A 1,153,433-nucleotide genomic window follows, 5' to 3' on the forward strand; every position below is an offset into this window, starting at 1 on the left:
CATACAATATTAATATTTAAGACATACTCTACTGGCTCGACAGTAATTTTAAACTCATCTTGAATTTCCTTTAGAAAAACTTCAATATCCTTCTTCTTACTTGCAGATATTAATCCATCATCAATATACAGAACTACCATCAACTTGTCATTGCAGTTTTCTTGATAGAACAAATGCGGATTTGCCTTACTTTCCAAAAGCTCAAGATTTATTAAGAAGTCCTTGAACCGTTGGTTCCAGCACCTTGGAGTTTCTTTTAGTCCACATAAACTTTTATGAAGTTTGCATATCCGATCAGTTCCATCTCTAAATCCCTCAGGCTGCTCCATATATATCTCTTCTTTTAAGAAGCTATTCAAAAGAGCAGATGTTACATCGAATTGTGCCAACTGAAGTTGCTCACTAGCACAAACACTCCAAATTGCTCTAATTGTATCATATCTAGCAACAGGACTGAACGTTTCATTATAGTCAATACCTTTTTGTTGACAAAATCCACGAACGACTGGTCTTGCTTTATAGCAATCAATTTTGCCATCAGCCTTAAGGTTAATTCTATAAACCCATCGGTTTGTAATGGGCTTACGGTCTGGTGGCAGAGGTTCCAAAGTCCACGTAACATTTTCTTTCAATGAAGTCATTTCTTCCTCCATTGCTCTTCTCCAGTGTTCACGGTCTACAGAATTAATAGCCTCTGTATAATTCTTTGGCTCATTTATTTCAACCAGCATTATTTCAATAAGGCGCTCTGGTTTCTTCAGTTGTTGCCTATTTCTTAATTCTCTAGAACTTTCTTTTGTAGGTTCCTTAAACACACTTGCATCTTCACGACCGTTCAGTTCTTCACTGCCTGTTTCACTTGGGAGTAACGCCATTGTCCTACTAGTTTTCTCAGATTCAAAACCAACATCCTTACTCCAAATAATCCGTTTTTCTGATCCAATCCACACCTGAAAGCCATCAATGCCATCAGAATAACCAACAAAGATTCCTGGTTTTCCTTTTGGATCCCATTTCTTTTGCTTTTCCTTCGGAATATGAAAGAAACACTTCACCCCAAAAATATGAAGTTTATTTAACTGTATCGTCTTTCCAGTGAATACCTCATAAGGTGTTTTGCCATTCACACGACTTGTGCCAGTTATGTTTAACACGTAAACAGCTGTGTTTACTGCTTCTGCCCACAAAAACTTAGGCAGGCTCTGAGCTAGCAACATGGTTCGAGCTAGTTCCACAACTGTTCTGTTAGTGCACTCAGCACATTTATTCTGCTCTGGAGTATAAGGATTTGTGATGACGAGTTGTAAGCCATTTAATTTCATCAAATCTTTAACTTCAGTATTATCAAATTCTCGTCCACTATCACATTGAAATGGTTTTGGTAGTTGACCACAAAAATTCTTCACAATGGTCACCATTTCTGCAATCTTCTCTGCAGCCTCAGACTTCTGCTTGAGAAAATATATCAAGCGTAATCTTTAAAAGTCACAAGTGAAGCAAAGAAAATATTCTGCTCCTCCCAGCAATTTACACTTCATAGATACACACAGATCAGCATGAATCACTTCCCCAGGTTGTATGGCACACTGCTGTTGTAACTGAAAATTGCTGCGATGCTGCTTCCGCTTAACACATGCCTCACAAAATTCTTTGCCGAAATCTTCAACTTAACACCACGTTGCTTCCAGAATTGTTGGACATGACGTTTGTTTTGATGACCTAAGCGTTCATGCCAAATTTGCAGAGAGTCCTTTGATGCAAGATTTACCTCAGGATCACAAGGCTGAATTTCTTTTGTCACTCGAATCAACATCTTCAGTAAGTTGCCTCTACGTATGCCACACGCTTTTACAACGCCATTGTTTCGGAACTCACACTTGTCTTTCGATGAATAAGTCTAATCCCTTGTGTAAATAGCAGATGATGCAGAAAAGAGATTTCTCCGGCCTTTTGGAGTATACAAAGCATTATCCATATGGCATAACTTCCATTTTCCATCGACAAAATCTTCAAAATAAATAGTCCCTTTTCCTAGAGCGTGCATAGTCGAATCATTTCTCATTCATATCTGCAGAGGTTTTGGAAACTTAGTAAATGATGTCTATCACACAATTTTCTTAGCCATGTGATTCATCGTTCCACAATCAGCGATCCACGAGTCCTCGTCCAATTCTACACTTATTACTTCACCAATGAAAACCTGGTCAGGCAAATCACTTTTAGTTTGGTTGTGGACGGTTTTTTGTTTGTGTTCCTCATTTGGACATATTTTTTTACTATGGCCAAATCCACCACAACCGAAATATTTGAGCTTCTTTTTGTTTGTAGACTTTTCGTACTTGACGAAGAAACATACTTCATAGTGGTGCCGTCGGTATTTTTAATGTTTGCTTTGGTAGCGAAAATTGCAACAACCTCGTCTCATTTCTCCCTTCGACAAGGACGACGACTGACATCAGAAATTAACACGTCCATTAAATGTTTGTTAATGTTTGTTGATCTTCAGATATTGCCCACCACGACTGTTGCATACTTTCATAACTGTCTGGCAGTGTGTCAAGTAGTCGCACCATTAACGATGATTGATCAGGTTTCACATTGAGTTGCTGCATTCGAAGAACCAAGTTTTCAAAACGAGTTAGATGTGTCACCATGTCATCGCCTGAACTCATGTAAAAATTGAAGAATTCTGACTGAAAAGAATGTGCAGCTTGCTTTGTTTTCTCTTCAAACAAGGCATGTAGCTTGCACCACATATCTCGTGCACTCTCACATGCAACCAACAACGCCATGACTTTTGCTTCTACAGTTCTAACAATAATCTGACTCGCTGCACGATCAGCTTTGTCCCATGTTTTTAACGCAGCATTAAGCACATCTATTTATGTACATTAAGCCAAAACGCTGCTTTGTGTAGCAGTTGTTATTGTTGTGACTTTATTTTCATTGGCTGTATGCCTATGTTGACTCGAAAGCCATTTTCAAGCACTCTGCATCATATAGTACGGTATTTAGATCATGTATCTATGAGTTTACGTAATAAATAATTATTTTGTACATTTGGCGTAAGACTTATTTCCATATTATGTCGTTGATGCTCTTGCTGGCAGATGTCTTACTTGGTGCGTTTATAAGCAAAGCATAAACGAAATTTTAAATTACTTGCTAAGTAATGTCACAGCAGTGGAATTTTTATTTGTTGGCCAGGATCATTATGATCTTGTTAACATTTTGTAAGTGCATTCGTACACTGGCGTTTACAAAATTAATTCTAATGACTGCAGAAAATTTTATATAGGCCAAACGGGCAGAAATATCCAAATTAGATACCAAGAACATACCAGAAACAGTGACACAAACCTATCAACATTATTTAACCATGTGAAAACTGAAAATCACAACGTAGACCAGACTGAAAAGTCGATGCAAATTCTGCACGTAACACCAAAAGGCCCAACATTGAACTTTCTGGAAGAGATATGATGTAATTTTAGTTTCTTACGATAAAATAACACACGTAAAGTTAAAAAATATTACATGGTTTTTATTAAACTGAAAGGCGTAACACAACTACTGAACATAAACGCATGGTACAGCACTTAATGAAAGTCACACAGAGAATCATTAAAATTGTAATCTTAACACCCCTCCTCAATTTACATTTAACGCTAACAAAAACTAAAATAAACCCAACAAGCTCCTCAAAGCAATGAATCTAGGAGCTCGTAAGCCTTTGGTAAAAATATCTGCAATCTGGTCCTCCGAACGTGCATGCTCGGCCGTGATGATCCTGCGGTGGTGAAGTTGACACACACGTCAATGTTCCCTTGTTTTCAGTAACCGTATACAGGACTGATTATCCTCAAATATACAAATTGGTACCTGGAGTGAAATTTGAATATCATCCAGAAAATATTTCACCCAGAGTAACACAGCTGCAGCTGTCGCCAGAGCTACATATTCTGCCTCTGTAGAAAACAGAGCAACACTATTCTGTTTCTTTGTCGCTCAACAAACGGTGTTTCCAAAACATTTTAATAGATAACCAGAGGTAGATCTTGCGTCTTCTTTTCTATTCCAGTTTGCATCAGCATAGGCCAGAAGAACTTCTTGATTCCACTTTTGATAATGTAGTCTCATATTGACGGTTCCTTATATATATCTCAAAACTTTTTTTAAGCTTTTCCAGATTTGTTCCGATGGATTGTTTTGGTATCTGCTCAAGAAGTTGACCACAGCACACAAATCAGGTCTTGTTGTTGTCATTGCATACATGAAACATCCAATCAACTCTCTGCAGGGCTTATTGATCATTTTTCCTTCCTTCATTTCCAGTTTAACTTCCATAGGCGTCTTGACTGGATTACAATCTTGCATGTTGAATCATTGTAGCAAATTGTTCACATACATTTGGTTCTGATACATTTCTCCGTTGTTCATAGAAGTCTCGATTCCCAAGTATGATTGTGGTTCTCCCAGTTCCTTTATTTTGATCTTCTGCTTGAACTTAAATTTCACTCTGTCCATTTCCTCTCTGTTATTTCCTGCCATCAAAATGTCATCAACATAGAGCACAATATAAATGACAACTTCCTTTAAAATCATACAGTAAAGATATTTATATGCTTCTGACTGAGTGAATCATACAGACATAAGAAAGGTATGAATAGAGTGATTCAGTGCTAGTGGTGCTTCATAAAGTTTCTGTAACCTGCAAACCAAATCAGTTCTGTCTTTCAGTTCTTCTGGAATACCCAATCCTTCAGGAATAGTCATGTATATTTCCTCCTTGAGTAATCCATGAAGAAAAGCGTTGGCGACATCAAATTGCTCCAGAACCAGTCCTAGGTGGATTGCAATAACTAGCATTATTCTAACAGTTACAAGTTGAGCCACTGGTGCATATGTCTCATCGTAGTCAAATCTCCTTATCTGTGAACATTCTTTGCCACAAGTCTAGCCTTGTGTCTTATATTTCCATCCTTGTCCTTTTTTAATTTGAACACCCACTTACTGCCAATAGTCTTCCTTCCAGGCGGTAATTTAACAAAGATCCACGTCTTGTTTTCATTTATAGAGTCAGTTTCATTCTGTACAGCTTTATACCAGTATTCCTTATCTTCATGGTTTACAATTTCCTTGTAACATTTCGGTACATCATCCACAAATGAATCAGCATTGAGTGCAAGAACAGCGTAGTCTTTCAAATATTTAGGAGGGTTCCTCTTGCTGGTAGAACCTCGAACAGTTTTCTTTTCTGATAAATTTTCAGCTTCCTCTTTGTCACTCTTCAGTTCTGGTATGGGAATTCTTTCATGACCCCGATCACTTGGTTTGGCACCTTCTTCGGCGATGTCTTCTTCATTATCATTCTTCTCGGATGATTTCTATACAGATTCTGGGCTCCAGTCCTCAGCTGGTTTACTTTCAAAGTCAAATATTCCTTCGTAGACAGCAATGTCCGGTGACTATTTTTTCTTCCTCTGGACACCAAAGCCTGTGCTGAGCGCACTAACAGAACAGTTGTGGAACTAGCTCGAACCATGTTGCTAGCTCAGAGCTTGCCTGAGTTTTTGTGGGCAGAAGCAGTAAACACAGCTGTTTACGTGTTAAACATAACTGGTACAAGTCGTGTGGATGGCAAAACACCTTATGAGGTATTCAGTGGAAAGACGATACAGCTAAATAAACTTCATATATTTGGGGTGAAGTGTTTTTTTCATATTCCGAAGGAAAAGCGAAAGAAATGGGATCCAAAAGGAAAACCAGGAATCTTTGTTGGTTATTCTGATGGCATTGATGGCTTTCGAGTGTGGATTGGATCAGAAAAACGGATTATTTGGAGTAAGGATGTTGGTTTTGAATCTGAGAAAACTAGTAGGACAATGGCGTTACTCCCAAGTGAAACAGGCAGTGAAGAACTGAACGGTCGTGAAGATGCAAGTGTGTTTAAGGAACCTACAAAAGAAAGTTCTAGAGAATTAAGAAATAGGCAACAACTGAAGAAACCAGAGCGCCTTATTGAAATAATGCTGGTTGAAATAAATGAGCCAAAGAATTATACAGAGGCTATTAATTCTGTAGACCGTGAACACTGGAGAAGAGCAATGGAGGAAGAAATGACTTCATTGAAAGAAAATGTTACGTGGACTTTGGAACCTCTGCCAACAGACCATAAGCCCATTACAAACCGATGGGTTTATAGAATTAACCTTAAGGCTGATGGCAAAATTGATTGCTATAAAGCAAGACCAGTCGTTCGTGGATTTTGTCAACAAAAAGGTATTGACTATAATGAAACGCTCAGTCCTGTTGCTAGATATGATACAATTAGAGCAATTTGGAATGTTTGTGCTAGTGAGCAACTTCAGTTGGCACAATTCGATGTAACATCTGCTCTTTTGAATAGCTTCTTAAAAGAAGAGATATATATGGAGCAGCCTGAGGGATTTAGAGATGGAACTGATCGGATATGCAAACTTCATAAAAGTTTATGTGGACTAAAAGAATCTCCAAGGTGCTGGAACCAAAGGTGCAAGGACTTATTAATAAATCCCTCTCTGCATAGTATTTTCTTGTCTCTTTTGTACATTTTATAACTTATTTGTTGAAAGGGGGACTGGATTTTGTCAGCTTATCCTAACATTAGGATTAATCCAGACGACAGGTTTCCCTGCTTAACGAGTATCTCCAGTAGTTTAAAAAATACTGCAACAATCACTCACAAAACAGATTTTAACACTTCAAATATCACGCATATCAGAGTTCACAAAGAAAAACAAATCATTGGAAAAAGTAACAATCCTCCATCAAAACATGCAATCAATAAGAAATAAAATACAACTTTTAGAAGTTGAGCTCCAATCTCTGAACTCCACAGTAGTTTGTATTACTGAACACTGGTGAAGAGACACAGAAATCCAACATGTAGTATTACCATTTTATGAAAGGGCACTCTCTTATTGCAGAACTACTTCAGGGTGTGGAGGATCATGCATTTGCATCAGAAAAGGAACATAGTTCAAATCAAGACATGACCTTAGTACAGTAAGTGAAGACAAACACCTGGAAATATCAGCTATTGAATTAACAGGACTTGATATCACCAAGAAATTAATCATTTTGTGTATGTATACATCTCCCAGTGGTAGTGTGAACACTTTTTTCAATGAATTAACAGAAGTTCTAGATAAAGGCTCAAGAAAAAGGTCTACATAATTCTGTGTGGGGACATTAACATCAACACTACTATCATAAATGAATCCAGCAGCACATTCATAAACATCCTCCAACGTTTTGGCATGTCCCTATTGGTCAATAGTGTAACAAGGGTTGCTACAATGACTGCAACAGTAATTGACCATGTGGCCTCAAATATGGACAAGGAAAAATGTGATGTAGCTGTAAAAGATCTCAGACTATCAGACCATCTCTGTCAAATAACAACAGTAAAATCAGGCACCGAACCATTCCCTCAACTACAAGTCTACAAACGACATCTATCAGAAATCAAAATAAAAGATCTTTCAAAAGAACTAGAAAAACAAAGCTGGGATGAAGTATATAACGAAACCAATGTGAATATGAAATTTTCCACAGTGTTTAAATTGAGCTTTGAAAGGGCATTACCAAAAGTATATATGTATGTATCAACATCTCACAAAAACAGATGGATAACAGTAGGTATAAAAAATCATCACAAACACTTAAACACCTCAGTTTCATGAAGAAGATCCAGAATTCTTAAATTTATATCTTAGATACAAAAAGATCTATAGGAAAGTGCTGACTGCTGTAAAAAAGTGATTTAATGACAAAATAATATATAATGCAGAGAATAAAACAAAGCAGTCTGAGATGTTATAAAAAAGGAACCGGGGAGAGGCAAACAAACACAGAATAACATACTGCTAGGGGAGGGGGATAAAGTAATAAATGATCCACAACACCTAGCAAACTATGTAAACGAGCATTTTTCAAGTACTGCAGAGAAACTACAGATAAATTCTCCAAAACAAATATAACACCTGTAAATAATGTTGCACTAAATACAATGATGTTGCTTTGAACCACAGAGAATGAAGTCAATAAAACTGTTCAAAAACTAAAAAATAAAAAGTCACTAGGCTTAGATGAAGTACCAATGTGTGTACTGAACCAATGGATAAGGATTATACAGGGGCCCTTAAAAATATAATAAATTAATCCTTCCCATCGGGGACATTTCCAGAGCAGTTAAAACAGGCAATAGTTGCACCTTTGCTTAAGAAAGATAATGCAGAAGACACAGAAATTACCAGCCCATTTCCTTGCTGTCAGTATTCTCAAAAATAATAGAAGCAATTATGAAAGACAGATTAATTAATTACCTGAATTAATACAATCTTTTAAGCGAATCACAATTTGGTTTTGGAAGTGGCAAAAATACAGAGTCAGCCATAGTAGTATTCACAAAAGTTGTACTTGATACTCTTGATAAAGATGAGTGTATTACAGGGATATTTTTGGATCTTTCTAAGGCGTTTGATACAGTCGACCACAAGATTCTATTAAACAAATTAGAAGCATTAGGAATAAGAGGAGTAGCTAATGATTGGTTTTGATCATACCTAGCAGATAGGGTACGAAGTGTAAAGTTAACACATAGTCAAATAGATCTAAACATTCAGTAAAACACTTACCAGAACCAAAATACATTAATGTAGGGGTTCCACAAGGTAGCATATTAGCACCAATACTATTCCTGATATACCCAATAACTTTCCCAGAAGTGTTACTCATGGTGAAAAATTCTCTTTGCTGATGAGAGCAATATTGTAGTCACTGAGAAAGCAAGCCAACTCCTTGCTGAGAAAGCAAATGTACTCTCAAGGAAGTTTATGATTGGTCAATAAGCAATAAAGTGACATTGAACATAAAGAAAACTAATGCCACGAATTTCAGTTTGAAGAGGAAAAATGGCAATGTTAAATTAAATGTAGATGGCACCTCTACAGACTGTGTAACAAATGCAAAATTTCTAGGAATGAATATTGATTCTCAGTTGAAGTGGTGTGAACACACAAAGGTAGTTGCAAACAGAATGTCATCAGCATGTTATGCCCTTTGAATCCTATCATCAGTGTGTAATATGCAGTGTATTTTAGTTATATATTATTCATATGTACACTCAATTCTTAGTTATGACAGTCTTTTTTGGGTAACAAACACACAAAATATTAATACAGTTTTCAAACTCTGGAAAAGAGCCATAATAATAATAACCAAAAATACTAGTCAAGCTCATTGTAAAGATCTGTTCAAAACACTCGGGATTTTAACTGCTCCATGTGAATACATTTAACATTCAGTTGTACACATCAAAAATAACATTGGTAAATTACTGCACAAACAGCTCTGTCCATGACCATGCAACAAGAGATAAACTCAACTTACATTTACCAAGAAAAAATAAACATAAAACTCAAAACAGCATTTTCTACCAAGGAATAAAACTGTACAATAAATTACCAAAAGAGATTAAAGAAATTGCAAAAGTATGCTTATTTAAAAAGGCAGCTAAAAAGTACCTGTTATGGAATGCATTTTATACATTGAAGTATTACTTAGGTAAAACAGAGTAGGGGTGTGACAAAAAAATGTTAAACAAATAAATAATAATAATGACTATAAAACATCCAACATTCCACATAATACCTTCACTTTGTTTTTTTCCTTCTTTTTTCCTTTCTAGAAATACTTACTCTCAAGCTATGCCTAGCACAATACTAATACCACTTTCTGAGCCCAACATCTCACTCATTATGGAGGACTGCTGACTCAGTTTTTCAGGATAGCAAATGAAAAGCTGCGGTACTGAAAATGGCCCAGAGGTCACCAGTGTGTGTGTGTGTGTGTGTGTGTGTGTGTGTGTGTGTGTGTGTGTGTGTGTGTGTGTGTGTGTGTTTGTGTGTGTAGTGACTGGAGTGTTATGAAACAATGTGTGTATAGTGAGTGCAGAGACGGATAGTGAGATATGACTGAACAGTGTGGCATTATATTACTTTGTAAGAAATGTATTGTTTACCAGGAGTAAATCTGATGGTTGTCTCTGACTAGAAGTCTGTAAACATATGTGTATATGAATTAGCTTATTTTAAATTGGTCTAAACTTATAAATACTTTGATATGTCCTACATCCTTGTAAAGAGAGATCTATGGATGAATAAAGCTACTACTACTACTACTACTACTACTACTATCGTATCCATAGAATAAGGTTAGGAAACAGGTAGTTTATCACATGACAATTTACATATGTAATGAGAATAACATACTCCTACTGGGGGACATATAAGTGCCAGGGCGACTTCAGTAGCGTTAAAATAGTCATTGCGCAAATTATCACTTGCTCTTCCAGGGGACACCGCCTTATTGTAGGCACCTTCAGTGCCAGGCGGGAGGGTTTGCGCCCTCTGACGAACTAGAGAGCTGTGCCGGCGGTAGTGTAGCTACTGACAGGGTCACCCAAGCCAGATTGGTCTCGATGGAGGAGTCAGACAAATTGTGTCCCACAACGTAGGGCAGGTGGGGCTCTAGAGGCGTAGGGAAGTCAACCCTCCTAGGGGAGTAAACCCTAAAAAAAAATCCAGGTCCTCCAAGTCGGGGGTTAGGCGTGAGGCTAACAACCCCACCCAGGAAAAAGTGCTGTTGCAGATACTATACACCTGCCTCAGAACGGAAAGGATTGCCTGTCGACGACCCAGCGAGATAAACGGTTAAAGAGAAGGAACATGGATATTTGGATAGCCACCTTGAATGTGAGGACACTCAAGAGGCCTGGCAAGCTACAAGAAATTGGGAATGATCTAGATTCGAATCAAGTGAAAATAGCAGGAATACAAGAAACTAGATGGAAAGGGTAAGGAATGATAGCATCAGGGGAACATTTAATGATGTATAGCGGTGGAGATACAGGCCTTTATGGCACTGGTTTCCTTCTACATAGGTCTATGAAGGCTAATGTAATTGGTTTTACAGCAATAAGTGACATAATGTGTTCTCTAAGGATAAGGGCAAAATTATTTAATGTTACAATAGTGAATGTCTACGCCCCTATGGAGGAGGCAGATGAAAATGCAAAGGATATATTTTATGCCAAATTGGAACAAGAAACTAATAAAGTTCAAAGACACAATGTGAAAATAATACTTGGAGACCTAAATGCAAAAACAGGGAAAGAAGAGGTATATAGAAGTATAATAGGAAAGGAAAGCCTACTCAATGATAGTAATGACAATGGGCTCAGACTGATAGACTTCGCCAGTGGGAAGAACGTGACAATAAAAAGAACCTATAACCCAAGGAAAGATAGTAATAAATGTACATGCGTATCACCAGATGGAAACACAAGAAACCAAATAGATCACGTACTTGTAGACAAACGGCATGCATCAGATATTATGGAAGTTAGCAGCAGCAAAGGGCACATGGAGGCACAGACCACTACTTAGTATGAATTAGATATAGGCAGAAGATAGATTTGGTAAGAAACCAAAGGAATCAGATAAGAATGAAACACAATATACAAAGACTCCAAACGAGCGAAACACAGGAAGAATATAGGAAGAAACTAGAAGAGATATTGAAAGCAGGAAGAAACCAAGGGAATGAAGATAATGTGGAAACTAAATGGAAGTCGTTGAAAACTGCCATTAGCGTAGCTGCAGAAGAGATACTGGGGAGAGAACAACGCTAAAGGGTGGTTAAGTGGTTTGACGAGGAATGCTAAACGGTAATACACGAGAGAAATGAAGCGAAATGGAGAATGTTGCAAAGGAGCACGAGGTTAGCAGCAGAAGAATACAGAGAAAAGAGGAAAAGAGCAGATAAGCTTTGTAGGGTAAAGAAAAGGCAGCATGAAAGGAGAAGGATAGAGCAGCTGGACGAAATGGGAGACAATAAAGAGTTCAGAAGGTTCTATGAAAGAACAAGAGATTTGAAGAAAGGTTTCCAACCATGAGCATTTTTCTATAAGGATAAGTACAGAAATCTAATTGGCGATAAAAGCAAAGTCCTAGAAAGGTTACAAAAGTATTTTACCGAACTGCTTGATGGAAAAGAAGGCGATAAAGGAGGAGGAACCATGACTGAGAATGAAAGGGAACAGGACTCAGAATTGGAATCAGAGTTATATATAGAGGATCGGGAAGACGAAGTAGTACTTGAGCAGAGGAAGTGAAGAATGCTATGAAGAGCAGCAGCAGAAGACGGAATAGAGGCCGAATTATTAAAACATGGGGGAAAGAAAATGGAGGAGGCAGTCCATGAATTAATAAAGGAAATATGGATAAAGGAGGTAATGCCTAAGGATTGGAATATAGGAATTACCTGCCCATTAAATAAAAAAGGCGACAAATCAGAATATAGCAAATATTGTGGAATCACTCTCTTGGATGTAACGTATAAGATATTTAGTAAAATTTTAGCCTCCAGAGTTGAAGGGATGATAGAAGGGATATTGGAGACTATCAGGCTGGATTTAGGAGGAACAGATCCACGATGGATCAGATATTTTTATTAAGACAAGTAATAGAGAAGTTTTATGAGTATGACAAGCAACTAAATCAGTTGTACATTGATTTTAAGTAAGTGTACGACAGCCTACACAGGAAGAAAATTATACAGATCATGAAAGAATTTAGAATCCCACTAAAACTGGTCAATTTAAAAGAAATGACAACGAAAGCAACAGTGTGTAAAGTAAGAATAGAGCAAGAACTGTCTGGTGAATTCCAAGTATGGAGGGGGCTACAACAGGGAGATGTCATCTCTACAATGCTATTTAATTTAGTTTTAGAAAAGGTGATGCGGCAAATGCCGATAATCCCAGGAAGAACAATACTTAACTGGGAAGTTCATGTGGTAGCATATGCGGATGATGTAGCATTAATGGCAAGAAATGTAAGGGCACTAATGGGGAACAACAATGCGTTAGAGAAAGCAGCAAGAGAAGTAGGTTTAGAAGTAGACATACACAAAACAAAGTATATGGTGATGGGGAGAGCCCAATATAAACTGACAATAGAATTGAATAGTAATGAATGGGAAAGAATATGAAAAAGTGATAACATTTAAATATTTAGGTTCTGTAATAATGGGGGACAATAAAGTAGCAGTAGAAATTCAAGAAAGGATAGTGAGTGGAAATCGTTGCTATTTTGCCTTGCAGAATGTATTTAATTCCAGGAATGTTAGTGGGAATACAAAAATCAAAATATACACTACTATATTAAGACCTATAGTAATATATGGATCAGAAGGCTGGGTATTGACATTAAAGGAGGAGAATCGGTTATTGAGAGGGGAAAGAAAGATACTGAGAAGGATTTTTAGAGCAGTGAGAGAGGACAATGGCTGGAAAGTAAGGACAAATGTAGAACTACAAACATTTTTTAGATAGATGGATATTGTTGTTAAAATTAAGCAGGGAAGAATAAAATGGGTAGAACATGTACAGAGAATGCCAGAAACTCTGAGTGTCAAGAAAGTTTTCATGGGAAAACCTGATTGGAGAAGAAGAGGTAGACCCAGGAAAAGGCGGCTGGACGATATGGAAGAAGATCTAAAGCCGATGGGAATCAAAAATTGGAGAAAGAAGGCGATGGACAGAGAAGAATGGAGGCAGGTGATACTGGAGGCTAAGGTTCTTCAGGGACTATAGAGCCAACCAAGAAGAAGAGGAAGAAGAAGAAATTATCACTTTTACGTACTCATGGTAAGTCTCCGCCATCAATAGCCAGTAGAAGAAGTGGAGGTACGTTAGATATGGCTGACCCTGCAAGGATGAGTTTCTTTGAATCCTGAGGAACAGTCAGCAAAATTTGTAGATGTAGCAATTTAAAACCCAAGTGTGAATAAAATATATACAGATTAATTGTGATTTCAGGTTGGTTGAATAATTTATGCATACATGCGTAGAGTCAAGCGTTTTATTATAGATAATGTAATAATATTTGCATCTGTTGCCGCTGTTGAATGTCTGCTCGCTGGCTTCAGTGTCTTACACAAATTTGTTAGAGTTACTGCCGCGCTTGAGCGTTTGCTCGCTGGCTATAGTAGTTAAGGAGTGTTTTATATATGAGGGTAATCCCAAAAGTAAGGTCTCCTATTTTTTTATAAGTACAGAACTCTGTTTGTGTGGCAGTTGGTCACACTGTTATGAAGAGTGCTTCACGCGCTGTGTGTAAACATGTAGAGCCGCGCTGAGGCGCTCAGTATTGGCTTGGCAACCGTTGAGAATGGAGCTGCTATTGGATGTTATCGCCAAGTGCGAATTGCGCTCAGTTATTCGGTTTTTGAACGCAAACGGCACTGCGCCGATTAAAATCCATCGCCAATTGACGGACGTGTAGGTGAGTCGTGCATGGATGTCAGAAATGTTCGTAAGTGGTGTAGAAAGTTTGCAGCTGGTCGAACCGAAATTCACGACGAACAAAGGAGCGGGAAACGGTCAGTTTCTGAGGAGACAGTGTTGAAGATTGAGCAAAGCATGCGTGAAGATCGGCGGATCTCTCTGGATGATGTCTGCACTTTGGTTCCTGAGTTTTCCCGAAGCACCGCTCACAGAATTTTAACGGAAACATTGAACTAATGGAAGGTGTGCGCAAGATGGATGCCACACATGCTGACTGAGGACCATATGCGGTAACGTGTTGATGCATCCCGCGCATTTCTTCACCGCCTTGCAGCCGAACAGGTCAACTTTCTGAACTCAATTGTCACGGGTGACGAAACCTGGGCATACCACATTGCACCTGAGACCAAGCAACAATCACGCCAGTGGTGGCATCCTTCTTCGCCACAGCCGCGGAAATTCAAACAAACACAGTCTGCCGGTAAAGTCATGACAACCGCTTTTTGGGATCCCAAAGGGGTATCGTTGGTTGACTTTATGCCCACTGGGACCACAATTAACGCTGACATGTACTGTGAGATTCTGAAAAAACTCAAACGGGCAATTCAGAACCGGAGAAGAGGAATGCTGAGCAAGCGCGTACACATTCTCCATGACAACGCTCCCCCACACATCGCTCGGCAAACCGTTGCTCTCCTACAACAGTTTCAGTGGAACGTAATCATCCACCTGCTCTGTAGTCCTGACTTGGCTCCCAGTGACTATCACTTGTTCTCTACGTTAAAAGAACATTTGGCCAGAAAGCGATTCAGCTCCGACGACGAGGTGAAAGAAGAGGTTCATAACTTTCTGAACGGCATGGCGACGGCTGGTATGACATGGGCATACAAAAACTGCCACAGCGTCTACAAAAATGCATGGACAGAAATGGTGATTATGTCGAAAAATAGCTAAATGTACAACCCGTAAACTGATGTAAACCACTGTAGAAATAAACAGGTCTATCTACTTAAAAAAAAAATACGAGACCTTACTTTTGGGATTATCCTCGTATGTGTTTGTACATATCACTGCTCAAGCACGACGTTGTCTTAGAAAAATTAAGTGATTATTAAATTATTTTCTTGTATGTGTGCTAGTGACAATTTAATAATTATTTGTGTGAGGGAAATTTGCACGTGAGGGATAATATCGAGTAACCCTACTCCTCATGCTAACGAGAGCTAAAGAACGTTTAGAGAAACAAGCAAGTACTGTAGACAGGATTAATAGTAAAATGGCGGAAGCACATAGGAGTAACGAAAATCTGTGGAACGATACAGAATTGAGAATGCTAGGTGCGCAGGGAACCGATGAGATAAACGCGGATCACAGAGAATTTCTGGAGGTAGGTAGATAAAGCCAAGCCACGGGAGGAGAATCTGATAACGAGGAGCCGCACGGAGTGGCCGCGCGGTTAGATGCGTCATGTCACGGACTGCACGGTCCCTCCCGCCGTAGGTTCGAGTCCTCCCTCGGGACTGGGTGTGTGTGTTGTTCTTAGCATAAGTTATCTTAAGTAGGAACCGATGACCTCAGCATTTGGTCCCATAGGAATTCACACACACTTTAACATTTTGATATCGAGGAAGAAACTCGGGAACACGTGGATGCAGTAATAAACATCAGAAACTACGGTGTAGTTAACCCATGTGGACACAAAAGCTCCAGTAATTGCTACATCCGACCACGATCGAATGCGTCGGCACGCATTAATGCCTCAGGTTATAGTAGACACGAAGAGATTGATAGAACAAAATACCGGTATGTCCCCGCTTGTTCAGAACCAATTGCGTCAAATAACGTGCAAGTTGCTGAAGCGACAGGAATGGCAAATATACTCGCGTTTCCCAAAGAAACTAGAAAAGCGATAGACGACGGCAATAAAAAGGTTCACAACATGATGGACAAAGTTAGTATGGATATTTAAAAAATTAAGACAGAAACAAAAGACGTCAAAGACGAGATAGTTACATTGCAAGCCAAATTGGTACGCGAAAAAATGGTTCAAATGTCTCTAAGCACTATGGGACTTAACATCTTAGGTCATCAGTCCCCTAGAACTTAGAATTACTTAAACTCAACTAACCTAAGGACATCACACACATCCATGCCCGAGGCAGGATTAGAACCTGCGACCGTAGCGGTCGCGCCGTTCCAGATTGAAGCGCCTAGAACCACTCGTCCATAACGGCCGGCGGTACGCGAAGTAGCAGAGATAAAAAGAACTGCTAATGAAGCTAAATTAATAGCAAGAAACGCGAAACGTATTGCTCATGTTACTGAGGAGGAGACACTACAAACAGCAAAAGTAGTAAAAAGGGCCATTTATAAATTGCAGAGTAGGATAAGGCGCAGCGAAGAGACGTAACTGCGTGCGAAAAAGACACCGCCGAATGAAGTATCTAATGCGGAATTAGAGCAACTCCGAATAAGCATGAAAATGGAAATGAAACAACTAGCCGAAGAAATACAGTCTCAATATAAAAGTTCAGAAAATACGGAAATCCAGAGTAATAGTAGTGTAAGAACAGCGAGAACGATAGGAACCAGACCAAATTCGGTACAGCACAATCCTGTACAAACAGAAAGTAGAGTGTCCGACAGTAGTGTGATACACAGCGTAAAGACAGTAAAGGAATATGGCGTGGCCAACAATGGCATGGAATATATACCCACACAAAATCAAACAGCCTCGCATGCCGCAAACCATGCGAATAATAACGCCATATTCGACATGGACAACTGCAGCCAGTTAATTCGTACTACCGCACACTTGTCGAATAATACCGGCAATGATTGCGCTGTAGAAATGAGGAGTGAACACAGCCGGGACAGTGGACCTGAGGAAGCGCGCGATAGACGCGAAATCTCACTAATGAGAGAGTAGTTAAAAACTCCGAAGAAAATTTTGACTCCAAGCACTTCATTTCAGTCAGAAGGTTCCAACACTATAAAGATGACGGAAATATATACATCCCAAGACATTTATAGAACAATTTGATCTGAGTTTACCACCCCATTGGCCTTTCAGATACCACTTAGATTTTGTCTGCTCGCATATGGAAGGTGCAACCGCCGAATGGATGACAAACATAGCAAGAACTTGTAAAACATATGAAGAGTTCCGCACAGCGTTTCTCAATAAGTACTGGTCTAGAGAAACACAAGACCGAATTAAGCAAGAGACGATGATGAGCAGGAATTTCGAAAATTCGAGGTTCTGCAGTCCGGTCAAGTTTTTTGAAAACATGACGAAAAAGAACCAATATTTAGATGAACCATGCAGTCAAGCAGAAATTAATCTGCTATGTTACGTGAAGTTACCAATAACATAACTGCAAACGCAAGCCGGTAGGTGCGGTGACAATATGGAGTTGTCTAAAGGCACGCTCAGAGAATTAGAATTTGCCTTTGACAAGCAGCAGAACAGGGACAAAAGGAATAAAAGAGAAACCCAGAATCCGAATCGGGATAATCAAAACAGAATCAATGAGGCCAGGATTGGAATAATGACGGGTACAGACAACGCAACAAAATTTCCAACGAAAGAATCAAGCCAGGAGCAATCCCACTTGGAAAAATAATAGTCAGTAGACAGCCACAGAACTGAGAGGGAACATTTGGGTGGTCGCGTCGAGAATGGGCAAGGAGTCGACATTCGTCCACCAAATCCTGGACGTATACAGGTGGCAGAAGTAGGAAACGATGACTGACAAGGCCAGAGATCGGGAAAGACAAGAAACAGCCCGAAAACAGCATCGGATACAGTCAGGTGAATATTTTAGAATATGAACATGAAGGAAAACTGCTGTTAGAAGAGAAGGAGGCAAAATGTAGAGCGGAAATTTGCCCTATGGTCAGGATAAAAATAGGCAACATGAACTGCACTGCGATAGTAGATAGTGGGAGTGAACTGTCGGCGATATCAGACTCACTCTATAACAAATGTAGAGACTCTGTGTATCCACCAACACTAGCAGTACAGAAGTCGAAGGTGAGAGGCGCACTAATGAAGAAGAGCACAGAGTTTTCACAATAGACATAAATCGAATTTGAATGCCAAGAACATAAACTTACGGCAAATCTGCTTGTTACACCAAAATTAACAGCAGACATAATTGTTGGAGTTGACTTTCTCTCTGCTTGTCGTTGTTGTTGTCTTTGAGGTCTTCAGTCCTGAGACTGATTTGATGCAGCTCTCCATGCTACTCTATCCTCTGCAAGCCTCTTCATCTCCCAGTACCTACTGCAGCATACATCCTTCTGAATCTGTATATTGTATTCATCTCCAGTACTAAATTGGTGATCCCATGATGCCTCAGAACATGTCCTACCAACCGATCCCTTCTTCTAGTCAAGTTGTGCCACAAACTCCTCTTCTCCCCAATTCTGTTCAATACCTCTTCAATAGTTACGTGATCTACCCATCTAATCTTCAGTATTCTTCTGTAGCACCACATTTCCAAAGCTTCTATTCTCTTCTTGTCCAAACTATTTATCGTCCATGTTTCACTTCCATACATGGCTACACTCCATACAAATACTTTCAGAAACGACTTCCTGACACTTAAATCTATACTCGATGTTAACAAATTTCCTCCTTTCAAGACACTGTCCATTCCGTTCAACTGCTCTTCCAAGTCCTTTGCTGTCTCTGACAGAATTACAATGTCATCGGCGAACCTCAAAGCTTTAATTTATTCACCATGGATTTTAATACCTACTTCGAACTTTTCTTTCATTTCCTTTACTACTAGCTCAATATACAGATTCAATAGCATTGGGGAGAGGCTACAACCCTGTCTCACTCCCTTCCCAACCACTGCTTCCCTTTCATGTCCCTCGACTCTTATTAATGCCATCTGCTTTCTGTACAAATTGTAAATAGCCTTTCGCTCCCTGTATTTTACCCCTGCCACCTCCAGAATTTGAAAGAGAGTATTCCAGTCAACATTGTCAAAAGCTTTCTCTAAGTCTGCAAATGCTAGAAACGTAGGTTTGTCTTTCTCTCTGCTTAAAAGGCGATAATAGATCTGGGAAGGGGTGAATTAATAATGGGAGAAAATGACAAAATCACGATCAGGTTTTATGAAGAAATCATAAAGGCACAAATACAGTTAAACTGCCTAAAATTACAGTTTACGAACCAGCAGACAGGGAAGGACAATGTCCACCGTGAAAAGAAAGCTTTTAGGGAACCTTGTATGACAGAGAGGGAGCAATTACGTGAAATTCATGAGCAAATCAAGTAAAAGCACTAAAGAATGTACACGCAACGAATACGCAGGGGTTAGAATTGACACTGCACAATAATGCAGAAGTCTTCTTACCTACAACAGGGGCAGTAAAGGGATACGAATACCGATTTAATGTGAGGAAACATAGACCTTTTCGTGTTCCGCACAATGTCATTCCATGGTCATACCGGGATAGAGTTTTATTAGAATTACAGAAAATGATTGACGACGGCGTCATTGAACCGGCAACATCCGAATACAACAGTCCTATAAGAGGAGTTGAGAAGAAGGATGGTGGAATTTGACTTGTTTTAGGCTCGCGTCAAATGAATACAATTATTCTGCCGGAAACAGATCGCCCTGAGAGGTTAGAGGAACTGCTCCAGAAATTCCATGGGATTATGGTTTTTACCTCATTGGATATGAGATCTAGCTTTTGGCAGACAGAACTCGATCCTGCGTGACGAAAATATACTGCATTTATTGCATTTGTACAGTGCTTCCTATTCCGAAGTTCGCCATTTGGATTAAGTACTTCATCTGCAGTATTCATCAGAGGTTTTAGTAGCATATTAAGTTCTAACCTGAAAGAAAGAATCACATGTTACGTCGACGACGTACTTATAGCTGAGAGCACGCGAGAAAGACATAATTCACTACTGGGAGAAATGCTGGGGAGGCTAAAACAACAGGGTGTAACTGCAAATATTAGTAAATCGTGTTTTGGGAGCAGTCAGGCGCACCTTCTTGGTTATGTCATAACTACTGAAGGGACCTCTCCTGATCTAGAAAGCATGACAGCTATTCCAGAATTTGCAACTCCCAGAACTAGAAAACAACAAAGGGGCTTCTTAGGAGTAACCAATTTACATTAAAAAAATCATTTATGTCACTTCTTTGGCTACACCCCACCTCTGTCAGTTGACAAGCAAAAAGACGCCCTGGGTATGGGATGAGTGTGCAGACTGTGAGTTTCATCCTCTCAAGTCAGCACTTGTTGCTGCTCCTATACTGTCACACTTGGATTAGTCTCAGAACTTTTGCATGGCGACGGATAGTGCAAAGAAGGGATTAGGGGTGATGATTTTCCAGGAGTATGACCAAGACGGAAAGAGAATACATAAAACTACCGCGTTCGGGAGCAGAGTTCTGACGAAGAGCGAAATAAATTATTCTGTAACGGAATTCGAGGCATTAGCCATAGTTTGAGTCTTTCAAAAATTTAGGTATTTCCTCTTCGGTAGGAAAACGAAAGTTTATACCAATCATAAGGCCCTTGAATTCCTGCTGACCGCCAAACTCACTTATGGAAGACTATCGCGCTCGGTTACTGCACTACAAGCGTATGAATTCACAACCGTGCACGTGCAAGGGTCCACTAACGACAATGCCGATGCACAGTCGCGTTCACCCATAGACATAACAGAGCGGGAAGCAGAAGAATTAGAACACGAACATTTTTTTTGTTCTACCTCTGAAAGGTGGCGTTCGAAAACTTCATCACTACCATGATGCAAAATATAAGGACAGAGCAGGACAAAGATCCCAACTTACTGGAGATAAATAGAAAATGGAGGGATCGTGCCCAGGCAAATATACGCCAACATTACCTGCTTTGAAAGGGAATTTTTTACAGAACAAACGTGGACGAGTCATTGTGGGTGGTCTGTGTGCCAGAAGAAGTTATTAATAAACTCATTTGGTATATACACTTCAGCTATGCACACTTTGATGCTCGTAAATGTCTTTTGAAACTGAGCGGGATATGTTATTTCAAGAACATGGAAGGGAGGATAAGAAAAGTATTGGCCATCTGCAAAATTTGCCAAAAGGTAAAGATGACAACTGTAGCATCGCAAGCCCCGATGTATCCTATAGTACCCAAGAAATTGCGTCACATCGCGCCACAGATTTAATGGGTCCTTTGACGACAACGCCAAGGGGATATAAGTACATTCTAGTAGTGTTGTAACTCACATCTAAGTTTGTGACGCGACGCCACTTCGGAGAGCCATGGGTCTCACAGTAAGCAAAGCATTCTGCAAAGACTTCCTAACTCAGGTGGGACCGGTCGATATGGTTCTCTCAGATAATGGACCCCAATATAAATCAGAGGTTTGGAAGAGAACATTAAGGAGACATAAGATCAAACCTGTCTTCATCTACAGATTTAGGACCAGTTCGAATCCTTTGGAGAGAACGACCTACGGAACCTTTGCCGTCTGTACTGTGGCAAAAGGCATACGATGTCTTCCTGAAAGATTTTCAGGATGTCATCAATGAACTCCCTCATAGTACCACTTTGATACCGCCAATCTCTGTACCAAAGAACAGACTGGATCCAGATAGAATCAGGGAACTAGTCGATTTCCCGCCAAGGAAACGACAACAGCATAGAGCCCTCGTAGCAGAGGCGCTACGTAACATTCATGTGACAGGAGAGAAGCGCAAGACGCGTGTAGATACCAAAGCAAATGAGCGTGAATTTGTTATTGGCCACCGAGTGTTGGTAAAATCCCACCGTCTGTCCAATAAACAAAAGAGGTTACGCCACAAATTCTTCGCTGCCGATAACAGACCTGTACGGATTAGGCGATTAGCACACGCGAACGCAGTGGTACTGGAGACCATTAAAAAGGGGAAGTCACTTGGTTTACATCGCATAAGCCATATAAAAAACTTCGTGGAATAAAAACAAGAGACGGTAAACCAGCAAATGAAGAATGGGATGTCCATTGTATAAATCATTTATAAGTTTAGAGATTAAGTAGATGTAGTAATCTGGTATAAAATGATTAGAATTAAGCTGTGGTGGAAAGAATAATAGTTAAACTGAGAGACACCAACAAGTACAAAACCATTTAGTGATTCCAAATTATCTGTGCTTGGAAAAGACAAAACAATCCCACTTAGTTTATTTAAGAAAAGCTATCTCTCTTTAACTGTGTACACAGTGATGTCAGTGCGCAAAAGGGATTGACCTGTACAAATGGAATGACAGTTTTCGGAACGACAAACTATAAAGAAATATTTAATTTGCGTGTGTACAGGATGTCACCAGTGTGTGATTTGATAGGCATTATTTACGAAGACAAATGTGTCTGCCTCCCGTGTCATTTAGAAGTGTTGATGTTAATACAATTTAGTGGCCTGCTCAGCATAAAGTACATAAGAGCGCACCGTGAAAATGTAGAGTGAAACTCTTAATTGTGGTTATTGAGACGAGAGATTAATAATGGTGGCCTTATCTGCACGATGGCATATGAACGCACTAAAATCTGAAAAGTTTGTGGGAACTTGACATAAGAATGTTAAGTATAGTTACTTGATCACGTAAGATTAAATACAGATAACTAACACGACAACTATAGCCACAAGAAGTTCCCAAAATTGTCGCTTGAGAGAATGTACTACACTACTGGCCATTAAAATTGCTACACCAAGAAGAAATACAGATGATAAACGGGTATTCATTGGACAAATATATCATACTAGAACTGACATGCAATTACATTTTCACGCAATTTGGGTGCATAAATCCTGAGAAATCAGTACCCAGATCAACCACATCTCGCCATAATAAAGGCCTTGATACGCCTTGGCATTGAGTCAAACAGAGCTTGGATGGCGTGTACAGGTACAGCTGCCCATGCAGCTTCAACGCGATACCACAGTTCATCAAGAGTAGTGATTGGCGTATTGTGACGAGCCAGTTGCTCGGTCACCATTCACCAGACGTTTTCAGTTTGTGAGAGATCTGGAGAATGTGCTGGCCAGGGCAGCAGTCGAGCATTTTCTGTATCCAGAAAGGCCCATACAGGACCTACAACATGCGTTCGTGCAATTTCCAGCTGAAATGTAGGGTTTCACAGGGATTGAATGAAGGGTAAAGCCATGGGTCGTAACACATCTGAAATGTAACGTCCACTGTTCAGAGTGCCGTCAATGCAAACAAAAGGTGACTGAGACGTGTATCCAATGGCACCCCATACCATCACGCCGGGTGATACATCAGTATGGCGATGACGAATACACGCTTCAAATGTGCGTTCACCGCGGTGTCGCCAAACACGGATGCGACCATCATGATGCTGTAAACAGAACCGGGATTCATCCGAAAAAATTACGTTTTACCATTCGTGCACCCAGGTTCATCGTTGAGTACACCATCGCAGGCGCTCCTGTCTGTGATGCAAAGTCAAGGGTAACCACGGCCATGGTCTCCGAGCTGATAGTCCATGGTGCTACAGACGTCATCGAACTATTCGTGCACATGGTTGTTGTCTTGCAAACGTCCCCATCTGTTGACTCAGGGATCGAGACGTGGCTGCACGATCCGTTACAGCCATGCGGAGAAGATGCCTGTAATCTCGACTGCTAGTGATACGGGGCCATTGGGATCCAGCACGGCGTTCTGTATTACCCTCCTGAACCCACAAATTCCATATTCTGCTAACCATCATTGGATCTCGACCAATGCGAGCAGAAATGTCGAGATACGATAAACCGCAATCGCGATAGGCTACAATCCGACCTTTATCAAAGTTGGAAACGTGATGGTACGCGTTTCTCCTCCTTACACGTGGCAACAACGTCTCACCAGGCAACACCGGTCAACTGCTGTTTGTGTATGAGAAATCGGCATCACGTTGTAGGTGTCGCCACCGGCGCCAACCTTGTGTGAATGCTCTGAAAAGCTAATCATTTGCATATCACAGCATCTTCTTCCTGTCGGTTAAATTTCGCGTCTGTAGCACGTCATCTTCGTGGTGTAGCAGTTTTAATGGCCAGTAGTGTAATAATAAGACCTCACTGCGGTAGCTGCGATACTGAGCAGTGATCACAGTATCACGCAAAAGATTCATCTGTCTCCAGGTACCGAACAAAGACACAGTTGAGGGCGATCGCCGCAAGAAAGAGCTGGATTACCAACTGAGAATATATAACTAACCGTAATCTATGGGCCGTTGTGCATTCTGTTCTTATGTTCGCAGGGAAACCTACACAACTTTCACAACCAGAGCACCATGGCGCGAAAGAATGCTTCTGAGATTATAGAAACAAAAAAGGGAGTTTCGTAGAGTAAGAGTAGAGTAGACACGCTGGCCAGCGCGTTTTTTTCTTTGTGTTTGTTGTTTGTTTAATTTTAACAAGTAGCGTAGACAGATATTTACCATATGTCATGGGCCTTGGTGTTGGAATATACTGTATGTCCTAATGAAAATATTTCCCCCACATAAAATAGGTGCAGTGGAAAGAAGAGCTACATAAAGTACATGTTCTTAAAAAATTAAAACTAAAGTTAAACGCAGGCAATGTCACACAACTGATGCATCCTGACAGAGCATCAGGAAAAAAATGGTCAAATGACCTGCAGCAACTCCCCCCCCCCCACTCTCTAGAATGCATCATCAGTCTACCATTAAATTGTACCTCGTTACAACTCCATCTCAACCGACCACTCCATCCATTCTATGTCATCCTTTAATGCAGATACAAGTAAGTTTTGAGGTTCTCAGTCTTTTTGAAAAGCGCGAAATACAGTAGTCAACTTGAGTTTATCACTGTTACCTTAATAGACATATAGTAGAATGCTGCCTCGACGGAAAAAAGTGACTGTTTCCCTGGTTCCCTTCGCTTCCATGTAGACGTTTTCTCGGATTCCTCTTGCTGTCGCACAGTTGTTCTCATGTGCAAGAATACTTCTGCTCCAACCAGAAGACACACAAGCACTTCCTCAATTTCACCGCATTTCGGTGTATATTCTCTCAATTTATACGAATTTTCCACAATTCTATCGATTTTATATGTCAATTCTACCCATGTGATCATGACATAACCTCTCATTCCATCTTCTAAAATTGCTTTTAAATGTAGTACAGCTACTAACACATAGCACAAATGCACTGATTCGGAGGCATAGTGTAGCACTGTACTCGAGTGCATCAAATCGACTTCACCCCGCATATTCCACATTTGCAGAGCATCTGCTCTGTTTTATGTATGTCTGTGTGCGTGTCCAAAATAATGTATAATACATATGAATAAATTTTACTACTTTAGGAATACAAATCGCCTAGTTAGGAAACTCTTGATGTCATGTGAGAAAGTTAAGGTGCAAACTATTGGTGTCCACCCTGTATTGTATACCATCATTCCATGTAATTTGTGGGGCTTATCGTTAGTGGACTTTTATAGTCAACTGCCTAGAGGACGAGGAGTCATTACATAAGTATTTCTGGTGTTGCAAAGCTGCGCAAAACTAATAAAACTACACCCATTAAGGAAGGCAATTTATCATGATATTATAATGAAACTAAGAGATCATTTCGAACATGTGGGTAAACCAAAACATTTCCTGTCGGATAATGGAACACAATTTTTAGCCATGCAGCTTAAAGAATTCTTGGCATGGGAAAGTGTGAACCATATATTAATTTTTAAATATCATCCACAAAGTAACGTAGCAGTGAAGGTCATGCATGAGTTCAGCAGGCTTTGTCAGACTTACTGCATGGGTAGACATTCAAAATATACATATACAGTGAGATAATTTGAAAAGGTACTAAATTAGTTGCCACGTTCTGTTACAAAAGGTGGCTCAATGGAAGTAGTAGGGGAAGAAAAAGAAAGATAGTCCCAAAGTGGATTGAGTAGCCACAGGAGGATGTAGGTATACAGGTGTTGCGTGACAATAATGTGAATGATCTGCTAATGAGAGAGACTGATAGAAGGAAAAAGAGATGGGACAAGATAAACCCACACAGTACAAGAGGGTCGAGTTGGTTTTAGCCAGTAGTCACAAAAAGAGTGAAAAATGTGAAAAATTTAACCATATTTCACCCTTTACATGAGGGGCCATTCTTAATAACCAAAATGCTACATCCAAAAACAGTCATTTTAACTGACCCATAGATAGGGAATGATAAGCTATATGCAGTATTCAAGACTTAAAACCACTCAGCAGTGAATAAGAGAAGGATAATAACAATTCAAATGGTCTCAAAGTTGTCTAGGGTAATTAATAGATTGTATAACCTCAGAAGTTTGTTAATGATAGAAAAATGTATTCAGTGTTTAGCTGAGTCCGTAAACTATGGGAAAGAAGATGTAGCTTGAATAATTATTATAGATAAAGGCATTATACCTTGTGATTTTATTTAAATGAAATGCTATGTGTTGTATAAGTTTTTTTTGGTAAGAGAAGTTGTACTTTGTTGTTACGTCGAGTCCATACCCTTCCTACAGGAGTGAGCAATTGTCTCTGAAACCTTTGAATAAGCAAGTGTATGATTTAATACAACACTCACAAGTTTTATTCTTCTCTCATTTCTCTGTGGAAATCGAACAAGGTAATTGCACTATGCTTTCCCTTGGCATTCCATAGGAGGGGGTAGGGACCACTTTTTGGGATCTGGGGTGGTGAAGCTGGTGGTGTTCATTCTGTAGAATCGATGAACACCACTATTCTCTGGCCCACCAGCGAAGAACTTCCCACAGGAGGATAGTCCGTGGTGGGGTGTGGGAGTGGTTGGGAATGGTACCAGTCTTTGGGGTCCGTCTTCTGTCCTTCTTTGGGCATTAAACACCTAGTTCCTGCTTTTCGTTTCTTTCTTCCCCTATTGGGGTCAGTTTCTGTCCTCCCTCTATCCACATACAATCATTCCATTGCTTGAACCCTTCTTTATAACCAGTCTATAAAGCTTTTTTTAACAAGATTAACCCAAGGTAGGGCAGCCCTAGAGGTTTTCAGACCCCAGTAGTGAGAATGTTAGTTGGTAACTATTGGGTATACTCAGCACTGTAATAAGATTTAAATGACATATTTTCATGAATTGTGTACAATGATGAATTTGACCAGTATATTACCAAACATTACAGTATATGTAACTGTCATGTTTTATGGGCAAAATAAGCAATCTGCTCTGTTTTATTAATTACACACCTGCTATCAACATCTGATGGTAGATGGACTTACAGACTGATATACATATAGTTGTATGTGGAGCAAATATACTAAAAAAAGGATTACGTGAAAACATTTGTTCATTTATAAGGGGCAGCAGGTGCGAGGATAAGAGATTTTCCAGATATTTTGTAGCCAATCTTTGGAAATAAATAATTTCGTTGAGTGGAAGTGAAATCTCATACTAATTTTGAATGTAAATGAACAAGCTTTAATAGTAATATTATATGTTTATTTGTTATCCAGGATAATCATTCAGAATATATAGTTTTAATTATTATGTAAGAAGGTTTATTTGGCTACAAGTCCTGTTTTGTCGCATTTTATGAGGTATTCCAATTGGTCTCCATGCCAATACAAGAGAGGTAAAGGTGTCTTTGGAGTCTTGATTGGCAAAGTAGTCAAAGATGACGAAGAGTCTCCTGTGTCAGTCATGCTGTCAAGGAATACCAATGACCAGAATCCTACATCAATAATGTAAATATGTATGTATTGATAAAAAAAAGCTTGTTATTTGTTACCCAGAAGGTCTCCTGTAATAAGATGAAATGGAAATGAAATGAAGTCCCATGCTTCTTTACAGAGCGTAGGGAAACGATGCGGGAGACCCGCACCGCCTTACTAGGCAAGGTCCTAATGGATGTGGTTTGCCGTTGCCTTCCTCCGACCGTAATGGGGATGAATGATGATGATGAAGACGACACAACAACACCCAGTCATCTCAAGGCAGGAAAAATCCCTGACCCCGCCGGGAATCAAACCCGGGACCCCATGCTCGGGAAGCGAGAACGCTACCGCGAGACCACGAGGGGCGAACTACGTACCATCTAATATGTGTGTATTTAAGAGCGCAATAAAAGCCTTGAAAATCTACTCTGAGCTGAACATCACAAGGAGGTAACTTAAAACACAAACGAACCCTCGCAATATGCCCACAGCGAAATTAAAGAAAACTCACTCAAGTTATGAATACCTGGGCATAAAATTATTCAATACTTCACCTTTACAGGTGTATCATGTCTTACTTAATGATTTTAAAAGAAAAACTGAAACATGATCGAAAGAAACATCTTTCTACAATATTTCAGAATTTCAAAACTATTCTAAGAATGACCTGAGGTACTAAATGATTTCTAACTCTAAACTATTTTGTATTTACCTTAGTATGTCAACAGTTTATTTGTTACTTCTTTCTGTTGTGTTCTATGAACTGTAAAATTAACCCTTTCATGACCTGCAGAACATATCTGTCCCACTTCACTTTTTCGTGCATCACGACCAAGGGGACAATAGAAACCCACATCTGTAGTGTACTGCCATCTACTGGAAATCTTCCTACTTCTTGAAATCATTACAGACATCTTCCCGCCAAACAGTTGCATTCTGCTGGAAGTTGATCGATGCAGTGCACTTGTTTGATAGCTTCTTGTGAAAGTTTTTTCATATTTTTCAACTTTCCTTTTGTAAATAAGCAAGGTAAGCGTAATAACCGTATTGATTGTGTCTCTTATCATTTATTTGTAAATATTACGTGGAATTTCAGTATAAAATATATTTCTGCGACTTGGTAAATAGTTTTTAGTTTTTGACTGCATGAAATATCAATCACATGCCCGATGGGACATATTTGTCCCGCATATTATTTATAATTTCGTTATACATTCGACATTTTGGCTTTATTTCTTTCTCTGTGTGATGCTACATCACTTGGCTTAGTAAAGTATTCATACAATAATAATAAAAATAATAACAACAATAATATTAATAATAATAATTATTATTATTAGTTGCACAATACAATGTGCTAGCCCAATTGCAGACCTTATTTCCGTTTTCTTTTTAGAAATGTCACATCTGAAAGATGAAGAACTTCTTAAGTATTACTTTTCGCTTCCTGATAATGAAGAATTTTCGGAAGAAGAAGGTGATGATTAAGCTGCAGATGAACTCACCTGTCTTGATGCATCCAAAAGTACATCTACTGATACTACACCGACTAGGACATTGGCTGAGCCACCTAGCTATGGTCGTCACAACAATGGTGACAGTGCTGGAATGGAGGTGGCAGAAAATGATGGTATTGTGTGTGCAGTAAAAGAAAATGTCGCCGAAATTACCTGACACTGCAAATGACGTTGTTGTGTGTGCAGAACAAGAGAATGGGACCAAACATGCCAATGAAACTGAAACAGAGTGGACTGACAATGTAACTTATTTTGAAAACTTATCAGCATCTCTTGATGGAAGTGCTGATATAAAGTTCGATTTAGGAAAAAACGATAAAGAAAAAGATTATTTTTGTACAATTTTTACTGATGATTGTTTGAGGAAGATCAAAGATGTAACCTCCACACAACTCAAACATGTGACAAAATTACTAGAGTTAAACGGGTAAGACAGGCCACCTACAATTGGAAAGACTCTGAAATTAAAGAAATAAAATATTTTATTGCCATTCACATTCTAATGTTAATACATAGGCTGCCTGAACTGAGTCACTTTTCGTCCACCGACCCACTTTTAGGTGTAAGTGCAATTTCTCAACTAATGAGTAAAACCAGGTTCAAAAAACTGACTGAAAACATTCATTGGAATGACAATGCTACAGGAGTACCAAAAGACGAAGCTGGATATGATCGACTACACAAATTATGCCCAATAATTGACGCTATCAATAACAATTTGAAAGAAGTATAGACTCCATCAAGTATCAAGGCTGTTAATGAAAGTATGGTCCCATTCAAAGGGTGTTCTTCTATAAAGCAGTACCTTTCAATGAAGCCTGTAAAACGAGGTTACTAAATTTGGTGTCTTGCCGATTCAAAAACAGGTTTTATAACCCAGTTTGAGGTGTATACTGGAAAGGACACCCAAGACTCATCGTTCACTTTAGGAGAAAATGTTGTGCTCCATCTTACTGAGTCATACATGTAGTTTCACTGACTAATTGTGTTCGATAACTTCTTCGCATCATACAATCTGATGAAGTCACTAAAGTGAAAGAGGACTTTTTGGAGTTGGAACATTGAGGACAAACAGGAAGGGACTTCCAGGTATGATGAAGAAACAAGACAAATTACAAAGGGGGCGGTTTATGTTCAAAACAAAGGGATGTGTCTCAGCAATAAAATGGTGAGACAACAAGACTGTGACAATACTAAGTACTTATCATAGCTCAAAAGATGTAACCTTTGTCAACAGGAAAAACAGAGATGGTACTTCATCAGAGGTCTTCTGTCCTAAAGCAGTTTCATAGTATAATACATTTATGGGAGGTGTGGATCGCTTTGATCAGATGTGTGAGAGATATGCAATTGGAAGGCGATCTCTAAGGTGGTGCCATCGTCTTTTCTTTTTCGTAACTGACCTGGCAATTGTTAACAGTTTCATAATGTGGAACTGTAAGCATGAGGGAGGACACAACCGGTTATCCTTTCGCCTTTCAGTTATCAGACAACTAACAGCAGTCATGAAATCAAAAGAAGAGGAAGACCAAATTTTCTAAGAAGAAACAAGCCGGATGTCAAGAGTGTATCAGACGAAGTTCGCCATCAAGCTGTAAAACATTTCCCAGTAAAAGACACAAGTAAACGCTGCAGGTTCTGCAGCACAAGCAGAAGGAAGTACGGACCAACATGATGTGCATACACTGTGAAGTTCCTCTATGTGCACATCCCTGCTTCGAAAATTCATAGATAATAAATGTTTCTGATATCTGCATTGGTAGAATCAACATGAAACATCATTTGCAATATAACCCTTGTATTTCTGTAAATTGGTCACAAAAATTAATTATTTTTGCAAAAGTTGCAGCTGAAATTAAATATTCTCTCTTATGCTCTGTTTTTATTCAAACCTATGCAATGCTCCCAGCTAATGACCAACAGGACATATAAAATACTTAAAAAAAACTGGTCGTAGCAATCATACACTTTTTATACATATCACCTTAGAAGCTATTCTTTAAGCAAAATAAAAAACAAAAATTTAAAGAACTGAGCAAAAACTAAGTCGGTCATGAAAGGGTTAAGAAATTGTTCTCCAGTTTATATTTAACATGCCTTGTGTTATCATTAGTATGTGAATTGTAACTACATCATCAAATGTATTTGTACAATATATGATGCACAAAAACTCTGAAAGGGGGGTACAAAATAAATAAATAAAACGTTCATGTAAGAGGTTCTTACAAACTTCACACTAAACAAAAGATATACAATACAATGAGGTCTATTTGATAATTCTTAGGCTGTCGCAGCCAAATTACTGCACTGAAGATGTACTGGAGTCCAATCCCACGAAAATTCGTTACTCTACGTTATTATTGATATATTCAGTGGAGTAGGACTTGGCCAACAATATCTCCTCTGAGTTTATCTGAAACTGAAATGTACTGGAAACTAAATTTTTTTCTGCTGTTAGTGGATATGGATAAGGGACGCATTTCTCGAGTATAGGAAAACCAATCCAGACCTTGTAGTCCCATCAACAAAAGAAAATTAGGGGAAAAACTCCTGTAGACAGAAATCTTTGTACAGTGATAGGTGAGGGTGACATGAATGGCGTACTAAAAATCCCCTCCTGAGAGGTGCGAGTGTTTGGGTGGGGGACATTTAAAGGTTTTTCCCGAATAACTCGAAAACTGTGGCTTCCGTCGAAAATGTTTCCCAGTACAAAACTAAACTACGTTATATTTCCTGCAAGAATTATCCCATTCGTTTTGTTTTCTAGAACTAATAGTTTCTGCATTACAGTGGATGGGAAAATTGCAAGTGTTTTAATGGTATAAATTTAATAATTAATGCCCACTGAACTTATAAATCACAGAAATTTTACCTTAGTTACTATAAAACAACGTCATATCTTTAGTGGGTACATTTCATAAATCAACAATTGTATTATTATCATCACCATTATCATCATCCTGCAGATCGAGTAACAGTACAGTATTCGTACACATGATGCCATGTGCCACCACCAATGGAACATGTAACGTCAGCTTTTCAGCATCTACATCGTGTGCGGAATACAATGCGGTTCCCATTATTTTCTCTCATTCATTCCTCAACTTTCTACATACGAGGTAATGATTCGGAAACTCGTTCCAACAACTCGTCTGAAGTGAACTGGCAATCGTCATTTCCCTCTATGCACTCGAATATTTCCTCCACTGATGCAGTAATTCCTTTGACTTCTAGGTGTCCCGTTTTCTACATTTAGAAAAAGAATAGATATCTTTCATCTGCAGCGTGTAGATTCCCAACATAGAGGACACGTGTTCAGATGGTCTCCTTAAGTCGCCCTTCGGCTCCTCTAGACGAACTGTAATTGTATTATTGTAACGGAACGATCGGACACTGTAAATCTTTCGCCGTAGTTTTAGGGTTTTTTTCTTCTGTTTGTCAAAAAATTCGCTATCAGTAGCTTATACGAAGAGTCACCTAATTTTAAAGTCAAATTTCGCTTCAGTTGAATGCAGAAGTTTGACTCCAGCTGACATTGAAGGCTGTTCCTCTGAAACAGCCTCTCTTAGAAATCCCTTAATTGACTTAAGATGTGGTGTACTCTTTTCCGCAAGGTGCGTTAACGACAACACGTTTCTTGTTCCTGAAACTTATCACCTTTCCCACCTTATTTCAAATAACCGGCAATTACCAATCCACATACTCCTTTCTCACGAACATTGCATGGGTCACTGACAATATCACTCACACAGACTAAACACTTATCATGCATTGTTTTTAGGAACATATATAAAAAGTCTTTTAACTACGGCAAACAAGTACTCGCTTAATAAACTGAAAGTCACTCCACTAAACACGAGCATAGTGAAGTTATTTTGTCCTCTCACACAAGAGAACCGGACAGGAAATGCTGGGGATGGTGTTGTCAATTATCCAGTGTGTGTACTGAAGGGTGAGCAGTTCTCTTGGGGGGGGGGGGGGAGGGGGGGAGTGTACTGACCTTTGCCAGAAGAAAGCCACAACGGTTATACACGATAACTAACAATCAGTTACCCTACCAACAATGCAAGGCGTGCGGACGGATTTAAGTAGATTCTCTTCGTATGAGTAGATATATTAGTAACTAATACCTATATCGCATTTAGCGTTAACGTGTTTTATGAAAAACTTCTCAGACGTGTCTGTGCACAATGCATTTTATGGAAAACACGCACTCTTCCAGATGTGTCTGATCATTGCTTCACCAGTGCTTTACGAGGTGTGCCGCAGAAGGGTCGGTATGATTGTGAAACGTCTACAGTTGTCTGCTGCGATGTAGTGGCGTAGAGAGACTGGAGACTCACTTGCTCGCACTTCGTTTTGAAGGCGCACAAAATGGGAAGTAAGGCGACCTGCCTTCCCCCACAGTTCTACCCTCCACCTCCGCTTCTCCCGCGGCCATCAGCCACATCCCCAGAACACAATTTATTCCTTAATATGGCTTTACTATACGTAGACATGGTCTGTCGCTTAATGTTTAGTTTTTATCAACTTCATTTAGCAACAAACATTATTTTTATACCATTGAAACACTATTTTTAATCACTTTTTTCGTTCTCTATAATGCATAAACTATTGTTTACAGAGAAAAATTAACTAGACCTTTTTTTTTAATGCAGACTAATTTTGTACTGGGAAACATTTTATCTAGAAGCCTCTGTTTTCGAGTTATTCAAGAGAAAAGGTGACCTTGAAACGCCCCCCCCCCCCACCCCCCAATCACAGCTCACAGGTGGGGATTTTTTAGTGTATCGTTCGTGGGACTCACCATTAACACTTTACAAAATTTGCGACTACACGAATTTTTTCCTCTATTCACCCTTTCGTTGGTCTCCGTTGAGTGAACTATTGAGACTGCAAACAAAGCATGAACCACCTTTACGACTACAAGTCGTCACTTAATTCGTTACGCATTACAAGGCTCATACAGGAAGCTCAGTAAATACAATGGATATCGGCAACAACGAAGTCACAGTGGCGGAATACTAAAATTTCTTACAATGATGCCAGTCGATGTTTTCCAACGTATTGCGAAAATTTACGCTGTCAACATGACGGTGCTCTATTACGAGTTATCAAAGAATCTAACTGCACAAACAGTACAAGATAACAACAAACTATTTGTTGAAATACGTCTTTTGCTCACAGTTTTTATTATCCCGCGCTATAGTTATTGTCGATCTTTATTCACTGTCTGTAAACAATCGATCAGTTTGATCCCATAATTTCGGGCGACTATATTGGTCGACCATGTCCGATTCAGTCATTTCGAGTGTAAAACACAGTACATGAAAACATAACAGTAAACAGTCACACGGTAGTACTGTGTCAGTAGTGTCATGTGGAAACATGGGAAGTAAACTATAATGAAAATGAATTTTCTGAAACGACATGAGGTATAGCAGAACATTCTCATACTGAACATACGTACGATATTTAGATGTAGCCGACCGGCTTAAATAGGTGATGCCAAAAATTACAGCAGACTTAATGAAGTGAAGTGGTGGGTGGTAGTGAAATAGACGTCATTTATTGAGGACATGACGTGGTTTTATTAAAATTAAAAAAAAAAAAAACCGCAAGCACGAAGAAGAAGCATTAGGTTTAATTTACAGCGTTATTGACTGACATACAAATAAAGATATCCTTTATTGGAGTTATACTGTTTGGAAAGCAAGATTTTCTTAGTGTTGTGTGATGCTGGACCACCTCTGAAATCGCATAAAAGTAAGGTTAACTTACTTCGTCAGAATATTAGAGGAATAAGGTAGAAGGGCTTCTGGTCTGTTTTGAAAATTTAGAGCTCACTGGAAAGATACACCTCATGCCTATCTGAGCACCACATAACCAGAGTTAGAGAAATTAAATGTAAAAAATTACACTCTAGCAACCTACTCATGTAGGACTAATATTGGAAAAGTAGTCTCACACATAAAAAAACACACATAAAATTAAATTAAATTGGGATAAGTAGATTTTGTAGAGATTATTACATAGAAGTGTGTGTGTGTGTGTGTGTGTGTGTGTGTGTGTGTGTGTGTGTGTGTGTGAATAAATGCTGAAAAATAGTTGAGTTTCAATTGTAACTGTATATAGCACTCCACAGGGGAATCTTGAACTGTTTATTAGGACTTTGGATTCCTTACTATGTTATGTCTGACAGCAGCAAGTAGTTAATGGCGTGTAGTGCTTTCATTGTAGATTTTTCTAAAGGATTCTGATACGAAAAGTGATCTGGAAACCTTATTTGCGTCATGTAGTTTGCCCTTAATTATTAACTTCCTAACACAGGTGGATCAAGGCAGCAGGATTGATAGTTATCTTCAATGAAGCTCAAACCAAGGAAATGTCTGCATTCCCAGTGACAAATGCTAACTCTGATCATATTGCACAGTTAGTTAGAATAAATAAGATACTGCCTAGTTATAGATACTCCTCAGTAGTTAATGATTCCAGAACAAACATTTTTAAGAATAATTTACAAATGATCACCTGGGGTGAAATTTTTAATGAACTGAAAGCTGACATAAAATTTAATCTGTTCCATGATAAATTTATTTCAGCATTTGAAAATAACTTTCCACATAAATTACTGGAATAGACAATAACGCATTGACTGCCATGGGCCAGCTAGTGGCCACAGCAGAGCCGCACATCTTATATTGTGTGGTGCCAGCAGGCACAGCGCAGCTTCTGACATAACTGTGTGTGTCTGGTGTGGCCTAGTGATGAAAGATCCCTCACTAACTGTGTGGCAGTCAACATAAACAGCCATGGATCACTAGTGGGATTAAAGTGTCTTGTGCAAGGAAAAGGGAATTGTATCGGGTCAACAGAAGCGGCCGATCCCACGCGGCGGCTTTGACCCGTGACGTAAGGGTGTTGTCATGTGTGACGTCATGACGGCGCGGGGTTTGGTTTGAGTGTGGCTGTCTCCAGTTCTGTTTCATCTTATTTTATTTACTTTTCTGATCTGTTCGTTCTATCTCGTGAGATTCTTTTTTTTTTTTTTTTTTTTTTTTTTTTTTTTTTTTTTTTTTTTTTTTTTTAAATTTAAGAACACTTATTACTTATTTTAATTATCTGTTTCCTCCAATTTCTGTTTTAGTTTATTATATTTATCTTTCTGATCTGTTCGTTCTATCCTGTGAGATTTTTTTTAAAAAAAAGACAAAAAACACTAATCAGCTACTGAAGCATCTTTATCTTCTGTGGGTTGCAGGGGTTACGACCCCTGGGGCGTTGGGTGGGTATTCATGCATGGCTGTCTTCACTTACACGTTGTAGCTACGCAAGGCATCTAAATTTGTTTATATTTAGTTTGCCCCCCACCCAAAACACCCCATTTCCAGTGCTTGTCCCGTTAGTGTCATTAGGCTTCTTGTGGAAAGTGTGTGTGTTTGTTTTTGTTTCCGCCATATTTGTGACGTCATGGATCAAAGCAGACGGGCGGGATCGGACGCTTCCGTATTTCCATTGTATCTGCTGGCAAGAACAAGTGAAGATCCTGCAGTAGTTGCACACTACAGAAACTACTCAAAATTACTTAGAAAAGTTATTAAAAATTGAAGGACATGCGTACTTTCAAAATTCTGTAATTCCAACAACAGACTTAATATTTTATGGAATCTTATAAAATGAGAGACAGGACAAGAACTCATAGAACAGAATAACATCACTATTAATTTAAATTGAAAGGCTATAAATAGTTATGATTAGCATATATATTTAATAATCATGTCTGAAATGTAGTAGTAAATATGGAGATGAACATTTCAAGACAGCAGTCAAGAGTATGTTGAACAAACAACATGCACAGAATTCAGTCATGTGGATGTCTTGTCCATTTCTCTTTCTGAAATTAAGAAAATTGATATTCTGTCAAAAATAAGTCATCTAGATTTAGTGGTCTTTCCACCAGAGTACTAAAGACTTGTTCCTATATATGAGCCTAGCTTTTCTAACATATGTAATGCACCACTAACTCAAGGCATGTTTCTAGAGAGATTGGAATATGCCGTTCTAAACCTCTTATAAGATAGTTTACACGAGCAAAATAAATAACTACCAACCCTTTTCACAACCAACACTGATTGCCAAAATTTCTTAAAATGTCATGTTTTCAAGAACAGTATCCCCCCCCCCCCCCACAGCAACAATAATATTCTCAGTAAATCACCGTTCGTATTTCAGGAGAGCTGCTCAACTGAGAATGCTATTTACACAGTCCACCAGATTTTGCAAGCACTAACTAACTAATCTATATCCATACTCTGTAAACCACTGAGAGGTGTATGGCAGAGGGTATGTCCCATTGCAATAATTATTACGGTTTCTTCCTGTTCCATTCACTCATGGGGTGCGGGAAGAATGATTGAATGCCTCTGTGTGTTCTGTTGGTATTTCCTGTAACCTAGCTCAGGAACTTGACTATGTAAACCACACTGTTCTCCTGGATAAACAGATTTTATGGAGTTGATTGTATAGGCAACCAGTGATAATGTAATGTCTGACTAAAATAATGCAAAAAGTTGTACTTAATAATACAACCAATGTAAACAGGGGAGATTCTTTTGACTGTGAGAAATCGCTCAGTTTCAGAAAGGTGTGACATTCAGTTCTGTGCATATAGAGTCATGACACCAATGATATGTGTAGCACATCATGAGGAAATAATATCTAGGCGGAACTTAAAAAAAAATTAGGTGTCAATAAGGATGAGAATTTAAACTGGAAAAAAAAATTTTGGAACTCCTCAAACAACTCAATTCAAGCCACATTTGCTCTTCAAATCATTGCAAATCTTGGGGAGAGAGAAATTAGTAAGCTGACATATTTTCATTCGGCAATGTTCTGGGGTAACTTGACTATAAAAAAGGACGTGCTCCTTGCTCAAAAATTTTCCATAAGAATAATGTTATTCACCTATACCAAGCGAGGTGGCGCAGTGGTTAGACACTGGACTCGCATTCGGGAGGACGACGGTTCAATCCCGCGTCCGGCCATCCTGATTTAGATTTTCCGTGATTTCCCTAAATCGCTCCAGGCAAATGCCGGGATGGTTCCTTTGAAAGGGCATGGCCGACTTCCTTCCCCGTCCTTCCCCAATCCGATGAGACCAATGACCTCGATGTCTGGTCTCCTTCCCCAAAGAACCCAACCCCATGATGTTCACCCACACTCATCAGATTGACATCTGTTTAAGGCGTTAGGGACTACTGCCTCAGTATATTTATTCCCTCGTGAAGTTTATTGCAAATAATACACTGCAGTTCAAAACGAACAACAATGTACTTAATTACAATACCAGAAGAAAAACAGACATTCATTGCTTCACATTAAGGTTTTCTATAACACAAAATGGGATGCTCAATGCTGCCACCAAAATTTTTGGTCACTTCCCCAATGATACAAAATGTCTGACAGGCAGCAAAGTTAAATTTGAAAACAAACTGGAAGTTTCTCCTTGACAACACCTTTTATTCCACAGAAGAATTTCTATTTTTACAATGTGGGAAGGGGTGAAAGGTGGCGGATAAGAATTACTAACTCATAACAGTACTACAAAAATAAAAATAAATGTTAATAATGGTCAGCATCTAGCCATATTTACACATGAAATGTTATCATGAATGTGAAATGACTAATTTCACATCATTAGAGTTAATTGTAAAAATCATCAATGGAATATGAAATTAACTAGCTAGCTAACTAAATTCCTTGTATGAGAAAGTATATGGTCAGCTCATCACCCATTATAATACATCTGGTAACAGCTATGAAACTTACTGTTGAGGCATCACTTGTTTGATAATTTTTAGAAAATTTTTTTCTTTGCTCCTGACTTGACTAAAAAAAAATTGCTGGTAGGTATTCCAAGTAAAGCTGTTTGCTATATAGCTACAGCCAACTTGCTTTTGTATTTTACATTGCATTAATCATATTCCATGGATCCCACAGCGAATGGTCTCTGTGATGTGGAGAGAAGTCAGGAATGTACATTTAAGAGCAATACAGTGAAACAACACTGCTTGTTTGTATTACAGTGCTAATTCTGACTGTACATTAAATTTAACAGTTTCTGTAAAGATACACTTAGATTGGAGTTCTTGGATATAAATTTCTTTTGATTAAATGTTTAAGCTCCACTACATTATCTACATGGCATTTACTGTGCTCTGGTAGGTTGCACCTACTTAACTTTCTCCTTTCTGTACTAATGGCAATCACTTAAACTTGTTTTTGGTCCTAGTGTTATGTTCTTACTTTTCTGTTTTTGTGTGTGTGTGTGTGTGTGTGTGTGTGTGTGTGTGTGTGTGTGTGTGTGTGTGTGTGTGTGAAGAGAGAAATAATGGTTATTACAAAGGACTTTAAGAAGTATAATTTGCTATGTGGAATATTTGTGAAAATACCAAGTTTTTTAAGAGAGTTATTCAGAATGGTCTTTACTTAACAACAGATTTCACTGTGAAAAACCTCACATGTTGACAACTTGTTTTTACTGGTATACAGAACCTTACCAAAAACAATTTGTAACTAGAATTCAGAAAACTGCAGGTTTGGAGATGAAATAAAGAGCATCTTTCCAACAGTCTGTATTCCCATTTGGTTGAATTGTTGGCCTCAAAAGACCCACTTTGTAAGTTTGAGGATTTGTGATTGAACATGTCAAAAAACGAAGCTTTAACATTTCAAAAGACATTATTTTGTATTAAATCTACATTGTACTTTGGAAAGTGCCTACAGAAGAGACTGTGTTAGACTTTTTTAAGGCAGCTCCCTCCTCTGGACTAGTCAGTGCTCATATGACAAGTGTCACTAGAATTGTTAACAAGATAGGCTTATTTTTGAAATATGATTAAATCCTTACAGATGCAATAGGAAGATGTCGTATTTCCCAAGTTCATGCAGCTCTGCTGTATGGGTTAATGATGATGATGATGATATCCTCTTGGGGTAAAATATTCCAGCAGTAAAATAGCTCCTCCCCCACTCTGATCTCCATGTGGGATGTACTCAAGAGGGTGTTGTCCGAAGGTAAAGTAAAACTGGCATTCTACAAGTCGGAGGGTGGATCAGATCGGAGGGTTAGAGAATTTAAATACAGAAATGGACAGTAATTGTTTTGAAGAGACACAATTCAGTTGTACCAACAATTTATTCAATACACAACTGTTTCCAGGAAATTCAGATTCCAACTTCAGGTATATAAGCAATTGTAACACACAGAAGAAGAAAAACCAGAACAGACTAATGAAACGAGATGACTCATTTATTGTACTTGGTAATGCATAACATACAGGTGGGCCAGCCAATTTAAAGGCTCCAAGCCACTGCATCTTACGCAAAACTAGAAAAAAGAGGAGAGGGTCTAATAATAAAACAGACTTAAAGCATAACGTTTGGACAGTAGGATGAAGGAAAAAGGAACCAGAAAACAAATGATGTACTCCCACTGCCCACCCTTAGGCAGATACACACTATGGACACCAATAAGCACTGAGCAACAGCCTGTGCCAGAGGAACAGAAGTGTGAAGTGATATAGGTGCACATGATGTGTGTGTCTTGTTTTTCCAGACATATTAAATTATATTTCCACCCTCCTGAAAATGGTGGTGAATTGAATAACTCATTAGTACAGCTGAAGCAAACCTCTTTAATTGAATCAATTATGCTTTTCAGTTGCAGATGGTCCTACAAACCAAATTTTGTGGAAATAAATAGATTGAAGTTAGATATAGTGAGTGTTAGTGAAGTACTGTGGCAGCAAGAATAGAACTTTGGTTAAGTCAGTACAGTGAGATCAGCGCAAAATCAAGTAGGGATAATATAGGAGTATGTCTGATAACAAACAACAAAATAGGAATTCCTACCAGCTTTGCGAGATAAAGGAAATTATTCAAATAGTGAGACTTCCTTACTTGGATTTAGTCCCTCCAACACTAAGCAACATATAAAGCAACAAGGTTCTTCCACTGAACTCTTATCTGTTAGACTATTAGCTTCCTCTTATCTGCCAGACTGTTAGCTTCCTCTCAATACATGTCCATGCATTGAAAATCCTTTGCAAAAGTTCATTTTGAGGTATTAGAGATGTTCCTCTACTTCTGTATCCATCCATTGGTTTTCACAACAGTACTGATTTGGGGATTCTTTCGTGCATAGAACATGCCCCACAAGTTCAGTCTTCTTTCAGCAATGATTTTGTGCGGGTGGGATAGACTACTACTTCTCTGCACTTCATCATCTGAACTGTGGTCGTGATAACTGATCTTCAGGAGTCACTTCAAGCATCATTAGTCAGAAACATTATGCTTGGTTGCTGATTTTACTTATATTTTCCAGGTCTCACCTGTGTTTATGGTGCATAAGGATGACAGAGGATTACAGCTGAAACTTTGTGACAAACTTAACAGTCCAGCTGCCACATGGATCCCTTTCGTTTGCAGATTGCAGAAACTTTCCCGATTCTGCTTCTGATATCTGCAGCTACATCTCCATTACTACAGATAAGGCTGCCAAGGCTTTCCTGTTGCAAAGGAAATTTGGTCAGAAGAGCTTAGATGATGCTCCATGCAGTGGTCAGCCTAGGTGTGTCAGTCCTCCAGAAATGATTGCAAAAGTGCACAAAATTGTCATGGAGGATTGCCGATTGAAAGTGTGTGAAATTGCTCATATCAGTCAACATCTTGTAGAACTTTCTGGTGCACTAGAATTTGAGTAAGCACATTTCTACTTTTTATGCACTTTGTGTTATCACCATTTATGAGGGTGGTTTGAAAAGTTCTCAGAAACACCAGGTCAGCACTAGCACAATGAGTTGTTCACGTGATATTCATTGGACTGTTGCCTGTAAACATGTGCCATGTCAATGCTCTTGGAAGAGACTTGTGGTGGTGATGTGGCTCTGTTGTTCCTGCACAGTGATTTGCAAAGATGGAAAAAAAAATCAAGATTCGAGCAGTGATTAAGTACTTCATAAAGAAAAGTATGAAAGCAAAGGACATTCATGGTCATTTCCAGAATACACTGAGCTCCTTCCTGTTGCAAAGGGAACAAATGAATTTAAATTTGGTCAGAAGAGCTTAGATGATGCTCCATGCAGTGGTCAGCCTAGATGTGTCAGTCCTCCAGAAATGATTGCAAAAGTGCACAAAATTGTCATTGAGGATCGCCGATTGAAAGTGTGTGAAATTGCTCATGCTTGCCAGATGTCATCTGAAAGGGTATATCACATTTTAACAAAAGAAATAGAAATGAAAAAAATTATCTGCAAGATGGGTGCCGCGACTCTTGACACTGGATCAAAAACCCATGAGAATGGACATATGAGAACAATTTTTGGCCTGTTTTTGGAGAAATGAACAAGATTTTTTGCACCTGTTTGTGACCACAGATGAAACTTGGGTGCATTACTATACCCCAGAGACAAAACAACAGTCAAAGCATTGGAAACATGCTGATTCTCCGCCACCAACCTAAGTGGGAAAGGGCATGGCATCAGTGTTCTGGGATGCAAAAAGGATTCTGTTTGTAGATTATCTCCACCCTGGGCAAGTAATTAGTGGAGAATACTATGCTAACCTCCTGGACAAATTTCAACAAAAGATATGTGAAAAAAGGCCAGGTTTAGCAAGGAAGAAAGTCATCTTTCTTCAAGACAATATCCACACACATGTGCCATTTCCATGGCAAAATCACACGAACTAAGACATGAATTGTTGCCACAAACACCGTATTCAACTGATATGGCTCTGTCTCTTCCCAAAACTGAAAATTTTTCTTGGTGTGCGAAGATTCACTTCAAACGAAGGATTGATAGCCAGAGTTGATAACTATTTTGCAGGCCTGGAGGAAACTCATTTTCGAGATGGGATCAAGGCACTGGAACATCGTTGGACCAATTGCATTAATCTACAAGGCGACTACATTCAAAAATAAAAAAGGTTTCAGTGATGTAAGTATTTTTTTCTGTTCTGTTCTGAGAACTTTTCAAACCACCCTCGTATTTTTACTCATAGAGAACCGGTCATTCCATCCAACTTTGTGTTTCTGCCAGAAAAAAAATATGGCTTGTTCTCATAGCTGACTAACTGGTGTTTCTTGAATCCTTTTTAGAACAACAAGACAAACATTACCTTGTCCTGAGAGAATGGTGATAACTCTCCAATTTTTACATTTGGTTAAATATCCTTGCTTATGCGTCCTTCAGGGAGATCACAACTCTTTCATGAGTAAATGCGTAGCAAGCATGGGGTCACAGGCTATTGCAGCACCTCCTTCCTTTCCTGTGCTGTAATGTCAACGGTTCCTAATGGAAGGGACCGTCCACTGTATGCAGTCACTGTAAAGAAACTTCTAAAGAAACAGAGACTAGTGCATAGTAGGTGTAAAACAAAGCATAGTGTTATATATTGAGAGTTCTGAATGAAATGCATTTGGCTGTCAAGGCAGCAATGTGTGAAATCTTCAGTGGCTGCCATAGAAGAATATTGTCAACCGATCTTTCAAGAAAACCAAAGAAATTGTGGTTGTATGCACCGGTTGTTAGTGGCACAAAAGTTTGTGTCAAGTCACTCATGAATGGGACAGGAACTGAAATCGAGGGTAGCAAAGCAAAAGCTGAAGTACTAAACTCCATTTTCAAATGTTCCTTTGAAAAGGAAAACCAGGAGAATTGCCCCAATGTAATCCTCATACCACTGAAAAGATGAGTGAGACAAGTATTGAGAAACAGCTGTGAAATCATTAAAACGAAATAGAGCTCCAGGGTCCAATGAGATCCGTACTAGATTCTATACCGAAGTTGCTGTAATTTATCATAGATCTTTCGAACAAAAACAGTGACCCCGTAGTTGGAAGAAAACAAGAAAGGTAGCAGAAGTGATCCACAAAACTACTGTCCAGTATCTTTGATGTAGATTTGTTTTAGAATCTTATAACATCTCCTGATTTCAAACATTATGAAGTATATCAAACAGAATGACCTGCTCCACGCCAAGCAGCGTGGATTCCAAAAACATCGATAATGCAAAACCCAACCCGCTCTTTTCTCACGTGACATGCTGAAAGTTTTGGATCAAAGCAGTCAGGTAAATGCAGTATTTCTTGATTTCCAAAAAGTGTTTGACTCTGTACCATATCTATGCTTGTTGTCAAAAATCCGATCTTATGGGGTATCAAAGCTTGTGACTAGATTTGAGTGATGCAGCATATTATCGTGGGTGGAGAGTCATCATCAAATGTAGAAGTAATTCCCAGGGAAGTGTATTGGGATCCTTGCTGCTCATGTCGTATATTAATGACTCACAGACAGTATTAATAGTAACCTCAGATTTTCCGTAGTGGTTCAGGTATCTATAACGACACACTGTCTGAAAGAAGTGGCATAAATATTCAGTCAGATCTTGACAAGATTCCAAAGTAGTGCAAAATTTGGCATATTGCTTTAAATGTTCAGGAGTGTAAAACTGTGCATCGACAAAAGGAAAAAAAAAAGTTTAGTAGCCTGTGACTATAATATCAATGAGCCACATTTGGAAGTAGCCAACTCCTACAAATATATGGGTGTAGCATTTTGTAGGGATTTGAAATGGAATGTGATCGCATATGCTCAGTCATGATTTGTTAGTAGATTACTGGGAAAATGCAAATCAATCTACAAAGGAGATTGCTTACAGGTCACTTATGTGTCCTGTTCTGGAATTCTGCTGAAATTTGTGAGACCCGTACCAGATAGGACCAACATGAATACTGAATGTACACAGAGGAGGACAAGGACAGCACAAATGATTACAGGTTTGTTTGACCCATTGGAGAATGCCACAGAGATGCTGAAGAAACAGAACTGGCAGACTCTTGAAGATATAAATAATCTATCCTGAGAAAGCCTACTTACAAAGTTTCAAGAACCAGCTTTAAAAGATGACTCTAGTAATAGACTACAACTCCCTACTTATCACTCACATAAGGATTGTGAGGACAAGATTAGATTAATTACAGCACACACAGAGGCATTTAATCAGTCATTCTTCCCATGCTCCATACATGAATGGAATGGGAAGAAACTTTAATAACAGGTATGGTGGGATGTACTTTCTGCCAAGCACTTCATAGTGGTGAACAGAGTATAGATATAGTTGTAGATATCTGACTATCCTTCCTTCCATTGCTCTGTTTCTCATGGTGGCAGCCTTTATGTTGATCCAGCTCTTCCCTAGATTCTGCCTTCCTTTCTTGGAATATTCTTTCGTTCACCACCTTTTGGCTAAAGTAATTTGTGGTCTCCTTCTGGGTTTGACCATCACTTCCAAATGTTTCTGTAGTGTGGACTTAATGTGTAATAGCACCTAATGCATCCATTGTTAAAGGTCATCTGTGCGCAATGCCTGTGTAGGCTCTTATTTGAGCTTCAAAGCCAACATGGTAACCAATTTAATGGGGTGGGATGTACCATTTTGGTTGAGCCCACTGACAACACAGAAACACCACAGCTGAGCCTGAGATGCTAGACTGCCATGCATGCGAAGGAGTACAGGCCGTTGTTCCTAGGGCATCAGGACTCCCTGCAACAACCATCATGCCACAGGGTCTTTGCTCTGTGTAGGAAGCATCCATGGGGAGAGCTCTTGATTAGAGTAAGTGGCATCAGAGTGGATGTTTTGCACATGAAACATATTAAATTACATCAGAACAATGGCCATTCTGATCTGGCCACCCCATCAGACAGGTACAGAAATTTCATTTTTCATTCCAGATAGCTGTAACCATACTGATTCCCCCTACCCTGGCCACCCGATTGGAAGAGGGACATGCCAGACCTCTAGGAGCTAAAAAAATTATCCAAAACTTAGTATGTACTCTAATTGATGGGGATACCTTTACTGCAATTGAGCATTTATTTTTTGGTGGAACATATTAAAGATAAATTTTGAAAACTTGAGTTGTTGGTCTGAAAGTACTATGGACCACAACTGATTAAAGCCGTCTGCTGCACAGTCTACAGCTCTTCAAGCATATGAACATTTGGTGACATACCAGTGACCATTGGCCTATACAAGACTTTGAATTTGGTCTAACGCATCATCTTCCACAGAGACATTACTCTTCTAACAGACGAGAAGCTAGGGCTAATTGTGAGTGCAGAGGCATGCATTCTGTCCGGAACATCTGAAAAGGTCTCGGGGATAATAGAATAGATTCAGGCACCTTTATCCTAGCCTCTGAAGGTAAATGTCATACCAGAAAAAGTTAGTCATGATGTACAGGTGTGATGTGGAATCTTACGTCCCACTGCCCATGAGGTGCTTCCAATGCTTGCGCTTTTGTCGTATGTCATCCTGCTGCAAGGCAGACCCAAGTTGTGGTAACTGCAGCCAATCACTCCACGAGGTGATCCTTGTGAACACCCACATTTGAGTGTCAATTTCACAAATGACCATCTTCCAAGTTCATTGGTTTTCCCAGTCTTCAAGAAATTAAGTAAAACACAGGGATATAAACCTATTCATACTTATATACTGAGGCATGTAAAAGGGATGAACACCTACATCCTGGTGATTTGATGTCCAATTATACAAAATTTGCAGCCATCACTCTTGCATCCCAATTTTTTCAAAACCAGTCTCACACCACCCTCCTTTCTTGTGAGTCTTACAGCACCACTTCCCTCACCCAGCTGCTGGAGCAGCATCCTCCTCCAGCATCTTCCTGTGATAGGGCTCTTTCTCAGGACCCCTGTCCCCAGAAACCCACAGAACAGAGGCCAAACACCAGCCATTGGCTGAAGGAGTCTCAGGGCTGCATGCTGTTCATCCACCCCATGCTTGTGGGGCCATGAAAGGCTGCGGAGGAGGAGAAGAAGAAGAAGAAGAAGAAGAAACAATACAAGGCTACCCTAGAGGCACCAGGTATCCCCATGCAGTAGGATTCTGAACCAACATACATTTATGTGGTTCCACCTGCAACAGTACCAAGCAGTGGTCATGGGTTGTGTCCTCTTCGTGCCTACTGTGCACACCTGCAATCTGATAGTTCAGTGGAACTGTAATGGATATTAACATTACATGCTGGGACTGCAACGCTTTATTTCCTCCTCTTCTGCAATTTACATTGCTCTGCAAGAAATATCTTTGACTGATAACGATTCACCACACTCCCTGGTCATCATGCATTCTGTTGGAACCAAGCTGGCCCTGTGAGGGTATCTGGTTCACACTAATGCAGTCAGTGATTGAACTCCCCTTCATATCATGTTGGAAGCAATAATGTTGGGAGTACGAATAACCTCAGCAGTCATCATTTGCAGTGTTTTCAGATCTCCAGGTAGGCCACTTACTTAGAAGAACTGACCATCTGAATCCAACAATTCCCCCCCCCCCCCCCCCCCTCCGGCCCCTTTGGGACCTTCTACTTGACCAGCATCATACGAACAGTGATCTGTGTCTCTGCTGTGCAACACTTCCTGTGGGGGAGCATCACAGTGTCTGGTGAGGCCTTCTATATGGCCAACATCTTACCGACCATGATCTTTGTCACCTTAGTGATGGTACTCTTACACACTTCAGTGCTGTCCATGGATCCGTCTCAGCTATCTACTCAACAATCTTTTCCCACCAGTTTCGTGACTTCACTGCATTGGTCACTACATTACAATCTTTGTGACAGTGACCACTTACCAGAGATCTTGTCACTTTGTTTCCACCGCCAGATGGACTGACTACCACATTGGGTGTTTAGAAAAATCAACTGGCAATTTTATACCTCTGATGCTTGCCTCCCTTCCACCTCCCCCTTCAGTCTCATTAACAGGATTGTGCAAGATGTCTCCCAAAGCGATCACCCATGTTTCTGGAACTGCTTTTTGCCTTACTAAAGGTCTATTCCACCACCAGCTGGTGCCATGGTGGAACAAAGATATTTTAGTAGCTGTTCAGGATCGCCAAAGAGCCCTGGAACATTTCAAGTGATATCCTTCCTTCAAGCTGTTGCCTCATCTCATAGTAAGGCCCCAGGCCCTGACTCAGTTCGTATCCAGATGATCCAACACCTGAATGTTACTGAAAGACTACATTAGTAGGGGTCTTCAACCATATGTGACTTTAAGCTGGGCAAAAACCCTATGTCTCTCAACACCTACTGCTCAATTAGCCTCACCATCATGCTCTGCAAACTGCTTGTCAGGATGGTGCCTGCAGAGTTCTTGAGTATCTTGGCCGTTTGTCCCCCTGTCTGTGTCGTTTTTTGGAGGGGTGATAAACAAATGACCATCTAGTCCAGTGAAAACAGCAATGTAAGAGACCATTTCTAAACATCAGCATCTCACTGCAGTCTTTTCTGACCTACATAAGGTGTATGACACTGCTTGTGCCATCACATTTTATTTACCTTCCATGATTGAGGCTTTTGAGGCTCCCTACCAATTTGTATTTGTCAGCTTTACAGGTTCTTGCTGGTGCTTCACTATTCTCTCCACAGGTCCAAGAGAATGGCATCCCACAGGTCTGTGTCCCGAGTGTTGCCATCAAAGGGCTAGTGACCTCTGACAGGCCATAGGTCAGCCCTGCACTGTATGTCATCAACTTTTTCGTCTGGTACAGCCACCACTCTGTAGCCTTGGCTCAACACCAGTTCCAAGATGCCATCTGACAATCCTCAGAGTAGATCCTTCCTCATCGTTTCCAATCCTCTCCTGCAAAATCGTATGATGGTCCATTATGACCTAGAATTCTACTTGGGTATCCAGCACATGGAACTTGTTGCACAGTCCCATTTTTTGGGCCTTCTTTGTGATAAAACCTGACTTAACTGCCCGTGAATTGTGCAGGTGGGAACTTTCCCTGCAGTACAATCTATGTTCCCGTAACCCTCCTGGCCTCAACCTTCGTTAGTCACTGTCCTCACCTATCCAGCCCCCTCCCTGTTCCCATTCCAGCACTACAAAGCCGTCATTTCACCACCACAACCAGTCTTTTAATTTCTTTTATTTCTCTCCTTTCTGCTACTTACCCCCTCCCCCCTCTGCACCTTCTCTCCTGCCATCTGTCTAAACTGCAACACTTGACTGTCCGCCACTCCCACCATACTATCCCTCCCCCTCCCCGCCTCAGCCTTCTCCTTACCCCCACCCAGTCACCACTCCCATCGTGCACTGGTGCTGCTGTTCGCAGTGTGGTCTCAGGTCTCTGAGACTGCAGACGTGTGTGCAAGTTGTGTGCGTGTATTGTGACTTAACTGCCCATATTCATCAACTAAAGACTAGTTGCATGCAGAAACTTAACACTCATTGCTTCCTTGCACACATCTCTTGGAGTGCGGATTGTAGTACTCTTCTCTGTATTTACCAGGTCCTGGTTCCATTCTGACTGGACTATTGTGGATAGGTGTAGTGCTGAGCTGTCTGTCCGTCTTTGACATTCTTAGACCCAGTCCATCATCGTGGAGTTCGTGTGGCCACTGACACCTTGCGGACTAATCCCATAGACAGTGCCTGTCGAAGCAGGGATCTTACATCCTAAATTCCAATGGAACCAACTTGATGTATCTCATTCTCTTTGCACACAAGAGGTGTTGACCCGCTGATACCTTGCCCTTGGGTGAGACTATCAGTTGGAATGCGCCTTGTAGCCTTCTGCCAGAACCTCTGCCTCTCCTCCATTGAGTGTGCTCCCCATGTTTTCTCGTGACACCCATCCCCATGATACCCAGGCCACGAATTAGGACCAATCTACAGGGTGTCCCACTCAAACAGCCCTGATTTCAAGGACCAGTAGAGAAAAACCACAGTAGATATGACAATGAAGTATGCACCACGTTGTAGAGCATCTCAAAGAATTTATATTCCCACATCAGAAGTGCCAAGTATCATCGACAGAGTGCAGCATAGTCACATGAAATGAAAATGGCGACTCTACAGCAGCGCGTGCAAGCAGTAGTGTGATTTTCAGAAACAATTACTGTGCAGAGAAATTATCGTCATGTGTATGAATGTGATCCACCTGATGTGAAAACAATTATGGAATGGCATAGGAAGTTTCTGGCAACAGGAAGTGTTCTGAAACATTCTGGTGGTGCATGTTATGGAGTTTCAGAAGAGACAGTGCAGGACATCAGACAAGAGTTTCTCAGAAGCCCATGTAAGTCAATTCGTCAAGCATCTAGGCAACTTGATGTACCTCGATCAACATTGCATCATGTAGTTCACCAGCGTCTTCGTATATGTGCTTACAAAGTCCAAATTTTGCAACATCTGACACCGAATCAAAAACCACGCCAGCAACAATTGGCTGTGGATATACTGCAGCATATTGATATGGATGCCAGCTTTCTGGAAAGATCTTTATTCTCAGATGAGACAAACTTTCATCTATCAGGAAGGGTTAATAGGCACAATGTTCAGCTTTGGGGTTCGCAAAATTACACATTGTCGTTGAACATGTTCGTGATAGCCCTAAACTAAACGTCTGGTGCGGGCTAATCCATGACAGGATTGTTGGAATGTTCTTCTTTGCGGAACAAACAGTGAATGGGTCAGTGTATCTAGACATATTGGAGCAGTTTGTGTACCCTAAGATATAAGACTTGCAACCCAACATCATTTTTCAATAAGATGGAGCTCCGCCACATTGGTCAACGGCTGTTCCCAAGTTCCAGGATAGGAAATTTCCCAGTCGTAGGATCGAATGTGAAGGACCCATTGCCTGGCCACCACGTTCACCCGACATTGCGCCACTTGATTTCTTCATATGGAGATTTGTGAAGGACTGTGTGTATGTGACCAAAGTGGACGATATTCCTATGTTGCGACATCGTACCACCAATGCGATTGCAACAATAATGGACAAAATGGTACAAAGAACTTGGCAAAAAATTGAATGTAGACTCGATATTCTTCGTGCTACAAATGGTTCACATGTAGAGGTGTATTGATGATAAATAAATAAATTCTTTGAGATGCTCTACAATGAGGTGCATTTTTCATTGTTGTATATGCTGTGGTCAGAGAGGTTTGAGTGGGACACCCTGTATTTCAAGATCCGAAAGTCTGTCACCCCCATAACCTTTCATATTTGTTATGTTCAATTCTTCAGGAGTTTCAGTGTGCTACCAACTTTTGCACTGACAGATCTAAAACTGTTGATAAGGTGAGAGATGCTGTTACATTCCCTGTTAGTCAGAAACTCCATTTGTTGCCAGAAACATGTAATGTGTTTACAGCAGACCTGACTGCCATTGATTTTGCACTTCACTTTATTAAATGAGCTGCCCTTCACTGTGTTTTAATATGTATAGCCTCAGTGAGCAGTCTTCAGGCCACTGACTGATGTTACTCTTGACACACCATGGTTTCTGCTATTTGGCCCTTCTCACCGAATCTAGTCATGCTGTCTGCTCAGTTGTCTTTCTCTAGGTCCCAAGCCATATGGGTATCAATGAACTGGCCAACTATTTGGATAGAGGAACAGTTACTTTTCTTCCATTCACTTGGCCAATTCCAGGTGTGGCTTTGCAGCAGCAAATAAGATCTTTGCTCACTCTAAGATCGGATGACATCTGTTTGGCTACTGCTCCCTGCAATAAACTCCTTGCTATCGAGGGGACTACTGCTGCATGCACTCTTACTTCTTTTCTTCCTGAAAGGAACCTACCATCCTATGTCACCTCCACATTGGTGATACCATACTAACCCATAATTTGTTTTATGTAACAAGCTACCCCCACAATGTTGTTGTGGATGCATATAGATTATAACTCATATCTTGGTGGAATTCCCACTTCATCTATCCCTCTATGCTAAGTAAGCCTTCCTAATTCTTTGTATTTACTCTCAGATGATTCGTGAATGGTTGAACTGGTGCCCTACTTTCTCCGTGGAAGTGGTTTTTATTTTCAGATATAAGATTTGAGCTACATACAGGGCAGGGATGAGATGGTTGGAGTTGTGTATTCCCCACTGCATGCTGTGTCTGAAGGACCCCTGACCCTACCTCTTTGACCAGCTTACTCTTTCATCCATCTCCTACTCTGCTTGCTTTTATATGTGATTTGTCTCCTTTTCTGCTGCACCCTATTTTCTATTTTAGAGGTAGCACTTCGTTGAATTGTAGCTGCTCTTTAGTACCGTGACTAAATCAAGCAGAGGTGAGACAGCTGTGGGTGGGATGACTCCTATCACATGCAGAGCCACAGGGACATCCCACCTGCTGCCTTACCTATTTCTCTCCTCTTGTTTCTGCTGTTGCTGGTCTAACTAATGCCCATTACATTTTTAGCTTTCTCACTTTTAATGTTCCGAATCTGCCAACTAGAAGACATTCACTGCTCTGTAACAGTCTTCACCCTCGACCGGGTTGGCGGAGTTTAGATATAATATGGGGCATTTCTCCCAATTATGTACCAGCTCAGCTCTGGCATCAGTATTGCCTTCAGTGTCTGTCTTTCTGCTCCTATGTACTTTCATTAGAACATGTACTTCACAGGCATTGCTAATTCTGGATGAACTGCTGCTAGATTGAGGAACTGATGACCTCATTGATTAATCCCTTAGTCTCCAATCAACCAACCAACCATCCTTACTTAGTAGTTCAGCAATGATGTCACACCTTCAATCTTTTGGGACTCACCTTGTTTGCCAACAGGTATGGCAAAGTGTAGTAAGGTAATTAATTAAGTCAACATCTACATAATTCACCATTTTTTATGAGATTTTATTCACAATAGCTGCTTTATTGTTTTTAAGTGTTGTGATTGCAGCGAGCACCTCTACTTCTTTATCACCTGCTCTTACCATTATCTCCTGCCTTTTTGCCCCATTTCCAAAGCTGTGAGCATTAAGTGAATTCGCTTGTTTAATATTTCTGTGAAGTACTCAATTCATTGGGCAGCTTGTTCATGTTTTAGGATCAGAAGTTTGCCATTTTTATCCTTTATAGAGTCATTTCAAAAACCATAAGTTGCAGTAGATTCTCGAACAATATGGTGTCATGTTCTGGTGTCATTTTTAAAGTCTTATCTTTTTGTTCAAACCACTCTGTAGCTTTAGAACTGCTTTTGATGGTGGTCTCTAACTTGCCAATTATTTTTTTCTTTAGCTACTTGGCACTCTTCTTAATCTTTAGCTTGTTGGTGCTGTTTGTTTTGCCATTTTTCCTTCATTTGTCAGATCCAAGTTTGATCTTGAATCCATCATTCTTTCTTCAGCACGTGGACTCACCAAGTACTTGAAATTAAACAATTGCATTTCAGTGTCATTAGATAGATATCTATACACCTGTAATTGATTTTTACAGCTGATTACAAATAAAATTTCTACTTTCTTGTTTTTTAGCTTTGCCAATCTAACAGTCACTTAGGTTGTCTGTACTGCTGCGATCTGAACTTCACTTACAAGTCCACTCACACAAAGAAAAAGCCTGGCCCAACAGATGTAGATAGGTTTGTGTTTCTTGCTAAGATGGCTTCCATTGACTGTTTGTGCAATTATCAGTTTGATTTAGAGCATTTCCATAAGATGAATGCCATTTCTTGTGTATCATTTTATGTTGAAAGAAACTATTGCCTACATTGATCTGTGAATGCTACATAATAATCTGAAACACTCACCATTCTCATTTGTGCATTGTGCTTCTGGAAAGGGTCCAACAACATGCTGAAAGGCATTGCTAAATAACCCATTCATATCACCTATTAGAAGCATTTAAGCATGACTGGTAATTTCATCAAATACACTGTGAAACTGCTCATAAAAAAACTTCCTTGTCTTCACATTTAAATCTTTAGTTGGTATGTACACCTAAACCATCATTGTCCTGGTGTGAGAAGAATGAAAATGTGCAGTGAGGATTTGATCATCTACATCTACATACATATTCCGTAAGCCACTGTACAGTGCATGGCAGAGGGTACCATGTGCCACGAAGTCATTTCCTTTTCTATTGCACACCGATAGAGCGAGGGAAGAAAACAACTGTCTATAAGCCTCCACATGAGCCCTAATTTCTCTTATCTTCGTGACCCATAGGTGAAATGTGTCAGCAGCAGAAGAATCGTTCTGCAGTTGGCCTCAAGTGCTGGTTCTCTAAATTTCTTTAATAGTGCCTCATGAAAAGAATCGTCTTCCTTCCAGGGATTCCCTTTTAGGTTCATGAAGCATCGCTACGATACTTGCATTGTGCTTGAATCTACTGGTAACAAATCTAGCAGCATGCCTCTGATCTGATTGGATGTCTTCCTTTAATCCAACTGGATCCCAAACACTTGAGCAGTACTCAAGAATGGGTCACACTGGTGTTCTATATGCTACCTTCTTTATAGATGAGCCATGCTTTCCCAAAATTCTCCCAATAAAACAAAGTGAAGCATTTGTCTTTGCTATTACCAACCAGACATGCTTGTTCCCTTTCATTTCGCTCTGCAGTGTTAAGCCTCAGTTATTTAATATATGTGCCAATGTTGAGAAGCAAACTACTAATACTGCATTCACACATCACAGGTTTGTTTCTCTTACTTCCCTGCATTGACTTACATTTTTCTACATTTAGAGCAATCTGCTGTTTGTCTCACTAACAAGAAATTGTAAGTCATCTTGTATCCTTCTATGGTCACTCGAGGGGAACACCTTCCTGCACACCACAGGATCATCAGTAAATAGCCTTAGATTGTGGTCCATCCTGTCAGTCAGATAATTTATGTGCGTAGAGAGTAGGAGTGGTCCTATCACACTTCCGTGGGGCCCTCCTGACAATATCCATGTCTCTGATGAACACTCACCATCAAGAACAATGTACTGGCTTCTGTTACTTAAGAAGTCTTTGAGCCAGTTGCATACCAGGGAACCTAGGTCATATGCTCTGGCCTTCATTAACATTCTGCAGTGGGGCACCATGTCAAACACTTCCTGCAAATCTAGGAACATGGAATCTGCCTGTTGCTCTTCACCCATCTTTCAAAGAATGTCTTGTGAGACAAGAGCAAGCCGAGTTTAGCATGGACGTTGCTTTTGAAGTACATACTGGTTTGTGAGCAGAAGCTTCTCTGTCTCAAGAAAATTCATTATACACGGATTATGGCTTGAAGGAACCCTAACAGCAATGCCACCATGTTGAAGAATGCTTTTCGTGCAGCCACAGGATGTTGTATTACGACTCAAACTATGCGTGATGGGCTGCATGTTGTGCAACTTTACTCCCGATGTCCATGGCAAGGTCCATCTTTGCAACCACGACACCATGCAGCGTAGTACAGATGGGCCCAACAACATGCCGAATGGACTGCTCAGGATTGGCATCACATTCTCTTCATCGATATACCTTCAACCAGACAATCTTCGGAGACGTGTGTGAAGGCAACCCAGTCAGACTGAACGCCTTAGACGCACTATCCAGCGAGTGCAGCAAGGTGGAGGTTCCCTGATGTTTTGGGGTGGCCTTATGTGGGATCGATGTATGCCACTGGTGGTCATGGAAGGCGCCATAATGGCTGTACAATACGTGAATTTCATCCTTCAGCTGATAATACAACATTATCGGTAGCATATTGGTGAGGCATTCGTCTTCATGGATGACAATTCACACTCCCATCGTGCACATCTTGTGAATGACTGCCTTCAGGATAAAGACATCACTTGACTAGAGTGCCCAGCATGTTCTCCAGACATGAACCCTATTGTACATGCCTGGGATAGATTGAGAAGGGCTGTTTATGGACGAAGTGACCACCAACCACTCTGAGGGATCTATGCCAAATCACTGAGGAGTGGGACAGTCTGGACCAACAGTGCTTTGATAAACTTGTGGTCAGTATGCCACGACGAATACAGGCATGCATCAATGCAAGAGGACGTGTTACTGGGTATTGGAGGTACCGACGTATAGAGCAATCTGGACCACCACCCCCCTGAAGAGCTCACTGTATGGTGGAACAACATGCAATGTGTGGTTTTAATGAGCAATAAAAAGGGTGGAAATGATATTTTTGTTGATCTCTATTACAATTTAACTTTTTTTGATGTGTGTATTTGCACTGAGAATATGTTAAAGAACTCTGCAGCAGACTGATGTTGAGGATATTGGTCTTCAATATTGTGTGTCCATTTCTTTACGCTTCTTATATACAGGAGCCTTCTGCCCTTTTTTGCAGTCACTTGGCTCTTTGAGCTGGATGAGAGATTCATGATAAACGCAAGCTAAGTAAAGGACCAATGCCATAGAGTACTCTCTGTAAAAGCAAATTGGGATTCCATCCAGGGCTGGTTGGTTAGTTATTTTCAACTTATTCAGATGCTTCTCTATGCCAGGGATGCCTACTTTATGTCCTCCATACCAGGGTCTGTGCGACAAATGATAGTATGTTTGTATGATCTTCCCATGTGAATTATTTCTTAAATGTGAAATTTGAAACTTCTGCTTTCCTTTTAGTGTCCTCTATTGGCACCACAGACTGATAATTGAGTAACTGGATAGAAGCCTTTGACCCAATTAGAGATTTTATATATGACCAAAATTATCTTGGGTTCTCAGCTAGATCTTTCGCTGAGGTATGAGAGTGGAAGTTGTATACTTCATGCACCCGTCTTCATACAGACACATGAATTTCCACAAACTTTTGTCTGGCAACATTTGTGCATTCTTATTTGAAACAAGAGTGCAACAATCTCTGCTTCCTCACCCTTTTCTGAATTATATTATTAAACCATGTTGGGTCTTTTCCATCCATAAACCACTTATTTGGCATACACTTCTCCAGAGTATGATTTACAATCAGTTTAAACATTGCCCATAATTCCTCTACATGCGTCACTTGGGAATTAAATTACGTCCATTCATTGTCTAAGTGGAATGCTGGTAACTGCTTATGTGCTTTTCCTAGCATAAATTCTCTCCTAGGCTTCTTGATGGATTTATTAATTTTAGTAACAGTTGCTTTATAATGACGGCATGATCGCTAATCTCTGTCTCACACTGACACTGTTGGTAAAGTCTGGCTTGTTTGTAGGTACAAGGTCTAAAATATTTCCCTAGTATATTGATTGTCTAACGAGTTGTTGAAGTCACTTTTCGGAAAACCTGTTCAAAAGTACTTAACAAGACTATTGGTACCATCTGTAATGAATCCATAGATGTCTCAGTCTATACTTGGTAGATTAAAGTCAATTCAACTAATATTGCTTGATCTGGGTATTTCCACACTACTGAGTGTAGACTTTCTTTGAATGATTCTACAACTGTTATGGTGGAATAAGGTGGCTGGTAAAAACATCTGATAATTAACTTGAGTTCACTTAGGCCTCACACTTGTGTCCAGATAACTTCACAGTCACACTCAATTTTGACCTCGACAGGCACAATATTTTTGTCAACAGCAGTAGACATTCCCTGGCTTATGCCATCTAGTCTGTCTTTCTGATATATGTTCCATTCCTCACTAAGCATTAGGGAGCTTTCTATATTGGGTTCCATCCAGCTCTCCATTCCAAAAAGTAATCTGAGCACAACTACTTTACTGGAGGACAGTAAGTTCAAGAACTTCATTATGAATACTTAGGTAGTTTGCTGTTAAAATTTTGACAGTAAAAGTGTCTTTACTTTGTATGCAATATGATTTTGCTCTCTGAATATCAACTGGTGTTTGTCAGAGGACCCCAAACTCTTGCATAGCCTAAAAAAGATGCATGTGCACTCTGCGCACTGTGCAAGTACTCTCCTATCTGAGTAGCTGTTCCTTTGTGTAGTGCACCCCTGACCTGCCAATGAGAGTCTTGCCATTCTCCACTCCTGTCATAGAGTTGACAGAGCCTTTGGTTGAGGCCCTCCACAGGTGCTGCAGATTGTGAGCTCTGCTTGCACCCCATCAGCGAGGCCAACAGCCTTCACCACTTCTGCCAGCTGTCCATAGCAAATGAGGATAGCCTCAGATGTCACTGGTCCCAACATCAGCAACAACATGCAATCTACTGCACCACAGGCAAGGCATTCCCCATATCTCAGGTGATGTGCCACAGCAGACATACCAAGTGCACATTTCTTTCCAGCCCTTGATGCTATTTCCTTAAGGGGCTCCTTAACACACCTGATAACTGATAAGCCTCTCCTCCCAAGTGCCTGCTCGGACAGTGCTAAAGGAACAGCCAACTGCCCACTCATAGGGTAAATGGATGAGGGCAGCCAGCCAGCCTCTGCAATGACACTCTTCCTCAAGTGACGCGAACATGTAACAACCCACCACTCAGACTGCAATGAGTACAGACCTCTGCATCTAGTATGCTGGTAGGTGCCTCGACAGCAGAGCCCGCGGGCAAAAAAAAGCAACATCACACCAGTTTCTCTGCTGCCGCCACACCCCAAAGTAACACCCTACAGACAGCTGATCATGGCCGTAAGCATCTTAACCTGGTTACAAACTGTGGTCAGCTACTCCTGTGTCAGCACAGCATGCACACACCCTATCCATCCTACTATCACTAACTCAAGAATAAAACTAATAAAACAAACTGAAAAAGCTAAGTATGTGACTTGCTAGTCTCCAGATCACTAATGGAGGCTGACTGTGCTGACTGAGACGTGGTCAGCGATCACTGGCTATCCGAAAAAAGCAATCAAACAACAACTGCAGTGGAGACCCTGTGAAAGTACATGTTACTGCTACTAAAAAGTGATACTACACCTCTCAAATACAAAAATACTCAAAGAATTTGAGAATTAAGACAATGTAAGCAACCAGAAACATGCAAAGAATTTAAGAATTAAACTATGAAAACTAACGGAAAAGCCAAATACGCGAATTGCGAGTCTCCTGCTGCTTCACCAACAGAGGCTGACAGCTGATCATTAACTGCCAGAGCCTTAGTTGTTTTTTGACTGAGTACTAGGCCAGCACTATTCACAATTTGTTATTTCCTGAGTAAAGTACTGTTTTACTATTATGTTAGATCCCTGTCCACTCAATGACCTTGACAAACACCCAGTTTGTAGAGTTTATACAGATTAAATTCTTGGAGTGATTATTCAAACCTGTCTGTCTGGTACAAAAATTGCACATCCCAGGTTCCAATCTGGGTTATATTTTTGCAGTAACCATTGAATCCTTCATTATAGGTGGCTGGATACCCAGTCATGTCATTCTTGGATAAGTAAAGTCTTTGTCATGTCCATGCCAAGATACTGACACACCTTCAGGTTCAAAACTGTCAGGTTTGGGTTGCTAAATTTTTCTTATTTCTGTTAACAGTAATTGGTTTGTTGACCTGATTCCTTGTCCTGTACCTTTCCCATCTGGATTTAGCCAGTTATGGCGAGGTTCATAATTAATAAATTGTGATAAGATTCCACATTGCCTCTGGAAGTGTCTTACAGCTTAAAATCTGGTTTCAAAATCTCCGTTAAGAATAAAAAAAATTTAATTGTGAAGGGTGATAGGAACTCAACGGTAGGAAAAGGAAGAGAAAATAGACTGGAGGGAAGGAATGATAGAGGATGCCACCTGGTAGAACTTTGTGCAGATCATAATTTAATCATTGCTAACACTTGTTTGAAGAATCATGGAAGAAGATCGTATATGTTGAACAGGCCTGGGGAGCAGTGGAAGGTTTCAGATTGATTAACTAATGGTAAGACAACCATTTGAAACCAGATTTTAAACTGTAAGTCATTTCCAAGCACAGATGTAGACTCTGACTATAATTTATTGGTTATGATTTTCAGGATGAAACTAAAGAAATTGGAGAAAAGCTAGGAAAAAAAGGAGATGGAACTTGAATAAGTTGAAAGAACTAGATGCTTATTAGAGTTTCAGAGGAAGCATCAGGCACTGTTGGACTAAAACGATGGGGAATGGTGCTACAGAAGATAAATGGATAGCTTTGAGTGATAAAATAGGGAAGGCAGCACAGGATCACATTGTTTGCAGATAAAGCAAGGCCTAGTAGAAATACTTCGATAATGGAGAAAAATACAAAAAATGCAGCAAATGAAGCAGGTGAAAGGAAAAACAGGTGTCTAAAACAATGAGACTGACAGACAGTGCAAAATGACTAAGCAGGAGCCACTAGAGGACAAATGCAAAGCTATAGAAGCATGAAAAACTAGAGGAAAGATTTATGCTACCTGCAGGAAAATTAGGGAAACATTTCAAGGAAAGAGAAACAGTTGTGTCAATATTAAGAGCACAGGTCGCAACCTGGTACCAAGCAAAGAAGGGAAAGGTGAGGTCTGACGAGAAGGGGAAGTAGATGAAAATGAAATGGGAGATATGATATTGTGAGAAGAATGCGAGCATTAGTTGAAAGACTGAAATGGAAATAAGACCCGTGGAATAGACAGCATTCCCTGAGAATTATTTAAATCCTTGGGAGCACCAGTCATAACAAAATTATTCTCCATGGTGTGAGAGATATGAGACAGGAGAAATATCCTCAGAGTTCAGGGGAAATATAATAATTCTAATTCCAAAGAAAGCAGCTGCTGACAGGTGTGAATACTACTGAATCATAAATTTAATAATATTGACTTGAATTATCTGCAGAAGAACGAAAAAACTGGTGGAAGCCAATCTCGAGGAAAATCAGTTTAGATTCCAGAAGAATGTAGGAACATGTGAGGCCACACTGATCATATGACTTACACTAGAAGGTAGGTTAAAAAAAGGCGAATCTTTGTTAGGAAGCTTTTGACAGTATTGATTGGACTTCACTATTTGAAATTTTGAAAGTATTAGGGATAAAATACAAGTAGCTAATTGTTATTTGTAACTTATACAGGAACCAGACTGCAGTTGAGTCAAAGGACGTGATAGGATAGGGAAGGAAGTGAGACAGGGTTGTAGCCTATCCCAGCCTAAATTGAGCAAGTAGTAAATGATACCAAGGAGAAATTTGGAGAGGGAACTAAAGTAGAGGGAGAAGAAGTGAACATTAATGACTGAAGTAGAGAAGATATCATATGTAGACTGACAGTGGTAGGGCAAGCATTTATGAAGAAAAGAAATTTGTTAAAATCTAATATAAATATAAGGGAATCTTGTCTGAAGATGTTTTACTGGAGTGTAGCCTTGTATTTACGTGAAATGTGAATTTTAAGCAGTTCAGATAAGAAGAGAATAGAATCTTTTGAAATGTGGTGCTATTGAAGAATGCTGAGTATCAGATAAGTTGATCAAATAATAGATGATGAGATACTGAATCAAAGTGGGACATAAAGAATTTTATGGAAAAATTTGGTGTAAAGAAGAGACTAGTTGATAGGACATATCCTGCATCACAATGAATTGTCAGTATTGTAATAATAGGAAATGTCTTGATAGTGGGTGGCCAGATGCCTTTCCTGATGCCATGACTAATTCTGGTTTGCAATCTGTATACCTCATCCATCTGTACCTAACATAAATTTCATGTTCAACTGTGAGAACCAGCAGTCGGCCAATGGTGTAAACGCCCAGAAGATGACCCCTACGTCGGGTTGAAACCGGTTGGCGGTATAATAATAATAATAATAATAAGACTGTTTTTGGATAATAGAAGATAAAGAGATAGAAACATTGTATGAGGTTATTCAATGGGTAATTCAGTATGTAAAGGGAAATGAAAAATCATGGTGATCCGGAACACTGTAGTAGGGATGAGAATAGAAGACAAAGTTACAGGAGAATGTAGGCTCTGTAGTAGGAATAAGAGGGAAGGAAAATGAATAGTGTTCTGCAATAAATTTCAGCTAATAGCAGCAAATACACTGTTTAAAAATTGTAATAGCAGGAAGTATACTTGGAAATATCCTGCGGACTGTGGAAGATTTTAGCTGGATGACATCACGTTGAGACAGAGCTTCCAAAATCAGATAGTGGATTGTAAGGCTTACCAAGGTACAGATAGTTTCAGATTAAAATTTAGTAATAATGGAGAGTAGGCTGAAGTTCAAGAGAATCATCTATAAGAATCAAAGTGGAAAGAGGCAGGATACCGAAATACCGAGGGATGTTGAGATAGGAAGTTCTCTAAAGCTGTAGATGCTGAGATAATTGAAAATGCAGTAGGCAGTTCAGATGAAGAGGCATGAACATCTCTAAAAAGGGCAGTCTCAGGAACTGGACAGCCAAATATAGGTACAAAGAAGGTAAACACATTGACATCTAGGGTAACAGAAGTAGTACTGCAACTGACTGACGAAAGAAGGAAGTAAAGAAATGTTCAGGGAAAGGTGGGAATACAGTAATATAAGTCACATAGTAATTAATAGGAACTGTGCAGTTGCAGGAAAAATGTGAAAAAATTAAAAAAAAAAGGTAATGGCCATCATAAGACCTGGCTCAGCATGTAGAAAAAGTCAAAACATCTTTGAAGAAATTAAAAACAGAGGCATCAACATTAAAAACTGCAACAGGAATTCCACTGTTAAACACGTAGGATAGAGTGGGTTGTAGGTAGGTGGAAAAAGTACACTGAAGGCCCCTGTGAGGGAGAAAGCTGTCTGATGACATGATAGAAGAAGAAATGGGAGGTGATATATAATATATAGGGGATCCAGTATTAGAGTCAGAATTGAACAGAGCTTTGGGAACTTTGGATAAAGTAAGTCAGAAGGCATAGACACCTTCCCTTTGGAATTTCTAAAATCATTGTGGGAAATGGCAACAAGAAAACTATTCAAGTTGGTTTGCAAAATCTATGAGACTGAAGATACCATCAATCTTTCAAAAAAATATCTGCACAGTCCTGAAGATAGCAACAGCAGATAAGTGTGAAAACTGCTGTACAATCAGCTTAATAGCTCATGCATCAATATTCCCAGTATACAGAAGAAAGGAAAAGATAACTGAGGATCAGTTTGGCTTTAGGAAAAGACACCGGAGAAGTAATACTTATGTTGTGGCCAATTATGGAAGCAAGACAAGAAACATCAAGACATGTTAATAGGATGTTCAAAATTCTGAGATAAATGGGTGTAACCTGTTGGGAAGGACAGATAATGTACTGTGTGTAGAAAAACTAAGAGGGAATGATAAGAATCGAAGACCAAGAATGAAGTGCTCAGATTAAAAAAGACGTGTGACAGGAATACAGTTGTTTGCCACTACTCAACTGGAATTAAAATTCAGGGTGAAAAGATATCAACAAGATTTATGAATGACATTGCTATGCTCAGTGAAAGTGAAGAAGAATTACGGGACCTGTTGAACAGAATGAACAATATGTGGACTGAGAATAAACAGTAGAAAGATGAATGTAATGAGAAGTAGCAGAAATTAGATTAGTGACTAATTTAACATCAGAATTAGGGACCAAGAAGTAGACTGAAAAAATTCTGCTGTTTTGGAAGCAAAATAACACATGATGAACAAAGCAAGGACGACATAAAAAGTAGATTAGCAGAGGGGAAGAGGGCATCCCTGGCCAAAAGAAGTCTACTGGTATCAAATATCAGCCTTAATTTGAGGAAGCGATTTCTGAGAATATTTGTTTCAGGCATGGCATTGTATGTAAGTGAATCATGAAATGTGTGGAAACTAGTGCAGAGTAGAATCAAAGTCTTTGAGATGTGGTGCTGTAGAAGAGTGTTGAAAGTTTGTTGGATGGATAGGACAAGAAATGGGTATGTTTTCCATAGAGGAAAGGAACGTATGGACAACACCTGCAAGGATGTGGGATATTGGTGAAGACATCAGGGAATAACTTCGATGGCACTAGAGCGAGCTACAGAGAGTAAAAACTATAGGGGAAGACAGAGATTGGAATATATCCAACAAATATTTGAGACACACTTGGTTTAAGAATCATGAAAGAAGGTTGTGTTCATGGAGGAGATGTGGAGACATGGGATGGTTTTAGAATTAATATGTAATGGTAAGACAAAGAATTTTCAACCAGATTTTAAACACTAGGACATTTCCAGGGGCAGATGTGGACTCTGACCACAATTTATTGGTTACTAACTGTAGATTAAAACTTAAGAAATTGCGAAAAGGTAGGAAATTAAGATGAAAGAACTAGAGACTCTTGAGAGTTTCAGAGGGATCATTGTTGTCTAGAAGAGGGAAAAGGAATGCAGTAGAAGATGAGTGGGTAGTTTTAAGAGATGAAATAGTGAATGCAGCAGAAGATCAAATACATAAAAAGACAAGGCCTAATAGAAATCCTTGGATAACACTGGAGATATTGAATTAAACCAATGAAAGGGGAAAGTATAAAAATGTAGCAGATGAAGCAGGTGAAAGGGAATAAAAATGTCTAAAAAATGAGATTGACGGGAAGTGCAAAATATCTAAGTGGGAATAGTTAGAGGACAAATGTTAGGATTTAGAAGTATAGTTCAGTAGGGGAAAGACAGATACCACCTACAGGAAAATTAAAGTGACTTTTGGAGAAAAGAGAAGCATCTGTATGAATATCAAGAGCTCAGATGAAAAACCAGACCTAAGCAAAGAAGTGAAAGTTGGAAGATGGAGAGAGTATATAGAGGGTCTATACAAGGGACATGAACTTGAAGGCAATATTATAGAAAGGGAAGTGGATGTAGATGAAGATGACATGTGAGATATGATACTGTGAGAAGACTTTGATAGAGTTCTGAAAGATCCAAGTTGAAACAAGGTCCTGGGAGTAGACAATATTCTGTCAGAACTACTGATAGCCTTAGTAGAGCTAGCCATGACAAAATTCCTCTGTGCAAATGTATGAGACAGGCGAAATGCACTTAAATTTCAAGAATAATTCAATAATTCCAATTTCTAAGAAAGCAGTTGCTGACACGTGTGATAATTACTGAACTATCAGTTTGATAAGTCATGGTTGCAAAATACTGACACAAATTCTTTACAGAAGGATGGAAAAAAACTGTTTGAAGCTGATCTCTGGGAAGATTAGTTTGGATTCTGGAGAAATGTCGGAACATGTGAGGCAATACTGACCCTATAACATATTTTAGAAGATAGGGGAAGGAAGGATAAACCTATGTTTATAGCATTTGTATACTTGGGGAAAGCTTTTGACAATGATGACTGGAGTACTCTCTTTGAAATTCTAAATATAGCAGAGGTAAAATACAGGGACTGAAAGGGTATTTATAACATTTATGGAAACCAGATGACAGTTATAAGAATTGAGGGGCATGAAAGGGAAGCAGTGGCTGAGAAGGTAGTGAGATGGTATTGTAATCTGTCACCAATGTTATTCAGTCTATACACTGGGCAAGCAGTAAAGGAAACCAAAGAAAAACTAGGAGTAGGAATTAAAGTTCAGGGAGAAGAAATAAAGGCTTTGAGATTTGCTAATGGCATTCAGTTGTTTCAGAGACAGCAAAGGACTTGGAAGAGCAGTTGAACGGAATAGACAGTGTCTTGAAAGAAGGGTGTAAGATGAACATCAGCATAAGCAAATCAAAGATAATGGAATGTAGTCACATTAAATCAGCTGATGCTGTGGAATTAGGTTAGGAAATGAGACACTTGATGCAGTAAATGAGACAACTGCTCATGATAAGTGGGAAGTACAAGTTCAAGTCCCAGTCCAGCACAGATTTTAATTTGTCACTAACAGTTGACGTCAACCCAGATTCTCTTGGTAAAACTCAGTGAAGATCAGCTTAACTCAGACAATGCTATCATTTCTGCTTGTAGCTCATGTAGTATTATAATGTTCCAATGCTGTGAGCTAGAATCGCTTAACACAAGCAATAAGACCCCTCCACATGCTTATTCCAGAGCTTACTCATATAACCAACCACACAAGTCAAGATTATTACTTTCCCTGGGCCACCTAATCAAAATAATATGCTTTACATTGATGTTGTGTATATTTAAACCATGCTCCACATCTAAATATCTATGTTTTATCCTTCTAATATAGTATTTTACATTTGTTCTGAGAGGAAGCCACAGAACCTAGTCAAGTGCATGTTGGTATTTCACGTATTGTTGTGGTACTATGTGACCCAAAGCGAATTTCTTAATTCATACAAACTTAACAAAGTCTAAAATGGAAAATCTAGGATGGAATGTAACAATATCATGAAAAGGGTAGTTGCTACTCACAATATAGTGGAGATGCTGCTCCTGCTCACAGTCTGACCTCAGCAGCCAGAGACTGTGTGTGTGTGTGTGTGTGTGTGTGTGTGTGTGTGTGTGTGTGTGTGTGTGTGTGTGTTTGGGGGGGAGGGGAGTTCACTTTCTGACAGTCACTATGCTGTGCCTATCTGTGACTCAGCACCTGCGCCTATGTAGTGAGTGGCAACTATCCTTTTCTTGACAAATTCTATTTACATGAATTATTACATTGTAGTCTCTGTTGCAGTGTCAACATGCTCAATCTAAATGATAGTGTACATGTTCCGGATTCTTTGTTTTATTACAGCTGAATGAAATATAATAAATAATTTGTTTAACAATTTAGTTTCATATATATTGCACAACAGACGCTGCTCATCGTGTAGCTGAAGTCTTGATCTATTCATAGGTGTGCTATATGTATTAATAATGTGCAAGTGGTTTTTACTTTATAATGAATAAACATTTAAACTTTTACAAATTCCAAACAAGATGTCATAAAAATATGACAGTTCTAGTGCTTTCACAAAATTCAAAGATGTCCTTATATTTTCTGTAGCTCAGTTGCAGGCAGTTTTCATCATTTCAGTGAATATTCAATGCTTTCAATGTAGCACTTCCAGTAGCCAGGCTACCTTGGAATTTGCCACCTTCACACCTGGCATCTTATCCTGGACATTCCCCAGTGCTGCCCTCTATCCACAGACCAGCTAGTTCTCGTCCACCTCACCAAAAAACCAAAATGCTTAATTCTATCTTCAAATATTTGTTCACAAAAGCAAGTCAAGGAATATTACTACAATTCAGTTGTACCACTGCAGAGATTGTCAACAGTAATTTTTATTCTCTTTTCCTCTACAGACAAATAAAAGATTTGTTTTGGTTTGTGTACATATGTAATAATTTGTGTCATAACTTTGTGGAAAAAATTACAAAAAGTGTAATTTATTTTAATTTCTAATAAATAGCATGGTACGAATGAAAATAATCTTCTGCTCTGATAGGAATTCTTTAACACTATAAAATCACATATTAGTAGGATACTCCTTCAATATCACTTCAAAGCACTTTCTTTTAACCTTCTTTAAATTTAATTCCTTGGAAGCTTAAAAGATGAATTAAAACAATTGTGTGTGTCATTCACTTTCGTTTTCAATGCATTTTGAGAGAGTGTACCCTTATTTCCAGGTAGATCAGTGAATTACCTGATGATATACTTTTCCTAATGTAGCCACTTGTCTACCTTAAGCTTTGTTTCACTACAAACTAATCATTGTGTTTGTTACAATAACACGGGACTGAAGTCACATATTATAAAAGATCACAAGCCTCCTACAAGATGTTCCAGTAAAAAGCACACCGAAACACAAGATGTGAGGCATGGATACACAAGTGAAAAATATATGCATTTGCTCTTAATTCAAACCAATTATTCAAAATGACAGTCACAATCAGTTTGTTTAGGACGCATTCTGAGATCAAGCGATTGTGACTGTAATTTTGAATAATTGATTATAAGTAAACCAGTCGCTGCTATCTCCACTTAACTCAAAGCCTGTGACATTATCCTCAGTGCATAAACATATTTTCTTAATGTTTGGCCTAAAAGATCAATGTGATATGCCTAAGAGGTATGTCTCTTAAACATTACGCTAAGGTATCATTCAGTTTTATTTTTGTACTGTTATTGTTTTGTTGTTGTGGTCTTCAATCATTCATTAGACTGGTTTGATGCAGCTCTCCATGGCACTCTATCTAGTGCAAGCCTCTTCATTTCCAAACAACTACTGCAATCTACATCCTTCTGAATCTGCTTACTGTATTCGTCTCTATGATTTTTACCCCCTCCTCCACCTCCCTCCAGTACTAAACTAGTGATCTCTTGATCTCAGAATGTGTCCTACAAACTGATCCCTTCTACTAGTCAGGTTGCATCCCAAATTTTTTTTCTCCCCAATTCTGTTCAGTACCTCTTCCATTTAAACTTCAACTTTGTTCTGTAGCTTCTATTCTCTTCTTCTCATAAGTGTTTACCATCCATGTTTCAGTTCCATATATGGCTACACTCCATACAGATACTTTCAGAAAAGACTTGCTTGCACTTAAATCTAAATTTGATGTTAACACATTTCTCTTCTTCAGAAACATTTTTCTTGCCATTGCCAACCTACATTTTATATCTTCTCTACTTCAGCCCTCATTGGTTATTTTGCTGCCCAAATAGCAAAACTCATCTATTACTTTTAGTTTCTTGTTTCCTAATCTAATTCCCTCAGCATCACCTGACATAATTAGAGTACATTCCATGATCTTTGTTTTCGTTTTGTTGATCTTCATTTTTTATCCTCCTTTCAAGACACTGTCCATTCCATTCAACTGCTCTTCCATGTCCTTTCCTGTGTCTGACAAGATTATAATGTCACCCGCAAACCTTAAAGTTTTTATTTCATCTCCTGAACTTTAATTTCTAATACAAATTTTTCTTTGGTTTCCTCTACTGCTTGCTCAGTGTACAGACAGAATAACATCAGGAACAGGATACAACCTTGTCTCACTTTCTTCTCAACCACTGCTTGCCTTTCATGCCCCTAGACTCTTATAACTGCTGTCTGGTTTCTGTACAAGTTACAAATAGCCTTTTTCTCCCTGTATTTTACTCCTGCTACCTTCAGAATTACAAAGACTGTAGTCCAGTCAACATTGTCAAAAGCTTTCTCTAAGTTTACAAATGCTGTAAATGTACATTTGCCTTTCCTTAACCTGTCTTCTAAGATAAGTTGTTGGGTCAGTACCATTATCAGCCACTAAATTGTGTTCCATCAGATTCATAATTTAGTTAAAAGTAAATTAGACTTGTTTTACTAAAGTTTAATCTAAGATGCTTACTTCTGGAGTAATTCCTCAAGACATGTAAGAAACCAGAACAATTCATCACCAAATCATTCTGATTGGGTTCCTAGCTATTGTCTTATCTGCCTAGTTATAAATATCTAACTTTTGTGCACTGTGAGCAGGTTGTTAATACATAGAAGATTGATAATACATGGTACATTGTTAATATATAACATTAAGATCCCATAACAGATCCTTCAGCACACTGCAATTTGCAACAGCTGGACAGAGCTATGCTTGTTAATAATGTTAACCTCTTCGTGTTTGATTTCTGTAACCTGTCATACTTCACCGTAAGAGATTTTTAACTGTTACTCTGATTACTACTATTGGTGTGGAAGACCAGCAGAAACTATTGAATCTCAAAGCCTGACATAAAAGTACAGAATTTGCAGCTGAATTAGTAGCACTCTTCACTGTAATATATTGAAGATTTCAGTGAGCAGACAATTGTTCTTTGTGATTGGAAAAGAGCAGAACTGATCCCTAGAAGTATCACCTATATTTGTTGAAAAATTCTTGCAACATATTCTATATTTAAACATAACACTCTCTGGAACAAAATTACCTTCTATCTGAAAACTACTTTAGATGACAAAAATATTCAACATGCACAATTGTACTTTCACTTGACAGGTAGAACACATCTTATTCTGGATGAAGAGTCAAGAAAAAGTGTAAGTTATATCTGGCATGCCCTAGTGTAGTATGATTGGACCACCACTTCTTATTATATATAATAACAATTTAGAGAAATTATAGTTATTTGCAATCAGACTTTTTGGAGGAGAGACAGTTCTATGTGCGAACATTTTTACTGATAAACATTGTAGTAAAAAACAGTAAGATATGCATAAAATATCAGTCTGATAAAAACACTGGAAACTTGCTATTAATGTGGTGATGTGAAATTGTGTTAAACGTAAATAAGTGGTAGCCTGTGGCTACCCAATTAATGAGTTACATTTACAGTTAGTTATGAGAGCAAATACCGGGAAGCAATAGTGAATTGAGTTATTATGTGGAATGATCATCTAAGCCAAGCTGTGGGCAAGACAAATGGCAGGCTTTGTTTTATTGGTAGATTACTGGTAAACTCACAATATAGTAGAGATGCTGCTCCTGCTCACAGTATGACCTCAGCAGCCAGAGACTGTGTGTGTGTGTGTGTGTGTGTGTGTGTGTGTGTGTGTGTGTGTGATCACTTACAAAGCATAAGTACACCTCATACAAGAATAATGCTCAGGTGTGCTGGATTTGTATCAGGTCAGTCTAAGAAGTTTTGATAAATCAGAAATCACAAAAAGCATTAGGTCACTGAAGATCAGTGACTCTTCTGGCTAGGACAGTATTTTAATGAAAATACTATTATCATGTACTGACTGTGTAGTGCTGTTAAGGTGTATTTACTGAAAGTCTGAAGAATGCAGCAGTAACACTCTTTAATGAAAATGAAGATAAGAAAGTGACTTAATTATGGTCCCATATCCCGTTTTCCAATGTTCTCACACTTTTTTTTAGAAAGTAACTGAAAAATTTTTCTGAGAATAACTGCTTGTCTACAGCTCATTTTGACATATGTAATGACTACTCTGTCGAGAAAACAGAATATGATATGATCTCACAAACTCAGATATGGTAAAACTAAGCAAGAAAAGTAACACTGTCTGTCTGTGGTTTTGCCAAGGGCTTTGTGTCAATCATAAAATTCTATAAGTTAAAATAAAATGGCATGGCATATTAAGACACACTACCCCTGCATGAATAGAGTCTTCTCTTAACAACAGAAAACAATGTGTCATATTAACAAGTTATACTACAGGTAGTAAGTTCAGAGTGGGGAAATATTATGTACGTTGTCCTGCAAGGTTTAGTGCTGCCCTTCTTGTGTATTTGACCTAAATGATTTATTTGGAACATTGGAGGATTCTTCAAAAACTGTGATGTTTGACAGCGTAATCCTTACTGCAAAAGAGACTCATAATTATACAATTCAAAAGAAATAAAATTATTTACAGGTACCAGAAGTAGGGATCAATGGTGACAACTGGGTGATCCTCTGCATGTGAAATTTCTACATATCAGCATTGCAATTAGGAATTATCTCATTGTGTTGACTTACAGGAAGGATTGTTGCCAAACCTTGCATACTTTCTCCCAATACTGTCAGAATGCGTAATCTTTTGGGGGAGTGAAGCTAAAGTAGGAAAAGAACATTATGGAAAGTTGATACTGGAATATCTAATCTGAATCCTCTTCAGTGATCTTTGGATTTGTACAGATATGTGACATACACGTATTTCCTAATAGTATTTGTGGTTATTAATAAGAGTGAATTCAGGACAAACTGTGCAATTCACAACCATAGTACTAGAAGTAAAAATGATTTCCATGTAGAGATTCAAAACCAGTTTAAAATAATCCTTCATTATTTGCTCCTCCTACATGCAATATTTGGGTTTGTATGTAAATTCTAACGTGTTATGTTTGATACAAACAGATCTTGACTTTGTCACTATATAGACAACAGATAGTGGTATGTGTAAAGTTACATCAGTGCTTTATTTGAAGTATTAGAAAAAAAAAACCAGCAGTTGGGTGATATAACAATAGGAGCAGTGGGTTTTCCAAAGCAGATATTTTCATCTTATCATACCTGAATATATGTAAAGTAATATGATAGTAATTCCCATGATTATTAATATGAGTAGGTTAGCACTAATCATAATTTGTTGCTAGTATATGTTACAGAATTAGCCACCAGTGGCATTTTCTGCCTGTTAATGCATATATAGACTCAGAATATCTCTGAAGGCTGTCTTTCCTTATGAAGTTTACAAAACATTATTTATGAAATTAGCTTATCCTACTAGCAAGAAAGAGTAACAGAAATGTGGGATACTTGACAACTGACTGACACTTAAAGGCACATCCTGTATATCTTATGAAAATTAGTCCAGAAAATTCCAAGAAACTGTTTTTGGGTTAGAAACTGCGAATATTCTTCACAACCATGTATTGATCACATGGAGCTCATGAAGCTGAAATTAGACTAACAACACCACATTCATACCATTCTTCATCTGTGAATGGAATAGTAAGAGACCTTAATATATGGCACAGCTTATTCGCAATACACTGTGTATGAGTATGACAAATATCAAAATTAATATTAGTGCTGTACTTAATACACTAACAGCTAACTATAACTTTATTATGATAGTGATGAACAAATTATTGTTGTTTACGTGTTAGGTTCAGCCTTGTGTGTGAAAAGAAATAATGGTATCACACCCTTCAGACAGGTGTTATTTCATCAGCTGTCGAACATGGTTGGTGGTTGTGTTATTTTCATCACGTACCTCTCTCAAATATACAATAAGAAAGCTAAATTAATGTCACATCTTTATTAATATCCTCTATAACAGAAGTGGTGTGCCAGATGATAGGCTGTGAAGCCTAAAATATGTTAAATAATTTATAAAGGAACACGTGACATGTAATGTTTTAACAATTTCCTTATACAATGATAACAACAAAGGCTCAACATAGCCATTGTTATCTGCAGTGCTTTAACACATTAAAGCTATGTATATGAATGTCATTACACCTGATGTCTTTCCTAGGAGTGTCAGGGACAATGTCTCTCTGATTTCTACAGATATTTGTCATATTATGAGAAGGAAAGTTGCAACTCACTATATAGCGGAGATGCTGAGTCCCAGATAGGCACAAGAAAAAGATTTTCACACTTAAAGCTTTCATCCAATGGCCTTGACAATACACACACACACACACACACACACACACACACACACACACACCTGCAGTCTCAGGCAACTGTGGCATGATTTTTCAGTAAGATCTTTGCAGAACATCATTGCCATTCTGATTCGTATGAGAGGTGATTGCCTATCTTTGTAAAACCAAGGAAAGTCTGGTTCCCTCAGATTAGATTATCTCAAAAGCTTTATAAGAAAGATTCTTGAACACATGAATGACTGCACCTATCGAGGACTGTAAAAACCAGAGCCTGTTTTGGAAATGTTGGTCCCATATTTTGAAGAGTGAACAAGTTTCTTCCACACTAGCCACATATATTACAGGATTTTTTTTTTTTTTTTTTTTTAATCTGGAGAAATTGTGTATCATGGTCGCTATAATTGCTATGCCCAGCAATCATCTCATAAGTCTCCATTATTACTTCATTTTATTGATGTATCTTGTATCACATCTACAAGCTTTGTATGATTCATGATCAAATGGAAGAGTTAAATTAAATGAAACCATACCAACTTCTAGAACGGTGATTTTTGCTGGTGTCTTCCCTTTACTCTTTGATTATTACTGGCAAAATGGCGCATCAGTATCTGAATAGGCATACTGGAAATATGGTGAACTCTTATTTGGGAGTACAGTGGTTCAAAAATCCCACCTGGCCATTAAGATTTAAGTTGTCTGTGCTTTTCCTAAATCAGCTATTAACACCATTTCTTCCATAATATGGTGCTCTGTTTAGTACTTATTATTTTTTATGATGTGTCTGTTCTGTTTTTCCTGTAACCTTTCAAACACTGTTTGATAGGTCGGATGCTGGAAGTGCTGGCTGACAAGACCTGTCTCAAGTTTTACGTAGAAAGAAATGCTTTAATGTATAGTAACTATTTCCTTTGTGCTTTTAATCTACAGTAACTTTTAAAGGAAAGCAGGCAGTGGAGATTGGGTAATTAGATAACATTTGAAGCTTTAGAATGTTATGGAAGTTTAAGATATTCGTGTATAATGATAACTAGCTGCCAGTGTATCTGAAACGGGTAGCCATAAAGTCTCACATAAAAAAATAACTAAATAAAAATAAAGGACACAATTAATTTTCTGTTGTTTGGAGGCACATGCCTGCGACCCTGGTACACATTAAAATACCCGCATGATGATATCCGAGAACACGTTTAGAGAAGCCAAAAACAAAATGGTAAAGTAGAGATAGATTGCACCATTTTGTTTTGGCACCTCTAGTGGAATTATATCGTACTGTGGTATGGGGATTTCAATGTGTATCAAGGCTGCAAACATTTGCCTGCAAACAAACAAAGAATGAAATAAAGTTATTTTTTTGAGGTGTTTATTGAAACTTTGACTACCACTCATATGTTGTTTGTAGTCATCTTCATAAGTACTTAATATTTTGAATTGTCTTAGTGACAAAAACTGGGATGCAAACTGAGCCTATCTGCTGTAGTTTATTTGAAGGTGATTTTTTTATTGGTCCTGTTGTCTACGTAGCAGCTTATGCATAAGACACTGGACAAGTCAAGTTATAAATATACAGGCTGAAAGTGTTTTCAAGGCATACATATTTAAGGTTACAATAATACACTTTACACGTAAGTATTTATATAACACATTTCATAAATTTAAATATTCTTCAATGGAATAAAAGCAGTGATGCTGTAAATATGACTTTACAGTTATTCCAAATCTATTGACCTCTGTGATAGCTTTTATGTTTTTAGGAAGTTTGTTATAAAGCTTAACTCCCATGTGAAAAGTACCTTTTTGGCACAGTGCTGTGCTGATTCGAGTCATATGTAAGTTTCTGTTTTGTCTGGTAAAGTGATCATGTATATCACAGTTTTTTTGCAGTCTCCAGTCCTTACCTATTACATTTAATTTAAAGAACAAAAGGGTTTCCATAATGTATACACATGGTAATGGAGGAATACCAGATTTCTTAAACAGGGGCTTACAAGAGTCTCTAGGCTGCACCCAAACAAGATTCTAGTGACCCTTTTTTTGTAGTTTAAAACTGCTATTAGCTGTTTTAGAGTTTCCCCAGAAGGTGACCCCATATCTAAGACGAGAATGAAAGTACACATGATATGCATTCAATACTGTTTTCTCACTACAGCATGATTTTAATGAACAGAGAAGGTAACATGTTTTGCTCAGTTCTGCATTGAGATATTCAATATGCTTATTCCGTCTGATGTTATTCTGCAGCCAAAGTCCTAAGAATTTGGTTTCAGTATTGTAACCAACTGGTTGATAGAGACTGATGGGATAAACATCTCCTTGTTAGGAACTTTGTGGAATTTTAGAGGTCTTGTTTGGATGCTAGCTGACCGAGTTGTACAATTAACTTGTTGGCTAGCCCTCCTTAGAGTAACCATATTGTCTCTCAGGACCAGTACAGTCTAAACAAACCTGCCTAAAAGGAATCACTGAATGATAATATTTTATTATAGAAATTACAGAATGAAAATAATATTTTACAAAATGCGGACAGGTACCACTTGGAGGCTTGGGGTGAGTGAGGCATAGGCACAGTTAAAACGGCACATAATGGTTTGCTTTTATCCTTTGTCTAACTGGTGTGTGTGTGTGTGTGTGTGTGTGTGTGTGTGTGTGTGTGTGTGTGTGTGTGTGAGTGAGAGAGAGAGAGAGATTTCCTGCCTTGTTTTTCTCCATCTGACCTTACGTGTTGCCTGTAATTATGATATTAAGACATTAAATTCTAATTTACTTACCTTGATTTCAGACTGAAAATACTGTTGCTATATTTATGTGCACTAGTCTGATGATATCGGAAGCACGTGGTCTCGCAGTAGCATTCTCACTTCCTGAGCACGGGGTCCCAAGTTTGATTCCCGGCAGTGTCAGGGATTTTCATCTGCCCCGAGATGACTGGGTGTTGTTGTCATCTTCATCATCATCATCATTCATTCCCATTACGGTCGGAGAAAGGCAATGGCAAACCACCTCCATTAGGACCCTGCCTAGTACAGCGGTGCAGGTTTCCCGCATCGTTCCCCTATGCTCTGTCAAGAAGCATGGGGCTTCATTTCCAGTCTAATGACAGTGCCATAAATTACCAGCAGCGGGATTATGATAACCTTTATTCATTGAATGCCAATAGACATCTAGGAAAAAACATATCTTTATTTATAATTTTTGAATCGAACCTAGCTAGCACCTGTATTCTACATAAAAGTAGCAACTCTATGGACAGTAAGCATATGACACCTGGTTAGTTACAGTCTTTCCTGATTTCATCACGATTGCTTCACAACAGCACAGCTGTTGAACAATATTATGTTTTGCATAACACACAGATTTATGTTGATGAGTAACAACATTCAAGTACAGCACCACCTATTGAGGGTTTAAACTGTAATGCACAACAATCTCATGTTGCATTTGTGCCTAGAAAATGGGAGTGTCTTTGCACAACGAACTAGCAGCAGTAGTTGGGATGTTAAACAACTGGATTCCCAGATGTTGTTTGAATGGTCTTAATCTGTCAAGCAGATGTTCAAAAAATTATGATAAATCTTCATAGATATTAAGCATAACTAATGGGGTTTTTCATAAATTTTTCCACTAAACTCATGCACTCATTAATTAATTGTATTCCACAAATTCTATCATAGAAGAACCCTCATGGATGTGGAACAAATTAAGAGTTATGTTATTAGAGAGGAGTGCAAGTTACAAACTAATTCTACATTTTATATTCACAGTAAACTATAATTACTGTGCTCTATCACACTGTAGGGGTACATGCTGGACCTATTAATGGAACAATTTTTGTCTCCTTTGCCTTCTAAAGAATTCAGTATTGTATTATGTCATTAATAATACTGACCATGATAAGCCGTCACACTATTCAAACTGTGTTGTTCATCTACTTTCTTGGTAGCAAGGTGGACTCAACACTTTTTTTTTCAAACAGTGGAAAATTTGCTAATACAGTCTTCTTCGATACTTTAAGAAGTTGACTTAAGCTGGTAGAGTGCTTAACTTCGTAAATTAATATCAACAGGAAAACTCTATCATTTACTGTATTACTTTTATTTCCACAGCAGTAGTTGAGCTAAAAGAGGTTAAATATACATCAATAACAAGTGAAACATTTCAAGTCTTGAATATAAATATTTGTGAATATAGAATGAGTGCTACTTGTATATTGCTAATGGTGGAAAAAAAATGTAAACATAGCCTTAACAATAGCTTAAAACAAGTCTCCAAGGAAAGTATTTATTCATAAAAGGTCTTGCAGGGTTACGGTCAAATAGTTTTAAGTCCTCATATTTACTTCCAAGTACCGTTACTACTTTATGATGTTTGTTGCTAGATATTAAAATAGCTTTTGGTTGAATTTTGGTGTACACAACCACTAACAACCCTAAGTAGCTGCTTAATGGTCCATGTTGATCATCTGAAGATTCAATCTTAATTTCATCAGCAGGACTTGGTCCTCCCAGTATTGGTGGTTCTGCCATTGCCTTGATGGTGCAGTAAAAGTTTACAAAAGCTCTGCACACCCACTTGTCTCAGGGCCTTGAAACACAAGACATTTGGACAGTGATGAGAGAGTTAGGTCTGCTCAGAATTGGATGGGACAGTGACATGGTACACTTACCCCACAAAAACATGGTGTTCGTACCAACAGAACCTTGCACTTTACCCTAGGCAATCTGGTTGATATTCCTTGCCACTTCTGTCTGCTTCCCAGATAACTGTCATCCCCAGATAGAAATCTGGCATACACTCTGTCCATTAGGTCAGGCTTCTGTACATACGAGGTGTGTTCAAAAAGTAAGGTGACTTTATATTTTTATGAAAAAATATTTATTTATTCATCAATATTCATGTTATCTCCTTCAAAGTAATCCTCCTCGGATACACTACACTTGTGCCAATGCTTCTTCCAACTATCAAAGCACTTCGCACAAGCACTTTTCGGTACAGCCTTGAGTGCTTCCAGCGATGCAGTTTTTATTTCCTCAATTGTTGAAAATCTTTGTCCTTTCATAGGCCTCTTCAGTTTCAGGAACAGAAAAAAGTCGCAGGGGGCCAAAACCAGTGAATATTGTGACCGAGGTATGATCGTCATGTTGTTTTTGTCCAAACAATCTCTCACAAGCAATGATGAATGAGCAGGTGCATTGTTGTGATGCAAAAGCCATGAATTGTTTTTCCACAATTCCTGATGTTTTTTGCGTATTGCTTCTCGCAAATGGCACGTAATGTCAAGGTAATACTCCTTATTGACTGTATGACCTTGAGGCAAAAATTCATGATGCACTAGCCACAGTAATTGAAAAAAAAAAAAAAAAACAGTGAACAAAATTTCGATATTGATCAAACTTGGCGTACTTTATTCGGTCTTGGATCTCCGGGATGTGTCCATTAGGAAGATTGGACTTTGGTTTCAACGTCATAACCGAAAACCCATATTTGTCACCTGTTGTGACCCTTTTGAGCAAATCAGGATCATCATTGATGTCATTCAAGAGCTCCTGAGTGATGCTCATACAGCGGTTCTTATGATCAAAATTGAGGAGTTATAGAACAAACTTCGCTGATACATATCTCATGCCCAAAACATGCAAAAAAAAAAATTGGATAACATGAGCTGAGCAATATGCCAACATCCTCAGCAACTTCTCTTATGGTAATTCGACAATTTTCCAAAACAGTTTTTTTCACAGCTTTGATGCTATCATCTGTTCTTGATGTGCTGGGGCATCCAGAGTGAGGTTCATCATTGACATCTTCATGGCCACCTTGGAAGAGCTTGTACCACTTGTAACATTTTTTTAAGTTCGAGCACACTCACCTAATGCCACTGACAACATTTCAAGTTTTTTAGTGCTCTTGATTCAATTTTTCACACAATATTTGACGCAAATTCTTTGCTCCATTTTTTGTAATAATTGAAAATTGCCAAGCACACTAAAAAAGTCTAACCTTTCTGTATGTCAAAAACAAATGAAGTATGCTGTACACTTGAAACTGTGAACATATGTTTGGGACATGTGTAGCAGCATAATCAAAAAAAGATCAATAATTGAATGTACGTTGCCAGTGCAATTTGAAAAGTCACTTTACTTTTTGAACAGCTTTCATATGTGGACACACATCTGAACACTTCACATCTTAATGAGGAACAACTGTGAACTTTTCTTGCCTTCACCTAATAATGAATCCACATTTCTGCCTTTCATGATTTATTTGGTTGTGGCGTGAATTAGCATGGAAATGTGTGGTCTCCTGAATGTGAACACTCTGCAATAGTTCTAGCAGCAGACATGATTCATGAGGAAGATTTCCTGCCTGTCTGATGCAGCAGTTGGGACGTAATCAATCACTTTCTGACCACTGATAAGCTTGGAGCACCTGTAAAATCAGCAATGATTTTGTCAATAATTAGAATAAATGCAAATTAACTGTACTATGTATCAATGTTGTTCTCAGCGTAGTCTTACGGACATATCAGGATCAGCAGAAGATCATAGTGATGATCACATCACATAATACTTAAAAACAGCCAAAGGAGATTGTCCAAAGAGGGGGGGAAATGTATTATGTAAATAATCATTTAGTCTATATCATTAAATAGTAATTACCTAAAGTCAAGTTCTATGGTATTTTAATTATATTACCCTAATGGGCTCTTGCCAGTGTGGCTAGAAAAAAAAGGGAAAATTCCTCTCATTGAGTAGCTGCTATGTGGATTTACTTGATTTCAGCAGAGAACGGAAATGTAGGAAATAAAGTCTTGCCTGGAGTGCACTCACTTACACATGTAATTCAAGGCAAGGGGTTTCAAATCCCAGTCCTGATATCCCAGTTTCCTGTGGTTTTCATAAATCATATCTAGAGTGTTAAGGGTCCACAAATGGACTACAGCTGATGTTATGCTCTGTTTTTCCCTTTCTGATTATGATGACATTAAGAAGAAGTTAAATTCTAATTTATTTTCCATGTTTTCAAACTGAAACTAATGCTCCTATGTTTATGTGCAACTTTCTACACTAGACTCATGGAAGTGCCATATGTTGCCAGCCGCAGGATTATGATAACCCTTACTCAGTGCCAATAGGTGTCTAGGAAAAAAGATCTGTGTTTATAATTTTTGGATCAAATCTAGTTAGCATGTATATTCTACATGAAAATAGCATGTGACGCGTTTAGTTAGTCTCTCCTGATTTCATCATCCTTGGTTCATAACAGCACAAGCAATGAACAATGTTATGCTTTGCACAAGACATAAATTTATGTTGTAGAGTAACAACATGAAAGCTCCTGCCTGTCCATTCTGGTTTAGATTTCCTGTGGTTTCCCTAAACTATATTTAGAGTAATGGTTCTTTCAATGAGCTAAGCAAAGTTGTATCGTGATTGAGACACCTGACTCAGGAGCAGAATTCAAATCCTTTTCCAGCCAACCTGATATACATAGATCACATTTTTCCTATATCACTTCATGTGACTGGTGTGAGAGATTATATTATAAACACTAACATTTTAATTTGAGTGGACATGTAATTACATTGTGAAGAATGAGGTTCTGAATAGCTTGGACGGACGTTGCAAGTGACACTAACGGTCGGGGGACTTACAGAGTGTGGGTTTCAGTGTGTTACTGAATACTGGCAAGGGATGCTGAATATAGAGCACTTAAGAGCGCCCATTTTAAGCTGCAAACCTGCAGCCCAGCTTAGAAAACTAGTGGTACTTCCCTCAAAAATGCTGCAGGGCAGGACGTGTTTGTGTGTAAATGGGACTGCAGTTTACCAAGATTCGAAAAGTTGAAAGAGGTACTGTTGTTCCCAACATGCTGTGATACACCATTTAGAGTAATCAAGGTGGTTAATGGCTGAAGCAAGTACTCTGATAGCTAAGCTGGCTGACCCACAGGGCTTAACCAGCAGGTATCGATGTGTCTTTACATGGAACTCTTGTCACGAGTGAAAGAGGTAGAAATTTCACCAAATCATACTTCAGACATACAAGCACACAACACAGCTGCAAAAATAGATCACATTATTCCTAATCTTTAGCATCCTTACTTAATATATTGAAAATATGAAGATTATTTATGTTTTGGATTAGCAATAAAATATTAATGTTAGCTCAATATATTATGAGCAGATATTCATTTCAAATATATAGTGTTTGATGTCATTCTAGTAAGCATACAAGCATGATGTACTAAGGAACTGTCTTTATTAATGTTGGCTGATTGGCCCAAAAGTTTTATTAAATTGTAATATAATGCACATCACTAGAACAGAGTGGCTTTGTAGAGAAAAGATGATAGTAGCAATAGGAAGCAAGCTAAAAGGAGTAGTTGAAATAAATGATAGAAAGCTAGTCTACATCTACATCTACATGGCTACTCAGCGAACCACACTTAAGTGCCTGGCAGTGGGTTCATCGAACCACCTTCACAATAATTCTCTATTATTCCAATCTCGAACAGTGTGCAGAAAAAATGAACACCTATATCTTTCTGTGATTTCCCTTATTTCATTATGATGATTGTTTCTCCCTATATAGGTCAGCATCAACAAAATATTTTCGCATTTGGAGGAGAAAGCTAGTGACTGAAATTTCGTAAGAAGATTCCACCGCAACGAAAAATACCTTTGTTTTAATGGTGTCCACCTCAAATCCAGTATCATTTCAGTGACGCTCGCTCCCCTATTTCACCATAATACAAAATGTGCTGCTCTTCTTTGAACTTTATCTCGATGTACTCCATTATCTTACCTGATACAGATCCCAGATTGCACAGCAGTACTCCAAAAGATGACAAATAAGCATTGTGCAGGCAGTCTCTTTAGTTGATCTGTTATGTTTTCTAAGTCTTCTGCCAATAAAATGCAGCCTTTGGTTTGCCTTCCCCAAGCATTTTCTATGTGCTCTTTCCAATTTAAATTGTTTGTAATTGTAATTCCCAGGTATTTAGTTGAATTTACGGCCTTTAGATTTGACCAATTTATCGTGTAACCAAAGTTTAATGGATTCTTGGGTGTTGAGACATAAAGGGACTGTGTTTCTAGACTCAAACGGGTGAGTAACTCTGTCTCGAGGATGCAGATTTGTAAAGTTTATGTATTTTAATTTCTGGGCAGCATAATGCAATGTTGGGATTGATGTTTTTGCAAGTTCAGTCCACAATGTGACTTAGAACTTTTTTGTGAGTGAGATCATACACCAACTTCAAAGTTTTCATAGGGGTGTGTGTTGACGTGTGTTATGGAATTAACAGTTTGTTAAATTATTCGTGAATAGTGAATGAACCTTTGAGTCTGGTTTTTGTGAATTTGGCTGTCTGCTAGAGTCGCTGAGACAACTAGTGCCACTGCAACTGAGTCATTTTTAATGAATAAACTATCGAATTACAAAGGCATTCTCTGTGTCATCTAACTCATCTGATATAATCAACTCCAGCTACATTCTTTGAATTATGGTAGTTAACTAGTCTGCAAAGAACTTATAAGCTCAGAATTTTTTTCAATTGGAACTGTTTTCCAGCAGTGTCTTTGTAAGACAACACTGATAGTCCAAAATCAATGTAGGTAAATACAATGTGCATTTATCTTCCTCCCCCAAGATATGTTTGTCATCTCAGTATGGTAGCTAGCAGGTGGAATAGTATTTTACAATGGCGTAACTGAATTCCTATCCTGTGTCATCCAGCTGAGCAAATGATCTAACTATAAGCACAGTAGTTTAATGGTGTTCTAAATTCTAACCTTCCTCTCTTCCTTTGTCATCTCAATCAAGCTGCAGTCGATTTCGTGTCCCAGCGTTGTGTAATGTTGTTATTTCTCTTTTAATGATATTGATGTTGATGAGGTGTAAAACTTGGGATGCTCTTCCGCTGTCTTTAAAATCCTCTGTTGTCTGTAAGTTAATCAGAAATACAGGTTAAACAGCTCAAGTGATTAAAGACATAATGAAAAATGGTGCTCCCAAAGTCGTAGCTCGAATGTCGAACATTTGTCATTATGTGATGCAATATGATGTCAGACCTGTTTCTAATATAACATAGTTAGTATAAAAAAGTTAACTTTTCTTTGTTTTAGTCACTGATGGGTCTAAGCAGGAGCTCCTATTTCACTATTCCATTGTTCTTTCATCTTTGTCTAATTAAGCTCTGGATTTTACCTTCCCAGAAAAATGTGAGAGTCATATTTTGAACATGATGTGCCCCTCAAGGCAATAATGTGGCTGAGAAGTGATCATACCAAGAAATTCTTCACCTGTTCCAGTTCTGTAGTACAATTCAATTCATCCACTAACTTTATGTAGCTAATAAGGTAGTTGAAGGTATCTGTATTATCCTAACATTCATATAAAAGGAGCAGAAGGAAGTATTTGCTTGCTAGCTACTTGGACAATGGGGCATCAAGTCATAAGTTAGGTTGGTGCTGCAGCTGAGGAATGTATCTCATTGTTCAACTGTGGCTCAAGTTTAAAATAATGATTGATGAAGCACTGGATGGGTATACCAGTGTGTCCCAAAAATGTGATGAACTTCTGGATGAAGGTAGAGCACAACATAAGGATTAAGAATTGCATAGCAACCCTTGGCTATAAACATTGTTGTGTGCCTCAAGATGGCGCTGTACACCAGAGCACAGGAGAGGAACACTGCTATGTGGTGCTGTACACGACAGTACTGGAGTGGGGCATGAGGATTTCCTCATTCGAGCATAAGGGAGCATGGAATGGTATACGAATGGTGAGCCTGCAGACGTGTGCTAATGTATGGAATAGCTGCATGCAATGGATGAGCCACTGGATGCATTTATTGAGAACACTTCCCAGTCACACATCAAACACACCACTGTTTGTTTGCACATCTGCATTGAAATTTGTACAAGCATGGGTGATTAAGAAGTGGCAGGGCTAATGAGAGCAGCCCATGATCAGTGCATTCAGTTGTTATTGGAGAAGTGCGTTATATTCATGGGGAGTAATCCAAGCACAGCATATAAGTCATTGTCTTGATCTTAAGAATGTCTCATATCAGTGTCTAGCACGTTTTAAACGCTGAGTCCTTCCACTACTTTCATCTCCAAATGGTGCAGCTATTGCATCCCGATGATCGTCCTGCTTGTGTGCATTTTGCTCAGTTGTTTCTGCAACACAGTGGGCGAGATGTGCATTTCCCTGCTTCTGTGTTGTTCACTGACAAGGCCACATCACATTCAGTAGGATGGCGTTTTCAATCACCTCAGTGAGCATTTGGGGCAGCAGAAAACCTCCATGGTGTGTGGCATCAAGTGGTACAATGTCAATTGACAGTTAATATGTGGGTAGAGAGAATATGAAGCACAGCTTGTGGTTCCAACATGATGGGGACCTGCTCATTCTGAACTGGTTATTCATAGGCATTTCTACAGGTCATTCCGACATTGATTGATTGCATGTGGTGGACCAGTTCCCTGGCTCTCACACTCACCAAATTAATTGAGCCCTGATTCCTTTCTGTGAGGAGCCATATATCATGATCTTGTGGAGCCTGAAATGGATCTCACTGCAAGAATCATCTGTGTAACTGCTGCAATCAAAGAAACGCTCAGTGTGTTTGAGCATGTCTGGCAGCCAATGCTCTATCCCTGTCATGCATGCATGGCTTCCAGTGGTGCAAAATTTGAGCACCTGTTGTAACATGAGAGCAGTATTCATGATGTACACCATGTGTAGTCCTTATGTCCAATAAATCTTTCAAATGAATCACTCTCTTGTTTCCTTTCCGATCTTCAATCTCTTCCACCACTTGCCCCTAATGTTTTTGGCCATAATTGCTTTGCAATTCTCAATCCTTATGACATGCTCCGTCTCCCCCAAAGAGTTTGTTACAACTTTTCTGTGACACCCTGTATACCTAGTAGAAGAGTTTATCGGAGGGATCTCACGCAAAACCCAGAGGAATTCTCATCATTGGTCATACATAAGCGGAACCAAAGTTTATGAATAGACACTTGTGGATGACACAAGAAACAAAATTTACAAACCAAAAGCAGAAATGTAGAATCTCATTTTGGATTACAGAAGTAAGTTCCAAGTTTTAATTCAGGCACCACTCAAAAGATAAGTGATACAGACATTATTGCTGGTGGCACTGAGAAACAGCTTAAATTGTTAAATTGAATAAGTCTCCAGGGTCTGATCAGATTCTTGTCAGACTCTATACAGAATTTTCATCTGAGTTAGCTCATATTTTAACCATAATATACCATAGATCAATTGGACAAAAAGAACTGCTCCTCTGATTTTAAGAAGGGAAACCACAGCCGCTTACTAGAAGGATAGCAGAAGTGATTCACAAAACTATTATTCACTTCTCTTACTGCACTTTCTGAACTCCATGAATATAAAACAATGGCAAATCCAGGATGGACTGTAACAATATAATGAAAAGGATAGCTGCTACTCACCATACAGTGGAGATGTTGAGTTGCAGATAGGCACAAAAAAAAAAAAAAAGTCAGGAAGTTAACTTTCGGCCAACAAGACCTTTATCAAAAATAGACAAAACACACACACACACACACACACACACACACACACAAATGCAGCTCCAACACATATATGATCATAGTTTGACACCTGGAGCCATACTGTGAGCAGCTGTGCATTATGGGAGAGACAGCTGGGTGGGGGTAAGGAGGAGGCTGGGGTGGGGAGGGGAAGGGTTAGTAGGTTAGGGGTGGGGGATGTTAAAGTGCTGCTGGGAGCGTGCAGAGATGAGGTGGGGAGTAGGGCAACTTGGTGCTGTCAGAAAGTTAGACGGAGGGCGGGGCAGAGAAAGGGGGGGGGGGGGGGGGGGGGAGGGGAGGAGAGGTAGCGGAAAATGAGACAAATAAAAAGACAGAATGTGTTAGTGGAATAAAGGGCTGTGTAGTGCTGGAATGGGAACATTGAAGGGGGTAGATGGTTAAAGACAATGACTAACAAATATTGAGGCAAGGAGGGTTATGGGAATGAAGGGTGTATTGCAGGGAGAGTTCCCATCTGCACAATTCAGGATAGCTGGTGTTGGTGGGAAGGATCCAGATGGCATAGGCTCTGAAGCAGTCATTGAAATGAAGGGCATTGTGTTGGGCAGCGTGCTCAGCAACAGGGTGGTGAAGTTGTTTCTTGGCCACAGTTTATTGGTGGCTGTTCATGCGGACAGACAGCTTGTTGGTTGTCATGGCCACGTGGAATGCAGCACAATGGTTGCAGCTTAGCTTGTAGACCGCATGACTGGTTTCACAGGTAGTCCTGAGTTTGACGGGACAGGTGATATTTGTGACCAGACTGGAAGGATGGCTGGTGGTTGGAGGATGCATGGGACATATCTTGCACCTATATCTATTGCAGGGATATGAGGCAAGGGGTTTGGAGCAGGTGTGATGTAGGGATGGACGAGGATGTTGTGTAGGTTCAGTCGGCGGCAAAATACCACTGTGGGAGGGGTGCAAAGAATAGTGGGTAGGACATTTCTCACTTCAGGGCAAGGCGAGAGGTGGTCTGAACCCTGGCAGAGAATCTAATTCAGTTGCTCTAGTCCTGTGTGGTACTGAGTCACGAGCTGAATGCTCCTCTGTGACTGGACCAGTGGGAGTTTGGGAACTGTTGGGGGACTGGAAAGATAAGGCCTGGGAGATCTGTTTTTGTACACAGACAGGAGGGTAATTACAATCTGTAAGGCATCAGTTAGACCCTTGGTATATTTCAAGACGGACCACTCATCACTACAAATGTGAGGGGCACAGGTGGCTATGCTGTATGGGGGGGTCTTTTGGTATGGAGTAGGTGGCAGCTGTCGAAGTGGAGGTACTGCTAGTGGTGGGTAGGTTTGATATGGACAGAGGTACTGAGGTGGAGGTCAACATCAAGGAAGGTGGCTTGATAGATTAAGTAGGACCAGCTGAAGTGAATGGGGGAGAAGTGTTGAGGTTCTGGGAGAATGTGGATAGGGTGTCCTCACCCTCAATCCAGATCATGAAAATGTCATAAATGAATCTGAACCAAGTGACAATGAATCTGAACCAGGCGAGGGCTTTGGGATTCTGTGTGTTTAGGAAGGATTCCTCCAGATGGCACACAAATAGGTTAGCATAGGATGGTGCATGTGTGTGCCCGTAGCCATATCCTCCGATTTGTCTGTAGGTAATGCCTTCAAAGGAGAAGTGATTGTGGGTGAGAATATAGATGATCATGTCAACTAGGACGGAGGTGGTTGGTTTGGAATCCATTGGGTGTTGGGAAAGGTAGCATTCAAATAGCAGTAAGGCCATGAGCATTAGGGACGTTAAGTGTAAAGAGAGATGGCATCCGTAGCAATGAACAGAGCACTGTGTGGTAAAGGAACAAGAACTGTGGAGAGTCACTGGAGGAAATGGTTGCTATATTTTATATTGGAGGGTAGGTTGCAGGTAACAGGCTAAAGGTGTTGGTCTATGAGAGCAGAGATTCTCTCAGTGTTTCACTGAGAACAGTTCTGTGATAGCGTTGTTGTTATCAGAATCAACAGCAAACCAACACTGACAACCATAGTTCAGGTATACATACCAACGTCGCAAGCTGAAGGTGGAGAAAGAGTAGAAGAAAAGGTTACAGGAGGATATGGGCGAGGGACAAGGAATGAGAGAGTGGAAACGGCTAATTGAGTTTTGTAATAAATTTCAGCTCATAATAATGAATACTCTGCTCAAGAATCACGAGAGGAGGAGGTATACTTGGAAAATGCCAAGTGATATGGGAAGATTTCAATTAGATTACATCGTGGTCAGACAGAGATTCCAAAACTAGATACTGGTTTGTAAGGTGTATCCAGGAGCAGATATAGACTTCGATCACAATGTAGTAGCAATGAAGAGTGTGCTGAAATTTAAGAGATTATTCAGGAAGAATCAATATGCAAAGAAGTAGGATACGAAAGTAACAAGGAAAGATGAGATATGCTTGAAGTTCTCTAAGGGTATAGATGCAGCAATAAGGATTAGCTCAGTAGGCAGTACAGCTGAAGGGGAAAGGACACCTTTAAAAAGGGCAATCACAGAAGTTGGAAAGAAAAACGTGGGTACAAAGAAATTACTGTGAAGAAACCATGGTAACAAAAGAAATACTTCAGCTGATTAATGAAAGAAGGAAGTACAAAAATGTTCAGGGAAATTCAGGAATACAGAAATACAAGTCGCTGAGGAACAAAATAAATAGGAAGTGCAGGGAAGCTAAGATGAAATGACTGCATGAAAAATGTCAAGAAATTGAAAGAGGGATGATTGTCGGAAGGACTGACTGTGCGTATAGGAAGTTCAAAGCAATCTTTAGTGAAATTAAAAGCAAAGCTGGTAACATTAAGAGTGCAATGGGAATTTCACTGTTAAATGCAGAGGAGATAGCAGATAGGTAGAAAGAGTACATTGAAGACCTCTATGAGGGGGAAGATGTGATAGAAGAAGAAACAGGAGTCAATTTAGAAGTGATAGGGGATCCAGTATTAGAATCAGGATTTGAGAGAGCTTTGGAGGTCCTAAGATCAAAAAAGGCAGAAGCAATGGATAACATTCGATCAGAATTTCTAAAATCATTGGGGGGGGGGGGGGGGGGGGGGGGGGAGTGGCTACAAAGTGACTACTCATGTTGGTGTGTAGAATGTATGAGTTTGGTGACATACATCTGACTTTTGGAAAAATATCATTCACAAAATTCCAAAGACTGAAAGAGCCAACAAGTGTGAGAATTATTGCACAATCAACTTAACAGAGCATGCATTCAAGTTGTTGACAAAAATAATGTACAGAAGAATGGAAAAGAAAATTGAGGACGTGATAGATGACGATCAGTCTGGCTTTAGGAAAGAGAAAGGCACCAGAGAAGCAATTCTGACCTTGTGGTTGATAATGGAAACCAGATTAAAGAAAAATCAAGATACATTCATAGGATTTGTTGACTTGGAAAAAGTGTTCGACAATGTCAAATAATGCAAGATGCTAGAAATTCTGAGTAAAATAGGAATAAGCTACAGGAAGAGATGGGTAAAATACAAAATGTACAAGCCAAGAGCAAATAATAAGAAAGGATGACTAAGAACGAAGTGCTTTGATTAAAAAGGGTGTTAGACAGGAATATAGTCTTTCATCCCTACTATTCAATCTGTACATCAAAGAAGCAATGATGGAAATAAAAGAAAGGTTCAGGAGTGGAATTAAAGTTCAAGGTGAAAGGATATCAATGATATGATTTTCATTAATGGCATTGCTATACTGAGTGAAAGTCAAGAAGAATTACATCATGGGGCTAAATGGAATGAACAGTCTAATGAATACATAATATGGACTGAGAGTAAATCAAAGAAAGACAAAAATAATGAGAGGTAGCAGAAATGAGAACAGCAAGAAACTTAACATCAGGATTGATGATCATTAAGTAGATGAAGCTAAGGAATTGTGCTAACTAGGCAGAAAAATAATCCATGATGGACGGAGCAAGGAGGACATCAAAAGCAGACTAGCACTGGCAAAAAGGGCATTCCTGGGCAAAAGAAGTCTACTAGTATCAAACATAGGCCTTAATTTGAGGAAGAATTTCAGAGAATATACATTTGGACCACAGCATTGTATGGTACCGAAACAAGGACTGTGGGAAAACTGGAACAGAAAAGAATCAAAGCATTTGAGATGTGGTGCTACCGACGACTGTTGAAAATTAAGTGGACTGACAAGGTTAGGAATGAGGAGGTTCTGCGCAGAATTGGAGAGGAAAGGAATATGTAGAAAACACTGACAAGGACAGAACAAGATGATAGGACACCTGTTAAGACATCAGGGAATGACTTCCATGCTGCTAGATGGAGCTGTAGAGGGCACGAATTGTAGAGGAAGACAGAGATTGGAATATGTCCAGCAGGTAATTGAGGACATAGTTTGCAAGTGCTACTCTGAGATGGAGGTTGGCACAGGAGACGAATTTGTGAAGGCCCACATCAAACAAGTCGGATGACTAATAACTCAAAAGCCAGCCAACAAAATTTGGAGAACTACTATCAAGTGAGAAATCTAGGAATAAATCTCAATCCCCTAGGTAATGCTCCTGCAGGGACCACAAAAGCAAGATTAGACTAATTACATTGCATGTTTAAGCAGTCATTCTTGCATCACTCCTTGTGTAAATGGTACAGAATTTAAGAGAGGGCAGTTTTGAATCAGTGGGTACTTCAAGGTGATGGATATAAAGAACAGTAAGATCTGATCTTCAAAAACAATCTATATGCCCATCGTATATCTCTTATGGTCACTGATACAAATGAAATAATGCTTACTTGGAATCAGCTGGGACATTGATGTATGGCAAGAAGCTTCCTCTTATGAGAAAAGTATCAATTAGTATTAATGCCAATGAAAAATTGATGTCAGTTTTCTCACTTTTTAGTGTGTGTTTTATTTACAATGAAAACTGCAACCATATTATTTATTCTTAGCAGATACTGCCATAAATTTATGCACTGCAGTTTTTTGAGATGAATGTATTGTTTAAGAGATTATTAGGTTAAAGATTCTAATGCATTACCACAGTTACTATTTCATCCAATGTTACGTTATTTGGTCTTCAGCTATATATTTCTGTATGTGTTGAGTCCTAGAAAAAAAAATTCATGTGAAATGAGAAGAGTTAACCAGAACAAAGAACTGTGTGCTTTATTCAGACTGACTGTTGCCTTTCCATATGCCACTTCTTTCTCAGGGCCTATACACAATAATTTTTCATGCAAAAATTAATCATAAAGATTTGATCCACCCACATGCAATCACTTAGCAAGGTTTCAAAAATTAGGAATACTGCCTGTCTCCTGAATATCCATTTTAGAGTCAATTTAATTAGTTAGGAAGAATTTTCATCTCTCTTAAATAAATAATGTTACACCTTTACTACTGGAAACATTCATCTGACACATAAATACCATCACAGTGTGCATCACAGACACAGCATACTTAATAATAAATTGCTTTACTCAATAAAATGATAACTACTCCAGGAAGAAAGTCGTTAGTATGCTTCTCCAACATTGTTTTTATTCAGCTGCTGAATTTATGGAGACCAATTGATGTCAAATGTAACCTTCAGTTTGCTTACACATTATAATCTTTAATGCAGTGGTGCTTGATGTACAATTCATTCTTATGAAGAAATGTGTGTGAAAAAAAATGCTGTAAAATGAACATATATTTGTTTTTGATTATTGAATAATATGTACCCCTTATTATGAACATGATTTTGTGGATAAATAAATAAAATAATGTTTATTTTGTAGTGTTTTAAGTTGGTTCACTCTTCTTTTTATTGTTGTTTTAGGATGTGTTATAGCACTAAACCAATATTTAATGTTTTACATAGTGGGTGGTTTTGCTAAAGATTAATCATAGAAAAAAATATAAAAAATAAAAACAAATTATGTTGTTTGTAAGAAACATGTTAAGAATATTGTCATACTTAATAACTATTATTTCTTTTAATTTTTTAGTTGGGGCACTGACAACCTTGTGCTATTTGAAATTAAAATTGGCTTTATGTGGAATGATATTGTTGAAATTAGTACTTGTTATGTTACAGAATATTTTCCCTAGTGAGATTTCCTAAGCAGAAGATGGAAATAGAAAAAGAAAATTGGAATTTGAAGAAACCATTTAAAGTGGCTGTTGAGGGAAACATAGGCTCTGGAAAATCCAAACTACTGGAGTATTTCTCGAGATTTCCTGCTGTTGAAACTTATAATGTAAGTCCCATGTTTCAAAAAAATTGTAGTTATCACTAATTTCTATTGGAATAAAATTTAAGCACACTTTCTTTGAATACTGTAAATATTACTCTTGTAGTGTTAATACTTTGACTGGTGCCCACAGAATCTATATACACCTTTAAAATCCACCAGACTTTACTCTTTGTTCGGAAAACAGAGCCCAAGTAACTGACTACAGAGAGGAAGAAAATCAGATGATGGAACAAGAATGTCAAGTAGGTTGCTAATGAGCAATTGTGAAACCAGGAGAAAATTTTCTGTCGTTGTTTGAACATTGAAACATTCCATGTTAAGTTCACCTCCTTTGTGCTATTTCCTCCATTTTGCTATTTTGGCTAACTGAATGTATAGGATTGACTTCTGATCAAGGTATTTATCATTGCCTCTATTATTTTTTTGCGTACATTCTCATTCGAAAAGATATACTTAGAAAAAACACAGTTCTGAAAGTTTTCTGTGGGCACAACACCCCAGATAACAATTTTACAAACAAAAAACAACTCAACTGTTTCTCACTTTTTCCTTGCCATATTAATGTGTAATCAATAATGGATTGAAAGTACATTAAAAGGCTAACCACAAAATTGACACAATAATGATTTTCCAACATTTTTTCTCTTTAGCTTTTATATGAAAGTTCCTGCTATGAAGAGTTCCTGCTGTAACCTGTTAACACTAGCTATCAGAGTGCCTTTTGGCCAGCTGCAGTAACTGCAACCATTGTGTTGCTTTGCAGAGGTGAAACATTCTTTTTTTAGATATTATTTTTTCCAGCACATTTTGGAAATTTACTTGTGCCATTACAATCTCTCAAACAACAACAATCACAGTCCTTTCAGACTTAATATAAAAACTAAAACTAAACTCCACCCGAAGAGGCCATGAAGGCCCAGCAGTACTGAATGGCTGCTGGGTCATCCTCAGCCCATAGGCATCACTGGATGCGGATATGGAGGGACATGTGGTCAGCACACCAATCTCCCAGTTGTATGTTAGTTTACGAGACCAGAGCCACTACTTCTCAACCAAGTAGCTCCTCAGTTTGCCTCACAAGGGCTGAGTGTACCCTGCTTGCCAACAGCACTTGGCAGACCAGATGGTCACCCATCCAAGTGCCAGCCCAGCCTGACCACACTTAATTTCCATGATCTGCCGGAAACCAGGGTTACCACTGTGGCAAGGCCATTTGTTCAAACTTAATATGCCAACTCATATTCCTTCCAATCATCCTACACATTCATATCTTTTAAATACATGCTCAGTAATAAGGACAATAAGCCTTTAAAGGAAGATGGTTATTATTTTTTTTATTTTTTTATTGCTGACATTTATTATTATGCACAATCTTAAATACCTGAAAACAAACTGTACTTAAAACTTTGTAATGTTGCTATCAGATAACTTACAGTTATGATGCAGTTATCTAAAGAGATTGCATGTACAGTAGCTAATAAGAACATTTTGTGGTGTAAAGCTCCTCATATATAGCTTAAACCTGATCTGTGGATACTCAGACCTCGTCTTACATAGTCTACAGTATGGCCAAGAGACGAAGCTTCACCTACCTGTCAAAGACTGTGTAAGACAGCGTTACAAAAACAACTTGTACATTCTAACCAGCCATAAATTAATGAGCATCTTCATACAGTGTGTTCTGTTACTTTATACATTATTACCACATACATGCCTTCTACATCTTCAGGCCTTTATCTAATGTGTTAGTGTGGATTCCTAGTAATAAGTACTAAATGTTATGAAACATAATTAATATAACCACTGTGAACAAAACAGCAGTCACATCCAAAATTCAGAATAAACACGCATTTCCCATTAGAAACTAAGGACACGTACAGTAATATCACAGCAGGTAGTCACTTTTGTGAACTGCTCATATAGCTGAACACATAGCAGGCTAGTTTTTCAGATAGGGAAGCAAACTAGATCTAGAAAGTATTTGTACACTTCATTAATGGTTACTCTTCTGGTGCAAAAGCCAACATGAGCATGTTTTTAGGCAGTCTCTTACATTTGTGCAGGACGCAGAACGACTGAAAAGACAGACCACATCATGTTTCGCACTTCAGGGTTCATCTGTTGTAGTTGTACCATCACCTTACGATCTGTCAACATTTTGACGTTGAATGGAGATCGGAGTTCTTGATGTTTTTGCACAGTACTGTTTCAGTTCTGACCCATAATTCATGTCAGTATACGGGTCAGTACACAGGTCATAAAGGAAAGAGCACTGTTGCTAATTCTAGGTACGGCCATATACATAACACACAACTCAACTGGCATGGCACATAGGTATATGAATAGTGATCAAAAAGTAATGGGAATTTTTGTTTTTCTTAAAGAATCTTTATTTATTCATCATTGACAACTTGGTCCCCTTCAATGGAATCCCCCTCAGATATAACACGCTTGTGCCAGTGCTTTTTCTAATCCTGGAAGCACTTCTGGCACTCACTTTTCATTATGGTGTTCAGTCTTTCAGAGATTCTGTGTTTATCTCATCAGTGGTGGAAAAACAATGTTCTTTCATGATTCTCTTCTGCCACAGGAATAAACAGAAGTCACAGAGGACTGTCTCTGTGAATATTGTGGCTGAGGCAACATAATGGTTTTGTTTTTGCCAAAAATCATGAACAAGCATTGAGGTGTGAGTGGGAGCACTATCGTGATGCAATTTTCACCAGTGGTTTTGCCAGAATTGTGGTTGTTTTCTTCAGATTGCTTCACCCAAATGTGACATAAGTTCCAGGTAGCATTCCTGATTGACTGTTTGACCATAAGGCAGGAACTCATGATGCATTATCCCATTGTAGTCAAAGAAAATAGTGAGAAGGATGGTCACATATGAGTGAACTTTGTGAAATTTTTTTTGGTCTTGGCGCTTCAGGCAGTTTCTATTGGGATGACTGGGCCTTGGTTTCAACATCATACCCATATACCCATGTTTCATCACCTGTAATGACCTTCTTTCAAAGTTCTGGGTCGTTGACAGCTTCACCCAGCAATTCCTGGGTGATGACCATGCAAAATTGTTTTTGGTCAAAATTCAGCAATTTTTGAACAAACTTTGCTGCTGATGTTTCATGCCACACAAAAAAAAATGCTTGGCATGAGCCAATGGACATGCCAACATCATTGGCAATCTTACTGATGGTAATTCAGCACTTTCGAAGAACCAGTTTCTTTACTATTTCTTCATTGCCATCAATAAGTGAGGTGCTAGGGGGACAAGGGTGGTTATCATCTTCAACTTCTTCTCAACCCTCTTTGAAAAATTTACAGCACTTGTAAACTATTGTCTTACTCATAGTAGATTTGCCAAAAGCCACAGTCAACGTTTCAGATTCAGTGCCGCACTTTATTCCATTTTTCAAGTAAAATTTAATGCAAATTCTTGATCAATCTTTTTCAAAAGTAAAAATTTATCAAGCACTGGAAAACACTTTCAATCTTTTCGACTGTCAATTAAACTAAATACCCAAAACAGCTGAAAATACAAACAAAAGCCAGGATTTTACGCACCAACTAAGATTTAAAAAATGAAAATTGGATGTATAACGCCCACAAAATTAAAAAAATCCCATTATTTTTATCTTACCTTGTATTGCAGTAAGAAATAAAAACAATATGATTTTGTAGAAAATATGAAATTGTGAGCAAGAAATGGATAATGTTTGTAGTACTGATCTTCTCACATAGGACCTGGGAGTAACTGGGCCTACAATTAGTGAGGCAGCTGTTAACTAGACTCACAGGCAAGTTGAATACCTCCTGCACAGCCTGTACCAGTTGAACCCTCCAGTCACATGCAATAGAACTACCACTGTATGTCCCATCTCCAACAAAAATTCAGCTACCATCCCAGGATGCAGTTCACAGGCAGGGTCTAGTAGATGTCATGTGAGAACTCAGAGAGCTACTGACTAGATACTTACGATGTCTCAGTTATACCACAGTCATAATATATACAATTTCAACTCCATCACAGAGATACATCTACCTCAAACTGCAGGTCTTAGTGCACAGCTACTCTGTCCACAGGTTTGACCAACCTGGTTGGCATAGTGGGAATATGGACATCCTTATTCTTCCAGGGTAGCAAACAAAGGGAGGGAAAACTGTTACAGCCATAATTCCCATATTCCACCCACCAAAGTGCCAAAAAGGTGCGCAGAACCGTCGGGCATTAAGAGCACATGAAGGGATGAATTTATAGCAGGCTACTTGTACTCTATATGTGGTAAGGGGGTTGAAATGTGGACAAAGGCAGCAGGCAGATACTGAGGCAGTTTGTTGAAAATTATCTCTTCCTGAGAGTAATAACTCTGAGGATCTAACTCGCAACTGTAGCCACACTTGAAACAGGCCAGATAGCCATGGTATCTCCTTGTCAAAGTAACAGCATACTACAGCTGCAAGCTGCCAATAGCTACCCATTTATCCTTGATTATGTCAGTGCCAAAGACATGAACATGAGGATGCCAAAAGAAACATAGATAAGTCATAGAGATAAGGCTTTTATAAGACATCATTTGAAGAAAATGTTACTCATGTGGAACAAAAGAGAAGTGATTCACCAGTCAGATATCTAACAAAGATCTTACAGACATGTGCTCATGCAAGCATTACAAGGCTAACCATCTGACTTGATGGTAGAGCTCTGCCACTATGCCCCCCCCCCTCCCCCACCCACACATCAACACCAGACATCTAGAGCTCGATAGTCACCAAGTGTCACTTACAGAGCGAGTGTCAATATTTTCATAATCCTAGCAACCATTAACTACTTAGGCAGCTGGAAAACTAGAGAAAACAAAAATTATTAGTATGAGAAACTTAAGCAGGTAGTGACAACATGAATGACATATGGAAAATACGGCCAGAGGGCTGCTCTGTGGATTGACAGACAAAGCAGAAGTGCTGGCAATTTCATTGGAGCTACAGTTCCAAACTCACACCATCAAAAATGATTGTGAAAAGCAGGGGATGATATATATTTCATAGGTGGCTCAAGTGAGAGAATTATTTCAAAGATATACAGTAGTTATCAGAGATGTCTAGGCAATAGAAAGTTCCTTGGTCTTAACAGTATCCATGCTCAAACCTAAAACACCTACCTCTTCCTGCAATCGCATACTTTACCACCATATACCACCAATGCTTGTCTGCAACACACTGCACAAAAGCCTCAGTTACAGCTAAGGTAATGATAATAATAATAATAATACCACCTAAACCTAATCATAAATTATCCCGCACATAAAACTACACTGAAGAGGCAAAGAAACTGGTACACATGCCTAATACCGTGTAGGGCCCCCGCAAGCAAGCAGAAGTGCCACAACACAACATGGCATGGGCTCAATTAATGTCTGAAGTAGTGCTGGAGAGAACTGACACCATGAATCCTGCAGGGCTGTCCATAAATCCATAAGACTATGAGAGGACGGAGATCTCTCCTGACTACTAAGTTGCAAGGCATTCCAGATATGCTCAATAATGTTCATGTCTGGAGAGTTTGGTGGCCAGCAGAAGTGTTTAAACTCAGAATAGTGTTCCTGGGGCCACTCTATAGCAATTCTGGACATGTGGGGTTTCGCACTCACCTGCTGGAATTGCCCAAGTCCATCGGAATGCCCAGTAGACGTGGGGACGTGAATGGATGTAGGTGATCAGACAGGATGCTTGCGTGTGTGTCACCTGTCAGAGTCATATCTAGACAAGTCAGGGGTCCTGTATCACTCCAGCTGCACATGCCCCATATCATCACAGAGCGTCCACGAGCTTGAACAGTCCCCTGCTGAAGTGCATGGTCCATGGATTCATGAGGTTGTCTCCATACCCGTACACGTCCATCCACTCAATATAATTTTGAAACGAGACCCGTCCAACCAGGCAACATGTTTTCAGTCATCAACAGTCCAATATCATGTTGACGGTCCCAGGCGAGGCATAAAGACTTTTGGCGTGCAGTCACCAAAGGTACACGAGTGGGCCTTCAGTTCTGAAAGCCTGTATCAGTGATGTTTTGTTGAATGGTTCGTACACTGACACTTTTTGATGGCCTAGCACTGAAATCTGCACCAATTTGCGGAATGGTTGCACTTCTGTCACGTTGAATGACTGTCTTCAGTAGCTGTAGGTCCCGTTCTTGCAGGATGTTTTTCTGGCTGCAGCTATTTCTGAGATTTGATGTTTTACTGGAGTCCTGATATTCACAGTACACTCAGAAATGGTCTTATGGGAAAATCCCCACTTCATTGCTTCCTAGGAGATGCTGTGTCTCATTGCTCGTGCGCCGACTATAATACTACATTCAGACTCACTTAAATCTTGATAATCTGCTATTGTAGCAGCAGTAACTAACTGATCTAATAACTGCACCAGACACTTGTTGTCTTTTAAAGGCATTGCTGATCACAGCACCGTATTCTGGCTGTTTACATATCTCTGTATGTGAATATGGACACCTATATCAGTTTCTTTGGCACTTCAGTGTATTATCTCATTTCAATATCGATATTTCAGAGGAAACTTCTGGAGCAGCTTGTCTTGTATGCACTCACCTAATTCCTTAAGGACCACACCATAATCACCCTAAGCATATCGGCTTCCTCTCTGCACTAGTACTGTACGTTAATTCTCATGTCTTGTCAAGCACATACTGAGACAGAAGTCAGGAAGTCTTTTCCTCAATGAAGTTTTTGGTAAGGTCTGACATTACTGTTTGATCTACAAATTGTTGCAGTTATACATTAAAGGACATGTTATCCACATGATTGATTCATTCCTAATGAAGAGGAATTTCTCTGTGAATTACGAATTGTGGTTTATTAGTCTCATAACATACATAATCTAAATCATTTGCTTCAGGTACAGGAAGCACGTCAAAATTGTGGTAAAATTTTACCAGAAACATAGAACAAGTGATGTTAACAAACAGCACATCATCATCATCATCATATATTTTCGTTGTATACACATACAATAAAAAAACCTAGCACTAATTATTCTTTGCTCAAATTATCATTCCATCCTCTATGAATTCTTCTACTGAATAGTAGCATTTCTCCAACAAAATCTGCTGTAGACTTGTTTTTAGAATCTCTGGCTTCATATTAAATATATTAACTTGCTATATATTGTCATCCCCACATACTGTTGTGTCTGTACATATAATTTAAATTGCAGGTAGCATAAAATTGTTTTTATTTCTCATGTTATATGTGTGGTTAAAATGATTCTCCTCAAATAATTTTTTTCTGCTGTGTAGGAAGATTACACGAGGGCTATTTCAGAAAGTGGGGAACGTTTCGGTATTAAAAAAAAACCTAAGTACAAGAAATAAATTTTATTATATACATCTGAAAGAGCGACTGACATACTACTTTTCCACATAGTCACCAAACACATTGAGGCACTTATCATAGTGGTGGACAAGCTTTGAAAGACCTTCGTTGTAAAATTCTGCCGTCTGAGACTTCAGTCAGTGAGTCACGGCCACCTGGAGTTCCACGTCGTCATCGAAGCACTGCATTGCAAGCCAGTTCTTCATCTTGGAAAACAAGTGGAAGTCGCTTGGTGCAAGATCAGGGCTGCAGGGCAGATGAGGGAAAATTTCCCATTTGAATGAATTAAGGATTTCTTTAGTGCGGTTTGCCGTGTGAGGTCGGGCATTGTTGTGCAGAAACAAAATTTTGGACATCAGCTTTCCTCAGCATTTGTTTTGAACTGCTCTTCTAAGGCTGTGTAAAGTTTGACAGTACCGGGCAGAAATTACGGTTGCTCCACGTTTGAGAAAATCAATAAGAAGCACACCTTGCCTATACCAAAACACTGTCACCATCAACTTCCTTGCTGACAAGGTTTGCAAACATTTTCTTGGTTTTTGGGGGGAGCTTATGTGTCCCCACTCCCTGGACTGTAATTTTGTCTCACAATTGACGTGTTTCACCCAAGTCTTGTCACCGGTTATGATTCAGTCCAGTAATGAATCACCATGTTTGTGGTAGGCCTCCAAAAATGTCAACGTTGTCCCCATTTGCTGTTCTTATGGTGCTCTGTAAGCATTTTGGGCACCCATTGTGCACAAAATTTGTGGTAGTCTAGCTTTTGAGTGACAATTTCTAACAACAAAGTCTGTGAACTTGTGGAAAAGAAAGCGAAAGCTCCGTTATTGTGAAGCGACAGTTTTCACGAATCGTTTCATGAACTTTAGCAACAAGATCATCAGTCACAATGCTCAAGTATCCACTCTTCTCTTCATCATGAACATTGGTTTGGCCATTTTTAATCCGAGTGCACCATTTCTGGAAGGAACATTCACTCATTACATTGTTTCCATACACTTTGCACAGTTCACTATAAATTTCTGTAGGTTTTAGGTTTTTTCCCAATAAAAACCACAACAAAGACTACAACTCACAACTGGCAGGATCTTCGATTGCAGTGCACATTTTAAATTCAAATATTGAAAGAACCAGATGCACAGAGATGTTCCCGCTGTCATGGATGCCGACTGAGCTGCCGAGCATGCGCATACCAAAATATACGCGATCGGCGTGTGCCTAGCGGGATCAGACAGAAAAATTCCCTACTTTCTGAATAGCTTTCGTAATTTCATAAATATGTATGGGGGGAACAGTTAGGATTTGCAGTTTTATTTGGCGGACTTTTTGGCACAATCAGGAATGATATGTTTGGTGTCACAAAAGGCTTAGTGTTAAGGTCTGTATTCTATGTGCTGTGTAAAGAGTTGGTAGGTGGGAAGAAACCCTGTAGACTGCAAACACAGTGGCACTTAAAGGCAACTGTAACCATTATTTCAATACTAGGAAATCTCAGTAATATCTAGACACTGCTGCTAACTGGGGTAAACCCTGTTATATCAAAATGACCCCTATAAGAACTACAGAATGCATGGAGTAATTTCAATCAAACTTGTTTAACATGTGACTTGCTAATTGTGAAAAACTATGTATTATTTTATCAGTTTGGTTCATGGCAAAACCACAGAAAAATGTCACACATATAAAATATAAAGTTAAAACATAAAACAGACATATGAAAATATTATCAAACAAGTATAAAATTATTACAAGTAACATTCAGAGTGGCTGTTAATATCATATGTCTCCAGTGCTATATGTCCAGGAAACTTAAACATACAATAATCACTGGAGATGCCATTAAGGGGGCAGCCCACATTGAATGTATAGAAAAATAGGTGGGTTTCGTGATCCCCCCCCCCCCCCCCCCCCCCCCAAGTCAAATAAAAAGTAATGCTAAATCTGTGTCCACATCAGATGCATAACAAAATAATTTTGTACAACTCATTTTCAGTATATTTTCTATCAGAATATGTGGGATAACTGAAAAAATTAAGTCCTACAAAAATGGTGATGTGTTGAAATAAATGTCATTTTCTTCACCCACAAAACTGAGATAAAAGGGTGCACAGAAAATAGACTTTTGAAGATATCACAAATCAACTATGTAGACTGATAAGAGTATTCAATTTAGAATGCTGGCATCAAATTCTGATCAAAATGATATGTACCATTCTCAAGTTATGTTTCCTGCCAATTTGAAAACTACAGTTTCAAGAAAAATGCATTTAAAGTGTTGGGTTACTTTGTTTCAGTTAAATTAGCCTACTTTTAGTCAGTGATCCCTGTACCATGCAGCAATCCCTCCAGACACAAAAGGAGAGCCTCCTCCATCTTTGTGACCATGGTAGTCCAGCTTCTGTCTTCCATTGCTCTTTCCACTCGATATGCTTTTCATCTGCTTTTGTGTAGAAGTAGTAACAGTCTGGTCCGATCTCAAGTTTGAGAAGGTTCATAATTTCCATAAAGCCTGCTAGGCTGTCATTGAAAATACATGTCAGTTTTTTTTTCTTATTCTGTATGGTTTTTGGAGACACTTTTTCACAAATCGACTTATAATTTGATAACAGAGTTTCTGGGAAAATTGGGATGAGCACTACAATGAAGCAGACATCCCAGAGAACATTTTAAGCCATAAAAGATTGATTTTTTGAAATTTTCAAGTAGGGATACCTCTTTATGAATGTTGATCTAGTCTCCTTGAAATCCTGTTATTGGGCATTCACTAATAACTTACATAGTCTAATGTTTCAAACAATGCAAACTCCAGGTAGGAATATCAACAATGTAGTAAAAGACAGATTGCTACGTACCGTAAAGAAGAGAGACACGCTTAGAGGACACTCACATGTAGCTTTCAGCCACAGCCTTTGTCATTAAAGACAAACACACACACACACACACACACACACACACACACGACTGCCAACACCAGCCTCTAGGGCTGGAATGCATCATGTAGGATGCAAGTAGAAATCTGGAGGGGGTGGGGAAGGGGAAGGGACAGTAGTGTATAGTCTGTCTGTAAACTCAAGAGCGAGCAGCACTTTAGGTGGGGGAAGTGGCCTTTCCTGGAAGAACGCTACCACCGGCCTACAGGGGCACCCAAAATCTGTTGCCAGTTATCTGTCTAGCAGTGCAGATCAACGTGCAGTGATATACGTCATTTCTGTTCGTGGGATCTTAGTTGCCCGTGTCAGTGAGTAAACTTCGTATACTTACTGATGTACTTCAATATCTGGAAGTGATGGATAATCGTCTAGCATTGCAAGAAAATGTGCAGAATACGAAGAAGAGGAGGTATTTGGGGAGTAACGAGCGTTCGATCGTCTCTAATGTTATTACAGCGTGTATTAAACAGGCTACCCAAAAAGAACTGTTGGCTAATATTACCAGTCCCAATCAAAGGGCTGCAATTTATGCGAACATCAGCCTTACCTAATAGGATGCAGAAGTAAGGAATGGAAAAATAAGCTGCATGGTTTACTAGAATCGCCAAGAAGGAAAACTAATAATTTTGGGAGGAAACCCATCGTTACAGATAGTTTCAAAATCACGTAAAACATTTGATGCTTATGGAACACTAAATCTCTCTCTCGGTCACTGTTCATCTGATTCTAAGACATATTGCTTAAAACATGTGTGCAATAGCTATTCTAAACACTGCTGAAATTTCCTTCGAAACATGTACACTGATTCTGGACTTCTAAGCAAAAAGCTTGACATACGAGGTGTGTTCACATATTAATTTTTATTTTTTGGTCAGAACTTTATTTGTTAATCTACAGCAATGTTATCCTCTTCAAAATATTCCCAATTACATACTATACACATATGCCAGTGCTTTTTCCAATTCCCGAAACACTTTAGGAACTGTTTCTTTGGGATAGTTTATAGGTCTCTTAACTGTGCATTTTTAATCTCATCCATGCTTGTAACACCGCTGTCCCTTAAGGCCTGCTCTGAAATGTTTATACCGCTTGTCTGCCCTTGGTTTACTCATAACAGGCTCACCAAAAGCAACCTTACCATTTCTAAAAAATTCACACGCTTCATTCCATTCTTATAACAAAATTTAATAGAGATTCTCTAATTTATTTTTATTTGTTGATACTACCAAAACACATACTTTTGAGGCATATTTACGAAGACAGTGACAAAAAGTAGTGCAAATCGGACTAATACAACACACAAAATTATAAATTTCTGCTTACTTTTTAAACACTCTTTGTGTTGCAAGAATTGTTAAGTTTCAACGCAGTCCTTCAAAGAAAACTTCTGCCTTTTAGTAGAAACACAAAAAAAGAACAAGCCTTAAATTCTAAAGACTGGTTGCAGTATATGGGGTTCGTTTTACGAATAACAATAGAGGAACATACACATTCACTTGAACAGGCATTTGGTTCTATATTTGTAGTAGAATCCTGACTTCCATTCTTATGTTAATATTATTTACTCTATAATGTTGTGTTTTGGAAGAAGCTATCATTTTCAGTATTCCTTATGGTCTTAATGCATTTGTCTAAAAATGAACACAGCCAAGACGTATCTGTACACAGCTTCACCATAGATTTAAAGAGCGCCTCGCGGCAGGGCCGGCACTGCGTTGTGAAACAGCCTGTAGAGGCACCTTGTGATGTAGCTGGGTTGGCAGGTTGGGGACTCGCTCGCTCGCTCTTCAGTTTACCGACAGACTATACAGGTGGGGAGAGAGATGAATGCTATCTGGTGGAGTGTGCAGGGATTAGACTGCCAGCAGGCACAGCATCACACGAGGTTGTGGGGCAGGGACGTGGAGAAAGAAGGAACAAAAAAGGAGAGGAGTGGGTAAAGATGGGTGGATGTATTGGCAGAGGGCTGCAAATAAACAGGGTGGGAGACAAGATTGGGGAGGAGATTATAGGACACTGGGGGTGGAAACTGTTGGGTGGAAGGTGTGAGGGCAGTATATTATTATAGGTTGAGACCGGGATAATTACGGGAGCAGAGAATGTGTTATAAGGACAACTCTCATCTGCCCAGTTAAGAAATGTTGCTGTTGGAGGGAAGGATCCAGATGGTTGGGAGAGTGAAGCAGTCATTGAAATCAAATGTATTATGTTCAGCTGCATGTGGTACCACAAGGTGGTCTACTTTGCTCTTGGAAAAAGTTTGGTGGTGGCCATTCATACTGGTGGACAGCTGATTGGTAGTCATACACCCAAATTTAGCTATGCTGGACTTGTCAAAGACCTACCCTCCTTCTTCTGATCCCTGTAATGGAAGCACTTCTTTACCACCAATCCCTCAAAAAGAGAGAGAGAGAGAGAGAGAGAGAGAGAGAGAGAGAGAGAGAGAGAGACCATAATTCCAACACTGAACACTGCCTCTTCCAGTTCATACAACCATCCAACCATGATCCTCTCCCCTCCCATGTAACCACCCACTGGTCACCTTCTGGGAATTCCTTACCTTCAACTTAGCCTCACTATCCTTCCCCTAGTACCTTCCTTAGAACACCAACCTTTTGGTAGAAGAAAGAACAGCCATACAGAACCTCAACAAATCCTGACATAATCATCCCACCTGTAAACAAAGGCTCCACTGTTGTAATGAATCACAGTGACTACTGGGCAGAAGGCCTCCACCAATTATCTGACTCCTCCACCTACAAACTCTGCCAGAGTGATCCCATCCCAGAAGTCCTGCACAAACTCCAATCCTTTCTTAACGCCTTAGGCCCCTCCCAGAACATCTCCCCTGAATCCAGTTCCCTCCTTAACCCTATGACACTCCACACACACACTTTCTACATGGCTCCCAAAATCTGCAAACCCAACAATCCTTGATGCCCCATGAGGCTGGTTATTGTGCCCCCGCAGAAAGAATTTCGGCACTCATTGACCAACACCTCCAACCAATTGCCCATAATATAGCCTCCCATGTCAAAGACACCAACCACTTCCTTCACTGACTCTCCACCATCCCCACCATTTTACGTCCTGGATCCCTACTCATCACTGTTGATGCCATCTCCCTATATGACGACGTCCCTCATGCCTGTGGTCTTACCACTATTGAACACTAGCGTTCCCAGCACCCTTTAGACTCCAAACCTACTACATCATCCCTCATACACCTTACTAACTTTTTCCTAACCTACAACTACAACTCATTTGAAGGGAAGGTTTATAAACAAATACGCGGCACTGTCCGGGCACCCACATGGCACCTTCCTATGCCAACCTTTTTATGGGCCATCTAGAGGAGACCTTCCTAGCCTCCCAAAACACCAAACTCCAATTCTGGTTCAGGTTCACTCATGATATCTTCGTGATCTGGGCCCAGGGTCAAGACATCCTAGCGACGTTCCTTCACAACTTCAACACCTTCTCTCCCATCCATTTTGTGTGGTCCTCCTCAATCCACTGTGCCATCTTCCTAAATATTGACCTCTCCCTGTCTAATAGCTCCATCTTCACCTCTGCCCACATTAAACCTGCCAACCACAAAGAGTACCTGAAGTTTGACAGATGTCATCCCTTTCACACCAAAAAATTCCTCCCATATAGCCTGGCTACCCAGTGTAGTAGCAACTTCTGACACTGAATGTAACAGCAACACGAAATGTAGCGGGAAGAGGTAGAAGGCACTGTATTAAGACTCCTCTGAGCTTTCCAAATGATTTATTGTTTCCAACTACAGTGCCGCATTCCCCTTGGTCTAGCGTCATCGGGTCCCGCAATGCTGACGACGCCACCTTAGCGACCCGTCAAGCGCTCTGCTAATGTGTCGGCCCTGTACGGCCGTGGTGATACGACGATGTCAGGGCTGCACCGGCAGCCAACTCGACAGCCTTCTCCCTGCCACCCACTGACAACTGCAAGGTGGCCTGTGTCATGTGTCCGTGCTGGTGTGGCTGGGTCGTGGTGACAACAAGCGTCCACAGCCCAGCAACTGAATCTACAGCCCTCGCCCTGTATGTCTCTGGTGTGAGTTGGGAGCCAAGACGCCTGCGGTAGCGAGCCTTGGAGTGGCACACTGTTGGCTGGTTACGGACCTCACGTCGGCCACAGAGGGTCGAACCAGCGACCCGCTGTGGTCTGGAATGCTGGCGCCCCATCTGCTCGTGTGTGTAGCCGGTGGTGTGTGACACCCCGCCATCCAGGAAAGCTGCCACACTTGAATTCTTTGTTAGTGAATTGGCTACTATTTATATGAAGCTGTGCACCTCTGTTTTGCTAAACGCACCACTCCACGTCATGTACTCATAACACTTAGGTTGACCAGCGGGCCCCTTCTGCCTGTGACTTGTGCCATGCAAACCACTGCATGTACTTTTTCTGGTGGTTCCACGCCCCTGTGGCCTCTATTTTACTTCGCAACTGCTGGTGAGCATAACTCACTGTAAACAGGCTCACACCTGGCTGTAACTTGTGCGCTCAGAAATATTGCACCAAAACTGAATTTTCCTATCCCAAATGGTAGTGCTGCTACACCAGGGATGGCATATATGCAGTGACAAAAACTCCCTTGCTCAGTATGCTGAGGGTCTCACCAAGGTCTTTACAGACAGGCACTATCCCTCACACCTAGCCTGCAAATAGATATCCCATGCCATTTTGCTTCACAACCCCAATCCTCCCACCACTCCCAAAAATCAGCCACAGTGGAGTGTCCCCTTCGTCGCCCAGCACCAACCCGGACTGTAACAACTAAACCACATTCTTTGCCAGGGCTTTGATTACCTATCATTGTTACCTGAAATAAGGGACATCTTACCTGAGATACTTCCCACCCCTCCTAAAAGGTGTTCCATTGACCAACCGACCTCCACAACATCCTAGTCCATCCATATGCCACTCACAATCCCAACTCCTTGCCACAAGAATCACATCCCTGTGGAAGACACGGTGCAAAACCTGCCCAATCCACCCACCCAGCACTTCTATTCCAGACCTGTCAAAGGTTTATCCTACCACATCAGGGTCAGGGACATTTGTGAAAGCAGCCATGTCAGTTAACCATCTCTGCTGCAATCATTACACAGCATTTTATATTGATATGACTACTAATCAGCTACCACCAAACTGTGGCCAAAAGCAGAGTAGAGCACCTTGTGGCACAACATGCAGCTGAACACAACACACTTGATTTCAATGGCTGCCTCACTACCCAAGCCATCTGTATCCTTCCCTCCACCACCAGCTTTTCTGAACTGCACAGATGGGAGTTATCCTTACAACACATTCTCCGCTCCTTTAATTATTCTGGCTTCAACCTACAATAACGTACTGTCACCACACCTTCCACCCAATAGTTTCCACCTCTTCTGTCCTTTCATCTCCTCCCCATTTTCATCTCCCACCCTATTTATTTGCAGCCCTCTGACAATGCATCCACTCAGCTTTGCCCAGTCCTCTACTTTTTTTTCTTCTTTCCTCACATTACTGCCCCACAACCTCCTAATGCTGTGCCTGTTGGCAGTCTGGTCCCCGCTCACTCCACCACATAGCATTCATCTCTCTCCCCATCAATACACTACTGTCCCTTCCCCTTCCCCTTCCCCTTCCCCTCCAGATTGCTGCCTGCTTCCCATGTGATGTTGCATTCTGGCCCAAGATTCTGGTGTTAACGGACGTGTGTGTGTGTGTGTGTGTGTGTGTGTGTGTGTGTGTGTGTGTGTGTGTGTGTGATGCAGTAGTGGCAGCTTGAAATTTTCCTTGGCAGCTGCACAATAGTATGCAATGTGATCTAGTAAGTGTGGTTCTCTAATTCTTGTTCAAAAACAGTGTTCAGGTAAGTAACACAGACATAGGAAAACAAATACTGCAGGCAATAAAATGAGACTCGGAAATTTACACGGAAAGAAAAAATGCAAAATCTGAACTTCACTCATAACCATTTGTAAGCTAGGTCTCTTTTACAGTGACTGGCAACAGGTACACCAATCCTAAGACAAGTGCCTAAAGTTACTCCCTTTAGGTAGCCCACCACATTAAAAACCATAAATCAACGTCATCAGACAAGTTTTAAGATCATCTGTAGGTAGTATAAGTTCGTGTTTATCATATTTTTCTTTCATGAGAAATATGTGGGATCAATTGGGAAACCTGTGAATCATTTCCATGGTTTATTATAAAACTATCATTTTACAATGGTATTCATAGCATCTCTGGGACGACCATACAAAAACTGCAAAACATATAGAAAACACACACATCAGTGGATAGACCATCTCTCCACATTCTTAACTAACATTGCAGGACACCATTTGTGACATGGCAAATGTCAAAACAATAGTGAAACTCTTGCCATATAAGCCCCAACAGGTCATGGTTGAAATCAGAAACCACATTAGTTATCTGACCTTGCAATTCTTCCACATCAAGTAGCAGCAGACAGAGGAAGATATTATCTTTGACATACAAGGTGTGATTGGAAAATTTTAAGAATGAGCTTGTGCAGTGGTGGTACTTACATGCTACTGTGATGCATCTCCTTCAAAGTAGTCCCCTTCTGACTGAACACACTGACTCCAATGGTCTTTCCACTTTTGGAAACATTCCTGGAAATTTTTTTTTCCTGAAATATGTTAAGGATGCTCTCTGTATTTGCCTGGATGTTTTCAATCAAGTCAAATCGCTTCCCTTTCAAAGAAAATTTCAGTTTAGGAAACAGGTAGAAGTCTACAGGGGCCAAATCAGGGGAATATGGCAGTTGTGGAACCACAGGAATTTTGAATTTGGTCAAAAATTCAACGATGGAGAAGGCACGATGAGCCAGAGCATTGTCATGGTGTAGCACCCAACTCCTGTCTTCCCACAATGCAGGCTTTTTCTTCTGCACCTTTTCACGCAAATGCTCAAGGACACATTTGTAGAATTCCTGGTTAATTGTCTGTCCTCCAGAGGTAAATTCATGATGCACAATACTGGTAGAATTGATTTTTGTCTTCACCTTCGACCGACTTTGCCATGCTTTTTTCATTCGTAGTGAACCTGGAGTCTTCCACTGTGAAGACTGCACTTTGGTTTCAGGATCATATCCATATACTCATGATTCATCACCTGTAATTACCCTGTTTAACAAATCTGGGTCATTTTTAGTCCAATTAATCAATTCTTGGCACCCCTCAAGTTGGTATTGTCTCTGGTCATTTGACAATACTTTTGGAATGAATTTTGCAGATACTCGACACACGTTCAGATCTTCAGATAAAATTGACTGAACTGCATAGAAACTTGAATTAAGTTCATCAGCCATCTCCCTAACTGTAATTCTATGATCAGAGCATACTAAGTCATGAACTTTCACAACATTTTCATTCATTTTTGAGGTGGAGGGACAGCTGGACCGTGGTTCATCTTCAAATGATTCTTGGCCATTTTTAAAGCTGTTCAACCAGACAAAAATATTTGACTGGCTCATAAAATTTATCTCCAAAAGCCGTTTTTAATAGTTCATAAGTCTCAGAAGCTGATTTCTCAGTTTTAAAACAAAATTTCACACAAACTCATTGCTCTGTTTTTACGTCAGTTTTCACACAGACAGAATCTGGCAACAAGCCCTAACAAACCCACACTCAACCAGCTGCCACAACAGACTGAATAAAGGAAACACAGTTTCCTGTCAGAGGGCGTGTACCTGCCCAACAAACCAGTAAGCAGTTGCGGATCCATTCTTAAAACTTTCCAATCACACCTCGTAATCCAATACGAAGAAATCATTAAGTTAAAACTGGGTTCATAGGGGCCACCAAAGAAGAGGAAAGTCATGATGGAAAGCATATCCAATCCAACACTGTCTTGCTGTAATAATGGCAAAAGCCATTGCTGCAGCATGTCCAGACACACAAAAACAGTCACAGTTCTCTCTGAAAAGAAGTGGTCTATAACCTTCTGAAGGGCACATGGCACGAAACACTTTAAATTTAGGTGAATTATGAATGTGTTCCACAATCCATGTGAATGTTCTGCACCAAAACCACACACGTTTTGACAGCTCACCTATCCAGGAGCACAAAATGTGGCTTTGTCACTTGAAACCAACTTCTGTTAATATCTGTCTTCCTTCAGTAGCCACTGCAAAAGTCAGAATGAAGCTCTTTGTCCTGAGTATACAGCACATGTAACATCTGGAATTGATATGGTTTTACACACAGACGTTTGCATAGAATGCACCAGGCAGTTCACTGCAGTACCTGCAGTTCTCTGCTCACATGTGTTGTCAGTTGGATTGTGACAGATGAGGCCTGCACATGCTCCACCTTCTCTGCAGACCATCCCAGCCAGCCTGTTTTCTTCATACCACATAGCCAACCAGTCTCATGGAATATGTTGTGCTACCCATGAATTGTTTTTTCTGGTGGAACTTTCATCTGATATTGTGTGAAAGCGTCACTGAATTTAATGAATTCAGGGACATAAAATATATACATTGCTCCATTATATACATGCTTGCCCTGTAGTAGTGTGCTCTGCACCTACACTAGAGCATTTATTACAAATTGAAATTTGAGAGATGCTCTATCCACTGATTTGTGTAATTTTTCTGTATATCTTGTAGTTCTTGCACAGTCATCTTCTGAAACCTCAGAGGTACTTACAAATAAACTGTATAGTCCCCAAGCTTATTGTCGTAACACACTTCCCAATCAAATGTATGCTGAACATCTTGTGTGACTCCTAGGGAACATAATTTGAAGTACACTAAAGGGTCAAATTTCTTATCTGTAGATGGATGTCAGATATGCAGCCAACTTCCAAGATAGTACACTCTAGGTGACATAATGCTACAACGGAATGGCCAGAAGTGTATAAAGATGATGGACTAATTAGATATTGTGTCTCTCCTGGACAGAGAAATCTTTGGAAACACACAAATTATAAATGTTCTTCTGTCAATCCAATGATAAATGTCAGATGCAAAATATAAAACTTGGCAATGAAGGAATGAGTAAAGACATACTGTTGGAGTAAAACATTCCACCACCATTAGGTGTGAAGGTGTTAATGTGGAAGAGGTTACTCATAAAACTGAGTAAATCTCTGGAATTCCTGGAGAAATTTCAAGCCATCTTTGTACATGCATGACTTATCATCTGGAAAAAATACTGTGGAGGTAACACACCTATAGCTGTGTAGATAGGGATGTAATGGGACCTCTAGAACCATTAGAGTAACTTCACACAAACTTGGTATGCATATGAGTTAGTAATTTGGATCATATCTTCATGATCTGAACTCAGGACCAGGACACCCTACTGTTATTCCTTCACAACCTCAACACCTTCTCTCTCATCCACTTTACCTGGTCCTCCTCAACCCAAGATGCCATTTTCCTGGACATTGATCTCCTCCTCAGTGATTGCTCCAAGCACCCCGATTCCCAAATTAAACCCACCAATCACCAACATTACCTGCATTTAAATAGCTGTCATCCCTTCCGCACCAAAAAGTATCTCCCATACAGCCAGGCCACCCAGGGATGGTGTATGCAGTGACAAGAATTCCCTCACCCTGTACGTTCCCCTTTCCTGCCCATTCCTTATCCCCACCTACCTCCTTGCCCCAAAGCCTCTGACCAATGCAGCACCTGTTGGCACACCTCCTTATAACCCTGCACACTCTTCCAGACGGTGGTCCTCTCTCCCCTCACCACCACCCGTACTGTGCTATCCCTTCCCCTTCCCTACCTGCTACAGATTGCTGCTTCCATTCAACATGACACTTGCACTGCTTTGCATTCCAGTCCAAGTTGCTGCAGATGGAGGTCATGTATGCGTGAAGTGAGCTTGCTTCTGTGAAAGAATGTGTGTGTGTTTCCTTTTCTGAAGAAGGCGTTGGACAAATAACTAATTGTGTAAAAATCTTTTCATTGTGCCTGTCTGCAACTCAACCTGTCATCTTTACAGTGAGCAGCAGTGTACTTTTTCCTTATATTGTTAAGTCTTTTCATTGTGCCTGTCTGTAACTCAACATGTCATCTTTATGGTGAGCAGCAGTGTACTTTTTCCTTATATTGTTGGTATTCCAATCTGGAGTTTCCATTGTTTAATTTGGAAGATAAATAAATGAAATAAAAATACATTGTTTGTAAGACACCACAGGATGTGATTTTGAATCCATGGTTTTTAGGATTGCTAGGCTGGTTGGTAACATTCCCCTTTTAAGTCAAAGTTTTAAATGATACTGCTACATCCTAAATGGATTACAAGCAATGGAAGGAGTATAAGATAACCATTCATCACATAGCTGAAGCACTGAGCAATTGACAGGCACAGAGGAAAAGGAGGAGTTATTACACACATTAAGATAGAATGCAAGTTCAGAAACATTGAGACAAGTAGATTTCACAGTGATCAGGACTATAAGAGTGTGCTTGTGAATTAATGCTGAAAAATAGTTCACTTTTAATTCTAACTGTATATACATCCCCACTGGAAAATTTTGAACTATTTATGGGGAATGTGGATTCTTACTGTGCTATCTGATAGACAGTCTGTGGTGATTTTGATGTAGATTTTCTAAAGGACTGTGATAGGAAAAATTATCTGGAAACCTTACTTGGATCCTATAATTTGGTCTCAGTTATTAACTTTCCAAAACGGATGGATAAAGACAGTAGGACACCAATTGATAATGTTTTCTTTGATGAAGCTCAAAGTAAGAAAATAACTTTTTACCCAGTAACAATTGCTCTCTCTGATCGTGATGCACAGTTAGTCAGGATAAATAACATAGCGCCTTATGCTATGGATACTCTTCAGTGGAAATCAGTTAGAATAACTGATGACTCTAGGAAAAATGTATTTAGGAGTAGTTTACAGTAGATGACATGGAATGTAATTTGTAATTAACCAAATGCTAACATAAAATTTAATCTATTTCGATAAATTCATATCACTATTTGAAAATAGATTTCTCATCTTTTGGCAAGAACAAGTAGTAATCCTGCAGTAGTTGCACACTACAAAAATACTCAAAATTGATAAGAAAGTTTATTAAAAAATCAAATCACATGCACATAACATCAGAAATCAGTACTTCTGACAACAGACTTAAAGTAGTATGGAATATAGTGAAGTGATTGACAGGGTAATAAGCCACAGAACAGCACAACAGCACTACTGAACTGAATGGAAGGTCTATAAATGATGACTCACAGGTAGCAAATGCAGTTAATCAGAATCACAGCAGTATGTTGAATGTATCACCAAATTCTCTTCCTGAAATTAAGAAAATTATACATTCTCTCAAAAATAAAAGCTCATCTGGTTTTGATGGTGTTTCCAATAGAGTACTAAAATTTGTTTCTGTATAATAATTCTGGTCTTATCTGAAATATGGAATGAAACATTAACTCATGGCATTTTTGCAGAGAGGCTGTACTATGCCTTTGTTAAACCAGTTTTTAAGAAAGGTGATAAGAGAGATGTCAATAATTACTGACCAGCTTCACTGCTGACATCATTCTCCAAAAATTTTAGAGAGGGTGATGTATTCTAGAATAGTTTCTCACCTTAGCAACAATAGTGTCCTTAGCAAATCACAATCTTAGTAATTCAAGCAAAATAGTCCAGGGACGTAATTCTGACTGGGGAGAAATCATGTATGGGGTCCCCCAAGGTTCAGTCTTAGGTCCACTACTGTTCCTCATGTATGTAAATGATCTTCTGTCTAGTATACAACAGTCAGAATTATTTCTTTTTGCAGTTGAGAATAGTACTGTAATCAATTCAAGCATACATACAGAAACAGAAGAAATGGTAAACAAAGTTCTTAAAAGCATCATTGACTGGTTTTCTGAAAATGATCTCACCCTCAATTTTAAAGAGACCCAACATATTCATTTCTGCACATTTAGAGGTACTACAGCAATGATAAGTGTAACACATAGTGAGGAAATAATAAATAGGATGGAAACTTCAAAATTCTTAGGGGTCCATATAATTAGAATTTAAATGTGAAAAAACACATTTTGGAATTCTTAAAACAACTTAGTTCAGCCACATTTGTGCTTAGACTCATTGCAGATCATGGAGAAAGACACATCAGTAAGTTGACATATTCTGCATATTTTCATTCAATGATGTCATATGGGATAATGTTCTAGGGTAACTCATCTTTAAGAAAGAAAGTCTACATTGTTAAAAATGTGCTGTGAGAATAATATGTGGTGTTAACCCACAATAATGTTGTAGGTATCTGTCTGAGTTGGGCATATTGTATATTTATTCCCTCATGACGTTTATTGTAAATAATCCACTGCAGATCAAGAGGAACAATGAAGCACATAATTACACTACTAGAAGGAAAAATGACATTCATTACTCCGCATTAATGTTGTCTTTAGCACAAAAAGGGATGCACAATGCTCCAACAAAAATTTTTGATCACTGACCCAGTGATATAAAATGTCTGACAGACACCAAAGTAAAATTTGATAACAAACTGAGAAAGTTTCTTCTGGACAGCTTCTTCTATTCTGTTGAAGAATTTCTATTACTGCAATATGTAGCAGATGGTGAGTAGGAATTACTCACTCACATCTTTATATCCTTTTTTCTTTTCATATAAAAAATAAATAAATAGAAATATTCAGAATGTAACCGTATGTACAAATTAATTTACAGTGTGAATGTATAACGACGCATTCCACATCATTATGATCTATTGTGCAAAATGATCCATGAAACATATTACTAACTAACTAGTGGATACAAGACCACATTACTGATCTATTGGAGAACGTCCTCTTTCAAAGCAACAAGAAACACTCTCAATGTATAAAGGGAAGTCAAACAAAAACAAAGTCAGATAGAAAAAAAAGTAAGCATACTGTTTATTATTTCAAAAGTAATTGCCATAACGTTTAACTCATTTATCCTACTGTGAGACAAAATGGTTGACATCTTCATGGAAAAATGTTCGAAGTTGCCTATGGAACCATGATTGCATCTTTGTTGGAAGCAAATTGACAGCCACAAATGTCCTTCTTCAGTGCTCCAAAAATAGGAAATTGCATGGGGAGAGAGGAGAGATGGGGACAGCATGCAGAATGTGTAAGGACTTCCCAGTGCAACTTCTGTAGTGTAGTCAAAATGATATTGGTGAAATGTGTGCCCACCCAAATGTTACCAGGATTGTTTTGTCCACACTGCAGAAGTTCTGCACATCCTCCATACAGTCATAATTTCTCCCCATGCAATTCTGACCAGCCAAATGCTCACAAATAATTGCAACTAAATATTAATTTAATTCTCTTTCTGGGTTTCCTCTTTTCTCAACTGATGATCCTGGTTGGTAGATACCATTGGTAGTTACTTTTTTTTGTAATTCCATGTATACTACACTGACTTATAGGATATTTTCTCTCTTGTTTCAGTAAATTTATACATCTGAAAATGGGAATATAATTTTCCCAAATCAATGCTGTTCTTACCAAGGTCATAACTGAAGCTCAGTTCTGGATGTTCTGTAAACAAAAGCCTATAAAATACAATTGTTTGAAAAGGCAGCTAAAATGTTCTTCATAAGTAATATATGCTACATAATTAATGCTTTCTAGTGGACTTAGAGCATGGCTAGTAATGAAAGGGGATAACTACAATACTTCGTCATATTTCAGTACATGATCTTGGTTTACTGCTTTTGCAAGGAAATCATATTTCAAGGTGCAAAATAAATTATAGTAATGTCTCTGGCTCAGTTTTTCAGGTGGACTGAGGAGCATTTAATATGTGTGGGAATGGAGCCTAGAGTTGGGGCAAGGGGCACAGCAGCATCTTCACAGTCCAGTAGCTATGAGCAGCTGTCCTTAGTGTGTGCAGCAATGAAGAACAGAGCTATGTTTTATATTACATATTACCTGCAACAAATTGCACATAAATGAAGGAACACTGTACAATAGGGACTAACCAAATGGGGCAGAGTAGCTGTTTAGACACTGCAGTAACCTCGTATTGAGGATGGAGTTGTTCTGCTTGGCCACCCTGATTTGGGTTTCTCGTGGTTTTCCTAAATCACTTACACAAATTCTGGGATAGTTTCTTAACGTAAGGCCATGGCTGACCATCTGTCCTATCCTTGTAAAGCATGGTATATACACTGTGTGTACTGATTTGCATTTTATTACCTTAACCAATCCTATATCATTGTGAGATGATACTTGTGACTTATCTAATGAAAGCGCTGGCAGGTTGATAGACACACAAACAAACACAAACTTACACACAAATGTCTGCTTGTGTCTGTGTATGTGCGGATGGATATGTATGTGTGTGCGAGTGTATACCTGTCCTACTTTCCCCCTAAGGTAAGTCTTTCCGCTCCTGGGATTGGAATGACTCCTTGCCCTCTCCCTTAAAAAACACAGCCTTTTGTCTTTCCCTCTCCTTCCCTCTTTCCTGATGAAGCAACCGTTGGTTGCGACAGCTTGAATTTTGTGTGTATGTTTGTGTGTCTATCAACCTGCCAGCGCTTTCGTTTGGTAAGTCACATCATCTTTGTTTTTAGATATATTTTTCCCATGTGGAATGTTTCCCTCTATTATGTTCATGAGATGATACTTGGATGATAAAGATAGATAAATAAACTTTGTAAGGAGAGGAAGCAATACCACATGATTTGTGCCATCAGCCATGGCGTAGCAGTCTTTGCTGCCTGCTGACGTGCAACATGCAACACACTAGTTTGATTCTTGCCTTAGCTTTGATTTAACATTTCTGAATTCTGGAATTTTCTGAGACTGACTGACTTATCAATCAAAAGTTATTTGTTAGAAAACACTGTGCGTGAAAACATAGGGGCATTCTGTATTGAGGCAAACAATTCAGCTCTGTATGTCGTTTTGTGTGTGGTCAATAAATGTGTGTTCAATATAAAGTGTTACTTACTGATGACTCTACTCTTGTAACTGGTTCTTGATTCATGTTTCTGCTTGACAATATTTTTGCCATCTTTGGTCTAGATATTATATAAATTGCTAAGCTATGAGTCATTGCTTTCAATTAGGGAACAAGAAAAAGTTTCTCTGTAAGCTTTTAAGGGTCAGCTTTAGAAACATTTGCAGTAGACCTTATATTCAAGAGTTTATCACAAGACAATGAATTTTCTTCAGTACTGGCACATGCAACTTTTTAAACTATATTTTTTTTCTTTATATCTTGTACTTATAATAGTATCACACTCATATATTGGCCAACTTAGCAGACTATTGGCTTATAGTCTGTTTGTCTTCCATAGGAACCCATTGACGTCTGGCGTAATGTGCGTAGTCATAATCTGTTGGGGCTTCTATATGAAGATCTGAAACGATGGAACTTTATGTTTCAAAACTATGTACAGTTGACACGATTATCTATACAAACTCAAGAAAGTGCCAAACCTATTCAAATGTTTGAAAGATCTGTTCAAAATAACAGGTGAGATTTAATGCAACAAAAGACAGAATAAAGATACATGGCCAAGATCTGTGTTTATGAAACATACTGATTTTTGTAACCCTGCAGGTACTGTTTTGTAGAGATGGCACATCAACAGGGTCTTCTTGAAGATCCTGAATATGATGTTCTTTGTGAGGGTTATGACTGGATTAAGAGGAACATGGATATTCAGCTAGATCTGACAGGTTAGTATATTGTAACATAAGCCAAGATCATGTGTGTATTTTAATTCTTTATTTATTTAATCATTCATTCCTCATCAGTTACCCCCATATATCTTAGAACCATTGGATTAGTGACTCAGTTGGCTTTGAGTCAAATTATTGATCATTGTTACTTCCATTTTCCATTTGACTGATCAGTAATATGAAATTCTGTCTTTTTTATTCTCTTTTTGATGTAAATTATTTGAAAAATATGTAGAAAAAAATGTTTATATGCTTTTCATTGTGCAGGCTTTCCTCCTCTTATACAGAATGGCCCATTGGATAGAGTACATTGTCAGTTAGCCACCCTGCTAAGATATATGCCTGCTTGTGCCATCTGCCACTTCTGATTGGACCCACATAGTATTCCATTAAGCTTGGTGTGGGACATATTGAGCCAGAGGAGGAGTTCTGTTGTGTGTAGAGTCTTGCAGCTGTCTTAAGCACAATGTCCTGTGGAAGAGATGGTCATTTCTGTGTTCTAGAAAGAAGGGCAATACCCAAGTGGATTAAACAATGGTGTGAGACAGATGATGTAACTAATGTGCAACATGAGGGACCTGAAATGACAGTCCGAATGCTGGAAAATATCCAAAGAGTTCATGCAGTTTTGCATTGAGGCTCACAGCGATCTGTCCATTGTCAGTCCTCAGAATTCCTCGCATGTCTTTGCAGAGGATCATGAAACAGATTTACAGTTTCATCCTTATAGTCTGTAGGTGGCAGTTATGGCCGGGAGATAAAGTGCGTAGGCACAATGTCTGCACAACATTACTGGACAAAATTGACCAGGATGAGGCATTTATGACAGATCTTGTGACGTCTGATAAGGCAAACTTTCATTTGAATGGATTTGTTGGTAAACAAAACTTCTAATGTTACTCGGGCACAAGCCACAGGTCACTCACGAAAAGGGCCAGGGTTGTCCAAAGTTGTTATTTGCTGTGCTTTTGGTTGGTCCATTGGTATTGCTGGACCAGTTTTTATTTTTATTTATTTATATATTTTTAAAAGAAAAGATGACAGTGGAAATCCAGTGTCCGTTCTGAGAGGTATGCAGCCATTTTAATAATATCTTCATTCCTCAGCTTCAGGGACATTGCTATTTAAATGCAGTTTGCTTTTAGCAAGATGAGGCTGCATCCCATATTGCCTATAATTCAGTGATTACACTGAGGCACCAGTTTCCACATTGATTACTCCCATGATTAGGTGATGTCCCATGGCTGGTAAGAGCACTTGATCTTTCAGCCACACATTTTTTTCTGTGGGTGTTATCTCAGGAAGAAAGTTTTTTTGTGACCATTCCACAATACTGATGACTTGAAGGCTGCAGTCCAGGAAGGGAAAGAGACCATTCCTTAAGAAATGATTGAGAACATAATGGAGAACTTCTGTGAACATCTTCAGCAATGCATTGGCAATGTTGGAAACCATTTGAGTGATGGACTTCTTAAGAAATAAAGTTGTGTTTGGCTTTTTAGTAATGGCAGTGTGTGTTGAACAATTATTTGTCAGTTACATTGGTGTAAATATATGAGGTCTGTTCAAAAAATTCTGGAACTTTGTCCACAAAACTTTTCTATGCTTACATTATACTTATTGTGCATGTTCTCTTTCGAAATACTCTCCACCACAATTGATAAACCTAACTGAACACCATTTCCACTTCTGGAAGCAGTCTTGGTATGCCTCTTGCTGGATCACGTGAAGCACCACCTGTGAATTTTCTTTTATCTCATCTATTGTTGCAAATCTTCATCCTCTCAACGGGATTTTAAACAATGGAAATAAAAAAAAGTCCACAGGGGCCAGGTCTGGAGAGTATGGAGGCTGGGGCATCACAGTGATTTCACTCATCAGCGGGGATGAATATGTAGGTGCATTATCATGATGCAAGAGCCATGGAATGTCTCGCCACATTTGAAGCCATTTCCTTCTCACATTTTTTTTGCAAGTGTTGCAACATGTCCCGATCATACCATCAGTTAACGGTGTGCCCCTGTGACATGAATTGATGATGAACTAATCCTTCAAAGCCAAAGAAAACTATCACCAAGGTTTGACATTTTACCTGACCTGACAAGCTCTTTTTGGTCTTGGAGAACCTTTTCTGACCCATTGTGAAGACTGAACCTTGGTCTCAGCATCATAACAGTAGACCCATGTCTCATCACCAGTTATGATTATCTTAAAGAACATCTCATTCTCATTTGTGAGATCCAAAAGCTCTTCACAGATTGTAAGAAAAAGGTCTTTCTAATCTTGACTCATGAGCCATCGGACAAATTTGGCAGCAGCACAATGCATTCCAAAATGCTGTGTCAGGATTTCACGACATGATCGAACTGCACTGTTACATTATTCAGCAATCTCTCTGACAGTCTTTTTATTGGCAAGCACACTTTTATTGATGTTCCTGACAGAGTGTCATTGGTAGATGTCCTGAATGAGGGTCATCTTCAATTTCCATCTGGCTATTTTTAAACCATGTGAACAATTCGTAACACCAAGTACCACATAATCACTTATCACCATAGACTTCCTGCATCATTTGGTGTATCTCTGTACAGGTTTTCTTGAGTTTCACACATAATTTAATGCAGATGTGTTGCTCCTCTAACTCTGCGTTCGCAAACTGGGTGACACGACGTTGTGCTCAATATATCAATGAACAATAACTAACAGACATACAACAGTGAAACTTCTGGCACTTACACATTAAACATAGGCGTGTGCAGGGATGTCAACTGCATTTCGCTCCAACACACGATTGGTGTGAAATTATGAATGTTCCAGAATTTTTTGAACTGACCTCATATACTAAGCCTCATAATAACCAAATGCAAATGTACTACTTTCCATGGTGCTCCCTGTAGTGCAATGAATTAAAATAAAAGTTCCATAGCTATGTAACAGTAGCAGTATTTAAAATATATGTATAGAACTTTCACTGGAGTTTACAGCTTTGTATTGAATATATTAGCAAGTTTAGTATACTGTATTTTGATTCACTAAAGAAATTGGTCATTATATTTAGGGAGAAGCAGCTATTAGTTTTGATGGGGTTTTGGAATTTGATTGTAAGGGAGAGCAAGGGCTGGCTGAAAGTAATGAAAATGGAAGCTGCCTGATTGTATTTTGCACAGAGCACAATTTAATCATTGTTAATATCTGATTTAAAAACCATGAAAGGAGGCTGAGAATGTGGAAGAATCTGGAGACACAAGAAGGATTCAGTTGAATCGTATAGTGGTAAGGCAGATATGTAGAACATACCTTTTAAACTGAAAAATATTTCCAGGAACAGATCTGGAATTTGACTGTAATTTATTAGTTATGAAATGGAGAGTAAATCTGAAGACTTTGCAAAAAGAGAGATGACATAATGAAGGGGCAAATAGACATATAGGCAAGGTTCAGTAGGAATTCTTGAATAACTCGTGAGATATTAAATTTAAATAATGGAAAGTAAGACTTTGGTGAAAGCTCATGGTGGAACAGTCTTTTCATTGAGCCTGTATGCAACTCATCATAGATATTAAATTTAATTGATGGAAGGACACAATATAAAAATTTACCAAATTAACCAGGGGAAAAAATGAGATTGACAGAAAGTGCTAAATAGTAAAGCTGGAAAGCGTACAGGAGAAATGATAAGCTGTAGAAGCATTAATACCTATAGGAAAAATATATACTGTGTATAGCAAAATTAAAGAAACTTTTGGAGATTGCTCCTTGATGGAGTCTTTAAAGGAAGAAAAAGACCATAAATGTAAAGTAAAAGAGAAATCATGGACCAACAATGCACTTGTATGTTGGTAGAGAAGTGAAGGAGTGGAACAAATTACCAGCAGTTATCCACAGACAGTGATCTCTGGAGATCACTGCCCACAGATCATTCCTAGAAAGTGCCAAGAAAGATTCATACCTGGACCAACAGTGGCAAAACACCAAAGATTATGGACAAAAGGAAAGGAAAGGGTAAAAGGTAAGAGAATGGTAAGGGATACAATGTTATATGTACTAACGTAATTATGCGATGTAAAACTGATATCCTTACTACCTTGGCAACAGACATATTTGTGAGCAAATAAAAATTATCTAGTTATTTGTCTTACCAAAAGTGAGACAGCAGTATGAACATGAAGAGCTCAGTTAAGAAATAAGGGAAGGGTACCAAGTGGAAGGCTATCTAAGGGGAAGAAACTTGAAGATAATATTATGGTGAACAGAAAGTGGATAAAGATCAGATGAGGGACTTTGTGCAGCAAGATATTAAATTTAAATAATGGAAAGTTTGGTAGAAAGCTCACTGCAGAACAGTCTTTTCATTGTACAACTTGTACAGAAACGGAACGGCAGTTTGAAGAGTTGAGGGGCATGGAAGGGAGGCAGTGGTTGAAAAGAGAGTGAGGCAGGGTTGTAGCCTATCCCCGATGTTATTGAGTATGTACAATGAACATTTGTGGAGAGAATGCAGGTATGCATGGGCGTTCTCGTATCCACACGTTGCCTCATTGCGCAAGCAGACTGTTATGAATCCCCTTCTTTGCTTGGGAGCTTGTGTTGCGGTATTGTGATGAGAAGGTGACATTTGACGAAAATGCAAAAGCCACCGTAAGTAAAGAAGCATACAAACTACAGAGGTACAAGAAATACAAAGTGATCACATTTTATTACAAATTTCAGGAACCGCTCACAATGAGATTTTAGATTTTCTGCTTGGGAAACTGCAGTGATAAGCCTGGCAATAACATTTTGTTAGTTAGCAACTTGCGACTTATATACTCGTTTGAATTACTCATTCCTCATTTCAAAACAAAGCATTTCAATCTGTATCAAATTTGTAACTTTTAATGTGAAATAATTGTAATTTATTATTTTTTAACGTACAAAATGCCCAAACTTCGCATCTATAATTACTGTTCTCATGCATAATTATGACCGCTGCAGCACAGTCTAACATATACAGTCATGACACTCACTCCTCTGAAAATTGTTACCAGCTGTCAGTTGTGCGACACTAGGTCCCCAAGCGGCGAGAAAGCAGCCGTAAAATTAAAGTTTGTTTTTAATTTATTTTTCTAGTTTATTAGCGAAATGGTTATTACGCTTTTGCGTTCCAAGTATTAGTAAATTATCAAGAAACATGAATGTTCACGAAATATGCATAAAAACATCCGAATCTCCCTGATTGAGGGACATAAGCTACAACTTAATGATGAAGAAATACTTTCGACCATATATATAACTTTATCTTTTTTCGCTGAAAACAAAAGAATATAAACACACATTTGATGCATGAAAAGAATATATTTCTTTTGTTGTGTTCTTATTATGACATGTACTTTCTTTCACACTTAACTACCTTGTAAGGAGCTGAATGTTTCGCACAGTCGTACACTTCACTCGGCTTTCTAATACATAAATATTTTTGCAAATGTAATTACTTTTGTTTCAAAAGCGAATGTGTTGAAGATTCTTGCCGTTTGTGGCACAGATGCAGCAAGAACTGTGGAAGTAGTTCCTTCTGTATTGGGGAACAGTTTTATTGCTTTTGTTCTTTTGTTAAGCGACTGTGTGGTTTTTTCCTTCAGCTGATGTTGTGGTAGCGTATCTGCTACGTTAAATACCACACTATTTCCTACATTCCACATTCACTGATTTGATCAGAAGTGTAGTGAAGAAAACTTCACGTTTTTGACTAGATATAGGATACCTTTCAGCAAAAGGTCAGTCTTCTGCTGTTTACTGTGTTTTTTCCCCTTAAAGAACACGATATTCTCCAGTAAAATATATCTGTAGGTTACGAAAAAATGGCAAATAAAATATTCTGTAATGTAGGTGTTCACATCACCTATGGTCGTTAGGAAACCTTAAAAAAGACAAATGTGGTTTCTTCTTCTCGTTGTTGCTGCAATTTATTGCGCCACAGACGCTCCCGTTTGTAAAAGCAGTTCTACAGACGAATATAAACAAGCACGATTCGCTTTCGTTTTCACAAGATCTCGCCAAATTCATATGTTAGACAGTGGCTTCACCCTCACATTTAAACCTCACTGTTCCAGTTTAGGTTTAAACACGTAATTTGCGAACGGAAATCGCTTATTCCGCCAGTGCAAATCTACACGAAAAACTGTTACCTTGCATCTTGTATAAAGCCTGAATGGAGAGCGCTGGACTCTTAGTATTTAGCAGAGAAGTTTTTATTCTCTTCCAGTGTAGAGACGTCATCAGTATGGCAACAATAACGTTCAAGAATCATTGTTTCACTAACAGGCTTCTGAAAATGTTTTTCAAATAATAATTGCAGAAATGAAACTACATTTATATCTATATGCCGTAAATCACTGTGAAGCGCATGGCAGAGGGTACGTCACAGTGTACCAGTTCATGGATTTCTTCGCGTTCCAGTCATGTATGGATCGCAGGAAGAATGATTATTTAAACGCCTATGTGCGTGCTGTAATCTGTCCAATCTTTTCCACAAGATCCATATGTTAGCGGCACGTATGAGGTCGTACTTTATTCCTAGAATCATAAATGAAAATGTCCTCAAGATCCATATGCGAGAAAAATCTTTTCCTCAGGATCCCTATTGAGCGATACGTAGGGAGTTCGAAATATATTCCTAGAAACATAAATCGAAATAATCAGAAACCAGTTACATAAAAGAAATTTAATTTTTTAACCGATTTCGGGTACTTAGTGCCCATACTGAGGCGGTTTTACCTATCGAATCTGTTCTGGCATAATTTTTGTTCTTGCTGTTTCGCTATTTTATACCATTTTCCTGCACGCACTGTGAATCACATGACCACGGCATTTTGCTGTATGCGTCTTATTGTTGACAGTCGCAAATAATGCAATAGGCATAACCTTCTGAAGAATGCACTAAGTGTCCGAAACTGAAAGAAATTTGTTTTATACAACTGGCTGCTGATTATTTCGATTTATACAACTATAGTTGCTGAGAATGGATAAAATATTATCCTAGAATCATCATTTAAAGTCGTTTCTGGAAACTTTGTAAGTAGGCTTCCTCTGGATGGTTTACGTCTGTCTTCAAGTGTGTGCCAGTTCAGTTTCTTCAGCATCTCAGTGATGCAATTCCACCGGTCTAACAAACCTTTGACAATTCGTGGTGCCCCTTTATATACGTTCAGCATCCTCCTTTTGGTCCTATTTGGCATTGGTCCCACACACTTGAGCAACATTCCAGAGTGGGTCGCAGGAATGATTTGAAAACTGTCTCCTTTATAGGCTGATTTCATTTCCCCAGTATTCTGCCAACAATACGAAGTCTACCACCTGCCTTTCCCACGACTGAGCGTATGTGTTCATTCCATTTCATATCCCTACAAAGGGTTACGGTACATATAGGTATTTGTAGGAGTTGGCCGGTTGCAACGTTTTTTCGTTTTGTGAAGTGCACAGTTTCATATTTCTGAAGCTTTAAAGCAAGTTCCCAATATTTGCACCAGTTTGAAACCTTATCAAGATCTGACTGAATATTTATGCAGCTTCATTCAGTCAGTACGGTACTTCATTATAGATACTGCATCATCTGCAAAAAGTCTGAGGTTAACGTTTAGTATTGTTTTCGAGGTTATTAATATACAACATGAACAGTAAGGGTCCCATCACACTTCGATGGGGCTTACCCGAAGTTAGTTCTACACCTGACGATGATTTTCCGTGCAAAATAATATGCTGCGTTCTCCCTAACAAAAAACCCTCAATCCAGTCACAAATTTCACTTGATACCCTATATGATCGTACTTTTTACAATAAGCATAGATGTGATACTCAGACAAATGCTTATTGCAAATCAAGAAATACTTTAATAACCTGACTGTCTTGATCCAAACCATACAGTATGTCATGTGAGAAAAGCGTGAATTGGGTTTACGTGATCGATGTTATCGGAATCCATGCTGGCTGGCATGGAGCAGGTTGTTCTGTTCGATGTATCTCGTTATGTTTGAGCTCAGAATATGCACATAAGATTGTACAAGAAGTCGATGTTAAGGATACTGGACGATAGTAGTGGACCAAAGCTGCCCTAAGTGCATTTTATTAGTGTGTGTTGCCTACCTCAGGGGCAGGTTTGCACTCAGGGTCAAACCTATTGTTCTCCTTTGATTGACAGGTACTTAACCTATTGTTCTCCTTTGACTGACAGGTACTTATCTATTATTCTCGTTTGATTGACAGGTTCTTAACCTATTGTTCCCTCACCCCCTCCCACTCCCCTCCCCTTTAAGTATACCTCCAATCCTCCCATTCCCCTGTTGCTACAGGTACACTTTCAGGTATGAGTTATTGGAATAGCCCCTCTCACACTTGTCAGTTTGGTTGAATACTTAATTAAATTGATCAATTAATTAACCTCTCCCACTCTGGTAAAGTCCCCTCCCCTCTCACCCCCCACCCGGAAAAGGACACTGCTAATCGGTTATTTGGAGGGAAATGGATTGCTGTGTATGGAATATTGTTTAAACAATTTTGACAATGTGTGGAATATTGTTTATTTAAACAATTTAGGGGATTCAAGGCAGTGTATGGAATATATGGAAATTGGTGGCTCTATGTTGGAGAGAAAGGATCTCATATCAGGAAATTCAAGGGTATATTGTTTATTTATAAAAAATTTTGTTTGTGGGGGTTGGATTCTCTTGCTCATCATTCTCTGCTTTTTGGAAACATGTAGCTCTTGTAAGAAGAAATTACATGGGCAAACACGTTGCATAACCTAATGTTCGGCACTGTGCTCTGGGTGTCTTAACCTAAAGTTTGGCCCTTTGTCGGCATTTAACCTATTGTTCTGGTAAGTGGTTTTCCATGTCACCCCCATTTCCTTAAACTATTGTACCGCCTCTGATACTAAATTAAGTAATTAGCTATGTTGCCGGCCGCGGTGGCCGTGCGGTTCTGGCGCTTCAGTCCGGAACCGCGAGGCTGCTACGGTCGCAGGTTCGAATCCTGCCTCGGGCATGGGTGTGTGTGATGTCCTTAGGTTAGTTAGGTTTAAGTAGTTCTAAGTTCTAGGGGACTTATGACCTAAGATGTTGAGTCCCATAGTGCTCAGAGCCATTTGAATTAGCTATGTTCTCCCACCATTTCCTGTAACACTTCTCGAATTTCACATGATTTTGAACGCCATTTCTGCCGCATTTTTCCTTGTCACCCACCCCCTTAAACTACTATAAGGCATTTTACATAAAAATTATGCAGATTAACCTAGTTTTCTGCACTTAACTGGCTGTTCTACTCTTAACCTGCTGTTCTGCTCCATGTCACCCTCTCACGCACACCCTCCCCTTAACTATTGTAGTGCTAACACCATGTTGATATAGAAAATGTATGCAAATTAATTAATTTGATATTCTTCACATGTATAGGGAAGTTTTTATAATTCGTAAAATCCTATTGGTCGGTGAACTCGATGGAGTATAAAATAATAATAACACATCTCACCACTCGATGCCCAATGCCGACGTCGCTGACTCTGCACACATCCCCAGGAGTCGGGGTGCACTGTTGGCCCCCGCTAAGTGACCACTTGGCCATCAGCTGCCGGATCACGCACAGGTGTCCGTTTGGGTCCCACAAGCATGAGACGGTGTCATCCATTTCATACTTTACACCTGAGGAAATCCTGTCAAAACACATGTTCACCTAGGCACCATTGTTGGCACGATGACGCATAGTTGCAGTGCGGGTCCAGCGCCGAGATATGTTTGCGTAGCAGCTAAAAGGTCCTCAGTGTTATACCGATGTCACATGTCTATGTACATAACAGCCAAGTCCCCCTCTAGATGCACTATAACAATCTGTTACAATGCTTCCCAGGATAACACAGGTTGCATTCTTCCTAGCAATCCTAATGGGACAGCCTGTTTGTCGCTGAATTTAACCGTGAAACTGCTGATGCTGCTGGTGTGGGAGCATTGTCAGCCATTCTTTTCTGCAGACAAGACTTTCAGTGGCAAAAAACTATTTTTTACAGATTGCCAGAGTGCACTCACAGTTAAACCCTGCAAAAGTGGCATACAGATGGTCAAATATGGAAAGACTCAAACTCAACTACACTGCCCTTTCACTGAGGATGGAAGCCTGAGTATTAGAGCGTGAAACCGATCTCGTACTTGCCAATATATCACCGCATGCTGTGTCGATGTAGTAAACATACAATTCCTATCCTGAGCCATACAAAATCGCCCCTTTTGCATCATTCATATAGCTATTGTTCTCCAGACGCTCATACATATGCCACGAAGACAGACAGCACCATATATACTCCTCACAGCACTAGATATTCCCCCGCAGCTGATGGTCACAAGTCACCTGCTTCCAACGCATGATCTCAGTGGACCAAAGCCACTCTCAGAACTGTTGTACAAAGACGGGCTCATTTCTACACCAATCTCCAGACTCTGGGGATTACAAGAACACATGTATTTTCACATGTGGTATGCCAGAATATTATATCGTTTCACGATACGTCTCAGTATCAAGCACATGGTAATATTGTTTGCATAGAAGTATCGATCTTGCAATATAATTCCGAAGATATAGACTGGAAATTATTTCTCTAGAAACCCAAACTTTAGCTAGGTGTAACATGCTGTAAACCATTGAGTAACTAGAAACTAATCCCGTCCGAGAAGACTTACGTGTGAAAAATCGAAAAAATAGGGGAAACTGATATTTCCATTCGCGAATACTGATGTTGGTGATGTAGTAGACACAATTGATGTTCTCTCAACTAAATAAAGACAGGAAATGTGAAGACATAATCAGTCGGTCAGTTTACATGGGATGGAATAATGGTCCAACACAAACACATGTCCATATTGAATCTTCTCAGTTTTCCACACGATCACGTAAGCTGTCCAACACATACTAAGTGTTACTTCGCTATTCGACCGTCTAGAGGACGACATGGTTAAGTCATTTACGTTCCTGCATCCCAACAGGCCTCTCCATTCAGACAGCCTCTACCGTTAGCCGAAAAAATGGATCATTCGCGCCAGAGGCCACTGCCGACGCGCCACGCACACCTAGACAGAACTGGCCTAGGGATATTTGATCGCTATACTTACAGTTAAATGTTATGATTGTCGTCTCAGTTGAACGACATCCTACAGTGAGCGAAGTATAGGAAATACACCCTGCTAACGGCTGTGGCTCTGGAAATAGAAATATCTGTACCATTCTGATGACTTGATATACTCTTCCCATTGCCGTCACCATATTCCACATCAAATTCATACCTTCCTTACGACTGGACATAGTCATTTCCTTTGCACGTGTTGGAACACAAAGACATACTTTATAAGCCTGATGCTCAAGACGAACCTATCACGCACCTCCTACTACTAAGTGTAATACTCAGCCAATAACCAATTGCTGGTGATACAAAATAATACTGAGAGAAAATCAGCGTTGGGCGGACATGTTTCTTAAGTTTTTCTTGCGAGTGGTATTACTCTGTCTTAGAAAGAGAGACGTAATCGTCTTACAAACCGCCAGATGTTGAAAAACTTGACCATATTACTATCACAAGCAGTCACGGCTCTACAGGTGGACACAAGTATCCATGTTGAAAACTATACTGGCTTTATAAGTTGAGGTATGGCATTACCCGCAAATGAAGTGGCTTTTACCAGACAAATGCCGGCCGGAGTGGCCTTGCGGTTCTAGGCGCTGCAGTCTGGAACCGAGCGACCGCTACGGTCGCAGGTTCGAATCCTGCCTCGGGCATGGATGTGTGTGATGTCCTTAGGTTAGTTAGGTTTAAGTAGTTCTAAGTTCTAGGCGACTGATGACCTCAGAAGTTAAGTCGCATAGTGCTCAGAGCCATTTGAACCATTTTGAACCAGACAAATAACGCGACACAATATAGATAGTGATCGCTGGAATGTGTATTATCAGACAAGCAGTGTGGTTATGCATAGCCGATGATCCACTCTCGTGATAAAATCACTGAATTTAGAAAGTGATTCGGCTAAGGAACGTGTTCTGAAACCGCTATTTGCAACTCTCTTATGCCACTGCTAGATATTTCTCCAGTATTTGTAACGTATTCTGTCTCAGTACCATGTCAGAGGTTCTGCGATATATCCACTGGATTATAGGCAGTGGTTGAATCAGAAGGATCACAAACAGTAGATGGTGTTGGCAGCTGTACTACATTTACAAGCAGTTTTACAACACGGAACGAGAGGTTATGTCATAATCGCATGGGTAGAAATGACATATAAAATCAGTAGAATTGCGAAATGTGTTGGAAAATGCGTTTAAATCGAGGGAAATTGAGGATGTACTTGCGTGTCTTCTGGTTGGTGCGGAAGAATTCTTCTATTTGGCAATGAGTATGTGACAAAGACGAATATGAGGAAATGTCGACATGGAAGCATCGGGAAACAGGAAAACTGTCATTTTTTTCCGTCGAGGCAGCATTCTACTGTATGTCTGTTGAGGTAATAGTGATACACATGAGTTGGCTGGTCTTTGATGCTTTCCAAGAAAAACAGAGAACCATCTGCCTCTAAACTTACTTGCATCTGCGTTAAAGTATAACAGAGAGTGGACAGAATTGTCGGTTGAGATGGAGTTGTAACGAGGTACGATTTAATGGTAGACTGATAATGCAGTCTAGAGAGAGGGAGGGACATGTTGGTGCAGGTTATTTTATCATTTTTTCCGCTGTTCTCTCAATTGTGTGACATGGCCTGCATTTGGCTCGTATACAACTGTGTGTTCTGTATTTCACTCAGAACATTGTCTGCTTGAGATCGTTAACAGTAAACCCCCCCCCCGGTCATCAGAGGACTTGCATCTCATGTGTGATGAAATGTGACACATTTCTCTAAACGAACGAACATTTATCCAATGTATTCCATTCCCTTGTCGCATCTTGGGTATACAGTTGAGACTTCAATTTCATATCTCAGTTAGTGATAGGTGTTTGTGAGACACTGCAATCCCCATGTGTACATCTGCTTGGCAGATGTCCTGTTTACAGAGTTAGTGGCGGCATGACGTGTCGTTTCACATGCGTTTATCTGTTTCATTGTAAGAGGTATTCTCCATTACTAACGATCATTTTATATAGGACTGATGTGAGCATAGTATGATTTCTGAACCTTGATCGGATGTGAACAGTGGACGCTATACATCTTTGGAAAGCTACATTGTGCATGTGTCACACAGAATTGATATTTTAAGGAAGGAGTACTGATCCCAGACACTAGAACAATACTTCAAAATTGATAGCATAGTTGATTTATGCAAAATGCTTCGAACTCCAACCATCTGGAGCTCCATCAAGCGTAAAAATCACCCATTTCTTGTTCTTCTTAGCCGTCTGCTATTACATCACAGCACTTTCGAATCTGCTACTATACACCGATAAGGGGTGATGACCTGCTCGATATGGGTGCATCTGGAGAAATCTTGTGCACTTGGATGGGCGAGGATTCGGCAATCTGCATTCATTTACAAGACATGGAATGTAGCAGTCTACTTCTGGTCAGCAGCAGATTAAATTGGTAATGGTGCTGCAGGGTGGGTTGGTCAAAGAAAGTGCGAGGGGGTCTTTCAGTCTCTAATTTTATCCTAAGACTGTGAGAATGCTCTGTGACTTCCATCCACATAGAGATAGAACGTAAATTAAGCACTATGTTCGAGGTGCTAGAAATATGTGGAGCATTGTCTGGTATACTTTGATGATGTATGTGTCCAAGAATTAACGATGAATTGATTTCTGCAGGGTAATCTATCTACATTCACAGTGATACTCGCAAAGTAGAGAAGAGGCGGTTTAGCTGTGATACTGAAATTGGGAAACATTGGTTGGTGTTGAAATTACTGTAAAATTGCTAAAATTGTTAGGACTATCAACTGTGATGCTTATTATTACAGCACATCGATGGCATCTTTTCCATCCCATCCGTCCACTGGTACACTGTTGCTTACCTCATGATTGGCTGACATTGCTTGTTTGATTTGGAGAAAGAGTTTTGGTGGAGCGGGCAACACCTTCTGGGGGAGTGGCTAGTACATGATTGCAATATGAGGAATCAGGCAAAACGGAACGCAGAGCCATCAACTATTCCGTCACTGTGACAGTTGAGTGTAAATGTAGAGGTGATCAATCACCTTGGGACAGCAGTTTGGAAACTCTCCACAACGCCACTAAACCCATCCAGTTTCCTTATATTGTAACTGTCTTTTTATTTAAAATCATCCAGTGTGTGTGGTGTGTTATGGTAGCAGCAGTAACAACATGACTTATACCAAGCGACATCTAGTTTTCTGTGGGAAGCAATGGATCAGAACATGTGAATGTCAGTTTAGAAACTGACACAGACGTCAAAGTCATGGTGGAAAAAATAAAATATATGACAGTGTACAATTAGCGTTACAGCAGATAAAAAAAATGTTTCAAACAATGACACAGGGTCTCAGGGACGGTCTCTTTGATTTATAGTATAGTTTGTGGGATATGGTCATCCTCCTACAGTACAAGCGATGCAACTTTACACTGGTCCGTGCAATGGATCAATAGCTGTATACTAATAGGATTGTCACATGTGTTCGATGCCAGCACGCAGAAGGTATTTGTTTTCGATATATGGGAGGAGAGAGATGTGGTAAAAATCTTATTGAGTTTTCTGTCGGGTGAAGTTAGTGGAGCTTTTATAGTTCGTAATTTTTCTCTGTTGGATGGTACAGAATACCTAAGATAGCCTGTTGGGCTGATAGACGTGAATGAACTCTGAGGGACATGGATCTGTAGTACCTGTTTCTAGTTTGGGGGTACACCACATTGCAGTTGCAAAATCCTCATCCTACCCCCAGTTCCCATACTGTCTTTTATACTACCTCATGTTGCAGGAGCAAGCTTCGTTTGGCACTGACCTTACACTTCGTACATTGTTGGCTGAGCTACGATATGTTCCCATTTCCACCGAATGGTCAAAACATGGTCCTGTCGCACTAACTCAGGTCACTCTCTGTCTCTACATGGGTTGCAGAAGTTGGTAGATACAGCTCTCTCCAACTTCTGCTCAGTTCCTACTTAAACTGAAACAATCCCATGCACAAAACTGCAGAAATGGCAGTATTCACAAGATGCTTAGGGCTACCTAAAACCAAATTGGAATTTTATTGTTGCAGACAGGTTCAAGAAAGGTGACTCTCTTCGAGTTACGAGAGTGCCAGAAATATGATCCACTAGTAGCTATAATCATTAGAGGACTTCTCCATAGGATCCAACGCAGGCATGTGGTTGAATGGAAAGACCTGATTCCGAATCCCAGACAGCATTTCTACTGGAGAGCGTAACACTAGAGATCGGAAAAGCTAGTATACATATCTTACGAACTCAATCAGCACACCATCAACTGTTTGTGATCCTTCTCATTCAACCATCATCCTGTGGATATATTGCAGAATCTCTGACGTGGTATCAAGACAGAATACGTTACAAATACTGGAGAAATATCTGGCGGCGGCATGAGAGAGTTGCAAATAGCGGTTTCATAACATGTTCCTTAGCCGAACCACTTTCTAAATTCAATTATTTTATCAAGAGGTTGGATCGTCGGCTATGTCTGATAGTACACACTCCAGCGATCATTGTCTATATTCAGTGTCGTGGTATTTGTCTGAAAAAAGCCACTTCATTTGGAGGTAATGCCATACCTTGATGATTTATAAAGCAAGTATAGCTTTTAACACGGATACTTGTGTGCACCTACGAACCATGACCGCTTGTGATAGCAATATGGTCGTGTTTTTCAACATCTGGCGGTTTGTAAGACGATTACGTCACTCTTTCTAAGACAGAGTGATACCACTCGCAAGAAAAACTTGTGAGACATGTCCGCCCATCGCTGCTTTTCTCTTAGTATTATTTTGTACTGCCAGCAATCGGTTACCGGCTGAGTATTATACTTAGTATTAGGGGGTGTATGATAGGTTCGTCTTGAGCATCAGGCTTATAAAGTATATCTTTGTGTTCCGACATGTCCAGAGGAAATGACTATGTCCAGTCGTAAGGAAGGTATGAATATGACGTGGAATACGGTGATAGCAATGGGAAGAGTATGTTAAGTCATAAGAATGGTACAGACGCTTCTATTTCCAGAGCAACAACCGTCAGCAGGGTGTATTTCCGATACTACATCCATTCTCAGATGTTCAATTGAGACCACAATCGTAACATTTAATTGTAAGTATAGCGGTCAAATATTACTAGGCCGGTTCTGTCTAGGTGTGCATGGCGCGCCGGCAGTGGCCTGTGGCGGGAATGATCCATGTTTTCGGCTAACAGTACAAGCTGTCCGAATGGAGAGGCCTGTTGAGATGCCGGAGTGTAGCTGATTAACTGTGTCGTCCTCTAGACGGCCGAATAGCGAACTGATACTTAGTATGTGTTGGACATCTTTCGTGATTGTGTGAAAATCTGATGAGATTCAATATGGATGTGTGTTTTGCATATTTCGCACCTATATTTAGTTGAGAGAACATTGGTGGCCAGGGTGGCCGAGCAGTTCTAGGCGCTACAGTCTGGAACCGCGCGACCGCCATGGTCGCAGGTTCGAATCCTTCTTCAGGTATGGATGTGTGTGATGTCCTTAGGTTAGTTAGGTTTAAGTAGTTCTTAGTTCTAGGGGACTGATGACCTTAGAAGTTAAGTCCCATAGTGCTCAGAGCCATTTGAACCATTTGAGAGAACACTGACTGTGGTTTGCGCGTCTAGCAGGTGAAAGACGGGTGGAAGACAAGTTTGCTAGTTCTCTAGACATGAGAAACATTTCAGTTGACTTTGCAAATGATAGGGATGATTTGGAATCTGTTACATCACTGTCATCAGTATTCGTGAGTGAAAATATCAGTTTCCTCTTTTTTTTTCGAGTTTTCACATAAAGATCTTCGCAGACAGGATAAGTTTCTAGTTACTCAGTGGTTTACAGCACACTCCACCTCGCTAAAGTTTATGTTTCTAGAGAAATAATTTCCAGTCTGTATCTTCGGAATTATATTGTGTGGGCGATACTGCTATGCAAATGATATTGCCATGTGCCTGATATTGAGAAGTACACGAAAATGATATAATATTCTGGCAAACCATGTGTGAAAATACATGTGTTCTTGTAATCCCCAGCGTCTGGAGATTGGTGTAGAAACGAGCCCGTCTTTGTTCAACAGTTCTGAGAGTGACTTTGCTCAACTGAGGTCACTCTGGTCATACGTGGGAAGGAGGTGACTTGTGACCATCAGCTGCAGAGAAATGTCTAGTGCTGCAAGGAGTATATACAGTGCTGTTCATCTTAGCTGTATATGTATGAGTGTCTGGCAGTCGATTGCTATATGAATGATGCAAAAGGGGCGATTTTGTATGGCACAGGATAGGAATTGTATGTTTACTACATCGACACAGTACACAGTGATATATTGCAGGGTAGGAGATCAGTTTCAGACTCTAATATTCAAGCTTCCATCCTCAGTGGCAGAGGAGTGCAATTGAGTGCAGAGGAGTGCAATTGAGTATGAGTCTTTCCATATTTGACGATCTGTATGCCACTTTTGCATGGTTTAACTGTGAGTGCAGTATGGCGATCTGTAAAAAATTGATTTTTGCTGCTGAAAGTCTCATCTGTGAAAACAACGGTGGAAAGTGCTCCCACACAGGCAGCAGCAGCGGTTTGACAGGTAAATTCAGCGACAAATGGGGTGTTCCATTAGGATTGCTAGGAAGAGTGCAACCTGTGTCATTCTGGGAAGCATTGCAACAGATTTCTATAGCACATCTAGAGGGGGACTTGGCTGTTATGTACATAGACATGTTATGTTGATATAGCATTGAGGACCTTTTAGCTGCTGTGCAAACGTCTCTCATCACTGGGCCCACGCCGCAGCTATGCATCATCGCACCACCAATGAACACGTATTTTGACAGGAATTTCTGAGGTGTAATGTATGAGATGGTTGCTGCCACCTCTTGCTTGCAGGAACCGAACAGACACCTGTGTATGACCCGGCAGCTGACGGCTGCGTCGTCACTTCGCGAGGGACAACAATGCTCCCCGACTCCTGGGGATGTGTGCAGAGTCGACGATGTGGGCATTGGGAGCGAGTGGCAGGATGTGTTTTTGTTTATTTCATTCTCCATCGATTTCACTGACCAATAGCATGTTGCGAATTTAAAAAAACTCCATCATACACGTGAAGAATATCGAATTAATTAATTTGCATAAATTTTTTATAACAAAATGGTGTTAGCCGTACAATAGTTAAGGGGAGGGTATGCGTGAGTGGGTGACATGGAGCAGAACAGCAGGTTAAGTGTAGAACAGCCAGTTAAGTACAAAACACTAGGTTAATCTGCATAACTTTTACATAAAACGCCTTACAATAGTTTAAGGGAGCGGGTGACAAGGAAGAATGCGGCAGAAATGGCGTTCAAAATCATGTGGAATTCGAAAAGTGTACCAGAAGATGGTGGGAGGACATAACTAATTACTTAATTTGGTATCAAAGGCGGTACAGTAGTTTAAGGAAATGGGGGTGATATGGAAAACCACTTAACAGAACAATAAGTTAAGTGCTGACAAAGGGCCGAACATTAGGTTAAGACACCCACAGTACAGTGTCAAGCATTAGGTTATGCAACATGTGTGCCCCATATAATTACTTCTTACAAGAGCTACATGTTTCCAAACAGCAGAGAATGATGAGCAAGAGAAATCCAACCCCCACAAACTGATTTTTTTATAAATAAACAATATACCCTTGAATTTCCTGTTATGAGATCCTTCCTCTCCATCATTGTGCCACCAATTTCCATATATTCCATACATCGTCTTGAATCCCCTAAATTGTTTAAATAAACAATATTCCATACACAGCAATCGATTTCCCTCCAAATGACCGATCAACTGTGCCTTTTTCCCGCCAATTTCTGGGAGGGAGGGTGGAAAGGATGGGGGTTTTACCATAGGGGGGGGAGAAGTTAATTAATTGATCAATTTATTTAAGTATTCAATCAAACTGATAAGAGTGAGAGGGGCTATTCCAATAACTCAGACCTGAAAGTGTACCTGTAGCAGCGAGGGGGAGGGGGTGGATTGGACGTTTCCTGAGGGGCGAAGGGAGTGGGAGGGGGTGGAGCAACAATAGGTTAAGTGCCTGTCAATCAAAAGGAAGGATCCTTTTAATGAAACAAAAGGTTAGGTACCTGTCAGTCAAAGGAGAACAATAGGTTAAGTACCAGTCAATCAAAGAAGAACAATAGGTTAAGTACCTGTTAGTCAAAGGAGAACAATAGGTTTGTCCCTGAGTGCATACTTGCCCCTGATGTAGGCAACCTGCAATAAAAAATGCACTGGTGGGTGCTTTGGTCCACTACTGACGATAGTTTTGTGGATTACTTCTGCTACACTTCATGTAAATGGGTGTGACCTGTTCTATCTGTAACAGTTCTCATTCTTCATGTACAGTATCTGAAACTCCGTTCTCAACTTATTGCATTCTGCGAAGGGATATATATATATATATATATATATATGTATATGTATATGTGTATGTGTGTGTGTGTGTGTATATATATATATATATATATATATATATATATATATATATATATATATACAGGAGCTTGCACTTGGGAATCAAATCAGTTATGCTGCCTTGGATATACTGTATGGCTCTTTTGATATGTTCTGTACTATGTTGAACAGTCAGTAGGTCAGGTGCTGTTAATGGAGTGTACAATATATCATATGGCATAATGTGACTGAATGTATAAAACCAAAACTGAAATGCTGGATGCCGAGATGGAAACTCAATTTTCTCCAGAAATTCAACAAGTAACACACTTTTTTCTACTTAGCATGCACTTATTTAAAATACCATCTGTAATTGGCAACAAGAAAGGTTTTATGTTCGCTGAGGAGGATTGTAAAAAAACACTAAGATTTCACTAAGGTCAGCAAAAAATTCTAACACTCGTATTCTAACTTGTTCCTTGGGCTGAAACCACATTCATTTAATTGTAAAAAAGCGAACAAAATAATCATGTTTAAAATATTCATTCAGAAGACCGACGACCGCTCATAACAGCTGTTCCGTAGTTGCTCTGATAAATATCGCGATCTGAATTATATTCAGTATCCAGTAAAATTTCTGTAAGCGATTCTGCTGACCTTTTGGCATGATATTTACTGGGAGTGAGGGAAGCCCAAAACCTTTCTACAGATTTGCCCTCAGACAAAATCTATTGGGTTGGTGCGTAAGTTCATAGCGTTTGTCGGTAAGTGTAATAAACACAACAGGTACACATTAGAGAGACTTTAATCATCAATAATATATTCTCCTTTACTATTTACAACAATGTGCCAACTTTGGGGTAACTTTTCGATTCCGCGACTATAGAAATCGCGTGGTTTTGAGTCAAAGAACTCGTCCAGCCATGTTCAGTGTGCATTCGGTAAGTAAGTTCCTTGAAAGCTGTTCGGTAGGGAGCGGAGAAGGTGAAAATCGGAGTGCACAAGATCAGATAAATAAGGTGGGTGCGGAATGATTCCCTAGCCCAACACCTGTAGTGTTCTCTGCCAGTCTAGCAGAATGCGGCGGGTGAAGTAGCATCACTTCACGCAGTCTTCCTGACCGTTGTTCTTAGATTGCGTCTGCAAGACATGCCAATTGTTGACAATAAATGTCAGCAGTGACGGTTACATATCGGGCAAGCAATTCGCAGTACGCCACACCGTCGCTGTACCACCAGATACGTAAGATTATCTTTTTGGATGCCGGCTGGTCTTTGTACGGGGAGCTGCTGCTTTGTTTGGGCTCAACCGTTCCTGTCTTTTCCGTATGTTAGCATAAAGAAGACCATTTCCCGTCACCAATAACGATGCAGGATAGGAATGGTCGGTAATGTTCACTAGCCGTTTGATGACGAGCAAGCAGAAATACATACACGACCACCTGTTGACTTTTGTGATTATGGCTTAGACCTTGAGGTACACATACACCTGATTTTGAACCTTCCCCGTTGCATGCAAGTGTCTCACGATGGTGGAATGATCACAGTTCATCATATTTACCAGTTCTCGAGTACACTGACGTGGGTCATTGTGAATTAATGCGTTTAAACGATGTTAATCAAATCCGGAAGGTCATTAATGTCAAAACGAGAAAACCGCTGTCCAATGGCATTATCTTCGTACACGCGGTAAATGTTTCTGGCTGCCTCCGCTGCTGTCAGCCTTCTATTGAACTCAACCAGAAGAATATGTCGTTGGTTGATTTGGGTAAGGGGACCAAATAGCGAGGTCATCGGCCCGTCGGATTAGGGAAGGATGGGGAAGCCATATGTCGTAAATGTTCCGATTTCTCCTCTTGGCTCTCCATTTTATAGCTTTAAAAGCTCCACTCACTATCTCCAAATGACAAAACGACAATATGTACACTGAAATAGCAGCAATGAACTACAAATAAAAAGTGACAATCGATAAATAAACTCAAAGGAACCGGAACACCAACACGCAAAACCTAAACGCTACGAAGTTATGCACCAGCCTGATATATGATAACAACGGCAAACTGCGAAATTGTTGAAATACAATTTGTCTCATCTGCAAAAACTGATACAAATTTAGTGACAGCAATTTTCTTTCTTACACAGTCATGACAAACCTCCAGCGTACAAGAAAGTAAATAATTCTGAATATGTTTCGAAGTGCCTCTGAACACAGCAACTTTCGAAACATGATCACTTGGCGCAACATCACGTTTAGCAACGACATGTCCACAGCTCATAGTCTAGTGGATAGCGTCGCTGCCTCTCTCGGGGTCCTGGGTTCGGTTCCTGGCCGGGTCAGAGAGTTGCGTAGCTCGGGTACTAAGTGTTTGTGTGACCCTAATCATTCCATCTCATCTTCATTGACTCGCAAGTCTCCGAAGTGGCGTCCAATACAAAAACTTGCACCACACGGACGAACTACACCAGACGAGGTCTCCTGGTCAATAATGCCATACGATCATTTCGTTTCAGTGGAGAAAGTTATTAGACCGCGGAAAATTCCTGGATTCGAATCACTGCATTCGCCATATGCGCAAAATGCGACTTTAAAATAACCACACAGTTTAATACAATCCAGAATTTTAGAGAGTATATAACGATTTTTGCGAATGCGGTCACTGTGTCTGTCAATTGACTGCCTACAACCACTGTCCAGTTGTCTAATATCGTTTTTCCCTAAAAGATTTTGCTCTAGCAGAGCAGTCATATGTAATTTATACCATGCGTGCTTCTTTAGTTTCTCTGATAAATGCCCGAGTTCCTCAACATTTCGTAGCGTCCAAGTAGTTTTACAGCCAACATTTTCTTTTGCAAACAATAAACACGGACAACAGTACCATTTGCCCATGATACTATAGTCACATGTCCAGTCTACTTTTCTGTAATGTAAAATGTGAAAATTCTTGAAATTCCTTTACTTTTATTTTTAGTTTTGTGACTAATTTGATTTCTTATGTCGATTTCCGTAGGTCGTTGATACAGAGCTTATCTTCAAGCGAGTTGGAAGATAAATTAGTTTCCCTAAGCCACTGAACTGAAATGTAACACGCGTTGACTCCTTACTGTACACACTGCACACCTGAGAACTCAACGTCTTCAGACTCACAACTGCATATCGAATCCTCCCACGTGGTAGACAGCAAAAGTTGGTCTCAGATTGGGAAATTAATTGCAAAAAAAAAGGGAGAACTTCTGCCTGTCATTGCTGACTAGACTCTTGTTGTTATTGCAGTTTCAGAAATATAATAAATCACATGGGTCAATGACACAACAGATATAAGTTACAGAATAGTGTAGATATGAATTACGTTAGAAAAATGCTATTTATGCGTCATGTTAATGGAACAAGTGGTGAGGAAGAGGTACTGCACTTTGCCAAGGTTCAGCAGCAGGAGGGAAGCTAGAGGTTCTGCCAGATACACACCTGAGCACAACTCCAGTGCTCAGTATGGTAGACACCCTCTCCTCCACTCCCTTCTCCACCCCTCGCCGAAGAACTCAGAAGATGAAATGTGGTCACTGGAGGTGCCAAACTGGATTTTGCACGTGGATCAAGCCGAGCATGTAAGACCTGAACACCAGTTCCAAACAGGATTGCTGACATTGGTGCGGAGGTTTATATAATTATTTGGTTTGGGGGATTTAAAGGGACCAGGCTGCTACGGTCATCGGTCCTATATAATTATTTATTAACCTGAGTTGATTGGGGCCATCAGGCCACATCTTACATTGGACTAGGGTTTCATGCATACAGTACCTTTTTTACATCACAGTTTCCTGAAAAATGACGATTTCAGTGTGACAAATAGTATTAAAATGATTTGAGTGTCTAAAGTGGCAGTTTGAGTAACTAAAACTGACTATGAACTTATAAAGTTAATCCTGCCCATACTTATTTGAGAGGAAATTGGAAAATAATAGCAATAATTTTATTACCAAAAAGTTTAAAAGGTAACAAAACAAAAAATCACAAATGAACGTACAGCTTTTATGTACTTTTCTACATGGTCACCAATGAATGTACTCAACAAATTTCTCCCATCGTGGTACCAGTTTCGATATGCCCTGTTCATAGAAGTCCATTTGGTTGGAGTGTGGGCACCTGCGGACTGCTGATTTCTCTTCCGCATCTGTTGCAAAGTGCTTGCCGGTCAGAATTTTTTTCAATAAAGCAATAAAGTCCGATGATGCAAGATCCATACTTGAAGGTGGATGTTGGAGCACCTCCCACCCAAATTTGGTGATTTTCTCACTAGCAGGAGCAGCACCATGGGACGACTGTTGTCATGAAGAAGTTTGAAACTGTCAGCATTAATGTTGCCCTGGACCAAACTTTTAATGTAGACTGCAGCATTCAGAATGGCCATGGGTTCATCAAAGTTGACCAATAACAGACCATGCATATCCCAGAACAGTATCACAACCACTTTCCTAGCATATTGAGCCACTTTGAATTTTTTTCGTACTGGGGAAACCACCATGTTTCCATTCCATAGAGGTCTCCTTGGTTTCAGGCGTGCAGTGGTACACCCATGACTCATCAGCAGTAACGATTCTTTTCAGCCTGTCATACCCTTCTACAGCTTAACGAGCTGGCCTTTGTGGTTGTTTGTCAGGCTCTTAGGCACGCAGCGAGTTCTAACATTACGAAATTTCAGTATGTCATGAACATTGGAAATGTTGCACTGGTGCGATCAGGTTCGCAGTTGGACACGCCGGTCGTTTAAAATTGCTACCTCAGTGACTCCGACATTCTGCGGCCTTACGGCTGTTAACATTCTACGGGACTGCAGCTGTTGCCGGCCGCCCAGTGTGTTGCGAATAACTGAGGTTCACACTGCCCGTCTGGAAGGTCGCACACCACCTGGAGACATTGCTACGGTCCCTACTGTCGTCCCCATAGACGCCACACATGTCCCTGCGTATTTCATTCGGTTTATGCCTTTTAGCCAACAAATATCAAACTACATTGCGCTGCTCCTCACAAGTTGACCGCAGTAACATGCACACCATATTTGTCTCGTAATTCAAGTTTCTCTCGCTAGAGAAGCACATGAAAACAATATACCAAACCCCTACCACGCCCTAGTGACGAAGTGAGGCAACTGCTCACAAACTGAAGACTCTAACCCAGTGATCGTCAAAGCTTTTTGCTCGAGAGCCAGTATTAACATTGAGGGACGACACATCGGGTCGCATATGTACCAATCTCATTATTAATTGGTAAGCTATACAAATCGGTAAGTTGCAAGCGTCCAGTAGAGTAGTAGTGATAAGGTCGCGATAAGTTGGCAGCTGTCCCCCATGTAGTGGTCGTTAAAAATCGGTACCATTCAGACCACTTCGTGTCAGCTGTTCTCTATTACAGATCGTTGCACCCACAGCGACCCCAAAGTCGTAGCACACCTTTGCCTAAGTCTTGTGTTGTCTGTGTGAACGGATGGTTAATTGGTTAATAAAAGTAACTGTACATATGTTTCAAAGCATTATTCAATATGAGACACTACGACATATGATTTGACTGTCAGTTTTCTTCTACTGATTACACTGTGGTATAAGATCTTTCATGTAATGTTCCTCGCTGCAAGTAAGTATCACATTTGAAGATAACCGTCTCTGTTAACACTCATTCACAAATCCATGTTACTTCCGTCTCAAAATTCATACCCTAGCAGCTGATCGCTACGAGACGCTCGCACACGTGAGTTATCGGCACTGGAAGACAAAACAATAAACGTTTCCCGCTGTAACACAGGAGTGGCCGCGCTACTTGCCCCTATACCCCTGAGGTAAGCGGCCAACTTTACTTAGCTCATGGACGAGTTGATCAACGTCGATTAAAATTAAGCACATCTTAAAATCGTAACTGGCTGTGTAAGTATTTTTTGTTACTAAGCAGGAAAACTGCAGCTCTTAACGTTAGTTGACGTTTTGGATGTGGCTGTTAGTTGTCAGACGCATATTGTTATAAAATACGGCTGAGAATCGCGGGACACACGAATACTTGATTCCGGCCGCATGCCGCAGTTTGAGGACCACTGCTCTAACCCCTGCCGTTTTCAGGGACGAATGTAACTGTAGACCTAGTAATTTCGAGGATGTAGCAATGTAAAACAAAGGCGTGTTGGCTTCACAACTGTCACTGAGTAACCAAATTTGTTTTAAAAGTATTGTCATACGAAGTAAGTTTCTTAATATTCTCTATTACATTTACGACAAAAGATGCGAAGTTACAAACACTTGTTTAAAGTTGGGAGCCTAAATGCGACAAGCTTCGATTCATGGTATTTGCATTAAACTTATGAGGTGCTACAGAGAGAGACATTATTTTACGATTCACAATATTTTTCCTCATTCAGTTCCTGTTTAACTTTTCGTGACGTGTTGGTTTTTTGCGCATATTCTTATATGGTACGATTATGTCTGCCTTCCTTTTCACACTTTGTCGTATGTTTCCTTCAGTTTGCGTGAACTTGAATAGTTGTGAGCTCCATTATAAATTTACCTGGGCATTTCAGTCTCACACTAGTTACTAAGGGGGATTCCATTTCAAAGGGATTGTGTATGCAACATTTTGATAGATATTTGACATGTAGTACATGCAAACCCACCAGACAATACAAGTCAAGTGTCTAAATGCTGTAAGTTTTGAAACTATCTCTGCAACATACTTTTATATGTTCTTTTCAATCCAAATGTACATTATCTACCTAATTATTCAGATAGCTCCACTTTGTATTAATTTGGATAAGAGCTATGTATCTCTCTCCACCCCCCCCCCCCCCCCCCTTGAATTTTTCGTAGCACAAGTACAAATATGTACATCATATGCACTAAAATACTAGTCACAATTTTTGTCTGCAATGCAATATAGCATACCTGTATATACCTTGCAGTTCTAGTGTTTTTTTACAGCAATAAGTGCTCTAGATATATGGCAGTGACAGACATCAGGCTACATTATAGATCAATTATACCACAACCTTTATTTAGCATTTATTACCTTCTCACCTAACTTAGACCTCAGATAACATTACAAATCAGTCAGTCACCACAATCAAGATTTCAGTGGAGAAGAGGCATTACCAAAGTCAAGCTATTAATCTGTGTGGTTAAGTTTACGCAATTGCTCTAATTTTATCCACATTCAAAAGAAAATAACAAAGAAAAATAATTACTACTGTGTTCACTGCTATTATTTACACACAAAGTGAAAAGTAGGAGCTTAAACGGTACAAGAAAACACATGTTTTCAAAGTTTAAACAGTTTATTTTTAACAAATTCAAAAATGGTTCTGAGCACTATGGGACTTAACATCTGAGGTCATCAGTCGCCTAGAACTTAGAACTGCTTAAACCTAACTAACCCAAGGACATCACACACATCCATGCCCGATGCAGGATTCGAACCTGCGACCGTAGCAGTCGCTCGGTTCCAAACTGCAGCGCCTAGAACCGCCTAGGCCTGTAACAAATTCACTTCTTATGTGTTACATACATCACTGATTCGAAACATAATCGATTTTGATAGTGTCTGCATAATTATTTTCCTGTACAAATTGGGATTGCATGTATTTGCTCTGTCATGACAACCAATTTTAATATACTGATTTACTAAACTTTTATAATAATGTAGACATTATTCTCAGGGAAGACATTTTCAATTAAGTGCTCTTTCAATTCTGGAAATAAATCTCAATCACTATTCGCACAACATTTAACATTATGTCATTGACCACACTGCCCCACGGAGATACATTACTATATGACAGAATTCGCAACCACATTAGCTTCTCCGCCCCTCTACACAGAGTAACAACAATGGTTGATGGCGTTGTAAAGCCACCATTATTTTTTCTTCTTAACAAATCTGAGTACTGCACAGCTTCTATACTAAATAAAGTATATATGCAAGTGTTTTAATTTAACGTGTTTGCAATATGTTTGACAACAAATCCTGTAATATAAACAAAGTACATTCTATTAGGTTCTGGGATGATATGACATAATCATGATCAGACAGAGCCTTCACATTTCCTTCTGTATGGTTGTATCTTCTGTTATTACAAAACTCAACTGGATCATGTCAAATAGATTTTTTCCCCAGGCCAAGGCAGGAGACATGTTATCTTGAACCTGACTATTAGCACTTGCTTTATGTTTAACCTCGTTTGGAAGAAGATTTCTGTTGGCTGCTGTGAACTGGAAATAAGATGCGTTGTTATTCCAACCTAATCTAGACCTAAGTAAAGAAAACAACACTTCCAGATGATCCTGGCTAAACTTGTACCTTAGCAAATATTTCATCTTTTTTGTTTTTATTGCCTCATTGTAGAATCCTGTAGCAGTTTCAAAATGTGCTAAAATCCACAGTACTACTGTCTTCCTGTTACCTGTGCACAAAAGCTTCCCATTTGTATCCTTGAGAGATGTTAAATCACATGCTACCCCCTCAAGAAAAGGTCCCCATGTACTTTTATTGGTATCACGTATAAGTGATTTGTATCCCTTAACCAATGGATTTTTGGAGTTATGGAGACCAAATAATTGTTCAAAAATAAGACAAAAGTCTGGGTTCCTTCAGCTCCCTGAAATTCTTGTAATTTCAAGTCACAGCCTAAGTATTGTAGGGCACTGCTAACTGAAACATTTAAAACTTGAACAGGTAGCTTTACTTTGTCTCCTGCTGATCAAAATTAAGATTAATAATTTGAATTCATTTGCAAGGCGAAGCCCCACCCCCTTTTTTCATTTCATAGAATGAAGCTTTTCAATGTACTCCAAAGATACTTTTCTTCCACTCCTATCAACTAAATGTACCAAACATGTTTCGAATTGACTTTATCATATGGAATGGATAATATATATATAAGGGTGTTACAAAAATGTACGGCCAAACTTTCAGGAAACATTCCTCACATACAAATAAAGAAAAGATGTTATGTGGACATGTGTCCGGAAACGCTTAATTTCCATGGTAGAGCTCATTTTAGTTTCGTCAGTATGTACTGTACTTTCTCGATTCACCGCCAGTTGGCCCAATTGAAGGAAGGTAATGTTGACTTCGGTGCTTGTATTGACATGCGACTCATTGCTCTACAGTACTAGCATCAAGCACATCAGTACGCAGCATCAACAGGTTAGTGTTCATCAAGAACGTGGTTTTGCAGTCAGTGAAATGTTTACAAATGCGGAGTTGGCAGATGCCCATTTGATGTATGGATTAGCACGGGGCAATATCCGTGGCGCGGTACGTTTGTATCGAGACAGATTTCCAGAACGAAGGTGTCCCGACAGGAAGACGTTCGAAGCAATTGATCGGCGTCTTAGGGAGCACGGAACATTCCAGCCCATGACTCGCGACTGGGGAAGACCTAGAACGACGAGGACACCTGCAATGGACGAGGCAATTCTTCATGCAGTTGACGATAACCCTAATGTCAGCGTCAGAGAAGTTGCTGCTGTACAAGGTAACGTTGACCACGTCACTGTATGGAGAGTGCTACGGGAGAACCAGTTGTTTCCGTACCATGTGCAGCTTGTGCAGGCAGTATCAGCAGCTGATTGGCCTCCACAGGTACACTTCTGCGAATGGTTCATCCAACAATGTGTCAATCCTCATTTCAGTGCAAATGTTCTCTTTACGGATGAGGCTTCATTCCAACGTGATCAAATTGTAAATTTTCACAGTCAACATGTGTGGGCTGACGAGAATCCGCACGCCATTGTGCAATCACGTCATCAACACAGATTTTGTGTGAACGTTTGGGCAGGCATTGTTGGTGATGTCTTGATTGGGCCCCATGTTCTTCCACCAACGCTCAATGGAGCACGTTATCATGATTTCGTACGGGATACTCTAACTGTGCTGCTAGAACATGTGCTTTTACAAGTACGACACAACATGTGGTTCTTGCACGATGGAGCTCCTGCACATTTCAGTCGTAGTGTTCGTACGCTTCTCAACAATAGGTTCGGCGACCGATGGTTTGGTAGAGGCGGACCAATTCCATGGCCTCCACGCTCTCCTGATCTCAACTCTCTTGACTTTCATTTATGGGGGCATTTGAAAGCTCTTGTCTACGCAACCCCGGTACCAAATGTAGAGACTCTTCGTGCTCGTATTGTGGACGGCTGTGATACAATACGCCATTCTCCAGGGCTGCATCAGCGCATCAGGGATTCCATGCAACGGAGGGTGGATGCATGTATCCTCGCTAACGAAGGACTTTTGAACATTTCCTGTGACAGAGTGTCTGAAGTCACGCTGGTACGTTCTGTTGCTGTGTGTTTCCATTCCATGATTAATGTGATTTGAAGAGAAGTAATAAAATGAGCTCCAACATGGAAAATAAGCGTTTCCGAACACATGTCCACATAACATATTTTCTTTCTTTGTGTGTGAGGAATGTTTCCTGAAAGTTTGGCCGTACCTTTTTGTAACACCCTAATATATGAAACAGGACGAAGGAAATAGGGCTCCATGTTATCAACTGCAATAGTTGCACCTAACTCCCTGGCCATTACAATATTTGTTGAAAGGCCATCACAAGCGACAGCTAATACAGTTAGATCTACGAGTGCATCATGAAACTTCCTAATGGCCATTTCAGCGATGGGCTTCTTCTCGCAGACAGACACACCGTCAGTGAACAAGTATGCTATAGGGGTCTTCCAGTAGTCATTGACTTCTACTGCCATAATAACCAAAGCCTCTTTACATTCAACCCCATCAATTCTTGATGTAGTAGGAACACACCCAAAATTAACACAGCCCACGAATCCATTCCCATGCCACTCAGTGGACTTCTTCATTGACGTTTCATCAAACACTAACGCACAAAATACATCATGGGATGATTCTGCAACTCTTGCTTCTATAATTTCGAACTTTCTGCTGTAAATCTCAACAAACCTTCAATGCAGTTGTACCATTTACGTAATGTACTTTCATGTGGCAATGATTAATTAAATGTAATGCGAACTTACCTATAAGCAGCTAGAGAATAAAAAGATTAAAGTTATAGCAAACGCTTCTAACGCCTCAGAATACTGTTGTGCTTTGTTTTTTGCTATGATCTGATATTTCCAACAACATGTCACTATGAGTGACGTTAATTAGAGCGATTATTTTATCGTGAACTAAGTTTTTCGCCTTCAGTTCTTGTAAAATATTTGCCAACTGACGTATCTTCTGTGTCTGTCTTTTGCACTTGTCACTCACTGTCTTTAACTTATTCCTATAATGTACAATTTGTCTACCTTCCTTTCCAGAATTCGATTGCACTCTTCCTTCAATTACTTTGGAGTTGACATAAATGAATAATTATGGTCTTCAGTGTAAACAGAAACAGGAATTTGGTCTTCACACACGGTCAGAACAGCCTCGACTTCATTGCTTGACTTTTTTGGGTTCCTTTCCTTAGTAGCCTAGGAAAGATACATGTTCACACTTACAGATACTAATTACATTTTTTCTGCAATGCAATACGTATTTCTGCATATATTACGCGACCTCTAGGATACTGCATCTTATTCAGATGAGGTGGAAAGTCAGATATTGTGTGTATAGCACCGTACTTTAGTTGCCTTCTGTTCACACAATTTTCAGGGTAGCGACTCTCTTCAAAATGATCAGAGCACAGTAAATGATTTTCTGTGGGTTTAATGTTCACTCTACGAATCGCAACTACCCATTTCTGATTGAGCAAATAATCATAATGAGGAAATCTAAGGAAAGACAAGCATTTATATTGTATCAACTGTCTAAAGAAGAATTATTACTTTTCAGAAAAGTTTTATACGAAATTAGTGTTAGAAAGGAAAATAACCAGGAATGCTAACCTGTAGAATGCAACATTCTTTCCATTTTTGTTTTTGCTTCCACTGTATTTACTGTAATTCAAAGCAGCACACAAACGAACCATGTTGAACAAACTGTTGCCCCGCCAATGGCGGCTCCCTTCCTACTCAGTGTGGGACCCTACACTAGTAAATCTATGCAGAATAGCCTGTGTATCGCAAATTTCAGATATATCGTCGTGAAATTTCAACATTCCAGGTGCAATACCAGTGGAGAAAAAATTATTATTTGCTACTTTCCTATCCTCTCTCGTAATACTGCAGCTGCTACCGCTAATAATAATAATAATAATAATAATAATAATAATAATAATAATAATAATAATAATAATAGAGGAAATGGTACAAATATGGAATTTCGTTCATAAATTTCTCAGTTTTTCACATTAAGTAAACAAAATATCTGTAGCACATACTTTGAGATATGTCTTAATTCTTTCCATATTTTTGGATACATACTACATTAGGAACTTTTCTAAATTACGCGTAGTACAAGGTTTGACATTTGTGACACTTCAGATTATGGGGTACAAATATGAAATACTCCATTCCTTTCAAGTCTGTTGTATTGAAAACAACTAATGAAAGATCTAATAATTCGTCGTCAAAGAAAACATTATAAAACATAATAACAAAATAGAAAAACAAACAAAATATACCATTTTCAGTTATTAAATTCCTTATTCTTAGTAATTTCGCTTGCAGAAGTCACACACATATCGTTCTTTACAGTAACGGCCACATTCAATTTGCGCCCACATTGCGCACATTCTCCCCCTGCCTCGTTCTCCGAAAATTTACCTGAGGAAAAGAGACTATTGCCGTCTTCATTAGTGGATACACGTCGTCCAGAACACTGCTAAGGCTGCACGAATCATCTCTCTCACTAAAAATGGTTCAAATCGTTCTAAGCATTATGGGACTTAGCATCTGAGGTCGTCAGTCCCCTAAACTTATAACCACTTAAACCTAACTAACCTAAGGACATCACACACATCCATGCCATGCCCGAGGCAGGATTCGAACCTGCGACCGTAGCAGCCGCGTGGTTCCTGACTGAAGCGCCTAGAACCGCTCGGCCACAAAGGCCGGCCTCACACGAAAAACAGCGCCCTCATGACCAGGTGTGTCTCTGTTCCTAGACGGTGGCCTCTGCTTCTTTGTCTCCGGTTTGCTTGTCGCTGTCGTCGATACTTCTAGAGATCTCTTGTATGGGGACAAGATTAGGACTGCTGAATGACCTTCTTTTCTTCCTTTCATTCCTGGCCTCTTCTTTATTTGTGCAGTGGGTGAGATTTGCCAAGCTGTAATTACAGATGTCACAGCAGATGTTCCTCAATCGACTTCAACATTAGCCTTTCCACTTTTAGATGCCACAGCTCCTGCAGATGGTTCATTGACTGGATCATTAGGTAAATCCGTAATTATTCCTTTATTGATGGCAATGAAGTCTGCATCCATGAAAATATGAGGGTTTAAGGGGTATATTCCTGAGGCCGTAAACCCATTGACTACTATCTCCCCTGTCTGGCACTTGTAGATTTCCCATTCAGTTCGGTGATGTCCATGTTTGTTACTGGACCTGCATTTTTCCTCATCCATATATGTACCAGGTCAGAATAATAGGCTTTCAAAGGACTCATGGAAGCGACTGCATGTTGTGGGAGGCATGAGGAGGCAGACACAAGGTTTTGACACGGTTTCGCGCGTGAGATTTATAACATCCAGATTTCTGGAGTGGCCCACTTTCCTCTAACATTTTTAATTGCTGTTTGCTTAGCAGACTCGTCCCAACGCTTTCGAGCTAGTGAATTCATTTGTGAATCAATTCCTATAAGTTAAACAGATTGTGAAAGCATGGTACAAATATGAAATACTAGTATTCTGTATTAGTGACACAGACATTATGAAATTCAAAAACACAAAAAAATCGAAAATTAAATTGAAATAGCCAACAAACATGCCATTTCACGGCTTAATATATCAGCTAAACCTCTGTTTACGAAGTATATTAATAACGTGTGTGTTATGACAAGAATGAAACTGAAAACCAGCAACCTGCAACAATTACGCCTCCTAGTGAATTTGTTAAAGTGGCTTCACTCACTCGCAATGGCTGCCAGCTGTAATATGAATGCATCCCGAAGTAGTCTACAGTTTATGAAAGTAGTTTTTAAGCAGCTAACCCAATTACAGCACTTACTAGGCAAGAAATCATAGTATTCCATGTTACTATCACTATCCCACATTTTTATCTCTTCCTTTTACAACAACAACAACAACAACAATAATAATAATAATAATAATAATAATAATAATGGTATATACTCGTGTTACTAAATAATTATGTCACAGAGGTAGGGAAATGGATTATTTTAAGTTTATAATCTTTATACACCGTAACTTTTTCTCAGGCGCGAATATTTCTAAGGGGATTCATTGCTCCATTGTGGCGTAGGGCGAACCACTATTGCTGTATATGCAGACATAACATGCTTATGAAGATGTCAGTGTATCCCTACTGGCAGAGATGATGAGAAAAATTAATGTGCCAGGTTCATTTATAACAAATGTTCAAGCCCTATTTGTGGATATAAAGCCACTTATGAAATATTTTATGGAGGCATTGTAAAACTTCAGTTAATGTTAAGAACTGCATGCTGCAATACACAGCTATAATGGTATGTTTTATTTGAGACAATCGATTCAGTCTAGAATTTGACAATCTTAGCGATTCATTTGTTTAATTGGAATAACAATTGTCAGTTATCAGCTAATATCAGTGGTGGAACAATGTACATCTGCTAACTGTTATTCCATGTGCAAATCCTTAGCTGAGATGGTTTTTGGACCTGATGATGGCCTGATCCTACGCTGAACTCGATTGTGTCTAATATATATACCGGTACAGCTGTGTATTGCATAATGGTATTCTTAACACTATGAATGTTAAAAATAACTTAATAGGCCCCAGAAGAACAAGTAAGGGTCTACCTCAAGGGTCATTATTGCCTCCCACTCTCGTTAAAATACTGTATTTGCAATAAATATGCACAGTATTTTTATCCCAGATGTTAAGATAGTACAATGTGTCGACCTGTGCATTTAAGCATACGAGCGACGACTTAGTTGTAGGAAAAATGGGAATGGATTGAGCATTAACGAATTTAGCAACTGACTATGTGTAAACAGTTTGGACATATCACCAAGTACATCATCCATTGTATTTACACAAAACACAGTTCTTATAAGTTCCCTAATACATAGCTGATGCGATATCTGTGTTCCTATACTGACAGAGAATAAACTGGGCTCCACATAGTGGTAGATAGTACAATTAGTAAGTAAATGTTTGAAAACGACCAGTGTAACACCGGAAACAACTGGCATTAAATGGGGAACAGATCAAAATACATGTCTGAACATCTATCAAAATTCTTGATAATCTGGCAACATGTGATGGGGAAGAAAACCATCGTTAAGTATTGGTGAATGACTGCCTATAAAAGTATAAATGCCTAGATAGAAATGAATGGAATACAGAATGGGCAGACTGGCATTATGCTAGTATATCAACAGGAATATCAAGCAACCCTTCATACATGAAGAGCTGCTAAAGCAGAAAATTTGAATCCACAGTAACACCAGTGATGCACATTTCAGACACATCCACACCACACTCATTCTTCTGAGTCACTGCTTTGTAAAATTGGAATCATGCAGGATGTGAACAAATTGTTCTTTGGATGTGGCAAAAAGGCAGTTATCCGTAATATTGCTTTGGCATCTGGTGGCGTTAAAAAATTTATCTTCTAAACTCTGTGCTGATGGTCCTGGCAACAAGAGACTACAGGCTATACAAGGAACTCTTTATTTCTGTGTGTGAAGATAAATTGAGTATGTAATGTTAGTTATTCGCAGTTAGTCAGACACTGTTAAAATTAGATGTAAGAAACTAGCCAATTGAATCTGCCAATAATTTACATAAGTTAATACTTAAAACTACTACTGACTCATCGGCCTATGCAGCATGTGTATCAACAGTACTTCTGTCACTAATGTAAATCTGTTAATTATCTAGGTGTGTAGTGTATACCTTCCATTACTGTTTTATCTCTCTCTATTTGACTCCCTCTTTTTTATCAACCTAACACACTACCATATATTGTGTAATTAAGATCTTCACTCTTGCTTTTTATAGCTCTCCATGTTCTTAAGCAATATGTTGTACCTGACTTACCTAAACCATTTGAAAGCATTGCTAAGAAATTTTAAGAATTAAGTAATAAAGATTAGAAACTGTATGTTGATGACTATGTGGGCACAGACCTAAAAGACAGCTAAAAGAACTGAAAATTCTGAGGGACGCTGGTTATAAAAAACCAGTAATCTTGATTTGTGTCTTGCTTCATTACAAGTTTTAAATTGTTCGTAAGTATATGAAACTCTCTAAATCAGGGCTGCACAACTCAAAAGTAGTTTGGGGCCAAAGCAAAACTAGAATCTAAAATGTGGCCCACAGTAAACTTTTTGGTCAATTGTGTTGAATACAGTCTTTAAAATTAATAAAAATCAACCATTATTCCAATATTTAATTATTATTTTAATATATATTTCCGTTGAACTGTGGCACAAAAATAGATGGTGTACTGTACAGATGTAGACTACATAATGTAAGCAACAATCAAAAATATTATTTGGTGAAAGTATACAAAGTTTATTTTTGAACTCTTAAATAAATACATTTCTTACAAAATACTGGACACGTTTATTGACGGTGAGGAATGACAGTTGTAGTAGCATACTAATGTGACAAACTGTTACTTATGTAAACAGTATAAAAGGATAATAAACGGAAACGAAGCTTTAATGTGAGACATTGCCTCTCATGTCAGCCACAAGTTTTTCAGAGTCCGGAGTCATATTTGATATTGGTGTATTTAGTAAGTATTCTAAATGTTCGTCAGTTTAACAAGAGTAAAATTTGCTTTTATTTAAGTTCAGGACAGAAAATGTTTGTTCACATATGTAAGCGCTGCCAAACATGGTGAATGATTTTATTGCTGCGTCTCTTAGGTTATTAAATTTATTTTTGTGTAAGATTTTATAGAAATCAAGACTACCACATTCTCTGTGCTTCATTTTATAGTTTGGAGAACACTGAATTTTTGTGATCTCCAGCTGTAAGTCCACAGGTATCTCTTCTGGGATCTTCAACCACCTTGAACATTATTTTTTCCCCTTTTGACAACGTAAACGTTTTGTCGAATTCTTCAATTTATTTATCAAAGTCGCGAGAAAATTTCCCTCCAGGAACAGCGTGTTTATATGAGGTAATTATTTTGCAAGTAGGAAACGGGGTCATGTCTCCTTTCAACAACTGGTTTTTGAAGAGACGAGTTCCATTTTGAAAGCACGTACTGTTGCTAACAGACAGTAAATAAAAGCTGACTTTCTCTGTAGTTTTTAGTTCAGCTCGCTTAAGTGAGTCGTCATATCACTGAGAAAACATCAGTCATTGATCTAGGCCTTACTTTTCAATACAGGATCCTGTGTATCGTTTTCCATAAAATCGACTATTTCCTCTCTTAGTGCAAAAACGCGCTGCAATACTTTTCGCCGAATTAGCCAAGTAACGTCCATATGATACTGCAATAAATCCCACTGTTTCTTCAAGAAATCCACGAAATAATCGGTGTTTAAGCCCTTCTCCTCGGTTGTGGTTGATAACAGAAACCACAGTTGACATGATATGGCCATATCCCAGAACTTTGCTGCATAACATTTGTGTATGAACAATCCTCGTATAGTGGAATTTGCTTTTTGTTTTCGTGGCGTATTATGCCAGTAATGATAGGCCTACTGCTCCCATCTTCTTTGCATACACAGAAGGTGATCCATCGGCGCAAATGACTACAATATTTTCAAAAGTCAAACCTATTTTCTTCGTGACAAATCTTTTCACTTCGTTAGAGATGTCTCCATTGGATGTTCACCCTTTCATGCAACACGATCCTGCCAGTTCTTCCGTTGTATTTAAATTGTTATCAACACCATGGATGAAAACTAAAAATTGAAATCCTCTATCTTACAGATCGATTTCGGTCACAGACCATCTCCAGTGTAAATTATTCGAACCTTGTAGGCCCATATCCTAATAACACAACATTTTCTATGAGATGTAATATGTACTATGATGATTACCGTACTTCACTTGTACTGCATACAATTTTTTGGTTACGGAAGGGCTCATCCTATGACCTTAGCAATTGCTGATGCAAAAGTAGATAAATAAATAAATAAAATTATTGTATGCAGTACAACTGAAGATATGTGTAGGAAGTAATCATCATCGTACATGTCATACCTCATAGAAAATGTTGTGTTGTTTGACACGGGCCTACAAGGTTCGAATAGTTTGCACTGATAATGGTCACACAGTGACCGAAATCGATTTGTAAAACAAAGGCTTTCAATCTTTACTACCAATGCTGCATTTATCAAAATACAGTATATTGACAATAATACAGTCGTGGTTCCCAATTACATCATGAAAACTAAAAGCCGTGCAGTATCATTTTTGTCAATATTGTGAACTATGGAAAATGAATAGTACTTGAATTCTTTAGCTTTCTTTCTTATCTGGCCATGAAGGTTAGTAGAGATATCGTGCACTCTTCTTTGAACTGTCATTCTGGACAAGCTCTCAGAAATTTGATTTTTTTCTGGACATATTTCTGATACAGCGATCATTATGCATTTTTTAAAGAAATCATCTTCCATGAAAGATTTCTCAGCAGCAGTAATTTCATTAAAATTTGAGAAGCTTACATTTGTAGCCACTTCAATCTCTGTATTTGCTTTCTTGAAAAATTGCTGATATTAGACAAAGATTTTAGCAAATTTGACGCCTTGATTTTCCTCTCGTTATCACCCAACTTCGCCAAATCTGCATGTTTTGATTCAGAATGATGTCTGATATTATATTCTTTTACAACTGCAATTGATTAGCTGCAAACCAGATACAGTACTCGACCGTTGTACGGTACAAGAAGTACTCATTTGTCCACTGCGTGTTAAATACACTGCATTCAGACACACTTTTGCTTGCTGTTTTTGTCACCCATTTTTTCTGGCTACCTTAAAGTGAACATCAATAATTAAAACTCGTACTTTATCGTACACACACATATGTAAACGCAGGGCGCTCATGATAACTGGCGCAAGTTGTAAGTAAAGTGATATTTTCGTCTCAATTTGAACTTTTTACTGAGGACAATAATTTTCTTCTTTAATCAAAGCTATGTCAGTAACATTAATTTACAAGAGTACAACAAATACAATGGCGTATGTATGAATCAATTCTAATGATATAAACATTTACCAGGGGACAAAGGCACTGCAGTACAGTAGCTTGACAGTTTTCCCTCTTTCAACAGTCTTTAAGTATTAGAAACACTTCCCACGTCGCTTGAAGGCGCAACAGTCATATACATTGCCTATGCAGCATTTGCCGTAGCTTATACCCATGACTTTGCACTTTGGTTAGCAGCCGATCAAGCAGCTTCCGCCACCACCTGTACGCCACTAGGCAGATGCGCGTACTACCTGTTCAATGCAGCGCATTAGCAGTACATCTTTGTTCCGAGCGCTGCTTACTGATAACGCCACTGGACACAAATCCAGAACAGTCATTTTTTGCAAGCACTTCCATTACTTACAAGTTTAATAATGTAAACCTATTTTAACCTAGCTGTCACAGAGACAGCCATTGCTAATAAGTCAAAGAACTTTTAAATGATATAGAGATTTACCATCGTAGTAGATTCAGCTGAAAAAATCATAGAATTATATCAAAAAATATGTAACTGATCAATCTTCAAAGGTTCCCCCGCGGGCCATAGCGAGAGACGTAACGGGCCGCATGTGTCCCACAGGCTTTATGTTGTGCACCCCTGCTCTAAAAGAATGCACTTTTTTAAGCTTTCTGTATTCAGTATATACTTATTACTTTTCTCGTTTTACATATTTGTTATTTGGCTTTCCAGTGTACCTGAAGTGTCCACCAGAGATTGCCTATGAGCGAGTAGTGCAACGAAGTCGTCCTGAAGAGAAAACAGCTGTTTCACTTGGCTATTTGACAGATCTGCACCACGCGCATGAGCAGTGGCTAGTACAAAATCCTCCAGCACATATAGTCACATTGGATGCAAGTGTAGGTCTGCCTGCAATGGAGCAGCAGTATGAAAAAGTGAGAACTGTTGTGCTGAACAGAATTGCTGAAATGACGAGACTGTGAAAGAATCATGGCAGTTGCATTATACAGGTTGTGTCTCTTAGGAGTTCGTCAGGCGCATTTTCTCTGGTGTTTCGACAGATATCTGCTATTTCGTGTCAGCAATATGAAGCTGTAGTCAGCCCAAACAAACTCCACTCAGCACATCCTTCATGCAATGCCCAATGTCGACGGAAAGCGTCGGTTTGTTACCCATTACAAAGTAAATGATTTCTGAAGCAGATTTTAAGCGCCCATTCGATCGCTGCTGCGTAGTTGTAGGAGCCAGCGTGGGCCAGAGCAGCGCTGTCGCTAGTACTGGTTATTCTTTGTGCTTTACTACCCCTGTTAATACGTATCGATGAAATGAATATCGCAATAGGCTAATTTCGGACTGCTATCGAATGGACACGAAAAATTCCGCCTTGAAAATCATTTTGTTTGTAACAGAAAACAAATCAATGCTTTTCATTGACAATGGATATTGCCTTAAAGAGGTGATGGTCAGTATTCGATTGGATAGACTCCCACTGCACACTGCAAAAGGGAAACTGCAGAAACAAAAGAGATAAAGTTCTGGCGACTCTTAGGAGAGACACGCAGTATATATTTTTGTTGTTAGTAATTCCCATTCCTTGTACGATACACTTGTCAGGCTTCCGCCCTCCACTGTCCTTCCTACCTACCAACCATTTAAACTGTTCACAGCTCCGAATTTATTTGACAATTACGCTGAATGTAGCTTTTGAATTAAGTTCATGGGAATTAACAGTGGAGGGCTGTATGATTCATGTAGCTCATAACTAAACCCCTGAGATAACTGTTGATATTTGAAGATGTTTTGAGAAAAAAATAGAGCTCTGCTCTTAGTCTCAGTACTGATTTGCCGTGGAAAACCAGTTATTCTCTCCATTCTTCTTAATCCGTTCATGACTTGTCCAGAATATTCTTGTCCCTCATTGACGAACAGATTTCTCTTAGCATAGTATTAGTTGGAAGCCCTCTGTTTTCCTTCCATTCACTAACCAGTTCAGTATACATCTGAAAACTTTTTCTTGGTACATCACTTTAATGTACCAACGTCTTTTAAGTTGCTTGTGTTCAATAAAATCAGTAATACTTCATTGAGTTTTCTTTTTCCTTGATTGTTTCATTTCATATTTTTCCTTCTCTTGGTATTATTGTTGAATGTTTACAGAAATTCCTCTCTGTTGCTAATAACTTTGATTCAGTTGGCGTTTCATCGTCAAACTTCTAAACGGTGTGCAATAATGCTTGTAGCTGTTGTTCTATGTATTGTGGTGTAGTTGTTATTCTTGTGTGTTTACTCCACGGAATTGAATTTAACAAAAAATTGTAGATTTCTTGTCCAAATTCACTGTCTAGTTTTCCCTCATTTGTCACTTTCACCCCTGGGTATTTTTACCCTTTAGTAGGTGTTATTGTACTCACCCCTTCTTCCAGGGCTACATTTTCGTTTATTACAACAATTCTCGTACTTTTACGCATTTTGTGTAAATATGTAGTGTTTTCTGAGAATATTGTATATAATATGGATGAAATACAATACACCTTTTGTAATATTTTTGTAAATTGGAATTTACATATTTTAATTTTTGATATTGACATTTTGTGTATTTTTCTTGTTGATATAAGGATTTCAATAGAATGGCTAAATGTGCACCCTTAGGAACACTAAATGAGCAGGTTGTATTTGAACTCTTTTGTTCCAATTTCTTTATGGGCAAAAATGTGATCTGTGCAGTTTACTTCATCTTATTCAGTCTTTATATTCTTGTTTAAAATGTTTAACAATTTGCCATAAAATCTGCTTAAATTGCTGTCTGTTGTTATACCATTAAAATTTGTACAGTTACAATGTCTTTATTTTGTATGTGTTACCAAAATATACAGTACTTTGCAGTCACTTAGTATATACTGTGTGTTTAAAAGATTCAGATATCTCTTAACAGCTTTGTTTTATACAAGTGTTGCACTATATGAGTGACAGTACTTTTTTGTCATAAATGTTCTGTCTCATTTTAGGAATATATTCCTACACTTGGTGATAAAATTCATGTGTGAATATTTTACCACTGTCTTTTTTTCGTATTCTGTACACTGAAGCTAATAATAAATTTCCATTATATCTAGCAATGTTAAGTAAAAGAAAAGTCATCACAATATCAGAACACATTTGTTGTTGTGTTGGAGTGTTTATAAAGGCTTTTATATAAACTATATGTATGTATTGTATAAGTGATATACGATGTTAAAATACCTGTTTATGGTAAGATTCATGAGCAACTCTTTCACATCATAGCTTTTAGTCTTCATGTAACTGTCTCAGTCTTTACACATTTTTACATTCTTTCTAACAGTTAGAAGTGTGTATTGAAGAAAGATGTACAATAGATTTAGTTGAAATCAGATCATGAAATTTTAAATATGACCTCAGTGAAGAGTTCTTAATAATTCTAGTGTTTAGTCTTTTTGAAGCAGCTGCCCGTACTCTCAGTCCTTCTATATTTTTTGTGTAGGCACTCATCAGCGACAATATTGAAAAAGATCTGATTTTACTTAATTTTTTATCCAAAAATAATTTCAGTGTATCTTTGTACTTGATAATTATAGGTCAGTTTTTGTTGTAGGAGTTTCTGTAGAACTTTTATTAAAAATATGTTAAGAAACTTTTCTGTTATAATTAAAAAGATTGATAATACTAAGAATTCTTATTTCTGCCAAAATATTTTGTTATATACCTCTATTGCTTATACTTTGAACAGCTACAATTTTTGTTTCAGTATACTGTGCTTATTAGAAATGTATTGCATGAGAGAAACGATATTTTCATCTATAAGACGGCCAAACACAAAAATAAGTGTGTCTTGCAGAAGACAGAATGTCCAAAATCACTTCTTCTGCATCTACATCTATACTCTATAAGATGGATTCTTTGTGTACTGCTGTTAAATGCCCATTTTTTTCCATTCCAGTAGCAGACGGTCTGTGGGTAGAAGGAGACGGTCTGTGGGAGGAATGATTGTTGGTAAACCTACAAGTGAGTTCAGATCTCTTGTACACTCTTTATGTGAGGTATGCATAGGAGGAAGCAACATATTGGTTGACTGTTTTGGCTACATACAGTCCCAAAATTTTAATAATAATCCACATAGTAAAGCAGAACACCTGTCTTTTAGCGTCTGCCACTGAAGTTGAACAAGTATCTTCATGAACTTTTGCACTTACTGAATTAACTTGTTGTGAAACATGCTGCTTTCCTGTGGATCTCCTTTGTTCCCTCTTTTAAACTTACCTGGTATTTATTCCAAACTGACAAACAATATTCAAGAATTAATCAAACGAACTTTTGTAAATTACATCATACTACCCTCCGAATTCTTCCAATGAATCTGTCGTATCTGCCTTACTCATGATTAGCTTTATAAGGTCATTCCACTTCAGATCGTTTCTTACGCATACTCAAAGATAATTAATAAATGTTACTGCTTCCAGTGATTATTCTGCAATCATTTAATCACCACAATACTGGTCTTTCTGCCCTCTGATACGCAATGCATTACTTTTCTATATGTTGAGGGTCAACTGCCAATCTCAGCACGAACTGTCATTCCTCTTCAGGAGTTCCTACATTCTTCTACAATTTTCTAGCAATATGACTTCAACAGCATCCTCCGCCACGTATTTATTTATGTATATTGCTTAAAGTAATGGTCTTCTGACACGCGAATGGGGTACACCAGCAGTTACTTTTATGTCTGAAGATTTGTTTCCATTAAGAATGATGTGCTGTGTTCATTTTGCTAGAAACTTGTCAGTTCAGCCATCCAGTTGGTCTGATATTCCAGGAACTCGTGTTTTGTACATTAGGGGGCTCTGTAGAATGGTATCGAATGGCTTCTGGGTGTGAAGGAACATGGCATCAACCTGATCGCTGGTGGCTACTACTTTCTGAGTCTCGTGGATGAAGAGAGCAACTGGGTTTCACACGATCGTGTGTGGAATCTATGTAGACTCATACAGAGGAGATATTTTGTCTCCAGTAATCTCACAGTATGCGGGCAGATAAGCATTTTTCAAAGTTCTACAACAAACTAACTTCGGTGATGTACCCCTATAGTTTTGCGTTTCTGTCTAATGACCCTTCCCAAAAACAGGAACGACCTGCTCGTTTTTCCAATTACTAAGTGCACTTAATTCTTCCGGAGTCCTACTATTCACGGTTTCTAGAAAAGGATCAAGTTCTTTTGCATACTCTCTGTAGAGCCATACAGGGTCGTCAGAAACAGCCTAAATAGCTTGTAAGGATGTTGCGGGTTAGGTTGTGCGGAGAAAGAATTTTTATGAAAATAATTGGACACTTTGCGCTGTAATTAGTATTGAAGTTAGCCAATCAGGCCGTTGCATGTGCAGAGTCAAGCGGACCACTGGAGACGGTGTCGACAGATTAACGATACAAAAATGTGACGTGAGACAGTAGTAAGGACGGAGTCCGAGCCAAAGGCTGAGTAATCTTGTGCGCTGTCACCTTCGCTACGAGAACAACTGGTACTAATTGTGTCTGGCGGGCCCCTTCAACCTATGCGCGCAATGACTTGATTTGTTAACTTTAATAATAGTTAACTCGGAAACGGCGCACCGTATCGAATTTTTTTTCCTAACAATTATTTCTCAGCAAAACAGACCCAGTAACATCCTTAGAAGCCTTTCCGACTGTGCTTAACAACAATGTGTAGGTATCCCATCAGATCCAGTGGCCTTTACTCTGGTGTGCAACTTTAGTTGATTTTCTGACCCGTGGTTACTTATTGTGACGTTTGTAATTTGGACGTTAGGGTGATGATTTATATTTATAGATGATGTACAGCAGTGCGATCTTCCTCAGAGAAACAGCTTTGAAAAAGGAGATTCGTATTTCGGCCTTGTGTCATCTTCTGTTTTGATGCCATTATGGTCACAAAATATGTGGACAGATTGCTTTGATCCATGTAATATTTAACGTAAGACCAAAACTTCTTAGGATTTTCTGTCAGATTGGTATCGCATATAGACTTTCACTTTGTAATTTGTTCAATACTAATTTCGGCTTCGTCCCATCCGTCACAATGGTGTTCTGGTTCTCAATAGATATGGACAGTCATGGAACAATTCTGAACAAAATTTTGATAATTTTCATGAGATCCATGGTCTAAGCGAAACATTTTTAAGAAGAGCGCATGAATAACAATACTTTTTTAGATTTGCAAGTAAATGGGTAGAAGTAGCCAAGAACTCTACCAAAATTACGTGAAGGTGCGATTCCAAGAGTTTTACCCAATCTACTGCACTATTTAAAGACGCCAACTGCGTCTTAATGAAAGAATACGGAAGAGAGAGCAAGATCTTCATAAGAGAAAAGAAGTTTGGCTTCCAGAAAATGTGATTAAGAGGCTTACCATCTTGTATGAAAATGTACGTAAGACTGAAAGAAGTTACAAGTCGAACAACAGAGTAATAAACGATTCATTCTTATCTACAGGATATCAGTGGAAGGAATTCCAAAACTTCAAGCTAGTGTAAGGATTGGGAGTTTTACAATTATTACTTTCGTACACTTTTCAACTGAAAATAAGTCAAATAAAACCTATATTGAAGATCTCATACTTCGTTCTCACAGCTGTATCTTATTCTAATTTTTACCTGTTGGTTTTTCTAATTAAGAAACTGTGGCGATAAAATAGCATAAAGCGAAGTATATATCAATTTCAAACACCGCCACAGAAAACCTTATCCAATCACAAAACGTTTAAAAACGTTACGTAAATGGAAGCGATGTTCAAATTGACTTTCCGTAATTTTTTTATTTCCCTTTGAGTAACTGATTCCGGATATACAAACACCGGGAATGAATCTACCGAAATAGCTCATCAGAAAGGTGTTCTTTGTCAAACCAGACATCTCACTACGTCGTACTGTTTACCCTGATAAAAATGATGATTGAATTCCTTCGAATTTAGCAATTGTATAACAATGTTACAAAGCATTTTGTAACTTTACACTCAATACAACAACTTCTCATTATCTTTTACATTTTTTCCCGTGGAGAAATTGTTTTTATTTTGTTATGTATGTGCATATCATACTTGATACTTCGCAGCAGCACAATGTTTAATTCTCATCGATCGCAATATACGTCATTTGTTAAAATTCCATTCTCGCCCATCTAAATGGGAATAGTATCACTGATTCATTCTTGTGCCCATGTGTTAATCGTATCGTTACGTTTAAGTATGAGAAAATGACACGTCCTGTTACAGTTGATACTTTTTTCTGCACTGTGCACAATGCTCTATTTTCGTGTTTCATAATTTTCTACACTTGTTATAATAACATCTGAGGAAATTTAACTGGGGAGATGTCGGTGATTCGTTCATTTGTGCATATGTTAAGAGCAAATTAGCCTTTATTAAGAGACTAAAACAACTTTGTTTTTTAATCATGCAGTGAGACGTCCAGTCTGCGAGTCCGGCCGTTTGACAGCTGCACAGCGTTCTCATATTAATGACTTCGACTCGTGTATATTAGGCTATGACACTTCCATGTTATTACACTGCTAGCCGGGAACCCAGTGCCAGTTGCAGATTGCCTGTCTAACGGCTTCCAAGACATCAGAAATTTGATTTTCAATATTTCGTATAATTATTGAGCGAATTTAAAAATGTAAAATGCTGTCATAATGTACTCATTAACAGGTTAGGCACAGTGTGTCTTGAGAGCGTAACTGACAGCGCACAAATATGTGGACTATATTTACCCAGTGTTTGATAATGAGAGCACTTTAGACTTCCAACGCAATTTAAAAATAATTTCAAACCTTGACAAAACTTTTTCTCTGTGACACCTTCCACAAAAAGAAGAAGGAAAAACAGTTTATCGCTTAATGCGTTTTCGCTGTCCATGCAGTTAAACTTCATGTTTATCACTTCTTTACTAATGACTCAATTCGCAACAGTGTTTGCAGACGGTATCCACATATACCACAGAGAGTACCTGCAAAATTATATCATTGTACGATTCAGGAGATATGACGTCATAAACATTGAGAAGCGTGCGAAAATAGCTTTTGCTTCAAATGGAATGCAAACTACTCAGACTATATTTATCCATTGTTTCGTAATGAGAGTACTTCGTGACTTCAACAAACTTTAAGCATAATTCCACACCTTTCCTAAGTTTTTTCTCGCTTACATGCTTCAAGTCAAATATTTGACAAATTACCCTCCAGTCTCTGGACTGAAGACAACAACAACAACAACAACAACAACAACCCTTTTTTAATCAGTTATTTGAAGTTGTTTTATATATCGGAGTTTTATTCTTTAAAGAATAGGGGATTTGCTGGCATTCGTCGAAGGCATATTTTTTTATACCCTTAAGCTTTGCCTATTTATACCCAACATTCGAGTTTCCGAGGTGAATCGAGGTGAATGTTTCATGTTGACTGTTCAGGTAATCTGAAATCTGCTTCATGCCACGCTTGCCAAGCTGAAATGTCTTGCTACCTTTCTTTACATTCCTACTTAAAGCTGTATTAAGTGGTACTGTAACGGCCTTATGATAACTGATTCTCTGTTCTATTCTTGATCATGATGAGCTCCACAGCTGGTTGATATTGATATTAATGATTAGTGAGAACCATCACAGCTTCATTGATCACATTTATTGCATCATGACCTGTTTCCTCGTTAGAACATAATCAGGTTGCCGAGCTGCGTCCGTATCATGATTTAAAGATAACGTTGAGGTATACCTATTCGACAACTATACTTAATTCCCTTGTTTCATATAATCTATTTCTCCCCCATACAATTTAACGGCAACGGCGCCGTTTCGGATCCGTTCGAGGGAGAGCCTAGACTTACTACAGGTGGCCAATTAAGATCCAAAGCCACGAGTGGAGTAGGGCATCCCCCTGGCTACCAGAGAGGCCCAGATTACTCTGAGAATCGACTGCTTACTGGAAGAATTGTATCACAGACTATTTTCTAAAGTCAAATTCAACGAGATTTTACATCGCCAAGTAGGAAGTATTCATCAGTTTTTCTGTCGTTTTCCCCGACACTGTCCTCATGATAGGGCTCTCAGAGCAGTTTTCAGTTTTTTACGCGTTGTTCGCTCCCTTGAGAGTACTGGAGCAAATGAGATGGCGTCATGACAAGAAAATCATCATCTGCTCAGATTCTTAAATTTCCGTTCTTGCTATTGGTCAGATGTAACCAGCAGATCGAATGGAGCAAGAAGTGCAGGACGCTCTTCTTCTCTTGCAAATGCAGCACAAGGAAATACTTATGTGCCGGGTTCCAGGACACGTAGGGATTCGCGGAAACGAACTCGCGGATGGAGGCTGCCAAGCAGGCTAGCTCCCTTCCCGCTCCTGCTTGCTCTTCAGTCCCTTTGCAGGCTGTCACCTCTTGACCAAGAAGATGACGTGTTGGTTGGAGGCTCAGTGGCTGGAAGTGAGTAAATAATAAACTACATTCCGTAAAATCTTCAGGGCGAGCGTGGCTAACGTCCTTCCGACGGCGACGAGCTGAATATATAACCCTTATACAGCTTAGAGTGTGACATTGCCCATCTCTCACATCGCGAGGAGCCCCCAGTGTGTCACAGATGTGGGAAGCAGCCACCGATACGACATATTTTAATTGCGTTTTATACCACTATCTGAGGGTTAACCTGGGTCTCGCACAGGACTTGCCCTGTATTTTAACTGGTAATGAGGTGAGTGTGGTTTGTGTTTCAATATTTGTGTGATACGCGGAATTCTTCCCAAAATATTGGGTGTCAGATTTTAATGTCTCACAAAGTGTCTCGGTGGCTCATTATTTGTAAGTAGTCATCAAGCTACAATCATAAGTCCTCTCTTTAACTGTGTAGGTACTGCTATTTAATCGACTTTATCTCGTTATTCAGCTGTTTCGTCGGAATTTTACTACGGGCTTTCCTGCTGCTCACGTTTCGGGGTTGCCTTTCAATTCTAGTGGAAAAATGCATTTTGGTTTCCGAATATAATGTTATTTTTAATAGAGTTTCGCCACGCTCGTCTATAAAGGGTGGTCCATTGATCGTGATCGGGCCAAATATCTCACGAAATAAGCATCAAACGAAAAAACTACAAAGAACGAAACTCGTCTAGCTTGAAGGGGGAAACCAGATGGCGCAATGGTTGGCCCACTAGATGGCGCTGCCATAGGTCAAACGGATATCAACTGCGTTTTTTAAAATAGGAACACCCATTTTTCATTACATATTCGTGTAGTACGTAAAGAAATATGAATGTTTTAGTTGGACCACTTTTTTCGCTTTGTGATAGATGGCGCTGTAATAGCCACAAACATATGGCTCACAATTTTAGAAGATCTGTTGGTAACAGGTAGGATTTTTAAATTAAAATACAGAACGTAGGTTCGTCTGAACATTTTATTTCGGTTGTTCCAATGTGATACATGTACCTTTGTGAACTTATCATTTCTGAGAACACATGGCCGGCCGGAGCGGCCGTGCGGTTCTGGGCGCTACAGTCTGGAACCGAGCGACCGCTACGGTCGCAGGTTCGAATCCTGCCTCGGGCATGGAAGTGTGCGATGTGCTTAGGTTGGTTGGTTTAATTAGTTCTAAGTTCTAGGCGACTGATGACCTCAGCAGTTAAGTCGCATAGTGCTCAGAGCCATTTGAACCATTTTTGAGAACGCATGCTGTTACAGCGTGATTACCTGTAAATACCACATTAATGCAATAAATGATCAAAATGATGTCCTTCAATCTCAATGCATTTGGCAATACGTGTAACGACAATCCTCTCAACAGCGAGTGTTGTGGCTTGGCAAGACAGCCAAGCCACTATGAAAGGAAGCCGAAAGGCACGCGTTTAAGCTCACTCAGGCTGCCGTGAGGTCTGGAACAGTTAAAGGAATAGAGACCAGCAAAAAAGGTACGTAGCTTCTGGAATACTTAACTTTAATCCATAATTGGCGAACATCGGTCTGACGGTACATGCATCACAAAATAAATAGCAAATGATAATGGCGCCTTGCTAGGTCGTAGCAAATGACGCAGCTGAAGGCTATGCTAACTATCGTCTCGGCAAATGAGAGCGTAATTTGTCAGTGAACCATCGCTAGCAAAGTCGGCTGTACAACTGGGGCGAGTACTAGGAAGTCTCTCTAGACCTGCCGTGTGGCGGCGCTCGGTCTGCAATCACTGACAGTGGCGACACGCGGGTCCGACGTATACTAACGGACCGCGGCCGATTTAAAGGCTACCACCTAGCAAGTGTGGCGTCTGGCGGTGACACCACAGCGAGTAGTTCGCCTTCCGTAATGTTCGCACATGCAATGACAATGCGCTGACGCATGTTGTCAGGCGTTGTCGGTGGATCACGATAGCAAATATCCCTCAACTTTTCCCACAGAAAGAAATCCGGGGCCGACAGATCCGGTGAACGTGCAGATCATGGTATGGTGCTTCGACGACCAATCCACCTGTCATGAAATGTGCTATTCAATACCACATCAACCGTACGCGAGCTATGTGCCGGACATCCATCATGTTGGAAGTACATCGCCATTCTGTCATGCAGTGAAACATCTTGTAGTAACATCGGTAGAACATTACGTAGTAAATCAGCATACATTGCACCATTTAGATTGCCATCGATAAAATGGGGGCCAATTATCCTTCCTCTCATAATGCCGCACCATACATTAACCCACCAAGGTCGCTGATGTTCCACTTGTCGCAGCCATCGTGGATTTTCCGTTGCCCAATAGTGCATATTATGCCGGTTTACCTTACCGTTGTTGGTGAATGACGCTTCGTCGCTAAATACAACGCGTGCAAAAAATCTGTCATCGTCCCGTAATTTCTCTTGTGCCCAGTGGCAGAACTGTACACGACGTTCAAAGTCGTCGCCATGCAATTCCTGGTGCATAGAAATATGGTACTGGTGCAATCGATGTTGATATAGCATTCTCAACACCTACGTTTTTGAGATTCCAGATTCTCGTGCAATTTGTCTGCTACTGATGTGCGGATTAACCGCGACAGCAGCTAAAACATCTACTTGGGCATCATCATTTGTTGCAGATCGTGGTTGACTTTTCACATGTGGCTGAACACTTCCTGTTCCCTTAAATAACGTAACTATCCGGAGAACGCTCCCGACACTTGGATGATGTCGTCCAGGATACCGAGCAGCATACATAGCACACGCCCGCTGGGCATTTTGTTCACAATAGCCATACATCAACACGATATCGACCTTTTCCGCAATTGGTAAACGGTCCATTTTAACACGGGTAATGTATCACGAAGCAAGTACCGTCCGCAGTGGCGGAATGTTACGTGACACCACGTACTTTTAGGTTTGTGACTATTACAGCGCCATCTATCACAAAGCGAAAAAAGTGGTCCAACTGAAACATTTATATTTCTTTACGTACTACACGAATATATAATAAACAATGGGGGTTCCTATTTTAAAAAAAACTCAGTTGATATTCGTTTGATCTATGGCAGTGCCATCTAGCGGGCCAACCATAGCGCCATCTGGTTTCCCCCTTCAAGCTAGACGAGTTTCGTTCTTTGTAGTTTTTTTGTTTGATGCTTATTTCGTGAGATATTTGGCCTGGTCACTACCAATGGACCACCCTGTATATCATTCGTGCAAGGGCACTGACGACTTTGCTGTTTAGTGCTCTCACCCATAAATGAACATCATCATCATTATCCAATTTACAGCAAAGATTATGGGTACCACCAGTGCTGCTATTGATAACATTCAGATTGCAAAGACATTCTATAAATACTCAATATTAAACCACAAGGCTAATAAATGAAACAGACTGGAGTACTTTAAGATGTATATGATATTGCAGCGCCTATGTTGTTCAGGAGTACGATGCAAAGTTCCTTTGGAAATGCATGTGTGTCCAAAAGATTAGGCACTGCAGCAACTACAGCTGCTTTGAATGACATGAAATGTATTCGCAGTTGCGAATGTTGATAACCATCAGCTGTGCGACGGAATCACGACAGTGAAAATTTGTGCCGTACTGGGACTCGAACTCGCCTGCTTACCGCGAGTGGTCTCCTTACCATAAGGCTGTCCATGCACGCTTCACGGCTCTACCCTAACTTCCATATGTCGTCAACCACGTGTCTACAAACTTGGAGCAAGATGGCCGCCGTGTCGATAGTGGGTTAATGTCCGCTCCGTTCTTATTACGCATTTGCACTGGAAAATAGAATCCACTAACATTCGCGTTCGGTTAGCGAGTGCATGTAATGGCATCAATTCCGCTGTGGTTGACTGTAATCCGTGCGGACGTGACTGTGATAATAAAGATACAAGTACTCTTTGTGTGTAATAGTCTTTTATTTATTTATTTATTTATTTTTACGAGAAACAAAGGTCAGGTTTAAAGCAAATCCACGGGAGATGCTAACAGTAAATTATGTGCTGGAGGTAAATCCAGAAGTCAGAACACAAATGATTACACAGAAAGGACTATATATTGGATTTCGTGGATTTCGATCAACGACTGTCAAGGACTACGTTGCGGTCACCAAACACTATAACTGTCACGACAATGGGCACATTGTAAGGTACTGTAAGAAAAACAAGCCGACTTGCTCCCACTGTGGAGTGTGTGACCACCTAAAAAAAAAGAACTGTAGAAATACCAAGCGAGCTCCATTGTGCAGTCTACATTTACATCTACATGGTTACTCTGCAATTCACACTTAAGTGCCTGGCAGAGGCTTCATCGAACCATTTTCATACTACTACTCTACCAATCCACTCTTGAACGGCGCGTCGGAAAAAGGAACACCTAAATCTTTCCGTTCGAGCTCTGATTTCTCTTATTTTATTACGATGATCATTTCTCCTTACGTAGGTGGGTCTGAACACAATATTTTCGCGTTCGGAAGAGAAAGTTGGTGATTGAAATTTCGTAAATAGATCTCGCCGCAAAGAAAACCGCCTTTGTTTCAGTGACTGCCATAACAACTCGCGTATCATATCAGTGACACTCTCACCCCTATTGCGCGATAACACGAAACGAGCTGCCCTTCTTTGCACTTTTTCGATGTCCTCCGTCAATCCTACCTGGTAACGATCCCACACCGCGCAGCAATATTCCAGCAGAGGACGGTCAAGTGTAATGTAGGCTGTCTCTTTAGTGGGTTTGTCGCTTCTTCTAAGTGTTCTGCCAACAAAGCGCAGTCTCTGTTTCGCCTTCCCACAATAATCTACGTGGTCTTTCCTATTTAAGTTGCTCGTATTTGTAATTCCTAGGTATTTAGTCGAATTGACAGCTCTTAGATTTGTGCGATTTATCGTGTACCCAAAATTTATCGGATTTCTTTTAGTACCCATATGGATGACCTCGCACTTTTCTTTGTTTAGTGCCAATTGCCACTTTTCGCACCATACAGAAATTCTCTCTAGATCATTTTGTAATTGGAATTGATCGTATGATGATTTTACTAGACGGTAAATTACAGCGTCGTCTTAAACAATCTAAGGGGGCTGCTCATATTATCACCTAGATCATTTATGTAAATCAGGAACAGCAGAGGGCCTATGACACTGCCTTGCGGAACGCCAGATATCACTTCTGCTCTACTCGATGATTTACAGTCTATAACTACGAACTGTGACCTCTCTGAGAGGGAAGCACGAATCCAGTCAAACAACTGAGACGTGCGAAAAGGAAGAAATCACGCGGCCCACGAGGTAAAGACTGTGCGACACACCAAACTTCTTCGAGCGGGAAATTCAAAGAGCAGAATATGTATTCTGAACCATTGTGTAATCTACTGGCGAGAATCACAGGAAACCAAAGAGTAAATACAAACGCAGCAAATATTAGATCGATAGTCGAAGAAGACGAAATTCTGTCCAGGAAGAAAACTATTAAACATGAGCCAAGTGGCCAAATTGATTATAAAAATACGTGTCATCTTTGTAAGAAACTGAAACCCCCGTCGAAAGCAAAGCGAGATGCAGAAAGAGCCAAAATATTATGATACGCTGTGAAGGGTAGAACGAGAAGAGATATAGCGACACAAACTGAAAACGTGATTGACTTTATAGACATGAGCGATAACGAGACGAACAATAAAAAGGCCAGTAATAAGTATAATGGAGAGATGGAGTCGAGCTTCTGGAGGTGGCTAAGAAAAAAGTAAAGCAAGGAACGGACAGTTTGCCCACCTTCAAGGAAGGCTTAAAGAAGGACATACTCTCAAATTCCAAGTTGACAATTCAGTGAATGCAAGGTAAATGAGAGTACGCAACACGTTATAGTAGCGGAATATGCTAGCACACAACAGCTTACGGCAAGCCCGAAAAGAGAGGGAGGGAGAGGTAGCGGGAGGGTGATATATACGTGCATGTGATCAACTCCTTCCCTCGAAAATTTCTCTTCTTCATACCTACTCTGTGTTACCACAGACGACGTGTCACTGATCTCATTTGTACTGAGATTCTAGTACACGCGAGGTGCTTATTTGCTTTCATCGCCCTGAACGGAATGCGTTAAGTTTCAACCAACGTTCACCAACATGCAGTCTTCTATAGTTGTTGTCCTCGGCACAGAAAACAGCACGTAGGTCGTGAATCAGTCATCTTTAGGCTGTAATACACTCATAAACTCTCAGCGAGGAACTTATATTTTACAAATAATTAAATTTCCGATTGGTTTGTTTATACGGGATGCCACTCGCTTTTTATTAGCAGAATACGAGAAACTGTACAGTTATATTCCACTTTATGAGTCACAAATAATCTCTAATCCTCACACTTTCATAAAAACAAGAATCAATGAACTATGTATTTAGGAAAGCGAATTGGAAACTTTTAAAAGCAGAATTCATGATACAAGCAGTGCAAGGAAGCGGATTTGATGTTAACGTCACAGTGGACTAACTTGTGTGAGCGTTTCAGACGTCACAATACAAAGCACTCCCAATAATTGTTGTTGTTGTTGTTGTGGTCTTCAGTCCTGAGACTGGTTTGATGCAACTCTCCATGCTACCCTATCTTGTGTAAGCTTCTTCATCTCCCAGTACTTACTGCAACTTATATCCTTCTGAATCTGCTTAGTGCATTCATCTCTTGGTCTCCCTCTACGATTTTTACCCTCCACGCAGCCCTCCAGTGCTAAATTTGTCATCCCTTGATGCCTCAGAACATGTCTTACCAACCGATCCCTCCTTCTTGTCAAGCTGTGCCACAAACTCCTCTTCTCGCCAATTCTATTCAATACCTCCTCATTAGTTATGTGATCTACCCATCTAATCTTCAGCATTCTTCTGTAGCACCACATTTCGAAAGCTTCTATTCTCTTCTTGTCTAAACTATTTATCGTCCATGTTTCACTTCCATACATGGCTACACTCCATACAAATACTTTCAGAAACGACTTCCTGACACTTAAATCTATACTCGATGTCAACAAATTTCTCTTCTTCAGAAACGCTTTCCTTGCCATTGCCAGCCTACATTTTATATCTTCTCTACTTCGACCATCATCAGTTATTTTGCACCCCAAATAGCAAAACTCCTTTACTACTTTAAGTGCCTCATTTCCGAATCTAATTCCCTCAGCATCACCCGACTTAATTCGACTACATTCCATTATCCTCGTTTTGCTTTTGTTGATGTTCATCTTATATCTTCCTTTCAAGACACTGTCCATTCCGTTCAACAGCTCTTCCAAGTCCTTTGCTGTCTCTGACAGAATTACAATGTCATCGGCGAACCTCAACGTTTTTATTTCTTCTCCATGGACTTTAATACCTACTCCGAATTTTTCTTTTGTTTCCTTTACTGCTTGCTCAATATACAGATTGAATAACATCGGGGACAGGCTACAACCCTGTCTCACTCCCTTCCCAACCGCTGCTTCCCTTTCATGCCCCTCGACTCTTATAACTGCCATCTGGCTTCTGTACAAATTGTAAATAGCTTTTCGCTCCCTGTATTTTATCCCTGCCACCTTTAGAATTTGAAAGAGAGTATTCCATTCAACATTGTCAAAAGCTTTCTCTAAGTCTACAAATGTCAGAAATGTAGGTTTGCCTTTCCTTAATCTAGCTTCTAAGATAAGTCGTAGGGTCAGTATTGCCTCACGTGTTTCAACATTTCTGCGGAATCCAAACTGATCTTCGCCGAGGTCGGCTTCTACCAGTTTTTCCATTCGTCTGTAAAGAATTCGCGTTAATATTTTGCAGCTGTGACTTATTAAACTGATAGTTCGGTAATTTTCACATCTGTCAGCACCTGCTTTCTTTGGGATTGGAATTATTATATTTTTCTTGAAGTCTGAGGGTATTTCGCCTGTCTCATACATCTTGCTCACCAGATGGTAGAGTTTTGTCAGGACTGGCTCTCCCAAGGCCGTCAGTAGTTCTAATGGAATGTTGTCTACTCCCGAGGCCTTGTTTCGACTCAGGTCTTCCAGTGCTCTGTCAAACTCTTCACGCAGTATCGTATCTTCCATTTCGTCTTCATCTACATTGTCTTCCATTTCCATAATATTGTCCTCAAGTACATCGCCGTTGTACAGACCCTCTATATATTCCTTCCACCTTTCTGCTTTCCCTTCTTTGCTTAGAACGGGTTTCCATCTGAGCTCTTGATTTTCATACAAGTGGCTCTCTTTTCTCCAAAGATCTCTTTAATTTTCCTGTAGGCAGTATCTATCTTACCCCTAGTGAGATAAGCCTCTACATCCTTACATTTGTTCTCTAGCCATCCCTGCTTAGCCATTTTGCTCTTCCTGTCGATCTCATTTTTGAGACGTTTGTATTCCTTTTTGTCTGCTTCATTTACTGCATTTTTATATTTTCTCCTTTCATCAATTAAATTTAATATTTCTTCTGTTACCCAAGGAATTCCACTAGCCCTCGTCTTTTTACCAACTTGATCCTCTGCTGCCTTCACTGCTTCATCCCTCAGAGCTACCCATTCTTCTTCTACTGCATTTCTTTCCTCCATTCCTGTCAATTGTTCCCTTATGCTCTTCTTGAAACTCTGTACAACCTCTGGTTTAGTCATTTTATCTAGGTCCCATCTCCTTAAATTCCCACCTTTTTGCAGTTTCTTCAGTTTTAATCTACAGTTCATAACCAATAGAGTGTGGTCAGAGTCCACATCTGCCCCTGGAAATGTCTTACAATTTAAAACCTGGTTCCTAAACCTCTGTCTTACCAGTATATAATCTATCTGATACCTTTTAGTATATCCAGGATTCTTCCATGTATACAACCTTCTTATTTGATTCTTCAACCAAGTGTTAGCTATGATTAAGTTATGCTCTGTGCAAAATTCTACCAAACGACTTCCTTTTTCTTACCCCCAATCCATATTCACCTACTATGTTTCGTTCTCTCCCTTTTCCTATTCTCGAATTCCAGTCACCCATGACTATTAAATTTTCGTCTCGCTTCACTACCTGAATAACTTCTTTTATCTCATCATACATTTCATCAATCTCTTTATTACCTGCAAAGCTAGTTGGCATGTGAACTTGTACTACTGTAGCAGGCATGGGCTTCGTGTCTATCTTGGCCTCAATAATGCGTTCACTATGCTCTTTGTAGTAGCTTACCCGCACTCCTATTTTTTTATTCATTATTAAATCTACTCCTGCATTACTCCTATTTGATTTTGGATTTATAGCCCTGTATTCACCTGACCAAAAGTCTTGTTCCTCCTGCCATCGAACTTCAATAATTCCCACTATATCTAACTTTAACCTATCCATTTCCCTTTTTAAATTTTGTAACCTACCTGCCCGATTAAGGGATCTGACATTCCACACTCCGATCCATAGAATGCCAGTTTTCTTTCTCCTGATAACGACGTCCTCTTGAGTAGTCCTCGCCCGGAGATCCGAATGGGGGACTATTTTACCTCCGGAATATTTTACCCAAGAGGACGCCATCATCATTTAACCATACAGTAAATCTGCATGCCCTCGGGAAAAATTACGGCCGTAGTTTCCCCTTGCTTTCAGCCGTTCGCAGTACCAGCACAGCAAGGCCGTTTTGGTTAGTGTTACAAGGCCAGATCAGTCAATCACCCAGACTGTTGGCCCTACAACTACCGAAAAGGCTGCTGCCCCTCTTCAGGAACCACACGTTTGTCTGGCCTCTCAACAGATACCCCTCCATTGTGGCTGCACCTACGGTACGGCCATCTGTATCGCTGAGGCACTCAAGCCTCCCCACCAACGGCAAGGTCGATGGTTCATGCGGGGGGAATACTTGTTGGGAAGTCAAAAAGAGTTTAAATTTCCTGGAGTCCATCCGTATAGTCCTTAAGAGGCAGAGCAAGGCAGGAAAGGAAATACTACCAAAGATCCTTAGGGGAAACAGAGCGATAAAGAAGGCTGAGTTTGTGTAGAACAGTCAAACAATAATGTAAAGAACTACTACACCAACCAAGAGTAGAAAAAGGGGAGGCGTACAGTAAGGACCAAATGGTTACAGATGTTTCGGGTTTTCCATACAGACTTGCAACACACAAGATTCGATCACCCCCTGTATTATCAACCCTGAGACGATCCGATGGCACGGCGACGACAGACTGGGAGACACTAGTGCAGTACCCACTCAGAACTTTTTTGCCGGGCGATACAACGATTGGAGGCGCAGAGAACCATCTGCATCTTCGCTTCGAATTACTACAGCAGCGTGTGAATAACAGTGTTGTGCTTCCATTATCCCAGGAGGAAGTGAGGCGGGCGATAACGATGTTAAATAAGAAGAAAGCAGCGGGGCCTGATAGAATAACGGTGAAAGTGTTGCATCAGCTAATGGACCAAACTGTACTACATGTATAACAGTGTTATTATCTTGTATGGTCGGGTACCCAGAATCTGGAAAATCTTGAATAACATTATACTACAAAAAGGGAAAGACAAAGACCCAACAGAACCGAAATCTTACAGGCCGATTTTTTTGGTAAATTCTCTAGCCAGAGTACATGAAAAGCTTCTCTGCCGCCTCCTGAACGACCACAAACAAGTAGTAGGCATGAGGCCCCTGCAGTACGGTTTCAGGAAAGGGAAATCCACCGAGGACGCAATAAATCGCGCAATCAATAATGTGAACGTCTCAGGCGACGTGTATGTTATAGCATAATGATTGATATTGCTGGGGCGTTTGATAATTTGTGGTGCCTGTCCTGATCTGTAACATCTTGTCTAATGCCCTGTTTAAAAGACCGAAACAAATGGACTGTTCCAGCTCTCTCTATAACAGTCTACTAAATTATTGCACAGGGAGGCACAACTACAGCGTCCTGGAGAGAAAATTATGAAAGACACCACCAAAGTCTTCCCATGGGGCTCTGTTTGTGGTCCAGAGTTCTGGGATCTTGGCATAGAAGCATTATCGAACCAGCTTCAGAATGTAACAAACACTACAGGCTGCATCGCCTATGCAGACAATCTGCTAATTATAGTATCTGCGAACACAAGAGCTAAATTAGAGGAAAATAGTTGGGTAGTTCTTGAAAGACTAAGTAACGGGTGCATAGCAGACAAACTACCAATACCAGAACATAAAACAGTTCATATGTTACTAAGAGAGACATTACCAAGAAGGAGAAATCCCACAATCAGAATAAATGATCAATCTGTGAAAAAAAAGTGAGGTATATAGGTACCTTCGAATTAAGATCGACGAAAAACGAAACTATCATACAAATGTAAAAATCGTCTGCCAGAGAGGCACTGAAGTCCTAAATGAAATAGCAACAACTGGCCAAAGAAGTTCTCAGCTGTGACTAAGTCCAATAAGAACGTACCACACAGGACTAGCATCCGGGAGAACGACGGTTAAAACCCGCATCCGACCATCGTGATTAAGGATCACTGTGATTTCCCTAAATCGCTTCAAGGAAATCCCGGGATGGTTCCTTTGTAAGGGCACGGCCGACTTCGTTCCCCATTCTTCCCTAATCCGATGGGACCGATGGCCACTCTGTTTCGTTCCCTCCCCCGAATCAACCAACCAAGAACGTACATCAATGCAATCTTATTCCCTGTTGTGGGCCATGGGTCGAGCGTTTGGACGCATAGAGCCAGAAAGGAACGGACTGCACAGGCTCTATGACGAGTACAGGGAAGAGTACCGAGAAAGAGAGGTGCACAATATTGGCTCAAAGTGCGCAAATTTGATAAGGTAAAAGAGCTACTGGGCACAAGAACTGTATCGAATAAGTAAATAAAGGCGTGCACTGTTAGAGAATGGCAGCAAATCTGGGACAGGGCAGAAACAGCGAGGAGAACCAACCAGTTCCTTCCTAACGTAAAAGAAAGAACAAGAATGATATACTTTCCCCGAACAAGGTAGCTATAAGCTACCTGTCGGGACATAGTCCATATCACAGCTAGTTACCAAAAATACGACAAGACACCACAGACATCTGTGAATGTGGAGCAGTCGGCAACCCGCATTACATAATCTGGGAATCATCTACATCTACCTCTTCGTGATTACTCTGCTATTCACAATACAGTGCCTGGTAGAGGGTTCAATGAACCACCTTCAAGCTCTCTCTCTCTACCGTTCCACTCTCGAACGGCGCGCGGGAAAAAACGTGCACTTAAATTTTTCTGTGCGAGTCCTGATTTCTCTTATTTTATCGTGATGATCATTTCTCCCTGTGTAGGTGTGTGCCATCAGAATGTTTTTGCAATCGGAGGAGAAAACTGGTGATTGAAATGTCATGAGCAGATCCCGTCGCAACGAAAAACGCCTTTGTTTTAATGATTGGCACTCCAATTCACGTATCATGTCTGCAGCACTATCTCCCCTATTTCGCGATAATACAAAACGAGTTGCCGTACTTAGTACTTTTTCGATGTCATCCGTCAGTCCCATCTGTTGCGGATTCCACACCGCACAGCAGTACTCCAGAATAGGGCGGACAAGCGTGGTGTAAACAGTCTCTTTAGTAGACATGTTGCACCTTCTATGTGTTATACCAATGAATCGCAGTCTTTGGTTTGCTCTACCCACAACATTATCTATGTGATCGTTCCAATTTAGGGTATTTGTAATTGTAAACCCTAAGTATTTAGTTGAATTTACAACCTTAAGATTTGTGTTCGAAATTTAGCTGATTTCTGTTAGTACGCATGTGAATAACTTCACACTTTTCTTTATTCAGGGTCAATTGCCACTTTTCGCACTATACAGATATCTTATCCAAATCATTTTGCAATTCGTTTTGGTCATCTGATGATTTCACAAGACGGTAAAAGACAACATCATCTGAAAACAATCATAAGCGGCTACTCAGATTGTCTCCTATGTCGTTAATATAGTTTAGGAACAATAGAGGGCCTATAACACTTACTTGGGGAACGCCGGCTATTACTACCGTTTTACTCCATGATTTTTCGTCTGTTACTAAGAACTGTTACCTTTCTGACAGGAAATCACGAATCCAGTCGCACAACTGAGGCGATATTCCATAAGCACGCAGTTTGGTTAGAAGACGATTGTGAGGAGCGGTGATGAAAGCCTTCTGGAAATCCAAAAATCTGGAATCAGTTTGACATCCCCTGTCGATAGCACTCATTAATTCATGAGTATAAAGAGCTACTTGTGTTTCGCAACGATATTTTCTGAATCCGTGCTGACTAAGTGTCATTAGACAAGATGTTACGGCCCATGACAGGAACAAGAGCCCATGCATCATGATAACGGAACACACTATGGCTGTACATCATCTGCCTACAACAATCTTCTGGAAGCAGTGAGGAGATGAGCCTCGGAGAAGACCAGAAAGGAATTCCTGACACCCATCCCCCACTCTCTACACCTTGGTGGCACAGCAGCGCAGCCCCTTTGAATCCTGATTTGCACCGAGGCGCAAATGAGAAATTCAGCTTGATTCTGATACCAAGTGCAGTAATGTAGTGTAGCGTTGTGTAGTGTAGTGCTGTTTAGTTTAGTGTTGTGTAGTAGTGTAGTCCAGAATTATAAATTACAAAATTTGTGATGCTGCATAGTGTAACAGACAAATAACGTGTGCCTTCTGGATTTCGATTGAACAGATATCTGTGCACCAGATGGCCAAATAGTAATATGTAGGCTTTGTTTTTTAATTATTATTATTATTCTTTTTATGTAGATATTCTGTGCAGATTCCACCCCCCCCCCCCCCCCCCCCCTTAAACAGCATGACGCTTAGTTCTTACTAACACATTGAAATGTTAAAATATTATGTGTTATATTCATGCCGATTCATGTGCAACACTCGGTTTGTTCTTTTGTATAGATAACAGACTAAGAGAAAATAGCAAATAAATAAGTAAATAATGATGTCTACAACGTGTACTCATAAATCCATTATGTATATTCCCATACAGGGGAGACATTTCAATTGGAAGTCGCTTGGTTGGTGTTGGCGGATAAATGTGATATTGCAGAGCCTGTGTTGTTCAGAAGTAGGATGCGAAGTTCCTTCGGACATGCATGCACGTCTGAAGGAACAGGTACTGCGACATCTACAGCCGTTATGAAATACATGAAATGTATTCGCATTTGCATATATGGACAATCGTCAGCTGTATAATAGAATGACGACAATGAAAATTTTGCCAGACTGGGACTCGAACCTGGATCTCCTGCTTATCGCGAGCAGTCGCCTAGCCTATCGACTATCCATGCACGCTTCACGGTCAGACCCAGACTTCCGTATATCGTTAACCACGTGTCTATTCGGGAGACTTTTTTATTGAAAGTCACTCGCCCAGTGTCGACGGAGAAATACAACAAGGGTAATCCCAAAAGTAAGGTCTCCTATTTTTTATAAAGACAGAACTCTGATTGTGTGGCAGTTGGTCACACTGTTATGAAGAGTGCTTCACGCGCTGTGTGTAAACAAGCGCACCCCGCGCTGAGGCGCTCAGTCTTGGCTTGGCAGCCGTTGAGAATGGAGCTCCTGTTGGATGTTACCGCCAAGTGCGAATTGCGCGCAGTTATTCGGTTTTTGAACGCAAAGGGCACTGCACCGATTGAAATCCATCGCCAATTGACGGAAGTGTATGGTGAGTCGTGCATGGATGTCAAAAATGTTCGCAAGTCGTGTAGAGAGTTTGCAGCTAGTCGGACCGAAATTCACGACGAACAAAGGAGCGGGAGACCGTCAATTTCTGAGAAGACAGTATTGAAGGTTGAGCAAAGCATGCGTGAAGATCGGCGGATCACCGTGGATGATCTCTGCACGTTGGTTCCTAAGTTTTCCCGAAGCACCGTTCACAGAATTTTAACGGAAACATTGAACTACCGGAGGGTGTGCAACAGATGGATGCCACGCATGCTGACTGAGGACCACATGGGGCAACGAGTTGATGCTTCCCGCGCATTTCTTCACCGCCTTACAGCCGAACAGGACATCTTTCTGGACTCGATTGTCACGGGTGACGAAACCTGGGCATACCGCTTTACACCTGAGACCAAGCAACAATCACGCCAGTGGCGGCATCCTTCTTCGCCAAAGCCGCGGAAATTCAAACAAACACAGTCTGCCGGTAAAGACACGACAACCGTTTTTTGGGATCGGAAAGGGGTATTATTGGTCGACTTTATGCCCACTGGGACCACAATTAACGCTGACAGGTAGTGTGAGACTCTGAAAAAACTCAAACGGGCAATTCAGAACCGGAGAAGAGGAATGTTGAGCAAGGGCGTACACATTCTCCTTGACAACGCTCGCCCACACATCGCTCGGCAAACCGTTGCTCTCCTGCAACAGTTTCAGAGGAACATAATCACCCACACACTCTATAGTCCTGACTTAGCACCCAGTGGCTATCACCTGTTCCCTAAGTTAAAAGAACATTTGGCCGAAGCGATTCAACTCCGACGACGAGGTGAAAGAAGAGGTTCAAAACTTTCTGAACAGCATGGCGGCGAGCTGTTATGAAATGGAGATTCAAAAACTGCCACAGCGTCTACAAAAATGCATCGACAGAAATTGTGATAACGTCGAAAAATAGCTAAATGCTCAAGCTGTAAACAGATGTAAACCATTGTAGAAATAAGCAGGTCTATGTGCTTATACAAAAATACTCCTTACCTTTGGGATTACCCTCGTATGTTGCTGTGCCTGTGTTGTTCAGAAGTACGATGCAGAGTTCCCTCTATAATGAATCATTTAAGTGTATGACGCCTGTTGTAGGCGTATGTTTAAAATTATGAAATTCGGCATAAAAATGCTAAAAGATACCAAATGAGAAACAAAAACTAACAATATTTTAATCTTTACTTTTACAGAATATAAAATTCGCTGTGCCTTGAGTGTAAACTTTCCATGTCTAAGAATAAATATTGTTAAGGCAATGTATTACATTGTAAATGCTTTCGCATTAAAGACTTGTTATCAGATGAAGTCTTTTGAATTCTGTATTACAATATTTGAACTATTTTCGCGAGAAATAGTGAGGTTTCTACACCAAAAGTCATTTCCAAATGATAAACAAAAGCTATTGTATCACGGAAATGATAAAGCTGTCAACTGTAATGTATCTTCGCTGTACTTACAGGAAGAATACAGATGCAAATGAAAGAAAATTAAGTTTGGTCCTTCTCATTAAGCAGTGATGAGAAGAGAAGTTCATTATTTCATATTCTAGGTGACACAATCAAGAAAGAAGAGATACAGCATATTGGCTATAAAAAGACGTCAGAAGAATTTTCCGCATCGCGTGAGCAGGATCATTGTGCTAGAGTTCGGTAAGAAAATGCAAGAAACTTTACACACCATTAATCAAATAAACGGGTTCCAAAATTGCTCAGGACTCAATTCTAAAGATTTTTTGTATGTTCCCCGACTGGTACGTCGGGAAACAAACTGCAGACATCAAAAGATACTAATTTAGAACTATGTGAGATAGAGAGATAGATCTTTTATCTTATTTACAAGGTCCACTGAGTTTGAAATACCGTGCATTGATTTCAACTTAGTCTTGCTTTTAATTGTTGTTGTTGTTGTTGTGGTCTTCAGTCCTGAGACTGGTTTGATGCAGCTCTCCATGCTACTCTATCCTGTGCAAGCTTTTTCATCTCCCAGTACTTACTGCAACCTACATCCTTCTGAATCTGCTTAGTGTATTCATCTCTTGGTCTCCCCCTACGATTTTTACCCTCCACGCTGCCAGCCAATACTAAATTGGTGATCCCTTGATGCCTCAGAACATGTCCTACCAACCGATCCCTTCTTCTGGTCAAGTTGTGCCACAAACTTCTCTTCTCCCCAATCCTATTCAATACCTCCTCATTAGTTATGTGATCTACCCATCTAATCTTCAGCATTCTTCTGTAGCACCACATTTCGAAAGCTTCTATTCTCTTCTTGTCCAAACTATTTATCGTCCATGTTTCACTTCCATACATGGCTACACTCCATACGAATACTTTCAGAAATGACTTCCTGACACTTAAATCAATACTGGATGTTAACAAATTTCTCTTCTTCAGAAACGCTTTCCTCGCCATTGCCAGCCTACATTTTATATCCCCTCTACTTCGACCATCATCAGTTATTTTGCTCCCCAAATAGCAAAACTCCTTTACTACTTTAAGTGCCTCATTTCCTAATCTAATTCCCTCAGCATCACCCGACTTAATTAGACTACATTCCATTATCCTTGTTTTGCTTTTGTTGATGTTCATCTTATATCCTCCTTTCAAGACACTGTCCATTCCATTCAACTGCTCTTCCAAGTCCTTTGCTGTCTCTGACAGAATTACAATGTCATCGGCGAACCTCAAAGTTTTTATTTCTTCTCCATGAATTTTAATACCCACTCCGAATTTTTCTTTTGTTTCCTTTACTGCTTGCTCAATATACAGATTGAACAACATCGGGGACAGGCTACAACCCTGTCTTACTCCCTTCCCAACCACTGCTTCCCTTTCATGTCCCTCGACTCTTATAACTGCCATCTGGTTTCTGTACAAATTGTAAATAGCCTTTCGCTCCCTGTATTTTACCCCTGCCACCTTTAGAATTTGAAAGAGAGTATTCCAGTCAACATTGTCAAAAGCTTTCTCTAAGTCTACAAATGCTAGAAACGTAGGTTTGCCTTTCCTTAATCTTTCTTCTAAGATAAGTCGTAAGGTCAGTATTGCCTCACGTGTTCCAGTGTTTCTACGGAATCCAAACTGATCTTCCCCGAGGTTGGCTTCTACTAGTTTTTCCATTCGTCTGTAAAGAATTCGTGTTAGTATTTTGCAGCTGTGACTTATTAAGCTGATAGTTCGGTAATTTTCACATCTGTCAACACCTGCTTTCTTTGGGATTGGAATTATTATATTCTTCTTGAAGTCTGAGGGTATTTCGCCTGTTTCATACATCTTGCTCACCAGATGGTAGAGTTTTGTCAGGACTGGATCTCCCACGGCCGTCAGTAGTTCCAATGGAATATTGTCTACTCCGGGGGCCTTGTTTCGACTCAGGTCTTTCATTGCTCTGTCAAACTCTTCACGCAGTATCATATCTCCCATTTCATCTTCATCTACATCCTCTTCCATTTCCATAATATTGTCCTCAAGTACATCGCCCTTGTATAGACCCTCTATATACTCCTTCCACCTTTCTGCTTTCCCTTCTTTGCTCAGAACTGGGTTTCCATCTGAGCTCTTGATATTCATACAAGTCGTTCTCTTATCTCCAAAGGTCTCTTTAATTTTCCTGTAGGCGGTATCTATCTTACCCCTAGTGAGATAGGCCTCTACATCCTTACATTTGTCCTCTAGCCATCCCTGCTTAGCCATTTTGCACTTCCTGTCGATATCATTTTTGAGACGTTTGTATTCCTTTTTGCCTGTTTCACTTACTGCATTTTTATATTTTCTCCTTTCATCAATTAAATTCAATATTTCTTCTGTTACCCAAGGATTTCTACTAGCCCTCGTCTTTTTACCTACTTGATCCCCTGCTGCCTTCACTACTTCATCCCTCAAAGTTACCCATTCTTCTTCTACTTTATTTATTTCCCCCATTCCTGTCAATTGCTCCCTTATGCTCTCCCTGAATCTCTGTACAACCTCTGGTTCTTTTAGTTTATCCAGGTCCCATCTCCTTAAATTCCCACCTTTTTGCAGTTTCTTCAGTTTTAATCTACAGTTCATAACCAATAGAGTGTGGTCAGAGTCCACATCTGCCCCTGGAAATGTCTTACAATTTAAAACCTGGTTCCTAAATCTCTGTCTTACCATTATATAATCTATCTGATACCTTTTAGTATCTCCAGGGTTCTTCCATGTATACAACCTTCTTTCATGATTCTTAAACCAAGTGTTAGTTATGATTATGTTGTGCTCTGTGCAAAATTCTACCAGGCGGCTTCCTCTTTCATTTCTGTCCCCCAATCCATATTCACCTACTATGTTTCCTTCTCTCCCTTTTCCTACACTCGAATTCCAGTCACCCATGACTATTAAATTTTCGTCTCCCTTCACAATCTGAATAATTTCTTTTATTTCATCATACATTTCTTCAATTTCTTCGTCATCTGCAGAGCTAGTTGGCATATAAACTTGTACTACTGTAGTAGGTGTGGGCTTCGTATCTATCTTGGCCACAATAATGCGTTCACTATGCTGTTTGTAGTAGCTTACCCGCATTCCTATTTTCCTATTCATTATTAAACCTACTCCTGCATTACCCCTATTTGATTTTGTATTTATAACCCTGTAGTCACCTGACCAGAAGTCTTGTTCCTCCTGCCACCGAACTTCACTAATTCCCACTATATCTAACTTCAACCTATCCATTTCCCTTTTTAAATTTTCTAACCTACCTGCCCGATTAAGGGATCTGACATTCCACGCTCCGATCTGTAGAACGCCAGTTTTCTTTCTCCTGATAACGACATCCTCTTGAGTAGTCCCCGCCCGGAGATCCGAATGGGGGACTATTTTACCTCCGGAATATTTTACCCAAGAGGACGCCATCATCATGTAATCATACAGTAAAGCTGCATGCCCTCGGGAAAAATTACGGCTGTAGTTTCCCCTTGCTTTCAGCCGTTCGCAGTACCAGCACAGCAAGGCCGTTTTGGTTATTGTTACAAGGCCAGATCAGTCAATCATCCAGACTGTTACCCTTGCAACTACTGAAAAGGCTGCTGCCCCTCTTCAGGAACCACACGTTTGTCTGGCCTCTCAACAGATACCCCTCCGTTGTGGTTGCACCTACGGTACGGCTATCTGTATCGCTGAGGCACGCAAGCCTCCCCACCAACGGCAAGGTCCATGGTTCATGGGGGGGGGGGGGTGCTTTTAATTAAGGTCTTCAATTCGCTGGACAGTTTGTAATGTGGAACAGTGAATGATGATACAACTGGACGGATGGGTACATCTTGTGTATGTAGCTTCAGACCCATACAGTCTACGAGGCACTGGGTTCAGGTTAGTTAGTAGCTTTGATTCAAAATCAGAAAATTGCCTTTGGGTGAACTGATTCCACATCTAATACCATCTTTGAATAATTTAGTAGTCTTTAAGAAGGACCTAAAAGTATGTGGGACTCAGGAAATCTTCGACTTTTTCCAAATAATCACACTTTTTCAAACGTACAATATTTTTACATTTACATTTACATTTATACTCCGCAAGCCACCCAACGGTGTGTGGCGGAGGGCACTTTACGTGCCACTGTCATTACCTCCCTTTCCTGTTCCAGTCGCGTATGGTTCGCGGGAAGAACGACTGTCTGAAAGCCTCCGTGCGCGCTCTAATCTCTCTAATTTTACATTCGTGATCTCCTCGGGAGGTATAAGTAGGGGGAAGCAATATATTCGATACCTCATCCAGAAACGCACCCTCTCGAAACCTGGCGAGCAAGCTACACCGCGATGCAGAGCGCCTCTCTTGCAGAGTCTGCCACTTGAGTTTATTAAACATCTCCGTAACGCTATCACGGTTACCAAATAACACTGTGACGAAACGCGCCGCTCTTCTTTGGATCTTCTCTATCTCCTCCGTCAGACCGATCTGGTACGGATCCCACACTGATGAGCAATACTCAAGTATAGGTCGAACGAGTGTTTTGTAAGCCACCTCCTTTGTTGATGGACTACATTTTCTAAGCACTCTCCCAATGAATCTCAACGTGGTACCCGCCTTACCAACAATTAACTTTATATGATCATTCCACTTCAAATCGTTCCGCACGCACACTCCCAGATATTTTACAGAAGTAACTGCTACCAGTGTTTGTTCCGCTATCATATAATCATACAAGAAAGGATCCTTCTTTCTATGTATTCGCAATACATTACATTTGTCTATGTTAAGGGTCAGTTGCCACTCCCTGCACCAAGTGCCTTTATCTGATTTTGTGGCAATGACATCTTGCTGATGTAATTTCTTTTTAAAGATGTGCAGGGTATGAAAATCGTTAGCCTGTGGGATGTGAAACTCAAATGCTGGAGAAGACTTGAATCATCCAGGAATCGATTGGGATCATTGCAGGTGAGTAAGTGGTGGGCATGATAACACACGTTGTGAAACAATAGTAAGTGCTTTCTTTGGAAACTACATAGAATAAATAATTTGGAAGCCCTCTCAAGGCAGAAATATTTTAGGTCCAACGTCAAAAAATAGATGTGATCTCTTTGAGGATGTGCACATTGGCTCTCGTATAAGTGACGAAGAGGCTACATTTGCAACCATCAAAGTGCTTACATGTTTACACTGTTGGCTCCCCTCCTGGTGTGTTTAGAGGACAAGTTACAATACGATGTACGCAATTACATACGAAGATAGTTCGATTTGTTATTGAGTTTCGTAGTGTTTTGCTATTTCTGTTTGTTCTTTCTTTCCGAACAGATCATCTGATGATGACTCGGTAAGAAGACGACACTGATTAAGATACCATTTGTGTGACCTGATGCTGAAGTATTCATAGCCTCACAAAAAAGTGAAGAACACAGAAGGTGAGGAGGAAACAACACGAAACTTCACGGTTTGATAAGGTATGTGGTGTTATTTCAATGACTGAATAATAGAGTCGAATTTATAAATACCTTGACAATACGAGCCTACTTATCATATGAGGTTGCACTTATTCTGTCCTGGATGCACGCACTGATCCAGGTGGGAAGTGCGTCATTAAAACACTGTATCTTCTCCTGAGGCAAGTTGGTCCACAAATTTTGTGGTTGATATAAGTGTAGGGAAGTCGTTTCTGAAAGCATTTGTGTGGAGTGTAGCCATATACGGAAGTGAAACATGGACGATAAATAGTTTGGACAAGAAGAAAATAGAAACTTTCGAAATGTGGTGCTACAGAAGAATGCTGAAGATTAGATGGGTAGATCACATAACTAATGAGGAGGTATTGAATAGAATTGGGGTGAAGAGGAGTTTGTGGTACAACTTGACAAGAAAAAGGGATCGGATGGTAGGACATGTTCTGAGGCATCAAGGGGTCACAAATTTAGCATTGGAGGGCAGCGTGGAGGGTAAAAATCGTAGAGGGAGACCAAGAGATGAATACACTAAGCAGATTCAGGAGGACGTAGGTTGCAGTAAGTACTGGGAGATGAAGAAGCTTGCACAGAATAGAGTAGCATGGAGAGCTGCATCAAACCAGTCTCAGGACTGAAGACCGCCGGCCGTGGTGGCCGAGCGGTTCTAGGCGCTCCAGTCCGGAACCGCGCTGCTGCTATGGTCGCAGGTTCGAATCCTGCCTAGGGCATAGTTGTTTGTGATGTCCTTAGGTTTAAGTAGTTCTAAGTCTAGGGGACTGATGACCGCCGGCCGCTGGTGGCCGAGCGGTTCTGGCGCTACAGTCTGGAACCGCGCGACCGCTACGGTCGCAGGTTTGAATCCTGCCTCGGGCATGGATGTGTGTGTTGTCCTTAGGTTAGTTAGGTTTAAGTAGTTCTAAGTTCTAGGGGATTTATGACCTCAGCAGTTGAGTCCCATAGTGCTCAGAGCCATTTGAAACATTTTTTGACTGATGACCTCAGAAGTTGAGTCCCATAGTGCTCAGAGCCATTTGACTGAAGACCACAACATCCTGGATACTGGCATTGGGACGGAGTTGTTGTTCGAGCTGGTCCCACACATGTTCCATCATGGGCAGATCTAGGGATCTTGCTGTCCGTGGGAGTACCTCAGAATTATGCAGACAGTTCATAGAGACATGTGCCGTGTGTGGACGAACTTCGTCCTGTTGATTAATGGTACTACAATACTGTCGCATGAGAGGTAACACATGAGGGCAAAGGAAGTCTGTGACGTCCCGTCGTGCTATCAGAAAATCCTTCAGCCACTACCAGTTATGATCTGAAGCCACACCCGGTGACTTCCCACACCATGACGTCAAGAGAAACACTGTTGTACCTCTCCAAAACATTGGAAGAATGGTTGGCCGCTATAATCGCTGACGATGGTCATCCAGGATAGTGAAGAACCGCAATTCATCGTTGAACACAATGCGAGTGCCGTTCATCATCAGTCCAGTCCTCCTGCCGCAGTAGCACTCTAAATGCAGACGTCTGCGTTGTGGTGTTAACAACAGCCTACACATGCCACAGTTATTTCCTTGCTCTACTGCTGCTAGTCTCCAACCAATGGTGTGTATTGGCAAAGAATGTTGCAAGGAATCCATTACGTGTTCTCGGCTAGCAAGTGTAAAAGGGGCGGGGCGTTCAATAAGTAATACATCACATTTTTTTCTGAAAGCAGGTTGGTTTTACTCAGGATTCCGATACACCCTATTATTCCTCATTCCTTTGGCTACAAAAAACTATTTTCAACATAATATCTGTTCAATGCGTTGGCCGTACGCCATCTTACTGAGGGCCTGCATGCCCGCATGGCTCCACTGTACTGGTCGACGTCGGAGCCAACGTCTTGCTGCATCAGTAACGTCCCCATCATCCACATACTGCTTCCCGTGGAGTGCATCCTTCATTGGTCCAAACAGATGGAAGTAGGAAAGTGCGAGATCCGCTCTCTGTAGGATTATTGAGGAAAAACAGTCCAATGAAGTTTTTTCAGCTCCTGTCGGGAGCGCAGACTTGTGTGAGGCTTTGCATTGGATGAAGAGAAATTCGTTTGCTTTTTTGTCGCGACGAGCACGCTAAAGCCGTTTCTTCAGTTTCCTCAGGGTAGCACTATACACCTAAGAGTTGGCTGTTGCGCCATGAGGTAGGACATCGAGCACAATAACTTCTTCAGAGCACCAGAAGATTGTCGCCATGATTTTACCGGCTGAGGATGCGGCTTTGACCTCTTTCTTCGGAGAAGAGATGGTGTGGCACCACTCAATGGATTGCCGTTTTGTTTCCGGTTCGAAGTGATGAATCCATTGACCTAAACGTTTTCTGATTACCATGCCACGTAAAATGTAAAAGACTATAGTGATGAATCCACGATCTGTGACGACGTTCGACAAAAAATTGACACGATCTGTCTCGTAATGCGCAAGCAGTTTCGCACAGATGGTCCTTCGTTGCTCTTTACGGTCTGTGGTAAGTGGCGAGGAACCCGTCGGGCACCACATCTTTGAGTATCCCAACTGGTGGACGAATGTGTCAGCACTGCGAACAGAGGCGTCCAGTTGAGCAGCGAGGTGTTTGATTCTGTGTCGATCAACTCGGATAAGAGTGTTCGCACGTTCCAACGCTGCAGAAGTCACTGCTGTGTGTGGCCATCCGGCACGCAAGGGATCGGACAGTTTTTCACGATCTTGTTGCCGTGATGACATATGCCTCGCCCAACGACCCAGGTGCTTTTGTTCACAGCCAGGTCTCCGTAGATATTGTGCAGCCAAAAGAAACTCAATTACATCTCTCTGCTTGGAAAACACTTCTATTACAGAACCCATTTTGAAGGCTACATATAATGCCGCATGTATCGGACCGTCATGAAACTATAGGAGCTACAGCGGGAATATTCCACGATGTCCCATAACAAATTTCCCATTGTTTAACCGAAATTGGACGAGAAAATAATGTTGCATTACATGTTGAACGCGTTTCATAGATGAGAGGGGGTTACTATGTGACTGGTGCATAATACAGCGATATTCCCTTGTGGTGGTCAGATGTGATCAGCCAGAACCTTGACAACAAGTGTACCTACTCTCAAGTTCCTATACGGTCAACATTGGGCCACTGTCACATCTGAATGCCTCAAATATCTGGATATTGCACGATTCGGCCAGCCGGCCAAATGGGGACCCACAATGAGGCCCCATTCAGACTCTGTCAGGTACTGATAAAGCTGTCTCATACTAGTACGCGGCATCTCCGCGTCCTTCACAGTGATCACTCAACACCTGACGCTGTTCACACCTCTTATATAACCTGTCAGGCTTGGTAACAACGCCGGCCGCTGTGGCCGAGCGGTTCTAGGCGCTTCAGTCCGGAACCGCGCTGCTGCTACGGTCGCAGTTTAGAATCCTTCCTCAGGCATGGATGTGTGTGATGTCCTTAGGTTAGTTAGGTTTAAGTAGTTCTAAGTCTAGGGGACTAATCACCTCAGATGTTAAGTCCCATAGTACTTACAGCCATTTGAACCTCGTAACAACGCTAAACACGAAGAACACTAATGTACTCTTGTGGCCATTCTCACTGCCACCGATTATTGAAGATCTAAATATTTACAAACCCACCGATGGTGCGTACAGGTGCGAAGTTACACTGACATTCAAGAATATTTATTGGATGTTTCACATATTTTGTCAGGCAGTGTGTAATAGAAAAGTATTACGAATTGCTCATTGTGTAATTAATTACTATTAATTTTCATCCATTCTAAAATTAATTAAATTCATAATTGTATTGAAATCAAGATTTTGACACAATTCAGAAGAGTTTTTCCAATTACCAGTATTGGATATTGATATACCGGATGCTTCAAAAAGAATGACCTGATTTCAAAACTCCATATTTGTTGATAAAAAATACTACGAACATGGGTTGAATTGCAAAACGCCCACAAAATCTTAAAGTTTTAGCTATGCTGTTACGAATACTCTGTGTGTCCACCAGCAGCAGCACGAACAACATCTAGACGACAGCTAAATTCGTCATAAACTACACATAATGTGACTGCTTTTACATAAGTTATGGCGGCTGTTATTTTGTTCTTCACTTCTTTTCTGTCACGAGGTCAAGGGCAGATGAACACACTTTCCTTCACATACCCCCACAAGAAAAATTGCTTGAGGTCATGTCTGGTGATCTTGCAGGCGAAGAGTGCAGACCGGTGTCTCGGGGTCCCGTCCGCCCTATCCAGCTTTGAGGCAGAGTGTCATGAGGAACTGACGTACGCTGTTGTGCCAGAGGGGTGGGCTCCATCCTGTTGGAAATTGAAGTCATCGGAGTACTCCTGAAGTGGTGGAAAAAATCAGTCCTCCAGCATCTGATGAGAGCTCATTTCAGTTGTTGTGTTTTCCTCAGAAAAGAAGGGACCGTATACTTTTTCGCGAACACTGGCACAAGGAATGTTCATTTTAGGTGAGTCTCAGTAATGACATGAGGGATCTGGACGCGCCATAAGCGCACGTTATGTCGGTTCACTTTGCCACTAATATGAAATGTTGCTTCATCACTGAAATTTAACTGTGGTAAAAATGTATCGTCTTCCATGTTCTCTAGCAGAGCACTGCTGCAATCAACCTGTTGCTTCTTATCAACAACCCGAAGAGTTTGCACTATCTGTATGTAGACTGCATAGTTTATAGACCAAACGATGCCTTCACTCACCAGACAATCGTATGAGGCACTGCCAGTTCTCTGCTTGCGCGGTGAGTAGACTTTCGTGGACTCCGCTCAAACGCTTGTCGAATTTTTTACGCCATGTCATTAGAAGTGCGAGGACGCTTACTTTCGCACGAGCATCCTGTCTCTTCAGATTGGCGATATCAGTGACGAATGTTTTAGGGAGCAGGCGGATCAATGCCAAACCGTCGACGAAAAGTACGCTGGACCAAAATCATTGACTCACTCTTTCTGTACTGAAGCACACAAAAGTCTTCTGTTGAGCAGACATCATCATACTCCTGATTGACTGCAAACAAACTGAGAAGACGCATTTACTGATATATAACGGAGATGGTCTTTTGCCTCTTCCACAAGAAGAGTCCCTTCTGCAGTAACTAGTTTTGCGTATCTGTTGCTCATCTTCAGTTTCCTAGGCCAGACAACACACATTTCATTCCCTTCACTTCTCATGTTTCGTTATTACCGTCCAAAATGGAGTCATTCTTTTTGAAACACCCTGTATAATATTGTCAACTATTTTTTCACAGTAAAAATGTGATAAACGCACATCTCACATTTCTCAGAAACATGGAAGTGATGGTCTTTTGCCTCTCCGACAAGAAAAGCCCCAATTGCAGCAACTAGTTTTGCGTATCTGTTGCTCATCTTCAGTTTCCTATACATCAGTTCGTAACAAGTTTGTTGGTGAATCCATTTTTCGCAGCAAGTATATAAATATTCACTTTATAAATGGTTCAAATGGCTCTGAGCACTATGAGACTTAACATCTGAGGTCTTCAGTCCCCTAGAACTTAGAACTACGTAAATCTAACTAACCTAAGGACATCACACACATCCATGCCCGAGGCAGGATTCGAACCTGCGACCGTAGCGGCCGCGCGGTTCCAGACGAAGCACCTAGAACCGCTCGACCACATCGGCCGGCTCACTTTTTCTTAGTGCAAACTTTGTTTATTTATTTAGGTTACGATTCTATCCGGACTAACAAATGGCTGTGAATTATAATATATTAATATAAAATTATAGTGTGAACTATAAGTGATGGCTTATGAAAAAAAATGTATCGTTCCGAATTATATCCACTCAGGATGCCGCAATGTAAACGGTGAAAGGCATCTGGAGCACAGAGGAATATAGATTGCTACAACAAAAAATCGATTCAGTTTATACAACGAATACTCCAGTTGTTTTTCCTTTGGGGCCGACAACAACTGATAAACAGTAGCGATTTTCTCCAAATCCTGCATTAGAACTTGGTCAAACATCACTCACTGCAGGAAATGACCACACTTAACAACCGAGACGAACTGTGACGGATAAACTGCCGGAAGTCTTGTGTCGGAGTGTAGTGTGATGGCGCCCTAGCGTCGCGTGAGAAGGAAGTCGTATCGACTCCTCGCTGGAGGCTGGCACGGCTCAGTACGGCACGAGGGCGGCGTGCGCTGCAGGCGGCTTCTCACCCAACTCCCAAAGCCAGGGAATTGCAGAATAATTACAAACACCTTATTTGCGGGGCTTGTCATCTGATTTGCCTCTGATGTACGTCCTCTTCTGATTTCACCTCGTACGACAACATCCATTCTCGGTAATGTCCGAGACGCCAGTATGCTTGGGACCATTCGGTGCTTCATAGGTCTACAATCAAGTCGAGTCTTAATGAGAACTCAAACGAAGGTAAATCAGACATATCTACTTAGTTTCTGCACCCGTGACAAAATACGCAAACTTACCAGCATACAGAGGTGGTAAGTAAAATTCTACTGCTAAATAAAATAGTGTAAGAAACACTTGTGGAGAGAGGAAGACTCTTACCTTTAGTACTATGACCACAGCAACGAAAACAACTGTTGAGTTTAAGATGTGTCAAGAGGAGACATTATCGACGAAAACAACACAAGAGAAACGCGCAAACAATACCTTCATTACACAATTACTGTTGCCAAATATCTCGTAAACCAGTGTTGTAAAGAGCACATAACGGCTACTGTTGGTGAATAGAAATGTGTAATAAAGTCCCGCAACTGTTCTGTTATCTTTTTATCCATCACAGGATCTGTTTGTGTATGCAAATGTGAAGTAAGAAAGCTGTAAATATGAAAAGTAGCGAAGTACTGGTAACATTGATAGAACGCAACACATAATGAATTAACAAGTACAATTATTTTCTTCATTGTAATCACCGACAAAATATGTGTCTAGTGACTATTTTTACAACAAAATAATATTTCAAAGCACTATTTTCCTCATTTAGCCGGCCGGAGTGGCCGATCGGTTCTAGGCGCTACAGTCTGGAATCGCGCGACCGCTACGGTCGCAGGTTCGAATCCTGCCTCGGGCATGGATGTGTGTGACGTCCTTAGGTTAGTCAGGTTTAATTAGTTCTAAGTTCTGGGGGACTGATGACCTCAGCATTTAAGTCCCATAGTGCTCAGAGCCATTTTTCCCTCATTTATGGTCAAATGGGAATCTGCTACAAAGCATAAAAAATTAACAGACGGTGTGAAAAACTTTATATGGAGGCTTAAAAGTAAAATATAACACCGCTGATGATGAGCCTGCTCTGGATAGTGGTCCGGTAAATTAAAAAGTCAGCAACTTTAGTTTTATAATGGTTACCTGACGTTGTCAGCAGGAGAGATATATCTGAATTTGAGCAATGTAATCATCTTACTAGAGAAATTTATTTTTCCATATCGCAATAAATGACAGGGTGTCACGGTCAGTGGCCGAGCGGTTCTAGGCGCTACAGTCTGGAACCGCGCGACCGCTACGGTCGCAGGTTCGAATCCTGCCTCGGGCATGGATGTGTGTGATGTCCTTAGGTTAGTTAGGTTTAAGTAGTTCTAAGTTCTAGGGAACTGATGACCTCAGAAGTTAAGTCCCATAGTGCTCAGAGCCATTTGAACAATTTAACCATTTGTCACGCTCAGACCTCCCTGATTTCTAAGACCCAGGAAAACAGAAGACCACATTAGATACGACAATGAAAAATGCACCACATTGTAGAGCATCTCAAAGAATTTATTTATTTATCATCAGTACACCTCTACATGTGAACCATTTGTAGCACAAAGAATATCGAGTCTATATTCAATTTCTTACCAAGTTCTTTGTAACATTTCCTCTATTATCGTCGCAATCGCATTAGTGATACGATGTCGCAACGTAGGAATTTCGTCCACTTTAGTCGCATACATGCGGTCCTTCACGAATCCCCAAATGAAGAAACCAAGTGGCGTAATGTCGGGTGAACGTGGTGGCCAGGCAATGGGTCCTCCGCTTCCGATCCAACGACTGGGAAATTTCCTATCCAGGAACTTGCGAACAGTCGTTGACCAATGCGGCGGTGCTCCATCTTGTTGAAAAATGATGTTGGGTTGCACGACTTGTATCTGAGGAAACACAAATAGCACCAACATGCCCAGCTACACTGACCCATTCACTGTTTGTTCCGCAAAGAAGAACGGATCAACAATCCTGTCGTGCATTAGCCTGCACCAGACGTTTAGTTTAGGGCTGTCACGAACATGTTCAATGACAACGTGCCGATTTAGCGAACCCCAAATCCGAACATTATGCCTATTAACCCTTCCTGATAGATGAACATTATGCCTATTAACCCTTCCTGACAGATGAAAGGTTGCCTCATCTGAGATTAAACATCTTTCCAAGAATCTGACGTCCATATCAATATGCTGCAGCATATCCATAGCAAATTGTTGTCGGCATGGTTTGTCGTTCGGCGTCAGATGTTGCAAAATTTGCACTTTGTAAGCACACATACGAAGACGCTGGTGAACTACACGATGCAATGTTGATCGAGGTACATCAAGTTGCCTAGATACTTGACAAATTGACTTACGTGGTCTTCTGAGAAACGTTTGTCTGACATCCTCCATTGTCTCTTTTGATATTCCGTAACGTGCACCGCCAGAATGTTTCAGAACACTTCCTGTTGCCAGAAACTTCCTATACCATTCCTTAATTGTTTTCACATCATGTGGATCACATTCATACACACGACGATAATTTATTTGCGCAGTAATCGGCGATTTTGTTTCTGCAAACCACACTACTGCTTGCGCGCACTGATGTAGAGTCGCCATTTTCACTTCATGCGACCATGCTGCACTCTGGCGACGATACTTGGCACTTCTGACGTGGGAATATAAATTCTTTGAGATGCTCTACAATGTGGTGCATTTTTCATTGTCGTATCTACTGTGGTTTTTCTCTCCTGGGTCCTTGAAATCAGGGAGGTGTGAATGGGACACCCTGTATATATAGTTTTGGAATGTCAAATTGCCATCTCCAGATCATCTTCATACATAGACCATTGTGCAAAATAAGCTCACCGGAAAAAAATTAGTCACCCCTAGAGAAATAATTTACTACCGAGGAATTCCACCTCTGGACTTGATAAACACCTGGATTCGGTTAGGAAGTAAGTCTACAAGATATGTTGCATCCAGGCTAAGCCACTCGCTGTGGATTTGATCTCTCATTCCACCAAATTGCGAGGTTGCTGATGTCGGCAGTATACCTGCAGTTCTAACATGTCACACATATTTTCTATGAGGTTCGAGTCAGGTGACATTTCAGGCCAATCAAGAATGCGCAGAATGCCGTGGCTGGTAGATGCACAGACGACAGGGCATGCATGGCGACAGCGATTGTGGTGGGGGTTACGGACAGCCCCTTCACGTCCACTACGGCATGGTGACCACTCAAAAAGATCTACTGTCATCTCTGCTTTCGTTAGTATCTAAAAATAACTCCGCCGAAAATGCAGCGATTATTTTCGCCAGGCTTGTTAACCATTTGTAACTTTCAGAGAAGCGTCACAAGTGGCGAATTTTGAGTAAAACCTACACGTTTCTCTGGTTGCCAGGTTAAAAATTGCTTCTTTTGCCAACACAACAGAGTTTACAGTGTCACCTCACTAACATGTTGTGCAGACACAATTGCGAGAGAATTCTGAAACAGTGGTTTATTAAGTGAGGAACTTGTAAGGTGCCAGGACATGGGCACTTACACGTTAGCTTACCAACATTAGCATTAATAATAAAGGGACTGGCAAGGGCATCAGATCATGACTCTATTGAATTATGATAAATTTGAGGCACTCTCGAGCAGTACTCCCTGCATGTCTGCATGATTGAGCCACTAACTTAAAGCGTTGGTGAAAAGCGTCGGAAGTTGAGAATTGTGGAATGTAAAGTCTGCAGATGGACGTTGCTCGCCGGGCCGCCGTGGGCGGCAGGTAGCGGTCACCGGAAACGCGGGACAATACGGCGCTTTTGGGGGTAGCCCGGCATTCGGAGCCACCTGTGCTGGGCAACATGTGGCGAAGACGGGAGTTTCGTTTGCCTAGGGGCGTTATGACCTACTCGATCATTGGGTGGATCTCAGTGGAGGGATTTCGGCGATGATAGAGCGTTCGACATTGGTCGAAACTGAGTATTCTTCCGCCGCGTTTTCGTACGCGCGTGAGACGGGAGAATTGTGGAGAGAGAAGACTTCGCCTTCAGACATCGAGCGGTACGGACTTGGAGACTGCGTCTTGGTCATCGTCTTCGAAGGGAGATATACGGTCTGTATCGCAGCACTGCACCAACGCGTGTTCCGTGCAGAGTTCTGCGGTTAGAGCTCTTTGTGGGCTCAGAAGCGAGATTTTCACCAACGCTTAACGCAATTTACCTAATATTCTTGATCTGGTAGTTATCCTTGCGAGGTGCCGAGTATTTATCAACGCAGCTGCCGGTAATAGGGGCGCGTAATTGCAAATTGTTAATGTGCCATTCTCAGGAGTGTGTGGGTGGACAAAGAAATTAACTTTTTTTTTTGTAAACTTTGTCAGTTGTGAGGGATATCAAATTAAAATGTCAATATTACAATCGAACTATCGACTTCATTGTAGCTAACGTTTACCCAGTCTCAGTAAGCTTTACATGTACTCTAGTTACTGCACAGCTTGCCCAGACGGGAAGGAAAGAAGGTTTGCGGTCTTTTATGTCAGCGACGGACAAATAAGCTTACAAACTTAGGAAAAGTAAGGTCAGTACTTCATGAAAAACCACAGTTTTGGTACAAAAAAGGGTGTAATGTCTTCACATATGTTGTTTGAAAATCCACAGTTCTCATTTCATAAGCTATCGATGGCTCTTAAAAATTACATTCATTCATCGAAAAAGTCTCTAGTTATTGGAATAACACGGTAGATAATGAAGTTTTGCATAAAAAGAATGTGGTAAAATACTCTCCTCTTTGCGTGATATCGTTTGCCAAAATCTTATTTCGATATCTGAGACCGTTTATGAAATCTGTGGAATTATGTGGATATTTCACCCTGGCTTTATCGCTGGCGCGGCGCGATCGCAAATGAGTGTGCTCTGTCAGATCAATTTTCTCGACACTGGTGACAACACCGACCTCTACCCAAGTCTAAAGAAAGATTCAATACGTTAGCTAAATTAGCTGAATTTCATATGTAGCAACATATTATGTAATATGCACCAAACGCAAAATTATATCTAGTTTTCATTGCACACTTCTCCGATTTTCTCGCAGTGTCTTACTTCAACATAAATATCACAATATCTATGGGCATTAACGAAATTATGAGCACATCATCATGAACCTGACATATAACGCTATAAGTAAAGACAAAATGATTTTTTTTTTTTACTGAATGGTTCTGTAAAATAGTTTGAGAAAGATTGCAGGCCGACGCGCCAAGGTTCTGTTATCGCTGACCGGCCACATGGTGGAAAACACTTACCGGCCTCCCCTTCCGAACAAACAAATGAATTCGCCCAGCGCTTTGGACGAAACCTGGTCACCGCGCATCGGCCATCGTATCCTGCACAAGCTATAATAGGGAGGGGGAGTATTCAGAAAACTAGTCACATATTCTTCCAGCCCGATGAACTCTGTTGTTGTCATCTTGAAAAATAGGGATATCAATAGCATACTCATCATGCAGAAGTTGACTGAAAGGCAACATCTGATTATTCAGAATGTTTAAATAAACATGGTTTATGTTAGTGGTTATCTCAGTGAGCAGCCCCAATTCATGATAAATAAAACACCCCCTCCCCCACCGCCAAAAATCAGAGACACTCCTCCAGTTCGAAGCTGCCCTTGCGCAAATTCAGTATGAAGTGGTTCATTTGGCCTTCGGAACACTCAACGACATGCGTCACTTGAATAGAGGCAAAAACCTGATTCGTCAGACCACATCACGCTCCAAGTCAGCAACTGTCCATATCCGATGATTTATAGCCCACTGAAAAAGCGCAGCTTTGTGTGCTTGTGTGAGTAATGGCCCCTTGGTAAGTGACCGAATCCAAATATTCATTGTAAGCAGTTCCCGTCGCAATGTTCTCCCGCTGACTGGTGGGTTCAAATGGCTCCAAGCAGTATGGGGCTTAACATCTGAGGTCATCAGTTCCCTAGAACTTAGAACTACTTAAACCTAACTAACCTAAGGACATCACACACATCAATGCCCGAGGCAGGATTCGAACCTGCGACCGTAGCAGCTGCACGGTTCCGATCTGAAGCGCCTAAAACCGCTCGGTCACAGCGGCCGGCTGACAGGTGGGGATGGACGTTCATTCACTGCCTGCAAGCAATTTCTGTCAGGTTTGGAAGCAATTTTGATTTACAAACCATGAAACGCTTCTCTGATCTCTCTTGGTCATGATTTATTTCCGACCATAATTCTCACGTCTTGTCTCGTGGCCACGTGCATTACACCACTGCTTGCAAACACGTTGAAGAGTCCGCCGCGAAACACCAACAAATCCAACAACTTCGCACAGTGTATGGCCATGGGCACGGCGAAATACCATTGCACCTTTCTGGCACTCTCATTTTTAGGTACAATGTCTGTTTGAACCACAAATGACTTACTGATCCCTACTTCCATGTAAAGATAGTGCGTGAGCGGCTGGCCATGTGACTCGATAGCTGCACCATATGTAAAGGCTTAGAGATTCATCTGTGCGTGCGCACTGTGGTGACTATCTTTTTTTTATTTGCCCAGTAAGTTTATATACAAATAATAATGTCGCTAGCGGCAGCCGATATCCACATCTAACAATACTTCTAAAACTTCCTGGTAGATTAAAGCTGTGTTGCGGATTGGAACTTTAACCTGGGACCTTTGCCTTTCGCGTGTAAGCATTGTACCGATTGAACTGTCCAAGCACGACTCTCGACTTGCCCTCACAGCCTTGCTTCCATCAGTGCCTCATCTCCTAGCTTCCAAACTTCACAGAAGTTTTGCTGCATACCATACGGAACTAGCACTTCTGAAAGGAAGAATATTACAGAGACATGGCTTGGCCACAGTGTGGAGGATTCTTTCCAGAATTATAGTGACAATAAATCTGAGGTAAAATAGTCCCCCATTCTGATATCCGGGCGGGGACTACTCAGGAGGACGTCAGTATCAGGAGAAAGAAAACTGGCGTTCTACAGGTCGGAGCGTGGAATGTCAGATTCCTTAATCGGGCAGGTAAGCTAGAAAACTTAAAAAAGCAAATGGATAGGTTAAAGGTGGGAATTAGTGACGTTCGGTGGCAGGAGGAACAAGACTTATGGTCAGGTGAATACAAGGTTATAAATACAAAATCTTGAGGGCAATGTTATGGAAATGGAAGAGGACGTAAGTGAAGATGAAATGAGAGATGTGATACTGTGTGAAGAATTTGACAGAGCACTGAAAGACCTAAGTCGAAACAAGACCCCGGGAGTAGACAACATTCCATTAGAACTACTGATAGCCTTGGGAGAGCCAGTTATGACAAAACTCTACCATCTGGTGAGCAAGATGTATGAGGCAGGCGAAATATCCTCAGACTTCAAGAAAAATTTAATAATTCCAATCCCAAAGAAAGCAGGTGTTGACAGGTCTGAAAACTACCGAACTCGTAAGTCACGGCTGCAAAATCAATTCTTTACAGACGAATGGAAAAACTGGTACAAGCTGACCTTGGTGAAGATCAGTTCGGATTCCGTAGAAATGTTGGAACACGTGAGGTAATACTGACCCTACGACTTATGTTAGAAGTTAGATTAAGGAAAAGCAAACCTACTTTCCTAGCATTTGTAGACTAGGAGTAAGCTTTTGACAGTGTTGAATGGAGTACTCTCTTTCAAATTCTGAAGGTGACAGGGGCAAAATACAGGGAGCGAAAAGCTATTTACAATTTGTAGAGGAACCAGATGGCAAGTATAAGAGTCGAGGGGCACGAAAGGGAAGCAATGATTGAAAAGGGAGTGAGACAGCGTTGTAGCCTATCCCCGATGTTATTCAATATGTATATTGAGCAAGCAGTAAATGAAACGAAAGAAAAATTTGGAGTAGGAATTAAAATCCATAGAGAAGATATAAAAACTTTGAGGTTTGCCGATGACATTGCAGTTCTGTCAGAGACAGCAAAGGACCTGGAAGAGCAGTTGAACGGAATGGACAGTGTCTTGAAAGGAGGATATAAGATGAACATCAACAAAAGCAAAACGAGGATAATGGAACGTAGTCAAATTAAATCAGGTGATGCTGAGGGAATAAGATTAGGAAATGAGACACTTAAGGTACTAGATGAGTTTTTCTATTTGGGAAGTAAGATAACTGATGATGGTCGAAATAGAGAGGATATAAAAGGTAGACTGGCACTGGCAAGGAAGGCGTTTCTGAAGAAGAGAAATTTTTTAACATCAAGTATAGATTTAAGTGTCAGGAAATCTTTTCTGAAAGTATTTCTATGAAATGTGGCCGTGTATGGAAGCGAAACATGGACGATGAATAGTTTAGACAACAAGAGAATAGAAGCTTTCGAAATGTGGTCCTACAGAAGAATGCTGAGGATTAGATGGGTAGATCATGTAACTAATGAGGAGGTGCTGAATAGAATTGGGGAGAAAAGGAATTTGTGGCATAACCTGATTAAATGAAGGGATCGGTTGGTAGGGCACGTTCTGAGGCATCAAGGGATCACAAATTTAATATTGGAGGGAAGCGTGGAGGGTAAAAATAGTAGAGGGAGACCAAGAGATGCATACACTAAGCAGATTGAGAAGGATGTAGGTTGCAGCAGTTACTCGGAGATGAAGAAGCTTGCACAGGGTGGAGTAGATGGAGATCTGCATCAAACTAGTCTGTGAGCTAAAGACCACAACATCAACAAAATCTACGTCTAAATCTATACTTTTATACCCGGCAACTTACGTTACGATGCATTGTAGAGGTACTTGGTTTACCTTTGCCACTTCCCCTTCCTTTCCACACGCGAATGGTGTGCGGGAGAACGAATGTAGCTGAGCCTCTATCTGAACTCGTATCTCTGTTCATGGTATTTTGGCGAGATATGTGTAGGAGAAAGCAATATATTGGGTGACTCTTCTACGAACGAATGCGCCACACCGTGTTCCACAACTACTGTCTTGTAGCAACCGCCAGTGGAACTGGATGAGCATTTCCGCGACACTTCCGCGCTTACTGAACGAAATCGTCACAAAACGCTCTGCTCTTTTTTGAATCTCCCATACTTCCTCTGTTAAGCCTACGTGGGAGGGTTTGGACCCTGACAAACAATATTCCAGTATCGGTCGAACGAAAATTTAGTAAACAACGTAATTCCTGCGTGGACTACGTTTCCTGAGGGTTCTTTAAATGAATCCGTCTGCCATCTTCTTTTGCTACGATTAGCTTCGTGTTGTGGTTCCGCTTTCAGCCACTCTGTAAGCATACACGCAGATATTTCATGGACGTGGCTGTTTCCAGTGAGGGTTCGGCAATCGTCTAATGAATCAATAACGGGGCTTTCCGCCTGTTTGTGCGCAATAAGTTACTTACTTTTATGTTGAAGTTCGGTTGCAAACCTCTGCACCAACAGCCGATATTACGCATTATTGCTATTTCTCTATGCAGATCAGCAACATTTGCGAAAAGTGAGACTCGAGAAATTTCGGCAATGTGTTTGAGACGAAACGTATAAGGGACAATCAAATGAAAACGAGGCAGATGGGAAAAAAGTAAGTAAACTTTGTTATTTCTAAAGTAATTGCCATAAATTTTAACACATTTATCCCACTGACAATATTCCTTCATCCACTGAAACAGCCCTAAGAGCCCAAGTCAATTTTGCAGATACGAAAAAAATAGTATTAAAATTTGTTACTGATGCCAAGTGGTTACTGCTACTGAATGGGCAGCAGAAGCAGTGACTGGAAGAATACAGCCGGCTTTGAGTGCTGTTGGTTAATTAAATAAATGCTCGAAATGAAGCTTTTAATATGTATGAAACTGAACGCTAACACACAATTCGTACTAACAGATTTGATCCATGACAGTGAGACGTCATCTTTTAATACGAAGACAATTCAGAGTTCGAGGGTGGCTCATCGACTAATGAAGAGATATATATACAGGGTGTTTCGGTAAGAGCGTGCAAAAATTTAACACGACATACAGAGGATGCTCAACACTTTGAGTCAGGGAACCTGGGGTCGGAGAAGCCAACTACACAGAAAAGTAAATTCAGTTTTCAGATTTTGAACGTTCGCGAACAGTTTCGTCACTAGAAAGAGTGAAAAAAGGAGATATCAAAAATAAAAGCAGCCATTCAACAAATTATTAAATTCCAAATTCGGCATATGTTTGTGTGTCTTTTGGCCATGTTTTGATTCTTCTTGCTGCGGTAGATGGTATACGGTTTCTCGTCTTCTGTTTATGTTGTTTTACTTTTCGTTTTTGATCACACAGCGGTACATCAGGGTATAATCAGGGGCAGAATCCGTGAGACTCCTCGCCATTTCGCTACGCTGAACTGTAGGGCTTCGCTGGCTGTTACCTGCCACAACCAACTAACTAACTAACTAACTAAACCGCGCGGCCGCTACGGTCGCAGGTTCGAATCCTGCCTCGGGCATGGATGTGTGTTGTGTCCTTATGTTAGTTAGGTTTAAGTAGTTCTAAGTTCTAGGGGACTGATGACATCAGCAGTTAAGTCCCACAGTGCTCAGAGCCATTTTTGAACTAACTAACTGGCTAACAACAAGGAGACTTTGCAACCTGCAGCCAGCTCAGTTGTGACCCTAGTATACCTTGCAGAAAACAAAAAGTGAGATGCAACCGGACCAAAGGTAAGAGTTAACGAAAACTGAATACTGACAGTACACAGTTTAACAAAACAGTCAGTTTTCTTGTGGAGTAACACGTGAAAGTAAAATGGTATCTACCACAATGGTTCCCAATATGGAGTTAAATACCATCTGACAGTTCAAATGAAAATTTCTGAGGGGTAAAAACACAATGTGTTCCACGGACATTTAGTGAACACTTTAATTTGTTAAAAATGCTCTCTAGTATAAAAATTTCGTTAGACATTAATAGATAACACATCATGATCATCATTTGATACCCACTGCCTCTTCTATATATTTCAATGCATTCCGATCTTTGCGATATGAATCAAAGTTGGTCCTGCATTCGCTCTAATTTCATCTACCTATCTTCTATAAGTTTATTTTCTCAGTCTGTATTTCTTGGAATCCAGAAAGGAACTTCCTTTGCCCATCTATCATCCGTCTTCCAGGGTACTGTTCGGCCCACGTACCATATTTTTTTCTTCTCCAGTTGCCTCACCCTCTCAGTAATTTGTAACATACAGAGTGTTTCCATAAAAGCGTCCAAAAATGTGACAGGACATATAGTATTCTCCACTGAACAATTTGAGATAGGTAACCTAGGGTAGGAGAATCCAGCATAAGGAAGTATGGAAGTAAACTTGTCTACAGCTTTGTCTACCATTACTGTTTTCCAGCTTATTTACAACTAACATGCATACAAGTTTACACGCACTACGCTGTTTATTTACGTGTACATTCTTTATTTCCCGCAAGGAAACAAGGAGGACGAGCCTGATTACCAGTAAGTCATGATGCAGATTTTGTTTTCTTTACTTGTCGATAAGGTGGCTCTATTGTATCGTGTTTACGTTGTTCCACGTCCGAACATGCTATGAATCAACAGCAGACCCATATATTACTCAGTGTTATTCAGAGACGTGCAGTATAGTACGATGGAGCAGTACCGGTACAGTATTTCCTAGTCGTTGGACTGTAGGGGAGGTCCCATTCTATGGCCTGCGCGGTCACCTGACCCGAATCCCCTTGATTATTTCCTTTGAGGATATCTAAAGTCCCTTGTGTATGAGACCCCAGTGGTTACGATGATGGAATTCGTTGCCAGAACTGTAGCTGCCTGTGATGTGATTCGAAACACACCAGGGAAATTTCTCAGGGTAAGGAGAATTTTGTTCGCCGATGTCATGCTTGCATTGAGGTTGACGGCCCTCAGTTTCAGAACATTCTGTAAGATACAGTACAAATGGTACGTTCATTGTGTCAATGATGGTGTTTGCAGTTAACTAATGTAAATAAAAAAGTACGCAATAATGTGATTTTATCCTTATGATAGCAAAAACGCAGTGGAAGTTCTTCCGAGTTCTATTACTGAAAGATGGGCTGGGTTCGATTTACGAGTTGGCGCAGTGATAAGACACTAGGCTTGAATTCCGGAGAGCGGTGGTTCAAATCACCGTTTCGCTGTTCGTATTTAGGTCTTCCGCGATTTTACAAAATTTATTAAGGCAAATGCTGAGAAGGTCCCTTTTAAGGGGCGCAACCGATTTCCATCCCCATCCTTTCTCAACCCGTTGTGTTCACCTCTAACGTCCTCCTCGCCGAAGGATTGTAAAACACTAATATTCCTTTTTTTAAGTACACTACTGGCCATTAAAATTGCTACACGAAGAATAAATGCAGATGATAAACGGGTATTCATTGGACAAATATATTATACTAGAACTGACATGTGATTACATTTTCACGCAGTTTGGGTGCATAGATCCTGAGAAATCAGTACCCAGAACAACCACGTCTGGCCGTAATAACGGCCTTGATACGCCTGGGCATTGAGTCAAGCAGAGCTTTGATGGCGCGTACAGGTACAATTGCCCATGCAGCTTCAACACGATACCACAGGTCATCAAGAGTAATGACTGGCGTATTGTGACGAGCCAGTTGCTGGGCCACCATTGACCAGACGTTTTCAATTGGTGAGAGATCTGGAGAATGTGCTGGCCAGGGCAGCAGTCGAACATTTTCTGTATCCAGAAAGGCCCGTACAGGACCTGCAACATGCGGTCGTGCATTATCCTGCTGAAATGTAGGGTTTCGTAGGGATCGAATGAAGAGTAGAGCCACGGGTCGTATCACATCTGAAATGTAACGTCCACTGTTCAAAGTGCCGTCAATGTGAACAAGAGGTGACTGAGACGTGTCACCAATCGCACCCCATACCATGACGCCGGGCTATGACGAATAGACGCTTCCAATGTGTGTTCACCGCGATGTCGCCAAACACGGATGCGACCATCATGATGCTGCAAACAGAACCTGGATTCATCCGAAAAAATGACGTTTTGCAACTCGTGCACCCAGGTTCGCCGTTGAGTACACCATAGCAGGGTCTCCTGTCTGTGACGCAGCGTCAAGTGTAACCGCAGCTATGGTCTCCGAGCTGATAGTCCATGCTGCTGCAAAAGTCGTCGAACTGTTCGTGCAGATGGTTGTCGTCTTGCAAACGTCCCTACCTGTTGACTCATGGATGGAGACGTGGCTGCACGATCCGTTACAGCCATGCAGATAAAATGCCTGTCATTTCGACTGCTAGTGATACGAGGCCGTTGGGATCCAGCACGGCGTTCCGTATTATGCTCCTGAACCCAACGATTCCATATTCTGCTAACAGTCATTGGATCTCGATCAACGCGAGCAGCAATGTCGCGATACGATAAACCGCAATCGCGATAGGCGATCCGACCTTTATCAGAGTCGGAAACGTGATGGTACGCATTTCTCCTCCTTAGACAAGGCATCACAACAACGTTTCGCCAGGCAACGGCGGTCAACTGCTGTTTGTGTATGAAAAATCGGTTGGAAACTTTCCTCATGTCAGTACGTTGTAGGTGTCGCCACCGGCGCCAACCTAGTGTGAATGCTCTGAAAAGCTAATCATTTGCATATCACAGCATCTTCTTCCTGTCGATTAAATTTCGCGTCTGTAGCACGTCATCTTCGTGGTGTAGAAATTTTAATGGCCAGTAGTGTAGATTTGTTTCCTACCGTATTCGATTTGGCTAACAGAAGGACTATCGAACAAACTAGTTCATTTTTAGGGTTGCATACCTTAGACGATAAAAATCGAAACCCTTATAGGATCACCTTGTTGCACGCCTGTCTGACTGTCTTTCTATTAAGACCTCTTTTTGTTAGGAACGGGTAGAGGTACCAAGATGAAATTTACGAGGAACATTTAATAATCAAATAGATAAATTGACGTAGAAATGAAACAGTTTATGGGGGAGTTTTGTACCTTCAAGTCTAGGTTCGCATCACAGAGATGAGCAGGAAACAGCTGACTGATAAACATTGTTTTGTCTATAACCTCACCATTAAATTTAACGACGATACATCCGCTTGTAGTTTCCACGTTAGTTGAACACCATTCAGCGATCCATGTTTTGCTTTCTGAAGGTGAAAAATCGCCTAAAATCTTTTCTTGAGCGCTTTTACAGAATGGTGAAAGCTGTATGTGCTGTACTGTGTTGTGATGCCTGGGTTCTAAGGAAAAAAGCAGAGAGAGAGGGGGGACTCTGGCGGCGGTACTCGGCATATCTGGTGCCAACCTATGAATTTGGAAGTGACGCATCTGTCGTGGTGGCTTTGGCGAGTGACACCACTGTATGAACAGCAGAAATTTTTATAAGTGGGTAGAACAGTCCAAAAACGGTCGAATGTCAGTGACTGACGAGCAACATATTTTCCGCCAGTTGAAATGTCAGCTTCTTCCTCTGAAATCCACATTCACGAAATTGTTCGTGAAGACCTGTGTGTTACAGTTGAACGTACAGCAAAAGCAGTTGCAATAAGTATTGGCACAATTCATGACGTTATAAGAGCAGGTTCAAGTACAGCAAAAAAAGTGCAAGGCGGTTCCCGAAAGAGTTAATGCAGTAACAGAAGGAAACAAGCCTCAAAGTGTGCACAGTCGTGCAAGAAAGCTATGAGAGAGAAGGAGACCCTTTTCTAAACAACATTTTAGCGTGTGGCGAAACTTGGGATCACCATTTTGAACGTGTCCAAAAGATAAATCATGGAATGGAAGCGCACCAGATAACCTGTGCGAAAGAAACGCAGAATGGAAGGACCAGTGGGAAAAGTCATGTTGATCATCTTTTGGGATGCCTATGGTGTTGTCGTTTGTGATTATTTGGAAGATCAGCGTACAATAAACTGTGCCTACTACTCAGATGTGCTGATAAAATAAAGCCAGCATTCAGGAAAAAGCGTCGCGTATTTCAAAGGAAAAGGCATAATATTGCTACACGACAATGCTCACCCTCACACCGCCGAACTGACCCAAACAACCACTGAAGAAATGGGGTGGGAGATACTAGCTTATCCACCCTACAGTTCAGATTTGGATTTTCATTTCTTTGGTCCATTCCAGGAGGTATACTCGGAAAGAAGTTCATTAAGAACGAGGAGATCAAAGAATTTTTGGAACAATGGCTCAAGCAACGAGACAAAGACCTCTTTGCATCAGGTACAAATAAAACTAGTTTGTAGTTGGGACAAGTGTATTAATTTGGGTGAAGATTATGTTGATAAATAGTAGAAGTCTTATTTTGCAAAAATACACAGTTTTCTCTGGATCAATTTGTCTCTTTAATTATTAAATATTCCTTGAATGCCAAATACGAAGGCCTACGGTCTAAGTCAATGCACTCAAAAGATACGGCTATTTACGACACGTATTTTACCACTCGAAAATTCACTCATCAAAACCTTTAGATGACTGATCTGACTGCACAACTAATTTTGTACGGAATTCTCAGAGCGTGAGTCTTACCGACACTTGTCTGGTTTTTCATTCCACTCCTCCTCTGTCAATATTTAGACTGGCGTAATTTTTCAGGCCTAAGAACGTCTTGTTTGAAAATCAAAGTCGTTCCACTTCTTGACAAAATAAAATTGTATTTTTGCAATATCGTATATTTTATACGTTTAATGAAAAGCAGGAAAAGGAGGATTAAATCTCCCATCTATAAAGCAGTAATTGGAAAGAGAGCACAATCTAAGATTTGGAAAAGAAATTGACCATAACCTTGGAAGAAACCATCATGATATTCTTCTTAAGCCGTCTACATAACCACAGAACACGTAAATCAAAATGACGAGGTTGGTGTTGACATTCAGTCGTCTCGGACGCTAGTCTGTTGTCTTAACCATTCTGCAACATCATTTTGTCACTTAAGTTAGCTTTTTTGCCCATAAAGCTATTTGAAATATGGTCAGTTCCTTTCTGATAAACGACGCACATTCGTTATCAGCAAGTGTGATGTTGACACGATACCTATCAACATTCCTCTCGGACCATGTTTCCACATCAAAATTCCCCCTAAAGTAGTTTCCATGTTTCCATTGTGTAATCAAAATGTCAATATAAATTCTCAGTTCATAAACTCTAAAGATTTTGCTTCTTTTAGATGTCACGTTTACATTATCGTATTTTTTGTAATTCAGACAGGATAAATAAATCGAAAAAGTCACAACTTTTTGTAATTTCCTGAAAAATATAACCTAGATTCGTCGTACGGAAACTGAAAGTAATTCCACTCCTTTAAAACACGTGAGAAATAATGCAATCTGAGAGGGATGGGGAAATTATTACTTACCGACAGCTAGTTGTTTTGATCTTATACTTCAGATCTTAACTTGCACTGCACTCTAATAGCTGAGTCGCGGATGGGAGTTCAGCGCTTGAGTTGCTGTCTCTTAAAAATAGCTTGTTTCTTTTTGCGTGGACAGCTGCCAGTGTTTAGGTGTGCCGTCCTGTGTGGAGACGGAACCAAGGCAACGTTGACTCGCTGTGGACGTCCGTACTTTCCGAACTTTATAGCACAGATGCGCTGTGGTACGAACATACTGTCCCTACGGAAAAACTAATGGCGTATTACTACTTGAAAGTGACACTTTAATAATTGGAGGTTTCATTTTCATACGATTCATAAATTTGTTCACTATTAATTAAAACTGCACTCCAAATCTTATCTTTCAGATAAATGAATTGGACTGTTCCTTACGGCAAACTGGTCTTCTTTTTATTAAGATATTTGGTTCTCGACGTTATGCCTAAAAATGATAATGAAAGCAGCAAGCCACAAATCAAAAAAAGTACAAGGTCGTGCAGAAAAGTAATGCAACCGAATCTTTTATTTGCTAATTCTTAACACTTTTTAAATAAAACAAACGTTATTGACGTAATACGTGTTTATTCTTTATGTCTACATGTCTGTTTCGTAATCGCCCTGGCGACGAACACATTTCACCTAATGAGAGACCAGTTTCTTGATACCGTCGCTGTAGAACGTCTGATTTTGTTGACGGAACCACAACCTCATTTCTGCTTGCACCGCTTCATCACAATCAAAGTAAAGTCCTCGAAGGTGTTCTTTAATATCTGGAAACAGATGAAAATCGGATGGGGCCCAGTCGGGACTGTACTGAGGATGATCGATGACAATGAACCCAAGGTGTCGGCTTGTTGCAGATGTAGTGCTAGTATGTGGCCTGGCATTGTCATTCTGAAGGAGAGGGTGTTCCATGTGTGGACAAACTCTTCGAATTCGAAACGCGATTATAGCGTGCAGTTTTTCACTCAGCGACATAGTTATGATACACACCACCGTGTTACAAGGCATAATTCGGAGCCCTCTAGTGGCAGAGAGCGGCAAATACGTACAAAAAAAAATGGTTCAAATGACTCTGAGTACTATGGGACTTAACATCTGAGGTCATCAGTCCGCAATCTAGAACGTTTATAACATTTGTTTCATTTTAAAAGCATGAAGAGTTTTAATATAAAACATTCGAAGGCACTGCATTTCAGCAAGCCCTCCTAAATGAGATTTTACGAAGTTCTTTACTGCTTTTAGAAAAGTGAAGCTATAGGAAGAAATTAACCCTTTTTTATTGACTACACACTGACGAGCCAAGACATTATGACCACCTGCATAATAGCTTGTTTATTCGTCTTTGGGTCGAAATACTTTTTTATTGACTACACACTGACGAGCCAAGACATTATGACCACCTGCATAATAGCTTGTTTATTCGTCTTTGGGTCGAAATACATCACTGAATCTGCGTATCACAGGTCCAACAGTTTGTTGATAGACTGAGATTTTCACTTTGCAGCGGAGTGTGCGCTGATATGAAACTTTCTGGCAGATTAAAACTGTGTACCGGACCGAGACTCGAACTCGGGACCTTTGCCTTTCACAGGCATCTGCTCTACCAACTGAGCCACCCAAGCACGACTCACGCCCCGCCCTCACAGCTTTACTTTTGCCAGTACCTCGTCTCTACCTTCCAAACTTTACAGAAGCTCTTCTGCGAACCTAGCAGAACTAGCACTCCTGAAAGAAAGGATATTGCGGAGACATGGCTTAGCCACAGCATAGAGGATGTTTCCAGAATGAGATTTTCACTCTGCAGTAGAAGGAAAGCTGTGAGGGCGGGGCGTGAGTCGTGCTTGGGTGGCTCAGTTGGTAGAGCACATGCCCGCGAAAAGTATAGGTCCCGAGTTCGAGTCTCGGTCCAGCACACATTTTTAAAATGCCAGGAAGTTTCATATCAGCGCACACTCCGCTGCAGAGTGAAAATCTCACTCTGGAAACATCCCCCAGGCTGTGGCTAAGCCATGTCTCCGCAATATCCTCTCTCTCAGGAGAGCTAGTTCTGCAAGGTTCGCAGAAGAGCTTCTGTAAAGTTTGTAAGGTAGGAGACGAGGTACTGGCAAAAGTAAAGCTGTGAGGGCAGGGCGTGAGTCGTGCTTGGGTGGCTCAGTTGGTAGAGCACATGCCTGCGAAAGGCATAGGTCCTGAGTTCGAGTCTCGGTCCGGCACACAGTTTTAATCTGCCAGGAAGTTTCAGTTTGTTGATAGGTTTGTGGAGGTATGTGGCACTAAACGTCTACGCACAGGTCATGTAATTCGCGTAAATAACGGATCGCTGATTTGTGTACGTGACGATGGACGATGACGCCAGTTAGCGACCCAGGTGGGTTCTATAGTATATATATCAGGCGAATTGTGTTCACCATAATGCTCCTCAAACCACTGTAGAAGGATTCTGGCTCCAAGACACGGACAAATATACTGCTGAAAGAAGACATCACCGTCGGGGAAGGCATCAAGGATTAAGGGAAGCATGTGGTTCGCCGCTGTCAGCGTGTCTTCGATTACAACCACAGGTCACATGCGAGCGCAGGAAAATGTCTCCCGCAGCATAATACTGCTCCCACCAGCCTGCGTAACTGGCGTGCTGCACGTTACGAGCCGCCGTTCACCTCGATGACGGCGTTTGTGAAGACGACCATCGACCAAGTGCAGCAAAAATGTGATTCGTCCGAAGATCCGACAGGTTTCCATTGGTCTAAGTTCGAATCTCGATTGTCTAGCGTCCACTGAAATCGTAATAGACGATGCCATTGAATCAAAGTGTGAACACGTAGAGGTGATCTGGTGCGAAGTTCCATGTTCAATAATCTACGAGGAACGGTATGCACCAGCAATGTGCTCTTTCACCAGATATGCCACAGATCACCATCTATCCTACTTTACAGAGCAGACAAGCCTCCGAACCCCAAGTTTTGTGAAGAGTCGTGGACGTTCAACGGTTTAGCGCCTAGTGGTAGTTTCTATGTCCGTCTAACTCTTTCCGTGGATGCTCATGACTGTAGCACGTGAACATGCGACCATCACCGCCATTGTCGAGGTACTCGTTCACAGTCTTTGCGTAATAATAATCCGTCCTTCGACAAAGTAATTTACCTCAGAGGATTTCCCCATTTCAGTACATATCTTCGCTAGGGTGATCCCCATCCGTCTCTACTGTGTTTATATATATTTCATATTGAGTCACGAGCCCGCAACGTCACCAGGTGGCACCCAGCTTCGCGGGGGCCAGTGGTCATAATGTTTACCAATGCAATTCGCCTTCAGTTGTTTATTACACTGCCGTCTAAAATTTGTTATTTAATTTAGCAATAGAACTTCGAAACGCAACTGAACACTCATCAGCCATTGTCTCATCATACGTTTACGTCGTATCTTCGAAGTACATGTAGACTACTGAAGCAACCAAAAAGGGTATGAAGATCTTGAAAATGTGAAGCAAAGATCAATTCGTTCACTCTTAGGAGGGTGTTTGCAGCGGTGATCTTTAAGTGGAAAGTTACATTTTGTTCCAGACTGCGATTTGAATCCGTATCCTTGCCTTTTATAACCGATTAGTCCATCCGAAAACGTCATCCGGTCCGACTCAAATCTTCAATTTGTCACGGTGTCCTCCGTCCCGTATACAGTTTTAACTTGTCATTTGCAATCATTGCACCAAACTCTCTGCTTAGGGCCAAGGAATCAACCCCCAGTGCGAGACCTGTGGTTTGAGTAATCTCGATTCTTTATTGCACCTTTCTCTTGGAGTCGCACAGCAGCGGGGGAAAACTTGTTGAAAAATATGACCAGTTGAAAAATGCTCCTGTCGAAGCACAAGAAAGGTGAATATGCTCTTCTTTAAAAGACTCCAGCAGAAAAGCGGGGAACTAGATGCCTGTCGTCATTCCGCCTTCCTGACCAAATATTTCGGCATGTGAGCATATCTGCACACTTTTAACACAGAACACTCAAAATCCTTTTATTCAGTCTCTCTTTCTAGTGAAGCGTTCATACTCAGCATCTCCCTCTCACTGCCACTCCTTTTAAAGAGCAGCATACTCGCCTTTTTTGTGTGCTTCGACAGGGGAACTGTTCGAAGTTTCCCTTCTTCCCCCGATTACAGCAGGGTGTGTTGCTTATATAAAACAAATTCTGCACGTCAGTAAAGTTTTGACATATTATTTACATACTTCAACGCATTTACATACTTTTAACATATGTAAACAACAAATAAGTACAAATAATGTAAGGTTAACACAAAATCTTCTCCCATCCATTGCAAGCTCCTTATCCCCCCTTTGGCTCTTTGTCCTGTCTGTCTCTCCCAGTGTCACTGTCTTCACCCCATTCTCTCTGTCTTCCTCACCAGGGCCTCATTCTCCGCTGCTTTCGGAGTCAGTCTGTCCCACTGCTATTCTCTTTATCCGATTCCTTTTCTTTCCTGTTACCAATGTCTCTTTCTTTCCCGCTTACAGTGTGCTGTCTTTCTCTCCAGCCACCACTGTCTCCTCTCCACACATGTCCTTGGGGATGGTTTGCTCGGGGTTTTGACCCCTAGACTGGGAACCTTTGACACGTGGGTAAAGGTTAGGGGGAAAAGGGCAAATTTTTTTTTTGTTAACGTTCATCGGAATGGCGGGGGGGGGGGGGGGGGCAGAGAGGGAGGGTAATGTTCAATTCTCCCAAGCCTACAGTATGTGTAGTCTCCACTGATCTCTCTTTTTCGTTTACGCTGTCTCCTCTCTCTTTTGCTCGCATTGCTACTATCTCCATCCATGTCTCTCTCCCTTTTACTGCCCCTGTTTCTCACCACCGTCACTGTCTCCTCTCTCTTTGGCTCCCATTGCTATTGTGTTTATCATCTCTCTTTCTCTTTAACTGTCAGTTGCTCTCTCCCACCAAGTCTGTCTACTCTCTCTTTCTCTCCCACAGGCACTGTCTATTCTCTCTTTCACTGCCTCTCTGCTACTCTTTTTCAGCACAAAAAGCGCGAATATGTTCACATATCAAATTTTTTTGTGAAGAAGGGGTAGTGAACGGTCGTGGTCCCCAAGACCTCCAGCCAAAAGGATGGACATACAAAAACCTTATCTCTGTGATAAACTATTATGGCGGAAAATCAGCGCCGGTACGTCAGTTGGGAACGACAAAGAAAAGAAGGCTGTGAGAAGAAGTCAGCCAATCGCACGCTGACCGACCCCCTTCCAGGACGACAACGCGACAGCCCTGGCCCCTAGATGAAGAGGACATACGCGCCGCGCCCGACTGCTGACGGCCACTTCCATAGCAGCGTCAACGTTAGTGACTTTGTTAGGAATCTCTATGCACCGCAGTCTTGTATTTGTCTATTCTGAAGAAGACTGATTATTTTGTATGTCGCCCGTTGCTTGCGACACATTTCAAAGTTAAGTATTGTAACTGTTTTTGTCGTAATAAAACTCATCAATGCGAGTTATTTGATTGCTTGTCTAGCGAACACAGGATGCAGGATTCCTAGACACAACATCAAAAGTACCCGACATATGGTCCCCTGAAAACAGTATTTCTGCATGCAGCTTTCAGGAACATATTGCTACAATGCACTGTCTTGCACGGACCGATACCTAAAGAACAAGATATTGTATAAATTATTTGTTTTGTTCTGGTAAGAGTCACGGTAATTACTCATTTCTTGTTATATTATATTGTAAGCGTTTCGAGCATATTTTTTGCTCGTCAACAGGCGATTTTATAGTATGCATAAGAAAACAAAAGTTACTGAAATATTCCCCAAAATTAACTATTTGATAATTTATAATGTTCAATGAAACTGCGTCAAGATTATATTTAACATAGTTTGCAGTTTATCGAACGATTAATTTGGGATATTATTTCATTACGTGGTATTGTCTTAAGTAAGTAATAAAATCGCCTGATGATTGTCAACACGTGCTCGAAATGCGGCGGAATAATATATTATGTTAAGAAATAAATAAATAATGTGACGGGTAACGGAGTGCGGCATTGCAGTTTCAGTATTTGTGTTGTTTCTGTAAATCACTACAGATGACAAGAGCACGGCCAAATTCCTCTCCCACCCTTCCCCAATCTGTCGGTAATGACTTCATAGACGATGGGACGTTAACGTTTAATCTCCACCCTTCCTTCATTAAATCTTCATTGATGTTCTCTACATACGAGGGTGAATCAAAAAGTAATGCCTCCTATTTCAGAAAAATTTTAATAATGATCACATAAAAGCATAGTGTAGGTCATAGCCTGAACTGCCCTGTACACAACGTTCAAGATAGTCGCCACGCATTTGTACACTTTTTGTGGAATACAGGCATCAGAGCCCGTTTGAAAGAATGCTACATTTTGCTTCTTGATCCACGATTTTAAAGCTGTTTTAACCCCACTCAAGAAGAAAGTGCGTGGGGACGCTGTAATGGACATCAGAAACGTGCGCCTTTGGGTGAAGAAGTTTGGTAATGGAGAAATGGGTGGCAGACAAACTGCGTAGCGACCAGGCGACAGCATCTGTAACAGTCGAGGACGTGCTAATGAAGTGGTTCGAGGATACAGACGCATTAGAGTCCATTCTCAACAGCAAAACCTGGATTTTTAAAATCATGTGTGAAGAAGTGAAACCCTGCATTTTTCCAAACGGGCTCTGGCGCCTGGGTTGAACATGGTGCAAAAGTGTACAAATGCATGGGTACTCTATTGAACGGGTACTGTTGTGTAGAGGGCAGTTACGGTTATGATCTGTACTAATTCCGCCGTTATATGTTTACTACGTTTTGATCCACCCTCTTACATAAACGATTTATCAGATAAGAAAGGTGACACTATGTGATTGTTCGCCCATAGTGTTGCCTGTAGGAAGAATCGTCAGGAAATGCGAAAAGACTTTAACAAAATTTTCTCTTGATGTAGTGAATCGCAGCCCTCTTAAAAGTGGATAACCGTAAGATAGTCCCTGTAACAAAGTGAAAGAACCCGATAGTAACTGATTAAGAGATCAGTGGCAAACATCTTGAGTGTACCAGTTCTTGTAAGTATTTAGGGGTAATACTAAGAAGTGATATGAAATGGGACGAAAACATTAAGCCTGTTTAGGGAAGGCGAATGGAGGCTTAGATATGTTGGAAGGATTCTGGGAAAGTGTAGAGCGTCTGTAAAGCAAGTGGCACACAAGGCGATAATGCGAGAAGCTCTAGAGTATTGTTCCAGTGTTTAGAATCCTTATCAGGTAGGCATGACAACAAACAACGACAAATTCAGAGACACTCCGTATGGATCATAACTGGTCGATGTAACACTTATGAAAGGGCAATTAAAAGGTTCGAGGAAATTAAATGGGAATCCTTAGAAGAGGGACGACGTAATTTCCGCGAAAACTTGTTAAGCAAATTTAGAGAAAATGAATTCTGCGAAGAGTGTGAGAGCATTAATGCTGCCACTATCGGGTATCTCACATAGCAGTCATGTATATAAGATATGAGAGATTAGACAGATATTTTCCCATCGCTCAATAGATGCAAGTAACAGGACAGAAAATCGATGATATTGGTACGCACTCTGCTGTGGCTTACAGAGTATACATGTAAATTAAACCAAAGCAGAGGCGCTTTCAAACTGAGAACCGCCTTTCACAAGAATAAAGTTGCTCGTTTCTTAACTTTGAGCATCAGGAGGCTATAAACAATTTTCCAGTAACCGGGCATACGACTGCGAAATTCATCAGCAAGGATGACATCCTAACAAATGTTACACAAGATGGCCGTAACCGGTAGCACGACTAACACGGGGATCGCGCCCACTCGTCATCACCGATTTCATTGCACAAAGGTTTATAATGACGCTAGCCGCATTTGGACACTGAAATGAATCAATCGTAAGAGGAAAAAACTTGTGCCGGATAGGGAATCGAACCCGAATTTTCCGCTTAATGCGAGCGGTACCTTAACCGCCACGGTATATTATCATTTAAGTACTGTCGCCGCAAGGAGGTGCGGATATTGTGGATTGTTTCGAGGTGTGTGGCTGGCGGATACTTTCACCAGCAGCAGTTCACTCGTCTCTCGCTTCAGTTACCACTGAAACAGTCTAAATTGATTAACGCATTAATTCTCCTTTGAGCAGAGCGATATTTACCTCTTCTTTCTGGAAGAAAAGGAAGCACTGTCCATCACCGTGCTCAAGAATGCAGCATAATACAATAATAAATAATGTCGCCGTTGTATCCGACGATCGCAGGCTGCGGTGCATCCAGGTTTCATTTAGAAATGAAAGAAACTGCCTCCCTTTCCAGAAGATATATTGTAAAAAAAAACTTTAAGCAAATACACATAGCTGTCCGCCACACACGCAACCCTTCCACCCAGAATCACGGACAGGAAGAGACATAGTTTGAAAAGTGAAAAATTTGATATCGGCTTAAGGAAACATTAGAATATAGATATATGTCAATTTCTCCTTTCACATATATCTCGTTCTTGGCGCTGGCGTGTTTATATTGCATCTTTACCCCACACGGTGTTTCGATACTTATTAAATGACTTATGCGTTATGGCTGAACCAAATTGAGATCTGTCACATCGGCCAACCAAGCACATTTCCCAGCCTGTTTACCACTACTGACGCTGTGTCAGATACCCATGAACCGGCCGGCCGGGGTGGCCGTGCAGTTCTAGGCGCTACAGTCTGGAACCGCGAGACCGCTACGGTCGCAGGTTCGAATCCTGCCTCGGACATGGTTGTGTGTGATGTCCTTAGGTTAGTTAGGTTTAAGTAGTTCTAAGTTCTAGGGGACTGATGACCTTAGAAGTTAAGTCCCATAGAGCTCAGAGCCACTTGAACCCATGAACCGCTTACTCACGGTTCATGTTTCCCGCAAGAGATCGTGCATGATGTGCATTTGCACTGAAATAAAGGATCTTTGGCTGTCGTCACCTTACATACTATGTATCCCACCTAGTCCTGCCATCTCATACATTTCCTAAACGAAACAAAATGTGAAAAATGCAACTGGCCAGGGATTCAGTTATGTCCGTCGCTCACAAAATGGGCAGAAATGTGCAATCGATAAATATAAACAAACATCACTTTCAAAACAAAGTTACGTTGTTTTGTGGCACATGTTTGTTTTTTCTAGGGAGATGAAAACTAGAGGTCAGTTAGTGATGGCAGACTTGTTTCGCTGTTCCAAATCTCATATCTTCTCAAATACGTAGACTTTAAAGGATGACAATGGCATCTCAGTTTCTACATATAATTAAGCCGAAAAAGGCCAGTGCAGGCAACCAGCATTAAAGCAGGAACTGTGGTACCGTTTCCATTATTTAAAGTATTTCAGTGAAACCAAGTCTGCTATAACTAATTGTACCTCTAGTTTTCATTTTGGTAGAAAAAACACACATATGCCACTTAAAAAACCGCAACTATGTTTCGAAAGTGATGTTTTTTTACATGTTCACTCCCGCTCATCGTGTGAGCCACTGATATAGGTGCATCCCGGGCCAATTGCATTTTTCACATTGAAAATAAATGAGGTGACAAAATTAGGTGAGACACCCTGTACATTTCACCGATTTCGTACAAATTTATGGTATATGCAGTGCTTGACTGGAAGTGAAAGCGTCGGTAATGGGAGCTCGAGATGACCAAGCGTCAGAAAAAAATAGCCAATAGCGGGATGGAAACTACGCTAACATAAATGGTTCATGCCTCATCCGACACACGTCAAAAAGCTAATTTTTCTAAATATGTGGCCATTCGGACGAAATCGGTGATGAGTGGGCGCGGTCACGTAGCAAGCTGAAAAACTCGCGCTGCAGAGATTCTTTGCATCACGTCACCAAATTTCTTCGGTCGATAGAGCATTGATATTAACTTAAAACCCACAATACAACTGCGTGGTGATTCCCCAAGTTCTGGAACACCACGTCCGCAGTTTCCCATACAGACTCCGCTGGGGGTGACCAAAGTGAAACAACAAACATGTCTATATATTTACTGGCAGCGCATCCACGTAGCTTTTGCTGGGTCATTCAAAAATTCTGTGGAATTGGTGGTAGTAGATTCAATCTCCAATATTTTATACATCATAAGATTGAAGACAACCACCACCAATGTCATGATTCGAATTCTAGCTAAAATTCTATCCAGTGAAGGCGTGACACAGACTTTTTTGTCATGGGTAATGGGGCATAATTCATGGCCAAGAAATTCGGGAAATTTTGTGGAAGAAGTGGCCTCAAACACGTAACGTCTCCACATTTCCACATGGAAAGTTATGAGGGAGCATAGTGGATACTACAGACATTTTAATGACAAATGATCAGAACAAAGGGAAAAAGTCACAACGAGGACACCACTGAATCAATTCTTCAGTACATTTCGAAACTCATCAGTAAAAGATAAAAGTTGCACTAGGATATTCCTTGGAAAATGAAGACGAACTTTACTGCAGCTCCTATATCTAAGCCCTCGCCATGATACGTGCGCACATTATACCTCATTTTCACCAGGCAGTCTGGTGTGTCTACGAACATTTGAGAGATCACGATTATTATGTAAGGGTTGGTGGTCTTGCAGTCAAGTGCGTGGGTGAAATCTGAAAGTTCGCGGGATCGAACACTTGTGAGACCACGGATTTTTTTCACTCTGCCTTTAACCTAGCCTTCACCTTTCATTGACGGGACGATTCGCTGGAAAAGACAAGCGCAAATGGCTCGGATTCTACGTTAAACTGTAGGTCCTCTTTTCCCAGTTGGATAACTGGAGTAGGTTAGGGACAGGTAATTCGCCGAAGTGGCGTCGAATTGAAAGACATGCACTAGGCCATTGAGCCAAGTGAAATTATTAGTATTATCAATATTAGGTGGAGGCCACGCACAGACAGATGATATAAACTGCGACAACCAAGGAAGGCGTTACCAAAATCAACTTGTGGCCTCTTAAACAACATTCAAGGCCAGTCTAGGGGAGCGACATCGGAAACAGAAGATCCAGTCGCAGACAGTGGAGGGTAGCAAGCCTTGGTACAAACTTCAATTAGGGACATTCTACATTATCTACATTATACCCCCCCCCCCCCTTACAATTGCCAGACACAAGTGGTAAGGGTTGGTGACGGGAGAAGTTTTTTGGCAGTCATAGGATTTCACTCCTCTGGCGCTACCCCAACTGTCATCTATCTACACGACACCTTCATCGAGGTAGACGCCGCTATCCAGAATAGCGCACCGGAAGGTGAATCATCATCAGCTTCGCTGGACAGAAGTACCCCCACACCATAGCACCCACGGACTCGGAGCTACACGGTACAATCCCAGCACTATGCATCTCTCGAAGGTGGGCGAGTTTTGGCGTTTGGCATAAAATATCGACAAGGACAATTCACAAGATGTATTGCTGTTTATGGAGACAGTTTGTATTGAGAGGGAACTGCAGTGGAATCAATAATAAGCACCAACTACGGTAGGTCGTGAATCTCGATCACTCTGACTTTCGGAGCAAGTGATGGGCAACTACCGCTAATCAGTTTCTGTTAGCTTATGCTGTGGACATCGAGTATCTCATGGGTAAATGTCCTGGTTCACAACACATGTTACCACTGAGCCTGAAACGGAGTTCTACTGGAATTGATGATGTACTGTCAGATTACTTACTTTGCCTCAGCTCAGTTCAAGTACTTAATCTTGACTTCATCATTTCTGCTTGCACACTGTGTATGATGACAAGCTATGTATTAGTTTTTCCGACAGAGAAATGACGTTTAGTTTCACTCATGTGCCATTATGTTTAAATACGTAGCATTGCATCTCATTATAGAGTTCAGCATTCACTACTTCATCAGTTTCAGCCCATTTCTAGGAAATGCTTATGTTTTGTCCAGGATCACTCTTATAAGATTCTCAGTCTCTTACAACCATGTAATTCTTGATGGGTTTTTCTTTGTGGCATAGAGACTTCTGTACACTGAAATGACGTGTGGCTAGGGCCTCCCATCGGGTAGGCCGGTCGCCTGGTGCAATTCTTTTTAGCTGACGCCACTTCAGCGACTTGCATATCGACGAGGATGAAATGATGATGAAGACGATACATTAAAATAACATGTGTGTGTAGGGCTCTTCCTTGCTTTAATATATTGAAGATATGACCCGAGCCCAGGTAGAAGATATAAAATTCCTCTACCAGGCTTTATAAGATGTGTATAAAGGCTGAACCTACTTTTAGATTCCAAAAGAAACTGAAGAATGCACTAGAATGTCAAAAAGGTTCTAAAAATAACACACACAAAAAACCGCAATAAAAAAAAAAAAACAAAAAAAAGCTCAGCAGCATAAATCCTCAGAAGCTGAGCAAAATGTATAAGGACAATAACTCCCTGAGACCAACTGTCAATTTCAAAAATACTCTCACATGTACCATTGCAAAGTTTGCACACTAATACTTAGCTGAACATTACAAACTAGGGAACAACAGAAATATATAAAGTTCCTTATCATCAATCTGCCAATAGCAAAACTCTCTTTTTTGCGTTGAATATACATATACTTTCACTCAGTGAGACATTCAGTACCATAAAAGAACAGCTGCCAGGAAGCCTAGAAATCCCAAATACTACTACAGAGGAGTTGATACAAACTACAGAAGTGATCACAAAGCGAAACTACATTCAATTTAACAATTCATCTATTTATAAAGGAAGGCATCCCAACGGAAGGCCATACTCGTGCATACCAGCAAATATCTTAGTTAATAACATTGAAAACAGAATGTTTGCAGAATCAGTTAAAATAAAAAAGCTACAAAATCTTATACTGACACAAGTATATAGCTGATGTCACATGCCTCTCTGACGAACCACAAAAAAGTATAAAAAATTTATGCCTGCAGATATGTAAAACACTCCATGACATTCACTTCACTATGAAAATGGAAACCAAAGAATCAATGCGCTACCTTGACCTTACAAAACTACAGATACATCTTCAATGTATTAAGAAAATAAACAGCTACAGACACGATAATACACAGCAAGTCAATCCACCTACATTCTCAGACAGTAGGTATCATCACACATATGTTATACAGACAAGGGATAACACCTCTAAGGAAAACTAATTATTAAGCTGAACTAAACGTGATCATCTCCATAGCACAGAAGAATAGATACAACAACAATATAATACGTAAGCTACACAACACAATTAAAATAAAACTCATACAGAAGACAGAGAAACTAAGACCAGTTCAGATGTACTAACACAAAACTGTAACACAAAATGCACAGTCACACCAGAAAATGCGTCCCAAAACACGAACGCAATATGGCACGGCATAACAACCAGTTCACAAACAAAATCAGTAACATCTATAAAAAATTGTGCAATTTATTTTTGAATGGGACGTCCTCCTCAATTCAACAGTTTTACTATTCACCTTAAGCTACTCTTATTTAGTGAAACCACAGGAAACCTAAATCACAATAGCCAGACAGGGATTTGAACCATCGTTCTGTTGTATGTGAGTCCAGAACCAACTCATTTGCTAGGCAGAGGAGAAGCAAGGAACTAAACACAAGACATTTGCTAGATGCTAAATATCATTGCATCAACAACAAAGATGGGGTTTCAGTCTGCATAAAATAAGAGAAAATAGTAAAAGACGCTCACCTATTTGCTGTAAGAATATGATACCTAGTGAACAAGTTATTGTGTAAATTATTTATTTTATTCAAAGGGTATTGTACATTTTGTACAAATAATATTTATATTTATTATTGTAGTGGGTTGTTATGTATTTTGAGTATGTCTTGCCTTCATCAGGCGATTTCATTGCATTTCTAATACAATAATCTCTGTAACTGACTATTTGACGATTTATAACATTCAATATGGCTGCATCAATATTAAAAAAAGTTCATAAATTATGAAACAGTTAATTCTAGATTATTTTTCACATATGTAATAATATGCCCTAATGATGAGCAAAACATCTTCAAGACATGTAGCAGTTATTAAATTAACGAATAAATAAATAATATGTCTGTTAGCAGTAAAAAACAATATTTTATTCATAACATTCACGGAATCAGCAGTTAGCCATCCAGAAGCTACTGCAGTGTCGGGACAACCTAACATTATGCTAGGCTGGATCCTGCTGGAGGTCCTCAAAACACTGCCGTTTATCGTCTGAAACCTACTCTCTGAGCCATTAGCTCACATTAAAGACTCTGTGTTGCGGTATGGGGTTACTTTTAGTCGAAGGAATGATCTGTTTGGAATTCGAGAGAACCATGCACCTGTAGTTTGCTCGAAGAAAACCAAATTAAGAAGCCATTGGAGCTAGACTAAAGAATCTTGTTTCTCCTATATCTCCTTAATATTTACCGAAAATTTTTAATTTTTAATTTTTTGTAAAACTAATGTTAGAAAAGCAGGTAATACCTAAGTTTGAAAGCTTTAATGAAGATTCCACTACAGCATTTTTATATCATTACTCATTTTTATTATGAATTACTGGGGCACAGGCACTAACTTCTCTGATCTCTTACAATATTCCCTGCAAATGTCCCCCACATTTTCTCCACCGCAGCATTTTAGTTTATAATGTAGCATTTAGCGTCTATTATTAACTTGTATAACATTTTAATGTACAAATTATTGTTTAGTTGATTGATGACATTCAAACAAACTAAAAGAATAGACATTATATAGGAGTACATGTGGTGTCTGTTCTTTCGGACATGTCCGGAAAAACAGACATCGTTTTGATCTAGGAGCCACTAAGAATTAAGACTCAAAGGAATTACACCCAGCAGTGTCAGGGATTTTCACCTGCCTCGAGTTGACTGGTTGTTTTTGTTGTCCTCATCATTTCATCATCATTCCTGAAAGTGGCGAGATTGGACTGAGTAAAGGTTGGGAATTTGTACGGGCACTGATAACCGCGCAGTTGAGCGCCCCACAAACCATACATCATCATCATCATCATCATCATCATCATCATCATCATAGGAATTACAGACACTGGCTGCGAGTGGGCTTTGATTTAAATCAATGGGGGAAGTTGGATATTTGTGCCAGATCAGGATTCAAACCTATGTCTTCTGCTGACTAGTCAGATGCGCAGACTGTTGCACCATCTGGACACAGTGGTCATTGCAACTTGTATGGACCACCGTAGCACGCCTCCTGTCAGACCCAAATTCTCAAATTATCCACAACTACAAATGCAGTAACAAATGCCCATTATCCTCTTTCCTTGCGGCATTTCGCCAATTCCCACAAGAGTTTGAGTCCAGTGTGCATCTGCACTGAAAAGGTCATTGATTGTCTTCACCTTAATTATGTATGTATGGTGTCCAAAAGAATAGACGCTACATGTGTATAATTAAGGCGATGACGCCAATGATCTCTTTAGTGTAGATGTACATAATTACTAGCTGTCGATATAGACTTGCTTCTTGATGTAAAGTATCGTACACAGTTGTTATTGCGAGAAATTTTTACGTACTATGGTGGGCTTAAAAAGAGCAAATTACTTTTATTCAAATTACGGTGTAACGTTCATGTCGTTTATGCCAGCTAAGCTTGATAATGGCCATTGACTGAAACTAGAATCGAACTGTGCAAAATAAATTACTGCTGAAGGTTTCATCATCAATTTTAGCAGTTATTTGGAGGCTGATTATCCCCACCTTCAAACAAACATTCATTTCAAACTGCTCGAATTTCGTTCACCATTCTTTTAAAAGTATTAATTGTGTGTCGTCAGTCATTCGACCACACCGCCGCCTGAGTGATCGATCCGCCGGATGCGATTCCCTCGATAAACGGAACAGAACAACGGCTGTGTTAGCCTAAGAGTACACAGCCAGTCGCAGTACTTATGCTCGCCGCGAGGCGCCGCTAGGCTACTTCATGTGCAGCAGAAGAGTAGTGCAGTTGTGCCAGTCTACAGTTCGTAGTCAGCGCCGATGTTAATCATCGTCTTCAGCTCAGCCACTGCTGCCGTCAAGTCTTTGTAGCTCCGTTCCAAGTTAATCTTCAAATTCACCAGATTCGACATTCAAGATTACGAGAGATTAATTCGTCACTGCAAGATTTGTGACTTGTAAATTATGTCATTCTACAGACGCTTAGTCTAGCCGCGTCTTCTCTAATTGTCAACCAACTGATCATGGACTACAGCAAAGTTAAGTAATAAATACTTTCTTATTTTGTACTCCTGCTAATTAATTGTTTTCCTGTTGTAGCTACCAAGCACTCCTGGCATAGTAGAACCCACGTTTCCACCTCCTTGGCTACCTCATCTATTCCACCTCATGTTGATGGACTCGATTATGGTGGAAGATCGAGAGCCATCAAATGGCGACCAGCCTGGCTCTGAAGTTGGTCCTTCTTGTATGGCTTTGAGATGCTTCCTATTATATGGAATCAAGCCATATTACAAATGCCAAGGTTTCCCAGCCAATGTTTTTATGTGTGCCAAAAATATTTTCTGAACGTTTCCAGTTTATTCGTGCTTGGGTTCTGTTCCTGTGTCTTTTGGTTGACTGTGACTTTATGAAAGTGCCTTGTATACATCACTTCGTATACATTTGAGCAAGTGTGTTTTCGGTCTTTCCAGTCATATTCAGTGTTTGCTTGTGTTCTGGTGTTCTATTTTTTTTGCCACTTTTGTATATTTAGTATGCGTTGTTTCCTGTTACCACGGATGCTATGGAGGCAATGCCAAATGTGCCGCTTGCCACTCATGTGGCTCCGCAGCACATAGTTGATTTAGGCCAATTCTGTCAGCTTCAGCTGGAGCAGATGACTCAGCTGACGCAAACCATATCGGAGTTGGTGCGCGCAGCGACCACGGCCCCGCAAGCCGCCGGGCCAACCGCTGCCCCTGTCGCCGACGCCCTGCCTGCATCAGTTCCACCGTTCCCGGCGATCGACGAGCGGCGCGAACAGTGAGGTGAGTGGCGTTCCCAGTATACCGCCCATACAGCCTCATACGGAATATAAGGCACAGTGATCGCCAACTATTTTCTAGCGATGGCAGGTACGGAAGTGTTTCGCGTCGTCGCGAGGCTCTTCCCTACCACTACGCCGGATAAAGTCCCTTACATTTTGCAGGTCCTTGTCGCCTATTATGCTGCCCGCATACATGTTAATGCAGCTCGGTTTAAATTTTTTCGCTATGGCAAAGCATCCAGTCAGACTTTAAAACAGTGGATCGCCGAGCTCCAGGGATTGACACGGGAGTGCAATTTTCGGTGCTCGTGTGGAGAATATTACAATGATAGCATGATTCGTGACGCCGTCACGCAAAACATTCAAAGTGCGAAACTTCGCGACCAAATTCTGTCACCCCGACCCTACGTTAATGCAAGTTGTGCAGATTCTTGAGGCACAAGATTCCGCAGATTTGGCGAATGATAATTTCGCACCGCACGGTGTTTGCGCAGTCGGCGATGTTTCCAATTCCGCTGCTGCTACCACCAGGAAACAACCTCAGCGCAAGGACCGGCGTATTTCCTCAGCCACCGCGCCCAGATGTAAACGGCTCTCACGTGCTACGGAGATCCGCTCGCCTCGGTCAGCCGGCGATTTCAGTTCCCACAGTAGGAACAAAAATAAGTCTTGTCCTCGTTGCTTTAATGCTCATTCTCACACTAATTGTCCTTGTCGCAATGAGACTTGCTTTACATGTGGCAAACTTGGCCATGTTGCCACGGTCTGCTCGCAGGCTTCTAGGTCGCCGCCCCGTGCTCACATTCCCTGTAAGAACACATCTAAGTCGTGTAACCAGATTAACATTATAACAGGTACCGACACCTTTGCACGGTGCACAGACTACAGTGTTTGTGCGAACTGTGAACGTGGTTCCCGAGCACAGGAGCCCACTAATGTTCAAGGCCGACCAAGACGTAGACGTCGAGCTACCGCTCGCTCCCAAGACACACCGCACAGTGTTTCAGACTCCGGTAACGTGTCCACACGCACACAGGACACTGACGTTACGTTGCCACTCATTTTCAGTGTCCCTGCAGTGTGCCGTAGTCCTAGAAAATCGTACATTTGCCTAACTGTTTGTGATAGAGCTGTTCAGCTTCAGCTGGACACAGGCGCTACCGTCTCACTGCTCAATTATTCTACATATCTATACTTAGGTTGTCCTAAGTTAGAGAAATCTGACAGTGCTGACTATCTACAATCGAGACGGGATTAAAACTTTTGGTTCTTGTGTTTGGCCTGCTACGTATCTCAATGTGACGAAGTCTGTTGTGTTTCATGTTGTCCGTTCTTAGTCGTGTGCAAACATTTTTGGTATGGACTTATTTAATATTTTCAATCTGTCTATCTACAATCAGATTTTGCAAGTGAACCCAGTGAATTTTGAAGATAGTGTTACGTGGTTGTGTGACGAATTTGAGATTTGTTTAGTGAAAGTTTAGGTCTGGCCAATAATATCGTTGCACCTGTCACATTGAAGGAAAATGCTCAACCACGATTTTTCCGTGCCCGCAATGTGCCGTACGCACGGCGTGACCAAGTAGCAGATGAGTTAAAACTTTGGCAAGCAAATGGCCTGTTAGCTCCCATTTCTGCTTCCCAGTGGGCTTCACCGTCAGTTGTCGTGAAGAAACCGACGGGTAAATTGCGTTTATGTGCAGATATCAAGGCAACAGTAAATCCACAGACTGTGATACACTTACCCGTTGCCACTACCGGAAGAACTTTTGGACAAGTTAGGTACTGGTCGCAATTTTTCCAAAATCGACTTACGCGATGCCTACTTGCAAATTCCGTTGGATAACGTGTCTCAACAGGTACTCGTGCTTAATACACACATGGGTTTGTTTAAATTTTCGAGGCTAACATTCGGTAGTGCATCTTCTCCTGCAATATTTCAACGATACCTTGAATAGCTTACAGCTACAGTTCCGTGTTGTGCCAACTATCTCGACGATGTCGTGGTGTCGGGTCGTACCACCGTGTAATGTGCTGTGAATACATAGATAGATCCCTTATCATTTAGCTACAAAATAGGTCAGCAACTGGAAGCAGTTAATTCCATAAATTATCTGGGAGTACGCATTAGGAGTGATTTAAAATGTAATGATCATATAAAGTTGATCGTTGGTAAAGCAGATGCCAGACTGAGATTCATTGGAAGAATCCTAAGGAAATGCAATCCGAAAACAAAGGAAGTAGGTTACAGTACGCTTGTTGGCCCATTGCTTGAATACTGCTCAGCAGTGTGGGATCCGTACCAGATAGAGTTGATAGAAGAGATAGAAAAGATCTAACGGAGAGCAGCGCGCTTCGTTACAGGATCATTTAGTAATCGCGAAAGCGTTAGGGAGATGATAGATAAACTTCACTGGAAGATTCTGCAGGAGAGACCTTCAGTAGCTCGGTACGGGCTTTTGTCGAAGTTTCGAGAACATACCTTCACCGAAGAGTCAAGCAGTATATTGCTCCCTCCTACGTATATCTCGCGAAGAGACCATGAGGATAAAATCAGAGAGATTAAAGCCCACACAGAAGCATACCGACAATCCTTCTTTCCACGAACAATACGAGACTGGAATAGAAGGGAGAACCGATAGAGGAACTCAAGGTACCCTCCGCCACACACCATCAGGTAGCTTGCGTAGTATGGATGTAGATGTAGAACATTTGTCTAATCTTGGCGCCCTGTTTAAAGTGTTTTTACAAGCTGGCCTTAAGTGTAATAAGGACAAGTGTGTATTTTTCAAGACTGAACTTGAGTACTTACGCCATGTCATTAACTGTCAAGGTGTTCACCCGTTGCAGTCTCATTTCCAAGCTATCAGTCAGCTTAAAACGTCCACAAATGTGTCCGAACTTCATTCGGTACTTTCAAAGATAACATATTATATCAAATTTATTCCAAACGCAGCTCAAGTCGCAGCTCCCTTGCATCGACTTCGCCGAAAGAATGTGCCTTTCGTGTGGTCTTCCGATTGTGAGATTGCTTTCCGCAAGTTAAAAGACGCTCTGCTGAGTGATCGATGTTTAATGCCGTTCGACGCGTCCAAGCCAGTTGTCTTAGTCACAGACGCGTCCTCGTTTGGATTGGGTGCGGTCTCTCCCATCGGATTGGCAATGCAGATAGACAGATTGCTTTCGCCTCCAAACTCCTGACGAAGACACAGTGTAATTACTCTACCATTGAGAAAGAGACTCTTGCAATTATTTATGGAATTACGAAGTTCCACCAATACATCTATGGACGGAAGTTTTACTTGGTTACAGATCACAAGCCTTTACAGTCATTATTCCATCCGGCCAAGGCTATCCCTAACCGCTCCGCTCCGAAACTTCAACGTTGAGCTCTGCTCTTCTTTAATTATCAGTACGAGATAATCTACAGGCCGACATCAAAGCATGTCAACGCAGACACGCTTTCCCGTCTTCCTTTGGGTCCTGATTCTGGTTTTGATTCGTCTGAAGCTTTCTGTTGCTATATTGTCGTTCCGGATACCGACGCGCTCGAACAGTTTCCACTGGATCACAGAAGGATCGCGCCGATTTTGTCTCGGTACGTTCGTACTGGTTGTCCTCGTACCTTAAAGCAGATAGTCAGCCATGTTGTTCGTCGTTACTTCGTCCGTCGCGATGATGTTTCAGTTCAACGTGGCGTTATTTTACTTCGAACTGATACAGACACTTCCCGTGTGGCGATTCCACAGGTTCTTCAACAGCACGTATTAAAGCTACTTCATCAGGGCCATTGGGGTGGTGTTCGCACCAAGCAACTCGCTCTTAGACATTGTACTTGGATCGGTTTAGACAGAGACATTGAACAGATGACCTCCAAGAGTAGAGTTTGTGCTGAACATCAATCTAGTCCCCGTCACGACTTCAAGATTGGCCAAAAGCCTCGGGCCCTTGGCCACGTGTCCGTCTTGACTTTGCTGGACTTTTCTGGAATACAAGATGGTTAATCGTCGTAGATGCGTACAGCAAGTTCCCGTTTGTCATTTCTATGCCGTCCACGACGACTAGATGGACGCTTCGGACTCTTCAGTCCATCTTTTGCCTTGAAGGTCACCCAGAACTGTTAGTTAGTGACAATGGTCCACAGTTCGTTTCGCAGGAGTTCGAAGACTTCTGTCGCGCCAATGGCATCCGTCACCTCACGAGCGCTCCTTTCCATCCCCAGTCTAATGAAGAAGTGGAACGCTTCGTCCGTACCTTCAAAGAACACATGGCTCGTTTACGTCCTCACCGCACCTGCGAACAAGCGCTCTTGCTGTTCCTGTCAAGGTACCGCTCTCAACCGCGAGATGGTCCATCGCCAGCTGAGCTTCTGCACGGTCGTCGCCACTGTACCCTTCTGCAGCTGCTGCATCTCCCTACGCCTTCGCTTCCTGCACAGCCTCGTTTCTGCGCAGGTGACGTTGTTTTCTTTAGAAACTACTCTGGTTCACGGCGTTTGGGCGAAGGTTGTATCATCCGGCCGTTGAGGTCTGTCATGTTCCTTCGCCGGGACCCCAAGGCCGTCGCTTCAAATGTCATTGGTCTCAGCTGCGCCCTTTTCCTGTGCCTTCTCCTGCCGCTGCTCGTCTGTTCGCCGCGTCGCAGGACATCCGCTCTCACGTGACGCGCCTTATCACTCTGGGTCCGCCGACCTTGAAACCATGGATTGGGTACGACCGACGCGCCACCGCCAGTCGTCGGGCCGCCGCCGCTGGAGCCGCCGCCGCCTACGTCTCCCGATGTCGCTACCCCAACGGGTGTGATGAATTCACTGCTGCCCGCGGACAGCCCGATGGCGCTCGCACCTGTTGTGGACGCCGCGGTTTTGGGTGGTCCGTTACCTTCTTCCACACACTTTCCCTCGTTTATGTGTGGAGCGCAGGGCACCGGCCTGGAGGCGGACTGGGGAAGAGTGGAGGGCCAGAGCACCCCTCGGTCCCATCACTAACGATCTCACCGACACCTTCTCCCCGTCGTCGTCGTAGTCATCGTAACACAGTATTCGACGGCGGTGCGTTGTTTTAAAGGAGAGGGGTGTGATGTCGTCAGTCATACGACCACACCACCGCCTGAGAGATCGATCCGCCGGATGCGATTCGCTTACGGAAAGCAATCTCACATTCGGAAGACCACACGAAAGGCACATTCTTTCGGCGAAGTCGATGCAAGGGAGCTGCGACTTGAGCTGCGTTTGGAATAAATTTGATATAATATGTTATCCTTGAAAGTACCGAATGAAGTTCGGACACATTTGTGGACGTTTTAAGCTGACTGATAGCTTGGAAATGAGACTGCAACGGAACAAAAGAACGGCTGTGTTAGCCTAAGAGTTTTCTGTTATTTACTGTCACTTAAATGTATGTTAAACCAAGGTGACTACTAATTACATATAATAAACTGTATTAAATGCCGTTGATCGCCGCTGGGGGTGTTGTCGTCTATTCACGTGATCTCAGTACGCTATTTAAGCCCTTACAAAGAGTTAGTCTCGTATAGTTTCCTGCCGTTATGTAGACATGAGTGACACCACCAGCAGTCGACCAATGGGTAACATATTTTAAATTTATGTAATTTTAGCTGTTGTATAATAGTCTTCCTGCGGATATCTATAATTTCACAGTGTAAACGCCCAGATGACCCCTACGTCGGGTTGAAACCGGTTGGCAGTATAATAACAATAATAAATGAGATTAAGACTGTTTTTGAATAACGCTGCTTCATCTCCACAACCATGTTGTCCAAAAATCTAAGAGTATACAGCCAGTCGCAGTACTTATGCTGGCTGCGAGGCGCCGCTAGGCCACTTCATGTGCAGCAGGAGAGTAGTGCAATTCTGCCAGTCTACAGTTCGTAGCCGCGCTCAGTGGTCAGCCAGCGCCGATGTTAGTCATCGTCTGCAGCTCAGTCATTGCTGCCATCAAGTCTTTGTAGCTCCGTTTCAAGTTAGTCGTCAGATTCACCAGATTCGACATTCAAGATTACGAGAGATTAATTCGTCACTGCAACATCTGTGACTTGTAAATTGTCATTCTACAGACGCTTAGTCTAGTCGCGTCTTCTATAATTGTCAAGCAACTTATCATGGGCTACAGTAAAGTTAAATAATAAATACTTTCTTATTTTGTACTCCAGCTAATTAATTGTTTTTCTGTTGTAGCTACCAAGCAGTCTTGGCATAGTAGAACCCACGTTTCCACCTCTTGGGCTGCCTCATCTTTGCCACCTTATGTTGATGGACTCCATTGATGGAAGATCGAGAGCCATCATTAATAGTTTTGTCAACTGAAGTAGAACACGTTTCACCTGTGCACTGGGAATGTGGCGCAAGGGAGGAAAAAGTTTGAAAGGTGGATGCTGAGTTAATGCATAAGAGCCATCCACTGAAAAACATTAGCCAAATAAGCTCAAACAAATAATTCCGTGTATTGTAGAAATGGAATCGTGTAACATCTTGGGCAGCTGCCCAATTTATTCTTCTCGATCAAAGACCATATTGCAGTAAAGATTTACAGCAGGGGGGGTAAAGCGTGAATCACCTTAAACTTGCATTGCAAATACTGCGGAAATGTAAAGTGCAATTGATGTGCGGTTTTAACAGAATGGATTGGTAGTCAGGAGCTCACTTTGGTTGCCAACAAACAGATTGTAATAATACTTAGAAAGTGTATCTCTTGTGCAAACATATACTTTTTAAATTGATCAAAGCCTATTGACATTAACAAACTGAAAGTGTAATGAATTAGAATGTCAGTGGTGTTTGTTGCAGGATTCTAGTGCGAGTCGTTTACGAGACATCGTATTTTGGAAAGTTCCCATACCGATACTTGCACACTGCCTGTGGTAGCACACACCAAAGAACAACAGAAATGCATACACTAGTTATATGGATTCTGACCAGTAACGAGACAATTGGCCATCAAAAGTTGTGTTGTGGCACGATTGCTACACACGTGCTAGCATTTCAGCGTAGATGTCCAAGCAGGCTGCAGTAATACGTCGTTACATATCGCCGGGTACAGTTGGTATGTCCTTGTAGATAGTGTCTTTCAGATTTCCCCACAGAAGAAGTTTGCAGGCGTCAAATCTGGGGAACGGGCTGGCCAAGGTATAGGTCATCTGCGTCCAATCCAACGATTTGAAAACAATTCATGAAACATGCTGTTGTACTTCATGTACTATGCTCTGGGCAGCCATCATGTTGGAACCACAGGTTTCTCTTAGTCTGCAGAGGAACGTCTTGTAGCTTACGTGGAAGATGGTCTGTCAGGAGGCTGCAATACTTATGCGCGCTAAGTGTTCCATCTATGAAAAACAGGCCTACGACCAGATGATTCACTGTTCCAAAACACACGTTTACACTCAATGGACGCTGGTGTTCCACTTGACAAAGCCAATGGGGATTGTCGACAGACCAATAGTGCATGTTTCGGCGGTTTATCTGGCCATAATTGGTAAATGTGGCTTCATCACTAAACAAAAACGATACATCCTGTCTTAGTACCATGTACCAAAGTTAACACGATTTTCATAATCGTTTCCATGCAGGTCTTGATTGAGAGAGATGTGATAGGAATGGAAACTATGTTGATAAAGAATGCGTAGGACATTTGCCTGACTCGTGTCACTTCCTCCTACGATTGCATGGGAGCTAACATGCGGATTAACTGCTACAGCAACGATAACATTAATTCTGTAAGTTGGCTGCTTCTGTATTGGCACCGCTGTGTAGCGCTTTGCATTGGATCTCTGACTGCGCTTTCTTAAGAGACTCTGTGGCTGGTTGGACTCGTTGGAAGTTAATCGCCAGTAGTGTTGGGCAGTTGGAATTTAGTCGCCAGCAGTGATGGAAGTTCTGTTGTGCAGTTGGACGTGAACAGCCAGCTGTGGTGGATGTTAGATGTGAGTTGTTAGCATTGATGAAGGGTAGCGGTCTGAAGTGTTAGCGTAAGCTAACGATCTGTGCATGCTCGACTTGGAGAATGAGTATTATTCATGATTATATACCTTTGTACAAGATGTCAATGACGATTTATGTTTGTAGTATATGGAAATGGTGTCTATTCTTTCGGACATGTTCGAAAGAACAGACACCATAGCCACGAAGTATACAGTTCTGGCAAAACCAGCCATCACTTTCCTCTTCTGTGCGGATGCGCACATATTACCCGAACTCTTACGGGACTTGGTAAGAATGTCTTGAACGAGTCATGAGTTTGTTGGGTTAGGACACTACGAATGTAGTGTGTGGACATATAAGGTGAGAATGTGGGTCTCGCGGGAGGCATGCGCGAGATAGTCCCTGCAGTTTCACTATCCTCTGTGCCCTCGGTGGCTCAGACGCCGGCGCGGTAGCTCAGCGTGTTCGGTCAAAGGGTTAGCTACCCTCTGTAATAAAAATCTGAGTGTACGGATCAACGAAGAACTTGAACGGGTGTCATCGGACGTCCGCCCCTAACGAATTCAATGAACAGTATAGAACAAAATAAGACCAAAAAAAGATGGATTGGGCGTCTGTCACGTAAGCAGGAGATCCCGGGTTCGAGTCCCGATCGGGGCACACATTTTCACCTGTCCCCATTTATCTATATCAACGCCTGCACAGCAGCTGAAGGTATTATTGTTGTTGTTGTTGTTGTTGTTGTTGTCTTCAGTCCTGAGACTGGTTTGATGCAGCTCTCCATGCTACTCTATCCTGTGCAAGCTTCTTCATCTCCCAGTACCTACTGCAACCTACATCCTTCTGAATCTGTTTAGCGTATTCATCTCTTGGTCTCCCTCTACGATTTTTACCCTCCACGCTGCCCTCCAATAGCGTAGGCTAACGATCTGTGCATGTTCGACTCGGAGATTGAGTATTATTCGTGATTATATACCATTGTACTAGATGTCAATGACGATTTATGTTTGTAGTATATGGAAATGGTGTCTGTTCTTTCGGACATGTTCAAAAGAACAGACACCATAGCCATATAGTATATGGTTCTGGCAAAACAAGCCATCACTTTCCTCTTCTGTGCGGATGCACACATATTACCCGAACTCTTACGGGACTTGGTCCGCCGTGACCAGCCGCACAGTCCATGAAGCAGCGACTGACACCGCTCGGCTAATCCCGCGCGGCTAAACTGGTATAGGCATGCGCATTCAAATAGAGATATGTAAACAGGTAGAATACGGAGCTGCGGTCGGCAAGGTCTATATAACATTACTGATGTGTGGTACAGTTGTTATATCTGTTACTGCTGCTATAAAGGCAGGTTATCAAGAGTTAAGTGAGTCTGAACGTGGTATTATAGTCGGCGCACGAGCGATGGTGCACAGCATTTTATTATTATATAATTCTAATTTATGTTTGTGTCTGAACTGGATGTCACATTATTAATGTAAAAAATTACATTATTTGATTTGCAAAAAATCTTTCCTTGCTAACCACATGCCTATTAGTAGTTAGTAGCTTTGGTAGTTAGAATCTTTTATTTAGCTAGCAGTATTGACGCTCACTGTATTGCAGTAGTTCGCGTAAAGAAGATTTTTGTGTGGTAAGTGCTTAATGAAATGTATAGGTTATTGTTAAGATTTCTTTTTAGTCAGGGCCATTCTTTTGAATTAATTATTTGGCGTCACATTATCCCTTTTTGAGCAGTCAGACTGCGTTGCGCTAGAATATTGTGGGTCAGTGTAACGTGATAAGAATAAGTAAAGAGAAAATAGGTTCACTTGCATTCAATTTCACTCTGCAGTTTAAGTAAAATATTTATCAAAAGAGTTTGTTTCCCCCTCTTTTGTCGTCACTTGTTTCCTTCTGTTACGTTGTCTAGGTGTCACACTAGCGCTTTCACGTAACTAGTTGAAGAGATTGATAAATAACTGCCGAAATGACTGACGTCTGTTGGGATATCTCGTCGCATACACCATTCAAGAACGAAATAGTCTTCCTACATACTCCCTACACCATGAGCAAATGGGCTTTCTCTGTACTGGTAAATCTCGGTGCCTACTCACGACCTACTGCTTGGACCGTCACACAGTAATTGACTAGCAAGTCGCAGTACACTCAAGGAGCATACAAGCATACTGTAAGCAAACATAACAACATTGTACTTAGTAACTACATAGGCTGAATCGCACAAACATGTGTAAGTATGGAAACTTTACAAAACGAGTCGCACCAAAGTCCTGCAACAAACACCGCTGAATTCTAATCTGCTCTACGTTTAGTTTGTTAGTGTCAATAGGCATTGTTCCATTTTAAAAGTATATATTAACACAAAAAATACATTCCAAAAATTATTTTTTTCTACCAATACGAGCCATCTGACTGCCAAATGATTCTGCGAAAACTGTAAATGAATAGTACCTTCCATTCCCACAAAATTTGTCGTGCAAGATTTAGATGATTGACATTGCATATACACTAAAGCGCCAAAGAAACTGGCATAGGCAAAAATGTTCAAACGTGTGTGAAATCTTATGGGACTTAACTGCTAAGGTCATCAGTCCCTAAGCTTACACACTACTTAACCTAAATTATCCTAAGGACAAACGTACACACCCATGCCCGAGGGAGGACTCGAACCTCCGCCGGGAACAGCTGCACAGTCCATGAAGCAGCGACTTAGACCGCTGGGCTAATCCCGCGCGGCTAAACTGGTATAGGCATGCGCATTCAAATAGAGATATGTAAACAGGTAGAATACGAAGCTGCGGTCGGCAACGCCTATATAAGATTACTGATGTGTGGTACAGTTGTTATATCGGTAACTGCTGCTATAAAGGCAGGTTATCAAGCTTTGAGTGAGTTTGAACGTGGTGTTGTAGTCGGCGCACGAGCGATGGGACAGAGCATTTCCGAGGTAGCGATGATGTGGGGATTTTCCCGTAAGACCATTTCACGAGTGTACCGCGAATATCAGAAATCTGGTAAAACGTCAAATCTCCGACGTCGCTGCGGCCGGAAAAAGATCCAGCAAGGATGGGACCAACAACGAATGAAGAGAATCGTTCAACGTGACATACGAGCAACTCTTCCGCAAACTGCTGCAGATTTCAATACTGGACCCATCAAGAAGTGTCAGCGTGTGAACCATTCAACGAAACATCGTCGATAGGGGCTTCCAGAGCCGAGACCCCTCATGCACCCTTGATGACTGCACGACACAAAGCCTTACGCGTCGCCTGGGCCCGTCAACACCGACATTGGACTGTTGAAGACTGGAAGCTAGTTGCCTGGTCGGAAGAATCTCTTTTCCAGTTTCCTCGAGCGGAAGGACGTGTACGGGTATGGAGACAATCTCATGAATCCATGGAACCTGCATGTCAGCTGGGGACTGTTCAAGCTGGTGGAGACACTGTAATGGTGTGGGGTGTGTGCAGTTGGGGTGATATGGGACTCCTGATACGTCTAGATACGACTCTGACAGGTGACACGTACGTAAGCATCCTGTCTGATGACCTGCATCCATTCATGTCCATTGTACATTCCGACGCACTTGGTCAGTTCCAGCAGGATAATGTGACACCCCACACATTCAAAGTTGCTACAGAGTGGCTCCAGGAACACTTTCCTGAGTTTAAACACTTCCGCTGGCCACCAAACTCCCCAGACATGAACATTACTGAGCATATCTGGGATGCCTTGCAATGTACTGTTCAGAAGAGCACTCCTTCGTACTCTTACGGATTTATGGACAGCCCTGCAGGATTCATGGTGTCATTTCCCTCTGGTATTACTTCCAACATTAGTTGAGTCCGTGCCATGTCATGTTGCGGCGCTTCTGTGTGCTCGCGGAGTACTACGCGATATTAGGTGTACCAGTTTCATTGTCTCTTAAGGATATATGTAGCTGTTCAATAAAAAATAAATTGAAAATCAGTTTAAAGTGTTACATGATGCCGTTTCCACAATTTATGAAAGCTGCATAATACAATCAACAAATAATTATCTCTAAATTTTTTACGATCATATGAGTGTCTTTACCACAGTATTAAATTCAATTTTGGCGCCAGAATGTGAACCCAACAATGATGGAGGAAGAAACTTTTCAAAGGTCGGGATGAAGCATCCCTTATTTCATCTGGATGTGGATTGAGAGATTTTTTGGTGACTGAAATGGAGCAGTGGACCACTGGTGCAACGTCCCCGAACTAATTATACATTTTTAATGTTTGGTACGACGGTGTGGTCGCTACTGGAGTGGGGGATCTTGGCCGAGGTTGATGCAGTAAGGCACGAACCTCAACAAGCTATCGTCGGCAGGACCTGGGAAGCAGCATGCATAGGCAAGATGCCCTGCTGATGTGAGCAGGACGCAGTAGCCACTCTGTGGCCAATGAATGCAGCCATGTTCTGGCTACCTGTCTGCCCCAAGCAGTGGAGTACAACAGAGGGAAGTGTAGTACTAAAAATTGCAGTTCCCACCATAGTCAACCCTGAAGGCATCTGCCTGCCCTGGGTGGTGGTCAGCGATAAAGTGTTCCACGAGGACCAGAGTACAGTGACAGGGTAGGCCCACTGCTGCAAGTCCTGATCTGAGTACACATCCCATGAGGGAGGTGGACACCCTAAGAAGGTAGTCACCCAATAGGTGACTCGTTAGTGTTAAGATGCCAAGCAGCTCGCATGCAAGTTTTTTATCGTATGGATGCCTGTAGCTTCTGGATTCTAAGTCAAGAGTAGGTGTCTGGCTGTATCACCATGTACTGTAAGTGGTGTTTCTCTCAAAGTTAAATGCTGGAGCTGGTGGCATACCTTGGCATCATGGGCACACCTGGATACTGTCTGAGGATATCTGAGCTCACTGAGAGGAAAAGCCTGATTCAAGTACTGTTTATACGAACCAGTTTGGTAGTGTTTTCCTCTCGCCAGCGCTTTAGCGTGGAAACCAAAACAAGTTAGTATGAAACTTTCCTGGCATATTAAAACTATGTGCCGGACCGAGACTCGAACTTGGGACCTTTTCCTTTCACGGGCAAGTGCTCTACCATCTGAACTACCCAAGCACGACTCAGGCCCTGTCCTCACAGCTGTACTTCCGCCAGTACCACGTCTCCTACCTTCCAAACTTCACAGAAGCTCTTCTGCGAACCTTGTAGAACTAGCACTCCTGGAAGAAATGATATTGTGGAGAGATCCTTTCTTCCAGGAGTGCTAGTTCTGCAAGGTTCGCAGAAGAGCTTCTTCTAACTAAAATTAAATATTATTACGATTACCGCAACAGTCTGACACCGATCAAGGTACACGTAATTTCTGCTCTTGACGCTTGTGCTTCTGGAATGAATCTTAGTATCTATAGCGCACATAATTTTCCACATAAAAAATCTCTCTTACCCTCGCGGTTATCGATGTGCTGAATCTATACGTACCTCACGATAGAACACAGTCATCCTCTCTAGTCATGCCACAACATAAAGCATAGTAACTTTACACTGCAATATACACACTTTCGTCACAACGTAAGCCACAGTAACAATACACAAACAGTGCAGTTACCTTTCGTATCTGTACAGCACCCGAAAGAATTATAGTATGACTACACTCACATCAGCTATATGTCACAATGCTCCTCAGTCCTAGGGAAGCACCGACAGCCTTTTCTTTGTTTCTACAGACATGTCATTCAGTGGCAATAAACTATTTTACACTGATCACAATATTGGACTGACAACTAAACCTCGGAAAGTGCCTTACATATCATCATATACGGAAACACTCTTACTCAATTACACTGCTCTCCCACTGAGGATACGAGATTGAATATTAGAGCGTGAAACCCATATCCAATCCAGCGATATATCACCGCACACCGTGTCGATGTAGTATACATACAATTCATATCCTCCGCCATACAGAATCATCCATTTTACATCAGAGCACCCTCAGCGGACTGAAGTTGCTCTCAGAACAGTTCCACAAATTCGAGATCGTTTCCCCTCGGCACAAATGCGTTACTTTTTCTGTTCCGAACCTGCTTCCTTGCTCGCTCGCCTTTCTACGCACATCTCCAGACTCGGGGGTTACAAGAACACACGTATTTTCACATCGTTCGCCGTAATATTAGACCATTTTCGTGGTACTTCTCGATATCAAGCACTAGGCAGTGTCCTACCAATCGCTAGCGCAACATAATTCCCAAGATACATGCTGGAAATTGTTTCTCTACAAACCCCAAACTTTAGCGAGGTGCAGTGTGCGGTAAACCACTGAGTAACTAGAAACTTAGGTTAGTGGAGGTAGTCCAAGTGTCCTTTCTTTCGCGCCATTTTCTTAGGGTAGCAGAGGTAGCCCAATTGACCTATCTCCCCGCCAAAATTCAAACTTCCTGCTGGAGGGGGGGGGGGGGGGTGGGTGGGTGGCATTTGCTTCATCAACTGACGTCACGGTCGCCATCTTGAATGATGTCATGCACTGTGCACATTAGTACACGTTAGTACATGTTAGCCCGCCAACATGGGTTGGTAGGGGGACGTGGCGGTCGGTTGAGGATCGTAGTGGTGACTTTAACTATTTCCTTTAAAGTCCAGGTGGGTGTGGCACTCGCAAAAATACGACAAAATTTGAATTTCCCGCCGCCGCCATCTTGGAATTGGGGTGGGAACCCTATCAGTGTCTTAGACATCACAGGTCTAATGGTACTTGCGTCATCACCTGACGTCTTGGGCGACAGCGCTCTCTGATGGTGGGGCTATGTACTAAATCAGTTTGTTCCGGACCTCTTGGTGAAAACAGTTTCCCGCCATCTTGGATTACGTCACAGATGAGAGTACCCTCTGGTGGTGGTGCTGTGTACTAAGTCAGCTGGAGTCTGGACCTTGTGGTGAACACACTGGATGGCCGTACTGCATGAAATTGATTAAATAAAGCCTTATGTCCAAGTCCTTCTCCCACGAATCCTTAGGAGGAGGTGGCAGTTGGGTGACTGAGGTTAGTCCAAGTGTTCTTTCTTTTGCACTATTTTCTTAGCTTAGTAAAGATACGCGAATTGACCTTTCTTTACCACCAATATTCAAACTTGGCGCCAGTTCATAGGAAGAAGTGGCAGTCGGATGAATTATGTTAATGAGGATAGCCCAAGTCACCTATCTTCCCGTGATTTTCTTAGCTTAGTGGAGATAACCGTGGTGTGATGCATTATCCTGTTGGAAATTTGAACTTCCCACCCTTTTTCTAGCGGGGGAGGGGCATGGCATTTTCCCACCAAAATTCAAACTTCCCGCCAAAAGCTGCCATCTTGGATGACGTCATCACCGCCATCTTGGATACATCTGGCAACAGTGCAGAGTCGGCTCGTACACAGGTTGCTCCAAAACTAGCCAGTATAAGAGCGGTGTTGCTGCATCGGATCTCAACGTCCTTATGCACAGACCCTGGACGACAGGTCAGATTGCTTTCTTTGGTCGAATCAGGCGACATTCCCACACGTAAATAAGCTTAGTGTAAGAAAGAAAGAGTTCATAACATTTTGATGCTGAGAAATATAACAGCAGGGATATGTCGCGGATTCTATGGTCTGAAATCGTTAACCTTGTAATTTTTTCATTTTTAAATGCCATTAGGCCACAAAAAAGCTTCTTTCTTACTTTAAGTTCTGCTATCTTTCTTATTACATCTTTTAAATGTACTTGATCATCAGTTTCATGCTCAACTGCCCAAATTGACAAACTATCAAGACGATTTTCTATAGACGAACGTAAAAAGTTTTTAATTAATTTTAACTTAGAGAAACTTCTTTCACCAAGAAACTCCTTTTAAACCTACAACAGTTATTGGTGTTGCTGGATATATTCTTAATGGACAATTAAGGTAATGGGACAAAATTTAACTTTGAAATTAAACTCAGTACATTGCTTAAGCTTTCTTTTTTCTTTTTTTCTTCGAAAGTGTAGAAACTGATGAAATTTCCTCTGCTACCTCATTTACGACAACAGAATCACGATCCGTTACAATACTAAAAACAAATGTTCGTCCGAACAGGCCATGAAGGCCCAACGGTACCAACCGGCCACTGTGTCATCCTCAGCCCTTAGGCGTCACTGGATGCAGATATGGAGGGTCATGTGATCAGCACACCGCTCTCTAGGCCGTTTTGTCAGTTTACGGGACCAGAGCCGCTACTTCTCAATCAAATACCTCCTCAGTTTGCCTCACAAGGGCTGAGTGCACTCCACTTGCCAACAGGGCTTGGCAGACAGCATAGTCACCCATCCAAGTGTTAGCCCAGCCCAGCAGCGCTTGCCGGCCGTGGTGGCCGTGCAGTTCTAGGTGCTTCAGTCTGGAACCGTGTGACCGTTACGGTCGCAGGTTCGAATCCTGCCTCGGGCATGGATGTGTGTGATGTGCTTAGGTTAGTTAAGTTTAAGTAGTTCTAAGTGGGGACTGATGACCTCAGATGTTAAGTCACATAGTGCTCAGAGCCATTTGAACCATTTTTGAACCCAGCAGCACTGAACTTCGGTGATCTGGTGATCTGATGGGAACGAGTGTTACCACTGCGGCAAGGCCATTGGCCATGTTATATAACACATTGCCAGAAAAATTATTAGTACATACTTTTAGAGGTTTCGAATTCACTCCAGCTTTGTTGTTGCAACACAGCACATGAAGTACATGAAATTATTACATTTACAGATCAATGGAACAAGCGGTTCTGAGGTAGCCATGCTGAAACACCCAAATCAATAGGTGGTGTAGCCTCCACAGACGGAATACAGGCGCTGACTCTGGCCTCCAGTCGATCGTAAAGAGGGCGAATACCGTCCTGGGATTCGTTATGCCACGACTGCTCGACCTGTTCACGTAGTTCTGCAAGAATTGTTGGCTGACGAGCTGCGCAAGTCACATTTCGTCGCATCATATCCCACACATGCTCGATTGGAGACAAGTCCGAAGATCGTGTAGGACATGGAAGTTGCTGGACTTCTTGCAGAGCACGTTGAGTTTCAGAGGCAATGTGTGGGTGAGCATTATCCTGTTGGAAAAATGCAGAACATTACCATGTCTCATACAGTGTAGGAAAACCGTTGACATTCAATGCAGTTTCCAGTCGTCTCGGAATGGATAAATGTAGGTCCTGTATGGGTGTTTAGGGAATCTGATACAAATCTTCCTGCAAAATACTGGCAGGTTAGGTAACAATGATGGAAGTGGAAAGCGATCACGCTCCTATCTCTCCAAAGTAGACCAGCAAAGGATCAACAATGTTGAGATGTGGTGCGTGTGGTGGCCAGAGTAGGTGCGACGATGCATCCGTGTGGTCAAAACACCAATCCTGGACGATGCAAGCAACGTGAAAAGTCATCTTGGAATGGAGCATCACCACTGAGAAACACACATTTAAGCATGGCATGGACCTGATAAGCCAAAATGGCCATATCATCCTTGACAGTTACGCGATCTTGCAGACTAACCGTGGGTTCTATTGAATACTACAATATGACTGTGGTCAAATTATCACCGAGCCCCTACCATGTTTCAGTCCTCAGAAAAAGTGTGAAACAAGACTCATCCGACCAAATGACTTTCTTTCATTGCTCCACAGTCCGCATTTTATGGCTTCGGTACCACGTTTTCCTGTTACGAGCATTTTGATCACTGATGACTGGTTTTGCAATTCCACCTCGCTTTGCAATTCCCTGATTCTAGAGCCCTTGAAAGGGTCCTGTAGCCACCTTTCATTAGTCCGGTAGCCCATGTTCATTACCATTTCTCTTCCTTTTCCTCGTTTCTCTATTCTCTTTACTCTCATAGTAGTGTGATTGAATGAATGTGGTTGTGTGTCACGTTGCTAGACGGTGGCGTAGTCTGCTGCAGAAAGTCTGCGATAGTTGTACAGATTCAGCAGGAGTTGTACAGAATAGCCAACTCTCGTAGTGGTCAAGTAGGCAAAGAGGTTTTCGCTACTTGTGAGAAATCCACCTGCGTTAGGTTGGTGGCGGAAATGGCATCTTTGGGTTTTCCGGGCCATGCGGAGCGTGGAAGAGGCTGGAGGAGCGGAAGGCAGTCTGCCGCCGGTACGGGAAGCGTCCACAGCTGTGCTCCAGTCGAAGAAGGGTGAGTTAGACTGACCGCGTGGCGCGTTGTTACTTTAGCCTATGGTCTCGCTTTTCAAATCTGGAAGATTGCTTTGCCTTGTCGCAGGAAGGAATGCAAAACTTTGGCAGATTTTTCTTTTAGCAAATTTCTGTAGCAGACTTGGATCCGCCGGAAGAGCGGCACACAAAGGTGTCGATAAGAAGTGAGCACTCGCTTCTGTATGAATGTCTGTTTGCCTTCAGCTATGCCTGCACAAGCTTTCACCTTTCTAAATATTTAGAGCCTTGCCTTATCGTAAATTTTCCTTGCTTTATGTGTCTTTCGTCCGTGGGGAGCCAACCACGTGGTAGAACATTATAGTTGTTGGGCTACCGGCATCACTCACTGTCCGATCGCCTGTTTGTTTTAGATAATGTTAACATGACTGTGTGATGTGATATTGTTGCAACTTGCCCACGATACCTCACGAATAGTTACACATGGCTTACCCTGCTCACGGATTTCAGTAAACCAGAGATCTTCTGATGCGCAGTGAGGATTAGTTATTTTCGGTTGGATGTGCTAATTGGTATATTGTCTTTCTGTGATACAGAATTTATGTGAATTTATGATATAGGTGTGCATTTTCTTACATGTTTTATCTTGTATACGTATTACTGTATAGACATTGTGATTTAGTATTCAATTGTGTTACAAGTGTGGGTTGATTCTTGTCCTGTGGCGTGTATCGGTGTCATATAGTAAATCTTGGGTGCTTTGTGGGGACTGTGAGTCCATTAGGAGACTTTGGCATTATTCTTGTTGTATTTTGGGGCACGGAGTAACTATCCTTATGATGGAGACGCGTAGCTGTTCAGGGAGCCACGATCGGAAAACCTTGCCAGGCAATAACCCTGAATAAGGACGAGGTCAAAACGTCGAGTCCGACCAGGAACGAAACGCGGAAAACGCAAGTACAAGTGTTGTCCATCCTGAGCCCGCTGTAGTGATTTCGAATCATTCGAGAGATGCAAATTCATTACAGACTATGCTACGACAATTACTAGACAGTAATAGGAGACATATCGAGGAAGTGAATAAAAAACAAGCGGAAGAAAATAGGAGACATAGCGAGGAAGTGAATAAAAAACAAGCGGAAGAAAACAGGAGACATATCGAGGAAGTGAATAAAAAAGCAGAAGAAAATAGGAGGCATATCGAGGAAGCAAATAAAAGATTGACTAGTGAAATAGTACAGGGTGTTGGGGAGAAACTGGCGATCATTGACCAACACATCTCCGCCTTAGAAGAGGGGCAGCAAGTCATTAGCAAGCAGGTGATGGAGCAAGAAGAAAGGTTCGCTGGGAATATACGTATACTAGCAGAACTATGCCAGAGTGAACAAGCGGCTTTAGAGTCCCGAGTAGGACAAAATTCCGCCAGGGATCTCCGCGCTTTAGCAGAACAATGCCAGAGTGACCACGCGGCTCTTGTGTCCCGAATAGAGGACACTGCGGCTAAGTGCCCGGTCCACCTTACTGCGCAGGTAGAAACCCTCAGCCAGGCGATAATAGCTGTCGAGCGAGAGCAAGGGCTTATGCAAACACAACAAGACACGGCCCACCGAGAGATGCGAAAAGAAATAGCCAGGATCTCAGACGCAGTGGCGCGTAAGTCTGACAATAATAGGTAAAGGATTACCTCGTCATCAGCGGATGCAGACGAAATACGGCCGATAACGAAATGTCCGCATGGACAGTGTGAAATAAATATTAAACAAAGACGGGTTACCGAGGGACTACGTGAACGCATGGCCCGTTTAGAACTTCACCTAAAAGGGTTAACGGCCCATGAAGTTGAAAGAAATGAACGAAAGGGCCATTATTCCGACGATGATTCCGGGAACGATGGCGAATTTGATCATCGTCACGATCACGGATCTCGTACCAGGTGGGAACGGCGCGGATATCCTCAGGACCGTTCGCCAAGGGAAACTCACGATTTTGACTTTAAACATTTTCTGACGGTGAGGAAGTTTGAAGTCTTCCGTAACTCGGCTACAGGGATTCACCCGCGGGCCTGGTTACAGCAGTTCGAGTTCTCCCTTCCTCCTACGTGGCCCACTGCGCACAAGATAGAGTATATGTGCGGCTACCTCGAAGGTGAGCCAGCGGCGCGGATGAGGTCAATTGCACGCAATTGCTACACTGTTGGAGAGTTTCGACAACACTTCCTGTCGATCTATTGGTCAGTGGCAGCGCAAAGTCGTGTAAAACACGGACTCATTATGCTACCAGAGTTAAACAGGTCAAAATTCTCCAGCCCTGTGCAGATGTTCGAGCACATGCTGCAGGCGAATGAACATCTTGACGATGCTTATGAACCTGCGGAAATTATTCGTATTTGCCTGGGAAAGTTTCCAATGCAGTTGCGGCACGTTATCCTTGCAGGACGATGTAAGGATGACGTAGTGGGGTTTCGCAATTTCCTTTTAGAGCTTGAGTGCGATGCGAATGGCTCCACGCAGAATTACGGTCATTGCGCCTACGAGCAGCGGCCGCGCAAGCGAAGCCGCAGCCGTAGAGACAGATGGCAATACAGACGTAATGGGTCGTCTGAGAGCTACAGAATGCGCGAGCGTTGGCAGCGTCGCGACTCCTCACGGAATGCGGGCAGAACAAACGATGCCAATGGTCATCATTCGCCGAGAGGAAATCAAAGACACCCCAGAGAGTTTAGAAGATATGGTAGTGAGCAGAGATTTAGGCGCAGTTACAGCGGACCTAGGAACGGTAGTCGTGATCGACCACAGAATAATTATCGAACAAGCAACAACAGGGGTGCCGTAAACAGTACAGGTGGTCCGCCAGTGGGTGTTGAAATTCGTCCCGCAAACCCGCGGCACAATCCGACAAATGCCTCTAATCAAAGGGATCAATGACTGTTGGCTGGCTCGGTTGGCGTCAACTTAATGAGGACCGGTGCTATTGATGATATTGATGTGCATTTGATAGAGTAAGACGTTATTATGGAAGATTTGTTGAGGGAGGGCCACAGTATTGGTGTGCCCGCGGTAAACCCAGTCGCTTCTGTTTCGTAAAATTGCAGTGCATATTTTCCAATGTTTTGATTCACTCTGGTGTGATTAAAATTAACGTGCATATTTTCTATGAATTGTAAAGGGTCCCCCAATATGTGTGTAATTATTTCTTCTTGTCAGCAGAAAGGAGTAGTGTTGTGCAGCTTCAAAACATCTGAATGTGAATGATTATGAGGCTCATATGAAGCGTTTCCTATTACAGTAAGATGGCTTTCGTTCTTTGATGACTAAAAAGGTATCGGGTGTGTTGGCGTGGCGAGTCAATGGTCGTAAGGTAATTCTTGATGATAAATTACAGTTTTAGTGTTCTTATTCCCCTTAGGTGAGCATGATTCGGTGAGATTTTGCAACTGTACTGCGATGTTGATGAAGCGACTTGATGACTTGTAGGTGAAGGATTTGTGTATGAAGGGAGATCAATAGTTTTTGATTTTCAGAGTTGCCACCTTATTAGAGGTTTGGAAAGTGCAACTTGCCACCACATACTACTAGGTACGGTTGAGGGTACCAGAATGTGAAACCTCTGAAGACGTATATGGAAACAGCTTATAAACTCAAGCAGCTTGATATTTAATAGAGAATCAATGCGACTACCTCCAAGCTGAAATAACATGACGGTAGGTGAGGACCCCTGGGGACATGTGGTGAGTAATTGTGTAATCATTATGAGTATCTTATGACAGCAGTAAGTTGGGTACTCATGGCCCTCGACAATGGATTTCTTTTGACAGTATTTTTTTATGTACTTATAGGACGAAGTGTTTGTGTTTGCTAATAGGATAGGATGATTTTTTATTTCCATTTTTATGCCCACTGACCTTTTGCATTAGTCTGATGAATAGATGTTGAAACATTTACCATTCCAGATGTGACTTGAATGAACCTTCTGTGTCTCATTAATCACAACTTTTATTATGCAATGTCCATAGAAAAGAAGTCTCGGAAATTTTTCACAGATCAGCAAACATGTTCTGTAAACCTTGGAGGAGCAGTCAATGAACAACGATATGAGTATTGGTGCTGAAAGGAATATTTTGTTTATATGTGGGAATTGTAGTCGGGCTATATGGTGATGATGACTAGTACGAGCTGTGTAGATTGTGTGTGAGAGCGTAGTCAGGAGTAGGTAGAGTTTTGTGTCTGTAGTTAGCAGCGGCGCCAAATCCTATCCAAATCCTGACCAAAACTTGTACAAGATCTACCTTGAATGATTGACAGCAGAGGTAATGCTGGAACTATATTTTATAAAAAGGATTTTTTGTTTGTTTGAATATTGGTTATTTAATTTTCCTAATTGTTTTTTTATTAGTAATGTTAAGAAGGCCCTTTTTGTCAAGTTAATTTTGGGCACTATTCCATGAATTGATCAGGAGTGAGAAACTCCGAAGATTTTGTGGTAATCTGTACACATGATATTTTGTAACGATCTCTGTGAGCGCAGTTCTTAAGTGGGTGCAAGGCCGCCTAGGGAGCCTCCGCATCAGAAAGCACAGGGCTTGGTCCACCGACAGGCGTTGCAGAACCCTGGTATCAACGGCGAAGCAGTGGTGCGGCGAGCGGTCACAGCTGTTTCCCCATCAGAGGGGAGGGGATGCTGGTCTTCCCCCAGGCCCAGGCTCACACCGGAGCCCGCAGGCGTGTCACCACGGCAGCGCCAGCTGATGGCCGGCGTTCCACCCCATGCGCTAGTCATCTGACAAGCGAAAGGGAAAGTATGACGCACGCCAGGCGAGGCCGCCGATCCCTGAGCGCCGCTAGTTCAGACGGCCGCTGCGGTGAGGTAAAGCCCACTGCCCGGAGGGACACGGGTCCCACCACTGACGCAGCAGCTGAGACGGTGCAAAGAGGTGATAAGCTGGTCTCAAGCCCGACACCCGCACGAGTTTGCGTCGACCTCGATGCGACGCAGAAGAGCGCGTGTCTCCCCATTGACAAGACAGGAGACGGGGGCGTGTGTCGGTAAAACACATTCCTCCACAACACATGGACGACGACCGCCAAGCCGCCTTCTCGATGATGAGGCAGGGCCCACCAGTGGCGATGTCCTGCAAATCTGCAACGCCGAACCATCCCACAGTATGGGCGCAGAGAGAGGAAACGGGCACGAGGCAACGTCGCGGGGTGCTGTCTAGGATGAACAACCGGGGTTACGTTACAATCAACGCCGCTGCGAACTCCCCAGTTCAGTGTTGTGGCCCCCTAGTAGCTTATCCTCCAAGTCGCCTTTAGAAGAGACGCCCACCCCAGCACCTAAAGAGAATACCCAGTGAAAATACCATGTGACGAAACTGCAAAATGAAAGCGTGTCAACGAGCTGGTTTCTGGGTGTGTTTTTGTACTCATGTCTTATTTTCCATAGGTGGTTATTTACCAGCTGTCATTCCATTGGCTTCATTAATGATTTTGTATCACTGTATTTGTTGTGAAAATTGTATTTTGCACTTTCACTTACATGTTTTTATTTATGTCAGCACCAGCTGATACTACTTTGGTTCGTGATAATGATTTTGCATCATTGAATTTGTATATATATATACATATTTTGTGTACCTGTTCATCTACACTCCTGCAAATGGAAAAAAGAACACATTGACACCGGTGTGTCAGACCCACCATACTTGCTCCGGACACTGCGAGAGGGCTGTACAAGCAATGATCACACGCACGGCACACCGGACACACCAGCAACCGCGGTGTTGGCCGTCGAATGGCGCTAGCTGCGCAGCATTTGTGCACCGCCGCCGTCAGTGTTAGCCAGTCTGCCGTGGCATACGGAGCTCCATCGCAGTCTTTAACACTGGTAGCATGCCGCGACAGCGTGGACGTGAACCGTATGTGCAGTTGACGGACTTTGAGCGAGGGCATATAGTGGGCATGCGGAAGGCCGGGTGGACGTACCGCCGAATTGCTCAACACGTGGGGCGTGAGGTCTCCACAGTACATCGATGTTGTCGCCAGTGGTCGGCGGAAGGTGCACGTGCCCGTCGACCTGGGACCGGACCGCAGCGACGCACGGATGCACGCCAAGACCGTAGGATCCTACGCAGTGCCGTAGGGGACCGCACCGCCACTTCCCAGCAAATTAGGGACACTGTTGCTCCTGGGGTATCGGCGAGGACCATTCGCAACCGTCTCCATGAAGCTGGGCTACGGTCCCGCACACCGTTAGGCCGTCTTCCGCTCACGCCCCAACATCGTGCAGCCCGCCTCCAGTGGTGTCGCGACAGGCGTGAATGGAGGGACGAATGGAGACGTGTCGTCTTCAGCTATGAGAGTCGCTTCTGCCTTGGTGCCAATGATGGTCGTATGCGTGTTTGGCGCCGTGCAGGTGAGCGCCACAATCAGGACTGCATACGACCGAGGCACACAGGGCCAACACCCGGCATCATGGTGTGGGGAGCGATCTCCTACACTGGCCGTACACCACTGGTGATCGTCGAGGGGACACTGAATAGTGCACGGTACATCCAAACCGTCATCGAACCCATCGTTCTACCATTCCTAGACCGGAAAGGGAACTTGCTGTTCCAACAGGACAATGCACGTCCGCATGTATCCCGTGCCACCCAACGTGCTCTAGAAGGTGTAAGTCAACTACCCTGGCCAGCAAGATCTCCGGATCTGTCCCTCATTGAGCATGTTTGGGACTGGATGAAGCGTCGTCTCACGCGGTCTGCACGTCCAGCACGAACGCTGGTCCAACTGAGGCGCCAGGTGGAAATGGCATGGCAAGCCGTTCCACAGGACTACATCCAGCACCTCTACGATCGTCTCCATGGGAGAATAGCAGCCTGCATTGCTGCGAAAGGTGGTTATACACTGTACTAGTGCCGACATTGTGCATGCTCTGTTGCCTGTGTCTATGTGCCTGTGGTTCTGTCAGTGTGATCATGTGATGTATCTGACCCCAGGAATGTGTCAATAAAGTTTCCCCTTCCTGGGACAATGAATTCACGGTGTTCTTATTTCAGTTTCCAGGAGTGTATGTCTCTATGTTAACTTTTGATAATAGGTTTAAGCATGTTTGTTGTCGTAGTAGGTCAGATGACATGATGTTAGCGTACAGTATCACACTTAATTTAATTTGTTTTGTTAGCCTTGCGGACCGTATGAGGTCACAATTATTGACTAAGGTCAGATAAAACTCATTTGGATCTAAGAGATCAATCAATTCTTTTGTGCTGCTGTTTGCCTGTTGCAATTGTTGCTCGTTAGGGTATGTTTGTTTCGAAGACTGCTGGCGAATCTCCTAGCATGGCGAGAAAATTTGCGGCACAGTCTTCTCCGGGACGTTTGGGGTGATGAATGGGTCCTGTAGCCACCTTTCATTAGTCCGGTAGCCCATGTTCATTACTATTTCTCTTTCTTTTCCTCATTTCTCTATTCTCTTTACTCTCATAGTAGTGTGATTGAATGAATGTGGTTGTGTGTCACGTTGCTAGACGGTGGCGTAGTCTGCTGCAGAAAGTCTGCGATAGTTGTACAGATTCAGCAGGAGTTGTACAGAATAGCCAACTCTCGTAGTGGTCAAGTAGGCAAAGAGGTTTTCGCTACTTGTGAGAAATCCACCTGCGTTAGGTTGGTGGCGGAAATGGCATCTTTGGGTTTTCCGGGCCATGCGGAGCGTGGAAGAGGCTGGAGGAGCGGAAGGCAGTCTGCCGCCGGTACGGGAAGCGTCTACAGCTGTGCTCCAGTCGAAGAACGGTGAGTTAGACTGACCGCGTGGCATGTTGTTACTTTAGCCTATGGTCTCGCTTTTCAAATCTGGAAGATTGCTTTGCCTTGTCGCAGGAAGGAATGCAAAACTTTGGCAGATTTTTCTTTTAGCAAATTTCTGTAGCAGACTTGGATCCGCCGGAAGAGCGGCACACAAAGGTGTCGATAAGAAGTGAGCACTCGCTTCTGTATGAATGTCTGTTTGCCTTCAGCTGTGCCTGCATAAGCTTTCACCTTTCTAAATATTTAGAGCCTTGCCTTATCGTAAATTTTCCTTGCTTTATGTGCCTTTCGTCCGTGGGGAGCCAATCACGTGGTAGAACATTATAGTTGTTGGGCTACCGGCATCACTCACTGTCCGATCGCCTGTTTGTTTTAGATAATGTTAACATGATTGTGAAATGTGATATTGTTGGAATTTGGCACTATAACTAGAAATTGTGTCTCCACAAACCACGTATTATCAGGAATTGTGTACATGTCTCACATCCTTATCTTAGGAATAAATGATTTTATCTACAATTTTCTCTTGTGTTCCGAGATTACGTTTTTGCGCCCAAGCCACTCACCTCGTAGCTTTCCCGTTAGCACATCCAATGCATTCCCTTATGCACAGGTCCAGTGATTAGTCTCCCCTTGTATTTTATAACAAATGCTGTAGATTAAGTCTTATTTTCAGGTGTGTTGCTGGGAGCTGATCTTCTGCACAGTGTTCTTGCATGTGCTATTTGATTTTAAATGTTTGATTGTCGTGAACAGTGCACGGGGAACACTATTAAATACATCGTATCCCCTATGAGCGACATAACAACGTATGCAAGTTTGTGAGTTTTTGGTCTGTGATCAAATTAATTTATTTTCCGACTCGACCAAATCTTTGATTAGTTGTATGGTTTGAGTCGGTGGCGACCTTATTCTTCTCACGTTGATTTCATAAGCAATAAGTATTTCCATTCCCAATAATAAGGAATAACCCGCAGTAACCGGTTAGTTACACCCTTCTGTGTTATTTTGCTGCTGAGTGCGACATTCAGTTATACAGTGACTTTTCCAGCTATCGTCTTCTTATTTTTCGTCACAATCCTCTTCAGTGACCGCCTGCCACAATCACTCAACACATACTTTCATCTGCGTTGTGACTTAACGGATGATGTTTTTCCACTTGCCCTGTGTCGGTATAAATCTTCGATACGATGCCTCCTCAAACACCAAACACTTCGGCTCCCTTGTTACAGAAGTACCCACCATACGAGAACCAACATTTTACCCGCATTCTAACGTAGCCCCCACATAAAACACTCACAAATACATAGAACACTGTTCTGACTACGACTGACACTCGCAGTGTATTGTGCCCATTGCACAGACGCTATTCGTGCTGAAATACGCCAGCGCAACCTGCAGGGTTGGCTAGCCTCTGCATTTACAGGGTGTTTCAAAAATGACCGGTATATTTGGAACGGCAATAAAAACTAAACGAGCAGCGATAGAAATACACCGTTTGTTGCAATATGCTTGGGACAACAGTACATTTTCAGGCGGACAAACTTTCGAAATTACAGTAGTTACAATTTTCAACAACAGATGGCGCTGCAAGTGATGTGAAAGATATAGAAGACAACGCAGTCTGTGGGTGCGCCAGTCTGTACGTCGTCTTTCTGCTGTAAGCGTGTGCTGTTCACAACGTGCAAGTGTGCTGTAGACAACATGGTTTATTCCTTAGAACAGAGGATTTTTCTGGTGTTGGAATTCCACCGCCTTGAACACAGTGTTGTTGCAACAAGACGAAGTTTTCAACGGATGTTTAATGTAACCAAAGGACCGAAAAGCGATACAATAAAGGATCTGTTTGAAAAATTTCAACGGACTGGGAACGTGACAGATGAACGTGCTGGAAAGGTAGGGCGATCGCGTACGGCAACCACAGAGGGCAACGCGCAGCTAGTGCAGCAGGTGATCCAACAGCGGCCTCGGGTTTCCTTCGCCGTGTTGCAGCTGCGGTCCAAATGACGCCAACGTCCATGTATCGTCTCATGCGCCAGAGTTTACACCTCTATCCATACAAAATTCAAACGCGGCAACCCCTCAGCGCCGCTACCATTGCTGCACGAGAGACATTCGCTAACGATATAGTGCACAGGATTGATGACGGCGATATGCATGTGGGCAGCATTTGGTTTACTGACGAAGCTTATTTTTACCTGGACGGCTTCGTCAATAAACAGAACTGGCGCATATGGGGAACCGAAAAGCCCCATGTTGCAGTCCCAGCGTCCCTGCATCCTCAAAAAGTACTGGTCTGGGCCGCCATTTCTTCCAAAGGAATCATTGGCCCATTTTTCAGATCCGAAACGATTACTGCATCACGCTATCTGGACATTCTTCGTGAATTTGTGGCGGTACAAACTGCCTTTGACGACACTGCGAACACCTCGTGGTTTATGCAAGATGGTGCCCGGCCACATCGCACAGCCGACTTCTTTAATTTCCTGAATGAATATTTCGATGATCGTGTGATTGCTTTGGGCTATCCGAAACATACAGGAGGCGGCGTGGATTGGCCTCCCTATTCGCCAGACATGAACCCCTGTGACTTCTTTCTGTGGGGACACTTGAAAGACCAGATGTACCGCCAGAATCCAGAAACAATTGAACAGCTGAAGCAGTACATCTCATCTGCATGTAAAGCCATTCCGCCAGACACGTTGTCAAAGATTTCGGGTAATTTCATTCAGAGACTACGCCATATTATTGCTACGCATGGTGGATATGTGGAAAATATCGTACTATAGAGTTTCCCAGACCGCAGCGCCATCTGTTGTTGAAAATTGTAACTACTGTAATTTCGAAAGTTAGTTTGCCTGAAAATGTACTGTTGTCCCAAGCATATTGCAACAAACGGTGTATTTCTATCGCTGCTCGTTTAGTTTTTATTGCCGTTTCAAATATACCGGTCATTTTTGAAACACCCTTTATGATCAAACATGCATTTCCAGCGGTATATCCATATTTCGAGACCAACCCTCGTAACTGTCGCTTAATGCGGCCCCGGTCGAGAACATTCCCGACGTTGCAGGAAGAAACCCTAAAACAACCGCCCACGTGCGATCTAATCGCAGGCAGGAAGCAGAGGGTCACGTGGGCGGCTGCTGAGATGCGGTAGCCGCATCGCTTACTTGGGGGATGCCCCGGACGAACGCTGATAAACTGCACGTTGTGCTGCGTGCGCAGCTGATACCGCGCTGGGGCGCGCAGCTGTGGCGACCGGGTAGGCTGTGGACTTGGGCCAACGGTCGGAATCGCTACGGCACAAACCTGCGCTCCTAAAGAGACGCAAAATGAGGAACTGCAGTGTCGTCACTCTGTAGGCTGTTAGCAGCACGGTATCATTATATGAGTGGCGTTCAAAAAGTAGGGCAACATATTTTTTTCTGAAATCAGGCTGGTTTTATTCACGATTCCACCACACTATATTATTCCCCACTCTTTTGGCTAAAAAACCCTGTTTTTAAATACAATGACCGTTCAATGCGACAGCCTTAGAGAGAGAGCCTGTGTGCCTGCACGCTACCATTCTACAGGTAGACGTCGGAACCAACGTCTGTCATCCATTTACAGCTTCCCATGGAGTGCATCCTCGATTGGGTCAAACAGACGGAAGTCGGATGGTGAGAGATCGGGTATGGTAGGGTGGATGAGAAGAACAGTCCAGTGAAGCTTCTCTCGGATGCACAGACTTGACTGAGGCCTTGCGTTGTCATGAAGAAGGAGAAGTTCGCTTGCATTTTTGTAACGACAAACACGCAGAAGTTGTTTCTTCATTTCCTGACGGTAGCACAATTCAATACAGAGTTGGTCGTTCCATCACGAGGGACGACACAGAATAACACCTTCAGAGTCCCAGAACACCGTCACCATGACTTTATCAGCTGAGGATGCGGCTCTGAACTTTTTCTTCAGAGGAGAAGTGGTGTACAGCCATTCCATAGATTGTCGTTTAGTTTCCGATTCGAAGTGATGAACCCATGTTTCATCGCCTGGGATGATGTTAGACAAAAAATTGTCACAACAGCTTCGTAACGTGCTAGAAGCTCTGTACAGATGGTTTTTCGTTTCTTTTTATCGGCTTCTGATAATCGGCGAGGAACCGTCGGACACTTAACTTAGAGTACCCCCACTGATGGACCAGTGAGTCAGTATATGAAGACAGTAACTGTTCTCGAAAGAACAGATACTGTTGATGACCGTGCAGCTTTTGCCTGGAATAAATGATGACTAACTGAAACCCTCAGCTGCCGACAGGTGTTGTTGATATACCTCGATGTGGACAGCTGAAAATGTGTGCCCCGACTGGGACTCGAACCTGGGATCTCCTGCTTACATGGCAGACGCTCTGTCCATCTGAGCCACCGAGGACACAGATGAATAGCGCGACTGCAGGGACTTATCCCTTGTACGCCTCCCAACCGTCCACAATTCTACATATGTAATGTTCCTTACAGACATTTGCCCATCCACTCATTACTCGCGCACGCTTTAGCGATTCCCTTAAGAGTTTTGGGCAACCTGTGCGCATTCGCACAGACGAAGGTCAATGGCTGGGTTGCCTTTAACTATATATATGAAGACAGTAACTGTTCTCGAAAGTATCTGTTCTTTGACGCCTTTGAATTATGCTGGAAATCGTGTACAGCAAATATCCTCTAGTACGCTTTAAAATTTTCAGATTCCAAGTTAAACATTGGATTTTAAATTCTCAATCGGCCCCTAATATGCTTTATGTGATTTCGAACATCACATAAAGGCGTGTCAAATGTTTTTCTAATCTAGTTCTTTTCATACTTTGAGAAAAATCATTTCTCAAAGCATATGACCATTTTTCAACTTTTTGAGAAAATTTTCAGACGTATTGTACCAGATGCAAATAATAACAATTAACAAATCTTTATGTACACTTATTTCCTATTTTTACAGTGAAATTTCATATAACATTGTCAGAGTAAAAAAAATTACAAGATTTACATATTGTGGTTGTAAATAATTAGAGTAGTTCAACTAAAGACATTGAAGTGGTGAAGACTATGACAATATATTAGATGTAATAGCGTAGTAGCTGCTACCAGCTGCTCCGCTCACGTATAAGTAGTTTTGTTATGACTGATAGTGAGTAAGCAAGCTAGGGCCGGCCGGTGTGGCCGTGCGGTTCTAGGCGCTTCAGTCTGCAACTGCGTGACCGCTACGGTCGCAGGATCGAATCCTGCCTCGGGCGTGGATGTGTGTGATGTCCTTAGGTTAGATAGGTTTAAGTAGTTCTCAGTTCTAGGGGACTGATGACCACAGATGTTAAGTCCCATAGTGCTCAGAGCCATTTAAGCAAGCTAGTAATTTCACGGTAGTGGTAAGTTCCTATGGGACCAAACTGCTGATTTCATCGGTCCCTAGGCTTACACACTACTTAATCTAACCTAAACTAACTTACACTAAGGACAACACACAAACCGATGCCCGAGGGAGGACTCGAACCTCCAACGGTGGGAACCACACGAGCCGTGGCAAGGCGCGGCAATAATTTCACATGTCTGTGTGTATACAGTGTGTTAAAAAAGTATCTAACATTTTGAGAGATGGTAATACTTATCGAAACAAGAAAAATAAGTCGAATAAACATCGGTTCGGAAACGCATACTTTCCGAGATAAACACGTGTTTATAGGAAGGACGCCAACGGCCTTGCCGCAATGGTAACACCGATTCCCGTCAGATCACCGAAGTCAAGCACTGTCGGGCTGGGCTAGCACTTGAATGGGTGACCATCCGGTCTGCCGAGCGCTGTTGGCAAGTGGGGTGCACTCAGCATTTGTGAGGCAAACTGAGGAGCTACTTGACTGAGAAGTAGTGGCTCCGGTCTTGTAAACTGACATACGGCCGTGAGAGCGGTGTGCTGACCACATGGCCCTCCATATCCGCATCCAGTGACGCCTGTGGGCTGAGGATGACACGGCGGTCAGTCGGTACTGTTGGGCCTTCCAAGTTCTGTTGAGACGGAGTTATAGGAAGGACTGTGCGACGCTTTGTTGCGTATGTTAGCCCAGTCGTTCCATTGGTGCTCCGTCAAATGTGTCGGCAAGGTATTATGATGTCTTACTCACAGAACTCTAAATACCATTAGGTGGTCTACAACCAGTAGTGTGGTTCGAGTCGCGTTGTAGGCTACTTTAATTTTCGTCGTGTTTGTGTGCCTTATTGTGCAGTACTGTCAACCCTGGGTACGTATCATGGTGTTTTACCTTCTTCCAAACCCGGATTCACTTACGTGTTTACTGTTATTGCGCTGTTTGTACGCACAAATGGTGTAGTACAGTGGTTCCCAACAGGTGGTCCGCGGACCCCCAGGGGTCCGCGAGCTATGCCAGAGGGGTCCGCAAGATGCTACCAGAATAAAAAATATATTAAATATATTTCGTATGATAACACTTTTTTTGTTTTGGCCGCTTCCTGCATGAGCAGAGCTTTAGCGAACGCTAACTTCTGCGTCCAGCGTCTTCCTAGAGCCAACTGACACTAGCACACTCTGGTGCAAAACTAGAATTAGATAGAGGCAAATAGTTCTGCTGTATGCCTTATTTTTCACACATGTCTATTCAATGCAATCTCAAGTGTAGTACACTTGAAAGACCAATACACTCAATTTTAATTTTTTCTGTCATTTTCAGTTCATACTCAATTTTTATTTTTTTAAGGGGATTGTTATACTAAACACCCAGATTTGAAGACAAAGATTTTGAGCAATAATCAAAAATTTAACAATAACAATGATGGCTAAATTGAAAAAGTTTTAATCTCAATATTTTTTCAATAATGAATAAGTCAATGTTTTTTCTAAGTACGAAAAATAGAAAACGTATAAAAAGACTCTTAATTTGGCTTTTTTAGGTACTTGATGCTGTGATATGACAAGGTACCAATCATATTCGATGAGGGGGTCCTCGAGAAAATGTTGTTGGGAAGCCCTGGTGTAGTACATTAACATCTTTTCTCTTCCACCAATCGTTAGCAATGGAAGTCTACTACTTGACATGTGAAATGGCGTAAATGATATTCTGCTATGGTTTAGAAAATGGACGTTGCCTGCAAGCCCGTGCCCTTTATGCTGAAAAATATCCACAGAGCAGAGTGCCCTCTGATAAGCTGTTCGGCAGATTTTTCCAGCTTCTGAGGGACACAGGTAGCCTTGCTCCTCGGAGGACTGACAGTGGAGGCCCCTCACAGTTCGCTCGCCTGACAGAGGAGCGTCTGCTACGTTCGGTGGCAGAAATCATTGAGACCAACGTGCGACGACTAGCAGCAGCAGAAGGCGTGTCTCTGCTCTTATCTGGGGGGTACTTGATGAACAATGGCTTTACGGCGCGTTCAGGCCCTAAGGGCACAGGCTCAGCATGGCAGACGGCGGTTCTGTCAATGGTTGTTGCTGAAGTGTGCCGCAGATCCACTTATGTGGCAGGGTTCACAAGAGATGGTGTTGTAAATTTCCATAACCAGCATATGTGGGCAGATGTAAACCTCCAAGCAATTCAGGAGAGAGGGCATCAACACCGATTCTCAATCAACCACCATGGACAGGCGTACTTTGCAATAGATTAATAGAGCCATACGTGCTACCACAAAGGTTAACTGGGTCGCATTATCTGGACTTTCTCATTAATGCATTGCTTACCCTGCTGGAGGCTGTGCCATTGCAGCATGCAGCAACGAATACAAATAAGGTTCATGAATGATGGCGCACCAGCACGCTTTCGTCACAATGTACGCGGACGTCTGACGCAAACAGTTCAGTACCATAGGATTTGTCGGAGGAGAGGTGGGGGAGGGGGGGGGGGGAGGAGAGGAGGGCACACCTTAGCCTGCTCGTTCGCCAGACCTCAGCCCCCTACACTTTCGGTCATGGGGACCATTGAAAGAATTGGTTTAGGCCACGCCGATTAACGATGTGCAGACACTACAGGGTTACGTCCTCAATGCGTGCCAGCAGATACAACAACAGTGTGTACTTCAAAGGGTGCGTCGTTTCTTACGCCGGAGGGCAGAAGGATCCATTGTAATGAATGGCCAGCACGTTGAACACCTCCTCCTGTAAATATGTGTTTAACGCAGAAAGTATGCATTTCTGGACCCATGTTTATTAGACTTTTCACAGAACGTATTTAGTTCTGGACCCATGTTTATTGGACTTATATTTCTTGTTTCGATGAGTACTATCACCTCTGAAAGTATTCGACACTTTTTGGAATGAATGCAGGTGATCAGACAGGACGCTTACGTACGAGTCACCTGTCAGAGTCGTATCTAAAGGTATCATGGGTCCCATATCACTTCAACTGCACACGCCCCAAGCTATTACAGAGCCTCCACCAGCTTGAACAGTCCCCTTCTGACATGCAGACTCCATGGATTCATGAGGTTGTCTCCATACCCGTACACGTCCATCCGCTCGATAAAGTTTGAAACGATAATCGTCCGACCAGATGTGCATTCGGACCGACTTGGGAAATTCCAGCAGGAACCCCACACGTCCAGAATTGCTACAGGATGGCTCCAGGAATCTCTCAGTATCTAATACAAGGAAAGAATAATCAGTGTAATACCTACATTTTCGTAGAGGCTTATCTCACTAGGGGTAAGATAGATACTGCCTACAGGAAAATTATAGAGACCTTTGGAGAAAAGAGAACAACTTGTATGAATATCAAGAGCTCAGATGGAAACCCAGTTCTAGGCAAAGAAGGAAAAGCAGAAAGGTGGAAGGAGTATATAGAGGGTCTATACAAGGGCGATGTACTTGAGGACAATATTATGGAAATGGAAGAGGATGAAGATGAAATGGGAGATACGATACTGCGTGAAGAGTTTGACAGAGCACTGAATGACCTGAGTCGAAACAAGGCCCCCGGAGTAGACAACATTCCATTAGAACTACTGATGGCCTTGGGAGAGCCAGTCCTGACAACTCTACCATCTGGCGAGCAAGATGTATGAGACAGGCGAAATACCCTCAGACTTCAAGAAGAATATAATAATTCCAATCCCAAAGAAAGCAGGTGTTGACACATGTGAAAATTACCGAACTATCAGTTTAATAAGTCACAGCTGCAAAATACTAACGCGAATTCTTTACAGACGAATGGAGAAACTGGTAGAGGCCGACCTCGGGGAAGATCAGATTGGATTCCGTAGAAATATTGGAATACGTGAGGCAATACTGACATTACGACTTATCTTAGAAGAAAGATTAAGGAAAGGCAAACCTACGTTTCTAGCATTTGTAGACTTAGAGAAAGCTTTTGACAATGTTGACTGGAATACTCTCTTTTAAATTCTAAAGGTGGCAGGGGTAAAATACAGGGAGCGAAAGGCTATTTACAATTTGTACAGAAACCAGATGTCAATTATAAGAGTCGAGGGGTATGAAAGGGAAGCAGTGGTTGGGAAGGGACTGAGACGGGGTTGTAGCCTCTCCCCAATGTTATTCAATCTGTATATTGAGCAAGCAGTGAAGGAAACAAAAGAAAAATTCGGTGTAGCTATTAAAATCCATGGGGAAGAAATAAAAACTTTGAGGTTCGCCGATGACATTGTAATTCTATCAGAGACAGCAAAGGACTTGGAAGAGCAGTTGAACGGAATGGACAGTGTCTTGAAAATAGGGTATAAGATGAACATCAACAAAAGCAAAACGAGGCTAATGGAATGTAGTCGAATTAAGTCGGGTGATTCTGAGAGAATTACACTCCTAGAAATTGAAATAAGAACACCGTGAATTCATTGTCCCAGGAAGGGGAAACTTTATTGACACATTCCTGGGGTCTGATACATCACATGATCACACTGACAGAACCACAGGCACATAGACACAGGCAACAGAGCATGCACAATGTCGGCACTAGTACAGTGTATATCCACCTTTCGCAGCAATGCAGGCTGCTATTCTCCCATGGAGACGATCGTAGAGATCCTGGATGTAGTCCTGTGGAACGGCTTGCCATGCCATTTCCACCTGGCGCCTCAGTTGGACCAGCGTTCGTGCTGGACGTGCAGACCGCGTGAGACGACGCTTCATCCAGTCCCAAACATGCTCAATGGGGGACAGATCTTGCTGGCCAGGGTAGTTGACTTACACCTTCTAGAGCACGTTGGGTGGCACGGGATACATGAAGACGTGCATTGTCCTGTTGGAACAGCAAGTTCCCTTGCCGGTATAGGAACGGTAGAACGATGGGTTCGATGACGGTTTGGATGTACCGTGCACTATTCAGTGTCCCCTCGACGATCACCAGTGGTGTACGGCCAGTGTAGGAGATCGCTCCCCACACCATGATGCCGGGTGTTGGCCCTGTGTGCCTCGGTCGTATGCAGTCCTGATTGTGGCGCTCACCTGCACGGCGCCAAACACGCATACGACCATCATTGGCACCAAGGCAGAAGCGACTCTCATCGCTGAAGACGACACGTCTCCATTCGTCCCTCCATTCACGCCTGTCGCGACACCACTGGAGGCGGGCTGCACGATGTTGGGGCGTGAGCGGAAGACGGCCTAACGGTGTGCGGGACCGTAGCCCAGCTTCATGGAGACGGTTGCGAATGGTCCTCGCCGATACCCCAGGAGCAACAGTGTCCCTAATTTGCTGGGAAGTGGCGGTGCGGTCCCCTACGGCACTGCGTAGGATCCTACGGTCTTGGCGTGCATCCGTGCGTCGCTGCGGTCCGGTCCCAGGTCGACGGGCACGTGCACCTTCCGCCGACCACTGGCGACAACATCGATGTACTGTGGAGACCTCACGCCCCACGTGTTGAGCAATTCGGCAGTACGTGCACCCGGCCTCCCGCATGCCCACTATACGCCCTCGCTCAAAGTCCGTCAACTGCACGTACGGTTCACGTCCACGCTGTCGCGGCATGCTACCAGTGTTAAAGACTGCGATGGAGCTCCGTATGCCACGGCAAAGTGGCTGACACTGACGGCGGCGGTGCACAAATGCTGCGCAGCTAGCGCCATTCGACGGCCAACACCGCGGTTGCTGGTGTGTCCGCTGTGCCGTGCGTGTGATCATTGCTTGTACAGCCCTCTCGCAGTGTCCGGAGCAAGTATGGTGGGTCTGACACACCGGTGTCAATGTGTTCTTTTTTCCATTTCCAGGAGTGTAGATTAGGAAATGAGACACTTACAGTAGTAAAGGAATTTTGCTATTTGGGGAGCAAAATAACTGATGACGGTCGAAGTAGAGAGGATATAAAATGTAGACTGGCAATAGCAAGGAAAGCGTTTCTGAAGAAGAGAAATTTGTTAACATCGAGTATAGATTTAAGTGTCAGGAAGTCGTTTGTGAAAGTATTTATATGGAGTGTAGCCATGTATGGAAGTGAAACATGGACGATAAATAGTTTAGACAAGAAGAGAATAGAAGCTTTCGAAATGTGGTGCTACAGAAGAATGCTGAAGATTAGATGTGTAGATCACGTAACTAATGAGGAGTTATTGAATAGAATTAGGGAGAAGAGGAGTATGTGGCACAATTTGACAAAAAGAAGGGACCGGTTGGTAGGACATGTTCTGAGGCATGAAGGGATCACAAATTTAGCATTGTAGGGCACCGTGGTGGGTAAAAATCGTAGAGGAAGACCAAGAGATGAATACACTAAGCAGATTCAGAAGGATGTGGGTTGCAGTAAGTACTGGGAGATGAAGAAGCTTGCACAGGATAGGGTAGTATGAAGAGCTGCATCAAACCAGTCTCAGGACTGAAGACCACAACAACAACAGCCTACATTTTCATGTTTGTTTGCTTTGAAGGTAAATTATTGCTCTGCTCCTTTCTAACAAAAAAAAAAGATACAAAATCTAGTGCCTCTTGATTCCATTTCCACCTGATATGAGCAAGTAATGAGTATGCCAACCTTCCCACGTCCACAGTTGGACATTTGAGGGCTTCGTCAATTTTCTACCAAGCGAGCGCCCAAGTGCCGAGCCTGCAATCCGAAAGACCGACAGAGAGAGGGAAAACTAGCGAACAACTGTGAATGTGAAACGAACAGGACCAAATTCTGTTTGCTGCCGTTATATCAAGGAAAATCTGTGTGACGATTATTATCGCCAAAATACAAAAGCACAGCAGGGTTAGCACGCTTCGCTCGTTCACTAGTTGTCTCTTCCACTCATTACAGTGCAAATGCTTGTTGTCAGATACAAGTGGACGGTAACGAACACTGGCGAATTGTCAGCGAAAGCTCGTTTGTTTGTATTCACTTACTTTAGCTCCAATGTAAACGAGGCTTAATAAGCAACCACAGGGTGTTTCAAAAATGACCGGTATATTTGAAACGGCAATAAAAACTAAACGAGCAGCGATAGAAATACACCGTTTGTTGCAATATGCTTGGGACAACAGTACATTTTCAGGCAAACTAACTTTCGAAATTACAGTAGTTACAATTTTCAACAACAGATGGCGCTGCGGTCTGGGAAACTCTATAGTACGATATTTTCCACATATCCACCATGCGTAGCAATAATATGGCGTAGTCTCTGAATGAAATTACCCGAAACCTTTGACAACGTGTCTGGCGGAATGGCTTCAAATGCAGATGAGATGTACTGCTTCAGCTGTTCAATTGTTTCTGGATTCTGGCGGTACACCTGGTCTTTCAAGTGTCCCCACAGAAAGAAGTTACAGGGGTTCATGACTGGCGAATAGGGAGGCCAATCCACGCCGCCTCCTGTATGTTTCGGATAGCCCAAAGCAATCACACGATCATCGAAATATTCATTCAGGAAATTAAAGACGTCGGCCGCACGATGTGGCCGGGCACCATCTTGCATAAACCACGAGGTGTTCGCAGTGTCGTCTAAGGCAGTTTGTACCGCCACAAATTCACGAAGAATGTCCAGATAGCGTGATGCAGTAATCGTTTCGGATCTGAAAAATGGGCCAATGATTCCTTTGGAAGAAATGGCGGCCCAGACCAGTACTTTTTGAGGATGCAGGGACGATGGGACTGCAACATGGGGCTTTTCGGTTCCCCATATGCGCCAGTTCTGTTTATTGACGAAGCCGTCCGTAAAAATAAGCTTCATCAGTAAACCAAATGCTGCCCACATGCATATCGCCGTCATCAGTCCTGTGCACTATATCGTTAGCGAATGTCTCTCGTGCAGCAATGGTAGCGGCGCTGAGGGGTTGCCGCGTTTGAATTTTGTATGGATAGAGGTGTAAACTCTGGCGCATGAGACGATACATGGACGTTGGCGTCATTTGGACCACAGCTGCAACACAACGAACGGAAACCCGAAGCCGCTGTTGGATCACCTGCTGCACTAGCTGCGCGTTGCCCTCTGTGGTTGCCGTACGCGGTCGCCCTACCTTTCCAGCATGTTCATCTGTCACGTTCCCAGTCCGTTGAAATTTTTCAAACAGATCCTTTATTGTATCGCTTTTCGATCCTTTGGTTACATTAAACCTCCGTTGAAAACTTCGTCTTGTTGCAACAACACTGTGTTCTAGGCGGTGGAATTCCAACACCAGAAAAATCCTCTGTTCTAAGGAATAAACCATGTTGTCTACAGCACACTTGCATGTTGTGAACATCACACGCTTACAGCAGAAAGACGACGTACAGAATGGCGCACCTACAGACTGCGTTGTCTTCTATATCTTTCACATCACTTGCAGCGCCATCTGTTGTTGAAAATTGTAACTACTGTAATTTCGAAAGTTTGTCCGCCTGAAAATGTACTGTTGTCCAAAGCATATTGCAACAAACGGTGTATTTCTATCGCTGCTCGTTTAGTTTTTATTGCCGTTTCAAATGTACCGGTCATTTTTGAAACACCCTGTAGCAAACACAGCATTGCTTCCCAATTGCTAAATATGTGTGGGAATGGGATATACGTTCTAATCTCCCTAACCTCCGCCCCCTTCCCCCCGTTCCTCTGTGCATCGTTTCTTCCCCCTCTGTCATATCTTTCTTCCCCATCCCCTTCCTCCATCTCCTCCCCTCCCCTTCCTGCCCATGTCCTGTTCCCCCTCTCTGTCCAGCTCCTCTTGCTCTCTCTCACTGACCTTGAGCACTGTTTATTATTATTGCAAATGGGGAATTCGTTGAATCAGTTGAGATCATTGGTATGGGGGTATGAGAGAGGCCTCCCCAGCAACTGGGTCCATAAGGAAACACTCTAACCATAAGTCGATAAGCCACAAATACGAGTACAACTTTTCCAATAAACAAGTTTTGCGTTACAACTGACAGCAGGAAAGAAAATAAAACAGCTTATAGTTCTATATATAATTTTTGTTTCAAATTATGTTTAGGTCTACTGACGTATAGCCTACGGAGGAACAATATAGAGGGGAGAAACAATGTCTTATGATTTAAATGCTCTGCCAACGTAGTTAAAACCGGCAGCTAGAAAGAAAACGAAACCTCACCTTTTCACAGTACAGACAGCGTTTTTTTTCTCGGAGGCGGTTTTAACAGAAAACCCTTACATCGTCGTTTTAAAAAATATATAGCTTATGTTCATCTGAATTTTTATTGGAGTGTCGTGTAAAAATTTAAAGTAAATCGGTCAAGAACCTTTCGATATTTTTGGAAACAACGTTAAACAGGATTTCGGTAAATCGGTCAAGAACTTCTCGAATGGCTCTAAACACTATGGGACTTAACATCAGAGGTCATCAGTCCCCTAGACTTAGAACTACGTAAACCGAACTAACATAAGGACATGACACACATCCATGCTCGAGGCAGGATTCGAACCTGCGACCGTAGCAGCCGCGTGGTTCCGGACTAAAGCGCCTAGAACCGCTCGGTCACAACGGCCGGCTGAACTTCTCGAGATTTTTGGAAACAGCCTTAAACAACGTCTTGCCTTTGTATAGTAATATAGATATAGGGCAATTCAGAATGAATGTCGCAATTACGAAAGACTATAACTACGGTATTTAATGCGTAGCGATACAACAATAATACAAAGAATGTAGAAGGACGTCCAAGAATAATGTCACATACTTTATAGGTGTTCCACATGACTCCCCTAAGCGCTAATCCATTTCGCACAATATATTCTGAAGCATATATGGAGTCGTCTACGCTAGCGCGTTAGAAAGGCACAATTTGAGATCTGCGATTGTTTTCGGCAGAGGTGGCATATACACACATAACCTCACAAGAAAATCGGTGGGTGTCGTATCAGGAGATCTAGAAGGCCAAGAGCAAGACACAGCGTCGTCATGTCCAGTATGATCGATCCACCGGTTGGGAAGATGTCTATTTAAAAATATACGAAACACCATACCCCATTATAGGAATTACCTACTTGCTATGGCATCAGTCATGACTCAAACATATTCACGTAATATTTTTGCAAACATTTACAGAATTTTCAGTTACTGCTTGGCAAAACGTGACAATAACGTTAATCCTAATTCTCTGCAAACTTATTTATTTTTTAAAGAATTTATAGATCACTTATTTTTCAGTCCCAGTTGCACAATTTCTTGCAGTACAACTAGCTTCGATCTCCCTGGCCATTTTCAGAACTGTATAGCTGCATGAGCTACCCGTTGTGTCTGTATCGGAAATAAACATCAGAATGTTGTAAAGTGCTGTACATAATTTTTTTTATATCAATACGGTTGCTGAATTCTTTCGCGAAGAATCTGTCGGCTGCAGTGAATCATTTATTTAGTCGCGAAATGGCTACCAGCTTCTCAGATCAGCGTCAGATGACAACTACGTCTCGCAAACACAGATAAAATGATGTGCAACATACAGAGATATAATACAGAAGTTACAAATAATTATGACATACAGAGAGTATGTATACTACACTATGTCGCACAGAAATAGTTGCTTTTAACTAAAAATGGAAAATAAAACTTTTATGTAGATATCGTTACTTTTAACACCATATGAAATAAAATTGTAATCTAAAATTGGTCTAACTCAAAATTAGTTTAACAGAAGGGAGAAAGGAAACTGAGTTTGGTCATTTAAATCAAAGGTGCCATTCTGGGTCCTGTGTTTAATGATTTCAAGTATTTCCAGTAGGCTCATATCTCTGCTTTCCTTGACAGTAGGCAAATCTTCACAGGCTACATCATATGAGTAGCCTGCCGTTAAGAGATGCTCCGCAAAGGTTGAATCTTTCTTTCCCAATCACCAGCTTCTCTCATGTCACTATAAGGTAATCGCTACGGATCTCCCTGGCTGACCAACATACACTTTTCCACAGTGCTCACAAGCGATTTTATACACACCAAACGTTGCAGTCTGTCTTAACTATTGATTAAAAATTTCAGTTTGTTGTTATTATTGTAACATGAAGTTCTGCAGTTGCGTGATTTTAACTTTTTTGCGAGGTTATCCGAAATGTTGCCAACATATGGGCGGTGCACTACTTTTTTTAACTACTGCCTGGCCTGGTGGCCAGTGTACAGAAACGTATAGTTTTTCACATTTTTTTTTTTTTAGTGTATTATCGATCATGATAGAGCTACAGCCATTAAGGGAAGCGATAAGATTGATAATTTATAATGCGGTTTCCAAGGCAGATCCAGATGAAACTGAAATACTTAGCTCAACGAAGAAAAAAAATGTTGTAAAAAAGAATGTCATATTTTCTGAAATGAATTGTCTAGAAGTAAAAAGAAACAGATTAGAGAAACGTGGCAAGTGCCTTTGAATGGTGCTTCAAATTACGTACATTAAATGAAGTGCGTCCAACGTTTCTCTGATAGGGTGAACCTTACATTAAAGATTGTAAATGAGAAAGCAAAACAAATATTCAATGTAGAAATTGTGTATTTTACTTGTAAGAGACCAATACATTGCTCTAATAACCCATGGCAAAGAACATTAAAAAATGAAAAACTGTTGAAGCTATAAAATGTAGTCAACAAAGTGGGTATGCTACCTAAATTCTTTATAGCATACCTAATTCTGTTACACTATGTACTTAACTTCATGATAATGTGCTTAATTCCGTGATAATTTTCTTTTGCATTGTTAAAGTTCGCTTAACGCACTTTTCATTCATTTTCAGCGTCAGTGTCGATGTCATTAACATTTCCACAAATATTATACATAAATACTTAAGCATTAGGCGAACGGATGGACTGACAACTTTCCCGGAACCATCGCAGACAAAAATAACACTGAATTCGAGCACTTTCATTTTTTCCACAGCTCTAGCTCTTTTTGCAAGTGGTGCAGATATCATCATTTCTATTGTTCTTTGACTTCCGTTTCGCCTTAGACACCAATTTCACTCATTAATGGATTATTCTGTTATGGTTCATGTGAGCCTATTTCCTGCATTTGCATTATGAAATTAACAAATTTAACTTCCAGACCACTCGTAAGTGTAAACAGTGTACCCATTTCCAATGGTCCCATTGTCTTTGCCACCACCATTACCATCTACATATTATTTTAAAGTACTCCATGGAATGGAGAAATGTTTGGCAGCCTTGTATATCGACCACTTTTCTTCCAAAGCATTTTAAAGTGCTCCGCAAAAGTCATCAGCCGAATAGAATTGTCTTCAATTTTTCATTGATTGTCTTCTCTTGCTCACATAACCCATTTTTGGAATGTCTTTCTTCCCGAATTTGCTTAGAAATTGAGCCCTTGTTGTTGAAATGGACAAAAAAGTTAAGGAGTTGTTGTCGTTTCTCTGAGCGAATGATTCAGTAATAAGGCATTTAAATCCAACTACGATAACTAAGATTATAAATATGTGCCATTGGTAACACAACTACATATAAGTGTCTGGCTAATTACTTGAACAACTTACCTTAATGAATTTCTATTGCAGGAACAGTGTGGCAAACGACATGTTTCCCTCCATACGGCAAACAATGAACTACGTGTTTCGCACACAGCGTTTATTCCGCCCAGAATGTCTTTCCCATGTGAGGACATTCCTGCCATTTGTTAAGCACGATTGGAACTATGTGCTGAAGGCCTACCTTACTTAAAGGACAAAGAGAGTATCTACTACCATGAAGTAAAGTATGTCAGAGAGTTAGGTAGGTTTACCCTATATTTCATTTCTTACTTTTAGACAAATCCTTTCTCAACACATTTGACCGTTTTTTCAGTTTTTATTTAATTTTCAAGCTTTGTTCAAAAAGCATGAAATATACTATATTTAAATATCGATCTGTATTCTGTTATCATTAAGAGTAGTCTATATACTGTCTCGTCCGAAAGTCCTGTCACATCCCTCTTTTTGATCACGATGTGTCTTTATTTATTTATTTATTTCGAGCATGTCGTAGCAGATGTGTGACAAACGTTGATACATTACGTTCCAGCTTGTTCCGTCCTCCAGAACATCATTGTGGGCACCATCATTGACGCGGCACAAAATGATGCACGCCAGGTCCTGTGTGAAATTTTCTGAAGCGCAGGTCGTTTCGCGACTTGCTGTTTTATTATTCCTCACAGAGAATTGTCGCATGGTGTCGCATCTGGAGGCCACTCGATCGGCTCTGGCAGATGCACTGATCCTCTCCCTATTCACCTCTGGAGTGACTCCTAATTCAAGAATCCTCGAACTCGGAGAGCGTAGTGGACATGACTTTCATCTTGTCTAAGCCAACTGTCATCAAGAACGCACAGTCTCAGCAGCTCTGGACTAAACTATTCACGCCACGTTCACAAGTACGAATGTCGATTCACTGCACCGTCAAAAACTTACAGTCCTGTTAGGTGCTTACTGTACACTGCAGCCCAGATGATGAACATGGGATGAACTATTCTCTAACGTTTCATAATAATATAGGTTTTCCCTGCTCCAGAAAAAATAACCATATTCCGAAAAGATCGATAAACTGCGCATTCGTCTGAGTAGAAAACTTTTCCCCGCTGTGGGAGCGTCACAAACAAATCGAGCAATTTTGAACAAGTTTCATGTCTTCGCCGCATGTCCCCATCACTCAACTCATTTACGAATGTTGGCCTAAAAGATTTTAATTCCTGATCTTTTTTCGTGTGTGTCAGCATAGTCGTTTTTAGAATTCCAAGTTCAGCAGATCGTTTCTACAATGATCTTATGAGAGATTTGGCCACAGAATCCGTCACTGCTGCATATGTTTGCTGTCGTCGACCTGTCCTCTTTCCATCCGTAATGAATGCGGTTCTGAAGAGTTTCTGTTGCCATCGAATTATCGTTCGCTTTGGTGGAGCTTCTTATGGAATCGTGCCGCAAAATTCCGTTGTACATCTCTCACTGTTTCCCCCGGGTGTGCCCATGCACTCGCCAGGACACGTTCTTCCAATGTAGGTACTTATGTCCGCCATCTGATAAGAAAGAAAAGACTTGTGGAGTATAAATATATATCATGACCAAGAGAGGTGGGGGAGGAGGAGGTGACAGGATTTTCGGATCAAGAGAAATCAGAGAGGTTTCAGCTTACGCTGTAATTTGATATTCAACACGAAAAAATGAATTACACAGTTTCTACACGAATGTAAGTTCCGTGCACAAAATAACTAGGCCTTGAAGAGATGAACTTTTTGACGCGGCAGTTGTTCGTGAATGATTTCACTTTTCCCACAAATCACTTATTAAGATTTTCATAACTACGCTGATTAGTTTCAAGCAAAACTAGACTCTATGTTAGTCAATTTAACGCTTAACTATGAAAATTCAGACAAAAATCCATTGTGAAATTTCTACGGAGTCTTGTTTTCGCTCCGCCCAACATTTGATCAAAAAATTGAGGGTACAGTTTTTGTACTGATATCGCATGTCCCAGTTTCCGATTCACTGCGCTCGCGCAGCGATAGAAATAAATGAACTCTTTTTACGTTGTCTGTCGTGGCGTCCCCGCACTCCAACCGCGTGCTGATACTGTCGACGCCGTAGAGCTGCTACTGCCACAGCTCTCGCAGTGGAGTTGAGACACGATGCGCGATGACGTAGGTCCCCGTCGGTGAGCGGGAGACAGAAATGCGAACTCGTACGATGGAGGCTTCTTCTGATTTAAGATTGAATGATTCATTGCCCGGATATGCAGTAGTTGTTATATCTTATCTCATCCGCATCGTACACACCACCAATTGCGAGGAAACATTGTAATTATCAGTCTTCTCGTACGTTGCTGGCTCGTTGCTATGAAGTTGTTGAACCTGTATGAAGCAAGATCCACAGATACTCTTTGATCACGTTTGAGTGAACCTATGCCGTAATGTTAAAAAAATGTTCAAAAGTTCTCTTTTCAATTAATGAAGTAGGTATTTTGATATTCAGATTAAATTGTCCCAGCTGAGCAATCGTTGGTTAACTATCATTGATTAAATCACTTAATAATGTAGTCCACGCTTGATATTTCACTTGGAACGAACAGTTTATTGTTCCTTGGCCACTAAATACTTTACAACTTTCGCACCACACGCACACGCAATTAGTTGGTTAAGTCAGTTCTATTAAAATTAAGTTCTTGACCATTACGACAACTTGACTCTTCAGCGTAATTGTACGAGGGCGGTTCAGAAAGTAACCTCCGATTGGTCACAGTGCGGGTTGTGGGGGGTGTAGCGACGCCATCTGTGCGTTCACGCACTCAACAGGTCAGTCGGCATCAAGCCGTGGTCGAGTGAACGTCGTACCTGCGCTAGTTTAGTTTTTGTGGCAGTTTGAAATGTGTGCTGCAATTGAAAACCCCGCCAAATGTGAAGTGCGTGCTGTCATAAGGTTTTTTACAGCCAAAGGATATTCTGCAGCAGCTATTCATCGTGAGCTTTGTGCCGTGTATGGACCAAGAGTTATGAGTGAAGGAGTTGTCCGTGAATGGGTACGTTTATTTAAAAGTGGTCGAGAAAACGTTCATGATGAAGAGAGGAGTGGTAGACCATCATTGGTGACTGACGAACTCGTTCAGACAGTTGATGCAAAAGTTCGTGAAAATCGACGTTTCTCAATGTCGGAGTTGTCTACTGGTTTTCCACAGATTTCTAAGACTCTCTTGTACGAGATAGTGACGGCAAGATTGGGTTACCGTAAGTTCTGTGCACGATGGGTGCCCAAAATTCTTACCGACCACCACAAAACTCAAAGAATGGCCTCTGCATTAGACTTTCTGTCACGTTATGAGGACGAAGGAGAACCATTGTTAAACAGAATCGTGACTGGTGACGAAACCTGGATTAAGTACGTGAACCCTGAGACAAAAGAACAATCAAAGATGTGGACACATTCAAATTCGCCTACCAAACCAAGAAAAGCCTTGCAAGATTTTTCTGCCAGAAAACTGATGGCAACGGTGTTTTGGGATGCCAAAGGGGTGTTGTTGGTTGAATTCATGGAACGTGGTACGACCATTAATCAAGACGTGTACTGTGAAACAATAAAAAAGTTACGATGGGCTATACAGAACAAACGCCGTGGTATGCTGACTTCCAGTGTCGTTTTTTTGCGCGATAACGCCCGTCCTCACTCTGCTCGCAGAACAAGGGCCCTTCTTGAGTCCTTCAAGTGGGACGTTATCAACCATCCACCTTACAGCCCAGACCTGGCGCCAAGTGATTATCACCTCTTCATGCATTTGAAGAAATGGCTCGGGCCACAGCGGTTTGATGACGACGAAGAGCTCAAAGATGCGGTCACAGGCTGGCTCCAGGCACAAATGGGTGATTTTTTATGCAGAAGGAATTTCAAAGCTTGTGAAGAGATACGATAAGTGCCTCAATCGCTATGGAGACTATGTAGAAAAATAGTGCAAAGATGTAGTTGTAAGATGTATATATTAAAATATTTTTATTTAACTTGGTGTATTTTTTTAAATCAACCGGAGGTTACTTTCTGAACGGCCCTCGTATTATCTTCGTGAAGTCGTGTAATTGTGTCCTACTCGAGACTAATTGAGTGTAGTCCTTTGATATACTACCCACTTTTATTTTAGTTCCAACTATTTGAAAGTCAAGTCCAGTATTCACTAGTTTCGTCAATAAAGTTCAATTAGCCCGTTATGCACGGTTAAACGCGTCTATCAGATCCTATCTCTGCTTAGAAAATCAGTTTCCAAAGTTCGTGAATCACGTCACGCAAGAAACACTTCTGAACGCAAAACAATCTCGTCGCGTTCCGTACTCTAAATAACTAAGACAAGAATTGTTCTCGCACGTCTTTACAGCACGAGAGCCAGCAAGCGACTTCTGTGAAAGAGTAATGTAGGCGCATTGAATTTCTTCGTTGCGCTTACAACTCTCTTCCACATTAAAGTTATCTCTGACTAACATCACCTTGGACTTAGCTTTCAAGATATTATTTGCAATTATCACTTGGATATTTGCCCATTAATTAAATCTGAGGTTTCTTCCTCCTCTTTTCATAACAAAAACTCTCAGTGATGTATAATATTGTTGTTATCAAAACTTCTTGGTGTTAGCTTATCGGCAAAGATGTCGTATTTGCCAAGATAACGCTTCCCTACTTCATATTATGATATTCTGTCTTAATTGACTTTAAGGGGTCGTTGGGGTGTTATACTGTACTTCTTATTAGTGTACCGCTGAGTATCAACTACACTGATTGGGGCAGTTTTTAATAGCTTTTTTAATTCTGAAGTGATCTGTACTGTGCACTTTGCGAGCAAATCGAGACTAAACGGATGTGTCTTGTACAATACTGGTAGTAATGCGGGGGAGTGGGGACAGGGAGGGGTTGTTTACGCGGAAGGACAGGCGCCGCTTGCGGCAGCCTGCAGCTGGGGGGCGTGGCCGCGAGCTGCAACTGTCCGCCGAAGGCCGCGCGGCGCTCCCGTCGGTTTCCGCAGAGCGCTGAGGTGGCTATGGTCAGTACGCGGCCGACTGTCGTCGCGGAAGGAGGGAGAGGGAGTTACGGCAAGCCGTCCGCCGCGGCGTGTGCGAAGCGTGTCCACTGCGGCAGCCAACAGGTAGGGAGCTCCTCCCGCGTCCACGTGCTCGCCGCAAATAGCCTCACGCTTCCGTTCTCGGTTCTTCATCCTGTAGCACGTCCGGCAGCGCCGACTGAACACTCTGAAACGGTGTCACAACAATGCCACTCATCCTTCAGAGTGCGTCTTTCCGGAGAACGTCTTGTCACTCAGTGTGATACCGACTTCTGTTTATCGGATGCGAGAAGTACTACAGTATTCTCCACGTGGGAAAGCATTTACGTGGATTCGTTAACCTAAGAAATCTTCTGCTTTACACGCATCATCTCAGAAAAAAATAGTATTGCATCGTGTTTTGACTGGACGTTGTTTAAATGTCGCGCTGTAAACTACTTATTTCTTTAAGTATTCTTAGGGAACTAAGAAGTTAAATAATGAGATGGATACTCAGCGAAGTCAGTGAAGTGCGTCTTCTAAATCTGCCAGTTGACTACTAAGGACGTACCTATCCATCTCAGAAAAGAAAAATTTTCGCAAATCGAATCTCGCATTCTGCCCCGCCAGGTACACCTGTATCGATTTAGTATCACTTTGAAGAGAAATAAAAACTGTTATGGATACTGACTACTAATAAGTCTACTCCGAGGCAACTGTCGTGTGATCTCAAAACTGCACCTCACCCTTCTCACGTCTTGGATACGATCTTTCCGACAACCATGTTCCTCCTGCAGCTGACTTCATTCTACCTCACAAACACCACGAATTCGTCGTTTATTTTCTTTACATTCTCTGCAAAGTATTTCATTCAAATTCCCACAAAACAATTATTTTTCTTGGTCTGCCAGTTATATGCCGTTCAATATCGTTCTAATTTTCTCCAGTAAACTGCGAAATACGATTACCAGCTATGCTGCCTCTCCTTGCATTACTTTGACGTTCGCCGCTAAAAATATTCGGAGGACCATGAGACTTCACGTAGTACTCAAAAGGCCTCCGCTCCCAGACGATCATCATGGAACATGAATTATAATTTCCGATACCGTAGCGCCATTCGGTATCCACGTTAAACTGTAGCGCTCCCATTCGGTCTTGGATAAATGACTGTTTCTAATATGAGGGCGTGCTGACAAGTAAACCCCCCATTTTTTTGTGAAACTCTTAAAGCTTTTTAAATCAAAAAATGTTATAAACATTATACATCTTTATTCTTCATGTATGCATATTTGCAACCCTGTGCCGCTAGAACTGTAGAGCGAAACATGGCAGTGTGTAGCGTAACTATGTCGGTGCACGAGAAACAGCGTGCTGTAATCGAGTTTCTAACCGCAGAAGAATTCGTCCACAACACAACGACAGACCACACACATGCGCTGCGACACCTGCAACAATCCGACGCCTTGGGTTCTCTGTCGTCGATCATCTTCCACACAGTCCCAACTTTCCCCATCCGATTTTCCTGTCTCCAGAACTTAAAGAACACCACTTTGACAGTTACGAAGCGGCGCAAGCAGAGGTGAGGTGTTGTGGCTCAGACAACAAAGTCACAATTACAGTATCAATAAACTGATCTCTCGCTGGGTGAAACGTATTCGTCACCAGGTCACCGTATTGAGAAATAAATACACAGACGTGAAAAATGAAGATGCAGAATGTTAATAAAGTTTGTCTGATTTAAAAAGCGTGAAAAATTGTCAGATAAAAAATTCGGTGACATTACTCTGCAGCATGTCCTCATAGTTCCCATAACCTTTTCTTACGTGTCAGTGGCCGTGATTACAAAGGATCGTGTTCTCATTTTTTTCCATTACTTGTTTTACGGTGCTAGACAGAACTACTTCTGTCCCAACCTTTTCTTCCGACGCGTCTGTCTAGCCTGAGGATACTAGTCGCCCTTGTGTTCTGTTAGGAGCCTACCTCCAAACGACGAGGCTTTCTCAGTTTCTTATTAAAATCACACAATGTAACCAAGTAACTCCTGTCTTAAGATATTGTGGAATTTCAAATAAACCTTTCTCTAAGTGGAGCAGCAACTTCTTGGTATTTCTGTATAATCTCTTGTTTGAAAGGAACAACATAAAACATTAAAAATCAGTAATTATTGTATCTGATCAGGTTAAGTAAATAAAAGAAAAAATATAGCGCATATGGCTGTCCAAAGCAAATCAATTCGACAGTATGTGAGAAATGTAAGCGTTCAATATTTTACTAATTTAATACTTGTACTGAAGCACATCAGAATAATATGTCCTAGAGTTTCTAACCAATAATAGTGTTATTTTATTAAGTAACACCATTATTAGTTACAAAGTCTGCGACTTCTTATTCCAATGTTCTTCAGCACAAGGATTGATTTACTAAAAGACTGAATGTGTACATTTGTCACATATTATTGAATTGATTTGGTGGGCCTATACACACTAAATTTTTTGCTTTAGTTATTTATTGTAATCAGATATAATAATTTTACGTAATTGTAACCATGCGTATCTGCTGCCTACTACAAATATTGACGCAATAAACCCCGTTGAAGCACGTCCTGAAACCAGAATTCGAAACGAGTCACAGCGGTTTCCAGTAAAATTGGAAAGAAAACACGAATTGTGGTTGTGTTTTTGCAAATACAGAAATTACATGGATACTTTGGTGCTGAAAACGGTTTTCTTCAGCAGCGAACTAAAAATGCATAATTAAAATGCCTCTCTCGGCACCATACTGATTTTAAGTTTCGTGCTGGGCACCAAACCTATCAAAATGTTTGTAATTTTGTGACAAACTGCCTGTCCTTTCATTTTTTTACCGTTCTTTCCTTTCATCTCAGCGTGAATTTTTGCTGCTTGTAATTGATCAGAAACATGGGACAAAATTCCTGATATAACTTTATTGTTCCAAAATAGTATAGCTTCGCGTGAAGCCGGTTTCCTTTGTTAACTACTGCGAACCAGAAGGCACTATATAGAGGAAGGTTGAGCAGTAATTCTTCATTTCCAGTACTCACCTGTTAGCTTCCACATCGTCGCCTACGGGAATGGAAACAAATATCCTAACAGATGTTCAATCACTAGTGATGATTTGGCGTCACTACCGTATTTCTATATATGCCAATTTATAAATACCCTGTAAATGCCAAGTCCCATTTCGGACATAATACGGCTGAAGTTGTTACCGAAGTCATAGAAAACCTGTATCAGGATGGCGGATGGGGGCTTGACGTCTACTCCTGCAGAATACGCATCCTGTATCTTAACCGCCGCTCCACCTAGCTCAGGACGTCAGTCGAGTGTCGTGTCCATCTTCACATCATTTGCAGTTCGGTCTGTGTAAAGCAAACATGCAGCTAAAACAGAAAGCGCCTGCGCACGCAACATCCGCAGACCGAAAGGAGCCCTCTGTCTTCGTTGGCAGGCTTGCTTGTATGGCCATGAATCAACTAGGAGCTTTCGTTCATAATATGCCTACAAGTAATTCGCGCCGACACTTAAGGCTAGGTAGTACGAAATACTACACTGAAGCGCCAAAGAAACTGGTATAGGAATGCGTATTCAAATACAGAGATATGTAAACAGGCAGAATACGCCGTTGCAGTCGGCAACTCCTATCAAAGGCAACAAGTGTCTGGCGCAGTTATATCGGTTACTGCCTCTACAGTGGCAGATTATCAAGACTTAAGTGCCGGCCGTGTGGCCGAGCGGTTCTGGGCGCTATAGTCTGGAACCGCGCGACCGCTACGGTCGCAGGTTCGAATCCTGCCTCGGGCATGGATGTGTGTGATGTCCTTAGGTTAGTTAGGTTTAAGTAGTTCTAAGTTCTAGGGGACTGATGTTAAGTCCCATAGTGCTCAGAGCCATTTGAACCATTTTCAAGACTTAAGTGAGTTTGAACGTGGTGTTATAGTCGGCGCACGAATGATGGGGCACAGCATCTGCGAGGTTGCGATGAAGTGCGGATTTTCCCGTACGACCATTTCACGAGTGTACCATGAATATCAGGAATCCGATAAAACATCAAACCTCCGACGTCGCTGCTGCAGGAAAAAGATCCTGCAAGATCGAGACCAACAATGACTGAAGAGAATCGTTCAACGTGACAGAAGTGCAACCCTTACGCAAATTGCTGCAGATTTCAATCCTGGGCCATCAAGTGTCAGCGTGTGAACCATTCAACGAAACATCATCGGTATGGGCTGTTGGAGCCGAAGGTCCACTCGTGTACCCTTTATGACTGCACGATACAAAGCTTTAAGCCTCGTCTGGGCCTGTCAACACCGACACTGGACTGTTGATGATTGGAAACATGTTGCATAGTCGGACGAGTATCGTTTCAGACTGTATCGAGCGGATGTACATGTACGGGTATGGAGACAACCTCATGAATCCATGGACCCCGCATGTCGGCAGGAGACTGTTCAAGCTGGTGGAGGCTATGTAATGGTGTGGGGTGTGTGCAATTGGGGTGATATGGGACCCCTGGTACGTCTAGATACGACTCTGACAGGTGACACGAACGTAAGCATCCTGTCTGGTCACCTGCCTCCATTCATGCCCGTTGTGCATTCCGACGGACTTTAGCAATTCCAGTAGGACAAGGCGACACCCCACACGTCCAGAATTGCTACAGTGGTTCCGGGAACACTCTTCTGCGTTTAAACACTTCCGCTGGCCAGACATGAACATTATTGAGCATATCTCGGATGCTTTGCGACGTGCTATCCAGAAGAGATCTTCACCTCCTCGTACTCTTAGGATTTATGGACAGCTCTGCAGGATTCATGGTGGCAATGCCCTCCAGTACTAATTTAGATATTAGTCGAGTCCACGTGTTGCGGTACTTCTACGTGCTCGCGGGGCTCTACATATTGGGCAGGTGTACCAGTGTATTTGCGGAAATTTTTCTGTACCTGCTTGTTTTGATTTATTCTGTACGACTCTCCGCTTCCCTTCTCCATACGCGGAGATTGTGAAGCTGAAACGGATGCCGTCTGACTAACGATAGAATAGTACAAAACGTTTGCAATTTCATAGGCAGTAACTAATAAACCTAAAGCAATAAAAGCAGGATTGATAGACGCTTGCACACTCAGGGTAGGGGGAGAGAGGGACTGTCATTCTCTTAATGTACTCGTTGTGCTATCCTTGTTTCAGTATAGAGGGAATCCAATGAGGAAACTCACTGTTGTCCAATAGTAACAACCGAATATTAGGAAAGTTGTAAATGGGTATCTAAAGGGCATCGGCTTCTGCACTGATTCAGATGATTTTAATTTAAGCATGCTTTCTCACTGAGATGGAGATTTTCTAGTCATCATCTTGTAACTGTTTTTTTTTTTTAAATACAGTTTTCGCTAGAAAATATGACTCAAAAAACGCTAATTTGAATTCATAGAATCAATCTGTGTTATGGAAATCCTGAACCTCTTGTGTATCGTACAGGAATTTCGACATGATTTGGACTCGGCAGCTAATGTAAAAAGTGATGGTAAAGGGTAGGGTGTTTCAAAAAGATGCCATCCATTTCATTTAAGTAGAAGGTACAATATAGCGAAATTGCACGAAGGCTTTTGAAACATAATATAAAATTACACTATGTGATCAAAAGTATCCGGACACCCGCAAAAAACATAAGATTTCGATATTAGGTGAATTGTGCTGCCACCTACTGCCAGGTACTCCATATCAGCGACTTCAGTAGTAATTAGACAACGTGAGAGAGCAGAATGAGGCACTCTGTGGAACTCACGGACTTGGAACGTGGTCAGGTGATTGGGTGTCACTTGTGTCATACGTCTGTACGTGAGATTTCCACACTCCTAAACAACTCTAGGTCCACTGTTTCAGATGTGACAGTGAAGTGGAAACGTGAAGGGACACGTACAACACAAAAGGGTACAAGCCGACCTCGTCTGTTGACTCGGACAGCGCCGACATTTGAAGAGGGTCGTAATGTGTAATAGGCAGACATCTATCCAGACAATTACACAGGAATTCCAAACTGCATCGGGATCCACTACAAGTACTATAGCCGTTAGGCGGGGGATGAGAAAAATTGGATTTCATGGTCGAGAGGCTGCTCATAAATCACACCGGTAAATACCAAACGACGCCTCGCTTGGTGTAAGGAGCATAAACACTGGACGATTGAACAGTGGAAAAACGTTGTGTGGAGTGACGAATCACGGTAACCAATGTGGCGATCCGATGGCAGCGTGTGGGTATGGAGAATGCCCGGTAAACGACATCTGCCAGCGTATGTAGTGCCAACAGTAAAATTCTGAGGCGGTGGTGTTATGGTTTGGTCGCATCTGCCAGCGTATGTAGTGCCAACAGTAAAATTCTGAGGCGGTGGTGTTATGGTGTGGTCGTGTTTTTCATGGAAGGGGCTTGCACTCCTTGTTGTTTTGCGTGGAGCTATCTCAAAACACCGGTTCCCTCCAGATCACCGACGTAAAGCGCTGTCGGACGTGGCCGGCACTTGGATGGGTGACCATCCGGGCCACCATCCGCTGTTGCCATTTTTCGGGGTGCATTCAGCCTCTTGATGTCAGGCCTGGCAAAAAATGTGGAGCACCCACAAGATATAGTCAACTGTCAATGTAAAGTCGTACACGCAAACACCAATGCCGAATATGTACGATGACGTGCTGAAAAGTAATTCCTCCAAATTTTTTATGTGAAAACTCTTAAAGCTTTTTAAATAATGCAAACTTTATTAACATTCTACATCTTTATTCTTCATGTCTACATATCTATTTCTCTACATAGTCACCCTGGGGATGCACGCACTTCTCCCGACGACTGACCAGTTTGTTGATACCGTCGCTGTAGAATGTCTTTCTTGACGAAGCCACAACCTCACCTCTGCTTGCATCGCTTCATCACTACAAAAGTGAAGTCCTCGAAGGCGTTCTTTAAGTTTTGGAAACAAATGAAAATCAGCTGCGGCCAAGTCGGGAGTTTATGAAAAAGATCGGTGACAGTGAGGCCAAAGCATCGGATTGTGCAGATGTTGCAACACTCGTGTGTAGTCTGGCATTGTCATGTTGAAGCACAGGGTGCTCCGTGTGTGGACGAGCTCTTCAAATTCGAAATTCCATTATAGGACGCTGTTTCTCACGCACCGACATGGCTACGTTACGCACTGCCATGTTACACCCTACAATCCGGAACTCTCAAGAGGCAGAGGGCTGCAAATACGTGGACATGAAAAATAAAGATGTAGAACGTTTGTTTTATTTAAAAAGCTTGAGTTTACATAAAAAACTCAGAGGCTTTACTTGATACCACGCCTTCATAAATAATTAAAACTGCAATTATCTGTGACAAGTAGAGCGAGCACTAGAGTTAGTGTTGTTCTTGTTTAATGTTATACTCCGATTAAAATTGGATTTTCGTTAGCCCCTACCACTCGCCTCGCTGAAACGTCAATCACGAAGTAAGAAACTTCCTGGCAGATTAAAACTGTGTGCCGGACCGAGACTCGAACTGGGTCCCGAGTTCGAGTCTCGGTCCGGCACACAGTTTTAATCTGCCAGGAAGTTTCGTATCAGCGCACACTCCGCTGCAGAGTGATAATCTCATTCTGGAATCACGAAGTTCAAAAATGGCTATGAGCACTATGGGACTTAACATCTGAGGTCATCAGTCCCCTAGACTTAGAACTACTTAAACCTAACTAACCTAAGGACATCACACACATCCGTGCCCGATGCAGGATTCGAACCTGCGACCGTAGCAGTTACGCGGTTCCGGACTGAAGCGCCTAGTACCGCTCGGCCACCGCGGCCGGCGGAATCACGACGTAATTTTAATCGGAGTGTATCAAACTTTCTAGAATATATATGGGGCGTGAAGACCGTCAGATGTTGGGTGATCACTGTGAATGACACAGAGGCGCCGCGCACTCGTGTGAAACAGCGTCATCAGCACCTTACAGATCTGGAAAGGGGCCACATTGTGGATCTCCGTTTGACCAGCTGATCGAATCGTGCAGATTTGTGGGACGTTCGGATGTGACATTTGTTCGATTTTGCATCGCGTAGGAACACGAGGGCAGGCATACTTTTCGTCAGGGTTCTGGTCGCCCACGTCTGAGCATCACAAAGGCGGATCGCTTTATTTTGCGCCAGGCACATCATAAACCCTTCACATCTGCACCTCCCAACCGACAAGAAGTAATGGACTTCTTGCAACATTCTGTGCCGTCCCGCACCATTAGTAGGAGACAAACAGCAACTACACTACGGAATTGCTGCCACATGCGTATGCTGACGTTAACACAGCACGGGCGGCCGTGTTCAGAGTGGTGCCTCGTCCGGGAAGCGTGACTGCTGAATGAAGGGCGTCGCATCTTGTTCAGTGACAAACTGCGCGTCTGAACTGTGAAGTCATCCATACGAGTGCTAGAATGAATTCAGTAAATTTCAGTTACACTATAAATGACGCAGATCTAGAGGATGAAAATTCAGCTAAATAGTTAGCGATTACAATACGAGTAATTTACGAGGCGTGTTTTTTAAGTTAGCACGTTTTTTTTTAAATTTCAAAACGGTACTAAGATACCCCAATAATTTTATTTTTACATGAAAGCCTGTACCTTAATCTACGCACTGACGACATTACAATCTGATTCTTCCTTGTTTACGTTGTGTACTGAGTGTTTAAGGTGCCTCCGATAATCGTGAGTCCCGCCGACTGTGAAGTACGAGCTGTTATAAGATTTCTTAGTGCTAAAGGCCTAAAAGCGATCGATATTCATTTTTAGATCTGTGCAGTTTACGGAGAAAACATTATGAGTGATGGAATGGTAAGAAAAAGAGTGAGAGCATTTAAAGATGGCCGCACAAATGTGCATGATGAACAACGGAGTGGGCGTCCTTCGGTCGTTAATGAAAGTTTGCTGCAGGAAGTGGACAATAAGGTGAGAGAAAACAGACGCTTTACGGTTTCCTCCTTGCGGGATGACTTTCCTAATGTTTCTCGTAGTGTTTTGTATGGCATTGTGACCGAACACTTGAATTACTGAAAATTGTGTACACGCTGGGTACCGAAAATGTTGACGGATGCGCACAAAACCAAACGTTTAGACAGTGCACTGACTTTCCTTGAGCGGTACCACAACGACGGTGATGATTTCTTAAGCCAAATTGTTACGGGCGATGAAACATGGGTGGCCTACGTCACAGCAGAATCAAAGAAACAGTCCATGGAAGTTGAGCAAGCGCATCGTTTTGTTGCAAGACAATGCCCGTCCGCATGTGGCGAATCAGACCGAAGATCTCATCACATCTTTTCGATGGGAAACTCTAGATCATCTTCCGTACAGCCCCGATCTTGCGCCCAGTGACTACCATCTGTTCCTGCACTTAAAGAAACACCTGGGCGGTTAGCGTCTTCAAGACAATGACGACGTCAAAACAGTGGTGATGCAGTGGTTAACAAGTCAGGCGGCAGACTTCTATGAGGAGGGTATTCAAAAACTGGTACAATGTAATGACAAGTGCCTCAATATTGACGGAAATTATGTAGAAAAGTAGATTAAGGTACAGGCTTTCATGTAAAAATATAATTATTGAGATATCTTATCACGTCTTTTAATTTCAAAACGGTACTTACTTAAAAAACACGTCTCGTATATTGGTACGATCACATAGGTAATGTTGTGGGGAAAGCGAACCAAAGACTGCGATCTACTGGCAGAAAGCTTAGAAGATGCAACAGGTCTGCCTTGCCCGTCCTCTTCTGGAGTACTGCTGCGCGGTATGGAGGCCGCATCAGATAGAATTGACAGAGGATATCGAACAAATTCAACTGAGGGCAGCGCGTTTTGTATTATCTCGAAATAAGAGTGAGAGTGTCACAAATATGGTACGCGAGGTGGGAGGCAACCATTAAAACAAAGGCGATTTTCGTTCAACAGGACCTTTTCACGAAATTTAAATCGACAACTTTTCCTCAGAATGCGAAAATACTTTGTTGCTGCCCGCCTACGTAAGGAGACATAGTCATTGTCATAAAACGAGAGAAATCAGAGCGCACACGTGAAGATTTAAGCGTTCGTTTTTCCCTCGCGCTGTTCAAGAGTGGAATGGTAGAGATATAGCTTCAAGGTGGTTTGATGAAACCTCTGCCAGGCAGTTTATCGCGAATTACAGAGCGGTCATGTATATGTAGATGTATCTCGGGTGACAATCGTCGGCGATTATAGCGGCGACCTGGGGAGAAGCACTATTCCTCCAGTACGAAACTGCAGTGCCCATATCGTGAAGAAATGCGACGCAATGCTCCTTCGGACATACATGCATGTCCGAATGAACAGGCACTGTGGCGACTGCAGAGGCTGTGAAAGATATGAAATGTATCGCAGTTGCGAATATGAACCACCTTCAGCTATATTACGGAACTACGACAATGCAGATCCGTGCCGGATCGGGACTCTAACCCGGATTTCCCTCTTTAAGCGAGCGTTTGCCTTAACACCTCGACTATCCTAACACGACTCACAGCCAGACACAAAGTTCCACATGTCGACGTCCACGTGTCAAACCTGTACTCGTACACTCCGTTAATGTTACTCCCGTACAGGGGCGACATTTTATTTGTAAAACGCAGTCACGGTATCGAAATTGCTGTTCATAAAATAACATCACAAAGAGTTTCTTTTCGTTTCCTACTTCTGTGTGTTTCACTTTTTTGTGTCGAGCAGTGTGTATGATTGTACCTCAGTATTTTATATGCGGTGTCAGAAGATCTGGTTATTTGTGACAATCATCTCACATAAAGAAACCTGAACTACAATTTTTGTTCTTGAATAGTTTGAATTTAAATAATTTTATAGTAGTTTTCATCAAATACAAGCCAAAGTTTCTTAAATTTAATATTAGCAGCAAGCAAGGTAAAATTCACAATATATTTCCGTTTACAGTACTCGGCGATCTCTTGATGCTGAAGACGCGTTGTTATGACCTACTTGATACGAACATGTGTTGTTTTACTATTAAAGATGGGATAAGCAAATGGAACCGTTGTACATCATCGGTTTCCTTACAAGTTTAGTAGTGCTACTCGTTCGACATAAAGCGAGGACAGATGACATATGCTGATTGGATTAAATGTGTCCCAGAATACCAGGTTTGTCTCTGAAGAGTCGTCAGGAAGATACTTTCATTTATTTTGTTGATGTTTATAGTTGGCAAGCAGTTTAAACAAAGCCTGCTCGACACAAGATGCTCAGTATGAACGGGAAACGTCGTTTAGATTCTCATTACCTACCTAATGATGTTCAGACTGTCTTATTGGGATACGATATTGCACAGCCTGTTTTTTAAGAAGAATGATGCAATGTTTCTTTGAACATGCGTGCGTGACGCATGAACAACGACGTGTACTGATCAGCCAGAACATTACGACCACCGACCTAATGTCGATATAAACCCGTCCAGGCGATAGCAGCGTCACCTGGCGATGAGTGACTGCTAGACACTCACACTGTGCTTGTAGTATCAGTGAGCCTGCTGTCCTTGTGTAGAATGGAGAAGACGCGCCATCTATCTGTGGTTGACCGAGGGCACATTGTCATGGCCCGGAGGCTCGGCACGACCATTTCGGAAACCGCACGACTTGTCGGGTGTTCGAGGAGACCTGTGGTGAGTGTCTTCAACACTTGGCGAAACCAAGGTGTGAAATCACGTCCATTCGTCGCGGGGTTGGGCGGCCACCCCTCATTACAGATGTCGGACGTCGTAGGCTGGGTAGACTGGTAAAACAAGAGTGCCGGCGACCTTTGGCGGAACTAACATCAGACTTTAATGCTGGGCAAAGCACAAGTGTATCTGAACTCAGTGCAGCGAACACTGCTAAAGATGAGCCTCCGCAGCCGACGACCCATGCATGTGCCAAAGTTAACATCACGACATCGGCAACCATGACTGAAATGGGCACGTGACCATCGTCACTGGACGTTGGCGCAGTGGCTAAGCTTTGCACGGTCTGATAAATCCCAAAACCTTCTTATCGTGACGATGGGAGGGTGCGAATCCATCGTCTTCAAAGGAAACAGCTCCTTGGCACCTGTACTGCGGGACGGAGACAAGCTGGTGGCGTCTCCATTGTGTTTTGGGAACATTCATGTGGGCATTCATAGGTCCAATGGCGCAAGGGACCATGGCCACGGAGTATCGTACACTGGTTGTAGATCACGTACAACCCTTCATGACGATAGTGTTTCGCGACGACAGTGGCATTTTCAACAATGTAATGCGCCACGTCACAAGGCCAGGAGTGTGATGGAGTGGTTCGAGGAACACAATGGCGAGTTCCAATTGATGTACTGCCCTGCCGACTCCCTTGATCTGAACCTGGTCGAACACATCTGGGATATGATTGAACGTCGCGTCAGAGCTAATTACTCCCCTCCCCGAATTTACGGGATTTACGTGACTTGTGTGTGCAGGTGTGATGCCAGCTCTCTCCAGTGACCTACCAAGGCCTCATTGCTTCCATGCAACTAAGCGTCGCCGCTGTTATCAGTGAAGAAGGTGGACATACCGGCTGTTAGATAGGTGGTCATAATGTCCTGGCTAGTCAGTGTATGTAAGCCCCGCAAGAAACATTTTATTAAAAGCTTTTCTACTGTTAAGTGTATCAGTTTTCAAATTCCTCGGCTAACTTTCAAAGAATAAATCAGCATTAAACGAAAATGGGAGAGTTTTAGAAAATTGGAGGCTTATGTTTAATATAGAATAGTTTTTATTTTCTTACTTACGTGGGTAGGCATGCGTCCTGACTGCCTGCGCGGAACATTCCAACCAGGTAAACGCGACCTTGTTATAGGCTGACCACTCTTGCTGCCGACAGGAAAACCAACACCATTCCTGAGTCTACGTGTGACTTATGATAATTCTTCTCTAGTCTGCAGCCAGATCATGCAATCACCTGAAGCCAATATTTCCGCGGCCACCTGGCCGACACCTTCATGTAATAACGTTGTTAGCTAATTTCACAGGAACTCACAGATAACGTGAACGCCGGCGTCCCTTTTATACACAGCGGAAGGCCGACGGCGCGTGCGCCAGACATCGTCGCTGCTGACCCCTAGCGTAGATGACCGTAGAGTGCCCCAGTGGTGATTGCATGCAAAAAACTATGAAACGCTATCGAGTATATTCTGCTTGCCGTTCCAACGACTCGTACAATACAATGGAAAAGTCTGCGTAGTCGCATACGTGGAACTAAAGCTGTCCTCTCGCAGGACGTGAAAACGCACGTGGTCGAGGAGGTGGTGACGTTGCAGCGTGGAATTCCACGTTCCACTACACTGCAGAGCGTGGTATAGAGAATCTCGTATGTCAGATTTTGCCTCATGGAGAGGAGTGTAGGCAGTGAGATGTGACTTCGTTGTACCTCACAAGCAGAACACAGGGGCTGCCATATCCTATGACGTTAAACAACGTATTTGATGGGTTCTCTTTTTCTAGAGTACGTGTATGAACATAAGCCGTTTCAGAGCATCAGTAAATTGAGGATCTCTCGAAAACGCGTCGTCTTATCTACTATTTGTTATAATAAAATGACAGGAAACTACATATCAGTAAGTGAAGGCTGCCTGAGGTTGTTTTTAGTGTTTTAACTTGCGTCCGACGAAAGTATACCGTTTCAGTGCTACAGCGCAATGATGATCCAGCAAAAGCGCCTCTTTTTGGTACAATTTGCATATTAAATATCAAATATTGTAGATACAGTATTAAGACAGCGTATAACATACACGGAGTGTCGATTCGTATGTCGGAGCTATTAGCGCAGCTGATGGTGTCGTGGTCTCGAAGTTGTGAAGAATGGGGTGGAAGTTTCGTGTCCACGTCCTTAAAATTTTTTTGACCTTTTCTTTTCTTAAAGATTCTGAGTGTCCCTTAATCACTTAACAGAAGATTATCCCAAAATCAGATGTTATTTATTATAAATAATTTATATGCTGCAATTCTTTTCGCAAAAGGCCAACGACTAGAATGTTCCCCCAGTGATCAAAACTCTTACCGTGACTGCCAGTCTACGTTCGAAAGTAAACATAAGTTACACTCTGGAAGCTTATGCTATTATGAAACTTTCTGTAAAGTATATATACCTATCATTGGGTTGTCCGCCGCTTGTCTCGCGGTAGCGTTCTCTCTTCCCGAGCACGGGGTCCCGGATTCGATTCCCGGCGGGGTCAGGGATTTTCACCTGCCTCGAGATGATTGGGTGTTGTTGTGTCGTCTTCATCATCATGATTCATCCCCATTACGGTCGGAGAAAGGCAATGGCAAACCACCTCCACTAGGACTTTACCTAGTACGGCGGTGCGGGTCTCCTGCATCGTTCCCCTATGCTCTGTGAAGGAGTCTGGGACTTCATCATCATCATTGGGTTTATGGACTGGCTCGTGTTTTTATTGTGGCGGTAAATATCTTTCTCAATGATGTTGAGCAGCTGCGAAAAAATCTCCTCTTCCATTCGAATGAAATTACGAAACGAATCTCGATCGTGAAATCTACGTGACGTTATTTGAGAGTGTTGGTAGTCAATGCAACATCGAGAATATAGATACTATGCATGCGCAGACTGACACTGGACGCTATTCCTTAACCACATTCAACTTAAAACCGAAAATGCATGAAAATTCAATTGAGTTATGGAATAACCTGTACAAGTATGTATCTCAGATCGTTGAACAGCATTATGTCGTGTTCCTCCACCAGCAGTTCGCTGTTCAAGCCATCGACGAGCCCAGAAGCTTCTTCGCCAATTTCTCCGCTCTTCTTCGACAGTCGCTAACAGAGTTAAAGGAACCTGACTTAGGCGCGTCCATTTTCGTAAATAAACGGTGTGGTTTACGAGCCGAATAAAGCCGACAATAGTTGCTGGTGAGCGCTAGGACGGCTTGAGGCCCAACTGTACTCAATTTTATGACCCCATTGGGGGAGTAGTGCTTCCACGAGAATTCGTCATCTACCTTTGTCTTTGACCATCACCCTCAATTCCGACCAGGCCTTGCCAGTTCTCATAGCTTTCCCATCCACCGTCCTCTTCCATATAAGGGATGGTTATAATTAAACTTTCGCTACTTGAGCCATTGTAGACGGGATACAATTTACCGTATGGATACCAAACTATATGGGAGTGGTGTTCAGACTGTGCACTGCAGAATTTGATGTGTTGGTAGTGTTAGTGTCATGACTTTTCGTTAGGCGTCGGTATTGGTACGACTTCATATGGTTGAAACACAAACACCAGTATACATTACAATTACAGACTCTCAATTTAGGTTCGAACAAGGTGAACAGGGCTTTATTCGTAAAACTGTTTTAACACAACAGCAGCAATAGCGCTGCTGCTCTTTGGGGTATTGATGCTTTAAATGAATACAGGGAGGTATTCTTTCCGCACTGGGGCTGAACATGATTCTCAAGTTCTAATTAACTGGTAATTTTCAAATTGCTCCTGAGAGAGGCTGACGTCCAATTGCGCTAAAACTCGTTGAGGAGTTCTTGTTGGCGTGGATGAGGATACTAGATCCAAAATGCGATCTTCATGCAGTGCAAGAGCTGTGTCACGACAGCTGAACATTGCGCGATGTACTGTTCGAAACGTGCTCCGAACAGTTGGGAAACGATACCTCTAGCGCGGTTCTAAGGCTGTCGTGGATGCACATGGTCGTCACACCGAGCAACGTTTGTAAACTGGGAGATAACATGGCACGGAATTAACAAATCTTACCCTCTCATGTGAAAATTAAAGTGTGGTTTTTCCTTTTTTTAAACAAATTATCCGTTATTTCTCAGTCGCATGTCCTTACAAAAGTTTCCGAAAAGGCCCTCTCAAGTAGCGAAAGTTTAATTATAACTACCTTGTACCACTGCTCGAATGCTTTTCAAATGCTGAAGATCTCTGAATTCGAATATCTTGGATGTTACATTAGAGAGATGCATTGAGCAGTGATGTAAGCAAAATATTACCTTTAACTAGTAACTATTGGTTGTCCTTCTTGACCTGACTGCAGTTTAATTAAAGAGAATTACACCAAACGCGTTTCGCTTTTATTTATAAAGAATCTTCCGTGGCTATTGGTGTTTCTTTACATATTCTGCTTCTTCCCTCCCTGCTGGCAGCGGTTGACGTCGAAAGACTCCGATTCACATACGCAATTGGCAGTTTTTGCCATGCTGCAGTATTTATTGCGCTGCATAATTTACGCTTCACTTTTGTAAAATGTTTCTCACTCTGCACAGTACAAACGTATTACATTAAAACATTTCATACACTTGACATTATACAATGTGTGGACAGAAGGCATCGGCTACCTGCTAATATCGTGTCGGAGCTCCTTTTGCTTGGCGTTGTACAGCAACTCGACTTGGCATCGACTCGAGTTTCCCGCAGAAATAATGAGCCATGCTGCCTCTTTTTTTTTCTAAGAAATTTCTGCCTCAAATTAAGGCCAGTGCTAGTCTGCTTTTGATGTCCTCCTTGCTCCGTCCGCCATTGGTTGTTTTGTTGTCTATGTAGCAGAATCCCTTAAGTTCATCTGCTTCGTGGTCATCAGTCGTGACGTTAAGTTTCTCGCTGTTCTCATTTCTGCTACTTCTCATTACTATCGTCTTTCTTCGATTTACGTTAAGTCTGTATTCAATAGACTTTTCATTTCCTTCAGCAGATCCTGTAATTCTTCTTCACTTTGACTCAGTATAGCAATGTCATCAGCGAATGGTAAGATTGATATCCTTTCACCATGAATTTTTATTCTACTCCTGAACCTTTCTTTTATTTCCCTCATAGCTTCTTCGATGTACAGGTTGAACAGCAGGGGCGAAAGACTACATCCCTGTCTTACATCCTTTTTAATCCGAGCACTTTGTTCTTTGTCTTCCACTCTTATTGTTCCCTCTTGGCTCCGGTACATATTGTATATTACCCGTCATTAGCTATATCTTACCACTGTTTTCCTCAGAATATCGAACATCTTGCACTATTTTACATGGTCGAACGATTTTTCCAGGTCGACAAATCCTTTAGTTTTGGTTCCATTATCAACCGCAACGTCAGAACTACCACTCTGGTGCCTTTGCGTTTCCTGAAACCAAACTGATCGTCATATAATGCCTTTGTAGCTGCCTCCACAGCCATCCATAATTGCGAAAGCGTTGCCGGCGCAGGATTTTGCGCATGAACCGACCTCTCGATTATGTCCCATAAATGTTCTATGGGATTCATGTCGGGCGATCTGGGTGGGCAAGTCATTCGCTCCAATTGTCCAGAGTGTTCTTCAAACCAATCGTGAACATTTCTGCCCAGTGATATGGCACATTGTCGTCCATAAAAATTCCATTGTTGTCTGGGAACATGAAGTCCATGAATGGCTGCAAATGGTCTGCAAATGGCTTGCGCCACACTCGAACCCTCAGTTCCTAACAACTGAATTGGGGACTCATCTGACTAGGCCGCGCTTTGCCTGTCCAACCGATATGGTCGCGAGCCCAGGAGTGTGTGCTGTTAGCAAAGGCATTCGTCTGGGTCGTCACTGTAATAGTCCAATAACGCCGAATTGCGCAGCACTATCACAAAGGAGTCCCACATCGATTTCTGCGATTATTTTGATTCAATTTGCTTGTCTGTCAGTACTGACAACTCTACGCAAACGTCGCTGCTCTCGGTCGTTAAGTGAAGGCCGTCGGCCACTGCGTTGCCCATGGTAAGAGGTAATGCCTAAAATTTCGTTGTTACGTCAGTGTTTATTTTATTGTCATCATAGGCATCTGTTGCACGTTAAAAGTGGAGTGAACGTAAATTAGTTCCGCCACAGAACTCAGTCGTGGTTCTGTGCTTTGTCTAGAATCGCTCTCCTTTGTAGGTGCGTTCCAGTTTCCGGGAAGTCTCTCGTGTTGTCGCCCAGTGCAGTGTTTGATGGAGGCTCGGTAGGAGGATGAAGGACCCGTCAAGGGCACGCTGGCGAGTCTGCTTCCTTCGGCGGCAGCTCGGTGCGAGTGCTGGCGCTTCCTTTGTCGGCAGCCGCGGCCGACCCTCTCGCATTGGCTAATTGGCACTGGACTCGCCTGATAATATAACGGTCTCATTAACAGACGGGCCGGCTGCATCAGCCGGGCGCTGCGTACTACAGCTGCCTTGCTGCTTTTACGTACTTGTCGCTCCCCCTAAAATCGCCTTCCTTTTGCTTGTCGGCGTGTTGTGTACTGTTAAGCCGCTCCCACGCGTGGCGAGGCAGCTGACGTCGACGTGGGCGCAGTAAGACCGGCCGCAAAGTGACAGCGTTCGCATTACAATGGACGCGCGGTTAACGTGATTTGCGACTGCAGCCCTGTCAAGCGCCAGCATCTAGAGAGCCTGTGTACAGAGGGAATGGCCATAGGTGAAGTTGCCCGTGACTGGCTTATTAGCTTTGGCGCCATTTTTCTGCCAAACGTCTCTTGCGCTTCCTATGTTCGCCGTGCTTTTAAGTTGAATTGAAGTTCAGAGGACTTTTGGAAACGATTAAAAGGTATTTGAATTATTGTGAGACTTGTTATGCGTTGTGCACGCATGTTCGATTTAGTTGTATATCGGTTTTAGTACGTAATTAGCGTTTGCGTGCATACTTGTAGCATCACAAGCTTTTCTGAAGCCGATATCTGACAGTCCTTGCTGGAAACGGAAAGTTCCCGTAATTGTTGTGCCATGCTCATTCGACTTTATAGCGTCAAACTTTATTTCGTTCCGAATCAGAACACAAGGCATTATTTCGGTTTCAGTATTATTGCCTGACTGTTGACGCAGGCAAGTTGTAAGCATGTTTTCCGCAGTTGTCGTGGTTGCTGAAACATTATCCGTAGAAAATAGTTGTAGGTACTCTTGAAGACAGTTTTTAATAGGCGTACTTACTGTGGGGTAGAAGGGATACGGTAATTTTCTTGTTACATTTGGTCGTTATTACAGTAGCCTACATTTAACATTACCTGATTTTTGTAATCTTTTTAGTTTATCTACGAGTGGTATTCTATATATATGAAAGAAAATCGTAAGCAGTTGTTTACTTGTGACATGCAAAAAGTTTGAAGACGTGACAAGAAGTACTAATACGTCTCACACTTTTTGCATGTCACAAGTTAACAACTGCTTACGAGTTTCATTCATCTGACGTAATACAGGTACGTTAAATCTTCAGCGTTATGCACTTCCGATACAAAACAAATGCTATACACTATATTTTTTTTAAATTTACGTTGCTTTCATTAGAATATGTCTAGTAAACGAACTTTAAAGGAGATAAATGCAAGCAGCGAATAATGTTTACAGCCACTGTATCAAATTTTCCTGTGCTGTACGTAGTAGGCTACTATGAGTATATTATAGCTGTAAAGAAAGGCATTTAACGAATGATTTCGCCATATCTTGTGCTTTTGATTCGGTGAGTGTGTACTCCACTACTGGCCATTCAAAAGTACCGCCCGCAGTTTGGCAGAAAAATGCCCGCCGTATCGTCCGGTTGGCCACTCCCTCCCTATACAGGCTCTCTACCAGCATCTTGCTCTCAGATAACAGACTTTATTTACAAAAATGGACGACCTGCAAATTCCTACGTTAGGTCTGTCAAAACCCACATTTCCTCCCTTGTCCGTACGCTAGTCATATTTTTCTGTCTGTAGTATATATACCTCGTAATAAGAAATTCATGAACGTGTTGTAAGCGAATAAGGTAAGTTCTATGTCCAGTCAGAAAGGACTGCAGCTTACAAAACATTAATGATGCATATAAGCACATTGAAGTGAGGAATGAAAATGTTTGACAAGGCCGAGATTCGAAGCCGGGTCTCTTGCTTACTAAGCAGATGCAGTAACTACTACGCCACACTGGCACAGTGCCTTTGCGCGAATGCAGGGACTACCCTAGCATATCTCCCTCCTCAGTCCAAATTCCCATTCACATCTTGGCCGACATGGTGCTCCTACTAAACTCAAACTACATTGCTGAGGCTCTCCACCTGTATTGGAACAGCACCTCAGCAACGCATGAAACGGGGAAGCCAATCTGAAATCCTGGTATAGTTGCTTTAATCAAATGAAACTATCTGGTTCCAGAGCCATTTTCAAGTCTCAAACATCTATGATGTATATATGCGGACTGAAACGACGAATGAAAATCTGTATAAAGACCAGGATTCGAAAACTAGGCAGATGCGCTGACCATAACTGCACGGACTACCCTATCACATCTCCCTCCTCAACCCAAGTTGCCAGTTTCACGCCTCAGCCTACTTGGAATGCCCTCTAAACTCGATCAGCATTGCAGAAGGTCTCCAACTTGAAAATTCTTTGTTTGTCTACTGAAATAACTGAGTGGGTGAAACTTTTTAGTTTGCACTGAAACTGCTGAATGCAACTGAACCTACTGTCTCGCTAATTATTTTTATCAAAAATGGTTCAAATGGCTCTGAACACTATGGGACTTAACTTCTGAGATCACCAGTCCCCTAGAACTTAGAACTAGTTAAGCCTAACTAACCTAAGGACATCACACACATCCATGCCCGAGGCAGGATTCGAACCTGCGACCGTAGCGGTCGCGCGGTTCCAGACTGCAGCGCCTAGAATCGCTCGGCCACTCCGGCCGGCCTTATTTTTATCATTACAACTCTGACCTACAGAGTTTTCGCTGACAAGGACGACTCAAACTTAATGTTGTGTCGGTAGCTGGGCCGACACCGTGAAGTTGAGATGGCTGAAAAGGCAAGCTAGACTAACGCAGACGGGCGTGAAGTACTGGAACAGGATACGTAATTAATGTTAGGAAGAAAAGTACGGAGCAGGTTTAATACTTAACTTTACTCAATCATTGTGGTACATCGATCTTGACGATACACAGGAGACTTTAAGTACAATCACTGTATGGCTAATGGCGCCTTGCTAGTTCGTAGCCATTAACTTAGCTGATGGCTATTCTGTCTCTCGGCTAATGAGAGAGAAAGGCTTCGTACATCTGGTCGGTAGCTAGGTTCTCGTACAACTGGGGCGAGTGCTCTCTCGTATCACGAGACCTGCCTTGGTGGTGGCGCTAGGTCTGCGATTACACAGTGGCGACACGCGGGTCCGACATGTACTAAATGGACCGCGGCCGATTTAAGCTACCACCTAGCAAGTGTGGTGTCTGGCGGTGACACCACACTTAACCTATTCATTTGTTATCCCCCAATATACAAGAGCAACGCAATCAAATAATTAACACAAAAGAATGGCCATAAATTGGAAGAAATCCTAACAATAACCCATATTTCTTCATAAGTCACTAAGCTCACAAAAAATCTTCATAAGACGAACTACATCAATTACAGCAAGGAGCAACTGCAGTCGGCTGAATAAAAAGAGCCTAACTACTATAGGCTCTAACTACTAGTAGGCATATGTTTAGCAAAAGAAAGATTTTGTTGAGAGCAAACAATGTATTCAGCGCATTTTACCTTAATCATATGACAACCAGTTCCAAAATTATATAAGTGTCAATAATTCCACTACCCAAACATTAGCAAATACATCAATCATCATTTTACAATGTATGTCCTACCAACACTGACTCTCCATGAAGGACACACATCCATACCGTCCGCTCGCTAACTACCAACTGCAAGTCCGTCCAACCACAGAGCCTCCTACCGAGGGCGCAGAGCACTATCAGCGATATTAATACAGTCTACAGCGCTGCCAACATACGAACAGGCCACTTACAAACTGTCTTGGAATAACACCTCAGCGCTGAACTAAACGAAGGATCCTGCCTGAAAGGCAGTTGTGCAAAGCCCCTGTGGCAGGGTGGTGTAGTGGTTAGAGCATGCGCCTAGTGAGCAAGAGAACAGGGTGCCAATTCTGGCATTGGTACAAATTTTCAGTCATTGATTCAGTCTACATATATACGTCGTACGTGTTTGAGACTTGAAAAGGTATCAGCAACCATAGAGTTTTCATTGTTTCATAAAACAACCATTACAAATAATGTGTTACAAAATCACGAAAATCTGCGATGTAAGACAAAAAATAAATCATCAATCCAAACTTTTAGAAAAATCGATAGGTCACTTTTTCTTGATCACTTTTTCTATTCAATAGCAGAATTTTTAGAATATATTGTGAATTACAGGAATTGAAACAAGAAAGTGCAAAATATCATACTGCAAGTAGTGCTCGTTCTCTTGTAGATAAAGCCAAAAAGTCTTGTGTGCATGCATAGAAAGAAATCCTGCAAGCTGTTGGTTCACGTTCCGTGGTATGTTTACGAAATCGAACAAACTCATTCCTGAGTGAGAGTGCACTTGCATTCGTATCTACATAACATGAAATATCACCGAACAGACTTCTGTTAAATTAATATGAAAGTTCCAGAACCTTTTAGAAAACGGGAAGGTGAATAAAGAAATTGAAAATAGCAAGACGCCAACCAGCTACACATTACTTCATTGCTTCAAGCCTGTATACTTTGCACTGAACTTCTGTAACGTTCCGCTATGTTTTTCATGTTACTCTGTCCTGAAGTCTTCTGTTATTAACTGACATTTGATTATAACAAATAGTACCTAGGACGAGTTTTTTTATGAATATCCAATATGCATTGAAACGGTATACTTTCATAACACGTGAATTATTATAAAAAATTGCCAAATATGAACATTCTTTAACCACCAATATGACGTTTCTCATCATTTTATTGCAACAAATAGTACCAAGAACGACCCGTTTTCCAGAGATGTTAAATGTGCTGCGGCATTGAAATGGCAAATATTCATAGGACGTAAGTTACAATATCAAACCCACCAAATATGGTTTTGAACTGAAAGCAATGTAATCCAGTATGACGTGTCCAACGTTCTGATTGTGGCTTAGGAAGCGTTCTTGGTCCTTATTGGTCAAACGTTTCGTTGCACGTTGTCGAAATATTGCAGAACTTATTTCGTGTTTCAAGTGCGGCAATACTTCCTCAGCATGAAATAACAGAAAGTGACGTCACAGACCTGCCTCACGTCCAAATCTGCTTCTATAATTCCTATGGGGACGGCTTTATTGATCGCCTTCACACGTGACGTGGCATCGAACGTGCAACGCGCTGTCGCGTACTCCAACACGCTGCTGAATGCTCAGAAACGATCCGGCTTGTTCGTACGATAAGTGTACCACATGTGATCATTTGCGGTCCCATCGCTCTCCATCGGCAAATAACAGCTACAGCCGGTGTGCGACAACAAAGTTCTCGAAATTGAGCAGCACGCTAGCTTTTCAGTTTGTCAAACGTACGAGATAGAGTCTGCCGCGACAACAGTGATCGACGTTGTACAGCCACTTGTCTTTTTTAAATGCATGTACAATTTTTCCCGTGTTCAAGCTATATGCTCTCTGTATCGAAACGAGAAGGGACTTGCATGTGAAATAGGTTCCGTTCTTCCATTTCATTGGACCACGTTCGAATGCGCATTCAGAATGTCTGACATGGTTAATACTGCTCCGTTCATCCGGAAAGACTCTGCAACCCGCGTTTTCCACCGTCTGACGTCAGAAACGCGTCACGGAGCTCAATGGCGTTCAAATTCACGGCACTTGTGAGAATGGCTTTGCAGTCAACATATTAATATATGAAGAAAATTTCTCTACCTGTCAGAATGACATTAACATCAATGAAAATTTCTGTCTGGTCAATCGGCACGATACGAGGAATTAAACCATTTCTATCTCCACGTGAACTGCGTCATTCGTGAGCATATTAGTCTATTATTTCGTCCCAATTGGCCAGTTTCTGCTTCGTGATCATTTTAAGTTAGGCCTACAAAGTATGCAATACATATAGCTTGGCGAAGCGAACCGTGGACCTGGATATAGAAGGAACTCATTCGATCGGCTGACTAGGTACCGCCTCATTTCGCGCGGTACAGATTAGTGCGCGTTGTTACATACCTCGCGGTGCAAATGCGAATCGATCACGCAAGATGTCTTCGTGGGCAGCAGTAACGGGTTGCTGTTAATGTCACTACAGGCTATCTGATCAAGAGTACCGTAACACCAGTTAGTGGACGTTATTATGGGTTGTGTCAGGCCTTTGAGTCTATAACGGTTTGAACTCTGCAGGGAACACTTTCAGTGAGGTTTCAATGTCTGTAGAGGAATGACAGCCCATTCTGCCTCAAAAGCCGAAACCAAAGAAGGTAATCGTACGCTGAAAGTCGGAATTTCGGGTAAGGTATTCCATTTCAGAAATGTAACCGTCCACAGGCCGTTGCCTCACAACGCTGCTTTTTGACAGAGTGACTGCATACTGATACAAGCTGTCATCGTCCCGGATCTGCTCCTCTACTCTATGCAGTACGCAATGCTATAAAATGTGTTCGTGTCGTTCCGCATTTACCGTTTTCTTAAGCGCAGTGAGAGGAAGGCGATCGCTCGCGATAAGTGGGAACTCCACGCTCGAGTCCCGGCCCGGCAAAAATCTTTACATATCGTTACAGAACGATTTTTCCTGCAACCCTCCCCTGCACTTGTTAATAACCCATTCAATTCATTAAGACGGTTAAGTTAAAGCTAATCACAAGTAGCTCATAAGAGTATGTACATAAAGTAACTACCATTAATGTTTCCCACTATTGTATCTTAACTATTTACTATACCTTCGGTATTATATTGCAAGCATTTGATAACAGCCGAGACGGAAATTGGCCAGTAATGTAATTTATATGCATGGTGCATTAAAGAAATAAAACTACATTATTATTTATTTATCTGTTGTTTATTTCATTAACGGTACAGAGTAAGACAACGCCTTAAAATGTAAGGTGGATCGGATGTTTCTAAATCTAACAGCAATGACTTCTTATTGTTAGTCTAATTGACATCGACTTGTTAATACTGTTTTAAATAGTATAAAGAACGTAACACATAAAAGTTTTTCTAAGATTACAGAGAATTTAGTGCTTTACAAATGGTTCCATGTAATTTGTTTCTGCCTAGTTGAGGATAATATAATTTAAATAATGCAAATATCAAAAGAAAAAGAAGTAACACAGTAAGTGTGGTGAAAATAAGTTTCAATATGTGGAGGGAAGTGATCTACTATATTTGGATGTGAAATACAGTATAATTAGCTTGTTGGTTGATAATAGCCTATTTCTACCTATTCTCATCTGAAATGGTGTGTGTTTGTGTGTGTTTGTTGTGTTTTTGTGTACTGATATATGACTTGCAATGATGCATGTCAGAACACTACATGATATTCGGTAGTTCTTTGTTTGTCTAATTGTTGGAAGTTGTGGCAAATTCTTCGTGATATCTTAGACACTATACATCTGGTGTTATACAGATTATATACTGATTCAGCATTTGATACATGGAATACATCAATTTTAACTTGACATGAAGAATACACTTATGATTGTAAATTTATTAATAGAAATAGAATGTAGTTCATTCCTACCTGAGTGCGGTATGCCTTATATAATTTAATCCAATACATTTTTAGTTTTATATGTAGTTTATACAGAAAATACATTTGATATATAAAGTACATTAACTGTAGCTTTACACGAAGAAGATAATATACTTTTTGAGGTGTTAGGTCAGAGGGGTGTTCTGAACACAATTTCGACACAAAGCAGCTCAATAGGCTGTGGAGTGGAAGGGGTAGGCTAACAATAGAACAGCGCATCACCATTGACTAGACACTCATTTATTGAACACATAAGTCAGGTATTACCCAAAAGGAACAACCAGTACAAATTACAAAATAATATTCTTTTCCTTTACGTCACTCAAACATTTAAACAGGCAAATAGCAATCATTTAACTGAAAGCCTTTTAAGAAAGCAAGACTAGAAAATTTGAATGATGAGTTAAAATCATATTTAAATAAGCTCTGACCGAGCACATATTTTAAAACGAAATACTTCCTTTAAGGAACCAGCGATCAAAATTAATTACATAATCCTCAACAACCATATTACATCTAAGACATTTAAGATTAAACAGTAATATATAACGTCAGAGAGCTGCAGTCCCAAGTTTTAAGCAGCACGTTTCAGATGGACTGCACTGCAACAGTACAATACAAGTCCCTCGGAGGGTTCCCCACACAGGAAGTTATTGCCGCAATCGACAAAATATCATCATTCCATGTACAGACCTAAAACAAACTAAAAGCTCTCTTAAGTTTGGTACAGTTAATTCCCTTTCAACATAACATACATCACAAGTCTAGCCCTAGGACGGTACCGAAAAACGCGAAAAACTACAGCGATGCACTCGTCACGTATGCTTACAAAATCCAAGAACAGAGAGGCGGCTCCCCAATAGCGGAACATTTAACCACGCGCAGCGTGTGGGTTTGCGGGATGCTGATCTCGCCCTTAACCTCAACACCAGTTCAAATACTAGTCAGTCTACAATATTGAACCATCATACACGTTCCTTCAGTTACTGCATAGAAAGCCAATGTGATAGGCAAACAGACCAGCATATGATAAAGGCTTAAGCAATTTCCTTACTAGACAACCCTTATGAATTGTAGCCGTATTTTTTTTTTTTAACGTGAGCACAACCACAATCAAAAGACAAACAACGCGAGTCATAAGGACAGTAGCACATAAGCAAGTAGCAATGGTAACTTCTGCTTAGATTGGCTACAAATCAGCGCGTGCTTTAACACACCAGAGAACAGTCTTTACAACATAACCATCAATACAATAGCAAATTACTCACACGTGTACTCCCCCACGTTTTCGATTCGCAAAGCCATAGACAAAACGTGGAGAACGTATCACTTAGACCAACATAATGGTGCTCCCTCAGTTACCCCAAATAACTGACTCCCTTAGTTGCACATCAAAGAACCAGACCTAATGAAACAACCACAGTTTTCGCCTCTAAATTGTCACAGTACAAGTGAGACTCAATCACAAATGTAATTTTACATCACCAGTTCCCGTATAGCCAATACAAGCGACTGATTTTCACCCGTTTACAACGGCAGGCAGCAACATCGTACGGAAAAGAGCGTAGACACAAGCCCTTACCAATTCTCTTCTCCGAAAGCAGCCACCGCAACTCTCGGGAACCACTGGGACATCTAATGCAAAAATCGTTACTCCTTCACACAAATTACAGGACTCCTGCTTCCCGCTGCTTGCTACGGCGCCTTCCGTTCAGAGCCAACTTGTATATCTCGCTGCGTCAACCCGACAACCGTCTTCCACCACGTCCCGGAGCACACCCCCCACAGGACCTCGCCTCGTTACTCCTCGCGTAGGCCCCAGAGGGCGCTGCTTACCGCCCTCACCGTGGCAGTAAAGATAAACTACCAGAGTGGCACTACCGATATGAGCCGCCACGGCTCACTTCTGTCTACACATAATAAGACGAGTAATACGTTAGTGCTCGTGTACAGCATACATAGTGTAAACAATATGCAGTCGGTCGTTGGGGAGGAGCAGCCTCGTAATTAAAAGTTCTTCGAGGCTTCTGCTCCCAGGCGGCGTTATCTTATTACTAGAGTCTTAGTATGTGACGTCACTGCTTTGTTTGTTTTATGATTGTTACTGTCTTGTGTGTTGTTTGCGCTGTGTTACTGCATCCAGTGTCATGTGTTGTTGGCTCGGGTCCCTTATGAGTTGATCCATTCTGAGTCATGTTCACTTAGTGTGTTGGTTCCTCATCGTTTTCGGAATCTGTAGTCGTGCTTGTGTCCTCTCATGTGATTTGTTGTGTTGTTTGTACTTGTCTACGCCTCCTTCCATGTGGGGGTGGGTTGTTTGGGGGAAGAGGCCAAACAGCGAGATCATCGGTCTCATCGGATTATGTAAGGATGGGGAAGGAAGTCGGCCGTGCCATTTCAAAGGAACCATCTCGGGATTTACCTGGAGCGATTTAGGGAAATCACGTAAAACCTAAATCAAGATGGCCGGACGCGGGATTGAACCGTCGTCCTCCCGAATGCGAGTCAAGTGTGCTAACTACTGCGCCACCTCGCTCCCTTCCATGTGGGTTTTGGCTCTTGTTTTCTTCTTACAGTTCGTTTGACACAATATCGGCTAAGGCTATTTATTGTGTTCCAAACATTGGGATTGCATATTATTCTGGCGATGTCACTATCTTTTTGTAAAGGTAACTAACTGGCCACGTATGGTGGTTAAACACCAGTGGTTGCAAAAATAGCTCGTTCTTCTTAGCCATCTTTTTCTGTGCCGATGGGAAAAGTGTAATTTTTCTGTCGAGCTGAGTTCGCTTGCTGGCTGTGGGAATACGGGGGCTGCAGGAGGAGAACGACAAGCCCATCATAAACATGTTAGCATTGAAAACCAGGGCCCCTCGCAGGAATGCTCTTGGCCGGCCCCGCTGTTTTGGTCGGCTTTCGGCGCCACGGTGTCGCGAACAGCGGGAGACCAGGGGCCCAACTCTGCGGGTTGTAAGACTGCATTCAGGAAAGCAGTTGAAGGGAGCGTGAAGGACCAAAGCCTCCCGTAGACAGGTTGGCTTGGCAGGTAGCAGGGCCGATGCCTCCCGAACAAGTCTGTGATAGTCGGCGGCTCAAGGTTACTGTTTACAGCGGGAATGTCCAACCTTTCAGCGTACCTGGGCCACATTAGGAAATGACGAGTATAACTGGACCGCCGGATGTCTCCCCAACTGAGAACATTTGGTGCGTTATAGACTGAGCCCTCCAACCATCTCGGGATTCTGACGAGCTAACACGCCAACTGGACAGAATTTGGCACGATAAACCTCATGAGCATATTCAACGGCTCTATCAATCAATGCCGAGCCGAATAACTGCTTGCATAAAGGCCAGAGGTGGACCAAACGCTTTATTGACTTGCTCAGTTTGTAAAGCTCTTTCTCTTGAATAAATCAACAAAGTTTTCTGAAATTTTAATCATTTATTTGTCTGCGCATGTACATCAAGTCTTCCGGTTTTCGACCCATTGGATAATTCCTTCGTGGTGCATCTTTTTTGAGTATGTGCCTTAATGTGTATCTGGTTTATGCCAGCGATGCCTGTGTGTGAGAAACTACAAACGTTCTGCGACTTAGTGGATACTTATACTGACAAAACGAACTCTTTCCTCCAACCACCTGGGCAGAACTAAGTTACAATAGACAGAAACTACTTTTGTTTGCGAAAGTTTCCACAGCAAGTACAATAGTCATTTCTACTCCTGCAGTCATGATATATACAGATCTCTTGAGGTACTGAAGCAATTTCAGCTCGACACCAAAACTACAATCAAATCCTCAAAAACCAGAAAGAAGAAATGATTTTGTGCTCATAAGCCACACACCAGGCCGGAAAATGCCAATAGTGAAAAACGTTGTCTGGAGTGACGAGTCACGGTACACAATGTGGTGATCCGATGGCAGGGTGTCGATACGGCGAATGTCTTGTGAACGTCATCTGCCAGTGTGTGTAGTGCCAACAGTAAAATTTGGAGGCGGTGGCGTTATGGTATGGTCGTGTTTTTCATAGAGGGGGCTTGCACCCCTTGTTGTTTTCCTTGTCACTCTCACAGGACAGGTCTACATCGGTGTTATAAGCACCTTCTTGCTTCTCACTATTGAAGAGCAATTCGGGGACGGTGATTGCATCTTTCAACACGATCGAGCACCTGTGCACAATGCACGGCCTGTGGCGGAGTGGGTACACGACAGTAACAACATCCCTGTAATGGACGGGCCTGCACAGAGTTCTGACCTGAATCCTGTAGAACACCTTTGGGATGTTTTGGAACGCCGACTTCGTGCCAGGCCTCACCGACAGACATCGATACCTCTAATCAGTACAACGCTCCGTGAAGAATGGCCTAATCATTCCCTAAGAATCCTTTCAGTGCCTTATTGAACGTAGGGTGGCTCAACACCATATTGAATTCCAGCATTACCAATGGAGGGAGCCACGAACTTGTAAGCCATTTTCAGCCAGGTGTCCGTATACTTTTGATCACATAGTATATAGTTGTGAGATATGATACCCATATTTCATGTGCGATTGTGCCACGCTGTTTAACTTCAAATGTCTCATATAATTATTCGTTGTGCAGCTTTTATTTAATAATTCACATGATCTTATGGAGAGCTCTTCTCTACGAAGGTCATTGGGTTCGGGTCTTAATAACATTACAGCAGCAGGCTTAAAGCTCAACTGTAACCTCACAATTTGCAAGGCCACCTCGGATTCTTAAACCTGCCAATCACACTATTGTATCAACTTCCGTTATTGTAGTTAAAGGGAAAAAATTATCTAAAAATAACTTTTAAAGTGTTCTCCGTTCTTGAGTAATGCTTAGTTTCTTTATATTTGCGAATTCCGTGTCGTGTGGGATATTAAATTTCCTTGTCCTCAGACTCATCCATTGTGAATTGAACCTGTAGATGGAACAATTGAGCTGTCCCTTCCCATTCTACTTCCCTACAGTGATTTCGAAACACCAGCCCGATCCGCAGTATCTGGTGAGATGCTGTCTCACGTGTTTCTGGGCCTCTATTACAGACACAAATGTACCTCATTTGTAATCATCTCTTTGCCAACGGGCTGTTAAGCCCTAACCTTCAGCGTCTTTCATTCAGTGACACAGATTTTTCACTTAATCACAACATGTGAACTGATAGCTAAGCACCGAATCCTCTGCTCTTCCATGCCACCCGTTAATCACGAAGCCGTACTGAAAGCTAGCATACCGTTCTTCAACTAACAGAAACGAACCACATATGAAGGACACGAGTAACGAATAAGAAGTGGCACTACGTGTCAATTTCTTTTCAAAAACTCATGCTTCGGGGGGCAAAAAAATTGTCAGCTTCGTTTGAAAGGGAAAGATGTTTCAACAATAAGAGAGTCCACAGTTAGATCACTTTCGATATGTCACATTGGCAACCCATAGACATCTGGCGCGTTAACTGGAGAGACCTGTTTGTTTCTAGAACGGAATTGCAGGCAGCCAAATGTCGAGCGAAACTGCCAGATCAGAACGAAAGCTCTAGGGAAGTAGGAGATAAACTAAGGTCAGCATTCCGTCTTAGTCTTGGATGAGTGGCAAGCAATGCACAAAAAACAAGTTAGTGAGAAAGTTATCAAAGAAAGGGCGTTAGCAAAAGATATTACATCAAATGTAGCGTGGATATATCCGAATCTCACAAAGTAAGCAGTAAAAAACGTTGTTGAGATTTGTCTTGCTTTCTAGATGCCGTCACCGTTTGGTCTGGTATTTCTGCATGCAATATAGAGAATCAGTTTCAGATGTGCGTCAATCTTGTTCGATGTGCTAACTTCAGATCGTTTTTGAAAAAATTTAGTCACAGATGTAAGCTGTTCCAAATACTGATACCGTACCAGCGGCAAATTTTATCAATTTCGGGAAATTAAGATCAGGCGAGCTGCCGTAAAATTGAACAAGTTTGCTTTCTCTCCGCTACTCTTTCAACAAGGCATTTGCTTGCAAATCAATTGGTTGTTGTACTGGCACATCATCAAGATTACAATCAAACGGATTCTGGAACAGGAGAACGTCACTCTCAATTCTCCGAAGATCTGAAAATTCTCGAAAAATGCAAGTCACGAATTATTTTTTTTCGGAAAATCGAGGTTGAAGTCTTCTGGGGTTGTAGCACAGAGCATTTTTGGATGAAAATGAGAAAAGTTTTCTCCTTCCTGTTGTGCTTGAAACAGTAACAGCTTTGTCCAACATCTTTTGATGATTCTGTAGAGATCACACACGGGGTTACGAGGTTGTCATTTCCCTGAAGTTTCAAGTTAAGTTCGTTCAGGTGGGATGTGATGTTGATAAAAAATGACAACCTTGACAGCCTGGCAGGATCTGACACCTGTGGATCAGCTCCATTTTTCAGTGAGAACAAAATCTACTTCGTTTCGGAGTTTGTGAAACGGAAACAGGAGCTGAGCCACCTCACTGCTGTGTGATAAGGCAGGACGCAGAATATTGAGGCAATTTCTTCAAGAAAAGCTTAGTACTGACAGTTACTGAATGCATGCCGCCGAATGAATTTCATGAAGGACAATACGGAACAAGGGCCCTTGTCCGATGTTTGTGATGGTGCTTTGGCGGATATCCGGCTCCGTGATATAGGGACTCGAGCAACTGGTGAAATTTACAGATGCAACTCTTGAACGAAGATTCTCGTGTCGAGTTGCTTTAAAAGTTTCGGAAGGAGTCTTGAGAGATGCAACACACACGAATTCTGCTGCAGAAGCTCCAGTGTCCGGTCTAACGCCTGCACGTAATCCTAGTAATACGATGGATATGACAGTTACGTCCCGTTTACCACAAGTTTTATTGACCAAATTCAAGTCCAGTCGGCGGCCGGAAGAACTAACGTCGCGTGCTGGATCCGGCCCGCGGGCAATAGTTTGGTGACTCCTGATACAGAAGGTAATGAGGACAGGTGCTTTTTCAAGGCGATGTAGATACGAATGTGGTGGTCCCGTTAAACCCCGAGCAAGATACATCCCGCATGCGGCTGACTCGCTTCGAGTGTCGTCGGCGGCGCAGCCATGGCACAAAGCGCGCATACTCTGCGCCGAGTTGCTGAAGGTCGAGGCTTCCCCAATCTGCACCGCCTTCTCCAAGTTCCTCTGAAGCGCGTTGTGTTACGTCTCCTCACCCCCTCTTCCTTCGTTCTTCGCGTGCGATGGCGCGCTCCATATATCTTACCAGTATGCCTTTGGTTTTTTTCTTTATATTGGGAACATAACAAACACGTCGCAATTGTACAATCCTTGTAATCATGAAATTGTTCTACAGGCAGGGTTACATATAATTTACACACTTATTTAAGTAATAGACTCACGGCAGGTAGTTTGTTTTGCGTAAGTTGCTGCAGGTTATCAAAATTTAAGTACTGCAATTCGATTTATAAGTTGTAGATTGTACTTTCAGATTGCGTTATTCAAGCTCTACTCATCTCGACCGGACCATCGGAAATGCTCTTTCATAGGGGCACCACATGTTGATCGAAATTACTTTTCACGCATCTGGAGTAAAATTTTATTGCGTAACTAGAGGAGAAACCCGTCGTTGCCAAGGTATTTGTTTACAACTGTGCGTCCACTCCCGTACCGCGCAGCGTCTGGCTTTATGCTTAATGTTTATGACGTCATATCTCCTGAACTAAGTGTCGTGCAATGACATAATTTTGTAGGTACATTCATTAGCATGTGTGGATACTGTCTGCGAAGCTTATTGTGAATGGAGGTAGTAGCAAAGTAGTAAAATGTTTAAACGGCATGCATGATGCGGTAGTTTTTCACGCATCTCGTTGTTTATGACGTCATATCTCCTGAATTAAGAGTCGTACAATGCTATAATTTTACACTTACATTCAGTGGTGTATCTGCTTAGTGTCTGCAAAATAAAAACGAAATTGGTAATAAAGAAGTAATAAATAATAGCGTCATGCCTTCTATTGTACTTCTAGTGTATGAACACGGGAAGATAGTAAGCGATGAACGTTTCTCCTTTCATCATTCTGTAGGGTTTGTCAACGAGAAAAAGTTTCGTAAAGGTTTGGAATTATGTGTAAAGTTTGTTGCACGTCGCTGTGTGCTCTCACTCTCAAATACTGGATGAATAAAGTCTGGAAATTCACGCGCCGCGGGCTACCCTTCTCTTTGAACTCCAACCCTTCGATAGTAGGGTGGTTCTCAACTCCACAGCGATTGCTGCCTGACAGAAAGTACATTTGTGCGAAATTTGGTTGAAATCGGTCTAGTGGTTTAGAAGGAGCTATGGGAAACACACACATACACAAACATATCCATTTCTATTACGCGTATGGATATCTTAGGGAGGTATAACTTGACAAGTTCTCAAGAACTATTTGGCGCCTTAATATGTCAAATGAATACGCCTGCACAAGGATGTATGGGTGTCATAATGGGGACAGTGTTGAGGTCACATATAGTTATTCTCGTGGGATGAGTCAAAGAAGACTGACTAGTTTGAAACATTCAGAAGGTCTGCAGAAATTCATTTAGACCCTGTTTACAGGTTCCTTACGTTCCATGCACTGAGGTTACAAAAGTCATGAGCTATCTCCTAATATCGTGTCGGACCTCCTTTTTGCCCGGCGTAGTATAGAGCAATTCGACGTGGCATTGACTCAACGCGTCTTTATAAGTCTCATGCAGAAATATTGAGTCATGCTGCCTCTATAACTGTCCATAATTGTTGCCGGTGCAGGATTTTGTGCGCGAACTGACCTGTCGATTACGTCCCATATATATACGATGGGATTCATGTCGGTCCGTCTAAGCGGCCAAATCATTTGCTCGAATCGCCCAGAATGTTCTTCAAACCAATAGCCAATGTCGAGATAATAATTAAACGTTTATGACCACATCTTTTACTGTCCGCCCCCGGTAGCTGAGTGGTTAGGGCGACAGAATGTCAATCCTAAGGGCCCGGGTTCGATTCCTGGCTGGGTTTCTCAGATGATGCATTTATGTGAAATGCAGTTTCTTGAAAGTTACTCTGAAGTGATGTACTGAACACTGATGCAAACAAATTATAAAGAAAGCTTAATATAGTAACAACAACACGTTTTTATTATTTTTGAAATTCAGGGAATCTGTGACTCGTTAAAACTGAGATGGACGGCAAGCTACAATCGAATGAGGGATGGGGAGGGGGGGGGGGAGGCAAAATAAACCGTCGCACATCCCCTGCCCTCCCCCTTCTCCCCGCCCCAGGACTGAACACTTGATCCCCGCCTAACGAGTGTAGACACCTACTGAACGTACGACAGTGTCTTGGCATTAGTTTCATCATGGTTACAAGATTGATGTTATCGTTTTAACGCTCATGGACCATCAACTTTAAGACTACAAGTGTTTAATCTGTAAGTCTTCCAGCGGATTTAATGTTGCCTGAATTACGTCACTCCGCGGTTTTAGCAACACTCCGTACAGTAGATGCTAAAAATTAAGAATCTGTACGCGATGACAAGCGTAAGAGATGTAAACATAGACTTATTCTCTGAATATTTTGTTGGTGTTTGACAGAACATGGAGGTAATTTAAACAGAAAACACTTTCGGCTTCGTAGGCAATCGTCTGGTCACAAGTGATTGTTTCCGTTTTTCTTTGGGCTAATGTGTACATTAAAGACCAAGAGATTTATAGAATAGCCTCCCAGCTCTGTTGTGGACTCGAATTTATTGGGTGGGGATTTTAAATGTAAGAGTTTGTTTAATTGTCTACTTGTATAAGTCCACAAACCTCATCCAGGATTAAATTTTGCAGCTCAGTGGATCTTTCTGTAAGAAAATTTGTTCAAAACTGTCAACGAAAAATTCAGATAGTACTGGACGAATAGGAGAACCCACAACTAGGTCATCAGATTATATATGAAAAGTGTTCTCAAACTGGAAATAATTCTGTTTTACATATTTGTAAGTCGGGACGATTATGTTATACACGTTATATAATATACTGGGTTCATTTAATATTTGCACAAAAAGACCTGTTAGTATATTTATACATTCGGCCGCTGTGGCCGAGCAGTTCTAGGCACTTCAGTCCGGAACCGCACGACTGCTACGGTCGCAGATTCGAATCCTGCCTCGGGCATGGATGTGTGTGATGTCCTTAGGTTAGTTAAGTTTAAGTAGTTCTAAGTTCTAGGGGACTGATGACCTCAGATGTTAAGTCCCATAGTGCTCAGAGCCATTTGAACCATTTGTTTGTAATCCAGATCTCTTGGTAGTAAGTAATAAGGAGCGGAGAAGGATGACATTAATGGGCTTGTTAGAGTGATTAGAATGTAGTCGTTGACAATTTGACAAAAGGTGACGAGTTGTGTTTCGACGAAGCACTAATTTGACAGGTATATGAGAGAGAAGCATGTTGCTGGTTGATGAGACAGATGAATTACAACCGAGATTACGCATTCTGCATTTAGGACTGCATGTAAGGACTATGCCATTGCGAGAACATCGCAATTACACGGGCCAGACAAAACACAAACTGAAGAGAAACGAGAAGCGATAACGTTCTAATTCTGTCATATGTAGGTGGAGTATTAGTATTTTTTTACTTTTGTTTCTTTTAGGCTCTTTCTCAGCACTAATTTATATCAGAAGCTGTTTACAGTAGTGATAGTACCGAAAGCGGTACTATCGCGAGAGGAAGACTTTGAATTAGGTCATACGGGTTGTACTGCGAATATGGCTCCCCGAGGTTGCACATACCATTTTTATTTTAAAGGACTACGCTACGAACAGGTTTTTATAATGGATTTCCACTGAAGTACCCACTGCTTTTTGACCATTTATAAGCCTCGCTGAAGTCAATGCCAGCCGGTGTGGCCGTGCGGTTCTAAGCGCGTCAGTTTGGAACCGCGTGACCGCTACGGTCGCAGGTTCGAATCCTGCCTCGGGCGTGGATGTGTGTGATGTCCTTAGGTTAGTTAGGTTTAAGTAGTTCTAAGTTCTAGGGGACTGATGACCTCAGTAGTTAAGTCCCATAGTGCTCAGAGCCATTTGAACCATTTGAAGTCAATGATCCTCATTAAATTTCATGAACCTCCTCACTTCTTCGTGTCAACAGTAGGTGGCAGCTTGGTGGAACCAAGAAACGGGCCGGTGACGGTTGCACAGGAAGAGGACACCGTGCCCCAGTACGACTCTGTTGACTCCCAGTCCCGGATGTGGCTCACGCATTTCCGGAACGCGATACCGGCGATACCGACCTAATCACTCTGCCTCACAGAGAAGAATGAAGGCGTCTGGTCGCTGCTGGTAAACCGCGGTGGATAAGATATAACAAGCAGATGTGACTTCCAGACAGACGAGATTCGAGGTGCGATTAAGGAAGTGAAGCAATCACGAAATTCCAAGTACGACAGCAGGAATGCCGAGAGAGGGGGAGGAAACCTGTCGCTGTGTCACTCCGACAGCTGTACGTATTCTCATCAACATGCAGAGTGAGTGTAACGAGGTAACAGTGAATTCACGCAACTAGCTGACGAGTTTACAGCAGTTGGGGGCAACGGCTCGGGTGGTAATTCTGATAAGATTACAATGGTTTATAACGAAGAGGGCACATTATGAATATAAATTTATAAAACTAAAACAAATCGAAAAATAACCTACTGTTTCCACCACCGGAAACAGTAAGCCATCTGTTGATTTGTATTAGTTTTGTAAAGATATATTTACAGTGTGCCCGCTTTGTAATATACTATTTAAATCTTACCAGGACCAGAAATAACCCAAATCTGGGAAAATAATCGATGTCTACTGTCAAAGCACCTAAACATAGGTCCTCAGGGCTCGAAATGCAACGTGCATTGGAATAAAATCACGATTGTGACTGAAGACGGTTGTTGTTTAGTTTACCGAAGTAATACTGTCACGGAAGAAACACAGAGAAATGGACGAAATTGTAAAAGAAAGAAAGACGACAGTTAAAGTAGCCTGAACTGAATTCCGTTAACTAAAGTTTTCAACTCTAAGGCTACAATGAGAGAAAGTTTTTCCAATTGAACGAGGTTGCGCAGTAGTAAGACGCTGGACTAACGTTCGGTTCAGACCTCCTTCCGGCAAGTTACATTTATACAGGGTGATTCAAAAAGAATACCACAACTTTAGGAATTTAAAACTCTGCAACGACAAAAGGCAGAGCTAAGCACTATCTGTCGGCGAATTAAGGGAGCTATAAAGTTTCATTTGGTTGTACATTTGTTCGCTTGAGGCGCTGTTGACTAGGCGTCAGCGTCAGTTGATGCTAAGATGGCAACCTCTTAACAGAAAGCTTTTTGTGTTATTGAGTACGGCAGAAGTGAATCGACGACAGTTGTTCAGCGTGCATTTCGAACGAAGTATGGTGTTAAACCTCGTGATAGGTGGTGTATTAAACGTTGGTATAAACAGTTTACGTGAACGTCAACTACCCGAGGCGATGGATCGGCCGCCAGGCAGCCCGTGACAGAGCACTTCATCACTGGCCTCCAAGAAGCCCTGATCTTAACCCCTGCGATTTTTTCTTATGGGGGTATGTTAAGGATATGGTGTTTCGGCCACCTCTCCCAGCCACCATTGATGATTTGAAACGAGAAATAACAGCAGCTATCCAAACTGTTACGCCTGATATGCTACAGAGAGTGTGGAACGAGTTGGAGTATCGGGTTGATATTGCTCGAGTGTCTGGAGGGGGCCATATTGAACATCTCTGAATTTGTTTTTGAGTGGAAAAAATCCTTTTTAAATACTCTTTGTAATGATGTATAACAGAAGGTTATATTATGTTTCTTTCATTAAATACACATTTTTAAAGTTGTGGTATTCTTTTTGAATCACCCTGTATTTCCCGTGGTCACTCCAAACTGCTCACTGTAAATGGCGGGGTGGTGCCTTCGAAAAGGACATGGAACGTTGCTTTAAGCAGCATGTATTACCATTTACAATACAACGGCTGGACACGGACTTTTTAATGCGAAAATGATACAGATCTGAGCATTATTCAGCGAACTATACAAAGATGCACGCTGCGAGTTGCTAGGCGGGACAGGAAAACAAACACATGGGAAAGATAAACGTGAAGAGTGATTACGATTAAAATGAAATGAAGGGGCCAGGCTATGTAGTCAGACGAACGGATCGAAGGTGGTCTAAAGCCCCTTCACACGACCTACTTTCTTGTCTCGACTGACTGTTCAGACAAGCGAGTGTACTGCTGCCCTGGCGTTTTATTCCCGTAACTGAGTCTCGTCTGTGTCGCTTGGTCATTTTCGTTTACGCGTCAGCACTTAAATTACGTGTCTTGTGAGAGCTGTTTGCTGTGAAAGAGAGGGTATGAGGACAATCCTCCTCACGAAAAAATCTAAATATAGCAACAAAATGTACGAACGAGCAATGATAATAGAGCTTATTAATGACCAAAGCAGTATTCATAGTGGAAGTTCTTGTCAAGGTCGTGTGGTAAATTCCTTATGCTCCTGAGATGTGAAAGAATAGGAAAAATGTTAGCCAAACATTTCAGAACAAAAACATTTATTTGCTCGAGAAAATATATACCGCCGCGTAAGCGTAGGGACCGATGACCTCAGCAGTTTGGTCCCATAAGACCTTACGACAATTTTCCAATTTTTCCAAAATATATACTTAAAACACATGAAACAGTACCTAAAAGGTATCGTTTTGTGTCCTGTTTTCTTGCTAAGTGCCAAATAACATAGAAAATTATTATTCCCGCCAAATAATTCTGACATTTTCATTGTTGAATTAATTTTGATTAAAACACGTTTACCTATTTACGTTTTTATTTAAGCATAGTGTAGGGTTTTCTCTGTAAAACATAAATACGTTTTTGCTTTCAGATTTTCATGTGTTGTAGGAGAACACTAGTAGGAAATAAATACACTGAAGTGCCAAAGAATCAGGTACAGGTATGCGTATTCAAATGTAGAGATCTGTAAACAGGGAGAATACGGCGCTGCGGTCGACAACGCCTTTGTAAAACAAGTGTCTGACACAGTTTAGATCGGTTTCTGCCGCTACTATGGCAGGTTATCAAGATTTAAGTGACTGAACGTGGTGTTATAGTCGGCGCACGAGCGGTGGGACACAGCATCTCCGAGGCAGCGATGAAGTGGGGATTTTCCTGTACGACCATTTCACGAGTGTACCGTGAATATCAGGAATCCGGTTAAACATCAAATCTCCGACATCACTGCGGCCAGAAAAAGATACTGCAAGAACGGGGCCAACGACGGCTAAAGAGCATCGTTCAACGTGGCAGAAGTGCAGCCCTTTCGCAAATTGCTGCAGATTTCAATGCTGGGCTACCAATAAGTGTCAGCGTGCAAACCATTCAACGAAACATCATCGATATGAGCTTTCGGAGACGAAGGCCCACTCGTGTACTCTTGATGACTGCACGACACAAAGCTTTACGCCACGCCTGGGCTTATCAACACCAACATTGGACTGTTGATGAAGCGAAACATGTTTCTGGTCGGACGAATCTCGTTTTAAATTGTATCGAGCGGATGGACGTGTATTGGTGTGGAGACAACCTGATGAATCCATGGACCCTGCATGCCAGCAGGGGACTGTTGAAGCTGATGGAGGCTCTGTAATGGTGTGGGGCGTGTGCTGTTGAAGTAATATGAGACCCCTGATATGCCTAGATACGACTCTGACAGACGGCACGGACGTAAGCATCCTGTCTGATCACATGCATCCATTCACGTCCATTGTGCATTCCGACGGACTGGTTCAGTTCCAGCAGGAGAAGGCGACGCCCCACACGTCCTGAATTGCTACGGAATGGCTCCACGAACACTCTTCTGAGCTTAAACACTTCCGCTGGCCACCAAACTCCCCAGACATGAACATTATTGAGCGTATCTGGGATGCCTTGCAACGTGCTGTTCAGTAGAGATCTCCACCCCTCGCAATCTTGCGGATTTATGGACAGCCCTGCAGGATTCACTGCGTCAGTTGCCTCCATAACTACTTCAGCCATTAGTTGAATCCATGGCACGTCGTGTTGCGACACTTTTGTGTGCTCGTGGGAGCCCAACACGATATCATGGAGGTGTACCAGTTTCTTTTTCTTTTCAGGGCACTAGGACTTTGTGCAACTTTTCAGTATGTGACGGAAAGAAAGCAAAAAGCACAATAAAGATTAAACAGATCCTACAGCATAATATCCATTTCTATAGTAGGAATGAGCTCTGCCAGAATAGCTTAGCTTCGCATATTAGCAGACCTCACCATACTCCCTTGTTTCCGCGCATTCTTAGTGTGCAGCCAACTGGGAAATTTAGAACTCCGAACACGGCACAAGCTATAGATCACTGACGTCATAGACACACTCTCATCGTGGTTGCTTGTTTACACTCAGGTACCAAAGGCGCACGAACTTCGAGTAGTCGATTTTGACCCAATTTGTCGCTCGTGTAAAACGGGCTTAATGTGGTTCGCTGTCAGACACCAAGAGGGAAAAAAATGATTGATAAGACGACGTAATCGATGTAGAGTAGATTAAAAAGTGTAAAGCGACATTTGCTATCCGATCAAAAGTATCCAGACACCCCTGTTTAATTTAGAATTCACCACTAGATGTGATGAGAGGCGAACCCGCCAGTACAAAAGGAAGTGGGGAATATTGTGTTGTCAGCTGACAAACAGTCACAGCAGAATGGGTCGGAGAGGAGAGCTCAGTGACTTCGAAAGTGAAATAGTCATAGGAAATCGCCTGAGTAACAAATCCATCAGGGGCATTTCAGCCTTTCTAAAGCCGCCCATGTCGACTGTTGGTGATATGGTTGTGAAATGGAAAAGCGAAGGAACAACCGAAGGCCGCGCGGGATTAGCCGAGCGGTCTGACGGCACGGTAACTCAGCGTGTTCGGTCAGGGGGTTCGCTGCCCTCTGTATTAAAAAAAAAACTTAGTTAATGGATCAACTACGAACTGAAACGGGCGTTTTGCAACGTCCGCCACGAGCAATTGTCCTTAGGATAATTTAGGTTAAGTAGTGTGTAAGCTTAGGGACTGATGACCTTAGCAGTTAAGTCCCATAAGATTTCCCATCCATTTGAACTTTTTTTTAATTTTTTGAACAACCGAAGCTAAAGTGCGTTTCCGAGGCACGACAGCGGTTTGCGGCAGCGCCCCCGTGCCAAAGGGGTTGCCTGCTCGCTCAGGTCAGCTGCGTTTCGACGCGGCCGGTTTCGTCCGCTGTCGCGGCTGTTTCTCAAGCCGCGAACCAGGCGTGGCCGCGGCACCTGCGGGGCAGTCGGCAACGGGAAGGAGATACGCATGGCGGAATTGGATTTGACTTTGATCTACTTAGAGATTTTACTATAAGAAGAAGACGATCATACAGTAATATCAACGTCACTTCTCAACAGAAGGAAGAAAAAGGAAATTAATACTATTTTGTTGCTGATGATGATGTAGGTTGTCATAACATTTTGATTAACAGGAACCTTTAAAATACGACTCAAAATTCAGACTTTATTTTAGGTTATTTTGCGCATATTTTGCAACTTATAGAAAAACTTGCAGCCTGTTCAAGAAATCCAAGAATACATGTGAAATCTCGCAGTGACGCTAATTTTCTTTTCTAATCCACAAATTTTTGGCTAAAATTATTAAAATAAAAATTTTCTCTTTGTCATAATTGTAATGGTTTAATAACTCGTAACGTTTTTACACATCATGGAACGTTCAGTAATTCCTAATTAATTATTAAGAGCGAATGTTTTCAGATGGTAATTGAAACCCTTCCTGTTACATCCTGTCATATTTCTTGTTCGAGGTGAAGACAGTGAAACGTTTGGAAGGTATCTATTTATTGACACTTTTGCAAAATGGTTCAAATGGCTCTGAGCACTATGGCACTTAACATCTCAGTCCCCTAGAACTTAGAACTACTTAAACCTAACTAACCGAAGGACATCACACACAACCATGCCCGAGGCAGGATTCGAACCTGCTACCGTAGCGGTCGCGCAGTTCCAGACTGAAGCGCCTAGAACCGCTCGGCCACAACGGCCAGCGGCACTTTTGCATGTTACTTACGTAATAACTTCTGTATAGTACTGAATCTCTGTGATAAATGTCCTTATTGACTCTGATCAACTCGAAAGTGTGGAACAGCAACTGCTGTACAATAGTTATGATTATGAAGAAATTTATACAACTGTAGCCACTACCAGTATATCAATATTAGTAATAACAGCGTAACAATGACGCCCGATCTAATTTTGCAATACATCAAATGAATTCACATATCTGAGGAGTGTGCTAGCATCTAAGGGCTCAAGTATGTGGTGCGAGTTTACAAGCTACAAGCCGGCTGCTAAGAAGTCGGCGAGTGCGCTAGTTGTCGAGACACACAAAACGTACCACTCGCTCAGTAGCCAAGTAGGTGGCGTGCAGAAATCATGTGGTGTACGCTCCGACATCTTCAAGACCAATGCTACTTGCCGGTTGTGCACAAGCAACTGGGAGCACACTTGGCTAGTTTACAAGCTAGCTCGCTCCAAAGCCGACAAGTGGCGTGTAAAGTCGACGGCAGAGTTAACTTTTTCAAGAGCTTTTTTAATAATAGCTAGTGGAGCTAGTGCGTCGAGTACACTGGGCAAGTTTACAAGCTTCATGTAAAAAAGCAGGCTTGCAGCTTGAAACTCGCCCTGAGTACTTGAGCCTTTAAGGATATGATGCCAACTGCCAAACGAACGAAGATCACCGTCTGCCTCAGTGTGCTACCATCTAGTCGGATAGACTTAAACCTGTAGTTGAGTGCTAAGGGGTAGCTGTGCACTTCGCAAACGGTGCACATTGTTAGTCAAATCCGTGTGTATTGTACTCATAAGGCAATTACGTCATGCCAGCTGCGCACACACGGAAGCTCCTTAAAACGTGCACAACTGAACTGAATCTGTGCTCGCAACCTTGTTGCCAATTTTCACTGAGTCTAGAGGAGCAGTAGCGCGGTAGATTTAATGTTCAAATGGCTCTGAGCACTATGGGACTTAACATCTGAGATCATCAGTCCCCTAGAACTTAGAACTACTTAAACCTAACCAACCTAAGGAAATCACACACATCCATGTCCGAGGCAGGATTCGAACCAGCAACCGTAGCGGTCGCGCGGTTCCAGACTGAAGCGCCTAGAACCGCTTGGCCACTGCAGCCGGTTAGATTAAAAGGCCGTATATTTCAGATTACCTCTTCTCTGTTACGTTTAACAGCATTCAAAGAAACATAGCCAATAAATCCGACAGGGGTCAAAAGTTAGGGTGCTCAAGTGCTCTGACACAGCAGCCACCACTATCTCCCACCATCGATAGGTTTACAACAACGAAGAGAGAGGGAATTTAATATAAACAGTATTCATTAAAACAGCTAGCTGCTTTTAAGAAACTTACAAAAACAACGCTTTAATTTTACATTAAAAGGAAATACATGATGCCCCAGGCCCTTAACATCACTAGTCTCAAATTATATCAGTCTGTTCCGACATAATCTTAAACTTCTCATTTTTTATTGTATATCCGTCACGTAATTCCTAAATTTCATATGCTTCCTGACTCAACTAAAATGATAGGCTGGGGTATCATCACAGCCATAGCCACGTTCGGTAGGAGGAAATTTACATCATCTTCCTTCACAGGTGCCTCTAGTTAGTTTACTTTGAATGCTGCGGATCCTTTCTCCCTTTCAGTCTGTCTTTTTTTCGAGCAGAAGCTTCATCATGTCCTCAACTTTCATCTTCTTCCTCTTACGTAAATTTATGCCGCTGGGATCTGGAACTTTGTTTACTGCACGGAAGTTATATGTTCATCCCTGGCACTTAATGGAGCTTGTATTTCCGTCTCATCTCAGGCTCTTTCAAGTTAAGTGATATGGATTCAACTTCTATTTTGTCTCTGGAATCAGTCACAATGTTTGAAACAACATTGTTGGCCTTTTCTTCCGACTGAAAGAGTCAAATATTGGAGACAGAACAGCAATAAAAATTTCTTATTATACCGGGTGATCAAAAAGTCAGTATAAATTTGAAAACTTAATATGTAGATAGAGAGGTAAAAATTGACACACATGATTGGAATGACATGGGGCTTTATTGGAACCAAAAACAAAACAAAGTATTGCTAGACGCGTGAAAGATCTCTTGCGCGCGTCGTTTGGTGATGATCGTGTGCTCAGCCGCCACTTTCGTCATGCTTGGCCTCCCAGGTCCCCAGACCTTAGTCCGTGCGATTATTGGCTTTGGGGTTACCTGAAGTCGCAAGTGTATCGTGATCGACCGACATCTCTAAGGATGCTGAAAAACAACATCCGACGCCAATGCCTCACCATAACTCCGGACATGCTTTACAGAGCTGTTCACAACATTATTCGTCGACTACAGCTATTATTGAGGAATGATGGTGGACATATTGAGCATTTCCTGTAAACAATATCATCTTTGCTTTGTCTTTCTTTGTTATGCTAATTGTTGCTATTCTGATCAGATGAAGCGCCACCTGTCGGGCATTTTTTGAACGTTTGTATTTTTTTGGTTCTAATAAAACCCCATGTCATTCGAAGCATGTGTGTCAAGTTGTACCTCACTATCTACATTATTCCGTCATTTATTCAGTTTTCAAATTTATACTGACTTTTTGATCACCCGGTAGCTCGTCAAATGTATCAATACAGTGCTTACAGAAAGTTTACGGACACATCTAAATTTCGCAGAATCAACATGTGTCCCTTAAGTAATAAATTTCAGTCAGTGTTTTACATGATGTTGTCAGAGATCTGAATCACGAGTTTATAGTTAAAATTTCACTGCTCTGGTTCTAATACTTTCAGGATTTAATATTTTTCGGTTTTGTAAATAGAGCTAAAACAATCGTATTTTTACGACTAAAATGTTTTCTGTCTCCAGTTCTACGTCTATGAAATTTTCAGTGTCACTGCATTACAACCTAGCAATCACAAAAATAATAATACAAATTGAGAAACAAATTTCTATTGATTTCGACACCTCTCAAACAAACTAATATTTCCCGAATAAATTCGGTGGCAATGTTGGCCAGTTTCGTTCCGCGATAACTACCGATTGACAACAATTGGGCGAATTCTGATTGTGAGGTTGTTTTCTCCGTGTCTTGCTTGTGACGGATCCGTAGTCAAAACAGGTCTAAATGTTGCCAATAGAGAGTTATCGCGGAATGAAGCTGAACAATTCTGCCACCTCATTTATCGCATAAAAATTTTGTGTGGGAGACGACAAAATGAACAGAAATTCTTTTCCTACGTTGTGTTAGTATTTGTATGATTTCTATGCTGTAATGAAACAGCAGTAAAAAATTCATAGCCGTAGGAGTAGCAGTTATCGAGAAAGGAAACATGTTACTCAGAAAACAGAAGTTTTTAGATATGTTTACAAAACGGAAGAACGTTCCATCCTCTAAGATAATAGAGGTAGTAACGGGACATCCTCCTCTAGCATTACTTTTCCTCAGCATTAGTTGTCGATACCAGTATTATTTTTCGAATTTTGGACAAGTCAGTTTTATCTCAGTTGCTTTTCTGAAAACTGTCATATAATTTTATACACGGTATGTTATATTTCAAGCTAAGATTTATGAAAAGGAATTACTTTACATAATATTTTAGTTTCGATATTATAATCGATGGTTCTGAATGTATAGTTAAAATTAATTTTTTTAGAAACATTTGAAATTACTAATTATTTGCACTCTTAAGATTTATATTATTAACTAAACAATCCTGTACTGTTTACTATGTTTATTTCTGGATTCATTTATGAAATAATAATCGAAATTATTAATGTAACGAAAACGAGTAGGAATTCATTGGCTAAGAAAAATTGTAGACCCTTTGGAATGTTGTTATTTTCGCCGCGTGTGAGAGTCGTAAGGTTGCCTCTGATGTGATCGGGCTTATTTTTGTTCAGTGGGCGCGAACAATATAATTTCGGCTTTGTTAATGCTTCTTATCAGATTTCGTGATTTTAGGTCAACGGGAAGTACCATATAGGTTTTGATTGATATTGCGGTTATCAAAATATGTGACATAAATAGCCGTATATTTTGACTGCATTCACTTAGAAGCTTCGATGCTTTATACCGCCAAGAGTCCGTAGAGCTTAGTAGGTTACCTAAATTTCAACTTTATATGTCCACCCCTTCCTGAGAAAAAGTGTTTTGAACAGTCGGACAGACAAACAGGCTGACAACAACGTGATTCTGTACGCGTTACGTTTTAACCGACTGCGGTACAGAAACCTAAAAAATAATTTTGAGGGATTCCTTTTAACACCTAGAAATGAAGACGTAGTGTAACAATTAATCGAAGAATCGGTTGTTAAAATAGAGCTAATCGCTAAGAGCAAGGTACTCCCCCTCAGTCACACAACAACATACACTCCTGGAAATTGAAATAAGAACACCGTGAATTCATTGTCCCAGGAAGGGGAAACTTTATTGACACATTCCTGGGGTCAGATACATCACATGATCACACTGACAGAACCACAGGCACATAGACACAGGCAACAGAGCATGCACAATGTCGGCACTAGTACAGTGTATATCCACCTTTCGCAGCAATGCAGGCTGCTATTCTCCCATGGAGACGATCGTAGAGATGCTGGATGTAGTCCTGTGGAACGGCTTGCCATGCCATTTCCACCTGGCGCCTCAGTTGGACCAGCGTTCGTGCTGGACGTGCAGACCGCGTGAGACGACGCTTCATCCAGTCCCAAACATGCTCAATGGGGGACAGATCCGGAGATCTTGCTGGCCAGGGTAGTTGACTTACACCTTCTAGAGCACGTTGGGTGGCACGGGATACATGCGGACGTGCATTGTCCTGTTGGAACAGCAAGTTCCCTTGCCGGTCTAGGAATGGTAGAACGATGGGTTCGATGACGGTTTGGATGTACCGTGCACTATTCAGTGTCCCCTCGACGATCACCAGTGGTGTACGGCCAGTGTAGGAGATCGCTCCCCACACCATGATGCCGGGTGTTGGCCCTGTGTGCCTGGGTCGTATGCAGTCCTGATTGTGGCGCTCACCTGCACGGCGCCAAACACGCATACGACCATCATTGGCACCAAGGCAGAAGCGACTCTCATCGCTGAAGACGACACGTCTCCATTCGTCCCTCCATTCACGCCTGTCGCGACACCACTGAAAGTGGGCTGCACGATGTTGGGGCGTGAGCGGAAGACGGCCTAACGGTGTGCGGGACCGTAGCCCAGCTTCATGGAGACGGTTGCGAATGGTCCTCGCCGATACCCCAGGAGCAACAGTGTCCCTAATTTGCTGGGAAGTGGCGGTGCGGTCCCCTACGGCACTGCGTAGGATCCTACGGTCTTGGCGTGCATCCGTGCGTCGCTGCGGTCCGGTCCCAGGTCGACGGGCACGTGCACCTTCCGCCGACCACTGGCGACAACATCGATGTACTGTGGAGACCTCACGCCCCACGTGTTGAGCAATTCGGCGGTACGTCCACCCGGCCTCCCGCATCCCCACTATACGCCCTCGCTCAAAGTCCGTCAACTGCACATACGGTTCACGTCCACGCTGTCGCGGCATGCTACCAGTGTTAAAGACTGCGATGGAGCTCCGTATGCCACGGCAAACTGGCTGACACTGACGGCGGCGGTGCACAAATGCTGCGCAGCTAGCGCCATTCGACGGCCAACACCGCGGTTCCTGGTGTGTCCGCTGTGCCGTGCGTGTGATCATTGCTTGTACAGCCCTCTCGCAGTGTCCGGAGCAAGTATGGTGGGTCTGACACACCGGTGTCAATGTGTTCTTTTTTCCATTTCCAGGAGTGTATATTCCAGAAAAGCCACACACACACAGGTACATGATTCAATAAAATGACACAAAAGTAGAACAGTTGAGGTAGACATGTATCTCACAAAGAATCTTTCCAAAAAAATCGTTGCGTCATGGTGGTAATATGTGCTCTTAATCGTCCCGGGGCAGCACAGAAATAAATAGTATGCGTGGCACGTTAGCATGTGATAGCTTGGTGTATGTACAACAGTCAATGCTGGCAGTGGACTGGATGTGCCGGTTGTGGCCATCGTGTACGTTTGACACACAAAATTCCAGTCGTATAGCTGCTTGGCACAGTAACACATTTGGACGACATTACACATAGCTGGGTGATTGCCAGTCAGCGCGACGTGCACAGAGAGTTGAGTGTTCCCCACCGAGCAATTTCCAGGAAGTAGGAAACGTGTTGTGGCAGTGCAGGCAAGCTCCAACCCGTGCCACACCCAAGCGCTAGGGTTGTTAGAAGGCTATAGTTTGTAGTTGTGACATCCGGCAACCGAAAGCGCGATTGACTAAATGCTGGGTTATGCAGCTACTGTGATAAGGATCTGTTCCTGCTGTACTGAAACTAATGACTCACGAAAGTTCCACCCATCACCTTCTGCAGTAACCGGTAGCTGTTCTTCGACTTCGCCTGCTTTTTGTGTCTGCATCTTTTGAACAAGAGCATTAAACTTGCAAACTGCAGTTGCTACTGCCAAGAAATCTTGAAAACGGAACCGCATAAAGCAACGATCTAGAATTGTGCACAGTGCCAGCAGTTTGGTCGACACGAAATATTCCGACTTGTGCCGGGTTACACGAGGAGTACTTGGGGACAGTCGGTCTTGTTTCTGTAATCAGGCTGTAGGCAGCAATCTAATACCCAACAGACTTTAAAACAACAAGAAAAAACTGAAATAATTAATTGTAAAGATAATCGATTATATGAAATTAATTGTCTTGTACGAAATATCGTTATTTCCGTAATCATCTACCAGAATAATTACGACTATTCGATTAATTTCAATTAATCGCCCGTCTCTAGCAGCGAGTGTTGTGCAGTGAGTCGCTGTGTGGACGCGTGTAGCAGGCCATGCTGATCCGACAAGTCTATTTGAGTACTATAATTCGCATAGGGCTTATCTACGTTAATGGTACATGGTCATTTAAGAAATTGCTGTCGCAATGAATCTTTTGTGTAACTGATAAAATAAATGCACTGTTTGTTCCGTATTTGTGTTAAATTGCGACCTGTGCATACATCTTCTGAGTGTTGCAGTACACGAATCTACCAATAAAACCTGTGAGCTCGTTCCCTATGCAGTTCGCACGTTAGGAACTAGGAAGAGGACCAGAATAATAGCCAGCGAGCAGATAATAGGGGACCTTTACTGACAGACATGTACGTACGTCCATACCTGAAATGTTGAGTAGTATCTGATATGGGTGTGGTTCAAATGGCTCTAAGCACTGTGGGACTTAACATCTGAGGTCATCAGTCCCATAGACTTAGAACTACTTAAACCTAACTAACCTAAGGACATCACACACACCCATGCCCGAGGCAGGATTCGAACCTGCGACCGTAGCAGCAGCGCGGCTCCGGACTGAAGCGCCTAGAATCGCTCGGCCACAGCGGCCGGCGATATAGGTATTACGGACACGACAAGCCTTTTACAGGACATGGCCACAAGATCTTTGGAGAGAGAGAGAGAGAGAGAGAGAGAGAGAGAGTGAATGAGTCTACTCGAGGAGATTATCTCTGGTCTGTTCCTATTAACCGACGAAACGAACTGAATATAGAGTGTGGCACCAGTAATGTGTTTTGCGTCCGAGAAACAGACAGCAACTCGTAAGCACCCATATTTCTACAATCAACAGAGCGCAGTCACGAGCTAAACTTTTAGCAGCAATTAAACGGTGATCGGCTCTTTTGTGCGACAATATTTCTCACATACTAAAACTGTACCAGCATTTATTGCTAGCGGAACACGTATAGATCCTCGTTTTATCCAAAGTTCTAGTTCCTTTGATATTTTTATCGAACAAACTTAGTACAGAATACTCCCTTTGTAATAATGCTTTATCATTCACAGATGATTACTAGTATAGATGTATAGAGTTAACGACAGACAGAGTTTAGCTGATAGAGTAGGAACATCTACGGAACGAGCATAGCGTACTGCGCAGGTTGCCAGTGTCAAACCGGGATGGTCACCTGACCAGTTTGCTTTACATCCCACGCTAAGACACACTTCCATGTAAAAAGTGCTTGTCCTGTCTTTTTACAAATCTTTACTAGTAGATAGTAATGGTGAAAAATCGTTAGTACTCCCTCAGGGGAGTACGACTTTCTATGCCTTCTCCGTCGACAATGGCAGTCGTCATCGTCACTGAACAGAATAACTGTAGTAGAAAATCGTCGTTCGATTTTCTTAGTTTGTGTGTGTGTGTGTGTGTGTGTGTGTGTGTGTGTGTGTGTGTGTGTGCGCGCGCGCGCGCGCGCGCGCGCGCGCGCGCGCGCATCTTCTTAGGACATTTTATTTTAGTACGGGCCCTAAAGATCTCTTCGTCATGCGTGCACACCAAAATATCATCATCATCGTTCATCAAGAAAGGTAGAAAAATAGGGGTGTAGACGGAGACGCAGCACATGCTAGGACTGGAAGTGGAGACTTCAGTTCTTTGGCGGGATGCAGGGAAATTTCAGTCTACAACGGAGACTGCTTACACAACACTCGTGCGTATCGTCATTTATTCATTCATCGTGCTCCGTGGATCTCATTAAGAAGGAGAACCTTAAAAGACATGGAAACGAGTCAAGGTATACATAACGCAAGACAGAGACATAGAAATCCAACCTACAGGGCTACTACAAATGAGTCATTCGTTTCCGAAGTTCAACATTTTTCAAAATATTATATTTACAAATATGACTGATGCATGACTAGAACAGCGGATTACCGAGTTTGCATTGTGCTCACTAGTTGGCATTACGAGTGCAGGGCCTTAACAAAATGACGACAAAGCGAGAAAAGAGCTTTTGTGTATTGTAATATGCACGAAGTTTATCTGTTACAACAGTGCAGCGTGCATTCAGAAGGAATTACATGAAAAACGACATAAACAGAGTGTTGCGTGTTGCTATCGACAAGTAGGGATACTGGCAGTCTCTCTGAACCGAGTAATGCCAGTCGACCAAGTGTGCTCGATGCAACCGTTAAGAGGGTGTGGGAAACTTTCGTATGCAGTCGAAAAATGAATGATCCGCGCAAGCTACGAACTTGGAGTACCGCAGCAAACTATGTGGAAGATTTCTTGGCGGCCGTAACATATCAAACCGCACCGACTGCAGCTGTTGCACCAATGACAGCCGGAAGATCATGGCCGAGGCCTTAAATTTTACGTCGCAATGGATATTCAGCGACGAAGCAACCTTATATTTATTTGGAAATCTGGGGCTGTGGCGTACTGAAAATCCTCATGAAATTGTGGTGCATGAACAATGTTTGTCGAAGGTGCAATGTCACAGACGAAGCTCTATGGGTCTTTTTTTTTCTTGAGAAGTCAGTCTGTGGGGGGTACATCTTACCTGGATATGTCGCAGTTGTGGTTGTTTGCACATCTTGATGCTGATTCCTAGAATTTCTTCTTCCTATCAGACGCTCCCCCCCCCCCCCTCCCTCCCTCCATTGGAACATAGATGTTGGTCGCTACCTGAACGACAAACTTCTGCATCGCTGGATTGGTCGTAAGAGTTAAGATGTAGTCGTTGTGTTCCCTTGGACCCACAGGCCGCCTGACTTAACACCTTTGTCACTTTTTCCTTTGGGGATACACTAAGCACCGTCTTTACATACCCCCACTTACGGAACAGCTCGGAGAATGCATCATTGCTGCTGTGATGACTATTGTGATGTTACGATTGAACTTGAAGCACATCCCTATAATGCTGTTAACATCTGAACCTGGTGACCTTTACGGTGAACAGATAGCTCCCCCGCAAAGATATAATAGGTAGGATTTCATCTAGCATTGGAAAAAAAAACAAGACTCTTATTTATTACTAAAATGTATCAACTTCGTTTCTGAACACAGAATGGGCGAAACAATTTAGTATTAGGTTCATGGCGTTGTGCATCAACGTACAGAATAACATATTGGCGAAGGAACGTAAACTTGGAATGGAAGTGGTAATAAGAAGGGAAATTAACTATGTGCACGTAGAACGTCAGTGATTGCTGAATTAATTATAAGAATGAAGGATCAAACGCTGAAAAGTACATACATCGTTTCGCTTTGCTAGGCGCAAGTTGAGTTGGCCTTGTGTGTGAATGTGTGGGAAATCTTGTGGGACTTAACAGCTAAGGTCATCAGTCCCTAAGCTTTCACACTACTTAACCTAAATTATCCTAAGGACAAACACGCACACCCATGCCCGAGGGAGGATTCGAACTTCCGCCGGGACCAGCCGTACAGTCCATGATTGCAGCGCCTTAGACCGGAGTTGGCCTGGCGAGTGCGTGAATGAATTTAGAATACCATTACGTAATTCAAACAAATGGACATCGCGGCTGCCTCGAAACATCGTTCATCAATGATGCAGATGCTTACTATTCTCCGCACAATCGGAAGCAGAGCATGACCGTGATGTTAGTTGAAAATCTGAGTGCTGCTGATCATCTGTGAACACGACATTGAAGACTTGGAACCAAGTGTTCTCTCCCTAAGAAGAAGTCCTTCCTCTCGCCGCTCCTGGCTAGAGCATCTGTTTTCTGCTCGTATTCAACCTTTTCATCTGAGCATGATTCAGATTACCAAATGACAGCAGCCCTTGCGAGCGCTGTCCAATTGGATCTGTTCTAGTGAGTTATCCTCGTCCCTTCCATACACTATTTATTTATCGTTAACCAATTGACCGCTGGAGCTGAGAAGCAGCAAGAAAATTACTGCCACACCTTGCCCCTTTTCGTGTCTCCGCCAATGACACTTCCTTCTCATAGGTACAAGTGATTGTTATTTTGGTGAACGAATCATATAAAATTTTAGGCACTAACTAATGCCTGGAGGGACCTTGACTCAAAAGTGATCTTCTCGGAGCATGGCGTATCGTCTCCTCCCTTGGCAGATGTTATCTTTTGGAAAGCGTCCCTCTGACTGTTTTTTGTGAATGCAGTTTTACAACCCCCAGAGATGGACCCCTGGTCTCCCGCTGTTCGGGACACCGTGGCGCCGAACGCCGACCCAAACAGCGGGCAGAGCCCAGACCATTTCTGCCAGGGGCCCTGGCTTTCAGTGCCGACACTTTTATAACGCGCTTGCCGCTCTTCCGCTGCGGCCCTTCCTGGTCCCACAGTCAGCAAACGAACTCCACTTGACAGGAAAATTACAGGTACACATTTCCCCTCGCCACAGAACTAACAAGTACTAGTTATTTTTGCTACTACTGCTATTTACTTCAAATACAGTCAGTTCCACAAAAAAACAGTACGTCGTCTTTTGTATGAAATAAAAGACACTATTATAAATATATGTTTACATGGAAATACATATAGTTACTAATTGCACAATTACCTAATAGTTGGGTGTGAAATCTTACAGGACTTAATTGCTAAGGTCATCAGTCCCTAAGCTTACACACTACTTAACCTAAATTATCCTAAGGACCAACACACACACACCCATGCCCGAGGGAGGACTCGAACCTCCGCCGGGACCAGCCGCACAGTCCATGACTGCAGCGCCTTAGACCGCTCAGCTAATACCGCGCGGCACCTAATAGTTAATCGAATCACAACCATGATCGATTATAGCCTGGCACTTTAGCCCTCTCTCTGGTAAGTCATCCACGTTTTCAACCTCTTATCCACTTCGCAACGAACGTCTTTGACTTTTTAAGAATTTTAGCAGCAGCTCCATATGAAAGCTTTGGTCCCTTTGGATGATTTACAAGGAACACTGCATCGTGACGATTCAGATGTTTTGCACTCGTTTTAAACTGCAACCGTCAAAACAAAACATTCAACTCTCACACTGTTTATCTATAACTGTACAGGAGTGAACTGGTTACAAATTCGAGACCACTACCAGAAATGTCGCTGCTGACGTTAGGTTTAAAATTATGGAGTACACTTTCTTGTGGAACTGTCTGTGTTTGCATACTGTCCTGCATTAGCTTTACTTTAATCATCTCATTCTATTGAATGGGTTATTAATTAGGGTCTTTGAAAAAAAAACCGTTCCGTAACATCATTGACACGAAGTTGGTACATAAGGTACCGAACGAACGTGACTATCGCTTCGACACGTGTCATGTGAGCAGAGGGGGACTCATAGAACATTTGGAGAGTGCAAACTGCTATCTTTGTGAGTTTATAGTCCAGTTAACGCATGAACAACATCATGAACCACATTTGTACAGGTAACAGGTACAGGAAAATAAAGGGCTTTGAAAACGAGTGAACCATTTATAGTAGCCCTGTATACTGCGTGAACCTAAGTTCCCTTTAGTCACTTTAAGGATAGGTTCCTTACATTAAAACAAGAAATAAAATCTAGTCAACATGCGCTCTAAAATGCTTGCCGGAAGAGCTATGGGCACTTTTTCAGCAGAAAAGATGTTAGCGAAGACGAACAAGTGCTCATAGCTCTTCCAGCAAGCATTTTAGAGCGCATGTTGACTAGATTTTATTTCTTGTTTTAGTGCAAGGAACCTATCCTCAAAGTCTGTAAAGGGAATTCAGTGATACCCTATATATTGCATTAACAATAAACTATCATTACGGTACTTAATGCTATTCACACCTATGCAATCTACATTTACTCTAATAAATTAGCAATTAAGTTACTACCTAGAAGAAAGCTGCAGGCTCCTGTTTCACTATATAGCTGCTGTTTACCTGCTGTTAGTAGCTTGATACTTACTTGACTACAATGGTATTATTCAAATTAAGTATTTGTTACATCCAAAAGTACTGAGTCCTGTTCGTAATACAATATTACTTGTGGTACACCTTTATAACAAACATCGCTATTGGCCATTTAGCTAACAGAACCTTTCAATCCTAGAATACAGAGACTGAGATAATTTGTGTTATTGCTCAAGTGCGTGGACACTTACCAAACAAGACTAGCAGAGAATCTTGAACTATACGAAGAACGGCAGCACGAATGGTCTCAGGTTTGTTCTACTCACCTGACAGCGCAACGTAAACGTCGAAAATCCTGAAAGACGCCACTGTACTGTGAAAAGCTATTTGCAAAGTTTCCAAAATTGGCATTAAATATGAACATTGTTCAGCCCCCTACGTATCGCTCCCATATTGACTACGGAGGCAAGTGGCTAATTACAGTGTGCACAGAGGCATTTAAGAAGTCATTCGTCCTGCTCTCCACACGCGATTGGAACGGACCGTCTAATATGTGGTGTAATACTACGTAAGTATTCTCTGCCATGCACCTAACAATGGATTGAAGCTTATATAAACTGCCGTAAAAAAAACACAACCTCGAGGGCTGTGTTCAGTGGCACCAGGGTAGAATATGTAAGTACTGAAGGATTGTTGTGTTGGTGATCCATTTGACACAGTCATCGGCGATCAGATGGCGCTCAACAGGCCTGTCCGTCCAACCTCTGTTTTCACTCAGCAGGCCGTAACTGCGCTGAGTTTAGAGGTGAACGGTGTTTGCAACATTCATTTTAGGATACAACCATGCCCCACCGACAAGTACGTACTCCTGTTGAAGAGCTTCAGCCATCTGGAAGGGGCAACACTGTGGGTCTGCGAGAAGCTAGATGGATGTATTGAGGGATTGCTGCACATGCTGGGCACATATCGGTGGTGTGTCGCTGCTGTCAACAGCGGTCTCTGAAATATTACCATACCTGTAGACCTCATTATGGACGTCCGTATGGTACAGACGCACGTCAAGATCGACACCTTATACACTAGCAGTGGTCGACCGAACATCATCCAGGCAGGAATTCTAGGCACATGCTCATGCTGTCGTCTGGGACCAGTGGGACTCATTTGCTTGCAGCAGGGTGAAGATCACGTGTGCCACAGACCAGGCTGCCACTGACACCACGACACTGTCAAGTATGGCTACTCTGGTGTCGTGAAAGACTCGACTGGAGAGTGGAAAGGCGCTCTGTTGTCTTCAGTGATGAGAGTAGGATCCAGGTTTCGATTCCAGTAGTGGGTCATAACTTGTTAATCTCTCTCTCTCTCTCTCTCTCTCTCTCTCTCTCTCTCTCTCTCTCCCCCCCCCCCCCTCAAATATATATTGTGTAAAACTGGGATTCTGTATGGGCGCTGATGACCGCGCACTTGAGCGCCTCACAAACCGAACGACATTATCTCAAACATATGTTATCGTCACTCTCATTTTTGACGTGCCACAGATGCCTGCTACTTACGATTTTAATGTTGTTGTTGTGGTCTTCAGTCCTGAGACTGGTTTGATGCAGCTCTCCATGCTACTCTATCCTGTGCAAGCTTTTTCATCTCCCAGTACCTACTGCAACCTACATCCTTCTGAATCTGCTTAGTGTATTCATCTCTTGGTCTCCCTCTACGATTTTTACCCTCCACGCTGCCCTCCAATACTAAATTGGTGATCCCTTGATGCCTCAGAACATGTCCTACCAACCGATCCCTTCTTCTGGTCAAGTTGTGCCACAAACTTCTCTTCTCCCCAATCCTATTCAATACTTCCTCATTAGTTATGTGATCTACCCATCTAATCTTCAGCATTCTTCTGTAGCACCACATTTCAAAAGCTTCTATTCTCTTCTTGTCCAAACTATTTATCGTCCATGTTTCACTTCCATACATGGCTACACTCCATACGAATACTTTCAGAAATGACTTCCTGACACTTAAATCAATACTGGATGTTAACAAATTTCTCTTCTTCAGAAACGCTTTCCTTGCCATTGCCAGCCTACATTTTATATCCTCTCTACTTCGACCATCATCAGTTATTTTGCTCCCCAAATAGTAAAACTCCTTTACTACTTTAAGTGCCTCATTTCCTACTCTAATTCCCTCAGCATCACCCGACTTAATTAGACTACATTCCATTATCCTTGTTTTGCTTTTGTTGATGTTCATCTTATATCCTCCTTTCAAGACACTGTCCATTCCATTCAACTGCTCTTCCAAGTCCTTTGCTGTCTCTGACAGAATTACAATGTCATCGGCGAACCTCAAAGTTTTTATTTCTTCTCCATGAATTTTAATACCCACTCCGAATTTTTCTTTTGTTTCCTTTACTGCTTGCTCAATATACAGATTGAACAACATCGGGGAGAGGCTACAACCCTGTCTTACTCCCTTCCCAACCACTGCTTCCCTTTCATGTCCCTCGACTCTTATAACTGCCATCTGGTTTCTGTACAAATTGTAAATAGCCTTTCGCTCCCTGTATTTTACCCCTGCCACCTTTAGAATTTGAAAGGGAGTATTCCAGTCAACATTGTCAAAAGCTTTCTCTAAGTCTACAAATGCTAGAAACGTAGGTTTGCCTTTCCTTAATCTTTCTTCTAAGATAAGTCGTAAGGTCAGTATTGCCTCACGTGTTCCAGTGTTTCTACGTAATCCAAACTGATCTTCCCCGAGGTTGGCTTCTACTAGTTTTTCCATTCGTCTGTAAAGAATTCGTGTTAGTATTTTGCAGCTGTGACTTATTAAGCTGATAGTTCGGTAATTTTCACATCTGTCAACACCTGCTTTCTTTGGGATTGGAATTATTATATTATTCTTGAAGTCTGAGGGTATTTCGCCTGTTTCATACATCTTGCTCACCAGATGGTAGAGTTTTGTCAGGACTGGCTCTCCCACGGCCGTAAGTAGTTCCAATGGAATATTGTCTACTCCGGGGGCCTTGTTTCGACTCAGGTCTCTCAGTGCTCTGTCAAACTCTTCATGCAGTATCTTATCTCCCATTTCATCTTCATCTACATCCTCTTCCATTTCCATAATATTATCCTCAAGTACATCGCCCTTGTATAGACCCTCTATATACTCCTTCCACCTTTCTGCTTTCCCTTCTTTGCTTAGAACTGGGTTTCCATCTGAGCTCTTGATATTCATACAAGTCGTTCTCTTATCTCCAAAGGTCTCTTTAATTTTCCTGTAGGCGGTATCTATCTTACCCCGAGTGAGATAGGCCTCTACATCCTTACATTTGTCCTCAAGCCATCCCTGCTTAGCCATTTTGCACTTCCTGTCGATCTCATTTTTGAGACGTTTGTATTCCTTTTTGCCTGTTTCACTTACTGCATTTTTATATTTTCTCCTTTCATCAATTAAATTCAATATTTCTTCTGTTACCCAAGGATTTCTACTAGCCCTCGTCTTTTTACCTACTTGATCCTCTGCTGCCTTCACTACTTCATCCCTCAAAGCTACCCATTCTTCTTCTACTGTATTTATTTCCCTCATTCCTGTCAATTGCTCCCTTATGCTCTCCCTGAATCTCTGTACAACCTCTGGTTCTTTTAGTTTATCCAGGTCCCATCTCCTTAAATTCCCACCTTTTTGCAGTTTCTTCAGTTTTAATCTACAGGTCATAACCAATAGATTGTGGTCAGAGTCCACATCTGCCCCTGGAAATGTCTTACAATATAAAACCTGGTTCCTAAATCTCTGTCTTACCATTATATAATCTATCTGATACCTTTTAGTATCTCCAGGGTTCTTCCATGTATACAACCTTCTTTCATGATTCTTAAACCAAGTGTTAGTTATGATTATGTTGTGCTCTGTGCAAAATTCTACCAGGCGGCTTCCTCTTTCATTTCTGTCCCCCAATCCATATTCACCTACTATGTTCCCTTCTCTCCCTTTTCCTACACTCGAATTCCAGTCACCCATGACTATTAAATTTTCGTCTCCCTTCACAATCTGAATAATTTCTTTTATTTCATCATACATTTCTTCAATTTCTTCGTCATCTGCAGAGCTAGTTGGCTTATAAACTTGTACTACTGTAGTAGGTGTGGGCTTCGTATCTATCTTGGCCACAATAATGCGTTCACTATGCTGTTTGTAGTAGCTTACCCGCATTCCTATTTTCCTATTCATTATTACACCTACTCCTGCATTACCCCTATTTGATTTTGTGTTTATAACCCTGTAGTCACCTGACCAGAAGTCTTGTTCCTCCTGCCACCGAACTTCACTAATTCCCACTATATCTAACTTCAACCTATCCATTTCCCTTTTTAAATTTTCTAACCTACCTGCCCGATTAAGGGATTTGACATTCCACGCTCCGATCCGTAGAACGCCAGTTTTCTTTCTCCTGATAACGACATCCTCTTGAGTAGTCCCCGCCCGGAGATCCGAATGGGGGACTATTTTACCTCCGGAATATTTTACCCAAGAGGACGCCATCATCATGTAATCATACAGTAAAGCTGCATGCCCTCGGGAAAAATTACGGCTGTAGTTTCCCCTTGCTTTCAGCCGTTCGCAGTACCAGCACAGCAAGGCCGTTTTGGTTATTGTTACAAGGCCAGATCAGTCAATCATCCAGACTGTTGCCCTTGCAACTACTGAAAAGGCTGCTGCCCCTCTTCAGGAACCACACGTTAATCTGGCCTCTCAACAGATACCCCTCCGTTGTGGTTGCACCTACGGTACGGCTATCTGTATCGCTGAGGCACGCAAGCCTCCCCACCAACGGCAAGGTCCATGGTTCATGGGGGGGGGGGGGGGGGGGGACTATACACACTGTAAAATAGAAATTGGTACTCTCAAATGCAGTATTTCACTAAGCACTTAGAGAGTACCCAGACGCCTGCCCACTATGATTATGCGAACGTCTGTACCGGGGAAACAATGTTCATTTCAGTCGTTTCAGCCTACGATCAGGAAGTAAGTTATTCCATTCCCAGAACGAATGTTCACCCCGTAGCAAAGTGTGCGCTGATTTGAAACTTCCTGACAGATTTAAAATGGTTCCCGTCTGGACTTCAACCTTGGGGCTGCTGGAACGTGCCCATGTAGTGGATCGTTTTCCTAATTAGCCTGATTTGTTCTCTCAGCGCTGGCAGCTACTTCACAGAGAATATCTGATGGCCTTATGCCAGCGAGTTGGTAGAGTTTAACAAGTGGCGTAGGTTTCAAACAAACTGTAATAGGCCGACGCGTTACGTTTAGCGCCTTGTCCATATGTTTGCATAGGTGGATTTCAGGGTTTGTGCTCGACAACCCCAAGTGGTACTAGTGATTTGCTTATTTTATTTATTTACACGTCAAGTTAAGTAGAACCAAATTGAGGAGCACATCTCCAAGGTCACGGAACGTGTGAGTACATGAATCTACAACATAAAAGTAATAACAGATAAAAATAAATGTTTATGATCCCGAAAAAAGTCTGTCCGTAAGTTTAAGTAAACGCAATCAACGATACAATAAGAATCAGCTTAATTTTTCAAGGAACTCCTCGACAGAATAGAAGGAGTGACCCATTAGGAAACCCTTCAGTTTCGATTTGAAAGTGCATGGGCTACTGCTAAGATTTTTGAATTTGAGTGGCAGCTTATTGAAAATGGATGCAGCAGTATACTGCACACCCTTTTGCACAAGAGTTAAGGAAGTCCGATCCAAATGCAGGTTTGAATTCTGCCGAGTATTGACCGAGTGAAAGCTGCTTATTCTTGATAATAAGCTAATATTGTTAACAAGAAATGACAGTAACCAATATATATATATATATTGTGAGGCCAATGACAAAATATCCAGACTCGTGAACAGGGATCGACAAGAGGTTCGTGAACCTTCACCACTTATTGCCCGAACCGCCGTTTCTGAGCCAAAAATATCCTTTTAGAATGGGAAGTGTTACCCCAAAATATAATACCATAAGACATAAGCGAAGGAAAAAAGCAAAGTAGACTAATTTTCGTGTCGAACGATCACTCACTTCTGATACCGTTCGAATACTAAAAATTGCAGTATTAAGTCTTTGAACAACATCCTGAACGTGGGCATTCCACGACAGCTTACTATCTATCTGAACACCTAGAAATTTAAACTGTTCAGTTTCACTAATCATATACCCGTTCAGTGAAATTAAAACGTCAGGTTTTGTTAAAGTGTGTGTTAGAAACTGTAAAAACTGAATCTTACTGTGATTAGCGTTAGTTTATTTTCTACAAGCCGTGAACTAAGGGTCATGTACTGCACTATTTGAAACCGAGCCAATGTTGCACACAACATCCTTTACTACCAAGCTAGTGTCATCAGCAAACAGAAATATTTTAGAGTTACTCGTAATACTAGAGGGCATATTATTTATATATAAAGGAACAGGAGTGGCCCCAACACTGATCCCTGGGGCACCCCCCCCCCCCCCCCCCCCCACTTGACAGTACCCCACTCAAGACCCCACGTCACAGCCGTTATCAACATTGCAAAGGATAATATTTCTGGCTTCCACTTTCGTTCTCGTATTCCCGCAGTGCTGCTTGTCGCTGAGGGTACTATCCTGATATTCTGAATGGCTGGATTTGCCACTGACGGCAGGTACGCTCAACCTGTGAATGTACGCCGTAAGCTAACTGGAACGTTGGCGGTCAGGCCGCAAGCCAACCTGCGTAGGCAAGCCCTTAGACAAGCAACTGAAAAGTATCCCCTAGCTTCTAATTGCGCAGAACTCCTCCCTATGTCGTTATCTCTCACTTGTGTAGTATTTCAGTACTCCAAACGGTAGCAATTAAACTTCGAATCTTGCCTACATGACCAAGTAATCACACCTGGAAAAGAGCGTATTAGAAATGTCACTTTTAATAGCGCAATCAAATTTTCCCTGACTCCACTTTTGAAACTAAGGTCACGACCGCCATCTTATATGAAACACCGGTAACCGCTGAAACATCTACAATCTTAGTCAAATCGGTTCTGCTACATACACAGTGTGATTCCACGAGAGCGGATCTCTACTACTGCAAGCTCTGAGGAGGTAGTATGGAACAAAACAAGGAAAAAAGTGTCCAGTAAACATGGGCTCTATAACGCGTACCTTAAGAGCTATCAGTACTTGTTCAGTAGAAAAGATGCATTTCACAACAGCAAAGATGAAAAAGTACTCATAGCTCTTAAAGTATACACTTTAGAGCGCATGTTTACGGACTTTTTTTTCTTCTTTCGATCCATAGTACCACCTCTCAAAATATGGAATGCAGAGAGCTTGCAGTAGAAGAGATCTGTCAGATGTATGAGAACGATTTTCATTTATAACTTTCGAAACGGTCTTTTCCGGGCCATGGTCCCTTATTTGAAACTGATACATGTGACCATCTCCATCATCCCTGTAAACTTGTAACATCATTACAGAGACACCCTAGCTCAGCTTGGCAGTATGGCACAGTTCAGCAAATACTGCTGTCAGTTACTAATAACCGCACTAACTGCTAAGTGTTCTGTGGCTGCTACACTGATAAATAACCGCATCCGCGGTAACTTATACCAGATGGGGAGAGATACTGTTGGTGCATTTGGTAGTACGAATATACCATTTGGCAGTTATTTATAACCGCTATAACTCTTACCGAAAAAACCGCTATAACTGGTAAAGGACTTCCGGGAAGCGTTTGTCTCGGTGCCCCACTGCAGACTCCTAAGGACGAGCACATGGGATTGGTTCCCAAATATGTGAGTGGCTCGAAGACTTCTTAAGTAATAAAACCCAGTACGTTGTCCTCGATGGTGAGTGTTCATCGGAGGTGAGGGTATCATCTGGAGTGCCCCAGGGAAGTGTGGTAGGTCCGCTGTTGTTTTCTATCTACATAAATGATCTTTTGGATAGGGTAGATAGCAATGTGCGGCTGTTTGCTGATGATGCTGTGGTGTACGGGAAGGTGTCGTCGTTGAGTGACTGTAGAAGGATACAAGATGACTTGGACAGTATTTGTGATTGGTGTAAAGAATGGCAGCTAACTCTAAATATAAATAAATGAAAATTAATGCAGATGAATAGGAATAAGAATCCCGTAATGTTTGAATACTCCATTAGTAGTGTAGCGTTTGACACAGTCACGTCGATTAAATATTTGGGCGTAACACTGCAGAGCGATATGAAGTGGGACAAGCATTTAATGGCAGTTGTGGGGAAGGCGGATAGTCGCCTTCGGTTCATTGGTAGAATTTTGGTAAGATGTGGTTCATCTGTAAAGGAGACCGCTTATAAAACACTAATACGACCTATTCTTGAGTACTGCTCGAGCGTTTGGGATCCCTATCAGGTCGGATTGAGGGAGGACATAGAAGCAATTCAGAAGCGGGTTGCTAGATTTGTTACTGGTAGGTTTGATCATCACGCGAGTGTTACGGAAATGCTTCAGGAACTCGGGTGGGGGTCTGTAGAGGAAAGGAGGAGTTCTTTTCGTGAATCGCTACTGAAGAAATTTAGAGAACCAGCATTTGAGGCTGACTGCAGTACAATTTTACTGCCGCCGACTTACATTTCGCGGAAAGACCACAAAGATAAGATAAGAGAGATCAGGGCTCGCACAGAGGCATATAGGCATTTTTCCCTCGTTCTGTTTGGGAGTGGAACAGGGAGAGAAGGTGCTAGTTGTGGTACGAGGTACCCTGCGCAACGCACCGTATGGCGGATTGCGGGGTATGTATGTATATGTAGATGTAGATGCAGGAATCTGATTAGCCCGTCCCTACAGCGCACTGGAAACACTGCTGCCAAACGTTGGCGAAAGGAAAGCGACGAGATAAGAATGGCCTCTTCTGCCAGGTTGGCCGCTGCGTTTCGGAACGAATGCAGTCCTGAACGGCTTCCCCTGCAAGCAAGGCCAGCGCAGGTCTGCTCGCGTGTTTCGGCCACCTGGCATTCGCGGCGGTCGCTCGCACCTGCGGAAGGGACCAGTAGCAGGCGAACGTCGGCGACCTTGAGACGTGAGGCAGCAGGCAGCAGACAGGTGGGTCACGGCCGTGCTACGCTATGCCGCACCGCCTCCGCGTATCCGTCCAGGCGGGAAGCGAGCGGGCGCCTTCTCCAACACCGCCGATGAGGTTACATGGGCTTCCAAATCCGGTTTTCCGTAAACTGGTTTCCCAGTACAGCTCCAGGTTGGTCATGTAAACACTCAAACATCGATGCTGGAAATCCGAGTTTGGCTACCGTATTTCAACTCCCACAATCGGTTTTCGCTCCACGGAAAATAGTTCTAGCCGTCATTTTTTAATTTGCAATAGCTGTGAGTAATTTCATATACACAGGATGAGTCACCTAACATTACCGCTGTATATATTTCGTGAACCACATCAAATACTGACGAATCGATTCCACAGACCGAACGTGAGGAGAGGGGCTAGTGTAATTGGTTAATACAAACCATAAAAAAATGCACGGAAGTATGTTTTTAACACAAACCTACGTTTTTTTTAAATGGAACCCCGTTAGTTTTGTTAGCACATCTGAACATATAAACAAATACGTAATCAGTGGCGTTTGTTGCATTGTAAAATGTTAATTACATCCGGAGATATTGTCACCTAAAGTTGACGCTTAAGTACCACTCCTCCGCTGTTCGATCGTGTGTATCGGAGAGCACCGAATTACGTAGGGATCCAAAGGGAACGGTGATGGACCTTAGGTACAGAAGAGACTGGAACAGCACATTGCGTCCACATGCTAACACCTTTTTATTGGTCTTTTTCACTGACGCACATGTACATTACCATGAGAGGTGAGGTACACGTACACACGTGGTTTCCGTTTTCAATTACGGAGTGGAATAGAGTGTGTCCCGAAATGTCAGGCCAATAGATGTTCAATGTGGTGGCCATCATTTGCTGCACACAATTGCAATCTCTGGCGTAATGAATGTCGTACATGCCGCAGTATATCTGGTGTAATGTCGCCGCAGGCTGCCACAATACGCTGTTCCATATCCTCTGGGGTTGTAGGCACATCACGGTACACATTCTCCTTTAACGTACCCCACAGAAAGAAGTCCAGAGGTGTAAGATCAGGAGAACGGGCCGGCCAATTTATGCGTCCTCCACGTCCTATGAAACGCCCGTCGAACATCCTGTCAAGGGTCAGCCTAGTGTTAATTGCGGAATGTGCAGGTGCACCATCATGCTGATACCACATACGTCGACGCGTTTCTAGTGGGACATTTTCGAGCAACGTTGGCAGATCATTCTGTAGAAACGCGATGTATGTTGCAGCTGTTTGGGCCCCTGCAATGAAGTGAGGACCAATGAGGTGGTCGCCAATGATTCCGCACCATACATTTACAGTCCACGGTCGCTGTCGCTCTACCTGTCTGAGCCAGCGAGGATTGTCCACGGACCAGTAATGCATGTTCCGTAGATTCACTGCCCCGTGGTTTGTGAAACCCGCTTCATCGGTAAACAGGTTGAACTGCAACGCATTCTCTGTTAATGCCCATTGACAGAATTGCACTCGATTATTAAAGTCATCACCATGTAATTGCTGATGTAGCAACACATGAAACGGGTGAAAGCGGTGACGATGCAGTATGCGCATGACACTACTTTGACTCAGTCCACCGGCTCTCGCAATGTCCCGTGTACTATTGTGTGGGTTCATGGCAACAGCAGCTAACACACCAACTGCACCCGCTTCTCCTGTGACGGGCCTGTTACGGACCCGTTTGCGTGCTACGACCACACCTGTTGCATACAGTTGACGGTAGATGTTTTGCAATGTGCGGCACGTTGGATGCTCTCTGTCCGGGTACCGTTCTGCATACACCCTGCAGGCTTCAGCTGCATTTCGTCGACACTCGCCATAGATGAGTATCATCTCCGCCTTTTCAGAGTTCGAATACACCATGGTCACAGTTCCTACACCACTACACTATCACAGACGTTTGGTAACACGGTGTACTACAGTCGGTCTGCGTGCGGAGACGAATGCAGAATAATAATAGCAGCAAGCGCTACATGCGGACACTGCGACAGCTAGACCAAACCACAACAGTGCACTACAGCCACACTCGTAAACACGGTCGTCATCGTAAACATGTTCCTGCAGATGCTGCTCGCCGACCGTGGCCCGTGTTTGTTACAACACGCAACTGAACGTCGGAGGTTTCAAGCGTCAACTTTAGGTTACAATATCTACTGATGTAATTAACATTTTACAATGCAACAAATGGCACTGATTACGTATTTGTTTGTATGTTCGGATGTGCTAACAAAACTAACGTGGTTCCATTTAAAAAAACGTAGGTTTGTGTTAAAAAACATACTTCCGTGCATTTTTGTATGGTTTGTATTAAACAATTACACTAGCCCCTCTCCTCACGTTCGGTCTGTGGAATCGGTTCGTCAGTATTTGATGTGGTTTACGAAATATATCCAGCGGTAACGTTAGGTGACTCACCCTGTATAACAACATTGTTCTTCCTAGATCTACGCTCCCCGACAAAAATGTGGGAAAAAAGAAAAAAAAAAACAAGAAAAATCATAATGTGTATCACGAAATGTCGCAGTCTAAAATAGCTTTTTAAATTTCTATTTATGCAACACCCTTGCACTTACTGTGGCTAAGTTCTTTTCTGTATGAGCAATATCTTTACATCTGCTACATCTAAGTTCTTTGACCACAGCCCACATGTTTGTCTGTAAACATGGTGTATTTCACGTGTGGACATCATAATAGTGTAATATGAAGCTATACTTGGTAAAACTGAAATATGGACGTGAAAATGACCATAAGTGTGTAACTAAGTGGCAAAACCATCACCACAGCATAGCTGTAATAATGGTGCTTCATCTTTATGTAAGTACAGATATATTTTCGTCAAATGCTGCATTACTACTTACAATTGTTCCACTTGTATCTCTATAGTCACCAGCAAATATTTTTTTTGTATTTATACAGTGATCTCCAAAAGTACAAACATGTACATGAATGTATAAACACCTGAAGATGGGCGCAAGCCCGAAACCGGTCGTGTGAAAATAAATAACCTTTTATTGTGACTGGTAGCAGATAATTTTCTACACCACATTCTATTGAATTTCAGTCGTGAATCTGTTGACAGGTTGTTATTTGCTTTTAAAAATGTCGCTTAATGTGGACGAAGTGATGTCGTCTGGAGTCAAGAAGAAGGAGGAGGACTGGACTGACCAGGAAGTTATTCATTTCCTTCGTTTAACTGAATAGAATCAAATTGCATTATTAGTCTTTGGGAAGAGATACGTAAATGCTTATACAGGGTGTTACAAAAAGGTACGGTCAGACTTTCAGGAAACATTTGTTGAATTAGCGAGAGCTAACAGCTTGGCAACGATCGGGTATACTGCAGTGTTCAGTTAACTTTTTAGTGGCAAAGCAGCTGGTGACAAAACATGAGTAAATATCACGCACCAGGAACAGGAATGCATCTTTCTCAGTTTTACCCGTTTTTTGTTATTATTTTAGCCTTTCTGTCTCTAAAATCTTGCAACGCAGTAATGTCTTAAAAGTGACAATTTTGCACTTTTTTCTACAACTACCGTGTTCTATGTGGTTGTAATGCGAAACTTTTGCACGCGTTAGTTGTTGTGGATAAAATGTTTAAGGGCCTTTCCTCGTAGCGTCTGCTCATCCACCTTAAAAGTTTACTGATATCTACAAGCGCCATTCCATAAGTCAAGACAATTATTGTATATCTTTCGATAATGCGACAACATGGGAATTCCACGATGTGCATTGAACAGGTAAGGTAGTGTGTATCTAAACGCCAACATAAAATACGGTTCCAGCACAGTAGGTCTTCGTAAAGATTGACATGAAACACACCTATTGGAACCCTACGTAAATTTATTGTACAGGAGAGCAAATAGAACAAAAATGAATCAAAGTCTACTACTGTCCTAAATAGTCCACCAGCGCATCCACACAGCGTTGCCAATGATGGAGGGGCGGTTCAAAGGTTCAAATGTGTGAAATCTTATGGGACTTAACTGCTAAGGTCATCAGTCCCTAAGCTTACTCACTGCTTAACCTAAATTATCCTAAGGACAAACACACACACCCATGCCCGAGGGAGGACTCGAACCTCCGCCGGGACCAGCCGCACAGTCCATGATTGCTGCGCCTAAGACCGCACGGCTAATCCCGAGCGGCACGGTTCGTTGCCAATGATTGTGGAGCGATTGAATGCCATTGGCATTGTCATCAATGTATATCACTTGTCACCGAAATTCCGTGAGGATGCCTTCATTTTTTGCAAAGCGCCTCCCATGCAATGATTTATTCAGCTGTGTAATGAGGTCGAAGTCGCGTGGACCGAGATCGGGTGATTGGGGTGGGTGGGTGGGGGAGGATTTCCCACCCTCACCGCTGTACACAATTGTTGATGACTTCTGCATTGTGGGTTGCAGCCTTATCGTGGAGCACGACTGCATTATCCAGCAGTGGCGGTCGTTTTCGCCTATGTACATCATAAATGGTACACCAGAAAGTTGCGCTAGTATTGGGTACTGACAGTGGGGCCGTCTCTAACAGGGCGACACTCCAGAATACCGTAGCTATCATAAGCCAGAGTGAGGATACCTTCGTGGGTGATCCCTTGTCACCCACAGCAGGTCCTAGTGCTGCATGACATTAGCATTTCTGCCAGCGAGAAAGGCCATTTTCACTTACGGTGGCTGTTCCATTCTGCTTGTAGTACGGCCAGGCTCACACTAAAGTTTCAGGCGCTGGTACTGAGCCAGCCTCGCATGCGGTCGCAATCTGTCTGTTGATTTCGATACTGTTTGCCGAGGGCTTTCGAATGTATTCACTGCGATTACAGTGATGCTACAAGTTCGCACGATTTACCACAGCTAACATGACTTACGGAGCGGCCTTCATATAAAATCTTACTTTCTCGTAAACATGTCACGGAGGTGGTGATATCCTCAATTTATGGTGCTGACGAAATCAGAATAGCTGATTTATAGACACCGATCGTGGAGAACACCGGAAGCTGGGATAACGAATATCTGATCTCACCTAGCGAGGCGGCGCAGTGGTAACACAAAATCCGCAGGAAGGGTTTCAAATCGGCGCGGAGTTCGGGTTTAACTTTTTCGCAGTTTCCCTACATCACATAAGGCGAATTCCGGGGTGGTTCCTTAAAGGGCCAGCCGATTTCTTCCCCAACCTTTCCCGATCCAAGCATGTGCTCCATATCTAATGACCTCGTCGCCGACGTGGTGTTAGATCTTAATTTTATCAAGTCAGAAAAACCGATTCAGTTCTAACGTACAGCCACGACAACCGCTTACCAAAGTTCAACTTTCGCCGTCCACACGTTGTTTTACCAGCAAAAAAAAAAAAAAAAAAAAAAAGAAATGTGACAGCACAGGCAAGCAAACAAGGAGTCGCCGGCCGATGTGGCTGAGCGGTTCTAGGTACTTCAGTCCCGAACCGCGCTGCTGCTACGGTCGCAGGTTCGATTGCTGCCTCAGGCATGGATGTGTGTGATGCTATTAAGTTAGTTAGGTTTAACTAGTTCTAAGTCTATGGGACTGATGACCTTAGATGTTAAGTCCCATAGTGCTTAGAGCCATTTTTGAAATAAGGAATCGGTCTGGTACAGACATCACGCAGATATCAATGACATTTTCTAATTTTTTGACACGTTGGGGCATGTTGCGCAATAGCGTAAGTCACGTGTAAGCTTCATCTGTGAAATTGTTTTGTTTATACGGTTACTGAACGTAGTTGTGTTATATGCACTTCGCATAAAAGGGTAAATCGTCTCGTCACGTAATTATTTGTTTTGGGAGTTTTGTCACTCTTGGGTATTTACGGAAACTCAGTATAATTTAATAAGAAATCTGCTCCTTTATTCTCAAGAGTTCAAAAATGGGCGGTTAAATCAAATCAGGCAGTGCTTCTCTCGTAGACGATCCATGAGAATGACGTTCCCAAACTATTGTCATAGTCCGAAAATATCGAGAATGATTGGCACAATTGGCAGGTCAGAAGAAAGGGTAATAACCATTTTACTTTACAGAGCTAACCACGAAAAATCTCTGTGCTCAATGTGTTGCGTAATTGCTGAATGTTGACCAAAAGCAAAAATGTTTTACTCGGAAGTGTTTATACAGATTTAAAAAGGATCCATTCGATTTTAGTTGTCGATTCTTTACTATGAATGAGACGTGCGTATACCGTTTGACACCAAAAATGAAACAGCAAAGTGGTGGATTGAAGCTGGAGATTCTAAATCAAAAGAAAAGGCTTTCTTCGCTCATAAGACTACGGCCTCCGTTCTCTGGAGATGCAAATATTGTTACTTACAGGTACCCGGATAACATCAGCGGCATACACATTTCCTGCTCACGCTGGTGCAGTCTGTTGAAGTTATACTGCTGAGCGAGGTGGCGCAGTGGTTAGCATAGTGGACTCGCATTCGGGAGGACGACGGTTCAATACCGCGTCCGGCCATCCTGATTTAGGTTTTCCGTTATTTCCCTAATTCGCTTCAGGTAAATGCCGGGATGGTTCCTTTGAAAGGGCGCGACCGTCTTCCCTTCCCATCCTTCTCAAATCCGACGAGACCAATGACCTCACTATTTAGTCTCCTCCCCCAAACAACCCCCCCCCCCCCCCCAAGTTACACTGGAGCGCACAACAAGGACGAAAGTACCTATCACATGATTTGTTACTGCCAAGTAATATCGATCGACGGAACTTGGACCATATATAGAAGCAACTGCAGTACGTCACCGCGACGCATCCCGCACGTGCTCGATGGGATTTAAGTCTGGAGACAGGCATGTCAGTCCATTTACCGAATATTCTCACTTTCTGAGAGCTTCTCTACCTGCGCTGTTGTATGCGGTCGTGCGTTGTCATCCATAAAAATAAAGTCTGGCCCAAAGCACCCCTGAAAAGACGCACTGGATAAGTAGTACACTGAGGTGACAACAGTCATGGGATACCTCTCCATAACGTGTCGGACATCCTTTTGCCCTGTCGGAAGTCCTCTCCGGAAGTATTGACCCATGCTACCTCTATAGCCGTCCATAACTGCGATAGTGTTGCTAGTGGAAGATGTTGTGCCCGAACTGACCTCTCCATTATGTCCTATAAATGTCCGGTGGGATTCAAGCCGGGCGATCTGGTTGGCCATATAATTTGCTCGAATGAAGAAGAATCAGTTGTGGCCCATTAAAGTTGCGCACTGTCGTTCATAAAAATGTAGTCGCTGTACGGGAACATAAAGCTGACGAGTGGCTGCAAATGGTCTCCAGATAACCGAACATAATTATTTACAGCCAATGATCGATATAGTTGGATCAGAGGACCCAGTTCATTCGCCCGCATCTCGTGGTCGTGCGGTAGCGTTCTCGCTTCCCACGCCCGGGTTCCCGGGTTCGATTCCCGGCGGGGTCAGGGATTTTCTCTGCCTCGTGATGGCTGGGTGTTGTGTGCTGTCCTTAGGTTAGTTCGGTTTAAGTAGTTCTAAGTTCTAGGGGACTGATGACCGTAGCAGTTAAGTCCCATAGTGCTCAGAGCCATTTGAACCATTTTTTGAACCCAGTTCATTCCATGTAAACACAGCCTACACCATTATGGAGCCACCACCAACTTGCACAGTGCCTTATTGGATCCATGGCTTCGTGGGGTCTGCGCCACATCCGAGCCCTACCATCAGCTCTTACCAATCGAAATCAAGGCAGTCATCCAGTAGTCTAGTGTCCACCCGGTATGGTCAAGAACCGAGGAGAGGCGCTGCAAGCGATGTGTTGTTAGCAAAGGTACTCGCGTCGGTCGTCTGCTGCCATAGACCATTAACAACAAATTTTGCCACACTGTCCAAACGGATACGTTCTTCGTACGTCCCACATTGATTTCTGTGGTTGTTTCAGGCAGTGTTGCTTGTCTATTAGCAGTGACAACTCTACGCAAACGTCACTGCTCTTGGTCGCTACGTAAAGACCATCGGTCACTGCGTTGTCGGCGGTGATGCTGGGGATCCAGGAATATTGAATTCCCTAACTATTTCCGAAATCGAATGTCCCATGCGTCTAACTCCAACTACCATCCCGCGTTCAATGTCTATTAATTTCCGTTGTGTTGCCATAATCACTGCGGAAACCTTTTCACATGAATCACCTGTGTACAAATCACAGCTCCGCCAATGCACAGCTCTCTTAGAACTTGTGTACGCGATACTACCGCATTCTATATATGTGCATAACGCTACCGCATGACTTTTGGCACTTCAGTGTACTATGTCACAATAAAGTGGCCAGTGAAGACAACCGTACAGCTCCTTCAGGTGTGTCGTACTTGTTTACAGTTATAGCTTTTGTTTGAACTGTTTTTTAAAGCACAGAAGTATCTGCAAAACAATCTCAATGCTACGCTCTGCTCCCTTGTTCCGGTATGAAACGGGTTGTCGAAATGGTGAATAGACATACACTTCAATTCATACAGAACTGTACAGCTAACTTGCACATCTGTGCAAGCTGTTATCTGAGACGCAAAAGCGTAACTTGGAAGAGCACGTTCTGGGAATGAATAATCGTACTGCTTCTCCGTGAGCGTGTGTGTTTCCTTGTTTACAGACCACAGCGCGCAGCAACTCGTTTGACTACTAGGCCATAAATCCGTCTCGCCAGTTTTAACATCTCATCCATCTCCTCGTACTGATCCCGTGTTAATGTTATCTTCACACTTTTCAATGTTTTTCGCTATCTATTCATTCGCAATTTGAGAATTAATAGGAGAGGAAGGAAGGCATCAGACTGGAGTAGAAGACGAAAGTATAAGTGAAATGAAGTAAAGTAGAGGGAGGGAGGGGGGGATGATGAGTGGGATTTAACTGCTTAGGTCATCGCTCCCTAGACTTACACACTACTTAAACTAACTTATGCTAAGAACTACACACACATCCATGCCTGAGGGAGGACTCGAACCTCCGGCGGGAGGGGCCGCGCAGTCCGTGACATGACGCCTCAAACCGCGCGGCCATTCCGCGCGGCTACCGAAGTTCATTGGTTCAAATGGTTCAAATGGCTCTGAGCACTATGGGACTTAACATCTGAGGTCATCAGTCCCCTAGAACTTAGAACTACTTAAACCTAACTAACGTAAGGACATCACACACATCCATGCCCGAGGCAGGATTCGAACCTGCGACCGTAGCGGTCGCGCGTTTCCGGACTGAAGGCCTAGAACCGCTCGGCCAAACGGCCGGCGGAAGTTCATTGCTGGATTCAAGGAGATAAGATCTAACAGAAGGTGACTACATGCCGCTGAAAAACACGTAAGAGTAATGTGGATGATATAGCTGAAGATCAGAATGCATACAAAAGACTGGAAAGGCCTTTATCCAACAATATATTTAAATTGATGGTGATTTATCCACAATCTGATCAGAAATATACGGACACTTATTAGTGTACGTTAATGTCTAGAACTCTGTTGCCACTTTCAGTGAGGCGTCTGAATGTCTGTGGAGGAATGGCAGCTCATTCTTCCTCAACAGTCGAAACCAGAGATGGTATTGATGTTGAACGGTGACGTTTGGAGCGAAGCCTACGTAGTAACTGGTCCCAAAGGCGTTGTGTCGACAGCTTGTGGTCTAGTGGCTAGCGTTGCTACCTCTGGATTACAGGATCCCGGGTTCGTTTCCCGGCCGGGTTGGGGATTTTCTCTGCCTGGGGCTGGGTGCTTGTGTTGTCCTCATAATGTCATCATCATCCTCATCATTCGTGACAGCGGCTAGATTGGACTGTGGAAAAAATTGGACTGAGAAAAAATTGGGACTTTGAGCGGGTGCTGATGAACGCGCAGTTGAGGACCCCACAAAGCAAACATCATCATCCAAAGGCGTTCTATTGGGTTCAGGCTAGTCCATTTCAGGAATATTATTGTCCACAAACCACGGCCTCACAGATCCAGCTTTTTGACAGGGTATGTTGTCATGCCGATAGAATCAATCATCGTTTCCAAACTGCTCCTGTAGTCTACACAGTACACAGCGCTGTATAATGTCTTCAACTCCTTTTCCTGTACGACACAAACTGCACTATTACACACTGAAGAACCAAAGAAACTGGTACTCTTGGCTTATATCGTATAGGTCTCCGCGAGCACGCAAAATGCCGCAACACGACGTGGCATGGACTCGACTAATGTCTGAAGTAGTGCTGGAGGGAAGTGACACCATGAATCGTGCAGGGCTGTCCGTAAACCCGTAAGAGTACTACGGGGTGGAGATATTTTCTGAACAGCATGTTGCAAGGCATCCCAGATATGCTCAATAATTTTCATGTCTGGGGAGTTTGGTGGCCAGCGGAAGTGTTTAAACGGTGTTCCCGGAGCCACTCTGTGGCAATTCTGGACGTGTGGGGTGTCGCCTCGTCTTGCTGGACTTGCTGAAGTCCGTCGGAATGCACAATGGTCACGAATGGATGCAGATGATTAGACAGGATCCTCACGTACGTGTTACCATTCAGACTCGTATCTAGACATATCAAGGGTCCCGTATGACAAACTGCACACGCCCCACACCATTACAGAGCCTCCACCAGCTTGAACAGTCCCCTTCTGACATGCAGGTTCCATGGATTCATGAGGTTGTCTCCATAGCCGTACACGTCCATCCGCTCGATGCTGTTAGAAACAAGACACGTGAGACCAGGCAACATGTTTCCAGTCATCAACAGTTCAATGTCGATGTTCACGGCCCCAGGGGAAGCATAAAGCTTTGTGTCGTGCAGTCATCAAGGGTACACAAGTTGGCCTTCGGCTTAGAAAGCCCATATCAATGGTGTTTAGTTGAATGGTTCGCACACAGATACTTGTTGATGGCCCAGTATTAAAATCTGCAGCAATATGGGGAAGGGTTGCACTTCTGTCACATTGAATGATTCTCTTCAGTCGTCGTTGGCCCCGTTCTTGCCGGACCTTTTTCCGGCCGCAGCGATGTCGGAGATTTGATGTTTTGCCGGATTTCTGATATTCTGAACGTGCGTTTGAACGTTTCAGCTGAAGCCCATATGTACATATGCCGTTTCTGAGCACCAGCAAACTGAGGATCTGACGAAAACCCGTCGGTAGTTGTATGATTCGCTGTAATGAAATGACGAGAATTGTCATGAACTGCACATGCTGTGTTATTTCTTACGTTCCATTTCTCATGAAGTAGCACGAAATTGTCATTGCATATGACATGTCTTGGAGTATTCGAAAATGTTACGAATTTTGCTTTACTGCCAAATGCACTATTAGAAATTATTGCGAATGCAAATTACTTTTCCTTCAGTGCTACACACATGCTGTTGTCATGCTGAAGAGATATCGCTTCTTTCCCCTGGAGAATGAATTAGTTTTGCACCGGGTTTTAAGCGTATACGTGCTAACGTCGATTTAATTCTAATAATATGTTCTTCAGACCCGTGTCCAACATCCAGGAATGCCAGCTACTTGAGCAGACAACACAGGGTGCGAACGCACATGTTGTAACCGACGTGTGTCGGCCCAAAGACACACGTACAGTCACGTTGTGGGTGTAAGAATTTTGGCCCCGATTTCGAAGCGGGCACCACTCCCAGACCGATGACACACAAACTTCTTCAAAGGAAACGGCGGTATCCGCTGACCTCGCTGACTGGCCGCTGGGCGCAACAACGATGACGCATGACCGTGGAGAAACCAAGAACTATCGCGGCGCGAAGGACTTTCTGTGTTCGGCGAGAAAGCTAATGAATCTGGTTTGCGAAAGAAACAGAAGGCATACAACAGGGGTACCTGTTAACTCCTCGGATAATTAACTGACAAACACTGGTACAGGGTACACGGTATTTTCTATACCTTGAATTAAACGAAACAGTTTTAAGAGTAAGCCGGCCGTTATAGCCGAGCGGTTCTAGGCGCTTCAGTCTGGAACCGCGCGACCACTACGGTCGCAGGTTCGAATCCTGCCTCGGGCGTGGATGTGTGTGCTGTCCTTAGGTTAGTTAGGTTTAAGTAGTTCTAAGTTCTAGAGGACTGATGACCTAAGCAGTTAAGTCCCATAGTGCTCAGAGCCATTTGAACCATTTTTTTTGAAGAGTAAATCTGTTTGCCAGCCTGAGAGGAGAAAGGTTCTGAAAGAGTAGGAGGTGTAGATTTAGTTTCTGAACTTCGTGACCGTCAAGGTGGCGGCGAAGCAGTTTCCAGTTTTCTTTTTATTACATTGTTTTGGAGTGCTACAGCATTCTGCCTTTACTCATGAGGCACTTACGTACCACCTACAGCCGTATCGGATATTTATCGACCATGATTGTAAAACTGATAAAACACCTTTTGACAGCCACAATCAGTCCTTATTAATTAATTTATTTTGTTATTATTACGATACGGTTCGAACCTGAGGCCTCTCCTGAAACGCTTACTAGCAAATAATATTTTTATATAAATGAGTTTCTTTCAACTAACGTAATAAAGGCCTGGTTACAAAGCTTGCATAGTACATACATTTTGTAGACCATACAAAATGCTGGGGCCTCTGGCGTCAGGTTGAGTAACTTACATTTCCGCCGCCAGAAAGCAACACGGATTTCACAAAGCCGATGCGCATTGTTGTGCACTTCACTTTTTGCGTCCACAGTTGACCCACAAACTTTTGCTTGTGTTGTAGATCGCCCACAAGCAGAGTATCAACCTTTTTCAGTCACTGTTTTGCTTAAGGGACTAAATTTATGTAACATATGTTACATGAATAATAAGATTAATTGTGCCCTTCTTCGATTTTGCTTTACGGCTATTCCATCTCCGATGGCTGTTTACCGATGTCTTCTAAGCCTTTCTACACTTTCTCCTACATTAACTAATCTTAATTTTGTAAGTGGGGTACTATCCACTTCGCTGGAAGAGCTGTTATTTGATAAAATTTGACTCTTGATTCTTGTCTCGCCTTTTCTTTCCGTTTTTTATGTTACAATAACGGCACATAGGACACATTCTGAGACATCAAATGGTCACCAGTTTATTATTTGAAGGGAAGTGTGGGGAGTAAAAATCGTAGAGGGAGACCAGGAGATGAATACAGCAAGCAGATTAGTTAATTCGGAGAGGAAGAGTCTTGCACAAGACAGAGTAGCACGAAGATCAGCATCAAACTAGTCTTCGGACTGAAGACCACAACCACAACAACAGCACATATAGCTATCCGACTTTATGTGTAGTTTCGTATTGTCTAAGTAAGTTCACAGCTCCAGTAGTATAAGAATATTATTTGCTTCATAATTATTGCATTTATAGAGATGTTTCAGTTTGCACCGTATGTTGTCACCACAAGACCTTGACTTTTTAGAAATCTCGTGTTTTGTTCACATGCAGTGACTATCATTAATATTCTAGTTACTTCACCATTTCTAATACTATGTGTTTTATTTTCAAATATGCATTTAACGAACAAGTGAAAACTCACTAAATGAAAAATGAATTCCCTTAATAAATGTAAACCATTGCGTCTAATTTCTGAAGTAACGTTATAGGACAAAATTTTGTAAAAAAATATTTTACCAGCTTAACACTATAGTGTCTTTAACATTTAGTCACAACATAATTGTTCTTGATTACGAGAATAACCTTTCGTGTGGTATCTCTTCTTCTTTATAGCCGCTTTCAAAAGTTCTTGCACTTTACCGACGATTCTTTTTAGTCCTTATTCTTTTTCATCTTTTTTTTCAGACCTTTTGGCTTCGCTGTAGTTCTCCTGGGTTTTCTATAGAGTTCATTCCATTAATTCTTTTTGGGGTTAAGGTCTGGGGATTAGGGTGGTGTCTGAAGGACTTTGGGGCAGTCACAAAGAAGCCATTCTTTTAAAAAGTATAACGTATGCTAAATGCTGATGTATTCCCCAACTTTTCTGCATTTATGTGCAAATTGTACTTCAGGATGTTGAACTATTTCTCCTTGTTTAACGTGCTGTCAATGAAAGAAATTTCATCTATGCCAGATGATGACATTTTTGTGGGCGTTTCATGTGTAATCACTCAATTGACATCGAAAACAACTGAATAAAGTGCCTGACCACCTCTATAGATAACTCACTTGGTGAAGTGCTAGTTGTGCATTTACTTGCATTACGAAGGTATCACCTGTATAGACCAAAAATTTTAAAACTTTTTCCAATAATTTACACCTTTTAAAATTAAAAACAATCGCATCCCTTTATTCAGATACTTTAATCTTTGTTTTACCTCCATTTATTACTCTCTTCGATTCCTTTTATAGTTTGTTACCGAGTTTACTAATTTTTTGATATTTTCCACATACTTTCCATTATAATGCAAACTTTATAACTGTTTGCATTATAAAATGTTTTACAAAGTCAGCAGAAGTGATGTACATTAGTAAGGCAATTTCCAATCTTTATTACTTGGTGTACAATAAATAAATTTTCTGCAACTGATCGTCTCTTTTTTAAATCTACCCTGTCTTCCTCAGCGAGAGTTTGTGAAATTATTTTAAGCTATTTGTTCATTACGTTATCGATAACACCCCAAATCTAATAAGGAAGTAAATTTGCGATAAATATTAAAGATGATAATGCTATAATAATTTAAAGACGGTAGGTGATATGTAACTGTATAAATTAACACCCAAAAGTGTGCGTACTCGTACTTCGGAGTCGAACTACTCGACCGTTTGAATCCGGCATCTCACCTTACGGAGTATCGTAAGTTAACCGGCAACGCCTGGTTATCTATGACGCGTTACGCGGCTTTGGCTTTAAAGTGCGTCTGAAATGGTGTGGTACTTGGTACAGCAGTAGCTACACGGAAATGTCAAAAGGTCATGCGATAGCCGCATGCAGATAGACTAGCAGCGCTGGCGTCGTTGAAATGGTATACAGAAGACGGGAGACTCGTCAATACCAGCACTTTTAGGATTGCTTTAATGCTGACTGGTAGCTGGGCCGAGCCAGATGAGACAGCACTTCTCACAAGTACTGCAGTTTGGAAGCAGATACGGTGCTGTCCTCCGAATCAGGACTGTATGCTGATGCATTTTCGAAAGGATCCTCTTGCAACACCGATAGCGCAGAGACCGATGATTTCTGCTTATAACATTAACATAGTAAACATCAGCATAAATTTTCACCAACACGCGCCGCATCAGTTAATAGTTTGTGTAAGATAGACGAAAATTTTCAAAAACTAGAAAAAGTGTGCCTTTGCCAATAAACGTTTTCATGCTAAAAAAATACACATTTTTAATATATTTCTTGACAATCAGCATCACACTGCAGACCATATTTTTGGTATTATTACAGTTTTTTACTCTTCCTTATTATGACACTCTAATGTAATTGATGTCTGAGGACGATTACTGCTTCACCCAATAGTTGAGTTCATATTTCACAAACAACGAAATAGTTAATTATTCCGAGCTGCATTTATTAAATTTTCCTCTTCGATAAGGATGCTTTACGATGGCCAAGGGAGTGACTAAATTATTGTAGAGCATATTTTAATTCTTTCGAAAGCGCGTAATGCAACACAAAGAAACATATTTCCCTCGTTATTTTTCCTATTCTCGGAAGCAATAACATTTACACTCAAGACTCCGCAAACACTGTTCACTGTCGGATTGAGGGCATTTCATTAATACACTCACCTTTTCCATTCGCAAGTAACAGAGAAACAATTATTTTTAAGACTGCCTTCATGCATGATCTGATTTGCCGTGTCGCATGTGCATAGTTCTTAAACGGAAGGTATAAGAACTCAGTAAAATCGAGTAAGACTCTATCTCGAACTTAGAATAATGAATTTTTACCGCTCCCCTTTCGCGAGAAGAATACCATCTACAATTAGCGTTTGTTATAAAGGTCCACCGACATTACACGTCAGGTATTCATACCGGCTGCCCCAGTCAGTTATAAATGTAATAGCTCATCTTACAATTGCTTCGGCCTCGTTGTTTAAACAGATTTCGAAGACACAGCAAACATTGAACCAGTATTCAATAATGGAATTTGAGAAAGATTTTATAGAATCGCGATGCACCGAATGATGTCTGGTAGAGAAATTCATTAGACTTACATGTTGCAAACTCATCATAGAAAGAAACCATTCTAGGAAACTTAACAGGCTTGCCGAGAAGAAAAGCGTTGGAAACTACTATCAGCAATCTGTCACGTCTTAGGCTTTTGTTTCGCCAAAACATTGCCCATTGACCGATGTGAGAGGAAGACATTGTAAGTAGGCTGCTTCTATGTTGGCAGCGCTGTGTGGCGCTTTGCATTGGATCTCTGACTGCGCTTTCTTAAGAGACTCTGTGGCTGGTTGGACTCGTTGTTGGAACTTAATCGCTAGTAGTGTTGGGCAGTTGAAAGTTAGTCGCCAGCAGTGATGAAAGTACAATCGGGCAGTTGGAGATGAACAGCCAGCAGTGATGGATATTAAATATACTCGTAAGTTAGCATTGATGGAGCATAGAGGTCTGAAGTGTTAGCGTAGGCTAACGATCTTGAAGTATCCGACTAGGAGATTGAAAATTACACTACTGGCCATTAAAATTGCTACACCACGAAGATGACGTGCTACAGACGCGAAATTTAACCGACAGGAAGAAGATGCTGCGATATGCAAATGATTAGCTTTTCAGAGCATTCACACAAGGTTGGCGCCGGTGGCGACACCTACAACGTGCTGACATGAGGAAAGTTTCCAACCGATTTCTCATACACAAACGGCAGTTTACCCGCGTTGCCTGGTGAAACGTCGTTGTGATACCTCGTGTAAGGAGGAGAAATGCGTACCATCACGTTTCCGACTTTGATAAAGGTCGGATTGTAGCCTATAGCGACTGCGGTTTATCGTATCGCGACATTGCTGCTCGCGTTGGTCGAGATCCAATGACTGTTAGCAGAATATGGAATCGGTGGGTTCAGGAGGGTAATACGGAACGCCGTGCTGGACCCCAACGGCCTCGTATCACTAGCATTCGAGATGACAGGCATCTTATCCGCATGGCTGTAACAGATCGTGCAGCCACGGCTTGATCCCTGAGTCAACTGATGGGGACGTTTGCAAGACAACAACCATCTGCACGAACAGTTCGACGACGTTTGCAACAGCATGGACTGTCAGTTCGGAGACCATGGCTGTGGTTACCCTTGATGCTGCATCACAGACAGGAGCGCCTGCGATGGTGTACTCATCGACGAACCTGGGTGCACGAATGACAAAACTTCATTTCTTCGGATGAATCCAGGTTCTGTTTACAGCATCATGATGGTCGCATCCGTGCTTGGCGACATCGCGGTGAACGCACATTGGAAGCGTGTATTCGTCATCGCCATACTGGCGTATCACCCGGTGTCATGGTATGGGGTGCCATTGGTTACACGTCTCGGTCACCTCTTGTTGGCATTGACGGCACTTTGAACAGTGGACGTTACAATTCAGATGTGTTACGACCCGTGGTTCTACCCTTCATTCGATCTCTGAGAAACCCCACATTTCAGCAGAATAATGCACGACCGTATGTTGCAGGTCCTGTACTGGCCTTTCTGGATACAGAAAATGTTCGACTGCTGCCCTGGCCAGCATATTCTCCAGATCTCTCACCAATTAAAAACGTCTGGTCAATGGTGGCCGAGCAACTGGCTCGTCACAATACGCCAGTGACTACTCTTGATGAACTGCGGCATCGTGTTGAAGCTGCATGGGCAGCTGTACGTGTACACACCATCCAAGCTCCGTGTGACTCAAAGCCCAGGCGTATAAAGGCCGTTATTACGGCCAGCGGCGGTTGTTGTTGTTCTGGATACTGATTTCTCAGGATCTGTGCACCCAAATTGCGTGAAAATGTAATCACTTGTCAGTTCTAGTATAATATATATGCCCAATGAATATCCGTTTATCATCTGCATTTCTTCGTTGTGTAGCAATTTTAATGGCCACTAGTGTATTCATGATTATATATCTTTGTACTGGATGTGAATGGCGATTTATATTCCTGTTTGAACTGGATGTCACATTACTAAGGTAAAAAATACATTATCTGGTTTGCAACAAAATCTTTCCTTTGCTAACCAGATGCCTATTAGTATTTAGTAGTTAGAATCTTTTATTTAGCTGGCAGTATTGACGCTAGGTGTATTGGAGTAGATCGCGTAATGAAGATTTTTGTGAGGTAAGTGCTTAATGAAATGTATAGGTTATTGTCAGGATTGCTTCTTATTCAGGGCCATTCTTTTGTATTAATTATTTGAAGTGAGAGTAATTTTTTTTTTGAGCAGTCAGATTGCGTTGCGCTAGAATATTGTGGGTCAGTGTTAACATAAGTAAAAGTAAAGAGAAAGTAGGCTCAGTAGGTTCAGTTTTAATCAGCTGTTTCAGAATCGAGTAACGTAGAAGTTTCATTTCCTCAGTTATTCAGCAATTTAAGACAGATTCACACATTGAAACAAAGAAGTTTCAACTTGCCTGATCAATACGATATCACGGAGGTTATCTGGGCAGGAGAGGAACATGACTAGGAAAATGATGACTGCAAAGCGAATACATTAGAGTTTATTCGAACTGTAATACACCCTCTCTCAACCCGAGGTGTCTTCACAACGAAATGTCAAATCTAAAACCAGAGATAGTGACAAGTCACCACTGCTCCTTCTGTAAATCTTCCATTCTTCCTTCTTCCACCTGTAAAGTCGTAGTCAATCACAAAATTGATTTGAATGTCACAGTGCTTTGCTAGAAATGGTACTATTGGAGGAGGTATGTCTTAGCCTTCCTCCGACCTTTGAAATGACTCATCCGGCCAGTTTATAGGCAGGACCTACATTTTAGCGTGGACACCGAACGACGGAGCATTTTTCACATTAGCAAACATTGCCAGAGGAGGAAGAAGTGCTAAGTGCTCAGAATAAAATTAAGCCCATCTGAACACCAGAACAGCAGAAAACGGTTGAGTACCTGGGAAATGTTGCTGTCAGGACACTGTCTCCCAGAATTCTGTCTGAAAACATAAGAATTGATACGGCGGCCACTCTTTCCACGACTCTGTCCTCCGCATTTGATGCCGTATCGCAAAACCTTGTCTACCTTGTGGAGGGGAAAAAAACGATTCTTTCTACTGGCGGTAACGACGTATTTCCACCTACGTTTCCGTCTTACCTCTTTACCCCGTGCGCTCTTTGTTTTCCTGGGAAGTGCTACTTCAGTCATTTTGAAGGATGTAGAATGCATGATTTTACTACCTGGTTAGTGCTCTGCCTTCCGGATAGTGTAAGCAGTTACTAGTCATCTGTTTTGATAGTTCACAAAACACAGGGAGATTTAAAATCCTTATTTCATGTTAGAGCGGTTGTCTCATGGTCATCACATAGAGTACGTGTACGCACTGTATGATCAATTTATTCCTGTCTTATGTTTTGGCAGTTGGCCCCAAACTGTCGTAATTAGAGGACGTGTAACCATTACTGTAAGGATTTATTTGTCTGCTTTATGTTTGACAATTATTCGTCAATTGCAAGAAAACAATGTGAAGCCAATAACTATTTCAGGACTGCTTTTAGAAATAAAGCATTGAGCTCCTTATGTTTTCTACAGGCCTTACCACTGACGTTGCGCTTAAGACCCCCAGCTTGCCTCTCAAAGATTAACGTTATGTTAATTTTCCAGAAACTTGCTTTTCATCCGCGAATACTAAAAAACTACCACGTCCTTAATGACTTAGTTCTTCGCCTGTATAGTACTGGCATATTGTAAGTAACCTGCAAAGAGAGTTATTTTTAAATCTCAATAAGTGTTCAGATGTTCACAGTTTCTCCATAATCATAATGGAAAGGGTTTCTCGCCTCCGACTGCGATATTAGCGATGACTTTCATAACCAGTGCAATAAAAGGTACGTTCCCCTTTTTTCTTACACTCAGTTTCTTTATCATGTCATGGTCTTAAGAGAGGCGACGAGTTACGGAAATATATGTGGCATTTTTATCCTACGATGGTTGTTCTAACCTGACCCACGACCCTCTGCGGTGAACGTAAACACACTTCGATTACGTATTCTAACAACCCTATCACAACGAAGGTCAAAATTTAATGATGATTGTGGTTTTGCTCGCGCTGCTAAATACTGCATTTTCGGACAACAACAAAGTTATTATGTGGCAGGTGTCATTATAGCACAGTCATTTCATGTAATAATAAATAAACTAGGCACTCATCTTTTCGTGTTTCCCACGCTGGTCTCGTTGTAAAATCATGGCTCAATCGTCGAAAATCTAGGTGGTGATGATGATTCCAAGCTCGGATGCAAAGAGGCCTAGGTTTTATTCTGCTATATTAAAAAGTTTTGTAGATGCACTTCACAAACCATTCTTGAAGGATAAACCTTTGAAAGTTAGCACAATGGTGATGAAAAAAAAAAAAATAATAATCAGCACTCCGAATTTAAGTTACACTACCTTTTTATTGCTTTTGTTGCAATATCACGTAACACACAAAACATCGCTTCACAATACAAAACATACTTGAAAAACATCTTCCTCACTGTTAAAGTTCACATTTTATAAGCTGACTACAATATGCGTCTTTTCAACATGGCGTCCAAGACTTGACTCTCTCCAGGTCCGACTCTCTAACTAACTAACTAATTAACTAACTAATAACCGCTTACGCGCCCAAAAATCAGAGTCACAAGAACGTCAAAGATCATAGTGACAAAAGAGAGAATTCACATAAGAATAATATCATTGCAATATAAACATATCGATGTATCAAAGTACCTCTACATTAATGAAATCAAATCTGAATGTTGTCTCAGAAATATGTTAACTACTTCACAGAAACACAGTAGAATATAGCTGGTATCGAGAGGTTCAGATGAGGTGCCGTAATGGTTACGCAATTCAAGTACCATTACAGTATGGACTATCCGGCACCTTTCTTTTTGGACAGACGGTGTATAAATATGTTTCTCCTGACCCTTGCCCTGTCATTCGAATATAACGATGCCGACTAACGCATTTACCATCTCTCGGCACGTGGTTAATGAGAAACGGAACGTGTAAAAACACAAGATGTGGACTGGTAAAAGTGAACTGCCAAAGCACCGGGTCTCGTAGGCTGGGCACGCGTGACAACGGTGGGGAACAGCCGACGTGTCGACAGCTGCCGCGTGCGCACACGTGCTCTCAGGACTTAATGCCACGCTGAAGTCGAGGTCGCGTCTTTACTGCTGCTACACAAAAACTCATTCAGTAAGAGCTCGACGGCCGGTATAGAATAAGGAGCTGCAGCGGCATACGATTTTAGGATAGCTCGTTGCGTCACGTTTTTGTGCGATTAGACAGCTTCGTAGCTTCGCGTCTGCGTTTCTTGCTGTCGCCGTACGCCAGTTTAAAACGCAAGTGCTTTTATTTCCTGGCACTATATGCCTTTTAATGATCTTGTATGTTTGTCTGGTGGTTGTTGTTGTTGTTGTTGTTGTTGTTGTGGTCTTCAGTCCTGAAACTGGTATGATGCAGCTCTCCATGCTACACTATCTTGTGCAAGCTTCTTCGTCTCCCAGTACGTACTGCTGCCTACATCCTTCTGAATCTGCTTAGTGTATTCATCTCTTGGTCTCCCTCTACGATTTTTTACCCTCCACGCTGCCCTCCAATACTAAATTGGTGATCCCTTGATGCCTCAGAACATGTCCTACCAAACGATCCCTTCTTCTAGTCAAGTTGTGCCACAAACTCCTCCTCAATTCTATTCAATACCTCATCGTTGGTTATGTGATCTACCCATCAAAGCTTTGTCTGGTTAAATGTGCGGAATTCATCGAAAGCTTCGTGGGGGAGCAGTAACAGTGGAACAACGTCACGTAATATGATGAGGCAAGAGACTGCCTCGTCCAAATTGTCGGATGTGAGGTCGGTCAGTTATGCAAAACACCGTTTTTCTCAGTACCCAAACATGTTGCGGCACCACTGTACCTTCACCAGTGGGTTTTCGTTTTTATTTATTCTGCAATGTGAACCTTTTTGTTAAATGATTATAAAATTATGTTCATTTTTAGCTCAAACAACAGATCGATTCTTTTTGTAAATACCTTCACATTTGGTGTGCATGCATTTTCTGGATCACTTGAGTGTTAGTTACTACAGGTAGCTTGTCATTTGCAACCAAACGAAGTTGATAAGAGAGTATTTTGCTGGGAGTAAGCCTATCTTCTAGAATGTAATTTAGTTTTTCGCGATGTTTTCGTGCCTATGTTCGTTTTTACTTACGTTTTCGTGTGGCAAGCACCTCCATTCTCCGCATCATGCTGAGGTGTTGTGATGCACATGTAACTATAACAAGTATTTTCCACGAATAACGTAGTAAAACACTTCACTTCACCAGAACACAGTGTGATTGTGGTTTGCTATGTGTCCCAGCCCAGTCAGAGTTCATTTGTTCACCAGAGAGTTCGGCGCCAAATTTGAATTTTGTTTGCATTTTATCTTTGTGTGTCCTTTGAGTGTCCTTTGGTCCAGCTGAACTGATCATTGACTGGAAACAGTTACGTTCGGCTACTTGGAGATCGTTTGCAGCCATTCATGGACCTCAAGGACCCAAACAACGATGAACTTTTTATGGATGACAATACGCCATATCACCGGGCCTCAATTCTTTGCGTTTGTCTTTAAGAACATTCTGGACAATTCGAGCATATGATTTGGCCACCCATATCTCCCGACATGGATCTCATCGAACATTTATGCGACATAATCAAGACGTTATTTCGTGCACAAAATCCTCCACCGTCAACACTTTTGTAATTATGAAAGGCTATAGAGGCAGCATGGCTCAATATTACTGCAGGAGACCATGCCACGTCGAGTTGGTGCACTACGTGAAACAAAAGAAATTCCGACACAATACTTACAGGTACCCCATGACTTTTAAGTATATTTCTCCGTTGAGTGTTAACTGAATCATATGCACTTTTTACTCCTGCATTACATACAGAACTACGACACCACGGTCGTTAGCGCACATATTCATTTATGATACTATTGATATTTTTAAAATCACTGAGGTCTGCACAATTCGATGTTGTGTACTTGGGCAACGTCAATTTATAACACAGGAGACTTGCCATCAGGTTGGGTCAAGATGTTAGGTTGGCTCTGGAAAATAGAACACCCAACACTTGATAACCAAGACTGCTAATTTAGTGGCGAGAATAATAAGAATAAAACACGCCTGGTGCAAAGTAAGGACCTAATGCCTAAGGATTAAGTCGTGAATGTTTACGTCACTTTCTCATGTGTGCGGTAAGTACAGCAAACAGGTCATTATCTGTGAATCCTTTGCGTTTCTCAGCTTGAGGCAAACTAATTTGTGTGTGAAGGTGGAAAGCAGTGTTCTCCGCAGTTACGTAGTAATACATCTGTTACACAATCTGTTTAATAATGGGGTGAAGCTGAGTCTGATACGAGATTTTAATTCGCGCGAAGATTGTAGTAATCCTCCTCGAATCCCAGTAAATACTGCAATGAAGCAAGGCATTCGAGTGACGGGAGGACGACGGTTCAATCCCGCCTCCGGCCATCCTGATTTAGGTTTTCCGTGATTTTCCTAAATCGCTTCAGGCAAATGCCGGGATGGTTTCTTTGAAAGGGCACGGCCGATTTCCTTCCCCATCCTTCCCTCACCCGAGCTTGCGCTCCGTCTCTAATGACCTCGTTGTCGACGGGACGTTAACCACTAATCTCCTAATCTCCTCCTCGAGTGACGGGCGTAACAGTAAACTAATACATGTCTTAATGAGAGAGCACTCTACCCTTAACTAAAGCTTGCTGCTCCATAACAAATAGAGCAAACTATGTAATCACACTTCATTATACCTTTAAATAGCTGCTCCCGGCAATATTCTGACGAACATATGTCCCCCCTCCATGACCGAATCGAAGGTGAAATTCGGGAACGAATTATTTCAGCGAAACATTATAAGCGCACGAATCACCATAAATATTATTGAGAAAAAAGGTTCCCAAGTGCACGTAACGATGCTGCAGTAATTCAATAAGCACCCTGAGAACCTGCACTAATCATTAATGTGCTGTATGTACTTAGGGGTCTACGAAGCACCAGCGCTCCGTTCAAAAAATTATGTGAATGGAATGGTATGTGTTCCGCCTTCCGAGGCTTCAGACGGCAGCTGCTCCTCGCTGCGGACGTGAGTCCTCTCAGGGCCTGGCTTACCTCAGCCATTTCGGTGTTTCTCCGTATCTTATCAGCAAGCATCTGGTTTCGCGCTACATGTGACGCGATGAGCTTTCTCCGAGACCCAGAGAATACAACATTCAGACGACCGACAGAATGCCTGCTGCTCACCCTTCCTCTGCGAGTAAGTGGACAGCTGAACCAGGATACAAATACGAGACATTAGCAGAGCATTTGGCTAAGCAGACTCGGCGCTTGTCACAAGGTCTGGGCTACACACTTTTTTTTCCTATACTTAGCGTACAACCATCTTCTGTGTACATGTTTACATGAAATTAACGTCGTCAATAACAAGGTATTCCATTAAGCAAATTAGTAATTACACCTCGAAGTGTGATGAAAGTTGAAAGAAACACACAGCTATCGTTCTGAAGTTATGAAGAAAACATTTGAACGTTACAAGTTATTGCGGCTGCACTATTAAAGCTAATTTTAAGTGGAATGTGTGTGTCATCTGGTGCTGAAAGTGTACCACGACTTGAATTTCTGCTCTCAGGGCAAGAAGAAAAGTAATTAACGTATTGAACAGGTCAAGTAATAACAAAGAACATTTAACTTCCAGTTTTTCGATAGTAAGGTAATAAAGATGCCAAACATGTATCCTGTCATGTTATTAACAGAGCAATAGCAAATTTGTACAAGGTAATTTCATTCGTTATTTTCTGTATAATTTGCTGTACATGTCTTCAGTTATTTATTTTGAAGATACACTAAACGTTTAAATTACTTTTGTGGAGGCATTTTATCGCTAGACTGAATCACTAATGGGCATGCAATTTGACCTGTTCCGCTACTTCTATTCCCATTTACGGTAAAAAAAAATGCACAGCGTAGAGCGCCGGCCACGGCGTGTCGAACTCCAAGCCGGCCGTGTGTGTGGGCTGTGTGCGGACCACGACTCGGCCTCTCTCGGTATTGTTCGTTTCTTCCCGGAAGCACGCGGCGCAGCACGACATTTTATTTAGTATTGCGATTTGGTATTTTTCGGTCAGCACAGCTCTCTTCAGTTTGGTAGAATTGTGGTGTCAGCGCTCTTTACCGTTCGCTGCTTGCTCGTGGTATAAGGACGTCCGGAGATCTATCGTCACAAGCCTTCAAAGATTACTGGGAATGACAGAAAAGAGGGATGAGAATTCTCGACATCTATTTATGCAGTCGCATAAGCAACGAGTACTGATAATTTGCTATGAAACTATATTAAATTACAATACCGCGCGTAAATAATTTGAAGATTTAGTTGACAATGAAAGGGCAAAAAATTACAACGATCGACAAACAGGTTTCATGTTCAGTTCACCAAGGAGCACTTTATGTTATATATGCAGGCATGCAGCATCTGAAGAAATGAGTGATACGAATATTAACAAATCTGAAATAGTACGCTTTATTCCATTGTTATATTAGTTATCAGTGGAATTGAACAAAAATTATGGAGACTGTATATATTACCGCAGAATACGTTGGTTAAGTCAAAATGCATGCTGGAACGATTTTCCGATTTAATTTCGTTGAATTTATGAAGGAGAGAGGAGCGCAGGAATGAATATTAGAAAATCCTCAATGGTTTGCAGACCTCGCATTTTAAATGAGTTAGACTGCCCTCTGCCCACAATAAGATACTGCAAAAAGAGAAGCAACGTCTTTTTTTCTTGAGGATGCATTTAAAAAGAAAATCACGTTTCCTTTTCTTCCCTCAGACTGACGCATCTAGAGCCGCTCGGCCACACTGGCCAGCTGTCAAGGCACGGCCTACGGGTCGAAATCATGGCCAGCCCTCGTACAGTATACTCTTAAATACATCAACAATAGCAACAGATAGGAGGGAGTGTCAAGAGATGTGTAAATAGGGTGAGCCATGCCATGTGAACACTTCAGTAATCGAAACAAGGATTTCAACAACACACAACTTGCAGAGAGACGGCACTATGGTAAATACCCGTTGCTTTTAACCTACTGAGATACCGTGTATACAAGTAGCTGTGATGTTGGAGCAATACCTTTTCTTAACATCTTTAGAAGAAGACTGTGCTCTGTCACGGGCCTAGAGAGAGGCAGAACGGCACTACACTGGGTGTCACGCACGTGATTGTTTGCAGTTTGTGGTTTTGCGATGGTTTTGTATTGATAACACCAAATCTCGCCACCCATGATGATTCTTGCTAGAAAGTAATTGTCCGCATTTTGCACTTCGATCAACTAGCGCCTCTGTGTCCACACGTCATTGTTCCTGTTCGAGACTGAAGATGCGCGGGACAAACTTTGCACACACTTTTCTCTTTTTCAAAATATTTTAGAGTGTCTTGAACAGTTGATTTAGAAGTGTTGCTCCATTGCGACAGAACAGTGTAGGCACACTACGACCACACGGTCCATTGCTTAACTCTGCCTGCTCACAACTGACTAGACGGACGCACATCTGTTGTTTATGGTTGTTAATTCAAATTGCCACCGTAGACACTGCGCTGACGTCGCTTATACATTGGAAATAAAATCAGTATCGGAACTTTCTCGGACAGATAGTGAAAGCTAAAGAAGTAAATTTGAAACTGGTTGGAACAGTAGTGGAACAAAGTTGGAGAGTAACAAACATCATCGATAAGTATAACACAGTATCGAGGATGCTAAGCGTTACAGACATAGGAAAGTCATCGGATTAGACGAAGGACTCATCAGATAAACTAATGGCAAGTTATTTTTACTGTTTTTAATAGTTAAATAACTTCTAAACTAAAACATTGCTTTCATCTGTTATCCTTTTCACCGGCGTTTCTGTACTCCTTTCCTGTCGTATACACATGCCGGCAGCTCTCCTGTTTCCGGGTGGACTATAGGCCACACAAAACGGCCACCACGGACACGTTGGGTCCTGACGCAGCTCGGGACCAGGGGTGCGTATTTTAGGGCTTCTTCCCGTCACCCGATCCCCGCGAATCCCAGCCCTCGCCAAATCTAGCGTTCCTTCTTGAATGCAGTTCTCCTGTTCGTTTTACAAAACTGTAATGGGTGTGCAGTCCGCGCAGTTTCCATTAAAGGTATTATTCAGAATTTTGTTTTTGTTTCCTCCTTTGCATCTGTTTTTCCATAGTGTATTTGCCAGCAAATCTAAAAATTCATTACGAAAAGTGTACCGACATGCCTGCATTTAGTACTAGCTAACAACATGAAATTCCTCCGAACGTGATTTCCAAAAGATAGGAATTTCATTTAGGGAATGTGTACTTTTGTAACAAATCATCTGAATTTTAGCATTTATATTACCGTCTTGTTCGTTGCAACTAGTTTCGTGACGCAGGATACGGAAGAAATGGGCACTGAAAGATAGGATATAATAAGCGGGTAGCACAGTTATTGATGCGAGGAAGAAAAACTGAGATCTGAAAAAAAAAAAAAAAAAATCAGTGCTGCCAGAATGTTCGAGTCGTCTGTAATAGTAATGGGCATTTGTGCTTCATTCTTGGCGTGAAATTCAGTTATCCAATAATCCGTTTTATGAGAGACTGAAATTACTACAGCAGCTTGCGAGCTAATGAAATTGCGGCAGTGTTAATGGGCTGTAACACCTGATATCAACACTGAAATTCAAAGGGAGCTCAAAACGTTTTGCACTGTGGTCTCGAATTTTTTTATTTTTCGCAGGAGGAAAATGAAATATTTTGGAAACATAATTGGAACATTTAGCTATATATTGAGCCTACTCAGTGTAGCCTCCATCAGCTGTGACGCATCTGGCTCAACGTTCTTTCCATGATGTATATGCATTTTGGCAAAATTCAGGTGACTGACTTTTACACCATCGCTTGACGCAGGGTCAAAAATGGCTCTGAGCACTATGGGACTTAACATCAGAGGTCATCAGTCCCCTAGACTTAGAACTACTTAAACCTAACTAATCTAAGGACATCACACACATCCATGCCCGAGGCAGGATTCTAACCTGCGACCGTAGCAGTCGCGTGGTTCCCGACTGAAGCGCCTAGAACTGCTCGGCCACAGCGGCCGGCCTTTGGCTTGACACAAGAAATAAGATCTTTCTCACTATGAAACTTTTACCGCGTAGGTGGGCCTTCAGACGACCAAAGAGCTAAAAATCAGATGGAGCCAAGTCCGGACTGTAGATAGGATGAGGAACAATTTTCCAACCCATTTTCCTGATTTTTTCCTGCGTCTTAAGAGCTGTAAGGAATTTGGCATTGTCATGGTGTAGTCTGATGAGCTGACCCTGAATCTGTGGTCTGTGGGTCTTAATGGCACGTCGCAACTTGTCCAATGACAAACAGTAACGGTCCCGGTTAATTGTGGAGCCAGGTCCCAACAATTGAATGAAATTGACACCACATTGATCTCACAAGAAGGAGGCCATCGCCTTTCAGCCTTCTTTTCGTGAAAGTCTTAATTTCTTCTTCCGAGGGGAACCCGAATGACGCCATCCCATGGATTGGATTTTGCTCTCAGGTTCGGTCAAAAACAATCATGATTCATCCTGGGTAATGACGCCGTCAAAACACTGTTTCCACTCTTCAGTAAATGTCTTCTTGAGACCCTCGCACACATTCTTCCTCATCGTTTTCATTTCTCTTGTCAGTAACCTAGGAACACAACGTGCACAGATTTTTCTGTACCCTAGTGACTATAGTGATATCACACTACCCAATGACAAACGAGTAATTTCAGCAAGCTGTCATGTCGCCACACATCTGTCATTTTGGATGATTTGATCAATGGTCTCCTTAATGAGATTTTCACTCTGCAGCGGAGTGTGTGCTGATATGAAACTTCATGGCAGATTAAAACTGTATGCCGGACCGAGACTCGAACTCGGGACCTTTGCCTTTCGCGGGCAAGTGCTCTACCATCTGAGCTACTCAAGCACGACTCACGCCCCGTCCTCACAGCTTTACTTCTGCCAGTACCTCGCCTCCTACCGTTCTTAATGGTCTCCTTATTCAAATAACTCACTACCGTTGGTGGTCTACCGCATCGTGGATTGTCCAGTAGAGAGGAATCACCTTCTTTAGACCTCTGCAACCACCGCTGGATACTGCAACGACCCATTGTGTCCTCCCCATGAACCGGGATCAACTTCCTGTGAATCGATGTGGCAGAGTCATCGCCGGTTTTGAAGAACATCACAGACTGTTGTCGCAACCTGACATCTTCTTCACGGTGCATTATGGCTCACCTGTAAATAAAGAAAATAATTTTATACACCAACTTATAGCTAAATGTTCCAAGTATGTTCACAAAAAATTTCATTCTCCTCCTGCAAAAAATAAAATTAGAGACAACTGTGCAAAACTTTTTGAACGCCCTTTGTACCTATGCTACCTATTGCACTGTAATAAGATTAACGAACTGTTGGGTTAATCGCAGGCAGGCACGACTGCTGTCCACATCACACAGTCAGTTGCGAGCTGGCACTATTAAGTAGTAGATGTGGCCGTAATGCGTCAACGTTGTTATTTAACAAATCTCAATGGAGCCACATCGCTAAATCGCCGCGGCTTGATAGACAAGCAAAATGGGTACAGTTCCTTTCTGGGAGAAAATCACCCCGGGTGATGAGACCTGCTGTTATCAATACGAACCTACCACAAAAAGGCCAAGTGTAGAAGTTCACGTAAGAGGTCAACGCTTTGACGGCATAACCGGCATTCAAGCCAGTGTGATGAACGAGTTGAACAACATCCCAGTTTGACATGGTTGTATGAACGTTCAGTGTGTTGTACTCCAGTGGGAGGGTGGATGTGGAGATTACGTAGAACACATTAAGCATCTAAACGACAGATATTTATTTCGTACGAGAAAATACGTGTATACTGGAAATATGAATACCTTATAAAAGCTTATATATAATATTTCTATTTCATATTGAAGCTGACATTCCGGTAACTTAAAATGCAAGATATGTTGTTTTCAGTCCGTTCATAACGTCATCTGCGGCACTGAGTACCTTCAAATCTCCTCCTTCGACACTCTATAGCCACCTGCTGGATGGTCTGTGGCGCACTGCTACAATCGCAGTATTGGTTTTCAGCTTCTTCCCACTTGCGAAACCATAATTTACGTCTTCCATAATTAGACATTTAGATTACTTTGCGTTAGGGAAAACTAAGAATTAAGATCCAACAAAGTATGCCATTTTCTTTGATAGCAAGTTACAGGTACCATAATTATTATTTGCCTTCTGTGTGGCTTGATAGCTCAGAGAGCAACAGACTATAAATCATTGGTCTGTGGTTCGTTTCCCAGGTGGTTCTAAGACTTTTTTGGCAATCAATGTGGCTCTCACTTGCGAAACAGGTTCTTGTTTATGAGAAGCCGCAGTCTGCATTAGATTCAATGGTAAACTATAGGTCATCTAGTAATTTGCCGAATAAGTTCACAGACAGAAATAAAACGTCCCAACGTCTCTGATAGAGCGGTCCATAATAAAGCACTATGACTGTGAAGCAAAACTTGGAATAGATGGCCACTTTATGTTTTACAGAGTGTAGTGCGGAATTTATCCTTCCGGGCTAATGTTGTAACAATAGCAGCGCCGTATTCGAGTGAGAAAATATATCCCAATATATTGATGAGGTAGATAATTTTTTTCTAATATAAATAGTACGTTTGACTTCCAATCAGAGAGATTGATATAAATCAGGAAAAACAATCCTAGTTCCATCAGATTGTGGCCCACCTCTGAAACTGATTACGGGAGGAAACAGGAATCACTGCTGGTCAAGTAATTCTGTCTTGGATGTTGTGTGGTTTCCTTGGACCACTTTAGCACAATCCGATTATCTCTTCACCCAGCCCACTGTAGATCCTGCCAGAATATCGTCAATAGCGAGCTAATGCTGTGAGTATAATACAGTTGCCACCGGCAGAATAAAAAACTGAGGAATTATTCCGTCAGTTGGGATATCGCAACACGCCGATTTTCCTCGAATTTTTTATCAGTAACTGTACCAGTTCATTGCTGCTGATTACAGAAGGTCAGCCACTTCTCTTACGATCAGCTGCATTCGTCCTTCCACTTTTAAACAAACGCCACTTGTAAACAAACGAAATCGTTGATGCACAACATATTCAGTCATCATCACAGTCTGTTCATATAAAGCACAAATTTTGCTATGATCATATAAGATTTTTTTCTCTTACAACCATATTACAGAACGGATTCTGCATTTTTTTTCTAATTTAGCGCGATTTTCAATTGCAATCCTCATTCTGAACTGTTACTGTGGGCAAACGAAAAATTCGTGTTTTTTTTTTTTTTCTATCGCAGCTCCTAGCACACTGACCTGCTACATGACTTAGTTTACCGACCGTTCAATTGCTATGATGCTTTCCATGGTACATGAAAAGTGAGGTAACTTTCCAGACAACCCTGGTGGAAATCAAAACTAATGTATGCTGTGAGCAGAGTTAGAGTTTAATGTATACTAATGAAATCCTGTTATGAATGTAGAGGCCTCGTTTCGTAATGTCTGTGTACTAGCAAGTTTCCAAAACCCGTGGCGGAGACTTACGGCATCAACCACCACTTCGATCTTGTATCACGTACCCCTTATCCACTGTGTTTAGGCAGCGGAGTTGGAAAGACTATTTATTTATTTAACTTGATCTGATTATGGCTTTCAGGCCCTCTCTTACATCGGACCTGGGTTTCACACGTACAGTATTTTTTTTACATCATAGTTACCTAAGAAATAATAATTTTTAATGTTACAAACAGTAATAAAATAGCATAATAGAATTAAAAATGATCTGAATATATGTAGAGAGAATGTGGATAAATAATGCCGACTAAGAACGGATAAAGTTAATAGTGGTAGTACTTCTATTACTGCTGCTGCTGCCACTAATAATAATAATAATAATAATGGTGATAGTGGAAGAAGAAAAGTATTTACAGTCGTACAATACTGATATTTTGTGGTATAGTTAAGTCTGAAGGAAGGAAATTAAAAGGGACTGCATCAGCTAACAGCACTGGGAAATGAAGAAATTAGTTCGAATGAACTATGTAATGGGGTAACGAGCGCCTACAAGGAATGAGGACATTATTGTTGCTTTAGTAGATATGTCATTACCGTATTTTGAAATGGAGATGTTTTTTTCAGTTCTTTGTTGTAATGAGGGGTGTTATTTCAGGGTTAGGCTCCTGCTACTGAAAAGGACTTAAAGAGAACGGCAGAGTGATGGAGTGGGACAGAAAGAATTTTGCTCTGTCGGGAACGAGTCTTTCTGCCATTTTATTCAGAGAGCAACATTGGTTGAGGAGAGATATGAGGAACAGTGTGCGTAGAAAAGACAGCAGAGGAGACAGAGGGTGTGGAAATCTCCGCACTTGTTTGCACATAGCCAGCATAGCTGGACATATTTTGGTGAAATACGATGAAAGGGTTGAAAGTCACAGATATATCGAACACAGGTATTCATGACCAGTTTCCTGACGCCATGAGCTTTCGGGAGAATGACGTCGCAGGTCAACATTACTGTGCTCAATAATTGTCCAAGTTTCTTTTTCAGGTGTTTTTGTAGGACGTGAGAGATGCTGATGACTTCTTGCACACTGCAGATGTGTGCTCAGCCTAATTTAGGTATTCACCTGTAATCACTCGTAGACTCTCCGCCCCCGGTAGCTGAGTGGACACACTACGTGAGCAAAAAAAAAAAAAAAAAAAAAAAAAAAAAAAAAAAAAAAAAAAAAAAAAAAAAAAAAAAAAATGCCGGCACGCGGCATGGTAGCTCAGCGTGTTCGGTCAGAGAGCTGGTTGGCCTCTGTAATAAAAAAACTGAGTGAAAGGATCAACAATGAACTTCAACGGATGTTACGTGACGTCCGCAACGACCAAACACAACGATCAACAACGAAAAGAAAAAAAAAAAGGTGGTCAGCGCGACAGAATGTCAATCCCGAGGGCCCGGGTTCGACTCCCGGCTGGGCCGGAGATTTTCTTCGGTCAGGGACTTGGCGTTGTTTTGTCCTAATCATCATCATTTCATCTCCATCGACGCGCAAGTCGCCTAAGTGGCGTCAAATCGAAAGACTTGCACCCGACGAACGGTCTACCCGACGGGACGCCCTAGTCACGCGACATAACTCGTAGACTCTCTGTTGATTGAGAGAAGTTTCTATTTGTCCCATTTAGGATAAAATATGGTAGGGACTCCCGATGTTTCGAACTACTGAGCCTAGAATGACCAGTCAGGAACCCGTGGGTTTTGGTTTGTTTTAGCTTTAATCCTACATTCCGTGACCATTTTCGCCATTGAAATGCTCTTTAGCTATCTTCAAGTTCACTGGTTTTAGACTTAGATACATCTGTAGGCCATCAGCATACACGTGGTATTTATTGCACGACAAAACTGATGTCACATCGTTGACATGCAATGAAAAGGTTGTAGCACCTAGTACAGAACCCTGGGGAATCCCTGATACTTCCTGTCTTTACTGTGGCTTCACACTGAGGTGACAAAAGTCATAGGATCGCGATGTACACACATACACATGGCGGTAGTATCACATACACAAGGTACAAAAGAGCAGTAAATTGGCGGACCACTCATTTGTACTCAGGTGATTTTCGTGAAACGGCGTGCGACGTGATGTCCGACGTTGTTATGAGCGTACGACGAGAATTAACAGACGCGGAATGCTAGGTGGAGATAGACGCATGAGACATTCCATTTCGGAAATCGTTAGGGAGTTCAATATTCCGAGATCCACAGTCTGAAGGGTGTGCTGAGAATACCAAATTTCAGACATTACCTCTCACCACGGACAACGCAGTGACCGCCGACCTTCACGTAACGACCGAAAGCAGCGGCATTAGCGTAGAGTTATCACAGCTAACCGACAACCAACAAACACTACATGAAATAACCACAGAAATAAAAGTGGAACGTACGACGAATGTATCCGTCAGTACAGTGCGGCAAAACTTCACATTCAAGGGCTACGACAGCAGACGACGGACGCGAGTGCATATGCTAACAGTATATCACCTGCAGTGCCTCTCCTGGCCTCCTAACCATATCGGTTGGACCCTAGACGACAGGAAAACTGTGACCTGGTCAGATGAGTTCCGCTTTCATTAGGTAACTGCTGATGGTAAGGTTCGAGTTCGGTGCAGACCCCGCGAAACTATACACATCAAAAAAAGTTTTGCATCATCCCGGTTCCCAGAACTCCTGAAGATAGAAGTTCACTGTGGATATTGTATCGTATCACAAACAGTGACTATTTGACGGTACAGAGATGTCACTAAACCCACTAAAAATGTAAACAACCATGCTTGAGCAGCGCCTATTAGACGGAGGGGATTCGAGAGACGATCAGTTCCAGTCATTCCACCAGGAAGGAGGTACACGGCTCGTGTTGTCTAGTTCAACCATGCCTAGACGGCCAATACCGCGGTTCGATCGCGCCCACATTGTCACTTTGTGCCAGGAAGGGCTCTCAACAAGGGAAGTCCAGGCGTCTCGGAGTGAACCAAAGCAGTGTTGTTCGGACATGGAGGATATGCAGAGAGACAGGAACTGTCTATGACATGCCTCGCTCAGGCAGCCCAAGGGCTACTACTGCAGTGGATGACCGGTACCTACGGATTATGGCTCGGAGGAACCCTGACAGTAACGCCACCATATTGAATAATGCTTTTCGTGCACCCATAGGACGTCGTGTTACGTCTCAACCTGTGCCGAATAGGCTGCTTGATGCGCAACTTCACTTCCGACGTCCATGGCGAGGTCCATCTTTGCAACCACGACATCATGCAGCGCGGTGCAGATAGCCCCAACAACATGCCGATTAGACCGCTCAGGTTTGGCATCACGTTCTCTTCACCGATGAGTGTCGCATATGCCTTCAACCAGACAATCGTCGGAGACGTGTTTGAAGGCAACCCTGTCAGGCTGGACGCCTTAGACACACTGTCCAGCGAGTGTAGCAAGGTGGAGATTCCCTGCTGTTTTGGGGTGGCATTATGTGGGCCAACGTACGCCATTGGTGGTCATGGAAGGCGCCGTAACGGCTGTACGATACGTGAATGCCATCCTCCGACCGATAGTGCAACAATATTGGCAGTATATTGGCTAGGTATTCCTCTTCATGGACGACAATTCGGCCCCCATCGTGCCCATCTTGTGAATGACTTCCTTCAGGATAACGACAGCACTCGACTAGAGTGGGCAGCATGTTCTCCAGACATGAACGCTTTCGAGCATGCCTGGGATAGATTGAAAAGGGCTGTTAATGGGCGACATGACCCACCAGCCACTCTGAGTGATCTACGCCGTATCGCCGTTGAAGAGTGGGACAATCTGGACCATCAGTGCCTTGATGAACTTATGGATAGTATGTCACGACGAATACAGGCATGCATCAATGCAAGAGGAGGTATTAGCGGTACCGGTGTGTATAGCAATCTGGACCACCACCTCTGAAAGTCTTGCTGTATAGTGGTACAACATGCAATGTGTGGCTTTCATGAGCAATAAAAAGGGCGGAAATGATGTTTATATGGACCTCTATTCCAATTTTCTGTACAGATTCTGAAACTCTCGGAACCGAGGTGATGAAAAACTTTTTTTGATGTGTGTGTGAACCCAAGTTGTCAACAAGACACTGTGCAATCCGGCGTTTTACATGTAATGGACTGAGCCCTCTGGTTCAGCTGGACCTATCATTGACTGGAAATATTTATGTTAAGGCTACTTGGATATCATTTGCAACCATCATAGACTTCATGTTTCCAAATAACGATAGAATATTTATGAATGGCAATGTGCTCTCTCTCTGGGTCACAACTGTTCGCGATTGGTTTGAAGAAGATTCAGCACAATTCGAGCATAATCGAGAAGTCAGTTAGTGCAGAAAATCATGCACCAGCACACTTTGGTAATTATGACGGCTGTAAAGGCAGCACGGCTCAATAATTCTGCAGGAGACTCCCAGAGACTAGTAAGTCCATGCCATATTCATACCATTTCGAGTTGCTGCTCTGCGCCGAGCAAAACGAGGTCCAACACGCTTGTAGGAGGTATCCCAAGACTTTTGTCACCTCATTGTATGTTGACGGACATGACGCATTGGTCGAGAGACATACGTGAAGTCATTGCACTGCACTTAGCGAGAAATTTAGGCTGCTAGTTCGCAACTAAAATGTCGAAGTCGACGGTCTCTTCGCTGAAGTCTTAAGAATAACATGATAGTCATCTATTCAGGGGAAGCTTCAAGTCGACTGTTACCTTTATGAAGGCACATGCTGTTTACATATTCCCGATTGGCATTCGTCTAGTAGGTTGTTTGTAATTAAGAAGTTGGTTAGCTGGTTGGAGATTATAATTCTAAAGTATTGGACAATGCCGGAAGATTACAAATAGGTCGGTAATCGGAGGATGCTGTGGCAACGTCCTTTTTAGGAACTATCTTAGCTAGTTCCTGTTTCCAAGCCTCAGGGAAAGGACTTGTGGTTGAGGAGCAGTTGAAAATATCTGTTACAGTGGACAATAGTGGGTCAATAATAAGCTTCATCATTCATCATCTGATACGCATGATGGCTTTTTTGACGGTACTCCAAGTAATATGTTTAGACAAAATTTTTCTGGGTTACCGTCGTTTATCCACTTGAAGTAATGAATAAATTTGTTTGCCTGTGATTCGGTTGTGGTTGTAGGTACCGTGAAGCACTGGCTAAGTTCTTTGACTGGTTCATTGAATCAGCTGCAGGTTTTAATTTGCCTATATCAAGACCACACAGGTTTTTCCACAGGACATTGGTCTGTATCTGTTAATGTATGTTCATGCCTAAGCTGAGTATTTCTCACAGCTTGACTGACTTTTCTGCTTTTGCTTGTGAGCAATATGTTTTACAGGAGTAGTACGTAGTTTGTACGCCCAACGTGCAATGTCTCTGAGATTCATGATCTGTTTTCGTTTATCATTGAGCCAAGGTACAGGTTTCCTTCTTACTTTTTCGGTCTTTGGGGGGGGGGGGGGGGGGTGTCATGTAGTTGAGTAAGTCTGTAAGAAAATCCATGAAGTTTTTCGTTTATATCCGAGAAGGGAAAAGAAGTCGTCCTCCAAGCGATATCTTGCGCCTCGGCAGCAAGTTCAGATAAATTAAGGCTTTTGAAATCCCATATGTAGTCAGTTTTGGTTGCATTCTAGGACATTCTTGCGAGTACGTCATGAAAATTGTGTCATGGGCAGACATTCCAGGTGCTAATACTTGAGAGGTACGAATTGCTCTGTTTGCGGATTTCCTTACAAATATATCTATGATAGTTGACTACTGATTGTCTGATGGTAGGTGCAAGGTGAAGTAGCGTGAAATTTGAAGAAGAAAGCATACGCTTAAATTTGACAATGTTTCTGTGTATATAGACATAAATATATAAATAGATATAAATGTATCTATATAAATAGAAAATTTATATTAGTGTCATAAGTGATAATGATGTGCTCGTATGTCGATTCGAGACTTGAGAGGGCTGTTTCGGAACAGGCCAACCTGCGTACTTTCGGAAATTTGTAGAGGACACGTATTAAGCACTTTCTGTTTAGGGATTTGATCTATGTGAATATATATTCCACCTGTTTTTCTCATTATTGTTGAACGTGTGTAACCGGTAGACGATAAATCAGAGCATATGTACAGCCTGTTTCATCTCCTCGTGTGTTCCATTTGTCGAGTCCTAGAAAGACATAGCGGTGTAGATTTATGGAACTGGTGGAAAAGACTGACCGTTTGAGCCAGGTCTCCAACAGAAGTGTTAGATGGATGTCTACTGTTTGAGATAAATAACGGAGCCCATCAAGATGAGATGGCAGAGATTCGACATTTGAGTGTGCGACGTGGAGCATGTTACGTTCAGGTGCAGCACGTGGGACGATACTGCTGACGGATACTTCCGACTCTGGGTCTGCGCCCGAAAGGAACAATAAGGAATGTGGGGCGGTGGGGGAGCGCAGGTCCCGGGAAGGGAAAGCTGGGCAGGTAGTTTCAGGTAGAAGGGAGATTTTGTGACCGAGGTCAGCAGAGTTTGCAGCAGTAGTGGAGTAACGGAATGGTGACAGAAATAAGAATCTCGCTAAGCAGACCTATAGATAGAATAATCAGTGCACAGTAGTATTAAAAGCGAGGTCTTCTTCTTCGGTTATCAACCCACAGGTTGGTTGGCAGCAGCACGCCATTCCGTTCTTTTGTCAACTTTCTTCTTCATATCTGCATAGGTCTGGCATCCGATGTCATTTATTACTTGTTGAATGTAGCTTAATCTAGGTCGTCCTCGGCGAGTTCTTCCTTCAATGATTCCTTCTAATATTCTCTTAATGAAATTGTTATGCCGTAAAATGTGACCTATGAAGGTTATTCTTCTTTTCTGTATATTTCGCCAAAGAGATCTGTTTTCTTTCACTCTTCTGAGGACATCTTCGTTTGTAGCCTTGTCTCGCCAGCTGATTTTTTCCATTCTCCGGTAGCACCACATTTCGAATGCCTCTAATCTTCTCTTTTCTTCTTTTCCACTAGTCCAAGTTTCACATCCGTAAAGGGCTGTACTCCACACATAGGTTTTCATGACTCTCTTTCTTACGTCTAAACTAACATTTCTACTCGTCAGTAAGTTTCTTTTTCCATTGAATGCTATTTTGGCAAGTTGTATTCTGTTTTTAATGTCACTTTTGCTCCTTCCATCTGCTGTTATTTTGCTACCTAAGTAGTTAAATTCTGTAACCTGCCCTAGTTTCTCTCCCTTTATTGTTATTCGTATGGGTTCATTGTAGTTCAGGGCGCCACTCACCATCACTTTAGTCTTTTTCTTATTTATTTTCATTCCATACTGTTCTTTTAAGGTGTTTTCCATTTCATTGAGTGCGGCTTCTAAATCTTCTTTCCTTTCTGTAATTATGGCGATATCATCTGCATATCGCAACATATCTATTTTCATTCCGTTAAGTTTTATTCCTACTTCAATATTCTCTCTTATTTTGTCTATTGCTTCTTGGATATATGCGTTGAAAATTACTGGAGATAGTGGGCATCCCTGTCTCACTCCTTTCCTTATTCTTGCTGTTTCTTCTTTGTTTTCCTTCTTAACTAAGGCTGTTTCATTTTGGTATATTTTAAAGATTATCCTTCTATCATTATATTTCAGACCAGCCTTCTTCAGAATTCTAAACATTTCTGGCCATACAACATTGTCAAATGCCTTTTCGAGGTCTACGAAGGCTATAAATACTTGTTTGTTTTTGGAAATTTGTTTCTCAATTATTAGTCTTAAAGATAAGATTGCTTCCCTCGTCCCTACACCGCTTCTAAAACCGAATTGGTCTTCACTTAGAGTGCTATTCAATTGGTTTTCAACTCTTTTCAAAATTATTCTTATTAGAATTTTTGATGCGTGTGAAAGAAGACTGAGTGTTCGATGGTTTTCACAGTCCATAGTAGATGCTTTCTTAGGTATGGGGAATATGATGCATTTCTGATAGTCTTCAGGAACTTCACCTGTTTTGTATATTTTCTGTATGAGTTGCAGTAATGTAGCTTTCATTTTGTCTCCTGATTTCTTAATTAGTTCAGAAGGTATATCATCAACACCTGCCGCTTTCTTATCTGGTAGTTCTTTTAGTGCTTTTTCAAATTCATCTTTCAGAATTGTGTCCCCTAGTTCTTCTTTCTCTACTTCTTCGCTTAATTCTATCATATTATCTGTTAGAGGGTCTCCTTGATATAGCTCTTCAATGTATTCTTGCCATCTCTTCAGCGTGTCATATCCAAATAGTACCTTGCCCTCTTTGTTCTTTATAGTTCCTGAAGATTTTACTTTCCGTTTAGCAAAGTTTTGTTTTATTGTTCTGTAGGCCAAGTCAGTTTTTCCTTTAACCATGTTTTCCTCCACCTCTTTACAAATGCTGTTGAGGTAATTTTCTTTTGCTTTCCTAGATTCTCTGTTTATTTGGTTTCTAAGCTTTCTATATTTGTTTTCGCTTTGCTCGTCAGAGGCATTTTTGTATAGTCTTCTTTCTTCCATTAGACAAATTATTTCAGGTGTTATCCACTCTTTCCTGTTTACAGGTTTGGCTTTCCCAATAAATTCTTCTGCTGCTTTATGTATGCCTTCTTTGATTTGTTTCCACTCCTCGTTAGTACTCCCGGGAATAATGTTTGATGCCATCTCATCAGTTTTCCGTGCATAAGGGATCACTAGTTCTTCAGACTTTAGGTTATCTCTGTTCCATACTTTGTTCGTTTTTCTCTCTAATCGCTTGAGTTTGAGTAAGCATTTCATCATTACAAGGTTGTGATCACTATTAATATCCGCAGACGGGTAGCTTCTGCAATCCTTGATTTGGTTTTTAAAACGCGATTTTACTAATATATAGTCGATTTGGTGTCTTCTAGTATCTCCTGGGGCTTTCCACGTGTACCTTCTTCTTTTATGGTGGTTGAAAAGGGAGTTCGCTATGACCAACTTGTTTTTGGCACAAAATTCAATTAGCCGGCTTCCTCTTTCGTTTCTATCTCCTAGACCATATTTCCCTACAATTCCGTCAACTTTCTCTTCTCCAACACTAGCATTCCAATCTCCCATTATAATTAAGTTCTCTTCACCTTTAACATAATTTATAACTTTGTTGATGTCTTCATACACTGTTTCTATTACATCGTCTTCTTCTGCCGATGTCGGCATATAGACTTGTACTATTACCGTGTTCTTTGGTTTGGTTCCAATTTTGACTAGTATTATCCTAGAGTTAAATTGCACATATCCTGTGACTAGATTCCCGAGTTTTCCTTTTAGAATTATTCCAACTCCACCGATTCCAGTTGTTCCTTGGTTAGTACCTGTATGAATGATACGATAATTTCCTGATCTGAAGTCTCCTGGTTCAGGCCATCGCATCTCAGATATTCCTATTATGTCTGTTCCCATTCTGTCCATCTCTAGTTTGAGGTTCTCTAATTTCCCGCATTGGAGGAGTGTTCTTACATTCCATGTTGCTATTTTTAGTGTATTCTTCAACTTTGCCTGACCTTCCATTGTCCCCACCCGGAGATCCGATTGGGGGACTATTACTCCGGATTTATGTTTAACAGAAGATTCTGGCATGGTGCGCTACTGATTCTTGGGATATCTTGAGTGATCAGAGGTAATCAGAATGAAAGCAGAGTGTACTGTTAATGTCGTTAATGATGTCTGGCAACAAAAATATGAAAATAAATTGCTAAATAAAAATGAATGTAAGATCAAGTTAGTAGTGTGAATAAGAAACAGTAAAAAAGGTATTAGTAATCAGGTAAAGCAAAACAGTTTACACGTTAGTTATGGCTAACTACAATCTACAGTAACAGTATAGACATACAAACCAGTAGCATCAGGACTTGGCATGTTCTTAGCTCGTAAAGCACAGGCTATCGAGTAAAATTTGCTTTACAAACTGACATTTTTCCATTTTCCATCTTCAACATTCTCGAGCCGTTATGTGTCCACAGGTTTTGTGCCCATATCTCGAAATAGCGTCGCTCAAAATTTTTCGTCTTTCAGTGGTAGGATCCTCGCATGTAATGAGACCTGACTTCGCAAGTTCCTTCTTCGCTCTGAAGATTTTAGATCTTTTCCTGTAAGACACAAACTGCACTATTACAGACTGAAGAGCCAAAGAAACTGGCACTGCTGCCTAATATCATGTAGGTCTTCGCGAGCACGGAGAAGTGCCGCATGGACTAGACTAATGTCTGAAGTAGTGCTGGAGGGAATTGACACCATGATTCCTGCAGGGCCGTCCGTAAACCCGTAAGAGTACGAGGGGGTGGAGATCTTTTCTGAACAGAATGTTGCAAGGCATCCCAGACATGCTCAATAACATTCATTTCTGGGGAGTTTGATGACCACCGGAAGTGCTTAAACTCAGCAGAGTGTTCCTGGAGCCAGTCTGTATCAATTCTGGACGTGTGGGGTGTCGCATTATCCTGTTGGAATTACCTGAGTCAGTCGGAATGCACAGTGGACATGAATGGATGCAGGTGATCAGACAGAATGCTTACGTACGTGTCACCTGTCACAGTCATATCTAGACGTATCAGGGGTCCCATATGACTCCAATTGCACACGCCCCACTCCATTACAGAGCCTCCACCAGCTTGAACAGTCCCCTGCTGACATGCAAGGTCCATGGATTCATGAGGTTGTCTCCATACCCGAACACGTCCATCCGCTCGATAAAATCTGAAATGAGACTCGTCCGACCAGGCAACATGTTTCCAGTCAACAATAGTCCAATGTCTATGTTGACGGGCCCAGGCGAGGCGTTAAGCTTTGCGTCGCGCAGTCATCAAGGATACACATGTGGGCCTTCGGCTCCGAAAACGCATATCGATGATGTTTCGTTGAATGTTTCACACGCTGACACTTGTTGATGGTCCAGCATTGAAATCTGGAGAAATTTGCGGAAGGGTTGCACTTCTGCCACGTTGACCGATTCTCTTCAGTCGTCGTTGGTCCTGTTCTTGCAGGACCTTTTTCCGGCAGCAGCAATGTAGGAGATTTGATGTTTTACCGGATTCCTGATATTCACGGTACACTCGTGAAATGGTCGTACGGGAAAACTCCCACTTCATCGCTACCTCGGAGATGCTGTGTCCCGTTGCCTGTTCGCCGACTATAACACCACCTTCAGACTCAAATCTTGATAACCTGTCCGTCGCTTGTTCGCCGATTATAACACCACCTTCAGAATCACTTAAATCTTGATAACCTGCCATTGTAGCAGCAGTAACCAGTCTTAACAACTGCACCAACGCTTGTTGTCTTGTATAGACATTGCCGACCGCAACGCCGTATTCTGCCTGTTTACATACCTCTGTACTTGAATACGCATGCCTATACCAGTTTGTCTGGCGCTTCAGTGTAGGTCTAGGTATCGTAGATCCTGGCGACTTACGTCCCACTGTATGACTTCTGTCAATGCCATTCACTGTCACCTACAGGTCTAGCTGCTTCTGGAGCAGATTCGCCACTACTTAGTTCGTCTTTCGCTTGGTACCCCTGTAATATTAACGACATGTGGATTTCGTCCTGCTGCACATTGTCCCGGCGTGGTGAAGAGACATGTCATTATAAATTTTTATCTTTCAAAAGGCATCAACAACTCTGCTCAGAGCGCGTAGATTACGACATACCTGATGTTGGTGACATTTTTAGGCTTTAAATGTTATAGTTCATTGGTATAGAGGCCACACTTCCTTGGGAAACGTACGTGCAATATTACTTTGTTCAGTGCCACATTAGTGTAGAGGGAGCAAGTAAGGTTAGTAGCTTTTGTGGATATCTTCATTATTAAGCATGTGTCGTAGCGTTTATTCCATCGAGCAGGGTCCAGCGTTTTACATGATTTGACAAATCTATTGTAACGCTCTGGGCGGATTCCGTTTCTGTGGCCATTGTCATCAGTTAACCTAGAGCTGTCGATACACGGACCATGCTTTGAGCGTTCCGAGTTCGACGTGTTGCTGAACGCTCAGGAACAATACGTCTTGGGCATACGATAGTGTGTCTCGGTGTGGTATACGCGATCGCAGCGCGCTCCAGCGGCAGTTGTCGGCTGTGTCTGACTCGTAAACCACATTGTTTACGAAATGGACGGAAGTAAAATTCCTAACGTTAGCTCTATTACAATGCACATTTCCACCGTTGTCCATATGCTAGTGATGTTGTTCTGTGTGTAGTATGAATAAATAACTGGAGTAATTAACGTTTCGGCCACGCTAACAGTGGCTTTCTTTTGGATCTAGTAATCATCAGTAGACCCACATGAAGGCCACTGTAACCGTGGCCGAAACGTTTGTTACTACAGGATAGGTTCTTTATTCATTTTTTTAAAAATTATGAAGCGGTAAGATACTCAAAAAACTTATGTCAACAGACTCAGGCCGGGAACGCATACGCAGTTATACCCATGAACATGCTATAAGGGGAAAAGGAATACCATCACCTTACGAAGGTTCCAGTACAATCAGTACGACATAAATTTACAATAATTTTCTAAGATAAAAATTACTTCATCATTCTCGCTTTTTAGTAAACCAAAAGGTAATTCTTACTTGATCACTGTTCCTATTCAGTAGCAAAATATCTTGTGAAATACGTAACTTAAAACAAGAAACTGCAATATTTCTTACTGAAAGTAGTGCAAGCTGTCTTGTAGATTAAGCCTATCGAACTAACTCACTCCTCAGAAAGACCGCACTTATATTTACGTAATATCGAATATTATAAACTGTTATTATACTAACAAAGTATCAAAACCCATAAGAAAACACGACAATAAGTAAATAAAAAAAATTGTTTCGATGCAGTAAGACGCGAACCAGCAATATATCGCCCGTTATCTTAGAAGTGAAATCTGTCCATACGCTGCATCGACCATAAGACATTTGCGCCAATATTTCGCATATTACCATCTCGTGAAAGCTTTAATCGTACATGTGTTATTAACTGACATTTAATTATAGCAAACTGCACCAAAATACGTATTTGATGCATACTCTGTGTGGTTGCCTTCAAACGACATACTTCCGTAATACTCGAGTTACAATAATTCTTTTACCACCAATATGACGTTCCCACCTTTTGATTACAACAGATCATACAATTAACGACGAGCTCCTGGAGATTCTCAGTTTTCTGGTGCTTTGAAACGGCATACATACATGTGGGCTTCAACAGAAAGTCAGTATGGCGTCTCGCGGCTCTGTACTGAAGAGAGATGGTGTGTATGTGACGCAGGTGGCGTTCTCCATGTCACTGGTCTATGTTCAAACGCACGTTCAGAATATTTGACATGTTAGCTTTTGCTCTGAATGTTGGGAAAGACTCCCGAATGCGCTGTTTCCGCCGGCCGGTGTGGCCGAGCGGTTCTAGGCGCTTCAGCCTGGAACCGCACGATGGCTACGGTCTCAGGTTCGAATCCTGCCTCGGGCATGGATGTGTGTGATGTCCTTATGTCAGTTAGGTTTAAGTAGTTCTAAGTTCTAGGGGACTGATGACCTCAGATGTTAAGTCCCATAGTGCTCAGAGCCATTTGAACAAATTTTTATTTTTCGCTGTTTCCACGCTGTAACGTCAAAACTCGGCACGCTGAAGGTTCAACGTTCAAACGCACGGTCTGTGTGCCGACGGCTTAGGGAACGAAGAGGTGTGCCCTACCTGTCTGTGAATCGTTTAATTTTGTTGAGTGTGTTGTATTTGTGCATCTGTTGTATATCGTGCTTTCTGAGGCGGAGATTGGAGTACAGTCTATCATTTCTTAAACAAGTGTGCAAAACTGCCGAAAAGCCACACTCAGGCTGTCCGGTGGACCAAAGTACCGGCCCGAATCGACCCGTGTCCAGCTCGCCTTCCTGTCCCGTAACCCATCGCGTTCATGCCGCCATCATCACACAGCTGGCGACAAGCTTCTACCTTCGTTGGTCGTTTGCCTTCGCTCTCTCACACGGAGCACGATGGACACTGAGGTGCTGTCGTAACAGAATCCGTGCAGTGTGTGGAGCCGAGCGCCGCTTGTAACGGGAGTTCCGTCGCCACTCTGACAACTTTCTCGCTTAGTCTTCTCCAGGGAAGCAAGAAGAAGCTGCATACTCGTGTCCTTGATTTGAGTTTCTATATGCTGCCGCTTATGAACGGATCATTAATTCACTTCCATTCCTCTGCTCTACTTCTCCCGATGTTCCAAGACGTATTACGTTAATTTTTCGTCGCTGTAAACATGTAGAACTCTTAGAGTATGTCTTTTGGTGTATTCAGTGTGTCACATCTAGCTAAAATACCTATAAGAACTGTATTAATTTTGATGTGATAACAAAACGGTTCATAGAAAATTTATTTGTTGTCAGAAGCACGGTCTTAATTCTCTCTCTCTCTCTTTCTCTCTCTCTTTCTCTCTTTCTTTCTCTCTCTCTTTCTCTCTCTCTTTCTCTCTCTCTTTCTCTCTCTCTTTCTCTCTCTCTTTCTCTCTCTCTTTCTCTCTCTCTCCCTTTTTCTTCTTCATCAGTTTTCTGACTGATGCGATGCGGCCCGCCACCGATTCCTCTCCTGCGCCAACCTCTTCATTTCAGCGCATCACACGTCCTCATTTATTTGGTGGATGTATTCCAGTCTATGTCTTCCCTTGCAGTTTTTACCCTCTGCAGCTCCCACTAATACCGTGGAAGTTATTTCCTGATGTCGTAACACATGTCCTATCATTCTGCACCTTCTTATTATCAGTGTTTCCCATATTTCCCTTTCTTCGCGGATTCTGCGGAGTCTCTCCTCATTCCTTAGCCTATAAGTCCACCTAACTATCAACTTAGATTAACGAAAACTAACGAAAACCCACTTGAATGGCATATTCTTTAACAAAGAAAAAAGGTCACTGTTCCGTTGATGACAGACGCCTCGCCTAACGACTGACCGTGCTTTTGTTCACGTCCAGGTTTCCGTAGATACTCTGCAAGCGCCTGCAAATATATGTGATGCTGTTGTTTATCGCCAAAAGGAACTCAATGACAGCTCTCCGCTTGGAACGCACCTCCGTTAAAGGCGCCATTTTGAAGGATACGCCACCTACCTGAACTTCATGAAACTATAGGCGCAGAAGCGGGAGTATTCCACGACGTCCCACAACAAATTCTGCACTTTTTAAACCGAAACTGACAGAGAAAAAAAGTGTTGCATTATTTATTGAACGCCCCTCGCACATCTGCTTGCTAATTACGATCATTTTACTTGGTTAGCGTAGTTGACACACACTGCACCAGCACTTTTACACTGAATAGCCAAAGAAACTAGTACACCTGCCTAATATCGTGTAGGGCAACCGCGAGCACACAGAAGTCCCGCAGCACGACGTGGCATGGACTCTACTAATGTCTGAAGTAGTGCTGGAGGGAATTGACAGAATAAATCCTGCAGGGCTGTGAATAAATCCTGCAGGGCTGTCCATAAATCAGTAAGAGTACGGGGGGTGGGATGGGGAGTGGAGATCTCATTTGAACAGCAGCACATTGCAAGGCATTCCGGATTGCTCAATAATGTTCATGTCTGGGGAGTTTGGTGGCCGTCGGAAGTCTTTAAACTCAGGAGAGTGTTCCTGGAGCCACTCTGGCAATTCTGGACGTGTAGGGTGTTGCATTCTCCTGATGGAATTGCCCCAGTCCGTCGGAATACACAATGGACATGAATGGATGCAGGTGATCAGACAGACAGCAAGCTTACGTACTTGTCACCTGTCAGAGTCGTATCTAGAAGTATCAGGGTTCAGTATCACTCTAACTGCACACGTCCGACACCATTACAGAGCCTCCACCAGCTTTAACAGTGCCCCACTGACATGCGAGCTCGATGGATCCACCCGCCCCATACAACTTGAAACTTGACTCGTCGGACCAGTCAACATGTTTCCAGTCACCAACAGTGCACTGTCGGTGTTGACGTGCCCAGGCGAGGCGTTTGTTGTGGTCTTCAGTCCTGAGACTGGTTTGATGCAGCTCTCCATGCTACTCTATCCTGTGCAAGCTTCTTCATCTCCCAGTACCTACTGCAACCTACGTCCTTCAGAATCTGCTTAGTGTATTCATCTCTTCGTCTCCCTCTACGATTTTTTCCCTCCACGATGCCCTCCAATACTAAAGTGGTGATCCCTTGATGCCTGAGAACGTGTCCTACCAATTGATCCCTTCTTCTAGTCAAGTTGTGCCACAAACTTCTCCCCAATCCTATTCAATACCTCCTCATTAGTTATGTGATCTATCCATCTAATCTTCTGCATTCTTCTGTAGCACCACATTTCAGAAGCTTCTATTCTCTTCATGTCCAAACTATTTATATGTTTCACTTCCATAGATGGCTACACTCCATACAAATACTTTCAGAAACGATTTCTTGACACTTAAATCTGTACTCGATGTTAACAAATTTCTCTTCTTCAGAAACGCTTTCCTTGACAATTGCCAGTCTACATTTTATATCCTCTCTACTTCGACCATCATCAGTTATTTTGCTCCCCAAATAGCAAAACTCTCTTACTACTTTAAGTGTCTCATTTCCTAATCTAATTCCCTCAGCATCACCCAATTTAATTCGACTACATTCCATTATTCTCGTTTTGCTTTTGTTGATGTTCATCTTATATCCTCCTTTAAAGACACTGTCCATTCCATTCAATTGCTCTTCCAAGTCCTTTGCTGTCTCTGACAGAATTACAGTGGCATCGGCGAACCTCAAAGTTTTTATTTCTTCTCCATGGACTTTAATACCTACTCCGAATTTTTCTCTTGTTTCCTTTACTGCTTGCTCAATATACAGATTGAATAACATCGAGGAAGGGCTACAACCCTGTCTCACTCCCTTCCCAACCACTGCTTCCCGTTCATACCCCTCGACTCATAACTGCCATCTGGTTTCTGTACAAATTGTAAGTAGCCTTTCGCTCCCTATATTTTACCCCTGCCACCTTCAGAATTTGAAAGAGTATTCCAGTCAACATTGTCAGAAGCTTTCTCTAAGTCTACAAATGCTAGAAACGTAGGTTTGCCTTTCCTTAATCTAGCTTCTAAGATAAGTCGTAGGGTCAGTATTGCCTCACGTGTTCCGAGATTTCTATGGAATCCAAAATGATCTTCCCCGAGGTCGGCTTCTACTAGTTTTTCCGTTCGTCTGTAAAGAATTCGCGTTAGTATTTTGCAGCCGTGACTTATTAAACTGATAGTTCGGTAATTTTGACATTGACTTTCACACTGAATTTTCACATTGAATGGTTCACGACTGTGCGGCTGGCCCCGGTGGAGGTTCAAGTCCTCCCTCGGGCATGGGTGTGTGTGTTTGTCCTTAGGATAATTTAGGTTAAGTAGTGTGTAAGCGTAGGGACTGATGACTTTAGCAGTTAAGTCCCATGAGATTTCACCCACATTTGAACATTTGAATGGTTCACACGCTGACATTTGTTGATGGCTCAGGGTTGAAATCTGCAGCAATTTGTGGAAGGGTTGAACTTCTGCCACGTTGAACGATTCTCTTCAGTTGCCGTTGGTCCTGTCTTGCAGGATCTTTTCCCAGCCGCAGTGACGTCGGAGATTTGATGTTTTACCGGATTCCTGCTATTGACGGTATAACTGTGAAACGGTCGTACGGGAAAATCCCCACTTCATCGCTACCTCGGAGATGCTGTGTACCATCGCTCGTGCGCCGACTATAACACTTTGTTCAAAGATACTTAAATCTTGATAACCTGCGACTGTAGCAGCAGTAACCGATCTAACAACTGCGCCAGACACTTGTTGTCTTATATAGGCGTTGCCGACCGCAGCGCCGTATTGCGCCCGTTTACATATCTCTGTATTTGAATATGCACGCCTATACCAGTTTCTTTGGCGCTTCAGTGTAAAAGACACAGGAATGATCGAGCAGGTCTCGAAGCCGCGACGTGGGCTTCGGGAGTCAGCTAGGCTACGCAGAGACCAACGTAGGGCGCAGACCAGACGCTAGCTGAGCTGAGCTCTGTTCGGCGCGTTTTGTCGCGCCACGCCACGCCCGCCTCTGCTCGAACACCGGGAAGTCACGAGGGCAGTTAGCGTGTTGGCGAAGGGCGCGGCGCCGTCCAGGCCTTCTGCATCATTCATGCGTTTCCACAGCAGCGAGGACGCAATGTGATTTGATACCGGTCGTATAGTAATAATAGTCCCGTCCAGAATATCGTGCTGAATATAAATTTAAATATTATGAATGTACAAGTATAACAGGGTCAATGATAGACAAACTAATGTTATAATTACAATTATGGCAGTGTATAGGGACATGAGGTAAAAGAATTAATGTTTAAATTACGTCCATCTTTTTTCCACCGGTGTTTCGTATGTGTCCACAAGTTTACTCTTAACTATAACAGTTGGTGCAGACGTGATAAAATTAAAAATGAGATAAAGAAGCGTTTGGGTATGTAACTATCGTTTCATAGCGGACCGCCCAAATAAGATGAATTTTATAAGAAACAAGAACTAGGCTACTGAAAATTTGTACGACAATGAATAATGTTTGAAACGGTAATGTTTTAATAAATACATTATTTTTTCGGTCAAATATACTCGAGATCCTCTTACATACCAGGGTAAGCAATCTGCCCATTCAGTTCACAAGAAGTTTATAACCTCGGTTTTCTTGGTGTTTTGTCTCTCCTTCGGCATAATAGCGAAGGATTTGATTATTAGAAAACAGTCTTGAACGCAAATTTCTTTTAATCGGAGTGACCGGTTTCAATCCTTAAGGATCATCTTCAGACTCTGAAATAACACAAGTACAGATAGAGGGATCCTTACAGTAACGCATATACACTGAAATAAGATTACAAACTACGTACACCCAGAACGGCAGGTGGACTTCCATGGAGCAGACTGCGCCGATCCACGACGCTGAACTGACTGCTAAATGGGTAGGCAGGGAGTGGTCTTAAATAGCACTAGTCCCACTCACCGTCCTGTGTATAATATCATCAGACAGTACGGTGAGTGGGACTAGTGCTATTTAAGACCACTCCCACTCACCGTCCTGTGTATGACATCAGGAGACAGTACGGTGAGTGGGAGAGGTCTTAAATAGCACTAGTCCCACTCACCGTACTGTCTGATGATGTCATACACAGGACGGTGAGTGGGACTAGTGCTATTTAAGACCACTCCCTGCCTACCCATTTAGCAGTCAGTTCAGCGTCGTGGATCGGCGCAGCCTGCTCCATGGAAGTCCACCTGCCGTTCTGGGTGTACGTAGTTTGTAATCTTATTTCAGTGTATATGCGTTACTGTAAGGATCCCTCTATCTGTACTTGTGTTATTTCAGAGTCTGAAGATGATCCTTAAGGACTGAAACCGGTCACTCCGATTAAAAGAATTTTCGATCAAGGCTGATTATTAATTATCATATTAATGTAAGATCGCTGATAATGTTTTCAAAAATTTTAAGCTAAGGATTTTCTTGTGTAACTTTTCGTCTATCATCTTGGGCTTCCGCACAAAATTAATCCAAGGGAAGCCAAGATTCTGGATTTGCCTTTTTTTTTAATTCTGGTAACTGATTAGATAGGTTAGAAATCGTGTCGCGCCCGAAGAACTACATTTCACAAGAAATCTGCAAAACTTATTGTGGTGAAAACAACAGTCGAGATCCCAGTAATATTTGTTTATTATGACCATTTTCGCCCTATGTTAAAGCTATCCTCACATTTTTTTGGTCCCCCTATGCCTGGCGGCTCCTCGGATTTACACGTGATACCGCGATCATACACTGCTCTGTGTTTAAATTTATGAAACCTTATTGTATCTCAAACAACTGATAGTTGTCCGCTTAGTATTTTTAAGGTATCTTACTTTGATAGCTAAACTGTAATCATACTTGAATAGTATATGCAAAGCACATATTTTCATAAAATATAAAACAAAACACCTTCAATCACAAATCGAGACTTTTAAGTGCAGGATGTGTTTTGAGGCTTGTGGGCTCATCTTCAGGTGTCTAATCAGTCTAAACTATCACTCCTATGTAGGCTACGAGAACTGAAGGAGGAGGCGGATGACGGAAACATCACATAATAGTACAGCATACTCAGTCACAATAAAAGAACTGCAAGTTGTTTTAAAAAGTGTGAAAAACAGGAAAGCATATGGACTAGATGGTAGTAATATGGAAGTTTTAAAATGTGCTGGTCGGTTTTGTGACTTTAGATTATTACATTTATTTAATGAGTGATGGCACTGGTGTAAAATTCCACCTCCTAAACTCAGCCTATAAAATATTTGCAAAAATAATCAATACTCTTAACAATCATAACAGAGACTCTCCTATTAGAACAACAATGTGGATTCCAGAAAGGCCGTTTCTGCTGTGATATGCTTACCATAAAAAGAAGTTTAAAGAAACGAAGAGAATCAATTTAGAAATGCATATAGCTTTTATTGACTTCAACAAAGCATTTCACCGTGTGAACAGAAAAGAAACGATGGAACACGAATGACTAAAGCTAGATATCATAGACATCTTACTGAAGCTCTAAAAAAACTTATACATGGACACAAAAATAACAATAAAAGTTGGTAATAATAAAACTGAAGAAATTACCAGCGAAAATAAGGCTGTAACCTGTCGCCAGCCTTATTTAATGCATATATACACACCAAAAAAGTTTTGCATCACCCCAGTTCTCAGAACTCTTGAAGATAGACGTTGACTGTAGATATTGTATCACAGACACAGTCCCTATGACTGTTCAGATATGTCACTAAACCCGCCCAAAGATGTAAACAACCGTGCATGAGCAGCGCCTATTAGACGGAGGGGGTCCGAGGGCCGGTCAGTTCCAGACATTCCACCAGGAAGGAGGTACACGGCTCGTGTTGTCTGTAATTCAAACACACCTAGACGGTCAATACCGCGGTTCGATCGCGTCCGCATTGTTATTTTGTGCCAGGAAGGGCTCTCAACAAGGGAAGTGTCCGACGTCTCGCAGTGAACCAAAGCGATGTTGTTCGGACATGGAGGATATGCAGAGAGACAGGAACTGTCTATGACATGCCTCGCTCAGGCCGCCCAAGGGCTACTACTGCAGTGGATGACCTCTACCTACGGATTATGGCTCAGAGGAACCTTGACAATAACGCCACCATATTGAATAATGCTTTTCGCGCACCCATAGGACGTCGTGTCACGACTCAACCTGTGCACAATAGGCTGCATGATGCGCAACTTCACTCCCGACGTCCATGGCGAGGTCCATCTTTGCAACCGTGACACCATGTAGCGCGGTACAGATGGGCCCGACAACATGCCTAATGGACCGCTCAGAACTGGCATCACATTCTCTTCACCGATGAGTGTCGCATATACCGTCAACCAGACAATCGTCGGAGACGTGTTTGGAGGCAACCCGGTCAGGCTGAACGCCTTAGACACACTGTCCAGCGAGTGTAGCAAGGTGGATATTCCCTGCTGTTTTGGGGTGGCATTATGTGACGCCGACTTAGGCCGCTGGTGGTCATGGAAGTCGGCGTAACGGCTGTACGATACGTGAATGCCATACTCTGATCGATAGTGAAACCATATCGGCAGCATACTGGCGAGGCATTCGTCTTCATGGACGACAATTCGCGCCCCCATCGTGCACATCTTGTGAATGACTTCCTTCAGGATATCGACATCGCTCAACCAGAGTGGCCAGCATGTTTTCCAGACACGAACCATATCGAACATGCGTGGGATAGATTGAAAAGGGCTGTTTAAAGACGACGTGATCCACCAATCACTCTTGAGGGACCTACACCGAATCGCCCCTGAGAAGTGGGACAATCTGGACCATCAGTGCCTTGAAAAACTTGTGGATAGTATGCCACGATGAATTCAGGAATGCATCAGTGCAAGAGGACGTGCTACTGAGTATTAGAGGTACCGGTGAGTAGAGCAATCTGGACCACCATCTCTGAAGGTCTCGCTGTATGGTAGTACAACATGCAGTATGTGGCTTTCATGAGCAATAAAAAGGACGGAAATATTTTTTATGTTGATCCCTATTCCAATTTTCTGTACAGGTTCCGAAACTCTCGGAACCGAGGTGATGAAAACCTTATTTTGATGTTTGTATATATAAACGATTTGATTAAAAACTGGGGACAGGAAGCAAATCAGGGTATACAGATTAATATAAATAAATGTTAATACCCTTTGTACGCAGATGATGTAACCATTTTGGAAGAATGTGAAGATCAATTATAAAAAGCATTCTATTAATTACATTAATTAGGGAAAACAATATAACTTTAGAATTTCAACAAAGAAGACTAAAGACATGATCATCATGGGAAACACCCTACATGCTCAAAAATAAGAATATATAATACTCCACTTCAGCCGGTCTCCAACTTTTTAGCGTGCGATGTAAGTTATGACATGAACAAGGACTAAGATTAACAGATATCAATCATTATGCAGAATGATGAACAATACAGTCCAGTACCAAGTACGGACGAAAACTAAATTAAAATTTTATGAAACAATGGTTACACCTGTATCGCTATATGGAAAAGAATCATGGATCCCCAAAATGGGCGATAAAAGCAAACTACATGCAGTAGATAAGAGATTTCTTAGGAAAATGAGAGGTATTACCAAGGAAAACCGTATACGAAATGAAAATATTAGTAATGAACTATATATTTATAATATTAATGAAAAGGGTGAACAAAATAAAACGTTATGGAAACATCACCTACAAAGAACGAGTGCAGAGAGAATCCCACGTCTGGCCATGCTGTACCAGCCAAGAGGAAGAAGGGAGAAGAAAACTAGTCATAGTAATAATACGTAAGTATATTACTAAGTGGCACATTGTTAACTACAATTTTTGCGAAACAGTCAACATAAAAAAAACCGAACACAGAAGAATTACTGTTTCCAATAGTGATTACATGGCATTTGATCAACACACACACACAAAAATTTTATATATATATATATATATATATATATATATATATAATATATGTGTGTGTGTGTGTGTGTGTGTGTGTGTGTGTGTGTGTGTGTGTGTGTGTGTGCGCGCGCGCGCGCGCGCGCTCTATTACTTATTTATGTACATGTATGGTATTGAGAAATACCTGCCGTCATACTAGAAAGAGATGAAGACAGTAAAAACTGTAGGGGAAGACGGAGAATGGAATACATAGAACAAATAATTATGGGCGTTGGTGTGAGTACTATTCTGAGATGAGAAGGTTCGTACTGGAGAGGAATCCCTGGCGAGCAGCATCAGACCATTCAAGTGACTGATGATCTAAAAACAAACAAAAAAAATCTGATCGGTACTGATTGCTATCCGTCCGACACCTATCGCTCTTAACCCGTGGTAGGAATCAAGCAGCAAAAGTGTGAACGGCTTCGTTGATATTCTTAATTCTTCTGTTCCGTCGATGATACATCACGTTATTCAAAGTAAAAGTTCATGGTAACATAAAAATACGATAACTTACACGTGACAACTGATGTAATCAGAAATTAGTCGATATCATGTGTATGAGAAATTAGCGCATTCAGATATCTCCCCGTCGACACCTTCTTCCTTAGACCAGACTTATTCGCCTGTTTCTCTTTATTTAAAATAATGTGTAACTTTTTGTCCTTATACTTCCTATCTCTAACACCAGAGAAAGCAGTGAGCTGCGAGATACTGACCAGTGAGTCTTTCGTTCTGATACTTCAACATCTTGTCATACTTTAAGAAATCTGTACTGCATCTTCAGCAGTTACGATTGTGTGTCGGTGTTTAAAAACTTTCGCCTCATAACAAGAGTATCACAGAGCAAGTCTCTTCTGCGCTCTGCGGTGGAGAGAGTAAGTAGCACACGGCGAGTCGTTTGAGATACGGAGCGCAGTACACAGCCGTATCTAGACGTTTTCACAATAGTTTATGAGTTTCTAGAGTGGTTCTCGTGGCCAAGACGGCGTCACCAGGCGCCGTCTCGCAGACGTCAAGCGGGCGCAAATCTACGAAACGATAAATCCCACGTTGACGACTGGGGATCCGTGATCGAAGAGCAAACAGCAAGCGACATTTCAGCGTCTGCTGCCCTGTTACGGCCCAGTCTGTGGAAACACTGGCATCGTTCCGAACCCCCCCTTCCACCATCTCGCTCCCCCCCCCCCTCTTCCAACCGAAAAGCCTTAAGTGGCAGCTTCATTCACCAAACAGCTCGTTTCGGTTACGGTCTTCACGTAGCCTTGGTTTCACATTCATTGAATTGGTAGTGTTAAGACATCAGTTTTGGTGTTCGTGAGGCAGTTGCAGTCTACGCCCCACATATATATAAGCGTACTCTGAAGTCTGGTTTACAAAAGCGACGTTTTCTGGATCGACTACTCGCGTTACGTGCGCGTAACATGGTAGCGTGTAAATCATTCGCCAACCACTTGGCGGGTTATTCGGTGAAGCAGATTATTAACTGATTACGGCGTCTGCGGGGTTCTAAAATCAGTAATAAGCGGAAGATTGCGAACTCGCTACAATGGCAATAGGAATTCCCACCTGCACCAACCTTTTAACTTTTCACTCAGGTTTCTGTCCTTCAGCATAAGATGAGTGGTTGCTTTTGTTGTTCGAGTTAACAGAACTTGCCTACTGAGCCTTCAAGAACTATCATTGGAATTTTCTAACACGTCATGTGAAAGCGGCAGCGAGGAACCCGAAAACGTCTACTGGAAGTAGCCACCGGAGAAAGAAAAGTATAATTTCTCACACTATGGTCGTACTACGGACCAGAACGAAAAAAAGTACAGAGATAGAAGAAAGGGTCCTCCTCTGGTGGTCTGTACCATTCGGAAGTATGACCGTTTTCCGTCAAGCGTTATCACCAAGTTTAGGAACTACACTCACGCTCATAAATTAAGGATAATGCTGATACATGGTGAAACAACGCTCTGGTGGGCGGATTGCGGGTTTAAATCACCTCGGGGTATGACCACGCGGTGCATTTGACCTGCGGTCGTCGCACAGTGGCGCTGGCAGCAGTCCACATACGCAGAGGTGTGTTGGTACATGTCAGAGTACGGTGCACCGAGTAAGTGTGCAGATGTTTTCAGACGTGTTAATGGTGACTGTGTGTTGAAAATGGAAGAACACATATTGATGACGTTATGAGGGGTAGAATACTAGAGCGACTGGAGGCTGGTGAAACACAGCAGGTCGTAGCACGGGCCCTCCGTGTGCCACAAAGTGTGATCTCAAGACTATGGCAACGATTCCAGCAGACAGGAAACGTGTCCAGGCGCTACAGTGCGGGACGTCCACAGTGTATAACACCACAAGAAGACCGATTTCTCACCATCAGTGCCCGCAGACGGCCACGGACTACTGCAGGTAGCCTTGCTCGGGACCTTAGCGCAGCCACTGGAATACTTGTCTCCAGACACACAGTCTACTGACGACTGAACAGATGCAGTGAGTCCCACCTTCCTCCTGATGGATGATACCGCACGGCCCCACCGAGCTGCCATCGTGGAGGAGTACCTTGAAACAGAAGATATCAGGCGAATGGGGTAGCCGGCCTGTTCTCCAGACCTAAACCCGATCGAGCACGTCTGGGATGCTCTCGGTAGTAGTATCGCTGCACGTCTTCAAACCCCTAAGACACTTCAGGAGCTCCGACACGCACTGGTGCAAGAATGGGAAGCTATACCCTAGCAGCTGCTCCACCACCTGATCCAGAGTATGCCAACCCGTTGTGCAACCTGTGTACGTGTGCATAGTGATCATGTCCCATATTGATGTCGGGGTGGCCGGCCGATGTGGCCGTGCGGTTAAAGGCGCTTCAGTCTGGAACCGCGTGACCGCTACGGTCGCAGGTTAGAATCCTGCCTCGGGCATGGATGTGTGTGATGTCCTTAGGTTAGTTAGGTTTAATTAGTTCTAAGTTCTAGGCGACTGATGACCTCAGCAGTTAAGTCGCATAGTGCTCAGAACCATTTGATGTCGGGGTACATGCGCAGGAAACATTGGCGTTTTGTAGCATATGCGTTTCGGGATGGTCTTCTCAACTTATCACCAATACCGTGGACTTAGAGATCTGTGTCGTGTGTGTGTCCCCTATGTGCCTATGCTATTAGCGCCAGTTTTGTGTTGTGCCACGTTGTGTGGCACCACATTCTTCAGTCATCCTTAATTTATGAGCATGAGTGTAGCTACGGTCCTGTGGCCTGTATTAGTTGGCTAACGAATATACGATGTATTCTCTAACCACCTTCCTGTCTTTGTAACCAGAGAGCTGTTGTTACTTCAGTAGCATCGTTCAAAACTACTAGTATGAGGGCGTGCTGGAAAGTAAACCTACGATTTTTTATGCCAAAAGTATTAAAGCTCTTTCAATAGAACTAATGTTATTAACATTCAACGTCTTCGCTCATAATATCTACATATTTCTCAACATAGTCACCCTGGCAACGTACGTATTTCTCCCAACGAGAGACCAGTTTGTTGATACCGTCACTGTAGAATGTTTGACTTCATTGACGGAGCCGCAACCTCTGCTTGCACCGCTTCATCATTGTCAGAGTGAAGTCTTTGAAGGAGTTCCTTAAGTTTTGGATACAGATGAAAATCGGATACAGCCAAATCTGGACTGTATGAGGGATGGTGGATGACCGCGAACCAAAGGTATCGGATATCGCAGCGCTGGTGTGTGGTGTGGCATTGTCAAACGGAAGGAGAGGGTGCTCAATGTGTGGACGAACTTTTCGAAATCGACATTCCATTGCAGCACGCTGTTTCTCACGCACCGAAAGAGCTACTTTACACGCCAACACGTTCAACGGTTAAATTCGGAGCCCTCTAGCGACAGAGAGTTGCAAATATGTGGAAATGAAAAAGAAAGATGTATCACGTTAATAATCTCTGTTTTATTTAAACAGTGTTAAGAGTTTTCACATGAAAAATTCGGAAGCACTACTGTCAGCGCTACAATCTGTTCTCATCCGAGAATTGCCTGTTGGTGGAGAGTAGTTCGGCAATTGGTGCTGGGGGGGGGGGCAGGAGCAGGGGGGTGAATATATATATATATATATATATATATATATATATATGTGTGTGTGTGTGTGTGTGTGTGTGTGTGTGTGTGTGTGTGTGTGTGTGTGTGTGTGTGTGTGAGAGAGAGAGAGAGAGAGAGAGAGAGAGAGAGAGAGAGAGAGAGAGAGAGAATATCAGTGGAAGGCAACTTACTGTCGGGCTCCTTGGACTTCGGGTGACGTAATTGGTTTGTCAAGCGGAGTATTCGGCTTCGTGTACATTCTATGACGATGTAGATTTTAAATGTGTTATAACTGTATGTGTTCTCTGTACCTGCATGCTTTGAATGTATATTGAGGCCTGTAAATGAAATAAGGACGGAAATACTTAGAGCTATTAAAATTAATGGGCTTCCCATATAGGAGGCGTGTTTTTTAAGTAAGTACCGTTTTGAAATTTAAAAAAAGACGTGCTAAGATATCTCAATAATTTTATTTTTACATGAAAGCCTGTGCCTTAATCTACGCACTGATGCAATTACAGTCCGATTCTTCCTTGTTTACATTGTGTGCTGAATGTTTAAGATGCCTCCGATAATCGTGAGTCCCGCCGACTGTGAATTACCGACTGTTAAGATTTCTTAGTGCTAAGGGCCTAAAAGCGATCGATATTCATCGTGAGATCTGTGCAGTTTACGGAGAAAACATTATGAGTGATGTAATGGTAAGAAAGTGGGTGAGAGCATTTAAAGATGGCCGCACAAATGTGCATGATGAACAACGAAGTGGTCGTCCTTCGGTCGTTAATAAAACTTTGCTGCAGGAAGTGGACAATAAGGTGGGAGAAAACAGAAGCTTTACGATTTCCTCCTTGCGGGATGACTTTCTTAACGTTTCTCGTAGTGTTTTGTATGGCATTGTGACCGAGCACTTGAATTACCGAAAATTGTGCGCTCGTTGGGTACCGAAAATGTTGACGGATGTCCACAAAACCAAACGTTTACACTGTGTATTGACTTTCCTTGAGCGGTACCACAACGACGGTGATGATTTCATAAGCCAAACTGTTACGGGCCATGAAACATGGGTGGCCTACGTCACACCAGAATAAAAACAACAGTCCATGGAAGTTGACCAAAGGCATCGTTTTGCTGCAAGACAATGCCCGTCCCCATCTAGCGAATCAGACCAAAGATCTCATCACATCTTTTCGATGGGAAGCTCTAGATCATCCTCCGTACAGCCCCGATCTTGCGCCCAGTGACTACATCTGTTCCTGCACTTGAAGAAACACCTGGGCGGTCAGCGTCTTCAAGACGATGGCAAAGTCAAAACAGTGGTGATGCAGTGGTTAACAAGTCAGGCGGCAGACTTCTATGAGGAGGGTATTCAAAAACTGGTACAACGTTATGACAAGTGCTTCAATATTGACGGAAATTATATAGAAAAGTAGATTAAGGTACAGGCTTTCATGTAAAAATAAAATTATTGAGATATCTTAGCACGTCTTTTTTTAATTTCGAAACGGTACTTTCTTAAAAAAAAAACACGCCTCGTAATATGTGCTTTAAGAAGCGACCGCCATTTCCTGAGGATTAGCAAACTGGCTGTATCACTGACAGGCAGAATGCCAATTCAATAATAACAACAAGACAGCGAACCATGGCTCTCGCTCGTAGTGGAGGGCTTGGTGCGTAAATGAGCCACAAATATTGTAGATTCAACCAGATAGTAAGGGAATCTGTGGAAAACCAGACTAATAATATTGGTTTTGAAGAGGGTTAACAGCACAGTCAGTCGTTGCAGGGGTAACGATCTGATTTTTTGCAGGGTAACGATCTGGTTGGTTGAATGGGGACATTATGAAGCATCAAGGCATCAGTTTGGTAGTGGAAGGAAGTGTAGGGGTAAAATTTGCAGAGAGAGGCCAAAACTTGAAAACAATAAGCAGATTGTAGCAGTTATGTAGAGATGAAGAGACCCGCACAGGATAGGCTGGCGTGGAGAGCGGAATAAAACGAATCTGTGTACTAAAGGCCACAACAGCATTTTTTTTCGTTTGGTTGATCATATGGGAAACAAATTCAGCTGAAATTACTGCAAGGGTGACAGAGTTAGGCTTTATGTGCAACTCATTCGAACCGCCACCCCAATTCCAAGAGGCTAAACATAGCTAGGTCTGTCACCAATCAAGCTAAAATCACGAAAACTATGGATTCGACTGGAGAAAGTTCGTTTTTGATTGTTCTAACACATCACTCCCTACACAGTCGCACTCCTAGAGGTGCTTCATCAGAACCGTACATTTTCCATGTAGTAAGAGTCATGTGAGTGCCAAGTATATTTGTTCTATCGCAACTGTACATTTTCAATAGAGAAAGTCATATGTGTACGAAGTATAGTTGAAATTACTGCAGAAGTTCCAGACTTACTATTAAAGAAATATGCTACTAATGATGTCTTATCCCACGTTAATTACTTCTTGGTACTAACAAGGGAAACTCCCCATCACATACCCCTCAGATTTAATGATAAGATGGTCCAGTGGATAGGCTGCCAAAAACTGAACACAGATCAAGCATGGAAACAGGAAGAAGGTGTACTCAACTGGGGAAAAAAAGCAAAATAAAAACAGTGAACGGTCCAAGCTTAACAAGTGCAATATCGAGTGGATTTGAGTAGCTGCGGCGTCGTCGTTAAGTGGTCACGATGTTGGACTGTAAACCGGAACAACCGTATTCAGAAAATTTATTTTTTCACAACGTTATGAAGTGTCCGTCCAGTCATTGAAGTGTTTGTTCTCATTCTATAGTCTTGGCTGTTGTCATACTATACATTGGTTATAGAATATGATTCACGTGGTAGGAATACGTTACCGACGCAAGTAAATGTGATGAGTAGTGAGAGCAGACGAGATACCACATAGACGTCTCGCAGAAATGAAAAATAGGTGCGAATTGTGTTACAACAAAGGAATTCAAGAGTGAAAACTTCCAAAGCGGAACGCCACTTCTAAAACGTTGAAAATGTGGTATGTTTTGACAGAGAACACAGAAACTGTGTGATTGTGAAACTACACAGAAACTGTGTGATTGTGAAACCATTGCGTTCATTTGTTGCACGTTATGTGACCAACCATTATGTTTTCATCATTTTTCTGTGAGTGATCACATTCACATTCATACGAATACCTAAATCGGACAAGGCGGCGTATCTCACTCACTTTCCAGCCGTACAAATTAGGTTCGTCGATAAGAGATTCCTATCATATAACACACGTTCTGTCACTAATGCCGTGTATGACACAGCAGGCGTGTTTTCCAGTTGGAAGATTCGATTGACTTGTCGCCTTGCCATCAAACGTTTGCGGTTCCCATTCGAAAGCCACTTGCTTTCGGCTCCTAGTGGAGTAGATGTGCAGAATCAACTGTCGTTATAGGTCCCTATCTTACACCTCGCCGTTGCAGACGGACGTTACACCACGACACAGACACAAATTTGAATACAGCGAATAGCGAAAAAAAAAAAAAAAGTTGGTACGAGGGTGGTTTGAACACGGCTCGACCGCTAGGTAGTCCAACACCGGGACTACTTTTTTTAAAAATCTCATTTTGTTCGTTGCATTTGCTCAGGGCGGACGTCTCATGACACCTTTTCAAGTAAATCGTTGATTCAGTCAGTTTTTTTATTACAGAGGGCTGCTAACTTTTTTTCCGTTATAGGTCGTTGTATTTGTTAGGGCGGACGTCCCATCACTCTCGTTCAAGTTCATCGCTGATTTGTTAACTCAGTTCTTTTATTACAGAGGGCACCTAACCCTCTGACCTAACACGCAGAGCTACCGTACCGGCACTTAACCACGACCCCATTGCTCTTTCAGGCTACTCTATATTGCTGCATTGCACTTGTCCTTGAACCAATCACTATTTCTATTTTGCTTTTTTTCAGTATAGCTTCTCCCTGTTTTCATGCTTCATCTGTGTTCAGTTTTTGACAGGCTGTGCACTGGCCCTCTTACCACTAAATCTGAGGTGGGTACTACGCGGAGTTTCCCTTGTAAGTTACATGTGTACCAAGTTTGGTTAAAGTTACTACAGGGGTTACAGGCTTGTTTTTACACAAATAGGGTACTAATGATGTCTTATCCCAGGTTAACTGCTTCCTGATACTAAGTTAATACAGGCATTCTCTCCGCGGATGCATAAACCCGTTTTTATAGATTTAGATAAACACTGTCAAAAAAATTGCAAAACCCGACTCGGTGATGTTGGAGTTGGTGCCTAAAGTTTTCGCTTAAGACAGTGTCAGACAGTTCGCCGGCCGTGAGTACGTCCGGTCGCCTTCGCTGCCGGACGGAAGAAGATCGACGGCTCGCCCGCCACAGCCCGTGTCTCAGTTTCTGTGCCTCTCCGGTAATTCAGTCATTTGTCCTGCAGACGGAATCTTGTGCTTCTTCAGTGCTTTAAATTCCGCTCTCTCCGTTCGTGTCCTTTCTCGTTTCTTCTCACATATCTTGTTCTTAATCATTTGTTGTTTACAGTCATTCAGTTACAATTTCATTATTCCTCCCAAGTAAGCAAGTACATGAACATATAGCAATTAAACATCTGTCTCATTCAGTCACTGAGCTACCACTAATTTCAAGAATAAACATCACTTCCACCAAGACGTTAATTTAAATGAGTGTTTTACGAAGCATTACTTTAATCCGCATGTAAAGCAAGTTGCCATTCGACGCACCATATAGACAATTCGCCCAAGCCAAACTGAATTCTTTTGAAGTCTCTCGACGATCACTCTCACCCCACACACAACAGCGTCATCAGCAAACATGGAAAACAGGCGCGTCCTATTAAATTACGTTTTGGCACCCATGACGATACATTTGGCTCTGATGGAGAAAATCTGAGCAGCCGTCTTAGGTTGTTTGCAGATGATGCTGCCATTTATTGACTAATAAAGTCATCATAAGATCAAAACGTATTGCAAAACGATTTAGAAAAGATGTCTGTATGGTGAAAAAATTGGCAATTGACCGTACATAAAGAAAAGTGAGAGATCATCCACATGAGTGCTAAAAAGAATCAGTTAAACTTCGATTACACGATAAATCAGTCAAATATGAAGGCCGTAAATTCAACTAAATATCTAGGAATTACAATTACGAACAACTTAAACCGAAAGGAACACATAGAAAATGTTGTGGAGAAGGCTAACAAAGACTGCGTTTTATTGGCAGGATACTTAGAAAATGTAACAGATGTACTAAAGAGACAGCCTACACTACGCTTGTCCGTCCTTTACAATACTGCTGCGCAATGTGGGATCCTTACCAGATGGACTGACGGAGAAGTCGAGAAAGTTCAAAGGAGGGCAGCAGGTTTTGTATTATCGCGAAATAAGGGAGAGAGTGCCACTGAAATGATACAAGATTTGGGGTGGACATCGTTAAAACAAAGGCGTTTTTCGTTGCGGCGGAATATTCTCACGAAATTCCATTCACCAACTTTCTCCTCCGAATGCGAAAATATTTTGTTGACGCCGACCTACATAGGGAGAAAAAACGATCATCATTATAAAATAAGGGAATTCAGAGCTGCACGGAAAGATAAGTGTTTTTTTTCCGCGCGCTGTAAGAGATTGGAATAATAGAGACTTATTGTGAAGGTTGTTCGATGGACTATCTGCTAGGCACTTTAATGTGATTTGCAGAGTATCCATATAGTTGTAGATGTAGATGAACACTCTGCATCCAGGACAACGTACTGTGTATTATTACTCCAAATGCCTTTGATTTATTCATTGGCAACTTCATGGAGTGTTCTCTGCACCACGACCAAAATGTGGGATAGAATTGAAAGGAGAATCAGCACTGGTCGCTTTTTTTTTTTTTTTTTTTTTTAATCATGCGCAAAATCGATTTTCGGTCACTTAGTGACCATCCTCAGTACTAGAAGTTAAAAATTTGACATAACGATCAGAGAGTATAAAACAGAAAAATCACAACTACCCCTGCGTATGAACATACCTGTAATATACAATTAAAATTGGTAGGCACTGGTATCAGCAAGCTTAGAGCGATCACGTAAACTGAGGCCGCTGTTTACATGCACCTGTTCAGCAGACCTCGGTGTTATAGGGCTTGGAACGCCCCCTATGTGACATGTGTCACGTGAAGACTTAATATTACTCGTTTTGCAAGATATTATCACAAAATAACTCTTGTGCATTTGTGAATCATGAAGTAATTCAAATTTAAAATGTACGTAAAACACATAGCAGACGAAGGGGGAAGGAAACATATAAAATACATTGGCGTATTGTTTTTAAAAAAACCAACTTACAAAACATAAAACAGATCGATAATAAGTTGTCAGAGTGCAGGACAAGTAAAAGAGAAAAAGACAATGAAAAAGAATAATATATGAGTAACATGGTATGAGGTATAACACAGTTTTTTAAAAAACATAATACCCACCATCTGGCGTGGGAAGATAGAAGTAAAACGTTCGTGATTTACGTAAAATGTTACGTTAAGACTAATGAGTCTAATATATAAAAAATAGTAATAGTACGAAAATGCCATTACGTAATAATTAAAATGCCGTGAAACACAATGTTCATCACAAAAAAGTTTGTAGGTGTGGATAAACAATTTTGCTATCGTATTTAACCGACATGATGATGTACCTCTCGTTTGTCCCTTTGGACAAGCTAGCATTACTACAACAATGGTTATACGCTTCCGCATAAGCACTGGGTCAGAACCCATACATACATGACATCAAATATACACGGTTGCTTACTGTAGAACATAGCATTTTGCGTGGGAAGTTAGAAGTATATCGTTCTTGATTTACGTAAATATTACGTTAAAACTGAGAAGTCAAATATATAAAAATAGTAATAGTACAAAAAATGCCACTAAGTAACAATTCAAATGCCATTAAACAATATTCATTACAACAACAAAAGAGGTTTGAGGCTGTAGACCCAGTGCTTACGTGGAAGCGTACAACCAGTGTTATAAAAAATGATAGCCTGTCCAAATGGGACGAATGATATGTACATTATCGCATCGTTAAACATGATAACAAAATTGTTATGTTTTATACTCTCTGATCATTATGTGAAATTTTTAACTTCTAGCACTGAGGATGGTCACTAAGTGACCGAAAATCGATTTTGCGGATAATAAAACAAAAAAATACGACCAATGCTGATTCTCCTTTCAATTCTAGCCTTTGAGCTAGTTACGTATTTGAAAACCTATTCGTACCTGCGCAACTTTGTTAACAGCCTATGGTGTGGTACAGAGCCTAGTTCTTTCCAGAGTAGCAGAATGTCACAGGTCGCCTGTTATGCGATTTAGTTCCTACGTATGAAGGGATACAATGAGAGAAGGGCTTCTTGGCCAAGAATTCGACCTTCACAGGCAGCCGCAGCAGCAGCTCGCCGGCTAGCTGTTGTGTCGCTTCCGCCGCTTCCTTCTCTTTGAGCCGCTCCTTTGTGCTCTCTCCCCCCTTGGACGAGCCAGCTTTTGAGTTCGCTTTCCTTCGAAGTAAAGCTGTTGCCATCCGATATTCTTCACGTTGTCCGTCTAAACGTGAAACCCGCAGAGTAGGGCACAGCACTAGCCATCTGCTGCGAACAGCGTCTTCTGCGTCACTCGCTACGCGGCCTACCATTCTTGCTACCATGAAGCCTCCACATTCAAAGAACAGCGTCCTACATACCTACCATACAGTGAAGCGTGAGTCCCTTTTATACCGTAGGGAACACGAGCGAATGTGCAAAAGCGAACGAGAATTCTCTCTGATGTAAACGCAAGCTGTGCGTGAGCAGATGGCACTCTATCGTGTTCAGTTCGCATTCTCTTCTGTTCCCACGTGTTCCTCTAGTTGTCAGTCTTCTGGCGAACCATCACGTCCTTTCGGCGTTGGCCCTAGGATTGCAGAAACTTCTCACCTCCGAAGAGACTGTAATGCCGTTGAGAGAAGAATATAGATAATACGTGCTTCTGGGATCAAAGAGATCCACAGCGCAAGTGCCGAAGGGAAAGAAATATGACTGGAAGAAAATTGCCGAGGCTCTCAAAAGGTCGAAAGACGACAAATTCGTTAGATTCTTCCATCAGCCGGGAATGGCGTGATTAAACACATCTTCGTAACTCTTTGTATTAGAAAAGGAGAAGCGAAATAAATTTCTTTGACAGTAAATAAGAGCTGGTGTGTATCTATGATATAATTAAAAATATACACTACTGGCGTTTTCACTCTTGGTTGATTGTATTTTATTCGCCCGCCTCCGTAGTCGAGGTCGATAAGGTCTGTGCGGTGCCGCTCGATTCGCAACTAAGCCTGTTCGAATCCTGCTGGTCGATGATTGTTTCGCTGCCGGTATTTGGCCAGCAAGGGGAGGAGAGATGGAGGCGTAAAATTTCTGATCACCAGCATTTGCGGCAATGTCCCCCATTAAAATCCAATACTCTAGGCAGTGTCTCATGACGTGAGGGCAGGAGACACTGTTGACGGTGATCCGTCCGTCGGATGGTGACATTCAGCTCGGCGGCCTGTCGGGTGCTCTTTGAGAGGAGTAGGCTATGTACAGGCACCGGGTCTCACCAACATCGACTCAAAGGGAGGCCTCGGCGCTTGTTGGTGGCGTCACGTCAGCTAGGCACGGCGAACGCCAGGTCTGTTGCAGGCAGAAACGCATGGGCGTGCTTATCACTATAAATCTCTTATTTTTGGACAAAATGTTTGGTATTGTTTTGGATTCTGCAGTTTTATTTAGATGAAAGTTACAAATGAAGATCATAGTTCTGTATTACTGAATCCTGTCGAAACAAACGTAGATCAATATGAGAAGACGCTTTGCCCCACTGCAAGCTTCGGAAATTTTACATTCAAGTAACTATATTTACTTGATCCATTTTGTTATCGAAACGTACCCCAAATCCCTTACAATGAAATCGTTTCTTTTATTTATTTATTTATTTTCGTTTGACATCGTCACTGGGAATGTGAATTAATTTACATGTGTAAATGTCCAACTGTTGCCAGTCATTAGATTACAGTCGTTTTCAACGAAAGGAATTCTAAACAGGAAACAAAATAGCTTCATACATCGAAAATACTGCTGAGCTTAAACTTTTTGAAACATGCACATTAGAAAAGATAAATATTCCCCTCTTGCAACTGAAAGGAGAAACTTTATAAGATAAAAAAATTTTATTTGATAAAACAAGTATCTCTCTTTTGCCTCTTCTTCTGTCCCTCGCCCCCTCACCCCCTCCCCCAACGTGTACAATCGCAAGATATTTCATTTACATTCAGTGCTCCTCACTCCATAGTCAACCAAGATACCTAAAGAAGAGCACTAATATGTTCACAGTTTCTTGTAAAAGCAACCCAGTACAAACGTAACTTCCTCAGATTTACAAATAAGGTAAAGAAGCACGAATTCTGTTGCTGCTGGACCGTGCGATTGTTTTTGTATGTCAATCCTTAAAACAGGTGGAAATTTATATTCAGTAGTACACTATTTGTTAAGAAGTGTAATGAGTTGCACAATTAATTGTTTAGAGAAATCTCTCAGAACAATGTGTGTTGGTCAACTACCACCAATAGTTTCACATTTTCCTGTGTCAGGGAGGGAGACACCACCATTACGAGTATGCTTGCAACAGATCTGGCGTTCGCCGTGCCTAGCTGACGTGACGTCACCAACAAGCTCTGAAGCCTTCCTTTGAGTCGGTGTTGGTTTCACCCTCTCCCTTCTCTCAACATCTCCTATACACACACACACACACACACACACACACACTTACACACACACTACAGTCACCTTCACTTAACACATACACTTCCACACATAACTCTCATATTTTGCGTAGGAAAAGTGCCTGTGGGCGGGGAGGACAGGAAATACCTTTCCCATTAGGCGGCTGAACCGGCTCTTCGGGACCTCCCAGCCATTCATGCCCTACGACTTTGCATTACTACTCATATTTTATTCACATTGTCTTCCTTATACGTGCTTTAATAAAATCGTTTAAGTGCTTCGTATATCTCACTGTAGACATTGGAAACTAAAATAGAGCAGCCATAGAACACGAAGTATTCACAACCGCAAACGTTTCAGGAAATTCACGACACGTGGCTGGTTTAGATCTGTTTATTTACTAACGGTTTCGGTCCAAGACCATCGTTTGGTGCCTGTATCAACGTTAACGAGACGAAAGTGACTACATAACCTCAAAATACGAAAGTCATGTAGGTAATGATAATATAAAAGTTTTACTTACGAAGGCCAATGCAAATCACATGTGACTCATGTAGAAACTTAAAATCACATTGACTATCAAGCTCATGACAAATGATTCTGAAATATAATTAAAGCATTTTTGCCAGTAGCGTTATTATATACAGTTTTTGAGTGCAGTAGATTGTACAATTCAAAAACTCATAGCGTAGTGGACAAGGATCCAGAAACGAGGAATATGTGAGTAAATGGCTAAAACTGAGGTTCCAAGTATATTACTAATATGATTTATGATCATAGGTACAAGAAAAACTAAACAGCGTTGATAATAAAAAGTACACATTGTGAAAAAAACTCAATGACTTACTGTAGAGAACCGCAAGGGTAGTACGCAGAAGCGCTGTAAATACAAGTATTTCATGTTTATTGTGAACTTGAAATAATCTAGCATACAATATCCAATATCATAGTAACCGGGAATAATACGGAAATACATCTCGCAGATTCAAATGTTTCAAATGGCTCTAAGCAATATGGGACTTAACATCTGAGGTCATCAGTCCCCTAGACTTAGAAACTACTTAAACCTAACTAACCTAAGGACATCACACACATCCATGCCCGAGGCAGGATCCGAACCTGTGACCGTAGCAGCAGCGCGGTTCCGGACTGAAGCGCCTAGAACCGCTCGGCCACAGCGGCCGGCATCTCGCAGAAGAGTCGATACACAACAAAATGTGTCGTACTTAAAGGTGCTTGACTAACTACTAGTGAGCTTTTGATAGTCAAATGGAGGTGAAGCATGTAACAAATAAATGAAAAAATAAAGAATTAGATTTAGGGAAATAACTGGAAATGAAGCAAATAAAAAATAATTAGCAGCTATAACCAATTATTAATGACCTTAAGTAAAATATCTATTAGAACAGTAATAAGAGAATATCATCAGGGCAGGAATATACACATAGAAACACTGACAAGCTATACAACCATCACAAGCGGTAATCCTATTAAATATGTATACTGCAAAACTTATTGTTTTATGAGCGGGAGGGTGGCAGAAGGTAGAATGTGATTCATCGATGAAAAATCATGTATAATGGTACAAATGTAATACATAACAATAAAATTTACAGAAGGTACATATGCAAATATTTCATGTCTAACATATAAAAAGAGGGGGAACTATTGTCAATTGTTATCAAAAATAGATAATCCAATATGTCAGCATCTATCGGTTTTCTAATCTGAAGACATACATGATAACAACAAGCTTGGATGCCAACTTACAAGAAAGCAGAGTAGTGATTTAATATGCTAATAAAAGGTCAAAATATCTTAACATAAATAACAAACAAGTGAAACATATAAAGACAAAGGTCAAACTGACAAGTTTAAAATTCAGCTCCTCATTATTGGGAAGCGGGGGGGGGGGGGGGGGGGGGAGGGGGTGACGAAAATGGCCTATTATTCCTGTTGACTATACTTGCATTCACAGCACTTCTGCGTACTGTCGTAATTAATTTGGTATCTTATTATTCTACTTTGGTGCAAAAGTTACTTATGACTTTAGTGTAACGGTTGTTTTTATCTTAAAATTACCCGTGAGTGCCACTGCTCATATCGACTAGACATCTTTGTGGCTTTACCTTTGATGTTACGAGTACCGTTGTTACTCAGTTCACGTCCTGACTACGTATGTTCAGTTGTTTGCTTTTTTGCATGACGATAATAACTGATGCGGGAAAATCATTATCTACCTTGCCACTGTTCATGAGCTTGATGGTTAATGTGATTTTATGTTTCTACGCGAGTGACATGTGATTTGTATTGGCTAGTTTTCGTAAGTAATGCTTTTATATTATCCTTATCCACATGAAGTTTTGTAGGCTTCTGTAGTCACTTTCGCCTTCTTAATGATGGCCTTGGTCCGAAACCTGTAGTAAATAAATAGTTCTAATGCAGCCTTGTATTATGAGTTTCCTGAAACATTGAGAAGCTTCTAATAAAAATCTGAAGAAACTATTTGCAACGTAAATATCTCTAGTTGGTAATAACCAAAACGTGAATGTTCTTCATGTTGTATTGATAGTCGGTAATTAGCGTTCTGCTTTTAAATGTCCTCAATTGTTGTGAGAAGCCAGCGAAAAACATCAACAGCCAGATGTGCAAATTTTGGACGTATGCTCAGGAAAATTGGAGCTCGAATTCAGTGCTAAATGCACTACCTCCACACATTGTCGTTTACGCACAAATTGAGAAAGCAAAATTCTTCTTTTCCTGCGTCAAGTTGTACTTTTGTGTTTTATCGTGACTATAACCGCAACTTCATCGCGACGGCGTTAGTGCCAAAAAACAACAAAAAGCATATGCTTTGCTGTTCTTTCCCTCCTCGTCCGTTCGCTCCTGTGCAATGATGTACTCTTGTCAACGATGCTGCGCAGTAGCGAATCCATGGGCTCCATTTGCGAATGCACATTCAATTGTGTTCTCTTCATTGTACAGGGGGCTTGACCACGTGTGACCAGGTTCTCTTTACTTGTGTATGTTCTCTGACATTAAAAGCGAGCTTACGGCAGATGACGAGGACATTTCAAAGAGCGTGCGCTAACTTGTCTCACTGGAGGCAGAGAAACTGGCATGCGCTAGTCAACAGCCGAGGTAGAAAGGCTTGGGCGTACTGGAGCGGCGGAGATAAGCTAGTACTGGTACATGCTAACTTCCCTAATATTCAGCCGCACATTTTGTCAAAACACGTACCATAAATTTTCCTAATAATATCGAGTGTGTAGATTGCGAAACAGTGGGAATACAGGGGTTGGACGAAAATAAGAAAATTCTAAGAACACAAGACATTACCATGCCTAATACAGTGGAAGAACGCCGTTGGCAATCAAAAGATCTTCCAGTGGTTCCGGAATGGATAAATACAAGTCCTGTACGATTTTTAGGGGAATGTTATACCATTCTTTCTGTGAAACAGTCGATAGTACAGGTAACGATGATAGAGGTGGATAGCGATAATGCACCTCTCTCCAAAGTAGACCAGACAGACTCACTAATATTGAGATATGTTGACTCTGGTCCCATAGTGCTTGGAGCCATATGGATGATTTGCAGAACACTGTTCTCTCCATGACTGACGCTTGTAACACAAAGAGTAGATTGCCTTTCTTGCGCAACCTGCAGAGTACATTCAAACATGCGTTTCTCGTTGTTTTTCCATATTTTTGTTCAATCCTTGTAGTTTTCTCCTTGCAATATTTACAAAAAAAAACCTTATTGTCCTTAGCGGAAATAGCGGACAGAAGTATAGGTGCTGCTCAATTTTTTAGTTTTTAGGGACGGAACTGTAGTCACCAGTTGACAATCAGAACTTAAGATTCGGAACAGTAAAAGTGTGGGACAGCGGGATTTACTAAATGTACTATAACATCCAATATCAATAGCTGCTATTATTAATATTAATGTCATCCATGTTTTTTGCTACATCGAGAGATCGCTGGAAAGCCGTGGGAGCAACTTGCTCGTTTAGCGCAACGTGCAGTGTGCTGGTTTATGAACAGAGAAGTGATCAGACACACATCAAGTCTGCGGGGTGGATTAACGACCGTGGCTGGAATGCCGGCATGCCTGAGTGTGGTTTAGGCGGTTTTCCATACTCGTTTAGGTAATTGCTGGGTTGTCCCTGAGAATACGATACACAAACAATTAAAATACGATTATGCATAGAACAAAAATTTACACAGTTCACACAGATACCGCACGCGACTTCCGTTGTGTAGGTTAACTTGACGACTGTGGCGTCGGAAAGGGTATATAGTCACAAAGTTTAATAAAATTAGCAAATGTTGAAAAAGCAGACCCCGTGCTAGACGGCTAAACGCTAGAGTGAAGGAGGAAAGTAGAACTACATGGGAGCACTGTTGAACCCAAATAGGTTTAAAAACAATCAATATTTCTTTGTCATACACAACCTTCTGATACTTTCCAGGCCATAAAGTTCTACTGTTGGCTCTGTGGCGCATACGTTCCCCTTATTAGGACATAATTCCACCATTTCTAGCATAAGAACTGCTAGTCGGTGGAACCGGATCAATTCTCTGCGTTTTTTTATTATTTTTTTTATTTAGCCTTGCATTTATCTAGCAATACCTGCATTTTACACTTTCTGCCAATCTCATTTTTAGACAACTTTTATTCCCTTTCTACTGCTTCATTTGTTGCATTTTTATGTTTCCTCCATCCAAATTTCAATTCAGTGTTAACTGCGTTTCTAAGTATTTCTACAAGGTCGTGTCGTTTTACCTAATTGATGATTTGCTGCCTTCGCTGTTTCATCTCTCAACGCTATCCATTTGTCTTCTATTGTATTATTTTCCCCACTTTCAGTTTAATGTTGCCTAAAGCTCTCTCTGAAACTCTTACGTCCGGATCCTTCATTTTATCCAAGTTCCATGTCCTTAATCTGCTTCCTCTTTGCGTCTTCTTCAGTTTTAATTAACAATTCTCAACCATGATCAGAGTCTTCAACTGTCCCTGGAAATGTTGAGTCATCACCAGTCTTCTTGCTGTTTTGGTGCTGCCTACCACGAATTCCTCTCCTGTGCCAACCTCTTCATCTCAGAGTAGCACTTGCAACATACGTTCTCAATTATCTGCTGGATGTATTCCAATCTTTGTCTTGTTCTGCGGTTTTTACCTTCTACAGCTCTCTCGAGTATCGTGGAAGTTATTTCCTGATACCTTAATAAAAGTCCTATCGTCTTGTCCCTTCTTGTCAGTGTTTCCTACATATTTTTTTCCTTGACGACTCAGCAGAGAACATCCTCATTTCTTACCTTGTCAGTCCACTTAATTTGCAACATTCGTCTATAGCACCACATCTCAAATGCTTCGATTCTCTTCTGTTCTGGTTTTCCCACAGTCCATGTTTCACTACCATACAGTGCTGTGCACCAAACGTACATTCTCAGAAATTTCTTCCCCAGGTTAAGACCTATGTGTGATAATAGCAGACTGCTCTTTGCCAGGAATGCGCTCTTTGACAGTACTAATCTCCTTTTTATGTCCTCCATGCGCCGTCCGTCATGGGTTATTTTGCTGCCTAGGTCGCAGAATTCCTTAACTTCGTCTACTTTGTGATCCCCAATTCTGATGTTACTGTTTCCCCCCTGTCGTCATTTTTGTGTTTTTCGTTACTTTCGTCTTTCGTCGATTTACTCTCACTCTATATTGGATGCTCAGTAGACCGTTCATTCCATTCAAGACATCCTGTAATTCTTCTTCGCTTTCGCTGAGGGTAGCAGTGTCCTCAGCGAATCTTATCATTGATATCCTCACATGGAAATGTATTACAGTTTAAAATATGGTTTTGAAATCTCTGTCTTACCATTAAACATTCAATCTGCAACCTTCCAGTTTTTCCAGACCTCTTCCGTGTATACAACCTTTTTACGTGATTGTTTTACCGAGTGTTATCAATAAATTATGTTCTGTTTAAAATTCTGTCAAGCCGTTTCGCCTTTAATTTTTTCCCCTCACTACATGTTCTCGTACTATTTTTCATTCTCTTTCTTTCTCTACCATCAAATTTCACTCTAGCATTACAATTAAATTTTTTCTTCCTTAACTATCTGAATAATCTCTTTCATCTCATCATACCCACATTTCTAATTTCTTATTCACTGTATTACTCCAGTTTTATTTTTTGTGTTTAACCCGGTACACACCTGACCAGAAGTCCTGTTTTTTCTGCCAGCACATTTAACTAACTCACAATATATCTAACCGCAACGAATTCATTTCCCATTTTAAACTTTTTAGCCTGCCTACCCGATTAAGAGATCAATCATTTCATGCTCCGGCCCGTAGAATGCCAGTTCTGGTTCTACTAATTCCAACATCCTCTTGCATACCGAGCGAGGTGGCGCAGTGGTTAGCACACTGGACTCGCATTCGGGAGGACGACGGTTCAATCCCGTCTCCGGCCATCCTGATTTAGGTTTTCCGTGATTTCCCTAAATCGCTTCAGGCAAATGCCGGGATGGTTCCTTTGAAAGGGCACGGCCGATTTCCTTCCCCATCCTTCCCTCACCCGAGCTTGCGCTCCGTCTCTAATGACCTCGTTGTCGACGGGACGTTAAACACTAATATCCTCCTCCTCCTCTTGCATAGTCCCCGTCCCGAGATCAAATCGAGCACTATTTTACCTCTAGAATATTTTACTCAAGAGTATGCCATCGTGATAAAAACATGCAATAGAGCTGCATTCACCGAACTGTAGTTTCCCCATGCTTTCCCCATGCTTTGAGCTGTTCACAGTGTTAACATTGCAAGGCCATGTCGACTGATATTACAAGTCCAGTTCAGTAAATCATCCTCACTAGCTCTCCTGCAACTACGCAAAAGACTGCTGTCCCTCTTTTGGTACCGCAGGTTTGTCAGGCCACAGAAACCATCTCTCTCCCCTCCCTCCCCCCCCCCCCCTCCAGTCCCATCCGATTTGATTTCACCAACGGTTCGGATATCCTTATCGTTGGAGGCATGCAAGGCACCCCATCTCGGCAAGTTCCATGACTTAAAGGGGGCGGGAGAGGTAGTTTCCATAGTGAAGGCTATTCTTATTCCTTGTGTTATAGTTACAATGTCACTAATACTTTAAAACTGTGCGCGATTCTTGACAACAAATTTCACAAGATAGTAAACATACAGTGGGGCTGTTGGTAGTAGAATATGTTATTTTTCTTCGTTTGTGAAAGATTGTTTTTCGAAAGTAATCAGCAGGCTATACACAAGAACTACGTCCCCTTCTGATACCGGTATCATGGCAGTACAACAGTCGATTTCCTCCCTATCCCGCGTGGTTTATATCCTTATTTCGGTATGAAGTGGAGAAGTTCCACGAAAGACAGCGATCTGTTTGATACTTAAAAAAATCAATCCAAATTTGTACATACTGTAATTTCTCCGAAACTCCTAACTTTATTGTAGGAAATGAAACGCGGTTGAATTCGTATCGTTGCGGTCTACGACTCTAGCAGCAGAAATTACCGTAGTTCCATTCGAAAAAGTGAACTTGATGCCGATTTCTGTAACTAACGTAGGTATGTCAAGAGACTATATATCTCTTTTGAATGCATTATGGGAACAGCAGTGTTCAATGTCTTGTAAATAATTACTATTAAAAACAGTCTTGATCACGATTTATTTTACAGGTGACCGGTTTCGACCACTACTGTGGTCATCTTCAGACCAATGGGTTGGAACGCCTTTCTGTTGGAGAATCATTCTCCAACAGAAAGGCGTTCCAACCCATTGGTCTGAAGAATCATTCTCCAACAGAAAGGCGTTCCAACCCATTGGTCTGAAGATGACCACAGTAGTGGTCGAAACCGGTCACCTGTAAAATAAATCGTGATCAAGACTGTTTTTAATAGTGACTATATATCTATTACTGAAGGCTTTTTTACTATTCATCTGAGTGGTAACAAAATCACGAAAACGCTTGTGGAGTTTATTCTTACTAAACATTGCCATAGCAAGGCTACGCAACATCAGCACGCGCGACCACTTAACCTCCCAGCGGAATGTGGATTATTTACATGTTCTTGACGTCGTACATCTGCTTCATTTGCAGTCAAGCCTTGCAGAAAATGTTACTTAACGTCTCCTTGTGTGACAATTCGTAAGACATGCAGCTGTTGATCGTAAACTTTGAGCGGCATTTTTAATGTCGTAGATTATTATTTTGCTATCGATTATTGCTGCATCTCGTTAACTGATGACTTGGTGCAGGGAAGCCTCTGTTAGACAGTCTTTTTAAAACTTGTTTAATGGAGTAGCTTTTGAGTTACACTAGGGGTGTGAAGGCACCTAGCTGCACAATCGCGGACAAATCTGACTTAGTAACTGGGAATCGAACAGCGGACGATTGCGTTAGTAACAGGGGACACCATCTCTCACACCGTGGATATGTTCGACAACAAATTTACAAATTATCACTCAAGCTTGTATATTACGCGAGGCGTATTTGGAGCTGCACTTGCAAAAGAACTATGCTACTGACATTGGTGTCGAATTCATTCGGAGTCCGCAGTAGCAAAGTTCTTTAGCGGACACACCGATGCGGTATGAAAAGCCTCGCGTTCTCAGAACGCGCTCTGCAGAATTCAGCTCTCATTAGCCGGGCAGTGTATCGTGCGTGTCTGATGCGGCTCACTGATGTGGACATTGTCTGCCGGCTTTGCTTCCGTGTTGTCGTTCTGCCGGAACTGAATCGATTCCCCCCGGCGGTCAAATAATTCCACTACTGTATGTTTCTCAAGCCGACGGAATTTACTTCTCACGTTGTTTTTGCTAACGCAAATTGACTGATTTGCTTTTTTACTCGTCATTTCATTGGGAATTACACTAATAATAGCATATCTATACAACTTCTCTGCAATTGCATGTGCCAAATACATTAGGCAGACGGGTATAGTTATATGAGCATGAAAAATGCAATGTTCAAAATTTCTCCGAAGAAGTTCTTCATTCCTTTAGCTTTACATCCTTGAAGATTTCAATACAAAATCTCTATGGATTACAGAGTTACAGAGGAATATACAGGGTGAATCATCTAAAACTTACACCGCAAATACTGCGTAAATGGAAAGTGCTAGTGATGTGCGGTCTTCACAGGATGGATTGGTAGTGAGGGGTTCGTATTCTTCGCCAGTCAACAGATCGCAATAATACTTGAAAAAGTGTATTTTTGTGCAAATATGCACTTTTTTAAATGGAACAATGCCTATTGACATTAACAAACTAAAAGTAGGGTAAATTAGAATGTCAGTAGTGTTTGTTGTAGGATTCTAGTACAAGTAGTTTACGAGCTATCGTATTTTGAAAAGTTGCCAGACCGACACTTGGTTGTGGTATTCAGCCTGCGTAGCAGCTAGGTACGACGTTGTTATATTTGCTTACAGTGTGTTTGTGTGTTCCTTGAATGCAATGCGACTTACTAGTCAGTGTGTGACAGCAGTTATTGTGTCCAAGCAGTAGGTCGTGAGTGCACAGTGCTGTTTAGTAATGCAGGAAAAGCCGACATGCTCATGGTGCGTGGAGGTTCAAAAATGGTTCAAATGGCTCTGAGCACTATGGGACTCAACTGCTGAGGTCATTAGTCCCCTAGAACTTAGAATTAGTTAAACCTAACTAACCTAAGGACATCACAAACATCCATGCCCGAGGCAGGATTCGAACCTGCGACCGTAGCGGTCTTGCGGTTCCAGACTGCAGCGCCTTTAACCGCACGGCCACTTCGGCCGGCAATGCGTGGAGGATATAGCAAGAATGCAGTTCGTGCTTGTACGGTGTATGCGGCAAGATATCCCAATACACGCCACCCATCATGGCAATTACTTATCAAGCTCTTCAACCAGTTACGTGAAAGTGGTATTGTAACACTTAGACAACGTAACAGAAAGAAACAAACAAGTGGCGGCAGAAGAGGTAGAAATAAATATTCTTGGTGCTGTTGAAGTTGGTCCGTACGTTAGCTTCCGCGCGATCGCACGAGAAACTGGCATGAGTCAGGTAAGTGTCCTATTCATTCTCCATCGTCATAGGTTCCATTACTATCATATCTCTCTCTATCAAGAGGCGCATGGAAACAGTTACGAGATTCGTGTCAACTACTGTACATGGGCATTAAGACAGGATACTCCGGACGTATCATGTACTCTGTTTAGTGGTGAAGCCACATTTACTAATCATGGTCAGGTGAACCGCCGAAACATGCACCATTGGTCTGTTGACAATCCCCGTTGGCTTCGCCAGATGGAACATCAGCGTCCATGGAGAGTAAACGTGTGGTGTGGGATAATGAACCATGATCTCACAGGCCCGTTTTTCATAGACGGTACACTGAATGCGTACAAGTATCACAGCCTCCTAAAAGATCATTTTCCACGGATGCTAGAAGACGTTTCTCTGCAGACGAGGAGGAACCTCTGGTATCAACATGATGGCTGTCCATACCATAATTCACGAAGTACTACAGTATGTCTTTACGGATTGTTTCCAAATCGTTGGGTTGGAAGCAGAGGACCTATTACCTTGGCCGGCCCACTACTCGGATTTGACGCCTATAGACTTTTTTCTGCGGGAAAAGTTGAAAGACGCTATCTATAAGGACATACCAACTACAGCCGATGATATGCAACGACGAATTACAGCAGCCCGATCGGATGTCTCCGCTGAAATGTTAGCACGTGTGCAGCAGTCGATCCATACCGGACTAGAAGCGTGTATTGTCGCTGCCGGTGGTCATTTTAGAACACAACCTGTGATGGTCAATTGTCTCGTTACTGGTCAGAATCTACATAACTAGTTTATGCATTTGTGTTGTTCTTCAGTGTGTGCTACAACAGGTATTGTACAAGTGTCGGTGCTTGAGCTTTTCAAAATACAATAACTCGTAAACGACTCGCACTAGAATTCTGCAACAAACACCACTGACATTTTAATTTACCCTGCTTTTAGTTTATTAATCTCAATAGACATTGTTCCAATTAAAAAGTTTGTACAGAAAATACACTTTGTAAGTATTATTACACTCTGTTGATTGGCTAAGAATACGAGCCCCTGACTATCAATCCATTCTGTGAAAACCGCACCTCAATAGCATTTTCCATTTCCGCAATATTTGCAGTGCAAGTTTTAGGTGATTACTCTGTACATGTTGGTGCGCTTGTGCCATATGAACATCCCACACCCACTTCATCCATTAGTTCCTAACTGTTACTTTTTCTGACTGTCAGTTTTACGTTGACACGTATTTCTCATGTGTCGCAGAACGGCACTATAAATTTCCCATACTTGTCTGGCACACTTCAGTCCTTGAAAATTGTTCGATTTACAACAATTTTTTGCTTGAGCTGCGTTGTGTTATTCAGTTACCCACTACTTTCTGTTTTTGTTCTAGTGACATTTCCCAGTGATTCCTTTTGACTTTGAAATGGGAAACTCCAAGCATGTTATAAACGTAAAATGCGTGCTTTCGTGGACACAGACATAGTGATTCGCAGGCAATGCTAATGGTCGCAACCACACACCAAGTTCTTCGATAAAAAAGTGAAAACCATATCAGTCTTACGGAATATAGAGCAAATAGTGTATATATGCTTTGTAATACTGATTTAATTTCTAAGTTAATAAAAAAAGTGTATGTGTGGATTAACCCAACATGCTATTGAGACATTTCATTTCAAAATTAAAAGATGTGTCCAAAGACTGGCTTTTTTTTGGAAGAATAGTGTAAATTAAGAGTTGTGATGTCATTATTTATACTGATGGAGTGGATGGCAGGTTAAAAGTTACTAAGAGACTTAAAACATCTGTGGTGAAAAATATCATAAAACGAAACTTCCTGGCAGATTAAAACTGTGTGCCCGACCGAGACTCGAACTCGGGACCTTTGCCTTTCGCGGGCAAGTGCTCTACCATCTGAGCTACCGAAGCACGACTCACGCCCGGTACTCACAGCTTTACTTCTGCCAGTACCTCGACTCCTACCTTCCAAACTTTACAGAAGCTCTCCTGCGAACCTTGCAGAACTAGCACTCCTGAAAGAAAGGATATTGCGGAGACATGGCTTAGCCACAGCCTGGGGGATGTTTCCAGAATGAGATTTTCACTCTGCAGCGGAGTGTGCGCTGATATGAAACTTCCTGGCAGATTAAAACTGTGTGCCCGACCGAGACTCGAACTCGGGACCTTTGCCTTTCGCGGGCAAGTGCTTGCCCGCGAAAGGCAAAGGTCCCGAGTTCGAGTCTCGGTCGGGCACACAGTTTTAATCTGCCAGGAAGTTTCATATCAGCGCACACTCCGCTGCAGAGTGAAAATCTCATTCTGGAAATATCATAAAACGTTGGAAAAATAAAGACATGCAGAGCAGAAATTCTTCCAAAAAAAAAGAAAGAAAGCAAAAAAGGCACAATAATCCAGCAAGGAAAGTAGGAAAAAGGGCTAAAACTACAAAATGAAGCGAGAAAGATAGAAGGGCAAGGATTATGCTATTGAACTGGACAGTTTTAGTTTACATAAGTCTTCCTAAGGTACAGTAAAGTAGTTTTCAAACTTATAATCTGATTACCTCAGTTCGTATACTTACAAAATGGTTTCCCATGTAACTTATTCTCTAATGAATGAACAATTTTCGGAGGATGCCCTGCTTATCACGGTCTGCAACATACACTAGAATTTCTGCGAAAGACTGAAAAATTTTCTATATATGAGTTTTTAGTGGAAGTAAAAGTGATTCAAAAAGTGGTTAATAATCTCAGTTAGTTGTATAACATTTTCCACAAGGAGTGACTTGATGATCCTAGTGAATGTTCTACCTATGGATTATAGCAATAAAGTCCAATATGTGTAAATGGAAAATGATTATTACTTGTTGTGTTGTGAGGGATAGCACGAAACTAAACATTGTTCGAGGCTCAAATTCTACAGTAAGGCAACATATGAATAGTCAGATGCATTGTTCCTTCCGACATGCAAGCATGTCCAAATGAACATCGTATCGAACTAGACTGACACTGCAAAATACAGACACTGCCCTGCTGTATTTCATGCCGAAGCAAGGTAATCTGACGAGCAAAACAGTGTCTCTCCCTGTGCAGGAATCATATGATTTGTATGCTAGCACTATGAGACTTAGACACAAGGGCATATGGAAGTTTGGATAGGTCCTGGAGGCGTGATCAGAGAGCCGAGGCGATTAAGGCAGCGCGCGCGTGAAGCGGAAAATGCGGGTTCGTGTCCCGATCTGGCACAAATTTTCATACGCCAGTAGTAAATCTTATAGAAATTGTAAAATCGTATTTGCAAATTGCGAATACATATCATAATGGCTTAAATTTTAATTAAAGTATTTGAAAGCTAATTATTTATCCAAGTATCTGTCCATCTAGTGGCCTGTATGCATGGGTTATCTTCTATATTTTTTTGACACATAATTTAGTATACGTCTTAATTTTACTATACTATAACTGTATCCAGCCCCTTAACAAACTACCTAAGAAATACTTTATAATAGTAAACTGCTGACGTTATTTCCTATATGAATATCTCACGCTACAGCGCACTGCATCCTGTTATGAATTTACATGGTTGAATAAAGCCGTATGCCATACCAGCACTCGAATCAGGAACCGAGCTATCCAGGTACAGCTCAACGCTTTTCATAAGGGCTTTCCACAACCTTCCTGGGGAGCTACTAGGGAAGAGGTACTGCCCGGATGTGCTCAATAACTGTGTAATGTATAGTTATTTTAATTTTGACATGCCGATGCATGAGTCTTCTAGTTATTGTAATAACCAGTCCATTAGATAGAATAAAGGTTATTACAAGCGATATTGGTAAAAAAGTTTCTTTCCTAAGTTATCAGTGTTCTTTTTGTTGTTGTTGTTGATATCAGACTGAAGACCGGTTTAATGTAGCTCTCCATGCTTGTCTATCTCGTGCAAGTATTTTCAAACCTGAATACCTGCTGCACCCTATGTCCATCTCAATCTTTTTGCTGAATGACTGCAGTCAAACCTCTAGGCCTTATATATTATATATTTTATTAACCTCGCTTCCCAAACTTATTTTCCATTACTAAATTAACTATCACTTGATATCTCAGGAGGATTGCCACCAGATTATTCTTTCGATTAAGTTTCTCTTCTGCCCGCTGTTTGTGGTGTAGTGGTTAGGGTCGCTGTCTCTAGATCGCGGGGTCCTGGGTGCGGTTTCCAGTCGGGTTGGAGATTTCCTTCGCTCGAAGACATGGTGTTTGTGTTGTGCTAATCATTTCATTTCATCTTCATCGAGCTCCAAACCGCCGTAAGTGGCCTCAAATGGAAAAACTTCCACCAGGTAGCCGCACAACTCCCGACGTCTATTTGACAAGGATATCCATCTACGCATCTAACCTTCAGGATTCATCCGTAGCTTCGCTCTTGGAAAGCTTCTAATTTCTTCTTGTCTGTACTGTTTATCGTCCACGTTCTACTTCAATATACCCTACCTGATCAAAAGTGTACGGACATCCATAAGTAATGAGAAATTGACCACTAGGTATCCCGAGAGGTGGGCTCGCCACTACAAAATGAGGCGTGGAGTATTGTGGTATCATCAGAGAAGCAGGAACAGAAGAATGGGTCGCTCAGAGCAGATCAGTGACTTTGAACGCGCAATTGGACAAGGACATTCTGCTGTCAGGGCACCGATTCTCAGCAGCTTTGGCCTACCTCTCGATTTGCTCTTAACTCATTTTTTTTCAGTGTATTATTTCTTGCTGCACTTTTATGAGGGGTCTTCTTCTAGTGATGTTTGTACGTCAATGACCGGCCCCGTACGATACACAAGTACGTAGGTTTGCCTGTTTTTCGGATGAGAAATACACTGAAAGGCGAAAGAAACCGGTATAGCCATGCGTATTCAAATACAAAAATATGCAGACAGGCAGAATACGGCGTTGCGGTCGGCGACGCCTATATAAGACAACAAGTGTCTGGCGCAGTTGTTAGATCGATTACTGCTGCTACAATGGCAGGTTATCAAGATTTAAGTGAGTTTCAAAATGGTGTTATAGTTGGTACACGAGCAATGGGACACAGTATCTCCGAAGTAACGATGAAGAGAGGATTTTCCCGTACGACCATTTCACGGATGTACCTTGAATATCAGGAATCCGGTAAAACATCAAATCTCCGACATCGCTGCGGCCGGAAAAAGATCTTGCAAGAAAGGAACCAACGACGACTGATGAGAATCGTTCACCGTGATAGAAGTTTAATGCTTCACCAAATTTCTGCAGATTTAAATGCTGGGCCATCAACAAGTGTCAGAGTGCAAACCACTCAACGAAAGATCATCGATATTGGCTTTCGGAGCCGAAGCCACTTGTGTACCCTTGATGACTGCACGACACAAAGCTTTACAAAAAAATGGTTCAAATGGCTCTGAGCACTTTGGGACTCAACTGCTGTGGTCATCAGTCCCCTAGAACTTAGAACTAATTAAACCTAACTAACCTAAAGACATCACACACATCCATGCCCGAGGCAGGATTCGAACCTGCGACCGTAGCAGCAGCGCGGCTCCGGACTGGAGCGTCTAGAACCGCACGACCACCACGGCCGGCCTTTACACCTCGCCTGGGAGCGTCATAACCGATATTGGACCGTCGATGAATGGAAACATGTAGACTGGTCGAACGAGTCTTGTTTCAAATTGTATCGAGCGGATGGACGTGTACGGGTATAGAGACAACCCCATGAATCCATGGAGCCTGAAAGTCAGCAGAGGACTGTTCAAGCTGGTGGAGGCTCTGCAATGGTGTGGGGAGTGTGCAGTTGGAGTGATGTGGGACCCCTGATACGTCTAGATAAGACTCTGACAGATGACACTTACGTAAGCATCCTGTCTAATCACCTGCATCCATTCATGTCCAGTGTGCATTTAGACGGATTTGGGCAATTCCAGCAGTACACTGCAACACCCCACAATTCCAGAGTTGCTACAGAGTGGCTCCAGGAACACTCTTCGGAGTTTAAACACTTCCTCTGTCCACCAAACTCCCCAGACATGAACATTATTGAGTATATCTGGGATGCCTTGCAACGTGCTGTTGAGATCTCCAACCCCTCGTACTGTTACGGATTTAAGGACAGCCCCGCAGTATTTCTCCAACACTCCTTCAGACATTAGTCGAATCTATACCACGTCGTCTTGCTGCACTTCTGCGTGCTCGCTGGGTCCTACACGATATTAAGCAGGTGTACCAGTTTCTTTGGCTCTTCATTGTAATTGGAAATGAATGTTTCAGGCGGTACGAGTTTTCAGTAAGCAATGCATCTGAGGTACATTGGGTTTCTGCATCGACTTTGGTGGGCACCTCGGAAAAAATATATTTGTCTGTGGAGTGTTCATGGTGGATATTTTTCCTACGGCTTTATATGAAATCCTTTGTATGAGACAGCCCAGTGGAAGCTGAAGACGAAGTGGTTGTCAGAACCGTAGCTGCCTGTCCCATTAAAAAACCGGACAATTGCCAGTAGGACTCGCCGTCTGAGGGTCCCGTACAAACGTAATTTTTTATGTAGATTGTTCATCTATAGTTTTCGATGAGCTGAGTTTGCGAGTGTCAAAATATGTGGCATAAATGGCCGAATTTTTTGGTTGCATTTACTTAGAAGCCTAAACTTCTTACACCGCCAAGAGACCACAGACATTGGTATTTGACATAAGTTTCAACTTGGTGGCTTAACAGACAAATGGACAGACGGACAAAAAAGCGCTCCTGCATCTATTGAGATACGGAACGCTTAAAAGAGAAATATTCGTGGCAGTGCAGCAAACTTTTATGTGCCGTTGTACTGCAAGCATTGACCCACCAGGTTATTTTATTTATTTATTGCCAAATTCTAGACCTGTTATCTGATGTTTAAAACAGGTCGTACAACTTACAATTTTTGTCCTTCATCTTTTTAGAGTTTTCTTTTCTTTTGTTTTACCTACAACATTTACAAAGAATGATACTTTTCAAAATGACAATAATTTAAAGTTGAGATATAAATAAAATTTTGTTGTTGTTTTTTTTTAAGAAGAATATAAAAAGATAGGATAGAGGAGAGATTTGTTCACACACGGTTATTAGTAGAGAAATAATCCTATTTATTACTAATCCTATGTATTAACTACTTTAGATGCCCATCCATGTACAGCATTTGGCGTTTTCTTGGCTAGACCGCCAGCACCTTACGCTTATTTACTGTCACATCTCAGATTCCTCCTCCTGTTCCTCCTCATTGTCACTATTTTCGCTGTCACTTTGGGTATCGCTGTCCATTCTCTGGAGATTGTTGTTACGCTGCACATAGGCATATCTGTAATGTCGTGTCCGCATGTACTCCTCATGTGTTGTTTTTGAAATACTGTTTGTCAGTGCGTTTAATTGTGCCCATTGTTCTTCGACTCTTATTGCTGTGTATATATCTATGTCTGTGTCTGTGTAGTCTAAGGATAGTGTATGTCTATTGTTCGCGTATTGACCGCAGAAAAAGACAGAGTGTTCTGGGGAACCTTCTTCCCCGCATGTGCATGTAGGTGTCTGCCTCAGACTCAGGTGGTTTAAGTGCGTGGGATAAGATCCGTGTCCGGTTAAGAAATGTACCATACCGCGGCTGGGATCGATATGACTCATTCTCAACCGCTCCCTTATGTCAGCGAGGAAGTCGTGCAGTCTACGTCCCTTATCACATCTCACTCACCTTGCCAGGTTAGCCGAGAGCGCTAATGCGCTGCTTCCTGGACTCGGGTAGGCGCGCCGGCCCCGGATCGAAACCGCCCGGCGGCTTAACGACGGAGGCCGGTGTGCCAGCCAGTCTGGATGTGATTTTTAGGCGGTTTTCCACATCCCGCTAGGAGAATACCGGGCTGGTCCCCACGTCCCGCCTACACGGCTCGCAGACATCTGAACACATTCGCACTTTTCCATGGATTACCCTAGACACAGACAGTTGGGGTACACTAATTCCGTCCCAGGGGGTACGGGGTGGCAGCAGGAAGGGCGTCCGGCCACCCCTTAATCTAACATTGCCAAATCCGATTAACCATGCCGACCCTGCGTCATTGCGGGAACAAGGCACAAGCAAAAGAAAGTACTGTAAGCATTTATGCCTGTGGTCATCACTTAGAACATTTACCACGAGTCCAAGTTGTTGTCGAGAGGCGTAAATTGTTTTTGTCGAAGAAAAAAATTCAGTATTCAAACCCAGCTGTTAGTTCCTTATGTGAAAGCACTGAGCTCAGGATTCGCTGTCACTGAGGCTAAGCTTGTGCGACTACGGGTGAAGCGCAGCTAAGCGCTCGCGCCCCGACCCTCTGGTCCTGGAGTTTACACAGGGCGGAGCTGCCGCTCCAGCTGAGCGAGGCGGTACATATCGCGTGTCTTTCGCGGAATTACGCGGCCGGCGTACTTACGGTAAGTGCGTTTAGCGCAGGGCAGGCACGCCGAATCGATTCTGCCTGCTGGCCCACTAATGTCAGCACTGTGTTGCGTGGTTTCCGTGGCAGCCGAAACACGCAACACCGGAAGTTTTCAAACAAGGGCGTGAGACGCTCCCGACACATTCCTAGACATATGACGTCATATGACACAGCTGACTACCGACGTTTTACTTACTTTTTAATAAAGCGCGTATTTAGTGGAGTGTTTCAGCACTGGGCGGGTAAACGATTAAAGGGGGGGGGGGGGGGTATGTAAAATTGGTCAAACGGTTGAATATTTTTTTGCCACTAGATAGCTCTGTAACATGTTAGAAGTATTGTTTCCAGTTTTCATAGTTTCATTCGTGCTACAAATAATGGAAATGGCATCTCGTTTCAACTGACGTGCAGTGCCACGCTTCGTTTTCTACGCAACTCTGTCCTTGTTTGCGTATTTTATTATTTCCTGCCATCAGAGTGTACCTCTGTCGCGTACAGGACGCTGTGAGCCAATTTACGATGCGATAAATTACGATTTATTAAAGAAATGCACACGTGGTGGAACAAAACCTCGGAAGTAAGTTTTAATAACTTCATTTCTTTAGAAGCAATCCCAAAGAAAGCAGGTGTTGACAGATGTGAAAATTACCGAACTATCAGTTTGAAAAGCCACGGCTGCAAAATATTAACACGAATTCTTTACAGACGAATGGAAAAACTGGTAGAAGCTGACCTCAGGGATGATCAGTTTGGATTCCGTAGAAATGTTGGAACACGTGAGGCAGTACTGACCCTACGACTTATCTTAGAAAATAGATTAAGGAAAGGCAAACCTACATATCTAGCATTTGTAGACTTAGAGAAAGCTTTTGACAATGTTGACTGGAATACTCTCTTTCAAATTCTAAAGGTGGCAGGGGTAAAATACAGGGAGCGAAAGACGAAAAGCTATTTACGATTTGTACAAAAACCAGATGGCAGTTATAAGAGTCGAGGGGCATGAAAGGGAAGCAGTGGTTGGGAAGGGAGTGAGACAGGGTTGTAGCCTATCCCCGATGTTATTCAATCTGTATACTGAGCATCCAGTAAAGGAAACAAAAGAAAAGTTTGCAGTAGGAATTAAAATCAATGGAGAAGAAATAAAAACCTTGAGGTTCGCCGATGATATTGTAATTCTGTCAGAGACAGAACAGGACCTGGAAGAGCAGCTGAACGGAATGGACAGTGTCTTGAAAGGAGGATATAAGATGAATATCAACAAAAGCAAAACGAGGATAAAGGAATGTAGTCCAATTACATCAGGTGATGCTGCGGGAGTTAGATTAGGAAATGAGATGCTTAAAGTAGTAAAGGAGTTTTGCTATTTGGGGAGCAAAATAACTGATGATGGTCGAAGTAGAGAGGATATAAAATGTAGACTGGCAATGGCAAGGAAACTGTTTCTGAAGAAGAAGAGAAATTTGTTAACATCGAGTATAGATTTAAGAGTCAGGAAGTCTTTCCTGAAAGTATTTGTATGGAGTGTAGCCATGTATGGAAGTGAAACGTGGACGATAAATAGTTTAGACAAGAAGAGAATAGAAGCTTTCGAAATGTGGTTCTACAGAAGAACGCTGAAGATTAGATTGGTAGATCACATAACTAATGAGGAGGTATTGAAAAGAATTGGAGAGAAGAGAAATTTGTGTCACGACTTGACTAGAAGAAGGGATAGGTTGGTAGGGCATATTCTGAGGCATCAAGGGATCACCAATTTAGTATTGGAGGGCAGCGTGGAGGGTAAAAATCGTAGAGGGAGACGAAGAGATGAATACACTAAAGGATGTCGGTTGCAGTAGGTACTGGGAGATGAAGAAGCTTGCACAGGATAGAGTAGCATGGGAAACTGCATCAAACTAGTCTCTGAACTGAGGACCACAACAACAACATTCTTTAGAAGAGATCCCCAGAGAAAACATTTTGCTCATCTACTCGTAATGTTTTTAAAATTTCCCCATAAGATGCTTTGCTGGCGTTCGGTGACGATAACACTGGAAGAATCAGGGCTCTTATGTGGCTAGGATTTGATGCAGGGTGCTTCATTGAAAACCTATTCAAAGAGATTGATGATGTGTTTATTGCTAGTCCTGAAATGTCAGTGAAGTATATTCTCAAATGGCATGCCAGAAAGGTCAGACTAGAAGTAAAGAAGTACAGGAAGACCAAAAAGAGAAACATATGGTTACGACCAACATTAAGGTTCAAATGGTTCAAATGGCTCTGAGCACTATGGGACTTAACATCTGTGGTCATCAGTCCCCTAGAACTTAGAACTACTTAAACCTAACTAACCTAAGGACATCACACACATCCATGCCCGAGGCAGGATTCGAACCTGGGACCGTAGCAGTCTCGCGGTTCCGGACTGAGCGCCTAGAACCGTGAGACCACCGCGGCCAGCCCAACATTAAGGTTCTTACATCTGGCATAAATGCTAATAAAAGTTTTTTTCTGCATTTCCCGCAACTTTCATTTTTCAACGTGTAGGGAATATTTTATACCGAATGATTGTAGATAAAAAGGTGAAATTTGCTACGGACTTTGTACGTACTATAACACAACTTCCTACGGCACAAAATTTTTGAAAGTGCGTTTATGTCGCAATTATTTAACTTCTGTCTAAGACATAAAAATTGCTCTACATCGTATAAGTAAATTTAAATTGTTTTGCAAGTGTTCTGGGACTAACATTAAGAAACTGGTATTCATGCTTGTTCATCTGATTACTAAGAATAACGAATCACATTATGAAACTGATAATTGAAGTAACCTTTTAGACAATGTTCCTCATAACATAGTACCAGTTCTAAAAATATCCAGTAACGTCCTGATCAAAGTATCCGACAAACACAAATTGAAGAAATCCAGGTTATAGACAATAGCATCAAGACAACACGTGCTAAATTTGGTTCAATTATCTCAAATGTTCAAATGTGTGTGAAATCTTACGAGACTTAACTGCTAAGGTCATCAGTCCCTAAGCTTACACACTACTTAATCTAAATTATCATAAGGACAAACACACACACACCCATGCCCGAGGGAGGACTCGAACCTCCGCCGGGACCAGCCGCACAGTTCATGACTGCAGCGCCTTAAACCGCTCGGCTAATCCCGCGCGGCGGTTCAATTATCTCTTAAACAGTACAAGTTACATGCATCCGTGTATTTTCTCATACGTCTCCGCTTAAAATGTCATTCTGCGTAGTTCACGTACAGAAATCTTTTATTCCAAATGACCGTGTACTAAAACTGCTGTCTCGTGCGGCTCAGTAGAAATCGCACGTATCAGCCAGTCAATGCCCGCTCGTGTCCATTTAGCATGCAGCGAGTACGTCACGTCGCGACCTCGCCGCTTCTTGTTAACGTTCTGTTACCAGGTTTGCAGCATTCGTGCACTATCATTTCCACGGACAGCTGCAGCCGAAGGAGCACTGTTTTGACTGCCACTTGCTCTTCTCACGAGCGGACTTCAAAAAATAAGTAACATATTATTGTAACTTCTACTGGACGCTGCAGTACACTTCAATGTGACACAGATACACGGCACTGTTTTCCAGCATAGCCAACAAGTCTCAATAAACAACGGCCGATACGTTCTAGCAATCGTTCAGCTCCTGAACGATAGAAATCCGCTCCTCGGTCACGGAGGCATTCAAGAAGTGCTATGTGAATGTGCCCATCGTTGGAAAATTTCTTTCCCATATGTATTTTCAGCTTGACGAAAAGTTGGAAATCGCTTGGTACAAGGTCTGTAGCTCACGATCAGCATCACCTACGTTTGTGCAGCCGTGATCAAATTGTTGGCAGCATATCTCTACGGCTGGGCGCGACGTTGTGTTTAGTCCACATACTGCCAGAATTTCACGGTCAATCGGAGTGCGATTTAGACGTTTTTCCCACAAGAATCGCACTGGCCCGCGTACTTTAACTTAACCGCACATTTCCAGTTGCCGCACCATTTCAGTCGCACACCTCGATGCGCCTTTTGTCGGTACTGCTGTAGAGCTAGCTATATGTAGGGGAAACACGAAACATGCGCTCTCTTCTGCGGTACTGTCTTAGCGTGCGACGAAATTTGTAACTTACATGCTGAAATCCCTAAGTTCAAAATAGGTATAAAATACTTCATCTTAACCCACCACTCTTTCTCATTAGTCACAAAGCTGTCAGCATCGAACGAAGAGGTAAATTGAAGTTTCCTGCGAAAAAGCCTATAGTCTTAGAAGCCAAACAATATGAACGTCTCCCGAGGGATTTCTGGTTTACAGGTATTTCGGTTCCTTGGTTTCATAGTACCGTTTCAGTTCTTGTTAAAATTAATTAATCAGCTGAAACAAGTTAGAGAAATTTTGTGTATCTAGGGGTCACACTTGTCAAGTTTATCCACAGTAAGAAGCAGTATTCAGAAATCTAATTTAAGGAAGAAAACTGGTGCTTAAATTTCGCAGTGGTTAAGACTCGGTGCTTAAATCCCTGTCCAGTCAGCCTGGTTTAAGCTTTCCTTGATTTCCTTCATTGGTTAACATGAATGCCAGAGTGGATTCTTAAGCAACCATTGCCGATTCTCCAACCCATCCCTGTCCCACCTACGCTTACACTTAGTCGTCACCATTAATGATTTCGATGTCGACAGGCAGTGAAATTACTGTACAGATTTGTGATAATGGGAAGTTCGACGGTCTTTTAGAGTGAGCCTTAACTCTGCTGCAAAGTGTAGGCTGTTTATAAACTTCCTGACATGTTAAAACTGTGTTCCGGACCCTGATTCGAACCTAGAATCTTGCCTTTCGCGGTAGTCCTCTTACCGTATGGGCTATGAATAAACGATTTCCCCCCCCCCCCCCCTCTCCCTTCCGTTATAACTTCATTTCCATTAGCACTTCTCTCTTACTTTCCAAATTTCACCTACTGCATAAATTGCGGGGCTAGGACTCATGGAAGAAAGGATATTGTGGAGAAATAACCACAGCCTAGCTTACTGGATAGTGTCTTGGCTTTGCCAGCGAAAGGCGAGGTACGTGATTCGAATCTCTGTTCAGTACACATTTTTAATGTGTCAGGAAGTTTCTTACACGATTTCTTTTTACGGGGCTGTAACTCGACGATCATCTTGTAAGTACACTGCCTGACAGCTTCTAAAGAACACAGTCAACGTTGGACACGAATATCACAGGGAGTGATGGATGACATGAAATTTGGTACATACGTAATAGAGATGGTGTGGTGTGTCTACAACGAAAAATGGTATAGATTTCTCCACATGGGAAAGCAGGATAACACACACACGAATGTTTGACACTTGTCAAGCCCGCCGGTGTGGCCGAGCGGTTGTAGGCGCTACAGTCTGGAACCACGCGACCGCTGCGGTCGCAGGTTCGAATCCTGCCTTAGGCATGGATGTGTGTGATGATGTCCTTAGGTTAGTTAGGTTTAAGTAGTTCTAAGTTCTAGGGGAATGTTGACCTTAGAAGTTAAGTCCCATAGTGCTCAGAGCCATTTGAACCATTTTGACACTTATCAGACTCCCAACATGAAGGTAGATAGTGACTCTCAGTACGGAATATGCCCTCCTCGCTGCTGGCTACCAAACTGTTGAGGAGTCGTTGGGGATACTGTCTCGCTCCTCTCTGAAGCCGGTATTCTGCTCTTGCCCTGTTCTTCAAGAGGGTATCCGTTGAGAAACACATCTGCCAAGAGCATCCCAGGCATGCTTTATAGTGCTTAGGTCCGGAGAGTATACAGGCCATTCCATAAGTTCAGTATCTTCACTTTCCAGTGTGTCCGACACCTCAGTGTGTGGCAGCGCAATGTCGTCCATAAACAGAAGATTGAGACCTACCGCACTCTTAAACGAACAGTCATGATTCGCAACAATCTCCCTGCAATACAGCGGTGCTGTAACGGTACCTCGAGCAAAGACAGGCAGCGGTGTTTGGCCATTGTGCATAAGTCCTGATCACACGATACAGCCTAGACCACGCCGATGACTTTCCTCAACATTATGTCATGTCTAACGTGTTGCCTCACTAACTGGAGGCCAAAATCACTTGCCACACAGTGATGCGTGATTCGTCGGAAAACATCATTGTGGACAGCTGTTGCTTATCCCAACTAACAAACTCTCTACGCCAATGAACTCTTTCTCGACGATGGGGTGGTTGAAGTGGAATGTATTTAATAGGCTTCCGAGAATATACACCAGCGTGATTTAATGCCGCGAAATGGTTCTGGCAGAGACACATGTAACGGAAGTGGTTACAAGGTCCACTGGGATCTGCATAGGAGTGAGAGGTCCGCCCCTTTTCGCCACTAGGCCTACGAATCATTCCTTTTACGACCACGGGCATGCTTTTGCAAAACACTTCCACCTACAGCGACTATAAATCGCGAAATGACACTTGAGTAGACACCCATTACTGTGGATACCGTAGTGACACTTTCATCGTCTTCGAGCCGTCCAATTGCTCGTCCACAATCTTAAGCACTCAAATGATATCTTGCACACATGTTCCCATTTCATACGGAATGTTGTACTAATCGGTCCCACCGTATTGCGTGAACTGTCCAATGCATACAGAACGTTCGTGCACAGGTTTCACTGCAGTTAACACGTATCGCCCTCTATATTTCTTTTACTATCATTGGCCTGGTGTTCGTTAGCAACTGTTTGTGGATCCGTAGCAATTGGCAGTTGTTCCATAGAAAGCGTAAGTTGTTCCTTACCAATTACGAAGGAGTCTAGTTTATGATGTGTTAAGTGATAAGTTAAAGACAGAAATAGAGAGAAAACAATTAAAAATGGCTGTTAGCAATAACGATGCTTTTTAATGTGCTTTCACCTTCGAGATACTTATCGCAGCATTTGTGTCCTTTGTATACCCCAATCCTACACGTTTCTCATACGTGCCCATATAGAGTATTGCGTAGCGCGCTTGTTTGCGGTACAGGATGCTGAGCCAGACCCGTACTGGATCCACGCGGTGCATTAAGAACGTGGCTGCTGCTCCAGCCAGCCAAAGAGTGATTCTTAGGCGGTTTTCCACGCTGGTTTAGGCAAATGCTGCTGTGGTTCCCTCTTTCCGCCCTAAACAATGTAATACGCAAACAGTTAAAATACGACCACACACAGAACAAACAGATGAAGCACACGACTTCCCTCGGTTAGCTAAGTGACGACTTCCGCGAAAGGAGGGGCATCCGGCAGCAGAGTTAAATACGACTGCCAAAACTTGAGTACAGCGGAGCCCGAATCTAACACGCGGTAAACGCTAGCGAAAAGAAGAAATAATCCCAGAAATATTCATTTTGTGACGATAATAACGTACTGAATGACTTTTTTTACTTATAATCGTGGAAGTGCGAGTGTAACGCCCGTGAAACTTTCGGCGGTTAGGACTCATAACGTCGTATCTGCCAAATTCACCATTTTGACATGTCTGCTTCACCACTGTCTTCATGTAAATCTGGGAAATCGTTGAATGAATGTAAACACACTCTAAGTACTGTGAGTTATCTCGATTATCAGCAACATGAACTTAGCTGGTAACTGTGAGAGTGTTTCTATTGAATGTTGGGCTCCATAAGGTTCCCTTTCTGTGCAGCGACCGTGGAATATAAAATTATAAAGAATGTAGCAACCAGTCGCAGAAACATAATTTATTTATCTTGTTGCAAATCGATTTCGACTGATCAGTCATCATCGGTACAATTTTCTAACCGATACGTGCATTAAGTAGAAGTACTGTCATTGGCAGATTTCTATCACGAAATGACATATTAGTGGAAATCGATTTGCAACTAGATAAATAAATTATGTTTCTGCGACTGGTTGTTACATTCTTTATAACTTTAAATGTTTCCATTGTTGCAAAACTTCTTTTTCCTTTATTACTAAACATGCATTGTGTAGATAATGTCGTTATGACTATAAATTCCTGCGTTGTTCCTCATAATTGGCACGTCAACCATCTGTACCGCTGAGTCGCGGTACATGTCACGTTTATTAAGCACATTACGCAAGTCACACGGAACACAAGTACAATACTCGAAGCCAATTTCAGGCGTAGTCGACTGTGAGCTGCAGTTGTGCATCCATCCGGCACTGTAAACAGCTCAACGTCCAAGTCCGTCGCCGTGGTCATTGCATAAACAGCTGGATCACAGGATCTGACCACCGAGTTGCCATAACACGCAAGTAGTCCTCCGCTAGGCCTGTAAACGCCCTTTTTCTGAGTCGGGACAAGCTGATTTGCGCCATGTGATTCCACGTGTTATTTGGGAGGAGGGCGGGGGCGTGTTTCCGGCTTTTAGCACAGCTCGCGGTGTAAACGCGGAGACTTGGGCGCCGCTCCGCTGGTCGTGGACTGCTAAATCCTGATCGTTTGTATTGATATCCGAATCGCTGGATATAGCGTCTGCCAATCCCTCAGACGCTTTTGACAGTCATTCGCGCCGCTCCTCATTTCGAAATTTGTTAAGTACTGAACTGAGTATGGTTTACTAATTCACCTATTGCATCGTTGATGTAAACTTCACACATCTGGATGGTAAAGCTCTACCCTGATGTGTTCCGTGACTCCATAAACGCACCCCTCCATGGCTTTCACGTGCAGCGGACTCTTCTGATATGTTCTCCGTTGTGTTACAAAAAGCAGCATCAAAGAACAATCATTGTTGCCATATTCATCAATGGAAAGTATTTTCCTGATAATCTATCGTAGCTTTGAAATAACTGCACTGCCCTTCCCTGTCCTGTCCACGAACTACAGTGGCATACTGGAAAATATTTGATGATATTAGAAACCTTCAGGGATACTAGAGAAGGATAAATCTATCAATTTGAGTTAACGATCCCTGGTCCGGAAACGACCGAGTCGGAAATCGATACCTTGATAGCTGGGTACATGTAGTGGTACTGTTGTTATTGAAACTGTAGGGTAAGCAACTTTCTGAGGTGGTAGTAAGCACCAAAACAAGAAAAGGCATACTATAAGAGTTACGGCACTTCTACATCTTCACTACCGTGAAACACATCTCTTCTACTGGACAAGTGCTCATATCTCTTAAGGTATGCGTTTTAGATCCCATTTTTACTGGACTTTTTTTTCCTTTTTGGACCATACTGCCTCGTCCGGGAATATGTAAACCAAAGAGCTTGCAGTAAAAAAAGATTTGTTTCACATAATCTAAGATGAAGAAGTGTTCATAGCTCTTAAGACATGTATTATACAGTCCATGTTTACTAGATATTTTTTTCTTGTTTTCTTCCCTAGTATCATCTCTGAAACTTGCCTAACCTACAATCTTAGCAATAATAGTAGTGGTCTATTTCAGAGGAGTCAGAACGATTTTCGCTTATAATCTTCGACTCTGTCGTTTCTGGACGAAGGTCCCTTACCTTAAATTGATATATTTACGCTCCTCTGTCATCCCTAAAAGCTTGTAACGTTATCTCTCTACAATTCGATGTTAGCCGGCCGGAGTGGCCGGCGGTTCTAGGCGCTACAGTCTGGAGCCGCGCGACCGCTACGGTCGCAGGTTCGAATCCTGCCTCGGGCATGGATGTGTGTGATGTCCTTAGGCTAGATCTCGGAATACTGAATTCTCCAACGATTTCCGAAAGCGAGTGTACCAAACGTCTACCTACAACTACCATTTTGTGTTCAAAGTCTGTTAATTCCCGTCGTGCGGCCATAGTCACGTTGAAATCTTTCCTCGTGAATCACCTGAGTGCCTATGGGACTTAACATCTGTGGTCATCAGTCCCCTAGAACTGAGAACTACTTAAACCTAACCAACCTGCGACCGTAGCAGTCCCCCGGTTCCGGACTGAGCGCCTAGAGATGTCCTTAGGTTAGTTAGGTTTAAGTAGTTCTAAGTTCTAGGGGACTGATGACCTCAGAAGTTAAGTCCCATAGTGCTCAGAGCCATTTGAACCAATTCGATGTTATTTATCAACACATATGGGTTGCGAATAAATATTCTGCAAAAAGCTATGGAGACACAAACTTAACGGGGGAAATGTACCTTATTTTTTGCGACACGGATGAAAAGTGCTTTCAGCATGTTGTGTAGAAGCATGTTGCTCTTAGTTATAACATAGTTGTAACTTATAACATAGTTATAACTCACTGGGCAAAACAGTAGGTACCTCTTGAAAGAGCAGAATGGTCGCTTTGGAACGCTGTAGATGCTGCAGAATTCAAACACGACAGGAGTTGCTGCTGTCAGTGAACGATGGTCCATTATAACCAGTTTCCGAGATAACGTTTTGAAACGAACTGCATGCAATGGACATTTGGTGTCGTATACCTCGCAAAAGGCCTTTGCACACAGCGACACATACACCTGCGCATCGTCAATGGCCTAAACAACACGTATGTGGACCGCAGCTGCCTGGAGCATGTAGTGTGTTTGGTCTGATGAGTTGCGATTTTGCCTCTTTTTCAAATGATGCGAAACGCTGAGGCCGCCGATGATCCTAAGAGACGTTTAACTCACATTTTGTGGAGGATGTGGTTCTGGTCGAAGGTGGCCCTGAGGGTTTTTTTTTGGGGGGGGGGGGGATGAGTTGACATAGATCCAAAATATTCACTCATTCAGGCTACCGTGAACATGAACCGAGACAATTATTTCAGTATTCTCAGCGCCCAAATGCTCCAGCTTCTTCATGATGAATAAGCTGCGATCACTCCTATCTTCCAAGATGACAACAGCCATATCACAGGGTTGCACGCATACTTCCCTGATTTAACAAACACTCAAGCTACCCTAAGTTACCTAAACTGGGCCTATAAAACACTCTATCTTACTCCACGGAAAATGTCTGGGAGTATTTGCAACGGTGAGTAGTAGTTAGTAATAAACATAGCTGCAGTTTAATAGCTTTAGGGGATCTGATCACTGATGAGTGGCCACAGATGGATAAGCAATACCTATAGAAACTTGTGTACTGTCTTCCTTGCCATCCCTGAAGTCATTATCAAGGCTGAAGGAGTTGTTACACGATATCATCGTGATATCTTCTCAGATTGAGTAATTTTTTGTCCGGCTCGCTTGTATCTACCATAAATAATTCAAGTGTGACCCGCTGGCTAATTGCACGAAAGTCGGACTAAAAATTTAAAGGTTCGGGATTCAGTCCTCATTTGGCCCCATATTACCCGAGTAAATCATTTCAATAGTCTGTGGACTCAAGGGCAGATCAGCTGTAATAGGTCCACCACGTACAGCAGTCTGGTAATGAAATTGTTGTTGGGGTTGAGATGGAGGACAACTTCAACTACTTCATATTGCTCAAAATAAGGTCAGCCACCATCTATGATCTCATTTTCGTCGAAGTACGTATTGAATGTTCCGTTTCTATAAACCTGGACGTCTGAATGTCGCACTTCCTTCCTGCCAAAGTTTATCACTGACTGCCCGGGACGGGGCGGCGAATGGGATTTGGTTCAAATGGCTCTGAGCACTATGCGACTTAACTTCTGAGGTCATCGGTCGCCTAGAACTTAGAGCTCATTAAACCTAACTAACCTAAGGACATCACACACATCCATGCCCGAGGCAGGATTCTAACCTGCGACCGGAGCGGTCGCTCGGCTCAAGACTGTAGCGCCTAGAACCGCACGGCCACTCCGGCCGGCCAATGGGATTGTGGGAGGGGGGGGGGGAAGAGGCGCCGTTGTCAGCTTCTTATTTATACTTCTTCTGAATGAAACGTATTTATACAGGATGTATCATAATTAATGGTGTAAGTTGACAGTACACGATCCTAGAAGCAAAAAGGGTCAGTGAACACGGCCTCTAAAATGCATACCTTACGAGCTATGCGCGCTTGCTTCAGTAGAAGAGATGTATTTCGAAGAAGGGAAGATGAATAAGCGCTCATATCTCTTAAGGTATGTATTCTAGAGTCCATGTCTATTAGAATTTTTTCCCCTCTATTATAGTGTAGCTTCATCTGTATGCAGTTACCAAATATTTAAATGTGTGTGAAAACCTAAGGGACAAACTGCCGAGGTCATCGGTCCCTAGTCTCACACACTACTTAAACTAACTTTAACTGTCTTACGCTAAGAACAACACACACACTCGTGCCCGAGGGAGGACTCGAAACTCCGGCGGGAGCGGCCGCCCAATCCGCGACATGGCGCCTCAAACCACGCGGCCACTCCGCGCGGCTATGCAGTTACCCATTAATTATGATAAACCATGTACAATCGCAAATACGAGAACAACTCTAATGGAGCAATTTTATACACTAAAAATCTTCATCCAAGTGTTAACGGGTTGTGAACACGCATTCTATGATCGAAGTGAAACGTCCCCTTTGAACAATTTATACACGACTGTCCTTAACCTGACACACAATATTTTTAGCCCTACTAAAGAATGGCCCTGACAAACATTAAACTATACCTTTCACAAATCACTTACCTCACAAAAATCTTCGCTGCTCAAGCTACTGCAATACAGCTAGCGCCACTACTGCCAGCTAAATAAAAGATTCAAACTACTGAAGGCACTAACTACTGATAGGGGTAGTTAGCAAATGAAAGATATTAATAGAGAGCAAACAATGTATTTACCTTAATATCATCACAAGTCATAATATATATATCAGTTCATGACAAATTACAAAACTTCGCCATCTCTCTCCCCACATCCACCACTGCTGGCGGCTCACCTCCAACTGCGCAACGCTACGCGCTGTTCACATCCAGCTGCCGCTGCCCAACACTACAATGGCAGACAACAATGCAAAGCAGCCACAGACTGCCCACAGCACAGCCAGTGATTGTCATACAGAGGTGGCGTTACCAATAAAAAACCTAAACAGCCTACTTACATAGGGCGTTACCAATGAAAAAACCTAAACAGCCTACTTACATAGCCCCCATGCTCCCCACAAAAATTTTTTACAAATGGTGTTGGGCACTGGCCAATACAGATTTGACAAAATTTTTTCACAATTACAGTAACAAAGATATAAAATGCACACACTTATTGATACAACGTTGGTCAAAAGCTCAAATTTTCTCACCGTCCCTAAAGACAGTCCTAATCGTACATAACAGGAGAATAGCAGTGTTTGTCTCAAAGTCTGAGCAGTAAAAGAAAATGCACACGGAAGTAGTGGATTTCCATGCAGTCTTGAAGAAGTAGTGTTGTCCTTCCAATGGAAAGACAGTGCTGACTCTCGACATGCTGACAGGTAATGGGCCACAACAGAGCAAACCCACAGCAGAGTCATTCGAAGTTTGGAAGAATATTGGTAGGTAGGTCATCACAGAGCAGACCCACTGGAGTCCTGGTAGAGATTGTGGTATTGGTGGGCCACCAGAGGTGCAGACCCACTGCAGTCCTTGTAGAAATAATGGTGTTGGTGGGTCATCATAGATGCAGACCCACTGTAGTCCTTGCAGAGATAATGGTATTGGTGGGCCACCAGAGGTGCAGACCCACTGTAGTCCTTGTAGAGATGACCAGCAGCCATCTGTTGCGATTGTGCAGGTGCACATTCACCATCGAAGAGTCTTGCGGAGAATATAGCAAGTCCATAAACCACCACTTGTGCACTCACAAAGTTTTTGGAATTGTCCTTAGAACGAGCAATGCTGTTATCCAGTCCCTTGCTGAATCATTAACACACATGCAAACACTATCAGTCCCTACTTCTCACATATTGTCCATATACTATGACCAACAGAAACGTGTGCAGTGAAATGTAACTTAATTGGAAGAACTGGTAACAATTACAATTTGATAACATGAAAATACAATAACAAAGGTACAAAATACATCATTAAAAACATAATAATACAGATAACATCTGTAGTACAGGCTTTACAAAAGAATCGAACTAACATATACATCAGTGGAATTATGACATGAGTACATACATAAAAGATCACAATAATTTTTGAAACATCAACTTCACACATGAGCATTAAACAGAATAAATAATGTGTAAGCATATTTATAAGGTAAATAACATATTATTAATGCCAATTGTATTTGAGGATAAAAGTATTCCTCATCATAGTGAATGTAGCTTAATATTAAAAGAAGAAAAAATTCTATGAAACTACACAGAGACAGGAAGAAAACAAATACACAAGGGTACACAAACATATAGTGGGATAACACCAATAGGAAAGGACAGGGTTCGTTTTCAGTGTAACATGTGGTACTGCAGTCCAACCCAAAACTTCATATATCTTTCCTCTTATTTCATCCTTTGTTTCCACCAAAAAAAATTCTAACTAAGCATGCTTTCTGTGTTTATATGTTCACACATTTCTTACCTCATTTTTATTTTCCATTATCTTACCTCATCATTTATTTCCAAGAAAATCCTACCTAAACCTGTTTTCTCAATGCATTTCTTCCAATTCATCGCAACTCATTCTCTTAGAGGCTACCCCCTCTTAAGCTAACTTAAATCTACTGAGCTCAGATGCTAAACTAAGGAACGAGGCAATGCAGCAGCACAAAACATGTAACACAAACAGCAATGACCAAAAAAATGCAGAGTGCAAAGCAAGCAGCAGTAAATCTAATTTACAGATAAAATGCAAAATTACAACTAATATGAGCCAATGTGCAGCAACATGAAAAATCAATGAGTGGTAAAATTGGCTTAGCAGAGTAATGTAATGTGAAATTTAGTAGCACTATGCCTGGCAAACAGCAACAGCAAATGCAATAACTTATATCTAAACATGACATAGCTCAAGCAGAAAAAATATTACAGTAAAAACAACAATGCAGATAAGGGAAATGTATAGTCACATCTTAATGTCTAAGTAATTAAAGTGGTGCACCACAACAACTGATTGTAAAAAGAAATATTACCATGTACTTGAAAAGAAAATTATAGATGCAGTTACTGGTATTAGTCCCTTCTTATTGTTCTTTCCTTTCCAAGTGCTTCTTTTTTAAAGAATGTGGATCATAAAATAATTATTTAATAGATCTGTTGACAGAAAGTGTTCACATTAGCAAATGCATTTCATTTTATAAAAGCAATGCTGCAACACAGCTGGAAACCAGATATCAAATGAAATAAGCAACTATGAAAAGCAAAGCATAAAAATATCATTCAATAGTCATGTGACATTTCATAAGTTAGTAGCTCTCAACTCTCGTAGAAAGACGCTTGTCGTAACCAGGTGTGCAGATGTACGAATATTTCCCATCAATTCATAAGCATTTCAGTAATTAGCACAAAGTGCGAGTAATCATATGTTTTCAAGTAACGAGGGTGTCGCATTAGCGATGAAAGGCACACCCTAATGGCTTGTTCTCCAGGTGTTTGACACGTCCCACGTCCCCTTTTTTTTTCTACCTGTGCCGCTGAAAAGGGCTCGCAATAATGGCTTTTTCTCCAGGCGTCTGACACAGCTGGGTGCCCGCGACGCATTACGTGCAGGTGGTCACTTTGGTTTCCAACATCCTGTTTCACAAGTCAAGAGTCCCTACCCACTATTCATTACTCCTTACCTTATTACACATATACGTATCCATCGACACTCGTCAATATTTCGTCATTATAAATATGAAGCATAATCAAATAACTCATATAGCCTCAGCCTATTAATCATAAACATACCTCAGCAGCATAATACACATCGTCGTCGTAAAAATAACATCATAACACTTCAGTCAAATCTCAAAATCGTCGTAGCTTCCTCCAATAATTAAAAAATTCTCTGCTCATGTCAAAAGTGTCATCTGCCTCAAACGTACTTTAAAAATCATAATCCCTTTACCAAATACATCATTCAAAGCTCTCATAGTATCACAATGGTTCCAAAAAACTATGAAGAGTTCACACAGTACAGACAAAATACAATTTCGTAAGTGTGAAGTAATCCAACTCTGTAATTGCGTAAACATATGTCACTGATGCAGTAAAATAAATGTTTGTCTCTCTCAGTTAAATAATCAGATAGCTGTGTAATTCTGTGTTAGAGAAATATGGTACCGATGTGTAAAGTTGTATAAGCAAATACCATATTAGCTAGGGTTCCTTGTGGTTGCCACACACATGGTACACAAAGTAAGTGTGTACCCCCCTGAGGATTAATGTAATTATACTCCCAGGTGTTACAAATTACCGCAATGGAATGAAATGTATCACGGAAAACTTTCTTTGTAATTAAAAAAAAATCTTTCAAAATAAGTGTTTTAAGTATAAGATTAATCACTCAAATGCGTGTACTGTAGCGCTAAACTGTGCATCTTGTCGCAACATAATTTCTGTGGAAGTGTCGTAGTTATCGTCCTCCGAAAGCTAAGTTCTGCAGGAGTCAATGTACTTACCACATGATAAACAAAAGTGAAATGCTTTGCGTATAGATGTCGTAGTTATTATGCTTATTGGCGTGATGAAGAAAGTACTGTACAGTAACGTAATGTTGTGCCACGAAAAAGGCTGTCTCATTGTTGCTATACCACAAAAGTTACTACTAAAACATGTTTTTCTTTCCAGAAGAATTCAGAAAACTGTGCAGATATAAAACAGATACACCGCAAAAGCAACATTGTAAATTGTCACTCATTAGTAGCGTCGTGATAAAAATCGTGTAGCTGTCACATAAACTAACCTCTGTGTCATCTGGTATCTCTCAGAAAGCACTTTAAATTCAGAATGTATTTTCAAATAAACCAAAATGTTGCATTAAAATCTCATTAGCAGTACTGGTAAATGTTCTAAGTATGTAAGCCTTATAGTCGTTCCATAATCGTGCAACAAACAAGCAAGAATGTACACACAATAACACTGTGACGTCTGTTCACTATAACAATGCATTCGTCATTTCTGTTTAAATAAGTTCTCTTGGTTCTTGATTGGATATTTAACTTCAAACATTGTTGTATGTTGACAGATTCTAAGTCTGACAAAGCATATTAGTAATGTGAAGCGAAAAATTTTATGACAAAGACTAAGTTAAAAAGCAGATTATCTTTCAATAAACGGTTTTACATGTGAAATGTGGTGTAAACCTTTACTCTTCCTAGTACGCAGAGTTTCAACTTGAATGCAATTGTCATGCGGTATACGTCGGTAAAGAATACTGGAATTTTTCTCAAGGTTAGCGTCTATGTTATTTTTCTCTGAGCCAGCCGGCGCACGCGGCTGCCTGCGGTGCGAGTCATTGTCTGTCTCTTTGTTGCCGCGCGTCGTTACTGGGATTAGGAGACCTAACTTCCACAAATTCGCCTTGCCGAGAGGGCCCAGCTCTGTTTAAAGCTCGCCAGTTCTGATGGAATTCAGGTCTGTCGTTATGTCGGTAGTTTACATAGTTTCTTGTTTGTCGGTCATGTGGTGGAGAATTTCTCCCTGAATCGTAACTCTGCGCCGAACTGTTGCGTCTGAAATTATTCTGCCTCCCTTGATAATAATTGTTTTGGTTACCATATTGTCTATTTCTATGGTTATCTCTGTCATATTCATTACTACGGAAATGCGATCTTTCTCTGTAACTATTACTCTGCCAATGGTTGTCATATGGGTGGTGTCTGTTTTGGTCACGATATGTGTTGTGAGAATAGCCTTGTCGTGTCCAGTTATTATTTCTTTCATCGTGGAATTGTGACAGATGTGACCTGTAATTGTTGTGCTCCTGTTTCCGCGTTCCCCGATTGTCAGTGTCAATTTCCAATTCTTGTAACAGACCCTGAAATGCTTCAATGTCATCTTTGCAACGTCCTGCCAAAATAATATGTCGTAAATGTTCAGGTAATTTGATTAAGCAAATGCGGATGAGTTCTGAGGGGCTGTATGGGTTTGACAGGTACTGATTCTTGTGCAACATGTCTTCAAAATATTTCATAAGACTGGAGAATTCAGATTGATCGAAATGTTTCATCAATATGATACCATGTTTTACCCGGTCTTGTGTGGCTTGAGACCAATATGCTGAGAGGAAGGCATGGTAAAATTCTCCTTCACTGTGGCAATCGTGAATGACCGACCGCATTCTTACAGCTGGTTCATTCTCTAAGTAGCCACACATAAATTCTAATCTGTGCTCTAATGACCAGTTGGGAGGAAAACAATGAGAGAATTGATGGAGCCATGCTTGTGGATGAATGTCGTTCCCAGAATTCTTAAATGTTTTGAATTTACGTGTAGTAATGAACAGCTTATAGTCAAAATCATCATGTCGGCGAGTCGCATATCGGTCATTGTTAGGTCGTGTCGGCCGTTCCATCTCAAAATTCGGTGCACATTCCCAATTTCTTTCATTACTTCCGAAATGCCCTGTGTTATTATTTTGCAGCTTTTCCGTGTTTCTAAGTCCCTCTTCCCGTGTTGGAGCGCGAGTGTCCTCTGAAATACGTAATTCTTGTATTACCTGTGTCAGCTGATCTTGTACTTCCCGGATTTCTCTTTGGTGTTGTGTATTAATTCGATTCTGATTTTGTTTGAATTTCCTAATTTGTTCATACTCTTCTGTGTCAGTGAAGGCTACAGGTGTTGTGTCATTCAGATCATCATCTACCTTTGTAGATAAGTTAGTGAACTGATCCGAAAGTTCGGCTACTTTCACCGATAGTGAACACATTTCCTCAGTGTGTTTTTCTGAACCAAGTTTCAGAGTGTCCATTTGTGTTGAAATCGTATCTACTGTGTCCTTTAAGTTTTCCTGAGTTATTGCAAGTTGCGTAACCGAATCGGTAGATGCAACTGAGTCAATTTTAGCCCACAAGGTCTCATGATTTTCATGAACAATGGCTTGCAGTTCTTTTATGGCTGCTTCGTGATTCTGTAATGCATTTTCATGCCGCGAAAAAATAGGTTGAAAATGCTAACAAATTTGTGTTTTTACGTCATTACAGACTTTTTGACATTTCGATTCAATGTTATGTAACTCAGTAGTTAAATCTTCACGTGTTTGTTCAAGCGTGGTGTGAAGATTTTGTTCCATTGCGTCTAACTGTTGCTGTGTTTGTCTCTGGTGTTGTTCCATTGTGTCTAACTTTTGAAGATTTTGTTCCACTGTGTCTAACTTTTGCTGTGTTTGTCTCTGATTTTGTTCCATTGTGTCTAACTTTTGAAGCTTTTGCTGTGTTTGTCCCATTTGTTGTATTAATTGTAATAACAATGCATTGGTGTCTGAAACATGTTCCTCAGTGCTTTTCGTTAGTGAATTTACACCGGAAACATTCACATTTTGACAAGCAGAAAATGTGTCTTGACTTATTTGAGAAAACGGTGAGGATCCAAAACCTGAATCTACAGTATTTGCGAGATCGTGTCGTGTCATTTCGGCTTCCTGAGGCGAGCTATTGCCGACCGATCGATCGATAATGCTTCCCTCTTCACTAATTGTTTCACTGTCCACGCCATTGTTTGACGCCCGCTCCATTTCCCTGTGCACAGTTACCAAATTACTACTTTGAACATTAGTAAATTCATTACTCGGCGGCGCTGATAAGCTACGCTCGTCATCACTATTATTTCTCAGTTTAGTTTGGAGCCTAGTGTTACGTTTTTCACACGCCATTATTGTCACAGTATTTCACACGATAACAAAGAAAAGCACAATTTGAAGATCAAAAATAAGAGAACACATTAAAATAGCACTGAAAATAATATCTAGTTAATTGCAGCTGCGAAATACTTGGTGCAAATCTACATGCATGCCAAAACTGTTTTACTGTACAACAATGAAAGACTGCAACTACAAAGGAGATTTTCTCTACAATTACGCGCTAGCAATAAACAAAATCTACACTAATTACACAAACTACAAGAAAAATTCAGAAGATTCCAGTGAGGTATCCTAGGCTAAGGGTCGACATATGAAACGTCCCCTTTGAACAATTTATACACGACTGTCCTTAACCTGACACACAATATTTTTAGCTCAACGCAATCTGACTTTCAAAATTCCCTACTAAAGAATGGCCCTGACAAACATTAAACTATACCTTTCACAAATCACTTACCTCACAAAAATCTTCGCTGCTCAAGCTACTGCAATACAGCGAGCGCCACTACTGCCAGCTAAATAAAAGATTCAAACTACTGAAGGCACTAACTACTGATAGGGGTAGTTAGCAAATGAAAGATATTAATAGAGAGCAAACAATGTATTTACCTTAATATCATCACAAGTCATAATATATATATCAGTTCATGACAAATTACAAAACTTCGCCATCTCTCTCCCCACATCCACCACTGCTGGCGGCTCACCTCCAACTGCGCAACGCTACGCGCTGTTCACATCCAGCTGCCGCTGCCCAACACTACAATGGCAGACAACAATGCAAAGCAGCCACAGACTGCCCACAGCACAGCCAGTGATTGTCATACAGAGGTGGCGTTACCAATAAAAAACCTAAACAGCCTACTTACATAGGGCGTTACCAATGAAAAAACCTAAACAGCCTACTTACAGAAGTATCCTCGCAGAGTTGCCTTTTCGGTATCAAGACCTTGGAGGGTCCCACGATGAGCACAAGCAGTCAGTGAATCATCTTCTCCAGTCAGCCCCTCTATCGAACGGACCCCTTGTGAATAGAGACCGGGGGGGGGGGGGTCGGCTATAAAAGATGTAATATTCACTATTGGCCATTAAAATTGCTAGACCAAGAAGAAATGCGCATGATAAACGGGTATTCATTGGACAAATATATTATACTAGAACTGACATGTGATTGCTGCATTTTCACGCAATTTGGGTGCATAGATCCTGAGAAATCAGTACCCAGAACAACCACCTCTGGCCGTAATAACGGCCTTGATACGCCTGGGCATTGACTCAAACAGACCTTGGATGGTGTGTACACGTACAGCTGCCCATGCATCTTCAACACGATACTACAGTTCATCAAGAGTAGTGACTGGCGTATTGTGACGAGCCAGTTGCTCGGCCACCACTGACCAGACGTTTTCAATTGGTGAGAGATCTGGAGAATGTGCTGGCCAGGGCAGCAGTCGAACATTTTCTGTATCCAGAAAGGCCCGTACAGGACCTGTAACATGCGGCCGTGAATTATCCTGCTGAAATGTAGGGTTTCGCGGGATCGAATGAAGGGTAGAGCCACGGGTCGTAACGCATCTGAAATGTAACGTCCACTGTTCAAAGTACCGTCAATGCCAACAACAGGTGACCAAGACGTGTAACCAATGGCTACCCATATCATCACGCCGGGTGATATGCCAGTATGGCAGCCATGACCTCCGACCTGATAGTCCATGCTGCTGCAAACGTGTCGAACCCTTCGTGCAGATGGTTGTTGTCTTGCAAACGTCCCCATATGTTGACTCAGGGATCGAGACGTGGCTGCACGATCCGTTACAGCCATGCGGATAGGATGCCTGTCATCTCGACTGCTAGTGATACAAAGCCGTTGGGATCCAGCATGGCGTTCCGTATTACCCTCCTGAACCCACCGATTCCATATTCTGCTAACAGTCATTGGACCTCGACCAACGACAGCAGCAGTGTCGCGATACGATAAACCGCAATCGCGATATGCTTCAATACGACCTTTATCAAAGTCGGAAATGTGATGGTACGCATTTCTCCTCCTTACACGAGGCGTCACAACAACGTTTCACCAGGCAACGGCGGTCAACTGCTGTTTGTGTATGAGAAAACGGTTGGAACTTTCCTCATATCAGCACGTTGTAGGTGTCGCCACCGGCGCAACCTTGTGTGAATGCTCTGAAAAGCTAATCATTTGCATATCACAGCATCTTCTTCCTGTCGGTTAAATTTCGCGTCTTAGCACGTCATCTTCGTGGTGTAGCAATTTTAATGGCCAGTAGTGCATATATTTAAAACTAAAAAAAAATTTGCTGCTTCAGTAATTATTGAAATAAATTGGAAGGTACACTCATCCTGAGTGAACTTTAACTGGCACTAATACACTCCTGGAAATGGAAAAAAGAACACATTGACACCGGTGTGTCAGACCCACCATACTTGCTCCGGACACTGCAAGAGGGCTGTACAAGCAATGATCACACGCACGGCACAGCGGACACACCAGGAACCGCGGTGTTGGCCGTCGAATGGCGCTAGCTGCGCAGCATTTGTGCACCGCCGCCGTCAGTGTCAGCCAGTTTGCCGTGGCATACGGAGCTCCATCGCAGTCTTTTAACACTGGTAGCATGCCGCGACAGCGTGGACGTGAACCGTATGTGCAGTTGACGGACTTTGAGCGAGGGCGTATAGTGGGCATGCGGGAGGCCGGGTGGACGTACCGCCGAATTGCTCAACACGTGGGGCGTGAGGTCTCCACAGTACATCGATGTTGTCGCCAGTGCTCGGCGGAAGGTGCACGTGCCCGTCGACCTGGGACCGGACCGCAGCGACGCACGGATGCACGCCAAGACCGTAGGATCCTACGCAGTGCCGTAGGGGACCGCACCGCCACTTCCCAGCAAATTAGGGACACTGTTGCTCCTGGGGTATCGGCGAGGACCATTCGCAACCGTCTCCATGAAGCTGGGCTACCGTTAGGCCGTCTTCCGCTCACGCCCCAACATCGTGCAGCCCGCCTCCAGTGGTGTCGCGACAGGCGTGAATGGAGGGACGAATGGAGACGTATCGTCTTCAGCGATGAGAGTCGCTTCTGTCTTGGTGCCAATGATGGTCGTATGCGTGTTTGGCGCCGTGCAGGTGAGCGCCACAATCAGGACTGCATACGACCGAGGCACACAGGGCCAACACCCGGCATCATGGTGTGGGGAGCGATCTCCTACACTGGCCGTACACCACTGGTGATCGTCGAGGGGACACTGAATAGTGCACGGTACCTCCAAACCGTCATCGAACCCATCGTTCTACCATTCCTAGACCGGCAAGGGAACTTGCTGTTCCAACAGGACAATGCACGTCCGCATGTATCCCGTGCCACCCAACGTGCTCTAGAAGGTGTAAGTCAACTACCCTGGCCAGCAAGATCTCCGGACCTGTCCCCCATTGAGCATGTTTGGGACTGGATGAAGCGTCGTCTCACGCGGTCTGCACGTCCAGTACGAACGCTGGTCCAACTGAGGCGCCAGGTGGAAATGGCATGGCAAGCCGTTCCACAGGACTACATCCAGCATCTCTACGATCGTCTCCATGGGAGAATAGCAGCCTGCATTGCTGCGAAAGGTGGATATACACTGTACTAGTGCCGACATTGTGCATGCTCTGTTGCCTGTGTCTATGTGCCTGTGGTTCTGTCAGTGTGACCATGTGATGTATCTGACCCCAGGAATGTGTCAATAAAGTTTCCCCTTCCTGGGACAATGAATTCACGGTGTTCTTATTTCAATTTCCAGGAGTGTATAAACAGACCTACAGGATTCAATACATTTATTCAAATTTAAATTTACTTACTTCTTTTTCTTGTTACAGCCACTGTGAATAGAGTTTGGTATGACAGTACTGCTTCCGGATCGCCTCTCTTCTGCTCCCGCAAATTAATCTTGTCTGCTTCGATGCTCTTGATGCAGGATTCTTGGCACGTCGCGAAGAGATGAACAGACGGGTATCGTCGCCGGGAATGTACGGATAAACTCTGTTATCTCGATAACTTTCTTTAATACTTCCTATTGCACAATTTGAATACACACTTCTGAACAATACCACTGCTGTGGAACTCGTCACACGTCGACCCGCTACCACTTATAGACCCAGACAGACTAATATAAAGCAATTTAAGAATCTCTCTACCTCTTTTGTTTCCATGCCAATGTTATCTATGATACAAAATTATTTTTATTCCGTATATAGAAAAGAACGAAGGAGAAAAGAAAAGAAAGAAATAATAATAATATGTTACATTGTACTTGCCAGCACGCAATTAAGCAGAAAAAGAAGAGGTCATGAAATTCGAACATTAGTGTCCTCTTTCGTTTACCATTAACTAGACAACACTGAACATGAAGAAAGAGAGCTATTTCTTACCAAGAGAGTTAACTGAACTGTATTTTGTTCCGTTCATTACGTCCACGGCCGTGGTTGCAGACGTGTCCTTGTCCGATGGTACACGATCCACTTTTGTCACTGACGTTCGAGTGAGAACAGCAGAAGAGAGAATGTCGCTCAATTCCCGATCGCCACACTGTGTGCCGTTATTTTTGCTAAGCCTCACGACCGTGCCGTGTTGCCGTGTCTCGGATCGCGAGAATACACGTTACTGCAGGCTGTGATCGGCTAGACGGCTGTGGTCGTTAAGCCCGGCTGTACTGTTCGTGAGCGGCGAGGGTCGACTACGCCTCCTGATGACACTTTCTATGTATCTCAGTGTAACACCTGCCTTTTCTACGAATAAAGTAATTGCTCCAGGAGGTATTCAACAACCATTGTGGGAAACCACAGTCGAAACTGAGTGACTACAGAAATTTCGAGGCAGTTTGAAAAGAATAACATTCTACAGAGTTGTTCGTAAGTACACTACTGGTCATTAAAATTGCTACTTCACGATGACGTGCTACAGACGTGAAATTTAACCGACAGGAAGAGGATGCTGTGATATAGAAATGAGTAGCTTTTCAGAGCATTCACACAAGGTTGGCACCGGTGGCGACACCTACAACGTACTGACGTGAGGAACGTTTCCAACCAATTTCTTATACACAAACAGCAGTTGACCTGCGTTGCCTGGTGAAACGTTGTTGTGATGCCTCGTGTAAGAAGGAGAAATGAGTACCATCACGTTTCCGACTTTGATAAAGGTCGGATTGTAGCCTATCACGTTTGTGGTTTATCGTATCGCGACATTGCTGCTCGCGTTAGTCGAGATCCAATGACTGTTAGCAGAATATGGAATCGGTGGGTTCCGGAGGGTAATACGGAACGCCGTGCTGGATCCCAACGGCCTCGTATCACTAGCAGTCGAGATGACAGGCATCTTATCCGCATGGCTGTAACGGATCGTGCAGCCACGTCTCGATCCCTGAGTCAACACATGGGGACGTTTGCAAGACAACAACCATCTACACGAACAGTTCGACAACGTTTGCAGCAGCATGGACTATCAACTCGGAGACCATGGCTGCGGTTGCCCTCGACGCTGCATCACAGCCAGGAGCACATGCGATGGTGTACTCAACGACGAACCTGGGTGCACGAATGGCAAAACGTCATTTTTTCGGATCAATCCAGGTTCTGTTTACAGCATCATGATGGTAGCATCCGTGTTTGACGACATCACGGTGAACGCACATTGGAAGCGTGTATTCGTCATCGCCATACTGGCGTATCACCCGACGTGATGATATGGGTAGCCATTGGTTACACGTCTCGGTCACCTGTTGTTGGCATTGACGGTACTTTGAACAGTGGACGTTACATTTCAGATGCGTTACGACCCGTGGCTCTACCCTTCATTCGATCCCTGCGAAACCCTACATTTCAGCAGGGTAATGCACGACCGCGTGTTGCAGCATCTGTAAGGGCTTCTCTGGATACAGAAAATGTTCGACTGCTGCCCTGGCCAGCACATTCTCCAGATCTCTCACCAACTGAAAACGTCTGGTCAATGGTGGCCGAGCAACTGGCCCGTCACAATACGCCAGCCACTACTCTTGATGAACTGTGGTATCGTGTTGAAGCTGTATGGGCAGCTGTACCTCTACACACCATTCAAGCTCTGTTTGACTCAATGCCCAGTTGGTTGTTCTGGGTAGTGATTTCTCAGGATCTATCCACCCAAACTGCGTGAAAATGTAATCAAATGTCAGTTCTAGTATAATATACGAGGGTTATTCCAAAAGTAAGGTCCGGTTATAAAAAAAAATCAAAACTAAAATGTTTTTTCAAAACAATTGTTTTATTTACATTCCTTACATCTTTATCTATTTTTCTACATAACTTCCATACTTATTTAAACATTTGTCACATCGTTCAACAAGCTTTTGAATGCCCATGTTATAGAAATCGGCCGCCTGTGACGATAACCAGTCCTTAACTGCTTCTTTCACTTCATCATCTGTGTCGAAGCGCTTGCCGCCGAGAAACTCCTTTAAGTAACGGAACAGGTGGAAATCACTTGGCGCCAGGTCCGGACTGTAAGAAGGATGGTCCATCTGTTCCCATCCAAATTTCTTGATCAGAGCTTGCGTTTCATTTGCAGTGTGGGGTCTGGCATTGTCATGCAACAACAAGATTCCAGACGACAAAAGACCACGTCGCTTATTCTGGATTGCACGTCGAAGTTTAGTCAGGGTAGCGCAGTAGGCGGCTTTATTAATCGTTGTTCCTCTCTCCATAAAGTCGACTAACAATACTCCACGTCTATCCCAGAACACAGTCGCCATAACCTTACGTGTTGAGATTGTCTGCTTTGCCTTGACCTTGACTGGCGATGACGTGTGACGCCATTGCATTGACTGACGTTTAGACTTTGGAGTGATGTGAGAAACCCATGTCTCATCCCCTGTGACAACATTGTCTAAAAGGCTGTCACCTTCCTTATGATATCGCTCCAAAAAATCAAGAGCAAAAGCCATTCTTTTCATTCGTTGGGGCTCAGTAAGCAGCCTGGGAACCCAACGGGCACACAATTTGTGAAACTTCAAATGTTCAGACACAATTCTGTACAAAGTTGTTCTACTCACATTCGGAAAATGCATGTCTACGTCTGTAATAGTGAATCGGCGATCTTCACGAATTTTTTTGTCAACCGCATTGACCAAATCGTCTGAAATCACTGATGGTCGGCCACACCGTGGTTCATCGTGCACATTATCCCGTCCTTCATTAAAAGCTCGCACCCACTTGCGCACTTTACTGTCGCTCATTATGTTAGGACCGTACACTTCAGTAATCTGCCGATGGATTTCCGCCGCTGAATTGTTTCTTGCAGACAAAAACCGTATCACTGCCCTTACTTCACAATCGGCGGGCTGATCAATTGTCTTAAACATTGTAAAGTGACACTGTGAACTACACTCAGCAACAGTAACAAAGCGAATGGCGACGTTTGACGCGCAAGGCTTGCCGGGAGTCGGCGCGCATGCGTGTTTTGTCATTGGCGCCAAATTTCAATAGTTACGGCGAATCGGACCTTACTTTTGGAATAACCCTCGTATTTGTCCAATGAATACCCGTTTATCACCTGCATTTCTTCTTGGTGTAGCAATTTTAATGGCCAGTAGTGTATCTCTGTGGTTTCAGAAGACTGAACAAGACGTACAGAAAGATGACTCATATCCTATGAATAGACCATCTCTCTAAGTTTCGCTTCGTAATACGCAGTGTGGTGTAGTTACAGAGCGCATCACTAGGGAGCGCGCATGTCAGGAAAAACAGACAAATCATACACTCCATAGTGGCGCACCGAATTAGTTCGCACCAGCAGACAGACAACCCACCAAATAGATTTCCAAAGCAGGATGCTGTCGTTGCACCTTCCCGGGCAGTAGCAGCAATGACTTCAATGGATTTCCTGCGCACATCGGAACGCTAACAGCATGCTTACGAGTATGAACCAAAACACCGCACATAAAAACGAGATTTTTCCGGGGTTCGTACCTCGGATACAGAAAGGTAGGGTCAAGTGTTTTGAACATCCCTTAGGCTAGGGACCATTTGTATGCTCAACAGAAGAATCAACTCAGTATCACTATCCTCCAGTACAGGGTCAAAGTCCTCCAGCTTAGGCAAATGGAGCAAAACGTTTGGTTCTTTTTGCATTTGATGTGGTCTACGGTGGGCGTTAGGGTGCTTATGGGGGTATTATTAGTTCACAGGGGATTCCTTAGAACAGGCTGTTCCAGCTCGTCGGCTCCGTTGTGAGCCGCGGAGCGCTCCCTGCTCCAGGGAGCCGTGTCGCTCGCTTTGAACATTCAAGTGAGCCGGCACGCGGCACGGCTGGCTGAGGCAGGCGGCAAGGCAAGCGTTTTGATGTGCCAGCTGCGTCTTACAAAATCGACAACCTCATACTCTTAGCCGCTAAGACGTGGAGACATGCTACACCAGAAAATACGATGTTTAGGAAATAAATAAGAAACAACTGTTTCACAAGAAATTGCATACTAAATTTATTGGACCTCTGTAGCTTGACATTTTCTTTTAATCCCAAGATCGGAAATATCAGGCGTCAAAGTGTTCGCAGCTTTAGTGCGGAGGATAGCCTTCATTGTTGCATCCTGAAGAAACGATCGTTCCTTACTTTTTACTCTTTTTCTTGCTGAGAAAAGCTTCTCACAACAATACGTAGATCCAAACATGCACGTGATCTGAGCGGTATTGCTGTGAAGCTTTGGAAACGTTTTTTGCTGTAATGAACGATACCATCGTGATAAATCCAACGTGTTGTAGTACCTCTCTTTCAACAAAGTTGAATTTTGCAAATCAATAATTTCCAATTGAAGTGACGATGACAAGTCATCATGTTATCAATGGAGAGACGTCTACAGACGTTAAAGTAACCTCTGGCGTGCCACAGGGGAGTGTTACGGGACCATTGCTTTTCACAATATATATAAATGACCTAGTAGATAGTGTCGGAAGTTCCATGCGGCTTTTCGCGGATGATGCTGTAGTATACAGAGAAGTTGCAGCATTAGAAAATTGTAGCGAAATGCAGGAAGGTCTGCAGCGGATAGGCACTTGGTGCAGGGAGTGGCAACTGTCCCTTAACATAGACAAATGTAATGTATTGCGAATACATAGAAAGAAGGATCCTTTATTGTATGATTATATGATAGCGGAACAAACACTGGTAGCAGTTACTTCTGTAAAATATCTGGGAGTATGTGTGCGGAACGATTTGAAGTGGAATGATCATATAAAATTAATTGTTGGTAAGGCGGGTACCAGGTTGAGATTCATTGGGAGAGTGCTTAGAAAATGTAGTCCATCAACAAAGGAGGTGGCTTACAAAACTCTCGTTCGACCTATACTTGAGTATTGCTCAACAGTGTGGGATCCGTATCAGATCGATTTGACGGAGGAGATAGAGAAGATCCAAAGAAGAGCGGCGCGTTTCGTCACAGGGTTATTTGGTAACCGTGATAGCGTTACGGAGATGTTTAATAAACTCAAGTGGCAGACTCTACAAGAGAGGCGCTCTGCATCGCGGTGTAGATTGCTCGCCAGGTTTCGAGAGGGTGCGTTTCTGGATGAGGTATCGAATATATTGCTTCCCCCTACTTATACCTGCCGAGGAGATCACGAATGTAAAATTAGAGATTAGAGCGCGCACGGAGGCTTTCAGACAGTCGTTCTTCCCGCGAACCATACGCGACTGGAACAGGAAAGGGAGGTAATGACAGTGGCACGTAAAATGCCCTCCGCCACACACCTTTGGGTGGCTTGCGGAGTATAAATGTAGATGTAGATGTAGACATGGGAAACTGAAAAAGGAGTGCTGAACACATTGTCTGCTTCGACAGGCAAACCCCTTCAATTGCCTGCACCTCCCTTGGAAACAAACATTCTGCAACTGCTACCATGCACGATTTTACGAGTGGTCCCACCGAAAACGGCTTGCCACTCGTCGCAATGATGTGAGCGACCCTGTAACTTGCCTGAATTGCAGATTCTGTAGCGTTTTCTCCGCTCTCATTCACCTGCAAATAATAAACGCATTACAGAACACGAACTATGTTGCATGTTTTGATACCCTCCGTATTACGAAACCTTTTTTAAACTTACGTCTCCTAGTATGTCGTTCTTAAGCCTGACTACCAGTTCTCTGCGTGCAACACCTTCCACCTGATAGTAGTGCGCTGCGAGAAGACGTGTATAAAGTCGTTGTATATTGTACCTCTTCGCAGAATTAAATACTTTATGACATACAAGACACCGCGGACGACCATCCCTCTCAATGAATAGAAAGGTATCCTCCAATAGAGGTACAGGGCTCCCGCAGCTAGTCATAGCTGTCATTGAACACGGATTATTGCGTCAGTTGCGGCTGCATGCGGCCAGGGGGCAGTGAGTTCGCTTTCCCCCTCCACGCGGGCTCCGAGCTGCAGCAGTGAGCGCTCCGGAGCGCACCGGATCCCTGGAGCTCGGTTGGAACAGCCTGCCTTAGAGTATGTGAAAAAAGTGTGTTTTCACCTTTTTCGTGAAAAACAAACGAGTTGCAGATCCCAAGACGGCTTTGTATATAAAATGTCTGAAATCCTTACGATGTATTCCTAACGTCCCAATCTCGAGCAACCTTGAAAATTTTATTGATATCTTTATCCGTTTCCAAGATACAGTGGTTCGGAGTTACCTCACTTCTACACGTAAAACACGAGACATTAAATTATGTGTGAGGTGAAAACGTAGTTTATAAAGTGATATAGCGCTGAGAATTATGCTGTACAGTGTCTCCCTTATCATCAGAAGAATTATGGGAACCGTACGTTGTAGTACTGCAGCACATCCAAATTTTGTTGCAGTTAAAGTACAATCTGAGGTGTAAAATTAGTTTTGCGTTAATTCAGTTTCGCATAATAAATTATCAAAATTTAACTGACCAATACATTTTTTCCATATGAGTGGCATGCCCAGCTGCAGTAGGGAAAAGAAGGGAACCCGGAGAAATTGAGAATGTGTTCCCATTTATTTGGCTGGCTCTGAGCACTATGGGAGTTAACATCTGAGGTCATCAATCCCCTAGAACTTAGAACTACTTAAACCTAACTCACCAAAGGACATCACACACATCCATGCCCGAGGCAGGATTCGAACCTGCGACCATAGCGGTCGCGCGGTTCCAAGACTGAAGCACCTAGAACCGCTCGGCCACAACGGCCGGCTCCCATTTATTTATAAGACTATCTGAAAAGAGGGGTGCCAGCCATCTCATTCTACCTTCTTCAGCCTCTTTAAAAACTTTCTCAAATATTCTGGAATGTGAACATATTCGTGTTTTTTTATGCTCAGAGAAGACACAGCGGCTGTGGAAAAGAGATGGAAGAATAACAAATACTGAAAGACAGCAGACAGTGGTTATGGTATAGAAAAGTGAGATGGAGACAGAGACATTGCGAGAGAAAGAGAAGGAGACAGTGGCAGTGGAACATAGTTGACAGCGACAGAACACTGCTAGGAAAAGTGCGAAGGAGCCAGTGTGCGAACGGGGAGGGGGGAGAAGGGGAGAAAGAGAAGAGAGAGGTGAAAAGTGGGACGTGGTTAAGAGCCAATGATAATAAGCGACAGAGTCCGTCACAGTGAAACGAGGATGAGAGAGATAATGACAGTAAGAAGCGATAACGCCAATGGAAAGGAGTGAATGCGATACTAGCAGTAAGAGAGAGCAGAAGGAGGTAGTGATAGAAGACGAGACTGCAGCAGTCGGACAGAGCGAAGGAGGGTGTGGCTGTGCGACAGGAGACAGTGACAGAAAGACACAGAGAGATAGTTCAGCTGAATGAGTGAGTGAGAATGGGCAAATGGGAGAGGATCGGTGTGAGCGACTAAACAGCGATGCCCTAATGGGTGTGAGGAAGTTACAGTTAGAGGAACTTGTGGATGTAGAAGTGAGTTGCATGTTAACTCTTTCCAGACGGAGGCTAGTCTCACAGGCATGAGTGTTTTAATTTATTACTTATTTACTACTAAATCTATTCGCACCAAATTTTGCACACTGGTGAATATTCTTACAAAATAATAACATTGTACGACACATAGTTCAGGAGACATAGCTTCTACTGCATTGGGCCAGAGCACGAGTTAGGTTGGGGACCGCCTCGAAAGTGTTAAAGAGAGCACGGCAAATTTTCTGGGAAAAATTTGATAGATGGTGAGGAAGGTAGGATGAGGCGGTATGAGGCATCTGGTACTCTGCTTTTCAGTCAGGGACTTTTAAATAAGCAGGAACATTTTAGCTTTTTTTGTGGAACGTTTTTCCGCTGGTTAACATTTGCATTGTAACAAAAACGGTGGCCATATCGAGCACTTGCAATTTGAGTTATGATCTTGGAGAGGCGCTCAGTTCTCTGATACGTGTCTATCTACTGTATGTCTTGTAGCTCTCGTCCAGTCATCTTCTGAAATCCCAGAAGTGTGCCGTAGAATACTGTTCTTGTGACTATCTTCGCTTAGTTGATTACTGTGTTATTGACAAATTCTTGCTCTTGAAATTTTAAGAAAACGGTATCATGTAAGTTGCAGACAAATAATGATAATATTAATAATAATAGTAGTAGTAGCAGTAGTAGTAGTAGCAGCAGCAGCAATAAGAGTAATAATGATAATAATAATAATACAGGGTGATTCAAAAAGAATACCACAACTTTAGGAATTTAAAACTCTGCAACGACAAAAGGCAGAGCTAAGCACTATCTGTCGGCGAATTAAGGGAGCTATAAAGTTTCATTTAGTTGTACATTTGTTCGCTTGAGGCGCTGTTGACTAGGCGTCAACGTCAGTTGATGCTAAGATGGCGACCGCTCAATAGAAAGTTTTTTGTGTTATTGAGTACGGCAGAAGTGAATCGACGACAGTTGTTCAGCGTGCATTTCGAACGAAGTATGGTGTTAAACCTCCTGATAGATGGTGTATTAAACGTTGGTATAAACAGTTTACAGAGAATGGGTGTTTGTGCAAAGGGAAAAGTTCTGGACGGCCGAGAACGAGTGTTGAAAATGTAGCACGTATCCAGCAAGCATTTGTTCGCAGCCCAGGAAAATCGACTCGCAGAGCTAGCAGAGAGCTGCAAATTCCACAATCAACTGTATGGAGAGTCCTACGAAAAAAGTTACCTGAACGTCAACTACCCGAGGCGATGGATGGGCCGCCAGGCAGCCCGTGACAGAGCACTTCATCACTGGCCTCCAAGAAGCCCTGATCTTACCCCCTGCGATTTTTTCTTATGGGGGTATGTTAAGGATGTGGTGTTTTGGCCACCTCTCCTAGCCACCATTGATGATTTCAAACGAGAAATAACAGCAGCTATCCAAACTGTTACGCCTGATATGCTACAGAGAGTGTGGAACGAGTTGGAGCATCGGGTTGATATTGCTCGTGTGTCTGGAGGGGGCCATATTGAACATCTCTGAACTTGTTTTTGAGTGAAAAAAAACCTTTTTGAATACTCTTTGTAATGATGTATAACAGAAGGTTATATTATGTTTCTTTCATTAAATACACATTTTTAAAGTTGTGGTATTCTTTTTGAATCACCCTGTAATACGAGGGCAAGTCACAAAGTATCAGCACAATATTCTTCTAATTTCTTATAACAGTAATACACAATTTACAGTGACAACTGTTTTTCATCTTAGTCACTCTGATTTTGAGTGGACTTGGCCCATCGTTGCTCAAGCTTTTTAGTACCGTCATAAAGAAAGTTTTTCGATTAATAGAAAGCCATGTGTGCACCACTACCTTCACATGCGAAAAGGGAACGCCGTTTGACAGTAGACATAGGACTTTCTTTCCAATTGCGGGCTTCAGTTTTCTGCAAAACGTTTCATTGTGACGTTGACTATTTACCTTCGACCCGTTTTCCAGCTAATGTTGCAGAAACAGGTTTTGCTTGTCCTGCGCTTCTGCGAGTATTACTTTTCCTGCAGAAGGGTGACTCTTGAATATTATTTTAGCGGAGATCCTGTATATTTCCTTTACATGTTCTGGCCTTTGCAACGTAGTTTAAAGTGACAGACACATGACTTATTTGCAGTGATGATTCTCCTGGAAAACATATCACCTCCATTAGTCCGACGTTGCAGTTCCTGCTGGCAGATTCTCACACGATTGTGCTTGTGCTCTTCATTGAACTATTTTGGGAGCCATCTTGTACAAACATTACGAAAGTTCAGCTCGTTTCGCTACTTCAACAAGAGGCACCCCCTCGGTAACACAAAATCAGGTGACGAATTTGCTCAATGTTGGCATCAGCAGTTGGTGTAACTGGACATCCTGCCCTCTCCTCGCCCAGAGCGCTTTTTTTTTTTTTTCATTTGTTGTCATTTCCATTCCCCATCAGGGGCGGGCTAGCAGCAGCATCAGCGCTGCTCTTTAGCCAAAAGACATAAATAGACAGGAAGACATTCAAAAATAATTCTATCGCTTGCGCCTTTGTCCCGCATTTTGCACAGTGTTGGCGTGGTTAAATCGGATTTGGCATGTTAAGTTGAAGGGGTGGCCGGATGCCCTTCCTGCCAACACCCCGTACCCCCCGGGGCGGAATCAGAGTATCCCATCTGTCTGTGTCTAGTATAAATCATGGAAAAGTGCGGATGTGTGTCAAATGTCTGTGAGTCATGTAACTGTGGTGGAACATGGGGACCAGCCCAGTATTCACCTAGAGGGATGTGGAAAACAGCCTAAAAACCACATCCAGGCTGGCCGGCACACCAGCCCTCGTCGTTAACTGGTGGACGGATTCGATACGGGTCCGGCGCGCCTACCCGGAGTCCAGGAAGCAGCGCTTTAGTGCTCTCAGCTAACCTGGTGGGTCTGAAGACATTTAAAAATAATATAAAGGAGATAACATGGCGGAATTTAGAAACAAAAAAGGCGGAACAGAAGCAAATCAGACATACAAAGTGGTGACTGTAAATCGGAGATAAAAATCTAAAAAAAGTATGTTACCCAAAAATTATCCAAACACTGCATTTAAAGGCATCAGGCAAAGTACAGCCGGATCATAGACGTCCGTGATGATGATGGTGATGATGAATTCCCATACTCCATGACGGAGCAAAGGGGAACGTTGCAGGAGACCCGCACCACCATACTAGGGAAGGTCCTAGTGGAAGTGGTCTGCCATTGCCTTCCTCCGACCGTAATGTTGATGAATGATGATGATGAAGACGACACAACAACACCTAGTCATCTCGAGGCAGTAGAACAAGTAAAACAGTCACATGACGGGCGGCGTAGCAAGGAATTGTCACAGACAATAAACAGGTCGAGCACACAATTAAAACCCACATCACTAGATGACACTGTAGAACGGCACCGAAACACAACACTAGCGTAGCACACTGATACCGAATAAAAACCTGTGAGGATCTGCATGGGTGGGGGGGGGGGGGGGGGATAAGTTAAATGTAAGAAGGGGAAGGAGGCTAGGAGGATGGGAGAGAAAGGGGGATGAGGTGGGGGGCGCGCCAAAGGAGGGCTGGGAAGGGAAGGGACGGGAGAGGAAAACAGCCGAGGAGGGGGTGCAGAGACTCAGGGAGGGAAGGAGGAAAATCCGCCCTGGGAGAAGGAGGGGTGAGGAAAAAGATGGCCCTGGTGACGGGGGGGGGGGAGGGGGGGGAGCAAGGCCAGGTTATAGTTGGAAGGAAGGCTTTATGTCACGACGAATTTCATCACCCGGGAGGGGGGGGGGGGCGCTGGAAATCCCAGCGCGCTTGTTCGGCCGCTTTTCTATTGTTCACTCTTGGAAAGTCTTCGCCGAGGTAAAACTTCGCCACTGTACTCTGCTGAAAGTCTTCTATGAATTCCAGCTCCTTGTATACCGCAAGACCACAAATAAAAAAAGTTAATTAAAAAAATTGTAGAACGACGTTCTTCATTGATCGAAACTGACATGCTTACATGTTTATTTCTTAACCTACCACAAGCGAAGAGACTGGGGTCATCTAGCGGCTCGGGAACGTACTAAGCTATACTGCCAACCTAACGACGATTACAATGAAAGTGTAGATACTTACTGAATTTCAGTACTACTACTACTAACAATAATAGTAATAATTAATAATAATAGTTGTAGTAAAATCATTATTATTTTATAATAACTAGCGATAAACTTGTCGTCTCCAGCTTGGTATCTGACCTTATTCCTAGTATCTGATGCGTATATAATTCATCAAATCGTGTAACGGAGAAATGGAACAGCGCTTAGAACGAGTGGTAAACGAGTGCGGCATTTAACGCCCTGAAGACCCGTAAAGCGATGTGAATGCGAGCAAGAAGCGGCGAGAAACAGCGCGACCGGCGTTGGGTGACCTCAGTGAGACGTCACGCCGCAAGTGGCGCGGATGCCTCGCCTTAATGCCCCCTAATGAAGGCTCGTCCACTTAGACGGCGGCCCGCCGCTGTGTACGCCTGCTACTGCGTATCGCTCCGCGGCTAGCAAGTAACCATTTCTGCTCCTTTTATTCTCCTTCTACACAAACGAACTCACCATTTCCAAACGACTGGAATGTTAATTAAAACGACCAAAAGATTTTCCAGTTTTTTTAAATTATGAACAAAATAACACACACACAAAAAAAAAAATGTTTGGGCAAGCACTTATTGACAAGTACTAAGTTTGCATTTCGTGAATACAGAAAAAAGGGACTTTAAATTTTAGTTTCCCGTTGACAACGAGGTGGAGGAGGAGGATATTAGTGTTTAACGTCCCGTCGACAACGAGGTCATTAGAGACGGAGCGCAAGCTCAGGTGAGGGAAGGATGGGGAAGGAAATCGGCCGTGCCCTTTCAAAGGAACCATCCCGGCATTTGCCTGAAGCGATTTAGGGAAATCACGGAAAACCTAAATCAGGATGGCCGGAGACGGGATTGAACCGTCGTCCTCCCGAATGCGAGTCCAGAGTGCTAACCACTGCGCCACCTCGCTCGGTGAGACAACGAGGTCATTAGCGTCACATCTATACACGGTGATTCATCTGCCCCTACCCACGCACCCCGCAACGCTTTCAAAACCACCCGCATAATTTTCAAATTCTCTCGCTCGCTACGTGCAAACTCTAGGCCGTGTGCTACGTGGGCGACGGAAGGCACCGACAGCGAGCGACTTCTGGATACGCGACGCTCCAGCAGCAAGCAGCAGCATCGGGCGAAAAGCTCGGGTGTCCTGCGTGTGAGAGACTGTGTCACGCAGCTGTTTCTATAAAACGGAGTCCCTAACCTGTAGAAAACTGTAACTGGAGAGTAAGGCTACAAAATTAGATTTACTTAAAAAAAAAAGCGAAAAGGAATGCTGTGCATGAAATTTACAAAGGGGGAACCTCCACGAAGAATTTCATAAATATCATCAACGACGAAGGTCACCAGACAAATTCTTCGGATACACTTGAATTAGCAGAGGAGCATTCGACTATCTCATCGATAAATTAAATACGAATGTTTTTTTTTACAGGATCAAGAACTTATCACAGCCAATAAATGCGGAAGAATGACTACTACATGACTAACTGCACTAAATAGAAACATAAGTGCACAGATAGATGCGGGGGTATAACTGCTAACTGTGGTGTAGTGGTGGCGCCACAGTTCGTAATTACATGTTACGAAAATGTCATGGGATCGATTCTGGACTGTTTTTACAGTTTTACTGACGCAGTTATAATTCTGTATACTAAGTTTTATGTATACTGTTACACTGCATCCCTAAGTTCTCGTATATTTTTAAGGTCTTGCCAAAGAAATTGATCTTCACACCTATCCCAGTGTATCACACAAATTTAATTCCTAATAAATTACAATGAACCATGAAATTTTATAGATATTTGATGTTGCGAACGTAATTCATCAGCAGTCATTGTTAAGGCCAAAGGTTTCAATTAATCTAAATAGTCCATAAAAGTACAGCATAAAATGTGTAATGATTTGTATAAAAGTATGAAATAAAAAATATTAGGGCACGTTTGGTGCACCTCATTTTTCGTTCATGTTTTCGAAAGTCATTCAAAGGCACGTAGAACGTTTCTTTGATCTACTTATTTCTTTTACACAGATCATTTCATATAATATTTGACTTATTTCTTTCATTTTTTAATTTCAAGTTTTATTCAGAAAGCATGATCTGACTCCTCATTTGCCTTCCTAACGTACTTGATTCGAAGTAAGCCTGTTTGACATATAAATACCGCACCAATGTATCTTTTTATGCGCAAAATAGCTAGGTCTTGAACAGATGAAAATTTTGAGACTTGATTTACAAAGCTTGGCAGCAGCTTTTCGTGAAATACTTCAATTTCTCCTCAGTTTATTAATTAAGTTTTCGTTAATTACCCTGATTACTTTCAAGCAGTTAAATATTTTCGTGCCAAACTAGAACTCATGCTGGTCACTTTGATACCCCGTTTACCTGTTTCTCTCCCTTTGTTTGGCTATGAAAATTTGGACAAAATCTTATGGTGTAATTTATAGGGAGTATTGTTTTCGCTCTGCACACCCGTTTACAACAACATATCGAGTGTTAATCATATGATAAAATAGTCCTTTCTGCGTGTTGTCATTTCCAAGAATCGTCGTTTCGATATCTTGAACCATTCATTAGATACGACGATTTTTACGACCACTTGATTCCCGAAGCGCAGAAAGGTTCGGACGCGCCGCGAACGACCTGTCCGTGGATGTAACAACCAATATCTCAAGAATCAAAAGAGATATCACTCCGATCTCAACTCTAAATACAATTCAGATATATTGGTTACATTTCATACGCAATAATGTATGGTCTTAAATGAACTATATGGAAAGGCTACGCATTGTGATTTTATCTCTGCAAATTCTTGAAAATTTCCTGCAGCCATGTACTCAATTTCGTGCAGCACAGTAACTATGACGAATAACGAAAATAAATTCAGACATTTATCGTTTAAAGATATCACGCTAAAAGATGCGGAAGAACCAAATTTTTTCACCCAATAGGTTTCCTAAAATCAGATGTTAAGTATTTGTAGCTGCTGTCGCGTCCGCTCCACTGCTTTACCGAGAAGAAACGTGGCTGTCGCTCTCTGTCGCCCGTGCCGCAGCGACAAGATTCAAACACGTTTGAATTCAAACGTCGCCAGTTGCAGTGGGAGACAGACAGCGACACAGACGTCGCTCAAGTAGGACACTTCCGTAGCTATACCTGCGGTTGTGTTTTGTCACCTGAAGCTGTCGGCCGCTTCTGTCGCTCACGTAGGACACGGCCTGGAGTGTGAGAAAGTAAGCAAAATGTTTATAGGCGTAAATTATAACTTCAAAAAATAATTTGTTCATGTGAAAAGGGTGGCGTTCCTTATGCTGATAGTTACTGTAGTGGATCTTGTTTGGGTTGTGGTAGGCTGGCATTATCTGTCTACAAATTATTATTTACTGCTTGCTGTTGTTTTAATGCCAGTAGGGTGGTGATTCTGTTACATGAAGTGGTTGAGAAATGTGGTGTACGCCACGTATTTCCACTTTTCAGTGTTTCAGGTGTTCAGAGTATCTTATGCTAAACTGTATGCTCGTCTGTTACACGTATGATGAATGACAGTTATTGAAGCTTAATTGACGTAAGTCTGCACAACTATAAATAAATACAGCTAACAGTGTTTGTAACTTCCTTTTCGAGGTCACCACGAGTCACGTAGGGTATGTAACAGAACATTTCTCCCCTCATCTCGTATATTCATAAAACTTGTCTGGTTGTTCTCGTAACTGAGGACAGAGTGTACAGTACTCACCTGTTATTTTCCAGACGGATATAGCCCATTCACATACATTCGGCGTCTTTTTAATAGTAAAAGCCGCACCGCAGCAATATCTCCAGGGACAATTGCTACAGCTTTTCGTTAGTTTCAGTGGCTGAATGGTTTAATTAAAGGCACATAGAATTTACCTGCGCCTACTGCTCTTCTCACTTCACCTGTATTTTTTGGTACACAAAGTGCAAATAACGTCTAAAAATTAGAGCATTACTGCTAACCTATCGATAGGAGAGTGCTGCCGCCTATGGATATTACACACTAAATAAAAACTCGCTCTTTTCAAATATTCATGGTAAAGATATGAAACTGTCACGATAGTTACAGGAAAAAAATCAGTTTCAATCTTTGTTGAGCAGCCCACGTAGCTCTTAAGGTATTCATATTAGGTTCCATTTTTACTAGACTTTATTGCTTCGAATGATCGTTCCTGTCATATCCCTGAATATTGGCCATCCCTGCTGGGACACCCTGGACATTCTATACACAAGGATAGGTTACGCAGCGAGTTCCACATTCAGATAAAGCAATTGAATGTAGTTTGTTCGAGAGACTGTGGATTTACGCATCTTGCAAGAAGTGGAATTATTTACCAACACGTGAGGGAACTCGACAGCGACAAGATCGTGGCCTATCGTGGTTTATCGTACAGCAACGCTGCTAGTTCTGTTGGTCAGCCTCAGACGACTGTCATGCGAAATGGAATCTAATAGTTTTCAGAAGCGTCTTACTCTACGCATGCTGATCTCAACGGTCCCATGTGGCTATCACGCGATAGGGCAGACATTGTTTACTCGGTTGTACTGGATAATGCAATCACGTCACGTTCCTCGACTCAGGAAGCCGACTTGGTTGCATCAAATCCAGTATCCATACGGACAGTGCGACGACGTTTGGACTGTCAGCATGGCAACCACTGGTGCAGATTGCCTTGGTGTGGCAATAAAGAGAGAGAACTGAGTACAGGAGTGGTACCACGTCGTCTTTTCAGACATACAGCACCACAGTGGATGAATCCGTGTGTGGAGGTTCCTGGGAGAACTAACGTTGTCAGACAACATTCGTCGTCGTCATACCGGCCCAGCACCTAGCATGATGCTAATGGGCGCCATGGATATGAAACATAATCATTTCTGGTTCGCACAGCCAGTAATGAAGACAGCTGGTCTTACATTCCTGATTAATGAAGTGTTCGAGACGTTGACTTTCAACAAGATAGCACAAGAACGCATGTTACCCGTGCTGTCTTCACCTGCCTATACTTGAGTCTGCGTAAGTTGATCCCTGACAGATGCAGTGGGCTGGGCGCAGCAGCCTTGCGGGCCTACCTCAACCAATAACGTAACGCGGTTTTGCCAACGTCTCTATGGCAACACCACCGTGTTGTCACAGCTTATAGGCGGCTACTGTTTTCGCCTTCAACTGTTGGCGCCTCATAGTTGAAAGCTGGCAACAGCGCTCCGAGCTGTCAGGGAACTTCTCACGCCGTCTCGACTACAGATACAGTGGGTGCTGGACTGTTGCCCAGGGCAATGTGTTGCACATCTCTCACTCACTGAAGACAAACTTCAAATTTGTGTCTTCGCCTTGAGTCTTCAATTTCTTCTTGTGTCTTCACTTCTTCTGGATGATGATCTCTTCTTCGGTTAGTCTCTTGGAGTTCAGCTACAGTTTCCTTTTTTCCTCTTTCCTCTTCTTTTCGCGTCATATCGCAAAGGAAGCCACGAGTACAGTGTAAATGGTCCCTACTGAATATGAGAAGTTAATGAAGCGCATCTTTTATGGTATCTCCATCGTGTACTGTCCCTTAACCACCACAACTGCCTCTGATACTTGGTACTATATCCTTATTACGACTCACTCTCCCTTTCAGATTAATAAATTTTAACTTGGGCTTCTAATGGGCTTTCGAGTCGTAGCCTACGCCGTAACTGTAGATGTACCAGACTTCTATTTTTCATAAAGTAATTCCTATGACTGTCATCAATTTCTTCAATATCTTCGAGTTTGTCTCATTTGAAGAAGAATAAGGTAAATAGATGAAGACTCTACTCTACGACCGGTTTCAAAAATCGTCGGAATATTGAATTACAGTTTCTCTTCGTGCCCAGACAACCAGCGACACTGAACAGAACTGGATAAAATCAGAGACTCGTCGTTTTTTGTACTAGTAATTACATTTGAAAATGATATTTTTCAACATAGCTATTCCATAAAAGTAATCCGCATATAATTTGACTGCATACTTTTCATCAACGCATAGTTTCTTGCTCTTTCGTGTCCTCGAAAATCAGTATATAGCACCATAGACATACAGTACTTTTCGCTCTTGAATTGGAAATTTGTGGTAAGATCTTATGGGACCAAACTGCTGAGGTCATCGGTCCCTAAGCCTATACACTACTTAGTCTAACTTAAAATAACTTACGCTATGGACAACGCACGCACCCATGCCCGAAGGAGGACTCGAACCTCCGACGGGGCAAGCCGCACGGACAGTCACAACGCGCCCTACCCCACGCGGCTACCCCGCGCGGCACTTCTCGCTCTTAGTAAGTCTCAGAATTAATTAACTTCTTCGTATAAATTTTACAAGTTCATTAAATTCCATAATAAATATGACTTAAATTATCTTCTTCTTTGGTAAATAAGGGGGTATGTGTTATGCAATGAATATTCGTTTTCTCCATGATACATTTCAGGCTTGACTCGGTTTACTCACTTAACGATATGCAGAGGGTGGACCCGTAATAAAATATTTTAACTCGTGTTATAAAAGTGTACTTCTTTCGGGAGTAGCCAAGAGAAGACACACTACATATGTAATGCGAGTTTTCAGGCATAAAATCAAAACTTTTGACGTTTTACAAAACAAGTCCTACAATATTCTTCACTCGCTCTTGCTCAAAATGATATATAACTTATCTTTGAGCGTCGTTTAGAAGTATTTTATTTTCAATTTCATTGTATTACCTGCGTATCTCCGAAATCAACAGTCGAACATGCGTGTCTTTATACGCGTTTCTCAAGCGGGTAAGTGTGTAGCTGAATTAAATCTACACGAAAATGTGAGGTAAAGAAACTGGAATGCATCTGACACGCACAGAAGTGGGTGGGCACACGTCATAGAAAATTAAAACAAACTCTTCACACCACCAGATTGTCGGGAGCCGAGCCACTGAGTGATCGACAGACGGATAAAATGAACTTCATCAGTATTATGGATGCCCATCAGGAATAATGGAAATGCTTTAGAAAGTATCAAGAAAGCAGTCTTTGGCGTCGCAATTCCACAAACTCTCAACTGACAGAAAACCGATACATTCACTTTGCTTACTAGTACTTGACTTATGGTGTAAATTCCGGACGGCTGAAATTTCTGGAGTGTATTTTGAACACAAGAACTCTATTTCTGAAGCGGTTATGGGTGCCATCAAGCGAATTTATAGGAAACTAGTTTATCCAGACCTCCCCCGAAAGTGTCCACATGGGCAGACTCAGGATCACAGTGAGCCTCTCAGTAATATTGTCTGGATAAGATAGCCCAAAAATTTGTATGTAGGGTTAAATAGATTGAAACGGGAAGCTATTAATGCTACATTAACACTTAATGATGGATGCATGGGGACAATACAAGTTCCTGCCCATCTTAACATCATCCCAGGCTGTCATAATATAAAGAGGTTGAAATTATTACACAAGTCGAGACATGCCGAGGCACAGCGTGCAGCCGAGTTCACCACCAAAGAAGCAAGGTGAGACTCGAGGAAGACGCTTTTAGAGAAGGAGGCTGGCAGAAAAGATGATGCTGACTATGCTGCTGGGTGCTTTTGAGACTTAATTTAGAAATACACTACTGGCCGTTAAAATTTGCTACACCACGAAGATGACGTGCTACAGACGCGAAATTTAACAGACAGGAAGAAGATGCTGTGATATGCAAATAATTAGCTTTACAGAGCATTCACACAAGGTTGGCGCCGGTACCTACAGCGTGCTGACATGGGGAAAGTTTCCAATCGATTTCTCATACATAAACAGCAGTTGACCGGCGTTGCCTGGTGAAACGTTGTTGTGATGCCTCGTGTAAGGAGGAGAAATGCGTACCATCGCGAATGCGGTTTAATGTATCGCGACATTGCTGCTCGCATCGGTCGAGATTCAATGACTGTTAGCACAGGAATCGGTAGGTTCAGGAGGGTAATACGGAACGCCCTGCCGGATCCCAATGGCCTCGTATCACTAGCAGTCGAGATGACAGGCATCTTATCCGCATGGCTGTAACGGATCGTGCAGCCACGTCTCGATCCCTGCGTCAATAGATGGAGACGTTTGCAAGACAACAATCATCTGCACGAACAGTTCGACGATGTTTGCAGCAGCATGGACTATCAACTCGGAGACCATGGCTGCGGTTGCTCTCGACGCTGCATCACAGCCAGGAGCACATGCGATGGTGTACTCAACGACGAACCTGCGTGCACGAATGGCAAAACGTCATTTCTTCGGATGAATCCAGGTTCTGTTTACAGCATCATGATGGTCGCATCCGTGTTTGGCGACATCGCGGTGAACGCACATTGGAAGCGTGTATTCGTCATCGCCATACTGGCGTATCACCCGGCGGGATGGTATGGGGTGCCATTGGTTACACGTCTCGGTCACCTCTTGTTCGCATTGACGGCACTTAGAACAGTGGATGCTACATTTCAGATGTGTTACGACCCGTGGCTCTACCCTTCATTCGATCCCTGCGAAACCCTACATTTCAGCAGGATAATGCACGACCGCATGTTGTAGGTCCTGTACGGGCCTTTCTGGATGTAGAAAATGTTCGACTGCTGCTCTGAGCAGCACATTCTGCAGAACTCTTCAACAACTGAAAACGTCTGGTCAATGATCGACGAGCAACTGGCTCGTCACAATACGCCAGTCACTACTCTTGATGAATTGGAGCTGCATGGGCAGCTATACATGAACACGCCATCCAAGCTCTGTTTGACTCAATGCCCAGGCGTATCAAGGCCGTTATTACGGCCAGATGTGGTTGTTCTGGGTACTGATTTCTCAGGATCTATGCACCCAAATTGCGTGAAAATGTAGTCACATGTCAGTTCTAGTATAATATATTTGTCCAATGAATACCCGTTTATCATCTGCGTTTCTCCTTGGTATAGCAATTTTAATAGCCGGTAGTGTATGAGTGACCTTTTATTGTTTTAAACTTAAAACACGATTTTCTCAAAATGACTTTTATTACACCTACACCTACGTGGATACTCTGCAAATCACACTTAAATGCGTGGTAGAGGGTTTATCGAACCACCTTCACAGTAATTATCTATTATTCTACTCCTAAACAGCGCGCGGAAGAAACGATCACCTACATCTTTCCGAGAGAACTCTTAGTTCCCTTATTTTATTATGTAGGTCGGCGTCAAATGCCTGACAGGAAATCACAAATCCGGTCGCATAACTGAGATGATATTTCATAAGCACGCAATTTGATTACAAGCCGCTTGTGGGTTACAGTACGTTATGCACCTATGTATGAAACTCTACTTGTGATAGTTGCATGAAACTTTTTGACTTGTCTTATAACATTCTGTACCTAAAGAAGCACAATAATGGTAGTGATTTGTATGGGTATGAATCAAGGGGCTTATTATATGTACAAATATTGACAATGAAAAATGCTGCACTTAAAAAAATTATATCTCTAGTTCTTTTGCATCGTATCGCCGCATGAGTTGCGGTACGGCTTCAGGCTCCTTGTTGCGCTGCACGGCCATCGACGTGATAAACTCTCTCCGCGCCAAATACGGCCCGTCAGCGCTCGCCAGATATCCGCGATGTGAATGTAACTAGGAAAACAAACAAAATGCTTCGTAGTTAACAGCAAATAAAAATATCTTTGTGGTTAACTCATTAGATTAGCTTGATACAGTACCAGACGTCGTGTAGGTGGCAAAATTCTGTATGATACCGTGCAACGTAGTTGTAACTTCAAGACGTAGATGTTTGGGTGTGCGCTGCATCTGTATCACACCCTTCGTAACTGATTCATTACAGGTCGTCTGGGCCGACGGGATGCGCCATCCTACCGACAGGGAATTACCTGTGTATTCATCCTGAGAACTTTGTTGTACGTTTCACTTGGATTTTTAATGTCTGAAATAAAATAACAGAATGCTTCAACAAGTGAATAACGTTTCATTTCCCTCCCTCTTCCTAGAAACGTACCTCAGTTTAATCTGTATACAAATAAATATGCACAACTGGTTTCTCATCCAGACACTGCCACAGTAGTTTTGTGTATCTGTGTGTACGTGCGTTCGTGCGATGTATGTAGTCCTATATCTTCCACTGTGCGTAAGGGAGTTTCATGCATGTGAGTTGTAACGTGCAAACTAAGAGACTGAGACTGAGTTTGAAGTCACAGTTATCTTCTTCCTTCCTACAGAATTTAAATGGTGGGAGCATATTTTTCGATGAGAAATACACTCCTGGAAATGGAAAAAAGAACACATTGACACCGGTGTGTCAGACCCACCATACTTGCTCCGGACACTGCGAGAGGGCTGTACAAGCAATGATCACACGCACGGCACAGCGGACACACCAGGAACCGCGGTGTCGGCCGTCGAATGGCGCTAGCTGCGCAGCATTTGTGCACCGCCGCCGTCAGTGTCAGCCAGTTTGCCGTGGCATACGGAGCTCCATCGCAGTCTTTAACACTGGTAGCATGCCGCGACAGCGTGGACGTGAACCGTATGTGCAGTTGACGGACTTTGAGCGAGGGCGTATAGTGGGCATGCGGGAGGCCGGGTGGACGTACCGCCGAATTGCTCAACAAGTGGGGCGTGAGGTCTCCACAGTACATCGATGTTGTCGCCAGTGGTCGGCGGAAGGTGCACGTGCCCGTCGACCTGGGACCGGACCGCAGCGACGCACGGATGCACGCCAAGACCGTAGGATCCTACGCAGTGCCGTAGGGGACCGCACCGCCACTTCCCAGCAAATTAGGGACACTGTTGCTCCTGGGGTATCGGCGAGGACCATTCGCAACCGTCTCCATGAAGCTGGGCTACGGTCCCGCACACCGTTAGGCCGCCTTCCACTCACGCCCCAACATCGTGCAGCCCGCCTCCAGTGGTGTCGCGACAGGCGTGAATGGAGGGACGAATGGAGACGTGTCGTCTTCAGCGATGAGAGTCGCTTCTGCCTTGGTGCCAATGATGGTCGTATGCGTGTTTGGCGCCGTGCAGGTGAGCGCCACAATCAGGACTGCATACGACCGAGGCACACAGGGCCAACACCCGGCATCATGGTGTGGGGAGCGATCTCCTACACTGGCCGTACACCACTGGTGATCGTCGAGGGGACACTGAATAGTGCACGGTACATCCAAACCGTCATCGAACCCATTGTTCTACCATTCCTAGACCGGCAAGGGAACTTGCTGTTCCAACAGGACAATGCACGTCCGCATGTATCCCGTGCCACCCAACGTGCTCTAGAAGGTGTAAGTCAACTACCCTGGCCAGCAAGATCTCCGGATCTGTCCCCCATTGAGCATGTTTGGGACTGGATGAAGCGTCGTCTCACGCGGTCTGCACGTCCAGCACGAACGCTGGTCCAACTGAGGCGCCAGGTGGAAATGGCATGGCAAGCCGTTCCACAGGACTACATCCAGCATCTCTACGATCGTCTCCATGGGAGAATAGCAGCCTGCATTGCTGCGAAAGGTGGATATACACTGTACTAGTGTCGACATTGTGCATGCTCTGTTGCCTGTGTCTATGTGCCTGTGGTTCTGTCAATGTGATCATGTGATGTATCTGACCCCAGGAATGTGTCAATAAAGTTTCCCCTTCCTGGGACAATGAATTCACGGTGTTCCTATTTCAATTTCCAGGAGTGTATATTGACGTGATCTAATTCTATTCGGAAACCTTCCGTAAATTTCAAGAATGCTTTCGAAATGTTCTAGAAAGTCTAAGAATGTTTTCGAATGTTCTAGAATCGAAAATATTATGTTTTAAAATTATTTCTAATTTTCTTGAATAGCCGGCCGCGGTGGTCTAGCGGTTCTAGGCGCTCAGTCCGGAACCATGCGACTGCTACGGTCGCAGATTCAAATCCTGCCTCGAGCATGGATGTGTGTGATGTCCTTAGGTTAGTTAGGTTTAAGTAGTTCTAAGTTCTAGGGGACTGATGACCACAGATATTAAGTCCCATAGTGCTCAGAGCCATTTGAACCATTTTTTCCTGAATGATTTAGAATATTCTGGAATTGGAAATATTAGGTGCATTTGTAAGGTGAATTTCGGCCCAATTACAGCAATAAAAATTAAATTAAAAGGGAATATTTTCGTGAGCACTTCAATGAGTCATTTTCAGTGGTCAGTCCGCAAACGTAAGCCTGTAAGAGAGAACTTCCCATTATCGAACGAAGGCACAAAGTGACAAGTTTGCAAGTAGAAACGAAACACTAGAAGAACAGTAAAGACAATTTGCTTCAGAACATGAACATTATCAGCTACCGACAGCAAGTTTAAGGTATAAATAATGTGTGTCAAAAAGAGTTTAGATACATCCTTTTCCCCAATTGACAAAAATGCCTCAAAAAATACAATTTTCTATCTAGGCAAAACAATACTGTTATTTTGTGAATGCTCTCTTTCCATACGACACAAAATGGAAGAAATATTCGAAAAAAACTGAACTAATGGAGCGGTACAGCGCCAACTAGATGATAAACCATGACTAAAGGCACCCAGATCGTTACATATTAAAAAGTGTCCGCAAGTGCCCAGCATCGATTGTCTGTTTACAAAAGTTCCAGCTGGTATAGCAACCGCTCAAAAAATGGTTCAGATGGCTCTGAGCACTATGGGACTTAACATCTGAGGTCATCAGTCCCCTAGAACTTAGAACTACTTAAACCTAACTAACCTAAGGACATCACACACAACCATGCCCGAGGCAGGATTCGAACCTGCACGATTCCAGAATGAAGCGCCTAGAACCTCTCGCCCACACCGGCCGGCTGCAACCGCTCACATCAATTTTTCAGACGTAGCGATTACGAGCCGTTAACAGACACGCTAGGAAGCTATTACGGTCGAAGCTTAGATATGACTAAGCATCGATTCCTATAAAAAGCAGAACGAAGCGAAGTATATGAAACTTGGTCTTCATTTTCACAGAACTGACTCACTAAACAGCGAAGAACAAATTCTGATGTGTACAGAACGTGTAAAATAGAGCAGTAGTTTCTTTAATTGTTCCTAACCACTTTAATCCTCAAAATTGGCCTTGAGCGTCAGTTCAGTTGACAAAAAAAGCGTATGCAGGCTCGATATACACGCAACACGTAAGTTAATATCAAAAAATTAAAAATCTATAAATATTCGTACTGGTTGTGGCGAATACATACAGGCGGTGGACTAAAATATGGAAATAACAAAATCACACCACATCAACATGCCTATTACTGTGTAGGGAAACCATAGCCGCGCTTGATTAGCCGAGCGGTCTGAGGCGCTGCAATCATGGACTGTGCGGCTGGTCCCGACGGAGGTTCGAGTCCTCCCTCGGGCATGGGTATGTGTGTTTGTCCTTAGGATAATTTAGGTTAAATAGTGTGTAAGCTTAGGGACTGATGACCTTAGCAGTTAAGTCCCACAAGATCTCACACACATTTGAACATTTTTTTGGAGACCATAGGCATTCAAAACAACTTCCAGTCGTCTCGGAATGGCTAAATAAAGATCCTGTTTGGTTTTCGTGGGAATCTTCCTGCAAAATAGTGTCAAGTTCATGTAACGATGACGATGGTGCATAGTGATCGCACACCCTTCTCTTCAAAATAGTCCACAAAGGCATGAGATCTGGTGAGTGTGAAACGCAGCATCACCATTAGGGAACAAACATTTTACCATGGGATTTACTCGATGAGCCAGAATGTTTACATACCCCTTGGCAAATAATGCGACGTTGCAGAGTAACGGTGGTGCTCGTGAAATATCACGAAATTGCTGTCCAAATCTTCCCCGAACCCCCTCCATGTTTCATTCGTGAGCCGTAAATTCCGTCAGAAGTTGGAAACAGTGTGAAAGAAGACTCGTTGGCCCAAATGACTTTCTTCAAATGGTTCAAATGGCTCTGAGCACAATGGGACTTAACATCTGAGGTCAGCAGTCCCCTAGAACTTAGAACTACTTAAACTTAACTAACCCAAGGACATCACACACTTCCAAGCCCGAGGCAGGATTCGAACCTGCGACCGTAGCGGTCGCGCGGTTGCAGAATGAAGCGTCTAGAACCGCTCGTCCACCACGGCCGGTTGACTTTCTTCCACTACCCGTAGTCCAGATTTTATGGCGTCGGCACCACGTTTTCCTGCTATGGGCATTTGTATCACTTACGACTGATGTGAAATTCCAGCTCGACCTGCAAATTCTTGCTCCTGGAGCTCCCTTCACGTTGTTTTGGTGCTGACAGGGTGCACGAGTGCGACATTCAGTTCTCCAGTGTCTTTTGCAGCTGTCGTCCTCTTTATTTTTCGTCACAATCCTGTTCAGTGACTGTCCGTCACGATCACTCAACTCGCATCTTTGTCCACCGTGTGACTTAAAGTTGATGTTTTTGCACTTTTCCTGTATGCGGTATATACCTTCGATACGGTGCATCTTGAAACACCACACATTTCGGCTCCCTCGGCTACGGAAGCACTCATATACATAGGAGCATCAACAATTTGCACACGTTCGAAGTCACTTAGCTGCGACATAATGCACACACAACTACACAGAACACCGTTCTTACCACGACCGACACTTGCAACGTATTGGGGACGTTGCACAGGTGCCATTCACAGTCAAATACAATAGCTCAACCTGCGGGCCTGGCTAGCGCCTGCGTTTTCCCAGCCCTTCATTTCTCGCCGTGTTTCCATATTTTTGTGCAACCCTGTACATATGACTGTTGTCATTAATGGCAAATGAGAGAAAAAGTATGCTAGAGAGAAATTCGATTTCTCTTCACGAACAACCAAAAACAAGACTGAGGTTTGAAGCGACCGGGAGACATTTGGAGAACTTGAAGTTTTCTACTGTCGTATCTCCTCAGGTATAGGCAAGATTATACCTGAAACATATGAAGCAATTTATAAAGTTCTACAAAGGAATCACTTGCACGTAAGAAAATGCCCATATAATCGTACTTCAATGTTATAATGTATTGCATAATTACAAAAAAATGTGAATTACGGCAAATCATTATATGAAGACAAAAATCTGGAGAATATATTACTGTCTCTTTGCTGCTGTTCGTTATGTCAATAGGCTTGGTTTAAATTATGGTGAGAGCTTTCTGAACATACTGAGGTTGTCTGGTCTGGTGATTGCCATGGGGGAAGTTGTGGTGGATTGGGAACTGCTCGAGCTTGGAGAAGCATAACAGACATAGCGGTAAAGATGTGAGGGAGCCGTAGAAATGATGAGTGGTTGCGAGGAAACACTTGGCGAACAAATGAATAGCTTCCATCTGAATTGTCACCAAACAACACATCATTAATGCATTTCTCCGCCAGCCGGATTTGGCCGTCATCTAAAGCGTGGAGTTTGAGGACTGCCTACTTGTCGTCTCATCCCATCCCATACATTCCGGCGCGCCAGCGCTCTCTGCACTTCGGTCGGATGGGCAAACAAGTTTTGGTTTCTTCAAATGGCTCTGAGCACTATGGGACTTAACTTCTGAGGTCATCAGTCCCCTAGGACTTAGAACTACTTAAACCGAACTAACCTAAGGACATCAAACACATCCATGCCCGAGGCGGGATTCGAACCTGCGACCGTGGTGGTCGCGCGGTTCCAGACAGTAGCGCCTAGAACCGCTCCGCCACTCCCGCCGGCTTGGTTTCTTCTCCCAGCGCCGAATCAGATGGGCTGCAAAGACCAGCCGGACCCTATACACTTTCCAGTGGCCGGTCTTCCACCGAACTGTTGTGAGCTGCTAGGTTTACCGGAGTATGTGTGAGACGCTTTAGGCGAGACTACACATTGATGCTAATCAGAAAAAGTTAAATGTTATATCAAGTCCTATTTTTGATGATCAACATATTTACGTGCATGGGAATTCCTAAAATGTCTTAAAGAGCTTATAAATGATCAACAAAACACAATAGATCTACACTCGCACCCTCTCAAGCCAATCAACTATCCCTGCACAACTATGATCACTCGAATGACGTTATGCAACCATCCACAAAGTTACGAGACTCGATTAGTAAATAACAGAGAAAAACGAAGATGGTGATTTTAACACTTTCGTGGTTGATGGGATACATATGTTCCACCAAAGTAAGATGCAGTTTTGAGCATTGGGACGTCTCGTATTTGTCTAGTGCTAGCGTGAAGCGAGATGTTTTGCAGGCTTTGACCGATCAAATGGGACGTCATGTGTTTACAGGCGCGTTTGTTTCACCGGATCAAATTACCATCTCCTCCACTCGACGAATGTCAGAAGTAACTAGTTTTCTGTTCTTGTACATGACAAACATTGTTTTGAAAAGTTTTTACATACCTCAGTAATTCTGCTAGTTTATATATAATGTGTAGGGCTATACAGTGGGACGTATATGCCCTAGATAGAAAGCATCGTTTTGTGCTATGTCAAAGCGATTTTCAAATGTTATGTTGAAAACTTGTATGCGATACTTCATGTTTATCGCTATCAGGAGATTAAATATGTTTTGGTACTGACTTCCTATACTTTTTTCCATCCTGATAAAATCGTTCAACAATTAAAAATTTAACTCTTGAAAATTCTAGATTCACATGAAAGCATGCGTCTCACTTCACCGATTTTCAGAAACAGTCAGCTTAAATTTTTTGGTAGTGAAAGTGTATTATTTATCATGAGAGAACAGTTTTTGACGTTTTATTTTTCACATACATGCAAAACAAATATTAATCATGAAATAGTTAATACCTAAGGCGTTCTACTTGGTCTCCCTTCACTTCAGTACATCGCACAGAAGGTCCATACAACCACTTGCAATTGCCAAAAAACTTCTGTGGGATGTTCTTCAACTCGCACATCACATCCTATATTCTTCGGTCTTGGCGAACCACCATTCTGCACTTTGTAGTTCTGTGGTAGGTTCGTATTGATGACACCGAGTCTCGTCAGCCGGGATTATTTTTTCCACAATAAAATCGCCCGCGTTTTAAATTTCAATCAAGTCGCGGCAGGCGTCCATGTGTTACTCTTTTCGTTCGGTAGTCAAGGAGTGCGGAACAAACTTTGCACACACTTTACTCTTCTTCACAACATTCTGGAGAAGGTCTTTAACACTTAATGCAGAGATCAGTTCGTTGCCCCAGTCTTATACGTTAGACAGCACTTGGTGACGCACTAAAGCACTGTCTACTCACAACTGACTGGTTGAAAGCACATCTCTTGTTTACAGTTGTTACTTCATGCGTAGTTACTGCGCTGGCCGCGCGGGATTAGCCGAGCGGTCTGGGGCGCTGCAGTCATGGAGTGTGCGGCTGATCCCGGCGGAGGTTCGAGTCCTCCCTCGGGCATGGGTGTATGTGTGTTTGTCCTTAGGATAATTTAGATGAAGTACTGTGTAAACTTAGGGACTGATGACCTTAGCAGTTAAGTCCTATAAGATTTCACATACAACATACAGTTACTACGCTGACATCGGTTCTACGACGGGAATAAAATCTGCCTCCGAACGGTTTGGACGGCCCCTGTATGTAGTAATACAGTATTACAGCCGGTTGCTTCCGCCTGACATCTTCTCCTGTTGTCGCAACCTACGGAGTGAGAGCAGTCACTCTCTGTGGTCACGTGAGATGCGAGAGTGCCTTCGCGTGCCCAACCTCGACACGATGTCTGTGGCTGACCTCCACCGGCAGCTTCGTGCAGAACGACCGCCAACATCGGGCTATAGTTGGCAGAATCGATGGCTGATGACGCAGATGCCCGTATTTCGGTTCCTGGAGAACAACTCCAGATTTTATGGACTGGGAAGTTCTGAAACGAGATCTTCTCAGTCTAGTGGAGCCAAACTAGAATCAGCGTGGATAACTAATCAGCATTAAGTCGTGCTCTCCAATACGAAACGCTGTTAGGCCCGAAAGCTGACACCACACCGAGAGACACTGTTTTTAGTGTATCATACAACCAATTAAGAATTTGAATCTGTTTTTTACCAAACAATATCAAATACGAGTGAAAGAGGACTTTGTAATCTTAGTGTAAACAGAAATTTTAAGTAAATAGCTTTAAAAAATTCAGATGCAAAAAACTGTAGGCCTCGTGGCGGCCGTTGACAACAAGTACCCCTCTTTTTATTAAATTAAAAATTTTTAAAGTAAAGACGTTTTAATGCCTAGATCGCAATTTTCCCATTACAATTACATGTAAGAAAGCGGTAAATATGTATTGTAAATCATGAGAGGCTGTAGTCGTGCAATGACATGCATTCGCAAATTCAAGACAATGACAGTACGTAGTTTAAAAACATCACCGTGAGCAAGCCAAGACATAGACCTTAATCTCGCAGGATGACGTAATAAAAGAAAATGGCCAGTTTCATGAGTACAAATTGCCATTTTCTTTTGATACTGTCATCCTGTGGGATTACGGCCTACAACATGGCTTGCTCAGGGTGATGTTTTTAAACTACGTTCTGCCATTGTCTTGGCATTTATGAATGTGTGTCATTGCATGCTTACAGTTAAGGTTGTTTCCAATGTACACTACTGGCCATTAAAATTGCTACAGAACGATGATGTGCTACAGACGTGAAATTTAACCGATAGGAACAAAATGCTGTGATACGCAAATGATTAGCTTTTTAGAGCATTCACACAAGGTTGGCGCTGGTGGCGACATCTACAACGTGCTGACGTGAGGAAAGTTTCCAACCGATTTCTCATACACAAACAGCAGTTGGCGGCGTTGCCTGGTGAAACATTGTTGTGGTGCCTCGTGTAAGGAGGAGAAATGAGTACCATCACATTTCCGACTTTGATAAAGGTCGTATTGAAGCATATCGCGATTGCGGTTTATCGTATCGCGACACTGCTGCTGTCGTTGGTCGAGGTCCAATGACTGTTATCAGAATATGGAATCGGTGGGTTCAGGAGGGTAATACGGAACGCCGTGCTAGATCCCAACGGCCTCGTATCACTAGCAGTCGAGATGACAGGCATCTTATCCGCATGGCTGTAACGGATCGAGCAGCCACGTCTCGATCCCTGAGTCAACAGATGGGGACGTTTGCAAGACGACAACCATCTGCACGAACAGTTCGACGACGTTTGCAGCAGCATGGACTATCAGCTCGGAGACTATGGCTGCAGTTACCCTTGACGCTGCATCACAGACACGAGCGCCTGCGATGGTGTACTCAACGACGAACCTGGGTGCACGAATTGCAAAACGTCATTTTTTCGGATGAATCCAGGTTCTGTTTACAGCATCATGATGGTCGCATCCGTGCTTGGCGACATCGCGGTGAACGCACATTGGAAGCGTGTATTCGTCATCGCCATACTGGCGTATCACTCGGCGTGATGGTATGGGGTGCTATTGGTTACACGTCTCGGTCACCTCTTGTTCGCACTGACGGCACTTTGAACAGTGGACGTTACATTTCAGATGTGTTACGACCCGAGGCTCTACCCTTCATTCGATCCCTGAGAAACCCCACATTTCAGCAGAGTAATGCACGACCGCATGTTGCAGGTCCTACACGGGCCTTTCTGGATACAGAAAATATTCAACTGCTGCTCTGGCCAGCATATTCTCCAGATCTCTCACCATTTGAAAACGTCTGGTCAATGGTGGCCGAGCAACTGGCTCGTCACAATACACCAGGCACTACTCTTTATGAGCTGTGGTACCGTGTTGAAGCTGCATGGGCAGTTGTGCCTATGTACGCCATCCAAGCTCTGTTTGACTCAATGCCCAGGCGTATCAAGGCCGTTATTACGGCCAGAGGTGGTTGTTCTGGGTACTGATTTCTCAGAATCTATGCATCTAAATTGCGTGAAAATGTAATCACATGTCAATTCTAGGTTCGCAGGAGAGCTTCTGTAAAGTTTGGAAGGTAGGAGATGAGGTACTGGCAGAAGTAAAGCTGTGAGTACCGGGCGTGAGTCGTGCTTCGGTAGCTCAGTTGGTAGAGCATTTGCCCGCGAAAGGCAAAGGTCCCGAGTTCGAGTCTCGGTCGGGCACACAGTTTTAATCTGCCAGGAAGTTTCATATCAGCGCACACTCCGCTGCAGAGTGAAAATCTCATTCTGGAAACATCCCCCAGGCTGTGGCTAAGCCATGTCTCCGCAATATCCTTTCTTTCAGGAGTGCCAGTTCTGCAAGGTTCGCAGGAGACCTTCTGTAAAGTTTGGAAGGTAGGAGATGAGGTACTGGCAGAAGTAAAGCTGTGAGTACCGGGCGTGAGTCGTGCTTCGGTAGCTCAGGTGGTAGAGCACTTGCCCGCGAAAGGCAATGGTCCCGAGTTCGAGTCTCGGTCGGACACACAGTTTTAATCTGCCAGGAAGTTTCAATTCTAGTATAATATATTTGTTCAATGAATACCCGTTTATCATCTACATTTCTTTTTGGTGCAGTAATTTTAATGGCCAGTTGTGTACATTTACGGCTTTTTTACAGTTTGAACGATCTGAAGATGATTGCAGATAGCAATGGAAACTAGTAATTGTACTTTGACTCTTATAAGGAAATTTCGGTCTTGACATTAATAGTTCTGTTTTAGTTTCAAACATTTTTATTTATTAAAACACATTAATACCGCCGTCTCCTTTCTGACAATGTCAGGTATCACTGCCTCACTATTCTTGCAGACTATTCTGATTCGACTTTTCGTTCTGATTCCTTCTTCTAAGAACTCGCTGCTCACTGTAGCGCACTAGATTTTCCCCCTCAATTTTCGTTTAAACCCCCCCCCCTCCCCCTCAAATGGGATGGCTGGGTGAAAGGAGGGGGATTTATAATATAACAAATATGATTCGTTTTAACAGATACCTAAAAAATGGAAGCTGGTGACTTTGACCCATGAGCAAGTCCCAGTGGATGCTGTGTGGATAGACAGGTAGGGAGGATGGAGGGATGAGAGGACAATACAGGTAAGTGCGTCGTTATGTCTGGGAGTGGGAGGGTAACGTAGAGCGGGGAAGTGGGGCGTATACGTAGAGGCAGAGATCGAAGGTTTTCAACAGCACCCAAAGTGAGCAGTAGTTCACACTTGCTTACTTTATGGCCCTTCTTGAAAAAGGCAACAAGCGTTTCCACGGTCTGCTTTCGGGACCAGGTGAACTAGCTAGTTTAGGTGACATGCTGTAGCAGTATACCTGAACGCTGAAGCGACGGACGTTTAGAGGTGGCTGCTGTTTTCAACGAGCAAAATGTGTAAATATCTTGTTACTCGTCCGTTGTGGCGACTTTGTTATCGTGTATTACAATGATAGCTCGGAAGCACGACCGCAACCGAGCCACGGAATCATCCATGCAACAGCTCAGGTAATGTTAAAAGTTGAGCTGAGCTGTAGCACCATTGGACATAATATCCCTCCCCGTTCCCGTCGCCCTCTTCCTCCCCTTCTCCCCCCCCCATATCTCACCCCCTCTCCCCCATCCCCACTCCCATGCCTCCCCTTCTTCCTTATCGACTCTTCACCTCACTCCTCCCAACGTCACCTTCTCCCCTCTCTGTTCCCCTCTCCCCGGTCTTCGTCCTCCTCTCCTTTCCCCCTCTCCCTCCCCACTCGCTGCCTTCTCTCCTCTCTCCATCCCTCCCCCATTCACCTCTCTCCAACTCCCTCTCTCTCTCTCCCTCTCTCTCTCGTACATTCCAGGATTTATTGTGTGTGATTTTCATCTATTGACCGAGCTGTGACTGCCGATATAATAGCCTGTACAAGTTGAACAGTTAACGTACACTTTTATCGTCATTTAATTGCTATTATTTCAATTAATTAATTGTGCTTCTTGTATCTGTGCCTAATGTTTCTATTCAATACATCAGTTTCTTTGAGCCTGTCTACATTTCATTTAGGTAGGTTTGTAATCTCCCAAATACTCGGGTTTAACAATTTGTAGAAATACGAAATGGAACAACCACATAGTCTGAATCTCAGGTAAAGCAGATGGGAGACTGCAGTTCTAGGGAAATGCAGTGAGTATTCAAGGGAGATTGCTTACAAATCACTCGTGCGATCCATTTTAGAATATTGGACGATTATGTGGGACTAGTACCAAATAGGACTAACGGGAAAAATGGAAATGAGCGTACGGCATTGTAGACCGGGAGTCCACCATTCGCCGGCCAGTGGGGCCGAGCGGTTCTAGGCACTTCAGTTTGGAACCGCGCGACCGCTACGGTCGCAGGTTCGAATCCTGCCTCAGGCATGGATGTGTGTGATGTCCTTAGGTTAGTTAGGTTTAAGTAGTTCTAAGTTCTAGGGGACTGATGACCTCAGATGTTAAGTCCCATAGTACTCAGAGCCATTTGAGCCAAGTCCCCCACTCGGTGAAGTTCGGCCGCCGAGGGCAAGTACTTATTACATTCGACGCCACATTGGGCGATTTGCGCGTCGGAGATGGTGATGAAATGATGATGAGGACAATACAACAGCCAGTCGCTGAGCGGAGAAAATCTACTGCCTCAGCCGCGAATCGAATCCGGGTCCCTTGCCGTGGCATTCCGCCGCGCTGACCACTCAGGTAACAGGGGTGGGCAGGACTAACGGGAAGTATTGAAGAATACGTAGAAGGCCAACAGGACCGATCAAGGGTATGTTTGACCCTTGGGAAAATGTCACGAAGATGTTGAAAGAAATGAACTGGGAGACATTTGAAAACAAACGTACACTATCCTGTGAAATAATACTTTGAAAGTTCGTAGTTCCAACAAATTCACACACTTGCTTGGAATGGCATGCGGTTTAATTAGAACCAAAAAATACAAAAGTTCGAAACATGTTCGAGAGATGGCGCTTCATCTGATCAGAATAGCAATAATTAGCATAACAAAGTAAGACAAAGCAAAGATGATGTTCTTTACAGGAAATGCTCAATATGTCCACCATCATTCCTCAACAATAGCTGTAGGCGAGGAATAATGTTGTGAACAGCACTGTAAAGTGCCGGCCGCGGTGGTCTAGCGGTTCAGGCGCTCAGTCCGGAACCGCACGATTGCTACGGTCGCAGGTTCGAATCCTGCCTCGGGCATGGATGTGTGTGATGTCCTTAGGTTAGTTAGGTTTAAGTAGTTCTAAGTTCTAGGGGACTGATGACCTCAGATGTTAAGTCCCATAGTGCTCAGAGCCATTTGAACCATTTTTAGCACTGTAAAGCATGTCCGGAGTTATGGTGAGGCATTGGCGTCGGATGTTGTCTTTCAGCGTCCCTAGAGATGTCGGTCGATCACGATACACTTGCGACTTCAGGTAACCCCAAAGCCAATAATCGCACGGACTGGGGTCTGGGGACCTGGGAGGCCAAGCATGACGAAAGTGGCGGCTGAGCACACGATCATCACCAAACGACGCGCGCAAGAGATCTTTCACGCGTCTAGCAATATGGGGTGGAGCGCCATCTTGCATAAACATCGTACGTTACAGCAAGTGTTTATCAGCCAGGCTGGGGATGATGCGATTCTGTAACATATCGGCGTACCTTTCACCCGTCACGGTAGCAGTTACAAAACCAGAATCACGCATTTCCTCGAAGAAAAAAGGCCCGATAACGGTAGGTGTGGTAAATGCAATCCATACCGTGACTTTCTCGTCGTGCAGTAGAGTTTCCACGACAGTTCTAGGATTTTCGGTAGCCCAAATTCTGCAGTTGTGGGCGTTGAGAGACCCTCGGAGCGTGAAATGAGCTTCGTCGGTCCACAACACGATACTCGACCAATCGTCATCTTCCACCATCTTTTGAAACGCCCACACCGCAAATGCCCTCCGCTTCTCTAAATCGCCAGGTAACAGTTCATGATGCCGATGGATTTTGTACGGATAGCATCGGAGGGTACGCCTCAGTGCCAACCAAACAGTAGTGTATGGAATGCCGGTGCGGCGTGCGACTGCACGAGCGTTAACTTCCCCGTGCATTGACGAACCCGCTACAGTCTCCATTCTTCCTGAACTGTCTCAGCAGCATTACGCCTTGTGCTCGGTCGGCCACTACGGGGTCTATCGTCCAAACAACTCGTGGCTTCGAACTTCGAAATCATTCTCGCCACAGCTGCATTTGTCAACGGACCTTTACCCGTTCGAATCCCCTTCCTATGGCGATAGGGTCGTAACGCTGAACTAACACATTCCCCATTCTGATAATACAGCTTCACTAAAAGCGCCTTTTCAGGTAACGTCACTGGTGGCGCATCTGATTCTCTCTCTCATTGCAGCTCCTTTTACACACGATTGTCATGCACAGTCACTGACTTTTGCTGTCCAGCGCCATCTGTCGGACATTTTGTGAACTTTTCTTTTTTGTTCTAATAAAACCCCATGTCATTCCAAGCATGTGTGTCAATTTTTACGTCTCTATCTACATTATTCCGTGGTTTATTAAGTTTTCAAATTTATACTGACCTTTTGATCACCCTGTATTTAAGCAATCATTCTTCCCGATTCCATACGTGAATGGAACGGGAAAAAGCCCTGATCACTGTACAATGAGACGTACCCTCTGCCATGCACTTCACAGTGGTTTGCAGAATATAGATATAGATGTAGAAAAAAAGGTCTTTGAACCAGTACGTGGAAAGGTGTTCCTGGTGCTACACAGATGCCTGGTGTTTCTACCGTCGCACCGCATTACTAGCATTCCCTTCGCAGCGTACGGTCTGCAAATTGGTGTGGACAGAACGCCGCAGGTAGTGACGTCAGGCGCTACGCGGAGAGAGACTCCGAGAAAGCGCTGTAGCCGCGAGCGGCAGGTACAAACATCGGCTGTGCCAGGGCCGCCGATACGGTCTGCGCTACAGGTCGGCGGAAACACGCGGCGCCAAGGACACGCGTACCAGAGCGGCGGCCAGCTGCCGCGTTACGTGTGCTACCTGACGAGGACCTCAGCAGGCACGGATCCAAGTGCAGGGTCAGTGCGGTCATGACCGACACTAGAAAACTATTTACTATTTTTTTTCAATTTCGAAAGTTTGCTAGTCAACTAGTGGAGGATAATATAGTAGGAAATTTGATGCTCATCGTAATGGCGAGGAATTCCACATTACAGTCATTTGCCTGAGGGCTGGGCCACGTAGATCACCATTCGGCTGACAAGCAGCAGAAAACATTTCAGCCAACTCTGGCAGTGCCGCCCGCATCTCGTGGTCGTGCGGTAGCGTTCTCGCTTCCCACGCCCGGGTTCCCGGGTTCGATTCCCGGCGGGGTCAGGGATTTTCTCTGCCTCGTGATGGCTGGGTGTTGTGTGCTGTCCTTAGATTAGTTAGGTTTAAGTAGTTCTAAGTTCTAGGGGACTTATGACCAGAGCAGTTGAGTCCCATAGTGCTCAGAGCCATTTGAACCGTCTGGCAGTGCCATAATTTACATAACAGAAAATCGAAGTGTGTACATACCATATCGGATTCTAATTCGCGCTACGATTCTGAAGTTGTAGCCACGGAAGCGCGTAAACAGGGAGAATGCTTTTTATTTTCCATTCACTTTCGGGAAAGGTCATTCTTTCTGTTATTACACTACTGGCCATTAAAAATGCAACACCAAGAAGAAATGGCCGGCCGAAGTGGCCGAGCGGTTCTAGGCGCTACAGTCTGGAACCGCGCGACCGCTACGGTCGCAGGTTCGAATCCTGCCTCGAGCATGGATGTGTGTGATGTCCTTAGGTTAGTTAGGCTTAAGTAGTTCTAAGTTCTAGGGGACTGATGACCTCAGAAGTTAAGTCCCATAGTGCTCAGAGCCATTTGAACCAAGAAGAAATGCAGATGATAAACGGTTATTCATTGGACAAATATATTATACTAGAACTGACATGTGATTACATTTTCACACAATTTCGGTGCATAGATCCTGAGAAATCAGTACCCAGCACAACCACCTCTGGCCGTAATAACGGCCTCGATACGCCTGGGCATTGAGTCAAACAGAGCTTGGATGGCGCGTGCAGGTACCTTCAACACGATACCACAGTTCATCAAGAGTAGTGACTGGCGTATTGTGACGAGCCAGTTGCTCGGCCACCATTGACCAGACGCTTTCAATTGGTGAGAGATATGGAGAATGTGCTGGCCAGGACAGCAGTCGAACATTCTCTGTATCCAGAAAGGCCCATACAGGACCTGCAACATGCGGTCGTGCATTATTCTGCTGAAATATAGGGTTTCGCAGGGATCGAATGAAGGGTAGAGGCCGGCCGCGGTCGCCGTGCGGTTCCGGCGCTGCAGTCCGGAACCGCGGGACTGCTATGGTCGCAGGTTCGAATCCTGCCTCGGGCATGGGTGTGTGTGATGTCCTTAGGTTAGTTAGGTTTAGGTAGTTCTAAGTTCTAGGGGACTTATGACCTAAGATGTTGAGTCCCATAGTGCTCAGAGCCATTTGAACCATTCGAAGGGTAGAGCCACGGATCGTAACATATCTGAAATGTAACGTCCACTGTTCAAAGTGCCGTCAGTGCGAACAAGAGGTGACCGAGACGTGTAACCAATAGCACCCCATACCATCACGCCGGGTGATACGTCAGTAAGGCGATGACGAATACACGCTTCCAATGTGCGTTCGCCGCGATGTCGCCAAACACGGATGGGACCATCATGATGCTGTAAACAGAATCTGGATTCACCCGAAAAAATGACGTTTTGTCATTCGTGCACCCAGGTTCGTCGTTGAGTACACCATCGCAGGCGCTCGTGTCTGTGACGCAGCGTCAAGGGTAACCGCAGCCACGGTCTCCCAGCTGATAGTCCATGCTGCTGCAAACGTCTTCGAACTGTTTGTGCAGACGGTTGTTGTCGTGTAAACGTCCTCTTCTATTGACTCAGGGATCGAGACGTGGCTGCACGATCCGTTACAGCCGTGCGGATAAGATGCCTGTCATCTCGACTGGTAGTGATACGAGGCCGTTGGGATCCAGCACGGCGTTCGGTATTACCCTCCTGAACCCACCGATTCCATATTCTGGTAACAAGCATCTTATTCCTGTCGGTTAAATTTCGCGTCTGTAGCACGTCATCTTCGTGATGTAACAATTTTAATGGCCAGTAGTGTATTTTTTCTCTGGAAGATCCTTCTCCCCAGTTTAATGACATATGTACGAGGGGCGTTCAATAAGTAACGCAACATGTCTTTTTTTTTCTCGGGAAATTTCGGTTGAGAAATGCGGAATTAGTTGTGGACATCGTGGAATATTCCCGTGGAATCACTCGCTGTAACGGAGAAGCGTTGGAAGCAGAGAACCGTCATGAATTTGTTTTGGCGGAAACTAGAGCATCGCAGATATTCACAGGCGCTTGCGGAACATCTACGGAAACCTGGCAGCGAACAAAAGCGAGGTGAGTCGTTGAGCGAGACGTCTCTCATCATCGCAACAAGGTTGCGTAAGCCTGTTCAGTTTCTTGCGTGTCGGCCAGCCGCACACAGCCGTGACGCCTGCAATGTTGGAACGTGCGGACACTCTCATCGGAGCTGATCTGCGGATCCCAATCAGACACCTCGCGGCACAGCTGGACGTCTCTGTTGGTAGAGCTCACACATTCTTCCACCAGCTAGGATACTCAAAGGTGTGTGCCTGCTAGGTTCCTCGCCGCCTAACAGTAGACCATAAAGAGCAACGAAGGACCATCTGCACGGAACTGCTGATCGTGACAATTTTTGTCGAAAATAGTGACCGGCGATAAAACATGGGTTCATCACTTCGACCCGGAAACAAATCAACAATCCGTGCAGTGGCACCACATCACCTCTCCTCTGGAAAAAAAAAGAAGAGAAAAGGCTTTCAAAGCCGCAACCTCAGCCGATAAACTCATTGCGACGGTCTCCTGGGAGTCTGAAAAGATTATTCTGTTTCATGTCCTCCCTCATGGTGCAACGATCACTCTGAAGTGTATTGCGGCTACCCTCATGAAACAGAAGAAACGACATCAACGTGTTCGTCGCCAGAAGGCATCTATGTCATTTTTACACTTACGATAATGGCCAGTTGTATTTCTCCCGAAAGGAGGGCGGGGCAAACAGTAACTACGGACGTGAATCACCTACAATTAGGCTAGGTACTAAGCAGCAGCAAATAGCCCTATCTGCCCTCCTCCCAGCATAGACGCCAAAAATTAAATATACTTTGACAATACCCGTAAATTAGGAACGAACTGTGAACACCACCAGAACTGAACCTTCGACCTGCGCCTGCCTCACAGCCTGGTAGCTCACACTGACAGGTCGCCTCCCCTCAGGGAAAGGTGTCTGCACATTGTTGTCTCTTTCACACTGTGATCTGAAAATTACCTATTACTTACCTATATGCGCAACTTCTCGGTCTTCTCCCAAGAAGTGCGTATACATTTAGACGGTACATCGTTAAGAGAAAATTCACTCTTCTATCTTCAAGTATGACACGAATGGTCAGACGTTTACACATATTTACGATGTTTCCAAATTATCGGAGGGAGAAAATTTGGGATATGTCTTTCTCTGTCTGCAAATACAAATGTCCAAGATGTTCCAATTGCCGAAAGAAACTTTGTTTTTTACTATAGAAGCTGTTCCGGTACTAGAAGCCTTATGATTCTTAAAGTTCTTTCAGTTTTCCACGGTCCTTATTCTGTTAGATTCGACAACATTTTTACAGCGTCTAAGGCAATTCCAAAAGGAGGAAACTCATATTACTTATCACTTGACAGAACATCCAGTGTAAAATCCAGAATGAGACGATAGAATTTCTGTGGGTTAAATCGCACTGTGGTGTCATATATAATGAAGAAGCTACAAAATTCGGAACTGAAATCAACAGCAAATTTTCACCTTCTTAATCTAGCCCGCAAAATGCCTTCCAGAAAGGGCAAGAGGACTAGAATATACCTCAGTTATTCAGAGGATGACGTTAAGGTTGTATCCAGCCTTCTATTCCATGTTCACCTGAGTTTCACAACGTTCACCTACCAAGAGAGTTGCTATCCTGTATCTGCCGCATGAGATTCAAGCACGGAAGTCTTCCGATACGCCTTCACCTTGTTGGGATTAATCCAACTCCGTTCTCTGACTGCACTAAAACAACAGAACGTGGCAATCATATACTCTCGGCATGTGCAAAATGAGAGAGGAACAGACAATCGTTCTTGCAACAATTACGTCGCCTGAAAGTGGAGTTTCACACAAGACTCGTCATTCTACTTTCTCTGAGTAAACCCAAACATAATAAAGAGCTTTTTAATTTTTTACAGACTGTAAGATATGTTTGTAGGAATGATTCACCTCTAGGAGCTATGATAAGTCATTTAATATTGACGGTACTTTATACGTACAGTTATTTCAACTTAAGCATCGAAAATTTGTATCGCTTTTGTTCCTCTTCCTTCAAATTTCATTTTTTATATTTGTAGTAGCACGATAACTTTTCTTGTCAAGCCACCATGTCAAATTTTCCACAGCATGTCAAATACCTATTTTAACGTATGTTTGTATATTTATATTTGTGTCGCAATACCATTTTTATACGTTAATCGTGTTATTTTGTTCCATATTTTCCTTTAGATTAACTACACATATCGTTCAGTGTGCTACATAAATGTCAATTAACAGTAGGCTTTAAAGGCCCTTTCTTCATCTTGTATCAGTGAGTTCTCATATTATGCAATAACTCATATTATCCAATAAATTTATATTTTGTACTGTGTGTCATCTATTTTTTAGCTGGCCAAACGGCCGTTCTGTTGCGTTGGATAAACAAATAAAAGATTTCGTTCAACAGCTTTCAAAAACATTTCTCCGAAATCGCAAGACTGATTGAGTATGCAGATACACCAAAGTGCCAAAAAAACTGGTCTAAGCTTGCATATTCAAAATGTTTGTAAACAGGCAGAATAGGTCGCTGCGATAGGCAACGCCTATATAAGACAGCAAGTGTGTGGCGCAGTTGTTACATCGGTTACTCATCCTACAATGGCAGGTTATCAAGCTTTAAATGAGTTTGAGCGTGGTGTTATGATCGGCGAACGAGCGACGGGACACAGCATCTCCGTGGTAGCGATGAAGTGGGAACTTCCCCGTACGACCATTTCACGAGTGTACCGTGAATATCAGGAATCTGGTAAAACATCAAACCTGCGACATCACTGCGATCGGAAAAATATCCTGCAAGAACGGCACCAACGACGACTTGAAGAGAATCGTTCAACGTGACAGAAGTGCAACCCTTCCGCAAATTTCTCCAGATTTCATTGCTGGGCCATCAACAAGTGTCAGCGTGTGAACCATTCAACGAAACATCATCGATATGGGCTTTCGGAGCCGAAGGCTAACTCGTATACGCTTGATGACTGCACGGCACAAAACTTTAGGCCTTACCTGGGCCCGTCAACACCGACTGTTTATGACTGGAACCATATTGCCTGCTCGGACGAGTCTCGTTTCAAATTGTACCGAGTGAGTGGACATGTACGAGTATGGAGACAACCTCGTGAATGCATGGACTCTGCATGTCAGCAGGGGACTGTTCAAGCTGGTGGAGGCTCTGTAATGGTGTGGGGAGTGTGAAGTTGAAGTGATGTGGGACCCCTGATACGTCTATATATGACTCTGACAGGCGACACATACGTAAGCATCCTGTCTGATCACCTGCAGCCGTTCATGTACGTCGTGCATTCCGACGGACTTGACCATTTCCAGCAGTACAATGCGGCACCAACACAACCATAATTGCTTATATTAGTGATCTCGTCTGAGACTAGTCCCTGCTGAAGATAAACCATTATCTTCAAAACGATGAATAATGACTCATAATATACGAAGACGTCCTGAAAAGTTCCTCCTTTTGCACAGGGAGAGTAGCGATAGAGTTTTTACAGCAACATTTATTCCACTTTTCTCCCTCTTCCCTTTCCCTCCCTCTCCCCATCCGTCTCCCTGTACCTCAGTGCCTGGACCGATGCACTTGTTATATCGTTGTTGCAGATTCTGTAGTCTACTCAAGACATCATGTGAGGGGGATTGTCTAACCAGTTGTCAGCGGCGTGTTTGAAGTCTTCAGTGTTGCGAAAACGATGCCAATTCAGCTTATAAAAGAAGTGGTAATCAGAAGAAGCCAGAACAGGGGGATAGGGAAGATGGTGGATTAAATGGAAACGCTGTCAACTTGGAACGTGTGCGAAGATGCATTGTTCTGCAACAAGAGGATCTCTTTGGTCCTTTTCACGGTGTTTCGCCTTCATTGCCACCTTAAGCTCCACCAAGAGGTTGGCGTAATACTCTCCGTTTATACTGCAGCTGTGATGTGTAGTCCAACAACAGGACACCAAAAAATGGTTCAAATGGCTCTGAGCACAATGGGACTCAACTGCTGAGGTCATTAGTCCCCTAGAACTTAGAACTAGTTAAACCTAACTAACCTAAGGACATGACAAACATCCATGCCCGAGGCAGGATTCGAACCTGCGACCGTAGCGGTCTTGCGGTTCCAGACTGCAGCGCCTTTAACCGCACGGCCACTTCGGCCGGCAACAGGACACCGTTTTGTTCTTAAAAAAGAACATCATGACATTTCTGGTCGATTTATGGATGTGCGAATACTTCGTGGGGATCCATCGAGACGCCATTTCTTTGATCTTCCTTGGTCTACGGATCACAATGAGGAGCCAGGTTTCATCCTCAGTCACTAACCTAGTTAGAAAGTTCTTTGTAGCATAGACATTGGCAAAAACAGCTCAGGCTTTTTCGACTCGTACCTTCTTCAGTTGACAGCTCATATATTTCGACACTTACTTCGCTGAAAATGTCCTATCTAGGCTGCTGTTAACAAGGAAACGAGCACGCAAGTGATGTCCAAGATCTGGGCTACTCTTCTGGCGGATACTTTCTGGTACTCAAGAATTAGCTGTTGCCGGGTCTGCCGCTGTTGGCGGCCTTCCACAGTGGGGTTCATCTTCAGCTCTGAAATGCCTAGGCTGGAAACGAGACACCTAGGTTCTGACACTCCCCCGACCTCTTTATGTTATTTGTGACATATCAGTGTGCATATCTCTTGCTGTCGTTTCTTGGAAAAATAAAAACTTCATGGCCCCATACCTCCACAGGTATGAAACTTGTGCGTGAGCCATCTCACATTCAACCTGGAATTAAAATTAGTTATAAGGATAGGAAAATTTTGATATTTGCATAATTATGTAACAAGATATCAAATATTCTTCGTCTTGTCCTCCCTCCTCAGCGTTTGTCCCGCAATTTAGCGTCTTACTCTCTTCAGATTCTGGCTCCACTTGCCGTGATCTTGTATTTGTATTTGGGCAGGCTGGAGACCCAATGTCTCGAGGCTTATATGGCGAGTATCTAATCAACGTTGCCTTAGTCTCCTGACATGTCGTTTTCCAATGACTTTAACAAACACCCACGTTTTGCTATTGTATCTCGGCCTGCTCGAGGTACGCATTCATACCACCGTAGAAGGCTTTCCCTCATCTTCTCGATGAGAGGTGCCACTTCGCACTTCGCACCGTCTGCGAATTTTATTTTAGGTTACCTGATCCTAAACTACCAGGCCAGATGTCCACGGAAGCATTTTGGTTCCCATTCCCGTTGTCTGATTCTATTGTTGAAGTCCAACGTTGTGTACCGTACTTGGGAAGTGGGTGGATGCAGCGCGGTATATTTTCAGTTTAGATCCGTACTGACCGACAACCGACCGTCTTTGTTTCAAAAATATAAAATAGTTTTCAGAGACCGCTACCAGTCACAAAATATTTTGACTTAAATGATTTAATGACACAACATGTTTCGAGGTACAGGCCTCATCTTAAGACTACAATAACAATACAAAACTGTTCAACAAAAGTTTACATAGATACCTGTATTAAAGTTGTTCTTTACAATGTTGGTCGTCCTGCTGACAAAGAAGGGTAACGTAACCTGCAACATTGACTTAGTTTTTTACTCTACTGTTCACATATCTTTTACATATAAACAATCCCTCACTTTTTCGTGCGAAGTTAGTGTCTTCCTGTGCAGTGTTCAGTTCCTCGGTGTTGTGGCTCCTTGAATTTTGTAAAGGACGCTTGAAATATGACATCACAATCAACTTTACTCTGCAGTAGAAACAAGATAGCGGTCAAAACAAAGCATGTTTCTTTTTAGCTACCGATGTTTTGACCAGTCAGCTGCAATGTCTTCTGCACTTTTTACTTTCGTAGCATATCCGATGTCGGTTGACGAAACATATTACAGTAAGAGAGACGATCACAATTAGATGTTAAAAGGTAGAGCATGAAAATTATTTTAAAGACCTACAAAGATATTGTTACGGGAACACATTCATTTAAATTCTTAATAGTTACGTATTTTCTACATTGGCAATACTTTAGTTATTTATTTATTTAATCGTATGGCTAGGGTCCCCCGTCGGGCAGAACCGGTCTTTCATTTTGACGCCACATCGGTGACCCGCAGTCGATGAGGATGGTAGGATGATGATGAGGACAGCACAACACCCAGTCCGTGGGCGGAGAAAATTCCCCGACCCAGCCGGGAATCGAACCCGGCCCCTAGAGGATTGACAACCTGTCACGCTGACTTTTTTTTTTATTGTTCGTTGCGTTTGGTCTGGGCGGACGTCAGAAGGTCATAAGACGTTCAAGTTGATCGTTGATTCCTTTACGCAGTTTTTTTATTCCAGAAGGCGAGCAACCCTCTGACCGAACACGCTGAGCTACCGTGCCGGCAAAAGAGATTAGAATTATATTAATACTTACAGCTGCTGACGGGCGTTGATATATATATCAATGGGGACATGTAAAAATGTGTGCCCCGACAGGGACTCGAACCCGGGACCTCCTGCTTACATGATAATTCAGCTACCGGAGGCGGACATTAACAATACTGAATTGCACCTGGTAAAGAAATGACTTCTTGAAAACTGTAATTTCGCGTAGGATCATATTTTTCCTTTTTTTTTTTTTCATTGACGAATATTTCCACTTTCCGGCTGGTGGCGCCCTGTGAAAACCTTTTCGTATTCGGTATATTTTTAATTTGATTCGGTCCAGGATCTTCCTATCACAAAACATACCAGTTATATAAGCCATGCACCACTGAAGCGGTTTATTATTTGGGGGACGAGTGAACCATCGGCAGCGATTTTTGAGCCAAGATACTTGAAGATTCTTGGAGATACTTGTATTTGGCAAATCTACACCACCGAGCTCAATGGTGTAAGTATTAGTTGCATCTGTTGACATTTCAGACTGTTTAAGGTGGTACTTCCAGCTTGGACTTGTCATTGAAGGTCGTTCTTGTCTTCACGAGCCAGAAGAACGTCATCAGCATAATAAAGCAGTGGCCAAGGTCCTAATTTCTAAAGATCCCTGGAGACAGTGTCCATTATTCTGGCGATAAGCAAAAAGCCACCCTAATGGACATCCACCGAAACAGTAAAATGATCTGATACTCCAAGAGCAGATAGTACTTGAGTTTTAGGATTGTGGTGCAGCAGCCGGACCCCTTCAACTATTTCTTCAGGTACTTCATGCTCGCGGAGGCCGAATTAGTGCTGATACTGAAACCCTTGATGTCATACAATTCCGAAATCATTTTTCAGTTCCAACTGGAATGGGCCAAAGCCAGTGAGGCGTAGCGCCGTATAACGATCCTGCCTTGGAGGCGGGTAAGTGGGAGATGTGTCTCAGAGCTGGATAGTGACAGATGGTGACGCGAGACTGGACGCGCACGTAGTTTATGTATCAGCCGATAGAGGACAATATTGGATAGGGGGACTGTGATTTTAGTTTCGATTGTGCCCACTAGAGTGCACTAAAGTAACACAATGTTTTTCATAAACTGTTCTAGTATTTTCATAAAGTGTTATTATGTCTTTTTGTGTATTTAAAATGTTATAAATGTGTTTTAGCAGTATGAATGATGCGTGAATGTGGTTTAAGGTTAATATGAAGATAATTGTTTAACGAGTTATGTAGTGGGATTTAGTGTGGGAACATTTCGAAGAAGTATGGATATGGACAAAGGGGATTTTTGTAGAATAGATTTGTAAAGTAAGTTTATGGTAAAGGGAAAGTTAATTAAGGTATAAATAAACAATAGGAAATAACTTTATGCACAAACGAAACTTCAGCATATTAGATAATTACGTCGGTAAAAAGTGCAGTCGTTAGGTTTACTATTTTGCGATTGGTTATTGATAAATAGCGTATTGACACAGGAGAATGTTGTTTTGCTATTGGCTGTTGAGTAAACTGATCAATGGTAAAGCAGTATTCTTCGCGCGCCTTTCTCTGCTGGTAGAGAAGACTTAGAGTGTTCTAGAGAGGAGTGGGAGCCTAGCCATGAAACAGTTCGGACGTGCGTAGTAGTAGTAGTTCCGATGGAAACGATAAGTTACCGGATCCAGCAGTGTTTCATACATCAAAAGTGTGGTAAAGTGACGGCGTAATTATTCCGACGGGGATGTAGAAATTTCTGAATTTTTAAGGTATTGAGCAGGTCGGTGCTAAAAACTGTGACTGCATTAGGTACCGACAGACTTAATACTTGGCGAGCATTGTCAATCAAAAACAATCAGTATTTTTGTAGCTATTTCGGGAAATGCAACACCATAAACGTGCTAACGTGAGTGAAAGGGATTGTGAGTGACTGTGTTAAGACTAGCACGGAATTGGCAGTGATACTAGTTCACCTAAGTTTCAGAATATATTAATTGAGGATAAAATTTCCAACCTTTCATTTGTGTGAAAACTTTCTCCCGAAACGTAGATTAGTGACTTAAATTGCAGCCTGGTTCACGCCGAAGTACAGTAGGTTTCACTCGGCTTTCCTACTGATCTGCTGAGACAGTGTTCACAGGTAGGCGCAGGTCCGTCGTAAAGGGACGGAAAGAACAGCGCCGCCGCACCAGCAACTCTTGGTGTGCCCGTAGCCTATTCAGGAAAAGAGTTATTCGATCGTGATTTGGAGAGCGAGGAGATGAAAGGAGCAGAGCGGGCGCATAAGACTGCGGGCAGCAGTGCGAGCCTGAGTGCGGCCGCCCCCGCGCGAGGCAGCGCCAAGGCCGGACCACTTGCGGCTTCCTGCGCCTCCTGGCTCTGCTCCGTGGCTGCGGCTGCGGCTGCGACGTTTCGCCAGCCAGACAGCCAGCCAGCATCCTCACTCACTCCGCCCTAACTCCCCAGGGAGCAGTCATCAGACAGGCGCCCACTGCCGGCTTTCTGAGATCAAGCGCACTGCAAACAATTGTTTTTATTTTTTCGTTATACAGGGTGGTCCATTCATAGTGACCGAGCCAAATATCTCACGAAATAAGCAACAAACGAAAAAATTACAAAGAACGAAACTCATCCAGCTTGAAGGGGGAAACCAGATGGCGCTGTGGTTGTCCCGCTAGATGGCGCTGCCATAGGTCAAACGGGTTCAAATGCGTTTTTTAAAATACGAACCCCCATTTTTTATTACATATTCGTGTAGTACGTAAAAAAACAACAATGTTTTAGTTGGACCACTTTTTTCGCTTTGTGATAGATGGCGCTGTAATAGTCACAAACGTAGAAGTACGCGGTATCACGTAACATTACGCCAGTGCGGACGGTATTTGCTTCGTGATACATTGTTGTTGTTGTGGTCCTCAGTCCCGAGACTGGTTTGATGCAGATCTCCATGCTACTCTATCCTGTGCAAGCTTCTTCATCTCCCAGTACCTACTGCAACCTACGTCCTTCTGAATCTGCTTAGTGTATTCATCTCTTGGTCTCCCTCTACGATTTTTACCCTCCACGCTGCCCTCCAATGCTAAATTTGTGATCCCTTGATGCCTCAAAACATGTCCTACCAACCGATCCCTTCTTCTAGTCAAGTTGTGCCACAAACTTCTCTTCTCCCCAATCCTATTCAATACCTCCTCATTAGTTACGTGATCTACCCACCTTATCTTCAGCATTCTTCTGTAGCACCACATTTCGAAAGCTTCTATTCTCTTATTGTCCAAACTGGTTATCGTCCATGTTTCACTTCCATACATGGCTACACTCCATACAAATACGAGGGCAGTTCAATAAGTAATGCAACACATTTTTTTTCTCGGCCAATTTTGGTTGAAAAAACCGGAAATTTCTTGTGAAATATTTTCAAACATTCCCGCTTCGTATCGTATAGTTTCATTGACTTCCGACAGGTGGCAGCGCTGTACGGAGCTGTTAAAATGGCGTCTGTAACGGATATGCGTTGCAAACAACGGGCAGTGATCGAGTTTCTTTTGGCGGAAAACCAGGGCATCTCAGATATTCATAGGCGCTTGCAGAATGTCTACGGTGATCTGGCAGTGGACAAAAGCACGGTGAGTCGTTGGGCAAAGCGTGTGTCATCATCGCCGCAAGGTCAAGCAAGACTGTCTGATCTCCCGCGTGCGGGCCGGCCGTGCACAGCTGTGACTCCTGCAATGGCGGAGCGTGCGAACACACTCGTTCGAGATGATCGACGGATCACCATCAAACAACTCAGTGCTCAACTTGACATCATTGTTGGTAGTGCTGTCATAATTGTTCACCAGTTGGGATATTCCAAGGTTTGTTCCCGCTGGGTCCCTCGTTGTCTAACCGAACACCATAAAGAGCAAAGGAGAATCATCTGTGCGGAATTGCTTGCTCGTCATGTGGCTGAGGGTGACAATTTCTTGTCAAAGATTGTTTCAGTCGATGAAACATGGGTTCATCACTTCGAACCTGAAACAAAACGGCAATCAATGGAGTGGCGCCACACCCACTCCCCTACCAAGAAAAAGTTTAAAGCCATACCCTCAGCCGGTAAAGTCATGGTTACAGTCTTCTGGGACGCTGAAGGGGTTATTCTGTTCGATGTCCTTCCCCATGGTGAAACGATCAACTCTGAAGTGTATTGTGCTACTCTTCAGAAATTGAAGAAACGACTTCAGCATGTTCGTAGGCACAAAAATCTGAACGAACTTCTCCTTCTTCATGACAACGCAAGGCCTCACACAAGTCTTCGCACCCGAGAGGAGCTCACAAAACTTCAGTGGACTGTTCATCCTCATGCACCCTACAGCCCCGATCTCGCACCGTCGGATTTCCATATATTTGGCCCAATGAAGGACGCAATCCGTGGGAGGCACTATGCGGATTATGAAGAAGTTATTGATGCAGTACGACGTTGGCTCCGACATCGACCAGTGGAATGGTACCGTGCAGGCATACAGGCCCTCATTTCAAGGTGGCGTAAGGCCGTAGCATTGAATGGGGATTACGTTGAAAAATAGTGTTGTGTAGCTAAAAGATTGGGGAATAACCTGGTGTATTTCAATGCCGAATAAAACAACCCCTGTTTCCGAAAAAAATGTGTTGCATTACTTATTGAACTGCCCTCGTACTTTCAGAAACGACTTCCTGACACTTAAATGTATACTCGATGTTAACAAATTTCTTTCCTTTGAAACGCTTTCCTTGCCATTGCCAGTCTACATTTTATATCCTCTCTACTTCGACCATCATCAGTTATTTTGCTCCTCAAATAGCAAAACTCCTTTACTACTTTAAGTGTCTCATTTCCTAATCTAATTCCCTCAGCATCACCCGACTTAGTTCGACTACATTCCATTATCCTCGTTTTGCTTTTGTTGATGTCCATCTTATATCCTCCTTTCAAGACACTATCCATTCCGTTCAACATCTCTTCTAAGTCCTTTGCTCTGTCTGGCAGAATTACAATGTTATCGGCGAACCTGAAAGTTTTTATTTCTTCAAAATGGCTCTGAGCATTGTGGGACTTAACTGCTGTGGTCATCAGTCCCCTAGAACTTAGAACTACTTAAACCTAACCAACCTAAGGACATCACACACATCCATGTCCGAAGCTTTATTTCTTCTCCATGGATTTTAATACCTACTCCGTGGTAGGTTTAATACCTACCCGTGTTAAAATGGACCGTTTACCAATTGCGGAAAAGGTCGATATCGCGTTGATGTATGGCTGTTGTCATCAAAATGCCCAACGGGCGTGTGCTATGTGTGCTGCTCGGTATCCTGGACGACATCATCCAAGTGTCCAGACAGTTCGCCGGATACTTACGTTATTTAAGAAAACGGCAAGTGTACAGCCACATATGAAACGTCAACCACGACCTGCAACAAATGATGATGCCCAAGTAGGTGTTTTAGCTGCTGTCGCGGCTAATCCGCACATCAGTAGCAGACAAATTGCGCGAGAATCGGGAATCTCAAAAACGTCGGTGTTGAGAGTGCTACATGAACATCGATTGCTCCCGAACCATATTTCTATGCACCACGAATTGCATGGCGACGACTTTGAACGTCGTGTACAGTTCTGCCACTGGGCACAAGAGAAATTACGGGACGATGACAGATTTTTTGCAAGTGTTCTATTTAGCGACGAAGCGTCATTCACCAACAGCGGTAAGGTAAACCGGCATAATATGCACTATTGGCCAACGGAAAATCCACGATGGCTGCGACAAGTGGAACATCAGCGACCTTGGCGGGTTAATGTATGGTGCGGCATTATGGTAGGAAGGATAATTCGCCCCCATTTTATCGATGGCAACCTAAATGGTGCAATTTATGCTGATTTCCAACGTAATGTTCTACCGATGTTGCTACAAGACGTTTCACTGCATGACAGAATGGCGATGTACTTCCAACATGATGATGGATGTCCGGCACGTACCTCGCGTGCGGTTGAAGCGGTATCGAATAGCATATTTCATGAGAGGTAGGTTGATCGTCGAAGCACCAAAGCCTGGACCGCACGTTCACCGGATCTGACGTCTCTGGATTTCTTTTTGTGGGGAAAGTTGAAGGATATTTGCTATCGTGATCCACCGACAACGCCTGACAACATGCGTCGGCGCATTGTCAATGCATGTGCGAACATTACGGAAGGCGAACTACTCGCCGTTGAGAGGAATGTCGTTACACGTACTGCCAAATGCAATAAGGTTGACGGACATCATTTTGAGCATTTATTGCATTAATGTGGTATTTACAGGTAATCACGCTGTAACAGAAGGCGTTCTCAGAAATGATAAGATCACAAAGGTACATGTATCACATTGGAACAACCGAAATAAAATGTTCAAACGTACCTACGTTCTGTATTTTAATTTTAAAAAACCTACCTGTTACCAACTATTCGTCTAAAATTGTGAGCTATATGTTTGTGACTATCACAGCGCCATCTATGAGAAAGCGAAAAATGCGGTCCAACTAAAACATTCATATTTCTTTACGTACTACACGAATATGTAATAAAAATGGAGGTTCCTATTTAAAAAAACACAGTTGATATCCGTTTGACCTATGGCAGCGCCATCTAGCGGGCCAACCATAGCGCCATCTGGTTTCCCCCTTCAAGCTATACAAGTTTCGTTCTTTGTAGTTTTTTCGTTTGACGCTTATTTCGTGAGATATTTGGCCTGGTCGCGATCAATGGACCACCCTGTATAAGGGCTATTCAAAAAGAAACATCACATTTTAATTGTTTATTACAAACATTAAAATACAGAAACTTATTGCGCCTGTCACTGTGTATTGTATTGTGTATTAAACCGGGGAGCTAGAAACGACGGGCCGGCCGTGGTGGCCGAGCGGTTCTAGGCTCTTCAGCCTGGAACCGCGCGACCGATACGGTCGCAGGTTCGAATCCTGCCTCGGGCATGGATGTGTTGTAAGTAGGCTGTTTAGGTTTTCTTATTGGTAACGCCACCTCTGTATGAAAATCACTGGCTGTGCTGTGTGCAGTCTGTGGCTGCTTTGCATTGTTGTAATACTCGCCATTGTAGTGTTAGGCAGCTGGATGTGAACAGCGCGTAGCGTTGCGCAGTTGGAGGTGAGCCGCCAACAGTGGTCGATGTGGGGAGAGAGATGGCGGAGTTTTGTAATTTGTCATGAACGGCTATATATATTATGACTATTAAGGTAAATACAGTGTTTGTTCTCTATTAATATCTTTCATTTGCTAACCATCCCTATCAGTAGTTAGTGCCTTCCACAGTTTGAATCTTTGAATCTTTTATTTAGCTGGCAGTAGTGGCGCCTGCTGTATTGCAGTAGTTCGAGTAATCAAGATTTTTGTGAGGTAAGCGATTTGTGAAATGCATAGGTTAATGTTAGTCAGGGCCATTCTTTTGTAGGGATTTTTGAAAGTCAGATTGCGTTGCGCTAAAAATATTGTGTGTCTGGTTAAGCACAGTCAGGTATAATTGATCAAAGGGGACGTTTCATATGTCGACCATTAGCCAAGGATACTTCACTGGAATCTTCTGATTTTTTCTTGTAGTTTGTGTAATTAGTGTAGCTTTTGTTTATTGCTAGCGCGTAATTGTAGAGAGAATCTCCTTTGTAGTTGCAGTCTTTCATTGTTGTACAGTAAAACAGTTGTGGCATGCATGTAGATTTGCACCAAGTATTTCGCAGCTGCGCTTGCAATTAACTACATATTATTTTCAGTGCTATGTTAATGTGTTCTCTTATTTTTGCTCTTCAAATTGTGCTTTTCTGTGTTATCGTGTGAAATATTGTGACAATAATGGCGTGTGAAAAACGTAACACTAGGCTCCAAAGTAAACTGAGAAATAATAGTGACGACGAGCGTAGCTTGCCAGCACCACTGTGTAATGAATTAACAGACGTTCAAAGTAGTAATTTGGTAACTGTGCATAGGGAAATGGAGCGGGCTGCAAACAATCGCGTAGACAGTGAAACAGGTAGTGAACAGGGAAGCATTATCGATCGATCGCTCGGCAACAGCTCGCCTCAGGAATCCGAAATGACAGGACACAATTTTGCAAATACTGTAGATTCAGGTTTTGCGTCCTCACCGTTTTCTCAAATGAGTCAAGACACATTTTCCGCTTGTCAAAATGTAAATGTTGCCGGTGGAAATGCAGTGCCGAAAAGCATAGAGAAACCGATTCCAGACACTAACACATTATTATTGCAATTAATGCAGCAAATGAAACAAAATCAGAGACAAACACAGCAACAGTTAGACACAATGGAACAAAATCTTCAAAAGTTAGACACAATGGAACAAAATCAGAGACAAACACAACAAAGGCTTCAAAAGTTAGACACAATGGAACAAAATCTTAAAAAGTTAGACACAATGGAACAAAACCTTCAAAAGTTAGACACCACGCTTGAACAAACACGTGAAGATTTAACTACTGAGTTACATAACATCGAATCGAAATGTCAAAAAGTCTGTAATGACGTAAAGACACAAATTTGTGAGCATTTCCAACCTATTTTTTCGCGTCATGAAAATGCATTACAGAATCACAAAGCAGCCACAGACTGCACACAGCACAGCCAGTGATTTTCATACAGAGGTGGCGTTAGCAATAAGAAAACCTAAACAGCCTACTTACAGTGTGTGATGTCCTTAGGTTAGTTAGGCTTAAGTAGTTCCAAGTTCTAGGGGACTGATGACCTCAGCAGTTAAGTCCCACAGTGCTCAGAGCCATTTGAACCATTTTTAGAAACGACGAAGAGGCTTCATCCCGCCGTAGCCCTCAGTGGTACACAACCCAACAACAGGTCACAGCACTCCATCCACCCCACCGCCGCCCCACACCGAACCCAGGGTTATTATGCGGTTCGGCCCCCAGTGGACAAGGTTCAAATGGCTCTGAGCACCGTGGGACTTAACAACTGAGGTCATCAGTCGCCTAGAACTTATAACTACTTAAACTTAACTAACCTAAGGACATCACACACATCCATGCCCGAGGCAGGATTCGAACCTGCGACCGTAAGGGTCGCGCGGTTCCAGACTGAAGCGCCTAGAACCTCTCGGCCACTCCGGCCGGCCCCAGCAGACACCGCCCGGGAACGTCTCACACCAGACGAGTGTAACCCCAAATGTTTACGTGGTAGAGTAATTATGGTGTACGCGTACGTGCAGACAGTGTTTGCGCAGCAATCGCCGACATAGTGTAACTGAGGTGGAATAAGGGGAACCAGCCCGCGTTCGCCGAGGTAGATGAAATACCGCCTTCAAAACCATCCACAGGCTGGCCAGCACACCGGACCTCGCCACTAATCCGCCGGGCGTATTCGTGCCGGGGACCGGCACGCCTTCCCGCTCGGGAAGCAGCGTGTTAGACCGCACGACTAGCCGTGCAGACTGCCCATGTCACTGGATAGAGGAAGGTTCAAAGTTTTGAAACAGCTGCCCTGTTGTTTGTAGCAACATGGAGACTACACCACAAGAGCAACAAGATTTTCTGTGTTGTAATTGCTGAAGTCAATCCATTGTTCAAGTGCAACGTGCAGTCCTCCGTCGATTCAGCAAGACGCTGGCAGATTTATGACTAGTGGACAAAATTGTTTCTGGAAGTTGGTTGTATAAGCAAAGGGAATATGGTCTGGTGGAAAGGAGTGAAAGAGGAAGCAGCCTGGTAGAATTTTGGGCAGAACATAAATTAATCATAGTTTACACTTGGTTTAACAATGATGAAGAGACTTTGAGACACTGAAAGGTTTCAGATTGAGTATATAATGATACTACAAACATTTCCGTACCAGATTTTAATCGTAAGGCCTTTGAGATGTCGACTCTGACTGCAGTTTATTGATTATGAACTGTATTTTAAAACTGAAGAAATTGCAAAAAAGTAGGAAATGAAGGAGATTCAAACCAGATAAGTTGCAAGAATAAGAGGTTGATGACAGTTTTAGACGGAGCATTAGGCAGCGGTTGACTAGAACAGGGGAGAGTAATACAATAGAAAATGAATTGATAGCTTTAAGGTATGAAATAATGAAGGCAGCAGAGGATCAAATAGGTAAAAAGACAAGGCCTAGTAGAAACCCTTGGATAATACAGAATATCCTGAATTTTACTGATGAAAGGAGAAAATATAAAAATGAAGCAGGCGAAAGGAAATCTCAACGTGTAAAAAATGAGATTGACAGGAAGTGTAAATGGCTAAGCAAGAATGGTTAGATGACAAAAAAATAAGAATTTAGAAGTGTGTTTCACTACGGGAATGATAGATACCATGTACAGGATAATTAAAGAGACCTTTGGAGAAACGAGAAGCAGCTCTATGAATACCAAGAGCTCTAATAGAAAGCCAGTCCTAATCAAAGAAGGGAAAGCCGAAAACTGGAAGATGTATATAGAGAGTCTATACAAGGGTGATAAATTTGAAAGAAATATTATAGAAATTGAAGAGGACGGAGATGAAGATGAGGTGGGAGATATATCGCTTGAGAGAAGAATTTGATAGAGCACTGAAAGACGTGAGTGGAAACAAATCCCGGGAATAGAAGTCATTCCGTCAGAAATACTGATAGACTTGGGAGAGCCAGCTAAGACAAAACTCTTCCACCTGTGTGCAAGATGTATGAGACAGGCGAAATGCCCTCAGACTACGGGAAGAATATAATAATTCCGATCGCAAAGACAGCAGGTGGTGACAGGTGTGAAAATTACAGAACTATAAGTTTAATAAGTCACGGCTGCAAAATACTAACGCGAATTCCTTATAGACGAATTGAAAAACTGGTAGAAGCTGACCTCGGGGAAGATCATTTTGGATTCCGTAGAAATGTTGGAACACGCGAGGCAATCCTGACCCTAGACTCACCTTAGAAGATTGGTTAAGGAAAGCCAAACCTACGTATCTAGCATTTGTAGACTTAGAGAAAGCTTTTGGCAATGTTGACTGGAACACTCTCTCTTAAAATTCTGAAAGTAGCATGGGTAAAATACAGGGAGTGAAGGGCTGTTTACAAATTGTATAGAAACCAGGCAGCAGTTATAAGAGTCGAGGGACATGAAAGGGGAGCAGTAGCTGAGAGGGGAGGGACACGGGGTTGTAGCCTACAGCGATGTTATTCAATTTGTACACTGAGAAAGCAATAAAAGAAGCCAAAGAAAAATTTGGAGTAGGAGTTAAAGTTTTGCGAGAGAAATAAACACTTTGAGGTTTGCCGTTGACATTGTAATTCTGTCAGAGACAGCAAAGAACTTGAAGAGCGGTTGAACGGAATGGACAATGCCTTGAAAGGAGGATATAAGATGAACATCATCAAAAGTAAAACGAGGATAATGGAATGTAGTCGAATCAAATCAGATGGTGCTGAGGGGATTAGATTAGGAAACGAGACACTTAAAGTAGTAAAGGAGTTTGGCTATTTGAGCGGCAAAATAGCAAATGATTGCCGAAGCAGAGAGGATATAAAACAGACTGGCAACGGCAAGAAAACGTGTCTGAAGAACAGAAGTTTATTAACATTTTAAGTAGACTTAAGTGTTAGGAGGTCTCTCCTGAAGGTATTTGTCTGGAGTGTAGCCGCGTTTGGAAGTGAAACATTGACGATAAACAATTTAGAAGGGAAGAGAAGCTTTTGAAATGTGGTGCTACACAAAAACACTTACAAGGGAACCTCCCCATCGCACCCCCCTCAGATTTAATTATAAGTTGGCACAGTGGATAGGCCTTGAAAAACTGAACACAGATCAATCGAGAAAACAGGAAGAAGTTGTGTGGAACAAATAAGCAAAATATACAAACTGAGTAGTCCATGCATAGGATAAGCAACTTTAAGGTTAATGTGAGCTTAGGAGCGCCGTGGTCCCGTGGTTAGCGTGAATAGCTGCTGAACGAAAGGTCCTTGGTTCAAGTCTTCCCTCGATTGAAAAGTTTAGTCTTTTATTTTCGCAAAGTTATGATCTGTCCGTTCGGTCATTGACGTTTCTGTTCACTGTAATAAGTTTAGTGTCTGTGTTTTGCGACCGCACCGCAAAACCGTGCGATTAGTAGACGAAAGGACGTCTCTCCAATGGGAACCGAAAACGTTGCATCGCAAGGTCATAGGTCAACCAATTCCTCCACAGGAATACACGTCTGATATATTCTATACGACACTGATGACGGCATGTGAGTCACATTACAGGAATATGTTGTCGACCCACCTAACTTGTACACTTCGCGAATGGGTAAAAAGATTCTTCTACCTTGCCCGATTTAGGTTTTCTTGTGGATGTGATAATCACTCCCAAAAAAGTGATGAAAACATAAGAGTTTGTGACATAAACTGCAGCAAATGAATGCAACAGTTGCAGAGTCGCGCAGTTTTCCCTGTGCTCTGTCAAAACATATGTTTTTAACGTTTTCAAATTTTTACGTTTAGGTGTAGCGTTCCCACACTACGGCGCAGTTACCTCGAATCTGACGGACGGACGGACAGATAATAATTGTCTGAAAATAAAAAATTAAAATTTTCACTCGAGGGAAGACTTGAACCAAGGACTTCTCATTGCGCAGCTGTTCACGCTAACCACGGGACCACGGCGCTCCTGGGCTCAAACTATCCTTGATGTTGCCTATCTTGCGCATGGACTACTCAGTTTGTATATTTTGCTTATTTTTTTCATAGTTCCATACAACTTCTTCCTGTTTTTTCGATTGATCTGTGTTCAGTTTTTCAAGGCCTATCCACTGTGCCAACTTATAACTAAATCTGAGGGGGGTGCGATGGGGAGGTTCCCTTGTTAGATTAGATGGGTAGATCATGTCAGTAAGGAGGAGGTTTAGAATAGAATTGTGGAGAAAATAAATTTGTGGCACAACCTGGCTAGAAGAATGGTTCGGCTAATAGGAAACGTTCTGAGACATCAAGGGATCACCAATTTAGAAGTGGATGCAAGCGTGTGCGCGGGGGGGTGGAAGGGGGGGGGGGGTGTGGGAGGCAGGGAAAATCATAGAGGGAGACCAAGAGATGAATACAGTAAGCAGATTCAGCAGTATATAGGCTGCAGTAGTTATTCAGCCATGAAGAGGCTTGCACGGAATAGAGTAGTGTGGAGAGATGCATCAAAACAATCTTCGGACTGAAGACCACAACAACAACAACAACAACCTACAAAGTAATTTACATACAAACAACACTTATACACGGATCGGATGATATGAATCTCGTACATATTCATTGCATAAATTTGTTATTTGGTGCTCATAAGGGGAGGGGAATGATAAAACAGGTAAATGTCGTCAAATTTGCAAGTAGTATGTAGATACGGAATATGATGCTTCTGTTTATGTGCATTATTTTGCTGGAGTGATTCGTGAAAATTTATAATGCAAAATTCTCACATTCTTATGTAATTGTTGCGTGTGTGGGAATAAGAAATTGTATGTAACCATGAAGTCTTTTGCGACGAACTTGTTGTACTGCGTGTTTATCCATTTTACACAAGTTATCTAATTTGTATTTTTATAATCATCAAGTACACGTATAAGAAAGGGAGTGGTAGAAGCTTTTCTGAAAGTGTAGTCTGCTCTCAGTGTAACTCTATGAAACAGATTGATACAACTTGGGTCTCTTGCTGTTCTCAATAAATCACCCTACGGCGTGTTTCTTGTGGTACACAGCAAAAAGATAAACAGATGGTTGATGTCATGAATTGCATATGCCAGGCGGCAGTCGAGCGGTGCTATCTACGACAGGGGAAGGCTGATGGCGTCGCGGAGTTAAAACAACTATAAGTTTTAGTCGCACGGTAAAAAGTGGTGTCAGTAGAGTGACGTGACTGGAGTTTGAGTGTTTCCACATGCAACTCTGTCGACAGCACCAGAGTGCCGTCACTTTAGTTGCATGTGCAAACCTTGCTTTAATCTTCCTTCTTATATTTTGTTCCCGCAGCGATCAGGGGACCCGTCAATCTGACATCTTGTTTAGCAGACAGGTACTACCTGTTCCATCGGCAAGTTCATTAGACACGGAGTGCGGGTTGGGGGAAAGGTGTGTAAGGAACCACCCTGACATTTGTTTCAAGCGATTTGGGGGAACAATGGAAAGCCTAAACCTGTACGGCGGTGGGAATCTGAACCACCGTAATTCCGAACAGGAGACCAGTCTGCTTCTCTTGCCAAGTCTATGTTGAGGACTGCAACGATTTGTGAGGCATCTCGGACCAGGCGATCACGTCTACGAATCGCAGAACGGAAGTAGCAGTCCTTTCTGCTCAGGTTAGAACATTGAGAATATTCATTCTGACTGTGGGTGCGTGGGGCTTGGGGAGAGGGGAGGTAGACTGTAGTTTCTACAGTAGGCGAAGCGGGAGGGATCCGGAGAAACTGACTTGAACGGCGTCATTACTGCGATATGAAAGGCAACGAGATACCATCTCACACCATACGCCGTTCTCTGCGAAAAATATCATGACGGCTTCCTTTCGCACAATACCAAAGGTGAAATAATCCGCTGTTCGGATCACCGTAGAATGAAAGAAATGGAGGGTGGGGGGCAGCAATCAGAGAAAAAGAAAATCCTAATTTGGCTGGGCACTTGGACTGTTAGAACGGTAAGGCTGTGTGACACAGTTGAAAATACAAAGATAGGTGTTAAAGAATGCTGATAGTCTCTTAAGAATCGATCAGAAATGATGACGGGAAAAATAGAAAATTTAAAATGCTTCTCTTACGATTATTCGTAAGGGGTTAGGTAATGGTAGCATAGGCATAATAACAAGAAAACTTGCAATAGTCTAAGGAGTTATCTACAGCAAACAGAAACAACTTTGATAGCGAAATTGAATGCATATCCAACAGACATCGTAACCACACAAGTGTATAGATCAACTACATTTCCAGATGAGAAAAAAACTGGTGTTAATGAACTCGTGAAATATGTCAAAGAGGGCGTTAATTTCATCATAATGGGGGACATGAATGCAGTCGTTGCTGAAGGTGGAGAAGAGACAATAACGTGACACACAGATCTGGGCAAGCGAAATTAAAGAGGAGAAAAATAAATAGAACTGTATTATGACAGGCACGAGTATGTTGCTACGAAGGCACTTACGAGAACCGTCTGACAATGAAGTATACATGGAATACACTTTGGTAAGACAAAGATTCGGAAATGAAAGTAAGGGCAACAAGAACTATCCAAGTTCTGGCATCGGCAGGTGACCATAACCTTGTACTAATGAAATCCCAGTTTAAATTCAAGAAATTAAAGAGAAAGCAGCTGACATGTTAGGACCTACACAAGTTGAAGGAACTAAATACACAAACTGCTTTAGAAGATGTGGCACTAAAAAAGTATCGCTTCGAGGATTTACGGTTGTGGAATACCGATGTCATGCCAATAATAGAAATGTAGTAAACGTCACAGAAACACTACTACCATAGAAGAAGGCATAAAAGAGGCAGCCACTGGTAACAAATTAGTTACTGTTATTAATTAATAAACGGCAACAATGCAGAAATGTAAGTGAATAGCAACATTATAGCTCACTCGTAGAAAAGCTCAGGAATAGTGGATAGAGGAAAGATATAAAACCGCAAGAGAGATGATGCGTAGCCGGCCGCGGTGGTCTCGCAGTTCTAGGCGCTCAGTCCGGAGCCGCGCAACTGCTACGGTCGCAGGTTCGAATCCTGCCTCGGGCATGGATGTGTGTGATGTCCTTAGGTTAGTTAGGTTTAAGTAGTTCTAAGTTCTAGGGGACAGATGACCACAGATGTTAAGTCCCATAGTGCTCAAAGCCATTTGATGATGCACTTCGACTAATAAACTATCACTTTGGAGAACACAGAATAAGTAGCACTGTTATTACAGGTGGAAATGGGTAACTGAGTAAAGAAAACAGGAAATAAGGTGAAAAGTTGGAAACAATACTTAGGGAAACCTTATAGTTGCTAAGGAGAAATTAAGTTAGTTGAAAATGAGGACACGGCGCAAGAGGATAATAAGGCAGATATAATACTCATCTGAATTCCAAAGCAATGCATAAACTTTCAAGAAACAAATTTCCAGATGTTTATGAAACACCAGCGGAACTCCTTCTGGCATCAGGCCAATGTGTGAAGCAAGGTCTGTACAAGGCGAATAAAGTTTATGTAACTGGGGAAGTACATATTCTAGAATTCTTGAAAAGAATGTCACTATACACTTTCGAAGGGATCAAGAGCGGATCAATGTGAGAAAATTTCCGCATAATCCGAGCATCAGAAATCACGAGCATCAAAAATACTCACACGCGTTCTTTATCGAAGAATGTAAGGGAAACTACAAAGTAGGTAGAGAGAGGACCAGCTTGTTTTTTGAAGTAGGAGAGTTACTAGATGAGCAGTTTTAGCACTGTGGCAGATTTAGGAAGAACAAGGAAACATTCATTACGTTCGTAGGTTTGTAGAAGGCTTTTGATAAAATGGGATAGAGTATTTTTTATTATTAAAGGGTAGTGTCAACTACAATGATAGAGGGTTAATTCAGTCTCTTTAAGGCCGTTCTTTCGCGCAAGCTATCTGACCTTGCAACCTATGTGTCCGCACCACAAAATAAAAATAAAAGTCTTTGTTTTAATACTGATCTGCGCATAATATTGTAAACGTAAAGAACGGAGACGAAATTCAGCTAATTTTTCAGTGGCAGGCTGATATGAATTAAATCAACATCCACCACTCAAACCTCTCAATGACAATCGATCAAACGTGTGGTACTTCATTGGCAAAACCTCTAAAACGTAAAAGAACGATTAGCGAAATTCTGGAAATTTGAAATCAGTTCAATTTCGCAGAAAGTTGTTTTCTTCTATACCTCGTTTCTTCGAAAACAAGATCCACAAAGATAGACTGTTTTCCTAATATCGAAATTGCTCTAAAAATCTTTTTACCACTTGAACAGTGAGAAACCAGTAGGAAGTGATCATTTTCAGACTTGAAATTGGTTAAGGAAAAACTTAGAATCTCCATGTGAGAAGACAGGCTCAACATTTTGGCTTCACTCAGTATTCAAAATGAAGCCATGAAGAGACTATAAATAGCTTCATTAATATCAAGTGTAGTCAGGTATTAATGTATTAGCCAATAAGATTATTTAAAACATTCATTTTAAAACATTATTTGGGGAATTGTTGTACTTGAAATAATCATAAGCATTATTTGATTGATTGATACTTTCCTTTTCTTTTCTTGCCTAACAAACTTGCTTGCATTCGTTTATTTTTGAAATTTAGATTGTGAATTCAGCATGGAAGTGAATCAGAACTTTTTACAAAAATAGGTGTTCATAGCCATGTTAGTAATGCTACGTAGCCAGTCTATCCTGAAACTGTCCCACCAACATATTTTAGAATATTTTATGCTCATTTCCCTTGATCAAATAGTCGATTACTGAAGATGCATGTAACAATTGTAATCGAAATTCAGTACTACCAGTGACTGTTCCTTTTATTGGCTTCTGCTGGGTTCTCTTTTTAGTACCGTCGAGAGACCGCTGGGGGCTGGCTTGCGACAGATAAGGATCCTTTTAAGAGGGGTTGACTACCATAAAAATGTTCCAAAGCCGAGGCGAAGTGGCAGTCACATGTAGACGAACATGCATTCAGTTTCCTCACTCCAAGCTCCCCAGCAGGCAAGATTTGGGACGGTCGCCTTCTGTCGAAAAACATAAAATTCTTCGCAGAAGCCTTTTAGCAAGATAAGAGATCTGTAGCCAGGTGTTGCTTCCCGGAACCGTGATGAGTTTCGTTACGATGCCTCGAAGTAACGTTCGTTTTAAACTTTAACAACCAGCGTTACTGTATTTTTTCGTAGGGTACGCAGCTTCTCGCCTGTGCCTACGTACCAGGCTTTTGAAAGGTGATTTTGAATATTGTGCCTTGTAGTGGGAGAAATTTTCCCACCTCAGAGCACTCATCATCATCATCATCATCACCACCGTTATCATATTATGAACAGTTTCCAGCCCTAGGCTGGGTCTGCTTAGAATATAAGCCTCGGCATCTGTTCCTGTTTTCCCACCATCTGTCTTCATTTTGGTCCACCTCGCCTCTTTTTTTTTCAGCTCATTTCTCCACACCCCTGAGCCATCTATCCCTTGGTCTTCTTCATGGTTGTTTCGTTAGCATCTCCTTTTCATGTATATCCTTGGCAATCCTCTTGTTTTCTATTCTCTTCAAATGCCCATACCATCTTAGCCTCGATGTTTCTACCCTGTTCTGGAAGGGTCCCACATTCACTATTTCTCTTACCCTTTCATCCCTCATCCTATCTCTCCTTCTTATTCCGAGCATTGTTTATTGAAATTGTAAAAATTCGCAAGAGTAGGAGACTGTTTAACATCTTCACTTAAATTTTATTGGGCGGAACTTGAAGTCTTTGCCATTATTGGCCGACTAGTTCTTTCTCTGGCGAAAAAGCAGCCAAGTTACAGAGCGTCCTAAAAGAACACACCTCATGCTAGGCTTTTGCAGAGTAAACGCTTCACGCTAGGTGACGAGAGAAAACTTTTGCCGCCGGGAGACATGGAGTAAAGATTCGTCGATGAACGACTGATATGGTCGCGCAGAAAGGTGTTGCCACTAGCGTAGAGAGACCTGAACTGAGGGCCTCCAGCCACAACTGTCGCAGCCTTTCTCACTACGCTACGAGTATGGTAAGATGCGTCATAGTTGCAATCGGCAATTCTGTAGCGACGCGATATTAGTTAACTCCCTTTAGGAGCCAGTTATTCTTTTTTAATATTTTGCAGGCAGCTAGTTACCTTTTATTATGCGCTGTGGTGATGTCACTGGTGTTCCGTCTTATTTTTCCGTGTTCTCCCTGCAATCACAGTAACTGGTCGTATTTGCGCGGTATCCGCATAACTTTGTATTTACCGTGCCCACCCACCTGTTCCAAGGTTACAGTTCAGCATTAGAACCCCTTGTCCAAGTATTTAATGTTCAGTTGTTTATATCAGCGGGTTACTCATGTGCTTCATTTTACAATGTTAAATATAACTGTTATAACGACCATTTGTTTTGTTATATACTATATGATCCCTCCTCTTATTAATATGTCTAAATGCATGGTGTGGTACCCATATTTTCATGTTTGCTTGGGCCACCCTTATTAATTTCCACCCAGTAAAGCATTTCCGTTGCGCGACAGTATTACTTCCTTTAACTAACATGCAAGATGCTATGAGGTGCTTGCCTTCTCTGTAGTTCACCAGAGGTCGGACTTAAGCGTCATAGGGGTACGCAAAAGACACAACCCACCCCGCACAATGAGTCGTTTTGAATAATTTAATGATTTAATTCCTTTTCGTTTTTATTACTAATCGATTCTTTAAATTGTAGTTTGTATACTAAAATTATATACAATTAGTAATGAACCTAAGAGCTGCGTTATAGGCTTTTCAGCTACGGTCGTAGGTTCGAATCCTGCCTCGGGCATGGATGTGTGTGATGTCCTCAGGTTAGTTAGGTTACGTAGTTCTAAGTCTAGGGGACTGATGACCTCAGATGTTAAGTCCCATAGTGCTTAGAGCCATTTGAGTCATAGGGTTTTCAATCGTAAATTGCACTAAAATGCAAAGGTTAGTTATCACAATTCCTCTGGTAGGAACGGCATCACAGGTGCAGTTAGGGATCTATAGCTCCTAAATACGACTCAGATTCGCTTTTTACAAATCAGACAGGGGTAGACAGCATTGTTGGAATAACACAAGAGGCCAAAATCAGGAAAAGTTGTAAAGCGCGGTCGCTGCTATTTAATTTTTGTATCGATCAAGCAATGAGCAGAGAAGAGGACCATGCCGACGTGGTTTGTCACAGACGGAAATAATCACAGTACCATTCACTGAGGGCATAGCAGAAACCCCACAAAAGTGAAGAACTGAGTCGAATGCTTAATGATGTGGAGCGAGCGCTAGTCGATCGCTACACCACGCTCACAAACAAAAAGAAAAGCGAGGTGGCGGTATGCGTTGCAGGTGAACATAGTTGTCACTTCTTCTTCTTCTTCTTTCGATTTCGGCCATCTTTGGACCACGTTCAACAATTCACTTGCCCGGCTTTTTGATCTTTTTTTCTCTCTTCCCAATATTTCCTCATCATTTTCGAGTGGTTCCTCCTCCGCTCTTCCGACCATTTCCTGTTATTATTCTTTAGTTTCGTTTCTTCTGGAAAATTTCGTTCACTATTTGTCTAAACTTTTCCCTGTCCCTGATTGACTCACGGGTGACATTAAAATAGGCCAAATCCTTTTTCACCATCTGTATCCATTTATTGTTGGTTTTTTCGTTCCTGTTACTATGTTCAAACACTTTTCTTGTTAGTCTGTTTCCATCCATCCTCGACAGGTGACCATAAAACGTTAGTCTGCGTTTACGCATTGCCTCACTCACTTTCTCAATAGTTTTGTATATTTCCTTATTACTCTTTAGCTTGTACTCTTCTCCAATCTTTCTCGGTCCTAATATTTTTCTCAAAATTTTCCTTTCTTTCTTTTCCATGTTTTCTATTTCCCCCTTTTTGTTAAGAGTTAGGCACTCCGATGCATACAGGCATTCTGGTCTAATGACAGTTTTATAATGTCTTAATTTAGCTTGAATCGAAATGTTTTTTTTGTTATATATGTCTTTGGTTTTTTGAAAAGCAAATTCCATTTTCCTTGCTCTCGCCTGGTTTGCACTCTTGTCTAAACCATTCACTTGAATTATTTCACCTAAATACTTAAATTTTTCTACTCTCTTAATATTGCCGTATTTAGTAATAAGATTTTTCTTGTTATTTCTATGATTAGACATATACACGGTTTTTTCAAATGAAATCTGCAGTCCAGCTCTGGCCGAAACTTCTTGTAGTTTCTCCAGGTAGTTCTGAGCTATTTCTTCGTTTTCTGTAATTATTGCCAGATCGTCTGCAAAAGCTAAACAGTCCACTTCTATTTTTTCTTTTTTTGTTCCAATTCTGATGTCATTCTTGGTGCCTTTGAGTTCTTCTTTCCATATTCTCAATATCTTTTCCAGTACGCAGTTGAAGAGGATTGGGGATAAACCATCACCTTGTCTAACACCTGTTTTAATTTCGAACTTCCTTGAAATTTCACCCATAAATTTAACTTTGGCCTTACTGTTTGTTAGCGTCTGTTTGATAATTTGAATTGTTTTCGTATCGACCCCAAATTCTTCCAATACTTTCAGTAATGTTTCTCTATCTACCGAGTCGTATGCTTTTTTGAAATCTACAAATACTATTGCAAATCTCTGGCCTCTTGAGATTCTGTAACGAATTAGTGTTTTCAGGTTAAATATTTGTTCAACACAGGATCTACCTTGTCTAAAACCTGCTTGATATTCACCTATTTTTTTATCCAGAACTGGCTCCACGATTTGAAGTAATTTCCTTGACAAAATTTTGTATCCTACTGGTAGTAGCGAGATGCCTCTATAATTATTAACATTCATCTTATCCCCCTTTTTGTGTAGTGGGTGTATCAGGGCACACTGCCAGTCTTCAGGAATTCTTTCTTCGTCCCAGATCTTCTTAAACATATGTTCCAAAACTTGTGGGAGGTTGGTATCCATTACTTTTAGGATTTCTGGTACTATGGAGTCTTCACCTGGGGCTTTATTGTTTTTTAGACTGTGTATTATGTGTTTTATTTCTTCAGCGTCTGGAGGTTTTGACTCGGTATTAGTATTTCGGTGGTTTTCAAAACTCATTTTATCTTTGGGTGGTTCACAATTTAGTAGATTCTCGAAATATTTTGCTAATATTTCACAATTAGTCTTGTTTGTCAAACCTAGCTTGTTCTCTTCATCTTTAAAACATAAATTTGGGGATTGGTATTTGGTTAGCTGTTTTCTAAAAGTTTTGTAGAAATCTCTAGAATTATTTCTTTTAAAGTCTTCCTCAATCTGTTCTAGGTTATCCTGAAATTGTCTTCTTTTTTTATTACGGAAAAGCTTAGCTGTTTCTCTTCTCTGGATTTTAAAATTGTCAAGATCTTGAGGATCTTTTGTGGAGTTCCATTTCTGCCACAATTTCTGTCTCTTCTCCAGGTTCTCATCACATTCATTGTCCCACCATGGATGTCTTCTTACTCTTTTCACGAGACAATTTTCTTTTGCTATTTCAACTATTTCGTTTTTGATCTCCTCCCATCCCGCTTCCTTGTTTATTGTGGATATGCCATCGCTATCTTTGTGCAATGCTCTTTGAAACCGTTGTTTAATTTCTTCATTTTTTAACGTTTCTGTGTTATATTTTGGAATTTTGTAAAAGTTTTTCTTCTCTTTTCGAAATGGGAGTGGTCTGAATTTAATCGTAGTCAAATAGTGGTCTGAATCAACATCAAGGTTTTTCAGCACTTTAGTGTTTTGAATTTCTTCTTGACAATGAAGTGAGATAGCCACATGGTCAATTTGGAATTCTCCGAGAAGTGGATTTGGTGATCTCCATGTTTTAGTTTTTCGGCTCAGCTTTTTGAAATGTGTTGTCATTATTTTCAAGTTGAAATGCCTACATACCTCTATAAGCCTTTCTCCATTTTTTGAAGTTCTTTTGTGACCAGGGAAGAGGCCTACTGTTCCATGGTATTTTTTCTCCCTTCCTATTTGTGCGTTAAAATCGCCTACTAACATTTTTATGTTCTTCTTTGAGCATCTATCCAGTTCCATTTCAAGTATCTCCCAAAATTCTTCAACTTTCTCCGGGTTATTTTTGTTGTCCTGGTTTATGGGTGCATGGCAGTTGATTATAGAGTATCCTTTGTTTTTACATTTAATCTCAAGAATGGATAGTCTCTCAGAACTCGAGTAGAAGTTAGTAACTGAATCTAAAATTGAGTGATGTACCAGAAATGCTGTTCCCAGGTATGGCATTTGTTTCATTAAGATTTTTACCTGGTTTTCCTTTAAATAAACGATAGTTTTCAAAATCTAAAGCAGTTTCATCTAAAAACCTTGTTTCTTGTAACGCACATATTAAAATTTCTTTCTGGTTCAGCTTTTCAATCAATAATTTCAATTTTCCTACTTTAATTAGAGAGTTTACATTTAGGGTTGCAAACATAGTTGCTTTCTTAAATTTCAGTGTTGAGGGCTGCATACATGTTGGTTGGGGTCCTCCAAAATCCTTTGACCCCTTTGCATTGTTTCTACGAACAACGGAGGATTTGCCATTCGGTCTACCTCTTGGAGTAGTGTCTATCTTTGACGACGTTCCCATCATGCTTTGCAGTAATTGTTGGATAATAAATTGGGGGATCGGGTTGCCCCGAATCCGAAATTAAAACCAAGGTAGTAAGCCCTGGAGTTAGCTCTTCCGCTCTCTCTGCCGTTGGGAAATTGTTCCTCTTCCGCCATTGAGACCGTTGGCTGGGTTTCACCTAGTAACCCTAGGCAGGGGCCCTATGACAGGGTGCTACCATCTGGAGCCGGACGGACCCTGGTTTTTTTACGAGGTTGTTACTCCTCCCCCTCCACACTTCCCCATCCTCTTGTTTTTAGATGGGCCCGGGCTTGGGACCGGCTTGCGGCGGTGTTAGTTGTCACTTCCTTGTAAATTCCTATTCAAATGTGTGACCGCCAGGTCTTCTTGCCCTCCCCTCCCCCCCCCCCACCCCCATCCTGCGGCACCGCCAATCTGTGCTAAATTAAATGGCAAGTAAGTGTAGTTAAACAGCATCGGAATCTATTCAATTCGCGAGGAGGGGCAGGGGGGAGGGTAGAACTCACAGGTAAACATGGGACGCTTCAGAGCTGTGTCCGTGTGTCTAGTATTCGTGCGATGTTCCCGCACAGTTCAATCACTGCAGCGTTATCATTATCGGTGCACTTTTTGTGGGGGGAGGGGGGGGGACACTGGAGGACGTGTACCCCTAAACTCTTCCGTCTGCAAACTAACTTCTTTAGGATGTTGGAGAAATTAGAGGTTTCCCAAAGAGCTCAGAGCCATTTGAACCATTTTGAACCATGGATGATAAACAGTTTAGACAAACAGAGAATAGAAGCTTTCGAAATGTGGTGCTATAAAATAATGTTGGAGATTAGATGGGTCGATCACGTAGCTAATGAGGAGGTACTGAATGGAATTGGGCAGAAAAGAAATTTTTGGCTCTTATTGTCCAAAAGAAAGAATCGATTGACAGGATACATTCTGAGACATGAAGGTATCACCTGTTTTGAGTTGGGGGGGGGGGGGGGGAGAAGTATGGGAGTAAAAATCGTAGAGGGAGACCAAGATATGAATACAGTAAGCAGATTCAGAAGGGTGTAGGTTGCAGCAGTTACTCGGAGATGAAGAGGTTCGCACAGGATAGAGTAGTATGGAGAGCTGCATCAAACCAGTCTTCGGATTGAAGACCACAACAACAACATTACATAATTTGTAATCTACGAAAAACCTAAAATAAATACGAAAAACCGTGAAGCTCGGTCATTTTTAGCGTGCGTTACCCATACCAAACACAAACGGCCAGTAAAATTTTAAATAAGGCATAAATGGCTGGTCTTGTGGGACCGGAATTTTTTTAAGTGGGATGTCGTCAAAGTGTTAAGTTTTGAACGAGATTCAAACGCTCCGTGATTTAAGAAGTTCATCACACTTTCTCACACGTAACATAATTTCTCTTGTGTAAAAGGATTTACTTCGAAAGTAACGCTTCTCAAATCACCATTCGCAATATTTTCCCGCCACTAGAAATGTTGTGACGTCACTCTCATCGACAGCAGTTTTTTGTTACGAAGTTTTGCTTAGTCTTCGTCCTAAAGCCTTCGACACATTGTGCTCTCGGCAGGCGCTTGTGTGTGCACTGTTTTTTGTTGTTGTAAAAGGGGCACTTCTTTGCAACTTAAGTTTTATTTTGATGTTATTCTCTCGTTTATGTTTTTCTAGCTTAGCGCCCGCTGCTTCACTCGCATAGACTGTATGGCCTGCAGAGCATTTTTTTTATTATTATTTAATCGAATTTTTATGTTGTTCACAAACTGCAACACCTTCTAAGCTTTTCACGCTCATGAAGACCATATAAGCATGGTCTTCCCGGACTATATTTCTGACCTAAAAGCGATTCTGGTAGCTGGAGTCCAAAGTTTTTGTTAACCATGCCTTTGCGTTGTTGTGGAGATATTTCCATTGAAGCTTTCATTCCCTAACAAATATTTGTTTGTACCTAACTGAGAAGTGAAACACCATTTTTTTCATAAATGTAGCTTTAAAATTTTTTAAATGTAGTGATACATTTTAAAACAATTTGATCCCATATTGTACTTCATTAGTGGCTGAATTTCCAGGAACACTGAAATGCGTATTTTTTTTATTTCTAATCGAGAAGTAAAATACCAACTGTAATAGTTATACCCTTAAAATCCTCTAGTAGTTCTTTAGTAATCATTCATTTTCAAAATATTTTGATCCACCATTTTACCCCCTTAGTTGTTGAGTTTCCAAAAATACTGAAACAGGTATTTTTTACTTTCTGACTGAAAAAGCAAATAACTATTTTCGTAGTTCTACCTTCAAAATTCCCCTAATAGCGACTTACATTCAAAAAGACTTTCATCCCTTATGTCACCCCCTTAGGAGTGGAATTGCGTACAATCCCTTCTTAGACGATGCCTACAGTATCAATCCACACCATCTCCAAACTTCAAGTTTCTATCTTTGGCGGTTTTTGCTGGACGATGATGAATCAGTGAATCAGTCTGAACCTATTTCATCTCCTCAGGGATTGAATTTACAAAAACAATGACATGCTTATGTTTTATTTCTAACTGAGATGCAAAATACAAATTGACATAGATTTAGCTTCAAAAATGGTTGCACCATAAAATATTTCGATGAAAACTTCCATCTGACTGAGAAGCCAAATTTAAATTTTCATACATTTAGCTTTAAAAGTGATTTCAAAATAAAATATTTTCATAAAAAATTCCATTCCCTATTTCTTTCCTTTAGGAGTTCAGTTTCCAAAAACACTGCAACATATTTTTTTATTTGTAACCGAGAAGTCAAATACCAGTGTTCATAGCTGTAGCTCTAAAAATACTTGTGCAGTTATTTAACAATGATGTATTTTCGAAAAAAGCTTTCACCCACTATTTCACCCCCACAGGGTTAAATTTCCAAAAATGCTGAAACAGATATTTCTTCATTTCTGACCAAGAAACCAAATACCAATTTTCGGAAGTCTAGCTTCAAAATTGCCCTAATAGCGACATTTTTTTTAAAAAAAACCTCACCGCCTATTTCACTCCCGTAGAGTTAGAATTTCGAAATATCCCTTCTTAAAGTGTAAGATCCAAATCTTCTCCAAATGTCACTAATCTATCCTTAGCTATTTGGTCCGGGCGATGATGAGTGAGTGAATCAGTCAGCCTGTCAGTCAGGACACTGCTTTTTATATGTGAAGATTGCTGCAGTATTATTCTGCAGTATCTGGCTGAAGTAAAATTCTTTGTTAGAGTATCAGTTCTTACCAGTTAAAATTACGAAAATTTAACTGAAAAATTAAAACAGTGAAAAATTCCCGGAATTCTAAAAAAATTACACGGTGTTTCCCGGATATTTCCCGATAGAAAAAATTCACGCGTTTTTCCTGGATTGCTGGTTGTCCTGGTGAGTATACATCCTAATGTTGTAAACTTGGTAGTTGATGGTTGGAAACACAACATCGTTGCTCCAGTCTACGGACATCAGTTCACAGATGTTGGCCACTGATGGAATAGTGTATGCTACTGGAGTTAACCCAGTCTGCTTCAGTTCAGGCCAGATGGTGGTGTAGTGAATCGCCGAAACTGGTAGCCATATAATAAATACCATCGAAAGGACGGATGTAGATGTTCCATTTTATTACATTCATAATATTTGTTCTCGGAGTACACGCTAGGTTCACGAAACAGACTGACGTCAGCAATATTTTTGCAAAAATTGACATATTATCTTCTGTGGAGAAAATGAGCAATCAGTGGTTGTGCAACACATTTTATTGATCATCTAGAGAGCATATATTTTTGAACTTGTAACGCAGTTCTTTTGGATCGAACCATCTTGAATTCTGATGGCTCTGAGCACTATGGGACTTAACATCTCTGGTCATCAGTCCCCTAGAACTTAGAACTACTTAAACCTAACTAACCTAAGGACATCATACACATCCATGCCCGAGGCAGGATTCGAACCTGCGACCGTAGCGGTCACGCGGTTCCAAACTGAAGCGCCTAGAACCGCACGGCCACACCGGCCAGCTTGAATTCTGAATCTCAGCTACAAGAGTAACCCCTTTAAATTCTATAAGCAATATGCATGATACGTCGCAGATTTACAAAATCAACAACTTGCGTTCTACATCGTAAATCACTGGGACGGAGCATGCATATTGCTTATAGAATTTGACGAATTGCTTTTGTAGCCGACGTATTGAGAACTGAAGAACAGGAACCAAAATGTGTTATAAGTTTAAAAATATGTGTTATATAGACGGACAATTAAAAGCGTTGCCAGTGCTACTGTTGTGTAATTCTGTGCATCCATTCTTTTACTTAGTCTGTAGCGAGGAGTGAGATGCAGTCCATTCTAGTCGTACACTGTTATTCGCTGCTCGTTATTATCTAGCTCTAGCAAGATGTGCAATGTGATCGGCATATGATAAACCAATTTTAATACATCGTATATACAAAATTCGTTTGTTGTCTTGTTGCACTGGCGCTTATTTTTCGAACTAGTGTTTCCTTTGTTAAATGTATACTTTTTCCCCTCCTATGATTCGTCATCACGGAAACAAATTGAATAAGTCTTGACGGCAATGTTGGTGTTCGAATAAACACTTGTTAGTAGCTACAGCTGAAAAGTGTTACGCCGTGTAGTACCAGTCCTCTTTTTATGAAATTCTGTGGAGACATTCATCACATAACAGGTATTAAATGATCAAGCTTTCATTCCATTTGAACTGATGTCCGTCATTAGCATCGGTAAGAAGTGTGACCCTCACGGGCGAGAATACACTCTTGTATTTTTTGTGGCACAGAAGCAGTACATTTTGAAAAATTTAATGCCACATATTGGCTGATTGCTCTTTCATAATTACCAAATCAGTCCTATTGTCCCACAACACGATGTCAGGAGTTGGTGTGGTATGGATCTCGAGAATTTCTCTTCCCCCTTATTTTTCACTAGATCTTGTTGTCTCTGGTATAGTCTCAGCAGTATATGACGCATCCGTCTTCCAGTAACCTGTTTCCGACGGTTCGTGGTGTTACTCGGCGTAACCTCTGCCCCGATTTAAGCTGTTATCGTCGATCCTTTCCTCAGAGCCAGTAGACCATTCCTATAACCTTCTCGTGGCCTAGGGCTTCTAGAAGCACCCGTGTCTATTGTTCTCGCCTCACTGCAGTCCTGAGTGCTTCTCATCCCCACTAGTCCTGTCGTTGCCAACAACCAATTGCCTGTGCGATCGGTCGGCATGAAGCTCCCATGTCCGTCACGCCCATTGTTCAACCTTTTCCAAAGATTCTGCACGTCCTATCGACATGCTGTGTTGCGCTCCTCAACTGAAAAGTTCTAGTAACGTTACACACTCTTAACAATCATCATGTAATCACAACATTCTTCATCTGTAGAGATGGTATTTTTTTGTCTTCTGAAAAATATTGAAAATAAGCTCGCGTAGAGATGAAATTTTAACAATGTGTGGAGAAATAACGAAATTTGAACAGTGTGTGGAGAAATAGCTTGAAAGCGGTTCGATGAAGCCTCTGCTAATGTGTGGAGGAATAGTGTGAAAGTGGTTCGATGGACCCTCTGCTAGGCACTTAAATGTGAACTACTTTGTGGTCATGTAGATATAGATGAAATGTATCCCACGGGCATGGAACTATCTGGGCAACGGTTTAGTAGCGTTTGGTCAATGTTTTGGTGGTGTAATTCCATTTCCGTCAGGGTAGTAGCGGCCGCTCTGTGAGGTCAACCCGGCTGGATGCAGGAGCCGCAGCAGGTGCGCCTTCCCATGCGTGACGTCACGTGGAAAAGGCGAGACGAGACCTGCTCTGCGCTCCATCAGCAGCTGCAGCCGCAACGCAATGCGAGCTGCGTACGCGTGGGCAGCCCGCGCCTGCGTGCTCACGTTGCGCTAGCGCCACGCACGCAGTTCGCCCTTATCTACCGGCGCGAAGCACGCCGTAACCCGCGCCGCTAGGCTAGAGCTCACTCTCGGAGAACATAACGCCACCGGACAAAAGTTAGCCGCTTTCCGAGTTGGGTCATAGCGAAACCAGTGGAAAAATGCTCCTATCGCAGCGCAAAAAATGCGATTATGTTCCTATTTATTTAAAAGACACCTGATTGAAAAGCGGATACCAGCTGCCTCATTCTAACATCCTCAGCACCGTTAAAAATTTTCCCAAAATTTTGGCTAGCGAACACATATTCGCGCTTTTTTCAACACCCAGCTCACCTCAAACCACCACAAGCTGCCCTAACTTAACTCGCTCCCCACTAGTCCACTAGTTGCTCGTATCAGTGAACTCCTACTACCCCTTCTCACTCACTCATTCAGCCCAACTCATTATCTCTTTATGTCTATCTGTCATCGTCTCCTGTGTCACAGCCACAGTCCCCTTCGCTCCCTCCAACTACTATATTCTCCTCTCACTCTTACCATCTCCCTCTTGCTCTTTCATAATGTTAACATTTCATTCCTTCCTCCCTACTGCTGTTGTCTCTTCTCACAGTCACTATCTGTCTCTTCCTGGCTGTAATTGTCATATACACTAGCTCTCAACAACTTCCACTTTCTCTTTCTCCTTATTCCAGTCCCCTCCCCCCAACATGGCCATGTGTCCTTCACTCTATTTGTAGCACTGTTCTGTCACTGTCATTACGTTCCACTGCCAATGTGTCCCTCTCTTTGTTCCACACTGCCATTGTTCCCTCCGCTCTTTCTATAACACAACTACTGTCTATTATCTTCCAGTATTCACTACTTTGCCCTCCTTTCGTCACTGTCACTGTCTTCTCCTCTCTCAGCACAAAAATGCGCAAATATGTTCGCAAGCCAACACTTTTGGGAAATTTTTTAAAGGTGCTGAGGATGGAGGAATGAGGCAGCTGGTACCGCCTTTTTCAGTCATTCTTTTACATAAAGAGCTACTTACTCGCATTTTTTGTGCAGCGATAGGATCATTTTGCCGCTGGTGCCCTTCTTTTCTCTGCTGCAGCAGGGCATATAACTCATATGGAATGAAATGTGTAGCTCAATGAAATTTTGTACAGAAACCAGATGGCAGTTATAAGAGTCGAGGGGCATGAAAGAGAAGAAGTGGTTGGGAAGGGAGTGAGACAGGGTTGTAGCCTATCCCCGATGTTATTCAATCTGTATATTGAGCAAGTAGTGAAGGAAACAAAAGAAAAATTCGGAGTAGGTATTAAAATCCATGGAGAACAAATAAAAACTTTGAGGTTCGCCGATGACATTGTAATTCTGTCAGAGACAGCAAAGGACATGGAAGAGCAGTTGAACGGAATGGACAGTGTCATGAAAGGAGGGTATAAGATGAACATCAACAAAAGCAAAACGAGGATAATGGAATGTTGTCGAATTAAGTCGGGTGATGCTGAGGGAAGTAGATTAGGAAATGAGACACTTAAAGTAGTAAAGGAGTTTTTCTATTTGGGGAGCAAAATAACTGATGATGGTCGGAGTAGAGAGGATATCAAATGTAGACTGGCGATGGCAAGGAAAGCGTTGATGAAGAAGAGAAATTTGTTAACATCGAGTATAGATTTAAGTGTCAGGAAGTCGTTTCTGAAAGTATTTGTATGGAGCGTAGCCATTTATGGAAGTGAAACATAGACGATAACTAGCTTGGACAAGAAGAGAATAGAATCTTTCGAAATGAGGTGCTACAGAAGAATGCTGAAGATTAGATGGGTAGATCATATAACTAATGAGGAGGTATTGAATAGGATTGGGGAGAAGAGAAGTTTGTGGCACAACTTGACTAGAAGAAGGGATCGGTTGGTAGGACATGTTCTGAGGCATCAAGGGATCACCAATTTAGTATCGGAGGGTAGCGTGGAGGGTAAAAATCGTAGAGGGAGACCAAGAGATGAATACACTAAACAGATTCAGAAGGATGTAGGTTGCAGTAGGTACTGAGAGATGAAGAAGCTTGCACAGGATAGAGTAGCATGGAGAGCTGCATCAAACCAGTCACAGGACTGAAGACCACAACAGCAACAACAGTTTACTTATGTGAAACTGAAATAACGCAAGAGTAATTTTACACCTCAGACCGGATTCAAAAATTTTGCATGTGGTTCACTACTACAGCATGGGGTTCTCAATAGATAACGGAGACACTTGACAGCATATTTCTGTTCTACCTCACTTTATAAACTACGTTTTCGCCTAACATTGGATTTACGTGCGTATTTTACGTGTACAAGTAGGGTAACTTTCAATACCTGTAGCTTCGAAACGGATAAAGATATCAACGAAATTTTCAAGGTAGTTCGAGATCAGGATCTTAGGAACACATCGTAAAAATCTCAGCTCTGCATAAAAATTTCTGCCATTTGCTGTACATAGCAATACTCGGCTCGGTTTTTGTCGGCTGGTGACGGCAAGAATATCATAAAAAAAGGCCTCTTTTGGAGTTTTCCAAGAACCGCCCATGAACTAATGGTGCCTCCAGAAGCACTATCAAGCCCACCATAGAGAATATCAAATGCAAAATGAACCAATCGTTTTGCTACACTTGCCTAAGCAGGAGGAAGTGTGTAATATTCATACTTTGACCATGTACTGTAGGATAGTGATCCGAAGACGATCCTTCTGATGGGGATACAAATCGTCCCTAGCCTGAGGGCTATCCAAAAACTCGACCCTACCTTTTTATCACCAATAGAACCCTAGGTAGGAGCACCGGAAAACCCTGTTTTTACGCGCGGCATTTTGGAACGTATTAGGTATTCATGCTGAAACATGTACGAGTGAGACGTGATAAAAAGAAATTAATCCACTCAAAAGCATTTCAGACACAGCACATGAACTCAAAATACAATCAACCAAAACATAGACCCAGATTTCACTGAAGATTTGTATAACTTACAGACAAACAAATGAGCTCTCAAGAAAGGGATCTTTTGTAGAAGGGATTCTAACATAACGTGGATTCGAAAATAGATTAAGAAATTATATAAAGTCTGATTACAGAAGAGCTTTCTGGCTAGAAAGCCTAGGAGAGATAACAGCCAAAACATTGAACCAGTTGGAGAACTATTAAAAAAAGAAATTTCACGAATGTACATCACTAGAAGCAACAATATTCTGCATTATTGTTTAATGAATTTAACGTTAGCGCTGACAGATGTGAAATTTACGAGGGTTGGAACTTTAATAGTGGCAACTATTTATTTACAGCTCGTACAAAATAGATACGTGTTTCAAAGTTTTACTGACCTTCAAAGTAGTCACCAGCATTGTGTATAACACGTTGCCAGCGATGTGGAAGTCTTAGGATACTCTTAGCACTGCCAGTTGTGTTGACAGTTCGAGCGGCGCGGTCTATTGCCGGACGAATTTGTAGCAGTTCTGATGCGAATGCCGTGAAGTGTTTCCTTCAGTTTAGAAATCGAGTTGAACTCACGAAGGTTTAAGTCAGGGGAGTACAGTAGGTGGTATAGCACTTAATAGCCCCAGCAGTCAAACAAAATCAGTAACAGCTTGCATTGTTCGTGCTTGAGCACTGTCGTGCAAAATGATGATCAGGTCCTGCAGAAAGAGTCATCACTTCTGTCTCTAAGCTGGTCGTAGGTTGATCTGAACACAAGCGACTCTTTTTTGTGGGCTGTACTAAAGACAAGGTGTACAGCAAGAAGCCCAAAACCATTGCTGAGCTGAAAACAGCCATTCAAGAGGTCATCGACAGCATTGATCATCTGACACTTCAGTGGGTCATACAGAATTTAGCTTTTCGTCTGCGCCACATCATCGCCAATGATGGCAGGCATACCGAACAAGTCACAATCTAAATCCGAATATTTGTAGTGACGTTTACATGTTGAATAACGTGTGTGCACACCATAGTTTGTAACTAATTTACGTTTTTTCATGTAGTCCAATAATTGTCACCCTCTATCAGCGATATGTTCGTCTTTCAAGACGATAATGCAAGAGAACATCATGTTCACTTTGTGAACACCCTCCAGAAGGCAAAAATCAACAGAAGGAAATTATCTGTAAATGATCTGTGCTATATTGTGATATCAATGCGATTGAGCGTACTTGGGGCCAGCTGAAACTTGGAGGGTCGTCGCAGGAACCTTCATAAAACAATGGGTGCTCCAGGGAGAGTCACCACAGAAGAATAAGGCAGGATTAGGCAACAACGTTTTGACTAGTTCGTGGACAGTATGCCGAGGAGCATCCTAGCATGTTACAATGTACGGGCTGGAGCAACACGGTTATCAGTGTTTGAATTTCACAGAAGTACTCTTTCGAAAAGACTGCCTTTACTTTGATTGTTTAATTTTATTTCACAGTAAAATTAATTCCTTTTTACTTTCATAAGGCTTATTATCCCTTTCCCTGCTACCCTCGAATCTAAGTACACTCGCTTTCGCAAATTATGCAGGTGGCTCAAAACGTTTTTCGAACAGTTTGTAAAATTACTTCTGAGGTTTGCAATTATTTGGATAATTGCTCATGCTGGATTGGCGAAATCAAACTGGCCTAATATATATTTATAAGACTGGTGCGGAAGTGTTCCTTGTTAACGAAAAGGAGAACTGCCTGTAATAGAAAATGCTAGAAACCGGTTGCTGTCACATTTCTGCATATGCGCATCTCCCAAATGCTCTGCCCCGAGTTCTTCGCTGTGTCGTTACGTTCGAGTGAGTGAGAACAGCAGATGCAACACAAAATGGTGCTCACAATGAAACAGTGCGAGCTCAGTGTCGAGTGTTATACAAAGTACAATTCCTGAAGAACATTTGTGCAAGTGTTGGCACAAAAGTTTATAACTGGAATTGTTTTGGAAAAATTTGCTGCAAGCTCTGCAATTCAAAAGGTAGTGTCAAAATGGCGCGAAACGGTTTCTGTAGCGGATACAAACTGTAACCACCCGCAAAGAGTTCGAACACCAAAAGACGTTAGTCGAGTAAAGGAAAGTCTCGAACAAAGTGCGACGTAATCTCAACGCCATTTATCCGTGCAAGTGGGAATTAACATAGCGTCGTGTCGAAACATCATCAAGAAGGACAAAGCATCCGTATCGTTATAAATTTTGCGTGAATTAACCTCTTAACGTACCTTTTCCTGACACAAAACTTTCATAACCTTACCTTTTTTTCTACAGAATTTTACGCTCTCTTGAAAATGCATTGCATCAACAACTCATTTTTACGTTTATCTTGAAAATCAAAGAAGGTATTGCAGTTGGGAGTAGCTAAACAGTATTATCCAGAGGTAACTGGGGCTCAGCAAAAATTTCCGCAAATATTCGTTGAAATATGTTATTTATTACACATATGAAAAAGTATACAAATAAGATGTTAGATAAGATATACAAGATGAGAATCACATACTACAATCACATTAAAAATCCTTTTGTGTGTGGTAGATTCTGAAGCATGGTGTGATGAACAATAGGACCTTGCACTGGGGGCAATAGCACCGCGTTTCTCTCCGTATGCGCTTCCCACGTGCATCCTGCTTCTTGGAACAAGCTGTGCACGCTCGTATTGGACTGCTCTTCTTCTCTGTTGGCTCGATGACGTCTGGGAAATGTCTCTCCGTCAACCGAAGAGGGTGGACGTTCGTCCTGGTCGGTCTGGCTTAGGAGAAATGAGGCTTCCTTTGTACTTCTTAATTATTTTTTATGAGAGGGTCAACATAAATCCCAGTGAGCCCTTTTTCCTTCCAAATTTTTCATACAAAATAAACGAATTCCACACAGAAATTTCCAGCAAATGAAAAAAGATTTTCTTGTAGTACTTCTTGCCTTGCTTTCAGGTTTCTGTACAGTACTTGGTAAAATAATTAGAGCAAACAAAATTCGAAGTTCTTCGCATGACGGGGACAAAACGTTACAGCCAGTGGTTGAAACATATTGGCTGATATATTTAGCAGTTTCCACCTGTATCATTTCCAGCAAATCCCTATCCAAAAAGTGTTCAAACACTTGAAGTTCATCATCAGCTAAAGGAATCGTACAACCAGGGTTAGCAGAAAACGGAAATCTTGGAGGAGCACAATTAGTATTTGGATTGACAACATGCCACACTCTCACCTGAGACCAATCTATATCTGCGTCTTCCTCATATTGTTCTTTTTCTGACGGAAGTTCAAAAGAGTCATCACCAGGTTCCGAAACAGAGATGTCTTTCCACTGCTCTTCTTCACTGGAATGATCACTATTCATTTTACACGACTCCAAGCACGCGTAATACTGCGACAACTGTACCAAAACACCAATAAGGGCTGCAGAATTGTTGCGCTTACAATAGAAATGCTACTGACGCGAGTATAATCTAGTTGGAAAATATCCCTCAGCTCCCAGGTCTCCTAAAGCTCAGCAATACACCGAAGCAAAACACGAAAAACGCCAACTAGCGGCAGCAGAAGGAACAACAACGACCATAACTGGTCGCTGGTGTTCCCTAGCGGCAGCGGAAGGAACTACAACGATTATAATCGGGATGCTAGTGTATGAAAGCGAGAAAACCGCGAGCCCGAGTTATCCAGGGATAATACGAGGGTCACTCCATAAGAAATGCACACTATTTTTGTAAAAATACAGTTTTCATTCTGCATGTGTGAAAGTTTTGCAGTGTGTAGATACATCCTTCCCACTTGTTTTCAAACTCAGTTCAACCTGTTCCAGTGAGTGGCGCAGCCACAGCATGTCCTCAAGGTGGCTGCTACACTTGACGTTCGTCAGAAGCAACGTGCTGTCATAGAATTCCTGTGCTGTGAAAACGAGACAGTGGGAAATATCCACAACAGGTTGAAAAAGGTGTATGTAGATGGTGCTGTCGATCGCAGTACAGTTAGTCGGTGGGCAAGCAGGTTACGTGATGAAAGCGGGCACGGCAGTACTGAGGATTGTCCTCGCAGCGGCAGGCCTCGTACTGCACACACTCCAGACAATGTGCAGAGAGTTAACGAACTGGTGACTGCTGACAGACGCTTCACAGTGAACGAATTATCACGCTACGTTGGGATAGGGGAAGGAAGTGTTTGCAGAATACTAAAAGTGTTGGCGTTAAAAAATGTTTGTACCAGGTGGATTCCCAGGATGTTGACAGTGGCTCACAAAGAAACAAGAAAAACGGTATGCAGCGAACTTTTGGAACAGTACCAGAATGGTGGAGACGAATTTCTTGGAAGAATTGTGACAGCTGATGAAACATGGCTCCATCATTTTTCACCAGAGACGAAGAGGCAAGCAGTTGAGGGGGATGAAAATTATGTGGAGAAATGAAAATATTGTTCCTAAAGGATGTATCTACACACTGTTGAACTTTCAAACATGTAGAATAAAAGATGGATTTAAAAAAAAAATTGGCGTGCATTTCTTTTGCAGTCCAGACGTACTGTCGCATGGTGAGTTCTGCCGGTGGCTGCTGACTGAAGTGGAATCAAGACTCTTGGAGCCTCAGATTTCTGTTTCTTCAGATAAGGCCGCGAGCGACATTACGCATCAGAAAATCCCTTTCACTACTTTGAAGAGTCGCTGCATAATCTCAAGATTAATGTTTGGTGCACAGTGTATGGTGTCCCCGTCGTAACATGATTATTCCACCAAACTATTTATACTAATTGGTATGTTCAGAAATTGTCTAATCCATGTGTGGATCAACTCATAGAAGGTGAATGACTGTGTGGATGTTTTTAGCAAGGCGACGTGACAGCACACTCGACCTTGACAACCATGTCACGAGTCCGTGAGGTGAAGACAATCAGCAGAGCCAGTGCAATTTCCAGGCCACCTCGATCGCCTTGTCCTTCTGCCTCTGATTTTCGCCTGTGGGGCAAATTGAACTGTCAGGTGAACTCAGATAACCTTCACACACTGGGACAACTACAGCAAGACAGCGGAAACGCTCTTGCTGCTAACCTTAAGGCAGAGCTCATAAGCGCGTCTCACAGTTGATTAAACCGAGCACAGCGCTGCATCTACTTCAACGATAGCCGTTTCCAGTACCTCCTGTGATGTTCCTTAACAGGGGACAATCCCGCGAGATATCGTATCAGGAGAGGTCAAAAAGTTTCCGTTTGAGGGTGTTGCTGCAGCGTGTATGTAACGATGTGGATGTATAAGCACTGACTTATAGGCGAGGGATTAGTGTGTGGCATTCGTATTTTCCCGTCGTGCGTGCTGTAGATGCGTAAACATGAACTATGGCGACGTTTTTGCCAAATGCGTCCAAACAGGACCAATGTGCTTTTATTCTTTTCTTGCCTGCCGAAGGACAAACACCGGTAGATATTCATCGGAGAATGAAGAATGTGTGTGAGACAGCATGTCTGTCGAAAACCACTGTTGTAGAATGGTGCTCCATGTTCCGGGATGGTTGCGATTCGACAAAACATGCCAGTCGATTTGCATTATGCCAACTCAAGTGGGAGACACTCGACCGCTCACTGCATAATCCTGATCTTTCCCCATACGATTACGATACCTTTGGTCCTTAAAAAAGACCTTGAAGGGTCGACGATTCCTTTCAGACGTGGATGTGCATCAGCATCAGGCAGTTACGGACTTCTTCATGCAGAAGGACACAGTGTTTTACCAAGCTGGTATCTTCGACTCGCTGCACCTGTGGGATGATTGCCTCAATGCTCACGGCGATTTTGCCTGATTGGCATAACGATTCTGGATTGTAAGGTCTTCGAACGGAAACTTTTTGATCACCCTTTGTATTTTGCGCGCTACTTTTATTTAGCGTTTATTATCATCCAAACTACATTATGTTCGATCATCCAAACTACATTATGTTCGATAAGAATGAGACAAAGAGACCGTACCCAATCTTTGACGGAGCCAAAACCAAAATATAAACAGAGTGGAAAAAATTAACAGGAAGGGTGGCCTAATTCTTACACTACTGGCCATTAAAATTCCTACACCAAGAAGAAATGCAGGTGATAAACGGGTATTCATTGGACAAATATATTATACTAGGACTGACATCTGATTTCATTTTCACGCAATTTGGGTGCATAGATCCTGAGAAATCGGTACCCAGAATAACCACCTTTGGCCGTAATAACGGTCTTGATACGCCTGGGCATTGAGTCAAACAGAGCTTGGATGGCGTGTACAGGTACAGCTGCCCACGCAGCTTCAACACGATACCACAGTTCATCAAGAGTAGTGACTGGCGTATTGTGACGAGGCAGTTGCTCGGCCACCATTGACCAGACGTTTTCAGTTGATGAGAGATCTGGAGAATGTGCTGGCCAGGGCAGCAGTCGAACATTTTCTGTATCCAGAAAGGCCTGTACAGGACCTGCAACATGCGGTCGTGTATTATCCCGCTGAAATGTAGGGTTTCGCAGGGATCGAATGAAGGGTAGAGCTACGGGTCGTAACACATCTGAAATGTAACGTCCACTGTTCAAAGCGCCGTTAATGCGAACAAGAGGTGACCGAGATGTGTAACCAATGGCACCCCATACCATCACGCCGGGTGATACGCCAGTATGGCGATGACGAATAGACGCTGCCAATGTGCGTTCACCGCGATGTCGCCATACACGGATGCGACCATCGTGATGCTGTAAACAGAATCTGGATTCATCCGAAAAAATGACGTTTTGCCATTCGTGCATCCAGGTTCGTCGTTGAGTACACCATCGCAGGCGCTCCTGTCTGTGATGCAGCGTCAAGGGTAACCGCAGCCATGGTCTCCGAGTTGATAGTCCGTGCTGCTGCAAACGTAGTCGAACTGTTCGTGCAGATGGTTGTTGTCTTGCAAACGTCCCCATCTGTTGACTCAGGGATCGAGACGTGGCTGCACGATCCGTTACAGCCATGCGGATAAGATGCCTGTCATCTCGACTGCTAATGATACGAGGCCGTTGGGATCCAGCACGGCGTTCCGTATTACCCTCCTGAACCCACCGATTCCATATTCTGCTAACAGTCATTGGATCTCGACCAACGCGAGCAGCAATGTCGCGAAACGATAAACCGCAGTCGCGATAGGCTACAATCCGACCTTCATCAAAGTCGGAAACGTGATGGTACGCATTTCTCCTCCTTACACGAGGCATCACAACATCGTTTCACCAGGCAACGCCGGTCAACTGGTGTTTGTGTATGAGAAATCGGTTGGAAACTTTCCTCATGTCAGCACGTTGTAGGTGTCGCCACCGGCGTCAACCTTGTGTGGATGCTCTGAAAAGCTAATCATTTGCATATCATAGCATCTTTTTCCTGTCGGTTAAATTTCGCGTCTGTAGCACGTCATGTTGGCAGTTATAAGAGTCGAGGGGCATGAAAGGGAAGCAGTGGTTGGGAAAGGAGTGAGACAGGGTTGTAGCCTCTCCCCGATGTTATTCAATCTGTATATTGAGCAAGCAGTAAAGGAAACAAAAGAAAAATTCGGAGTAGGTATTAAAATTCATGGAGAAGAAGCAAAAACTTTGAGGTTCGCCGATGACATTGTAATTCTGTCAGAGACAGCAAAGGACTTGGAAGAGCAGTTGAACGGAATGGGCAGTGTCTTGAAAGGAGGATATAAGATGAACATCAACAAAAGCAAAACGAGGATAATGGAATGTAGTCAAATTAAATCGGGTGATGCTGAGGGGATTAGATTAGGAAATGAGACACTTAAAGTAGTAAAGGAGTTTTGCTATTTAGGGAGTAAATTAACTGATGATGATAACTGATAATGATGATATATATATATATATATATATATATATATATATATATATATATATATATATATGATATTTATATGATAAAAAATATATATATATATATATATAAAATAAAAAAATAAAAATAATCATATAAAAATAATAATAATAAGATAACTGATGATGGTCGAAGTAGAGAGGATATAAAATGTAGACTGGCAATGGCTATAAAATCGTTTCTGTAGAAGAGAAATTTCTTAACATCGAGTATAGATTTAAGTGTCAGGAAGTCGTTTCTGAAAGTATTTGTATGGAGTGTAGCAATGTATGGAAGTGAAACATGGACGATAACCAGTTTGGACAAGAAGAGAATAGAAGCTTTCGAAATGTGGTGCCACAGAAGAATGCTGAAGATAAGATGGGTAGATCACGTAACTAATGAGGAGGTATTGAATAGGACTGGGGAGAAGAGAAGTTTGTGGCACAACTTGACTAGAAGAAGGGATCGGTTGGTAGGACATGTTTTGAGGCATCAAGGGATCACAAATTTAGCATTGGAGGGCAGCGTGGAGGGTAAAAATCGTAGAGGGAGACCAAGAGATGAATACACTAAGCAGATTCAGAAGGATGTAGGTTGCAGTAGGTACTGGGAGATGAAGAAGCTTGCACAGTATAGAGTAGCATGGAGAGCTGCATCAAACCAGTCTCAGGACTGAAGACCACAACAACAACAACAACAACAACAACAGCACGTCATCGTGGTGCAGCAATTTTAATGGCCTTCAGTGTAGATGTGCCTCGTTTAACACCCAAATGTTGCGGCCTTATGTGCCGTGTGAAGCGAGTGACACGGTATCTGAGCAGTCTGTTACAGATAGATGTATGTTAAACGTGGCAGCACGTCGCGAATTAACCGGCTTTCGTCGTGGGATGGCAATCAGTGCATGATGCATTGGGCAAACCATATCGGAGACCGCACAAGAATTCGGATTTTTGAGATCAACAATCACTATGTTTACACGGTGCTTCCGAAACCGGATTTCGTAAAGAGTTTTCATAATATTGTTTCTGGTTGGTCAGATAAGCACTGTAAAATCGATTCTGGAATTCCATTTCTACGCTAACTGCGCAGGAAGTAAAAGCAGAAATATTAGACTAAGCATGAAACTGTCTACTTCTAATATTTAAGTGAAGAGAAATAGCGATTGTGGTGACTAAATTAGAAACTGGAACAGATCTGCGTGTAAAATCGCATCTCAGGTACAAACGGAACAGTTCATTGAAAAATTGCCTCGGATGACGTACTTGTGCGATGCTGTGTTAATCCAAAGCAGTGTACAAGCTGTTTTCGATGTGAAGTGCAATTCCGCGTAAAGACGGAATTAGTTGTTAAACTTAACTCGGAAAACATATTCTTGCGATTTCATGTGGATTCTAAGATCGTGTGAAATATTTCGTGACTTTTGCTGTGCTTGGGAACTGATGATTGATGACCGGGAATCTTGTTATGGATTTGAACGACTGATTATCTCCAGAAATCGTTTTACTAATTTTATGATAGAACAAATGAAACAAAGTTAATTGGCATCCTAACGATTCTCCTCATGTTTAAGCATTTAAACCTACCCGCTACAATGCACTGTTTATTGCACAAGCTTTAAGGCTCGCGAACGACGGAGGACAAACCAATTGGGGCAACGCCTACAAAACGCGAGGTAAGTAAACTGGCTACGATTCAGTTACGACAATTGGGGGACGGACACACTGGACTTTCGTACGTAAATCACACGCGGCATCAATGTGCGTCCCCGTGTACGTGTTGTTGAAGACGATATTTCGAACATTCGTTCCCCTGTCCGCTGTGATAGTGTGACACTTGTCATCCCTTGTGCAAGGAAAAATACGAGGGCTGGTCAATAAAGAATGATCATAATTTTTTATGGTCATAATTTCACGCGCTAGAATTTAATCTTATGATATTCTGTTAGCTTAATGTGCAACAAACACGCCGTAGTAGTTTCATTTTTGGGACTCCTGGTTCCCACCTGTGAGAGGCAGGCAAGATCAGGCATGTTCAGTATCGCCTACCGCTGCAAAGGAGGTAAAACGCGAGGAACAATATGCGGCTTTGAAATTCTGGTTTCGTCTCAACAAATCGTCAGGTGAGGCATATACATTGTTACAGGAGGTCTATGGACAGTCTGTTCTTCCCTACAGCACAGCTCGAAGGTGGTTTAAAATGTTTAAAAAGTGGAGACAATCAATTTCAAAGGAAGGTGGAGCCGGTGCTCCAGTTACTGCTCTTACGGAAGCAAACATCAACACTGCTGCTATCATTGTAAGAGAGAATCGACAAATTGCCTTAAAATCACTTTCTGAAGTAGTGAACATTTCATTTGGTGCCACCCATACGTTGGTGGCGGAAAAATTACACATGACACGTGTTTCTGCGCGATGGGTTCCAAGACTGTTGATTCCCGAACAAGAGGACATTCGCGTGCGGGTCTGCATGCAGTTAAAGTCGATGTTAGGGAAAGATCCGGAGTTTCTTTCAAATGTGATCTCTGCTGATGAAACTTTGTTACATCTTTTTGATCCTGAGAGCAAATAGCAAAGCTCAGGGTGGAAATCTCCTTCATCACCAGCCCCCCCCCCCCCCCCCCCCCAAAATGCAAAAGTGGTCGCTTCTGCTAGGAAAGTTATTGTCATCTCATTCTTTGATATTCATGGAATGGTTTATCAGCATGTTGTAGCTGCACACACGTAAGTAACTGGAGAATACTGCAGGGATGTCCTGAAAACATTGCAAGTCCATGTCAGGCGCAAAATTCCACATGTCCGTGAAGCAGGCTGGGTGCTGTACCACGATAATGCGCGGCCGCATATTGCCAATGTTGTTGCTGAATATCCAGCAAAAATCAACGTGAAGTGCAACCCTCACCCTCCCTATAAACCGGATTTAGCCCCATGTGACTTTTTTCTATTCCCTAACATGAAGAAACGCCTTCGTGAGAGGCATTACCAATCATCAGACGCATTGGTGAAGGCTGTGGATGCGATTTTGAAGGACCCCTTAAAAAATGGTTTCTAGCATGTATTTGAAGACGTGCAGAAGCGCTGAGACAAGTGCATCGCATTCATGGGAGACTACTTTGAGAAGGGCCATCAAAATGATGAGGATGAGTAAAGGTATGTTGTCAAAAAAAAAAATGATTCTTTATTGAACAGCCCTCGTACCTTTAAACAGCGGTTACATTTAAGAATATACTTTAAGCCGTCATAAATAGCGTTACACTTGGCATCCGCGTGTGGGACTAAAGTGGCAGACTACATTTTGAACAAGTGCTTTTGCAGCCCTCATGTGACAGTGTTACAAGCTGACGATCGCTCGGTTGTTCGGGCTGGTGCATCGCAGAGCACGCGAAGTCTGTTGGCTGCGTTGATCCCCAGGACACGGTGCGTGCTCCTGACGCCTCAGAGCTCACACGGCAGAACGCCGCGTCGCTTAAAAGCTGCCGTCCTTGGCTGGGAAACTCCCAGGCCGCAGAGGAAACTGCCTATACGGCCCATGGCCTTTGGCAGAGATTGCCCACAGTGATTCAGCTCGCCCGTGACGGCCGTCATCACACTACTGTGACTCGACTTGGACCTGAGACACTGGCACAGTCCCACAAATAAAAGGCGCGTCTAAAAATGTCACTCCCGTAGGTCGGGCAGCTCTTGGTAGACGCATTGTCCACACGATGTCGGTACACAAGTCTTCTCTTGACCTTCCAATGGCAGTAGAGTGAGAATGGCACATTATGCTAAACAGGGACTAGCCTAAAATATGCCCTCTACTTGACAGTCACAGCTGCACATTTATTTTTATAATATAGCTAATTTCGATCAGTTCTTCATCTTCTTCACATCAAAATACTGGTTTCTTATGTGTACTTCCATGTGGATACATCTACATCCATACTCACCAAGCCATCGCATGGTGCATGGCGGAGGGTACCCTGTACCACTGCTAGTTATTTCATTTCCTCCCTACGACTCCTAATTTATCTTCGTGGTCCCTACGTTGGCGACAATAATGGTTCAAATGGCTCTGAGCACTATGGGACTTAACTTCTGAGGTCATCAGTCCCCTAGAACTTAGAACTACTTAAACCTAACTAACCTAAGAACACCATACACATCCACGCCCGAGGCAGGATTCGAACCTGCGACCGTAGTGGTCGCGCGATTCCAAACTGAAGCGTCCAAACCGCACGGCCACACCGGCCGGCTGGCGACAGTAGAATCGTTCCGCAGTCACCTTCAAATGCCAGTTGTCTAAATTTGCATAATAGTGTTTCGCGAAAAGAATGTCATCTTTCCTCCAGGGATTGCTTGATTTCACGGAACATCCCCGTATCACTCACCTATCGATTCAACCTACTGGTAACAAAGCTAGTAGCCCCTCTCTCAATTGGTTCAATGTTTTCTCTAATCTGACCTAGTAGGGGTCCCAAACACTCCAGCAGTACTCAACACTGGGTACCAGCACTAGTGTTACGTAAGCGGTCTCCTTTATCGACGAGCTATAATTTTCTATAATTCTCCCAATACACTGAAATTGACTATTCGCCTTCGCACGTTTCATGTTGCTATGTAAAGTTACCCCCAGATATTTAATCAACGTGACAGTTAAGCAGCACACTGTTAACATTGTCCTTTTGTCATTAGCAAACAACCGCAGACTGTTGCTCACCCTGTGCGTCAAATAATTTATGTATATAGAGAATAGGATTGGCCCTATCACACTTTCCAGGGACAGTCCTGACACAGTTGCGGAATCTCGTGTGACAAATATCTCGGCAATAGTGAGTAACATATTCCCGTTTTGTCGAATTACTTCAAAAAAATGGTTCAAATGGTTCTGAGCACTATGCGACTTAACTTCTGAGGTCATCAGTCGCCTAGAACTTAGAACTAATTAAACCTAACTAACCTAAGGACATCACACACATCCATGCCTGAGGCAGGATTCGAACCTGCGACCGTAGCGGTCACGCGGTTCCAGACTGAAGCGTCTAAACCGCACGGCCACACCGGCCGGCTCGAATTACTTAATTCACTTTTTTTCGGCTTCTGAATTTAATAATTTCTTTGCTTTTTCCTTATTTATCTTACAGAATTATGAGCTTTATCTTTTCTTTTTATATTTTTTTATGGTGTATTAGCTGAGGTGATTCACTATAATGATTACTGGGAGGTAGTCAAATGAATTTATTCTTTACTGGCTCATTACATTTCGTTGCTGATATGTTTATCATGAGGTTCTTTAACAATTAAGTTGACTTTATGTAACGAATCTAATTGTAAGTTTTAATACAGTAGTTTTTTTTAATATGGTTTGAAAAGGTAAAATTTTGTTCGTCCCATCTATTAACATCGTAATTCTTAAAAATTCTAATTATAAGAAATAAATGATTTTAATCTTACAAAAAAACTCATAGAAAGGTAAGAGCTTTATTAGACCAATTATATTAACTTTTTATAGCAGAAAGGAGACAAAGTTCCTCAAACCCAAGTATAAAAGAAAGATATTGACATAAACTTAACAAAAAAACGTAACAAAGTGATAATAACCACCTAAAAAACTACAGCTGCAAGACTTTCTAAAGCTATTCTGCTATACACCGCTAAAAAAAATCCACCTACATAATATTCAGCACAAAACCCAATTACAAATGAAATTCAATAATATAACTATTTAATTTCCAGCCGCGTTTTTACTTTTATGTCAAAGGCAACTTCATTAAATAGTCCTAGAATAATGTGCAACATTGTTTTTGCATTCTTATTTAAAAATATAGAACAGCTTGGATCTAAATTTTTGCATAAATAAAATATTATTTATGGTTGTTTTTCTGTCCTGACAATTCTTGCATTTCTTCTCGTGAGTTTAACAGACTCACTTCTCACTCATTTAAGAAAATTCGACACATACTGCGTCGAAATGTTCAGTTTTTTGTTTTTGTACGCTTTTGTTTTGCGCGTGCCAAGCTGTTGTTGTAGTCCTGTGTGAAGACTGGTTTGGTGCAGCTCTGCACAAAAAAAAAAAAATGGCTCTGAGCACTATTGGACTTAACATCTGAGATCATCAGTCCCCTAGAACTGAGAATTACTTAAACCTAACTAACCTAAGGACATCACACACATCCACGCCCGAGGCAGGATTCGAACCTGCGACCGTCGCGGTCGCGCGGTTCCTGAGTGAAGCGCTTAGGACCGCCGCTCGGCCACCCCGACCGGCCAAGTTGCTCTGCACACTAATATCCTGTGCACGCATTTCGATCTCTGTATAACTACAGCAGTAGACGTTCACATGAACCTGCTTACTGCAGTCAAGCTCTGGACAACTACGATTTCTGCAAATCAAACTACCCTCCATTACCAACCTGATCCCTTGATGCTTCAGAATGTCTCCCATCATTCTATCTTTTCTTTTAGTCAAGTTGTGCTACAAATTTCTTTTCTCCGACCGAGTTCATCTTTATTAGTTATGCATATAATCTGCATCATTCTTCCTAAGCATCACATTACAAACCTTCTATTCTCTTGTCTGAGCTTTTTATCGTCCACATTCCATCTTCGTGCGAGGCTACACATCAGACAGATGCCTTCAGAAAAGAAATACTGACCCTTTAATTTATATTAGATGTTAAAAAATTTCAGAAATGCTTTTCTTCGTATGGCTAGTCTGCGTTTTGTATCGTTTCTACTTCCTTCATTGTCAGTTCTTTTACTACTTAAATAGCATAAGTCATCTTTTATTGTAACATCCCCTAATCTACTTACCTCAGTATTACGTGATTTAATTCAACTACGTCCCGTTACCCATGTTTTATTGTTGCTGATATTTATCTTGTATGCCGGGTTCCCGGGTTCGATTCCCGGCGGGGTCAGGGATTTTCTCTGCGTCGTGATGACTGGGTGTTGTGTGCTGTCCTTAGGTTAGTTAGGTTTAAGTAGTTCTAAGTTCTAGGGGACTGATGACCATAGATGTTAAGTCCCATAGTGCTCAGAGCCATTTTTATCTTATATGTCTGGAAGACGATATCCGTTCCGTTCTATTCCTTTTCAAAATTGTCCGATGTCTACGACAGAATTACAATGTCGTTGGCAATCCTCACAGCTATTAATTCTTCTCTCTGAACTATAATTTCCTTTCCATATTTCTATTTGGCTTCCTTTACTGCTTGCTGTCAGAACAGGCTAAATAACATCGGGGATAGGCTGCAGCCCTTTCTTAATCCCTTCTCAACCACTGCCTCCCTTTTATGTTCGTAGACGCATAACTGCAGTTTGGTTTCTGTACGAGTTGTAAATAATTTTACGCTCCCTGCATTTCATCCCTGCTACCTTCCAATTTCCAAGAATGTATTCCTGTCAACATTGTCAAAAGGTGAAAGGTGGCTACACTGAGCCACAGCGCCAGAGATTGCGCCAAAGAGTATTATTCAGCCGCCTCCACTGGCAGTGCTGGGGGAGAACTCGTAGAAGTCAGTGCTTGGAGAGAACTCGTCGTAGTCAGTGCTGGTCGAGAACTCGTAGTAGGCAGTGCTTGTTGAGATGTGCTAGTGAAAAGTGGTTGGAGAGAACTCGTAGAAGTCAGTGCTGGGGGAGAACTCGTAGTAGTCAGTGCTTGGAGAGAACTCGTAGTAGTCAGTGCTTGTTGAGATGTGCTAGTGAAAAGTGCTTGCTGAGATGTCGTAGTGAAGAGTGCTTGTTGAGATGTGGCAGTACTCAGTTCTTGTTGAGATGTGGTAGTAGCGACTCGGTATGGAGATATATTGTAATGATTAGAGTGATTTTCGTCAATATATGAAGGTAAAAGAAAAAAAATTTTCCTTTTCTTTTTATTATCTCAATGTCTTAAATAATGCAGCATTACAGGTTCAGTCAACAAAGCATCTGGCTTGTGTTCTTGTATTAGAGTGTAATTCTGCTTTCCTTACGCAATTATAGTATTTCTAGTTTTTAATTACTTCAGTATATTTGATAGTTAAAATTTCTTGTCTTAGTGAAGAAGAACCGTGCCAGATGTGTACGTTGAATCACACTTCCACACACAGAACAGCTACACTTGAGCTTTGTTGGCTTAGTAGGTTTTATAGTTGCTGGGGACTTAATTAATTAATTGTATTAACGAAAATTTTCTTTTCATTCTTTGTTGTTGTTCTATGCAGTCAGATAGCGTAATAATACTAGTCAGGGCCAACCGTTTACGAGACTTGCGTAATCGGACAGACAGCTACGAAAAATAAAAAAATGATTTTCAAACTTAATAATTAAGCCCCCATGCAAAGGTCCTCTGTATCTGTAAATGCTATAAACGTAGGTTTGCGTTTCCTCAGCCAATTTTCTAAAATAAGTCGTAGGGTCAGTATTACTTCGCATGTTCTCCGGAATCCAAACTACATCTATTAGCCTTTCCATTCTTCTCCAAATAATTCATGTCAGTATTTTGCTACGAAGACTTATTTAACTGTCAGTTCTGTAGTATTCCCACCAGGCAAAACGACATTTTTTAGAATTAGAATTATTAAATTATTTGTGAAGTCCCTGGGTATTTCGCTTGCCTCATAATTCTGGCAAACCAGGTGATACGGCTTTGCCACAATTTTTGTCCCAAGAATATAAATAATTTTGAAGGAATGTCGTCTGCTCCAGGAGCCTTGCTTCGACTTAGGTCTTTCAGCAGTCTCTCAAATTCTTCTTGTTGTATTATATCCCTCATCCTAATTACAACTGCTTCCTCTTCGTTTTCCGTAACATTGTCAAGTTCGATTCCTTTCCTTTGCGCGTGAACTAAGGGTATCACTAACTATTGCCACCAAGAATAACTCCGAAAGTATGATAGGAGCTGAAAAGTTCATGGGAAAAAAGTTGCATGGGACAACGGGGGCCAAAAATGATGTTGGTTTTTTGTTGCTAGGTGGGGTCGCTTCAGACATATGAAGGTCAGCTTTACTTTCTTAAATGGGATGCTATAGTTTGGTACTTATTTTCTGATAGCGGCTATCTAGACGAATCCAATGACGTGTAACATTAAGGTCTTTGAATGTCAAGGAAGGTTACAAAGGTGGCATGAACGTCCATTTACGGAAGGTGTTCGAAGTGATGACCATTGGTATCAATGCAGTGCTGCAATCTTCTTATCATGGATTGAGTGGTATTCCTTATCACATCGGCACGTATCGAAGAACATGCTCTGACAATTCTCTCTCGCATATCTTCAGGTGTAGTCGGAACGTCTTTATAGACAATATCTTTTACGAATCCCCATATGAAAAATTCCAGAGACGTCAAGTCTGGCGAACGAGACAGCCACGACACATCTCCTCCGCGTCCAATCCAACGATTTGGGAATTGTCTCTGCAACTCATTTCTAGCCATCAGCGAAACATGTGCCGGACACCCATCGTGTTGATACCACATTCTGTTCCTTGTTCCTAAACGTATTTCTTCCAATAACAGACCTAATGTTTCTTGCAGGGATGTGGTGTGCTGCCCACCATTAAGGATTTCCTTCGATGAAATAGGAACCTATAATTCTGTCCTCCAGAATCCTACACCATGCATTCACCGACCACGGTTTTTGGTGTGCAATCTGCCGCAGCCAACATGGATTTTCAGTTGCCCAATAATGCATGTTATGCAAATTAACATTTCAATGGTTCGTGAATGTAGCCTCGACAGCAAATAAAATCAAATAAATAAATGTGCCACCCCTCTCAATCTGAGATTGAGTCCTTCGGCAGAATTCAATGCGACGCATACAATCCGTACCAGTTAATTCTTGGTGGAGGCTGATATGGTAAGGATGATATTTATGGCGGTGCAGAATATGAACAACACTACTCTGGCTCGTGCCAGAGTCCCTTGCGGTTTGAGGCGCACTAACACAAGGATCTCGAACCACAGTGGCAAGAGTACCAATTTCTGTTTCCTCTTCAGTAATTTTCCTTCGCCAGATATGTTCCCGATGCGTTAAAGATCCAGTTTTCCTCAATTTATCATACACATATTTAAATTTACGACGTGTAGGGTGAGTACGTTGAGGATATCTTTCTAGCTCTCATTGAATTTCGTTGTCATTCTCCGTAAATGAGAAGCATATCGACTTGTTCTTCGAAGGAATACATCATTTACATCCTCTTGATTCGACGATGCTAGTCTTACCGTTCCTGTAAGTGTTGTATTACGAAACAGTCGAATGGTGTTCACATGTCAATGGAACGTTAGGCGGATACGCCGTATTCGGCGAATATTTACTATTTTCACGATATACGAGAGAGAACTGTCAGAGTATGTGCTTCGCTAAGTGCCGAAGTGATAAGGAATACCACTCAATCCATGATAAGAAGGTTGTAGCACTGCACTGATACCAATGGTCATCACTTCGAACACCTTCTGCAAATGATCGTTCATGCCATCTTTTTTTACCTTCGTTGATTTTAAAGACCTTAATGTTACACATCATTGGATTCATCTCGATAGCCGCTATCAGAAAATGCAAGTAAGTACCAGACTATAGCAACCCATTTAAAAAAACAAAGTTAACCTTCAAATGACTGAAGCGACCCCACCTAGCAACAAAAAACCAACGTCATATTATGGCCCACGTTGTCCCATGCAACATTCGTCCACAAACTTTTCAGCTACTATCATACTTTCGGAGCTATTCTAGGTGGTAATAGTTAGTGACTCGCCATGTATATGAAATGAGACATTTCACTGAAGAACTACACATTACTGAACTTTGAAAACATGAGAACATCGGTGATATTTGCTAGAATAACCTCCTGTATACAGGATATCTGCTGGCAATACACACAAGATATATACACTCCTGGAAATTGAAATAAGAACACCGTGAATTCATTGTCCCAGGAAGGGGAAACTTTATTGACACATTCCTGGGGTCAGATACATCACATGATCACACTGACAGAACCACAGGCACATAGACACAGGCAACAGAGCATGCACAATGTCGGCACTAGTACAGTGTATATCCACCTTTCACAGCAATGCAGGCTGCTATTCTCCCATGGAGACGATCGTAGAGATGCTGGATGTAGTCCTGTGGAACGGCTTGCCATGCCATTTCCACCTGGTGCCTCAGTTGGACCAGCGTTCGTGCTGGACGTGCAGACCGCGTGAGACGATGCTTCATCCAGTCCCAAACTTGCTCAATGGGGGACAGATCCGGAGATCTTGCTGGCCAGGGTAGTTGACTTACACCTTCTAGAGCACGTTCGGTGGCACGGGATACATGCGGACGTGCATTGTCCTGTTGGAACAGCAAGTTCCCTTGCCGGTCTAGGAATGGTAGAACGATGGGTTCGATGACGGTTTGGATGTACCGTGCACTATTCAGTGTCCCCTCGACGATCACCAGTGGTGTACGGCCAGTGTAGGAGATCGCTCCCCACACCATGATGCCGGGTGTTGGCCCTGTGTGCCTCGGTCGTATGCAGTCCTGATTGTGGTGCTCACCTGCACGGCGCCAAACACGCATACGACCATCATTGGCACCAAGGCAGAAGCGACTCTCATCGCTGAAGATGACACGTCTCCATTCGTCCCTCCATTCACGCCTGTCGCGACACCACTGGAGGCGGGCTGCACGATGTTGGGGCTTGAGCGGAAGACGGCCTAACGGTGTGCGGGACCGTAGCCCAGCTTCATGGAGACGGTTGCGAATGGTCCTCGCCGATACCCCAGGAGCAACAGTGTCCCTAATTTGCTGGGAAGTGTCGGTGCGGTCCCCTACGGCACTGCGTAGGATCCTACGGTCTTGGCGTGCATCCGTGCGTCGCTGCGGTCCGGTCCCAGGTCGACGGGCACGTGCACCTTCCGCCGACCACTGGCGACAACATCGATGTACTGTGGAGACCTCACGCCCCACGTGTTGAGCAATTCGGCGGTACGTCCACCCGGCCTCCCGCATGCCCACTATACGCCCTCGCTCAAAGTCCGTCAACTGCACATACGGTTCACGTCCACGCTGTCGCGGCATGCTACCAGTGTTAAAGACTGCGATGGAGCTCCGTATGCCACGGCAAACTGGCTGACACTGACGGCGGCGGTGCACAAATGCTGCGCAGCTAGCGCCATTCGACGGCCAACACCGCGGTTCCTGGTGTGTCCGCTGTGCCGTGCGTGTGATCATTGCTTGTACAGCCCTCTCGCAGTGTCCGGAGCAAGTATGGTGGGTCTGACACACCGGTGTCAATGTGTTCTTTTTTCCATTTCCAGGAGTGTATATTCTAGGTACATTCAGCGCTGTATGTGGATACTGTCTACAAAATGTGTTGCGAATAGAGTGAGTAGCAACGAAGTAATAAATTTCAATCTCTTGCTGATGCTGTAGTTGTTCACGCATCTCATCGCTTATGACGTACAGTGATGTAATTTTTCTGGTACAGTCAGTGGTATAGCGAATACCGTGAGCAAAATGCGTCACGAATACAGTTGGTAGAAGTAATAAATTAAAACGTTATGCTTCACGGGGAAGTTCTACTGCTGGGACATCGAGAATGTAATAAGCGATCTCTCTCTCTTTTTTTTTTTTTTTACGTTCATCATTTTGTGGGGGTCGCCAATACGAAAACGTTTCGGGTAGTCACGCATCGTGGGCTGCACTGCTTTTTCACACTCACCTGCTACCCAATGATGGGTAGTTATTACCCCCACAGCGATCCTTTCTAGACGGTAAGTGATATGTGTACCAAGTTTGGCTGAAATCGGTCAGGTGATTTAGGAGGAGATGTGGAACATACACTGAGCTGACAAAAATCACGGGATAGAGATATGCACATAAAGTATATGGATGTCAATAGCACTGCATACACAACTTATAAAAGTGCAGCGCATTGACGGAGCTGTCATTTCTATTCAGGTGATTTATGTGAAAAGGTTTCCGACGCGATTATTGCCTCACGAGGGCAATTAACAGGCTTTGAAAGCGGAATGGTATTTAGAGCTAGACGCATGCGACATTTCATTTCGGAAATCGATAGTGAATTCAATATTCTGAGACCCACAGTGTCAAGAGTATGCCGAGAATAGGACATTTCAGGCGTTACATCTCACCACGGCCAGCGCAGTGGTGGACGGCCTTCACTTAACGACGGAGAGCAGCGGCGTTAGCTTAGAGTTGTCAGTGCTAATGGACAAGCAACACTGCGTTCAGAAATAGCAATAACTGTCCATGCACTTTTCGACCAAGTGCATCAGGCATGGAACCCCAGTACACAAACTGTGGAAAGTATGACTAATGTATAAGTTAGAGCAGTGGCGCGAAATTTGACGTTAACGGGCTATGACAGCTGACGAACGATGCGAGTGCCGCCGGCCGCGGTGGTCTAGCGGTTCTGGCGCTGCAGTCCGGAACCGCGGGACTGCTACGGTCGCAGGTTCGAATCCTGCCTCGGGCATGGGTGTGTGTGATGTCCTTAGGTTAGTTAGGTTTAAGTAGTTCTAAGTTCTAGGGGACTTATGACCTAAGATGTTGAGTCCCATAGTGCTCAGAGCCATTTGAACCATTTTGATGCGAGTGCCTTTACCAACAGCACGACATTACCTGGGCTCGTGATCATATCGATTGGGCCCTAGACGAGTGGAAAACGATGGCTTCGTTAGATGAGTTCAGACTTCAGTTAATAAGAGCTGATGTTAGGCTTCGAGTGTGGCGCACACCCAATTTGTCAAGAAGGCACGGTGCAAGCTGGTGGTGGCTCCACAACGGTGTGGGCTGCGTTTGCATCGAATGGAATGAGTCCTCTCGTCCAGCTGAACCGATCATTGACTGGAAATGGTTATGTTCAACTACTTGGAGACCATTGGCAGCCAAAGAAAAACGATATTTTTATGGATGCCAATGTGCCATGTCACTAGGCCGCAATTGTTCGCGATTTGTTTGAGGAACATTCTGGACGATTCGAGCAAATGGTTTGGCCATCCAGATCGCCCAACATGAACCCCATCGAACATTTATAGGGAGTAATCTAGAGGTCTTTTTTAGCACAAAATCCTACATCGGCATCGATTTCGCAATTATGGACTGCTATGTAGGCAGTATGGCTCAGTATTTCTACAGACGACTCCCAACGACTTGCTGAGTCCTTACCACGTCGAGTTGCGCTACTACACCAAGGTCCGACGTGATGTTAGGAGGTATCTCATGACTTTTGTACCTAAGTATACATACATACATACATAACTATGTACATCTATTTTCATAATTTGTATGGGTGGATATAGAAAGAGTGTGGGGAAGGGATGAGATTGTGTCAATTAGAAAAATATTAACTTTATCTTAAGACTAACTGAGAGTGGTGTTGCGGTTATTGGGGAAGGGGTGGTTGCAGAATGTTGGTTGTAGCTCGAATAGTTGCCGGAGGGTGGTTAATGGTGTGTTAGGTGTTCAGAACTTGATTTTGGGCAGAAGTTGTTTGGAGAGAATCAGGGTAGAGTGAGGGGAAAGTGGATGTGTGGCAGCGTCTTGATGATCATCTGTTGGGATATAGTTCTAATGTTTCACCTATGTAAACAGTGGTGTGTGTGTATTTTCACTAGTCTGTTGAAAAGAGATTTTTGTCTCATAATTTGGCTCTAAAGATCGAAAATTTTCACTATATAAATCATTTTTGAAGTCTTGTTATCTAAAAGTAGACTTAGCAAATGTAGAGCGATTTATCCCTTACTTTAGTTCAAATGGCTCTAAGCACTATGGTACTTAACATCTGAGGTCATAAGTCCCCTAGACTTAGAACTACTTAAACCTAACTAAGGACATTACACACATCCATGCCCGAGGCAGGATTCGAACCTGCGACCGTAGCAGCAGCGCGGTTCCGGACTGAAGCGGCTAGAACCGCTCGGCCACAGCGGCCGGCCTCCTTTACTTTCTGACTCTCATATGTGCTTCGTAATTAAGTCAAATTTTATAGTTGTTTGCCTAAGAGACCATCCCGCATACACTGTGGTGAAAGCCATGGGATACCATTTAATGTAATATTTGATCTCCTTTTTTCCCGGTGCAGTGCAGCAACGTGGCATGGACTCAAAAAGTCTGCCGAAATATTGAGCCATGCTGCCTCTATAGCCGTCCATAGTTGCGAAAGTGTTGCCGGTGCAGGATTTTGTGCACGAACTGACCTCTCCATTACATCCCACGAACGTTCGATGGGATTCATATAGAGCGATCTGGGTGGCCAAATCGTTCGCTCGAATTGTCCAGAATTGTGCCCTGGTGACATGACGTCATTGTTTGGAAACATGAAGTCCATGAATGGCAGAAAATGGTCTCCAAGTAGCCAAACATAAGCATTTCCAGTCAATCGTCTGATCCTTTGGACCATGTAAACATAACCACACCATTGTGGAACCACTACCATTTTGCACGGTGCCTTGTTGATAACCTGGATCCATGGTTTCGTGTGGTCTGTACCACTGTCGAATACTACCATTAGCTCTTACCAAGTGAAATCGGGACTCATCTGACCAGGCCACGGTTTTCCAGTCGCCTAGCGTCCAACAGATATGGTCACGAGCCCAGGAGACGTTCTGCAGGCGATGTCGTGCTGTAAGCATAGGCACTCGCGTCATCAACTGCCATGGCCCATGAAGGCCAAATTACGCCCCAGTGCTCTAACTTATACGGTCGCCACAAGTTCCGCATTGTTTTTTTTGCGAGTATTTCACGCACTGTTGCTTTTCTGTTAGCACTGACAACTCTACGCAAACGCCGCTGCTCTCTGAGCTGACTGAATGCCGTCGGCTACTGCGTTGTCCACGGTGAAAGGTATTCTCGGCACACTTTCGACACTGTGGATCTCGGAACACTGAATTCCCTAACGATCTGCGAAACAGAATTTCCCATACGCTAGCTCCAACAACCATTCCGCGTTCAAGGTCTGTTAATCCCCGTCGTGCGACCATAACCACATGGGAAACCTTTCCACGTAAATCACCTGAGTACAGATCTCAGCTCCACCAATGCCCTGCCATTTTATACCTTATGTACACGATACTACCGCCATCTGTATATGGTTATATTGCTATGCCATGACTTTTGTCAACTAAGTGTATGAATTGCATTGTGCATATTCTTGTGTCTTGATGTTGGCTGTGTCTTTCGTTTGCGTCCAAATATATTTTTGGAATGTAATTCTCTACATTCTATGTTACGTTTATGACTAATAATAACACTGCTGTCATGGAGGCCAGTGTGACTTTTTCATAGGTCCGAGTTGTCAGTTGTGACGTGCAAACACGTTTCAGACGTTGCCTCGCTGTCGTCAACATTACCACCAGGAGAAATTCACCAGACGATGTAATGTGGATGCTTCCTTCAACGGCTACGGTTGAAGCTGGTGCGCGTTAACGTGGATTTGAATGATTTAGTGTGTTAAACATGCCACCTATCTGTCACCGTAGTAGGACTGTTATCTCCCAGTTTTTGTCTTTCCATTTGAAGTATTCTTCTGACTGTACAGACTCTTTTAACCAGATAATATTTTCGTTTGAGTATGTAATTTGTAACTAACAAGGGAATCGATCAACAGCTATTGACATACATGTATTCCTCAAAGTAGAGACTGCAAGACTTCATTTTTTTATTCGTTTGATGTACTAGCAGATGAAGAAAAGCAAAGGCGTACTTGAATGATATCTCTGCGTTGGAAAGTTTCAGGTGCGCAGACACAAAGAAGTCCCATAAAACTCCATGAAATGACGAATGAGAGTACTTGCGATATCAAATGACGCTGATATATCTTTGTAGGTATCTTCGTTTCTTAAGTAATTTTCGTGGTTTATATCATATTGTGGTACAACAAATATGAGTTTAGTTCGCAATATGCATTCTGGATCAGCATTGTCTCATTAAATTTAGTGAATGATTTCTCGTATGACTGTGTGTGGAACGCTTCCACTGCTTTGATGAGAAAGAGCGCTCTGCTAGACTGAGGACTCCAGTAATTACTGCTGTAAAGCATTTGTAATTTACTGCGGTGGATGACAGCATACCGACCGAAAGCACTAAAGTGTGTGGAGGAGCTTCCGATGAAACCGTATCATGTGGTATTTCCGAGAATTGGGACACTGATCTAGTTTACTGGCTTCTGTTTGCATACAAAGACGGGATCGATATCTAGGCTGCATACCACAAACACTTTGTGCTCCGCGAACGAACTTTGTTCGTGGGTTTCTGCTTGAAAGCACCGTAAAATATGTTGTTTCTATTGGATATTTTCAATTCTCTTTTATGGTGACTTCCAGGCGATGTCTTCATTTTTTTTTGCGGAATACGTTTGACTTGAAACATCTACATTTTCGAAGTATATGGGCTCACGACCAGTGCACTTGAACACATATCGCGACAAACAAGATTGGGTTAACTGTTTCGAGATAAAATTGTGAAGGCACTAGTGAGCCGGGGGTGTCGCTTGATGGGTTAATTATACAAATGGCGAATAACTGCAGTGTTTTCTATTTGCTAAAAGCAGAGAAGCATACTGAAAAAATGTGAAATAATGAGAGTAAATCAAAAACACAGTTTATCAGCTCAAAGTGCGCTCCAAATTATTTTTATTAATACGGTGATAATGGTGTAAGGTTGCCGTAGGGGATATTGGATGGCAGCAATGTGATACTTCGAGTGGCAAGTAGTATTTCAATCAGTTCGGGAATAATGTCTACCTATTGTTCCGCCTGCATTTCAAGGCATGGGGTGTGGCTAATGTTGAAGTTTTTCTTTACTGTATTTCATGAAAATGACCTTTATTGCTTTCAGTTTTGTTGTTCTTGCCCCCTCCCAACATATGTATATATCAAAGTCTTATGACAAAACAACGTAGTGTAATGATTAATAAGTGCACAGGAGAATACATCTTCTCTTCATGTACACTATTTGGTATAAGAAATATATTTTGTGAACTGTGATTGTAATACAGTACATATAAATGATAAATTAAAAATAACAACGAGCTACAAATATGAAACTTCCTGGGAGATTAAAGCTATGTGCCGGACCGAGACTCGAACTCGGGACCTTTGCCTTTCGCGGGCAAGTGCTCTACCATTTGAGCTACCAAAGCACGACTCACGCCCCGTCCTCACAGCTTTCCTTCTGCCAGTACCTCGTTTCCTACCTTCCAAACTTAACAGAAGCTCTCCTGCGAACCTTGCAGAACTAGAACTCCTGAAAGAAAGGAAGGCAAAGGTCCCGAGTTCGAGTCTCGGTCCGGCACACAATTTTAATCTGCCAGGAAGTTTCATATCAGCTCACACTCCGCTGCAGAGTGAAAATCTCATTCTGGAAACATCCCCGAGGCTGTGGCCAAGCCATGTCTTCGCAATATCCTTTCTTTCAGGAGTGCTAGTTCTGCAAGGTTCGCAGGAGAGCTTCTGTTAAGTTTGGAAGGTAGGAGACGAGGTACTGGCAGAAGTAAAGCTGTGAGGAGGGGGCTTGAGTCGTGCTTGGGTAGCTCAGATGGTAGAGCACTTGCCCGCGAAAGGCGAAGGTCCCGAGTTCGAGTCTCGAGTCCGCAGCTCGTGGTCGTGCGGTAGCGTTCTCGCTTCCCACGCCCGGGTTCCCGGATTCGATTACCGACGGGGTCAGGGATTTTCTCTGCCTCGTCATGACTGGGTGTTGTGTGATGTCCTTAGATTAGTTAGGTTTAAGTAGTTCTAAGTTATAGGGGACTGATGACCATAGATGTAAAGTCCCATAGTGCTCAGAGCAATTTGAACCATTTTCGAGTTTCGGTCCGGCACACAGTTTTAATGGCTCTGAGCACTATGGGACTTAACATCTATGGTCATCAGTCCCCTAGAACTTAGAACTACTTAAACCTAACTAACCTAAGGACAGCACACAACACTCAGTCATCACGAGGCAGAGAAAATCCCTGACCCCGCCGGGAATCGAACCCGGGAACCCGGGCGCGGGAAGCGAGAACGCTACCGCACGACCACGAGCTGCGGACAGTTTTAATCTGCCGGGAAGTTTCATATCAGCGCACACTCCGCTACAGAGTGAAAATCTCAGTTTTAAATCATTGCTTAAAGTTACGTATTGACTGCTTTCGGATTTGGGTCTGGCGTTAAGTTTGTCTGATAGCCTAAAAATAAGGCGACCGCTCGCGATAAGCGGAAAATTCGGGTTCAAGTCCCAGTCTGGCACCAGTTTTCGTGATCGTCATTCCATTACACAGATGATGGTTGTCCATATTCGCAACTACGAATACATTACATGCACTGCAACTTAACGTTGAATACACTCGAATTACGGCAGGCTGTAGGAAGGATTGTAATGTTTCCTCACACATCAAATACAGCACAGGGGCAGTCAGCCTCGAAGATTGCTTACATTTTTGGAACGATGTATTATTATTTAATTTTATATGTATATGCTAAGAGGTAATACCGTTTCAGGCTGAGGCAGTTAAAAACTGCTACAAATTCTTCCAGCATAGTAAGCCAGCAGCTACGTAGATGACCTATAATGTAGGTGATGTTGCTCAGCAAAATATTGAATTTAGGCTCAGCCACTTAAAATTCGTGATAAGATCACAAGTCACAGCACACGTTTTGAGAGCAGGCTCTAATCTTCAGATAGAATATGAAAGAATCTTTAAAACAAATCACATTTATCTGGTGCTGTGCTGTGCCTATACTAGTTATATCTCCTCGAGGGGAGTTTATCGTTACATCCTTGCAAATCATCAGTATTCTCGGCCTTACTACTATGTGGAAATATTTCCAGTTCTTTAATTAAGTCCAGTTTCTTTCATCTCTGAAGTGCACGTAACACTTCAAGTACTGTTGGTGACTGAGCTGATTGACCAGCGCGGTGTTCACCTAGTGTGACATGCGAAACCGCCTAAAAACCACACTGAGGCTGTCCGGCACACCGACCTTCGTCGTTAATGCTCTGCACAGATTCAATCCGTAACTGGCGTACCTCCCCGTCCCGGAAGAGGTCACATTAGCACATGCGGCTATCCGGGCGGGTCAACATATTGGTACAGTTCAGTTAGCAAATGTGCAGAATCATGAACATGGCACAACTGGTGGCTACCGCTGATTTGTCGGTCGATGTTGTTCATTCTTAAATAGTATTAATACCTATTGTACCTTATTTTAAAATTACTCCCTGGCATCCTATTTATTTACCTTCACACGTTACGCACTTTATGCAGTACTCTCGCAGTCCGCCGTACATATTTTCTAAACAGGGATACACTTTGGCTCGCAACAAGCTTTCTGTTTTAAAGGCATCTGTGATGTTATGCCGGCCGGTGTAGCCGAGCGGTTCTAGGTTCTACTGTCGCAGGTTCGAATGCTGCCTCGGGCATCTATGTATGTGTGATGTCTTTAGGTTAGTTAGGTTTAAGTAGTTCTAAGTTCTAGGGGACTGATGACCTCAGATGTTAAGTCCCATAGTCGTTAGAGCCATTTGAACCATTTTTTTGTGATGTTACACGGCTTCAGAATGTTAGCTACTTTCTTTAAGATGCTGTCCTTGTACGTAAACGTAACTGTGTTAAGGTCACTTTTTTCATCAGATTACCGTTTCTTGCCACCTTCGTGATTTCCAGTCTCCTAATTATCCCAGTAACCGTTTCCTGTGCCTGTTGTTTTCATCGTATCTAGTCTGGCTGTCCTCCTTACACTTTGGGCATTTATGGATCCTTTTCACAAAGCTTGTGATCTTATAACGAATCGTATGCGTTGACCCAAATTTTAACACTTAAGATTTCTCAATCGCGGCCTTACCTCCAGCAAAAATGAAACATTCTAAACTGTAGTCGTCTTTATGTGGTAACTGCAGGTAGTGTAAGGGCTTACGAGCTTCGGCGTCCTCCGGCATTCTACTGCATACACTGTCCGACAAGAAATAGTGAGATATCCAGGTAACATGGTCGGGTTTCATTGTAACTTCGCACGCGCAAACGCACCATCCGCGCGTATATAACCCTGTAGAGTCATAATTCTCTGCGGCAGACAGAATGACCCCCACAGTGCATTAGTGTAGTTTGTGTTTCGTATTTTTGGCAGGCCTGGCGAGAGTACGTAAGGAGCGTAAACACCAACAGCCAGATGCTGAGTGACCACTGTGAAGAGCCGGCCGCTGTGGTAGAGCGGTTTTAGGCGCTTCAGTCTAGAACCGCGCTGCTGCTACGGTCGCAGGTTCGAATACTGCCTCGGGCATGGATGTGTGTGATGTCCTTAGTTCAGTTAGGTTTAAGTAGTTCTAAGTTCTAGGGGACTGATGACCTCCGAAGTTAAGTCCCATAGTGCTTAGGACCATTTGAACCATCACTGAGAAGAACATGGAGATGCCATGCATTCTTGTCAGAAGCGTTATCAGCACCTGACTGCTTCAAAGGAGTTTATCTCCATATGGCTGACTGATCGAATCGTGCAAAATCGATATCTTTGGGACGTTCAGGTGTGACAGTGGCCCAGTGTTGGGCTGCACAGGAACGTCAGGGCAGGCAGTCGACCACATCTGACCACTTCAAGAGAGAATCACCGTTTTGTGCACCAAGCACATTGTACCCCTTCGCATTGTGCCTACAATATGATGATAAGACTCCCTGATGTGCACAACACTTGCATTACAGTAAGGAGAAGTGGGCTATACAGTGATGTGGCAACCTTTGATGCAGGAAAGCTGGACACACTCCGTCTGCAGGCCACGAGTGGCCTACCGGGACCATCCGACCGCCGTGTCGCCCTCAGTGGAGGATGCCAATAGGAGCGGCGTGTGGTCAGCACACTGCTCTGCCGGTCTTTATGATGGTATTCTTGACCGAAGCTGCTACTATTCGGTCGAGTAGCTCCTCAATTGGCATCACGAGGCTGAGTGCACCCCGAAAAATGGCAACAGCGCATGGTGGCCTGGATGGTCACCCATCCAAGTGCCGACCACGCCCGACAGCGCTTAACTTCGGTGATCTCACGGGAACCGGTGGAGCCACTGCGGCAAGGCCGTTGCGTGGGAAAGCTGGACAGGAGAAAAAATTATTAGCAAACAAGTTACCACAGTGAACAGAAGATTTACTTACCTTCTATTTCTTCAAGCATTCAAAGACTCATTACAAATAATGCAGCAAGTCCTAAAGTCAACAAGGATGAGGATCTCTGGACTACAGCATGAACGATGGTGTAGGAGCCGCGATTAAGCGGCATTTGTGTAGCGTCTACATCTACATTCATCTACATCCATACTCCGCAAGCCACCTGACGGTGTGTGGCGGAGGGTACCTTGAGTACCTCTATCGGTTCTCCCTTCTATATTAGTCTCGTATTGTTCGTGGAAAGAAGGATGGTCGGTATGCTTCTGTGTGGGCTCTAATCTCTCTGATTTTATCCTCATGGTCTCTTCGCGAGATATACGTAGGAGGGAGCAATATAGTGCTTGACTCTTCGGTGAAGGTATGTTCTCGAAACTTTAACAAAAGCCCGTACCGAGCTACTGAGCGTCTCTCCTGCAGAGTCTTCCACTGTAGATGTCCGTAACGCTTTCGCGATTACTAAATGATCCTGTAACGAAGCGCGCTGCTCTCCGTTGGATCTTTTCTATCTCTTCTATCAACCCTATCTGGTACGGATCCCACACTGCTGAGCAGTATTCAAGCAGTGGGCGAACAAGCGTACTGTAACCTACTTCCTTTGTTTTCGGATTGCATTTCCTTAGTATTCTTCCAATGAATCTCAGTCTGGCATCTGCTTTACCAACTATCAACTTTATATGATCATTCCATTTTAAATCACTCCTAATTGCACTCCCAGATAATTTATTGAATTAACAGCTTCCAGTTGCTGACCCGCTATTTTATAGCTAAGTGATAAGGGGTCTATCTTTCTATGTATTCGCGTCATGTAGCGAAGACGCCCCGAGTCCGAGTGGCACTTTGTGGCAGCCACCGGCTGTCCTGTGTCACAGCGGTAGACGGCGGTCATCGTACAGAGCCACTCGAGGTGTGCCAACGGGTGCGCACCACTGGATCTGCCAGATCCCGCATGACCGCTGTCAGCGTCTGACAGAAACTTGCTGTAGCATTGCCAGTTTTGATGCCCGTGGGGTGGTATCAACACGTGATACCATAGTCCCTGCAAATTTTGTGTCAACCCACACCCTTAGTCAGATAGTAGCAGCAGTTGGACAGTTAATTACCACCACATGTGTAAGCTGCCGCTAAGGCAGCACCACAGACAGCTGTATTTGAAGTGAAGCCCTGACTGGGAAACATGGAATGCTCTCGGTAGTGCCGCATGGCTGTCTGGAGTTGTACATTCTCAGTCATGTACAGTGGCTGCATTACTGCCAAGTCTTTCTACAAAAACGCAGAAAGAGCATCTAGCTCCTTGTAACTCTGTTACATGACCCCATTCAATCTCAGTGAGGTGTTGATAATGGAGCCTTTATCGCCTTGAAGGCATTGTTGACTAACACCAACTCACCGCGACCAGTCCCAAAGGTAACTAACGCTCACGACCGTTGCTGCGTATGTTTAAAGCAAAGCTGATATGCATCTTCATGGCGACGTTACAAGCACCGCTCTTATCCGCTTGGTGCGAAATTTGAATAGACATCATGTTTCAGATATAGAAACACGCTTACCAACTTTTGCTTATATCGCAGAACTCTTTCTTGGTGACGCAATTTTTTTCAGTCTGTGTACTATAAATACATTAAAATATATGACGAACATCTGTGATGGACCTGAATGGATGATCACCAATTTGGGAAAAATCGACGAGTTAAGAATTTTAGGTATGTTGGTGAAGTCATCCAGGAGAATGTGTTAGAAGAAGAAGCAAATGTTCAAATGTGTGTGAGTTCCTAAGGGACCAAACTGCTAAGGTCATCGATCCCTAGACTCACACACTACTAAACCAACTTAAACTAACTTAGGCTAAGAACAACACACACACACACACACACACACACACAAGTGCGAGGGAGGACTCGAACCTCCGGCGGGAGGGATCGCGCAATCCGTGACATGGCGCCTCAAACCGCTCGGCCACTACGCGCGACCGAAGAAGAAGCAATTAATGTCAGGATGAGGAAATTAGACCAGGGCATACTAACTGACAAAGAATACCTATAAAAAAAGTCTATGAGTATAGGGGCCAAGTTCCGACGTTATAATGCAGTTGTAAAGCCTGAGGGCTTATATGCGTCCGAAACTTTGACCATGAAGAGACAAGGTCAAGCTGAGTGGCTGGAAAAGCGAGAGCGTATGATGTTAAGAAAAGTCCTGGGTAATAGCTGGGTTGGTGGACAATGGCGAATGAGAGCAAATTACGACTTGTACCGCAAGACAGAACCTATCGCAGCCATTAAGAAGAGACGGTTGTTATTTTATGGTCATCTCATGAGGATGGACGGTGACCGACTGACAAAAAGTACATGGAGTTTCATCGTCTAAGAAAACACGGCCGAGATGGTTCGAAGAATGTGAAATAGATCTTAGCAGACTGGTATCTCAGAGAGAGAAATTCCTGACAGGAACAAATTGAGAATATTATATGAAGATGGTATCTGTTCTTTCAAACATGTCCGAAAGAACAGATATCATCTTCATAGACAGTTAAGGCTAACCGACCATTGACCTTCTTCTTCTTCCTCTGTGCTGGATGCACACGCATTGCCCGAACTTTTACGGGGCTCGGTAAGATTGCTTGCCGCGAGTGTAATGGACAGGGGCACTACGAATGTAGTGTGGGGACATTAAGTTGGGAATGTGGGTCTCACGGGGAGCGTGCAAGGGATAAATCCCTGCAGTCGTACTATCCTCTGGGCCCTCGGTGGCTCAGATGGTTCAATGAAGTAGCAAAAATGGTTCGAATGGCTCTGAGCACTATGGGACTAAACTTCTGAGGTCATCAGTCCTCTAGAACGTAGAACTACTTAAATCTAACTAACCTAAGGACATCACACACATCCATGCCAGAGGCAGGATTCGAGCCTGCGACCGTAGCGTCACGCGGTTCCAGACTGAGGCGCCTAGAACCGCTCGGACACAGGAGACTCAGATGGATAGAGCGTCTGCCATGTAAGCGGGAGATCCCGGGTTCGAGTTCCGATCGGGACACACATTTTCAACTGTCCCCGTTAATGTATATCAACGTCTGTCGACAGCTTAGGTTCTTGATTTAACTGTCATTTCAATTTCGAAGATTGGTGAACAACTACCAAGGTTTTAAAATGGCACCAAGGTCCAAAAGATGGAGAGGACCTTTGTCCGAAGAGCGTAAACAGGCACTTCTTGGTGGGCTCAGAAGATACTGGCAGGAAGTCAAAGCTGGAATACGAACAAGACCGCGACACTAAATTGAAATTGGTTGTTACAACGCAGTCCATAGAGGATCAACTCGATAGTAAAAGAATTAAAATACACTCCTGGAAATGGAAAAAAGAACACATTGACACCGGTGTGTCAGACCCACCATACTTGCTCCGGACACTGCGAGAGGGCTGTACAAGCAATGATCACACGCACGGCACAGCGGACACACCAGGAACCGCGGTGTTGGCCGTCGAATGGCGCTAGCTGCGCAGCACTTCTGCAACGCCGCCGTCAGTGTCAGCCAGTTTGCCGTGGCATACGGAGCTCCATCGCAGTCTTTAACACTGGTAGCATGCCGCGACAGCGTGGACGTGAACCGTATGTGCAGTTGACGGACTTTGAGCGAGGGCGTATAGTGGGCATGCGGTAGGCCGGGTGGACGTACCGCCGAATTGCTCAACACGTGGGGCGTGAGGTCTCCACAGTACATCGATGTTGTCGCCAGTGGTCGGCGGAAGGTGCACGTGCCCGTCGACCTGGGACCGGACCGCAGCGACGCACGGATGCACGCCAAGACCGTAGGATCCTACGCAGTGCCGTAGGGGACCGCACCGCCACTTCCCAGCAAATTAGGGACACTGTTGCTCCTGGGGTATCGGCGAGGACCATTCGCAACCGTCTCCATGAAGCTGGGCTACGGTCCCGCACATCGTTAGGCCGTCTTCCGCTCACGCCCCAACATCGTGCAGCCCGCTTCCAGTGGTGTCGCGACAGGCGTGAATGGAGGGACGAATGGAGACGTGTCGTCTTCAGCGATGAGAGTCGCTTCTGCCTTGGTGCCAATGATGGTCGTATGCGTGTTTGGCGCCGTGCAGGTGAGCGCCACAATCAGGACTGCATACGACCGAGGCACACAGGGCCAACACCCGGCATCATGGTGTGGGGAGCGATCTCCTACACTGGCCGTACACCACTGGTGATCGTCGAGGGGACACTGAATAGTGCACGGTACATCCAAACCGTCATCGAACCCATCGTTCTACCATTCCTAGACCGGCAAGGGAACTTGCTGTTCCAACAGGACAATGCACGTCCGCATGTATCCCGTGCACCCAACGTGCTCTAGAAGGTGTACGTCAACTACCCTGGCCAGCAAGATCTCCGGATCTGTCCCCCATTGAGCAAGTTTGGGACTGGATGAAGCGTCGTCTCACGCGGTCTGCACGTCCAGCACGAACGCTGGTCCAACTGAGGCGCCAGGTGGAAATGGCATGGCAAGCCGTTCCACAGGACTACATCCAGCATCTCTACGATCGTCTCCATGGGAGAATAGCAGCCTGCATTGCTGCGAAAGGTGGATATACACTGTACTAGTGCCGACATTGTGCATGCTCTGTTGCCTGTGTCCATGTGCCTGTGGTTCTGTCAGTGTGATCATGTGATGTATCTGACCCCAGGAATGTGTCAATAAAGTTTCCCCTTCCTGGGACAATGAATTCACGGTGTTCTTATTTTAATTTCCAGGAGTGTATAAAACTTTGAATATTCACCAAACGTTGCCCACGTGAAAATGACACCAGTGTTCCAATCTAGAAACTTGTGACACTGCAACATTCGGATTTTTCTCTTTTACGAAACATACTCCGGAATTCGTTTCCAATACAACACGGCTTTTATTAAATGTTAGCTCTTGGGCAATTGATGCGGCCGCACAAGAGGCGGACATCTGCGGCTGCCAGACGTCGTTGAGTACAGGGAGCAGCAAATCAGAGACGCCGCTATAAGGAAGCGGCACTCCACAGCGTCAGCTGCTGATATCGAACAGGCTTCTGTGTCAGCGTTTCCTGCGGTACACTGCTCAGTTCAGTTTCCTTGTGGTTGCAGTACTTACAATAACAACTACTGTCCTCGTGAAGGAATGCTGTATGAATAACTACAAGAGATTGTCTGTGTGCATGTACACTTCGAAAGTACTCTTATTACAACGAGGCGCGCAGCTTATGAAATAGAATGGCATAAACATGGCGGTAATGTTATAATGAACACATTCATGGCCAGCCGAAGTGGCCGTGCGGTTAAAGGCGCTGCAGTCTGGAACCGCGAGATCGCTACAGTCGCAGGTTCGAATCCTGCCTCGGGCATGGATGTTTGTGATGTCCTTAGGTTAGTTAGGTTTAACTAGTTCTAAGTTCTAGGGGACTAATGACCTCAGCAGTTGAGTCCCATAGTGCTCAGAGCCATTTGAACCATTGGAACACATTCATGTTTGCAAATTTTAGCAGCAATGTTGAATAACTTGCGGCAGCTAGATGGGTGTCATTTCGTTTTGAAGATTTATGATTTTCCATAATTGTCCGTCCATCCGATAAACAAGCAGTTTTACGTTTTAGACATTGTAGTTATTGCTGTCTTCAAAGGGAGACCAGCCTGACGCGACTGTCGACATAGGTCTATCCTATGAAGTCTCTTCATGTTTCAGTAGTTCCTGCACCATACATCCATTTGAACCTGTTTACTGTGGTCTAACAGTGATGCCCACATTTTTTAGCTCACCCCTCCCCCCTCCCTCACGCTTACCTGCATCACCAAATTGACGATGTGTCGTATCCCGTTGTACCATAAACTGCTTTGCTCCTCAACTCAGTTGAGTACCCTCTCATCGGTTATTCGATCTACACTTGTGATCTTCAACATCCTTCTGTAGCACCACATTTCAAAAACTTCTATTCTCTTCTTGTTGAAATGCATTTCAACCACGTTTAATTTCCCTAAAAGACTACATTTTAGACAGATACTATCCGAAAAGACTTAATCTTATACTGCAAACTTTTCCTTGCCAAATTTCTCCTTGGTTTCCTTTACTGCTTGCTGAATGTACAAACTGAATAGGCTATAACACTGTCTCACTCCCTTCACAACTCCTGTTTATTCACAAATCTTTAACATAATGCAGCGCTTCAGCAACAGTGAATTGCTCCCATAATAAGAAATTCAGCCTTCAGTTGCAAGGTAATTTTTTTTTTTTTTTAGTTTTCCTAGGTTTCGATGCCAATAATGGTATCTTCTTCAGAACTTATAAATTAATCCATACGGACATGTATTAAACACTGAAATACATCATCAGTCTAATGATTTCATAATAAGGAAAATCGTGATACTTTCAAAAATTAAATTATTTTGAAGGCCAAACGTTGCCCATTTCACAGAATAAAACTAATACAGAATAAAGACGCATAATCATAAGATTATGTTAATTTTAATTTTAATAATTAACAGCCTCAGTTGCACTGTTTGCCTAGAATTTACCTAGGTTTTAGTCGGGATAACCCAACCTTCTTCAGAATAACAGTAACCACCGTTTTTCCATAGTGGACATTGTCAAGCTAAGACTACAAATCCATAAATTTTCGTCAGACTATAAAATTTATCTGGAAGTGCCTCGGCCCCACTTCGCGACCGCGATGCGGCACCCACGAGTGCTGTACTGTAACTGACCGTAGTGTCATGAGGCCCGCCTAGGCGGACACAATACCTTGCGCCTGCGCATGAACTGTATGATAGTTACTTGTTAGTACAAGACGTGAACTTAACTACTGACCTTGATTTTACTAGTAAAGTGAAATAAAAGGTATAGCTGAGGAAAAGGGCGTATATGTTAACCTGTGCAGAACGTAATTAGATCGACTGTCTTAACATTTATGAAGTATTCATTGGGCATGATATGAGGAAGACATGTGCTTACAAGGTATGGCCTATCTAGGAAAATTTTTGTGATTAAGCACGAAGTTTAATCACCTAAGAAGAACTTAGGAGTGGGAATAATAATATAAAGCCAACATCGTCAATATTACGACTAGGTCTAGAAGTTTTTAAGACGTAATTGTTAAGCACTTGCTTAGCTATGGTTACAACGCATGAACATCTTATTGACTTAGCACACACATGGTCATGACTGAACCTAGGAACAAGTCTATATCTAATCTGTAACATCCGGCAATACGGGCCATATAAAATAGATGGTCATTATTCAAGATTAGTATATTTGACCTGAAATGGTCTAGAATCAAGTCAAAAACTAATACACGTGCCTGATTGAGTTTCTTGGCGAATTTATGGTTATTAGTTGCAGAAAACATTAAAGTAGGGGAAATGTGGCGGCAATGGGGTACTCAATTTGCCTCCATGGAGGTGACCCACACACATACTGTAAAAACTGTGTGTGGACCACTGCCATCATAATTCGGGCCTGGTGACCACTGTCATTGAACTTAGGGAATGGCAGCGGAAATATGCTTAAAGCTAAAGTGTGACTTGGCGAACATCGCTCCAGTCAAGACACTTAAAAACTACTGACCGACGTAGGTCAATTATGCTCAAAGCTAAAGTGTGACCTGGCGAACATCGCTCCGGTCAACACACTTAAACAATTGACCGACATAGGTCAATATGTACTTAAAGAACTAGTCTAAAGTATGGGAGGATGGCGGGAAATGCTTAAATTATGTGATTTGACGAGCAACGCTCCAAGGACACCTTTAAACGTACCCTCTCGTGATACTTAAATGGATATGACTGCCATTAATTAAGTTAATAAAAAGTTGTGTATGACTAGATGATGGCATCACTGCTGTCCTATACACATAGTATTGACCACAATCGGTCATATTGAAGGATTATGTGGTAGCACCTATATTCTGTAAAGGAGTAATGACTTGGAGATCGTCATTCCTGTTATGTCTGTCTGTCAATACTAAAAACAGTAGACGGAGCTACGCTGGGCGAGGTATAAGGGTCACACGTAAGCTACAAGGAAACTAGGCGTCGCGAGCAGTTCCGCGGCGAGGCTCGGCCAGCGGCCAAGCGCCAGCGCAACAGCTAGAGACTAGCTGTCTCAAAATTACTTAGCGCAACGTAAATTGTAAACAAAATGTGGCAGGAAACAGTCCTGCAAATGGACCAGTGCCTACCTACGGTACAGTACATTAAACAATTTTCCTAAGAACTACCTACTAAGTCAGGGCAAGAAAATTTACATTCAGATATTATGATAAGAGGGAGAAACCCCACTACAGTAACTAATAAATTAGTATGTGAGACACAGGCGTGCGAAGCATGAAATATCTTGATATGTTCAGGCAGATTAAGGAACACCTTTGCAACTGGTGTCATTACCAGTATAATACAAAATGTATGGTCGACACAATGTACAAACGCGCTATAATAAAGGAGCAAAGCAGATAGGAAACAGCATCGGCCATTCGAAGCGGGCCGTGGGTCAACTCCACTGGAGTAAAGGTTGAAATACTTCGAAATAATTTCTATTTTTAGTTGCAGCTGATCATTAAGTAAATTTTCTCTATCAATAATAAGATGTTTAAACATTTGCAATTCTTCAAGGGTGTCTAACTTACAGCCTTTGACTTCATTACGCAAAAGTTCTGCTTCTTTTAGAGGCTTGGGAGCATAGGCCATTTGGACAAGATGTTCAGCAAATGTAGATCCTCGTGTTCCATCACCGCTTTTAGTCGCCAGATGCTCTTTAAACCTAACAGACAGGGCCCTTCCTGTCTGGCCAGTGTAATAACAGGGACATTCAGCACAAGTGATTTTATATACACCTGACAGGGATGATTTATCAGTACCTTTATCAAGAGAATGGACCAAATTCTTAAGGTTTTTGGTGGTAAAGTAAGAAACTTTACACCCGAGGTTTTTTATAAACGATCTACCTTGTAGGATACGTTACCTATAAAGGGGACTGTTGTGTATTTCGTTGCCTGGACTTGACTGTGGGTACCTGACCTGGAAAGAGTGGCAGTCTTCCTTCGTGTTTTTTTGTTAAACAACTGTTTCACTATACTGGGATTATATCCATTATTCTAAGCGATGTTTTCGAGGACTTTTAATTCGTTCCGTAAATTGTCTGGCGAAAGCGGAATGGAAAGGGGTCGATGGATACTAGAGTGAAAGAAGGTCATTTTATGGGCTTGAGGATGAGTGGAGTCAGCTGGGATGACGTTGTCGGAATAGGTTGCTTTTTGATAAATGTTGTAATCTATTTTGTTGCCAATAATGGATAGAGTCAGATCGAGATAGTCTAAGGTCCTATCAGCTGTCTCATTTTCTTACGTGAAGCTGATTTTTTCATGGAGGTCATTGAAAGTTGTAAATAACAGTTCTAGGCCTACGTGGGAACCTTCAAACACAAACAGCAAGTCATCTACATATCTCACATAGAAAATTGTATTACTTACCAAGTCCGGATAATGCCGAAAAAACATCTGCTCCATTGAGTTTATAAAACTCTCTGACATGATACCAGCTAACGGGCTGCCCATAGCTAGACCATAGGGATGCGAATATAATTTATTATTAAAAGAGAAGTAATTGTATTTGAGGGTGGTGCGTAACAGAACCATTAGTTCATCAATCTCAGGGACAGATAATATTTTATGGTGTCGCAAGTTGGTTTCTATAATGTCCATCGTCTGCTCAACAGGTACATTAGTATACAAACTTGTAATATCAAATGATACGAGTTTTGTGATGTCAGAACAAGCTAAAGTTTTCAATTTATACTTACAGGAAACCACATTAATTGAAACTCGTCTGGCGAAACCGCTTCTGTATGCTTTGTGATTCGCTCAAACTGAAATCCCTCTCGGTGTTACAGGTTTCGTTTGTGGGGTATATGGAGATATGTTCCTCTTATTTCGACAGCTTTGAGTATTTTTGTTTGTCTCGTTAAGGTGACTATGCTGAGTGCTTGTGCAATTAAGTGTAGTGTTTTATATTTTTTAAGGCTGATTACGGAAAAGAAATCGAGGGGTGGGGTGAATGTGACGACACATAATCTACTACTCTCGAATAGCACCAAGGTGGCCGCCGAGCTAGCCCTGCCAGCTAGACGGCACACCAGCCGCTGCGTCACACAGCCTCTCTCCTTGACACACAGTAGCGAAATCTGGTGAAAGAGCATGTGCATCCGAATTTTCTATGAGACGCCCACTGTTAACTGATTAACCAAAAGTTTTAAAAATTGGTAATTCGTTCTTCGGTGGGACGTCCTCACGCCATATAACATGGATTTTTCGTAGCTCCGACCTCGCTATTCTACAAAGCTGTGCTTAACATCCTCTAGCTTCCCCAGCATGTCGAGTCAACTGAAGTCCCAGTTACAGTTATATGAATTGACTGCGTACCTAGATCTGCCACAAATAAAACGCGCAACTGAAGTCATGCTACCGGACTTAAGATCGACCGATCAGAGACTGCACTTTACTAAATGGTTGCTAGTAACTTGGCCTTACGGGGTACATGAGGTTAGAGATCGGAGAAGTAGAGAAGGATGCTGGTATGCACTCTAGAGGAAAATTAAATGAACCAAATTGATGCTTAAATGACACTTAAGTGGAGCGCACTCCTGAACTTAATTAAACGTGGAGTGTCTATAAAATCCTAACACCTTCTGGGAAGGGAAACTTTATTAATCATCTCAGTGAGAGTATGGAGAGTATGTTGGCTCAGGGACGCAATATGGACGCTCATGTGCTCACACGCAAAGACTTGCCAGAATAACTGGAAATAATAGTCACCATTTTCTAGCAAAAGTTGGATCGTCGAAACTGATTTGAGACCTGCAGTGGGAAATAACACGATACTCAGTCAGGATCACAATGCATGAAGTGAATCAAGACCAGATGGTAAACAAGTTAGGCCCCATATAAATCTACCAGGAGTACTCCAAAACTAAGGCCCATTTGATCATTAAAAACAGTGAGCTATTGAGAAAAGGTTTTTATTGGCAGTAGTATTTTGCTAGGTATCTACTTTACTTTTGCACATAATCGCCGTTCACATCTATAAATTTTCTGTGACGCCGCAGCAGCTTCTTTAACACCTCTGCATAAAAGTCTCACCACCTGGGAATTGAATCTGTTTGTAGCTCCAATCTTGAGTTCATTGTTGTTCTGAAATCATTGTCCATTCAGTTACTTTTTCAAATGCAGGAAGAGGGAATAGGCATTTGATGCAAGCTTGAGGTTCTACAGAGGGTGAACAAAAAGTTTACAAGGAAAATGTTGAATCTTCTCCTTGGTTTTGGCAGCGGTGTGAGGGCGTACGTTGTCGTGATGGAGGTATACGCCAGACAGCAGTTTCCCGCTGGGTCGATTTTGGTTCGTATGTCTCAGTTTGGTTAGCGTTCCACAGTATACGTTAGCTGCCACTGTGGACCCACACTCCATGAAATCAATCAAAAGGACGCCCTTTTCGTCCCAGAAACGGTAGCCATCATTTTTAGATTCCGGAAAGGAGACTGCTTAAACATTTTTGGTTCGGGTGAACTCGAATGGGGACTATTGCTCCGATTCTGCGTTGGAGTAAGATATCCACGTGTCATCGCCTATAACAGGGTGGGAAAACAAATCGTATCCATCTTGTCTACAACGCTCGAAAAGCTGTCGTGCACTACGCACTCTTTGCTCTTTGCGCTGCTCAGTGAGCAATTTTGGAACGCACCTCACAAACATTTGTGGTCTCCAAGCTGTTCAGTGACAATCCTGTAAATTGAGTTTCGAGCAACTTTTTGGAATTCCTTGGCCAGATCAATAATCGTCAATCGCCGATCACTTCCAAGTTTCTGGTTCATTTGATCAACGATGTTATCGATCCGAAGACTGGGCCTGCCACTCCACTGTTCGTCGTAAACATTTGTGCGGCCATTTTGAATTTCTCGACCCCATTTTCGAACATCTTTGTCACTCGCTATTTCAGGTCCATACACAAGGCGATGGATTTCAGCAGCTGAAGATCCTGTTGCCAGCAAAAATGTAATCACATGGTGCGTTTCACAACTGGCGGATTCTACGACTGTCTCGGCATTCCGATCTGGCCTCACCGACTGGCAAACGACTACTGAATCAAACCAACACTGCAGTAGTTAGCTAAACAACCGGTGGACAGCGCTGCATGCCTGAAACTTTATTCAGGCTTACCATCAGTTAAACGTTCGTAACCGTGCCTTAGTTTTGGAATACGCCTCGTAGTTAAATGGTAGCAAAATTATCATTTTCGAGACCCCATAATACTTCTCACAGATGACTTAAAAATTACAGAAAGTTCCTAACTCGGGAAACCTGAGGTAACTCCCATTCAAACTCACCGTCTTGGTGCGCACAGGAGCCGCACATCATACTCACCACACATCAGCTCAGCGACTCTTCTGCGACTGGTCAACGTTGTGCAACATCCAATTTGCCTCGCTTCCGTGTCAAGAGACGAAAAACTTGGAGGGTGCGAACTGACCAATCAACAAAACAAATTCTTTAGTGGTACCAGGCCCCTCCTCCAATCAGAAGACAGGAGAGACAACATCTGTTGAATCTTCCTTAAAATTTTACATCGGTTCAAAAACTTTGAACAAATGCCTTTCTTGTGCATCGGTCTGAAAGAATCAATTGCGAGGATGCCCTTTAAGAAAACCCGTCCAGATAACGTCATTCCCGGATGTCGCCTCAAGCCAGCTTTGGAAATTAATCTTAATGCAATTCTCAGGCTTCTGCTGCAAGGCTGAACCAAGAAAACCCACCTGAACTGATCAAGTCGCTTTCGTTTACAACTACACTCGTATTAATTCACTCCATCGATCATCCATGTTTAGGAAGTTGGTAACAGGTACATGGTGTGCTGAATATCAAATATATTAAAAAAGACAATAAAACACACTCGATTTCGGTTCCCAGCGTGTTTCCTCCCTGGCATGCAAACAATATGAGAGAACACAGGCAAAGACACTCTGCAGAACTTCATAAAAGCATAAAATTATATGAAAACCGCACTGTAGTTGCCTTACAGCAGGCCGAGGTCAATATGTTCATTAAGTCACACAAGACAAGGGCCATGGCCCCAGAATGGCGTCGGAATGCTTTGAGCAAAGACTCTTTGGATCTCAGGCTGCTCGTACGTGATCGCATGACGGCAGATGAGCGGTCATACATCAGACAGGTGCCTCTTAGAGTCCTTACAACAACTCCTGAGCTACAAGCCGCAGCTGCAATTGGAAAAAAAGGACGATTTCAAAAGAACTGGTTCCGAAATTGTCATGGTGCATTTCTTTCAGCAGAATTATACTTTTACAACGGTGCGAAAAATTCAGTAGAATGGTTCGGCTGAAAAACTGTACATTCCCCGGAATTGATACTTTCCCCGGATTTCCAAAGCAGTTTTGTATTTTTTCGATATTCACGTTTTGGAGAGCAAATTTTTTGGCTGTTATCGTCTGAGCTATACCGGCACGATTACCAAACCACCCTAACAGCACCACTTCCGCCAGTACCTCGTCTCCTATCTTCCAAATTGCACACAACCTTGCCGGGCTATCACTCCTGGAAGAACGGATATTGCGAAGAAGGGCTTAGTCACAGCTGAGGGCATTGTTTCCAGATACAATTTTTCACTCTGCAGTGGAGTGCGTGCACTGGAAGCGAGAGGCAAGGCTCCTGTTTCGAGTCCCAAGTTTCAAACATCTGAAGAAGCACTGCTCCAGCTGCGAACTGTGTTGTTCTGTTCATACAACTGGCTCGGACGCAGTTACGAGTCAAAAAATGGTTCAAATGGCTCTGAGCACTATGGGACTCAACTGCCGTGGTCATAAGTCCCCTAGAACTTAGAACTACTTAAACCTAACTAACCTAAAGACAGCACACAACACCCAGCCATCACGAGGCAGAGAAAATCCCTGACCCCGCCGGGAATCGAACCCGGGAACCCGGGCGTGGGAAGCGAGAACGCTACCGCACGACCACGAGATGCGGGCAGTTACGAGTCGTTTTAAAATGTATTAAGTGTTCACGCCGAAGAGAGCAGGGTCCCATAATAACGCACACTAGCTGACAAAAAGATGTGATGAACCCAAAAGATATAGTCCGATGTTAATGTAATTTCCTGCATGTTCAGACCGACGGTGGGTTTGTAAACGATTACAGTTGCAATTCTCAGTGACAGGTGAACTGCCACCAGTGTTCATTAGGGTGGTTCATGTTTAGTATTACCAAGCAGCCGGCCGGTGTGGCCGAGCGGTTCTAGGCGCTTCAGTCTGGAACCGCGACCTCGGGCTTAGATGTGTGTGATGCACCAGATACGTGGTATACTCTTCATACCTGCACGTGTCATCGGGCAACAAGTCATGGATTCCCTGCAACATTTTTTACCATCACGATTGGTCGGAGATTAGCAATAGCGGACTAGGGAATTATCATCCTGTACGTAGACTGCCATTAACACCCCAACACAAACGGCGTTGGGAGTGAGGCCATGACTGGGAAGCATGAACCGCTGACGAATGGCGTCGCACTGTATTCAGCGATGAATCGTGGTTCTGCACTACCCCGTATGATCGTCGCCCGCAGCTATGGCGAGCTGGAAAGAAGTCCCATTATTCCAATTTTTTGGAGGGGCCAAGCGGTGTTACTCTTGGCTTCGTGGTGTGGAGAGCCATCGGGTATCACTTTAGCTCAGGGCTGCTAGCAATTGAGGGTACTCTGACGGCACAAAGGTACATCAGAGACATCCTGCGTCCCCAAGTGTTATCTCTCATGCGACACTGCCGTGGAGTCATTCTCGACAGGACAGTTTTTGTCCACATATGGGACGTGTCTGCACCTCTATGAATTGTCTGCGTGACGCTGCCCCCCCCCCCCCCCCCCCAAATGGCTCTGAGCACTATGGGACTTAACTTCTAAGGTCATCAGGCTCTAGAACTTAGAACTACGTAAACCTAACTAACCCAAGGACACCACACACATCCATGCCCGAGGCAGGATTCGAACCTGCGACCGTAGCGGTCGCGCGGTTCCAGACTGTAGCCTAGAACCGCTCGGCCACCCCAACCCCCCCCCCCCCCACCCCACCCCCTTGGCCAGCAAGACACCCAGACCTGTCCCCGACAGGACACGTGTGAGACCAATTCGGACGTCAACTGCGTCCCAACGTCAGTCTCCAGGATATCAACGACCAGTTACAACAGTTGAGGCCAGCTTGCCTCAGGAGAGGATACAACGTTTTATGACACTTGCCTTAAACAAATTAGTGCATGCATCCAGGCCAGAGAGTGCAACGTGGTGCTGATAAGTGTGCTCATACTGCCAAGGTGTTAGAAAATTTGACTCATTCATATAATCACTGAAATAATGTCACATACCCTGTCAGTTCGTGAAGTTTCATTTCGTTTCCTCCTCCACTTCTCAGTTCTTCTCGTGTTTGTCAGGCAGTGTTTTTAAAGTTTGAATGAGATGCGTTGTTATCAACTTGAATGAAAAAAATCTCCTCAGTTGACAGTGACGAATGGCGTCCAACCCTACACATGTTATTGCGTGATAGTGCTATTCCCGGCATAAGTATATGAAACAGTTTAAAATCATTCTCAGTTGAGTCTAAACCGATTGTGTGATTAAACTACAATATAGTTGGCACCTAGACCGTTTGATTTCAGTAAACATGAAATGTTATCAGAAAAAACTGAGTTCAGCATTGAGCTTTAACATCAAGTCGTGCACTCACTTAGACATTATGAATTACAGATGATGGAAATCAATCCGGTTAGCTCACCCCATGACTTGTCACTGTGAATCATGCACCTGCCTCCCGTCCTGCTTGATACATGGGAGAAATTACACTTCAGTGATCTGGGTGTCATCATAATCAGTTCGCTTCGCTGGCTCTCAAACTCTCCTTACGTCACTACCATTTCAAACTGCTTAACGCGAGACATCTTTTTCTTTTGTTTTTGGTTTGTACTTCCTCTTAGCCACGGAATTCTCTTTTAGACAGTATGAGGATATGTAAGTTCCTTTCTTAAAACACATTCTGTGTCCGAGTTAATTCCAGTAACATTCGATATCTAAACAGTTCCCTAACCTCACTTAAGAATCAAATGTTTTTATTGTTGACATGTCTCTTAATATACTCTGTCCTAAAAATCTCATAAATTGTGCATTCGAAAACAAATTTTTTTCCAGGATTGCAGTACCTCTTTTATCTGATAACTGTTTCCGAATAATCTATTAGAATTCGGAAGGAACAAGGATCTCCATAAAAACAAAACTTGATGAAGAAGAAGCTTCATTAAATTGAATCTGTCTTTACACATAGTCATTTAATGGCCTCCACAGAAAGATCTTTAAGTAGAAATTTTAATTTTTTAAGTAAAAAGATATAACATACTGATCTACACAGTTAAACTAAATATTATTTTCTGTTATGTGAACTCGTCTGTATATGGTCTGTATGCATCAACTAATAAAAAGAAAAAAATGATAACCTGAAAATTTACTGGTACCACGTCATTACAAAACATCTGTATCCAACCCATCGAACTAACGGAACAAAAGTGTCGGAATGAAGAATGCATGAACCATGACAAAAAGCCGTATTATTTTCTGACCTATAGCTCAGGGTGCCAAGGACTAAAAATCTGGTAAAGCGGAAATACATAACGTAATAAAAGTCACACCAACAATTGAGTACGCGTCTTAAAAAAAAAGAAAAAAAGAAAACAGATGGAGTTAAGTATAGAATATTTTCTGACCTATAGCTCAGGGTGCCAAGGACTAAAAATCTGGTAAAGCGGAAATACATAACGTAATAAAAGTGACACCAACAATTGAGTACGCGTCTTAAAAAAAAGAAGAAAAGAAAACAGATGGAGTTAAGTATAAAATTGCTAATTACAAAATCTGTAATTGGAGCTGTAGTAAATGCAGCTGTAGTATGAACTGTGACTTCTGTATTCCTGATGTATATTGTGAAGAGCACAAATTTCTTCTCTTAACAGTAATTAGAGTCGTTAGGCGTCCAAGTGGGTATAAGGCAGATTTCCAATCCAAAGGTCCGAGTTTCAAACTATGGTTTGGAACTCACTTTAAACTGTAGGTCACCCTGACTGCGTGGACAGATCAGTTCAAAGATTGGAGGAAGGCAAAGACACGCCGCCTGCACTACGATTGTACCTAGAAAGTGTTTAAACTAATATTTGCATTGAAGACAGCTTTATCCTTAAAAGTACGTACTCGTCGCCCCCACCCCTCTCTCCATCTCTCTGTCCTTCTGTTTCCTACCGACTTCATCTTCAACTACTCATCTTTCTGGTAAAACAAACTAGTTTTTCTTTTCTTTTCGACATAGTTTGCTATGAACCATGTATTAATTTCAATACTTTCCCATTAGGATTTCCTCTTTTTCCCCGATTTTTTGACTATGTCTCTTTTTTCTTTCTTCAGATCACTTTACACTTCTTACCGTTTCTACCTTCGGATCCATATAATTGTAACACTTTCCTTCTGAAAATATTTCAGTTTACTACTTCTCCTCCTTTTATGCTGTGTATTTCTAAATCTTTTTTAACTTTCCGAATCCAACTCGTTAGCTTCCTCCTCCCAGCGATTTTTGAAGATCTCTTTTGTTATCCTGTTATCTTGTTGTTGTTGTGGTCTTCAGTCCTGAGACTGGTTTCATGCAGCTCTCCATGCCACCCTATCCTGTGCAAGCTTCATCTCCCAGTACTTGCTGCAACCTACATCCTTCTGAATCTGCTTAGTGTATTCATCTCTTGGTCTCCTTCTACGGTTTTTACCCTCCACGCTGCCCTCCAATGCTAAATTCGTGATCCCTTGATGCCTCAGGACATGTCCTACCAACCGGTCCCTTCTTCTTGTCAAGTTGTGCCACAAACTCCTCTTCTCCCCAATTCTATTCAATATCTCCTCATTAGTTATGTGATGTACCCATCTAATCTTCAGCATTCTTCTGTAGCACCACATTTCGAAAGCTTCTATTCTCTTCTTGTCCAAACTATTTATCGTCCATGTTTCACTTCCATACATGGCTGCACTCCATACAAATACTTTCAGAAACGACTTCCTGACACTTAAATCTATACTCGATGTTAACAAATTTCTCTTCTTCAGAAACGCTTTCCTTGCCATTGCCAGTCTACATTTTATATCTTCTCTACTTCGACCATCATCAGTTATTTTGCTCCCAAAATAGCAAAACTCCTTTACTACGTTAAGTGTCTCATTTCCTAATCTAGTTCCCTCATCATGAGGCGACTTAATTCGACTACATACCATTATCCTCGTTTTTCTTTTGTTGATGTTAATTTTATATCCTTCTTTCAAGACACTGTCCATTCCGTTCAACTGTTATTCCAAGTCCTTTGCTGTCTCTGACAGAATTACAATGTCATCGGCAAACCTCAAAGTTTTTATTTCTTCTCCGTGGATTTTAATACCTACTCTGAATTTTTCTTTTGTTTCCTTTACTGCTTGCTCAATATACAGATTGAATAACATCGGGAGAGGCTACAACCCTGTCTCACTCCCTTCCCAACCACTGCTTCCCTTTCATGCCCCTCGACTCTTATAACTGCCATCTGGTTTCTGTACAAACTGTAAATAACCTTTCGCTCCCTGTATTTTACCCCTGCCACCTTAAAAATTTGAAAGAGAGTATTCCAGTCAACATTGTCAAAAGCTTTCTCTAAGTCTACAAATGTCTTTCTTTAATCTTTCTTCTAACATAAGTCGTAAGGTCAGTATTGCCTCACGTGTTCCAATATTTCTACGGAATCCAAACTGATCTTCCCCGAGGTCGGCTTCTACCAGTTTTTCCATTCCTCTGTAAGGAATTCGTGTTAGTATTTTGCTGCTGTGTCTTATTAAACAGATAGTTCGGTAATTTTCACATCTGTCAGCACCTGATTTCTTTGGGATTGGAATTATTATATTCTTCTTGAAGTCTGAGGGTATTTCGCCTGTCTCATACATCTTGCTCACCATATGGTAGAGTTTTGTCAGGACTTGCTCTCCCAAGGCTGTCAGTAGTTCTAATGGAATGTTGTCTAGTCCCTGGGCCTTGTTTCGACTCACGTCTTTCATTGCTCTGTCAAACTCTTTACGCAGTATCGTATCTCCCATTTCATCTTCATCTACATCCTCTTCCATTTCCACAATATTGTCCTTAAGAACAGCGCCCTTGTATAGACCCTCTATATACTACTTCCATCTTTCTGCTTTCCCTTCTTTGCTTAGAACTGGGTTTCCGTCTGAGCTCTTTATATTCATACAAGTGGTTCCCTTCTCTCCAAAGGTCTCTTTAATTTTCCTGTAAGCAGTATCTAACTTACCCCTAGTGAGATAAGCCTCTACATTCTTACATTTGCCTCTAGCCATCCCTGCTTAGCCATTTTGCACTTCCTGTCGATATCATTTTTGAGACGTTTGTTTTCCTTTATGCCTGCTTCACCAACTGCATTTTTATATTTTCTCCTTTCATCAATTAAATTCAATATTTCTTCTGTTACCCAAGGATTTCTACTAGCTCTCGTCTTTTTCCCTACTTGATCCTCTGCTGCCTTTACTACTTCATTCCTCAGAGCTACCCATTCTTCTTCTACTGTACTTCTTTCCCCCATTCCTGTCAATTGTTCCCTTATGCTCTCCCTGAAACTGTACAACTTCTGGTTTAGTCAGTTTATCCAGGTCCCATCTCCTTAAATTCCCACCTTTTTGCAGTTTCTTCAGTTTTAATCTACGTTCAGAACCAATAGATTGTGGTCAGAGCCAACATCTGCACCTGGAAATGTCCTACAGTTTAAAATCTGGTTCCTAAATCTCTGTCTTACCATTATATAATCTATCTGATACCTTCTAGTATCTCCAGGATTCTTTACTCATATATAAGAAATGTCAGTCTTCTCTTTCTTATTGTTTCTGTTTTTTTGTTTTTTCAAATATTTCTTGATCACTTCTTAATTTATCGCTTTATGTGTTTCTTTTTCATCGAAACATTTCCTCATAATTCGTATCTGTAATATTGTTCTTCTTTTTCGTATTGTTTATGTTTTTCTGTGTTTTGTATGTTTCTTGTTTGCTTCTTAAGTTACAGTTTTATGTGTTTCTTTTGCATCTAAACATTTCCTCATAATTCTTCTCCCTAACATTTCTAGTTTGTCTAACTTTTAGTTCTGTGCTAGTGACTTGTTTGTATGGAGGTGTTATGGTTTCTCTATCATTTTATAACATGTCTTTTTCTCATTTCTCGATTTGTACTTTCTATTGTAAAAATTTACAGTTATTTAGTATGTTTCTTTTGTTTTATGTATCCTTTCCTCTGCGGCAGAGTGTCTTAGTTATTTTTTAATTATTACTACTCAACTATTTACCGTTTCGTATTTTATTAACGTCGGTATCTAAAAATTTTGGGACACGTTTTATGTTTCTAAAAAATTATTTTCCTATGCGGAGATTCTAAAATCTGGTGTACCGGCTGTCTGTTCCAAGCCACTGAGGCAGATATTTTAAATTTTTCGTAAAAATATTAGTGTATTACCTATATATCTTAATATATAATAGGACTCTCTTAATATCTGCGTAAGACCAAATGTAAACAACCAATAAATAAAATTGCGTCAATATGTTACTAGCAAGATCAGAAACGACATAGCACAACTCCTGAACGACGTAGTGTGTCTGTACGACCAAAGCAGAAACATTATCTCCACTCCATCAGAAAATAATGCGTCAAAGGAGAGCCGACAGTAAAGAAACTGTGTGCGGATAAGGGAAAATGCGTGGTATAAAGTCAGTGGCCGTCGAAAGAAAGTGCAAAAAGTGTCTAGGATGTTACAGAGCGAATGATGTCAGTTTAGAGCTCTTGGCGCAAAACCTGAGTGCAGCTGAGGCGACGCAGCTGGTGACAGGGAAGGAGGCTTCAGAAGGCGGCGCTGCGCGTTCTGCGAAAAGAGGCTCAGCGTAACAAACTGCAGCTGGAAGCCAGCCAATCCCGAGTCTGTGTTCATGACCGTACTGAGGCGTCGCACCGAGTTCCATACAGCCCGCAGCGGTAACCTCGTAAGGTCCATGAGGTTTTTTATGCATAATACTGTTGTATACAGAGAAGTCCCAACGTTAAAAAACTGTAGCAAAATCCAGGAAGACGGGCAAACGATCAACGCCTGGTGCAGGATTAGCAGATGACGCTCGACATAAAGGAATGTTACATCTTGCTCATAAACAGGCTGAAACACCCATTACTGTCTGATTAGACGATTGCAGAGCAAAGAAGCTTACGGAGCGATTGAAAATGGAATGACACCAAACAACTAATAGCAGATAAGCTAGGTGTCACACAGATTTATTGGGAGACTCCTCCGGAAGCATAGTCCGCCCACGACGGCGGTAGCTCACAAACTCTTGTTCGACAAATATTTGAGTACTGAACATCGATATGGCGCCATTAGCAGTTTATTGAAAAAGAAAATGGAGAATATCCAAAAAAAGAGCAACACGCTTCGTTACAGGCTCATTTAGTAACCGCGAAAAGCCACGGAATGATCAGTCAATTCCAATCACAGGCGTTACAGGGGAAGCTTTCTGTGTTACAGTATAGTCTACTGGTAAAATTTCGTGAGCATACATTCCTAGAAGAGGCAACCGGCATATTGCTTCCTCCTATGTACATCTCACGGAGAGACCATAAAGGTAAAACTAAAGATATTCGAGCCCACTTGGAGGATTACCAAGAATCATTCGCGACTGAACAGGAAAAGTGGGATATGACAATGTTACACAAAGTTCCCTCCGCCGGACACCATAAGGTGGTTTGCAATAATTATAGCAGAGCGCAAAATTAGAACAAAACAGTAGGTAAATTCAAAAGAGTGTTATCCTCAAACAATTATTCATTAACTAGCTGTTACCGACGGCTGCTTATGTATATCAGTAGTTTTTATATGACGAGTGATGGTGAGGAAGTAAGCTGTTGTTTGTGCAACCGTCACATATCTGTTACTCCCCCGTCTCCTGCCTCACACCACTACCCCAATGCACCAGGCCACAGTGCGTACAGAGGGATGTGGACAAGATGGCGCATCTATGCACCATGCTACTGAAGTAACTATACATCGTACAGTCTGGACATAATGAAACACATTTAATAATTTTTTCAACATACACTACTCGCCGTTAAAATTGCTACACCAAGAAGAAATGCAGATGATAAACGGGTATTCATTGGACAAATATATTATAATAGAACTGACATGTGATTACAATTTCACGCAATTTGGGTGCATGGATCCTGAGAAATCAGTACCCAGAACAACCACCTCTGGCCGTAATAACGGCCTAGATACGCCTGGGCATTGAGTCAAACAGAGCTTGGATGGCGTGTACAGGTACAGCTGCCCATGCAGCTTCAACACGATACCACAGTTCATCAAGAGTAGTGACTGGCGTATTGTGACGAGTTAGTTGCTCAGCCACCATTGACCAGACGTTTTCAGTTGGTGAGAGATCTGGAGAATGTGCTGGCCAGGGCAGCAATCGAACATTTTCTGTATCCAGAAAGGCCCGTACAGGACCTGCAACATGCGGTCGAGCATTATCCTGCTGGAATGTAGGGTTTCGCAGGGATCGAATGAAGGGTAGAGCCACGGGTCGTAACACATCTGAAATGTAACGTCCACTGTTCAAAGTGCCGTCAATGCGAACAAGAGGTGACCAAGGCGTGTAACCAATGGCACCCCATACCATCACGCCGGGTGATACGCCAGTATGGCGATGACGAATACACACTTCCAGTGTGCGTTCTCCGCGATGTCGCCAAACACGAATGTGACCATCATGATGCTGTAAACAGGACCTGGATTCATCCGAAAAAATAACGTTTTGCCACTCGTGCACCCAGGTTCGTCGTTGAGTACACCATCGCATGTGCTCCTGTCTGTGATGCAGCGTCAAGGGTAACCACAGCCATGGTCTCCGAGCTGATAGTCCATGCTGCTGCAAACGTCGTCTAACTTTTCGTGCAGGTGGTTGTTGTCTTGCAAACGTCCCCATCTGTTGACTCAGGGATCGAGACGTGGCTGCACGATCCGTTACAGCCATGCAGATAAGATGCCTGTCATGTCGACTGCTAGTGATACAAGGCCATTGGGATCCAGCACGGCGTTCCGTATTTCCCTCCTGAACCCACCGATTCGGTATTCTGTGGCCAACGCGAACAGCAATGTCGCTATATGATAAACCGCAATCGCGATTGGCTACAATCCGACCTTTATCAAAGTCGGAAACGTGATGGTACGCATTTCTCCTCCTTACACGAGGCATCACAACGACGTTTCACCAGGCAACGTCGGTCAACTGCTGTTTGTGTATGAGAAATCGGTTGGAATCTTTCCTCATGTCAGCACGTTGTAGGTGTCGCCACCGGCGCCAACCTTGTGTGAATGCCCTGAAAAACTAATCATTTGAATATCACAGCATCTTCTTCCTATCGTTTAAATTTCGCTTCTGTAGCGCGTCATCTTCGTGGTGTAGCAATTTCAATGGCCAGTAGTGTAATTTATGTTCACTGGGGACAAAAAAAGATATTCCACACCCTATTTTTTTTATACTTTTTAAAGTAGTCTATTATTTCCACAGGGTTCAAGCTATTTCCACACCAAATTTTATCGAAATCGGTTCAACTTTTAGTTGTGAAAACTTAACAGACAGAGATACATTCGCGTTTAATAATATTAGTATGGAAGTCTTTATTTGGTTTTGTTTTGTTTTAGGGCGCAAAAAGAACAGGGGGCATACGCACCCATGTCAGAACCGTAGAACACAAAACAGAAAGGAGTTAAAAGCGGCTACACCCTTACGCCCAGTAGACGGAAGGAAAGACAGCAAAAGACAGGTACTTGGAGAAAGGTCCATAAAATACGCCATAGAGAAACTGAGGTCCTGAACTAAGGATTGAATGTCCTTCGCTACATTGCTACAATGGATAACGAGTAAAACGCGATCGACAGCCCGCGCGTCGTTCGCTAAAACGGCCGGTAACTAAGACGGTAAACATAAATGAGAACGTAAGTGGTTAGAATAGGGCATTCGGTTAGGAAATAGCGAACCGTCAAAGATTGAGGGTAGTGAGAACAAAGTAGTGGGGAAGGACCACTTGACAAATGGCGAAGACTAAAAAGACAGTACCCAATACGCAACCTACCTAAAGTGATCTGCTTAAGGCGAAAAGGCCGAGAGCAGCTCGTCCAAGCCTCTTGGAGAGGCTTTTTTGCCGGAGCTTGTGGCCGCGAAGGGAGGACCAGTGGTGATGCCAAAGTGACACCACCTGATGATTAAACGTGTTGACAACCGTATAAGCGTTGTATTCATTAAGTTGAATAGTGTTATGTAGAACATATTAATCAATAAAAGCATTTTCATAAATAGGATAAAGTTCAAACGTCCAAGAGTAAACAACTTTTTCAGAAAGTAAATATGTTTCCCTATATCGCAGCATTCTGTTTTGAAACGAGATACAATTTTCAATTTTGATATCTTTTATTATGATCCAACTTTGATGAAATAAAGCCTCTATTTCCCTCATCATACGCTAAGTTACCTGTGCAAACCCCATGAAACTTCGTTTTCTTGTTTTGGAGATTAGCATGTTCAAACAGACATTTCGTGGAATGGAGTCGCAATATTTACGCTGTGAAAAGAAGTGTACGACGAAATAGTTGTGTCGAGCGACAGAAGAACGATAGTCCACCACAAAAAAGAGTGAGAAACATGGTGAACAGGGTGTGGATGGCGAAAACACAAAGATGTGAATATAGAACAGTGATAAAAGTGGTAGTGCGACCACCAGATCAGATGTGAGGAAACGCAGATCAGCAAATCATCCCACTGATGATGCCTTAAAACAGGACAGGGCGAAACGCGTACGGAATAAATAAAATAACTAGCAGCAGGAAAAGGCAGTTTGATTTGCAAAACAAGTTTTTATATGCTTGCGGGATGGCCACACAAACAAACTTGTGATTCCCCTGTGAACTCACCTGATACAGTTCCTGCGTTGGTTTATCTTCCCCAATTGACTGTATGAGGACTTCATTGAATACTCTGCGTGCATCATGAACTCTGCTTCCAGTTACACACTCTGAGATACACATTCATTACCTTAAAGTAAAAATACGAAATAAAATTAATTTATTAATTTTAAAATGTCAGTATACTGTAACAGTTCGATTCATGTTTACAGTATTGTATTATTCTATTGCTTACCTCCAATACCATCTGCTGTGAGTATCGTTTCCTTGGTCAATGATACAGTCGGGGCACTTCCTGGATACATTTTAGAATTAAGCACATTCTAGGCAAACAGCGAAATGCTACCGTACTCACTGAACTAACAGCAGCTACTGCGACAATAGGCTCTTATTCAAGCAAACTGAAATAATCGAAAAACTGAAATAACCGACAACAATGCTGTTCTTGCATTGTTCACGTATTGTAGTATAATGATATTATTACTGCCTATCTGGAATCACGTGCATTGTTGTTGGCTGTTGAAAATACGATACACAGATTTACCACAGTCTGATAAACGAAGCTGATGTAAGAAATACAAGCTTGCATCAGTCGAGTTATAAAATTTAAATCCAGTAAGTTGTGGTTTCTTTTTCTGCTGAAATCCATTAAGTAAACTTGAAAGATTCTCGTTGTTCAAATTATTTCATCAAACATACTGAAAGGTACTGAAAAAATCATTCAAGTGCACCTGAATGATTTTTGCTGTACAAAACAATCACTTATGTACTTAGTGGAATCTTGGCATATCTCTCTAACTCCTTAGAGTGATAAATACACTTAACTGGTTTCTCCAGACGAAAGATATTCGTTTTCTGATACTGTCTATGTACATAACTCGAAAATGTCAAAAATTGGAGTTAACGGGTTTTTGCAGTAAGCCCACGATGTATATCCTGACAGAAACTGATAATGTGGATAGTAATATTAAAACTATATGGGATATTGTCACAAAAGAGACGAGACAGCTAGTCAGTGTAACAGATACCACAACAATTAAACTAAATGACAATATTGTGACTCATTATTCACAAGCTGTGCGTACTTCAACAATCACTTTCTAACTGTACCAGCAACAATAGGGTTAAATGACTCAGTTGAAGCAGCAAGATAATATATTAAAAATTAAAATATTTATTAAAAATTTTAAGGAAATAGAAATATCATCAACATCCTTCACTGAAACAACATCCTTCACTGAAATTATAAGAATTATAAAAATTCTATAAAAATGTTCAAGTGGTGTTGATGGAATTTTAAACAAAATTCTGAAAGTTATTGCAACTTAATAAGTAATGTTGTTTGTGATATATGTAATGCACCAATCGCTCATTGAATTTTTCCAGGCAGTTTAAAATAAGTAACTGTTAAACCTCTTCATTAGAAAGGTGACAAGTAAGATTTAAACAATTATTGTCCAGTTTCCTTACGGAAATTATTCGAAAAGTTAATGTACTCAAGAGTAATCTCACACTTACATAGAAACAATTTACTTGGCGTTTCGCACTTTGGATTCCAGAAGGGCTGCTCATTGAGACTGCTATTTATACATTCACTCATCTAATAGTACAAGCCTTAAATAATAAAATAAGTCCAGTTGGTATTTTTTTTTGATGTTCCTAAGGCGTTTCATTTTGCAAATCAAAAACCCAAGTCTAATACTCTGATGACTTTACACAGAGCTGGTTTGAATCATGCTTAACAAACAGAATGAAAAAAGTTGTGCTGATTAAATCGAACAATGTTGTAAGGATAGAAAATTTAGGTGTTGTGTTGTTACAGTCTTCAGTCCGAATACTGGTTTGATCCAGCTCTCAGCGCTATTTTATCCCGTGCAAGCTTCTTTATCTCCGAATAACTACTGCAATCTACGTCAATATGAGTCTGGTTACTGTATTCAACTCTTGGCCTCCCTTTATGATTTTTAGCACCACCCCCACTGTTTCTCCAATGCTAAACTTGTGATCCCTTGACGTCTCAGAATGTTTCCAATTAATAGATCACTTTTTTTAGGAAAGTTGTGCCACAAATTTCTTGAACATTTTAGTGACTAGGGAGAAATCACGAAGGGAGTCTCCTAAGGTCCAATTTTGGGTCCATAACTATTCTTTATGAATGACCCTCCACTTATTCCTTAGAAAACATATTATAATCAGTTCTGTACAACAAATAAGAGTATTACCAACAACTGAAGTAGCACATGAGGAGGAATCGTAAATACGGTAGAATTTTCCAAATTTTTGGGTATGCTTACTGATGAACCTTGAACTGGAAGAAGCATATTACTGAGCTTTTCAAACTAGTAAGTTCAGCTATTTTGCTTTTCGTATAACTCTTAATCTTAGAAACAGATGAATTAACTTCCAATCAGTAATGTTTTATGGAATAACTTTTGGGGATAACACGCCACTTAGAAAGAGAATAAGAAAAACATGTGGTGTTCACACACGGACGTCATTTCAGTACCGGTACCTCTTCAAGGAGCTAGGCATTATAACTGCGCCGTCGAAAAACATGTAATGGCTAGTGAAATTCGTAATAAAAACACCGTTACAGTTTGAGAAGAACACTGAGGTCCATTCCTGCAATACTGGAGGAGGTTCGTACCTACGATACTAGGCAAAGGCGACCTTTATTACCCATTATTAAAGCTGACGGTAGCTTCCAAAAGAGCTCAATATGGAGCAACAAAAATCTTTGATCGTTGGCGCAATAACATAAAAGATTTGACAGATAGCCAAGTAAATCTTAAATCTAATCTTAAATCATTTCTCCTCTACTGCTCATCTGTTCCATGGAGGAATTTATATTTGAAAATCTGTATTCTGAAAAAATGAGGAGGAACGACTTATTTTTAAGTGTAATTGCATGAGTAGGACTAAATAACGTGTTCATTGATGATAACACATATCCTGCAATATTTCGATAAAAGGTCGTTTAATTTAACCATGAAACATGTAACTAACTTGGTACGGAAACGTCGAAGGAGAATACTGTTATAATTTGTAGTATTGCTATTTTCCTGTAATTGCAAGACATAAATTTCATTCTCTTCCAACATAAACTGCCTCAGACAAACCTCGATAAACAACCTGGATGACCAATTTGCAAAACCAAATTGCCCTGTGTTTAACCTCAGTGGTGATCATCTCCATAAGTGTTAAATATAAATGTTATACCTGCGAAAATTTATGTTATACGTCCGCAGAAAGGTGGAATCGATTTGACACCTGCGTTTTGGGTGTCACGGGTTGGCGGAACTCAGGTGTTCGTTGATGTCGTACCTTGTGACTGCTATCGTTGCTTAATGTTGTTACTGCGTTTCATGATTGTTTTTAGATTTTGCTGACTCGCTACGGACACAGTCATACTGCTCGCTAGTCGCTTCATCTCAAACTGATGTTAAGCAACGGCGTGGACCACTACAGAGACTCCTGTATTGTTGTTAATGGTATCGGTTCGCGACATGTTGTTTACTCTATGGGAAAATGCAGAAAATAAACAGCGCACAATTAAGGAAAATATCCATAGATAACAGGAGGGGCGTAATTAGCTTGAGACGGCCGGCGCAACGCCCCCTAGGTTAAGGTTCCTATAGAAAGAAAAAAATGGAATAAATGAGGAAATACTAAAATGACAAGAAAATTTGGAAAATCTCGTAAAATCTATCAATAAAGAGAAGTCTTTGCCGATGTTAACATAATGAACGATTACTTTTTAAACCGTTCTGATGTAAAGTTATGCAAATACACTACTAGCCATTAAAATTTGTACACCACGAAGATGACGGGCTACAGACGCGAAATTTAACTGACAGGAAGAAGATGCTGTGATATGCAATGATTAGCTTTTCAGAGCATTCACAAACGGTTGGAGCCGGTGGCGACACCTACAACGTGCTGACATGAGGAACGTTTCCAACCGATTTCTCACACACAAACAGCAGTTGACCGGCGTTGCCTGGTGAAACGTTGTTGTGATGCCTCGTGTAAGGAGGAGAAATACGCACCATCACGTTTCCGACTTTGATAAAGGTCGGGCTGTACCCTATCGCGATTGCGGTTTATCGTATCGCGACAGTGCTGCTCGCGTTGGTCGAGATCCAGTGACTGTTAGCAGAATATGGAATTTCAGGAGGGTAATACGGAACGCCGTGCTGGATCCCAACGGCCTCGTATCACTAGCAATCGAGATGACAGGCATCTTATCCGCATGGCTGTAACGGATCGTGCAGCGGCGTCTCGATCCCTGAGTCAACAGATGGGGACGTTTGCAAGACAACAACCCTCTGCACCAACAGTTCGACGACGTTTGCAGCAGCATGGACTATCAGCTCGGAGACCATGGCTGCGGTTACCCTTGACGCTGCATCACAGACAGGAGCGCCTGCGATGGTGTACTCAACGACGAACCTGGGTGCACGAACGGCAAAACGTCACTTTTTTGGATGAATCCAGGTTCTGATTACAGCATCGTGATGGTCACATCCGTATTTGGCGACATCGCGGTGAACGCACATTGGAAGCGTGTATTCGTCATGGCCATACTGGCGTATCACCCGGCGTGATGGTATGCGGTGCCATTGGTTACACGTCTCGGTCACCTCTTGTTCGCATTGACGGCACTTTGAACAGTGGACGCTACATTTCAGATGTGTTACGACCCGTGGCTCTACCCTTCATTCGATCCCTGCAAAACCCTATATTTCAGCAGGATAATGCACGACCGCATGTTGCAGGTCCTGTGCGCGCCTTTCTGGATACAGAAAATGTTCGATTGCTGCCCTGGCCAGCACATTCTCCAGATCTCTCACCAATTGAAAACGTCTGGTCAATGGTGGCCGAGCTACTGGTTCGTCACAATACGCCAGTCACTACTCTTGATGAACTGTGGTATCGTGTTGAAGCTGCATGGGCAGCTGTACCTGTACACGCCATCCAAGCTCTGTTTGACTCAATGCCCAGGCGTATCAAGGCCGTTATTACGGCCAGAGGTGGTTATTCTGGGTACTGATTTCTTAGGATCTATGCACCCAAATTGCGTGAAAATGTAATCACATGTCAGTTCTAGTATAATATATTTGTCCAATGAATACCCGTTTATCATCTGCATTTCTTGTTGGTGTAGCAATTTTAATGGCCAGCAGTGTAATTTACGTCCTCCACCCAAATCAAAAATCAATCTGCATTAGGGTACGAACGTCACTGGTCATCGGGCCTCAATTTGAAGCGGGACTCAGCACTGAAGACAACTGTACTTTGGTCAATGAGATTCCAGGCCGAAGACGGGTCTGGATACGCCCCCGACTGCGGCGGGAAACTAACGTGACTGTCGCCCACTAGACGGCTCCACAGTCAGGAGCGATAATCTGGAGTGTCATTTCTTTTCATAGCAGGATCCCTTCAGTTCTGATACGTGCACCCTTACAGTACAGCGGTCCGTTGACGACATTCTACGCCCCGTTTCGTTGCCATTCATAGTTAGCAATCCAGGGGCTTACAACGGCCGCCTCACTCGGTGAGGTGTTCTGCTGCTTGTCTCCGTGCTTGCCAAACCCTACCTCGGCCAGCAACGTCGGCCGATCTCTCCCTAACTGAGAACATTTGGAGCATTGTGCGCAGGGCCCTCAAATCAGCTTGGGATTTTGATGATCTAACGCCCCAGTTGTACAGAATTTGGCGCGATATCCCTGAGAGAACATGCACCAACTCTGTCAATCAGTGCCAAGCCGAAAAACTGCTTGCTTAACGGCCAGCAGTGGACCACCGCGTTATTGTCTTGTGCTCAATTTGCGAAGCTCTTTCTCTTCAATAAATCATCCAACTTTTCTGAAATTGTAATAATTTTTTTTATGTGTACATCACATCTACCGATTTCTGTCCCATTCTGATAATTCATTCGTGTGCATGTTGGTTTCGTTTTCTTGTGTATGACTAAGAATGTATAAGACTAGCATGTGTTCATGATGTGTCTCAGGTGCCAACATTCAAAATAAGATAACTTTTTAAAAAGTTTTCTTACTTATTTAAGTTTCTGTCTCCAGTGGGAGGAGAGTAGTTGAGATAATGGTGTAATATAACGTGTATGTGTTTGTGGGTAAGGGGAGGGACCGGGGAGGTGGTTGTGAAAGACGATGTGTGGGCGAAGTTGTATTGAATTGGCAGTGGTTGGAGTAATAGCGGGCTTGCAAGAGTGGCAAGGGTCCCCACTTCGGGTTCTTACCTCAGGACCCCCATGTCTGTATTTAACTCCCCTCGTCTATACAGAGTCGAATTCACGGAAATACCCAGCCACAACGAACCTCCAACAGAGAATACCTCCATGAATATGGAACTGAAAGACTACTCGTAAGTGAAAACGAAATCTTGTTTTTTGTGAATTACTACTTTCTATGCTCATTTTTTATTTCTTTGATTATTCGTTTTACTCCATTGCTTTGTCAAAACATTTCTATTCCACTAATTTAAAATTCTGAATTAACTATGTGAAATCCATAGTAAACGTTTCTAGGAAACAGAAGCCAAGAACACATTTTTAATCTGACAAGAAGTTTCAAAAACAGCAGACGCTCCGTTACGGAGTGAAAGATGTACTCCACTGGAAGTTTCCAGAATGAGATTTTCACTCTACAGGGGAGTGTGCTCTGACATGAAACTTTCTGGCAGATTAAAACTGTGTGCCGGACCGAGACTCAAACTCGGGACCTTTGCCTTTCGCAGGCAAGCGCTCTACCAATTTTTTTTAAACTCATTTTGTTCGGTTTCGTTCGTTGCATCTGCTCGGAGCGGATGTCGCAAGACACCCGTTTCATTTCGTTGTTGATCCATTAACTCAGTTTTTTTCATTACAGAGGGCAGCTACCACTCTGACCGAAAATGTTGAGCTACCGTACCGGCATTCAATTCTGCCAGTACCTCGTCTCCTACCTTCCAAACTTGACAGACGCTCTCCTGCGAACCTTGCAGGAGCTCTGAGGACGGGTCGTGAGCCGTGCTTGGGTTGCTCTGTTGGTAGAGCACTTGCCCGCGAAAGGCAAAGGTCCCGAGTTCGAGTCTAGGTCCGGCATACAGTTTTAATCTGCCAGGAAGTTTCACTGGAAGTTTGTTTGGAGAGGGCTGATTCGTCGGATTTTCAGACCTGTCCATGAAAAGCTTGACGTGCGTACACAAATAATCTGCTTAACGACATCGCGAGACACTGTAAACAGACAGTTGTTCAGTAGTGTGGGCATCAACACTGGCCTTCATACGCAACTACCGCTAAGGTCTGTGTATTTAAGTAAGCAACAAAATAGCACACGAATTGCGAACAGCCCGTAGGATCCGTTACGCAGCGTACAGGACTGGAAAGGAGCCTAGCGAAGCCCCGTTGCTAGATGTGACACACCCGCAGGCCGTTTCCCTGGACAATAAAAAGACACTTGCCGTGTGAGTCAGGCACTGGCTAGTGCTACGCCGTGTCAGTGGCCACGTGAATCTCGTCTAGCGGTGTGCGTGCGCTGCGACGTTCAGCCGGCACTGGCTGCGTGATGTCATCGTACCAGAGGCGCCCGCTTTGTTCGCTGGCGGCCTCGTCTCGCTTCGCCTTGTCACACACAGGCTACTGTTGTGCTGCCCACCGAACAAAGCGGTTTCCAGCGTCTGACACACGAGCTGCTACCCAGTAAAACACCGTTCAAATATGTCCCACAAGATATGATCAATAGTTGCCTATAGGTTTGGCGAAAGACGTGGTCAGGCTCGAATCCAGGGGCACATTTTTTACACTCGGGAGACAAAACTCATGTCACACTTCCTAATATCGTGTCGTATCCCGTTTTGTCCGGCAAGCAGCTCGACGTGATAGGGACTCAGTAAGCAATTGGAAGTTTTATGCAGAAATATTGAGCCCTGCTGTCTCAGTAGTAAAGCCGCTTTATAAAAAAGCGGCAAAGGAATAATGTAGATAATTTTAGACCTATTTCTATGCCATCAGTGTTTGCAAAACTTTATTGAAGAGGCTATATACGTAAGGATAATTGATCATTTCATATCACACGATTTGCTATTAAATGTACAATTCGGCTTTAGAAGTCGTCTAACAACTGAAAATGCTGTATTCTCTTTTCTCTGTGAGGATGGGCTAAACAAAAGGTTTCGAACGCTTGGTAAATTTCTTGATTTAACTAAGGCATTTGATTGTGTTAATCACAAAATATTGCTCCAGCAGTTGGACCATTACAGAATACGGGGAGAAGCTCACAATTGGTTCACCTTTTACTTTAGCAACAGGCAGCAAAATGTCATTATTCACAATGTTGATAACGGCTGTGATGTGGGGTCTGAGTGGGGTACTGTCAAGTGGTGGGTGCCCCAGGGATCAGTGTTGGGGCCACTCCTGTTCCTTGTTTATATAAATGATATGCCCTCTAGTATTACGGGTAACTCTAAAATATTTCTGTTTGCTGATGACAGTACCTTGGTAGTAAAGGATGTTGTGTGCAACATTGGCTCGGTTTCAAATAGTGCAGTACATGACCTAAGTTCATGACTTGTAGAAAATAAGCTAACGCTAAATCACAGTAAGACTCAGTTTCTACAGTTTCTAACACACAATTCAACAAAACCTGACGTTTTAATTTCACAGAACGGGCATATGATTAGTGAAACTGAAGAGTTCTAATTCCTAGGTGTTCAGATAGATAGTAAGCTGTCGTGGAAAGCCCACGTTCAGGATCTTGTTCAAAGACTTAATACTGCCATTTTTACTATTCGAACGGTATCAGAAGTGAGACACGAAAATTAGTCAACTTTCCTTATTTTCATTCGCTTATGTCGTATGGTATTATATTTTGGGGTAACTCTTCCCACGCTGTGGCCGAGCGGTTCTAGGCGCTTCAGTTCGAAACCGCGCTGCTGCTACGGTCGCAGGTTCGAATCCTGTCTCGGGCATGGGTGTGTGTGATGTCTTTAGATTGTTAGGTTTAAGTAGTTCTAAGTTCTAGGGGACTGATGACCTCAGATGTTAAGTCCCATAATGCTTAGAGCCATTTGAACCAACTCTTCCCATTCTAAAAGGATATTTTTTGCTCAGAAACGGGCGGTTCGGGCAATAAGTGGTGTAAGTTCACGAACCTCTTGTCGACCCCCGTTCAAGAGTCTGGATATTTGGACATAGGCCTCACAATATATACATTCCTTAATATCATTTCTTGTTAACAATATTAGCTTATTCCCAAGAATAAGCAGTTTTCACTCGGTTAATACTCGGCAGAAATCAAACCTGCATTTGGATCGGACTTCCTTAACTCTTGTGCAAGAAGGTGTGCAGAATACTGCTGCATCCATTTTCAATAAGCTACCACTCGAATTCAAAAATCTAAGCAGTAATTCACGCGCTTTCAAATCGAAACTGAAGAGTTTCCTCATGGGCCGCTCCTTCTACTCTGTCGAGGAGTTACTTGAAAAATTAAGCTGATTCTTATTGTATTGTTGATTGCGTTTACTTAAACTTATGGCGTGACTTTTTTCGGTTTCTTAAACATTTATTTTTATCTGTTATTACTTTTATGTTGTAATTTCATTTACTGACACGTTCCATGACCTCGGAGATTTGCTCCTCAATTTGGTCCTACGGAACTTGACGTGTAAATAAAATAAATAAAATAATGGCGAAAGTGCTGTCGGTGCAGCATTCAGTGCAAGAAGTGACTTCTCGATTAAGCCCCATAAATGGTCGATGGAATTCACGTTGGGCGATCTTGGTGACCAACAAATTATTCGGTCGAATTTCCAAACAAGTCGCCAACAATTGTGGCCCGGTTCAATCGCGCATTGTCATCCATAAAAGTTCCATCGAAGTTTGGGAACATGAAGTCCATGAATGGCGGCAAATGGTCTCCAAGTAACCGAAAACAACGAGGACCTAGTCCATTCCGTATGAACACAGCACACATCTTTGTGGTGCTACCACCAGCTTGCATAGTGCCTTGTTGAAAACTTGGGTCCATAGCTTCATGGTGTCTGCGCCACACTCGAACCTTACTATCAGCTCTTAAAAACTGAAATCGGGTTCCATCTGACCAGACCACGATTTTCCAGTGGTCTAGGGTCCAACCGATATGGTCATGAGCCCAGGAGAGTCGTTGCAAGCGATGTCACGCTGTTAGCAGAGGCAATCGCTTCTGTCGTTGCTGCCATAGTCTATTGACGCCACATTTCACCTCATTGTCCTAACGGATGTTTTCATCGTAAGTCCCACATTGATTTCTGCGGTTACATCTTGCAGGGCTGCTCGCCTGTTAGCATTGACAACACTACGCAGACGTCTCTGCTCTCGGTTGTTAAGTGAAGGCCGTCGCCCAGTGCGTTGTCCGTGGTGAGAGGTAATGCCAGCACTGTGGGATTCTGGGGAATGTACAACGTTTCTAGCTCCAGCTACCATTCCACGTTCAACGTCTGTTAATTCCCATCGTGCTGCCGTAATCACGTCAGAAAACTTTTCTCAGGAATCACCCGAGTACAAATAACAGCGCGCCGATACACTGCCCTTTTATACCTAGTATAGGCCATACTACCGCTATCTTTATATGTGCATATCGCTATCCCATGACTTTTGTCAACTAAGAGTACGTATACCAATTTCTAAACTACACTATTAACTTTCACAGCATAAAATACGCTACTGGCCATTAAAATACAGATAACTAACACGACAACTATAGCCGCAAGAAGTTCCCAAAATTGTCGCTTGAGAGAATGTACTACACTACCGGCCATTAAAATTGCTACACCAACAAGAAATGTATATGATAAACGGGTATTCATTGGGCAAATATATTTACTACAACTGATATGTGATTACATTTTCACGCAATTTGGGTGCATAGATCCTGAGAAATCAGTACCCAGAACAACCATCTCTGGCCGTAATAACGGCCTTGATACGCCTGGGCATTGAGTCAAACAGAGCTTGGATGGCGTGTACAGGTACAGCTGCCCATGCAGCTTCAACACGATACCACAGTTCATCAAGAGTAGTGACTGGCGTATTGCGACGAGCTAGTTGCTCGGCCACCATTGACCAGACTTTTTCAATTGGTGAGAGATCTGGAGAATGTGCTGGCCAGGGCAGCAGTCGAACATTTTCTGTATCCAGAAAGGCCCGTACAGTCCATGCAACATGCGGCCGTGCATTATCCTGCTGAAATGTAGAGTTTCGCAGGGATCGAATGGAGGGTAGAGCCACGGGTCGTAACACATCTGAAATGTAACGTCCACTGTTCAAAGTGCCGTCGATGTGCACAAGAGGTGACCGAGATTTGTAACCAATGGCACCCCATAGCATCACGCCGGGTGATACGCCAGTATGGCGATGACGAATACACGCTTCCAATGTGCGTTCACCGCGATGTCGCCAAACACGGATGCAACCATGCTGTAAACAGAACCTGGATTCATACGCAAATATGACGTTTTGCCATTCGCGCACCCAGGTTCGTCGTTGAGTACACCATCGCAGGCGCTCCTGCCTGGAATGCAGCATCAATGGTAATCGCAGCCACGGTCTCCGAGCTGATAGTCCATGCTGCTGCAAACTTCGTCGAACTGTTCGTGTAGATGGTTGTTGTCTTGCAAACGTCCCCATCTGTTGACTCAGGGATCGAGACGTGGCTGCACGATACGTTACAGCCATGCGGATAAGATGCCTGTCATCTCGATTGCTAGTGATACGAGGCCGTTGGGATCCAGCACGGCGTTCCGTATTATCCTCCTGAACCCACCGAGTCCATATTCTGCTAACAGTCATTGGATCTCGACCAACGCGAGCAATAATGTCGCGATACGATAAACCGCAATCGCGATAGGCTACAATCTGACCTTTATCAAAGTCGGAATTTTAATGGTACGCATTTCTTCTCCTTACACGAGGCATCACAACAACGTTCCACCAGGCAACGCCGGTCAACTACTGTTTTTGTATGAGAAATCGGTTGGAAACTTTCCTCATGTCAGCACGTTGTAGGTGTCGCCACCGGCTCCAACCTTTTGTGAATGCTCTGAAAAGCTAATCATTGCATATCACAGCATCTTCTTCCTGTCAGTTAAATTTCGCGTCTGTAGCCCGTCATCTTCGTGGTGTAGAAATTTTAATGGCCAATAGAGTGGCATGACAACTAGGTCTCGCAAATGTCGGGGTATTCTGTAAATTATAATCTATGTTTAACACAGGATACTTTTCAGTTGATTAAATGACGGTACACTTACTTGGATTGGAGTAGGACCTGAGTGTGACATTCTTGTCTTCAACTGCATCTCCATCTGCTGAACGCCCATCTTCCCAGACGACCCTACTTGCTAATTTCACCGCACGAAAAATTGACTCACTCCAGTGCGCACGCGCAGATGAATCGAGAAGCCTTTACAGAAGTCGCAGCGATCGAGTAACGCGCTCAACCGCACCCGTTCTGCCTCTGCGTGAGCACAAGGCAGTGGCGATCACGAGACATTTATGCTTCATGCGGGCATTCTACGTAAACATGCGTAAATGTAACGGCTTGACACAGTGGCATAATGGGGCAATCGTGTTTGGCCGTGCCCGTGTTCATACGGTCTGTGAAGTTACTGGATTTGTTGGTGCTTCGCGACGCATTGTTCAACGTGTGTACAAGCAGAGGTGTAACACATGTGACCAGGAAACAAGGCGTCAGAATTGTGTCGGAAAAATGACCTGACTGAGAAGGACCGGAGACGCATTCAGGGTCTGTGAATCAAAATCGCTTCCAAAGCTGACGGGAATCGCTGCAGGCGGTGAACGAAGGCCCGTCTCAACCTGTCAGCGAGAGAACATTGCGACGGGAACTGCATGCAATGAGTATTTGGAGTCGTTCAGCTCGCAAGAGGCCATCGCTCACACTGGCACACAATGCTGTGCGTCTTCAATGGGCTGTAAATCATTGAACGTGGACTGTAGCTGACTGGCGGAACGTAATGTGGTCTGACGAATCACATTTTTGCCTATATTCAAATGACGCAGGTCGAACAGAAAGCCGAAGGCCAGATCATGCATTCCATTCTGAATGGGTGCAAGGTCAGGTTCAATCCGGAGATGGGCCTGTGATCACAAATGTTGATGGTGTTGAGACAGCAACCAGCCACAAATATATTTTAAGTTTCTTTATTCAAAGGGTACCGTTACCAGTTTCGAATCATTACGATTCATCGTCAGACGGCTTTCATGCTTTCATTACAACACGTGCTGCGTTTTTTACTGATTAGTTATCCTGAAATATAAATAATACATAATTATTAATACGTCACAAAGATGGTTGAGTTACTGATTTGCATTGGGATGTGCCTCACGTGAAATGTCTGTTTGGAGTACTTGTTTTCATAGTTTTCGTCCAGCAGACAGCTTTTGTAGTTTACGCCGCACTCACATCATTGTACACACGAACTTGCATAACTGAGCGCTATATTGCTATTATGCTTCCCGTACTGTAGCCTTAAATATTGTTCTCTCTCTCCCTGTTTTACAGTATAATATTTTGTTCAACTTTCGATCTGTTACATACTATCTGACAAAATGTAATCAGCACATTACGCGCACTCCTGTTCCAATGCTTCTGACAGCTGTTGTCACTGTAAATTACAGGCATTCAATACTAGATGGCGCGATACAATCTACCGTATCTTCCTTCGTCGTCGGCGTTGTCGTTGTTACCGTGAGGCACCGTTATACCAAGAGGAAAGGCGCGTCGATCTTAGAGCATGAGATATGATGTCCTTAAGCCATTGACAACACACAACGGTCACGGTAGCACCTGATTCCAGAATAGCTGCAGTAGTTAGGATCTACGAACTATCCCCTCTTGACCAGGTCCCCAAAACTTAACTCGTAACGAGATCCCTTCAAAACAAATTGTCATAACGATCGTCTATAAAGGCTTCGTACAACGAGAAGAAATGTCACAGTTTATGGAATAATAACAGATACGACCAAACTGTCTTGTCTCTTCTGTTTTATTTAAAATAACTTCGTTCACAGTTTCATTTCGCATTCACCACTCATTCACCGAAACCCTTTGATGAACAGTTCTGGTTGCTTGACACCAACAGTTAATGATAATGATACAGCTTTTCTCCTTTTTATAAACTGAAGCCGGCTCTCCGCGATATAATTAAAAAAAAAAACGGTCTCAATACCGCGTCCCTCGTGAGATGCGAATAGACTTATCCCGGAATTGACGTTTGCAGCAGCATGGACTATCAGCTCGGAGACATTTATTTACACGAAATCGCGGATAGCGAAGTGTGTTCATTAAATTGCTGCGGTTACCCTTGACGCTGCATCACAGACAGGAGCGATGGTGTACTCAACGACGAACCTGGGTGCACGAACGGCAAAACGTCATTTTTTCGGATGAATCCAGGTTCTGATTACAGCATCGTGATGGTCACATCCGTGTTTGGCGACATCGGGGTGAAAGCACATTGGAAGCGTGGATACATTTGTTAGTCTTATTATACACTGTAGCTATTTAAAATTCGCCCCTATATTTTTCACAACGCACAATTATCACTTCTTTACTTGTTTATTTCTAAGAGTAAACGGGGAAAAAAAAGATGTCGTATCATCGGCTTCGTCGATATAAAGCAAAACACCTTAATATGCCCAATTTTACCTCTTCTTATAGAATCGGCTACCTTGCTCATTAATTTACTACATATTATTTCCAATAACACTAAACAGGTATCGTTGTTATATTTTAATTGTATTCAAAAGCATGTTACTATTATTATGACCGACCAAATCGTAACAAATCGCGCGGCGTGCGTTTTTAACGATAACTTTACGCTATTCAAGTTCCGTTACAGCTATCTTGACTCGTAATGTTACAACAAGGTACCGACGGCGCGCGCGCCTGTCAGTCTGATGCTGCTTACAGTGTCGGCCGCACACGCGACGCTTAGCGGCGCGTCTTAATCAAGTTGTGCATTCCTAGGAAAATTTTATAATGTACAACTATATTTTTATCTTTAAAGTGAGCACTGTTGCTCTAAACCATTTCATAACTATTTACTCTGTGTAAGTATGCTTTCTTTGTCTACTGTACCGTAGCAGTTAGCTATGATGTAATTTTATTACATATGTTTAATTTAATAATTTTTATATTATTCCAAAACTCTGTTATAGGTAATGTAAAAATTTTTACTTCTGATGAAGGCTGCCTTAGAGCAGTTGAAACCTAGGTAAAGTTGAAAATTTTTTACCTGTGCAACCGAAGAGCTGTATTTTCAAGTAATATTATAGATATCAGTATGATGCAGAGAATGTCAATCGATCCTAAACAACTGAAAGTGTGACGTACTCCTCACGAGTGCTAACAAAATTCCGTTACGTTTTGATTACACGATAAACAATACAAATTTAAAGGTTGTCAATTAAACTCAATAGCTAGAGACTAAAAAGACAAACAACTTAAATTGGAACCATAACGAAGATAACGTGGTCGGAAAGGCAAACCAAAGACTGTATCTTATTGCCACAATACTTAGAAGAGGCAGCAAATCCAGTAAAGAGCCTTACTGCACTACTCTTGATCGTCTTCTGCCAGAGTATTGCTGCGTTGTATTGGATCTTTACCAGATAGGATTGACGGAAGACATTTAAAAAGTTCAGAATGGGCGGACCGGTTTTGTATTCTTGCGAAATACGGGAGAGAGTGTTACGGATATGGTACGCGGGTTGGGGACACTTTTCGTTACGGTGAGGTGTTTTTATGAAATTTCAGTCACTAACTATCTCGTCTGAATTTGAAAATATTTTATCGTCTCACACCTACAAAGGGAGAAGTGACCATCTTAATTAAATAAGAGAAATCTAAGATCGTATGGAAAGATTCAAGTGTTCGTTTTTTCCACTGATATCCGAGAGCGGAACGGTTGACAAATAGTTTGAAAGTTTTTCTGTGAATAATCTGGCTAAGGGGGGCCTAGACGAGCCGGTACCGAATATTTTTAATATTTTGGGAGACAATTGGTGAGTTGTAAGTAGCAATAAAAAAGTTGCGTTTTCGACTTTGTTAAAAACCAATATTTAAATTAACACTTCACTACACTCCTTGCCCCGGATAGGTCTATGGGTGCCCTTGCCTCTGCCTGACTTTAAGTGTTTCTTACAGGGTAGTCATGTAGATGCAAAAAGAGTTAAACAATTCTGGCAGCACTCAACTCATGCTACGGTAATGGATTTTGTAGTTCTGTGTCTTCTTAATGGTCATTTCATTGATTGGTTTATTTTCGTGACACCTTGCGAATGTTGCAAGACGACCTGATATTTTTCCTATGAGAGTTCTCCCACAAGAGAGACCAAATATCTGAACGCAAATATTGAATTAGATTTTACAATAGCTGGACAAAGAAAAAGTCTACACTGTGCATAAATTGAAATGTAACTAAACAATTATTTTTTTAGTAACATTATTTCAACAGTGAAAAGTTTAGGACTGTTGAAGAGAAAATATGTTTTGCATGTTAATTGACACTCGGAAACAAAACTAGACACGAGGTATGAAGTACTTTTTACTTCTTTGTGAATAGTGTTTGGTGTGTTTCTATCCACAGTGTGGTGACAAAAGTCATGGGATAGCGATAACACATACAGATGGAGACAGTATCGCGTGCTCAAGGTATAAAAGTGCAGTGCAGTGGTGGAGCTGTCATTTGCACTCAGGTGATTTACGTGAAAAGGTTTCTGACGTGATTATTGCCGCACGAGTGCAACTAACAGACTTTGAACGCCGAATGGTAGTTGGAGCTAGACGCATGCGACATTCCATTTTGGAAATCGGTAGGGAATTCCAAATTCCGACATCCTCAGTGTCAACGGTGCGCCGAAATTACCAAATTTCAGGCGTTACCTCTTACTATGAACAACGCAGTGGCCGACGATCTTCACTTAACGAGCGAGACCAGCGGCGTTTGCCTAGCGTTGTCAGTACTAACAGACAAGCAACATTGCGAGAAATAGACACGGAAATCAATGTGCGACGACCGACTAACGTACCCCTTAGCAAAGTGCGGCGAAATGTGGTGTTAATGGGCTATGGTGGCAGACGACCGACGCGAGTGCCTTTTCTAACAGCACGACATCGCCTGCAGAGCCTTTCCTGAGCTCGTGACCACATAGATAGGGCCCTAGGTGAGTAGGAAACGGTGGCATGGACAGATAAGTCCCGATTTCATTTGGTAAGAGCTGATAGTAGTGTTCCAGTGTGGCCCAGATTCCACGAAGCTACAGACCCAAGTTGTCAACAAGGCACTGTGCAAAGGACTGGTAGCTCCATAACGGTAGCTCCAACATGGAGTGGACAGAGTCCTCTAATCTATATGAACCTATATGACTGGAGACAGACTTCAAGAAGAATATAATAATTCCAATCCCAAAGAAAGCAGGTGTTGACAGATGTGAAAATTACCGAACTATCAGTTTAATAAGTCACGGCTGCAAAATTCTAACGCGAGATCTCTACAAGCGAATGGAAAAACTGGTAGAAGCCGACCTCGGGGAAGATCAGTTTGCATTCCGTAGAAATATTGGAACACGTGAGGCAATACTGACCCTACGACTTATCTTAGAAAATAGATTAAGGAAAGGCAAACCTACGTTTCTAAGCATTTGTAGACTTAGAGGAAGTTTTTGACAATGTTGATTGGAATACTCTCTTTCAAATTCTGAGGGTGGCAGGGGTAAAATAAAGGGAGCGAAAGGCTATTTACAATTTGTAGAGAAAGCAGATGGTAGTAATAAGAGTCGAGGGGTATGAAAGGGAAGCAGTGGTTGGGAAGGGAGTGAGACAGGGTTGTAGCCTATCCTCGATGTTATTCAATCTGTATATTGAGCAAGCAGTAAAGGAAACAAAAGAAAAATTCGGAGTAGGTATTAAAATCCATGGAGAAGAAATAAAAACTTAGAGGTTCGCCGATGACATTGTAATTCTGTCAGAGACAGCAAAGGACTTGGAAGAGCAGTTGAACGGAATGGACAGTGTCTTGAAGAGAGGATATAAGATGAACATTAACAGATGCAAAACGAGGATAATGGAATGTAGTCGAATTAAGTCGGGTGATGCTGAGGGAATTAGATTAGGAAATGAGACACTTAAAGTAGTAAAGGAGTTTTGCTATTTGGGGAGCAAAATAACTGATGATGGTCGAAGCAGAGAGGATATAAAATGTAGACTGGCAATGGCAAGGAAAGCGTTCCTGAAGAAGGGAAATTTGTTTACATCGAGTATAGATTTAAGTGTCAGGAAGTCGTTTCTGAAAGTATTTGTATGGAGTGTAGCCATGTATGAAGGTGAAACGTGGACGATAAATAGTTTGGACAAGAAGAGAACAGAAGCCTTCGAAATGTGGTGCTACAGAAGAATGCTGAAGGTTAGATGGGTAGATCACATAACTAATGAGGAGGCATTGAATAGGATTGGAGAGAAGAGAAGTTTGTGGCACAGCTTGACTAGAAGAAGGGATCGGTTGGTAGGACATGTTCTGCGGCATCAAGGGATCGCCAATTTAGCATTGGAGGGCAGCGTGGAGGGTAACAATCGTAGAGGGAGACCAAGAGATGAATACACTAAGCAGATTCAGAAGGATGTAGGTTGCGGTAGGTACTGGGAGATGAAGAAGCTTGCACAGGATAGAGTAGCATGGCGAGCTGCATCAAACCAGTCTCAGTACTGAAGACCACAACAACAACATGGCTGGACACGCTTATTTGCAGCCTATCGCGAACTCCCTGTTCCTTAACAGCGATGCAGTTTTTATAGAGTACAACGCTTCATGTCACCGGGCCACTATTGTTCGAGACTGGTTTGAAGAACATTCTGGACAAGTCGAGAGAATTAATTGGCCACCCATACCGCCTGATATGGAATCCATCGAACATATATGGTACGTAATCGAGAGGTCAATTCGTTCACAAACTCCTGCATCGGCAACACTTTCATAATTACTGACTGCTATAGAGTTAGCATGACTCAGTATTTCTGCAGGGGACTTCCAACGACATATTGAGGCCATGCCACGTCGAGTTGCTGTACTACACCGAGAAAAAGGTGGTCTGACATGACATTAGGAGATATCCAATGAGTTCTGTCATATATTTCCTCAAGGAAATGTTGATTCTTCGAAATATTTGGACGTCATTTTTCCTACACTTTCAGTTCTCGTTAGTGAATTTACCATATTTCCTTTGTTAGGACATTCACTATGAATTTTGTGTTGGCCATTAATAAACTTGAATATCAGGCCATTAATAAACTTCAATATCATTGGTAGGATGGCCCCACTAATCCCACCTTCACCGCTCAGTAATGGTGTAACAAACGTGACGTCCTCTTGCCTTTTCTCCTAGCGCACACTTACCAACATTTCACGGAGACGCTCCGTTGACACCCCGTGTGAATTGTCCTTATCCTAGAGAAATGACCACCGAACTGCACAGCAGGCAGTACACGCACACGCAGATTTCGCTTCGAAACATAAAACGTAAACGTCCGCGACTGACAAGCGAGGCCAGTAGCCTATCAGGACTCAGTCCAGGGGCGCCACAGCGCGTAAACGCAAGTCGTGGTCAGTTGACAAGAGAAAGTCGACGTGCACGTGGAGCCTCAACTGTAGGGGGCGGATGTGTGATCCAGGTGCTTATAGTTTCCAATGTATTTAAAGATTTTATATACTTTGTCCTCATCCATGCGGCTGCAGTGGTGAGCATACTATCGGCTTGGCTTATGTCAAGCGTGATCGCCATCGACTCTTCGATGTCCTGTAAGTCGTAGTCTATGTCGTTTCTGTCACTCTTCGCGCGTCGTACCGCTCTTTACAAGAGCAGTTCAGATAATTTATACGCCTTCCTGAACCTAAAACATCTCCAGTTCATAGCAGTAGAACATAAGCCATCTGTTCTCTTGCAAGGTAATGAGTGAAACTTCCTGACAGATTAAAACTGTGTGCCGGACCCAGACACGAACTCGGAACCTTTGCCTCTAGCGGGCAAGTGCTCTACCAACTGAGCTACCCAAGCTCGACTCACGACCCGTCCTCACAGCCGAAATACTGGTCGAGTTAAGGCTGTGAGGACGGGTCGTGAGTCGTGCTTGGGTAGCTCAGTTGGTAGAGCACTTGCCCGCGAAAGGCAAAGGTCCCGAGTTCGAATCTCGGTCCGGCACACAGTTATAATCTGCCAGGAAGTTTCTATCAGCGCCCACTCCGCTGCAGAGTGAAAATCTCATTCTGGAAACATCCCCCAGGCTGTGGCTAAGCCATGTCTCCGCAATATCCTGTCTTCCAGGAGTGCTAGTTCTGCAAGGTTCGTAGAAGAGCTTCTGTGAAGTTTGGAAGGTAGCAGACGAGGTACTGGCGGAATTAAGGCTGTGAGGACGGGGCGTGAGTCGTGCCTTAGTAGCTCAGTTGGTAGAGCACTTGCCCGCGAAAGGCAAAGGTCCCGAGTTCGAGTCTCAGTCCGGCACACAGTTTCAATCTGCCAGGAAGTTTCATATCAGCGCACACTCCGCTGCAGAGTGAAAATCCCATTCTGGAAGGTAATGAGTGATACTGTTAGTACTAAATTTAATTATGTTCAGTTGTATGCAAAGATACTATTAAGCATTTAGGTAAACTTCTCGATAAGAGGTTAACTTTTATGGAGAAAATTACTCACTTACGTGATAAAGGATCTCGACTTTTATATACCAGCTTCACCCGCGAGTCAGTGATAATGAATCGACTGTAACTAGCACGCCTAAGATTTATAAAATAGCAGCTCTACCAGAAGTTAAATATGGTCTGAACATTGATCATTGGCAGTCGATAGTAACTTCATGAAAGTCTAATCCGTGCAAAATAGTGTTTCCCCTCTCCAGTTCTGAAAATTTTTTCAGAATCGCTACAACTTTCCAATCCGCAATACAGGAATTATCGCTGGCGAAAAACAACAACAGAATTCTCCAAAATGACAAGCACTAACCAGTGTCACCTATTTCACAAAAGGGCTAAACCGGTCACTTATTCCGCGTGAAAGATTGCCTGTCCAACGCTTTGCAGGGGCAACAAAAATTTTATTTCCCAGAATTCATATAATTATTGACCGAATTTGAAAATGCCATAATAATCTGCTCATTAAGAAGTATAATCTTAAGTCAAAGTTTTAACACAATAAGACAAATATTTAAGTTGGAAACTGTGTAAATCTCTCGTGGCAGCATAACTGTCAGCGAAATTTGAAGTTTGTCTCTTCACTAGCCATATCCGTTTTTAATCTTTCAGTTTTAATGGATTGTAATCACAGTGTGTGGACGTGAGTTGAGCGCCTCAGCTCGTGATGGATATAACATGTTTTATATAGTGCAATCCACGCACCTCTTTGTTCTCCTGAAGATAACCTTAGCGGTATCGAAACTTGGGTCAAGTCCAAAAATAAATATGAATTGACAACTGATTTGCAGAGTTATTAACTGAAAACTAATTATGTAAATAATTCCTAAACTTCAAATTACGACACAAGGCCAACCCCGAGTCATCCAAACCACAGGGTTCCAGACCCCTGCTCCACTCTTTCGTGGAAAGGTGGTACTGACTGATCTGAACAAAAATATTAATCGCAAAATATGCTATACTCCTGATGGGTGTTGATATTCAGCTTCCTCTAAACGTTACCAGGCGTTGTCTATATCCTCCGCGATTAAATAACTGAGATTTTACGAGGCACGCAACCTTGCCAGACATACTATCAAGGTCTGTTCCAATAACGTTCCAAAAAACCTTCCGGGTTCGCAAAAATTCCTATCTTCTCTTCATTAGACAATCCCGATAGTTACTTACAAATTCATATCGCAGCTCTGCTCGAGGAAAGATATAAAATCAATAATAATAATATAAGTGGCAGAAAGGGGTCGAGGAAGAAATGGTTCAAATGGCTCTGAGCACTATGGGACTCAACATCTGAGGTCATCAGTCCCCTAGAACTTAGAACTACTTAAACCTAACTAACCTAAGCACATCACACACATCCATGCCCGAGGCAGGATTCGAACCCGCGACCGTAGAGGTCGCGGTTCTAGACTGCAGCGCCTAGAACCGCTGGCCACCCCGGCCGGCAAGGAGGGGTGGCCATGTATGTTTCAAAGAAACCATCTTCACATACTCACTACAATACCTTGTCTGTGTTTTGAAATATTTACAACCAACTGGTACCATCTGGACTATCTAATACAGCTGCTCGAGATGCCCGTAGAAACGAATCACCATCTGACCTGGGAATGCCGACGACGTTCAGATCACGGATTTACTTCAGACTTTATACATTTTTAACAGTCCGTTAGGACAACATAATGTGTAAGTAGTAAGGCACACTACTTAGGCGATTTCGAGAAAGTCGCAAGAGAAGTCTTACGCATCAGTGATGTATCATAGCATTGCGACCGTGAGCACGAGCGGGCGGCGGTCCTGTGATTAGCGTTCAAGCTCCGTAATCGGTGGATCGCTGGATCGAATCCAACTAATGTTTTTTTTAACTTATATTTTTTTCAACACGAACTTTTATTGAATTTCCGATGTCATTTAGTTGTTTGCTAATTTTTACTACCAAAACAGATATTATATTTATAATTACTGCGACACGTAAACTACCAAACTCATAAAATTGTCCTAAAAATGTATGCCTGCCGTGATTTCCAAAATCCTTTATACCTGCAACTGGGTAAAGTACCGAGAACTGCCTTGCACCTGGACTTTTCGAAGTGCAGACACAGGTTTCAAGGACGTGGGACAGACTTGGAAAGCCGCAGTCAAACATCCGTAAATAAAGGTGTAAATAACTTTATTCAATAATACAAAGAAAGCAATATGTCAGAATATGAGGATAATTTACCATCAATCGACGGATGTGCTTTCGACAAGACAACTTGTAGGATGATATTTGCCCCACAGACACGGAAAACATAAATTAAAACGGCTTCGAATGAACGCAATTTTCCCGCAAGAACGAGGAATATTCAGAGTTTCTAAGGAAAAAACAAAGCTCGTTGACATTTCGAAAAAAGTTCTCTTTCTTCCGAGAGTCTGGATGCAACCCTGCATAACATAACATTATCGAAAATATCGGTGCCGAGAATCGGCGATGTACGACTGAATATATATGAACAGGATCTCCACGAGAAATAATTTCTCGTTCGCTGTCAATCAAATATGAATGCGTCTGATGGCACTTGATAAAATTTATAACTTGCTATGGAAATAAAAGTCGCGTAATATTTATTGTAAGAATAAAAATCAATAAACTGCCAAATAACACGGAAAATGCAACAGAAGTTCGTGCAAAAACACTTGTCATTTCATTATATTACTTTTCGAATGCAATATCTACGAAATAGCGTGACTAGTATCGAAAAAATGTAAATTAAAAATACGATGAGCGTTACCCGATCCAGTGATCCACCGATTACGGCACTTGAATGCTAACCGCATGACTGTCTCTTACTCATGCTCGAGGTCGCAACGTACCGGTACATCAGTGACACGTAAAACTTCCCTTGCGATTTTCTCAAAATCGCCTAAGTAGTACGACATGCTACTAGCACGTTATGATACCCTACTGAAAGTGTACAACATTTGAAGTAAATCCGTGATCTGAACGTCGTAGCCTACCCTTGTGGGTCAATTTCAACTAGACCAGCAACTGTGTGCAATTTCTAGATACTGGTAGATGGCATTAACGACACGATCTGATGCTTATATCGAGGTCGCGACCGCGGTGGTTGCAGGGACCGAGCAGTGGCTGACTCAGAATCCAGACACCAGTCCTTACGCAGGAGACGCCAATGTCGTAGCTCTGCACCTACATCTTGGCTGCGCAAACCAGCGTATGGCGTGTGGTGGAGCCACTATCATTTTCGCACTCCTCTCCCATTTGTGTGTGGCACGCCGGCAGAAAGACTGTCGATAGCGTCCGTATAGGTCGAATATTTTTTTTTAAATTTAGCCTCATATGGGGTGCACTCAGCCTCGTGATGCCAATTGAGGAGCTACTCGACCGAATAGCAGCGGCTCCGGTCAAAGAAAGCCGTCATAACGACAGGGAGAGCGGTGTGCTGACCACATGCCCCTCCTATCCGCATCCTCCACTGAGGATGACACGGCGGTCGGATGGTCCCGATGGGCCACTTGCGGCCTGAAGACGGAGTGCCTTAGCCTCATATCCATAAAGTGAGAATTGTTTGTTGGAAGAAGTGTGCAGGGTCGCCAAGGGGTTGTGATAACCAGAGGGACTATACATGTATTTTTAGTTACAGAATTGGTTTTGGCCCAGTTCTCTTGCGAAATGATATTCATAAACTTGTAATTGTACAACTACGACATTACCTTTACTTCTCACCCTATAGTGGCACCACATACGGTTGTGACACTTGAAAATGCTGGATAAAACAGTGTCCCACCTTAGACTCCTTTCAGGTGTGTTCCTTCTAATCTGCAGTTTCTCCGTCACAGCAGCTGCAAGTTCGTACTAGAGAGGGAAATACTATTCTCTACTAATAGTCTAGACAGATTTCCTTGTTATCATTTTTGCTGATCCTTGCATTCCCATTAGGGAAGTTTCAGTGATCAGATAATTTCTGATTGAAAGGGGATCTTTTCCTGATTAAAGCCCAGTAAAAAGTATCTTGTTGGCCTAGCCAATAATGTTTAAGAAACAAGGCAATAAGTCAAACAGCTACAAGAAATAGCACAGAAGATCAGTCTTAGAACATCATTTGAAAAAACAGAGATTACGTTAATCAGTCCACCACTTGAAAACAAAATTACAATAGAACAACCGGAAATCAAAACCGTTGATAAATTTTAATATTTAGATGAAATCATAACATATAATCTAAATGAGAAACCAACGTGGCAAAACAGAATTAAAAAGAACTGGACACAGCAAATTACATTACCTAAAACACAGACAACAAAATAAGCCATCTATAGCTGCAAAATCAAAACATTGAATAAGAAAAGTTTTACATCCAGAAATAATATATGCAACTGAAACCATATTCAAAACAACTAAAACAACAAAAATTGACAAAATATTCCAGATAAAAATAGGCATAATTAGGACATGCATAAATAAATAATATCAATAAATAGGCAATGGAGAATAGCTTGAAAGAAAATCGAACCAGTATTGAGCACGATCAGGAAGAAACGCATCTCATTGTTTGGACATCTGAGGAAAACACAGCAAAACAGAATTAGTAACAGAATAATGGAATACTTGTGGAATAGTAAGACCAACATCAAATGGATCACAGAAATTAAGGAATATATGAGAGAACTCCATATTACAGAGAAACCAAAAGAGTGCAAGACACACAAACCAGACTACAAACGAAGATCAGTAAGAGGACTTCAGGAAGAGCAACCTAAGACAAGAAAGAAAGAAAATATGTGAAAGAGTGAATAAATATTAGACAGACAGAAGAGCAAAACACCCTTTACACAATAATATATTACACGAATCCTTGTACAGTCGCTGTATTATTGAACTGTCCGATTCAATCGTTAGTAAAGTGAATTGTATTTGCATCACTGAATAACAACAAATTGTATGAACATTTGTACGATTTACTAGAGTGCTTCAATGAAGGCCACGAAATAAATATTACTATTACTACTAATACTACTACTACTACTACTAATAATAATAATAATAAAAAGCAGCGAACAACTTAAAACCAACATATTTTCTTAAAATCGTGTGCGAATACTTGTTTGCTGTGAAATATCTATTCAAATGTGAACTGCAGATAAAATATTTAAGTTACAACGGTCAAAAGCCACGTCACATCGTTAACTTCTTGACCTTACAACGTACTAAAATTTCAAAACTGTCGGTTCAAATCAAAAGGTAGTAATGTACGCAGATTATACCAAACTCTGTGTATCACTAACTTTTGCTGAATTTACTTACTTCAAATTGTATACAGGAAGATTAAACATGTTGAAAGTGTTTTTTACATCATTTTTCATATTTTTGCTAACTTTTAACTTTCTGTCTGTTTCGTGCCTGTCATAAAAAAGTATCGACAAATATATAACTTCCTTATTTCGCCTTTTGAAACTTAGTCAAGCGTTGTTTCTGTTCGTCTACCTCAACTTAATTATAGAGAAAGTTTGAATAAAAATAGTAATTATTAATGTCAAACAGTTGCCCAAGGATCGTAACGTCATGTAGTTGTGCTTGGCGCGAGCGGCATTAGAGAACATCTGCTCTCAAACCAACACCCTGCGTCAGCGCGGACCGAATACAGAGCTCCTTATAAATATCAGAGAGCATAAGATAGGGAAGGAAATACTTGCTTCCCCACAATAGGACGTCGGTTGAGTTATTTTGAAAGTGGCGATCTCGGGATTTTTCGAGTGTGGCTCTCTGCAATGCACATCGTACATACCTCGCGGAACGTCTCCCATTGCAGTTAGCCGAGTATTTCCGTGACACTGTGTTGCTGTCTAAACACAGCCGTAACTAATCGCGAAACCCTGCTCTGAATCTTTTCTATCTCTTGTCTTATTGCAACTTGGTAAATGTACGAAACAGACAACAATACTCACGAATTCGTCGAGCAAAATCTTTGCAAGCACTTCTATAATGTCTATTTACTCAGTATTCTTACTATAAATCTATCATGTGCCTGCCCCACGGATAGGTTTATGAGGTCGTTGCACATTAAATCACTCCTTATAGAAACTCCTAGATACTTGAAGGTGATGACCAAGTCCTGTGACCGATCTCTCATCGCATAAATGATACCGTATCTTTCGTCTGTTTACGCGCATTACACCAATTTATTTATTTTTAGACTGTGCTGCCGATCTTTGTATCAGACACTGATCATTTGCAAGTCCCTCTGCGTTTCTTAACAACTTTTTAAAAATATCTCCTTCCTGTAAAAGACTGGGTCATCAGTGTGCAGCCTCATACAGCTGCAAATATTATACATCATTTTTATATATCGTGAACAGCTACCTTCGTGGGTAGATCATAAGGCGGGGCAGTACACGAATACAGTGACAGTAGCAGTTCTTCTGCGCCATACGTGCCAAATACACTGCTGGCCATTAAAATTACTACACCAAGAAGAAATGCAGATGACAAACGGGTATTCATTGGACAAATATATTATACTAGAACTGACATGTGATTATATTTTTACGCAATTTGGGTTGTAAGTAGGCTGTTTAGATTTTTTTATTGGTAACACCACCTCTGTATGAAAATCACTGGCTGTGCTGTGTGCAGTCGGTGGCTGCTTTGCATTGTTGTAATACTCGCCATTGTAGTGTTAGGCAGCTGGCTGTGAACAGCGCGTAGCGTTGCGCAGTTGGAGGTGAGCCGCCAGCAGTGGTGGATGTGGGGAGAGAGATGGCGGAGTTTTGTAATTTGTCATGAACTGATATATATATTATGACTTGTGATGATATCAAGGTAAATACATTGTTTGTTCTCTATTAATATCTTTCATTTGTTAACTATCCCTATCAGTAGTTAGTGCCTTCCATAGTTTGAATCTTTTATTTAGCTGGCAGTAGTGGCGCTCGCTGTATTGCAGTAGCTTGAGCAGCGAAGATTTTTGTGAGGTAAGTGATTTGTGAAAGGTATAGTTTAATGTTAGTCAGGGCCATTCTTTTGTAGGGAATTTTGAAAGTCAGATTGCGTTGCGCTAACAAAATATTGTGTGTCAGTTTAAGGACAGTCGTGTATAATTCTTCAAAGGGGACGTTTCAGGGTGCATAGATCCTGAGTAATCAGTACCCAAAACAACCACCTCTGGCCGCAATAACGGCCTTGATACGCCTGGGCATTGAGTCAAACAGAGCTTGGATGGCGTGTACAGGTACAGCTGCCCATGCAGCTTCAACACGATACCACTGTTCATCAAGAGTAGTGACTGGCGTATTGTGACGAGCTAGTTGCTCGGCCACCATTGGCCAGACGTTTTCAGTTGGTGAGAGATATGGAGAATGTGCTGGCCAGGACAGCAGTTGAACATTTTCTGTGTCCAGAAAGGCCCGTACAGGACCTACAACATCCTGCTGAAATGTAGGGTTTCGCAGGGATCGAATGAAGGGTAGAGCCACGGGTCGTAACACATCTGAAATGTAACGTTCACTGTTCAAAGGGCCATCAATGCGAACAGGAGGTGACCGAGACGTGTAATCAATGGCACCCCATATCATCACCCCGGGTGATACGCCAGTATGGCGATGACGAATACACGCTTCCAATGTGCGTTCGCCGCGATATCGCCAAACACGGATGCGACCATCATGATGCTGTAAACAGAACCTGGATTCATCCGAAAAAATAACTTTTTGCCATTCGTGCACCCAAGTTCGTCGTTGAGTACACCATCGCAGGCGCTCCTGTCTGTGATGCAGCGTCAAGGGTAACCGCAACTACGGTCTCCGAGCTGATAGTCCATGCTGCTGCAAACGTCGTCGAACTGTTCGTGAAGATGGTTGTTGTCTTGCAAACATCCACATCTGTTGACTCAGGGATCGAGACGTCGCTGCACGATCTGTTACAGCCATGCGGATAAGATGCCTGTCATCTCGACTGCTAGTGATACGAGGCCGTTGGGATCCAGCACGGCGTTCCGTATTGCCCTCGTGAACCCACCGATTCCATATTCTGCTAACAGTCATTGGATCTCGACCAACGCGAGCAGCAATGTCGTGATGCGATAAACCGCAATCGCGATAGGAAACGTGGTGGTACGCATTTCTCCTCCTTACACGAGGCATCACAACAACGTGTCAGCAGGCAACGCCGGTCAGCTGCTCTCTGTGTATAAGAAATCGGTTGGTAACTTTCCTTATGTCAGCACGTTGTATGTGTCGCCACCGGCGCCAACCTTGTGTGAATGCTCGGAAAAGCTAATCATTTGCATATCACAGTATCTTCTTCCTGTCGATTAAATTTCGCGTCTGTAGCACGTCATCTTCAAAAATGGTTCAAATGGCTCTGAGCACTATGGGACTTAACGTCTGAGGTCATCAGTCCCCTAGAACTTAGAACTACTTAAACCTAACTAACCTAAGGACATCACACACATCCATGCCCGAGGCAGGATTCGAACCTGCGACCGGAGCGGTCGCACGGTTCCAGTCTGTAGCGCCTAGAACCGCTCGGCCACTCCGGCCGGCACGTCATCTTCGTGGTGTAGTAATTAATGGTCTGTAGTGTAGAAGCCCTGCGTGCCAGATAGAAGTGCACCCGTCTCGACACTTGGGTATTCAGCGCCAGGACGAAGTGCAGGGTGTCGCGTGCGCCCTGCGCCCTGCTCCTTCTGCCCTCTGGCCTCGTTCCTGATTCTGTTTTCGGGCCACGGGGGCGGCCGCCGAAAGCGTCGCCGGTTGCCGGGCTGCACACATCGATTGAGCTCGCAGCCCGTCGCAGCTAGGCTATACCTGCCGTATCGGTTGGACGTCGATACAATTTACTTCTGGCCTCTTCAGTGTAAATCACTATTTTAATCCTCCCTCGAATTAATCTGTAACATATTGGGTGGTGGCGTACTTCACTCTACTAAAAATTTAGCACATCGAAGACAAAATTAGTATTTCCCAGGATAAATCGTGCTGATACTGTGTAACACCAACTCTAGCATTGGCAATAGTCTCATTTCTACCACGAAGACAGACCACAAATTGCTTCAGATACGCTATATTCAGCGGAACTTACTTATTGACGACTACATCACGTAGATCTGTCAACTCACTGATGATTAGATTCTGTAGAGCTATCAGATTGTGAGGATGTTGATAGTTATGTTTGATCCGCTGATCGAGATAGTCCTAAAATTTCTATGGGATTAAGATCGGGGCAACCGTGATGCGATAAAGTACCTGAGTAGTTGTCCAGTCAGCAGTGAATATGGCCCTGTCATCTTGGAAGATGTCAATGTCCGTAGTATGCTCATCAGAAAGACAACACTTGGACATTGGTAGCCGGCCGGTGTGGCCGAGCGGTTCTAGGCGCTTCAGCCTGGAACCGCGCGACCGCTACGGTCGCAGGTTCGAATCCTGCCTCGAGCATGGATGTGTGTGACGTCCTTAGGTTAGTTAGGTTTAAGTAGTTCTAAGTTCTAGGGGACTGATGACCTCAGGTGTTAAGTCCCATAGTGCTCAGAGCCATTTGAACCATTTGACATTGGTAATCTGTAGCAAACAGCCTGACCACGGTAACATGAGTGAGTGGGCCCTAGCCGTGCTGTTTTTCTCAACCAATTTCTGTTGAAAAAATGCAGAATTTCTTGTGGAACATCGTGGAATATTTCCGCTTCAGCCCCTATCAGCCCTACAGTTTCATGAAGTTCTGACAGGTGCCGGCGCTACACGTAGCCTTCAAAATGTCGTCTGTAAAGGAGGAGCGTTCCAACCAGAGCTGTCGTTCAGTTTCTTTTAGCGGAAAACCAGAGCATCACAGATATTCCTAAGCGCTTGCAGAATGTCTACGGAGAACTGCCAGTGAATAGAGCACGGCGAGTCGTTGAGCTAGGCCTCCGTCATCATCACAAAAAGTCGCGCCAACCTTTCCCATCTCCTGCATGCCGGTCGGCCGTACACAGCTGTGACTCCTGCAATATTGGAACGGGCGGCCACTCTCACTCAAGAACCTACAAAGACTAGAAACCTGGATGGCAAAATGGAGAATCCGCCCAAACCCAACCAAAACCCAAATGGTTTTATTCAGTCACAGACACCTGACAAAAAAACGACAACAAAACACAAATGGCATACAACTGACGCTGTGGGACACACCACTAAGACTTAACGACACAGCCAGGTACCTAGGAGTGTACTTAGACAAGTACGTAAAGTGGAGGCCGGCCGCTGGTGGCCGAGCGGTTCTGGCGCTACAGACTTTAACCGCGCGACCGCTACGGTCGCAGGTTCGAATCCTGCCTCGGGCATGGATGTGTGTGTTGTCCTTAGGTTAGTTAGGTTTAAGTAGTTCTAAGTTCTAGGGGACTTATGACCTCAGCAGTTGAGTCCCATAGTGCTCAGAGCTATTTTTGAACTTAAACTGGAAAACACACCTCACTTACCAGCTAAACAAGACGAGAAAAAGACAATGCCTAATCAGACAAGTACAAGGACGATTCTATGGATGTGACGACCAAACGGCGATCCACACCTACAAGACGTACATTAGACCAGTGATAGAATACGCAGCAGCCCCCTTAGGGGCGACCAAAATTTAAATACACCCAATCAGCGCGTACAGTAGCTCACAACAACAGCCAAGAATACCCAGACCTCGCCCCCCATTATGGAATCACTAACCCAAGACATCCCACTTCCCCCACACCTGACCCAAAGACACAGAAACTAACTCCAGAAAATACACACACACACACACACACACACACACACACACACACACACACACGCACGCACACACATGAACCATCGAACTAAGTTAGACATAAAAAGTAGCATAGATACAAGAAGTTAAACATAAAAAGTAGCATACACATAAAATTTATGCAATTTTGCATCTCTGCCACAAAAGTCATCCCCCTAAGGTGAATGGAGGACTTGATGTAAACATGAGCTCAAATCAATTGTATAACACCAAAGTATCCAAACCTCCCACCTATAGCAGACAATATAAAGAAAAGTGGCATCGTCATTGTCAATATCAATGTTAATGTTAAGGTTAACGCTAATGTTTAAGCATATCTGTCCATATCTATCTATACACATATACACACATTTTGTTAATGATTAAATAAATCACTTAAGTAGTAACACAAAATAACACCACCACAACTCACACACATAAAATGAAACAACACCATACTAAAGCACAAACATCAGTCATCTCAGAGCGCATCCGCACTGTATATTACTGTACTGTATTTCTATCGTATGCCACAACCTCTTTGTATTGTAAAGTATTCGAAGAGAATTTATGGAATAATCATGATGGAAAATATTGTATAATCTATAAACCGTACACTGTATTTCAATATGACTTAAAATCTTTAATCTTTAAACTTCAATGTCTAAATTTTATTTTATATTTTTGTATTTATTTTATATTTTTGTATTTATTTTATATTTTTGTATACTGTCTCATACTCTATACTGTAAATATGATAAAATGCACTTTTGCCAAAATACTGAAATAATAAATAAATGAATGTACTTGTACAGCAAAAGGCTGAAAAGGGTAATGTAAGCCATCAAGCAGCCCGCCCATCCCCTTCAGGGGTGGGAATGAAAAGTGCAAAAAAAAAAAAAAAAAAAAAAAAAAAAAAAAAAAAAAAAAAACCTCTCACTCAAGGTAATCGGCGGATTACAAACAAACACCTCATTGCTCACCTGGAAGTCTCTGTTGGTAGTGCTGAAATACTCGTCCACCAGTTGGGGTACTCAAAGATGTGTACCCTCTGGGTTCAACGTAGTCTTACACAAGACTTCCATCTGTTTGGCCCAATGAAGGATGCACTCTGTGAAAAGCAGTACGTGGAAAATGAGGTGGTTATTGATCCGGCAAGACGGCTCCGACGTCGACCAGTAGAGTGGTACCATACGGACATACAAGCCCTCCCAGTAAGGTGGCGAAAGGCTGTCGGTTTGAACGGAGATTATATTCAAAAGTAGAGTTTTGTAACCGAAAGAGCGGGGAATAATATGATTTACTGGATTCCTGAATAAAACCAACCTGTTTTCAGAAAAAAAATATTGCATTACTTATTGAACGATCCTCGTACGAACTCCACAAATTCCGGATTAAACGCCTCCTTCGGCCGCCACTGCACTCGATGTACATGATCTGAAAAAGAGGCTCTGCAATTCCCTGCTGATGGAGCTTCCGTCGTGTTGTTTTGGCGCTCTCAGGGATCACAGTTGTGACATTCAGTTCTGCAGCGAATTTTGCAGCTGTAGTCCTCTTATTTCTTGTCATATTCCTCTTCACTAAACACGCATTTTTGTTCGCGTTGTGACTTAGCGGAAGATGTTTTTTGGCTTTCCGAGTCTGCGGTAAAAATCCATGGTGCGTCTTGAAACACACAATAGTTTGGCTACCTCGGTTACAAAAGTACCCATCACAGGAGCATTAAGAACTTCCCGACCTCAGAAATCGCTCAGCTCCGACGTAATGCACAGACAACTACACATATCACTGTTTTGATCACGACTGATATTTGCAACGTATTGACGACATTGCACAGGTGCTTTCGCAATCAAATACAACGGCGCAACCAGCAGGCTTGGCTAGCATCTGCATCTATGTTCAGGCACGTATTTATCGCAGTATTTCCAATGCATGTATACAGAGTGAATCAACCAAAACTTGCACCGAAAAAACTGCGAAAATGGAAAGTGCTATTGATGCGCGGTTTTCATGGTGTGGATTGGTAGGCGGGGATAGTTCCGTTTCAGCCGCGCTCGCGAGTGGCCGCTGTTGACTGCTGCGCTGCACTTCCGTGTTTACATCGCTGTACTTGTGCCTCGCCGAGTGCTGTCCGTCCGTTAATCTCCGTGTTCGTTCCTATTTCTTGTGATCTGATCGCTCTTTCTGGTCTTGCTGCTGCTAATTGGAACTTCGGTTGTTTAACCGAAACTGCGTCGCTGGATTAACCATGGCCACAAACCTCAGGAAGAATACTCTGGTATTTGCTTTTGACAATAAATCCCGTCCTGTTCAGCCGACATCCCTGGAAATAGATGACTGGATTACTCAGGTAACTGGTCTCAATTCTGAAACCGTCCTTACCTGGCAACTGGATCAGGAAAAATACTGTGTTTTTGTCAAGTTAATCAGTGCTGCGACTGTTGATAAAGTGTTACGAAAGTGGGGCTATGCAGTAGATTTTGTGCATAGAAATGGTTATAAAAGTAAGGTTTCCATCTATAGAGCGGACATTCATTACAAAACCGTTCGTGTCTTGAATCTTCCCATTGAAATTGAAAATGATAAGATTAAGGAAGCTCTTTCAAACTACGGAGACGTTAAATCAATTGCAAATGAAAGATGGTCGCCTCGCTTTAAACTGCAGTGTTTCAACGGGGTCCGCTGTGTAGAGATGGACGTTAAGACGAATATTCTGTCTCACATTACTGTTGGTGGGAATAAGGCACAAATTGTTTATACAGGTCAGGAAGCTACATGTCATATACACTCCTGGAAATGGAAAAAAGAACACATTGACACCGGTGTGTCAGACCCACCATACTTGCTCCGGCCACTGCGAGAGGGCTGTACAAGCAATGATCACACGCACGGCACAGCGGACACACCAGGAACCACGGTGTTGGCCGTCGAATGGCGCTAGCTGCGCAGCATTTGTGCACCGCCGCCGTCAGTGTCAGCCAGTTTGCCGTGGCATACGGAACTCCATCGCAGTCTTTAACACTGGTAGCATGCCGCGACAGCGTGGACGTGAACCGTATGTGCAGTTGACGGACTTTGAGCGAGGGCGTATAGTGGGCATGCGGGAGGCCGGGTGGACGTACCGTCGAATTGCTCAACACGTGGGGCGTGAGGTCTCCACAGTACATCGATGTTGTCGCCAGTGGTCGGCGGAAGGTGCACGTGCCCGTCGACCTGGGACCGGACCGCAGCGACGCACGGATGCACGCCAAGACCGTAGGATCCTACGCAGCGCCGTAGGGACCGCACCGCCACTTCCCAGCAAATTAGGGACACTGTTGCTCCTGGGGTATCGGCGAGGACCATTCGCAACCGTCTCCATGAAGCTGGGCTACGGTTCCGCACACCGTTAGGCCGTCTTCCGCTCACGCCCCAACATCGTGCAGCCCGCCTCCAGTGGTGTCGCGACAGGCGTGAATGGAGGGACGAATGGAGACGTGTCGTCTTCAGCAATGAGAGTCGCTTCTGCCTTGGTGCCAATGATGGTCGTATGCGTGTTTGGCGCCGTGCAGGTGAGCGCCACAATCAGGACTGCATACGACCGAGGCACTCCGGGCCAACACCCGGCATCATGGTGTGGGGAGCGATCTCCTACACTGGCCGTACACCACTGGTGATCGTCGAGGGGACACTGAATAGTGCACGGTACATCCAAACCGTCATCGAACCCATCGTTCTACCATTCCTAGACCGGCAAGGGAACTTGCTGTTCCAACAGGACAATGCACGTCCGCATGTATCCCGTGCCACCCAACGTGCTCTAGAAGGTGTAAGTCAACTACCCTGGCCAGCAAGATATCCGATCTGTCCCCCATTGAGCATGTTTGGGACTGGATGAAGCGTCGTCTCACGCGGTCTGCACGTCCAGCACGAACGCTGGTCCAACTGAGGCGCCAGGTGGAAATGGCATGGCAAGCCGTTCCACAGGACTACATCCAGCATCTCTACGATCGTCTCCATGGGAGAATAGCAGCCTGCATTGCTGCGAAAGGTGGATATACACTGTACTAGTGCCGACATTGTGCATGCTCTGTTGCCTGTGTCTATGTGCCTGTGGTTCTGTCAGTGTGATCATGTGATGTATCTGACCCCAGGAATGTGTCAATAAAGTTTCCCCTTCCTGGGACAATGAATTCACGGTGTTCTTATTTCAATTTCCAGGAGTGTATGTAACGAAACCGGCCACTTCAGACAGGAATGTACGCGGCGAACTGTTGTTCTCAAAAGTAATTTGATACAGCGTCAGAAGCTTACCTTAAATGATCTGTTACCAAAGAATAGCTCGGATCAACTGGTTGAGGATGTTAACGCAGGGGGCCAAGCTGATGTCTCCCTTCACGATAACAGTCGATTTCCCCCGTTAACAACTAAGGGAAACCCTGTTACGACTACTAGTGAAACTGAAATGCAACCGAAAAAAACGACGTCTGGAAATGACTGATAGTTGTTCAGAGGACGAGCTGTCTTGTCCCACTCCCTCACTTCGCAAGCAAAAACAGTGCGATGAGGAGGCAGAGGAACCTGAAGGCAAAATGCGAATAGAAACTGATGAAAAGGTTCAAATGGCTCTGAGCACTATGCGACTTAACTTCTGAGGTCATCAGTCGCCTAGAACTTAGAACTAATTAAACCTAACTAACCTAAGGACGTCACACACATCCATGCCCGAGGCAGGATTCGAACCTGCGACCGTAGCGGTCACGCGGTTCCAGACTGAAGCGCCTTTAACCGCACGGCCACACCGGCCGGCAGAAACTGATGAACAGAAAGATAATACACATACGGTACCAGAAAATGAAGGGGGTGTAATCAGCATTAATTTGCAAGAAACAACGGGCGCAGTAGCCGATTGCAAAGATCAGCAGCTATCTGTTAATAAACAAATTCAGGGAGAGGTTGCAAAACTGCAGTCTCCATTTGTTTCCCTCGATCAGGAAGTGAGTGAAATTAATAAAGAACGAGCAAGTGGTGGCCAATCTGAAATCACGGTCAACACCTCAGGGCAGGCGCCGGCAACCGAAATTGCGAAAGCGTCCGCTGCTGCTCGAGACGTGCCGCGAAGTAAAATACTGACGCAACCAAATGAGAATGTAGCTCGTAACCAAGGGAAGGGAAAATCCGGCAGGGGCGACCCAAGCCCAAAGAATGTTCGGTCCGAAACGGTCTTATACGAATCATTGGAGGAAAAATCAGAAAGTCCACCAGGAAATCAGCCTGTTCGCGGTACAAGAGAAAACATCAGAAGTAGAAAGAAACGGGACAGTGACTAATAAACTGATTGAAGTGTTATTCCATGTTCAGCCTTCCGAGAAAACTGTTACAGCTTGACTGAGCCCTGAACCACAGGAAACTAAATTAGTTCATCAAAACAACTACATAGTGACAGCACAATGACGCAATCTTATTCTGTCACCACTATAAACATAAATAAAATTACGACCGGTTTGAAACTATCGGCCCTTAAGGAATTTTTGTACGAATCCGCGACTGATATTACCCTGTTACAAGAAGTTCTAAATTCGGATTTAGTAATTCCCGGTTTTGTCAGTTACATAAATGTGTCTCCCGAAACAAGTGTTGGAACAGCTGTTTTGGTGAGGGAAGGGATTACAGTAAGCGAGGTGGAACGACTGGAATCCGGAAGGAGAATATCACTAAAAATCTATGATGTGACTATCATCAACTTGTACGCCCCTTCAGGAAGTTCTCACCGAGCTGACGGCACGTTTCTTCAAAGATGACCTGATATACTTGTTAAGGAAAACTCCAAGACAGTTATTACTTGAAGGTGATTTTAATTGTGTTCTAAATCGATTAGATCAGTTACCTAATTTTAATTTCTCAAGTGAACTAAAACAACTAGTTACTGGTTCAGAATTAAAGGATATATGGGAAATCAAATACCCCTCCGTTGTTGAGTTCACTTATGTCACGGCAACATCACGTAGCAGGATTTATAGACTATATATTTCTAAAAATCTTGAAACTTCCGTGACAAAAGTATAAACCAATCCTACGTACTTTTCAGACAATTCAAGTGTCTTAGCTTGCATAAATCTAACAAGACAACCGGTTCGCCGGTTCAAGAATCAGTGGAATTTGAACACTTTCTTGTTAGTAAATCATGATTTAGAAGACCTGATTAAAGAAACATGGGCAATATGCCTGCGTGCTCGTAGTAGATATGCCACTGCTATTGACTGGTGGGTTAAAATGGCAAAGCCGAAGTTGAGGAAGGTTCTTATTCAATACAGTGCCCAGAGCGCAAGGGAAATGAAATGCACTATAGAGTATTACTATTCCGTTTTGAGAGATCTATATGATCAAGTCTCAGCAGGTTCCTCACTTCGGATAGCAGATATCAAAAAAGTCAAAGCCAAGTTACTTAATATCGAGAGAAGTCAAATGGAAGGGTTGAAAATAAAATCGAAGGCAAATTCGGTGTCAGAAGATGAAACTACTTCCCTATATCATTTAGTGAAGCATACGAAGAACGGGAGAAGGGCTTTTATTGATGAAATTCGAACAAAACACGGTACGATTCTCAGAACCCATCAGGGTATCATGGACGTGATTTATCGCTATTATTGCGAGCTATATTCTGTACATCGAAGTAGTGATGCCTCGTTGGAAGAATTCCTTGACATCCTAGCCCCACAGCTGACAGAAGATAACAAGGAAAATTTTCTCGAGGTTGTCAGTGAAGAAGACGTGTATGAGATTCTGTGCGCCTCACCACCAAAAAAATCCCCAGGACCGGATGGTCTGCCATCAGAGTTTTACATCCGTTACTGGCCAATAGTAGGTGCAAAAATTACGGACATTGTAAATGAGGTTATTCAGGGTAAAATGATTCCGGCTGAGTTTAAGGAGAGTAAAATTGTTCTGGTGCCAAAAAATAATGGAAACAAAGATTTAAATAATTTTCGTCCAATTTCACTGCTGAATTCTGATTATAAATTAATAGCTAGAATAGTAAACAGGAGAATTTCATGCCTTACAGATAAAATTATTAGTCAACATCAGAACTGCGCGCAAGCCAGAACCATTTTTCAAAATCTAGCGGAATTCAGGGATATCATTGCAATAACTTCTTTAACAAACATAAAGTGTGCTTTATTGTTTTTAGATTTTTATAAAGCGTTCGATGTAGTAAATCATGAATATCTTCTACAGACATTGAAGAAAATAGGTTTCAACGATAGGGTCATACAGTTGGTTAAAACATAGCAACTGGAATAAATGCTAAAATAGCGGTGATTTGTCAACTATCCAGGCCGATGCAAATACAACGAGGTGTTCTTCAAGGAAGTCCTCTGTTCATGTCGCTCTTCGCCTTTTCGCTGGAACCTTTTCTCCGACATGGCCACGCTAGATTAAAAGGCTTAACATTATCAGGAAATAAAACAGTTATACGAGCCTATGCTGACGATACAGGGGTCATTATAAGGAATAATGACGAGGTAACCACGCTAGCAACAGTGATTGATTCGTACTGTAGAGCATCTGGAGCCAATGCAAACGAAAAAAAAGTAAGATCTTAAATCTCAGAGGTTTTGATAATATCAACGTCGAGTGGGCAAAATTAGTCCGACATCATAAAACACTTGGGATTACCCTGACAGCATGCCCTATGAAAATGACAGCTTTAAATTGGAAAGCTGCAGCAGATAAAGTGCAAGGAGCCATTATAGAGAATTTAACTCGATATATGAACCAAGTTCAAAGAACACAGTATATCAACTCATGCATCCTTGCTAAAGCTTATTATACTGCCCAGCTGTTTCCAATACCGAGAATGATAGCTAGGAGAATTATGTCCAAAATCACCAACTTTTTGTGGAGAGGTGAAGTGTTCAGAGTACCTGCAAAAATAGCCACTTTAGATCCTAAAAATGGTGGACTAGGATTAACTGATATAACGGATAAAGCCTCTGCACTATTTATCACAAGGCAAGTTAATTTAATAAGAGACACACGAGAAACCATAACCAGCCAACTTTTCGAGATCATTAAACCTCGAAGCCTGCGTCCCACGATTGACGTGCAGAATATCAACAGTCGCTTACAGCATGTGAGGATTTTCTATATTGAGTTTAGTTATGTCAGTGTCGAACTCAGGCAGTCACGACACTCAACATCGACAGCCATAATGCGGGAACGAAAGAAAAGTGAAGGAAGGAACAAAATAGAACGACAGTTTCCAAACAGTGAATGGACTGAGATTTGGAAAAACATTAGTTCTAATGTGCTCACGTCTTATGTAAAAACGTCATGGTACAAGACAGTTAACAACATAGTTAGCACCAATGAAAGACTGCACGCAATCGGACTCTGTGAAACAAATTTATGTCAAAAATGCCATCTAATTGACACAGTAATTCATAGATATATTTGCAGTGGTCACATGAACAGTTGGGAGTGGATCCGGGAGCAAATAGCTCTGATTACAAGAACATCCCCTGAGTATATATCGCTGTCATTGATACACAGGCCTGAAGCACGCTATTTCCCAGAAGCAAAAAATAACGCTGTGTACTGGTTGCTGGGAAATTTTGTTAATTACTTCCTTAACAAATTAGGATCGGACAGCATCATAGAGTTCAAGGTACACATGCTGTGTGAATTCCGCAAAATTAGAAGGTATTCGAATCGCAAGAAAAAGTTCGGCAATATGTTAAAAATTGTATTCGAAAGAATGGGCATTGGTTAATATAAAAAAAAGAAGACTATGTTGGCAGTGATGTATTGTAGTTACCTTAAGGATATTATTTAAAATTTTACGGTATATTTTTAGTGTGTTCTTTTTCTACTTCAGAGAGTAGTTTTTGAAATTTATAAGCTAATGTACAGAACTTATGTGTCAGTGAGATTGTGTGTCTAATAGTGTCAAAACACAAAACATTACCGGCCGCTGGTGGCCGAGCGCTTCTGGCGCTACAGTCTGGAACCGCGCGACCGCTACGGTCGCAGGTCGAATCCTGCCTCGGGCATGGATGTGTGTGTTGTCCTTAGGTTAGTTAGGTTTAAGTAGTTCTAAGTTCTAGGGGGCTTATGACCTCAGAAGTTGAGTCCCATAGTGTTCAGAGCCATTTGAACCATTTTTGAACAAAACATTAAAGACGCATTATTGACTTATATTAGAAATCTGGAAATAGACAGTTTTTATGGAAAGGTCCTCATCGATTGGTTAAAACCATAAGATTCTATCTGATAATGTAATATTTAATGGCTGGCACATTGCCCTGTTCATTTTTGCACTGTGATGTGTAAGTCAGATTGGCAGTGAAAGACTTATTATATAGGTCTGATCACTTCAGATACTTAACATTCAATTGATGTCCAGAAAGTGTAGTTGGAAGGCTAGTCAATTTTATTATATATCTCCTTTCCGCCATTCTCGAGTATTTCAGAAATTGTCTAATATCATTATTAAATTGTTTTATATTTAAAATTATCCCACCAACTTGCTGATATCCATCATAAAGAACTATTAATGATTCTGTAATGATTGGAGCTCATGCAAGTCAAAGTGCAGATTTTATTTCTTCATGTTGAAGTTTGAATGTCTTAAAAAAAAACTTTTCTTGATTTTTTTTAAAAAAGGTAGCTGAGTGGTCAGCGTTACGGACTGTCAATCCTAAGGACCCGGGTTCGATTCCCGGCTGGGTCGGAGATTTTCTCCGCTCAGGGACTGGGTGTTGTGTTGTCCTAATCATCATCATTTCATCCCCATCGACGTGCAAGTCGCCGAAGTGGCGTCAAATCGAAAGACTTGCACCAGGCGAACGGTCTACCCGACGGGAGGCCGTCGTCACACGTCTTCTTCTTCTTCTACGTGGATTCCTTAATCGTACCATACTTACACACCATATCTTAAATACCATAAAAGAGGAAGCGAGATGGAATCATGGTTGGTAGTCCCAATTTATAATTCAGACAATTTATTGACTTTACGCCTTTTGAGGAATTTGACAATTACAATTTGTGTACGAGCCACTAGATAAAGCTTTCCAAATTCAGTTAGAAAGCTAACGTACTCAGTACTCAAATAAACAGTCCCTTGCGAGACAGTTATAAAAACTTAATGTGCCAGGCATTTCTAGAAACGTTAAGCATAGCACTTTATCAGTTACCTGTAAAGGGTGACTTAATGACACTTGAACACAGTGCCAAGCTAAGATCCAGTTATATAACATGATAGAACCACTAAAATAAAATAAAAAACTGCAGCAGAAACACTGATCTTTAAAAATAAAAGTTCACGTGCTCAGACGTGTTGATAAAAAATTACTAGAAAGAGCTGCGCAAGGAACTCAGCAGATGCTAAGCAGCTTAAGGTTTAGCCATTTGCCAGTACCTAATATTTAAGGAAACAGGTTCATATTCGAACAGGTTACATACAATATATATTTATGTCTCTACCAGCTTAACCCGCCTTGGCGGAATGAATATAAATACTAAACTTTGGAAGACAACCTGTGAACAACTCCCGGTAGTGGCCAGGTTCTTAAACACTGCCAGGCCTAGACCTCGGACGACACGTCACTCCCCGCCATAGCGCTGGCACAATGAAAAGTTTCTGCCCGAATCACAAAGACATTCCAATAACTCTGAAACATAGAAACACTAGGCAGAACCTTTGACTCGATGTATGGGCAAGCGTGTAAAGGGAGACGTTACACAACTGACAAAATCGCAACTTTAACCTTAAGCATTTTACGCATGGACAAATGGATTAATAGAGTGCAGGCTTTGAAAATGCCAACATAAAATCATTTGATTACAAGAGACACAAAGCACTAGTAATACTTCTGAGAAGAGTTTCAAATAACGGCCACCATTTAATTAGGCCAACTGAACTCTTCCACACCATCTTAAAGTTCGACTATGAAAGTCTCAGCACAATAATAAAGTTCAAATGGCTCTGAGTGCGTCAGTCAACAAAACAATTACGACCACTTACTTCATATCACATACACAATACGAGGGAGCGGGTTCCACAGCTTCACCTCAAATTTTGTTCTCAGTGAAGTCACAGAACTTGTATCTCCAAGCTGCCCATGTCGCCAAAACGCCCGACCAACTTCACACCACAACATATAACCGTCATCACACTCTTTCGGCAGCCGTTGACACTCGTCTCCCAGCGAATGTCACGAGATCTCCAGGGTTACCCGACGAAGGCTAACAACCAACCCTCTTCACCCGCCAACCCGAAAGGTAAGACACGCGAAAAGCAAAGATAGCTTAGCTGAATCACAAACGATCTCAACGATACATGAACAAAATAACACTGGCGCCAGCTCGCCGCGGCTCACTAGTTTTGTAGGTTCTGACCTGTAACGAGACAACTGACCATCACGGGTTGTTTTCAAAATGACCACCGGTAGGGGCAATACACGCTACCATTCTGGTACCGTACGACTGCTGCACACGGTCCAGGCAGCAGAAATATGTCGTTGCATATCATCGGCTGAAATTGGCATGTCCTTGTAGACAGCGTCTTCCAGCTTTACCCACAGAAAATAGTGTGGAGGCGTCAAATACGGGAACGGGTCGTCCAAGGTACAGGTCCTCTGATTTCAATCCAACGTTTTGGAAACGATCGGTGAAGACATGCAATGGTAATATGTCCATAATGGGCTGGATAGCCATCATGTTGGTGCCACAGGTTCCTCCTAATCCGCATAGGAACGTCTTCCAGCATCCGTGGATGATGATATGTTAGAAGGTTGCGATATTTATGTGCGTTCAGTGTACCAGGAAAAATGGACATATGACGTTTACACTCCATGGATGCTGACGTTCGTCCTGACGAAGCCAACGAGGATTGTCAAAAGTCCAATAGTGCATGTTTCGGCGGTTTAACTGGCCATGATTGGTAAATATGGCTTCATCACCAAACAAAATACGTAACACATCCGCAGTATGCTCTACATGTACAGAAGTTAACACGATTCTCATAATCGTTTCCATGCAGCTCTTGCTAGAGAGAGACTTGATGGGCATGGTACCTATGTCGATGGACCATGCACAGGACAAGTGCCTGATTAATGCCATTTCGTCATGTGATTGCGCGGGAGTTAACGTGTGGATCAACTGCAACAGCAGCACGAATATTAATTTCCCTCTCTTCTGTCGTCGCCTGTTTTCTTCTGTTATGTTGTCTAGATGTTACAATACCACTTTCACGTAACTGGTTGAAAAGGTTGATAAATTATTGCCGAGAAGATTGTTGTTATTGGGATATCTTGCCGCACGCACAGTACAAGAACGAACTGCATTCTTCCTACACTCTCTTTACACCAGGAGCTTGTTCTCGTATTGGTAAATCCCACGTCCAGTCACGACCTACTGGTTGTACTGTCACACACTAACTGACCAGCAAGTTGCATTGCACTCAATGAACACACAAGCACACTGTAGGCAAACATAACAGCCGCGCGGGATTAGCCGAGCGCTCTAAGGCGCTGCAGGCAGACTGTGCGGCTGGTCCCGGCGGATGTTCGAGTCCTCCCTCGGGCATGGGTGTGTGTGTGTGTGTGTGTGTCCTTAGGATAGTTTAGGTTAAGTAGTGTGTAAGCTTAGGGACTGATGACCTTATCAGTTAGGTCCCATAAGATTTCACACACATTTGAACATTTTGCAAACATAACAACATCGAACCTAGCAGCTACGCAGGTTGAATGACACAACCAAGTGTCGGTGTAGGGACTTTTCAAAATACGAAAACTCGTAAACGACTCGCACTAGAAGCCTGCAACAAACATCATTTACATTCTGATTTACCCTACTTTTAGTCTGTTAATGTCAATAGGCATTGTTCCATTTAAAAAAGTGTAAAGGGTCTATTTGCACAAAAACACACTTTATAAGTAGTATTACAGTCTGTTTATTAGCTAATAATACGAGTCCTCGACTACCAATTCATTCTGTGAAAACCATACATCAATATCGCTTTACATTTACGCAGTATTTCGGTGCAACTTTTAGGTGAGTTACCCTGTGTAGTCTTGCGAAATCTGAAGACTCTTTTTCACAAACTTTGCGTTGTCCAAATAATTACTCGTATGTTTTCGTATTCCACTGACAGAGTTACGCCACGACGCATTTGGCTTTGTAAATTCACTCTCTATCGTTTCTGGACAAGGGAGCCTTGCCACCATCTGTGAAAGTTTGTATTATAACGGAAAAATTTTCAGTAAGAAGCCCCCCCTCAGTAAGAGTGTCACATTGCAACGTGTGTTATTGCCAAATTGCCAATAGCTCCGCTGCAAAGCGCGACACGTCTGTGGAGCGAACTGGATATGCGTTCCGTCAGACGCTTCGGCGAGCATGGCAGCCTTGATCTGTGCTTCAGAGCGAGTCGCCCTGCTGACGACAATGCATACGCAGTACACGAGTACGTAATTTGTGACCGTCAGACGGCCAACGAACCATTGCCTCTACCTGTACACAGGTTACACAAGGAGCCGTACTTCTTTTCGTGGAGTATTCTTCTTACCAATATTTCCCGCTGCCTTACCCGTTCCATTCATGACGGTTTGTATGACTCCGTAAGCACCATAATAACTCTTACTTTACTCTAGTGCATCGAAACATCCTGGACCTCAGGTTCGATCACAACCACTGCTTAAATTTTGAATAAAATGCTCAGAAAAGGCATCCGAAGACTTCTGGTACAGCAAGTCAACCTCCTACTGCCAATTGCCTTGTCAAAGAGAACAAAATAGCGGATAGGTTTTAGGAATCCTCTTGCTCTTGCGAGTGAAAGACTGTCCCTAACACGTGGAAGAATCAGCAGTGGTCAATGGCATGAGGTGCAGATGGCAATGAAAACCACTGCATTAAACACAGGATATGTGAGCTACAATCGAAAAAAAAATCATGTTTATCTCTCCATTGCAAAAGATTCCCGATTAGTCCCCCCTTCGGATCTCAGGTTGGAGACTGCCAAGGGGGAGGTGATCACGAGTAGAACAATGAATAACCAACGAAATGGTAAACATTCTACGAGTCGGAGAGTCGAATGCCTGAGATCTGAATGTGATATAATGGGAGTCAGTGGATTTCTAAGCAGATGAACGTAGGGTTATATTAACAACAGCAGAAGATGGTGTAACGGGAATAGGATTCGTCATGAATTGGAAGACAGGGCACAGAGTGAGTTACTGTGAACAGTTGAGGGACTGGATTATGCTCACCAGAATGTGCAGCAAACTAGCGGCAATAACAACAGTTCAGGTGTACATGCTGATTACACAAGTGAGAAGATGAAAAGGTAGAGGAAGTATGAGATGAAAATCAAATAATCATGATTGATAGGAAAGCTGTGATCGTGGAAGGAATAGTAGACAGAGTTTTGGGAGGATATGGGATCGGTAGTAGCAATGAAGGGGAGAAAAACTAAATGGTCTCTGCAATAAATTTCAGCTACTGTAAGCGAATACACCGTTCGAAAGTCAAAAGAGGAGGAAGTGTAGATGGAAAAGTCCTGGGGACAAGAGAGAACCCGACTGGACTGTATTATTATCACACAGACACTGCGATATCTGGCACTGGATTGTGAGGCGAAAGGGGGAAGTACAAAATTCTTCAGGAAAAGACAAGAATTCTACAATGTAAGTCTCTCGTAAATAAAATAGATATCCAAAGCGAAATGGCCACAGGAAAAATACGAAGAAATTGGAAAAGAAGTGGTTGACGGAAGGTGTGATTCAGCATATAGAAAAGTCAAGACAACCTCCGGTAAAGTTAAAGCGAAGGTGTCAACATTAAGAGTTCAAGTGGAATTCTACTGTTAAACACAGAGACGAGAACGGGTGGGTGAAAGAGTACACCGAGAGCGGGTGGAAGCGTCTAATGACGTAATAGAAAAAGAAATGAGAGTTGATATCAAAAACATATGGGATCCAGTTTTAGAGTCAGAATTTAATACAGCTTTGAAGACTTGCGATCGAATAACTCGGAAGGCGTAGGCAGCATTTCTGCCTTCGAAAATTCTCAACGCACTGGGGAAAGTGGCAAGCAAACAACTATTAAAGGAAATTTTTAGAATCTACGTAATACCGTCAGACGTTCAGAAAAATATCATCCACACATTTCCGAAGATAGCAAGGGCAGGAAAGTGTGAGCACTGCTCCACAATCAGCTTCACAGTTCATACTGACAAGCTGTAGATAAGAATAATATACAGAAGAATAGAAAAGAAAACTGAGGATGTATTAGACAACGACTGGTTCTGCTTTAGGAACGGTAAAGCCACCAGAGAGGCAGTTCTGACGTTGAGCTTGATAGTAGAAGCAAGACTTAAGAAAAATCAAGACGCGTTCACAGGATTCGTTGACCTACAAAAACCGTTCTACACTATAACGTGTTGCAAAGCCGGATAATATACAATTCGTACCACAACGAAGAAGGAAAAATAAGAATGGGGGACCAAAAACAAAGAGCTAGGATTAAAAAGGGTGTAAGACGGAAGTGCAGCCGCTGTCCCTATTTTTCGATCTCTTCATCGAAGAAGCAATGACGGAAACAAAAGAAAGGTTCAGGATTTGGATTAAATTTCAGGGTGAAAAGATATCAGTGTTAAGATTTGCTGATGACCAGTGCTAAGATTTGCTGATGACGTTGCTGTCCTCAGTAAAATTGAGGAAGAATTGCGGATCTGTTGAATAGAATGAACAGTCTAACGAGCACTTATCATGCGACTGACAGTATACGAAATGAAGATGAAAGTAATAAGGAGTAACAGAAATGGGAGTAGCGCTGAACTTCACATGTACACTGGGGACGAAGAAGTAGACGCAGTGAAGGAATTTTACTACACTGGAAGCAAAACATCGGTGGACGGACGAAGCAAGGATATCAAAAACAGACTAGCACTGGCAAATAAGTACAAAAGAAGTCTACTAGTCATCATCATCATTAGTTATCTGCTATATTAGCAGGTCCTTTGCCTCTCCATTTTCTGTGATCCATTGCTTCCTTCTTAAGGCTGCTGTATGTTGTACCGTACATCATGTCATCCAGTATCTGGAATCTCTTCCTTCCTCGCTTCCTTTTCCCTTCTACATAACCTTCTAAAAGTGTTTTTATCATTCCGTCATTCTTTCTTGATATACGCCCAATCCAATTTCTTTTTCTTCTCTTTATTGCATCTAGTAACTGTCTTTTCTCTCCCACTCTTCTCAGTACCTCTTCATTTTTTACTCTGTCCATCCAACTTATTCTTTCCATCCTCCGCCATGTCCAGATCTCAAAAGCCTCCAGCCTTTCTCTGTCTTTCTTCCTCATAGTCCATATTTCAGCGCCATATAGAAGAACACTCCATACAAGACATTTTATGAGTCTCTTCCTGAGTTCTCTGTCCAGACCGCTGCAGAGTCTGCTAGTATCGAACATAAACCCTAATTTGAGGAAGAAGTTTGCGGGAACGTACGTTTGAAGCACAGCATAGTACAATAGAGAATCATGAATTATGGGAAAACCGGAAAAGAAGAGATTCGGTGTTTGAGATATGGTAGTAAACAAGGATGTTAGAAATTAGGTGGACTGTTAAGAGAGGAATGAGAAGGTTCTCTGCAGGATCGGTGTAGAGATAAACGTGTGGAAAACATTGACAAGAACACGGGAGAGAGTGCCAGGACATGTGTTACGACGTCAAAAAGCAGCTTCCGCGGTACTAGAGGGAGCCGCAGATGATGAAAACTGTAGGAGAAGACAAAAACTGGAATAATCCAACAGATAATTGAAGACGTTGGTGGAAGCGAAGAGACTGACACAGGAGAGGGATTCGTGACGGGCCATATCAGATCAGTCAGAATATGGATGGAACAAAACATGCCCTCGCGAGATTTACGATGAAGACAGCTCGTCCTCGAATACCCCTTAAACATTTCCAACTTTATTTCTCAGGATTAAGAAAAACATTTCCAGTGCTGAAAAAAAATCGATCACAGTTCCTGTAACATAAACCTGAACTTCTCGCCAGATCAACCGTGAATTGTTTCACATCATTTAATTAACGAAGTATGAATATTACAAAATCAAAAGATGTTGACTTGAACAGATGCCTATTTGTCGTACGTGTATAGAGCAGATGAGAGGAAATGCGGACTTTGGCAGGATCGACGAGTAACTGTAACATGTTCGTCATGTATAAAATACAGTGTGAACTGTCCTGAATCTAAAAATAAAAAGAAAACTTCATTATTCCAGAAAAAATTCACTAAAGATGTTTTTAACAAACAATGTCAAACGCTACTGGGATACAAATAAATATTACAGTATATTGCAGCAAGAAGGAGCAGTTGGAGCTACAAAATTATATTCAAATACTTGTTGCAGAAAACGACTACGCTAACAAACTAATATTGATGTTCATCTTTGTATTTAGTACTCAATGATATGAAACTACGAATATGACGTATCAGATGAGCGAAAGAGCTCATTAAAACGCACTGTTCCCATTCTCAGAAAGCGCAGAGCCCCTATGCGTGTTTTGAGTATGTAACCCACATAGCATAAATGTCTGAAGGCCGGCCTGCCACAGCGATATAGACGATACGACTGGTAGTTACCTCTGTCGGCCAAAGGCACAGCGCTTATCCTCTGCGTATGAGAATCAATTCTTTTCAACAGCATTAGCACTGTTAGTAACTATTGATCCTGCTCGTCCTCAAGAAGATGTGATACCAACAGCGCTTTATTCGATTTCGTAGTCACGCAACGACAACGTCGTGGAGTTTCAGGAGCCATCGGGTTCCAAGGTCGATAGCGTCTAGGGTGCATCTCCAATGGCGCAGACACAGTGCTTCCAAATGGGCTAATCCCATTTCAGATGGACGAAAAGTGAGAAAACTGACCTCGTATATTTTAAAATCATTAATAATTTTTACACGTCTCAGTTAACAATACTGTAAAAGAAAACAACTTTCATAAAGTTATCTCTTACTTTATCTTAACTAGTTTTCCAGAAATAATTCGTTAAAATTTGCGTTATTTTTTGAAAGTGACAGTTTTCTGTCCAGCTCAAGAGTCGTACATGGCAATTCGGTGGGGACGATTCATTTTGAAGCTGAATGCCTTTGTTGATGGACGCATATAACAATAACACAACAATAATGAATACGGTTTTTAAAGATCTTCTATTGATTATTAAGCATAAACACAATTTTTTTAAAGATTAACCTTCTATAGGCCCGAAACACTTTCTATTACGCTTTGATTTCAGTTTTAAATTCTATGGAGAATCTTGTCTGAAACGTGAAAAATAATTAATAATGCGTATTTAAGCTCACACTGCACTTTGGTTGAGATGAGCTGCCGTAAAACATAAACAGCAGGCGATCGACAAAGATATGGTCATAATTCATGGGTGCTGCAGTTGTTTCTATTTCCTTTTTATTTTTTCTACAGTTCTTTATTGAAGATACACAAAAACGTTTAGTAACATTGTTGTTAAATCAAATCCTGAACAGCATCGCACAATTGTAATTCCATTTAAAAGTGCGTTAATCAGAAAACATACGAAAAATGATGAAATTTAACATTAAATTTCAGTTCTAAAAATGTCGTGTAAATACCACCTCAAACTATAAAATTTTACCTTGATTTTGAATTTTATTTGTGAATTTTACTTTGGCTGATTTCTGAGTCACGAGTCTTAGAATCTAGTGTTTTTATTAAGGTACCTTAGCTGCACCCTTAAAAAAAAACTCGGAAGCACTTGTTTGTCGCAGATGCGAGTTTTGCAGAAGATAAAACCTGAACGTCTACTTTAGATGACTGAAAATTGAGCCTCCACAAAAAAGCGAAGTTTCCTGTCGTCCGAAATGAAATGGGACAGCCCACACGCGTCAACCCGCCGCAGAGGATGACCACAAGAATTCGACGACGTAGCTCACGACGCCTTCTCATAGCCGTACGGATGTGGCGCTGTGGTTAGCACACTGGACGCGCATGTGCGAGGACGGCGGTTCAAACAGGATGATTCCCGTGAAAGGGCATGACAGCTTTCCTTCCCATGCTTGAAACAATCCGAGCGTGTGGTCCTTCTCCGATGACTTCGACGTTGACGAGACGTTAAATTCTAATCTTCCTTTTCTTACAGAGCCATGTGGGGCGATGGACCGTTGTAACTTTTCTACCAGTTATTTTTCGTGAACTGAAACTGCAGTAAACTGAACTGCTATTCTGTATACTAGTGTTTCTGTGTTGTTATCCTGAACAATACAAGTTGTGTAATTACGCAAACTCTATTTGATAAAAAAATGAGTCGCCAAAATTAACTGTATTTTTAATTAACTTTGCCAAGGCGACTGGAAATGTTAACTGTATATTATATAAGCTGTTCTGCGAAATTCTGTTGTGCAATACAGTGAAGTGCTACATGCGTGACGTCGCAATACGTGACTTGCAATTACAGTAATTATTATAGTTTGTGATGTGAGACTTTCCTGTTCGGCGGACAATCGTTCAGCCATCATCAGGTGGTCCGGAGATGGAATGAAGTATCTGCTTTAAAAAAAAAAAAAAAAATCCTTTCATTCCATTTCCCTGATGGAGATAGGGCGGGATGCTTGAGAGCATCTTGTTGCTCTATTCAGCCATTTGAGTTATACATTTATTTTTCACAGCTTTTCAAAGTAATATTTATTTTTATTTATATTTCTAACACATTTGTAATATGAAGGTGGTACCTGCTTTTTGGCGAATTTGCTTGATGTATATCTAAAATACTTACAATTTCCTATGCTTTGTGCTGGGGCTGGTTGGTGCAGTTTTTACAATTAGCGTGCGGCTGCGGCAATGGACGGGTTGGACCCAATTGCCTTCTGCCCGCCGTCCCTTCACATCTCGCGGCCTGGTGTCACGGTTTGATTTGATGGACCTTAGTATTGGCATTCATGCCTTATTCAGTTGAAAGCCAATGACCCTGTTGATTAAATTATCAGTCACACGAATTTCAGTAACTTCTTCGAGAATAGTCCCAAAATTTATCGATGATAGCCGGCACTTTCTTTTGCTGGTAATTCACTTACAAAGTCCATCTTCAGTGCAGTGGCCTACTTTTGCAAACTTGTTGGGCTGAAGTAAGAAGGTGGGGCGCTCATGTCTCACCTTCTGCACAGCGATCTTCAGTTGCGCGGATCGTTGTCCAGTATAAGTTTTTCCGTGAAACTTGGTACACCACCGCTTTTTCGAGACCCGTGCCGTCTTTCACTGTCCTTAATAAAGCTCGTGTTTTGACTGGAACGGTTGTCCGCCGTAATAACGTGGGCCTCTCGCGATCGGATCTGGCAGTACACCCGAGAACCATGACAGCATTATTGTCATTTTTAGTGTTATTTTCAGAGTTTCCTTCATTCTATAATGTCATAGTTTCACGTTCTTTTTACTCAGTTTCTTTTCAGTTAAGAGCTTCTGAATGTGTAATGAAGTGTTCTGCGGAGTTATGTACACTATTGGCCATTAAAATTGCAACACCACGAAGATGACGTGCTACAGATGCGAAATTTAACCGACAGGAAGAAGATGCTGTGATATGCAAATGATTAGCTGTTCAGAGCGTTCACACAAGGTTGACGCCGGTGGCGACACCTACAACGTGCTAACATGAGGAACGTTTCCAACCGATTTTTCATACACAAATAGCAGTTGACCGGCGTTGCCTGGTAAAACGTTGTTGTGATGCCTCGTGTAAGGAGGAGAAATGCGTACCATCACGTTTCCGACTTTGATAAAGGTCGGACTGTAGCCTATCGCGATTGCGGTTTATCGTATCGCGACATTGCTGCTCGCGTTGGTCGGGATCCAATGACTGTTAGCAGAATATGAAATCGGTGGGTTCAGGAGGATAATACGGAACGCCGTGCAGGATCTCAACCGCCTCGTATCAATAGCAGTCGACATGACAGGCATCTTATTCGCATCGCTGTAACGGATCGTGCAGCGACGTCTCTATCCCTGAGTCAACAGGTGGGGACGTTTGCAAGACAACAACCATCTTCACGAACAGTTCGACGACGTTTGCAGCAGCATGGACTATCAGCTCGGAGACCATGGCTGCGATTACCCTTGACGCTGCATCACAGACAGGAGCACCTGCGATGGGGTACTCAATGACGAACCTGGGTGCACGAATGGCAAAACGTCATTTTTTCTGATGAATCCAGGTTCTGTTTACAGCATCATGATGGTCGCATTCGTGTTTGGCGACATCGCGGTGAACGCACATTGGAAGCGTGTATTCGTCATCGCCATACTGGTGTATGACCCGGGGTGATGGTATGGGGTGCCATTGCTTACACGTCTCGGTCACCTCTTGTTCGCATTGACGGCACTGTGAACAGAGGACGTTACATTTCAGATGTGTTACGACCCGTGGCTCTACCCTTCAATCTATCCCTGTGAAACCCTACATTTCAGCAGGATAATGCACGACCGCATGTTGCAGGCCCTGCACGGCCCTTTCTGGATACAGAAAATGTTCGACTGCTGCCCTGGCCACCACATTCTCCAGATCTCTCACCAACTGAAAACGTCTGGTCAATAGTGGCCGAGCAACTGGCTGGTCACAATACGCCAATCACTACTCTTGATGAACTGTGGTATCGTGTTGAAGCTGCATGGGCAGCTGTACCTGTACACGCCATCCAAGCTCTGTTTGACTCAATGCCCAGGCGTATCAAGGCCGTTATTACGGCCAGAGGTGGTTGTTCTGGGTACTGATTTCTCAGGATCTATGCACCCAAATTGCGTGAAAATGTAATCACATGTCAGTTCTAGTATAATGTATTTGTCCAATGAGTACCCGTGTATCATCTGCATTTCTTCTTGGTGTAGCAATTTTAATGGCCAGTAGTGTAATTGATACATGTGTCCAACTGAAAGAAAATGAGGAATACATTAGAGTATGAATTAATACTTGAGAAATAGCATAGAGTGCATAGAGTGCTGTTTGAAGCGAATTAATGGTGGCTGTGTGTTTTCAGGCGAGATGGGTGCCTGCTGCAGCTCTAGCGACAGGGTGGAGCCGTCTAGCCAGTCCCAGACGCAGGTACAGTTCGGCTCCTCCTCATTTACTCTTTGTCTTTTTACTGATTCTCCTCCGGCACTAAAATATAGGTACAGTCCCTTTTAAAATTCTGTGAGACATCCTCTGATGCAGAGATTCATGTTTTTTTTTCACAGCAATAATGACTGTATTAAATAACTCATTTTCCAGCGAGTTTCTTGTCATTCAAACATTTATTTAGGCTAGAATCTACAGCACGATTATGTTCTAAGAAATGTACGGTTACCTTGCTGTATTGAATTTTACACGTTTATTATGACCGGTTTCGGTTTTCAACTGACGACATGTTTTCTGCTTTTTTCCTGGATGAAGGTTGAGAGCCGAAACCGATCGGAATGAATGTGTAAAATTCAATGCAGCAAAGCTAACATGCATTTCTTAAAATCTTTTCATTTAGTGAACAATATTTTATACGTCACGATTCGCTAATTTCGACTATTATAGCGCTCCAGGTAGAATCGCAGCAGCTTGCAGTCGTGTCAGCTAGTACACGCACACGCGCTACACCCTAAACTCCATTTTTTCTACTCACCATAAGAAACAATGAGACGCCTGATGTTGGCCACAAGGACTTCGCTACTTGAACTGGGTATGCGCAACGTGCCCCCGCACCCTCTCTAACAGTCGACATCGCGTGGCACGACCTAAGTAGACAGCTATTGCTGAGTAAACAATGTCGTGAAAATTCGTGAAAATAAGTCGCAAAAACAGATTTTAGAGCACTTTTCGAAATAAAAACCTATAAAGCAGTATTTGAGGTAATTTTTCTTTATAAGTTTACGATTTAATGAATCCACGAGATTCAAAAATGTAAAGAATCAGAATCACTAAGGGATTGAACACTAGTTATTAACATCATGAGAAGGTTCTTATACAAGGCGCGCAGGCAAACGGTGTGATTTGAGGACTGGTTGGATGTCGTGGTGAGGGTTTATGGAAGTGAAGGACTTGATCGAGGGCGTGCAGGAGGGAGCAAGTTTTAGTAGCCATGAAGGTTAAGTGTGCAACGTGTGTTTGCTATAAAGGCGTATTACAAAACCTCGGATAATTTTGTTGTGCTCAAAGTGCTTCTGGGGACAATTTAATTTGCCTCTGCGGAATTCCGTGTCATCTTCCAAATCTAGATGAAGAAACGCTCTTCCAGAAGGATGGTGCAACAAACCATACTGCTGTTGCGTCAATAGTTGTACCTATATTCGCGTTTCCTTGGCGTCTCATCTACAGAAATGACGATGCTGTGTGTTCACCCCGATTATCAGCTTTATCGGCTCCACAATTTTTCCTTTGGGCTTACCATGAGTTCAAAAGTTTTCCAGGAAAACTATCCAAGGACCAGAGATGGTTTGAAGGAGCGAATTGGCCAAGGCATTCTCAACTTTCCGTTAGAGATACTACGCAATGTCAAGGGCGGATTCAGCGTCAGATTCCGACAATGTGTGTGAAATCAGCGAAGCCCTCTGAGTGATACCATTTTAATAAAATGATAACTTTCATGGTAAACTTTTAATTCCACTCTTGGTACACTATAGTTCAATTCTTTTATCTTGGCGGTTCGCGCATGCCCGCCCAGACGCGAGAGATTGCTGCGTTGCCAGTTGCACGCGTCAAGCCGGCCGCGGTGGTCTCGCGGTTCTAGGCGCGCAGTCCGGAACCGCGCGATTGCTACGGTCGCAGGTTCGAATCCTGCCTCGCGCATGGATGTGTGTGATGTCCTTAGGTTAGTTAGGTTTAAGTAGTTCTAAGTTCTAGGGGACTGATGACCACAGCTGTTAAGTCCCATAGTGCTCAGAGCCATTTGCACGCGTCAAGAGAAGCAGCGCCATACTATAGTTCGCAAACTTACGTTTAGGGGGGAGCGCGCAGTTCATGAAGTAAAGCCACCACGCCCGCATTAACCCTTTCGCTGCTACAGAGACGTGCCCTCCGCATTCCGCGCAGTGCGCGATTTTGTCATCACTGCACTGCTCGCCTGTGTAGACACATGGTGCACTGCTTTGACACACTTTATCATTCGATTTCACAAATACTATTTGGCCCAAAAATTTGATTTTTACATATCTTCTAAACTGATACCTTCTCCCCATAAATGACTTAATTTTGTTTCGAAGTTCAACGCAGTTATTGTGCAGCATTACATGCAGTAAACCATTGCACGAAATTTTGAAGAGTTTGCAGAGGTAAAAGTCCATAGCGTATAGTTGCCATTAGAAATTTCAAAAAATTACATTCAAACGAATAAAATTCATGAAGTGAGACACCTCGTCCGCTAACGCAGCACAACATTTAATACAACTCTTGAAGGACTTTAAAATATCACGCAAAATACCGACAAACACTGTTGGTATGACTATCAATTACTCACGTTTCGTCGAAGTACAATAGGAAATAAACAATTACCGCTGTTCTTTATTGCGAAAAAGCGGTTAGTGAGAATGATACAAACACCTTTCTTTCCTTGCTATCGCCTGAATTAGGAGGCTTATTACTTGTTTGGTTTAATTAATTAATAGCAATTGGTATAAAGAATGCTTTTTTTCCAAACTTTCTATAAAAGTCTGCTATCAAGACACTCCTTTGTTCAATCACTTTATTTATGACTGAACGTTTCTAAAACTGAAGGTACTCGTCCGTGGTCTGCACTACAGTCGAGCTCTGGCAACGTCGTTCTCTGTTCATTGGCTGACTGTGTTTTGTGACGTCAGATGCGCAGAACGAACCTAAACTCGGCCGCCGTCATAAATGACGAGCACTTTAGATTCATGTCACAAAATTAAAATTTGTTTTTTATTTTCCCATTTGATTGCCTCATACCTTTTTTAAGTCAGTATTTCAGTTTTAGAAACAGCATCAATTGTTACGACAAAAACATTTTTTGATAAGAATTCGCTCTTATCTTTTTTAAAAAAGAATTTTGTTTCACTGACTTTTGAATTCCAATCAAGGTGGACGCGTTACTTTGTCATGACGTCACTACTCTGTGAACCGTCAGACGTTATGGATCTTCAGACATTATGTACGTTTCTCGCAGTATCTCCTTAGGGAAAAAAGTTTTTCAAAACGGTTTTCCATAGTTCAAGAGCTCAAAAGTATTAGGAGTCCTGATTTGTATGAGGCCCTAATTTGTATAACGTTAGGAACGGGAGAAACAGGGTTTCCACGAAATGCTCACTTCAGACCATCAAGTTCCATTACCGGTAATCACATTTTTTAAGCCTTTATGGTTTTGCCAACTGATGAGCCACACGTTTGAACGAACTGCACAGGAAATTTTATGTAAGGGACCGCGAGGTCTTAGAGGTGAATGCTGATTTAAGTCACATCAGTTGTCGATTGAGAAAAACAGCCGAATAAGCCCGTACAAAATAATAATGTCTAAATATTTTGTGATTATAACAGAGCCCGCATCACAGCATTTAAACAAAGACTACAGTATAGATACCCCACGCGTAAATGAGGCCCTGTTCTGGATTTTATTTCTCTATTTCTATGAGTAAAACTACTATTACTACAACTATCTTTATGCGGGTCCGTCTGAAAACGATGCTGTAGCCAAAATTTTCAATTGTGAAAAAACAAACTTGCAGAAAAAGCAGTTTCCTTTTAATAGATCTTAAATATCTTTAATGCTACAACAAAATTACACTACGTCACCTCCACTTGCTACTTCTGGTGTTAGGGCTAGAAGAATGAGTGTCGGTCTTGCTCCAGGCTAGTTTGATATCAACAACATTTTGTTTTCAGTCTGTTGGTACACACTGCGTAACAAAGTAATTTAAGTGGCAACTTGGTCTGTGAATCAACGGCTCGAAGAAAAATTTTGTACTACCCTCAAAACTTGTATGGTTGTAATTTTACATTAAGCATCTGATCACAAGAAAACACTACGTACAGTCATCTGTGTAATGAAGTTTACTCGTATGTACAGCGCAGTTCTAGAGAACGTTGTGTCGCCAGTTAATATCACTAGCTTATGTTTTTGTATGAGCCTTCTTCAACCCTCTTTGTAGGATACAAACATCGAAGATACCACAACACTGTTTTATCCAAAGGAAACATGTTTACAAGCAGACACAGGGCTTTCTAGCTTGCATGGAAATATAGTATCTTTATAGTGCAGTTAGCTACCTGAGATATTTACTTTCTGTAGTGTCGAACACTGTTTTTCAATGGCAAGTAATACTTACTACAAAATGCTTCCAGACTTATTGGAGCAGCACCTACACAGAATTAATTCGTGAATGTTCTCACGAGGTTTCTGAGTTCATTCTATATGCATTAAAGGATATCTCTTTCGAAAGTAACCAATGTACAACCTCTTGCAAGAACAAACATAATTTCTGCTCTAGCAGTTCCGTTTTTTAATAGTTTAACAACTCATCAGCTTGTTTTTGTGCTGGGTTATGAAGAAAGTATTTGTCAACAGCTGACCATTGCTCTAAAAGTCTGTCTCCAGCTAATTCTAATGTCAGCCACCCAGAGGAAACATGTTCCATAATCTGATGACCTAAAAGTTTCATATGTGATTGTATTTTTTCAAAATTTGCCTAGCTAGATAACTGTCTATCAAAAAAACACTATAGAACAAGATCATGTCCAAAGCATTTTCATTAAAGTATTGTAATCCTTTTTGTAATGCATTATGTTTGATGTGCATGTTACATGAGCCAAAATCAATCAACGTGATCACAGAATTATTCATAAGACGATTCATAGTTTTGTTAACATCAGGTCCATCACAACCTATCATCAGTAGCTTCGAGGAAGCTGGGCATTATTCAAGGCTTCATTTAACTAGAAGTAAATATCGCTAGCTGTAGCTTCACCAATAAGAAAAGTCTTTAGATGTTATGTCATTATCATTTGTCTGAAATCAGACCAGTATTTAACTGCATTTTGGAGCACTTTCTTTCGAACTCTATCCGCAATTTCATCAAATCAAAGAGAGAAATGTGCTCTTCCAACATCACCCCTAAATGTTTTTTTAAAATATGGAGCTAAGGCGTCACGTTCTAAATATCTTGCTTTGCCTTTGTATGGGTGAATTCAAAGAAACACTTCCAGGAAATATTGCCTCAAAAGTTTCTTTCAGATTTTCACAAGCTCGCTGAAAAAGAAAGTTCCTTCCAATCATTTTCAAACACTAGATTAACTCTGTCCTTGAAGCAGCTTGTCTAGCAGAATAAAGCTGAATTGACTGTGTAGCTCCGGGAGATGAAATTACAAAATCAGCCAGGACGAGCTGAAGACAAAGGTAGAAGTGAAGTTTCACTTTAAATTGTTCTCTTTGTTTCCGGGTGTAAGCATGTTGCTCTGTAGCACTAAAGCGCCTTTAAATCGAAAAAATTTGTGCGCAAACAAACAAAAAACTTCATTGTGACTTTTTTCCTGCGCCATTTCAGTAACAGGGAAACCATTGCTGTACTGTTTTCCGAGATTTTTCAGTCCATCTGCCACCGAAAACATCAGTTTACCAGCTACAAACTTTTTTTCATATAAAGTAAATTTAAAAAAAGCTATGGTAAAGAAATTGCCTTTGCAGACCACAACTGAAAATACAGACTAGAATGGTCAATCTGCAAAATACTGACTTTTACTTATTTTTCTGACCATTTGCCAACCCTGGGATTTAAGAACCACCTGAGGTCGCTTTTTGTAAACTAGACAACGAAAGAAATAGAGCTGACTGTCAACAGACATCCATCTCGAGTGTTATTATCTGTGGGTTAGTGACATGAAGAATTTGGGCATTACGACTGTAGATTGTGTGTGGAACCCCGCCACGCGTTAGTAAAAACCTGTCTGTTGTCGAGCTGGTGGTTTGTTCCAGATAGGCAGCTCTGGTTACACAATAGGTGAATAGGACAGTATAACACTTCTCAATGGCTTGTGTAGTATCTCTCTGTCGGATGGCAGTGGCGCATCTGTAAGCAGGCCGTCCAGTAATGATATTTGTTATTTTACAAGGAAGAAAGACAAAGGAGACAGGTCCGATCTGACCACTTTGTAGGCATGTCAGTCAGTTATCTTGTTTGATGATCTATAGTGCTACACTTGTTGCAGCGAGTGTAATGTAGCAGAAGTTGAATTTATAATTTTGCTACAGTAACTGAGCTACATGTTACTTGTTGCTTTCAAAAGTATAGTTTTCATATGTTGTTGTTGTTGTGGTCTTCAGTCCTGACACTGGTTTGATGCAGCTCTCCATGCTATTCTATCCTGTGCAAGCTTCTTCATCTCCCAGTACCTACTGCAGCCTACATCCTTCTGAATCTGCTTAGTGTATTCATCTCTTGGTCTCCGTCTACGATTTTTACCCTCCACGCTGCCCTCCAATACTAAATTGGTGATCCCTCGATGTCTCATAACATGTCCTACCAACCGATCCCTTCTTCTAGTCAAGTTGTGCCACAAACTCCTCTTCTCGCCACTTCTATTCAATACCTCCTCATTAGTTATGTGATCTACCCATCTAATCTTCAGCATTCTTCTGTAGCACCACATTTCGAAAGCTTCTATTCTCTTCTTGTGTAAGCTATTTATCGTCCACGTTTCACTTCCATACATGGCTACACTCCATACAAATACTTTCAGAAACGACTTCCTGACACTTAAATCTATACTCGATGTTAACAAATTTCTCTTCTTCAGAAACGCTTTCCTTGCCATTGCCAGTCTACATTTTATATCCTCTCTACTTCGACCATCATCAGTTATTTTCCTCCCCAAATAGCAAAACTCCTTTACTACTTTAAGTGTCTCATTTCCTAATCTAACTCCCTCAGCATCACCCGACTTAATTCGACTACATTCCATTATCCTCGTTTTGCTTTTGTTGATGTTCATCTTATATCCTCCTTTCAAGACACCATCCATTCCGTTCAAATGCTCTTCCGAGTCCTTTGCTGTCTCTGACAGAATTACAATGTCGTCGGCGAACCTCAAAGTTTTTATTTCTTCTCAATGGATTTTAATACCTACTCCGAACTTTTCTTTCGTTTCCTTTATTGCTTGCTCAATATACAGATTGAATAACATTGGGGATAGACTACAACCCTGTCTCACTCCCTTCCCAACCACTGCTTCCCTTTCGCGTCCCTCGGCTCTTATAACTGCCATCTGGTTTCTGTACAAATTGTAAATAGCCTTTCGCTCTATGTATTTTACCCCTGCCACCTTCAGAATTTGAAAGAGAGTATTCCAATCAACATTGTCAAAAGCTTTCTCTAAGTCTACAAATGCTAGAAACGTAGGTTTGCCTTTCCTTAATCTTTCTTCTAAGATAAGTCGTAGGGTCAGTATTGCCTCACGTGTTCCAACATTTCTACGGAATCCAAACTGATCTTCCCCGAGGTCGGCTTCTATCAGTTTTACATTTAGTCTGTAAAGAATTCGCGTTAGTATTTTGCAGCTGTGACTTATTAAACTGATAGTTCGGTAATTTTCACATCTGTCAACACCTGCTTTCTTTGGAATTGGGATTGTTATATTCTTCTTGAAGTGTGAGGGCATTTCGTCTGTCTCATACATCTTGCTCACCAGATGGTAGAGTTTTGTCAGGACTGGCTCTCCCAAGGCTGTCAGTAGTTCTAATGGAATGTTGTCTACTCTGGGGGCCTTGTTTCGACTCAGGTCTTTCAGTGCTCTGTCAAACTCCTCACGCAATATCATATCTCCCATTTCATCTTCATCTACATCCTCTTCCATTTCCATAATATTGTCCTCAAGTACATCACCCTTGTATAGACCCTCTACATACTCCTTCCACCTTTCTGCTTTCCCTTCTTTGCTTAGAAATGGGTTTCCATCAAAGCTCTTGATATTCATGCAAGTGGTTCTCCTTTCTCCAAAGGTCTCTTTAATATTCCTGTAGGCAGTATCTATCTTACCCCTAGTGAGATAGGCTTCTACATCCTTACATTTGTCCTCTAGCCATCCCTGCTTAAGCCATTTTGCACTTCTTGTCGATCTCATTTTTGAGACGTTTGTATTCCTTTTTGCCTGCTTCATTTACTGCATTTTTATATTTTCTCCTATCATCAATTAAATTCAATATTTCTTCTGTTACCCAAGGTTTTCTACTAGCCCTCGTCTTTTTACCTATTTGATCCTCTGCTGCCTTCACTATTTCATCCCTCAAAGCTCCCCATTCTTCTTCTATTGTATTTCTTTCCCCCATACCTGTCAGTTGTTCCCTTATGCTCTCCCTGAAGCTCTGTACAACCTCTGGTTCTTTCAATTTATCCAGGTCCCATCTCCTTAAATTCCCACCTTTTTGCAGTTTCTTCAGTTTTAATCTACAGTTCATAACCAATAGATTGTGGTCAGGGTCCACATCTGCCCCTGGAAATGTTTTACAATTTAAAACCTGGTTCCTAAATCTCTGTCTTACCATTATATAATCTATCTGATACCTACTAGTATCTCCAGGGTTCTTCCATGTATACAGCCTTCTTTCATGATTCTTAAACCAAGTGTTAGTTATGATTAAGTTATGCTCTGCACAAAATTCTACCAGGCGGCTTCCTCTTTCATTTCTTAGTCCCAAGCCATATTCACCTACTATGTTTCCTTCTCTCCCTTTTCCTACACTCGAATTCCAGTCACCCATGACTATTAAATTTTCGTCTCCCTTCACTACCTGAATAATTTCTTTTATCTCATCATACATTTCATCAATTTCTTCGTCATCTGCAGAGCTAGTTGGCATATAAACTTGTACTACTGTGGTAGGCATGGGCTTCGTGTCTATCTTGGCCACAATAATGCGTTCACTATGCTGTTTATAGTAGCTTACCCGCACTCCAATTTTCCTATTCATTATTAAACCTACTCCTGCATTACTCCTATTTGATTTTGTATTTATAACCCTGTATTCACCTGACCAAAAGTCTTGTTCCTCCTGCCACCGAACTCCACTAATTCCCACCATATCTAATTTTAACCTATCCATTTCCCTTTTTAAATTTTCTAACCTACCTGCCCGATTAAGGGATCTGACATTCCACGCCCCGATCCGTAGAACGCCAGTTTTCTTTCTCCTGATAACAACGTCCTCTTGAGTAGTCCCCGCCCGGAGATCCGAATGGGGAACTATTTTACCTCCAGAATATTTTACCCAAGAGGACGCCATCATCATTTAATCATACAGTAAAGCTGCATGCCCTCGGGAAAAATTACGGCTGTAGTTTCCCCTTGCTTTCAGCCGTTCGCAGTACCAGAACAGCAAGGCCAGTTTGGTTAGTGTTACAAGGCCAGATCAGTCAATCATCCAGACTGTTGCCCCTGCAACTACTGAAAAGGCTGCTGCCACTCTTCAGGAACCATACGTTTGTCTGGCCTCTCAACAGATACCCCTCCGTTGTGGCTGCACCTACGGTACGGCTATCTTTATCATTGAGACACCCAAGCCTCCCCACCAACGGCAAGGTCCATGGTTCATGGGAAGGTTTTCATATGCCAGCATTTTATTTTCCGTCATGATATTTTAAGAAATTGTTTGAAAACGAAGTTTTTTGATGAATATTTTATACCCTGGCGGCTAAAGCATTTTATTTCGTCAGACGTAAGTTTTATTTATTTATTTTGACTTTTGGCCGGAAGGCCGTGCAGCCAGTTCCACGTTAGTTAACCCAAAAAATACTAACGCTGTTTCCTTAAGGTGGGAGGAGGAGGCTACTTTATCCCCACTACAAAAAATGTGAAAAAAAGCGTTTGCTGTCGTTAACTTTTATGAACGACATCATTTTTAAATTGCTACTGACGTATAAGTCGGGTCCAGAACCTGACATTAACTTTTAGCACCATCTTACCAATACCAACTCATTTCCCGAAATGTACACACAAAGGGAAGGGGAATTATATGAACACAACAAAATTTTCAAAAAATGCATATTTAGTTAATTGTTATTGTTTTTTACGCAACATACCATTTAAAGATAAGTATAAGTGTAAGAGTCGCCCTGAACTTGAAAATATGAGTACAACATTCGTTGCGAAAAGTCACATTCATTACTAAGACTTGAATTCTTGGGTTACGTTTTACTGAAAAATTCAAAACAATTACGTAGTCAGCTATAAGAGTTCATCAAAAACAATAAATATATTTTTTAAATTTTTAAAATATAATTTACATGACTAGATTACAATATTTTCAAATGGTGAGCACCCACACCGGTATTGCGAGAGTTAATGCAAATTACGGCACACAATCTTCAGAATTATGAAATTAGTCAATCACAGCTCATTTAACTGCCAGTTATTACTAAACGTTTAAAATAACTGATATCAAGGAATAACTGTTTGTGCAATAATTTGTGGTTCGTCTGTAGTGCTGAAATTCCTGCGCTACGTAGCGGTGACCTAACTCGCCTGCAACACCCCAATGCGGCAACCCGCCGGACCTCAATGTGTTGCTGTTTTACCTACACTGAACTACAGGCGTACTATCTTAGGCGATTGTTGTTAGGTCGTAAGCATTCTTGCGGTCTTTGTAACGTAACACAACGCCAATATTTCATTCATCATTCAAGATGCCACCAAGATGTAATGGTACCGTCCCGCTACAATCCAGGGAACATTTCGATTACCCAGGAAATATGACTCATCGAGTATGTTCATGAATATTATACAACTGAAAACATTGTTTCGTTGTCGATATGATTGTCATGTGACTTATTATTATGAAAAAAAAAAACAGATTTCAGGTGTGGTAAGGTCTCAGCTTCAAGTGCCGTAATATTCCCGAAACACCACAGATTCACTCGCAAGTTATCGAATGTCGAAACATTCGCAACCTCAGTGATGACATTGTGGGAGTAGTTATGTACAAGAGTAATGGATGGGAGTTAAACATGTTTCTCGGTGTAATGTAAAGGAGACGGGAACACATATGAACTGCAGGCACCTTTCAACAATTTGAATTTCCTATTACTGCAGCCTCTGCTTAGCTTGTCAACAGGCAATCAAGTTCCACAATACAACAGTATCTGGTAACGAGTTTCTTCCCATTATTATCCTCAAGAGGATTGTCGTTCTATGGATACAGTTTCGTGTTGCGCAAAGTTAAAGCTGAGTTCTGCCTTCAGTACTTCATTTTTGTTACAGAATATCTAGTGAGGTACCGGTAAATGCAATTTATTCATCAAATTAATTAAGAGACTCTGTAGTCAAATATACATTAAATCATTTGAAGTACCTTTTGTAAAATAAGAAACTGTTTTAATTTTAATGCGAATATAAGGGACAGCTTTCAGGGAACCCTTGGGAGTAGATTTGAACACTGTTGAAATATACTGCCAGCCCAAATAAATATTACTGTATGGAATGGCAAGAACAAAATTCTTTTCTTTTGAAGTTTGGTGTGACCTTACAGAAAGCAGTGTAGCAGAGGCGAGTGAGAAAGGGACAGCAAAGGCTATGAAATCAATAATAGAAGGCATGTCTTTTGAGTTGCTGCAGATGTATATGGAGTATACGACCAAGAACGCTGCTCTATGATGCACATATGCAGTTGATATTAAGGTAATAGTGATCAGACATGAGCATCATCAGGTTGTTAGCTTATCATCCAAAGTAGTCGATCAAGAATTTTTTTCTGCAGATGAAGAACGTGAGCGTCGACTGACTTACAAATACTAATAAGTATGACAGTTTGTATATCAATTGCCCTGTACAAAATGACTATGTCGAAGCAAAATACATAGTAGGAATGTAAATTTAATAGCTGGAATTCTGTGTCAGGGGTTTCATGAGCTGCACCGACAACTCATCGAATAAAAATTAGGAAACACGAACTTATCAAGAGCAATCGGCTAGCTTTTAATAAAGACGTCGCCCAGTTTCTTATCAATTATGAACGAGCTATTCATTAAGATGATTGCACCAGAGACCAAGTATATAGCCTGGTTCTTTGCTTGCTGAAGATAACTGCACAACTGAATGTGAACTAATCATTCAAAAAACTTACAACTGTTTTGAGCTGTAGTTCTAGGCTTACAGCAAGAAAAGCAAAGAACTGTAAATCAAGCATAAGTGAAGGAAATTTAATAAGGTACCGGAAGGTGTCAGTTCAAGAACAAGTATATAGCTTGGTTCTTTGCTTGCTGAAGAGAACTGCACAGCTGAATGGGAACTAATCATTAACAAAAAAACTACAGTTGTTTTGAGCTGTAGCTCTAGGCTCACACAAAAAAGCAAAGAACTGTAAAACAAGCATAAGTGAAGGAAGTGTAATACCATATTGGAAGGTGTTAGTTCAAGGCAGCAATAAGAGTTGTAGCTGATGTCTATTCTATTACAAGCTGAGTCTGAAATGTAGATAGAAATAAATTCCTGATTTCTAGTAATAAAATTTTTTGCCATTTAATGAAAATATGAAGCTAAAACTGCTGATCATTTAGGATGATTTTGTGTCTGTGAAGTTTGTAAGCAAAGAAAATAAAGTCATATTTGTAAGGCATGAAGAAGACAAGAATTACAAAGCTAAATATCTGGAAGGAGATACTTGGAATCGGTTTCCTCAAAAGAAATTATATTTGCTATATTAACAGGAATGAGTTTAGGATGGAACTTCCTGATCCAAACATAAAAGATGGAACTTCTCTACCCATATCCTCAACAAAACTTTCCTTCAATTACAGAGGAAATATTGTAAAACTCTGTTTCCATGTTTATAATATTAATTTTGTATCCATACACATACAGGGACATGAGAAGGAAGCAGTGCTTGGGTAGAGAGTTAGACAGGGTTGCAGCCTATCCCCAATGTTATTCAATCTCTCAATTGAGCAAGCAGTAAAGGAAAAAAAAGAAAAATTTGGAATAGGAATTAAAATCCATGGAGAATAAATGAAATGTTTGAGGTTTGCCGATGAGACTGTAATTCTGTCAGAGACAGCAAAGGATCTGAAGAGTAGTTGAATGGAATGGACAGTGTCTTGATAGGAGGATATTAGATGAACATCAACAAAAGCAAAAAGAGGATAATGGAATGTATTCAAATTAAATCATATGATGCTGAGGGAGTTAGATTACGAAATAAGACACCTTTTTTAAGTAGTAGATGAGTTTTGCTATTTGTGGAGCAAAATAACTGATGATGGTCAAAGTAGAGAGGATATATAATGTAGACTGGCAATGGAAAAGAAACTGTTTCTGAAGAAGAGAAATTTGTTAACATTGAGTATAGATTTAAGTGTTGGGAAGTCGTTTCTGAAAGTATTTGTATGGAAGTGAAACATGGACAATATATAGTTTGGACAAGAAGAGAAGAGAAGATTTCGAAAAGTGGTGCTACAGAAGAATGCTTAAGACTAGATGGCTAGATCAAATAACTAGTGAGGAGGTACTGAATAAAACTGGGGAGAAGAGGAGTTTGTGGCACAACTTGATTATAGGAAGGGATCGGTTTGTAGACATGTTCTGAGGCATCAAGTGATCATGAATTTAGTATTGGAGGGCAGCATGGGGCGAAAAAATCGTAGAGGGAGACCAAGAGATGAATACACTAAGCAGATTCAGAAGGCTCTAGGTTGCAGTAGGTACTTGGAGATGAAGTTTTCACAGGATAGTCGCATAGAGAGCTGCATCAAACTGGTCTCTGGATTGAAGACCACATGAACAACAATCCATACATATGTTATAGGTGTATTACATCACTGAAACATGTTAAGTTGATTTAAAAATAAAGGTTGATGAAAAGTGCCCAATGGCAGGAATATATTTCAGCAAAAGTACCGTATTCTTCAGCGTAAGTGTAAAATTTAGCCCCCATGTTTATTACTAGGAACTGAGGTAAAATTTTACAAGGTTTCTAACACACTGTAGTAACTAATACAAAAGTATAGAACAATAGGTTTCATGAAAACTTTTTTTTTAATATGTTGAAATCTGCCATTCCCTCTCCCCTAAAGCATGATGAAGTCTGTGCAAGCCACCCTACTGAGAAAGATTGTTAAAGTTTTTGTTGCTAACTATCAGGGAGGTCGGTACTCACCACAGCATTCAGCCTCAGCAGTTGAGGATTTTCAGTCTCAGCAGTTGAGGATTGTCTGTCTCCTCAACCCTTCTTGTCCCATCTGCACTAAGACCTTAAGGCCTAATCTTCCTTTCCATTTCTGTGTGAAACTTAACGCCTTTGTCAACAATGTAGTAGTCATGTGACTGAAGCAGTTTGAGGATCAGAGGAGATATTTACACATGAATAATTATTGGTTTTCATTCATTCTGACACCATATAAAGAAAGTTACATAGACTGATTAAAAGTATACTAATAAAGAAAGTTATTAGGTTTTCCACTGTTGATATCCAATAAGTATTTTGATTCATGCAAAGGCTTCACAAGCAGATGTATTTTGTCAGTACAGTAGCTGTGATCAGTGTTGACTCGGAACTGTCACACACCTTCCACCACCCTTGCCAGTGATTAAGTAATGAAACTTTGCAGTCAGATTTTGCAGACCACATGCTGCAGACTGGCCTCCAATTCTTCATACCCAAAGCACATTGCATGTGATGTGGACGGGCATGTGGTCATTACACCACAGTTGAGGTAGTTGAAACTTTTGAATCATGCAGCCTCTGCTTCCTCATTTGGGCTCACAAGGCTGAGCGTATCCTATTTTCCAGACCTCCCACCAAGCATAAATCCCAAGCTGTGCTGGGAATTTGCGAGTACCACTATTTTCATTTCATACATCAAAAGTTTGGATTTGTCTTGCCAAGCTGCAATTATAAACTATTTTGAGCACTAATAATCTTTATTTTGCATTTCACAGGTGTTAATTATTACATATGATAAATGAAGAGGCATATTTCACAGATGAATGATTGTAAACAATGTTGGAATTTGGATGTTTCCAAAGCTATTATTTTTTTAATCAGTAGTGTCTTTCCTGTTGAAATAAAATTTGTCAAACATTTATGTCGTTCCTTTATGAGGCAAAATACATTTCAGCTTCTAATGGTAAACTGTAGTACACACTTAATTTATTAAATAATCACAGTCACGTGGTTCAGAACGTGATTTAGACTTCTTGCACACTTTACATGCTTTGTTTGTGCTCATTAAAATGACTTTGACATTACAAAAATGTCTACTAAATCTTCAACATCTACACAAACAAGCACATTATTAGGCTATATTTGAAACACTCCACTATAATTAATTTGATCTATTGGTTTCAGCTTAATTTGAGCAAAGGCAGCTATGATCCAGAGTCAGAGGGAATTTCAAAGAACAGACATTGCACAGACATCTGTTTTCTGCTTTTATTTACAATATTCAGCATTGGACTGGTAAGATGAAATTTAATAACTGGAATGTAGTGTTGCACTATTTTATAAGAACATTAACCACTGTTAAGCTTTTTGTCTGCATATAAAATGTGGAACTGGTAATCTACATTTCATTATGTTCTGATACATCATATCATTTTCAGCAGCTAATCTTTGTTCAGGATTGCATGATTTACCTAGTTTTGTATTGTTGTGTGTGTGTGTGTGTGTTTCAGTTATTTATCTGTTAGTACTTAGAAAGCTAAGTATTTTTATGTCACTTTAATGTATCCAATAAAACAGCATTTGCATGCTTCTAAGTCGAAGGTGTATCCGGGGGGGGGGGGGGGGGGGGCAGGGACAGTTGCCACCATTTAAGAAAAAAAAGTTGTGAGCTTTGCAAACCATACTCACATCCCGCGCTATCACACAAACAGGTGTGTATCATTTCCGTATAGGTAGATTGGGGCCCAGCTGTATGTTTGGGAGATGGGGGTTATAAGTCTTCTGACTGATTTAATGCGGCTCGCCACAACTTCCTTTACTGCGACAATCTTTTCATCTCAGAGTAGTATTTGCACCCAATGTCCTCTATTGAAGGAGTCAGCAGAAGAAAGCACTAACCTACAAGAGCGTATTTTGCATTACTTCATGGTATGTGTTGGTTAAATTCAAAGACAATAACATAAATACAACAGAATCAAGCTATTTACAGGGTGATTATAATTAAAGTTAAACTTTCAAACTACTGGATATTATTGGAGAAGGTGGAAAACGTGTGGCAGAAGAAAAATAAACAGTTACAAAACGTAGCAATAGATGGCGCTGTAGGTATCATTATTTAATAGTAATTGACTACAAATGACAAATGAATCATACAAAAATGCCTAAGGTGTACATTTGATGTTAAACAAACTGTACTACTCAGTGTACATGGGCATACAGTTGTGAAGCTGTTAGTTATGTAAACCTATCCACCATGGCAAGGTCCTATCACATGGGATGGGAAAAATCAGTTTTTCATTGTCCTGAGGCCAAAACCACACAAAAGCATCACTCACATTGGTTTTTAATTGTCCTGAGGTCAAAAATTGCATAAAAGCATCAATCACATCCGTTTTTAATTGTCCTGAGGCCAGAAACCGCATAAAATGCATCAATCAAAATGAAAGTGGGTTATTAATTTCTGTGTGACTGGTGCAAAACATGTTCAATATGCTGTCCACCATTTTCTGCAACAAGTTGAAGTCGAGAAACAGCATGTTCCACAACTGATCGAAGTGTTTCTGGGCCCACGTTCAGAATGCATTGTGCAATGCTTGCCTTCAATGCAGCTAAGTTTGCAATCAGAACACTGAACACAACATCTTTCAGATAGCCCCACAGCCAGAAGTCACTCAGTTTAAGATCAGGCGATCGGGGCAGCCAGGCTGTAGGGAAATGGCAGCTGATAATTCTATCATTTCCGAAATGGCGCTTCAGCAGCTGCTTAACTGGATTTGCAATGTGCAGAGGTGTGCCATCTTGCATAAAAATGATACCATCCACACATCCATGCTGTTGGAGAGCTGGAATGACGTGGTTGCGCAAAAAACGCCATAGGACTTACCAGTGACGGTACAGATAATAGGGCCGGAAGCACCTGTCTCTTTGAAAAAATATGGCCCTACAATAAATGATGCCATGAAGCCGCGCCACACAGTCACCTTTTCAAGATGAAGTGTTACTGGTTGATTTGCATGTGGATTTTCTGTTGCCATTTTCAACAATTCTGTGTATTGACGTGTCCTGTCAGATGGAATGGACTTCGTCTGTCCACAAAATCTTCCATGGCCAATCATTGTCCACTTCCATGTGAGCAAGAAATTCTAAAGAAGATATCTCTCTTGCTGGCAGGTCAACAGGAAGCAACTCATGCACATGGGTAATTTTGAATGGATAGCATTTACGGATGTTTCATAGGATTTTACGCACCGTGCTCACGGATATGTCCAATGTTAGGACAGTTCTCCATGCACTACACGTTTGCCCACCACCACTCGTCTCCTCCTGCATTGCTGTGGACACTGCTTCCACTGACGTCGAATCAATTCATTTCCTCCATCTACAGGGTGCACACCAAAAGAACCCATCTTTTCGAATTTCCGAATCATTTTCTCCAGACCCATGGTAATCATCAGACCAATGCCTTTTTTCAAACCTTTCAGGGTCCGGAACTTCCGCAGAGTAACATGTGCTCAGTCATCATTCTCGCAATACAGCTTTACAAGCAAAGAGCAATCCTGCATTGCAACAGTCATGGCGAACATCGCAGGCGTGAAAGGAGGAAAAGCCATACATATGTGGCATGCTTATACCTACTTCAATGGGTCATTGTGTATGACAGGTGTTTTCATTTATGTATTGTGACACATACAGTGCCATCTATTGATCTGTTTTCACACTATTTTTTTTTTCTTTTCTTATGCTATACGTTTTCCCCCTTCTCAGATAATATTCGGTTGTAATTTGACGTCATTCTGACCAGTGGTGTTATTTCTACAGTGTTCTGAAAGTTTAATTATAATCACCCTATATATAGCAGAGAGTGTTTTCAAGTGTTGCACATGGAACTACTTGTTGCCAATGTTTGGTGCATTTATCAACGTAAGGTATATTCCAGTCTCTGTGTTCCTTAATACTGTTACCCTTCACAGCTCCATCCAGTACCAAAGAACTTATACGCTGATTTCTTAACACATGTCGTATCGTCTTGTATCTTCATCTAGTCAGTGTATGCCATATATTCTTTTCCTTAACAATTCTGTGGAGAACCTCCTCATTTCTTATTTTATCAGTCCATTGAATTTTCAGTATCTTCTACAGTGCCATACCATGAACACATCCATTGTCTTCTTTTCTAGTTTTCTCACTGTCTGTTATCCATTTCTCTACATTGCTATGCTCCAAAAGTACATCATCAGATGTGTCTTCCTTAAATTAAGATCTATGTTTGATACCACTGGACTTCTTTTGGACAAATGTGCCCTCTTTGTCTTTACTAGTCCGCATTTTGTGTCCTCTTTACTTCAGCTGTCATGAATTCGAGGTAGCAGAATTCCTTCACTTTGTCTACTTCTTTGTCACTGAATTTGATGTTAAATTTTTCCCTTATCTCATTTCTGGTGTTACCTGCTGCTTTCATCTATCCTAAGTTTACCCTCAATCCACATTCTCTGCTCATCAGACTGCTCATTCCATTCAAATGGTCCTGTACTGGTAATTTTTCTTCACTTTCACTGAGGATAGCAATGCCATCAGCAAATATCATTGGTATCCTTTCATCCTGAATTTTAATGCTGCTCATGGACCTTTCCTTTATTTCTGTCATTGTTTCTTTGATGTATGGATTGAACAGCAGGGACAAAAGACTCTGTTACTGTCTCACACCCTTTTTAATGCAAGTGCTTCATTCTTGGTCTTCCATTTTTATTGTTCTCTCTTGGTTTTTGTACTGATTGTATATTACCTGTCTTTCTCTGTAGCTTACACTTCTTTTTCTGAGAACTTTGAACACCTTCCATCATTTTACATGGTACACTTTTTCCAGATGGAAAGATCCTATTAACATAGATTGCTTCCATTAGAAATGTCAGAATTGCCCCTGTGGTTCCTTGACCTTCCACAAAGCCCAACTGATCATCATCTGACATATGCTCAGTTTTCTTTTTCATTGTTCCGTATATTATTCTTGCTAGCAACTTTGACTGTACAATAGTTTTCATACTTACCTGCCTTTGCTAATGTGTGAATGATATTCTTGCAAAGGTCTGATGGTACTTCTGCACTGTTGTAGATTCTACATACCAACTTGAATAGATGTATGGTTGTCACTTCCCAAAATGATCAATTATTTCAGACATTCCAAAGGAATTTTGTCTATGTCTTTCATCTTATTTGATTGAAAATCTTTCAAAGTTCTGTTAAACTCTGACTCAAATACTAGGTCACCTATATCTTCCATATCAATTCCCATTTCCCCGTCAATCACATCTTCAGATAGATCTTCCCCTCATGCATGCCTTCTATGTACTCTTAACACCTATCCTTTCTCTCCTCTGCACTTGACATTCCCATTGCACTCTTAATGTTAATGTGCTTGTTTCTAATTTTACTGAAGATTGTTTTGACTTCTCTAATTTCTGATGTCTGTCCTTTGGATGACAGTTACTGTTTCAATTTCTTCAAATTTTTTCTGCTACTTTATCTCTTTAGGTTCACTGCTGTTTCTGTACATATCATTCCTGAGTGGATTTTATTGCTGTATTCCAATGTTATTCTGAGCTTTATTGTATTTCCTTCATTCATCGATCAGTGGAAATATTTCTTCTGTTACCCAAGGTATCTTCACAGTTACCTTCCATGTACCCACGGCAGTTTGTCTGTACAACTTCTGTGGTTGATCTTTTTAGACATATTCATCCTACTGAACTATCTACTGTGGTATTTAATATTGTAGTATCTACAGGGGAGCAAAATAATTGATGATGGTCGAAGTAGAGAAGATATAAAATGTAGACTGGCAATGGCAAGGAAAGCGTTTCTGAAGAAGAGAAATTTGTTAACATCGAGTATAGATTTAAGTGTCAGGAAGTCATTTCTGAAAGTATTTGTATGGAGTGTAGCCATGTATGGAAGTGAAACATGGACGATAAATAGTTTGGACAAGAAGAGAATAGAAGCTTTTGAAATGTGGTGCTACAGAAGAATGCTGAAGATTAGGTGGATAGATCACATAACTAATGAGGAGGTATTGAATAGAATTGGGGAGAAGAGGAGTTTGTGGCACAACTTGACGAGAAGAAGGAACTGGTTGGTAGGACATGTTCTGAGGCATCAAGGGATCACAAATTTAGCATTGGAGGGCAGCGTGGAGGGTAAAAATCGTAGAGGGAGACCAAGAGGTGAATACACTAAGCAGATTCAGAAGGATGTAGGTTGCAGTAGGTACTGGGAGATGAAGAAACTTGCACAGGATAGGGTAGCATGGAGAGCTGCGTCAAACCAGTCTCAAGACTGAAGACCACAACAACAACAATATCTACAGCTTCATATGTATATCATAATGGCAGCTCTATGTTCTAAATTTTACACCCTGTATTGTTGGTATAATGTGCAGATTAACTTTCTACGATTAGCTTGTTTTTTCTTAATGTATTTCTTAACTTATTCAACATCTCTGAAAGTTCTCCTTCTTGATGGGGTATAGGGAGTGTGAAGAATGAATGAATGAATGAATAAATGAACAATGTTGATTGTTGCTAGGGCAGTGTAATGGGTTTGTTTGTGCATGCATCAATGCTTCAATAATGTCTGTTGCAATCTAAACTGGTTGCACACTTGCCACTGCATCAACTTCCACTGCTCAGAAAGAGTTATTATTTCAGACTGAAATCAGCATTTAAATGTCATTACTGGATTGCATAATACCAAAGTGTAGTGTTTTTGGGTGAATCAACTTCAGTCTTTTCCATGGTTTGCCCCTCAAGATGTTAGATACTACCTTGGTGACTGAAATGTGGCAGCCTTCATTGTGAAATTGCATAGTGGACAAGGTGAGATGTCTGGGGACACCACTGAATACAACAAGCAATCCTGACACCTGTGTATTAAAAAGTGCAATATGCGCAGCAATTCTTACGTCAGTCAGATGCATGTAAAATTCTTTCATGCTACTCCTTATTCACACAATGCCACATGCAGTATAATGTCTATTCATCATGCAGTAAGGAAGACACAAGAATAAGGATTAACAAGCTCAGTTAAATGACTCAGTATTCCATTATAGGCCACTTTCTCAAAAACTTTTGAAAAGACTGGAAACAGGGAAATAGGTCTGTAATTTATAGGTGATTTGCTCAATCCCTGTCATTAGTCTTTCGACTGGTTTGATGCGGCCCACCACGAATTCCTCCCCTGTACCGGACTTTTCATTTCAGAGTAGCACTTGCATACTACATCCTCAATTATTTGCTGGATGTATCCCAATCTCTCTCTCTTCCTCTACAGTTTTTATCCTCTACAGCTCCCTACAGTGCAATGGAAGTTATTCCCTGGTGTCTTAACAAATGACCTATTATCTTGTCCCTTCTTCTTGTCAGCACTTTCCATATATTTCTTTCCTCACAGATTCTGTGGAGAACCTCCTCATTCCTTGCCCTATCAGTCAACCTAATTGTCAACATTCTTCTGTTCTCTTCTGTTCCGGTTTTGCCACAGTCCATGGCTCACTGCCATACTGTGCTGTGCTCAAAACGTACATTCTCAGAAATTTCTTCTGCAAATTAAGACTTAAGTTAGATACTAGCAGACTTCTCTTGGCCGTGAGTGCTTGACTACTTTTTATGTCCTCCCTGCTCCATCTGTCATGGGTTCTTTTGCTATATAGGTAGCAGAATTCCTCAACTTCATCTACTTCCTAATGCCAGACTAATCATCATCTAACAGATTCTTTTTTTTCTTTTGCATTTTTCTGTATATTATTCTGGTCAGCAGCTCAGATACATGAACTGTTAAGCTAATTGTGCCACAATTCTTGCACTTGTCAGCTCTTGCAGTCTTGGGAATTATGTGGATGATGTTTTTCCAAAAGTCCGATGTATGTCCTGAGTTCATACATTCTATGCAACAGTGTGAATAGTCACTTTGTTGCCACTTCCCCCAGTGATTTTAGAAATTCTGATGGAATGATATCTATCCCTTTTGCCTTATTCTACCTAAAGTGTTTCAAAGCTCTTTTAAATTCTGATTCTAATACTGGAGCTTTATCTCTTCTATAATGATCCCTATTTGTTCTTCTGTCATGTCATCAGACAAGTCTTTCCCTTCATGGGCCTTCAGTGTACACTTTCTACCTACCCTCTCTTTCCTTTGCATTTAACAGTGTAATTTCCATTGCACTCTTAATGTTACCGCCCTTGCTCTTAAATTCACATGAGGTTGTTTTTACTTTTCTGTATGCTCAGTCAGTCCTACCAACAATCATTTCTTTCTAATTTCCTCACATTTTCATGTTGTCATCTTGCTTTAACTTTCCTGCACTTCCTATTTATTTCATTCCTAAATAACTTATATTTCTGTATTTCTTCTGTTACTTGTGGTTTCTTCATTGTTACTTTCCTTGTGTACTGACATTGTTCTCTCTCCAACTTCTGTGGTTGCCCATTAGAGAGATGTCCATTCCTCTTCAACTGAGGTGTCTACCAAGTTATTCATTATCGCAGTGCCTGTAGCCTCCTTAGCACTTCTGTATCCCACTACTTTGCACATTGATTCTTCCTGACTAGTATCTTAAACTTCAGCCTACTCTTCATCATTACCAAATTGTGATCTGAGTCGATATCTGCCCTTGGGTACACCTTACAATACCTGATTTTGGAATCTCTGCCTGACCATGATGTAATCTAACTGAAATTTTTCTGTACCTCCTCGCTTTTTCCAAGTATACCTCCTCTTGTGATTCTTGAAGAGAGGATTCACTATTACCATCTGAAATTTATTGCAGATTTAATTATTCTTTCTTCTCTCTCATTCCTACTACCAAGCCCATATTCTCCCATAACCCTTTGTTCTACTCCCTCTGCTACAATCACATTCCAATCCCCTATTTCCCTTTGAGTATTGAATTACCTGTTCAATATCTTCATGTACATTCTCTACCTCTTCATCTTCTGCTTGAGAGATCGGCAGATATAACTGAACTGTTGATTTCAGTATTGGTTTGTTGTCGATTCTGATGAGAACAATGCTATGACTGAACTGTTCACAGTACCTCACTCTCTGTCCTATCTTCCTATTCATAATAACACCTACTCCCATTATTCCATTTTCTAGCACTGTTGATATTACCCTAAATTGTCTGACCAGAAATCCTTGTCTTCTTTCCATTTCACATCACTGACACCCACAATACATAGATTGAGCCTTAGCATTTTCTTTTTCAGATAGAACATGATGCATCTGTAGTCTATGGGTAGTGTCTTTGAATAGAAATCAATAAACCCTCAGTCCCAGGTTCAAACCCTACTACTGCTTAAATTTTGAATAAAAATCATCAGCAATTGTGGCTGAAGACTCATGGCATAAGAAGTCACTCTCATTCTGCCAACAGGCTTGTCAAAGAGAGCAAAAGAGCAGACTGAGGTTCAGGGCACTGTATTGCCCTTGGATTGGGGAATTGCTCCTAAAAGGCAGAAGAATCAGCAATGATCAACAGCATGAGGATGCAGAAGGCAATGGAAACCACTGCATTAAAGATATGTCATGTGTATCCACAGGAAATGTGGCCTGTAATTCAAAAAAGTGTCCTAACGGTCTCTCCATTGGCAAAAGATTCCGTACTAGTCTCCCATTTGGATCTCTAGGAGAGGACTACCAATTACGAGGAGCCAACACTGTCATACTCAACATAATTATTCCTTTTTAGTGATCTGGTGAATTTTTTAATCTCCTTAGGGGCTGTAGTTTTGATACTAATCTTTGTAGGTGTTGCATGTGGTGTCTGCTGAAGTAAATCTGATGCATCTGTATTTACTTTTTTGTTAGTGGATGATATGATTGCTGAAACTCTGGGAAAGTAATCACTGAATTTGATGTCAGTGATTTCAGTGTGTTGCCTGTTATTTTCTGTGCTCTCAATGTAATATGCACCATTATTTTTGCTAGCTTCTTGCTTAATAGTGTTATAAATTGTTCTTGTTGTGTTCTTGGAGTTTGAAAATTTTAACTTTTCAAAAACAGACTGGAAAAGCTTTACAATATTGGTTGTAATTAAGTTGCAGCTCTTAACTACAATTTGTTCTTTGAATTAGGTAAATCTCTCTCTTATTGTTTACATTTGATCACCATTGCCAGATAAACCACTGACTATCACTTTTATATCTAAATCACTAAAAGTTGTAGGGTCTAAAAAGAAATTGCCATGGTTGTTGCTGTTTGACCTGCAATTTGTGTAGTGTTTTTTGGTATGTTAAATAATCCAACGCTAGACACAACAATTCTAGGTGATCTACCAGACAGAAAATAGACATTAAAGACTCCACAATGAGTGATCATTCTCCAGTCAAGTTTCATTATGAAGCTTAAGATATTTTTTGCTGGTGATCTGTAAACTTTAAATGCTGCTAGTTTGTGTGCTTTTGATCCTTTATTGTGATGAAGAATTCAAAACACTCTTCAACACAATATGTTGCATGAACCTGGGCGACCTGGAACTTACTCTATTTTTTGCATTATAACCACTACTCCTTTTTTTCTCACTAGTTCTACAGTAGCAGAATTTTTACTTGTATCCATTTAGATGCATCCATTCAATTTCAGTGATTTGCTTGTGATGTTCTGATTTTCAGTATTTTGTTTCTCTTGTATCTGTTTCAGCTGTAACTACACACATCAAAAAAAGGTTTGCATCACCCTGGTTTCCAGAACTCCTGAAGATAGACATTGACTGTGAATGTTGTATCATAGACACAGTCCCTTTGATTGTATAGAGATGTTACTAAACTCACCCAAAGATGTAAACAACCATGCATGAGCAGTGCCGCTTAGATGGAGGGGGTCTGACAGTCAATCAATTCCAGGTATTCCACCAGGAAGGAGGTATGGGGCTCATGTTGCCTGTAGTTCAACCACACCTAGATGGTCAGTACCGCAGTTCGATTGCAACCGCATTGTTACTTTGTGCCAGGAATGGATCTCAACAAAGGAAGTGTCCAGGCATTTCGGAGTGAACCAAAGTGATGTTTTTTGGACATGGAGGAGATACAGAGAGACAGGAACTGTTGGTGACATGCCTTGCTCAGGCCACCCAAGGGCTACTACTGCAGTGGATGACCGCTACCTACAGATTATGGGTCAGAGGAACCCTGACAGCAATGCCACCATGTTGAATAATGCTTTTCGTGCAGCCACAGGACGCCACGTTACAACTCGAACTGTGTGCAATAGGCTGCATGATGTGCTATTTCACTCCCGGCAGCCATGGTGAAGTCCATCTTTGCAACCTAAACACCATGCACAGCACTGTAGAGATGGGCCCAGCAACATGTCAAATGGACTGCTCAGGATTGGCATCACATTCTCTTCACCAATGAGTGGCACATATGCCTTCAACCAGACAATTGTTGGAGAAGTGTTTGGAGGCAACCCAGTCAGGGTGAACGCCTTAGTCACACTGTCCAGTGAGTGCAGCAAGGTAGAGGTTCCCTGCTGTTCTGGGGTGGCCTTATACGTGGTCTACGTATGCTGCTGGTGGTCATGGAAGGTGCCGTAATGGGTGTACGATATGTGAATGCCATCCTCCGACCAATAGTGCAACCATATCGGCAACATATTGACGAGGCATTTGTCATCATGGATGACATTTCACACCCCCATCATGCACATCTTGTGAATGACTCCCTTCAGGATAACGACACCACTCATCTAGAGTGGCCAACGTGTTCTCCAGACATAAACCCTATCAAACATGCCTGGGATGGATTGAAAAGGGCTGTTTGTGGATGACACGACCCACCAACCACTCTGAGGGATCTACGCCGAATCGCCATTGAGGAGTGGGACAATCTGGGCCAACAGTGCCTTGATGAACTTGTGGATAGTATGCCACGACAAACACAGTCATACATCAATGTGAGAGGACATTCCACTGGGTATTAGAGGTACTGGTGTGTACAGCAGTCTGGACCACCACCTCTGAAGGTCTCGCTGTATGGTGGTACAACATGCAATGTGTGGTTTTCATGAGCAATAAAAAGGGTGGTAATGATGTTTATGTTGATCTCTGTTCCAATTTTCTGTACAGGTTCCAGAACTCTCGGAACCAAGGTGATGCAGAACTTTTTTTGATATGTTTATATTTATTCCGCAGGTCTGTCTTTCTGATGAATTTACCCTGAAAAGTCCTTGAGTACACAATGGAAATCACAGGGAGAGAATGGAAACTGCCTTTACCAGCCGGGTGCTTATGTTAATTAGCTGTGCAAATAATTGCTTAACCAGAATCCTTCTGATGCAAACCATACCACATTTGGTGCAACCAAGTGAGGAGTGAGGCATTGTTCATACTTATGTGTGAATGTGCCCTCCCCTCCCTTTCCTGAGTAATTTTCCAAATTCTGAATTTAAAAATTTCACAGACTGCTTCTACAGGTCTATAATGTGAATGAAAGAGTGACACGATCTTCACGTTGGTGGGAGGAGCATTTGCAGCAATGTGCATGATTCAACTTTGATAGCACAATTGAGGTCATTGTCTAAACACCGTATGGATTCCCTATTACTACATGGTCTTCTTTTCCAAGATCTTTCCCAAAGAGTCAAAATCACAGGTGTCTTTGTTGACTTGGCTTTAAAATACTACACTTCAGGCCTTTTTAAATTGCAACAACATAAATGAAAGCAAACCACAAACTTTTATGTATTGTGGGTATACAGTATAGTAGTAAGGGCCATGATTAAGTTCTTAGGTGATTTGGGATTATGCACAGAGCTGCCACCTCTGTTACCAACAATAGCGCTAACCTGGCTGGGCATCAAGTCAAACTGAGATTGGATGACAGGTATGGACAAGTCATTCCATGTTGTTTCAACTCGTTGGAGTTCACCAGTCAATGTGGCTGGCAAGTGGCAGTGGGACATTTTCTTGGCAGCTAATGAACAGATGTTTTCATTGAGTGAGAGGTCTGTAGACTCTGATGGCTGAGGCAACAGGCAAACAACTCTGTGTCTCGGTAGGTGAGGGCAGTAGGACAACAGTTGATCTCAATTTTCTTGTTGAAAGATTATGTCATGAAGACCCCAAAGATACAGCACAGCCACTGCTGTTAACATATCGGAAACGTAACACCTACTGTCCAAATCATCAGCTATTCAACCCGGAGTTGATTGCGTAGTGTGCCCATACCATCACACCAGATGCTTGTCCCATGTGACAATGATGAATCCAGTCTAACTCCTTTCATTTTCCTAAAAATCTTCACCCAAGGATATGTCCATTATGAAGCTGTACACATATTTGGGACTCATCTGAAAAGACAGTGTGGTACCAGTCTTGTTTCCAGTGTTGTCCTTGGACATACTATTGTCATCAAGCCTCTCTCCTGTGTCATGTTAGGGGAAGCTGCAATGCTGATCATCATGATGACATTCTTTGGTGCTCCACACTTCATCTCAGTCTCTGTGTGGATAGTGTTGATACTTGTCTTGCTGGAAACAAGCTCATTTTTTGACACAAGTTTTATGACAAGGCAGTGTGATCATTCATGGACAATGAACATTAAGTCTGTTCTTATGGGCCATTGAGATCCATCGCAGCATTGAACAGACTTCCTGAACCCATTGATTGCATATTTGTGTGACGGTTTTGAAATCCCGACTAATGCAAACAGCTATATCAAATTATAAGCTGCAATCTCCTGTTGCTGTTGATTCCGACACATTCTGGAAGACGTTTCTCCTTCTTTCATGAGGCATAACATGATCTTCTCACAAACAAACAACATTCAGATGTGATTTCTGAATGAGAAACCCACTACATAATTCCTTATGTACAGAATTTCTATGGCATTACTTCTTCTGTTTTTTGCAGTTTCACTGAAATGATAATTATTTGGATATCCAAACATGTAGCGCACTTTATGTCATTTATATGTTCCTTGCATGCCTTCATAGTGTTGCAGTTTCAATTGTAGTTACCTGGTGCTAATCACCTCCCAGATAGTTCTGTACCACTTCTGACATTCTGCTCGCATAGCTACTACCCAACAATAAGACCTTTGTAAACTAATTTGATTTTTTCAAGGAATAGATGTACCAATTGAACAAAATAAATTGGAAGATGTGTGTCTAACGAGCTCATTCAGCTCGTAGTACTGAATGTCTATGATAATGACTTTAATTCACCAATAACTCAAGTTGATAGGATTATCCTGTAGCTGTTTTGGTTAATAAGAGAGCTTTATATGTAAGCATTGATGGTTTGAATTTTCTTAGAGTAGTTCATAATTCAAACTGTAAAGCATGTAGATGAATGTTACTGACCATCGTTATACTGATATTTCTTGCAAGTCCAGCTAATCTACAGTGTTCTAACTTGATACCCTTCCCCCACCTCTCCATCTTTTCTTCCTTATAAAGGCATACATATCTCACAAATATTGTTTGTATAAATCTATTGTGGCCCAAATAGTAATATATTAATATCTTCATTTTCAGCTTGGACTTGTAGCATACTGTGCAATACATGGAGATATTGACAGAGTAATTAAAGGCTATGACGACTGTGGATACATCTGTGGCAAGGAAAATAAACAAACCTCCTCAATATGTACACATACAGATCTCAGAGACAAAAAGTAAGTTGAAATATGGAACACTTAGTGCAAGAGTAAGAAAACTGCAATTTAATTCACTTTTTTATACTACTGGACTGTTTTGACTATGGGACTTAACATCTTAGGTCATCAGTCCCCTAGAACTTAGAACTACTTAAACCTAACTAACCTAAGGACATCACACACATCCATGCCCGAGGCAGGATTCAAACCCGCGACCATAGCAGTCCCGTGGCTCCGGACTGAGGTGCCTAGAACCGCACGGCCACCATGGCCGGCGGACTCCAGCATATGTCAAATAAATACTTAATAAGCAAATATTTATATGAGGAGAGATTGCTACTCCCCAAATTGAAGAAACACTGAGCAGCAGTCAGGCAAATAGAAAGGGAAAATTAGAAAGATTATATGAAGAGATATTGTACAAAATCATTCAATAGCAAGCTAATGCATGTGCTCAGAAAACTGCCACTTTCTCCCAGCTGAACAGGGGTGTGCAGTTGTCTTAGCTGAGGTAGATAGCAAAGACCTGGCAGATATTTGGTGTGAGGAAAGAACAAAAGCAAGGAGGAGTTAGTGGACATCATGCCAGTGTGTGAGCTGTAGATGTGGGCAATGGAGGTAGCTGATATCTATACATGAAAGCGTAGCCTGGGTATGGGGCTACTAGAAGACAAGTTAAGAAAGTAGTACCAGGGAAAGATGGGGAATGTGGAGCAAGAGGAACAGATAACATAAGATTGAACAAAAAGATCTGAAGATGATAGTCTTACACATCAAACCCACCAATAAAAAGCAGTTTTGAATGTGATCTCGGATATAAACAATAAAAAAGGTTCTTTAAATTGTTAGATAATTAATTTAATTCTTTCTTCTGGTGTTGTAGTTGTGGATGTAACAAGTCTTCTAAATTGTGACTGGTTACTTATAATGGAAGATAGGTGAGATGGGATAAGTATTATCTGTTGGTGAATGTTACAGTGTTACAGTATTCTATGAGAAGACCTGTTTGTCTCAACAGACACTGTTCACAGATGGTTAGGCCATGAGGGAGATACCTTTTGATGTGGAACTCAAGGCAAACATAGTTGGTGGCTGGTGAGTTTGATTTGAATAGAGATTCTTATGAAGCAATCAATGAGGTGAAGATCACAAACCTGGAAAGTGTTTATATGCGTTGAGTCCAGATCGTAAAGATTTTGTTTGTAAATCTGAACCAGGTACAGGGTTTGGGATTGTGGTTGGTTAGAAAGGATTCCTCTAGACCAGCATTTCTTAATCATTTCAAGAAGTGGAATTATTGGCTCAGTCCAAGGGTGGATGCTGAGAACTAGGTTGGTGATGAGACAGAGAGCAGCATAATGAGAAGCACATGTAATATGTAACTTAATTCTGGTAAGGTGGGTAGGACATCTAATGGTCCAACTTGGAGCAGGGGAGATACCACAGGACATTTTAATTTCCACTGTCTATACTTTTGCAAATAAACTCATAAAACTTTGTCAGCATGACCAGGAAGGATCCAAGGTCCACGCTCACAGCAGTGGAAGTTCAATAACATAACAAAATAATTTTTTTTACATGTGAAATTTCATCATTTTTTCACTTACTTTTGGCTGCATTTGTTGTTATAGGTACATTTTTTTTCATAAGTAGGAGAGATTCTTTGATGAATTTTGCACAACATACAAACCATACTTACAGGTGTATGAAACTCTAGAATTTATTTAATTTATGATATAATGGATGAGCTCTTACGTTTTAAATTTCATGTTTAGAAAAAACTCAAATTTTATAGTTAATTACCTCAATCTGTACCACAGTTTTTAATGGATTTGGAAAATTCTAGAGTTTCATTTCACCTGTAAGTATGGTTTGCATGCTGTGCAAAATTCAGCAAAGAATCTCTCTTTCTTATGAAGAAAAGTATACCTATAGCAACAAATGCAGCGAATAGTAAGTGAAAAAATGATGAAATTTCACATCTAAAAAAATTTATTTTATGTTTTCGAACTTCCACTGCTATGAGTGTGAATCCTGAATCCTTCCTAGTCATGCTGTGAAAGTTTTATGAATGTATTTGTAAAAGTATAGACAGTGGAAATTAAAATGTCTTGAGGCACCTTTCCTGCTCCAAGTCTGTCCATTTGACCTCTTACATCCCTTACCTTCAGTTCAGCAAGTCCAGTTCGTTGACACAAGCAATTTAGTCATAGATAATAACAGAGAGAAGCAAGCCTAACTAGCAGATTTTGAATGCGCCGAGTGAACTTGGCTATCTTGATGGTGTACAGAAGAGGGTGTGTTTTTGAGATGGCTACGTGTTGGCAGGGCAATCACATGAGTTTCTGTCAACCTCCTGATGTTGACTGTCTAGGTTGGTGTCAATAGTGTGTGACACCACATGCCTCCTTCCCAAAACTCCTCATTGTTGATGTGTACTTGTACTACTGTAAACAACAGTGTGTGCGTGTGTGGGGAGGGGAGGGGTGTAGTGAGAGGTCTGTGAGCAGGTGCCACTGAGAAGGCAGGAAGACAGGAGCTGAAACTCCAGATGATGACAAGATCCTGCGAACACCCCGACATTCATCATTCATCTTGCAAGTGGATAGGAACATCGGCTGAAAAGCCAGCCATAGGGTGCACACCCACGACCAGAGATGGAACAACATCATCAAGGGATGAGAGCGCAGTGACTGGAAGGTCCACAGAGGCCCACTGGAAGCCAGCAGGGCCAAAGGGGGCCACATTTTGTGGCAAGGGCTGCTGGCACTGCAGGGATGGTGACAGCACTTCGTCAGCGACCATTGACTCCTCATCCAGTGCTGGCAGCGTGGGACTCATCAAAGGTGAGGGTGAGTGAGGCTGCAGGAACCTCTTGGGCACTGAATCTGTAAATGAAACTGCTTCTGATGGCACTTTCACAGCCCGATGGGACTCTGTAAGACATATGATGAGCGGCCCAAAACTATGGTGGTTATGCCTCGTTTGCAGTGCCTGTGTCTGCCAAAAACTCTGATAAAGCTCAAATCATTTACATTAACCCCAGAGCACTGTGGAGGATGCAGCAACTGAAGCAGAATCCTATGTCAGCAGCCCTGCAAAATTTCTGCATGTGACTTACCATTGCACGACTGGGAATAATATGAGGAAAGGAAGAGCACTGATACCTGTGCCAACGTATGGGAAGCACTAAACTTGTTCAGCTGTTGCTTGAATGTTCTGACAAAGTTTTCTGCTTCACCATTAGAGTGAAGGTGAAATGGTGCTGTCACCACATGCTAGATGCTGTTAACATAACAAAACTGCTGTAATTCTGCTGTAATCCATTGTCCAAAGGCAACACTTATGGTAAACCATCAATGCAAAATATGAACACCAGAGTATTGATAGTTGTTGTGGTGGATTGCATGTTCACCAAGGAGGGAAACTTGCTAAAGGCATCTACCGCAATAAGCCAATGAGAATTCCAGTAGTGACCTACCGTGTCTAAATGGAGACTCTGGCAAAGGGTGGGTACCATTACTGTTGATCACATGTCCTAAATATTCAGTCTCAGTGTGGAAAGAGTACTTGTCTTTATTACACTTGAATCCAGCATCTGAAAGTACTTGAAACAATGTTCTGAGTTAGCAGTCGCAAGTAGTATTTCACATTCAAAGACGTGAGCCATCTATTGGTCGAATTTAGCACTGCTTTCTGCGATTTCAGTAACAAGTCGCAACAAAGAGTCGCAAGTAGCAACTAAAAAGCATGGTTAACAGTGGCATCCGTTGGCCAAAGTTTGTACTACGCTCGTCTCTGCGATTCGCAGTCGAGTCCAACTGCGATTTCCGTGACAAATCGCGACTAAGAGTCGCAAGTAGTAACTAAAAAGCGCAGTTAACAGTGCCATCTGTTGGCGAAAGTTCGTACTACGTCCATCCCTGCGATACGATATCGAGTCTAACTGCGATTTCCGTGACAAGTCGCAACTAAGAGTCGCAAGTAGCAACTAAAAAGCGCAGTTAGCAGTGCCATCTGTTGAGCAAAGTTCATACTACGCTATTCGCTACCGAGAAACTGCGATTTCTGTGACAAATCGCAACTAAGAGTCGCAAGTAGCAACTAAAAAACGCAGTTAACATTCTTTTCCTAGTGCCATCTGTTGAACGACGTACGTACTTCGTTATGAGAGCCTTGTGCCTCACGAGATCGGTGTGCTGTGTGTGCATATGAAGGACTTATTTCATTAGTGGTACAAGTCCATTTTTGTTCATTTTGAGATACAGAGTCGTAAAGTTAAATGAGCGCTGAAAAATCTGCAGTTGAGATACCAGAAATATTCAAGCATATGGCTTTTTGCTAGAGATGAACCTTTATTTTTGTTTGTTTGCATCATTAATTTCAGAAGCATTATAGACAGAAAAGTGGAGGTAATGGACTTGTACCACTATTGAAATAAGCCCTTCACATTATATGACGACATGCACATTCAGCATCAGTTATGGTTGGTCAAACACAGCTGTGACTCTGAAAGTATTATATTAATAAGAAGCAACATTGCCTTTTTCTCCTGAAAATGTCAAGTAACGTCACAAATGTGTTTGATTCTGCTTCCAATATGACAGTTTTGCTTAATACTCCACATGCCTACAGGACTTTGCAATGTTAACACAGAGGAACTCAGACATCTGTATAAGTGTAGTGAAATGAAAACAGTATTATTGGGTCATATGAATGCCTCACTTTTGTTCCGACACAGTTCAAGACTCGGGATAAAATTTTTACACCTGGTGTTCTACATGGCAACTGCACACACAAGAACTTTTTGCCAACACTACTACTACCTACGTAAGTAAGCTTTTCCTGTGTTACTTTCAAGTAATGCGCTTAAGCTATTCCTGATTTAAATGAAAGACCTGTACGTCCCACTTTCATATCAACAGCCTCAAAATGCATATTGTAGACTTTGGGATATGTTACAGGTCAGTGTCACACCAAGATTGTGGAGACGGGGAGGGGGGGGGGGGCGGCATGTCACTCTCCAACTAGTGTTTACCAGTAAATAAGTGGCGGAAAATTACGGGTATAGGACGGCTTAAACATGTGGAAAATGAGATTTTCATTATTCACTCACTGTATTTAACATTTATTATTCCTTTAAAATCGCACACCAACTTCAATAAAACACAGTTTAATCACTCATCTGCACACTTATTTCACAATTATATCACTTTTAAACTGCAAAATCTTCTAAGAGCTGTCTTGAATCTTCACGAGTGTCTCTCAACAGCCTTGATGTGGATAGATACGTACAGCAACCAGTAATCAGAGTCAGAACTGTGTCTGCAAAATCACAAGGATTATTAAACAGTTTTTGCTGTCGCTAATTACAAGTAATATAATTGACAGAGTAGATTGCTAAAATTTGCTCTAATGAAAGCCACTCAATGGGGTATATTTCACATTTGCAAGAACGATCTCACTGAAGCAATTAAATCCATCGAAACACTTAGAAACTAACCTCTCGTCTGACGAAAACGGTCTAAAGACGCAGTGGCAATTTCTCCAGATCTGTTGACAATGATATTTTGAGTTATCACTTTACTGAGTGAATAAAATGTAGTTCGCGTACCTGTGAACACAACAATATGTTAGAATTCATTTTATAAACACGAACTATTACGCTACTGTATGGCTACTTACATATTAATTACACTATTAATATTTTCACAGTTGTTTCTTCAATATAAAATTAAAGCCAACGGAAGAACAAACGTAAAACATATTTACCAATGACAGATTTGTTGAGATGCAATTTTCTGTTTGGACAGATGTAACTTTTTCATACGGTGGTAAGTTGCAGAAATCGCAGGAGTCACAGAAGTCACAGAAATCACAGAAATCGCGGAAGTAGCAGTGGCGGAGGGATACAGGACCTAGGTTCCTTAACTGCGACAAATCACAGTTAAGAATAACAGATACTGAAAAGTAGCATTCACAGAAATCACTGATATCGGAAAATCGCAGTTTAGCCCATCACTACTATTAAGGGGCTCCGGAACGCCCTATACTTGCAATGTTAAAATAACGCTTATAAATTACATCTTTCCTCGCAAAGTATTTGAGGTAGGAAGTTGAACTTTTTACAGATTATTTATTGGAATATGGGCTACAACTTAACACAGGGATTTTACAAAAATTTAGTTCAGTTATTAAAGATGATTTTTTTTTCAATTGTAATGAAAATTCACAACATTTTTTTTGCAATTTTTTATTTATATATTCAAAAATATACAGTTTTTTGGAAAAAGGCTGTGTTAAATTATGGAGAAGATACTGTGTAACATTTACTGAAAGTTTGAAACAAATATGTTTGGAAGATCCTTAGAAAACATGTAATTAGTATGAGAAAATAAATGTTTTGGGAATCGAGCGACAAAGATTGGATTAACTTTTTAGTGCATTCCAGGTCCATAGGATGGATTATCTTCATCCTCTGCAAACTCCTCCTCCAGCTTCCTCTTGTTCCTCCTCCTGTTTACTCTTGCTTGTATTTCTAGACTCTTTACAGCCCTGTCTGCAGCCCGAAGGCGTTCCTTGTCTAAAGCAAGCATCGCTCGTTGTTGTGTTCGTAGATTTTGCTACCATTTTCTTCAGTTGCAGTTACTGCAACACTGTTCCAAAAGGTGGTCATGTATGAACACTTACCACATTTCAGTTGTATTTCACTAGCAAGTCCTACGTGCTTTATTATGGAGAGTTCCAGACCAACTTCACTACAATGAATACATCTTACACAGTTTGAAAAAATTCCTTTGAGAACCGACATATCAAATATTTCATTCACATCCGATTCGCCCATAAAACATTCATAGTTTTCACTCATTGAACCAAGCTTCTTCTGTGAAGTATTTTCTTTCCCACTTTGACTGCTATGGGCAGGTGTACTTGAGAGATTAGGTTCACTCACTTGGTTATCGTCTTTATTGTTTACAGTAATAACACATACCTTTGGCTTTCCAACATTTCTCCTTTTCTTAAAAGCCTTCAGAGGATTTCTAATAACTTTACTTTTACTCATTATTATACTTCAACAAAATAGAGACTCAAGAAACAGAATTAATTACGAATATTTTCGAGATAACGACAGAGTAAATAAACATGAAACAATCGACAATAACACCAGCGATATATATTGAACCATCACAGGTTAGCCACAACACATACTTTATCTCACATCACTAAAATGTACCTGATGAACACGGACGTTAATAATAACACCATTTGACAGCAGTTTAACAGCGCCACAGTGGGTCACGCCCATGTAGAACACATTTCAAAAAAAATTTAAAAATAGTCGTAGTCTTCAGAATTGAATAAATTATATATCTATTAAAAGGTAATAGTCTGCAGATTCAGAAAACGCAAAAAAGTAAAAATTGAACTTTTCATGATTTTGAGCCTTTCCAGAGCCCCTTAAGTAAATCACACCATTGTCCTGCCAAGATAAGTGTTCCTGTGCTATCTAGGATAGTGTGAGGTATGGGCCATTCACAGCAAAACCATGGTTGTACATCGTCTTTTCTGATAATGTGACCTTCAAAATTATTAACTTTGCCTATGTCATCTCGAAAAAGTCACAGAATTCATTACACAGTTCAACTATATTGTCCTTAAGCACAGAGGAATTCAAATGGGATCATATCTTGAATGTAAAAACCAAATGGATGAAAAGAGTCAATGCCAAAACATGCCCACTTTCTTATGAGCACAAAACTGTGAATGAAACTGTCTTGATAATGTTACAAAAGGTGGCAGGTTGGCTGCAAACACTGAGAAGAGGAATGTCATGTCCACCATAACTAGAAAGAGTCATGTGTGATTTATGTAGCTTAGGCCTGCCTAACAGTTCGTAAGTGCGTCTGTTCAACAAAGTCACTGGTGTCTACCTGTATGGATATTTTGTAATTGGCAATCTGCAGAGTGAGAAATAATTTATTGGCCTGACTCTGAATGCAAGAATTGTGTGACTCCTTCACTGTTGCATTTGACATGCACTGTGTAACACTAGAGCTATTGCTTGGCTTTGAAAAAATTGCATTAATATTCATTGCCTGAGACTTGGGAGGAAATGCAAAGTGCATGTTGGAATTGCATTTTTGCAACCAGACAGATTGAATATGACCACGCATGCCACATAGATAACATTTAGCATCACAACAGGGGAAAGCCTGGCACCTGTGTGCTGTGAAACACCGAGGCCATGATTTAACACTGCTAGTCTGCTGCCCCCGTCGTTATCAGGAGAAAAAAAAACTGGTGTTCTAAGGATCGGAGCGTGGAATGTCAGATCCCTTTATTGGGCAGGTAGGTTAGAAAATTTAAAAAGGGAACTGGATAGGTTAAAGTTAGATATAGTGGGAATTAGTGAAGTTCGGTGGAAGGAGGAACAAGGCTTTTGGTCAGGTGAATACAGGGTTGTAGATACAAAATCAAATAGGGGTAATGCGGGGGTAGGTTTAATAATGAATAAAAAAACAAGAGTGTGGGTAAGCTACTACAAACAGCATAGTGAATGCATTATTGTGGCCAAGATAGACATGAAGCACACGCCCACTACAGTAGTACAAGTTTATATGCCAACTAGCTCTGCATATGATGAAGAAGTTGATGAAATGTATGATGAGGTAAAAGAAATTATTCAGGTAGTGAAGCGAGACGAAAATTTAATAGTCTTGAGTGACTGGAATTCGACAGTAGGGAAAGGGAGAGAAGGAAACATAGTAGGTGAATATGGATTGGGGGTAAGAAATGAAAGAGGAAGCCCTCTGGTAGAATTTTGCACAGAGAATAACTCAATCATAGCTAACACTTGGTTCAAGAATAATAAAAGAAGGTTGTATACAGGGAAGAATCCTGGAGATACTAGAAGGTATCAGATAGATTATATAATGGTAAGACAGAGATTTAGGAACCAGGTTTTACATTGTAAGACATTTCCAGGGTCAGATGTGGACTCTGACCACAATCTATTGGTTATGAACTGTAGATTAAAACTGAAGAAACAGCAAAAAGGTGGGAATTTAAGGAGATGGGACCTGGATAAACTGACTAAACCAGAAGTTGTACAGAGTTTCAGGGAGAGCATAAGGGAACAATTTACAGGAATGGGGGAAAGAAGTACAGTAGAAGAAGAATGGGTAGCTCTGAGGGATGAAGTAGTGAAGGCAGCAGAGGATCAAATAGGTAAAAAGACGAGGGCTAGTAGAAATCCTTGGGTGACAGAAGAAATATGGAATTTAACTGATGAAAGGAGAAAATATAAAAATGCTGTAAATTAAGCAGGCAAAAAGAAATACAAACGTCTCAAAAATGAGATCGACAGGAGGTGCAAAATGGCTAAGCAGGGATGGCTAGAGGACAAATGTAAGGATGTAGAGGCTTATCTCACTAGGGGTAAGGTAGATACTGCCTACAGGAAAATTAAAGAGATCTTTGGAGGGAAGAGAACCACCTGTATGAATATCAAGAGCTCAGATGGAAACCCAGCTCTAAGCAAAGAAGGGAAAGCAGAAAGTTGGGAGGAGTATATAGAGGGTCTATCCAAGGGAGATGTACTTGAGGACAATATTATGGAAATGGATGAGGATGTAGATGAAGATGAAATGGGAGATATGATACTGCGTGAAGAGTTTGACAGAGCACCGACAGACCTGAGTCGAAACAAGGCCCCGTGATTAGACAACATTCCATTAGAACTACTGACGGCCTTGGGAGAGCCAGTCCTGACAAAACTCTACCATCTGGTGAGCAAGATGTATGAGGCAAGCGAAATACCCTCAGAATTCAAGAAGAATATAATAATTCCAATCCCAAAGAATGCAGATGTTGACAGATGTGAAAATTACCGAACTATCAGTTTAATAAGTCACAGCTGCAAAATACTAACGAAAATTCTTTACAGACGAATGGAAAAACTGGTAGAAGCCGACCTCGGGGAAGATCAGTTTGGATTCCGTAGAAATACTGGAACACGTGAGGCAATACTGACCTTACAAGTTATCTTAAAAGAAAGATTAAGGAAAGGCAAACCTACGTTTCTAGCACTTGTAGACTTAGAGAAAGCTTTTGACAATGTTGACTGGAATATTCTCTTTCAAATTCTGAAGGTGGCAGGGGTAAAATACAGGGAGCGAGAGGCTATTTACAATTTGTACAGAAACCAGATGATAGTTGTAAGAGTCGAGGGGCATGAAAGGGAAGCAGTGGTTGGAAAGGGAGTGAGACAGGGTTGTAGCCTCTCCCTGATGTTATTCAATCTGTATATTGAATAAGCAGTAAAGGAACAAAAGAAAAATTTGGAGTAGGTATTAAAATCCATGGAGAAGAAATAAAAACGTTGAGGTTCGCCGATGACATTGTAATTCTGTCAGAGACAGCAAAGGACTTCGAAGAGCAGTTGAACGGAATGGACAGTGTCTTGAAAGGAGGATATAAGATGAACATCAACAAAAGCAAAATGAGGATAATGGAATGTAGTCCAATTAAGTCGGATGATGCTGAGGGAATTAGATTAGGGAATAAGACACTTAAAGTAGTAAAGGAGTTTTGTGATGTGCTGTGAAGTGTTTGTTGAGCTGTACTCTGTACTGGAAACATTCCTTGTGTGTTGAATTAAAAGCACAGACTGATGGCATGGAAACGTGTGGTGCTGACTGTGGCTGGGCTGCGGGAGACAGAGGAAGATGCGGTGTGTTTGCTTGCACAGCGAGCAGTCTTGTCAACATGTCTATAAGATTCTGCATCTGCTGCACCTGAAAAGGAATAATCTTTGTTACTGACAGTTCTTGCTTCAGTACACACACACAGAAATTACAACACAAGAAATAGTATACATAAGCATGAATGTTAGCCTCTGCGTGTGCAAACAAACAAGGTCGATTGCAGGTCACATTCTGGAACACAAAAGCATAGTAACACAAGCACGGTAAAAATAACAGTCTTGCAAAAAGAAAAAGATACACTATTAATAGCGGCATTAAGTAGTTACATGATGAGATGTAAAAGCAAACTGGAACACTTGTGGCAACGGTCCGATTTCCTGTTGTTTGGTTGGTCCAAGGGTGGATGCTAAGGAATAGGTGGGTGCTGAGACAGAGAGCAAAATAGTGAGAAGCATATGTAATATATTCCTGACCCTCGTTTACTTAACTTCAATTCAGCGAATCCAGTTGTATTCCAGTGGTTCCTTGCCACAAGCAAATTTGTCATAAATAATAACAGAGAGAAGTGAGGCTAACTATTAGGCTTCAAATGCTGTGAGTGAATTCCACTATGTGTCTCAGCTAGCATTGGTGCAGCACCTTCTAATGGTGACTTGGTGGTGGTACTACTTGGATGTGTAGCAGTGAGTGTGTCATCAAGCTGGCCACAGGTTGGCAGGGCAGGCACATGAGCTACTGCCAACCTCTTGTTGTTGACTGCCTAGTGTGGCACCACAGGAACCATTTTTAAAGTCTACTTTTATCACAGAACTATTGCTGGGTACACAATATGCCTTCAAATGAGTAAATATAATCTCATAAAGAAATGAAGAAATATAAAAATTCCAGAATCAATGTATAGTATATTCTGTATTTTTTGACAGTCACAAAAGAAAATCTGAATTGCTGTTCTAAGCACACACCAGTAATCTATAAATGGTGTGTAATACTTTATGTTCAAAACATTTATCAACACCGAAAGGTTTTTCTTGTTTTTCGGCACTTTTACTTCTTTTTAAAGTTTGGGATTTGCCGAATAAGGAACTTAATGTTAATCAAAATATGATGCTATAATATTTTCTTGGTCATTCTCAGTTGTCATATACAACACTTGATTACTGGTTTCAGTGTCATCTGCAGATGTAATCAGAAGTATAATCACAAATATGTGATTGTTTTTTGAGCACAGTTGTTAGCTATTTACCTCACCAACTGTTGATCAGAAAATTAGATTATAAAAATAAAATGAAAATGGTTCTAAGAAATGTTATTCGCTTAAACACAAAAGTTCTTGCTTGACAACTTTCAAACTTTTTTCCCAACCAGAAGAGTTTTCAGTTACAATGTAAGACCAGACTTCGCTCTTTGAAACCATATAGTTTATCAGTAATACTTCTCTTTTTCTTCACTTACTTATTAAACCTGTTATTTGTTTCTTTTATAAACTATAAAATAAGTGAAGAAAATTGTATGTCTGAGTGTATCATCTAATTAATATGACTTATAATGTTGAAATCATTTTCAGATTTCTGGTGATCAAACTTGGGCCTGAAAAGACTTGTGAACAAGCATGTCCAAACAGCACTTAGTAAGTACCATATTTGTCAGGCAGTGATATCAAAATTTTTTTGGTATGTTGACTGCAGGAAATTGTGAATTCTGTGAACTACAGCTAGAAAAAGAGGAAAACTCTCTGTCTTGGTGTTGCTATAATTATGTTATTACGAATTTTCTATACAGCCAAAATTTTTATCTTTGTGTAAATAAAATCATTAGCAATTAACCTAATAATCATAGACAACTAACCTAATACACAATATTTTATTGATACATTATTGTATTAAATGTTTGGTCACTTCCTGGGAGGAATTGCCAATGAAGAAGTCTTTCAGCCTGTTTTACTTTTTCTTTTCTCCACGCTTTCTAAATGCCAATGTGAAATTAAAAAAAAAAGGTCTAAAGAATTTCTGTTGCTTGACGTAGTCATAGCCAGTGAGTAAACTTTGTGGCATGTAATTATTCACAATATCTTAAAGAAAGAGCATATTAAATAATGGGATACAGGATGAGCATGAAGAAATATGGATGAAGGCATAAAGACCTATAAATATAAATACAGTCACAAACAGGGAGATATAGGAAGCATTTTTTGGTAGGGGGTTGTAATTGTGATGGAAACAGGGATGGAGGTAGATGGGTGACATGCACTGACAGATACTGGGGTTAAAGTTGATGCTGGTATTGAAGAATGTATGAGAGACACTTCACATTGGAAAAGTTCAGAGAAGCTGGTGACAAAAAGGAAAATCCAGACTGTTAGTGGTAAAGTGTACCTTGAAGATGACTATGCAGTGCTGAGCAGCAAATGTTACCAGTAGGTATTCAAACTTCTTCTTAGTCACAGTCCGACAGTAGCCATTCATCTGACCAGATTCCAGATTTCTGACTGAATTCAAGATTTCTTAAGAAGCAGAACTCAGTACGTCATTCTTGTCAGGATTACACTTGAGATGTAAAGATATTTGTGGAGTACTATAGGGGAGTCTTATAGGGCCATTATTGTTAACGAAGTATAAAAATAATTTAGTGGATAATGTTGGAAGCTCTGTGAAGTGGTTTGAAGGGGATGCTGTTGTCTATAGGAAGATTGCAAAATGTAATGAAATGCAGAATGATCTGCAGAAGATTGATGATTGGTGCAGGGACTGCACAGACTAGCAACAATCTCTGAATGAAATAAGTGTAAGGATCCCCTACACTAATGATGGTTCACTGCAATCTGTCGCCTGCGATATCGCCTGCAATTGATTGCTCACCTTGACACCACAAACACAAGCGATTTGCCAAGCAATTTCAGTTAATATTACAAATGCCACTGTGTTGAGAAGTTCTGCTATGGAAAGTGAACTGCTATATTTGGTAGGAGTTGCAGCTGATTTCTGTATCACCAAAAACACTTGCAAAAGATAAATATAAAATAAATGAGAGTTATGACTTTTTAAACTTCTTTTGAAACGCTTTTTTTGATCTCTCAGTTGTTTTACAGACTGTGTTACATTTTTCACTGATGTCAAATGGGTTGTGTACATCTTTCCAGCTTGCCCACACAATTCATTTTACGTTTATAGTGCTCAGTTCCTTTTTATTATTAAACTTATAATTTAAATGCAATATTTACACAATTTCCTTCATGTGTCTATAAAGGTATTGTCAATAGCTGCACTACTGATTACTCTTAACTCTTTTTATAAATTGTATGAAGGAGAGTTAGTTTGTATGAAATAACAATGGATTTGAGTGTAACACAGATTTGCCCTGATCATTTGAATTAAAATGTTCTCTTAACATTACAGTAGACACATGCGTCATTTTGTTTAAGTTAAAAATTTTAATAAAATGTTTAATTATTTCATAAATAACTCAAAATCATGAGATGGAGCCCATTGTATCTTAACTATTACTATGAACCTCCCATCAATTCTACTTCAGGAGCACACATTTGAAGATGTGAACTGTAAAATCAGAGGGTGTATTTTTTATTACTTCTTAATATAAGTGGCAAATCCGGTTTCCACTTCATTTCTCAGAGTAGTTTGTGGTCCTTGGATGACTATAAATTCTGTTGTAAACTTGTTACTCATCATGGGCAAAGTGAAACTAAACAGAACAGCATAACCACTCTTGATGAATAGATTAAAAATGTTCCACCCATATTGCCACACACCCTGCTGACTAGACAGGCAGCCATATTGCATGCATGAATCACATGCAATCCATCAGCTACTTGTGTGTGGGGCCCTTAAGATACGTCCTGTAAATAGGCAAAGAGATCCGTTACTGTTCGATTACACTGTTGGTGAAACATCATTGAAAAGAGTAACAAATTGAAGGAATAGCAGATGCCAGGCTGAGATTCATTGGCAGAATCTTAAGAAAATGTAATATCTAAAAAAGAAGTGGCTTACAAAAAACTTGTTCAACTGATTCTTGGGTATTTTTGATCAGTCTGGGACCTTTACCAAGTAGGATTAACAGAAGAGATAGATAAGATCCAATGAAAAGCAGCACATTTCATCATTTACTTGTTCAACAAACTACAGTGGCAATCACACAAGAGGGTGGGCTTACTGGTAGTTGGGAGCTCCAACGTCAGGCGCGTAATGGGGCCCCTTAGGGAAATGGCAGCAAGAGAGGGGAAGAAAACCAATGTGCACTCCGTGTGCATACCGGGGGGAGTCATTCCAGATGTGGAAAGGGTCCTTCCGGATGCCATGAAGGGTACGGGGTGCACCCATCTGCAGGTGGTCGCTCATGTCGGCACCAATGATGTGTGTCGCTATGGATCGGAGGAAATCCTCTCTGGCTTCCGACGGCTATCTGATTTGGTGAAGACTGCCAGTCTCGCTAGCGGGATGAAAGCAGAGCTCACCATCTGCAGCATCGTCGACAGGACTGACTGCGGACCTTTGGTACAGAGCCGAGTGGAGGGTCTGAATCAGAGGCTGAGACGGTTCTGCGACCGTGTGGGCTGCAGATTCCTCGACTTGCGCCATAGGGTGGTGGGGTTTCGGGTTCCGCTGGATAGGTCAGGAGTCCACTACACGCAACAAGCGGCTACACGGGTAGCAGGGGTTGTGTGGCGTGGGCTGGGCGGTTTTTTAGGTTAGATGGCCTTGGGCAAGTACAGAAAGGGCAACAGCCTCAACGGGTGCGGGGCAAAGTCAGGACATGCGGGGACCAAGCAGCAATTGGTATTGTAATTGTCAACTGTCGAAGCTGCGTTGGTAAAGTACCGGAACTTCAAGCGCTGATAGAAAGCACCGAAGCTGAAATCGTTATAGGTACAGAAAGCTGGCTTAAGCCAGAGATAAATTCTGCCGAAATTTTTACAAAGGTACAGACGGTGTTTAGAAAGGATAGATTGCATGCAACCGGTGGTGGAGTGTTCATCGCTGTTAGTAGTAGTTTATCCTGTAGTGAAGTAGAAGTGGATAGTTCCTGTGAATTATTATGGGTGGAGGTTACACTAAACAACCGAACTAGGTTAATAATTGGCTCCTTTTACCGACCTCCCGACTCAGCAGCATTAGTGGCAGAACAACTGAGAGAAAATTTGGAATACATTTCACATAAATTTTCTCAGCATGTTATAGTCTTAGGTGGAGATTTCAATTTACCAGATATAGACTGGGACACTCAGATGTTTAGGCCGGGTGGTAGGGACAGAGCATCGAGTGACATTATACTGAGTGCACTATCCGAAAATTACCTCGAGCAATTAAACAGAGAACCGACTCGTGGAGATAACATATTGGACCTACCGATAACAAACAGACCCGAACTTTTCGACTCTGTATGTACAGAACAGGGAATCAGTGATCATAAGGCCGTTGCAGCATCCCTGAATATGGAAGTTAATAGGAATATAAAAAAAGGGAGGAAGGTTTATCTGTTTAGCAAGAGTAATAGAAGGCAGATTTCAGACTACCTAACAGATCAAAACGAAAATTTCTGTTCCGACACTGACAATGTTGAGTGTTTATGGAAAAAGTTCAAGGCAATCGTAAAATGCGTTTTAGACAGGTACGTGCCGAGTAAAACTGTGAGGGACGGGAAAAACCCACCGTGGTACAACAACAAAGTTAGGAAACTACTGCGAAAGCAAAGAGAGCTCCACTCCAAGTTTAAACGCAGGCCAAAACCTCTCAGACAAACAGAAGCTAAACGATGTCAAAGTTAGCGTAAGGAGGGCTATGCGTGAAGCGTTCATTGAATTCTAAAGTAAAATTCTATGTACCGACTTGACAGAAAATCCTAGGAAGTTCTGGTCTTACGTTAAATCAGTAAGTGGCTCGAAACAGCATATCCTGACACTACGGGATGATGATGGCATTGAAACAGAGGATGACACGCGTAAAGCTGAAATACTAAACACCTTTTTCCAAAGCTGTTTCACAGAGGAAGACCGCACTGCAGTTCCTTCTCTAAATCCTCGCACAAACGAAAAAATGGCTGACATCGAAATAAGTGTCCAAGGAATAGAAAAGCAACTGGAATCACTCAATAGAGGAAAGTCCACTGGACCTGACGGGATACCAATTCGATTCTACACAGAGTACGCGAAAGAACTTGCCCCCCTTCTAACAGCCGTGTACCGCAAGTCTCTAGAGGAACGGAGGGTTCCAAATGATTGGAAAAGAGCACAGATAGTCCCAGTCTTCAAGAAGGGTCGTCGAGCAGATGCGCAAAACTATAGACCTATATCTCTTACGTCGATCTCTTGTAGAATTTTAGAACATGTTTTTTGCTCGCGTATCATGTCATTTCTGGAAACCCAGAACCTACTATGTAGGAATCAACATGGATTCCGGAAACAGCGGTCGTGTGAGACCCAACTCGCCTTATTTATTCATGAGACCCAGAAAATATTAGATACAGGCTCCCAGGTAGATGCTATTTTTCTTGACTTCCGGAAGGCGTTCGATACAGTTCCGCACTGTCGCCTGATAAACAAAGTAAGAGCCTACGGAATATCAGACCAGCTGTGTGGCTGGATTGGAGAGTTTTTAGCAAACAGGACACAGCATGTTGTTATCAATGGAGAGACGTCTACAGACGTTAAAGTAACCTCTGGCGTGCCACAGGGGAGTGTTATGGGACCATTGCTTTTCACAATATATATAAATGACTTAGTAGATAGTGTCGGAAGTTCCATGCGGCTTTTCGCGGATGATGCTGTAGTATACAGAGAAGTTGCTGCGTTAGAAAATTGTAGCGAAATACAGGAAGATCTGCAGCGGATAGGCACTTGGTGCAGGGAGTGGCAACTGACCCTTAACATAGACAAATGTAATGTATTGCGAATACATAGAAAGAAGGATCCTTTATTGTATGATTATATGATAGCGGAACAAACACTGGTAGCAGTTACTTCTGTAAAATATCTGGGAGTATGCGTACGGAACGACTTGAAGTGGAATAATCATATAAAATTAATTGTTGGTAAGGCGGGTACCAGGTTGAGATTCATTGGGAGAGTGCTTAGAAAATGTAGTCCATCAACAAAGGAGGTGGCTTACAAAACACTCGTTCGACCTATACTTGAGTATTGCTCATCAGTGTGGGATCCGTACCAGGTCGGGTTGACGGAGGAGATAGAGAAGATCCAAAGATGAGCGGCGCGTTTCGTCACCGGGTTATTTGGTAACCGTGATAGCGTTACGGAGATGTTTAATAAACTCAAGTGGCAGACTCTGCAAGAGAGGCGCTCTGCATCGCGGTGTAGCTTGCTCGCCAGGTTTCGAGAGGGTGCGTTTCTGGATGAGGTATCGAATATATTGCTTCCCCCTACTTATACTTCCCGAGGAGATCACGAATGTTAAATTAGAGAGATTAGAGCGCGCACGGAGGCTTTCAGACAGTCGTTCTTTCCGCGAACCATACGCGACTGGAACAGGAAAGGGAGGTAATGACAGTGGCACGTAAAGTGCCCTCCGCCACACACCGTTGGGTGGCTTGCGGAGTATCAATGTAGATGTAGATGTAGATGTAGAGGCATTATGTATCACAGAAAAGATTACAGTTGAAATTCTATTCTAACAGCGCACATTTGTATAAGATCTGGACAACATATTACTTCCTCCCACAATGAAGAAATTAGAGAAATTAGGGGTCATACACAAGTTTATCAACAGTCTTCTTGCCCATGTACCATTTGCAAAGGGAAGAAAGAAGGGGGTAAATGAAAGTGGTACTGAAGGAACCTTCTGCCACACTCTGTAAGGTTGCTTGAGTACTGATATAGATGAGTTTGAATTTTATTGGTAATCATGCCCTCTTGAAAAGCCTTGCAATGGTTGCAACAGAGTTGATAAATGACATGATAACTTCGTCTCTGTTGAGATAGCATTACTAATGCTACTACTGTATTTACTCAAATCTAAGCCGCACATTTTTTCTGTTTTTTGTAATCCAAAAAACCGCCTGCGGCTTAGAATCGAGTGCAAAGTAAGCGGAAGTTCTGAAAAATGTTGGTAGGTGCCGCCACTACTAATTTCTGCCGTCGAATATATGTAGTTCTACACAGGCTTGCTTTGCAGGCACAAAGATAAATACTGGCGCCAAAACCTCTGCGTCAGTAAATAAATTAAAAAAAAAAGGGTGGAAGACGAGCTTTTTACTCCGCCCCGAGTTTCGACCACTGCATTTTCGTACATTATCCAACGAAGTAAATACAAATTCCGTATTGTTCATCTTTGAATGTAGCAGCATTTCAATGTACTACGAAAGTCCGACTGGCAAGACTGTTTCAGGTTTTTGTCAATATGGCCAACTCTACATTCTGAATTTTTTCCTACCTGTGAGAAAAGATGGTTGCTAATAGGAACTTTTATGAATTGTGAATCACATATAGTATTCTCTTCACCATAAGAATAATATGAATATAAACATTTTGCGATGTATTGTTTCGTGTTTGCTGCTATCTCATTTAAATCCTGTGTGCCTAATAAACTACGAAACTAGAGTGAGACTACAGCAAACGCGGAAGAATATACATATCATGTCATGTTTATATTCATATTATTCTTATGGCTAATAGTGATACAATCAGAAATGAAGCACGGCAATTGACTAGATTTTTAAATCTAAGATGACTCTAATATCTGTGCAGAATGTAATGTAATGTACTAAAGAGGCGTCTGCAAAGATTTTCAAACGGGGAAAAATTTTCGCTAAACTCTCATTCAGAACATGTTCTATCATACGCAGTCTATTATTTGGTTCTTGTTGATCATTATCAAAGAAAGCAGCAGTGTAAGTAACTACTAATAGCAGTCTCTTGCCATTGTTTTGCTAATGAGACGATTCCTCTCTTTTTTTAATTGTAAGCGGTGGTAGCGCGCAGAAAAGCAAGCCATGCCGCGAGCGGCGACAGGCCATAAACACGCACTATCATAATGTGACAAACAATGCAGGACACAGTGCAGTAATGCATTTTCAGTTTCGAGTGACGTAAACACTTATAACAAAGAAAATGGTAGTTATCAGATCAAAGAAAAATAAGCAATCAATTCAAACCAGACGAAGCACGTGAAAAAGGAAGGGTACCTGTATAAATACGGACGGAGCACCTGACGCATAGTAATGGCTACCTGGTAAAGCTTAACTGCTAAGCTTACGACTCGAACCAAACTACTGTAGCTGTATCGTCATTCATTCGATCTAAATTGTATCTCATCTTAAAGTGGACCAACTTTGCTTCTATTGGGAGGTGCGGCCTAAAACTTTTCTCTCCTCTTGAATTTCGAGTCTCAAATTTCAGGTGCAGCTTAGATTCAGGAAAATTTTTTTTCCTTGATTTCGAGTCTCATTTTTCGGGTGCGGCTTAAATTCGAGTGTGGCTTAGATTCGAGTAAATACAGTACTTTATATACATATCATTTTTGTGTCAGGCAGGTAATTTTCAGATAGAGAGGGTGCACAAAAATGTGAAATCACCAAAAACACAACACATTATCATGCATAACATAGTGTAGGAAACCTGGATAAATACAGATCCTGTATCGTTTTCAAGATTATATTATACCATTCACTCTCAAAAATTGTGGCACATTCATGGAATGATGATTCAAGTGGATAAGGGTCATACACCCTTTTCTACAAAGTAGACAACAAAGATTCAATAATATTTAGATCTGGTGATTGTGGGGACCAGGGAGACACAACAATTAACCCTCATGCTCAAAAAACTAATTCTGGCTGATGTGAGTTGTAGGAACAGGGGCCCTAGCATCTTGGAACCCAGCATCACCATTGAGGAACAAATGCTGTACCATGGGATGGACCTAATCAGCAAAAATGATTATATAATCTGCAGCAGTAATACAACTTTACAGAGTAGCCATACAGCTGATGGAATGCCATGATATAGCTGCCCACATCATCACCAAACACCTGCCATATTTTTCTCTTTATGCGCAAACTCAGCCAAAAGTTGGAAACAATGTGAAACCAAACACACCCAACCAAACCACATAGCACAGATTTTACAGATTACGCCCTATGTTTTCCTGTTGTGGGCAGTTATGTCAATGATGTGTGGTTTTGAAATTCCAGCTTACCCTGCAGTTGCCCGCTTATGGAGCTCCCGTCATGTTGTTTTGCTGTGGGCAGGTTTCACAAGCGACGTTCAGTTCTGCAGCGACTTTTGCAGCTGTCATCCTCTTATTTTTCTTCATATTCCTCATCAGCGATCATCCATTGTTATCACTAAACAAACCCTTCAGTCCAAGTTGTGAATCAACGGATGATGTTTTTCTGCTTTCCCTGTATACAGTGCCTCATGAAACACCAAACATGGAAGCACCCACAATGTGAGCACCAACAATGTCCCAAGTCTGAATTCACATAGCTGCAATATAGTGCATGAACAGCTATACAGAATACTGTTCTCACCATGACTAACACTTGCAATGTACTGACGACATTACACAAGTGCTGCTCATGATCAAATGCAACAGTGCAACAAGCAGACTTGGCTAGTATCTGCATTTATGTTCATGCGTGCATTTCTCATGGTTGTTCTATATTTTTGTCCAGTCCTTTTACATGTGAATCCTTTCTATGTTCAAATTTTTAGTAATTTCTTGAAACTGGCTAATAACACAAGGAAAAATATGTCAGATTGAAGATATCATGTATTTGAGGCCTGAAATTGAAGTCCATAACTAAAAATGTGTGTATGTAAAATAATATCTAATAACAAAAGTGCTGAACGTTACACACAATTATGAAATGATTCCAGAAGCAAGCATACTGCTGATGGCGGTTTTTCTAGTGTTGACATATATTGAGTTCAATTTAGTGGACAGTCAATTTTCTTTCTGAAGAAAAAAATTATTTTAAAAAATTTTTTGCACACTGTGGAGACTTATATTTTGTTTAAATCTTATTGCATTTTGACCATTTATAATTTGAGGCTAACAGTAGATCTTTTCTTACAGTCGTGTATTCCTCTTAAATCGATGTATACCTCTCAAACAAGAGAAACTGACATCGCGGCTTGGAGTTGCAGATTTTCTTCAAGTAAGTAAAAAATATTTTCTGGTTTGTATTTATTTATGTATGTAGAACTGCATCTCAACTTATTTCACCCCTCATTTTTCATTACTTATTATTATTGTAATTCTGAACTACTTTTTGTAACATCAGTTATCCAGTTACTGTTACTAAAAAAAATCAAATGTGTTTCAGGAAGTCACAGAAGATCTCGAATTATGTAAGATGGAACTCCTCTACCTATTCTTAATTGCATTTGGTAGGTGCAAATGTAAACATAATTTGTAATGATAGCATAAAACTAGACTAATTCTCATCATAAACAGAATGTATTATGATGAAGGTAAGCCTCAGGACATTGACAAGCCTAGCAAAAGAATCTCAGAACTGACAATCATATACACTGTACTTGAAACAGCAGCTGTTTATTTTAGCCAATGATGTTTTAGTAACTTCAATTGCCATTAAGACACATCGTCGACTTAGCAACATCATCATCACTGTGGATGTGAGTACACACAGTGACTAGCAATACAAGCTTCTCACACATTCCTGCATCAATTATCAATGTTGGCATTCTGCACTGATTGTGAGGTGTAGTAAATTTTGTGTAAAATCACCCTATCAATAGTAAATATGGAAATTAGCAGGAGACCCTTTGAAACTTAAGCTACTGGGACAACTTTGCCTTTTGGGGGGCGGGGGGGAGAAAGCAGATCATGCATTTTCTGGTAATCTGCAAAAGTGTCTCACCCTGCCCACTTCTTCTAACTTAATGGAAAACTATTTCACTTGTTCAGTGCAGTATATAATTACGAGGGGTGTCTGAAAAGTCCATGCAAAAATAAAAACTACTTACGCGTTTGGGATAAACCTTTTTTATTTTTTTGACATAGTTTCCTTTTAGACTTATACACTTCGTCCAATGCTGTTCTAATTTGTTGATCCCTTCCAAATAATAGGAATTGTCCAAGTCTGCAAAATAGCTATTAGTTGCTGCAATCACCACCTTGTTTGAATAAAATCTTTGTCCCGCCAGCCATTTCTTCAAATTGGGGAACAAATAGTAGTCCGAGGGAGCCAAGTCTGGAGAATAGGGGGGATGTGGAATGAGTTGGAATCCTATTTCCATTAATTTTGTGACCACAACTGCTGAGGTGTGTGCTGGTGCATTGTTGTGATGGAAAAGGACTTTTTTGCAGTCCAATCGCCGGTGTTTTTCTTTCCAGCTCGGTTTTCAAATGGTGCAATAATGATGAATAATATGCACCTGTAATAGTTTTACCCTTTTCCACATAGTCAATGAGGATTATCCCTTGTGAATCCCAAAAGACAGTCACCATAACCTTTCCGGCCGAAGGAATGGTCTTCACCTTTTTTGGTGCAGATTATCCCTTGTTAACCCATTGTTTAGATTCTGTGTGTGTGTGTGTGTGTGTGTGTGTGTGTGTGTGTGTGTGTGTGTGTGTGTGTGTTGGGGTTTATGGGGGCTCAACATCGAGGTCATCAGCGCCCTGACACACATTAAAAGGAACGAATGTGCACAGACCTAAGAAAACTGAAGCACACACGCAAAGAAAGCAGGAAAAGAAAGAAAATGATACATAAGAAAGTAAAACCGAAGGAAAGGGAAAACATAGCAACAAGAATGCCACAGGAAATTGTCATTGGCTGGCCACTTACATAAAATATGGGCGAGCTTGTCACACAGTGAGCAAATTAAAATCCTCTCCCTAAAATCTTTGTAAAAAAACATTTGACATGGCACAGAACTTTAAAACTTGAACCACATTCATCCGAGTGTTGCCTAAAAGAGTTGGCAGGTCCGCTGGCAAGTCAGCCGCGGCCCGCTGGTCAGAAAATAAAATGCAATCCAATAAAACGTGGCGCACAGTGACCTGGATGCCGCAAGCACCACACATTGGAGGGTCTTCTCGCCGGAGCAGGAAGCCATGCGTCATAGGGCTGTGGCCTATTCAAAACCGAGTGATGAGAACCTCGTCCCGTCGATGGGGCTGAAAGGAAGTACACCACACACGCGTTGTGGGCTTGACTAGACGGAGCTTATTGTCAGTAACTTCCAGCCACTCATCCTCCCACTGACACATGACTCGTGAGCTCAACAGCGAGGTGAGTGCGTGCAAGGGGATAGCACACTGAGATACGTGTGGATCGAGACACGCCTCCTTGGCTGCGAGATCTGCCCTTTCATTCCCAGCAATGCCGACATGCCCCGGAACCCAGCAGAAAGCTACGAAGGGCACTGAGTGAATCGGAACAGACAAGAAATTTAGGAGAGGAAGAATGTCTCATCTGCTCCAGCGCCCGCAAGATCGCAGACAATTCTGCATCAAAGACAGTAAAAGTCTGAGGCACTTGGACCTTGAGAACACGATCCGGAAAAACAACTGAGCAACCAACGGAATCCCCTTGTTTCGACCCATCCGTAAAAACAGCTACATAGTCGTGGTGCTCAGATAAAATAGCAGAAAATGCTGCATTAAAAAAGGTGGCAGGAGTGCAATCTCTCTTGTACTGCAATAAATCTAAAAGCACTCCGGGCCCCTTCAGTAACCAGAGTGGCAGGCTGTTAAAACCCTGGATTTGGGGTTGTACAGACTCCACACCGAGCGACTCTAGCACATGTTGCACACGGATCCCAAATGGCAACGTAGCCCGGGGACAGTGGGAAAAAAGGCGGTCCAGAGGTGGATGGGCAACAAGGTGGTGAGCAGGCGAGCTGGGAGCTGCAAGAAACTTACAAGCCTGGCGCACCAGCAGGAGCTGCCGCCGGATGGTAAGTGGCGGTTCGCCAGCCTCAGCACAGAAGCTGGGTATGGGACTGGTCGAGATAAGCACCCGTGGCCAGTCGAATCCCAGCATGGTGGACAGCGTCAAGGATCTGCAAATAAGACGGCCTTGCTGACCCATATACTGTGCACCCATAGTCCAGCTGTGGATGCACAAAAGCGCAATAAAACTGAAGGAGACGCGCCCTGTCCGCTCCCCAAGACCTGTGGCTGAGGCACTTGAGGATGTTCAGTGCCTTCAGGGTTCTGGCTTTCAAGTCATGTAGGTGTGGCAGCCATGACAACCTGGAGTCAAAAATTAGGCCCAGAAACTGCACTATTTCTCTAAAATGTAGGACAGCATCCCCCATATGCAAGGCAGGCAAATTAAAAAGACGACGAGAACGATTAAAATGAACACAAACACACTTATCGGCAGAAAACTGAAAACCTGTCTTTGCAGCCCACTCCTCTAACCGCCGCACTGTTAGCTGCAACTGACGGCTGACGGTTGCAACACTGGAGGAGGAACAGAAAACAGCAAAGTCGTCCACAAACAAGGAGCATTGTACTGGACTCCTCACTGTAGTCGTTATACTGTTGATGGCAATGGCAAAGAGGGTAACGCTTAAAACACTGCCCTGAGGGACACCGTTCTCTTGCTCAAAGTGATCAGACAGTGTGTTACCAACGTGGGTCCGAAAAAACCGCTGAGACAGGAAAGACCGAATGAAAATGGGGAGGCGGCCACAAAAGCCCCATTGATGCAGGTGTCCAAGAATACAGTGTCTCCAAGTAGTATCATATGCCTTACTGATATCAAAGAAGATACCAATACAGTGATGCTGACGGAGGAAAGCCTGCTGAATAGCCGCCTCTAGGAGGGTCAGGTTGTCGACCGTGGACCAAAATTTTCAGAATCCACACTGAAAGCGGCTAAGGAGCTGTCTAGTCTCTAACAGCCAGACCAGACGACGGTTAACCATCCGTTCCAGGGTCTTTCCGACACAGCTTGTCAAGGCGATACTATGATAACTACTGGGACATGTGCGGTCCTTTCCTGGTTTGAGGAGAGGGATGAGGATTGCCTCCCTCCACGAGGTGGGGAACACTCCTGTCTGCCATATCAGATTAAAACATTCGAGGAGGATTTCCTTTGACGCCGTTGGCAGATGTCGAAGCATGGAGTACCAGATGCGGTCGTAACCTGGTGCAGTGTCAGAAGTCGCAGTAAGTGCCGATCCAAGTTCCCACATGGAGAAAGGGGAGTTGTAGGCCTCAGAACTGTTTGACCGAAAGTCCAACTTCGCTCGTTCGACAGTCGCACGGTAGCGACAAAATGCTGGATCCTGGGTTGCAGTGGCAGTACTTTGTGCAAAATGCTCTGCCAGCGTCTGAGCAATGGCTCTGGGTGTTGTTTGGAGGCATCCCTGGTTCAGGACTGCAGCTATTGGTAAACGGCTGCGTTTACCGGAAATCCTCCGGATGGCTTCCCATACTTTTGTGGAACAAGTGGAACGGTTGATGGAGTCCAGGAACTCCTGCCATGACCTTTTCTTGCTCTCTTTAATGATACGGCGTGCCCTGGCTCTTGCGATGCGAAAGGCGGTAAGATTGACCGCTGTTGGGCGGCATTTAAATCGGCGAAGCCACACGCCTGTCCCGGATGGCTGAACGGCACTCTTCCGTCCACCAAGGCACAAGGCGCCGCTTAGGAGGGCCAGAAGACTGTGGTATGGATAGGTCAGCAGCATGATGGATCACAAGTGTGATGTGATCCACCCATTCCTGTACGCTGTTGTGGCGTTCAAAGACAGCCAACCGAGTGAACAGAGGCCAGTTAGCCCTGCCAATCATCCACGATGGCGGCCTCTGCTCAAGCAATACACCATCCAGGAGATGAGTGCAGATGGGGAAGTGATCGCTGGAATGAAGGTCGTCAATGACCTCCCAGTGAACAGAGTCGGTGAGGGCTGGAGAGCAGAAAGATAGGTCAATGGCTGAGAATGACCCAGTAGCAGTAGAGAAATGAGTTGGAGTATCTGTGTTGAGGATGCACAACACTTGAGATGTTAGGAGGCTCTCCAAAATTCGACCTCGAGTGCAAAGAGAAGTGGAGCCCCACAGGACATGATGGGCATTGAAGTCTCCCAGGAGGAGAAATGGGCGGGGGAGTTGGTCGATAAGATCTGTGAGAGCGTCTAAGGTCATTGCATCCAGAGGGGGTAAATAAAGGGAGCAAATGGTAAGCCTCCGACGGGAATGAATTTCAACTGCAACTGCTTGCAGGTCAGTATCCAGGGGGAGAGCAGAGGAGTGGTGGTCATTATTGACAAACACGGCGACTCCGCCTTTGGCTCTGTCTCCAGTCAGGTCATCTTTGCGATACAACGTATAGCCCCTGAGTACAGGAGCATCAGATGGTTTTAGATGTGTTTCCTGTAAACATAAGCACAGGGGGTGTTGCCGTGCTAGGAGGTGCAGTTCCTCCACATGTGCCCGGAATCCATTCAGGTTCCACTGTATAATGGGAGCCATCTATCAGGGTGGGAGTACCTTCAGTCTCACTTTCTGTCGGGGAGGAGAGGGGGCATTGGAGCCAAAACCTGAGAAGCAGTAGGGGTGTAGCAGCGCTGGGCATTGCACAAGACGGGACCTGGGAAGGGGCAGGAGGTTCCATGACGTCAGCTACCACGGCCTGGTCAGAAGGTCAGGGAGGAGAAGCAGGCTTCACAGGAACAGCAGCAGCACACGTACATTTACAAACGCAGGTGCTAGTGCTGACAGTAGCAACCTCCGTTTGTGTAGCGGCATCAGTTTTCAAGACTGGCTGTTTCAGAATGGAAGAAAAGGAAGCAGCGAACATGGCCGGCTGCAGGGACTCGTAAATTTTCTTTTCCTCACCGTACGGGATGCGTTTGGTGGTTTTAAGTTCCTGGATCTTCCGTTCCTTAAGGAAAACTCTACATTCCCTACTCCACACAGGGTGATCCCCAGAGCAGTTGACACATTTGGGAGGAGAGGAGCAACCAACTCCCTCATGGGTGGCTTTACCACGTTTCCCGCAAGTGGCTTCCCCTTTACAGCCGAGAGTAGTGTGTCCAAAGTGTTGGCATTTAAAACACCGCATGGGGTTCGGGTAATAAGGCCGTACACTGAAACGTAGGAAACCTGCCTTCACATGCTCGGGCAATTTGGTGCTGTTAAACGTAAGGATGAACGAGTCAGATTTCATGAGAGCACCATCCACCCATTTCATAACATGTTGCACGTCGACAATTCCTTCCCGGGACCATTCAGCCTTCAGTTCATCTTGGGGAATGTCAACGAGATCTCTGCAAGTCACAACACCCTTGCTGTAGTTCAAGGTGTTGTGAAATTCAGTCTCAATCGCAAACTCCCCAAGAAATTGTGCCTTCTGAAGATTCTGGACTTGCTGGAAGCTAGATGTTTCAACCAACAAGATGCCATTTCACAAGCGCTTTACAGATTTTAATGTGCCAGCAATACCTTCTAAGCCCTTCTGTATATAAAATGGCGAAACTTTGTCAAAACTCCCATCTTTTCACCTAATTATGAGAAACACATTCTGCGAAGCAGCATGCATTCTGTTACTATTACCTGAATCAGGAGGACTGGCTACACGAGCCCTCTTGTGAGATTGGGTGTTAGAACCTACCAGCGGCCCACCCTTTCCGCTGGGAGGAGAAGAAGAAAAGTTCGAGGGTTCCATCTCGGTCCCACGAGCGGCTAGGGAACTAGGAGTCCACCTAGACAGAGCCCCGCGTGCCTAGGTAAGCCTTATACAACTGAGGTGCGGCAGGTTCCCAAGAGGTTGCCCGCTAACGACTGTTCCACCTCAACAGCCATGCATCTCATCGGCACGCAGCACACCTTGACATTGAGGGGTTGTTTATAGAGGTTTATTCCATCCTCGCGATCCAGGCGGTCAAGCCAAGATCCCCACTCCCTGAGACACACAGCATTGCACCGCCGCGCCACACGGTGGTCGTTGAAGTATGCTCAGAGCTTACTGTGACAGGGGACTGGCGGCGCTTACCAGTTCCCAGCTCAGGAACCCCGGGGTCGCCAAGCCCGTACCCAGCAAATGAATGCTGAGCCCCTGGGGACCTCTAAGTACCTCCCTAAGAAATCAACTGGTACAAGGAAAAATACTCAGAGGAATAGTCATCACAGCAGTGAAGAATCTGATTGCGTTTGCATGTGACCTCTGTCTCTACACCTGAACAAGATGCAGAACCCACAATTGAACGTAATCAGGAGTTAATGGATCCTCTTGATCTCACTTTTTGCTGTGAAGAGGATCATAGCTCAGACATTTGTCAACATAATGAAATGAATACCATAATGGCCTAGGATCTTATACAGCCAAATCTTGGAATGTTTCTTGTGGTAAAATTCTTGACCAAAAAAAGTATCAAGCATCTTATTGGTAAACTTATACAATTCTATGGAGATGGGAAGTTCAAGGTGTCATATCTTCATACAACAGGCAGGGAAAAAAGTTTTTGCTTCCAAGATGTGCCAGCTGAAGCTTCCCTGAATGTAAAAGGATTGTGCATATAATTAATCTCCCTTACAAGTGAAACTGAGGCAAATTTTTCTCTTCTGATGAAAATGTCAAACTTTTCTTGTAAGTTTGAATATTTAATTTTTTTATGTTTTATGCTTCTTTTTCTATAAATATTTAATGATTTCTGCTTATTTTAATACAGGTGGAAAAGTTGTCTCTTTTGCCAGTTAACTTTGCCAAATGTGTTTTCATTTTTATTATGTATAAATACATAACTAAGTTGTCAGCTGTCCATGTATCATGAAACTAAAGACTAAAAATATTTCTTAGGATAGTTTCAAAAATGTTTTGGCACTATTAGGTGACAAAATGTGCAGAAGAAAAAAGTGTAGCAAAGCTGTCCCAGTTTATGGTAGTTAATAGTTCAGTCATTGAAGGAAATTGGGGGAAAAATTGTGTAGTAGCAAATTTTTGAACAGTGCTTGGAGAAGAGTGTGTTGAATAGCGCACTAAAAATCTTCTCCGGTGTGGTTGAGCATGGGTATGGGGGCAGGATCATCTAAAGGTCAGTTTTTTATATTTTTCTTGGTTATCTTGAAAACTGTAGCTTCTGGCAAAAATGACTCCCCGTACAAATTTAAACTACTTTAAATTTTCTACAAAAAATGCCCTATTCGGTTTTTTTCTAGCTCTAATAATTGCAACATTTCAGGAGATGGAAAATCACAGATTATTAAAATTGTGTTTAATGGTTTAAAATTAATGTATATTGTTAGTTAATGTGGGTTAAGAACAAATATTAAATGTTTATACCATGTCTAAGTATAGTTTGTATTAAGGGACATGCTGTGTTCTGAGTGTTTGTTAGTTAGTTGCCTCAGAGAAAGGATATTGTTCAAAAGCTTAGCAACAATTTCAGCTGTATTTTTGTGCCTGCCTGTCAGTCAGTTAATGCCTCAACTATATGGTGAGCAATTACCTTTACTGCTTTCACAATTTGTATCCTACCTAGAACTTTCCAATATCATTTTAATAAATTTCAGGTGGTCACAAGGCATAAACCAGGAATGCTCAGAAATTACAAAAGAAAAGAAAATTATTCTGTATTAACATCTTAATTTATAGGGCATACTTTTATTAACAACTATTTCTTTAAAGTATCTAAATACCTATATTCTACAATTAGAAGTTCTTAATCACACCACGTGTACCAGTGTGTTTAGTAAAATTGTCATTTTTGCAAAATAAAGAGTGTTATTTTACTTCAAGATAGATTTACAGCACATTACAAATATGTCAAAGGAACATAATTTTATCTTTGTTACATACGATTTTCATTTGTCACTGTTTCACACAAGTATGCATAAATAAATTAAAGTATATATTTTTCACTAATTTCCCACAGACATACAAAGAGTTTGTAAAGTTAAAATCCTCTTGCTTAGCCCCATAATTCTCTTAGATGACCATCTTGACCAATCTTCTTTGGTTAATTAATAGGTTCTTACAGAGTAAATGTTTGTGTAAGCTGTGTTTGCATGAGTGTGTATGTATGTTGTCCAATTCCGATGAACGCCCTTTTAGCTGAAAGCTTACGTGTTCGACAGTCTTTTTGTTGTGCCTGTCTGTGACTCAACATCTCCACTATGGTGAGTAGCAATCTGTCCTTTTCGTAATATTGTCATTATTCCATCCTGGATTTTTCCATTGTTTGATAATTTAAACACAGTAGACACTCAACTATCTGGCCTAATGTGGCAGAAGGTCAAGCCATATAGACTGGAATTCTACAAATCCTCTTTTCTGACCCCAGCTGTACCATTCAAAATACCCTTTCTTTTTTTTCTTTTTTAATACTAAAACCCAATTTTATTGACATTTTCTGACCTCTGACCTCTTACATAATACATAAAAGTTATAAACGTTTGTTATTGAGATACTGCACCCTTCAAAAATTATCACAGAAGAAATAGAATGATGTGGATAGTGAAGTATGAATGTATGGTTACACACTTGTGAAAAGTCGGGCTTAACAAAAAAGATGAAACTTAGAAGTTTGAGGTTTTTTTTTTAAAAAAAAACTTTGATAGATGACTGTTACCCCCCTGTAGCTGCAATATCCCTCCATTTATGCAAATAGATGGTATCAGCTGGTGCTGGTTCTTCCTGCTCACTAACGTACTTTGGCTTTGCCTCATTCATCTTGAACCCTCCCAAATGTCAGATGTGATTTCTCCCAGCTTCTGAGTTTGCCTCCTCCTCTTGTGTAAATTCCCCATCACCATTTTCACAATATCATTGTCAGATAATCCATCAGTTTCATTGTTTGCCATCCATTCTGTGACATTTTCTGCATCAACGTTCTCACAGTCCGATACACTTTTGAGCAGTGAAACAATATCATCATTTCCATTTTTTACTTTGCTTTCAAACATGGATTCAAAGTTAAAATGTCCATTTTCATAGTCTGAAAGAATTTTCCAAGAGCTTACAAGTCATATTCAACCAACCACCTCATGGTATTGAGCAAGTGTATCATCTTCAGAATGGTTACACAGTCTTCATTATTATCAACTACTGATATCAACAAACTGAGGAGACTTGCAAAACTTCTTGTTTAGCATTTCAAGCATGCTCATGCATCAGCTGATAAATAGCAGGCACATTTAAGGATAAAAATAAAGCTTTTTTATCTCCGTCTGTGAGTTTGTCACTGTCAGGATGCAAAAGTGCATTATCAAGAAACAGCAGAATTTTCCTCAATAAGTTATTGTCTTTCAAATACTTCTCTACATCTGTAAGAATGCATTTTGGAACCGGGTGTTAAAGATTTCTGAATTCATCCATCTTTTGATGAATGTAATGCAGGGACAGTGACTACTGATTTTTCAGGTTGTTTGAAGCTCCAGGTTTTCATGATTTCTCTATTAATGTAAGCCTAAGCTTGTGATTGTCAAGTGCATCATTTCAAGCCAGCATGATAGTTCACTCCTTACTTTTCTTATATCCAGGTGCTACAGCTCCATTTTTTGAAGCAAGCCTCTTGTAATTTAAACTACTCTCATTGTAACTACACTATTGTTCACCAGAAATTCCCTCCTCATCAATTAACTTTTAAAGATAGTCTTTAAACAATGACACAGCCTACTTATCAGTGGATAAAGTCTCTCCACTGGGGGTAATCTGGTGAATACTAAATCATGTTTCCCACTGACAGTAAATTCTGAGCCTTCCCCTTCTATTTGCTGCTGAAATTGCACTTCTTTTTCCTGCAATATTGGCCCATTAAAGGGCAAACTTTTTCCTCTTAAGGGTTTGTGCCACAAAAATAAAGTTTGCTCAACTTCCTTATGCTTACCTTTCAACATTGCCTTCATTTACTTTTATTCCACTTCCACTAACTTGGGAAGCACACCACTTCTCAATTTCTGCTCTATTTTTCTTCCACTCCAATATTACTTTTCCAGTTCTGGTTGCTATGCCAGAATCCAGTTGCATTATAACATGTAATTTCTGATCTATAGTCACTACAATTTTTTTAAATTTATTGCACATTGCCATTTCTTTAATTAAAACATCAAGGACCACACAAAATGACAGTTTAATAATGTACACACTTTGGATGTCAGATATGCAACTCAAGAAACAAAGTATGCAGAGCTGCCAGCAGAGATGCTCTCTACATGTGTCCATTGTTATTTGTGAGCATTGGAGGAGAGCTTCTAAGCATCATGTGTTGAAAAGTATGGACCTTACCTTATAATTGTGATTCCAGATGTGCTGGAAAAACAAATCATGCATAAAACATTTTGAAAGGCTGCAGAGCATTGTAGCTGGCAGCCAATAGCTAAAGCTTTGGAAGAGTGCAGTATGTACAATAAATTAATCCTCATTTTATCACAGAGAATCATTTTATGCTATTAAGTAGGCTAGATAGTCATGAGGCAGATAGTAAATAGTCTACTGTAATATTAAGATGGATTTAAGTAGAACTACAGAAAATACAGGTTGTTATGTTAAAAATAAATACTTTCCTAATAGGTTTCACAGAAGGAAACTGTAGTGTAATGTGTCATATGACTTCTATACTGTCTGAAAGCTGGAAGAATATGTTTCACAATTCTAGTTGGTGCTAACCATTTCAAACTGTATCATTGGTCCAGTGGTCTGTCTTAGAAAAGGGAAGTTTGTAATTTTTGAACGCATTTGTTATAGAATTATGCAATGGAATTTGTATTCAGATGTAACAGCTGTTTTTCTAACCCAACTATTTCTCTAAATTGATTAATAAATACATAAAAAGATTTTGTTCACAATGCCTAGAAAACTTTGTCACATAATTACATATTCTCATTTGGACAATAATATGTTTTCTTCTGAAGTAGGTTATCTAGCACGTATTGGACTAGTGATTTCTTGACAGAAATCATTCATATAGAAAGGTCTAAACTGAGAGAATCTATCTGAAACTAATATAACATAAAGAAAATCACTTATAACTATAATGGTCCTCTTAATATAGATAGATAACTTAATCAGTAATATCAGCAGAAATCTGAATTTGTTTGCAAAGTGTTTTCTCCTCATTTACTTAATAGCCTGCATCTTAACAAAGAAAAAGAGAAGTATATGTATAATGTGACAAGCATATGAGACAAAATATCACACTTCTGACATACAACCATGAAATACATGAGATAATTTGTGAATAGTTGTGAAATGTGACTACACTGACTTGGTAAAATAAATTTTTAGTATTTGCTTATTGGATGACTACTGTATTCATAATACAGTTTCAGGTGAGGAGGTTTTATAAACCATAGAGCTGATTTATTTTTCTGTTTTTCTTTTAGGTTTCTCCATAGTGATATTAATATTATTCAGATACTTGGTTGGAGTTATGGTATGGATTGTGCTTATTGCTGTGACACTAGTCAGTTTAGGAGGAACACTTTATCTTTGGTAAGTGAAATGATTTAATACATATGCTGTGTTCATTTTATTGTGTATCTGAAAGATTAGTAACTGGTAAGTTAAAGGATGATTTTATATCACTTCAATACTTAAGAGCATCCCACCCACAACTAAAGACCTTCTTTGGTAATAAAAACAGTGAGAAGTTAAAAAAAAGAAGAGTATGTTCTAGTTCATTTCACTTGTTGTTTCCCTAAAATGTAAGCATTTCAATGACTAGTTTTATTCTTGTGTTTTTCACCTCAGTGCATTTATTTAAGCTTCAGCATTTTTAGATGCTTTTAATCTGATTGATGGACTAGTCTGTCTGATGCCTTTGTGAATAAAGAGTCTATAATTTTGCCAGGGCCAGCTGTGGTTTATGAACTAACTAGCTGACTGTTCCTGGGAGACTCAAACTCAGGACCTTTGCATTTCATGAGCAGGTGCTCTAATTGACTGAGCTATCCAAGCACAACTCATGACCCATCCTCACAGTTTTACTTCTGTCAGTACCTCATCTCCTAACTTCCAAACTTGACAACTTGCAAGATTGCCACTCCTGAAAGAAAGCAGGCCTGGAAAGCTAGTCTCACAAGTTTCACAGGAAAGCTTCTGTGAAGTTCAGAAGGTAGGAGATGAGGTACTGGTAGAAGTAAAGCTGTGAAGATGGCTTGTGAATCATGCTCGGGCAGCTCAGTTGGTACAGCACTTGCATGCAAAACGGGAAGTTCCTGAATTCAAGTCTCAGTCCAGCACGCAATTTTAATATGCCATGCAGTTTCAGATCAGCAGATACTCCATGGCGCTCATTCCAGAAACATCCCCCAGGCTGTGGCTAAGCCATGTCTCGGTGGCATTCTTTGTTTCAGGAGTGCTTGTCTTGCAAATTTTGCAAGAGAGCTTCTGTGAAGTTTGGAAGGAAGGAGATGAGGTATAGGCAGAAATAAAGCTGTTAGGATGGGCAGTGAATAATCATGCTTGGATGGCTCAAGTGGTAGAGCACTAGCCCATGAATGGCAAAGTCCCCTAGTTCCAGTCTTAGTTCGGCACACTGTTTTGATCTGCCAGTAAGTTTTTTACTAGAGTACAGTCTGCTGCAGAGTGAAAATCTCATTCTGGAAATTACTACAGTAGTTAATAAGCTGTAACAGTCCAGTTACTTGTTTATCCCAGACTACAATCAAATGTGGTTGAAATGTTTCCATGTATTCAATGCTTGTGATTACATGCCACTGCTTCCTCATTCCTACAAATAGGAGTGTCTTACCTGCATGGCAATTGTCACCTGATACTAAGTCATGGATCAAGATTACACTTTTGACTTGCATATACACTATCATCCGATAGTAACCACAATTTGTGTAGTACTCTGTGGAATTAGGAATGACACTGGCATTTTATTTGTCAAGTGTTAGCATAATTAGCTGTTCATCTCTTCATAAAGAATGGTTTCTGCCTCCCTCTGCTCTGCTGTTGTTCATTTTGGAAAATGTGTTATTTCCAAAATGTAGTGTGCAGTGACAGATACTTCATCAGTAAAGTCCTGTGACACAGGTCACATTGTCTGTTTCATTTCACTTATGGACACATAATACACTGTGCAGGAGAAAAATGATTTCTGCATCAAAATTCTTGTCTTTCAGGATGATGACATTTGTCAGTAACTACCCCGCAGATACAAACAGAACATACAATACACACATCTCATCCTCCCCCCCTCTCTCGGTTCATATTGTCCTCCGTCTCTCTATCCATCTCCTCCTTCCCCCATTTCCTCCATCCCCTCTCCTCCTCCCTTATCTTTGTCCTTGTCCTCCTCTTACCCCTATCTCTGTCCGTATCCTCCTCTTCTTCCTATCTCTGTCTTCCTCTTCCCCCTATCTCTGTCTATCCCCTCCTTCCCCAATCTCTACCTATTTCCTCCTCTCTCATGTCCATCTCCTCTTCCCCCTCTTTGTTTCCACCAGCCCACTACCCCTCTACATCTTCCACCTGCCTCCTACACCTCCCCACTCTCCATCCATCTCCTCCTCCCCTCTCTCTGATTATCATGTGCTCACCTCTTTGCCAATCTCCTCCTCAACTCCTCAAATTTCTCTCTGTCCATCAGCTCCTCCCTTCTCACAGTCTGCCCATCAACTACTCCCTTCATTCATCCATCTCATCATTCTACCTCTATCTGTCAATCTCATCTTCCCCGCCTACCCTGCCACTCTATCCATCTCCTACTCCCACCTCTATCTGTTCATCTCACAATCATACCTCTCAATATCCCTCTCATCTTCCCATCTCTCTCTGCTCAGCCTTGCCCATCCACATGTATACCATGTGGAACACATTCCAATAATGCTCGCATAACACAATTGTTGTGCAAGGCAGCATAGATGTCATAGGTTAACAACTCTTTTCACCTCCAGCCCCACACCTATGGAAACTAGGTATTTCTTACTACCATGGCACTCCTTCCCAGATTAATAAGAAATATGTGTAGCTAATTTGGTTGAAATCAATTCAGTTGTTTAGGAGGAGATGTGGAACACTCTCTCTCTCTCTCTCTCTCTCTCTCTCTCTCTCTCTCTCTCTCTCTCTTGTATCTTCATATGATTTTATTTACTGTGATACTTAATCAATACATCCATTACTGCATGATAGTATGTGGAATGGATCAAAACACTTTATTCATTATTTTGTTAATGTCAGTAACAATCATGTACAGAAGCTGGAAATACAGATATCAAATGTTATGTACACACAGATATTTATGAAGTATTTGTACTTAAAAAAAAAAAAAAAAACCATAGTATCGTATCCTGTGACTAAAGTCTCAGATACTTACAGTTTGAATTGATCATCTCATACAAATACCTGGGTATAACAATTTGTAGGGATATGAAGTGGAACAATCAAATAGATTCAGTCACAGGTAAAGTTCATTGCTAGAATACTAGGGAACTGCAAGCAGACTGCATACAAATCATTTGTGTGACCTAACCTAGAATATTTCTCAGGTGTGTGGGACCAGTGATATTGAACGTATGCAAAGAATGGTAGCATGACTGATTACAGGTTTGCAGAATCTTGAAGGCAGATGCAAACTGTCCCTAGGCAGCCTACTTGCAAAGTTTCAAAACCATATTTAAATGATGAATATACTAAAGTCACCTGTGTATTGCTCCAGTAGCAATCCTGAAGGCAAGATTAGATAAATTACAGTGCACACAGAGATAATACATTTATTTTTCTCATATGACAGTTTTAAATTTCAAATGTTTACTGAGGTTAGTTCAAGTATGAATTCTGTGATATAACAATTTCCATGAGTTCCATGTTAATTACATTTGCATGTTCCTTTAATATTTTTTAATTATTTTTATTTATTGTTATACTTTTATTTATTACAATTGCTTCTGCTGCAAAGGTTTATTTGGAAGCAAGCGAAGGATGGCTTGGCACATACAAAAAATGATAAAGATGCTGAAGGAAGATCAGTAACAGCCTATCTTGTTTATGCCATACTAGCAACAATAGCAACTGTGAGTATCGATCACGAACTTATAAAATTTATAGGAATGATTACCATATCAGATAGTTATGTAGGTTATCATCACCTATCACTGTTTGGTACTAACAAATGTAAATATTAAATATTCTTAATAATATTTCATCTGCCAATAACATAAGTTATATAATGATCTATAAATTCAAGAAAGGAAGATTGGGTTTAATGTCCCGTCAACATTGAGGTCATTAGAGATGGAGCACAAGCTCATATTGTGTCAAGGATGGGAAAGGAAATCAGTTGTGCCCTTTCACAAGGACCATTCCGGCATTTGCATGAAGCAATTTAGTAAAATCATGGAAAACCTAAATCTGGATGGCTGGATGGGGGTTTGAACTGTCATACTGTCATCCTCACGAATGCCAGTCCAGTGTGCTATCCACTGTGCCACTTCACTCAGTGCAACTTCATGCAGTATTCTATTAAAAACAATAATAATAATATGAAAAGGAAAATTTACCTCAGAAAACTAAAATTATAAGACAGAATTACTGCCATCACTTACCTCCAGGGAATAAAATTTCAGCACTGTCAATTAACAAACTAGACACATCAAAAAATTTGTGGTATAACTTCACCATAAGCATAGAGCAACTGATGGTAATAACAGACTCCTAAAATGAATACAGTTTTGTTATATATAGAATAAAAAAACTTATACTAACAAGGGAACCTCCCCATCACATCCCGCTCAGATTTAGTTATAAGTTGGCACAGTGGATAGGCCTTGAAAAACGGAACACAGATCAATCGAGGAAACAGGAAGAAGTTGTGTGGAACAATGAAAAAATAAGCAAAATATACAAACTAAGTAGGCCATGCGCAAGATAGGCAAGGAGAGGTGTCTGCACAGGAGCGCCGTGGTCCCGTGGTTAACGTGAGTGGCTGCGGAATGACAGGTCCTTGGTTCAAATCTTCTCTTGAGTGAAAATTTTACTTTTTTTATTTTCGCAAAGTTCTGTCCATTCGTTTATTGATGTCTCTGTTCACTGTAATGAGTTTAGTGTCTGTGTTTTGCGACCGCACCGCAAAAACCGTGCAATCAGTAGACGAAAGGACATGCCTCTCCAATGGGAACTGAAAACATTTGATCGCAAGGTCATAGGTCAACCGATTCCTGATATATTCTATACGACACTGGTGACGGCATCTGCGTCACATGACAGGAATATGTTGTCGACCCACCTAACCAGTACACTTGGCGAATGGGTAAAAAGATTCTTCTACCTTGCCCGATTTAGGTTTTCTTTTGGATGTTTCGATGTTTGTTTAGGTGTAACGTCCCCATACTATGCCGCAGTTATCTCGCATCGGACGGATGGACAGATAATAATTGTCTGAAAATAAAAACAAACTTTTCACTCGAGGGAAGACTTGAACCAAGGACCTCTCGTTTCGCAGCTGCTCACGCTAACCACGGGACCACGGCACTCCTAAGCCGCGCATGTCCTTGATGTTGCATATCTTGCGCATGGACTACTCAGTTTGTATATTTTGCTTATTTTTTTCATAGTTCCACACAACTTCTTCCTGTTTTCTCGATTGATCCGTGTTCAGTTTTTCAAGGCCTATCCACTGTGCCAACTTATAACTAAATCTGAGGGGGGTGTGATGGGGAGGTTCCCTTGTAAGTTACCTCTTGTTCAAATGGTCATTTTATCCTTCATTAATTGTACTGAAAAGCAGCATTCTCCGGCAAAATCCATTGTAGCCTTATATTTTAGAATCTCTGGCTTCATATTAAACATGTTTTCTCTATTAATTTGTTATACATTCTCATCCCCATATACCAAGGAGCCTGTGCATATAGTTCCAGTTGGTCTGTGGGTAACATAAAATTATCTTTGCTTCTTGTGTTTTATTGTGTCCAAAATTATCCTCCACAGTAGTTTTTGTCTGCTGTGTATGAAGATTACAATTTTGTACACATATGTGGAAGGAAAAGTTAGAATTTGTAATTCCTGTAATAAAGGGCGATAAAATTCTTTTTACTATGAAGTACACATGTATCTGACAATTTTCTTCTGCGGCTTCAGTATTCGACATTAGCTATTTGGATTCACCCCAGGAAACTAAACTATACCTAATGACAGATTCAACATATCTACAATATGTTTTTCTTGTGTACTTATGTCAGTAGGGTTTTCTAGTATTTGCATTGCAAATACTAAACTGCTTAATCTTTTTGACAGGAAGTCAGAGTGGGTATTCCAGCTCAAGTTCTTGTCCACATTTAGTCTAAGGAATTTCTTCATGTCAAACAATGGAAACTCCAGTTTTGAAGATCAACAAAATAAGGGAAAGATAGACTGCTACTCACCATAAAGAAGATACGTCGAGTTGCAGACAGGCACAATAAGAAGACAGTTACAAATTAGCTTTCATCCAAAGTCTTCTTCAGAAAAGGAAACTCAGACACATTCAGTCACACAAACAAGCACACCTCATGTATATGTGACCACCATCTTTGGCAGCTCAGATTGGAATGCGAAATTTGATCATGTCAGGTTCTTGATTGTTATGCTGTATTTTAAGTTCCATACATTTTGAATGTCTGGTTTTGAAATGTACCCTACAGGTTTATGTGATGTTGAGTTTTTCAACCTATTTAAATGGAATCAGTTTCGTAAGCTATTGCATATGCTCACAGCATAGATCAGAGTCAGTTTCAATTCAAACAGAAGTATCATCTTCAAACAGAACTGATGGTGAATTTATATTTATGGGTAAGTCATTTATGTAGGACAAGAACAGGATTGGACCTAAAATGGATCATTAAAACATACCTTGTGATACTGTACACCATTTAGAATAATGATTCACTGTATTTGAAGTGGCAGTTAAACTCTGTTTTCTGTTCTGCAGATATGATGTAAGCCATTTCAGAGCATTGCCCTTAATCCTATATTTATCTAATTTGTAAATAAGCAAGACATGGGCTACTGAGTCAGAGGCTTTTGTGAGATCACAGAAGATACCTGTAACTTTACTCCACTGATGTAATGTGTTGCTTTATCTTTTCAGTAAAGTTATTTGCTGCATCCAGTGTGTTCTTTCATTGTTGGAATCCAAATCGGTTATTTATACATGGTCCATTGACATTAATGTTACCACCACCTAGGTTCAGTGTCACTCACAGACAGCTGGTGGCAGCACTAGCAGTGGAGAGCATGTAAAGCATGTCTGGGGAATACGGAAAACGGTGCAGTCATTGTCGTAATGCAAAAATGGAGCAGTTTATCTGACATTCTAAAGGGCATGATCACTGACTTTTGGGCCAAAGTGGAAGCATTTTCTAAATGGCTCAATTTGTAGACTATTCGCATGGCCATGGTTAAAGTATACTGTGCGAGGCAAAGTGGCACCAAAGAAGGGACATAGATGACAACAGTGAAGGAGAGCTGTGGAGATGTGTATGGGCAAATAGATGTGCAGCTGTTGAGCAACTGACTGCCCAGATGGAAGCAAGGGGCTACCAACAGTGTCTTCTCAATGATCATTCAGCAAACATTGCTGCATATGGTTCTCCACATCAGGTACCTGCATCATGCACCCACACTACTGCTGCTCATTGACAATGAAGGCTGTAATTTGCATGCCAGTACTTCAATAGGACTCCGCTGGATGGTGACAAGTGGCCTTTTCATGTGCATCATGTTTTATGTTCCTTCGGACAGATGGATGTTGGTGTGTACCGTATGAAGTGTCCAAAAGTAAACACCCTGTAAGAATCGTCAGAAGATTCCAGGCCAGAGGGCATTCCCTGAGTGATCTCCTCATTCTGGAAGGTGCAGTGGATCAATGCAAGTTGGCATCTGTTCTTGGGAACCATGTTCACTCCTACAACCATTTTATTTTTCTCAGCACAATGGCATTTACCAGCAGGACAGTGCAATGTGTCACACAGTACGCAGTATATGTGCGTGATTTAAAGAGTGCTAGGGTAAGTTTGCTATACTCCTGTAGCCACCAAACTCCCAGATTTAAACCCAATTAAGGATCTGTATGATCACCTCGGGCTGTTCGTGCCATAGATTCTCAGCTGAGAAACCTAGTGCAGCTGGTCATGGCACTGGAGTCAGCTTGGCTCCACATCCATGTCGGTACCTTCCAGAACCTCACCAACTCTCTTCCTGCACATATCAATGTGGTTCTTGATGGAAGAAGCACATTAATGTGACTGGACAGTGTAATAATATCATTTTTTACAATAGAATTTTGAATCTGGATTGAAGTTACTTCCTCTTAACAGTTTTGACAGGATTGGAAGAATAGATATAGTGCGTTAGTTTTCCATGTCTTTCATCCACCCATTCTTGAACACAAGTCTGACTTTGACGTACTTCAACACATCAGAAAAGCATCCTTGTCCAAAAGATTGGTTCATTATTTGAGTTAATGAAAGTGCTATTATGTGATGCACTGCTTTGATCACTGCAGTGGGTACTTATCCCACCCAGAAGAGGTTTCAGTTGTTAATGATCCTGTGACAGTTGCCACATCCTTTATCAAGACATTTTTTTAATCTGTGAGATACTAAGCATAATGGTGAAGTCCAGATATGTTTACTGTACTCTGATACTCTACTATGTACATCAATTAGAGCAGACAGGCTTTTCTGCTGCAGTTTTATGTGCCTTTTCTGCAGTTTAGACTGTCATATGGGTACATAGTATATGAAACTTAGAGACCTATTTGTCTGATTATCAACAATGGTCATTTCCATTATGGGGACTCACTATAAGTGCTTACAAGACCAGCCCTACACCAAGACTGAACTGAAGCAGGAGAACTGACACTTGTCACCCAGCAGGAGATTCTCTTTGGGGTCAGGCCTATGGAAAATTGGCAACCCAAGGATCACCAGAGTACTGAACTGTTGCTCTTCCTACTATGAAACCAATTTCCAAAAATCGTCCATGAGCAATGAGGCCTTTTCAGATGCATTCAAAGCTTGAGTTATTGCTAGTTGGTTAGGGAGAAATTTGAACCCAAATCCAGTGTTGAAGCTGAATTCCACCTTAGACCTTGAGAAATATTTTGACATGGTCCGTCATGAGACTGTTTGTAAAATGCTTCATGATTGTAGCACTCCTTGCATATGTGTGCAATGTATCCATAGCTTCTACTGTTGTTTTATGAATGCTGTTCACTGCACAGCAAAGATTTTGTGTCCCTTTCCAGTTAACCCTTTAACTGCTCTGGATGTGTTAACACGCACACCTTTGTACCTGTCCCTGTGTGCTCTGAACGTGTTTACTTGTGCCACCAGTCCTTCTACCTGGTACTCTCAACGTGTGTATGTGTAAACATGTACCAGGTACCAGGTAGAAGGACTGGTGGTGCGCATAAACACGTTAAGAGCACACAGGAACAGGTACAAAGGCGCGCACATTAACACGTCCAGAGCAGTTAAAGGGTTAATGTTAATGAGCATTAAGAGTCTGCACAGTGACAGCAGATATTTAATACACACCCCATCCTTGGACAACGTGATATGCTGATGATGTGTTTTGTGCAAAACTTACCAAGATCTTAGACATTGGACCATTAGGTGAATGAATCATTTTAACAATATAACACTGAGAGTAAACAAAAAGAAAATTGATTATCTGGAATGTGGATGTCTGGCTAGTGACCCCATTATAGTGATCCAACCAGTGAACAAAACTGTACAGTGTAAATATCTCAGCTCTCTTACAACTCTGGATAATGAGATGTTCCCATGTACTTGACCATGAGTTACTGCTACACAGCTGAAATGGTGAAAAGCTGATAGAGTACTATTTAACCAGAAAGTACGCAACCATCTTAAGCAGTAAGATTATAGATCTACTAACAATCCACTTTATACACTGCAAGGTGCGTACACCTTCTCCTCCTAAAATAACGTGGCATAACTAGTCTGTGTTAATACTGCTGCACGTGCGGCTGCTCGATGACTGATGCTGTCTTACAAGAAACATCACTTATGTAGCTGCCAGTTATCAGACTGCAACTTCCGGTCACCAGCAGCGAGCCAAGTCCCTTATCTACTTCCGCTCTGGGAGCAATAGCGTGCGTGGCGCTAAGTAATACTAGTAGCTTCACGCAAGAACAGCCAGTGGGCAACGCAAAGTACCTAGAATGGTGCACATAGTACACTGGCATACTAGTATATATATATATATATATATATATATATATATATATATATATATATAAAAAAATCAAAGATGGAAGCAAAGCTATCCCCCATTGCCATGGTTCCCCCCTCTGAGGGGTCAGTGTCTGTTGGTGAATCAGTATCTGGATGACTTGGGATGGGTCATTTACCATGACCCAGTAGGTTTCTTTTTTGCTGTCATGTAATATTTATTATTATTTTTTTATTTTCTCAAGGAAAGGACAGTGGATCTATACAGCTCAGAAAGATAAGCAGCAATGATGAAACAAGAACTAGCACTGCATGAGATGAAAATAAAAATTTTGCACTGGTCTGTGTATTCATAGTGCTGGACTGTATGAAGAATGAACATGTAACAGGAGGGATGAGAGTGATAATAATCACCTACAGGCTAAGAGACCATGCCTGAAATAGTATTAGCACAGCATCAGAAGTGAAGCAAATCCATGGCAAAAACTTTCCTCACTTACAACCCAGGAGTTAGTTGAACCTGTAAAGTTATAATTGATCTTATATTTATGTGTATAACCTACTTTGTCCTTCAGATGCCTTTTGATATGGAAGGTATGCCAGCTATCAAAGTGGAGGTATCATCAGTTATTAACAGTTTTGATATAAGTGGAAGTTTATATGCTGTCACTAGTAAGCTGGAGATAAGTGACTTGGAACGTGACACTGAACAGGACTGGGCGAAATCAATAGGAGGAAAGATGTTTAGAGCCTTGGAGGAATGAAAACTGGATGACTTGGCCTTAGATCCAGATGTAGAGTTACAAGTGATGGAAGGGCACTGGAGAACATGATAAAGTCCTCATCCATTCTTACTTTCTGAACTTCCTTCAATCTGTAAACTGCACATACCCAGTAAACAAACAGGTGTAAAGCAGCTATGATTCCTTTCTCCTCCTACAGTGACAGGGAAATTAGGTGCCACTACTGTAGCTTCCAGGGCATATGGAAATTGTGGGTTGCTAGGAACAATTCATCTAGTAGGTCAAGAAACAGATGAACACAAGTGTGCTATGCAAGTGCCCATGTCCTTGAATGGAACTTCACAAATAAGAAGTTGTTTGGGTAAGACTATAGTTTCCCATTTGCATAAGAAATAAGGTGGTAGCTTTGGAATCAGCAGGATATATGTACAAATGGTGTTCAGTGATATTAAGGCCATGGACATTGAGGGGGGGGGGGGGGGGGGGGGAGTTGGCTGCTGTATAGGGAGATGGTATCAACAGTATACAGTAGGGAGCCAGCTGGTAATAGATTAGGAATGTGGAGAGGAAATGGAGGATGTTATTGGTGACATAGAAAGACACTAAGGTAGAATTGTTATGTGTGTGTCAACTAGGGAGGAAATTCTTCCTGAAGGCATAGTAATATTCAACAAAAGATCTTTCAGTGTGATTAAGTTTGTAGATTTTTGTAAGCATATACGGAAGTGTGTGTAAAAGGGTGAGATCTGAGCATGCATTGGAGGTCATCCTGGACTAGGAAAGTTTGCTTATCGCTTTCTAAAAATTTCCACCCACATCATAACCACCTACCATCAACAATACATCCAGTTCAATAGTTTCATTTTGTTCTGACAAGTTAAAAGTATTAAAAGAAAATAATCAAACCTATTTTTCACTTATGTTTATAACAGTCCAGCTGGATGTTTGTTTTATTGTTTTAGCAGTTAATGATTAGATGCTCATTTCAGTACCCTTCTTTCTCAGCAACTACTTATTTATCAAACTGTTTATTTGTATTGCATTTCATGTTATTTTCCTATTATTTCTAGGTTATCATATGTCTAATTATACTTGTGATGAGGAAACGCATTAAGCTGGTGATTCAGCTGTTTCGTGAAGCTGGAAAAGCAGTTGCCAGCATGCCGATGTTGTTATTTGAACCTCTCATTGTAAGTACTGCATCAGAAAATACTTTTCCAATTCAAATTTCCATTCCAGTTTTTATTTAATTGCCAAGAATATTCAAAGTCACTAACAAGAAGTGTTTTCATATGGATTCTATTCAATGCAACGGTGTATGAATTGGTGTCTTGAGTAGGAATGTTTATATTATTCTTAAGTAATACTTACATTTGTCTTAGTACCATAATAATCTTTTAAATACAGCAAAACAGAGAATATCTTTAATATGTTTGATGAATGCAGGAGAAACTGTAAAACCATAGAGAACATTTTTGTTTATGAGGAAGGCCTTCCTTGGTGCCTAAAACCTGATTTGGGTAAGAGAGCTAGTCTTACATGCTAGGTGGAAATTGAGCTAGCAGTTTGCTGCATTGTACCCTGAAATAATCATAACCTTCTGGTTTGCAGCCAATGGAGGGCTTAAAGCAAAGACTTAGACAATTCTCTGATAATCATGGTTGCAGATTTTTTGATCTCTGCTGAAAATTGTAAGACCCCCCCCCCCCCCCCCCCCTCTCTTCTAGTAAGTCAGACATGCATTACTCATGTGAAGTGGCTGCTACAGTAGCAGAGTACTTGTGTCATACAAAAGTTTATTTTAGGGTGGAGTAATCCTTCCATTGGCAGGATAACAAATTAACTGTTCCTCATTGTAGGCTGTTGATAGAAAATGTTCATATAGTGTTAATTAACTGCAAGAGTGTCCATAGAAAGGTCCCAGAACTAGTCTTTCTTATAAATAGTAATAATGCGTATATAGTACTAGGAACATAAAGTTACAGAAACAATAAGTGTATAGTAAATGAAATTTAAATTCTTATTTGAATATAGATTACAAAGATTATGCTGGATGCTAGTCACAGGAGCAAGCCACCTGACAATGTGTGGTGGAAAGTACTTGTGGTATTTCCATCTGATCCCCCTTCCTTGATCCTTTAACAAATAGTATGTGGGAAGAAAGATTGCTAGTAAATCTCTGTCTTAACTATAATTTCTTGAAATCTCTTTTGGTCATTTCATGACATGTATGTGGAAGAAAGTAATACATTGTCCAACTCTGAGACTCTCTAGGAATTTCACTATTTGTGAAAAGATTGGCAGTTGACTCGCAACATAAGCAAATGTAACACATGTGTATACATAGGTGGATAGACTCATTATTGTTCGATTACATGATTTTTGAACAATCACTAGAAGCAATCACATCCATTATATATCTGGGGGTACGCACACGGATTGGTATAAAAATTGAATGATCACATCAAACTGCCTGTAGAAAATCAAATACCAGGCAAAAATTCACTGGAAGAATCTTCAGAATATATAGTTCATCTAGAAAGAAAGTGCAGTAGCTTACAAAACACTTGTTTGACCAATGCTTGAGTATTGCTCTTTAGTCTGGGTCCCTTGCCAAATAGAACTCATACAGGGAATACAGAAGATCCAAAGATGGGCAGTGTGTTTCACCTCCAGAATTAGACACTACAGGAGAGACATTGTGCATCACAATGTGATTTACTGTTAAAATTCTGAGAGTGTATGTACCTAGAAAAATTAATCAACAATGTCCTTCTTCCATCCCACAATTCATGAAAAGATCACATAGGTAAAATTAGAGGGATAGTTGCTCATATGAAGCCTTACAAACATTCTTTTTTCCTGCACACTATAATCAACTGGAACAGGTGAGGGGAGAAGTCACCATCATACACAAAGCTCCCACTGCCATACATTATAAGATTTGTTTGGAGAGAGTAGATGCAGATGTTGGTTATAGTTTATAAAGGTTATAAACAATGTAATGAGTGAAGATAACTGCTCATTGTATAGTGGAAATGCTCACACACACAGTAATGAGTGAAGATAACTGCTCATTGTATAGTGGAAATGCTCACACACACACACACACACACACCTATATACAGAGCTACATTTTCTAAGAACTGAAGTCTGGTGAGGCCTTTATGTATATATATGCTTGTTTTCACAAGAGTAGTTACTAATTGTGACAGAAGTGGTGTCTGATGAATGCAATTTCGTTAGTCAGTCTTAAGATGTTTCACTCATTGTTTATGTTCCTATTCACGACTCATTTGCCTTCCCCCCCATAACCCCCCATAATGTGATTGGTTATCTTGACTCATTCCCAATATCAAATTAAAGTTATTATTTATTCAGCCTTATAAACAGCATTAATATAAAGATTATAATAGATAAAAGAAAAACTACAAGCTTTCAGACCTGTATCTGAATGGCTGTATTTAAAAGAGCCACAACAGATTTAGTGTAATCTTAATGGTGCATATGCCACATGGTGAAAGTCAATGTGAAATTAAATTATTACTGCAAGTAAGTGTATGGTAACTGGGACGTCTGTTGAGAAAGGATTGCAATTGCAGATCAATGGCACAAAGCTAATTTTGTTCCAATGGACAACTGTAAATAATGAGAATTTGAAACTCCTATTTCTAGTGAAAGTCCCTTCTGGAAGCAAGGAACATAGTTTTTTTAGGTGTTCTATCATTCTTGAGCACATCAAAGCTTCAGAGACAGAGTTTTACAATGAAACTAATAATTGTAACAAATTGTCTTAATTCCATTGTAATAAACAGGCCTAAAAATCCTATCCTTGAGTATCCATATTTCTGTAAAATTCGTTGTGAAATGAACTACCCCCCCCCCCCCCCCCCCACACACACACAGAGAGAGAGAGAGAAAGATATCAAACAGCAATGTCTTGAGAAAAGATCCTTAATACCATTTTAATGCTCATCAATTTCTTCAGAGATTTTACTTTTAAGAAAATCATTTACTTTCTTAATTCACATGAGGAAGTTGAGCTCACAATTTACTGAATGTATGTGTGTAATACTATGATTGTCTCTTCTGAGCTGACTGCACTGATTTTTGAGTAAATGATTAAAATGCTTGCTAGATGTGTGCTGTCACATAACACTTGGTCACCTTGTTTCATAACTAAATAATTGCAATCCTTGACAGACTTCCTAGAGAATTATTGATTTTTTTCATGCCTAGAAAAAAAGTTTTTTTTTTTTTTAGGTATACGCTATTTTATGAATACATCATGTCTGCCAGTCTTGCATTGTAAAGATGCCCGAGAAAATCTGTTTACACAGTTGCAAAGTATCTTACAAATCTGAAATTAGCATAGACATTTTAAAATCAGAGTTCCATTAATCAAAAACAGCATGCATAAGTTTATAATATGTTTCCTTAATTAGATAATTTGATATTTAATGGCCATTTTATAATTTGAATAATGTTTAATACTTTTCCTTTTTTATTCATATAGTAATATATCTTATTATGAAATAATTGTGAGCAAAGTGTTATCTGTGTTTTCTTGTCAATAGACATTTGTTATGCTGGGGCTTGTGGTGGCAGCCTGGATTTACTTTTGCCTTCTTATTGAGAGTTCTGGAGATCTCAAAGAGGGTGAAAACAATAAAATGTACTATAAGAAGGATGTTATAATGAAGGTAAGTGATTAATTTCATTATTTGTCAAGTGTAGCTGATTTATTAATTAGTAAGCTGTGTGTTCTATTGTTTTTATTTTTATATCTTACTATGAGGTGGAACAAATCAGTTTTACATTTGTACTCATTTTCTCAGTGAAAAAAATACAGCAAAATGCTGATCTTTTACATGATTGTCTTAAGCTGTCTTTTGCTTTGTTTTTATGTACAGTGATTTATGCTTCACTATGTTCAATCTCTCTCTCTCTCTCTCTCTCTCTCTCTCTCTCTCTCAGACACACACACACACACACACACACACATCATATTACTACATGTTCAGAAATTTTTCTGTGTAGTAGAAGCAGATTTCATGTAGATAAGCTTTCAGTTTGAAGTGAATTTTTATCATCTGTTGGATTCTTGACTACACAGGATATGTGGTCAAATATTTTTATGGCTTACAAGCAGCAGGCATAGTCTCATATTAATACAACATTGAAGCCTATGCTAAAAACCTTGAACCACCTTGTGCAACCTATAGATCTGTTCAAACAAAATACCTGAAAAGTAGGCTGAAAATTAATTGACTGCAAAAGATATAATTAAAAGTAGGAAATGTAAGTGAACTGCAGCCATACAGCAATGAATAACTTTATCATATTCTTGTTGATACCTCAGCAATATCTTGTGAGCTTTTCTTAGCAATATATACTTTCTATCTACATTGCTCACTGAGTGTTGGTCATGTCGGAGAGAATATTTCCTGTAGAAGTATGTAACCTAGAAAATTAGTTTTGTTGCTTAATACTATACTCCACCTGTAGGGCAGATTAGAGAAAAAATGTGGAAGGCACAGGGGGATGACAGTTAAGGATAGGCAAGGCAAAAGCAAGCATAATATGAATATTTCATTCCAAATTTGCTGTGGTGCAGGCAAATGAAGTCATATGTTATAGAGAATGAAATAAGACTCATGTAATGGGATGGGGAAAGGGGGAAGTGTGAGCAAGAGAGAACAGAAGAAGGGGGAGACTGCGGGCAGCACAACATTTTTTTTGTGGGAGTGGGGTGGAAGGGGGGGGGGGGGTAGAGGCCAGGATTAAGAGAACATGATGTTGAAAGGGACAGGGGAATACAGATGGCACAGGTTGTGAAGTAGACATTAAAGTTGAGTATGATAATGTGGACAGTAACATGCTGTGTCAACAGGGTAATCAATTTACTATTCACCCTGTTTTGGTGGTAATCATTCATTTGGGTGAACAACTGGTTATTTATCATGTCCCCATAAAAGGGGACTATCATGTTGTAAGTGTTTCGGGACAGGAATAGTATAATGATGGACTACAATATTTTGTAGATTTTGTGAACAGCAGATTAGTGCTTTGTGTGAGGGGGCAAGGATTTTGGGAAGGATGTTAATTTCAAGAATTCTGAAAGGTAATCAGAACCCTGGTGGAGGATGTGATGAAGCTGTTCTTATCTTGAGTAATACTAGATAATAAGAGAGGAACTTCTTTGCAGATGGCTAATGGGGCCTGCATACTACATCAAAGTCAAAGGTTGTGCTGGTGGTAGCATAGCTACTGCGTGTATCTCCCAAGCTGGAGTGTCTTGACAGAGGAGCCAGACAAAGTGTGTCCCACAACATAGGGTGGGATGGGGAGCCTAGAGGGATGGTGAAGCTAGTTTTCCTAAAGGAGTAAGCCTGATACAAATCATGACTGAGTATCTTCCAGGGTAAGAATATATTCTGTACTAAGTGTCCACAGCCTCCTTGACAGTGGAAGTTAGGGCATTCTACTGTCCTTGGAGCAGGAAATAGTTCCAAAAGGCAGAAGAACCATTAGTTGGTTAATGGCATTAGAATGCAGAAGGCAAGGTGACCCAAAAGACAGAAGAACCATTGGTTGGTCAATGGCATTAGGATGCAGAAGGCAAGGGGAAAGCATTGCACTGAAGTTCACATGACATGCCTCCATTCAATGTAAAACTATCCGAGTTTCTATTCCCCCATTTAGATCTGGGGGAGAGGGAGACACCTTGAACACTGCTGTGACTAGAAAGCATGACTACTCTGGAAAGATGAAAGTATATGACAACAAAGTTTGAATTACCACATGGAATGTGCACAGTTTTATGTGACTTGGAAGCTTAAAAATGTGGGGGCAGAGAGATGCAGGCTGAAAGCAGACATTCTCGGACTAAGCGAAGTAAGGTGGCCTATACCTAGGATTCACAGTATGAAGGAGGAACCCTATACTGTTCTGGTGGAACTGATACTAAACATAGGTATGAAGTAGCCATACTTGTGTCATAAATGACAGCGAAATCAGTTCTCAATTTTATTCAACTTGATGTTCACGTAGCGTTATTTAGAAGATAAAGATGTGAAGAGGTAGAATCTTTCTATGACACCTACAATGACACAAGGAAACACACAAAAAAGGTGATACTACACTGGTCATGGGCGTTTTTAACTCAAAAACTGGCTCTGGTGCAGAAGGTAATGCTGTTGCTATGATCTTGGAGAAAGAAACACAAGAGGGGACAGATTGGTGCAGGTTTGTACAGAACATGAATTTTTTCTTTCTAATACATTTTTCAAACTTCATGCTAGGAGGTTACACACATTGATGTCACCTCCTGATAGTGAAGAGAAGACCGTCAGAAATCAGATTGATTTTATTCTGGCAAAAGAGGAGCTAAGAAAATATGTGAAATCCATTAAAACCTGTCCTGGTGCTGATATCAATAGCAATCACAATTCAGTAGTAATGGACTTTAAAGTGCAACACATAATAAATGCTAGAAGAGGCATTAAGATATCAATGTACATAGGTACAAGAAAATTAGCAATTTCAAAAGTGAGAACTTATGTTTGATGCTGCTCTGGAGGAAAAAGTGAAATCAATAGAAGAGACTCAGCCTATAGAAGTAGAATCCACTTTGAACTCTATAAAAGATAGCATAACTCAAGTCCAGGAAAGTGGCATTGGGTTCAACACCACCAACAAAAGGCAAAACTGGATAACTGATGAAATTCTGGAGTTTATGAATGAAAGAAGACTTTAAGACATTTCAAGAGAGACAAGATTAACTTATATAAGAAGGTGAAATAGTTGGGGTGACCCTTAATGGAAGCAACATGGACAAATACCGAGGAATGCAAATCATAGGAGTTGAAGGAAAACTCAAAAGATGGAAGGAATATATTGAAGTCCTTTTCAGAAACAATACAGGTGATCCTCCTCCATCTGATGCAAGAATCACTTAAGTCAGTCATAAAATCACAGAGTGACATTGTTCATACTATTAAACTGGAGAAATATGGTAAAGCTAGCAGTTCATATGGAGTTTATACTGAAGTTATTGAAGTTTACTGAAGTTATTGAAGTTTTAGCTGAAAAGAAGTCAATTGGCCTCAGCCTCCTACCATTGTTTTCAATGTTATCTATGTATCAGGAAATATATCTTGTAACTGGCTGAGAGAAACTTTTATACCACTGTCAAAGCACACTAACTCCTCACAGTGTGATGATTATTGTATGATTAGTTTGATGTCTTCAGGAAGGTGGTGATGATGATGATGTCTTATGTACTCAAAATATTTCTGCAAGTCATACACACACAGATTTACAAGAAATGTGAATCCCAAATGTACATGATCCAGTTTGGCTTTGGAAATGCATTTAGAAGTTGCGAAGCACTCTCTGACACCTACTAGTGCAGAGGCGCAGAGATATGAATGTCAGTATGTACACTTATTTCTTCTTCTTCCATTGGCACTACATCCCAGGATGGGACTTGGACTCCTCAATAATTTTCTGCCATTTCTCTCTGGATTTCGCTGTGGACCTCCAGTTATGGCAATCGAATCTGGCAGTGCCTTCTCCAACCTCGTCACTCCATCTCAACCTAGGTCGTCCTCTTGCTCTTCTTCCTCCAGGTTCACTGCAGCAGGCTTTCCTTGTGGGATTTGTCTCGTTGAGTCGCATCACATGTCCAGCCCATCTCAGTCTACACAGCTTTATGAACTTTACCACATCAACCTCCTTATAGCAGTCATAAAGTTTGTCATTTCTTCACCTTCTCCAGGTCCCATTTTCATATACAGGTCCAAAATTCCTCCTCAATATATTTCTTTCATGTCATTTCAGTTTGTTTTCACCCTGCTTCATAATTGTCCAGGTTTCTGAGGAATACGTAAGTACTGGGCGTATCAGTGTTTTGTGAAGTCTGCACCTAGTGCCTCATGATATAAGCTTGGATTTAAAATGTCACAATATTCCAAAGTTACACCGGTTTGAAGCAATTATGTGAGCCATAATTTCAGTATAGGCGGTGCCATTTGCTTCTATCTTTAAGCCCCACTAGGTGAAATATTCCACTTGCTCAAATGTCATTCCATCAAGGGTTATCGCGGGCTGTAAGGGTTGGCTAGTACCATTATACATATACTTCATCTTTCCTTCATTAATTCTCAGGCCCATCTTCTCTGCACTCATTTTTAGAGCTGAAAATGCACTTTGTAGATCTCTAAGTGTTCTGTTCATTAAATCCAAGTCATCTGCATATCCCAGCAATTGTACAGACTCAGAGTAGATAGTTCCTCCTGTCTGAATACCCAATTCGCATACCAATTTTTCAAGCACCAGGTTCAAAAGTAGGCAGGAAAGCCCATCTCCTTGCCTTACCCCAGTTCGAGTGGGAAACTGAGGTGATAGCCTTGACTGCACTCGCATGGTACACTGGGGATACTTTAGGGTGATCTCTATTAAATGCACCAATTTTCCAGGCACTCGAAGTTCCTGGATTGCCTCATAAAGTTTGTCCTGATTTATTGTGTCATATGCAGATTTAAAGTCAATCAAAAGATGGTGCACACCAACATTGAATTCATTGATCTTTTCTACTATTTGTCGGAGGGTAAATATCTGGTTTACAGTTGACATTCCTGGTCTGAACCCGCATTGATAGCTTCCGATACTATCTTCTGCTATAGGTGAAAGTCTACTAAACAGGATATTTGATAGTACTATATATATAATATTTACAAATGTTGTGCCTCTGTAGTTGCTGCATTCAAATTGATCTTATGCACCAGGCACACTATCCCTACATTCCATTCTTCTGGTAACTCTTCCTTTTCCGAGATTTGTTGAAACACTTGTTTCACTGACTGTAAAAAAGCTTTTGACTGACTGAGACATAAAATGATGGTGGAAATTTTGAGGCAAGTTAGTATTTACCAAAACAGTTTATGCATCATCAGCATGCAGTATTGGAATCAGACTGCAGATGTAAAAACTGCCCAAGGAATATCAGAAGCGTCTAAAAAGTATTCATCAGGGAAGTGTTAATGGAAGAAAGCATTGGGATCATTAAAAATAGAAAGATACTTAACAGTATTAGGTATGCAGATGACACTGTTGTCACAGCAAATGATCTGCCTGCACCCCAACACATGAAAGACAACTTAGCCCAGTGCAGTGAAGAGTTTCACCTCTTTGTCAACACTTCAAAGACCAAAGCTGTAGTCTTCTCTGAAAATGTTCAAATGTGTGTGAAATCTTATGGGACTTAACTGCTAAGGTCATCAGTCCCTAAGCTTACACACTACTTAACCTAAATTATCCTAAGGACAAACACACACACCCATGCCCGAGGGAGGATTCGAACCTCCGCCGGGACCAGCCGCATAGTCCATGACTGCAGCGCCTCGGCTAATCCCATGCGGCATAGTCTTCTCTAAGACGAATCCAAGCTACAGTGTCAATAAAGGGAAATAAGATTGAACAAGTATCCTCCTCAAAGTACTTGGGCACTGTGATGGATGAGTAGTGTCACTGCAAGAAAGAGATCAGTTCTGGAATATAACAGGCCAGGAGACAATTTATTAACATGAAAAAACTTTTTATAAGTTTGGGCCTTAGTCTGAAACTAAGAATATTAGTGATTCATTGCTACATGTTCTCCATTTTTCTCTGTGGATATAAAAGTTTAACCCTTAACTGATATCTAGAGGAAAGAATTGATGCATTTGAAATGTATCTTTATCACCATCTCCTATGTAATTTGCTGAAAATTTCAAATGAAGGGATCCTTCATCAGATGAAAAGGCAAAAGGAACTATTGTCCACTATGAAAAAAAGGAAACCTCAGTACCAGGGACACATTATAAGAGGCAAAAGATACCAGTTATTATAACTCATCATTGAAGGGAAAATACAAGGGAAAATATCTGTTGGAAGACAAAGGAACTTCTGGCTGAAAGACATTCGGAGAACTTTTTTAAGTGGCTCTTAAGCAGGTCAGCATATGAGAGTCCGAAGTGGGTGCTCATGACAAAGCCAAATATTTGTATGTATGTCTTACCCTATAGGAAGAAGCATTTGCGAATAAGGATTGTGTGATACAAATAACTTTCTGGTGAGGAGAGTCACAGTTTGGAGACATTATGAATAATAGTAAAAAATACTCAACACCTAGTAATCATTTAGAGTACTATAAAATGATAAATCAAAAAGTTAATTTCTACCATTTCATAAAATTTCCTGCAGCGATTTGTATTCATGGCAGACAAACCTGAAGATGAATCTATACCGATGTGAAGCCAGTAGTCACAAATAAAGCACCTTCATACAACTATGCAGCTTCTGGACACTTGACTTTTTTAATTGTTATAATTTTTGTGATAATTTAAATGGTTATTCATTGCTGAGTGTTTTTTATTGTTCACCACAAAGATTAGTTGGTTATGTGTGATGAAGGAACTATGGGTTTGGATTTAGCAGGATGTTGGGAGACATAATGTTAGACTGCTTCAAAGTCAAGGGCATGGGGCATCTGGTGTAATGATATGATGTCCACTAAGAGTTGGAGGTACTGGTCAACTATGGCAGATATACTTTCCATGAGAGTATAATAACCAGTTACAATGGAGCTGCTGTGCTGTTAGGTTTGTGATTTTAGGAAGAATATAGTGGGTGGGTATGCAGTGGTTGGTTGGGCTGGAGAAGGAAATCAATTCACAGGAGAGACTCTGGTTTGGGCCAAGGAATTTGAGAAGGGATTGGAGGTTATGATGGGCTTTTAGAATCTGATCGCTATGGCAGGGCTTGTACATGGATTCATCAGACAGTTGGCAGAGTCTTCTGCCAGGCAGTCACTGAGATTCATCATTACAATGGTGGAGCCATTATCTGTTGGGAGGATGATCAAATCAGGCTCTGTTTTAAAATTATAGGTGGTTACTTTTCCTCTGTAGGGGTGTTTGTGTTCTTGGGAAGAGACCTTGGAAAAGAAGATGAAGTAAGGTTGGAGGTGTGCTATCCTGCTCTCCCACCACCCCACACACACCCGTCACCTTCTCATCCCAGACACACATCTTATGCCATGATGTACCATGTGTGACTTCCTCAGCCTGTAACAGGGTGAGCTCAGCAGTGACATTGCTATCTCATTCTTGTGTTAACTCTTTCTCCTATAGCAGTCACCATTCCCTCCATTCCTCTCTCCTCCCACTTTTCTTATTCCTGTCATCCTTCCCACCTGACATGTTCCATCATCCAGTTTTCTGTCATAAAAATTATGCTGAAGAATTGCTTAAAACAATCAGTAATAACTGAGACAGTATGTTTACCAGTGAAACTCCTAAACTCCATCCAAACAGTCTAGGATGGTCCAACGTTATTGAATGACCATCGTGCCATTCTCAGCTGATAGGTGTTGCTGGATGCGAATATGGAGGGTCATGTTGTCAGCACACAACTCTCCTGGCTATTGCCAGCTTTTGTGACCAGAGCTACTATTTCTCAGTCAAGTAGCTCCTCAATTGGCCTCACAAGGGCCGAGTATATCTCGCTTGCCAACAGCACTTGGCAGACCCAGACAGCCATGATCCAAGTGTTAGCAGAGCTGAACAGCACTTAACTTTGGTGATCTGACAGGAACTGATATTATCACTGTGGCAAGGCCGTGGACATGTTTTCCGATACTGTACACTATACTGTTCAAGACCATATTTATATTGTTGTTTGCAAAAAAACACTTTCTTGGATGTTGTTGTGTCATATCTTAAGGGCAACTTGCAGTCCTTGTAGCATAACAGATCCTGAAATTAAAACAATGACAATTTAAAGTTAACTGTTTAGTGTCCAGAAAACCATTGCACCAACTAGAATCCTGTCCTACTGAGACAGCTGTTTTTGGGCTTGGGACGAATTAGCTGTTGTTTGTAAGCAGCTGAAAATTGCTGCGACAGCTGTCAAGTGACTTCTAAGGGCTAAATTTGCTGACATGCAAAGAGTTATGTACAAGAGATACTAGAGGCTCTCGAGTACTATCCTCTCTGATGGATACTGTCTCCTCTTTAGAAGTACACTGATGGATACTGTCTCCTCTGTAGAAGTACAGGATCTATCACCACGTATCCTCTTACCTATGAATGGTATGTCAGGGGTAGATCTAGGGGCCATGTACAGTGGAGGTAGGGAGAAGATAGAATTAGGGGTATTACACCCAACTCCTAACCAACAAGTTTGAGGTGCTGTCATCCACTCAGGCTGAAACTGAGCCAGAGAGAGACACTTCACCTACTGGGAAGCCTGCTGTGACCCACGTCAGGGGGAAGCAAGTGCAAAAGGACAGGAGTCTGTTAATTGTTGATGATTCTAATGTACAGGAATAATGATACCATTTAGGAAAATGGCAGCAAGGGATGAGAAGGATCTTCTGGTACACTCAGTGTGTAGGCCTGGAGGCCTCATTTGACATACTGAAGAAGCTGCTCTGGCAGCCATTGAGGGAACAGGATGTAACCAACTACATATTGTGGTGCATGTTGGAACAGACCATGTCTGTCATCTAGGATGTGAGGTTACAGTTTTATCATTCCAGTGACTGACAAAAATGGTTGAAGAGACCAGCCATGTTCACAGTGATCCAGTGAAGTTCACAATTTGTAACATTGTCCCCGTAAGTGATTTGGACCCTTCATGATTTCCTGGACATACACCATAGAGTTGAGAATTGTAACACCCCCTAAATGTGTCAGAGGTGCTGGACACATCAGTGACTGCTACCCAGGTAGCCGACTGTGTATGGAGTAAACGCAAAGGTTTTTTTAACTTAGGCAATCTCCGTCCATTTCAGATAATGACAGATATAGGAGACCTCAAAATATTAGTGCAAGGTTCAAAGGAATTGCTCCCAGAGAGGAAATTAATGAAATCCTAGTTGATCCACTGTCAAAGCATTCACAGCAAAGTCACAGAGTTTGAAGGAGAACTCGTATATAATAGCCTGCTAGGTAAAGAAAGTTGAGTAAAATCCAAATTTGGTAGCAGTGAGATGTTTGGAGTAACGTGAATGTACATTGAGTCACTATTATTGACTAATGGGAAATGAAGATGGTGTATATGTTGTAGTAGACAAGAAGCTCAAATACATAGTGATATAAATTGAAGCTGCATGCTGGTTTGTGTAGGGAAGACACATTATCAAAGGTGAGCATAAACTTGTGATCAGATCTTTCTACCAACCACCAAGTAACTGATAACTTAAGAGAAAGCCTCTTTCCCAATTACACTGCCATCAATGGAGGACACTAATTATTCAACAATCTAATGGATGTAGTAGCTTTGTTTTGAGGAGACTTTAATCTTCCAACAGTTGAATGGGATGTTTACAGTTTTGTAAGTGTTCGCTGTAGCAAGACATCTTGTAAAAGATTACTAAATGCTTTCTCTTAAAATCACCTACAGCAGATAGTCCAGGACTTCATTCATAGTGGAAATACAGTCGACCCAGTGGCAACAAATAGGTCTGACCTCTTGGAGGTTGTCCATATTGAAATTTGCATGTTCGGTAAACCAGATGAAGAGGCAGTACTGTCAAATATCCATTTGGGCAGGAGTGTATAGAAAAACTGTTGCTAGTGTTTACAATAATAATCTACATCTATAATCTGCAAATCACAGTGAAGTTGACCAAGCAGTGGATATATATTTAACTAGCAAAACATTTGATGATAGGAGAAACCATAGATTATATACTGCCATTGTAAAATAACTCCTAAAGAAATATCTGCATAATACATGTAAAACAAAGCATGGGCTGTAGAGATTGTGCATGAAACACATTTGGTTGTCAATATATGTATGAAGCCCTCAATGACTATCATAGCAGAATCTTTTGAAATATCTCTCACAAAATTAAAAAGAAAAATCTGCTGGTATGTAAAGGCTGACAGTGGCACCAAAGTTAGTGCCTAAGAGTCCAGACACTCATGGATGAGATTGGTAATTAAACTGAAGGTGACAAAGCAAAAGCAGAAATGCTGAATTCTATTTTCAAATTTCCTTTAATAAGGAAGATACAAAAGTATTATCCAAATTTACTCCTCACACCATTGCAAAGATTAACAAAACAGATGTTTGTTTCAGTGGAGTTCAGAAACAACTAAAATAGTTACAACTGATTACAGCTCCAGGTCCTAATGGGATCTTGGTCAAATTCTATGTAGACTTTGCAGTTGGGTTAGCTCTCATTTTCATCATAATGTACTGTAAATCCCCCAAACAAAAAACTGCCCCCATTAATTGAAAAACAGCACAAGTCACACATGTCTACAAGAAGGGTAACACAAGTGATCCACAAACCTGCTATTTAATCTCAATGACTGTTGCAGAAGCCTAGAACACATTCTGAACTAAAACACAATTAGGTATGTTGAACAGAATTATCTTCTCCATGCCATCTAGCATGGATTCCAGAAACAGCTGTTATGCAAAACCCAACATGTGCTTTTCTCACATGGCATTTGAAAGCCATGGATAAAGTCACCTGGGTGGATGTAGTATTTCTTAAGTTTAAAAAAAAACATTTGACTCAGTACTACATCAATGTTTATTAACAGAACTACGGTAACATGGGGTATCAAATGAAATTTGAGACAGGACTGTGCAGTTCGTTTAGAGAGTTTGCAGCATGTTATCTCATTTGAAGAATTGACAGATGTAGAAGTAATTTCAGAAGTGCCCAAGGAAAGAGCGTTGTGTCCCTTTTTGTTCATGTTGTACATAAATGATCTGGCAGACCATATTAATAGTAAACCCAGACTCTTTGCAGATGATGCAGTTCTCTATAATAAAGCACTACCTGAAAAATTCTGCATAAATATCCAGTTAGCTTTCAAAGTGGTACAACAATTGGCACCTTGTTTTATTTGTTTAGAAATGTAAAAATTCTGGATTTCACAAAACAAAAGTTGTATCCTATGACCACAGCGAGTCAATTAGAGTTAGTCAACTCCTACAAGTACCTGGATGTAACAATTTGTAGAGATATGAAGTGGAATGATTAGGTAGTCTCAGTTATGGGTAAAGCAGGTGGTAGACATTGGTTAATTTATAGAATACTAGGAAAATGCAGTAAGTTTACAGGGGAGATTCCATACAAAACACTTGTGTGACCCATCCTAGAATATTGGTGTGTGGGACCTATAACAAAGAATGGCAATGCAAATGGTTACAGAGTTGTGTATCTCATGTTAAGTGACACAAGAATATTAAAATAACTGAACTGGCAGAGGCTTTTGAAGATAGGTGCACATTACCCTGTTAAAGTCTACTGAGAAATTTTCTAGAACCAGATTTAAGTGATAACTTTAGATATGTGCTACAAACCCATAAGTATTGCTATCCTAGGGATCACAAAGACAAAATTAGGCTAATTACAGTTGCACAGAAGCATTTAAACAATCATTCAATTTGCACTTCATATGTGAATGGAATGGGAATAAGCTCTAATAACTGGTACAATGGGACCTACCTTCTGCCATGTGCTTCTAATTGATTTGCAGAGTATAGTTGTAAATATAAATGCTCTATCCAGGACTGGAACAGATCTGAAAAAGTGGGAAGCCACTCATGTGTCTAGTGTTGTCATTGGGTGCACACTGCTGTTTGCATATTTCTCTGTACTGCATTGTCAAGGGAAGTCACGATAATTTTCACCATCCAGGTAGTGTATGGCAATGCTGATTTGTTGCACCACCAATCCTGATTCTTTCCTGCCTGCCTTCTGGGCACTACTTGCTTGGTGCTATTGAAATCATGGATGTCAATGTGTATGGTCTTTGAGCAGCAGTATCACAGACCAATTAGCCAGTCTCAATAGGCCACAAACTAGCTGCTGTCAGATTCTGAAACATGATGGTAGATGCTGCTCCTTCGTACATTAGGCCTAAATATCTTCGTACAGACAACAAGTTTTTGTGGATAGTGCAGTGCAGTGCAACATGTCTGTTAGTAATTATTCCATAGATCTTCAACATTAGATGACCTCTGTTTTCTCTCCTCCTTGTCAGGCTAATCCCATAAGAGTTAAATAGGATTTAAGTCAGGTGACTGATTTGGTGAAATCATATTCTTCCATTCCCCAAATTTCTCTCTTCTATTGACATACCCTCTGCATAGTTTAGACACATGTTTGGGATCGTTGGCCTGCTGCAGAACAAACCCATGACCAGTTAAATTTCTTGCCTTATAGAACTGCATTATTAATCAGTGTCCTGTGATATCTTGCTTCTTCAATGTTCCATTAATTTTCACTAGATGACCAACTTTATTACCCACAAAATATCCTCAAACTGTTACTGACCTTCCACCGTGCTTCACCATTGCCATCACAGTCATAAAACATTCTCAATGAAGTCAATGAACAAACATCCAACAGTGCCTTCCAAATATTTCAAACTAAGATTCATCTGTGAATAACACCTTGGACCATTGTTACACACTGAAATCTATTCATATAAAAAAGGTTTTTTGTCAGCTACATCTCCCTTTAAAGCTTTTTCATGAAGAGGCCGTTGTCCTGTTGAGAGAGAGATCGGAGATACTTGCATACTACTTACTTCCACATGAATTTCAGGTGCAGTACAAGACATCTGATATATACTCTGTGCACACATGATCTGATCTGCCATGTATGATGTAACTCAAGGTCTTCCAGATCATGAAACACTTGTATTGGCACTAGTTTGCTTGATCTGCGGCAGTGTATACACCACACCAATTTTTGTTGCTATTGTCCGAGTAGAATAGCCTTCCTCATGCAGAGCCACAATTACAGCATGTTTCTCAAATCCAGTCTTCTGTTTCCATCCCATTAGGAGGTAATACAGTATGAACCTGATCAAATATACAAGCATACTGGTGCACACACACAATGTACTATAAACAAATACAAATTGATTGCTACAAAGGAGGTGAAATAAAATGAGCTATTCCAATGGACCTGTCGTACATAAAGGCACATCAGTGTTGTTCTGGTATTCATCAGTGCCATCCTAGGTGAACAGCCAGTCAAATACACAACAGAGGCACTTAGACTTTACATGTTTTATATTTGTCTTATTATCACGACAGGGATATGATAGAATATTCAAAATGAAATCCACATTTTAACCAAAAATCCATAGTTGTGACAAGTGATCAAAAACTTTTGACCAGTAGTCTACACATTGTAGATAGCTTAATTCCTGCCTACTTTGCTTTGTTGCACTGAAATGCTAATTATTTACAAAGCCAGGCATGTAATACAGTTCATGCCAATTTGACATTTATTGCAAGCCAACATCATGGTTTCGCAATTTTAATGGCCATCAGATGCCACAGTGGATAACCTGTCTGATGTAGCACCTGAAATTTACAGTAAATTTCTGTCTTATTCTGCACTATAAAACTGTTGACTTTCATCTTTATTAGTAAAGGTTTCTGGCTATTGTAACGAGCAGATTCGTATTACATGAATTATTTTCTACATTAAAGTTGAAAAGGAAGGAGATTATAGGAGCAGATTTTTTATTATGTATCAATGACTATAATTATGTGTTACACTAGATTCTGAGTCTGATGGGTTGCAGGTGGAAGGACTAGGAAAGGGTGGGAATGAACATCACCTGCAACATGGACAAGTTTCAGAACAACATTTGTTAACATACAAAGACATTTAACCAAACAAAGATCAGAGTATGAAGTTGAATAGAACAGTTAAAGATTCACCATTATTTAAATGTGAAAGTAATCCAGCTAAAGTGTTTCAGCCAATTCATTTAAAAAGAAATATTTGCGTATTAAAACATGAAACTGGTTTGCCAAGATTAACAACATCTAAAAATATCAAGACATGAGATTCAATAAGTTCAGTAAACACTTACTAAAATTAAGACCTACGAATTAATAACATTAATACTTAAGTTACACTATGTGATCAAAAGTGTCCAGAAACCACCAAAACATGCTTTTTCTTATTACGTGCATTGTGCTGCCACCTGCTGCCAGGTACTCCATATCAGTGACCTCAGTAGTTATTAGACGTCGCGACACAGCAGAAAGGGGTGCTCCACGGAACTCACGGACTTCGAACATGGTCAAGTGACTGGGTGTCACTTGTATCATACATCTATATGCGAGATTTCCACATTCTTAAACATCCCTAGGGCCACTGTTTCCGATGTGATAGTGAAGTGGAAACGTGAAGGGACACATACAGCACTAAAGTGTACCGGCCGACTTCATCTGTTGACTGACAGAGACTGCCAACAGTTGAAGAGGGTCGTTATGTGTAATAGGCAGACATCTATCCAGACCATCCTACAGGAATTCCAAACTGCATCAGGATCCACTGCAAGTACTATGACTGTTAGGAGGGAGATGGGAAAACTTGGATTTTATGGTCGAGTGGCTGCTCATAAGCCACACATCACGCCGGTAAATGCCAAACAATGCCTAGCTTGATGTAAGGAGTGTAAACATTGGAGGATTGAACAGTGGAAAAATGTTGTGTGGACTGACGAATCACGGAACACAATGTGGTGATCCGATGGCAGAGTGTGGATCTGGCGAATACACACAATGTGGTGATCCGATGGCAGAGTGTGGATCTGGCGAATACCCGGTGAATGTCATCTGCCAGTGTGTGTAGTGCCAACAGTAAAATTTAGAGGCGGTGGTTTCATGGTGTGGTTGTGTTTTTCATGAAGAGGGCTTGCACGCCTTGTTGTTTCGCATGGTACTATCACAGCAAAGGCCTACATTGATGTTTTAAGCACCTTATTGCTTCCCACTGTTGAACAGCAATTCGAGCATGGTGACTGCATCTTTCAACATGATCGAGCACCTGTCCATAATGCACAGCTTGTGGTGGATGGCAGAGGGGTTGCTCATCAATAACATCCCTGTAATGGACTGGCCTGCACAGAGTCCTGACCTGAAGCCTATAGAACACCTTTGGGAAGTTTCGGAACGCCGACTTCGTGCCAGGCCTCACTGACTGGCGTCGACACCTCTCCTCAGTGCAGCACTCCATGAAGAATGGGCTGCCATTCCCCAAGAAACCTTCCAGCACCTGATCGAACGTATGCCTGTGACGGTGGAAACTCAAGGCTAAGAATGGGCCAAAACTGTATTGAATGCCAGCATTACCGACGGAGGGTGCCATGAACTTGTAAGTCATTTTCAGCCAGGTCTCCGGATACTTTTGGGCACATAGTGTATAAATCAGAATACCAAAAGATTCCAGAGGCCAACTTAGCTAAGATCTGGCCAATTGAATTTTATCCAATCCTGTTTAAAACCTAATAAAAAGACAACTGATACACAACGCCCACCACCACTGGTCCGAACTCAGGGCAGTCAGCAGCTCAAATGGCTCAGAATTCCTGGCTCTCGCCTTGTGGAACACACGTGGGAGACACATGTGACTATGCAGATACACAAAATAATTAACAAGTTGAAATAAGGGGGCAGAGATAAGGGCGGCCGTGTCAGGCAGCACCATAAGGCCCAAAGCAATTATATCAGGATACTGGCATGATAATTGCAAAATTTGCATACCAATTATAGAACCATCGAAAGATACTAAAAAAAATTGACAGCAATGCATTCAGAGTAATTTCTAATAAGAAAACTCTCAAACTGAAGCAACAAATTTAACAGATTGGAAAACATCAACCCACTTGGTCACTGTAGATCGGAATAAGTTCAAATGCCAACCATTAGCCAAATTTAAATATTATGCCCTTGGCTCAGAACTGAAACAGATCCATTCAAATATTATGCCCTTGGCTCAGAATTGAAACAGATCCCTGTGTCAGCACATGAGGCAGAACTCAGCTCGTGTGGGTAAATACTGCCAAAAGCTTAGCTAGAGAAGTTCATGACTCACCAGTAAGTGGTTAGAAACAGCATGTTTGATAACACAGGCCTTTGCATTTAAATTTGGAGGCAGTATATGGGTGGCAACCACAAAATCCTAAATCAGGACGCTGAACTGGAGCATGAACTGGGAGGCAACATGCCTCACTAAGTTAATTCACAGAGTAATGACCAAAACGGAGGTTCTTACTGCAGCAGGAAGGAATCTAAGAACAACAAACACTGAGGCATGGCCACCACTCAGAAATGACACTTCCTCAGTTAAATGTAGCCTGAGAAACATGAGAGTTCCAAATGTGCTCACTGGGAACATCTTGTGTGGTGTCAGCTGAAGAAAAAATTCGTAGAGTTCTGTGAAACAGGTGGTACAAAAAATGGCTTCCTCCCACTTGCTCCCCTCAGTGTGTGCCCACATCAGTCCACTGAGTTGCCTTCTACATGTCCTCCTCAGAAACAAGTCCAGTGTGTTTAGGAGACAAATCGGCAATGAAGCATAGGATCTGGAACTTGGGCCTCACGTCCCACACACGTGCGAAAGTCAAAACTGATAGTTCGGGGTGCCTCGGCGCAACCTCTCTTGGCCACTGCTCACACCAGCCACCTGATACCAAGTCCATGTCTTGTTGATTCTCAAGCCACATGCCCTATGTCCCAAAGATAAGCCTATGAGATGTGGTGTGACCTGACAATTTGAACAGCATCTCAGTCTCATTTCAATTGTTTGATTTGACAGCATGGTGCTACATCATCTCTGGAAGAATACATGAAATTGTTTTTAAAAGATCAATACCACATTATCTTCACAGCAAACCTACAGAGTTTCTCCATGAACATTTGAATAGGCGTCCTTCACAGTCATTAACCTCGTGAGAGGAGAGCTGCTTGATTTGCTTTAATGGAAGACACACTGGTAAATGTTCACTATTACATACATTCTGTACCAATATTGTGTGGTAGCACGGTATTTTTCATAATTAATATGGTCACAAAAGGTATTGTCCAGAATATTGGATAGCTGAGGCCCAGCTCCAACACATCCAAATCTATGTAACTACTTTTCCTATAGTGTCATCAGTGTATGTTAATCCAATACTAGTAGACCCAGAAATATCTGATTGTTCAGTTTCATTTTTGATATACTACACTAGAAGCCAGTGCATTAACGAAGTCACTATTACCGGTACATTTCAGGTGCCATGAAATCTGTGCCTACGGTCTCTGAATGCCCATTCCATTCACCTCAAATGCTTTTAGTGGGAATTACTTATCCAACGAAGTATTATGGAAGATCTCTTACCTAATAGTGAGTACTAATGTGCATTCAGGATCATTAACTCATGAAATCCTTGGAAGTCTGTAGGCAGTCATTTAATGTTTCCTATAGTCTGTTTAAGTGCCAGGGAATATTTCTTGAAAATATTCATTTGGAGTGAGGTCTTGTACATAACTAAAACATGAACAGTAAACAGTTTAAAGAAGAAGAAAATAAAGGTTTTTGAAATATTGTGCCACAGGAGAATGCTGAAGATTAGACAGGGGGCACAACTTCACTAAAGGAACAGATTGGTTGATAGAAAACATCCTGAGGCATCAAGAAATTGTCAGTTTGGCAATGGGGGGAAATGTGAGGATGTAAAAATTGTAAACTAAGACCAAGGCTTGAGAACAGTAAGCAGGTCTGAGTGGATATTGAGGTGGTTATGCATAGAACAGACTAGCATGAAGAGCTGCACCAAACCATTCCTTGGGCCAAACACTGCAAAAACATCATCATCTGGAAGATTGTTAATAATTTTTATATTATGATAAAATTATTTTTATAGCTTGATTTTGACCATGAAGAATGTCAGCTCAAAAGATGACCTACAATGTTCTATTCCAATTACATAGTGAGTGCCTTGCCAGAAAACTAAGGCCACAAGAGTAAAGTAAGCGATGCATGAAAGGGGTGCCAGTAGTGCAGGGAAGAAATAGCCATGAAGGAACTCTGTTTCTTCCCCAAACAATACTTATCTTTATTCCCAACATTCTCTATCAGAATATAAATATAGAGCAAATCTAATTATAAATTTATAATTATGTTAATTTTCAGGTGACAAGATGGTACAATCTGTTTGCAGTGCTGTGGTTTGCTCAGTTTTGCACCGGATGTCAGCATATGGTTATAGCTGGTGCTGTAGCAACATGGTTCTTTACACGGTAATTGTTTCTTCACTTACATATCAAGGTTAAGTGAAAATCATTTCTGATGAATTTGCTATTGGCATTGAATGCATGCTTGTGACAGATAATTTTAATTAATGTTATATAAATTTCAGGTTCTGATTGTGAAATGTAAGTTGCAAATAATTTTGAAAGATGTTTTCTTTCACGATAAATGTCATGTCACTTATTTCTTAATGTCTTTTGAACAGTGAAATGTATTGCAAAATTATAATTATTATCCTTTTAATTCCTTCTCTCCCCTTTTTATACCTATAAAGTACTCATAATAAATAGTTTATAAATATTGCAGACTTTTTTAACATTGCATATCAGGTGTCACCAAACTAAGGCCCATGTACTGGATCCACCCAGTGATGTCAGTTCGTCGAGCCTGCCAATGGTACCTGAATGTGACTGACAAAAAAATATGGAATATGTAACATTGTGATATAACCGAAATTTAAATGCTACATTTAGAAAACTAGGAGATCGTCACATGTCCGGAGACCTCCTAGCTGCTATGTTCCTTAAATTTACAGTGTTCAGTTTTAAATAATTGTGTCTAGATTATTGTGCAGAATGGTGATGCAGCCCGCACTCTTCATTGTGTCAGGCATGCACCTGACATGCAAAAAGTTTGGTGACCTCTGTTATATAAGCTGAAACAGATAGAGAGTTGAAAAATAAAATTGAAAATGGCAACAGTCAAGGGATCCTAAGATCTTAGGGTCAGTGAAGAAGGAAGAGAATACCATGGAAAATTTTTGATCTCTCATATTTTCTTAGTGTGACTGATTTCCAGCTGTTAAGTTGAGCTGTTGTTTCCATTTTATACATACTATTTTGATGACCAACCCAATTATCTCCGTCGGGTGCTGCAAGTTGTTCTGTTATGTGTACTACTGGATTCTGTTCAGAATGTTGGTCTCTCAATGCTATTTATAGCTGACTGTGAGGCCAGTACCTAATGCCTTCTATCTCCTTTGATGCTCTTTTGTTTCTCAGAGCCCACACTGATATACCATGATATACACATTCTCTTGTCTGAAAAAAGACAGCTGGGTTCGTCACTGAAATTTTGTGCATAACATAGAAAAAATAACTCAGCTGAACACTTGGAAGTATAGCATTAATCATGCTGAGAAAACCTGAAAGATCACATCACTTCACTCTGTGGCTAGGAGATGGCCCACAATGCACACACGTTGCATAATCTGTGCCAGTAGTAAAGCTAACTTCTCAATACACTGAGCTTTCTAACAATGTGTTGAGATGAAGAAACTGTACCTATGTTCATCAAAATTAAATATCATATTAATATACCTACGGACACTAGGATTATGTGCCGTGCAAGCCTGCTACTAGCATAAGAGAGAATTTGTGACATCTTATGAGTGCTAGACATCAGTTCACCATATTCACATGTCAGCTACACTTTCTGCAAGTTCGAGGCAATGGGTTGGCAAAACAACATGGTTCAGTGAGTCATATTTGCCACAATGCCATTAAGGTTGAACTTGAGCAGTTGTGCTACGATGGCCTTATGAACTTCCTAAGGTACACAAAGAAGGCATTCCTGTAGACTTACAGTTAGTAATATTGGTCCACCTATGTACCAGCTGGCAAAGTATCTGAAACACATTCTCAGCAATTATGTGGGGAAGTGCAAAAACCACACTCAGAACTCCAGTTACTTTATACAACACCCTAGTTTCAATGTGGTCCAATTCTTTACAAGAATCCCATTTCTTAAGTCCTTGGAACTAACCATGAAAAAAATTCTACAGTTGCTTTATTGTACTTTTAGGCACATTCTGTTTGTCAGAAAATATTATGAACAAACCCAGCATGACGGGCAATCTGTTATTGTCTGCCATTGCGTATCTATACATGGAACACTTTGAAGCAAAGGCATTAGCATCCACCAAGTTCAAACCAATGTGTTTCTGTTGATTTGTGGACAACACATTTGTGGTGTGGCCACTTGGCCTCTATAAAACTTGAAGAGTTCCTGGGACATTTCAACTCTATCCATCCTAACAAAAAATTTGTAATGGAACTAGAAAGAGGGGGGCCAGCTACTTTTCCTTGGTGTATCACTTAAGAGATGACTGAATGGATCCGTGGATCATAGGGTATGTAGAAAACCCACACTGATCACTGTCGAAAGAGTTTGAACATTTTCAGACAAGACCAGCCTCACCAAAAAATTACAAAACCTATGAATAGTGTTCTGAAGAAATGGGTACTCAAATTGTCGACTTGAGTAGGCATTGCAGTCAAAAGCAAGAGTACGTGAGAAAGAGGTTGAGAATGAGACAGCATGAGCAGCCAAAAACATTTATCTACCTTAAGCTGCCCCATTATCCAAAAAGATCAGTAGATTCCTATAGAAACATGGTATACAGTGTATTTCACTCCTGTTGACAAGGATTAAAAGTCTTCTATGTAATGTTAAAGACAACTTAGGTCTCTGAAAGCCAGGTGTGTACCACATTCCAAGCGAATGTGGCATGTCTTGCATCAGGCAGACTATTAGACAGTGGGGAGTGTTGCAAAGAACATAAGCAACACCCCAACTAGAACATCCAAGTAAATCAGTTACCATTGAACACTGCATCAAAAACAATCATGAAATGAAATATTATAAGACTGTCATTGTTATGCAAGTGCCCAGTTTTCTGGACAGTGTAATTAAGGAATCTATTGAAATCGAGATATCAGAAAAATTAATAAACAGGGATGTAGATTTCAGTTTAAACAGGGCTTGGGTCAAGTATTCAGTTCATTAAGATCTCAACCAGCCGTCATGTCCACCAGAGCTGGGAAATGCTGAGAGAACATGCATTTGATGAAATATCAGTGCAGGCTCTGAAAAACAAAATAGAATTGAAGGGTGTAGTGGATATAGGGAGTTGAACTCACAATCAGTTGTAAATAGTTGCAAGAGTTCACCATCTGGTTTGAGTCCAAGCACTGAGTACACATAAGAGCACAATTTGCAGTGCCTGAAGGATACATCCGTGTCGATCATCTAAATATTGTGCACAAAATGGAAACAAACTCACCTGAATAGCCTGAAGTACACCATGGAAAGTTGGGTTGAAGTAATGGAAACAACTTTAGATGAATTTCATGACTAAACAATTGTGATCAGTATGTCCGTAGTTTGAGAGCTAATGGCAAACTGTGCAGAATAAATAGATCTCATGGATTATTTTGTTACTATACATTTTCAGCTTTTGCAATAAACTACATGTAATCAACAATAAACTGATATAATACAACAACAGCTCTTTAGCTGAGATCATTACACCATTTTAATAAAGACTACTCTTACATAATAAAACAGTCATATTGACAGTGTTATGGTTAATTAAAAATGCTGTTGAAGATATGAGTGGAAAGAATTAAAGAAGTTTATTGAGTCAATAGGATCTACACATGATTAAAATTTATATTTCTCCTAGATACTTAATGGTACATGCAAAATAATTTATTTTACATGCATATAAAAAAGATTCTTTTGACATGATCCTTGGAGATCATTATCACAGATACAAACATATACTCATTTTGTCACAGATATGATCTTCTTTTGCATATTCCAGTGCAAGCATGAATACATTTCCTTAACATCATTGTAGTTTTGATTTTCGTAACATAATGCTCCACAAAGAAACTGTTTTGTAAAACAATACCCAGCTCTTCTCAGGAACAGGGCTGGTAAATTCAGATACAAAAAATCACTGCATGCTAGCAATTTACTTCTCAAAATTGATTGTGATCATATGTTGGATGGGAAGTTAAAAGTCGATTCAGTGGGTGTATAAGTTTATTATGAGATAAGTATAGGTAAAATAAAAAGAAGATAGTTATCATAACCAAGTCCAGTATATGTATGTGTCTGGCTAATCACTGGAAAAAGATTGGATGAACTAAGTACGTAGTAACATACTAAACCTCTCTCTGACAACACAAAATGTTGAAACTTGTACCACACTCATGTTATCATTACCCTGAAAAGATAGCAGATATCCTGTCAATACATAGTTTGCTTGTCAGTTACTAGAATGCAGCCAGTGAAAATTTCCATCATCATTCTTTTCACAGAAATAGGAATCTATAAATCATAGAACAGTGCGCTCTCTGGAATCGAGTTGAAACTAATTCACCTCATTAAATTTGCTAGCTAGTGGAGTTTTCTAATTGCAACTTATTCTCTCTCTTGACCAACATGTTGTCTTATAATATATTCTGATTCTTGGTGTTTGATCTGCTGTCTCATTTTCATACATTTCTGAGAGACCTAGTCTGGTCAAAAGTGAATCTGTTTTCCTTGTTTTATGATCCAGATAAGTGATTGCTACAATGTTTAGATTGTTATTGTAGCTGAAACTGTTGGAGAATACTCATGAAATTACAGTAAAAATTATGAAATTGTAATATATTTTAACAAAATAATTTTCTGTCACTCATTTTCAAATACTTTGTGTTTTGTGAAACACCATTTTAAAAAGAATTGAAATATGATATTCGCTATAATTGATTACTTTGTGATAAACCTACTCTTAATACAAAGATAAATGTTCGTCATTTATTTATGATGAATATGATTTTTTAGTGAGATAGGAAAATTCAAGGCTCTTTCTCTTTTTTATATTTTCTTTCTTTATTTGCAATAAATAATAAAAACATATCAGTTAAAACTCAAGTTTTAGCTCTTCATTACTTACAAGTATTATGAAAAACAGCTTTGATGAGTTGAGGTTTATTACTTGAGTTTTCTTGAGCCTGCAACACTTTTTGAATTGTGAACATTTATGCTTCTAATTTTTCAGGAATAAGCAGAACTTAGGCACACCAATTATACGAAGCTTTTGTAATCTTGTGAGGTATCATCTAGGCTCAGTTGCTCTGGGTTCATTGCTCATTGCTATTATACAGATGATACGTATAGTCCTAAAATTCATTCAGTCCAAAGTAAAAAATCACAACAATGCAGTAACAACATGTATATTCAGGACTTGTCAATGTTGTTTATATTGCTTTGAGAAAATTCTCCAGTTTCTTACAAGGAATGCCTATATTGAAATAGGTAAGCAAATTTTAATAGTGTCCATACATAAGTGGTAGCATAAGTAACATTATAAATGAGTTTTTTAGAGGATGAATCGTGGCTTTTTCCCCCCAATTGCCTCATAAAAATTCCCATGTATTTCTAAATAAGAAAGCAATAGAGTGTGTGTGTGTGTGTTTCCTGAGAAGGGATAGTTTGAAACTTGAGGCAGAGCCTTCCAACACTCTATTTGGTACTTATTGTCTTTTAATTACTGAGGTTTTTCTGTTATTGTATTAATTTTAGCTTATATCTGTGTATATACTTGCACCTGCTTGGCCTTTTTATGTGAGCTAATTAAATGTCAGCAATAAAAATTTATGTAATCAAAAACTTTTAACTTTTTCACCATTGTGTTTACCTTTCAGCAATACATGGACACAGTTTCTGTAAAGCTGGGAAACAAGCTTTCAAACTTTTGGCATCAAATGCCTTAAGGGTTGCAGCTATAAATTCAGTTGGTGATTTTGTATTGTTCCTGGGAAAAGCAATGGTTGTCATAGCTACTGTGGTGTGTGGTGTGCAGATGTTGAAGGTTAGTAATGTTAATGCATAAGAAGCTTTGAAATGTTAATGCATAAGAAGCTTTGAATTCTATCAAGTATCTATCTAGCAATGACTAAATTTTCTGAAATGTGTCTCTACTATCAGCACTCCTTCATGTTACTATAATCTGAGGTCCAATAACCCCATAAAAAAATTCTGAATTTGTGTTTTAACTGAAAGCCCAACTCTCTCGCAGAATACCTTAATAGTTTAACTTACACAATTTTTAAGGCACAAATGGAAAGTAAGTAACAACCCCACCACAGACATCATGAAATTACAGTACTTCTATGCAGCAACACTCATGATGCACTTATTTATAGCTATTATCAGTTTTGACTCACTTTAGTTATTCTCAGATAGCCATAGAAACAAAAAATATTAGAGCTACAATTCAGTTACGCATTACAGAAACTGACTGACACACTTTGATCTTCCTGGTGCAATACAGGAAATAAGTCATAAACATTATTATCTTTGAGACAGCTTTACAATAAGGAGATAAGGGAAAGGAGTAAATAGTAAACTAGGGTGGAGTACAAAAGTAACAGGGGATGTGAGAGTCGCATGTGAGGGCTAGAGAGTGAAATAGGTTGAGACCAGGAACATTGGTAAAAAGGTACTTCTTTCCTGTCTTCAAACTGCCTATACCTCCACTTCCACTACCATCCCATTGCACCCTTCTTCATCCACTCCACCTGTGCAAGTGATTTCCTACTCCATTCTTCTTTTTCGTATCCCTGTCTTTCACTCTGGAGCCTCCACCTTCTCTGCTGTACTGTTTCCACTGAAATTCTCCTAATGGCCACCCTTCTTTGCGATGTTGCGCACCAGAAGTTTTGTAAGCTCACTATTATGTATTTAAAAGGTCATGTTTTGTACTGTTTAAAAATGGATGTTCTGGATCTCATGTAACTGTCACTATTGAAAGAAAAATAAAATGTTGTCCAACAGAGTGCTTTTCCTTTGCTGGCATAGATTTCTGTTGCTGTAATCCATGCACCGGTTAACTGTTAGAAGACAAACAAGGTTAGGTGCAGACATATTGGATAAAGTTTTCTCTCATCGAAATAAAAAAGTACATGTCCTGTACAAGATGCAATTAAAAGTTACCTCTTGAATTAAACTTTTTTTTCAGCACAAAGATGGAATTATGCACTTGTGGGTGCCTCTTTCACTTGCGGGAGTGTTTGCATACCTTGTAGCACACTGCTTCATCACCGTCTATGAGGTAAACTCAACTTAGTCTGCGCATTAATATGTTGTTGTTCTGATCTTTTCTATTGTGAATGTTCTCATCTGCTTTTATTATTTATCCTTTCAGATGGCAATAGACACAATATTTATTTGTTTCTGTGAAGACTGTGAGCTCAATGATGGAATTAACAGACCATACTTCATGAGCAGAGGTTTGATGGTGAGTCTTAATATTATCTTTTGAATAGCTATTCATTAATCCTGTAAGTAAGTTTTTATGCTACATTGTCCTTAAACCTTCTTGTTTAAGAACTGATTATTAGCTAAGTTGATACAGTAATGAAAATAATCCATTTTTGAAAATGTAATATAATTGGATAGATACAATTACAATTATATTAAACTGATATAGTGGTAACTCATAAATTAGTAGCACAAAAACTGATTATTTTATAACTTCCTGACATACTGTGTATTGCCTGTATTAGTGTCCAGCTGCATCTTCATGTTGATAAATTCCAGTATCCTAAAGTCAACTTCCTTCCATGTCTTAAAAACACCTTCAAATCTGATTGATTCTGACTTTAGGAAGATGTTCGCACTAGAGCAAAGATTTTTTCTTATGTCATTTTTTTCTTATATAGAAATCTATTTACAATCTTTTCTAATCATTTCACTCATAGACACTGATTCAAGTTATAAATAGCATGGCTTTTATACTAGTGTTTGTTTGATTATTATTATTGGTATGGTACTATTTTTTCAGGATCATTATAGCTCTCTTGTTGCTTTCAAACAAGCAATCACTGTATGGAAAAGATAGAAAATAAATTTTATAGACTACTGACTGCTGTTAGTAAAGTTAGATCTAATGACACTTTTTGTTTCAGAATTCTTAATTAAATATGAAGTAAGCATTTTTATTTTCTAGCAAAAAGAAGATTTCTTTCCTAGTTGTTTTTGTGACATGTTAGTATGTTTCAGAACATCTCCTGTTGACTGCCTTCTGTTTTTGGCTGTGGCAATTTAAACAATCTGACAGAATGTCTCTGGTAGCAACCTTCATTCTGCTCATTGCATTGTGTTACAACAGCTTTAATTTAATTTCACAGCCATTTTTATAAATAAACACTTTTGAAGATGGCCATCTCAAATTGGGGTCGTGGATGGAACCAACTTGACCCACCACCACTACCTCAAAATCATCCCTTACAAGCCTTCAAAGAATTTCTCACATCCAGCATTGCTTCACAACCCTTCCTCAGGTCTCTAAAACATGGACCTAACCTGTTCTCTGTAGAACTCCAGGCTCTATGTTCCCTGAAAGCTGATGATTCCATCATTATCCTCCCAGCAGACAAAGGATCCACCACTGCAGTACTTGGCCAACAGGAGTATGTTAGTGAAGGACTACACCAGCTGTCTGACACCTCTACATACACCATCTGCCATATGAAAATCCCATTCATGTGATTCAGACTGATCTGCAGCCCCTCCTAAAAATCTCAGGCCCCTCAAAAGGACTTACACCTCAATCCATAGAACTTCTTACCCCACCCAACCACACACCGCCACCTTTTACCGTCTTCCTAAGATTCACAAGCCCAATTATCCTGGCCGTCCTACAATTGCTGGTTTCAAAGCACCCACTGAACGTATATCTTCCTTAGTTGATTAACATCTGCAACCCATAGCCCAAAGACTTCTCTCATACATTAAAGATACCAACCATTTCCTATGTCATCTGAAATCTGTGCCTGTCTCACTTCCACCACACACCTTGCTGTCACCATTAATGCCATCTCCCTCTATACCAACAACTGCCCCAAACATGGTCTGTCTGCTGCTGAACATTTCCTCAGTGAAAGAATACATGATTCCAAACCTCTGACATCCTTCTTGCTTGCCTTAAACAACTTTATACTTACTAACAATTACTTAACCTTTGAGAGGCAGACATACAAACAGATCAGGGGTATGGCCATGGGAACCAGGATGGCTCCTTCGTATGCCAAACTATCCATGGGTCACTTGGAGGGAGCTTTCCTAGGATCCATAAGCCTTCAGCCCCTAGTTTGGCTTAGGTACATAGATGACATCTTTGCCGTATGGCCTTATGGTGAGGCTGATCTGTTAAAATTTCTAGAATCTCTAAATACCTTCTCCCAATTAAATTTCACATGGCCCTATTCTGAATCCCATGCCACTTTTCATCATGTTCATCTCATCCTCACCCTAGACCAGCTACACACTTCCATCCACATTAAGCCTACAAACAAACAACAATACCTACATTTTGACAGTTGCCATCCTTTCCATGACAAATGTTCCCTCCCATACAGCTTTGGAATTCAAGGCAAACATATTCGTTTGGGTGCAGACTCTTTACAGTAGTACACCATCACTCTTATCTCAGCCTTCACTGAACGTAATTATCCCAAGAGCCTAGTTCAAAAGCATATTTCCCGGGGCATCACACCCAATCCTGGTACTGCTGACCCCTCCAAAAAACAACTTCGAAGCACAGCACTTGTTACACAGCATTATTGTGATCTTGAATGTATTACTTCGACAAGGCCATGTCTTCCTAAAATAATGCCCTGAAATGAGATCCATTCTGTCTGAGACTTTGCCCACCACACCTAAATAGCTTTTCATCGCCCTCCCAATCTCCGCAACATCCTTGTCAGACCATAAGCTCCTTCTGCACCCATCTACCTACTCTATGGCTCCTACCCCTGTGACCATCCCTGCTGCAGGAGTTGCGATGAGCACTCTCCTACCACCATCTATTGCAGCCCTGAAATTGGCAAAACATATACTATTAAAGGGAGAGCCACCTATCAAATGACACATCATATACCAGCTGTTATGTAAACAGTATTTGGCTTCTTACATTGGCATGACCACCACCCTGTTATCAGTCAGGATGAATGGGCATAGGCAGAGAGTGTATACTGGCAACACACAATGTCCTGTTGCAGAGCACGCTCGAATAACATGACGGTCATGACCTCGGTGTCTGTTTCAAAACTCAAGCCATCTGGACTCTTCCCCCAGACACCAGTTTCTCAGAACTCTGCAGGTGAGAATTAGCACTACAACATGTCCTTGGTTCTGCCACCCACCTGGCCTTAATTTATGTTAATTCCTTCCGTCTCAGCATTTCTTCACAGTAACTACTCCTTTCTTCACTCCATTTTAGTTTTCTACATTTTTCATTTTCTTACCTGTCTATTTTTCACTGTCCCTCCTCCCGCCTCTGTTACATACAATGCACTTAGCTTTTCACTCTTTTTAACTTGTGCATGACGTTTTAGGAGTAATCTCTGTCCTGGATATTACTCTGTCTTCCACCTTTGCACTCTCGGATTTTCAAATCTCATCTGGTGCAGTCCCCAACAATCAGACTTTCCATCTCATCCCATCCAGTAAGTCCACCCTGACCCAGGGCTCTAGGTGACTTCTCCGAACTGTCTCCCTTTCTCTAAATCTCTCCAGTCCTATTCCTTTACCCCTCTTCCTTCTCATTCAACTCTTGTGCCAGAGGAAGCATCCACTGGCTCCAAAAGTGTATACAAGTCAACCCTTTTATGTATGTGTTCTCCTGCCACTGCTCGGTGAGTAGATTTTTTATCTATCCATTTACATTATAAATATAATAGAGGGAAACATTCCACGTGGGAAAAATATATCTAAAAACAAAGATGATGTGACTTACCAAATGAAAGCGCTGGCAGGTTGATAGACACACAAACATACACACAAAATTCAAGCTTTCTCAACCAACGGTTGCTTCATCAGGAAATAGGGAAGGAGAGGGAAAGACGAAAGGATGTGGGTTTTAAGGGAGAGGGTAAGGAGTCATTCCAATCCCGGGAGCGGAAAGACTTACCTTAGGGGGAAAAAAGGACAGGTATACACTCACTCACACACACACACACACACATATCCATCCGCACATACACAGACACAAGCAGACATTTGTAAAGGTAAAGAGTTTGGGCAGAGATGTCAGTTGAGGCAGAAGTACAGAGGCAAAGATGTTGTTGAATGACAGGTGAGGTATGAGCGGCGGCAACTTGAAATTAGTGGAAGTTGAGGCCTGGCGGGTAACGAGAAGAGAGGATATACTGAAGGGCAAGTTCCCATCTCCGGAGTTCTGACAGGTTGGTATTAGTGGGAAGTATCCAGATAACCCGGACGGTGTAACACTGTGCCAAGATGTGCTGGCCGTGCACCAAGGCATGTTTAGCCACAGGGTGATCCTCATTACCAACAAACACTGTCTGCCTGTGTCCATTCATGCGAATGGACAGTTTGTTGCTGGTCATTCCCACATAGAAAGCTTCACAGTGTAGGCAGGTCAGTTGGTAAATCACGTGGGTGCTTTCACACGTGGCTCTGCCTTTGATCGTGTACACCTTCCGGGTTACAGGACTGGAGTAGGTGGTTGTGGGAGGGTGCATGTGACAGGTTTTACACCAGGGGCGGTTACAAGGGTAGGAGCCAGAGGGTAGGGAAGGTGGTTTGGGGATTTCATAGGGATGAACTAAGAGGTTACGAAGGTTAGGTGGATGGTGGAAAGACACTCTTGGTGGAGTGGGGAGGATTTCATGAAGGATGGATCTCATTTCCGGGCAGGATTTGAGGAGGTCGTATCCCTGCTGGAGAGCCACATTCAGAGTCTGATCCAGTCCCGGAAAGTATCCTGTCACAAGTGGGGCACTTTTGGGGTTCTTCTGTGGGAGGTTCTGGGTTTGAGGGGATGAGGAAGTGGCTCTGGTCATTTGCTTCTGTACCAGGTCGGGAGGGTAGTTGCGGGATGCGAAAGCTTTTTTCAGGTTGTTGGTGTAATGGTTCAGGGATTCCGGACTGGAGCAGATTCATTTGCCACGAAGACCTAGGCTGTAGGGAAGGGACCGTTTGATGTGGAATGGGTGGCAGCTGTCATAATGGAGGTACTGTTGCTTGTTGGTGGGTTTGATGTGGACGGACGTGTGAAGCTGGCCATTGGACAGATGGAGGTCAACGTCAAGGAGAGTGGCATGGGATTTGGAGTAGGACCAGGTGAATCTGATGGAACCAAAGGAGTTGAGGTTTGTGAGGAAATTCTGGAGTTCTTCTTCACTGTGAATCCAGATCATGAAGATGTCATCAATAAATGTGTACCAAACTTTGGGTTGGCAGGCCTGGGTGACCAAGAAGGCTTCCTCTGAGCGACCCATGAATAGGTTGGCGTACGAGGGGGCCATCCTGGTACCCATGGCTGTTCCCTTTAATTGTTGGTATGTCTGGCCTTCGAAAGTGAAGAAGTTGTGGGTCAGGATGAAGCTGGCTAAGGTAATGAGGAAAGAAGTTTTAGGTAGGGTGGCAGGTGATCGGCGTGAAAGGAAGTGCTCCATTGCAGCGAGGCCCTGGACATGTGGAATATTTGTGTATAAGGAAGTGGCATCAATGGTTACAAGGATGGTTTCCGGGGGGTAACAGATTGGGTAAGGATTCCAGGCGTTCGAGAAAGTGGTTGGTGTCTTTGATGAAGGATGGGAGACTGCATGTAATGGGTTGAAGGTGTTGATCTACATAGGCAGAGATACGTTCTGTGGGGGCTTGGTAACCAGCTACAATGGGGTGGCCAGGATGATTGGGTTTGTAAATTTTAGGAAGAAGGTAGAAGGTAGCGGTGCGGGGTGTCGGTGGGGTCAGGAGGTTGATGGAGTCAGGTGAAAGGTTTTGTAGGGGGCCTAAGGTTCTGAGGATTCCTTGAAGCTCCACCTGGACATCAGGAATGGGATTACCTTGGCAAACTTTGTATGTAGTGTTGTCTGAAAGCTGACGCAGTCCCTCAGCCACATACTCCCAACGATCAAGTACCACGGTCGTGGAACCCTTGCCCGCTGGAAGAATGACGATGGATCGGTCAGCCTTCAGATCACGGATAGCCTGGGCTTCAGCAGTGGGGATGTTGGGAGTAGGATTAAGGTTTTTTAAGAAGGATTGAGAGGCAAGGCTGGAAGTCAGAAATTCCTGGAAGGTTTGGAGAGGGTGATTTTGAGGAAGAGGAGGTGGGTCACGCTGTGACGGAGGATGGAACTGTTCCAGGCAGGGTTCAATTTGGATAGTGCCTTGGGGAGTTGGATCATTAGGAGTAGGATTAGGATCATTTTTCTTCGTGGCAAAGTTATATTTCCAGCAGAGACTACAAGTGTAGGACAGTAAATCTTTGACGAGGGCTGTTTGGTTGAATCTGAGAGTGGGGCTGAAGGTGAGGCCTTTGGATAGGACAGAGGTTTCGGATTGGGAGAGAGGTTTGGAGGAAAGGTTAACTACTGAATTAGGGTGTTGTGGTTCCAGATTGTGTTGATTGGAATTTTGAGGGTTTTTTTGGGGGGGGCGGGGGGGGGGGGTGGAGCTGGAAGTGGGAGATTGAGTAGATGGGAGAGACTGGGTCTGTGTGCAATGAGAGGAGGTTGAGGTTTGCTGGAAAGGTTGTGAAGGGTGAGTGAGTTGCCATTCCGGAGGTGGGAAACCAGGAGATTGGATAGTTTTTTGAGGTGGAGGGTGGCATGCTGTTCTAATTTGCGGTTGGCCTGTAGGAGGATGCTCTGAACAGCCGGTGTGGATGTGGGAGAGGAAAGATTGAGGACTTTTATTAAGGATAGGAGTTGACGGGTGTGGTTCATTGGCTGAGTTGATGTGTAGATGAAGGATTAGGTGGGTGAGGGCAATGGATTGTTCAGTTTGGAACTGTTATAGGGACTGATGGAAAGAAGGGTTACAGCCAGAGATGGGAACTTTAAGTGTGAGGCCTTTGGGGCTAATGCCAAATGTCAGACAAGCCTGAGAAATTGCCATAATTTTAGAATAATTATCAGTAATAAGTATCACATTAAAACACAAATATCTTTTTAATGTGGTATCACAAAAGACTTTTGCCTCCGTGTTGTATTTACACAGTTGGACATGATTGGAACAAAGAAGGAAACTCACATTTGTTTGTGTTAGTACTCAGCCACTGCAGTCACTGGCTGTGCACTGACACACACACAAACACAACACAAGTTTCCCTGTTCATTCCAATTGTGTCCAATACTGCAAATAAAACATGGAAGTGGAAGTCTTTTGTGAAACCACATTAAAAAGATATTCGGGTTCTTACGTGAGACTTATTATTGATAATCATTATAAAATTATGGTAAATAGAACATGTAATACAATACTGGTTAAAACACTAAAGTTGGCAGTCTTTGTAAACAGAGAACAACTGGCACAAAATCTACAGCTTGCTGTCGAGAAGGAGCTCACTCGGTTCACGGAACATCATGGGTGAGAAAGAGGGTGGAAATAGTCATCATGTTATGGAACATCTTGAGGAGGATTGTTTATGTCTGACATTAGGTTGTACCAACCTAAGACTGTGCACATAGTACAGGTTAGTGTATTTCACGCAAAGTAACAATGATTCAGGAAAGCCCATTATAAAGACAGCCATTTTCAAAACTGGTGTTTCTTTGTACAAATGACTGTGAAATTAAATTAAAGCTGTTGTAATACAATGCAGTGAGCAGAAGAAAGGTTACTATTGGACTCAGTATCATCAGATCATAATTATCATTAAGGCAGTAACTCAGGTTACTTTACCACATTGTCAAGCACTGTGAACCTACAAGGGTTGTTTCAAAAGTAAGGTTCCCAAATCTGTACCCTTACCATGCATGGTGCAATGCGAAATCCGGCAACACCACAATGTTTGCTGGATCCCCCACCACCAATTCCAACAACCAGCGTGGCTCTGCAACGGTCAGTACTGGCCTGACAGCCATAAGCGATGGAGCCTGTCATTGCCGTCACCGCCAGGTGTGAAACATGTGCAGTCATTTGATTTTTGCACGCAAGAAAGTTACTACCTGTAGAAATTCATTGGCAATTGAGTGAAGTGTATGGGGAAATGTGTATAGCATTCAACATGTCCACAAATGGTGTAGGGAGTTTGCCAATGGCCGTAAGGATGTCCACGACAAACAACGAAATGGGAGGCCGTCGATCTCTGACAAAGTTGTGGCAAAAGTTGAGCAAATCCAGCGCGAAGATCAGCGAATCACCATCCGGCAACTGGCTGCTCAAATTCCTGAGACTTCTGAACCTTCAATTGACAGGATATTGAATGAAAAGCTAGGCTACCACAAGGTGTGGTCGTGCTGGGTGCCGCACGTGCTTTCAGAAGTCTACAAACAGCGGCACATTGACTGTGCTCGGAAGTTTTGGAGTGAATGCAACGAGAATAAGGAAGACTTCCTTGATTCCATTGTTGTGGGGGATGAATTGTGGTGCCATTAAGTTACTCTGGAAACAAAACAACAATCGCGCCAATGGAAACACACCGGATCGCCATCACCAAAGAAGTTTAAGCAGCAGCTGTCAGCAGGAAAGATCATGGCATCGGTGTTTTGGGATCAGCATGGTGTACTGCTCGCTGATTTTATGCCTAGAGGGACCACCATAAACTCAACAGGTTATTGCAAGATCTTGAAAAAACTCAGATAGACAATCCAAAATCGTCGTAGGGGAAAACTCAGCAAAGGCGTAAAAGGTTGCACCACGACAATGTCTGTCGACATGTGTCACAACAAATGAAGGAGTTAATTGACAAATTTGGCTGGGATGTCATTGACCACCCCCCTTACAGCTCTGATTTGGCACCCAACAATTTCCATCTGTTTCAGAAATTGAATGAGCACCTATGCGGTTTACGATTCCACATGGACGAGGAGTTGCAAGAAGAAGTTTCCAAGTTTCTCAATAGGTTGGCGGTGGACTTCTTTGAGATGGGAATGTGGAAGTGGATTACTCAACAGAAAAAATGCATGGAAAAAATGGGGACTATGTGGAAAAATAGCTTAAAGATCAACATTTCCAATGGTGTAATCATTTTTTCGAATAAAAAAATTCCTTGTGTCTAAAAAAAAAAATGTGGGAACCTTATTTTTGAAACAACCCTTGTATAATACAGGCAGCAGTGAAAATCTTGTTTACCATGCTAACACTATGTTGTATGATCAATAACTTTATGTATTAGTATGCATTTTTTGCTTTGTCCCAAGGCTGACTTTGAGCAGGAATATGAAATTTAAAATGCAGGAAATGCTGTAAAACGTAACTGTTAATGACAGGAAATCACTGTATTGAGAGAATAGGACTTGTGTTAGGACCGACAAAAATGAATGTAAAAAGCAAGAAAATGGAAAACAGAGGGACTTAAAAACAGGTTTCTAATATATTGATAAATTAATAAAATATTTCATGCTATTATGTTGTGGTGGGGTGGATTTCACATTAAAAACCAACATTTTCAAGGAGAATCATGGCTCCTTTGAATGTCCCAATTCACACCCTGGCTTGCGGCTTGCTACTGGCTGATGAGGGGGGAGGGGGGGGGGGGGGGGGGGGACTTTGGGTTGTAAGGTAAAATCCATCTGACAATAGCATAATAGCCTGGAATATTTTATTTGTTATGACATTCCTTGCTGTGAAAGTTTACATTTTGCGATATAGGTAAACCCACAAAGTCTTTGTAACATGAGAAGTGTGTGAGAAAAATATGAGATTGATTTCTTTATCTACCAAAAGTTTTATTATTTTTTTTTTTTCAAACAATAGTATTGCCCCTTCAAAGTAGTTTCCTTTGGCAGCTATACACTGGCAGAGTCGTTGTTCCCAGTCTTTGTAGCAACTCTGAAAGGCTTCAACTGGTAAGGTCTTCAGTATGTCATCACATTCTTTTGAATGTTCTCCAGAGTCCCAAGATGATGGCCTATTATGACATTTTTCAATTTTGGAAAAAGAAAAAGGTTACAAGGGCTCAGATCAGGTGAATAGGGGGCTGCAGAACAAGGTGGATGCCTTCTGAGGTAAAAAAATTTCGTGATGGAAGTGGACATGTGACGTGGGAAAGTGTCATGATGCAGCATCCACTTGCCTGCAGTGTCCGGTCTCAATCAATTCACCCTTTCCCTGAGCCTTTCATGGACGCCTCTGTAAAACACTTAGTTGACAGTTTGTCCTGGAGGAACAAATTCACAAGAGCATGCACACATTGGACATTTTCATTGGTTTTTAAAGTTGAAGGCCTCCCTGAATGAGGTTCATCTTCAGTGTGTTTTCAGCCTTCCAAAAATGATTTGTGGTGGTGGAGAACTTGTGCTATTGATGGGGAATGTTCCCTGTAGGCCTGTCTCAACATTTTGAAGGTCACACTCATGGATTCCCCGAATTTAACAGAAAACTTGATGGCATAATGTTGCTCTAAATTCAACTGTTCCATTTTTGTAATACGTAATGAAAACACAACTTTAGTGGTGAGGTTCTCAAAACTCACATGATGGCTGTACAGAGCTGAAACTCGGACCCAGCATCTGAAAGGATTGACGAAACAGGTCTACACAAATAGAGCTACACAGTGTTGCCACATAGTTAATTTTAGGTACTGGCTTGCATTTGGTGGTGTTATGTTCTTTATGTTCATAATCATAATATTTTAACCAGATGTATGCTGATTTTAATGTGTTAACGATAATATTATGAAAAGGATAGATTGCTACACACCATACAGAGGATACCTTGAGATTCAGACAGGCACAACAAAAAGATTGCTATACATTTAAGCTTTCATCCAAAAAGCCTTCTTCCAAAGTAGACAACACAGAAACATTCACACAAGCACAACTCACCAATGTGTCTGGCCACTGTGGCCGGACTGCGGACAGCCACTGCATCTACTATGAACAGCAATCTGGTGTGGGTCGTGGGGGTAAGGAGATGTGGGGTGAGAAAGAGAAGGGATAGCAGGGTAGGGAAAGGTGTAGTGCTGCTTGTGGGCATGTGCAGGTATGTGACTGGGAGCAGAAAAGGAGAGAAGTAGAGAAGGGTACACTGACTGGTGGGTGTGTTGGCAGAAGAGACTACTGTTTAGTGCAGGAGTGGGAACAAGGAAGGGGACAGGTAGGCGAAAGACAGAGACCAGCAAAGGTTGGGGCCAGGGCAGTTACAGGAATATAGGATGTATTGCAGGGAGAGTTACCACCTATGGCATCAGTAGTGATGAACAGGGTGCTGTGTGGTAAAGGAATAGGAAGTGTGGAGGAAATGGTTGGCGTCTTTTATATAGGAGAGTAGGTTTCAGGGAATAAGCTGAAGATGTTGATCTCTGAGGGGAAAGTTTCTCTCAGTGGGGGCACAGTAACTGGCCACAATGCAGTTTCGTGGGTGGTTGGGCTTATGGACTTTTGGAAGCATGTAGAAGGTAAGAGTGCAGTGAGAGGTGGGAGTGAAGAGAGATAGACTCAGGGGAGAGGTACTGGGATGGACATAAGGATGTGAGGAGGGACTGGAGATCCTGTTAAATTTCTAGAATGGGGTCACTGGGACAGGGTTTTTAGGTGGATGAATCAGACATCTGGCAGAGTCCCTCCACCAAGTAATCCCTGTGTTTCAAAAAAACCGTGGTGGAACCTTTGTTGGCGGGTAGGATTATAAGGTTGTGATCAGATTTTAGGTGATGGACTGAAGTTCATTCTGCAAAAGTAAGGTTGGTTTTCATGTGAGGAATTTGGGAAACGGTGAGGCAAGGTTTGAGGTTAAGAAATTCTGAAATGTTGACATTTTGTGTTTTCTACTTCAAAAGAAGGCCTTTACGTCAAAAGCTTAAATGTATAGAGGCCTTTTTGTTGTGCTTGTCTGCAACTCAGTGTCTCCTCTGTAAGGTGAGTTGCAATCTATCCTTCTCGTGATATTGTTGTTCCCCCATCCCAGACTTCCCATTCTGCATTTTTATTTTATTTTTTAAATATGTTATTTAATTTCTATTTTTAAAATTAGGGTCATTCTAAAATAAATGAGCTGGAGGCTGTAAAATGAAAACCACTGAAAGGGTTGTACTGCCATTGCCTGTGGAAGAAGGTGTAGTCCCTATAAGAATGCTGAAACTCCAGACTTTATGCTAGAGGGATGTCTACACATACCCACGTAATGACAGAGTGAGAACATGTGTGCGTTGACTGTCTGTGTACTCAACAGTGCTAAAAACAGAGAGATGGAGGCTTCAGAACAAGAACAAATGGGTGTAGTGTGTTTCATTGCAGTAGGAAGAGTACAGAGAATGTAAATTCATCAAAAGAATGGCACAAGTGTATGCAGAGCACTGAATGTCTGTTGCAGTTTCAATGCTGAATCTGACCTCTTGGGCAGCAGATGCCACTGTAACTTACTGGTCTTCAATAATGAGGGCATCCACCTGCTGGACAATGGTGTCAGCAAAGCAGTGTGGTGTTCAAGATTGTGTATCATCAGCCAATGACGTCCATCCTTCCTTGAATCGCTTGTGCCATGTCTTGACTCTTGCAATTGTCATGTAGTGCACTTCGTACACCTGTCCCATTCTTTGATGAATTTCCATTCCTAACACTCTTTCCACTGTCAGGAAATACACTACACCCCTTTGCTCTTTTTTTGAAGCTCCCACTTTTCTATTTTCAGCACGACTGAGTACAGGGAACAGTTGACATTTGCACCCGCTCACTCTGTCACAATGTAGTTGTGTACCCACTCCCCTTTGGCAGTAAGTCTGGGGCCTCAGCACTCTTATTTGGTCCAGATTTTCTTCCCTAGGCAATGGCATAATAATATGTTCAGCAGTTTTTATTTTACAGCCTCCAGCTCATATTTTACAGCCTCCAGCTCATTTCTTTTTGAATGATCATAATACATACCTCTCTAAAAACAAACTTGAAGGTTCAACTTTTGAAGAATCAGATTTGTTCATACTCCATAAACAAATAAATGTGGACTGTGGTACTTACAAGCTAGATCCACCCACAACTTATTTTCTTTGCTTGGTTTTCTTTCAGTTTTCGATTTCTTGTACTTCTCTCAATGTTGGCCCACCTATCATTTTTGCTTCAAATTTTCTTGTATTTTGTCAATTTATATCATGTCTCATTCCACATACCTGAACATTCTGCTCCTTGAAGATATCTGTGGAATATGAGGAGTGAATGAATGAATGAAAAAATTATATCCTACATTTAGAGTTTCTCCCTTGCTCTGGAATTCTGGTTTTACCTGCCCATCTACTGGTTTTACCATTATAATCTTTATTTGCATTTCAATCCCAAGAAAATAACTTTTACTTCTAAATTCTTTTAACTAGCCCTGTATAATTTTCTGTTAAGAATGAGAAAGATCATTTAGCTGCATGATGTTACACTGGGACAACATACATCAACAGAACAAGCTATTTTTTCCTTCAACCATCAAATCTTAGAGTCTTTTAATAATAAATTATCTTCTGTTGGTATCTTCTGTGAGCTTTCTGAGGCCTTTGATAGTGTTAATCATGAAATCCTTGTAGCAAAGGCTGAATATTATGGTATAAGTAGCTCAGTTGGCTCATGGATTAAATCCTACCTAGCTGGAAGAAAGCAGAAGGTCATTTTGAACGACTCTGAGGGGTACTCGGTGTCATCTAGCCAGGGCTCTATTGGCTGTGGTGTTCCTCAGGGCTCTGTACTTGGCCACCTTCTCTTCCTCATCTTTATCAATGATCTTCCCTTGCAAACTAGCTTTAAAACTCACTTTACTCTTTATGCTGATGACACCTCTATCCTCATCAACAAAACTCCCAACCTCAATCTTGAGGAATTGGCCAATATGGTCTTTAGTAAAGTATGTAATTGGTTTGTAAATAATGGATAATGGGTTATCACTAAATGTTAAGAAGACCCAGTTTGTACATTTCCAAGTAAGGAAAAAAGTTGAGGATCAATTAAGTATTACATTGAATGGTAGTGAGTTACTACAAGTTGAGTCAACCAAGTTTCTGGGTGTACACATTGACAACAGTCTAAAATGGTCTGAACATACTTTGTACCTCCACAAAAAACTCAGCTCAGCAACATTCGCTGTTTGTATTATTTCCACTGTATGTGACCGAGACACAACAGAAACTGCTTATTTTAGTTATTTCCATGCACTATTGCTGTATGGCATAGTTTTCTGGGGTGAGCAGCCACTATCCAAAAAAATATTCATTGCCCAAAAGAGAGTTATTAGGGTAATGAGCAGAGTCCAGCCTAGACATTCTTGTAGGAACCTTTTCAGAAAATTAGGGATACTGACAACTGCATGCCAATATATCTACTCTCTGTTATGTTTCATTGGTAAAAATGGACAATCATACAAAACCAATGATTCATACCATACCCACAATACCAGGAGGAAGATGGACCTCCATTGAATCAAAAAAACCTTACTATTGTACAAAAAGGAGTCCATTACATGAGCTGCAAGGTGTTCAGTGCTCTCCCATCACTGAAATTACTTATCCACGAGCTTCCCAAATTTAAACAACAGCTCAAACAGTATTTATTAGATAATTCCTTCTATTCGGTAGAAGAATATTTTAACTGTAATTAATTTTTTCATTTACTAAGTTGATGTGCTATTGTGCATTACGATACTCACAATCACTGTTAACATTACTGTGCCTTTCATTTAGCTATTAAGATCTACCATTTTTTTAAATGTAATTTTTTCTATACCTGTTGTTGTTGTTGTTGTTGTTGTTGTTGTGGTCTTCAGTCCTGAGACTGGTTTGCTACTCTATCCTGTGCAAGCTTCTTCATCTTCTATACCTATTAATGTGTATTTTGTCTTATACCAGATATCCTCTTGCAAGAGGTATTTTTATGTATTCCTTTTGTATGATTTGTAATAATTCTGACACATCCTACATCCATGCGAGTGCCTTGCAGTATTGGATCTAAGGGATATAAATAAATAAATAAACAAATAAAAAATAAAAATAAATAAATACGTATATTATTATTTTTTCATCAGTACCATACTAAGATTTCTGTATGCAGCTGGAGTTCACTTTGATACCTAAATTAACTGAAATTCATTTTCTTTCAGGAGTTTGTGCAGAACAGTAAAAAAGCTCTTGCATTACTAAATGAAAAACAGAGACAAAGCCCCCAAGGTGAAGCCTGGAGTACTTCACCCATCCGCACACCAAATTAAGATTTTTTATGTGAAAAATCACCAAAGGCCAACCTTATTGCAAGGCGGTGAAAAGTGGATTGTGAAGAGGGAAAAGAATATTAATCCATAAATATGAAGATATGTAGATTGTTCTACAATATGATGCATTGCTGTAAATTACCCAGTTACACAGATATTTTCTTAATATTTCACTACGACACTGACTGTTACTTTCAATGTCACTTCCATCTTATTGTTTGATAAGCCCTTATGGCTCTTCATTGCTGTTGACCTTCAGTGTTTTTAAGCTCTTTTATAAATGTGTTTTTGTTGTGTTGCACAACAAAGAAAATAGATTAAGCAAAAAGGTTTTTGTGAGGAGCTATTGTATCTGCCTTTCTGCAGTTCATAGTAATTTGGTAAATAGGTTTTCAAACAGACAACAGCTATAGAAATATTATTTAGTAGAAGAAACTTAATTTTTTGTTGTTTTAAAACTGATTGAAAGGGTTATTCATTTTAGTTCTTGCAAGTTACAACATTGTGGCATCATCACAATTTTTAATTACAGCTGCACTAAGGCCATAAAAATGAAACACAATAAGTGCCTTAATTATTTCTCAGGGATGATGTGACTTGATTCAAAATATATGTGTATGCAGAATTAATATTTTCAAAGATTTTAAGCATTAAGTCTACTACTTATCCTAGGCATGTTCACCACTGTCTTTCCAAGACCTCCAACTAAGATTGACTCGTACTGTTAACAACATGCAACACTTTGGAGAATCTTATGCTGTGGATACACTTTTAGGGGTCTAATTAAGTATAGATAATTTAGGAACAAAGGCACTTTGTGTAAAATTGATTTTAATTTTGCAAATGTTGGAGCTTTAGTTGTCTGGCAGCTTTCTGCCGTTCTTCTGCTCATTCATCTTGACCCTATATTTCTCCAGGAAACTCATGATATTAACGATAGAGCATTTAAATAAATTCTCATATTTCTTTTTTATTTATATCAGTGAACTTTATATCCTTTTTACTCTCTTGAAACTAATTAAAGAAGACTTTAGAATTTGCTTTTTATTTTTGTCATTGTATCTTCTATCTACTCTGTCCACCTGTAAACACATAATTTGCTTTTCAGTCTAAACTAACTGTGACCTGGAAAATTTCCGAAAGAATTTTCTTTCTTTCTTTCTTTTCTGTTGCATGAAGCTGTGTTTGTTAACATGCTTAATGTCATTCCATTTTCAATTCTTATCTGTTCAGGTTATTTTGTTTCTCTTCCAAACCATTAAAATTAAAGAAGAAGCCATCATTAAGCCTTGGTCTGATACCTTGGTTTTTAGTGCATGACTTTCATCTGTGTTGACGAATGTCACATAAGTGATAAATCTCTAAGTTCCTTTTTTAGCTGTAGACTTTTTGTGAAATGTTTTGCATATCAACCTATATAGTGCCATTGTCTTTCAGGTTGTAATTAATTTACAACCCAATCCACAAGTAGAACACTGTGATTTTCATCTGTTTACTAGATTTTATCAGTTATGCCAGAGATATATAATCTCAAACAAAAATTACAGTGGTTTTGGATGTGAAATATGGTAAGAAATGGAATTACAGAGACTCAGCAAACACACAAAAAATTATTTAAAATTTAAGTTATCTTGAAAAATGGAGCCTAGACAGAAAAAGTAAGGTAATGAGAGAGAGAGCATTATGATTCCTGGGAGAAACAATAAGACACAGGAAAGGTAGGGCTCCTGCTCTTGGCCTTGTGAATCCAAATCTAAGTCCTTTTCTGTCACTCAGCTCTGCATTTCTTGTCTCTCTCCATCTCTCCCTTGAGATCTCTTCCTAATAAATTGCAGTCCTGACAACTCCTGTTGCAGAATTTATTTATTTCTGAACATAGCATCTTTTGTGTTTATATTCATATTAGAGTTTACTCATGGTAGAGCATGATTTGCGCATTCCAGTAACTTCTTTTACCTTAGTTGTGCAATATTTACAATGTCAGTTTTCTTCAGAAGGCAAATAATAATTTCAAAAATCATACTTGAACATGCCTTTCTGAATAAGCTTTGTAGGTAAGAAGTTAGCTTCCATGAGGACATTTCCTTTTTCCTTTCACTGTTTGGTAATTTGTTAGTTTTTTATGGTGTTTATTGTATTCAAGATAATGTGAGGCCAATATTGTATATCTTTCTAAGTGTGTCTTCATGTTCCACATGTACAGGAAAACCAAAGGTGCATTTTCAAAGTACTGCTTTTCATTGAACTTTACTGTAATTTTTTATAAAATGATTTACTGATGTTCACTCCCAAACCCATTTTCAAAATGTCTTTTATTTTGTACTATAGCCAATTTCAGTATATCTGTATGTAAGTATGTGTGGAATTAATCCAGAAATCTGTGAGAGTTTTATCAGGAAGAATAGTGTCTGCTAATTTCTAGACAGGTCTGAGTGTGAAAAGAAAGACAGTTTTGTGGATCTGTGTGGTACAATTTTTATGTTACCATCTGTAGCTGTTACTTTTACAAGCAATCTCCCAAACCAGCCTCTTTCTGTATGACAAGAGGACACCTGTATTGGAGAGCAACTGAACTGTTTAATCAAAATATTAAATTACTTAGTTTTTAAGCTTCTCATATTGAGAGTATATTATATTTGTATTACATTTGTAAAATTCTTGTACTTTCTGAAATAATTATATATATATATATATTCTTTTATAATATGTCTTGTGTGCTGTTGGGTTATTTCCTCCCTGAAATTCCAGAAACATTTCTAAAAGTAATTCTATATGGTAGTCTTTGTATGCCTCATCCTCTCAAATTAGGATCTGAGCTACCTGCTCCACTTCTCCAACTTTTCCTCAACCAATCCCTCTTTCCTCCCTGAGAAAGGTACATACAAGTTCTGAAAGCTAAGAATAGTATTTTCTGCCTTTAAGTGTCTCTGTTGACAGCATTTGGAATTTAGCCGCCTGAAGATATGTACTGACCATCCATTCCACCTCCTCTTGAGTCTTATTCATCACATATTCCACAAATCCATTTCTGAGCAGTCTTTGAGGGTGTAGAATAAAGAAGCTGCTGTACATTGATTCAATGACTTCAGTAAGACTGTTATCTCTAAAACAATTGGCTATTAATTTCTTCTTTAAAAGATGTAGTTAAAATAAAAGGTCACAAGAAAACCACAAGAATATACTGTCACCCTAACAGGAAATTAGTAAGAACACCATAACAAAGGGCAAGTGAAATTGCATGTCAGACACGATAAGTGTTTGAATCATATTAAAAACATCAGACAAAAATATATCTGGAATTAATGATTTAGTTCTATGTAACAATATTATGAAAAGGATAGTTGCTACTCACCATATAGCAGAGATGCTGTTGGGAGATAGGCACAACAAAAAGACTGTCACAAAATAAGCTTTTGGCCAACAAGGCCTTTGTCAAAAATAGACAAGACACACACACACTCATGCAAATGCAACTCAAACACACATGACCACAGTCTCTGGCAACTGAAGCGAGACTACAAGCAGCAGTGCTTGATGTGAGAGGCAACTAGACAGGATTAGGAGAGGCTGGGGCTGGGAGGGGTAGGGATAGTAGAGTAGGGGTGGGGGGACAATAAGTGCTGTTACTGGGAGCGTGCAGGGACAAGATGGAGAAAGTGTAGGGCAGCTAGATGTAGTCGGGAGATTAGATGGCAGATGGGAGAGAGAAGGGGGTAGCAGAAAAGGGGTGACGTAAAAGGACTGAGCGTGATGGTGGAATAGAGGACTGTGTAGTGCTCGATGGGAACAGGAAAGGGCTAGTGGCTATGGACAATGACTAACGAAGATTGAGGCCACGAGGGTGACAAGAACATAGGATATATTTCAGGGAGAGTTCCCACCTGCACAATTCAGAAAAGCTGGTGTTGGTGGGAAGGATCCTGATGGCGCAGGCTGTGAAGTAGTCATTGAAATGAAGAACGTTGTGTTAGGTGGCGTGCTCAGCAACAGGGTGGTCCAGCTGTTTCTTGGCCACAGTTTGTCAGTGGCCATTCATGCCCGACAGACAGCTTGTTGGTTATCACGCACAATGGTTGCAGCTTAGCTCATAGATCACATGACCGGTTTCACAGGTAGCCCTGCCTTTTACGGGATAGGTGATGTTATGTTTATGACCCGACTGGAGTAGCTGGCAGTGGGAGGATGTATGGGACAGGTCTTGCATCTAGGTCTATTACTGCGATAATATGGATGAGGATATTGTGTAAGTTCGGTGGGAGAATACCACTGTGGCAGGGGTGGGAAAGATAGCGAGTAAGACATTTCTCATTTCAGGCCAAACTGTAGTCAAAACACTGCAGAGAATGCAATTCAGGTGTTCTATTCAACCAACAAACGAAATCTTTTTACTTCTCTCCATTTCCACTAGCCCGCCCTCCATCTAACCTCCCAACTGCACCTAGCTGCCCTACCCTCTCTGGACCTCATCCCTACACGTTCCCACTAGCAGTAATTTCCATCCCCCCTCCCCTACCCTGGTATCCCTCCCTATCCCCCCCTCCCCCCCCCCCCAGCCTCCTCCTACCCCCACCCGGCTGCCTCTCCCATCATGCGCTGTAGATTGTAGTCTGGCTTCAGCTGCCAGGGACTGTGGTCGTGTGTGTGTGAGTTGCATTTCTTTGTGTGTGTGTGTGTGTGTGTGTGTAAGGCCTTGGCCAAAAGCTTATTTTGTGACAGTCTTTTTTTCGTGTCTGTGACTCAGCACCTCCACTACATGGTGAGCAGCAGGTTCTCTTTTCACAATAAAATTATCGTACATTGGCATTAGATCAACAGGAATCAAAAATTTATATTTTTCAGCCATGAACATTTTGATAGAATTTCCTTCAACATCATATCCATTCATCCTTGAAACTTTTCATTTCCTTGTGATTTGAATGCTTTCTGCCTTGTCTATCTTTGCTGCCTCCCTCAATTTCTTCCTTTGTTCTCTACCTACTGATGTGGCACATTGGCTAAGGCACTGGGCTCATGTTCAGGAGGCACAGTCTGAAATCTCTCTCTAGCTCTCCTGATTTATGTAATCTGTGGGTTCCCTAAATAACTTCAGGCAAATATAAAGATTATTCTTTTTATGAGGTCATACCGCTTCTCTTTCTTTTTAAATTGAGTTTTTGCTGTATCTGAAATCAACACGCTTCTCTTACTTTGTTGTTCTGAAAGTTAGATCTCCCTTGCATGTTATTTTATGTTTTTCTACCAGCAGTACTTGGGCACACAGACCGTGAAGGTGTATCTTTTATTCCATCTGTTTTTTATTTATATTCTACATTTCCTTATTTTATTTCTCTTTATTCACATCAACAGTCTTCCATTAAACATGACAGTTGAATAAAAGATTTCTTTCTACAGATTCATCAGGCCTGGTGGTCTTGTGATATAGCGCATGTCTGGGAACCAAAAGGTTGCAGGATCGAATCTTAATCAGTCCATGGAACTTTCAGTCTGCCTTTAACCTGTCATTCACCTCTCAAAAATGTGAAAATTTACCATTAATAACATATGGTTCAAATTCCATATTAACCTGTAGATCCCTTTTCCCTTGTAGGATTACTAAGGTAGTTAGAACATGCAAGTCACTGAACTGGCATCCAGTTGAAAGACTTCCACCGAGCTGTGGAGAAGAGCAATTATTATTATTACTATTATTATTATTATTATTATACACAAATGTTATCATGAAAGACTAGAGTTTCAATATACTTTATTTAGCAATGAGGATACTGCATTCATATCTTATGGAGAACATTGTCACTCAAGAAACAAAAACAAGGGGATGCAACCCTTCACCTGTATCTGATTACTGTGTGGTGCATAGCATCACTGAGATGTTACTAGTTTATGCTGTCTTTCAGGTCTTGACATAAAGATATACATATCTGAAATTCACTGAACAACATCCGTGATAATGAAAACAGCAGATTCCATAGGTCAATACCAGACTTCCACGAATAACAAATCATTACTGAAGTTAAACAGTGCAGTTGACAAGCATTAGATATGAACATAAATTAAAACACATAATTAGTATGTTAGTGGATCAGCATCGGCAAACAAATGACAAAAAGTGAGCTAACTGTGCCAGGCTGATTGCACATAGCCTGCAACCACAGATCAATGAGAAAACAGGTAAAAGGGTTAGATTATCATAGAGTATGTGCAAATGGATGAATGCTGGGTAGGAAGAAGAAATGCACTTGTCATTTTTTCTGATAAATCAAGAGGAGGGAAGGTTGGGGACTAACATCTTGTTGACATTAAATAAGCTCAGCAAACAAGGATAGGAGAAAAACATGCTGTACCCTCATTCCAGGAAACAATTACATTAATTATAACAGGGGAAAATTAATCACTAGTTCAAAAAACCTGCCTACTTTCCACCTTATTACTAGACCATGCAAAAAATTATCTCCAGAAGCCTCAAACATTTCCAGTTGACTAGGAAAGTAGTTGCATTGCCTGGGATATTGGAGTCATATTCATGAGAACCAAAGTTGAAAATCTCTTCTAGCTATCCTAATTTAGGTTTTCAGCTATTTTACTGCATTAAATCATGAAATGAAGTGAAATGAAATTATTTCAGTGAAACTGCTGAAAACCTAAGTCAGGACAGCTGGGAGAGAACTTCAACCTTGCTTCTCATGAATAAGAGTCCAGTATACCAGGCAATACAATTACTTTCCTGCTCAACTGGAAATGTTTGAAGCTTCTGGAGACAATCAGGATAGCTAAAAAAAACTTCAATCTTGCTTCTTGTGAATACGAATCCAGTGTACCAGGGGCAATACAACCACTTTTTTGGTCAATCAAAAATGTTTGACGCTTCTAGAGATAATTTTCTGCGTGATCTAGTGATAAATTCTCCCCAGTTATTGTATTATTTCTGTCAATTGTAGACAAAAATATTGCAGAGCCATCAATTAGTCCTTAACCAGTGAACGGGCCCGTTTTTCATAACACAAGTGGGTGCAGTGCATATTTAGCACACATGTAGAGAATGGCTGTGTTTAAGTTACTGAGGTAAACATCTATGAGCAAAATCTCAGTTTAATCTTGGTTTAATAAAACAATGATAAAATAAAGTTGCATAATGTGATCTAACGCACTGTTCAATTAAACAGGAATGAAGGAATAGGTATATCCTCACAGTTGTGAAACAATAATGGAATGGTGGAAAACAATTGTATTTGTGGTTTGCGCACTTTATACACAGACATGCCCACTTGATGTTAATGAAATGTTATTCTGAGACTAAAAATGAATCGCCTTCCTCAATTTTTCTGGAACTCTTTGGCCATCATGTGTGTGATTGGTAAATTGAGCTACACAAAGGTCATTGGTACTATAACATTTCAGATCTGTTTTCTACATCTTCACCATAGTATCTTCTGAGCTACCATTTCATGACATGAATTATGTGTAGCTATCAAAATAGTGCATTATAAGAACAGGATTAGAATATGTAAGTATTGCATGATGCATGATGTATACTTTGTAAGAATGGGAAGTAAGCATAACCGCACTGAATCCTCCTGCTTGATTGATTAGTCATTCCCGTACACTAATAAACACTGTTAGAGTTTGTATGCCATTTATGCACTCATGTCTAGGTAAACAGTGGATTGGTTTCCAACTTCTGCCTCAGATAAACATGTAATATTTCAAATACTGAAACACACCTTTATATGGTTCACACAGAGATATGACAATGAAATTCATCCCTTTGGATTAAGAGAGCACTTTGGCATTAGAAACTGCTTTTAATTGCTGAATCATGATGAGCACAGAAACATCAGGTGAAGACCATGGAGTTAGCAGAATACGGCTACAAAGACAGAAGCACATTATCTCTATGGAAGATATTTTCAGTATTAATCTTGTACAGAATGTGAGATGTGTTTATGAAAGTGGGAGGGAGATATATTAATTTATTTGATCAAATATAAAGTGGTAATAATCGAAAGACACCATGGGAGCTGTGGATGATATGAACAATACTGCAGACTTCATGCATCCCTTCAAGCTTTATGTCTTCCTCAAAGGTGTTGGTGTCATCAATAATCATGAATTGAGGAGCATGATAGTGAAATCACTTTTCTGTCTCAGCTGCCAAATTTGTCTGAACTGAAACCCATGGAATGCTTCTGGGACATTTTGAGGTGCCATCTTCACACCCATTTTATGAGAACCGATTGACCTGTGTGTCGACATCTGGTGTCACATACCGCCAGAAACCTGTTAAGGACTTGCTACATTCATGTTGTACAGAATCACTGTTGTATTGCACTCCAGAGATGGACCAATATGTTATTAATCAGAGGGTCATAATGTTCTCCCTCATCTTAAGTAATTTCTTCTTTCTCTGCCCATTGCTCCTTTTCCAACTTTTTGCAATTCTTAGCTAAAGAACAATAATAAAAATTAGGTTGCTTTGACATTTTAATTGTATTGCTGCATAAAGATTTTGTCCATGTGATGACAAAAATTTCATCAAGCATAACTTGGGGGTCACAACAAATGAAAATTCCTAGATGAAAAAATACGCAAAATAAGGGAAAGGCAACCATTTACCTATGGAGGATTGGTGTATGGTGCAGAGAAACACATAATAGGAAACAGTTAGCACTGGTTTTCAAGTTCTTGCTCTTTTTCTAATAAGAGTGCACTCTTTCACAACCAGACAGACACCAGATTTGGCTGAAAACTCAAAATCGCACCATTAATCTTAAGGATGGTTTGATTCTGCTCTCTATCCTGCTGCTTTCCCATTATTTATTTATTTATCCTGTGGATCACATATTGTACAAAGTACACACGATATAGGACAAGTATGTAGTTTGGAGAAAAAAAATAGGCAATGGACTGCCATTTAAAAAAATGTACACAAAATTGTTCGTTGATGAATATAGTAACTTCACATACAGAGAATACAAACAATTTACATGGGGAACTAAGAAACATGTAGGCAATGTAGTGCTACTTTAAATTTACACAAATAATCACTGAGATTACAGAATAGTGAAAATGTCAACTGGAAACACAACAGAAGGACAATGTCATTTAAAAACTACATTAAACATGAAATTAACATTGAGATTTCACAGACAATTAAGTTTTAATACTAATAGAATGTGTACTTGTACATTCAATAGCGAGTTGAAAAATTTTGAGAAGTGAAACTGAAACATAGTTGTGTATAGTAGAAATTAGGTTATTATTTTGCCTACAGAATGTTTTACTCTAATCACAGTATTTTACAAAGGAACTTTATAATTTTTCATTTCCAGGAATTCTTGTACTGAATAGAAAGAATGCTTTGTCAGAAATGCCTTTAGTTTATTTTTAAATATTGGATCTGGAGCAGTTTTTATTTGTTCTGGAATTTTATTGTGTAATATGACACCCAGATGAGTTATATATTTTTGGTATGATGATGTCCTTGAAAAAATTTGATGGATATTAGTTTGCCCTCTGGTATAATGAGCGTGTATATCATTGTTTCAGATTAATTTGCCTGTTCTTGAGAAGTATTCCCTGGTGAATAGGATTGTTTCTTGAATGAATAGGGATGGGATGCTTAGAACATTAAGTTTTATAAATTGACATTTACAGGATTCCAGCTTTTTGAGGCCACAGATTATCCTCAGTGCTCTTTTTTGTAGTTTAAATATATTTGTGCTGTGAGTTGAATTTCCCCAAAAGATGATTCCATAGCGGAGCAATGAGTGGAACTGCGCATGGTATGCTTGCATTAGTGTGGATTTACTTGTAGTAGATTTTAGTATTCTTAGTCCATAGCACAATGATGAGAGTTTCTTTGTATATGTGTGTCCCATTTTAAATTTTGTTGGACCCATAGACCCAAAAATTTTGTTGCATTTACATTTTCAATTTTATCGTTATTTAACTTTACTTGGATAGTTTTTTGACTGGATGTGGGAATTAGATGGAAGTTGATACATACAGTTTTCCCACTATTAACAATTAGGCCATTTTTGTTAAACCACTCAGAAAGTTTTTCCATAGAGTTATCAGATATTGTCTGAAGGGATTCAGGGCTAAATCCAGTCAACACTAAGCTTGTATCATCAGCAAACAGGATAGTTTTTTGTGGGCTCATACATTCAACAAGATCATCTACACTCCTGGAAATTGAAATAAGAACACCGTGAATTCATTGTCCCAGGAAGGGGAAACTTTATTGACACATTCCTGGGGTCAGATACATCACATGATGACACTGACAGAACCACAGGCACATAGACACAGGCAACAGAGCATGCACAATGTTGGCACTAGTACAGTGTATATCCACCTTTCGCAGCAATGCAGGCTGCTATTCTCCCATGGAGACGATCGTAGAGATGCTGGATGTAGTCCTGTCGAATGGCTTGCCATGCCATTTCCACCTGGCGCCTCAGTTGGACCAGCGTTCGTGCTGGACGTGCAGACCGTGTGAGACGACGCTTCATCCAGTCCCAAACATGCTCAATGGGGGACAGATCCGGAGATCTTGCTGGCCAGGGTAGTTGACTTACACCTTCTAGAGCACGTTGGGTGGCACGAGATACATGCGAACGTGCATTGTCCTGTTGGAACAGCAAGTTCCCTTGCCGGTCTAGGAATGGTAGAACGATGGGTTCGATGACGGTTTGGATGTACCGTGCACTATTCAGTGTCCCCTCGACGATCACCAGTGGTGTACGGTCAGTGTAGGAGATCGCTCCCCACACCATGAAGCCGGGTGTTGGCCCTGTGTGCCTCGGTCGTATGCAGTCCTGATTGTGGCGCTCACCTGCACGGCACCAAACACGCATACGACCATCATTGGCACCAAGGAAGAAGTGACTCTCATCGCTGAAGACGACACATCTCCATTCACGCCTGTCACGACACCACTGGAGGCGGGCTGCACGATGTTGGGGCATGAGCGGAAGACGGCCTAACGGTGTGCGGGACCGTAGCCCAGCTTCATGGAGACGGTTGCGAATGGTCCTCGCCGATACCCCAGGAGCAACAGTGTCCCTAATCTGCTGGGAAGTGGCGGTGCGGTCCCCTACGGCACTGCGTAGGATCCTACGGTCTTGGCGTGCATCCGTGCGTCGCTGCGGTCCGGTCCCAGGTCGACGGGCACGTGCACCTTCCGCCGACCACTGGCGACAACATCGATGTACTGTGGAGACCTCACGCCCCACGTGTTGAGCAGTTCGGCGGTACGTCCACCCGGCCTCCCGCATGCCCACTATATGCCCTCGCTCAAAGTCCGTCAACTGCACATACGGTTCACGTCCACGCTGTCGCGGCATGCTACCAGTGTTAAAGACTGCGATGGAGCTCCGTATGCCACGGCAAACTGGCTGACACTGACGGCGGCGGTGCACAAATGCTGCGCAGCTAGCGCCATTCGACGGCCAACACCGCGGTTCCTGGTGTGTCCGCTGTGCCGTGCGTGTGATCATTGCTTGTACAGCCCTCTCGCAGTGTCCGGAGCAAGTATGGTGGGTCTGACACACCGGTGTCAATGTGTTCTTTTTTCCATTTCCAGGAGTGTATGTAAATGAGGAAAAGTAATGGCCCTAGAACAGAACCCTGGGGAACACCATATCCTATTGTTCTTTCCTCCGAGAGGAAAACTGTGTTATTTATTTTATTCTGTACATTAATATTGTATTGAAGTGATACCTTCTGTCTGCGGGTTTGTAGGTAAGAGCATAGCCAGTTGTGAGCCACACCTCTTATTCCTCTTCTTTCCAATTTAGCAAGCAGTATTTTATGATCTAGTACGTCAAAGGCTTTAGAGAGATCTAAGAAGATACCTGCAGCTATATTATGTTGGTCAATTGATTTCAGTATGTGGTCCAACAGTTCAAAAATTGCTGTCTGGGTGGATAAAGATTTACTAAAACCATGTTGTTGAATGCTGATTGGTGCGTGGTTTTTTATGAAATTTATAAGCCTGCCATAAAAAAGTTTTTCCAGGATTTTTGAAAAGATGCTTAATATGGATAATGGTCTATAATTGGATACTAAATCAGGGGAACCTTTCTTTAGTAATGGTGAGACTTTAGCTATTTTGAGAGCATCTGGAAAAATGCCAGTTTTTAATGATTGGTTGTAGATGGTTGATAATGGCTTTACTATATGGGGAGCACACACCTTTAATATGAGGTCAGGTACTTCATCATAGCCACTAGAGATTTTATTGCGTAACAATTTTATTATGTTCATAATTTCATCAGGGTTTGTTTCATAAACAAACATTGTAGCATTAGTGCTGTTTGACGTATTGGTGGAATTGAAGAATGATACCTTGCAGTTTGCCTGAATGAGATCTTCTGCTAGTGAGGTGAAATATTCATTGAACTTGTTTACAACTGTGTATGGATCTGTGACCTTAGAGTCATTAAGTGTTGTTGTTGTTGTGGTCTTCAGTCCTGAGACTGGTTTGATGCAGCTCTCCATGCTACTCTATCCTGTGCAAGCTTTTTCATCTCCCAGTACCTACTGCAACCTACATTCTTCTGAATCTGCTTAGTGTATTCATCTCTTGGTCTCCCTCTACGATTTTTACCCTCCACGCTGCCCTCCAATACTAAATTGGTGATCCCTTGATGCCTCAGAACATGTCCTACCAACCGATCCCTTCTTCTGGTCAAGTTGTGCCACAAACTTCTCTTCTCCCCAATCCTATTCAATACTTCCTCATTAGTTATGTGATCTACCCATCTAATCTTCAGCATTCTTCTGTAGCACCACATTTCGAAAGCTTCTATTCTCTTCTTGTCCAAACTATTTATCGTCCATGTTTCACTTCCATACATGGCTACACTCCATACGAATACTTTCAGAAATGACTTCCTGACACTTAAATCAATACTGGATGTTAACAAATTTCTCTTCTTCAGAAACGCTTTCCTTGCCATTGCCAGCCTACATTTTATATCCTCTCTACTTCGACCATCATCAGTTATTTTGCTCCCCAAATAGCAGAACTCCTTTACTCCTTTAAGTGCCTCATTTCCTAATCTAACTCCCTCAGCATCACCCGACTTAATTAGACTACATTCCATTATCCTTGTTTTGCTTTTGTTGATGTTCATCTTATATCCTCCTTTCAAGACACTGTCCATTCCATTCAACTGCTCTTCCAAGTCCTTTGCTGTCTCTGACAGAATTACAATGTCATCGGAGAACCTCAAAGTTTTTATTTCTTCTCCATGAATTTTAATACCTACTCCAAATTTTTCTTTTGTTTCCTTTACTGCTTGCTCAATATACAGATTGAACAACATCGGGGAGAGGCTACAACCCTGTCTCACTCCCTTCCCAACCACTGCTTCCCTTTCGCGTCCCTCGGCTCTTATAACTGCCATCTGGTTTCTGTACAAATTGTAAATAGCCTTTCGCTCCCTGTATTTTACCCCTGCCACCTTTAGAATTTGAAAGAGAGTATTCCAGTCAACATTGTCAAAAGCTTTCTCTAAGTCTACAAATGCTAGAAACGTAGGTTTGCCTTTCCTTAATCTTTCTTCTAAGATAAGTCGTAAGGTCAGTATTGCCTCACGTGTTCCAGTGTTTCTACGGAATCCAAACTGATCTTCCCCGAGGTTGGCTTCTACTAGTTTTTCCATTCGTCTGTAAAGAATTTGTGTTAGTATTTTGCAGCTGTGACTTATTAAGCTGATAGTTCGGTAATTTTCACATCTGTCAACACCTGCTTTCTTTGGGATTGGAATTATTATATTCTTCTTGAAGTCTGAGGGTATTTCGCCTGTTTTATACATCTTGCTCACCAGATGGTAGAGTTTTGTCAGGACTGGCTCTCCTACGGCCGTCAGTAGTTCCAATGGAATATTGTCTACTCTGGGGGCCTTGTTTCGACTCAGGTCTTTCAGTGCTCTGTCAAAGTGTTAGAGAAATATTTTCCTTTTTAGGTGTTGAACTACAAGTTTCTTTTTTAGTAACTTTCCACATAGCTTTCATTTTGTTTGAAGAGTTTCTTATGAAATTGTCATTCCATAAAAGTTTTGCCTGTCTAATCACTCTAAGATAAGTTTTTTTGAAGGCTTTACAATAGTCAGAAAATTCTTCAGTGACTATGTATTTTTTGGAGCAATATTGGAGAAATCTGTTTCTCTCACTAGAAATTTTGATTCCTTTTGTTACCCACAACTTTCTATTTTGATTGCTTGAAGTTTTTGTTTCAAAAGGAAATGCTGTATTAAAGTAATAAAGGAAGGTGTTATGGAAGCTTAAGAACATATTATCAACAGTTGTTTGCATGTAAACACTGTCCCAATTTTCCTTAGCTAATAGGAAGTTAAAAATCCTAATATTGCCATCTGAAAAGTTTCTTCTTTGAAATACTTTTTTGGGGCTGATTTTACTATTTTCCATGTCAACGCTCAGTAGCTGAGCATCATGGTCACTGTATCCCATGCTCAGTACTTCGCCAGTGAATTTGTAACCAGTATCAGTTATGAAGATTTGATCAATTATTGAATCAGTATGCTCTGCTGATCTTGTTGGAGAGTGTATTGTGGGGATCATATTAAAGGATTTGGTCATGTTTAACAAATCGAGTTTAGCATTACTGTTTTTTGATAAATCAATGTTAAAGTCACCACAAAGTATTATTCTCATATTTAATGAGCTGACACTATTCAGCAGAACTTCTAATTTGGTCATAAAATTTGGAATATTACTACTTGGTGCTCTGTATACATTTATAATTATATAGTTTAGTTCAGGCAGCTTAACCATAGAAACCTCAAATTCCTTATCTTCAGATAATGCAATCTGTTCATTTAGGCCTACCTCACTGAATTTTATCTGGTCCTTTACAAATATAGCAGTACCGCCATGTGTGGAGAAATTCCTACAATAGAAGCTTGTTAATGAGTACCTTGGAATAGAGGTTGACTGAATTTCTTCTTTAGACAGCCAGTGTTCGGTAATACATATTACATCTGGATTTATTTGAGACTGAAGTAACACTTCCAGCATTTGAATCTTATTTCTGAATGACTGGACATTATGGTGTAATACAAGAAATGATGAACTTTGTGACTTTTCAGTTAAGGGTTTAATTAATTACCCTCTTCATTTCAGCATAGCTGCTTATACAAAATGCAGCATGAACACAGACATTACTAACTCTGCTAGCATAGGGACACTAGTAGGAGCATGATAGATAGTTTCACTTGTGCTGTCAAAAGAAGTTAACAATGGCAGAAAATGTCTGAAAAAAGGCCGACAAGTTATGGGTAAAATAAGGGAAAGGCAATCACTTACCTAAAGAAGAAGAGGTTAATGGGAAAGTGGCAGGAATATAGAGCAGAATCAAATGATGCTTAAGGTTAATGGTGTGATTTTGGGTTTTCAGCAAGTTATTTTCCTACAGAAACTCAGCTGATCACTTGCAAGCACACCATTAATCACATGCCAAAATACAACAAATGACAAGGAAGGATGGACCATCATATTTCTTCATCCCTATGGCGAATTTGATGTTGCTGTGAATGGTGTTTGTGTCTCTTTCCTCCAAGATTGTATTAACTGCTGTCTAAATACACTCCATATCTTGACATTTAAGACTACGGCTATAAATGCAGATATTCAGGGTGACAAAGCAAAAGTATATAATAAAAGTAGTACTAGAACAAACATAACATTTATTTTACTATTTTGAACAAACAATCAAGAAACAGCCTTTTTACAAGAAAACAAAAAGCATTTACATATAATATATATCACGAGGAAGATTATGTCTTTATAAAAGTGTAAATACTATTACTCTAACATAATACTGGTAAATATTCACAGTGACTGGTGACTATACAAACTCATAAATGCACAATGTTGATTGTAATACAATTCTAAAAAGAAATTAAAAATAAAGCAAGAATGTAACATGTAAATATTATGTAATAAACTAGCAATAATCTGTCACATTAATAAAGAATAAACATACATCACATGAAGAGCGTTCCAAAGACTGTTTTGTTTGCAAACAATATGGCACAAAACATAGTGTACGAGGTTCTCCAGTTTATGCACAGCCAGTTCTGTCATTTTGTTGGCTAGGATTACTATATTGTCTACAAATCTCAAGTTAGTCAGTATTTTCCCATTTATTCTATTACCTCTTTCTTTCCAAGTAATTTCGGACATAGTGAATCTCAAGGGCTATTATAAATAATTTCGGAGATATAGGGTCACCTTGCTTTATTCCGCTTCAAAACAAAAACTGCCTCATGCGTTTTTCTATGCTGACAGAAGCTATCAAGATACCATAGATGTTACATAATATGCTTATGCACCTTGTTTCCATGTCTCGTACACAGTGTCTATATAACTGCAGTGTGGCTGACAAAAGCAAATGCTTTTTCAACATCTATAAAAGCCACATGTAGTGACATTTCATATTCATTGGCTCAACTAATTATTTCACGTAGGCTGTGTATATGGTCAGTTTCATTACTACCACTGTAGAATCTAGCTTTTTCTATGGGGTGCATATATTCCACAATAGCATTGATGTGATTTGTCAAGACTGTAATGCAGGTAGTAAACTGAGGGGACAGTAATTCTTCAAATTGTGAATAATTCCTTTCCTGTGTGGAAGGATAATCCCTGCTTTGTTCCAGAAGGTGGTGATGCTGTCTTTTTGTATACAAGCAGTAAAAATTTTAGACAGTGGTTTTTCTGTTTCTTCACCAGTATGTATAAGTATTTCAGTTATTAGATGACCATGATCCACTGCTTTGCCATTCTGAATTTCATTTACCTTCCTTCTTTTGAGAGTATTTCTGGGAATTTGTTATTTTTATTTGCATACAACGTTCTCAGCAGTTCAAGGAAAGTTCACTCCAAGGTCGTACTAAGAAAGACCTGAAAAGAAGTGACGACATAAGAGCAATAACAGGAGTTCAGGAAGTTGAGGAAAGGGCGAAGGCCCGAAGATGGATGTGGGCATGACATATTGCACGAAAAAATGAAGGAAGATACACAAAGTGAGTACCAGAGTTGAGTGCTACAGAAAGACGAAGAAGACCACAAGGCAGACCATCCGGGTGGGTGTGATAAACTACTAAAGAAAGTCACAGGCTTCAACTGGCAGAGGACAGCAGGAGGCAGAGGCATGGAAAGAGTGATTCAAATTGTTTTTGTAGCTTAAAATTAAATAGGCTACACTTTGCGAAGTTGAATTAGCTGAACAATAAATACAAGAATAAAACCTGCTGTAAACACTAGGGAACTCAACTACATTGTGATTCAGCACTACATCTAAAACTTGAAAGCTGAGTATCACAGGTCAACATGATGATGATTTTTAAAAAATACATACGACTGTTTATGTAAAGAGGTAAACTACACGCAAACAGTTACAAGAAAAGTACAAGTAACTAGAGGCCACAATGTATCTTGCACTCTGTTGGGAAATGTGTGCCATTTTAAAGCTTCCTAGCAGACTAAAATGTTCTGGACTAGTACACAGACACAGAACTTTGCCTTTCGTGAGCAGTACCCTACTGACAGAGCAATTCAGGCATCACTCGTGGCCTGTACTGGCAGGAGAAATGCTGGTTGTGAGACATGCCTGGATACAAAGGTGATAAGACCTTTGCCCACAAAAGAGAAGGCTATGGGTTCAGATCTTGTACAGCATACAGTTTTAATTAACCAGGAAGATTTCAATAACTGAACAGTTTAGTTACACTATAACATATTTTCAAAACACAGTATAACTTTTCTCAGATCAATTAATTACGTGATTTACGCTACTTCATCAGAACCATAGCAACACAAATATGTATGAAGGGCTTCACAGAGCTGTCTAGTGTTTTGAAGCTTGCAACATTCAACATAAGGGCAATCTGATGAATACAAACAGATGCATAATACAATATGAGCACAGTACTTACTATTGAAAATTCCTGTTCTGTGATAATAATATTTACATGGAAGTTAGAAAAATACCAGTAAACCTGTGATCCAGTAATGAATTGAACTCCCATGTATAAACCAGCTTCAAACTTCTGATTACATTACAACTGAGTTAGAGTGTTAATTAGTTGATGTTAAGCGCATAAGTGAGAAAATGATTAGAAAGGGTCTGAAATTAAATGTTTAAAGTTTGTTATGTTTGAAATTAAATGTTTAAAGTTTGTTAGCGGTCACTAAGTGCTCTCCTTATCAAACACTGGATGAGTATAGCCTGGGTAATTTGTGCTCCATTCACAGCAAAACCTAGTTTCTCACACATCTCAGTGTCGTATCTCCTGGCCTGTGTTGTGCGGCAATATAATTTTCCAGGTACATTCAATGGTATGCGTGGATGCTGTCTGCAAAATGTGTTGAGAGTAAAATTAGTAGTAAAGAAGTAATAAATTAAAATATCATGCCTGGTGCAGGAGTTTAACTGCATGAACATCAAAAATGGAGAAAGCAATAAACTATTTTTCTTTCACTGTTTTGTAGGGTGTGCCTGTGAGAAAAAGTTTCAGAATGGTTTGAAACTGTGTAAAGTTTTGTGCAAAGTACTTAGTGCTTTCATTCTTAAATAGGGGATGAATATAGTCTGGGTATTTGTGCACCATGAGTTATGCTGCCTCTTGAAATATACAGTTTCTAACTGTAATACTTGCCTTTACCCTAAGGTTTAACCTCTTAATGGGTACCGTGAAGTGGGGTGACTTTGAACGGCGAGGTGATGTTGAACAGCAATTTAACGTTTTTTTTTTTTTTTTTTTTTTTTTTTTTTTTTTTTTTTTTTTTTCAGTAAATGCTGCACCCTAGTGTGTAAATATGGAACTAAGGTCCGAGTCACTAAATGTCGCCAATAATCAATAATTTCAGATGACATGACAGTTGATAATAAAATTTAAGTTCCTTCACAAACGCAAAATATTTGCCTATTATTAGAAGCATTTTTTAGTTTAGAATTTGAAATGAGTTTTTATGGACAAGGTTAACACTTGAATGAACATTTGCAGAAAGCATAACATGTTATATTTATTCTTTGGTGATGTAAAAATATAAAATGTGAAGGCTTGTCTTACAAGAGGAGACTTTGAACAGAACCTTCCCTATTCTTTGACACATCAGCTCCATGGAAAATATGTTTTAGTGAAGTTTTCTTCAAAGAGAAGTGTAAAATATTATGTTGGACATGTTATCACTGATGAAGAAATTACACTTCTGAGGAAATGGCATTCCAAGGTGGAATCAGATGATGTTTCTTTTGTGTGGCCTAATGTTCCCAATGTGTCAGGTTGTGAGAAAGAAGACATGTAGGATTATATCTAAGATACATAGAAGAGGAAGGCTTCATTTTGAGTTTGAATTTGATGTCAATGACATCTGCTAGAGTGGACACTCTTTCTTGGCAACTTCATTTACATTTCTTCAAAATGCGATATCTTTTTTTTCATTTTTTTTCATTTTGTTAAAGTCATACAGACTGTTTTGAAAAGATCTGTTTTTAAATAATTTTCTTATTTCCTAAGTAGCTCAGCACCCATTTCCATTATTAGCAAAATTAAGTCATAATCATACGAACAGTTTCAGGTGATTGAAGAAAACACACAAAATTTTTTTCAAAATAAGTTACTTTCAAAACTATATTTATATAAAAATATCATGCTATTTCATATGATAGGGGTGTCATTTAACAGCAATAGACATAACTCCCACAGAATAGGCAAATGTTTCAATTTTCAAAGTGACTCCGACCCATGGGGTGTAATTGAACAGTGAAAAATTAAAAAAAGTAAATAAATAAACTAAGTGTGGGGGGATAAAAATGTATAATGTGCTGTATCATCTTTAGCAACACCTTTTGCAACTCCCCAAAAAGTTTCATGTCAATATCTTGAGAAGTTTCTCTTTAATTTACAAAATTGAATTTAAAATGTTCAAAGTAGGTATTATGACAGCCACTTCAATTTCTTAATTCAATCAATATTTACATGAAAAATTGAAAATCAAATTTTTGTTGCCCCTGGAAGCCATTAGAGAGTCAACCTGCAAATGGATTCATGGAGCAAGGACCATGAACCATGTTAGCCATTTAGTAACATAGATTGTTATGAATGCTCTGCTCAGAGTATCAGATATTTTTTATTTTCTGCTATCATTACATAAATATAGCTGGATGAATGTAAATGTAAACAATTGGCATTGCGCTATTAACACACACAGTAAACAAACAGTACACACATCAGCTTAAACAGGGAACGCAATTCTGTCAAATTAAGTGTAGACGGTAAATTTACAGATTGTCTAACAAAGATGAAGTTTTAAAGATGAATATCGATTGTCAGTTAACATGGATTGAACACAAAGATACTGTCAAAAAGAATTGTCATCAGCATGATTTGCTCTTAATGTTCTGTTCTCATTTTGTAACAACTAATGTTTGTGGTAGAGTAAAATTCCTACAAACACCCAAGTCTTCGATATGAGATTCTTTTCTGGGGTTCAAAAGCATAAGACATGGTATAATTTTTAAACTGCAAAAAAGGACTGTAAGAATAATGATAAAATAGCGTTCAAGGTCATTGTAAATCCCTGTTTAAAAAACTTGGTATCCTTACTGCACCAAGTGAGTACATCTACCACTCGTTGTGCATATCAGGGAACATAGTACTATGTATTTTACTCATAGTCCTACACATAATCATGAAACAAGAGCCAAGTTGGACTTAATATTTACCAAAGAAAAACAAGCAAAAAACATTTTCTATCAGGCAACAAAATTGTATTGCCCAAAGAGATGAAAAAAATGTATTAAAATATATCTGTTTGACAAGGAAGCTAAACTTGTTCAAATGTAATGCATAATACACAATCAAAGATTTCTTACAGGATTCAGAGTAGTGGCTAATAATGGAAGAGGATAACTACAGCATCTTAACATACTACAGTACTGTAGTGCTTTTGCTAGAAAATCATGTTCCAGTGTTGATAGTGCATGATAGTAATGACTTATTCTCCTGAGTTCAACAGGACACTCATCAAGGGAGGATGTTGAATCTGTTTTTCAGGTGGATACGGGGGAGGATATGAAGATGAAGATGAGAATGGGGATTAGTGACATGTTTATGGGCCAGGAGTCTGTGTTCCAAATGAGCAGGAGTTCATGCAGGAAGCATGGCAGCAAGTTCATGGATCTGGAGCTAACAGCATGTGTCTTTTATGTGTGCAGCAATGAAGAGTAAAACTGTGCTTATATAAAAGATCATTGTACAGTAGGGAATTTGACAACCATTTAGGAAGACTTTAGTCTGGAAAACAAAAATAGAATGATGGCATGCTCAGGTGTAATCAATAGTCTAAACAACAATGAAAAGTTTACAGGGAATCTGTTTGAATTCCTACAGCAATATGAGAGGCCATTGAAAATGAAGAGAATGTCAGACAGAGAAATAATATATTTCACTCTAACAAACCTGACTGGAGAGGGTAAGCTAATTGGATGCTATTTAAGGGCCACCACCCCTACTTTTCCAGAATTTAAGAAAAAATTTGAGGGGCAATTCTGGCCACAAGACAAACAAACATTGTTTGGACGAAGCTTATGTACATATGAAGGCCACAAGTCCTTACTGGGAACACAAAAGTGCTTTTACCTCCAACTGGTCAAGAGAGCTTGCTACTTGGATCAGCCATGGAAGGAAAAAGATTTGTTTCAGACTGTTCTGGAAAAACTGCCAATCCAGCCCCAGGAATAGTCATTGATAGCATAAGTCAGATCAGTGGGTGACAATTCGTTTTTCCTTGGGCCTACAGACTCCTTGAAGGGGCAGAGGACTGAGAAAACTGAAGTGGCAGAAAAAAATTGTTGACTAACATGGGGGTTGACTGGATGGTGAGAAAAGAAGGAACGCTGGGAGTAGAAGGAGAGTGGTCAAGGAAATGGGAATTTGGCCAGGAAAGGATAAATGTTGTGGCCTCAGAATATTAAATTAGTCTTCACATCTGATTCCTTTGTAATTCAGCTGAGGAGCTTCTAGAAGAGTCAGTGAAGAGCTACAAATCAGAATTAAAGATTAAAGTACCTGGAGAAGAAATAGAATCCTTTCTGGATAGCAGTGTGGAAGTTTCAGTAACCTCAGCAAAATGGTTGAAGCAGAACTGGGGAAAAGAAGAGATAGAGACAGTCTCTGTTGCTAAAACTCAGAATGTTAACTCTCTGGGTAAACAGACACCAAGGTTCACTAGACAAGTATTTTGTCAAGTAGAAGTGGGAGGAGTAAAGTGGACTATGGATTTTCTGGTCACAGATGATTTACCTTTCCCAGTCACTTTAGACACTGATTGATTGATCAGGGCAAAAGCAAGCTATGACTTACAGAGAGGTAGACTAGAGGTGTACCATATTTTATGGACTATAAGACACACTCTTTCTTTGAAAAACTGCCTCGAAAATTCAAGTGTGTCTTATACTCGAAATTAATATAAAGATATCTAGTATTTGATTTAAAACTCCCACTAGTCTTAAAAATGACCCTGTATTCGATGCTGCAGGAAACCTATCTTTGTCTGGCAACACTGGATTCAACTGGCAGCAGCAGCACACTGATGCAACTAAGATGAATTGCGGGCACAATGACAATGAAGAGGAGGAAGAAGAAGAAGAAGAAAGTTCAGATGATGATTTCAGGGATTTTAAAGGTCAGTTCCATTTTATAAACTAAGAATTTTTTTAGCCTGGCTTGCAATCTAAGAATAAAAATGGTAAAATGTTTTTTTTTTTAAATACTTAAAAATTAAGGTGTGTTTTATAGTCTGTAGCATCTTATAGTCCATAAAACATTAGAATAAGGGCATTGAGTTTTTAAGAAGAGATAAGAAAACCGGTGAGACAGCCAGAGCCGACGATCTAGAAAAACTCCACATCTACTTTGGGGGAAAAAAACATAATGAAAGAAGAGAATGTAGATTTGTTGCAGAAGAACAGCAGAGAGCAATCCCATGGAGACACTCAAGCACTCACCCCATAGTCTTGATCTCTCCCCATGCAATTATTATGACATAAGTCCCTTAAAAAAAGGTCTTAAAGGGTTGATGAATCATGGTGGACCAGAATGTGCAGCAGGCAGTTATGGACTTCTTTGTTCTCTAGGACATGTTGTTTTACAAAACAGTACCTTCAACTTGGTGCTTCAGTAGGATGATTGCCTCTATGCTCAAGTTGATTTTGCCTGCTTGGCATACTGACTGTGGACTATATTGCCTTCTGATGTAAACTCTTTGATTGTCACTTACATATTTTTTGGCCTCATTGTTTTTGTTGCATTAGGATGACAAATTCAGTATCTTTGTAAGATGAACCATCATGGAATGAATGAATAAATAAATAGATGGTATGCACTTTCCTATAATAAAGAGAAACATTTACTTTATACAGTCACCTGTTGACTATCACACTGTACAAGTCTCTAATAAAAGTTTAATAAAGTAGATAAAACAAAAATAATATTACAGTAAAGTCAGAACAGCATGAAGGTTTCTTGGGAAATGGAACTCAGTGCACCGTTCTCAAAGGAGAGACAAACAAAAAAGTGAAAGCAGCAGTACAGCAGTGCACAGGTATTTGACTACACTATCTCCAATCAGTGGAATCATCCATTAGTATCCAACACAACTACTATGGATAATCAGCCAGACTGACTCTATGTGGAGTTAGTACAAAACTTTAATCGTGAAGAGAACAGTTACAAGATGATATTAACTGGAAGATTCTTGAGGAAGTGAAATTCGTCCACAAGGAAGATATCTCAGGGAACAAGCTTCTGGTCAAGAAATGAATCTTGTTCACTAGTTTGAGGTAGAAATAAAATGACAGCTAGTATAGATGAAAGTAACAGAATTATTTATTTTTGGGTAAATATATAAAAAATTACACAATGTTAGGAGTGAAAACAATATGCACTGACAGTCACAATTGAGAATACTTCCTGATTATAGGCAGAAAACGAGAGAAACACAAGAAGGAAAATATAATTTTTGTGAATAAGTTCAGAGGTCCTGTATGTACATTTGAAATAATGTACAATGTTAATTAGACAAGTTATTTATAAATGAATGAAAAGTGCCACTTGACTGTAAGAGAACAGCTTTATGACAACGTGATTTAATATTTGTCAATAGCATTCTAATGAAGAATTCTAGCAATAATTAAAATGAAGTATGTCAAAAAATATGTTTATACAATGTACCTCAAATAAAATAAATACAGTGGTGTCAAAACTGAAAATGAGTTGGTAACCAAGGTTTCTGGTTCATTCTTTCATAGTCTTAGATTCTATATGCTATTATAAAAACAAAATAAAACAAGTCTGGAGGAAAAATGTGTGTTAAGAGTAAGATAATAAAGGAAATAAACAAAGGACATGTGATGAATAATGTAAAGCTGAAATAAGAAGGGCATACTTTCCTAAATACATTCAACATACGTGCACCACAGACAAGCAATTAAAATCAGTAAACCATTTACAGTTTCAAATCCATCTAGATTCATAGACTGAAAAGTTATGTCACTTAATTGACAAGAGCTCGAGTTAGTTATCTAGCTGCATGACATGTAGTCCTGCACAATAAACAGGGCTTTCTATTTAAGGACGAAGGAAACTATTTTCTTTGACAAACACCAATGAAAAACAAGTAAATATTGAGCAACTAACAGTGGGTGTTCAGTGTAACTGAGGCAGATGTTTAGTGTAACAGAGGCGTCAGTACCTCTCTTTCTAATTTACTTGATCAAATTTAGCTGGCGTAAGAATGAATAGGATTAAGCAGTATAGTGACACTTTATTGTTAATATAGTGCACAGATTGAATTGCTATGATGTACTTGTCATTTGGTGACATACACCTTGACCAGCTCAACTCACTTTTCAATGGGATCCACGTGCGATCACATTCAATTTACAGGAGGTATTCTATATTCCTTCACTGACTCATTGTGAGCTGTACTACTCCTGCAAACTGACCTGTCTCTGCCTGTGTGTTCATGTTTGTGACACTGAAGATGCATATGTATGTCTTTGGAATGAGAGTGTTAGTGAGTGGTGGCAATGAAATTGTTTCCTCAATGCTAAAAGTTGTTTCCCTTCTTCCATCCAATAAGTGAAAGATGTTAAATTGGATTGACAATTTCATCAGACAAAACAAAAATAAGATGATGGTTGTTGCTCTTTTTGATCTTGTAAGAAATGGTTGCTTGTAAAATCAGTCATAGGTTTCTTGTTAGTGGTCATTCATTTCTTCCAGTAAGATGTTTGTCTCACATGATCTAGGAACATTGATAACGTCTAGTAGACTGAAACATCCTTATATTGTTGTTAAAATGGAGGAGAATGATTTCAAGGTTTTACACAAAGGTGCACATAGCTATGTGAACAGATGATTTCTTACTTATCAAATGAACATAAGCAATTTTATTACGATATAACATGGTAAACTTTAGTATTTTATGTAAGTTAAATTAAGCTTTGCCACATACGCTACAAAGCAAGACAAAAAAGTAATACATGTCTGAACATATACCTTTGTATATGTTAATCAGAATGGTACTTACATCCTTTTTCAAAGCTGCTATAACCAGAGGTTATTGAGAGTTTCAGAGGAAGCACTAGGCAAAATTTAACTGAATCAGGGGAAGGGAAGACAGCAGACAATGAATGGGTAGCTTTGAGAGATGAAAAAGTGATGGAAGGATGAGGATTTAATGTCCCATTGACAATGAGGTCATTAGATATGGGCCCACAAACTTGGATTTGTGAAGGATATCATGTCCTTTCAAAGGAACGATCATGGCATTTACATTAAAATATTTAGGGCAATAATTTGTAACCTAAATCTGGATGGCCAGATGAAGATTAGAACCGCCCTTCTGAATGCCAGTCCATCGTGCTAACTATTGCACTACCTCGCTTGGTATGAAATACTGATGGAAGCATATGAGGAAATAGGTAAAAAACTAAGGCCTAGAAACACAGAAGATAGTGAATTTAGCTGATCAAATGAGAAAATATGAAAATGTATTAAATGAAGCAGGCAAAAAGGAATACAGACACCTACAAAATGATATTGGCATAAAGTGCAAAATGGCTAAACAGGAATTGTTAGAGGGCAAAGAAAAGAGTGTATAACTAAGGGAAAGATATGCTGTATTCTGCCTATAGGGGGATTAAAGACAACTTTGGAAAAAAGAAAAGCAACTGTATGAATATCAAGATCTCAAATGAAAAGACAGCGCTAAACAAAGGCAGTAAAGGTGAAAGCTGAAAGAGGAGTCTACAAGGGAAATGGATTTGAAGATAATATTATAGACAGAGAAGAGGAAGTAGATGAAGTTTATGCAGGAAGTATGACAATGCAATAAGAATTTGAAAAAGCTCTAAAATATCTAAGTTGAAACAAGGCCCCTGGAGCAGAGGACATTCTCTCAGAATTATTTAGATACTTGAGAAAGTCAGCCATGACAAAACTATCCCACCTATTACGCAAGACATACGAGACAGGCGAAACACCCTAAGACTTCAGGAAAAATGCAATAATTCAATTTCCACAGAAAACAGGTGCTAAGGTGTGAATATTACCAAATTATCGCTTTAATAAGTCACAGTTTTGAAATACTGACACGAATTTACAGAAGAATCAAAAAGCTGGTGGAAGCTGACCTTGAGGAAGATCAATTTGGTTCTGCAGAAATATGGTAATAAGGGAGGCAATACTGCCCCAATGACATACCTTAGAATATAGATTAAAGAAATGCAGACTTCTGCTGATAGGATTCATAGAGTTAGAGAAAGCTTTTGATAATGTTGACTGGAATACGTTCCTAGAAATTCTGAGGGTAGCAGGGATAAAATACAGGGAGAGAAAGGTTATATACAACTTGTACAGGAACCAGACTCCAGTTAAAGAGTTGAAAGACATGAAAGGTAAGCAGTAATTGAGAAGGAAGTGAGACAGGGTTGTAGCCTACCCCTGATGTTTCCCTCTCTGTGCACTGAGCAAGCAGTAAAGGAAACCAAAGAAAAATTTGGAGAAGGAATTAAAGCTGAGGGAGACACAATAAAAACTTTGAGGTTAGCCGATGACATTGTGATTCAGTCAAAGACAACAAAGGGCTTGGAAGAGCTGTTAAACAGAATGGATAGTGTCTTGAAAATAAGTTACAGGATAAATATCAACAAAAGTAAAACCAGGGTAATGAAAAGTAGTCACATAAAATCAGATAGTGCTTAGGAATTAGATTACGTAATGAGACACTAAAAGTGGCAGGTGAGTTTTGCTTTTTGGCCAACAAAATAATTGATATGACTGACTATTAGCAAGGAAAGTACTTCTGAAAAATTGGAATTTGGTAACATTGAATATGAATTTAAGTGGTAAGAAGTCCTTTCTAAAGGCATTTGTCTCGAGTGTAGCCTTGTATGGGAGTGAAACACAGAGGATAAACAGGTCAGAAAAGAAGACAATAGAAGCTTTTGAAATGTCATGCTATGGACGAATGCTGAGGATTAGATACGTTGGGCATGTAACTGATGAAAACGTGCTGAATCAGATTGGTGACAAAAGAAGTTTATGGCACAGCTTAAATAAAATAAGAGATCAGTCAGTGGGTCACATTCTGAGACATGAAGGAAATTTGGAGTTATAAGGAAGTGTGAGGGAGGGAGAGGAGGGTGATTAAATCGTATGGAGCAGCTAAGGGATGAATACAGTATGCAGGTTCAAAGGGATGAAGGTTGCAGTAGTTAATTTGGAGATGAAGAGGCTTGCATCGTATAGACTTGCGTGAAGAGCTGCAACAAACCTGTCTTCAGATTGAAGACCACAGCGTAAGGCTTCAAAGTGTAAACAATTCCCTTTGTGTTTTGTAGGAATTCTTGAAGCAGCTTCAAACCTGCTGCTAACCATTTGCTTTTGCTAATGTGGAAACAGTATCATTCTACCCATCTTTGCACCACTTTTCAACTTCTGTTTAGCTACAGCAGTTTAATAGCCTTTTTGTCTCAGACAACTTACTTGTATTACATTATTTATAATGACAAATTAAACTGTTATGTTGACCTAAGACGACAGAGAACTGTTATAGATGTACAAAATACAAATAGACACTAAATATCATTTTTGTGGAACTATGAGGTTCTTCTAGGCTGGAGCAAAAACAGGAACACAAAAGAAAGAGTGGACAGATAAAGAAGGCAAACTATGTCAGCCAACATCCTGCTGGAGAGAAATGGAGAGAGAGAGAGAGAGAGAGAGAGATAGAGAGAACATTTGCAAGATAGCAAGACAGTGATCCTTGACCACTGCATCTGTTCATCAGATTTCTTCACCTGTCGCACTTCCCTCCACCAAAGCCATTACAAACATTTTCCTTTCTGGCCATAAACCACCTTTAATTTTGAATGTTATTCTTTCTAATAACATTTTCAGTTTAAGATTTCTTTCAGTTTAAGTAGTTTACTGTTAGTTTCCTTCCCGATCAGCAACTATTGCTCTGTAAAAAAGACTATCACATTTTACTTATTAGTTCACATTACAACGTATGTTTTATTTTCAGTACATAAATATTCACAATAAAGACTAATTAAATGCAAGATACAAGTCCCTATCCACTAATTTCTCACACAAAAACAATCAGAACATGTTGACAAATAGATATTAAATCTTGAGATTTAGGAACTTGCTGTGCACTTCCTTTATCTAGTAAGAATAAAAGGCAATTCAAGTAAGAATAACATATTCAGAGGAAAGAGGAAGGAAAATAGTCACTGAAAATTCTGGATAACAAGAGCCATAATACCCAGGATGAGAGTCCTCTCTTATCTCTATTATAGCTGCTATAAACTTCTTCGATTTTTTAAAAATTTTTGTTGAGTCAAATCATTGTAAATATTTGTAAAGTTAATAAATAGTGAAAAGCTGAAAAGAGACATCAGTATTTACATCACCTGACAGAAACTCAAAGTTAACTCCATAAACTGCTACTTCATATTTCTAATAATGTGGAAGTTTTACATTACATGCTAATAATACTATTAAATAAATACTATTAAATATTGTTCTCATTCTAGTTTTGGAAAAAAACTCACTACTGATAATAGCACTGTAAATATTTGTCTCACATTAATTCATGAAATTTTTCAAATAATGCTGGAAAATGACAACAATAATTTTAGCAATAATATCTGATATATTTCAATTAAAAAAATTCTATTGTAATGAACAATATTTTATTATTGCACATGAAATCAATAACAGCATAAAAAACACATTATAAGTAATTAACAATTTACTTAAAAGGTCAACTGTATTGTTAAATCTAGTTTCATTCTGAGTTAACATTAAAACTATATGTGATTCTTCTTATGTTTCATTTTACACGTTTGAACAATCTTCGTTTCACACCCTAAGATTGAACCTAACATTCCTCATTCACTCTGCCACTACAACAATATCACAGGTTCCACTGGAATTATGGGTGAGCAGCAACAGAACTGTATAACATAGATACCACCACACGTCAATCTACAATGAAAGAAAAACATTCATAATTTATGAAATTTCAAAAAACCAAAACATTTATTATTGCCACAGAATACAAAATAGAAATGTATTTTGAGAAATGTTCCACACACAATTTAAAGAATCACATATAAAAATCAAACTAAGAATGACACAAACAGAAAGTTTTCTTAGTTCAGAGACCCTTCAGTGCTTTTGGTACACAGTAAAAATGGACAGGGTAAGGCAGTTCTGTCTTCTTTCTACTTGACTTGTTCCTTATTTACCAGTGGTGAACTCACACCTCTAGTCATTGTCTCCTATGTAATTTACTCTTCCACAAAAAGCCTCTGTTTGAATAAAAACACCTCTTCCACACTAAGAAGCTATTATGGATGTTTTACATGTGGCAATATTTAGTAAGCACTTCAGTGGAACAAACATTTCATTGTTGTTCGTCACCAACAGATACAAGGAACTAACCTGCAGTGACTGTCTATATTTTTAAGAGGCTTACATTGTATCATGAATTAGGCTGTAGGATGCACATTTCAGCTGATTAGTTTCTTATGAAGTTCGCCTAATTGTATACCAGTACCTTCCAAATCTGTACAACAATGTGCATCATATATCAGAGCTATCCTGAAACAGCTCTTCCTCTTATATCAAGCAGTGGTGTAGATCACTCCAAGTTAATGGATGGGATAGCACTTGCTCTTAAAAGAGCAATCTGGATACATGCAATTACTCTGCAGAAAACCTTGCAGCAACAACTTTCACAGAAGTAAAGTTCCTCAATGAATGAACACTAGTCAATAAATGGTACTTGGTAAATAAACACACAGTTAATTTCTGACATGCCATGTTACACTGCTGAACAAGAGCACTACGACAAAACACATAACAACAAGTGTATCCACCTCTGGCACATTAAAAAGGTGCTGATAGGGTTTTACACACAATTTGCTTGTGTCTGGAGATCAGTAATATCTGTTCTGCGCTCTGAGTTTCCTCTTGAATAAGCCACAGATGTGTCCCAAGGGTTGATATCTGAGAAATTTGAAAGGTCAGCAAACAATTAGAATTCATCATTAAGCCAAAGACACACTGTTCTGTGGCATCGGCAATAACTGCAGAAAAAATGTGCTCTATCTAAAATGTTCTTGTGCCGACTGCAATCATAACTGATCATCCCACTGGTTCAATAAGGACACACACTACTGTGGAACTAGTTTTTTCACTGTGTGCAGTGAATGGTGTGCTCTGGTATGTCTGTGCCTTTACCAGCATTGTACCTGACCATCAGCTAACCCACAGATTGTCACCTGTCCTGCTTTACGATCTGGGCAAACCTCCAGCATCCATAAACTTGCTGCATAACATGCAATTTATCCTTCAGCAATATTCTAAAAAGGACAGATTGTTGATGAAGGTTTCTCGGGTCTCCAGCCAGGTAGTAGCGTTGACATCTCGTGACGTTTCAGAAAGTGTCATACTTCCCATCTTCTCCAAGAAACCTGCATCAACAGTTTATACTGGGAAAGCCTACAGTCACATATGGGGTAGATTGTTATTCATCTTAAAGATGACACATTGAGTTGCAGACTGTAACAGCGAAAAGAGTCGTCACATTGAGATTTGGCCAAAGCCTTCTTCAGAAAAGAAAACACTCACACAAGCAGGAACACTTCACACACATGTACACGTCCACTATCTCTAGCCACTGTGGAAAAAATGTAGGTTTCATGCTGAACGAATTAATTTTCTTTTGCCAAAAGCTTAATGTGTAACAGTTCTTTTGTTATGGCTGTTTGCAACTCAATGTGTCATCTTTATGGTGAGTAGCAATAAGCCATTTCATAACATCATTGATTTTCCAACCTGGACCTTCCATTCTTTAATTTTGCTTTCAGAATCATTTATTTCATTTGTTGTAATTGTTGCCTCCTATTTATATATCTGTATCCCACAAGGAAACTTGAAAAAAATGAGTCATTATTATGCCACATAGCAGAAATAAAAGCAAATGATAGTCTATGGAGATTTTAATATTAATTTTCTGAAAGATTCAAATAAAAGAAATGATCTGGAAATGATAATTATCTACTCAGTCCTTATGCCATATCCAAATTTTATTTTCTAACTCTGCAAATATATGATTGTGTATTTAATCACAACAATACATCAATATATTTTTTTCTATGTAGCACTGGGACTACAATCAGCAATGACCTGTACTTTCACATTCCAGTGGCATTGATTTCATAATTTTTGGATGTTAATTACTGATTTTTAAAATTAAGTATTTGGAGTTCTGTCGAAGGAATGGCTTTCTTGTTGGAAACTCTTGGTTCAGGAAAAGAGAGCCACAAGATTACCTGGTACAGTCAAGACTTGAAGAGAATGTCGATAGTTGACTACTTCCTGTACAATAGTGAGATGAATAGGAACATCACTGACATTAAGGTAATACCATCAGAGTCCTTGGATAGCGACCACTGTTTGCTGGTAATGAACCTGAGAGGGACTAAGGATAATAAAGGGACAGAAAACCAGGAGAGATGTATGAGGGTATGGAAGTTGAAGGAGGAAGAAAGCAGGCTACAGTACCAACAAGTAGTAAAGGAAAGCATCCCAAAGGATGAACCAAGAATGGTAGAAGAGGAATGGGGTAGATTCAAGGAAACATTAGTAAGTGCGGCAGAAGCAATATGTGGGAGGACAAGCAACAAAAGGAGATGGAAAGAAACACTCTGGTGGAATGATAAAACAAAGGATATAGTACAGAAGAAGAATAGAGGCTTTAGGGAATGGTTCCAGAAGAGAACAATAGAGACAAGAGAAGAGTATTAGGCAAGAAAGAAAGAAGCAAAAAGAGTGGTGGTGGAGGAAAGAAGAAAGTGGATGGAACAGTGGACCAGAATGATGGAGGAGGATAGTGAAGGTTCAGAAAAGGTGTTACATGGGATGATTAAAAGTAAGAGGAAGAACAGTACAACAGATTATGTTTGAATGATGAACAAAAGTGGACAAGATGTAGAGTATAAGGAGGAACACCAGAATATGTGGAAGGAGTATTTTGAAGAACTCCTGAACCCAAATGGAGACCTGGACGAGGACAAACAGCAAATAGAAAAAGATCTTACATGGGGAGAAGTGGAAGAGGCATTGGGCAAGATGAAGGGAGGGAAGTCACCAGGTCTGGACAAGCTAAGTGTAGAGATGGTGAGAGCAGCAGGAGAGATGGTGATACAATGGCTATATCAAGTAATGCAAATTGTGTGGAGACAGCAGATAATCCCAGAGGACTGGAAGAAGGGAATAATTGTCCCGATCTTTTAGAAGGGAAATAGAAAAGAGTGCAACAACTATCAGGGTATTACAATGATGAGTCATTGTGCAAAGATTTTTGAGGAAATTTTGGAAGTATGAATTCAGGCAAAATTAGAAGGAAGAATGAGAGAAGAGCAACATGGCTTCAGAACAGGAAGGTCCATGGTGGATCTAATTTTTGCTGTAAGACAACTGCAGGAACAGCACTATGGATACGGAATAGATCTACTAATGACCTTTCTGGACACTGAAAAAATGTATGATAGTGTACATAGAAGCAAACTTTGGAAAGCCCTGGAGAACAGAGGAGTAGCAAAACAGATTATTTGGAGGATATGGGTAATGTACCATGGAAGTGCGAGCTGTGTGAAAGTGGGAGGAGAGAGATCAACTTGGATTGAACAGAAGAATGGCTTGAGGCAGGGAAGTGCACTTTCACTATTACTCTTCACTGTAGTGATGGATGATATAATGAGTACAGTAGCACAAGTAATTGGTGAAAGGAAGATGAAAGCTATGCTGTTTGCAGATGATCTGATGATTTGGGGGAATAAGGAGGAGGAAGTATAAGAGCAGTTGGATGTATGGGAACAAACACTACAAGAATATGGTATGAAATTTAGTATAAGTAAGAGTGAGATGATTATCACAACAAGAAAGAAGGAGAGAGTAACAACTGGAATAACAATTGGTGGGGAATGATTGAGGAGAGTGGAGAGTTTCAAGTACCTAGGAAGCCTTATACAGGAAGATGGAAAAAAACGGCAAAGAAATAAATGAGTAAGGGGGAAAAGCAGAAGCATTTTGGAAGAGTGTCAGAAGCATTATATGGAGCAAGGATGTACCCCAAATCAGTCATACTCTTTTGCGATCCTGACATTTGCATCAGTAACCTAAGTTACGAAAGAAAGAAAGCAAAGTACAAGCTAGTGAGATGAAATTCTTGAGAAACACTATTGGAGTGACAAAGATAGACAGGTTAAGAAATGAGAGGATCAGAGAGTTAATGAAGGTGGAACCATTACAGGAGGAGAGAGAGATATCAAGGCTAAGATGGTATGGACATGTGAAGAGAATGGAGGAGAAGGAGCTACCCAGGAGGTTACATGAGATGATACTGGAAGGAACGAGATCAAGAGGAAGACCAAGAGACAGATGGCTGAAAGGAGTAGAGGAATGCGTTCAGAAGAAAGGAGAAGACTGGATTGAGGTGAAGATGGAGAGATGGTGGCAAGACAGAAGACATTGGAGAGGCCTATGTTCCATACAGACCCAGCCAGAGGCTGGAAACTGTCCAAGATGGTGATGATGATGATGATGATGACGAAGTATTTTAACCTTATTTCATCCCAGAACAAGGCACTGACCATCAATATAAGCTTCTCATTCATAAAATCTAAGTTCAGGACTAATGAGCTCCTGTTGTTAACTTTTTCACCAGAATTACACACGAAAGCAATGTTTATCTAGTAGTGAATGGCCCCTCGAACCATGATGCACAAACAGCTTTACTAAGTAACTTACCTGATTATACTGAAGTGGCATTTTGGGAAACAGTTACAGCAAGTAATGTGTATACAACAGTAAGTTTCAAGGCAGCCTTGCGGGAAGCTGTGTATAATGTGAAAAGTATCACTTACAAATTTTACATATTTGTAGATGGATTTCTGTCAATCTTTAACAGCAGCTCTCCCAAGATAACAATAAAGTGTGGCACTAATAAGACATCAAAAAAGGCTTGGATTACTAAAAAGATCAAAATACCATGTGCAATGAACAGGAAATTCTATGAACTGGTTAAGACAAACAAAGAAGTAGAACTGATTTTATATTACAAGAAATATTATGCTGCCTTAAGGAAAGTGAGTAGGAAAAAAAAAAAAATGTAATTGCCGCACAGCCTGAAATACATTCACTTTAAGGGCAGAAATTGTTAGTATTATTCACAGTTACGTATAAAAATACATGTAATATACTATCTTTCAGAACTAATAGCTCTTTTGTCTGGGAGGACAGAGGGGAAGAATGGAGAAGGTTAAAAAGGAAAGGCAGGTCACTGAGATACCCTGATGAGGAGGAGAGGATCCACCCCTGCCCGGAACTAACTATTAGTTCCATAAGGTAGGATACTATATGTACTTTCATAAGCACATATTGGCAGTACTGACATCTCTCCTGAAGGAAAGTACTAGCTAGAAACTGTCTCATAATTTTATAGTACTCTTCAAAAACAAATTCCTTCTAATATAACAAAACATGGTACTGTCAGATCAATTTACAAGAAAAGTGGAAGCCAGATATGAATATGAGTGTTATTGCAGAGTCCTGGCAACAATTTTTTTGTCCCAAGAATGGTAACCAAATAAAAAGTTCTGAAATACACAAGTGGAAGGTTAGTTTATACGTAAACATTACACACTGCCATAGATATAGCATGAGAAAAAAGCTGAAACAAATTTTGTCATTTCAAACATATTTTACTGTCAATTTCAACAGTACACAATAGTACAGATGAGGACTACAGACCTGTGACATCTCAGAGTCCCTTGAAATATGCTCTCAATGAATCCACCATACATTGCCAATGCTATGGAAGATGCCAAATACCTGTGGCCTCGCTATGAGCAAATCATTGTATCTTGCACATCAATGCTGTGACAATGTCTTCATGTGTTCAAAAGCATGTTCCACACAACCCACGGAGCAAACGTTTGGTACAGTAGAGCAGCATTTCCTATCACTTCCACAAGCTCCTCATAGCATTGTCGCGCATTCCTGGGGAGACTCCTGATCCCATGGAATGCGCATAGTTAGTGATGTATTGTGTACTGTTGCAAATGACAGTAAAACATGTTTGCAACACCAATTTTTTTTAAATTTTTTTCATGCTATATCTTTATGGTGGTGTGTGTGTTTGCCCATCTTCCTACACATAATGTTTACATATGAACTAACCATGCATTTGCATATTTCAGAATTTTTTAACTTGTTATTATTTCAAGACAAAGAATAGTTGCCAAGACATTTGCTGCAATGATCCTCGTAATTACAGACCAGTCTTACCACTGACCTTCTTCTCGAAGATACTGGAGAAGATGGTGGGTACAAAAATCTTAATCCACCTCTTTCTAAATAAGATACTTAGTCTCTGTTTCAAAAGTGTCCTTTCACAGTACATTCTATTTCTCAACTCTGAAATCAGATCACTAAGAGAATCTCAAAAATTATGGTAGCACAGATCTTGCTGGTAACTGGTTTTCACCCTATCAAATTGAAGTTTCTCATAGCTTTACCTGTGCGTAAAACATTTTCAGTTAACTTGCAGTGCCTTTGACATGGCAAGTAAATCAAGAATGTTTTACAGGTGGTTTTCATCCTGTCCAAATGTGAAGATGCTAAGTGTTGCATTAAGAAACACAGTGAGTGTAGACACTGAAATAGGAATAATCACTATGGGAATACCACATGGCTAGATATTGGGTACCCTATTATTCTTGTTGTATGTAATGATCTGCCATCATGTATCTAACAAGCAACAATAATTCTCTTTGTTAATGATGGAGGAATTTGAGTATTCAAGAAAGGAAATAACATTTTCTTGAAGATTAATAACTGGTGTTCCACAAACAGAGTGTCACTAAATTTAGATAAAATAAGCTACATGCAATTCAGTATTGCATTAGGATTGACTACACCATAAGAAATACAGTATAGCGGCAAAACAATAAATGAAACAGAATATTCTAAATTCTTAAGTGTTTCTATTGATAATAACCTGAGCAAGAAGCCACATGTTACAACCTTCAATGTCTGAGCTCTTCTACTTTTGCATTATGAGTAACATCAGATTTTGGAGAAGAAAATGTCAAAAGATGACTTACTTTTCCTATTTCCATTCACTAATGACTTATGGCACCATATTCTGTGATAACTATTCACTGAGTAAGTGTGTCTTTGTTGCACAGAACTGTGTAGTAAAGATAATATGTGTTGTCCACTACAGTGCCTCTTGTAAACAGTTCTCAATACACCATCTATCAGAGTTTGGAGACAATAGTAACATTCACAAACATAATATTAGAGGACAAATGACTCACTTTATCCATCACTCAGCCTTAGTGTGGCACAAAATGAAGTGAGGTATTCATTTACAAAAGTCTTTCACCAACTACCCAGTGACAAGAAGAACTTAATAGATAACAAATTTAGTTTCAAGCACAAACTGAAAACATATTTGCTTGACAGCTCCTATTTTGAGAATAATTTCTGAATATACGATAATATGGTGTGTGCGTGGGTTTTGAGTGTATCACCATATTTTCACTGTGTGTACTGCAATTGTAGACCTATCTCATTTCCTATTACACAGAGAGTCACAATTGTGATCCGTGGAACATGCAAATAACTAACTTCGTAAGTCTGGGTGAACTTAAAGGAGAAAATTACATTTTAACATTAGCTCAGATAGCGACAATAATAAAAGTTGTAATTCTACTTAGTGCCACTTTTCTGATGTGTATTTGTGTTAATATGTGTATTTGTGTTAATATTGTTTGAGGTGGTGCACTGCAGGTGCTGATAAGCGTTTTGTCAACAGTTATGACACTCAGCTTCCAGCCACTGCATGCTGCAAGGAAGATGTTGAATATCAGTCCTCTTAGAATAAGGATGTCAAAAAGTTCCTTGCCTTTTATTGAAGTAGAGATGCAAAGTAAACTCAGTTTCTTTCACAGTGAAACATTGTCTTGTGCACTGTTCTTTTCAAAGTAACAGCTTTCTTACTAATTTACTCAGTTAAATGTAGTTGGCATAAGTGTGCAAAGCTTTGAGCAGTATAGCGATAGTTTACTGCTAATACACTAGACAGATTAAGTTTCTGTGTTTTTGTTTCATATTAAGGTATAACTCAGTTTGTTCCACATTCCTGAAAGTTCTCCTTGATGGGATCTATGGAAAATGATGAATTAATTAATGACTGATGACTGTTCTGAAAGTTGTTTAATACATCATTTCAAGTACTTAAATAAAGACAATGACTGAAAAAAATAAGCACTGTGTTGTGTGTCTTTGGAACAACTACTTATTGGCAGAAATTAAAAAAGTTACAATAAAGGAGGAAAATGAATATAGTTTAAACGTAAAATCTCTCTCTGAAATAGGTGAAAAGTCTACCGACCTTTTCAAACAGGAAAAATATACAGTAAATATTGAAACAAAACAAAAATAGTAACATTTCAGAATAAAAAATAAGTGGATCCCATAGCATTTCCCAGAAGGCCTAATTATCTAATTAGTAAGAAATCTAATGCCCATGCCCTTTTTTAAAAAAATTTGCATGAGTCAATAAATCCATATCAAACATGATCAGAGAATTTATTTTTTTGCAAAACATTAATCCACATGATTCATTCCACCATACTGAAAAGACATTAACAAATTTGTTGAACTACTGATCAAATTTATGGTAAATCACATGTGCTGTACATTACAGTTGACTAACTCCTGTTTATACTGACAGTGCCAACAATCATGAATTACCCACTACAGAACATTTTCCAGTGTCATCTGCTGGCCAGATATCAAACATAAGCCATCAGTCATTTTCAATGTTGTTGTTGTTGTTGTTGTTGTTGTGGTCTTCAGTCCAGAGACTGGTTTGATGCAGCTCTCCATGCTACTCTATCCTGTATGAGCTTCTTCATCTCCCAGCACCTACTGCAACCTACATACATCTGAATCTGCTTAGTGTAGTCATCTCTTAGTCTCCCTCTACTATTTTTACCCTCTACCCTTCCCTCCAATACTAAATTGGTGATCCCTTGATGTCTCAGAACATGTGTTGTAACTAATGGAGGGGGAATATGCACTACAGTGTAAAGGATTGGACTGAATGGGGTACTTGGAACAGAGGAAGTGGTCATCTGCAGAGAGGAGGGGTGAGTTTAGACCATGGCAGGGGAGGGGGGAGGGAAGGGGGGGGCGGGGCTGGGACAAAGTTGGAGGTGGGTGTCGTGCATAGGGTACTTGGAACAGAGGAAGTGGTCATCTGCAGAGAGGAGGGGTGAGTTTAGACCATGGCAGGGGAGCGGGGAGGGAAGGGGGGGGGGGGGGCTGGGACAAAGTTGGAGGTGGGTGTCATGCATAGTGGAGACTGAGGTCTTGCAATGTAGAAGCATGTGTTGTAAGCATAACTTCCATGTATATAATTCAGATAAAGGGATACTGCTGGAAAGATTGGGGAGGGGAGGGGAGGGTCTAGATGTCATGGTTTGTGAAGTGGTCATTGGAGCTAAATATATTGTGCTTAGCAGTGTGTTTTGCCATCGGGTAGTCAACTCTGTTCTTGGCCACAGTTTGGCAAAGACCATTCATTCATGTGGACAACTGTTTGGTGATCATGCCCACATAAAAGACCACAGAAGTTACTGCAGAGCTGGTATACAATATTACTGCTTTCATGGTTGGCCCTGCCTCTGAGACGAGAGTATATGCCACTGATGGGACTGGAACAGTATATGTTTGGTGGGTTTATAGGATAAGTCTTGCACCAGAGTTTTCCACTGGAGTAGAATGTTCCATTTTTGTTGGCATTATAAGTTGTCAAAGCCCTGCCAGAGGGTATTGTTAAGTTAATCTAAGGCAGGGTGGTATTGTTTAACGAGAGGAGTGCTTCTTTGTAGCTGGTTCATAAGGGTGATCAGACAATTGGGGGCATATATGGACATGGCACGGGAAATCTGTTTGTATACTAGGTATGAATTCTATGCCTGTTTGTGAAGGCCTTAGTAACACCTTAAGCATAATGGGCAAGGGATTGTTCATCACCACAGATGCACCATTTACAGTGGGATGCAGATGGGATAGGAAGAGGGGAGGAGACCATATGGGAGAGACTTTTCAATACATGATATTATTAAAGTAATGTATATCCATGTTGTTGTTGATACTGAAAGACATTTTCTTTGAGTGCGTGTAAGTTGCTACCATTGAGAATAAAAGTGTCAAGTAGCAGAGATGCTTCTCATGTGCTGTAAACTACAAATAGCTAATTTCTTATAGTGTCCTTAAGAAAGCTAGTATCAATTCTACATGAAGGTAAGCTATGGAGGAAAGCTTCAAAACAGTATGTCAGATGTGTGTATGGAATCCTGACTGAAGTCTACTGAACAAAGGTAGATGGAAAAGCATTATTTCCAGCTCTTTGACAAAAATATGATGCTGACCTTGAACAAGTGGCATCATCCACATTTCTACTGTTGTTCACTCAGAGAGATACAATCAGTTAGACACATGGAAAACAGTATGATGATAAATATTGATTTTGTTTAGTAAACTGAAGGGGTGTAGTATAGTATTCAGTGACAAGTTTTGTACATACAAAAGACAATATGTAGATTTTGCCTTAAATACTAACACCATAAAGATATTGAAAAGAGTCAACTTTGCATAGAATTCTGATAGAAAGAGATTACTTATTAGTGAAATATTGTTTCATGGATCATCATATTGCAGTGGAGAACTATTTTCTTATAAACAATCAGTTTATCTATGACTTATAGCAGTACAAACAAATGCCGAGAGGAATGTTTTTCATGGTTGTAAATGTGAAAGTTTAACATGTTTTGAATAACATTTATCATTCAAAAGAAAGAGTTATTTTATAGTTCTTGTGTGGTTTTTTAGTAATTCATGATGGTGTTTAGAAAGTCATGCTAATATCTGTTTTTAGCCTCTTTAATACAATCTGTGCACAGCTGCATATTTACCCGAACTGCAAAATAGAATTTATCACTCAATAAAAAGTCTGTTTTAGGGTGTAAAAACAACAAAGGCCAAAGGCCATATGCACCCATGTCAGAAACATAGAACACTAATATGGAAAAGAAGTTAAAAATGATTACCCATTAAGCCCAATCAATGCGAGAAGAGAACTAATAACTAGGTCTTCCTCTTGGAGAAAGCTCCACAAAATACACTGTAGAGACAAAGGAGGTTCGGAACTAAAAATAAAATATCCTTAAACATATTGCTACAATGGATAAAAAGTAAAACTCAGATGACAGCCAGTGTGTTGTTTGCTAAAATGGCCGATAACTCAAGATGACAAACATACATCAGAGCACAAGTGGTTAACAATGGACATTTAGCCAGGAAATGGCAAACCGACAAAGGTTGATGGCAATGAGGACAAGGCGTTAGGGGATTATAACTTAAGAAAACGACATTGCCCAATATGCAACCTACCAAAAATGATCTCCTTGCAGCGAGAGGGCGAAGAGCTGGTCAGTCAAGTCACTGGGAGAGGTTTAATAATCTGGAGCTTATATTCCCATGAAGGGAGGACCAGTGGCAATGTCTAAGTGACACCACCTCCTGACAGATGGTAACACAGAGATCATCAGAGGGAATATGAGATCTAGTGGGCTGAGGTACGAGGACTGCAGCCTTGGCAGCAGCACCAACAGCCTTGTTTCCTGCCAGACTAACATGACCAGGAACTCATATAAACATCACAGTGGCTCCATCAAGAGTGAGCAAGTGACAGTTTTCCTGGACCCATGAGTGGTGTACAGCACATAGAGACTTCGAAGGACACTGAGAGAGTCAGAGCAAATGACACGATTCAAAAGCTTGTCTCATTGTATAATTGGTCACCCTCCTCTAACATTAACTTTTTTATAGAAATAACCAATACCATGAATACTATCAATTCTTGTACAGGTGAAAATTATATCAGCTGTCTAACTGAATGAAGTTCATTTGATTTTGTATATGATGTGTTATGCTTCAGGCTAAAATATGTAAAAAAAAAAAAATCAATTTGTTAGTACTCTGTATGTGCAGTTAAAATTACTCTTCTTTTAGAAATATTTGAAATTATGAAATTTCTGGTATGCTTAAATTCATATTATTAGTTTCACAATCTAAACACAAATTATTAAATTTATGTTACATCTTGGTGATTATTCTTCTTGTATCATGAAAGTTTGTAAACTCTTTGGAATAATGTGAGTGCCGCAGAATGTACAGAGTATTGGGCATGCCTCAGATGGAAGTAGGCTTTTTTTAAGTTTGTCAACAACAATGTAATTTGTTGTGCAGTAGAAGTGAAAATTGTAAAGTCATCGTGATTTAGAAGAATGGGATAAAATAAAAGATATTCATAGCACCAGGCAAATCTTCACGAGTTATTTCGTCTTCAAGGACCCACAATGTTATAAAATTACAGCCTCAAGAATGTAACCATAGACACAACAAGAATTAGAGCCAACAACAACAGTGAATAATGAATAACGAAGATAAGTGAAAAGTTTTTCTTTTGTGTATCTTACACCTCTCAAAGCTTTTGAAAATAATGAACAGACTAATAGAAATAATAATTATGTGTGGGAGTGTAAGATTATAAGTGTGAGCATCAGCCACGATCTGTTGACTGATAACAAAGTTTTGTCCGTTGCAGAAGGAGAATGGATTTTGGATTTATGTATTTGCAGTTATGAACTTCAATCACTCAACGAAAGAAGTTCTGAGAACTGCCCAACAGTTGTATCAACAGTGAGATAATATCGATAATGATGGACTGGATCAGTCGAAAGAGGACTTTACAACTATGACGAAGGACATTAGAAAATATCATTTGTGAAATCAATTTTTTGAGACTTGGGTAATTGCTAGGAAAATGAAGAGATGAGGATAGGGGTGATGAAGTGAAAGCTGTAGCACACAGGCTAGACATGTTTGAACCAAGTGAAAGTGTAGTCAGCAAACAGTGAAAACCAATATTTCGCAGTTGATTTTAGTAAAATTAGAGAAAATGAAGATATACAACAAACGCAAATTTAGTACGGTTAGTGATCAGTTAACGGGAAAATTTACTTCACTACAAGGACAATTAAATGAACTGAAAACGAAACAATGACAAAATAGATGATGATGATGATGATGATGTTTGGTTTGTGGGGCACTCAACTGCACGGTTATCAGCGTCCATACAAATTCCCAACCTTTGCTCAGCCCAATCTCGCCACTTTCATGAATGATGAAGAAATATTGAAGACAACACAAACACCCAGTCATCTCGAGGCAGGTGAAAATCCCTGGCCCCGCCGGGAATTGAACCCAGGACCCCGTGCTCAGCAAGCGAGAACACGACCGCGAGACCACAAGTCGCGAACAATGACAAAATAGACAGGGTACAATACCAAATAGACCAACTTAGTAATCAGGTTTCAGAACTAAAAGAGGGATTAAAAAGTGTGAATGAAAAAGTCGATGTATTAGAAAATAAATTTATTGTTTTGGAAACTGAGTTCGTGGCCCAGTCTGCAAAACAAATGAAGAATGTTGATGACATCAGAGTTGAACAGAAAGCCGTAGCAGAAAAAATGTAACAGAACTTTAGTAGTTTAGATCAAAAAAATTTAAATCTTGAAAACAGTATACTAAATAATGTTTTACACCAAAAAATTTCAGTAGTTCAGGAAAATTGTATTCACAACAGTCTGTATTCAAATAATGGTATTGTATGGTCCAACATTCCTATCAAAAGTTTTCCATCAGACAATTTACATCCAGTGGAGTTTCTACACAACTGGAGAGATAGTTTTGTGTTGGGCATGAGTGATGACCAAAAGATTAAATTTGTTAAAAGGCGTCTTGAAGGTGAAGCTCTGTCATGGGTAAATCTAAATTTAAGTCAGTGGGAAACATACTAAAGTTTCAAAAAAAAAAAAAAAAGGTTTTTAAGTAAATTTTGGTCGAAAGCTTAACAATGGAGAATTAAAAATGAATTTCTGAATGGTCCGAATTATAGGAATAGGGGCAGTACACTGAAAGAATTTTGTAAGGATCAACTTAAAAATTAGCACACCTTGACAGGCCATTTGACGAAATGACATTAATTGATGCACTATAAAAGGAGATTACCAGAAATGTGGTTGTGGGGTTTAGTACATGGACCTGACGATTGTCTAGAACTATTTTTATGATATGTAGACAGGCTGGATAGGGCAGTAGAAAGAACCATTTACCTTAATAACAAATGATAGAGATCACGATGGTAACAACTACAGAAATAGAGATAGTGGTAACTTCAATCACAGTGAAAATGGTAATAGAGACAGAAATTCTGAACATCAGCAGAATAGGAACAATGGGGATAACTGTGGGCAATATAATATGAAAAATAATTATAGAGGCCAACTATTCAGGAAACGGTGCTGCGCCTCAATGAAGGTCCACAGTTTTGGGGCGAGGAAATACGACAAGTACAGGACACCCAATTTACACTTACAATAATAACAGTATTAATAATGTGACACAGGTATCTGCAGTTGAACAGAAGGAACATCAGAGATCTTGTTTATGTTTTGATCAAAAGTTTTGGAAAACTATGTTTAATTATAATGATGTAGGTACTAATTATAAACCAGAATATGAGAGTAATGAAAATTTTGATGATGTGTGTACTAATGATTTCTTCTCTTGGTAGAAAACAGCGTTATTGATGTACGTGAAACAGGTGATAACTGTATCAGATCTGAATTAGGTGGTATCTTTGATATAGATGTGAATGAGAGCTGTGAAATGACTGAGGTTGATAAGTCTGAGACTGGTAGTTCATTGCAAATGAATGTAGGTGAGGTGAGGGACTTTGATGGAGATGAAACCTGTGTTGTTAATGACGTTGTTAATGAAGTAATTTTGGAAGAATATGATGATGATGATGATGATGATGATGATGATGATGATCCGGTTCTGTGGAGTTTAAGAATAATTAAGTTTCCGAATTACTTGCGAATACAGGTAAGGTAAGAGATGTTTGTGATAATGATGTAAATGAGAGTCATGGAATACCAGTCCAGTCAAAGCAGTTCTTCATTAATGTCATGCAGAGTAATGATCCAAACAGTGAAGGTGAGTTATCTGTAAGCCTAGAGAATAAAGTTGAAAACTTTTTGAAATTTTTTTGGGACCAAACTCATGATAACATAGATAAATGTGCATTCTGGAATAAGTTAGCTGTGGTTAGTCAAAATTTGTATCCAAATTGGGGGAATGAAGTGAAAGAAGACCTAAGTAGGAAATGTAATTTTGACAGTAATATATTTTGTGCTCCTCCTGTAATAAATGATGTTAGTTGTGCTGTGGAATCCATTCGGTGTGTTCAATCTCTACCTGACAACATGAGTAACCAAAGTAACGCTATGATACCAGTAAAGTTGATAAAACCCAGCAAAAAAAGTGTAGAATTTCATATCCTGATATTTGTATAAATTATGATTTATATAGTAGATATTTTTCTTATGTTCTCTGTAATATGTTATGTATCAGATACTTCTATACTTATATCTGCCATCCTGGGCATCATTATGTACATCGTTTGGCAAACCTTGTTGTCTGTCACAAAATATTGTAAACACCCTATTTCTAAATTTTGTGAGGGGGATATTACAATGGGTCACCCTCTTCTAACAGTAACTTTTTTATAGAAATATAATTTTTTTTTTTTTTTGTAGAAATAACCGATACCATGTGTACTATTGATTTTTGTTTAGATGAACATTATATCAGCTGTCTAACTGAATGAACTTCATATGATTTTGTATATAAGGTGTTATGTTTCAGGTTAAAACATGTAAAAAGAAATCAATTTGTTAGTACTCTGTACATGCAGTTAAAATTACTCCTGTTTTAGAAATGTTTGAAATTACAAAATTTCTGATATGTTTAAAATTCATATTATTAGTTGCACAATCTAATTCAAATTATTAAAATTATTTCTGGATTGGTTTATAAAATAATGTTATATCTTGGTGATGATTCTTTTGTATCATGAAAGTTTGTAAACTCTTTTGCTTTATAAACTCTTTGGAATAATGTGAGTACTGCAGAATGTATGGACTAGTGGGCATGCCTCAGATGGAAGTAGACGTTTTTCTAAGTTTGTCAACAACAATGTAATTTGTGGTGTGATATAAGTGGAAATTGTAATGCCGGTGTGATTTAGAAGAATGGGATAAAATAAAAGATACGCATAGCAGTAGGCAAATCTTCATCAGTTATTTCATCTTCAAGAACCCACAGCAGTACAAAATTACAATATCAAGAATATACCCTAGACACAACAAGAATTAAAGCCAACAACATTTTTCTTTTGTATATCTTACACCTCTTGAAGCTTTTGAAAATAATGAACAGACTAATAGGAATAATAGTAATGTGTGGGAGGGTAAGATTACAGCTGGATGTACTGCGTGGCCTGATACAGGGCAAAGAGCTCTGCTGGTTAAGTACTGAACAGTGTTCCAGAAGCCAATACTGAAAACTATCAGTGGCAATGATGAAGGCACATCCAACACCATGGTCAGTCCAAAAGCCATCAGTGTACCCAAAGGTACTATTGCTAAGTTCCGTGCGAAGATCAAGAATCTTACAGCGATAGATCGAATCTGGAGTAGTTTCCTTAGTAAGCAAATTAAGTCCAAAATGAACAAAGGCCGCCACACAAAGCCAAGGTGGTGAAGGGTTCAAAACCATCGGGAAAGTGGCAGGTAGCATGACATTAAGCTGCTGGAACAATAATCAAAAGTGAACACCAGGAGATAACAGAGAAGAGGGATGTGTCCCATACTGGCAGTCAAAGGAGTCATCAAAGAAGGTGGCACAGGATGGTTGGCTGGGTATGGCAGACAAATTGCATGTGTATCTGCTTTAGTGGAACATCATGTCGGTATGACAGCAGTTGTTTGGCAGCTTCTGCCTAGGGACTTTCAACCGGGATAGTGTAAAATGTGTGAGTAGCCAAATGGATTGCATGATACTGGATAGTATTTGGACAGCATAAAATGGACAGACATGCAGAGGCATAAACAAAACACCCGTAGTCTAGTTTCGAACAGACAGGGGATAGGTACACATGGAAGAGGGTGGTCCGATCAGCTCCCCAGGGAGTACTGCTTAGTACATGTAGGACAGTGAGGGACAGCATACAGCATGTGGCCAGATAAGACACTTGGGAGGACCAAGAAAGTTTCCTATCAAACATGAGGCCCAGGAATCTCATAGTTTCAACAACTGGAAAAGCAACAGGCCCAAGATGTAAAGATAGTGGAAGAAACCCATTACGACAAGAGAAATTCACACAAATGTTTTTGTCAGTGAAAAAGCGAGAGCCATTGTCAATGCTCCATGAGATAAGACGATCGAGACATTGCTGAAGACACCACTCAAGAAGACAAGCCCGCGGAGAGCTGCAATAGATCACAAAATCATTGACAGAAAGAGAGTTAGAGATGCCTGGTGGGAGAGAGCCCATAACAGGTTTAATGCCAGTAGCAAAGAGGACGGTACTCAGGACAGAGCCCTGAGGCACCCCGTTTTCCTGGATAAAGGTGTCCGACAAGGCAGAACCCACACAGGCCCTAAAACTCTGCCTTTTAAAAATTCTTGAGGGCTCGAAATCCACATTATGTGGTGGCTAGTAAATTGCAAGACTTGAGCCACCACACCAGCCAAGCACGAGTCATACGTTTCCATCACCTAGCATCTGGTGAGAGAAATGGGGCAGTAGCTAGAAAGGAGGTGTTTGGCCTTACTGAACTTTGCTATGGGTACGACAGTGGCTTCACACCAGCATCTGGGAAACAAGCCATCTGCCCAGATGAGATTGTACATATGAAGGAGATGATATTGGTTTGTGGTGCACTCAACGTATGAAGGAGAAAGTGCTTGCTCACAAGAGAAAGATGCTGCAACATCTGAACGTGACCATTGTCCAGCCCTGGGGTGGAAGATCAGGATGAAGTGAGAGCATGATCTAACTCCCTCATAGTAAAGGCATGATTCTGAGAGTAGAAGGGTATCACCAAGCCTCCTCCACTCACTTTCAAGGGAGGAAGGTGGGGTGATACTGGTTAGATCTCAAAATCTCTGCAAAATAGCATCCTAAGGTGTTGGAAATAGAAATGGGGTCATGTCAGAAATTGGAGAACAGACCTTGGTCCCAGAGAGCTGCTGGGGGCTGGTCCACATAACGGAAGAGGAAGTGGAACAGTTAAAAGGACGAGAAAACAAGATCAAGCTAGATTTTTTGCTATCACGATGAGTGTGACAACACTGCATACACAACTGTTTATAGTGGATACAGTTAGCCATCATACGATGATAATTAAAAATGCAGAGAGCATGTTTCCATGTGCAAACTGCATCACAGCACACCTCAGTCTAGCAAGGGACTGGGACACAGCACAGTAAAGACAAAGTGAGAGGAATGGAACATTTTGTGGAGGTAAGGATAACACTTGTAAGGTATTCTACCTGGTTATCACAACTGAGGAAATGTTGTTCAGCGAAGATCCTCAGGTAGGAGTTAAGCCTCCAGTCAGCATTAGAAAGCTGCCACTTGGGTTTACACATAGTTGGCATATAAGTCAGCAAACAGATAGTACATGGGAAATGGTTGCTCAAGTATATGTCAGAGAAAAAGGACCACTTGAGACTATGGGCAAGCAAGCTGGGCAGTGTAGAACAAGACGTCCAAATGAAAATAGGTGTGCATGGAGACTGGAAGGAATGTGGATGCTCCAGTATTAAGGTGGATGAGGTTGAGTTGACTAAGAAGGTCAGCCAAGAGGGCACCTCTCAGGCAGGTTCTGAAAGAGCCCCAGAGGGGACGGTGTGCATTTAAGTCAACAAGCAGCAAAAAAGAGGTGAGGGAGTTGATCAGTAAGTGGGAGAAAGTCTTCCCTGGTGACACCGGATGACGGGTGAACATAGATGTCATAGCCTGCAGCCGGGTGTTCAGTGAGATGGTTTGACTATGAACATCATGCCGGATGAGCAACATGAGTCCCTCACGAGATGAAATGAAGTCCTCAGAGGCAAAATCAAAGCAGACTGGAAAGAAATGCAAGAGGTCAAAATGATCATGAGGACCCAATTTCGTTTCCTGGAGGCAGAAAACAAATGGCAGCTGCGATTACAAGAGCAGCTGTAATTACTCCTTGTTGGGTCTAATGCTGCAAACATTTCATTGGAGGAGGATCATGGCAGAGAAAGGGAAGGAGAGAAAAAATGGCACGAATTGTCACCTAGCTGGCTGCCAAGTGCCATCCTTCACAGACTCATTGCTAAGAGCGCAGAGGCTGGTGTTGCAGAGGATCTCCGATTTGGAGAAGGAGAAGGCGGTTTGTCTTTGTTTGATTTCTTGGAGCCTTTGTGGTTGGCAGATAAAGACTCAAAATGTTTGTTGACTGGAGGGACTTAAAAAGTCTTAGTGGGAATATTCCTCCTGTCCTTTCCGGCCTGCCAATTGTGTAGCAGGTGATTTTGCTACTAGAAGCAAAGATGTGGTGGCTTGTTGGACAGTTGGAGGAGAAGATGAGGATGCTACTGCGACACTGGGCGATTTCACAATTGTGGTGCTGAATTTGAGATCGCAAGTCTGCACGGCTGTGTCCTCCATGGAGTGAGGTGTAGCAAGTACAGTACTGTAAGTGCCAGATGGTAAATCACAGGGCTTTAGACTAGCCACTAACTTGCAAACGACAGGGTAAGGCACTTTTTCCTTCACCCGGATTTTCTGGACAGTATGCTCTTCAAGATATGTGGAACAGTCTCAGGATGAGGGTCCATGGTCGACATTGTAATTTATACAGTAGGCAGGAGGAGGCAGGAAATCACCCTCGTGGTCATCCCTACCAGAAGTAACACATTTAGTGGTGTTTCGACAAGACATTCGAGTGTGGTTGTAACATTGACACTAGTAGCAGTGTCTTTGGTTTGGAATGTATGGGCAGACTGTGATTTCATAGCCTGCTTGGATCTTTGATGGATCAACTAGTCTATCAAATGAGAGAAAAAAAAGAGTGCATGTATGCACTAAGGTTGCATCAACCTTTTTCATTACCTGATGGACTGCAGTGATGCCCTGATCAGAGAGGTAAGTTTGGATTTCTCCCTCAGTCAGCCTAATGTAAAAACACCTCGCAAAGAATTCAGCATCCAATGGGTCTCAACACAAACAGGGTAGCCATGGGGGAGTGAAGCTGCAAGCAGTTGTTTGGATTGAGAATCATGATTTGTCTCCAAAAGCAAAGTGCCATTGCATAAATGAGAGCAGCATTTTACAGGGCTGGAAATTGCTCTCAACAATTTCTGAATTGTAAATGGATTAACCATAGCAAAGGACTGACCTCCAGCAATACATGATACCATGAGGAACCAAGTTGCAGCTGAGAGAATCTTGGAATCTTTGGCCTCATTCCATTTATGTTCAGTAGAGGTAGACTGAGATGGTGATTGGCTCATCGCGAGAAAATCCCCTATGATTGCCAACATCACCGATGGCATGCCCCTTCCAACTGCGGGCCCCCTCAAAGGGAAGCTCACCCGCCTTAAGTGACTGTTCACATCTCAGGTCACACCTCACGAATTCCTGAAAGAGGGACCAATTGGCAATTTGGGAAGATAAAAGCTCAGGTGGTCACCCCTCCATGTGCATGGCCTGTACCATGGGTATGTGTGAACGCTGTCCATTATATATCCGGGCTGTTATGCCGTGGTCAGTTGATGAATTCTGTGTCAATTCCCAGCCCGAATAATTATAATGGACATGACATTTCCGGCCGTGAAAGTCTACATGTGAACCCTACCTGTCAACCCAGGGATGGAAATTACACATTACCCAGTCACCTGTTAACACGTCAGATGCATCGGCCACCTTCAGGAACACAAAGGGAGGAAGAAGAGACGTCAAAGGGGAGGAAGGACAGGTGGTGGAGAACAAAGAAGGAAAGAAAAAACAGTGGAGGGACTGTTGTGGTGTCATGCTACTAAAACCTTAGAACACATTCGCAAACATACCCCAGACATGTTCCCCAAGGGCAGGGAAAAAGAATAGGACGACGATAGATGGGCAGCACGGAAGGGTCAGGATCACTGGTTTCTTTTGGGCACTGCTCAGTCTGCTGTGTGGATCCAGACAGCAAGTGCAGAGGAGCATAACAAGAAATTATTGGCATAAAATTATTTTAAAAGTTGTTAGAAGGCAAACTGCATTGGCCGATGGGGTGGGGATTTGTGGAATCGAACCAGTGAGAGTCCCATGACCTAAAATTTCATTACGGGACTTGTACAGGGAACATGTGCACCTCTGCAGCAATAGCTAGTAGGGGTTTTGATAAAAGCAGAAGTTGTGTGTGTTATTCACCACTGAGAAATATGGCCACATTACCTTTAGCCCTCTCCCACTTAGTTCATCCTTTCTGTGCAGGCAGCCACAGAGGAATCAGAGTTTCTGAAATAAGTCTTTTGTTGTTGTTATGGTTAAGGGAGCACAGCAGTGCAATATAGGCACCTTTACATAATTAAATTATCAGCAGCCTAACTGAATACAATAAAACTCATATTAGAAGACTTCTTTTTAGGGTACAAAAACAACCAAGGTCACAAGAGCCCATGTCATAACCTGAGAACACCAATAAGTAAATGAAGTTAAAAGTGACTGTACATTAAGCCCAATCGACAGAAGGAAAGAGAGCTAAAAAGAATGACTTCTCCTTGGAGAAGTACTACAAGTGCCAGATGGTAAAATGCAGGGCTGTCAACCAACCAGCAGATTGTGAGTGACCGAGTATGGTACCTTTTTCTTCACTCAGATCTCCTGAATGGACCACTGGTCTAGATACATGGGACATTCATGGGAGGAGGCGGCATAGTTGCCATCACAATTGATACAGTGGGCAGATGGAGGCCGGCAATTGCCCTCATGAACATCTCTATCACAAGTACCACATCTGGCCATGTTTTGACAGAACGCACAAGTGTGATTATAATGTGGACACTGGTAGTAATGCATCGAGTTTGGAATGTATAGTTGGACTGTAATGACTTTATAGCCTGCCTTAATGTTCAATGGAAGCACTTTCTCTAACTAATGTGAGAAAAAGAGTGTGTGTAGGCACTAAGTTTGCATCCACCTTTTTCATTACCTGATGGACCATAGTGAAGCCCTGATCAGAGAGATAATTTTGGATTTCCCCCTGGTCAGACCATCAAGCAGCCAAGTGTAAGGAACACCACACGAAGAATTTAGCAAACAATGGGCCTTGACACAAACAGGATATCTGTGGAGGAGCAAAGCTGTAAGCAGTTGTTGGGTTAGCGTCCAGGAGCAAAGACCCAGCACATAAGTGAGAGCAGGATTTCACGGGGCCTGCAATTGCATCAACACCTTTCTGAATAATAAACACATTCACTGTAGCAAAAGACTGACCTCATTCAGTATGTGACACCATGAGGAACCAAGGTGCAGCTGAGAGAATCACTGAATCCTTAGCCTCATTTCGTTTACATTTAGTAGATGTAGACCGAGATGAATATGATTGGTTCACTGCGAAAAAATGTCCCACGGTTGCCAGCGTCTCCAATGGTGCACTCCATCCAACTGGGGGCCCCCTCACAGGGGGCTCTCTTGCCTTAGGTGATTGTTCACATATCAGCACACACCTCCTGAACTCCAGACAGCAGAGTGGCCAATTGGCAATAGGGAAGGTAACAGCTCAGGCAATCACCCCTCCCTGGGTCTGGCCTGTACCAGGGGGTAAAATGAACCTCACCTGTTGACCTGGGGCAAAGAATTACACATTACCCAGTCACCTGTTACATGTCAAACACATGGGCTGGTCTTCAGGAGTGCACAGGGAGGAAGAAAAATCAAGAGAGATCTCAAATGTCGACGCAGAGGAAGGGGAGCAGATGGAGAACAAAGAAAGAAGGAAAAAACAGATGAGGGACAGTTCCGATGCTGGGTTACCGAAACATCACAACAAATTCCCAAAAATAACCAGGACATGTTCCCCAAGGGAGTGGAAAAAGAACAGCAAGAGAATACACATGCAGCACTAGGGAAGAGGTGCTGCAAAGGCTGGGGGCCCATGGTAGCCAAGCAGAGTTCATCAAAGGATGGTGATCCCCCTGGTTGGAAGAGAAAGCATTAAAATACATTAACCACTCGTGTCCAGAGTTTCTGTTCCTCCACATGAGTTGGGTTGGGTTGTTTGGACAAGGAGACCAGACAGCGTGGTCATTGGTCTCATCCAAATATACAAGGATGGGGAAGGAAGTCAGCCATGTCATTTTCAAAGGAACCATCCCGGCATTTACCAGAAGTGATTTAGGGAAATCACGGAAAACCTAAATCAGGATGGCTGGATGTTGCATTGAACTGTCATCCTCCCGAATGAGAGTCCAGTGTGCTAACCATTGCGCCACCTCACTTGGTGTTCCTCCACATGACTCCTAAACTTTGAGGTAGACTTCAGACTCCATAGCTTCAGCATGTGTCCATATTAGACTTTACACACAACGATAATCTAGGCAGTCAGGTGGATTTTGAGTCATTTTTGTGGGTTTACGAATTATAACTTTGTCTGTTTCAGTGAAGAAACAATTCTTGTAGATTTGGAGAACCAAAGGCTCACCCCCCCCCCCCCCCCCCCTCTTTTACTTGCTATTTCTTCAACATTACCATGAACAATGTTGGAAACACAAATAGCTTTTGTGATTTGTATACTTTCTTAACTTTGCTGTATAGTGCATGCCTGATGGTCTTTTATCTCTAGTATTTTCTTTTTCTTGGGATACACTGCATAATCTTAACTTCAGGCAGTATAGTGGTATGCCACAGTTAGCACAGCATGGTGGTAGTGAACACAAAGTTCCTTCTATGTGAATTGCTTTACCAATTTTCTGCACACCGCCTTTACCTTACTTACTACAGAAGAGTGTCCAAATCAGTAGCATGTGAAACATATCGAAGGAATAGATGTAAAATGATAAGTTTTAAAATATGTGACACCTTCAATCTTGCAATGTTTCTCAACTTCAAAGTTTTCCCCATCTCTGATGTCATTGTCCTTTTGCTGTATTTAAGAGTGTTGTGGAGCTCAGTCACAACTGGGCTCTTCTCATACTATTTAGTAATCAAATGCAACATGGAGTAAATGTCTATTTGTGAACTCCAAAATCTCCCTCTCATTCTGGTAATTGAACTGGGTTCACTTACTGCTTTCCAGTCATATTTTGACTTGTGTATGTTCAAGAGGATTGAACACATGATTCTTCTTGTTGAGCTGGGTGTGAATATTACCTGACAACCCACCCAAATTATAGGGAGTGTCCTGAGATAATTATTATGATCCAGGAAGCCCAAAAAGCAGTGAGGGAAATGAATCTCGATTCTGACAAAGCTCCCTTTACCTGGACAAGCATAAAATACAACAGAGGGGCTTGCAGATGCCACAGAGGTTTTTCACTAATGGCTTTTAAACTCAACAGGTATCTACCTTATACTGATGTTCTATTTTTTTTATAGAAGTTGTACTTTCCTTACAATCTGGGATGGTGACTCAAATCCATGAACAATTTGCGTTATGAAAAACTGCATGTTCAGCAATATTTTTGTCAAGAATGTACTTACAAAATGTCAAAGTTGAAATACTTGTGTCAGCTATGCATTCTTTACACATCATTGAGAGGTAAAAAGAGGAGAAAACACTCATACTTTCAGTGAAAAAATCTGCAATAATGTTAATTTCAATGGGAAATACACATTGAAGCCATTTGTTCATTTGATTAGCTAGTAAATAACTAATAATAGCTGCTGCAACAATACAGCACTGTACAGATATAAGGTTCTCTGTCATTGCCTAACATTTTCACTTTTATTTGTACATGCTTTATAATTGTTGATATGTTCCAAACTGCATCTACCAGCTTGAGATTTTCCTGAAAAGATCTGTAACACCCTGAAATTCTATGCCATAACACCTAAAAATATACTCATGTAGCATAGTATTTGTATTAACACATAGTAACAGAAACATAAGATATCTTAATAATCATCAGAACATGAGTTTCTGTAAAATACAAGAAATATGTTTATTATCACAGTGTATAGAATGGTTTTGTTGTTTTAGTGTACATGAAAAACTTTCTCACACCATTTAAAACAAGTGAAAAAGTAGCCCCCAAAAACCCTGCACAGCCACAAACATACATAACAGCATGACTGTCCATCAGGTGTTTGAAGCCCATTAACCAGATGCAGTGTTCATACAATTGATACTGTCATTGCCTCTGTCCTCATCCAATACAAAAACCATACTCTAAACATAACCAAGTGCAACACAAAAATAACTCCACATTATGATTCTTCTCATTATGCTCAGACTAGTCTCCAAAACAATTTACAATGAGTGTGACACAAAGTGTGACAAAAAATGTAAACCAGAGAAAAGAAATTTAAAATTTTCCAAAATTTAATTTTCTCACCTCACAATAAGCAGCAATTGTATGCACTCAAATTATTTACGCAGAGATGAATAAAAGTTAACTGAAAAGCACAACAAAGCAAAAGCTTAAATTTCTGCTTTACAATACAGGTTAGGCAAATTATATATATGACCAAACAAAAGTTAAAAATCAAATTACAGAGTATGGAGCAAAGTGTTGCTTGCTGCAGTATTAAATGCTAATGCTTTTGTGAAATGCTAACTTTTAAATCATTCCTGTTACCTCATGCTCAATGCTACACAGTAGTTACAAGCCATGCACACATACTTTACAACTACCTAGTAATATATTTAACTCTAACCATATCTATTTTACACCCTACATAATGTATCCCAGTCATAATAGAGTCTAACATGCAGTTATTATATGCCTAAAAGTCAAACTGCTTCAATGTTACACACTAAGCTATGTTGAGACAGATGCCTCTGAATGTCAAGTTCACAGGCAGACTGCCAACAACACACAATAAAGATTCTGAATGATAACCTGTATATCAGACATTGTACAGGACGTAAGGAGAAGGTTGTATAAAATAGTCCTAATATTCTTTGTTTGCTTTAATTCCAAATAATGTAAGAAAACTGTTTTGTACTATGCAAAATCTTACTCTTTTCTTAGAGGAAGTATTACAAGATGAGTCATGAAACACATTTCCTCCCACATATATCTCATAATGGCTATAATTATAGAATCAGAAAAATTCAAATTCATACGGATGTGTGACAGCAGTTGTACAACTGTTCTGAGGTACTGCCATGAACTGAACAAAAATTGGTGGAAAAACAATGGTACACACTGTATTGTTTGTTACATGACATAGCAGTTCACAGGGTAAAATGTGTATCCATTTCGACACTTTTTCATTTTCACCATTTCTTCTCACTTCTTGTTATTGACTCAATTATGTTTCTGTTTTCAGTCGCTCTTACATTTATCTCTAACTTTATAACTGCCATTTCCACTAAATACAACATTTCAAATTTTCATATTTCATCAGCTGCTGAAATTTCATGGTTGGTTTCGTCCTCATCCTGTCTACATGTCAGGACCCCGAGTTACTTATTTATGTAAGTAAAGAATACTCTCAATTTCTTTTAAAATACTTCCTCTGTGAAGGAAGGAATCCATAAAACTAAAAGTGTGTGTGTGTGTGTGTGTGTGTGTGTGTGTGTGTGTGTGTGTGTGTGTGTGTGAGAGAGAGAGAGAGAGAGAGAGAGAGAGAGAGAGAGAGAGAGAGAGAGAGAGATTTCTTTGTGCCAATATCTGCTGTTATTTGATACCTACAAGATTTTTATCTTCATATGATTGGAGAATATTAATAAAATATTAAGTAATAGACAGAACTGGAATATTCACTTACAAAGATTGGAAAATACACGACTTCTCAAGGCAGCATTGGATTATATGCCAAGGGTAAGGAGAGATCAAGGATGAACCAAGACATGCTACAGAGAACTGTGAAGCCAGAACAGATAAGAGGGTACAGTCCATAAAGTGCAGTAGAAGAAGATTAAACAAATATAGAAGGCCTCCACAAAAATTATGATGTTCATGACAAAAGCATACTGATAGTATACCCAGGGTAGTTACCAAAATGTGCCTGAAAGGAAATTCTAAATGTGTTCTCTACCTTCTTAACTGCATCATTAAGGAAAACATGTAACCATCACTCTAAAATGAATGTGATCAAGCAAGTATTTAAGGAATAATGCTCAAATTAAAGAACAATATTATTAATCTCCACCTGTAGTAAGATAGTTCAAACTGTTATCTGTTTCAGGTTAGTTCCTGTTCCACAAGACACAAATTACCAGTACTTGTAGAAGCATAGAAAGGTTTTAGGAGGGATTTGAACACGGCCAATGCAACTACATATTTCTCTCATGAAGTATTCTGGTTGCTAGATCAGAGTATGTAAGCTGTGGGTATAGTTTTCAACCTGCCAAACACATTCGACTTAGTGGACTATAGATAAGTCCTCAAAAGCTGAGGATGTACAAAGTTAGGGATTCAAATACGAACCATCAACTCACAAACTTGATGTCTCATGAACAAAGTACAAAACTGATGAACAAATAGATGATCTGATTATAAATTTTCACTTCACCAAGAAATTATTAATACAGGACATACCTCAGGGTTCAACAATATATATGAGGGTCATCCATGATTGCAGTTCTGAGCATGGGCGGCAGTTACTCTAACTCAAGGACATGTATGCCATTTTCAGATCGCTGCTGCTGATGTGTGCTTTGTAGTGCTTCTTTATAATGTCAGCCGTAATTGAAAATGCCGCCGCGTGTGAAGTCAGATAAGTGATTCGTTTTCTAAATGCAAAGAAAGTTAAACCAAAGGAAATTCTTTTGCAACTCTATGAGGTTTATGGACAAAATGCTATGAGTGATTCAATGATTAGAAGATGGGTCAGACTGTTCAATGAAGGATGTGATCAACTGCACAATGAAGAATGAAGTGGACACCCATCAGTGATTACTGATGAACTGGCTAACACAATTGAAGAGAAGATTAAGCACATCCGTAAGTTTACACTTAGTGCCCTTGCTATGGAAGTTCCGCAAATCACTAATTCATGAAATTGTAACTGAAAAACTGAAGTTTCGAAGAGTTTGCTCACGTTGGGTACCCAAAATTCTTACTGAACAACACAAAAAACAACAGATGAACAGTGCACTTCAGTTTTTGACATGCTACAATGAAGAAGCAATGGTTTTCTGTCTCGGATAGTCATGGGGGATAAAACTTGGGTATCATACGACACCCCTGAAACAAAATGGCAATCAATGGAATGGAGGCACAGTTCATCCCTAACATAGGTTAAACTTAAGCAAATCTTGACACCTCGAAAAGTCATGTGCATCACTTTTTGGCACAGAAAATGCATTTTGCTGATTGATTTCTTACCATGAGGCCAAACAATCAATGTACATGGTTACTGCGAGACCATTAAGAAATTGCACTTCGCAATACAGAACAAGTGCCGAGGATTACTGTCAAAAGGTGTTATTTTTTTTACACGATAATGCCCGACCTCACACGGCGAATGTGACCAAACAACTCTTACGGAAATTTGAATGGGACACATTTGATCATTCTCCGTACTGCCCGGACCTCGCTCCTAGCGACTTCCATCTCTTCCTACACCTAAAATCTATCCTTGGTGGTCAACACTTCAGTGATGATGAGCTGAAAGAACATGTTACCATATGGTTGAATACACAGACAGCAACCTTCTATAAAGAAGGCATACAAAAACTTGTACCACGCTATGACAAGTGACTACAAAATTTCGGAAGCTATGTAGAATAGTAGTTTAACAATTGTAGATTTTTCTACAATAAATATTTTTTTCTGTATCTGTACATGTTTTTTTTTATATAACCAAATATAACTTACTTTGTGGACATACCTCATATACATAAAAAAACTCACATCCCATTAACTCCTACATAATAAGTAACAAAAGATAGTGGAAGAAGTTATATTCTTTTATGTGTAATGGCATGATTGAAATAAAAAAATATCTTAGTGATCAGCAAGTTTCAGTAAGCCTCAGTTGTTCGCATTTAAAATAGGTATTTCTCTTCACATAAATGTAAACACATTTTTGTTGTGCCTATCTGTGACTCAGCATATCCACTACATAGAGAGTAGCAACCATCCTTTCATAATATTGTTAAATTCAATCACAGCTTTTCCATTCTTGGAAAAAGTATTTAGTGTCTAGGCAACAAAAACTGATGATTGTAAACTTCTTTGAGCATACATGGATGAAAATTTTTGATAGGTAAAGAACAACAGTTTTGTATGTGGAAAACAGAAGTGATTTGTATTATTGCCTGTTATCAAAGGTAGCTATTAGTTCTACATTAATAACTGTATTTTGTGCAAGAATTTGTCCTTTTCTTAATTTTGTAAATTATGGTGCTGTGAAATGTTGTGAACTGTTTAAGTAACATAAATATTTAAAAATAAATTATTTGTATCAATGTAACATAAATACATATTTATGGGTCACCAAACTGAAGCAAATGAGTGCAATGGTGTACGTTACGACAAGACCAGGACAAGATGTAATTACTTTTTTACTCAAAACAAAACTAAAAATGACTGATCAAAGCCCACAGATCCCACAGATCAATGGCTCGATTCGATTTAATAAGGTGCTGAACTTGCTAAGAACATGTAAGGGGAATGATTTCAACACAACATTAAAATCTATATCAATATAAGAATGTTTACAAACATTCAAAAAAATTAAAATAAGAAGTTTAGCACACAGGTTGATTAGAGGGCACTGCATATGTTATAAACAAATACAAATATGAAGCAATCATGCACAAACTGTAATATAATAGACACGTAAAATCGATATATATGCAGCAACTGTTTTAGGTTCCATATATTCTTTAAATATGGTTACTTCAATACTATTATTTACGACATTTGAAAAGGCATCAGTTTAATAAATTCACAAAAAAAAGAAAAAATAAATAAGCTCCTTCCACAATTGTCACTATCTGGCCTTCCATTCCGATACATGTTTTCCAAACACGCAAACAGAAAAACATAAGGGGCCACTGTGTTTTTGTGTACTGTGTTGCATTACGTGATGGTATTATCCACAAGGCTTAAAAGCACTAATAATAATAATAATAATAATAATAATAAGTAATGACAAAAACAGATTCGTACTATTGCAGTGTAATGAAGATCGTCGCTCACGCCTCATCAAATCTCTTACCACAGATAATTTAATGACAGGTAATTTTAATTGTGTCATACATTTTCATGATAACAGCAGTCCTAGAAATTGGAGAAAGTTTGTGCATATCTTTTAATTAGATGGTTTGATGAACTTTTGGACCAAGATTATTTGCTATTATTCAATTTCAAAACTTGTGCATGCCAACCTAAATGAAAGAGAAATTACCCAGGACTAATAATACCTCAAGGTAATTTTCATTTGCAAACAATGTCACTGTTAATGTATTTCATATTGTTTTCTGATACATGAACAAAAATGACAGCCATATTAGCAAAACTTGCATTACTCATGGACTTCACAAAAATGTTTTCTGGCTTCTTGTGATGAAGTCACAAATTACAGTCCCTGTTCTCCTCCTGCACATTGTATTTCTCAGCCTTAAATATCAGTAATCTTTTTTCCTGCATAAGATTTTGCTTGAAGCAGAAAAACTAAACTTTGTCACTGCATCCCATTCACAACTGGATCTACTGCCATTGTATATTGGATTATATTATTCATGCCATTAACAAAGACCATCTGTTTGATGACTCCATGCATTAAAAATGTGTAATATGAAATCAGTTTGAACAGATATAACTGCAGTATTCAGAATTCTTTGACAGCATTACTGAGATAAGAAATAGTGTAGGTAATGAAATGAGCACTTTGAAAACTGTAGAATAGTACTTGAGAATCTAATAATATTTAGTATATGATGGTTATGAAGTAATGTGGAATGCAAAAGAATGTGCACAGAGATGCAACCACATGCTTCATGCCCAGAAGCTGACCACGGAAGCCAATGGTATAAAATTACATCGTTTTCTGATATATTAACACAAAAGAGTGAGCACGGAGATGCAACCATATGCTTCATGCTTGGAAGATGATCTGAGAAGCCAATTGTATAAATATACATTGTTTCCTGATGCATTAACAAAAATGACAGCCATATTAGCAAAACTTGCATTACTCATGAACTTCCCAGGAACATTTTCTAGCTTCTTGTGATGAAGTCACAAACTATAGTCCCTGTTGTCACCAATCTCAAGATTGGTATAATGCACTAGTTATTTACTAAGCACAGTCCTACAGGGGGTGGTATTTTCTTACCTTCCTTTGACTTGTTAGCTAACTTAGTCATCTAGTTACAAGAGGACCAAGACCTTAGCATAGAATCTGTTATACATAGAAGTAACTAAAGGTCAGATAATACCTCATGAATTTACCATGTAACAAATTTTGAATTTTAAGCTTTGAATGACTGGCTTGACAAATACAAACAAAACTTAGAAAAAATTCACAGAACTGACAAAAGCTTATTAACAAAATAAGCTTGTTCCATCTCTGTGTGTCATCTACTATTGAATGCGCATTAATGGTCCACGTCTCCATAAAAAGTAAACCTGTATACTTTCTTGACATCGAGTCATCTATAATTTTTCAAACAATTTATTGTAATATACTTGGCTGCATCTCTTGATATCAATTAAATATACACACACAATACAACATCAAGGACTAATAACAACACCTTTCTAACAACAAACAGTTTATTTGTACATTATCTGAATGCAAGGTTTCAAGATTAAACAAACAGATGTATGTCTCTCACTTTTTAGAAATACAACATAGTAATGGAAAAAAGCTTTCATAACAATGATATTAAAAGACAACAATATTTGACATCACATAAATATATACATATTTTGCATATATAATAAGAATATCTTAAATATTTGGCTACAAAATGTACAGTTACATGAAATCTGAGATTTAACATACTTTGAATGAGGCATTTCATATAATACAGTCAATGTGCTGACATAAAGCAGCAAACATTTTCATAAGAGAAAAATAGGGGAGCGTTTGACTAGATATTTAAAAACTGTTAAATAAAACATGCAGTAATTATTTTTAAGCACACACACAGTAAATACTACACAGTTTACACTACACCTAAGTGTGGGGCAGAACTAATGCTTCAGAGACATTAACTACAAAAAATTGAAGACTGACGGACATATTCACTCCTGAAAAATTTTCTGTCTCCATCTAATGGACAAGTCTGGCTCCCATTCGCATAAAGGCAAATTAAAAGCAACAGAATATCAAGACAAGAAGCCCAAATTTATTTTATTCTCAAAAATGAAAGAATGTAAGACTGCAGATTCCGTGTGTAGCATATGATACCTTATTAGTTATATATATATATACAGATACACACAGAAAGTAATTACAGAGTAATAAAATGGAAGACAGGACATTCAATGTGATTTATTTTTATTCATCTCAATTGCTGTGTAATAGCATTAGAAAATTACTTATTTACACAGTAATAAAGGTACTGAAAAACAAAAATATTTCTTAAAAGAAAAGTTGTTCACACTTTCAACACATTAAAAGCGCTATTTGTGGATTCTACAATCTAAAAGTCTGTCAACTTTACACACAAAATTACATAAATAAAGGAGTTACAGCTCTCACTGCTTTATCTCGCTATTTTAACTAACTTGACACTAACAATGCACAGCAATTTGTACAGCTTGAACAAGGTAACTGCCTGTAGTTGCTCTTGGAGGAAGCAAATAACTCCAATGACATATGTAATGGGCAGTCAGTAAATTTGCTTATAATTGGTTCTTTGTAACTATCCTAATATTTTGAGAAAGCACATTCGACATTGTGTATCATACGTGAGAGGAGGACACTTGAGCAAAAATGAAACCCTCTGTGAAAACAGCTTCGTACACATATATCACAAATAAGTTTTCACAAAAATCTGAAGATTTGTATGCAATACTGTGGAAAATTGCAATACCTAAAGAATTTTGTTGATTTTCTAGGTGTGAAATATCCACTTCAACACAAAATAGTGCAAACAAATGTCTTGCAATGGTTTAAAGAATAATTTATAATAGTAATATGAGCAATTAATATTTGGCTGTACACTATTAAAAACACACATAATGTGTATGTTAACTACATTAGTTTTATGTCAGCAATAAAAAAATGTAGTGCTTCATGGAAATCTTAAGTAATAAGAAATGTAAATAAAAGTAAGGGGGAATAAAAGGCATTTGGAAATAAGTTTCTTCGTGAAATGTTTTGATTACACCATCTCAGATTCTGTATACAGTCCCATCCCTAAGCAGATCTGCGTACTGAAAATATTACACAAGTAAAAGTAATGTATATGTTTAGGAATGTAAGTGTACTTTAAAAAAGAGGGCTGAAGAAAATCTCCCAATTCATATTACAATCCTGGCAAGCACTGCATTTATTTTTAGGGCAGGTTTAACAAGTTGTTCATTACACAGCAATTATTGTGAAAGCACAATTTACACTGTGGTGTTTAATTTCCATGTATGTTTAGCGACACATAATGAAAGAACACAAAAAGAAGTGGTTCAAAATATGCTTAAACACACTTTTCTTAATTGTCTAGCAAAAAAAGTAAATTTGACGTTGGTATGACATGAAATAATCTAAAGATTAACATAAAGCATTGTATCACTGAGTAAAAATGTTAGTGAAAGTTTATAATAAAATGTGTTTCTGGTTTAAGCAATTATTTCAAAAGCAAGATTACTTTCTAAATATTTTTAGGGGAACAAAACATTGCAGTCTTCTGTTAACATTGAAAAAATTTGGTCAGACTGTGTAAAACACACACACACACACACACACACACACACAGGGGCACGTGCGTGTGCACATGCTTTATACAATGCAGTTCATCGTGAGTAGTCCTCATCGTGAGTAGTCTTAGACTTCCAGCCTCTAGCCTGTCATCTCTGTCTAAGATTACTTCTGATTTATGCTGAAAACCATCATAGCACTTTTTATTGCAGCTGTCCCTTTTTATACACATTCCAGATAAGCCAAACACTTATTTATGGTAAAGAGCCATAAATAACACCCACAAATACTCACTACTGTCACTTGAATTCTTTGGAATCTAACTGCAACACCAAGAAGTGTGTACTGTACATAAAGTTGTTGAAGAAAAGCTATTAAAATACAAAACATCAAAGAATAAAAAAACTAGTCCTGCCACCAAATTAAAGTTCAAAAAGCTCATCTGCTGTGGTGATTCTTGCAGGTATGGCAGCATGTTATCACCAATGCCCCAGCCTTTCCATCACACCCTTGCATTACCACTTACAATTCTTTGTTTTCAGCAATCCTCACCTTTATCATCCAGCTCAATGTTATCTGACTGCATCAATATCAGCAATTTAACATTTCATCTTTAGATAGTCATGACACACTAAAATTGTATTACTGTTACATCTAAATCCCTGTTTTGTTATTTCATTTACTACTCACTAAACTTTTGTTTTACGTGACAAAAAACTAGCTTTTGTATTCTAATGACCTCACTGTGACAGTTTATTCTGCACTTCTTTTCCTTTCTACATCTTAACTGTTTCTCTGGCTTCAGTTACATAACTTGGTCACTCCCTCTCCTTCCCATATTTATGAATCTTCTCATAACTTATTTCTTCTCTGTGCTCCAGACAAAACCAATATTTGGACCTGAGAGCTTTTAGCTCACAGTATGCCCAGAAGCATTTCTATCAAATACTTAAATTTTCCACTTTACTTGTTACATGCCTCTATTCCTTATTACATTGATGTACAATGGAGTTCATTTATTATTTATATGATTCACTTCAAAACCAAGCATTATACAAAGTGAAATAAACCCTAGTTTACAAATAACTGAAGTAGCAATCTTTTTTATGATTATAATTTGTAGACACATATCTGAAAGCTAATGAAAGGCAACTCTGTACACATCACATACAAATTACTATAAGCATTGTAATAATTTTGCAAAACTACTGTCTGGGTCATAAATCTGCTAGCAAAATACTCATACACAAATTTACACACTGCCTGTTTTGTGCATAGGACAGAAGGAAGCAACTGATCTGATCTGACCTCAAAATTTAATCATCTCCTAAAGGGAATTTACTACACCATTAGAGAATTGGAGGGAAGAGAGAGCAGTAAGGGCAACACAGCAAACAGTTTACTGGCCAACATAGACTTGAAGACATCACAACTTATACGCAATGACAAGCATAATGGACATACAAGTCCTCTGCCTTGTTTTTTACACCAGATATTTGAAGATTCAGCTGCATCGTTCAAACTGTAGAATGCTGATAACCGTCTTTATTATGAACCCATTAGTGAAATCATTATGAGTTGATAATATATCTATTATGTAGCAAAAAAGGCACCCCAAGCCTGCATATTTCACTGTCAATTACAACTGCAACTATCAAATATTATAAGATTATTTGGCAAATAAATGAGTCAATGAGGTCAGTTGCCTTCCAAGTCTAAAATTATAAACAAAAAAAAACACATTTTTGATTAAGAATGAGAGACAAACAAAAGAAGGATTGAATTTCTGGACATGACAAAAAGTACTCTTTGGCCCATTCTGTGACTTACTATTTTAGAGCTCCACATCTGTATCAAAAGTTACACAAGTCATGTGTTAGAGTGATCATTGTAGCACAATGTCTTTATTTCCACTCAATATCTGTGCTTGTCAGATCATCAGTAAGTCACGAATATTTATGAATTATGCTACAAAACTAAAAATGAAGTTCATAACACTGAACTAAAAATAATATACAATCAAGCAAGAAACCTATATGAAGAGAATGGGTGTTTGTGCCAATAAATCTCTGTTAATGAGAGATCCAAAACCCTTCCATTAACAGTCATTTCATTATTACAGCAAGAACTGATATGCTGCTAGCAAAAATTTTTGAGTATGATTCTAAAAACTACATGAAAAGCTGTGTACGCATTACAATATGCTCTATTAAATAATACACACATCACATTATTTGGCCACAATGAGTTGGTGGACAAGACAAAGTAATAATTTGTGCATTAAAGTATCCTGAATGTGAAATGGTGTTCTAACTTGTCTGAAGGGATGCTGCACCAATAACACTGCAAAAAGTTGAGTCTTTAACCAAAAAGGCCTAATACTTTTCAGGCTGACTGCATTTTGTGTGTTTCTAACATTAATTTACAGGTTATAACAGGGGAGATAATGGGCTTTACAAAATTTATGTGGCAAAAGTAGTGAAGTTGGTAACAGAAATCCCGTGTAAATTGACATTCTTCCAGATCATAAAAAATGGCCATGTTTTTTGAAGCTACACACCTCACAACAATCCAAAACCTAAACTATACTTTCTAATTTACAGAAAGTGTCAATGCAATCATATTTTTTAACACAGGTTATGATGAATAAATATGAAGCTTGCCACTGATAAAAAAAGTCAATCAGCATCTGACATTTTTGTAGCAAGCTGACAGCATTTTTTTTTTTTTTTTTTTTGTCTTCTCATCCATCTTTCTTCAAGGAAAATGAACACTTAAAAGAATACTCCATGGAGCACATATGAGAATTTTGAAATGTTAATTGTGCCAATCAGATAACATTTAACAGACCAGCTAATGGGGAAGAACGTGGATGAATAATAAATGACTGCATGCAGAACAGCAAACTGCATAACAGAGATTTGTAATTTATATAAAACTCTCAGATATTTCCAAATAGTTCATAATTCACATCCATTTCTATTCTGTTTAATATTTAAACATTTTTTATTAAAAAAGTAAACAGACCTTAATGTATACATAGAACAATGTTTCACTTAAGTAGCTTAAGACTGACTAAAGCTGCCAATGACTGAGAAAAGTTGAAGACCAGAAACAACATTATCCAGAAACCAGTTGGAACTTCTTAGGGAGAGGAGGGGGGAAAGGGGAGGGGGGGGGGGGGTGTGAGATTAAGCTGACACATTCCACTCTCTCCGTACAGCAGCCTGGTCTCTTGTATATTCTGTGGCTGTAGCGCACCATTATGGTAGAAGAGTATTTATGTCAGAAGGTGCATGTTCGTTTGAATGATACCATGGAAACCCTATCAGGCACCTTGACATCAACTTCTCTATCTTGGCTGTCTGCTCTCAGTAACATTGCTAAGCCACATCTGAGATGACAACAAACAGTGAGTGTGAAAGGGTAAAGATTAATAACTGAGATTTTTCCCAAAAGCTACCTGTCCAGGACATTTTGCTTGGTCCATCCAGCAGGTGTCTCAAGTCAAGGAAACCATTCTGGACATCTCGTGGGATCTAACTGCTCAAGACTGAAGATATGTAGAAGGAGACATGGACCAGCATATGTTGTCATGACCTTGAAGACCCCACAAGTATATAGGCTTGCAACTGTCTAGGAGAAACTAAAGCAACTGGACAGAACCCAGTGTGAACATGGAAGAACTATGTCCTTCATGTACAACCGGATACTCTCAAACTGCCCACTGTGTGACTCCGAAGCTTCAGAGAAAACTATCGACCACAGTGCAGAGGAATATTCAAAGACTTGTTTCCATGAAGACTGGAAGAATATTGTCACTGCCTCTCCAACAACATTGGAATGGATACTCTCTTGACATCACTCTGTAAGGCCAATTGAGACCAAAAGTCTTCCATATTTCTTTTGCACTTTATTGTGAAAATATTGTTGTGAATTGTATATGTATATCGATATGGTAAATAATAATAATAATAATAATAATAATAATAGTAATAATAATAATAACAACAAAGTGAATGAGATTCCTCTTATCTGGTTTATTTGCATGAAATATGATAACTGGAATTTACGGTAGACATAATAATGTCATTTATCAGACTGACACATCGCTGAACAGCAAACAACGAAATGTATAAAGTGGAAAACTATCTACACCCAAAAGCTTTGGTGTGTGGTTGATGGCATGTAGAAAGAAGCAATACAAGAAAACTGAGAAAATGTTGCATGCTTTCATGAAAATATTGGAACAATGAGATTTCCGCTCTGCAGCGGAGTGTGCGCTGCTATGAAACTTCCTGGCAGATTAAAACTGTGTGCCACACTGAGACTCAAACTCGAGTCCTTTGCCTTTTGCGGGCAAGTGCTCTACCAACTGAGCTACCCAAGCATGACTCATGCCCCACTGAAGGTAGGAGATGAGGTACTGGCAGAAGCAAAGCTATGAGGACGGGACATAAGTTGTGCTTGGGTAGCTCGATAGACCACTTGCCTGCGAAAGGCAAAATTCCTGAGTTCAAGTCTCGATCCAGCACACAGTTTTAATCTGCCAGGTAGTTTCATACTGGAACAATGCCCATCACCTGTAAGTCGAATTAGAATGTTCACTATTCCTCAAGCATAAAATTTTGGCACATATAATTTCCACAGCTGATACAACACGCTTTCACTTTATTTTGAGATTTTTTTGGAAGTTTATTTTCCAAACTCATTTTGTTGCTATGATAGAATGTTCCCTGGATTATTTTTTGTAACATGGGTCTCTAAAGTCATCATGGATTACAAGCCATTAATTACTAATCAAGTGTACCACAAGATATCTTACACGATCAGATCTAATCTAAATGAGGCTTAACTTCTGATATATTCCCTAGAAAGTAAAAACGGAAAAATGAAAAAAAAAAAAAAAAAAAAAAAAATCAGAGAGGCAAAGATTATAAGTCAACATATATGTCAATCAGAATTTGAATTTCACTTGTACTGAGAGAATGTCTTGCAGCTACTGTCTCTACTTTTATCAAGTTACTAATAATTTCATCTGTAACTAAATGCTAATTTCAAGCTTCGCAATGTCAGAGTTCCACATTGCATTGTGCAATTAAAATGCAAGTAATTTTCATTTCTAAGATTTTGATAAATTATTGTGCCACTGCTGACATTCCTTGTGCGTATTGTGTATTCATTAAAGGAGAACTTTCTTATTACACTGTTGGACAGCAAATATTAAATTATGTACAGCACAGTTTAGCTCCATACGACATACAGCATGCAATATTTGGACATGCACATGCTAAGTGTTAACACAGATAATTAAACAGAAAAGCAGCTACTAGGAAAAAAGTTAATGCAACAAAAAATTTGCATCTATAAGCCGCAAAAGAACTGGAGAATAAAAATGATACCATATAACATTTAGCAACCTATTAATAAAATCACACATTAAAAGTGTCCATTTAATATGAGCATGCTAATGGAAAATCCTTGACAGTATGTAAATAATTTATAGAGTAGAGGTAACAAATCATTAAATAAATGAGGCTTTCAGTTGTCACTATGCACAAAAAGAAGAGTGAGACTTCTGTGAACTTTTGGTATGTGCGTGAAATAGCACTGAAGAATGAGTCATCCAAAAGCTGTAAAAGTTTTCACTGTTGTTTAGGTGCCTACTGAGACTCATCTATATGAATTAAGATATGAAATGTCTGATATGAATTAAGATATGAAATGATGTCTTATTTGCATGCAAACATAATAAATGATTAAATGAAACTTCTGAGTTGCCCAGCTACTAACAGAAATATCTTTTGGCAGAAAACTATTGTTCTGTTATGAAAATAGGACGCATTATGTATCTTATTTATGCAGTTTACACATAAGTGAGTATCAAAAAAATTGTCCAATTGTGACTCTCTGGTAATGAACTCATTTCAGTTATTAAATTTTAATTATTTTTCCTATAGTTATTGATACACTTGTTTTGTCTTTTACAGATGTTTTTACATTAGCAATGGGTTTGGGAGAAGGAGGGGACGAAGTGGGTAAACGGTCTTTATGTAAAAATTAATTCCTATGGTGAAAATAAAATCTCAGCAAGCATGGACTGCAGAATAAATGAACAAACTCAAGTACAAAAATTATGAGAAAGGTATATCATTATTTTATGATGATCTTAGAGAAAATGATAATGAGCAGTTAACACTAAAGAATAATAGAGAAAATGATGATCACAGTATATGCTTCACACTAAATGGCATATAGCAATACCGCAGTAATATGAGAGTAAAAGAAGTTTTTCAGTTTAAAATAAAATAAAAAATAAAAAGAAGAAAGGAAAAAAGATTCTGAGTATATAACATGGGACATAAAATAAAATTAAAATTGCTACATTACACAGCATGCTACACAGATCCATATATAAACAGCTTCATTACAAGGACGATCACAAAGTTTCTGATCTCTGAAGTCATACTCAGCAGTAAAACTGACTGGCATAACTTAAAAAAAGTTACTGTACATATACACATTATACTTTCATATTTGTGATTTGATGGACTGTAACAAAATGCAAAATACAAATGTATAGCAAATTATGTATTAAAGTAGAAGGAAATAAGATTACGTAACAGATGTTTAACTACACAAATTTGTTGGACCTAAATGTTAAGACCACTTACATGAAACACAATACTTACAAAGGACTATTACTGAAAAATGACTGACTAGATCAGTCAGTCACAACCGACACAGAATACATAATTCTATAACCGCACTCATCAGTCATGTATGACAGACTTTAACTACATAAACATTAATCTGGACAGTGCTAGCACAGGGAATGACTGTTGCCTGAGCTTATCATGACAAGCAAAGCCGTTCTCATCTATGGACTTTAACAAAGACTGCAGCATTGTGATGTATTACCTAAGTGGACTTGACACATTCCTATACCTGGACAAGTTGCACCAAGTGGCACCAGACTTTCTGAGTGTGTTTCTGAATTTTTTAAATTTTGATTAATATCACCCACTCCCACAACAATAGCAGTCTTATTATTTTCATTACCTGCTGCTGTCCCACTGCATCTGCGGGTGCTTTCGCCAGTAGGTACTTTGCCTGCAGCAGTACACCACCTCTCCTCGCCACACACCAGAAGTGAAGCCGGTGCAGAGGATGTCACTCGGTCACGAACAATTGAGCCACACGACTGGGCTTTGTACAGTCTGCCTCGACCAAACAGTCCCGGAAGTGGAAGGCAGAGCTTTTTGTGAACCTGAAAGTAGCGACTCAATAGTCTTCCTTTCTTCCCAGTGTTAGTTTTCTGCTTCTCTCCTACTGCATTCTTTGAAGTTGCAGATTTGCAACAGTTCTCTTTGCCCTCCCCATGACATTTGGCTAAAGGGATACTGTCCAATTCCTTACACGAGGTGTCGAGAAAACCACCCATTATCCTATGTGACACAGAAAAATTATCAACTGACTGTTCATTAGTTTCTGTACTCTTCTCACTTTTGAAGTTCCCTGACTTCAGAGGACTTCTATCTGAAATCACAAGGGATGCTTGCTGCTGAGACGATTTTCTGGATGGAGTTGCACAGGATGGTGAGAGGGGCCAGCCCTGGAACAGACGAGCCCCAAAACCTCTCACTCTGCTGGGAGGCAGAGGAGCCACATACTCTGCCTGCTGATGCGGTGGCAGTGAAAGTGATAATTCTGCCTCCTGCACTTCTGTGATACGATTAAGAGACTGACTCTCTCTCAACCTAGTTTCTCCAGGCCGCCTACGACACTGTCTCCGGCCCCCTCCACTTCCTTTATTACCATTGCTAGTTATGGCAGAAGTCCTTTCAGAATCAGCATGCGATTCTGGGGCCGTACCACTATTGCACTCAGAAGCAGATTCGCGGGATCGGCTGCCACCTCCACCAGCACCTCCACTTCCACCGGGATCTTGGGAATCACTAGAGTCATCGTGTGAATCTCTCCTCTGTTGCTGGAATGGCTTTGCGTCACCAGTAATCTTATGAGCACGTTTCTTGCGACTCTCACTATCGTCATCACTGGCATCCGAAGAACTACATGATGCTGTCCGTGTCTTGTGGAACCTACTTCGGCGCTGCTCGTAGTTCTGACGACTGACGTAGCTGCGAGAGGTCTGACTAGAGCGTGTCGTATCTCCGATGACACTTTCACCTTCCTCAAATATTTCATTCAGTGGAGGTGAACCCAGAACAGTATGTAATGGACGAGTAGGTGATGGCATTGTCTTATATTTTGGAAGTAAAGGTTGCTCCATAGCTGGAGAGGATGTATGTATAGGTATGGATATCGTGGAAGATTCTGTTATAAAAGATGTAGTTGTGGATGGACAGGGGGTTTGGGATGAAATGGAGTCTCTTGAGGTTAATGAAGTTGGTTTTTTCAGTGGCACTTTCACTAATGGAACTGTCTGTTTCATTCCCGTTTGCCATTTTGTGCTACTTGTGGCATACGTAGCTGTTAGTTTTGTAGACAACTCTGCTGACGATCGCAGTCTTGAACTTTCAGTTGTTGTAGGAAGAACTTTCTTTGCCGGTGAAGCCCACACTGTAACTGGTCGCTGTGATGTATCATCACGAATGCCAACGTGGAGTATTCCCCCTCCAGAATTTGAGGCACCGCTGGATGGAACTGACATCTTGTGTGTTGCAGTATTCCCTGCAGAGGAGCCATCTTTTCGACGCTCCGACTCTGCCAGACGCTCTTGCAGCGCCAAGTTTAATTTTCCCTCTGAGCGAGAACCACGTCTATTCAAGGAACCGTGAGGTGGAGCCAACTCTTCACGGCCAGAACACGATGTCATGTCGTCTTCGTCCTCCTCTTCCTGGACAATACTACACTTCCGGGATCGGTAATTCTACAACAAAAGACATTTGTGTAAATAATTTATTCCATTACATAAAATTTCTCAATTTAGAGAACAATGTATTTATAATTCTACAGAGCTCAATAGTATTTAACTAGAAAGAAAATTTACTCAAACATCTAACCCAAATATGTATAATATAAAACAATGAAAGATAAACACATATGTAACAAAAGTCTTAAATTAATTACTCCAATTGGACACCATTAGTAAAGAACACATGCCAAAAATTTATGGAAGAATGATGTGATCTGCCCTCAATTATGTAAGGTGTGGGTTAATTACCATTCCATAATAGAAACTAAGATATGAGCAGGAAAAAAAGGGAGGAGGGGGAGGGAGCGAGGGAGAGAGAGGGAGAGACTGGATTTAAACATCATGGTCATTATATGGAGCAGAAGCTTGTAATGGAAAAGAGCAGGGTAAGATACCAGTCATGTTCTATTCAAAGGACCCATCCTGATATTCAGTTTTTGCAATTAAGGGCAGCAATGGAAAATATTATATGAGGTAGCCAGAGAGATTTTAATCACATTTAAAATGATAATTTACAGAGTGTCCTAGCTCTCTCAGTCAAGAGATTGTAATTTATATTGTGGAGCTGTAAATAGTACAAAAAAGCTAATCTTATTTATTACTTATTTATCTATCCAAGTCTAAAAAAACACTAAAAAAGATAATGACAGAAAGAAAATACTCTAAAACCAATACATGACATTAGTTGGCAATAAAAATGCAAAGCGAGCTCTATTTTTGGCAACTGGAAGATAATAAAATGCAGAAAAACTTACGTAACATTATCAAAGACAGGATATGTTGGTAAAAGACAGACCAGAAACATGGGGAAAATGTCTTGAGAGCAACAGAAGTGCACAATGAGTTTCTATGCAGCACATTTCGTAATACGAGGTCAGTTACAGCTCCAGCATTTTTGTTGTAGTGACAGATGTTCCTTCTCCTAGTAACAAAACTACCCACATTTTTTATGCTGATCTCTTCAAGATTAGGAATTTTATACTTGTTTCATGCATTTCTTTGTACACATATCAACCACAATCTGGCTAGTTCATTACCGTGGAAATTTAAACTACTCTGTATTTCATATCACAATTTGTGAGAGAGCTGTCAAACTTTAGGTAGTTAATAACGAAGCCTAACATCATTAATGTCTTACTCAAAACTATTACTTATATATCACTCCCCTAAACAAATGAATCTGTGATTTCAGTTCAAAGTGCATTTCGTTTACACTTTAACTGTGATCCCCCATGTGTCAAAAACATTTGTCTATGGCACAGTCAGTTCACAACAACCGGATGTGTGTGTGTGTGTGTGTGCAGAGGTAAAGGCCAGGGAAGACCAAAAGTGTCTACAGAGGGTGCTGACCAAGCAGGGTTGCCATAAGTTTCCCCAAGTGAAATTCCCTGATATTTCCCTGCCTTCCAGGCAGGTTTTAGCTTATTTCCCTGAGATCTCCAGGGTAAGTAAAGACATAAATTGACAAAAAGAAGTAAGGACTTCTGTAATTCTCCCCCATAGAGCAAAAATCTTAAATAATAACATCAACATTTGTAATGAATGGTTTTTAGATGGAGAAAGCACGCCAAATGTTAAGACCACTGCTGTTATCTTATTTCAATAAAACAAAACACATTTTGTGACAAAATTACACATTTCCTTGGAGTTGCAAGACCTTCACTGATTTCAGAAACAATATGAGAAAAAAGTGGGCCTCTTGAAAGAAGTGTATAAGGCAGGGAGAAGTTGTGTAAATCAACACTATAGGTGACTGCCAATAAAATGTTCATTCTACAATGTTTGTTATTGTCTTACGTCTGTTATTTTACAGGTATTGTGTGATTTTTCTTTTGAGAAGTATATGAGTACATAGCATACAAACCGCCAGCAACTGCCACAATTTTCGTCGTCTTACTGTGCATACTTTCTAATATATAAACTGCTTTCGAAGTGCCAAAATGAAGAACGATAAATAAAATGTCTATAAAACACTGCACTGTACAATGTACAGGGGTAGTTTGAAAAGATCTCGTAATCACCACGGGAGGTCAGCACTAGTGAGACGAGTTGTTCACATTATATTCATTGGACTGTTGCCTGTATACACATGCCAGGTCTGTGCTCTTGGAAGAGGGCTGTGGCGATGATGTGGCTCTGTTGTTGTTCTCCCACAGTGATTTGCAAAGATGAGATGGGCAGGGGGGAGGGGGCGGGAAGGAAATCGAGATTCAAGCAGTAATTAAGTACTTCACAAAGAAAAGTATGAAAGCAGGACATTCACACCGATTTTCAGAATACACTGGGGAACTCTGCTCCTTCATATTCAACTGCTGCCAAGTGGACAAATGAATTTAAATTTAGTCAGGAGTGCTTAGTTGATCATCCACGCAGTGGTCGGCCAAGATTTTTCACTACCTCCGAAATCATTGCAAAAAGTGCACAAAATGGTCAAAAAGAATCACCGATTGAAAGTGCGTGAAACTGTTCACGCTTGCCAGATGTCATCTGAAAGGGTACATCACATTTTTAACTGAAGAATTAGAAATGAAAAAATTATCTGCAAGTTGGATGCCTCGACTCCTGTCGCGCGCCCACATACGTGTGCTGTCGCCATGGCAAAATTGCACACACTCCAGTATGAATTGTTGCCACACCTGCCTTATTCACCTGATATGGCTCTGTCAGACTTCTATCTCTTCGCAAAACTGAAATTTTTTTCTCGGTGGATGAAAATTCACTTCAAATGAAGAACTGATAGCTGAAGTTGACAACTATTTTGCAGGCCTGGAGGAAACTCATTTTAGAGATGGTATCAAGGCACTGGAACATTGTTGGACCAAGTGCATTAATCTACATTGAAAACTAAAAAAAGTTTCAGTGATGCAAGTACTTTTTTTCTATTCCATTCCAAGAACTTTTCAAACCACCCTCGTACTTGCAGTGAGACAGTCACAATTCCTGAAATCCATCGCCCGTGGCCTCTGGCCTGCCAAGGAGCACCTCTGTCCTGGGTCCATGGGTATATCACAAAAACCTTCCGGTTTATGCCACACTTAAATAGACCCGGCCTGTGGGCAGATCGGTAAGACCAGATCCGTTGGGTAGGGCCTGCCATTAGTGGGAAATGATCGGCTTCAGATCAGCAGGCGTGGTCTATTAGAGATACCCACAGAAACGCCCTGCAGTTTTGGCCCATTGTGGAAATGCACTCATGTGGCCAGCTATTCACAGGTCACATGTCGCAGACATCATGTTGATGAAATGAGACCATGGGGATCAATCCATGGAACAGATAACTTGTGCAAAGGCTCTGAGAATCAGTACGAATGAGGATAGGTAGCAACTCACCATAAAGATGATCGCTGAGCTGCAGACAGGCACATAGAAAGGACAATCACACTTTCACAACAAAATTTTCAGATAAAGCCTTTATCAGAAAACGAGAGCGCTCACACACAATCACTCAGACAAACCTCGTGCACACATGACCGTCGTCTCGGGCTACTGCATCATCAATCTCTTAGACTCAGATCCAAACAAACCACTCCTCATGCCTCCCTCCCTTTTGTCATCAGCTGCTAGGCTAGTAACAAAAAGTGGTGGCAGCACTGACTACAAGCTGCGGGGAATGGTAGGAAGGGAAAAAGCAGTAAGCATGAGGGAGTAGGGAAGTGACACACTTACTCAACTGCACCCAGCCATGCATGACATCTCGGTTAACAAACCATTTCATCTGCTCAGACAAAAACGAGATTTATCCAGTGTTTTTTTCGAAATTTCCCTGATTTCCCTGACTCGTTTGAAATTCTCTGATATTCCCTGATTTCCAGAACTTGTGGCAATCCAGCAAGTCAGCACATCTTACCTTCGTAGCCCTAAGAAGTCAGTTAGGAAAGCAGGTCTTGAATTTCAGATGCTAAAGATGATAGTGTAGAAGATTTAAGAAAACATTTACACATGCATCCATATCGATTACAGCTAGTAAATGCTGTATAGCCAACACACACACACACACACACACACACACACACACACACACACACACACACACACAGTGCGTGTACTGGTGCTGCGGCTCACAGTGTGGCTTCAGTTCCAGATACTGCCGTTGTGTGTGTGAGTTGCATTATATGGAGAGTAGCAACTTTCCTTTCATAACATTGTTACATTCCATTCTGGATTTTCCATTCTTTAACTTTGTGAGTGAACTATCCATCTAAGTAAGGAGGTATAATAGAGGGAAACATTCCACGCGGGAAAAATATATTTAAAAACAAAGATGATGTGACTTACCATACGAAAGCGCTGGCAGGTCGATAGAAACAAAAATAGACACATACATACACACAAAATTCAAGCTTTCGCAACAAACTGTTGCCTCATCAGGAAAGAGGGAAGGAGAGGGAAAGATGAAAGGAAGTGGGTTTTAAGGGAGAGGGCAAGGAGTCATTCCAATCCCAGGAGCGGAAAGACTTACCTTAGGGGGAAAAAAGGACAGGTATACATACACTCGCACACACACACATATCCATCCACACATATACAGACACAAGCAGACATATTTAAAGACAAAGAGTTTGGGCAGAGATGTCAGTCGAGGCGGAAGTGCAGAGGCAAAGATGATGTTGAATGACAGGTGAGGTGTGAGTGGCAGCAACTTGAAATTAGCGGAGATTGAGGCCTGGTGGGTAACGGGAAGAGAGGATATATTGAAGAGCACGTTCCCATCTCCGGAGTTCGGATAGGTTGGTAAGGTAAGTCTTTCCGCTCCCGGGATTGGAATGACTCCTTGCCCTCTCCCTTAAAACCCACTTCCTTTCATCTTTCCCTCTCCTTCCCTCTTTCCTGATGAGGCAACAGTTTGTTGCGAAAGCTTGAATTTTTTGTGTATGTATGTGTCTGTTTGTGTTTCTATCGATCTGCCAGCGCTTTCGTATGGTAAGTCACATCATCTTTGTTTCTAAATATAAGTAAGGAGGTAATTACCCATAAAACTCATATCTGGGCGGCAAGGGGGGGGGGGGGGGGTGAGGTGTCAGGCCATTCTCGTGAACTTGTACAATATCAAAGAGATACCCCTGATTTAAATATTTTCTGTGTTGTGTCTTGACATCAAAAGTATGGATCTCCTCCCCCCCCCCCCTCCCCCCACTAAAGTTATTGTAACTGGTGGCATATCTGCATATGTTGCAAGAGCGTCTCTTTCCTTAATATAAAGATGAATCTGAAAACTTTATACGGCAAAAAGATGGAGCCCTCTCCACTGCCATCTCTTTGTACACGAGCAACTGAGCATGTAAGTCCCTTAATGTTGGAATAGTCATAATGGCCAATACAACACAGTTCTTTCCCGCTGGCCTCCCTGTTCACCTGCCCTCACACAACGCGAATTTTTCGTTTGGGGCTTTATAAAAGATTTGCAGCTACCGAATGATTGGCTACAGTGGAGATACAAAATTGCTTCCATTACCCCAGACTTGTTAACCGAAATGTGAGAAAACGGGATTTTAGGATGGACGTGTGACACATAACTAAAAGTGCGCATATTGCATATTTGTAATAAAAACTAGGTTAGTTTACCTTCAATTTAATGTATGATCTGTTGTAACCAGTCTAAAATTACACTATTATAATATACCATTGAAACTGGGACATTCTTTTATGGACTCCATGTATTATTTGGTATAATATGTTTCCAAATGGTGGACTATTGCATTTCAATCTACAGAATTAAGAATAACAGTAAGTCATTGTGCATATGCAGACAAGACAAAACAAAAAAAAATCCTGGATTTTTTGCAGATTTTGTTAACCAGGATATCTGTTTTCAGGTGTAAATACACTGTCTTCAGGTGTAAATATACTTTTTGCTGGTTGAAAAGACACTATACCCCTAGTGAAAGCACATTTTTCCATGTTAAATGACAATATACCTTCCTCTGGAGCTGTAAAATTTATCAATACTTTGAATGGTAAAAGTTTTATACACCAACTTTGAACTTCCTGGCACGGCACGTGGCCTCACCAGCCAATTACAGCAGATATTCGAAGCATAGGACATGTGATGTACTCAGCCAACAGCAACATCATTGTTAGATAGCACAAACACACAAATAGCAAAAGTTAATGGTTTAAATTAATGTGCATATGGTACAGCTACAAGAAAAGTTAAGCTTTCACATATAACACCGATCGCTAAAAAATTTTTGCTGTTATTTCTGAGGGTGTGCTTAAGCAGAATCCTAAGCACACAGCTTAAATTGCATTAGCACAATATTTTCAACAAGCATGATTATAAATTTCACTGCTCTGGAATGAATATTTCATGAGTTGCCTCTCTGAATACAATTTCCATCGAGCACTTCAACTTTTCTACAGAAAAGTCCACATGTGAAATTTCTCAAGAACTCACTTCGGACTTTTTGTCATCATTATTGCATGATTTGATATCTATGAAAGAACTAAAATGAATATGAAAAACTAACTTTGAACCTTGGTCTGTTTTAGCATGTGTTACCGTTTAAGATATCAAACATATATGTGCCAGTAAAATTTTAAATAATGGCCTAAATGATTTGTCTTCTGGGACCAAAATATTTCTAAGTGGCTGGTCCTCAGTGTTAAATTTGGAATGAGAGTCTAATGCTCCATCATTTAAGAAATTCATCTCACATTCTCACATGTAACACAACTCATCTTGTGTAAAAGGAAATGTACTTTGAAAGTAACGTTTCTCAAACCACCATTCACAATATTTTCTTGCGACCTGTTAGAAATGTAAACAGTTGTGAGATCACGCTCTCATCAAAATGAGGCCCATGAGAAACACACATTGAAGCAGTGTGTTGTTAAGGAGTATTGCATAATCTGTGACACATTTTGCTGTCAGGAGATGCTTGTGGGTGCCCTGTGTTTAGTTGTTGTAAGTGACATATTTTCTTCGTAACTACAGTTTTATTTTGGTGTTATTCCCTCGGTTATGTTTTATTGCTGCTGCATTATTCTGCAGTAATGAACTAAAATAAAATTCTTTGTAAGAGTTTCAGTTCTTACCAGCCAAAACTACATAATTTTAACTGAAAACTAAAACAATGAAAACTTCCCAGGTTTCTAAAAAAATTCTCTGGTTGGAAGATTTTGCCCAGATAAAAATATTCCCAGACTTTGCCAGATTTTCTGGGGTGTATACGCCCTATAAGACCAAATCGGTGTGTGCATCATCCTAAGGATAGAATATACAAGTCAACAAAGGTGTAAAGCAAAGAACAACTTCTATTTCTGAATGCAAATGTTATAGTTTACCCCTGTCTATCGGCGAATACTCATTGACGTAAACAGGCACCTGTAACCAACTACAAGATGCTAATAAATCATTTGCTGCTGGTACCCTGAAATTTACTTGCTGTGCTTAATGTTAAAGGAGAGAGTGGTGTGTGTGTGTGTGTGTGTGTGTGTGTGTGTGTGTGTGGGGGGGGGGGGGGGGGGGGGGGGGGGGGGGAGCAGAAGATAGTGATGATAACATTATTTAATGTGTGTTGAGGTGTGGTGTGGTACATATATGGAAGGAAAAACCATAGCTGTGAATGAAAAATCTAAAGTGACAAACATTGAGCAGCTTTTAGATATTACTGATGTCAAAAAGTCAAATATGAAGATGCACTGTCATACATTACAGTAGAGTTAACAGTTTGCCGTCCACAAGTCTCTTATAAACTTACTCGCTTGGCACTGGCAGCGCTAATTCGGATTACTTGGCTTGTCACTGGCTGTTCTTGACATTATCTGGATATTATAAATTATTATGTTTTACTAATCTCATTGTTCTCATAAGTTCTCAACCCTGTTCCCCTACCTTCATGAAATTCCGAAGATATACATATGTAAATAAATACAAAATTTTTTTGTTTCATAGATTTGTTTATTTGCATTGTCTTTGGTACTTAGTATTACTGTTTCATATGATACGCAGCGAAACAGTCTCCACCAGAAAGTCTGTCAACCAGATAATGATGTGACGTATGTGATGTAGTGGCAACCTCCAAGTTTTGCTCCATGTATTCATCATAAATAATTGGATCGTCTCTTTCATCTGCCATGATGAAAGGGCACAAGTACTTGCGTACTTGCAAAAATAAAAAACTTGTTGACGTGTGTACCAGGTGTACCTGTATGAAATGAGTGTTTTTTTGTGAAAATGAAACACTAATTTTGAATTGAAAAGTAAAAACATTTTATTCAAAGTACTGACCATTGCTTTCTATACATTTTGACCACCTTTCTGGCAATTTGAGGACACCATGCCAATAGAAATGTTCGACTTTTGAAGCAAACCAATCAGACACCCAATTTTCGACTTCTTCATAGGAATCGAAGTGTTCCTCAGCCAATGCGTGTCCCGTTGACGAAAACAAATGGTAGTCGGAAGGGGCCAAGTCTGGTGAATACGGTGGTTGGGGTAACAGCTCCCAGCAAAGTGTTTTGATTGTATCCTGAAACAGTTTTGCTTTGTGTGCAGGTGGATTGTCGTGTAAAAAAATTACTTTGCCACGTCTTCTGTCCCATTCCAGTATTTTTTCGATCAATGCATAGCTCAAATTGATCATTTGTTGTTTGTAGCGATTAATATTCACAGTTTCACCAGGTTTTAGAAGCTCATGATACACCACACCTTTTTGATCCCACCAGACACAGAGCATTGTCTGTCTTCTTGCCAAATCGATTTGGTTTTGCAGTCGATGTTGATGGTTGTCCCAAATTAACCCATGATTTTTCCCATTTAGGATTCTTAAAATAAATCCATTTTTCATCGCCAGTAACAATTCTATGCAAAACTGATTTTCTTTCATGTCTTTGAAGCAAAATTTGACAAATGGTTTTTCGGTTTTTCATCTGTCTTTCATTCAATTCATGTGGCACCCATTTTCCACACTTTTGGATCTTTCCCATAGCTTTCAAACGGTCAGAAATTGTTTGTTGTGCAACATTTAGCATTGCTGCCATTTGCTTCTGACTCAAAGTATCATTTTCATCCAATATTGCTTGCAATTCGGTGTCTTCGAACTTTTTTGGAGGTCTTCCACGTTCTTCATTTCTTACATCAACATCATTATTTCTGAACCATTGAAGCCATCTTTTGCATGTTGCTTCTGATAGAGCATGATCACCATATGCCTCGACAAGCATTCATGCGACTCTGCAGCACTTATTTTCAAATGAAAACAAAAAATTAATGCTTTCTGAAAAACATCACGTTCTGGTACAAAATTCGACATTGTTAACACAATGAAAACCATAGAGCAGAAATATCTCTGGAGTGAGCATTGCGTCCTGCGCATGTTGTCAACATTAAACTGGAATTGTCACGTGATCTAGGGATGACGGCGATTGTTTAACGCCAATTCATGTCCGCCATCAGGTGACGTAACGTCTTGTCACATAACATCAAAACATTCCACAATACCTTTCGAATGGAGGCATTTGCACAGGTCGTCAACGGAACGTCACGTCATTTCACGGTACGTCAAAGTTTCTCAGGAAGAAAATTTTGACGGTACCAGTCTGTTAACATCTTAGGTTAACCTATTTTCGCTGCACTCCTCCTCCTTATAATAGTGGATTTTGCCCTGTTGTATCTTCATAATCTTTATTTTACAATAGCGCTTTGCTTTAGTGACAAATTGGAGATGTTCCATGACGAGTGGGATATTTTTTCCACTTTCTTACACAACCGAGGTCGTATATCTGAAGGCGAAAAGTTATTTAGGTTTTACGATAACACAACAGCACTGACGCCCACAATGTATATGTATAAGAACATAAGTAGACGAAGCAAATTCCACCATATGACATTTTAAGCAAAAAAGCCAGCTTTAATGAAGGAGTAAAATACAGTTGTTTATGACGTTATTAATTATGTAAGAAGAAACATAATGGATAAGTTTAACAAGCTTCATTAATTCGTTTGAAGCTTTCTTTGATGTGTATGAATGTACATATTTTCTTAGCAAATAACTGTCGATGTTTTGAAACGTTGTCTCACTTCTCAGTAATTTACCAAACATAACTGCTCAAGAACATAGGTTATAAAGTTTGCTTCGCCCACTGACAAACTTAGTCATTGTTAGCTCCTCAGTTCTGATACTATACTCTAACATTTTATGCATATTAGGGATGGTGACTCAAAACACCAATTTTGCCGTTCAGTACTGTGTTAAGCGACTTGACGAGATGTGACATGAAAGACATTGTAAATACATGCTGAGGTGAAGCTTCTGTGACGTCATGCTCGTTCATTTTGCTCTTCAAAGCTAAGAGCACAATTTATGTCAAATATCAGACGTGAACTACTATGGTGCCTGCAAAATGTCTATACTAAATCCATAGCACTTACGAAGGGAATCTGTCTTTATTAGCGATATGACAACATTCAAAATTTATAGGACAAATGTCGGACAAATCTACGGCGTCCCGAGATCACGTGACCATTGTGGCAATGTATGTTGACAACACAAAATCAATTCTCCGCTTATGAATGCTCACTCCAGAGATATTTCTACTCTATGATGAAAACATATGATGATGTTTGTTCCATGACTTGATGTATACTAAATATCTTTAGCAGATGTCATACCAACCAAACAAAAAAAATTAAGGCTCATTCACAACAAATGTTCCCTATCAACACATTTGTACCTTAACGCTCATTTCATACCGGTACGCGTGGTAACTTATTGTTACCTAAACAAAACACCAACAGAATGCAAAAGATACTAAAGTGCTGTCGCTGGCCACTGTGAAATACTATGCTCACGACACCACTGTGGTGTTGCCAAATGGCAGGGTATTAATAATTTCAGATGAGTAAAATAAGCAGCAGTGGACACAAATGCTTCATCATTACAATAAAAAGACTACTTGAAAAAAGATTTCAAAGCTATGACTGAGATAATGTAGTAGTGCAAAACAGAAAGAGACAATGTTTGTATGATTTGAAATATGTAACTACATAAATGCTACTGCAAAATGTGTAAGGTTTAGTCCTGGATAGTGTATATTGTAGGAAGGGGTGATTGTTCAGAAGAGGTTTGCTAAGAAACATACAGGCACAGACCTGCAGCAAGCAAATTCCATTTAACAATCTCCAATGGTGCTCTATAATTTCTTTCCTGTAGCTAGAAACGGTGAAACATTCTGGGAGAGGAATGATGATGCCCATGTACAATCAAATACAATACATATCACAACAGACCTTTTAGCTAAAGTAAAATACAAGGTATTGACACATGAACTTATAACTGATTTTGTACTTGGAATAATGAGGGAAACATGAAAGCAGTATTACATCATCCTTTATGCTTTGGTGGCTGTACATTAGTAGGTGAAATTCCAGTACTGCCTACAGAAACACACAAAAGTCAAAAAACATCCTAGCTTTCAAAACTATTAGCTCCTTCATCGGCTACATTGAGGAGGTGCAGGGCACTCAGACTCCAGGATGAGATGGATTCAAATGATATGTGGGGTCTCCACACACATAGCAGACTGCCTCTTTGATTATCTTTTTTTCCTGGTTTCCCCATGTCATTACCATCTCCTCAGCGCTAAGCTGATTCTCAGTGTCTGAACACCACTGTTTATTTTTACATTACAACTTAACAAGATACTGGCTACTTGTATATTTCAAGCATGTTGAACAGCACCTGCACAAACTCTGTGGGAAATATGTTTTCATGTTTTATTACAGTCATCCAATGTGCTCTACCCTTTGTTTATTTCATCAGATATATTTTTTTAGTGATGTAATTTTGTAACTTCTGACTTGTGGAAACTAGTGTATTTGTTGCAGCTCTTTTTCTTGTGGCTCTAATCGCAGCACTTGCCATGCAATGAACTTTCCTTATTACGATTATTTTAGTTTCAAATTAATCTAGCAGAATGGATACTGAGTAGAAATAGAATAATTCAGATTGGCAATAATGCTGGCTAAAAACGGACACGTATTCCAACCCTTAAAATTTGTTGTAGTAGTGCTTAACGTAAATAAATTCTCCTGGCAACAATGCCAGACGCTTTTTTAACTATTAAGATCTCTGCCTAATGGTTTGGTAAGAGTATCAAGACAGAAGCCAGTGAATAACATTCGTTATTAAGAATATATAAATTTGTATTCTGTAAGACTTAAAAACATGATCCAGAATGTGTAACAGTGGCATTGGATCTGCATAAAATGAAGCAATCAGTTGCTCAATTGCTTGTACTTTTTGGTAAATGTGTTACACGCCTCAACAAATGAAGAAGGAGTACATTCATCAGACACCAGTAATTAGACAGACTTTGAAACTGAAAGTAAGTAGCTGTTTAGACAGCAGTAAAAGTTTAGATTTTTCGTTAACAACAATTTCCAGTGGTTCTGAACACTAAACAAACTACTGTAAAGCACAAAATACTGATAAATCTACTATGTTCACTAATGGGCGACTTCTGAGAAGCAGACCAGATAGCTGGACAAATGATAATACTGCACTGAACTACAAGTCTATTTTGTGCTTTGGTTCTGATTACAATTCAACTTTACACTATCTTGATGGTGTCAATGCAATGCACTCAGTATTTGCCATGGTGCTCAGCAAGAAACACACTACTTATGGAGATGACCAAACCCTTACTACATCTACATCAATTCCTCAATGTAAGATTCTTATTAAAACAAGCACAGATTACAGAAAATAAGCTCTTATCAAATATTCAAGAACTAAGCAAAATGAGTTTTATTTTGAGATATTGGCTAACCAGGTTTCTCCATCCAAGATGGAGATTGCAACAGCAAGTCGTATCATTGGGAGCAGATCAGCCCAGAGATCAAACTACTTTTCTGCTAGTTATGAATGCATTGTTTTTCCAGCTGGGAGTCTTATTAGACACCATTTTTACAGACAGAGCTATTTGCAGTGTTCTAGCAAACAATCTACTCAAATGGAGATGCATCAGGCCCGTGTACATCACATATCACTAACAAAAGGAGGATGCTAACTGGGGTTTTATTGCAAAAACAAAGGAAGATATATGCTTCCACCAAATATGACTTTCTCACATCAGAGCTGATAGCCATCCTATAGGATCTCCAATATGCTTACCAAGAAGTGGAACAACCAACCATCATGTAGTCTGATTCCAGTTCAACGCTTTCTCCCCTGAAGCATTTACACCTTATTCCATAAACTTCAACAGCAGGTCAGTCTCTGCTGAATAAAGGCACATTATAGAATTAAATGAAATTAAATTGTTTATGTTTTTGCTAAGAAAGCACTAATGATCCGCAAAATTTTGCATTGTGCTGTTACCGATTTCCTATACAAAGTTAGAGCTTCAGCCATGAAAAAGTGGCAGGTGTCCTCCAAATGTGCTTCACTTCCACTGCGTCACTAATAACATAATCACTGACATTTAATGAGTTGCAAAGTCATCACTGAATTACAAACTGGTTCTCTGCACATGGTCTGTCACTGAACTTAGATGAATCACAATGACGGTGCTCCACTAGCAGCAGCAGTTTCTGTTTATACAGTACACCCATTTAGTTTAGTCGTTGTTCTCAACAGTGTCTGAAAATTTAACTCTGTGATTAGTGTTAATTAACTTTTTCTGAGTGTTCGCATATTTTCTGAGAATAGTGTCACGTGAGCTAACTTCGTAGTCCAGTGATAAGCAGAAACAGAGATGCAGCAGTGCTTAAGAGTCCATGGAGCAACTACTTGGGTTAGTGTTCTATTATCTCTAGTACAGACAATCACTTATTAAAGACAGATAGAGTCTGCACTTATTGTGTATGAATGTAAGGGGAATTGGCCACGGCTGACGGGCTTCAGGTTTCTGCCTTAGGCTGAAGTAGCATTGGGACATCTGGGACAAATGCTTGAACAACTCTGGTGCCTATAGCGTGTCGCCTGGAATTGCTGATGTCACAGTGTTACTGATTTGATTGTTCTGGACGGTCACTCACCTGACAGTGAACAGCGAATAGTGGCAGGGTCACAAATCTCTGGGTGAAATATGAAAATGGGTTCTGGCCGTACAGCTCTCCATTTATGGCTTGAAGTCAGGTATGAGGTATTGCCCATTGCTGAAAGTACATCTGGGCCAGCACAGGCCACCTTGTCTGCTGGGGCCGATCTTCCTGAAAGGTCTGGACATGTGCAGAGAGTGCGATTGCTTGTCATAGGGAATTCCAACATTAGGTGGGTGATGGGATCTCTTAAGGAAATAGTGGCAGGCCACAAAGAAGATCAGTGTTCAGTTTGTTTGTCCATCTGGGGTCATGTGCAAGATGCGGAGAAATCTTTGCTGAAAGCAAGTGTATGCAATGGATTCAGTCGGTTGTAGATCATCGTTCAAGTCAGCAGAAATGACACTTGCCACCTGGTTTCAAGTGCTGCCACCTGGGTTCAAATGCCACCCTCAATTCCTAGTTGGCTGGCTGCTTTGGTGAAGACGCTAGCATCACATGTGGCATGGAAATAAAGCTAGCATTTTGCAACATTATTCCCTGAACCGAATAGGTCCTTAGGTTTGGAGGCGAGTAGAAGTTTAAATTAGAGGCTAAGACAATTCCACGAAGATCTTGGATGCAGATTTCTTGACTTCCACTCTCAAGTGGAGAACTGTAGGACCCATTCACAGCTTGGGTGTCCAATACACAGGAAGTGGCTCAGGATAGTTTAGTACACATAGCATACATATGTGGGTTTTGTACAACAGAGAAATTCCTCCAAAGGCACAATAAGATATGTTCTGATTTCAGACATAAAAGAGCATCAACCCCATTAATCAGAGTGAGAGTAGCATTCACCATGGCAGATCGGAGAAAGAAAACGCTGGTGTAATGTAATTTAAATGTAGCACTTTAGATGGAAAGGTCCTCTCACTTATAAACAGTAACAATATTATGAGAAGGAAAGTTGCTACTCACTATGTAGGTGAAATGCTGAGTTGCAGATAGGCACAACAAAAAGATTTTCACACTTAAAGCTTTTGGCCAATGGCCTTTGTCAACAAGACACACACACACACACACACACACACACACACACACACACACGACTGCAGTCTCAGGCAATTGAAACCACACTGTGAGCAGCAGCACCAGTGTGTGATTGGAGTGGTGACTGGGTAGGGGGGGGGGGGGGGGAGGAGGCTGGAGTGGGGAGAGGGAGGGATAGTATGGTGGAGATGGCGGACAGTGCTGCAGGTTGAGTGGGCAGAGGAGATATGGCGGAAGGGGGGAGGGGGGTGAAGTAGTGGAAAACGAGAGAAATAGAAATAATATATATATATATATATATATATATATATATATATATAAATGATAATAATAAAAATAATAATAATTATTATTATTATTTTTATATATTTTTATTTTGTTATATTTTTTATTTATTTATTTATATTTCTCTCATTTTCCACTACTTTCCCTCCTCCTTCCCCACCTATCCCCTGGCCTCTGCTCAACCTGCAGCACTTCACTGTCCACTATCTCCATCATACTTTCCCTCCCCCTGGCCGCCCCAGCCTCCTCCTTTTTCCCAACCAGTCGCCACTCCAATCATGCACTGGTGTGGTTTCAGTTGCCGGAGACTGCAGTCACGTGTGTGTGAGTTGCGTTTGCGTGAGTGTGTATGTGGGCGTACAGGTGTCTATTGTTGACAAAGGCCATTGGCTGAAAGCTTTAAGTGTGAAAAATCTTTATGTTGTGCCTATCTGCAACTCAGCATCTCCGTCATATGGTGAGTACCAACTTTTCTTCTCATAATATTGTTACATTCCATCCTGGATTTTCCATTGTTTGACTATGAACAGTAATATACCCAAACAGCACAAGGAACAGAAAGCTAAGTGAAACCTGATGTTAACAGTAATGAAATTCCAACCGGAATGCATATCGCAAGGATGTTCAGCGCTGGTGGAAGAGGCATTGTTTACAGATGTAAATTATATGATAATATCTAGTGAGGTTAGTGCTTTCACAGACCCCCTGCCTCAGGAGCAATAGCGGTACAAGATATGAGTGAAGGTTTCGTTCAAGTTTCCTCATCACGTCATAGTATTAGGGGGAGATTCCAATTTACTGGCTATAGACCAGGGAAGTTAAGTGACTAAGGCTGGTAGGTCAGGGCATTATGTGAAATTGTTCTAAATGCCTTATCTCACGATCACCTTGAGCAGTTAATCAGAGAATTGACTCATGGAGGTAATATCTTAGATTTCCTAGTTACCACCAGGCCTGAACTTTCCGACTAAACGCAGAATGGGGAAGCAGTGATCAGAAACCTATTACAGCATCACTGAACACAGCTGTAAATAGGAATGTAAAGAATAGTCTTCTTCTTCTTCTTCGGTTATCAACCCACAGGTTGGTTGGCAGCAGCACGCCATTCCGTTCTTTTGTCAACTTTCTTCTTCATATCTGCATAGGTCTGGCACCCGATGTCATTTATTACTTGTTGAATGTAGCTTAATCTAGGTCGTCCTCGGCGAGTTCTTCCTTCAATGATTCCTTCTAATATTCTCTTAATGAAGTTGTTATGCCGTAAAATGTGACCTATGAAGGTTATTCTTCTTTTCTGTATATTTCGCCAAAGAGATCTGTTTTCTTTCACTCTTCTGAGGACATCTTCGTTTGTAGCCTTGTCTCGCCAGCTGATTTTTTCCATTCTCCGGTAGCACCACATTTCGAATGCCTCTAATCTTCTCTTTTCTTCTTTTCCACTAGTCCAAGTTTCACATCCGTAAAGGGCTGTACTCCACACATAGGTTTTCATGACTCTCTTTCTTACGTCTAAACTAACATTTCTACTCGTCAGTAAGTTTCTTTTTCCATTGAATGCTATTTTGGCAAGTTGTATTCTGTTTTTAATGTCACTTTTGCTCCTTCCATCTGCTGTTATTTTGCTACCTAAGTAGTTAAATTCTGTAACCTGCCCTAGTTTCTCTCCCTTTATTGTTATTCGTATGGGTTCATTGTAGTTCAGGGCGCCACTCACCATCACTTTAGTCTTTTTCTTATTTATTTTCATTCCATACTGTTCTTTTAAGGTGTTTTCCATTTCATTGAGTGCGGCTTCTAAATCTTCTTTCCTTTCTGTAATTATGGCGATATCATCTGCATATCGCAACATATCTATTTTCATTCCGTTAAGTTTTATTCCTACTTCAATATTCTCTCTTATTTTGTCTATTGCTTCTTGGATATATGCGTTGAAAATTACTGGAGATAGTGGGCATCCCTGTCTCACTCCTTTCCTTATTCTTGCTGTTTCTTCTTTGTTTTCCTTCTTAACTAAGGCTGTTTCATTTTGGTATATTTTAAAGATTATCCTTCTATCATTATATTTCAGACCAGCCTTCTTCAGAATTCTAAACATTTCTGGCCATACAACATTGTCAAATGCCTTTTCGAGGTCTACGAAGGCTATAAATACTTGTTTGTTTTTGGAAATTTGTTTCTCAATTATTAGTCTTAAAGATAAGATTGCTTCCCTCGTCCCTACACCGCTTCTAAAACCGAATTGGTCTTCACTTAGAGTGCTATTCAATTGGTTTTCAACTCTTTTCAAAATTATTCTTATTAGAATTTTTGATGCGTGTGAAAGAAGACTGAGTGTTCGATGGTTTTCACAGTCCATAGTAGATGCTTTCTTAGGTATGGGGAATATGATGCATTTCTGATAGTCTTCAGGAACTTCACCTGTTTTGTATATTTTCTGTATGAGTTGCAGTAATGTAGCTTTCATTTTGTCTCCTGATTTCTTAATTAGTTCAGAAGGTATATCATCAACACCTGCCGCTTTCTTATCTGGTAGTTCTTTTAGTGCTTTTTCAAATTCATCTTTCAGAATTGTGTCCCCTAGTTCTTCTTTCTCTACTTCTTCGCTTAATTCTATCATATTATCTGTTAGAGGGTCTCCTTGATATAGCTCTTCAATGTATTCTTGCCATCTCTTCAGCGTGTCATATCCAAATAGTACCTTGCCCTCTTTGTTCTTTATAGTTCCTGAAGATTTTACTTTCCGTTTAGCAAAGTTTTGTTTTATTGTTCTGTAGGCCAAGTCAGTTTTTCCTTTAACCATGTTTTCCTCCACCTCTTTACAAATGCTGTTGAGGTAATTTTCTTTTGCTTTCCTAGATTCTCTGTTTATTTGGTTTCTAAGCTTTCTATATTTGTTTTCGCTTTGCTCGTCAGAGGCGTTTTTGTATAGTCTTCTTTCTTCCATTAGACAAATTATTTCAGGTGTTATCCACTCTTTCCTGTTTACAGGTTTGGCTTTCCCAATAAATTCTTCTGCTGCTTTATGTATGCCTTCTTTGATTTGTTTCCACTCCTCGTTAGTACTCCCGGGAATAATGTTTGATGCCATCTCATCAGTTTTCCGTGCATAAGGGATCACTAGTTCTTCAGACTTTAGGTTATCTCTGTTCCATACTTTGTTCGTTTTTCTCTCTAATCGCTTGAGTTTGAGTAAGCATTTCATCATTACAAGGTTGTGATCACTATTAATATCCGCAGACGGGTAGCTTCTGCAATCCTTGATTTGGTTTTTAAAACGCGATTTTACTAATATATAGTCGATTTGGTGTCTTCTAGTATCTCCTGGGGCTTTCCACGTGTACCTTCTTCTTTTATGGTGGTTGAAAAGGGAGTTCGCTATGACCAACTTGTTTTTGGCACAAAATTCAATTAGCCGGCTTCCTCTTTCGTTTCTATCTCCTAGACCATATTTCCCTACAATTCCGTCAACTTTCTCTTCTCCAACACTAGCATTCCAATCTCCCATTATAATTAAGTTCTCTTCACCTTTAACATAATTTATAACTTTGTTGATGTCTTCATACACTGTTTCTATTACATCGTATAGTAGGAAGACATTTCTGCTTAGCAAGTGCAACACTAAACAAATTTCAGATTATGTGGGCAGTCAACATGAAACATTCACATTCAAACCAAAAATGTTGAGCATTCCTGGACAAAGTTAAAGAGCATTGTACAATATGCCTTAGACAGGTATATGCCATGCAAAGTTGTTATGTGTCGGAAAGACATGCCATGGTTTGACATCTATGTTACAAAGCTGTTCCAAAGCAACGAGAGCTTCTCTACACATTTAAATGAAGCCAAAGCATCACAGTCAAACAAAAATCTAGCCAAAACCAGCGAACAGTGTTAAGTACCGTGCAATCAGTAAATGTATCAAAGCCATTAGTCCAGACGCTCTATGAATATAATGACAGTGAAATGGAGAATGACAGAGAGAAGGCTAAAATACTAAATGCCTTTCTGGAACTGTTAGAGTGAGGAAGATCATGTTTCATTTCCTCCTTTAAATTGTCATACGAATGTCAAAATAATACACCAAAACATGTAACCGTGGGACAGAAGTTCAACTCAAATTGTTTAACAGAGGAAAGGTTACATGAGAGTATGCAAAAGAACTTGCTCTTCCTCTAGCAGCAGCGTACCATAGGTCAAGGGTATTCCCAGTGATTGGAGAAAAGCATAGGTCACTCAAGATTTCAAGAAGGGTTGGCAAACATGTGCACAAAACTATAGGCCAGTTAGCTTAGGTTGAGATACCTCTAACAGTGACATGCTGCAGAATTTTACAACATGTTTCATGCTTGTATATTATGATAGTCCTAGAGACTGAAAATCTCCTCTATAGGAATTAACATCAGTTCTGAAAATAAGTATCATGTGAAATCCAGTCACACTATACGTCCATGATACCCAGAAAGCAGTAAATACCAGTACTGAAGTTGATGCTGTGATTCTTGACTTCCAGAAGGCATGCGACACAGTTCGGTACTGTCAACTAACAAACAAAATATGACTGTACAGTTCATCAGAGCAGCTGTAGGATTGGATTGGAGAATTCCTAGCAAACAAAACACAGCGTGTCATTCTCAAAACACCGTAATATTCCAACATAAAAGCAGTTTTCGGTGTACCCCAAGGGAGTATTATTTGACATTACTTTTCACAATGTGTATAAATGACTTAATGGATTTAAGAAACATTATAAGACTCTTTGCGGATGATGCTGTCATATACAGAGAAGTCACTATGTTAGAAAACTGCAGCAAAATGGAAGAAGAGTTACAGAAGATTGACATGCGGCGCAGAGATTGGCAAATGACCATCAACATAACATTTAACATATTGTGCATATGTAAGGGCTTAAGATGAAAGACCCATTACTGTTTGATTATATGATATCAGAACAATCACCAGAAACAGTGGGTCCCAATCAGGATCTGTGACTATTCACTCGAATTGATTTTAAAGTGAGATGATCACATCATAGTAAGAATGCAAGACAAGTTAAGTAGAAATATGTAGCAAATAAGATGCCAGGTAGATATTCATTTTTACAACCTTGGAAGCATAGTCCACTTAGAAAGGAGATCGTAACAAAATCCTCATTTGACCAATACTTTAATATCGCTTAACCATCTGGGATCCTTGATAAATAGGATTTATAAAGGAAATAAACAAGATCACAAGAAAAACAGCATATTTTGTTTGTTAGCATGAAAGCATCACGGGATGCACAACCAACTCCAGTAGCAGACACTGTAAAACAGTTGTTTTGCATCACAGTGTGGTTTACTGTTAAAATTCCAAGATCATATATTGCTATAAGAGTCAATGAATATACTGATTCCTCCTACACATAACTAGTGAAAAGGATATGAAAGTAAAATTAGAGAGCTCCAAGCTTGCATGAGGCTTACTAATACTCATTTTAAGTGATCATCAGTCACTGCTTGAACAGGAAAATGGGTGGAGTAACAATGGTACACAACATACTACCCATTTCTATTGACATCATACTCTGGGGCAACTCATCACCGAGGACAAAAGTGTTTGCTGTACAAACGTGTGTAACATGGACAATACACGGCGTTCATTTCAGAATCTCTTGCAGCCAACTCTTTTGGGCATACTGACCACAGCCTCACAGTCCATTACTGCCTTATGAAGTTTGTTTTCAGCTATCAATCATAATCAAAAAATGTAGTAGTTAAGTATATCTCACACAAGCTTAAGAGAAGACCTATATTTCTCAATGGCAAAGTGTAGTAGAATTGTAAAACTGACTCGTTCCATGTCATAATTAGGGATGGCAGTTGCCATCCAGGAAAAAGCCAATACCTAAATTAAACTGAGTTTTAACCACATCCTCTCCAAGGAGTTGATACCAAGAATGGAGAAAACCAACTATATCTTCTTCTGTTGCATAAAGTTGTGTCATTTCACAAATGGTCTACTGTAAAATCTTATAAAAGTGAACTGCCCCTACCCACTTCAAAAATGTTATTGGACAAGTGTGAGAGGACATTGTTATTTACCATACACATAAGCGATCTGACAGATAATGTAAGCAGCAGTCTGCAGCTGTTTGCTGATGATGCTGTGGTGTAGAGGAAGGTGTCATCATTGCATGACTGTAGGAGGATACAAGATGACTTACACAAAATTTCTAGTTGGTTTGATGGACGGCAGCTAGCTACAAATTTAGAAAAATGTAATTTAATGTAGATGAGTAGGAAAAACAAACTCATAATATTCAAGTACAGTATTAGTTGTGCACCACTTGACACAGTCACACAAATTAAAATTCTAGGCATAATGTTGCAAAGCAATATGAAATGGAACGAGCACTTGAGGATTGTAGGAGAGAAGCTGAATTATCAATTTTAGTTTATTTGGCAAATTTTAGGAAAGTGTGGTTCATCTCTAATGGAGACAGCACACAAGAAACTAGTGCAACCCATTGTTGAGTACTGTTAAGAGTGTTTGTGATCCCCACAACAATGGATTAAAGGAAGAAATCAAAGAAATTCAGAAGTGGGCTCCTAGATTTGTTACAGGTAAGTTTGAACAACATACAAGTATTAAGGAGTTGGTTTGTGAACTCAAACCATTCTTTTTGAGTAGCGCTATGGAGAAAATTTAGAGAATCGGCATTTGAGGCTGAGTGCATAATGACTTAAGGAACATGAAGATAAGATTAGAGATATTAGGGCTTGTATGGAGGCATACAGACAGTCTTTCCGTCGGTCTGTCTGCGAGTGGAACAGGAATGAAAATAAGTATTAGTGGTACAGGGTACACTAAAACACACACAGTGCTGTGGATTACGAGTACACATGTAGATGTATGTGGAGAGGAACTACAAGTCATAGACACTTGGGTGTGTTCAGCCAACTTCAAAATCTGCCTTAAATGTTGTGTGAAACTGGGAACACATTGTGAAGGGTTTATTTGATTGAATTGAATTGTATTGTATTGTTTGTATTGTATTGCTAGTTATCAATATCATAGAGCTTGCTCTAACAGACCTCCCCAGCCACACAAAAAGTAAGCACCCCACATTTTTTCATTACACCTAGCTCCATTTCCAATTAGGTGAGGATGGTTGAATGAATGACTGAATGTAAAGAAGTATCAACAACCAACATTAATTATAGTGATAATGTTTTTAAACATTAAAGAGTCTCAACAGAAGAGCAGTATAACTTGCTATGCTTGGACATGTTGTTACTCATTTATGATCTGTGTTTACAGAACTCCTGCCAAATATTTTCCCACATCCCTGAAGTAATTACTGAAGCAGTGACAAATTACTCATTTCACAACTCACATCTCAGTATGGTTTTTGCTTATGTTCCTGCTGGGGGGGGGAGGGGGGGGGGGGGAGGAATGAATGAAACACCTCTGAAGTGTGTACTGAATCAATTTCTAATACTGGATATTATGTATACATAGTCTTCATTAGTAACAAGTGCTCAGGGAATGCCTTTATTTTCTATATCATATTTTATCAAATTAAACATCAATGTTATTGAGTTTCATATTTATTCAAGTATCACAAAGACTTTTTTTTAATTTCTTGAATACACAAATTGATTATTTTCAACATGCATAAGCTAATTAAAAACAGAAAATGCTACTCAAATTATGGCATTAGCAATGTCAAATTTAGATATGTAGAATGTATGAGCATCATGCAAAGAAGCAGCTGAACAACATGCAAAATTTAACTTTTTTGTTAAACTGTTAAACCACCAACAGGCCAAAAGAAATAAGTTACATTCTCATTAAGAGTATATTTGTACAATGTGATTATAAATACATTTTTTTAAGATTTTATAAAAAAAAAATATTCCCATTCTAACAACAAATGTTAAAACATCTTGTAGCATGACAATATGAAAAGGAACAAACTCCAAGAAAGTTCCAACTATTTTTTAAAAAAAATATAGTTTATAACAAATCAAATCAAAAGGGGAAAGAAAGCTGAAACAAATCAAGACAGATGAAAATGCTGTATGTCTTAGAAGTATACCAGACAGATACTGAAAAATAAAGTTAATACTTTCTTTCACCAGCACACTAAGTGGCAGAAATTAATGACATGCAAATACTGTTTACAAACAGAGTCAAAATAGATGGCCAGTTACACAAGAGGCAAAAATCAAACAGCAATGTTGAACTGCGTGGCCAAATGAAAAGCACTGGGCTGCATCTTCCACAGGTATTGTGGTACTATTCTGTATGGCCACTTGAAGGCAGCAGTCAGTGGGATGGTTCCTAGATACAATTTTGGGTATCTGCAAGTAGTCAAGAGCTGCTGGCAATTATTTGGTGGCTTTGTTTAATTTTACTAAGGCAGTACATACATTCCCAAACCAATGTTGCATTTTTGAACAAATGTAATGTTTGTTATTAATACTAGTCCTCCCAATGTGTTTTTTAATGACAATAGTCCTACTGAATACACATTCATGAAAGTGGTATTGTGAATAATACTGCCATTGGTGACATAACAATGTTGCATTTTTAAATATGTATTCAACTACATTACTACTATAAAGCACATGTATTTGTATTCACGGTTGCTGTTACTGGTAAACATTAAATTTGTTTGAAGGTGAGAAAATCATCTATTGGCATATAAATTACTGTACAATATTTTCAAATCTGCCTCTGCTTATGCTGATACTGTCACTGTATGGTACAATGGACTTCCAGCAACTCAAAGCACAGGGTGCCGTCAGACAAAGGCATAGCACATTTAAATAGGGCATAATATCCCAACAGGTCCTGTTTGCTGGCAAATACCCTTTATTCCTCAAGGAACTGTTTTGCAGATTGGTGCTCCCAAGCAGACATGCAAGAAACTACCACAATATGTGCCTCCATAAGATAAAGAACTCACACAAAGTATTCCTAGTAGATTTATAAACACTTTGTTCACTGTCCGCCAATGCTAGTCTACCAAGATATATGACAATCTCTGAATAAATGATATGTACAAATAATAGTGCTCTGTTCATTTCTCAGGAATTCTGATGATTTACTCTGATATTAAATGCTTGACTTTTCTCTCAGTGTAATTGTAAATTACTCTGAAGTTTTGACTTCTCTCTTTCTATATAATTTTTCATCCCTTCCTCTTTCTTCCTCTGCCCTTATCCAGGCACTTGACATATCAATAAATATAAATTTTGTAGCTTAATGGAGACAGTTTACTACAAACTAATTACTTACAAGAAGCTACATAAAATTATTTACTGTACATAATAGGAATCCCCTTTTCAGGATTAACATTCACAAATTAATCATGAGTCTGAGCATTTCTCAAAGACACTACACTCAAAATAATAAACTGAAAATAATCACACTTCTTGCTCTGCAGTAGAGTCATGAAAAGTAATTACATTCCTAAAGTTATATAAATGAGGTTCCAATTAATGTAAAATTCCTAAAGTTGTTTAAAATATATGATAATATTTAATTAGAATAAATACAACAAGTAGTAAGTTTACAAGAAAACCATTTTCAGTTAGTATTCATAATCAGTGACACACAGTAAGATACATTCAATGAACACAATCATCAATGAAACAGTGAAATTGAGAGAGTGTCTCCTGAAAATGAATTCAGGATTCTTAATTTTCTAGATTTTGAACCATACATTCCATAGCATAGAAGTTACTACAGTTGTACTAACATCTTGTCTCTTAAGTCATTAAGTATTGCACCTTACAAAGTAGCTCGTCAGCAACATGCATCTAATAAAGAGTACTGTTAATCAATAATAATTCATACTATTTTAGGTGCTGATTTTGAAGAAGTACAAAAATGGAAAAGCAGTAGAAGTAGTGCCAATATACCAAAACAGTTGCACTACTCATGCCTATCAAACTACACATACATTGTAGACTCATTTGAATGAAGGAGTGAAGTATATGAAACAGTTCATGTGCAGTTTTGCTACATAAGGTACTTTTGAAGCTGAATTACGGTTTTAGTGAAATACTGAAACCAAATGAAAATGCCAACCAAACATGCAATAATGTTTAGGAATGCAGAATTTGCCTTGAAACATGACTTGAACAACAAATAATGAAGCTGTGAATACAAACAAATATGATGTAGTCTATAGCAATCTACTGACCAACGAGAAAGGACATGCAACTTCTGCTTCCTGAGTGAATACATTATGTTTTCACTGGCAGAGAGTGCCACCTACAACTTGCAATCACAAAATAACTGCGCACGTTTTGGATACAAGAAATTAAGAAGAAATGTCTTATTACACGAATAAAATCTTCAAAGAAGTTACAAAGCACTTAATACTGGTCATTGTTTAATAATCACTGAGCAGTATCATTCTGGTACAGAAAGATGTGTCTCCTTTAAAACATGAAATGCTTACTTCATTTAAGTATGCACAGAAGCAGCAGAAAACTTACAAGATGCAAGATTTTTCAATAAAAAGAGGAGGGGCCAGTAAAATACAAAGACTCTTGTTCTAATATTCTATCAAAAAATTAGTTTCTACTAGACCATGCCAAATTAAAAGAAAGATACACAAAATTTCTTATGTTTTTCAATAGTTACTGTAACTTTAATTATTTTGAATATTCTAGTAATACTTTGAAACTAATTAGTTGTGCCAATCAGAGGTTATCACCAAATTTGAAGTGTAAATGTTATATAAACAGAGTGAAGTTGCTCACAGCAGAAGCAAAAACTAAGTATTTAATGATTTCATAAACTGTACACTAAAAATAAGAAAGCTGATTTTATTTTAAGTTGTTTTAGTCTTTACTTTTCCATGCATGTAAGTTGACCGTGCATTTAATTCCACTATTGCAATATGCACACAGCTTTAACAGTCTGTGACAGTGTTTTATGTGAGAACACACACCAGAGCGCCAAAACGCAAAGTGAAGCAATTGCAACATGCAACAGGCATGCCAGAGGTGGTTGTTGTTGATTCACCTGGTCCCCGGGTGTGCGCGCTGCACTCAGTAAAGACTGGTTCACTTGTTGGCATGACACATCTGTGTTGCTCATTCCTGTGATCTTGTCCATCTTCACGTAAGGCTTGCTGCTGCAAATTTGTGGGATAAATGTATCCAGTTAAAGTAGATGCTACAAAATTTCTGTTTACAACTCAAAAAATATTTTTGCTATTAACAGCATTATTCACTGAGAAGATTTTGTTGTCAAGAAGCCTACCACATATCAATAATTAAAACTGCGGGCAGCAAAGGGGTTGAGGCAAGTGAGATATTACAATATTCAAAATTTGTACTGTGAAATCCGTCTACTACTCAACTAAGGACTAACTAAATGTGCTTACATGTAGCTAATAAATGCACATTATTGAGACTAAGAAGAAAACAAGGGCGCAAAATGAACTGTACCTGCATCTTCCTCAAACATATGAATACATGAGACTCAATTAAAATGATTATACTATAAATGAACATATGCTTAACTTTTTTCTTTGTATCATCTTACAAAACTAAGGCACAATCTGAACACAACAAATTCATTTTTTTTCCTGTATGTATCATTACTACTGACTCAGTGCATCCTTCAAATACAACTTCTCCATTGTCTACATAAAGTATTGATGTCTATAGTTAGTCAATATCAACTAGATGACCTAATACACATTTTGCTATAACCCTGTAAAGAGCACTTGTATACACACTGCAGCATCAGGCCTCTGGCACACTACACTTCAAATATTCCACCAATGGCATCTGCATGAAATGGACACAAGAGATCACCTGTGGTGGTCACATGAGTCATGCTCACAGCACAGCATCCACCTTGCCATCTACCGGAATTGTCGTCCTTATAAGAACTGCGCAGCAGGCACTCACTGACAATAAATAAGAACACAATATAAGAGTTTCTGTAAGTTCCAGAATTGTTTCTATGTTTATGTCAGTGTTCTCAACTGCTGTTTTCTTGTTTATGGAAGAAGAATAAACTTTGATTCATTGTGGCTGTGCCATTGTTTGTGTCTTACATCGTAACACAACTAGTGACGAGTGTGGCATTCACTTCCATTAACTCAGTCTATTGGTTAGTTTCTTTGGTTCTTCTGGCCATTGAGGCACTGCTTACATCTCTCCTTGAGTAGCAGCAGGCTCCTACACTTGCTATCACAAACCTGTCAGCCACGTTGAGTACGCAGGCATCCACACTGCCTTCCCTCCCCTAACGACGATGTGGTGAAAGACTGGGAGGCTTACAAGAAGCAGCTTCAGCAACACTTTCTTGCCTTTGGTGCTAACATGTGTAAGGTTTTGTTCCTGCTTTGGATTTCTCCTCGGATATACCAGCTGTTGAGCCAGTTAGCCCCACTCCAGGATTCTGTGTCGCTTTCACTCAATGAAATGTGTAAGTTGTTCTCAAATTATCACTGTAAATGCAACCATGAACTCCACTGCCTCAGTGGCAAATGTCAGTTTGTTACTGACGCTCATCACAATTCCTATGCTCATTCTATGGTCCACATTCTGTTGTCTCCGGACAAGGAGGAGCGTCAACACACTTAACAATTCGAGAATCCATTTTTGGCTGAAGTGTTAAATATTGCTCAATACCTGGAGATATCTTGTGCTGCAAGTGGTCAAACTGAGGCTGCGTGTGACATCACCGTGGTGGTTCCTGTTCCTGGTTGTTGGGAGTCAGTCAGTTCTCAGGGGAGGACAACGTCGCATCTGTACAACTGCGGCCTCTGCACCACACTGGACAGTGATGTCCCAAACAAAACCTCCACCACCACCACCACCACCACCACCACCACCAACAACAACAACAACAACAACACCAACAACCATAGCAACGGCATCACTCCACGATCCCATCTTGCCCATACTGTTTCATGAAACACTACAGTGCCACTTGCCCTAAGTGGTGGTGACTTGCAACAACAGTAGGGAAAAAGAATATACAGCATCTGTGTGCCATTCTCAGTCCCCTCCTGTGGACATGACCATGGATGTTAATTGTTTATCTCCAGTGTCTGTGAATAATAACAAACTTTTTATTGAAGTGCAGCTGTTGGACAAAATTGTCAGACTACGAGTGGACACGGGTGCAGCCATGACTTTACTGAACTCACAAACTTGGTGTACATTTGGGATCCCCGGTGTTGTCTCCAGTTACTCAATGTGTGAGGGTTACAACAAGCAGCATATTCAAATTTGAGGCAATTTACAGCTCCCACTATGTATAAATCTGCAGTTCATTCCTTGACTTTTTTAGTAGTGGATGAAGATGACACAGCAGATTTTTGTTCAATCAGGATGCTTTCAACACTTTTGTTTTTCCATTTTGGATTCAGTGCACCTCGTTTCCAGCCAGTTCCTTACCAGCAGTTAGATTCTCTGCGTTCAGAGTTCTCGTCTCTCTTCTCAGATGGCCCACCTTTCCCTTAAACTTACTGTGCAGTTGAGTTTCTGAGTGTGCCACATTCCAGTGGCATTGCCTGATCAAATGAAAGCGTAACTGAACACACCAGCATTGTTGGAGGTTGTGCAGAGAGAAAATAAATAAATAAATAAATAAAATGACCAATCAGCTTCGCCTCAGCAGTGACTTTAAAGCTTCAGTTAACATATTGCTGTGTCCACACGAATAATTGGCTAAAGCCCCTGGGGGCCAGTTTTTCTCCAAAACTGATTTGTCTGAAGCTTATTTACAGGTTCAGTTGGATGAGGATTCTAAATGGCTCCTTGTGTTCAACAAACCCTTCAGATTGTAGGAATATCAGTGCCTACCATTTGGTGTGGCTAGTGCCCCAGCGATTTTTTCGTATCTTTTGGAACAACTGACGAAGTCCGTTCTGGGGTACATCAACTATCTCCATGAACAGGTGCATCTGTGGAAGTGTATTTACATAACTTACACACCTTGCTCTCGGTATTACATACAGCAGGTTGAAATGCAACTTGTCTGACTCATACTTTTTTCGGTCAACAATTGTGTATTTGGGGCTTGAGGTATCTCAGGATGTTGTTCCATCACATTAATGTGTCACTCCAGTCACAGCTCTGCTTGGCCCAAAAACAGTCAAAGAACGCCAAGTATTTTTTGGCAAAACTGCTTACTATCACAAATTTATTCAGGGTCTGGGCACATTGGCCAATCTCCTCCTCTCATGAATTGCTCCACAAGAAAGTTTCCTTTCAGTGGAAGCCAGCCTGCAAGTGCACGTTCACTAAATTACATTCTGCTCCTGCTACCTTCCATCCTGGCAATTACTTGGTTTTGGTTATGGACACCTCTCAGCAAGGATGTGGGACCATTCTTATGCATCGATATGAGGATGGTTCTGAAAGTCCGACAGCTTACACGTAAAAAATGCTCAACTCTGCTCAGCAGCACTACTCCCAAGTTGAAAAGGAAGTGTTTGCTATTGTCCAACCCTCAAAAACTTTCATGTGTTCTTGTAAGTGTATAAGTTCCACTTCATTACAGGCCACAAGTCATTGGTTTTATTGTTTAATCATTCTGCTTCATTGAATGACAAAAGGGCACTTTGCGTCCTGCATTGGGCCTTGTTTCTGTTTCGCTAGAACTGTAAAATATTTTTTCAGCCTACTGCACAGCATGCCAATGCCGTTGCACTGTTCCGGCTTCTGACGGGACCAGGTCCTGTATTAGATCAGGATGAACTACTTTGCTTTCATTCAATATCAATGGAAGCATTTCCTATTATGGGCTCCTGGACCTTAGCTGCTGTTGCTGCCGACCAATCTTGCATCAAGTTGGTCACCGCATTCAGCATAGTTGGCTAGACGGGATTTAGGCAGGGCTCCTGATCCTTTGCATAACTACAGGGCTATTACAAATGATTGAAGTGATTTCATAAATTCACTGTAGCTCCATTCATTAACATATGGTCACGACACACTACAGATACGTAGAAAAACTCATAAAGTTTTGTTCGGCTGAAGTCGCACTTCAGGTTTCTGCCGCCAGAGCGCTCGAGAGCGCAGTGAGACAAAATGGCGACAGGAGCCGAGAAAGCGTATGTCGTGCTTGAAATTCACTCACATCAGTCAGTCATAACAGTGCAACGACACTTCAGGACGAAGTTCAACAAAGATCCACCAACTGCTAACTCCATTCGGCGATGGTATGCGCAGTTTAAAGCTTCTGGATGCCTCTGTACAGGGAAATAAACGGGTTGGCCTGCAGTGAGCGAAGAAACGGTTGAACGCTTGCGGGCAAGTTTCACACGTAGCCCGCGGAAGTCGACGAATAAAGCAAGCAGGGAGCTAAACATACCACAGCCGACTGTTTGGAAAATCTTACGGAAAAGGCTAAAGCAGAAACCTTACCGTTTACAATTGCTACAAGCCCTGACACCTGATGACAAAGCCAAACGCTTTGAATTTTTGGCGCGGTTGCAACAGCTCATGGAAGAGGATGCGTTCAGTGCGAAACTTGTTTTCAGTGATGAAGCAACATTTTTTCTTAATGGTGAAGTGAACAAACACAATGTGCGAATCTGGGCGGTAGAGAATCCTCACGCATTCGTGCAGCAAATTCGCAGTTCACCAAAAGTTAACGTGTTTTGTGCAATCTCACGGTTTAAAGTTTACGGACCCTTATTCTTCTGCAAAAAAAAACGTTACAGGACACGTGTATCTGGACATGCTGGAAAATTGGCTCATGCCACAACTGGAGACCGACAGCGCCGACTTCATCTTTCAACAGGATGGTGCTCCACAGCACTTCCATCGTGATGTTCGGCATTTGTTAAACAGGAGATTGGAAAACCGATGGATCGGTCGTGGTGGAAATCATGATCAGCAATTCATGTCATGGCCTCCACGCTCTCCCGACTTAATCCCATGCGATTTCTTTCTGTGGGGTTATGTGAAAGATTCAGTGTTTAAACCTCCTCTACCAAGAAACGTGCCAGAACTGCGAGCTCGCATCAACGATGCTTTCGAACTCATTGATGGGGACATGCTGCGCCGAGTGTGGGAGGAACTTGATTATCGGCTTGATGTCTGCCGAATCACTAAAGGGGCACATATCGAACATTTGTGAATGCCTAAAAAAACTTTTTGAGTTTTTGTATGTGTGTGCAAAGCATTGTGAAAATATCTCAAATAATAAAGTTATTGTAGAGCTGTGAAATCGCTTCAATCATTTGTAATAACCCTGTATTTTACTCGCAGTCACCACCTTTTGGTGCCTGATGGTGGCGTTCTATGAACTATGGAAGGGCTGTCACATAAGATTGTGACTGAGGCTGCTCTACGGCGGGTTGAGCTTCAGCTCCTACACTGGGTGATCTTGGGTACCACGTTATTGGCCCACTGGCATGTGTTTTGGTCCAGCATCGATGGTGATGGTGCACATCTTGTCAGGGCCTGCTCTAAGTGTGCTGCCCAACAGGTAGTGCCTCAAGCAATGCTCTCTCCATGGCCCACCTCGCAGTTTCTACAGGACAGGCATTTTGCGGGACCCCTCCCACATTCTTACTGGGTGTTGGTTGCCAATACTTTCTCTGAATTTTCAAATGTTATCAGCTGTCCTTCGACGTAGGCCACGACCACGACCACAATTCCAACTGACTCCAAAATTTATTCTATGAAACGATTGCCTTATATGCTTGTGACGGATAACAGTCCACAGTTTGTCTCAGACCTTCCACGATTTCTGTGCCCATCAAAGCATTCACTGTATGACTGCTCCTCCTTTCTACACCCAATGTAATGGTGAAGTGGACTGTCTCATCTGCATGTTAAGGTTCAAATCATCCTGCTGCATGGGTTGCCCATCCTCCTTGTGGATTTTGCCTCCTACTACCTCTCCTCCTGGGTCCAGACCCTCAGCACATGTTGCTGGGCCTTTCTGTGATACTCTGCTGCCACCAGCGAGTCCACTGCCGGCAGGGATGGTGCCTTCGAGACCTTGCCCATCAGCATCTCTGCTGCCCCAACTGAGATCCAGTGCCTTCACCACTGGCTCAGTTCCACAACATTGACAAACCGGGTGTCAAAATGCAACCAGCGCCCTCGTCACTTGTCCTCTCTTACGGTACTTCTCGGGGGGAACGACCACTGTGCATGTCAATCACGGTGTCACTTCTGCTCCTATCCCTGGTTCCAGCACAGAATCAGCTGCCGCTGCCATCGCCTGTGGCGTCTGCCGCAGAGCCCATGGATATATCACAGCTGCCCTGACACCCACATCTATGGAGTCCTCTCTCCTCAAAGGGGGAAGGGGTGCTATAACCTATACATTGAGGTGACAAAAGTCAAGGGATACCTCTTAATATCTTTTCAGACCTTTTTCCCAGCTTGGTGCAGCAACTTGGCATGTCATGAACTCAACATGTCACTGGAAGCCCCTGCAGAAGTAATGAGCCATACTACCTCTATAGCTGGCTGTAACTGTGAAAGTATTGCTGGGCAGGGTTTTATGCACAAACTGACCTCTCGATTATGTCCCATACATGATTGATGGCATTCATCATCTAATTACACCACTTTTTACACAAGTTCTCCTCTTGTCAAATGATCAAATTGTATCAGTGTGTGTGGCCTCTGACAGAAACAGATGTGGTGCGAAGTATTTCATGTAACCACATAGACTATCCAACACTATTGTCATTTTAGAGCTCCATACCTCAATTGGTAAACATTGAATCCTTACGGATCACTTTGTGTCCACCTGCCCATCCATCTGTTCGTCAAAAATGCTTTTTTCTCAGGAAAGGATAGACTTATCAAGCTGAAATTTCTGCTGCATTCTATTGTCTATGGCCCCTTGGTAGTGAAAAAAAATTGAAGCGTCTAACTCAATGCAGTCAAAAGATACAGCTATTAATGGCACATATTTTGACACTTGCACTTTGTGATTTGTTATCATAATGTTTCTGTCCATCCATCTGCTAATATATCTTTTTCTCAGGAGCAAATAGACTATCAAGTTGAAATTTATATCACATATTATGTTATAGGGTCCATTAGTGGTGTAAAAATGTTAGCTTCTACGTCAATGTAATGAGAAGATAGGGCCATTTATATCACATATTTCAATACTCACAAAATCACTCATTAAAAACTGTAGGATGCTTCTCATTGGCAAGAATCATGAAATTTGGCAAGAAGCAAGGTTTTACAGTAGAAGCAAAGGACAAAATCAGAAAAATTGCTAATTTGTAATTAAATCATAGAAAAAATATTTCTTTCGACATTTGTTATCCGACTTCAAACGTAAAACATTCTCAAGAGTCTTGGAATTCTTTGGACCGATCTCCTGCCATTATCAACGCTTGTAACAGGCAAAAATCATGAATATTCTCAATTCCCGGAATGGATGAACTGTCTATATCCACAATTAAGTTTATATGGAACCCTCAGAGCCCGATTCCTACTCGCACCTGGCCTTTTCTTTTCTGTTTTTTTAACATTTTAAGTTCATTACTTTCAAACTGCCATACGATTGGAGCAGTCATTTGAATAAAGCTGCTACCAGTGATGAACAATAATGGGTGTACAGCCAGTACACTGTGTCCAATGGGTGCAATATTTTGGTGACTGATGATGGTGATCGTATTGTTCACTGAAATGTTACAGCACACTGGATACTGAGTACCAGCAGTACACCTATGGAATGTTCCACCAACAAATATGCCAGGAGAAGCTAAGAAATCACATGAATGATACTGTTTGCAAAGCTGAAGAAGGTTATAGTCGGATGTAACCAGAGGGACAATGACCACAGATACCATGGTTGGTGTCTAAACTAAACTCTACCTGAACAAGCCATGGAGGCCCAACGGTACCGACCGGCCGCCGTGTCACCCCTGGCATAACTGGATGCGTATTTGGAGGGGCACGTGGTTAGCACACCACTGTCCTGGCCATATGTCAATTTACAAGACCAGAGCCGCTACTTCTCAATCAAATACCTCCTCAGTTTGCCTTACAATGGCTGAGTGCACCACGCCTACCAACAACACTTGGCAGACCGGATGGTCACAAAAGGCCGTTGGCATGGTTTGGATCAGGACATAAATAGACAGAAAGTTAACCTAAGACAATATTTAAATTGTACGAATGTTGAAATATTGCTTCTAGAAGTCATTTGAGTGTTTGGATAATTTTTTTTTTTTTTTTAATCTCTACTCCACGTCACTAAGTATCATGTACTGTCTTTTCATGTTTTCACTTTTAAACAATCTCAGCTCTAGTCTAAGAATGGCACTAAATATTTAAGCATCAGAAGGAAGCAAAATACACATGACAAAATTTGTTCTGTAAACAACAGAAGGATAGTGAGGGTGAGAATACATTATGGATCAAGAACTGAGCAGTAAAAAGACAAATAAGCAAGCCAAAACCATCATTAAGCTTTTGGACATGTCCTTCATCATAGTAGAGAGAGAAAGAGAAAGAGAAAGAGAGACAGAGAGTTCTTAATAATGTGTGAGGGCAATATAACAACAGATACCTCACAAATGTGTAACACTTAGAGAGTGTCTTACTGACTTACCCAGACGTTATGGGAGACAATTCTTGCAACTGTTGCCCCTGACGAAGACGCTGCTGAGCTTGTTCTTGTCTGTGTGCACGCAGTTTCCTCTCAGCTAGCAAGAAATAGGTTGCTGTGATGTGATTGTATTCATTCTTATCAAGTGCCCTGTGAACAAACAGCATATGCCTTTTGTTGAAATTATGTTGTGACAGATGTGCAACAATATTGTTTACAGTAATAAATTTTCTCAAAACATCAGAGAGAATAAGGCTGCATGTGATTTGGTAAAACACACTTATTTGAAGCACAGAACTACAACCGTTTTCCTGTCTGCTCCAACTGAAAAACTCAGTAATTCTCTTGATGATGGAGTATTTACTGACACGTGGGATAAACACTCAAAAGACTGTGAATTAGTAATGACACAAATGAAACTGCTTCAATCACCATTAATATTGTAATACCCTCAACTCACTCTAAAATGTCTTCTTTAGTAGCAATATTGCCATTGACCATCTTCTGTATGATAAGAGCATGGTCATCTTCAGACACGTGTTCTCGAGATACTAATGGGAGGAAGTCTGCTGGCTCAGTGTTGGCATCTTCTCTCAGCCATGGGTCCATTGCTATTTCTTCCAGAGTGGCTCGCTTTTCTGGTTCCCGAATCAGCATCCGAGCTATTAGCCTGCAAAATCCATCAGGAACAGAAGATAAAATCTTAAGTTACAAATAATCAAACAATGGAAAATCCAGGCTGGAATGTAACAATATCAGAGAAGGAAAGTTGCTACTCACCATTCAGCTGAAACCACAGCTCTCTGAGACTGCAGACGTGCGTGCAAGTTGCGTTTGCGTTTCATTTGTGTGTGTGTATACTGCTGACAAAGGCCTTAATGGCCGAAAGCTATAATTGGTGACTCTTTTTGTTGTGCCCATAGCAACTCAGCATCTCCGCTATATGGTGAGTAGCAACTTACCTTCTCTGGAATTATTATAAGTTACAAATAACCCCCCCCCCCCCCTCCAACCGACACACACACACACACACACACACACACACACACACACACACACACACACACACACGTCCATGTCCATACATAGTCCTGGTCGGAAGCTCAACACTAGGTCTGCTGTTCAGCAAGTGGTCTAGGGTGAGGTGGGAGATGTGTCAGCAAGTGAAATGGGTACAGAGAGAAAGAGGCAGGAGACAGGAAGAGGGGTTGTAGTGGGTAGCTAGTGGCTCAGAGGGAGACTGCCGGTTTGTGGGGCAGGAATGTGGGAGGAAGAATTGGAAGGTGCACTGGCTAGGCATGTGGGCATATGTGTTTTAGCTGGGAGGAGCAGCACATGATTCCTCAAGTCAGTCTCCTTCCACACCCAAACAAAACCCTGGACAGCCAGCTCCTACAAGCTCTCCAAAATCCATAAAGCCAACAATCCTGGATGCCCCATTGTGTCTCATTATTGTTCTCCTACTGAAAGAATTTCTGTTCTTTTTGATCAACACCTCCAATCCACTGCCTGAAACCCAGCTTCTCACATCAAAAATGCTAGCCTCTTGCACTGACTATCCACCATCCCCACCCATTTATCTCCTAAGTCCCTATTCATCACTGCTGAAGCCACTTCACTATACACCAACGTCCCTCTTGCTCATGATCTTGCTGCTATTAAACACATCCTTCAAACTCCAAATCCAAGACATAACTCTTCACACACATCATCACCACCTACATCCTGACCCAACTACTTCACCTTCGAGGGGAAGGTATATCAAAAATCCATGGCATAGCCATGAGCACCCACATGGCACCCTGCTATGCCAACCTTTTTACGGGACATCGACAGGAAACATTCCTAGCCTCCCAAAACCACAAACCACTTGTGCAGTTCAGGTTCAATGATAAGATCTTCCTGCTCTCAACTCAGAGCCAAGACCCCTCATCATCATTCCTTCACAACCTTGACAGTTTCTCCCCCTCCACTTCATCTGGTTGCTCTCAGCCCAATGAACCATATTCCTTGACATTGGTCTCTATCTCTTGGTTGGCTCCATTCACATCCCTGTCCACATCAAACCAACTAACTATCAAGGGGACCTGAATTTTGACAGCTGTCATCCCTCCCACATGAAAAGTTACTAGCAACAGCAATAGCAAGAAAGGCATTTCTGAAAAAAAGAAAATTGTTATCATCATGCATGGGGGTTGGACAAAAATATGGAAACACCACAAGAAATGCTTGCTTGAACATAAATGTAGAGGATAGCTATGCCTGAGGATTGCACAGTCGTATTTGATCACAAATGGCACCTGCGTCATGTCCTCAATACATTGCAAGTGTCAGTCGTGGCCAGAACAGCAGTCTATGTAGCTGTGAGTGTATGCAAGTGTTTTGTGCTTTTAGAGGCACCATATCGAAGATTTATACCACATACAGGAAAAGCGGAAAAATGTCATGTGGTAAGTCACAACACAGGTAAAAATGTGTGTAGAGTGTTCATGACAGACTGTCATCATAGAGAGTTGTGACAAAATGGCTGCAAAAGCCACTGCAAAACTGAATGTCATGCTCGTGATCCCTGTCAGCACCAATACAACACAAGGGAGCTCCATAAGCAAGGAATTTTAGGGTGAGCTGTCATTCCAAAACCACTCATAGGTGATGCAAATGCACGTAACATGAAAACTTGGTGCAGAAGCCATAAAACCTGGAATGTGTGGCAATAGGAGAAATTAATTTGGTCAGCTGAGTCTTGTTGCACACTGCTTCCAACTTTTAGTCAAGCTTATGTCTCAAGAGTGGAATATGAAGGGGGTTCAATTATGACTTGATCCGCCATACCTTAGCATTCCATGGGCTCAGGGTTACTCTGCAAGGGTTATGTAACCATTTTAGTTGATTGGGTCCATTATATGATACAATGTTTGTTCCCCAATGGTAATATTGTGTTCGAAGATGACAGTGCCCCTACTCACACAGTTCACATTGCCTAGTATGAGAATGAATTGTCATATCTGCCCTGGCCATCACAGTCATCATATATCAGTCTTATCGAGCCTTTGTGGCTTACTTTGGAGACATGGGTGTGTGATCCCTATCGACTTCCGTTATTATTATCTAAGCTTGCCACTGTTTTGCAGGAAGTATGGTATAAGATTCCCTTGACAGCCATACAAGAGCTGTATTTATCCAGTATGAGACAAATTGAGGCTGTTTTGAATGTCAAACATTTTCCTGTGCCATATTAGACATGGTAATGTATTGTGTTAGTGGTGTTTCCATATTTTTGTCCACCCCCCTGCATAAATCTAGGTGTTAGGTAGTCTTTCCTGAAGGTATTTTGTCTGGAATGTGGCCTTGAATGCAAGTGAAACATTGACAATCATGGTCTAGACAAGAAGAGTGTAGAAGCTTTTGAAATGTGGTTCTACAGAATAATGTTGAATTAGACAGGCAGATTTGGTAACTAATGAAGAGGTACTGAATGGAAGTGGGGAGGAAAGAAATCTATTGCACAAAAACAAAGGACTGATTAATAGTACTCATCCTGAGAAATCAAGAAATAGAGGGCGAGTTAGAAAGACTATATTGTGATAACTTAAAGAATTCGAAGATGTATCAGTTTGCAGCGAACGACCTGAAGTTTGACTTACGTACTAGGAGCACAAGTGTAGTTCATAGTTAAAATGTGGCAGAGCATGCTCGCTGTGTGTTTTTGTTTCATGAAACAAACTCTGCAACAACTGTTTGGCATAAATCTTACACCAAATATGCTAAGGCACCTCCAAGAGGGCCTACAATTTACTCGTCACACAAGAACTTTGCTGACACGGGTTGTTCACTGTGGCACGATAAATCAACAGCTCGTTTGTGTGTTAATGATTATATTGAATAAGTTATGGAGAGCTTTGCAGCAATCCACAGAGATCAACGCGTCGTGCATCCCACAAGAGTGGCATTCCACAAAAGACTGCTTGACAACTACTGTGTAGATATTTACACTTGAAAACATACAGTTTAATAATGACAACACAATAGTGATGCAGATAAGGTTGCTCTTGGGGAATTCTGTGTGGAAATTTTGCATCAGATAGAGGATGACGAATCATTCCTGAATACAATAACCTTCAGGGATGAGTCAACACATCATATCAATGGTATGGTGAACACCCACAACTGCAGAAGATGGGGCAGTGAAAATCTACATGCAACACTGGAACACATTCATGACAGCCCCAAAGTTAACGTGTTTTGCACCCTTAGCAAACTGAAAGTGTATGGCCCTTTCCTCTTCATGGAGAAAACTGTCACTGGTACTGCATATCTGGATATGCTTGAAAACTTTTTAATTCCATAGATCGATGAAGATGACTGAGATAGGATGGTTTACTACCCGCAAGACAGTGCACCACCTCATTTGCTCATAGAAGTTCGAGGTTTCCTCAATAACAACTTCCCAGATCTGTGGATTGTCCATGAATGCCAATCCCATGGCCACCTCTCTCCCAGACTTGAGACCATTGGATTTCTGTCTCTGGGGTTACATTAAAGACTGTGTGTATGTTCTTTCCCTACCATACAATTTAAGTGACCCGAAAAATCAAATCTACACTGATGTTGTACAAGTTACACCCGATTTGCTGCAATGAGTGTGGGAAGAAATTGATTACTGGTGGAATGTTTGCCAGATCACAAATAGTACTCACATCGAATCAAAATGACACTTGACACTTGTGTTAAACTTTGATTGTTTGCTACAAAATGACACATCTACCAACTGGTTATCTTAATAAATTTCTATACAATTTCAAAGTTCTAAAATCCTTTTTGTCTCACCCCATATTTCATTTGGTAATGGAGACAAGTGTGAGAGTTAAAAACTGTAGAGGGAGACCAAGGCATGAGAGATAAAGAGGCTTATATAGATGCACTAGCATGAATAGCTGCAGCAAAACTGTTTTAACTAAAGACCACAAAAACAAATTGTTAATATTAATCATTCACATAGTTTTCAAAGTTTATTTACTTAATCTCTTTGGTTAGTTGTCTGAGTTGTTCTAGTAATTTAAGCTTAAATTCTGTCTTGCTCATCACTTCTGTATCAAATGTTTCTTTCTTCACACTATATTAATTTCTAAATGTTTGGATTCTATGTTAGATATAACTTGTCACAATGAATGTAATGTAAAATATGCAGAATGCCTGTTTAAACATAACAGACAATCTTGCAAGGGTAGATAAAACTGACCAATAAATAAAAATTGGACTTGGATGCAAGACAAAAAGAAGTTCACAAATACATCCTGAACCAGAATTGTTTTAGTTGCTGTGCAGCCCTACCTTGCAAGACCACACAAAGACACTTATGAAAACAGGTTTACCACTAAAGGATTTTATGAAGGGTGTCTTAACACAAACCAAGGATAGAATGTGCTATGGAAACATGTTACTGGCATTTTTCCTCCTACCTTTTACAACCTTCTGACACATGGACTGGGATTGTATATTTGCAATCCATTATCATTGTGAGGGTTTCACTGTCATTTGCTTCTTGGAATGGGGCTTGCCCACATACTAGCATGTACAGAATTACTCCCAGTGACCAGACATCTGCCAAGAGATCATAGAATAAATAAATTAAACAGACATTTACCGCACTAAAAGGTTATGTCCTATTTGTGAGACCACAGCTAAAATATTATATATGTATGACAAAGCTTTGTGTATGCAAAAAGCATAATCTTTATTAGAGTTGTGGACATTGCATTTTGAAAATCTTATAATCAGAAACATTATCTTCACCATTACATTTCTGTTACATTATGCACATACAGGGTAAGCAAAATAAAACAGGCTCAGAAAATGTTTATGATTCTGACACTCAGTTAGCCCAGTTACTAAACATGAGAACAGATCTTTACACCTGGTTATATCTATCCTCATTTCTGTCAAACAGGTAAAAATATCAGCAACTGAGTAGATACTGAGGCATTATTCTCATTTGTTGGTTATGTTCCATATGTGATTGTGAACAGAAACAAGCAATCGCATGCTCAATAGTAGTACAGCATAACCAGAAAAACTACTGTTAGTTTGCTGTTGTTAATTTTCTACTTTGGACACTTATAGTCTGCAAACACCAGTTGCTCTTGCTCTTGGCTCTACTGTTTACATAAATCTGAATAATTATTTAACTGCTGGCCTGAAGTAAGTATAACTGGTAGATAAGAATTGTTCAACTAGTTCATCTAAAACCCAAGAGCAATAACCAGTACTTTATTAAATATTCCCAAGCCTCTAATCATGACTACCACTTGAAACACTTCAATCGGCAATAGCACATGTATGTTAACCAATAGCATATTTATGTTAACCTTAAGAAAACAGATAATAATGGCTAATACATGTTCAAACTGTACATAATTGCTAGTATTAAAGAAAACAGTGTGAACATACATGAACTTCTATTGTACATTCATCAAAAAATGGTAAGATATTAGTGGGATACACAAAAAGAATGGAGAAGAATAAACAAAACCCACATTCCAACATAAAACAGTACAGTGACACTAACAAAACATAAACAATTGGATAAGTAGTATCACAGGCTGCTGTGATACAGCCAGTACAGATACTGACTGATCATATATAGGGTGTAAAAATTATACATATACAAATTTGTAGAATTATTTGAGGCGATAAAAAGAAATATTTTCATTATGTGAAGCAAATGTCACAAGTGCACAATTTCCCCACTAGAGGTCCTTGAAGGGTTTGATACTGGACTTCCCTTAGGTCAATGTTTACAGCTGTTTTAACCATTTCGTATGTGTCTTCTTGACATCGGAATTTGATTTGTAACATAATAACGTCTTATTGCTAGGAAGGGTAAGTTCTTACTTCTGCTAGCAGTGTCCACCTCCATGGATAAATAGTTACATCATCATCATTTATGCTATGTTGAGGTTACAAAAAAGTATCTACTTATGTTGACAGGTTCTTGGTGGCTGATTACACTCCAATCAAGTTAGCTGACATGCATCTCACTTATAGGGAGGCACAATGCACCTGTGGGCAGAATGATTTCCAGAAAGAAGGATACCAAATCATGTTACATTTTAAAGACTTTACATGCATTTTTCTGAAACAGTATTTCTTTGGTCAGACCAACATGAAACTTGTAGGCAGAGTGTTCCATTTGAGGAAACTGTGTCACAGCAAATGAGGACAACCGACAACCCCCCCCCCCCCCCCCCCTCCCTGTCAGCACACAATCCATTGCCAAAAAACTGAATACCTCCAATGCCAATCTCTGGAACATCCTACACAAAACAGGCATGCATCCATTCAAGTAACGGAAGGTACAAGACCTATCAACCGAAAACTTCCCCTAACGTGGGGAATTCTGCCAACAGTATCTACTCCAAATCGCAAACATCCCCAACTTCCAAATATGTTTTGTTTCCTGATGAGTTGCCTTCACAAGGGAAGAAATATTCAGCCATGTCTGGGAGCTGGAGAATCCTGTGCTACACCAACAGAATAGTACGAGTATTATAAATGTGTTGGCCAGTACCATCCTCATCCTCATCCTCCTCCTCCTCCTCCTCTTCCTCATCCTCAGTACCACCATCTCCAAATGGAGTTCGAGTCAGGTATACTTGCTTGAAATGACCAAAGGAACTTAATTTCACATGCTGCTTCTCTCTACAATAACACAGGTCCCCAAACCACACACTGATAAGTCAAAACATAATGACCACCAACTTAACAGCTTGTTTGTCCATCTTTGGAACAAATTACCCTGATTCTGCATATCAGGAATCCAACAGTTTGTTGATAGATTTCTGGAGGCATGTGCACAGGTCATGTAATTCGCATAAATAATAGGCCACTGATTTGTGTACATGGTGATGGTGCCCAATAGTGACCCAGATGAGTTCCATATCATTTACATCAGTTGAATTTGCTAACCGAGACATCTGTGTGAGTTTATTATAATGCTCCTCAAACCTTGTTAGCATGATTCTGGCTCCAACAAGACACAGACAATGATACTGCTGAAAGATGACATTGTTGTCGGCAAAGACATCAAGCAAGGAGTGATGCAGGTGGTTCGCAGCTGTCAGCGTGTCTTCGATTACTACCACAAGTCCCATGCAAACACAGGAGAGTGTCTCCTACAGCATAATACTGATCCCACAAGCCTGCATCCATGGCTTGCTGCACGTTTCAAGCCATCATTCATCTCGATGATGGTGTTTGTGGAGACAACCAGCGACCTAATGTAACAAAAATGTGATTCACCTGAAGAGCTGACATATTTCCATTGATCGATGTCAAATCTCGCAATCTTAACTGAAGAGGATGATTGGTCAACATGTGAACACATAGAGGTGGTCTGTTGCAGAGCTCCATGTTCAATAGAGTATGATGAACAGTGTGCTCCGAAACACTTGTGCATACACCAGCATTGTGCTCTTTCGGCAGAGATGCCACTGATCAACACCTATACCACTTTCAGGAGCAGACAAGCCTCCAAATCCCAAGTTCTATAAAGAGTCATGGATGTCCAACCCATTAGTGCCTAGTGATAGTTTCGCTGTCGTCCTACCTCTTTCTGTAGATGCTTGTGACAGTAGCATGTGAACATCTGACCAGCCATTTTCGAGATACTCGTTCACAGGCTCTGCATAATAATAATCTGCCCTTTGTCAATGTCTCTTATCTCAATGGATTTCCCCATTTGCAGCTCATATCTTCGCTCAAGTGATCCCCCATCTGTCTGTTCCGCTTACATACTTCTATTTCTGCGTCATGTGCCCACAATATCACCAGGTGGCATTCAATGTCACGGCGGACAGTGGTCATAATGTATTGGTCGGTGGGCAGTGGTCATTATGTTTTGGTTTATCAGTGTATATCATGATTGGCAGGGGATAGGTTTTACACGTCGTCTGTTTAGCTCTTAGAGGTACTCCCTTGTCCCAGATTAGGTTTTGTACTTCGTGGCTCTTATCTTCTGCATAATTTGCTTGGTGAAGAAAATTAACATATCTTTCTCCATGAAGTGCTATTGGAAAAATTGGAGGATGTCTCACTAGCAGTTAGGCAACATTTACGGTTCCATCACGATGGGAGCCCCACCATATTTTGCTGCTGATTTCACAGAACATTTTGACATTGTTTTGCTCAACTGTTGGATAGGGAGGTGTGACCAGTGGAATGGCCAATATGTTCTCCTGGCCTCACTCATATCTAATTTATTATTATTATTATTTTGGGAGGATATTGAGTGTTTAGTGTATCAGACAGCAACAGACATTCTAGAAGAGCTGGCTGCCCGTTTGGTTGAAGCTGGAGCCATTATTACTGAAACACTGAATGGTTTTGAATGTATTCGACAATCATTAGCACGCAGATACCAGTTGTGCATTAATGTGTGTGACATTTTCAGCAAAATCTCTAAAACAATATTCATCAGAGGGCAATCTGAACACTGGCTTTTTTTTTTTTGTTCATGATGGCCATCAATCTTCCTTAAAGAAATGAATTATTTGTTTTCACAGAAACAAGTGGTTTGCTGTCAATTGCATTTAGTACTCCAATTTAAAATGTGTCACAATTATATTCAGAAGACTCATTTACGAATTTCTCCTCTACAAAGAGTGTCTGAGCAATATTAAATGTTACCTAGCCGGATTTTTTAAATTACAGTGGTTAAATAGTATTATGCCAGGAGTGTGAGTTGACAACTCAAGAGGTGAGTATTAAATGAAGGGTATGTACATTAGTTGCAATAGAATCATTTGAAAGATATAGTAAAATGTAATGGTGGAATACGATTGATTATGACCTCTGGACCTATAGCCCTATCTGTAACTTCCTCCTGCTATCTCCAGATAAATAATAGCTTACCTGAAAGATTTTCCTGTCTCCTTGATAGAGCCAGCATCGGAGAACAGAACCTACATTAGGTTACAAACAAGTAACAAAGGGGCAGGAAGTCAATTAGTTTTTGTATATACTGATCCACAAACACAAATGTGAGGCAACTTTACAGAGTTGGACAGCACCACTTCACTATGCCATATTATCCATAGTAATCGCCTGTCATCCACAGACCACGAGTTCATAAAATAATAATACAAAAGGTGAATAAAAAGTTTAGTGAACTCCTAAGGAGTTCTAATTGGTAATGTTCCCTACCACAATTGCTTTACGTAATCTGACTCTGAGGTGATGGAAGTCAGAACATACTACTAGCTAAGTTAGTACGAGAACTTGCATCCAGAGTGGCAGGAGAATGTGCCTCCATTGGTTTTCTTTCTAGGTGGTGTAAAACATAGCCCCTGCAGCCAACATCAGAGCAGAGACCATAATGAATACTACTTTTTTTCTTTTTGTGTGGTGGGGTGGGGACAACATCCATCCAAGATGAGCATTCTGAAATAGTGCCACTTGAATACACCAAGGAAAGAGGTCTTCCTCCATGCCAGCGTGGTCACAAAATACATTTGAACCAAACAGCTCTTATCTTCAATGGTCCATGCCATCTTAGGACTTTTTCCTAATAATACACCTGGTGGGTATCAAAAATATTTAGACTTTATCATCCGCTTGAGAAATTTGCATATCAAGTTTTCCAATTCAACTGAGCCACGAGCGAGGTCATTGGATTTGTAATTTTCCACTACATATGACTCTGTGACTGGATTTTACATCTATTGAATAAATCAGTACTCTTTCTTTGTAAGCACTGGACAAATTGTTCATTACAGCTAAGCCCATCCTTGTGTGTGAAACATACTACGAGAAATCTTGGGTTTACAACTGTCTTTAAATATCACTAGCATCAAAACCTTCATGGAATTCTTGTGGAGAAAATATATGCCACGATGTTTTTGTTACAAAAAAGTCATTCTTTTTACATTCCCTGCCACCTCACATTTTGTATACATTGTTTTTTTACATCCTGTATAAGCTAGTAATATCAGTGTCTGACAAATATACAATGCAGGATCAAGAACTATACAATAGCAAGTTGAACAGATGTCATAATGACTGAAATAACTGTTGGAGAGTAAGGTGAAGGGATGATGAGTGTGGACAAATAGAAATATGAAGAATGAGATTAGTGAGGTAAGAACACACAGGGCTGTTGAAGGAAAGATAAGAGGACAGTGAGACATAATATAGAATTAAGAAGTGCTCAAAAAATAATTAAAGCTAGATATTAAGCTAGATACAACAGTTTAGGTATGGCTCACCAACTGCTGGGGCATCATACGAATCACCCAGTAATATCTCTGGTGCAGAATATGCTAAAGATCCACATGAAGTTTCCAACTTCTGCCCTGGATTGAAACGATTACTAAAACCAAAGTCTGTAAGTTTCACCATCCCAAGTCTCTCAAAGAATACAACATTTTCTGGTTTTAAGTCCCTATGCACAACATGTAACCTGTGACAGTACGAAATAGCACGCACAATCTGACGGAAATATTCACGAGCCACTTCTTCACCCAGACCACCGTCATGTTTCATAATATAATCATAGAGATCACCTCCATCTCCCAGTTCCAATATTAGGTACAACTTTGTCTGTGTATCAATAACTTCATAAAGGCGCACAACATTTGGATGCTGGACAAGTTTCATACATCGCACCTGTTTCGAAACAGAAAAATTGTTATAAGTTATTTCTGTAGTTTATTTGTAGAAACTGGACTGGACTTTTAGAAATAAGAACAAATACAAAAGGAAAAACAGCTTTCAAACAAATATAACTCTCATCAATAAACTTTAAAAGCATTAGACATAATTATCTTAAGTATTAGAAAGAGCACTGTTTCAACTCTTAACTCACAGACAGAAGAGAACAACTTTTAGTGTGCTTTACTGTTAAGCTCATCTGCGAGGGAGGGGGAGGGTAAACAAATATACATTTGCAAACTCATGTTCAAATTTAACTTTCCTTACATACTGTGAATGAAGCTGTGAGAATTTTAATAAGTAAGGAAAGCTTTGTAGAAAATTTTAAATGGGAATTAAAATATATGTTTCTGTTTTCTTTAAGGCAATGTTGCAACTGACATGGAATATAGGGAATCTACACCAGTGAATCAATACTGTCAAAACAAGAACTTAAAGACGACAGCCACTAATCAAGATTGGTGGAAAAGTTTCTGCAGAGAAGAGTAGTAGAGAAAAAATGCTGTCTATTTTCAGTATCATTATGAAACTTGGATAATGGTAAACAAATGTGTCTATCCAATTGTTATAGTGAAGAACATTAAAAGATAAGCAACAGCACTACTGCTTATCTCACACACAACTTTAATCTGCCAGGAAGTTTCAGAATAGTGCACACCCCACAGCAGTGTGCAAGCTTCGTGCTGGTAGCACTGCACAGGTATGGTAAAAACACACACACACTTCTTTTCAATACTTCTGTCATCTTAACTGGGCCCAGCACTAAACCATGCCTGGACAGTGCAACAGGCAGCCTCTGGCTAGCAGGTTTCAACTGGATCTGACTTAACTCCCCAATGCAGCATTATCTACACAGTCGAAACAGTGGTGCTTCAATATGTACCGTACATTCATAGAGTAATTAGGTTAATGTGAGTTAGGCTTTACAATAGCCTGAATTGTTTACACAAATATTGGTCATTCTTCACATATGAACGACATTCTCAAGATTACTTCAGTTCTCCCTACGTAAACGTAACTCCAAGAAATGAACTCTTAAAATTAAAAAAAAAAGTTTCTGTTACAAGGTCATACTGTTTTATTCAACACTGTATATTTATATCCATTAATTTGCTTCATGTTACATCCATCAACAACCTTCCCAGAAAGAATTCCCATATCTATTCAAGTGTGTGTAGGTTCAAATTTAAACAGTAAAAGCAAAAAACAATAACTATAAAGTGTTATAAAACCAATCAAATCCAATCTGAAAAACAGCTCTTTATACAATATTCCTCACATTTCATTAATTGTCACAGTAACACTCCACAAATCGATGCAACAATAAGGTACTCACCTCTTGGAACAGGTGAGCTCTTGACACATCATCTAGTTTGCTTTTGTCTATAACTTTGACAGCAACTTTCTCTCCTGTGAATACATGTCTTGCCAATTTCACCACAGCAAAATGTCCTCTGCCCAATGTCTCCTCCAAATCATATAACCCTGCAATTTTTCCATCATAGCTGCAGCTCCGACTGGGACCACGGTGCATTGTACAACTGATGAGTTCCTGAAACAACATTTACATAGCTTAGCAATGCTGTGGGAGAAATGTATATTCAGATAGATTTTTTTAAAAAAATCTAGTATCACTTGTTTTCCACTACCCAAGCTAATACTAACTGCACAGTACAGGAAAGAAGTTCGTCAAAGCCATAAGGAGCTGTATAATAATAATGTTGTTGTTGTTGTCTTCAGTCCTGATACTGGTTTGATGCAGCTCTCCATGCTACTCTGTATAATAATAGAAATTCATAATAATATAAATTCGAGCTGCTACAGTAGTATAGAAGTAATAAATGCCGGTGATGGAATGAAACGAGACTTTAGAATTAATGCAAATGCCCGCCGTAAGTGCAATTCCTCACAACAGCAATATTAGCGGCGTCACATTGGCGTACCGTTACAAAGAAGGAAATATGCGTAACCTTTCACCAGAGGCATTTGACGTTTTAAATAACCATTGGTCATCGTAATAGTAAGGCCGTTCGCCAGACGTTCGGAATTTATTTTTATTTTTTACAGAAATCGTAATTTAAGTGCAGTCACTGTTATACACTCTATATGTAACAGAAAGTCGACTAAAAAAATTTAACGAAGCCCTAAGGCTAGGCTTCACGACAAACTTAAGTAATTCGAGAACATAAAAAATATTTTAATTTTATTATAGTTCTGTCGGTGTGGCAAATGACATTTTAGCCTGAGATGCTTCAATCTTTTTCTGAAACAAACAAAAAAAAAAAACACAAACAAACTACGTTGACAGTGCATTAACTGTAATTCATGAAAGAACACCGGTGGGAAGGTATCAGCAGACTGCATTAGGCCTGGGCCTCATATGCCGCTCAAACTGCTGCATGACCTTTGCACGTGAGCTGCATTTCACAAATAGATTGGCCTCAAACAAAACGTTTCGACCGAGCGAGCGCGCCAGTGTAAGTTAACTGGCAGTCAACCCCTCCCCCCACCTTCCACAAAGCCCCACCCCACCTCATCACCAATATGCAATCAATAAACACTCCGGCAAAATTGGAAATAACTTTCAAACAGGCGAGCGCACCCGATCAGTTCCAGGGTTATATCCAACCCCCTGGCGACTTCGATAAACTCTTTTTCCTAGTTAATTGAGATGGGAATGATAAATCCGAATCCGTCGGAAGACTTCACAGAGTAATGTTGAATTGACTTCCTAAGACTATGGTAGATTACTTTCCAATAAAAAATAAATAGAAAGGAAAGGCGTCATCATCCCTGAAGGATAGCATGCTACGCTCTGTCCTATAACTCGGTTCACGTTTGCTTTGGTCATCTAGTACCGTTTCATCTTTTTAGTTGCTACAGTAGAAGATAGCTTCGGTAAACGACGCTCTTCTATTCGTTTTGTGTGTTCTTTTGGCACCTAGAATCTGGGGCACTGCCTATTCATTGCCGAACTGTCACATGTTTCTAGAAATGACTAACTAGCAGATTTAGAATTCCCATATAAAACGGCAGACACTGTGGCTTTAGCAAGCAAAAAACAAATCGGGTTCGTTTGATTGTCAGACTTCTTAAGTATCGTTTTTTTTCGCGCTGATTTACGGTCGCGGCGGATGTAGAGATTGCCCCAAACCTATGCCGCTTCCTCGCACACCCATTATCCATCTGAAGTTCCAATAACCAACACAAAACTTACTTGGTGGCAGTGTACCTGCCAGACATCCGTCCCAAATTCCCACAAGGGCAGCCTTTCCACAGCTGCAGAACTTAATCATTAGTTTACCATTTATCCGCGGACCGTCAAAGTTTTGCTTAGACTGTTGTTGTTGTCTTCAGTCCTGAGACTGGTTTGATGCAGCTCTCCATGCTACTCTATCCTGTGCAAGCTTCTTCATCTCCCAGTACCTACTGCAACCTACATCCTTCTGAATCTGCTTAGTGTATTCATCTCTTGGTCTCCCTCTACGATTTTTACCCTCCACGCTACCTTCCAATACTAAATTGGTCATCCCTTGATGCCTCAGAATATGCCCTACCAACCGACCCCTTCTTCTAGTCAAGTTGTGCCACAAATTTCTCATGTCTCCAATTCTATTCAATACCTCCTCATTGGTTATGTGATCTACCCATCTAATCTTCAGCATTCTTCTGTAGCACCAGGTTTCGAAAGCTTCTATTCTCTTCTTGTCTAATCTAGTTATTGTCCACGTTTCACATCCATACATGGCTACACTCCATACAAATACTTTTAGAAACGACTTCCCGACACTTAAATCTATACTCGATGTTAACAAATTTCTCTTCTTCAGAAACGCTTTCCTTGCCATTGCCAGTCTACCTTTGATATCCTCTCTACTTCGACCATCATCAGTTATTTTGCTCCCCAAATAGCAAAACTCCTTTACTACATTAAGTGTCTCATTTCCTAATCTAATTCCCTCAGCATCACCCGACTTAATTCGACTACATTCCATTATCCTAGTTTTGCTTTTGTTGATGTTCATCTTATATCCTCCTTTCAAGACATTCTGCATTCCGTTCAACTGCTCTTCCAGGTCCTTTGCTGTCTCTGACAGAATTACAATGTCATCGGCGAACCTCAAAGTTTTTATTTCTTCTCCACGGATTTTAATACCTATTCCGAATTTTTCTTTTGTTCCTTTACTGCTTGCTCAATATACAGATTGAATAACATCTGGCAGAGGCTACAACGCTGTCTCACTCCCTTCCCAACCACTGCTTCCATTTCATGTCCCTCGACTCTTATAACTGCCATCTGGTTTTTGTACAAATTGTAAATAGCCTCTCTCTCCCTGTATTTTACCCCTGCCACCTTCAGAATTTGAAAGCGAGTATTCCAGTCAACATTGTCAAAAGCTTTCTCTAAGTCCACAAATGCTAGAAACGTAGGTTTGCCTTTCCTTAATCTAGCTTCTAAGATAAGTCGTAGAGTCAGTATTGCCTCACGTGTTCCAACATTTCTACAGAATCCAAACTAATCTTCCCCGAGGTCGGCTTCTACCAGTTTTTCCATTCGGCTGTAAAGAATTCGTGTTAGTATTTTGCAGCCGTGGCTTATTAAACTGATAGGTGATTTTCACATCTGTCCACACCTGCTTTCTTTGGGATTGGGATTATTATATTCTTCTTGAAGTCTGAAGGTATTGCGCCTGTTCATACATCTTGCTCACTAAATGGTAGAGGTTTGTTAGGCCTGGCTTTCCCAAGGCTGTCATTAGTTCTAATGGGATGTTGTCTACTCCCGGGGCCTTGTTTCGACTTAGATCTTTCAGTGCTCTGTCAAACTCTTCACGCAGTATCATATCTCCCATTTCATCTTCATCTACATCTACATTCTCTTCCATTTCTGTAATATTGTCCTCAAGAACATCGCCCTTGTATAGACCCTCTATATACTCCTTCCACCTTTCTGTTTTCCCTTCTTTGCTTAGTACTGAGTTTCCATCTGTGCTCTTAATATTCATGCAAGTCATCCTCTTTTCTCCAAAGGTCTCTTTAATTTTCCTGTGGGCATTATCTGTCTTGCCCTTAGTAATATGTGCCTCTACATCCTTACATTTGTCCTCCAGCCATACCTGCTTAGCGATTTTGCACTTCCTGTCGATCTCATTTTTGAGACGTTTGTGTTCCTTTTTGCCTGCTTCATTTACTGCAGTTTTGTATTTTCTCGTTTCATCAATTAAATTCAATCTCTCTTCTGATACCCAAGGATTTCTATTAGCCCTCGTCTTTTTACCTACTTGATCCTCTGCTACCTTCACTATTTCATCTCTCAAATCTACCCATTCTTCTTCTACTGTATTTCTTTCCCCCATTCTTGTCAATCGTTCCCTAATGCTCTCCCTGAAGCTCTCTACAACCTCTGGTTCTTTCAGTTTGTACAGGTCCCATCTCCTCAATTTCCGACCTTTTTGCTATTTCTTCAGTTTTAATCTACAGTTCATAACCAATAGATTGTGGTCAGAGTCCATATCTGCCCTTGGAAATGTCTTACAATTTAAAACCTGGTTCCTGAATCTCTGTCTTACCATTATATAACCTATCTGATACCCTCCAGTATCTCCAGGCTTCGGCCATGTCATTCTGTACGCGCGTTCATCTATGGACACAAATACATCGGCAAGAGTAGGTCCTACGAGCCTGCCCCAGGTTTACACCTTACACAAACAATTCAAACAAATTCAGTACTCAAACAGCATTTTGTTTACCTTTTATCGTGCCAATCGACGTTTAATAATTAGAATCTGTTTATTTGAAATTTCGTAATAAAAAAAAAAGTTACAGACGAAATCAAAGTTGAATAGACAGTTTTTAAAGTTTGTTTTCTGTTTCTCCACTTTGATTAATATTAGTGTCACCCAACAAAATTTCTTCCATTTTTTTATTTTATTTTTATTTCAGTCTTACGGAATGGCCACCTCACAAAAATACCTGGACGTAACATTTCGTATGGGTATGAAATGGAATGATCACATAGTTTCAGTCGGGGTTAAGCAGATGGGTAGACTTCAGTTTATAGGTAGAATATTGGGAAAGTGCAAACAGTCTACAAAGGAGATTGCTTACAAATCACATCTGCGACCCGTTCTAGAATATTGTTCAAGTGTTGGGAGCCGTACCAAATAGGACTAATACGAGATATTAGGGACAGCACGAATGGTCACATCTTTGTTTGACCCGTGGGAGACGAATACCGAAGAAACTGTATCACTCACGTAGGGACCGTGAGGACGAGATTAGAATAATCACAGCGCGCACAGAGGCATTCAATCAATCATTCTTCCCGCGCTCCATTCGTTAATGGATTGGGAAGAAACCTTAATAACTGGTACAACGGGACGTATCCTATGTCATGTCATTTTCGGTAGTTTGCAGAGCATGAATGTAGATTTAGAGCATAACATTTTTGGCATATGAATAAAAATCTTTTGTAAATATTTTCTAGCTTCAGTTCTTAACTCGTTGAAAGGAAGGAAAGGAAGGCAGAAAGAAAGAAGGGAGAAGATAAGGCGGTCTGAGTGAACACTGTATTTAAACAGCCATAAAAATTACAGTCAGCAATTTCAGTGGTACAGTTCAGATTTTATGTAAAAGGTTACATTAATACCACAAAAATATATATTCAAAATTTTAAAGTTTATTTTTACGAAAAATCGCATTTTTAGAGAAAATTGCACAAAAGTAACATAATATACATGATCATGTTAATGTTATGGAAACTCAAATATGCTGCACTCCAAATTTTGCTTTTTGCTATGCTTTTATTGTTTATCACACATGCAATAATATAAACAAAAAAAATTCCCACAAAACATTAAAAAATTAAAATTACACTAGTATTTTTTTGGTGTTTAGTTTCCTTCTCAGAGGTTCACTTTGCACTCACTGGAAAATTTTGTAGAGATTTCAAGTCAGACTGGCTTCTTGCAACAATGACAAATATAACGTTTCTTCCTCTTTTTCTTGGGACACAGGTAGAGCATATTTTGTGTTTTTCTAATCGTTCTACAATCACTTCTACTGTTGGTTCTGCTTCAGCCAAAATACTGTAAAGGATGCATAAAGTTCAAGGGGTATGCGATACTTGTTGACTAACTTTTTATCTGTGGTGTCACCAACAAGTTTACAAGCTTCTTCAAAAATCAAAGCGGTTCACCTGAATATTGTCTTTGTAGGCATCTTGATGGACAAACGCATTCACCCCACTTACGTCCATCACGCGGAAAAAATAATGCCATTGGCCATCGTTGGAAGACGATTCGACGAGCAGCGATATTTGTCTCGACCTACTGTATTCCTGACAGAACCTCTGGCTAAGGAGCCTTCTGTCTTCATCACTTTGACCTCTTTGATCACTTGTTTAATTCGAGGAATTCACAGGTGGCAAAATAAATTCATCTTCACTTTCGCACTGTTCCTATGCTGTATAGTGTTCGCTTTCAATTTCGTTGTCACCATCTGATCAAACATCGCTTCATAAACTGTTCTCATACCATTTGAAAACATTATCCTCAAAGTAATGGGACGTTAAACATGAACAGTAGACGAAGACCTGGCTACTGAATCCATAACGCAAAGTCCCAGGTGCGGTCTCGTAGACCACTAGCACGAAAGAAGCAGTAACAGTATAGACCCATGTCACATTCAAATAGCTACTGACAAAAGCAATCACGGCAGCATCTAGAGAACGCTGTAATCTACTCCACTATTATGCATTAGCAACAGAGTAACAATAAACGCTAGCGGTCTGTGAAAGCGCACCTGGGGCGTTATCGACACAGTAATACGAGTCCAAATTTCGCCCCTTATTGCGCAAGACTTACTTTTTGAAAAAAAATTTTTAATTGGTGAAAAGTTGTACAAATACATTAGAATAAGACTATTACACTACTGGCCATTAAAATTGCTACACCAAGAAGCAATGCAGATGATACAGGGTATTCACTGGACAAATATATTATACTAGAACTGACATATGATTACATTTTCACGCAATCTGGGTGCATAGATCCTGAGAAATCAGTACCCAGAACAACCACCTCTGGCCGTAATAACGGCCTTGATACGCCTGGGCATTGAGTCAAACAGAGCTTGAATGGCGTGTACAGGTACAGCTGCCGATGCAGCTTCAACACGATACCACAGTTCATCAAGAGCAGTGACTGGCGTATTGACTGGCCACGGGTCGTAACACATCTGAAATGTAACGTCCACTGTTCAAAGTGCCGTCAATGCGAACAAGAGGTGACCGAGACGTGTAACCAATGGCACCCCATACCATCACCCCGGGTCATACACCAGTATGGCGATGACGAATACACGCTTCCAATGTGCGTTCATCGCGATGACGCCAAACACGGATGCGACCATCATGATGTTGTAAACAGAACCTGGATTCATCCGAAAAAAATACGTTTTGCCGTTCGTGCACCCAGGTTCGTCGTTGAGTGCACCATCGCAGACGCTCCTGTTTGTGATGCAGAGTCAAGGGTAACCGCAGCCGTGGTCTCCGAGCTGATAGTCCATGCTGCTGCAAACGTCATCGAACTGTTCGTGCAGATGGTTGTTGTCTTGCAAACGTCACCATCTGTTGACTCAGGGTTCGAGACGTGGCTGCACGATCCGTTACAGCCATGCGGATAAGATGACCGTCATCTCGACTGCTAGTGATACGAGGCCGTTAGGATCCAGCACGGCGATAAGCTACAATCCGACGTTTATCAAAGTCGGAAACGTGATGGTACACATTTCTCCTCCTTACACGAGGCATCACAACAACGTTTCACCAAGGCAATGCCGGTCAGCTGCTGTTTGTGTATGAGAAATCGGTTGGAAACTTTCCTCGTGTCAGCACGTTGTAGGTGTCGCCACCGGCGCCAACCTTGTGTGAATGCTCTGAAAAGCTAATCATCTGCGTATCACAGCATCTTCTTCCTGTCAGTTAAATTTCGCGTCTGTAGCACGTCATCTTTGTGGTGTAGCAATTTTGATGGCCAATAGTGTAACTGACATTAAGATATTTTTCAAAACAATTTTTTCGAAAACAATGGTAGGACAATATGTGTATTACCACTTTTCAAGTTACGTAGCAGTATTGGATGCAAGATTTATTCTTGCATAAATAGAGGAACCTGCAATGTGTAACAGTCCAAGAAGGGTGCTAGACTTGGAAACAAGATTCCCCCCCCCCCGCCCCCCTAAGCGGACAGGTACCTGGTAAGCAAAACGTCCACTTGGATGACAGGAATTTCTGAAACTGTTAACCATCATAGACAAAAATGGTCGTAACTTGTACAGCTAATCATAACTCTTCTCAGCCGGCTTTGGTATGTATCTCGCATGGAATCTGGGTCGTCGTCACTACAATCTGTGTATCCTTGTCAGGTGAACGTTGACCGAGCGAGGCGGTGCAGTCGTTAGCACACTGGACTCGCATTCGGTAGAACGGCGGTTCAACCACGCGTCCACCCACCCTGATCTAGGTTTTCCGTGATTTCCCTAAATCGCGTCTGGCAAATGCCGAGATGGTTCCTTTGAAAGGGGACGGCCGATTTCCTTCCCCATCCTTCCGTAATCCGATGGGACCGATGACATCGCTGTTTGGTCGGATTTCCCCCCCCCCCCCCCCTCCCACCGAACCAACCAACCAACCATCAACAACATGGGGTTCATTTACCCTCTCATGAACACAAACAAAGCGGCATTCATCACAGTATCTAACTTAGTGAAGGAACGTTGATGTGCAGTACTCACTTTGAACTCTTAAGTCATTAGACATCGTGAGAGAGCGAAATGGGACGCTCCGGGGAACTAACGGACTTCGAACGTGATCAGGTGATTGGGTATCACTTGTGTCATACGTCTGTACGCGAGATTTCCACATTCCTAAACATCCCTACGTCAACTGTTTCCGATATGATAGTGAAGTGGAAACGTGAAGGGACACGACAGCACAAAAGCGTACAGGCCGACCTTGTCTGTTGACTGACAGACCGTCGACAGTTGAAGAGGGTCGTAATGTGTAATAATAGGCAAACATCTATCCATAACATCACACAGGAATTCCAGGCTGCATCAGGATCCACTGCAATTTTTATAATTTTTTCCTAATAAAAATGTTATTTTTTCTATAATTTAGTTGATTCTGCAAGACAGCTTAGGTCTATTACGTAAGTGTGGACTATTGCAAGTTACAGAAAAAAAATTATACCAATGCTTTGTAAACTTCAGGAAATATTTGTACCTGAATTCTGAAAAATACAACTTGCGGAAAATTGCAAATGAAGATATGAGTCCAATTAAACTGTGCCTCAGAACATTCCTGATGCAAGTCTTCATCCTGCAGCATTTCTTATCTTGGGCTTCCTCTTGGCATTCCTTTTAGCACTTCTTGCTTCTCTGGTAACTTGAAGAGCGAATGTTTCAGCACCCATTGTCTGTCACAAGGAAGCAATTGATATTCCACATTAGCGCCACATTTTACGCCTAAATTGCTCAAGACTTCCAACCTTCCTATCCCTCCATCATCGAAACATATCACTGCATCTAGAACATCAACTTTTAATGTATTTGGCCCAACAAAAACATTCTTGGGTAATCTTTCCCATGTGCAATGTTTGAAACTTTCATGTGTATTCTGAGTGCCCCCCCCCCCCCCCCCCCCCCCCACGAAGACATTTATTAAGCAAAACAGGGTCACTCAGGTCTCTAAAAATTGATTTTATTTCATTCATAACAAGCTCGGAAAAAAATGCTTATGATGGTGTATTTGAGCACTTTCCTTTGGTTTTTGGTACCCACACCAAAAATCTGCTCCTTTAGGACAAAGTCCGTGAACAGGGCGGTCATCTGAGGACAACTTATGAAAGTAGCTCATTACTGTAACATCATTCAGAGGTGCAGTTCGTCTAACGGCCAGTCCATACTCTGAAGGAGGTCTATTTCAGTTTCTGTCAATCTGCCTCGGCCAGACAGAGATTTTCCATAGCAGCTTTCCTTTCACTTCTCTTCGCAGCTTCCTCAATCTAGGACCCATCCTCTTTTGCACATATCCAAAACACTCCAGTTTTGTTACCAAGGTATCACCATAAACATTGAACTCATTAATTTTATTGAAAGCTTTAGAGTCCCCATCGCCTAGCTACTTCGTATGTATAACGTTATAAACGGGCACCGACCTCTGAAATATTTTTAGAGCTCCATCACACTTCATACCTCCAATGTAACCATCATAATTCTTAGAACACTTATGTTCAATATGTCCTTCAGTGTTACGATGGCAGGTGTGGCAATAAGCACTTAACATCAACAACTTTTCCATTCGCCAGAGAAGTAGCACTTACAACACCATTCAAGGAACGATGTCTTCGACGTTGCCATGTCCCATCAAGTGCAACAGCAATGTCCCTGGTTCCACTAATATTTACAGTTTCTTTTACAGCACGTTTCATAGATGCTTTAGGCACAACCGTCAAGGCACCTAAAAGAATTTTTATGTACTTGCTGAACCTACTGGGAGGAGGAGGAAGGTCCATCAAACCACAAAACGTTTGAGCAGTCTTTTTTCTTTTTCCTATTGCACGCATTGCATACACTAACTTCAAATTCACATCATATGAATTATGCAGGATGTTCGAAGTCATTTTCGAGATAGATTTATTGCAGGATCTACACAGAACAACTAATTTTGACGCTTAGCCCTTCCTGCTACTTTGTTGTTCAGTTATTTCCAGACAGCCTACACCATCACATTGTTTACATACAAATTTGAATCACCAGGAGGCATGCCGTGTGGGAGTTTCTTTCCTGAAGAACCGATACAAAGGCTACTTTCAACAGTGTGGCTTGCTTTGTTTGTGAACTGGTTACCATGGAATTTCCTTTTATTGAATTTCTCGATGCATGGCATAGTTCATATTTATTGCACACTAAAGGATATGTAGTACCACAAATATATATAGCACTTGGGCAACATACATCCAGTAACACGTGAACAAACGGCTTCAGCGAAACAAAAGTAAATACTAGCAAAGATAATCATTTACAGGCACTAGAAACCTACACTGTTACTAACATATACAATATATCACACGTATAATCGCTGGAAACAGTTCACAGTTCTTTTCGTAATAATAGTGGTTTGTTTAACAGAAATAAGGGGCGTGGCGGCATACATGAACGTAACTTTAAAATTTGGTATAAATAGGTCATTTTTCATTTGAAACCCTGTAATGTGTATATCAATGTAATCAGGAAAGATTATAGAATTTAATTAAGTCACAAAAAATTTCGATAAGTACCCTGTGTCCTAAAAAAAATTGTTTTTTCATGGATGTTTTTTCATGGATAAGTTCCAAGCCTACAGCAAGAGTGGTGGCGCCAGCAGTGAATCCTACAGTAGGGCCTCAACTTTTAACACAATTCTTGGTAGAAAAGGTGGATGACCCTTAAGTACCTGTTTTTCATATGAAGCAAGAGGGCATGTTACCCATACAAATTTTTTTGTGGCCGATTTCTAACAGATTTTGAAAGTTGGTCAGCCGAGTGCGATCTACCACATTACGTACGGTGGGTGGTTCGACAAACATATCTTCATGCTTGACGAGTCGAGACTTCTCAAGTAAATGGTATGTTTTTTGTGCCACCATAAATTTAAGGACGGAGGATTGATGGTATACATTTTGTACTGCCTACTCTAAAGGGGTTAAGCAATTTAAGGAAATTCCGCAAAGCATGAATCAAGGTACTTGGAAGCAGATACGAACCGCGTCTACTCGAACAGAAGTCCAGTGTCTTAACCACTCTGCCACTACGCTAGGTGAACTGTTGGGATACGCTCGGTTTCATGATATAGAAATTTTATTTTAAATAGTCTTCATGCTGGACGAGTCAGAATGCTCAATAGATAACATCCATGTTCATACGGATAATACAAAAAACCTAATTCGCTTTGTACTAGTGTTATATGCTTACTTTTTACGTATCAACGTTATCCATCTCTTAAAACATAGTGAAGAGAGAAAGCTATCATTACGTTGGTGCATATCCTTTCAAATTTAGTTCTCGGGACACGACGCTTTCTCAAACTCAACGATCCAATTATATTTAAAAAAAATGTCAATTTTTGTTCTTTGGCCCCTCTCGCATAAATTTCTGCAGACGCCTATGGTTACTGTTATTGGTGTCAACCGGTTTTAAATTTTGTCATTAACGCCTGATATCTTCGGTTATTCTTAGGTTATGTCCTTTCTAGAGTAGCCTTATCTCTACCCAATCCGTAACTGTTCTGGGAGGTTTCGTATCTGTGGCATAGAGTTTAGATTTTGCTACTATAAAAAGTGTGGGTATTTCAAATTTCGTATCACTAGAAGAAGGGATCGGCTGGTAGGACATGTTCTGAGGCATCAAGGGATCACCAATTTAGTATTGGAGGGCAACGTGGAGGGTAAAAATCGTAGAGGGAGACCAAGAGATGAATACACTAAGCAGATTCTGAAGGATGTAGGCTGCAGTACGTACTGGGAGATGAAGCAGCTTGCACAGGATAGAGTAGCATGGAGAGCTGCATCAAACCAGTCTCAGAACTGAAGACCACAACAACAACATCAGTGTCTGTTGTAAAGCGTCGCTTCAAACTGTTGAAAAGTTGGCTAGTTCAATCTCAGTGTCTTTAATGTTTTGATTTAGACTCTTTCGCCCTAGTCGGTTGTTCAAGTGCAGTCTGCGTACAATAAAGTTACATACCGTTTTGATTAAGATAATTTAACGGATACTGCAGTTGAGTTAGCGTTAATTTCTTGTTGAAAGTGGAATTTTTTTTAACGTTATATCATATACCTGAAGTGCTAACCTGCAGGCCTAATTTTTGCTGCTCAAAAGTGACGAAAATGTATAGTGTAAAGTGTGTTAACTGATTTAATTCTATTTTTAAGGGTGTAATCTGTGTTGCAATGCGTGATAAGTGCAGATGCCGCCGCAGGATAGTCAGACACGGGGTGGTATGTGTAGACTATGGGTTCACTGGAGTGACTGTAGTGGGGAACTGAAAGGGGAACTCATCGAGGTTCCCTCATGGAAAAGTAAGCTTTGCAAAAAAAGCCGGAGGCGAAGATTTGTGTCCTTCAGGTTGAATTAGATTACCCAAAATTTGAACTAGATAAACTAAAGGGGGAAAAAAGATCTTGGAAACTGGGTGGAGGTAACAAGCAATGGGCGATACGAGAACAGCTCTTAACTTTATCCATATTTGAACTAACGGATCGAATAAATTTGACTTGATACCTGAAGTACGGGAGGAAGAGCCTCATCCAGCTGTAGGTCACAGAAGGGTGCAGCAGACTTCCGACAATGAAACTCGATGTGGGTCGGTATCGAAAGAGAGTAAGGACGAAGCGAGTCTTGCTGCTAGGTAGTAGTCACGGGAGTGGTGCAGGGCAGATAGTACAGGGCAAATTAGGGACAGGGTACCAGGTCGCAAGTATTGTGAAGCTAAGTGATAGAGGGCACGAGGAATTTGTGCAAAGATTGTGGCAAAGAGGGTCAGGTTATTGTAGTCGGTGGAGCAGGGAATAGCCTTCTTAAGAGCAGTAATTACAGCATTAGGGGTGACATGGATGAAATAGGAGTAGTAACTACACACATAAAACTAATGTACGATTTTCTTCTAGTTACCTTAGCTGTATAATCTCCTTCACTTAAAACATAGCGAACATCCCTTCTCGAACTAATCATTAACATGCGCAGGCAACGCAGAAGTGTCAATTTAGGATCTTTTCTTACCATCCTTGTTAACGTATTAATTCTCTTTGCGTTAGATTTGTGGTCGACCTATTCTTTCGCTATTAACGAGACCACGTCTTTCTCTAGATCGCGATATTATGGACTGCACTGTTGTCCGGCCTCTTGCAGTAATATCAGCTGTTTCTGATAAGGATTTTCCCCTTTCACATTGGGAGATAGCCATTTGCCTTTCCTGAACAGATGTTTCCTCCCCTTTGCGGCCCGCTTTGCTGTTGTTGCACGGCATTCACCGCGTTTCTGAACCAACACGCACGAGCTGCAGCTTGCCACCGCAAGCGTTCCTTGCTGCAAGCGGTTCGTTAGTCGTGTCTGTGTTTACATTTCTAGTAATGTATGAATACTTTTTTCCGCCAATGTGTGAGGCGAGCTGGTAAAGAATTTTCATCTACTTTTAGCAGAAGGCTAATTCAGTTAATCCTTTTATATGTATAGATTAGGAAGTAAACCTCTTACTGTTGGTTTACCCTGTACGTTTTCGCACCCACTACACTTTCCGGCGAAAGATTTGTACACGCGGAATATCTTACGTAATCAGCTGGAGTTTGCTAAAATAGCAGAGAAAGGTCTAAGCGATCTTGAAGTAAGCCGGCCGGTGTGGCCGAGCGGTTCTAGGCGCTTCAGTCTGGAACCGCGCGACCGCTACAGTCGCAGGTTCGAATCCTGCCTCGGGCATGGATGTGTGTGATGTCCTTAGGTTAGTTAGATTTAACTAGTTCTAAGTTCTAGGGGACTGATTACCTCAGATGTTTAAGTCCCATAGTGCTCAGAGCCATTTGATCTTGAAGTAAACAAATAAACGACGTTGTTTCAGGTCAACTAGTTTCTTTGTAGGACACTAGTAGACGGCAGACGGTGTTTCAGCTTTCTGTCCAGTAGTCGGATTTGTGCAGTTTTCTGAGAGGCAGTCAGAATGATGCTAGATGGTTCAAATTCGCTTGGGGCAGGAAGTGTAACTACATAACCCAGTTTCGATGTTTCAAGGGAGGCTAATAAATACTGCTCGACTAAAAGACCGTATATTAATGTTCCTGTAATTCACGGATGCATAATTACTTCGAGGGTCTAATGCACTCTCGGTGCATCTTGCCCGGAGAACGTAGAGTGCAACTGCAGTGGCAGCCTTCGTCGTTACGTAGAGAAAAGGAACGTTTCAACATTACAGTATTGTACCAATAAAAAAAATTACAGCGTATGAGCATATTGGGATTGCCACAGCTGCGTCACTCCTAATGGCGACATTCCATTGAAGTAGTATACATACGAAACGCGGTGTACTCCATAAACATCTCTTTCAATCGGTTTCAAGCCGGATAAACACGTCCTGCCACACGTGTTCTGCAACTGAAATGGCTAGTACAGCCTAAATTCTCGCTCCATGCAGCTTTGAGGCAACAGGATGCTTACGCAGCCTTGACGGGAAGTTTGTACCCGCACTTCAAGCATGTCTCCCCCACCGCGGAGGAAGCTTTCCCTTCGTGCTTCTGCTGTGATGGCTTTTACAATGCAGCAGACGCTTAACTTCTTATGCAGTACAAGTATGAGAGCGACATTCGGATAAAAATTGTGCATGGTTGCAGAAATAAAACATTTTCAGTCAACGAAAGCAATCATAGCTATTGCATTCCTAAATACAATGAACAGTCTAAATATTATGATTACTGCCCACCTGGAGACAGATGCCGCCTGGTGGGGCTGACGGCCTGTTGCGCGGCAGGGAAAGTACAGTAAAGTGCAGCAGAGACGAATAGGGGAGCCATTCTAGCACCGATACGAATTAGGAAAACCATTGGCAAAGGGCAGCTAAATATGGCCCGGCGCCTCGGAACGAGCATGTGGGATACGGAGAATCTAGTCGGCTGTTCGCGTGCGGATTCCATATTCCCAGATTTTCGAAAAGCATATGACAGGGTTACACACAACAGATTGTTAACGAAGGGAGAAGCATATAAGAGATTCATTCTAATGAAACCTGGTCAGTGCGTCTACCTTTGCCTTACACGTAAGGTGGCACCACGTAACTGCGGGTATGGTGGCGCCATCTATTGGTAGATGACGCGTGCGCACCGTTTGTTGTTGCGTAGCGCCAGTGTGGTTTCACGCCGAAGACAAGGTGGTTACACAAGTTATCGCCCACTACCGAACATGCAGACGAGTAAGCAGCAATAACGAAGAGTGATTCGATTTTTGGCGGCGGGGGGAGTTGGCCACCGTGAAATGTATCGACGGTGACTACAGTCTGAGTCGTTGAAGTGTTGTGGAATGGCGCAAACGATTTCTTGAGGGGCGCGAGTCACTGGAAGACGATGCTCGTCCTGGACAGGCTCATCGTGTCATCACACCGGAAATGGTAGCGGAAGTTAATTCTTTAGTCTTGGACAGCCGCAGAATCATCGTGGACGAGATCCATAGCTTACTGGGTGTTAGCGTGGACACCGCCTACACCAAAATGCATCAAGACTTGAACTTGTGAACAACCTGTGCGCAGTGGGTTCCCCACCAACTGACCGCCGAACAGCGCAATACTCGAATGGCGCCGTCTTTGAGTGATCTAGTCGTCTGCAACGTTATCATGAGGAGGAATACGGCTTTCTGTCGCGTATTGTCACACGTGACGAATCATGGTGTCACCATTTTTAACCGGAAAGTAAGCGTCAGAGCAAGCAGCGGAAACTTGCAACTTCACCACCTCCGAAGAAATCAAAGAGCGGGCGCAGCAGTTCTGGTAAGGTCATGGTGTTCTCCTTTTTTGACCACAAGAGCCCACTGCTTGTCAGCGATAATGCCCAGTTATCAAGCCACTTTACAGAACCTTAGACGAGCCATCAAGTCGAAAGGCCGAGACATGCTGTCCAATTGCTTTACCCTCCTGCGTGATAATGCCCGCCAACACGGCCAATGCTGTGAAGACGACATTACAGCAGTTTTGGTGGGAAACGATGGAACATCCACTGTACAGTCCCGAACCCAGGGAGTGCGGATAGGTGCACTAGGAGAGGGGGGTGGGCGGAGGGGGGGGCTGTGGGTCGGCCTTGAGGGATGCCGAGATAGTTCGCGCTGTTGCGATAACACTTGTGTCCCAGATGGCGCAGTGATTAACACATCTGCCTACTAAGATGAGATCACGGGTTCGAATCCCGGTCCGGTACACATTTTCACTCGTCGCCGCTGATTCCGCGTAAGTCCCAATGCAGCTGACATCAGTAACCCCTCCCTTTTCCTTTCTTTTCTCCCACCCGCCTCCACCTTCCATTTACATACAGGGAATAGAACAACAGTTAGCAAACATTCGTGGGAGGTGGAATCTCTTTATCTTCCGAGACATTTGTAAGAGGGAGCACTATATTAACTGAATCTTCTAGGAACATAGGTATTTATATTTAAGATAAAGTACACCGTGGGGCAGAACGCCTCTTACGGCGCCTGGCACTGTAGTTGGACGAGCATCGCCGTGACGCTTTTGCTCTTGCTAAAAAAGAAACACTGTGACGAAACACGCTGCTCTTGTTTAAATCTTCTGTATGTCTTCTATCAATCCTACCTTGCAAGGATCTCACACTGAAGATCAATACCGAAGTATCGATCGAACGAAACTGTGTTAAGCTAATTCGTGAGTGTAATAAGCTTTCTACGGATTCTTCCACGGAATCTGCCTTCCCTACGATCAGTTTAATGAGCTCGTTCGGCTTTACATCGCTCCATACGGACACGCCCAGATATTTAGTGGAGGTGATTGTTTCAAGTGATTGTTTGGCAACAGTAAAATAAATAAATAAAATAAAAAATAAAATATCCGCCCACTATTTCCCATTTGTTTATGTTGGAGATCTTACTGCATTTCGTTACAATTTTCTAGCTTAGTGACTTCTTTATATACAACAGAGTCATTCACAAACAGCCTCATGTAGCTTCCAGTGTTAACCATACACAGGGTGTTTCACAATGAATATACGAGTGTCACGGCCTTGTAGCACATATTACATTCATCTTACAATTATAAATAATACACCAAATGAAAAACACAAACAGTTTTTCTTACGATTATTCAGTGTGAATACCAATCACACATCGAGTCGACAGGCGAGTTGTTCCGAAACCTTGACCAATATGTCAGGAGTAAGTGTTGCAATAACACTGTTTCTAAAGTCGGATAGATCAGCTGGTATCGGAGGCACATACACATGATCGCGTCAGATCGTGTCTGAACATGGAGGTCATGCATAAAATGCTGTGTCAACCGGCCCCTTGCGCCCAGACTACCGGTCGGATACAACGCCGTTTAACCAGTCGCGTGCTGAGTTATGCCAGTGAGGAGGCGCAACATCTTGCTTCCAAATAAAGATGTGTTGTTCCGCTTTCTTTCCATTGAGGCACTGGCCTCAGCTGAAATCAAGAAAAGAAACACCAGCTACAGTCGATTCACCGAAAAAGAAAGGCCCATAAACTTTCCGCGGGGATATTTCTTGGGGCTAAGCGTTTTTCAGTCACTCTTTGTATTCCATACTCTTCCCATTGCGCACAGGTATACAAACAAAACTGTTTGAGTTGCTTTTTCATTTGTTGTATTATTTACAATTGTAAGTTCCACGTAATAAATGCCACAACGCCTTAAAACCGGTATGTTCATTTTGAAACACCCCGTATTTTACGGACAGTAAACAGTTCGGTGTAAACTCGATGCTATTTTTACGTCTGAAAAGTTATCTCCGTTAAGAAGACATGCTATATCTATTTACTACGAGCTTTTCAGTCTAATCAAGAACCTGTTCGTACGCTTTATCAACTGGCGACAGTGCGTAACCACATGGAACGCATTGCAGAACTCATGACACATTGGCTCTCCCGCTCACAATGGGCGCTTTTATCTGCTGCCTTCCGGGCCTCGTTGACGAATGACGAACAGATAGTACACCACATGAAACTTGTTGACTAACTGGTTCAGAAAAGTTGATGCGTCACAAACGCCAAATCGATTACAATAGGGAATTTCACAAGAGACTGTTCTCGCTTTGTCCCTCGCATGAAAGCCCGAGGGCTCAAAACTTTCAGCAGTTTCCGTTCACTTCTAGACAAAGGGGTGATCTTTTTTCCATAACACGCTCACTGCAAATTTTAACTAGGGTCATATGTAGGAACTAGAAACAGAACATCACTTTATGGTATATCGACACAAAAACTGCATAGCGAAAAAAAATTAAAACCTCGCAATCGGCTAGAAAAGTTACGGCATATTTTTCAAGGATGAGTACTGTATTATTGTATTGCTTCTCCAGAATACTGGAAACGAAAAATTCAACTCGTTTTATAGAGGCACTTTTAAAATTGACAATGCGTTTAATTCCTAGTGGTATACTGAAACTGCTGTTGCAAAAATGACAACGGAAGGCCGTAAAAGTCACGCGCTACCATGGAAGAGCAAAGACGAGTAATACACACATCAGGTGGTGGTCCAGATTGCTGTACACACCAGTACCTCTAGTACACAATAGCACGTCCTCTTGCATTGTTGCATGCCTTTATTCGTCGTGGCATACTGTCCACAAGTTCATCAAGGCACTGTTAGTCCAGATTGTCCCACTCCTCAATGGCGATTCGGCGTAGATCCCTCGGAGTGGTTGGTGGATCACGTCGTCCATAAACAGCCCTTTTAAATCTATCCCAGGCATGTTCTATAGGGTTCATGTCTAAAGAACATGCTGGCCAGTCTAGTCGAGCGATGTCGTTATCCTGGAGGAAGTCAATCACAAGATGTGCACGATGGGGGTGCGAATTGTAGTTCATGAAGACGAAGGCCTCGCCAACATGCTGCCGATATGGTAGCACTATCGGTTGGAGGATGGCATTCACGTATCGTACAGCCGTTACGGCGCCTTCCACGACCACCAGCGGCGTACGTCAGCCCCACATAATGCCACCCCAAAACAGCAGGGAACCTCCACTTTGCTGCACTCGCTTGACAGTGTGTCTAAGGCGTTCAGCCTGACCGGGTTGCCTCCAAACACGTCTCCGACGACTGTCTGGTTGAAGGCATATGCGACACTAATCGGTGAAGAAAACGTGATTCCAGTCCTGAGCGGTCCATTCGGCATGTTGTTGGGCCCATCTGTACCACGTTGCATGGCGTCGTGGTTGCAAAGATGAACCCCGCCATGGACGTCGGGAGTGAAGTTGCCCATCATGCAGCCTATTGCGCGCAGTTTGAGTCGTAATACGACGTCCTGTGGTCGCACAAAAAGCGTTATTCAACATGGTGGTGTTGCTGTCAAGGTTCCTATGAGCCATAATCCGTAGGTAGTGGGCATCCAGTGCAGTAGTAGCCCTTGGGCGGCCTGAGCGAGGCATGTCATGGACAGTTCCTGTCTCTCTGTATCTTCTCCATGTCCGAACCACATCGCTTTAGTCCACTCCGAGACGCCGGGACACCTCCCTTGTTGAAACCCCTTCCTGGCACCAAGGAACAATGCGATCAAGCCGCGGTATTGACTGCCTAGGCATCGTGAACCGCTGACAACACGAGCCGTGTACCTCCTTCCTGGTGGAATGACTGGAACTGATCGGCTCTCGAACCCCCGCCGTCTAATAGGCGCTGCTCATGCATGGTTGTTTACATCTATGGGCGGGTTTAGTGACATCTCTGAACAGTCAAAGGGCTGAGTCTGAGATACAATGTCCACAGTCAATGTCTGTCTTTAGGAGTTCTGGTAACCGGGGTGATGCAAAACATTTTTTGATGTGTGTACTTAATAGTAAACGAGGTGTGTAGGATAGCCAAAAGTCGCTAAATAGGGCACGCTATCCAGTTGTTCTGCAAAGCGGGAAACATCAGGAAGCTATCTCCTATTGAATCTGATTGTCTTGTTCTGTCAAGCGGAAAATGTTGTTAAATGTTGTAAAGCCGGTGACTCACTACAGAGGCAGCAATCATGGCGCATCCCAGACTCTGTTCCTTTGGTTTCCATCTTTTGCGTACGGTGAAAGATGATTTTCTAGGACATCAGCAAAGCATCAGCTTGCGACGATATGGTCGTGCAAGCAGAAGGTGGGAGTCTGCAGCATAGGATCTGCTGGTTTCAAAAAGAAGTCACGTCGCAGTCGTGCTGATATCCTATGATGTGGACAAACTAGCAGGGAGAATATTTACGCAGAACTGAGACTGTGGTTTGTCTACTATACGACGACGATTCTTCTTTACGTGAATCGTTCAACGGCATTAAGTAGCATTGATCTAGAGAGTAAAACGTGGTATAAAGCAAGAATGTCTCTAATTTTTAAACAGAGACATATTATTTCTCGTGTCTTTGATATTATTTGGTACCGAATTGTAAATTTTACGACCAGAGTGCTCGACCCTCTCTGTATAAAGTAACAGCGCTTCAATTCAGAATGGATAACATGTTTCCTACTACTGTTTTGGTCATGGTGCTGGCATTTCGTTTCGAGCTAAGCAAGATTATTTATGACAATAGTAGGCCGCGAGTGGCGCAAGAAATAATTGGTGAATGTTCGAGCTAGGTGCCGCACTTTGACACAAAAATGGTTCAAATGGCTCTGAGCACTATGCGACTTAACTTCTGAGGTCATTAGTCGCCTACAACTTAGAACTAATTAAACCTTAACTAACCTAAGGGCATCACACACATCCATGCCCGAGGCAGGATTCCAACCTGCGACCGTAGCGGTCTCGCGGTTCCAAACTGTAGTGCCTAGAACCGCACGGCCACTCTGGTCGGCACTTTGACACAGATAAATGAAATCCCGTATAGCCCAAAATTGGGAACTTCACTTTTCGAGTATGTGACGAAGAAAGAAATATTGTCCAACGATCAGGACTCTGATTTTATTTCAAATTTCAGGGGACTTCCAATTGTGCGCCATACTGTTTGTACTGTCAGGGGATAATAATTCGTTGTCACAAAACATACTTTTGAAATAAATAGTTTTCATCAAACTTAACTCTTCTTTGCAGGGGACAGTTAATTACCGCCAACTATACGCCGCTTGCTTTTTTTGATAACTAGACGGGAACATTTATTGGGCAAAGCGACGAATGTGTGACCACTTTCAGATAATAATCAATCTAATAATAGTAATAATAATAATTATTATTATTATTTTAATCTGTCACCATCCCAACAGAAGATACGGCCGCAAATGGAGCACAGAATATGGGAAACGAAATTTAGAACTGGCAGTTGCCAACACGGTTTGATGAAAACTGTTCCGTGGAAATAGCATTGACCCAAATTATACATAAACATTTGCAATTCCTGCCAAACTTATTCTGTGCTGCAAAGTATTACAGCATGCGATGATCACTTGCACGACATAGCAGTTCAAATACTCTGGTAAAACTTGGCCTCTTTAAACTGAATACTTACGTAAAATTCATTTGAGTTACTGACCATACCGATGTCGAGTGTCGCAGTTTATTAACTGTTCTGTTAATAAGTTTTAATGGGTCAATATCCCGCCGGCATAAAATTTCACTGCACGCGACGATTTATTGTTCCGGCAGTTGCGTCGGTCTCCGTCTAGTCAGCAAAGCGTACACGAGCATTCAGACCACGGAGAGCGAGCTGAATAGCCTGCGCTGGGTTTCGTGCCGCTTGGACGTGTGCCAACAGGGAGCCGTTGGAATTCAGCAAGCGAGATACTTGTCACCGCCGTACTGCAATCTCTGCAAAAGGCTTTAAAAGCGGTTCGCAGTACAGCGGGAACTACTACAGATTCCTGGCGAACTGTTGTTACCGATATGATATATACGACATAACTGCGCCGAAATGACTGTCCTTTAAAGTATACTCCTATGCCCCAACGTACATCACTGTAATAAAGTTAGAAGTAGGAGACTACTCGTTTTGCGACTGACTTTACGTATGCCGTATGGAAGACAAACAACGCCGAAACAGAAACTGAGTACGTGCGTGAGCTTATGATGTCTTTATCAAACGTGTAGCGCTATGTCGAGCTCTGCCTCTCGATATTTAATCCACAGAGTACAGTATACTACATTACGCAGAGAACCTGGGACTACATGAATTCTGAAGTCTACTAATATCCCTATAGTTCTTGTGGTCCTTAACGAAACCAAGGCAGCAGAACAGTTTTTCAGCGAGTATGGAATGCTGATTCACCAAATTCACTCAATAAGTGTGTGCTTCCATGTATGCACCCTAACCTCTCAGTAATACATACGCAGTGACTGAACATATCAGTCAAACTTTAGCTACACATTTCCGAAATTATTCGACTACCCCCTTCCAGCCAAGTTGACGTAAATGTTAAACACTATTAGTAGCAGTCAATAATCCTAAGAGATAAAAAAATTAAGAAAAATAAAAAAACACCCGCAATCCCGCTGACGACGAAGTCACGAGAATGAGAACATGCTCGTCGGATACGATAAGGAAATTTTAGTTTTCTTCACATCGGCTCATAGTTACTTCGATTAGATTAACACACAGTTCGTTTCCTAGACCCACAGTGAGCTCTTCGAGGGTATGGAACATGTTGTAAAAACATGAAAGACAGAAGTCAATTTACAAAATTACTTTTTTTTAAAAAATCACACATTCCTACACTGCTGATGAAAACTATAAGAAAAATTGCTACAGTATAATGATATGTGGGGAAACCAATGCGTGTTGAGGTATGGACTAATCTTTCCACTCTTTCCCATCTGTCACGTAGAAGCGAACACTACAATAGGCGCTGCATATGGTTACCACGTTTCCTGACAGTTCTTTCGTACTTTTTCGCAGTGAATCGCGCACTCATTCAAATACACTATACAACTAAAAATAAAAAAATAAAAAGTAAAGGCCCCACCACGAAGGAATTATCCGAATACGACAGCAATCGGTAGATGTAATGTACACGTACCGACAAAAACATGACTTCAACTTCAGAAAAATTAACTGATTTATTCGAGAGAAAGAGCTACATAAACTGAACGATTCAATAAGGCGTTGGTCTACCTCTGGTCGTTGTTATTGTTGATGTTCTTGATTTCAGTCCAGAGACTGGTTTGATGCAGCTCTCCATGCTACTCTTTCTGTGCAAGGTTCTTCATCTCCCAGTACCTATTGCAACCTACATCCTTCTGAATCTGTTTAGTGTATTCATCTCTTGGTCTCCCTCTGCAATTTTTACCCTCCACGCTGCCCTCAAATACTAAATTGGTCATCCCTTGACGCCTCAGAATATGCCCTACCTACCGATCCCTTCTTCTAATCAAGTTGTGCCACAAATTTCTCGTCTCTCCAATTCTATTCAATACCTCATCATTAGTTATGTGATCTACCCATCTAATCTTCAGTATTCTTCTGTAGCACCACATTTCGAAAGCTTCTATTCTCTTCTTGTCTAAGCTATTTATCGTCCATGTTTCACTTCCATACATGGCTACACTCCATACAAATACTTTTAGAAACGACTTCCTGACACTTAAATCTATACTCGATGTTAACAAATTTCTCTTCTTCAGAAACGCTTTCCTTGCCATTGCCAGTCTACATTTTATATCCTCTCTACTTCGACCATCATCAGTTATTTTGCTCCCCAAATAGCAAAACTCCTTTACTACTTTAAGTGTCTCATTTCCCTCAGCATCACCCGACTTAATTCGACTACATTCCATTATCCTCGTTTTGCTTTTGTTGATGTTCATCTTATATCCTCCTTTCAAGACACTGTCCATTTCGTTCAACTGCTCTTTCAAGTCCTTTGCTGTCTATGACAAAATTACAATGTCATCGGCGAACCTCAAGGTTTTTATTTCTTCTCCACGAATTTTAATACCTACTCCGAATTTTTCTTTTGTTTCCTTTACTGCTTGCTCAATACACAGATTGAATAACAATCGGGGATAGGCTACAACGCTGTATCACTCCCGTCTCGACCACTGCTTCCCTTTCGTGTCCCCCGACTCTTATAACTGCCATCTGGTTTCTGTACGAATTGTAAATAGCCTTTCGCTCCCTATATTTTACCCCTGCCACCTGCAGAATTTGAAAGAGAGTATTCCAATCAACATTGTCAAAAGCTTTCTCTAAGTCTGCAAATGCTAGAAACGTAGGCTTGCCTTTCCTTAATCTCGTTATGCAAGCATTTATTCGGCTTGGCACTGAATGACATGGTTCTTGGGTATCGTTCTAAGGGATATCACGCCAAATTCTGTCCCACTGGCGTCTTAAAGTGTCAAAAATCCCGAGCTGGTTGGACGGTCCTGCCCGTAACACTCCAAACGTTCTCAATTGGGGACAGATCAGAAGACCTTGCTGGCCAAGGTAGAGATTGGCAAGCACGAAGAGAGGCAGTAGAAACTCTGGCCGCGTGCGGACGGAACTTATCTTATTAAAACGTAAGTCCAGGATGGGGCGTAGACGTACCCTGAGCTGTAATGGTGCCGCGGATGACAACCAAAGAGGTCCTGCTATGGAATGAAATGGCATCTCAGGCCAATAATTCTGGTTGTCTGGTCGTCGACAAGTTAGACTGGTATCCTACCGTTCTCCGGTGCGTCTAAAGACTCGTCTTCGGCCTGGAATCTCACTGACGGGAGTAGAATTGTCTTCAGTGATGAGCCCGCTTCGAATTAAACTCAGATTACCAGCGAAGACATGTATGGAGACACTCCAGACAGCGGTGGCATACCAACACCTTTGCCGGCCTGAGTGGCCGTACGGTTCTGGCCGCTACGGTCTGGAGCCGAGCGACCACTACGGTCGCAGGTTCGAATCCTGCCTCGGGCATGGATGTGTGTGCTGTTCTTAGGTTAGTTAGGTTTAAGTAGTTCTGAGTTCTAGGGGACTGATGACCTCAGAAGTTAAGTCGCATAGTGCTCAGAGCCATTTGAACCAACACCTTTGTCGCCCGCCATAAGGCCCAACAATCAGGAGTCTTGGATAACGGCCTCAGATGGAGCAAGGTGTTACTGACCTGCTCCATTTGTGAAGCTTTTCCCTTAACTAAATTGTCCACTTTTTCTGAAATTGTAATCATCTGTTTGTCTGGTTACTGATTTCTGTCCCATTCGGGTAATTCCTTCGTGATGCATTTTTTTGTCTTAAGAGTGTCCATTCGGATTGCGCGACTTGCATTTGTCACCCGTTTCTGTGACGTCTGCACGTTGTCGACGGATTTGAGCATACACCAACGCCTTTAAATGGTCTCACAACCAGAAATCAAACGGATTCAGGTTCGGTGAATGGGGAGACCATGCTACCGAACCTCCTCGACCAATCCATTCCTCATTAATCGTTGCAGTTAGGTAACGCCGCACGATCCGTACAAAATGCGGGTGGTGTCGGCTTGTGTACAAACAACAATCATTGTCCTTCTGACAGGGTAACGCTCTTCTGTAGCGTTGATAATTCATAGCACAGAAATCGATAATACGCAGCACCTGTTAATCTGTGAAGAGTGTGACCCTATCAGTCTGTCACCGAAAATTCCTACCCATACTCTGATACTGAAACGATTCTGACGTCCCATCTCCACGATTGCTCCAGGATTTGCATCTGCTCAAACGTGCGTGTTGTGGTGATTTACTATGCCATCTCTTTTGAGCCTTGACTCATTACTACACATTTGCCACAAGCAAAATGGCCCATATCTCAACAGGTACTGATTGCCGGACATATCATTACAGCTACATTTCGAACTAACTTTGATCAAACTCGCTCTTGTAGGAATACGTCACACTTTTTTCTTTAAACATCCTGTGTATGGGCGACTTCTTTCTGCAGACTTCAGTCTGAAGACTGATTTTAGGTGCCACTCTCGACACAGTTTCTTCAGTTCTGCATACCTACTGCGATTTACAACCATTTGGACCCACCTCCTGTAGTCAAGTCTCCACTTAAATTTTGTCCCCCCACACATCCCTTCGTTAACCAAACTCACTAGTCCTTCGTGCTTCATGATGTGTCTTATGAACCGATCCCTTCTTTTACCCAAACTTTGGCATAATTTCTTTTTTCTCTATCCGATTCCGTACCGTCTCATTAGTTATTCGATCTACGCATCTAAGCTTCAACATTCTTCGGTAGCATCATATTTCTGAACCTATTTCCTTATCATCTGAACTGTGTATCGTCCACATTTCACTTCCGTGAAAGGCTACACTCCAGACAAATATCTTCGGAAAAGACTTCCTAACACTTGTATTTACATTTTACGTTAACAATTCTTCTTTTAAAAAACGTTTTTCTGACTATTGCTGGTCTGCATTTTATGTCCTCTCTACTTCGGCCATCGTCAGTAATTTTGTCAACCAAATAGCGAAACACATCTACAACTTTTCATGTCTTACTTCCTTTCAACTGCCTCAGCATGGCCTGATTTAGTTCTACGTCGGGCGATTTACTGGGTGGTGTTCGTGTCTGGCGGTTTTGCTCAAGACACATGCTGAACAAGAATCTTTATTATTCATCGTTCTACAAATTTTGTACAACAAAAGATATTTTCTGTAAAATATTCCCAGTTGGGTAGAAGTACCTGGTCAACTTCTGGCGTTACTGCAGAATGCTGTCGTTCTCCAACACAAGAACTTCTAATACTTTTACAGGTGGTCATAACTGGCTGCTGACATACGCCGAAAAATATTTGTCAGAATTTAAGAGAAATGTGTACCGTAATCCCCAGCTGTACTTGTCACGCGAACTCCTAGATGAAAAACAACGATACCTGAGAGGAGGGTATGTGCAAAAAAACTCCAGTTCAAAAAACTAGGCAGTAGTATCACTACCCCCACTTCCTTCTCGCGCTATTAAGTTAATATACACCATCTGAAATACCACTAAATTTGCACTGTTGCTGACTTTGGAAATCATCTGTCTCTAACCGTCACAGAACTGGGATTAAGCAGATATTTATGTCTGTGAGCACACATTTATGTCTGTGACTGCTGCACATTGTCAAATCAGCTCCTTTCCGAAATAAAGATGCCACCTATTTCCTTATGTTCGGGGTAAATTTTATAATTAGTACGCGTGGTGTGGTTCGGGTTTAACTTATAGTGGAGACTCGATTATCCGGACCTCAGTTATACGGATTCGCGATTATCCGGATTGTCAACCGCGGGCACTACCAGACCATGCCCCATGCGAGGAATGAACAGCAGGAAACGCAGGAAGATTAAACAGACGGAAACATACAGGGCCATTACAAATGATTGAAGCGATTTCATAAATTCACTGTAGCTCCATTCATTGACATATGGTCACGACACACTACAGATACGTAGAAAACTTCAAAGTTTTGTTCGGCTGAAGCCGCACTTCAGGTTTCTGCCGCCAGAGTGCTAGAGAGCGCAGTGAGACAAAATGGCGACAGGAGCCGAGAAAGCGTATGTCGTGCTTGAAATGCATTCACATCAGTCAGTCATAACAGTGCAACGACACTTCAGGACGAAGTTCAACAAAGATCCACCAACTGCTAACTCCATTCGGCGATGGTATGCGCAGTTTAAAGCTTCTGGATGCCTCTGTAAGGGGAAATCAACGGGTCGGCCTGCAGTGAGCGAAGAAACGGTTGAACGCGTGCGGGCAAGTTTCACGCGTAGCCCGCGGAAGTCGACGAATAAAGCAAGCAGGGAGCTAAACGTACCACAGTCGACGGTTTGGAAAATCTTACGGAAAAGGCTAAAGCAGAAGCCTTACCGTTTACAATTTCTACAAGCCCTCGCACCCGATGACAAAGTCAAACGCTTTGAATTTTCGGCGCGGTTGCAACAGCTCATGGAAGAGGATGCGTTCAGTGCGAAACTTGTTTTCAGTGATGAAGCAACATTTTTTCTTAATGGTGAAGTGGAAAGACACAATGTGCGAATCTGGGCGGTAGAGAATCCTCACGCATTCGTGCAGCAAATTCGCAGTTCAGTTCACCAAAAGTTAACGTGTTTTGTGCAATCTCACGGTTTAAAGTTTACGGCCCCTTTTTCTTCTGCGAAAAAAATGTTACGGGACACATGTATCTGGGAAAATTGGCTCATGCCACAACTCGAGACCGACAGCGCCGACTTCATCTTTCAACAGGATGGTGCTCCACCGCACTTTCATCATGATGTTCGGCATTTCTTAAACAGGAGATTGGAAAACCGATGGATCGGTCGTGGTGGAGATCATGATCAGCAATTCATGTCATGGCCTCCACGCTCTCCCGACTTACCCCCATGCGATTTCTTTCTGTGGGGTTATGTGAAAGTTTCAGTGTTTAAACCTCCTCTACCAAGAAACGTGCCAGAACTGCGAGCTCCCATCAACGATGCTTTCGAACTCATTGATGGGGACATGCTGCGCCGAGTGTGGGAGGAACTTGATTATCGGCTTGATGTCTGCCGAATCACTAAAGGGGCACATATCGAACATTTGTGAATGCCTAAAAAATTTTTTGATTTTTGTTATGTGTGTGCAAAGCATTGTGAAAATATCTCAAATAATAAAGTTATTGTAGAGCTGTGAAATCGCTTCAATCATTTGTAATAACCCTGTAGATACAGAAAACGATGCAGGGCCATCTCATGCGGAAAAATTTCAAGCCAGCTTTCAAATGGTTCGAAAAACACGCAATCTGTGATATCGTCAGTTCACTACAGTTAAAACTAATTAGCGATGTAGCAGCAATGACAATTACCGAATATTGTAAACAAAAATAAACTACAGTTACTGTCTTGTGTGACTTTTGTTAGGTATTTGATGATAAAGGTTGCAGTATTTTAGTAATTAAAAAAATATGTAAGTATGTATGAAAATGTGCCTCTACTCTCTTAAATAACCTTGAGTTTTGTTAATTTTAATATGATTATTCTGTTTGTCTTGTTTTCAATAAACACCTAACATTACTTTATAAACCCTAGAAAGATAACCATATGACAACGTACCTAAAGTATGACCATACATTGGTGACGTTTGTTATCATTCTAGAGTTAATAATACAAAAATCGCTTTCCTTCATAAATTCAGTTACCCGATTTTCGATTATCAGAATGACATACGACAAGAATTAGACCGGATAATCGCGTCTCCGCTGTTCTCGTAAAACAGAAGATCCAGCCGTAACTGGATAGCAGAGATGTGAATTTCTTGAAATACAAATGCAAATACAAGATGCGAAATACCTATTTTTCTATTTTTATTTTACATCTGAAACACACTTTTCAAAAAAACATGTTCTATTTTATGTGAAGCAATTCAAATATAAATATTTTGTATTTGTAAAATGTAAACTGCTACTCTGGACTTTCTTTTCATACTTCGTAGTTTTTCTTCATTCAATGACCCATTTGTTTTAACAAAAATAGTTCCATGACGGATAAGCGCCAAAGGTGTATCTGTCAAGTGAATATGACCACGATCCCTAATTATTATAAGAGGCAGTTAGGCTTGAGTACGCATTTTATGTTTATACATATTACATGTTCATCATTACTACAAACAATCATGTTGGGAGAACATCCGCAACTGAGCATTACAGCAGAGGTTGAAAATACCGCTTCAGTTGTAAATTACTTTTTTTTCACACGACCGGTTTCGGACTGTTATAAGCCCATCCTCAGGTGTCGTGGCTGTGCCGTGGGCCCCGAGCGCTAGGGGACCACGGCACAGCTACGACACCTGAGGATGGGCTTATAACAGTCCGAATTTACAACTAATGCGCTATTTTCAACCTCTGTTCATCACTACTGTTCGTTTAATGTAAAACGTACAGAATTCATTTGATAACTCCTAGTACTCTCAAAAGGAAGTGGAAGAAGGAAGGAATGAGATCACAAACATTACATTTAATAGCTTCAAAATATATGTATAAGTCCAGATCTCAAACCAATTCATGCAAAAAAAAAAAAACTTTATGATGCATACATGTCAAAACGTCACGCCGCACTGTCTGCAGTCTAATCTACGAACCTCATGCACGAACAGTCTAACACTGAGTGTCCTTTGAGCAATTTGGAAAGCAGAAAAGGAAATAGTTTGCCCACCTAAAAGTTCACTAAAATCTTTATCGCAAGAAGCGGACTACTGACTACTGCGAGGAGAAACGAAGATATACAAGCGAAAAATTTGCGAGTTTCCTGAAAGATGACAGTTGTGTAGCCCGACTTAACACACAGACGAGACAGAAAGCCAGATTTTGAGAATTATGGTGCTAATCGCTTAATGCCTGCAATAAGGCGCCACAGGGTTGGCGACAATCTACAGCCAGAGGAAAGACACAAAGAGATGCTTAATTAAAAACGACGTCCCGCGGGGGCGGGAGGGCGCTGCGAAACCATATGGCGGTAATATGCACGGATGACTCCATCAGCACTGCGTTTGGTGCTAATAATTAAGCTTCGTCAATTCATAATCAGCAAAAACCTTATAATATGCAAGATCTCAGCGTTCAAGTAACCTAATTGAAGGCGGCGCCGTAGGAACGATACAATACGAGTATGGTAACAGAGGTAACATACATGTTTACGCCTCTTTCGTGTGAAACCTATAAACTAACATCGCCATACCGAAAAGGAGATAGTCTTAAAAATTTCAAAATGCCTCTTTTTGTGAATCTTTAGGTGTATCACAACAAACTTTGTGATTGTTGGGGGTTTCGAATATTTAGCTGAGCTATATGTAATCTACATGCGATTTTTTTTTTGCGCATCGTCAAATTTTGTACGGAGTGAATCAAAAACTTTCGCTACAACGTATTTGTCGGTCGTCTGTACGCGCAAATATGCTGTGGCACGTTGCTCTGCGCCGGTCGTTCCTTAGCTCAGGATAACGTTGAACTATTTCCCTCATAATATTCCTGGATTAAGTAATTAAGGAATTGGGAATCAAAGGCTAGTGAATGATTTAATTAACCGTGTTGACAGTTATGCTTCCATAAATCTTGTGGTGGGGCTCCACCCTTAATTTGCTCTCTACAAAGACATTATTAAGAATCTGCTACCGCTGGCGACATGATGGGTCTCCATAGTTTCAAATATAAAAACGGTACTTGGTTCTAAGGTGCCTGCGTAACACAACGATGCAGTATCAATATTTTGTTACTTTGTATAGCCACATGAATGTACGTCTAGGATGTAATGAAACTGTCACAATGTACTCACTGCCACAGACGTGCTATATAGAATCACTTACAACGGAAAAACAAAAATAATGGTGCACCAACAGTCAAACCGCCGAAATAGAGTGAAACTGTATGCCTAAAAATATTTTTAGAGATTAATGATTGCAGAGAGACTTACAATCTATTGTGCGATTAAAATTAACTGACAGTTTACATTTCACGCGTTGGAGCTGGTTTCCTCCAATCAGAGCACTCAATGTCACGCTCGGATCGATCCCCGTTGCCAAACGGCCATATCATCTTGCCAGTTCACTTGCAATTCCTCGTCAGGAATTCTTCCTTGAGGTGTTTGGATCCCGAAACATGGGTCTGTGACTTATTTCGTATTTCACTGCACATGGCACATGACATATACAGCACTAACCAAGCACCACTGGATACTTCCGCACAAGACGCGATTCAGCGTCACATATACAGCTGTCACAATTACAGAGACCGGCTGAACTTCGCACGACACTGCTTGAGGCCTAATTTTTCAAGGCTGCAATTCATCGTCACGACTGGGTCACCAGTCATAAATGTAACTACTTATCGCAGTGTTGTGGCGTAGCGCTATTGCTGGCTTATAAACCTCACGTGTGGAAAGTCGTAGGTTCGAATCTCGTCAAATGTGGCGAAATTTTTCTTATTTCTAAATCTAATCAAAAGAGTATTAGTATTAGTTTTATTCAATTAATTGGTTTAGAAGTATTTTTTATTTCTAATTCCTTGCCACGTCATATTTATCATCGTATTGACTTTGTTATTTCCTCTCATTTTTCTTCGTATCATTCTCTTTTCGTTTTGAATCTGCCTGTGTCGCCTACAAACTGCGACCAAGGGCCAACGCCCTCGTGTGAACAGTATTAGTATAGTTTCAGGTAGCCAATGGTAGCGAGAAATTGACAGTTTGCTTTTAGCGCTGAAACTGAATTATTTCATCTTTAGTTTGCTCGTAGAGGATACAGTGCACATCACGAGGTTGTGGTTAGGTTAGGACCTGAGTTTAAATAGAGGGCTACAAATCGCTTAATCTGCCGCAGCCCAGTCATTGGTAACTTAAAATCAGCTGTCGACTACGTATGTCGCATTTCCGACATTCCTCGCGTGGCCACTTCCAGCAATGCTCCGCGATACACATCAAACAATACTTGTGAGGTGACCTGCCATGTCTGTATGTCACCGAGCAGTGGCCGGCAGACGATGTGGCAACACTATAGCGGCACGCGACAGACGTCAACCCTCAAGTAATTTTAATCGGACTGTAGTGATGTTAATATGAAGTTAAACCACCACTAAAAGAATTACTTCTTGGTATACAAAGAACTTGGATTACGCAAATACGTATTATACTTCCAGCAAAGATCGTGAAAGACGATGTTATGAGGAAAAGCTACACGAGAGAACACGGATTACGCAAATACGTGTGTACTTATAGAGAAAACCGCGAAAGACAACACAAGGGGGAAAAAAGAAAATCAAGTTTAACATCCCGTCAACAAAAAGATCATCAGACACAGAAGACAAAGTCTAACATAAGATGAGTAACGAAATCGGCCGTGCCATTTCAAACGAAATACCCTGGCATTCGCGTTATGTGAGAGCGAAACCGCTAAAAATCTAAATGTGAACGGCCAGACGGGGATTTGAACATACGTCCTTCCGAATACGGGTCCAGTATCTAATTGCTCGATTGCAAGCCTATGCAGCTCCTTCGTGATATGAAGAATGTGCAGAAGAGCATGAGGCAGATGGTTCCCGCATGTTCTCACTAGCCTCACACTGTCACTGCCATTGCCATAGCTCACTGTGGTTAGAATGGATAAAGTGACAAATGCCCCCTCACTCCCTGGACGCGACCTCCTACAATCTCTTGCTTGCCTGAATGCTGTTCATAGTTGTTACACGATGTCGCAGTAACACTGCTGGTTATTGTACATTAGACGGCCGTTTACATTAGCCGTCCTGTAGAAACAAGAATCCCCTATGTACGTAATAGAAAGATGAGTAAGACAGGCACAGACAATGTATGGTCACTGAACTGTGTCATCCTCGACAACCCGACCCTGCGCCCGTGTAGCTACGTTTCATCGCTAATCTCGTAGTATATGTACACAGCAACACAAATGAGTGGTTTAGGTTTATTAGAAAGAAAGGGAGGCAATGTTATAACGTCACATCGATAACATGGTCACTCGTGTCGGAGCACCAACTCTTAGGAACCATCATGGCATTCGTCTTAATCGGTAATAGAAACTACGGAAAGATCTGTCTGAATGGCTGAAAGTGGATTTGAATCTCGAGGCTCATGAATGAGAGCCCAGGGCGCTAACCGAGTTGAGAGAGATTAGAGCTTTAGAGAAGCTACAATTTTAGTGTACTGATACAGCTGCCCAGCGTCAAGTCTGATGGGTTCAGCCAAGAACAAGGGGCCTGCTAAGGCCAGTGAAATGCTTACACCAGTGGCAACTCCCTCCAGAAGTGCATCAACTGCAATGGCTCCCTCATTATCATCAGCGTTCTATTTGGATTGGAGAAGGATATTTTGATTTGACTAGCCTCTGCTTTTACTCCAATATTTGCTTTGACGATAGTGCATTTGACATCAACGGCATGAGATTGTAGGTCACAGTTCTTGAAGTGCCCTGGCCGGGTTTACATATCAAGAGCCTAGACCTGTTGACTTGATAAAGGAACTTTCTATAATCTTGTAATGATATACTGCAACTGTCTTGTAGTACAGGATCAAAGTTTAAGTATTACACACTACCTCCAGCTTACGCAAAATCGGTTAGTTCTTCCTGCATTAGATGCGGTCTACTGTGCGCCTTAAGAGGCTTATGGAGACACGATTTAGGTCATGGGCGGTTCCTAAGAAAACCCAAAAAAAGCGTTTTTCACTATTTTTTTGCTATCAGCAGCGAATATCTAAACTAACCACGTCCAACTGTTCAAATTTTAACGGTATATTCCCTAGGCAATTATCTACAAGAGCCAGCATCCCGTTTCCCAAATTCTTTATCCGTTATAGTGCATTACCCAGAAACATGGTGATTTGGCACCAAAACCGAGCCGCGGATGCAAAGTCAGCTATGCACGGTAAATGGTTGAAATTTTTACAATTTATTCCTACGATCCCGATCTCCAAAAACCCTGAAAATTTTCTTCATATCTTTACCCGTTTCCGAAATACAGAGGTTCAAAGGTATCCTTCTTGTCAATAAGGATACGGTGTGGGCCGGCGGTGGTGCGGGTGGACTGTTGTGGCCTGTTGTGGGGTTGTGAACCACGGAGGGCTACGGCGGGACGAAGCCTCTCCGTAGTTCCAGGGCCCCGGTTTTATACATACATACCCTTCTTGTTCACGAAAATTCCGGTGTGTAGCGAAATTGTAGTTTATGAAGTGACATAGCACAGAGAAATATGCTGTAAACTATCTCCTTTATGACATGTGGAATAATCGGGTCTACTGCCGGATGTTTGTGTCACTCTGGCACGATATTTCGGCCACGTAACTTGTTGCCTTCTTCAGGTGCTACCTGAGACTGTCTCAGGTAGCACCTGAAGAAGGCAACGAGTTACGTGGCCGAAATATTGTGCCAGAGCGACACAAACATCCGGCAGTAGACTCGACTATTCCACATTTCAAGATCTCGCCGGGAAGGGCTGAAGAGGTATATCTCCTTTATCATCAGAAGGCTTCGGGAACCCCATGTTGTAATCAAGCATATGCAAAATTTTTGTGCACATAAAATCTGGCCTGAGGTGTAAAATTAGTTTTGCGTTATTTCAATTTCGCATTAGTAAATTACACATAAGCAAGCTACCAAAATTTTACTGAACAATACAGTTCTTTTTATATGAGTGACATGCCCTCTGTGCTGTGCCAGGGTAAAAAAGGGAACTAGAGGGAAAATGCTCCTATCGGAGCACAAAAAGGCGAATATACAACTGTTTAAAAGACTTATTGAAAAGTGGATATACCAGCTACCCGATTCTTCCTTCCTCAGTACTTTTACAAAATATCCCCCAAATTTTGGCATTTAGATTATATTCGCGCTCTTTTATGCTGAGAGGCCCATTGGCAAGTGGGAAAGGGACGGAAAAGTAATAAACACTGAATGACCGTAGATAGTGATTGTAAATAGAAAAATCGAATGTGACAATGAGAGTGAGACAGAAAGAGAGAGACAGTGGCAGTGGAATATAGTTGACAGCGACAAAATGCGTAAGAACCACGGACACTGAGAGACAGTCAATGACAACGAGGAAGAGGGAGGGAGAGAGAGAGAGAGAGAGAGAGAGAGAGAGAGAGAGAGAGAGAGAGAGAGAGAGGGGGGGAGGGAGAGGGAGGGGGAGGAGGAGAGAGGGAGAGGGAGGGAGAGACAATGATAAGAGACAGTAGCAGTGGGAATGAGTGAATGACATAGCAGTAGTAGGAGAAAGCAAAAGGGAGACAGTGACAGTGAGAGGAGACATCAGTAGTACGATAGAACTTGAGGTGGTGAGACGGGAAATAGCGATAGAGAGACACAAAGAGACAATGACAATGAGTTGGACTGAATGAATGAGAACTGAAAAATGTGAGTGGATGTGTATGAGCGACTTACAGTCATGGACTATTGGTTGTGGGCGAGTTACAATTAGGGGTGCTTGTGGGAGTAGAAAAATGGCTCAAATGGCTCTGAGTACTATGGGACTTAACATCTATGGTCATCAGTCCCCTAGAACTTAGAACTACTTAAACCTAACTAACCTAAGGACAGCACACAACACCCAGCCATCACGAGGCAGAGAAAATCCCTGACCCCGACGGGAATCGAACCCGGGAACCCGGGCGTGGGAAGCGAGAACGCTACCGCACGACCACGAGATGCGGGCTGTGTGGGAGTAGAGGTGAGTTGCATGTTACTAGTGCGAGTATGTTTGCACTCCAAATTTTTTGCAAATTTTTTTAAACAAGCTGAGGAAGGTAGAAAAGGCAGCAGATAACCCACTTTTAAGTCAGAGTCTTTTAATAAAACAGTAGCATATTCGCTTTTTTTTTGCTCCGATAAAAGCTTTTTTCCTCTGGTCGTATATTTATCCACATTTTATGGTAGCTGCTATTCGTTACACAATGTGTCAATTTTGTTCAAGTGTTCCTGCAATTCCATACGATCGTCCTACTAGGGAACTTTGCTGCACACAAAAAAAATGGCTCTGAGCACTATGGGACTTAACTTCTAAGGTCATCAATCCCCTAGAACTTAGAATTACTTACACCTAACTAACCTAAGAACATGACACACATCCATGCCCGAGGCAGGATTCGAACCTGCGACCGTAGCGGTCGCGTGATTACAGACTGTAGTGCCTAGAACCGCTCGGCCACCCCTTGCTGCACACAATTGTATCGTCAACGAACAATCTAAAAGTGCTGCTGATCATACCTGATCAGGCTTCCTTGTGGCACACCCTACGTTACTTTCGTTCTGTGAAACATTCGCCGCCCAGTACAACGTTATGGATTCTATTACTCAAATATTCCTCGAGCGAATAACAGATTTGCGAAACCACTCCGGTATGGCAGTTTCTTGGTTATTAGTTGACAGGGTGGTACAATGTCTAACGCCGTTCTGAACTTTTTGTATTCCTAAGGGCCTGCACCGTAGTAAATACCTTGTGAAGACATTTTATATATGTCGTTACTCTATGAAGCTTTATGCAGGAGTCGTACAATTAGGGGAAACCTTATTCCGGCTGCAGAAATATTTGACAGCTACAACGTCAATGATGTATACAAGTAAGTACTGATCGCACACTTTTACTTGGCTCCTGGGAGAAGGTTGCGCGGAACGGAAGCTTATGACAGGCTCGTAGGACACTGGCTGCTGTGACAAGCTCCGCCCCGTCTTCCCAACACAGCTAGCTTGTAGCGCACAAGAGAAACGAACTGTAATGGATTACTGCGTCACAAAAGTGACACAAATGTTTGTGGCGAGTCGCTCATTTGTGAATAATATTAATCATTACGCCCGATAACGCAAACGGATCAACACTGAATTCACAACAAGTACTTATTGTTACTGCGAAAAATATTGTTACGTAGCTACGGTTGGCAACGAACGTAAACATTCCTGAACGGCACGAAGTTAGGTCGTTTCCCTCAATCACAGATGACTCAAGTAAAAATGTGCGTCCAGTACTCGACACGCATTATAGACCGATCATACAGGGTGAGCACAAAGTCTTGCCCTGATTATAACTATTTATTACAGAATAACCGTTTGAAATAATAATTTACATTTCATGCCGTTACATATTTCAGTGTTACTAGTTTTTTTTTAATACCACTTACGTTAGTAAACCTCAACGTGTGCTCCCCTGGTAGCTAGGTGAATGTCGAGGCGGTATTCCAGTTCCCGCCAGGTGTTTCGTAACGTGTGTTCTGTCACAGTACCCACAGCAGCTTGTATCCTAGCCTTCAGTTCATCGACGTCAACAACTGGTGTGACGAAGACTATCCTTGATATAGACCCAGAAAAAAATGTCAAGGGGCGTAATGTCCGAATTGGTGGATTTGAAGGAACAGTCTAACACCCTGGCCACCCCGCTCTCCAGACATTATGCCCCTTGACTTTTTTTTCTGGGGCTATATCAAGGACAGTCTTCGTCACACCAGTTGCTGACGTCGACGAACTGAAGGCTAGGATACAAGCTGCTGTGGGTACTATACAGAACACAGGTTACGAAACACCTAGCGGGAACTGGAATATCGCCTCGCCATTCTCCGAGCTACCAAGGGAGCACACGTTGAGGTTTACTAACTTCAGCGGTCTTACAAAAATCTAGTACCACTAACCCATGTAACGGCATAAAATGTAACTTATTATGTCAAACGGTTTTCTGTTATAAATTTTTAATATCAGGGCAAGACTCTGTGCTCACCCTGTATTTGTAACTAAAAACTGCATGTACTAATAGCGCTATATAACTACAGTTCGCTTGAAAATAGTGCAGACGAAGCAAGCTTATCGCCTAACTGTACTACTATTGAATGAAGCTTCATAAAACACCATCGTCCTAGTATAATAATATTTGTAAAATGCCTTTCGGAACTGTTGGAGACCTTTTCATCTGCGTCTGTTGTTCGCAAGACGTGCCCCATTAAATCGAGCTGTGTCTCTCAGGAGTGGTGCGAATGGCAATATTTCGCGCGAGAGCCGCAAGGCGGCGCGGGACAAGGAAGCCGGCGGGGCCCGCGACAGAGGCGGACAGCGGACAGGCGCCGGCTAATTCTGTACGCCGGGTCGCGGGAATCTTAATTCTTCAGATACCCAACGGCGCGCCCGACGCTAAAATTAGACAACCCGCCGCCGGCGCGCCGCCTCTCGCCGTGCAATTCTCCTACCAAACACGGCCGCTCCGACGCGCAAATCTCAAAATACTGAAGCTTCGCTCACGAGTTCAGTCCAGAGAGCAAATATCTTAATTTGTATACTGCACGCATGATTAGTGTCAGCCCTTTGCTCATTGTCAGATCATCACGACGTCAAACATCTGATGCAATGAATCTTGTCACAATACCGTGCGCAAGTTGCATGTTTTCTGCTCGCGTATCATGTCATTTCTGGAAACTCAGAATCTACTCTGTAGGAATCAACGTGGATTCCGGAAACAGCGATCGTGTGAGACCCAACTCGCTTTATTTGTTCATGAGACCCAGTAAATATTAGAAATAGGCTCCGAGGTAGATGACATTTTCCTTGACTTCCGGAAGGCGTCCGATACAGTTCCGCACTGTCGCCTGATGAGCAAAGTAACAGCCTCCGGAATGTGGCTGGATTGAAGAGTTTTTAGCAAACAGAACACAGCATGTTGTTCTCAATGGAGAGACGTCTACAGACGTTAAAGTAATCTCTCGCATGCCACAGGGGAGTGTTATGAGACCATTGCTTTTCACAATATATGTAAATGACCTAGTAGATAGTGTCGGAAGTTCCATGCGGCTTTTCGCGGATGATGCTGTAGTATGCAGGGAAGTTGTAGCATTAGAAAATTGCAGCGAAATGCAGGAAGATGTGCAGCGGATAGGCACTTGGTGCAGGGAGTGGCAACTGACCCTTAACATAGATAAATGTAATGTATTGCGAATACATAGTAAGAAGGATCCTTTATTGTATGATTATATGATAGCGCAACAAACACTGGTAGCAGTTACTTCTGTAAAATATCTGGGAGTATGCGTACGGAACGATTTGAAGTGGAATGATCATATAAAAATAACTGTTGGTAAGGCGGGTGCCATGTTGAGATTCATTGGGAGAGTCCTTAGAAAATGTAGTCCATCAACAAAGGAGGTGGCTTGCAAAACACTCGTTCAATCTATACTTGAGTATTGCTCATCAGTGTGGGATCCGCACCAGGTCGGGTTGACAGAGGAGATAGAGAAGATCCAAAGAAAAGCGGCGCGTTTCGTCACAGGGATATTTGTTAAGCGCGACAGCGTTACAGAGATGTTTAGCAAACTCAAGTGGCAGGCTCTGCAAGAGAGGCGCTCTGCATCGCCATGTAGCTTGCTGTCCAGGTTTCGATAGGGTGCGTTTCTGGATGAGGTATCGAATATATTGCTTCCCCCTACTTATACCTCCCGAGGAGATCATGAATGTAATATTCGAGAGATTCGAGCGCGCACGGAGGCTTTCCGGCAGTCGTTCTTCCCCGCGAACCATACGCGACTGAAACAGGAAAGGGAGGTAATGACAGTGGCACATAAAGTGCCTTCCACCACACACCATTGGGTGGCTTGCGGAGTATAAATGTAGATGTACTAATACTCAATAGCATTTCGAGCTCACCTTCAAATGGTGCGCACTTTGGAAGTATGCTGCACACAATCCCATCAATACGAAAGTTGTTGTTTGAGATTATAACTGAGGTCGGCTTTATGATAAACAATGATAAAAATTACCTTCCTTCGGTCAAGTGTCATACCTGGACAAAATTTTGAACTGACAAGATTTTCACTTTCGACTCGATAAAGGCAAGTCTTCCGGTCAGCTTTCTTACACAATTAGCTGATGAAATAGTTCCATTTTTAGCAACCATATACAATCGTTCGCTCGACGAAATACCCGCACCTAAAATTGGAAAACTGCACAGGTCACACCAATACACAAGAAAGAAAATCCAATTACTCCACTGAATTGTAGAAAATTTTCCGTAGGATTTTGGAACATATACTGGGTTCGAAAATTCTGAGTTGCCTCGAAGAAAACGATCTAAATGACAAAGCAGGAACGAAATCCGAAAATATATTTCTTGGGAAACACAACTCGCTCGCATGCGTCAACGAGTGCTATCGACAGAGTTGATACAGTATTTCTAGATTTCCAGGAGGCTTTTTTTTTTTCACCGTTCGTCGCAAGCGACTTCAAATAAAATTTCTTGGCTGTGGAGCATGGTCTCAGTTGTGTCAGTGCACTCTCGATTTCCTGTCAGAAAGGTACAACTTGTAGTAACTGTCGGGAAGCCATCGAGTGAAACAAAAGTGACATCTGGCGTTCCTCAAGGAAGTGTCACAGGTTCTCATAATCTATATACAGCTCTTCGGAGACAATCTGAGTAGCCCTTATAGACTGTTTGCAGATGATGCTGTCATTTACCGTCTAGCAAACGGATCTGAAGATAAAAATAATAAAAGCATTTAGACATGATACCTGCACGGTACGAAAATTGGTAACTGACGGTGGGACACTGGTACATCACATAAATGTAAGGGTTGCCGAGTCACAGAAATAGCTGTGCGTTACAATACGAACTTACATTGGAACCAGCACACAGAAAATGCTGTGGGTAAGGCGAAACCAATATTGTGTTTTACTGGTAGAATACTGAGTAAACGCAACACATCTACTAAAAGAGACTGCCTAAATTACAGTAGTCCGATTGTTCTGGATCATTGCTGCGCGGTATGAGATCATTATCAGGTAAGACTGGCGGAGGACATTGAAAAAATTCAAAGGAGGTCAGCTCCTCATTCCACTTCTGTTCCACTCCCATATAGAGCGAGGAAAAAATAACTGATGTATACCTCAGTACGGCTGTAATTTCTCGTATCTGGAAGTATTTAGTTTTTCTCAGTAATTAGTGTAGCCCGAATATCTATTCTCTACCAAACCATGCACTATCATAATTATGTCATAACATGCACAAAATAAGCAAGGAAAAAAGAGTAATACGTGGAATCAAAATTTAGTCTTGCGATGAACCTGATGGCATGCTGTACCCGCATTAAACTTTCTCTGGAAAAAAATGGCACGCAGTTGGAATGGTTCGCCATCCCTGTCATAGGAAATATCGTTACGGCAATTCGTATAATTACTATCCCATGTTAACTGCTAAACGTACACAGCAGAACCAAACGCGTATCCTTGTACAACAGTTGCTGTGTCCAGTTTGGCATCAAAGTTACAAATTACCGTCAGTAAGTCTACACAAGTCAAAAGAGTACACAACCATAGATGTTTGTTATGAAGAACAAACCAAAGCAGAGATGCAAAAAATGGTTATTCATGTCGCAGTAACATTAGACATAAGAACAGGACGAAAGTTTTAGGATAAAATTGCAACTCAGTTGTAAAAGAGCACAATGAAAAAAAAAGTAACACCTCAGACCCAGCGTAATAATAATATAGAATAGAATGGCATATACATGCAGTTAAAAAAAGGGGTGTGAGAGTAGCATAATTTTTTTTTACAAAAATACATCAATGAAGCACGCGCTAACATCAAACGGTGTAATTTCTAAAAGTAACAGTTCAATCATCACATATAATATTTCACATGCTAAATTTCGTGCATTTATATTTGTTTCATGTTTCGTTTGGATGTATACAGATATCGTAATGATGGTTTAAATCGAAATCGGTAGTTATAATGAAGACAATTACAAATCACAGCAAAATGCATTTCAAAAATGCTTTATACCAGCTGTAGAAAGGTTTTTATACTAGCTGCACGGAGGAGTACTTGCCGCCATATACTAACGGCTGAACAACTCGTTAGCTTACACACACACACACACACACGCACACGCACACGCACACGCACACGCACACGTCACCTACTGCTTGAAAAGAGCACAATAGACGAAACTGGCCAATAGCCTAAGACATATAATAACTGAAATGTCATTTCAGACAGAAATAGCGTAAAAGCTTAAATGGCAATCTGACTGCATCCGATATACGTGGCACATTTCAGCAAGAGCAGCATCGAAATGTCACCAGTTATTTATAACCGAAACTCAACTAAATGAAGAATTCTGAGAATGACATGTTAGCTGCCTCAGACGCTTTATAGCGCCAGGTTGGTAGTTCGGTAATTATCTCCGGAGTTTTACAGCTCTGGATGTTAAATAACACGTTAGTAACACACCTCGTATATACTATACGACGAGAACGTTTCGCAGTTCTAGGTACCTTTGTTGCGAAATTTATTAACTAATAGTACTAACTAAAAAAACTACTCCCAATCACAGTCCAACCCAAATTAAGAACAGATATGGTGAGCAAAATTCTTTACAGACGAATGGAAAAACTAGTAGAAGCCGACCTCGGGGAAGATCAGTTTGGATCCGTAGAAACACTGGAACACGTGAGGCAATACTGACCTTACGACTTATCTTAGAAGAAAGATTAAGGAAAGGCAAACCTACGTTTCTAGCATTTGTAGACTTAGAGAAAGCTTTTGACAATGTTGACTGGAATACTCTCTTTCAAATTCTAAAGGTGGCTGGGGTAAAATACAGGGAGCGAAAGGCTATTTACAATTTGTGCAGAAACCAGATGGCAGTTATAAGAGTCGAGGGACATGAAAGGGAAGCAGTGGTTGGGAAGGGAGTAAGACAGGGTTGTAGCCTCTCCCCGATGTTATTCAATCTGTGTATTGAGCAAGCAGTAAAGGAAACAAAAGAAAAATTCGGAGTAGGTATTAAAATCCATGGAGAAGAAATAAAAACTTTGAGGTTCCCCGATGACATTGTAATTCTGGCAGAGACAGCAAAGGACCTGGAAGAGCAGTTGAACGGAATGCAGAATGTCTTGAAAGGAGGATATAAGATGAACAACAACAAACGCAAAACGAGGATAATGGAATGTAGTCGAATTAAGTCGGGTGATGCTGAGGGAATTAGATTAGGAAATGAGACACTTAAAGTAGTAAAGGAGTTTTGCTATTTGGGGAGCAAAATAACTTATGATGGTCGAAGTAGAGAGGATATAAAATGTAGACTGCCAATGGCAAGGAAAGCGTTTCTGAAGACGAGAAATTTGTTAACATCGAGTATAGATTTAAGTGTCAGGAAGTCGTTTCTGAAAGTATTTGTATGGAGTGTAGCCATGTATGGAAGTGAAACATGGACGATAAATAGTTTGGACTAGAAGAGAATAGAAGCTTTCGAAATGTGGTGCTACAGAAGAATGCTGAAGATTAGATGGGTAGATCACATAACTAATGAGGAGGTATTGAATAGGATTGGGGAGAAGAGAAGTTTGTGGCACAACTTGACCAGAAGAAGGGATCGGTTGGTAGGACATGTTCTGAGGCATCAAGGGATCACCAATTTAGTATTGGAGGGCAGCGTGGAGGGTAAAAATCGTAGAGGGAGACCAAGAGATGAATACACTAAGGAGATTCAGAAGGATGTAGGTTGCAGTAGGTACTGGGAGATGAAGAGGCTTGCACAGGATAGAGTAGCATGGAGAACTGCATCAAACCAGTCTCAGGACTGAAGACCACAACAACAACAACAACATGGTGAGCAATTGTACTCTACTAGAGCTATAATTAAAACATCACAGGATTTCGACAATGAATATTTACTGGAACGCTCCACTCTACCCGCCGCACAGCCGCGTGCGTTAGCACGCCGCTTCCGGGATTCAGGGAGTGGTGCCGGTCGGTTATCGATCCGCCGGGCGATATACGCCGGTGTGTCGGCCAACGAGGATGTGGATTTTAGGCGGTTTCTCGGATCCTACTTGATGAATACCGGACTCAGTTATATGATTAGCAGACACTTAGGAAACGTTCACACACTCTCAAATGGGATAAAGTTAGACGCACACAGATGGAGTACACATACTCCGCCTTGGGGGGGGGGGGGGGGGGGGGGGGGGGGGGCAGGAAGGCCTTTCGTTCACCCTCTACTACCAACATTGTCGAATCGAAGAATCAACATGCTGAATCCGTGAAGATACGGGATGAAGGCCAGGAAAAAGAAACGGAATGCTTCATTCTACCTGAGAATCACTATGGTTCTCTGAACACCACATACTGTTCCTGGAAACTTCTACACAGTACTTGAAGTTAAAGAAAAAAATAAACTGACAAAGTGCTGCTGCAGGAATCTGTCATTCGATAATCATTTAAAGGGGGAAGAAGACATTCAGTCACCCTCCCCTCCTCCTTGCTGGTGGTAACCAGGCTGTGTGTTAAATTTGTCTCCTACTTCACGACCAATTCGGAACAAGGCCTTGCAAATATAACTGTGTGTGAACTAAGACAAAATGGCATATTGGTCAATGGAAAATAAAACGAAAAAGAAAGAAAAGAATATTATGGTTTACCATCCCGTCGACGATGAAATCATTTGACACGCAAAGAAACTCGACGGGAAAAGTATGGGGAAAGAAATAAACCACGTCTTACGAGATTTCGGGAAACCACGGAAACTATAAATTAAGGCGCAGCTCTGGCAAAGCTGTTTCCTCGAATGGAGCCAGTAAAAATGGTAACTGGTAAATAAGAACATAGGAGCAATTGGTGCAGTGTTTCAAGAAGTGAGGAATATGTTGTATTCTGAATCAACAGGCGGTCAGGAAATTTAACGGGATCCGCCGCCCCATTTATGTTTGATATCAACGTGAATCAGCATAAAATATGTTGGCGGAGGTAGAGAAGCACGCACAGTGCCAGCGTGCAAAATTGCGCACTCGAAACTCCACAGTGACATTTACTTTTGTGATTTAACATTCGAGAGAGCAATGCATTCTGTATTCCTAAAACGATAATGCCTTTTGTCTTCATTGGTATCTACTACATGTTTAGAGAAGTTCTAACAGTAGTTGCTTTCTTTTTGCTATTAAAAATCGTAAAACCAATGTACACACTTTAATCTTGATTATGTAGGATAGCAGATAAGGAGCTGTAGTTTATCTTCGGCGTATTGTGTTTCGTGGCAGTCTGGCATTCAGGCGATGAGAGAATTATCTGAGCTCTGAATCAGGCTTTCAGGATTTATCTGGTTGTCACTGAGTGTTCCGAGAAATTTTCGGATTACATCATACAGCGAAAAGTATCTGAACCCTTCTGCCCTATTTTAATTGGAAACTTCACTTGTAAATCGTTTTCACTCTTATGCTTACCTCATAACACGTTACAGACAGCTAAGTTGTAGCATTCCACGGGAGAAAGTTTTCTTGTTGTAGCACAGAAAAACTGAAAAGTTCTTATAAAATGAAGACACTATTTAGCGTGGGATAATCAATAACGTCGGCAACGGCCTTGCCGCAGTGGATACACCGGTTCCCGTCAGATCACCGAAGTTAAGCGCTGTCGGGCGTGGCTGGCTCTTGGATGGGTGACCATCCGGTCGACATGCGCTGTTGCCATTTTTCGGGGTGCACTCAGCCAACTATGCCAACTGAGGAGCTACTCGACCGAATAGTAGCGGCTCCGGTCAAAGAAAACCATCATAACAACCGGGAGAGCTGTGTGCTGACCACACGCACCTCATATCCGTACCTCATATCCGTACCTCATATCCGTATCCTCTGCTGAGGATGACACGGCGGTCGGATAGTCCCGATGGGCCACTTGTGGCCTGGAGACGTAGTGTACAATCAATAGCGTCAATAGAGCAGTATTATGTTAATTTCTGTAATTAGTTTTCGTCCAAAGACAGGCAATGAAGGGAAATTTTAGTTTACGTGCCAGCCGCTTCTTAATTCTTATTAGTTCTCCGTATCGTACCACGTATATAACTTGAATAAGCCTATGAAGCCTTTTTCGCATAAGTTTTATCAATGACTATATTTGGCAAGGTTTCCAAATACATGTAGAATAAGTCCAGCTTTAAACTCTTATTCCTCAATCAGTATTCTTGTCAACAAATCATACTCCAAAGTGATACAGAATACTTTGCCTAAAAATGAAATAACACAGCACAGTTTCATATTAATATTTTTACTACACTGTAACATTAAACGTTATTGAGCTTGACCGAAGGGACGATCTCTGTCACTCTGAGAAATGAATTCTTTATTTCAGAAGAATAATCTAAGATAGCGTTCACCACTTGAGATGTGACTTAAGTTGTCGATAACTTAATGGGAATTTCTGAAGATGGTGAATATGCAGAGTAGCAATCTGAAACGATTCTACACCCTTGGAGAAAAATCACAAGATGACGAACGAAGCAGGACACAAGAAACAGACTCTCATTTTGAAAGAGTACACTTGTCACTACGGAAACACGCCTAGTGTCAGACAGGTCGTAATTTGAGAAGGCAATTAATATCAACGCACGTCTGGAGCACAGCTAGGCAGCGAAATGAATCTTGGACTTCGGGAAAGTCGGAAAAGAAGAGCATGAAAGTGTTTCAAATGCGATGTTACAGAAGGATGCAGCAAAGTTAGTATACCAGTAAGATTAACAATCAGGAGGCTTTCCGTAGAATAGGTGAGGAAAGGAAAATGTTTCACTAGAAGAAGTGACAGGATGACAGGGCATGGTTGAGGCATCAGGGAATAAGTAGCATGCTATTACACGTAGCTGCAGACAGAAAAATTGTGGAGGAAAACAGAAACTGGAATATATCCAACAGATAATTGAGGGCGTTGGGCGTCAAGTGCTGCTCTGAGATAAAGGGAGTAGCACAGGAAAGGAAATAGTGGTGGTTGCATCCAATTAGCCAAAAGACTGAGGAGAAAAAGAGAGATGCTACCTGCAGCAAGGAATCACTGAATCCATCTAATGCAAGCGAACTTAAATAGCCAGAGTGAGTGTTCGACTGGACCACAGATTTGAAAAAGTTAACTACAATTGTAAGGTGGATATAATTTCGCACCTTACAAGCACTCCGTCTACATACTTTGCCGTGATTTACAACCGGAATTAGGCATCATTTGATAGGTTGTACATCGTATATATGAATATTTAAAGAAGACTGACATTGCACTTATACCCTGTAAATAGTTGTTAACGCTTATTGCATGAAAGGTGACGGAGTGTCTTTATTATCAAAACGGCGTAATGAATGATTGCCTATACTAGTACAGGTTGGAACGCCACTGGAAATGAAACGACAAGCATAACTCAACCCTGGGTGGAAAAGCCCGCACAGGTGTGTTGGTCCTGCTTGACACAGGAAGTAACCCAAGGCGGACGGTCGGAGCACCTGAGCGCTGAAGCACAATACAGCGGCGGCCGGCCGAATTGTAGCGGGTCCGGAAGGATAACCGGATAATACTTCGGAAACTCTGGAAATCTTGGACGTAGCAGAGAGGATTGAGGAGGAAGCGTGGCCTCGCAGGCTGGGTTATTTCCGAGGATTTTTACTCTGAGAAGCGTACCATTGTATGTATTCCTAATTAACGGGGACAGGTATTTCCTCGCAAACTTTCCGCCCTGGTCGATAAAAGACTAAAATATGGTTGGTCGGTGTTCGGAAGAATCTGTAGAGAGGGAGAATATTCCATGGTTTAGAGAATATGATTCGCTTTCTGCAGTTACAAGGGAGGGGAGCCGAGCTTTGCTGGAAAGCCAGCGGTGGAGAAAAAGCAGTCTTCCGTTTTGAGCGCCCGTGTTTGACAGCCGCACAGTATCAGCTTTTGTTGGTACAGACGGACTTGCTGTCTTTTCTCTCAGGAAATTTTATAGTTAGAACAGTTGAGCACTGTACTGTTGCAAATTTATACGATTCTGGACTTCGCCTCCGGGTAGGGAGTCGTCGTTGAGAACGCAGGGTTCAGTGATTGAGAGCACTTCTTCTGCCTATACTAACGTTGAGACGTTATCTGAACTCCGTCCTTGAGGCTGGGAGTTCGCGTTTCTCGTCTGTAGAACACAGAGAGGAGAAATAAATGTAAATGTCGTGTGACTAGGGCCTCTCGTCGGGTAGACCGTTCGCCGGGTGCATGTCTTTCGATTTGACGCCACTTCGGGGACTTGCGCGTCGAAGAGAGGAGAAAACAGCATTAGAGTATACTAGTCCGAGGACCGCCTTCTGCCATTCTAGTGTTTGAAAGAGTTTATTTTGTGGCTGGAGTTCTTCCATCGTCGCAGACGTGTACGAGAACCATCAGTCCGATGCACCGGGACGCAGTACATACGGTGATATTGCTAATTGCTTCGGCTTATTAGGGCTACAAAGCTAAACAGCTGTGATCACGTAAATTTTATATCCGCTGAGGTTGCAGACCACTATAGATCATCTATGAAAGTAGTGTCTTCTAGAGTTTGGTACATAGGTGACGTCACTTCTCATGTTATTTATATTAGATCGCGTAGCCATAAAAAGGGGCAGATTTGGGCAATTGATCAATCACATTAGTTACGAAATCTATTTTTATCTATTTATGTCTATTGGACATTGATATATAAACATTTTTAATATATAAAGGGGTTTTAATCCACAATAAATGTATAAGCAGAAACAGCATTTTTCATTTGTAGTTACTAGTTCCCTTAATTATTCATTTATGTTGATGTTTTAATTTATATCTTAAAGAGCAAGAAGGAGGAGATAATATCGCCATGAAGAGATCCTAAGATCTGCTTCAGGGGGTAGTCAGACAGGACCAAATCTTCATTTTTGCGTTAAGTATTTTCCGTCACGCACATTCATTTTACACCCGCCTGGAGTAGCATCTTGGACAATACGTTATCCTTGACCCGCTCATCATCATAAACTAATGTCGTATTGCATGAATGGCGGGGGGACCCGCAAGGGTAGGTTCACCCTCTCATCATCGTGTACTACGAGCTTAAGCGAGGACATCCCCGACACTACCTAGTTTCTATAGGACATACAGTATTTTTAGCGACAATTAATTTTAGCTGTGAAGTCGTATCGAAGCCGCAAAATGTAAAATCATTTCCGAAGACATGATTAGCATGTACCAAAACTTACTGTATGAGTATGTTATTAAAACCGTTAGTCACATTTGACATCACGCATTGAGAACATACTAAACACAACATTAATATCTCTATCGTTCTTGCTTTCAGTAGAATAGGCAGCATTTGCATTCCTAACAGAACAACCTCAGCTATGCTGGCACTTAGTCGTAATTTACTCAAGTTGATTACTGCCATAATTATTGACATACGTGTATGCGATATCAGCAGTTTAGAAACGGAGGCGTCCGGCAAATGCTTTAAATTCTAACAATAGCAGTGTATTTATAATGGATGACTTAGCTCTACAGACGATACTACATCAACAAGTAAAACTAAAATCTGAGCTTCACAACAGTGTACTAAAAGAAGCGCCCAAAGGATTGTCATTACAACACTATAGATGGAGATAGTCTTCTTACACGGTCCCCAATTTATCGCGCATTGTGTAGATGCACTCATCAAGGTCATCTCTGGCCATAAAACCTTGGGGGGTCGCGGTGATATTAAAGGGAGTCGCGAAACAGCTTGCACTTTTCTCACATGATATACTGCGAACTATGGACGAAGGGCAGTAAGCAGATTACATATTTCTATATTTCCGAAAAGCATTCGACACTGTGCCCTACTGCAGACTGTTAACGTAGGTACGTGCATATGGAATAGGCTCCCTGATATGTGACTGGATCGAAGGTTTCTTATGTAACAGAACGCTCTGTATTGTCCTCGGCGGAGAGTGTTCGTTGTAGAAAGGGGTAACACCTGGAGTGCCCGAGGGAAATGTGATACGACCGTTGCTCAAATGGCTCTGAGCCCTATGGGATTTAACATCCGAGGTCATCAGTCCCCTAGACTTAGAACTACTTAAACCTAACTAACCTAAGGACATCACATACATCCATACCCGAGGCAGGATTTGACCTGCGACCGTAGCAGCAGCGCGGTTCCGGACTGGAGCGCCTAGAACCGGTCATCCACAACGGACGGCACGACCGTTGCTATTTTCTATATACATAAATGGTCTGGCGGACATGGTGGGCAGAAATCTGCGGTTGTGCGCTAATGTTATATAGTGTACAAGAAGGTGTCGAAGATAAGTGACTGATGGTTGATACAAGATGACCTAGACAAAATTTCTAGTTGGTTCTTAACATGGCAGTTGGTTCTTAACATAGAAAAACGTAAGTTAATGTAGAGGAGTAGGAAAAACAAACCCCTAATGTTCGGATACAGCATCAGAAGTGCCCTGCTTGACACGGTCACGTCGGTTAAATATCTGGGCGCAACTTTGTGAAGCGATATGAACTGGAACAAGCATGTGTGAACTGGAACAAGTATATGTGAACTGTGGTAGAGAAGGCGAATGGTGTACTTCTGTTCATTGGGAGAATTTAAGGAAAGTGTAGTTCGTCTGTAAAGGAGATCGCATATAGGACTCCTTAGCGACCTATTCCTGAGTGCTACTCGAGTTTTTGGGATCCGCACGACGTCGGATTGAAATCAGACATTGAAGCAATTCAAAGGCGAACTGCCAGATTTGTTACCGATAGGTTAAATCAGCATGTAAGTGTTAAGGGTAGGCTTCGGGAGCTCAAATGAGAATTCCTGAAGGGAAGAAGACATTCATTTCGAAGAATACAACTGAGAAAGTTTAGAAAACCGGCATTTGAAGCTGACTGCAGAACAATCCCACTGCCGCCAACATACATTTCACGTAGGACCTCGAAGATATGATACGAGGAATTAGGTCTCGCAAGGAGGCATGTAGACAGTCCGTTTTTCCCTCACGCTGTATGGAACTGGAATAGGAAAGGAAATAACTACTTGTGGTACAGGGTACCCTCCACCACCCACCGTACGGTGGCGATGTAGATTTTACAAGATAAAATCATTATAAACAATTTACTTATAATAGGTGCACATGAGAAGAAATAAATTAATGTGATGGTTTCATTTGTTTTTTATTTAAAAGTTGCTACACACGGGTATCTAAAAAGTATCTGCATGCGTGTATCTACGGTATGAGACACGAAAGCAAACTGTTTTCGAGTGGTAAAAGACAATTCGTATATCTAATTTTTAGCACAACCATAGACGAAAAGCTCTTTTCACAGAGAGAAGACCTGGGGAATGGTATTAATATTTTCAGTGCTTCTGAGACTAAATATCCATATTTATTTCGGCGAGCAAGCCCAAATGTATTTAAAGCTTCAGATGTAAATTGCAATAGTAGCGTTTCCAAGATAAGACAGTTCGATCAGCTGGTCGTGAGTGAATCTCAACCGTAAACTTAGCAGCGCTATAAGAAACTGAAACAAATTAAGTTTCACGGTTGACCGCACGCTAAAACAAAAGCAACAGACGCACGCTTCGCATAGAAAATTATGTGAAGCTGTGCGATTGCAAGTGCCTCTTTTACAGGCTACGGCTGCCAGCACGACTTGTACAATCGCATCCATGTAGACTTTCAAACATGCTCTCACTGCAAACAGTATAGCAGACCAAATTACAAAGAAGAAGTACACATCAAGTTAGAACTTGTAAAATGCTCGTGTACGTACAAATCATACATGCATCTTCATATCCGTCACTATAAACGCAGCTACATACAATAATAGTCGTATTACATTTTTTATAATATCGGTATTTTCTTAATGAATAAAATTAATGCAACATGTTTATATAATTTTAAATATTTTCTTACATTTACAATTAAATTCAAAATTCAATTAGTAATAGTAAAGTTTACTGTTGTTATTCCTTTGTGTGGGAGGGGGGGACGGGCGAGAGATCGTGAAACATTAATTTTATTTACATTTAGTATTCGGTGGGTCGCAGAGGTAAGGAACGTTGAGAAGCGCTGGTCTATAGTAAAGGCCGTCTGTGGGATCACAAGAGACATTCACAGCTAAAGGAACCTACTTTATACATCTTACAACAGCGCAGGGTAGGCTTACTCTGCAGCATGTGTAATTCTGCACCTACATACATACTCTGCACGCCATTGTGAAGTGCATGACGAGGATACTTATCATGGTACATGTTAGGGTTTCTTCCACTTCCAATCGTGTATGGAGCGCGGTAAGTTTGAAACCTCCCAATCGTTACACCCTGGATGCTACAGTATTCAAAACAGCTCTTGGCGCTGTCAAATCGGATTATTCCGGTAATTAGGTGGGTGGTTCCAGTAATATGACAGAGCTGTATGCGCCGTGACACAGCAATAGTCTCTGACGGTTTTCTCTGCTAAGCTTGGGTTATATTGCAACACCGGAATTTTCATTTCGCAAGGAACGAATAACAACTTAAGGTCGAAGTGAACTCTGGTATGGCTACAGATAACACAGACCAGTTTCGCTACAGCCTAGTGAGTCTAGTTTCAGAGCAAAAGTTAATGGCATTATCCATCGAAACGAAATACTACAAACTCTGAAATCAGTCGCAGAACGTTGCTCTCTCTCTCTCTCTCTCTCTCTCTCTCTCTCTCTCTCTCTCTCACGCACACACACACACACACACACACACACACACAATGTCATTAACATTTCTCATGCCCGTGGCCAAGAGAGATGGCGCTCTGATTAACTTTTATCGATCAATTTGTGAGTTTATTTTACCTGGAAAGGTAAGGATCTTCAGACCCTCTCTTACGTCTAAACAGATATCGCTCCTGATTCCTCTTTACAGTAACATTGCAATACGTATACAAAATCCGTTATAAATAATAGTACTAAAAACAATACTGCATATAACTGTTACCAGTTGCACACAAGATCTTTTCCAAAGCGCTGCTTAACAGGGCACGGAGGAAAGTAGACGACAAAATCGGGAGTATCATGCTGATTTTCGGAAGGGAAGTTCATGTGTGGAGGAGATCCTGAGTCTTAAGCTTATAATCCAAGGCACAATAGCAAAGTGCCTGTCCTACGTCGCCGCTTCTGTCGACTTCAAAAAGGCGTACGACTCTGTTGACAGAACAATTCTGTTCAAATACTGGAAGAGGTTGGTGTGGATGATAAATGAAGAAACATAATTTGACATACATTAATAAATAAAAAAATCTGAAGTTAAATTTTTAGGAGAGATATCTGAACCTCTCACTGACCGCACAGGTGTTAGGCAAGCAGGTGGTTTATCCCCTGTTTAGTTCATTTGTGTCTTTCGATGATCCGAGAACGGGAAGAACTAAAAAATTAGAAGTGAACGACCGGGTACACATGACCGATAAGTACAAGAATCTTAGAATTCAATGTTTAGCTTATGCCGACGAGCGTGCTATACTGTGCGGAGAATTAGCAATGGCAACAGGAAGAATCAACACTTCTTCTTTAGAAGAAGAAAAGAAACCGATCTTCAAATACATACGCCAAAAACAGAATACAAAAGATGTTCCAAATTTCATGAACACGGATTATGGAAGAATTAAAGAGTGTCAGTAAACTTATATATTTTGGTAACACAGACGAGAGGCCATGACGTAGAGGCTAGTAAACTCGGAGAAAGGAAGATGGAAATGAACTTTCAGTTGGGAAAAGACGTGTGCAATAAGAGAGACCTGTCGCCTCTCAAAAACAGTAACAGCATATGTTACAGTAATAAAACCTGAATGTTTACACGCAAACCTAATGCCTAGATTTGACTTAGTCTGGAGAAACAGATTGGGGCCAATAAAATACAATAGTGAGAACAGTAACTGGCGTAATGAAGATAATTACAAGAAAATTGAACAACTAAATGTAACAAAGAGAAAACTTTGTATAATGTTTTATAGCCAACTGGTTCGGATGAGTAAAAACCACTGGATATGCAAGAGAATTTTTGAACAAGTCAACCGGACAAAATCTCTCTCGTCCAAGTGGCGCCAAGAAACAAGTGATCTGAAAAAAAAAACCAAGATTGAAACCATGAAATTCTGAAAAGATATACGTTTCTAAAGAATGTTCTGGACTTTCATCTCCAGACAAAATAAAAGAAGAAAAGCAGAGCGAAGTAATCACATGCTTAAAAACAACAGCACTCTGACTGAACGTAAAATTATTGGAAAAATTGGAAAGGAAATCAGAAATAGTTACTCACGTTTACCACAGGAGATGCAAAACGAGTACAAAATAAATGATTAATAATAATAATAAAGATTATGAGGATGAAACGGTTATGGATGTAAATATTACAACAATGTCAATTCTATTAACAATAGGACGTGGATATTTCTTGTAATGCAACATTCTCTGTTCAATGGGAGTAATGCTACACTAACACAAAGGTTTGGCTTTAGTACCGAAAGAACAAAACCTCGTTAATTGGTTCTGGGAATAGGAAAAAACCAATAGGTTTGAATAAGTAGGAGAGTTAAACTAGGGAAAAAAACCTGTGGAGATGGTAGACATAAAGAAAGAGACGGGGACGAAGAAAGTAGTTGGGTGTTCATTGATAATGGGACAAAGATAAAGAAAGAGACGGGGGCGAGGAAAGTAGTTGGGTGTTCGTTGATAACGGGACAAAGATACACGGGTAGGAGGAAGACAACTGGGATCTACGTCAATGATATCAAGAAAAGCTTCAATCTCCAATTCAATGCAGCATGGGTATTTACTTACCAGCGGGAGAAAGAAAGGAGAAAGTAAGATATACGGTACAGCAGACTGGTATGATTTAAATGGAGCTAGGAAAATCTAAATCAAGATGGTCAGATGGGAATATAAAACTAGATTGCTTTAATTAAGACTCCGTGAACTTAACCAATGTGCAACAGCACTACAGGAAGCTGGAAAAAGTAACAAAGTAGAAAATGAAAGGTATAACAGTTCAGATGAACCTGTCCAGTGTCTCCAGCACCCGGCGGGGACCCTAACTGGAGCAACCTGTCCCTTTTCACTGGGAGGCAGAGCGGAATCGCAGCCGTTAAGTTGAATTTTTTACCGATCCAGCGGCTAACCACGCGGTAGCGTATGGGTTAGTTATCTGTTGGCGGCAATAGTACATCTGAGTGGAAATTATAAACTGGGGTACAAAACTTTAGGATGAAAGTAGCTTTCGCATTTATAATGTTTCCCTGCTCATTACAAAAGGACGGACATTGTTCTTCATAAGGACAGCAATGCCTGCTTGTAATGCTCCCAAGATGACCAGCCATAAGGTTGGTAATGCGTTCTTGTGGTACGGCGTTCCATTCTTCCACCAGCGCGGTTGACAACTGCTGTATTCGGTGGAAAACGACTTGATACGACATCTTCTCCATAGGAATTTCATGCGCGCGCGCGATTGTGCGCTGACGAAAACAGAAACCACTTGGCACTAAACGGAATGTGCCTCCCACTCACAGTCAGGTCTCCTACAAAAGCACCTACAGAATGTGGTGGTGCAGCGTTTAAGACACTGGACGATTCGAATCACCATCTGACCACACAATTTCTGTCAATCACTTCACTTCATGAAACTAACGGAATGGTTCCTTAAACAGGTCACTGCATCCTTGCCTTCCCCATCCTGTGCCAATTCAGATGGTGTTCCAGCTATAATGAGTTCGACGAAGTAAATTATCAACCACTTTCCTTCCACGTTATTAAAGAGTAAGTAGACCTACGAGTCACTTCAAACAACATTCACTCATACCATTGCCGGTTTAGAGAGGCAACAGCCATCGTCAGATGGTGTGCGGTTTCTTGACTACACGATGAGCTGCCGAGGCTGGACTGCGTCGGCACTGAGTCTGAGATGGCAACGCCCTTTAATAAGGATCACTGAAAACACCAAAACACGGCTGAACGTCGTTGAGTTACAAGTTTCTGCGTGTTGGGTTGTAAAATGTTCGGTACATATACCTGTGCCATTTTACCTTGCGTTCCAGACAACATATATGTCACTAACAGAACAACATAGGCATGTTTATTATGAAATCTGTGTTTCTATTTTACTACCTGGATAACGAACCTTTACAGTTATTCATCTTGACAAGATGGTGATTAACGCGTTATAAAGTTTTGTTTGTTTATCATCACTTTTTATGACACAAACTTAATTGCTTTCGGACCAGAACTGCAAACGCAAATGTTGACAACGCATGGATATTTGTTCACTAGATGCCGCCCACAGCACCTAAAGACAACCGTTGTAAGCCGACAGCAATTACAACTGTATCGTAAACAAGTCATTGTGTCAAAAAGAAATAAAACTTTTTCTTTCGTATTCTATTGATCAGTAACTTGAAAAGTCACGTACTATCTCAGGAATATAGATGTTCTTCCCATACAACTTGACCCAGCTGCGCCTTCCTCTGTCGTTTTAAGCAACCCGCAATGTTACTGCTGGCCTTCCATAAACCACGCACGAATTTTCATATTCTCTCGCTCGCTACGCGCAAACTATCAGTCCTACAGAAAAAATGAGCAGGACCTTTTTGTAGGAAATTTGATGCAGTTAAATTTTGTTCTGAGATACGTTTCCGCTTGAGGCCACGGTTTTCGAGTTATTCAACAAAAACGTACAACGCACTTCCAACCTACATTCATCTCCTGACCAATCAGGATTTATAGTTTGTTGCCCGTGCCATTACCTCCTACCACTTTACAAAAATTTGCGACTACCCAAACTATTCCAGATACTCGCCCTTTTTTATCTCTATTGATTGGGCTATTACGCCACCAGCATAGCAGGCTACTTCGTTAACATTATTAATTTAAACGGGCCCATGACGGTAATAAACGAAAAACGACTTTTGTAAACGTTGCGATAAAACTAATTACGTTGACAATACAATCCAAAGCTAACCCTTAAAAGCACATTAGTTTCCTAATTAGAAGCCTGACGAATACACCGCTGTAACTGTTTATTTTATGTCGTTAAAATTCACAAAACTGCTAGGTGAAATTTACACAAACGTCAGTTTTACAAGTGTTCTACTAAGCCGGTGGCGTAAAAAGACCGTTAAATTCAGGCGGAAAAAGGTCGAAAATATTTGTACAGTGGTAGAGTGGTAGGACGGAATGCCATGAACAACAATTAGAAATCCTGACCGAGGAGACTGACTGTGGGAGGAGGGGTGCGTTTCAAGCTCATTTTTTGAACGTTTTTCTTGAATAACTCGCAAACTACGGCCTCTTGCGGAAAAGTATCCCTACACATAATCTGACTACATTAAATTCCTACAATAGGACACTTAATTTTTTTCTGTAGGGCTAATAGTTTGCAAGTAGCAAGCGAGAGAACAAGAGAATCAGCCTGGCTTTTGAAAGCCAGCACGGCGTGTTGCATGAAAGGACAGCGGTAGGGGCAGCGTAATCAGCCTGTGTTTTTAAAACTGAGCCTCTGCTACATAGATGGCTGTACGGAGAAATTTCTCGTGGCGAAAAGACTGGTAGAAAACATTTTCCGGTCAAGAAGACAGGAAATATGTTATGAAATGATAATTAAAACAAGGCCCTAAGCTGCCGACAGGCGTTGATATGCATCAACGGGGACGGTTGAAAATATGTGCCCCGACCGGGACTAGAACCCGAGACCGCCTACTTACATGGCAGACGCTCTACCACCCCGGGTTCGAGTCCCGGTCGGCGCACATACACTACTGACCATTAAAATTGCTACACCAAGAAGAAATGCAGAAGATAAACGGGTATTCATTGGACAAATATATTATACTAGAACTGACATGTGGTTACAAAATGGTTCAAATGGCTCTGAGCACTATGCGACTTAACTTCTGAGGTCATCAGTCGCCTAGAACTTAGAACTAATTAAACCTAACTAACCTAAGGACATCACACACATCCATGCCCGAGGCAGGATTCGAACCTGCGACCGTAGCGGTCACGCGGTTCCAGACTGAAGCGCCTTTAACCGCACGGCCACACCGGCCGGCATGTGGTTACATTTTCACTCAATTTGGGTGCATAGATCCTGAGAAATCAGTACCCAGAACAACCACCTCTGGCCGTAATAACGGCCCTGATACGCCTGGGCATTGAGTCAAACAGAGCTTGGATGGCGTGTACAGGTACAGCTGCCCATGCAGCTTCAACACGATACCACAGTTCATCAAGAGTAGTGACTGGCGTACTGTGAAGAGCCAGTTGCTCGGCCATCATTGACCAGACGCTTTCAGTTGGTGAGAGATCTGGAGAATGTTCTGGCCAGGGCAGCAGTCGAACATTTCCTGTATCCAGAAAGGCCTGTACAGGACCTGCAACATGCGGCCGTGCATTATCCTGCTGACATATAGGATTTCGCAGGGATCGAATGAGGGGTAGACCCACGGGTCGTAACACATCTGAAATGTAACGTCCACTGTTCCAAGTGCCGTCAATGCGAACTAGAGGTGACCGAGACGCTTAGCCAATGGCACCCCATACCATCACGCCGGGTGATACGCCAGTATGGCGATGACGAATACACGCTTCCAACGTGCGTTCACTGCGATGTCGCCAAACACAGATGCGACCATCACGATGCTGTAAACAGAACCTGGATTCATCAGAAAAAATTACGTTTTGCCATTCGTGCACCCAGGTTCGTCGTTGAGTACACCATCGCATGTGCTCCTGTCTGTGATGCAGCGTCAAGGGTAACCGCAGCCATGGTCTCCGAGCTGATAGTCCATGCTGCTGCAAATTTCATCGAACTGTTCGTGCAGATGGTTGTTGTCTTGCAAACGTCCCCACCTGTTGACTCAGGGATCAAGACGTGGCTGCACGATCCGTTACAGCCATGCGGATAAGATGCCTGTCATCTCGACTGCTAGTGATACGAGGCCGTTGGGATCCAGCACGGCGTTCCGTATTACCCTCCTGAACCCACCGATTCCATATTCAGTTAAGAGTCACTGGATCTCGACCAACGCGAGCAGCAATGTCGCGATACGATAAACCGCAATCGCGATAGGCTATAATCCGACCTTTATCAAAATCGGAAACGTGATGGTACGCATTTCTCCTCCTTACATGAGGCATCACAACCACTTTTCACCAGGCAACGCCGGTCAACTGCTGTTTGTGTATGAGAAATCGGTTGGAAACTTTCCTTATGTCAGCACGCTGTAGGTGTCGCCACCGGCGCCAACATTGTGTGAATCCTCTGAAAAGCTAATCATTTGCATATCATTGCATCTTCTTCCCGTCGGTTAAATTTCGCGTCTGTAGCACGTCATCTTCGTGGTGTAGCAATTTTAATGGCCAGTAGTGTATTTTCAGCTGTCCCCGTTGATGCATATCAACGCCTGTCGGCAGCTTAGGGTCTTGATATAATTATCATTTCATTCTAAAGAGCTGCACGGTCACCGATGATATCTGTTCTTTCGGACATGTCAAGTTATGTACGCGCGAGAAACCCCTTTGAGCAGTCTTTGTTTCCCTCCCAATACGTAACTTTTTTTTTAACCAACAATGTAAACTTTGTGGACCGGAAATGTCTAACTCAAAATATTCCGGGCTACTGTGCCACGGTAGAATGAATTTCTCGAAACCATTCACTCAGCAAATTAGTATAGAATATTTTAATACGATTTGCTCCTGTTACCAATCAAGTCGTCGCTTTGGAAGTTTTGTGCTGTTTGGTGTTCCGCCGTATCGACGCGGAAAGAGAGCGCCCGTGCCGGTGACAAGCAGGCAGTCGCTGACAGTCAGTCACAAGTGAGACAGGCAGCGTCTACTTGGCTGTGGACGGCCACGGCCGGCCACAACGAGGCCGGACTCTCGCCGCTCCACTGCCCCGCGCAGCCCTGGCTTCGCCGTTCACCGTTACCTGCATTCCGCACAACGGGGGCTGCCAAACCGAGCACGCCTCTTTCCCACTGCAACGGACGTCGCTTCGCAGGACGATTCACACTCCAAGAGCTCCTACACTGACGAGCCAGAACATTATGACCACCTGCTTAATAGCATGTCTGTCTGTCTTTGGAACGAAACACATCGCTGGTTCTGCCTACCACGGATCCGACAGTTTGTTTGTTACGTTTTTGGGAAGAATGCGGCTTTACACGTCTACGCACAGTGGAATGAAATTCGCGTAAATAACGGACCGCTGATTTGTGTACGCGATGATTGTGCCCGATAGCGGTCCAGATGGGATCCATGGGATTTACATCAGGCGAATTTGGTCGCCGAGACACCAACGTGAGTTCGCTATAATGCTCCACAAGCCACTGTGGCACGGTTCTGGCTCCCGCACACGGCTGAAAGATGACATCGCCGACGGGGATGACATCAAGCATGGAGGGATGTAGATGGCTCGCAACTGTTAGCGTGTCTTCGGTTATTACTACAGGTTCCTTGCAAGCGCAGGAGAATGTCTCGTATAGCATAATAGTGCTCCCGCCAGCCTGTGTTCGTGGGGCGCTGCACGTTTCTAGTCCCCGTTCCCCTCGATGACGGCGTTTGCGGAAACGACCAGCGACCTAGTGTAACAAAAATGTAATTCACCCGAAGAGCCGACAGAATTCCATTGACTGACAGTCGAATCCCGATGCTCCCGCGCTCACTGTAATTGTAATTGATATCATTGGGTCAAAATATGAACACATAGGGGTGGTCTGCTGCGGAGCTCCACGTCCAACAACATACGATGAACGGCGTGCTCCGAAACACTTGCGTGGGCACCAGCATGTGCTCTTTCGGCACAAATGCCACAGATCACAATTTATCCCACTGTACAGAGCAGACAAGCCTCCGAACCCCACATTCTGTGAAGAATCCTACCATTTACCGCCTAGTGGTGGTTTCACTGTCCTCCTATCTCTTTCCGTAGACGCTCACGACAGAAAGTTCGACCAGCTTCACCGTTTTCGAGATACTCGTTCACAGGCTCTGCCTAATAATAATCTGCCCTTTGTCAAAGTAGCTTATCTCAACGGATTTCCCCATTTGCAGCCCATATCTTCTGTGAGGTGATTCCCCGTCCGTGTCTGTTCCGCTTACATACTTCCGTTACGCGTCACGTGCCCGCAACGCCACCAGGCGACATCCAACGTCGCGATGGGCAATGGTCATAATGTTTTAGCTTGTCGCTTGCCAGTATATATAATACGCTGAATCGTCCGCCATGTTTTCCCAACTCTGAAATTCGGTAATGTTTTCCTTGGGTGTGATTAACATATTCACGCAACTTTCTACAACATTTCTTAAAAATATTTCATGTTGTATGTACGAAGTGTACCGAACAGTAATTAATATGCATAGAGATATTCAGAATACCCGTTTTATATAACAGAAAAATTGAAATGTAGTATTACACGGCTATAGAAATACAGGTTCTTTGCGTGGCAGTTCGTAAATATTAAGTATAAAAAGTAGTATAAAGAGTTAAGAAAGCAGTACCAATGTCTTCAAATGGGGATGTTATGTAGTGAAAACACGTGACTGTTTGTTGGTTTTTGCCCGTATATACGCAATTGCAAAAGTAGTTTTTATTTTTTAAAGAATTGCGGCATTTTTATTGTACAGAGGGGGAATAGTAGTGTTTCATGTTCCAGTCAAACGAATTTTTTATTAATAATTTCATTTGTTGCATGGTAAGTTGTGGCCAACTTCTTTGAAGGTTATGCTACTTGTGCAGGTTGCCTCACAATAATCAATCCGCTATAAAAATACCTTCATTATCACTCATCCTACCGTACTTATATAATAAATGGGGTTATGTATTACTCAGTTTGTTTATATATATTTTTAATAACGAGGTACAAACACATCACAACAAATATTCCTCCTTACTTAGCCAATTGCGAATATATCTCAGGAATCAAAAATTTTGAGGCAAACTGCTTCGGCATAGTTATCGATTAGAGGAAGAAACGCAAATATATACAATTAGTTTCATATTTATAACCACTTTTACTAACGTATAGTTACAATACACAACTGAGCGCCATGTCCTGGTTCCCAGTTGTGTCTGTGGCAATTTATGAAACCATTTTTCTCCGTTTGGAGTCACTTGGAAATCTACATGCGACAACCATTTTTGCAATAGTTAGTGCAGATCACAACCATCGACATTTACGACGAATTCCTCAATATAAATAATTAGAAATCTCCACTAGCCGCGCGGTTTAAGGCGCCTTGTCACGGTCCGTGCGGCTCCCCCCCCGTTGGAGGTTCGAGTCCTCCCTCGGACATGGGTGTGTGTGCTGTCCACAGAGTAAGTGAGTTTACGTTAGATTAAGTAGGATTTCGGCTTACGGACCGATGACCTCACCAATTTGGCCCCACAGGAACTCACCACAAATTTCCAAAAAATCGCCACTCGCGTCGTGACTCATACGTAAACAAAGATAAATACCCTACACTTCGGGGAAAACATGGCGGACAGTTCAGCTCACCTTATGGAACTCTTACACTCGGCCAGTCGCGGATCCATGGCGGTTACAGCAGGAGAGTTAATTCTTTTTACAAACATCGATTGGCAAATTTCGCAGCTCACATTCGGACAATAAAGTGGCGTGGAAACTACGAGGCTGAAAATGGCAAGGAATTATATGAATTACAAGCTACATTTAACTCAGGTTACTCTACAATTGCTTGTGTACAGTCCACCGATGTAGATAGTGTTACTACCTGACGAGTAACAGGTACCAGTAGTACTGTTCCAGGCTGACCTTACCTGCTATCAACAGCAAATCCAGGACCGTTCGTAAGTCCACGGGTAAAACCGATAAATCACAGGAAATTGAATAAAGGAGGACAGAAACGAAAATACACTCCATTGAGAAAAAAATGAATAAAATAAAACAACAGAAATACTGACTTCCGTACGTACGTCGAAACAATTGAAACAAACTACATTGTCGTCATTAGCACGCAGACAGAGCCATAGAATAAAGATGTGTGTTCGCAGTGATAGTGCTAAGTGAAATAACGACAGTGCTGAGTGCACACTTAGATTTTATATTATGGTAATAATGACGTTGTCGAAGTTGTGAGAGTTTGTTCCTATTTTAGTTTTTAAATAAACTGAATGACACATGTTCCTCACAAATTTTCGGATGAATGTTTTTCAAATGCTATGCTTCTTGGAAATGCAATTTCTTGGACGTTAAGCTAAAGAAATGTACTATGTACTAGTGGAAACAAATTATTATTATTATTGGACTATTACTATCATCATCATCATCATCATCATCATTATCAGCAAAGTATTAAAGAGCTAACCGGTTGCACATAAACGGTAGGTACATTGACGTAGGTTTCGACACATACTAAGATTGTCTTTATCAGTACGAAGACGTAAGATTTTATAGGCTTTAGCAACATTCCATTCTGATGAATGTGCAACCAGTTGGCTGTTTGAACCTACGTTGAAACTAGTAAACGGCTGCTGAGTAACAGCAATGTTTGAAACTGTATTATTATTACTATTTCAATATTATCACATGGTCTAGTCACATATATCTGACCATTCATCAAAAGCCTAAATAATCAACTTTTGCAGCGAGGACGGCAGGAAGAGTGTCAATGATGTTTAAGAGTGTCTGTGATGTGGAGCCATGTCGACTCTAGCGCCGTGGCCACCTGCGCTAGGTTTCAAGGTTGAGGATTCATGGTGCGTACAGTACGATCCAGGTAGTCTCACAGATTCTCGATCTGATTTAAATCCGGGGAGGTGATTGGTGACCAGGGGAGTATAGTAAACTCATCCTGGAGCTCTTCGAACCACGTACGTAAACCGCGAGACGTGTGATACGTTGCACTGTACTGCTGGTAGATGCCACGGTCCGAGGAAAAACAAACTGCGTGGAAGGGTGGACATGCTCCCCAAGGATATAGGCATACTTGTGTTAATCCATCGTGCCTAATACACTACTGGCCATTAAAATTGCTACACCAAGAAGAAATGCAGATGATAAACGGGTATTCATTGGACAAATACATTATTCCAGAACTGACATGTGATTAAATTTTCACTCAATTTGGGTGCATTGATTCTGAGAAATCAGTACCCTGAACAACCACCTCTGGCCGTAAGAAAGGCCTTGATACGCCTGGGCATTGAGTCAAACAGAGCTTGAGTGGCGTGTACAGGTACAGCTGCCGATGCAGCTTCAACACGATACCACAGTTCATCAAGAGCAGTGACTGGCGTATTGACTGGCCACGGGTCGTAACACATCTGAAATGTAACGTCCACTGTTCAAAGTGCCGTCAATGCGAACAAGAGGTGACCGAGACGTGTAACCAATGGCACCCCATACCATCACGCTGGGTGATACGCCAGTATGGCGATGACGAATACACGCTTCCAACGTGCGCTCACCGCTATGTCGCCAAACACGGATGCGACCATCATGATGCTGTAAACAGAACCTGGATTCATCAGAAAAAATTACGTTTTGCCATTCGCGCACCCAGGTTCGTCGTTGAGTACACCATCACAGGCGCACCTCTCTGTGATGCAGCGTCAAGGGTAACCGCAGCCATTGTCTCCGAGCTGATAGTCCATGCTGCTGCAAACGTCGTGAACTGTTCGTGCAGATGGTTGTTGTCTTGCAAACGTCCCCACCTGTTGACTCTGGGATCAAGACGTGACTGCACGATCCGTTACAGCCATGCGGATCAGATGCCTGTCATCTCGACTGCTAGTGATACGAGGCCGTTGGGATCCAGCACGGCGTTCCGTATTACCCTCCTTAACCCACCGATTCCATATTCTGCTAACAGTCGTTGGATCTCGACCAACGCTAGTAGCAATGTCGCGATACGATAAACCGCAATAGCGATAGGCTACAATCCGACATTTATCAAAGTCGGAAACGTGATGGTACGCATTTCTCCTCCTTACACGAGGCATCACAACCACTTTCATCAGGCAACGCCGGTCAACTGCTGTTTGTGTATGAGAAATCGGCTGGAAACTTTCCTCGTCAGCACGTTGTAGGTGTCGCCACCGGCGCCAACCTTGTGTGAATGCTCTGGGAAGCTAATCATTTGCATATCACAGCATCTTCTTCCCGTCGGTTAAATTTCGCCTCTGCAGCACGTCATCTTCGTGGTGTAGCAATTTTAATGGCCAGTAGTGTAGAATCATCTAGGAAACGGCACGAAAACGTTCCTCAGACCACAACGTTCCTTCATCCGCCCTGGGCCGTTCGGACGATTGTTGAATGGCTGTACACGTCAATGGCCCTCTGTCCGTGGAGCAAAAAACTTGATTCATCTGAAAACGTCACTTGTCGTCACTCAGTGGTCGTTCAGGTGCGGTACTGGCATTCAAATTCCAGCCTTTGTCACCGATGAAAAGCAGTCAGCAAGGGTGCATGAACCAGGCGCCTGATGCGGATGCCCTTTAGGCAGCAAAGTTCGTTTAATGGTTGTTGAGGAGATGCAATTTGTACAACCTCGGTTCGCAATAGGCAGTCAGTTGTTCCACAGTTAACCGCAGCCGTCGTTCATCCCCGTCATCTATAGCCCGTTGTGTACCACACTTGCCTTGGCGCCCGTTTTGGATAGCGCCATTTTGCCATGCGCGGTATATTTTAACCACGGCGCCGTACGAACAGTTGACAAACTTAGTCGTTTCGGAAATGCTTCCACCTCTGGCCCGAAAGCCAATGATCATGCTCCGTTTCCGAATTATGACACCGACTGCACTGTTTTATGCGTCCCTCCGACACACTGCTAGTGGACTTTGATGTCTAACAGAGGCGGTGGTCACCGACTCGACCGTGGTACATTAGAAAATATATTATTAAAATCGTAGCCATGTGTGGCACGATAAAAGTGTGGATGGCCGCAAAGAAAGATGATATTTACAGAGGCGTGGGCGAGAGTAACAAAATGTGAGCACCCCAGAACCAAACCCTGGATCCGAGCCTGAACTGGACGTCACCGAAAAGCAACGACAATACAACGTCTCGACACTAAACCTGGTGCTGGACGGTGGGAGTGAGCTTATGAGTGTCTCACCGTCTTGCAAAAAGTCGGAACGTAATATCACCATTACGTAACTAGTAACGACAGCTGAGTTTGTTAACAAATGTTCCTGAAGAGGTTATACCGTAAACTTTCCACGCTGCTGGCGACTGACAACAGGAACAAACTCGTCCAAACATCTCAGGTCAACATACAGGAAGCACGTTTAAATTAATTACCGTTTTAAAATAACGTAAAAAACAAAAACTGTACAACAAGTGTATTTTTCCTGAAAGTGATGATTTTAATCCACTTTTCAACATAATTTCCACCTACATTAAGGTACTTATTGTTTTGTACCGTCAGTTTCAGAAACCATCCTCATAGAAATCTGCCGTCTTGTACTGTCGTTTTGACATCGTCATCTTTCTCATAGCGCTGACCAGCAATGTGCTTCGTTAAGTGCGAGCATAAATGATATTTACTATGTGCTACTAAGTGTTATACGGAGGGTGATAAACTTGTTACTAGCCATACGGCGCGTTGAGATCCACAAGAGGACTGGCATTGTCGTGAAGCAAAAAGATGTTCTATACTGAACATGCCGCTTTTGTTTTGGACTGTACGACGAAGATTTTGCAAGGCTGCAATGACTATTACTCCGAGGCAAAAAATCGACAGACTAAATACCCTGCATATCCCAAACACAGTGTACATGTTCTTTCGGGCTGAAACTGTTTGCTGGAACTTCAGTTTCTTGGGGATGTTCAATGACTGCTTTCCAAGGACTGTTGTTTTGACTGTGGTGTAAGACGAACAATCGATGTTTCCTCAACAGAGACTGTTTAGTTTAAAACCATACTCCCTTCGACACAGTACATTGCTGTCTGTTACTTAGCTTTGGCGAACACCAGAAAGGGGTCGATACAGGTCGACGTCTTCAGATTTTCATCGATTCAATTACTCCCATCAGCCACCTAGCCCAGACCCTTGTTAGAGTGAGCGTACAGTACTGCTAAAACCTCACTAATATATCTATATCTTAATATTTCGCAACAGCGATCCGCTACCTTGATAAAACCATGGCAAGCGGCGAAATCTAAAGACAATCTAGTAGTAACTTGAACTTTGAATTCTGAGTAGGATGGATTGATGAGTTTTCTCTGCTCAAAACAAGAATATTTCGTATACTGTTACCATTTTCAACACACTCCTTCCGAAGCCGAATTTTCTGTGTTGAATGCTTTGAGGACAAAATATAAATCGCGTTTAAAACTAGAAAAACAACTCTATGTGTATTTCTAAAATTCAGTCCTCCTTCCAAAAGCTTAGCGCAACATTCCATGCCCAAGGGAGTCATTCATAATTATAAAATATAATTTTAATTTAATATTGAAGAGTTAATTATTAAATGCATTGTATAGTGCGGATACGGTTCTATTTATGAACGCATATCAATGTAAATGTGAATTTTAATTTTTTATTATGTAAGAATGTATTTTGATTTTCCCTTCTTTCAGTAAATTGATCATTTTTTGAAATAATGTATTGTTCTTTTCGATAAAGAGCCCCCCTCCCCTTAGTGCTATAACGTCGCCTAGGGGGCGGGGAAGAGGGGCGCCCACAACATGTTGAGAAACTGTTCTACACGACGGCTCAAACCACCACCGCCTAAGGAGGTGTCTCTAGGTGGTGGTGGTGCTCAAACTCGATGGTTGGGGCTGCTGCAACTGTTCGAGAAGATGTACCACAAAATACACGGCCAGAAAAAAAATGCATTGCGCCCAAGGACGATGTCATTTTATTGACAAGTGAGCTGAATGACAGTTATTGAAGAGTATATGATAAATTCGGAGTAAATGAAACACACATGCCATAATAAAGAGCGCATCAACAGTAGCATCAATGCATCATAAATACACAAGGTATCCCTCGCCCCCCCCCCCCCCCTCCCCCTGTCGGCAGCGCTGGGGCGTATTGTCGCATGCAAACAAACGATCATAGTTGCCGAATGGCATCCTGCAATGGACAGTCCCAAGCAACTTGCACCTTTTGTTGCAGTTCGCCAATGGTTCTTGCAAGCGCTGGAGAACCAGTCAGTTCCCGCTTCATCATGTCCCATACATGTTCAATTGGCGATGGGTCTTGTGACCTTGCTGTCAATGGTAGTTGCTATACACCACGAACTGCACGTTACGTCGCAGCAGTCGTATTTGGGCGTGAACTGGGCTGCTGAATAAGCTCATCACACCCCTATCGAAGAAATGGCAGTAGCACAGCGTTAACATTCTATGCAGTGTAATGGGACCTGGATACTTTACCCTGCAGAAACACGAAATATGACTGCGAGTTGTAACCGATGCCCCCTCCCCATACATCAATGAAGCCTGGGTTTCGCGGGTGAATGGACACTGGATTAGGCAATTCACCAGGCTTATGAAACAGACGTGTACGACCACCAATCGCATACAGACAGAACCTACTCTCATCACTGAAGACAACAGGGTGCCTTTCGACTCTCAAGTCAACTCCTTCACGACACCAGTGCAGACATGCTTGGCAGTGTTTTGGTCAGAGGCACAGGTCATCCTAATCCCTTGCAAACAAACGATTATCACTGACTTCAGAGAAAGTGCAACATGTGTCCGGATTTGGTCCCTTGACGATTTTTGGTTGGCTACCACTGTTCGCACAATGCGTAAATCTTGACGTGCGTCTGTACTATGCGGAAGTCCATAACCTGGTCGACAGATGCAGGAATGTTCCAAAGACCATTGCTGAAAGCAGCGTGACACCGCTGATGCACTGCGCCCGACATGGACTACAGTCCGTCGATACATCTATCCTGCTTCCGCAGGCACACAATGCGACCCAGTTCAAAAGGCTGCAGATGTTCAACAGGGGTACGTACTCGTCGGTGCGGCGTGGTGAAACCTACACTGGATGCTCCAAAACACTGTTACCTCCGAATTCAGTAGATTTCGTGTGCGCCATCTGATCGCCGATGACCGTGACAAATGAATCACTAACACTAAAACCGTTAGTATGCATATATAAACACACTTGTTCCACTGAGCACAGTCGTTGAGCATGTTTCATTTTTCCCCAGCAGTGTACTTAATGCACTGCTCATCATGTGCACTACCACAGTCCCAAATGATTGAGGAGCTAGCTGAGATACGGTCCGCAGCGTGTACATTTTCCTCGCCATAAAAGAGCGAATAAGAATTCATCTTATAAATCTCAGCCGTGGCACGCCTGATTTTCTCAAAGAACAACGTCCGTCTTCGCGGTGCTTTCTTGGAACGCATAAAGGACATAGTCTCTTGGCTACGTAGGGCATGGTTCCTGATAACATGCCGTTTAAAGCTATTACCGAGCGAGGGCGCAATGGAAAGACTCTGGACTTTCATTCGGGAAGGCTGAGGATGGTGTTCAAATACACATTCCGCCATCCAGATGTTTTCCTTCGTTTCTCTAAATCTCTCACGCAAATGACCGATTGATTCCTTTGAAAAACACACGGCCGATTTCCTTCTGCTTCTTTTCCCTGTCCGAGATCGTACTCAGTCTACAATAGCCCCGTCAGCTGCTCGAAACATAGTGTAACCGGACAAATTCACCGACACGCCGCTTCATGTGTACAGAAATACACGGTGTTTCAAAAAGAGCCATCCGATTTCACAAATCCATGTCTACTGCATCAATCAAGATAAAACTTGGGGTAGATTTTAATTTATGCATCGAAACTAACGTTGACGAAATATAAAACTGCATGTTGATCTAGCAGTCGGTTAAGTGGTAAGGGTCTCCCTTAGCACAACTAACAAGCTCGCTCGCTCATTACCCAGTCTGCAGATGTTCACAACAGAGCACAAAATCAAAAAAAATGGTTCAAATGGCTCTGAGAACTATGGGACTTAACTGCTGAGGTCATCAGTCCCCTAGAACTTAGAACTACTTAAACCTAACTAACCTAAGGACATCACACACATCCATGCCCGAGGCAGGATTCGAACCTGCGACCGTAGCGGTCGCGCGGCTCCACACTGAAGCGCCTAGAACCGCTCGGCCACTACGGCCGGCGCACAAACTCACACTGGCGCCTGTACGGAAGAACATTTAATAAAAATGCACTGTGGACATCCGAGGTCACCTGAGATCACGGTATGTGTTTTTATTCTTTTAGGGGTTGAGAGGAGAGGATGGGTTGTGAAAGAGATACAGTCTTGTGAAACTGATGAATATTTTTTAAATATCCTGTACATCTGCCATGCTGCTTAAAGTCGCACGCTGACGAAACTCGTATGTTATAAGCGGTGATGACCTACCTAATACTGGGCTGTCGTTCTGCAGCGCATCTCTGAGAGCAACGCGGCGGCGACTTAAATACCAGAGCGGTGCAATGACCCGCGAGAGCCAACGTCGGTCAGTCAGCTGCCAGCACTCGGGGCACATCATCTAACAAGAGTACCTCGCTACTGACCTCCTTTATACTTATAAAAGAAAAAAATTCGAAAAAGCACTGTTAAGTACAAAGCACTTATAATTTATTAATGTATTCATCCGCAGCGGATTGTACAGAACAGTGTTACCCACGAGTTTCGCGGGAACTGAATAAGTGCTCCGCAAGAAACTTTTACATGGTCCTTTTTTCCGACATTTTGACGATACTAATTACTTTTCAAAATTTTATTATGACTTCTTTTTTATAACCTAAGATTTAGAATTGAAGTAATCACTAAATAAAACAAGTTTTCTCATTTCCGAAAAAAAAATTAACTTTCAAAATAAACAAGGCGTTCCGTCAAAGTCTCAAAGGGTTCCGTCGGAAGAAAGGTTTGTGGAGCCCCTGGTGTAGAGTAATAGGTTTGTAGGTCTAATCGTGAAGCTTGTGGTTACAATCTTGTTAGTAGCACCTTTTTTACTTGGATTGAAATTCCATAATTATTAACAGATGGGAATGTTGATTGACAAATACTGAATCATATTTTTTTAACAAAAATAACAGTTTCATTATTAATTACTGGCCATCTGAAAATAAATTAAAATTTGACACTGATATGTGAAACGCTTTTTTGTTAAAAGAAGAAAGCTATGTAAATCAATAATACTATTGACTCACCAAAAATAAAAAATTATTTTTTTATAATTCGCATTTTTGTGACATTTTAATTTATTGTTAATACTCTCATTTTCTTGTGAAAACTAAACATATTAAAAATATTTTTACTAACAAATAATGATACAATATTCGTTAAGTAAAATTTCCTTTTGTTACAAAGTTTCGAATTTAAATAAAAGCAAAGCAAATGCTGCTAGCGAGGTTCGCACTAACGCTTACAGTTTACAATCCTATTAAGCTACGAATTCACCTAGCGGCATACACGGTATGGTACTGTATGTTAACCGGGGACCCAGAAACGGCCGGCCTGAGTGGCCGAGGGGTCCTAGGCGATACAGTCTGGAACCGCCCGACCGCTACGGTCGCAGGTTCGAATCCTGCCTCGGGCATGGATGTGTGTGATGTCCTTAGGTTAGTTAGGTTTTAAGAAGTTCTAAGTTCTAGGAGACTGATGACCTCAGAAGTTAAGTCCCATAGTGCTCAGAACCATTTGAACCTAGAAACGACGGAGAGGCTCCGTCCCTGCCGCAGCCGCAGTGGTCCACAACCCCACGACGATCGTGTGAGACCCAACTCGCTTTATTTGTTCATGAGACCCAGAAAATATTAGATACAGGCTCCCAGGTAGATGCTATTTTTCCCGATTTCCGGAAGGCGTTCGATACAGTTCCGCACTCTCGCCTGATAAACAAAGTAAGAGCGTACGGAATATCAGACCAGCTGTGTGGCTGGATTGAAGAGTTTTTAGCAAACAGAACACAGCATGTTGTTATCAATGGAGAGACGTCTACAGACGTTAAAGTAACCTCTCGCGTGCCACAGGGGAGTGTTATGGGACCATTGCTTTTCACAATATATATAAATGACCTAGTAGATAGTATCGGAAGTTCCATGCGGCTTTTCGCGGATGATGCTGTAGTATGCAGGGAAGTTGTAGCATTAGAAAATTGCAGCGAAATGCAGGAAGATGTGCAGCGGATAGGCACTTGGTGCAGGGAGTGGCAACTGACCCTTAACATAGATAAATGTAATGTATTGCGAATACATAGTAAGAAGGATCCTTTATTGTATGATTATATGATAGCGCAACAAACACTGGTGGCAGTTACTTCTGTAAAATATCTGGGAGTATGCGTGCGGAACGATTTGAAGTGGAATGATTATATAAAATTAATTGTTGGTAAGGCGGGTACCAGGTTGAGATTCATTGGGAGAGTCCTTAGAAAATGTAGTCCATCAACAAAGGAGGTGGCTTACAAAACACTCGTTCGACCTATACTTGAGTATTGCTCATCAGTGTGGGATCCGTACCAGATAGGGTTGACGGAGGAGATAGAGAAGATCCAAAGAAAAGCGGCGCGTTTCGTCACAGGGTTATTTGGTAACCGTGATAGCGTTACGGAGATGTTAAACAAACTCAAATGGCAGACTCTGCAAGAGAGGCGCTCTGCATCGCGGTGTAGCGTGCTCGCCAGGTTTCGAGAGGGTGCGTTTCTGGATGAGGTATCGAATATATTTCTTCCCCCTACTTATACCTCCCGAGGAGATCACGAATGTAATATTAGAGAGATTCAAGCGCGCACGGAGGCTTTCAGACAGTCGTTCTTCCCGCGAACCATACGCGACTGAAACAGGAAAGGAAGGTAATGACAGTGGCACGTAAAGTGCCCTCCGCCACACACCGTTGGGTGGCTTGCGGAGTATAAATGTAGATGTAGATGTAGATACCGCAGTCCACTTCACCCCTCCGCCGCCCCACACCGAACCACTCTTTCAGGGTTAGGCACATACGGTAATCATTCAAAATGTTTTGCACTCTACAGTGCTTGGAAATCTTCTAATCTTCAAAGGCCTTTCTTTCGAGATATTTTATGAGAATTGGATTTTACTGCACTAAGAAATTGGATGGCCAGACAATGACTTTCAAATTCTATAAATAGGGGGAAAAATCAGTGAGGCACTGCGTAAGGTCGTCTTGAAACAGAATCAGCAGTCAAACGAAGCGGTCTTGTACTAGCTTATCTTCTAAGTAACACCGTAAGACTATATCCATTCCACGATAAGACGACCTCGAATGTCAGGAGTCCCCCCCCCCCCCCTTTCCCTTCCTCAAGTATTTTAACGAAACTAGGTGATAATTTCCTCATTTTTAACCAATTCTGGCGAACCTAAATTACATATTGCCTTACTAACATAACCATTCTCAAGATCTGTCGTCAAAAGAAGTTCAAAAAATATTCAAATGTGTGTGAATTCCTAAGGGACCAGATTGCTGAGGTCATCCGTCCCTAGACTTACTCACTACTTAAACTAACTTACGCTAAGAATAAAACAGACACCCATGCCCGAGGGAGGACTCGAACATCCGGGGGGGGGGGGGGGGGGGGGGAGAGAGGAGGGCGCAATCCGTGGCATGGCGCCTCAAACCGCGCATCCACACTGTGCGGCACAAAAGAAGTTTACTTATGCCAACTACTGGTTGCTTTAATCACACTAACAACAAACTGATTAAATGACAGAAATGCAAATAGTTTTTCACTAAACGCTAGGGGAAATCACTGAACTAGAGGTGTTCTCCGCCGCCGTATAAACACCAGCCCGTACTGCTGCTAGAAGACTTCACCGCCTCTCCATCGCCTTCATTCTGGCAACTTCCCGGATAACGAGGAGGACTAAGTTGCGTTTCTCTCAAACATACTAGACAACATGCTGCACCAAATTCATGCAGATTCCCTACTTTGATCCGCTTAAGTTTTGCCCGAGGAACTGGCGTTCTTCAAAGTATTTTGCGTCTACGCAGCCTACGAAAATTCACTACCAAAGTACCAAATTTTCTAGCAATTGCGCAGTTATTTTTGGTCAGTTCTTCAATAATAACCATTCACTTCAATTAGTGAAGCACCGACGACATGACTACTCGTGAACCGCGAATTCGGTGATCCAAATATCTCGATAGTGTCACGCCTCTATAATTTGCATGCGTATCCACCACTCCAATTTGAAGTTTCTTGTTTGTAAAATTTAACCTAATGCTTCTGTTACATTTACCTATGTTATCCTAGAAATTTTCGAAGCCTAATGCAACAATGACAGACGGGTAAATACGGTATACGAGTATACATGGAGTAATGCCTCTGTCCCTAATTAATCAGGTATATTAGAAAAGGAAACACTATAAGTGGTAACAGATTTTTCAGATTATGGGTGATTTAGAACGGAGTTACGCTGACCTGTACTGGAAGAGCTGACTAGAGTTTAACTATCTCTATGGGCAACGTTAGTTGTAGAACTGGTATACAGTATTATTACTTTAGGCTGACCAATGACAATGCAGGATTAGATTAGATTTGTAGACTTGCACAAATCCCGAAATGCAATTACCGTTAGTGGTGATTATTTTTACATTACAGCTTCATTTCCTATTTCTTCATGTTTTGTTTTTATTAGCAGTACTACTACGATACTGCAACCATATATCTTTATTTTTACATTATATTCCTGTTAGATATTATTATGCGTGCTGCATGTGCTACACAAATTTTGCGTAGCTTCTGACGTTTGTTTATTAAGCTGCAAATAACTTGTGCTTATTGAATGCTGAATTTCATGACCAGTCTGAGGAGATGTAAACAAGCTCTGCTCAGTACCCAAGGCAGTAAAGGAAAAATTAGAAATAAAAAAAATATGATTCCAAATTTCTCTTTGAGTTGTTTATGTAAGTCTCGTGTAGTTCAGCTTCAAAATTCAGTACGGGGTAGGGAGGCTGAGGGGTATATTTGGGGGCTTTATCTGCTATTATATCAAGTGCTACGAGAGATTAACGTGGTCCCATTATTATTATTATTATTATTATTATTATTATCTTTCCTTTCTCAGACCTTAGGTCTGGTTCGGAATGAAAGTGACGCGGACCTTGATCAAGCGTCACTTCCTTTTAACTGTACGGTATATGTTACATTGCGTTTAGGAACTTTCGGGTAATTGAACATGTATCAATAATTACGGATTTCTAAAGTTGTATATATAAGTTTGGATGTAGCTGTATTGCATTGATGTACTGGTGGATATTGCGTGGTATGACTCCTGTAGTTGAAAGTATAATTGGTATAATGTCAACTTTATCCTGATGCCACATGTCCTTGACTTCCTCAGCCAGTTGGATGTATTTTTCAATTTTTTCTCCTGTTTTCTTCTGTATATTTGCTGTATTGGGTATGGATATTTCAATTAGTTGTGTTAATTTCTTCTTTTTATTGGTGAGTATGATGTCAGGTTTGTTATGTGGCGTTGTTTTATCTGTTATAATGGTTCTGTTCCAGTATAATTTGTATTCATCATTCTCCAGTACATTTTGTGGTGTATACTTGTATGTAGGAACGTGGTGTTTTAAAAGTTTATGTTGTAAGGCAAGCTGTTGATGTATTATTTTTGCGACGTTGTCATGTCTTCTGGGGTATTCTGTATTTGCTAGTATTGTACATCCGCTTGTGATGTGATCTACTGTTTCTATTTGTTGTTTGCAAAGTCTGCATTTATCTGTTGTGGTATTGGGATCTTTAATAATATGCTTGCTGTAATATCTGGTGTTTATTGTTTGATCCTGTATTGCAATCATGAATCCTTCTGTCTCACTGTATATATTGCCTCTTCTTAGCCATGTGTTGGATGCGTCTTGATCGATGTGTGGCTGTGTTAGATGATACGGGTGCTTGCCATGTAGTGTTTTCTTTTTCCAATTTACTTTCTTTGTATCTGTTGATGTTATGTGATCTAAAGGGTTGTAGAGGTGGTTATGAAATTGTAGTGGTGTAGCTGATGTATTTATGTGGGTGATTGCTTTGTGTATTTTGCTAGTTTCTGCTCGTTCTAGAAAGAATTTTCTTAAATTGTCTACCTGTCCATAATGTAGGTTTTTTATGTCGATAAATCCCCTTCCTCCTTCCTTTCTGCTTAATGTGAATCTTTCTGTTGCTGAATGTATGTGATGTATTCTATATTTGTGGCATTGTGATCGTGTAAGTGTATTGAGTGCTTCTAGGTCTGTGTTACTCCATTTCACTACTCCAAATGAGTAGGTCAATATTGGTATAGCATAGGTATTTATAGCTTTTGTCTTGTTTCTTGCTGTCAATTCTGTTTTCAGTATTTTTGTTAGTCTTTGTCTATATTTTTCTTTTAGCTCTTCCTTAATATTTCTATCATCTATTCCTATTTTTTGTCTGTATCCTAGATATTTATAGGCATCTGTTTTTTCCATCGCTTCTATGCAGTCGCTGTGGTTATCCAATATGTAATCTTCTTGTTTAGTGTGTTTTCCCTTGACTATGCTATTTTTCTTACATTTGTCTGTTCCAAAAGCCATATTTATATCATTGCTGAATACTTCTGTTATCTTTAGTAATTGGTTGAGTTGTTGATTTGTTGCTGCCAGTAGTTTTAGATCATCCATGTATAGCAAATGTGTGATTTTGTGTGGGTATGTTCCAGTAATATTGTAACCATAATTTGTATTATTTAACATGTTGGATAGTGGGTTCAGAGCAAGGCAGAACCAGAAAGGACTTAATGAATCTCCTTGGTATATTCCACGCTTAATCTGTATTGGCTGTGATGTGATATTATTTGAATTTGTTTGGATATTAAGTGTGGTTTTCCAGTTTTTCATTACTATGTTTAGGAACTGTATCAATTTAGGATCTACTTTATATATTTCCAATATTTGTAGTAACCATGAGTGGGGTACACTATCAAAAGCTTTTTGGTAATCGATGTATGCGTAGTGTAGCGACCTTTGTTTAGTTTTAGCTTGATATGTCACCTCTGCATCTATTATCAGTTGCTCTTTACATCCTCGTGCTCCTTTGCAACAGCCTTTTTGTTCTTCATTTATAATTTTGTTCTGTGTTGTATGTGTCACTAGTTTCTGTTTAATGACTGAAGTTAATATTTTGTATATTGTTGGTAGGCATGTTATGGGGCGATATTTAGCTGGGTTCGCTGTGTCTGCTTGATCTTTAGGTTTCAGATAAGTTATTCCATGTGTAAGTGTATCAGGGAATGTGTATGGGTCTGCAATGTAACTGTTAAATAATTTAGTTAGATGTGAATGTGTTGAGGTGAACTTCTTTAACCAGAAATTTGCTATTTTATCATTTCCAGGGGCTTTCCAATTGTGAGTAGAATTAATTGCTTGGGTGACTTCATGTTGCAAAATTGTCACTTCAGGCATTTGTTGTATCATCTTGTATGTGTCTGTTTCTGCTTGTATCCACCGTGCATGCCTGTTATGTTGTACCGGGTTTGACCATATGTTGCTCCAGAAGTGTTCCATGTCTGTTATGTTTGGTGGATTGTTTATTTCAATGTGTGAGTTATCTATTGTCTGGTAAAATTTCTTTTGGTTTGTGTTGAATGTTTGGTTTTGTTTCCTTCTATTTTCACTTTTTTTGTATCTTCTGAGTCGTTTGGCGAATGCTTGTAATTTCTGCTTCTTTTCGTCTAATTGCTCTGTCGCTTCTTGTTGTGAGATTTTACCTAACCTTTTTCGTTTTTTTTCCGAGATTTCATTTCTTATAAATTGTGTTAGCTGTCCGATGTCTTTTCTCAGTTTTTCTATTTTGATCTGTAGCCTGTGTTGCCATGCTGGTTTTGTGGGTTTCTTCTGTGTGTTGGTTGGTTCTGATCTCTGCCTAGTGTGTATATTTAGTGTAGTGAGTGCTCCTATATATACCAGTAGTTGTAACTCTTCCATAGTTGTGTTTTCATTTATTTTGTTGTGTATGATTGTGTTGATAGTTTTTATTGTTGTTTCGACTTGTGGGTTATTTGGTGGTCTATGCAAGAATGGTCTAATGTCTGTATTTGTGTCTTTGTATTCTATATATGTTAGCTGAAATTTTTCTTATACATCTAACATGTGTGTCACTTCATGTTCTATTTGTGCTTGTTCTGGTGGCTGCCTTAAGATTTCGTTTTCCTCTGATTGTTTAATTGGTGCGTGTTGTTCTTTGTTTGTTTGCTCTGGGATGTTTGAGTCCATTACTGTATTTTCTTCTTCTTCTGATTGCACATTATTTTGTTCCAGTATTTGTTGTACTTGTTGTTTGATGTTATCTAATTCTGATTGGGGTATCCTGTTATTTTTTATTATTACACGGATCTGATCAGCTAGTCGTTGTTCTGTTAAAAATTTTAATTCTGGGTATCTGGTAATAAATGTTGTGTATACTTGTGATCTGTATCCAGTTGTGTTGGTTCCTAGGTTTGTTGCTTGGTAATAACAGAACATGAGGTGTCGATTAACTTCATCTGACCATCTCATCCTCTGTCTTTGTTTTCCTTCTAGGGTGGTTGCAGGAAGCATATCCTGCAAAACACCTCTATTTGTATTAAATCATTTTCCAGTTGGCTAGCAGTGTCGTTACCATTGTGGGCGGGCATAGGGTTCAAGCGTCGTCCCCGACCATGACGGCGCTTGTCCGAGGCTTCATTAGTTCTGTCCTGAACCAACTAATCACACTAAAAGGGGGGTTAGCCCTATTAGTGGTTTGTTCTTTTCGTCGCCTTTTACGACTGGCAGAACATACCGGAGGCCTATTCTTTTCCCGGGCCTCCACGGGATTATTATTATTATTATTATTATTATTATTATTATCATTATTCGGTAGCCATGAATGTTACCGAAGTCAGCAATGTGTTCTTCGAACCAGTCATAGTCATGAGAAATGCTAGGATCGTGTGTAAGTCTTGAAATGTTTCGTAGTCTGTTTACAAAAAAAAACCACAAGTTGCAGTATTCTCAGATACACCGTGAGAGTGAGAAGAGTCGTGCACAGAAATCATAAGCAAATGTCACTATTTCTTCAGCTTTCTGTGCGTCATCCATCTGCTGCCACTGTTCCGCGACGTAGACACCTTCACATATCCACACCTTAACACCTTAATCTACGAGTATGTGACGCCAGCTGGCGCTGTGATTCATGAAACAGGCGAACTTTTTTCCCTAGTTGTTAATCGTCAAACGGGGATGCTCACTAACCAAACTGATCGTCTCAGCTGAGGAAGCAATCTGAAACTCATGGGGGGCATTGCGCGGGCGATGGAACACAGGGGAGTAATCATGCGCGACACATGGCTGTCAGGGCAATATTGAGCGATTGGCCATTGTCGGCTTCCACTGCGTTGCCACTGCCGCTACATTAAGCTTTGTGCCTGTCAATTCCAAGGTAAGAAACGTTTTTCGGATGCGAAACTTTCGCCTATTCCAAGAAAAAATAAAAACCCAGCACTAATTAAAATTTAAAATAATTTTTTGACGCGCGAATAGAGACTATAGAGATCCATACCACATGTGAAATTCAAATGTTTACGTTACTTTCGGGGGAGAGCGAGCCTTTCAAATTGGGAAATAATAATAATAATAATAATAATAATAATAATAATAATGGACTAGAAAATCTGCAATAGATGTAGAATTAACAAAATGGGAAGATCATATGGTTTGAATAAAATATTTACAACAAGAGAAGTACATCTAGAAAAAACAAAACTAGAACACTACACTACAGTGGTACGACCAGAATGTTTATATGGATCTGAATGCCTAACGATGAAACTATGGACAAACTAGAGGTACTGGAAAGAAGGATTACTAGAAAAATAATGGGTGCAATAAAAAATGCAGATGTTTGGAAAATAAGAAGTAATGAGGAAATCTACAAAATCATAGATAAAATATCTGAAGTAACGGCCAAACGAAGATTTACCTTTTTCGGACACCTCTACAGAATGGATGGAAATAGACTAAAAAAACAAATACTCCTATACTTATGGAAGAAGAAATCGACAATAGCATGGATTACAGAAGTAAGGAAAGATCTAGAAAGAAACAACATCAAAGAATCAGAAATAGCAGAAAGAAGCCGTTTTAAAAATAAAATACTAAATTTGGAAGGCTTTCAAAGCAGAAGAAATAAAAAATCGGGAACATGGACAGAAGAAAGGAAGAGACTTCATGGGGAGAAAGTGAGAGAATACTGGAAAAATAGGAAAGAACAACAAAGCAAGAAGATGAACTGAAGTTGTTAACGTGCTCCTGGTTGGTCAATACGATAATAATAATAATAATAATAATAATAATAATAGCCAGTCTGGGGTCGTCAACCCCCATCTGTCGCGTCCCCAGGTGGCGGACAGGGGAACGCCCGGCAGATATGCAGGGTAGGTGGGAAATAAAATAACACCCGCGGACCAAAATGACAACCAAAATCCTTGCTGCGTCTGACTTGGAGCAAGCGGCAATATGGTCAGTGTCTGTTAACCAAGGGGTGCGGGTGCAACATGTGCTCCAGGGAATGACAATCCCTGGTTCTAACAAACCTAGTGGACAACCACTGGACACCACTGCTTACAAGCAACCATGGCTCGTGGAAGTAATAACAGCAATACTCCAGATGGTAAGCAATCCATCCGCCAACAGACGGCACAACTGGGCATTCGGATTCTGGAGAACCCTGGCTTCCACGAATACAGAGGAAATAGGAGTTCTCTGGCAAACTTCCATTCAAGATAAGAACATACTTAGGGACTCAACACTCTCATACAGTTTGGAAAGCTGCACAACCAGGTGACAGAACTCGACAGAAAAAAATTCTAATCCCTGCGCTCCAGGAGAAACGTGTCACAGACGAACACACCAAGGACTACGGCAAATACCGCATCTTTAAAAGTAAAACCGACAGGCGCATTTCCAATGGCGCTCCACTACTGGGGATGGCCTTCATGGTTCACAAGACCATAGTCGAATTCATAAAAGAATTTATACCAGTAAACAAGCGACGGATGACTATTCGGGTTCAGTGCGCAAAAAAAAAGTACACACTAATCAACGCACACGCCCCTACTAACCAGAGTAACAAGAAAAACCCACAGGCCGCATAAAAATTCTGGTCGACCCTCGAGAAAGTGATGTCCAGAGTCCCCAGAGATGTCGTCAAACTACTCCTGGGCGACTTTAATGCACAGTCGGAAATTATCCAGCGCATAAATTTACCAGAAAAAATGGCACACGACTCATAGAACTCTGCTAACAGAACAACCTCAAGCTCATGTCCGACATCACTCAGAAAAGACCCTACAAAACAGAAAACTCGCGCTCACCAGTCCAGCAGTTAGGTGAGTTCCAAATCTACGCTGTGGCAATCTCGTACCCAGTACAGAAAGAGATCCACAATGCGCAGGTACGCAGGGGAGCCAACATCGACTCGGATCATTACCTCACACGTGTCAAAGTCAAATTCACCCCAAAGAGAACTTTCGGTAAGAAAACCCCCTTACCAAAATTTGACAGAAGAAGATCGCAGAATCTGGACTGAAAGAACCCTGGGAAAAACAATATGTAAATGACAAGCACAATTTCCACCGAAAAATCACAGAAAAAGCACAAACCGTCATTCCTCTGAAGAAGAACACCCTTGGTGGGACACCGACTGCGAGAATGCACTCATCAATAGGAAAGTTGCATACCAGAAATAAGCAAAATATCCCCAGAAAATTTACAGGCTTTCAACGAAACACGAAAAACAACCGCAAAAATTATCACACAAGCCAAGAGAAAAGTCATGAAAGAACAGTTTGACTCCATAAAGGACAACGTCTGTAACTACAACACAAGAGATTTCCACAGGGCGTTTGCAGGGCAAATCCGAGGATACACACCACCGGACCTCTGTTTCAGGAAAAGTGATGGAAAATTGGCACTGACAAATAAGGATAACTGCAAGGTCCTGGAACAGTATTTCTAAGAACTTCTGAATTGTCCAGAACCCACAGAGAGGTTCATAGAGGAAGAACCGACAGAGAAGCACACAGACTCACTACCCCGACACAAGAAGAGGTCCACAGACACATCCTTATACTCAAAAACAACAGAACACCTGGTGAAGACGGTACAGTGGCCGAAGTACTAAAAACCTCGGAGCAAACTCACTTAGAGGACTCACATAGATTATCACAGACATCTAGACATCAGAAAAGCTGCCAGATGACTGGAAATGCGCCCTGATTCATCCATTACGTCTGTGCGGTCGCAATTTTTATGTAAACAACTACAGGGGCATTTCCGTATTACAAGTCACATACAGGGGCCTTTCAGCATGCCTACTCAAAAGACACAGGACCAGCTGGAACACGAGATCGGCGAGTACCAGGCGGGCTTCCGACCTGGTCGCTCCTGAAATCTTCAATTTGAGAACTATGTTGAAAATCAAAGCTCTCAGAAATACCCAGACATATGCGCTTTCGTTGACTTTAAGGAAGCGTATGACCTCGTTGACCGCCAGTCATTGTTCAACATCCTACATGAACAAGGTTTGGACAACAGAAACACATCAAAAGTGAAATTTACGAGCGAAATCTCTGAATGCTTTGGGATCGGGGCAGGCATGCGTCAAGGCGATGCTCTCTCACCACTCCTGTTCAACCTAGTGTTGGACAAAGTCATTAAGATGTGGGAGAAAGAGCTGAAATTACAGGGATATTGGAAACCAGAGCGGCTAGGACGACCCAAGGATGAACTGGAAGTTGGCTGTTTCGCCTTCGCGGACGACCTGGCACTACTTGCAGACTACGAAACCATAGCAATCAGGCAGGTAGAAGTAGCAGAAAAAGTAGGGTTACAGATCTTATTGCAAAAAACAGAGTTCTTCTGCGCGAAATTCAACATTTTGAATTTAAACAAAATATGGCAAGATCAACAGAGTAACACATTTTAAATACCTAGGGGAAGTGCTCGAACCGATAGGAAAGGAGAAAATCATGCAGAACACCAGGATATTGAAGAGAAGGGAGTCTTGCACAAAACACAAAATATCTACAACAAAAAATGTCTATCCACCTCCATCAAAATTAGTTACTACAATACTGTAATCAGACCTGTTGTGCTATACGCCCCCGAGACACTGACGCTGCACACAAAGGGCGACGTAGAAAAGATTCTCACTGAGGAAAGAAAAATTATCAGGGAAATTATTGGAGCAAAACTCACACACGAAGGATAAAGGCTTCACTCCAGAGACACCACAGAGAAGTTGTCCAACCTCGCAACGGACATCAGAAAAAGGCGACTAAAATTTTACGGCCACATCAGCAGACTCCCACAGACTAGACTCACTAACAGAATACTCATAAACATACCTAGGCTCAAAATCACTACCCCTTGGATGGCACAAGTCAAAATTGATCTGGGAAAAGCACAGGTAGATTCAGCGGACATCACAGACAAAAGCGTCCATAGACACGAAATACACAAGTGGGAAGTAAAGTAAGAGAAGACAGCACCTAAAGCGCAGAGACCAATACGGACCGAAGAAAGGAAAAGGGCCTTTAGCGAACGAATGAAAGACTACTGGAAGAACAGCAAGAACAAGTAGTCATAAATGCTTCGCGTGGTCTGATAAAGGCCTGGAACGTGTGTAATATTATTATTATTTATACAAAGTAAACGCAACATGATCCGCAGCTCTGGAAAGATTCGTTGCCGAGAGAGTTATTTTGGTAATTAAGAGAGAGAACTTTTATAGCATAGCGCTGTGGTGGCTACTTGCCGACCGTACACCTTGTGGCGAGAACCTCGTAACTCTGGACCTTCAACGTCAGATGCCAACTAATTTAAATCAGACTTACGTGCGTCAGGTCTTCAATGGCACTAGTGTGTGCCAACTCGTCAGACAAAACAGCGGCGCTTCAAAACCACATGACCTTTCTTTACACTTTCGTTCCACCGTCACACACCAATATAATTATCTACTGACCAACTAGTCACATTGCTATACGCAATCAGTTGGATTATAATTCGCTGAGAAGGTAATAACACAGAGTAGTTTGAAGGTAGCCGAGGTTTTCACAATTCAGTGCTCAGTCTTAGTAAAACCTAGGTTGTGTGTTCCATTGCTATGGAAGTTTCGATCGAATTCTGACACTGCTTCCCCCATGCAAAGCTTTTAATAGCATTACTAGTCCGAGGAGACAATATGATAAGTTGAATGCAACAGAAAGACGAAGGTAATACATACTAACGAAATCTAGATATGCTGACGAACACTGCTACTAACGTGAATCGCAATAACGTCAATAAATGCAGAATTTCAAAGTATATGCCTGAGCTATCCTGAAGGTGTTTGTAACACAGTAACATTAAACAACCACTGCCTTTCTGCGAAAATGCAGGTAAAATGTAAATGAATATTCTGCTGTTCTCTCTAATTACTGAGTTGTTTGTAAAGAAACCGCTAAATGCATGAAAGTGTTGCTCAACATTTCACATACTATTACACAGATGCCAAGCCTGCAATAAATTCCGAGAAAAATAACTGACGGTAACGTCACATCAATAGTTTATGGAATTATACGACGTATAGTCAACATTCAACAAATAAATTTTGCAACAAAGTAACTGCACACGTCTATAAATCTATATTAAAAACCTAACTAGCAAAAATCTCTGAAAGTTCTTGTCCGATTTACTTCGTATTTGAGCACGATCCCAAACATTCGGACTGATGTAGGCTGTGTACAAATTTTCTGTTAAAAGCAACTACGGGAAAGAAAATGCTGCGTTGTGAAAATGTGCTGTTCCGTTTTCTTTCACGCACCCGGTTTTAGCTGTAATAGCAGGGCATTTAAAACATTAAAATAAACTGTTTCTCCCATATACAAGTATATAGGGTGACCCATTGATAGTGACCGGGCCAAATATCTCACGAAATAAGCATCAAACGAAGAAACTACAAAGAACGAAACTCGTCTAGCTTGAAAGGGGAAATCAGATGGCGCTATGGTTGCCCCGCTAGATGGCGCTGCCATAGGTCAAACGGATATCAACTGTGGTTTTTTTTTGAATAGGAACCCCCATTTTTTAGTACATATTCGTGTAGTACGTATAGTACGTAAAGAAATATGAATGTTTTAGTTGGACCACTGTTTTCGCTTTGTGATAGATAAAGCCGTAATACTCACAAACGTATAGGTACATGGCTTCACTTAACATTCTGGCAGTGCGGACGGTATTTGCTTCGCGATACATTATCCGTGTTAAAATGGACCGTTTACCAATTGCGCAAAAGGTCGATATCGTGTTGATGTATTGCTATTGTGATCAAAATGCCCAACGGACGTGTGCTATGTATGCTGTTCGGTATCCTGGACTACATCATCCAAGGTGTCTGGGACCGTTCGCCGGATAGTTACGTTATTTAAGGAAACAGGAAGTGTTCAGTCACATGTGAAACGTCAACCACGACTGCAACAAATGATGTTGCCCAAGTAGGTGTTTTAGGTGCTGTCACGGCTAATCTGCACATCAGTAGCACACAAATTGCGCGAGAATCGGGAATTTCTAAAACGTCGGTGTTGAGAATGCTACATCAACATCGATTGCACCCGTACCATATTTCTATGCACCAAGAATTGCATGGCGACGACTTTGAACGTCGTGTACAGTTCTGTCACTGGGCACAAGAGAAATTACGGGACGATGACAGATTTGTTGCACGCGTTCTATTTAGCGACGAAGCGTCATTCACTAACAGCGGTAACGTAAACCGGCATAATATGCACTATTGGGCAACGTAAAATCCACGATGGCAGTGACAAGTAGAACATTAGCGACCTTGGCGGCTTAATGTATGGTGCGGCATTATGGGAGGAAGGATAATTGGCCGCCATTTTATCGATAGCAATCTAAATGGTGCAATGTATGCTGATATCCTACGTAACGTTCTACCGATGTTACTACAAGTTGTTTCACTGCATGACGGAATGGCGATGCACTTCCAAAATGATGGATGTCCGGCGAATAGCTCGCGTGCGGCTGAAGCGGTATTGAACAGCATATTTCATGACAGGTGGATTGGTCGTCGGGGCACCATACCATGGCCCGCACGTTAACCAGATCTGACGTTCCCGGGATTCTTTCTGTGAGGAAAGTTGAAGGATATTTGCTATTGTGATCCACCGACGACGCCTGACAACATGCGTCAGCGCTTTGTCAATGCATGTGCGAACATTACGGAAGGCGAACTACTTGCTGTTGAGAGAAACGTCGTTACACGTACTGCCAAATGCATTGAGGTTGACGGACATCATTTTGAGCATTTATTGCATTAATTTTGTATTTACAGGTAATCACGCTGTAACAGCATGCGTTCTCAGAAATGATAAGTTCACAAAGGTACATGTATCACATTGGAACAACCGAAATGAAATGTTCAAACGTACCTACGTTCTGTATTTTAATTTAAAAAACCTACCTGTTACCAACTGTTCGTCTAGAATTGTGAGCCATATGTTTGTGACTATTACAGCGCCATCTATCACAAAGCGAAAAAAGTGGTCCAACTAAAACATTCATATTTCGTTACGCACTACACGAATATGTAATAAAAATGGGGTTCCTATTTTTAAAAAACGCAGTTGATATCTGTTTGACCTATGGCAGCGCCATCTAGCAGGCCAACCATAGCGCCATCTGGTTTCCCCCTTCAAGCTAGACAAGTTTCGTTCTTTGTATTTTTTTCGTTTGACGCTTATTTCGTGAAATTTTTGGCCTGGTCACGATCATTGGACCACCCTGTATTGTTCCTCCGCATATGTACTCTTAAACAAAAATTGCATACACAACCACGTACTGTTTTGTTTTCTTCTTCGCAATCGGTTTGAACAAAAAGGAAGGTTGTATATATGGCTTATCGGTTTGTGATTACATAGGTTATTTCAGAAAGAATACACAGGTTTTAAGGCTTTATAGCATTTACTATATTAATTTTACTGTTAACCTATAAAAAATACATCAAATGAAAGAAAAACTCAAACAGTTTTTGTTACAAGTGTTCAATGTGAACACCGTTCGTCACACATCGAATCGATAGGAGAGTTCTTCCCAAACTTTGATCAGTGTGTCTGGAGTAAGTGTTGCAGCAACGCCGTTTCTAAAGACGAGTAGATCAGCTGGTAGCGGAGGCACATACACCTTACCCTTTATGAAGCCCCAAAGGTAAAAGTCGCATGGCGTCAGACCGTGTGTGAACGTGGAGGTCACACAAAACAAGCTCGGTCATTCCGCCCATTGCGGCCAATCCAGCGGTCGGGTACAACGTCGTTTAACCAGTCACGTACTGAGTTATGCCAGTAACGCGGCGCACCATCTTGCTGCCAAATGAAGTTCTGTGGTTCAGCTTCTTCCGATCGAAGAAAGAGCCATAGTTCTAGTGCATCAAGTTAAGAATCACCAACTACTGTTGCTTCATCGAAAAATAAGACCTATGAAACTTTCTGCCGGGATATGGCACAAAAAACTTACAATTTAGGGGAGTCTCGTTCCAACTGTACCATATCGCCGCTGGATCTGGTAATTCACGACTAACCTTCCGAACAGATTTCTTGGGGTACGCGTCAAAGACTATCACTCGTTCAACACTTTCTTCAGTCACACTTTGTCATTCCATAGTCTTTCCTGTACTACTACGTAGTCTGAATCGTCTGAAACTTTTTAATGCTACCCGTTCGCAGATTAAAAGTAAGCGAAATAACGTCACAGTAGATATTATCCTCCTCACAGATCCAGCAGCTCGTCAAGTCTGTGTCATACGTCGTACACCAAAGATCTCAACCGATTTATCCATTCAATAAAAGCGAATCTAGGTTTAACTTACAATAAAAATAAAGAAGGTTCAAGGGCGAACATTCAAATACGTTGGAATCTATTTAAGATCTGAGGATCTTTACCAACCTTCCGCAATTAGTTTTAGTCAGCGCAAAGAATACGACTGTATCATGCACAGTGTACAGTCTACGAAAAATATGTTTTTAGATGCTCATGGAGTCACTGATAAAACGTGTTTGTTTAATCTACTTCTTGTATATGTTTGATCGACAAGTTGACTAGCTATTGGTGCAGCGCCATCGGGTGCTGCTGCTATACTACGTTCATCAGAATAACAAACCTTATGTAAACACTACTTTATGTATGGAACGTCACTGGACTTCGTTTCACGTGGATCAGAAGCCAGGCTGTCCCGAGTACAGTCAAATACGATAATGAGGACCCGGGATCCGTTTAACGCTGTCCGCTACGCGTATACCGACTCAGCGATAATACGGGACAACAGATTAACCGGCGCGTTTAACTTTCATGCAATGATGTGAACAGCTGTAATAAATAAGGAAAAAGAGACGAGTAAAGAACCACGTAGCCTTTAATGTCATTTAATTTTTATACAGAAGGAAATAATGGTAAAACTCAGGCGACACGCTTGTTAGGTGATCTGCTGGAAAACATAACATGCTCTCGATCTTAGCTAACATAGTAGCATAATTAAGTGAGTGATGAAAATTCGTGACTTTAAAAAGGGCAATTTTTCTACATGAGCTACGTGCGGCGTAAAAGCGCACTGCTGCGCTTTCACCATGTGGTTAAATATTGAAGCCACTGAAGGTATTACAGTGAGTCGTCTGGTAACCTCCGAACTTCTTCCTTATCGGAATCCGAGGAATGCGATACATTTCAGAGCTGCTAACGAGGTGATCAGCAATAGAATCTCAAGCCACCCAAAAGTCCACTTTTCCTCCTCCTCTTTTATGACGTGCTGTTCTGCATTTCGCCATCGCTAGGCAGTGACGTGTCACACAGTTTCGTGCATTAGTTCCAGTAAATTTGGCAGCTTAAGTGTCTCATTATTTCTCGTGACATATCCATTATTTTGGCTCGAGATCAATTCTATTGGGTTCAGATTGCAGTGTTAAGGTGACAACTGTAAAAATGCGGCATTTGTACAGTGTGCTCGACGCAGTGAAAATTGTTTTCCATGTTTCTACGACGTTTATCACTCTGGCTCGTGTGATACCACATCTGTCCTATAAAACAATGGGCATATTCAGACAATGAGTATTTGATTTTTCATTTTTCAGCAGAAAATTCAATTGTGTAATGATTTCATAACTTCAAAATCTTTTATAATAATCGATAATTAACAATGTGTATTTGCAATGAAAACCAGAATTCTGCATGTGATATGTAATTAGAAACTAGAAGACGAGCATTTTCCTTGAAAAAAGTGGTGGTTAAGTATGAGTTAATTACCACATATTTGATAAATTTCGTACTTAAATGACTTAGGTATTCAAGCCGAACAAAAAGGAAATGTAGAACACAACGGGTTTCGAGCCGCCGCTCACCAGTCTACTCTTATCAACCTACGACGCTACCGATTAGGCTACGAATATAATTAAAATACCACCTCATTCATTTATTACATCGTGTTTCACGAAAAACGTCAAACCTGATTTTTCTCTGTAATGTTGTGAAAAACGTTAAGAACAACTTGTTTCTAGCCATTAAAGGTATTCCGCGCGCGTGTTTCGCTACGAAGCAGGAAGCAGTGTCATCAATTTTCGCGGGACAATCGAACTAAAGTAGCGCTTACAGAGACTGTAACTTATACGGTTTTAGAAATAAAAATTACGTAGCTAAAGTACGATTAAGAAAAACTTTGTTGGCTGTTCATATATCAGAACGTCTTAATATTTCATTTACAGTGACACAGTAATAAGATATCTGACACTTGAGTTGGACGTACTTCCAAGAGCGGAACAAGAACAGTGTACGAGAGTTACGGCGGCGGACCAATCATCGCGTTTGTGTTTGTTTACATCTGGTTTATTCTTATGATGAACGGAGTATACACTTTTAATTGGTGGTAGAACTGCTGATTCCAGTTTCAAATTACCCACAAATGTATCCTGTAGCCAAAAGTGGCGAGATAAATCAGTCATAGTAAACCTTTTCAAGATGCACAACTAATTATTTAGGATGAATGCAGTTCGATACACCGAGCTCATGTTGATGGAACCAAACGTACTCTCAGAGATCTTACAATTACATCTTGTGATGAAATTTTTAAAGGAAAAGGGCTGATGTTATCGACAAGGGATCTCAAGTTGATTCCGTATTTCTAGATTTCCGGAAAGCTTTTGACACCGTTCCTCACAAGCGACTTCTAATCAAGCTGCGGGCCTATGGGGTATCGTCTCAGTTGTGCGACTGGATTCGTGATTTCCTGTCAGGAAGGTCGCAGTTCGTAGTAATAGACGACAAATCATCGAGTAAAACTGAAGTGATATCAGATGTTCGCCAGGGAAGCGTCCTGGGACCTCTGCTGTTCCTGATCTATATAAATGACCTGGGTAAATGGAAATGTCGTGTGGCTAGGGCCTCCCGTCGGGTAGACCGTTCGCCTGGTGCAGGTCTTTCAATTTGACGCCACTTCGGCGACCTGCGCGTCGATGGGGATGAAATGATGATGATTAGGACAACACAACACCCAGTCCCTGAGCGGAGAAAGATCTCCGACCCAGCCGGGAATCGAACCCGGGCCCTTAGGATTGACAGTCTGTCACGCTGACCACTCAGCTACCGGGGCGGACAATGACCTGGGTGACAATCTGAGCAGTTCTCTTAGGCTGTTCGCATATGATGCTGTAATTACCGTCTAGTAAGGTCATCCGAAGACCAGTATCAGTTGTAAAGCGATTTAGAAAACATTGCTGTATGGTGTGGCAGGTGGCAGTTGACGCTAAATAACGAAAAGCGTGAGGTGAGCCACATGAGTTCCAAAAGAAATCCGTTGGAATTCGATTACTCGATAAATAGTACTATTCTCAAGGCTGTCAATTCAACTAAGTACCTGGGTGTTAAAATTACGAACAACTTCAGTTGGAAAGACCACATACATAATATTGTGGGGAAGCCGAGCCAAAGGTTGCGTTTCATTGGCAGGACACTTAGAAGATGCGAAATCAGAGCTCGAACAGAAAGGTTTAGGTGTTCGTTTTTCCCGCGCGCTGTTCGGGAGTGGAATGGTAGGGAGATAGTACGATTGTGGTTCGATGAACCCTCTGCCAAGCACTTAAATGTGAATTGCAGAGTAGTCATATAGATGAAAGTCTGTTTTAAATCATCACCTGTATGGGTATTCGTTATTTATTTAAATTTAAGAAATTACGTGAGAGTATCCTTTGAAGGTGGTGACGTTCAGTTCCCATTACAATTACTCACTGTTGGAAATGGTACAATACCACATGACGACGGCTATATATCTGTCGATAACAAACATGTTAATATTATGCAAACAACTGATTCTCCCATTCCTGAAGTTTATCCTAATGTCAATGATCTTTCACAAAATCCATATCATTGGATTTGTGAAAGAGGAATCATTACACCCCGAAATATTTCTGCGCCTGAAATAAACTATATCTTTCTGGAAAAAGTAATAGAATGCAAGGAATATCTACGAACGTCACTATAGTCATCACTGAAATGCACTTCAATACCCTCAAGGGTTTCTAAATTCGCTAAATTCACCTGGTTTTCCGTCATACAGTTTGAGGGTTAAAGCCAGCGTTCCTGTAATACTATTATGCAATATCAATCCTCCGAAGCTTTGTAATGGTACCGGTTCGCAGATTAAAACTGTGACAAGTAATGCCATTGAAGCCACTGTCCCCATTTAGCAGCTGAAGAGCTCGCTCTCATACCCCGCATAGCAATGATACCAACCAATTTGTCACTTCGTTTTAAGCTACTTGAATTCCCAATCATGCTTTCGTTTCTAATAACAGTAAACAACGCTCGAAGTCACACAATCAAAGTGGATGGAGCTGATTTAAGATCAGAATGTTTTTCGCAGGGTCAGTTTTACGTTGCCCTTTTACGAACTGACAGTTCGGAAAACCAGTTCATACCGTTATCACTCAGTATCCAAAAAACAAAAACAGTTGTAGTGCATATCCTGAAGTTTTATATTTGTATTGTCTGCAAAAATTGTATACTTGTCTACAAAACTTTAAAAGAAAACCTTAAAAATATTTAAGAAACCACAACCAGAAACAAAGGCGTCTTTTTCATTAATATTCTATATTATTTATTGTAATTTCGAGTTCCATACCTTCAAAGGCGAAGTCGAACGAGGTACCGAAATTTGCGCCCTGATACAATTCCCACGGACACTCCAGATTACGACGCATATTCAATTCCTATTCATATTTAGCAGTTGCGAAGGAATGATGTGTTGGCTAGTAGAAAATATGGTTAAGAGTATGTATAAAGAATGCTAATACCAGCTGTGTCTGTAATATGTTGAAACAGATGTCGTTAAATGATTAGCTTTTTATATGTAACTAAGCTTTTACTATCGTTTCTCTTCTGCTAAATCAAGCTACACGTGTGGGAGATGGTAGGAGGTCAATGAAGAGTCATTTCCTGCGGTGATGCGTGGTTCCTGTTGACATGTAACGACGAGCGGCAATGTGTCATCGCGCTCGCTAAACAGGGAGGTGCTATGATGAAGACTGACTGGCTCATAGTCTATTTTGGCATGCACGCATACACGGTAAGGTTGACATCAACCAGGACTGATTGCAACATCGAAGTGCTTTGTTAGGCTCGGTCCTACTAAAGTTGATTTTTCATTGCCTTCCCCCAGCCATTTACAGTGGGACCTACATTGCAATGTTGACTCCTTACCATAGTGTGCTTTGGCGTTCCGCACATTCGCAAATTATCAGGATAAAAAAAGGCCCGGAACGACTGGGGATCGAGTGCCGGATGTTTGTATCTGTGGTCTACCACTTATCCATCGAGCGCGCGCGTGGTGCTTCTAATCAATGTTGTCCTTGAAGAAAGCGTAGATCATTTACAGCAGGTAAACTCACCATTTCTCAGACTGTTGCAGCATTGTCGTAAGGCGACGGGTGAACTTCCGTGCTGACCCCGAGTTACTGATAACAATCGAACACTTCCTCATATGTAATGCACTGTAAATTCTGTATTCTGACGCATCTTCTCACACATACATTTTATTAAACCAGTAGTACAGTGATGATAAAATTTTGATACGTTCACTAAGCACCATAACGGATGTTTGGAACTTACGCTGCTATTATCAAAGCAGGCCCGTCCTCTTTCAATTTACTTTTTACTACAATTTATTCATCAGTTTGATAGGGCTACTGCTTGTCTATTCTACCTTCCGAAATATACTCCAAATCCTTGCTTCTACGTTACACAGTCATATGATACTTCATCGCCGGCCGTTGTGGCCGAGCGGTTCTAGGCGCTTCAGTCTGGAACCGCGCGACCGCTACGGTCGCAGGTTAGAATCTGCCTCGGGCATGGATGTGTGTGATGTCCTTAGCTTAATTAGGTTTAAGTAGTTCTAAGTTCCAGGGGACTGATGACCTCAGATGTTAAGTCCCATAGTGCTCAGAGCCATTTGAACCATTTTTGCTACTTCATCAAAACCAGATCAAAGGCGCATGGACTTTCAAGTTTACACTTTTCTAATTTTCCGGCATGCAGTATGAGGCACGGAGTCAGACATGCTCTGCAGAGAAACTGGCAGATGCCATACCTCTTCAGACATGCCTACGGTGTATGTAATGAATCACCACTAGGAATGCTCTTTCCAGCGCTATCGGCTAGCAGTTGTTCGAGCAGACAGCGTAGCAGCGTCTTGTTAGGAAGGAATCCGGCCATCCTGACACACATTTTCCACGTTATCCGCAAGTCACTCCAGGTGAAAGTAAGGACGCTTCTTTCACCAAGGTCACTACTAGAAACTGACGAACCATTACCGTCGCAATCAAAACTGCTTTCAGTCACCTCGACTTTGTCATTAATAGGAAAAGACTAGCAGCCGCATGTATTTACAAAATTTTCTGTTTATTATATTAGACAAAAATTATCATTAATCTGCTATTCCCATGTTGACTTCCCAATTTAGTGGGGATGCATATAAAAGCTATAAAAAATGTCTTTCATATTCTGACTGGTGGTAGTACGCACCAAAACAAGACAAAAATTTCCAGTTAACATTGTCTCTGAAATTCATACCTTATGAGCTACTAGCAGCTCTTTTGCTGCACGCTCTTTTCTATTACGAGCGATCAACAAAAAACATTAAACTAATGTCACATTCCTCTGCTTTTGTCCATGGACATAGCAAACTTCCTTTGGTTTATTACTGTAAACTGTGTTTACAGTTCTAGGTAAGCGCACTGCATGTATAGTTCACAGAACGTTTCGCTGTTTTTATAAGTTTGTGAAATTAAAAGCTTTTCTGTGTGTGGTGCTTACGGGAGCTCTACAGCGAGGTTATCAGCGCTCTTATACACATTCAAAGAAACGAATGTAGAAAAAATAATCAAAACGTGATCATATGCGATAAGACAACGGGAAAGAATGGCAGATGCTGTACATGAGACTAAATGACAATTACAACGACAAAGGAGCTAAAAGGAAAGCACAGGAAAATGTCACTGGTTGACCACTTACGTAAAATATGAGTAAGCCAGTCAGACTGTGAACATGCTAAAACCAATGCCCTAAAATCTTGGGAAAAACGTTGGACAACTCACAAAACTTTAAACTCTAACCATATTCGCTTGATCATTACCTAAAATAGATTGCAGATCAGTCGGCAAATCAGCCGCGCCCCCTGGTTGGAAAATAATTTTTTAAAGTGTAGTTTCATCTTCCAGCATAAGAGAACTCTTTATTATTTCACATGAGAAATGGCAGACATTGTTTTTGGCGATGGCTCAAAAGTCAGGTCGTACTTAACAAGCTCTGCTGTGTCACAGTAACAGAATAAAGAGTTCTCTTATGTTTACTGCAATCTGTATGCCGTTCGTAAAACCGAAGAGCATGCAGCAGAATAGATGAGTCACACAGTACCGAAGACGTCCAAGCGCATACAGCTCTCAAGCATTTTACAGCCCATGTTTCGTTCAATTTTTTTTTCCTTTTTTACACATACCTTTTAAAAGACTGATTATTTTAACACCCTGTATAAGACTGTGTGATTTTATTTTTGTGTATTTTCAGACAAATACCGTTCTAAATACTTCTTGCTATCTCTGAAGCTTCAGTTATCGCTTCTTCATAGTAGCACGAACACGAGTCGTATTCATACTGAACTGCGCCTAAGGATGATGGGTGTATTGTCACAGTGTTCTGTTTTACAACTTGTCGCAGTGAGTTCTTGGCAGACTCCTCCTAGAAGCGCCCGCCCCGAACAGTGACCACTAGCCCGCTGACAAAGAACTTTACTTTTCCTTGTCACATTATCAAGGCTTTGGGGAGTGATAAGCACGAGAAAATGCACAAAATGATGCCGCCTTGTAGCCATCATTTTTATAATATTACTAACTTAGCGCCCGCTCCTTCGCTCGTGTATATTGTATCGTCTGCACAATCTTTTTCCTTAGTTCACTTTTTTGTTTTTCACAAATTACAACACCTAAGCGTTTTACGCAAATTAAGGTCATCGAACCATGGTGTTTTCCGAATGTTCTGACTAAAAAGCGATTCTGGTAGCTAGAGTCCAAAGTTTCTATTAATAAGGATTTTTGCGTCATTATGGAGACATTTCCATAGAAACTTTTATCACTCAACACGTATTTCTTTATATCTCTCAGGGAACTGGAATATCAGTTTTCATAGATTTAGCTTTAAAACATTTTTAATGCAACAAAATATTTTCTAAAAAATATTCATCCCATACTTAACCCACTTAAGTGTTGAAGTTCCAAAAACAAACACTTTTTTTTGTTTCTAACCGAGAAGTCAAATACTAATTCTGATAGCGGTAGCTTAAAAAATGTTTTCGTAGTTCTTTAGTAATAATTTATTTTGAAAAAACTTTCATCTACTATTTTACCCCCTTGGTGGTTGAATTTCCAAAAAATGATGAACACTTTTTCTTTTACTTCTGAGAAACCAAATATCAGTTTTCGTAAGTCTACCTTCGAAATTGCCTTAATAGTGACACACTTTCAAAAACCCTTTCATCCCCTATTTCACTTCCTTACGAGACGAATTTCCAATGGTCACTTCTTATACGGTGCCTACAGTATAAAATCCACATCCTCGCCGAATTTCAAGTTTCTGTCCTTAGCGGACTGGCCTTATTTCACCCCATAGAGAATGAATTTCCAGAAACCGTGAAACACACATTCTTTTTTATTTCTAACTGAGAAACCAAATCCAATTTCATAGTTTTAGCTTTAAAAATGCTTTCGTATTGAAATATTTTCGTAAAGTATCTCATCCCCTATTTTACCCCTTTAGGGGATGAATTTCACAAAACCCTAAAACACACAACTTTTTATTTGTAGCCGGTAAGTCATATACCAACGTTCGTAGATGCAACTTTAAAAATACTTTAGTGGTTTTTAACAATATATTTTGAAAAACTTTTACCCACTATTTCACATTCGTAGGGTTAAATTTACAATAATGCTGAAACACATATTTCTTTATTTGTGGCCGAGAAACGAAACATCTATTTTCCTAGGTCTAGCTTCAAAACTGCCTTAATAGTGACATATTTTCAATCAACCCTTCATCCCCTATTTCACCCCCTTAGGAGAGGAATCTTGAAAATTTTCTTCTTAAACGACGCCTACAAGATCAACATCATTTACAAATTTCAAGTTTCTATCGTTAGTGGTTTGGGGTGGGCGGTGAATGAATGACTGAGTGAGTGAGTGAGTGAGTGAGTGCGTCAGCTAGTGGAGACATTGCATTTACGTATATATTTCGTGTCAAATTAATTTGTGAACTATCCACAAAGCAGATGTATTTGCATTCATCTTTAATCGATGTGCCAGAGCACGAAGATCAATCTTTATATTTTTTCCAATTTTTCGTAATAATCAACACAATTAGACGTTACCAAGACACAACGTGTGTGTGTGTGTGTGTGTGTGTGTGTGTGTGTGTGTGTGTGTGTGTGTGTGTACCGACGACCCGATGTAGCACACTGCCTCGTTTCAGAATATCGAAAATTATTCTTTGCAAAAACCAGCTTTATAACAGGGTGACAACGATTGATCTTTTGGAGGAAATACCCAAGTGGCAAATGCCAAACGTAATGACATTTTGCATGCGCGCAAGCTTTAGACTGGGAAAATTTCGCAGTCAAGTGGTACAAGGAGTGCACGTGATTTCAGTGTACCCAGTAAACTGCACGCCGCCTACATCAAAGTGGAAACTTTGCCTCTGCAAGCAGCAGCGAAGACAAACACTGTTTGCTCAGCCACCAACTATACAGAAATTGCATATTTGACACCAGTGAACATACATCACTTACCATCCACAATACTACAAGGTACACCAGGAAGAGGCCGTGAAATGCATGACCTTCAGTTGAATTCAAGTTCAGTGTTTAAATACGTGTAACTCTAGAGCAATGTCGTGTAATTTACAAACTTGTGTGAACATAACATCAGACCTGCTAAGTTCCCGTGCACACTGCATCTAAAGACAGCAGATAACAGTAACTCAATAACTGTAACCAAGTACATCTCATGTTTTTATCATGCGGAAGAAAGAAAACCCAATTTTTCAGCAAATAACACATTATAGCCATGGACGAAAATTCATATCTCAAGACAGTTCCCACAACTAGCCGTTCACGTCAATTTACGTTGTTTTTACCCCAAATAGGCAATATCACAAACATAGAAAGGTGCCTGTTTTTGTTCCAGGACTAAACACCCTCATCGACATCTTTAAAGACTTCAGTATTTGATCAAATTCCAAAAGCTCTGAAACTTAACGGTCAGAGGAAACTGTTATGCCGTTCTTCCGAGCCTGCTTATGAAAGGCCTAAATATGCACTACTAGATCGCAATAAGACCAAAATGTCTTCTGATCAGGCAGTAATGACACTACTCTTCGAAACGCTTGTACTTAAAACTGAGTGGCGTGTATAGCGTAGCGTATGAAACATGCTGCATTAGTTTCTGAATGGGAGAAACATCGAACATTGTGCTGCAACGAGTAACTTTACATTACAATGCACAGCACCAAGGACGTGAAAAATATCGCGGTGAGATCGCTACGCTGTTATCAGCTTTTCAAGTAGACAAGTGTGTTTACCAACTCATAATGCGTTCTTAAAAGGATGGCAGGAAAAAGGGTTCTCAAACTGATAATAGCTTCTACGTTTAAAACAAATCGGCCCGCAATATCTGCAAGCTGTAACGTTACCTGAAAATCTGCAGACGTTTTAACTAAAGGTAAATTGCCTGTGTAATCGAAACATGGAAGCTATTTTTCATTTCAATCAGATATATCTGGGGTACCTAACAACTAATGAATAATACAAGCACAATCGCAGTATTATTCCATATAACACGAGCATTGCGGATTTACAGATTAATCAATATATTGCCCGAAAAAAAAATCAATGAAGAACCGCGGTGGTATCAGTATTTTACCTACGATCTATAGGGTCCTACCTCATTCCTCGGAAAGATGGTGCGCACTGTGTCAAACGCTGATAAAATACCATTTTCAGTATAATTATCTTAATGTAGACGAGCAACCAAACGAAACAACTGAACTATTTTGTGCCGCTTTTTTTTATAAGAATAAGAAAGATATTTACTGTCCTCTGCATACGAGCCACCACAAAAAAAACAGGCACTACACTTATGAAGACTGTATTTAATATTCTCTAACATCACATCGTTAACATCACATGATAAATTGAAGAAACTTTTGATCGACACGCTTTACGCTAAAAGCGATGAGCAGCATCTATAGAATCGTCGCTTTTTTTCCAATGATGCGATGAATTGCTTTCGTCGTCAGAACGCACGCAGAAACGTATCACTTCCCCAACACAGGAAATACATTAGGCTGTGAAAAAAATATGTAAACCTTTTTCTAATTACCATGAGTAATGTTACTTTCCAATTACATAATTTGGGTTTTCTGTTGATAAATGTATTTGTAGAGCTCAGAAAAGATTGTCTCTCAGGCCAACTATTTGTCACTTTAATCATTTTTGCCATTAAGAAGTAAATCTAGAAACAGTCTTTTACCCTGCAGCGAAGTGTGCACTGTACTGAAAGTTCATGGCAGATTAAAACTCTCGATGTGACGGGCCGTAGATGGCAACCTTGCCTCTAGCGGCCAATGCTCCACTAACTAAGCTATCCAGGCTAAAATGATAGCTCGCCCTCATAGCTTCAATTCTGTTAGTATTTTGCCCGGCTTTCCATAATTAGAGAAGTAGGAAAAGCGTATTAAAAATAAAAAAGCCGGACAAGTGCGGGTATGACTCGCGCTGTGAGGAATCCGTACAACCTTAATTATGTATATACTTCATAATAAATAATAATAATTTCTTGTTGCTCGGTGGCCTAGTGCAAGTGTCTTTACTGGACCCCACTTCAGCGACTTGTGTGTCCATAACCTACCCCATTTATCTAGCCGTGGGAAGGGAGCCTACAACTGATGGTGGAATAAAAACCAAGAATGTTTCCAGCGATCCCCACATCGTTGAGAGGTGAAGGCTAGTTTAACACGAAATAGAAAAGGGGTTTTGGATACGCAGACACGACACACGGACAAATGTCATAACGAAAATTTTTTGTGATATAATTACAAATTAACACTTATCGACTTTTTCCTTTATTTGTACTGTGAAACTTTGCTTCTTGCCAAATTTTATGATTCTAGGTCAACAGGAAATTCCCTACAGGTTTTTTTGAGTGAGTTTGCAACTATCAAAATATGTGACATAAATGACAGTATGTTTCTATTGCGTTGACTTAGAGGCTTACATTTTTCACACCGCCAACGGACCGTAGACCTTGGTACGACACAAAATTCACCCTGATACCTAAACACGAACTTGAGGAAATGGGGTCCTAACCGTCAGGCCGACAGACAGAAAATTTGAAAATTTGTGGCAAAAGGTCTTATGGGGCCAAACTGCTGAGGCCATCGTTCCCTAAGCTTACACACATCTAACTTAAACTAACTTAACGCTAAGGACAAGACAAACACCCATGCCCAAGGGAGGACCCGAAACTCCGACGGGGCCGACAAAAAAAAAAAAAAAAATAGATCCTACAAGGGTTCCGCTTGTACCCATTGAGGTACGGAACTCTAAAACAGGAAGAAATATCAACGATTAAGAAAGTCCTTTGATGTATTTTTTTCAGCATGGGGTCAGGCAAATGGTATAATAACAGGTTTTAAATTCTTTTAAAGTCGTCTCCGAACGATTTAAATACTCTACTTACTTCGGTAGAACTACAGCTAAACACACACACACACACACACACACACACACACACACACACACACACAACCTTGTGACGAGTTAAAGTGTGTTTAACACCTGTGCAACATTTCGTGAGCACAAGGTGCTTCACGCAGCCGCAGGAGTCTCCCCATTCCACGAAGGGAGACAAGTGCAACAGTCGTGCGCCTTCTTTCCGTTTGATATTTTGTTTTCCTACGCCTCACTGTTACAAAATTCAGTCTTTGGCACACATTCAATCGTGCCCTTCCGTTAGTACTTGGTCCGTGTGCTCTAACGACAAACACATGAAATTTGGAAAGTATTATCATACTGTCATTTTTTCTGGATGGTTAATCCGTGCATTATAAAGACAGAGTGGAACTGTCTACACTTCTTTAAATAATAAGAACGCGGAAACAACGAAAGAGAACCTGGACAAAATAAAAAGCTTTAGTTCAGCACCGGCCAGAAATTTTACACACAAGCGGAGCTGCAGCACGTGCGCGACTTCCTGGTCACAGTTTGCACACTTAGTAGACGTGTAAACAGGGAAACGGGACTGTCACCACTCACTCATTGTATGTGTCTAAGAACAGATGTCGCCGCTTCGCTTTACCCACTAGCTGGGATACACTGTATCTGGAGCACTCTCTTGCTCATTTCACAGTGTGCAATGCAATCGGGGGGAGGTATCGTGTTATTCCATCACCCTACCAACAAACGCCACACTTCTAAAACAAAATATAAAAACAAATGGTGCATAAATATGTCGAATTGATTCTACGCCCACGTTAGGGAAATAAGTGCCCGTGATGGCAAGGATATCAAACATGTCTCTAAATAATTAAAGCGTAATTTTAAAACATGTAATTATACCTTGAACAACCAATACCAAATTTTTCAGGTGAAAGTGTTCGCCTATGTAACATGGAGCTGGATTGAGCACAGTTACTACGGTCGCAGGTTCGAATCTGGCCTCGAGCATGGATGTTTGTGATGTCCTTAGGTTAGTTAGGTTTAAGTAGTTCTAAGTTCTAGGGGACTGATGACCTCAGAAGTTAAGTCCCATAGTGCTCAGAGCCATTTGAACCATTTTTGAGCACAGTTAATAAAAAATTTCAAATCATAAAAAAGAAAAAAACCGGAACATGTTACTATTGGTGATGAGAAACGAGGAAGTTAATGTCGGCCACAAAAGCACGACGCGCTGATAGACGCAAGTAGTTGCGAAGATTTCCGTCACTTATAGTCGATCGAAATCTTGATTTATTCATTTTCATTATGGAGAAAATCTTTCACATACCTAGGTAGATCCTAACATGAACATAACTCTCGCAGTTTCGTGATGCAGGCGTGGATATTCTTGCTGTGCCAAGTTTTCGCACAATTCTTTTGTAGTTTGTACGGCACCGAACTTGTCCTTCAGCCGTGTATTGCACCGCCGATTTATTAGTTCCATCTGCAGAGCTGATGCTGAAACTGGACGTGTAAAGCAACGAATGATAGGAGACACAATCATAACATCCACAAATCGTGCTCGAAAATGCTTTGACACGTACTCTCGAATTCTGGCACTGTCATGGGCCAAATCAAGTGTAGCGAAACGTGCAGTGTTGTCAGACAATAGTTGGTTCTCCCAAAGAGCAATTCCTTTCAAAAACATTTACTTTTTCTAACGTGTCAGAAATTACGTATTTTCACCCTGCAAATTGACGTTCAGGCTGTTAATGTATAACGTCATGTCCACGAGAAATCCAAGGTCTCATATCCAGTAAAGGTCTAATTTCGGTTCACCCTTTCTCTTCTCATGTAAGAAACGCACTAAGGCCAAACGGACATCAAAAAATCTTTTCAGCATTTTCCCCCGATTGATCCAGCGTTCTTCGGTATAGTAAGAGGTATGTCGCCGCAGTCCTAATTCCTCTCAGAACGGCCGAAACTGGCGATGCGTAAACCCATGTGTTTTCAGGTAGTTTACAGTAAACACAACAATCTCCATGACGTTTTCGAACTTTACTGATTTTGCACAAAGCGCTTCTCTATGCTGAATGCAGTGAATTCCATACGTAGTCTCTTCTGTGCGTCATAGCATTTTGCGCATCACTACTATGAGTCCTCTCTGATGGCCTCGCACTGCCGAGGCTCCATCCGTGGTCACTGACATTAAGCGATTCCAATCCATACAGACACCATCAATCTCTTGCTCGACAGCTTGGAGTAAGTCTACAACACCTGTCGTAGTCCCTCTCAAGGGTACTAAGTCCAAACCGTCATCTGTTACACGAAGAGGTTATCGGTACCTCGTATATGTATCATTACCTGAGCTGTATCTGTTTCATCCAACGCAAACGAGAAAGCGATAATGCTCTTAGCCGTATTTGTCAAACTGCTAACTTTCGTGGAACACAAAAGTTCTGCAGCATCCATGAGACAGTCTTTTACAAACTCCCCATAGCAAAACTGTTTCCCGATCTTCCTATTCTTAATACAATTTTAAAAATAGCTCGCAGTGCAGATGTACTGTGATTGTCATTCTGGAAAACTGAAAAAAAAGTACGTTGTACAGTACAGATGCGAATCTAACACAAGAAACGAAGAGTTCAAGATGTATTAATTATTATGACTTGCATTAAAAACCGTTGATATGGCTCATCCACTTTCTTAAGCGTAGTTATTTGGCTTCCTGTCCTTCATTGTTCAGTACACTACACTCGTCTTTGCGAAATGAGTTTTAGCTTCTTTCAATCGTGAACTTGCGCTGGCCGCCTATTATCTGGCGGCACAGCAAACACTGAGTTTTCACCCACTGCTGTAAAGAAAAATTGCAGTTCCCAGCCGTGTTTAAATGACTAAGAACAGAGATCTCCCGTTCTTTGCTTTTTTTGCGATACTCACCATTTCTCAATACGTCTCATGTAAGGCTATATAGTCGCCAGACGGAAGTAAGCCTGGGTGTGTTTCAGTTCTCCTGGTACCGTGTAAAAGAAGAAGCGGAGGCGTCGCCACTCATATGATATATATGTACAGTCAAAAAAATGGTTCAAATGGCTCTGAGCACTATGGGACTTAACATCTGTCGTCATCAGTCCCCTAGAACTTAGAACTACTTAAACCTAACTACCCTAAGGACATCACACACATCCATGCCCGAGGCAGGATTCGAACCTGCGACCGTAGCGGTCACGCGGTTCCAGACTGAAGCGCCTAGAACTGCACGGCCACACCGGCCGGCCTACTGTGTAACAGACGCAAACCATCTCTTCAGGCCTTTCTATGAAGCCGAGACCAGCTATGATTCCACTTGTATGACCTGATACTGGAAAAAAGACAATAAAATAATTTTGTTTGCAACACGGTCGCCGCTATATTATTTGAAAACTCTTAAAGCTTTCTAAATAAGACAAACGTTATTGACGTTAAATGTTATGGGGAAGGGTAACCAAAGACTGGGTATTATTGACAGGACACTGTGCCAACTTACAACTAAATCTGAAGGGGGTGCGATGGGGAGGTTCCCTTGTTAGAAAATTTAACAGATCTACTAAAGGTACTGCCTACACTATGCTTGTCCGTCCTCTTTTTAAAATACTGCTGCACGGTGTGGGATCCTTACCAGATTGACTAGGATTTACGGAGTACATCGTAAAAGTTCAAAGAAGGGCAGCACGTTTTGTATTATCGCGAAATAGGGGAGAGTGTGTCACTGAAATGATACTCATTAAAATAAAGGCATTTTTCGTTGTGGCGGAATCTTCTCACGAAATTTCAATCACCTACTTTCTCCTCCGAATACGAAAATATTTTGTGACGCCGAGAGAATTGTGAAGGTTATTCGATGAGTCATCTACGGGGCACTTAAATATGATTTGCAGAGTATCTATGAAGATGTAGCTGTAGATATAGACGTTCTACGAGGGTGGTTTGAAAAGTTCTCGAAATCGCCACGAGAGGTCAGCGCTAGCGCAACGAGTTGTTCACTTGATATTCATTTGACTGTTGCCTGTACACACGTTCCACAGCTCTCTTGGAAGAGAGCTGTAGCGGTACCGTGGCTCTGTTGTTCCCGCGTAGTGATTTTCGAAGATGGAAGAAAAAAAAACCGAGATTCGAGCGGTGATTAAGTACTTCGTAAAGAAAGGTATGAAAGCAAAGGACACTCATGCCGATTTCCAGAACGCACAGCGGGACTCTGCTCCTTCATATTCAACTGTTGCCAAGTGGACAAATGAATTTAAATTTGGTCGGGAGAGCTTAGATCATGATCCGCGCAGTGGCCGGCGAAGATGTGTTGCTACTCCAGAAATCATTGCAAAACTGCACAAAATTGTCATGGAGGATCGCCGGTTGAAAGTGCATAAAATTGCTCGCGCTTGCCAGATGTCATCTGAAAGGGTATATTACATTTTTACTGAAGAATTAGAAATGAAAAAATTATCTGCAAGATGGGTGCCGCGACTCTTGACGCGCGCCCGCACACATGTGCCTTAGACATCGCAAAATTACACGAACTAAGGTACGAATTGTCGCCACTCCCGCCTTATTCACCTGATATGGCTCCGTCAGACTTCCATCTCTTCCCATAACTGAAAATTTTTGTTGGTGGACGAAGATTCACTTCAAACGAAGTATTGATGGCCGGAGTTGACAACTATTTTGCAGGCCTGGAGGAAACTCATTTTCGAGATGGGATCAAGGCACTGGAACATCGTTGGACCAAATGCATTAATCTACAAGGAGACTACATTGAAAAATATAATAAAGTTTCAGCGATGTAAGTACTTTCTTTCTATTCCGTTCAGAGAACGTTTCACACCACCCTTGTGTATCTTTATCCTCCACGCCTACATACTTGCACTCCTTTGTCGCTAGAGTATTCCAAACTGTAGACTGTAACATGGCGGCGTGCAGCGTAACCATAATGGAGCGTGAGAAACAGTGCGCCGTAATCGTGTTTCAAACTCGAAGAGTTTGTCCGCACAGAGCAACCTCTCCTTCAGCATGACAGATCCCGATCTTGCACTGCGACAGCTGCAACAATCCGACGCCTTTGGTCCAGTATCATCGATCATCGTCCATACAGTCTCGACTGCGCCCCACTAGATTTTCTTCTGTTTCCAAAACTTGAAGATCACCTTCGATGGCTTCACTTTGATAGTGACGAAGCGGTGCAAGCAGAGGTGAGGTTGTGAAACATTATACAGTGACGGTATCAACAAACTGGTCTCTCATTGTCAGAAATGTGTTCGTCGCCACGGTGACTGCTGAGAAATAAACACGTACACATGAAGAATAAAGGTGTAGAACGTTAATAACGTTAGTTTTGTTTAAAAAGCTTTAACTGATTTCACATAAAAAATTCTGAACGCCCTCGTAAATTAGCGTTTAACATCCCTTCGATGACGACAGGAGTAGAGACGGAGCACATACTCCGAACAGGAAATACTGGCCAAGTGAGGGGGGAAGTACACCGGTCCTTTTCAAAATCTAGCACTCGCCATTAGTGATTTGGGGAAACCACTGTAAACTTAAACCTGACAGGCAGCTCACTCGGTGAGAGCACTGCCCGCGAATGGGGGGAGGGGGGGGGGGGGGGGAATAGTCCGCAGCTCGTGGTCGTGCGGTAGCGTTCTCTCGCTTCCCGCGCCCTGGTTCCCGGGTTCGATTCCCGGCGGGGTCAGGGATTTTCTCTGCCTCGTGATGACTGGGTGTTGTGTGATGTCCTTAGGTTAGTTAGGTTTAAGTAGTTCTAAGTTCTAGGGGACTGATGACCATAGATGTTAAGTCCCATAGTGCTCAGAGCCATTTGAACCTTTTTTTTTGGGGGGGGGGGGGGATATTCCGGTTCGAGTCATACAGCTGAATACAGACATTTCAGAGCCATTCTACAGTAAAATGATTTTTTGGCAGTTCTCCTTACATTCAGAAATACACTTACGTATACAGAAGATCAGCACTCCCAAAGATAAGAGCATGTGACAACGATTACGAAAATACGCTGTTTCGCGTATAAAATCTACTGGCGTACTCAACATTTTTCCTTTGTTTCTTAAGCGACACCTGAAGGGTCAATAATATTTCGGAATATTATTATTGAAGTTCTCCCTAGACTCCCAATAGAAATGCTCAATATTTAGTCTGGTTCGAAATTCTGAATGTTGAAGTGCTGCTGCTGGGGGCCAAGTGCTCTGGATTCTTACAGGGAGAAAAAAGTAAATGAAAAATTGGTATAAGGACAGTCATTTTAATGCGTTGATGATCAACATTTGATACAATACTGGAAATGATTGCTCCTATGTCTGTCCCGAAAGAAGTTTTTTAGAGAGAAAATCTTCGATTCTAGATGTAGGGTACTGTTCACTGTAACTGATGAACAAGAACTCGTAAGAAAAACAAATTTCCGCGTTCTGGCCAATTGGAACCGACCAACCGCCGTTTCATTCTCTGGTAAAGGCGTCATTCAGATGCGCTATGGAGGGACGTGTTGTCAGCGCACAGCTCTCCCGGCTTTTGTAGCTTTTGTTGACCTCCGGGCCGCTGCTTCTCAAGCAAGTAGCTCGAGTCGGCATCACAAGGTTGAGTGCATCCCGTCCTCGTCCTCCCACCAAGGAAACATACCGGCATTAGAACCTGGGTCCTCCGTAACTACACACGCTAGCCACTGAGCTGCGCAGGGGGTGGGGTGGGGTGGGTGGAGGACCAGCTCATAAACATCATTCTTCACCTTCCTGTTTTTATATTCGTCTGCTGTAACAGCCCTTAATGTCGAAAATAAATTGTACATTTCGGTGCATTCTAATACAGATTATCTTTGTTCTTGTTTTGAAGACTTTTTCTAGATAAACAGCAGCGAACACAAAGGAGCCGAGATACTGTACTGCTCACACAGGCGGAACAGGTAGCTCAACACATTTCAAACGTTTTTTGTCTGTTCAGTATTACTGCCTACCTTTCAGCCTAACCCACAAACGTTCGGTATTAAAGTAGGCCTAGAAATACTGAGCAATTCACGGTCTAGGGCACACTTCAGTATCACTGTTAACAAATTTGGAAGAAGGAGCGAAGCGTGTTTACAATGCGCTCCTGTGCAATGCTCGACTGAATGTGTCCAAAGCGAATTCATTCACTATTTACGTGTTAGCACAATGCATCTTGTGAGGTAACTGGCAAACTATACGGACAACAGTGATTCTACTGTGTATATTCTGATAGTAACATCAAGCCGGCCGACCCAAATTCGTTGCTACGCGTTTTATGCAACAGTTTACCTGTGAATATGTCAGTATGAATCACTGAAGCGATGCACTTCGTCTGGTATCTGTGTGACATAATAGATGTTTGAAAGAACAGCGAGTAGCTGCACTTTCTTCTGTATTAATTACACGGAAGTTCGCAGCGTCCTACAGAACCCGAATAGATGTCAGTTACGGCCCAATGAAAAGCTATCTCTGTGCCGCTTGCGGAATTGCTGCAGCAGAGGCAGCGGGCGAATGGTTGCCAGGGGCTGGCGCTGCCATTTCACGCTATTATAGCGGAGCATTTAGACACGCAGCGCGAACCCTTTTAACGCCAGTCCTTTCATAATACTACCGTGGCGCAATTTCATTCCGGCAGCTTCCCATTCGCTTCTAAATGGCGGTTCCCGGACACCGCCGCACTCAGCAGCGCGAATTCTTGAGTACGTAAACAAAGGCATTCGGCTTATCACTCCCTTATCTTCGGGATCACCCGCAACGTAATGTATTACGCAGGCGATGTTTGGTACGATACAAATTCCTCACTCCCTCTCGCGAGATGAGCTCAGTAGACACGACATCTTTCTACCCAACTGTTCAGTGAATCACTGACTTCTCAACCTGTAGCCCCAATGACGAAATGTGAATAGATGTCCAAATGTGAAGAACTGTTAATATCAACTTTATTTTCCAGGTTTCGAGTGGACGTAACTTGACAGTGTTTCCGCCCATACCGAGCCAGGTGGCATAGTGCTAACATGCTGGACACGAATTCGGAACAATAGCAGTTCAAATCCGCGCCCTGCCACCCACATTTAAATTTTCCGTGGTTTGCTTAAAATGCGTACGACAAATATCGGGATCGTCACTTTCAAAAGGACATAGCCCGTTTCCCTCGCCAATCTTCCCCAACCTAAATGAGCTCTGTTTTGACGGCACATTCAAACCTAATATCTTTTTAAATTCGATCCGTCCTATTGTAGCTACCCTTAACACATAATGCCTGACAATGAAGCAGCCAGAAGGGCAAGAGGAAACGAAACGATGCTTCACGGGATGAGCAGCTATGAGACATTTCAGTGATTACAAAATAGAGTCAAATTTACAACGAACTTGGCAGCAAGAGCCCACTTACCGGTATGACGTTTCACTCCTTGTGACCTGGATGCATCCACCGATTCGATTGGAAAAAGAATCATAAATAAGTTGTATCCTCTCTTGAGGGAAGCTCGCTCACACCTATTGCACCTGGTCCCATATATCCACCAGGATACCAGCACTTGGACGGAGTTTACGCCTTAGCTGGTCCTTCCAAAAGTACTGTCGTGAACAGATTTGGGGATATTACTGACGATGGAAGTGCCTCAACATAACGCAGACAGCTCTCAGAGACACGTGCTATTTGTGAGTAAGCACTGTCCTGTTCAAATATAGCCACACAATACAGTCGCATGAGAGGACACACATGAGAATGCAGGACGCCTTTAACGTACCGTTGTGGCGCCAGATTTCTCTCAATCACTATCAGCCGTGACCTAAAGTCATAACCGTCCATGGTATAACCTCATACCATGACGATAGGAGTAACACCCCTGTGCCTCTCCAATCAGCAACAGTCCATTATCCTCGGTTGCGGGACCACACCAAACACGGCCGTTGTTGCTGTCGTGGTGGTGGTGGTGGTGGTGGTGGCGGCGGCGGCGGCAGCGGCGGTAACGGCAGCCTACGCATGGGACGGTAAATCCCCCGTCTGGTTGCTGCTAGTCTCTGACCAATGGTGCGTGATGACACAGAAGTTGCAGGGACTCCATTGCTTGTTCTCGGATAGCAGGGGCAGAAGCGAAGCGGTTACGACCTGCTTGGTGCACAATGTGGCGATCCTTCCTTATCGTACGTAGTCAGACGTAGTCGACCAGAACTTGTAAGACGAGTATGGTTGCCCTGAAGTTCTGTACTCCAACATCGGGCCAGTGTCATACCCGAATGCCCCACAATTCTAGGTATTGCTTGATTCGACCAGCTGGAAAATGGAGACCCACAATGTGGCTCCTTTTGACATCTATTTAGGTGCTGATGACGCTGTCTCACATGAGTATGCGGGCTCTCCGTGTTTTTCACAGTGATCACTGAACACCTGACGCTGTTCACGCCCACTATATAACCTACCAGGCCTGGTAACAACACAAAACACGAACAATACTAATGCATACTGGTGACCATTTTAATTGTCATGAATGGTTGCAACTGTATATCATTTACATACCAGGTGATGATGTGTCCTTGTACGAAGTTACAATCACGTCCGACCATGTCTTCTAGGTCCTTCACGTTCTTTGGCAGGCAATGTAGCTACGTAGGCTATAAGGATACGATCTGCAACGCTCGTTCAGACATCAATAATTCTTAAATATCTATGTCGTCTGCAGTTACATAAAACGCAGCAGTAACAAGATAATGTTGTTACGATACTGATGGTTAGGATTCCCTACCTTGTTCTAGTAATTAACGTTCGTGATATCCGAATAATTTTTCATCCTGTTATTCACGCACTCCTTGAAGGCACTCGCTGCAATGAGTACTGAAGGTTACCTGACAGACAAATCGAAAATTTCGCATATCGTCTGCTTTTGTGTAAGGTAGCAGACGTGATATGCAGAGTTAACGACAAAAAAACAAACCTCGACAATGCGAAGAGAATACATAATGGCGACAACAATGATGGTGTAAACTGCACTGGACCCGAAACAAAACGATATCGATCGGACACTAACTTGCATATTTTGTTGTTGAGTCTGCTACTCCCATCAGCCACCGCGCCAGGTGATTCTTTGAGTGCACGATTATTAGGTGACTCCGATAAATGTGCGTTACAACAAAGCAGCGCTAGTGCTGACTGCAGTGGAGCTGTAGAAACGAACGTAGAAAAATTATTTCTCAGTAGCACTATGACGTCACAGTATCCAGTACCTGATCGCCACTAATGACATCTTATGCCCGTACTTCATGAGCTAATGCTGTGAGATTTGAGAAAGGACACAGAGGAACAATATATCTACAATTGTACACGGCATGCTACCGTGCGGTGACAGACGAACTGTACACGGTGTACCACTATCACCCCACCCTCCCATTCCGTTCGTGGAATATATGTGGGGAAAAAAATTGTCGGGGGTTAGCACCTCAGATACCTCCGGTGTCTCCAGATAACCCTTGAACTGGTGCGCCTTCCGATGCGCTTGATCTTGGCGGTTCGTCTTCACATGGCAGTGAGAGGTGGACAGTGGTGGTCACGAATGCCTTGGCGCAAGGCGAGAATGGGTACTGGCCACACAGTTGTTCCCGTATATTAACAGGTATGAACTGTTGATGGTTTCTGTTAAGCCTAAGCCAGCAAGAGGCGGTTCACCTGCTGGGACTGGTGCCGGCCCTCTTGCGAAGTCGGAAATTGCACAGAAGGCGAGATTACTCGTCATTGGTTCCTCCACCGTTGGATGGGTGGTGGATCCCTCAAGGAAACGACAGTCGAATGTGGAAGGAGTACCAGTGTGGATTATGTGCATCTGCCGGGCACCTCATCCGAGACAGGTCACAAGGTTCAGACGGTAATTATTAACCGCAATGACTGCAGCCGGCTGCAAGTCTAGTTCACATTGCTACCCAAGATTCCAGTCGTCTGGATCTGAGGTGTCCGCAGCTGGCTGGAGACGTATAGGAGGCTGACGTCGTTTGCGAAGCGTAATCACATCTTGCGACTGACAAAACCGCAAAACGATTCGATGCAGTGGTCATGTTTGAAGCTTTGCGGAAGTCTTTAAGCAGAGGTTTCTTCGACCCTATGGTCTCGGATGCAAATTTCTCTATACGTATTACCGCATGAAGAACGAAGGGAGGAAGGAGGAACGGAGTTTATCGTTCCGTCGAAGACCAGGTCACTGGACACGGAGAACAAATCTGGATTCAAGAAGGATGGGGTCGTGGGTTTTCGGGGGAACCATTCTGGAATTTACACAGTGGCATAACTAGTGCAACAGGCGCCTAGGGGAAACTTCGACTTTGCTGAACGTAGGGAGATGATGGATCGTTTCCAATTCTGCGGACAGCACTTTTGTGTTTTCCGCCTGAACGACGACAAGTCAACATTGGTATTTTAAGATTTTAATGTAGTTATGATGATTATGTTTCAATTTATTCACAGAAGTATGTGTTTTTCTTTATTTCTTGTGGAGTTAACGGAATTCGTGACCACGCGGTATAGTTTTTTTCATTTGTCGCTGATTTTGGCGTTAGTGTTAGTCGACAGCCAGGGAAACGGGAGATGATACACGTATTGTCACGACTATCGTTACGCATTCTTAAAGAATGAACATTAACTTGCTTTGTAATTAAAGCTTTTAATACATGTAACAATACTTGTTTGTCAGTTGAAACGTACAGTTCATTGTGTGTTGTGCTGACGCCGATTAGTGACGACAGCAATCATCTGTCAAGTAGTATTTCAGACTAGTTAATAATAAAACGGCGCCATTTTCTCAATAAATTTATTGAATTTATAGAACTGAAATCGATCCATAGGGATTTCAAAAGCATGAGAAATGTTATCTGCGTAAAATGATACCGCGGAATTCGTTGCAATCAGATAGTAAAACGAGAACATACTATGACTACGGGCAAGTTCACCTAGAACCATAAAATTTGGCAAGAAGCGAGGTTTAACAGCATTAGTACACGGGAAAACGTAAAATGTGTTGATCTGTAACAAAATCTAGCAAAAAAGTTCCTTTGTCATTTTTTCCGACTCTCGGAATGTCTGACCATCACTTAACATGCCTTCTTCTCAGGAATGGATAGAGTTATCTCGCTGGAATTTACCTCGCCTGACTGAAGAAATAAGGAGTATTACCTTGTTTTTTACTTTTTTGTTTTCTGAGAAATCTTCTATCTTCTATATCTACAGAGACCAACGAACCTGCAAGAAAGAAAAGAAAATGCATTTACAAAATAATTCTACATAATAGTGTTATATATCCTAAATAGCCAAGAAAAGACCAATGTTTTCACGGTTATCAAATCTTATAATATTAAGTTATACCCACTACATGAATAGAAAGCAAAAGAAGAACATTCCCACAACAAAGGAGGCAATGAACATTGGTTGATGCAGAAACTAGCGGCTTCCACACAACATAAATGTAGTATAATGCAAATAAATATAGTAAAAGACGCGACGTTGATGGACTATGTGCAGGGCAGTTTCTCACTGGTATCAGTCACAATCGTTAAGTACCTGATAATCTATGTCCGTCACGATTTAAGTGGAATGACAACATAAATCAACTATCGAAGAGTAGCGCTCCCTTGAAGGTGTCCACAAACGACAATATCGTTTAACCAATTCAGAAGTCTTCTTGTTCATCAGTCTGAGACTCGTAACTAGCTGGTTTAATCGAATAAATAGAGAACACTCGAAGGAGAAATGTGTGCTACATTTAGAATTTTATTGCTCAATAAACTTCTACGCGAGGCTCCGCAACACACGCGCTGCAGGTCGCGGAATGCCTTCCTCTCTGCCTTTCCAGCGCCCGTAAACCAACGAACTATTTCTTCCAACTTCCTTCTCACATACTGATTACGGCGGTAAAATTAGAACCATCTTTTTCGCAAACAAATTGTCGAATGAAAGCAGTGTATATGATTTATATGACTGTGGAAAATATTGTACATAAGATCCGCTGCAGAAGGTGAAGTGCACAAAAGATTACTGGGCCCACATCTGCACAGACAGTGCAGTAGAGGAGGGGGTAAGAGTAGTGGTAAGGGATCCATTGTGTACGGTAACAGCAGGGGAAGTGCAGTTCGACAGCTGGAAACTAACAGCTGGAAACTACGCACAAACGCATACCTTGCCAAGTTGTAAGCTGCGTAACCGAGTCTGCAAATGACTGTGTTTACATGTTACGTCAGCACGAGAAATATAGACGTTAAAAGTCAATAGTTTTTGACTTTAGTACCCTAAAGGAAATAGTTGCATAAACAAAGTATGAATCAAAGCGAAACAAGTATGACCGTGCACTGCCAGAAGAAAATTTCATTAAACAAAAGAGGGGCAAAAATGTAGCTCAACGTACATTGTTGCTCACCACGATACTGAAAATGAAGAACACGTGTCACGTCGATATTGTGTCAATCCCCTGGCAACCTGCTTGTCAGTACTACCTCAATATAAATTTTTCTTCTTCGTCTTCTTCTTCCCCATTTTTCACAAAGTACTGAAGCGTTGGGAAGTACTTGCAGCTACGTTTTCTCCCTCCTCCTCTATTCTCCTAATTGAGCCAGTGGGATAGCTAGGGTTCCAACTACCCTATCAAGCAGAGTTTCTAACAAGACTTTTACTTTCTCATTCGCCTCTTGCAACATAAATTTAACGGCACTGCCATCGCACGTGCCCGATTATGATGAACTTTCTCTGCATCTGCCATGCGCAAATACTACAGTGCCTTAATATGCAGAAAACTCATACAAGTACCTGGGTGTAATACTCTGTAGGCATACGAAATGTAATGATCACATGGGCTCAGTTGTGGGTTTAATAGTAGAATACTGGCGAAGTGGAATCATTCTACAAAGCTGACTGCTTACAAATCACTCTTGCAACCCATCGTAGAAAATTTGTCAACTGTATGGGACACCTACCAAATAGACTAACAGGGGATACTGAACGTATACCGCGAAGGGCAGCACGAATGGTATCAGATTTGTTTAATCCATGGGAGAGTGTCACATATTGAAGGAACTGACCTTGAAGACTCTTGAAGATAGACGCAAACTATCGCGAGAAAGTGAATTAACAAAGTTTCAAGAATTGGCTTTAAATGGTGACTCTAGGCATATACTACAATGCCCTACGTACCGCTCACACAGGTATCATGAGAATAAGATAATTACTGCACGCTCAGAGGTATTCAAACAATCGTTCTTCCCGCACTCCATACGTGAATGGAACATGAAGAAACCCTAATATTACTTGTACAATGTCACATACCCCCGGTCATGCACCTCACGTTGGTTTGCAGAGTATAGATGTAGAGTAGGTGTAAATAGACAGCAATGAGAACGCTCAAAGCATGCAGGTAGCAATGCCACATTTAAATGAGACGGCCGTCCATTCCGAACAATGGAATGGAATCACCCAGCGCTCACGAGAAGGCGGCGTTTCCGCGCTGGTGCCATGTTATTTTGCGCGAGACCTGGCGCAGAACACTGTATGCGAATGGTGAGGCAAGGAGTGCTCGCTCCAACATGGCTCGTGGCTGCCGATCTTCTGTGTTACTGGCCGTGTACAAAAGATTACCTCGCCTGTAGACTTCATTGTCAGTTCAAGTTTCGTTCTTCGCCGTTTATGGTCTCCCATTTTGTTTATTTTTTGCCTTGCAGCACCAATGTCAAAGAGGAACATTTTAGTGAAACGCGCATGTAGACATCAAGACATCACATCCCCATGAACGGACGAGAAAACTCTACCGTCGATGATGTTTTAACAGAATAAAACGAAACGTGACGGAAAATGCATTACAGCAGTTGCACATACAGTAAGTATCCTTAGAAATAAACTACAGAAGCTGATGATACCTTGTACACACAAATTGAGAATTTAACTGATATTATTCCGGAGTAACAGTGCACTGATGCGATGAAACACTTAATACAGGGGAAAGTAGGGTAACACCGGATATGCGAGTCAAACAGGATACCTCTCTGTGACTATAGTCTGATATACAAATGATGGTCGTTCGCAGAAGTGGAAACAGACGGGGATTGTATTGTTGCTGGTTCCAAGCGACAGTTACGATACACTCAAACATGTGCTTTGCGCCTGATGTAAGCGTGTATCCTGCGAATTATGTTTCTCATTTGCTTGTGTATAATTTGTCACTTACCACCATCATCAGCGATGACAACTCGCAACAGGTAGAATAACAATTCACTAAATAACACGATACGATCACGTTTAATGCTCGCACTTGTTACTACATTTACAAGCTGCATGTTTTTCAGGATGCCTTATGATTACTAGTGAATGGCATCTTATTACTTCATGCAGGCTGTGGCCACCACCGCGCGCCAAAATTGTGCTACACAGTTAAAGTCACGGACACTGTTGCCCATGCAGCACCACTTGGAAGTTGGGCTGCTTTGTTGTTGTTGTTGTGTTGTCTTCAGTCCTAAGACTGGTTTGATGCAGCTCTCCATGCTACTCTATCCTGTGCAAGCTTCTTCATCTCCCAGTACTTACTGCAACCTACATCCTTCTGAATCTCCTTAGTGCATTCATCTCTTGGTCTCCCTTTGCGATTTTTACCCTCCACGCTGCCCTCCAATGCTAAATTTGTGATCCCTCGATGCCTCAGAACATGCCCTACCAACCGATCCCTTCTTCTTGTCAAGTTGTGCCACAAACTCCTCTTCTCCCCAATTCTATTCAATACCTCCTCATTAGTTATGTGATCTACCCATCTAATTTTCAGCATTCTTCTGTAGCACCACATTTCGAAAGCTTCTATTCTCTTCTTGTCCAAACTATTTATCGTCCATGTTTCACTTGCACACATGGCTACACTCCATACATATGCTTTCAGAAACGACTTCCGACACTTAAATCTATACTCGATGTTAACAAATTTCTCTTCTTCAGAAATGCTTTCCTTGCCATTGCCAGTCTACATTTTATATCCTCTCTACTTCGACCATCATCAGTTATTTTGCTCCCCAAATAGCAAAACTCCTTTACTACTTTAAGTGTCTCATTTCCTAATCTAATTCCCTCAGCATCACCCGACTTAATTAGATTACATTCCATTATCCTCGTTTTGCGTTTGTTGTTGTTCATCTTATGTCCTCCTTTCAAGACACTGTCCATTCCGTTCAACTGCTCTTCCAAGTCCTCTGCTGTCTCTGACAGAATTACAATGTCATCGGCGAAACTCAACGTTTTTGTTTCTTCTCCATGGATTTTAATACCTACTCCGAATTTTTCTTTTGTTTCCTTTAGTGCTTGCTCAATATACAGATTGAATAACTTCGGGGAGAGGCAACAACCCTGTCTCACTCCCTTCCCAACCACTGCTTCCCTTTCATGCCCCTCGACTCTTATAATTGCCATCTGGTTTCTGCACAAATTGTAAATAGCCTTTCGCTCCCTGTATTTTACCCTCGCCACCTTTAGAATTTGAAAGAGAGTATTCCAGTCAACATTATCAAAAGCTTTCTCTAAGTCTACAAATGCTAGAAATGTAAGTTTGCCTTCCCTTAATCTATTTTCTAAGATAAGTCGTAGGATCAGTATTGCCTCACGTGTTCCAACATTGCTGCGGAATCCAAACTGATCTTCCCCGAGGTCGGGTTCTACCAGTTTTTCCATTCGTCTGTAAAGAATTCGCGTTAGTATTTTGCAGCTGTGACTTATTAAACTGATAGTTCGGTAATTTTCACATCTGTCAACACCTGCTTTCTTTGGGATTGGAATTATTATATTCTTCTTGAAGTCTGAGGGTATTTCGCCTGTCTCATACATCTTGCTCACCAGATGGTAGAGTTTTGTCAGGATTAGCTCTCCCAAGGCCGTCAGTAGCTCCAATGGAATGTTGTCTACTCCCGGGGTCTTGTTTCGACTCAGGTCTTTCAGTGCTGGGTCAAACTCTTCACGCAGTATCGTATCTCCCATTTCATCTTCATCTACACCCTCTTCCATTTCCATAATATTGTCCTCAAGTACATCGCCCTTGTATAGCCCCTCTATATACTCCTTCCACCTTTCTGCTTTCCCTTCTTTGCTTAGAACTGGGGTTCTTTTACGATTCTTGAACCAAGTGTTAGCTATGATTAAGTTATGCTCTGTGCAAAATTCTACCAGACGGCTTCCTCTTTCGTTTATCACCCCCAATCCATATTCACCTACTATGTATCCTTCTCTTCCTTTTCCTACTCTAGAATTCCAGTCACTCATGACTATTTAATTTTCGGCTCCCTTCACTACCTGAATAATTTCTTTTATCTCATCATACATGGGCTGCGTAGAGTTGTTATTGTCTGCACTTTTATTTACTTACAGCAATTACATTTATTTTTTAAGGAAAAATTTAGGATTTTGGAAGTAGGAAATCATAAATTATGCGGTATAATTTTAGAACACAATAAAAGAAGACAGGAAAGAGTAGCTATAGATATACCTTCAACAACAACACCTGGAGAAGGGGACTTTGCACTTAACTTCAAGCCCAGCGTCCACATGCGGTGCTGCCCGTTTTAGTAACCATCCAGATGAACATCACTCTTTGGGAAAACTCGATTTGTCCGGTCTATGTGGATCTAATCTACTTGTTAGAGTACTGTGTGGGTTACGTAACAACACCAGCTACTACTACTACTACTACTACTACTAATGCTGATAGGTTGGTTAGTAAACAAATTCTGCATGGCTTTAGAACAATACCCTGTCTCAATGTCATCTAATTAGTTGTTTATTTTCCTACATAGTTGTAGGAAAAATAACAAGCCACCACTAACCTATTATTACTCTTGTAAAAATATTTTTGTAGACTAAAACTAGACTTTTTTGAGTAGTGGACCCATTAATTTTGTATAATTACGTAATATGCGTGATGTATCGTGTATTTACACTGCGATTTTGCCTGCTTATTTTATACAAAATTTATATTACATTAATATTATTAGAATTACAATGATGTGTTTCTGTATGTAAATACTTAGCAATGTTGGGGGGATTTTCCCTGCCTCGTGATGACTGGGTGTTGTGTGATGTCCTTAGGTTAGTTAGGTTTAAGTAGTTCTAAGTTCTAGGGGACTGATGACCATAGACGTTAAGTCCCATAGTGCTCAGAGCCATTTGAACCACTTTCGAGCCAATGTTGGGTATAGGTTTAAGATGGATTCTAGAACAATATCTATCCACGAGCTACACTAATTATTCCTACTTTTAATTAGATTCATTCATAATAAGTTATAAATTGCAACCTTTGATCAAGGGTCACGCGAGTAGTTGTGCATGTTATACGTGTTTTATGTGATGTCAGTAGTGTCACTGCCACTCGTATCATCGTCAGTACTGGGGCTACTCGAGCTATCTATGTCCGCCTGTCTGCGTCTTCTGCGTCTTCCGTATCGTTTGTTTGTACGTGTCATGTTGTTGTTTTAAGATGTTGTTGGCTATTGCGTTCAACTGTGTCAATGTATCAGTGCATCGAATAGTGTTGTTTCCGTTGTGTTCTATGTTATTACGTAAGTAGCTGTATCTAATGCATTTCAAAAGGAAGCGTCCGGGGAGCCAACTTCCCCGTATGTGCAATGATTGCTTTCTGAAAGCGACACGCGCTGCAAGTGCTTGGGCTAAGGGCCATGCCCAGTTACAAAATGAACCATGCCTTTGCTGAGGCTGACATGGCGCAACCGTAATCGCTCCCTGATATTAAGCAAAAATGAAGAGACTCGACGGGCCTTATCACTCTCGTCCCACTCTTTTTGCCAAGTGTTCACACGCCAATTTTTTAGTTCGCGCCTATCTTCTATGGGCTGCTCAGTAATCTGCAACACTCTTGTCTACCCGTCTTCAGCCAGTATGTTGCAGCCCGATATCTGAATGGTTATATCGATCGGGTATATTCCTAGCACCACATACAGCGAATCTACTGATGTGGTGCCGAACTCCCCAGATAGTCTAAGTAGAACACTCGTCTGCACCCGCCTAACAGTGATCGTATTCCCAGAATGAGATTTTCACTCTGCAACAGAGTGCGCGCTGATATGTAACTTCCTGGCGGATTAAAACTGTGTGCCGGACCGAGACTCGAACTTGGGACCTTTGCCTTTCACGGGCAAGTGCTCTACCAACTGAGCTACCCAAGACAAAGGTCCCGAGTTCGAGTCTCGGTCTGGCACACAGTTTTAATCTGCCAGGAAGTTTCACTGATCGTATTCATGACAAGAGCGAGTATATGTGCCCACGTCCTAGCTGCAAAGCTCAATACCGACTCAAAAAGTGCATAGTGGTACATTCTTATGAGTGTGACTGATAGACTGTATCGTGTCGAATTTAATGTCGCTAGTTTGTGAAGTATAATTTCTACTTTGTGTTTACCGTATGTGTTCGTTGAAGCTACGTCGCAGCCACCATGTCTAGGATTTGTACTTAATCGTTATTAGTGGACGAACTTTTTTCCCTTCTAGAACATTTTAAAGTTTTTGCTGAAATTTTCGCTGGTCCTGGTGCTATTTGGGAGCTCTGTTTTCAATAGAAACATTACCTGATAAGGAATAGATAAGTAATGATTTCGATTAAGCATGTTTTCCAGTGTACTTCAGCGTTTTATATGCACATAAACGTGAATGCTAATTTCCCAACGTCATGTTTTGTTCAATTTTGCACTGCAGATCAAAATGGGGCCAATTGCAGTTTAAAGAAATAAAAGGGGAACCACAAGGCAAGGCACAACAGAAAATACCAGAAGCTGAGACATTTCAAGATGGCGCCCCTCCGGCCAATGTGCTCCAAGACAAAGTTTCTCAGTCTTGTATAATCGAGGAATTTCCAGAACCACAAGATGAACTGCTAGCTGGCTCTGACACACATGAAATGTATTTGCAGTTGCGAATATGGACAAACATCGGCTGTATAATGGAACGACAATGAAAATTTGTGCCGGACCAGGACTCGGACCCCCATTTCCCGTTTATCGGTCGCCTTACCATTAAGCTATCAGAGTACGCTCCACGGCCAGACCCAATCATGTGTCTATAACCTGCACTCCTAGATTTATTATGTATATTCCCGTGCAGGGTACATTTTAATTGGATGTCCGAAGAACTAAATGGGCCAAGCGATAAAGGAGGCAGGAAACAGTAAAATGAAAGTTGGAAAGACCAGAATGGCTCAAAAGAACTGAAACGAGATTCTTAGATTTCATCAGGCATAAAAGGTCGGGAAGAAGCATCCATGCTTTCCATTAGGCTATATTCAGACTCACTATGGATGGAGGTATGCATCCAGTGCCCATCTTGTCGTGGCTGGGCTCATGTTTCTATACTGAGGAAGAAAACAGCTACTTCATCTGCGGTTTCTTTTCTGAATAACGTGTGCTTTTGTTTTTATTAGAACCAGTTGTCGCAAACCTTGCCTGTGTTAGTGTCATATTTTAAAAATTTGAAGTTTTTCGTTAGCAACAAGGTTTGGTACTTAAAATAGATTTCAGGTATCCCTTGATAATATTTTTAAGGAGTTCTATTTGGTTTTCATATATATTTTGCAATAGAGTACAGCTTCTTTCTTGTTTTAAAGTACTTTCCATTCATTTCAACCGAATCCTTATTTAACTCCTCGGGTGGGGCAAAGCTAGATATTTTGTACCTAATGATATTTTTATTTGTTATGCTGCGATGGTTTATTTAAAGACGAAATAGGACTAATATTTTTGAATATATAATCCTGCTTTCCCCTATTTAGGTCGCTTGGACCTCATAAGACAGTCCGTTACGATATCGGCGCAAGTCTACTGACGAAATTGATTTTACAGCGACGCATACTATTCTGCTCTAAGGTATATCACAAAATGTACACTTTATTCACTGCTGCATCCCTGTCGCGCGCACTATTTTCGGCAGTGGACAGTATACGCGCGTCGCCGCGTGCTCTTAACATAGGCGCATGGCGGCCGTGAGACAAGAAACCTCTTCCCCGAGGCAGCGTGGTGATAGCAGCCGCAAGGTGACGAGCATCAATGGCGGCGGCGTAATGCTGTTATCTGGCGCCACCCAGGGTGCAGCTAACAGCCTCACACTGGCAGCTCCTCCCCCACCCACCGTCTTGCTCGCTCCAGCTGAAATGGCAACCCTGTATCGGCGTGAGGAGAAATGCGTCGCTTCTTCGACCTACCCTTTCTCCTTTACACGATCTTCTTGCAGACTTGCTCATCTTTTCCGCCCTAGAAGGTGGTCACGCACTTAACTACAAACTTCACAAGCATGCACAACCAACCACTTTGCGTAAGCATGCTTGATGGGTGAACGGAAGTTTCTTTCTAACTGTTGATAGCTTTAGTGTCTCTAAACACGAGTGTACATTAGTGGAATATTTTATTGGTGAAGAGTTCTTTGCATCGGGTAACCACTCACACATTCATGGATATCTGAAATTACGTAGTAATCTTAGTTTTTTTTTTTTATTTCCAGTCTGCTAGGTTAATAACAGGACAGCAACTTGTGTTATCAAGCTTGATGTAAAAGAGAGCTAAAGTTGCGAAATTCAGTACTTTTTATTTAATTGATGACCGGTTTCGGGTATCAGCAGCCATTTTCAAATCATACAAACACAAAAAATGGTGTATTCCGTGATAGCACCCAAACCACCTTAATTGTGTCTGAGTCAGGTTTTGCAGTGACCATTGGCAGCACAAACATCAACTGAATTTCGCAACTACAGTTGTTTTTACATTAAAATAATCTTAGTTTTGAAGCTTCGACAAATAATCTATTATGGAAGTTTGGAAACATAGGAGGTGTTTCTGATGTTCAGTTTTTCAAGTCAAGAAGGAACAGCCCGTTTTACTGTACGAAGAATGACCAGGAATTGTCAGGAAAGTAATTTTGATTTTATTATTCGTTTGTGTAGGTGGGCGGAGAGTGGTACGGAGCTTGATTGCATTCATCCGTGTCTTGTTAAAAACTGGAAACGTGTACGGTTTACTGAATCATAACAGCAGAACACCTTTGACAAAGTTTGATTTGTACTATTCTGGGTGGGCACAAAAAATGGTTCAAATGGCTCTGAGCACTATGGGACTTAACTTCTGAGGTCATCAGTCCCCTAGAACATAGAACTAGTTAAACCTAACTAACCTAAGGACATCACACACATCCATGCCCGAGGCAGGATTCGAACCTGCGACCGTGGCGGTCGCGCGGTTCCAGACTGTAGCGCCTAGAACCGTGGGTGGGCACAGGACGTATTTCGTCGGTATACAGGGTGGTCAGATACACTATGAAAAGCTTGTAAGGGTGTTGCAGGGTAGGGTGTGCTGAGAAATGACTTAAGAAAAAAATTCTATACGTGCGCAGTTTCCGATTTAATTAGCATTTAAGTTTGCCGAACAGGTCGTTGCGCGCGCAAATACAAGCAGTCTCCCACATACAATTAACGTCGGTTGTTCTCACAGCGTAGATGAGAGCGCAAGACACAGCTCAACCGGTGGCTCAGGTTCGGTCCTTACTACCGTCCCAAGTACAATTTCCGTATCGCTCTTTTGCTGGGTTTTAGGAAACGAAACGAAGAAAACGTTTGGCAGCACTGTCCCTGGCAGACTGCTTGAATTCTAACGAGGGACGACCTGATTGGCTAAATTCAATGATAATTAAATCGGAATCGGCACTACATACCGAATTTTTTTTAATAATTATTTCTCTGCACAACCAATCCTGAAACACACTTAAAAGTTTTTCAGATTTTTTTCTGATTACCCTGTATACTGCGCTAGCACTCGCACTGTTCAAACTGCCTGCAGCCTGATCGATTTTTAGTCGTGCAAGTATTCGTAACGGAACTATGTCGGGCAGTATGACATAAATCAACCCAACATTGCAGAAAACTTTAATCGCTCTTCTTTGCGCAGAAGGATACAAGATCAATTTCCACAATTCGACTTCAGACAATACATCGTTTTGCCTAAAGACTGCCAATGTTTGTGCATATTAATCTAAAAGTTGAAAACTTTCTGGTCAAATTGTTCAAAATAGTCTCGCATCCTTTTGGTCAAATCTATTATCTCCATCCCTTGTACGAAAATCATACTATCTCATTTCTAGACTTAAACCTACTTGAGAAGAAGCACAGTTATTCCAGTACGCCTTGTTTCATGAGCAGTAAATCGAAAGCGCTTCACGTTAAGTGGAAAAGGAACGCTGTATATGTTATACTTTTAACGAAATACAATAGAAATGACCCTCTCACAGAGCAACGTGTATGTATTAATTACAGGAAAAAACTAACCTGGGACGGAAAGTGATTAAGTACGTAAGTCAACACTAGCGTGCTACAGATGTGTATAAATGCGTATTTCAAGCCTTCATAATCAATTTACCTCGAGGGGAATATCAATATGCAGCCAGTCTCAATCCTGTATACGGCTTTTTAATCAAAGATGTGAAGAGAGGTTGCTGCTTCACCACACGTCACGTTTCCTCTTACTTTTTCACCTCAATATCGATTTCAGTATTCTTCTCATACTCTTCTCCTTTATTTTTCATTTGGCTTCGAGTAATTCACATAATGGAATATCGTTGTGAGGGTCCATAGCGCTGCTCTCACTCGAATAAAACAAACGTTCCTTGTCTCGCCTTGGGAGAAATCGCGGCATGGCGCTACGTTCCATTCGGGGACGCGGTCGGAATAGATGCATTTTAAGCGGAGTGAGAAACACTAGAAAAATTACTGGGTACATTGCTTCAATGATTTATTACGAAACTATTACTGTCCGAACCAGATTAAATTTGTGCAGTGCCACACTATTATCTAAAATGAGGTCACCAACCTCGATCTGACTCGCGAGATAAGATTATGCACTGTCTGATCAAAACGATCGGGACACCCTTATGAAATGAGGAATTGTCCACTAGATGTCACATGAGAAGCGGAGCCGCAAGTATAAACGTAGGCGAGTCATTGAATGCCACGTAAGTAACATAGCCATCAGGGACATTTCAACTCTTCTAAAGTTGCCCAAGTCGACTGTTGGTGATGTGGCTCTAAAGTGGAAACGCGAAGGAATCACCACAGCTAAACCGGTACCAGACACATCAAATGTTTGATGGACAGCGACCGCTGACCATTGCTGAAGTTGCTTGGAAAAAATCGCATGAGATCAGCGGAAGGAATCACTCGTCAGTTCAAAAGTGCTACCGGTGGTCCACCTTGCACAAAGACTGTGCGCAACAAGTTACAAAGAATAGGATAGTGGTCGACCAGTCCTCGTAAGCCACAGATTTCTCTAGCCAATGCTAAGCGACGCTTGGGATGACGTGAAGAGCAATGGAACTGCACACTGGAAGATTGGAAACGAGTGATCTGTAGAGATAAATCACGCTATATCGTGTGGCAATCCAACAGAAGTGTTTGGGTATGGCGAATGATGGGGGTGTTTTTCATTTTTAGGGCGTGGCCCGCTTATTGCGCTTAAGAAAACGCTAAATGCATGAGGGTATGAACACACTTTATAATATTGTGTACTGCATACAGTAGAGGAACAGTTAGGAGACGATTATATTAGCACGATAAAGAAGCAACTGTGAGGCAATGTTTAGCGGACAAAATCATTCGTGAAATGGACTGGCCTGCCCACAATCCTAACCAGAACGCAGTGAAACACCTTTGGGACGAGTCACAATACCGGCTTCGCTCCTGACCCCAGTGACTGACGTCAATCATTTCTCTGCTTCTGGCTGCTGAAGGTAGGAAGGACGGAAGTTTAACGTTCTCTCGACACCGAGTCATTAGAAATGGTTGGCTCCTGAGGAAGAATAGGCCGCCATTCCTCCACATATATTTACAGACACCTCAATGAAAGTGTCGCCAGCAGAGCTCAAGATGTCATAAAGCAAATATTGGATACACCCCACATTAAAGTCCACTACCAGGTGTCCGGATATTAATGATCAGTTAGTGTACTTGCCACTATTCCGAAACCATTATTTAATGCTCTGTAGCTATCTAACTGGGCTCAGCAAGACCCGAGATCTACCACTGGACTGAAAAAAACTTACACCGCTAACAGAAATTATACCACCTTCAGCTCGTCCCTAGCTCCTTACGACGATAATCTTCACAAAGACAAGACACAATAAAGGCTCAAAATTAATACGTGTAAAAAAGCAAAACAGCCTGCCCCGTTTCCACCGAAACAGATGTAATTTAATGGCTTCAATCAGACATCGCCAAGTCTTAAATACCGCCTACGCAGCCGATGCCCCTACGCACTGGTGGAGTCCATTCTTGCCAGCACGTGCATGCGCGCTAAACCAACACTCAGCCATAAAACAGCACAGCGTTTGAACGTACAATTTAGTTTCATTAACTGGTTTTACAAAGATCCACAGCCTGTTGCGGTTTCCTTACAGCTCAGCATGTAAGTTGTGGCTTCCCACTCATGTGAAGAGAGATTTTGGCCGGGAGACCCGTCTGGGTCATGCGGCCGCCTGTGCAAGTCGAACGCTTTACGCATAGCTGTTCTTTATGCTTCTTTTCATTTCGTTCAGATTTTCTTTATCAGCAGAAGTTCGCCTTCGTTTTTGATTGCTATTCACCATCCTCTGTTTTCACACCAGCTTCCTAACATTGTTAGTAACATGGTGGGTCCTTTCCATCCCTCACTAACTGTCATGACACTAATTTGCCACCGAGCGAGGTGGCGCAGTGGTTAGACACTGGACTCGCATTCGGGAGGACGACGGTTCAATCCCGCGTCCGGCCATCCTGATTTAGGTTTTCCGTGATTTCCCTAAATCACTCCAGGCAAATGCCGGGATGGTTCCTCTGAAAGGGCACGGCCGACTTCCTTCCCTAATCCGATGAGACCGATGACCACGCTGTCTGGTCTCCTTCCCCAAAACCAACCAACCAACCAACCAACTAATTTGCCAAGCGCATGAGCCACAATGCGCCTGAATTTCTGCTATCGAACCTTGCTTTTCTCTTGGACCAAGGTGTACATGGATTGCCATTCCGAAGACCAAGGTCGCTGGCATGCTCGAGGTACTTAGTGCCACGACGAAGTGCTGACATTGCGGATATCCCCGGGTCTATCAGCGGATATGCGGAACAATAACTAATTTGTGGTTACAAGTTAAATGTTAATGGCAGTATAGTGATTCTCGTCCATTTTTCCATGACAAGCGATCGATAACAACTATTATCAGCTCTTAGATCATTACTGTTACCTGTTCGGAACGGAATGCGTTACAGTAGTTTGAATATGCAGTATCCCTGAGATGGTTACTGACATCTGAAAGAGCTAAAGATAGTGACTATTATGTACTTGTTTTTACCCATAATTATACTTGGACGCTGCTACCTTCAGACAAGCTACTTCCTTACGTAACAACCGAAAGCTGCCGCAATGCGAGATGAAGGCTGTTCAAGGACGCTCCATCAATTACAATCTTGGGTTCTTGATCTGATGACTTCTGTTTGTGTATCATATACAGCATAAATAGCGTTCGGTATAAAATCAGAGATACTATCAACAATTATCTTAAAATATTAATTACCACTTGTTAAAACGCTTATTACATTGAGAAGTTTCGCACAGCAACACGATTTAACATTATGATAAATTAGAATATATTTGACAAAGAACCTATAACATAGCTAACAATTAACAGTGTTCTAGATGTGGTAACTTTTAACACGACTACATAAGATTTCCCAATACTGAGGAAATATTGTGCAAAATGTTTTGCTCCATCGCGCTTGAGATTTAGTGCTAAGTGGAATAGCTTACTGCACTAGTGTAACCGTAGACGCGTTATACAAGGGGTTTCAAAAAAACTGATTTCAAAACTCCCTATTTATTGATAAAACATACTACAAACATGGGATAAATTGCAAACTGCTCAGAAAATATTAAAATTTTAGATATGCTGTTACAAATTCTCAGTGTGCCTAGCAGCAGCACGAACAGGTATAGAGTTTTGGAGTCGGATCATTCTTTTCCTGCATTTGGTAACGGTGCAACCCTACGAGAGTTGTTCCACTCGGCATGTCCTAAAAGTCTAAGTGAGCTGTAAATACTAAATACTACAGACACACGTCGGTCTGACTAGCCGGTGTGAATGGCGCGGCTGGCACTGCAAGTAGCTTTAGATTCTGGCGCCTGCTCACAGCGTCTTTCGTCAGGCGAACAGCAGACGGGCACGTGTGGCGGCTGAGGCCGCAGCTGGCAGAGTCTAGGGCAGGCGGATCCGCCACGCGCGAGACGCGAGCTACCAGCTGCAGCCCGGTGAGCGGGGCCCTTGAATAACGTTGGAACGCCGTCAAGTATTCCTGGCACGCATAAGCGGAGCGGCCTGCAGCCCGGTATAAACGGCCGATGTGACGCCGATATTCCGAGAGAGCCGTCTCCTGCCCGCCGTGACTCGCGCCGCAGCCGGAACCCCCGAGTCTCGCGGACAGCTAGTCTGCCGTACCCAACAACACCAGCAAAAGTAGACGCTCGTCCCCGAGGCTTGTCCAACACTGGAAGAGCTCTGAGTGAAATAGGGAAACACTATTCACATCTCCAAGTCGTTTATTCGCATCTGCGGATATTAAAATACTGTAAACCACTTAAACACGTTCGGTACGCTGGAATTCTAACGACAAGCTCGCGCCTGGTGCGTATTGTCATGTGCTGAAGTCGTATATCGTAATTTACATTCAATATGTAACGACGGCACAGACAGATCATAAGGAACCTGTTAGTACAACATAGTCATATTTAACCCGAGTGCCTACATGGGTCAGAAACACTTAATTTGAATAGAAAAAAACAGACATTGACAACATTGAAAGAAAAAAAATTAAAACTGTAGGAAAAACTGTAGGTCTAAATCCTGTAGACGAACAATATCAACTCAGACGCAATCAAGATATCAAACAAAACGCAAACACTCAGAGTGAAATTAGAAAACGCGGGTCAAGATTCTACGGACACATTAAATAATGAACTCACAAGTCAGACGCACTTAACAAAACAAATGGTCGATTTTTTTACCTTAGGAGGAAAGCCAAAACGGATACGATGAAATAGTTTGGAGGTCTCATAACTGACCTTTAATTGGCGACAGTTACTCCAGAGGATGTCCAAAACTATAAAATTTTCAGGTCCATAATCCACAAAAGTAAAGTTGACCAAGAGGAAAAACCGAGGCAGAAAACTAGAACAGCATGGTCCGAAGAGAGGAACAAACCTCACGGGAAGATAACGAAGTAAGTACGGGCACAAAGAAAGGCAAATACCTACCCCTTAAGTACTTTGGGTAACCCTAATGGGGTTATTCGCACATAATACTAAATAATATTCATATTATTGATATGGTCTTTATGTCGTAAATACTGAAAAACAACCGGCCGGAGTGGCCGAGCGGTTGTAGGCGCTACAGTCTGAAGCCGCTCGACCGCTATGGTCGCAGTTTCGAATCCTGCCTCGGGCATGGATGTGTGTGATGTCCTTAGGTTAGTTAGGTTTAAGTAGTTCTAAGTTCTAGGGGACTGATGACCTCAGAAGTCCCATGGTGCTCAGAGACATCTGAACCATTTGAACTGAAACACACTTGATCAAGAACGTTTTGCCTCATTTTCATTTCTTCCCTGTAAAATAGTCAATCGTACACCGTTTTACCCAAATAGACAACATTCTTTCAAATATGGTGCACAGCCACAGATTTATTAAAAGACAACCGTATTTTCCCCTACAGAGTGACAATTATTTAATTATATGAAATAAAATCGTCATAACTTCTAAACAGTTTGCGTTAGAACGTTCAAAACTGCACGGCTGGCCGCGGGGCATGACGGGAATTCTACGCTTTGGTTTAGCGACGAAGCCTTCTTTTATTTCGATGGGTTCGTCAATCAGCAAAATCGGCGCATGCGAAGGATCGCGATCGTGAAGTCTCTTCACCCTCAACGGGTGACTGTGTCGTGGGCAATGTCCAGTCACGGGATAATCATGGCACGGTGACTACCAAACGCTAAGTGAAAGTTTTGGAAGATGACTTCTTCCCCATTATCCAAAGTGACCCTGATTTCGACAAGATATGGTTCATCCAAGACGGAGCTCGACCCCATCGAAACAGGAGAGTGTTTGATGTCCTGAAGGCGCACTTTGGGGACCGCTTTCTGGCTCTGGGGTACCCAGGGGCCACTGGTATGAGCCTCGATTGGTCGCCATATACTCCGGATCTGAAAACATGCGACTCCTTTCTGTGGGGCTCTATTAAAGACAAGGTTTACGGTAACAACCCAAAAACCACCGCTGAGCTGAAAACAGCCATTCAGGATGTCATCGACAGCATCGATGTCCCGACACTTTAGCGGTACATGCAGATTTTCGCTATTCGTCTGCGCCTCATCGTCAAAGTTTACACAGTCATCCTGTGCGAGTATATAGAAGGTGTGACTATAAAATAACGGGCCTAATGCTGCAAAACATGTATTTCAAAACCACACATATTCAGTTATCGTCATCCTCAATACACCCCCATCCTCTATTCCTACAACAGTCCATGCGAATTTTCCACTGATGGAAACACTGTTGGAAGTCTTCCTCTGTGAGCTTTTTCCTTCACTGCTTCAGCGGACTGAAAATGTGTTCCTTTTAATGTAGATTTGACCTTGGGAAATAGATAAAAGTAACATCGTACTAGGTCAGGCGAATAAGGTGGATAGTCTGACACTGGGAAGCCGTACTTCACTAGAAACCTCTTAACAGACTGTGAGATACGAACTGGTGCGTTATCTTGATGCGGGATCCATGACTTGTTCTTCCACAGTTCGTGTCTTTTTTTTTTCTTATTTCCTCTAGGAACTGAGCATAAACCTCGAGGTAGTAAAGTCGATCAATAGTCTGACGTCCAGCAGCTTAGTGAAGATACACGATTCCATGAATATCGAAAGAAAAAACAATTATCATTGCTTTGAATACGGATTTGCTCAATCTAGTTGTTTTGAGCTCCGTGACGCTAGGCCCTTCCAATGCACGGGCGGGCATTTCGTTTCTGGATCATAAATTAAAAACCTAGATTCTTCACTTATCACCCTTTCCAACAAATTAGGATCATTTTCAGTGATATTCAAACTGTCAGTACAAACATTTTCACGAGCTTCTTTTTGTTTGGTCATGAGAATTTTCAGCACCAGTTTCACACACACTTTTCTCATGTTAAACTGGTTACGTAAAGTTTGCCTTATGCACCATTCTTTGTCAATTCCTATAGTTTCAGCAATCGATCGAATACTCAACCGACGGTCAGATTGAATCAGATTACCTACTTTTTCGTTATTTTCATCCGTTTTCAATGTTGAAGGGCGTCCCGGGCGTGAGTCATCTTCTCGGCTATCTTGGAAACGCTTGAACCACTCAAAAACTAGCGTACACGATAAACTCTATTCGCACATAAGTCTTTTAACGAAAGATAGGATTCAGTAACAGTTTTTTTCAAGTTTCATGTGAAACTTCACGACAATTCGTTGCTCTAGTAGCACACCATTTTCCCGGCAAAACAGAAAACAGCTCTTACACAAACGAAGGCCACGCCCACACTGATTTGTCTACGGACACCAGACGTGCCGCAATGAACCAAGAAGACTTAACAGCATTTTTTCGCGCATGCGTACTTTGTGCCAGGATCAGTCCTGTTGTTTTACAGCCACACCTCGTATAGTGCAAGGCTAACATTTAAATGTATAATTTCTGTCACAGTTGAGTCGAAAGAGAACAGCGAACATTGCCCTCTACATGTTGATTTGTCACTGTTCACTCTACAGCAAACAGCTATTCAAAAATATGCTGACAACGGCAACCACTAGGGGGTTAATCGAACCTACTCATATTTACAAAGGAGGGAGGGGGGGGGGAGGAGGAAGAGGAGGAGGAGGAGCGGGCGGGCATGGTGCCACTGTGCCGACAAAAGATATCTTATAATTAGGCACCATGCCGCTGGCACATATCGACATTTTCGATCAGCTCGGCAGTTGCCGGAATATCTTTGGACTGCTGTTAACCGGACATAGCCAATTCAAGCAGCGGACTGCAATGTTTTACTCGATGTATCATGAGTTTTTATGTTGCGGTACATATGCCACAATGGCAGTGGTATTGTTTATATTGTTGGCGAGTATGGAACGCTGTATTCGTTCGAGAATGCCACGACAGCAATCGTATATTTAAATGACACACATTATATGGACCCAAAACATGGTGATTGTTCCATTACGAGACAATAAGAAAACATTTGAAAATGGCACATCGCCGAAATCACCTGATCGCGTGAAACCAATGACTAAAAAATTCGTATGGCGTGGTTGACTCGCAGTTCCTCAAGAGAGTTGTTCGGCCCCCTGAGCGTAAATTTTTCCAACTGGACGCCACTCCGTCGAATCGCACGTCATTAACCTTCCTCACTAATTCTACTGGGCAAAGAGGACCTGCAGTTTAGCATGGAATCCGAACCTCGCGTCGTTCCTGGCATATCTTCATATCGCTGAAAAGTGAAGGCTACCGCAAAGGCAGGCTGAAAAATCCTCGCGGTTTGACCGGGTTTGGGCCCTACGACGTTACGGTTTCCTGGCATGCATTTGACCACTTGACCATCAAGGTCGGAAATAAAAGACTGATCGTAATACAACCAACGAGCAAACTGGAATTGTCTTTCAGACAATAACGTAGTAGGAGTCCTTTAACGCTGAAAGGCGGTTTACCACCATACGAGGACTTTTGTAGGAGCCTCGTGGAAATGTTGACTCTGCACGTTCTGACGCATCCATCGGTCAAGACGTATTTATCAGTTATTGATAACAAATAATCAGTCGAAAACCGTATACTCATTAATCGATTTATGTCAGCATTGAGTGGCATCAACTTTATAGTCCAAATTGTGCTCAGTGATGGTCTTCAATAAATGCCAATAACTTCCGTTAAGTCTATGAAAAGTTGAAACTTTTTTTTAAATCTTAAATTACACCTTTCTGCACGTCAACATTCGAATTTAAGCGTTTGTCGTATGTCTTAACGAGGCAAATTCCGCTCCGCATAAAATTCTGCTACCTGAGACTGCAACCAGCCCTTGACAGCGTCGGATTCAGTACTTTGGGAATCAAGACCCTTTTTCAGGTGCATGAAGAGGAAAACATTACTTGGTACCAAGTGTGGTCTGCAGGACGGGTGTACAAAAACGTTAACATATGAGCCAAGTATTTATTATTATTATTATTATTATTATTATTATTATTATTATTATTATTATTATCACCGCAGGATTAATCAATATAAAGATTAATTAATAACAGCATCTTGTTGCATTACTGTTATCCACCGCCAAGCCACTTTATCCAGCGCATCTTTCTTGTCGATGCTGCGATGTTCCATTACTCCATTTATGTGGTCTGTCCAAGAACGTCGTCGTCTTCTGCGCTTGCGCGATGACCTGGCATTCTCATCATATGTCAATCTCAGTCAAATACTTGGCTCAATCTAAAGCCGAACCAAGTATTTTAGTGCAAATAACGGCACCAGTTGTGAACAAAACACGCCGCTTGTTGTGAGTGGCTCTCCTCTGTTTGTTTGTCTATGTCTCACAGTAGGCGCTGAAACAAATTGTTTTTCCAGGTTCTGCAACATCCACAAACAAGATGCGTCTAAAGTTCAAAACGGTACTCGCGATCTTCATGGCTGACAGTTTGTCGCGCTCTTTTCTTTTCGGAATATTGGACGAGACGGTAAGACTCCACACTGTGGAGAGTTGTTTCGGCTCGGAATTATGATAGCAAATGTCTCGTCACCAATCACAAATCAATCCAGTACGTTTTCTCCCCATATAGTAGCTAAGAAGTCCATAAAAGCAATAATCCCTTGAGTTTTGCGGTTCTTAGAAAGTAGTTACGACACCGAACGATACATTACCCGTGGCGTGCTAATTGTTTACTCACAATCTCACTGAAACACACAGAAATCTGAGGAGAACTGTTAGTGTGTTTAGATATCGTAAAACATCAGTTTTCACGAATTTTTGGACTATTTTCTTTATCAGTCATTTGTGTCAATTTTATGAACATTAGTTCTTCGCTCTTAAACACCACTGACGCAGAACGCATCCACCCATCACATTTTCCGATGAATGTCAACAGATTTAATATTTCCACTAAAAATGTATTACAGAACGGCATTGACATCTCGCGCAATTTTAAATTTCAACGCTGATTTTGAACGGCTACGGTAGTCGAACGAGAAGCAATGTGGTTTTCTTTCTGCCGCAGCTCTTAACACTGACCCACTGCTTGATTCACTGATTGTTCTGCTTCCTCCACTACGTTCCATGAAACATAAAAAAGTTACTTTCACGATATTGTAATATATTGCTTTCTTCGGATTTTTCAACAACATTCGCAAGATACGGGCGTTCATTTTTTTTAATTGTAACTCAGTGAGGTAAACCGTCACAATGACAAGGTATGCGGTCCGCAGGTTGCCAGTTGAAACCCGGTTGTAGGTAGGAAGTCTCCTAACTGTGAAACGGGGAAGCAAGGACTGTCTCGGTAATTATGTGTGCCTGGTCATTATATTTTTCATCTTTCGAAGCAGCACTATCTGCTGCCTGGTAGTTCTGTCGTGTAAATCATACGTCACTGGGCGATTATGAATGGAAGAAGCAAGTGTTTGCTAGTTTCTGTTTGTGTACATTAATGGACGCGTTTCAAGTTCTTACGCAGTTCGTGTGTTCATGAGAGGTTGGTGCGTGTACACTAATTTTGTAGAGCAGCTTCACACCGTCATAATCGTCACTGCTCCCGGGTTTGATCACATCTGTGACTGTTCAAAACCTAGCTTAGCAGTGCATAACCTCTCGCAGTACGGAGTAATCAGCAGCGCCGCCGATCATAGCAGCATACTTGGCTTGTGCGCAGAATTTAGTTTACTTAGGTAGTTTGAGGCCTAGTGTTATTTCTGAGAGTCGGTGAAAGATGCCTTGAGACTGTGTCAGTAGGGTACAGACGCAGGAGGAGTGGGCCGCTTTCCGCAAACAGCTGGAACTAGATGCCAGAAGCTCCGTTGGCCACAGAGGGCAGGCGACGGTCTACTGTCCCGGGCTGCCGCGGTTACCGGTAACCTCTTTCTTGTAGCGTCTCACACTGGAGTTCACTAAGTATTTCATTTATAATACGGTTACAACTCAATAATAGAACCTCTGGTTTTCACGAATAAACCTCGAGCAAAATGTCTGGATGGATTTGCAACATCAGACTATTCAAAGAAAACAGAAATCCCATTTATCGGTTAAAACAATATAAATATTTTTAAAAAAGTGCCTGTGGCATAATTTCAATGCGAAGCGTCTGGGAAACCATTAACCCATTAATACAATGCCCGGAAATCGACCAATTTCGTGCAACCGGAACAAGTACAGTATGTGATATAATGCATTCTACACTATCACGTCTGATAAGTGAAAGGGCGACAGAAGTTAAGCGTGTTTGGAACTTACCACATTTCTAATGAAATACTGACTGTGGTATCAATATCAAATATAAATTACATATTGTTCACATATCACATCATACGCTTTGTGCCTTCTTCCACTTCCACTGACAATTCAAAAATGTTCAAATGTGTGTGAAACCTTATGGGACTTAACTGCTAAGGTCATCAGTCCCTAAGCTTACACACTACTTAACCCAAATTATCCGAAGGACACACACACACACACACACACACACACACACACACACACACACACACACACACACACACACATGCCCGAGGGAGGACTCGAACCTCCGCCAGGACCAACCAGACAGTCCATGACTGCAGCGCCTAAGACCGCTCGACTAATCCCGCGCGGCACTGATAATTCAAATCGTGTTCGATTACCCGCTCACATGTTCCCAATGTTGTTTCGACTAGCTGCAAAAGTTTCGCTGGGAAGCCCGTACACATCCTCCATACAGTCCCGATGCCTGCCCATACAGTTTCTACGTTTTTGGAGCCCTGAATAAAGGCGTTCCTGGCTTTCGATGTCCTTCGGATGAAGATATGGATACCTGAGTACAATCATCGTTCCGTAGCCAGCCGCAAACATTTTTTCATAAAGGCATTAACCGTCTTGTCTCGTAGTGGCATAAATATATTTACAGTTATGGCTACTATTTTTGAAATAATAAACATTTTAGTTTTTCCCAACTGTTTTGATTTCATCTGACTGCTCATACACTATTCATTTATAGAAGCCTTCTACTTTCAACTTGTAGTTGCCATGATGCGCATTTAATGAAACTCTCTGTGTACGTTAACATTAATATTCTTTCAGCTGACTAAATGAACATTAAATGGGTACAAGAAGGGAGGGGAAGGAGGATATGACGAAGGGGGAGTTTAGCTTGTGCTTATTCACGGAAAGAGTCAGAAAATAAGAATATTACACTGATGATAGGACCGTCAGATTTCGCCAGTGTAAGCCGACAATGCGTCGCAAAGTGATAGTGCGTCGCTTCTTCAAAGGCCAAAGAAACAACATAAATCATCGTGGACATTTCACAAAAGAGTTGCTCACAATATTTTAAAGATAAAATGACAGTTCGTAGAAGGAAGGATAAGAACGGCGAGATCAGTGAAAAAAAAAACAAGATTACAAACAAAAAAAAAATACCAATCAATTTCGCAAGTCAGTAGGGAGTTTTTTGTTCGTTTTGTATTATAACTGAGACTACAGTCTGAGAAATAATACCGACAGTGGTAGCAGCTGTTGCTATCTCTGTTATATAGCTTTTTCTTTACAACTTATATTAATCTGTTTTTAAAGAATTACGTAAATATCGTTCAATAACACATGTGCCCTTATTCATGCATGAACTGTCCGATGTGCCGATATTTGGTGACATAGCAGCGCTCGCTCTATTTCTATCTCTCTCTCATTTTATTTCATTACGACAGGTAAAATTTTACACACACATCTGTCAAATGTGAGTAGGGTCCTAACGCGGAAGAGAGCTATAATGAGTTCTTTATAAAAATGGTAATACGTTTGTGAAAGAACAGAATTTAAAATTTCAAGGAACACTTGAAACTTTTTGCAACTGAAGGACCATTAGTTGTCTTGCTACACGCTGTAAGAAACCTGTCGAGGTGAGAACCTCTTTAGAGCGACGTGCTGACGCTACAGAGCCACGCGCGACACGTGACAAGCGGATTAGCTGCCAGGAACTTCCGCACTGACAAGGGAACCTCCCCATCGCACCCCCCTCAGATTTAGTTATAAGTTGGCACATTGGATAGGCCTTGAAAAACTGAACACAGATCAATCGAGAAAACAGGAAGAAGTTGTGTGGAACTATGAAAAAAATAAGTAAAATGTACAAACTGAGTAGTCCATGCGCAAGATAGGCAACATTAAGGATAGTGTGAGCTCAGGAGCGCCGTGGTCCCATGGTTAGCGTGAGCAGCTGCGGAACGAGAAGTCCTTGGTTCAAGTCTTCCCTCGAGTGAAAAGATTAATTTTTTATTTTCAAACAATTATTATCTGTCCGTACGTCCGTCCGATGCAGGGTTTTCGGCAAGTGAAATACTTCGTGAAAAGATTCTATGATTTTGCGAAGCTGCACAGGTACACAGAGCAGTATTGTTTACGTGATCGTGTGTCAATTATCAAAGTTCAGGCACTCACACATAATCAACTTCGCTCTCCAAAATTCCAGGACATGTTCAGATTTGCTTGGACATATGCAGGATTTGACGGTCTACACACGGAAAAATTAGAAAACGTTAAAAACATATGTTTTGACAGAGCACAGGGAAAACTGTGCGACTGTGAAACTGCTGCACTCATTTGTTGCAGTTTATGTGACAAACTCTTATGTTTTCATCAATTTTTTGGGAGTGATTATCACACACATCCACAAGAAAACCTAAATCGGGCAAGGTAGAAGAATCTTTTTACCCATTCGCCAAGTGTACAAGTTAGGTGGGTCGACAACATATTCCTGCCATGTGACGCACATGCCGTCACCAGTGTCGTATAGAATATATCAGACGCGTTTTCCCACGGAGGAATCGGTTGACCTATGACCTTGCGATCAAATGTTTTCGGTTCCCATTGAAGAGGCACGTCCTTTCATCTACTAATCGCAAGGGTTTGCGGTGCGGTCGCAAAACACAGACACAGAGACAGTTAACAGAGACGTCAATGAACGAACGGACAGATCATAACGTTGCGAAAATAAAGAACGTAAACTTTTCACTCGAGGGAAGACTTGAACCAAAGACCTCTCGTTCCGCAGCTACTCACGCTAACCACGGGACCACGGCGCTCCTGAACTCACATTTTCCTTGATGTTGCATATTTTGCCAATGGACTACTCAGTTTGTATATTTTACTATTTTTTTTCGTAGTTCCACACAACTTCTTCCTGTTTTCTCGATTGAACTGTGTTCCGTTTTTCAAGACCTATCCACTGTGCCAACTTATAACTAAATCTGAGGGGGGTGCGATGGGGAGGTTCCCTTGTGAGACAACCAATACTGCTCTCCCACGCCCCAAAGAACATCGTGTGCTATGGCTACCCGACGGACAGCTTCTGTTAAGTTTTGCAGCAGAATAATTATCAGCTATTGCTCTTTATTTTAAGATGCCACTGAGAGTGTCTCAGGGCATAGAAAAAGTCAACAATAAACTTAAACCACCACTAGGGCTGTACATGAACTTCTAAATTCAGAGAGAAGTACGTATTATTTCAATCGCAATGTTTCTCTCCAAAAGAATAGCCGTGGGTGACCGGCCCTAGTTTCGACAGTTAGCATTCCCAACAACGCTTTTACGCACTATTATCCTTACTCTTTAAAAAAAAAAATTCTCACATTAACATTAGTGTGTGCGCTACACTTATACTCAGTTACAATGACTGAACAAAATATATTCGACTACTTTTACATTGCACTGTATACTGCAAAACATAACTTACTTTCACCTCCAATCTGTTTTCACGAGAGAGGATCGATTTGGGTCCATATCTCACGGGAAAACAATGGACCACACGCAAAACGCAGTACGCCAAGGCCTTTAACACCACATAGCCGTCCTTTTCAGGGGATACGGAACCGCCTATCCCCGCAATGTTAAAATATGCCTACTATAAGGAACATTTTCTCACAAACTACTGGAGACGGAGAGATAAAATTTTTACGGAATGTGCATTGATATGTTATAACAATACTAAGACAACAGTTTGTCGAAGTATTTTCTTGCAGAGAGATTTTACATTTTTACGTAAATTTTTTTCATCATTTTTTACTAGATAATCACCCCTAAGTTTTTTGAAAACCAAATAATTAAAAAAATCGTTGTTTCAGTGTATAAAAGAAACCCATGCGACTAAGTCATAAAAATTTCGGACTTCTAAGCTCACCAGTACCTGAGATAATGTTCCTAGAAGAACTTACGGGAAACGGAGAAAGAAGTTTAAAACATTCCTGATCTATAGTTAACATCCACTTCACAGTCTTTATAATCATCTTCAAGTATTCTTTTGGCACCCCTCTGCACCCGTCTTGCTTTTTTCACTAACGTACTGATTATATTGTCAGCATGCTGATCTAAAGCCAACATAGCACGTACTGTGCGGGAAACAACACGCAAACCCAACTTTTGAAGGACCTGGCATTTAGTTATATTCCCAAGATCGAGGTTGCCACAACATCATACACACCAAAATGTAGTGTATTAATTCCGACAAACACTGTTTTTGGGAGACGATGCCACATCACACCATTCAAGCACTCGTTGGGGTTCTACGTTTTTTCATGAAGACATTTCATCAGAAGGCTTCTGTTAGCCAGATCTCTGAAAATGGGTTTTATTGCTTCCTTGATGGCTAATGGTAGACTGTGGTGGTGAATGTATTTCTCTCCAGTTGTTAGTCCCCTATTGTATTTACACCAGCTAGTTTCACCTTTGGGCACAAATCATGTTCTGGATGCTCATCTGTGGATGCGGTGTGGAAATACAAAACCCATACAGCTTTCCTCATTTCTTCAAGATTGTCTGTATTTTGCCTGATTGCAAGGCCATAGCAATTCTGAATGTGGTCTATTATGGAATCAGTCAATCTTCCTTTGCCATGCAAGATTTTCAATCATCTAGTTTTTTCCCTTTCATAACTGATGGTAACCTTCTCAGACTGGCACCCTTTCTCTTCTGCACATGTCCTATACATTCAAGTTTGCTTATATTTACACTGTTCCCGTATGGTTTGCTTTCCAAAACTTCTCTGAATACTTTAGAGTCACCATCTCCCAGATACCTGACATAGCGAACGTTCTACCACTCTGAAGAGCGACGAAAAATTTTTTTCACCCCAGCGACCTCCATGGCACCACTACTACCATAATTATTAGCAACACAGTCATCACTATGTCCATTTTTCAACCTATGCATCTACAGTATTTAGACATTATTGCAACATCAATAACCTTGCCAGTGTCAACACTAGTTGCTGTTACATCATCATTGTTGGAGGTGTGACACCTTTTTTTGCCACATGCCACCAAAAGTTACTGTGAGGTCACGACTGCCATCATTTTCTTTCACTGCTTATTCCACAGCTACATGAATTGACTTCTGTGTTACATCTTCAACTGCAGGTCCTAGTACATAGTTGTAAGCATCAAACTTTGAAGGTACACTTGGAAGATTTTGAACACCACATAGCATATCACCAGCTGCTTTGCCCTTACCAATTGCTCGCAATCCATAAACTAACCTAATATTTACACTATGAAGTTCAGTTTTCTTGTATCCATTACTTACAGTTACTGAAACAGAACTTGGAAACTTACAGCTGTACTTACAAACACTGCATATTAAATTAAACTGTGCAGCCACGTCAACATTGCACTCTACCTTCAGAGAAACGTTTCCTTGACATTTTTTGCAGCACACACTGTTGCTTCGCACAATATACTCGTATCAATGAGTTCAAAAACTTCTTTCCCTTTATCAAGTAAATCACATTTCTCTTCCGAATCTCTTAGCTTTTTATGAGAAGCACTGTTTTCATTTGGAGTAAGTTCGTTCGGCAAGTCAGTAGTAAGTGGACTCACATTTTCGAATAGTGATGATGAAGAACTGCTTTGCTTTGCTAATGAATAATCATTTCTTTTCTTTTGCCAGGTCACGCGCTTTGTAACACTTTTGCTCTAGCTGTTGGCATTTTCACTACGAGATATGAAGCACTAAATACGAAATAACTCGACAACAACAACAACTTTCATGTAGCACACTGTTTACAAGCAATCCCGTCACAAAGTCAAAGAGTAACTTGAGGAAACCAGAGGGAAACATTTTCGGACAAATAGTGTATAAAGAGTCGCTGGAAAGTGGGAAATTTGAATTCATGTCACATAAATGTACTAATAAAAAGTTTACGGTCAGCCATGAGAGACGAGTATAACTGAAGCGCAATACCCGATCTCACAAATCTATAAAAATAAAATGGTTATAATTCTAGCAGAGCTATGTATGACATTTTAAAGAGGAAACTTCGCGGAATATATTACGTCAATAAAAAGAAAATCGATTTTTAACCCAAAATCCGAGTCCGTACCCCCTTAAATAGTAATGCCAGTTTTTTTCTGGAATGATTAACCGGTTTCGCCGAAATGTAGATGTGTCGTGTAATTGCGGCGTGAGTTTAATCGAAACATAAAGATCGATACTGGAACGTGAAAGTAGTATGTAAACCATTATGAGGTAAAGGTTTATAGTTCACCATCAGTGTTCCAGGGACGGAACAAGGATTTGATGCAGTTTTCGACTTGATAATTCTTAACAAAATAGATTTTCTCGAAAGCACCTGAATCAAGGCTGTGTATTTGCAGTCTATTGTGTTTAGGTGCACAAGTGAGTCAGAGGCAGTCTAACTTTCCTCACATATGCTTAGATTTCACTGTTACCTACTGCATACTATTCTTTCTCCGCTGCAAGTAGGTAGAACTCTATGCGCGACTGTAATCTTCTTCCGATATTTCGGTGTACCGACTAAATATCCTACAGAGATAGAGGTTGCTGCTGAGAGAGCCAGGTAAGTATTTCAGCGTCAATTGTCAAGGCTCTGGCGATAATGGGTGCTAATTAGCCGGTGATGTCGAAACGTTGAAGGTAAACTTCTAAAAACATTCCTTTAAGTTCGATAAAACCACGCCGAAGCTCGTGATGGTACACTGCCATTGTCAACTCTGTCTATAAATAGGTAGTTCATTTGTAGCTATATGCTACATTTCTCATATTGTCAAATACTGAATCCAAAAAATGGTTCAAATGGCTCTGAGCACTATGGGACTTAACATCTATGGTCATCAGTCCCCTAGAACTTAGAACTACTTAAACCTAACTAACCTAAGGACATCACACAATACCCAGTCATCACGAGGCAGAGAAAATCCCTGACCCCGCCGGGAATCGAACCCGGGAACCCGGGCGCGGGAAGCGAGAACGCTACCGCACGACCACGAGCTGCGGACTACTGAATCCAATTTCATTTTGTATTTGGTGTTCAGGTGATACAACTTACAGTATTCTACTGACATTCTGAAATGCACATTTAAAATCGAAATACTTAAAACAACCAATGGTTTGTTTTATAATCACTTAAAAAGCAAGCAGAGAAAATGTAATTGCACCCAGCGATCTTTGTATTAGGAATTACTCCGAGTAACCGGCAATAAATGACAAAAGGGCTGTATTTGGTTTGAAGGGACTCATCCTCGCGCAATATCTTTTCCCGCGCTCTCAACAGAAAATAAGACAGCACCTGTGCCATAGTCAGTGTGGACATCTGTTTACTAATTCCAGTAATGAGAAAGTACCTTAAGTATTGTCTCGACTTCTTTTTGGTCTCAGGTAGTATATGAGCATTTGATTTGCAACACAGCGATGACACGATGTTTTCTTGCCCATTAATGTTAATGTTCTTTGACGGTAACATTCGTTTACTACTTACCAGCCCTAATTTCTCTTTCTTTGGAGCTTTGTACGACCAGAGTACTACAGTTTTAGTGCTGTATCCGGACACCCCCGAAAACATACGTTTTTCATATTAGGTTCATTGTGCTGCCCCTTTCTGCCAGGTACTTCATATCAGCGACCTCAGTAGCCATTAGACATCGTGAGAGAGCAGAATGGGACGCCCCGCGGAGCACACGGAGTTCAAACGTGGTCAGGTGATTGGGTGTCACTTGTGTGATACGTATGTACGCAAGATTTCCACACTCCTAAACATCCCTAGGTCCACTGTTTCCGATGTGATAGTGAAGTGGAAACGTGAAGGGTCATGTACAGTACAAAAGCATACAGGCCAACCTCGTCTGTTGAACGGCAGAGACCGCCGACAGTTGAAGAGGAACTCCAAACTGCATCAAGATCCACTGCAAGTACTATGTCACTTAGGTGGGAGGTGAGAAAACATTGATTTCATGGTCGAGTGGCTGCTCTTAAGCCTCACATCACGCCGGTAAATGCCAAACTACGCCTCGCTGGGTGTTAAGAGTAAACATTGGACGATTGAACAATGGAAAAACGTTGTGTGGAGTCACGAACCACGGGTACACAATATGGCGATCCGATGACAGGGTGTGGGTATGGCGAATGCCCGGTGAACGTCATCTGCTAGCGTGTGTAGCGTCAACGGTAATATTCGGAGCCGGTAGTGTTATGGTGTAGTCGTGTTTTTCGTGGAGGGGGCTTGCACCCCTTCTTGTTTTGCGTGGCACTATCACAGCACAGGCCTACATTGATGTTTTAAGCACCTTCTTGCTTCCCACTGTTGAAGAGGTGAGAATAAAACAAGCAAGACTGACAACACAAAATGGAGAGAAAGGAAAAACCACAAGAACGACGGCAGGGCAACAAACACTCAAATGGAAAAAAGGGGAAGAAAACCACAGAAACGCAAGAAGCAGGTAGAGGAGATTAAAACGACAAAACAGATTATCATGACTGGCTGACCGTGAGAATAGAAAGGAGAAGCCAGCCACTCTGCAACACATTAAATTGTCCACCCTAAAAGCACTAGGTGGACGACATAGAGGGACAAGGGACATGCGCTAAAATTAAGATCAAATGATAAAACCCACCCTCACGAGTAAAACGTAAAACTAAATTACAGATGAGACGCTGTCAGATAAAATTAGCGGCAACGTGTCCGGTAAACCAAGATTTCGTCGCTGGGCAGTCAAAGTGGAACAGTGCACCAGAATATGGGGCACTGTCAACCGGGCTCCGCATCGACACTGAGGCGGGTCTTCACGGCGCAGTTTGTTGTGCGTACTTAGACTATGCCATTCCGTCTCGCAAAGCCGAAAAACCTGGCGACGTAAAAACGAACGCACGTCAGTTATTGGAATGCCTATCTCCATAAGCGGTTTCCGTGTAGCCTGTTTGGCCAGCCTATCAGCAAGTTCGTTGCCTGGTATACCGACGTGTCCTGGGGTCCACACAAACACCACTTAACGACCGGATCGTTCCACGGCATATATGGACTCCAGATTGGTAGCAACCAAAGGAAGACGAGGGTAGCACTGGTCGATAGCTTGTACGCTGCCCAAGGAGTCAGTACACAGAAGGAACGACTCCCCAGGGCACACTGCAACCATCGGGAAAGGAATGCTGTTCAATACGTCCTCCATGGACATACGCAAAGCCCACGTGACCATCAGCCATCGAACTGTCGGAGTAAACCACTTCATGGCCCCAGTACATGACAAGAATCGAGATGAAGTGACACCAGAGAGCCGCGGGGTGAACCGAGTCCTTTGGGCTATGTGAAAGGTCCAGGCGAAGTCGCGGCCTAGGTGTACACCATGGAGGTGTACGCGATTGGACCTCGAGTATAGGTGGTAAAGGCAAAGACTCTAGTTCAGATAGAAGGGATCGGACGCGAACTGCAATTGTAAGCCCTGACCTGGGCCGCCTATGCGGGAGGTGAACTGCCGTGGCTGGGTAAAGGAGACGGTAATTAGGATGCTCAGGAGAGCTATGAATGTGAGCAACATAACTGGCGAGCAGTTGTGCACGCCTGACCTGCAATGGAGGAACTCAAGCCTCCGCAAGGACGCTGGTCACAGGACTTGTCCTAAAAGCTCCCATCGCTAGTCGAACGCCAAAGCGGCAGGGAGCCAGTAGGCCACGTGACTCCAGGATCCAACCCCAGAAACGCTGAGGGCGCCGCCGAACCATAAACCAGGCTGCCATAGGCAAGGCGGCATTGAACAAGAGCTCTGTATAGCTGCAACACCCTAGAGCGATCTGCACCCCAGTTGGTGTTGCTCAGGCAGCAGAGGACATTTACGTGCTGCCAGCACTTCCGCTTAAGCTGACGAAGGTGAGGAAGCCAAATCAATCGGGCGTCGAAAACCAGTCCTACGAATCAGTACGTCTCCTCTACAGTGAGAGGATCATCAGGAAGGTTAAGTGCTGGTTCAGGATGAACGGTACGACGCCGACAGAAGTGCATGACACACGACTTTGCGGCCAAAAACTGGAAGCCGTGTGCTAGGGCCCATGACTGCACCTTGTGGAAAGCTCCCTATAGGCGCCGCTCAGGAACACCAGTACTGGTGGAGCAGTACGAAATGCAGAAGTCATCTGCATACAGAGAGGGTGAGACGGACGGCTCTACAGCTGCTGCTAGACCGGTAATGGCCACTAAAAATAGAGGTACACTCAATACAGAGCCCTGCGGGACACCATTTTCTTGGATATAAGGAGGACTTCGACACAAAGTACGAAGCGACAGGAAATTCTGGATAAAAATCGGGAGCGGGCCTCTGATACCCCACTAGTATAATGTGCCAAGGATAAGATGTCGCCAGATGGTGTCATACGCATTTCGTAAATCAAAAAAGACGGCAAGGTGTTGGCGTCTGGGAACGGCTGTTCGGATGGCAGACTTAAGGGCCACAAAGTTATCAGTGGTAGAGCGACCCACGTGGAAGCCGCCCTGACACGGAGCCAGTAGGCCACGTGACTCTAGGACCCAACCCAACTGCCAACACACCATATATTCCAGCAGCATAAAAAGAACGTTAGTGAGGCTGATGAGCCGGTATTTGGATGTGTGCGGGTTTTGGCCGGGTTTGAGCACTGGTATGATAGTGCTCTCCCGACAGTTCGATGGGAAGATGCCATTGCACCAGATCCTGTTGAAGATCACGAGGAGATGTCACTTGTCAGACGAGAGATGTTTAATCATCTGACTGTGGATCCGAACGGGCTCAGGAACTGTGTTGGGGCAATGTGCAAGGGCACTGAGGTGCTTCCACTCTGTAAATGGGGCGTTACAGGTTTCACTGCGGCATGTAATGAACGAGGGGACTTTCTCTTCCATCTGCCATGAGAGTGCGAAAGGCTGGTGGGTAATTCTCCAATGCAGTGCTTGAGCATAGTGCTCAGCAATCGCGTTTGCGTCGGTAGATAACACACCAGAGACACCTGTTGGGGCCTGATACCCAAAAACTCGTTTGATCTTTGCCCAGACTTGGGAAGGTGACGTATGGCACCCAATGGTCGACACGTACCTCTCCCAACACTTCTGTTTCCGCCTTTTGATAATCTGGCGAACGCGGGGACGGAGCCGTTTAAATGCTATGAAGTGCTACAGGGAAGGGTGCCGCTTATGCCGCTGTAGAGTTCGCTGGCGCTCCTTAATTGCCTCAGTGACTTCCGGTGACCACCAAGGGACTCTTTCGCAGGGGGCACCCTTAAGAATGAGGGATCGTGTTTTTCGCCGCAGTTACGATCGTTGTTGCTACCTGCTCAACCACCACATCGGTGTTACCGTGTGGGGGAGATTCAACGATGACAGCAGAGGTGAAATTTTCCCAGTCCGCCTTGTTTAAAGCCCATCTGGGCAGGCATCAGTGGGCCTGATGCCGGGGCAGTGACAGGAAGATAGGGAAGTGGTCACTACCACACAGGTCGTCATGTGCTCTCCAGCTGATGGATGGGACATCTCTGCCTCGACATCTCTCCCTCGGTCAGTAAGAACTGTGCCACCCCACAAGGGATTATGAGCATTAAAATCTCCCAAAAGCAGGCAAGGTTTAGGGAGTTGATCAATCAGTGCAGCCAATGCGTTCAGGGCTACTGCACCAACGGGAGGAAGATATACGTTGCAGACAGTTGTTTCCTGTGACGTCCAAATCCAGACAGCCACAGCTTCAAGAGGGGTTTGAAGAGGCTCAGGTTCACTGCATACTGAGTTCAGAACATAGAAGCAAACTCCACCTGACACTAATATAGTTGCTGCGGTTCCTGTAATATCCCTTATAGCCACGGATGGCAGGGGTCGACATTGCCAGGAACCAGGTTTCCTGGAGGGCAATGCATAAAGCAAGTGTAAAGCTTAACGGTTGCCATATCTCGGCCAGGTGATGGAAAAAACCGCCGCAATTCCACTGGAGGATGACGTGATCGTGAGGCTGGGAAAGCATGAAGTGTGCAAGGTGGCAATTTATGCCTCAGGGTCACCTGCTGCCTCCAACTGAGTATTTGTAACCAATTCTATAGTGGACGAGGCATCAGTGAGATCCGGGTCCGCAGGGTGCGCTAAGATCTCCACTGCATCCTCAGATGCAGAAATGATGGGAAGTAGTGGTGTTAGGGCCACCACGGGGTCCTGTTTCTTAGCAGACTACTACTTAGTTTGCTTGCTCTCTCGCTTCTTTTTATGTTCTTGCTGGGAAGATTTCTCCAAAGCAGCTTCAGGCATGGAGGAAGACCATGAAGCTCTTTGTCCATCATCTGGTTAGTGCCCACCATGGCATTAGTGGAGACCTTGGAAGATAGGACCCCTTCCGCATGGTAGGAGCCGGAAGAGGCTGTTCCTTCTCCAGCAGGGGGGACGGACCGATGTCCCCTGAGTTTGGGGGGCCTTGCTCCTGAAGTAGGTGCTTTGGGAGCAATGGAGGAAAATTTGCCCCCTACCACCTAGGGGACAGATGTATTCTGGTGGCCCCGAGGGCCCACTGTTCGTGGCACAGAGTGAGGAACCCCTGGCACTTCGGACGGCGATGGTGATGGTGATGTAGCTGCAGCATATGTCGACATCAAGTGTATGGGGTGTAATCTTTCGAATTTACATTTAGCCTCTGTGTAAGTCGACTGGTCCACGGTCTTATGCGCCACGATTTTCCGCTCCTGGAGAGCAGGGGGAATGGTGCTCTCCACAGTTGATGCAAGTTGGAGGTGACGCACATGGAGTATCTGGGTGCAGGGACGTCCGCAGTCTCGACATGTGGCGCTGAGAGTGCAGCGGGAAGACGTGCCCGAACTTCCAGAACTTAAAGCACCGCATAGGGGGAGGGACGTATGGTTTAAAGTCACAGCGGTAGACCATCATCTTGACCTTTTCAAGCAATGAATCACGTCAAAGGTCTGTAGCAACCCTGTTGTCTTTGGGTCTCCTGTAAACGTGCTGGATGAAAGAAACACCCCGCCGTTCTACATTGGCGCGGAGCTAGCCGTCAATTGCAAGAGGAGGTCACGATGGAAAATAATCCCCTGGACCATGTTGAGGCTTTTATGGGGAGTGACGGAAACAGGAATATCACCCAGCTTGTCACAGGCGAGTAACGCTCGGGACTGGGCTGGCGATGCTGTCTGAATCAAGACTGTACCGTTTCGCATCTTTGACAGCGCTGTCATTTCTCCCAACTTATCCTCAAGGTGTTCAACGAAAAATTGAGGCTTCGTCGGGAGGAAAGAGTCCCCATCGGTTCTGCTACAGCCAAAAAACCGAGGCGAATATGGCTCTCTCATACCTGTCGGCTTTGTATTCTATCTAGCCCTTCTTAAAGACTGCTGGAGCCGTACCCAGTCACCAGCAAAAGATGCCACCCACTCCGATCAGGAGCTCTCATCACGGGTACCACCCAGCCACAGCTAAGGTCAACTGGCATGAAGACCATTGCTGGGAGTTCTGATGCCCCAGAAAGACAGGCATCTACTCCTCACCATACGTGGGGAGTTTAAAGCTCAGGCATCAGCAGTGCGATCCCTGTGTTGCCAGGGGGCTACCACCAAATGGGTACATGACGGCCCCACCACAACGGACTGGCTACAGGGCTGGATATTGGACGCAGAGGAATCCAACATTGTCTTGGGGGCGAAAGAGGACAGGAGACAACGGAAGAAGATGACATACCTAGGAAAGTGTCCTCGCCCAAATAGTTGAATCGCAGGTGGAGATGCAAAGCCATGACAAGAGGTTCAAGAGATCGAATCTAAGGGCACTCGTGCACCACGTATGGCGTCCTTCCCCATATGGCCCGCACTTCTGTAGAATTTTGAAAGTGGCAGGTCAAACCATACAACGGGACCTGAACTCATAGAACCAAAAAGTGAGGACTCCTTTTAGTCGCCTCTTACTACAGGCAGGAATACCTCGGGCCGATGCTAACCCCCGGACCCGTAGGTGGGTGTTTAAGGACAATTCGGGGATGGTGACTGCATCTTTCAAAACGATCGACCATCTCTTCATAATGCACGGCCTGTGGCGGAGTGGTTACACGACAATAACATCCCTGTAATGGACTGGCCTGCACAGTCCTCATCTGAATCCTATAGAACACCTTTGGGATGTTTTGGAACGCCGGCTTCATGCCAGGTGTCATCGACGGACATCGACACCTCTCCTCAGTGCAGCACTTCGTGAAGAATGGGCTGCCATTCCCCAAGAAACCTTCCAGCACCTGATTGAACGTATGCCTGCGAGAGTGGTAGCTGTCATCGAGGCTAAGGGTGGGTTAACACCATATTGAATTCAGGCATTACCTATGGAGGGCGCCACGAACTTTTAGCCAGGTGTCCGGATACTTTTGATCACGTGGTGTATACATGAATCAATCGGCGTCACATTTACTAGGTAAGTGAAAACGACAGTTCATTGCAGACACGGATAAAACTAAGGTTTCCTACATTTACTAGATGATTATGGTAAGAGTTTCGTACGCAGCACATTGTGTTTGAAAAGTATATTGCCAAAAAATGAGGAAATGAGGAAATAAATGAAAAAACAACTTCTGTTTCAGAGTTTTACATCAACTTGTTACTCAGGACCTACATAAACTCGAAATTTCAAGTTCTTAGTAAAGCTGGAAGCACATGGTAGATTCCCTTACGTGCTCAGATTACATTACGCGATGAGCACAAGCCTAGCATCGTTTCAATCGGTAAGTACGGCATGCGCGCTGTTGTCGCAAGGATTGTGCCAAACTTGAACGAAATAACTCAACAAAAGTACACCATGTAATGAAGAGACATTTGTTTGTGTATTTGTGTTTCCACATCGTATCTACGCGCAGGTCAATGACAGCAAAGAATGCGCCAAGCAGAAACGGAGCAGTTCTTATCAGACGATATCGGTTTTAAAACTGCCGACTAGTGCAGCAGCAAGACGCAGGTGGCTGACTCTTGCGCAGAGCACATGCGCCCATGTGCTCTCAGGGCCACACTTTGTGCGCAGACTTCCGTCAGCTGTTGCGACAAGACTGAAGAGTTACTCGGTTTCAATAGACAAAAACTTCGTGGCTTGGCGGCGAACGTTTCGCTACCGTACTACGAGAAATGTGACAGATTCATGTTTACAGGTGGTCATAAGTTTAAAACAGTCCACTGCTGTAATCTTTTGCGTACGACACTTAAAAACTGACAAAGGGAGGCCTTGACGTTCGATCACTGATTTATTTCAGACTTCGTACACTTTTGCTAGTCCATTAGGACATCATAATGTGCAAGTAATAAGGTGTCCCACTAAGGAGTTTTTGAAAAAATAACGAGGGAAGTTTTACGCGTCAACGATGGACCGGTGCGTTGCGAACCTCACGAGCGAGCGACGGTCATGGGCGGTTCGCTTGATCGAGTCCCGCTTATCATCTTTCTTCAAATTTATATCTTTTTCCAACACTAGTCATATCATTTCTTACATTATACATTTAAAGGGACTATGATGAAAAGACAACTGTAGCTGCATGAACATTTATTTGGTTTTGCTAATTTTTATTTGACTAGCCAAAAATCGATAAATAAAGGTGTAAATTACTTTATTCAATAAAACTATGAGTTATAATATCCCAGAATATGAGAGTAATGTACAATTAATCGTCGGATGTGCTTTCGAAATACAAGCTGTAGCATCATACTTTTCATACAGACACAAAAAACAAATTGAAAAGGACTTTCTACATCGAATGAATGCAGTTTTCCCGCACGCACAAGGAATCTACGGAGTTGCTAAGGAAATCAATGACATTAGACATTTTGAAAAATTTCTCTTTCTTCTCTTTGTATGCAAACCATGCGATGTACGATTGAATGTATTTTAATAGCATCTTCACGAGAAGAGATTTCTCGTTCGTTGTCAACCTAATATCAACAATTCTAAGGTGCTTGATAAAATTGTCTAACTTGCTATAGAAATGAAAGTAGTATAATATTTGTTGTAATAATAAAAATTAGTAAACAGCTAAATAGCTTCGGGAATTCAATGGAAGTTCATGCAAATACACGTCTTTTCATCTTATTACCTTTCAAATGTAATAAGTACGAAATAATATAATTAAAAAAAAAAAAAGACGAGCTAGGCTCGATCCAGCAATCCACCGATTATGCAGCTTGAACGCTAACCACATGACTGCCGCCGTCTCCTGCTCGGGGTTACAGCGTACCGGCTCGTTAGTGACGCTTAAAACATCCCTTGCAATTTTCTCGAAATTGCACATTATGTTGTCCTTATTGACTACTAAAAGTGTACAAAGTCTGAAGTAAATTCGTGATCCAAACGTCGTGGCCTCACCGTGTGAGTATCTGTTCTTAGCCCCAAAGCAGTAACGTGCTAAGCGTGAACTTTAAATCCACGCGCTTGCAGCTGTCCACAACCCATGTATCATACTGACAATGCCGTGGCCGTTTTCTTTGTGTGTGTACGTTCAAAAACATGAAAAAATTTCACACATCCATCTTGTTTCGATAAGATAGCTACAAATTTGACGATCTGAAAGTGATTTACAATGTAGTGTACTGTAAGCCTTCTGAAAATATTTCTTTTCCAGCAGGTAGTTGCCAGGCATTCAAATGACAGTCAAAACCAAAGACAGTAAGAATCGAATCAGCGACATCGCAGTTACGAGACTAGTTTGCTACGCACTCAGCTAAACCTCGAAATACTTTTATTTAACATGGCTCGAAAATCATCAAAGCCGATTTTTTCAAGGCTTCTGAGAACTGCATCGTACTGCTATAGGATATTTATGTCCAGGCACTGACCTTCAAATCTCAAAGTATAAAGAAAATCGCAAAGGCTCATCCGTAAGGTCTCCTTGTCGGTTATTTTCATCAAATATCTTTGCTACTTACTAGTACGTAGCGCCAACGCTTGTCTGTGTAGTACAGAAGGCAGAAAACTCTTTGCTCTCTGATACTGCTGATAACTCAAAAATTACACTTCGCTTACATAACGTGCCTAGGGATACGGGCCAACTGAGGTGGCGGCGTTTATTTGGGTCTTGTTTGATGGGCGGAGTCCGCCGCCAGCGGCACAAAAATTTATCTGCTGGGTCCACCTGCTGAGAGCACGTGCGCAAAGCACTAGTGGGACAGAGGAAGCAACTGCCTGGCGCACTCTCCATTAAAAGGAAACAACTGGAGCGAAGCTCATGCAAGCGTAACCCGGCTTCGGAAATCGAAGTCCGCCGCGACCCCGCCCAGCCGCCGTTAGCTTCGGCTCCGCTCGGCTCTACTCGGTTCCGTTCCTCGCCTCCAGACCCGTGCGCCAGCCTCACGATTCGGAAACGTGACTTGCTCGCCAACTATGTACCAAAGTCGACATGCACAGCCGTCTGTTGCCTAATGTTTCTCTTGTTAATTACAGTATCAAATAGAGATTAAGTTCTTTCGCTCTCCGTTTCACGGGCATTCTGATTAGTGCCGTCCTATTTTCTTGCTTCCTGCAGGTGAAGGATAATACGGTCTCCATTTACAACAATTAACACTAATTTCGAATGATCCATACTGGCTCAACTCAGCAAAGAAGACAATGACAGAGTTTATCGATGAAAGATCGGTAATTGTCTATTATCGTTTCTCATTTAACCTATACGAGGTCTGTTCAAAAAATTACGGAACATTCGTAATTTCGCGCCAATTGTTTGCTGGAGCGAAATGAGCCTGGCATCCCTGTCCACGCCAATGTTTAATGTGTAACATTGGGAAGTTTCACTGTTGTAGGTCAGCTAGTTATTGTTCAAGCGCTGTATTGAGTAGAAAGTTTTGTCGCACAGTTCACGATTTTCGAGATGGTAGAGTTAGAGGAGCAACGCGGCTGTACTAAATTTTGTGTGAAACTCGAGAAAATTATTACAGAGACACACTAAATGATGCAGGAATCCTACAGTGATTAGTGCTTAAGCTGTACTCATCGTTACGAATGGTTCACACGGTTAAAAGCTGGCAGGACGGAAGTTAAAGATGACCCTCGTTCAGGACGCCCTTCGACGTCCACCGACGACACTCGTGTCAGGAACGTCAACGAAACTGTACGAGCCAATCGAGGACTGACTGTCCGAAAGATTGCAGAACAGTGCACCATTTCAGTCTGATCATGTCAGGAATTCCTGACACAGTATCTTGGACTGCACCGTGTTGCCGCCAAGTTCGTCAGACGGCTCATGAGTCACGAGCAGAAAGACTTTCGCCTCGCAATCCATGAAGAGCTCTTGGATCGCGTAAATGGGAGTGAGACGTTCGTTAGGAGAATCAGTCATAACCGGTGACGAAAGGTGGGTCTACGGGTTATGATGTTGAGACCAAGTTTCAATCTTCACAATGGGTCGGGAAATGTTATCCAAGATAAAAAAAAGCTCGTCAGGTCAGATCAAATGTCAAAGCCATGCTGACGATTTTCTTTGAGGTGAAGGATTAGTTCATCATGGTTCAAATGACTCTGAGCACTATGGGACTTAACATCTGAGGTCATCAGTCCCGTAGAACTCAGAACTACTTAAACCTAACTAACCTAAGGACATCACACACATCCATGCCCGAGGCAGGATTCGAACCTGCGACCGTAGCGGTCGCGCGGTTCCAGACTGAAGCGCCTAGAACCGCTCGGTCACAACGGCCGACTAGTTCATCATGAATTCGTCCCACAGGGACAAGCTGTTAACGATGGTACTATCAGGACGTGTTGCGACGCCTGCGAGGAAATGTGAGAAGGAAACGGCCTGAAATGTGGCGAGATAATTCATGGCTTGCAATACAATAACGCACCCTCACGCTCTTTCCTGTTGAACCGTCACTATTGCACAAAAAACGAAATCACTGTGCTGCCTCATCCTCCGTACTCTCCAGCCTTGGCCCCTGTGGACTTTTCTTTACTTCTTAAGCTGAAAACCCCGTTGAAAGGACAAAGATTTGCAACAATAGACAAGATAAAAGAAAATTCGCAGACGGCTCTTCGCGCGATCCAGCAACAGGCGCACCGAGACTGCTTCCGGAAGAGGAAATATATACAAAGTTCCGGAATTTTCTTAACAGATCTCTTAGATACTTCAGAGCGAAGGCGCGATCTTCAGGAATCACGTTTTGAGGTTCTCAATCATGGATTGATGTAGGAGTCGTACTTGCGGGAGCTTATCCTCTTAAATAAATGGGAAAGAGCTGTGGAGTTCACAGTGTAAATTCAGTAAGGAAACTGAAATAAAAATTGTCGTACAACTTTTCGTACGAACATTAACACACTGAACGAAGAGGGTAGCAGGAGGATTATCTAGAACCTGCGTCCATCCATTTAAAACGAAAATCACTCGCTAAAAGTCAGTCACATCTTATACGAAGGTTAGTTTTCTATCGTATTACGTCATTCTTTTTCATTAAAACATAAGACCAGCTATCCATCTTGTGGCACTGATACGGTGCCTGTCACAGCAGATGCTTTGAATGAAAAGTAACGACGTTTCCTCTAAAATAAAGGTGATAGTTAAGTGGTTTGCCACAGTGATCCTGAATACCGCCGGTCTTATACCGATACTGCTCTTAGTCTACCAACCAGTAGGATTAACTCTTTAATTAAAAAGTCCGCGATTCTCTCGTGACTGCTACTGTAATCCCCAGTACCATACAAAAGTTATACAATAAAGTTTTCCAGTGCATCCTGTTTCACGCGGGGGCGACATAATTTTGTTCGGGAACAGTCGCATACCTAGACTAGAGTGAATACAGTAATAATCATCTTGTAAACAAAGTTCTTTTATTGCCCTTTTCTAGCGTCGGATCACAGAAATCTTATCACAGTCTGTTTCGACTACTTAGAAAGTCACTGTCAGAGAATCTGTCTGGAAAGAAAGAGAAATGGAGACTTGTAAAATACTACGAAACTAAACTATAAAGTCAAACCAACATCTGTCAGCACCTACACACACTTTAATGTTACATAATACCTCGCCAAAGTACGTCTGGCCAGATTGTGAGCTCACAAAGTGAACACATATGCGCTGTGATTGGTGACCTAAAGGCTTCAGGTAACTGCCTAATAGTACAAAGCTTGAAAATCTTAAATCATAGATATAGGATTACGATTCTTGTGAATGTTTTTAAGTCTATACGTGTGATCTGAGAGGTATGTATGAGCTCTATACCCTAATGCAGTTAGCTGCATTCTTTCAACTTCGTGAGTTTTCGAAGTAACTGTAGGAATTAGGAAACTTTAGAATACTGCAAAGCGGAAAGGCTTCTACTATGTCCATTATCATTTGAAGAAGAGCAAGAGTACAGGACCGATCACGCTTCGAGGTTGTCATCGGTGACTGGTTATGTATGCACACAGAATCACTTACAATTGCCGGATGGCAACTCTCTACACCATCAGGGTCAGTCTCGTTTGTTTACATTGTTCTGTCCATAGTATTTGTTTATACTTTCAACTGTTCGCTGTTAAGTAGAAGCAAAAAGTAACTAAGAAGAAAAGACGCCGGAAATGACATACTTCCGTGATGTGAGTATGAGACCGAATGGTAGCCTAGAGCCACATTGATTTTATTTTATTTTTTTTTATTTTTTTTTTTAAGCGACGAGCAGTCACCGTTTTTCGTTACAGATGCATCACTGACGAAATGTAAAGGGAAGCCATAGTCTGCTGTCCTAAGGACGCCCATGTCTTTGGTGAAGGAACTGTAGTTCGAGTTGCGTAAGCGTGTGAGAAGAAATTAACTGTTCCCTGTTAAGGTAACACCTACGTTTTGTGATTTAAGTCACCCACGCCGGCACCATTTACATTCCAGAAAACCTGTAACACTTATATTAATGTGACTGTAGAGTCATGTACTTTATTTATGAGACAAGTGCCAAATAAGTTCGGTAGTGTGCTGCCTTTCAATCGTTGAACGTGCACGAATTTCGAGCAGTTTGCTCGTGCACAAAAAGAGAGCCCGAGTCCTTAACTCCAGACATCGAAAACACTGTGCTCTTTGTTGAGTCCCGGCACGAGACTGCAGTGTCTATGCGTGGAAAACGAGTAGCATTTTTGTTTCTCTAAACAAGAACGAAGATTATACGTAAGCTACCAAAACCAAAAACTGAAGAACTATGGCCCTAAAATATTTCAATATGTGATAAATTCGATGTTTTCTGGACACTTTGACTCTGGCATACTAGGAAGCCATTTCGCACTGCCATCGCAGGATTACTTCGAAGACTCGGCAATACCCTCCTCGAGTACAGTACAGAACTAAGGCTAGCGTTGGCTACCCCTCCTTGTCCTATAGAAAAATAAACAAACAACGATACCTGAGCTGTGAAATGACACATGCAAAATGCCCGTACATTTACTTCTGACTTCACCCAAGTCCATTACAGATATCTATCGGAAATTGTAAAGATGGCTACGAAACGCGACAACGAAGTCCACGGCACTTTTGAACGACACCCTTCTATGCTAGCGATGTAATGAAACTTAAGTTCTGCGAAACACTTGCAAGCAAACCCTACACCGCACCAAACTCTGCAAAATAATTCTGCTCTGTGCACCTAAATATTCACTCCACCTGTCATGTTCCATGCTAACCAATCAAGGAAGATGAAATAACTGAAAAAAGACAAACGTCTGCATTGTGAGAATATTCCGTAAACACTAAATAGTGGCTTCGCGACGGTTTTTCATTCACTTCAGTTATCGTATGGACATCTCGTCCCCCCCCTCCCCCCCCAATCAAATCGCAAGCACGTTACATTTCAAAAAGCCTAACTGCAACTGTAGGAATAATGCAAGCCCACCACTGTACAGAAACCTAAACGAATAACACTTTTCAAAATGGTTCAAATGACTAAGCACTATGGCGCCTAACATCTGAGGTCATCAGTCCCCTAGACTTATAACTACTTAAACCTAACTAAGCTAAGGGCATTACACACATCCATGCCCGAGGCAGGATTCGAACCTGGGACCGTAGCAGCAGCGCGGTTCCGGACTAAAGCGCCTAGAACCGCTCGGCCACAGCGGCCGGCAACACTTTTCACAGAGAACATAGTTTAGTTTTGTTCTTTTCCAGGCACTCACAAGAAATTATAAAAATTCAGTGAAAATAGTCTGAAATCAACAGTGTCGTCAGGTGAACAGTCTTTTGCTATTTTCCATTATCGTGTAGAACCGTGACATATCACGTACAATTTATGATATATAACAATGTAAGCTAGTTTCAACGTTAAGGCTGACATTTCCGGTAAAATAATCCAATACGGTAAGGGTATGATCGAAGAGCCCTGCTTATATGAGCATAATAGAGACTATGTAGAAGGAAGCAGAACGACTGGTTGACGGTTACCGCAGGAACTAGCTTGGACAACTCGTCTGTCCACGTGTCAGTCTTAACTTTCATGTTATCTGCAAAGCACTGGGGGCCATTCGCGTTGTTCCCAAAGCCAACTTAAGTTTTTCCACAGATAACCACTGCAAAGGACACTTCAAAGCCTTAGTCTCTACCAATTATAGCTGTGTATGTATTTGTTAAACTCTGTCAGCCCTTCCCCTGAGGTCGTAACATAAGCCGCACAGCCGTGCCTGCTACGGTTACATGCTTTTTGCGATAATTTCCTATCCACAAGACCTGCATTACAAAATTGAGCCTCGCGCCATTTAGGAGGCTTTATGGTAAGTCTGATTCATAATTAAGACGTTCTTTTTTTCCTAAACGTCCATAGTCATGGCAAGCTCTGGTTCTTATTAGCTGATGTACAGTATGACGCAATGCATTTGTGACGTTTCTCTCGCCCGTTCACTTCGTCGATAATGACTCCTCTCCTTATAGACGATCGACTTTTCAGTAGCAGTATTATTTCATGATCGGTTGGATGGAGTTCAATACATACAATGAATTGAGATGCTAGTATTATTTTATTATACCCTTTATCGAAAGATATTTTTGAGTGATAATATTGCGTTATGTATAGCAAAATCAAGCCACGAAATACGAATAAAACTACTTTCGTGAGTGCTTCTATCTTGGACAGCATTCCCTACTTGCTAGTTACTCTTCAATATTCTTCCGGCATGCGACCGCTAAATTCAGTATACTACTTTCCTTTCTTTCGAATACTTCCTTCGACCAACTGTTCGTGACCGACCACGTCAACTATCGTTTTGGCACGCTCTCGATAACAAGCAACTGCAGAACTCCTTGTTGAGTCCATAGACACTTAATCGCGCATTGTCGCACATCACAGAGGTTGTATTTGTTCTCGTACTGTTAGAGATGCGGCAACACTTAACGAAGCTCTCTTGGGACCCTTCGTTTAGTACCTGACGGTCTATCGGAACGAACTCAGTAATGTTCCTAACCATTTGTAAATGATTACTTCCACCGACAAGCGAGTGTTATAAGTTATCAGTAATTTCATGAAGTACTGTGACAGAGGTACGACTTTCTCTCGTAAATGTTTACGGAAAATATTTTGGAGGCAGCATCTGGCATAATGTCTAAATCGCTTCTCAAGAGCGTCGATCAATAAACAATGCCTCGCAGTTTTTTCTCACAACATACTTATTTTTAAGAAGTAGGGTTTGGTGACAATATCTACCAACATTTCTTTAACACACAGTAGTTTTCTACACATCCTCAATTACGTTCTATATGTCCTTACGCCACCGTTGTGTACGAACATGTATTACCAATTGGTAGAAGCGCTTGTCCTGTGCTCGTAGCCATGTTCTCATCGCAAAAATTACACTATCACTATCTTCAGAGAGCGTCCCATGTAGAGTATCATTAGGTTGTGCGAACAGATGGAAGTCAGAGGGTGCCAGGTATGGGCTATAGTGTGGTCGAGGTACGTATGTCCAACCCGATTTAGTGACGTTTACCCGGGTTCTGAGACGTGTGTGTGGGCATGCATTGTCGTATCGCAGCAAGATTTCTTTTGAATTCTTGTCTGACGTGGGAAACGGTTCTTCGGTTCTTGAGTTTCTTTAGAGTCTTCACATATGCCTCCGAATTAATGAATTAATGTTGGCCGTTTTCTGAAAGACATCACGAGAATGACGCCATCAAAAAATTGTCAACATAGCTTTGCCAACACAGGGAGCTGTCTTGATTTCTTTTTTTTTTGTGATTGTGGGTGATGCCACTCCTGTGACTAACTTTTCTTTCGGCTCAAAGTTATCCACCGGATTTCATCACATACATTGGCCTCAAGCTGCTCCATAAGTTCAGGTAAAATGGCTTGTCTTTGAATCTTGTGGTCTGTTGCGAGTATTCGCGGAGCCCATTTCGTACACACCTTTGAATACCCATTAGTCTGTCTCACTGCATACACACTTCCAATGCCCACCGATAACTCTAGGGAAATTGTGGAGTTGTGCTTTGCCAGTCTGCGCGGTAATGGCATTTTCAATTTCGGGAGTAGCGGCTGTGACACGAGGTCTCGAACGGAGCCGATCAAGTTTAAGTACTTCCTGACGCTTCAACTTTACCCTTAGCCCAACTGTATTCCTATCTACTGCCCCATTACCAAAAACTGTGCAGAAACTGTTAGGGTTGTTAAACAAGATTACTTTTTCTGAAACCAAGAATTGCTTCTAACGAGTGTCTTGCGTAGGCGCCACAGGGCTCTGTCTTGAATGTTAATCGATCGCAACTTCGCACACGTGCAGAATACCTTACGGATTAAATTCACCTAAAACGACGTTTTCCTATAACGAATATAAGAAATAGCATGCGACATTATTTATTTAAGGACCCTCGTAAGAACCACGAGGTCGACGTACGAATCGTTCTCGTGGACTTTCTCGGTATTATCAACAAATTTCTAATTTTCTCGAAGTGGTCAGAGCCATTTATCCCCACATCATTTAGGAATTTACAGAAAAATGGGGCTACTCTAATCCTACCAGATAGCTTATATCGTACGCTATATAGTAAACTGCTTAGCATATAAAACACATTTCAAGTGAATCCATTTAGAACTTCCCCTTCGGATGTACCAACACCTTACATATTTACCCGCTTCACACGTATGGTCATAAATATTACGGCAGTGAAAATGACGAAGGAGGCATTAAGACATACAATGGCGCGGGATGCAGTATGAACAATACTTTTAAAAAATCTTAGCAAACGGGAGCGAGGAAACAATATCAGTTTTCCGCTACGACAGAACGTATTTCTTACATCTGCCCTGTGCATGTGCGTTCAAAAGCGGAGAATTCTGTTATCTCTGCACTGCTAACGAGCTCTGATCGCCGAATCCTTTCCTGTAGGATACGAACCAAACGGCAGTCTTCAGTCTCCAGCAAGCACGATGTCGCCAAACTGTGCACGTTATCTGAGCAAATGTTTTGGCGATTTTTGGTTTAGTGTTCTGCAAACGGGAGGGATATACACACTTGTTGCGCAACACCTCTGATTATTCAGTCAACAACCTGGTCTCGAGCGTACACAGCACCGTAGGACGAGCATAAAAAAGAGGAGAGAATCGCGGCAGTCGTGGTATGTCTTCAGCGTCCTTGTATATACAAACGTGGGACACGGACGGGTCCAAGCCCGCAAATCTGCGTTCGCAGACCAGACAGTACAAGCTGGTGAATACTGTAAATCACAAGTGAAAACGTGCATCAAGACGAAAGAGCTACTAGCAAATTTAGAAGGAGTTACGAGCGCCGCAAACTGTACTCAAGACAAAATTATCTTATCCCAGGTTACAGTCATGTTACTAAAAAACAATTTTCACGACAAAACAACACTTATGTATGATAAATAAAAAGCACCAGTTTGCTTTCATTTATTATAATGTTGTTCTACCAAGAACCGACGGAAGATTGTTAACACTTTGCCGTCCGCACGTCTCGTACAAATTTATTCGCCGGCAGCGCTAATTCGGATTACTTGGCTTGTCGCCGGCCGCCTGTTAGCTCTCCGTTGATGACAAGCTTCTAACACACTGACTTTTCCGCGCTTTAATTTTCCGGAAATCCTCTATTTTGCCGTGTCGTTCCACAAACTTGAATTTTCTTTTTAAGTAACTTCTCTGCAAGTTCTACACTGTTATAATAATTATCCATGCAGAGGCGATGCCACTTTCCATCAGACGGTGTCAACTGTTCCATCACTGTTTTTGCTCAAGGCTCTCCAGAGCTGCAATATATCTTGAATGACGAAATGTATCCCGTACTGGAATCACACAGCATCCGAATGAGTATGCCATATTTCGTAATTTTCGACGGATTGTAAACTTTAAAATTTAACCGTCCACGCCACGGTATCATTCCTTCATCAATTGAGATGTTTTGACTTAGCTTAAACGTTTCAAAAAAAAAAAGTTCAAATGTGTGTGAAATCTTATGGGACTTAACTGTTAAGGTCATTAGTCCCTAAGCTTACACACTACTTAACCTAAATTATCCTAAGGACAAACACACACACCCGTGCCCCAGGGAGAACTCGAACCTCCGCCGGGATCAGCCGCACAGTCCATGACTGCAGCGCCCTTAGACCGCTCGGCTAATCCCGCGCGGCTTAAACGTTTCTTTAAACTTTTTGGAAATATAATGAATTACGAACTGCACTCTGGCAAGCCGGTTGGCATTATCCGGTTTATTGTTGCTGTCGTAAAAATGTAAAGATGATATTTGTCTGAATCGGTTGCGGGACATCGTTTTGCGAAATATCGGTGTGTCTATCAATGGATTCGTTGACTAATAATCACGGATCCTTGCTCTTTTTACAATTCCCATAAGGATGGCAAGCCCAAACTATTTTCTAAGTTCGGGTTCCATAACGTCGACAAATTTGGCATTTTTTTGAGCAGTTTCCTTCTGTTTAAATTTTGACTGTAGTACTTGTTGGTATCGTTGCTAATATATTCAAATAGACAGTTCCCAATATATAATTCTACGAGATCCTCGACGCTCTGTGTATCTTTGGGAAATATGTTTGGACCCGGAATCCTTCAGATTTATTATTGGTCCTCGGTAAATCCAAGTCTGACCACTGTGCACGGTCTGATTCAGCTGAATCAGTTGGCAACCGTAGTGTTCGCCGAATTATTCTTGGACGTATTTCACTATCTTCCAACGATTCTGCTTCACTTTCATTTTTTTGATATCCAATGTCTTCTTCCCAACCGGCCAAGTCGTCCGGGACGTCAGACAAGATGTCCTTGCATTCATTGTAAATAATCCTATTGTCTCTTCCGTCCGCCATTATGAAAGGGCACAAGTACTTGTAAAAACAAAAAAATTGTTTTCGTGTGTAACTTATTGTTACATAAACAAAACATCAACAGAATGCAAAAGATACTAAAGTGCTGTCGCCGGCCACTGCGCGATACTATGCTCACGACATCACTGTGGTGTCGCCGGCCACTGAGCGATACTATGCTCACGACACCACTATGGCGTCGCCGGACGGCATAGTGTTAACACTTATGTATGAAATTATGTAACAAGTCGGTAATCTGTAAAATCAGCATAAATAATTCATATTACTCCGGATGAAAGGCCGCAGTGGCATCTGCGGCAGAGAACAGCCGCAGTGCGGCTGGAAGTGGTAAGTCCAGCAAGAGGTGGCCGACTGTCATTTGTGAGCCACAGCAGCACCGAGGTGGGTCCTCGGGACGGAGGAGGTAACCAAGTGTTAGCCACGTATGGCCAATGCGGAGCCGGCAGAGGACAACTGATTCCCTACAAGAGGACCGCATGGAAGACTTCCACACATTCGTAATCTCCTTAATGACACGCAGTTTGTTGTGAGTACTGTCATGCCATTCCGTCTCCCGAAGCCGAAAAACCCAGCGGCGTAAGACAGAACGCAGGTCAGTCTTGGAGATGCCCATCTCCAGAAGCGGTTTCCACGTAGCCTGTTTTGCCAGCCTATCGGCAAGTTCGTTGCCTGGGATTCCGACGTGTCCTGGGGTCCACCCAACCACCACTGTACGACGGGACCGTTCCAGGGCATAGATGGACTCCTGAATAGACGAAAGCAAAGGATGGCAAGAGTATCACTGGTCGTTAGCTTGTAGGCTGCTCAAGAAGTCAGTATACAGGAGAAATGACTCGCCAGGGCATGAGCGGATGTGCTCAAGAGCACGAGATATGGCCGCGAGCTCTGCAGTGAAAACAGTGCAGCCATCTGGCAAGGAGTGCTGTTCAATATGTCCTCCACGAACATACGCAAAGCCTACGTTACCATCCGCCATTGAGCAGTCGGAGTAAACCACTTCACGGCCCCAGTACATGCCGAAAATGGAGAGGAAATTATATTAGAGAGCCGCAGGGTTAACGGAGTCCTTAGGGCCATGCGACAGGTCCAGAAGAATCTGCGGCCTCGGTGTACACCATGGAGGTGTACGTGGTTGGTAGGTTGGTTTTGGGGAAGGAGACCAGACAGCGTGGTCATCGGTCTCATCGGATTAGGGAAGGATGGGGAAGGAAGTCGGCCGTGCCCGTTCAGAGGAACCATCCCGGAATTTGCCTGGAGTGATTTAGGGAAATCACGGAAAACCTAAATCAGGATGGCCGGAAGCGGGATTGAACAGGTGTACGTGAATGGATCTTGGGGAGAGGTGGTAACGGGAAGGACTACAGTTCAGACAGAAGGGATTGATCGCGAACCGCAATCGTAAGCCCTGACCTGGGCCACCGATGCGGGAGATGAACCGCCGTGGCTGGGAAAAGTAAACGATAATTCGGATGCGCAGGAAAACTAAGAACGTGTGCAACGTAACTGGTGAGCAGTTGTGCCCGCCTGACCTTCAATGGAGGAACTCTGGCCTCCACCAGGACACTGGTCACCGGACTCTTTCAAAAAGCTCCAGTCGCTAGTCGAACGCCACAATGGTGCACTGGGTCGAGTAAACGCAACACTGAGGGCGCCGCCGAACCATAAATCAGACTCCCACAGTCAAGGCGGGATTGTACAAGGGCTCTGTAGAGCCGCATCAGAGTACAGCGATCTGCACCCCCGTTGGTGTTGTTCAGGCACCGGAGGGCGTTGAGGTGCTGTCAGCACTTCCGCTTATGCCAATGAAGGTGAGGTAGCCAAGTCAATCGGGCGTCGAAAACCAGTCCTAAGAATCAATGTGTCTCCACTACAGTGAGTGGATCGTCATGAAAGTAAAGCTCTGGTTCCGGATGAATGGTACGACGCCCACAGAAGTGCATGACATACGACTTAGAGGCCGAAAACTGGAATCCGTGGACGACAGTCCATGACTGCGCCTTGTGAATGTCTCCCTATAGGCGCCGCACATCAACACCAGTAATGGAGGAGCAGTACGAAATGCAGAAGTCATCCGCATACAGAGAAGGTGAGACCGACGGCCCTACAGCTGCTGCTAGACCGTTAATAGGCACTAAAAATAGAGACACTCAATACGGAGCCCTGCGGAACGCCATTCTCCTGAATACAGGGGGAACTATGGGAAGCACCAACTTGGACACGGAAAGTACGGAGCGACAGGAAGTTTTGGATGAAAATCGGGAGCGGACTCTGGAGACCCCACTCATACAATGTGACAAGCCGGCCGCTGTGGCCGAGCGGTTCTAGGCACTTCAGTCCGGAACCGCGCTGCTGCTACGGTCGCAGTTTTGAATCCTACCTCGGGCATGGATGTGTGTAATGTCCTTAGGTTAGTTAGGTTTAGGTAGTTCTGAGTCTAGGGGACCGATGACCTCAGATGGCAAGTGCTTAGAGCCATTTGAACCATTCTGAATGTGACAAGGCTATTATGTCGCCAGGTCGTGTCGTATGCTTGTCGTGTTCGGTTAGTACATCTGGACACCGCTATATAATGCGAAATTGGCCACTAGATGTCACGAGAGGTGGATCCGGTAGGGGGATCCCAGAGTGACTTGGGAGGTACACTAGTCACTGGATGTCATATGAGTAATTTATCCATCACGGAAATTTCAAACCCTTTTAAAGTAGCCCAAGTGGACTGCTGCTAATGTGATTGTGACGTAGCACAATGACTGTGCGTAAGGAATTCCAAAAGGATGGGATACAACGGTCGAGCAGCTCCTTACAAACCAAACATTTCTGTAGTCAGCGCTAAGCGATGCTTGAGATCGTGTAAACGGCGTCGCTATTGGACAGTGGAAGACTGGAAACGAGTGATTCGGAGTGACGAATCGCTCTATATCTCGTGGCAATTAGATGGAAAAGTCTGCGTTTAGCGAATGCCTAGATAATGATGCCTACTATCATGTGCTGTGCCAACCGTTAAGTACGGAGAAGGTGGTGTTTCGATATGGGGTTGTTTCTCGTGTTTAGGGTGTGTTCCATTTCTTGTGCTGAAAAAAAAATGCGAAATGGAGAAGGTAACTCATTTTACAGCCTGCGTACTCCACAAGTAGAGGAACATCTTGCACCCAGTCGTAAATCAGCATCTGTGAGGCAGTGCTTTGTGGACGATAACATTCCTGAAATTCACTGGCCTATACAGAGTCCCGACCTGAGCCCGATGGAGGACTTCACTCCAGACCCCAGCATCCAACACCACTACCTTCTCTGGCTCTTGAGGAACACTGGGCTGCCGTTACTACACAAACTTTCAGGCACCTCAGTGAGGAGTTCACGGCATAAAAAGGGAAGTGTGGAGGTGTCCACATACTTTTGACACGATAATGTGTATCGGCCTGTCCATTTTATCTGTCTTGTGTCCACGTAACAGGGTAAGAATCTAACGAGTTCGTCGACTGGTGGATATATAAATATGTCTGATACTGAAAAAAGTTTTGTCGTGCCCTGGCACTCTTCAAAGATCATATTTTTAGATCGGAAATCCCTATTCTCGACAGTTTTTTGACCACAATAAATTGCCACTTGTGTCTCCATGTGTAACGGAGGTCAAACCAAATCTACGTTCTCAGTACTATTCAGTAGAGCGCGCTTCTCTCTCCAATGGTGAACGAGACAATGCCGCTTTACTACACAGGTCAATCTGTCAACATCCCTAGTAGATTCATTGCTACCTTAGACCGTGATTGGACTGACATATCACACAAAAAAACGATTATCAGAACGGTAATTTTGCAAGCCGAATTGGTGTACGCCACAGTGAAGCCATTCGAACATTCTACTGATATCGTGACAAAGAAATAAAATAAAAAGATACCTCGTGGCGATCGCCTGTGGTCAACAACACCAGCTGATGACCACCAGCTACAGATTATTGATCTACCCGAGGAGAACATAGCATAACTGCGAGCTACTATGATAATGGCGAATGGGAGGGCTGCGCCCAACCATACGCCACGCAACGGTCTTTAAACAATTAACATTGCCTCTAGTCACCCTCTACGAACAACAGTACCCCCTCACCTCAGTACCGTTGTGAGCGAACAAAGTGGATAAAAGAAGACCTGGACTGAAAGAACCTGTACCAGCGGTTGTGTGTTCTGTTCACCGACGAGTGGAGGATTTGTCTGACACCCGATCGTCGACATAGAAGAGTGTGGATGCAGCTAGGTACCAATACATACTGTATCTCTGGAGTGCAGTCTCACAGGCTCGGCAGGGAGATGGGCTAGTCATATTTTGGGCTGGTATCATGTAGCACGGACGTCGGACGCCTCTCATCGTTATCAAGAGTAGCGTGACAGGATACAAAACCTTACTCTCCTGTCCGACATTCGTCAACATTTCGGCGTTGGTTTCGTCCGAAAGACGATAATGCTGGAGGACACGGCGTCCACCTCGTCAACAATTTCTTTCGAAAGGCGGGAACAACCAGACGGAATGGCTTACGCTATCTGCTGACAAGAAACCGGTTGGGCTACCTTGGGACTAGTTGAAAATTGCAGTGCGTAGTAGTCGTAACCGTCCTCTGTCTCTGGCAGAGATCTCAGGAGAGCTCCCGTCCAAAAGTGGAACAGCTTTGGATACCAATGTCTCGACCACAGTATCGACAGCATTCCAAGGAGGATCGAAGCATTTTACAAAGCATGGGGTGAGGCGAAACGCAAGATCAGATTTCCTTACACAGATTTCCAAATATGTGCGCTTTCGAATAAACTTTAATCTCGGTTATTGTTGTGTCTTTTGATTTCACAGGAAAGATAATTTCGTTCGGTGTTTCCCTTGTATATAAGCCCACACACAATGCAGTGACAGTATAGTATCGTGCCACAACAAGATACAGGAAGGAAGCTCCGCAAGATGTTTCAGCAAAGAATGCTCCGCGATCTGTTATCGGCAGTCACGGGGAGAGCAGATTTAGTCCAGCGGTGCACGCCGCCGGCAGCGTGCGGTGCGGCGAGACCTGTTTGATCAATAACTTCGTCTTGCGTCTCTCCACAGACATCTCGCGGCCTCAAGTGTCGAGCTCACAGTTCCCAAATATGGAATCCTGTCATATGTATGAGCTACATTTTCAGAGGGCAAATAAAAGTTTTATGGAAACAGTGTTGCTTACCTCGTGTTCTCCGCTCAAACAACATGGTTTGTCCCTCACCCTAAGCTCGTATTCCCCCCTTTATTTCGATACTGCCAATAGCAGATAGGGCTAGTTCAATAATGCCGGTTCGTAGTGCACAGGCGAGTGATCTAGCACGTGTGCCAGATAAGAAAACAGGAAACGGACAGGCAGGCAGGCTTGGATACGGCAGCGGGCAAACGTGTCCTGGTCGCTGTTTCCTTTGGGGGCGCAATTCTGTCATGCGGTGTATATGAGGAAAGCCAAAAGAAAAGTAAAAGAGGGAGGGCGAAGCAAGAGCAGAATAAGAACACGAATGGAAAGGACTGGGGGCAGTATAATGGGAAGCGGCAGAGATCTGTGAAAGAAAATCATGAAGAGATTCAGATTGGACTATCGACATCTACCTGGTATATAGACGCTATTTCCAGTTTCTGACGAGCAGATGCAACATGAAGTTATACCATGTACGCTAAAGCAAAGGCCGTGTAAGGATTAATTTTTGCCTTTTTTATAACGATAAATGACAACGAAAAATTATCACGTTACTGTTGCAACCAATGCGACTTTATCCTGCGTATTGTTCCATGTTTAGAATTCTATCAGAGAAAAAATAGTGTTACTAACATACTTATCTTTTACTGCATTGTAAACTCCTGTTCGTCTCAATAAAAGAATGAACAGGCTAATCAGCGATGACGATTAACCAAAAAAAAAATGGGGATTTGGCGGCAAAAGTTATGCCACTGCAAACTCGGTTAGGTTCAACCGCTACTGCTGAGGAGTATGCAGGGCAAGACCATCGAGAAACAAGACGACAAATCAAGCAATAAATTTTGCAGGAAGGCTTCTCCTGTAGGCGGCCGGAGAAGAGATAAGAGTTACAAGGGAAAGCAAGTACCCAAATGCAGTGATTGAAGAAAATTGCATGGGGATACAGAGTACAGCGGTAGTTCGTTTCAATGTTCCATTACATGTACTGCCTGTCTGTATATTGAACAGCGAGCAGCGTGCGAGGTGGGGGTCGGGGATTTCGCCGGAGAAGGGCTATAACTGCCGTACAGAAATATTAAGAATCAGTTCCCCGCATAACAGTATAGTGCAGCGTTAGGTGATTTATGTAGATTCTCTTCATGTGCATTTCTTGCGTTAATTTTGTTATTTACCAATTTCTGTATTGCGTGTACTGTTAACGCATTTAGAGGAAAGTAAACACTCCCAAAGACTGTCTATGCAATGCGTTGCCATATATAAAATAGGAGCTGCGGAAGTATCCTTGAAACCTTGAGAAAAAGTCTGTAATTGCTCCTCGTGACAGATACTGCTACTCGTCTGGTGCACTCGCTTCAGTGAAACATGTCGACGTATAGCCTTACAGAAAGGGCTTCGCGTGATAATGACAGCTCTCAGTTTCATAAAATCATCTGCGGTGCGATGACTGTAACCGACCAGTGAAATCAGCGCCCAACCCGGATCGGTATTCTAATCCAGATTTCAGTGTTTCGCAGGAACCAGGCCTCAGCCTGCGTCAAAGCTTAATGTTGTCTCTGGCCTCTCTCTTTTCCCCACCGAACTCTAAGGAGGATTTCCCGTGATGTCTTCCCATCCCCAAGACGAAAGATGCAGCGGGAACTTTGCTTTTATCCAGAACCTACGAGCTTCTGCTGAGAATTAGTTCCCTTATTCTGAGTAGAGCGCTTACTACAATGATGGTAAGTGAAACTTAAAACAATGCTCTGGACCTGGATTCGGAACCGAGTCCCAGCCTTTTGCGCACAGCCCTCTGTCATCTACGACGGCTGGTAATGGATATCAAGTCTCACCGGCCCCTCTCAGCAATCGCTCAGTAGCGATGGGAAGACGAATCATGGAGGTAGTTGCAATTCGGGAAAAATGCTCCGACATGTAACCTTTGCTGGCCGGAAGAACACCATTCTTCAGTTAGACTTAAGGAGGCAACCCCATATTGTTCTGAAATTCTCTCAATACAAGCGTTGGTTTGGTGAATATATAAAATGATGATATAAGGAATTCGTACTATGATACTTTATTCTTCATGATGCGACAGCAATTTTCCCCTACAACTCGAAATCTGCAGACTACCTACACCTGAATCTCGACAGATAAGCGCACCTGTCCCTGCGTGTAGAGCCGCAGTCGTTAATCCGATTGGGAAAAGATTGTCTTCTAAGCTGTCCTAAAGATTGGTATGTGTGTATCGGCGGCGCGGTGGAGCACATTTCTCGACGGTTGTCGACTGTACAGAATCTGTTTCGTTTTTCTGAGCTATTGGGGTCGGGCTCTTTTGGGTACTGTCCGAGTCGATTGGTGTCTCCAGATAAAGAAGTAGTCACTTCGGAGCAAATTATCTGTCACTTCGTACTGCAAATTGCGCGCGAGAGTCAGAGAGCACGACGTTAGATGAATGATAGAGAACGACACCGCAAATATGCTGAAGCACGTCTGCCCTGTCAGAAGACTTATATCTTTCGATAACCAGAGGCTCTGTAGAGAGCGACCTGGGGGCAAGTAGTAGTAGAGTGGCATATAAAATAATTCGCGTTAAAAGCCCCAAACAGCAGCAATGAGCGTATGCTGGTGGCGATGACGACGACAAGATTCACATAATGCTTGTTAGCTTCTGTCACAAGTTTCTCGGAGGACGTTTGTTTGACAATTTTTCTGACATTTTGCCAGCACGTGTGGCTGGCACTGTCAAAGTTCCACCCTCTCCTGGTGGTGCACGCTGAAGCTTTAATTATGCTAGTCAGTCGTGCTGGCGAATCAAATGTCCGCGAAGAACCGACACAGAAACAAGTAGGCAGTATGGCGACAGTGGCCGCGAAAGCCTCAACAATTTTGATAACAGAGCCGTTTAGTCGCACCACGCCACGTCTTTAGCGCTCGTATTAAAATATGGCGAGAGGAGTGTGGTCAAAACTGTTCGCTGAAGTAAAAATAAAATTGTTTCTCTTAAGTTCTTAAAATACAGACAGATCCAACAAAGAAGTGATTAAGTTTCCGTGTCAATAGAGGGGACTGGCAGACCACTAGACAAAATAGATGACAACCACTCTGCAATATATTAAAACCGCTAGACTAAGATCTGATTGTCTAGTGCTTGGAGGTAGGTAAAGGCAAGATATTGCAACCTTACTCGGCGAGTGCACTGTAGCAGCAACTGATGGTTAAATTGTTACCTGCTAAGGTCCTGTTCTGCAAGAACACCCCTCGACGATGCTTTTTTTTTTTTTTTTTTTTTTTTTTTTTTGAATAGTCACCTGCGAACTTACTCTTCTGATGACCCTCTAACAGTGTTACTTCGATGCCTCGTGAGCAATAATAATAGTTTATCCAAGTACTTTCGCAGTCTAGCCCATACACAAATTGAACTTCAACACGAACAAGAAATATGCCCTCAACGTCGATTACCAGCCTTTCTTGACCTTGATACGTCGCGTATTTTCCAGCACTGGGATGAGTACAGTAATATGTAGGAAACACCAAAAGTCTTATGCGCTGTCGGAGTGGCTTATATCTGAAGGTGATGGTTGAACACATTGTTAGTCTGTAATAACCTCGCGGTGTGCATGATTCTGAAATTCAAAGGTCAGACAGGAACTGCAAGCAGCAGTGTGAGGTAATGACTATGTTTCTTACTAGAACGCGTACATATGTTGAGACGTCGTTGCTGCGTTTAGATTTGAATCTTGTATATTCCCTCGCCCGTTCAATACAATGAAATGAGATCGAAAATGCAAAATTGCAATTCTCATATTGCAGCATTAAAAATTTGCTACTTCAGGTAAAAGAGAAGCTGGAGCAACACATTCCTGCCAAACAGACATGGAATCTATTGTTTTTCACCGGTAACATTTCAGCTTATTTTAACTTTTCCGGTATTATCCCGTTTAAATTATCGAAATATACTGAAATAATTGTGAAAACCTAAAAAGGGGGGCAATATAGGCAACAAGGAATAATTAAAACCATGAAATAGTAAAAACAGTCCAACATACCTAAATTTTCGAGAAAATTACTACCGTGCATTATAGTGAGCCGGGTAAATTACATCTAAATACAGGTGGTGCACAAAAATATGGAAACACCAAAAACGCACCCATTACTATGCCTAACATGTGTAGGGAAACCGTTGGCATTCAAAACAGCTGCCAGTCGTCTCGGAATGGACAAATACAGGTCCCGTATGATTTTCTGGGGAATCTTCTGTCATTCTTCCTGCAAAATAGTGGCAAGATCTGGAGGATGGCGATCACGCGTACTTCTCTCCAAAGTAGATCACGAAGACTCAATAATATTGAAATCAGGTAGCTGCCGTGGCGGCGAGAGATGCCACCATTCAGCCTCGTGTTCATGAAACCATCTCCGGATGATGCGAGCTGTATGAGCAGGGGACATGTCGTCTTGAGACACAGCTTCGCCACTGGAGAACAAATACTGTACTGCGGGATGAACCCGATTAGCCACAATTGTTACATAATCTTTGGCAGTAAAACCACCTTGCAGAGTAATCATGGGGCCCATAGAATAACACGAAATGGCTGCCCAAATCATCACTGGATCATCGTTACGACGCAAACTCATTCAACCAAATGACTTTCTTCCACTGCTCCGTGGTCCACGTTTTATGACTTTGGCACCAAGTTTTCCTGTTACAGGCATTTGCATCACTCGTGAGTGGTCGGAATTCCAGCTCGCGCTGCAATTCCCGGCCAACACACACTTTCATCCGCGTTGTGACTGAGCGGGTGATGTTTTTCCGCATTCCCTATACCCGGTATAAATCTTCGATATGGTTTCTCTTTCACCAAATCCCTTTCTTGGTTACGGAAGCACTCACTCACCATGCGGGCACCAACAATTTGCCTAAGTTTGAATTCACTTAGCGCCGACATAACGCACTTACAGTATAATCCTGTTTTGACCACGACTGACACTTGCAACGTATGAAGACATAGCATAGGTGCAGTTCGTGGTCAAATTCATCAGTGCAACCAACAGACTTGGCTAGCATCTGCAGTCGTGTCCAAGCATTCATTTCTCGCATGTTCCCATTTTTTTGTCCAGTCCCTGTATGTCCAAATAGAATTGACGATTGTTCCTGCGGTTATCCCAATGCATATCACATTTAGTAGATTTTTAATTTTTTTTTTTTTATTATAACAGACTCTCCGAAGAGCAGCAACATCTACATTCTTCCAAAACTCCTGTAGCCTATTTTAAGACAACGGTGCTTGCACATCATAAGCCACTCTCTGCTCGAGTAATTATACGTAACACATGTAAAAGAATGTACCAATTCTGGCGAAGTCGCTAAAAATGAGGAGATTTAATCGGGCATATCCCTTCTAGCGACCTGTTATTTTTATGATGAATTCAGACAAAACAGAACTGAAGGATGCTGTACGAGACTGTGGCGTGCCCTTTGGAGCTCTCTTTTTACGTACAGTCTAATGATCTGTCAACAGTAAGTCGTTAGAGACGGAGCACCTGCAGCAGTTCACAAAGGACGAGGCCAAGGGCAAATTATGAAAGACACTATCTTGGCAGGCTGCAGACGTTTATGACACTACGTAATAAATGGTAAATAATGGTACACAGGATATGCACTTAATGTTTTCACCTTTAATAGATTCTGATATGCTGCATAGCTTTTGACATGTTACAGATATTGATAATTTTAACAACACTAATATTACGAGGTTTTAATACAATGAGAAGGATGTTTCATTTATCTTATCACCCACAAGCTGTAGACATCAACTTCGTTTTTGATCAAGCTGACATGACACCTATTTGGAGTCTAAATGTAAATTACGTTATAAATTGGTCTTTCTGTGGATCTTGCAGCGAACTGAACGATGCATCCTAGCAACCTGATGCCACTGGAGATGCTTGAGTAACTGTGTATTGCTCGTTGGAGAATTTTAATCGACTGCAGTGGAATTAATTTCTGTGTAGATCAAGTTGGTCTTGAGGTGTGCTGAAATGCATTTACATTATGTTATTCGGGAAAAAACTGTACTTTCGCATACTGTGTGCAAGAACCACTGTTTCTCATTTCGAATGCGTTCTTCGGGCCAAATCCTACTCCCGTGAAGCCTTAGCACTGAGGCGAGAGCGGCAGCGTCTGTCGGCAAACTATTACCCTTGACAGTCTTCATATGCTAGCACCATTTAGTAAAAATAAATGTACACACAAAAGTGACTTATGAGTTAATGGTCTGATAACGTAAATGAATTTCGGCATACTTACTACGTCCAGTCATGGAGAAAAAAGTATTCATACACTGTTGTTCTTGTAAAATAACTAACTATAGATCACAACTAGAGACCTTATTTGGTAAAATAACAGTATGGGATTTCCTTCCTGATCTGTACATATAGAAGGATTAACTAAATTAGCCTTCTGAAAAAAGTAAATAAAAGTTCTGTACCAACTGGCTTCATACAGTGGCGGAAAACGTATTCAAACGTACAAAGAAAATTACAATGTACATAAATATAATGACAATGTTTATATTCCGTTAACCTTTCTGTTGGAGAATGAACCATCTTTTGGTAGTCTCTGAGGTAATATTTTGCCGTTCTTGTTATAGACATTGTTTCACAGCAGTCTTACTTAATATGTCAGGTTTCTGAGCATTCTTTCAGGCGCACTCCAAAAACGTTCAGCTGGGTTGAGAGAGACGTAAACTTGAAGATGATGCTTAATTCAACTCACGATACGAGCGATAAACAATGCAAATTACGATGAAATTTCTTTTCGGTATTACGAATTAGTTATTTCACTATATTCGTCTTTTCGAGAACTCGAGGAATAGAAAACAAAATGGGAGCATTAAAAAAAGAAAATAAAGAATGTCCGTATCTCTGCGTTTAATAAGGTTACGAAAATAAGCCGACCATTATTTTTATGAGTTCTCTGTGGTTGTTAAGTCAATGTAAAAATGGACTGTCTATATCTTTGCCGGCCGAAGTGGCCGTGCGGTTAAAGGCGCTGCAGTCTAGAACCGCAAGACCGCTACGGTCGCAGGTTCGAATCCTGCCTCGGGCATGGTTGTTTGTGATGTCCTTAGGTTAGTTAGGTTTAACTAGTTCTAAGTTCTAGGGAACTAATGACCTCAGCAGTTGAGTCCCATAGTGCTCAGAGCCATTTTTTTTGTCAATATCTTTAATGTATCACAAGGTATTTGTGGCGAAAAATTTGGGTCCTGCCTGACAGGAAATGTTTTATGCATGTGTGCAGAAATGTAAAAGTGGTCCATAATTCCTCATGATACACGATACATCTCTAACAAATCAAACGAATGGCAAATTGGCCTGGTTTATGGTCTCCCACCAGGCTTACAGACCGGATTTTGCGGCCCCCATGTTATATCTTCCTATCAGTTAAAATAATCTTAAATCTATTGTTGTTAAACGAGTAGAGAAAGTTAAAAGGCTACCGACACTAAAAATATATATTGATTGACGCGGTTTTCTGTCCTTTTTTTTCTCAGTTGGTACCGAATTACAATGTGGTTGATATCTTCCAGGTCTCTGCATTCACTCTTGGAGACGTCTACTCTAAATAGGTACAAGTGCTGTCTGAAACATCCACGAGTAAATTATTATGTTTCGTTATCCTCGAAAACCTCCTCTTCGTGAAATGGTGTTCTGCAGGTACTAACGTATGTATTTACCTATACAGATAATGTCTGCTCTACTATCCATTTCATAGCGATTGACCCATGAGTCTGAACTCATATTCCGGTTACATCACTTAAACACCGACATGTTGTACCTGGCCGGAATCTTTGAAATATCTACTTTTTTTTTAGCGTATGAATATGACACTTAAGTTGAAATGGGGCCGACATATTTTTGAGAAAGCGCCCTTTTTACGATCATTTTTTGGCGAATGTCGACTTTGAGGAGTCGTAGAAGTCAGACCGGAATCAGGAGAGAATTTTCCTTTTACTAGTTTGAAGATACAAGATTTTTTTATTTGTGGGCGGAGTTTCGTTGTTTTCTGATCAGTCGTTTCAACGCTATAACGTCAAATGCAAGACGCTACGATTAAGCTTGCGTTGCAGCTATTGTTGCGGAGAATGCACGAGTGTAAAGCTTAAACTTTTATTGCTTACATCGTATGTTATTAATAATGAATATTCCTCGTATCTGTCAGTTAAGAGACTGTAAGGCAACTGCGTTAGTTGCTGAAGTATATGGGAGACTGCCGTGGAGCGCAGCTGTACCCGCGTATCGCCACTGTAGTAACACGCGGTAAGTGTCTATTCAGCAGCGAAGAATGACAACTTCGTAGTCGCATTCCGTTACAACATTGCCGTTTTCAGTTGTTGACTTGTGTGTAGAGCGCCATACTGTCGGAAATTGCAACTGAACACTATGTTCAAGGAGCTCTCAATAAATGAACAATAAAATATAGTTCATTTTTAACAGCAAATGAAAAATCAATCAGCTCGAATAAATTTTGCAAGAAATAATGATAAATGAAATTAAACCTACCTTAATCGCTTTCGCTAATGGCTGAGGTCTCGCTGCTGCTAATGCAATGATGTACTGGGATCAGCAACGATTCTACTGCTGTTTCAAGGTAGTGGGCTCTTTGTGCATAACTGTTTTGCGCTTTTGTATATGACTAACTGAATTCCTTCAGATACTTTGCCGGCCGCGGTGGCCGAGCGGCTCTAGGCGCTTCAGCCAGGAACCGCGCTACTGCTACGGTCGCAGGTTCGAATCCTGCCTCGGGCATGGGTGTGTCGTTAGGTTTAAGTAGTTCTATGTCTAGAGGACTAATGACCTCAGATGTTAAGTCCCATAGTGCTTAGAGTCATTTGAATCTTCAGATACTTTGGGGAAGAGTTTCCAGAGCGAAGCGATACCATTGTAAAGTATCATTTATCTCAAAATACTTTTTCTCCTTTGCTACCTTGTTCTTGTCAAATGCCCCAATAAGGGCAATGGTACTGAATTCTCCATACACCATAGAAGTTTAATTTTCTTGTCCACTGAGCGTAATACACTTTCCAAAGAGTACTCTTGTGACCTGTAGTGCGGTCGCGCGTTTTCCGGTAGACCAGGTTTAGTACATTGCTCTATGATGTGGTATTAGATGAAAGCTCCAAGTTATTGCTTTCCATCCATTCAATGACAGAATCTTTTCTCCATTTCATAGATACTTTTCGTGAGACTCGGATTTTTCCATCGTGTGATATGAAACCTAATCTAAAACAGTCGCAGATCTGTTTGGCAATTTTTTCGAGAACGCTCCTAAACCACTCTTTGTAATTTTTGGCATATATATTAGAACATTATATGCATCTCCTTTTTGTCCAACAAACCATAAGCCGGCACTCCGCACGAATCCATCTTCATTCGCAATACGATACATTACAATCCTTTTTCCCAGAAGCAGGATCTTTAAATTCGTGCTTTCCAGGCATTCCAATCTGTAACACTTACTCTGTGATAGTCGTATACAATTTACAAAGTGTAAGACATTTTTTGTTCCGGCCATCCAAACTTTCTAGAATGATTTGCATCACACCAATTTTGGTCAGTGTAATAAAGAGTACAATCAGTGTTTTGCAAATGTATTATTTCCCAGAAGAACTCGTCTCGTTTTTTCTGCTACTCAATTATTTTCCATCACCATAGGTTTTTTGTTGAACTTTTTGTATCTGAAGCCCAATCTCCGAACAGTTCGCCAGAGTTGTTTCGCTCATTTTAGGAAAGCCTCCCGGTCCAGTCTTCATCTAATCCAATACGGGTGTCACTGTTGGAAACTGCTTTATCACAATGAAGTTGCGAATTTTCCTTCGTATGGCTCCCTGTGTAAACTCATCCAATACAAACGTCGTCTCTCGCTTTCCGGAACTCTTTTGGTGGTACAAGAATGAAGTTTCTCTATATTCTCTCGAAATTCCCTTCACTGTACTACCACTCATACACAGACATTCAAAAGTTCCCTTTACTGTCTCTGTTCTTTTTCGGCCTCAAAGTCACATCCGCGCCAATCACCGTAGACTTTTCACAACTCTGTAAATGATGCAGTTTGTCACGCAAGTACAAAGCAACTAATAATTTAAGGACGACTGTTTCACACGAGTACACAACAACGAATGGGACGGAATCTGACAAAATGGCTCAAATGGCTCTGAGCATTATGTGATTTAACATCTGAGGTCATCAGTCCCCTAGAACTAAGAACTACTTAAACCTAACTAACCTAAGGACATCACACACATCCATGCCCAAGGCAGGATTCGAACCTGCGACCGTAGCGGTCGCGCGGTTCCAGACTGAAGCGCCTAGAACCGCTCGGCCACACCGGCCGGCGGAATCTGACAAGTAGCCCGGATGACAACACTGCAAGAATGAAGTGGAGATTCGGCAAGTTAACACACGGCGCAAAAGACACAAAAGCAAATACATTAAAGATGTGATATTAGCGCTGTATGTAGATTTATGCGCATAAAAACACAAAAACTGTGAAAGAGAACACAAAGCTTGCATTTGCACTTTCCGTTTTGTTAGTACGTATCACCATTAGGCAAACGGCGGCAATCTACGTCCACCATTATTAGGACAAAATGACTGATCAGAAAGCAACGAAATTTCGGCTGTAAGTAGATAATGGTTGTATCTTTACATTGTACACAGGAAACTATTCTCCTAATTACGATCTGATTCAAAGTTGACACCAAACTATGGCCGAAAAAGTACGCTCTCTCAAATATTACCGCGTATGTCGCTTGCTTTTCAATTAAAATGTAAATATTGATACCAAATAAAAGCAGACATTTCTGCGATTGCGGAAACGAACAATATATCGACTTTCGTCATGCGATGTAACAAGAATATGAGCTCAAAGTCGGGGTCAATAATTATGAAATGGATAGTAATTAGTAATGATATTGTCCACTGTTCTTTGTTGCCTTTTAAACAAGGCGGTTCGAACCACAGATTTTTCAGTCTGTCTTACAACATAGCATTCACCTCCCAATATTGTGGGATCCGCTAGAAACAATGCGTGTTTCGGATTGTACGTCAAACTGAATAACTTAGGCAGGTTAGGGACAAGCAAGTCACCGAAATGATGACCACTTGAATGACTCACCAGGCCATTGAGCCACATGAAGTTATTATTATTATTATTATTATTATTATTATTATTATTACTATAGTTCAAAATATGGGAACAAAATGTAGGAGACTACCCGCTATTACAGCGTCTTTTGCAAGCTTATCTGCAAATTAATTAATTGCCATAAAGGCCGAGTGTCTTTTTATTATACAGCCGTAATGGATTCGCTGCATCGTGTGGCTCTTTTAGACACGCCAAAGCTGAATGGGGATCTGACAATCGTCTCTTTTCTTTGAGCACTGCGGCACGGACAAAGATTACAAGATGCCTGCCATTAACTGGGAAATTGGCCCATAAAATGGAGAACTGCATTCGATGACAAGTCAGGCTGTCTTCTTCACAAGAAGAACACCGGAAGTCCGACAGCGACATTTGTTCAACGAGTCGATCACATGGGCAACGTCAGCCAAATATTTAGGCGCCGTAATGAATAGCAAGCTCACAAGGCAGTGGCACACGGCAGAAGGAAGGCAGAAGGCCAATCACCGACTAGATTCCTCAAATTGCCCAAGACAAGACTGGCAATTTACATGACGTTTATTGGCCCTGTTACGGATTACGGACGCGCAGCATGGGACACTATATTCAAGACTTATCTGCACAAACTGCAAAACTCTGCACAATAAAATCCAAGGAATAGTGTTTCATCATGTACCGAAATACCTTCAAGAAGCTACTGAAAAAAATTAGTAGTGCTTAACCGCATCAAGAACGCTACAATTAACCTCTACAAAAAAGCAGAATGGGCGTTAGAACACATACGTAAGGGGCGTTGGCATTCTAAATGACGACCAAGGCCATTGTAAACGACCTATAGACCTACTACATAGGTATTAGGACTAAATGAAAAAAAAATTATATATTCACTGAAACAAGGAGACACAGTCGAATTAGGGATAGAAAATCCTTCATGTGAGTGCTACTCGTAAAACTTATAATAGATTATGGCAGAAAAAGTGGCTAATCGTACCTAAAAGCAATTAAAATTAAAAATGGATCATCAAGGCAACTGGCACATGAGGCAGAGACGAGAGTCCCTCTGACACAGTAAGCGACGGGAGGTGTCCAAACCCAATCACCCACCGCCACCCCGAAAGTAGTTTAAAGCAGTAAACCTCAGAATAAAGACTACATTATCGGAGAAAACAAAGAGCCCTTTCAACTATCCTTGCATCGTCTGTCAATAGTAGAGGAAAAGAATCCGGAAGACTATGTTCTACTCAGAGAGCCAGAAGTAAACCCCCCTACCAGGATGTAGACTACTGTCTGGAAGGGCTCACAATCTCAACGTCGGAGTGGCTTCTCACATAAGATAAAACTAGAGGTTAATCTGGTACGATCAATGCGAAGGCGGCTTTGGACAGCAAATTCCTACCTTGATAATTGTTTCCATCCCCGAGTGAGGAGAGATCTTACTCGGAACCACAAATGCAAACCTGGAATTTTATTGTCAAAGCGACTATTGGGAGAGTTATCACTTCTCTAGCCACACGATCGGCCAGAACATTCCCCGATACATCCGGGACCTAGAGAAAGACAACTGTGCAGGCAGTATGACTAAGGTTAAAAAATGGCTCTGAGCACTATGGGACTTAACATCTGAGGTCATCAGTCCCCTAGAACTTAGAACTACTTAAACCTAACTGGCCTAAGGACATCACACACATCCATGCCCGAGGCAGGATTCGAACCTGCGACTGTAGCAGTCGCGCGGTTCCGGACTGAAGCTCCTAGAACCGGTTGGCCACCGCGGCCAGCCTGACTAAGGTCAGAGAGAAGGTTATGAATAGCAGGTATCACTGGGTGACAAGAATAGACTGGAGACTACTCACCGAGTCAACATAAATTAAAACGCTGTTGAGGGAGGTCTGCTTAATAAAACGTAGGGCACTGTTACTGGTTATTGGCACCCCTTGTCCCACTAAAAACATTAACGGCTTCAGTAACAAATGATGTTCCTCAGCGGCGGGAGATTTGAAACTGTAACCCATCCTATGTACACGTTTAGAGGAATCAGCGGAAATGATGGGTACTAACAAAGAAGGGGTGTGCAGGAAAACAGGGAGCACATTCGAAAGATCCAGGCAGAGGGCATCGAGGATCATTCCAATTGGGAATCCTACACGAGGGCGGGTGCCAGAAGGCCGTATGCAAAAGAATTTGATGAAATGAGAGATCGTCGGATGGTAACTGCAAAAGTGAGGAAGAGGTAACATCCTCAATTCGGCAAGGAGACCGTCTACAGGACTAGTCCAGAAGGTGTTGCTGAGCTACAAATCCATCAACCATAGGCCAATGAGGACGAGACCAGGGTCCCGGTATATACAGAGCAGGGAAACATGATCCGCACCCCCAAAAGGAAGGAGCTAGAAAGCAAATAGCGTGAAGCTTCTGCATACAGCTAGTTTTTAGTTGATAAACATGGGACTTACTTCAGCTTTAGTTAAAGCAAGCCCCAAAAATCGGGACTGTGCAACAGCGTTCAAGTGCTGGGTGCCAAATTAGAGTTCTAAGTCAGGTTGTACCATCGAATGACGACAGATATACAGCAGCTCGCATTTTCGCCGGACAGAATTGGAAAGCATGAGAAAAGCATCTAAGCGTAGGTCCTTTATATGCCTCACTGGGGCTGGTGTTCAGCCGAGGTTATGTATTGGCAGCTATACTAGATTGAAATGTCGTCGACACACAGCGCGGGGCCGACCACTGGTCGACAGAGGTCACTAGCCGATTAACAGCGACGAGGAAGTGTGTTTGTCAGACTGGAGCCCGAAGGGACGCCGTCCTCTTGGATCCATGGAGAGCTGAGAGATATGCCAACTCCAACTGAAAACAACCGGTGGAATAAAAACTGACATATAAAAATCGATAGGGGGCATCAAAAATCCCGGTCAAGGATGGTCAGCAAAATGTGATGGCCCCATTCGGTATGATACGCCTACCTTTTGTACGTCAAATAAGAATGCGCCGACAAGTTAACATTTACAAAAATCCTGCCGGATTGCTCTTTCCAGCCAACTAACTGGTTTATATAAGTGATAATTGGCCTTTCTTGGTGATGCTGGATATAAGCATTGATGCTTTTCAACTGCATGGATTCTGTTTGTGACCTTGTCAACAGACTCCGAAGAATGTGCAGAGTATGTAGCCACCATGTATAAATGGAGATGTCACAAAGTCTCTCTCGTCCTAGGGCCATGCAAGGCCAATGCTACGGTCGCATGTGGATTACAAGTAAAGTTTCGTTCTTTTCACTGACGCTTCCTACAGACAAACAGAAGTCGATGCTATGAAGGAAACTGAGAGGAAGGTGATGACTTCTCGGTGACTCGTTCTTGCTACTTCATTATGGATCTTACAACACGAGCAGTTTTGCCGCCACGACTATAATTATGTTCTTCCGAAGGTCTGCAAGAGACTTGTTATTCATAAAAAGCGAACTAGTGCTGCAATCAATGAAATATACGTCACATTATATATTTGACAAATAATACTTTTTTGGGATATGAATTCACATGGCTGAGGGGGAACCGGGGGTGGGGGGCGGGAGGAGGGGCGAGATTCATCAGTGCTACTGACCACGAGACCTTCAACCGGCCCTGGTTCTGAGGTGATGATACGTGACCCTTCTGATACTTATAGTAGCCCCCGGTTGACAACAACAATAACATAGTGGCTTGTGACTATTTCGGTAGCAGGGCTAGCGTCCGACAGGAGGGGTGGGCGGTGCCCGGCACACGAGACGGCCGGCTATGGATCGGGCGGGGCGCGTGGCTGGGGCTGCAGAAAGGTCAGGTGGCGCAAGGGGAGGGGGGCTGCGCCGGCCAATTAGCTGCGCCTCGCACAAGGGAACCCCCGAGACACATTTCTGCATTACAGAGGCCGGGAAGCCACAATCAATTTGCTCCCACACCGCCTCGACCCCTAATTCGGAGCTTCCTCTTCGGAACAGCTGTAATGTACGTCACCGCACGCAACTAGACAGGCGCTAAACTTGTTGCTGTTTCTGTCGCTGTGCACTATGGAGCTTACGGCTATAGTGCAGTAAAATATCCGAAATATTCATTGTAAAATTTTGCAACGTGTATAGAGGTCTCTTTCAAGTACATTTCTTGCTTCTTTCTCTTCTTACTCTTTGATGAAGTTATTTAAAAAAAATGGCTCTGAGCACTACGGCACTTAACTTCTGAGGTCATCAGTCCAACTTAGAAGTACTTAAACATAACTAACCTAAGGACATCACAGACATCCATGCCCGAGGCAGGATTCGAACCTGCGACCGTAGCGGTCGCGCGGTTCCGGACTGAAACGCCTAAAACCGCTCGGCCACCCCGGCCGGCGATGAAGTTATAACTAACCCATGTTTACATTTCCATCTAATCTCCGCAAGCCATCTTACTTTGTGTGATGGAATAGTACATTTGGTATCACCACTGTCCCTTTCCCTGTTCATTTGCGAATGGCGCGTGGGAGGAATGCTTGTCGGAAAAGCTGCGTACTAGCTCTGACTTTCTTTGTGGTCATTTATCGAGATTTGGGCCTGCGTGTAAGGGCGTGGGGTGAATTACATTTCCGTAAGATTCTCTCAAGGAGGGATAGGCATTTGATTTCTCTAGGATTTGTTTAATGTGATTAATTTGTCGCCAATAGTCTAATCGAACAGTACCGGATTTCTTTGACTGATAATGCGTAGTATGCTACATTTACATGACGCAGACCATGTTCCAAAAACTTCTGATACACTCTGCCAGGCGCCGACCGAAGTGGCCGTGCGGTTAAAGGCGCTGCAGTCTGGAACCGCAAGACCGCTACGGTCGCAGGTTAGAATCCTGCCTCGGGCATGGATGTTTGTGATGTCCTTAGGTTAGTTAGGTTTAACTAGTTCTAAGTTCTAGGGGACTAATGACCTCAGCAGTTGAGTCCCATAGTGCTCAGAGCCATTTGAACCACTCTGCCAGGCAGGCGTTCAGAGCCAACTGCCACTGGCTGCATCTGTCCTCTGCAGGTCTTCCTGCACTTAACTACGGTCTTCTGCTGTTGCCGTCTCTTTAATGAGAATCACATCCTCTGCGAACAGCTTATGGATCTGATCATTCACACCAGTGGCTCCCAACCTGAGGGTAATTACCTCCTTAGGGGGTAAAATGAATTTTTCTGAGGGGTACAAACTAAACGATATGATTCTGTTTCAGTCACGAAACTAAATTATTTTCAAAAGATCATTGCTACTATCACAATTTTGTAAGACTCTCATACTGTTTATAAAACAATTATCAATAATTACTTTTTCTCAATTAGTAGCATTCATGTGGTGAGATTACAGGTTCCTCACAGGGTCCACTCACTACGCACATGGACTGTCCCGTAGATTGCTGATTATAAAAGTGAGACATAAACGTAATGAATGCTAAATATCTCAAGAAAATGCCTTCTCTAAATTGTAGATAGTACCTGCAGTCATCCAGAAATTGCTTCATTACTCGCTTCTAAACAGATAAATGAGTTAATTGACAGCACGACACAGCAGTAACTATATAAGTTTGATTTTAAATGGGGCTGCAGAGTGCAGGTCAAACAACTGCCGCAATGGAGAAGAGTAATGCAGGGAAATTATGTTTCGTAGCAAGTGTCCACCTCGCTGTGGATAGTTAGCTTTCTTCTTTGAGGAGGAGTTGTGGGTAGCACTTGCGATTTGCAGTCTTTCATTCTTCAGTTTTGTTAGGTGCTAAAGTTGTGGGGGAGACAGGCAACTGAAGGCGGGGGAGGGTGGAAGTACTAACTAATGTCTGACTACATTCAGGGGTAATGATATAAGACAGGTTGGGAACCACCAACTTACACGGTGTACAGACTGGTTCATAAGTAACTGTACACACTTCGTAGATGTAAAGTATGCCTCAAAACAAGAGAAAATGTTTAAAAAATGTTTTGTATGAAACTGTTTTAGTTCAGAGTTATGGAGAAGAGTGTGGATCACAAGTGCAACACAAATCACACAAAATCAATTCTTGTCAGAAATCAACTGACGCGAAGGGATCTGAAATTCAACAGAACTACGTACTGTACACTTATTCCACAACATGTTCAAAATGATGTCCACGCAGACGAAGGCATTGACATGCCCGACGTCCTAATGCTCTCGGAATGTCACAGGTTCCGTTCATCTCATTTTGCATAGTTGCACAGCCATTTTCAGCTATCTGCTGTAGTTGTGCTACAAGCTCAATTGCAACATCGTAGATTAGCTCCCTGAGACGGCCTCAAAGGTAGAAGTCCAGGGGTTACGACCCTAACATCTGGCGGGCCAAGCAACTGGTCCTGCACGACCTATCCACTTATCAGGATAAACAACATTGAGATATTTTGTCTCCCGACTAAAATGTGCAGGGGTACGATCACGCATAAACCATAAGAAAGTTTGTGTAGCGAGTGGGACAACATGACGCAGACCATGTTCCAAAAACTTCTGATACACTCTGCCAGGCAGGCGCAGTGAAATCATATGCGGTCCTAGTAACTGACTGTCAACTGTACTACTTCAAATGTCCACTGCAAAACGATGCTGACATCCTCGTACAGTAGTTAAGCGAGGATGTTCATACGCCGACTCCCGCATGTTATAAGCGTTCACGATACCCGTACGGGTGAAGTCTCCCTCATCCGTAGCAGTACCCGACGAGCGAACAATGTATCAGCAGCATGGCGCTCGAGTAACCACTGACAGAAATTCTGACGTCTAGTGTAGTCTACAGATATCAGCTCCTGAACCTTGTGCAGGTGAAATGGTTGTAATTGCTGTCTCCGAAGCAGGTGCCATACAGTTCATTGAGGAACCCTAGCGGTGACACATACGGAAGGTACTTACGGTCGTTTCTTCATCTACCATTTCCAGCACCGAGCGAGGTGGCGCAAAGGTTAACACACTGAACTCTCGTTAGGGAGGACGACGGTTCAAGCCCGTGTCCGGCCATCCTGATTAGTGTTTTCCGTGATTTCCTTAAATCGCTTCGGGCAAATGCCGGAATGGCTCCTCTGAAAGGGCACAGCAGACTTCCTTCCCCATCCTTCTTTAACCCGATGGGACCGATGACCTCGCTGTTTGGTCCCCTCCCCCCGAACCAACCAACCAACCATTCCAGGACGTTCTTAACACCCACCCCAACTAACTGAGGCCGACCTAAGCGTGGCGCAGCAAGAATTCTATATTCCCTTAAACGCCTGTCCCCAGCTGTGAAAGTCTGATGGTTTGGTACTCTGCTGTTGGAAAACATTCCAATTCATCGTCGTCTTGCTGCTCGTGCATTGCCTTCTGCTGCTGCACCGTAAAGGAGATGCATGTCCACGTACTCACCGTTTGAATACGCCATTGTACCGTACGCAGCGACTGCAGTCTATGAATTACAGCCAGAATGCATGTACAATGAGAGAGAAAAAGATTGCCCGGTCTGAGTAATTTACAGTCGATGAACAGAGCATTTCGCATGCACACGTACGGAAGTGTCCACTGCTCACAACTCTAGCTGTGTGTGCAGCTTCAGCTCCGTGTTTACATCGTCAAATAGAAGCAACATAATAGTTAGGATCAGTATATGTCGAGATTCAATGCAGTTTAACTCATCGTATCATTTCTTTCGAAAAACCATTATTCAAGCAGGTTGAAACCGTTGAAATATAAGAACTCCGCGTCTGTACAATTACTACAACGACGAACGTTTCAAATCTGTTTCAATGGCTGAGTGGATAGGCTGACGGTTTACGAACGCAAAGCACGAGCGTTCAAACAGGAGTCAACTGTCTTCTTTTTTAAAAAAAATTAGACCTGTGCAGGTAATATTTTAAATCTTAATTCGCTACAAATTATGCAGTTGTAGGCTTTTCTAGGTTCCATATTCTTTCAAAAGATTTCATTTTATAGTAGTCTAATCTCTAAACAGACAGAGAAATGGTCTTAATAAAAATATTGAAAATGGATGAATTTATTTGTAATTACTTCGTCCGCCACCTGATATCTTTATAGTTTTCAGCAAAGCGAAACGTATCAGCTGATTGGCATATTTTCAAAGTCCTTACGCGTGGATTACGCGAACGAGTGGACGTGCCTTCCAGTATCTGGTGTTTCCAGTTTAATATTCGTTCTTCAACTATGATAAGAATATTCGACCGCTATGCTAAACAAGAGATCGGTAAGTCTTTGGTAGCGTATCAGCTTACTGTACTGGTAGCTGTTGTATGTGTCAGATCGAATCTTAGCGCAGCCGTTTTTTTATTGCGTCGCAAATGTTTCGTGCTTTATTTACTTTTTGTTATTAAATTATATTTTCTTTTTTTAGTTTTTCAATATTCTCTTCGGTAAACAACTAATTATGGTTTCTGAATTTGATATCTAAAAATAATCTTCCTTGGAAGGTAATATTTATCTGCCCTCCCATAACAGCAAAAATTATCATCGTTGGAGGGTGATACTCATGTGACCTCTCACAAAAATAATCTTCCCTGGACGGTGATATTCATCTGATCTCCAATAAAAATACAAATAATATAATAGCAAGTGGATTTGTATTTTGAAATTAACATTTTTGGTCTAATAACTATACAGGCCTTTCACAGAAAAATGAAATACAATATAGAGTGGGCTATGTATACTTTCAATATTTTGTCCACACGCCGCTGGCATCAAGAACAGCTTGGAGCGTTCGAAACACAGAATTGACAAGTCTATGGGAAAAGTCCTCATCGATAACAATTCTCTCCCATGATGAATGAAACAGATCCAACAGGGCGCTCACAATTCCCAGACGAGGGTATGCTGAAGCTCTCTGGGATTAGATTCAGGTGACTTTGGAGGCCACGGAAGGCACTGAATAACATTCTCCCTCCTTTAAAACCAGCTCAAAATCCTAATGCTAGTAAGTGATGGGTGATTATCGTGTTGGTAAGCGACAAGTCCTTCGGTGTACCAAAGTCGAGAACCATGGCTGATTATATTTTCAAGGAAATGTTCAAAGCATGCTGAATTGAATTTGTCTTGGATACGTTCTAAAGTTCCTGTATCTATGTAAGACATCTACTCCCAACATTTCGCACTTACGTGTCCGCTTCTAACGCGTATGGTCAAGAAGCGTGCGTCATATCGTTGTCAAGCAGGACCACTGCACGTGGACTCAACTGCGCACTCTGAGAAAATGACTTTCCTCCAACTACAATCTTCCTCGGAACTCTCAATTGCTGTCTATCTACTGTTTGTTCGCCAGACAACGGTTCTCTGATGGGAGCACGACGGGACCTGATTCCATGGTCCTTTAATCTTTCGAGAGAAGTTCTCGACGAGCCGTTAAATTGTAATGAATCGCGACATATACTTATCCTAACTATTATATTGCTTTTATTTGACGATGTAAACACCAAACTGGAGCTGAGTTGTGAACACTGCGAATTTTGACTTGGGTATGCGCAATGGCCTGTTCGACTCCAAATTATTTGGGTCGGGCAATATTTTTGTATCTCATTGTATGTAGTACGTCGGGCGCCGCTACGCTACAACAGCACCATGGAGTACAACGGGCCACACCGAAGGCAAGTAAACAAACGCATTTTGCGCCGAATTAACCGAACAGCGTAGAGGGGTGTACAAAGCAACATCAATCGAAATGCAGGCGAACACGACACGGCAAAACCCTGCACTGGCCCATGATATAATTTCTACCACGAATAACATTATGCATCATAACTCGAAATAAAAGTAATTTCAGACAGAACTTTATTTTACCAGGTGTAGAAGTATGAATCCTGAATTTGGTTGCAATAATTACACGTCTGTTGTTTGAAACTGGTAAACAACATTTTATTCAAAATAATCTACATTGTTATTTATACATTTCTCCCACCTCTCCGGCATGTACATTTTCATCCGAATTGAGGCGTTGTTCAGCGAAAGCGTGTCCCAGTAATGCAGATGATAATCGGATGGAGCCAAGTCTGGAGAATAAGCTGCATGCCCTTTTATTTCCCAACTGAACACCTCGATCGTTTCCCTGACATGTTTTGCTGTGTGTGGCGGGGCGTTATCGTGGAGCTGGAGCAATGACTTTGTGCTGCCTTTTTTCCATATTCCGGTCGTTTTTCACGTGATGCTCAATTTAAATCTATCATTTTCTGTTGGTAGCGATCAGTGTTAACGGTTTCACCAGGTTTTAGCAGCTCATAATAGACGACACCCTTCTGATCCCACCAAACACACAGCATTGTCTTCTTCCCAAAGCGATTTGGTCTTACAGTGGATGTCGTTGGTTTGCTGTCACTATTCGATGAAGAAACGACTCTCTTCTGTATCTGGCGAGCAGCATTTCACAAGTGATCTTTCGATCTGCTTGCTGTCTTTCATTCAGCTCATTTACCTCACTTTCTGCACCTTCCCATAGCTTTCAACCGAAGACAGAGGGCTTTCTGCGTCACATTCAATTGGTCTGCAAATTCTTGTTGGGCTTCAGTATCATCTTCACCCAAAAAGTCTGCAATTTGTGGTCTTCGAACATTTCCGTTGGTTTCACGCACTCGTCGTTTCTCACGTCAAAAGCACCACTTCTGAATTTTTTGAACCACTCAAAACACTGTTTTCCCAAAAGCATGTTCGCCGACAGCTTCGACAAGCATTTGATGCGATTCTGCAGCAATTTTCTTCACATTATAACAGAAAACTAATGCGGTCCGCAAATCGTAGTTCGCAAGCACAATACTCGGCATGTTTACCGTTTTAAACAGATACCAATGTATGGAACTTGGATTACTGTTTGTTGCATTCGCCTTCAACGTTACAGGAAGCAGTGGCGCTGCAGGCGCGGTCTCACGGGTCCTACACCGACGGCTAAAACAATCTATAGGGAAATTCCTGTTTCATATTGCTACACCTGGTACAGTTTACTCTTATTTTGATGCATACATTACAGCCACAAAGTGTGTACAGTTACTTTTGAATTACGTCGTATATTATAAACAGTATCGGCCTTGTCACACTTCCTTTGGTTACTTCTGATATTACCTTTACATATGTCGCTTTTGTTCGTTAAAGTGACGTGTTGAGCTTTAACTGCAAGAAGACAACGAACAGTAGCGACCCGACAGAATATAGCTGCAGCTTGATTTAGAAACACGAAGATTTTCAAATCATCGGAATAGTTCGTATTACAGAAAACGTATAAGAAACCATAGACAACTATGAGGTTTCTCGATGAAAGAGTTTCTAGGTGACTGACCAGCTCGATATTCTACAGTGGTTACTATGGCATCAAAAGGTGTTTTTTCTCGACCCGTCCAGGTTCCAGTCAGCCTTCCTTTTTTGCCCTTTTCCACTGTTGCATTACGTCTCTGCTTGTCAGAGTGCTATTCGTTTATGACTGGTTTTCCGCCAGGTCGAGCGGTCAAGGAAGTGTGTTTGCCAGTTATTGTCACATATACCGCGCACATTTAGATTTACTTTTAGGCTCCCTTTAAAAACTTGACATCAATTATGGCGACTACTCTCTGGTAACTCTGAGCAGGCACGCATTCTGAGCAGCAATTCTCGGGCAGGGCTTCCTCCAAAACACTGATCCTGGGTGTCTGTTCTGATGAGCAATTTTCTCGATGGTTCTGACGCCACTTTGAAGAAATCTTTCAGTAGTTTTACTGTGATGCCTGTAAAATCTCCACTTCTTAGGCCATTCATAAGACGAAAGTGTGACGCATATGGACACTGTAAAACTGATGCAATTACACTGCTTGACGGGTGTTACGGAACAACCGATAATTGCAACGGGGCACCCGACCAATGACAATAACAGTAAATGTAGAGGGCGTGACGTGTTAACTGCAATGAAGCCTCTGCACGAACGCTCCGTATGCATTCGACAGTTCATGCAGTACGGCATTTGACGTAGATGGTTGTGGAATCGATTAGTGCGATATTCCATATGGTACGGCAACATATCTGCAAGATATCATCTGATCGTGGACGAGCAGCTGGACGGCTCGAAGCCCGTTAAAGTCTCTCTACTGTACCCACAGTAATAGGTGTGTCCAAGAGCGTCATTTCGCGACTAAAGATGATCGCTGAAGGTGAAAATGCTGTGCTAAAATATGCCGGTGGTCGTACGCGATCTATTACTCCATACCCTAGTGGCGAAAAGGAAGACACATCTCACTTCTGGGCAGATCGCTTCAGACCTTGCAACCGCTACCGCTACACTTGTCTCGGCCAGAACCATTTCAGGTTGGTCTGTATGCTCGGAAACTGTTAAATGCATCCCACTTCAACCAGAGTTCGGGGCTGTAGGGAGCATGTTGGTTGGGTCAACAACAATCATCCAGAGTGTTGTTCTCCGACGAATCCGCTTCAAGGTGGCAAGTGATTCTGGCCACCAGTTAGTGTGGAGAGGGGTGGGGGGACACGTTACACACCGCACAATGTTCATGAATGTCATCGGTATGGCATAGGCAGCACGGTTTGGGCAGGCATTATGCGCAATGGCCGAAAACCGCTGCATATCTTTGTGCGAGGTCCCGTTGCAGCACAGCGTTATTGTAGGGATACTATTCTGGATTATATACGTCTGTTTAGGATTGCGGCAGTTCCCGAAATTCTGTTTGTGGATGACAATGCATCCCCCTCCCACACACACACACACACACACACACACACACACACACACACACACACACACACACACGTTGATGTGTCTTGACACACTGGAAAGTTAAGGTACTGAACGTAAGACATGGCCTGTGTACGTCCTTGACCTACACCCTATAAAGCATGCATGCTTGGCATGCTCTTGGCAGACATGTTTCTTAAAGAATACCCCGTCTCCGAACAATGCAGGAACTCAAAACCGCCTTGGTAGAGGAGTGGAGTAACAGCTTCGAAGGACTCCTCAACTCCGCCCCCGGTAGTTGAGTGGTCAGCGCGACAGAACGTCAGTCCTAAGGGCCCAGGTTCGATTCCCGGCTGGGTAGGAGAATTTCTCCGCCCAAGAGTGTTGTGTTGTTCTAATCACCATCATTTCATCCCCATCGACGCGCAAGTCGCCGAAGTGGCGTCAAAGACTTGCACCCGGCGAACGGTCTACCCGACGGGAAGCCCAGTCACACGACATTTACATTTATGACTCCTCAACAGTTTGGTACCCAGCTTGAGTAACAGGTGCAAAATGTGCAGTAGTACCCTTGAGAGTCTGACCTGTATCAGACGCAAATGTTATCTGTGTCTTATCCTGCTTTCCCACGTGATGAAATCTGCAACATATTTCGATACAAACATTTTACTGTTTTACGTCGTCCATCACGACCTGCGATTATTCCTCTCTAACAATGTCTGTTTCTTAACAACTGTCAAGCAGTGTATTCATTTCCTGAATATCACACAGAGCCACCAGTTGCCTAGTATCGTCTCCTTACCGTCACTGTTTTTTTAAACTATCTGCGTATTCGTGTATTAGCGACTGAATATAACCCTGATTATTATTATTACTTAAGCGCAATACGACTCGTTCCGATCAGCGCACCTGAAATAAAATTCGCACGCACAGGTTCGTAACCGTTCCATATTCAATACAATTACGAACACGAAGCCCAGATACGATAGGCCTTACCAGTGTTGCATACTTTTAATATCCGTGGTTTGCTAGATTCTCGCACAAAAATACTAATTCTAAGGAAGTTTATACGGCGCTCTCGGATACATATTATTACTTAGTTATTGTGATTTCTGTGGACTGCACGATGCAGGACATGAACTCACTTCATGCCGTGCTGTAATCTTTGAAATTGAAAAGGTCCACGAATCAACGCTGAGAAGTGTGGAGTTCAGATACAGAGCGCTCCAGTATATGGCTGTGCACAGCTATTTTGAATACTTAACAGCGTCGTTTATGTAGGTGAGCTGACGAAATAAAATCCAACATTGGCACCTCAAGACTTGCTGCATCGCTTCATGACAAACACAACTCTTGCAACTAGCTACGAACTAGTTTTGTCGTTCTAAAGGTTTCTGTATCTACATCAAAAACCGCTTGGCAAATGAGTTAGGAAGCTGTGAGAATTTGCCAGGAATTTCTACACATAGTACAGCTTTTCTTTGTTGGAACGAGAGACTGAAACACCATTTTGCTGTTTTTCCCTAAATATTTTATTCACTCTCTGGTCTCATACATTACTCTAAGTGTCGTTGCTGTCTATTCCTCACTTTTCGAAGAATAACACGGCACGCTGGTAGTCCGCCGGAAGCACGCCGCAGTTAGTCATCACTGTCTCATGACTCCAGGTGTCATCTTTTTCTGTAGTGACATAACATTCCATCAACGAGGCTGTATATGAGACGAACCACTGGTCACAAAAAGCCGCTAGAAAATGGGAATCGATTGCGACACGGAAAGCTCAAGCTACGAATGGTGCACGATTGAAAATTATTGTCCCAGTGCATGCAAATTTGTCGACAGTATCTTAGATGTCCTTACGCCCCGAACACGATCCTTCACAGGAGGATGAGAGCACAATGCACCTGTTAATAAAATCGCTTTGATCTTCGGCGGAGAGCGGTTACCTTAGTGTCTAAATAAATCTTAACGATTCACAGATTTTATCATATTTTATCTCTACAGACAAACGGTTCCGGCCTTACAGAGGTGATTGATATTAACACTGCCAGTCAATACATCTAAGCATTATGCGCTTTCTGAGTTGCTACCTTCTAAGAGCTGATGATAATTGTAAAGGAGAATCCGATTATCTGTAAAAATAAATTTGACAAAGACTCAATTTTACAATCTGTTATTGCCGATTGGTATCAAGTACGGATACATTTAAAACATTGAATCTCACCAGCTACACATTCGAAGAGATTGATGACGCACTCTTTCGGCGGTTCAGACCAGAGGGAAGGCTGGGATTTGACGCCCCATCGCGACAAGGTTATTAGAGAAAGAACACAAGGGAAGGAATCTGAGCATGTTCTATTCAAAGGGAACATCCCGACATCTCCCTTAAGCTCTGAATCTGTGTGGGAGGACGCGGATTTGTACCACCCTCCTCCCAACTGAGAATCCAGGTTGTTAATCACTGTGCTGCCTCACACCACGTCAGGATTTTCAGTTTAAGAATTCAAAAGAGATGTTATTGTAAGCAGTTCAGAATTATTTTCTAAACACAACAGAGATACATCCGATCCTAACGTCCTAAACAAACGCCTAGCAAGGATACGAAAAAACTGACGAAAAATCAGTGTTATCTATGACTCGCCCTGAAGGAATCACTATGGACCCTATGTTACAGCATTAAACATACAATATCAAAGTTATGGAGTCTTTACCTGCAACATCCTTGTGCAACAAGTACTTGTGCTGCTATCGGTACGCAAGCAACAGCATGCGCTATCTAATATGTTTCAAAGCGCCGACCATAAAAACGGGATTCTTCCGAGGTTCATATCTCGGGTTCTATTCGTTTGGTTTGCGGTTTGTGGGACGTTCAACTGCGCGGTCATCAGGGCCCGTGCAAAGTCCAAATATTTTACACAGTCCAAATATTTTACACAGTCCAAATATTTTACACAGTCCAAATATTTTACACAGTCCAAATATTTTACACAGTCCAAATATTTTACACAGTCCAAATATTTTACACAGTCCAAATATTTTACACAGTCCAAATATTTTACACAGTCCAATCTAGCCACTGTCACGAATGATGCTGATGAAATGATGAGAACAACAAAAACACGTAGTCCTCGGACAGAGAAAGTCCCCAACCCGGCCGGAATCGAACCCGGGACCCCGTGATCCAGAGGCAGCAACACTAGGTTCTATTCGTGATAGAGGAGTAGAATCCAGTTTTTTGGATTGTACTTGGGCTGGACCATTTGTATACCCAACAAAAGGATCGTCTTAGGGTCACCATTTTAAAGTATAGGATGGAAGTATGAATACTGTACACCTTCTCCTGCTTAGGCAAATGGAGCACATTGGACTTTGACTTTTTTTTTATTATTTGATTTGGTCTACTGTGAGCCTTAAGGGGCTTATGGAGGCACCATTGGCTCATGGGCGGTTCCTTCGAGACCCCCCCCCGCCCCCGCCCCTCGAAGAAAAGGTTTTTATCACTTTTCGTACTAAAACCGAGCCGCGGATTCCAAGACGTACACGTAAAATACGGTGTTGAGGCGAAAGCGTAGTTAATAAAGTGACGTAGCACAAATAAAAACACTGTAAAGAGTGCGGTTATCATCAGAAGGGATCTGGGAATCCCACGTTCTAATACTGTACCACACACAAATTTTCTGTGCACGGAAGTTGAGGTCTGAGGTGTAAAATTAGTCCTCTGTTACTTCAATTTCACGTTAGCAAACTATCAAAATTTTACTGGCCCACAAATTCTTTCAATATGAGTGACCTATCCCGCCGTGGCGGGGAAAAGAAGGGAACCAGCGGAAAAATGCTCCTATCAGAGCACAAAAAGGAGAATATGCTTCTCTTTAAGAGAGTGATTGAAAAATGGGGTACCACCTGCCTCTTACTACCTGCCTCAGCACCTTTAAAATTTCTCCCAAATATTTAAGCTTGCGAACGCATTCGCGCTTTTTTATGCCGAGAGAGGAGGAGACTGTGGTTGTGGGTAAGAGACAGAAAAATAATAATTACTGGAAGATAGCAGGCAGTGGTTGTGGTGTAGAAAAAGCGAAAGACACAATGGCAGTGAAACGGAGAGAGAGGGACACAGTGGCAGAGGAACATAATTGACAACGACAAATAGTGATAGGAAAGAGTGAAGGAGACATTGCCGATGGGAGAGGGACAATGAGGAAGAGAGAAACGGCGACAGTGAGAAGTGACAGCAGCAGTGGGAAGGAATGAATGAGATAGTAGCAGTAAGAGAGACCAAGAGGGGGGCAATGACAGTGAGTGGCGACAGCAGCAGTAGTAGTAGTAGTAGTAGTAGTAGTAGGAGGAGGAGGAGGAGGAGGAGGAGGGGGGGGGGCGAAGGGTACTGTGGCTGTAAGACAGGAGACGACGACAGAGAGACACATATGACAATGAGTCGCGCTGAATAAGTGAGAATGGGCAAGTGGGAGCGTGTGGGTGGGAGTGACTTACAGGGATGGACTAGTGGGTGTGAGTGTGTTACAGTTACGGGACCTTGTGGGAGAGAGGGGTGAGTTGCATTTTAAAAAGGGCGCAAATACGTTCGCAAGCCAAGATTTTTGGGCAAAGTTTTAAAGGTGCTGAGGATGGTAGAATTAAACAGCTGCTACCGCACTTTTCAGTGACAGTCTTTATAAACAGAAGCATATTCGCCTTTTTTTTGCTCCGATAGGAGCATTTTCCCGCTGTCTAGTTGTGTTTCAATGGGCAATTAATGGCCCTGCACTCCCAATCTCATTGCAGCTAAATCTTTCCTGTCCAAATGCCGTATTAACTTGAGCAACTACAGTGGAGACACCACAGTAAAGCTCACAAAACAATAGTAGCTTAAGCCACAGGGCCAAATTCTCTCTGTCCGTGAGTTAACTAAAGGAACGAAGATTGAAAATGGAGCGTCACGTCGATACATAAACTGAAGAGAGTTCAGAACATAAATTGCATGTTACCTTTTTTTGTTTGAATCATCGGACATTCACCTCAAGTGATTTAGAAACCACGCAAAAATTTAAATCAGACTCATCCGTACGAATCCAGTTCACAATGTGAATTTTAGAGACCTTTTTCTGTAGAACCCTAAAATTACCGTAAGCTACTTGAGTGCTGCTCCTAGAAGTATTGTGTTGCTACTATAACTATATCCTGTCTAAAGCCCGAGAAACATTTAAGCATCTGTTCAGTTTTACCGGATATTTTGGCTTTGTCTATGTTTTTATGACGGTCTTTCATAAATGGAAAAGCTGGTATAGCCTCCAAATCGGTGCTACTCTGTTGACATGTGCACTCTGGTTATTTATTTCGCGTTACGCTGCACTCATCATCAAATCCCGCACGCTTCTGTATTTGTGTCAATGGGTAACTGTCAATAACATGAATAAGAAATCTCTCACATGTTGTTGACACATTAGACATTACAGAACAAATCCCAGCATTCTTCTCGGTGCATCTGTCAGCGTAACTTGGCACTGCCCAGCATCAACCACAAGCACCGTAGCTACCCGTTACCCAGATCCAAATCACTTCATTCGGCACCCAAAATCTCGTACTTCTCAGAAAGAAAGAAAAAAAAAACCACGCACACAGTAAAATAGAACGGTAAAATGTGCCCACTTCTGAATGCTAAAACACATTTCATTTTAACAAACATGACGACAGCCACTCTTAAAGAGTCCGCTACATGTGGCATCTATGGCCTTGACTTAAGTTTGAAAAACCGTGTGGACAGAGGCACTTAACAGCAATCATTACGTGTAGTGAGCGAGAGAGTCCAATGTATAGGGAAGCTCGCAAATCTGCGAGGAAAAGAAGGCTGGTTCCATTCCCTATACCGATAACAGTCTTATGACTGCCGAAACCAAATGAAGGACATCTGCCTAAGAATAAACGAGCAGGTTTCAATAAATTGGTTCTGTGTGCGTTATCACGCCACGATCAGGTAAAATTACGTGGTAGACACCATGATTAAGACTGCCAGGAGCAGTAATCGCGATAAAGAAAGAAAACGATCAAATGCAGTCACCAACAAACGGTTACGTATGCCTGAAAGAAGAGCCCATTCATTTCAGATTCCTGAGACTCTTAATAGGCCAACGGCGAACAATGAAATGCATCTAAATAAATCTTTGACAGAGAGTGCATAACAGCGAGGATGAAGAAATTATCACAACTGTACATCAGAAGGAATTTCCCCGTGTGAGGAACGAAATTTAGAAATTTGTGGTAAGGATTATGGGGCCAAACTGCTGAAGACATCGGTCCCTAAGCGTACACACTACTTAATCTAACTTACACTATGGACAAGACACACACCCATGACCGAGGGAGGACTCGAACCTCCGACGGGGGCAGCCACTCGATCCGTGGCAAGGCGCCCCAAGACTAACGCGGCTCGTGAGGAACGAGATCAAGTTAGTACAGATGAGCGCCAAGTAACGGGAGAAAGAACGACAGCCGGTAACAGCCACACGGAGGCGGGGGCAGTGAAACGTTTAGTGCTGAACACATAAGAGAAGTCCTCTCGTTCTCTTTACCGGCGAGTCGAACTGCTAATATATACGAAGTTATCTGCCACGACCCTGACTTCCAGAAAGCGAGTGCCAGTAATATTCAACTTCAATTTAGATTGTGAAAGAAACTTAGTGCGAAGCTCATATTCAGGTCAACGAACAGTGCGAGAGTAATAAACACCCTCCTACGTATCTTCCTAAATCAGTTTCGACCAAGTTCTCTTACTTCCCGTTTCAAACACAGAGCGCAGAGAGAACACCAAAATATTATAGACATTTAATTACTAGCCATTTTCTCAAAATCTTTGTTATTAGGTACGCCTGGACGATTTAAGGGGTTTGTGTGACTGCCATTTAGTTTTGTAGTACCATTAACTCTTCTCAACTTCTAAGATGATTTATATTTTCATTTTTTTTTCAAACGTCTAATATCTTAAAATTGACAACTACCTACAACTTGTGACGGAGAGAAAATAACTTTTCTTTCGTATTGTATGTAATTAAAATGGTTGGTTATTGCTGTAGTGTTATTTGTGCTTAAACATTTATGAATTTTTACGTCAGTAGATCTCGGAACTGAATTGCACCTAGTAGATCCCAAGCTTAAGAAGTTCGAGCACTCCTGGTCTAGTGGAATGGTGTGTGGTTTACACAACCTAATGGAAACAATTGTGGAGCTACTTGAAGTAACAGGAGGGGCGTTTAATTAGTAATGCAAGACATTACTGTAAAAGGATAAAAATAGTAAGATAGCCCATAGTAGAGAAAAAATACAGACATTTTAGCAGAAATATTTAACAAATTACGAACTTGTGAAGATAAGCCACAACTACTTCAGATAAACACAGATATCCCTATCAAAACACCAGCAGAAAATATAACTCCACCCACAATCAATGAAGCCTACAAAGCTTTGAAAGGGTTCAAAAACTACAAAGCAAGTGAAGAAGATCAAACAATTACGAAACTTTGGAAATATGTAGCATAACCAGTGGTGGTATCATTATACCAATGAATAGTCAGAATCTAGAACAAAGAACTACCAGAACATCAGACGACAGCTATAATCCATTCATTACACAAAAAAGGAGACAAATCAATTCCAAACAACTATAGAGGAATTTCCCTTATGTATATTGAATATAAAGTCATGTCAAGAATTCTACACCATAGCTGTAAGATCAGCTTGATGTGGAACTAGAAGAACACCAAGGAGTCTTTAGACCCTGGAGAAGCTGCCCAGAATAGATAATCACTTTTAAATTGGAAACGGATGACTACAAGTCATAGCCTTTGTGGACTTCAAAAGAACTTACAACTTTATCCATAGATCTCCAATGATGAAGTTACTAAGGAATTTAGGTCTTCATCGCAAATTAATAAAAATAACACACTTAACTCCAACAAACACCAAACCTAAAGTTATAAAAAAATATCTGAGCTAATTCTGATTGAAACAGAGTTAAGACAAGGAGTTGGTTTATCGCCATTACTTTCCAACTGAGCTCAGGCGCAAGTGACGAGGGAATGGTACTACGAAAGTCCTGAAGACATAAAACTCGGAACCAAGAAATATCAAATAAACTTACATTGCTTGGGATTCGCAGATAACTTGGCGTTACTGGCTAACAACATACAAGAAGCCAGAAATCACATAACAAGCCTATAAAATACAGCACAAAAAACAGAACTACAGATACCACTCGAAAAGACAGTAATAATGGTAGCAAATCCACTAGTAATCAACCACATAACAGTAAATAACATGAAAGTAAAAACAGTGAAAAACTGCAAATAGCTAGGAAAAATTATAACATACAACGTTGACGAGAAACCTGTATGGCGAGAAGGAACTAACAGACTGATAAAAGTTCAAAAGTTAACGCTGCCTACATACTATAAAAGTATATCAATCAAAAGTAAATTAAAACATATGAATACGGTGGTACAACTAAAGGTGACATACGGAAGTTAAACTCTTTTCAACGTCTTCCTGAAAAACGAAATCGACAAAATCCTGAAAGTAGAGAGAAGAATAGCTAGAATATGCATAAATAAGGAATACGAAAAATATGCATAATGGCGGATAGTGTCAAATGGAGAGCTGAACAGCGAACTGGAGCCCATTACAAAGACTATATGGAAAAGAAGACTCTTTTTATGGTCACATTATGATGACACCAGAAGAGGACGGACGAGATTAGTGTTCAAAGTCCTATCGACAACAATGTCATTAGAGATGGAGCAGAAGATGGATTAGGTAAAGATAGGGGAAGGAAATAGACTGTATCCTTCCAAAGGAACCATCCTGGCATTTGCCTGAAGCGATTTTGGGAAGTCACGAAAAACCTAAATCTGGACGGCTGGACGCGGGTTTGAACAGTCATCCTCCAGAATGCGAGTCCAGTGTGCTAACCACTGCGCCACCTCACTCGATGAGGACACTAGATTACCAAGAAAAATTATAAATAAACTTTGAAACTGCATGAACATACTAACCTAAGGCTAAAGAAAATAAATTTTGATACCATAAAAGAAGACTAATGTGGTGGCAACGGAGAAATCATTTAGGAAGTTCAGAAATATATATTTTTAGGATCTAAGACAGCAAATATCACCTCCTGTTCCGAAGAAATTTGAAGACGAATCGACTTGGAAATGCAGCTATAATTAAATTAATCAATCAGCTAAAAGAAGGGAAACTGTTTCTAATGACCAAAATAAAAATGACAAACTTTGGTATGCAACATTGTTTTACACAGATGTGAGTCGCGGGCAATGAAAAAATGGATAGCAAGAAAATCGATTCTTTTGAAATGTAGGTCTGGGAAAGTATCCTGAGGATATTATATACTAAAATATTACAAAAGTCTAGGGAGAAATAAAACCAAAAATATCTTTCGAGGCCAAAATACTACAGATTAAATCAGGTACCTAAGGTATATCAAGACATCAGAAGACCCACTAGAAAAGCCTGTTATGCTCAGAAGAACAGAAGGTCAATAACGTAAAGGAAACCGAAGGAGAAACTAGACAAAGGGCATCAAAGAAAGCACCGGAATGGCCCCAGGAAAACTGACGGGCTTCAACGTCCAGGAGTGTGTAAAGAGACATCGTTCATTGTTTCACCAAGAGTCGGAGACGATTTGATAGAAGCGAACCAACAAAGCAATGATGTAAACGTTTTTGTAATTATAAAGTCGTTAGTTCGAATCTTGCTAACGGGACTTCTTTTTTTTTCAATTTTCAGAAATTTCGTATTTATTAACAGATGAACTGAATAGTACTGTTCAACATCTAGCAGTAAAAAAAGTATTTCATTCAACATCTGATGTTTCGCATTTTTTGTACCAAATTTTGGTTTATTGTAAATATTCGCATTTTCATCGAAAACTAACTAAAAATAAAGATGTTTTCTTAGATTCCACATGTGTTAATTAAAATTTGAATTAGTTAATAAATATGGAATTCAAAATCCCCCCAAAAAAATGTTACTCGCGACATTCAAACCAGTGACATTAAGATTACAATCCGATTACGCTACTCGCTGAGCTACCGAATAATTTCCGAAAGAACTGCAAAGTGTTTTTGTACTGTACAGCACCCAGAAATCTGGAAATCTTTTAAACTTCGAAAGCGATGTGTGTGTGTGTGTGTGTGTGTGTGTGTGTGTGTGTGAGAGAGAGAGAGAGAGAGAGAGAGAGAGAGAGAGAGAGAGAGAGAGGGGGGGGGGGGCGGTGAGGGGGGGGGGGTGTTGCATAGTATTACTTTTGGTAACTGATGTCCGGACACTGACTTTCATATCCTATAAGTATAAAGGAAATCGGATGGGTCGAGAGCCCATAAGGTCCTCCGTTAGTCCTACTATTTCCAGAACAGCAATGACAGATTGGGCACTGTGGGCTTAATTTCTATTCAAACACACACTGGGCGCAGCCGCTTTGGTTTTTGGTGGTTCTGTTACACGTGCTGCTGTACGCCCGCCAGAGCTTGCAACTGCGGCCGCAGGCGCCCCACTGCTTCGCGCGAGCATCGATCCCCTGTCTTCCCCTTCACCACTTTCCTTGCGCTGCTCCCGTCTGTCGTTTCTCATGAGCTGTTGGTAGCTTTTCAAGGGTGACTACAACATCCCAGCAGCCTCCTAAACCAATTCCTCTCCATTATGTCAAAACTGTTCATAAAACGTCGCAGCAGGGATATAGTTCATCTCGTACGGGACTACGAATGAAATGTAGCAATAACCAAAAATCTGAAGTTGATTTTTCCATTCCCGATATCAGTAGCCGATCTACAGGACAAAAACCAGAAGAATCTTTGGTTTTAGGTACACTATGTGATAAAAAGTATCCGGACACCTGGCTGAAAATGACTTACATGTTCGTTGCGCCTTACATCGGTAAAGCTGGATTTCAATATGGTGTTGGCCCACCCTTAGCTTTGATGACAGCTTCCACTCTCGCAGGCATTCGTTCAATCAGGTGCTTAAAGGTTTCTTGGGGAATTGCAGCCCATTCTTCACGGAATGTTGCACTGAGGAGAGGTATCGATGTCGGTCGGTGAGGCCTGGCAGGAAGTCGGCGTCCCAAAACATCCCAAAAGTGTTCTATAGGATTCAGGTTAGGACTCTGGGCAGGCCAGTCCATTACATGGATGTCATTGTCGTGTAACCAACCCGCCACAGGCCGGGCATTATTAACAGGTGCTCGATCGTGTAGAAAGATTCAATCGCCATCCCCGAATTGCTCCTCAACAGTGGGAAGCAAGAAGGTGCTTAAAACATCAATGTAAGCCTGTGCTGTGATACTGCTACGTAAAACAACACGACCACACCATAACACCACGAAGTTTACTGTTAGCACTACACACGCTGGCAGATGACGTTCACCGGGCATTCGCCATACTCGCACCCTGTCATCGGATCGCCACATTGTGTATCGTGATTCGTCAATCCACACAAATTTTTCCATTGTTCAATCGCCCAATGTTTACTCTCCTTACACCAAGCGAGGCGTCGTTTGGCATTTACTGGCGTGATGTGTGGCTTATGAGCTGCCGCTCGATCATGAAATCCAAGTTTTCTCACCTCTCGCCTGTCTAGTGCTTGCAGTGGATCCTGATGCAGTTTGGAATTCCTGTGTGATGGTCTGGATAGATGTCTGCCTATTTAACATTACGACCCTCTTCAACTGTAGGCGGTCTCTGTCAGTCAACAGACGAGGTCGGCCTGTACGCTTTTGTGCTGTTACGTGTCCCTTCACGTTTCCACTTCAGTATCACATCAGAAACAGTGGATCTAGGGATGTTTAGGAGTGACGAAATCTCCTGTGCAGACGTGTGACACCCAATCCCCTGACCACGTTTGAACTCCGTGAGTTTCCCGGAGCGTCCCATTCTGCTCTCTCACGATGTCTAATGACGACTGAGGTCGCCGATGTGGAATACCTGGCAGTAAGGGGCAGCACAATGCACCTAATATGAAAAACATATGTTTTGGGGAGTCCGGATACTTCTGATCACATAGTGTGTATCACAAACCACAATGTGGCTTCAATGAATCACAAGGTTTCCAGATACCCCCTTATTGGTAATGTTTTTCAGCGCCGAGAGTACGGGCCTAACCTTTGCAAAATGGGTGTCATGTAACCGCCGATCAAGCTATAGAGCAGTACACGTACTAAGTGAAGTTTTTCATAAGGTCGACTATTATTAAAACGTAACGATTATTCAGTCGATATTTAAATAATGTTCGGCACCGCTGAAATTCCTGGATGGAATGATATATAAAATAAAGGATAGCCTGCTCCTCACCTACAGCTGACAGTAACGCAACAATAGCGCTATTTATACTAGTTTTCGAGCTCTTGCTCTTTTTCTATTAGACGTAAACACATTCACGCACACAATCACACAGGCACCCGAACGCACACGCCAGTATCGGCGAGGCCACGTACGTGTGCGTTTGGATGTATCTATGACTACGTGTTTGAATGCGTGTACTTCTGACATGGAGAGCAAGAGCTTTTAAACTGCTGTAATGTAAACGGTTTTAAACAATGTTCGCCACGGTTGCATTCCTAGCCGCAAAGGAAAAACTAGTGGTTTAGGAACTCTAGAAAAAAAATTTCCGCTTCGAAGCAGAAACGTCCTAGTTATGTGCGAACTGTACGAACTGCAGATAGCATCGGGACGGTGAGTTACGCACTGATAAGGAACACTCCACGCTCGCGTACAAAAATATGCAACCGCTTCTCTATTAACTTGCACCAATGTAAGCGGACTTGAACTTTAAACACTGACACGCAATGGTTGTGGTGCAACAACTAAATGACTGTAACAAAATCAGCTGTACCACTTTGTGTGAAACTTTTCCTAATATACTGCCCCTACTGATCGGATGCATTCCCAGCCGCTGTTGTGCATCCTCTTCACAACCTACACTCAAACTACACTTGCGCAATGTCCTCAATGCGTTTCAAGTGTCAGTAGTGGTCAGAACAGTGTGCTGTGTAGCTGCGAGTGCACTTATTTTGGAGCTAAGTGAATTCGAAAGTACGCAAGTTGTTATTTAGTGCTCGCATTGTGAGTGCTTCCCCGAAGTGTTTTGTGTTTAAAGAGGCACCAAATCGAAAGATTCATAGTGCATATAGGAAAGGCGGAAAAATATTATCCGCTAAGTCACAACGCGGACGGAAGTTTGTGTTGAGTGTTTGTGTCACACGGTAATTGCAGAGGACTGTGACGAAAAGTAACGAGTACGACAGCTGCAAACGTGACTGGAGAACGCAATGTCGCACTCGTGAACTCTGTCAGCATCGAAGCAACACGAAAGGAGCTTCGTAAGCCGGGAACTGGAATTCCAAAACAACACATCAGTTGTGCAAATTACAGTAACACAGAAATATCGTGCCGAAGACATAAAACTTGGACTATGGTGCAATAGAAGAGCATGATTTGATTGGACGAGTCTTGTTGCACACTGTTTCCAACTTCTGGCCGAGTTTACGTTCCAAGAGTGAAATATGCGATTGTTCGGTAATGATTTTGGGCAACTACATCGTTGTATTCCACGGGCCTCGTGGTTATGCAGCAACGTCGCATTTCCGCCAAGGATTACGTGATCATTTCTGCTGATCAGATCCATCCCGCGGTACAGTTTTTGACCCCCCAATGGTGAGGCTGTGTTCGAAGACGACAGGGCCCCTATTTACCCAGATCACATCGACCAGGACTTGTTTTGTGAGCATGAGAATAAACTGCCATATCTCCCCTGGCTACCAAAGTCAGGAGATCTCAATAATATTGAGGCTTCGTGATCAACATTGGAGAGAAGGGTGCGTAATCGCTATCTACTTCCATTATCGTTACATGAACTTGCCACTATTTTGCAGGAAGAATAGAAGAAGATTCCTTTGAAAACCATTCAGGACCTGTATTTACCCATTCCGAGACGAATGGAAATTGTTTTGAATGCCAACGGGTTTCCTACGCCATATTAGGGATGGTAATGCATTGTTTTTGGTTTGCCATGTTTTTGTCTACCTCCTATAATGTTAAGTGATCATCTCATGAGACAGAAATGTTCGCTCTATAGGAGTAATCTTGCGAACGTACGCCTTCTACTGTAAATATTTCAGCGTGCCCTTCCAACCTACGTACTACGTGGAGGATGTTTGGTATGTTCTTTAGGAAGCGTTTTGCTGCTCGCATGCTGTTCGTCGTCCTCGCCATAGCTTGCGTTCTGGGAGCAACTTAACAGGGAGAAATGAAATTTACTTTGAATAGATTTCAATGATGCCCAGCCAGTTGAAACTTCGTATTGGCATTCTTGTGCTGCACCAAAAAGCACATCCAGTTGGCATATTTCAAACAGCCTTAACTTCTATGAATTATCGTTATTTTCCTGATTTACGACAACTAGTCCAGTTTTACTATTCTTGGTGCATCTTTTAATGTCACTAGCGCCAGTAAGTACAGGGTGGGGCAAATAAAAGTGGCCCGGAGGAGTGGATATGATTGGACGTGAATTTGTGGCAGCATTAATGGAGGAGGAAAAGACTACAATTACTTACAACATGGTAGAAAAACTGCCCTTACAGCCGTCCGAACGTTGGAACACATTTACACAATCTTCACACCTGACAGTTGTTAGCAGTGGTCAGTCTGGTAGCGGCTCCTGCTGGCCACCCAGGTGACCCCATCTGTCAATCTGCCATTACTTTATATGGGGAGCCCTCAAAAGTATAAGGTGTATCGCAATAACCCTCATAGTCTTTAAAGAACTGCAGCAATTTCAGCTGTCCAGATTCGATCTGCCTTCAGTAATTTCTTGACCAGGGGCTAAAACTGCCAAGAGATGAAAGGTGGTCACTTTCAGTCAGGTTAGTACTTTATTTCCTTTCCTCTGGTGTGTTTATTTGTACCCTGGAGCTCTGTTCTCTGGGCCACTTTTATTTGCCCCACTCTGTAAATTACAGTAGTTCTGCAGAGCGTTACCAACCAATGACTGGCACCAACACGCTTGCCAGTAATTGGAAACTATGCGACGCGGCAGATGCCGCAGACATCTGATATCAATTTCCAGAAATGGTTCCACCAATGATTGAACAGTGAGAGGTACCTCACAATGGGGCTCCACGGTTTGCTACTCTTATTAGTAGGCACAGAGCACTCTCGTCCTGACCGCTCTCTGAAAATCCGCCGTCTCCACAGAAACTGATCTTTCTGCAGTTTTTTCTGTGTGTCTCCATCCCCTTCTGTAACCATCACCACATTTACGAAAGAAACGAGTATACTTCTGGCTTGCTTGTGTGGCGTTGATATTAGTTAATCTGTGTTCCTTTGATGTTAGTACGTGGAACACAGTAAAAACCAAGAATCATCTTTATCTTCCGTACTGTCTTCGTTATACAGCTTACTTAAGTAGTACTCTTGCAGATAAACTGGAATACGATGCCGGCATAGAATTCCTTGGTTTTGAACGTTTACTGTCAAATGGAGGTTCGTCCTAAGTTGGTAGAAACTTACAATCGCTCTAGGCCTTGATTTTGAATGGTCAAGAAATTTGTGGCTGGAATTATAACGTGTCAGTACTTCTCTTGGAGATGCTCCAAGTGATAGTACCAATCACAGAAGAAAGTAGGTTCCAATACGGTACTCTGTGACCATCGATTGAACTCTAATGAAATTGTTGAGAACACTGGCGTATCAGAAGAAGAGTACGGTATTGTTTCATGAGCACGGGAAGCGTTCCGAATCACAGGGACCGCTGTTTGAGGGAGAGGTGGCCAACCACGGTCAATTGCAGCGGCAGATGGCGATGGACAAACTGTGCAACAGGCAACAAGGGGCTCACGTCAGGCAGCGGGTGCAATCGCAAACACATTTAGCATCACAGCAAGGCACGCAATTTCACGCTCCACAGTGTTACGACGACTGCACAGGAATGGTCTTTCTGCCGGACGACCAGTACGTTGTGTTCCTTTGACACTCGCACATCGGCGGCACAAGTGCGATGGTGCCAAGCCAAGACCAATACTACTCGACCAACGAGGCGTCGGGTCGCGTGCTCTTCTCAGTTGAGAACAAATCCAGTCTTGGATTCTGGACGTAACCTCATATGGTGAGAGGTGGGAATATGTCATGCACTCAGGAAAATTGCCGAACATTATAGTTTTCGTGGCCTAGTAGCATTTACGAACTGATCTCCAAGCCTTTTGAAACATGGCACACTCACCAATGTGAGTCCTTTCAGAGAAGCATTCAGCCCTGTCTTCATTTTCATGTATGACAATTCCCGACCGCACCGAACTGCGCCCTATCACAAGAACCCATTACCAACTTGTGGCCGGTCGAAGTGGCCGCGCGGTTCTGGCCCTGCAGTCTGGAACCACGAGACCGCTACGGTCGCAGGTTCGAATCCTGCCTCGGGCATGGATGTGTGTGATGTCCTTAGGTTAGTTAGGTTTAACTAGTTCTAAGTTCTAGGGGACTAATGACCTCAGCAGTTGAGTCCCATAGTGCTCAGAACCATTTGAACCAAACTTGTGGCTAGCATGGGAGTACATTGCAAAGCATGCACTGCTGTCCATGGTCGTCATACACCATATTAAGAGCCATGTCCTGCCTTCTGTGATGTCCGGGTGGCGATTCTACACCACGAAGATGACGTGCTACAGACGCGAAATTTAATCGACAGGAAGAAGATGCTGCGATATGCAAATGATTAGCTTTTCACAGCATTCACACAAGGTTGGCGCCGGTGGCGGCACCTATAACGTGCTGACATGAGGAAAGTTTCCAACCCATTTCTCATACACAAACAGCAGTTGACCGGTGTTGCCTGGTGAAACGTTGTTGTGATGCCTCGTGTAAGGAGGAGAAATGTGTACCATCACGTTTCCGACTTTGATAAAGGTCGGATTGTAGCCTATCACGATTGCGGTTTATCGTATCGCGACATTGCTGCTCGCGTTGGTCGAGATCCAATGACTTAGCAGAACATGGAATCGGTGGGTTCAGGAGGGTAATACGGAACGCCGTTCTGGATCCCAACGGCCTCGTATCACTAGCAGTCGAGATAACAGGCATCTTATTCGCATGGCTGTAACGGATCGTGCAGCCACGTCTCGATCCCTGAGTCAACAGATGGGGACGTTTGCAAGACGACAACCATCTGCACGAACAGTTCGACGACGTTTGCAGCAGCATGGACTATCAGCTCGGAGACCATGGCTGCGGTTACCCTTGACGCTGCATCACAGACAGGAGCGCCTGCGGTGGTGTACTCAACGACGAACCTGGGTGCACGAATGGCAAAATGTCATTTTTTCGGATGAATCCAGGTTCTGTTTACATCATCATGATGGTCGCATCCGTGTTTGGCGCCATCGCGGTGAACGCAAATTGGAAGGGTGTATTCGTCATCGCCATACTGGCGTATCACCCGGAGTGATGGTATGGGGTGCCATTGTTACACGTCTCGGTCACCTCTTGTTCGCACTGACGGCACTTTGAACAGTGGACGTTACATTTCAGATGTGTTACGACCCGTGGCTCTACCCCTCATTCGATCCCTGCGAAACCTTACATTTCAGCAGGATAATGCACGACCGCATGTTGCAGGTCCTGTACGGGCCTTTCTGGATACAGAAAATGTTCGACTGCTGCCTGGCCAGCACATTCTCAAGATCTCTCACCAATTGAAAACGTCTGGTCAATGGTGGCCGAGCAACTGGCTCGTCACAATACGCCAGGCACTACTCTTGATGAACTGTGGTATCGTGTTGAAGCTGCATGGGCAGCTGTACCTGTACACACCAACCAAGCTCTGTCTGACTCAATGCCCAGGCGTATCAAGGCCGTTATTACGGCCAGAGGTGGTTGTTCTGGGTACTGATTTCTCAGAATCTATGCACCCAAATTGCGTGAAAATGTAATCACATGTCAGTTCTATTATAATATATTTGTGCAATGAATACCCGTTTATCATCTGCAATTCTTCTTGGTGTAGAAATTTTAATGGCCAGTAGTGTAAATCGATTTGATTACGATGCTATTTTTGTCTTTGAATAAAAGTGCCATTTCTGTTCGTCTCATTGCGTACTCCTTTCAGTTATGGACCATAGCGCAGCAGTTTTTTTCTATGTATGATCCAAGTGTTATCAAACTATTCTACTTGGCAGTGTCACATCGTGCGACAGTTACTTTCGTTTTGCACACCAGAGCAGAAATTCTACCGAGGGAGTACCGTAAAATCAGGCATTGTAATTTTGGTGCCTAAGTACGAAATGCGAAACAAAGCATCTGGTGTGCTGGGCGAACAACACGGAAATTTATGGAGAATTATAGGTTTGGCTAATACGATGTGTAAGTTATACTTTACGACGATCGGGCGAGAATACATCTCTATTCGTGATTCTAGCTTCAAAATAAGTTAATGGAAGTCTACAGTTCATTCTTTCGTAATGTAATTCGCTAGACTAAGGAAGGAAACAGAAACGGTGGACTACCAATTCCATTAGTCCAGTCAAATTGTAGGATTACAAGCCTATCCCTAGCAAAAGGCGGGATATAAGATTTTATTATTTTAGCTTGTTCATATGTTGGGGAAGACTGGAAAACCATGTTTTGCCAACAAAAATTATGTTGGCTAAACTATCTGTAGTCAAAAAACTTTGAAAATTTTGGAGCTTTTTTCAAAAATCTGTTTTTGTTATCATAGTACTTTGACATTTATTTCCTTTTTAAAGGAGCACATCCCTTTTTAGATATTCAAATACTACAATTTTTCTGTATCTAATACCAAAGGCGCTATAGATCGCCAAAATTAACAGTTTTTCAAACTTTGTGCAAAAAGGCAAAATAGCAAGTTTTTGAGCACTTTTATTTCAGTTTCTGTTTATATAGTAGAAATACATGTTATGTTACAAAATGGAATTGAACAACTAACTTTGCGGAACGACCAGTATACGAGGGTTGGAACTTAAGTAGTGCCAACTATTTATTCACAACCGATACAAAAGAGTGACATGTTTGTACCTGTTACTGTCATTCAAAGTAGTCACCAGCGTTGTGTAGAACCTGTTGCTAGCGATGTGGAAGGCGTAGTATACCATTAGCAGAGCCTGTTCTGCTGATGGCGCGAATGGAGCGGTCTAAAGTTATGGTGATTCTCGTGTACGACTGTGATAGCGTTATCCTAACGCATTACGTTCCTCCACGGCAGACCGTCACTGCACAGTATTACTATCCGTTTTTGGAGCGTCACCTGCGACCCGCTATGCGAAAGACGCGGCGACACTTTCTGCGCAACCCAACCATCATTTTGCACGACAATGCGCGGGCGCATACAGCGCAAGCTGTGGGTGCTCTGTTCGGTCAATGGGAGCGAGAAGTACTTTGATTTGATTCCGAAGATGAAAGGAACCACTTCGTGGCATTCGCTTCAGAACTGTCGCAGCGATTCGACAGGCAGTAGACCGCTCCATTCGCACCATCAACAGAACAACAGGCTCTGCTAACGGTATACTACGCCTTCCACATCGCTGGCAACGGGTTCTTCGCAACGCTGGTGACTACTTTGAAGGGCAGTAACAGGTGCAAACATGGAACTTCTTTGTATCGGTTGTGAATAAATGGTTGCCATTATTTAAGTTCCAACCCTGGTATATAGTATCGCTGACATTACATTCAGTATCAACTACACAGTCAGATCAGATTGGTAAAGCTTTTTTGTGGACTGTAAGGCAAATTATGTACACGTTCTGCACGTTTTACAGTTGAATGACGTCAATGATCAGTTGTAAGAAGAGGTGTGTAGAAATTGTTAATTTAGCAAACAGCGGTTGAAGCTTTAGTTGGATCAGAGAGGGTACACCAAGTCCTTCAGGAGAAGTTTTTGCACAACGAACGGTACGAGAATCACTTGATCACATTTCTTAAAAAAGGAATTTGTAGAGAGTAGCTTTGTGGTGGACAGGCAGAAGAATATGCTGGCGCTATGTTTGGAACATCCGTCATTTCAAGAACCAACGATTCTGGAAGTGTGGTCATAGTGGGAGAAGATGTTGACCTTGTGCTCATGACTGATTTAGGACAAGGCATCGAAAACCTATTTTCTCTAAAGCCAGGAAGGCATCTCTGGTGACACCGAGGAACTTGGTCCATCAAAACATTGTTGAAGTACACTGCCAGAAGTATTATTTATCCAGAAGTGATAAGTGTTAGTGTTAATGCCGTTTTAATTACAACAAATATACTCATGTTTAATTTGTATTGCATAGTTTCTTTACAGAAGTATAATTAGCTATAATTTCCGTTTTTCTATTTCAGCTACAAATAGTTCCATTTTCTGTCACTGGTTTACACGCACAAAGAGTAAATGATGTTTTATAGTTATGCTTGAGTCTCGACTAGATGGATACCCGAGGCCGAGCGGTTGTAGGCGCTTCAGTCTGGAACCGCGCGACGGCTACGGTCGCAGGTTCGAATCCTGCCTCGGGCATGGATGTGTGCAATGTCCTTAGGTTAGTTAGATATAAGCAGTTCTAGGGGACTGATGACCTCCGCTGTTAAGTCCCATAGTGCTCAGAGCCATTTGAACTATTTGATGGATACCCGGAATCACCCAATCGCATACGGAGTAACTGAGTACTGAAAAAGTGAGATTTTCAATTCAAATACATTATATATTATGTATTTCTACTTTGTAAACAGAAATCGAAATAAAAGTGCTCGTATTTTCCATTTTACAGAAAATTTGAAAAATTTATCTTTTTTGACGAAGTGTACGAGGTGTGGCTAGAAAAAAAACCGGGCTAGTACTGGTGAAACAATAAAACGAATGCAATAAGGCTGAAAGTCGCGTGGCCTGTCACGTGACTCTCGCTCCGCCTACTGCTCGAGTTTCATCTGCCTCCTGCACTCAGTCTGCCCGTGGTGTCTGTTTTAAGTAGTTGACGTTTTGTCTGTGCGTCGGAAAATGTTGAGTGTACAGAAAGAACAGCGTGTTAACATCAAATTTTGTTTCAAACTAGGAAAATCTGCAAGTGAAACGTTTGTAATGTTACAAGTGTACGGCGATGATTGTTTATCGCGAACACAAGTGTTTGAGTTCTTGTTCGACAAGATCGCCGTTTAACAATCAGAGCAGTGTCTGAGTTAACAGGAGTTGACAAGGAACAAGTTTACCGATTTTTTCAATGTTTGCATCAGTTTTTGCTGACAATGGTCTGCCAGTGCGAGTGTCATCACTGGTGTCTTCGCGGCCATCTTTAAATCGTTTAAACCACTCAAACACTTGTGTTCGCGATAAACAATCATCGCCGTACACTTGTTGTAACATTACAAACGTTTCACTTGCAGATTTTCCTAGTTTGAAACAAAATTTGATGTTAACACGCTGTTCTTTCTGTACACTCAACATTTTCCGACGCACAGACAAAACGTCAACAACTTAAAACAGACACCACGGGCAGAGTGCAGGAGGCAGATGAAACTCGAGCAGTAGGCGGAGCGAGAGTCACGTGACAGGCCACGCGACTTTCAGCCTTATTGCATTCGTTTTATTGTTTCACCAGTACTAGTCCGGTTTTTTTCTAGCCACACCTCGTATAGCCCTTGATACTGGGTGCAGTACAAAGTTGTAGTAGCCTAATCAAATTTTTAGAGAATTTTGTTCTCTTTGAAAAAGGAAATAGACATCAAAGCACTAGTAGCACAAGAATCTGAGATTTTTGAAGAAAAAGAAAAAAACCTGAATATATCCAAACTCTTCAGTGTTTTTACTACAAGAATTTTAGACAAGATAAATTCCTCTTTTCAACAACATGTACTAGTAAAATAAATAAATAAAGTCTTCTATCCCATCTTTTGCACGATGTATCTCCTATATGACTGGACTATATGTAGGATTCCAAGATAGTATTGAGTATACAGGGAGCGTTAAGGTAAAGCTTTCGTCGACCCTAAGGTTGGTTTGAGTACCATAGTTCTTTACTAGATACGGTCAGGATTAACTCTCAAAATTCCAAGAGTTCGCCTTCCAATTTTAGTTATTCCAGCTTCTACTTCAACAATCGACAACAAGGGCAAATTTGGATAAATTTGTAATTATAAAGAATGATGCCGACAACGTATCTTTTCGTGTACTGTGTGCGAATGGAGTAGGATCCTACGTCCTATAGTGAAGAGAGAGGACGTTTTATTGATATTTTATCACACCTAATGGGCTGTGAACGTATCAATATGAAAGGATGTTCTCGTATTGATACAATATTCACAAAAGGGCAGTATGATGATAAAACACACATTGCTATGCCGTCATTCATTGGTAAAAGTGCAGCTTCAGCGAAAGATTTGTCTCAAAGAACCGCAGAGAAGATGGTTCAGGCGCCCAGCTTCGGTTTCACAAGACAGTTTCAGAAGTAACAACCCGCAGTGCAAACCTACAATTAGGATTAGGAAAACAATCTGTTGTGAAAACAAGTTCCGAGAGTAACGTTACATGGTATCAAAATTTTAAACACGTAAGCGGAGACAGAGTAGGCCGTCTGCCGTAGTTGTCGCGAAGTAGGTGTTTATATCATACTACAGCAACACGTAACTAATTATAGTTATATTAATAGTTAGCTATATCGTGTGGGTAGAGGTGTTCCAATACCCATTTCACACTTGTTTTGGAAACGTGCCATATTTCAACTATTCCACCAATTACTTTATTCTGTCAATGTAATCATAAGTCACATTTAGGGTTCAGAATAAGAAACAAATCTAATCGTCTATTTTTACCTTAATGCACCTACACAGTAGAAATTTACTCGCATTGTGCATTGCCGGCCGTGGTGGCCGCGTGGTTCTAGGCGCTTGTCTGGAACCGCGCGACCGCTATGGTCGGTGGTTCGAATCCTGCCTCGGGCATGGATGTGTGTGATGTCCTTAGGTTAGTTAGGTATAAGTAGTTCACAGTTCTAGGGGACTGATGACCTCAGATGTTAAGTCCCATAGCGCTCAGAGCCATTTGAACCATTGTGTATAGTTGTATGGAACAGTATTAGTAGTGCAAAATGTGTGCTCCGGTTTGGTGAGTATACATGTAGCTATAGGTCGATGTTTTATCGAAAAAGGATATCGAGAAGACAGAGGAATGAATATCTGACTTAACTCCAAATACTAGCCGACTGATTTGTTAGGCCCAGCCACAAAGAAGATGGAAAGACGTTTGGGAGCGTACATTACTAAACGGTTATGGAAATTTTTCCAGTGTACTGCAGTGTGAATCAATCACTATCAACTTCATATATCCCAATATCGAAAATATTGTTCACCAAATAATGGTTACAGCATCTGATCACTACCGACTGTTCGTACACACCAGCAAGTGTTTCTGGCACCCAACTCATTTATTTTCCAATCTGGTGCATAGATTTACGTCATACGGAGACGTTCAATGTTAAGTTGGTTTACCCTCCAATCATTTTTATAATCTCCACTCTTATAAATTGGTTGTCTTAACCTATAAAGGTTTCCTGCGAATGCCTTCTACATCTATATTTCACAAGACAGTGCACACGATGCAATTAACAGCACATGCTGTACCTGAAGGACTTTCGTAGCCCTATGTTCTAATCCATATTCACCTTTCGTAGTTATTACGCGTGATTTGTGTTTGGGAAATTAGTACGTTTCTTGTTATGCTCTCACGCTGACAATACAAATCCGTGACAAAACGGGTACTGTTTCTTTAAATCTTCACCATCCCCCCGAGCAGCCAATTTGGCGAAGACTCCAGACCGATAAAAATTACGACAGCGTTTCGAACGAAGGCCCTAAAAATGGGCGTCTCCATGGGTGAAATGTTCTTTCTTGGGTCTCTTCCGAAAAATCTGAAGACCGGCGCCTGCCATTCTCAATCAAAACTTCGCTTGCGTTTAAATTGTGGTGCTGACCGGAGCAGGTCATCGCTGACACGAGATCAAACCATTTGGCCAAAAGATACGCAATACGTACAGGTGTTCCGTCAGTGTGGTGTATACTACTATCTCCGAAACGGTCTGTGATGGAGCGGATGGTTAACGTATATGAACCGTTTTGCAGTGTAAATGAGAAAGGAAATCGACCTAAAATGCAACCATCTCCGAGTTACAAGGTGGATCCCTGATAGACCGATAGATAGTGCTCACCAGGAATTCCCTGCACCCCTTACAGCACTTATGACTCATTAGCACTGATTCATCAAACCACACAACGTCTGTCATTATTCCATATTTTAAACACTGGCTTCCGTCCGTGCCAGAACCGGTTTGGTACACGTCGCACCAATGGTGAAGCTATAGGCTCGACCAAAAAAGGGTAATTGCTTAGTGTATTAATGGACCAGTAGTATCTCCGACTGGTCGCTCTTACTTGTGTTGTGGCTATGTGCGACTAATCTGTTCTACACACAACAGCTATTGTGCAATTAGTAAACAATCGAAAAGAGCATATTTCGATGACGGTAAGGCTGAAACGATACGCTAGATTTCAAAACGATGCTTCCCAGCAATGTGGACTCTCTGGAGCTATTCACTTTTGGTCTGTCGAGAGGTCGGCTACATTTTCTCTTCATTGCGAGATTAGTAAGGGGAACCTGTCAGTGTTTACAAGAGGGAAACTCTCTCGCATCGATTTCTTACAAATGGAGAAGTCGACCACATGCCCACAGAAGAACGTGAGTTCTGCAGAACGGTCCCAGCAACAGAGACCCTGTGCTTTCGAAGCGACTAGGATACAACTGCGCATAAATTGCTCATTTTCGGGGTATGAATATATCTTTTGACTGAAGCGTGATACCTGGTCTAACTCTCTCGTCCTGGTGTATCTATGAGAACACGGTCTCAGAGTACACCACCGCACCACCTGCATGGGCGTTTCATACTTCCTACAACCAAGCGAGGTGGAATAGTTGTTAAAGACACCGTATCGTACTCGTGCACGGAAGAAGTAGGGTTAAATCTTCAGTCATGATGAGTTCGGTTTTCCGTGTTTCCCGAAATCTCTTCCGTCGAATTTTGGGATAGGTTACGGCCGATTCATTTCCCCATCCTTGTCCAATCGGAGTTACTTGTTTTTCTTTTCTTTTTCTAGAGGACATGTCAATTCTCATTTACGATCGGTTTCATGTTCTGTCTCTCGTCTCTTCGCGGAAATTTATCGAATATTCTTATTTCAAACAGCTCGTTCATAGTATTTCTTTTTACTAACGTGATTGTGTCGTTTGATCACATTACAAGAAGCGATTCTGGACACTGTTCTCAGTGGAATACAGATGGATATGGAGACATCCACTGATGAACAGTACTTGGTTTACAAGAGACCAACAGCTATTTTTCAGTGTTTATCATTACGTCGAAAAAGAGATCATCAAAACGGTGACCACTACAACATAGTTTTCAAAAGTATATGTGCTATAGGCGAAAGCGGCCTTGGCTCACCATTAAGGAATCCGCTAAGAGCAAAACTGTTTAATGCAACAATGCACAGTGCGTGTAAGTTTCTATCACATACGTGCATCAACATAAAAATAGACGAGTAAATTTGTTTCTTATTCTGAATGCTAAATGTGGGACGAATGATTATACTGAGCGAATAATGTGGTAGGTAGAATAGGTGAAATACAATAAGGTCACAGAAGTCATGGGATACCCCCTGATGTCTTGCCGGACCTCCTTTTGCCCGCCGTAGTGGAGCAAGTCGACGTGGCATGGACTCAAGTCGTTGGAAGCCCTTGCGGAAATATTAAGACACGCAGCATTTCTAGCCGTCTATGACTGCGAAAGTGTTGTCAGTGCAGGACTTTGTGCACGAACTGACCACTCGATTATGTCCCATAAATGTTCGATGGCACTCGTTGCGAGGCGACCTGCGTGGCTAAATCATCCGCTTGACTCGTCCAATCGTGAAAAACTGTGGCCCGGTGATATGGCATGACATGGCACATCGTCACAAACAAAAATTCCATCGTTGTTTGGAAACATGACGCTCATAAATGGCTGCAAACAATCTCTCAATAGCCGAACATCCAGAGGACCCAGTCCAATCCATGTAAACACAGCCCGTACCGTTATGGAGTCACCACCAGCTTGCACAGTGCGTTGCTGACGACCTGGGTCAATGTCTTCGTGGAGTTTGCGCCAAACTCTCAAGCCGGCACACGTTGATGGCCGGCTCATATATTTCATAATGCTCCTGACTTGGCATCTACCCATCCCTAGAACATTTTCAAGAAAGTGACAGGGAAGAAGATACTCGCCGAAATGACACCCTGAAGGAGCTTCGTATAGGGTATCTGGCTCAAAAATGTTCAAATGTGTGTGAAATCTTATGGGACTTAACTGCTAAGGTCATCTGTCCCTAAGCTTACACACTACTTAACCTAAATTATCCTAAGGACAAACACACACACCCATGGTCGAGGGACCGAGCGAGGTGGCGCAGTGGTTAGCACACTGGACTCGCATTCGGGAGGACGACGGTTCAATCCCGTCTCCGGCCATCCTGATTTAGGTTTTCCGTGATTTTCCTAAATCGTTTCAGGCAAATGCCGGGATGGTTCCTTTGAAAGGGCACAGCCGATTTCCTTCCCAATCCTTCCCTAACCCGAGCTTGCGCTCCGTCTCTAATGACCTCGTTGTCGACGGGACGTTAAACACTAACCACCATCACCATGGCCGAGGGAGGACTCGAACCTCCGCCGGGATCAGCCGCACAGTCCATATTTAGGCTCGAAACTTAAATTAGTACACACAGAACCGGAATTTGGAGAGTCTGTGGAAGGAATAAAATGAGGAGGCAATGTTAATTGAAGAAAATTTAAAGCAGCGTTTTACAAATATGTTGTGGTACGTGGATTTGGCAAACATGTTTCTGACCTTAACGGCACTAAATAAAATATTAGAGTAATGTATTTATGATATTGAGTGCCTACTAACTACATCACCAATACTAAAAGAACTTGAAATAAAAACCGTGTCTATCTATTAGATAACATCGTTTCTTTATATATAAAAAAACCACGTGTTTGTAATAAATGGGAAAATATTAAATTTGCGAAAATCATACAATCTGCCACAATTTAGTGTTAGATCCCATAGTTAATGTTTTCTAAACTTAGGAATACATAGCTGAAACGATAGTAATGAGAACGAAAATAGTAATTCCAATACAGCGGTCAAAATGACCGCGGTTGTTATACAGTATGTTCCAGCGTTTCTATATGCTTTCAAGTCAAATTTGAAAAAAAAAAAAAAGATCTTCGTTATATTATTTTAAACATAGCTGCGTAACAGCAACGGTTCCACGTAATTAGATTTAAAAACAGCCGACCCGTTGCAAAGGATAAAGTAATCTTTACCTAGGTTTCGATAAGTTTAAACCTATCTTCTTCAGAAGTCGCTCTTCCATGTACTTAATTTTATTTATCTGACAAACCCTACTCTTAGGGCAATATCTGATTTTGACTAATGGAGCTACGGAGACGTTTGTAAAAATGGCAACGACGTATTACTCCATGTTAATATAATAGTGCCGACTTCTGAAGAAGATAGGTTTAAACTCATCGAAACCTAGGTAAAGATTACTTTATCCTTTGCAACGGGTCGGCTGTTTTTAAATCTAATCTTCGTTATAGAATAATTTCTGAGACACGTTGTACAATAGATGTCTGACGGGGTTTTAATGTGAGTGTAATGTCGTGAACGTATGGGATACGGGAAATATGGAATGACCTCCCAACAATCTTCCTAGATAGTTGAACTAGCAGTGTGCGGTCGTGCATAGTCGCGTTGCAGTGACGCTTCAAGCAGTCTTCCAGGTCACTTTTGAGGTGGATCCCGGAAGCATCGAAGTTATTACTAGTAAACATACGCAATTGCTATAAACATTGATGGCGAACAATTCGACGAGGAACAATACGTACTTCAAATTTTGTACCATATTTCGCTTTCTTGTAAGGGCTCAGTCACATCTTCCATTCTTTACGCTAAACCGACATAATGACGCCTTTTGTACATTTCGTGTTTTTGTATTAATATTACCTTCAATATTTTGTACTATGACCGTCAGAAAACGGTTTCGAAATGCTTTTACTCAACCCTGACTTCAGGGTATACTCTTACTCAACGATTTTGACCTTGTGTCGGAGGGTCGTAAAACAACGACAAAAAATATAATACATGAAATAAACAAGCACCAAACGAACATTTTGATGACCACTCTATTCCGGGTCCTTTTTTCTGTTCAGTAAGCAGTAAACCAAAGAAGTGGGAAGAATATCAATCACGATATGTTCCCGCAAATACATCACTAATCTACCTGACTAAAAGCTTTAGCTGAAACTCATAGCCCAAACAGGGAGAGTTACAACGTTGTGTTCAAACACAGCATTTTCTGCTGTCCTTCACTGACGACGGGACCTTAAATGTAACAAAAAATTACTAGATGGAAACTAAGAGCCAATGTGGAAGACAGGAATAACTAAAAAGTCACGTCTCGTTGAAGTTCACAGTAGGAACTTGACTGTAGAGAAATAACAAACAACACTTTTGGAATAAGGCTGATTACATGATCTGTATATTTCTGCAAACGATGGGAATATACTGACAGACAGGGGAATGTGAAATTAACTAAGAACAGCTAACGGAAATGGAGGGGACAGATTAAGATGCGAAAACAGACATGCATACCGGAGAACATTCAGAAATAGCTAATGTTAAAGAAACCACAATAGCCTACGCACTCCAACTCCAAATAAGCAACAAGGCGAAAAATTGTACAGTCGGAACATACCAGCATATTCCAAGTGGGCGTGGTCCACGAAATCTCTATTGAGAAATATGTCCTTATGGAATTCATTTATAGATTGCAGTGCTACCGCTGAAACTACTAATCAAAAACTTTTATCGTGTCGAATAGTATATAGAACTGTAACTGTAAGGTACACTATAAAGAAATAAAGCTGCCCATGTAGGAAACGCTATATTACATATATATACATATGTGAAATAATGGAAAAAGTGAGCGTGAATGGAATGTGTGTGTAGCTTCGACAGATAAACCTTCAACTACTTCAATTCACTTTATGGCATCAACACAGTACACAAACCGACATTTCAGTTCAGTCTACAAGTACAGTGAAGCCAACAATCTAGCATCCCATAGTCAATACACCATTATGAGCAAAAAAGAAACGTCACATTCTGTATTCCACATGTAGTGCCGAATCTTCGGAAGCGAGGTCAGTGTGGAAAGTTAAAACCTATATAAGAATACACCCACGTATCAATTAAAAATCTTTCCAAGCGGAAATTAGGTGCAAGCATATAATTTTTCTTTCCTTCGGTTCTTTGCAGTATCCAAATCACTGGTTTCTATTCGGACAGTAGTTCATTAAAAACAGAAAAAGTGTCAGTTCAATATCCCTACTTACACTAAAAAACAGATTAACGTCACATCTGCCTGTACCTTGGTACAGTAACAATAATTTCCGCTTCACTACTATCTCCGATATGTACCTTGGTACAGTAACAATAATTTCCGCTTCACTACTCTCTCCGATTTACAAACCATGTCCAAAACTAAAAACACGATTTGTTAATATTAGTGAAGTGCAGAATTTTAAGCATGCATGACCCTCATCTACGACAGTTACATCCCCAAAAGGGAAACACATTATAAGATTAAAAAAATAAAGACCAGAACAAAACTAACTCTGCTACATTATTTTATAATTTGTAGTTCACACCTACCACGAACGAAGTGGCAATGATAAGCAGACTACTTACAGCAGAAAAAAATAAACACAATTATGAAATATATTCGGCATCTAACGAATCTGGGATATTTTTTCCGAATGCTGTATCCAAGATAGGCTATATTTTAAATTGGTGGCCATATTAATGTAGAATTACCTGTTTGCTGCGACCTTTTATTTAACGTAGCGTTCAGTTTAATATCCTCCGTTGCTCGATGTTCAGAAGCATTCTGTTACACCTAAAACAGTGCGGTGCTCATAAACAAGTTGCTTGTATACTCTCCCACGCACATGAAATCCATTTCACTGATCAAAGCATTCCATAAAAGTCGAGGATTTGCCGTCACAAATTTCTGACCATGTATTTCGTTAAAATCGCACTAAAAATTTGTTGTTCACACACATATGCACATACACATAGAAACAACAAATTCACCGCACGTACACAACTTATGACACTTCTTGTCAGCTACAAGTAACTTACGATGCTAAATGAAGCACCGAGTTTATTGATATGACAACTTCCTACGTCACGAACGCCATCTGCTGACCAAAAGTGTTACTAGCAGTAGCAACCGCCCGCCAAAGATAATTACAATCCACAGACGTTGTATTGCGAGCTATCGAAAGTCACGCTACTGGCTATCGCTATACAAAATCGCAACAGACTCCCTGCGACAAAACCATGGGGTTTTGTGTTACAGCGTCCTTCTGCGAGTGCTTGACAGTGATCGCTAACCAATACAGAGAAAACTGTGTCTGAAACAAATCATGTAAGGGAGTGAGTCGACAATCCATATGCCAAAAGATCTTGTTACTTGGTGGTACAACCTACATTTTTTGTTTCGCTTTTTTGTATTAATCGCTTTACAGTTCCTTGTGCCACTTGTGCAAGACAATTTATTCACTGTCTACACATCTGCAGTATTTGTATATATTCAACCATGCTTTGCATTTTCAGGCTTTCAAAAGACATTTGCAATAGCAAGTACAACGATGAATCAAATCAATGAAGAATATCAGAATGAGACTTCTTCCTGAGACATTTGTTGTAAATGATCTCCAGGACAGGAGACGAAAGAAATATAGACACACCTTGAGTAATAAAGTAATTACGCAAAGATCTTATGTAATGCAGTTATTGTTAAACGGAAGATACCTCATATATAGATTGACTACTTTCCACAGTATCGAACTAAATCAATGAAATCTACCATCTGCATTACTTACGATTAAAGTTATGTGATCTTTCCAGTTCACACCACCATAAATTGTTGGAATTAGACCTGGGAGTAGACAACATTCTGTTAGAACTACTGATAGCCTCGGGAGAGCCAGCCCTGATTAACCTCTTCCATCTGATGAGCAAGATGAATGAGACAGGCGAAATACCCTCAGCCTTCAAGAAGAACACAATAATTCCAATTCCAAAGAAAGCAGGTGCTGACAGGTGTGAAAATTACCGTACTATCAGTTTAATATCTCACAGTTGCAAAATACTAACACAAATCCTTTACAGAAGAATGGAGAAACTGATAGGAAACGACCTCAGGGAATATAAGTTTCGATTCAGAAGAAATGCAGGAACAGACAAGGCATTACTCACCCTACAATTTCCATAGAAGTTAGGTTAAGGAAATGCAAACCTACCTTTATAGCATTTGTAGAGTTAGAGCAAGGTTTTGGCAATGTTAACTGGAATAATCTCTTTCAAATTCTGAAGGTGGCAGGGGTAAAATAGAAGGAGCGAAAGGCTATTTACAATTTGTAAAGAAACTTGATGGCAGTTATAAGAGTCAAGTGGCACGAAAGGGAAACAGTGGTTGGGTAGGGAGTGATACAGGGTTGTAGCCTTACCGCGTTGTCATTCCATCTATATATTGAGCAAGTAGTAAAGGAAACAAAAGAAGAATCTGGAGGAGGAATTATATTCTAGGGAGAAGAAATAGAAACTTAGACATTTGTATTACATTGTGTTTCTGTCATAGGCAGCAAAGGACTTGAAAGAGCAGCTGAATGGAATGGATAGTGTCTTGAAAAGAGGATGTATGATGACTATCAACAAAAGCAAAATGAGGATAATGGAATGTAGTCAAATTAAGTGAGGTAACACTGACGGAATTAGATTAGGAAACGAGACTAGATGAGTTTTGCTAATTGGGAAATAAAATAACTGATGATGGTAGAAGTAGAGACATATTTACAACTAAGTCAATACAATGAAATGAATACCCTTAGCTGCATACAGGTATTGATATACGTCAATGGGGACAGTTGAAAATGTGTGCCCCGACCGGGACTCGGACCTGGGATCTCCTGCTTACATGTCAGACACACTAACCATCTGAGCCACCGAGGACACAGAGGATAGTGCGACTGCAGGGTCTTATCTCTGGCATGCCTCCCATGAGAGCCACATTCCCAGCTTATCGTCCCACACTATATTCTTAGTGCCCTTGCCCATTACACTCATTACTGACAGCTTTACTGATTCCCGAAAGAGTTCGGGCAATGTGTGTGCATCTGCACAGAAGATGGTCAATTGTTATATGAAGATGGCATCTGTTCTTTTAGACATGTCCAAAAGAACAGATACCATCTTCATATATATAGAAGCAGAGAAGATATAAAATGTCAACTGATAATGACAAGAAAAGCTTTTATGAAGAAGAGAAATTTGTCAACATGGAGTATAGATTTAAGTGTCAGGAAGTCCTTCCTGGAAGTATTTGTGTGGAGTGTAGCCATGTACGGAAGTGAAACATGGACGATAAACAGTTTACACAAGAATCGAATATCATCTTTTGAAATGTGATGCTACAGAAGAATGCTGAAAATTAGATGGGTGTATCACATTACTAATGAGGAAGTACTGAACAGAACTGGGGAGAAGAGAAATCTGTGACACAACCTGACCAGAAGAATGGATTGGTTCTTAGGACACATTTGGAGGCATCAAGGGATCACAAGTTTAGTACTGGAGGGACGCTGGGGGGTAAAAATCGTAGAGGGAGACCAAGAGATGAATATAGTAAGCAGATTCAGAAGGATGCAGGTTGCAGTAGTTACTCGGAGATGGAGAGGTTTGCATAGGATAGAGTAGCATGGTGAGCTGCATCAGACCAGTCTTTGGACCGAAGACAACAAGAACATTGCACAATGTCAAGGTCCCAAAAAATATATGCCCACTTGAATCCTTTCTGCTGGATGTTTGTGTCTTTTGGTACTTTTGGACTGAACTTTCTATTTTGAAAGTTATTTTTAAGTTTTTCCTTTTGAAAATGTTTATTATTTTATGTATGAGTTTGTGCCTTGCATGTCACTGTATACCCAGTTGTATTACTTATTGCTCCTGCATATATTTTTTGGGACCATGGCATTGTGTTTTATGCACTTTATTATTGACAATCGCAAGTAATGGGATAGGCATAACCTTCTAAAGAAGGACACTAAATGCCCAAAACCAGTAATGAAATTATATTTCTTTTATACGACTGGTACTTATGATTTCATTTTATACAATTACAGTTGATGAAGGTGGATAAAATACTAAATTACGACATGTAATTAATTTCTTGAAGATCAGGCAGTTTTTTCCCACGTGGAAAACATGCCAAAAAAAGCACTTTTCATGCATAGTCACTGTAATTTAGTAACACCCCATTTCAACTACCCTTTTGGTGTCTAGTATGTCGCTTGTTTCTCTAAATGATGCCAACATTTTGTTTTTACTTATTTACTGTATGTGTGTACACAGACAAGTATACCAGCCTATTTAACACATAAGGAGAATGATATTTGTGATCACTCATTGGCATATTTGTCTGCTATGTAACTGACTAGTGTGAACAATGAGCTGCTTGTGACACTCACATGTTTACTTAATAGAAATTACCTTTCTGTGTTGTTTTTGTGTACATGTTTGTTTTCTTATGAAGCTAGCTTTATTTATACTATTTCCAGGTGTTTTTCTCTTATAGTTGGCCCTTCACTAACTTCTCTTAATGGTTCTGCACTAGTTGAGTGGTTTGTCCCATACTTTCAGGCTACGATATGTTCTTTGCAGAGGATGGCAAATGTCTGGCTGGCTTGTCATATTAGCTTCCATGAAATGTCTTGCGATGTAATTGGTGTATTCCTGCCTTCTGCTGGATGTTTGCGTCCTTTGGTATTTTTGGACTGAAATGTCTGTTTTGAAAGTTATTTTTATGCCTTGTCTTTTGAAAATATTTATTATTTTGTGAGTGAGTTTCTGCCTTTTTTGTCACTGTGTACCCACCTGAATCTTCCTTCTTCTTGTCGTGAATACTTTGTGTTGTTGTTTTGCCATTGTGTGTGCTTGAGTGTGTGGAGTTATGTTGTGTTTTTTGTAGATGGGTGTTTGTTGTATTTAGTGACTGTATTTATCTCTTTTTTGTTTAGGTCTGTGACCAGTTTATTACTGTTCCCACTGTTTGTTGTTCTTTGTGCAAATATGTCTAGTTCCTTCTGCCAGTTTTCTATATGGAGTGATAAGCTACCATGTCTAGCATATGGAGTGTATATATGAGTGTTACTTGTTTCTGTGAGCCTGGATGATTTAAGGTCTGCTACACAGCCAGAACACTATCACCACCTACCTAATGGCCGGTATATCCATATTTGGCATGGATAACAGTGGTGACATGTCGTGGTATGGAAGCAATGAGTCCTTGGTAGGTCGCTGGAGGCACCATACAAGTCACCTAATTCCCGTAAATTTATGGGAGGGGGCAATGAGCTCAGATGCCACATTCAGTCACATCTCAGATGTGTTAAATTGGGTTCAGATCTGACTAGTTGGGGGCCAGCACATCAATTGGATCTCGCCACTGTGTTCCTTGAAACACTTCATCACACTCCTGGCCTCGTGACAATGACACTGCCGGCAGGAAACGGCTGAACAAACTCCACTGGGCCCACAGCTGCCCAAGTGAATGTCCCCCAGAGCATAATAGAGCCACTGCCATCTCGTCTCCATCCCACAGTACAGGTGTGAAGGAGCTGATCCCTTGGAAGACGACAGATTCGCGCCCTCTCATTAGCATTATGAAGAAGGTATCAGGATTCATCAGACCATGCAACGTTCTGCCACTGCACCAACGTCCAGAGCTGATGGTCACATGCCCATTTCAGTCAGAGTTGCTGATGCTATGGAGTTAACATTGGCACAGTGATGTATCTCATTAGCATTATGAAGAAGGTATCAGCATTCATCAGACCATGCAACGTTCTGCCACTGCAATAACGTCCAGTGCTGATGGTCACATGCCCATTTCAGTCAGAGTTGCTGATGCTATGGTGTTAACATTGGCAGTGTGATGTATCATCAGCTGCGGAGGTCCATTGTTAGGAGTGTTTGGTGCACTATGTGTTGAGACACACTTGTACTCTGCCCAGCATTGAAGTCTGACACAGTTCACTGGTTGTCTTGTTTTACCAGTCTGCCAACTGTACGATGTCCTATATCTGCGGTGAGTGGTGGCTGCCTAACCCACAACATCTGGATGTGGTTTCACCTTGATTAAGCCACATGTTGAATACACTCGCCATAGCATGACTCATGCATCCTACATGTTGAATACACTCGCCATAGCATGACTCATGCATCCTACAAGTTATGCAGTGTATAAAATGCTTGTGTTGAGCCTCTTGGTTATCTCAGTCTGCCCTTGATCAAACTGAGATAGATTGCACGCCTTCACCAATCTACACTCAGGCAGCAACCTCACTGATGCTACATGCACAGTGTGAGTGTCTGACTAGCAGTCAGTCAAGGTGATGCTGCTGTCATCTGGAAGGGTTTATATCGACAGTAGATCGGTGGTCATAATGTTCTGGCTGATCAATACATGATTGATTCAGTTGTTGTAGGCCTGCACCAAGTTTCAAAGTTATGCAGGTTATTTTGAATATTCCTTGGTGTGTCTAAGAAGTTTATTTAATTTCAACATTCTTTAAGAGATGGAAATGTTAATATTACTTTTTCTCATCTTTAATTAACAACAATTTGAGGATCTGTACATACAGAACTGAAATAGAGCAAAAATAATTAAGCAGTAAAGTAAGATAATGAAATGGGCTGTTGTTACAATTGCTACATGGCTTGCAATATGTAAAATATTCCTAGACTATGTTTGTAGCAACTGTAAATAAGAAATATATTTGGTATCCAAGCACATGGCATTAAATATCTTTACTGTTATTACCTATCTATGCTGAAATTCATTTTGGTACTATCGCCAGCTTTGAAGTACTCTGCTCTATCACAACCTATAATAATAAATAAAGTTATTACCATTGACAGATTAAAATAGTGTGGAAGACCAGGACTCTAACCTGGGACCTTTGCCTTTCATCGATAAGTGCTCTACTAGCTGAGCTACCCTAGAAGACTGATGATGCAACCTCACAGCTTAACTTCCGCTTGTAACCCTTCTCCCACCTTGCAAACTTCACAAATTTCTCCCACATACTTTGTGGCTCTAGGACTCCTGGAAAAAAGGTTATTGTGGATATATGACTTGGCGACAGCCGGAGAAATTGTTTCCAGTTGAATTTCAGTCTGGAATGGAATGTGATTTGATCTGAAACTTCCTGACGTGGAATGGGATGATGTATATGTAGAGGGAGATGAGATAAAATTAAATTTATTCCATAGTAAATGAATGTCAGTATTTAGAAGCTGCTTTCTGAAAACATTATCCAGAAGATCCATTAAAATTGCAAGTAACCAAATGATAACCAAGGGAATTAAAATCTCATGTAAGAGAAAGAGGGAAAATTATGTATAAGCCAGACAAAGTCAAGATCTGATAAAAATACTTGTAAGTAGGCTGTCTAGGTTTTTATATTGGTAACGCCACGTAGCGCTCTGTATGAAAACCTCTGGCTGTACTGTGTGCAGTCTGTGGCTGGGTGGCATTGTTGTAATATTCGCTTTTGTAGTGTTGGGCTGTCGGCTGTTAACAGTGCGTAGCGTTGCGCAGTTGGAGGTGAGCCGCCAGCAGTGGTGGATGTGGGGAGTGAGATGGCGGAGTTTTGGACAGAGACAGTAAATTTATAAGACTGGATGCCATGAACTGATATATATATATATATATATATATATATATATATATATATATATATATATATATATATATACATATATATATAATGACTTTTGAACACTATTGCGGTAAATACATTGTTTGTTCTCTATCAAAATCTTTCATTTGCTAACTATGCCTATCAGTAGTTAGTGCCTTCAGTAGTTTGAATCTTTTATTTAGCTGGCAGTAGTGGCGCTCGCTGTATTGCAGTAGTTTGAGTAACGAAGATTTTTGTGAGGTAAGTGATTTGTGAAAGGTATAGGTTAATGTTAGTCAGGGCCATTTTTGTAGGGATTTTTGAAAGTCAGATTGCGTTGCGCCAAAAAATATTGTCTGTCAGTTTAAGCACAGTCATGTATAATTTTTCTAAGGGGACGTTTCATATGTCGACCCTTAGCCGAGGATACCTCACTGGAGTCTCCTGATTTTTTCTTGTAGTTTGTGTAATTAGTGTAGCTTTTGTTTATTGCTAGCGTGTAATTGTAGAGAAAATCTCCTTTGTAGTTGCAGTCTTTCATTGTTGTCCAGTAAAACAGTTGTGGCATGCATGTAGATTTGCACCAAGTATTTCATAGCTGCGCTTGCAATTAACTAGATATTATTTTCAGTGCTATGTTAATGTGTTCTTTTATTTTTGCTCTTCAAATTGTGCTTTTCTGTGTTATCGTGTGAAATATTGTGACAATAATGGCGTGTGAGAAACGTAACACTAGGCTCCAAAGTAAACTGAGAAATAATAGTGACGACGAGCGTAGCTTATCAGCACCACTGTGTAATGAATTAACAGACATTCGAAGTAGTAATTTGGTAACTGTGCATAGGCAAATGGAGCGGGCGGCAAATAATTGTGTAGACAGTGAAACAAATAGTGAACAGGGAAGCATTATCGATCGATCAGTCGGCAACAGCTCGCCTCAGGAATTCGAAATGACAGAACAAAATATTGCAAATACTGTTGACTCAGGTTTTGGGTCCTCACCGTGTTCTCAAATGAGTCAAGACACATTTTCTGCTTGTCAAAATGTAATGTTGCCGGTGAAAATACACTGCCAAAAAGCATAGAGAAACAGATTCCAGACACTAATACATTTTTATTGCAATTAATGCAACAAATGGAACAAAACCAGAGACAAACAGAGCAAAAGCTTCAAAAGTTAGACACAATGGAACAAAATCTTCAAAAGTTAGACACAATGGAACAAAATCTTCAAAAGTTAGATACAATGGAACAACACCAGAGACAAACACAGCAACAGTTAGACGCAATGGAACAAAATCTTCAAAAGTTAGAAACCACACTTGAACAAACACGTGAAGATTTAACTACTGAGTTACATAAAATCGAATCGAAACGTCAAAAAGTCTGTAATGACGTAAAAACACAAATTTGTGAGCATTTCCAACCTATTTTTTTGCGTCATGAAAATGCATTACAGAATCACGAAGCAGCCATAAAGGAACTGCAAACTATAGTTCATGAAAATCACGACACCTTGCAAGCTATAATTGACTCAGTTGCATCTACCGATTCGGTCACTTGCAAAAACTCAGGAAAACTTAAAGGACACAGTAGATACTCTGAAAATTGGTTCAGAAAGACACATGGAGGAAATTAGTTCATTATCAGAGAAAGTAGTTGAACTTTCGGATCAGCTAAATAATTTATCTACGAAGGTAGATGATAATCTGAATGACACAAAACCAGTAGTCTTTAATGACACAGAAGAGTGCAAACAAATTAGGAAATTCAAACAAAATCAGAATTAAATTAATATGTAACACCAAAGAGAAATCCGGGAAGTACAAGATCAGTTGACACAGGTAATACAGGAATTACATATTTTAGAGGACACTCGCACTCCAATACGGGAAGAGGGACATAGAAATACGGAACAGCCACTAAATAGTAACACAGGGCACTTCGGAAATTATGAAAGAAATTGGCAAGGTACTCCGAATGTTGAGATGGAACCGCCGAAACGACGTAACAATGATCGACATGCGACTCGCCGACATGATGATTTTGACTATAAGCTGTTCATTACTACACGTAAATTCAAAACATTTAAGAATTCTGGCAACGACATTCATCCACAAGCGTGGCTTCATCAATTCTCTCATTGTTTTCCCCCCAACTGGTCATTAGAGCACAGATTAGAATTTATGTGTGGCTATTTAGAGAATGAACCAGTTCTAATTATGCGATCGATCATTCACGATTGCCACAGTGAAGGAGAATTTTATCATGCCTTCCTTTCAGCATATTGGTCTCAAGCTACACAAGACCGAGTAAAACATAGCATCATAATGATGAAACATTTCGAACAATCTGAATTTTCCAGTCTTGTGAAATATTTTGAAGACATGTTGCACAAGAATCAGTACCTGTCAAACCCATACAGCCCCTCAGAACTCATCCGCATTTGCTTAATCAAATTACCTGAACATTTGCGACATATTATTTTGGCAGGACGTTGCAAAGACGACATTGAAGCTTTTCAGGGACTCTTACAAGAATTAGAAATTGACACTGACAATCGCGGAACACGAAAACAGGAACACAACAATTACAGGTCACATCCGTCGCAATTCCGCGATGAAAGAAATAATAACTGGACACGACAAGGCTATTCTGACAACACAAATCGTGACCAAAACAGACACCACCCGTATGACAATCGTTGGCAGAATAATAGTTACGGAGAAAGATCGCATTTCCATAGTAATGAATGTGGCAGAGACAACCATAGAAACAGACAATATGGGAACCAAAATAATTATTATCAAGGGAGACAGAATACCTTCAGACACAACGGTCCACTGTGCAGTTACGACTCAGGGAGAAATTCTCCACCGCGTGACCGACAAGAAATAAACAATGGAATCTACCGACATGACGACAGACGATATAATCATAACGACAGACTTGAATTTCATCAGAACTGGGGGGATTCAGACAGGGCTGGGCCCTCTCATCAACGTGAATTTGTAGTAGTTAGGTCTCCTAATCCCAATAACCACGCATGCCAACAAAGAGATAGCAGAAAATGGCTCGCACCGCAGGCAGCCACGTGCGCCGGCTGGCTCAGAGAAAAATAACATAGACACTAACCTTGAGAAAAATTTGAGCATTCTTTACCGATTTACCATATGCCACATGACAATTCCGTTGAAGCTGGAGCTCTGCATAGTAGGAAGAGTAAAGGCTTGCACCACATTTCACATGTAAAACCGTTTATTGAAAGATAATCTGCTTTTTAACTTTGTCTTTGCCATAAAACTTTTCACTTCACGTTACTATTATGCTTTTATGCTTTGTGACACTTAGAAACTGTTAACATGCAACAATGATTTAAAGTTAACTATCCAGTCAAGAACCTAGGGAACTTATTTAAACAGAAATTACAAATGCATTGTTATAGTGAACAGACGACACATTGTTGTTATTTGTACATTCTTGCTTGTTAGTTGCACGATTACGTAACGACTATCAGGCTTACATACTTAGAACTTATACTGCTAATGAGATTTTAATGCAACATTTTGGTTTGCTTGAAAAGACGCTCTTTATTTGAAGTAGATTCGGTGAGATCAGAGATGACTTAGCATTTGGTTTCTTTGATAGCTACACGATTATATCATGACGCTACTAATATGTGACACAATTTACACTGTTGCTTTTGCGGTGTATCTGTTTTATATCTGCACAGTTTTTCTGTATTATTCTGGAAAGTAAAACATGCTTTAGTAGTAACTTTTGTGGTATAGCTACAATGAGACAGCCTTTTTCGTAGCACAACAATACGTCACATTATAGTACTTTCTTGATCACGGTAAGGTACATAATAACTACGATACCTATACGCAAAGCATTTCACTTTCGTTTATGATGAAGTAAGTACATTGACTTCAGCAAAACTTTGCTTACAGAGGATGATAACTACGACACTTCCACAGAATTATCTTACAGCAAGACGCACATTTAGCGTTACAGGACACGCATTTCAGTGATTAATTTTGTACTTAAACCATTTATTTTTCAAGATTTTTGAATTACAAAGAAAGTTTTCCGTGATACATTTCATTCCATTGCTGTAATCTGTAACACCTGAGGGTATAATAACATTAATCCTGAGGGGGGTACACGCTTACTTTGTGTACCATGTGTTTGGCAAGCACAAGGAGCCCTAGCTAATATGGTATTTGCTTATACAACTTTACACATCGGTACCATATTTCTCTAACACAGAATTAGACAGCTATCTGATTATTTAACAGAGAAACAAACTTTTTTTTTACTACGTCAGTGACACATGTTTACACAATTACACAGTTGGATAACTTCACACTTTTAAATCGTATTTTGTCTGTACTTTGTGAACCGTTCATATTTTTTTGGAACCATTGTGATACTATGAGAGCTTTGAATTATATATTTGGTATGGGATCACGATTTTTAAAGTACGATTGAGGTAGATGACACTATTGAAATGAGCAGAGAATATTTTTTAGGGTTTGAAATTATTGCAGAAAGCTACGACGATTTTGAGATTTGGCTGAGTGTTTATGATGTTCTAACGATGACAATGTGTATTATGCTGTTGAGGTATGTTTATGATCAATAAGCTGATGCTATATGAGGAATTTGATTATGCTACGTATTTATTATGATGAAATATTGAAGAAGTGTCGACGAGTATGTATATGTGTAGTAAGGTAAGGAATAATGAGTAGTGTTTAGGGACTCTGACTTGTGAAAAAGTATGTTGGAAACGAAGAATCGTACTTTGTTATGAAATGTGTGTAAATGCTTGAATGTATCACAATGCCGACGAATATTTTTTGGACACTGTTATATTTATAGGATTTTGTTTCTACAGATTTGCAACGTAAATTCTCTAACTGTAAAATTTGTATATGACACTGCCACTGTAGTGCAAACTGGTGTCGTAAATATTTCGGTAAGATAGTTAAGTGACCACCTTCACGTAATGCGTTGTGGGCACCCAGCTGCGCGACAGTCGCCTGGAAAACAGCCATTAGTGTGTGCCTTTCAGAGGCACAGGTGAAAAAAAAGAGGCCATTATCCTCACTATTGACATTCCTTTATAGAAAGCATCGCAAATACGACACGCTCAAACTTGAAAACATATGATTACACTGTGGAGCTCTTAATTTATGATATTTACTAAAATGCCTAATGAAATGACGAGAAACATTTTACATCTACTGTCTTTCTAGTTGAGAGATTGCTCATTTTGTTTAATATCTGGTTTCCAGGTGTGTTGCAGCGTTGGCTTTATAAAATAAAATAAAGTGCATTTGCTAATGTGAACACTTTCTGCCAACAGATCTATTAAATAATAATTTTATGATCCATATTCTTCGAAAAAGGAGCACTTGGAATGGAAAGAACAATAAGAAGGGATTAATAACAGTAACTGCATACATAATTTTCTTTTCAACTACTTGGTAATTTTTTTCGTAGAGTAAGTTATTGTGATGCATCAATTTAGTGTTAAGAGGTGACATAGGTATTAAACATGGCCATTTATACTGTAATATTTTTCCGCTTGAGCTTGGCCATGTTTAGATATAAGTTATTGCATTTGCTGCTGCTGTTTGCCAGGCATAGTGCTACTAAATTTCACTTTGCATTACTCTGTTAAGCCAGTTTTACTACCGATTTATTTTTCTTGTTGCTGCACATTGGCTCATATTAGTTGTAATGTTGCATTTGCTTGGTAATTTAGATTTACTGTAGCTTGCTTTGCCAGTTTGCATTTTTTTCATTGCTGTTTGCATTAATTGTTTTGTGCTGCTGCATTGTCTCGTCCTTTAGTTTAGCATCTGAGCTCAGTAGATTTAAGTTAGCCTAAGAGTGGGTAGACTATATAAGAGAATGAGTTGCAATGCATTGGAAGAAATGCATTGAGAAGTTATACGAAAAATGTACAGAAAACAGGTATAGGTAGGATTTTCTTGGAAATAAATGATGAGGTAAGATAATGGAAAATAAATAATGAGGTAAGAAATATGTGAACATATAAATACAGAAAGCATGCTTATATCGGATTTTTTTGGTGGGAACAAATGTTGAAATAAGACGAAAGATCTATGGAATGAAGTTTCGGGTTGGACTGCAGTACCAAGTGTTACACTGAAAACAAACCCTGTCCTTTTCTCCTGTGTTATTCTGCTATGTGTTTATGTACCCTTGTGTATTTGTCTTTTTCCTGTCTTTATGTGTTTAGCTAATAAGATTTATGTTGTAGAATTTTTCAAATACTATGTTATTTTCTTTGTAAAGATGTTTAGACATTATTTATTCTGTTCTGTTTTAATGCTCATGTGTGAAATTAATGTTTCGAAAACTATTCTCATTATTTTATATATTCACTTATGTCATAATTCCTGTAACACTGATGTATCTGTTTATTTCTCTTCTTTTGTAAAGCCTGTACTACTACAAATTTATCTGTATTGTTATGTTCTTTAATGATGTATTTTGTACCTTTGTTATTGTATTCTCATGTTATAAAATTGTAATTGACACCAGTTCATCAAATTAAGTAACTTGTAAGCATTCATTTCACTGCACATATTTCTGTTGGTCATAGAATACGAACAAGATGTGAAAAAAATAGGACTGTTAGTGTTTGGACGTGTGTTAATAATTCAGCAAGGGACTGATTAACAGCATTGCTGGTTCTAAGGACAATTCCAAAAAACTTTGTGCGTGCACAAGTGATGGTTTATGGACTTGCTATATTCTCCGCAAGACTCTTCGATGGTGATTGTGCACCTGCATAGTCGCAATGGATGGCTGCTAGCCATCTCTACAAGGACTACAGTGGGTCTACACCTTTGATGACTCACCAATACCTACCAATATTCTTCAAAACTTCGACTGACTCTGCTGTGTGTTTGCTCTGTTGTGGACCATTACCTGTCTGCATGTCAAGAGTCAGCACTGTCTTTCTGTTAGAAGGACAACACTACTTCTTCAACACTGCATGGAAATCCACTACTTCCGTGTGCATTGATTTTAATGCTCAGACTTTGAGAAAAACAATGAAATTTTACTGTGATGAACGATCAGTATTTTCTTTATGGACTGTGAGCTTTTGACCAACAGTGTATCAATAAGTGTGTGCATTTGATATCTTTGTTATTGTAATTATGAAAAATTTCTTCAAATCTGCATTGGCCACTGCCCAAAACAATTTGTAAATTTTTTTGTGGGGAGCATGGGGGCTATGTAAGCAGCCTGTCTAGGTTTTTATATTGGTAACGCCATGTAGCGCTCTGTATGAAAATCTCTGGGTGTGCTGTGTGCAGTCTGTGGCTGGGTCGCATTGTTGTAATATTCGCTATTGTAGTGTTGGGCTGTTGGCTGCTAACAGCGCATAGCGTTGCGCAGTTGGAGGTGAGCCGCCAGCAGTGGTGGATGTGGGGAGTGAGATGGCGGAGTTTGGACAGAGACAGTAAATTTGTAAGACTGGATGCCATGAACTGATATATATATATATATATATATATATATATATATATATATATATATATATATATATATATAATGACTTTTGGATACTATTGAGGTAAATACATTGTTTGTTCTCTATCAAAATCTTTCATTTGCTAACTATGCCTATCAGTAGTTAGTGCCTTCAGTAGTTTGAATCTTTTATTTAGCTGGCAGTAGTGGTGCTCGCTGTATTGCAGTAGTTTGAGTAACGAAGATTTTTGTGAGGTAAGTGATTTGTGAAAGGTATAGGTTAATGCTAGTCAGGGCCATTCTTTTGTAGGGATGTTTGAAAGTCAGATTGCGTTGCGCCAAAAAATATTGTCTGTCAGTTTAAGCACAGTCATGTATAATTTTTCTAAGGTGACGTTTCATACTGTAGCACTTTAAGGAAATTCATTAAATAGTCCAGAAATAGGAATGTCCTGATGACATAAGTGATGTAGATAATAAGATTAAAATTATATGGGGCATTTTCAAATGGGAGACAGGACAGCCAGTAAGTGCACAAGATTCCATATGAATTAAACTAAATAACATTATTGTGATTGATAATTCATGAGCTTCAAGTACCTTTACCAACTACTTTCTAAACATAGCAGCAAATATAGGCTTAATGGTTCAGCTGAAGACGTGGAATAAGACTACATTAGGAAATTTTTCCGTGCATGTTAAACTAAGCAACTGTTAAATCACTGCATAATAACGGTGACAAGACAAATTCAAACAATTATCATTCTGTTTTCTTACAGAAATCTTTTTCAGAAATATTCGAAAATGTAATTTAGTCAAGAGCAATTGCACACTTAAGTGGAAACAATTTGCTTAGTATATCACCGTTCCAATTCCAGAAGTGTTAGTCGACTGAGAATCCTATTTTTACATTCACTCATCAAATAGTACAGGCCTTAAATAATAATATTCTGTATCTTCAGTGGATATTTTTTGTGATATTCCAAAACATTTGATTGGGAAAATAATGTTACTCTCTTAGAAAAGCTCAGGTTTTATGGAAATGTTGGTTTTATGGAAAGCAGGGTTGAATGATAGTTAACAAACAGAATGCAAAAGGTTGTGCTTAATAATTCAGGATATGCTAGAAAAGTAGAAAATTTTAGTGACTGGGAAAAAGAAGATCACAAAGGGAGTGCCTCATGGTTCAATTCTGGGCCCTGTCCTATTTCTTACGCATGTGACTGACCTTCTACACAATATTCAAAAAAGCAAAATTCGTATTTTCTGCAGGCGATGCTAGTTTTATAATAAATCCCATTAGAGAGAAAATAACAGAAGAGTTGGTAAACGATGTCTTCCAAAGACTATGCTGTTATCTTCAGGTCTGTAAGAAAGTGCATATACATGGAATTTGTCTCATAAGTTAATATGTAACATTTTATACAAAAATCTTAGATTGGTATTATATTTACATACCTTAAAAATCTTCCTTTGTAAAACATGTTCATTTTATCCTGACTTGATGCACAAGATGTCAAGTGGATAAAAATACCACAATATAAAAGATTGGGATCTTGGTTGTTGAATGGTTTTGAACAATTAAACAGGTCACCCTTCAGTCTCTCAAAATGAAAAAAATTAATTTTCCAAAGAATCAACAAGTGGCTCTCTAAAAATGGACTCTCCCAAAATTTTTAAAAATCGCACTACATTTAGTTCTGTAAACAAAGTCATACTAAAATTGATTAATACTTAAGCAAGCGTCAGTAAATAGGGTAGAATGCTGCAATGTCTTGGGTGTACATACTGATGACCACTGCAACTGGAAAAAGCATATTACTGAGCTTCTAAAACAATTAAGTTCAGCTACATTTACTCTTCGTAGAATTGCTAATCTTCCAAACAAATACATGAACCTCCTGACACATTTTACGTATTTCTACTCAATAATATCTTACATAAAAATTTTCTGGGGTAACCTATGACTTAGAAAGAAAGTACTGATTGTGCGAAAGTGAGCAGCAAGAATAATATGTTGGTAGTTTGATAAGTCTGATAAAAAAGCAAGAAAAAATATTTGTTAGTTCTCGACATAGTTTCCTTTGAGGGATATGTACTTGGTCTAGTGATCGTCCACCTTTTTCGTCCCATCAGAAAAGTAGGTTCTGTCTGCAAAATACTAGTTGACTGCAGCTCTCACTCTCTGATTTAATGAAAATTTCTTTCCAGCAAGCCAAAGTTTCTAGTTAGGGAACAGGAAGAAATCACTTGAGGTTAACTCTGTTGAACATGGGTGATGAGCAACCAGTTCAAAACCCAGTCCATAAATTTTTGCCCTGCTATCAGTGTTGTGGGGATAGTGCATTATCCTGGTGAAAGAGCATCTTTTTGAGTGCCAAACTTGTTTTTTTCCAGTCAATACAAGTTTCAGACGATTCAAGAATGAAAGATAACATTGTCCAGTTATGGTTCTGCCTTTTTCCAAGCAAACTATATTAATTATTCCTTAGAAATCCCTAAACAAAACTCCATTCTTCCACGATTACTAGCCCTGCCAGATGTGCAGGAAAACTCCTATTAAGTTTGAAAGGCAGGAGATGAGATACTGGCAGAACCAAAACTGCAAGGGTGGGTCGTAAGTCCTACTGGGATAGTTCAGTCAGTAGAGCACCTACACATGAAATGCAAAGTTTCCAGGTCATAGTCCTGTAGTTTTAATCTTCCAGGAAGTTTCAGATCAGTGCTCACCCCACTGGAAAGTGAAAAGTCCTTCTGTAAAAAGCTTTTAAACAACATAAAGGCAATAGGTACTATACTAAAATTACTGCTCACATAAGAGCAATCACTCGCAAACAACATAAAATATGTGATTAAGGCACACTACAGTACATTGGAAACAACCAATACTCCAAAAGAGATTACGTATATCGACAAACAGTAAAATAATTAAAACTAAAGAGACCCCAAATAATTACAAAACAGGAGACTTCAGTTTTCTCTGTAGCTGGACAGTTGGAATTTATGGCTGTGGTTTAACAACTCAATCATATTTATATCTTAAGAAGAGCAATCTTTCAGCTTCAGCTATACATGGCCAGAATCATCCGAATAGTTCCATAAATGAAAGCTGGACTTCGCTCATAAATTAAAAAAACTAATAAAAATCTTGGAGTAAGTTCTCTTTATTTATTTCTCTTGTCTGAGAAGAGGACTGCCAGTCAAAAAGACAATAAAAATGAAGCTATCAATAACCTTCAATTTACTAGAAAGCTGCACACTGCTTTGTATTGATGAAATGTACTTCTCTTGCTGTTGTCTTTATCTGTATTATACTCATTGTTTAACATTATTTTTAAAGCTAAATCTTTTGGGTAATAGGTATCTACAATAATGTAGATTTTAACAAGAGTGGGTATTGATCTCATATTTAATTATAGCTTTTACTCAGTGAAGATTATTCGGGATTGTAAGTTTCTCTGTGCATATTGAACTTTCCGACATGCTCCATCAGTCTGTCAATAAGTTATTTGTTAATGACTTGTATATGTATGACTATGTGCATGTTATTTATTAATGATCTGTACACGAATGATACTGTAATGACAGTTGCTAGAAATGCGCTGTTGCAGAGAAGCTGTTAGGCGAGAGAGTTATGACTAGACCGCCGATTTTAGGTAAAAACCTATTTTGTTCCTGAGTTCCTATTTGCACAAAAATTTGTACTTATGCGTTTCATGACTATTTACGCTTAATAGCGTTAATTCTATAGGACCTAAAAAACCTATTTCGACGTTAGTGCCTAATTTTGCCTATTTCAGCTTTAATATCCTAAAAAGTGCCCATTTCATCATACAAGACACTGGCTCCAAGTTTTTCCACACTGTACGACAGATGGAAAAAAATATTTTCTGCCCAGCGTGCAGCAAGGTGGCTAGTTCATATGCGCTCATGCTTCGTATTTGCCTAACACTTCGGTCTTTTTTATTTTTTTATATCGCTATCCCTGTTAATACCAGATACTCTTTATAGGTGTTTTATTATTCATATGTAATAAATAGATCACGGATCTTTAGGTTAAAACCTCTTTTTTTTCCTAAGCTCCAATTTGCATATAAGTTGGTACTTACGCGTCTCATGACTAACTAAACTGAATACTGTTATTTCTATAGGACCTAAAATTGCGTATTTCGACGTTGACGCCTAATTTTGCCTATTTCGGCATCAAAATCCTAAAAAGTACCTATTTCGTTAATCTGACATAGAGTTCTTGTGTTTTCAAAGATTAGAAACAGGAAGTAAACTTAGAGCTTTACGTCTCGTCGAAGGCGAAGGTCGTTAGAGACTGTTTACAATTCCTTTGCTTGCCTTACTACCAACAGCACTCGGCACGGTTGAATGGTCATCCATCCAAGTACGTGCTGAGCGCGACAGTGCTTAACTTCGGTGAACGAATGGGAACCTGTCAAAGATTTGAGTTACACATTAGAATCGGACGTGGGAGTACTAAATGTTATATTTGAAAATATTTCGTTCGTACGATTCTGGCCAGCCGTGTATTTTTGCAGAGAAACGGTTTCACAGGCCTTAAGCTGAGCACGGATTAAAAAATCACAATGTTAATCGTAGACACCCTCTATAGCTAAATTGCTGCCCTTCGCGCATTTTCTCGCTGCTGTCTGCAGGCAGTCCTATCAAACTACTCTGTTTCACGAAAGGTATTACACGTGAATTTTCCGGCTCGAATAATAATTTGCCAGTAGTGAGAGGTTTTCATCTGAAGCACCGGTAGATTCCATTCGCTTGTTCAGAAGGGGCGGCCATCTGTCAGGTGCCATATGTCCAGCAACGAGTACGGTACTTCCCCTACCGCTCCCATGCACCGCAGTAAATGGGAAAAAAAGCAGGTCATCGTTTACTTTTTTCCAGCGAAAACCAATCAGTACATTGTGTAGCGACCGACGTGTTAAGTGTTACTGACGTCCTAAGTGCAAAATAAGTTCTAGTTTCTGTGTGAGAATACTACGCCATGCCGAAAACAGCTGGTTCAAAGTCTACTAATATAAGGCAGTGGCTGCAAGATTTTCCGCATTATACAACAGATGGGAAAATTATTTTCTGCCAAGCATGCAACAAGAAGGTTAGTTGATGTTTTTCTTAGACTTCTTAATTTCCTGTCACTTAGGATTCTTTTTTATCGCTATCCTTTAGTAATATGAAATACTCTTTATATGCGATTCTAAACTGCATTTCCCTTTTCTCTCGTATTAGGTTTCGAGTGTCAAGAAATGTAACTTAACTCAGCATGCAGATGGAATCGCACATAAAGCTAATGTTGTACGAAAGTCAAAATTGAAGCAAACTCCTTTAACCAATAAATCTGGTGAATCCTACAAAAAAAAAAAAAAAAAAAAAGTTCTGCAGTGATTTGTGTCATGCACTTGTGGCAGCAAACATTCCCTTTCGGAAACTAGAAAACCCTATTTTCAGAGGTTTTCTTGAGAAGTACAGCCATCAGAATCCGAGAAGATGTTGGAGAATCTTGTATATGGATTTCTGTGGATGAAACTACTGACAGCCTTGGCCGTTACACTGCAAACCTGATTATTCGCAAGCTAGATCCAGGTGCTCCATCCAGGGCTCATTTGATTTACTCAAAACAGCTTGCAAAAACTAACCAACAAACAATAGCACAGTTTGTGAACAATGGGCTTAAGGTGCTATACCCAAACGGAGTGGACGAGAATTAGGTGCTTCTGGCCGTCACTGATGCTGCTGCGTATATGATAAAAAAATGATGCATGGCTCTGAGCACTATGGGACTTAACCACTGTGATTATCAGTCCCCTAGAACTTAGAACTACTTAAACGTAACTAACCTAAGGAGATCACACGCATCTATGCCCGAGGCAGGTTTCGAACCTGCGACCGTAGCGGTCGCGCGGTTCCAGACTGTAGCGCCTAGAACCGCAGCGTTTCAACTATTAAAAGTATTCTACCCATTGATGCTGCACATTGCTTGTGTAGTGCATGGGATCAACCGCATAGCAGAGCAAGTAAGGCTATAATTTCCTAAAGTAAATAAAGTAATATCTATGGTGAAGAAAATTTTTGTTAAGGCACCATCAAGAATACAGGCATTCAAAGAACAGCTTCCAGTTGTCCCATTGCCACCAGAGCCTGTTGCCACCCGCTGGGGCACTTGGCTGATAGCAGCAGAATACTGTAGTATACATCTCTCAGCTGTCCAGAAGGTGGTTGAAAATATACCGGAGGATGCTGATCCGTAACTGCAGCAATGGAGTTACGCAAAGATTCTCCTTTGAAACAGGACTTATCTTACATTAGAGCCCACTACACATTTATGGGAAGAATAATTTCACAATTAGAAGGCTCAGGGAGACCTATCTACGACAATATTTGTTTACTTGAAGAAGTCAAAATGAAAATTAATGAAGCGCCAGGTGAAGTAGGGGAAAAAGTACGGGCAAAAATGCGAACGGTTTTGCAGAAGAACACTGGCCTGAAGGAGCTGTGTGCAGTTGCCGACATACTTAGTGGAAAATCCAGCACTCCTGACTGCAGCAATCCTTCCAACATGTGGCGAAAATGAAGTACGCCCCTGTCACATCTGTTGATGTAGAATGTTCTTTTTCAGCGTGTTAATTGATTCTGACTGACAAGCTCCTCAGCTTGTCACCAGAAAGCCTAGAAAAGACTTTGGTTACATATTTTGAAGCCAACTATGGTCAGAATATGTGAAACTACGAATGTATTAATTAAACCATTGCCACATCTTTTTTACGGAGATCTTTATCTTGCAGGAAGTCAAAAATATTTGGAGTTATGTTCAACATTAATGTTGTAGATTGCTGTGCTGTGTAACTGTGTAAATATTCATTCTCCTTGTTTTAATGACTAATAAGATGTTCATACTGTCAACATTGTGTATTTTAATTTATTTTTATTTTCTCTGCATCATTTTTATTAGAGCCTATTTCAGGTTTTATATAGCCTAAATGAACTAGGAGCCTATTTTAGGTGTCTAAAACACTTTTTTGCGACCTAAAAATCCGTGGTCTAGTTATGACCATCACTTTTTTGTATTAAATTGGCAGATAGAGAGGAGTCTACTGCATGTCTTGATGAAGTGAGGACAGGAACATTTTTCAACTCCTCCTATTGTAACAATGATGTTAATAGTATTGGATTTTGGGTTAATATAAATAAACTCAAGAAAAATACTGTGCCTGTCTATTCATTTGAGAAACAGTTCATTTCACAGCTTTGAAATATGAGTTCTTTCATTAGGTGGGATGGTAATTACCAACTTCTATGATGACTATGTTCAAGACAACCATTGAAGCAGAAAAAAGAGATAAAGTTTTCCACTGAGAAGAAACTAGAACTAAGAACATTCACTATTAAATTTCCTAGAAAGTTTATTTCAGATATTTTTGATCGTATCTATTCTGCAGCCAGTTATAAAAGTGTTTCATTAACTTCCATTTACGATTTCACATTAAGGTCACAAAACGTTTCCAGCTGAAGATATCTAATTCATTACCCAGCCAGTAGTAAAAACAGAATATAATACCAATATGTGTAGATTTTTGTGTTGGTAACCATTCTTGCAATAGTGTCTTCATACCATTTTTATAAAAATGGCATATAAGTAACTCCCATTCAACTAAATCTATCCATTGTAACTTTTTCAGTACCGAGAGTGTACATAAAATGACAGGCTACTTATTGCAAGCAGCCCACCTGTTCCAATAAACTAAGCTGTTTCATAATATTCTTTTCATCTGAAATATGTTTTTATAGGAATAAGTGCATAATAAATTAATTACCGGTTTTTCAATATTATCTATATTTTTTTATAAGAATGTTGTCTAAAGATAAGGTTGTGAATATATACAGTCACTATTAACGTTCTGTGTCTGTTTCATCTTGTTATCGTTGTGGTCTTCAGTCTAGAGACTGGTTTGATGCAGCTCTCCATGCTACTCTATCCTGTGCAAGCTTCTTCATCTCCCAGTACCTACTGCAACCTACATCCTTCTAAATCTGCTTACTATATTCATCTCTTGGTCTCCCTCTGCGATTTTTACCTCCACGCTGCCCTCCAATGCTAAATTTGTGATCCCTCGATGCCTCAGAACATGTCCTACCAACCAATCCCTTCTTCTAGTCAAGTTGTGCCAAAAACTCCTCTTATCCCCAATTCTATTCAATACCTCCTCATTAGTTATGTGATCTACCCATCTAATTTTCAGCATTCTTCTGTAGCACCACATTTCGAAAGCTTCTATTCTCTTCTTGTCCAAACTATTTATCGTCCAAGTTTCACTTCCACACATGGCTACACTCCGTACAAATGCTCCCATAAACGACTTCCTGACACGTAATTCTGTACTCGATGTTAACAAATTTCTCTTCTTCAGAAACGCTTTCCTTGTCAATGACAGTCTACATTTTATATCCTCTCTACTTCGACCATCATCAGTTATTTTTCTCCCCAAATAGCAAAACTCATTTACTACTTAAAGGCTCTCATTTCCTAATCTAATTCCCTCAGCATCACCCGACTTAATTCGACTACATTCCATTATCCTCGTTTTGTTTTTCTTGGTGTTCATCTTATATCCTCCTTTCAAGACACTGCCCATTCCGTTCAACTGCTCTTCCAAGTCCTTTGCTGCCTCTTAGAGAATTAGAATGTCATCGGCGAACCTTAAAGTTTTTATTTCTTCTCCATGGATTTTAATACCTACTCCGAATTTTTCTTTTTTTTCCTTTACTGCTCACTCAATATACAGATTGAATAACATCGGGGAGAGGCTGAAACCCTGTCTTACTCCCTTCCCAACCACTGCTTCCCTTTCATGTCCCTCGACTCTTATAACTGCCATCTGGTTTCTGTACAAATTGTAAATAGCCTTTCGCTCCCTGTATTTTACCCCTGCCACCTTTAGAATTTGAAAGAGAGTATTCCAGTCAACATTGTCAAAAGCTTTCTCTAAGTCTACAAATGCTAGAAACGTAGGTTTGCCTTTCCTTAATCGTTCTTCAAAGATAAGTCGTAAGGTCAGTATTGCCTCACGTGTTCCAGTGTTTCTACGGAATCCAAACTGATCTTCCCCGAGGTTGGCTTCTACTAGTTTTTCCATTCATCTGTAAAGAATTCGTGTTAGTATTTTGCAGCTGTGACTTATTAAACTGATAGTTCGGTATTTTTCACATCTGTCAACACCTGCTTTCTCTGGGATTCTAATTATTATATTCTTCTTGAAGTCTGACTCTCCCAAGGCTGTCAGTAGTTCTAATGGATGTTGTCTACTCCCGGGGCCTTGTTTCGACTTAGATCTTTCAGTGCTCTGTCAAACTCTCCACGCAGTATCATATCTCCTATTTCATCTTCATCTACATTCTCTTCCATTTCTATATTCTCCTGAAGACCATCGCCCTTGTATAGACCCTCTATATACTCCTTCCACCTTTCTGCTTTCCCTTCTTTGCTTATTACTGGATTCCCATCTGAGCTATTGATATTCATGCAAGTGGTTCTCTTTTCTCCAAATATCTCTTTAATTTTCCTGTAGGCAGTATCTATCTTACCCCTAGTGATATGTGCCTCAACATCCTTACATTTGTCCTCTAGCCATCCCTGCTTAGCCATTTTTCACTACCGGTCGATCTCATTTTTGAGACGTTTGTATTCTTTTTAGCCTACTTCATTTACTGCATTTTTGTATTTTCTGCTTTCATCAATTAAATTCAATATCTCTTCTGTTACCCAAGGATTTCTATTAGCCCTCGTCTTTTTACCTACTTGATCCTCTGCTACCTACACTATTTCGTCTCTCAAAGCTACCCATTCGTCTTCTACTGTATTTCTTTCCCCCATTTCTTTCCCCCATTCTTGTCAATTGTACCCTTATGTTCTCCCTGAAGCTCTCTCTAACCTCTGGTTCTTTCAGTTTATCCAGATCCCATCTCCTCAATTTACCACCTTTTTGTAGTTTCTGCTGTGGTTGATGTGGGCTTCGTATCTGTCTTGGCCACAATAGTGCGTTCACTATGATGTTTGTAGTAGCTTACCCACATTCCTATTTTTTATTCGTTATTAAACCTATTCCTGCATTACCCCTATTTGATTTTGTATTTATTACCCTGTATTCACTTGACCAAAAGTCTTGTTCCTCCTGTCACCAAACTTCTCTAATTCTCTCTATATCTAACTTTAACCTATCCATTTCCCTTTTTAAATTTTCCAACCTACCTGCTCGATTTAGGGATCTGAGTTTCCACGCTCCAACCAGTAGAATGACAGTTTTCTTTCTCCTGATAACAACATCCTCCTGAATAGTCTCCGCCTGGAGATCCGAATGGGGGACTGTTTTACCCAGGAGGACACCATCATCATTTACCCATACAGTAAAGCTGCATGTCCTCAGGAAAAATTATGCCCATAGTTTCCCCTTGCTTTCAGTCGTTTGCTGTACCAGGACAGCAAGGTCGTTTTGGTTAGTGTTACAAGGCCAGATCAGTCAATCAACCAGACTGGTGCCCCTGCACTACTGAAAGGGCTGCTGCCCCTCTTCAAGAACCACACGTTTGTCTGGCCTTTCAACAGATACCCCTCCATTGTGGTTGCACCTACGGTATGGCTGTCTGTATTGCTGAGACACGCAAGTCTCCCCACCAAGGTCCATGGTTCATGGGGGGAGTCGTTTCATCTTATGAATAATAAAAAGATAATAACCAGAAATTATTGATTTGATTCTATAAAGTGTATGTATCTCAGATATAACATAACTGAGTTACCTTTTCTGGGAGAGCTTAATATTTGGTAAATTATAGTATGACTCATCAGTTCATGTATTTTACAGGTCGATTAAATTAAAGGAAGTACAAATAGCTCACAAGAGTTGTGTTTGAAGCTTCTATATCCTGTTTCACTCAAGTAACAAAATTCTGGGAATGCTAGCTTCTAATTCGCATATCCAGATTAAGAATATCTTTAACTCTACGTTCTCTTTATATTTTTCGGAATACCAGTTCATTTCCTTTCATATTTTTTCTTTGTCAATTTGAAATACATAATTTTTCACTTTGTCACTGATAATACTTTGAAGTGAGAATGTATCTATGCATAACATCTTCCAGGAAAAAGTTTAACTATGTCTTTCTTGTGCATTTTACACCTAGATGTACGTTACATATAGACTTTGATGTTAGAAGTTCACTTTTATAAATAAATACCTGTCTGAAGGTTGCTAGTTAAAACAACCACAATATCACAAAATTTATGTTTATATATGTAATGTAGTTTGAGCAAATTTATTCGAAGGTATTTCATGTTTTGAACTGTTTCTATTACTTATAGAGCACTATACGTAATCTGTTGTATAATACTTAATTTGGCAGAAAGTGTTACTTGCTATTTATTTATTTAAGTGTAGATTCGTTTTTATTGCTGGGGTAAACCACAGACATGCTGATTTACTCAGATATCACTTAATTAAAATGGATGATACCATTTCCTTTTCTGGGTCCATATACTGTATATCTGTTTCCTGTTGACATACTGACATGTTGTATCTTAACGTTGGGCATGCAGGATGCAAAGTGTGTTTTGGACTTTCATTTTCTTGTGTGTTCTTTCCGTTTGCTAATGTGTACTGAGAACTGGAGAAATGTAGTCAGTTTATTGTCAATTAGTCTGTTTTACATGTTAATAGTTAACTATTCAGTAAATCTGATTAGTAATTCAATATACAGTTTTCCTTCCAGTTGTATTAAGTTCACAATTTAGCGCTATTTTCTTTTCGTTTTCCTTTCATAAATATTACTTCTATAACTGAGCAACAAACAAGAAATATTTTGTTGTACTTGTAACCAATCAGATTTTTTTTATCTGTATGAGTATTAATCTGTAAAAGTATGCATAAAAACTAAGAATTTTGTTATACTGTTTTTGTGTCTATCAAATTTCCATTGTAATCGATCTATATCAAAAGACTCAGTGGATGGTACTGTGGATGACAGTAGAATGACTTGCAGCAGGACTGGGATTCAATTCTGATCCTCATTCAGATTTCACTGCAACATAGTTTCCATAAGCCACTTAAGGCAAATTTCTACCCCAACCCTGTAGCCCATCACTAAAGACCTCATGTCAATTGAGTGTAACATTCTTTCCTTTCGATTAAAAGAGTCGTTTCAAATTAAAAGAGTTACGCACTCAAATGTTGCAACTCCTATTGCATGTTAGATGTAAGTATGACAGCAACAAAGAATGGGAATACACATGCACTGGAAAGCCAAAGAAACTGGTACACCTGCCTAATACAGTGTAGGACCACCGAGAGCACGCAGAAGTGTTTGAACATGGCGTGGCATGTACTCGACTAATGTCTGAAGTAGTGCTGGAGGGAAATGACACCATAAATCCTGCAGGATGTCCGTAAATCTGCAAGTGTGCGAGGGGGTGTCGATCTCTCCTGAACAGTATGCTGCAAGACATCCCAGATATACTCAATAATGTTCATGTCTGGGGAGTTTGGTGGCCAGCGTCAGTGTTTAAACTCAGAAGAGTGTTTCCAGAGCCACTCTGTAGCAATTCTGGACGTGAGAGGTGTCGCATTGCCCTGCCAGAATTGCCCAAGTCCGTTGGGATGCACAATGGACATCAATGGTAATAGTCATCAGACAGAATGCTTACATACGTGTCACCTGTCAGCGTCGTATCTAGACGAATCAGGGGTCCCTTATCACTCCAAATGTACACGCCCCACACCATTGCAGAGTCTCCACCTTGCTGACATGCAGGGTCCATTGATTCATGAGGTTGTCTCCATACACCAACACGTCCATTTGCTCAATACAATTCGAAACGAGACTCATCCAACAAGACAACATGTCTCCAGCCAACAAGAGTCCAATGTCAGTGTTGACGGGCCCAGGCCAGGTGAAAAGCTTTATGTCCTACATTCATCAAGGGTACACTAGAGGGCCTTCGGCTCCGAAGCCAACATAGATGATGTTTTGTTGAATGGTTTGCACGCTGACACTTGTTGATGGCCTAGCACTGAAATTTGCAGCAGTTTGCGAAGGATTGCACTTCTGTCATGTTAAACGACTCTCTTCAGTCGTTGTTGGTCTTGTTGTTGCAGGATCTCTTTACGGCCGCAGATATGTCAGAGATTTGAAGTTTTACCAGACTCCTGATATTCATAGCACTAGTGAAATCTCCACTTCATCTCTACTTTGGTCATGCTGTGTCCCATTACTCATGCGCCTACTACAACCCCACATTCAATCTCAGTTAAATCTTGATAATCTGCCATTGTAGCAGCAGTAACCGATATAACAAATGCACCCGACACTTGTTGTCTTATGTAGGCGTTGCCGATCGTAGCGCCATAATCTACCTGTTTACGTATCTTTCTATTTTAACACACATGCCTATACCAGTTTCTTTAGCGCTTCAGTGAACATCAAAGGAAATAAATCTACTAGTAGATGACATTAATGGGTACACAAATCTAAGAAGACTGCAAGAGAGCAAAATTCCAAATGAAATGAAGTAGTGTAGGAGTAAACTGAATATATCGCTACAGTTTGTCAGCTACATTAATCAGCTCTCCCTCTGAAACATACTTTAACAGAATTGCGTGGTAAATATTTTAGAAGTCTAAAAAGAACAGATCAAGAAATACAGCTTGAAAGCAAATTACTTCTGACAACAATGAGTGTGATGATGTAGTAGATGAAACACTTGACTTTGATTTGGGAGAAGTATTTATTAGGTGATGGATAGTACTTCATTTATTTGAGAGTGGGATGGCCGTACATGAGTGGCAGTTTTTATTGAGAAATATTTTAGTGTTAGCTGGTGTAGTTGTAAAGTTTTACGCTTGACAGCAGAAAGTGGCTGAAGATCACCCTTTGTGATGAGAAGGATATTCCCAGTGATTGGGCAGGTTCATGATGCTGTGGTATGGTAGACCTTGCAAAAACGATTCACATATTGCAACGGTTGGCGATGAAAGACTCCATCCAGAAATTTAGATGTCATGATTTACTGCCAGTCAGGGTCGACCTGCACACATATTTCGCCCACATTTCGATTACTAACGTGGTACTAGGCGTTACATAAACAAGATAGAGACCCCCCCCCCCCCCCCCAAAGTAGTGACTGGCATGAATGAGGTACGATTTGTCGTTAATAATCTGAAAAACAACAGTAGTATAAACGATAGAGGATGTAACAGAGAGCTTTCATTGTTTCGTAGAACTGTCGTTGTGTGATCTGAACGATACCCATATTCTACAATCCATGTGGTCATCTGAACATGATTATTGGCAGACTAAAGCCGTATATTTTGGGCCATTGAAGGATGGGAAATTTTGTATGAGCTTGAACACTGACAGGTGTAGAATGGTGATGTTATGCATATGATGTCTGCTTTGCTTGCTATTCCACTGGGCTGTGATGAAATTCAGTGGGCTCAATTAGATTTGTCAACAGGAAGAAGATACATAGGACTAAGGTATCAATAATGAATGTTTGTAGCATGCAGTACTCATCAGTGACATATGACACGATTGTGTGGTTAGTATAAAAGCATAATGAGTAGCATCTATGGTGTATATGGGACGATAACTTATCTTCAAATGTAAGAAATGACAAACTTATAATGGACAGTGAATTTCTGACACAATGATGAATCATATGACGACTCAGTAGATGCAAATTATAGAGACAGAGATTACAAAGATTCAATTAATTTACAATAAGTTGCAGGAAGGTTGATTAGTGGACTGTCAGGGCCAGGGTCACAAGGTATCTTACACATTTGCTTGCTCAGAGTAGCAAATGACTGTGTTTCTTTATTTCATGTTTAGAGTTGTACTTAAAGCCCGTCAAGCTGTGTCCCCAGTCTAGTCACAGAGTAACCATTCGTCCTTCTGTTTCATTGTCCTAGAAATTATTGCAACATTTTAAAAGCAAAATTTCCTCTGCTTGTTGGTAGCTCCTCAGATCTGTAGCAAACGTGGTCACAGAATGGTTTGAGGTGTGCACATGGTTCTCTACCACTTTCATGTGTTAGTCCCACAGAAGATTCATTCCATCTGTTGCTGTACCTTTTGCAGCCAAGAGGCAGCTAGCTGATCCTAGAGGGATTAATGGAAGTTACAGAGTGAGATGATATATCCATTTCAATATTTTTCCTCCCCATCTCCCATTATTGCTTCATAGCCTAAAAGTAAGGACACCATAATCGGATATGGTGTAACTCCGAGACATTTTGGTAGTGTTGTCTATGTGTCCAGGAAAAAGGGTAGCACAATGTTAGTCACCTTTCTTCTTCCTTGAATAGGTTATCTAAATGGACATTGGTAATCTGGTAATCACAAAGGCTCCATCTACTCCACTCAAGAAAATATGCGATCCGATTGCTGACTGTTTCAAATCTTTGTACGATGACTGCAGATTGCTCTGAATTGGACGTTTCTCATGAGAGTGGAATGTGTCATCTATGTACAATGCTAGCTGGTCTCAAGTTGTCCCTGTACTGTGTGTAAGACAGAAGGCTGGAGACTGACCCTTGAGGTATGTCAGTAGGGATGGGTGTTCCACAGACGTCCTTCTGCTATGACAAAGACTGTGCATCATTCCAGCTATCATTTAAGGGCGCTCACTTGTGCTAAGATTACCCCTATGACTAAGAACTTACAGAGGACATCTTCATATCACATGGAATCAAATGTTCTTGTCACACCGATAAGTACCAGTACAAAGTATTCCCTCCACCATCTCACATCCAGCACTTTCTCTACGAGCTGCACCTGTGTGCATATTGTTTTGTGCCTCTCATCGAAGATGAACTGCTTTACAGTGAGCAACTGTGTTTCTTTAGTGTGCTGGAGCTGATGGGGCAGGTACAGATTTACCTTAGTGCTGGCAGGAGCATCATTGATCAGTAGGTGTTTGAAATCTGAGGGTCCTGTCTGTCTTGAGGATGGGTGCAGCTTTTGGTCTCTGTTAGTCTCTGGTGTCTCCCAGAATGGGTGATCTAGTTGATATAGTTCATTGCCTACAGTGAGTCACACAAGGCACAAGAGTTAATTATTAAATAAACTGAAACTCCAAAGACTGAAATAGCAGACTTGTTGTGTCACTTCTGAGATAATTTCCTCAATGATCTCTCCCTCACTGTTGTTTGCTGTCAGGTTACTGGTAGTCATGTCATGACGACAACGATGTAGACTACGCCCAAAGTAAGACAAAGCATTGACTTTCCTCACTGACCACAGAGCAGGAGCATTTAGGGTCAGCATATGGGATATCTTTGTGGATTGCCACTCCAACACGGAATTTTGCCAGTCTTGACTGCTGTAATCGCCGACTCCTGGCTTCAGTTAATGCCGTGTTCTGTTGTCCTCATCTGCCCTTAAGTGCCATATACCTTCACCAACCCACTAGTCAAATGACCAGTATCGTGTTCAACCTGCACATGTACTGACCAACTTAATTCAGCAATGACAGCACCGCCCTGTTCCTATCGCTTTTTGCGACTTGGTTACTGCAAGTTTACTGAGGTTAGCATCATCAACCATTCTTAATTAAAAGAATACACTCATGAGAGAGGCTGTAAGTTGCGAGGAGCAGCTGTTAGCTACATTAGGGCTTCTAGCTGTTGGCCGAAGTTACAAGGATCTAAAATTCAGTGGAGTTGTATTCCTACAGTTATTATCTAAAATGATTCCTGACACCATAATTGTGATTTATAGTTGCCTGAAGGGGGCATCATGGTAAATAAAAATAAATGTAACAAAATGTTTTCAAGTAAACTTCATTAATTTATTTATGTGTGTAGCACAAAAGATGACCCTTTACATTTAAGAAAATCATTCCAGATTAGAAGAGACTAACAATGGTGGTGGCGTACATCATCCAATAAATGCAATAACAGACACATAGGAAATGAAGCATTTGGCAACTGTTAGATTTGTAAAAAGAAAGTGCTACACTTTGCTCTTCATAGCAAAAGGCTTGGATACAGGCTGAGGGTTGGAACTTTAATAGTGGTAATTATTTATTTACAGCTTGTACAAAATAGACACGTGTTTTACTGACCTTCAAAGTAGTCACCAGCATTGTGTATAGCCCGTTGGCAGCGACGTGGAAGTTGTGGGATTCTCTTAGCAGTGCCAGTCGTGTTGACAGCTCCAGCGGCACGGTCTATTGCCTGACGAATTTGTAGCAGTTCTGAAGCGAATGCCGTGAACGGTTTCCTTCAGTTTAGAAATCGAGTTGAACTCACGAGGTCTTAAGTCAGGAAGTGCAGTAGGTGGTATAGCACTTAGCACCCCCATCAACTAAACAAATCAGTAACAGCTTGCACTGTTCGTGCTTGAGCATTGTCCTGCAAAATGATGGTCAGGTCCTGCAGAAAGTGTCATCACTTCTGTCTCTTTGCTGTTCATTTTTGGAACACAACTTACGACCAGCTTAGAGACAAAAGTGATGACACTTTCTGCAGGACCTGACCATCATTTTGTAGGACAATGCACAAGCACGTACAGTGCAAGCTGTTACTGATTTGTTTGACTGATTGGGCTGCTAAGTGCTGTACCACCCACTGCACTCCCCTGACTTAAGTCCGAGTGAGTTCAACTCGATTTCTAAACTGAAGGAAACAGTTCACAGCATTCGCTTCAGAACTGCTACAAATTCTTCGGGCAATAGAACGCGCCACTCGAACTGTCAATACAACTGGCACTGCTAAGAGTATCCTACGAGTTCCACATAGCTGGCAACGAGTTATACACAATGCTGGTGACTACTTTGAAGGTCAGTAAAACTTTGAATCACGTATTTATTTTGTAGAAGCTGTAAGTAAATAGTTTCCACTATTAAAGTTCCAACCCTTGTACTTTTAACAATGGAACAAGTATATTTTACCAATAAAAGTACGTCATTGTCTACATTTTGGCTTTTAGGTTTTATTTTGAATACATATCGGATTTTAAATCGAAGATCTAATCTGTCTGAATTTTGATGACTCGCATTCATTTCCGACTAGAATCAGAAATAAAACCGAAAACGAAATACAAAAGGGCGTTGGGCTTTCATTCATACAATAAATATCTTTCACTCCCTCCACGTGGCACATGAAACCATTGTCAATTCGTTAAAAAATTAAAAAAAGCTCCATTTCTTGTATTTCTGCTGTTATACTCCTCACACTCCAAAAACTTTTGCAGGCTTTACATTTCTCTAGAGATTCTGTCATTAAAGTTTCATCCACCACTCACTCTGTCATGTATATCAAGACAACATTTAATCTTATGTGCAATGATAGAATATGAACTTTTGTCAGGCAGTTGGTAGATAGTGCTACACCTGGTACAATTTGTTGTATAAAGTGGTGGGGGAGGGGCAGGTCGGCTGTTGGGGGGCATACTCAGCCGATCGCGCAAAAAAAAAAAAAGTTGGTCAGTCAATTGGCCAAAGTGTCTATACGCATGCAATTTGTCAGTTAGTCGGTTGCTGCATAATATGGACCTTTTATTGATATACACTTTATCAGAGGTACTGCAGCTCCATTCCTTTCAAACATATACTTTAACTGAAAAGCTTGGGAGATGCCATGTTACATTTCTTCATTTTAGTTGAAGCTAGTTATTTGGTGTCTTTTGTAATATAACTTATGTCCTATGCATATCTGGTGTTTCAAAACACCAGCACATTGAGAGTCTCTCGAAATGGTGTCGGTACTGGTAAACATTTTTGTAATTAAATTTAAGTAATGACTCATTGGCGTTTAACGCCTTCAGGAGCTCTATAACACAGAACAAAGTCACAATTTCTGCATGTTCCCTATGGTCTAGTGTATAAAGACGTGGAGTGGCGAAGTGGAAAGTGCTATCATCGCATATTTTTTTATTCACTCTATGTTTCTGAATGATTCTGGGACTTTTTTAATACTTTGATGGAAGCATGTTCTGTAACATTCGGCGTCATGTACATAAAACAGCCCCATCTCTCACGAGTGAGTAGACATTATCAATAATTTACAAGTTAAGAATGAAACACGGAAATACGAGTAAATATTCAAAGCATGTTGATTATCTGGTAAAAGGAACTACCATTCAAAATAAAGATTGGCACATTTGAAAAAGTATTGAACAGTAACGTTCTCTCGGCTGTAAAGCCTAAAAGAACATTTAGAAGCTAGTTATTTTAGGAGATTTCTTTTCCAAACAAGAATGCCTTCAATTGCAGTACTCTTACAACCCCCCAAGCTCAGTGGTTGTAATACATCAGAATGACCAAGAGGAATGGTTTGGGAGAGAGGAATGGCTCACACCAAAGTGTGCACAGGAACGCCAGCAAGTATGTCATTGACTTTATTGGACTGAAGGTAGACAGCAAGCCTGCCACTGATCCCGGTGATCGCACCGCACAGCATGCTTGCATGGGTCAGGGCCAATGCCAATGCTAGAATCTGCAGCATCATTGTCCAGTACCCTGTCTCGTAGACATAGAGCTCCTACTCACTCCATAGCTAAGCAGCTGCCGTGCATGTTGGCAGTGCCAGTACCCCAGGAGATGGGTTGCTGCTCCCTCAAGCACAACTCATGATCCCCGTGTAGAGCGCCAAAGCGAAACAGCCCACAGCTGTCATTGCAATAAGCCTTAGCAGCTCCGGCCATCTGTCCAGAGCAGCTCGGTCAGTGTCTGCAGACAACTCTGCTCTTGGGAGGCCGTGAGTTCGCTTCCTGGCTCCACACTGCGACCAGCAGCTTGTAATCTGCCGGACGATGCCATTCAGAAAGCAGAGGCTAACAGTCCTCTCGTTCCTCCCACCAGTGCAGCTCCAAGGTATGGCACGCCCTGCTACAGCTACGGCGCCTCTGTGCAACGGAGGTTGGTCATAGGTTCAGCCAGTTGGTTGGCCGCCGATGCCCATCTCCAGAATGTTATTGTGGTTGGCCTGCAACTTAAACAATCGTCATTCCTCCATTTCTAGACATGGAGAGAACGGAGACCTGACTGACCCCATTTAAGTCTCCAGGCTCATTTATTTATATGTCTTTTCCCTCCCCTCTGGAGGGGAAAAGTGCAGTGCTCTTTAATAATTCCCACATCAGGTTTCCTCAGCTAGCTTTACCCCTTACACACAGGTCACTTGGTGCTGTTCACAGCATGTCAGTGCTTTGTGCTGTCCTGATTACTACACGCTTGTGTACAGTGCCCAACAGGTGGTACCTTCTCGCCTGCACACAGTGTTGTAAACCTGCCTTGCAGACTAGTTTGCTAAATATTAACATTGCCCTGCCTGCCATCCAATGCTACATTCGATCCTTTCAGTACTACCTTCCAATCTAAGCAGCGAGTGAAATTTGCAAGAGTTCCCCAATTCCACAACTGTACTTATTCGTGGTGCTGCAGTAAATATGCAGAGGAAATGGTACAGGAATGATTCTGCTGGTGTGTCTTCTCGTTTTCCATATCTTACAATCAGGGAACAGAAAGCAGCAATAAAATTCAATTGTCAAGAGTATATCGGAACTTTACACTCTGTTTATGGAGATACTAGTACTCTAAGCTTCAATACTTAGGACACTGCTGTTCTTCTATGATAATAGTGAAAGATATGTTGGGAGGTGATACCAGTATATTTTAATAGTAAAACTGTCCTGAGCTTCAAGAAGCCATAAGCTAAAGGACAGTTAGGATGAATGATTGGTTTGCAGAAATAAGTTGATAAATTAATTAAAAAAATCACCTTTCTGAACTTTGATCAAGAGCTGAGCCCAACATGAGAATTCATGACTCTGAAATATCACCTACATGAAAATCGAGATATTTAGGACTGTGAATCCAGGACATCTTAAAATCTCAAAAATATATCAGCGAAACTCATAGTACCTTGGATGAAGTCACTACAACTTTCATATTCAGGTGCCACTGATGCTGGCGTGAAACACATCTTACAACCATCTATACTCAGTGTATTACACAGCAAAGATGCTGTGTCCAGACTGGTCTCTCTTCCAAACATCATTTCTCTACCTAACATTATTTCTCTGGCGGACTGCATCATCCACTTACAGTTGGAGCTCCCAATAACAAGCAATGTATCTGTCTATGCAGGGCTGGACCTTGTAAAAAGAATAGCGCCACTCTCAATCATGAAGTGACATCTGCTGGCTCAGACACACCGCCATTCAACATCTCACAGCTGTTGGTAATGCATACAAGGATAGGTATATGGCCAGCACCCACACTCATCTTTTGTCCAAAGATTTGAGAACACGACATTCACATAACTTGTTCACTGGCAGAATCCTGTTAACTTTTGCAATTCTAGCTGCTGATGAAGAACACCCCACCCTCATTGTGGCCTCTCACAATTAACAGTGTCCCTATCACATATACATAAATGAAGGTGTGAAATAATAGAAATCAAGTGGTGAAAATGTTAATTCTGTTGTTGCAAAAGATGATGTTCTGCTATTACAGTTGTCCTATGATTATTTACAAGTTTCATTTTTGATAAGCATCCCAAGAAATGGAATGAAAAAAGGCATTATGATATGAAAAAATTACAGCATATAATATTTTGCAAATGAATTAACCACAGAAAAGCTCCATAGTGCTAAATTATTCTTTTCATAGCTTCCATTTTATTAAGACACGAAAATAACGATATTTTCGTCCATACACAGAGCACACCTGGAGTGTGAGAATGGCGATCTTCATCAACTGTCATCATAGTAAATTTGTGTCAAATGAACTTTGCTGTAGGTTCAATGTGAATTGGAGGCTGGACAATGAGTGAGAGAGAGCAATCAGACAACTAAGCTTTTGCCTTTCATGCTTCTATAGAGCATGCACTGAAATGTAACCATGCAGAAGCGCAGGTAAGGACGGACAAGAATAAGATACTGACCACATCTCAACCATGGTTATGGAGGGCCACTTAATATGTCAGTCTGGAATCTCACTGATTGGAGTAAATCTGTCTTCAGTTAGGAGTCCCACTTTGAACTGAGCCCCGATGATCAGCAAAGACCTACCTGGAGACGCCCCGCTCTGCAGTTGGATACCTAACTGACTGTCGCCCGCCATACGGCAATGACAACCATGGTCTGGGGTGCCATTTATTTTTCTAGCAGGACCCCTTTGGCTGCCATCAATGGCAAACTTACAGCATAGTGGTACACCGACGATATTCTATACCCAGTTTTGTTGCCCTTCATAGCAAGCCATCCTGGGCTAACATTTCAGCAAGCTACCTCTTGTGTAAAGCTTATGCTTATAGCTAGAGTTTCTATTGCTTGTCTTCGTGCTTACCAAACTCTACCTTCACAAGCAAGGTCACCGGATCTCTCCGCAACTGAGAACGTTTGGAGCATTATGGACAGAACCCTCCAACCAGTTCGGGAATTTGAGAATCTAACGTGCAAATTAGACATGATTTGGCACGATAACCTTCCGGAAGACCTCCAACAACTCTGTCAGTCAATGCCAAACCAAATAATTACTTTCTTAAGGGCTGGAACTGGAACATCACGTTGTTGACTTGCCCAATTTGTCAAGTACCTTTTCGCGAATAAATCATCCATTTTTTCTGAAATTGTAATCATGAGTGAGGAGAAGTGTCAAAGGCAGGTGTAAAATAGTTAACTGGATGTTAGTGTCTTCCATATATAGCAAGTACGTGAATGGAGGGATGCTTCTGAGAAAGTCTGGAAAATGTTGTGTGTGGATTTCTTGTTCATGAAGTATTGACAAAGGGAGATTTTTATTTGCCATCTACAGACTTGTAAATGCATACATGTAGAATTTTAAGCAGGGACAAAGAATCTTCCAACATTGTGCGACATGTATTTTCCAAAAGTTATTTAGAGCAGTTTGCTTGAAACCATACCTATGTGAGAATCTTACTGGATCTACTAGTTATCAACATGCTTGAACTTTTTGATTTAGTGAACACAAGAGATAAAAATGTAAGCACAAAGCTATTACAGCGTTACTGAAAGCTGGCTTAGAACAAAAACTCAAGAACTGTAGAAAGATATCTCTGCTTAATAAATGTGACAGGAAAATAATTGTAAAACAACTGAGCAGTCAGCTCTGTGGAGTAAAATATGGAGAATTTACGGTAAAAAATTTGTGTGTAGGCCATTTTCTGTATAAGCTGTTACCATTGTAATTAGTGAGGTAGGGGAAGGAAACAATGGTTCAACAATATTATTGAGCTGACCCTAGGTGCTCAATACTATTGCTTAATCACTACGGGTGTGCAGTGATGTTGAACATGTGTGGGTTACGTTGAGAAGTTGTGCAATACTATTAAGCAGGTAAAAAAATCGTTGAAGGGGCAATATTAACAATATTCTTGGCAGTCTCTCACTGTTTGTTTTTGTTGTGGTCTTCAGTCCTGAGACTGGTTTGATGCAGCTCTCCATGCTACTCCATCCTGTGCAAGCTTCTTCATCTCCCAGTACCTACTGCAACCTACGTCCTTCTGAATCTGCTTAGTGTATTCATCTCTTGGTCTCCCACTGCAATTTTTACCCTCCACGCTGCCCTCCAATACTAAATTGGTGATCCCTCGATGTCTCAGAACATGTCCTACCAACCGATCCCTTCTTCTAGTCACATTGTGCCACAAGCTCCTCTTCTCCCCAATTCTATTCAATACCTCCTCATTAGTTATGTGATCAACCCATCTAATCTTCAGCATTCTTCTGTAGCACCACATTTCGAAAGCTTCTATTCTCTTCTTTTCTAAGCTATTTATCGTCCACGTTTCACTCCATACAAATACTTTCAGAAACGTGTCTTTCTGAAACTTAAATCAATACTCGATGTTAACAAATTTCTCTTCTTAAGAAACGATTTCATTGCCATTGCCAGTCTTTCTTTTTATATCCTCTCTACTTCGACCATCATCAGTTATTTTGCTCCCCAAATAGCAAAACTCCTTTACTACTTTAAGTGTCTCATTTCCTAATCTAATTCCCTCAGCATCACCTGATTTAATTCGACTACATTCCATTATCCTCGTTTTGCTTTTGTTGATGTTCATCTTATACCCTCCTTTCAAGACACTGTCCATTCTGTTCAACTGCTCTTCCAAGTCCTTTGCTGTCTCTGACAGAATTACAATGTCATCGGCGAACCTCAAAGTTTTTATTTCTTCTCCATGGATTTTAATACCTACTCCGAAGTTTTCTTTTGTTTCCTTTATTGCTTGCTCAATATACAGATTGAATAACATTGGGGAGAGGCTACAACCCTGTCTCACTCCCTTCCCAACCACTGCTTCCCTTTCATACCCTTTGACTCTTATAACTGCCATCTGCTTTCTGTACAAATTGTAAATAGCCTTTCGCTCTCTGTATTTTACCACTGCCACCTTCAGAATTTGAAAGAGAGTATCCCAATCAACATTTTCAAAAGCTTTCTCTAAGTCTTCAAATGCTAGAAAGGTAGGTTTGCCTTTCCTTAAACTACTTTCAAAGATAAGTCGTAGGATCAGTATTGCCTCATGTTTTCCAACACTTCTACGGAATCCAAACTGATGTTCCCCGAGGTCGGCTTCTATCAGTTTTTACATTTGTCTGTAAAGAATTCGCGTTAGTATTTTGCAGCTGTGACTTATTAAACTGATAGTTCGGTAATTTTCACATCTGTCAACACCTGCTTTCTTTGGGATTGGGATTATTATATTCTTCTTGAAGTCTGAGGGTATTTCGCCTGTCTCATACATCTTGCTCACCAGATGGTAGAGTTTGGTCATGACCGGCTCTCCCAAGGTTGTCAGTAGTTCTAATGGAATGTTGCCTACTCCGGGGGCCTTGTTTCGACTCAGGTCTTTCAGTGCTCTGTCAAACTCTTCACGCAATATCATACCTCCCCTTCTTTGCTTAGAACTGGGTTTCCATCAAAGCTCTTGATATTCATGCAAATGGTTCTCCTTTCTCCAAAGGTCTCTATAATTTTCCTGTAGGCAGTATCTATCTTACCCCTAGTGAGATAAGCCCCTACATCCTTACATTTGTCCTCTAGCCATCCCTGCTTAGCCATTTTGCACTTCCTGTCGATATCGTTTTTGAGACGTTCGTATTCCATTTTGCCTGCTTCATTTACTGCATTTTTATATTTTCTCCTTTCATCAATTAAATTCAATATTTCTTCTGTTACCCAAGGGTTTCTACTAGCCCTCGTCTTGTTACCTATTTGATCCTCTGCTGCCTTCACTATTTCATCCCTCAAACCTACCCATTCTTCTTCTACTGTATTTCTTTCCCCCATTCCTGTCAATTTTTCCCTTATGCTCTCCCTGAAACTCTTTACAACCTCTGGTTTAGTCAATTTATCCAGGTCCCATCTCCTTAAATTCCCACCTTTTTGCAGTTTCTTCAGTTTTAGTCTACAGTTCATAACCACTAGATTGTGGTCAGAGTCCACATCCGCCCCTGGAAATGTCTTACAATTTAAAACCTGGTTCCTAAATCTCTGTCTTACCATTATATAATCTATCTGATACCTTTTAGTATCTCCAGGGTTCTTCCATGTATACAACCTTCTTTCATGATTCTTAAACCAAGTATTAGCTATGATTAAGTTATGCTCTGTGCAAAATTCTACCAGGTGGCTTCCTCTTTCATTTCTTAGCCCCAATCCATATTCACCTGCTATGTTTCCTTCTCTCCCTTTTCCTACTGACGAATTTCAGTCACCCATGACTATTAAATTTTCGTCTCCCTTCACTACCTGAATAATTTCATCAATTTCTTCGTCATCTGCAGAGCTAGTTGGCATATAAGCTTGTACTACTGTAGTAGGCGTGGGCTTCGTGTCTATCTTGGCCACAATAATGCGTTCACTATGCTGTTTGTAGTATCTTACCCATACACCTATTTTTTATTCATTATTAAACCTACTCCTGCATAACCCCTATTTGATTTTGCATTTATAACCATGTATTCACCTGACCAGAAGTCTTGTTCCTCCTGCCACCAAACTTCACTAATTCCCACTATATCTAACTTTAACCTATCCATTTCCTTTTTAAATTTTCTAACCTACCTGCCTGATTAAGGGATCTGACATTCCACGCTCCAATCTGTAGAACACCAGTTTTCTTTCTCCTGATAACAACGTCCTCCTGAGTAGTCCCCGCCCGGAGATCCGAATGGGGGACTATTTCCTCCAGAATATTTTGCCCAAGAAGACGCCCTTATCATTTAATCATACAGTAAAGCTGCATGTTCTCGGGAAAAATTACGGCTGTAGTTTCCCCTTGCTTTCAGCCGTTCGCAGTACCAGAACAGCAAGGCCATTTTGGTTAGTGTTACAAGGCCAGATCAGTCAACCATCCAGACTATTGCCCCTGCAACTACTGAAAAGGCTGCTGCCCCTCTTCAAGAACCACACGTTTGTCTGGCCTCTCAACAGATACCCCTCCGTTGTGGTTGCACCTACGGTACGGCTATCTGTATCGTTGAGGCACGCAAGCCTCCCCACCAACGGCAAGGTCCATGGTTCATGGGGGGGGGGGGGGTCTCTCACTGTAATATCTAGTAATTTTGGAACCTTTTGCTACCGTTTCATTCTTTGTAAAAGAGAAACAGCCAACTGAAAACTCATCATTTACATACGTTTATGAAAAGTAACAATGGGCTTCCTAATCCTGAATATCAATCTCATTATGTTTAGACAACAATCTGCTGCCCTTTTATTATACAGTACTGGCTATTAAAATTGCTACACCACAAAGATGACGTGCTACAGACGCGAAATTTAACCGACAGGAAGAAGATTCTGTGATATGGAAATGATTAGCTTTTCAGAGCATTCAAATAAGGTTGGCGTCGCCTATAATGTGCTGACATGAGGAAAGTTTCCAACCGATTTCTCATATACTAACAGCAGTTGACTGGCGTTGGCTGGTAAAACAATGTTGTGACGCCTCGTATAAGAGGGAGAAATGCGTGCAGTCACGTTTCCGACTTTGATAGAGATCGGATTGTAGCCTATCGCTATTATCGTATCACGACACTGCTGCTCACGTTGGTTGAGATCCAATGACTGTTAATAGAATATGGAATCGTTGGGTTCAGGAGGGTAATACGGAACGCCGTGCTGGATCCCAAAGGCTTCGTATCACTAGCAGTCGAGATGACAGGCATCTTAATCGCATGACTGGAACAGATCATGCAGCCACGTCTCGATCCCTGAGTCAACAGATGGGGACGTTTGCAAGACAACAACCATCTGCACGAACAGTTCGACGATGTTTGCAGCAGCATGGACTATCAACTCGGAGACCATGGCTGTGGTTACCCTTGACGCTGCATCACAGACAGGAGCGCCTGCGATGGTGTACTCAACGACCAACCTGGGTGCACGAATGGCAAAACGTCATTTTTTCGGATGAATCCAGGTTCTGTTTACATCATCATGATGGTCGCATCCGTGTTTGGCGACATCGCGGTGATCGCACATTGGAAGCATGTATTCGTCATCGCCATACTGGCGTATCACCCGGCGTGATGGTATGGGGTGCCAATGGTTACACGTCTCGGTCACCTCTTTTTCGCATTGACGGCACTTTGAACAGTGGACGCTACTTTTCAGATGCGTTACGACCCGTGGCGGTGGTGGTGGTTAGTGTTTAACGTCCCGTCGACAACGAGGTCATTAGAGACGGAGCGCAAGCTCGGGTTAGGGAAGGATTGGGAAGGAAATCGGCCGTGCCCTTTCAAAGGAACCATCCCGGCATTTGCCTGAAACGATTTAGGGAAATCACGGAAAACCTAAATCAGGACGGCTGGTGACGGGATTGAACCGTCGTCCTCCCGAATGCGAGTCCAGTGTGCTAACCACTGCGCCACCTCGCTCGGTGACCCGTGGCTCTACCCTTCATTCGATCCCTGCAAAACCCTACGTTTCAGCAGGATAATGCATGACTGCATGTTGCAGGTCCTGTACGGGCCTTTCTGGATGCAGAAAATGTTCAACTGCTGCCCTGGCCAGCATATTCTCCAGATCTCTCACCAATTGAAAACGTCTGGTCAGTGGTGGCCGAGCAACTGGCTCGTCACAGTATGGCAGTCACTACTCTTGATGAACTGTGGTATTGTGTTGAAGCTGCATGGGCAGCTGTATCTGTACACGCCATCCAAGCTCTGTTTGACTCAATGCCCAGGCATATCAAGGCTGTTATTACGGCCAGAGGTGGTTGTTCTGGGAACTGATTTCTCAGGATCTATGCTCCCAAATTGGGTGTAAATGTAATCACATGTCAGTTCTAGTATAATATATTTGTCCAATGAATATCCGTTTATTATCTGCATTTCTTCTTGGGGTAGAAATTTTAATGGCCAGTAGTGTACATGGAGTATCCTCTGTTGGTTCTATTTGGTATTGGTCCCACACACTTGAGGAATATTCGAAACTGTTATGCATGAGCCTTTTGTAAGCAGTCACCTTGATATACACACATTTTAATAGTTTCTAGAAAAGAAATATGCAAGGCAACATGGCAAATAATGAAACAAGAAGATGCATCAAAATGCACACAAGCAGCTCTGGTAGATCCTGAGGAACTAAGTCACTACTTTTTAAACTCTTTTAAGGTATAGGAAACAATATTAAAGCAACAAGTTAACATCTGTTGATATTATGAAAGCTGGTTTCAAATTTTCGAATTCTGGACTCTCGTTGGTTGTCGAATTACGTCATTAAAAAGACTATACACTCAGTTTCTACACTATTACCCTTTATTTTTAATAAATGTGTGGAATTTCGAGTACACACACGCTCAGTCAAGGTATCAAAAGTTATCCCAATTTTCAGAAAAGGGGACAAACAGCTTCCTCGAAGCTATAGAGCAGTCTCAATTATGGTAATATTTTTAAAGATATTTGTGGCACTTTTACACACACACAAATAAGCAGCTACTTTGGAAAACACATTCTCCTAAGTAACGATCAGTTTGGTTTTCGCAAGGAGAGAAACACACAGCAGCCATTTTGGAAACTGTGGATTAAATTTCAATAGCTCCTGAAGGCAAAAACATGGTGCCATTGGTACTACGTGACCTAAGCAAAACGTTCGACTGCATTCCTGTTGCCACACTGATAAGGAAGGTGGAGTTTTGTGGGGTGTGTGGGAGCACTTTAGCCATGAAGCATTCTTATTTTTAGTAACAGAAAACAGTTTATTTCAGAAACGTAAAATCCTCCTTAATGGAAATCAGCACATGTGTTCCACAAGGATCTATTCTTGGACCCTACTTCTTAATAGCAGACCTCACTGATTGGCCTAATAACATAGCTCACTCTGCCATATGTTATGCAAATGATACAACACTACTTACCATGCAATGGAGAATCTCAGCTTTGAATGAGATAACAAAAGAAACTCTTAATGCAGCCTTGGAATAATTTGCACCTAATAAAATTCTGTGTAATCCTAATAAAACTCAACAACTCCTAACAGAAATATCTATTGAGATAGAAAATAAGTTACTAAAACTTTCAGGTATTTACATGGACTCCAAACACAGCTGGAAGGAACATATCAATCACATATGTGAAAAAATAGCTCAAGTGTCACACTCATTCTGAAGCTAAGGGGTTTGGTGAGCTTGGATTACATTAAGGTGACATACTTTGGACTAGTCCACTCACATATGTCATATAGTCTGACTATGTTGAGACACTGCTCCCACATCAAGAACATTTTCAAAATAAAAAAAATCCGGTGCATAATGTGCAAAATAGGACACATAGAGCAGTGTTGTTCTCTTTTTCCCAGGCACAGAGTACTCAAAATTGTAAATTTGTACTTATATGTGTCTGTGCTCTATTTTAAAAATAATATTTCAAAATTTGCTGCTAGGGGAGAAACTCATGAACACAACATCAGAGCTAAAGCTACTGTAAATATACCAAAGCACAAATTAACAAGAACTGAAAATACTCACAAACTGAACCTACTCAAAATTTTCAACAAATTACCAATCTATGTTTGGTACGTAGATCTGAAACTTTTCTAAAATTAAATGGCAAAGCTAGCTATCATATCACCCTATTTACCAATTAAAGATTTTTCCTATAGTCTACTGTACCATTATGTGCTGTGTTTGTAAAATTATGCTTCTATGTCTTGTATAATTATTGTTTGTCCACGATACTAAACACCTTTTTCCAAAGCTGTTTCACAGAGGAAGACAGCACTGCAGTTCCTTCTCTAAATCCTCGCACAAATGAAAAAATGGCTGACATCGAAGTTAGTGTTCAAGGAATAGAAAAGCAACTGAAATCACTCAACAGAGGAAAGTCCACTGGATCTGGCGGTATACCAATTCCATTCTACACAGAGTACTCGAAAGAACTTGGCCCCCTTCTAACAGCCGTGTACCGCAAGTCTTCAGAGGAACGGAAGGTTCCAAATAATTGGAAAGGAGCACAGGTAGTCGCAGTCTTCAAGAAGGGTCGTCGAGCAAATGCGCAAAACTATAGACCTATATCTCTGACATCGATCTGTTGTAGAATTTTAGAACATGTTTTTCGCTCGCGTATCATGTCCTTTCTGGAAGCCCAGAATCTACTCTGTGGGCATCAACATGGATTCCGGAAACAGCGATCGTGTGAGACCCAACTCGCTTTATTTGTTCATGAGACCCAGAAAATATTACATACAGGCTCCCAGGTAGATGCCATTTTCCTTTACTTCCGGAAGGCGTTCGATACAGTTCCACACTGTCACCTGATAAACAAAGTAAGAGCGTACGGAATATCAGACCAGCTGTGTGGCTGGATTGAAGAATTTTAGCAAACAGAACACAGCATGTTGTTCTCAATGGAGAGATGAGGTTAAAGTAACCTCTGGCGTGCCACAGGGGAGTGTTATGGGACTATTGCTTTTCACAATATATATAAATGACCCATCAGATAGTGTCGGAAGTTCCATGCGGCTGTAGTATACAGAGAAGTTGCAACATTAGAAAATTGCAGCGAAATGCAGGAAGATCTGCAGCGGATAGGCACTTGGTGAAGGGAGTGGCAACTGACCTTTAACATAGACAAATGTAATGTATTGCGAATACATAGAAAGAAGGATTCTTTATTGTTTGATTATATGATAGCGGAACAAACACTGGTAGCAGTTACTTCTGTAAAATATCTGGGAGTATGCGTACGGAACGATTTGAAGTGGAATGATCATATAAAATTAATTGTTGGTAAGGCGGGTACCAGGTTGAGATTCATTGGGAGAGTCCTTAGAAAATGTAGTTCATCAACAAAGGAGGTGGCTTACAAAACACTCTTTCGACCTATACTTGAGTATTGCTCATCAGTGTGGGATCTGTACCAGGTCAGGTTGACAGAGGAGATAGAGAAAATCCAAAGAAGAGCGGCGCGTTTCGTCACAGGATTATTTGGTAAGCGTGATAGAGTTACGGAGTCGTTTAGCAAACTCAAATGGCAGACTCTGCAAGAGAGGCGCTCTACATCGCGGTGTAGCTTGCTGTCCAGGTTTCAAGAGGGTGCATCTCTGGATGAGGTATCGAATATATTGCTTCCCCCTACTTATACCACCCGAGGATATCACGAATGTAAAATTAGAGAGATTCGAGCGCGCACGGAGGCTTTCCGGCAGTCGTTCTTCCCGGGAACCATACGCGACTGGAACAGGAAAGGCAGGTAATGACAGTGGCACGTTAAGTGCCCTCCGCCACACACCGTTGGGTGGCTTGCGGAGTATAAATGTAGATGTAGATTAAGTTGACGAGTGGCGCGGTGGTTGTCGGAAACGGCCGTGCCCCAGCATTACGGTTTCGTGAAGCCAGAGGAGCGGAGAAGGCAGCATCGGTTGCTTGCAACAGTGCTTGCGTCACAACCCCTGTTTTGCGCTTAACACCAAATCACAGGTGGAATTCGTGGAAGTATTGCCCGCTTAAGTGACACTTCCGTCGCTTCGGAAATCACCTAATTTGTTGACATTTCATGTTCGAGAGTTTCACCTATAACTGATGTATTATTTACGTATCCAAACAACGAAAATGAATGTAGATGAAAATACGACTTACGACGCTATGAATCGAAAGTAAAAAACTGTTTCTTGGAATTTGTTTACACTTTGCGTTCATTAACCGTAGACAACAGTAATGCACAAAAGAATAATTAATTGTGCCTGGAAGAACTGTCAAAAAGATGTTCGCTGAAGATCACTGTCATTTGTGTTTGTTTCAAGATCATCATCATCATCATCGCTTGAGGACATGGTATTGATGATAACCTCATCGATGGCCATTTCCATTACTCTGTCTCGTCTCCAGTACTCTTGCTCCAGCTGCTGCACTTTCCTGCACTAACCTTGCCAGCCTTGTGCAGTAACTGAAAGGAAAGCAGCGTTAACAAGATTCTGCTATCTTTCCTTCGACATGTCACTAGCGACATTGTTCTTCCTGAAATTATGTTTTATTTTGGCCTATGCGAATTCTGTCGGATTTAGATCGCAGTTATAGGGCGGTAAACGCGCCACTTTGTAGCCTCTGCTCTCAGCGATTTTATCCACGACGTACACTTTCACGGCTGGTTTGTTTTCATACATTGTAGATAATAGTTCAGCCTTCCTCACTGAGTAGTTGCAGTTTATTTGCCCATCTTGCAACCACTGTAACATCGCAATCCTGAAATCATATTTATTTGGCATTTTTTCCAACTTTCTACTGTGGCATGGCGCATTATTAATTCAGTCACAAAATTGGGTGGAATATTACGAACAGCAATATCTGCAAACCCCATCCCCCTCTCATCTACGTTGGCTAGTTTAATCAAAATTCAAGAAGTTCGTAAGTTAGTAGAAACAGTTTCTAGTATGAAACTTCCTGATAAAACTGTGTGCCAGATCGGGTTCCCAGATGTGAGTCCCGGCCCACACACAGTTTTAATTCGTAGGGCAGTTTGAAAGTAGCTCACACTCAGCTGTGGGGTGAAAATACTTTGTAGTTTCTTGCATATTACTGTAAGTACTTGTCGAATTTGTCTTTTCTTGGAAGTTCTGCTCAAATTTACAGAAGTTGTGTGTGTAAGTACCGGTGCGAAAGTATGTTTGCCAAAAAGGAGAATGGCACAGAGACAGATGGGCCGAAACAAATATACCGTTGGAACTCCTAAAAACACATATTTGGCACCATCAGTCAAGGAACTGCGAAATGAGTTTTCCAGTCAATATTTTTCAACAGACGGCAAAGTAGAACGGCAGTACAGATGTCTTTAACTTTTAGCCTTTTTTTTAATGTTATGGTAAACATAAATGGATTACATTTGTGATAAACGTAGTAAATACTGCTTGCAAAACTGGAAGAGTAATTAAAAGGCAGTCTCTTGGTGAGATATCGCGCCGCATTTTTGTTTCCTGCTATCGAATGTTCGAATGTGGATAGCAGGTTCTCACTTGTTAATCTAACTGACGTCCTCTGGTTTTAGTTAACTGAATAACGTTTCTTGGTAACATCAATATGTACTCCTCTAATTTTTTTCGTTTTTTTGTTCTTGAGTTTCGTCACGACTTTCAGTAATAATAACGCAACAACGGTGACGACTGCGCTGGTTTTTAAGAATAACTGCAATTCTGTAACAAGTACTTGCAGCGAGTTCCTGAAATGAACTTGAAGAAGTAGGCTTGAGTAAGTTGTTGTTGTAATGTCAACGCCTCAGCAAGTGCTTTACAGAATTTGTTTGTCAGTGGACGCAAGCCTTCTGTAATACTTTGCATCTAGGGGGCAGTCTGAAATTGGCAGCGGTCAGAGACTAATGAATATCTTTCAAGTAGTGCCGATTTTCTGCCCTTCTGACAGCACTAGCGAAATCGTCAAGTTATCATGGCCAAACAGTACGTCCTGTATACTTTGTCTAGTGATTACTGCACAGTGTTTGTACCATTCTACGTCATAGTATAACTTATGGACACTAGCACTTAGAAATCTTCCTGTAGTGTATTTTATTATTGTCGTGCTTCATATGTATACTACAGTTAATGGACTTTATTTTATTATTATGAATTCATATCTATTACTGCATCCTGTATCATACAACAGCGATGAACCTTATTTCATTGTAAAATGATGAATGGTGAATAAAAATTCTTAATACAGGAGAAACCCTAATATGTTCAAATGGCTCTGAGCACTATGGGACTTAACTTCTGAGGTCATCAGTCCCGTAGTACTTAGAACTACTTAAACCTAACTAACCTAAGGACATCACACACAGTCATGCCCGAGGCAGGATTCGAACCTGCGACCGTAACGGTCGCGCGGTTCCAGACTGTAGCGCCTAGAACCGCTCGGCCAGCCGGGCTGGCCCTAATATTTGCTACCCTCTGCCATGCACTTTACAGTGGTTTGTAGACTATGGATATAGATGCAGGAGGCACTGTAATAAATGAATATTGCTGCTACTGATGTGCCTTCTCCTTCTTCTGATATATAATTCATTTATCCAACTTCACATGGACTCCGTACGACAGTTCACATTGGCATTTTTCACGTTAACAATCGTTGCCATCGGTGAGAGAAGCTACAAGTGAAAAACATTCATTTCACCAATGCAGGATTAAACTTTAACCCTTTAAATCGATAGTCTTATCAACAGAATCACCTTGCCTGACAGAACCTCCAAGCTAAGCACATTCATACAGTAAATTACTGATGGAAAACTTATGATTTTCTATAGAACTCACATAAAGGAGAGAATTAAGTTGGCAGTTTGTTAGTAACTAAGGAAGAAAAAACAGCAATAGCTTCGAAAATTGCAATGGAAGTACCCCTTGAAGGCATATAACGAGCAGCTGCCTTACTGCTACTCTTTTTGGCATCAAGGGACGTGGATGATAACAAAGTTAAATCTTATTAAAAGAATACTGTAAAATTCTACGCAAAATCATCAGAGCTTCAAAATGTATGTTTCCTGAAGAAAAAATTAAAGTCCTCCAGCAACAAAATTTGAGCTATTTGGAACAAAGCAATAAACATGAGACAGGAAAAATGAATCAAGAAATTTCTTTGAAGGTAGGTAATGAGCTGATCAAAATAGTCCCAAAATTGCAGAAACTTTTAACAACTTATTTCTGGCAAATAGCAGACAATTTAGGTCTGAACACTTCCTTAGCAGACAGCCTACAGTTCCTAAGTCAAGCGTTTTAAATAAATCCGATAAAATTCAACTTCATACTACAGCTGGAAAAGAAGCCTTCAATGTTAGCAATTCTCTTAAAAATAAATGTTCAAACTGTTAGATGAAATCAGAAGAAAAACAATGAAATGTTCAGCTTAAGTTAGTAGCATATTTTCGTAGTGTTTCTTCCCAGAGAGACTTAACATACTATTGCCAAACCATTTCACAAATAGGAGCCAAAATAGCAACAAAGAATTTCTGTCCCACATCATTTCTGTCAGTACTTTCAAAAATGTTTGAGAATATCATACTGTACACACCTTACTAGGAAAACATGCTCAGTGGCAAAGTTTTTGCGTTTCAAAAAGCGTCTATCAACCGAATACTCTATACTAACCTGTGATCAATCGATCAGAAATCATTGCCATTGTGAGTATGTTGTGTCTTGGCAAGGCTTTCGATTTTGTGAATCGTGATATTCTAATGCAAAACTTAACATATTATGTAATAGTAGTTACAGCAGGTTCATGGTTTTCATCTTGTCTGAATGACAGAAGGCAATGCACATCAGTCCCACACCACACATAAGAATAGCACTCAGAATTAGAAGCAATTAGACAAGGTACACCACATGATTTGATTTTTGGTGCTCTGTTGTTTCTGAGATACATAAATGATCTTGCATGTTGTGACGGGATACCCTCCACTAGTATTACTTTTCCTCAACGGTAGTTTTGGACAGGTCAATATTATCTCAGTTGCTTTTCTGAAAACTTTCATATAATTTCATACGCAGTATGTTATATTTGAAGCTAAAACTTATGAAAAGCAATTACTTCATAAAATATTTTAGTTTCGATGTTATAATCGATAAGTACTAGTTCTGAATGGATAGTTAAATTTTTTTTGGAAACATTTGAAATAATAATCGAAATTAATAATGTAACGAAAAGTAGTAGGAAGTCATTTGTTACATAAAATTGTAAACCCTTTGGAATATGGCTATTTTCAGTAGAGTCGTAAGCTTGCCTCTGATGCGACTGGACGTATTTTTATGCGAACAACGTAATTTCGGCTTTGTTAATGTGAAAAATCAAAATACTGTTTGATGTACTAAAATGTGAGAAAATCAGTGGAAAATATATTTACGTAAAAAATTCTGCAACAACAATCTTCCTATTTATTTAGTTCAAACCAACTGTGAGGACCTGATTTTAGATTTCCAGCTTCAAGAATCAGGCCCCTAGACAAGAAGAACTGAAGCCATCTCAACATGACAAGCTTAGTAAACTTGAAAGTTTATTGTAGTCTTCGCTCCTCTCAAATCTTCATAAGACTTTACTTATTAATTACTTGGGCTGGGCATTGTGTAATTTGGATAACAGATGGAAGAAGGAAGGATGGAAGTTCCAGAAGATGTGAAAATTTTTTAGTTTCAGCAGAGTATGGGAGTAAAAATAATAATAATAGCAGTCCCCTTACTCACTAATGAAATATTTGAATACACCAACAGACAGATCAAGGCAAATGGATTATCACTGAATTATGGTAAGAGTCAGTATACAGGGTGTTACAAAAAGGTACGGCCAAACTTTCAGGAAACATTCCTCACACACAAATAAAGAAAAGATGTTATGTGGACATGTGTCCGGAAACGCTTAATTTCTATGTTAGAGCTCATTTTAGTTTCGTCAGTATGTACTGTACTTCCTCGATTCACCGGCAGTTGGCCCAATTGAAGGAAGGTAATGTTGACTTCGGTGCTTGTGTTGACATGCGACTCATTGCTCTACAGTACTAGCATCAAGCACATCAGTACGTAGCATCAACAGGTTAGTGTTCATCACGAACGTGGTTTTGCAGTCAGTGCAATGTTTACAAATGCGGAGTTGGCAGATGCCCATTTGATGTATGGATTAGCACGGGGCAATAGCCGTGGCGCGGTACCTTTGTATCGAGACAGATTTCCAGAACGAAGGTGTCCCGACAGGAAGACGTTCGAAGCAATTGATTGGCGTCTTAGGGAGCACGGAACATTCCAGCCTATGAATCGCGACTGGGGAAGACCTAGAACGACGATGACACCTGCAATGGACGAGGCAGTTCTTCGTACAGTTGACGATAACCCTAATGTCAGCGTCAGAGAAGTTGCTGCTGTACAAGGTAACGTTGACTACGTCACTGTATGGAGAGTGCTACGGGAGAACTAGTTGTTTCCGTACCATGTACAGCGTGTGCAGGCACTGTCAGCAGCTGATTGGCCTCCATGGGTACACTTCTGCGAATGGTACATCCAACAATGTGTCAATCCTCATTTCAGTGCAAATGTTCTCTTTACGGATGAGGCTTCATTCCAACGTGATCAAATTGAAAATTTCACAATCAACATGTGTGGGCTGACGAGAATCCGCACGCAATTGTGCAATCACGTCATCAACACAGATTTTCTGTGAACGTTTGAGCAGGCATTGTTGGTGATGTCTTGACTGGGCCACATGTTCTTCCACCTACGCTCAATGGAGCACGTTATCATGATTTCATACGGGATACTCTACCTGTACTGCTAGAACATGGCCGGCCGCGGTGGTCTAGCGGTTCTAGGCGCTCAGTCCGGAACCGCGCGACTGCTACGGTCGCAGGTTCGAATCCTGCCTCGGGCGTGGATGTGTGTGATGTCCTTAGGTTAGTTAGGTTTAAGTAGTTATAAGTTCTAGGGGACTGATGACCACAGATGTTAAGTCCCATAGTGCTCAGAGCCATTTGAACCATTTTGCTAGAACATGTGCCTTTACAAGTACGACACAACATGTGGTTCATGCACGATGGAGCTCCTGCACATTTCAGTCGAAGTGTTCGTACGCTTCTCAACAATAGATTCGGTGACCGATGGATTGGTAGAGGCGGACCAAGTCCATGAGCTCCACGCTCTCCTGACCTCAACCCTCTTGACTTTCATTTATGGGGGCATTTGAAAGCTCTTGTCTACGCAGCCCCGGTACCAAATGTAGAGACTCCTCGTGCTCGTATTGTGGACGGCTGTGACACAATACGCCATTCTCCACGGCTGCATCAGCGCATCAGGGATTCTATGCGACGGCGGGTGGATGCATGTATCCTCGCTAACGGAGGACATTTTGAACATTTCCTGTAACAAAGTGTTTGAAGTCACGCTGGTACGTTCTGTTGCTGTGTGTTTGCATTCCACGATTAATGTGATTTGAAGAGAAGTAATAAAATGAGCTCTAACTTGGAAAGTAGGCGTTTCCGGACACATGTCCACATAACATATTTTCTTTCTTTGTTTGTGAGGAATGTTTCCTGAAAGTTTGGCCGTACCTTTTTGTAACACCCTGTATACAGTTCAGTACTTCTCGTAGAGAACTCCACTAAAGCCTTAGTACATAATATTCCATTAGAACACGTCATTGCTTTTGGCTCAGATGGTGCAAATGCTATCGTGAGGAAGCACAATCCAGTATCCAGTCGACTAAAAGAGTTTCTTCCTGGGATCATATTAACAAATCGCATTTGTCATTCAATTCAATTGTGTGCTAATGATGGTTGCAAGGCACTTCCTTGTCGTTGTGAGGGAGCTGAAAAAGAGCTACACAATTACTTAAAACTAAGTTACAAATGGTAATGTCAGCTAGTTCAGTTTCAAAAATATATAGAGCTCAAAGTACATGAAATACTGAGACAGCAGTTGTCTACTCCTACAATGAATGGTACTCTCCCGTCATCACACCGCGTCAAGTAGTCCGGAAGCTGCTGCACTACGTTCCAGCCGACCTCCAGTCACCAGAGGAATGACCATTGCTCGTCTTTAGCCATCGAAGAATGTGGGTGAAGTTGATTACTTTCCAACTATATCAGTCGATTATATTGAAGTCAGTGACACTGAACAGATTCATTCGGACAAGTGCAAACAGTTCTGGCAGTTACATTGCTTATTACTATTTTGCTAAAGAGATTTAATGCTGTTTCGTAACTATGGAACACAGTGCGATTAGTAATACATTGCAGTTGGTCGGCAGAGACTGAAAACTAAAAATGTATGATATTTCCAGTGGTAGTGTGATATTTTGGTAGTGGGTTGCATGATCTATTTGTAGTGACTTCCTAACAGCACTGGCTGCAAATCAGTACGGCACGAAGTCTCCCGACTGCTGCCGATCAGAACTAGAGTCTGCATACCAAGTTACAGTTCTCACATACAGTAGTAGTTTTACAATGAATTATTATTCATTCATTTCTTTTGAGTGCAGTCACTCTATGCGAGCAACTGAATGAAATTAGTCGACGCGTTCCGGCGCATTCTTTTCTCAGCGGATGCATACTATGGTTTGGGCGTTGCTAACAAGGGAACCTCCCCATCGCATCCCCCTCAGATTTAGTTATAAGTTGGCACAGTGGATAGGCCTTGAAAAACTGGACACAGATCAATCGAGGAAACAGGAAGAAGTTGTATGGAACTATGAAAAAATAAGCAAAATATGCAAACTGAGTAGTGCATGTGCAGGATAGGCAACATTAAGGAGCGCGTAAGCTCAGGAACGCGCGTGGTCCCGTGGATAGCGAGAGCAGCTGAGGAGCAAGAGGTCCTTGGTTTGAAGTCTTCCTTCGAGTGAAATTTTTTATTTTCAGACAATTACCAAAGTTCAGACACTCAGACATAATCAACTTCGCTCTCCAAAATTCTAGGACATGTTCAGATTTGCGTGGACATATGCAGGATTTGACGGTCTACACACGGAAAAATTTGAAAACGTTAAAAACATATGTTTTGACAGAGCACAGGGAAAACTGTGCGACTGTGAAACTGTTGCATTCATTTGTTGCAGTTTATGTGACAAACTCTTATGTTTTCATCACTTTTTTGGGAGTGATTATCACATCCATAAGAAAACCTAAATCGGGCAAGGTAGAAGAATCTTTTTACCCATTCGCCAAGTGTGGGTTGACAACATATTCCTGTCATGTGACGCACATGCCGTCACCAGTGTCGTATAGAATATATCAGACGTGTTTTCCTGTGGAGGAATCGGTTGACCTATGACCTTGCGATCAAATGTTTTCGGTTCCCATTGCGGAGGCACGTCCTTTCATCTACTAATCGCACGGTTTTGCTGTGTGGTCGCTAAACACAGACACTAAACTTATTACAGTGAACAGAGACGTCAATGAACGAAAGGACAGATCATAACTTTGCGAAAATAAACTTTTCACTCGAGGGAAGACTTGAACCGAGGACCTCTCATTCCGCAGCTGCTCACGCTAACCACGGCGCTCCTTTTTTTTTTCCTCATTTTGTTCGTTGCATCTGCTCGGGGTGGACGTCGTATGACATCCGTTTAACTTCGTTGTTGATCGATTAACTCAGTTTTTTTTTTTTTACAGAGGGAGCTAACCCTCCCCTGAGCTCACAATATCCTTGATGTTGCCTATGTTGCACATGGACTACTCAGTTTTCATATTTTGCTTATTTTTTTCATAGTTCCACACAACTTCTTCCTGTTTTCTCGATTGATCTGTGTTCAGTTTATCAAGGCCTATCCACTGTGCCAACTT

The 1,153,433-nt window shown here is 41.5% G+C and overlaps 3 protein-coding genes, 1 non-coding gene and 3 pseudogenes across 8 annotated transcripts; 5 read left to right on the forward strand and 2 right to left on the reverse strand.

Moving 5' to 3' along the window:
* Nucleotides 1-34,912: 34,912 nt before the first annotated feature.
* Nucleotides 34,913-160,653, forward strand: LOC124605469 (thymidine kinase 2, mitochondrial-like). 2 transcript variants are annotated; one of them, XM_047137171.1, is made up of 5 exons: nucleotides 34,913-35,039; nucleotides 91,966-92,128; nucleotides 117,783-117,961; nucleotides 118,049-118,167; nucleotides 157,705-160,653. In XM_047137171.1, the coding sequence occupies exons 1-5, from the start codon at nucleotides 35,035-35,037 to the stop codon at nucleotides 157,953-157,955; spliced, it is 717 nt and encodes a 238-aa protein (XP_046993127.1). In that variant the 5' UTR covers nucleotides 34,913-35,034; the 3' UTR covers nucleotides 157,956-160,653. The 2 variants fall into 2 exon arrangements, with proteins under 2 accessions (XP_046993127.1, XP_046993128.1); XM_047137172.1 differs by lacking the exon at nucleotides 34,913-35,039 and adding an exon at nucleotides 35,066-35,370.
* Nucleotides 160,654-259,175: 98,522 nt separating this feature from the next.
* Nucleotides 259,176-259,293, forward strand: LOC124607666 (annotated as a pseudogene).
* Nucleotides 259,294-276,312: 17,019 nt separating this feature from the next.
* LOC124605320 (choline transporter-like protein 1) lies at nucleotides 276,313-758,744 on the forward strand. 2 transcript variants are annotated; one of them, XM_047136907.1, is made up of 17 exons: nucleotides 276,313-276,410; nucleotides 637,739-637,803; nucleotides 653,006-653,116; nucleotides 666,347-666,486; nucleotides 678,739-678,801; nucleotides 688,217-688,298; nucleotides 688,467-688,530; nucleotides 700,448-700,556; nucleotides 703,969-704,083; nucleotides 712,059-712,178; nucleotides 715,566-715,691; nucleotides 733,991-734,097; nucleotides 738,945-739,201; nucleotides 739,591-739,757; nucleotides 740,907-740,999; nucleotides 741,093-741,185; nucleotides 755,933-758,744. In XM_047136907.1, exons 2-17 carry the CDS (start codon nucleotides 637,744-637,746, stop codon nucleotides 756,038-756,040), a joined length of 1,815 nt encoding a protein of 604 aa, XP_046992863.1. In that variant the 5' UTR covers nucleotides 276,313-276,410; nucleotides 637,739-637,743; the 3' UTR covers nucleotides 756,041-758,744. The 2 variants fall into 2 exon arrangements, with proteins under 2 accessions (XP_046992863.1, XP_046992864.1); XM_047136908.1 differs by lacking the exons at nucleotides 276,313-276,410; nucleotides 637,739-637,803 and having other exon boundaries at nucleotides 666,347-666,490.
* On the forward strand, nucleotides 483,344-483,418 carry Trnas-cga. Its single transcript has one exon. It is a non-coding gene; the product is annotated as a tRNA-Ser (tRNA).
* On the reverse strand, nucleotides 558,936-559,053 carry LOC124607621 (annotated as a pseudogene).
* A 26,612-nt stretch (nucleotides 758,745-785,356) lies between the features above and the next one.
* Nucleotides 785,357-1,098,550, reverse strand: LOC124605195 (SNF-related serine/threonine-protein kinase). Of its 3 annotated transcripts, XM_047136724.1 has the most exons (9): nucleotides 1,098,202-1,098,550; nucleotides 876,563-876,778; nucleotides 874,782-875,181; nucleotides 868,980-869,121; nucleotides 863,981-864,190; nucleotides 863,524-863,670; nucleotides 854,977-855,088; nucleotides 826,772-828,602; nucleotides 785,357-785,634 (listed from the first exon to the last, which is right to left on the reverse strand). In XM_047136724.1, the coding sequence occupies exons 2-9, from the start codon at nucleotides 876,758-876,760 to the stop codon at nucleotides 785,630-785,632; spliced, it is 3,045 nt and encodes a 1,014-aa protein (XP_046992680.1). In that variant the 5' UTR covers nucleotides 876,761-876,778; nucleotides 1,098,202-1,098,550; the 3' UTR covers nucleotides 785,357-785,629. The 3 variants fall into 3 exon arrangements, with proteins under 3 accessions (XP_046992680.1, XP_046992678.1, XP_046992679.1); XM_047136722.1 differs by lacking the exon at nucleotides 785,357-785,634 and having other exon boundaries at nucleotides 826,007-828,602; XM_047136723.1 differs by lacking the exons at nucleotides 785,357-785,634; nucleotides 1,098,202-1,098,550 and adding an exon at nucleotides 876,892-876,950 and having other exon boundaries at nucleotides 826,007-828,602.
* Nucleotides 922,701-922,817, forward strand: LOC124608199 (annotated as a pseudogene).
* Nucleotides 1,098,551-1,153,433: the final 54,883 nt, after the last annotated feature.

Source organism: Schistocerca americana, chromosome 3 (genome assembly GCF_021461395.2).
Source record: "Schistocerca americana isolate TAMUIC-IGC-003095 chromosome 3, iqSchAmer2.1, whole genome shotgun sequence".
NCBI lineage: Eukaryota > Metazoa > Arthropoda > Insecta > Orthoptera > Acrididae > Schistocerca > Schistocerca americana.

Bases quoted from the DNA above. Each gene is read 5' to 3' on its own strand.
- LOC124605320 (XM_047136907.1), top strand. From the start codon at position 637,744: ATGGGTGCCTGCTGCAGCTCTAGCGACAGGGTGGAGCCGTCTAGCCAG. The intron at 712,179-715,565 runs GTAAGTACTGCA...TCTTGTCAATAG, and splicing joins TGTTATTTGAACCTCTCATT to ACATTTGTTATGCTGGGGCT. The intron at 741,186-755,932 runs GTGAGTCTTAAT...ATTTTCTTTCAG, and splicing joins TCATGAGCAGAGGTTTGATG to GAGTTTGTGCAGAACAGTAA.
- LOC124605195 (XM_047136722.1), bottom strand. From the start codon at position 876,760: ATGCACCGTGGTCCCAGTCGGAGCTGCAGCTATGATGGAAAAATTGCA. The intron at 875,182-876,562 runs GTGAGTACCTTA...GTTTCGAAACAG, and splicing joins GAGCTCACCTGTTCCAAGAG to GTGCGATGTATGAAACTTGT. The intron at 863,671-863,980 runs GTGAGTTGAGGG...GTTTGTTCACAG, and splicing joins ACTAAAGAAGACATTTTAGA to GGCACTTGATAAGAATGAAT.
- LOC124605469 (XM_047137171.1), top strand. The intron at 117,962-118,048 runs GTGAGATTTAAT...GTAACCCTGCAG, and splicing joins AGATCTGTTCAAAATAACAG to GTACTGTTTTGTAGAGATGG. The intron at 118,168-157,704 runs GTTAGTATATTG...TTGGCTTTCCAG, and splicing joins TATTCAGCTAGATCTGACAG to TGTACCTGAAGTGTCCACCA.